The sequence below is a fragment of the Pseudophryne corroboree genome, chromosome 4, assembly GCF_028390025.1.
Source record: "Pseudophryne corroboree isolate aPseCor3 chromosome 4, aPseCor3.hap2, whole genome shotgun sequence".
In the NCBI taxonomy this organism is placed as follows: Eukaryota; Metazoa; Chordata; class Amphibia; order Anura; family Myobatrachidae; genus Pseudophryne; species Pseudophryne corroboree.
The window spans coordinates 92,328,189-93,481,621 of record NC_086447.1 but is presented as its reverse complement, the minus strand read 5'-3'; the positions used below and the strand labels follow the sequence as shown (position 1 = coordinate 93,481,621).

The following is a 1,153,433-nucleotide window of genomic DNA, read 5'->3' as shown; positions in this document are numbered from 1 at the left end:
ATTGTCGACCTAGACACTGGCGATCTTCAGACCGGATCCCGTTGCCACGAACATTGGTTGAGCTCACAATATGGCTTCCTCTGCTGAGTGTAGCCAATAAGGGCACTAATCGCACAAAACAACGATTCACACTATATATTTAGTAACTGGTAATGACTGTCCTGTTTCCATCATGCCCAGTGGGAGCCAGCAGCTGCAATTGACAAACTGGGACACGCTCCCTAGAACAAGAGGCAGGTAGGGTTAAGAATCCTACTCCTTGCTACAGCAAAGGTAATACAGACAGCTGCACAACGTGGCTGTGACTAATTAGTTGTGGGCAGGGCTTTTAACGCCAGATAGTGGCCAAATGACATAGAAGACCAGTTTGGGTCAGGGAAGCCATGTTTGCTGAACAAATGTGATGTGACTAATTAGTTATGAGACAGTAGAAAGGTTTGTGGAAACCAGTAGGCAGGGCTTGCGATGCCAGTTAGTGGCCGGATGACAGGGAGGGCTGGTTTGGGCTTAGCTAGTGGTCAAGGAGTCTGTGATTGCTGCACAAATATGATGTGACAACATTTGTGAGGAATAAATACCACCTGAAAGAGCAACCAGAGTGAAGAGTTGTTCTTTGTGAGTCAAACCGTTTACAAATTATATATATATATATATATATATATATATATATATATATATATATATATATATATATATATATATCTCCAGACAATGTAGGGTGGCACTCACAGGTCTTGCAGTACATGAATAAAAGACTATCTGAGTCTGTTCAGTTCAACGTTTCGGTTTATCACCTTTTTCAAGAACTCCATACATACCAAAGGACCAACATGTCTTTTATGCATGCCTGAGCCCACCGCTCTCCCGCGTGCGCCAGCCCACCGGTGCGCCCCTCCCTGATGCTGACATCTGCCTGCATCCGTTGCTATAGCAACCTCACAGAGCTGGCGTCCCCGCGCTGTTCAGCGCCTGACACGTCCGGCTACGTCATTAATCAGGCGGGCAATATCCCGGGGGCGGCTCTACGCGTCTCACGGGGTTGCTAGGCAAATGTATAACAAGTTGACGAAACCACTATACAATGTTAATATCTCTTATCTTATAGTGCTCCTACCACCACCATCACCTATAAAAGAAACCAAATGTGAAAGACAAAACATCCAAAATGTAAGTTCTAAAAAATATACCGCTGCATAATGTTGCAGATATACAGAAGTCAACTAGACACCCTATTAGAAGGACTTGTAACCTCACCAGATCTGAATCTGTCCGAATTACCCTGTACATCAATAAGCTATACAGGTTGAGTATCCCATATCCAAATATTCCGAAATACGGAATATTCCGAAATACGGACTTTTCTGAGTGAGATATTGAAACCTTTGTTTTCTGATGGCTCAATGTACACAAACTTTGTTTAATACACAAAGGGGTCGATTCTATTCGGCAACTAATGAATAGCGCCGGGAATTAGCTCCCGACGCTATTCAATTCAGCAACTAGTTACGTCGGCGATGGCCCGTTCTCGCCGACAAAACAGGTTTAATTGTCGGGAGAACAGGCATTCTCCGACTTAACTCCCCGGCGCGAGGCTGATTCCCGACAGAATCAGCCTCGCGCCGGCCGCGAGGCAGCACTTTTGTCGGGTTTCTCTTCTCATCCCCCGGCGATGAGAGAAGAATTCCCGACAATTGCAGGTAATTAGTTGCTGAATTGAATAGCGTCGGGAGCTAATTCCCGGCGCTATTCATTAGTTGCCGAATAGAATCGACCCCAGTTATTAAAAATATTGTATTAAATGACCTTCAGGCAGTGTGTATAAGGTGTATATGAAACATAAATGAATTGTGTGAATGTACACACACTTTGTTTAATGCACAAAGTTATAAAAAATATTGGCTAAAATGACCTTCAGGCTGTGTGTGTAAGGTGTATATGTAACATAAATGCATTCTGAGCTTAGATTTAGTTCCCATCACCATGATATCTCATTATGGTATGCAATTATTCCAAAATACGGAAAAATCCCATATCCAAAATACCTCTGGTCCCAAGCATTTTGGATAAGGGAGACTCAACCTGTATTAAGAAATCTTAAGAAGCTATATTACATAGATGAAATATAGAAAGAAATGGGAGCGCTGAATGAGTCTAAAGAATGAATGCGTTTATTACTAAAAATAGTAAAAGCAGTGTTACATTAAACACATGAATTATAGTAAAAATACGAATGTACATACATATGATGACCCATTAATAAATGGATAAAAAATAATAATAAAAGATCGCATACATATAGTTAAATATGACTGCAATAAACCACCTGAAGAAGCATGAGATGAGTCTTAATAAACTTTGTTGAAAACAATGATGTTTGGTAGTTTTTCACCCGTGCGTCCACGGAAGAACAGGTAATAGACGAGGGAGACTTATAAGAGGTACCTCTGGTGTGTCACTGTTACAAATGTAGTCTCACCTCTCTTGATTCGTGCAAGCGGCATGAAATGTTAGAAGCGGCTTTGTCAAGCCGGATAAACGGTGTCCCAAAGGTGAAATAGCGGACACCGGCGCTGCGCTGCTGCCTTACTTTTGAATGAAAACGGTATGTAGAACCAGTTCCTACTATGTGTGTTATCCGATGGCACAGAACTTGTTCGTTCTGAACGCTGTACTGAGCCGGGTGTGCGGCGGCTCGATGCAACCAAAGTACAGGGTGTCACGCCGCTGGAGAAATGTCCGTATATTGCGGCTGAGCTCTCATCGGTCCACAAGGCTGGAGGCTGTCAGGGGATTATCGCAGTCAGACTGGATCCTTCACTGGGGTGCCTTCTTTCTATATTTATTGTTGGGGTTGCCCGCCTACAACCGGTGAGCAGCCGTCTGAGTCTATCAAGTGTATGTGTATTTTGGAGCGCCATTTTTGTGTATATATTACATAGATCCCTTACCCTGATCCCGCTGCCTATGTTAAAGCACCATCGGCAACAGCCAGTGCCCACCAGCATATGTCTGAAAAATATTTACTGCTGCATATATACCATATGTATTACTTACAACCGACCCTAGTCATGCACATGTGGCGCCGGCTAACAAAAGATGAACTCTAAATCCTTTCTATAGCCTATTGGACTTTGACCACCACCAAAGGTGTACACCACAACCACCACCAAGTATGCAATCACCAGTGTGACTTTTCCTTCTACTCTGTGAATAACCCATTGGCCCATCCATTGTGTCTGGTGACAGCTACAGGTCAGTGGCTAACCCCAGCAAGCAACACTGTAAACTTATTCCAGAAAGCACGATAAAGAGATCGTTTCGTTGAGACCTAACGGCCTTAGGGTGTTCAACGTGTGAATCCAATATGATTCCACTTGAAGTAATCTTCTTTCTCGGTCGCCTCCCCGCTTCAAGATGGGTACATGATCGATTATTTTGTACGGTAATGTTGCCAACGAGTGTCTCTTCTCTCTAAAGTGGCGAGCCACCGGCTGATCTATATCTTGTCCTGCTAAAGATTTTCTGATGGCAGACCGGTGCTGGGTCATTCGTTCTCTAAAAGTACACACTGTCTTGCCGACATAGAGAAGGCTGCACGGGCATTTAATATAATAAACGACATATTTACTCATGCAGGATAAAATGTGTCGTATAGGCATTTTTTTGCCAGACCATGGGTGCACGATCACATTCCCCACTTCTAGATAACTGCATGTGGTGCATCCTATACAGCGATAACACCCCGGCTTTCTTCTCAAGAAGTATTGGCCATCGCTTCTGTCAGTTCTCTCACTGATGTCATTATGGACAAGCCAGTCCTTTAAATTCTTCCCTCTTTTGTGGCACATCATGGTTTTTGATCCCAATAATGCTGGAATTTGATGGTCTGTGTTCACTAAAGGCCATAGCCTTTTAGTCGTGGTGTTAACAAAGTTGCTGGCAGTGTTGAACTTTGTAACAAACGGCATTACTTTCCCCTTTGTCTTCCTGTTTGTGGCCGTCAACTCTGTGCGAGATAGCTTCATCACTTTGTTTCTCGCCATTTCGAGGTCCTTCAACGAATATCCTCTTTGTAACAATTTGTTACTCATTTGCTCTATTTCTGCAAGAGCAATTTGATCATCAACTGTAATTCTCCGTATCCGCAGAAACTGTGAGTATGGAAGGCCTTTCTTTAGGGAAACTGGATGATGACTTTGTGCATGCAGGATGGTATTAGCATCGGTGGGTTTGTTATATACTTGGGTAGAGAACTTGCTCCCATCCCACTTCACCACTATATCCAAAAAGTTGATAGCCGACGTGTCATGATTATATGTAAACTTTATGGATGGATGTACCAGATTAATTGCCTCCATTCCCACAACAAATTGTGCAGACGATCCTGTCCATACCATAAATATGTTGTCTATATAACGACAGAACAGGGCCACATGTGGCCAAAAGTCCAGATTGTCGTAAAAGACGTCCTTTTCCACCTGGAACATAAATATATTAGCAAAGGACGGGGCCACATGTGACCCCATCGCACAGCCTCTTCTCTGAACATAAAACTGATTATCAAAGAGGAAATAATTGTCCACCAACGTTCTTTCTAACAAATCAATGAACAGGGTCGTATTCGGTCCTCTGTAGTCAGGTGATCCCTCGATAAACCTCTTCACGCACTCAAGTCCTTCCCCTTAGGGTATACTCGTATATAACGAGACTACATCCACGGTGCATAACAATATGTCACCCGGTAATGTGGTCAGGCCATATATTTTCCTCAAGAACATGTTGGTATCTTGCAGGAATGAAGGTTCTTTAGCAATCAGCGGCTGTAAGAAGAAGTCTAAGTACTTGGAGATCAGACTGTAAAGTGAGGATCTGGCCGAGATGATTGGGCGACCCGGAGGCATTGTTGGAGATTTGTGTAGTTTAGGCAAGGTGTACAACACAGGTACAACTGGTTTATCTATCTGTAACCCCAATTTGGTTTTGGAGGTTATCCAGGTATTATTCACCGCTTGTTCCAGTATTGTATCCAGCTTTCGTTTGAACTCTGCTGTTGGATCATGGTTCAATTGAACATACACCTCGCCGTCACTGAGCTGCCGGTATATCTCCTCTTTGTACTTGGTTAGAACGGTGGGCTCAGGCGTGCATAAAAGACATGTTGATCCTTTGGTATGTATGGAGTTCTTGAAAAAGGTGATAAACCGAAACGTTGAACTGAACAGACTCAGATAGTCTTTTATTTATGTACTGCAAGTCCTGTGAGTGCCACCCTACATTGTCTGGATAGATTTGGGTACAGCAAACCCGGGAGGGCACCAAGGCAAGTAATGGTTTTTGCAATGGAGTGCCGGCACTTGTGAAAAATGTGTATAATATATATATATATTATATATATATATATATATATATATATATATATATATATATATATATATATATATATATATATATATATATATATATATATATATATATATATATATATATATATAAAAACAGTTGTGACCGGCACTCCTACAGCATGAACTAAATACCTGGGTGCCTTCCCGTGGCACTGCAAGGCCCAGCAGACAAGATAATGTAATGGGCGGCACTCCAAAGGATTTTCAATAAATGCAACAGCTCACCAGGCCGATTAACGTTTCAACGTTTCAGGTGTCTTTATTCACACCTTTCGTCAGGATACAAAATATATAAAACAGACATACCTTTTATAACACCAGACAAGTGAGACCAGCCTCGTGCCCTCCGCTTCCGGCCCCCGGCGCTGACGTCATCGACGTCATCCCCTACTGCTACGTAGAGGGTAAATTGAATGGTTGTCATACCAACAGTGAATAACGGAGCCGAGGATGCGCTGCGTCCAGCTCCTGTGTGCCGCTCTAACCCCGCCCACGAGGCGGGGTTAGAGCGGCACACAGGAGCTGGACGCAGCGCATCCTCGGCTCCGTTATTCACTGTTGGTATGACAACCATTCAATTTACCCTCTACGTAGCAGTAGGGGATGACGTCGATGACGTCAGCGCCGGGGGCCGGAAGCGGAGGGCACGAGGCTGGTCTCACTTGTCTGGTGTTATAAAAGGTATGTCTGTTTTATATATTTTGTATCCTGACGAAAGGTGTGAATAAAGACACCTGAAACGTTGAAACGCTAATCGGCCTGGTGAGCTGTTGCATTTATTGAAAATCCTTTGGAGTGCCGCCCATTACATTATCTTATATATATATATATATATATATATATATATATATATATATATATATATATATATATATATATATAATGTCGAAAATAAGGAGAGCGCACCAATATATAATAATAAAAAGTAAAAATTTACTCATGTATTTACTCATGTAAATATCCACGTACATGTAAGTTAGGGTTAATACACAGCTCCTGACGAAGTCCCCAAGTGACGAAACGCGTTGGGCGTGGCTTACATTTGCAGACAAGGTTTGTCTTCCGCCTGATACAGAGCAGACGGTATCTCCGTGAAAAATACCCCGCTGACCGAAGGATTATTCCGTGGCGGCAGTTATCGGAGAGAGTGGCTAAGGGCATTAACCCTAACTTACATGTACGTGGATATTTACATGAGTAAATTTTTACTTTTTATTATTATTCATTGGTGCGCTCTCCTTATTTTTTACATTATCTAGAAACTTGTGGCTCCTGGCAGGAGTGGATGAGCAGGCACTACATGTGTTAACCAAATAAACTCCGGACATATCACAGTGTGCGCGGATTAGAATATATATATATATATATATATATATATATATATATATATATATATATATATATATATATATATATATATATATATATATATATATATATATATATATATATATATATACACACACACAATTAATCTTTCTAACCCATGCATATTTAATAAGGATACATTAACTTGCATTAGCCAAGTCTTTATCTAGTTCACCATTTCACCTCAATAAAAGGATAACTGATCATGGTAAATGAGTCATTTTGCAGGAAAAGGTTTGATTCTAATCTGAAACAAGAATGTTCTGGTCACCAGAGAAGTGTGTCACAGTGCAACAGGGACAAATAGCAAAAAAGCTACAGCCGGAGGTCTGACAGAGCCCCAAGACAGACCGGCTCGCACACATTACCGAAACACTAGTACACATTTATCGGAATAAAAGCCACAATCAATGTCTTATCTCCGCCTCAGGAGACAATCAGACAAAACACAAAACCCACTGATTGCTTCGGAATTTCCATCTGAAAGTAAGATACTTTGCGTATGGAGATTATTTCACACAGGCTTCAATATTTATCAGGGTCCTGGATCAGAAATATATTTTTGTGCAAAAAGAAAAAAAAAACATCCAAAATTATTATTCCTATTTGTTAGCGGAGGCAGAGGAGGTCTTTATTCATAGAAGTGATATATATTCCCATTTGCTTAATTAATAACATGGCACAATGGGGCAGATGTACTAAGCCTGGAGAAGGGATAAAGAAATGGTAGCTGCAAGGTGATATCATAACAGCCAATCAGCTGCTGTCATTTTTCAAATCCGTAATGATTGGCTGGTGCGTTATCACCTTATGCTTATCACTTCTTTATCCCTTCTCCAGGCTTAATCCATCTGCCCCAATGTGTACAATGTAAGCCACAGCAACCAAAACTATCGTACTATACACGCCACTCCTCAGGAAGATGATCCAGAGTCTAACTATTGTTAGCACTGTGTATTGCAATTTAACTGTATATTTCACCCAATTGTATCCCACATAATATAGACACGGACGATTTTTGTAACTAATTGGTCCCCCCACAGCCACAAAAAAATAAGAATTTACTCACCGGTAATTCTATTTCTCGTAGTCCGTAGTGGATGCTGGGTACTCCGTAAGGACCATGGGGTATAGACGGGCTCCGCAGGAGACTGGGCACTCTTAAAAGAAAGATTAGGTACTATATCTGGTGTGCACTGGCTCCTCCCTCTATGCCCCTCCTCCAGACTTCAGTTAGGGAAACTGTGCCCGGAAGAGCTGACATTACTAGAAAGGATTGGAATCCAGGGTAAGACTCATGGGTCTGGGACTGAGGGTCGACAGCACAAAGGTCGACACACCTTAGGTCGACGCCAATTGGTCGACACACCTTAGGTCGACATGGACAAAAGGTCGACATTGACAAAAGGTCGACAGGAACAAGGTCGACATGGAAAAAGGTCGACATGGAAAAAGGTCGACATGAGTTTTTTATGTTTTTTTGGTGTTTTCTTCGTAGAGTGACCGGGAACCCCAATTAGTGCACCGCTTCGCTCGCCATGCTTCAGGCATGGTGCCTTCGCTCCGCTACCGCTTCGCTCGGCACACTTTACCGTTCCAATCGTAGTCCACGTGGATCGTTAAGTATGAAAAGGTTCAAAAAAAAAAGGAAAAAAATTGTGAAAAACTCATGTCGACCTTGTTCCTGTCGACCTTTTGTCCATGTCGACCTTTTGTCCATGTCGACTTAAGGTGTGTCGACCAATTGGCGTCGACCTAAGGTGTGTCGACCTTTGTGCTGTCACGCTGGAGTCCGGATACCAGACTCATACCAGCCACACCAATCACACCGTACAACTCGTGATAACTATACCCAGTTAACAATATGAACAATAACTGAGCCTCTCTCAACAGATTGCTCATACAATAACCTTTTAGTTAAGCAATAACTATATACATGTATTGCAGAGAGTCCGCACTTGGGACGGGCTCCCAGCATCCACTACGGACTACGAGAAATAGAATTACCGGTGAGTAAATTCTTATTTTCTCTGACGTCCTAGTGGATGCTGGGTACTCCGTAAGGACCATGGGGATTATACCAAAGCTCCCAAACGGGCGGGAGAGTGCGGATGACTCTGCAGCACCGAATGAGCAAACTCAAGGTCCTCCTCAGCCAGGGTATCAAACTTGTAGAATTTTGCAAACGTGTTTGAACCCGACCAAGTAGCAGCTCGGCAAAGTTGTAAAGCCGAGACCCCTCGGGCAGCCGCCCAAGAAGAGCCCACCTTCCTCGTGGAATGGGCTTTTACCGATTTAGGATGCGGCAGTCCAGCCGCAGAATGTGCAAGCTGAATCGTGCTACAGATCCAGCGAGCAATAGTCTGCTTTGAAGCAGGAGCACCCAGCTTGTTGGGTGCATGCAGGATAAATAGCGAGTCAGTTTTTCTGACTCTAGCCGTCTTGGAAACAAAGTTTCAGGGCCCGGACTACGGCCAGCAACTTGGAATCCTCCAAGTCCCTAGTAGCTGCAGGCACCACAATAGGTTGGTTCAAATGAAACGATGATACCACCTTAGGGAGAAATTGGGGACGAGTCCTCCATTCTGCCCTTTCCATATGGAAGATCAGATATGGGCTTTTACATGACAAAGCCGCCAATTCTGACACACGCCTAGTCCAAGCTAAGGCCAAAAGCATGACCACTTTCTACGTGAGATATTTTAGCTCCACGGTCTTAAGTGGCTCAAACCAGTGGGAATTTAGGAATCCAACACACGTTAAGATCCCAAGGTGCCACTGGAGGCACAAAAGGGGCTGAACATGCAGCACCCCTGTAACAACGTCCGAACTTCAGGCAGTGAAGCCAGTTCTTTTTGAGAGAAAAAGGGATAGGGCCGAAATCTTGGCCTTTATGGATCCTAATTTTAGGCCCATAGTCACTCCTGACTGTAGGAAGTGCAGGAATCGACCCCCCTGGAATTCCTCTGTAGGGCCTTCCCGGCCACACACCAAGCAACCTATTTTCGCCATATACAGTGAAAAAGTCTTGCTATCACGTCTTTCCTAGCCTTTATCAGCGTAGGAATTACTGCATCCGGAATGCCCTTTTCCGCTAGGATCCGGCGTTCAACCGCCATGCCGTCCAACGCAGCCACGGTAAGTCTTGGATCAGACAGGGTCCCTGTTGCAACATGTCCTGACTGAGAGGCAGAGGCCATGGGTCCTCCGAGAGCATTTCTTGCAGTTCCGGGTACCGAGTCCTTCTTGGCCAATCCGGAGCAAAGAATATTGTTCACACTCCTCCGTTTATTACAATTCTCAGCCCTTGGGTCTGAGCGGAAGAGGAGGGAATATATAGACCAACTGGAACACCCACGGTGTTACTAGTGCGACCACAGCTATCGCCTGAGAGTCCCTTGACCCAGCGTAAAACCTTTTTTATCTTTTTATTGAGGTGGGACGCCATGTAGTCCACCTGAGGCAGTTTCCATCAATCAATTTGCAAAACTGCGTGAAGACTTCCTGATGAAGTCACCACTTTCCCAGGTGGAGGTCGTGTCCACTCCCGGAATGAACACTGCTGACAGTGCGCTTACTTGATTCTCCGCCCAGCGAAGAATTCTGGTGGCTTCTACCCTCGCCACCCTGCTCCTTGTGCCGCCCTGGCGGTTTACATGAGCCCCTGCGGTCTGACTGGATCAGAACCGGTTGGTCGCGAAGCTGGAACTCCGCTTGACTTAGGGCGTTGTATATGGCCCTTAGTTCCAGGATATTGATGTGAAGGCAAGTCTGTTGGCTTGACCACAAACCTTGGAATTTTCTTCCCTGTGTAACTGCCCCCCACCCTCGGAGGCTTGCATCCGTGGTCACCAGGACCCAGTCCTGAATGCCGAATCTGCGGCCCTCGAGAAGGTGAGCACTCCGCAGCCACCACAGGAGAGACACCCTGGCCCTGGGGGATAGGGTGATTAACCGATGCATCTGAAGATGTGATCCGGACCACTTGTCCAGTAAGTTCCATTGTCCTTGCATGGAACCAGCCGAAGGGGATGGCCTCGTATGATGCCATCATCCTTCCCAGGACTCGAGTGCAGTGATGCACTGACACCTGTTTTGGTTTTCAATAGATTCCTGACCAGTGTCATGAGCTCCTGAGCTCTCTCTATCGGGAGATAAACCCTCTTCTGGTCTGTGTCTAGGATCATGCCTAGGCGAGGCAGATGAGCTGTAGGAACCAACTGCGACTTCGGAATATATAGAATCCAGTCGTGTTGCCATTTCACTTCCAGAGAAGGTGATACGCTGTCCAGCAACTGCTCTCTTGATCTCGCTTTTATGAGGAGATCATCCAAGTATGTGATAATAGTGACACCTTGCTTCCTCAGGAGCACCATCATATCCGCCATTACCTTGGTGAAATTGGTAATGACAATCCCGTACCGCAATTCTGAGGTACGCCTGATGAGGTGGATAAATGGGGACACGAAGGTATGCATCCCTTATGTCCCGATTTATTTCAGGCTTGCAATGACCGCTCTTAGCGATTCCATCTTGAACCTGAACCTTTTCAGGTATATGTTCAGGGATTTTAATTCAATATGGGTCTAACCGAACCGTCTGGTTTCGGGATTATAACATGGTCGAATAATAACACCCTCTTGTTTAAAGGAGGGGACCCTTGACCACCACCTGTTGAAGATACAATTTACGAATTGCAGTTACCACTGGCTCCCTCTCTTGGGGGGAAGCCCGCCGGGTCCTCGGTGAGGGGGCATCTTCTCACAGTCCAGCCTGTATCCCTGCGATACAATTTCTATTGCCCAGGGATCTAACAGGGAGTGAACCCACTTGTGGCTGAACTTACAAAGGCGTGTCCCCACCGGGCCTAGCTCCGCCTATGGAGCCCCAGCGACATGCGGTGGATTTTTGTAGAGGCCGGGGAGGACTTCTGTTCCTGGGGACTAGCTGTGTTGTACAGCTTCTTTCCTGTGCCCCCGGCTCTGACAAGAAAGGACGCACCTCAGACTTTCTTGTTTCTTTATTCGAAAAGCTGCATTTAATAATGTCGTGCTTTCCTAGGCTGTGCAGGAATATAAGGCAAAATATCAGAATTACCAGCTATAGCTGTGGAGACCAGGCCCGAGAACCTTTCTCCACACAATCCTCAGCCTTCCATATGCCTCTTAAGTCGGCATCATCTGTCCAATGTATATTCTACAGGACACGTCGAGCAGAAATCGACATAGCTTTTGTCTCTAGGACCCAGTATACTCATGTCCCTTTGGGCATGCTTTATAATTATATATCTATCACTTAAGACAGCATATTAAAATATTTATATGCATACTAGGGTCTCAATCTCTGCTGATAAGGTACCTGTCCACGCTGCCACAGCGCTATAAACCCATGCCGACACAATCGCCGGTCTGGGTAGTATACTAGAATGTGCACACTATCTGCAGGATCCCTGAGAATAGCTAGTGCAAAGAGGACACCCAAGGGGAAGATTCTCAACACATCCTGGCCCTAGTGGGGAAAGGATACAGCCTGAGAATTCTCTTGTGGGAAGCTGTCGTCTCTTGTCTGGAGATTCCCGCTCTTTTTCCTCATGAGAGGAGGGAAATTTACCTCAGCATTCTTCCCCTTAACATGTGTACTCTCGTGTCAGGGACAGATGAGTCATCAGTGATATGCAAATTATCTTTTATTCCAATAATCATATATTGAATATCTTTTAGCCCTCTTGGCTGTAACTTTGCATTATCGTAGTCGACAGTGGAGTTAAACTCCGTGTCGATACTTTGTTATTTTGGATAGTGAGCATAGAGAGACTCTGAAGGACTCTGTGACATAGGGACAGACCAGGGTAGATTTCCTTTCTGTTCCCTAACCTTTTGTGCAATAATTTTACCTCAGCACTTACACATATCCAAACAGGTGTCGGCGTTGTTGACGGAGACACCCTCCCACACACTTATCCGCTCTATCACCTCCTTAGAGGAGCCTTTTACCTCAGACATGTCGACACACGCGTACCGACACATCACACACACACAGGGGATGCTCTATTTGAAGACAGTTCCCCCACCAGGCCCTTTGGAGAGACAGAGAGAGAGTATGCCAGCACACACCACAGCGCTATATAATACCGGGATGTACACTATACTGAGTGATTTTTCCCCTATAGCAGCTTATATACACAGTTTTGCGCCTAAATTTATGTGCCCCCCCTCTCTTTTTTTACCCTTTGTGTACCAGGATACTGCAGGGGAGAGCCTGGGGAGCTTCCTTCCAGCTGAGCTGTGAAGAGAAAATGGCACCGGTGTGCTGAGGAAGAAGGCCCGGCCCCCTCAGCAGCGGGCTTCTGTCCTTTTATGTACTTTAATGGCGGGGGTTAATGCACATATACAGTTTATCAGACTGTATTATGTGCTTTTCGCCAAGTAAGGTAATCTAATTGCTGCCCAGGGCGCCGCCCCCCCCCCCCCCCCCCCCAGCGCCCTGCACCCTGCACCCATCAGTGACTGGAGTGTGTGGTGTGCTAAGGGAGCAATGGCGCACAGCTGCAGTGCTGTGCGCTACCTTAATGAAGACCGGAGTCTTCAGCCGCCGATTTTCAACTTCTCTTTGTTCTTCTGGCTCTGCAAGGGGGACGGCGGCGTGGCTCCGGGACCGGACGATCGAGGACTGGGCCTGTGTTCGATCCCTCTGGAGCTAATGGTGTCCAGTAGCCTTAGAAGCCCAAGCTAGCTGCAAGCAGGTAGGTTCGCTTCTCTCCCCTCAGTCCCACGTAGCAGTGAGTCTGTTGCCAGCAGATCTCACTGAAAATAAAAAACCTAACAAATACTTTCTTTTCTAGGAAGCTCAGGAGAGCCCCTAGGGTGCATCCAGCTCTGGCCGGGCACAGATACTAACTGAGGTCTGGAGGAGGGGCATAGAGGGAGGAGCCAGTGCACACCAGATATAGTACCTAATCTTTCTTTTAAGAGTGCCCAGTCTCCTGCGGAGCCCGTCTATACCCCATGGTCCTTACGGAGTACCCAGCATCCACTAGGACGTCAGAGAAATAACATTTGCAACTGCCACAAATTTATGACTTATTTTCAATAACTACAAATAACGCCCCTTCTCTGGCATCTAAGAACAGTCACAATGATTCATGCGTGTCCTAATTACCACATGGCTTTGTTCATTCTTGTTACAACCTGCATAATGGATAAAACAGATTCAGAACAATGCGGCGCTGTCCACGTCTCCACAGCAAGAGTCCTGGGACAGTATTTCAGGCATAGGCAAAATACTGCCACTAATGTTACCTTATGTGACTGACTGTGGCGGGGTCCATAATGGGCAGGCCTGGTCAAAGCTGCAACCGAAACTCCAACTACGTTCCAATATTACTTTGTTGCAAAATGAATAGGGAGAATGATAAATAAGGTGCAAAGCAATAAAGTTGGGTCTACCCGACTTACACACGGCTCTCACCTCTGCCGGTGGTCTACTTGTGTGTAATACATTATACTCTCTCTATCCTCCGCTATGGGGCTGCAGAAGGATCTGATGTTTTAAAAATCAATAGTAGTTATTGTTTAACCTCAGCAGTGCCCGGCGCCCAACATACTATCTCCGAGCTAGCCATATAGAAGAAAATACATTACAGTGACCAGGACGGCTTATGGCCACACCACCATTATACTGTGCCAGTGGTCTTCCCTTACTTTGCATCACCACAGATAACAAGTGCATAGCTAGAGACTCTGTTCGCGGCAACCTTCTTACACCTTGCATGCCAATTTAATTGGCCTATATTTCAATTCTCAGTTACGCCCACCCTCCCAACTCCCAGTCCACGCAGCATCCATACAGAACACATCTCTGGTTATTGCATTTGGTTAGTAAACACGGTGGTTCCTTGTACATTATGTAGGTGTGGGCAATATATTATTTGTCATATCTACTTATTCTTTAAAACATGCATGACTGGTATGGTGTCTGGGAGCCTCTATTTATGTCACAGACACGCCTGCTCTGCAACATACCAAGGCAGTCACACACCTGCTAATCCGGGACAGGAGCAGAGCTGGGAACATCAGTGCACTCAGCAAAGCCTTGTTTACCTACCTCCAATACATGTACTACTAACGTTTCATGCGTACGCTCAGCCCTAACGTCCCATGCGTACCGCTCAGCCCTAACGTTCCATGCGTACCGCTCAGCCCTAACGTTCCATGCGTACCGCTCAGCTCTAACGTTCCATGCGTACCGCTCAGCTCTAACGTTCCATGCGTACCGCTCAGCTCTAACGTCTCATGCGTATCGCTCAGCCCTAACGTTCCATGCGTACCGCTCAGCCCTAACGTCTCATGCGTACCACTCAGCTCTAACGTCTCATGCGTATCGCTCAGCCCTAACGTTCCATGCGTATCGCTCAGCCCTAACGTTCCATGTGTACCGCTCAGCCCTAACGTTCCATGTGTACCGCTCAGCCCTAACGTTCCATGTGTACCGCTCAGCCCTAACGTTCCATGCGTACCGCTCAGCCCTAACGTTCCATGCGTACCGCTCAGCTCTAACGTCCCATGCGTACCGCTCAGCCCTAACGTTCCATGCGTATCGCTCAGCCCTAACATTCCATGCGTATCGCTCAGCCCTAACGTTCCACGCGTATCGCTCAGCTCTAACGTCCCACGCGTACCGCTCGGCCCTAACGTCTCATGCGTACCGCTCAGCTCTAACGTTCCATGCATACCGCTCAGCCCTAACGTTCCATGCGTATCGCTCAGCCCTAACATTCCATGCGTATCGCTCAGCCCTAACGTTCCATGCGTACCGCTCAGCCCTAACGTCTCATGCGTATCGCTCAGCCCTAACGTCTCATGCGTATCGCTCAGCCCTAACGTCTCATGCGTATCGCTCAGCCCTAACGTCTCATGCGTATCGCTCAGCCTTAACGTCTCATGCGTATCGCTCAGCCCTAACGTCTCATGCGTATCGCTCAGCCCTAACGTCTCATGCGTACCGCTCAGCTGTAACGTCTCATGCGTATCGCTCAGCCCAAACGTCCCACACGTATCGCTCGGCCCGAACGTCCCACGCGGATCGCTCAGCCCGAACGTGTCATGCATATCGCTCAGCCCTAACGTTCCATGCGTACCGCTCAGCCCTAACGTTCCATGCGTACCGCTCAGCTCTAACGTCTCATGCGTACCGCTCAGCTCTAACGTTCCATGCGTACCGCTCAGCTCTAACGTCTCATGCATATCGCTCAGCCCTAACGTTCCATGCGTACCGCTCAGCCCTAACGTTCCATGCGTACCGCTCAGCTCTAACGTCTCATGCGTACCGCTCAGCTCTAACGTTCCATGCGTACCGCTCAGCTCTAACGTCTCATGCGTATCGCTCAGCCCTAACGTCTCATGCGTATCGCTTAGCCCTAACGTCTCATGCGTATCGCTCAGCCCGAACGTCCCACACGTATCGCTCAGCCCTAACGTCTCATGCGTATCGCTCAGCCCTAACGTTCCACAAGTATTGCTCACCCCTAAAAGTGGACAAGTTGCCCCTAGCTTCTAGCTATCATTTATCAAGCACATTCTATAACAGTGGTAGGCAAACTGTGGCATTCCAGCTGATATGGAACTATATATCCAAGCATGCCCTGCTATAGTTGCGCTGTTAGGGCATGCTAAAACTGTGGCAAAGCATGCTGGGATGTGTAGTTCAACAGGAGCTGGAGTGTTACAGGTTTCCTAACCTGGCACTAAAAAATTATAGATAGATAGATAGATAGATAGATAGATAGATAGATAGATAGATAGATAGATAGATAGAAGCAGACTACGGGCAACTACTCAGCTCTATAAGGCTGAACACACCTCTCCCAGGGTTTCATATTTTTTAGAAAATTGAACATTTGAAACCAAGAGAATATTATCATTTATGTTCTATAGATCCAGAATACATTGTAGAGCTATACAATTGGTAATGAGCACGGGAATAAGGCGAGACTGGGCATTAACAGCATTGATAAGTGGGCTCGGGTCACAAGCTGACACTCTATAGGGAAATGCACAATCACAGACATGTAGAATAATTAAGAATAAAGTTATCTGCCAGAAGTATATTGTTAGGCACCTTACTACTCCTAGAGGATGAATAGACATAATGCAATTCCTCGTTGTGTTCCACATACAGCAGGCATGTCCAAACTGCGGCCCTCCAGCTGTTGAGAAACTACACATCCCAGCATACCCTGACACAGCTTTAGCATTCTCTGACAGCAAAACTGTGTCAGGGAATGCTGGGATATGTAGTTTCACAACACCTGGAGGGCCACAGTTTGGACATGCCTGCCATACAGTATAGCGCTTTACACAGCACCATAATACAACAATACCTTCCATTACATATCATAACCCAGCACAGACTGCAGTGTTTGCTTATGAAGGTGTGACAACTCTAATCTCTGGGGAATACGGCTATGTTCTCCTGGGACAGGGCTTTCCGAATTCATCACAAGATCCTGCCAGAGACAGCCGGCACAGGAGCAGGGCGTTTGTCCACCCTGGTCTAGAACCTTCAGCGCACGAGAAATCATGAAGTTACACAGCAAGCGCAGAGGGAGGTGCACACGAGCAGGAAAGTGGCTGCCGGGTGTGTCCTAAGGATGTACACTGCGACTTTCCATGCAGCGGTGTTTTTCTCCAGGAACCGGAGGCCACGAGCCAATGAACTACTGCCACGGAAGATTTTCTATCGCCACATTCAGCAACTAGAGAAAGTGTTTTCTGTCTCCACAGAATGATAAATAGATCCCTGATGTCTGGGTTTGGTTCTATTTGCCGGTGGCCGGGATGCCAGAGGTCAGAATACCGGCATCCCGATGGTTGTAATCCTGACAGGGAAAGGTAAGTATATTTACCTTCCCCCCCTGGCCCCCTAAACTTAATCCACCCTACCCAAAAGCCTACACCTAAGCCTTCCGCCCCCCCCCCCCCCCCCCCGTCTCCCCGTCCCGTCAGCCTAACCCTCGGCGGAGGTGCCTACCCCTAACCTCTCCTCCCCACAGCCTAAATCTAACCCACTTCCACCTCCCTGCCCGCAGCCTGAAACTAACCCCCACCACCACCACCTAACCCCTCAGCCTAAACCTAACCCCCCCCCCACAGCTTACCTCTTCTGCGGGCCAGTGTCCTCTCGTTCGGCATCACGGCCGTCTGCATTCCAGAGCCGGGATGGTGAACCTATTCGGGATGCCGGTGTCGGCATTCGGACTGCCGGGATCCTGATCGGATCTCCCTGTATTTCTATAAGACAGCCTGTGTAATATTAATATGTCAGGCTGACACCCTATAGGGAGGGGTATATTGCTGCAATTGTTACACATTGTAATAGACACAGAACAATTTGCTATAGGACGGTTCTATAAGTGTCCCCTAGCCTGATCACCTGATATAGAGGTGGGCGCTAAGCAGTAGCAGCTACTGAGAAATGCTGGTAATGCAGTCTATTGAGACACCCACCAGCTGCTTCTCTAATGCACTATGGTGAGCACAAAGGGGCACCCTCGCACCAGAATCCCGCCACTGGTGAGAAGACCGGCGTCGGAATATAGACACGGTACGGAATCCCGACTGTAGTCATCACGAACGTAAATAGGGGGTTAGGTTTAGTCACTAGGGGGTGGGTTAGGCTACTGGGGGGAGTTAGGGTTAGGCTGCAGGTAGGGAAGCAGGGGTGAGGGTTAGTATACAAACTCACCCACCGGGTATCGGGATACTGACCATCAGCATGCCACGGTCGCTCTTCAGATCATTGGCATGGCAAGCACCAGGATCCCATACCCAACCCCCTATGGTTGCTCAGAACAGGGAATTCTGTTGTTTTGTGGGCATCCCAACGTAATGGAGCAATTCAATTGTGTCGTCGTCTTCGTCCACCTTTGGGTGCGCATGCCACGTGTGTACACCCATTAGTACCAGGTTTAGCCACACAAAGCGTCTACCCAACTGCTTAGGATGCCCAAATTCCTGATTTATCACCCATTTCAGCTTGCACCTCAGGAGGCTGCAAGATTAAATGTGTCCCCCCAACGCCCGCATGGAGCAACAATTGAATTGCGCCATCTAGTGGCAGTTGGGGGGAGGGGACATTTGAATCGACCTCAGAATGTCTAATGGTATTTGGCTGCTGGTGTCAGAGGTACTGAGTATTCCAGTGCAGTCCTTGACACCGGCATACCCACCTACATGCCCGTCAAGGCGCCAACTCATGCCAACCCGATCACAGCCCAGAACTGCATGGATCTGCATCTGCCAGCACGGACCATCGGTACACATGAGGAGTTTCAGACGCATGCGCATAAGTGAACACCAGGTGCTTGGGCCCTGTCTGAGGCTGCAGTGATACATGTATAAAAGACAGGTGAACGGCTGCTGTGATTACATACATAGGAGGAGGGCACTGCACACATACATGTAAATAATAAAGGATAACATACATGTCACATACACAATAGAGGAAAGTAATATATACAGGTATGCACATATCATACATGTCACATACTATAAACGACAATTACATATACATACATGTCACATACATACACTATAAACGATAATAATATCATATACATGTTAGATACATATACAGGTATGAAAATAACACATACATGTCACATACACACAATAAAAGATAATAAAACATATACATACATATACAGAGAGACACATATACACACACACGTCACGTACCTAATAAATGACAATAACACACACACATACATGTCACCCCCCACCACCTCACCTCCTGGGCACCTTTGGTCTCTCTCCTCCGTCTTCCTGCAGCTGCCAGGCTGAGGATCTCCGTGCACCCAGTCTGCCTGCTGCTGCTACAGCAAGCCCCACAGGACAAACCAGCTCCCAGCGCGCAGCCGCCCGTCGCTGGCGTCACCAGCCCAGGCCCAATGACAAGGTGCGGGCGTTGCGTGGTGAGAGCGAGCGGGCGGGCGCAAACAGGTGCGACGGCGTAGATCTGCAGGTTCAAAGATCAGCGAGCGAGGTGGTTCTGCTCGGCCGGTAGAATGGGAAAATGGCTATGGAGCACAGGTGGCTGGCAGGGAGGTGCAGGGGGTAGGATGAGGCACAGGTGGCTGGCAGGGAATAGGCATACCTCCCAACATGACCCTCTCCAGAAGGGACACAATGCTCTGCTCCTGGACTTCCCTTTTAATTTATGATTGCCCTCTCCTGTGGTGAAACACCTTTCTTATTTACTAACCTGTTCAACACAGGTGATGGCTATCTTAAATTAAGAGGGAAGTCCAGAAGCAGAGCATTGTGTCCCTCCTGGAGAGGGTCATGTTGGGAGGTATGGAATAGGATAAGATCAGGCACAGGTGGCTGGCAGGGGATAAGATAGGATGCGGCACAGGTGGCTGGCAGCAGGGGATAGGATGAGGCACAGGTGGCTGGCAGGGAGGTGCAGGGGATAGGGTGAGGCACGGGTGGCTGGCAGGGAGGTGCAGGGGATAGGATGAGGCACAGGTGGCTGGCAGAGGATAGGATGAGGCACAGGTGGCTGGCAGGGATAGGATGAGACACAGGTGGCTGGCAGAGATGTGAAGGGAATAGGATAGGATGCAGCACAGGTGTCTGGCAGGTGATAGGATGAGGCACAGGTGGTTGGCAGGGGATAGGATGAGGCACAGTTGGCTGGCAGGGAGGTGTAGGGGATAGGGTGAGGCACAGATGGCTGGCAGAGACGTGCAGGTAATAAGATAGGATGCAGCACAGGCGGCTGGCAGGTGATAGAATGAGGCACAGGTGGCTGGCAGGGAATAGGATGGGGCACAGATGGCTGGCAGAGACGTGCAGGTAATAAGATAGGATGCAGCACAGGCGGCTGGCAGGTGATAGAATGAGGCACAGGTGGCTGGCAGGGAATATGATGGGGCACAGGTGGCTGGCAAGAAGGTACAGGGGATAGGATGCGGCACAGGTGGCTGGCAGGAGATAGAATGAGGCACAGATGGCTGGCAGGGAGGTGCAGAGGATAGGAAGAGTTACAAGTGGCTGGCAGGGAGGTTCAGGGGATAGGATGCTTCACAGGTGGCTGGCAGGGAGGTGCAGGGGATAGGATGCTTCACAGGTGGCTGGCAGGGAGATGCAGGGGATAGGATGAGGTACAGGTGGCTGACAGGGAGGTGCAGGGGATAGGGTGAGGCACAGGTGGCTGAAAGGGGATAGGGTAAGGCACCGGGTGGTGCAGGGGATAGGATGAGGCACAGGTGGCTGGCAGGGAATAGGATGAGGCACAGGTGGCTGGCAGGGGATAGGATGAGGCACAGGTGGCTGGCAGGGAGGTGCAGGGGATAGGATGAGGCACAGGTGGCTGGCAGGGAGGTGCAGGGGATAGGGGGAGGCACAGATGGCTGGCAGGGAGGTGCAGGGGATGGGTTGCAGCACATGTGGCTGGCAGGGACGTGTGTGGGATAGAATGAGGCACAGGTGGCTAGCAGAGAGATGCAGGGGATAGGAAGAGGTGGCTGGCAGGGAGGTGCAGGGGATAGGATGCAGCACAGGTGGGTACAGGGGATAGAATAAGGCACAGGTAATGACTACACCTGTGTTCTAGCGTGCAGCACATCAGATGGGACGATACAATGAACAACGCTCCAGAAATACATGCCCCCTCCCCTGCTAAATGATTACTTCCTCTCATTCCTGCCTCCAAGATTTTAGCTTTTGTGCTCCCTACATATGGAATTCACTACCTTTCCCTATCAGACTCTCCACTTCCCTACAAAACTTTAAATGTGCTCTCAGGACCCACTTCTTCATCAAACCCAGCCTTCTCTCATCCTAACCCTCTGATACATGCTCACTGTCTACACCATCTGTGTCACACCTGTCTGTCTGCCCCTCCCCTTCAGAATGTAAGCTCTCACGAGCAGGTCCCTCTCCTCTCATGTGCTTTTCCTTCTCTACTCCACCCTGATGCCTGTTCCTTGATGCAACATTGTTTATATACCTTGTACTTATCCTACATTGTTTTTGTACTGTAAGTTGTTGTTTTCTTGTTCTGCTCATGTGTTTATGTTCTCTGTTAGGCGCTGTGGAACCCTTGTGGCACCATAGAAATAAACTATAATAATAGTTTCAATGTACAATGGTCATGCAGATTGGTGGAAAGTACCAAGATTGCTTAATATATCGACTTTACTGTCCACCGTTTTGTACCTATGGACTGTCTGCCTAGACTTCGTAGAACTATTATACCTTGCCCATTCCAACGGGCCTTCTTACCCGAAGCATTGGAAGCAAGGCGAGTCCGCTAGGGTACACATTTGGACTAATGGTGGTCACATAACATGGAATATACATGATGTGGCCTAAAAAACTCCACCACTGTTGACATTTTGTACCTGTCAACTATATGTTGTTGACCTATTGACTGTCTACTGTTCCTAGTCATTGTAGATCTATTATATTACACCCATTCCAACGTGGCACATCACCCCTAATTGGATGAAACCCTTAAACAGTGTTTTGTGTAGTCTTTTGTAATGTAAGTTTCATGATAGTCATTAAGTTAACCCTAGATGTTGTTTAGTACTTGTTGGGCCAAGGTGAAAATGGAGCACACATTTTCTTGGAGATTGGCTTATGTGCAGTAGTCTCTGGCACAGAGTTTACTGAGGAGGGATCCGGTCTCTAGGTCGACAGTAACTAGGTTGACCACTATTGGTCGACATGTTCTAGGTCGACAGGTCAAAAGGTCGACATGAGTTTTTCACCATTTTTTTCTCTTTTTGAACCTTTTCATACTTTACGATCCGCGTGGACTATGATTGGAACGGTAATCTGTGTCGAGCGAAGCGAGGCACCTTGCCCTCGCTCGCCATGCGAGGGGACACGGTGCACTAATTAGGGTTCCCGGTCAATCTACAAAGAAAACGACACCCAAAAAAATAAAAAACTCATGTCGACCTTTTGACCTGTCTACCTAAAGACCCTGTCGACCTAGTTACTGTCGACCAATAGTGGTCGACCTAAACACTGTCAACCTACTGTAGTTACTATCTACCTTCCATACCACACCCACTGAGGACATGTTCCAGCAAGAGATGGGGGCTCGCACAGAGCTGCAACCCCCACTCTCTTGAACTTACCCTGCCCAGGTTACAGTGTGCAAGAAAAATAAATGTCCCTTCAGATTCCTGGCTATTATCCCTCTGTGATCCCCAATTAATTCATTTTTAGTATTTCCTTTTTTTCTCCTTAAAAAAAAAAAAAAAAGCTTTGACATCATTCATTAAATATTTAAATGTGTCACATCTGCAGTCCTAATATTTTTAATACATTGAAAGAATTGTCCTTGTAAGGGGTCAATCCAGTTACCCACGAGTACATCGCAGGTGTGAGTCAGTGTGACAACAGTTGCACTTTATGGCAGTCTTAACTCGCACACAACTGCAAAATTGTGCACATTTTGGCTCAGAGCGGGATGCGGTTCCGTTGCCGACATTTTAATGCTGCTGCAATGGCAACTCACACCCTTCGCAGTTAATTGGAATGACCCCTAAATGTGCTTTCTTGCATTAACCACTTAACTGATGATTTATTTCCCCACAAAGCCGCCCAGTATTTTTTTTAAATTACTTATTAAAGTTTAAAAAGTGTATTTAATATATTCAAATATTTTAATGAAAAAGAAATATTTCTAGGGGATTTTTTTTCATCCCTCCCCCCATGTCCATAGGCCCCTATTATAAAATAATACCCCCCCCCCCCTCCCTCCCATTGCAATAGACAATTGCAATTTTAATTTATATTCCCCTACTTGTGATTGATCCCTCTGGGTGTCCCCCACCCACCCCCATAGGCATACATGCCCCACACACACACACACACACCAGAGCTTGCGCTCCAGAATGCCGACCGCATGGTTTTCTGGGTAACGATTCTGCAAGTGATGCCGGATTACTGCGGGGAGTCAGAGAAGAGGAGAGTGCAGAACAGATCTCCTCACCCACACAACGGAGGGCACTGCAGGCAGCATGTCGCATGTGATGCGACCTGGCCAGTACACATCACATCACATGTGACACCTTAATAGTGTAAAAGCCGTAGAGAATGTATTACAAAGCAGGTAGATGCTAAATCCAAGCCTCGGGAGCTGATTTAATTATATCATCCTGCATCTCAAAATTGTTTTCTTATCGCATTCTAGTTGAGTTCCTGATATGCCCAGTGACTCCCGTTAGAAGGATCATACTTTGTCATCCCCTGATGCATTCATTCATGTACTTCCTGCATAACCAGGAGCTACTGATCAAAGATCGGAACATGTTGCCACAGAATGACAACTGATCAGCTGATCTGCATTTTCTCTTACGTCCTAGAGGGTGCTGGGGACTCCGTAAGGACCATGGGGGGTATAGACGGGCTCCACAGGAGATATATAAAAAGGTTATACTGGTGCCGGCTGTTGGTCAAATAATAAAATAACAATGTATAAAATGTGACACTTAATTTATTTGAACATTCATAAAAGAAAGTAAAATACTCCCATTCCTCAAAGGAAAATGGTATAAATATAGCAACTGCTAAAAATCATATATCTGAAAATGCAGGGTAACACTATTTTTTTGTTTGTTAAATATAGGGGTATATGCAATTGCGGTCGAATTCCAGAAAAAGTCGAATTCCGGAACTTTTTCGCCTCAAAAAAACAATTCGCCTATGCAGTCCAGTACTTTATCGCAAAAAAAACGGACATTCAAAATTCGACTTTTGGCAATTCGACTTTTTTCGCATTCGACTTTTCTGCAATGGTACAGATGCTGCAATTCGCCCAAAGCATATTCAATTCAAGTTTGGAAATTCGCCTGCAGTGCTTTTCGACCGCAAATTCGCCTATTTCAGTCCGCCTCAGTTGACTGGCGAGATCTAAAAAAAAATTTTTAGTACATGTTTTTTTTGGATATTTGAGGATTGCTAGTAGCATATCTATTTATATTTGAAAGGATTATCTGCTTGGTTTGTCTTTTTTTGCTTCACAAGTATTATTTAATTGATTTTTTAAAGGAATATTTTTTTCTTCAATCTCCTGAGGGAAATTTACCCATGATTCCACAGTTTTTCCCAGGATACACTTCTGCAAAGCCCCTCCTATCTCCTCACTCCCAGGTTTGAGACTACAGGGAGAAGGAGCCATTTTACAGTCAGCTCTGTGGAATCGTTTTTTTAGGAAAATTCCTGCGTTTTAAAACACATTCCTATTTTTGTACTGACTACAATAATGGAGCCTTTTTCTGACCAGATTGTGATGTTCATGCTGGCTGCAAGCATGATGGCGGAAGAAAGTGCTGATGAACATCAGGATCCAGGTCAGCAAATGTCTGCATTGGGTGAGCCAGTATTGCGGGTTTCATTTCCACGTCCACGCCAGTATCGCACTAGGCGTGAACTGGAGGATCTCAGCGAGTTCGAGGTGATACAAAATTATCGCTTATCGACTCGCGACATATATTCGCTGTACGCTCTGTTGGAGGCCGACTTGGAACCTCGGGCACGGACAAATCGTGCAATCAGCGGTTTTCAGAAACTGCTGGGGACGTTACATTTTTTGGCGTCAGGCACATTCCAGCCTACACTGTCTCAAACATGCGGTTTTTCACAGTCGACACTGTCGCGCTGTATAACCCAGGTCATTAGGGCTTTCCGCAAATTGACGATCCAGTACATCACATTTCCAGAGACGGACAGCGAATGTCGTGAGATCAAATTAGGCTTTTTCAAAAAATACAAATTTCCCAATGTGCTGGGCGCGATTGACTGTACCCACGTGCAGATCAGACCGCCACGGAATTCAGAGGAATGTTTTCGGAACCGAAAACAGTTCCATTCCCTGAACGTTCAGGCGGTCTGTGATGTAAACATGAGATTTTTGAACATTTTTGTGGGATTTCCTGGATCATCTCACGACTCCTTCATCCTAAGCCAGTCATCGCTGTTTGACAAGTTCGAAACAGGAAACATGCCTGGTGGCTGGCTGTTAGGTATGTATTTTCATTTTTTTATTTTATTATTATTATTATTTTTTATTATTTTTTACAAGTACCTAACATTTTTTTTATATTTTCTATAGGCGATGCGGGTTATCCAAACAAACCGTGGCTGTTGACCCCATTGTCTAATCCTGTTGGTAGAGCAGAAAAACGTTACCAAGAGACACACATTGCATCGAGGCAAATAATTGAACGTGCCTTCGGTGTACTTAAAAGCCGGTTTCGATGTTTAGACACTTCCGGCGGTGCTCTTTTGTACTCACCGTCGAAGGTTTGCGGCATGGTAAATGCATGTTGTATTTTACACAACATATGTGTCGCAAACCGTTTGCCGGTGACTCTTCGTCGCAGTGCTTTCCGACGCGGGAACCGGTCTTCTGCTCTACCGGTGGGTATGGACGAAGGAGAGGATTCCCGGCGGACATTGATCCAAAATTATTTTGCAGTTGCCTGTGAGTATACTGACAACATTTGTATTATCGTGTAAACTGACATTGGAATATTTTTAAAAGAACCTCTTCATTTATGTATTTCAGAGTTTTACATCCTGTTGATGTATATCCCCAGGCCATGTTTGTACAGTTCGTTACCCCGTTTTATCCTGTTGTTGGGTTACCGCAAATATTTGATCCTTTTATCCAACTCTACCATGGGTGACCCTACTGGTGATGTGGACCTGACCCTCCGCCATGTAGCAGACAACCCCCCCTCAGGTGAGATGTATTGCCCAAAACTCCCTTGTCCAAAATCACCCCGACATGTCCAAAGTGCAGCCCTCCGGCATTTGCAAGACTGCACATCCAAACATTCCCTGAAACAGCAATGCTAGGGAATGTTTGGATGTGTAGTGATGCAAGTGCAGGAGGGTTGCATTTGGGCCGCTGCAACCCGCTTGTGTTGTGTGGACTGTTGTATGTACCTCTTTTTCCAGTCCCAGGGTGACACTATCACCCATATCTGGAAGCTCAAACTGTTCTCTTCCACAGGTCCTGCGATGTATCTTCCCAAGTGGCGTGGATGTGAGGAGACACGACATTTCACCTGATGTTCCATGGGTGACCCTACTGGTGATGTGGACCTGACCCTCCGCCATGTAGCAGACAACCCCCCTCAGGTGAGATGTATTGCCCAAGACTCCCTTGTCCAAAATCACCCCGGCATGTCCAAAGTGCAGCCCTCCAGCATTTGCAAGACTGCACATCCAAGCATTCCCTGAAACAGCAATGCTAGGGAATGTTTGGATGTGTAGTGATGCAAGTGCAGGAGGGTTGCATTTGAGCCGCTGCAAACCGCTTGTGTTGTGTGGACTGTTGTATGTACCTCTTTTTCCAGTCCCAGGGTGACACTATCACCCATATCTGGAAGCTCAAACTGTTCTCTTCCACAGGTCCTGCGATGCATCTTCCCAAGTGGCGTGGATGTGAGGAGACACGACATTTCACCTGATGTTCCATGGGTGACCCTACTGGTGATGTGGACCTGACCCTCCGCCATGTAGCAGACAACCCCCCTCAGGTGAGATGTATTGCCCAAGACTCCCTTGTCCAAAATCACCCCGGCATGTCCAAAGTGCAGCCCTCCAGCATTTGCAAGACTGCACATCCAAACATTCCCTGAAACAGCAATGCTAGGGAATGTTTGGATGTGTAGTGATGCAAGTGCAGGAGGGTTGCATTTGGGCCGCTGCAACCCGCTTGTGTTGTGTGGACTGTTGTATGTACCTCTTTTTCCAGTCCCAGGGTGACACTATCGCCCATATCTGGAAGCTCAAACTGTTCTCTTCCACAGGTCCTGCGATGTATCTTCCCAAGTGGCGTGGATGTGAGGAGACACGACATTTCACCTGATGTTCCATGGGTGACCCTACTGGTGATGTGGACCTGACCCTCCGCCATGTAGCAGACAACCCCCCTCAGGTGAGATGTATTGCCCAAGACTCCCTTGTCCAAAATCACCCCGGCATGTCCAAAGTGCAGCCCTCCAGCATTTGCAAGACTGCACATCCAAACATTCCCTGAAACAGCAATGCTAGGGAATGTTTGGATGTGTAGTGATGCAAGTGCAGGAGGGTTGCATTTGGGCCGCTGCAACCCGCTTGTGTTGTGTGGACTGTTGTATGTACCTCTTTTTCCAGTCCCAGGGTGACACTATCACCCATATCTGGAAGCTCAAACTGTTCTCTTCCACAGGTCCTGCGATGTATCTTCCCAAGTGGCGTGGATGTGAGGAGACACGACATTTCACCTGATGTTCCATGGGTGACCCTACTGGTGATGTGGACCTGACCCTCCGCCATGTAGCAGACAACCCCCCTCAGGTGAGATGTATTGCCCAAGACTCCCTTGTCCAAAATCACCCCGGCATGTCCAAAGTGCAGCCCTCCGGCATTTGCAAGATTGCACTTCCAAACATTCCCTCCTGATACACCTAATGCTTGTCAGGGAATGTTTGGATGTGTAGTGACGCGAGTGGCGGAGGTTTGCATTTGGACCCACTGTTCCCCGCTTGTGTTGTGTGGACTGTATGTACCTCTTCTTTCCAGTCCCAGGGTGACACTATTACCCATATCTGGAAGCTCATACTGTTCTCTTCCACAGGTCTTCCGGTGTATCCTTCCTAAGTGGTGTGGATGTGAAGAGACAGTTCCCTTGATGTTCCCTGGGCAATCTACTTACGTACAATTCAAATGCATTACAAATTTTAATAAAAACCACAGGAAACTTCTATTTTTAAAAGTTTATTGAAGAAAAATATTTTTTAATAAAGTTTGAAAGTTAATTAAAACAAAAAAGTAGTTTGTTCTTCTTTACATTCTTTTCTTGTGTATATAGATATCTGTGGGGAAAAGAAAAAAAAGTATATTAAAGTAAAGACACACTAAATTCATGTTCATTTATTTTCAATAAAAATTTGTGGAACAACACAGCCCAGCATGACCCATTGCTGGACTGTGTGGTTCTACAAAGGCATGCGGTTCAAAGTGAAAGAGTGGCGTCAGTGGTCAGCACTTTGACACGCTAACATTTGTGGAACAACACAGCCCAGCATGACCCATTGCTGGACTGTGTGGTTCTACAAAGGCATGCGGTTCAAAGTGAAAGAGTGGCGTCAGTGGTCAGCACTTTGACACGCTAACATTTGTGGAACAACACAGCCCAGCATGACCCATTGCTGGACTGTGTGGTTCTACAAAGGCATGCGGTTCAAAGTGAAAGAGTGGCGTCAGTGGTCAGCACTTTGACACGCTAACATTTGTGGAACAACACAGCCCAGCATGACCCATTGCTGGACTGTGTGGTTCTACAAAGGCATGCGGTTGAAAGTGAAAGAGTGGCGTCAGTGATCAGCACTTTGACACGCTCACATTTGTGGAACAACACAGCCCAGCATGAACCATTGCTGGACTGTGTGGTTCTACAAAGGCATGCGGTTCAAAGTGAAAGAGTGGCGTCAGTGGTCAGCACTTTGACACGCTAACATTTGTGGAACAACACAGCCCAGCATGACCCATTGCTGGACTGTGTGGTTCTACAAAGGCATGCGGTTCAAAGTGAAAGAGTGGCGTCAGTGGTCAGCACTTTGACACGCTAACATTTGTGGAACAACACAGCCCAGCATGACCCATTGCTGGACTGTGTGGTTCTACAAAGGCATGCGGTTCAAAGTGAAAGAGTGGCGTCAGTGATCAGCACTTTGACACGCTCACATTTGTGGAACAACACAGCCCAGCATGAACCATTGCTGGACTGTGTGGTTCTACAAAGGCATGCGGTTCAAAGTGAAAGAGTGGCGTCAGTGGTCAGCACTTTGACACGCTCACATTTGTGGAACAACACAGCCCAGCATGACCCATTACTGGACTGTGTGGTTCTACAAAGGCATGCGGTTCAAAGTTTCTTGAATGAAACATGGTTCTACTCACCTTGGTACGCACAACACGAACTTATGCCGTCCACTTCATTTTTCCCCACCAATCCTATGAATAAGACAAAAACACAGACTAGTGAATAGTAAATTCACACAATTAAAGCCTACTGTACACCATTACAAAAAGGATTTTTGGAAGAAAAAAGTGGTATCAGAATAGCTCTTTGGCCCATCATACATGTAGCCACAAGGAGCTTTCATCCGTTACCACACGCGCCCGCATACATGCCCGCGCATGTATGCCTACACAAAGCTCCTTGGTAGTACCCGGTCACGGGTGGGGAAGCCCAACACAGAAAACAATAGTAAGAAAAAAAACAAACTAATGGGAGGGGAAGAAAGGGGTACATGAAAAACATTTAAAAGTAAATAAAACAATACGACCGGGTTTATGGTGGAAGTCTGTCCGGATCCTCTTCTTCCCCCTGATAGGGCGTCGATGTCCTGGAAGGCTGGGTAGTATGTTGTCTGGGCCTCTGTGCCCATGCGGCTGAAGATTGTGTGGCCGGTGGTGGAGGCATCTGGGGGGTGGGGTACATCCCTGTATATCCCTGGTACATCTGTGACTGTCTGTACTGGGATGGGACTTGAGGAAGGGTACGAGGCGTCCTTGTGGCTTGCGACGGCGGATATGGTGGATCACCAGCGTATTGGTGAGCTGATCCTGGGAGCTTATCATGGATCATCTGCAGTGTGGTTGCGATGACCTGTTGGCTGGATGAGGAGTGTCGATGACTCTCCGACATGTTTTTATTGCTTTCTGCCAGACATGAAGTGTTGTCCACGAGCCGGGTCATGGATTCGGCCAGAATGTTAAGTACGTCCATATTCTCCCTATGATCTTGCATTCTGACCTGTAGTATTGTGGCCGTGCTGTCGGAAAGAGTCTTTTGCAGTTCAAGCAGACTGTTTGCCATTTTCTCCATTGTCCTCTCAATGTTGTCCAGTCTGCTTCCCACGACATTTGTGTATGTATCCTGGCGTGTCCCAATCTCTGATGCCAGGGTGAGAACCCTCTGAACAGTTGAGGGATTCTGCCCTTCCTGGATGTCTGCCACCACTTGGATTTGGGCAGCTGAAAAGAAAATTAGACAATATTATACACATTCATCATACATTTTTTAAAAGGCTCACAATTCAAATTACTCACACAGGGATGTAGCAACTGGAGCCTCCTGCACTTCCACCTCGTCATCCTCTGACGACTCCTGTAGGAGGAGATCCGGCCTGAAGTAGAAACCAATCCCCGAAGCTAGTCCGCTGCTGGTTCGTGGCACCACTGTTTGCAAAATAATTTTTTGGGGAAAGTTAATAAACTTTACACAACTGCTGACCCCCCCCCCCCCCCCTCCACCCTCCCACACAAAATAAATACAAACCTTCTCCATCCTGTGATGCCGCTGCTCCAGGAGCTCCACTTGTCCTCGTTTCGGAAGACTTTTCAAGGGTCTGGCTGGATACGTCTGCACGGCTGTCCTCAAACCCAAGAAAAGTTTTGTCTGTTAACCCTGTAGACTCAAACAGATCGGGTGATGGGTCCACAAGGGTTGTGTCTTGAGGCTCTTCAGTCACAGTCCCAGAGCTCCTGGAGAGACGACGATCTGGTGATGGCCTGCGCGCAGGAGCTGTAGTTTGGCGCCCATCTTGTGGTGTGGTCGCCGACGGTGTCTGGCGCACAGGTGATAGTCTGTGCGCTGACGTCGTCTGGTGCACAGGTGACAAACTGCGCGATGACGAACTGTGGCGCACAGGTGACGATCTGTGTGCTCGCGATGCTTGCGGCGCAGTTGATGGTCCGCGCGCTGCTGCCGATGCCTGCTGCACAGGTGACGGTCCGTGCGCTGGCGATGTCCTGTGCGCAGGTGATGTCCTCTGGGCAGGCCTGTCTGGAAAAAAAAAAAAAAAAAATCACATTAGCACATACAAAAATTTTAAAGGGAAGTACAGTTCATGTGAATGTATTCTTACCATCAGACCTCCTTTTGGACGGCTTATCTCCCGCCTTCTTCCGTCTTCTGGGCGGTTCTTCCTCCTCGGGAAAGCCAGCAGGACGGCTAGAGTCCACACCTCCGCGAACTCCTTCGACCATGGCAGGGTTCATGCGCCTTCTAATAACATCCTCCCAGGGTAGCCACTTCAGGTTGAGAGCCGGGCCACCTCCCGTAGCTGTCTCATGTCGGCGCTGAATCCCCATCTTCTTCTTGGTCTGTCTACGGCAATCACTGTACCGCTTCAAGCAATTTCTGGTGCTCCGGCGGTTTCCAGATATTGCAGTGACTTGACTCGCAATGGATTCCCAGATGCTTCGCTTTGTCCTAGCTGCTGTTGTCTGTGCCCTTAGTCCATACAAAACGTCGTAGGACCTGTCGACGCAATCCACTAGGGTACAGTTTTCCGCCTCAGTGTATCTGGGTCCACGCGACTTTTTCGGTCCTGCATCTTCACCAGAGGCTTCCTCCTCCGACTGCTCCTCTGGCTGGCTTCTTGCCTTTAGGGATTAAAAAAAATAAATAATAATAATAAGATCGGTATGTACCTGTGAGTGTCAGTATCCCTGGCATTGCGCACATATTCCAGTAGGTGTGCATGGCATTGCGCAAACTACAGTAAAGAAAGTTTGATGCTATTTGTGTCTGCAGGTGTGGTTAGTACCTTTCTACTAGGCTTTTTCTTGGACTTCTCATGGGCCCTTGACGACCGCGGCTGGTCACTACATGCCTGGTCGGTCGTATCCGCCTCCTGGGTTGGCTCCCACTCCTCGTTGCTATGCAGGGATAGATCTGAGGGGGTGGGGGAAGGGGCGGATCGGGTCTGCTTGTCCTTTGACATCTCTGTTCTAAAATAAAAATAAACATACATACATACATACATACATGTATAAATGGCTGACCCACACAAAATGGCTGACCCACACAAAATGGCGACCAGACCGTCGACAAAACTTGCTCCAAATTACCCCAAAATGGCCAGAAAGCATCCCAGCACACTCAGGAGGTACACCACAGCAAAATTAGGATGGAAAACACATGTTTGCCAAACAGTCTACAGCACATGTCGACCAGGCTGTCGACCAAACTTGCTCCAAATCACCCCAAAATGGCCAGAAAGCATCCCAGCACACTCAGGAGGTACACCACAGCAAAATTAGGATGGAAAACACATGTTTGCCAAACAGTCTACAGCACATGTCGACCAGGCTGTCGACCAAACTTGCTCCAAATCACCCCAAAATGGCCAGAAAGCATCCCAGCACACTCAGGAGGTACACCACAGCAAAATTAGGATGGAAAACACATGTTTGCCAAACAGTCTACAGCACATGTCGACCAGGCTGTCGACCAAACTTGCTCCAAATCACCCCAAAATGGCCAGAAAGCATCCCAGCACACTCAGGAGGTACACCACAGCAAAATTAGGCGGGAAAACACATGTTTGCCAAACAGTCTACAGCACATGTCGACCAGGCTGTCGACCAAACTTGCTCCAAATCACCCCAAAATGACCAGAAAGCATCCCAGCACACTCAGGAGGTACACCACAGCAAAATTAGGATGGAAAACACATGTTTGCCAAACAGTCTACAGCACATGTCGACCAGGCTGTCGACCAAACTTGCTCCAAATCACCCCAAAATGACCAGAAAGCATCCCAGCACACTCAGGAGGTACACCACAGCAAAATTAGGCGGGAAAACACATGTTTGCCAAACAGTCTACAGCACATGTCGACCAGGCTGTCGACCAAACTTGCTCCAAATCACCCCAAAATGACCAGAAAGCATCCCAGCACACTCAGGAGGTACACCACAGCAAAATTAGGATGGAAAACACATGTTTGCCAAACAGTCTACAGCACATGTCGACCAGGCTGTCGACCAAACTTGCTCCAAATCACCCCAAAATGACCAGAAAGCATCCCAGCACACTCAGGAGGTACACCACAGCAAAATTAGGAGGGAAAACACATGTTTGCCAAACAGTCTACAGCACATGTCGACCAGGCTGTCGACCAAACTTGCTCCAAATCACCCCAAAATGGCCAGAAAGCATCCCAGCACACTCAGGAGGTACACCACAGCAAAATTAGGATGGAAAACACATGTTTGCCAAACAGTCTACAGCACATGTCGACCAGGCTGTCGACCAAACTTGCTCCAAATCACCCCAAAATGACCAGAAAGCATCCCAGCACACTCAGGAGGTACACCACAGCAAAATTAGGATGGAAAACACATGTTTGCCAAACAGTCTACAGCACATGTCGACCAGGCTGTCGACCAAACTTGCTCCAAATCACCCCAAAATGACCAGAAAGCATCCCAGCACACTCAGGAGGTACACCACAGCAAAATTAGGAGGGAAAACACATGTTTGCCAAACAGTCTACAGCACATGTCGACCAGGCTGTCGACCAAACTTGCTCCAAATCACCCCAAAATGGCCAGAAAGCATCCCAGCACACTCAGGAGGTACACCACAGCAAAATTAGGCGGGAAAACACATGTTTGCCAAACAGTCTACAGCACATGTCGACCAGGCTGTCGACAAAACTTGCTCCAAATCACCCCAAAATGGCCAGAAAGCATCCCAGCACACTCAGGAGGTACACCACAGCAAAATTAGGCGGGAAAACACATGTTTGCCAAACAGTCTACAGCACATGTCGACCAGGATGTCGACCAAACTTGCTCCAAATCACCCCAAAATGGCCAGAAAGCATCCCAGCACACTCAGGAGGTACACCACAGCAAAATTAGGCGGGAAAACACATGTTTGCCAAACAGTCTACAGCACATGTCGACCAGGCTGTCGACCAAACTTGCTCCAAATCACCCCAAAATGACCAGAAAGCATCCCAGCACACTCAGGAGGTACACCACAGCAAAATTAGGATGGAAAACACATGTTTGCCAAACAGTCTACAGCACATGTCGACCAGGCTGTCGACCAAACTTGCTCCAAATCACCCCAAAATGACCAGAAAGCATCCCAGCACACTCAGGAGGTACACCACAGCAAAATTAGGCGGGAAAACACATGTTTGCCAAACAGTCTACAGCACATGTCGACCAGGCTGTCGACCAAACTTGCTCCAAATCACCCCAAAATGGCCAGAAAGCATCCCAGCACACTCAGGAGGTACACCACAGCAAAATTAGGCGGGAAAACACATGTTTGCCAAACAGTCTACAGCACATGTCGACCAGGCTGTCGACCAAACTTGCTCCAAATCACCCCAAAATGACCAGAAAGCATCCCAGCACACTCAGGAGGTACACCACAGCAAAATTAGGCGGGAAAACACATGTTTGCCAAACAGTCTACAGCACATGTCGACCAGGCTGTCGACCAAACTTGCTCCAAATCACCCCAAAATGGCCAGAAAGCATCCCAGCACACTCAGGAGGTACACCACAGCAAAATTAGGCGGGAAAACAGTCTACAGCACATGTCGACCAGGCTGTCGACCAAACTTGCTCCAAATCACCCCAAAATGACCAGAAAGCATCCCAGCACACTCAGGAGGTACACCAATGCTAATAGAAGACCCAAAAAAGTCAATTAAAGAATAAAAAAAAAACGTGAAAAACTACCCCAAAACACAAGTCTCCCCCAAAAAATGCAGCAACACAAGCAAGGGGCTATACACATACCTGCACACATACCCAAACACCCCATGTACACCTCATGGCAACCCCCACTACACAAACACATACATGCAACACCAGACACACATGTGGTACTTACCTACAAATGTAGTAAAAGCTCCTAAAATGACTCTCCTCCGGGTAACAGGAATCCTCCTGACTGTCCTGGAATAAAGCCTGCTGGGGTGTCCAAACGATATCCACAGCAAACAACCAAATTGCTAGCTCTGCACCTCCTCACACCTCTCTGCAGGTTCACAAAATGGCTGCAGAGCACGCAGCAAACAAGCCCTAATAAAGGGCTGCTTTCGGCGGGAAGGCGAATTCAGTACTCCCACTACTCGCCGATTGGCCGTAATCCGCCTGGGGGTGGGTCGAATCAGTTATACATTGAATATGGTGAATTCAGGGTCCCGGCGACAGGGCTGCGGCTGGCGATAGCGGGCGAATTATACAGGGGCGGATTAAATGACGCGATTCGCCCGCTATTGCATATACCCCATAGGGGTATATGCAATTGTGGTCGAATTCACGAAATTGTCGAATTTCGGGTCATTTTCGACCCAAAAAAAAAAATCGCCTATGCAATTCAGTGCTTTCCGACCAAAAAACGGACTTTCAAAATTCGACTTTTTGAAATTCGAATTTTTGCAAATTCGACTTTTCTGCAATGATATAAGTGCTGCAATTCGACCAAAGCATATTCAATTCAAGTTTGGAAATTCGACAGCAGTGCTTTTAGACAGCAAATTCGTCATTTTCAATCCGCCACACTTTGGAGGGTGAAAACAAATAAAAAAAATTTAAACATGTTTTTTTTTGTGTTTTTTTTGGGGGGAATAGCAGATCTATTTATATTAGAAGGGATTAGGTACTTTTTTTTTTTTTTTTTGGAGGCACAAATATTATTTATATATTTTTTAAAATATTATTTTTTTTTTATTTTTTTTTTATGCTGGAACGGTGAAATCATAAAAAAAAATGGCGTGGGGTCCCCCCTCCAAAGCATAACCAGCCTCGGGCTCTTCGAGCTGGTCCTGGTTCTAAAAATGCGGGGAAAAAATTGACAGGGGTTCCCCCGTATTTTTAAAACCAGCACCGGACTCTGCGCCTGGTGCTGGTGCCAAAAATACGGGGGACAAAAAGAGTAGGGGTCCCCCGTATTTTTAACACCAGCATCGGGCTCCACTAGCTGGACAGATAATGCCACAGCCGGGGGTCACTTTTATGCCGTGCCCTGCGGCCGTGGCATCAAATATCCAACTAGTCACCCCTGGCCGGGGTACCCTGGGGGAGTGGGGACCCCTTCAATCAAGGGGTCCCCCCCCCCAGCCACCCAAGGGCCAGGGGTGAAGCCCGAGGCTGCCCCCCCCCCATCCAATGGGCTGCGGATGGGGGGGCTGATAGCCTTTTATGATAATAAAAATATATTGTTTTTTCCAGTAGTACTACAAGTCCCAGCAAGCCTCCCCCGCAAGCTGGTACTTGGAGAACCACAAGTACCAGCATGCGGGAGAAAAACGGGCCCGCTGGTACCTGTAGTACTACTGGGAAAAAAATACCCAAATAAAAACAGGACACACACACCGTCGACAGTAAAATTTTATTACACACTACCGACACACACATACTTACCTATGTTCACACGCCGACATCGGTCCTCTTCTCCATGTAGAATCCACGGATACCTGAAAAAAAAGATCAATATACTCACCTCAGCCATGGTCCAGAGATAAATCCACGTACTTGTTAAAAATAAAAAAACGCAAATACCCGCTCCATAACGGACTGAAAGGGGTCCCATGCTGACACATGGGACAACTTTCCACGAATGAGACCTGTCAGTGACAGCTGTCACAGAAAGGTCTCTAAGCCAATCAGGAAGCGCAACTTCGTTGCGCTCACCTGATTGGCTGAGCGCTGTCTGTACTGTGACAGCGCATCGCACAGCTCCCTCCATTATATTCAATGGTGGGAACTTAGCGGCTAGCGGTGAGGTCACCCGCCGGTCAGCGGCTGACCGGCGGGTGACCCCACCGCTACCCGCAAAGTTCCCACCATTGAAAGTAATGGAGCGGCTTTGCGATGCGCTGTCACAGTACAGACAGCGCACAGCCAATCAGGTGAGCGCCACGGAAGTAGCGCTTCCTGATTGGCTGAAGGGACGTCAGTGACAGGAGTCACGTGATGTCCCGGCATTCGGGAGAAAGGGGTCTGATGTGAAAGCATTGGACCCCTTTCTAGTCCGGTATGGAGCGGGTTTTTGCGTTTTTTTTTTTTTAAACAAGTACGTGGATTTTACTCTCTGGACGTGGATTTATCTCTGGACGCTGGAAGGTGAGTATAATTTTTTCACAGGTACCCTCGGATCGTCGGAGACCGTGGCAGTCGGCGTGTCAACATAGGTAAGTATGTGTGTGTCGGTAGTGTGTAATAAAGTTTTACTATCAAGGTGTGTGTGTCCTGTTTTTATTTGGGTATTTTTTTCCCAGTAGTACTACAGGTACCAGCGGACCCGTTTTTCTCCCGCATGCTGGTACTTGTGGTTCTCCAAGTACCAGCTTGCGGGGGAGGCTTGCTGGGACTTGTAGTGCTGCTGGAAAAAACAATATATTTTTATTATCACAAAAGGCTATCAGCCCCCCCATCCGCAGCCCATTGGATGGGGGGGGACAGCCTCGGGCTTCACCCCTGGCCCTTGGGTGGCTGGGGGGGGGGGACCCCTTGATTGAAGGGGTCCCCACTCCCCCAGGGTACCCCGGCCAGGGGTGACTAGTTGGATATTTAATGCCACGGCCGCAGGGCACGGCATAAAAGTGACCCCCGGCTGTGGCATTATCTGTCCAGCTAGTGGAGCCCGATGCTGGTGTTAAAAATACGGGGGACCCCTACTCTTTTTGTCCCCCGTATTTTTGGCACCAGCACCAGGCGCAGAGCCCGGTGCTGGTTTTAAAAATACGGGGGATCCCTGGCCAATTTTTCCCCTGCATTTTTAGAACCAGGACCAGCTCGATGAGCCCGAGGCTGGTTATGCTTTGGAGGGGGGACACCACGCCATTTTTTTTCGGGTTTTTCACGTTTTTTTACCGTTTTTTAAAATCGCAGCAAAATCCGCCAAATCGGCCGATTTTCGCCCGCGACTCTGGCGAATCCGTTTTTCATTGAATATGGTGAATTCCGGAAGCCACCTTCCGGGATTCACCTGTCGAATTGAGTCGAATTAAAAAACGGCGAAAATTGCCGCGAATTCGACCGCAATTGCATATACCCCATAGTGTCCACGGCTTCTGGCTACATTGCTCACAAGTCATTAGATGACACAATTAGTTACCAGACTTGCTTCCGGATGAAAAGTCCCCCTAGGTATCTTGTACAAATAAGATCCAGATGGCAGCAGGGAAAAATCCGGGTCTGTGATGAACTTGTGTTGGAATTTTTTGTCCAGTGGATGCAAAGAGTCCATAAATTACCAGGGAATCTGTTGAAATATATCCAATGCCAGTGGTCCTGCAAGGTGTGGCTCAACGCGTTTCGCTGGTCTGATCACTACCAGCTTCCTCAGGAGCATATACCCAGTCTATGGCTGGCACATTATATATACTCTAACAATTAGGGAGCAGTTGGAAACAGCTGTTGTGTCAATAAATCTAACATAACCAAAATCAGAATTCAGTAACAACAGAAGACAGTCCTTTATACAACAATACTCATTTCTATCTTTATTATTAAAAACGAGAAGCAGGAATATATAAAAAATAGAAAAATATAATCTAAAAATCTATATCACGTGATCATCTCCGGTCACGTGTCAATTTACAGCCAATGAACACAGAATATAGGTTTGTTTGTATATTCCCGCCCGGGATCACGTGACCGTCCCCGATCACGTGATCCCCGGACAGCTGGTCTCCTCCCCCGTGTGTTCCACAGAAAGAGGAAGTCAATACGCGCTCCGTGGAGCGCATCGTCCTAAATCGGAGGCAGGCGCTGCGTTCCAGTAGCTGTGGAATGCAGCGTTGTAAACATAATACAATGAACTTTAAATAATCTCTTTGTATACGAGTAGGGAAAAGCGTGAGAATATATAGAATCAATAACTAGATCTCAGAAGGATATCAGAAGGATTGAGGTGACAGGAGATAATAATAATGACAATAACAGTTCATTCTAATAAGACCCCTATCGGCCCTCAGGGGAATAGAAATTAGAACACACAGATGGAATAAATTAGTGCTGCTATTAATATCCAGCAGCCCATTGCTAAACTCTTACCAAACCCAGAGGACTGTACAAAGGGGGGAGAGGGGAGGGGGGGGAAGAGGGGGAGAGAACGGGACCGGGAGGGAGGAGGAAATAGGCATGAGTGGTCCTTATGTTCTTATAAATCAGGGGTGGGGAACCTCCGGCCCGCGGACCGTATAAGGCCCGCGAAGCCGTTTGGTCCGGCCCACCAGCTTGTGTCATTGAGACACGCTGCCGCTCAGTCCGGCGGCAGCGTGTCTCAGCTTTCAGAACAGGGAGGAGTGCGCGGCTGTCGGGTGGGAGCGGCGGCGTATATGACTTGAAACCAGCTGCCGGTCCGCGAGCTCTGATTGGCTCTCGAACCGGCGGCTGGTTTCAAGTCCTACATGCCGCCGCCGCCCAACATAGCCGCGCTCTCCTCCGTGTCCCGCCGAAAGCAGCACGGAGGGGAGTGGGGGGGGGGCAGGGCAGGGCATCTGTATACCTGGCACTGTGGGGGGCATCTGTATACCTGGCACTGTGTGGGGCATCTGTATACCTGGCACTGTGGGGGGCATCTGTATACATGGCACTGTTGGGGGCATCTGTATACCTGTTATGCACACCAGTGCCTGCAGGAATGTACTGGTGTCAGAACTGTTAGGTATGCAAAACAAATGAACTCACAGACAGACTGGGGAATATGACATTACGTACACAGAAGGTGATAGGATAACAAAATACACACAAAGTGAACAGAGAAGCCCAGAGGCTAAGGAACTGGGTGTCTCCCTAGTATTAGTAATGCTCAGATGGGAAAAGCAAGATGTTGTGTTTTAATACGTAGAGAACCCGAAATGCTGTTGCTAAGGGCAACAGCAAAACCCTAAAGGGTTACCAACGGGTGTGGCAGTAAACTCCTTGGTCAGAGATGGAATGATAGACACAAGGAAAGTCTCCACAATCCTAATTCTCACTTGCAGTGCACAGGTTCAGCTTACTGCCACTAAGCTGACACCTGAACACCTTGCACAGTGAGACAGGATTTAGGCAGGCAAGTCTTAGAATACAGCCGCAAACTTGCTAAGTTCACAGAGTAGTAAAAGAACCCCAGCAAGCTAAACGACTGACTCCAGTCTTACTGCTAGGTCTGGATTGGCAGAGTGTAGTACCAAATCCCCAGGCCTATTTGCAGTAAGCAACAACAAATACAAAGCTACACAGTACTGGCTAACTTTCAGGAACTGACTAACCAACAAAGATTCAGCAGCATCTGCTTAACCTGAGAAGAGGCCTTATAAAGCAGGTGCTGTCCACGCCCCACTCAGACCTCACAGACTGTGAGCACAAAAACCAGCACCGGATCCCCTGCCGTGCACAGAGCCTGTAACCACTGCACAGCAAAAGACCCGAACCGGAGTATCAGCTGCGCTCAGGTTACTCCACTAGCACTTGTCTCCAGGTTGCCATGACGACGTGGCAGCACAGGGCAGGAGACCCTAACAATACCTGGCACTGTGGGGACATCTGTCTACCTGGCACTATGAGGGGCATCTGTATACCTGGCACTGTGGGGGCATCTGTATACCTGGCACTGTGAGGGGCATTTGTATACCTGGCACTGTGGGGGCATCTGTATACCTGGCACTGTGGGGACATCTGTATACCTGGCACTGTGGGGGCATCTGTATACCTGGCACTGTGGGGACATCTGTATACCTGGCACTGTGAGGGGCATTTGTATACCTGGCACTGTGGGGGCATCTGTATACCTGGCACTGTGGGGGCATCTGTATACCTGGCACTGTGAGGGGCATTTGTATACCTGGCACTGTGGGGGGCATCTGTATACATGGCACTGTTGGGGGCATCTGTATACCTGGCACTGTGGGGGCATCTGTATACCTGGCACTGTGGGGGCATCTGTATACCTGGCACTGTGAGGGCATTTGTATACCTGGCACTGTGGGGACATCTGTATACCTGGCACTGTGAGGGGCATTTGTATACCTGGCACTGTGAGGGGCATTTGTATACCTGGCACTGTGGGGGCATCTGTATACCTGGCACTGTGGGGGCATCTGTATACCTGGCACTGTGAGGGGCATTTGTATACCTGGCACTGTGGGGACATCTGTATACCTGGCACTATGGGGACATCTGTATACCTGGCACTATGAGGGGCATTTGTATACCTGGCACTGTGGGGGCATCTGTATACCTGGCACTGTGGGGGCAATTGTGGATCTGGCACCGCACTATTGGGGGCATATGTGTATCACGTCCCATTTTAACTGGCCACACCCATTTTTTGGCGCGCACACAGTACCTCTAAGGGGCAGACCTACTGGGGGGCAGGGTAATTTTTTAATTGAGAATTTTTGTATGGCCCCCGAAGGATTTTATAAATATCCAAATGGCCCTCGGTAGAAAAAAGGTTCCCCACCCCTGTTATAAATGAACCGAAGTCCATTACGAGTCTAGACAATCTCAGAATGCAAGAGGGGTCCACACTAATGTATAACATCTTAAGTGGGATAAAAAAACTCTACTGTATCGTATTTAGCTCTATACTTTCATTTAGTCCATCTGGATATAAGGAACCAAATTTCAATATCCAATAAACTTCCCTAGAACAAAGCCTATTGAACCTATCGCCCCCTCTGGGTGTGGGGGCAATATGCTCAACACTGACTAAAGATAAACTACTTGGGTCTCCAGAATTAATTTGTGTAAAATGTCTTGATACACTGTGTTTGTCAAAAAATTTTAAGATATTTATACGGTGCTCCATAAACCTAACATGTAGTGGTCTTGTGGTCCTTCCCACATAATGTAGGCCGCAACCACAGGTTAATAAATAAATGACAAAGTCCGTGTCACAATTCATAAATGACTTCAACTTATATTGTTCGTCATTACCAGGTAGGGTGAGGGAACATGTTTTTTTAGGCATATATGTGCAGGTAGTGCAACGGGTTTTCCCACATCTAAAACACCCAGTAGGTTTGGTGGATAACCACTCGCACCCTGCAGGTGTCTCCTTTTTCTTTATATTATGATCCAAAAATGTGGGGGCTAATATGGTCTTGAGAGATTTATTTCTCCTAAAGACCACCATAGGTTTAGAAGGTAACACTTGATTAAGAGTTCTATCCTGTTTCAGAATTCTATAATTTTTGGAGATAATAGATTTTATTTTATGAGATGAGCTATTGTATTTACATACAAATGCTAACTGTCTTTCACTATTAGTATTAGTTTTATTATATTTGTTCTGAGTCTTAGGCATGAGAAGTCCGATCCTGTCCATATGATATACATCATGATAAGCTTGCTTCAATAGATTCTCTGGATATTTTCTACACCTCAGAGAATCCATAAGCTCAGATGCCTGAGTTGAAAATGTATCAAGATTCGAACAAATTCGTCTGAGTCGCATCATTTGCCTCTTAGGAATATTATATTTCCATTGGGCATAATGGGCGCTCTCAAAATGTAAATAGGAATGCGTGCTTACAGCTTTAATATAATTAGATGTGACAATTTGACGATCAATAATCTCAAGGGTCACATCCAGGAAGTCTATACGTTTACTGCTAGATGTGGATGTGAAAAATAAATTATACGCGTTGTCATTCAAATGTGATACGAAAGAAGAAATGCTTGAAGAATCCCCATCCCAAATGATAAAAAGGTCATCGATGTAACGCCATAGAAGACCAGGTTCCCCTCCCAGCTGCTTCCCCACACTAGGGAGTCCTCAAGGTCTCCCATGTATAGGTTGGCATAACTGGGGGCGAACCTGGTCCCCATGGCCGTCCCCATGATTTGTAAATAATATGTGGAGAGAAACAAAAAATAATTATGTGATAAAATAAACGAAATAGATTGAAGTATAAATGCCTGGTGTTCTGTGCTGAGGTCTCCATCAGAGGCCAGCTTCCTTGAGATCACATCAATCCCCACGGAGTGTGGAATATGCGTGTATAACGCTTGTACATCCAACGTTAAAAATTGATAAGTATCTTTCCACTGTATATTATTCATTTTATTGAGAAAATCAGTTGTGTCCCTAAGATGAGACCTCAGCACAGAAACACGTGATTGAAGAAATGAGTCAACATAATATGAAAGATTCTACGTAATAGAACCAATACCAGAAATAATAGGTCTCCCAGGCGGTGCAGTGAGGGACTTGTGAATCTTGGGGAGAAAGTAAAAGGTGGGAGAAGTAGGAAAATTAGGTAGCAGAAAACCATACTCTTCCCTGGATATGACCCCAGTGGACAATGCTGTATTTAACATGACTTTGATCTCTTTAAGGAATGTTTCAGTAGGGTTTTTATCCAATTTTCGATAGAATTTCAGATCGCCAAGTTGTCGGTTGGCTTCCTTAATATAATCTGTTTTGTTCATAATCACAAGGCCCCCACCCTTATCTGCCTCTTTAATAACTAAAGTGTTGTCCTTTGTTAAGTTTGAGAGTGCTCTCTTTTCCTCTCTGGACAGATTGGATGGAGATCTGTGATTGATCTGTTGTTGTCCTACCAGCTCCTTAAAGTCCTCTAATGTGATCTTATAAAAAGAATCTATGCAACTGCTCTTTGTATGTATAGGAAAAAATTCTGATTTCTTTTTAAAGCTCATTAGTTCCTTATCCTGATCATAGATTTTTTTGTATCGCATCTTCCTCTATATGATTCTGTTCCCATAATTCTTCTAATGATGCCAATAAGACATCGTCATTACTGTCCAACACTATAGGGATGGATTGATCCTCATTTCTACACAGTTTTTTATTTGCAAAAGATTTTTTCCTGCACATGGTGCGGACATATCGGTTTAACTCAACAAAAAGGTCAAATATATTAGGCCCACTAGTGGGGGCGAACTTGAGGCCTTTTTCTAATAAAGATATTTCTGAACTACTAAGGTCTCTAGAGGAGAGATTAAACACATTCTGTTTTCTCATTTGAAGCCCCAGTTGACAGTTTACATTCTTCTTGGATTTTTCCTTTCCTTGCCTGAATCTGCCTGATCTTCTTCCTCTTGGTTTGAACCTCTTCTCCTTTTTGGAGTACCCCATGTCCTGTTTTGTTGTGTATTCCAAAATTTGGTTTTCTGGCGTGCCCCCAAAAAATGTTCTCTGGATTCGTTCATTTCTCTATTTCTAGGACTATCCCTATGGTTGGCCCTCTGAGAATATTGTCTCTTATTCTGATATTCAGCCTTCCTTGCTCCGCAGGAGACATGGGCACTTTAAGACCTTTAATGGGCGTGAACTGGCTCCTCCCTCTATGCCCCTCCTCCAGACTCCAGTTAGATCCTGTGCCCAGAGGAGACTGGTCACACACTAGGGGAGCTCTACAGAGTTTCTCTAGAAAATAGACTTTTTTATGTTCAGGGAGACCTGCTGGCAACAGACTCCCTGCTTCGTGGGACTGAGGAGAGAGAAGCAGACCCACTTTCCTGGACTGATGGGCTCTGCTTCTTAGGCTACTGGACACCATTAGCTCCAGAGGGTCTGAACACTGGTGTCGTCTAGCTGTTCGTTCCCGGAACTGCGCCGCCGTCCTCCTCACAGAGCCGGAAGATAGAAGCCGGGTGAGTATAGGAAGAAAGAAGACTTCACAGGCGGCAGAAGACATCAGAGCTTCGGAGGGTACCGTGCAGCGGTCGCGCTGCGTGCCTACGCTCCCGCACACACACTAGGCACTGCAAGGGTGCAGGGCACAGGGGGGGCGCCCTGGGCAGCAAGGAGTACCTCATAAAAACGACTGGCAAGCTATATACACTGCATTACAGGGTATTTAAAACCCCCGCCAGTATAAATATTAGCGGGACTTAAGCCCGCCGTCGAGGGGGCGGGGCTTCGACCCTCAGCTCTAACCAGCGCCATTTTCTCCACAGCTTGGCTGCAGAGGCGCTGCTCCCGGACCCTGCCCTAATATCTGCAAGTAACAGGGTACAAAACGAGGGGGGGGGCACAATATTTGGTGCTGATTTGATATATATATTATATATAAAACGCACTATACAGGTCTGGGGTATTGTTATATTTCAGACTGTGGCGGCGATGGATGTGAGCTGGCAAACTTCCTCTCTGTCTCTCCAAAGGACCTCCTTGTGGGTCTGTCCCCTATAATTCAGTGTGTGTGGGGGTGTCAGTACTTGTGTGTCGTCATGTCTGAGGCGGAAGGCTATTCGAGGGAGGAAGAGGAGCAAAATGTGATAGTGACTGCGTCGGCACCGCCGACTGCTGATTGGGTAGACATGTGGAATGTTTGAATGCAAGTGTGGCTTTATTGCATAAAAGATTAGACAAAGCTGAGTCTCAGAACCAAGCATGGAGTCAATCAATGGATATTGCTGTGTCTCAGAACCCGTCAGGGTCCCAGAAACGTCCCTTTACCCAGATAGCAGACACTGATACCGACACGGATTCCGACTCCAGTGTCGACTATGATGAGGCGATGTTACACCCACGGGTGGCCAAGAGTATTCAGTACATGATTGTAGCAATAAGGGTAATTATCACAGAGGACCCTTCTGTCCCGGACACAAGGGTCTGTATGTTTAAAGAGAAGAAATGTGAGGTTCGTTTCCCCCATCTCATGAACTGAACGCGCTATTTGAAAAGGCTTGGGAAATTCTAGACAAGAGGCTGCAGGTTCCCAAGAGAATTATTATGGCGTATCCTTTCCCCTCACAGGACAGGTTACGGTGGAAATCCTCTCCCTCGGTGGATAAAGCCTTGACGCGGTTATCCAAAAAAGTGGCCCTACCGTCCCCGGACACACTAAAGGATCCTGCGGACCGCAAGCAGGAAACCACTTTAAAATCAATTTATGCGACTACGGGAGCCCTCCTCAGACCGGCAGTTGCGTCGGCATGGGTGAGTAGCGCGATTGCAGCTTGGGCAGATAACTTGTCATCTGACATGGACACCCTCGACAGGGATACTGTTCTGTTAACTTTGGGTCACATCAAAGACGCAGCGTTATACCTAAGGGAGGCTGCGAGGGATATTGGCCTCTTGGGATCAAGGGCCAATGCCATGGCAATTTCAGCTAGGAGGTCGCTGTGGACCCTGTGATGCTGACTCCAAGAAACTTATGGAGGCTCTGCCTTACAAGGGTGAAGTTTTGTTTGGGGATGGCCTCGCGGACCTGGTTTCCACAGCTACCGCGGCTAAGTCTTCTTTTTTGCCTTTTGTTCCCCCACAGCAAAAGAAAACGCCTCAGTACCAGATGCAGTCCTTTTGGTCTCATAAATTCAGAAAGGGGCGTGGATCGTCTTTCCTCGCCAGAGGTAGAGGAAGAGGGAAAAGAACACCAGCTACGGCTAGTTCCCAGGAGCAAAAGTCCTCTCCGGCTTCTGCCAAATCCACCGCATGACGCTGGGGCTCCCCTGCGGGAGTCCACACCGGTGGGGGCGCGTCTTTGGCTCTTCAGCCAGGTCTGGGTTCAGTCGGACCTGGATCCTTGGGTGCTAGGAATTGTGACCCAAGGGTACAAACTGGAGTTCGAAGACGTGCCTCCACACCGATTTTTCAAATCAGCCTTACCAGCTTCTCTCCCAGAGAGAACAATTGTTTCAGCGGCAATACAAAAGCTGTGTCAACAGCAAGTGATTATCATGGTTCCCCGGTTACAACAGGGGAAGGGGTTTTACTCAACTCTATTCGTGGTCCCGAAGCCGGGCGGCTCGGTCAGACCGATTCTAAACCTAAAATCCCTAAACCTGTATTTGAGAAGATTCAAATTCAAGATGGAATCTCTCCGAGCGGTGATCTCCAGTCTGGACGGGGGGGGGGGAGTTTATGGTCTCACTGGACATAAGGATGCATACCTTCATGTCCCCATATACCCTCCACATCAGGCGTTCCTGAGATTCGCTGTGCAGGATTGTCATTACCAATTTCAGACGTTGCCGTTTGGGCTTTCCACGGCCCCGAGGAATTTCACCAAGGTAATGGCAGAAATGATGGTGCTCCTGCGCAAGCAGGGGGTCACAATTATCCTGTACTTGGACGATCTCCTGATAACAGCGAGATCAAGAGAACAATTACTGAAAAATGTGGAGCTCTCTCTGAGGGTGCTACAACAACACGGCTGGCTTCTAAATTTGCAGATGTCGCAGTTGGTTCCGACAACTCGGCTGTCGTTCTTAGGCATGATTCTGGATACGGAAAGACAGAGGGTTTTTCTTCCAGTGGAAAAAGCTCAGGAAATCCAGACCATGGTCAAGGATCTGCTAAAACCAAAACGAGTATCGATTCATCAATGCGCTCGAGTGTTGGGAAAGATGGTGGCGGCCTACGAGGCCATTCCGTTTGGCAGTTTTCATGCAAGAGCTTTTCAGTGGGACCTACTGAACAAGTGGTCAGGGTCCCATCTCCAAATGCATCTGTTGATATGCCTGTCCCCCAGGGCCAGGATCTCTCTCCTGTGGTGGCTCCAGGGGGCTCACCTTCTAGAGGGTCGCAGGTTCAGAATTCAGGATTGGGTTCTCGTGACCACGGACGCGGATGGGGAGCGGTCACACAGGGAATAAACTTTCAGGGAATATGGTCAAGCCAGGAGGCTTGTCTGCACATACATGTGCTGGAATTAAGAGCCATATACAACGGCCTGAGACAGGCGGAGCACCTTCTTCGCAACCTACCGGTTCTGATCCAGTCAAACAACGTCACAGCCGTGGCGCATGTAAACCGACAAGGCGGAACAAGGAGCAGAGCAGCAATGGCAGAGGCCACCAGGATTCTTCGCTGGGCGGAAAATCACGTGAGCGCTCTGTCAGCAGTATTCATTCCAGGAGTGGACAACTGGGAAGCAGACTTCCTCAGCAGACACGATCTCCATCCAGGAGAGTGGGGACTTCATCAGGAGGTCTTTGCAGAAGTGACAAGTTGCTGGGGACTACCTCAAATAGACATGATGGCATCACGCCTCAACAAGACGCTTCGGACGTATTGTTCAAGGTCAAGGGACCCTCAAGCGATAGCGGTGGAAGCGCTGGTAACGCCATGGATGTATCAGGCGGTCTATGTGTTCCCTCCACTTCCACTCATCTCGAAAATATTGAGAATAATAAGAAGAACAAAGGTTCAGACGATACTCATTGTTCCAGATTGACCTCGAAGGGCCTGGTATCCAGATCTTCAGGAAATGCTCACGGAAGATCCTTGGCCTCTTCCTCTCAGAGAGGACCTGTTACAACAGGGGCCATGTGTTTTCCAGGACTTACCGCGATTACGTTTGATGGCATGGCGGTTGAACGCCAGATCCTAGCTAGGAAAGGTATTCCAGGGGAAGTCATCCCTACTCTACTTCAAGCTAGAAAGGAGGTAACGGCGAAGCACTATCACCGTATCTGGAGGAAGTATGTGTCTTGGTGTGAATCCAAGAATGCTCCTACGGAGGATTTCCAGCTGGGTCGTTTTCTCCATTTTCTACAGACAGGAGTGGATATGGGCCTGAAGTTAGGCTCCATAAAGGTGCAGATTTCGGCATTATCAATATTCTTTCAGAAGGAATTGGCTTCTCTTCCAGAAGTGCAGACTTTTGTGAAGAGAGTGCTGCACATCCAACCTCCTTTTGTGCCCCCAGTGGCACCGTGGGACCTTAACGTGGTGTTACAGTTCCTTAGATCACATTGGTTTGAACCTCTTCAAACTGTTGACTTGAAATTTCTCACTTGGAAAGTGGTCATGTTATTGGCCTTGGCTTCGGCAAGGCGAGTATCAGAATTGGCGGCCTTGTCTCACAAGAGCCCCTATCTGATTTTCCATGTAGATAGAGCGGAATTGAGAACTCGTCCTCAATTTCTACCCAAGGTGGTTTCGTCGTTTCACATGAACCAACCTATTGTGGTGCCGGTGGCTACGGATGTCTTGGAGGATTCCAATTCCCTTGATGTGGTCAGGGCTTTAAAAATCTATGTAGCCAGAACGGCTCGTATTAGGAAAACAGAGGCACTGTTTGTCCTGTATGCGACCAACAAGACTGGCGCGCCTGCTTCCAAGCAGACTATTGCACGCTGGATCTGTAACCCGATTCAGCAGGCTCATTCTACGGCTGGATTGCCGTTACCAAAATCGGTTAAGGCCCATTCCACCAGGAAGGTGGGCTCATCTTGGGCGGCTTCCCGAGGCGTCTTGGCATTACAGCTTTGCCGAGCAGCTACTTGGTCGGGGTCAAACAATTTTGCAAAATTCTACAAGTTTGATACCCTGGCTGATGAGGACCTCATGTTTGCTCAATCGGTGCTGCAGAGTCATCCGCACTCTCCCACCCGGTCTGGAGCTTTGGTATAAACCCCATGGTCCTTACGGAGTCCCCAGCATCCTCTAGGACGTAAGAGAAAATAAGATTTTAAACCTACCGGTAAATCTTTTTCTCCTAGTCCGTAGAGGATGCTGGGCACCCGTCCCAGTGCGGACTGAAATCTGCAATAAGTGTACATAGTTATTGATAAGGTACACACAGGTTGTGTTGCTCTTGAAATCAGGTTGTTGCTGTTTTCTGTTGTTGTTCATACTGTTAACTGGTTTACTTATATACCATGTTGTACGGTGTGTTTGTGGTGTGAGCTGGTATGCGTCCCACCCTTGATTAACAAAATCCTTTTCCTCGAAATGTCCGTCTTCTCTGGGCACAGTTCCTATAACTGGAGTCTGGAGGAGGGGCATAGAGGGAGGAGCCAGTTTACGCCCATTAAAGGTCTTAAAGTGCCCATGTCTCCTGCGGAGCCCGTCTATACCCCCCCATGGTCCTTACGGAGTCCCCAGCATCCTCTACGGACTAGGAGAAAAAGATTTACCGGTAGGTTTAAAATCTTATTTTTTTGCAGCCTCACAATCAGCCATATTTTTTTTTCTTGCGCATAATTTTACATCTATTGAAAAACCCATGAAAGCACGGTAGTGATAGGTTCTCTTTTGGCAATTACAAGATATTCAAACCTGACTGTCAAAACATAAACTGCACCAATCTCATGATCAACACAAGAGTGGCCATGTGACTTGGGCCCTTAGTATGCAAATTATCCCAAATAGCATACTAAACAGCGCGGACAATATGCTAATCACATGGGGCCTACGCTCCATGCCACCACTTTATACAAGTGACAATTGCTGGTGTGGAGTAGAGGGGTGGCAGGATAAGGACAGGGGGCCTGATTCAGAGATGGAGACAATGGGTTTGGGATAATTAATATATAAACATTAATGTGTTGCCTCCGCTATTGTATCTGTTTCAGGGATCCACGTAAGAGGTACCGACTCCTTACTTGTGTTCTATTCAATCACTATGCGGCATGTTTATTTGGTATGGTATAAAACCTAGAAACAATGGAACCCGTCTAGCCACATCTATTCACTATTGTGGTCTTGGCTTCCAATATTTGAAGGTTACTATTACGCTACTCATCCCGTATTCTTTCATGGGGGTATATTTACTAAGGTCCCGATTTTGACCGAGATGGTGTTTTTTCTTCAAAGTGTCATCTCGGTAATTTACTCTACTAAAATCACGGCAGTGATGAGGGCATTCGTATTTTTATTACGGCTGTGTAGTAAAAATACGAATTAATACACCATCGGTCAAACGCGGCTGTTTAGGTATTGAACACGGTCATTTACTAACCATTCGTATTTGAAATCTCTTGCGTGAAAATGCATGTGCGGCCGTGTAAAAATACTAATCGTACAAAAAGCCTAAAAAAAAGTAGACCTGCTTTTGAGAAGCGTGTTTACATGTGTTGCCAATTCTACATTAGTCACACCTGACTTTTTGGACCTTTAAAAGGGGCCCCAACACATTTTTCACCACTCTCAATCTGAAATGGCTGCTACTGTGTGTAGTACTGCTGTCTTGTTTGCTGGGGGATACCTGACACTGCTCCATGAGGCTACAATAAACCCAGGCCAGGAAAATCAAGATGGTCAGCAGGTTGTACATGTTCCGCGTAGGCTGGCCATGGCTTGTTTTTGTAGTTGGCGTTTAAACGATAACAAATTTGCTGATGACCATGTTATACAGATGCTCCGACTAAATGTAAATAACATTTTCCCTCTGTATGACCTTGTCAAACTGAACCTAGACCCTGAGACAGCACGCTCTCGCTCTGTCTCAGGCCTGCACAAACTCCTGCCTGTGTTGCACTTTATGGCTACTGGCAGCTTCCAGCCTGTGACTAGCGATGTCATTAGTATCTCACCTTTTAGAAATATGTAATTCAGGTGAGTTAAAACATACATACACGTCTATGTCTACGTGGTGCTTCTGTAATGTAATAGAACACAGTATTGTATTGATTACAGGTCATGACACTCACCTTTAATTTTGGAATGTCCACTCAGGTTTTGGATGTCTTGGATGGCCACATAGATGCCTCTCTCTGCTTCCCTACCCTGGAGTCGCAGTGGCATGCAGTCAGGGTAGCTTTATGTGATCTTGCTGCCATGGCCAATGTGCTGGTTGCCATAGATTAGACACACGTTGAGCTGAGGACACCTAGGGGCAGGCAATATATTTCTACCAATACACATCTGGCCCAAGACACTAATGTGCATGTGGTTTGTGGAGCTAATTAAACAATACACATATTCCGTGTTAACAATTTATTCATTTTAACACACAAATTTTTGTGAAAAACAAAACAAAACACATTTTAATGGTCAACATATTATGAGCACGCATTATTATTTGTGGTTTTTTTGTGTGCTGGGTGCCGAGGATTGTGCTGGCTCGTTGGTGCGGGTTCGACTTGAGCGTCGAACTGGGATGTGGCTTGGTGTAGTTGTCCCCGAGCTAGATGTGACTTGGTGTGATGCCAACACACTAAGGCTTTGACTCAGATTGTTCAAGCTTGCTGTGAGCTGCGTATTAGCGGCAGTGTTGGTTGCTATTATTCGTGATAGGTTGTCGTTGATCATTTGGTTGTGTTGTATGATCTGGATTAGTGATTGTTGCTGCCGCTGCTGTTCATCCAAGATGCGTTGGAGGTTTGATTGCATTTGGCTGTTGTCTGCCCTCATCTGCTCCATGGAGTTTGCTATTTTGCCCACCTGCACTATAAGTCTGCCTGAGTTGCGACTCAGTCTAGGCAGATGATGGGGCAGACTTGACAGGTATTGGCTGTGTGTGTTGAGGCTTGCGCAGTATTGCGCCTGTTGTGTCGACCAACGGCTCCAAAACTCAGGGCCCATTTGTGTGTCGACTAGTGTTGTGCTCAATTGGGGGCTGTGGGATGTTTGGGGTGGTTGGGGTATGTCCTGCGGTGTGGTTGGCTGGGTAGGATCGATGGCCTGCAGGTGGAGTGTGAAGGTCTCCTGGTCACGTTCCTGCTGGGCATCCTCGGTGATGATGGCTGGGTCTGTATGGGGTTGAAGACAGCCACTATTTAGTAAATATGTAGCATTGGTCTTACTATAGCTTTACGTCAACATGCATTACTTCTTAATATTAATGTTGTAATTGCTAAATAGATTGTGGCCTAAACTTAACTATGTTGTTCACCTTTTTAAAAAAATATGTGGCTACTAACGTTCACTACTCAGTTGTTAAAAGTTTGTGGGAATAGTTGGATTCAGAGCCATAATTACTGTTTAAACACGAAGAACTCTAACAAATACAAAGTACTACATTTACATATTGGGTACGAAGCTTCCTTTGGAACAACACACACAATACAATAAATGTGTTGACCAATACACTCATACATTGTTCAAGGCAGTCAGTGGTCTGCCCAAAACGTTAACAAATATAGTGGTCTAAAATGTACACATTAACAATGGGTGAAAAAGTATTAAGGTGCCCTATGTTTAGAACTGGTGTTGTTGGCCATGCAAAACAATTGGATGAGACTGAACATTTATGTTGGTTTTTTTTTCGCAAAAATGTATGTTACAAAAATGTGTTGATATGGCCAACATCACATCTGACAATTAACCATCTAAAAATACCTTAACACCATCTGCTTGTTGTTGTTGATTATTGCAAGGATGACTGGTCATTTGTGTCATTTTTTTTTCTCTGTACTAACAGTGGTGCAGATGTATAAACTAGAGATGAGCGCCGGAAATTTTTCAGGTTTTGTGTTTTGGTTTTGGGTTCGGTTCCGCGGCCGTGTTTTGGGTTCGACCGCGTTTTGGCAAAACCTCACCGAATTTTTTTTGTCGGATTCGGGTGTGTTTTGGATTCGGGTGTTTTTTTCAAAAAACCCTAAAAAACAGCTTAAATCATAGAATTTGGGGGTCATTTTGATCCCAAGGTATTATTAACCTCAAAAACCATAATTTCCACTCATTTTCAGTCTATTCTGAATACCTCACACCTCACAATATTATTTTTAGTCCTAAAATTTGCACCGAGGTCGCTGTGTGAGTAAGATAAGCGACCCTAGTGGCCGACACAAACACCGGGCCCATCTAGGAGTGGCACTGCAGTGTCACGCAGGATGTCCCTTCCAAAAAACCCTCCCCAAACAGCACATGACGCAAAGAAAAAAAGAGGCGCAATGAGGTAGCTGACTGTGTGAGCAAGATAAGCGACCCTAGTGGCCGACACAAACACCGGGCCCATCTAGGAGTGGCACTGCAGTGTCACGCAGGATGGCCCTTCCAAAAAACCCTCCCCAAACAGCACATGACGCAAAGAAAAATAAAAGAAAAAAGAGGTGCAAGATGGAATTGTCCTTGGGCCCTCCCACCCACCCTTATGTTGTATAAACAGGACATGCACACTTTAACCAACCCATCATTTCAGTGACAGGGTCTGCCACACGACTGTGACTGATATGACGGGTTGGTTTGGACCCCCCCCCCAAAAAAGAAGCAATTAATCTCTCCTTGCACAAACTGGCTCTACAGAGGCAAGATGTCCACCTCATCATCATCCTCCGATATATCACCGTGTACATCCCCCTCCTCACAGATTATCAATTCGTCCCCACTGGAATCCACCATCTCAGCTCCCTGTGTACTTTGTGGAGGCAATTGCTGCTGGTCAATGTCTCCGCGGAGGAATTGATTATAATTCATTTTAATGAACATCATCTTCTCCACATTTTCTGGATGTAACCTCGTACGCCGATTGCTGACAAGGTGAGCGGCGGCACTAAACACTCTTTCGGAGTACACACTTGTGGGAGGGCAACTTAGGTAGAATAAAGCCAGTTTGTGCAAGGGCCTCCAAATTGCCTCTTTTTCCTGCCAGTATAAGTACGGACTGTGTGACGTGCCTACTTGGATGCGGTCACTCATATAATCCTCCACCATTCTTTCAATGTTGAGAGAATCATATGCAGTGACAGTAGACGACATGTCCGTAATCGTTGTCAGGTCCTTCAGTCCGGACCAGATGTCAGCATCAGCAGTCGCTCCAGACTGCCCTGCATCACCGCCAGCGGGTGGGCTCGGAATTCTGAGCCTTTTCCTCGCACCCCCAGTTGCGGGAGAATGTGAAGGAGGAGATGTTGACAGGTCGCGTTCCGCTTGACTTGACAATTTTCTCACCAGCAGGTCTTTCAACCCCAGCAGACTTGTGTCTGCCGGAAAGAGAGATCCAAGGTAGGCTTTAAATCTAGGATCGAGCACGGTGGCCAAAATGTAGTGCTCTGATTTCAACAGATTGACCACCCGTGAATCCTTGTTAAGCGAATTAAGGGCTCCATCCACAAGTCCCACATGCCTAGCAGAATCGCTCCGTGTTAGCTCCTCCTTCAATGTCTCCAGCTTCTTCTGCAAAAGCCTGATGAGGGGAATGACCTGACTCAGGCTGGCAGTGTCTGAACTGACTTCACGTGTGGCAAGTTCAAAGGGCATCAGAACCTTGCACAACGTTGAAATCATTCTCCACTGCACTTGAGACAGGTGCATTCCACCTCCTATATCGTGCTCAATTGTATAGGCTTGAATGGCCTTTTGCTGCTGCTCCAACCTCTGAAGCATATAGAGGGTTGAATTCCACCTCGTTACCACTTCTTGCTTCAGATGATGGCAGGGCAGGTTCAGTAGTTTTTGGTGGTGCTCCAGCCTTCTGTACGTGGTGCCTGTACGCCGAAAGTGTCCCGCAATTCTTCTGGCCACCGACAGCATCTCTTGCACGCCCCTGTCGTTTTTTAAAAAATTCTGCACCACCAAATTCAAGGTATGTGCAAAACATGGGACGTGCTGGAATTTGCACATATTTAATGCACACACAATATTGCTGGCGTTGTCCGATGCCACAAATCCACAGGAGAGTCCAATTGGGGTAAGCCATTCTGCGATGATCTTCCTCAGTTGCCGTAAGAGGTTTTTAGCTGTGTGCGTATTCTGGAAAGCGGTGATACAAAGCGTAGCCTGCCTAGGAAAGAGTTGGCGTTTGCGAGATGCTGCTACTGGTGCCGCCGCTGCTGTTCTTGCGGCGGGAGTCCATACATCTACCCAGTGGGCTGTCACAGTCATATAGTCCTGACCCTGCCCTGCTCCACTTGTCCACATGTCCGTGGTTAAGTGGACATTGGGTACAACTGCATTTTTTAGGACACTGGTGAGTCTTTTTCTGACGTCCGTGTACATTCTCGGTATCGCCTGCCTACAGAAGTGGAACCTAGATGGTATTTGGTAACGGGGGCACACTGCCTCAATAAATTGTCTAGTTCCCTGTGAACTAACGGCGGATACCGGACGCACGTCTAACACCAACATAGTTGTCAAGGCCTCAGTTATCCGCTTTGCAGCAGGATGACTGCTGTGATATTTCATCTTCCTCGCAAAGGACTGTTGGACAGTCAATTGCTTACTGGAAGTAGTACAAGTGGGCTTACGACTTCCCCTCTGGGATGACCATCGACTCCCAGCAGCAACAACAGCAGCGCCAGCAGCAGTAGGCGTTACACGCAAGGATGCATCGGAGGAATCCCAGGCAGGAGAGGACTCGTCAGAATTGCCAGTGACATGGCCTGCAGGACTATTGGCATTCCTGGGGAAGGAGGAAATTGACACTGAGGGAGTTGGTGGTGTGGTTTGCGTGAGCTTGGTTACAAGAGGAAGGGATTTACTGGTCAGTGGACTGCTTCCGCTGTCGCCCAAAGTTTTTGAACTTGTCACTGACTTATTATGAATGCGCTGCAGGTGACGTATAAGGGAGGATGTTCCGAGGTGGTTAACGTCCTTACCCCTACTTATTACAGCTTGACAAAGGGAACACACGGCTTGACAAATGTTGTCCGCATTTCTGGTGAAATACCTCCACACCGAAGAGCTGATTTTTTTGGTATTTTCACCAGGCATGTCAACGGCCATATTCCTCCCACGGACAACAGGTGTCTCCCCGGGTGCCTGACTTAAACAAACCACCTCACCATCAGAATCCTCCTGGTCAATTTCCTCCCCAGCGCCAGCAACACCCATATCCTCCTCATCCTGGTGTACTTCAACACTGACATCTTCAATCTGACTATCAGGAACTGGACTGCGGGTGCTCCTTCCAGCACTTGCAGGGGGCGTGCAAATGGTGGAAGGCGCATGCTCTTCACGTCCAGTGTTGGGAAGGTCAGGCATCGCAACCGACACAATTGGACTCTCCTTGTGGATTTGGGATTTCGAAGAACGCACAGTTCTTTGCGGTGCTTTTGCCAGCTTGAGTCTTTTCAGTTTTCTAGCGAGAGGCTGAGTGCTTCCATCCTCATGTGAAGCTGAACCACTAGCCATGAACATAGGCCAGGGCCTCAGCCGTTCCTTGCCACTCCGTGTGGTAAATGGCATATTGGCAAGTTTACGCTTCTCCTCCGACAATTTTATTTTAGGTTTTGGAGTCCTTTTTTTACTGATATTTGGTGTTTTGGATTTGACATGCTCTGTACTATGACATTGGGCATCGGCCTTGGCAGACGACGTTGCTGGCATTTCATCGTCTCGGCAATGACTAGTGGCAGCAGCTTCAGCACGAGGTGGAAGTGGATCTTGATCTTTCCCTAATTTTGGAACCTCAACATTTTTGTTCTCCATATTTTAATAGGCACAACTAAAAGGCACCTCAGGTAAACAATGGAGATGGATGGATACTAGTATACAATTATGGATGGACTGCCGAGTGCCGACACAGAGGTAGCTACAGCCGTGGACTACCGTACTGTACTGTGTCTGCTGCTAATATAGACTGGATGATAATGAGATGTAGTATGTATAAAGAAGAAAGAAAAAAAAACCACGGTAGGTGGTATACAATTATGGATGGACTGCCGAGTGCCGACACAGAGGTAGCTACAGCCGTGGACTACCGTACTGTACTGTGTCTGCTGCTAATATAGACTGGATGATAATGAGATGTAGTATGTATAAAGAAGAAAGAAAAAAAAACCACGGGTAGGTGGTATACAATTATGGATGGACTGCCGAGTGCCGACACAGAGGTAGCTACAGCCGTGGACTACCGTACTGTACTGTGTCTGCTGCTAATATAGACTGGATGATAATGAGATGTAGTATGTATAAAGAAGAAAGAAAAAAAACCACGGTTAGGTGGTATACAATTATGGATGGACTGCCGAGTGCCGACACAGAGGTAGCTACAGCCGTGGACTACCGTACTGTACTGTGTCTGCTGCTAATATAGACTGGATGATAATGAGATGTAGTATGTATAAAGAAGAAAGAAAAAAAAACCACGGGTAGGTGGTATACAATTATGGATGGACTGCCGAGTGCCGACACAGAGGTAGCTACAGCCGTGGACTACCGTACTGTACTGTGTCTGCTGCTAATATAGACTGGATGATAATGAGATGTAGTATGTATAAAGAAGAAAGAAAAAAAAAACACGGGTAGGTGGTATACAATTATGGATGGACTGCCGAGTGCCGACACAGAGGTAGCTACAGCCGTGGACTACCGTACTGTACTGTGTCTGCTGCTAATATAGACTGGATGATAATGAGATGTAGTATGTATAAAGAAGAAAGAAAAAAAAAACCACGGGTAGGTGGTATACAATTATGGATGGACTGCCGAGTGCCGACACAGAGGTAGCTACAGCCGTGGACTACCGTACTGTACTGTGTCTGCTGCTAATATAGACTGGATGATAATGAGATGTAGTATGTATAAAGAAGAAAGAAAAAAAAACCACGGGTAGGTGGTATACAATTATGGACGGACTGCCGAGTGCCGACACAGAGGTAGCTACAGCCGTGAACTACCGTACTGTACTGTGTCTGCTGCTAATATAGACTGGTTGATAAAGAGATGTAGTAGTATGTATGTATAAAGAAGAAAGAAAAAAAAACCACGGGTAGGTGGTATACAATTATGGACGGACTGCCGAGTGCCGACACAGAGGTAGCTACAGCCGTGAACTACCGTACTGTGTCTGCTGCTAATATAGACTGGTTGATAAAGAGATGTAGTAGTATGTATGTATAAAGAAGAAAGAAAAAAAAACCTCGGGTAGGTGGTATACAATTATGGACGGACTGCCGAGTGCCGACACAGAGGTAGCTACAGCCGTGAACTACCGTACTGTGTCTGCTGCGACTGGATGATAAATAATGATATAAAAAATATATATATATCACTACTGCAGCCGGACAGGTATATATATTATATAATGACGGACCTGCTGGACACTGTCTGTCAGCAGAATGAGTTTTTTATAGAATTTTAAAAAAAACACCACACAAGTGAAGTCACACGACGAGTGTTTAACTTTTTCAGGCAATCACACAATATAGTATACTACTAACTATACTGGTGGTCAGTGTGGTCAGGTCACTGGTCAGTCACACTGGCAGTGGCACTCCTGCAGCAAAAGTGTGCACTGTTTAATTTTAATATAATATGTACTCCTGGCTCCTGCTATAACCTATAACTGGCACTGCAGTGCTCCCCAGTCTCCCCCACAATTATAAGCTGTGTGAGCTGAGCACAGTCAGATATATATACATAGATGATGCAGCACACTGGGCTGAGCAGTGCACACAGATATGGTATGTGACTGAGTCACTGTGTGTATCGTTTTTTTCAGGCAGAGAACGGATATATTAAATAAAACTGCACTGTCTGGTGGTCACTGTGGTCAGTCACTAGTAAACTCTGCACTCTCTACACTTCTACAGTACTCCTAAGCTCCAGTAAATCAGGTCAATCTCTCTCTCTCTCTCTCTTCTAATCTAAATGGAGAGGACGCCAGCCACGTCCTCTCCCTATCAATCTCAATGCACGTGTGAAAATGGCGGCGACGCGCGGCTCCTTATATAGAATCCGAGTCTCGCGAGAATCCGACAGCGTCATGATGACGTTCGGGCGCGCTCGGGTTAACCGAGCAAGGCGGGAAGATCTGAGTCGCTCGGACCCGTGAAAAAAAACATGAAGTTCGTGCGGGTTCGGATTCAGAGAAACCGAACCCGCTCATCTCTAGTATAAACCTGGAGAAGGCATAAGGAAGTGAAAAACCAGTGATATGTGCAAGGTGATAAAGGCACAAGGCAAACAGCTCCAATATGTACATTAACAGTTGTGTTTATTTTGTACTGCTGCCTTTATCACCTTGCACATATCAGTGTTTTTTCACTTCCTTATGCCTTCTCCAGGTTAATAAATCTACACCACTGTTTTTTTTACTTATTTACACGTAATTGTTAGGTTTACTCACCAGACAACTGAGGGGATTGTGGATCCTCACTTTGTGGGCTGGCCAAAAGAGCTAGTGGTGGCAGGGCCGACACTGCGAAGATGCGCCGTTGGGGTGGTGATGCTGGTGCTGGAGCTTCAGCCTCAAGACGGCGTCTCTTGAGTGGCCTCGTAGCCACAGTAACCGAGCCCTGTGATGGGCGCCTTAGTGGAGGGGGATTTGCCGAAGAAGAACCTATGTGATAAGATAATCATTAACATTTTGTGTTTCTATGTTTTTGGAGAATTTGTGTTTACAGTTAAATCTCACCTGCATTCGCACCATCTGCATCTCTTGGCAGTGTTGGATGTGGCCTGGCTGTGCTGCTTCTCTTGCGTACTGTAGAAATATGAAGAATGTCCTTATGAACATACTATTTTGTTGATATGTTTATGCAAATTCCTTATTGTGATGTAAACATATGTGGTACCTGATGAGAAGTAAGCTAAACGATGCTTAGGCTTTTCTGCCTGACTTCATTGGGTGTGTATACTTTAAATTAGAAAAAAAATCGCAAAATAATCCATACACAAAGGCGCATAATGCAAACAATTATACTACTTAAAACCAAAACGTTGTAGCTTGACACAACCACAATATTGCACGTTAAGGTCCCAATTTTTGATGCTAAGAATAAAACACTAGCCACAAATATCTGCTAAAACTTGGAAACATCACAACCAAATATGCATGAAAAAAACACATCAAGCACACAAAGGACAACCCAGAACAACACACAATAAACATAAATGCTATGAAATGTATAAAAAAAAAACCTTTGAAAAAAACATATTCATCACACTTCTTTAAAATACACCTACAAACATTTACTTTTGACATAAAACACCAGAAAAAGGCCAAGGCAACCAGAAAAAGAAAACTATACAAAGGATAAAAATATACATAATTGAGAATAACACTACATCAGGCCTGGCCTACCTGTGGCTCTCCAGATGTAGTGAAACTACACATCCCAGCATGCCCTGCCACAGTTTTAGCATTCCCTAATAGCAAAACTGTGGCAAGGCATGATGGGACTTGAAGTTTTACAACAGCTGGAGAGCCACAGGTTGGCCAGGCCTGCTCTACATCACCAACACATTAGAAGAATGAACAAACTGACAACCACAATTAGCTAGAAGACATTTCAGACAACTAAGGACAAAGCACAGATGTTTAAATTAAAAAAAAAAAAAAAAAACAACTCACCATCCTGCCTTGGCCGATCCGAATCCCAGACATGAGTGGCACCAACCACTTCTGGCGGAATGAGTGCACGCACAGGCTCCTCCCAATCACGGTAAGATGCACGGAAGGTGGCGGGCTGATTTAGCCTCCTTGGCCATCTTCGCCTTGACACGGCGCTTTATGTCGTAGAAACGCTTACGACACGTGTCCTCGATCCGCCTCACCACACCCTCACTATTAACAGCCGCAACGACCTTCCCCCACAGAACACTCTTCCTGCGTGACGACACCTTTGCAGCATCATGGCCAAACAACTGCCGATGATTCCTCATCAGCTCCCGCACCAAAGCCATATTTTCAGCGTAGCTGAATTTTACATTGCGGCCAGTCTTTGTAGTGGTGCTTGGCTGCGGAGCCACAACACCATCACTATCACTGGAGGCCGCAGCAGCAACCTCCCCCTCCTCCTCACTAACCTCCTCCACCTAACTAACCTCCTCCACCTCACTCACCTCCTCCCTCTCACTCACCTCCTCCACCTCACACCTCCTCCCTCTCACTCACCTCCTCCACCCCACTCACCTCTGACTGGGACATAATCAGGACAAACAACAAATAACACTGAGAAAAAAAAAACAGTAAACACACTCCTCCACTACCACTACACACCACACACCAAACACACACTCACTCACAAACAATGACAATAGACGTGAAATAAAAAACAATGACAAAAAACTAGATAGACTTTTAAATAACTACACAACAAGTATGACAAGACTACTTACACACACAGTACAGCACTCAACAATCACAAAGAACCTCCTCAAAACCGCCAAAAACTCCAAACAACTCACCAACTCCTAACACACCTTCCTCTCACCTCTCAACTAGCTAAACCCACGAGGTTCGGACGGTTTGGGGCGTTTTTATAGTAATGTGCAGACACTCCTCCATCACGAATCAAACCAATCACGGACGAGTGACAAAAACAAAACTTAGGAAAAAAACGCGTCCGTGAACGGACAAACACTGCCGTAACCAAAATGTGACGCAGTCGTAAAAAAACCTCATAACACGGCCGCAAAACCACTAAATCGGCCGCATTCTACCTTACAAAACCACGAATGACATTGACATCGGAAAACACGAAAAATACACATACGACAGCTTAGTAAATGAGGCGGAAAATTTTCAAAAAGTTGCAAATACACACATTCGATGTCATTCGTGATGAATCTCCCTCCAAATCGGTACTAATACGAATTTTAGTACATATACCCCAAGGTATGCTGGCCAGGGTACCAAACAAAGAATCTGGTAATAGAGGATGTTGGAAAATGGAAGTCAGTTCTTCCTATGACTCCCCAGCAGTCCTCAGCTGATTCCTCACCTACCATCCACTTTACTTTAGACGTACGGTATAAACTGAACAAAATAATTCAGTTGGTGCCGTACCCTTCCCTGCTCACACCAGTCTTTTCCTTGAGTAGTGTGTCCCAATATGCACAACCCTGGAAAAGAAAGGGTTAGACAGATTCTGGCGTTTTATGGGGAAATCTGCAGAAAAATATGTTGCAGATATGTGGGACAGATACATCCTCTCTTTTAATGCGATAAATTATGGCAATTAGATAAACGCTGCGATCCGACAGAGCGATTATCAGAACTGTGCATCCGGTACACAATGAGTCATTTCTAGCTCAGTGTGTACTTCTCTTAGATCTCTTGGACGGGATCAGGAGGTCAGGAACAAAATAACCCATGTAGCACACAAGGTCCTGGCCTCCCGATCTGACCGTTGTAGGAGCGATTGATGTCGCTCATCGGCTAACGCTCCCACATAGACACTATACAGTTATCTGGCCGCTCAGACAATTATCTGGGTAACAGATTTATTGAAAACTTTCATGCAAGTATAAATGTACTCCTCTATCCCATTTGAAGGTAAATGCATACAGTATGAAACCCTGGCGGTTGTGGTGCTACAGTATATCTTTATTGTATGGTACCATCATCTCCCCTCCCTCCCCGAAATCAGAATAAAACAGGACCTGGTGATCTCCCTGGATGTGGAAGAATGATCATTGGGGATCACGTCAATATTAGATTGTCATAGGTGAGCTAAATTAGGTCAGTGGTACAGGGATGGTAGCGGCTGCTGATCTTTATTCTGGATGTACCATTAGAAACATTGATAAAAGTTGGCGGCATGGAGTTCTGTTCCTTATGTTGATCACACATGATGATCTGGTTGTCTGATCAAGTTGCTAGGTTAACAGATCTGTGCCAGATATTAGGCCACCCATAGGACACAGCTCTTGATGAACTGAGTCAATGACCAGAACACTAGGAACACTTGTGACCATGGGGGTCATTCTGACCCGTTTGCTCGCTGCTGTTTTTCACAGCCGAGCGAACGGGTCTCTACTGCGCCAGCGCCGTAGTGCGCCTGCACATGCCAGACGGCCGAAGGCCGTAGCAGGACAGCGATCGCCTCTGCCTGATTGACAGGCAGAGGCGGTTGCTGGGCGGGAGGGGGCGAAACGGCGGCATTTGGCCGCCGTTTCGTAGGCGCGGTCCGGCCAACGCAGGCGTGGCCGGACCGAACAGGGGGCGGGCCGCAGTGGCTGCGTGACGTCATACGCAGCCGCTGTGGGCCGGGAGCGAGGAGTAGCTCCCGGCCAGCACGCTAAAGCTGCGCTGGTCGGAAGCTACTCCTGAAGTGCAAAGGCATCGCCGCTGTGCGATGCCTTTGCACTTCTGCGTGTGTGGGGGGGGGGGCGGCACTGACATGCGGGGCAGACTAGCCCTGTGCTGGGTGTCCCCCCACATGTCAGGGAAAATGATCGTAGCTGTGCTAAATTTAGCACAGCTACGATCAACTCGGAATGACCCCCCATATACCTTATATTTGGTTCTGGCTTTTGGTTTCACAGGATTTCCCCAAATGGGAATCTACTGTTTAAGCCTTACATATGAAACTTCAGCTACAGGTTGCTTAGTAAGGGGATATGCCTCTTTCATTATCTGTGACATCACAGAAGTGATGATGTCATAAAGGTGTTGGCATCATATAATGATTGGTATAACTATAGTTCCGTACAGAAGCCTTTGATGCTGCAGGAAAGAGACTGTTTTCATTAAGTAGCAGACTCAAACACGGGAGAAATGAGGGATAAGAAAAAGGTAATATCACTTCTTATTTACTAACAACAATACATTATACCGACTGTCACATTACAATACTAAATGTAAATATTTAAGAGGAAGAGCACAACCATCTGGCCGTCTCATGAAGTACAGTCAGGATAATCACTCATACAGTAGTAACACATAGAATCCCAGCTACTTCATGTATGTTATAGAACTGCTTATGTAATATATAATATGTAATAAACTGCTTATGTAATATGTATATAATATGCTTATATAAGAACAGCTTGTGATCTACACATTTTACATATTTAAATTACTATTTATTTTCCATACGTCCTAGAGGATGCTGGGGACAACGTAAGGACCATGGGGTATAGACAGGATCCGCAGGAGACATGGGCACACTATTAGACTTTTAATGGGTGTGATCTGGCTCCTCCCTCTATGCCCCTCCTCCAGACCTCAGTTAGATTCTGTGCCCAGGAGTGACTGGACACACACTAGGGGAGCTCTACTGAGTTTCTCTAAAAGACTTTATTGTTAGGTTTTTTATTTTCAGAGAGACCTGCTGGCTACAGGCTCCTTGCATCGTGGGACTGAGGAGAGAGAAGTCAGACCTACTTCTGTGAGTTAAAGGCTCTGCTTCTTAGGCTACTGGACACCATTTGCTCCAGAGGGTTCGATCACTTGGTGCGCCTAGCTGCTTGTTCTCGGAGCCGCGCCGTCACCCCCCTCACAGAAGCCAGAAGAAAGAAGCCGGGTGAGTATATAGAAGAACAGAAGACTTCAGTGACGGCAGAAGACTTCAGTAACGGAGGTACAGTGCAGCGGTCGCGCTGCGCTCCATGCTCCCACACACCAACGGCACTCACAGGGTGCAGGGCACTGGGGGGGAGCGCCCTGGTCCAGGGGCGGATCCAGAAGAAAATGATAGGGGGGGCACCATGGAAGGGGCAAGTACATTTGCATGCGGCTTCGGTGCATGTGAGGTGGCGCTTCTTATACAATGCCCACAGTTGTAGCGCTCATTATGCAATGTCCACTGTACTGGTAGTGCCCCTTATATAGACCCCCAAGTAGTGGTGCCCCTTTTGCAATGCCCGTATTGCCCCCAGTAGTAATGTTGCCTGTAGTAATGCCCCCAGTCATTATGCCCCCAGTGGTAATTCCCCTGCAGTCATGACCCCAGTGGTTTACCCCTGCCCCCTTTAGTTTAGCCTCCCAGTGGTAATGCCCCCAGTAGTTTAGCCACCAGTAGTAATGCCCCCTGTAGTTTGCCCCATTGTAGTTTAGTCCCTGTAGTTATGCCCCCTTGTAGCTTAGCCTTCAGTAGTAATGCCCCCAGTAGTTTGGCCCCTGTAGTTATCCCCCAGTAGTTTGGCCCCTGTAGTTAAGCCCCCAGTAGTTTGGCCCCCCTGTAGTTTAGCCCCCAAGTAGTAATGCCCCTGTAGTTAAGCCGCCAGTAGTAATGCCCCTGTAGTTACGCCGCCAGTAGTTGGTACCTTTGTAGTTGGCCCCCAGTAATAGTCCCCCAGTAGTTTGCCCCCAGTAGATGCCACCCAGTAATAATGTCCCCCAGCAGTTTGCCCCCAGTAGATACCCCCCAGTAATAATGTCCTCCAGTAGTTTGCCCCTTATAAGTTTGCCCCCAATAGATGACCTCCCAGTAGTAATGCCCCCAGTAGATGCCCCCCAGTAATAATGCCCCTGTTAGGGTCTCCTGCCCTGTGCTGCCACGTCGTCATGGCAACCGGGAGACAAGTGCTAGCGGAGTAACCTGAGCGCAGCTGATACTCCGGTTCGGGTCTTTTGCTGTGCAGTGGTTACAGGCAGGGGATCCGGTGCTGGTTTTTGTGCTCACAGTCTGTGAGGTCTGAGGGGGGCGTGGACAGCACCTGCTTTATAAGGCCTCTTCTCAGGTTAAGCAGATGCTGCTGAATCTTTGTTGGTTAGTCAGTTCCTGAAAGTTAGCCAGTACTGTGTAGCTTTGTATTTGTTGTTGCTTACTGCAAATAGGCCTGGGGATTTGGTACTACACTCTGCCAATCCAGACCTAGCAGTAAGACTGGAGTCAGTCGTTTAGCCTGCTGAGGTTCTTTTGATATTCTGTGAACCCAGCAGGTTTGTGGCTGTACTTTCAGACCTGCCTGCTTAATCCTCTCTCACTGTGTGTCAGGAATCGACTTACCGCTGTTATGTCTGTCCGCCGGAGCGGACTCCGTCCGGGGTCACTGCATGTTGCTGTCACCTGTCACCCTGCTCGTGGATACCATCTCAGGCCTGGGAGCGCCCCTGGAGTCAACGGGCGTGTGGGCGCGCTGCGTCCCAGCCGGGCCGCGTCATGGGCGCCGCCATGACAGTTTTCCCCAGTGTAAGTGCGGCAGCCAATCCGGAGCTTGGCCGCACCTCCTCGTCTCACTCCAGCCAATACCTGCCGGTCAGGGGGTATATCAGGAGCTGCAGGGTGAGTCAGAGGTTGTCCTGAACTTTGTGTCACTCCTGCGACCCGTGTGTCTGGACCTGTTCTCCTGTTCCTCCGTGTTCCTGGATATTCTCCTGATCCTCCGTGTTCCTGGATATTCTTCTGTACCTGTTACTTCCGTGGAACTACAAGAACCAGCACCAGCAATACCTTCCTGGCTTCACACCTTCTACACCTGCAGTGTGCTCCAGCCTACAGCAGTAGAGACTCCCTCTCCAGGTGCATTCCGTCATCTCACCTGTGATTCAGCCTGTATGCTGATTGTGCACTTCCAACAGCACAGTGAACATTACCATCTAGTCTCCTGCATTGCTACCAGGTTTGCTACCATTATTCCACCTCTGCTGGCTCCACGTTTTAATTACTCTGGTTCCATTTCTGCATTACAAACTCTGCCATAGACTTTCAGTTTCAAACCATATTATATCATTGCCATTACCATTGCCGTTACCATTGTCATTTCCATTGCATTCGTTTGTTTTACTTTCTGCTGCATTATTATCTGGACTTTCTGTTATTAATAAATCTACAATGTGCACATGCGCAGAAACCCAATACTGCCTCCTCACTTCATTCCACCTACCTCCACTGACCCACTAGCGCCCCCTCCGGGGACACAAACTAAACCGACTCTGACACTGTGCAGGGTGTCCATGTGTCAGTTTAGTGGCAGTAAGCTGTACCTGGGCCCTGCAAGTGAGAATTAGGATTGTGGAGACTCTCCTTGTGTCTATTATTCCATCTCTGACCAAGGAGTTTACTGCCACACCCGTTGGTAACCCTTTAGGGTTTTGCTGTTGCCCTTAGCAACAGCATTTCGGGTTCTCTACGTATTAAAACACAACATCTTGCTTTTTCCATCTGAGCATTTCTAATACTAGGGAGTTTCTTAGCCTCTGGGCTTCTCTGTTCACTCTGTGTTGGTTTTGTTACCCTATCACCTTCTGTGTACGTTATGTCATATTTCCCAGTCTGTCTGTGAGTTCATTTGTTTTGCATCCCTCTCTGTTCAGACACCAGTACATTCCTGCAGGCACTGGTGTGCATAACAGTTCAAACACCAGTACATTCCTGCAGGCACTGGTGTGCATAACATATTCAGCAGCCCAATACTCCTGTTGAAATTTTGTGGGAATATGGAGCATACCCCTCAAAATACGTTGCAACAGGTGGTCGATCAGGTGCAGGTCCTGACTCGTCAATTTAATGATTTGTCCATTAAAATGCACACCTCTTAGGCCGCTGGCGGAGCTCCCGCAGCAGCAGCACCTTCAGGGGTTAAGGAGCCGAAAGTAAATCTTCCGGATCGTTTTTCTGGAGATCGCTCGCAGTTCTTTTGTTTCAAGGAGAGCTGCAAGTTATATTTCCAGCTTAGGCCTCAGTCTTCTGGGTCAGAGATTCAGCGGGTGGGCATAGTGATTTCCTTGCTACAAGGAGACCCACAGGTCTGGGCATATGGGTTGCAGCCTGACTGTCCGCTTAAAAGTGTTGATGCTTTTTTTACGGCACTGGGCATGTTGTATGATGACCCTGACAAGACGGCCTCAGCCGAGGCTCGGATTTCGATCCTTAAGCAAGGGCGAAGGCCAGTTGAGGTTTACTGTACGGAGTTTCGGAGGTTGGCCCATGATACCCAGTGGAATGACCCAGCCCTGAGACACCAGTACCGAAGAGGTCTTTCTAACCAGATAAAAGACCAACTGGTACAATATCCCTTGCCTGATAGCTTGGATCAGCTCATGCAGTTATCCATCCGGGTGGATAGACGGCTGAGAGAGCGTAGGCTTGAAAGGGAGATCGAGGTTTCCTTCTTTCCCAAGGGAACCTCAGATTCTGAGGAATTTTCCGAGGAGCCTATGCAGATTGGGGCTACCCGCCTCTCCTCGCGTGAGAAGACGCGGAGGAGACAGCAGGGGTTGTGTTTGTACTGTGGGAATAAGGGTCATGTGGTAGTATCATGCCCAGAAAAGCTGGGAAACTTCAGGGCCTGAGGGTGATGGGAAATATCCTGTCAGGCCAGAAGTCAGAATTTCCCAAGAAGACTTTTATCATTCCGGTGACCTTGAAGATCCTCGGTCAAACTGTCAAGACTGGGGCCTTTGTGGACAGTGGGGCCGACGGGGTTTTTATGGACCGCCAATTCGCCCTGAAACACTCTGTTTCCTTAGTACCCTTGGCGTCGGAAAATAAGATTTTACTTACCGATAAATCTATTTCTCGTAGTCCGTAGTGGATGCTGGGACTCCGTCAGGACCATGGGGAATAGCGGCTCCGCAGGAGACAGGGCACAAAATTTAAAAGTTTGACCACTAGGTGGTGTGTACTGGCTCCTCCCCCTATGACCCTCCTCCAAGCCTCAGTTAGGATACTGTGCCCGGACGAGCGTACACAATAAGGAAGGATTTTGAATCCCGGGTAAGACTCATACCAGCCACACCAATCACACCGTACAACTTGTGATCTGAACCCAGTTAACAGTATGACAAACGTAGGAGCCTCTGAACAGACGGCTCACAACAATAACAACCCGATTTTTTTGTAACAATAACTATGTACAAGTATTGCAGAAAATCCGCACTTGGGATGGGCGCCCAGCATCCACTACGGACTACGAGAAATAGATTTATCGGTAAGTAAAATCTTATTTTCACTGACGTCCTAGTGGATGCTGGGACTCCGTCAGGACCATGGGGATTATACCAAAGCTCCCAAACGGGCGGGAGAGTGCGGATGACTCTGCAGCACCGAATGAGAGAACTCCAGGTCCTCCTTAGCCAGGGTATCAAATTTGTAGAATTTTACAAACGTGTTCTCCCCTGACCATGTAGCTGCTCGGCAGAGTTGTAATGCCGAGACCCCTCGGGTAGCCGTCCAAGATGAGCCCACCTTCCTTGTGGAATGGGCCTTGACAGATTTAGGCTGTGGCAGGCCTGCCACAGAATGTGCAAGTTGAATTGTGCTACAAATCCAACGAGCAATCGTCTGCTTAGAAGCAGGAGCACCCAGCTTGTTGGGTGCATACAGTATAAACAGCGAGTCAGATTTTCTGACTCCAGCCGTCCTTGAAATATATATTTTCAATGCTCTGACAACGTCCAGCAACTTGGAATCCTCCAAATCGCTTGTAGCCGCAGGCACCACAATAGGCTGGTTCAGGTGAAACGCTGAAACCACCTTAGGCAGAAAGTGAGGACGCGTCCGCAGTTCTGCCCTGTCCGCATGGTTACTTTCCATGTAAGATATTTCAAATCCACCGATTTGAGTGGCTCAAACCAATGGGATTTGAGAAAATCCAAAACTACATTAAGATCCCACGGTGCCACTGGGGGCACAACCGGGGGCTGTATATGTAGTACTCCTTTTACAAAAGTCTGGACTTCAGGAACTGAAGCCAATTCTTTCTGGAAGAAAATCGACAGGGCCGAAATTTGAACCTTAATGGACCCTAATTTGAGGCCCATAGACAATCCTGTTTGCAGGAAATGTAGGAATCGACCCAGTTGAAATTCCTCCGTCGGGGCCTTCCTGGCCTCACACCACGCAACATATTTTCTCCAAATGCGGTGATAATGTTGTGCAGTCACCTCCTTCCTGGCTTTTACCAGGGTAGGGATGACCTCTTCCGGAATGCCTTTTTCCCTTAGGATTCGGCGTTCAACCGCCATGCCGTCAAACGCAGCCGCGGTAAGTCTTGGAATAGACACGGTCCCTGCTGAAGCAGGTCCCGTCTTAGAGGTAGAGGCCACGGATCTTCCGTGAGCATCTCCTGAAGTTCCGGGTACCAAGTTCTTCTTGGCCAATCCGGAGCCACGAGTATCGTTCTTACTCCCCTTTGCCGTATAATTCTCAGTACTTTTGGTATGAGAGGCAGAGGAGGAAACACATACACTGACTGGTACACCCATGGTGTTACCAGAGCGTCTTCTTGTGCCGCCCTGTCTGTTTACGTGGGCGACTGCCGTGATGTTGTCCGACTGAATCAACACCGGCTGACCCTGAAGCAGAGGTTTTGCCAGGCTTAGAGCATTGTAGATTGCTCTTAGCTCCAGTATATTTATGTGAAGAGACGTCTCCAGGCTTGACCACACGCCCTGGAAGTTTCTTCCCTGTGTGACCGCTCCCCAGCCTCTCAGGCTGGCATCCGTGGTCACTAGGACCCAGTTCTGTATGCCGAATCTGCGGCCCTCTAACAGATGAGCACTCTGCAACCACCATAGCAGAGACACTCTTGTCCTTGTGGACAATTTTATCCGCTGATGCATCTGCAGATGCGATCCGGACCATTTGTCCAGCAGATCCCACTGAAAAGTTCGTGCATGGAATCTGCCGAATGGAATCGCTTCGTAAGAAGCTACCATTTTTCCCAGGACTCTTGTGCATTGATGCACAGATACTTTTCCTGGTTTTAGGAGGTTCCTGACTAGATCGGATAACTCCCTGGCTTTCTCCTCCGGAAGAAATACCTTTTTCTGAACAGTGTCCAGAATCATTCCTAGGAACAACAGACGTGTCGTCGGGATCAGTTGGGATTTTGGAAAATTCAGAATCCACCCGTGTTGTTGGAGCACTACTTGGGTTAGTGCTACTCCGACCTCCAGCTGTTCTCTGGATCTTGCCCTTATCAGGAGATCGTCCAAGTAAGGGATAATTAAGACGCCTTCTCTTCGAAGAAGGATCATCATTTCGGCCATTACCTTGGTAAAGACCCGGGGTGCCGTGGACAATCCAAACGGCAGCGTCTGAAACTGATAATGACAGTTTTGGACCACGAACCTGAGGTACCCTTGGTGTGAAGGACAAATTGGAACATGAAGGTAAGCATCCTTGATGTCCAAGGACACCATAAAATCCCCTTCTTCCAGATTCGCTATCACTGCTCTGAGTGACTCCATCTTGAACTTGAATTTTTGTATGTACAGGTTCAGAGATTTTAGATTTAGAATCGGTCTTACCGAGCCGTCCGGCTTCGGTACCACAAATAGCGTGGAGTAATACCCCTGTCCCTGTTGTAGGAGGGGTACCTTGACTATCACCTGCTGAGAATACAGCTTGTGAATGGCCTCCAATACCGTCGCCCTGTCGGAGGGAGACGTTGGCAAAGCAGACTTTAGGAAACGGCGAGGAGGGGACTTCTCGAATTCCAACCTGTAACCCTGAGATACTACCTGCAGGATCCAGGGGTCCACCTGCGAGTGAGCCCACTGTGCGCTGAAATGTTTGAGGCGACCCCCCACCGCCCCTGAGTCTGCTTGTAAGGTCCCAGCGTCATGCTGACGCCTTTGTAGAAGCCGGGGAGGGCTTCTGCTCCTGGGAAGGAGCTGCTTGTTGCAGTCTCTTACCCTTTCCTTTGCCTCGGGGCAAATAGGAATGTCCTTTTGCTCGTTTGTTCTTATAGGAACGAAAGGACTGCGGCTGAAAAGCCTGCGGCTTTTTCTGCTGGGAGGTGACCTGGGGTAAAAAGGTGGATTTTCCGGCCGTTGCCGTGGCCACCAGATCCGATAGACCGACCCCAAATAATTCCTCCCCCTTATACGGCAATACTTCCATATGTCGTTTGGAATCCGCATCACCTGACCACTGGCGCGTCCATAAACTTCTTCTGGCAGATATGGACATCGCACTTACTCTTGATGCCAGAGTGCAAATATCTCTCTGTGCATCTCGCATATAAAGAAATGCATCCTTTAACTGCTCTATAGTCAGTAAAATACTGTCCCTATCCAGGGTATCAATATTTTCAGACAGTGACTCCGACCAAGCCACGCCAGCACTGCACATCCAGGCTGAGGCGATTGCTGGTCTCAGTATAACACCCGTATGTGTGTATATACTTTTTAATGTATTCTCCAGCCTCCTATCAGCTGGATCCTTGAGGGCGGCCGTATCAGGAGACGGTAACGCCACTTGCTTTGATAAGCGTGTGAGCGCCTTATCCACCCTAGGAGGTGTTTCCCAGCGCGCCCTAACCTCTGGCGGGAAAGGGTATAATGCCAATAACTTCTTTGAAATTAGCAGTTTTCTATCTGGGGTAACCCACGCTTCATCACACACTTCATTCAGTTCCTCTGATTCAGGAAAAACTATCGGTAGTTTTTTCACACCCCACATAATACCCCTTTTTGTGGTACTTGCAGTATCAGAGATATGCAAAGCCTCCTTCATTGCCGTGATCATATAACGTGTGGCCCTACTGGAAAATACGTTTGTTTCTTCACCGTCGACACTGGATTCAGTGTCAGTGTCTGGGTCTGTGTCGACCGACTGAGGTAAAGGGCGTTTTACAGCCCCTGACGGTGTCTGAGACGCCTGGACAGGTACTAACTGGTTTGCCGGCTGTCTCATGTCGTCAACCGACTTTTGTAGCGTGCTGACACTATCCCGTAATTCCATAAACAAAGCCATCCATTCTGGTGTCGACTCCCTAGGGGGTGACATCACCATTACAGGCAATTGCTCCGCCTCCACGCCAACATCGTCCTCATACATGTCGACACACACGTACCGACACACAGCAGACACACAGGGAATGCTCTGATAGAAGACCGGACCCCACTAGCCCTTTGGGGAGACAGAGGGAGAGTTTGCCAGCACACACCCAAGCGCTATAAATATATATAGGGACAACCTTAATAAGTGTGTTCCCTTTATAGCAGCTCAAATATTATAAATATCGCCAATAAGTGCCCCCCCTCTCTGTTTTTACCCTGTTTCTGTAGTGCAGTGCAGGGGAGAGTCCTGGGAGCCTTCCTCGCAGCGGAGCTGGGCAGGAAAATGGCGCTGTGTGCTGAGGAGAATAGGCCCCGCCCCCTTTTCGGTGGGCTTCTTCTCCCGTTTTTTTTGGAACCTGGCAGGGGTTAAATACATCCATATAGCCCCAGGGGCTATATGTGATATATTTTAGCCAGAATAGGTATATTACATTGCTGCCCAGGGCGCCCCCCCCAGCGCCCTGCACCCTCAGTGACCGCTGGTGTGAAGTGTGCGGAGAGCAATGGCGCACAGCTGCAGTGCTGTGCGCTACTTCATGAAGACTGAGACGTCTTCTGCCGCCGGTTTCTGGACCTCTTCTCTATTCGGCATCTGCAAGGTGGTCGGCGGCTCCGGTGACCCATCCAGGCTGTACCTGTGATCGTCCCTCTGGAGCTAGTGTCCAGTAGCCTAAGAAGCAAATCCATCCTGCACGCAGGTGAGTTCACTTCTTCTCCCCTAAGTCCCTCGTTGCAGTGAGCCTGTTGCCAGCAGGACTCACTGAAAATAAAAAACCTAACAAACTTTTTCTAAGCAGCTCTTTAGGAGAGCCACCTAGATTGCACCCTGCTCGGACGGGCACAAAAACCTAACTGAGGCTTGGAGGAGGGTCATAGGGGGAGGAGCCAGTACACACCACCTAGTGGTCAAACTTTTAAATTTTGTGCCCTGTCTCCTGCGGAGCCGCTATTCCCCATGGTCCTGACGGAGTCCCAGCATCCACTAGGACGTCAGAGAAATTGAGATTTGTGGGTTAAACGGGGAACCATTATCCCAGGGTAAAATTACCTCTTGCACTAGCCAGATTTCTTTGTTTATTGGAGCCACACACTCTGAAAAATTGTCCTTTTATGTGACTGTCTGTACTTTTGCCCCATTGGTGTTGGGGTTACCCTGGTTAAGGGCCCACAATCCTCAATTTGACTGAGTCTCTGGGGAGATTCTTAGTTGGGGTACTGATTGTTTCAGGAGTTGCTTGAGCCTTCCAGTCAGGCTCTCGCAGCTAAGTTTGCCAGGATTGCCAGGGTGTTATGCAGATTTTGCGGACGTGTTCTCCAAAAAAGTTGCAGAGGTACTACCTCCCCATCGCCCCTATGACTGTGCCATTGATTTGTTGCCGAATGCTAAGCTTCCCAAGAGCAGGTTGTACTCCCTGTCACGTCCTGAGACTCAGGCTATGGCAGAGTACATTCAGGAGAACTTGGCTAAAGGATTTATCAGACCTTCACAGTCTCCAGTTGGGTCGGGGTTCTTCTTCGTGGGTAAAAAGGACGGTTCATTGCGACCCTGCATCGACTTCAGGGAATTGAACCGTATCACGATTAAAAACTCATACCCACTGCCTCTCATTTCGGTCTTGTTTGACCAGCTTCGTACTGCCACCATTTTTTCTAAGATTGACCTACGCGGTGCGTACAATCTAATCCGAATAAGAGAGGGGGATGAATGGAAGACTGCCTTTAATACCCACTCAGGGCATTATGAATATTTGGTGATGCCTTTTGGGCTCTGTAATGCCCCGGCAGTCTTCCAGGATTTCATGAACGATGTGCTCAGGGAATATTTGGATAGATTCTTAGTTGTATACTTAGATGACATCCTAAAATTCTCCCATTCCCTGGAGGAACATCGGAAGCATGTACGCTTAGTCCTCCAGAAACTCAGAGACCACCGGCTTGGGGCGAAGCTGGAGAAGTGCGAATTTGAAGTTCAGCAAATCGCATTTCTAGGATATATTATCTCCCCAGAAGGTTTCCAAATGGAGGGTTCCAAGGTACAGGCAGTCCTGGATTGGGTGCAGCCCACTAGTTTGAAGGCGCTTCAGCGTTTCCTGGGCTTTGCAAATTTTTATAGACGATTTATCGCTGGATTTTCGTCTATAGTGGCGCCCTTGGTGGCACTCACTAAGAAAGGGGCGGATGTTGCTCACTGGTCTCGTGAGGCCAAAGCGGCTTTTGCCCGTCTCAAAAGGGCATTTGTCTCGGCCAAGGTGCTGCGACACCCAGATCCAGAGCGTCCTTTTGTGGTGGAGGTGGATGCCTCTGAGATGGGTATTGGGGCAGTGCTCTCTCAGATGGGAGTGTCTGATAATCGCCTTCATCCCTGTGCTTACTTTTCCCGTAAATTTTCGCCTGCCGAGATGAATTATGACGTGGGTAACCGGGAATTGTTGGCTATTAAGGATGCACTCGAGGAGTGGAGACACTGGCTTGAGGGGGCTAAGTTTGTGGTCTCAATTCTCACCGACCATAAGAATCTGGCATATTTAGAGTCAGCGAAGCGTCTCAATGCCAGGCAGGCACGATGGGCTTTGTTTTTTGCTCGCTTTAATTTTTTGATAACATATCGCCCTGGGTCAAAAAACATCAAGGCTGATGCGCTCTCGCGGAGTTTTGCTTCAATCCAGGAGACCACCGAGGAGCCGTTGCCCATTGTGTCCCCATCATGTATTAAAGTGGGCATTACCCAGGACCTCTTGTCATTAGTCCTTAGAGCACAGGAGCAGGCTCCTCCAGACCTTCCGGTAGGTCTTTTGTTTGTGCCTCCTAGGTTAAGACAGCGAGTGTTCCTGGAATTCCATGCCAAGAAGTCGGCAGGTCACCCGGGTATTGCCAGAACTCGGGAGTTGCTATCTAGGGCGGTGTGGTGACCCTCGGTGGCTAAGGATGTGGATCAGTGGGTTCGGGCATGTGACATCTGTGCCCGAAATAAGACTCCTAGAGGGGTTCGTGTTGGCCCATTACATCCACTCTCTATTCCATCTAAGCCATGGACCCACATTTCAATGGATTTTGTTGTGGACTTGCCCAAATCCTCGGGGATGACAGCCATCTGGGTTGTCGTTGACAGGTTTTTCGAAGATGGCGCACTTCGTTCCACTGGTTGGGCTGCCATCGGCCAGACGCCTGTCTGAATTATTTATGCTGCATGTTGTGCGTCTCTACGGGTTGCCACTTGATGTGGTCTCTGACCGCGGATCCCAGTTTATGGCCAAATTCTGGAGGGCATTTTGTTCCGATCTCCAGATTTCTGTCAGCTTGTCGTCAGGCTACCATCCGCAGTCTAATGGGCAGACTGAAAGGGTGAACCAGTCCTTGGAGCAGTTCCTCAGGTGTTATGTCTCCAAGTGTCAGACTGACTGGGTTGCTCATCTGTCAATGGCGGAGTTTGCCTATAACAACGCGGCTCACTCTGCTACAGGGATCTCTCCCTTCCTTTGTGTGTATGGGCATCATCCTAAGGCCAATTCTTTTGACCCCCTGGACTCCACGCCTGGTGGTTCCTCTGTCGTTTCGGTCCTTAGAGGTATTTGGAGGAAAGTGAAGAAAGCCCTTGTGTCTGTGTCATTAGTGACCAAAAGGGTTTTTGATAAGCGGAAAAGACCCTGCAGCTTCAAATTAGGAGACTTCGTCTGGTTGTCTACCAAGAATTTGAAGTTGAGACAGCCATCTCATAAGTTAGGCCCCCGGTTCATCGGCCCTTATAAGATCACCAGGGTTATCAATCCGGTGGCATTTCAGTTAGATCTGCCCCGTTCTTTGGGTATCAATAAAACATTTCATTGTTCCCTTTTAAAACGGGCGATTAGTAATCCTTCTTCCAGAGGAAGACCTTCCCCTCTTCTGATACGTGGCCAGAGGGAGTTTGTTGTTGAAAGGATTCTTGACTCCAAGATGGTTCGGGGTCGGCTGTCATTTTTGGTGCACTGGAAGGGGTATGGCCCGGAGGAGCGGTCGTGGGTGCGCAGTTGTGATCTTCATGCCCCCAGACTGATACGCTCTTTCTTCTCGCAGTTCCCCGATAAACCCGGTGGTAGGGGTTCTTTGACCCCTCGTCAGAGGGGGGGTACTGTTAGGGTCTCCTGCCCTGTGCTGCCACGTCGTCATGGCAACCGGGAGACAAGTGCTAGCGGAGTAACCTGAGCGCAGCTGATACTCCGGTTCGGGTCTTTTGCTGTGCAGTGGTTACAGGCAGGGGATCCGGTGCTGGTTTTTGTGCTCACAGTCTGTGAGGTCTGAGGGGGGCGTGGACAGCACCTGCTTTATAAGGCCTCTTCTCAGGTTAAGCAGATGCTGCTGAATCTTTGTTGGTTAGTCAGTTCCTGAAAGTTAGCCAGTACTGTGTAGCTTTGTATTTGTTGTTGCTTACTGCAAATAGGCCTGGGGATTTGGTACTACACTCTGCCAATCCAGACCTAGCAGTAAGACTGGAGTCAGTCGTTTAGCCTGCTGAGGTTCTTTTGATATTCTGTGAACCCAGCAGGTTTGTGGCTGTACTTTCAGACCTGCCTGCTTAATCCTCTCTCACTGTGCAGGGTGTCCATGTGTCAGTTTAGTGGCAGTAAGCTGCACCTGGGCCCTGCAAGTGAGAATTAGGATTGTGGAGACTCTCCTTGTGTCTATTATTCCATCTCTGACCAAGGAGTTTACTGCCACACCCGTTGGTAACCCTTTAGGGTTTTGCTGTTGCCCTTAGCAACAGCATTTCGGGTTCTCTACGTATTAAAACACAACATCTTGCTTTTTCCATCTGAGCATTTCTAATACTAGGGAGACACCCAGTTTCTTAGCCTCTGGGCTTCTCTGTTCACTCTGTGTTGGTTTTGTTACCCTATCACCTTCTGTGTACGTTATGTCATATTTCCCAGTCTGTCTGTGAGTTCATTTGTTTTGCATCCCTCTCTGTTCAGACACCAGTACATTCCTGCAGGCACTGGTGTGCATAACAGTTCAAACACCAGTACATTCCTGCAGGCACTGGTGTGCATAACAGCCCCCAGTAGATGCCCCCCCAGTAAAAATGTCCCCCAGTAGCTGCCCCCAATAGATGACCCCCCAGTAGTAATGCCCCCAGTAGATGCCCCCCAGTAATAATGCCCCAGTAGCTGCCCCCAATAGATGACCCCCCAGTAATAATGCCCCCTACGAGTTTGCCCCAATAGATGACCCCCCTGTAGTAATGCCCCCAGTAGATGGCCCCCAGTAAAAATGTCCCCCAGTAGCTGCCCCCAATAGATGACCCCTCAGTAGTGATGCCCCCAGTAGATGCCCCCCAGTTATAATGCCCCCAGTAGTTTGCCCCCCCAGTAGTAATGCCTCAGTAGTGATGCTTGTTGATGCCCCCCAGTAGTAATGTCCCCCGTAGTTTGCCCCCGCTGCATTAAGGAAGAAAAAAACATACTTACCGAGCCCCGTTCCCGCGCCGCTGCAGTCCTCCTCCTCCCTGGGCCTCCGCTCCTCAGCACTATGAGAGAGACGTCATGACTGACGTCTCTCCCATAGCGCACGGCGCACAGTGACAGCGCCGGAAGCCGGAGCTCAGTACTGAGCTCCTGCCTCCGGCTACCGCTGTGCAGGGAGACAGGTGCCCGCTGGTAACACAATCTCAGTGGGCGCCCGTCATCTCCCTGTGCGGCGCCAGGGGAGCGCAGGGGGAAAACGGGGGACGGAGGCCAGAAATGACAGGGGGGGCACGGGCCCGAGTGCCCCCCCCCCCTGGATCCGCCACTGCCCTGGTCAGCAAGTTACTGAGGGTCTAGAACAGGGGTGTCAAACTCAAATTCATCGGGGGCCGCATCAGCAGTTTGGTCCCCATCAAAGGGCCGGTTGTATCTGTAGGTCTATGTGTCCACTCTTTATTATCATAAATTAATGTCACTGCATTCAATTATTACTGTTTTTTGTAATAATGTAAGTAATAACTAGCTCTGAAAGCAGAAACATAGTCAGAATAATGACAAGTAGATATTCAAATGTACAATTATTGTACAATGTATTGAAAAATGTTTTTTGGTAACAAACATTAATTTTTTTTTAAACATACAAATATTTACCGCTCCACCTGCCTTATATGTGCCCAGCCATGTGCCCCCTTTTAAAGTGCCCAGCCATGTGCCCCCTTTTATAGTGCCCAGCCATCTGCCCCCTTTTATAGTGCCCAGCCATCTGCCCCCTTTTATAGTGCCCCCTCCATTTACTTTACTTACCTTTTACTTCTTTCTTTCTTTTACTTCTTTCTTCTTGCTCCTCTCCGCGGCGTCCGCGCGCTCCTCTGATCCCTGGAGATGTCGGGCGGACGTCACGTGATGACGTCACGTCCGACACCCAGGGAGCAGTGCGGGGCAGGAAGAAGTCGGGCCAGGTCCCGGAAGGTAAGTAATTTTTTTTTTTTTTTAACTTGAGCAGGCACGGAGTAAATTCATTGAAAAAAAAAAAGGGGAGGCTGCAAGGCTGGCGGCGGCACCGCGGGCCATCAGACGAGGTCTGGCGGGCCGGATTTGGCCCGCGGGCCTTGTGTTTGACACCCCTGGTCTAGAAGATACCGCTGGCATGAGAGGCATATTCGGTGCCCGGGCACCGTATACGATACCCCCGCCAGTGTAAAGCAGTGGTCACGCTGCGCGCCATTGCTCCCCACACCAACGGCTTTACAAGGGTACAGGGCGCGGGGGGGGGGGCGCCCTGGGCAGCAATATATACCTCATTGAGTGTGATAACACAGGTATACGGTGTAGACATTGTATACGGACCCCCGCCAACATTATATGCTATATTAATAGCGGGTTTGAAGTGCGCCAAGAAGGGTCGGGGCTTAGCCCTCACAACAGGATTCAGCGCCATTTTCTCCATGTCCTCGCCAAAAGCAATGTACAGTGCAAACGAGGGGGGCCACAGTCTTTTAATGCTATATAGAGAAAGATATAGCACTATTTTTAGATAATGGGCATGTAATCATTGTTGTGCATATATCTCTGTGTGTGCCCTGTCAGATATACCCACTATAGCTTTTTGAATCCACATATGTCGACATGCATGAGTGCTCTGTCACAAACACCTGTGGGGTTCACTGTCGGCATCGCCGACGCCTGTTGGTACTTCATTCAGTAGATGCAGTGTCGGCAGGTCGGTAGTAGTATACTTGTAAAAAGTAAACACTGTATGGGAGACAGTCGTGTGTGGGTGGTCCTGTCGGCACCAACTGTTATTACTGGGTGTAAATTAACATGCTGTAACTACCTTATACCTGTATATATATTTATGTGTATATGTATGGTACGGTTCCATGGGCCTGTAGCTCGAACACAGACATGGTAGTATATGTGGGGGAGTGTTATTAAAATTATATATGTATACTTCCCGTGTACCCCTCGGGGTTGCTAGAATGTTATTTTGCCTAGTTATTAATCCCTGCTGTCGACGAATACTGGATTTTCTGTCGACCAAAACGTTTCCTGGTAGATCCACAACTGGGGCATTCAGTACATGGTCATACACATTCAAAACACATTATTGTCACTAGGGACCCGACGGTTCCGGACAATCCGCTTATATGTATGTAATGTATGTATATATATATATATATATATATATATATATATATATATTTATATTTAGGATCTGTGTGTAATTGTGTATTACATTATGTATAGTCATATTATGATTTATAATGAATGCTGAAGTAAAAGTATTCCTTCTCATGTGCTGGTCGCTGTTGATAAAGCTCTAGGTCGGCCATGTCGAGTTGGTCTCAGATCCTCTCAAGGAGTCCGAATGTTTATTCTTTTCCCGCCGCGGATAGAATACTGTGAAAGTCAACTCCTGGTCGACGAGGAGCCTGGTCACAATGGATCGTACACAGGAAGCTAAGTGATATTTTATTTCTATGCTTTGGAGTTATTTGCATTACATGCACATGGGGAAGTGGTTATATTCTGAAAGGCATCCGATAGAATTACCCTAAAGAGAGAGAATGGGCCCTCACCGATTTCGGTAACGGCAATCCAGCCGTGGAATGAGCATGCTGAATCGTACCACAGATCCAGCGTGCAATAGTCTGCTTGGAAACAGGGCACCCAATCTTGTTGGGAGCAAACCGGACAAACAGAGCCTCTGTTTTCCTAATCTGAGTCGGTCTGGTGACATAAATTTTCAAAGCTCTAATCATCCAGAAACTTTGACTCAACGAAGGCTTCAGTGGCCACAGCACCGCAATAGGTTGGTCCATGTGGAAAGATGAAATCACCTTCGGCAGAAACGGATGATGTGTCCTCAAATCTGCTCCATCTTCATGGAAGATCAAATAAGGCTCTTGTGAGACAAGGCCGCCAACCCAGACACCCGCCTAGCGGTATGCCAAGGCCAACAGAATGACCACTTTCCAAGTGATGAATTTCAACTCCACCTTCTGTAAAGGTTTAAACCAATGTGATTGAAGGAACTGCAACACCACGTTAAGATCCCATGGTGCCACTGGGGCACAAATGGAGGTTGGATGTGCAGCACCCCTTTCACGAACTTCTGAACTTCTGGGAGGGAGGCCAATTGTTTTTGAAAGAAAACCGATAAGGCTGAAATCTGTACCTTAATTGAGCCCAACTTTAGGCCCGCATCCACACCTGCTTGTAGAAAATTGAGAAAACGTCCTAGCTGAAATTCTTCCGTAGGAGCCTTCTTGGAGTCACACCAAGAAACATATTTTCTCCAAATACGGTGTTTAGACGTTACTCCTTTTCTCGCCTGAAGAAGTGTGGGAATGACTGCACTGGGAATACCCTTTCGGGCTAGGATCTGGCGTTCAACCGCCATGCCGTCAAACGTAGTCGCGGTAAGTCTTGATACACGCACGGCCCCTGCTGTAACAGGTCCTCGCGTAGAGGAAGAGACCAGGGATCTCCTATGAGTAATTCCTGAAGATCTGGATACCAAGCCCTCCTTGGCCAGTCTGGGACAATGAGGATCGCTGGAACCCTTGTTCGTCTTATGATCTTTAGAACCTTTGGAATGAGAGGAAGTGGAGGGAATACATACACCGACTGACACACCCATGGTGTCACCAGTGCATCTACTGCTATTGCATGAGGGTCCCACAACCTGGAACAATATCTCTGAAGCTTCTTGTTGAGACGAGATGTCATCATGTCTATTTGAGGAATTCCCCAATGACTTGTCACTTCTGTGAAGACCTCTTGATGGAGGCCCCACTCTCCTGAATGGAGATCGTGTCTGCTGAGGAAGTCTGCTTCCCAGTTGTCCACACCTGGAATGAAGATCACTGACAGAGCGCCTGTATGCTTTTCCACTCAGCGGAAAACCTTTGTGGCTTCTGCAATTGCCGCTCTGCTTTTTGTTCCGCCCTGGCGGTTTATGTACGCTACTGCTGTTACATTGTCCGACTGGATCAGTACGGGCAGATTGCGAAGAAGATGTTCCGCTTGTAGAAGGCCATTGTAAATGGCCCTTAACTCCAGAACGTTTATGTGGAGACAAGTTTCCTGGCTTGACCATCTTCCTTGCAAGTTTCCCCCCCCCGTGTGACCGCTCCCCAGCCTCGGAGACTTGCATCCGTGGTTAGTAGGATCCAGTCCTGGATCCCGAACCTTGGCCCTTCTAGGAGGTGAGAGCTGTGCAGCCACCACAGGAGTGAGATTCTGGTCTAGGAAAAGAGGATTAACCTTCGGTGCATGTGCAGGTGGGATCCGGACCCCTTGTCCAACTGGTCCCACTGAAACACTCTGGCATGGAATCTGCTAAACTGAATGGCCTCATAGGCCGCAACCATCTTCCCCAGCAACCGAGTGCATTGATGGATTGACACTTTTGCTGGTTTCAGAATCTGTTTGCCCAGACTCTGAAGTTCCAGAGCCTTTTCCACTGGAAGAAAAACTCTCTGTAGTTCTGTGTCCTGTATCAATCCCAAAATCGGCAACCGCATCGTCGGAATCAACTGTGATTTTGGCAAGTTTAGGAGCCAACCATGTTGTTGAAGAACTGTCAGGAAGAGTGCAATGTTTTGCACCAACTGGTCCCTGGATCTCGCCTTTATCAGGAGATCGTCCAAGTACGGGATAATCGTGACCCCTTGCTTGCGAAGGAGAACCATCATTTCCACCATCACTTTGGTCGGTCTACGGCTCCGAGGATTTTCACCAAACGGCAACGTTGAATTTGGATTTTTTTATTTTTTTATTTTTTAGGTAGAAATTGAGGGATTTCAGGTTTAGGATTGGTCCGACCGAGCCGCCCGGCTTCGGGACCACAAACAGGTTTGAATAAAAGCCTTCTCCCTGTTGTGACGGGGGAACCATGACAATGACCTGATTTTGACACTACTTTTGTATTGCGTCGCATACTACCTCCCTGTCCGGAAGAGAAGCTGGTAAGGCCGATTTGAAAAATTGGCGAGGGGAAACGTCTTGAAACTCCAGGTTGTACCCTTGGGATACTATTTGTAAAACCCATGGGTCCAGATCCGAACGAAACCAGAACTGACTGAAGAGTTTGAGACGTGCCCCCCACCCGCAGAGGAGTCCCAGCGTCATGCAGTGGATTAGGCAGAAGCCGGGGAGGACTTTTGCTCCTGGGGACCCGACAAGGCTGGTGATATTTTACCTTTTCCCCCTCCTCTAGTAGCAAGGAAGGAAGAACCTCGCCCTTTTCTGTATTTATTGGGCCGAAAGGACTGCATTTAATAGTGTGTTTTCTTTTGTTGTGGTGAATCCACAATGCTCGTCCAGCTGAGATTGCCATGGCATTGGCCTTTGATCCCAAAAGGCCAATATCTCTCGCAGGTCCCTTTAGGTAAGCTGCAGCGTCCTTGATATAACCCAGCGTCAAGAGGATGCTATCCCTATCAAGGGTATCTATATCAGATGACAAGTTATCTGCCCACTTTTTGATAGCACTACTCACCCACGCAGAGGGTCTGAATAGCGTACCTGTGGTCGCATAAATGGATTTTAACATATTTTCTTGCTTACGATCCGCAGGGTCCTTAAGGGCTGCTGTGAAAGGTGACGGGAGAGCCACCTTTTTTGACAAACGTGATAGGGCCTTGTCTACAATGGGGGGTGACTCCCACTCTTCCCTATCCTCAGAGGGAAAAGGATAACCCACCAAAATCCTTTTGGGAATCTGAACTTTCTGTCAGGGCTTTCCCAGACTTTCTCAAATAATAAGAATTTACTCACCGGTAATTCTATTTCTCGTAGTCCGTAGTGGATGCTGGGAACTCCGTAAGGACCACGGGGGGATAGCGGGCTACCTGGTGTGCACTGGCTCCTCCCTCTATGCCCCTCCTCCAGACCTCAGTTAGGGAAACTGTGCCCGGAAGAGCTGACACAATAAGGAAGGGATTTGGAATCCCGGGTAAGACTCAGCCACACCAATCACACCGTACAACTCGTGATACTATATCCAGTTAACAGTATGAACAACAACTGAGCCTCACGAACAGATGGCTCATAACAATAACTATATACAAGTATTGCAGACAATCCGCACTTGGGATGGGCGCCCAGCATCCACTACGGACTACGAGAAATAGAATTACCGGTGAGTAAATTCTTATTTTCTCTGACGTCCTAGTGGATGCTGGGAACTCCGTAAGGACCATGGGGATTATACCAAAGCTCCCAAACGGGCGGGAGAGTGCGGATGACTCTGCAGCACCGAATGAGCAAACTCAAGGTCCTCCTCAGCCAGGGTATCAAACTTGTAGAATTTTGCAAATGTGTTTGAACCCGACCAAGTAGCAGCTCGGCAAAGTTGTAAAGCCGAGACCCCTCGGGCAGCCGCCCAAGAAGAGCCCACTTTCCTCGTGGAATGGGCCTTTACAGATTTAGGATGCGGCAGTCCAGCCGCTGAATGTGCAAGTTGAATCGTGCTACAGATCCAGCGAGCAATAGACTGCTTTGAAGCAGGAGCACCCAGCTTGTTGGGCGCATACAGGATAAATAGCGAGTCAGTTTTCCTGACTCCAGCCGTCCTGGAAACATAGATTTTCAGGGCCCTGACTACGTCCAGTAACTTGGAATCCTCCAAGTCCTTAGTAGCCGCAGGCACCACAATAGGTTGGTTCAAATGAAAAGCTGAAACCACCTTAGGAAGAAATTGGGGACGAGTCCTCAATTCCGCCCTATCCATATGGAAAATCAGATAAGGGCTTTTACATGACAAAGCCGCCAATTCTGACACACGCCTGGCCGAAGCCAAGGCCAACAGCATGACCACTTTCCACGTGAGATATTTTAGTTCCACGGTTTTAAGTGGCTCAAACCAATGTGACTTAAGGAAATTCAACACCACGTTGAGATCCCAAGGTGCCACTGGAGGCACAAAAGGGGGCTGAATATGCAGCACTCCTTTAACAAACGTCTGAACTTCAGGCAGTAAAGCCAGTTCTTTTTGGAAGAAAATCGACAGAGCCGAAATCTGGACCTTAATGGAACCCAATTGTAGGCCCATAGACACCCCTGAAGTGCAGAAATCGACCCAGCTGAAATTCCTCCGTTGGGGCCCTTCTGGCCTCACACCACGCAACATATTTTCGCCATATGCGGTGATAATGGTTTGCGGTCACCTCCTTCCTAGCTTTAATCAGCGTAGGGATGACTTCCTCCGGAATGCCCTTTTCCTTCAGGATCCGGCGTTCAACCGCCATGCCGTCAAACGCAGCAGCGGTAAGTCTTGGAATAGACAGGGTCCCTGCAGCAGCAGGTCCTGTCTGAGCGGCAGAGGCCATGGGTCCTCTGAGATCATTTCTTGAAGTTCTGGGTACCAGGCTCTTCTTGGCCAATCCGGAACCACAAGTATAGTTCTTACTCCTCTCCTTCTTATTATTCTCAGTACCTTGGGTATGAGAGGCAGAGGAGGGAACACATAAACCGACTGGTACACCCACGGTATCACTAGAGCGTCCACAGCTATCGCCTGAGGGTCCCTTTACCTGGCGCAATATCTTTTTAGCTTTTTGTTGAGGCGGGACGCCATCATGTCCACCTGTGGCCTTTCCCAACGGTGTACAATCATTTGGAAGACTTCTGGATGAAGTCCCCACTCTCCCGGGTGGAGGTCGTGCCTGCTGAGGAATCTGCTTCCCAGTTGTCCACTCCCGGAATGAACACTGCTGACAGTGCTACCACATGATTTTCCGCCCATCGGAGAATCCTTGTGGCTTCTGCCATCGCCATCCTGCTTCTTGTGCCGCCCTGACGGTTTACATGGGCGACCGCCGTGATGTTGTCTGACTGGATCAGCACTGGCTGGTGTTGAAGCAGGGGTCTTGCCTGACTTAGGGCATTGTAAATGGCCCTTAGTTCCAGAATATTTATGTGTAGGGAAGTCTCCTGACTTGTCCATAGTCCTTGGAAGTTTCTTCCCTGTGTGATTGCCCCCCAACCTCGAAGGCTGGCATCCGTGGTCACCAGGATCCAGTCCTATATGCCGAATCTGCGGCCCTCTAGAGGATGAGCACTCTGCAGCCACCACAGCAGCGACACCCTGGCCCTTGGAGACAGGGTTATCAGCCGATGCATCTGAAGATGCGACCCGGATCACTTGTCCAACAGATCCCACTGAAAGATCCTTGCATGGAACCTTCCGAATGGAATTGCTTCGTAAGAAGCCACCATCTTTCCCAGGACTCGCGTGCAGTGGTGCACAGACACCTGTTTTGGTTTTAGGAGGTCTCTGACTAGAGACGACAACTCCTTGGCCTTCTCCTCCGGGAGAAACACTTTTTTCTGTTCTGTGTCCAGAACCATCCCCAGGAACAGTAGACGCGTTGTAGGAACCAGCTGCGACTTTGGAATATTCAGGATCCAGCCGTGCTGTTGTAGCACTTCCCGAGCTAGTGCTACTCCGATCAACAACTGTTCCCTGGACCTCGCCTTTATAAGGAGATCGTCCAAGTACGGGATAATTAAAACTCCCTTTTTCCGAAGGAGTATCATCATTTCGGCCATTACCTTGGTAAATACCCTCGGTGCCGTGGACATACCAAACGGCAACGTCTGGAATTGGTAATGACAGTCCTGTACCACAAATCTGAGGTACTCCTGGTGAGGAGGGTAAATGGGGACATGCAGGTAAGCATCCTTGATGTCCAGTGATACCATGTAATCCCCCTCGTCCAGGCTTGCAATCACCGCTCTGAGCGATTCCATCTTGAACTTGAACCTTCTTATATAAGTGTTCAAAGATTTTAAATTTAAAATGGGTCTCACCGAACCGTCCGGTTTCGGTACCACAAACATTGTGGAATAGTAACCCCGTCCTTGTTGAAGGAGGGGTACCTTGATTATCACCTGCTGAGAATACAGCTTGTGAATCGCCTCCAGCACTGCCTCCCTGTCCGGGGGAGCTGTCGGCAAGGCAGAATTGAGGAAACGGCGAGGGGGAGACGTCTCGAATTCCAGCTTGTACCCCTGAGATACTACCTGTAGAATCCAGGGATCCACCCGTGAACGAGCCCACTGGTTGCTGAAGTTCTTGAGACGGGCCCCCACCGTACCTGGCTCCGCCTGTGGAGCCCCAGCGTCATGCGGTGGACTTAGAGGAAGCGGGGGAGGACTTTTGTTCCTGGGAACTGGCTGTATGTTGCAGCTTTTTCCCTCTACCTCTGCCTCTGGGCAGAAAGGACGCGCCTCTAACCCGCTTGCCTTTCTGGGGCCGAAAGGACTGTACCTGATAATACGGTGCTTTCTTTGGCTGTGAGGGAACATGGGGTAAAAATGCTGACTTCCCTAGCTGTCGCTGTGGAAACGAGGTCCGAGAGACCATCCCCAAACAACTCCTCACCCTTGTAAGGCAAAACTTCCATGTGCCTTTTAGAATCTGCATCTCCTGTCCACTGCCGAGTCCACAATCCTTTCCTGGCAGAAATGGACATTGCGTTTATTTTAGATGCCAGCCGGCAAATATCCCTCTGTGCATCTCTCATGTATAAGACTGCGTCTTTAATATGCTCTACGGTTAGCAATATAGTGTCCCTGTCTAAGGTATCAATATTTTCTGACAGGGAATCTGACCACGCAGCTGCAGCACTGCACATCCATGCTGAAGCAATAGCTGGTCTCAGTATAATACCTGAGTGTGTATAAACAGACTTCAGGATAGCCTCCTGCTTCCTATCAGCAGGTTCCTTTAGGGCGGCCGTATCCGGAGACGGTAGTGCCACCTTCTTTGACAGGCGTGTGAGCGCTTTATCCACCCTAGGGGATGTCTCCCAACGTGACCTATCCTCTGGCGGGAAAGGGTACGCCATTAGTAACTTTTTAGAAATTACCAGTTTCTTATCGGGGGAAGCCCACGCTTCTTCACACACTTCATTTAATTCATCAGAAGGGGGAAAAACCACTGGTAGTTTTTTCTCCCCAAACATAATACCCTTTTTTGTGGTACCTGGGGAAATATCAGAAATGTGCAACACATTTTTCATTGCCGTAATCATGTAACGGGTGGCTCTATTGGAATGTACACTAGTCTCATCATCGTCGACACTGGAGTCAGTATCCGTGTCGACATCTGTGTCTGCCATCTGAGGTAGCGGGCGTTTTAGAGCCCCTGATGGTTTTTGAGACGCCTGGGCAGGCACGAGCTGAGAAGCCGGCTGTCCCACATCTGCTATGTCGTCAAACCTTTTATGTAAGGAGTTGACACTGTAACGTAATTCCTTCCACATGTCCATCCATTCAGGTGTCGACCCCGCAGGGGGTGACATCACATTTATCGGCCCTTGCTCCGCCTCCACATAAGCCTCCTCATCAAACATGTCGACACAGCCGTACCGACACACCGCACACACACAGGGAATGCTCTGACTGAGGACAGGACCCCACAAAGTCCTTTGGGGAGACAGAGAGAGAGTATGCCAGCACACACCAGAGCGCTATATAATGCAGGGATTCACACTACACACAGTGATTTTTCCCCTATAGCTGCTAATATTACACAGATTGCGCCTAAATTTAGTGCCCCCCCTCTCTTTTTTACCCTATGGAGTCTGGAAACTGCAGGGGAGAGCCTGGGGAGCGTCCTTCCAGCGGAGCTGTGAGGGAAAATGGCGCCAGTGTGCTGAGGAAGATAGCTCCGCCCCTTTTTTGGCTGACTTCTCCCGCTTTTTTTATGGAAAGTTATGGCAGGGGATTTTACACATATATAGTCTTAATGACTATATTATGTGGTAATTTGCCAAGTAAGGTACTCTTATTGCAGCCCAGGGCACCCCCTTCCCCCCAGCGCCCTGCACCCATCAGTGACCGGAGTGTGTGGTGTGCATGGGGAGCAATGGCGCACAGCTGCAGTGCTGTGCGCTACCTTAATGAAGACCGAAGTCTTCTGCCGCCGATTTCCAGGAACGTCTTCTTGCTTCTGGCTCTGCAAGGGGGACGGCGGCGCGGCTCCGGGACCGGACGACCGAGGCTGGGCCTGTGTTCGATCCCTCTGGAGCTAATGGTGTCCAGTAGCCTAGAAGCCCAAGCTAGCTGCAAGCAGGTAGGTTCGCTTCTCTCCTCTCGGTCCCTCGTAACAGTGAGTCTGTTGCCAGCAGATCTCACTGAAAATAAAAAACCTAATTTATACTTTCTTTTCTAGAAGCTCAGGAGAGCCCCTAGTGTGCATCCAGCTCGGCCGGGCACAAAATTCTAACTGAGGTCTGGAGGAGGGGCATAGAGGGAGGAGCCAGTGCACACCAGGTAGTCCTAAATCTTTCTTAGTTGTGCCCAGTCTCCTGCGGAGCCGCTATTCCCCATGGTCCTTACGGAGTTCCCAGCATCCACTAGGACGTCAGAGAAATGAGTGACAAGAAAAAGGTAATATCACTTCTTATTTACTAACAACCATACATTATACCGACTTCACATTACAATACTAAATGTAAATATTTAAGAGTAAGCGCACCACCATCTGGCTGTCTCATGAAGAACAGTCAGGATAATCACTCATACAGTAGTAGCACATAGAATCCCAACTAGTATGTTATAGAACTTCTTATGTAATATATAATATGTAATAAACTGCTTATGTAATATGTATCTAATATGCTTATATAAGAGCAGCTTGTGATCTGCACATTTTACAGATTTAAATTACTATTTGTTTTAATTGTTTACAAAATTCAATTGAATTTACCCCTTTATCTATCTTCAGGACCCCTTTACCCCTTTATCTGGTTCCAGATCTTGAGCAATTCTTAAATTCATGCTTAGTATACACTAAGTATCATAGAGCGTTATTAGACGGGCAGGGCACCTGGATTTCCCACTCATTATTTCATGGGGATCATGTCTTTCGACCTTTGCTCTAAACCACAATCAGGAAAGCCCTAACTTTACACCCCACTCTACTTCCGCTCCTACCACATCACATTTGTACAAAATAAATAAATTATATAAATCAACCCAAACTTAGATCTTGGTTACATGTTTCAATCAGTGACGGTTGCAGAGGTGAGGCTGCATCGTAGTCCGAAGAACAAATAGGGGAGCCACACCTACAGCCAGTGAGTCCCGTCAGCAATGTTTGGGGGGGGGGGGGGGGGGGGGCAGTTGTTGTGTCTCCCCTATTTGAATTTTGGACTGTGTTGCAGCCCCACCCCTGAAGCCACCGCTGGTATAATAGTTAATTAATAAACAATATTCAAAACAATGAAACAAACAGTAATGATGTACAAACTCAGCGGAGGCCCTCAGGTAGAACCCACGAATCCCTGCTTCACAACAGCTTCAGCACAGGTTGTCTTTATGACATCACAGAACTCTAATTCCATTGCCATGGAATCAGTTTGCTGCACCAACTCTTGTCACATGATCTTCCTTATTGTAGATGCAAATTTCATCCATTTTAAATACTCCACTTAGTGAACTATATGACAGCCTGCTAGAACTTTGCTTATTCGCACAGCCTTCCTATTTATTACTTCCTATTTCCCTGTTGGCCGGTTTATGGCTGGACTCACCCCTGTCGCATACTACAGGAGCCGGCCCAATTTCAGAGGGAACTATATTTTCAGAAAGTGACTAATTCCTATTTCAACAATGGCAATACTGTGACCAGAAGCACCTTGCTGCCTTCGCCAAGTGATCACAGACTTGTTTGTGTCTCTTGGGACCTGGGCCAATAGGGGTAGCCTTCTTACCAATAGTAAACACATATTACTGACTCCATCCACTGCACAGTGGGCGGCTATTTTGCTGCCACCACCAGGTCCTACCAGCGGCACTTCGCTGCTGTGTATCTATAGACACGCTGCTGACACACCTCCTAACTGGCGTCGGCTGATTCTGACTGATCTATCACCAAAGACCAGGCCCGCCACAGTAGTTGGCAGAGGGAGGAGCTTGGAGACGCTGGACTCAACCCAGAACAGCCGGAGATGGAATTGTGGTTATCGCACTCCTGTTGATTGCAAGATAAAGGCAGTTGCCTTGAAGGCAAGATGTTTATTCTCAATTAGTCTTAAAATAAGAATTTACTCACCGGTAATTCTATTTCTCGTAGTCCGTAGTGGATGCTGGGAACTCCGTAAGGACCATGGGGAATAGCGGGCTCCAAAGGAGACTGGGCACTCTAAGAAAGAATTAGGACTACCTGGTGTGCACTGGCCCCTCCCTCTATGCCCCTCCTCCAGACCTCAGTTAGGGAAACTGTGCCCGGAAGAGCTGACACAATAAGGAAAGGATTTGGAATCCCGGGTAAGACTCATACCAGCCACACCAATCACACCGTACAACTCGTGATACTATACCCAGTTAACAGTATGAACAACAACTGAGCCTCTCGAATAGATGGCTCCAAACAATAACCCTTTAGTTAGGCAATAACTATATACAAGTATTGCAGACAATCCGCACTTGGGATGGGCGCCCAGCATCCACTACGGACTACGAGAAATAGAATTACCGGTGAGTAAATTCTTATTTCTCTGACGTCCTAGTGGATGCTGGGGACTCCGAAAGGACCATGGGGAATAGCGGCTCCGCAGGAGACTGGGCACAAAAGTAAAAGCTTTAAGACTACCTGGTGTGCACTGGCTCCTCCCCCTATGACCCTCCTCCAAGCCTCAGTTAGATTTTTGTGCCCGAACGAGAAGGGTGCAGTCTAGGTGGCTCTCCTGAGCTGCTTGGAAAAAAGTTTAGTTTTAGGTTTTTTATTTTCAGTGAGACCTGCTGGCAACAGGCTCACTGCATCGAGGGACTAAGGGGAGAAGAAGCGAACTCACCTGCGTGCAGAGTGGATTGGGCTTCTTAGGCTACTGGACATTAGCTCCAGAGGGACGATCACAGGCCCAGCCATGGATGGGTCCCAGAGCCGCGCCGCCGTCCCCCTTACAGAGCCAGAAGAGCAGAAGAGGTCCGGAAAAATCGGCGGCAGAAGACGTCCTGTCTTCAATAAGGTAGCGCACAGCACCGCAGCTGTGCGCCATTGCTCTCAGCACACTTCACACTCCGGTCACTGAGGGTGCAGGGCGCTGGGTGGGGGCGCCCTGAGACGCAATGTAAACACCTTAGGGGGCAAAAAATGCATTACATATAGCTCCTGGGCTATATGGATGCATTTAACTCATGCCTGTTTTTCCATAAAAAAGCGGGAGAACGGCCGCCGAGAAGGGGGCGGAGCCTATCTCCTCAGCACACTGGCGCCATTTTTCCTCACAGCTCCGTTGGAGGGAAGCTCCCTGACTCTCCCCTGCAGTCCTGCACTACAGAAACAGGGTAAAACAAGAGAGGGGGGGCACTAAATTGGCAGATAAATCTATACAGCAGCTATATAAGGGAAAAACACTTATATAAGGTTATCCCTGTATATATATAGCGCTCTGGTGTGTGCTGGCAAACTCTCCCTCTGTCTCCCCAAAGGGCTAGTGGGGTCCTGTCCTCTATCAGAGCATTCCCTGTGTGTGTGCTGTGTGTCGGTACGTTGTGTCGACATGTATGAGGAGGAAAATGGTATGGAGGCGGAGCAATTGCCTGTATTAGTGATGTCACCCCCTAGGGAGTCGACACCTGACTGGATGGTCTTATGGAAGGAATTACGTGATAGTGTCAGCACTTTACAAAAGACTGTTGACGACATGAGACAGCCGGCAAATCAGTTAATACCTGTACAGGCGTCTCAAACACCGTCAGGGGCTCTAAAGCGCCCGTTACCTCAGGTGGTCGACACAGACCCAGACACGGACACTGACTCCAGTGTCGACGGTGAGGAAACAAACGTATTTTCCAGTAGGGCCACACGTTACATGATCACGGCAATGAAGGAGGTTTTGAACATTTCTGATACTACAAGTACCACAAAAAAGGGTATTATGTGGGGTGTGAAAAAACTACCCGTAGTTTTTCCTGAATCAGATGAATTAAATGAGGTGTGTGATGAAGCGTGGGTTTCCCCCGATAAAAAACTGCTAATTTCTAAAAAATTATTGGCATTATACCCTTTCCCGCCAGAGGTTAGGGCGCGTTGGGAAACACCCCCTAGGGTGGATAAGGCGCTCACACGCTTATCTAAACAAGTGGCGTTACCGTCTCCTGATACGGCCGCCCTCAAGGAACCAGCTGATAGGAAGCTGGAAAATATCCTAAAAAGTATATACACACATACTGGTATTATACTGCGACCAGCAATCGCCTCAGCCTGGATGTGCAGTGCTGGGGTGGCTTGGTCGGATTCCCTGACTGAAAATATTGATACCCTGGACAGGGACAATATATTATTGACTATAGAGCATTTAAAGGATGCATTTCTATATATGAGAGATGCACAGAGGGATATTTGCACTCTGGCATCAAGAGTAAGTGCGCTGTCCATTTCTGCCAGAAGAGGGTTATGGACGCGACAGTGGTCAGGTGATGCGGATTCCAAACGGCATATGGAAGTATTGCCGTATAAAGGGGAGGAGTTATTTGGGGTCGGTCTATCGGACCTGGTGGCCACGGCAACGGCTGGGAAATCCACCTTTTTACCCCAGGTCACCTCTCAGCAGAAAAAGACACCGTCTTTTCAGGCTCAGTCCTTTCGTCCCCATAAGGGCAAGCGGGCAAAAGGCCACTCGTATCTGCCCCGGGGCAGAGGAAGGGGAAAAAGACTGCAGCAGACAGCCTCTTCCCAGGAACAGAAGCCCTCCCCCGCTTCTGCCAAGTCCTCAGCATGACGCTGGGGCCTTACAAGCGGACTCAGGCACGGTGGGGGCCCGTCTCAAGAATTTCAGCGCGCAGTGGGCTCACTCGCAAGTAGACCCCTGGATCCTGCAGGTAGTATCTCAGGGGTACAAATTGGAATTCGAGACGTCTCCCCCTCGCCGGTTCCTGAAGTCTGCTTTACCAACGTCTCCCCCTGACAGGGAGGCGGTATTGGAAGCCATTCACAAGCTGTATTCCCAGCAGGTGATAATCAAGGTACCCCTCCTACAACAGGGAAAGGGGTATTATTCCACGCTGTTTGTGGTACCGAAGCCGGACGGCTCGGTGAGACCTATTTTAAATCTGAAATCCTTGAACACTTACATACAAAGGTTCAAATTCAAGATGGAATCACTCAGAGCAGTGATAGCGAACCTGGAAGAAGGGGACTATATGGTGTCTCTGGACATCAAGGATGCTTACCTCCATGTCCCAATTTGCCCTTCTCACCAAGGGTACCTCAGGTTTGTGGTACAGAACTGTCACTATCAGTTTCAGACGCTGCCGTTTGGATTGTCCACGGCACCCCGGGTCTTTACCAAGGTAATGGCCGAAGTGATGATTCTTCTTCGAAGAAAAGGCGTCTTAATTATCCCTTACTTGGACGATCTCCTGATAAGGGCAAGGTCCAGAGAACAGTTAGAGGTCGGAGTAGCACTATCTCAAGTAGTACTACGACAGCACGGATGGATTCTAAATATTCCAAAATCGCAGCTGATTCCGACGACACGTCTGCTGTTCCTAGGGATGATTCTGGACACAGTACAGAAAAAGGTGTTTCTCCCGGAGGAGAAAGCCAGGGAGTTATCCAACCTAGTCAGGAACCTCCTAAAACCAGGCCAAGTGTCAGTGCATCAATGCACAAGGGTCCTGGGAAAAATGGTGGCTTCTTACGAAGCGATTCCATTCGGCAGATTCCACGCAAGAACTTTTCAGTGGGATCTGCTGGACAAATGGTCCGGATCGCATCTTCAAATGCATCAGCGGATAACCCTGTCTCCAAGGACAAGGGTGTCTCTCCTGTGATGGTTGCAGAGTGCTCATCTTCTAGAGGGCCGCAGATTCGGCATTCAGGACTGGGTCCTGGTGACTACGGATGCCAGCCTGAGAGGCTGGGGAGCAGTCACACAGGGAAAAAATTTCCAGGGCTTGTGGTCAAGCATGGAAACGTCACTTCACATAAATATCCTGGAACTAAGGGCCATTTACAATGCCCTAAGTCAGGCAAGGCCTCTGCTTCAGGGTCAGCCGGTGCTGATCCAGTCGGACAACATCACGGCAGTCGCCCACGTAAACAGACAGGGTGGCACAAGAAGCAGGAGGGCAATGACGGAAGTTGCAAGGATTCTTCGCTGGGCGGAAAATCATGTGATAGCACTGTCAGCAGTGTTCATTCCGGGAGTGGACAACTGGGAAGCAGACTTCCTCAGCAGACACGATCTCCACCCGGGGGAGTGGGGACTTCACCCAGAAGTCTTCCACATGACTGTGAACCGTTGGGAAAAACCAAAGGTGGACATGATGGCGTCCCGCCTCAACAAAAAACTGGACAGATATTGCGCCAGGTCAAGGGACCCTCAGGCAATAGCTGTGGACGCTCTGGTGACACCGTGGGTGTACCAGTCAGTGTATGTGTTCCCTCCTCTGTCTCTCATACCCAAGGTACTGAGAATCATAAGAAGGAGAGGAGTAAGGACTATACTCGTGGCTCCGGATTGGCCAAGAAGGACTTGGTACCCGGAACTTCAAGAGATGCTCACGGAAGACCCGTGGCCTCTACCTCTAAGAAAGGACCTGCTCCAGCAGGGACCATGTCTGTTCCAAGACTTACAGCGGCTGCGTTTGACGGCATGGCGGTTGAACGCCGGATCCTGAAGGAAAAAGGCATTCCGGATGAAGTCATCCCTACCCTGATCAAAGCCAGGAAGGATGTAACTGTGCAACATTATCACCGTATTTGGCGTAAATATGTTGCGTGGTGTGAGGCCAGGAAGGCCCCTACAGAGGAATTTCAACTGGGTCGTTTCCTGCATTTCCTGCAAACAGGACTGTCTATGGGCCTAAAATTGGGGTCCATTAAGGTTCAAATTTCGGCCCTGTCAATATTCTTCCAAAAAGAACTAGCTTCAGTTCCTGAAGTCCAGACGTTTGTCAAGGGGGTACTGCATATACAGCCTCCTTTTGTGCCTCCAGTGGCACCTTGGGATCTCAATGTAGTTTTGGGGTTCCTAAAATCACATTGGTTTGAACCACTCACCACTGTGGACTTAAAATATCTCACATGGAAAGTGGTAACGCTGTTAGCCCTGGCCTCAGCCAGGCGTGTCTCAGAATTGGCGGCTTTATCCTATAAAAGCCCTTACCTAATTTTTCATACGGACAGGGCAGAATTGAGGACTCGTCCTCAATTTCTCCCTAAGGTGGTTTCAGCTTTTCACTTAAACCAGCCTATTGTGGTGCCTGCGGCTACTAGGGACTTGGAGGATTCCAAGTTGCTGGACGTAGTCAGGGCCCTGAAAATATATGTTTCCAGGACAGCTGGAGTCAGAAAATCTGACTCGCTGTTTATCCTGTATGCACCCAACAAGCTGGGTGCTCCTGCTTCTAAGCAGACTATTGCTCGTTGGATTTGTAGTACAATTCAGCTTGCACATTCTGTGGCAGGCCTGCCACAGCCAAAATCTGTAAAAGCCCATTCCACACGGAAAGTGGGCTCATCTTGGGCGGCTGCCCGAGGGGTCTCGGCTTTACAACTTTGCCGAGCAGCTACTTGGTCAGGGGCAAACACGTTTGCTAAATTCTACAAATTTGATACCCTGGCTGAGGAGGACCTGGAGTTCTCTCATTCGGTGCTGCAGAGTCATCCGCACTCTCCCGCCCGTTTGGGAGCTTTGGTATAATCCCCATGGTCCTTTCGGAGTCCCCAGCATCCACTAGGACGTCAGAGAAAATAAGAATTTACTTACCGATAATTCTATTTCTCATAGTCCGTAGTGGATGCTGGGCGCCCATCCCAAGTGCGGATTGTCTGCAATACTTGTACATAGTTATTGTTACAAAAAATCGGGTTATTATTGTTGTGAGCCATCTTTTCAGAGGCTCCTCTGTTATCATGCTGTTAACTGGGTTCAGATCACAAGTTGTACGGTGTGATTGGTGTGGCTGGTATGAGTCTTACCCGGGATTCAAAATCCTTCCTTATTGTGTACGCTCGTCCGGGCACAGTATCCTAACTGAGGCTTGGAGGAGGGTCATAGGGGGAGGAGCCAGTGCACACCAGGTAGTCCTAAAGCTTTTACTTTTGTGCCCAGTCTCCTGTGGAGCCGCTATTCCCCATGGTTCTTTCGGAGTCCCCAGCATCCACTACGGACTATGAGAAATAGAATTATCGGTAAGTAAATTCTTATTTTTCTCTGACGTCCTAGTGGATGCTGGGAACTCCGTAAGGACCATGGGGATTATACCAAAGCTCCCAAACGGGCGGGAGAGTGCGGATGACTCTGCAGCACCGAATGAGCAAACTCAAGGTCCTCCTCAGCCAGGGTATCAAACTTGTAGAATTTTGCAAACGTGTTTGAACCCCACCAAGTAGCAGCTCGGCAAAGTTGTAAAGCCGAGACCCCTCGGGCAGCCGCCCAAGAAGAGCCCACCTTCCTCGTGGAATGGGCTTTTACAGATTTAGGATGCGGCAGTCCAGCCGCCGAATGTGCAAGTTGAATCGTGCTACAGATCCAGCGAGCAATAGTCTGCTTTGAAGCATGAGCACCCAGCTTGTTGGGTGCATACAGGATAAATAGCGAGTCAGTTTTTCTAACTCTAGCCGTCCTGGAAACATATATTTTCAGGGCCCTGACTACGTCCAGCAACTTGGAATCCTCCAAGTCCCGAGTAGCCGCAGGCACCACAATAGGTTGGTTCACATGAAAAGCTGATACCACCTTCGGAAGGAATTGGGAGCGAGTCCTCAATTCCGCCCTATCCATATGAAAAATCAGCTAAGGGCTTTTACATGACAAAGCCGCCAATTCTGATACACGCCTGGCCGACGCCAAGGCCAACAGCATGACCACCTTCCACGTGAGGTACTTTATCTCCACGGTTTTAAGTGGCTCAAACCAATGCGACTTTAGGAAATCCAACACCATGTTGAGATCCCAAGGTGCCACTGGGGGCACAAAAGGGGGCTGAATATGCAGCACTCCCTTTACAAAAGTCTGAACTTCAGGCAGTGAAGCCAGTTCTTTTTGGAAGAAAATCGACAGAGCCGAAATCTGGACCTTAATGGAACCCAATTTTAGGCCCATAGTCACCCCTGACTGTAGGAAGTGCAGAAATCGACCTAGCTGAAATTCCTCCGTTGGGGCCTTCCTGGCCTCACACCAAGCAACATATTTCCGCCATATGCGGTGATAATGTTTTGCGGTCACATCTTTCCTAGCTTTAATCAGTGTAGGAATGACTTCCTCCGGAATGCCCTTTTCTTTTAGGATCCGGTGTTCAACCGCCATGCCGTCAAACGCAGCCGCGGTAAGTCTTGGAACAGACAGGGCCCCTGCTGCAGCAGGTCCTGTCTGAGCGGCAGAGGCCATGGGTCCTCTGAGATAATTTCTTGAAGTTCTGGGTACTAAGCTCTTCTTGACCAATCCGGAATCACGAGTATAGTTCTTACTCCTCTCCTTCTTATTATTCTCAGTACCTTGGGTATGAGAGGCAGAGGAGGGAACACATAAACTGACTGGTACACCCACGGTGTCACTAGAGCGTCCACAGCTATCGCCTGAGGGTCCCTTGACCTGGCGCAATATCTTTTTAGTTTTTTGTTGAGGCGGGACGCCATCATGTCCACCTGTGGCCTTTCCCAACGGTTTACAATCAATTTTGAAGACTTCTGGATGAAGTCCCCACTCTCCCGGGTGGAGGTCGTGTCTGCTGAGGAAGTCTGCTTCCCAGTTGTCCACTCCCGGAATGAACACTGCTGACAGTGCTATCACGTGATTTTCCGCCCATCGGAGAATCCTTGTGGCTTCTGCTATCGCCAACCTGCTTCTTGTGCCGCCCTGTCGGTTTACATGGGCTACCGCCGTGATGTTGTCTGACTGGATCAGCACCGGCTGGTGTTGAAGCAGGGGTCTTGCCTGACTTAGGGCATTGTAAATGGCCCTTAGTTCCAGAATATTTATGTGTAGGGAAGTCTCCTGGCTTGACCATAGTCCTTGGAAGTTTCTTCCCTGTGTGACTGCCCCCCAGCCTCGAAGGCTGGCATCCGTGGTCACCAGGACCCAGTCCTGTATGCCAAATCTGCGGCCCTCTAGAAGATGAGCACTCTGCAGCCACCACAGCAGAGACACCCTGGTCCTTGGAGACAGGGTTATCAGCCGATGCATCTGAAGATGTGATCCGGACCACTTGTCCAACAGATCCCATTGAAAGATCCTTGCATGGAACCTGCCAAATGGAATTGCTTCGTAGGAAGCTACCATCTTTCCCAGGACTCGCGTGCAGTGATGCACAGACACCTGTTTTGGTTTCAGGAGGTCTCTGACTAGAGATGACAACTCCTTGGCTTTCTCCTCCAGGATAAACACTTTTTTCTGGTCTGTGTCCAGAACCATCTCCAGGAACAGTAGACGCGTTGTGGGAACCAGCTGTGACTTTGGAATGTTCAGAATCCAGCCGTGCTGTTGTAGCACTTCCCGAGATAGTGCTACGCCGACCAACAACTGCTCCCTGGACCTCGCCTTTATAAGGAGATCGTCCAAGTACGGGATAATTAAAACTCCCTTTTTCCGAAGGAGTATCATCATTTGGGCCATTACCTTGGTAAATACCCTCGGTGCCGTGGACAGTCCAAACGGCAACGTCTGGAATTGGTAATGCCAGTCCTGTACCACAAATCTGAGGTACTCCTGGTGAGGAGGGTAAATGGGGACATGCAGGTAAGCATCCTTGATGTCCAGTGATACCATGTAATCCCCTTCGTCCAGGCTTGCAATAACCGCCCTGAGCGATTCCATTTTGAACTTGAACCTTCTTATATAAGTGTTCAAGGATTTCAAATTTAAAATGGGTCTCACCGAACCGTCCGGTTTCGGTACCACAAACATTGTGGAATAGTAACCCCGCCTGTGGAGCCCCAGCGTCATGCGGTGGACTTAGAGGAAGCGGGAGAGGACTCTTGTTCTTGGGAAGTGGCTGTATGGTGCAGCTTTTTCCCTCTACCTCTGCCTCTGGGCAGAAAGGACGCGCCTTTAACCCGCTTGCCTTTCTGGGGCCGAAAGGACTGTACCTGATAATACGGTGCTTTCTTTGGCTGTGAGGGAACATGGGGTAAAAATGTCGACTTCCCAGCTGTTGCTGTGGAAACGAGGTCCGAGAGACCGTCCCCAAACAATTCCTCACCTTTTGTAAGGCAAAACCTCCATGTGCCTTTTAGGATCTGCATCACCTGTCCACTGCCGAGTCCACAATCCTCTCCTGGCAGAAATGGACATTGCATTAATTCTAGATGCCAGCCGGCAAATATCCCTCTGTGCATCTCTCATGTATAAGACTGCGTCTTTGATATGCTCTATGGTTAGCAATATAGTGTCCCTGTCGAGGGTATCAATGTTATCAGACAGGGAATCTGACCACGCAGCAGCAGCACTGCACATCCATGCTGAAGCAATAGCCGGTCTCAGTACAATACCTGAGTGTGTATATACAGACTTCAGGATAGCCTCCTGCTTTCTATCCGCAGGCTCCTTTAAGGCGGCCGTATCCTGAGACGGTAGTGCCACCTTCTTTGACAAGCGTGTGAGCGCTTTATCCACCCTAGGGGATGTCTCCCAACGTATCCTGTCCTCTGGCGGGAAAGGGTACGCCATTAGCAACTTTTTAGAAATCACTAATTTCTTATCGGGGGAAGCCCACGCTTCTTCACACACTTCATTCAACTCATCAGATGGGGGAAAAACCATTGGTTGCTTTTTCTCCCCAAACATAATACCCTTTTCTCTGACGTCCTAGTGGATGCTGGGGACTCCGTAAGGACCATGGGGAATAGCGGCTCCGCAGGAGACTGGGCACAGCTAAGAAAGATTTAGGACTACCTGGTGTGCACTGGCTCCTCCCACTATGACCCTCCTCCAGACTTCAGTTAGAATCCTGTGCCCGGCTGAGCTGGAAGCACACTAGGGGCTCTCCTGAGCTCCTAGAGAGAAAGTATATTTTAGGTTTTTTATTTTACAGTGAGATCTGCTGGCAACAGACTCACTGCAGCGAGGGACTAAGGGGAGAAGAAGCGAACCTACCTAACTGGTGGTAGCTTGGGCTTCTTAGGCTACTGGACACCATTAGCTCCAGAGGGATCGACCGCATGGAACCGGCCATTGGTGTTCGGTCCCGGAGCCGCGCCGCCGGCCCCCTTACAGAGCCAGAAGCAAGAAGAATCCGGAAAATCGGCGGCAGAAGACATCAGTCTTCACCAAGGTAGCGCACAGCACTGCAGCTGTGCGCCATTGCTCCTCATACACACTTCACACTCCGGTCACTGAGGGTGCAGGGCGCTGGGGGGGGGCGCCCTGAGAAGCAATAAATACACCGTGGCTGGCAAATATATCACAATATATAGCCCCAGAGGCTATATATGTGATAAATACCCCTGCCAGAATCCATAAAAAAGCGGGAGAAAAGTCAGCCGAAAAAGGGGCGGAGCTATCTCCCTCAGCACACTGGCGCCATTTCTCCCTCACAGCTCCGCTGGAAGGAAGCTCCCTGGCTCTCCCCTGCAGTCTACACTACAGAAAAGGGTAAAAAAGAGAGGGGGGGGGGGCACTAAATTTAGGCGCAATATACATATAGCAGCTATAAGGGGATATAATTTAGATAATCCCTGATTTATATAGCGCTCTGGTGTGTGCTGGCATACTCTCTCTCTCTGTCTCCCCAAAGGGCTTTGTGGGGTCCTGTCTTCTGTCAGAGCATTCCCTGTGTGTGTGCGGTGTGTCGGTACGGCTGTGTCGACATGTTTGATGAGGAGACTTATGTGGAGGAGGAGCAGGTGCCTATAAATGGGTTGTCACCCCCTGCGGGGCAGACACCGGAGTGGATGGACTTGTGGAAGGAATTACGCGAAAGTGTCGACTCCTTACATAAAAAATTTGACGACATGCCAAATGCGGGGCAGCCGGCTTCTCAGCCCGTGCCTGCCCAGACGTCTCAAAAGTCATCAGGGGCTCTAAAACGCCCGCTACCTCAGATGGCAGACACAGATGTCGACACGGATACTGATACCAGTGTCGACTATGAAGAGACTAATGTAATGTCCAATAGGGCCACTCGTTATATGATTGAGGCAATGAAAAATGTTTTACACATTTCTGAGGTGACCCCAGGTACCACAAAAAAGGGTATTATGTTTGGGGAGAAAAAACTACCAGTAGTTTTTCCCCCTTCTGAAGAATTGAATGAAGTGTGTGAACTAGCGTGGGCTTCCCCCGATAAAAAATTGGTAATTTCAAAAAAATTACTAATGGCGTACCCTTTCCCGCCAGAGGATAGGTCACGTTGGGAAACACCCCCTAGGGTGGATAAAGCACTTACGCGCTTATAAAAAAAGGTGGCACTGCCGTCCCAGGATACGGCCGCGCTAAAGGAACCTGCTGACAGAAAGCAGGAGGCTCTCCAGAAAGCTATATATACACACACTGGTATTATACTGAGACCAGCTATTGCCTCAGCATGGATGTGCAGTGCTGCAGCTGCATGGTCAGACTCCCTGTCAGAAAACATTGACACCCTAGACAGGGACACTATATAGCTAAACGTAGAGCATATTAAAGACGCTGTCTTTTACAATAGAGATGCACAGAGGGATATTTGCCGGCTGGCATCAAAAATAAGTGCACTGTCCATTTGTGCCAGGAGAGGGTTATGGACCCGGCAGTGGACAGGTGATGCAGATTCTAAAAGGCACATGGAAGTTTTGCCTTATAAGGGTGAGGAGTTGTTCGGGGATGGTCTTTCAGACTTAGTGTCCACAGCAACAGCTGGGAAGTCAGCATTTTTGCCACATGTCCCCTCACAACCAAAGAGAGCACCGTATTATCAGGTGCAGTCCTTTCGCCCCCAAAAGAGCAGACGGGGTAGAGGCGCGTCCTTTCTGCCCAGAGGCAGAGGTAGGGGAAAAAAGCTGCAGCATACAGCCACTTCCCAGGAACAAAAGTCCTCCCCCGCTTCTTCTGCTAAGTCCGCCGCATGACGCTGGGGCTCAGCAGGCGGAGCCAGGTACGGTGGGGGGCCGTCTCAAAAACTTCAGCAATCAGTGGGCTCGCTCACAGGTAGATCCCTGGATCCTTCAACTGGTATCTCAGGGGTACAGGCTGGAATTCGAGACATCCCCCCCCCCCCCCCGCCGTTTCCTCAAATCTGCCTTACCAACGACTCCTTCAGAAAGGGAGGCTGTGTTAGAGGCAATTCACAAGCTGTATTCCCAGCAGGTGATAGTCAAGGTGCCCCTACTTCAACAAGGACGGGGTTACTATTCCACAATGTTTGTGGTCCCGAAACCGGACGGTTCGGTGAGACCCATTTTAAATTTGAAATACTTGAACACATATTTAAGAAAATTCAAGTTCAAGATGGAATCGCTCAGGGCGGTTATTGCAAGCCTGGAAGAGGGAGATTACATGGTATCTCTGGACATCAAGGATGCTTACCTGCATGTCCCCATTTACCATCCTCACCAGGAGTACCTCAGATTTGTGGTACAGGATTGTCATTACCAATTCCAGACGTTGCCATTCGGCCTGTCCACGGCACCGAGGGTATTTACCAAGGTAATGGCCGAAATGATGATACTCCTTCGGAAAAAGGGAGTTTTAATTATCCCATACTTGGACGATCTCCTGATAAGGGCGAGGTCCAGAGAGCAGTTGTTGGTCGGCGTAGCATTATCTCAGGAGGTGCTACACCAGCACGGTTGGATTCTGAATATTCCAAAGTCTCAGCTGGTTCCGGCGACACGTCTACTGTTCCTGGGGATGATTCTGGACACAGTCCAGAAAAAAGTGTTTCTCCCAGAGGAGAAAGCCAAGGAGCTGTCATCTCTAGTGAGAGGCCTCCTGAAACCAAAACAGGTGTCGGTGCATCATTGCACGCGAGTCCTGGGAAAGATGGTAGCTTCCTACGAAGCGATTCCATTCGGCAGGTTCCATGCCAGAACCTTTCAGTGGGACCTGTTGGACCAATGGTCCGGATCGCATCTTCAAATGCATCGGTTGATAACCCTGTCTCCAAGGACCAGGGTGTCTCTGCTGTGGTGGCTGCAGAGTGCTCATCTCAGAGAGGGCCGCAGATTCGGCATACAGGACTGGGTCCTGGTGACCACGGATGCCAGCCTTCGGGGCTGGGGTGCAGTCACACGGGGAAGAAACTTCCAAGGACTTTGGTCAAGTCAGGAGACTTCCCTACACATAAATGTTCTGGAACTGAGGGCCATTTACAATGCCCTAAGTCAAGCAAAGCCCCTGCTTCAAAACCAGCCGGTTCTGATCCAGTCAGACAACATCACGGCAGTCGCCCATGTAAATCGACAGGGCGGCACAAGAAGCAGGACGGCGATGGCAGAAGCCACAAGGATTCTCCGATGGGCGGAAAATCACGTGTTAGCACTGTCAGCAGTGTTCATTCCGGGAGTGGACAACTGGGAAGCAGACTTCCTCAGCAGGCACGACCTCCACCCGGGAGAGTGGGGACTTCATCCAGAAGTCTTCCAACTGATTGTAAACCGTTGGGAAAAGCCACAGATGGACATGGTGGCGTCCCCCTTAAACAAAAAGCTAGAAAAATATTGCGCCAGGTCAAGAGACCCTCAGGCGATAGCTGTGGACGCTCTAGTGACACCGTGGGTGTACCGGTCGGTTTATGTGTTCCCTCCTCTTCCTCTCATACCCAAGGTACTGAGGATAATAAAGAAAAGAGGAGTAAGAACTATTCTCATTGTTCCAGATTGGCCAAGTAGGTCTTGGTACCCGGAACTTCAAGAATTAATCTCAGAGGACCCATGGCCTCTGCCGCTCAGACAGGACCTGCTGCTGCAGGCGGTTGAACACCGGATCCTAAAAGAAAAGGGCATTCCGGAGGAAGTCATTCCTACACTGATTAAAGCTAGGAAAGATGTGACCGCAAAACATTATCACCGCATATGGCGGAAATATGTTGCTTGGTGTGAGGCCAGGAAGGCCCCAACGGAGGAATTTCAGCTAGGTCGATTTCTGCACTTCCTACAGTCAGGGGTGACTATGGGCCTAAAACTGGGATCCATTAAGGTCCAGATTTCGGCTCTGTCGATTTTCTTCCAAAAAGAACTGGCTTCACTGCCTGAAGTTCAGACATTTGTCAAGGGAGTGCTGCATATTCAGCCTCCTTTTGTGCCTCCAGTGGCACCGTGGGACCTCAACGTGGTGTTGGGTTTCCTAAAGTCACATTGGTTTGAGCCACTCAAAACCGTGGATTTAAAATATCTCACGTGGAAAGTGGTCATGCTTTTGGCCTTGGCTTCGGCAAGGCGTGTGTCAGAATTTGGCGGCTTTGTCATGTAAAAGCCCCTATTTGATTTTCCATATGGATAGGGCAGAATTGAGGACTCGTCCCCAGTTTCTTCCTAAGGTGGTATCAGCTTTTCACTTGAACCAACCTATCGTGGTGCCTGCGGCTACTAGGGACTTGGAGGACTCCAAGTTACTGGACGTAGTCAGGGCCTTGAAAATTTATGTTTCCAGGACGGCTGGAGTCATGAAGACTGACTCGCTATTTATCCTGTATGCACCAAACAAGATGGGTGCTCCTGCTTCAAAGCAGACTATTGCTCGTTGGATTTGTAGCACAATTCAGCTTGCGCATTCGGTGGCTGGCCTGCCGCAGCCTAAATCTGTAAAAGCCCATTCCACGAGGAAAGTGGGCTCTTCTTAGGCGGCTGCCCGAGGGGTCTCGGCTTTACAACTTTGCCGAGCTGCTACTTGGTCAGGGGCAAACACGTTTGCAAAGTTCTACAAATTTGATACCCTGGCTGAGGAGGACCTTGAGTTCTCTCATTCGGTGCTGCAGAGTCATCCGCACTCTCCCGCCTGTTTGGGAGCTTTGGTATAATCCCCATGGTCCTTACGGAGTCCCCAGCATCCACTAGGACGTCAGAGAAAATAAGATTTTACTCACCGGTAAATCTATTTCTCGTAGTCCGTAGTGGATGCTGGGCGCCCGTCCCAAGTGCGGACTGTCTGCAATACTTGTATATAGTTATTGTTAACTACAAGGGTTATTGTTGAGCCATCCTTTGAGAGGCTCTGTTGTGTTCATACTGTTAACTGGGTATATTATCACGAGTTATACGGTGTGATTGGTGTGGCTGGTATGAGTCTTACCCGGGATTAAAAATCCTTCCTTATTGTGTCAGCTCTTCCGGGCACAGTATCCTTACTGAAGTCTGGAGGAGGGTCATAGTGGGAGGAGCCAGTGCACCAGGTAGTCCTAAATCTTTCTTAGCTGTGCCCAGTCTCCTGCGGAGCCGCTATTCCCCATGGTCCTTACGGAGTCCCCAGCATCCACTACGGACTACGAGAAATAGATTTACCGGTGAGTAAAATCTTATTTTTTGTGGTACCTGGGTTAATGTCAGAAATGTGCAACACATTTTTCATTGCCGTAATAATGTAACGGGTGGCTCTGTTGGAATGTACACTAGTCTCATCGTCGTCGACACTGGAGTCAGTATCCGTGTCGACATCTGTGTCAGCCATCTGAGGTAGCGGGCGTTTTTTGAGCCCCTGATGGCTTTTGAGACGCCTGGGCAGGCACGGGCTGAGAAGCCGGCTGTCCCACATCTGCTATGTCGTCAAACCTTTTATGTAAGGAGTTGACACTGTCGTGTAATTCCTTCCACATATCCATCCACTCAGGTGTCGGCCCCGCAGGGGGTGACATCACATTTATCGGCACCTACTCAACCTCCACATAAGCCTCCTCATCAAACATGTCGACACAGCCGTACCGACACACCGCACACACACAGGGAATGCTCTGACTGAGGACAGGACCCCACAAAGTCCTTTGGGGAGACAGAGAGAGAGTATGCCAGCACACACCACAGCGCTATATAATGCAGGGAGTTACACTACACAAGTGATTTACCCTATAGCCGCTATATATATAGTATTTGCGCCTAAATTTAGTGCCCCCCCTCTCTTTTTTACCCTATTGAGCCTGGAAACTGCAGGGGAGAGCCTGGGGAGCGTCCTTCCAGCGGAGCTGTGAGAGGAAATGGCGCCAGTGTGCTGAGGGAGATAGCCCCGCCCCTTTTTCGGCGGACTTCTCCCGCTTTTATAATAATAATGTGGCTGGGGTATTTTACACATATATAGCTTCTTAGGCTATATTATGTGTGATTAGCCACTGTAAGGTACTCTAATTGCTGCCCAGGCCCCCCCCCCCAGCGCCCTGCACCCATCAGTGACCGGAGTATGTGGTGTGCACAGGGAGCAATGGCGCACAGGTGCAGTGCTGTGCGCTACCTTAATGAAGACCGGAGTCTTCAGCCGCCGATTTCCGTGAAGATCTTCATGCTTCTGGCTCTGCAAGGGGGACGGCGGCGCGGCTCCGGGACCGGACGACCGAGGCTGGGCCTGTGTTCGATCCCTCTGGTGCTAATGATGTCCAGTAGCCTAGAAGCCCAAGCTAGCTGCAAGCAGGTAGGTTCGCTTCTCTCCCCTAAGTCCCTCGTTGCAGTGAGTCTGTTGCCAGCAGATCTCACTGAAAATAAAAAACCTAATAAATACTTTCTTTACTAGAAGCTCAGGAGAGCCTCTAGTGTGCAACCAGCTCGAGCCGGGCACAGATTCTAACTGAGGTCTGGAGGAGGGGCATAGAGGGAGGAGCCAGTGCACACCAGGTAGTCCTAATTCTTTCTTAGAGTGCCCAGTCTCCTTCGGAGCCCGCTATTCCCCATGGTCCTTAAGGAGTTCCCAGCATCCACTAGGACGTCAGAGAAAAATGACTTCCCCTTTGCAAATATTGACTACAACATATAGATATTTACAAGAAGTATACTCCTTGAAGTCACAGAAGGTATACATATGAAAACAGCACGCTGACTTCTTTTATCCTAATCCAAAACACAATACGACTGGGAGTGGTTCCACCCTGTGGATCTTAGCCAATCATCTAAAGTGCATGTGCACATTTAACCTATGGACAGTGGAGAGTGTTCAATCCTCTAAGCCCAGTGTTAGTAACTGCCCAGGTGCCGGTATATCTGGAGTGGCGGTTGGGGGAGTTCCCTCCAAAGCTCACTTCCAGGAATCCATCTAAGGGACCCCGCTCACCATCTCTAGCCTGAACATGAGCTCCAAGATAGGCAGACCAAGGTCCCCAGGCAGAGTCTCCTGGCCACTGTGTGGAAGCTCTTTGGAGCTCCCTGAAACCATGTAGCTGGCTATTTTTTTTCTTTCCCTCTTCCGTCCCATGCCACTTTCATGTATGAGGCTATAGGACAAGTTGCTCCGGTCCCCTGGCAGGGGCAGAGGAAACTAGCAGCCGAGAGAGGGCTTCAGATTCCCTCTAGACCACCAGGGAAAGGGTAAGTGCAGTTTCTCTTTAAAATAAGATTTTACTTACCGATAAATCTATTTCTCGGAGTCCGTAGTGGATGCTGGGGTTCCTGAAAGGACCATGGGGGATAGCGGCTCCGCAGGAGACAGGGCACAAAAAGTAAAGCTTTTCCAGATCAGGTGGTGTGCACTGGCTCCTCCCCCTATGACCCTCCTCCAGACTCCAGTTAGGTACTGTGCCCGGACGAGCGTACACAATAAGGGAGGATTTTGAATCCCGGGTAAGACTCATACCAGCCACACCAATCACACCGTACAACTTGTGATCTAAACCCAGTTAACAGTATGATAACAGCGGAGCCTCTGAAAGATGGCTTCCTTCAACAATAACCCGAATTAGTTAACAATAACTATGTACAATTATTGCAGATAATCCGCACTTGGGATGGGCGCCCAGCATCCACTACGGACTCCGAGAAATAGATTTATCGGTAAGTAAAATCTTATTTTCTCTATCGTCCTAGTGGATGCTGGGGTTCCTGAAAGGACCATGGGGATTATACCAAAGCTCCCAAACGGGCGGGAGAGTGCGGATGACTCTGCAGCACCGAATGAGAGAACTCCAGGTCCTCCTTAGCCAGAGTATCAAATTTGTAAAATTTTACAAACGTGTTCTCCCCTGACCACGTAGCTGCTCGGCAAAGTTGTAATGCCGAGACCCCTCGGGCAGCCGCCCAAGATGAGCCCACCTTCCTTGTGGAGTGGGCCTTTACAGATTTAGGCTGTGGCAGGCCTGCCACAGAATGTGCAAGTTGGATTGTGCTACAGATCCAACGAGCAATCGTCTGCTTAGACGCAGGAGCACCCATCTTGTTGGGTGCATACAATATAAACAACGAGTCAGATTTTCTGACTCCAGCTGCCCTTGCAATATATATTTTTAATGCTCTGACAACGTCCAGTAACTTGGAGTCCTCCAAGTCACTTGTAGCCGCAGGCACTACAATAGGCTGGTTCAGATGAAATGCTGACACCACCTTAGGGAGAAAATGCGGACGAGTCCGCAGTTCTGCCCTGTCCGAATGGAAAATCAGATATGGGCTTTTGTAAGATAAAGCTGCCAGTTCTGACACTCTCCTGGCCGAAGCCAGGGCTAGAAGCATGGTCACTTTCCATGTGAGATATTTCAAATCCACCTTCTTTAGTGGTTCAAACCAATGAGATTTTAGAAAGTCCAAAACCACATTGAGATCCCACGGTGCCACTGGAGGCACCACAGGAGGCTGTATATGTAGCACTCCCTTAACAAAGGTCTGGACTTCAGGGACTGAAGCCAATTCTTTTTGAAAGAAAATCGACAGGGCCGAAATTTGAACCTTAATAGATCCCAATTTGAGACCCATAGACAATCCTGATTGCAGGAAATGTAGGAATCGACCCAGTTGAAATTCCTCCGTCGGAGCACTCCGATCTTCGCACCACGCAACATATTTTCGCCAAATTCGGTGATAATGTTGCACGGTTACTTCCTTCCTTGCTTTAATCAAAGTAGGAATGACTTCTTCCGGCATGCCTTTTTCCTTTAGGATCCGGCGTTCAACCGCCATGCCGTCAAACGCAGCCGCGGTAAGTCTTGAAACAGACAGGGACCCTGCTGAAGCAAGTCCCTCCTTAGAGGTAGAGGCCACGGATCTTCCGTGATCATCTCTTGAAGTTCCGGGTACCAAGTCCTTCTTGGCCAATCCGGAACCACTAGTATCGTCCTTACGCCTCTTTGCCGTATAATTCTCAATACTTTTGGTATGAGAGGCAGAGGAGGAAACACATACACCGACTGGTACACCCAAGGCGTTACCAGCGCGTCCACAGCTATTGCCTGCGGATCTCTTGACCTGGCGCAATACCTGTCCAGTTTTTTGTTGAGGCGAGACGCCATCATGTCCACCATTGGTCTTTCCCAACGGGTTACCAGCAAGTGGAAGACTTCTGGATGAAGTCCCCACTCTCCCGGGTGAAAATCGTGTCTGCTGAGGAAGTCTGCTTCCCAGTTGTCCACTCCCGGGATGAACACTGCTGACAGTGCTATCACATGATACTCTGCCCAGCGAAGAATCCTTGCAGCTTCTGCCATTGCACTCCTGCTTCTTGTGCCGCCCTGTCTGTTCACATGGGCGACTGCCGTGATGTTGTCCGACTGGATCAACACCGGTTTTCCCTGAAGCAGAGGTTCTGCCTGGCTTAGAGCATTGTATATTGCTCTTAGTTCCAGAATGTTTATGTGAAGAGACGTTTCCAGGCTCGTCCATACTCCCTGGAAGTTTCTTCCTTGTGTGACTGCTCCCCAGCCTCTCAGGCTGGCGTCCGTGGTCACCAGGATCCAATCCTGTATGCCGAATCTGCGGCCCTCCAATAGATGAGCACTCTGCAACCACCACAGAAGAGACACCCTTGTCCTTGGAGACAGGGTTATCCGCAGGTGCATCTGAAGATGCGACCCTGACCATTTGTCCAACAGATCCCTTTGGAAAATTCTTGCGTGGAATCTGCCGAATGGAATTGCTTCGTAAGAAGCCACCATTTTTCCCAGGACTCTTGTGCATTGATGTACAGACACCTTTCCTGGTTTTAGGAGGTTCCTGACAAGCTCGGATAACTCCTTGGCTTTTTCCTCCGGGAGAAAAACCTTTTTCTGAACCGTGTCCAGAATCATCCCTAGGAACAGCAGACGAGTTGTCGGCATTAACTGGGATTTTGGAATATTCAGAATCCACCCGTGCTGTTTTAGCACTTCTTGCGACAGTGCTAATCCCATCTCTAGCTGTTCTCTGGACCTTGCCCTTATTAGGAGATCGTCCAAGTATGGGATAATTAATATGCCTTTTCTTCGAAGAAGAATCATCATCTCGGCCATTACCTTTGTAAAGACCCGAGGTGCCGTGGACAATCCGAACGGCAGCGTCTGAAACTGATAGTGACAGTTTTGTACAACGAACCTGAGGTACCCCTGGTGTGAGGGGTAAATTGGAACGTGGAGATACGCATCCTTGATGTCCAAGGATACCATAAAGTCCCCCTCTTCCAGGTTCGCTATCACTGCTCTGAGTGACTCCATCTTGAACTTGAACTTCTTTATGTACAGGTTCAAGGACTTCAGATTTAGAATAGGCCTTACCGAGCCATCCGGCTTCGGTACCACAAAAAGAGTGGAATAATACCCCTTCCCTTGTTGTAGAAGAGGTACCTTGACTATCACCTGCTGAGAGTACAGCTTGTGAATGGCTTCCAAAACCGTCTCCCTTTCGGAGGGGGACGTTGGTAAAGCAGACTTCAGGAAACGGCGAGGTGGATCTGTCTCTAATTCCAACCTGTACCCCTGAGATATTATCTGCAGGATCCAGGGATCTACCTGCGAGTGAGCCCACTGCGCGCTGTAATTTTTGAGACGACCACCCACCGTCCCCGAGTCCGCTTGAGAAGCCCCAGCGTCATGCTGAGGCTTTTGTAGAGGCCGGGGAAGGCTTCTGTTCCTGGGAAGGAGCTGCCTGTTGCTGTCTCTTCCCTCGACCTCTGCCTCGTGGCAGATATGAATAGCCCTTTGCTCTCTTATTTTTAAAGGAACGAAAGGGCTGCGGTTGAAAAGTCGGTGCCTTTTTCTGTTGGGGAGTGACTTGAGGTAGAAAGGTGGATTTCCCGGCTGTAGCCGTGGCCACCAAATCTGATAGACCGACTCCAAATAACTCCTCCCCTTTATACGGCAAAACTTCCATATGTCGTTTTGAATCCGCATCGCCTGTCCACTGTCGCGTCCATAAAGCTCTTCTGGCCGAAATGGACATAGCACTTACCCGTGATGCCAGTGTGCAGATATCCCTCTGTGCATCACGCATATAAAGAAATGCATCCTTTATTTGTTCTAACGACAGTAAAATATTGTCCCTGTCCAGGGTATCAATATTTTCAATCAGGGACTCTGACCAAACTACCCCAGCACTGCACATCCAGGCAGTCGCTATAGCTGGTCGTAGTATAACACCTGCATGTGTGTATATACTTTTTTGGATATTTTCCATCCTCCTATCTGATGGATCTTTAAGTGCGGCCGTCTCAGGAGAGGGTAACGCCACTTGTTTAGATAAGCGTGTTAGCGCCTTGTCCACCCTAGGAGGTGTTTCCCAGCGCTCCCTAACCTCTGGCGGGAAAGGGTATAATGCCAATAATTTCTTTGAAATTATCAGCTTTTTATCAGGGGCAACCCACGCTTCATTACACACGTCATTTAATTCTTCTGATTCAGGAAAAACTATAGGTAGTTTTTTCACACCCCACATAATACCCTGTTTAGTGGTACCTGTAGTATCAGCTAAATGTAACGCCTCCTTCATTGCCAAAATCATATAACGTGTGGCCCTACTGGAAAATACGGTTGATTCGTCACCGTCACCACTGGAGTCAGTGCCTGTGTCTGGGTCTGTGTCGTCCGACTGAGGCAAAGGGCGTTTCACAGCCCCTGACGGTGTTTGAGTCGCCTGGACAGGCACTAATTGATTGTCCGGCCGTCTCATGTCGTCAAACGACTGCTTTAGCGTGTTGACACTATCCCGTAGTTCCATAAATAAAGGCATCCATTCTGGTGTCGACTCCCTAGGGGGTGACATCCTCATATTTGGCAATTGCTCCGCCTCCACACCAATATCGTCCTCATACATGTCGACACACACGTACCGACACACAGCAGACACACAGGGAATGCTCCTAACGAAAACAGGACCCACTAGCCCTTTGGGGAGACAGAGGGAGAGTTTGCCAGCACACACCAAAAGCGCTATATATAACAGGGATAGCCTTATAATAAGTGCTCCCTTATAGCTGCTTTATATATATCAAAATATCGCCATAAATTTGCCCCCCCTCTCTGTTTTACCCTGTTTCTGTAGTGCAGTGCAGGGGAGAGACCTGGGAGCCGTCCTGACCAGCGGAGCTGTGAGAGGAAATGGCGCCGTGTGCTGAGGAGATAGGCCCCGCCCCTTTTCCGGCGGGCTCGTCTCCCGCTATTTAGTGAATCCAGGCAGGGGTTAAATATCTCCATATAGCCTCTGGGGGCTATATGTGAGGTATTTTTAGCCTTTATATAGGTTACATTTGCCTCCCAGGGCGCCCCCCCCCAGCGCCCTGCACCCTCAGTGACTGCGTGTGAAGTGTGCTGAGAGGAAAATGGCGCACAGCTGCAGTGCTGTGCGCTACCTTTAGAAGACTGCAGGAGTCTTCAGCCGCCGATTCTGGACCTCTTCTGACTTCAGCATCTGCAAGGGGGCCGGCGGCGCGGCTCCGGTGACCATCCAGGCTGTACCTGTGATCGTCCCTCTGGAGCTGATGTCCAGTAGCCAAGAAGCCAATCCATCCTGCACGCAGGTGAGTTCACTTCTTCTCCCCTCAGTCCCTCGTTGCAGTGATCCTGTTGCCAGCAGGACTCACTGTAAAATAAAAAACCTAAGCTAAACTTTTTCTAAGCAGCTCTTTAGGAGAGCCACCTAGATTGCACCCTTCTCGGCCGGGCACAAAAATCTAACTGGAGTCTGGAGGAGGGTCATAGGGGGAGGAGCCAGTGCACACCACCTGATCTGGAAAAGCTTTACTTTTTGTGCCCTGTCTCCTGCGGAGCCGCTATCCCCCATGGTCCTTTCAGGAACCCCAGCATCCACTAGGACGATAGAGAAATACATTTAAAACCACATTTCACATATTTTGTGGCACCAGGCTACATAAAGTATACCCAGACCCTGCGGTCCCAGCTCAGTACTGCCCAAACATTTAAAACACATTTTTACGCTTTATTTTTAACATTTATACATTTGTATTTTACACACTGTCTCCAGTGCTCAGAGCTGGGCTTCACTAGTCCTGCAGTCTGGAACTTCTGGGACTTTCCCTTAGTGCAGCATGGCGCACCAGGTGTTAGCTAACTGCATTGCTAAAGCCACCAGAGGTGACCCTAACAAACCGTAAAATTACGTGTATTCCCCTCATGTCGCATTTAAAATTAGCACCACTGCACTAGTGAGCTGAGGTGGTGGAAGCCCAGCAGCTCTTTATACACAGTTAGGGGTTACATCCTGCGCCGGCCTCCCCAGTCCCAGTAGCGGGCACCAGAGGTTAACTTTCACCATAGCCGCAGCCTCCGCTAGGGGAATTGGGAACTGGATTTCCCAGTTCCTCAGCATGCAGAACACACAGCCCTGCAGCCAGGGCAAAAGTTGGTTCTGGAGAGGTGGTGGAACTCATTTCCACCACTACCGACTGACCCTCCCATTAAGCAGAGCCAGGGGCAATGGTAGGGTGTTAGGCAACCCTTGTAAACTACAAATTTGTGCCCTAACCTGCATACCGAATAAAGGAACAGTGGATGCCCATTCAGATGAGATTCTGGACCCCACTCCTGCATAGTGGTTACAATTGTCTTTGTCCCAAGGTATCGGGCCCACTCTCACTGCTGGGTGGAAAACACTGTTTGGAATACCTTTTTTAAACCTTCTCCTCTGTACCCATGCAGGTTTACCTTGGATGCAGATCCTGGCCCCTGTACATAGACCACTTGCCAAAACCCCCTCACTCCTGGAAGGCCTACTTGTGATGTGGAATCACCCTGTGTTGTGACCTGGATGCCTATTCAGGTGAGTAGCTGTACCCCACTCCTACATGGTGGTGACACTTATCATTGCCCCAAGGTATCGGGCCCACTCTCACTGCTGGGTGGTTAACACTGTTTAGAATACCTTTTTTTAAACCTTGTCCTCTGTACCCATGCAGGTTTACCTTGGATGCAGATCCTGGCCTTTAACCCTGTATGTAGACCACTTGCCAAACCGCCCCTCACTCCTGGAAGGCCTACTTGTGATGTGGAATCACCCTGTGTTGTGACCTGGATGTCTATTCAGGTGAGATGCTGGACCACACTCCTACATGGTGGGTCATTTTTTTTTTTTTATTGCATACCGCGAGTATGGGAAGCGTGAATAGCTGCTATAATCCGTAATTGGGCGCCATAATTTTTGCTGCTAAAATTGCACCCAACTGAATATACCGTTCTGTGTCACATGACAAAAGATTTATCAAATTGTAGGACTTGGCCAGGACAAGATGATTGTTCATCATCTCTTGATAGTTAAAAATATATATGAAAGAGGATGTACGTAGTGTGAGTAAAATCATTTAAGGATATTAGACTGCTTATTAATCATTTTTAAGGTTGATTACTTTAATTTCCATAAAAATAGACATTTATAGACATAAACCGTGAAAAAAATGAGATTTATGGTAAGAACTTACTGTTGTTAAATCTCTTTCTGCAAGGTACACAGTTCCACAGGTAATAACATTGGGGTCTAGAGTAGGATCTTGAGCTGAGGCACCAACAGGCTAAAAGCTTTGACTGTTCTCAGGATGCATAGCGCCGCCTCCTCTATAACCCCACCTCCGTGCACAGATCAGTTTTGTTAACCAGTCCAATGCAGTAGCACAGAGGTTCCCAAACTGTGTGCCGTGGCTCCCTGGGGTGCCTCGGGACACTTGCAGGGGTGCCTTGGGTTGGTGGTCCAGGACCAATTCAAATTATTCATGGTCAATATAATAGGCAGAACCAGTGCTGGTGGCTGCCAGTCATAAAATATGTGGCCAAACAGAAGCAAATCCTGTCCCTCACCACACAACTGACCCTATGGATGACATATAAACGCAATCTACTTATTGAGAAATTTAGAAAGAAATATTATATTAAGAAATGTTTGGCCTAGAGGTGCCGTGAAAAAAATTCTGATATTCTAGGGTGCCTTGATTCAAAAGTTTGGAAACCACTGCAGTAGCAGGTAAAAGACGACAACTGTTAGTAGCCACGTATACGACATTCTCAAGACAGGCGACAGTATCAGTGGCTAATGCCATCCAAAGACGCTAAGTGCGTCAGGGTCGGCGCCCTGTGGAACCCAGTGTACCTCGCAGAAAGAGATTTAACAACGGTAAGTTCTTACCATAAATTTCGTTTTCTGCAGCAGGGTACAATGGGTTCTACAGGGAATAACATTGGGGAAGTCTTAAAGCAGTTCCTCAAGGGAGGGGACACACTGTAGCGAGCACAAGAACCCGGCATCCAAAGGAAGCATCCTGGGAGGCGGATGTATCAAAGGCATAGAATCTTATGAACGTGTTCACTGAGGACCACGTAGCCGCCTTGCACAATTGTTCAAGGGTCACACCAAGGCGGGCCACCCACGAAGGTCCAACCGACCGAGTAGAATGGGCCGTGATAGTAGCAGGAACTGGACGACCAGCCTGTACATAAGCAATCACCATTCTAATCCATCTGGCCAGGGTCTGCTTGTGAAAACCAAACAGTACAAAGAGAAAATCAGACTTCCTAATGGGAGCTGTCCTCTTTACATAGATACGGAGAGCCCGTACCACATCCAAAGACTGCTCTCTGGAAGACAATTCAGGAGAGCCAGAGGCCGGAACCACAATCTCCTGAGTAAAGTGGAGAGAAGACACCACCTTAGCTAGGTACCCGGGACGTGTCCTAAGAACCGCCCGGTCACAGTGAAAAATCAGGTAGGGGGACCTACAAGACAAAGCACCCAAATCAGACACCCGTCTAGCAGAGGCAATAGCCAGTAGAAACAATACCTTAAGAGAAAGTCACTTAAGGTCTGCTGATTCAAGAGGCTCAAACAGAGACCCTTGTAATGCCTCCAGAACCACCGACAAATCCCAAGGAGCCACGGGAGAGACGTAAGGAGGTTGAATCCATAACACACCCTGAGTGAATGTATGAACATCAGGTAGAGTCGCAATTTTTCTCTGAAACCAAACCGACAAGGCAGAAATTTGAACCTTAATGGAGGCCAGACGAAGGCTCAAGTCCAGGCCCTGTTGCAGAAAGGCCAAAAGATTGGCCGTACTAAACTTGTAAGCGTCATGATTGTTAGATGCGCACCAAGCAAACTAAGAATTCCAGACCCTATGATAAATCCGGGCAGAAGCCGGTTTGAATGACAGCCTCAGAAAAACCTTTGGCCATCAGGACCGAAGCTTCAAGAGCCACGCCGTCAAAGCCTACCGGTCCAAATCCTGATATAAACAAGGGCCCTGAACGAGGAGATCTGGGTGCTGCGGAAGTAGAAAGGGACGCTCTATTGAGAGATCCTGAAGGTCTGAGGACCAATGCTGTCTGGGCCACACTGGGGCAATCAGAAGCACGAGTCGTCCTTCTTGCTTGAACTTCCTTATTACCCTGGGCAGAAGTGACACCGGAGGGAACACATATGGCAGCCTAAAGTTCCATGGAATTGCCAGTGTGTCCACGAACGCTGCTTGAAGATCCCTTGTCCTTGCTCCGAAGACCGGAACCTTGTGATTGTGTCGAGAAGCCTTCAGGTCCACATCTGGGAGGCCCCACTTGTCCACTAGGAGTTGAAATACTTGTGGATGGAGGCTCCACTCTCCGGCGTGTACGTCCTGACGACTGAGTAAGTCCATTTCCCAGGTTAGGACCCCCGGAATAAACACTGCCGATATGGCCGGTAGATGGCGTTCTGCCCACTGAAGAATCCTTGATACTTCCCTCAATGCCATAAGGTTTTGAGTGCCATCTTGGTGATTTATGTACGACACTGTGGTGGCGTTGTCCGACTGTAGTTGAACAGGTCTGTTCTGTACTAAATGTTCCAGAATGATTATAGGGATGAGAGACTGCTCCCTGGTCCACCGACCCTGAAGGGAGTGTTGTTTCAACACCGCGCCCCAAGCTCTCAGACTGGCATCCGTCGTCAGAAGGACCTAGTTGGAGATCCAGAAGGGAAAACCTCTGCTCAAACGTTGGTCCTGCAGCCACCAACTCAGTGACAGACGGAACTCCAGAGATTAGGAAATCATGTGAGACCTGATCCGATGAGGCAGGCAGAACCACTTGGCAAGAATCAGTTTCTGCAGAGGGCGGGAATGGAATTGAGCGTACTCCACCACGTCGAAAGCAGACACAATGAGACCTAGCACTTGCATTGCCGAGTGTATCGACACTTGCGGACGAGACTACCCCAGGTGCACCATGCTCTGAGCAGGGACCAGGGAAGATTTCTTCCAGTTGATGAGCCACCCAAGGGCTAGTAGAAACTGGAGCATCAGATCCGGATGACGTAGGAGAATTTCTGGGGAATTTGCCAGGATCAACAAGTCGTCCAGATACAGGAGGATCCTGACCCCTCGACGGCGGAGTACAGCAGTCATTACCGCCATGACCTTCGTGAAGTCTCGAGGAGCCGTGTTCAAACCAAAAGGTACAGCCCGAAATTGATGATGGAGGTTGCCCACAGCAAACCTCAGGTGCTGCTGATGTGACATTGCAATAGAAATATGCAGATAAGCATCCTGTATGTCCAGGGAGACCATATAGTGCCTGGGCTCCAAGGCCAGAACAATAGAGCGAAGAGTTTTCATACGAAACTTGGAGACTCTCACAGATTTTTTCAAGGACTTGAGGTTGAGAATGGGCTGAAAGGACTCATTCGGTTTTGGGACTAGGAACAGTGGTGAATAGTACCCCTTGCCTCTCTGAGCCAAAGGCACCTGTACTACCACTCCTGTGTCCAGGAGGGACTGTACCACCGAATGAAGAGTTTTTGCCTTCACCTGAACCGAAGGAACGTCTGTCAGGCAAAATCGATGAGGGGGACGATTCTTGAAGGACATGGCATAACCTCGAGTGACGACTTCCCGTACCCAGGTGTTGGAAGTGGTCTTCAACCATTCCTGGGTAAACCCTAGAAGTCAGCCTCCCACCCTGGGATTCCCCAGAGGGAGGCCTGCCACGTCATGCAGCAGGCTTGTCAGTTTTGGAAGCTGGCTGACGGGCAGCCCAGGCACGTTTAGGTTTGGGCTTAGTGATTTTGGAAGTGCGAGCCTGTTTCGGGTACGGTTGGCCTTTTGCTTTACCTGAAGGACGAAAGGAAGTACTCTTAACCTTCGGCACCAAAGGAGCAGTACTAGGTAGACACGCTGTTTTAGCAGAAGCTAAGTTAACCACAATTTTGTTGAGGTCCTCTCCTAAAAGAATGTCTCCCCTGAAAGGGAGCAACTCCAGGGTTTTCTTAGAATCCAGATCCACAGACGAGGACCAAAAAAATAGAATTGGCGAGCCAAAATGGACGTAGTAGAAGCCTTGGCCGCCAGAATACAGGCGTCAGAAGCCGCCTCCTTAATGTAATGAGAGGCTTTAACAATATACGAGACATTGTCTAGCATTATCAGAAAAGTTGGAAGGCAGCTCTACTTCCACCTCCTGAGCCCACGCTTCAATAGCTTCTGCAGCCCAAGTAGCTGCAATAGTGGGCCGATGCACAGCTCCTGCTAGGGTGTAAATCGCCTTTAAGCAACCCTCCTTATCCGTCGGTTCTCTCAGAGAAGTGATGGTAGTTACAGGTAGAGCTGAGGAAACCACCAGCCGCACCACTTGCGAACCCACAGGCGGGGGTGTTTCCCAATGTTTACTTAGCTCTGCAGCGAGGGGATAGTGAGACAGCATTTTCTTGTGAGGTGTGAATTTCTTTCCCGGATTTTCCCAGGATTCCTGACGTACCTCAACTAAATGGTCAGAGCGAGGTAAAACTTGTTTAACCACTTAACTGGCATGGTCAGATCTCATGCGACTGCGCCGTCCCACCTTGTCCCCCCGTGTTTGATGAGGAGATCCATTCTGCAGATATGCATAATATAATGTTTAAATATTTAGAAAAAATAGGATTTTAATACCTACCGGTAAATCCTTTTCTCTTAGTCCGTAGAGGATGCTGGGGTCACTTCCAAGAACCATGGGGGTATAGACGGGATACGCGGGAGACATGGGCACTTTAAGACTTTCAAAGGGATGTGAACAGGCTCCTCCCTCTATGCCCCTCCTCCAGACTCCAGTTATAGGAACTGTGCCCAGGGAGACGGACATTTCGAGGAAAAGGATTTATTGTTAAACTAAGGTGAGATACATACCAGCTCACACCTCAAGCACGCCGTACAACATGGCATTCAACACAATGCAAGTCAACGGCATGAACATCATCAGCAACAGGCTGACTATAAACGTAACACAACATGTGTGTAACCACAACTAATAACTGCAGATACAGTACGCACTGGGATGGGTGCCCAGCATCCTCTACGGACTAAGAGAAAAGGATTTACCGTATTTTCTCATACGTCCTAGAGGATGCTGGGGTCACTTCAAGAACCATGGGGTTTATACCAAAGCTCTAGAACGGGTGGGAGAGTGCGGATGACTCTGCAGCACCGATTGACCAAACATGAGGTCCTCATCAGCCAGGGTATCAAACTTGTAGAACTTCGCAAAGGTGTTTGAACCCGACCAAGTAGCCGCTCGGCAAAGTTGTAATGCCGAGACCCCCCGGGCAGCTGCCCAGGACGAGCCCTCCTTTCAGGTAGAATGGGCCTTCACCGATTTCGGCAACGGCAATCCAGCCGTAGAATGAGCCTGCTGAATCGTATGACAGATCCAGCGCGCAATAGTCTGCTTGGAAGCAGGAGCCCCAATTTTGTTGTGAGCATACAGGACAAACAGAGCCTCTGTTTTCCTAAACCGAGCCGTTCTGGCCACATAAATTTTCAAAGCTCTGACAACGTCGAGAAACTTTGATTCCAGCAAGGCGTCAGTAGCCACTGGTACCACAATAGGTTGATTCAAGTGGAACGACGAAACCACTTTCGGCAGAAACTGCTGACGAGTCCTCAACTCTGCCCTATCTTCATGGAAGATCAAATAAGGGCTCTTGTGAGACAAGGCCGCTAATTCAGACACCCGTCTTGCGGATGCCAATGCCAACAGCATGACCACTTTCCAAGTGAGGAATTTCAACTCTACCTTCTGTAAAGGTTCAAACCAATGAGATTGAAGGAATTGCAACACCACGTTAAGATCCCACCGTGCCACTAGGGTCACAAAGGGAGGTTGGATGTGCAACACGCCTTTCACAAAAGTCTGAACTTATGGAAGGGAGGCCAATTGTTTTTGGAAGAAAACTGATAAGGCTGAAATTTGTACTTTAATTGAGCCCAACTTTAGGCCCGCATCCACACCAGCTTGTAGAAAATGGAGAAAACGTCCTAACTAAAATTCTTCCGTAGGCGCCTTCTTGGATTCACACCAAGACACAAATTTTCTCCAAATACGGTGGTAATGTTTAGACGTTACTCCTTTCCTAGCCTGAATAAGAGTGGGGATGACTTCCTTGGGAATACCCTTTCGGGCTAGGATCCGGCGTTCAACCTCCAAGCCGTCAAACGAAGTCGCGGTAAGTCTTGGAACACGCACGGCCCCTGCTGTAACAGATCCTCCCTCAGAGGAAGAGGCCAGGGATCTCCTATGAGTAATTCCTGAATATCTGGATACCAAGCCCTCCTTGGCCAGTCTGGAACAATAAGGATTGCTTGAACCTTTGTTCTTCTTATGATCTTTATCACTTTTGGAATGAGTGAAAGCGGAGGAAAGATGTACACCGACTGAAACACCCACGGTGTCGCTAGGGCGTCCACTGCTATTGCTTGAGGGTCTCTCGCCCTGGAACAATATCTCTGAAGTTTCTTGTTGAGGTGAGACGCCATTATGTCTATTTGAGGAATTCCCCAAAGACTTGTGTCACTTCTGCAAAGACCTCTTGATGAAGACCCCACTAACCTGGATGGAGATCGTGTCTGCTGAGGAAGTCTGCTTCCCAGTTGTCCACTCCTGGAATGAAGATCGCTGACAGAGCGCTTGTATGCCTTTCCGCCCAACGGAGAACCTTTGTGGCCTCTGCCATAGCCGCTCTACTCTTTGTTCCGCCCTGGCGGTTTAAGTACGCTACTGCTGTTATGTAGTCCGACTGAATCAAGACAGACTGATTGCGAAGATGTTCCGCTTGCAGAAGGCCATTGTGAATGGCCCTTAACTCCAGAACGTTTATGTGTAGACACATTTCCTGGCTTGACCATCTTCCCTGGACGTTTTCCCCCTGTGTGACTGCTACCCAGCCTCGGAGACTCGCATCCATGGTCACTACAATCCAGTCCTGGATCCTGAGTCCCTCTAGGAGGTGAGAGCTGTGCAGCCACCACAGGAGTGAGATTCTGGTATTGGAAGACAGGGTTATTCTTTGGTGCATGTGCAGATAGGACCCGTACCACTTGTCCAACAGGTCCCACTGAAACACTCTGGCATGGAATCTGCCAAACTGAATGGCCTCATAGGCCGCCATCCATCATCCTCAGCAACCGAGTGCATTGATGGATCGATACTCTTGGTGGTTTCAGAATTTGTTTGACCAGGCTCTGAATTACCAGAGCATTTCCACTGGAAGAAAAACTGTCTGTAGTTCTGTGTCCAGAATCATTCCCAAAAACGACAGCCGTTTCGTCGGAACCAACTGTGATTTTGGCAAGTTTAGGAGCCAACCATGTTGCTGCAGAATTGTTAGGGATAGCGTAACGTTCTGCAGTAATTGTTCCCTGGATCTCACCTTTATCAGGAGATTGTCCAAGTACGGGATAATTGTGACTCCTTGCTTGCGCAGGAGAACCATCATTTCGGCCATTACCTTGGTGAAAACCCTCGGAGCCGTGGACAGACCAAACGGCAACGTCTGAAATTGTTAATGACAATCCTGAACTGCAAACCTCAGGTAAGCCTGATGCGGAGGATAAATGGGAACATGTAAGTAGGCATCCTTTATGTCCACTGACACGATAAAATCCCCCTCCTCCAGACTGGAGATCACTGCCCGGAGAGATTCCATCTTGAATTTGAATCTTTTTAGGTAGAAATTGAGGGATTTGAAGTTCAGGATTGGTTTGACTGAGCTGTCTGGCTTCGGGACAACAAACAGGCTCGAATAAAAGCCTTCTCCCTGTTGCGACAGGGGAACCCTGACAATGACTTGATTTAGACACAATTTTTGTATTGCGGCACATACGACCTCCCTGTCCGGAAGAGAAGCTGGTAAGGCCGATTTGAAAAATCGGCGAGGGGGAACGTCTTGAAACTACAGTTTGTACCCCTGGGACACTATTTCTAAAACCCATGGGTCCAGGGCCGAATGAGCCCAGAACTGACTGAAAAACCTGAGACGTGCACCCACCGGTGCGAACTCCCGCAGAGGAGCCCCAGCGTCATGCGGTGGATTTGGCAGAAGCCGGGGAGGACTTCTGCTCCTGGGAACCGGCCACAGCCGGTGATCGTTTACCTTTTCCCTTTCCTCTAGTAGCAAGGAAGGAAGACCCTCGGCCCTTTCTGTATTTATTGGGCCGAAAGGACTGCATCTGATAGTGGTGTGCTTTCTTTTGTGGTGCAGGCACATAAGGTAAAAATTATGACTTACCCGCGGTAGCCGTAGATACCAACTCAGCGAGGCCGTCACCAAACAATACACCACCTTTATACGGTAGAGACTCCATAGCTTTCTTAGAGTCAGCATCAGCATTCCATTGATGAATCCACAATGCTCTCCTAGCTGAGACTGCCATGGCATTGGCCCTTGATCCCAAGAGGCCAATATCCCTCGCAGCTTCCTTTAGGTAGACTGCAGCGTCCCTGATATAACCTAGTGTCAAAAGAATGCTATCCCTCTCCAGGGTATCTATTTCAGATGACAAGTTATCTGCCCATCTTTCGACAGCACTACTCACCCACGCAGATGCAATGGCTGGTCTGAGTAGCGTACCCGTGGTGACATAAATGGATTTCAATGTATTTTCCTGCCTACGATCCGCAGGATCCTTTAGGGCTGCCGTGTCAGGAGACGGAAGAGCCACCTTTTTGGATAGCCGTTATAGAGCTTTGTCCACAATGGTGAGTGACTCCCATTTTTCCCTATCCCCAGAGGGAAACGGATACGCCACTGGAATCCTTTTGGGAATCTGAAACTTTGTCAGGGCTTTCCTAAACCTTTTCACAAAGCGTGTTCAGTTCATGAGAGGGAGGAAACGTTACCCCAGGTTTCTTTCCTTTATACATACAGACCCTAGTATCAGGAACAGTAGGGTCCTCCGTGATATGTAATACGTCTTTTATAGCCACAATCATGTACTGAATGCTCTTTGCCAATTTTGGATCTAATCTGGCATCACTATAGTCGACACTGGAGTCAGTGTCTGTATCCGTGTCTGCCAGCTGGGTAAATGAACGTTTTTGTGACCCCGAGGGGGTCTGGACTTGTAACAACACATCCTCTATGGATTTCTTCCAAGCCTGGTTCCGAGATTCAGATTTATCCAATCTCTTATTTATCAGAGCCACATTAGCATTCAGAGCACTCAAAACATTCACCCAATCAGGTGTCGGTGGTGCCGACAGGGTCACTCCCACAGCCGTTTGTGTCCCTAACATAGTCTCCCCCTGGGAAGAGCCTTCGGCCTCAGACATGCCTACACACGTGTATTCACCACTCAATCACTGTGCCCCCCCCCCCCCTTCCCTCCCCCGTTTTACACCCTGTTACTTGTACAGCAGTGTGAGGAAGGACCAGCGTCTCTGCAGCTTCTGTGAAGAGAAAATGGCGCTGATGTGAGCTGTGAGGACTAAGCCCCGCCCCCATAATGGCGCGCTTCAGCCCCGCTATTTTTCTAACATCTTTATACTGGCGGGGGTTTGGACAGAGGTTTGGCACCTTGCCCCCTTTTGCCAGTCACTTGTTTAGAGGATAATATGCTGCCCAGGCCGCCCCCCCTGCACCCTGTAGTGCCGCTGAGTGTGGGAGCATGGAGCGCAGCGCGTCCGCTGTGCAGTACCTCTGAAGCCGTCACTGAAGTCTTCTGTCTTCTTCTACTCACCTGTCTTCGGACTCTGCAAGGGGGGTGACGGCGGGCTCTGGGAACGAGCATCTAGGCGTACCCAGCGATCAGACCCTCAGGAGCTAATGGTGTCCTGTAGCCAAAGAAGCAGAGCCTTTAAACTCACAGACGTAGGTCTGACTTCTCTCATAAAGTCTTTTCAGAGAAACTCAGTAGAGCTCCTCAGAGTGCATCCAGTCTCACTGGGCACAGATTCTAAACTGGAGTCTGGAAGAGGGGCATAGTGGGAGGAGCCAGTTCACACCCCTTTGAAAGTCTTAAAGTGTCCATGTCTCCTGCGGATCCCGTCTATACCCCCATGGTTCTTGAAGTGACCCCAGCATCCTCTAAGACGTATGAGAAATACTTTTTAAACTTTATTAAATAAAATAAATTTGAAAAAACAATGTTATTAACAGTTTTGAAGGGAAAAAATAAGAATTTACTTACCGATAATTCTATTTCTCGTAGTCCGTAGTGGATGCTGGGGACTCCGTCAGGACCATGGGGAATAGCGGCTCCGCAGGAGACAGGGCACAAAAGCAAGCTTTTTAGGATCACATGGTGTGTACTGGCTCCTCCCCCTATGACCCTCCTCCAAGCCTTAGTTAGGTACTGTGCCCGGACGAGCGTACACAATAAGGAAGGATCTTGAATCCCGGGTAAGACTCATACCAGCCACACCAATCACACCGTACAACTTGTGATCTGAACCCAGTTAACAGTATGATAACAAAGAAGTAGCCTCTTAAAAAAGATGGCTCACAACAATAATAACCCGATTTTTGTAACAATAACTATGTACAAGTAATGCAGACAATCCGCACTTGGGATGGGCGCCCAGCATCCACTACGGACTACGAGAAATAGAATTATCGGTAAGTAAATTCTTATTTTCTCTAACGTCCTAGTGGATGCTGGGGACTCCGTCAGGACCATGGGGATTATACCAAAGCTCCCAAACGGGCGGGAGAGTGCGGATGACTCTGCAGCACCGAATGAGAGAACTCCAAGTCCTCTTTAGCCAGAGTATCAAATTTGTAAAATTTTACAAACGTGTTCTCCCCTGACCACGTAGCTGCTCGGCAAAGTTGTAATGCCGAGACCCCTCGGGCAGCCGCCCAAGATGAGCCCACCTTCCTTGTGGAGTGGGCTTTTACAGTTTTAGGCTGTGGCAGGCCTGCCACAGAATGTGCAAGTTGAATTGTGCTACAGATCCAACGAGCAATCGTCTGCTTAGACGCAGGAGCACCCATCTTGTTGGGTGCATACAAGATAAACGAGTCAGATTTTCTGACTCCAGCTGTCCTTGAAATATATATTTTCAATGCTCTGACAACGTCCAGTAACTTGGAGTCCTCCAAGTCGCTAGTAGCCGCAGGCACCACAATAGGCTGGTTCAAGTGAAAAGCCGAAACCACCTTAGGGAGAAAATGAGGACGTGTCCGCAGTTCTGCCCTGTCCGAATGGAAAATCAGATATGGGCTTTTGTACGATAAAGCCGCCAACTCTGAAACTCTCCTGGCTGAAGCCAGGGCCAATAGCATGGTTACTTTCCATGTAAGATACTTCAAATCTACCGATTTGAGAGGCTCAAACCAATGAGATTTGAGAAATTCCAAAACTACGTTTAGATCCCACGGTGCCACTGGAGGCACAATTGGGGGTTGTATATGTAGTACACCCTTGACAAAAGTTTGTACTTCAGGCACTGAAGCCAATTCTTTCTGGAAGAAGATTGATAAGGCCGAAATTTGAACTTTAATAGACCCCAATTTGAGGCCCATAGACAATCCTGCCTGCAGGAAATGTAGGAATCGACCCAATTGAAATTCTTCCGTTGGGGCCTTCTTGGCCTCACACCACGCAACATATTTTCTCCAAATGCGGTGATAATGTTGTGCGGTCACTTCCTTCCTAGCTTTAATCAAGGTAGGAATAACTTCCTCTGGAATGCCCTTTTCTTTTAGAATCCGGCGTTCAACCGCCATGCCGTCAAACGCAGTCGCGGTAAGTCTTGGAACATACAAGGTCCCTGCTGAAGCAGATCCCTTCTTAGAGGTAGAGGCCACGGATCTTCCGTGAGCATCTCTTGAAGTTCCGGATACCAAGTTCTTCTTGGCCAATCCGGAGCCACTAGTATTGTTCTTACTCCCCTTTTCCGTATAATTCTCAGTACCTTTGGTATGAGAGGCAGAGGAGGAAACACATACACTGACTGGTACACCCACGGTGTTACCAGAGCGTCCACAGCTATTGCCTGAGGGTCTCTTGACCTGGCGCAATATCTGTCCAGTTTTTTGTTGAGGCGAGACGCCATCATGTCCACCTTTGGTTTTTCCCAATGGTTCACAATCATGTGGAAAACTTCCGGATGAAGTCCCCACTCTCCCGGGTGAAGGTCGTGTCTGCTGAGGAAGTCTGCTTCCCAGTTGTCCACTCCCGGGATGAACACTGCTGACAGTGCTATGACATGATTTTCCGCCCAGCGAAGAATCCTTGCAGCTTCTGTCATTGCTCTTCTGCTTCTCGTGCCGCCTTGTCTGTTTACGTGGGCGACTGCCGTGATGTTGTCCGACTGGATCAACACCGGCTGACCCTGAAGCAGCGGTTTCGCCAAGCTTAGAGCATTGTAGATCGCTCTTAGCTCTAGTATATTTATGTGAAGAGACGTCTCCAGGTTTGACCATACACCCTGGAAGTTTCTTCCCTGTGTGACTGCTCCCCAGCCCCGTAGGCTGGCATCCGTAGTCACCAGGACCCAGTCCTGTATGCCGAACCTGCGGCCCTCTAACAGATGGGCACTCTGCAACCACCACAGGAGAGACAACCTTGTCCTTGGTGACAGTGTTATCCGCTGATGCATGTGCAGATGCGATCCGGACCATTTGTCCAGCAGATCCCACTGAAATATTCGTGCATGGAATCTGCCGAATGGAATTGCTTCGTAAGAAGCCACCATCTTTCCCAGGACTCTTGTGCATTGATGTACTGACACATTTCCTGGTTTTAGGAGGTTCCTGACAAGTTCGGATAACTCCCTTGCTTTCTCCTCCGGGAGAAACACCTTTTTCTGAACCGTGTCCAGAATCATTCCCAGGAACAGCAGACGTGTTGTCGGGGACAATTGAGATTTTGGAAGATTCAGAATCCACCCGTGTTGTTGAAGCACTACTTGGGTTAGTGCTACACCGACTTCCAGCTGTTCTCTGGACTTTGCCCTTATCAGGAGATCGTCCAAGTAAGGGATAATTAATACGCCTTTTCTTCGTAGAAGAACCATCATTTCGGTCATTACCTTGGTAAAGACCCGAGGTGCCGTGGACAAACCAAACGGCAGCGTTTGAAACTGATAATGACAGTCTTGTATCACGAACCTGAGATACCCTTGGTGTGAGGGGTAAATTGGGACATGCAGATAAGCATCTTTTATGTCCAGGGACACCATGAAGTCCCCTTCTTCCAGATTCGCTATCACTGCTCTTAGTGACTCCATCTTGAACTTGAATTTCTGTATGTACAGGTTCAAGGATTTCAGATTTAGAATAGGTCTTACCGAACCGTCCGGCTTCGGTACCACAAATAGTGTGGAATAATACCCCTTTCCCTGTTGTAGGAGGGGTACCTTGACTATCACCTGCTGAGAATACAGCTTGTGAATGGCTTCCAATACCGTCGCCCTTTCTGAGGGAGACGTTGGTAAAGCAGACTTTAGGAAACGGCGAGGGGGAGATCTTTCGAATTCCAACATGTAACCCTGAGATACTATCTGCAGGATCCACGGGTCCACCTGTGAGCGAGCCCACTGATTGCTGAAAATCTTTAGTCGACCCCCCACCGCTCCTGAGTCCGCTTGTAAAGCCCCAGCGTCATGCTGATGGCTTTGTAGAACCCGGGGCGGGCTTCTGGTCCTGGGCAGGGGCTGCTTGCTGCCCTCTCTTACCCTTTCCTCTGCCTCGTGGCAGATAAGACTGTCCTTTTGCCCGCTTGTTTTTATAGGAGCGAAAGGACTGCGGCTGAAAAGACGGTGTCTTTTTCTGTTGGGAGGGGGTCTGAGGTAAAAAAGTGGATTTGCCGGCAGTTGCCGTGGCCACCAGATCCGATAGACCAACCCCAAATAATTCCTCTCCTTTATATGGCAATACTTCCATATGCCTTTTGGAATCCGCATCACCTGACCACTGTCGCGTCCATAAACTTCTTCTGGCAGATATGGACATCGCACTTACTCTCGATGCCAGAGTGCAAACATCCCTCTGAGCATCTCGCATATAAAGAAACGCATCCTTTAATTGCTCTAGAGTCAATAAAATACTGTCCCTATCCAGGGTATCAATATTTTCAGTCAGGGAATCCAACCACACTACCCCAGCACTGCACATCCAGGCTGTATAACACCAGTATGTGTGTATATACTCTTCAGGGTAGTTTCCAGCCTCCTATCTGCTGGATCCTTGAGGGCGGCCGCATCTGGAGACGGCAACGCCACTTGTTTTGATAAACGTGTGAGCGCTTTATCCACCCTAGGGGGTGTTTCCCAGCGCGCCCTAACCTCTGGTGGGAAAGGGTATAATGCCAATAACTTCTTAGAAATTAGCAGTTTTCTATCTGGGTTAACCCACGCTTCATCACACACGTCATTCAATTCCTCTGATTCTGGAAAAGCTACAGGTAGTTTTTTTACCCCCCCACATAATACCCCTTTTTGAGGTACCTGCAGTATCAGAGATCTGCAAAGCCTCCTTCATTGCCGTGATCATATAACGTGTGGCCCTATTGGAAAATACGTTTGTTTCTTCACCGTCGACACTAGATTCATCTGTGTCGGTACCTGTGTCGACTGACTGAGGTAAGGGACGTTTTACAGCCCCTGACGGTGTCTGAGACGCCTGAGCAGGTACTAACTGGTTTTCCGGCCGTCTCATTTCGTCAACTGACTTTTGTAATGTACTAACATTATCACGTAATTCCATAATTAAAGCCATCCATTCCGGTGTCGACTCCCTAGGGGGTGACATCACCATTACCGGCAATTGCTCCGCCTCCACACCAACATCGTCCTCATACATGTCGACACACACGTACCGACACACAGCAGACACACAGGGAATGCTCTTATCGAAGACAGGACCCCACTAGCCCTTTGGGGAGACAGAGGGAGAGTTTGCCAGCACACACCAAAAGCGCTATAAAATGTATATAAACAACCCTAAAAGGTGTTGTTTTTGTTATATGCGCTTTAAATATATAAATATCGCCAAAATATGCCCCCCTTCTCTTTGTTACCCTGTTTCTGTAGTGCAGTGCAGGGGAGAGTCCTGGGAGCCTTCCTCACAGCGGAGCTGAGCAGGAAAATGGCGCTGTGTGCTGAGGAGAATAAGCCCCGCCCCCTATCCGGCGGGCTTTTCTCCCGGGTTTTGAGATATCTGGCCTGGGTTAAATACATACATATAGCCTCAATGGCTATATGTGATGTATTCTTTGCCATCAAAGGTATTAAATATTGCTGCCCAGGGCGCCCCCAGCAGCGCCCTGCACCCTCCGTGACCGTTCAGTGTGAAGTGTGTAGCAACAATGGCGCACAGCTGCAGTGCTGTGCGCTACCTTCATGAAGGCTGAAGAGCCTTCTGCCGCCTGTTTCCGGACCCTCGATCTTCAGCATCTGTAAGGGGGATCGGCGACGCGGCTCCGGGACGAACCCCAGGGTGACCTGTGTTCCGACTCCCTCTGAAGCTATGTCCAGTAGCCTAAGACTCCAATCCATCCTGCACGCAGGTGAGTTGAAAATCTCTCCCCTAAGTCCCTCGATGCAGTGAGCCTGTTGCCAGCAGGACTCACTGAAAATAATAAACCTAAAAACTTTTTCTAAGCAGCTCTTTAGGAGAGCCACCTAGATTGCACCCTGCTCGGACTGGCACAAAAACCTAACTGAGGCTTGGAGGAGGGTCATAGGGGGAGGAGCCAGTACACACCATGTGATCCTAAAAAGCTTGCTTTTGTGCCCTGTCTCCTGCGGAGCCGCTATTCCCCATGGTCCTGACGGAGTCCCCAGCATCCACTAGGACGTTAGAGAAATCGTCAGTTAAGTGGTTAACAACCTTCTGACGTTTAAATCTGTCCGGTTTGTTAGAGGTAGCTTCAGGCTCTGGGTCATCAGTAATTTGAAGAATCAGCTTGATAGCCTCCAATAAGTCAGGAACATGCCCCAATTAGACAGATTCCCCATCAGAAGTATCTGGATCAGTATCTGTGGGATCAGTATACACGCCATCCTCATCAGACGAGGTGTCTGGGACGCGGGTGGATTGTGAGGAAGTAATGGCCCGCTTAGAGGACCCCTTGGTCTTAGGTGGGCGAGAGTAAGATTTCTGTTTAGTCAGTGAGTGGTTCAATTGCTGTAGCTGAGTGGACAGGTGATCTGCCCATGATAGATTAACCACCGGGATAATATGCGGTTGTACCGGCACGTGAGGTCCCATAGGGGACATAAGTCTAGTTACCAGCGTACTTAAGAACGTGAAGAAAGTAGCCCAAGGTGGGTCATTATGAACCCCCATTGCTACGGTCCCACTGTGGGGTGGGGAACACCCAGAACCTGAACCCACTGCTGCTATGTTTTCCTCTAACGTGTCCGCAGCATCACCACCACACAATGTGGGATCAGCCACAACGCCGTCGCCCCTTGTAGCTGACATACCTGTAAGCTCAAATCACAGGCAACTCAGTACATATCAGCAGTCTAATACCTTGTGAAGAACCCCCTGTCCAGTGTATCAGCACAAACAGAGAATTCAAGAGGTATATGGTGACTGAAAATCACAGAGAAAAATACTCAACAAGTATATCCTGTGAAACACCTATATTAAATAATAGCCCTGACGCACTTAGCCCCCTCAGGGTACAGAATATAGGGATAACAATCTGAGTGAGATACATAAAATGGAGGTCACACAGCAGCTACTGTATGTGCACACACACACACACACAGTCACATGTACAATGCAGAAATTATGACATGCAATAAAACTGCACTGGACTAGCAATACAAAGTAATACTAAGTACAGCTATACAATCAATAGATATACATCCAGTATTTACTGTGCATTGCTATATCACAGGGTACCTGTACTACATAACCCTGACTAAGTGCACTGTTTCTTAAGTATTCTACATGTCTGTTGACAGTGTTAGTTAAGTGTCAAGTAAAATGCACAGCGCTGACATGCAGGCGGCTTTACAGAGGAGGATTTGCCCAAACAGTCCCAGGATTAACTCAGCATGTGAAAATGGCGCCCAAACGCTGACAGGAAGTGAGGGAGAGAGAGATGCAGCTCCAGGGTGGGAACATTTACTGTAAATGGCGCCCAGGGGCTGGAGGAGGGGCTACAGGTCAGAGCCTTATCCCCTTGCTGGACTTCAGCACCGGGTACTGTGGGCCATATAAAAACGTTTAGTAAAACAGACCTGTGCCCCTGGTGGTCAAGTGGGGTCCCTATACGGCCAGTATCCACACCAGCGCGCGCAGCCCACCTCCCACCGGCCGCGCCGGATCGCGGTTTCCAGCGGGTCCCGCCTGGGGGACCCTCTTACCTCCTCCCTAAGTGCAGCCACGCAATCCAGGAGAGCTAGGGTGGTGTGTGTACCTGACTGAAGAAAACCGGAGCCTCCGCTGCAAGTACCCGGCAACTAGGACACGGGAGTATACAGCGCTGCTGGGGGAGGTGATGGAGCTGCAGCAGGAGATGTCTGACTGACATCTGACACTCACAGTGTCTCTGCTTCAGCCCTTGAAGTCTTCAAAATTCACTTATAAAAGCTCTTCTGAGGGCTGCTGGAGCAGCCCTGCCTGTTGTATGCCTGCACTGCATGGCACCAACTACAAAAGCGAGTTCCTGTGCAGAGGCGGGGTTATAGAGGAGGCGGCGCTATGCATCCTGGGAACAGTCAAAGCTTTTAGCCTGTTGGTGCCTCGGATCAAGATCCTACTCTACACCCCGATGTTATTCCCTGTGGAACCCAGTGTACCCCGCTGTAGAAACAAGCCTACTCCAATGTAACTCCATGCAAAAGCATAAAATGTTTTTGTTTTGTTTTTTATTAGTTACAAAGTGGAGAGTAAAAATGTCAAGTGCACCAAAATACTTTGTAGGTCCAGTTTGTTGCAAAAGCTCTTTTTATAGTTTTGCCCAAAGTATTAGTGACTCAATAGAAAAGGTCACAGCTCGCAGGATGGGGAGGAAATGCGCCTTTGTGACTAAGCCAGGAAGGAAACGTCTTGTAAACAACACATTAAGGAGTCTCTGGGAGCAGACATTAAAAACAGTTCATATGACCCAGTGCGTCTGCTCTGTCTGACACATGAGGGATTGTCTGCTGGAAGAAGAGTATAGATACTGCTGGTTCTGAACAGCGGAGAATCGTTCTGGTCATTCGGCTGCTCTTTGTCCTTCCATATTGTATTGAGCGATAACTTCCTCTGCGTAGTTCTGAGCTTTGATCTTCATAAGCAGTGACGCAAGAACCTCCATGTTGTTCCTGCATGTCCAAAGCACAGTGTGAGAACCAGGTAAACCCTTGCAAGCAATACACAATATTTTTTGCCACCCAGAAAATATCACCCAACAGTAATCATCAAAATGGACTACAAGAGTATTTTACTTACTCAAATGCTATGATTAGCTGGGTTAGTCCATCTCTACCATGACCCCCCCCACCCCCCAAATAAAATAAAAACCTGAACAATTTGTGCTCTCTCACCTGTCATCCAGTTTGTGCAGTGCATGGATGGACTGTACCAAGTGTTTGCTGAAATTTGCGATCCGTGCAAGAGATGACCCATTGCCAAGGCCCTTGAACCAGCTCTGGGGCAAACACTCTATTATCTGCAGAGATAAAACAAAACTTGTACAGTGAATACGACTTTAGAAATCTGGGCAGAACAGATGGTGTAATGGTTACTGCCTTACAGCACTGAGGTCTTGGGTTCAATTCCCACCTCAGCCCTAACTGTGTGGAATTTGCATATCTCCCCATGCTGGCGTGGGTTTCCTCCAGGTACACTGGTTTACTCCCACACTCCAAAAATATATACCGATAAGTTAATTGGCTCCGAACAAAAATTTACCCTGGTGTGTATGTACATGTGGTAGGGAATATACTGTAGACCAGGCATTCCCAACCACGGTCCTCAAGGCACACCAACAGTGCAGGTTTTAGTGATATCCAGGCTGTAGCACAGATGGTTAAATCAAAATAGCTAAGCTACTAATTATGTTACCTGTGCTGCAGCCTGGATATCACTAAAACATGCACTGTTGGTGTGCCTTGAGGACCGTGGTTGGGAATGCTTGCTGTAGACTAAGATCCACTGGGGCCGGGAGTAATGTGAATGGCATAATACTTTCTGCAAAGCGCTGCGGAATATGTGTCCGCTATATAAATAACTGGTAATAAGTAAATAAAATTACTATCACACTGTGTATCACACACATAAAGCCAATAGCTTCTATAAAACTAGATACACTCTGACTACACACATACTCCGGAACCTGTAACTGTTGATCAGTGTTGAACCCCAGCACGTAACACCCCCACAGTGCTACCTTGTAGCATTTCTCCACCATCCTAGAGTCTGGCTCTGCATTGAGAAGTATCAGCAGAAGGTAACGGTTCAGCAGTTTGTCCAGGCCTAGCTCTTGTAACGTTTCTTCCTCCAGAAACCCGTCCCAACACAGGACATTGCGCAACAACTGGGAAAACAGACAGAAGCATTTATCACCAAGAAACACAATTATCACCAAGCAGCGCAATTCCAAATGAGTAGTTGAAATAAAGTCGGAGATTGACTGTAAAAATAATAATCCTTGAGCGGTTGGATTAAAGTCGCCCTCTTGCTCCATTCTGGGTGTCAAGAAGTAAAAATGTAATAGGATCCAATTACTACAGAATGGTTAATTCAGGAATCTTATGTATAGGAGTTCTAGGGAAATTAGCATTCCAAAATCAGCAAATCCCGGGACTTTTCCATGACAGACGCAACACAACAGGAGCCATATTGTGCCGTGGAGTAGAGGTGCCGCACTGGGATACAATAATACTGTGTCACTGTCTTAGTGCAGGGTTCAGTATGAATGACTGCTGGACAGGATGCCGGCGGTCACAACACCGACACCAGCATCCTGATCTGCGAAATCCAGACAAGGGCGAGGTATGTCCCACCCGTGGTGCCTACACCTAACCACCCCTTCCCCACAGCATAGCCCTCCCCCTTAGTGCTTAAACCTAACCTAACCCGCCGGCTATACTTACAGTTAGGACTCTGGCAGTCAGGATTCCGATGTCGGTTTCCTGACCCTGTCAGGATTCCGACAGCCGGCATCTTGACCGCATCCCTTAGTACACAACACTATGGTTTAATAGTCTGTGAAATATTGTCAGATGTGTTCTCCTTTCTATACTGTACTTACCTTTACAGCCGACCAAAACCGTCTGTCCTGGAACTGACACTGGGGAGAAGCTCTGTCTTCTAATAATCTGTAAAAAGAACATGAGGAAATGTGCCTCAGCCCCTTATGGTCACTGCTCTGCCACCAGCTCCCTGAGCCTGTACACAACCAACACCACAGACATGACCCTTCCCATAAAGACGTACTCACTGTCCAACCCAGATGTCAGTCACCCATAGTCTTCCAAATCACACCTGAGAAAAAGGTCTCTTTCACTCACACTGCTCACACATAGAACTAACCGGACGTACCTTTTGGGGTAGATAGGGATATATACATCATCTTCTATAGCTTTCTTTAACCTTGAAACCAGACAGCTGACAAGACCCTTATACCCCCCCCCCCAAAAAAAAAGAAAGAAAAGAAAATACAATTACAAAATGCAAAATAACATAAGAAAAAATAGGATTTTACTTACCGGTAAATCTATTTCTCGTAGTCCGTAGTGGATGCTGGGGACTCCGTAAGGACCATAGGGAATAGACGGGCTCCGCAGGAGACAGGGCACTTTAAGAAAGAATTTGGATACTGGTGTGCTCTGGCTCCTCCCTCTATGTCCCTCCTCCAGACCTCAGTTAAAGAAACTGTGCCCGGAAGAGCTGACAGTACAAGGAAAGGATTTTGGAATCCAGGGCAAGACTCATACCAGCCACACCAATCACACCGTATAACTTGTGATAAACTTACCCAGTTAACAGTATGAAAAACAATAGAGCATCAGATCAACCCTGATGCAACTATAAATAACCCTTATGTAAGCAATAACTATATACAAGCATTGCAGAAAAAGTCCGCACTTGGGACGGGCGCCCAGCATCCACTACGGACTACGAGAAATAGATTTACCGGTAAGTAAAATCCTATTTTCTCTATCGTCCTAGTGGATGCTGGGGACTCCGTAAGGACCATGGGGATTATACCAAAGCTCCCAAACGGGCAGGAGAGTGCGGATGACTCTGCAGCACCAAATGAGCAAACACAAGGTCCTCCTCAGCCAGGGTGTCAAACTTGTAGAACTTTGCAAACGTGTTTGAACCCGACCAAGTAGCTGCTCGGCAAAGCTGTAATGCCGAGACCCCCCGGGCAGCCGCCCAAGAAGAGCCCACCTTCCTTGTGGAATGGGCTTTTACTGATTTTGGCAGCGGCAATCTAGCTGCAGAATGAGCCTGCTGAATCGTGTTACAGATCCAGCGAGCAATAGTTTGCTTTGAAGCAGGAGCACCCAGCTTGTTGGGTGCATACAGGATAAACAGTGACTCAGTTTTCCTGACTCTAGCCGTCGTTCTGGCTACATAAACCTTCAAAGCCCTGACCACATCTGGTAACTCGGAATCCTCCAAGTCACGAGTAGCCACAGGCACCACAATAGGTTGGTTCATATGAAAAGATGACACCACTTTTGGCAGAAATTGCGGACGGGTCCGCAATTCCGCCCTGTCCATATGAAAAACCAGATAAGGGCTTTTATGTGACAAAGCCGCTAATTCTGACACACGCCTGGCTGAAGCCAAGGCTAATAACATGACCACCTTCCACGTGAAAAATTTTAACTCCACGGTTTTAAGTGGCTCAAACCAGTGCGACTTCAGGAAACTCAACACCACGTTAAGATCCCAAGGTGCCACTGGAGGCACAAAAGGGGGCTGAATATGCAGCACTCCCTTTACAAACGTCTGAACTTCAGGAAGAGAAGCCAGTTCTTTTTGAAAGAAAATGGATAGGGCCGAAATCTGGACCTTAATGGAACCCAATTTTAGGCCCAAAGTCCCTCCCGACTGTAGGAAGTGAAGGAAACGGCCCAGCTGGAATTCCTCCGTAGGGGCATTCCTGGCCTCACACCAAGCAACATATTTTCGCCATATACGGTGGTAATGTTTAGCCGTCACTTCCTTCCTAGCCTTTATCAGCGTAGGAATAACCTCATCCGGAATGCCTTTTTCTGCTAGGATCCGGCGTTCAACCGCCATGCCGTCAAACGCAGCCGCAGTAAGTCTTGGAACAGACAGGGCTCTTGTTGCACCAAGTCCTGTCTTAGAGGCAGAGGCCATGGGTCCTCTGTGATCATTTCTTGCAGCTCTGGATACCAAGTCCTTCTTGGCCAATCCGGAACAATGAGTATTGTTCTCACTCCTCTTCTTATGATTCTCAGCACCTTGGGTATGAGAGGAAGAGGAGGAAATACATAGACCGACTGGAACACCCATGGTGTCACTAGTGCGTCTACAGCTATCGCCTGAGGGTCTCTTGACCTGGCGCAATACCTCTGTAGCTTTTTGTTGAGGCGGGATGCCATCATGTCTACTTGTGGCAGTTCTCACCGACTTGCAGTCTGCGTGAAGACTTCTTGATGAAGTCCCCACTCTCCCGGGTGGAGGTCGTGCCTGCTGAGGAAGTCTGCTTCCCAGTTGTCCACCCCCAGAATGAACACTGCTGACAGTGCGCTTACGTGTTTCTCCGCCCAGCGAAGAAATCTGGTGGCTTCCGTCATCGCCACCCTGCTCCTTGTGCCGCCTTGGCGGTTTACATGAGCCACTGCGGTGATGTTGTCTGACTGAATCAGCACCGGTCAATCGCGAAGCAGGGTCTCCGCTTGACGTAGGGCGTTGTATATTGCCCTTAGTTCCAGGATGTTGATGTGAAGGCAAGTCTCCTGACTTGACCACAGACCTTGGAAATTTCTTCCCTGTGTGACTGTTCCCCACCCTCGGAGGCTTGCGTCCGTGGTCACCAGGACCCAGTCCTGAATGCCGAATCTGCGGCCCTCGAGAAGGTGAGCACTCTGCAACCACCACAGGAGAGACACCCTGGCCCTGGGGGATAGGGTGATCAGCCGATGCATTTGTAGATGTGACCCGGACCACTTGTCCAACAGATCCCATTGAAAAGTCCTCGCATGGAACCTTCCGAAGGGAATGACCTCGTATGATGGCACCATCTTTCCCAGGACTCGAGTGCAGTGATGCACCGACACCTGTTTTGGTTTTAATACGTCGCTGACCAGTGTCATGAGCTCCTGAGCCTTCTCCATCGGGAGATAAACCCTCTTCTGGCCTGTGTCCAGAATCATGCCCAGGAAGGGCAGATGAGTCGTAGGAATGAACTGCGACTTTGGAATATTCAGAATCGAGCCGTGCTGTTGTAACACTTCCCGAGAGCGTGCCACGCTGATCAGCAACTGCTCTCTGGACCTCGCCTTTATGAGGAGATCGTCCAAGTATGGGATAATTGTGACTCCTTGCCGTCGCAGGAGCACCATCATTTCCGCCATTACCTTGGTAAATATTCTCGGTGCCGTGGAGAGACCAAACGGCAACGTCTGGAATTGGTAATGACAATCCTGTACCACAAATCTGAGGTACTCCTGATGAGGTGGATAAATGGGGACATGAAGGTAAGCATCCTTTATGTCCAGAGACACCATAAAATCCCCCTCCTCCAGGCTTGCGATGACCGCTCTGAGCGATTCCATCTTGAACTTGAACCTTTTCAGGTATATGTTCAGGGATTTTAAATTCAATATGGGTCTGACCGAACCGTCCGATTTCGGTACCACAAACATGGTCGAATAGTAACCCCTTCCCTGTTGAAGGAGGGGAACCTTTACCACCACCTGCTGAAGATACAATTTGTGAATTGCAGCTAACACTATCTCCCTCTCTAAGGGGAAAGCTGGCAGGGCCGATTTGAGGTAACGGTGAGGGGGCATCTCTTCGAATTCCAGCTTGTATCCCTGAGACACAATCTCTATAGCCCAGGGATCCACCTGGGAGTGAACCCACTTGTGGCTGAAATTTCGGAGACGCGCCCCCACCGGGCCTAGCTCCGCCTGTGGAGCCCCAGCGTCATGCGGTGGATTTAGTGGAAGCCGGGGAGGACTTCTGTTCCTGGGAACTAGCTGTATTGTGCAGCTTCTTTCCTCTACCCCTGCCTCTGGCAAGAAAGGACGCACCTCGGACTTTCTTGCCTTTTTGTGATCTAAAGGACTGCATTTGGTAATACGGTGCTTTCTTAGGTTGTGAGGGAACATATGGCAAAAAATTTGACTTTCCAGCCGTAGCCGTGGAGACCAGGTCCAAGAGACCGTCCCCAAACAATTCCTCACCCTTGTAAGGTAAAACCTCCATGTGCCTTTTTAAGTCGGCATCACCTGTCCATTGCCGAGTCCACAGGACCCTTCTGGCAGAAATCGACATTGCATTTATTCTAGAGCCCAGTAGGCTAATATCTATTTGAGCATCTTTCATATATAGGACAGCGTCTTTTATATGCCCCAGGGTTAGTAATATAGTATCCTTGTCCAAGGTATCAAGTTCCTCAGATAAGGTATCTGTCCATGCTGCTACAGCACTACACACCCAGGCCGACGCAATCGCCGGCCTTAGTAAGGTACCTGAATGTGTATAAATGGACTTCAGGATACCCTCCTGCTTTCTATCCGCAGCATCTTTTAGGGTGGCCGTATCCTGTGACGGCAGGGCTACCCTCTTGGATAAGCGTGTGAGAGCTTTGTCCACCCTAGGGGAGGATTCCCAGCGTAACCTGTCCGTTGGCGGGAAAGGATACGCCATAAGCATCCGTTTGGAAATCTGCAGTTTTCTATCTGGAGATTCCCAAGCCTTTTCACATAACTCATTTAGCTCATGTGAAGGGGGAAAGGTCACCTCCTGCCTCTTTTCCCCATACATATAAACCCTCTTGTCAGGGACTGGGTTTTACTCTGTGATGTGCAACACATCCTTCATTGCTATAATCATGTAACGGATGGCTTTAACCATTTTAAGCTGTAACTTTGCATCATCGCCATCGACACTGGAGTCAGAATCCGTGTCGATATCTGTGTCAACAATTTGGGATAGTGGGCGCTTCTGAGACCCCGACGGCCTCTGCGACATAGGATCAGGCACGGGCTGAGACCCTGGCTGTCCCAAGGCTTCTGCTTTATCCAACCTTTTATGCAAGGAAGTAACATTATCATTTAAAACCTTCCACATATCCATCCAATCGGGTGTCGGCGGCGACCCCACATTCATTTGTCCCCGCTCTGTTTCCACATAGCCTTCCTCGTCAAACATGCCGACACAAACGTACCGACACACCACACACACAGGGGATGCTCTATTTGAAGACAGTCCCCCCACAAGGCCTTTTGGAGAGACAGAGAGAGAGTATGCCAGCACACACCCCAGCGCTATATGTCCCAGGAATCACACAGTAACTTAGTGTTAACCCAGTAGCTGCTGTATATACTGTTTTTGCACCAAATTTATGTGCCCCCCCCCCCTCTCTTTTTACCCTCTTCTACCGTGATTCTGCAGGGGAGAGCCTGGGGAGCTTCCTCTCAGCGGAGCTGTGGAGAGAAAATGGCGCTGGTGAGTGCTGAGGAAGAAGCCCCGCCCCCTCAGCGGCGGGCTTCTGTCCCGCGTTTGTGTAAAAATATGGCGGGGGCCCATGCATATATACAGTGCCCAACTGTATATATGCCCCTTTTGCCAAGAGGTCTCTAATTGCTGCCCAGGGCACCCCCCCCCCTCCCTGCACCCTACAGTGACCGGAGTATGTGGGTTTAGTGTGGGAGCAATGGCGCACAGCTGCAGTGCTGTGCGCTACCTCATATGAAGACTGGAGTCTTCTGCCGCCGATTTCGAAGTCTTCTTGCTTCTGTCACCGGCTTCTGTCATCCGGCTCTGCGAGGGGGACGGCGGCGCGGCTCCGGGATCGGACGACCAAGGGTGCGATCCTGTGTACGATCCCTCTGGAGCTAATGGTGTCCAGTAGCCTAAGAAGCAGGACCTATCTTCAGTGAGTAGGGCTGCTTCTCTCCCCTCAGTCCCACGTAGCAGAGAGTCTGTTGCCAGCAGATCTCTCTGAAAATAAAAAATCCTAACAAAATACTTTCTTTTTAGCAAGCTCAGGAGAGCTCACTAAGTAGCACCCAGCTCGTCCGGGCACAGATTCAAACTGAGGTCTGGAGGAGTGACAGAGGGAGGAGCCAGAGCACACCAGTATCCAAATTCTTTCTTAAAGTGCCCTGGCTCCTGCGGATCAAGTCTATTCCCCCATGGTCCTTACGGAGTCCCCAGCATCCACTAGGACGATAGAGAAACAAAGTAGTCACAAAAGCTGACTAACAGTATTAAATAAAAGTTTGGTCACATTTTACAAAGGGATTGGGGAGCAGTTTCATGGTGTTTCTAAGCTTGTTCCTTCTCTGTGGGGGTGATGATGGTGGCTCACAGGGAGCTGGCACTTTAAATAATCCAAGAAGTGAAAAAGGCTCCTCCCCCTCTATCCCCCATCATCCCTCAGTTTTGAATTTGTACCGAGGGAGTCTGTCACTGCTGACTGAGCTCCAGCTCAGTCTATATTTATGTTCATTTATTTAATTTATTTTGCTTTCTTTTCATGGGAGTTCGTTCCCTCAGCCTCGGGAACCCTTCACCACTTATATGAAAGAAGTGGCGTCCGGATTACACTAGCATTAAGCTGCACAAGGAGAACAGCGCTCAACTTGAGAAGCACTGTTCCTCACGAGCCACACCCTGGGGCTCCAGTTGGGTGACTGAGCCTCCTTGTGTGAGGCACTGCGCGGGGCCCGCGTCCAGCGCAGCGGTGTCCCCCACATTCCCTCCCCTCCTCTCCCCGCTGGCTATGACTGGCCGCGGCATGGTCTCCACTACACTGCCATGCTGACAGTACACAGCGCAGCAGTGTGGGTGAGTCAGCCTCCTTGTGTGGGGCACTGTGCGTGAGTGGCCGCGGCGTGGTCTCCACTGCACTGCCGCGCAGACAGTACACAGAGCGACATCATAGCTCACTCGGGTAGATTTATTAAAATGCAGTTTTCGTTCCTTATCTGCAGGGACCCACTTCATCGCATTATCGTGGTGAAGCGGGTCCTCTTTTCCGGTGTATTTACTGAGCCTGCTGTCTTCGTTATGGGAGTGCGTTATCTCACCCTTCTGGTGATACGCGTCCTCCCATAATGTCCGTCTCCCTCGGCCGCAGTTGTCCGTTTCTGCGCCTGCGCCGTACATTCACTCCCAGCTTACCTTGTGGGAGTAATGCTGGAGCATGCACAGTTTGTTTTGTCGGACTTAGCCCACTTAGCCCACTGTAGGCAGACAATAAAGTTTATTGAACGAACACACACACAAAAAAAAAAAAGGAGGAACTGCTTGGAGACTGACAGCGCCAGATCTGGGAGGCGAAGAGGGAGAAGGTAGGAGTGATTAACGTTTGGCCACACCGAACGTTCATAAGTTAGGAAGCTGATCGGTGCTCTAGCTAACAGATAGAGGTGCCGAAAAGGCAGCGGCTGCATACCGCCCCAGCCTTCAATAGGTCATCGCCAGGTTCATACATCAGGGGATGCGCTGTCTGCAGCACATAACGTGTGCAGATAACACATTAGCCCATAAAGAAAGATCATAAATCTACCCCTCAGTGCAGGACAGAGGGAGTTTACAGCGGAGGTTAGTGGAGCGGATCTGCGGTAAGCAGTGGATCTGGGGGCTAACGCGCAGGGCATTCAACTAAAAAGCAGACAGCATGTGGAGCACCTTGTGAGTTCGGTGCAGCCAAAGGCTGATTTTAATTGTGTAAGGCACCCACACAAAATGGCACTTAGGGACCTGGTTGAGATGGGTGCCTGTGCATAGGGGACGGAGTTGGCAGGTTTCAAACTGTCAATCACAGAAAAAGGCGCCTTCCTCAGCTAGGCAGCTCATGAATAGCAACAATGTTTCTTCTCTCCTCAGGAATCAGCACTGTTAGCAGAGACAGGCGCACATTGCTACAGACTGCCAGAAACCTGAAAGCCTGCACATAAAATACAGGCTGGTGGCAGAGGGAGGTAGAATAGGGGAGTAGTACAAATATTATACCGCCCTCTATCCATCTGATGTTTCTCTCTCTCTCTCTGTATTATTGAGAGTGCTGGTGTGAATTATATGCGTCTCCACTTCGTCCGTCGCAATGGCAGGCAAGGGACCAGCTAATAAGGAATCACAAAAACTATTTATCTGTGCTAAGTGTAGGAAAAAAAAAAAAAAAATAGCTCACACAGATGATTCCTCCTAGGGTGAAACGTGCTTCAGAGGTTACGTTAGTTAATCAGTCCCAAGACGCTAATTCCCCCACCCCGGGCAGTAGCGCGCACAGGAACCATCTCACAATTACATAATGAGGAGTATGCTTTACGAAAGACGGTTAAGGAGATTCCTCAAAATGATGTACTTTCTATTGCTACAGAACCACCCTGGGTGGCAAGTCTTCTCTCTCAGAACGAAGCTGAGGAGGACGATCGTGAGTTGGGCAAAATTACTGACCCAGACGAAGAAGTTCCACAGGAACCTTCTCAGGAGGTTGAACCTCTTATTTTAGCTATAAGATAAGTTTTGAACACTTCAGAGACTACGACACCGGATTCACCATATACTGCTTTATTTGGTAGAAAGCAGCATTCGTTGGTCACTTGTCCTTTTTCCATGAAACTGGATGATTAGCTGACGGAGGCTTGGAAACATCCGGACAAACGGGTTCAGATGCCTAAACGTTTTCAAAGTATTTATCCATTTCCATCAGCTATGATGGATAAATGGGAGAGGTTACCTCCACAGGACTCCTCTCTATCCAGTTTGTCCAAAAAGACTGCATTACCTGTTCTGGGAGCAACTTCGTTGAAAGACCTGTCTGACCGGAAGCTGGACACCATGTTGAAGTCCATCTATTCGGCCACAGGTGTCTCACTTAGACCAACCTTGGCGAGTTCCTGGGTGAACAAGGCAGTGGAGCATTGGGCCACTAAAATTGATAAAAGGACTTACAAGAGGGAGTTCCGTTAGCAGAAGTATTGATCTTAGCGGAACATAGTAAGGATTCAGCTATATACCTAGGAGAAGCGGCTAGAGATATCAGACAAGTTAACTCGAGAATCTCAGCAGCAACTATTGCAGCCAGAAGAGTTCTTTGGCTTCGGTCATGGCAAGTTGACGCTGAGTCAAAAAGAGCGTCGGAAGCACTTCCATTTACTGGTGACATTCTTTTTGGAAAAGAACTAGACTTGTTAATTTTTCAGGCTACGGGTGGTAAATCTACCTTTTTACGAACCCTTCCGCCACCACCTAAGCATCCTTATACTGGAATTTCCTTTGGGTCCTTTCGTTCCACTCAGCCTTTTAGAGGACGCGGAAGAGCTACACCCTTGCGAAGTAGAGGTCACGGCAAGCAACCAGTCACTGCTCGTCGTCAAGACCAATAGCCTGCAGAAAAGACCATGGGCATGGCGGTCTCCCCTCCCACCGGGGCCCAAGTACGGTGGGAGTACAGCTTCGAAACATTCAAGATGCCTGGTTCAAGATATCAGACAATGCGTGGATTCGCAATATCATCTCCCAAGGGTACAAGTTAGATTTAAAATTTTGCCGCCAAAGAAATATTTTACGACAAGTCTTCCACTTCTTCTAGACAAACGTTTGGCCCTTCAAGGTGCAATACAGTCCTTGGTAGAATCGGCTGTGTTAATGCTGGTACCACTGCTTTAACGAAAGAAGGGTTACTATTCCAATCTTTTCGTAGTATCAAAACCAGACGATACTGTACGACCAATTCTGAATCAGAAAGCGTTAAATCAGTTTCTGTCTTATTTCCGGTTCAAGATGGAGTCTCTCAACTCAGTGATCTCGAGCCTGGAACCCAAGGAATTTGATATCTCTGGACATTAAGGATGCATATCTCCACATTCCGATATGGGAACCACACCAAGCGTTTTCTCAGGTTCGCGATTCAACAGCATCATTTTCAGCTCAGAGCCTTACCATTCGGTCCGTCCACAGCCCCCTTTTTCGGAAGCCATAGGGGATACTGGCCACCCGCCCGTCGCTGTTCTCTTGCCTCCATTGTTGTTCTGTTTGATTGTTATGTGCTCTCTTCCCTCGTATAGTTCTGTTCTTTTGTTCCAGTCTCCTCTCGGCTAATTCGTATCTGAGGGATGATGGGGGATAGAGAGGGAGGAGCCTGTTTCGCTTCTTGGATTATTTAAAGTGCCAGCTCCCTGTAAGCCACAATCATCACCCCCACAGTCTTGAAGTTATGCCAGTGTCCCCTATGGCTTCCGAAATAGGGATTTATCGGTAAGTACCAAAATCCTCCTTTTGTGCCATAACAGGGGGCGCTATGGACCTCACTGGTGTCTTGCTAGCAGACAGTTACAGATTAAATTAGGAGTGCCTGAGCAGTAGACTATAATGCCTGCTTTCATCCTAGGTTACTGGGCATCCGGGATAGAAAATAACAGATTTATATATCAAAAGAAAAGATCTACGTCTCTCATCCACACTCATTATTTGCTCCCATGCACATGTTTACCAAGGTCAAGTCGGTGATGATTGCTCACCTTCGATCATTGGGAGTCACAATAATACCATACCTAGATGACCTCCTCATCAAAGCTCCATCAGATCTCATTCTCCAGGAGCATGCTCCACTAACATACAATGTGTTTGTGGAACACCAATGGATAATCAATTTTCGGACATCCACCAACCTTCAGCCGTCACAGCGTATCCAGTTTCTCAGTGTGATCCTGGACACCAACATCCAGAAAGTCTTTCTGCCTTAAGATAAAACTCTGGGTATACAGAAACTGGTCCAAGCTGTCCTCAAGCCAAGGCTGGTATCAGTCCATTTATGCATTTGTTTGCTTGAGGACATGGTAGCAGCTTTCGAAACTCTGGAGCTCAGCCGTTTTCATTCACATTCTTTCCAGCTGGATCTGTTACATCAATGGTCGGGGTCGCATCTACACCTTCAACAGTTAGTTCGACTGACTCCAGAAACGCGATTTTCGCTTCTTTGGTGGCTTCAACTGCACAATCTCACTGCGGGCAGGTGGTTCAGTGTATGGGACTGAACGCTCCTAACGACAGATGCCAGCCCCAGGGGATGGGGCGCGGTTGTGCTGGACTTCCATCTTCAGGGCCACTGGTCTCCACAGGAATCACTGTTGCCAATAAATGTGTTGGAACTGAGAGCAATCTACAGTGCGCTGGTAAAAGCTGCCCAATTTCTTCGATCCAAGGCGGTAAAGGTTCAATCGGACAACGCGACTGCTGCAGCGTATGTAAACAAGCAGGGAGGAACTCGCAGTCGCCAAGCGATGCGTGTGGTGACACGCATTCTCCAGTGGGCCGAACGCAACGCTGTAGTCCTCTCAGCAGTATTCATTCCAGGAGTAGACAATTGGGAAGCAGACTACCTCAGCCGTCAGGATCTACATCCTGGAGAATGGGCACTTCACCCAGAGGTGTTCGACGCTCTGACACAGCGCTGGGGGGTGTCCGGAGATGGATCTCATGGCGTCCTGTCTCAATCATCAGCTTCCTCGATACATCTCCAGATCCTCAGGTGGAGGCTGTAGACGCTCTGGCTGTGACTTGGCCATACAACCTAGTATACTTGTTTCCTCCGTTTCCTCTATTGCCTCAAATTCTCAAGAGAATCAAGCGGGAGTCAATCACGGTGATCTTGGTAGCACCAGATTTGCCTCGGAGAGCTTGGTTTTCAGACCTGCACCTTCTGCTAGCGGACGATCCTTGAACTCTACCTCTGCGAACAAGGGCCCTTCGTGTAGCCAGATTTACCACGACTACGTTTAACGGGATGGCTCTTGAGGCAGACATCCTAAAACGCAAAGGGATTCCGGAATGTGTGATTCCCACGATGCTGAGTGCACAAAAACCTGTTAAGGCAGCCCATTACCATTGCATCTGGCGTTCTTGTATCTCTTGGTGTGACGGAAAAGGGCTTCAATCAGATTATTTTCGTCTCTCACGGTTCTTGCTCTTTCTTCAGGCAGGTTTAGATTCCGGACTTCGTCTAGGATCCCTGAAAGTTCAGGTATCTGCCTTATCGATTTTCTTTCATCCTACCAGATGTGCAAACTTTCCTACAGAAGGTCCTTCGGTACAACTCTCGTTTGTTGCCCCTACAGCTCCTTGGGACTTGAATCTGGTGCTGGATTATCTGCAATCACCCTGTTTTGAACCCTTGGAAGACGCAGATATTAACTATCTTAATTGGAAGACTGATTTTCAATTAGCCATAGCTTCAGCCCGTAGGGTATCTGAATTAAGTGCCTTGTCTTGTATGCCTTCATACTTGATTTTTCATCCTGATAGGGCTGAGTTGAGAACAAATGCTTCATTTCTTCCCAAGGTCGTGTCGGCTTTTCATATCAATCAGCCGATTGTGGTACCGTCCTTACAGGAGGACTCTGGGACGACATCTCTGGATGCAGTGAGAACATTGAAGATCTACGTGGAACGGACAGCACCGTTACAAAAGGCCGATTCTTTATTTGTGCTTTATGATCTTCCGCGGCGAGGGTGGCCTGCTACTAAGCAGACCTTGGCCCGCTGGATTCGCATGACCATTCGTCAAGCCTATCTAGGCGACCTCCATTATCCATTGCGGCCCACTCTACACGCTCAGTTGGGTCTTCCTGGGCCGCTAGTAGGGGGGGCTACCACATCAACTCTGTAGAGCAGTCACTTGGTCCAGTATTCATACATTTGCCAAGTTCTACAAGTTTGATACTTTTGCATGGTTTGGCCGTCTTGTTTTGCAAGTTCCTCAGTGATCTCCCGCCCATGGGGGAAACTTTGGGACGTCCCCACGGTCTTGAAGTTGTGCCAGTGTCCCCTAGTGGCTGATAGAAAATGGAGAATTTTGGTACTTACCGATAAATCCCTTTTTCTGAAGCCATAGGGGACACTGGCCACCCGCTCGTCGCTGTTCTCTTGCCTCCATTGTTGTTCTGTTTGATTGTTATGTGCTCTCTTCCCTCGTATAGTTCTGTTCTTTTGTTCCAGTCTCCTCTCGGCTAATTCGTATCTGAGGGATGATGGGGAATAGAGAGGGAGGAGCCTGTTTCACTTCTTAGATTATTTAAAGTGCCAGCTCCCTTTAAGCCACAATCATCACCCCCACAGTCTTGAAGTTATGCCAGTGTCCCCTATGGCTTACAAAAAAGGGATTTATCGGTAAGTACCAAAATCCTCCTTTTGTGCCATAACAGGGGGCGCTATGGACCTCGCTGGTGTCTTGCTAGCAGACAGTTACAGATTAAATTAGGAGTGCCTGAGCAGTAGACTATAATGCCTGCTTTCATCCTAGGTTACTGGGCATCCAGGATAGAAAATAACAGATTTATATATCAAAAGAACAAAATCTACGTCTCTCATCCACACTCATTGCTTGCTCCCATGCAGGACTTTCTTCTGGCTTCACCCACTCTGTGGAATAACCTGCCACGTACATTAAGAATCTCCTCTAGTCTTCAAACGTTCCCTGAAAACTCACCTATTCAGACAAGCCTATCAAATTCCACAACTGCTCACATTACCTTCATAGCTTTCCTATCCAATTAGATCACCTTTGTACAGTCCACACATATCCTCCCACATATTTCCTATCTTCACTTTCCCTTCCTCCTGACCCCGGTTCATCACTGCTGTGATGGGATATCATGCAGCCCACCAAGAACCTTTGCAATCTGGTGGACAACTATGCAATAGATAGCACCTATCCTTGTGTATCAATGTTTATTTCCCCATAGAGTGTAAGCTTGCGAGCAGGGCCCTCCTACCTCTATGACTGTTTGCTATTACCCAGTTTTGTCTTCTCATTGTGTCCAGTTGTAAAGTGCAACAGAATTTGCTGCGCTATATAAGAAACTGTTAATAAATAAAATAGTTCCAAATAAAAACAAACCAAAAAAATGATCATGAACCCCAGGTCATACAAAGTTTAACCTTTCTACATCAGAAAGAGGGGTTATCATCAGAGTGGCGAGATACTTATCGGTCCAGTATTTCAAAGTCTCCATTGGGAAAGAGACAGAGGGAATAAAAAGGCTATGTGGCCCGAAACCGCTTGTGTGGGTGGGTTCAGTATGATTGACCGTCAGACGGAATGCCGTCGGTCGCAATACCGATGTCGGCATCCCAATGTTTAAAATACCACAGGGGCGTGGCAAGAATGTTCCTCCCTCTCCCCTAATGCCTAACCCTAACCCTCCCTTCCAGCAGCCTTACCTCCCACTTAGTGCCCGACCCGAACCTTCCCCCACCCCACCCCTCAGCATAACCTTATCCCTACTCCCTTTGTGCCTAAACCTATCCTCCCCCCAGTGGTGTCTTACTCCCCCTTCTCGCAGCCTAACCCTAACCTCCCTTCTCCCCCTTCAGCCTAACCCCTGGGTGGCACCTATACCTAACCTCCCCACTATACTTACAGTTGGGATGCTGGCTGTTGGGATTCCGAATATCAGGTTCCCGACAGCCGTCATCTTAACCGTATCACATGTGGGTTTGTCGATTCTTCCAACCACAGACAACTGGAGGGGTTGTGTATAACCGTAACGTAGTCAAAATTTAGACAGTCACAGCACAGACACCATAATGCAGACAGGGACATAATTTAAACATTCAATATACAGACAGTTTGAAATGTCTCACTGTGTAAATGAGCTACGCCCAAACCATGGGAACAATCCCACCCAAGGAGCAGCTGAAGCAGAGGCCTACACTATACTGCCGCATTGTCCTTACTCCTATCAATGACCAGAGTGCCGAGAGCAGCTCCTATCAGTGAGGATGTCAGACATGTGCAGTCACACATCTGACTATTGAATCGCACCACGGCATACAAGAGAAGTGTCAGCTTTGCTGCCTGTTTCCCTATTAAACATCATGTTTGCAGCTGCTGAGACTTTGTTGTTCGCCACATCACGGGAAGTTGTTCCTGGGCTTCTCTGGGATTATATAAGAGTGATGCAGTCACACGGCATTCTCTCACCTGCACCGCCTTGCTGGAGTCATTCTCCAGTACATGAGTCTTGCAGAATTGCACCAGTCCGTCGGTTTGACCAGAGGACATTGGATCCCACACGTGCTCCACATAGCCTGCAATAATGATGGGCTGAAGATTCATTGTATTCAGAAGAGCTTCTTACACACAGACACAAATCAGTAACAGCTACAGCCTTAGAACACATGACCCCCCTCCCACCACCTAGAGAGCAGCGCGACTATTACACGCCTACATAAATACATGTAAACTCTATAAGGAGACCCTAAACTGTACAAAACATATTGATGTACCCCTTTACAATGTAAAATATTAGGGTCTAGTATGAAATACCTACAATCAAAATCCGTAAGGTCAAAATACCAACAACAATTGACAGACGGTCAAAATCCTGACAAGGTCAATATACCGACATTTAAAGTACCAACAAGGTCAAAACACAGACATTAAAATGTCGACAGGTCAAAAAGTCGACACAAAATGTTCAACTTTTTTTGTGTGTGTGTTGGTCGACATAAGACGACATGGACAACGTATAAGTGTACCGCATCCGCTCGCAACAATGCTTCGGGCACGATTATATTCCGGTTGTCCGTATTTTGACAGTCGGGATTTTAATTGCAGGTAAATTGACCGCATCCCAAATATTACTGTAAGTCAGCTGGGAAAATCAGACTTCATGTTTTACAGATAAGCCGGTTTCCCTTTAGTACATACTGCATGCTCACATTAATATCCCCTGACCACGTATTGTCTCACCTGAAACTAAAGGGATTACAGTCTTCTCAATGACAGCTGCCAGCACTTTATGATCAGGATTGGCCTCTGCGCTGTCCTCATGCACATCCCTGGGGAAGCAGAACTCTTCCAGGTGACAGTACCATGGCATCTGGTCTAGCTCAATGTTGTCCTAGATGGAGAAGGACAGTATTCATACAGTGCAGTCATTGTACGGGCCAGACTTACCAGCATGTTTACTGTCCCACATGAGACTAGTAAATTCTGGTCCTCATCAAGAAGCAGATACAGTGATATTATGTTCAATAGGTAACGCTACCTCCAGGGGGTTCCAGCCTATCAGCTGCATCTGGACCAGCGGGCTGAGCAGCTTGTGGAGACATAAGTTGATATACGCGTCATAATAAGACTCGGGGTACTGTTTCCTCCACGCATGGAACTTGGACAGAATGTTTTTCAGCTGAAAGAAGTCTTCATGCACGTCTTCAAAGATGGCTTTACATTGGTGCAGGATGTCTTCTGGAATGGTAGGGGGTAAATATATCCACATTGTAATATATAAGAGGCACCACTAGCTTCCCTGCTATGTAACCCACCCCTTCTGCCAGAGGCAGCAATTCTATGGGTGGTATTCAATTGTTTCCGCCCCCTTCCACACCCGTTCTGTTTCTGCTGACAGGCGAGGTATAATCATTTCAGCTCGCTACAGCGATGTAGCGAGGTGCCCTAACCCTTTACGCAGCTAAACCGGATTACTATGGGCGTGATATGCGGGATAACGGGGATCACTTTAGAAAGGAGATTGGACGTGATATATCAATGGAATACCACCCTATGTATCCCATGTCACACCAAGACCAGCCGGCACACATCCACCTATTAAGCAAAGTAAAGTATCACTCTGTGGTTATTTATTCAACACGTGTATCGGATGGGTGTGGTTCAATAGATCTGCAGTAAGAAGACAGACAGTCAATCGGTCATCCCCAAATAGTCGACAGGGTCAAAAGGAAGACATGGAATAGACAGTAGAAAAGGTCGACATGAAAATGGTTGATGTAAGTTTTGGGTGGGTTTTGGTTTTATTTTGGATGTTTCACCGTATTGGAACCAAATTAGTGGAAACGTGTACCCTTGTGGGCTCACTACACTTCGGGCAAGGTTACTATCCCAATCCATGTGGATGATAATTTTTTTTTTTTTATTAAATGTAAAAAAAGAAAAAAACTATTGTTATGTCGACCTAAAGCACTGTCCACCTTCTGCATGTCGACCTATTGACTGCCTTTCTTTTTACTGTAGATCTATTAACCAGATACCTTATTGAACATCACGGTCATAGCTAATGAATCTTCCAGGCATCCGGTTTCTAAAATACAGATTATTGCTCCATGTTCTATTATTAATTGCAGCTGGTGTTTCACATTGTACTCTTGGACCATTGCTAGAATGTAAGAAACGATGAGAACGGCCATGCATTAAAGGCCGTGGGGACAGAGGATTCAACTGAACTTGTAGATGAGACACCAGTAATTGGTGTCCAGGTATTATACACTTCTACGTTCTAGATCCCCACTGGCCAGTGGGAAGCTGCAGTCACAGTTTTATACAGATGTTACCACTGACATACACGGACAATAAATGCAGGGTACACAGAGCCCATCAGTAACATCTATTTTCCTAATTCAGGTTACAATTTTAATTAGCCCAATTAGAAAAATACCCCCTGTGTCTGATGCACATAACTGACCGAATTAAACAAGCATCTTCCACCTTTCCCACTGCCTGATACCTCGGCTTATCCGGAAATCAGTCTGTTGGTCGTCGGCCTGCTCATCATCACTAGACATTCCTTCATGGTGGTCTTTCTGGCCAGAATCCTCCCGTTCCTGTCTCCTTCTCCTCCTGCACAGAGATGTTCGAGGTAAATGCCATTACAGCTGCAGTAGATTATCCACATAATGACAGAAGAAGAAGATAGTCCGGTACTGAATCCGGACCCCTTCTGCATAGACTTCTAAATGTTCATGGTCTTAAGGTCATTTCAAAGCAGAAGAGCCAGGTGAGAACATGAAGGCAAAAGCGACCCACATTATACAGAGTAAGAAAGAAAACGTGCCCCTTCCAGTTTTACAACCTTAGTACAATTGCCCTCATTCAGAGTTGATCGCTCGCTAGCTGCTTTTAGCAGCATTGCAAACGCTAAGCCGCCGCCCTCTGGGAGTGTATCTTAGCTTAGCAGAAGTGCGAACAAAAGGATCGCAGAACAGCTCCAAAATATTTTCATGCAGTTTCAGAGTAGCTGCAGACCTACTCCTACCTTGCGATCACTTCAGTCTATTCAGTTCCTGTTTTGACATCACAAACACGCCCTGCGTTCGGCCAGCCACTCCCCCGTTTCCCCAGGCACACCTGCGTTTTTTAGCACACTCCCAGAAAACAGTCAGTTACCTCCCCGAAATGCCTCTTTCCTGTCAATCACTCAGCGATCAGCAGTGCGACTGAAAAGCGCCGCTAGACCTTGTGTGAAACTGCATAGTTTTTTGTGAAAGTACTTCGCGCGTGCGCACTGCGGACCATACGCATGTGCAGAAATGCCGCTTTTTAGCCTAATCGCTACGCTGCGAACAACGGCAGCTAGCGATCAACTCGGAATGACCATCAATGTGTCTGTGGTGTCTTTTTCAGGTATACAAAGCTGTCTGATATGTGAAATCTGACATCACCATCAGTATCTATAATAAATATACTGATAATTTCAGCAAAGCATTAATTACCTCCGTAGTTCAATATCCTGCAGTTGCCGCTGTGCGACCTCATCTGCTGTCTCTGTGTCACTCACTGTTATACTTCCTGGCCGTAAAAGGGACAAACAATACAAAGTTTTATGACCTAGAGGAGGAGGAGATCCTATACAGCAGACACAGACTGTTCAGGTCCTCACCAGAAAGCTTCTGAATTGCAGCAGACTCTACCCGGAGGTCGTCCTGCCTGCGCTGTACCAGAGTTCTTGTGCGATCCACCAAGATCTGGAACATTTCCGACTCCAGTTCTTTAATTTGTACTATCTAGAAAGAGTAAAAAGGTGTAAGGGTTCATCGGTCAATATATCGTCAATGCACGGACTTTGGCCAAGGTTTGCATTGCCCTTACTTGGATGGCGTCTACCTTTGCTGAATGGTGGGAACTGATGAAGTGGTGGAACATGGACTATTTTTATATACTAAATATAACTGTACACTTAAATATGATCGTATAAGATGCCCACAAACGGCTTCTTTCTGTTATGTTGCTGGGAGGGGCGAGACTTCAGATGCTGATGAGGTTGCACCGAGCAGGGACGACACAGTAATGTTATAACCTTCTGATACGTGTTATAGTTCTGTATCTATGATACTGTTTATTTGTGTTTTTCTATGGCATTGGCTGTACACTGCATTTGTATACGATGTGTTTTCTATTCCTCAGTGTAAACTTGGGATACAGAATGTAGGGGCAGATGTATTAACCTGGAGAAGAGATAAAGAAGTGATGAAGCAGTGATAAGTGCAAAGTGATAACGCACCAGCCAATCATTGTGGATTTGAAAACTGACAGTTAGGAGCTGATTGGCTGGTGCGTTATACCCTTCCACTTATCACTGCTTTATCCCTTCTCCCGGCTTAATACATCTGCACAATTGTTTTATTTGGTCTCAAAAGAAAACATAGTAACCAAACAATAAAAAACTGCAAAAATCCTGTTGGGTTTTTTTTGTTTTTTTTTTACTTGCTCTATAAATGAAAGGCTGATTATGTACTACAAGTCATTACTATGAGTTAGTCTTGCAGGGCACAGCACATAACTACACAGACTTGTCGAGTCACCACAAGCACAGGTAGCTGGGCCTGTGGGACCCTCAGCGTGCTCAATCTGCGCAATTTTGTAGTTTGTAGGCAAGAATCAAAATCACATTACCTTCTCATTGAGGCAATCGACAAAGTTTTCCACGTATATTTTCATCTCCTTCAAAAATTTGTAGCACTGATCACTAGATGACTTCTCCAGCATCTGAAGGGAATTCTTCGAATCCTCAAGGTCACGACTGTATTTTTCACTTTCTGCCACGTGCGATCGATGGACCTCCTGAATGGAGGCAATTCTGATGAGGAAGAGGAAGGAATGAACATTTACTATACAGAGGAAAGAAAAGGTTTTCTAAATAACAAAATAGATTTCCATGAATCCCTTTAACGAAACAGTATTTCAATTGTATAAAAAAAAAAAACCACTGAAACGTATAGGAGTTTCAGGAGCTAGTCAGCACTAAAGATAATGGAGGTAAAAGTGTGACTTGATGTTTTAGTCCAACTAGATGAGTTTAGTCAGTCTCTTTGCCTTTAGTGGCAGTATAATAAAACAGATAATAAAACACAGCATGAATTCTGCTCTCATCTACTTCACATACTACATCTCCAACCTCTCCTCCGTCTACACCCATCTGTACCACTCCACCACTTCCGCTTCACACCAATGTCTCTCAATGCTTTATCCTTTGACCCCTAACCTTCTCCCCCCTACACTTCCTCTCTCTGAACTCGCCAGCGCCTTTGGTCTTCGCTACCACCTCTAAGCTGGGGATACCTATATTTACCTTTCTGCCCCTGATCTCTGCCCTCAAGTCATCTCTCCCATGTCACCTACTGCCCGTTTCCTCCTCGATGTCACAACGATTTCTGAAACTCATCTCCAAAACTAAAGTCACTGTCTATCCCCAGCCAATGTCACCCCCCTCTTCCTTTCTACTATCTCCTGTTCCTCTGCTAACCAAGTTCTATGTCTGGGTGTGATCCTAGACTCTGCGCTTCCCACCTCCTCCCAATGCCAGTCCCTCAACCAATCCTGCCTTTTCCACCACTGTAATATTTCAAAGATCCGTCCCTTTCTCACCCTAGAAGCTACTAAATATTTTATCCAAGACCTCTTCATCTAGTTCCTTGACTGTATTCTATTTTTCTCTGCCCATTCCATCTTCCACCTTGCCCCCACATCAAAACCCATATCTTCACAAAGTCTTCCATCCCTCCTCCTAATCTCCAGCCTCTGCACCCCTTTGGATCCACTCATCACCCCCTTCCTAGATTGTAAGGTCTCACAAGTAGGCCCCCCTGTATTCTCCATGTAATTATGTAATCTGGGTGCTATAATTATGTAAAGTTATGTTATTGTCTGTACTTTAGCTCTGTGTTGTCTGTTTTACCTCTATGTATGGTGCTATGGTACCTGTGTGGTGCCATTGAATATAATAAAAGGCTAACACTGCTCCTCAACTCTATGGGGGGAGTTCAAGTGTTGTGCGCGCTGGCTCCTGACCCACTAGATGGCTCCTGATGGAGCAATTCAAGTGTTGCTCCGTTCAGCCGCTCACAGCGGCCGGCTCTGACGTTACGGTTACGTTGTTCTGTCATTATGATGGGCTCTAACTAGTATAAAATATAGTTCTAAGTCCACTGCACATCAACTACAGATGCCATGTCAATTATCCGAAGCTTTGCTAATAATAGGGAGCTTTATGATGGGAGAATGTTAGTAGTAGCTATTTCCTAAAATATGATTAAGGTTCAGAAAGATCTTAAGACTCATAAGTCCTCTAGAGATATTACTCCAATGTAACATTCACTATGGTTCAAAAAGGTGAAATAGGGGTAAGTATCCCACGGAGAGGTTTGAAAACGTGAAACTTTAGGAATAAATAATTACCTTGTGTTCAGTTTCTGTTTGATATCTTCAACAGTCACTAGTAGCACAGAAAACTGTGGCTGGACATGCTTCTTCACACTTGGCGGACTCTGGCCGTGTAAGAGAGCCTCATTCATAGTCTAGAAGAACAAGTAACAACGTACTGAAGTGTGTAAGCCTAGAATATGGGGTTATTCACAGTGTTTTCTTGTGCCCAGGTCACATAATATACAGAGAAGTCAACCAATAAGACCCTATAAGATAATATAGCGCAAGGACAATACAATAAATATATACTTGTGAGACACAAACTGTTGTAATGTCAAGATAGTAAGCTGGAAACAAACAGTATGTTTCCTATGAAATCAATATAACAGGTCCTTACTATAAACGAATAGGTTACGAACAGGGTTTTGTAGTTACCAGAAAAATCAATTTATCTGATTCTATGCGGACACTGGAGAACACTGGGGTATAGATGGTGGTGTGTGGAGTCTGGCACTTTAATCTTAGTTGATTTGAACATGGCTCCTCCCCTTTTACACCCCACCTGACCTCAGTTCAGTTTAACCAAGAAAGCTAAGCGACAACCTGCATTAGAACAATAAAATGGCAAACAACCAAAACAGAATGCAACCATACACAGCAAGCACATGGAGGGCGTCCAGAAACCCTGAAGGATTTGAAGAATTGGGTTTTACTGGTAAAAAGAGGTTTACGCAGAGATGCAATAAGATCGATGTCCAGCAGCTCCCATCGTGCCACCAGATCCTGGAAAACATCTGGATGAAGGGACCCACTCCCTGTGGTGAGGATCCTGAAAGGTGCCGTAATCCGCATCCCAATTTGCCAACCCGAGGAATGAACATGGCCGATATAGCCGGAATGTGACTTTCTGCCCACCTGGGATTACGTGCTGTTCCCACAAGGAAAAGGGGTCTTTGTGCCCCCTTGTTGGTTGATGCACCCTACTGTCGTGGCGTTGTCCAATTGGACCACCATCGTATGTTACTGCAAATGCTGTTGAGCTGCCAACAAAGCATTGAAGATTGCCGAGTTCAAAGACATTGATGGGCAGCAATGTTTCCTGCCTTGATATGGGATCTCCTACAAGAGGCAGAAAGAGCTCCAACGGGTATGTAAACTAAATTGAGGTCAGCTGGGGTGTAGCTGGGGAGGAGCCATGCTCAAATCATCTAAGACTGAAGTGCCAGTCTGCACACACCGTCGTCTTTAGCTCAGCGTTCTCCAGTATCCCAAAAGGTTGCAGGAGAAATAGTACATTATGCAAACAGTGCATGCAATAAATAATAGACACACCTGTGGGCGTTTGACTCCTTTCCTTATTTGCTGCTCCTCCCACCTGTCCTGCAAGTCATCACCTTCCCGGCCCTCGCTGTCAGAGTCTCTGGAAGGCGCTATAAAAGGTGAAAAAGCAGCACAGTTATTCCACATAGACAAAAAGTGTCAGGGGAGTAATAAGAATGAGTAACACAAACCATGCAGATTACTGTACAACAGGTAGTACAGGCACATACATAGTGGGACTCATCAACATGCCCTTGTGTCCTGGATTCTGTAGATTACTCTGGTTCCTCATGCAGCTGTGCTAACAGACAGCAGAAAAGCAAATAACCATGCTTTGTAAGTCCATCTCCGAACCCTACAAAGGGCTTATGTCCCCCAAATCCATCATGCCCGCTACAACCCTCTGATTTCGGGGGAATGCCCTGAATGTGGTTACCACTCAGCAACTTTCTCACCCATTGGGTCTCCAGATCTAAGCCTTCATTATCGGAAGTACACAGAAAAATGTTACAAATACTATATTTTGATCGTAGATCTGCATTGGTACATATAGAAACAGATGTTGTTAAATTCTATGCTAGATGGGAAACATATATTGACTCACTCCCTCGTTCCACGCAAGCCCACATATCCACGGTCTTTGAATCGACTGAATGGTGCCTGCTCCGACAGCTCTCATCACAGTCTCCACCGTCATAGCTGACCATCTGACCTTGTACTACCCCTACCCCCCCCCTTTTTTCCTTACCCTATATGTGTGACCCCCCCCCAGGATTCATTTAGTTGTTTGACCGATATATCAGGTTTATTATTAATCGGAATTGCACTGTCAGATTTGCCCAAGGCAATCATGGAGGACCTCACCCTCGGAGTCTTAAAATATGATCGGTCACTTGCCTCTGTTTTTTCCTAGACCAGGAACCTGCTTTAATCGCCTCCACACTGTATGCAATCTTTTTGCTTGTTATTCCTGTTCCTGCTACTCCTTTAGATTGCATGTCACCTGCCTTTCATGCCTGATATACCTTTTACACCTGATGTCTTATTATTTTGTTGTATTGTAAAACCTCAATAAAACAGATTTATTATAAAAAAAAAAAAAAAAAAACACACAACCATGCTTTGTAGCCTGCAAGGATGTTTACACCTGGATGAACTTACACATCTCCTCAGTCATCCGCTCTTTAAGGGTTTTCATCCCTGGGGCAAATCTGATTCTTCTCTCGTGATCGTCCAGCTCATCATCACTTTCTGACTGAGAAGAATCTGATCCCTCGTGAGCTGTATTGATTGATATGTAATTTCCTTGGGCTCGGGCCAGTTTCCGTTGCTTGCGAGCTGCTCGGATCTGCTTGGAATCTGGGATTTCATCTGCGCTAAACAATGGAAAGCGCATTAAAAATAAATAAAATATTCAACTCGTAGTCAGAAATATATATTTATTAACCATAGATTAAACTAGAACACAACGATAAAGAACCATTCATTTTACCGGTTTATATGCTTATGACTGAACCTTGGCCAAAAGCTGGAGATGGTAAAATGCTGAAGACATCAGAGTTTATGTACTAAACCGTGGTTTCCCAAACAGCTGACCAATTGCTTTCTGTGCAGGATTTAAAGCAGGGATTTATTTATTTTTACTAAAAAGGTAATATACGCCGTGTATTGCCTTTAAAAAACACCCACTTTAGATCCAGCGGAAACACTGACAAAATAATAAGATTTTACTTACCGGTAAATCTATTTCTCGTAGTCCGTAGTGGATGCTGGGGACTCCGTAAGGACCATGGGGAATAGACGGGCTCCGCAGGAGACATGGGCACTTTAAGAATTTAGATTCTGGTGTGCACTGGCTCCTCCCTCTATGTCCCTCCTCCAGTCCTCAGTTAGAGAAACTGTGCCCGGAAGAGCTGACAGTACAAGGAAAGGATTTTGGCAATCCAGGGAAAGATACATACCAGCCACACCAATCACACCGTATAACTTATGATAAACTTACCCAGTCAACAGTATGAACAACAACAGAGCATCAGTTCAACCCTGATGCAACTATAACATAACCCTTATTGCAGCAATAACTATATACAAGTATTGTAGAAGAAGTCCGCACTTGGGACGGGCGCCCAGCATCCACTACGGACTAAGCGAAAATAAGAATTTACTCACCGGTAATTCTATTTCTCGTAGTCCGTAGTGGATGCTGGGAACTCCGTAAGGACCATGGGGAATAGCGGGCTCCGAAGGAGGCTGGGCACTCTAGAAAGATCTTAGACTACCTGGTGTGCACTGGCTCCTCCCACTATGACCCTCCTCCAAGCCTCAGTTAGGACACCGTGCCCGGACGAGCGTACACAATAAGGAAGGATTTTGAATCCCGGGTAAGACTCATACCAGCCACACCAATCACACCGTATAACTCGTGATATGAAACCCAGTTAACAGTATGAAACAACCGAGCCTCTCAACAGATGGCTCAACAATAACCCGATTTAGTTAACAATAACTACGTACAAGTATTGCAGATACACCGCACTTGGGACGGGCGCCCAGCATCCACTACGGACTACGAGAAATAGAATTACCGGTGAGTAAATTCTTATTTTCTCCAACGTCCTAGTGGATGCTGGGGACTCCGTAAGGACCATGGGGATTATACTAAAGCTCCCAAAACGGGCGGGAGAGTGCGGATGACTCTGCAGCACTGATTGAGCAAACACACGGTCCTCCTCAGCCAGGGTATCAAACTTATAGAACTTTGCAAAAGTGTTTGAACCTGACCAAGTAGCCGCTCGGCACAGCTGTAATGCCGAGACCCCTCGGGCAGCCGCCCAAGAAGAGCCCACCTTCCTAGTGGAATGGGCCTTAACTGATTTTGGCAGCGACAATCCAGCCGCAGAATGAGCCTGCTGAATCGTGTTACAGATCCAGCGGGCAATAGTTTGCTTTGAAGCAGGAGCACCAAGCTTGTTGGAAGCATACAGGATAACAAAGACTCTGTTTTCCTGACCCTAGCCGTTCTGGCTACATAAACCTTCAAAGCCCTGACCACATCAAGCAACTCGGAATCCTCCAAGTCAGTAGTAGCCACAGGCACCACAATAGGTTGGTTTATATGAAAAGACAAAACCACTTTCGGCAGGAATTGTGGACGGGTCCTCAATTCTGCTCTATCCGCATGGAAAACCAGATAGGGGCTTTTATGTGACAAAGCCGCCAATTCTGACACACGCCTAGCCGAAGCCAAGGCTAGTAGCATGACCACCTTCCACGTGAGATATTTCAATTCCACCGTTTTGAGTGGTTCAAACCAGTGTGATTTCAGGAAACTCAACACCACGTTAAGATCCCAAGGTGCCACTGGAGGCACAAAAAGGGGCTGAATATGCAGCACTCCCTTTACAAACGTCTGAACTTCAGGTAGAGAAAATGAAAGAAAATGGATAGGGCCGAAATTTGGGCCTTAATGGAACCCAATTTTAGGCCCAAAGTCACTCCTGACTGTAGGAAGTGAAGGAATCAGCCCAGCTGGAATTCCTCCGTAGGGGCATTCCTAGCCTCACACCAAGCAACATATTTTCGCCATATACGGTGATAATTTTGAGCTGTCACATCCTTCCGAGCCATTATCAGCGTAGGAATAACCTCATCCGGAATGCCTTTCTCTGCTAGGATCCGGCGTTCAACCGCCATGCCGTCAAACGCAGCCGCGGTAAGTCTTGGAACAGACAGGGCCCCTGTTGCAACAAGTCCTGTCTTAGAGGAAGAGGCCACGGGTCCTCTGTGAGCATATCTTGCAGATCTGGATACCAAGTCCTTCTTGGCCAATCCGGAAAAATTAGTATTGTTCTCACTCCTCTTTTTCTTATGGGTACGAGAGGAAGAGGAGGAAAATAGGATTTTGGTACTTACCAGGTAAATCCTTTTCTTTGAATCCATAGGGGGCACTGGAGTACTCTTGGGATATGGACGGTTTCCGTAGGAACAAGGCACTGAATATTAAAATTTAGAACTCTCCTCCCCTCCATATCCCAGAGTACCTCAGTGTTTTTTACTGAGCCGAACAGGAGCGATAGAGAGGTTGACAATGGAGAATTACATATAACAGAACGGACAACAATAAAGTTGACACATAACGTGACTGACAACTAAACAGTTGGCACAATAACCGATAGAACTTGAAACTTGAACAAGTCGTGAGAATGTGTTACCATACGATTCCCTGAACTTACCGCAAACTAGGTAAAACTGCTCTGGGTGGGAGTCCAGTGCCCCCTATGGATTCAAAGAAAAGGATTTACCTGGTAAGTACCAAAATCCTATTTTCTTTTTCATCCACTAGGGGTCACTGGAGTACTCTTGGGACGTGCCAAAGCTTCCCCCGTGGGCGGGAGAGCAGTTTGGCACCTGCCAAAGCTAGATGCTGATGCCGCAAACGTATCAAACTTGTAAAAGCGCACAAACGTGTGCACTGATGACCAGGTAGTCGCACGGCAAAGCTGCGTCGTAGAAGCCCCACGACGAGCTGCCCACGAAGATCCCACAGAACGTGTGGAATGAGCTGTTACTGATGTAGGGGGCTGTAACCTAGCATGAAGGTAAGCCTGACGTATGGTCAGTTTAATCCATCTGGATAAGGTCTGCTTAGAAGCTGGCCAACCCATCTTGGCAGCATCATACAGAACAAACAACGTATCCGTCTTACGAACTGTAGACGTTCGGGACACAAACGCGTAATGCGCGTACCACATCCAAGGTTCCAGAATTTCCTGTCAACACAGGAACTACTATTGGTTGATTGATGTGAAAGGATGACACTACCTTTGGTAGGAAAGCGGGATTCGTCCGAAGTTCCGCTCTGTCATCATGAAACACCAAATACGGTGGCTTGCATGACAAGGCACCCAAATCGGAAACATGCCTTGCCGAAGCCAAGGCTAGTAGGAAAATTGTTTTCCAAGTGAGAAACTTAATATCCACTTGGTGTAAGGGTTCAAAATATGAAGACTGTAAGAAATCTAAAACCAGATTCAAGTCCCATGACGCTGTAGGTGGAATGAATGGAGGCTGTACTCTGAGGACACCTTGCAGAAAAGTGTGTACAGACGGCAATAGAGCAAATCGTCTTTGAAAGTAAATTGACAAAGCAGATACCTGCACCTTTAGTGTAGATAAACGCAGTCCTCCATCTAACCCCGTCTGTAGAAATAACAAAAGACGGGATAACTTGAAAGATGATGTCGGAAACTTCCGATCCTCACACCAACCTATATAGGCACGCCAAATTCTGTAATAATGAGCTGCCGTAACTGGCTTCCTAGCACGTAACATGGTTGGCATAACCGATTCTGGAATGCCCTCTCCCCTTAAGAGGGCGGTCTCAACAGCCACCCCGTCAAACTCAGCCGCGCTAAATCGGGGTAAAGGAACGGACCCTGTTGTAACAGGTCCGGACGAAGTGGGAGCGGCCAAGGCTCGTCTGCGAGTAGTCCTCGGAGATCCGAGAACCAAGCTCTCAGAGGCCAATGAGGCGCCACTAGTATGACTGTGACGGACTCTCTTTTGATCCGTTTTAGCAACAGAGGAAGCAGCGGAAACGGTGGAAACAGGTACACGAGGCTGTACGGCCACGCGACAGTGAGAGCATCCACCGCCACTGCCTTTGGATCTCGCGTTCTGGACACATACTGTGGCGTTTGGTGATTGTGGCGAGATGCCATCAGGTCCACTTGAGGGTAACCCCTACCTCTGGGCCAACATGTGAAAACACTTCTGGATGTAATGCCCATTCTCCTGGATGAAAATCCCGACGGCTGAAATAATCCGCCTCCCAGTTGTCCACTCCCGGAATGAACACTGCCGACCACATCACTTGGCGACGCTCGGCCCAATTGAGGATTCGAGCTACTTCTCGCATTGCCATGCGGCTTCTCGTTCCTCCTTGTTTGTTGATGTATGCGACCGCCGTCGCATTGTCCGACTGCACCTGGACAGGCTGAGACCGAAGAATGTGCACTGCTTGTCGTAGCGCATTGTAAATTGCCCGGAGTTCCAGGACATTTATAGACAGCAATCTTTCGTGAGCCGCCCAGAGACCCTGGAGCTGACAATTTTGAACTACAGCTCCCCAACCTCTGAGACTCACGTCCGTCGTTAGAATTATCCAATTCCAGGCGCCGAACCGTTTCCCTGCGGTTAGATTGTGTACATTGAGCCACCAGAGTAGAGATACCCTGGCCCGTGGCGACAACCTCACTCTGTGGTGAATCTGCAGATGCGAGCCCGACCACTGTGCGAGCACATCCAGTTGAAAAGGACGTGAGTGAAGTCTCCCGAACTGAAGCGCTTCGAAAGCCGCCACCATTGTGCCTAAGAGGCGAATGCACAAATGTACCGAGACTGTGCGTGGCTTGAGCACCAATCGAACCAGATGACGAATGATCTGTACTTTCTGTTCTGGTAGGTAAATTCTTTGATTTACCGTATCGAGAATCATACCTAGGAATTGCAGTCGTTGAGACGGAATCAGATGTGATTTCTTGAAGTTGACAATCCAACCATGCTGAACTAGGACATCGTACGTTAGCAACGCATGTTGGAGGAGCATCTGTTGAGACGGAGCTTTGATGAGCAGATCGTCCAAGTACGGAACTATTATCACTCCCAGGGATCTGAGATGAGCTATCATCACAGACATCACTTTGGTGAATACCCGAGGCGCTGACGAGAGGCCAAACGGTAGAGCCTGAAACTGGTAATGGTTCTGCCGGATTGCAAACCGCAAGAACCTCTGATGAGGTGGCCAAATCGGAATGTGTAAATACGCATCTTTGAGATCCAGCGCAATCATGAATTCCTGTGGCTCTAAACCTGCAATTACCGACCGCAGAGATTCCATCTTGAATCTGTAGTAAGTGACGTACTGATTGAGGCCCTTTAAGTTCAATATTGGCCTGACCGAGCCATCCGGCTTTGGTACCACAAACAGACTGGAATAATACCCCTGCCCCTGTTGGTGTACAGGGACCGGAATCAAAACTGCTGACTCCAGCAGAGACTGAATGGCAAGTTGCAGAACCGCCCGTTTGTCGTCCGACACAGGCAGTCCTGTCTTGAAAAACCGCAGTGGCGGGAGACAGTCGAACTCTATTTTGTAACCTTTGAGCACTAAATTGCGGATCCACCCATCTGTGGACGTCTGGAACCACGCCAAATGGAACGTCTGAAGGCGTGCTCCCACAACTGGAGATCCAAGATGGGCTGGGAGTCCGTCATGCCACTGGCTTGTCGGTGACCTTAGCGTCTTGACAACTGGAGTTGTTTTGTTGGAAACCACGCCCTCGACCTCGTCTACCGGCCGTGGCTGGTCCCCTACCACGGCCTCGAAAGGGCTGAGGCCGAAAGGATTTGAACGCCAGGCCCGAGTATTTCCGCCTAGGCGCCGTTGGAGGCAATGGTAAGAAAACAGACTTACCACCCGTGGCCTCAGCAATCCATTTGTCCAATTCAGGACCAAACAAAATCGAAGAATGAGACAGCGCTATTCACTTTGTATAAAATCCTTTTAGTTTACTTTTTTATATATAAAAATTTTTTTACAACATACAAATATACAGTACAGATATTATACTATGATACCGGCCGGTATTAATATTAATCTATTAAGAATTATTTAAAAGATATGCCATATCAAGGCTAAATATTTCCACAATAAATCAACTTTTCTAACCACCTGTGTTATCGGACTCTTTGTCCCTTTAATGGGAGTTCTTATTCCTAGAATCACTATAACACAGTGGTCAAGCAAGCTAATCTGTTTGGACACTATCAACACGATCTTAACCAAATACAATATATATTATAATTTATAGGTAGTGTCCATTCATTGTAGCAAATTGGTTTATTAAAACACTGAACATGTAGTGCACGATGCAGATGATACTTTGTAGTCAGCTGTTTTGCTATCAATCAAGCAAGGTGTATATCAATTGAGTCTCCTCTTTTATAATGAACAAAGTCCATACATTCCAATCCAATCACTTGTTATGGGTTAGTATAATTAATATCACAGATGTATCTCCTTTATATCAATTATCGTCCATATATATCAATCAATAGATTTGTTGGTATCTGAAAAGTGGTTAGTAATTCAGTTGTTAATATGGATTAAACCACAAGGCAGTTAATTGATGAAAGATTGCAGATTGATTGATTTTTGATTAATAGTTCAGCTGTTAATGTGGATAGAACCACAAAATAACTGTTTATACTCAGAGAGTCCCAGATTCCACCCAGAGTACCGTGCACTATGTACTTAATATACCTCTCCTCAGATTGTTGTAGGCATGGCAGCCGCTCCAACAAGGAATGCTGGTGTTAAGAATCCGTGCAACGCTCTCCAATATGTGGATCTCCCTCCTTAGTACAGCTTCGGTTAATAAGGCGCTTCAATCAGCCACAGTAGCCGCTGTATAATGTGGTAGTTATCCCGGCAAAAACCTCTACTCTCCGCTCTTCCTTTGCACAGCGTGCGCTTGTGAGAGTGCTTCAGCAAGCCACAATGACAGTGGCGCAATGAGGTACAGAGTATCCGCAGTGATCTCCCGAGTCTCCAGGACCAAACAACTTCTCGCCACCGTAAGGTAACGCCTCTATACCTCTTTTGACCTCCGCCTCCGCTTGCCAAGAGCGCAGCCAGAGTGCTCGTCGTGCTGCAACTAGCGACGATGAAAGGCGAGAAGTGAGCTGACAGACGTCAGTAGAAGCTGTACATAGATAATCAGCAGCTTCCCAGATTTGATCAGCGAGAAGTATAAGGTGATCGTCATGTAGGGCAGACTTGAGTTCTGTTATCCATACCATGAGCGCCTTAGTTACCCAAATGCCAACCAACCCAGGTCTAAGCAACACTCCTGCTGCTATATACATGGATTTTAGCATAGCTTCAATTTTACGGTCTGAAGGGTCTTTAAGCGTAGTAGCCGTTGGTACTGGTATGGTTAATTTCTTTGTAAGTTTAGACACAGACGAATCCACCAATGGCGGATTCTTTTAGCAAAGACGACTTCATCATTTGTCAGAGGCTCCTCAGATTCTGTAAACCTCTGAGACTGACGCACCGCTCTGATGAGATTATCAATGCCTGGGCTGTCAAAATCTTCACTATCGGACTGCTGGTCTACTTCGCCCTCCTCACCGTCATCTTGCGCAGTGAGGTCTGGCATAGAATCATCAGACTGTAACATAGCAGAAACTGGTAAATCATAAGACAAAGTAAATTTATCCCTACTACCCAAAATGGACTTAGACTGTTGGCAAGGCTGAGACCCCTCCGGTAGTCCTAGTGGTCTCACCCTAGACTCAGATCTTGCCGCTTCCCGCTCCTGTCGAGCGGCGGCCAATTCTGATTGCAATCCAGCCATGACATCTGCTAGCATAGCCCATGGAGGGTCCGGGGATGAAACCGGCTTAGACAGCTGAGCAGAGATTGTATTCGTAGCTGAATCCACAAAACATACTGCGCATGTGGTAGAACTATCCGGTAACACACTGTCACAGACATGGCAGTGCTTTTTTGGTTTTGCCGGTGCCTTACTCATTATGCAGACAGACAATACAACATACAAAGTCAGACAACCTGCATGACTCAGTAAATAGTACTAAGGTGTCTTTATATATATATATATATATATATATATATATATATATATATATATATATATATTATATATATATATATATATATATATATATATATATATATATATATATAGATATATATAGATATATATATATATATATATATATATATATATATAGATATAGATATAGATATATATATATATATATATATCTCTATCTATCTGGCAAAGTGTAGTGCACGTGGCCAGTACTATATGAAACTGATCCCAAATTCCCACCTACACCCCTGCGCCTCCGGTGGAGTAGAGATGTAGTGCAGGAACGTTCTGGAATCACAAACTGGAAGACAGGAAGCAAGATTAAAATGGCCACCATGCCTCACAGTGCAGGGTATATGTAACAAGTGCAGCCAACCCTGTAATATAGGCTTAACAGCCTATTTCATCAATGTCACCACCCTTATGCAGCCCTCCGCTAATGTCATCCCCCCCCCCCTTCTGCTCCCTCCCCCGTGGCCCGTGTACCGCTGTCTGAGCGGGAATTACCGGGGCGCGGGTATCTCACTCCCAGCGCAATCAGGGTGCAGCGAGCCAGGGAGCGCTGTAATGGAGCGCGGTCCTACAGCGGCGGCCGGCGGGTGTGAGCGGCAGCCGGCGGGTGCGAGCGGCGGGTGAGCGCGGCGGCCAGCAGGTGTGAGCGGCGGCAGGCGGGTCTCAGCGGTGGAGGCGGCGCTGCTCGGAGCGGTTGCCGGGGCGGCCTGTCAGGAGAGGCGGGCGCGGGCGCAGTGAGAGCGGCGTCAGTGACCAGTTTCCCCCACAGCGGGGCGGCAGCGTGCGCTGACCGCCCCGTACCCCAAGCATACCTGACTCCAGAGGCGAAGGCTGTGACGGGGCTTCTATCTGTAAGCTCCGTCCAGCTGTAGCAGCAGTCAGGGAATGAGCTGCGTGTGGCTGTGAGGGTGCTCTTTGTGAGGACCGACACGCCATGCGCTGCTCCGTGCAGCGGCACTATCCCGGACCCAAGTTTTTACAGAAACTGGGAAGGGATGTGCTGTGAGCAAAAAATGTAAAATTAAAAATAAAAATATTCAAAGTAGTGTGGTTAAGCTCCACACAAGCCCTGTTGCTACGAGAAGCACAGAAAAAACACTGAGGTACTCTGGGATATGGAGGGGAGGAGAGTTCTACATTTTAATATTCAGTGCCTTGTTCCTACGGAAACCGTCCATATCCCAAGAGTACTCCAGTGACCCCTAGTGGATGAAAAAGAAATACATAGACCGACTGGAACACCCACGGTGTCACCAGTGCGTCCACAGCTATCGCCTGAGGGTCTCTTGACCTGGCGCAATACCTCTGTAGCTTTTCGTTGAGGCGGGATGCCATCATGTCCACCTGTGGCAGTTCCCACCGACTTGCAATCTGCGTGAAGACTTCTTGATGAAGTCCCCACTCTCCCGGGTGGAGGTCGTGCCTGCGGAGGAAGTCTGCTTCCCAGTTGTCCACTCCCGGGATGAACACTGCTGACAGTGCGCTTACGTGATTCTCCGCCCAGCGAAGAATTCTGGTGGCTTCTGACTGAATCAGAACCGGTTGGTTGCGAAGCAGGGTCTCCGCTTGACGTAGGGCGTTGTATACGGCCCTTAGTTCCAGGATGTTGATGTGAAGGCAAGTCTCCTGACTTGACCACAGACCTTGGAAATTTCTTCCCTGTGTGACTGCTCCCCACCCTCGGAGGCTTGCATCCGTGGTCACCAGGACCCAGTCCTGAATGCCGAATCTGCGGCCCTCGAGAAGGTTAGCACTCTGCAGCCACCACAGGAGAGACACCCTGGCCCTGGGGGATAGGGTGATTAACCGATGCATCTGAAGATGTAATCCGGACCACTTGTCCAGTAAGTCCCATTGAAAGGTCCTCGCATGGAACCTGCCGAAGGGAATGGCCTCGTATGATGTCACCATCCTTCCCAGGACTCGAGTGCAGTGATGCACTGACACCTGTTTTGGTTTTAATAGGTTCCTGACCAGTGTCATGAGCTCCTGAGCTCTCTATCGGGAGATAAACCCTTTTCTGGTCTGTGTCTAGAATCATGCCTAGGAAAGGCAGACGAGCCGTAGGAACCAACTGCGACTTTGGAATATTTAGAATCCAGCCGTGTTGCCGTTACACTTCCAGAGAAAGTGCTACACTGATCAGCAACTGCTCTCTTGATCCCGCTTTTATGAGGAGATCGTCCAAGTATGGGATAATTGCGACCCCTTGCTTCCGCAGGAGTACCATCATTTCCGCCATTACCTTGGTAAATATTCTCGGTGCCGTGGAGAGACCAAACGGCAACGTCTGAAATTGGTAATGACAATCCTGTACCACAAATCTGAGGTACGCCTAATGAGGTGGATAAATGGGGACATGAAGGTATGCCTCCTTTATGTCCAGAGACACCATAAAATCCCCCCCTTCCAGGCTTGCGACGACCGCTCTCAGCGATTCCATCTTGAACTTGAACCTTTTCAGGTATATGTGCAGGGATTTTAAATTCAATATGGGTCTGACTGAACCGTCCGGTTTCGGGACTACAACATGGTCGAATAATAACCCCCTCCTTGTCGAAGGAGGGGAACCTTGACCACCACCTGTTGAAGATACAATTTGTGAATTGCAGTTAACACTATTTCCCTCTCGTGGGGGGAAGCCGGCAGGGCCGTCGGTGAGGGGGCATCTCCTCGAAGTCCAGCTTGTATCCCTGAGACACAATATCTATTGCCCAGGGATCCAACAGGGAGTGAACCCACTTGTGGCTGAAATTTCGAAGACGTGCCCCCACCGGGCCTAGCTCCGCCTGTGGAACTCCAGCGACATGCGGTGGATTTTGTAGAGGCCGGGGAGGACTTCTGTTCCTGGGAACTAGTTGTGTTGTGCAGCTTCTTTCCTCTGCCAAGAAAGGACGCACCTCGGACTTTGTTTCTTTGTGATCGAAAGGCTGCATTTGATAATGTCGTGCTTTCCTAGGCTGTGCAGGAATATAAGGCAAAAGATCAGAATTACCAGCTATAGCTGTGGAGACCAGGTCCGAGATCCCTTCTCCACACAATCCTCAGCCTTTCATATGCCTCTTAAGTCGGCATCACCTGTCCATTGCATATTCTACAGGACACGTCAAGCAGAAATCGACATAGCGTTGACTCTAGAACCCAGTAGACTAATGTCTCTGTCAAAGTCGGAAAAATATCATGCTACACGTTGCCATATATTCACCCCATGCGCTTGCCCGCTGCACGTACACATTCTCTCCCGTGCGTGCGCATATTCGCAGTTGCGTGACGGCGCCTCCACGGCCATGCGCTCGGGAGCGTGGTATGTGCATTTACGGTAGAGTTTGTGTGCGTCTAGCGGGCGACTCAATCGTTACATAGTAAATCCAAATAGTATGTTTTATAAGTAATGTTCCCCTTAATAATAACTGTAAGTCTGTTTAATGTAACTGGTCGCTGGACAGGGGAATTCCTCTTTGCATGATACGAAGGGTCAGACAGGGTTTGAGCAGTGGTGTTTGGTACCTAACTAAAGAACATTTTATTAGAAACAATCCGGTGCTGGTTAGGTAAAGATTAATCGCTCCTGCGTATAGTTATGTCTATTAGTAGTTTCTGGACATTTACTGTATTTGCGGTTCATTGTCCATGCGGCGGGAATCCGGAGATTCCCTCCCACCTGAGCAGTTCGATATAGTCACAGCCCACCTGTTCAAACTAAGCTATGACCTTTTGTTATAGTGCGAGGAGACATTCCTGTGTCCAATGAACAATGAGATTATAGGTCCCTTTGTAGTGTACTGTACGCAGTGTGTAAAAGAACAGCCAGCCTAGCCAGCTCAGTCTTCTCTACACAACGGTTTTCATCATTGACTAACCAGGAGCTGGTAACCAGGGCTGCGCAGCGAATCATTCCCCAGTGTGTAAGTACTCTCTGTGACCAACCTTATTTCTCTGACTGTATTCTGCCACGTTCTCTCTCTCTCTGTTAGTGTTAGGATTGTGAAGCTATTGTATATTTATGTGTAGTTATTCTGCTTAGATATTGATGTTAGTCTGTAGTGTATGAACTGTTAATTGTTTTCCCCTTTTTACATAGCTAGATATTGTTAGTAAAGGTGTTGGAACCTCAGCAGTGTGTCTGTGTTTCTCTAGCTAGTACAAAGGGTTTCCGAGTATCTCAATTGCTCAAACAGCTTGCATACTCACAAAGGTTCAGTGTTACACCATTATAGGACCACGGTATTAAGGTTTACAGTGTAAGCATATTCTGTGTTTAAAGTTTATAAAGGTTATTATCTGTGTGTACGCTCGCTGTGTGTATTCCGTACACCCAGCACAGCGTGTGTACTTAATTTGCGTACCACGTGCGAGGTCTTCATACGCAAATAGCGTACGGAGTGCGTATCACGTGCACGTGGTTTAGCGGCCATTAAGGCTACACGGTATTAGTATATAGCTAATGTATATATATATATATATATATATATATATATATATATATATATCTATATCTATCTCCATCCAAGACAGCATCTTTAATATATCTATCTATATATCTCTATATCTATCTATCTATCTATCTATCTATATATATATATATATATATATATATACACACACACACACACATACTAGGGTCTCAATCTCTGCTGATAAGGTACATGTCCACGCTGCTACAGCGCTATAAACCCATGCTGACACAATCGCCAGTCTGAGTAGTGTACCAGAATGTGCACACTATCTGCAGGATCCCTGAGGATAGCTGTTAAGTCAGCGCTACCTTTTGGGCAAACGTGACACCCTAGGGGAAGATTCCCATGGTATCCTGGCCCTAGTAGGGAAAGGATACTCCCTGAGAATTCTTTGTGGGAAACTGCAGTCTCTTGTCTGGAGATTCCCGCTCTTTTTCATCATGAGAGGAGGGAAATTTACCTCAGCTTTCTTCCCCTTAAACATGTGTACCCTTGTGTTAGGGACAGATGAGTCATCAGTGATATGCAAAACATTTTTTATTACAATAATCATATATTGAATACTTTCCTGCCATTTTGGCTGTAACTTTGCATTATCGTAGTCGACACTGGAGTCAGACTCCGTGTCGATATCAGTGTCTATTATTTTGGATAGTGGGCATTGAGAGACTCTGAAGGTCTCTGCGACATAGGGACAGACATGGGTAGATTCCCTGTCTGTTCTCTAATCTTTTGTGCAATAAATTCACCTTAGCACTTGATTACACATATCCAAACAGGTGTCGGCGTTGTCGACGGAGACACCCCTCACACACACATTTGCTCCATCTCCTCCTTAGGGGAGCCTTTTACCTCAGACATGTCGACACACACGTACCGACACCACACACTCAGGGAAAGCTCATCTGAAGACAATTCCCCCACAAGGCCCTTTGGAGAGACAGAGAGAGAGTATGCCAGCACACACCCCAGCGCTTTTAACCCAGGAATAACACAGTAACTTAATGTTAACCCAGTAGCTGCTGTTTATATTGATTTTAGCGCCTAATTATGTGCCCCCCCTCTCTTTTTACCCTCTTCTACCGTGTATCTGCAGGGGAGAGGCTGGGGAGCTTCCTCTCAGCGGTGCTGTGGAGAAAAAACATGGCGCTGGTGAGTGCTGAGGAAGAAGCCCCACCCCCTCGACGGCAGGCTTCTGTCCCGCTTAAATATACATTTTCTTGGCGGGGGCTCATACATATATACAGTGCCAAAGTGTGTGTGTGTATGTGTGTGTGTGTGTGTGTGTGTGTGTGTGTGTGTGTGTGTGTATATATATATATTTATTATATATATATATATATATATATATATATATATATATATATATATATATATATATATATATGTGCACTTTTGCCAAAAGAGGTCCATATGCTGCCCAGGGCGCCCCCCCCCTGCACCCTTACAGTGACCGGAGTATGTGAGGTGTGTGGGAGCAATGGCGCACAGCTGCAGTGCTGTGCGTTACCTCAGTGAAGACCGGAGTCTTCTGCCGCCGATTTCGAAGTCTTCTTGTTTCTCATACTCACCCGGCTTCTGTCTTCCGGCTCTGCGAGGGGGACGGCGGCGCGGCTCTGGGATCGGACGACGAGGGTGAGATCCTGTGTACGATCCCTCTGGAGCTAATGGTGTCCAGTAGCCTAAGAAGCAGGATCTAGCTTCAGAGAGTAGGGCTGCGTCTCTCCCCTCTGTCCCACGATGCAGGGAGTCTGTTGCCAGCAGAGCTCCCTGAAAATAAAAAACCTAGCAAAATACTTTCTCACAGCAAGCTCAGGAGAGCTCACTGAAAAGCACCCAGCTCGTCCGGGCACAGATTCAAACTGAGGTCTGGAGGAGGGACATAGAGGGAGGAGCCAGAGCACACCAGAATCTAAATTCTTTCTTAAAGTGCCTATGTCTCCTGCGGAGCCCGTCTATTCCCCTTGGTCCTTACGGAGTCCCCAGCATCCACTAGGACGTTAGAGAAATAGGGATTTTTGTTTACTTACCATAAAATCTCTTTCTCTGATTCCATCTGGGGGACGCTGCGATCCCTCCAGTATTTTTGTCTGGTTTATTGGTTATGTTCTGTTCTATCACCTGCAGCTTTGCTAAACATTAACTGAGATGATTCTTGAACAGGATGTAGATAGGAGGGGTTAGAGGGGGGGAGGAGTTAGTTTTCTACAGGTTCTGTGCCAAATTCCCTTCCCACACACTCTAACCCATCAGTAAGTGCGCAGCGTCCCCCACATGGAATCAGAGAAAGATTTAGCAAAGCTGAAGGAGATAGAACAGAACATAACCAATAAACCAGACAAAAATACGTGAGGGATCGCAGCATCCCCCAGATGTAATCAGAGAAAGAGATTTTACGGTAAGTAAAGAAAAATCCCCATTTCTCTTTCATCCATCTGGGGGACGCTGCGCACTTACGGATGGGATTTCCCAAAGCAAGCTAATTAGAGGAGGGAGAACCAGACGGCACAGCTGTTTGTAACGGTAGAACTTTGTGAAAGTATGCACGGATGACCAGGTCACCGCTCTACACAGCGGCTCGACAGATGCACCTCCACAAACAGCCCAAGAGGCTCCAACCGTCCTAGTCGAATGAGCCCTCAGGGGGTCAGGAACGGGAACAGCAGAGGATACATAGGCCTGTCAAACAGCAGTGGTCACCCAACGAGCCACCGTGTTCTTAGAGGCCGGCCAGGCACGCTTGGGTGTGTCAATCAAAATCAACAAGGTACCTGTACGGCGATTAGACTATCCGGAAGAATTCGGAACAAACGCCGGAAGTACAATGTCCTGATGCAGGTTGACAACAGTCAACCTTTGGCAAGAAGGAAGGCTTCGTACACAAGACCACTCGATCATCATGAAAAACCAACAAAGACGACTTGCAAGAAAGCGCTACTAACGCTGAAACATGTCTGGCTGAAGCAAAGGCCAAAAGAAAAACCACCTTAAGAGTAAGTAACCGCAATTCTACAGATTCCAGTGGTTCAAACGAAGCCTCCTGAAGAGCCTTAAGAACTAAATTGAAATCCTAAGGGAGACCGGAGGAACAAACGGAGGTTGAATCCTAAGCAACCCATGAAGGAACATCTGGACCTCCAGAATGGGAGCCAATCTTTTTTTTTTTTTTCTTAAAAAGCATTGACCAGGCCGAAACTTGCCCGTTAAGGGAAGAAAGACGAAGTCCTTTACTCAGACCATCCTGCAGGAAAGACATGGTAAGCGAAAGAGGTTCAGCGACAACCCACGTTTCTCACACCAAGCAATGTAGATACACCACACTCGGTGATAAATTCGAGAGGTGACAGGAGGAGGTGACAGGAGAAGGAGGAGGAAACGGAGGAGGAGGAGGTGGTGACAGGTGGTGGTGACAGGAGGAGGAGGAGGAGGAGGTGGTGACAGGAGGAGGAGGAGGAGGTGGTGACAGGAGGAGGAGGAGGAGGAGGAGGAGGAGGAGGAGGAGGAGGAGGAGGAGGAGGTGACAGGAGGAGGAGGAGGAGGAGGAGGAGGAGGTGACAGGAGGAGGAGGAGGTGACAGGAGGAGGAGGAGGAGGTGACAGGAGGAGGAGTGTACCACTGGTGACGAGGCCAGTTCAGAGTTACGAGAATGACCGGCAGACCTTCTCCCCGGATGCGCTGAAGTAGGCGTGGGATTAGAGGAATTGGCGCGAACACATATCTCAGTTGAAACTGCCATGGTCAAGGTACTGATCAACGCTGTCTGAGGATCCCGAGTTTGTGATCCGTACCAAGGGAGTTTTCTGTTGAGACAAGACGCCATGAGGTCGACGTCGGGAGTACCCCACAGAGACACTCCTCCTCTTTATGAAGTTCCCATTCCCCAGGATGAACCATGTGATGGTTTAAGAAATCTGCTTCCCAGTCTTCCACTCCTGGAATGTGAACTGCGGAGATAGTTGGAACCCAATGTTCCGCCCACTGGAGAATATGGGAGACTTCCTTCATGGCTTTCCAGCTTCGAGGCCCGTCTTGTCTGTTTATGTAAGCCACCGCCGTGGCGTTGTCTGATTGAATGCGTACCGTATCATCCCGGACGCTGGATTATACCTGAAGTAGAGCATACCGGATTGTTCTCAATTCCAAGATGTTGATTGGCAACGTCGATTCCTGGCTGTTTCACAGGCCCTGGAAGTGCTCAAATTAAAATACCACCCCCCAAGCCGTGAGGCTTGCATCTGTGGTGACTGTCATCCAAGACCAAATAGTGAACGGCGCCCCCTTGGTCAGATCGGGACTGTGAAGCCTCCAATGGAGAGACTGACGAGTATGAACCGACAAACGGAAGAATTGCAAGCCCAGATGTGGTCCCGTTCAAATCCAACAGCTGAGAATCTGAGCTTGAAGGAGTCGAGCATGGAATCTGGCATATGGCACTGCCGCAAAGGTTGCCACCATCTTGCCCAACACTTGCATACATCTTAGAACTGAGACCATCGGATTCTAGATTGTAGATCTTGAACTTTGTCCTAAGGCAGATAAACTTTCTGGCTCCTGGTGTCGAACAAGACACTTAGAAACACTATCTCCTGAGAGGGAAGCAGCGAAGATTTTGGGATACTCACTTATCCACTCAAATTACTGTAGGGTGTCTGTCGTGAGCTGCAATTGTTGGTGAAGAAGTGTCTGTGATGGAACCTTCAGCAACAGGTTGTCCAAGTAAGGAGTAATGCCGACTGCCTGACACCTCAGTACCGCAACTATGTGGACCATGATTTTCGTAAACACCCGAGGGGCTGAGGATAGGCCGAACGGGAGAGCTTGAAATTGAAACTGCCAAGGGCCGATTGCAAATCTCAGAAGATGCTGGCGACTTGTCCAAATGGGAACATGTAGGTGGTATGCGTCCTTTATGTCTATGGAAGCCACATATTCCTCCGGTTCCATGGAGGCAATGATTGAACGAATGGATTCCATTTTTAATTTCTGTAGAGAGAGAGATATGGATTTAGACATTTCAGATTAAATGGGCCGAAACGAACCGTCCGGTTTGTTTACGAGAAAAAGACTAGAGTAAAAGTCCTGACCCAGTTGTTGTTTGGGAACCGGAAGAGTTACTCAGTTATGTAAAAGCGCGGAAGTTGCTTGAATCAGTGCTTGTCGTTTGGAGGGATCGCATGGGAGAGGAGTGACGAAAAAGCAGCGTGGGACTGGTTCCTCGAGGTCCAAAACATATCCTCGGACACGACCCCTGTAACCCACCGATCTGGTTTCGACAGGAGCCACACTTCCTTGCACTGTAGTAACCGAACCCGAACCACCAAGGATCCCTCCGGAGACCTCAAAGCGCCATGTGATAGGCTTGGCGGTAGACTAGACGGCTGGCCGAAGAGTTGCCTGGGTTCCCCTACCTCGAAACGCCCCACTATGTGGAAATCTTGAAAAAGGCTTGAAAGGACTGGAAACCTCCCCTGCCTTGCGTACGAAAGAACCAAACTTTGCTGGTTTCGGCTTTGAGGAGTAACTGGAAGAAACGGGCTCTTGCCCCCAGTGGTATTGGAGATCATTTTTTGTAAGTTCCGAGAAAAAGAGAAATTCCCCTTCAAAGGGAACGGCTGTTAAAGTCTGTTTGGAATCGGAGTCAGCGTTCCAAAGCCAGAGTGAATGCATTGCCATTACTGCTACAGCAGATACATATGATTGGAGTGAGGCAGAGTCCAACAAGGCTTTACCTACATACAGTGAGTGAGTTATCAAAAATTTGTTCCACTACTTGAATAGCCTCTGATGGATCGTCAGATTGCATTCCAGATGCAACCCTTGCTAGCCAGTCATCCACGGCCTTAAGGACCCAAGCGCCGGCTGGGATTGGACGTAGAGAAATACCGGATAAGGTGAACATGGATTTAAGAATCGCCTCTATCTTCCTATCCGTGGGATCCTTCAATGTCACCGATTGTACCAAAGGGATAACCGTAGCCTTTGCCAGATGTGTAATAGGAGCATCCACCTTCAGGGCTGATTCCCAGAATCTTGTGACTTCCTCCGCAAATGGGTACAGAAATCTCAATTTCTAAGGAGCTTGAAACCACGAATCCGGCTTAAGCCAAGGCTTTTTTTTGTTAAATATCCGCAAAATACACCTATGAAGGGAAGCCACTTGTCTTTTGAAGATTAAGGGGGATATCCAATTAGCCCCAGTAATTTCCCGGAGCTAAATGTCCCACCGGGGGCTATCCTATTACTCCCGATAAGCCAGCTCCCGATGCAGCGTTGCTCCTCCTGCTCCCCCGGTCACATGGCCGCTCCCACGTCATGTGACCGCTGCTGGGGGGATGCGGTCACGGCACTGCCCCGGCTTCTCTGCCAGGGGTCAACGCGCCGAGGACAGCTTCCGGATGCCTGCAGTCCCATCCTGCTGCTGCTGTAGTGGGCATGGAATGCTGCAGGTTGTCCCGCTCATCAGAGATTTTGTTTCGCCTGCCTCAGGCAGGCGAAACCAAATCCCCAGAAACAGACCCATTTCCGTGCGAAAAAACAGGGCTGTTTCTACCGAAAACACACAGGTTTTACTGAACCTGTGTGTTTTCGGGAGAAAGGGCATTTTTTTTTTTTTTTTTTTTTTTTACAGGCGATGAATCTGGATAGCCTGTACAAAAATATTGGTGAAACATCGGGAAAAATCGCAAAAAACATACGTTTTTCGCACCCGATGTTTTACCGGGCCAAATAGGATATCCCCGTTAAGGTCTGACGTATGGCTTCTATCAATAATCTGACACCTGAGCTTGAAGGCAACTCCTCCTCTTCCAAAGTGGAGGTATCATCCCACTCAGGATCTACTTCACCTTCCTCCAGAGGGGGGGGAACTACGGAATTTAACTACCTCTCCTGGGAAAGTGATAGCGGGCAGTGGTTGGTGCCGCTTAGTAATAGTGGAACCCAAAGCAGTCACTATCTTGTTCAAAGACTGTGCTAAGTCAGAAAGACATTTGCCCATATTTCTTGCCCACAGTGGCTCCTCAGCAGACTGTCCTGAATCAGTACCCGACTGGGACTGACGCAAATCAGCAATAGCATCGGCCATGTTCCTGGCCCACTGAGGAATTGTGCTACCCTTTGAAAGTTTGGAGCCGCACTGTGAATAGGCAAAATAAACAACTGAGACTGTACCCTTAATAGACACGTCCGGTTTACTGGTCTTAGTGGGGACATGTACTAAGCTGTGATAAAAGTTGAGAAGTGAGCCAGTGGAGAAGTTGCCCATGGCAACCAATCAGCTGCTCTGTATACATTTCTAGTATGCAAATTCTAAATGTTACGTCAGTGCCGATTTGTTGCAGTGGGCACTTCTCAACTGGCTCACTTCTCCACTTTTATCACTGCTTAGTACATGTCCCCCATAGTCTGTATAAATCCTACCAGTGGCCTATTAAGTAAACAAGAAGTAAACAATAAGAAAAGAATTTAGCACTAGAGAGAGTTAAGTCTAAATAGAATTACCCTCTAACAAGTGTCCGGTAAAGTGATGCACCCCGCCTGTACGAATCACAGAGCAACAGAATAACAGTGAGTCCAGATGAAATAAGTCCATCACTGCATCACAGTTAAAGAAAACAGTAAAAATAAATGCACAATAACACAGGGCTACTGTTAGCTGATCCCCGCCTGTACTGAGCAGGGTGAGAAGCTGAACTCCCTGTATTTCAGGCTAACCCCACTCCTACCGTATTTGTCTCCTGTACACAGGGACTAAATACGTAACAAAGCTGAAATCAAAACAAAAGAAACCTAGCTAAAAGCTATAGGCAATAAAAACCTGTGCCTGTACTCCTCAGGCACAAAACTAAAACTGAGGTGATTCTTGAACAGGATGTAGATGGGAGGGGTTAGAGGGGGAGGAGTTAGTTTTTTTATAGGGTCTGTGCCAAACTCCCTTCCCACACACTCTAACCCATCAGTAAGTGCGTAGCGTCCCCCAGATGGATGAAAGAGAAAAAATAAGAATTTACTTACCGATAATTCTATTTCTCGGAGTCCGTAGTGGATGCTGGGGTTCCTGAAAGGACCATGGGGGATAGCGGCTCCGCAGGAGACAGGGCACAAAAAGTAAAGCTTTTCCAGATCAGGTGGTGTGCACTGGCTCCTCCCCCTATGACCCTCCTCCAGACTCCAGTTAGGTACTGTGCCCGGACGAGCGTACACAATAAGGGAGGATTTTGAATCCCGGGTAAGACTCATACCAGCCACACCAATCACACCGTACAACTTGTGATCTAAACCCAGTTAACAGTATGATAACAAAAGGAGCCTCTGAAAGACGGCTTCCTACAACAATAACCCGATTTTTGTAACAATAACTATGTACAAGTATTGCAGAATAATCCGCACTTGGGATGGGCGCCCAGCATCCACTACGGACTCCGAGAAATAGAATTATCGGTAAGTAAATTCTTATTTTCTCTATCGTCCTAGTGGATGCTGGGGTTCCTGAAAGGACCATGGGGATTATACCAAAGCTCCCAAACGGGCGGGAGAGTGCGGATGACTCTGCAGCACCGAATGAGAGAACTCCAGGTCCTCTTTTGCCAGGGTATCAAATTTGTAAAATTTTACAAACGTGTTCTCCCCCGACCACGTAGCTGCTCGGCAGAGTTGTAATGCCGAGACCCCTCGGGCAGCCGCCCAAGATGAGCCCACCTTCCTTATGGAATGGGCATTTACATATTTTTTGCTGTGGCAAGCCTGCCACAGAATGTGCAAGCTGAATTGTACTACAAATCCAACGAGCAATAGTCTGCTTAGAAGCAGGAGCACCCAGCTTGTTGGGTGCATACAGGATAAACAGCAAGTCAGATTTCCTGACTCCAGCCGACCTGGAAACTATATTTTCAGGGCCCTGACAACATCCAGCAACTTGGAGTCCTCCAAGTCCCTAGTAGCCGCAGGCACCACAATAAGCTGGTTCAGGTGAAACGCTGACACCACCTTAGGGAGAAACTGGGGACGAGTCCACAGCTTTGCTCTGTCCGAATGGACAATCAGATATGGCTTTGTGAGATAAAGCCGCCAATTCTGACACTCGCCTGGCCGAGGCCAGGACCAACAGCATGGTCACTTTCCATGTGAGATATATCAAATCCACAGATTTGAGTTGTTTAAAACAATGTGATTTTAGGAATCCCAAACTACGTTGAGATCGCCCAGTGCCACTGGAGACATCAAAAAGGGGTTGTATATGCAGTACTCCCTTAACAACTTCTGGACTTCAGGAACTGAAGCCAATTTCTTTCTGGAAGAAAATCGACCGGTCGAAATTTGAACCTTAATGGACCCCAATTTGAGACCCATATACACTCCTGCTTGCAGGAAATGTAGGAATTAACCTAGTTGAAATTCTTCCGTGGAGCCTTCCAGGCCTCACACCATGGAACATATTTTCACCTAAGCGGTGATAATGTTGTGCGGTCACCTCCTTCCTGGCTCTGACCAGGGTAGGGATGACCTCTTCCGGAATGCCTTTTTCCCTTAGGATCCGGCGTTCACCCGCCCTGGCGTCAACGCAGCTGCGGTAAGTCATGGAACAGACATGATTCTTGCTGAATCAAGATCCTTTCTAGTATCTCTTGAAGTTCCGGGTACCAAGTTCTTCTTGGCCCAAACCGGAACCACGAGTATAGTTCTTACTCCTCTCCTTCCTATCATTCTCCATACACTGGGTATGAAAGGCAGAGGAGGGAACACATACACCGACTGGTACACCCACGGTGTTACCAGAGCGTCCCAGCTATTGCCTGAGGGTCTCTAGACCTGGCGCTTCATGTGGGACGCCATCATAACCACCTTTGGTCTTTCCCAACGGTTTACAAACATGTGGAAACTTCCAGATGAAGTTCCCACTTTTCCGGGTGGAATTCATTTATGCTGAGGAAATCTTCCTAGTTGTCCACTCCCGGAATGAACACTGCTGACAGTGTTATCACATGATCTTTCGCCCAGCGAAGAATCCTTGCTGTCATTGCCCTCCTGCTTCTTGTGCCGCCCCGTCTGTTTACGTGGGCGACTGCCATGATGATGTCCTACTGGATCAGCACCGGTTGACTTTGAAGCAGAGGTCTTCCTAGGCTCAGAGCATCGTAAATTGCCCTTAGCTCCAGTATATTCATGTGGAGAGAAATCTCCAGACTTGACCACACTTCCTTGGAAATTTCTTCCTTGTGTGACTGTTCCCCAGCCTCTCAGGCTGGCATCCGTGGTCACCAGAACACAGTCCTGAATGCTGAATGTGCTGCCCTCTAGAAGATGAGCACTCTGCAGCCCCCACAGAAGAGACACCCTTGTCCTTGGAGACAGGGTTATCCGCTGATGCATCTGAAGATGCGATCCGGACCATTCGTCCAGCAAATCCCCCTGAAAAGTTTTTGCGTGAGATCTGCCGAATGGAATCGCTTCGTAAGAAGCCACCATTTTTCCCAGGACTCCTGTGCATTGATGCACTGATACTTGGCCTGGATTTAGGAGGTTTCTGACTAGGTCGGATAACTCCCTGGCTTTCCCCTCCAGGAGAAATACCTCTTTCTGGACTATGCCCAGAATCATTCCTAGGAACAGCAGACGTATCATCGGAAAACAGCTGCGATTTTTGGAATATTTAGAATCCACTCGTGCTGTCGTAGAACTACTTTAGATAGTTCTTTTCCGACCTCCAACTGTTCTCTGGAAACTTGCCCCTTTCAGGATATCGTCCAAGTAAGGGATAATTTAGATGCCTTTCTTCTTTTAAGAATCATCTTTTCGGCCATTACCTTGGTAAAGGCCCGGGGTGCCGTGGATAATTCAACGGCAGCGTCTGAAACTGATATTGACAGTTCTGTATCACGAACCAGAGGTACCCTTGTTGAGAAGGGCAAATTTGGACATGGAGGTAATCCTTGATGTCCAGGGACACCATATAGTCCCCTTTTTTCCGGTTCTCCATCACTGCTCTGAGTGACTCCATCTTGATTTGAACCTTTTTATGTAAGTGTTCAAAGATTTCAGATTTAGACTATGTCTCACCAAGCCGTCTGGCTTCAGTACCACAATATAGTGTGGAGGACTAATACCCTTTTCCTTGTTGTAGGAGGGGTACTTTGATTATCACCTGCTGGAAATACAGCTTGTGAATTTTTTCCCAATACTGCCTCCTTGTCGGAGGGAGCCGTTGGTAAAGCAGGCTTCAGGAACCTGCGAGGAAAAAATGTCTCGACTCTCCAATCTGTACCCCTGGGATAATACTTGTATGATCTAGGGGTCAACTTGCGAGTGATCCCACTGCGCGCTGAGACTCTTGAGACTACCCCCCCACTGGTGGAGGGCTTCTTTTCCTGGGAAGGGGCTGCCTGCTGCAGTCTACTTCCCTTTCCTCTATGTCTGGGCAGATATGACTGGCCTTTTGCCCGCTTGCCCACATGGGAACGGAAGGATTGAGGCTGAAAAGACAGTGTCTTTTTCTGCTGAGATGTAACTTGGGGTAAAAAGGTTGGATTTCCCAGCTGTGGCCGTGGCCCCCAGGTCCGACGGACCGACCCCAAATAACTCCTTCCCTTTATACGGCAATACTTCCATGTGCCGTATGGGATCTGTATCACCTGACCACTGTCGTGTCCATGACATCTTCTGGGAGATATGGACAACGCACTTATCTTGATGCCAGAGTGCAAATATCCCTCTGTGCATCTCGCATACATATATATAGAATGCATCCTATTAAATGCTCTATATCAATAAAATATTTTTAGTCAGGGAATTCGACCAAGCCAACCCAGCACTGCATCTCCAGGCTGATGGCGATCGCTGGTCGCAGTATAACCACCGTCTGTGTGTATATACTTTTTAGGATATTTTTCCAGCTGCCTATCAGCTGGCTCCTTGAGGGCGGCCGTATTTGGAGACGGTAACGCCACTTGATAAGCGTGTGAGCGCCTTATCCACCCTAATGGGTGTTTCCCAACGCGCCCTAACTTCTGGCGGGAAAAGGTATAACGCCAATATTTGCTATCGGGGTAAACCCACGCATCATCACACACTTCATTTTATTTTATCTGATTCAGGAAAAACTACAGGTAGTTTTTTCACTTCCACATAATACCCTTTTTTGTGGTACTTGTAGTATCAGAAATATGTAACAGCTCCTTCATTGCCCTTAACGTGTGGCCCTAATGAGGAATACGTTTGTTTATTCACCGTCGACACTGGATTCAGTGTCCGTGTCTGTGTCGACCGACTGAGGTAAATGGGCGTTTTTTATAAAAAAACCCTGACGGTGTTTCTGAGACGCCTGGACCGTTACTAATTGTTTGTCGGCCGTCTCATGTCGTCAACCGACCTTGCAGCGTGTTGACATTCTCACGTAATTCCCTAAATAAGCCATCCATTCCGGTGTCGACTCCCTAGAGAGTGACATCACCATTACAGGCAATTTCTCCGCCTCCTCCAGCATCGTCCTCATACATGTCGACACACACGTACCGACACACAGCACACACACCTGGAATGCTCTGACAGAGGACAGGACCCCACTAGCCCTTTGGAGAGACAGAGGGAGAGTTTGCCAGCACACACCAAAAAACGCTATAATTACATAGGGACAACCTTATATAAGTGTTTCTCCCTAATAGCATCTTTATATATATATTTATATCGCCAATTTGTGCCCCCCCTCTCTGTTTAAACCCTGTTTCTGTAGTGCAGTGCAGGGGAGAGCCTGGGAGCCTTCTCTCCAGCCTTTCTGTGAGAGAAAAAATGGCGCTGTGTGCTGAGGAGATAGGCCCCGCCCCTTTTTCGGCGGGCTCGTCTCCCGCTCTTTAGTGAAGTTTGGCAGGGGTTAAATATCTCCATATAGCCTCTGGGGGCTATATGTGAGGTATTTTTAGCCAGTATATAGGTTTACATTTGCCTCCCAGGGCGCCCCCCCCCAGCGCCCTGCACCCTCAGTGACAGCGTGTGAAGTGTGCTGAGAGGAAAATGGCGCACAGCTGCAGTGCTGTGCGCTACCTTTAGAAGACTGTCAGAGTCTTCAGCCGCCGATTCTGGACCTCTTCTAACTTCAGCATCTGCAAGGGGGCCGGCGGCGCGGCTCCGGTGACCATCCAGGCTGTACCTGTGATCGTCCCTCTGGAGCTAATGTCCAGTAGCCAAGAAGCCAATCCATCCTGCACGCAGGTGAGTTCACTTCTTCTCCCCTCAGTCCCTCGTTGCAGTGATCCTGTTGCCAGCAGGACTCACTGTAAAATAAAAAACCTAAGCTAAACTTTCTCTAAGCAGCTCTTTAGGAGAGCCACCTAGATTGCACCCTTCTCGGCCGGGCACAAAAATCTAACTGGAGTCTGGAGGAGGGTCATAGGGGGAGGAGCCAGTGCACACCACCTGATCTGGAAAAGCTTTACTTTTTGTGCCCTGTCTCCTGCGGAGCCGCTATCCCCCATGGTCCTTTCAGGAACCCCAGCATCCACTAGGACGATAGAGAAACACCATTTTGTAAATAAACCCCATACACTATCATAATGTTACACTCTAGGACAGGGGTGGCCAGACTTTTGGAGTCGGCGATCTACTTTGAAAGCTAAAAAGCATTTGTGATCTACCTAGGAGGAATAATAGCGCGTGCGCAAAAAAAGGGGCATGGCATAACAAAAAGTGGGCGTGGTATAACAAAAAGTGGGCGTGGTATAACAAAAAAAGGGACGTAGCCTTGCTGCATTGAGTGTAATGACTGCCACACACAAAACAACACATTGGCCCCCACAGGTAAAAACCTCAAACACATATGCTTCCACAGTGCCAGATACACACATGCCCCCACAGTGCCATGTGCCCACAGTGCCAGATATGCCCCCACAGTGCCAGATACAGATATGCCCCCACAGTGCCATGTGCCCACAGTGCTAGATATGCCCCCACAGTGCCAGATTATAGATATGCCCCCACAGTGCCATGTGCCCACAGTGCCAGATATGCCCCCACAATGCCAGATATGACCCCACAGTGCCAGATACAGATATGCCCCCACAGTGCCATGTGCCCAGTGCTAGATATGCTCCCACAGTGCCAGATTACAGATATGCCCCCACAGTGCCATGTGCCCACAGTGCCAGATACAGATATGCCCCCACAGTGCCAGATACAGATATGCCCCCACAGTGCTAGATATGCCCCCACAGTGCCAGATTATAGATATGCCCCCACAGTGCCAGATATGCCCCCACAGTGCCAGATATGACCCCACAGTGCCAGATTATAGATATGCCCCCACAGTGCCATGTGCCCACAGTGCCAGATATGCCCCCACAGTGCCATGTGCCCGCAGAGCCAGATATGCCCCCACAGTGCCACATATGACCCACATTGCCAGATATGCCTCCACTGAGCCATGTGCCCACAATGCCAGATATGCCCCCATAGTAGAGCTCACCGTTACTGTGTGGTGAGCGCAGCGCGCACTTCTCCTGCCTGCCGCCCTGCTTTTCAGTCTGATCTCCGGCGGTGACGGCAGCCAGCGTGTATGTCTCAAATCAGGCGCCGGTCCGCGAGCTCTCATTGGCTAACGAACCGGCACCTGATTTGAGCCATACACTCCACTGTCACTGCCGGAGACCAGACAGAGGGGCAGGGCGGCAGGCAGAAGAGGCGCGGCTTCAGGTGGCTGGGCGGAGGATCGCGATCGACTGGTCGCATGTCCGCGATCGACCAGTCGATCGCGATCGACTGTTTGGCCACCCCTGCTCTAGGATATACAATGTTTGCAGTTCTGCCAATTTTGGGTTCACCGAGCAACGTCTGGGCAGTATTGTTCAAAGCCGCTAAAATGGTCATCTTAACTGCTCTGGGCCATATAGACGGAAGCTTCCGACAGATTTCTGTCGGAAGGGGTTACGACCTATTCAATGTGGCCACTTTTTTTCCAACAAGTCATGAATTCCCGACTTGTCGGAAAACATATGGATCGGCGGAAAAGGCGCCAATCGCGTGCTTCTGCCGGAAACGGGGCCCCCTTTCCGACAGTCTCAATCCGACTTTAAAAAACATTGGAATTGAGCAGGGAGTCTCCCCGGCCAGGCTCCTCACTCCCGGCACTGCCTCACCCCCAGCTCCCCGCTGCCGCCGCTGTGAGCTCACCTAGCAGTCGCTGTCAGCAGCAGCAGGACAGGACACCGGGAACGGCCAAACCAGACAGTCGGATTTGGCCGTTCATTGAATAGACCTTGGATCAGACACTTGTTGGCCAGCTTTAGCCATAAATGTAAGTATTACCATGTATACTATACGCTTCTGTTTTGTCCCTGCACAGACACTTTACAGATTATGGAGTCTATTTCCGAAGCAGTGGAGACCGTGGAGAAGTGAGCTTGTGAAGAAGTTGCCCATGGCAACCAATCAGGTGCTTCGTACAATTGTATAGTATGCAAATGATAAATGTTACTTCAATGCTGGTTGGTTGCCATGGACAACTTCTGTACTGGCTGACTTCTCCACACTTTTCACTGCTTCATGAATAGACCCCCTAGATTTATTCATTAACAGTCGCTAATGTAGTAAACTCTCTTTTTTATCTATACAATGTATACAGATTACTCAGCATTTCCTAGAGAACATTTTAGTAACTGACACCAGTATCTGCCCCCGTGGAGCTTACTAAACTACTCTTTATATAAATTGTATCAAGTCAGATAAGTAGAACATGTCAGGAACAGGAAATAAATACCATGGTTCTTGTTCCAACTGAGCTGCCAACAACATCTGGGGAGAAGTAGGTGGACTGCTGCCCTCAGTGAAGGGAGAATCGTCATTCTTTAACCGATCAATGTCTTCATTCTCACTGTGCTCCGACGCTGAACCGCTGTCATCTCCCAAACCTTAAAGTTAAATTGTCATTCTATCAGTTACTAATCATCTTCTTTGCCATACCAGGAAAATAAAACCACATTTCACACAATTTCAAATATCTGTTATATTCAATGGGATCCGGTCAAAATACTGATGCCGGAATTCAGACACTGCGCGGAATGGCGACGCCGGCAGCCCGTCTAGGATCACAATCCCGACTGCCATTATCCCGAACAAGCGTTTTCTGGAACGCCAGAGAGGTAAGCCCCACGGGGGCGGGGGTGTTGCGGGGCCTCAAGTTTAGGCTGCGGGGGAAGGTTTAGGAACGCCATGGGGAGGGATAGGGATAGGCTGCGGGAAAGGAGAGTTAGGGGGGCATGGGGGGAAAAGTTAAGTACACTTCCATTCCCTTGCCTGTATTCTTACCTTCAGGATGCTGCGGTCAGTGTTCTGATCAATCCCATATCCTTTTACATAAGTAGTTGCACATATAGATGCTATAAACGTGACGTTTTATTCTTGAAAACACCAGTCATCACGATTTTGTTTCTTTAAATTGCCAATAATCATATTTTGTATAACTTTGCTCACCTACATTCCCATTTACATTACCAGAAAACAATGAAATTTATTAGGCATTACTACACGAAGCAGCCTTGCAGCCTCCTATGTAACAAGTGATCTGTACAAACATGTACACATTTTGGGGAACAGCCAGTGAGAACATTAAAAAAAAAAAAAAAAAAAAAAAAAAAGGAGTAAATTAAAATATCCGACATCATTTAAAAAGAAAACTCCATATCTGCGCCATTTTTACTACTAAGTGCGATGGAGGATTTAAACACAGAGTTAACTTATTAGCAGAGCTGCAGTCTGCAGCGAATGTTTGCCCGTATTACTCATATACAGATGGAGCCATGATCATCTTGACTTCTATGCTGTGTCTAGTCGCACCATGGTTTATTAGCATAAGCCTTTCATCTATTGTTCTCAGATGCGATGCAATACAATACAGAGAGAACAATACAGCAGGGGATTAAGTCCGACTGCCCTGGCACAATTAATCCTATTAAAGGCCAAGATAAAGATGGCTCCATCTGTAGATGTGAATTTACAGTACATTCTGGGGTTATTTTTACCATTTAGCACGTAATACTTTATAAATCACATTCCACGCAGATTACTTGGACCCCTGGTAAAAAAAGAAAGTGTTCCATGTAATTACATTTTAACAAACTGTAAAATGATTAGGATCATTCAGAATAAATGTGATCAGGCCTAGCTGAGAAACCAATCAAATCAATAATGTTGTTCTTTTATTTTTAAATGCAATTAATCTGATTGCGTCACTAGTTGCAAATCCTTACCGATGTCCCGTGGCTTGCTTGCATGGTCAATATCTTCTGCCTTCCTCTGCACTTTAAATACCACAGCATTTACAGCTGGCTTCCTGATCTTAAAGGACACCTCTTCACCTAAAGTGATTCATAAGTGAAGAGTACCAAGTCATTAACACATTTATTTAATCAGAAGTACTGTCTATATATAATATTTCACTGTAAAAGGAGCCTATTTATTGACATTAGTCTGTTTTCAGAAGACTCCAGCTAAAATGAAGCATTCCCAAAACAGGAACGATACATGCTGTGGTGTCTCAGAGAGAATTCCATCTTTAGGTGGCATTAGCCATTTAGCCAATGGGCTACATTTCCCAAACGTTATCATGAGAGGGTTGCATGTGCAGTAAGAATGCCATATCCTAGTGCTGTGTTCTAGGTCACATAGGTAGTCACACAGAGGACAGGTATGCAGACATTCCAAGACAGGTAGTCACAGAGCGGCCACGTATGTTTTGTAGGTACAGGTCAAACTGAGGACAGGTATGTAGATATGCCAAGACAGAGAATGACAGAGGACAGGTAGGCAGTAATGCCAAAGCATATAGTGAGGTACAGTGGACATATAGGTAGTCACACCAGGCCATATAGTTAGGCACAGAGGACAGGATAGTATATATGCCAGGGCATATAGGCCCTCATTCAGAGTTGTTCGCTCGCTAGCTGCTTTTAGCAGCCGTGCAAACGCTAAGCCGCCGCCCTCTGGGAGTGTATCTTAGCATAGCAGAAGTGCGAACGAAAGAATCGCAGCACTGCTACAAAAAAAAAAAAAAAAAAAAAAGGATTGTGCAGTTTCTGAGCAGCTCCAGACTTATTCCTAGCTTGCGATCACTGCAGACTGTTTAGTTCCTGTTTTGACGTGACGTACACGCCCTGCGTTCGGCCAGCCACGCCTGCGTTTCCCCAGGCACGCGCCCGCGTTTGTATCGGACACGCCTGCATTTTTACACACACTCCCTGAAAACGGTCAGTTACCACCCAGAAACACCCACTTCCTGTCAATCACTCTGCGGCCAGCAGTGCGATTGAAAAGCGTCGCTAGATCTTGTGTGAAACTACATCGGCTGTTGTGAAAGTACTGCGCCGCATGCGCAGAAGTGCCGCTTTTTTACCTAATCGTTGCGACCGAAAACAGCTAGCGATCAACTCGGAATGACCCCCATAGTTGGGTACAGAGTACAGGAAAGTATATATGCCAGGGAATATAGTTGGGTACAGAGGACAGGTAGACAGCCATGCCAGGACATACAGTGCACTCTGAAAGTATTCACAGCGCTTCACTTTTTCCACATTTTGTTATGTTACAGCCTTTTTCCAAAATGGAATAAACTGATTTTTGTCCTCAAAATTCTACACACAATACCCCATAATGACAACGTGAAAAAAAGTTTTTTTTAGATTTTTGCAAATTTATTAAAAATAAAAAATAAGAAATCACATGTACATAAGTATTCACAGCCTTTGCTCAATACTTTGTTGATGTACTTTTGGCAGCAATTACAGCCTCAAGTCTTTTTGAATATGATGCCACAAGCATGGCACACCTATCTTTGGGCAGTTTCGCCCATTCCTCTTTGCAGCACCTCTCAAGCTCCATCATGTTGGATGGGAAGCGTCGGTGCACAGCCATTTTCAGATCTCTCCAGGGAGATGTTCAATCGGATTGAAGTCGGGGCTCTGGCTGGGCCACTCAAGGACTTCACAGAGTTGTCCTGAAGCCACTCCTTTGATATCTTGGCTGTGTGCTTAGGGTCGTTGTCCAGCTGAAAGATGTACAGTCGCTCCAGTCTGAGGTCAAGAGCGCTCTGGAGCAGGTTTTCATCCAGGATGTCTCTGTACATTGCTACATTCATCTTTCACTCTATCCTGACTAGTCTCCCAGTTCCTGCCGCTGAAAAACATCCCTACAGCATGATGCTGCCACCACCATGCTTCACTGTAGAGATGGTATTGGCCTGGTGATGAGCGGTGCCTGGTTTCCTCCAAACATGATGCCTGGCATTCACCTCAAAGAGTTCAATCTTTGTCTCATCAGACCAGAGAATTTTGTTTCTCATGGTCAGAGTCCTTCAGGTGCATTTTGGTGAACTCCAGGCGGGCTGCCATGTGCTTTTTACTAAGGAGTGGCTTCCGTCTGGCCACTCTACCATACAGGCATGATTGGTGGATTGCTGCAGAGATGGTTGTCCTTCTGGAAGGTTCCCCTCTCTCCACAGAGGAATGCTGTAGCTCTGACAGAGTGACCATCGGGTTCTTGGTTACCTCCATGACTAGGGCCCTTCTCCCCCGATTGCTCAGTTTAGACGGCCGGCCAACTCTAGGAAGAGTCCTGGTGGTTCCGATCTTCTTCCATTTATGGATGATGGAGGCCACTGTGCTCATTGGAACCTTCAAAGCAGCAGATGTTTTTCTGTTCACTACCCCATATTTGTGCCTCAAGACAATCCTGTCTCAGAGGTCTACAGACAATTCCTTTGACTTCATGATTGGTTTGTGCTCAGACATGCACTGTCAAGTGTGGGACCTTATACAGACAGGTGTGTGCCTTTCCATATGTCCAGTCAACTGAATTTACCACAGGTGGACTCCAATTAAGCTGTAGGAACATCTCAAGGATGATCAGTGGTAAAGGATGCACCTGAGCTTAATTTTGAACTTCATGGCAAAGGCTGTGAATATGGGTGGGTACATGCAACAGGTAGGTGGGTACAAGCAACAGGTAGATGGGTACGGGTGGGTAGATAGATAGGTACAGAGGACAAATGGGTACGTAGGCCAAGTAGGTAGCTACAGTGGACAGGTAGATAGCTACAGGTAGATACAGTGGACAGGTAGGTAGCTACAGGTAAATACAGTGGACAGGAAGGTAGATACAGTGGACAGGAAGGTAGATACAGTGGACAGGAAGGTAGATACAGTGGACAGGAAGGTAGATACAGTGGACAGGAAGGTAGCTAATTGGGTACTGGGCAGACCGTTCTCACCTTCCCTCTCCACGGTGAAGCTGAGCTTGTTGGCTGGGGCTACAGCCAGGTATAGCCGGTCGGGCTCCGCAGTAATGCCGTCATCCGAAGCATTATCCTCCGGCTGCTCCCCCTCACTGGACGAGGTCTCTGCCGCTTCCTTCCACCTCTTACTCCCGCAGGTCAGACCGCGTCCTACGGCCCTCCGTGAGACCTTTGCCAGGTTGTGCACCTCCTCCTCTTCCTCCTCTCCCGCTTCCTCATCGCTGGCCGCTGCTGCTCTTCGCACACGCAGATTGCGGTTCGGTTTCCTAAACATCCTCCAGGAACAGTAGCGCTGACAGGCGCTTCTTCGTACGTCACACTAACGCGACACCGTGCGTTCCAGCAACAGCCAATCAGCGCTCAGTCTTTTTTTTTATTTTTTTAAACCTTATAACTTTATTTAAGTGTGGGCGGTGTGACACTGTCAGAATCAGACTCCAGACTAAGTACAGCATCTTTGGGCAGCAGCATATGGTCTTTCTCCGTTTCATTCCCGGTCTTTCTCACCCCCCAAGTGTCTCCAACCCTTGAAAATATATATATATATTTTTTTTATTGATACATTTTAGGCCAAATTAAAATCTGTCCAGGACAGATAGAAGCAATGTCTACAGCTGATGGGCATTGCAGCCACAGACAGGATCAATGAAAGGACATTTATGTTATGTGTGTATATTACTGCACTGTCGGGTGGCCTTTCATATTCCCTGTACTACCAAGGTCAGAATGATTAACAATGGGGCAGATGGAACTACAGTTCCAGGCCTCCACATAAAAATAGGCCCATCATCATGACATGTCGGCCATGAAGCATAAGAATTAAAATTGTATCTCTATTTTCCCTCACAAAAATAATACAATTTTGCCCTTTTCCTTTGTATTTAGTGAGATATTGGGGCTGATAGTGTAGAGCAGCCATGCCATGAGTTTGACATGCTTGGTGTAGAGGGTATACATGCCTGCACATCACACGCGCTGCTCCCACATAGCTCTACCGCCCCCGCTTCTCACAGGGCCGGGCCCCTGATCCTCTTCTGCTAGTACAGGCCCATGTGGCCCTCAGTTTGGCACCGTTTGATGGCATCTAGGCTTTCATTACTGGTGGATGGAAGTGTAACTTACTGTCTCACTGGCTGCCAACCGTTATTATTTTTAGAGGCCTATTCATAATGCTTATTATCGGGCTGGGCGGCTCCTCATAATTAAAATTTTAATTCACAACAGATTTATCATTGCTCCGGCGCAGAAACAGCTGATCTGAAAATCTGCTGTCCCAGCGGCTCAGCAGTGCTACTGCACATGAATGAACTTGGGTTCATGCATGCACGATCTAAGGAGCCAAGCAGTTCGGATCCCTCTTTGCAATTGGGACTACGTCCAATAAGTAAGCAGCATGAGTGCGGGAACAAACGCCATCTGAAGATAGTGAATGTTCTGGGCAGTACGGATGTGTAATGGTTAGCATTACTGCTTCGCAGCACTGAGGTCATGTGTTCGATTCTCACCATGGGCTTAATTCAGACCTGAATGCTAGACTGCGTTTTCGTACAGCCTGCAATCAGGTCTGAACTGCACATGCATATGCACCGCAAAGCACAGGCACGTCGGTCCGCAGCAACGGGGATCGGCGGGATATGCAAGAAAATCGATCGCACGGGCGATCGCGAGGTGACTGACTGGAAGAGGCCGTCTGTGGGTGGCAACTGACCGTTTTTAAGGAGTGTCCAGAGAAATGCAGGAGGGACCAGGCGTTTAAAGGGAGGGTTTCTGACGTCAGCTCCGGCCCCGATCATCGCACTGGAAGAGTAAGTCCTGGGCTGTGCAGAGATCGCACCCCTGCACAGCGATTTCCCCCTCTCCTGTAGGCGGCGACTACCTGATCGCAGGGATGTAAAAAACGCACCCTAGCGATCAGGTCTGAATTAGGCCCCATGACCCCAAGTATGTGGAGTTTGTATATGCTCCCTGTACTTGTGTGGGTTTCCTCCGGGTACTCTGGTTTCCTCCCACAATCCTAAATTAAACTGGTAGGTTAATTGGATCCCAACAAAATTAACCCAAGTGTGAATGTGTGTACATGTGGTAGGGAATATAGATTGTAAGCTCCACTGGGGCAGGGACTGATGTGAATGAGCAAATATTCTCTGTAAAGTGCTGCACTATGGCCCTCATTCCAAGTTGTTCGCTCGCAAGCTGCTTTTAGCAGCTTTACACACGCTAAGCCGCCGCCTACTGGGAGTGAATCTTAACTTCTTAAAATTGCGAACGAAAGATTCTCAAAATTGCGACCACACACCTCTTAGCAGTTTCTGAGTAGCTCCAGACTTACTCGGCATCTGCGATCAGTTCAGTGCTTGTCGTTCCTGGTTTGACGTCACAAACACACCCAGCATTCGCCCAGACACTCCTCCGTTTCTTCAGCCACTCCCGCGTTTTTCCCAGAAACTGTAGCGTTTTTTCGCACACACCCATAAAACGGCCAGTTTCCGCCCAGAAACACCCACTTCCTGTCAATCACATTACGATCACCAGAACGAAGAAAAAACCGTGAGTAAAATTCCTAACTGCATAGCAAATTTACTTGGCGCAGTCGCACTGCGGACATTGCGCATGCGCATTCGCGACTAATCGCTCCGTTGCGATAAAAAAATAACGAGCGAACAACTCGGAATGACCCCCTATATAAATAACTGGTAATAAATGTTCCCGCAGTCAAGCTTCAAAAATGTAGTAAATGGGGACAGTGGCCCAGGTCAGGAGTCAATTGGGAAGTGTATTTTTTTATTTTCTAATTCTTGGATCTGTGGTTGGGTTGCCTTCACCTCTCTGTCAAGGAAGAAAGAGGAAGCACCCCTGTTGTGATTGATCGAACCTACCCAAACCATGAGATACCAAAGTGGTTGTAACTAGTATTCTAGGTTTAGTGACTTAAAAACTTTTGTGCCTCAAGTCCCTCATCCGGAATGTAAATGTTGCATATTTGTTTATTTCTGTGGGGCAAAAATGTAATACAGGTTGAGTATCCCATATCCAAATATTCCGAAATACGGAATATTCCAAAATACAGACTTTTTTGAGTGAGAGTGAGATAGTGAAACCTTTGTTTTTTGATGGCTCAATGTACACAAACTTTGTTTAATACACAAAGTTATTAAAAATATTGTATTAAATGACCTTCAGGCTGTGTGTATAAGGTGTATATGAAATATAAATGAATTGTGTGAATGTAGACACACTTTGTTTAATGCACAAAGTTATAAAAAATATTGGCTATAATGACCTGCAGGCTGTGTGTATAAGGTGTATATGAAACATAAATGCATTATGTGCTTAGATTTAGGTCCCATCACCATGATATCTCATTATGGTATGTAATTATTCCAAAATACAGAAAAATCCCATATCCAAAATACCTCTGGTCCCAATCATTTTGGATAAGGGAGACTCAACCTGTATATGAAACTTGGCCTCAGCCGTTACCTTTTGCTCCAGGTCTACATCAGTATCTTTAGAATGAAACTGAATTCTTTCAGACGATTTTTAACCACCAAAAAGTTTATTTCATAAAAGCATTCTCTGAACACAGATTGCCTGAAATTTATAACACTACATAATAAAACCAGTGCAAGACGATCATACATAAAGATGAGGGTGACGATTAAAATGTTGTTCTCATGGGGCGCATTTGTATCACTGCCTATGGGCTGGCATTTTGTTTGGTCAACTATTTTATAGTGACTGCGGTATGGGCCATTTTTGCCATTTTACCACAGGGTACCAGGGCCTCTGTGGGAGGTTGTAAATTACCCCTGGTGGTTTCTGCAGCTACCAGGGAGACTATCCTCCAGTTGTAGATTCAACCAACACCACTACCCATGACACTTTTTTGGATAAACTACAGTATATTACAGTTTGCGTATGGATTGGGTGGAGACTTCCCTTCAGAAGGAAAGCCATACTAAACAACTTTGAGACATGGGAAAGTTATATGACCACCTTCTCAGAACCACGCCAGCTATTAGAGATTTTTTTGCCAGTATATGATACGAGATTCGTCTATATGCAGATGATACCCCCATACTACTAACGTCTTAATCATATACATAATAGATTCTTGTATATTTTGACCACGCTATGCCTTGACTAAACATTAAACGCCTCACTTAAATATAAAATATATGGTGTAAATTTTATCACTTATATTTTTTAATAATTCTATAGTTATATAATCTATATCCCATGGCTGACATCCTTATTTTGGTACTGTGTTAGTAGCAGCTGCGGCTGCTGGCAGTTTTGGGTTACGGGGCTGCCACTACCCATGTCTGGAGAAGAGGCGAGGAGACAGCCGAGTCCCAGCACCTAAGTAATGGGACTGCCCTGTAGTGTAAGTGACTGACAGGTAGGACTTCCAATAGGAAGTCACTGCCAGTCACAATGTAGCCTGTGCAGTCACAGACTGCAATTAGCTCACATGAGCTCACTGAGGTGGTGGATTTTACTGGGTAGATGCTAGATCCAAGTGACCTAAAGGACCTATGACATCAGGGGGAGGAGCCATGTCATCAGGGGGAGGAGCTAGGCCAGCGGGATAGTTCTTCTACTATCCACGCCACCAACTACTACCTTTAGTAACCCGATGGCGAGCGAAGCCCACGAGGGTACGTTTCGGGCACCCTGTTCGGCCGTGATTCCTCCCCTTGGTGATGTGGCTCCACCCCCTGGTGACATCAAAGGTCCATTACCCCACTCGGATTTAGAACCAACCGATTTTACTGGGGGGGTTGCAGTCCTGCAGCCCATAGGTAAAATCCACCACTGGTTCGTATTATGCAAATATAAGTTGAATTTTTGTTATATTTTTCTTATGGACATGCAGCAATAAAATAAAAAGGAGATGATGGTGTAGATTCCTGTTTAGAGCTGATCAGATGATGATTGGACAACTTCTGACTCCATTCCTCATGTCAGTTCCCAGACACTGCAAGGGAAGATGGGAAATTAAATGGACATGACTTAGGGACATAGTAATATTGGGGTCTATTTACTAAGCCTTGGATGGCGGTAAAGTGGACGGCGATAAAGTACCAGCCAACCAGCTCCTAACTGCCATTTTTCAGACACAGACTGTGATGTGGCGGTTAGGAGCTGATTGGCTGGTACTTTATCTCCGTCCACTTCATACCTCCCAACCTGACCCTCTCCAGGAGGGACAGAATGCTCTACTCCTGGATTTTTTCTCTTAATTTCTCTTACGTCCTAGAGGATGCTGGGGACTCCGTAAGGACCATGGGGATAGACGGGCTCCGCAGGAGACTTGGGCACTTTAAGAAAGACTTTAGGTCTGGGTGTGCACTGGCTCCTTCCTCTATGCCCCTCATCCAGACCTCAGTTTAACACTGTGCCCAGAGGAGACTAGGTGCATTTCAGGGAGCTCTCCTGAGTTTCCTGACAGAAAGTATATTTGTTAGGTTTTTTTTATTTTCAGGGAGCCTGCTGGCAACAGACTCCCTGCATTGAGGGACTGAGGGGAGAGAAGCAGACCTACTTCTGTGAGTTGAAAGGCTCTGCTTCTTAGGCTACTGGACACCATTAGCTCCAGAGGGATCGGTACGCAGGTCTCACCCTCGCCGTCCGTCCCAGAGCCGCGCCGCCGTCCTCCTCGCAGAGCCGGAAGATAGAAGCCGGGTGAGTATGAGAAGAAAAGAAGACTTCAGAGGTGGCAGAAGACTTCATGATCTTCACTGAGGTAACGCACAGCAGTAACGCTGTGCGCCATTGCTCCCATACACCTCACACACGGCAGTCACTGGTGCAGGGCGCAGCGCCCTGGGCAGCATATGAACCTCTCTTTGGCAAAAATATATATGTATACAGCTGGCCACTGTATATATATAAGAGCCAGCGCCAATTTTTAGTGTATTTGAGCGGGACAGAAGCCCGCCGCTGAGGGGGCGGGGCTTCTCCCTCAGCAGTCACCAGCGCCATTTTCTCCACAGCACAGCTGAGAGGAAGCTCCCCGGACTCTCCCCTGCTTATACCACAGTGAAAGAGGGTTTTAAAGAAGAGAGGGGGCATATAATTAGGCGCATATATACATATATACACAGCGCTACTGGGTTAACATATATTTATTGTGTTTTTTTCCTGGGTCATATAGCGCTGGGGTGTGTGCTGGCATACTCTCTCTCTGTCTCTCCAAAGGGCCTTGTGGGGGAACTGTCTTCAGATAAGAGGATTCCCTGAGTGTGTGGTGTGTCAGTACGCGTGTGTCGACATGTCTGAGGTAGAAGGCTCTCCTAGAGAGGACGGGAAGCAAATGAATGTGGTGTCTCCGTCGACAACGCCGACACCTGACTGGATGGATATGTGGAATGTTTTAAGTGCTAATGTAAATTTCTCTATCGTCCCAGTGGATGCTGGGGTTCCTGAAAGGACCATGGGGAATAGCGGCTCCGCAGGAGACAGGGCACAAAAAGTAAAGCTTTTCCAGATCAGGTGGTGTGCACTGGCTCCTCCCCCTATGACCCTCCTCCAGACTCCAGTTAGATTTTTGTGCCCGGCCGAGAAGGGTGCAATCTAGGTGGCTCTCCTAAAGAGCTGCTTAGAAAAAGTTTAGCTAGGTTTTTTATTTTACAGTGATTCCTGCTGGCAACAGGATCACTGCAGCGAGGGACTGAGGGGAGAAGGAGTCAACTCACCTGCGTGCAGGATGGATTGGCTTCTTGGCTACTGGACATCAAGCTCCAGAGGGACGATCACAGGTACAGCCTGGATGGTCACCGGAGCCGCGCCGCCGGCCCCCTTGCAGATGCTGACGTCAGAAGAGGTCCAGAATCGGCGGCTGAAGACTTCTGCAGTCTTCTAAAGGTAGCGCACAGCACTGCAGCTGTGCGCCATTTTCCTCTCAGCACACTTCACACGCGGTCACTGAGGGTGCAGGGTGCTGGGGGGGGGGGCCCTGGGAGGCAAATGTAACCTATATAAAGGCTAAAAATACCTCACATATAGCCCCTAGAGGCTATATGGAGATATTTAACCCCTGCCTGATTTCTCTAAATAGCGGGAGACGAGCCCGCCAGAAAAGGGGCGGGGCCTATCTCCTCAGCACACGGCGCCATTTCCTCTCACAGCTCCGCTGGTCAGGACGGCTCCCAAGTCTCTCCCCTGCACTGCACTACAGAAACAGGGTAAAACAGAGAGGGGGGGGCAAATTTATGGCGATATTTTGATATAACAAAGCAGCTATAAGGGAGCACTTATTATAAGGCTATCCCTGATATATATATAGCGCTTTTGGTGTGTGCTGGCAAACTCTCCCTCTGTCTCCCCAAAGGGCTAGTGGGTCCTGTCTTCGTTAGGAGCATTCCCTGTGTGTCTGCTGTGTGTCGGTACGTGTGTGTCGACATGTATGAGGACGATATTGGTGTGGAGGCGGAGCAATTGCCAAATATGAGGATGTCACCCCCTAGGGAGTCGACACCAGAATGGATGCCTTTATTTATGGAACTACGGGATAGTGTCAACACGCTAAAGCAGTCGTTTGACGACATGAGGCGGCCGGACAATCAATTAGTGCCTGTCCAGGCGACTCAAACACCGTCAGGGGCTGTGAAACGCCCTTTGCCTCAGTCGGTCGACACAGATCCAGACGCAGGCACTGACTCCAGTGGTGACGGTGACGAATCAACCGTATTTTCCAGTAGGGCCACACGTTATATGATTTTGGCAATGAAGGAGGCGTTACATTTAGCTGACACTACAGGTACCACTAAACAGGGTATTATGTGGGGTGTGAAAAAACTACCTATAGTTTTTCCTGAATCAGAAGAATTAAATGACGTGTGTAATGAAGCGTGGGTTGCCCCTGATAAAAAGCTGATAATTTCAAAGAAATTATTGGCATTATACCCTTTCCCGCCAGAGGTTAGGGAGCGCTGGGAAACACCTCCTAGGGTGGACAAGGCGCTAACACGCTTATCTAAACAAGTGGCGTTACCCTCTCCTGAGACGGCCGCACTTAAAGATCCATCAGATAGGAGGATGGAAAATATCCAAAAAAGTATATACACACATGCAGGTGTTATACTACGACCAGCTGTAGCGACTGCCTGGATGGGCAGTGCTGGGGTAGTTTGGTCAGAGTCCCTGATTTAAAATATTGATACCCTGGACAGGGACAATATTTTACTGTCGTTAGAACAAATAAAGGATGCATTTCTTTATATGCGTGATGCACAGAGGGATATCTGCACACTGGCATCACGGGTAAGTGCTATGTCCATTTCGGCCAGAAGAGCTTTATGGACGCGACAGTGGACAGGCGATGCGGATTCAAAACGGCATATGGAAGTTTTGCCGTATAAAGGGGAGGAGTTATTTGGAGTCGGTCTATCAGATTTGGTGGCCACGGCTACAGCCGGGAAATCCACCTTTCTACCTCAAGTCACTCCCCAACAGAAAAAGGCACCGACTTTTCAACCGCAGCCCTTTCGTTCCTTTAAAAATAAGAGAGCAAAGGGCTATTCATATCTGCCACGAGGCAGAGGTCGAGGGAAGAGACAGCAACACGCAGCTCCTTCCCAGGAACAGAAGCCCTCCCCGGCTTCTACAAAAACCTCAGCATGACGCTGGGGCTTCTCAAGCGGACTCGGGGACGGTGGGCGGTCGTCCCAAATAATAGACACAGATACCGACACGGATTCTGACTCCAGTGTCGACTACGATGATGCAAAATTACAGCCAAAATTGGCTAAATGTATTCGATATATGATTATTGCAATAAAAGATGTTTTGCATATCACAGAGGAACCCCCTGTCCCTGACACGAGGGTACACATGTATAAGGGAAAGAAACCTGAGGTAACCTTTCCCCCTCACATGAGTTGAAAGAATTATGTGAAGAAGCTTGGGAATCTCCAGACAAAAAAACTGCAGATTCCCAAAAGGATTCTTATGGCGTATCCTTTCCCGCCAACGGACAGTATACGGTGGGAATCCTCCCCTAGGGTGGACAAAGCATTGACACGCTTATCCAAAAAGGTAGCGCTGCCATCCCAAGATATGGCTACCCTCAGGGATCCTGCTGACCGCAAGCAGGAGGTTACCTTGAAGTCCATTTGCACACGTTCTGGTACCTTACTCAGACTGGCAATTGCGTCGGCCTGGGTTTGTAGCGCTGTAGCAGCATGGACAGATACCTTATCAGCGGAAATTGAGACCCTAGATAAGAATACCATTTTATTGACCCTAGGGCATATAAAAGATGCTGTCTTATATATGAGAGATGCTCAAAGACGCTATGTCGATTTCTGTTAGACGAGTCCTATGGACCCGGCAATGGACAGGTGATGCCGACTCAAAGAGGCATATGGAGGTTTTACCTTACAGGGGTGAGGAATTGTTTGGGGAAGGTCTCTCGGACTTGGTCTCCACAGCTACAGCTAGTAAATCTAATTTTTTGCCTTATATTCCCTCACAGCCTAAGAAAGCACCACATTACCAAATGCAGTCCTTTCGATCACAAAGAAACAAGAAAGTACGAGGTGCGTCCTTTCTTGCCAGAGGTAAGGGCAGAGGGAAAAAGCTGCACAACACAGCTAGTTCCCAGGAACAGAAGTCCTCCCCGACCTCTGCAAAATCCACTGCATGACGCTGGGGCTCCGTTAAAGGAGTCCGCCCCAGTGGGGACACGTCTTCGAATTTTCAGCCACATCTGGGTTCACTCGCAGGTGGATCCCTGGGCAATAAAAATTGTTTCTCAGGGTTACAAGCTGGAATTCGAAGAGGTGCCTCCTCACCGGTTTTTCAAATCGGCCCTGCCAGCTTCTCCCCAGGAAGGGGAGATAGTGTTAAATGCAATTCACAAATTGTATCTTCAACAGGTGGTGGTCAAGGTTCCCCTGCTTTAACAAGGAAGGGGATATTACTCAACCCTGTTTGTAGTCCCGAAACCGGACGGTTCGGTCAGACCCATATTAAATTTAAAATCCCTGAACCTATAATTGAAAAGGTTCAAGTTCAAGATGGAATCACTAAGAGCGGTCATCGCCAGCCTGGAAGGGGGGGACTTTATGGTATCTCTGGACATAAAGGATGCATACCTTCATGTTCCCATTTATCCACCTCATCAGGCGTACCTGAGATTTGCAGTACAGGATTGTCATTACCAATTTCAGACGTTGCCGTTTGGTCTCTCCACGGCCCCGAGGATTTTCACCAAGGTAATGGCGGAAATGATGGTGCTCCTGCGCAAGCAAGGTGTCACAATTATCCCGTACTTGGACGATCTCCTCATAAAAGCGAGGTCAAGAGAGCAGTTACTAAACAGCGTATCACTTTCACTGAAGGTGTTATAGCAACATGGCTGGATTCTCAATATCCCGAAGTCGCAGTTGGTTCCTACGACTCGTCTGACTTTCTTGGGCATGATTCTGGATACAGACCAGAAAAGGGTTTATCTTCCGATAGAAAAAGCTCAGGAACTCATGACTCTAGTCAGGAACCTATTGAAACCAAAACAGGTGTCAGTGCATCACTGCACTTGAGTCCTGGAAAAGATGGTGGCATCATACAAGGCCATTCCCTTCGGCAGACTCCATGCGAGGACTTTCCAGTGGGACCTACTGGACAAGTGGTCCGGGTCACATCTACAGATTCATCAGTTGATCTCCCTGTACCCCAGGGCCAGGGTATCTCTCCTGTGGTGGTTGCAGAGTGATCACCTTCTAGAAGGCCGCAGGTTCGGCATTCAGGACTGGATCCTGGTGACCACGGACGCGAGCCTCCGAGGTTGGGGAGCAGTCACACAGGGAAGAAACTTCCAAGGTCTTGGGTCAAGTCAAGAAACTTGTCTTCATATCAACGTCCTGGAACTGAGGGCCATATACAATGCCCTACGTCAAGCGGAGACCTTACTGCGTGACCAACCAGTTCTGATCCAGTCAGACAACATCACCGCAGTGGCTCATGTAAACCGCCAAGGCGGCAAAAGGAGCAGAGTGGCAATGGCGGAAGCCACCAGAATTCTTCGCTGGGCGGAAATTCATGTAAGCGCACTGGCAGCAGTGTTCATTCTGGGAGTGGACAACTGGGAAGCAGACTTCCTCAGCAGACACGACCTGCATCCAGGAGAGTGGGGACTTTATCCGGAAGTCTTCGCACAGATTGCAAATCAGTGGGGACTACCCCAGATAGACATGATGGCGTCCCGCCTCAACAAAAAGCTACAGAGGTATTGCGCCAGATCAAAAGATCCTCAGGCGATAGCTGTAGACGCCCTAGTGACACCGTGGGTGTTCCAGTCGGTCTATGTATTTCCTCCTCTTCCTCTAATACCCAAGGTGTTGAAAATAAGATTTTACTCACCGGTAAATCTATTTCTCGTAGTCCGTAGTGGATGTTGGGACTCCGTAAGGACCATGGGGAATAGCGGCTCCGCAGGAGACTGGGCACAACTAAAGAAAGCTTTAGGACTACCTGGTGTGCACTGGCTCCTCCCTCTATGACCCTCCTCCAGACCTCAGTTAGGATACTGTGCCCGGAAGAGCTGACACAATAAGGAAGGATTTTGAATCCCGGGTAAGACTCATACCAGCCACACCAATCACACCGTATAACTCGTGATACTATACCTAGTTAACAGTATGAACAATAACTGAGCCTCTCAACAGATGGCTCAACAATAACCCTTTAGTTAAACAATAACTATATACAAGTATTGCAGACAATCCGCACTTGGGATGGGCGCCCAGCATCCAGTACGGACTACGAGAAATAGATGTACCTGTGAGTAAAATCTTATTTTCTCTGACGTCCTAAGTGGATGCTGGGACTCCGTAAGGACCATGGGGATTATACCAAAGTCCTCAATTCTGCCCTATCCATATGGAAAATCAGATAAGGGCTTTTACATGACAAAGCCGCCAATTCTGACACACGCCTGGCCGAAGCCAAGGCCAACAGCATGACCACTTTCCACGTGAGATATTTTAATTCCACGGTTTTAAGTGGCTCAAACCAATGTGACTTTAGGAAATGCAACACCACGTTGTGATCCCAAGGTGCCACTGGAGGCACAAAAGGGGGCTGAATATGCAGCACTCCCTTAACAAAAGTCTGAACTTCAGGTAGTGAAGCCAGTTCTCTCTGGAAGAAAATCGATAGAGCCGAAATCTGGACCTTAATGGAACCCAATTTTAGGCCCATAGTCACCCCTGACTGTAGGAAGTGCAGAAAACGGCCCAGCTGAAATTCCTCCGTTGGGGCCTTCCTGTCCTCACACCACGCAACATATTTTCGCCAAATGCGGTGATAATGGTTTGCGGTCACTACTTTCCTAGCTTTAATCAGCGTAGGAATGACTTCCTCCGGAATGTGTTCAACCGCCATGCCGTCAAACGCAGCCGCGGTAAGTCTTGGAACAGACAGGGCCCCTGCTGCAGCAGGTCCTGTCTGCGCGGCAGAGGCCATGGGTCCTCTGAGATCATTTCTTGAAGTTCCGGGTACCAAGCTCTTCTTGGCCAATCCGGAACAATGAGTATAGTTCTTACTCCTCTTCTCCTTATTATTCTCAGTACCTTGGGTATGAGAGGAAGAGGAGGGAACACATAAACCGACCGGTACACCCACGGTGTCACTAGAGCATCCACAGCTATCGCCTGAGGGTCTCTTGACCTGGCGCAATATCTTTCTAGCTTTTTGTTTAGGCGGGACGCCATCATGTCCACCTGTGGTCTTTCCCAACGGTTTACAATCAGTTGGAAGACATCTGGATGAAGTCCCCACTCTCCCGGGTGGAGGTCGTGCCTGTTGAGGAAGTCTGCTTCCCAGTTGTCCACTCCCGGAATGAACACTGCTGACAGTGCTAACACGTGATTTTCCGCCCATCGGAGAATCCTTGTGGCTTCTGCCATCGCCGTCCTGCTTCTTGTGCCGCCCTGTCGGTTTACATGGGCGACTGCCGTGATGTTGTCTGACTGGATCAGTACCGGCTGGTTTTGAAGCAGGGGTTTTGCCTGACTTAGGGCATTGTAAATGGCCCTCAGTTCCAGAATATTTATGTGTAGGGAAGTTTCCTGACTTGACCATAGTCCTTGGAAGTTTCTTCCCTGTGTGACTGCCCCCCAGCCTCGAAGGCTGGCATCCGTGGTCACCAGGACCCAGTCCTGTATGCCGAATCTGCGGCCCTCTTGAAGATGAGCACTTTGCAGCCACCACAGCAGAGACACCCTGGTCCTTGGAGACAGGGTTATCAGCCGATGCATCTGAAGATGCGATCCGGACCACTTGTCCAACAGGTCCCACTGAAAAGTCCTTGCATGGAACCTGCCAAATGGAATTGCTTCGTAGGAAGCTACCATTTTTCCCAGGACTCGCGTGCAGTGATGCACCGACACCTGTTTTGGTTTCAGAAGGCCTCTGACTAGAGATGACAGCTCCTTGGCTTTCTCCTCCGGGAGAAACACTTTTTTCTGTTCTGTGTCCAGAACCATCCCCAGGAACAGTAGACGTGTCGTAGGGACCAGCTGTGACTTTGGAATATTTAGAATCCAACCGTGCTGTTGTAGCACCTCCCGAGATAGTGCTACCCCGACCAACAACTGCTCCCTGGACCTCGCCTTTATCAGGAGATCGTCCAAGTACGGGATAATTAAAACTCCCTTTTTTCGAAGGAGTATCATCATTTCGGCCATTACCTTGGTAAAGACCCTCGGTGCCGTGGACAGACCAAACGGCAACGTCTGGAATTGGTAATGACAATCCTGTACCACAAATCTGAGGTACTCCTGGTGATGATGGTAAATGGGGACATGCAGGTAAGCATCCTTGATGTCCAGTGATACCATGTAATCCCCCTCGTCCAGGCTTGAAATAACCGCCCTGAGCGATTCCATCTTGAACTTGAATTTTTTTTATATATGTGTTCAAGGATTTCAAATTTAAAATGGGTCTCACCGAACCGTCCGGTTTCGGTACCACAAACATTGTGGAATAGTAACCCCGTCCTTGTTGAAGGAGGGGCACCTTGACTATCACCTGCTGGGAATACAGCTTGTGAATTGCCTCTAGCACTGCCTCCCTGCCTGAGGGAGTTGTTGGCAAGGCAGATTTGAGGAAACGGCGGGGGGAGACGTCTCGAATTCCAGCTTGTACCCCTGAGATACTACTTGAAGGATCCAGGGATCCACCCGTGAGCGAGCCCACTGATTGCTGAAGTTTTTGAGACGGGCCCCCACCGTACCTGGATCCGCCTGTGGAGCCCCAGCGTCATGCGGTGGACTTGGAGGAAGCGAGGGAGGACTTTTGCTCCTGGGAACTGGCTGTATGCTGCAGCTTTTTCCCTCTACCTCTGCCTCTGGGCAGAAAGGACGCGCCTTTAACCCGCTTGCCTTTATGGGGCCGAAAGGACTGTACCTGATAATACGGTGCTTTCTTTGGCTGTGAGGGAACATGGGGTAAAAATGCTGACTTCCCAGCTGTTGCTGTGGAAACGAGGTCCGAGAGACCATCCCCGAACAACTCCTCACCCTTATAAGGCAAAACTTCCATGTGCCTTTTAGAATCTGCATCACCCGTCCACTGCCGAGTCCATAATCCTCTCCTGGCAGAAATGGACATTGCACTTATTTTAGATGCCAGCCGGCAAATATCCCTCTGTGCATCTCTCATGTATAAGACTGCGTCTTTTATATGCTCTATGGATAGCAATATAGTGTCCCTGTCTAGGGTATCAATATTTTCCGACAGGGAATCTGACCACGCAGCTGCAGCACTGCACATCCATGCTGAAGCAATAGCTGGTCTCAGTATAATACCTGAGTGTGTATATACAGACTTCAGGATAGCCTCCTGCTTCCTATCAGCAGGCTCCTTTAGGGCGGCCGTGTCCGGAGACGGTAGTGCCACCTTTTTTGACAGACGTGTGAGCGCTTTATCCACCCTAGGGGATGTTTCCCAACGTGACCTATCCTCTGGCGGGAAAGGGTACGCCATTAGTAACCTTTTAGAAATTACCAGTTTCTTATCGGGGGAAGCCCACGCTTCTTCACACACCTCATTTAATTCCTCAGATGGGGGAAAAACCACTGGTAGTTTTTTCTCCCCAAACATAATACCCTTTTTTGTGGTTCCTGGGGTAATATCAGAAATGTGCAACACATTTTTCATTGCCTCAATCATGTAACGTGTGGCCCTATTGGAATGTACATTTGTCTCATCGTCGTCGACACTGGATTCAGTATCCGTGTCGACATCTGTGTCTGCCATTTGAGGTAGCGGGCGTTTTAGAGCCCCTGATGGCTTTTGAGACAGCTGGGCAGGCACAAGCTGAGAAGCCGGCTGTCCCACATCTGATATGTCGTCAAACCTTTTATGTAAGGAGTTGACACTTTCACGTAATTCCTTCCACAAGTCCATCCACTCAGGTGTCGGCCCCGCAGGGGGTGACATCACATTTATCGGCACTTGCTCCGCCTCCACATAAGCCTCCTCATCAAACATGTCGACACAGCCGTACCGACACACCGCACACACAGGGAATGCTCTGACTGAGGACAGGACCCCACAAAGCCCTTTGGGGAGACAGAGAGAGAGAGTATGCCAGCACACACCAACAGCGCTATATAACACAGGGATTAACACTATAACTGAGTGATTTTTCCCAATAGCTGCTTGTATACACAATATTGCGCCTAAATTTAGTGCCCCCCCCCCCCCCCCTCTCTTTTTTACCCTATGTAGTCTGGAAACTGCAGGGGAGAGCCTGGGAGCGAACCTTCCAGCGGAGCTGTGAGGGAAAATGGCGCCAGTGTGCTGAGGGAGATAGCCCCGCCCCTTTTTTGGCAGACTTCTCCCGCTTTTTTCTATGTATATCTGGCAGGGGTATTTTACAAATATATAGTCTCTATGACTATATTATGTGTTTTTTTGCCAGCCAAGGTACTTAATATTGCAGCCCAGGGCGCCCCCCCCCAGCGCCCTGCACCCATCAGTGACCGGAGTGTGAGGTGTGCATGGGAAGCAATGGCGCACAGCTGCAGTGCTGTGCGCTACCTTGTTTGAAGACCAAAGTCTTCTGCCGCCGATTTCCAGGACTCTTCTTGCTTCTGGCTCTGTAAGGGGGACGGCGGCGCGGCTCCGGGAACGGACGATCGAGGTCGGGCCCTGTGTTCGATCCCTCTGGAGCTAATGGTGTCCAGTAGCCTTAGAAGTCCAAGCTAGCTGCAAGCAGGTAGGTTCGCTTCTCTCCCCTTAGTCCCTCGTAGCAGTGAGTCTGTTGCCAGCAGATCTCACTGAAAATAAAAAACCTAAAATAAACTTTCTTTTTCTAGGAGCTCAGGAGAGCCCCTAGTGTGCATCCAGCTCAGCCGGGCACAAAATTCTAACTGAGGTCTGGAGGAGGGTCATAGAGGGAGGAGCCAGTGCACACCAAGTAGTCCTAAAGCTTTCTTTAGTTGTGCCCAGTCTCCTGCGGAGCCGCTATTCCCCATGGTCCTTACGGAGTCCCAGCATCCACTTAGGACGTCAGAGAAAATAATAAGAAAGAGAGGAGTGAGAACAATTCTCATTGTTCCAGATTGGCCACGAAGGACCTGGTATCCAGATCTGCAGGAAATGCTCACAGAAGATCCGTGGCCTATTCCTCTAAGACAGGACCTGTTGCAACAGGGGCCCTGTCGGTACCAAGACTTACCGCGGCTGCGTTTGACGGCATGGCGGTTGAACGCCGGATCCTAGCGGAAAAAGGCATTCAGGATGAGGTCATTCCTACGCTGATAAAGGCTAGGAAGGACGTGACTTCTAAACATTATCACCGTATATGGCGAAAATATGTTTTCTTGGTGTGAGGCCAGGAATGCTCCTACGGAAGAATTCCATCTGGACCGTTTCCTTCACTTCCTACAAACTGGAGTGAATTTGGGCCTAAAATTAGGCTCCATTAAGGTTCAGATTTCGGCCTTATCCATTTTCTTTCAAAAAGAATTGGCTTCTCTCCCAGAATTACAGACTTTTGTGAAGGGAGTGCTGCATATTCAGCCTCCTTTTGTACCTCCGGTGGCGCCTTGGGACCTTAACGTGGTGTTGAGTTTCCTTAAGTCGCATTGGTTTGAACCACTTAAAACGGTGGAGTTAAAATATCTCACTTGGAATGTGGTCATGTTATTAGCCTTGGCTTCGGCTAGGCGAGTGTCGGAATTGGCGGCTTTGTCTCATAATAGCCCCTATCTGGTTTTCCATATGGATAGAGCGGAATTGCGGACTCGTCCTCAATTCTTGCCTAAGGTGGTGTCATCTTTTCATATGAACCAACCTATTGTGGTGCCTGTGGCTACACGTGACTTGGAGGATTCCGAGTCCCTTGATGTGGTCAGGGCTTTGAAAATTTACGTGGCCAGAACGGCTAGAGTCAGACAAACAGAAGCACTGTTTGTCCTGTATGCAGCCAACAAGGTTGGTGCCCTGCTTCAAAGCAGACTATTGCTCGCTGGATCTGTAACACGATTCAGCAGGCACATTCTACGGCAGGATTGCCGTTACCAAAATCAGTCAAGGCCCATTCCACTAGGAAGGGGGGCTCATCTTGGGCGGCTGCCCGAGGGGTCTCGACACTACAGCTGTGACGAGCTGCTACTTGGTCGGGTTCAAACACCTTTGCAAAGTTCTATAAGTTTGAGACCCTGGCTGAGGAGGACCTCATGTTTGCTCAATCGGTGCTGCAGAGTCATCCGCACTCTCCCGCCCGTTTGGGAGCTTTGGTATAATCCCCATGGTCCTTACGGAGTCCCCAGCATCCTCTAGGACAGAGGTTCTCAAACTCAGTCCTCGGGGGCACACACAGTGCATGTTTTGCAGGTCTCCTCACAGAATCGCAAGTGAAATAATTAGCTCCACCTGTGGACCTTTTAAAATGTGTCAGTAAGTAATTAATACACCTGTGCACCTGCTGGGTTACCTGCAAAACATGCACTGTGTGTGCCCCCGAGGACCGAGTTTGAGAACCTCTGCTCTAGGACGTAAGAGAAAATAAGATTTTAAACCTACCGGTAAATCTTTTTTTCGTAGTCCGTAGAGGATGCTGGGCGCCCGTCCCAAGTGCGGACTATTTCTTGTATATAAGACTTGTATATAGTTTTGCTTACATAAGGGTTATGTTCTAGTATTCATCGGTCTTGGCCTGATGCTATGTTGTTTTCATACTGTTAACTGGTTAGTATATCACAGGTTATACGGTGTGATTTGTGTGGCTGGTACGAATCTTGCCCTTGGATTAACAAAAATCTTTTCCTCGTACTGTCCGTCTCCTCTGGGCACAGTTTCTCTAACTGAGGTCTGGAGGAGGGGCATAGAGGGAGGAGCCACTGCACACCCAGACCTAAAGTCTTTCTTAAAGTGCCCATGTCTCCTGCGGAGCCCGTCTATCCCCATGGTCCTTACGGAGTCCCCAGCATCCTCTACGGACTACGAGAAAAAGATTAACCGGTAGGTTTAAAATCTTATTTTATGATTGGCATCACCTGTGCTGAAACACCTTTCTTATCCATTAACTAGTTCAGCACAGGTGACGGAAATCTTAAATTAAGAGAAAAGTCCAGAAGCAGAGCATTGTGTCCCCCCTGGAGAGGGTCATGTTGGGAGGTATGCACTTTATCACCATCCAAGGCTTAGTAAATATACCCCATTGTCTCTATCTGCATATAGCACATAGAAAGTGACTGCATGCAACACTTATTGGCCCTCATTCCGAGTTGTTCGCTCGTTAGCTGCTTTTAGCAGCATTGCACACGCTAGGCCGCCGCCCTCTGGGAGTGTATCTTAGCTTAGCAGAATAGCGAACGAAAGAGTAGCAGAACTGCTACTAAATATTTGCTTGCAGTTTCTGAGTAGCTCCAGACCTACTCCTAGATTGTGATCAGCTCAGTCCGTTTAGTTCCTGGTTTGACGTCACAAACACGCCTTGCGTTCGGCCAGCCACTCACCCGTTTCTCCAGACACTCCCGCGTTTTTCCCTGACATGCCTGCGTTTTTTAGCACACTCCCAGAAAATGCTCAGTTACCACCCAGAAACGCCCCTTTCCTGTCAATCATTCACCGATCAGCAGTGCGACTGAAAAGCGCCGCACGAACACCAGCAAATCTACTAAGTTTTGTGTAAAAATAAGATTTTACTCACCGGTAAATCTATTTCTCGTAGTCCGTAGTGGATGCTGGGACTCCGTAAGGACCATGGGGATTAGCGGCTCCGCAGGAGACTGGGCACAACTAAAGAAAGCTTTAGGACTACCTGGTGTGCACTGGCTCCTCCCACTAAGACCCTCCTCCAGACCTCAGTTAGGATACTGTGCCCGGAAGAGCTGACACAATAAGGAAGGATTTTGAATCCCGGGTAAGACTCATACCAGCCACACCAATCACACCGTATAACTCGTGATACTATACCCAGTTAACAGTATGAAATATAACTGAGCCTCTCAACAGATGGCTCAACAATAACCCTTTAGTTAGGCAATAACTATAAACAAGTATTGCAGACAATCCGCACTTGGGATGGGCGCCCAGCATCCACTACGGACTACGAGAAATAGATTTACCGGTGAGTAAAATCTTATTTTCTCTGACGTCCTAAGTGGATGCTGGGACTCCGTAAGGACCATGGGGATTATACCAAAGCTCCCAAACGGGCGGGAGAGTGCAGATGACTCTGCAGCACCGAATGAGCAAACTCTAGGTCCTCCTCAGCCAGGGTATCAAACTTGTAGACTCTTACAAAAATGTTTTAACCCGACCAAGTAACAGCTCGGCAAATTTGTAAAGCCGAGACCCCTCGGGCAGCCGCCCAAGAAGAGCCCACTTTCCTCGTGGAATGGGCTTTTACAGATTTAGGGTGCGGCAGTCCAGCCGCAGAATGTGCAAGTTGAATCGTGCTACAGATCCAGCGAGCAATCGTCTGCTTAGAAGCAGGAGCACCCAGCTTGTTGGGTGCATACAGGAGAAATAGCGAGTCAGTTTTCCTGACTCCAGCTGTCCTGGAAACATATACTTTTCAGGGCCCTGACTACGTCCAGTAACTTGGAATCCTCCAAGTCCCAAGTAGCCGCAGGCACCACAATAGGTTGGTTCACATGAAAAACTGATACCACCTTAGGAAGGAATTGGGAACGAGTCCTCAATTCCGCCTTATCCATATAAAATACAGATAAGGGCTTTTGTATGACAAAGCCGCCAATTCTGATACACGCCTGGCCGACACCAAGGCCCACAGAATGACCACTTTCCACGTGAGGTATTATAGCTCCTCGGATTTAAGTGGCTCAACCCAATGCGACTTCAGGAAATCCAACACCACGTTGAGATCCCACGGTGCCACTTGAGGCACAAACGGGGGCTGACTATGCAGCACTCCCTTAACAAAAGTCTGAACTTCAGGCAGTGAAGCCAGTTCAATTTTGGAGGAAAATCGATAGAGCCGAAATCTGGACCTTAATGGAACCCAATTTTAGGCCCATAGTCACCTCTGACTGTAGGAAGTGCAGAAATCGACCTAGCTGAAATTTCTCCTTTGGGGCCTTCCTGGCCTCACAGTACGCAACATATTTCCGCCATATGCGGTGATAATGGTTTGCGTTCACTTCTTTCCTAGCTGTAAATAGCGTAGGGATAACTTCCTCCGGAATTCCCTTTTCCTTCAGGATCCGGCGTTCAACCGCCATGCCGTCAAACGCAGCCGCGGTACGTCTTGGAACAGACAGGCCCCCTGCTGCAGCAGGTCCTGTCTGAGCGGCAGAGGCCATGGGTCCTCTGAGATCATTTCTTGGAGTTCTGGTTACCAAGCTCTTCTTGGGCAACCCGGAACAATGAGTATAGCTCTTACTCCTCTCCTTCTTATTATTCTCATTACCCTGGGTAAAAGAGGCAGAGAAGGGAACACATACACCGACTGGTACACCCACGGTGTTACCAGAGCGTCCCCAGCTATCGCCTGAGGGTCCTTGACCTGGCGCAATATCTTTGTAACTTTTAGTTGAGGCGGGACACCATCATGTCCACCTGTGGCCTTTCCCAACGGTGTACAATCATTTGGAAGACTTCTGGATGAAGTCCCCACTCTCCCGGGTGGAGGTCGTGTCTTCTGAGAAAGTCTGCTTCTCAGTTGTCCACTCCGGGAATGAACACTGCTGACAGTGCTAACACATGATTTTCCGCCCATCGGAGAATCCTTGTGGCTTCTGCCATCGCCATCCTGCTTCTTGTGCCGCCCTGTCGGTTTACATGAGCGACCGCCGTGATGTTGTCTGACTGGATCAGCACCGGCCGGTGTTGAAGCAGGGGTCTAGCCTGACTTAGGGCATTGTAAATGGCCCTTAGTTCCAGAATATTTATGTGTAGGGAAGTCTCCTGACTTTTCCATAGCCTTGGAAGTTTCTTCCCTGTGTGACTGCCCCCCAGCCTCGAAGGCTGGCATCCGTGGTCACCAGGACCCAGTCCTGTATGCCGAATCTGCGGCCCCCTAGAAGATGAGCACTCTGCAGCCACCACAACAGCGACACCCTGGCCCTTGGAGACAGGGTTATCCGCTGATGCATCTGAAGATGCGACCCGGACCACTTGTCCAACAGATCCCACTGGAAAATCCTTGCATGGGACCTGGCGAATGGAATTTCTTCGTAAGAAGCTACCATCTTTCCCAGGGCTCGCGTGCATTGATGCACCGACACCTGTATACGTATTAGGTGGTCTCTGTCTAGAGACGACAACTCCTTGGACTTCTCCTCCGGGAGAAACCCTTTTTATCCTGTTCTGTGTCCAGAACCATACCCAGGAACAGTAGACGCGTCGTAGGAACCAGCTGCTACTGTGGAATATTCAGAATCCAGCCATGCTGTTGTAGCACTTCCCGAGATAGTGCTACTCCGACGAACAACTGCTCCCTGGACCTCGCCTTTATAAGGAGATCGTCCAAGTACGGGATAATTATTTCGGCCATTACCTTGGTAAATACCTCGGTGCTGGGGACAGACCAACGGCAACGTCTGGAATTAGTATTGACAATCCTGTACCACAATTTTGAGGTACTCCTGGTGAAGAGGGTAAATAGGGACATGCAGGTAAGCATCCTTGATGTCCAGTGATACCATGAAATTCTCCAGGCTTGCAATAATCGCCCTGAGCGATTCCATTTTGAACTTGAACCTTCGTATATAAGTGTTTAAGGCTTTCAATTTTAGAATGGGTCTCACCGAACCGTCTGGTTTCGGTACCACAACATTTTGGAATAGTAACCCCAGCCTTGTTGAAGGAGGGGTACCTTGATTTCACCTGCTGGAAGTACAGCTTGTGAATTGCCGCCAGTACTACCTTTCTCCGAGGGCAGCAGGCAAGGCTGATGTGAGGTAACGGCGAGGGGGAGTCGCCTCGAACTCCAGCCTGTATCCCTGTGATACTATTTGCAGAACCTAGGAATCCACCTGTGGGCAAGCCCACTGGTCCCTGAAGTTCCCGAGACGCGTCCCTACCGCACCTGTCTCCACCTGTGGAGCCCCAGCGTCATGCGGTGGACTCAGAGGAAGCGGGGGAAGATTTTTGATCCTGGGAACTGGCTGCTGGTGCAGATTTTTCCTTCTTCCCTTGTCTCTGTGCAGAAAGGAAGCGCCTGTGACCCGCTTGCTTTTCTGAAGCCGAAAGGACTGTACCTGAAAATACGGTGCTTTCTTAGGCTGTGAGGAAACCTGAGGTAAAAAAAATTTCTTCCCAGCTGTTGCTGTGGATACGAGGTCCCAGAGACCATCCCCAAACAATTCCTCACCCTTATAAGGCAGAATCTCCATGTGCCTTTTACAGGCAGCATCACCTGTCCACTGCCGGGTTTCTAATACCCTCCTGGCAGAATGGACATTGCATTCATTCTGGATGCCAGCCGGTAAATATCCCTCTGTGCATCCTTTATATATAAGACGACGTCTTTAATATGCTCTATGTTAGCAAAATATTATCCCTGTCTTAGAGTATTAATATTATCTGACAGGATATCAGACCACGCTGCAGCAGCACTATTTATGCTGAGGCAATTGCAGGTCTCAGTATATAACCTGAGTGTGTATATACAGACTTCAGGATAGCCTCCTGCTTTTTATCAGCAGGCTCCTTCAAGGTGGCCGTATCCTAAGACGGCAGTGCCACCTTTTTAAACAAACGTGTGAGCGCCTTATCCACCCTAAGGGATATCTCCCAACGTGACCTATCCTCTGGCGGGAAAGGGTACGCCATCAGTAACTTTTTAGAAATTACCAGTTTCTTATCGGGGGAACCCACGCTTCTTTACACACTTCATTCATTCATCTGATCGGGGAACAAAACACTGGCTGCTTTTTCTCCCCAAAAATAAAACCCCTTTTATGTGGTACTTGGGTTCATGTCAGAAATGCGTAACACATTTTTCATTGCCGAGATCATGTAACGGATGTTCCTAGTGGATTGTGTATATGTCTCAACCTCGTCGACACTGGAGTCAGACTCCGTGTCGACATCTGTGTCTGCCATCTGAGGTAACGGGCGTTTTTTGAGCCCCTGATGGCCTTTGAGACGCCTGGGCAGGCGCGGGCTGAGAAGCCGGCTGTCCCACAGCTGTTACGTCATCCAGCCTTTTATGTAAGGAGTTGACATTGTCGGTTAATACCTTCCACCTATCCATCCACTCTGGTGTCGGCCCCACAGGGGGCGACATCCCATTTATCGGCCTCTGCTCCGCCTCCACGTAACCTTCCTCATCCAACATGTCGACACAGCCGTACCGACACACCACACACACACAGGGAGTGCTCTGACTGAGGACAGGACCCCACAAAGTCCTTTGGGGAGACAGAGAGAGAGTATGCCAGCACACACCAGAGCGCTATATAATGCAGGGATTAACACTATAACTGAGTGATTTTTCCCCCAATAGCTGCTTGTATACATATATTGCGCCTAAATTTAGTGCCCCCCTCTCTTTTTAACCCTTTGAGCCTGAAAACTACAGGGGAGAGCCTGGGGAGCTGTCTTCCAGCTGCACTGTGAAGAGAAAATGGCGCCAGTGTGCTGAGGGAGAAGCCCCGCCCCTTTTTCGGCGGACTTTTCTCCCGCTTTTTTATGGATTCTGGCAGGGGTAATTTATCACATATATAGCCCTGGGACTATATATTGTGATGATTTGCCAGCCAAGGTGTCTTATATTGCCCTCAGGGCGCCCCCCCCCCCCCCAGCGCCCTGCACCCATCAGTGACCGGAGTGTGAGGTGTACATGAGGAGCAATGGCGCACAGCTGCAGTGCTGTGCGCTACCTTGGTGAAGACCGAAGTCTTCTGCCGCCGATTTTCCGGACTCTTCATGCTTCTGGCTCTGTAAGGGGGGCGGCGGCGCGGCTCCGGGAACGAACACCAAGGTTGGGTCCTGCGGTCGATCCCTCTGGAGCTAATGGTGTCCAGTAGCCTAAGAAGCCCAAACTACCACCTGTTAGGTAAGTTCGCTTCTTCTCCCCTTAGTCCCTCGCTGCAGTGAGTCTGTTGCCAGCAGATCTCACTGTAAAATAAAAAACCTAAATATACTTTATTTCTAGGAGTTCAGGAGAGCCCCTAGTGTGCATCCAGCTCAGCCGGGCACAAGAATCTAACTGAGGTCTGGAGGAGGGTCTTAGTGGGAGGAGCCAGTGCACACCAGGTAGTCCTAAAGCTTTCTTTAGTTGTGCCCAGTCTCCTGCGGAGCCGCTAATCCCCATGGTCCTTACGGAGTCCCAGCATCCACTTAGGACGTCAGAGAAATAACTTAGCGCATGCACTCTGCGTACCATGCGCATTTAGCAACAAATCGCAGCATAGCGAAAATCGGCAACGAGCGAACAACTCGGAATGACCACCCTTGTTCATTCATTTTTATAGCACCGCTGCTTGTGCTGCACAATAGTGCTACATACCTCCCAACATGACCCTCTCCAGGAGGAACACAATGCTCTGCTTCTGGACTTTTCTCTTAATTTATAATTGCCGGCATCTGTGTTGAACAGGTTAATGGATAAGAAAGGCGTTTCAGCACAGGTGATATCAATCATAAATTAGGAGGGAAGTCCAGGAGCAGAGCATTGTGTTCCTACTAGAGAGGGTCATGTTGGGAGGTATGGTGCTAGGTAAACTGACAATTAATCTGACTCCAAGGAGAGAGATAGAGGGGCAGATTTATTAAGCCTGGTGAAGTGATAAAGTGAAAGGTAATAAAGTCCCAGCCAATCAGATCGCATGTAACAGGCTGGGTTTGAAAAATGACAGGAACTGACTTGCTGGAACTTTATCTCCGTCCACTTTATAACTTCACCAGTCTTAATAAATGTGCTCCAGAGTACCAACCAATCAGCTCCTAACTTCCATACTATAAGCTGTGTTTAAAAAAGAAAGTTGCTGATTGGTTGGTACTTTATCATTGTCCACTATCTCTCTCCAAGGGCGGAATGTACTAATGTACATCGCTGCCCAGCGCCCCGATGCTGATCGCATATGTACTTACATATGTGATCAGCATTGCGGAGGACAGCTCTTCCGATATGAGCTGTCCTCCGCAATGCGCTGCGGCAGCCCGACTTCCGGGACTCAGCCCCGGGATTCAGTATGCGTATGCGCAGGGTGACGGGGCCGGCCACGGGGCATGCTGGGTGGGATTCGATCGGATCCCTCACACAGCGCTGCAGAGAGAAGCCCATAGCCTTCTTTGGGGCATCACCAGCAAAAGCTGGCGAACCCTGCCGCGGCGCTGACCTGCCGGCCGGGGGATAGTACATCAGGAAAATGCGGTAAACAGGGGGTTTACCGCATTTTCCGCTTAGTACATCCCGTTCCAAGGGTTAGTACAGCAACCCCTTTGTCTCATTTTGCTTATTAAGACCAAACTGGTTTAAACTATGGTATCAACCGGTGAACTAGAAAAGCAGAGAATCATTAACATACAATTAGATTATAATAACTCCTGGAACATCCTCCAACCATTGTCATTATTTGTGTGTGCCCCACAGCTGTCAGTATGTATTCCTTTAGGAACCCTCCTGCGTTAATGGTCAGTACGTACACAAAGCCATTGTTATATAAGGCCAAATAGCTGGATTTTGGCTAGTGTTAAGGATGTACAGAAGATATTTCAGTCACAATGGTCTTAAAATATCACGTTTGTCTTCCCCAGCTGACACTGAAAGTGTTATGGGGACTGTGGTCTGTGATACGAGACAGACATGTTCCCTAGGTGAGTCACTGATGTTAGCAGTAGTATGACAAGACATTTATCTGCATCATATGAAGCATTAAAGCTCTTCCAAGATGCTGTCTGATTGTTCATCAACTCAACCAGCATGTTGTATCCGGATGAAGCCAGAGAGGGGACTGGACCCGCAGGTCTTCTCCAGTAGGACATGTGATGATTGACTTGCGCCATCATAGACTTTAATATACCAGTCATTATAGTTGGGAGATGGTGGGATATTGATGTTACGGAGTTGCAGGAGAACCTGGGTGTGGAAGACAAATGGGTCAGGTGTAAAACATCCTTCTAGAACATGACAATTCTGTAACTAGGGTTTTACAGTTAGAACAGGCCTCCCCGCAACGCTTTAGAGTTTCTGTATACAGTACGTTTCATTTTCTTAAGACCTGGGATTGTTAGGTTCATACATGGCATCTATGTAATATTTACCTTGGAGACAATTTGGATGAGCCAGAGGCAGCTGCCAGCCCCCTTGTGCTGAAGTGGTGGAGTCATAGGAAAAAGACCCCGATGTATTCACGAGCTTTGTTCTACATAGATCTGAAGAATCAGAAATAAAGGGGTTTATTTCATACAGAAGAGTTATGACTTGTGTTGTATATTGTTTTATTATGACAGACGTCGTGTATGATCCAAGTGTGAAGGAGTCAGAAGAACACATGAATAGTATTATATATATATATATGGCCTCACATTACATCCCAGAGATCAGAACCTGCAGCCACGATATTCCATGGCAACTATATGGAATTTACTATTCTCCTATTTATACACAGGTGTATACCAGTGATGGCAAATACCCCTTACTGCAATTATAGAGTTGGTTAATCTTCATCACATCCATGTTATTCATTCCTATCCGCTATCCGAAAGACACCATGGGGTCAGGTTTTGGGACGATGGATGGCCAGACACATTACTGAACGTATTCCTGCGGGGACATACAGCATTACTGATATAAAGTGTAATAGGCCCTACACACATGCCGATATCACTGCACGATATAAACGATCTCGTTCATTAATGAACGAGATAACGTTCATATCGTGCAGTGTAAAGTCACCAGCGATGAACGATGCACGGCCCCGCGCTCGTTCATCGCTGGTGACATGTCGGCTGTGCATGCAGGCCATTATGGACGAGATCGTCCATATTTGCCTGCACGTCTATGGAGCCGTGTGACGGCGGACTCCCCCCGTTACTGCCCCCCCGCCGCCGGGTCGCCCGTCGGCCGTATCGGCCGTCAGGCATCTCGGCGGCACATCGCCTAATGTGTAGGGCCCATAACTGTCCAACTTCAACCCAATGCTATGGGGCTTCCAAGATGCATCTGAAGATTTAATTTACACAATCTTCATATATGTACTTTTAACATCTCCTATAGCAAAAATGAAAGTTTGTATATAGCATGAAAGTTCATTAAAAATATGAGTTAACAGACCATATAACATGATGGTGAGTGACCTATATTTATGTATATAGACATCCATCAATCACCTGTCTAATCTAATTAGCTTCATTGTTTCATGTTTGACTATTATGGGTATAATTGCAGAATTGCAAGCTTCCACAGTCCTCCAGCTTTGTTGGACAAGAAAAAATTAGGATATAGAGACAGGAATACAGAGGAAAGAGTGTGAGTGTGTGTGTGTGTGTGTGTGTGTGTGTGTGTGTGTGTGTGTGTGTGTGTGTAATTCTGATGAGATAATTAGCATATTGAGCAGAAGAGGGCACTGCTGAAACCCCAATAGTGAATGTAGCTTAGAGTGATAAATGGGGTATTTTAAGGGTGTATTAGTTTGTGTAATATGGTTAGAAGTAGGGTAGAGCATTAGTAGTAGAGTAGAGCATTAGTGTGAGTAGTATAGGTGGGAGTAGGGTAGAGGTGAGGCACTATTAGTGTGAGTAGTATAGGTGCGAGTAGGTTAGTGGTGAGGGAGCATTAGTGTGAGTAGTATAGGTTGGAGTAGGTTAGAGGTGAGGGAGCTTTAGTGTGAGTAGTATAGGTGGGAGTAGGGTAGAGGTGGGGGAGCATTAGTGTGAGTAGTATAGGTGAGAGTCTGTTAGAGGTGAGGGAGCATTAGTGTGTGTAGTATAGGTGAGAGTAGGTTAGTGGTTAGGGAGTATTAGTGTGAGTAGTATAGGTGGGAGTAGGTTAGTGGTGAGGGAGCATTAGTATGAGTAGTATAGGTGGGAGTAGGGTAGAGGTGAGGGAGCATTAGTGTGAGTAGTATAGGTGGGAGTAGGGTAGAGGTGGGGGAGCATTAGTGTGAGTAGTATAGGTGGGAGTAGGGTAGAGGTGAGGGAGCATTAGTGTGAGTAGTATAGGTGGGAGTAGGGTAGAGGTGGGGGAGCATTAGTGTGAGTAGTATAGGTAGGAGTAGGGTAGAGGTGAGGGAGCATTAGTGTGAGTAGTATAGGTGGGAGTAGGGTAGAGGTGAGAGAGCATTAGTGTGAGTAGTATAGGTGAGAGTAGGTTAGTGGTGAGGGAGCATTAGTGTGAGTAGTATAGGTGGGAGTAGGGTAGAGGTGAGGGAGCATTAGTGTGAGTAGTAAAGGTGGGAGTAGGGTAGAGGTGAGGGAGAATTAGTGTGAGTAGTATAGGTGGAAGTAGGGTAGAGGTGAGGGAGCATTAGTGTGAGTAGTATAGGTAGGAGTAGGGTAGAGGTGAGAGAGTATTAATGTGAGTAGTATAGGTTGGAGTAGGTTAGAGGTGAGGGAGCATTAGTGTGAGTAGTATAGGTGGGAGTAGGGTAGAGGTGAGGGAGTATTAGTGTGAGTAGTATAGATGAGAGAAGGTTAGTGGTGAGGGAGCATTAGTGTGAGTAGTATAGGTGGGAGTAGGTTAGAGGTGAGGGAGCATTAGTGTGAGTAGTATAGGTGGGAGTAGGGTAGAGGTGAGGGAGCATTAGTGTGAGTAGTATAGGTGGGAGTAGGGTAGAGGTGAGGGAGCATTAGTGTGAGTAGTATAGGTAGGAGTAGGGTAGAGGTGAGAGAGCATTAGTGTGAGTAGTATAGGTTGGAGTAGGTTAGAGGTGAGGGAGCATTAGTGTGAGTAGTATAGGTGGGAGTAGGGTAGAGGTGAGGGAGCATTAGTGTGTGTAGTATAGGTGAGAGTAGGTTAGAGGCTAGGGAGCATTAGTGTGAGTAGTATAGGTGGGAGTAGGTTAGTGGTGAGGGAGCATTAGTGTGAGTAGTATAGGTTGGAGTAGGTTAGAGGTGAGGGAGCATTAGTGTGAGTAGTATAGGTGGGAGTAGGGTAGAGGTGAGGGAGCATTAGTGTGAGTAGTATAGGTGGGAGTAGGGTAGAGGTGAGGGAGCATTAGTGTGAGTAGTATAGGTAAGAGTAGGGTAGAGGTGAGAGAGCATTAGTGTGAGTAGTATAGGTTGGAGTAGGTTAGAGGTGAGGGAGCATTAGTGTGAGTAGTATAGGTGGGAGTAGGGTAGAGGTGAGGGAGCATTAGTGTGTGTAGTATAGGTGAGAGTAGGGTAGAGGTGAGGGAGCATTAGTGTGAGTAGTATAGGTGGGAGTAGGGTAGAGGTGAGGGAGCATTAGTGTGAGTAGTATAGGTAAGAGTAGGTTAGTGGTGAGGGAGCATTAGTGTGAGTAGTATAGGTGGGAGTAGGGTAGAGGTGAGGGAGCATTAGTGTGAGTAGTATAGGTGGGAGTAGGGTAGAGGTGGGGGAGCATTAGTGTGAGTAGTATAGGTGGGAGTAGGGTAGAGGTGAGGGAGCATTAGTGTGAGTAGTATAGGTGGGAGTAGGGTAGAGGTGGGGGAGCATTAGTGTGAGTAGTATAGGTAGGAGTAGGGTAGAGGTGAGGGAGCATTAGTGTGAGTAGTATAGGTGGGAGTAGGGTAGAGGTGAGAGAGCATTAGTGTGAGTAGTATAGGTGAGAGAAGGTTAGTGGTGAGGGAGCATTAGTGTGAGTAGTATAGGTGGGAGTAGGGTAGAGGTGAGGGAGCATTAGTGTGAGTAGTATAGGTGGGAGTAGGGTAGAGGTGAGGGAGAATTAGTGTGAGTAGTATAGGTGGAAGTAGGGTAGAGGTGAGGGAGCATTAGTGTGAGTAGTATAGGTAGGAGTAGGGTAGAGGTGAGAGAGTATTAGTGTGAGTAGTATAGGTTGGAGTAGGTTAGAGGTGAGGGAGCATTAGTGTGAGTAGTATAGGTGGGAGTAGGGTAGAGGTGAGGGAGTATTAGTGTGAGTAGTATAGATGAGAGAAGGTTAGTGGTGAGGGAGCATTAGTGTGAGTAGTATAGGTGGGAGTAGGTTAGAGGTGAGGGAGCATTAGTGTGAGTAGTATAGGTGGGAGTAGGGTAGAGGTGAGGGAGCATTAGTGTGAGTAGTATAGGTGGGAGTAGGGTAGAGGTGAGGGAGCATTAGTGTGAGTAGTATAGGTAGGAGTAGGGTAGAGGTGAGAGAGCATTAGTGTGAGTAGTATAGGTTGGAGTAGGTTAGAGGTGAGGGAGAATTAGTGTGAGTAGAATAGGTGGGAGTAGGGTAGAGGTGAGGGAGCATTAGTGTGTGTAGTATAGGTGAGAGTAGGTTAGAGGTTAGGGAGCATTAGTGTGAGTAGTATAGGTGGGAGTAGTTTAGTGGTGAGGGAGCATTAGTGTGAGTAGTATAGGTTGGAGTAGGTTAGAGGTGAGGGAGCATTAGTGTGAGTAGTATAGGTGGGAGTAGGGTAGAGGTGAGGGAGCATTAGTGTGAGTAGTATAGGTGGGAGTAGGGTAGAGGTGAGGGAGCATTAGTGTGAGTAGTATAGGTAAGAGTAGGGTAGAGGTGAGAGAGCATTAGTGTGAGTAGTATAGGTTGGAGTAGGTTAGAGGTGAGGGAGCATTAGTGTGAGTAGTATAGGTGGGAGTAGGGTAGAGGTGAGGGAGCATTAGTGTGTGTAGTATAGGTGAGAGTAGGTTAGAGGTAAGGGAGTATTAGTGTGAGTAGTATAGGTGGGAGTAGGTTAGTGGTGAGGGAGCATTAGTATGAGTAGTATAGGTGGGAGTAGGGTAGAGGTGAGGGAGCATTAGTGTGAGTAGTATAGGTGGGAGTAGGGTAGAGGTGGGGGAGCATTAGTGTGAGTAGTATAGGTGGGAGTAGGGTAGAGGTGGGGGAGCATTAGTGTGAGTAGTATAGGTAGGAGTAGGGTAGAGGTGAGGGAGCATTAGTGTGAGTAGTATAGGTGGGAGTAGGTTAGTGGTGAGGGAGCATTAGTGTGTGTAGTATAGGTGGGAGTAGGGTAGAGGTGAGAGAGTATTAGTGTGAGTAGTATAGGTTGGAGTAGGTTAGAGGTGAGGGAGCATTAGTGTGAGGAGTATAGGTGGGAGTAGGGTAAAGGTGAGGGAGCATTAGTGTGTGTAGTATAGGTGAGAGTAGGTTAGAGGTGAGGGAGTATTAGTGTGAGTAGTATAGGTGGGAGTAGGTTAGTGGTGAGGGAGCATTAGTGTGAGTAGTATAGGTGGGAGTAGGGTAGAGGTGAGGGAGCATTAGTGTGAGTAGTATAGGTTGGAGTAGGGTAGAGGTGGGGGAGCATTAGTGTGAGTAGTATAGGTGGGAGTAGGGTAGAGGTGAGGGAGCATTAGTGTGAGTAGTATAGGTGGGAGTAGGGTAGAGGTGAGGGAGCATTAGTGTGGGTAGTATAGGTGGGAGTAGGGTAGAGGTGAGGGAGTATTAGTGTGAGTAGTATAGATGAGAGTAGGTTAGAGGTTAGGGAGTATTAGTGTGAGTAGTATAGGTGGGAGTAGGTTAGTGGTGAGGGAGCATTAGTATGAGTAGTATAGGTGGGAGTAGGGTAGAGGTGAGGGAGCATTAGTGTGAGTAGTATAGGTGGGAGTAGGGTAGAGGTGGGGGAGCATTAGTGTGAGTAGTATAGGTGGGAGTAGGGTAGAGGTGGGGGAGCATTAGTGTGAGTAGTATAGGTAGGAGTAGGGTAGAGGTGAGGGAGCATTAGTGTGAGTAGTATAGGTGGGAGTAGGTTAGTGGTGAGGGAGCATTAGTGTGTGTAGTATGGTGGGAGTAGGGTAGAGGTGAGAGAGTATTAGTGTGAGTAGTATAGGTTGGAGTAGGTTAGAGGTGAGGGAGCATTAGTGTGAGTAGTATAGGTGGGAGTAGGGTAGAGGTGAGGGAGCAGTAGTGTGTGTAGTATAGGTGAGAGTAGGTTAGAGGTGAGGGAGTATTAGTGTGAGTAGTATCGGTGGGAGTAGGTTAGTGGTGAGGGAGCATTAGTGTGAGTAGTATAGGTGGGAGTAGCGTAGAGGTGAGGGAGCATTAGTGTGAGTAGTATAGGTGGGAGTAGGGTAGAGGTGGGGGAGCATTAGTGTGAGTAGTATAGGTGGGAGTAGGGTAGAGGTGAGGGAGCATTAGTGGGAGTAGTATAGGTGGGAGTAGGGTAGAGGTGAGGGAGCATTAGTGTGGGTAGTATAGGTGGGAGTAGGGTAGAGGTGAGGGAGTATTAGTGTGAGTAGTATAGATGAGAGTAGGTTAGTGGTGAGGGAGCATTAGTGTGAGTAGTATAGGTGGGAGTAGGTTAGAGGTGAGGGAGCATTAGTGTGAGTAGTATAGGTGGGAGTAGGATAGAGGTGAGGGAGCATTAGTGTGAGTAGTATAGGTGAGAGTAGGTTAGTGGTGAGGGAGCATTAGTGTGAGTAGTATAGGTGGGAGTAGGGTAGAGGTGAGGGAGCATTAGTGTGAGTAGTATAGGTGAGAGTAGGTTAGTGGTGAGGGAGCATTAGTGTGAGTAGTATAGGTGGGAGTAGGTTAGAGGTGAGGGAGCATTAGTGTGAGTAGTATAGGTGGGAGTAGGGTAGAGGTGAGGGAGCATTAGTGTGAGTAGTATAGGTGGGAGTAGGGTAGAGGTGAGGGAGCATTAGTGTGAGTAGTATAGGTGGGAGTAGGGTAGAGGTGAGGGAGCATAAGTGTGAATAGTATAGGTGGGAGTAGGTTAGAGGTGAGGGAGCATTAGTGTGAGTAGTATAGGTGGGAGTAGGGTAGAGGTGAGGGAGCATTAGTGTGGGTAGTATAGGTGGGAGGAGGGTAGAGGTGAGGGAGCATTAGTGTGAGTAGTATAGGTGGGAGTAGGGTAGAGGTGAGGGAGCATTAGTGTGAGTAGTATAGGTTGGAGTAAGTTAGAGGTGAGGGAGCATTAGTGTAAGTAGTATAGGTTGGAGTAGGTTAGAGGTGAGGGAGCATTAGTGTGAGTAGTATAGGTGGGAGTAGGGTAGAGGTGAGGGAGCATTAGTGTGAGTAGTATAGGTGGGAGTAGGGTAGAGGTGAGGGAGCATTAGTGTGAGTAGTATAGGTGGGAGTAGGGTAGAGGTGAGGGAGCATTAGTGTGAGTAGTATAGGTGGGAGTAGGGTACAGGTGAGGGAGTATTAGTGTGAGTAGTATAGGTGAGAGTAGGTTAGTGGTGAGGGAGCATTAGTGTGAGTAGTATAGGTGGGAGTAGGGTAGAGGTGAGGGAGCATTAGTGTAAGTAGTATAGGTGGGAGTAGGGTAGAGGTGAGGGAGTATTAGTGTGAGTAGTATAGGTGGGAGTAGGGTAGAGGTGAGAGAGTATTAGTGTGAGTAGTATAGGTGGGAGTAGGGTAGAGGTGAGGGAGCATTAGTGTGAGTAGTATAGGTGGGAGTAGGGTAGAGAAGATGGAGCAATAATGTGAGTAGTATAGGTGGGAGTAGGGTAGAGGTGGGGAAGCATTAGTGTGAGTAGTATAGGTAGGAGTAGGGTAGAGGTGAAGGAGCATTAGTGTGAGTAGTATAAGTGGGAGTAGGATAGAGGTAAGGGAGCATTAGTGTGAATAATATACGTGGGAGTAGGGTAGAGGTGAGGGAGCATTAGTGCGAATAGCATAGGTGAGAGTAGGTTAGAGTTGAGGGAGCATTAGTGCGAGTAGTATAGGTGAGAGTCTGTTAGAGGTGAGGGAGCATTAGTGCGTGTAGTATAGGTGAGAGTATGTTAGAGGTGAGGGAGCATTAGTGCGAGTAGTATAGGTGAGAGTAGGTTATAGGTGAGGGAGCATTAGTGTGAGTAGTATAGGTGGGAGTAGGATAGAGGTGAGGGAGCATTAGTACGAGTAGTACGGGTGGGAGTAGGGTAGAGGTAAGCGAGCATTAGTGTGAGTAGTAGAGGTGGGAGTAGGGTAGAGGTAAGGGAGCATTAGTGTGAGTAGTATAGGTGGGAGTAGGGTAGAGGTGAGGGAGCATTAGTGTGAATAGTATAGGTGGGAGTAGGGTAGAGGTGAGGGAGCATTAGTGTGAGTAGTATAGGTTGGAGTAGGTTAGATGTGAGGGAGCATTAGTGTAAGTAGTATAGGTTGGAGTAGGTTAGAGGTGAGGGAGCATTAGTGTGAGTAGTATAGGTGGGAGTAGGGTAGTGGTGAGGGAGCATTAGTGTGAGTAGTATAGGTGGGAGTAGGTTAGAGGTGAGGGGGCATCAGTGTGAGTAGTATAGGTTGGAGTAGGTTAGAGGTGAGGGAGCATTAGTGTGAGTAGTATAGGTTGGAGTAGGTTAGAGGTGAGGGAGCATAAGCGTGAGTAGTATAGGTTGGAGTAGGTTAGAGGTGAGGGAGCATTAGTGTGAGTAGTATGGGTGGGAGTAGGGTAGAGGTGAGGGAGCATTAGTGTGAGTAGGGTGAGAGTAGGGTAGAGGTGAGGGAGCATTAGTGTGAGTAGTATAGGTGAGAGAAGGGTAGAGGTGAGGGAGCATTAGTGTGTGTAGTATAGGTGAGAGTAGGTTAGAGGTAAGGGAGCATTAGTGTGAGTAGTATAGGTGGGAGTAGGGTAGAGGTGATGGAGCATTAGTGTGAGTAGTATAGGTGGGAGTAGGGTAGAGGGGAGGGAGCATCAGTGTGAGTAGTATAGGTGAGTGAAGGGTAGAGGTGAGGGAGCATTAGTGTGTGTAGTATAGGTGAGAGTAGGTTAGAGGTGAGGGAGCATTAGTGTGAGTAGTATAGGTGAGAGTAGGTTAGAGGTGAGGGAGCATTAGTGTGAGTAGTATAGGTGGGAGTAGGGTAGAGGTGAGGGAGCATTAGTGTGAGTAGTATAGGTGGGAGTAGGGTAGAGGTGAGGGAGCATTAGTGTGAGTAGTATAGGTGGGAGTAGGGTAGAGGTGAGGGAGCATTAGTGTGAGTAGTATAGGTGGGAGTAGGGTAGAGGTGAGGGAGCATTAGTGTGAGTAGTATAGGTTGGAGTAGGCTAGAGGTGAGGGAGCATTAGTGTGAGTAGTATAGGTGGGAGTAGGGAAGTTGTGAGGGAGCATTAGTGTGAGTAGTAGAGGTGAGTGAAGGGTAGAGGTGAGGGAGCATTAGTGTGTGTAGTATAGGTGAGAGTAGGTTAGAGGTGAGGGAGCATTAGTGTGAGTAGTATAGGTGAGAGTAGGTTAGAGGTGAGGGAGCATTAGTGTGTGTAGTATAGGTGAGAGTAGGTTAGAGGTAAGGGAGCATTAGTGTGAGTAGTATAGGTGGGAGTAGGGTAGAGGTGATGGAGCATTAGTGTGAGTAGTATAGGTGGGAGTAGGGTAGAGGGGAGGGAGCATCAGTGTGAGTAGTATAGGTGAGTGAAGGGTAGAGGTGAGGGAGCATTAGTGTGTGTAGTATAGGTGAGAGTAGGTTAGAGGTGAGGGAGCATTAGTGTGAGTAGTATAGGTGAGAGTAGGTTAGAGGTGAGGGAGCATTAGTGTGAGTAGTATAGGTGGGAGTAGGGTAGAGGTGAGGGAGCATTAGTGTGAGTAGTATAGGTGGGAGTAGGGTAGAGGTGAGGGAGCATTAGTGTGAGTAGTATAGGTGAGAGAAGGGTAGAGGTGAGGGAGCATTAGTGTGAGTAGTATAGGTGAGAGTAGGTTAGAGGTAAGGGAGCATTAGTGTGAGTAGTATAGGTGGGAGTAGGGTAGAGGTGATGGAGCATTAGTGTGAGTAGTATAGGTGGGAGTAGGGTAGAGGGGAGGGAGCATCAGTGTGAGTAGTATAGGTGAGTGAAGGGTAGAGGTGAGGGAGCATTAGTGTGTGTAGTATAGGTGAGAGTAGGTTAGAGGTGAGGGAGCATTAGTGTGAGTAGTATAGGTGAGAGTAGGTTAGAGGTGAGGGAGCATTAGTGTGTGTAGTATAGGTGAGAGTAGGTTAGAGGTAAGGGAGCATTAGTGTGAGTAGTATAGGTGGGAGTAGGGTAGAGGTGATGGAGCATTAGTGTGAGTAGTATAGGTGGGAGTAGGGTAGAGGGGAGGGAGCATCAGTGTGAGTAGTATAGGTGAGAGAAGGGTAGAGGTGAGGGAGCATTAGTGTGTGTAGTATATGTGAGAGTAGGGTAGAGGTGAGGTAGCATTAGTGTGAGTAGTATAGGTGAGAGTAGGTTAGAGGTGAGAGAGTATTAGTGTGAGCAGTATAGGTTGGAGTATGTTAGAGTTGAGGGAGCATTAGTGTGAGTAGTATAGGCTGGAGTATGTTAGAGGTGAGGGAGCATTAGTGTAAGTAGTATAGGTGGGAGTAGGGTAGAGGTGAGGGAGCATTAGTGTGAGTAGTATAGGTGGGAGTAGGGTAGAGGTGAGGGAGCATTAGTGTGAGTAGTATAGGTGGGAGTAGGGTAGAGGTGAGAGAGTATTAGTGTGAGCAGTATAGGTGGGAGTAGGGTAGAGGTGGGAGAGCATAAGTGTGAGTAGTATAGGTGGGAGTAGGATAGAGGTGAGGGAGCATTAGTGTGAATAATATAGGTGGGAGTAGGATAGAGGTGGGGGAGCATTAGTGTGAGTAGTATAGGTGGGAGTAGGGTAGAGGTGAGGGAGCATTAGTGTGAATAATATAGGTGGGAGTAGGATAGAGGTGAGGGAGCATTAGTGTGAGTAGTGTAGGTGGGAGTAGGGTAGAGGTGAGGGAGCACTAGTGTGGGTAGTATAGGTGGGAGTAGGGTAGAGGTGAGGGAGCATTAGTGTGAGTAGTATAGGTGGGAGTAGGGTAGAGGTGAGGGAGCATTAGTGTGAGTAGTATAGGTGGGAGTAGGGTAGAGGTGAGGGAGCATTAGTGTGAGCAGTATAGGTGGGAGTAGGGTAGAGGTGAGGGAGCATTAGTGTGAGTAGTATAGGTGGGAGTAGGGTAGAGGTGAGGGAGCATTAGTGTGAGTAGTATAGGTGGGAGTAGGGTAGAGGTGAGGGAGCATTAGTGTGAGCAGTATAGGTGGGAGTAGGGTAGAGGTGGGAGAGCATAAGTGTGAGTAGTATAGGTGGGAGTAGGATAGAGGTGAGGGAGCATTAGTGTGAATAATATAGGTGGGAGTAGGATAGAGGTGGGGGAGCATTAGTGTGAGTAGTATAGGTGGGAGTAGGGTAGAGGTGAGGGAGCATTAGTGTGAGTAGTATAGGTGGGAGTAGGGTAGAGGTGAGGGAGCATTAGTGTGGGTAGTATAGGTGGGAGTAGGGTAGAGGTGAGGGAGCATTAGTGTGAGTAGTATAGGTGGGAGTAGGTTAGAGGTGAGGGGGCATTAGTGTGAGTAGTATAGGTTGGAGTAGGTTAGAGGTGAGGGAGCATTAGTGTGAGTAGTATAGGTTGGAGTAGGTTAGAGGTGAGGGAGCATAAGTGTGAGTAGTATAGGTTGGAGTAGGTTAGAGGTGAGGGAGCATTAGTGTGAGTAGTATGGGTGGGAGTAGGGTAGAGGTGAGGGAGCATTAGTGTGAGTAGTATAGGTGAGAGTAGGGTAGAGGTGAGGGAGCATTAGTGTGAGTAGTATAGGTGAGAGAAAGGTAGAGGTGAGGGAGCATTAGTGTGTGTAGTATAGGTGAGAGTAGGTTAGAGGTAAGGGAGCATTAGTGTAAGTAGTATAGGTGGGAGTAGGGTAGAGGTGATGGAGCATTAGTGTGAGTAGTATAGGTGGGAGTAGGGTAGAGGGGAGGGAGCATCAGTGTGAGTAGTATAGGTGAGTGAAGGGTAGAGGTGAGGGAGCATTAGTGTGAGTAGTATAGGTAGGAGTAGGGTAGAGGTGAGGGAGCATTAGTGTGAGTAGTATAGGTGGGAGTAGGGTAGAGGTGAGGGAGCATTAGTGTGAGCAGTATAGGTGGGAGTAGGGTAGAGGTGAGGGAGCATTAGTGTGAGTAGTATAGGTGGGAGTAGGGTAGAGGTGAGGGAGCATTAGTGTGAGTAGTATAGGTGGGAGTAGGGTAGAGGTGAGGGAGCATTAGTGTGAGCAGTATAGGTGGGAGTAGGGTAGAGGTGGGAGAGCATAAGTGTGAGTAGTATAGGTGGGAGTAGGATAGAGGTGAGGGAGCATTAGTGTGAATAATATAGGTGGGAGTAGGATAGAGGTGGGGGAGCATTAGTGTGAGTAGTATAGGTGGGAGTAGGGTAGAGGTGAGGGAGCATTAGTGTGAGTAGTATAGGTGGGAGTAGGGTAGAGGTGAGGGAGCATTAGTGTGGGTAGTATAGGTGGGAGTAGGGTAGAGGTGAGGGAGCATTAGTGTGAGTAGTATAGGTGGGAGTAGGTTAGAGGTGAGGGGGCATTAGTGTGAGTAGTATAGGTTGGAGTAGGTTAGAGGTGAGGGAGCATTAGTGTGAGTAGTATAGGTTGGAGTAGGTTAGAGGTGAGGGAGCATAAGTGTGAGTAGTATAGGTTGGAGTAGGTTAGAGGTGAGGGAGCATTAGTGTGAGTAGTATGGGTGGGAGTAGGGTAGAGGTGAGGGAGCATTAGTGTGAGTAGTATAGGTGAGAGTAGGGTAGAGGTGAGGGAGCATTAGTGTGAGTAGTATAGGTGAGAGAAAGGTAGAGGTGAGGGAGCATTAGTGTGTGTAGTATAGGTGAGAGTAGGTTAGAGGTAAGGGAGCATTAGTGTAAGTAGTATAGGTGGGAGTAGGGTAGAGGTGATGGAGCATTAGTGTGAGTAGTATAGGTGGGAGTAGGGTAGAGGGGAGGGAGCATCAGTGTGAGTAGTATAGGTGAGTGAAGGGTAGAGGTGAGGGAGCATTAGTGTGTGTAGTATAGGTGAGAGTAGTTTAGAGGTGAGGGAGCATTAGTGTGAGTAGTATAGGTGAGAGTAGGTTAGAGGTGAGGGAGCATTAGTGTGAGTAGTATAGGTGGGAGTAGGGTAGAGGTGAGGGAGCATTGGGAGCGTTAGTGTGAGTAGTATAGGTGGGAGTAGGGTAGAGGTGAGGGAGCATTAGTGTGAGTAGTATAGGTGGGAGTAGGGTAGAGGTGAGGGAGCATTAGTGTGAGTAGTATAGGTGGGAGTAGGGTAGAGGTGAGGGAGCATTAGTGTGAGTAGTATAGGTGGGAGTAGGTTAGAGGTGAGGGAGCATTAGTGTGAGTAGTATAGGTGGGAGTAGGGTAGTGGTGAGGGAGCATTAGTGTGAGTAGTATAGGTGGGAGTAGGTTAGAGGTGAGGGGGCATTAGTGTAAGTAGTATAGGTTGGAGTAGGTTAAAGGTGAGGGAGCATTAGTGTGAGTAGTAAAGGTTGGAGTAGGTTAGACGTGAGGGAGCATAAGTGTGAGTAATATAGGTTGGAGTAGGTTAGAGGTGAGGGAGCATTAGTGTGAGTAGTATAAGTGGGAGTAGGGTAGAGGTGAGGAAGTATTAGTGTGAGTAGTATAGGTGATAGTAGAGTAGAGGTGAGGGAGCATTAGTGTGAGTAGTATAGGTGAGAGAAGGGTAGAGGTGAGGGAGCATTAGTGTGTGTAGTATAGGTGAGAGTAGGTTAGAGGTAAGGGAGCATTAGTGTGAGTAGTATAGGTGGGAGTAGGGTAGAGGTGATGGAGCATTAGTGTGAGTAGTATAGGTGGGAGTAGGGTAGAGGGGAGGGAGCATCAGTGTGAGTAGTATAGGTGAGAGGAGGGTAGAGGTGAGGGAGCATTAGTGTGTGTAGTATAGGTAAGAGTAGGTTAGAGGTGAGGGAGCATTAGTGTGAGTAGTATAGGTGAGAGTAGGTTAGAGGTGAGGGAGCATTAGTGTGAGTAGTATAGGTGGGAGTAGGGTAGAGGTGAGGGAGCATTAGTGTGAGTAGTATAGGTGGGAGTAGGGTAGAGGTGAGGGAGCATTAGTGTAAGTAGTATAGGTGGGAGTAGGGTAGAGGTGAGGGAGCATTAGTGTGAGTAGTATAGGTGGGAGTAGGGTAGAGGTGATGGAGCATTAGTGTGAGTAGTATAGGTGGGAGTAGGGTAGAGGGGAGGGAGCATCAGTGTGAGTAGTATAGGTGAGTGAAGGGTAGAGGTGAGGGAGCATTAGTGTGAGTAGTATAGGTGGGAGTAGGGTAGAGGTGAGGGAGCATTAGTGTGAGTAGTATAGGTGGGAGTAGGGTAGAGGTGAGGGAGCATTAGTGTGAGCAGTATAGGTGGGAGTAGGGTAGAGGTGAGGGAGCATTAGTGTGAGTAGTATAGGTGGGAGTAGGGTAGAGGTGAGGGAGCATTAGTGTGAGTAGTATAGGTGGGAGTAGGGTAGAGGTGAGGGAGCATTAGTGTGAGCAGTATAGGTGGGAGTAGGGTAGAGGTGGGAGAGCATAAGTGTGAGTAGTATAGGTGGGAGTAGGATAGAGGTGAGGGAGCATTAGTGTGAATAATATAGGTGGGAGTAGGATAGAGGTGGGGGAGCATTAGTGTGAGTAGTATAGGTGGGAGTAGGGTAGAGGTGAGGGAGCATTAGTGTGAGTAGTATAGGTGGGAGTAGGGTAGAGGTGAGGGAGCATTAGTGTGGGTAGTATAGGTGGGAGTAGGGTAGAGGTGAGGGAGCATTAGTGTGAGTAGTATAGGTGGGAGTAGGTTAGAGGTGAGGGGGCATTAGTGTGAGTAGTATAGGTTGGAGTAGGTTAGAGGTGAGGGAGCATTAGTGTGAGTAGTATAGGTTGGAGTAGGTTAGAGGTGAGGGAGCATAAGTGTGAGTAGTATAGGTTGGAGTAGGTTAGAGGTGAGGGAGCATTAGTGTGAGTAGTATGGGTGGGAGTAGGGTAGAGGTGAGGGAGCATTAGTGTGAGTAGTATAGGTGAGAGTAGGGTAGAGGTGAGGGAGCATTAGTGTGAGTAGTATAGGTGAGAGAAAGGTAGAGGTGAGGGAGCATTAGTGTGTGTAGTATAGGTGAGAGTAGGTTAGAGGTAAGGGAGCATTAGTGTAAGTAGTATAGGTGGGAGTAGGGTAGAGGTGATGGAGCATTAGTGTGAGTAGTATAGGTGGGAGTAGGGTAGAGGGGAGGGAGCATCAGTGTGAGTAGTATAGGTGAGTGAAGGGTAGAGGTGAGGGAGCATTAGTGTGTGTAGTATAGGTGAGAGTAGTTTAGAGGTGAGGGAGCATTAGTGTGAGTAGTATAGGTGAGAGTAGGTTAGAGGTGAGGGAGCATTAGTGTGAGTAGTATAGGTGGGAGTAGGGTAGAGGTGAGGGAGCATTGGGAGCGTTAGTGTGAGTAGTATAGGTGGGAGTAGGGTAGAGGTGAGGGAGCATTAGTGTGAGTAGTATAGGTGGGAGTAGGGTAGAGGTGAGGGAGCATTAGTGTGAGTAGTATAGGTGGGAGTAGGGTAGAGGTGAGGGAGCATTAGTGTGAGTAGTATAGGTGGGAGTAGGTTAGAGGTGAGGGAGCATTAGTGTGAGTAGTATAGGTGGGAGTAGGGTAGTGGTGAGGGAGCATTAGTGTGAGTAGTATAGGTGGGAGTAGGTTAGAGGTGAGGGGGCATTAGTGTAAGTAGTATAGGTTGGAGTAGGTTAAAGGTGAGGGAGCATTAGTGTGAGTAGTAAAGGTTGGAGTAGGTTAGACGTGAGGGAGCATAAGTGTGAGTAATATAGGTTGGAGTAGGTTAGAGGTGAGGGAGCATTAGTGTGAGTAGTATAAGTGGGAGTAGGGTAGAGGTGAGGAAGTATTAGTGTGAGTAGTATAGGTGATAGTAGAGTAGAGGTGAGGGAGCATTAGTGTGAGTAGTATAGGTGAGAGAAGGGTAGAGGTGAGGGAGCATTAGTGTGTGTAGTATAGGTGAGAGTAGGTTAGAGGTAAGGGAGCATTAGTGTGAGTAGTATAGGTGGGAGTAGGGTAGAGGTGATGGAGCATTAGTGTGAGTAGTATAGGTGGGAGTAGGGTAGAGGGGAGGGAGCATCAGTGTGAGTAGTATAGGTGAGAGGAGGGTAGAGGTGAGGGAGCATTAGTGTGTGTAGTATAGGTAAGAGTAGGTTAGAGGTGAGGGAGCATTAGTGTGAGTAGTATAGGTGAGAGTAGGTTAGAGGTGAGGGAGCATTAGTGTGAGTAGTATAGGTGGGAGTAGGGTAGAGGTGAGGGAGCATTAGTGTGAGTAGTATAGGTGGGAGTAGGGTAGAGGTGAGGGAGCATTAGTGTAAGTAGTATAGGTGGGAGTAGGGTAGAGGTGAGGGAGCATTAGTGTGAGTAGTATAGGTGGGAGTAGGGTAGAGGTGAGGGAGCATTAGTGTGAGTACTATAGATTGGAGTAGGTTAGAGGTGAGGGAGCATTAGTGTAAGTAGTATAGGTTGGAGTAGGTTAGAGGTGAGGGAGCATTAGTGTGAGAAGTATAGGTGGGAGTAGGGTAGTGGTGAGGGAGCATTAGTGTGAGTAGTATAGGTGGGAGTAGGTTAGAGGTGAGGGGGCATTAGTGTGAGTAGTATAGGTTGGAGTAGGTTAGAGGTGAGGGAGCATTAGTGTGAGTAGTATAGGTTGGAGTAGGTTAGAGGTGAGGGAGCATTAGTGTGAGTAGTATGGGTGGGAGTAGGGTAGAGGTGAGGGAGTATTAGTGTGAGTAGTATAGGTGAGAGAAGGGTAGAGGTGAGGGAGCATTAGTGTGTGTAGTATAGGTGAGAGTAGGTTAGAGGTAAGGGAGCATTAGTGTGAGTAGTATAGGTGGGAGTAGGGTAGAGGTGATGGAGCATTAGTGTGAGTAGTATAGGTGGGAGTAGGGTAGAGGGGAGGGAGCATCAGTGTGAGTAGTATAGGTGAGAGAAGGGTAGAGGTGAGGGAGCATTAGTGTGTGTAGTATAGGTGAGAGTAGGTTAGAGGTGAGGGAGCATTAGTGTGAGTAGTATAGGTGAGAGTAGGTTAGAGGTGAGGGAGCATTAGTGTGAGTAGTATAGGTGGGAGTAGGGTAGAGGTGAGGGAGCATTAGTGTGAGTAGTATAGGTGGGAGTAGGGTAGAGGTGAGGGAGCATTAGTGTAAGTAGTACAGGTGGGAGTAGGGTAGAGAAGATGGAGCATTAGTGTGTGTAGTATAGGTGAGAGTAGGGTAGAGGTGAGGGAGCATTAGTGTGTGTAGTATAGGTGAGAGTAGGTTAGAGGTAAGGGAGCATTAGTGTGAGTAGTATAGGTGGGAGTAGGGTAGAGGGGAGGGAGCATCAGTGTGAGTAGTATAGGTGAGAGAAAGGTAGAGGTGAGGGAGCATTAATGTGTGTAGTATAGGTGAGAGTAGGGTAGAGGTGAGGGAGCATTAGTGTGAGTAGTATAGGTGAGAGTAGGGTAGAGGTGAGGGAGCATTAGTGTGAGTAGTATAGGTGAGAGTAGGTTAGAGGTGAGAGAGTATTAGTGTGAGCAGTATAGGTTGGAGTATGTTAGAGGTGAGGGAGCATTAGTGTGAGTAGTATAGGCTGGAGTAGGTTAGAGGTGAGGGAGCATTAGTGTAAGTAGTATAGGTGGGAGTAGGGTAGAGGTGAGGGAGCATTACTGTGAGTAGTATAGATGGGAGTAGGGTAGAGGTGAGGGAGCATTAGTGTGAGTAGTATAGGTGGGAGTAGGGTAGAGGTGAGAGAGTATTAGTGTGAGCAGTATAGGTGGGAGTAGGGTAGAGGTGGGAGAGCATAAGTGTGAGTAGTATAGGTGGGAGAAGGATAGAGGTGAGGGAGCATTAGTGTGAATAATATAGGTGGGAGTAGGATAGAGGTGGGGGAGCATTAGTGTGAGTAGTATAGGTGGGAGTAGGGTAGAGGTGAGGGAGCATTAGTGTGAGTAGTATAGGTGGGAGTAGGGTAGAGGTGAGGGTGCATTAGTGTGGGTAGTATAGGTGGGAGTAGGGTAGAGGTGAGGGAGCATTAGTGTGAGTAGTATAGGTGGGAGTAGGGTAGAGGTGAGGGAGCATTAGTGTGAGTAGTATAGGTGGGAGTAGGGTAGAGGTGAGGGAGCATTAGTGTGAGTAGTATGGGTGGGAGTAGGGTAGAGGTGAGGGAGCATTAGTGTGAGTAGTATAGGTGAGAGTAGGGTAGAGGTGAGGGAGCATTAGTGTGAGTAGTATAGGTGAGAGAAAGGTAGAGGTGAGGGAGCATTAGTGTGAGTAGTATAGGTGGGAGTAGGGTAGAGGTGAGGGAGCATTAGTGTGAGCAGTATAGGTGGGAGTAGGGTAGAGGTGGGAGAGCATAAGTGTGAGTAGTATAGGTGGGAGTAGGATAGAGGTGAGGGAGCATTAGTGTGCATAATATAGGTGGGAGTAGGATAGAGGTGGGGGAGCATTAGTGTGAGTAGTATAGGTGGGAGTAGGGTAGAGGTGAGGGAGCATTAGTGTGGGTAGTATAGGTGGGAGTAGGGTAGAGGTGAGGGAGCATTAGTGTGAGTAGTATAGGTGGGAGTAGGGTAGAGGTGAGGGAGCATTAGTGTGGGTAGTATAGGTGGGAGTAGAGTAGAGGTGAGGGAGCATTAGTGTGAGTAGTATAGAAGGGAGTAGGGTAGAGATGAGGGAGCATTAGTGTGAGTAGTATAGATGGGAGTAGGGTAGAGGTGAGGGAGCATTAGTGTGAGTAGTATAGGTGGGAGTAGGGTAGAGGTGAGGGAGCATTGGTGTGAGTAGTATAGGTGGGAGTAGGGTAGAGGTGAGGGAGCATTAGTGTGAGTAGTATAGGTGGGAGTAGGGTACAGGTGAGGGAGTATTAGTGTGAGTAGTATAGGTGGGAGTAGGGTACAGTATTAGTGTGAGTAGTATAGGTGGGAGTAGGGTAGAGAAGATGGAGCATTAGCGTGAATAGTATAGGTGGGAGTAGGGTAGAGTGTAGGGAGTATTAGTGTGAATAGTATAGGTGGGAGTAGGGTACAGGTGAGGGAGTATTAATGTGAGTAGTATAGGTGGGAGTAGGGTAGAGGTGAGGGAGCATTAGTGCGAGTAGCATAGGTAAGAGTAGGTTAGAGTTGAGGGAGCATTAGTGCGAGTAGCATAGGTGGGAGTAGGTTAGAGGTGAGGGAGCATTAGTGCGAGTAGTATAGGTGAGAGTATGTTAGAGGTGAGGGAGCATTAGTGCGAGTAGTATAGGTGAGAGTAGGTTAGAGGTGAGGGAGCATTAGTGTGAGTAGTATAGGTGGGAGTAGGATAGAGGTGAGGGAGCATTAGTACGAGTAGTATAGGTGGGAGTAGGGTAGAGGTAAGGGAGCATTAGTGTGAGTAGTATAGGTGGGAGTAGGGTAGAGGTAAGGGTGCATTAGTGTGAGTAGTATAGGTGGGAGTAGGGTAGAGGTGAGGGAGCATTAGTGTGAGTAGTATAGGTGGGAGTAGGGTAGAGGTGAGGAAGCATTAGTGCGAGTAGTATAGGTTGGAGTATGTTAGAGGTGAGGGAGCATTAGTGTGAGTAGTATAGGCTGGAGTAGGTTAGAGGTGAGGGAGCATTAGTGTAAGTAGTATAGGTGGGAGTAGGGTAGTGGTGAGGGAGCATTAGTGTGAGTAGTATAGGTGGGAGTAGGTTAGAGGTGAGGGGGCATTAGAGTGAGTAGTATAGGTTGGAGTAGGTTAGAGGTGAGGGAGCATTAGTGTGAGTAGTATAGGTTGGAGTAGGTTAGAGGTGAGGGAGAATAAGTGTGAGTAGTATAGGTGGGAGTAGGGTAGAGGTGAGGGAGCATTAGTGTGAGTAGTATAGGTGAGAGTAGGGTAGAGGTGAGGGAGCATTAGTGTGAGTAGTATAGGTGGGAGTAGGGTAGAGGTGAGGGAGCATTAGTGTGAGTAGTATAGGTGAGAGTAGGGTAGAGGTGAGGGAGCATTAGTGTGAGTAGTATAGGTTTGAGAAGGGTTGAGGTGAGGGAGCATTAGTGTGTGTAGTATAGCTGAGAGTAGGTTAGAGGTGAGGGAGCATTAGTGTGAGTAGTATAGGTGAGAGTAGGTTAGAGGTGAGGGAGCATTAGTGTGAGTAGTATAGGTGAGAGTAGGTTAGAAATGAGGGAGCATTAGTGCGAGTAGTATAGGTGGGAGTAGGGTCGAGGTGGGGGAGCATTAGTGTGAGTAGTATAGGTGGGAGTAGGGTAGAGGTGATGGAGCATTAGTGTAAGTAGTATAGGTGGGAGTAGGGTAGAGGGGAGGGAGCATCAGTGTGAGTAGTATAGGTGAGAGAAGGGTAGAGGTGAGGGAGCATTAGTGTGTGTAGTATAGGTGAGAGTAGGTTAGAGGTGAGGGAGCATTAGTGTGAGTAGTATAGGTGAGAGTAGGTTAGAGGTGAGGGAGCATTAGTGTGAGTAGTATAGGTGGGAGTAGGGTAGAGGTGAGGGAGCATTAGTGTGAGTAGTATAGGTGGGAGTAGGGTAGAGGTGAGGGAGCATTAGTGTGAGTAGTATAGGTGGGAGTAGGGTACAGGTGAGGGAGTATTAGTGTGAGTAGTATAGGTGGGAGTAGGGTACAGTATTAGTGTGAGTAGTATAGGTGGGAGTAGGGTAGAGAAGATGGAGCATTAGCGTGAATAGTATAGGTGGGAGTAGGGTAGAGTGTAGGGAGTATTAGTGTGAATAGTATAGGTGGGAGTAGGGTACAGGTGAGGGAGTATTAATGTGAGTAGTATAGGTGGGAGTAGGGTAGAGGTGAGGGAGCATTAGTGCGAGTAGCATAGGTAAGAGTAGGTTAGAGTTGAGGGAGCATTAGTGCGAGTAGCATAGGTGGGAGTAGGTTAGAGGTGAGGGAGCATTAGTGCGAGTAGTATAGGTGAGAGTATGTTAGAGGTGAGGGAGCATTAGTGCGAGTAGTATAGGTGAGAGTAGGTTAGAGGTGAGGGAGCATTAGTGTGAGTAGTATAGGTGGGAGTAGGATAGAGGTGAGGGAGCATTAGTACGAGTAGTATAGGTGGGAGTAGGGTAGAGGTAAGGGAGCATTAGTGTGAGTAGTATAGGTGGGAGTAGGGTAGAGGTAAGGGTGCATTAGTGTGAGTAGTATAGGTGGGAGTAGGGTAGAGGTGAGGGAGCATTAGTGTGAGTAGTAAAGGTGGGAGTAGGGTAGAGGTGAGGAAGCATTAGTGCGAGTAGTATAGGTTGGAGTATGTTAGAGGTGAGGGAGCATTAGTGTGAGTAGTATAGGCTGGAGTAGGTTAGAGGTGAGGGAGCATTAGTGTAAGTAGTATAGGTGGGAGTAGGGTAGTGGTGAGGGAGCATTAGTGTGAGTAGTATAGGTTGGAGTAGGTTAGAGGTGAGGGAGCATTAGTGTGAGTAGTATGGGTGGGAGTAGGGTAGAGGTGAGGGAGTATTAGTGTGAGTAGTATAGGTGAGAGAAGGGTAGAGGTGAGGGAGCATTAGTGTGTGTAGTATAGGTGAGAGTAGGTTAGAGGTAAGGGAGCATTAGTGTGAGTAGTATAGGTGGGAGTAGGGTAGAGGTGATGGAGCATTAGTGTGAGTAGTATAGGTGGGAGTAGGGTAGAGGGGAGGGAGCATCAGTGTGAGTAGTATAGGTGAGAGAAGGGTAGAGGTGAGGGAGCATTAGTGTGTGTAGTATAGGTGAGAGTAGGTTAGAGGTGAGGGAGCATTAGTGTGAGTAGTATAGGTGAGAGTAGGTTAGAGGTGAGGGAGCATTAGTGTGAGTAGTATAGGTGGGAGTAGGGTAGAGGTGAGGGAGCATTAGTGTGAGTAGTATAGGTGGGAGTAGGGTAGAGGTGAGGGAGCATTAGTGTAAGTAGTACAGGTGGGAGTAGGGTAGAGAAGATGGAGCATTAGTGTGTGTAGTATAGGTGAGAGTAGGGTAGAGGTGAGGGAGCATTAGTGTGTGTAGTATAGGTGAGAGTAGGTTAGAGGTAAGGGAGCATTAGTGTGAGTAGTATAGGTGGGAGTAGGGTAGAGGGGAGGGAGCATCAGTGTGAGTAGTATAGGTGAGAGAAAGGTAGAGGTGAGGGAGCATTAATGTGTGTAGTATAGGTGAGAGTAGGGTAGAGGTGAGGGAGCATTAGTGTGAGTAGTATAGGTGAGAGTAGGGTAGAGGTGAGGGAGCATTAGTGTGAGTAGTATAGGTGAGAGTAGGTTAGAGGTGAGAGAGTATTAGTGTGAGCAGTATAGGTTGGAGTATGTTAGAGGTGAGGGAGCATTAGTGTGAGTAGTATAGGCTGGAGTAGGTTAGAGGTGAGGGAGCATTAGTGTAAGTAGTATAGGTGGGAGTAGGGTAGAGGTGAGGGAGCATTACTGTGAGTAGTATAGATGGGAGTAGGGTAGAGGTGAGGGAGCATTAGTGTGAGTAGTATAGGTGGGAGTAGGGTAGAGGTGAGAGAGTATTAGTGTGAGCAGTATAGGTGGGAGTAGGGTAGAGGTGGGAGAGCATAAGTGTGAGTAGTATAGGTGGGAGAAGGATAGAGGTGAGGGAGCATTAGTGTGAATAATATAGGTGGGAGTAGGATAGAGGTGGGGGAGCATTAGTGTGAGTAGTATAGGTGGGAGTAGGGTAGAGGTGAGGGAGCATTAGTGTGAGTAGTATAGGTGGGAGTAGGGTAGAGGTGAGGGTGCATTAGTGTGGGTAGTATAGGTGGGAGTAGGGTAGAGGTGAGGGAGCATTAGTGTGAGTAGTATAGGTGGGAGTAGGGTAGAGGTGAGGGAGCATTAGTGTGAGTAGTATAGGTGGGAGTAGGGTAGAGGTGAGGGAGCATTAGTGTGAGTAGTATGGGTGGGAGTAGGGTAGAGGTGAGGGAGCATTAGTGTGAGTAGTATAGGTGAGAGTAGGGTAGAGGTGAGGGAGCATTAGTGTGAGTAGTATAGGTGAGAGAAAGGTAGAGGTGAGGGAGCATTAGTGTGAGTAGTATAGGTGGGAGTAGGGTAGAGGTGAGGGAGCATTAGTGTGAGCAGTATAGGTGGGAGTAGGGTAGAGGTGGGAGAGCATAAGTGTGAGTAGTATAGGTGGGAGTAGGATAGAGGTGAGGGAGCATTAGTGTGCATAATATAGGTGGGAGTAGGATAGAGGTGGGGGAGCATTAGTGTGAGTAGTATAGGTGGGAGTAGGGTAGAGGTGAGGGAGCATTAGTGTGGGTAGTATAGGTGGGAGTAGGGTAGAGGTGAGGGAGCATTAGTGTGAGTAGTATAGGTGGGAGTAGGGTAGAGGTGAGGGAGCATTAGTGTGGGTAGTATAGGTGGGAGTAGAGTAGAGGTGAGGGAGCATTAGTGTGAGTAGTATAGAAGGGAGTAGGGTAGAGATGAGGGAGCATTAGTGTGAGTAGTATAGATGGGAGTAGGGTAGAGGTGAGGGAGCATTAGTGTGAGTAGTATAGGTGGGAGTAGGGTAGAGGTGAGGGAGCATTGGTGTGAGTAGTATAGGTGGGAGTAGGGTAGAGGTGAGGGAGCATTAGTGTGAGTAGTATAGGTGGGAGTAGGGTACAGGTGAGGGAGTATTAGTGTGAGTAGTATAGGTGGGAGTAGGGTACAGTATTAGTGTGAGTAGTATAGGTGGGAGTAGGGTAGAGAAGATGGAGCATTAGCGTGAATAGTATAGGTGGGAGTAGGGTAGAGTGTAGGGAGTATTAGTGTGAATAGTATAGGTGGGAGTAGGGTACAGGTGAGGGAGTATTAATGTGAGTAGTATAGGTGGGAGTAGGGTAGAGGTGAGGGAGCATTAGTGCGAGTAGCATAGGTAAGAGTAGGTTAGAGTTGAGGGAGCATTAGTGCGAGTAGCATAGGTGGGAGTAGGTTAGAGGTGAGGGAGCATTAGTGCGAGTAGTATAGGTGAGAGTATGTTAGAGGTGAGGGAGCATTAGTGCGAGTAGTATAGGTGAGAGTAGGTTAGAGGTGAGGGAGCATTAGTGTGAGTAGTATAGGTGGGAGTAGGATAGAGGTGAGGGAGCATTAGTACGAGTAGTATAGGTGGGAGTAGGGTAGAGGTAAGGGAGCATTAGTGTGAGTAGTATAGGTGGGAGTAGGGTAGAGGTAAGGGTGCATTAGTGTGAGTAGTATAGGTGGGAGTAGGGTAGAGGTGAGGGAGCATTAGTGTGAGTAGTATAGGTGGGAGTAGGGTAGAGGTGAGGAAGCATTAGTGCGAGTAGTATAGGTTGGAGTATGTTAGAGGTGAGGGAGCATTAGTGTGAGTAGTATAGGCTGGAGTAGGTTAGAGGTGAGGGAGCATTAGTGTAAGTAGTATAGGTGGGAGTAGGGTAGTGGTGAGGGAGCATTAGTGTGAGTAGTATAGGTGGGAGTAGGTTAGAGGTGAGGGGGCATTAGAGTGAGTAGTATAGGTTGGAGTAGGTTAGAGGTGAGGGAGCATTAGTGTGAGTAGTATAGGTTGGAGTAGGTTAGAGGTGAGGGAGAATAAGTGTGAGTAGTATAGGTGGGAGTAGGGTAGAGGTGAGGGAGCATTAGTGTGAGTAGTATAGGTGAGAGTAGGGTAGAGGTGAGGGAGCATTAGTGTGAGTAGTATAGGTGGGAGTAGGGTAGAGGTGAGGGAGCATTAGTGTGAGTAGTATAGGTGAGAGTAGGGTAGAGGTGAGGGAGCATTAGTGTGAGTAGTATAGGTTTGAGAAGGGTTGAGGTGAGGGAGCATTAGTGTGTGTAGTATAGCTGAGAGTAGGTTAGAGGTGAGGGAGCATTAGTGTGAGTAGTATAGGTGAGAGTAGGTTAGAGGTGAGGGAGCATTAGTGTGAGTAGTATAGGTGAGAGTAGGTTAGAAATGAGGGAGCATTAGTGCGAGTAGTATAGGTGGGAGTAGGGTCGAGGTGGGGGAGCATTAGTGTGAGTAGTATAGGTGGGAGTAGGGTAGAGGTGATGGAGCATTAGTGTAAGTAGTATAGGTGGGAGTAGGGTAGAGGGGAGGGAGCATCAGTGTGAGTAGTATAGGTGAGAGAAGGGTAGAGGTGAGGGAGCATTAGTGTGTGTAGTATAGGTGAGAGTAGGTTAGAGGTGAGGGAGCATTAGTGTGAGTAGTATAGGTGAGAGTAGGTTAGAGGTGAGGGAGCATTAGTGTGAGTAGTATAGGTGGGAGTAGGGTAGAGGTGAGGGAGCATTAGTGTGAGTAGTATAGGTGGGAGTAGGGTAGAGGTGAGGGAGCATTAGTGTGAGTAGTATAGGTGGGAGTAGGGTACAGGTGAGGGAGTATTAGTGTGAGTAGTATAGGTGGGAGTAGGGTACAGTATTAGTGTGAGTAGTATAGGTGGGAGTAGGGTAGAGAAGATGGAGCATTAGCGTGAATAGTATAGGTGGGAGTAGGGTAGAGTGTAGGGAGTATTAGTGTGAATAGTATAGGTGGGAGTAGGGTACAGGTGAGGGAGTATTAATGTGAGTAGTATAGGTGGGAGTAGGGTAGAGGTGAGGGAGCATTAGTGCGAGTAGCATAGGTAAGAGTAGGTTAGAGTTGAGGGAGCATTAGTGCGAGTAGCATAGGTGGGAGTAGGTTAGAGGTGAGGGAGCATTAGTGCGAGTAGTATAGGTGAGAGTATGTTAGAGGTGAGGGAGCATTAGTGCGAGTAGTATAGGTGAGAGTAGGTTAGAGGTGAGGGAGCATTAGTGTGAGTAGTATAGGTGGGAGTAGGATAGAGGTGAGGGAGCATTAGTACGAGTAGTATAGGTGGGAGTAGGGTAGAGGTAAGGGAGCATTAGTGTGAGTAGTATAGGTGGGAGTAGGGTAGAGGTAAGGGTGCATTAGTGTGAGTAGTATAGGTGGGAGTAGGGTAGAGGTGAGGGAGCATTAGTGTGAGTAGTATAGGTGGGAGTAGGGTAGAGGTGAGGAAGCATTAGTGCGAGTAGTATAGGTTGGAGTATGTTAGAGGTGAGGGAGCATTAGTGTGAGTAGTATAGGCTGGAGTAGGTTAGAGGTGAGGGAGCATTAGTGTAAGTAGTATAGGTGGGAGTAGGGTAGTGGTGAGGGAGCATTAGTGTGAGTAGTATAGGTGGGAGTAGGTTAGAGGTGAGGGGGCATTAGAGTGAGTAGTATAGGTTGGAGTAGGTTAGAGGTGAGGGAGCATTAGTGTGAGTAGTATAGGTTGGAGTAGGTTAGAGGTGAGGGAGAATAAGTGTGAGTAGTATAGGTGGGAGTAGGGTAGAGGTGAGGGAGCATTAGTGTGAGTAGTATAGGTGAGAGTAGGGTAGAGGTGAGGGAGCATTAGTGTGAGTAGTATAGGTGGGAGTAGGGTAGAGGTGAGGGAGCATTAGTGTGAGTAGTATCGGTGAGAGTAGGGTAGAGGTGAGGGAGCATTAGTGTGAGTAGTATAGGTTTGAGAAGGGTTGAGGTGAGGGAGCATTAGTGTGTGTAGTATAGCTGAGAGTAGGTTAGAGGTGAGGGAGCATTAGTGTGAGTAGTATAGGTGAGAGTAGGTTAGAGGTGAGGGAGCATTAGTGTGAGTAGTATAGGTGAGAGTAGGTTAGAAATGAGGGAGCATTAGTGCGAGTAGTATAGGTGGGAGTAGGGTCGAGGTGGGGGAGCATTAGTGTGAGTAGTATAGGTGGGAGTAGGGTAGAGGTGATGGAGCATTAGTGTAAGTAGTATAGGTGGGAGTAGGGTAGAGGGGAGGGAGCATCAGTGTGAGTAGTATAGGTGAGAGAAGGGTAGAGGTGAGGGAGCATTAGTGTGTGTAGTATAGGTGAGAGTAGGTTAGAGGTGAGGGAGCATTAGTGTGAGTAGTATAGGTGAGAGTAGGTTAGAGGTGAGGGAGCATTAGTGTGAGTAGTATAGGTGGGAGTAGGGTAGAGGTGAGGGAGCATTAGTGTGAGTAGTATAGGTGGGAGTAGGGTAGAGGTGAGGGAGCATTAGTGTAAGTAGTACAGGTGGGAGTAGGGTAGAGAAGATGGAGCATTAGTGTGTGTAGTATAGGTGAGAGTAGGGTAGAGGTGAGGGAGCATTAGTGTGTGTAGTATAGGTGAGAGTAGGTTAGAGGTAAGGGAGCATTAGTGTGAGTAGTATAGGTGGGAGTAGGGTAGAGGGGAGGGAGCATCAGTGTGAGTAGTATAGGTGAGAGAAAGGTAGAGGTGAGGGAGCATTAATGTGTGTAGTATAGGTGAGAGTAGGGTAGAGGTGAGGGAGCATTAGTGTGAGTAGTATAGGTGAGAGTAGGGTAGAGGTGAGGGAGCATTAGTGTGAGTAGTATAGGTGAGAGTAGGTTAGAGGTGAGAGAGTATTAGTGTGAGCAGTATAGGTTGGAGTATGTTAGAGGTGAGGGAGCATTAGTGTGAGTAGTATAGGCTGGAGTAGGTTAGAGGTGAGGGAGCATTAGTGTAAGTAGTATAGGTGGGAGTAGGGTAGAGGTGAGGGAGCATTAGTGTGAGTAGTATAGATGGGAGTAGGGTAGAGGTGAGGGAGCAATAGTGTGAGTAGTATAGGTGGGAGTAGGGTAGAGGTGAGAGAGTATTACTGTGAGCAGTATAGGTGGGAGTAGGGTAGAGGTGGGAGAGCATAAGTGTGAGTAGTATAGGTGGGAGAAGGATAGAGGTGAGGGAGCATTAGTGTGAATAATATAGGTGGGAGTAGGATAGAGGTGGGGGAGCATTAGTGTGAGTAGTATAGGTGGCAGTAGGGTAGAGGTGAGGGAGCATTAGTGTGAGTAGTATAGGTGGGAGTAGGGTAGAGGTGAGGGAGCATTAGTGTGGGTAGTATAGGTGGGAGTAGGGTAGAGGTGAGGGAGCATTAGTGTGAGTAGTATAGGTGGGAGTAGGGTAGAGGTGAGGGAGCATTAGTGTGAGTAGTATAGGTGGGAGTAGGGTAGAGGTGAGGGAGCATTAGTGTGAGTAGTATGGGTGGGAGTAGGGTAGAGGTGAGGGAGCATTAGTGTGAGTAGTATAGGTGAGAGTAGGGTAGAGGTGAGGGAGCATTAGTGTGAGTAGTATAGGTGAGAGAAAGGTAGAGGTGAGGGAGCATTAGTGTGAGTAGTATAGGTGGGAGTAGGGTAGAGGTGAGGGAGCATTAGTGTGAGTAGTATAGGTGGGAGTAGGGTAGAGGTGAGGGAGCATTAGTGTGAGTAGTATAGGTGGGAGTAGGGTAGAGGTGAGGGAGCATTAGTGTGAGTAGTATGGGTGGGAGTAGGGTAGAGGTGAGGGAGCATTAGTGTGAGTAGTATAGGTGAGAGTAGGGTAGAGGTGAGGGAGCATTAGTGTGAGTAGTATAGGTGAGAGAAAGGTAGAGGTGAGGGAGCATTAGTGTGAGTAGTATAGGTGGGAGTAGGGTAGAGGTGAGGGAGCATTAGTGTGAGCAGTATAGGTGGGAATAGGGTAGAGGTGGGAGAGCATAAGTGTGAGTAGTATAGGTGGGAGTAGGATAGAGGTGAGGGAGCATTAGTGTGAATAATATAGGTGGGAGTAGGATAGAGGTGGGGGAGCATTAGTGTGAGTAGTATAGGTGGGAGTAGGGTAGAGGTGAGGGAGCATTAGTGTGGGTAGTATAGGTGGGAGTAGGGTAGAGGTGAGGGAGCATTAGTTTGAGTAGTATAGGTGGGAGTAGGGTAGAGGTGAGGGAGCATTAGTGTGGGTAGTATAGGTGGGAGTAGGGTAGAGGTGAGGGAGCATTAGTGTGAGTAGTATAGAAGGGAGTAGGGTAGAGATGAGGGAGCATTAGTGTGAGTAGTATAGATGGGAGTAGGGTAGAGGTGAGGGAGCATTAGTGTGAGTAGTATAGGTGGGAGTAGGGTAGAGGTGAGGGAGCATTGGTGTGAGTAGTATAGGTGGGAGTAGGGTAGAGGTGAGGGAGCATTAGTGTGAGTAGTATAGGTGGGAGTAGGGTACAGGTGAGGGAGTATTAGTGTGAGTAGTATAGGTGGGAGTAGGGTACAGTATTAGTGTGAGTAGTATAGGTGGGAGTAGGGTAGAGAAGATGGAGCATTAGCGTGAATAGTATAGGTGGGAGTAGGGTAGAGTGTAGGGAGTATTAGTGTGAATAGTATAGGTGGGAGTAGGGTACAGGTGAGGGAGTATTAGTGTGAGTAGTATAGGTGGGAGTAGGGTAGAGGTGAGGGAGCATTAGTGCGAGTAGCATAGGTAAGAGTAGGTTAGAGTTGAGGGAGCATTAGTGCGAGTAGCATAGGTGGGAGTAGGTTAGAGGTGAGGGAGCATTAGTGCGAGTAGTATAGGTGAGAGTATGTTAGAGGTGAGGGAGCATTAGTGCGAATAGTATAGGTGAGAGTAGGTTAGAGGTGAGGGAGCATTAGTGTGAGTAGTATAGGTGGGAGTAGGATAGAGGTGAGGGAGCATTAGTACGAGTAGTATAGGTGGGAGTAGGGTAGAGGTAAGGGAGCATTAGTGTGAGTAGTATAGGTGGGAGTAGGGTAGAGGTAAGGGTGCATTAGTGTGAGTAGTATAGGTGGGAGTAGGGTAGAGGTGAGGGAGCATTAGTGTGAGTAGTATAGGTGGGAGTAGGGTAGAGGTGAGGGAGCATTAGTGCGAGTAGTATAGGTTGGAGTATGTTAGAGGTGAGGGAGCATTTGTGTGAGTAGTTTAGGCTGGAGTAGGTTAGAGGTGAGGGAGCATTAGTGTAAGTAGTATAGGTGGGAGTAGGGTAGTGGTGAGGGAGCATTAGTGTGAGTAGTATAGGTGGGAGTAGCTTAGAGGTGAGGGGGCATTAGTGTGAGTAGTATAGGTTGGAGTAGGTTAGAGGTGAGGGAGCATTAGTGTGAGTAGTATAGGTTGGAGTAGGTTAGAGGTGAGGGAGAATAAGTGTGAGTAGTATAGGTGGGAGTAGGGTAGAGGTGAGGGAGCATTAGTGTGAGTAGTATAGGTGAGAGTAGGGAAGAGGTGAGGGAGCATTAGTGTGAGTAGTATAGGTGGGAGTAGGGTAGAGGTGAGGGAGCATTAGTGTGAGTAGTATAGGTGAGAGTAGGGTAGAGGTGAGGGAGCATTAGTTTGAGTAGTATAGGTTTGAGAAGGGTTGAGGTGAGGGAGCATTAGTGTGTGTAGTATAGCTGAGAGTAGGTTAGAGGTGAGGGAGCATTAGTGTGAGTAGTATAGGTGAGAGTAGGTTAGAGGTGAGGGAGCATTAGTGCGAGTAGTATAGGTGAGAGTAGGTTAGAAATGAGGGAGCATTAGTGCGAGTAGTATAGGTGGGAGTAGGGTCGAGGTGGGGGAGCATTAGTGTGAGTAGTATAGGTGGGAGTAGGGTAGAGGTGATGGAGCATTAGTGTGAGTAGTATAGGTGGGAGTAGGGTAGAGGGGAGGGAGCATCAGTGTGAGTAGTATAGGTGAGAGAAGGGTAGAGGTGAGGGAGCATTAGTGTGTGTAGTATAGGTGAGAGTAGGTTAGAGGTGAGGGAGCATTAGTGTGAGTAGTATAGGTGAGAGTAGGTTAGAGGTGAGGGAGCATTAGTGTGAGTAGTATAGGTGGGAGTAGGGTAGAGGTGAGGGAGCATTAGTGTGAGTAGTATAGGTGGGAGTAGGGTAGAGGTGAGGGAGCATTAGTGTAAGTAGTACAGGTGGGAGTAGGGTAGAGAAGATGGAGCATTAGTGTGTGTAGTATAGGTGAGAGTAGGGTAGAGGTGAGGGAGCATTAGTGTGTGTAGTATAGGTGAGAGTAGGTTAGAGGTAAGGGAGCATTAGTGTGAGTAGTATAGGTGGGAGTAGGGTAGAGGGGAGGGAGCATCAGTGTGAGTAGTATAGGTGAGAGAAAGGTAGAGGTGAGGGAGCATTAATGTGTGTAGTATAGGTGAGAGTAGGGTAGAGGTGAGGGAGCATTAGTGTGAGTAGTATAGGTGAGAGTAGGGTAGAGGTGAGGGAGCATTAGTGTGAGTAGTATAGGTGAGAGTAGGTTAGAGGTGAGAGAGTATTAGTGTGAGCAGTATAGGTTGGAGTATGTTAGAGGTGAGGGAGCATTAGTGTGAGTAGTATAGGCTGGAGTAGGTTAGAGGTGAGGGAGCATTAGTGTAAGTAGTATAGGTGGGAGTAGGGTAGAGGTGAGGGAGCATTAGTGTGAGTAGTAAAGATGGGAGTAGGGTAGAGGTGAGGGAGCATTAGTGTGAGTAGTATAGGTGAGAGAAAGGTAGAGGTGAGGGAGCATTAGTGTGAGTAGTATAAGGTGGGAGTAGGGTAGAGGTGAGGGAGCATTAGTGTGAGCAGTATAGGTGGGAGTAGGGTAGAGGTGGGAGAGCATAAGTGTGAGTAGTATAGGTGGGAGTAGGATAGAGGTGAGGGAGCATTAGTGTGAATAATATAGGTGGGAGTAGGATAGAGGTGGGGGAGCATTAGTGTGAGTAGTATAGGTGGGAGTAGGGTAGAGGTGAGGGAGCATTAGTGTGGGTAGTATAGGTGGGAGTAGGGTAGAGGTGAGGGAGCATTAGTGTGAGTAGTATAGGTGGGAGTAGGGTAGAGGTGAGGGAGCATTAGTGTGGGTAGTATAGGTGGGAGTAGGGTAGAGGTGAGGGAGCATTAGTGTGAGTAGTATAGGTGGGAGTAGGGTAGAGATGAGGGAGCATTAGTGTGAGTAGTATAGATGGGAGTAGGGTAGAGGTGAGGGAGCATTAGTGTGAGTAGTATAGGTGGGAGTAGGGTAGAGGTGAGGGAGCATTGGTGTGAGTAGTATAGGTGGGAGTAGGGTAGAGGTGAGGGAGCATTAGTGTGAGTAGTATAGGTGGGAGTAGGGTACAGGTGAGGGAGTATTAGTGTGAGTAGTATAGGTGGGAGTAGGGTACAGTATTAGTGTGAGTAGTATAGGTGGGAGTAGGGTAGAGAAGATGGAGCATTAGCGTGAATAGTATAGGTGGGAGTAGGGTAGAGTGTAGGGAGTATTAGTGTGAATAGTATAGGTGGGAGTAGGGTACAGGTGAGGGAGTATTAGTGTGAGTAGTATAGGTGGGAGTAGGGTAGAGGTGAGGGAGCATTAGTGCGAGTAGCATAGGTAAGAGTAGGTTAGAGTTGAGGGAGCATTAGTGCGAGTAGCATAGGTGATAGTAGGTTAGAGGTGAGGGAGCATTAGTGCGAGTAGTATAGGTGAGAGTATGTTAGAGGTGAGGGAGCATTAGTGCGAGTAGTATAGGTGAGAGTAGGTTAGAGGTGAGGGAGCATTAGTGTGAGTAGTATAGGTGGGAGTAGGATAGAGGTGAGGGAGCATTAGTACGAGTAGTATAGGTGGGAGTAGGGTAGAGGTAAGGGAGCATTAGTGTGAGTAGTATAGGTGGGAGTAGGGTAGAGGTAAGGGTGCATTAGTGTGAGTAGTATAGGTGGGAGTAGGGTAGAGGTGAGGGAGCATTAGTGTGAGTAGTATAGGTGGGAGTAGGGTAGAGGTGAGGGAGCATTAGTGCGAGTAGTATAGGTTGGAGTATGTTAGAGGTGAGGGAGCATTAGTGTGAGTAGTATAGGCTGGAGTAGGTTAGAGGTGAGGGAGCATTAGTGTAAGTAGTATAGGTGGGAGTAGGGTAGTGGTGAGGGAGCATTAGTGTGAGTAGTATAGGTGGGAGTAGGTTAGAGGTGAGGGGGCATTAGTGTGAGTAGTATAGGTTGGAGTAGGTTAGAGGTGAGGGAGCATTAGTGTGAGTAGTATAGGTTGGAGTAGGTTAGAGGTGAGGGAGAATAAGTGTGAGTAGTATAGGTGGGAGTAGGGTAGAGGTGAGGGAGCATTAGTGTGAGTAGTATAGGTGAGAGTAGGGTAGAGGTGAGGGAGCATTAGTGTGAGTAGTATAGGTGGGAGTAGGGTAGAGGTGAGGGAGCATTAGTGTGAGTAGTATAGGTGAGAGTAGGGTAGAGGTGAGGGAGCATTAGTGTGAGTAGTATAGGTTTGAGAAGGGTTGAGGTGAGGGAGCATTAGTGCGAGTAGTATAGGTGAGAGTAGGTTATAAATGAGGGAGCATTAGTGCGAGTAGTATAGGTGGGAGTAGGGTCGAGGTGGGGGAGCATTAGTGTGAGTAGTATAGGTGGGAGTAGGGTAGAGGTGAGTTAGCATTAGTGTGAGTAGTACAGGTGGGAGTAGGGTAGAGGTGATGGAGCATTAGTGTGAGTAGTATAGGTGGGAGTAGGGTAGAGGTGAGGGAGCATTAGTGTGAGTAGTATAGGTGGGAGTAGGGTAGAGGTGAGGGAGCATGAGTGTGAGTAGTATAGGTGGGAGTAGGGTAGAGGTGGGGGAGCATTAGTGTGAGTAGTATAGGTAGGAGTAGGGTAGAGGTGAGGGAGAATTAGTGTGGGTAGTATAGGTGGGAGTAGGTAAGAGGTGAGGGAGCATTAGTGTGGGTAGTATAGGTTGGAGTCGGTTAGAGGTGAGGGAGCATTTGTGTGAGTAGTATAGGTGGGAGTAGGGTAGTGGTGAGGGAGCATTAGTGTAAGTAGTATAGGTGGGAGTAGGATAAAGGTGAGGGAGCATTAGTGTGAGTAGTATAGGTGGGAGTAGGTTAGAGGTGAGGGAGCATTAGTGTGAGCAGTTGACAATGTCTATTCTATACCTTGTATAAAACACTCTAAAAGGTTAAAGAACACAGTACGCAATTGGCGTATGGAAATACCGTAAGAGTACGCACGTAGCGTAACGAACGCTTAGCCGTGGACGAGACGCACGAGCGGCACGTTCGCTCACGGCTTAGAGCGTAAAGGCAAGCACGCTATAGGCTGCCGACTAACGTAATGATACGCTATCAGCGTAGCGGACGCTCGAGACCACGAGGAGATCACAAGCGGCGCTGACGCTCACAGAGTTAAACCTTTATAACTATACCATATACAATGTACTTATACGGTAAACCCTTTTGCAGTGATAAGGTGTAAATGCAACACAGTGTAACCTTGGTAGTTTAAAAGCTGTATGAGCGTATGTGACGCTCTGAGAACCCCTTAGCAATATAATAAACACTCAAATACCGGTCTAAGGGTCTAACGCCTTTTAAGGAAATGAATGAACGTTCAATTGCAAAAGTATAATACAATACAAGTTATACACTACCAAGATAACATAAAATACCCAACCGAATCACTACACATAAAATACAATAAAGATACAATTACATTTAAGGGGGAAGGAGAGAGAGAATAGCTTATAACATTAAAATAAGAGACAATATGGTTGCAGAGAACTTACGCACCAGGGGAAACAATCGCAAGCGCCTTTTCTGGATATCCAGCTCCCGATTATCAGCAATGAGAACCGTTGAAGAGAGTAGAGAGCTGGCCCAGATCGGCTTGTCCTTTTATACACTACACACAATACAGTACAATGGTCCCTACATTCTTATTGTTCATTGGACACAGGAATTCGTCTTCGCATTATAACAAAAGGTCATAGGTTGGTTCATACAGGTGGGCTGTGACTATTCCTAACTGCTCAGGTGGGTGGGAAACTGGGTTTCCCGCCGCATGGGTAATAAAGTGCAAATATAGTAAATGTCCATAAACTTCTTATGTCCATAACTATACGCACGAGCGATTAATCCGCTTCAAACCAACACCGGAATATTGCTAATTATATTCTCTTCCGATGGATACTAAACACCACTGTGTAACCCCTGTCTGACCCTTCGTATCATACAAAGAGGGATCTCTTTGTCTCTGAACATACTACATTAACTAAACTTTCAGATTCTATCAAAGGGACCATAATCTACAAAATACATTATATGACTAAAATATGTTACGATTGAGTCGCCCGCTAGACGCACACAAACTCTACCGTAAATGCGCATACCGTGCGCCTGCGGGTGCACGCAACTGAGAGTATGCGCACGCACGGGAGGGCTCATGCACACGCAGCAGGCACTCGCATGAGGTGCATATATGGCAGTGTGTAGCGTGATATTTTTCTGACTTTGACAGTCCACCCTTTGGCAGTCACCAATAACTGCCACTTCCTAAAACAGTTCAAAAAGAGAAAAATATATCATGTATAATACATTTCTATGATTGGGTAGGGGAGGAGAGGAGCAGGTAGGAAAAGGGTATGACCTAGTGAGATAGCAGAAGCATGTGTGTATGAATCCATGTTTGGGGGGTCATGTATCATCGTGCCATACGTGTTTTAAATCAAGCTTCGAGGTATTGCGAAGTATACATTTGAATTCCTTCTTATCCCGTGGTACGGGTCTGTGGATGGGCTGTCAAACTTTACCGAGCTCTCTTCGGCTTTTGGTTGCAACAAAATGGGGGAGCACATTTTAGTTGATGATACATGAATGGGGGAATATGTGAGTGCTGATATCTGTGCCTATATTCCCTATCGACTATGTGTGTTATTACCTGAAGGTTGTAGAGATGAAGATAAAGAACGATTATGGTAAATGCAGTGATAAACTATGTGAGTTTAATATACATTTGCCGATTGAGGTCTTGTCTTGTGTCTTGTCTTGTCTTGTCTCGATGTACATGTTGACTGTAGTCTCCCGATGCTTTTGCTATAGACGGTGTGCAAAAAGCTTTTTCAATGTCCATAGACTTATAAAAAGTGTTGGGCTAGCGTAAATTAAAGGTACTAGGGATATGGGGGGTCTATGGCATAGTCCATCAGTTGTCTGTGTAAAAGGTTGTCAAATTCTTCTTCCAAGCGGATGTCTTTGTACCTTGGAGGAAAACAAAGGAGAAACGGGTGAAAGAAACGGACCGTGGAATCACATTTTCATCACAACATTGTCTCTATCGTTGGGTCATAAACCAAATCAGTCGTTGTTATTACAGTATCTTCACTTCTTAAACTCATCACTCGGGCGCTACGTTTACACTTTGTTAAAACCCGAACGCATCTAAATATCAGACCGACCAATATGATGACACCCAGAACACACAAAAGAAATTTCCCTACATCCATGATAATACCTTGGGTCCATTCTCCTAAACCAGAGAACCAATTTCGTGGGTTCAACCATGACACCCAACTGGTCAGCTCATTACCCACAGCGGCAAGGGTGAGATTGTGTTTCCTTCGGAACTCCCATTTTAATTGCAAAATGTCATCCATCCTTTTGTCTATGACCTCGACCGGGTCCTCGGTGCTGTTTGTAATATATGTGCAGCACTTTATTCCATACTGAGTCGCTAGGGTAACACAATACCCGCCTGTCACAGCTGTGAGATAATTGAGAATCATCCTATGCTGAACCAGTTCTGTTTTATAAGCTTGGAGCTCCCTTCCAGTATACCTAAAAGTGTCGTCATACATTTCAGTGATATTGTCTAATAAATTTGCAAGCGCAGATATATATTTATAATTTATCACTCCTCTGGCGGTACGAGTGATATCTAACGCGATTAGGAATTGAATCCCGGTGGATTCATTGATCAGGTCAGAGGCCGGATGCTCTGTTCTTTCTATTAGGTGCCGTTTAACGATGTGTTCGTAATGAGTGTGAGTATAAGGAGCTTGGGCACTGCGGTGAATATCCTTCATTTTAGTGTGGGATACGGTCATTACCTCAGGCAGTACTTTTCCAATATAACATAATCCTTCTGAATTTGGGGCAAGCCACTTATACGCCTTCCTCCCGCATATGAAATATGCATCATCGGGGAGAACATATGGGACGGAGTAGGACATTACCATATTACACATTTTCCATATGAAATCTCCTAACCCTAATTCTCCCATCTGTTTAGTACACGTATCAGTTTGTACGATATGTGCACAGTATCCTGGTGATACCTCTCCAACTCTCATGGTCCTACTTCCTAGGGTATACCTATATCGGAAATATTTTCCACTACCGGCTATGTGGCGTATAAGTTCTGTATCTGTAGGCATTCTATCGGCTCTGTATGAAAAGGTCATGGTTTGGTTATTCCATGACACTTCCCAATTTCCCGGCTTTCGGGAATTGGAAATGTTAAAACATACTAGGGATCTATCCACATGATATTGGTGGAGCTTCAAACTAGGAGGACTGGAGATATTAAACCTACTGTCCAACGGCCTCCCACCACTTAGCTCAAGTACCTCCCCTATAGTTAAGGGGAATGGTACTAATCCTGATTTGCTATGGCCTTGAGGTACTTGAGAGCATACCCAACAATCTGTCTGATTTAACACTTTACCCACTAAGGAATGATAGTCACTCAATGGATGTCGGTCCATGTGGATATTAAAACTGGACTGACATTTCTTGATACACCCATCCTCAACTACACTGTCACAGAGTCTACAGATACAGTTCTCTTCAGCTAACAATCCTTCACAATTTCTTCTATTGTCAATGCTACCAGATCGTTTTCTGATACTCGCCTTTACTCGGTGATTATGTTGTTCTTGGAAATCTACGCCTCCATCTCTGTCATCAGAACCCATTCCAGAACCTCTCTCGACCTCCATGGTACTCTCGCCGGAACAGACTGCTCTGGTCAACATCATGGTCAACAGGAAAATCCGGATCACAGTCTCTTGGGGCAAGTCCATCTTATAGGAGGAAATGGAGAAGAATGAGAAGGGGGAAAGAAACAATTGAGGGAGATGGGATGGGAAGTGGAGAAAAACAATAAAAGGGAACAGGGAATCGACAACTGCCTCCGATCTTATTATTCTCAATGCTCAGGTGCCGTCTCAGTCCTCCTGAAACAGACACTCCAGTGATACAAATTCCTCTACCGTCTGTTCTTTATCACGGGACCTCTCTGGATCAGCAACCTTCTTACAATGGGACGAATGAACCCAAGTCTCTCTCTCGGCAACCTTCAATGCTGTCGTGCTAATCAATAAGACTTGGTATGGTCCTTCCCATCTGTCAATAAGGCAACCTGAGCGTAGAAAATTCCGTATCATTACATAATCCCCAGGTTCAATGTCATGACAATTACTATCTGGCAGATCAGGAATCATTAACTTCAAATTATCATTCTGATTCTTTAGCTGTTTACTCATCTTAACCAAATACTTTACAGTCACTTCATTGTTACACTTCAAATCATCCTGAGGGTTAATTATGACATGCGGTTGTCGACCAAACAGAATTTCAAAAGGGGACAGATTAAGAGGGGACCTGGGAGTGGTTCTGATGCTGTATAATACAAGGGGCAAAGCTTCTGGCCATGTCAATCCTGTTTCCGCCATAACTTTGCTCAATTTATTTTTAATAGTGCTGTTCACTCTTTCCACCTTCGCACTCGCCTGGGGGCGGTACGGAGTGTGCAGCTTACTATCAATTCCCATCAACTTACACATTCCTTGAAAGACATCACCTGTAAAATGGGTACCCCTATCACTTTCAATTATTCTAGGGATACCGTATCTACACACAAATTCCTGTACAATTTTCTTAGCAGTAAACATTGCGGTATTTGTGGCCGCAGGAAATGCTTAGACCCAATTTGAAAACACATCTATACAAACTAGTACATACTTCAAATTTCGACAAGGGGGTAATTGTATGAAATCAATCTGTATTACCTGAAAAGGACCGCCTGTAGGTGGGATATGAGATGGTTCTGTTGGTATTGCCTTTCCGATATTCTTCCTCAAGCAGGTGAGGCATGACATTGCTCTCTTTCCCGCATGGGAAGAAAATCCTGGGGCGCACCAATATGCTCTTACCAACTTGCACATCCCTTCCTTGCCTAGATGAGTCAACCCATGTGCTGCTTCAGCCAAACTTGGAAGGTATGCTCTGGGTGCCACTGGTTTACCCTGTCCATCTGTCAAGAGTCCTGAGGACTCCTGGCCATATCCCTTTGCCCTCCAAACTGCCTTTTCCTGTGTGGAACACAAATTTTGCATTTCACACAATTTCTGTGTGTTGACGGTATTAAATACCATCAGTTGTGTGGTGTCTGTCTGTCTGGGGGTACCTGCTGCTAATTTAGCAGCTTCGTCTGCTCGGCTGTTACCAAGTGATACTGGGTCTTGACTATATGTATGTGCTTTACACTTGATAACAGCCACTCTGTCGGGTTCCTGTATCGCTGTTAGAAGCCTTTTGATGTGAGCTGCATGCGCTACCGGTGTACCAGCTGCCGTCATGAAATTTCTGAGGCGCCATAGGGCTCTGAAATCATGGACTACCCCGAAGGCGTATCTAGAATCGGTGTAGATATTGGCTGACTTGCCCTTAGCCAATTCACATGCTCTGGTTAGGGCAACCAGTTCAGCAACCTGGGCTGAGTGAGGTGGGCCTAGCGGTTCTGCTTCTATGGTGCCTTGGTCATCTACGACTGCGTATCCAGTACACAAGTCTCCCGAGTCCGTCTGTCTGTGACAACTACCGTCAGTGTAGAAAGTAAGATCTACATCTTCCAGTGGGTTGTCACTGATGTCAGGCCTTGCTGTGAAATTTTGGGTCAAATACTCCATAGAATCATGCATGTCATTTCCTGTATTAAATCCTCCTTCCCCATCACTCTCATCCTCCACCCTTTGTGCCTGTCCAGGCACACCTGGGAGATACGTTGCAGGATTTAATGCACTGCATCTCTTTATGGTGATGTTTACGGGGGCCATTAATGCCAATTCCCATCTTGTAAACCGCGCTGATGAGACGTGCCTGGTTTGGGCAGAATTCAGCAAGGCTGACACTGCATGCGGTGTATGGATTGTGAGGTTGTGTCCTAGCACTACATCTTCACTTTTTGTAACTAGCAATGCTATCGCTGCAACACTTTGCAAGCATGTGGGGAGGGATCGCGCTACCGTATCTAGCTGAGCGCTGTAGTATGCTACCGGCCTGCTGGCATCACCGTGCTTTTGGGTTAGGACGCCTGCCGCGCAACCAGCACTTTCTGTTCCGTACAGCTCAAAGTGTTTCCCATAGTCTGGCATACCTAATGCTGGTGCCTGCGTTAGGCACTGTTTAAGTCTCTCAAATGCCATCTCGGATTCGTCTGTATGCGAAATCCGATCAGGTTTGTTTGATGAGACCATCTCCTGCAAAGGTAATGCCAGAATGGAAAAACCTGGGATCCAGTTACGGCAATACCCACATATTCCTAGAAACGTTCTGATCTGTTGCTGGGTTTGTGGCAGAGTCATGTCTCGAATTGCTTGAATTCTATCAGCGGTCAGGTGTCTCAGTCCTTGTGTCAGACAGTGTCCCAGATATTTTACTTTAGTCTGGCATAATTGCAACTTGTCTTTGGAAACCTTGTGTCCTGTGTCTGAAAGATGAAACAGGAGCTGTTTCGTATCTTTCAGGGACGCTTCCAGTGAATCTGAACATAGTAGTAAATCATCCACATATTGGATCAATACTGATCCACTCTCTGGTTGGAAAGACTGTAAACAATCATGCAAAGCCTGTGAAAATATACTTGGGCTGTCTATGAAACCTTGTGGTAATCGAGTCCATGTGTATTGGACTCCTCTGTATGTGAATGCAAACAAATATTGGCTGTCAGGGTGCAGAGGTACCGAGAAGAAGGCGGAGCAGAGGTCAATAACAGTGAAAAATTTCGCAGTGGGAGGGATTTGCATTAGGATGACAGCTGGATTTGGCACTACGGGGAACTGACTCTCAACTATTTTATTAATCCCCCTTAGATCCTGCACTAGCCTGTAACCCCTCCCCCCACTCTTTTTAACAGGGAAGATGGGACTATTGGCAGTGCTGGATGTTCTTACCAGAATGCCCTGTTGTAGCAAGCGCTCTATTACGGGGTATACTCCTAACTCCACCTCTGGCTTCAGAGGGTATTGTGGGATTTTTGGAGCTATCCTACCATCTTTTACTTGCACAACTACTGGAGCTACGTTTGCCATTAATCCAGTGTCTTGTCCATCTTTAGTCCAAAGTGACTCTGGTATTTGGGATGTCATTTCTTCTACCTGGGATGAACTCCTATTTATCATAACGGTCTGTGACATTAATTTTGATGGGGAGTCTAGCATGTCTCGTACTTCCTGAGCGTGATTCTCAGGTATGTCTAAGAATACACCTTCAGGAGTACAATAAATGACGCTCCCCATTTTACACAATAAATCTCTTCCCAGAAGATTAGTCGGTGCCGATGCAGCCAGCAAAAAGGAATGCTTGGTATGCAAGGGCCCTATTGTAATCTCTGCTGGTTTGCTAACAGGGTAGTGCTGTACTACTCCCGTTACTCCCATGGCTGGAATTGTTTTACCAGTGGTTCTCATGCCCACTGTCGAATTTATCACTGATTTGGCCGCCCCCGTATCTACAAGGAAATTTAATGATTTACCAGCTACATCAATTGTGATCTCGGGTTCACTTCCAAGACTTGCAATCAATTTCACTGGCTGCAGATTACAGGTGTGGCCACACCCCTATTGGGTATGGTGACCTCCCTGAATCGCGCTGGCAGCAATTACTTGTGGTGGGGGTAGATGGGAACTATCAGAGATTTGCCAGTCTCTTCTTGGGGGATACCTTTTTGTTTCCCCTGCATGTGGCTCATAACTCCGCCCTTTCGGTCCTTGATCCCAGTGTCTCGTATCAGGTCGTTGTCTATAGGGTTGATATGAATTTTGTATTGGTCTTACTTTACAATCACGTGACATGTGTCCCTCTCTGTGGCAACTATAACATTTTATACCTCTTGACTTACCCACAGGGGTCACAGTTCTGGGCTGAGGTGGCCGGGTAGTGAGGGCCTGTATGCTCACAGCCATTAACTTATCACTCTGTGACTCCCTGTGTGTGATGATATTCCGATCATGCCCAGCAGCAGCCTCTCCCAATGCATCCACCGACATACCTCTCCAATCAGGCCTAGTGGTTTGTATTCTATTCCTTAAAACCTCTTTTAGACCGTCCATTAATACTGAAACAGCTACTTCCCTGTGGTGTACATTTGTTTTAATGTCATCTATACCAGTGTACCTAGCCATATCCTGCAGAGCCCGGTGAAAATACTCTGGTGTGGATTCACCTTCTTTTTGTTTTATTGTAAAGATTTTATTCCACTTTACTACTGCAGGAAAATATACCCCTAACTGTAAGTTGATTCTCTTTACATTATCCTGATTATACTCGTCTGTTAGTGGTACTTCCTCATCTAACTTGCAATCAGCGATAAATTTTAATGGATCAACGCTGGGGGGTAAACATGCCCTCAAAACTGTCCTCCAATCTTTGTTATTTGGCTCTGCAGAATTTCCTAGCTCTCTAATATACTTTTGACATGCAGCTAAGTCTTTTCTAGGATCAGGGAATTCAGACATCATTGACCTCAATTCCGTTCGGGAAAAGGGACAGTGCATGGCGATGTTTCTGATAGGGGTTGCCCCTGAAGTATCAGTCTTCCCATTTGGCACTGCTATTACCCTAACGGGATTGAGTCTAATGACATCTGTCTGTGTAGATTCTACAATACTTGGTGAAATGGTTTCAGCGTAGTGCATGGTGCCGTACTTACCAGTCGATACGACCTCACCTGTCCCTCCGCTAGGGGCCTTTGATGCTAATCTTACGGGTTGAGTCGTGCCTACTGCTGTTTCTGATATGGTGGCTGCTAGGGAGAGTGCTGATATTGTTGTGGGCTCATCCTCTTGGTCACAATCCTGGGGAAAGTTCAAAACAGGGTACAACTTGCACGGATTAGTGTTAGCATTAATTACTTTGGTTTCATTATCCTTAACTTCTACACATTTAACATGACCCTGAGTGCCATTCTCTGCAACCAATTTCTCTCCAGGTATGTATGGTGGTGGGGGAGCAGTGGCTATCAGTTTCCTGATAGGGTTAGATCCAGTGGCTTGCGCCAACCCCCTTTGTATTTCACCTTCCTGTTGCCACAATGTTAAATAATCATAATGTTTAATACGCCTTTTTGAAGATTTAATCAGGCACACTCTTCTCCTTAAATTCTGTAACACTTCTGGGTTAAAACTACCTACCCGGGGAAACTTTTCCCCGTCATGCACAGTCATCCTTTCCCATTCATTGCACAACATTTCTGTGTGATGACCATATTTCTCACACATGATATACCTTGCCGACCCGATTGGTCGGTTTACCAAATCAACCTGAACCTGGGTTGATCGCCCCTTACCTGAACAACTGGCCCCCATCTCTGCAGGTGCTGCTTTCACTACCTCTGACTTCAAATCAGGGTCTCCGGCAACCCTTACAAAAACCAAGATGCTCGGGGTAAGGCTGCGGTGGGGGCTTTGCTCCGAAGTCCGCCCACTTAACTCCCGTCCACGCTGGCCAATACGGCGACCAAAGTTCCCAGAGGTTCCGTACCCAGCCTAGGGCACCTAAGTACGTCTACTTGCTCGGGCGTGTGGGAGTGTCTTACCCTCCCCAGCAAGTGTCAGTCGCTGGAATGTCCCTGAGTGATCAGGCTACTTCCCTTAAAATAAAAAAAATTACACAAATCACGTTAACAATGTGCAAGTAGCGTTCTTCTGAATTCAAGACACGCTAATGCACACAATCACATGCGGTACAATCGTATCTGCACACAAGCAACTAATCTTATGTGCGGAACGATCAGTGGAATCGAAAATTTCTGCTGCAAATTCCTTCAGCCCTGAGCTTTGTTGGCCTATCTGGGTCTCGCACCAACCCTCTTCGGTTGTGCTTCTCTACTTCTAGTCTGCTGTACCTGCTGTGACCTCCTGGTCTGTGACCTCCTGGTCTGTGACCTCCTGGTCTGTTATGTACAGCAGACTCTACTGCTCATTAATGTGTCGAGTCTAACAAGGGACGCCTCCCAAGCCACCCCACGATATCACTCGCTGGTGTATCTCTTTCTACTGGCCTATGGTTCCCACTTCCGTAATAAAAGAGAAATCTTATATATACACACACTCTTACCACATGTACACTTTAATTTTTATTTCTGCGCAGAAATCCTTTCATTCGGTATTAGCTTAACCCAGAAGAATTGCAACAGAGAAAGTCTTTTCCTTTTAACTTTTAAACTTTTGGATTTGAGATAGATTTGTGTTATTTTCGCGTTACTTTCTTATCGCTTACTAAACAATACTATCGTGCGGTTTGTATCATGTGGGCGTATCCGTACGCTCCGTTGCGTAATACACGCTCCGTGCGTCGACCCTTGCTGCGTATGCCCTGCCCTTGTAAGGACACGTGTACACAGACCAAGTACGTCCACAGTTACACACTACACGTTTATCAATGTGAATGATCTTTAACAGTAATCCTTCACTGACCACCACTCAAATCTCCCTTGTATTCTAGGCGAGATTGTGTACGTGCCTTTTACAATTATTCCCTTAAATATTACTTTTAACTATTAATAACAACAAATGTCTCAACACGTTTATCACTAGTATGTGGCAATCAGGAGAATGAGGCACGAAAACAATACTAAACAAGAAATACAGATGTGTATGCTTATTGCTTACGTTCGCAAAACAGAAACTAAACAGGTTTTAAAAGACAATAACGTACTGTTCCTACCTTCCGGTTCTGGATTCCTTCAGCACTCCTTACTAAGCGAAGCAGACGCTTATCTGGTCAGCACTACGAGGAATATTACCTCCCGCCTTTTGCTGACCGATAATGTCTGCTGGAATTACCTAGTGCAGATATGAGAAGAGCGGGCGAGTCCCCAATTGACAATGCCTATTCTATACCTTGTATAAAACACTCTAAAAGGTTAAAGAACACAGTACGCAATTGGCGTATGGAAATACCGTAAGAGTACGCACGTAGCGTAACGAACGCTTAGCCGTGGACGAGACGCACGAGCGGCACTTTCGCTCACGGCTTAGAGCGTAAAGGCAAGCACGCTATAGGCTGCCGACTAACGTAATGATACGCTATCAGCGTAGCGGACGCTCGAGACCACGAGGAGATCACAAGCGGCGCTGACGCTCACAGAGTTAAACCTTTATAACTATACCATATACAATGTACTTATACTGTAAACCCTTGTGCAGTGATAAGGTGTAAATGCAACACAGTGTAACCTTGTTAGTTTAAAAGCTGTATGAGCGTATGTGACGCTCTTGAGAACCCCTTAGCAATATAATAAACACTCAAATACCGGTCTAAGGGTCTAACGCCTTTTAAGGAAATGAATGAACGTTCAATTGCAAAAGTATAATACAATACAAGTTATACACTACTAAGATAACATAAAATACCCAACCGAATCACTACACATAAAATACAATAAAGATACAATTACATTTAAGGGGGAAGGAGAGAGAGAATAGCTTATAACATTAAAATAAGAGACAATATGGTTGCAGAGAACTTACGCACCAGGGGAAACAATCGCAAGCGCCTTTTCTGGATATCCAGCTCCCGATTATCAGCAATGAGAACCGTTGAAGAGAGTAGAGAGCTGGCCCAGATCGGCTTGTCCTTTTATACACTACACACAATACAGTACAATGGTCCCTACATTCTTATTGTTCATTGGACACAGGAATTCGTCTTCGCATTATAACAAAAGGTCATAGGTTGGTTCATACAGGTGGGCTGTGATTATTCCTAACTGCTCAGGTGGGTGGGAAACTGGGTTTCCCGCTGCATGGGTAATAAAGTGCAAATATAGTAAATGTCCATAAACTTCTTATGTCCATAACTATACGCACGAGCGATTAATCCGCTTCAAACCAACACCGGAATATTGCTAATTATATTCTCTTCCGATGGATACTAAACACCACTGTGTAACCCCTGTCTGACCCTTCGTATCATACAAAGAGGGATCTCTTTGTCTCTGAACATACTACATTAACTAAACTTTCAGATTCTATCAAAGGGACCATAATCTACAAAATACATTATATGACTAAAATATGTTACGATTGAGTCGCCCGCTAGACGCACACAAACTCTACCGTAAATGCGCATACCGTGCGCCTGCGGGTGCACGCAACTGAGAGTATGCGCACGCACAGGAGGGCTCATGCACACGCAGCAGGCACTCGCATGAGGTGCATATATGGCAGTGTGTAGCGTGATATTTTTCTGACTTTGACACAGTATAGGTTGGAGAAGGTTAGAGGTGAGGGAACATTAGTGTGAGTAGTATAGGTGGCAGTAGGGTAGAGGTGAGGGAGTATTAGTGTGAGTAGTATAGGTGGGAGTAGGGTAGAGAAGATGGAGCATTAGTGTGAGTAGTATAGGTGGGAGTAGGTTAGAGGTGAGGGAGCATTAGTGTGAGTAGTATAGGTGGGAGTATGGTAGAGGTGAGGGAGTATTAGTGTGAGTAGTATAGGTGGGAGAAGGGTAGAGAAGATGGAGGATTAGTGTGAGTAGTATAGGTGGGAGTAGGGTAGAGAAGATGGAGCATTAGTGTGAGTAGTATAGGTGGGAGTAGGGTAGAGGTGAGGGAACATTAGTGTGAGTAGTATAGGTGGGAGTAGGGTATAGGTGAGGGAGCATTTGTGTGAGTAGTATAGGTGGGAGTAGGGTAGAGGTGAGGGAGCATTAGTGTGAGTAGTATAGGTAGGAGTAGGGTAGAGGTGGGGGAGCATTAGTGTGAGTAGTATAGGTAGGAGTAGGGTAGAGGTGAGGGAGCATTAGTGTAGGTAGTATAGGTGGGAGTAGGGTACAGGTGAGGGAGCATTAGTGTGGGTAGTATAGGTGGGAGTAGGGTAGAGGTGAGGGAGCATTAATGTGAGTAGTATAGGTGGGAGTAGGGTACAGGTGAGGGAGTATTAGTGTGAGTAGTATAGGTGGGAGTAGGGTAGAGAAGATGGAGCATTAGTGTGAGTAGTATAGGTGGGAGTAGGGTAGAGTGTAGGGAGTATTAGTGTGAGTAGTATAGGTGGGAGTAGGGTACAGGTGAGGGAGTATTAGTGTGAGTAGTATAGGTGGGAGTAGGGTAGAGGTGAGGGAGCATTAGTGCGAGTAGCATAGGTGGGAGTAGGGTAGAGGTGAGGGAGCATTAGTGCGAGTAGCATAGGTGAGAGTAGGTTAGAGTTGAGGGAGCATTAGTGTGAGTAGCATAGGTGGGAGTAGGTTAGAGGTGAAGGAGCATTAGTGCGAGTAGTACAGGTGAGAGTATGTTAGAGGTGAGGGAGCATTAGTGCGAGTAGTATAGGTGAGAGTAGGTTAGAGGTGAGGGAGCATTAGTGTGAGTAGTATAGGTGGGAGTAGGGTAGAGGTGGGGGAGAAATAGTGTGAGTAGTATAGGTAGGAGTAGGGTAGAGGTGAGGGAGCATTAGTGTGGGTAGTATAGGTGGGAGTAGGGTAGACGTGAGGGAGCATCAGTGTGGGTAGTATAGGTGGGAGTAGGGTCGAGGTGAGGGAGCATTAGTGCGAGTAGTATAGGTGGGAGTAGCGTAGAGGTGAGGGAGCATTAGTGTGAATAGTATAGGTGGGAGTAGGGTAGAGGTGAGGGAGCATTAGTGTGGGTAGTATAGGTGGGAGAAGGGTAGAGGTGAGGGAGCATTAGTGTGAGTAGTATAGGTGGGAGTAGGTTAGAGGTGAGGGAGCATTAGTGCGAGTAGTATAGGTGAGAGTAGGTTAGAGGTGAGGGAGCATTAGTGCGAGTAGTATAGGTGAGAGTAGGTTAGAGGTGAGGGAGCATTAGTGTGAGTAGTATAGGTGGGAGTAGGATAGAGGTGAGGGAGCATTAGTGTGAGTAGTATAGGTGGGAGTAGGGTAGAGGTGGGGGAGCATTAGTGTGAGTAGTATAGGTAGGAGTAGGGTAGAGGTGAGGGAGCACTAGTGTGGGTAGTAAAGGTGGGAGTAGGGTAGAGGTGAGGGAGCTTTAGTGTGGGTAGTATAGGTGGGAGTAGGGTAGAGGTGAGGGAGCATTAGTGTGAGTAGTATAGGTGAGAGTAGGGTAGAGGTGAGGGAGCATTAGTGTGAGTAGTATAGGTGGGAGTAGGGTAGGGGTGGGGGAGCATTAGTGTGAATAGTATAGGTGGGAGTAGGGTAGAGGTGAGGGAGCATTAGTGTGAGTAGTATAGGTGGGAGTAGGGTAGAGGTGAGGGAGCATTAGTGTGAGTAGTATAGGTGGGAGTAGGGTACAGGTGAGGGAGCATTAGTGTGAGTAGTATAGGTGGGAGTAGGTTACAGGTGAGGGAGTATTAGTGTGAGTAGTATAGGTGGGAGTAGGGTAGAGAAGATGGAGCATTAGTGTGAGTAGTATAGGTGGGAGTAGGGTAAAGTGTAGGGAGTATTAGTGTGAGTAGTATAGGTGGGAGTAGGGTACAGGTGAGGGAGTATTAATGTGAGTAGTATAGGTGGGAGTAGGGTAGAGGTGAGGGAGCATTAGTGCGAGTAGCATAGGTGAGAGTAGGTTAGAGTTGAGGGAACATTAGCGCGAGTAGTATAGGTGGGAGTAGGTTAGAGGTGAGGCAGCATTAGTGCGAGTAGTATAGGTGAGAGTATGTTAGAGGTGAGGGAGCATTAGTGCGAGTAGTATAGGTGAGAGTAGGTTAGAGGTGAGGGAGCATTAGTGTGAGTAGTATAGGTGGGAGAAGGGTAGAGAAGATGGAGGATTAGTGTGAGTAGTATAGGTGGGAGTAGGGTAGAGAAGATGGATCATTAGTGTGAGTAGTATAGGTGGGAGTAGGGTAGAGGTGAGGGAACATTAGTGTGAGTAGTATAGGTGGGAGTAGGGTATAGGTGAGGGAGCATTTGTGTGAGTAGTATAGGTGGGAGTAGGGTAGAGGTGAGGGAGCATTAGTGTGAGTAGTATAGGTAGGAGTAGGGTAGAGGTGGGGGAGCATTAGTGTGAGTAGTATAGGTAGGAGAAGGGTAGAGGTGAGGGAGCATTAGTGTAGGTAGTATAGGTGGGAGTAGGGTACAGGTGAGGGAGCATTAGTGTGGGTAGTATAGGTGGGAGTAGGGTAGAGGTGAGGGAGCATTAATGTGAGTAGTATAGGTGGGAGTAGGGTACAGGTGAGGGAGTATTAGTGTGAGTAGTATAGGTGGGAGTAGGGTAGAGAAGATGGAGCATTAGTGTGAGTAGTATAGGTGGGAGTAGGGTAGAGTGTAGGGAGTATTAGTGTGAGTAGTATAGGTGGGAGTAGGGTACAGGTGAGGGAGTATTAGTGTGAGTAGTATAGGTGGGAGTAGGGTAGAGGTGAGGGAGCATTAGTGCGAGTAGCATAGGTGGGAGTAGGGTAGAGGTGAGGGAGCATTAGTGCGAGTAGCATAGGTGAGAGTAGGTTAGAGTTGAGGGAGCATTAGTGTGAGTAGCATAGGTGGGAGTAGGTTAGAGGTGAAGGAGCATTAGTGCGAGTAGTACAGGTGAGAGTATGTTAGAGGTGAGGGAGCATTAGTGCGAGTAGTATAGGTGAGAGTAGGTTAGAGGTGAGGGAGCATTAGTGTGAGTAGTATAGGTGGGAGTAGGGTAGAGGTGGGGGAGAAATAGTGTGAGTAGTATAGGTAGGAGTAGGGTAGAGGTGAGGGAGCATTAGTGTGGGTAGTATAGGTGGGAGTAGGGTAGACGTGAGGGAGCATCAGTGTGGGTAGTATAGGTGGGAGTAGGGTCGAGGTGAGGGAGCATTAGTGCGAGTAGTATAGGTGGGAGTAGCGTAGAGGTGAGGGAGCATTAGTGTGAATAGTATAGGTGGGAGTAGGGTAGAGGTGAGGGAGCATTAGTGTGGGTAGTATAGGTGGGAGAAGGGTAGAGGTGAGGGAGCATTAGTGTGAGTAGTATAGGTGGGAGTAGGTTAGAGGTGAGGGAGCATTAGTGCGAGTAGTATAGGTGAGAGTAGGTTAGAGGTGAGGGAGCATTAGTGCGAGTAGTATAGGTGAGAGTAGGTTAGAGGTGAGGGAGCATTAGTGTGAGTAGTATAGGTGGGAGTAGGATAGAGGTGAGGGAGCATTAGTGTGAGTAGTATAGGTGGGAGTAGGGTAGAGGTGGGGGAGCATTAGTGTGAGTAGTATAGGTAGGAGTAGGGTAGAGGTGAGGGAGCACTAGTGTGGGTAGTAAAGGTGGGAGTAGGGTAGAGGTGAGGGAGCTTTAGTGTGGGTAGTATAGGTGGGAGTAGGGTAGAGGTGAGGGAGCATTAGTGTGAGTAGTATAGGTGAGAGTAGGGTAGAGGTGAGGGAGCATTAGTGTGAGTAGTATAGGTGGGAGTAGGGTAGGGGTGGGGGAGCATTAGTGTGAATAGTATAGGTGGGAGTAGGGTAGAGGTGAGGGAGCATTAGTGTGAGTAGTATAGGTGGGAGTAGGGTAGAGGTGAGGGAGCATTAGTGTGAGTAGTATAGGTGGGAGTAGGGTACAGGTGAGGAAGCATTAGTGTGAGTAGTATAGGTGGGAGTAGGTTACAGGTGAGGGAGTATTAGTGTGAGTAGTATAGGTGGGAGTAGGGTAGAGAAGATGGAGCATTAGTGTGAGTAGTATAGGTGGGAGTAGGGTAAAGTGTAGGGAGTATTAGTGTGAGTAGTATAGGTGGGAGTAGGGTACAGGTGAGGGAGTATTAATGTGAGTAGTATAGGTGGGAGTAGGGTAGAGGTGAGGGAGCATTAGTGCGAGTAGCATAGGTGAGAGTAGGTTAGAGTTGAGGGAACATTAGCGCGAGTAGTATAGGTGGGAGTAGGTTAGAGGTGAGGCAGCATTAGTGCGAGTAGTATAGGTGAGAGTATGTTAGAGGTGAGGGAGCATTAGTGCGAGTAGTATAGGTGAGAGTAGGTTAGAGGTGAGGGAGCATTAGTGTGAGTAGTATAGGTGGGAGTAGGATAGAGGTGAGGGAGCATTAGTACGAGCAGTACAGGTGGGAGTAGGGTAGAGGTAAGGGAGCATTGGTGTGAGTAGTATAGGTGGGAGTAGGGTAGAGGTAAGGGAGCATTAGTGTGAGTAGTATAGGTGGGAGTAGGGTAGAGGTGAGGGAGCATTAGTGTGAGTAGTATAGGAGGGAGTAGGGTAGAGGTGAGGGAGCATTAGTGTGAATAGTATAGGCTGTAGTAGGTCAGAGGTGAGGGAGCATTAGTGTGAGTAGTATAGGTGGGAGTAGGGTAGAGGTGAGGGAGCATTAGTGTGAGTAGTATAGGTGGGAGTAGGGTAGAGGTGAGGGAGTATTAGTGTGAGTAGTATAGGTGGGAGTAGGGTAGAGGTGAGGGAGCATTAGTGTGAGTAGTATAGGTGGGAGTAGGGTGGAGGTGAGGGAGCATTAGTGTGAGTAGTATAGGTAGGAGTAGGGTAGACGTGAGGGAGCATTAGTGTGAGTAGTATAGGTGGGAGTAGCGTAGAGGTGAGGGAGCATTAGTGTGAGTAGTATAGGTGGGTGTAGGGTAGAGGTGGGGGAGCATTAGTGTGAGTAGTATAGGTGGGAGTAGGGTAGAGGTGGGGGAGCATTAGTGTGAGTAGTATAGGTAGGAGTAGGGAGAGGTGAGGGAGCATTAGTGTGGGTAGTTTAGGTGGGAGTAGGGTAGATGTGAGGGAGCATTAGTGTGGGTAGTATAGGTGGGAGTAGGGTCGAGGTGAGGGAGCATTAGTGTGAGTAGTATAGGTGGGAGTAGGGTAGAGGTGAGGGAGCATTAGTGTGAATAGTATAGGTGGGAGTAGGGTCGAGGTGAGGGAGCATTAGTGTGAGTAGTATAGGTGGGAGTAGGGTAGAGGTGAGGGAGCATTAGTGTGAGTAGTACAGGTGGGAGTAGGGTAGAGGTGAGGGAGCATTAGTGTGGGTAGTATAGGTGGGAGTAGGGTCGAGGTGAGGGAGCATTAGTGTGAGTAGTATAGGTGGGAGTAGGGTAGAGGTGAGGGAGCATTAGTGTGAGTAGTATAGGAGGGAGTAGGGTAGAGGTGAGGGAGCATTAGTGTGAATAGTATAGGTGGGAGTAGGGTCGAGGTGAGGGAGCATTAGTGTGAGTAGTATAGGTGGGAGTAGGGTAGAGGTGAGGGAGCATTAGTGTGAGTAGTACAGGTGGGAGTAGGTTAGAGGTAAGGTAGCATCAGTGCGAGTAGTATAGGTGGGAGTAGGGTAGAGAAGATGGAGCATTAGTGTGAGTAGTATATGTGGGAGTAGGGTAGTGGTGAGGGAGCATTAGTGTGAGTAGTATAGGTGGTAGTAGGGTAGAGGTGGGGGAGCATTAGTGTGAGTAGTATAGGTAGGAGTAGGGTAGAGGTGAGGGAGCATTAGTGTGGGTAGTATAGGTGGGAGTAGGGTAGAGGTGAGGGAGCATTAGTGTGGGTAGTATAGGTGGGAGTAGGGTCGAGGTGAGGGAGCATTAGTGTGAGTAGTATAGGTGGGAGTAGGGTAGAGGTGAGGGAGCATTAGTGTGAATAGTATAGGTGGGAGTAGGGTAGAGGTGAGGGAGCATTAGTGTGAGTAGTATAGGTGGTAGTAGGGTAGAGGTGAGGGAGCATTAGTGTGAGTAGTATAGGTGAGAGTAGGGTAGAGGTGAGGGAGAATCAGTGTGAGTAGTATAGGTGGGAGTAGGGTAGAGGTGAGGGAGCATTAGTGTAAATAGTATAGGTGGGAGTAGGGTAGAGGTGAGGGAGCATTAGTGTGAGTAGTATAGGTGGGAGTAGGGTTCAGGTGAGGGAGTATTAGTGTGAGTAGTATAGGTGGGAGTAGGGTAGAGAAGATGGAGCATTAGTGTGAGTAGTATAGGTGGGAGTAGGGTAGAGTGTAGGGCGTATTTGTGTGAGTAGTATAGGTGGGAGTAGGGTAGAGGTGAGGGAGCATTAGTGTGAGTAGTATAGGTGGGAGTAGGGTAGAGGTGAGGGAATATTAGTGTGAGTAGTATAGGTGGGAGTAGGGTAGAGAAGATGGAGCATTAGTGTGAGTAGTATAGGTGGGAGTAGGGTAGAGGCGAGGGAGCATTAGTGTGAGTAGTATAGGTGGGAGTAGGGTAGAGAAGATGGAGCATTAGTGTGAGTAGTATAGGTGGGAGTAGGGTAGAGGCGAGGGAGCATTAGTGTGAGTAGTATAGGTGGGAGTAGGGTAGAGGTGAATGAGCATTAGTGTGAGTAGTATAGGTGGGAGTAGGGTAGAGGTGGGGGAGCATTAGTGTGAGTAGTATAGGTGGGAGTCGGGTAGAGGTGAGGGATCATTAGTGTGAGTAGTATGGGTGAGAGTAGGGTAGAGGTAAGGGAGCATTAGTGTGGGTAGTATAGGTGGGAGTAGGGCAGAGGTGAGGGAGCATTAGTGTGAGTAGTATAGGTGGGAGTAGGATAGAGGTGAGGGAGCATTAGTGTGAGTAGTATAGGTGGGAGTAGGGTAGAGGTGAGGGAGCATTAGTGTGAGTAGTATAGGTGGGAGTAGGGTAGAGGTGAGGGAGCATTAGTGTGAGTAGTATAGGTGGGAGTAGGGTAGAGGTGAGGGAGCATTAGTGTGAGTAGTATAGGTGGGAGTAGGGTAGAGAAGATGGAGCATTAGTGTGAGTAGTATAGGTGGGAGTAGGGTAGAGTGTAGGGAGTATTAGTGTGAGTAGTATAGGTGGGAGTAGGATAGAGGTGAGGGAGCATTAGTGTGAGTAGTATAGGTGGGAGTAGGGTAGAGGTGAGGGAGCATTAGTGAGTATAGGTGGGAGTAGGGTAGAGGGGAGGGAGCATTAGTGTGAGTAGTATAGGTGGGAGTAGGGTACAGGTGAGGGAGCATTAGTGAGTAGTGAGGTAGCATTAGTGTGAGTAGTATAGGTTGGAGTAGGTTAGAGGTGAGGGAGCATTAGTGTGAGTAGTATAGGTGGGAGTAGGGTCGAGGTGAGGGTGCATTAGTGTGAGTAGTATAGGTGGGAGTAGGGTAGAGGTGAGGGAGCATTAGTGTGAGTAGTATAGGTGGGAGTCGGGAAGCGTTGAGGGAGCATTAGTGTGAGTAGTATAGGTGGGAGTAGGGTAGAGGTGAGGGAGCATTAGTGAGAGTAGTATATGTGGGAGTAGGGTAGAGGTGAGGGAGTATTAGTGTGAGTAGTATAGGTGGGAGTAGGGTAGAGAAGATGGAGCATTAGTTATGAGTAGTATAGTTGGGAGTAGGATAGAGGTGAGGGAGCATTAGTGTGAGTAGTATAGGTGGGAGTAGGGTAGAGGTGAGGGAGCATTAGTGTGAGTAGTATTGGTTTCTATAGAGCAGGGGTGGGGAACCTTTTTTCTACCAAGGGCCATTTGGATATTTATAAAATCCTTTGGGGGCCATACAAAAATTATCAACTTAAAAATGAGCCTGCCCCCAGTAGATATGCCCCCAGTCAGTTGTTATGATCCCAGTCAGTAGTTATGACCCCAGTAGATATTCCCCCAATCAGTTGTTATGCCCAAGTAGATATGCTCCCAGTAAGTATGCCCTAGTCACTTGTTATGCCCCATTAGATATACCGCATCACTTGTTATGCCCCATTAGACATGCCACCAGTCAGTTGTTATGCCCCACAGAGGCGGAACTACCGGCAGTGCAAGCAGTGCGTTGCACTGGGGCCCGCCACTGTCCAGGGGCCCAAGCATGTAATGAGTCAAACTGACTCATTACATGCCGCTGTGTGCTGCAGGCAACCGCTGCCCGCAGCGCACAGCCGCCCGGAGAGGAGAGGAGCAGCGGCACGGACGGGGGAAGGAGGAGGAGGGAGGTGAAGGAGGGAGCCGCAGCAGCGCTTTGTTACTGGTGGAGGCGCTGCTGCTGCTGCCCCTCTGCTTCACTATAGGCTGTCTTCCGAGAACAGCCTATAGGGAAGCAGAGGGGCAGCAGCAGCAGCGCCTCCACCAGTAACAAAGCGCTGCTGCGGCTCCCTTCTTCACCTCCGTCCTCCACCTCCTCTACTGCCCGGGAATCGTCTGACGCGGCTGCACCGAGAAGCCTGAGCCGGCGGAGAGGGTAAGTATAATTCTTCTTTCTTTCTTTTTCTCTTTTTCTTTCTTTCTTTCTCTTTCTTTTTTCTTGGGCCTGCCTGCCGCTATGTGTAAAAATGGGGGACTGCCTGCCGCTATGTGTAAAAAGGGGAATCAGCCTGCCGCAATGTGTAAAAAGGGGGGACTGCCTGACGTAATGTGTAAAAAGGGGGAATCAGCCTGCCGCAATGTATAAAAAGGGGGGACTGCCTGACGTAATGTGTAAAAAGGGGGAATCAGCCTGCCGCAATGTGTAAAAATGGGGGACTGCCTGCCGCTATGTGTAAAAAGGGGTAATCTGCCTGCCGCTATGTGTAAAAAGGGGTAATCTGCCTGCCGCAATGTGTAAAAATGGGGAATCTGCCTGCCGTAATGTGTAAAAATGGGGACGCTGTCTGCCGTAATGTGTAACAAGGGCACCCTGTCTGCCGTAATGTGTAAAAAGGGGACGCTGTCTGCCATTATGTGTAAAAAGGGGATGCTGTCTGCCGTAATGTGTAACAAGGGCACGCTGTCTGCCGTTATGTGTAAAAAGTGTACGCTGTCTGCCGCTATGTGTAACAAGGGCACGCGGTCTGCCGTTATGTGTAAAAAGGGCACGCTGTCTGCCGTTATGTGTAAAAAGGGCACGCTGTCTGCCGTTATGTGTAAAAAGGGCACGCTGTCTGCCGTTATGTGTAAAAAGGGCACGCTGTCTGCCGTTATGTGTAAAAAGGGCACGCTGTCTGCTGTAATGTGTAAAAAGAGGAATCTGTCCGCTGTAAGGTGTAAAAGGGTCTCTACCTGGTGTAGTGGTGCTACTGTGCGGCGTAATTTGAATAATGGAGACTACTGTGCACCGTTTTATGAATTGGTATTATTTTGTGGCCACACCCCTTCCCCACAAAGCCACGCCACTATGTATTTGTGCGCGCGCCTACGGCGCGCACTGCCCCTGTGTTGCATGCAGGGGTGGGGCTCCGATGCCGTTTCTTGCACACAGTGCTAAAATGTCTAGTTACGGCACTGTTGCTAGGTATCTATTTCTCTGGCCCTGAGCAGGTCCCCCTCACCAGATCCTCTCCAGGGGTGAGGGGGTGGACTTGGATGGGATGTGTGTGTGGGGGGGGGGGATGTGGGGGGGGGGGGGCCAAAGCATTTTGTCGCACCTGGGCCCACCGCTCGCTAGTTCCGCCACTGATGCCCCATTAGATATGCCCCCTAGTAGCGACGCTTACACACACACATTAAAAGGAAAAAAAACACAATACTCACCAGCCCCGCTCCTGTTTCTAGACCGTTGCCCTCCGCCTGGCCGCTCGCTCCTCAGAACTATGGGATTGAAGTCATGACATCTCTCCCATAACACCGCACAGCAGCACACGCACACTGCCAGAGCCGGAAGCCGGAGCTCAGGAGTGATCTCCTGCCTCCGGCTGCTACTGAGGGTAAGAAGCCAGGCACCCACTAGTACAAAATCTCAGCGGGCGCCCGGCTAGGTGAGCCTGGCCGGGCCGGATCAAGTGGCTCTGCGGGCCTTATACGGCCCTCGGGCCTGAGGTTCCCCACCCCTGGTATAGAGTGTGTATAGATTTGAAGGTTTCAGTAGAGTCTGGTCATGTTTAATAGCGAATTCCATAAACATATAGCGGCATGGGAGTAACCTTTTATTGTATATCTAACTAAAATTCTTGTGGGGAAATGTAATAGAGTTTGAGTTAGCGGACATCCGGGATTTCTGCCGAGATTGCCCATTTTATTAAAGCTGCAATTATTTACAAGGCAAAGCCAACTCGCTTTAAAAATACAGGTATTCTTGCCTAAAATCCTGCACCTCCACAAACGGATTTCCATTAGTGTCTATTTCACATAGAATTCAGTCAATATATCTATATTACACTTTATTATATTATAACATTATAAGAAGAGAGTATTGACTGCATAGGAGAGAAAAGAGTTAAACATCTGGGGAGGGGTGGACCTAGCTGTTAGGAAAGTACAGCCTTTAAGGGGAGGGCTTGATATATATAGGGAAGGCGAGGCCATTTTAAGTCTCTTGGTGATTTGGTTTCCCTCCCTCCCGCCCTGGTAGTTGGAAATTGTGGCACGTGGTGCTTTGGCTCTAAGTTGTTGGCTGTTTTCGTTGGCTATTTATTGGCGGAAAAGAACGGCAGTTTCGTATGGTAGAGAAAACTGTAGTGTTTTACAGTTTGTTGTGGTTTAGGTGCACTCACCTCCATCGACTTATGGCCGCTTGACCACCCATCCGGGAAGGCAGCGGCAGGGCACCCAGGAGCGGTGGGTAGTCACTGTGGGGGTTGAGTTGTCACCTATTACCGGTTTATGGTAAGCTTTTAGTAAATTTATAGGATTGAGTTATTTAAGTTAATTTAGATTAAGGAGCCGTTCTTTTGGGCCGCCACCATATGCCAGATGGAGCGGCATATTAAATTAATCTCTTTTTATTACAGGTTTCCTAATGGTTAGGGACAAATAAATAGCTAGCAATTTTCTGCCAAATTCAAGTCTCAGTGTCGTTATTTCTGGTTATGATTATGAATGATTTACTTTCAAAGAAAGGGGTCCACCAAATATCACTAAGATGTTTATTGAGAGTCGGCCTTTCTACAGGAATAATCTCATTACCTTGGCTGTGTGTGTAGTTTGGGTGTTTAAATGTGGATTAGTGCGTTTACTTATCCCCAGCATACAGTAAAGACACACAGTCATTCATTGGTAACCTCTCTCTATTCATGGCTGTGTTTATCCATTTCTCATATTGCCACATATTGTTTGTAGATGATTAGGTGTTAGCTCATTAATATGCGCAGCTTTAATTACAGGAGACGCCACTTCTGCCTTGTACACAAACGTTTGCTATTAACTCGTTTGTATCAATGACCCTTGTGCAGTGTCTACAAAATCTGTGGCATTCTGGGGTCATCTGGATATCAGGTAGAGCAAATCCTAGGATAAATAACAAGCAGGAACTAAATCATTGTATTTTTGTTCTACTTTTTCTTTTAAACTTTAGAATTAAAGTTTATTTTATCACCTATACAAAATTCCAAAATATAACTGGTAAAATACTTCATACATCTATACAAAATACTTCATACATCTATACAAAATACTTCATACATGTATTGTATACAACATAGGCCCTCATTCCGAGTTGTTCGCTCGCAAGCGGATTTTAGCAGATTTGCTCATGCTAAGCCACCGCCTACTGGGAGTGAATCTTAGCATCTTAAAATTGCGAACGATGTATTCGCAATATTGCGATTACACACCTCGTAGCAGTTTCTGAGTAGCTCCAGACTTACTCGGCTTCTGCGATCAGTTCAGTGCTTGTCATTCCTGGTTTGACGTCACAAACACACCCAGCGTTCGCCCAGACACTCCTCCGTTTCTCCAGCCACTCCTGCGTTTTTTCCAGAAACTGTAGCGTTTTTTCCCACACGCCCATAAAACGGCCTGTTTCCGCCCAGTAAAACCCATTTCCTGTCAATCACATTACGATCGCCAGAACGATGAAAAAGCCGTGAGTAAAATTCCTAACTACATAGCAAATTTACTTGGCGCAGTCGCAGTGCGGACATTGCGCATGCGCATTAAGCGGAAAATCGCTGCGATGCGAAGATTTTTACCGAGCGAACAACTCGGAATGACCCCCATACTTCATACAGCTATACAAAATACTTCATACATCTATACAAAATACTTCATACATGTATCCAAATCCCACCAACTGCCACTCAAATCTCTGCTTGCCTTAAAAATTTACCCCACTTGCCACTGATCTCTCCGTACATGCCTCCCACATGCCATGGCACTCAGACATCCAGCCATGCTTCACACATGCAACACAGACCTCAGACTGCAGCACATTTCCACACATGCAAATCAGACCATGCACAGGCCATTCAGACTTACGACCATGCTCACAGAGGACTCATTATGGGATCCTGACGGTCGGGAGACCAACGCCGGACTCCCGACAGTTCGAATTCCGTCAGCAAGCTCAGCAACTCCCCTCACAGATTCGGTCCCAGTGGGGATTTCGGCCGTCGGCATTTACATGCCTGTTGGGATTCCGATGTCGGAACCCTGAACGCCGGGATCCTGATAGGTGGTATATTGACTGCATCCCCTCCCTATATGTCGTTCAGACTGCCGCACATGCCCGTAACATGCAAATTAGACCCTGCACATGCATGGGTGCACACAGGGTGGGGGAGGGTTTAGGGAGGTACTAATTTACCAGTTCTTGGATTGACGGAGGGGGCCACTCAGCGTGACGGCGGGTCCACCCATATATATACCCAGCCTTAAGTCACACCCCCTCTACAGTTCCCGGGCCCTGTGCACACATGCCACACAGACCTTCCCACAAATGTCCGCACACGTCCCCACTCACAGGCTGATGTAGAAGCTTTTGTTCTGTATAAATTGGAAAAGGAGATAAATATATTTTAAAGCATAAGAATACTACGATGAAATTATTTAATTTATAAAAATAGTAAAAAATATAGACAAAAACTTAAGACATCAAAAGCAAAAATTTGATGAAGACTCCACCCAAAGCAAAATTATGGGTGGAATGTATTGAGGGCCTTATTCAACACTGATCTCATACGTGATATGATCGCATTGTGCCGTTTTTAGGCCCAGTTCGCAAACGCAGGTTCCGATCTGCACATGCACAAGCCGTGCAATGCGATCGCATCGCATTTATGAGAACGCCGCAGGGCGTTCGCGCGGCAGTTGGGGACGCAGCATTGCAGCAAAAATGGGGGCGGGGCGGGCCATTTGCGGGGCAGCCGCATGACGTCAGACATGGCCGCTGCAACAGGGAAAATGGCGACAGGCATCCCTTATACAGTGATAAAATATATGTTTAGGCATTAAACATTCCACATCTTGATACTCTTATCATTGAATATTCCAAAGCATATATTTTAGACAGAGCAACCAATCGGATTCTAGCTATTATATTTAGAAGGTGCTAGATAACAGATAAGTAGAATCTGATTGGCTGCTATGGGCAACATCTTCAATACCAAAAACCTGCACTTTAGTAAATATACCCCTTCATCTCATCTGGCTCATGATTTACAGTACGGCTCATATAAATGTATCGTTACCATTGACTTCTGTCAGGAATGTGTCAATTCAGACAAAGCGCACATCTGAACAAGGGGTATATGCCAAAGTCCTATATCTAAGCAGCATTTATAGTAAGTGATATATACAGAGGGTAACAGAGTTGCAGCATCATACAGACTATGGGGGTCATTCCGAGTTGATCGCTAGCTGAAAATGTTCGCTGCGCAGCAATGAAGAAAAAAAAGGCACTTCTGCGCATGCATATGCGGCGCAATGCGCACGCACGACGTACTTTCACAACGTCCGAAGAATTTTTTACACAAGGTGTAGCGAAGCTTTTCAGTCGCACTGCTGGCCGCAGAGTGATTGACAGGAAGAGGCCATTTCTGGGTGTCAACTGACCGTTTTCAGGGAGTGTTCGAAAAAACGCAGGCGTGCCAGGAAAAACGTGGGCATGGCTGGGAGAACGCAGGGGGTGTTTGTGACATCAAATCCGGAACTAAACAGTCTGAAGTGATCGCAAGCGCTGAGTAGGTCTGGAGGTACTCTAAACCTGCTCAATTTTTTTTAGTAGCCGCTCTGCGATCCTTTCGTTCGCACTTCTGCTAAGCTAAAATACACTCCCAGAGCGTGGCGGCTTAGCGTTTGCACGGCTGCTAAAAACAGCTAGCAAGCGATCAACTCGGAATGACCCCCTACATCGATTGTAAGCTGGTGAGCTGGGCCCTCTTACCTATTTATCTGCCTGTAATATCCAGCCTTGTTTTATATCTGTAATTGTTCCCAACTGTAAATTGCTTCGGCGTATGCTGGCGCTATATAGATAAATACATCATGAACTTCTAGATCAGGCTTTCTCAAACTCGGTCCTCAAGGAACAGTAACAGTCCAGGTTTCAACAATATTGATGCTTGTGCGCAGATGGTATAATTAAACTTGCTGAGGTACTAATTAAGTCACCTGTGCATAAGCATGAATATAATTAAAACCTGGACTGTTAGGGTTCCTTGAGGGGCGAGTTTGTGAACCACTGCACTAGATAAATCATAGCTAGATAGGTTGCTATTTATTTATTTATTAGCAGTTTCTTATATAGCGCAGAATATTCCGTTGCGCTTTACAATTAGAACAACAGTAATAGAACAAAACTGGGTAAAAACAGACAGACATAGAGGTAGGAAGGCCCTGCTCGCAAGCTTACAATCGATAGGGAATGGGCAACACCTCCACTTTTGCCTGGAGTTAAATTATAGGAGGTATCCTATTAGCCGCGGTAAATTACCACGATCAAAGGTCTCGCCTAGGGCATTCCTATTAGCCCCAAAAGCATAGGTGTGCGCAGGGGGGGTGCCTGGTGCGCACAGGCACCCCCTAATTTCTGGCACCCTGATCTCACATGCCTGATGCAGTGATCGCCAAGCAGGCTGATTACTGTCCCCTCTGCGTTGCACCCTGTCAGGACTGCATTACTGACCGGACGCCTGGGTTAATCAAGGGTGCCACTGACACCGGCTTTCAAACTCCCGGCTCCACCTCCATGTACAAAAACAGCGTGATGTGACGTGAATATGTCATGCTGCTCGCATGCCCACCCGCCACATACACAGTTCTCTCCTTCTATGCTATGCCAACGCCAGCCACTGATGAGGATCAGCATGCAGCCAGCGTTCCTCTTAGGAAGACAAATTCAATACTGGCAGACGGCCGGCAGCAGCATTGACACGTCACTCATTTTTCCAGCAGCAGCAGTACTAGTCTGCGACTGTCAGTGTCAGTGAGTGACTGACTTGTAAGTAAGCTGCTGCAGCTTGCAGGGGAAAGAGAGGGGGAGCCAGACAAGGCTGAAGAGGAGCAGTGTAATTGCAGTGAGTGCCATCAGGGGTGTTTGTTTGGTGCACACTACAACATCTGACAATGTATCTGCTTTATTAGAATTGGTACAAAGGTGGATATTTTATATGCGTTGACCATCAGTAGATGGTGCTAGACACGCCCAAAAGGCGGTGCTAGACACACCCCTCCGACGGTGCACCCCCTAATAAAATGTGCTGCGCACGCCAGTGCCCAAAAGGCTGTTCGAGACACGGGCAGGAGAAACCACATCCCCAATTGCCCCATTTTCAAGCGAAAACGGGGCTGTTTCTCACAATAACACAGAGGTTTCACTGAACCTGTGTGTTTTCGGGAGAAATGGCGTTTTTTTACAGGCGATCTAATAGGATAGCCTGTAAATAAAAATCGGTGAAACATTGGTAAAAATCAAGAAAGATTGACGTTTTCACACCAATGTTTTACTGCAGCTAATAAGATACCGCCCTTTGTTGCAAAAGGATGTGTAAGAAAATCACATGAACATTATGCAACTTGTTCTAATACAAATTTATACCTTTAAACTTTAGAAGGTATCATTGCAGGACCTGCATGGCTGTGCCTGAAAAGGGGGTGGGGTTTCACTCTACGGCTCCTGTTTTCGGCATTTTGGTGGCGTGCCAGCGCTCCCTGAGCCCCCGGCTCACCTCCCCGCACTGTTAGATGCCGTGCATAGCCTCACAGCATTTATTCAGTGATCACCAGCTGCTTTGCAGAGCAGAGGTGATCACAGGCTCTCCCAACCTGCCCCTTAACCCCCGGCCCGCAGGTGGGACAGCGGGAGAGTGTCTGAATAGACTGACTCGCTGGAATCAGGACAGATGGGAGGTATGCAACTTTATGTTTCTTTTTTATTGATTCAGCGGTGGACGCAGTGCTGATGTTTCTTGTAATGCACGTGTCACAGTCTCACTGCGCACTTGCAGCAATTGATTAGTGATGGAGGATGCAGTGAGGGTTTAGTCACAAAGTGAGAGACATGTAGCATACCTCCCAACTTTGATGTGGACCAGGGAGGTACATTATCGTGCACCGAAGACACGCGCCCGAAATTAAGGAGTGTGACCTATCAGAAAGGGGCGTGGTCTCATGGCAAGTGCCGCTGCCTCAAGCCACGCCCCCATTTTCATCATTATGGGAGCATGAACAGCGCTCAGAGAGCTGCTGGTCATGCCCCCTGCCCCTCTGTGCCGTGAATAGGCGATGTGTGCATGGCATCTATTCACCGCTGCTCTGCTCGGAGCAGCGAGTGACAGGGGAAATCTCCCAACTGCCCACCCCCCACCGCGGGACACTGCAACCCGCAGGTGGGACAGCGGGACAGACCGTAAAAAACGGGACTGTCCCGCCAAAATCGGGACAGTTGGGAGGTATGATGTAGTGACCGTCTGTGAGAGGTAACGGGGCGGTGGCTAAAAAAACACAGGCGTGTCACACCTGTTTTCTGGACCGGTGCAGGACGGTAGAGAGCTGTGCTGGGCCCCAGTACTGGCATGGGAGTGTGGCCTTAAGGGGCGTGTCCACGATTAATTGAACTAAATAACATTACAAAACATTAATTTGGCTGTGTGCTTTACAGGGGGTGCCATTAAAATCCAGGGTGGAAAAGAGGGAACGCAGGGGAGGGCAACCACTTTCTACCTTGCTTGCGCCAGGAAGTGGTTCCCCCTCCCCAGCCGATGCCATCTGGAAAGATGGCGCATGTGCACTAGAGAGCAAAGATTCTCGAAAGTCTTTGCTCTCAATGTGCGATGCCATCTTCCTGAAGATGTCACTGGGAAGATGGTGGCGGTGGAGGGGGATGAAGGGGCGGCAGCGGCCCCCAGGCCCCTCCAGCAAGCCCGGACCCGGGTGATTAGTACCCCCACCACCCACCCCTCTCGGGGGTTCACTATGGTATGCCGGCGGTCGGGCTCCCGGCGACCAGCATACCGGCGCCGGGAGCCCAACCGCCGGCTTACCGACAGTGTGGCGAGTGCAAATGAGCCCCTTGCGGGCTCGCTGCACTCGCCACGCTACGGGCTCGGTGGCGCGCTATGCGCGCCACACTATTTTATTCTCCCTCTAGGGGGGTCGTGGACCCCCACGAGGGAGAATAAGTGTCGGTATGCCGGCTGTCGGGATCCCGGCGCCGGTATACTGTGCGCCGGGATCCCGTCAGTCGGCATGCTGAAGACCACCCCCTCTCGGTGCCAGTGGGCAAGTATCAGCCAGTGGCTGTGAATTAGTTCACAGTTGTCTCTGTTGAGATAATCAATATTCCCAAACTTACATTTTCTTATACATAGGTGGTGTATCTGAGACGCCAGCAGTGGGAGTCTCTGTGGACAACACAGCAGTTGTGGCATTACAATATAGTCGCACATCTACTGAATGAGGCCCATTTTAATACTGTAAGGCTGATATGCGCTTAGATTTCATGATGTACTCTCGTTACACCAGTGTCCTGCAAACCTGGAATACATTAGAACTAAAGGACCACTCACTCCAAATCAGGCACTGATAATATGCAAAACCATGTAAGTAAATGTTGCCTGAGCTTGTCAGTGCTGAGGATAATTGGCCCCATGGGGGAGACATGTCTGTTCACGTCACCAGATGTGCTGCTATTACTCCTGCTCAAAGACACCCAGGCCAGAAACGTTTTGTGTATTTTTATGCTATCGTTTTCAAAAAAACCTACAACATGAAGCTTCTTAATTAGCTGCTAATCTAGTCTAAGAAGAACACCAAGTCAGACACTTAAGGCTGATTCCAGGGAACAATAGCTGGTAGTAACTGTACAACAATTGCAAATAGATAACTAACTGGTCTATGTACTGGTCTTTCTCTTAGGAGAGAGATAAAGTGGACGGAGGTCAAGTACCAGCCAATGAGGGGATACATACGATATCCCACATCATTACACCCCTTTCCCATCAGTACAGCACCCAGCATACATGTACCACATCATTACACCCCTTTCCCATCAGTACAGCACCTGACATACATGTCCCACATCATTATACCCCTTTCCCATTAGTACAACACCCAACATACACATCCCACATCATTACACCCCTTTCCCATCAGTACAACACCCAACATACACATCCCACATCATTACACCCTTTCCCATCAGTACAACACCCAACATACACATCCCACATCTTTACACCCCTTTCCCATCAGTACAGCACCCAACATACATGTCACACATCATTACACCCCTTTCCCATTAGTACAACCCCCAACATACATGTCCCACATCTTTACACCCCTTTCCCATCAGTACAGCACCCAACATACATGTCACACATCATTACACCCCTTTCCCATCAGTACAGCCCCCGACATACATGTCCCACATCATTACACCCCTTTCCCATCAGTACAGCACCCGACATACATGTCCCACATCATTACACCCCTTTCCCATCAGTACAGCCCCCAACATACATGTCCCACATCTTTACACCCCTTTGCCATCAGTACAGCCCCCAACATACATGTCCCACATTATTACACCCCTTTCGCATCAATACAGCCCCCAAGATACATGTCCCACATCATTACACCCCTTTCCCATCAGTACAACCCCCAACATACATGTCCCACATCATTACACCCCTTTCCCATCAGTACAGCACCCGACATACATGTCCCACATCTTTACACCCCTTTCCCATCAGTACAGCACCCGACATACATGTCCCACATCATTACACCCCTTTCCCATCAGTACAACCCCCACCATACATGTCCCACATCATTACACCCCTTTCCCATAAGTACACCCCAACATACATGTCCCACATCATTACACCCTTTTCCCATCAGTACAGCACCCGACATACATGTCCCACATCATTACACCCGACATACATGTCCCACATCATTACACCCTTTTCCCATCAGTTCCAGCACCCGACATACATGTCCCACATCATTACACCCTTTCCCATCAGTACAGCACCCAACATACATGTCCCACATCATTACACCCCTTTCCCATCAGCACGGCACCTAACATACATGTCCCACATCATTACACCCCTTTCCCATCAGTACAGCACCCAACATACATGTCCCACATCATTGTACCCCTTCCCATCAGTACAGCACCCAACATACATGTTACACATCATTACACCCCTTTCCCATCAGTACAGCCCCCAACATACATGTCCCACATCATTACACCCCTTTCCCATCAGTACAGCACCCAACATACATGTCCCACATCATTACACCCCTTTCCCATCAGTACAGCACCCAACATACATGTCCCACATCATTACACCCCTTTCCCATCAGTACAGTCCCCAACATACATGTCCCACATTATTACACCCCTTTCCCATCAGTACAGCACCCAATATACACGTCCCACATTATACATCCCTTTCCCATCAATACAACACCCAACATACATGTCCCACATCATTACACCCCTTCCCCATCAGTACAGCACCCAACATACATGTCCCACATCTTTACACCCCTTTCCCATCAGTACAGCACCCAACATACACATCCCACATAATTACACCCCTTTCCCATTAGTACAGCACCCGACATACATGTCCCACATCTTTACACCCCTTTCCCATCAGTACAGCACCCAACATACACGTCCCACATCATTACACCCCTGTCCCATCAGTATAGCACCTAACATACATGTCCCACATCATTACACCGCTTTCCCATCAGTACAGCACCCAACATACATGTTCCACATCATTGCACCCCTTTCCCATCAGTACAGCACCCAACATACATGTTACACATCATTACACCCCTTTCCCATCAGTACAGCACCCAACATACATGTTACACATCATTACACCCCTTTCCCATCACTACAGCACCCAACATACATGTCCCACATCATTACACCCCTTTCCCATCAGTACAGCACCCAACATACATGTCCCACATCATTACACCTCTTTCCCATCAGTACAGCACCCACATACAGTACATGTCCCACATCATTACACCCCTTTCCTATCAGTACAGCAGCCAGCATTCATGTACTGATGGGAAAGGGGTGTAATGATGTGGGACGTGTATGTTGGGTGCTGTACTGATGGGAAAGGGGTGTAATGATGTAGGACATGTATGCTGAGTGCTGTACTGATGGGAAAGGGGTGTAATGATGTGGGACGTGTATGTTGGGTTCTGTACTGATGGGAAAGGGGTGTAATGATGTGGGACGTGTATGCTGGGTGCTGTACTGAAGGGAAAGGGGTGTAATGATGTAGGACGTGTATGCTGGGTGCTGTGCTGATGGGAAAGGGGTGTAATGATGTGGCACATGTATGTTGGGTGTTGTACTGATGGGAAAGGGGTGTAATGATGTGGGACATGTATTTTGGGTGTTATACTGATGGGAAAGGGGTGTAATGATGTGGGACATGTATGTCGGGTACTGTACTGATGGGAAAGGGGTGTAATGATGTGGGACATGTATGTTAGGTGCTGTACTGATGGGAAATGGGTGTAATGATGTGGGACATGTATGTTGGGTGCTGTACTGATGGGAAAGGGGTATAATGATTTGGGACATGTATGTTGGGTGTTGTAGAGATAGGAAAGAGGTGTAATGATGTGGGCCATGTATGCTGGGTGCTGTACTGATAGGAAAGGGGTGTAATGATGTGGGACATGTATGTTGTTTACTGTACTGATGGGAAAGGGGTGTAATGATGTGGGACATGTATGTTAGGTGCTGTACTGATGGGAAAGGGGTGTAATGATGTGGGACATGTATGTTGGGTGCTGTACTGATGGGAAAGGGGTATAATGATTTGGGACATGTATGTTGGGTGTTGTAGAGATAGGAAAAAGGTGTAAAGGCCAGTACTCACTGGCCGATGGCAGAGAGATGTGTGCTGAGCGAACCGCTCAGCACACATCTCTCCCGGCGCTCAGCACAGCGCGATCTGTGCTGAGCGTGCGGGGGGAGACGGGGGGGCCGCTCACTTCACCCAGCGGGTGAAGTGAGCGACCCGCTAGATTGGCCTGCATGCAGGCCAATCTAGCAGCAGCGATAGCGATGTGCGGGGCTGCACATCGCTATCGCTAAGGGGGCTACACACGGAGCGATCGTGCTTAAAATCTAAGCAATCTAGTCAGATTGCTTAGATTTTAAGCAGCGATCGCTCCGTGAGTACCCCCCTTAATGATGTGGGACAAGTATGCTGGGTGCTGTACTGATAGGAAAGGGGTGTAATGATGTGGGACATGTATGTTGTTTACTGTACTGATGGGAAAGGGGTGTAATGATGTGGGACATGTATGTTAGGAGCTGTACTGATGGGAAAGGGGTGTAATGATGTGGGACATGTATGTTAGGTGCTGTACTGATGGGAAAGGGGTGTAATGATGTGGGACAAGTATGTGGGTGCTGTACTGATGGGAAAGGGGTGTAATGATGTGGGACATGTATGTTAGGTGCTGTACTGATGGGAAAGGGGTGTAATGATGTGGGATATGTATGCTGGGTGCTGTACTGATGGGAAAGGGGTATAATGATTTGGGACATGTATGTTGGGTGTTGTAGAGATAGGAAAGAGGTGTAATGATGTGGGCCATGTATGCTGGGTGCTGTACTGATAGGAAAGGGGTGTAATGATGTGGGACATGTATGTTGTTTACTGTACTGATGGGAAAGGGGTGTAATGATGTGGGACATGTATGTTAGGTGCTGTACTGATGGGAAAGGGGTGTAATGATGTGGGACATGTATGTTGGGTGCTGTACTGATGGGAAAGGGGTATAATGATTTGGGACATGTATGTTGGGTGTTGTAGAGATAGGAAAGAGGTGTAATGATGTGGGCCATGTATGCTGGGTGCTGTACTGATAGGAAAGGGGTGTAATGATGTGGGACATGTATGTTGTTTACTGTACTGATGGGAAAGGGGTGTAATGATGTGGGACATGTATGTTAGGAGCTGTACTGATGGGAAAGGGGTGTAATGATGCTGGACATGTATGTTAGGTGCTGTACTGATGGGAAAGGGGTGTAATGATGTGGGACATGTATGTTAGGTGCTGTACTGATGGGAAAGGGGTGTAATGATGTGGGACATGTATGTTGGGTGCTGTACTGATGGGAAAGGGGTATAATGATTTGGGACATGTATGTTGGGTGTTGTAGAGATAGGAAAGAGGTGTAATGATGTGGGCCATGTATGCTGGGTGCTGTACTGATAGGAAAGGGGTGTAATGATGTGGGACATGTATGTTGTTTACTGTACTGATGGGAAAGGGGTGTAATGATGTGGGACATGTATGTTAGGAGCTGTACTGATGGGAAAGGGGTGTAATGATGTGGGACATGTATGTTAGGTGCTGTACTGATGGGAAAGGGGTGTAATGATGTGGGACAAGTATGTGGGTGCTGTACTGATGGGAAAGGGGTGTAATGATGTGGGACATGTATGTTAGGTGCTGTACTGATGGGAAAGGGGTGTAATGATGTGGGACATGTATGTTAGGTGCTGTACTGATGGGAAAGGGGTTTAATGATATGGGACATGTATGTTAGGAGCTGTACTGATGGGAAAGGGGTGTAATGATGTGGGACATGTATGTTAGGTGCTGTACTGATGGGAAAGGGGTGTAATGATGTGGGACAAGTATGTGGGTGCTGTACTGATGGGAAAGGGGTGTAATGATGTGGGACATGTATGTTAGGTGCTGTACTGATGGGAAAGGGGTGTAATGATGTGGGACATGTATGTTGGGTGCTGTATTGATGGGAAAGGGGTGTAATGATGTGGGACATGTATGTTAGGTGCTGTACTGATGGGAAAGGGGTGTAATGATGTGGGACATGTATGTTAGGTGCTGTACTGATGGGAAAGGGGTGTAATGATGTGGGACAAGTATGTGGGTGCTGTACTGATGGGAAAGGGGTGTAATGATGTGGGACAAGTATGTTAGGTGCTGTACTGATGGGAAAGGGGTGTAATCATGTGGGACATGTATGTTGGGTGCTGTAACGATGGGAAAGGGGTTTTTAAACTTGTTGATCAGAGTTGCAAGTGTTTTTTTCCCCAAAACATCCAAACTTGTATATACTGTACACACATAAACATTACTGAAGCAACACTTTAATATACTATAAAATTATATATATGCCTATATTTGCAGAAATATAATTTTTCCGTAATCTGCAAAAATTAAAATTAATTGTGGTAAACTTTATGTCCCCATTTAGCTGCCTCCAATTCTTTGCTTCTAGTCGCTATTAAATTTGTACTTTGTCCTGCTATCCTTTTTGCCACTTATCTTGGGATCAGGATGATTTCCATGCACTGTGCATGCATCACACACCGCATTGTTGACGCGTGACATCGCCGCAATGCCCGCAACTTTCCATCTACAGTTGAACTGCGTGTGGTATTGGACGTGCCTTTTGTTAAAATGGGGTATATTCATGAAGCAGTTCAAAGAGTGGAGAAGTCAGCCAGTGCGGAACTTGTCCATGGCAACCAATCAGCTTTAAAGTAACATTTATCAAGTGCATTCTATAAAATTATACAGAGCAGCTGATTGGTTGCCATGGGCAACTTCTCCGCTTGGTCACTTCTCCTCGCTTTTTACTGCTTCATGAATAGACCCCAATATCCAGTAAAGTGCACATAGTGTAACAGAGAACTACACAGTGCGGAAACCTGTGGTGGATTAAATCTCAGTAAAATACTCTGTAAAAATCTCGGTAAAATCTCTGACTAGAACCTAAATTCACACCCAGTTATAACTTATTTATCTATTCTACCTGTCTCACTGGGAATACTATGCAGAATAATATACGGATCGGAATTGGAATGCCGGCGGTCGTGATCCCTGAGGTCAGAATACCCCGGGATACCGGTCGCTGGAATGCTGGCAGCGGGGCAAGCGCTAGAAAGCCCCCTGCGGGTGTGCTGTGCTTGACATGCTGCACTCACCTTGCTGCGGGCACATTCTATTCCCCCTCTGTGGGTGTTGTGGACACCCACAAGTGGGAATAGCCTTGGCGCAGCTGTCGGCATTCTTGGTGGTCAGGATCCCCGTGACGGTATTCCGACCACCAGGATATTAACTACATCCCTAATGTACAATAATACAACATGGGGTGTGGATTCTATTTTTTGCCGTCACAACGTCTATACTATGTATACCATCTGTATATAAATGACTAGAGATACTTATGATCCACTGACTGTAATGTAATATCCATACAGGAGAAATGTATATTACAACATAAAAATAAGGCTGCTCAGGTGAGGTGATAGTGTAAGAGGTTTCTGTGTGGGGCAGAACAGAGACATGTGGGTAAGTCGTCTCGTCCCTTGTCTACATTTACTGTAAGAGTGACTGTTTTACATGAAGAGCTTACAATCTATAGTAACAATACAGGCTTGGTCCCCTCCCTGTCACACACACTGGGGCATGCCAGGCTCCACAGTCTATTCACACTATGTGTGATCACAATAGAGTCTTCACACATCAATTTGCATTGTAATAGAGGTCTCTACAGATTTCCATGATACCTGGACTGGGAGTTACCTTCACCTCAGGCTGAGCTCCTCCATAAAAAATAGGTGCAGCTCATTCCTGTCACACACTACTTCTATACTGAACTGACCACTGTCCTCCAGACCTGTTGCTGTAGAGATCGGACCCTCTAGGAGCTGATTTCTCCTTGCTGTATTGGACTACAGCTGTTCTGTGACCCACAGGAGTAGCTTCTTACCTGGAAACGTAATGTCCAGCTAACTCCTTCTACCCAGGTGAGTCCTCTGCCCATGGTTAATCCTACTGGTTGGCTCTGTTCAGTTGCTGCTATTCCCTATGAGCTTGCTAGTGGAAATCACATGACTGCCCCCACTTGTGATTAAATGCAAATATGCAGATCATTTCCACGTAGTTGGATCATTTGTGCTGTCGTTGGAGTGAGTAAATTAAATAAATGACATGAATGAAATTGCACAGTCTTTTGTTTAACTAACATCTGAATTTATAAATCTCCAGGGAGAGGACAACCATCACCCGTGTCCACAATGCAGGTGATTCATGCTATGAAAACAGAAGAGGTTTCTGATATCTACCAGGTCATCAAGCGCCTGGGTCAAGGGAGCTTTGGTAGGGTCTTGCTTGCCCAAGACAAGAAAACAGGTATGTAAGCAATGACTATAGAGTGAAGGTCGTAGACTACAGACTATTAGTCCATAATGTTTCTTGAAGGCCTGACTAGGAGGTTAATATACATTTTATTTTCCCTTGTGCTTAGGGGAACCTGTGGCCATCAAGCTGGTGAGGAAGGACAGAATCACGCTGAAAGATTTTGTCAAAGAGCTTTCCATATCAATTTCTCTCTCCGGCTACCATGGGATCATAGCCACCTACCCAATGTTCTATAACACTATGGACTACTACATCATGACCCAGGAGCTGGCGACTGCAGGGACCCTCCATCACCTTATCAAAACCAAGGTAAGAGGGACTGTGTAATAATCAGAGCAAATTTGTGCCAAAGTCTACGTAAAACTATCATAATTTAATTTTATTCATAATGGGCTTAATCAAAATAAATGCAGATGTATAAAATAGAGGGCATGGATGGACGGACAAGGTCATTGATGTTGGAGATGAGTAGAAATTAAGTGAAATTATGCAGAAATGAAGTATGCAGCAGAACAGTCCATATCGCAGGTGTGCTAAGTCTCAGTGATACAATCTGAGTACAGCCCATCCTCCATATATCGAATTCCATTCTGCATGGTATCTAGCAATTCTAACTTTACCAGAATCTATTGTCTGATGTTACTGTCACATCTTCATGGCAATAAAATCTCAAATATTTGTAGAAAATAACTACATTTTATATTTTTAATTTGAAAAGTAAAAAAATTCTCAATTAAGTTTTTGTGTGTGACAGAGGGGGAGATGTATCAAACCTTGGAGAGCGATAAAGGGTCTGTCATTTTACAAGCTATGTTTGAAAAATGACATTTTGAAGCTGATTGGTTGGTACTTTATCTCTCGCCATTTCATTTCTCTCCAAGGTTTGATACATCTCCCCCTATGATAGTTTTTCTTTTTACAGCACTTCTGTGAACTGTGCCCCATGTCTTTAATAATTGAACATCACAGTTTATTTTATTTAAGGAACATGCTCAATTTTTATTATAGTTGATTATATTTATGATGTTTTGTGTTGTGATGCTTCTATTCTTTAATACGGTCTGTGGGCGGGGTGTAATGAAGTCTGAGTTCAGCAGCCATGCGGAATGCCGGCAGAACTTGGGCAATCATCTAAACCATGTCTTGTACATGTTTGCCCCTTTAAAAAAAGTCAGAGTTCTGCCAGCATCCCGCATGGCCGTTGAAGTCGGACTTTGGGGGTAATTCAGACCTGATCGCTCACTAGCGTTTTTTGCAGCGCTGCGATCAGCTCAGAACTGCGCATCCACTGCAATGCGCAGGTGCGTTGCACAGCTACAAGGCTGATCGCCGCTCAGCGATGGGTGTGTGCGAAGAATCCATTTGCACGGCATTCGCAAGGAGATTAACAGGAAGAGGGCGTTTGTGGGTGTCAACTGACCGTTTTCAGGGAGTGTTTGGAAAAACGCAGGCGTGTCCAAGCGTTTGCAGGGAGGGTTCCTGATGTCAATTCCAGTCCTGGACAGGCTGATGTGATCGCAGCGGCTGAGTAAGTCCTGGTCTGTGCAGAGACTGCACAAGATCTGTTCGTACAGCTCTGCTACACATGCGATCGCACACTTGCAAAGTGAAAATACACTCCCCTATGGGCGGTGACTATCTGTTCGCAACAGTGCAAACAACCCCTAGCAAGTGATCAGGTCTGAAATAATCCCTTCATTACATCCCGGCCTATGTGTGCACAGTATCTATTGTCTGTTTCCTGGTGTATGTATGTGGGTATACTTGTATGTATGTATGTATGTGGGTCTGTCTGTCTGTGGGTCTGTCTGTTTGTCTGTCTGTCTGTATGTGGGTATGACTGTCTGTATGTGGGTATGTATGTCTGTGGGTCACTTTGTCTGTCTGTGGGTCTGTCTGTCTCTATCTCCATCCATCTCTATATTTGTTTTGTTGGGATTCCCCCCCCCCCCTTGTTGTCCCTTCATATCTACTTCATGTTTTGTGCTACACTATGGGGTACATTTACTAAAGCTTTTAAAACAGAGAATTAGTGATGTTGCCCATAGCAACCAATCAGATTCTGTCTTATCATTTCTCTATTGCCTTTTAGAACATGATAGACAGCTTCTGATTGGTTGCTATGGGCAACATCACCAATTCTCTGTTTTAGAAGCTTAAGTAAATTTACCCCTATCAGTTTATTGAATTTAAACAGTACTCAAAATGATATTAGAAAGGATAATAACACGATAATACAATAATACATATATTAAGAACTATATAATTTGTATACATAATACAGGTTGAGTATCCCTTATACAAAATGCTTGGGACCAGAGGTATTTTGGATATGGGATTTTTCCGTATTTTGGAATAATTGCATACCATAATGAGATATCATGGCGATGGGACACAAGTCTAAGCACAGAATGCATTTATGTTTCATATACACCTTATACACACAGCCTGAAGGTAATTTAATACAATATTTTTAATAACTTAGTGTATTAAACAAAGTTTGTGTACATTGAGCCATCAGAAAACAAAGGTTTCACTATCTCACTCTCACTCAAAAAAGTCTGTATTTCGGAATATTTGGATATGGGATACTCAACCTGTACTACATTATATATATATATATATATATATATATATATATATATATATATTATGATGTCTAATAATACTAAAAATAAATCATTTTAGTTACATAGCGCTCTTTCGCCAATAGGACTCTTTTGCACGATTCAAAAAATAAATCTTGCTACAGTTCACCTTTAATTGTATAGTATATACCTATAGTATAGTATTTACCTATAGTATATACCTACAGTAAACCTAATTGTTTGTTCTTTGCTTTGTATGCGGGATGGTAAATGTATTACTGTCTCCTTTTATGTTTTATCTTTGGATAAAGACAGTTTTGTAGAATGAGTATGTTTACTTACACACAGCCGGGTGCCCTGACTTGTCCTCTGTGGTCCTGGCTACTCCCTCTGCTCCAACTTCTGTCCTTATCACCTATTAACAAATGTCTGTTAAAAGTAATTACTTGAAAGCATAGTAAGGAAGGGGAGTGATGCAGGTGGAAAGCCTGGAGGGAGGGGGATTTTTCTGCTCAAGAACAATGGTGGTCTTTAAAATGGGCTATTTAATTACTGTCTGTAGTCAGCACTGCCACGGGAGTATACAAAAGATTGTCATGTAAAATATTTCTTTACCGCTAGATAAATCATATGGCAAAGCTATAACAGTTGGGTTAGTGTGCCTTTATCATTTATTCATTGACAAACAGGTACCACATAGTACCATGTACCACATAGCACCACCACAAATGAAAATTACAATGTACCTGGTGCTGATATAGGGGTATATTCAATTGAAATCGAAAGCTGACGTCTGTCGAAAAGACGTCAGTTTTCGACTTTTTTAGGTCGGAAGGGGTTCCAACCTATTCAATATAACCTCAAATTATTCGACAAGTCGAGGAATTCGACTCGTCGAAAAGCACGTGGATCGGCGGAATAGCTGCCGATCCGTGTGCTTCTGTCGAAAACCTGTCGGTTTTGGCCCCCTTTTCGACCATCTCAATCCGACTGTAAAAAACAGTCGGACTGAGATGAGGGAGCAGAGAGGAGAAGAGGGGGGAGAGCCGCGGGCAGACGGGGGAGAACAGCGCTACAGCAGCGGCCATAGCAGCATAGCCGGAGGATGTGTCACAGCCACCGCTCACAGCAGCGTCCACCCGGCTCCAGCAAGCGAGACCTGCTGGAGCCGGGTGGACGCTGCCGTGAGCGGCGGCTGTGACACACCCTCCGGCTACGCTGCTATATCCGCTGCTGTAGCGCGGCTCTCCCACGACTCAGCTCCCGCATCTCAATTCGACTTTCTTTTAAAGTCGAATTGAGATGGCATTGAATAACCCTTGTCAGATCCATTCCGACAAATGAATGTCGGAATGGATCCGACTTCAATTGAATATACCCCAAATGCTGTATTTCAGATTTGCAGGTAGTTTCACAGATTACCTTTCAAATAATAATTAATGACACACTTAAATATACTGAATGCTGTATGAGTATGTCTCATAGTATTCTCCTTTCTCCCTTTGCAGGTCGGCATTCCAGAGGACGCAGTAAAGCGTTGTGCAGCACAGCTGTCCAGAGCTCTGGATTACGTGCATGGTAGAGGATTGGTACACATGGACCTGAAGCCTGACAACGTGTTCCTCATGGACAGAGACTGCTATAACGTCAAACTGGGCGACTTCGGCTTAACTCAGAAAGTGGGCAAACTTGTGTCATTGCAGTCGCACATTATCCCCTATATGTCCCCGGAGATGTGCGACTTGAAGCCTGATCAGTACTTGATACTTTCTCCCAGTGTTGATACCTGGGCACTTGGCATTCTCCTGTACAATGCATTAACAGGATACAGCCCCTGGAAGGAAGCTGTGGAAGGAGACACAAGGTTCCATGCCTATGTCTACTGGCAGGAGCACATAGACCAAGTTCCTCCACCAGTGTCCTGGCAGAAATTTACAAGAGAAGCCTTAGACATGTTTAACAAACTCCTGTCATGTGAATATTCTGCCCGGCCGTCCATTCTTTGTGTGCTGAACTATCTCCGTTGTCCATGGACAGTTCAATACCTTTCCTGAGAAGAGGCTGAGGTTGCAGGAGAGGAAGTGGGTGGGAGGACTACTAGCAGTAGGAGTGTATTCATACAGGACCTGGAGACCAATACAGCAAATCATGGAATGGACCCTTTTTCCTAGTATACACGACCCTGACTCGTGCGTCCAATGCACACCACATAACATGGACCAGTCCGGAAGCATCTTACGGCCATGTGCTCAAACCCTGGTGCAAAATACGCAACTGTAGGTGGTCACTTTGGATTGGCTGAAAGTGCCTTGATCCCTCCCACTAATACTGTTACTGATAAGTGCAGCTACTGTGGTCTTCTTCAGTGGTTCCCAAACATGGCCTTCAAGGCATCCCTACAGCCCAGGTTTTAAGGATATCCATGCTTTGTCACAGGTGACGTAACTTAGTACCTGTCAGTTTGATTATTCATCTGTGTACAAGCAGATATATTCCTAAAACCTGGACTATTGGGGTGCATTGAGGACCGTGTTTGGGAACCATTGGTCTATTTGCATTACTTACATGCTATTTACAACCTATCCATGGCACTAAAAAAAGATTCCCAGTTGATCAATTGAGTCTTTCTGGAGAAACACGTTATGTGGAAGACAGTGGGTGTTTGTATTTCAGTGAATGCCCTTAGTAGTTTTATTTTGTATTTGTGCCTATATTTAATTGTATTTTACATGGTAAATGCTTCATTATTATTTATTAATAACATTGTCCTGGCATAGATACAGTCTTATGTATATTATACTTCATTAAAGTTCTATATAATGTACAAATGGTGTACTTAGTGTTTACTACTAACAGTGTGAAATCACATTTCCAGGGCAAAATTAGATTCATATATTACTGCACTCTCCTAGTGTATATACTACTGTTCTCTCCTGGAGTAACCCTGGTGTATATACTACTGTTCTCTCCTGGGGTAACCCTGGTGCATATACTACTGTTCTCTCCTGGTATAACCCTGGTGCATATACTACTGTTCTCTCCTGGTATAACCCTGGTGTATATACTACTGTTCTCTCCTGGAGTAACCCAGGCGCATATACTACTGTTCTCTCCTGGAGTAACCCTGGTGCATATACTACTGTTCTCTCCTGGAGTAACCCTGGTGTATATACTACTGTTCTCTCCTGGTATAACCCTGGTGTATATACTACTGTTCTCTCCTGGAGTAACCCAGGCGCATATACTACTGTTCTCTCCTGGAGTAACCCTGGTGCATATACTACTGTTCTCTCCTGGAGTAACCCTGGTGCATATACTACTGTTCTCTCCTGGAGTAACCCTGGTGTATATATACTACTGTTCTCTCCTGGAGTAACCCTGGTGCATATACTACTGTTCTCTCCTGGCGTAACCCTGGTGCATATACTACTGTTCTCTCCTGGTGTAACCCAGGTGATATACTAGTTATTTCCTGGGGTAACCCTAATGTGTATACTACGGTTCTCTCTTGGCGTAACCCTGATTTGTATACTATGGTTCTCTCCTGGAGTAACCCTGGTGCATATACTACTGTTCTCTCCTGGAGTAACCCTGGTGTATATACTACTGTTCTCTCCTGGTGTATATACTACTGTTCTCTCCTGGAGTAACCCAGGCGCATATACTACTGTTCTCTCCTGGAGTAACCCTGGTGCATATACTACTGTTCTCTCCTGGAGTAATCCTGGTGTATATACTACTGTTCTCTCCTGGAGTAACCCAGGCGCATATACTACTGTTCTCTCCTGGAGTAACCCTGGTGCATATACTACTGTTCTCTCCTGGAGTAACCCTGGTGCATATACTACTGTTCTCTCCTGGAGTAACCCTGGTGTATATATACTACTGTTCTCTCCTGGAGTAACCCTGGTGCATATACTACTGTTCTCTCCTGGCGTAACCCTGGTGCATATACTACTGTTCTCTCCTGGCGTAACCCTGGTGCATATACTACTGTTCTCTCCTGGCGTAACCCTGGTGATATACTAGTTATTTCCTGGGGTAACCCTAATGTGTATACTACGGTTCTCTCTTGGCGTAACCCTGATTTGTATACTATGGTTCTCTCCTGGCGTAAGCCTGTTGTATATACTACCGGTTTCTCCTGATGTTATCATGGTGCATATACTACTATACTCTCCTGGTGCATATACTACTGTTGTCTCCTGGAGGTAAATTTACTAAGATGGGAGTTCTATTTAAGATGGGATGTTGCCCATAGCAACCAATCAGATTCTACTTCTCATTTATCTAGCACCTTCTAGAAGATAATACCTGGAATCTGATTGATTGGTTGCTATGGGCAACATCCCATCTTAAATAGAACTCCCATCTTAGTAAATTTACCCCCTGGTGTTATCCTGGCGCATATACTACTGTTGTCTCCTGGCGCATAGACTACTGTTGTCTCCTGGCGCATAGACTACTGTTGTCTCCTGGCGCATAGACTACTGTTGTCTCCTGGCGCATAGACTACTGTTGTCTCCTGATGAAATCCTGTTGCATATACTACTGTTCTCTGCTGGTGTAACCCTGGTGTATATCTGGCACATAAACCACTGTTCCCTCTTGACATATGTCTGACTCTGCATATTGTGTTAGAAAAAAATAAGAATTTACTTACCGATAATTCTATTTCTCGTAGTCCGTAGTGGATGCTGGGGACTCCGTCAGGACCATGGGGAATAGCGGGCTCCGCAGGAGACAGGGCACATCTAAAAAAGCTTTTAGGTCACATGGTGTGTACTGGCTCCTCCCCCTATGACCCTCCTCCAAGCCTCAGTTAGGTACTGTGCCCGGACGAGCGTACACAATAAGGAAGGATCTTGAATCCCGGGTAAGACTCATACCAGCCACACCAATCACACCGTACCACTTGTGATCTGAACCCAGTTAACAGTATGATAACAAAACGAAGTAGCCTCTGAAAAGATGGCTCACAACAAGAATAACCCGATTTTTTTGTAACAATAACTATGTACAAGCATTGCAGACAATCCGCACTTGGGATGGGCGCCCAGCATCCACTACGGACTACGAGAAATAGAATTATCGGTAAGTAAATTCTTATTTTCTCTAACGTCCTAGTGGATGCTGGGGACTCCGTCAGGACCATGGGGATTATACCAAAGCTCCCAAACGGGCGGGAGAGTGCGGATGACTCTGCAGCACCGAATGAGAGAACTCCAGGTCCTCCTTAGCCAGAGTATCAAATTTGTAAAATTTTACAAACGTGTTCTCCCCTGACCACGTAGCTGCTCGGCAAAGTTGTAATGCCGAGACCCCTCGGGCAGCCGCCCAAGATGCGCCCACTTTCCTAGTGGAGTGGGCCTTTACAGATTTAGGCTGTGGCACGCCTGCCACAGAATGTGCAAGTTGGATTGTGCTACAGATCCAACGTGCAATCGTCTGTTTAGACGCAGGAGCACCCATCTTGTTGGGTGCATACAATATAAACAGCAAGTCAGACTTTCTGACTCCAGCCGTCCTAAACTATATATATATATATATATATATATTTTTAGGGTCCTGACAACGTCTAGTAACCTGGAGTCCTCCAAGTTCCTAGAAGCCGCAGGCACCATAATAGGTTGTTTCAGGTGAAAACCCTGACACCCCCTTAGGAAGAAAACTGGAGACGAGTCCCAGTTCTGCCCTGTCCGAATGGAAAATTAAATATGGGCTTTTGTAAGACAAAGCCGCCCATTCTGACAATCGCCTGGCCGAGGCCAGGACCAACAGCATGGTCACTGTCCATGTGAGATATTGGTCAACAGCATGTTCACTTTCCATGTGATATATTTCAAATGCACAGATTTGAGCGGTTCAAACCAATATGATTTTAAGGAATCCCAACACTATGTTGAGATCCCACGGTGCCACTAGAGGCACAAAAAGGGGTGTATATGCAATACTCCCTTGACAATCTGGACTTCAGGAACTGAAGTCAATTCTTTTCGGAAGAAATTCTACAGGGCCGAAACTTAAAACCTTAAAGAACCCCAATTTTAGGCTCAAAACACTCCTGTTTTCAGGAAGTGTAGAAATCGACCTAGTTGAATTTTCTTCGTGGGGCCTTCCTGGCCTCACCCACGCAACATATTTTCACCACATGTGGTGATGACGTTGTGCGGTCACCTCCTTCCTGGCTTTGACCAGGGTAGGTATGACCTCTTATGGAATGCCTTTTTCCTTCAGGATCCGGCATTCAACCGCCATGCCGGCAAACGCAGCCGCGGTAAGTCTTGGAATAGACATGGTACCTGCTGAAGCAAGTCCCTACTTAGCTCCCCAGGCCCTTAGTCCTCTGTGAGCATCTCTTGAAGTTCCGGGTACCAAGTCCCTCTTGGCCAATCCGGAGTCACGAGTATAGTTCATACTCCTCTATGTCTTATAATTCTCAATACCTTGGTTATGAGAAGCAGAGGAGGGAACACATACACCGACTGTTACACCCACGGTGTTACCAGGACATCCACAGCTATCGCCTGAAGGTCTCATGACCTGGCGCAATACCTGTCCCGTTTTTTGTTCGGGCGGGACGCCATCATTTCCACCTTTGGTCTTTGCCAATGGCTCACAATCATGCGGAAAAAACTTCCCTATGAAGTTCCCACTCTCCCAGGTGGAAGTCATGCCTGCTGAGGAAGTCTGCTTCCCAGTCGTCCACTCCCGGAGAGAACACTGCTGACAGTGCTATCACATGATTTTCCGCCTAGCGAAAAATCCTTGCAGTTTTTTCACTGCCCTCCAGCTTCTTGTGTCGCCCTTTCTGTTTACGTGGGCGACTGCCGTGATGTTATCCCACTGGATCAATACCGGCTGACCTTGAAGCAGAGGTCTTGCTAAGTTTAGAGCCTTATAATTTTGCTCTTAGCTCCATCTATGTGGAGAGAATTCTCCAGACTTGATCACACTTTCCTGGAAATTTTTTCCCTGTGTGACTGCTCCCCAGCCTCTCAGGCTGGCCTCCGTGGTCACCAGCATCCAATCCTGAATGCTGAATCTGTGGCCCTCTAGAAGATGAGCACTCTGTTAATCACCACAGGAGAGACACCCTTGTCCTTGGATATAGGGTTATCCGCTGATGCATCTGAAGATGCGATCCGGACCATTTGTCCAGCAGATCCCACTGAAGAGTTCTTGCGTGAAATCTGCCGAATGGAATTGCTTCGTAATAAGCCACCATTTTTACCAGGACTCTTGTGCAATGATGCACTGACACTTTTCCTGGTTTTAGGAGGATCCCGATTAGCTCGGATAACTCCCTGGCTTTCTCCTCTGGGAGAAACACCTTTTTCTGGACTGTGTCCAGAATCATCCCTAGGAACAGTAGACGTGTCCTCGGAAAAGCTACGATTTTGGAATATTTAGAATCCACTCGTGCTGTCGTAGAACTATTAAAGATAGTGCTACTCCGACCTCCAACTGTTCTCTGGACCTTGCCCTTATCAGGAAAGCGTCCAAGTTTCTTTTAAGAAGAATCATCATTTCGGCCATTACCTTGGTAAAGACCCGGGGCGCCGTGGACAATCCAAACGGCAGCGTCTGAACTGATAGTGACAGTTCTGTACCACGAACCTGAAGTACCCTTGGTGAGAAGGGCAAATTTGGACATGTAGGTAAATGTCCCTGATATCCAGTGACACCATCTCGTCCCCTTCTTCCTGGTTCGCTATCACTGCTCTGAGTGACTCCATCTTGATTTGAACGCTTGTATGTAAGTGTTCAAATATTTCAGATCTCACCGAGCCGTTTGGCTTCAGTACCACAATATAGTGTGGAATAATACCCCCTCCCTTGTTGTAGGAGGGGTACTTTGATTATCACCTGCTGGGAATACAGCATGTGAATTGTTTCCAATACTGCCTCCCTGTCGGAGGTAGACGTTGGTAGAACAGACTTCCGGAACTTGTGAGGAGGAGACGTCTCGAATTTTCAATGTACACCTGGGATACTACATGTAGGATCCAGGAGTCCCCTTGCGAGTGAGCCCACTGCGTGCTGAAACTCTTGAGATGACCCCCTACCGCACCTGAGTCCGCTTGTACTGCCCCAGCGTCATGCTGCGGACTTGGCAGAAGCTGTGAAGGGCTTCTGTTCCTGGGAATGGGCTGCTTGCTGCAGTCTTCTTCCCGTTCCTCTACCCCTGGGCAGATATGACTGGCCTTTGCCCGCCTGCCCGTATGGGGACGAAAGGACTGAGACTGAAAAGACTGTGTCCTTTTCTGCTGAGATGTGACTCGGGGAACAAAAGGTGGATTTTTCAGCTGTTGCCATGGCCACCAGGTCCGATGGACCGCCCCTTTATACGGCAATACTTCCATGTGCCGTCTGGAATCTGCCTCACCTGACCACTGTCGTGTCTTCGTCTGGCAGATATGGACATCACATTTACTCTTGATGCCAGAATGCAAATATCCCTCTGCGCATCACGCATATATAGAAATGCATCCTTAAAATGCTCTATAGACAATAAAATCTTGTCCCTGTCAAGGGTATCAAAATTTTCAGTCAGGAAATCCGACCAAGCCCCCTCAGCGCTGCACAGCCAGTCTGAGGCGATTGCTGGTCGTAGTATAACACCAGTATGTGTGTATATACTTCTTAGGCTATTTTTCAGCTTCCTATCAGCTGGCTCCTTGAGGGCGACCGTATCTGGAGACGGTAACGCCACTTGTTTTTATAAGCGTGTGAGCGCCTTATCCACCCTAAGGTGTGTTTCCCAACTCGCCCTTACTTCTGGCGGGAAAGGGTATACCGCCCATAACTTTCTATCGGAGGAACCCCACGTATCATCACACACTTCATTTAATTTATCTGATTCAGGCAAAACTACAAGTAGTTTATTCACACCCTACAAAATACCCTTATTTGTGGTACTTGTAGTATCAGAAATATGTAACACCTCCTTCATGCCCTTAACATGTAACGTGTGGCCCTAAAGGAAAATACGTTTGTTTCTTCACCGTCGACACTGGAGTCAGTGTCCGTGAGGTAAATGGGCGTTTTTACAAGCCCCTGACGGTGTCTGAGACGCCTGGACAGGTACTAATTTGTTTGCCGGTCGTCTCATGTCGTCAACCGGCTCGCAGCGTGTTGACATGATCACGTACTTCCACAAGTAAGCCATCCATTCCGGTGTCGACTCCCTAGAGAGTGACATCACCATTACAGGCAATTTGCTCCGCCTCCTCACCAACATTTTCCTCATACATGTCGACACACACGTACCGACATACAGCACACACACAGGGAATGCTCTGATAGAGGACAGGACCCACTAGCCCTTTGGGGAGACAGAGGGAGCGTTTGCCAGCACACACCAAAATGCTATAATTATACAGGGACAACCTTTATAAAAGTGTTCCTCCCTTATAGCATTTAATATATATTTATATCGCCAAATCAGTGCCCCCCCTCTCTGTTTTAACCCTGTTTCTGTAGTGCAGTGCAGGGGAGAGCATGGGAGCCTTCCCCTCAGCCTTTCTGTGAGGGAAAATGGCGCTGTGTGCTGAGGAGAATAAGCTCCGCCCCCTTTTCGGCGGGCTTTTTCTCCCGGTTTTTAAGAACTGGCCTGGGTTAAAATACATACATATAGCCTTAATGGCTATATGTGATGTATTTATTTTGCCAATAAGGTACTTATATTGCTGCCCAGGGCGCCCCCAGCAGCGCCCTGCACCCTCCGTGACTAGGTCAGTGAGCCGTGTGACAACAATGGCGCACAGCTGCAGTGCTGTGCGCTACCTTCATGAAGACTGTGAAGTCTTCTGCCGCCTGTTTCCGGACCTCCGTTCTGCCGTCTTCTTCAGCGTCTGTAAGGGGGATCGGCGGCGCGGCTCCGGGACGAACCCCAGGCTGACCTGTGTTCCGACTCCCTCTGGAGCTCAGTGTCCAGTAGCCTAAGATCCCAATCCATCCTGCACGCAGGTGAGTTGGAGATCTCTCCCCTAAGTCCCTCGTTGCAGTGATCCTGTTGCCAGCAGGAATCACTGAATGAAACCTAAAAAAAAACTTTTCTAAACAGCTCTTTAAGAGAGCCACCTAGATTGCACCCTTCTCGGACGGGCACAAAAACCTAACTGAGGCTTGGAGGAGGGTCATAGGGGGAGGAGCCAGTACACACCATGTGACCTAAAAGCTTTTTTAGATGTGCCCTGTCTCCTGCGGAGCCCGCTATTCCCCATGGTCCTGACGGAGTCCCCAGCATCCACTAGGACGTTAGAGAAATAAGAATTTACTTACCGATAATTCTATTTCTCGTAGTCCGTAGTGGATGCTGGGAACTCCGTAAGGACCATGGGGAACAGCGGCTCCGCAGGAGACTGGGCACATCTTAAGAAAGCTTTAGGACTATCTGGTGTGCACTGGCTCCTCCCCCTATGACCCTCCTCCAAGCCTCAGTTAGGATACTGTGCCCGGACGAGCGTACACAATAAGGAAGGATTTTGAATCCCGGGTAAGACTCATACCAGCCACACCAATCACACCGTATAACTTGTGATCTGAACCCAGTTAACAGTATGATAACAGATGAGCCTCTAGAAAAGATGGCTCACTACAACAATAACCCGATTTAGTTAATAATAACTATGTACAAGTATTGCAGACAATCCGCACTTAGGATGGGCGCCCAGCATCCACTACGGACTACGAGAAATAGAATTATCGGTAAGTAAATTCTTATTTTCTCTGACGTCCTAGTGGATGCTGGGAACTCCGTAAGGACCATGGGGATTATACCAAAGCTCCCAAACGGGCGGGAGAGTGCGGATGACTCTGCAGCACCGAATGAGAGAACTCCTGGTCATCCTCAGCCAGGGTATTAAATTTGTAGAAATTAGCAAACGTGTTTGCCCCTGACCAAGCAGCTGCTCGGCAAAGTTGTAAAGCTGAGACCCCCTCGGGCAGCCGCCCAAGATGAGCCCCCCTTCCTTGTGGAATGGGCTTTTACAGATTTTGGTTGTGGCAGGCCTGCCACAGAATGTGCAAGCTGAATTGTACTACAAATCCAACGAGCAATAGTCTGCCTAAAAGCAGGAGCACCCAGCTTGTTTGGTGCATACAGGATAAACAGCGAGTCAGATTTTCTGACTCCAGCCGTCCTGGAAACATATTTTCAGGGCCCTGACTACGTCCAGCAACTTGGAGTCCTCCAAGTCCCTAGTAGCCGCAGGTACCACAATAGGTTGGTTCACATGAAAAACTGCTACCACCTTAGGAAGGAATTGGGAACGAGCCCTCAATTCCGCCTTATCCATATAAAATACAGATAAGAGCTTTTGACAAAGCCTCCAATTCTGATACACGCCTGGCCGACGCCAAGGCCCACAGCATGAACACTTTCCACGTGAGGTATTATAGCTCCACGGATTTAAGTGGCTCAACTCAATGCGACTTCAGGAAATCCAACACTACGTTGAGATCCCACGGTGCCACTGGAGGCACAAACGGGGCTGACTATGCAGCACTCCCTTAACAAAAATCTGAACTTCAGGCAGTGAAGCCAGTTCTATTTTTGGAAGAAAATCAATAGAGCCGAAATCAGGACCCTAATGGAACCCAATTTTAGGCCCATAGTCACCTCTGACTTGTAGGAAGTGCAGAAATTGACCTAGCTGAAATTCCTCCTTTGGGGCCGTACTGGCCTCACAGCACGCAACATATTTTCGCCATATGCGGTGATAATGGTTTGCGTTCACTTCTTTCCCAGCTTTAAATAGCGTAGGGTTAACTTCCTCCGGAATGCCTTTTTCCTTCAGGATCCGGCGTTCCAACCGCCATGCCGTCAAATGCAGCCGCGGTAAGTCTTGGAACAGACAGGACCCCTGCTTCAGCAGGTCCTGTCTGAGCTGCAGAGGCCATGGGTCCTCTGAGATCATTTCTTGGAGTTCTGGGTACCAAGCTCTTCTTGGCCCCCCGGAACAATGAGTATAGTTCTTATTCCTCTCCTTCTTATTATTCTCATTACCCTGGGTATGAGAGGCAGAGAAGGGAACACATACACCGACTGGTACACCCACGGTGTTACCAGAGCGTCCACAGCTATCGCCTGAGGGTCCCCCTTGACCTGGCGCAATATCTTTGTAGCTTTTTGTTGAGGCGGGACGCCCTCCTGTCCACCTGTGGCCTTTCCCCACGGTGTACAATCATTTGGAAAACTTCTGGATGAAGTCCCCACTCTCCCGGGTGGAGGTTATATCTGCTGAGAAAGTCTGCTTCTCAGTTGTCCACTCCAGGAATGAACACTGCTGACAGTGCTAACACATGATTTTCCGCCCATCGGCGAATCCTTGTGGCTTCTGTCATCGCCATCCTGCTTCTTGTGCCGCCCTGTCGGTTTACATGAGCGACCGCCGTCATGTTGTCTGACTGGATCAGCACCGGCCGGTGTTGAAGCAGGGGTCTAGCCTGACTTAGGGCATTGTAAATGGCCCATAGTTCCAGAACATTTATGTGTAGGGAAGTCTCCTGACTTTTCCATAGGCCTTGGAAGTTTCTTCCCTGTGTGACTGCCCCCCAGCCTATGAGCACTCTGCAGTCACCACCACAGCGACACCCTGGCCCTTGGAGACAGGATTATCCGCCGATGCATCTGAGGATGCGACCCGGACCACTTGTCCAACAGATCCCTTGCATGGGAATTGACGAATGGAAATTCTTCGTAAGAAGCTACCATCTTTTCCAAGGCTCGCGTGCATTGATGCACCGATACCTGTATTTGTATTAGGAGGTCTCCGTCTAGAGACGCCAACTCCTTGGACTTCTCCTCCGGGAGAAACCCATTTTAACCTGTTCTGTGTCCAGAACCATATCCAGGAACAGTAGACGCGTCGTAGGAACCAGCTGCGACTTTGGAATATTCAGAATCCAGCCGTGCTGTTGTAGCACTTCCCGAGATAGTGCTACTCCGACGAACAACTGCTCCCTGGACCTCGCCTTTATAAGGAGATCGTCCAAGTACGGGATAAGTACTTCGGCCATTACCTTGGTAAATACCCTCCGTGCCGGGGACAGACCAACGGCAACGTCTGGAATTGGTAATGACAATCCTGTACCACAATTTTGAGGTACACCTGGTGAAGAGGGTAAATAGGGACATGCAGGTAAGTATCCTTGATGTCCAGTGATACCCTGAAATTTTCCAGGCTTGCAATAATCGCCCTGAGCGATTCCATTTTGAACTTGAACCTTCGTATATAAGTGTTCAAGGATTTCAATTTTAGAATGGGTCTCACCGAACCGTCTGGTTTCGGTACCACAACATTTTGGAATAGTAACCCCGGCCTTGTTTAAGGAGGGGTACCTTGATTTCACCTGCTGGAAGTACAGCTTGTGAATTTCCGCCAGTACTACCTTTCCGAGGGCAGCAGGCAAGGCTGATGTGAAGGCAACGGCGAGGGGGAGTCGTCTCGAACTCCAGCCTGTATCCCTGTGATACTACTTGCAGAACCTAGGGATCCACTTGTGGGCAAGCCCACTGGTCCCTGCAGTTCCCGAGACGCGCCCCCACCGCACCTGTCTCCACCTGTGGAGCCCCAGCGTCATGCGGTGGACTCAGAGGAAGCGAGGGAAGAGATTTGATCCTGGGAACTGGCTGACTGGTGCAGCTTTTTCCTTCTTCCCTTGTCTCTGTGTAGAAAGGAAGCGCCTTTGACCCGCTTGCTTTTCTGAAGCCGAAAGGACTGTACCTGAAAATACGGTGCTTTCTTAGGCTTTTGTGAGGAAACCTGGAGGTAAAAAATTTTCTTCCCAGCTGTTGCTGTGGATACGAGGTCCCAGAGACCATCCCCAAACAATTCCTCACCCTTATAAGGCAGAATCTCCATGTGCCTTTTAAATGCAGCATCACCTGTCCACTGCCAGGTTTCTAATACCCTCCTGGCAGAATGGACATTGCATTAATTCTGGATGCCAGCCGGCAAATATCCCTCTGTGCATCCTTTATATATATGACAACGTCTTAAATATGCTCAATGTTAGCAAAACATTATCCCTGTCTTAGCTATTATCTGACAGGGTATCAGACCACGCTGCAGCAGCACTATTTATGCTGAGGTAATAGCAGGCTTCAGTGTATAACCTGAGTGTGTAATTACAGACTTCAGGATCGCCTCCTGCTTTTTATCAGCAGGTTCCTTCAAGGTGACCGTATCCTAAGACGGCAGTGCCACCTTTTGACAAACGTGTGAGCGCCTTATCCACCCCAAGGGATATCTCCCAACGTGACCTATCCTCTGGCGGGAAAGGGTACGCCATCAGTAACTTTTTAGATTCTTGCTTCTGGCTCTGTAAGGGGGCCGGCGGCGCGGCTCTGGGACCGAGCTCCAAGGCTGGGGCTGTGAGCGGTCCCTCTGGAGCTAATGGTGTCCAGTAGCCAAGAAGCCCAATCCACTCTGCACGCAGGTGAGTTCGCTTCTTCTCCCCTTAGTCCCTCGATGCAGTGAGCCTGTTGCCAGCAGGTCTCACTGAAAATAAAAAACCTAAACTAAAACTTTCACTAAGAAGCTCAGGAGAGCCCCTAGTGTGCACCCTTCTCGTTCGGGTACAAAAATCTAACTGAGGCTTGGAGGAGGGTCATAGGGGGAGGAGCCAGTGCACACCAGATAGTCCTAAAGCTTTCTTTAGATGTGCCCAGTCTCCTGCGGAGCCGCTGTTCCCCATGGTCCTTACGGAGTTCCCAGCATCCACTAGGACGTCAGAGAAAGGTGGATGCTTTGTATTGCCAGTGTGTGCCTGACATAAGCGTAAGACTAGCAGGAGGATAGCGCGACACAGAAGGGAAATTACATCCCATTGGTAATGTAGCATTTGTAGCGTGTGGTATGTGTGCATTAATGGCTGTTCACAAAGAATGCTATAGTAATGTTTAAGAACAGCATCTGCTTCTTCCTCAGCCATTTAATGTTATATCATTTCCTACATGAACCTGATGCTGCTCATCTGGGGCATGCTGCACAGAGGAATGCCAGCAAGACAGCTCAGCAGACTAATCTTCTAATCTCACACTGAGCCTGCTACGTGGACAAGCGCATGCTTCTGCAGGTGATGCACACATAGGTGGTCATTACGAGTTGTTCGCTCGCTAGCTAGCTACTTTTAGCAGCAATGCAAACGCAAAGCCACCGCCCTCTGGGAGTGTATCTTAGCATAGCAGAATTGCTAACGAAAGATTAGCAATTCTGCTATTAAATATTTCCTTGCAGTTTCTGAGTAGCTCCAGACCTACTCCTAGATTGCGATCACCTCAGTCCGTTTAGTTCCTGGTTTGACGCCACAAACACGCCCTGCGTTCGGCCAGCCACTCCCCCGTTTCTCCAGCCACTCCCCCGTTTTTACCTGGCACGCCTGCGTTTTTTTTTAGCACACTCCTGGAAAACGCTCAGTTACCACCCAGAAATACCCACTTCCTGTCAATCATTCTCCGATCAACAGAGCGACTGAAAAGCTTTGTTCGCCCGTGAGTAAAATAGCATAGTTTTGTGTAAAATTGCTTAGCGCATGCGCAGAACTGCCGGATTTTAGCCTATTAGCAATTCTGCTAAAAATAGCAGCGAGCGAACAACTCGGAATGACCACCATAGAACAGCACGGTGGTGCAATGGATAGTTATGCTGCAGCACAATTCTGGAGTCATAGGTTCATACAACCAGGGCAATATCGGACGATTACATTTGGACTACAGCAGGAGAAAGAACAGCTGTAAAAGGTGTAACCAGTTTTGAAGAACGAGGACAATAGGTGATCTGACTCTTGAGAAACTTCGAAAAAATAAGAATCTTACTGTTTTTACTCATTTATTCAAATAAGTGCAATACAAATAATTACAAATATACACTTTTATTATACGGTTGCATATAAATTCTAGCACGGGTTCTCAAGCAGTGGTCTGGTTAGTTGTAGCCTGTGCTAGTTTCTCTGTGACCTCTGCCAGTATTTTCTTCTCAATTGCGGTGGTATCGTATTCCCTCAGCATGTCAAACTCCAGCCAGGGCTTAGCGGACTTCTCCGCTCTCTTGATGTGCTTCTCCAGAAGATAATACTCAAACGCGATCCCTTTGATGTGGTGTTTGTCTTGTTCCCAACGTTTGGACCAAGGCCGCGGCTTCATCTTGACTTGCATCTTACAGGGGAAAACAAGTGGGAACAAAAACACCATCATTACAAAGTTATTATAAAAATCAGAAAACACGCTCCAGTGCCATGACGCAATTCACATACGGACGGCAAAGACAAATAACAAGACAAAAGTATTCAGTGCGCCCACTTACCACAACAAATACATTTATTTTATGGACTAATTAGTAAGTATCTTTGTAAAAAGTAACAAAAATAGATTAAGAAATATTTCATGTACCAATAACAAACATAAAAACATCAAATAACGGGGGCGTGGCCTGGGCGGGCATGGAGTAGCACTTGCACGGTGCAGCTCTCCAGCCACTTCATCCTGAATATATATCCTGTACTCCACCCCTGGGTCTAATACTGGGGCCATCGGTGTGTGATTATCTCCTTCCCCCCCTGGAACGGGTTTGAGCCTGCTACCGCTGTCTACGGAGGTTCTGGAGCCTTGTGTGCCTGTGGGCCCTGATCTATGCTGGGCCGGCGTGTGGGACTGCTGCCTCGTGTTCTAACCGGAAGTCCGGCTTCTGTTCCCCGCCGCCGCCCGCTGCGGCCAGCCAAGTACCTGGACGACGGGAGCGCCGGGCTCTCCTCTGCCGCCCGGTCAGCCTCCTGCAGTATCCAGGGGGAGTCCTGTGTGGGGCTCCCTGCATCGCTCTCTCGCCGCGGACTCGCGCTGTCCAGGAAACCGGGAGTGCGGCTCCCGCTGTCCGCCCGCTACAGCCAGCCGGGGGCACCCATACACGGACCGTGGGACTGCACTGCCTGACCCTTCTAGTCGTGGGTGAAGTCTGGAGGGGAGCGTGGCCACCCTGCATACTGCTGGCTGCCTGCCCTAGAGGCCATTCTCTGGACCCCCTGCTGCTGTGTGTGTCCCCATCCACACTGGGACCCAGGTACACAGGGTGCACACTCATTACTGTGGGGAAGGTTAACACTTGGAGCCTCAACTGTGCTGGCTGGGTGGTCATTGGGCTGCATACACCCTTTCCTCCCTCCTCCTGTTTCCCTCCTCTGGCCCGCTGACCCTGCCCTCATCATCTGTGGCGCGAGCTTCCCTGTTGTGTCTGGAGGTTGGTGCCGGGGGACTGATCCTCTACGTCCCACGGCGTTGTTTGGGGGTGACAGTCCCTGCATCCCTGCTACATTAGGCGGACACTTAGCATTATAACTGGAGACTTTGGCCCTGTTGTCTATCTATACATATCTATATACTCTCTCGCACCCACTGGCCGGTGTGTAGGGTGGTGGTGTGGGCGCCCCTCTTTGCTTCACTGTTGAACGGGCCCATAGAGTTCCGATGCGCCCGCTGCCTCCAGGGGCTCCACCCCGCACCTTTATTGCTAAGTTCCTCCACTTCCGTGACCGGGACACAGTTTTGAAGCTGGCTCGCACCAAAGGCCCTTTAAAATGGAATGGGTCGCCTATATCGGTATTCCCGGATTTTGCGGTGGATGTACAAAAGGATAGGGCTCAGTTCCTGCCTGTTAAGAGGAGGCTCCGTGAACTTGACCTGCCATATGCCATGCTCTTCCCATCCAGGATGCGGGTGGTGGCTGATGGGGAAACAAAGTTTTTCACAACTCCTCGTGAGGCCATGGTGTGGCTGGACAGACGATTCCCGGCGAGGCGTGCCCTTGCAAATCAGTGAATCTCCGGCCTAGCCCTGAAGCTGACTTTCTCCTGTTTTTGATTTTCTTGTTTCTTATTATGCTTGCTTTGCTTATGTGAGCTATTTACTGTGAGACGATAGGATGCGGGGGCGTTTGATTGTTGTCGATGTCCACTTTATCCCCCGCTATTCTGCTCCCACGGTTTAGACAGGGTATATGATTACTCGCTTGCCTACTCTGATCTCTGGTATGCTTTTGAATTTTTCTTTTCTCCAGTCTGTGTACGTTTCATTTTGGGTATGAATAGACCTAGGGGGCGGACCTCTAGGGTTTCCCCTCCATTTTTTGGAGGGGGGGGGGGGGGCGCGGTTGGTGGCTGGAGGCTACCTCTTTTTCTCCCGAGAGTCATTATATTCTTGGCCCCGATTAAGGTGTGTTTGCACTAATTAATGGTGCTACGAAGTTTTGTTTCCTTGTATTTTTAGGTATTTGCACTTAGTTTTGGGATCCAAGTATGCTGCATGTTGGGGGTGGTATACAGGGAGGGAGGTGGGGGAAGGTTTTGGGTTGTACTTACCTTTTGTGTGGAAGTGTATGTTGTGAATGTACATGGTTTGCTGCTGTACTATTTAAGCAATGGTGTCTGGTCACTGAATTTATGCATGGCGGAATTGGCTGGCTGCGGGGTGTTGCATTTATTATACTTTTGATGCACTATGGCTGGGCTTAAAGTGTTATCGTGGAATGTGAGAGGGCTCAATGATAAAGTTAAGAGGTCCCTGGTACTCCGACAGATTAAACATTATGCCGCTGATATTGTCTGCCTTATGGAAACACACTTGGTGGGGAGTAAGATTCTTTCATTGAAAAGGCCCTGGGTGGGATGGGCGTACCACTCCATGCATACTTCTGCCTCTCATGGAGTTTCAGTCCTTATTAGGCGGACCGTCCCCTTCGTGCTGGAGTCTATACAAACGGATCCATGGGGGAGATATGTGTTTTTGAAATGTAGACTATTTTATGTCCCTGTCCTCCTTCTAGCTGTTTATGTGCCCCCTCCCTACTCTCCTGATGTTCTTAAGAAGGCTGCTGGGTTTATGGCCTCATCCCCCTGGATATCTGTTATTTGCCTAGGGGACTTCAATAATGTGCTAGATGCGGCGATGGACAGGCTCTCTATATCTCCATCTGCTGCGTGTCCTGGGAGATCCACTTTTGCAAATGTGGTGTCGGGGTTGGGCCTGGTCGATCCTTGGAGATTGAGACACCCGTCTCTTAAACAATACTTCTGTTTCTCTCACTCTCATTCTTCATTCTCCAGGATCGACCTGGCCCTCCTCTCGAGCGACATGGTTCCCCGGGTTGGTAGTATTAGATATGAGACTAGGGGTATATCAGATCACTCCCCTTTGACCTTTACTTTAGACTTTAACTGCTCTAGGGGCCAAGCTGTATGGAAATTTAATCCATTTTGGCTCGTTCACATGGGGGACGGCTCTGACCTGGTGGCCGCATGACGGGAATTCTTTGTATTGAACAGTGCCGAAAAAGCTCTCTCTAATTTATGGGACACGTTTAAGGCCTTTCTGAGGGGGAGTTTGATTAAACGGGTGTCTAGTTTGAAGTCCTTCTATAGGTGACGGGAGGCTGAGCTGGAGGCTCAGAGTGTCGTTGCAGAATTACAATACTTGCAAGATTTTTTCAACAGTTCTAAGGTAGCCTGGTTATCGGCTCAGAGAGAATGGAAGGATTACCTAATGGAGAAGACTCAGCATAGACTCCTTTTCTCATCCCATACCTTTTACGCTACTGGTGATAGGCCGGGGACATACCTGGCCTCTTTGGCCCGGGGTGATAGACCTACTAGTGTTGTGGTTGAGATTGTGAACTCTGATGGTGTTTCCCTGACTCAGACTCCACAAATGGCGGCTGAATTTGTATCCTATTATAGCCGCTTGTATGAATCTAAACTGGATTGTACTCCATCGCAACTGAACGATTATTTAGACACTGTTTGTTTCCCCACCTTATCCAGTGAGGCTTGTGACCTTTTGGAGGCACCTATCTCATCCGATGAAATTATGGCCGCTATTAGGGCCTCCCCTAGTGGTAAAGCCTCGGGCTTTGATGGCATACCTTCTGAGGTCTATACGCACCACCTGGATTTCTTTGTCCCTCGTCTACTTGAGTTGTATGGCCAAATCTTTGCACAGGAGTCTCTCCCCCCCGTCTATGGCGGAGGCAGTGATTGTGGTTCTCCCTAAACCTGACAAGGATCTTAGGAAAGTTGAGTCCTATATCGCTCTTACCCACTGATATTAAAATTTTGGTTAAGGTGCTGGCTGGCAGATTAAATACAGTTATTTCTCACATTATACACCCGGATCAGACGGGATTTATGCCCAATAAATCGACCTACATTAACCTTAGACGTCTGTTTACTCATCTACAAATCCCCCGCAAGGACCCCTCCTCCTCCATAGTCGTTTCGTTGGATGCCGCTAAAGCTTTTGATTCTGTGGAGTGGGCTTATTTGTGGGAAGTTATGCGTAGATTTGGTATAGGCCCAAACTTCATTAAATATGTTCGATTGATGTATTCCTCTCCTTCGGCGAGGGTGGCGGTTAATGGTTTCGTATCTCATTCTTTTCCCCTATCTAGAGGTACACGACAGGGTTGCCCACTGTCCCCTACTCTGTTTGCTATGGCCACTGAACCCCTTGCGTGCCTCCTGAGGGCGGACGTGGGGATCTCTGGTTTTAAGGTGGGTGCCCGTGAGGACAGGGTGGCCTTATATGCCGATGACGTTTTGCTGTTTGTGGATCGCTATGCTGAGTCTATGCCTAGGATTTTGGAAATTATTATTGGGTTCGGGCGATACTCTGGGCTCCTGCTTAATTGGGAGAAATCCTTTATTATCCCACTTCGGGGCGAAGTTTCTGCCTCCCCGTTGGTAGCTCTCCCGCTGCGGTGGGTGGACTCCTTCAAATATCTGGGCATTTGGGTGTCTAATGATCCTCAAAAATTTTCCTACCTAAATATTACTCCACAAATAACTTATCTCCGTAGCCGGGTGAAGGCATGGGGAAAGCTACCTTTAACGGTCACGGGGAGGGTTAATATGGTAAAAATGGTCTTCCAGCCCAAACTTCTATATGTTTTGCAGCACTTTCCCGTTTATATTCCGCAGAAGATTTTTAAACAAATAAATGGGTTGCTTTCCTCCCTGGTGTGGGCTAGTAAGCGGGCACGTTTGAGATTGGATACCCTGACCAGGTCACGGGAAATGGGGGGTTTGGCTCTCCCCAACTTCCGGTTTTATTATTATGCGGCGCAACTGACGCATGTCTGGGAGTGGGTTAACGACCTCGATGCCCTGGCTTTGCACTCGCTGATGATGCACCATGATTACCCTGGTGGCTCCCCACTACAGCTATTCCTTTGTGGTAGCGTCAAAATGTCCACATTGCCACTGATTAAACAATCCATCCTAATATGGAAATCGGTGCACTCTGTGATGCGTGGTCACGGTGTTGATCCCGATACCCCACTGGATAATGCTTACGGGTTGCCGGAACTGTGTCAACTTCAGATCCGGGAGGTTTGGGGTAACTGGGGAGTGTACTCTTTAGGACATTTATATAGTGATGGGACCCTTAACTAATTTCAACAACTTCAACGGGCGCATAATGTCCCCTCGGGGTTCTTCTTTCGATTCCTTCAGCTGAGACACGCTTTGGCTGCCCAGTTTCCGTATGGCCCTCCGGTCCTCGTTGATTCCCCGGTCAAATTAATGTTGCAGACGCTGGACTCGGGACACCTAGTTTCTAGGATATATGGTCGTATTCTTCAGATGCATCATACTGACCCTCTAACTGCTCTTCGGGGTAGGTGGGAGTCAGATGTGGGTATGTTATCAGATGATGCATGGAATACTGCTATGGGAGCCCATCGGATCTCCACTTCCTCTGTTGGATACCAGCAAATACAATTATTTATTCTGCATAGAGTGTATATGACCCCGGTGAGGTTAGCACATATTGGGGGGTCTCATAGCTCACGGTGCCCTAAGTGTGGAGCCACAGGTGCCGACTTCTGGCATCTACTTTGGTTGTGCCCTAGCATGTCTCAGTTCTGGACGGCTGTTATATGTACCATAAGTGATACAGGTATTCCCTCTTCCATATGTACGCCTGCGCTGTGTACACTGCTGATTGTGTAAGAGGAGGCTTTAGACCCGCCTGGCAGGCGATATGTCATCAATTTATGTGCCTTAGCTAGGGTCTGTATAGCCCGGCTGTGGCTGGCGGGTGAGGCCCCGGCACCTAAGGCTTGTATATCCATGGTCAACGAAATTGTTGCACACGAAAAATTTGTGTTCCTGGCTAGGAAGGTGGAGAGGAAATTGTTTATAATATGGGGCAGGTGGATGGATTCTAAATATTTCAAGGATAAATAAAGTCTAGATTTGTATTTCTCTCCTTATTTTATTCTGGGATGTTTTGGGGGTGGATACCCTCGCGGCCGGCCTTGCTCTGCTGTGTTGTATTTCGATATACTGTGCTTATTCTGCTATGCTTATATTGGAAGTGATACGTTTGGGTTGTGTTACTCCCAGACGCCGACACTTTGCGACTGTGTGATTTATGAGACATTATATCCGCTTGATGTACCATGTGCCTTAGATATGTACAGCTGTTTATGTGCATATTGTGTATGTGTGTAGTTTTAAGTTTGTTTTTTGTGTGAATTGTTGATGCAAAATCAAAAACTCAAATAAAAACTATTGAAATTTAAAAAAAAAAACATCAAATAACCACCGCTAAATTAACTCTTAATAAAGGGCAATCAAAATATCCGAACGAATCCCTCTCCTAGATATAATTATTTGTGAATAGTTGGGGATATTCTGATTGTGGAAACAGTGATCATATCTTATGCACCACTTAAATTTCACTCTAAGAATCACTGGGGGGGATTTAATTGAGAGCGGGAAATCCTAAAAACCCGCAGCCGTGGGGTTTTGCTATTCAATTAGTGGACTGGAAAAGAGACGCAGTGATTTCTATAGTTTTTTTTTCACGCTGCTCCAGAGCAAGTCTGATTTTTCCTAAAATCATTATTTTTTAGTAAAAATCAGTGTGACTTGGTCTGGCACCCCGGGGGCGATGTCTTCTCCTCCAGCGTTGTGTGTCCGTCAGTCCGTGTCCGGATGCAGCAGTTGGGAGAAATACATCTGCCACCCGTCCCTTCCCCAGTGTTAAGATGTATGGGAGACCACTGGACAGGCAAATATACTTTTTATTTTTTTTTACTCACGGTGCAGGGCTTTTAGAGCTGAAAACCCACAACCATTTTTTCTAATTTGGATACTGCGGGTATCGGCAGCGTGCATACCTGTGGTAAACCAAAATTGGGTGCAAGTGAAATAAGCAGCTCCACCTGTGGATCTTTTAAAATGTGTCAGCCACAGACTAGATGGGCCAAGTGGTTCTTATCTGCCGTCAGATTCTATGTATAATAATGAATACACCTGTGCACCAACTGGGAGGGGTGTAGTACGGCTGACCGGCGGTCTCCTGACCGCCGGTCAGCTTACAGACGCCAGGATCCCGGCAGCATACCGACGCCGGGATCCCGGCGGGGAGGGGCGAGTGCAGCAAGCCCCTTGCGGGCTCGCTGCAACGCTGCGGGCTCGGTGTCGACCTGCGGTCGCCATGGGTTCTATTCCCACTCTATAGGTGTCGTGGACACCCACGAGTGGAAATAGTCCCTGTTGGTCGGCATGCCGACCATCGGGACAGTGACCCGTCGGGCTGGTGGAGGAGGTTATGTGACAGTCGGTCAGCTGACCGGCGGTCACATGAATACCACCCACTGGGAGACCTGTAAAATATGTTAGGGGTCCCTGAGGACTGAGTTTGGGAAACACTGCTATAGATTCATACCCGAGCCCTAGATGTGTCCATTGGATGCCACTCGGCTACCCTGCTGATGATAGCTGCTTGATTGGTCAACTGGATAATTGGACGAAGAGCTTTACTTAGTGATCACTGTTTTGGTCAACTCAGGAGTCCAGTGCACAGCATTCACACTACAAGTGTGCGGCATCTCCCCCGACCCCTCCCCCCAATACGTAAACATGTTTACGCTCGGCTATTGCCTTGGAGAGTTGTATTATACAAAGTCATTATTCCATCGGATTATTGACAGATCATTATTCTTACCTTGGGAAGCGATATGGTCATTCGTGTGCATAAGTACCAACATGCAGAACATTTACAGAAAAGTAACCACTCATCAATAGGGAGTATTATCCTCACTGCGACAAAACATCAGAGATGGGGAGAACCTATGGCTCTCAAGGGTTGATGCGTCAAGAGTGGAGAAGTGGACCAATGGAGAAATAGCCGTAACAGCCAATCAGCATCTAACTATCATTTTATAAAGTCTACTTGATAAATGGTTTCTCAAAGCTAATTGGTTGCCATAGGCAACTTCTCCACTGGTCCACTTCTCCATTCTTTTCACTGCTCAATGCATCAACTCCCAGCATGCCGTGCTCTCCAGGTGATACGGCACTACTGGTCGCCTGGCTAAGCATGCTATTTATTTACCCGGGTGGGCATGCTGGGATTTATGGTTCCACAGAATATGGAGAACCGTAGTTTGGCTGCCATTACAATTTCTAGAGCATCTCTGTACTTCACACTAGCTGGCTGCTCACCGTATTGACTGGGACTTCTGATTCCCGGAAGACGATTGGTTTCATGTTGACATCAACGGTGCTGTATTCGGGAAGCGCATCGCGCAGGTACAGCAAGTTGTTGTCCTGTCTCTTTTCCAGCTTCAGCACTTCTATTTCCTGAATTCGGGGACTGTAAAGGTCGTATTTCATCTCCACACCTGCAGGTGAGGACACATCTGAGTCACAACATCCATTTACAACATACTGACCAGCTGTACCGTTTGTTAAACACACTGAGGTAGCAATGCTAACCACAGTGCCACTGTGTGGTCCGTGTCCCATTAGTTGCAAAACACACTGACATGAGGACCACAGGCAACCGCACTTTAATTTTCCTGTACTAGAGATTGTGCATGGACGTTTGGTGTGGAGGGAAACGATATGGAGGATCAAATGCTAAGGTCTAAGTGGTTCTAGGCATGGGCATGGTGGTCACGAAATAATGAAGAACCCCTGAAAGATGAGAACTATAGGCCCGATTCAGATGTGGCTGGAGGTACTATCGCTGCAGCTTACATAGAAGTAGCAGCAATAGCTCTAATATGATAATGCAGCGCCTCCTGATGCATTACTGATCCCAACTGTGTCCTAAGACCAGCACTAGTCGGGTCCAGTGATGCAGGACAATACTCCATCCACAGCTGAATCAGGCCATGTTAGCTTTGAAAGTGGAGATCCTGGCCTTGTCCCTCCCTTGCAATGGCAGCGACACACCTCCATATTGAGAAACACAGGCTGTCGCCACCCCTTCCCCGCCCTCTAAACGGCAGCAGACTGCCAATCACTGGCAATCTGACGCATTCCTGCGTCGCAGGACACATTCGCGAACCTGCACATGTGCACAGTACCGTTATGTGTACTTTGTGGTGCAGGGCGGAACTCCGTCCACATCTGAATTAGGCCCTATTAGCTTTGAAAGTTCCATCTGCAATAGGCTCACTATAAAACATATTATAAAATAGCTCATTTTTTATTTTCTTTAATAAATGTTTGCATTATACACACTAGAGACATTGTCTGATCTGAATTTGAACTTTCATGACTGCTCTCCTGTAAACGTGTTAAAGAAAATAATGAATACACATAAAAATGCTGTACTCCAACTTACCTTGTCCGTCAATAATATTTCGGAGCAAAAATGTGGCCCCCAGGCCTTTCCCCGATCTCTGTATGCAAAGTCCTACGAATCGGTTGGGTTTCCCACTGGCATGAGGATCAGACATGGTCACAGCGAGAATACTGCCTGGTGAGCGGAAGGGACAGAGCAAACACAGCGTCTTACTGATCACCACATGATAAACCATCTGCTTTTCAGTGCACAGATGCACACGTCTCATGCCTTGTAGGTGAACGTTTTACTGATCAGAATTACACATAATAATAAAAATTATTTATAAAGGTCAATAGTAAGTAATATAGTAAGAAATGTAACAGGTTTTATCAAATATGTCAGTTGTAACACGAGACTTTAGTGAGTTACGGGGTGCTATTGGCTGAATGCACTGAAAGAATAAGTAGTACCGCTTTTAGACCTAGTATCGCGTGTCGCAGCCGGGAGCCTGACACGGGTGCTATCCAGCTGTGACCTGCGTCAGCCCCCTTTCAGACCGGAGTCACCAGCCCGGTTGGTGACGTTGCCGGTGACGCGACGGGGGCGGCACTTGGAGATCATATGATCTCCAAGCGCCACCCGCACATAGAGTGTAAACGGGAAGCCGGGTTGAGTGTAAACAGTTTGCCGGGTTGAACACGTGTTCAACCCCGAAAACTTTCTGAGTTGGAATACCGGGCACTCAACCCGGACTATTCCAACTCGACCCTTTTACACCAGTCAGCCACACGGGTTATGCACGTTCATGTGCAATAATAACCCGTGTTATATGCTGGCGGTGTAAATGGGGTATAGATGAGAAGATGGGACTATTGTGCTTCCCTATCAGATTAAGAGACACATGCCCTGTGAAAACAAATCACAAAGTTATCTATAGAAATAATACTTATTCAATGTATACACTGAATTGTATTAACCCTTTTTGGCCCATGTGGATAGGTTTCTACCCAGGACTTCAATATATTTTCATAAGATCAAAAAAAAAAAAAAAATTCCACCAGATTTTTCTTTTTTCTTCTTCTTTTTTTTAAGATTTCTCAAGTGACGGCTAATTTTATCCCAATTAAGAAAAATCTAGTGGAAATGTATTTTTTTATATAAAAATGAAAAAATATTGAAGTCCTGGGTAGAAAACTACCCACCCAGCCCAAAGCGGGTATGTGCACGGTATGTTACACCCTTAAGCATGCATTGTGGCTTGCCACCATCAGGCTCAAAATAAATCGCCTGTAAAAAGTGATCACGTGGGTTGTCCTACCACTACATTTAAAGTAATATTTGAGGTGGAGCGACGGTAACAGTAACAGGCAGAATTCTGCAAATTTTCAGACCTAGTACAGCCCAGCTTTCTATGTACACCGAGGGCCAGCCCACAGTATGGACAGTGTAAAGTGTAGTCTAGGGCCACAGCAAGCCTCTGGTTACAGGATATCTTACTGACGGCAGCCAATGTCTGGACTGAACGAACAGTGTTTAAATTCCCTTGGAACGAGTGGGAGTGCAAAGTGCCCAGTCAGTAATGAAACTGTATACATTAAAATAAGAATTTACTTACCGATAATTCTATTTCTCGTAGTCCGTAGTGGATGCTGGGGACTCCGTCAGGACCATGGGGAATAGCGGCTCCGCAGGAGACAGGGCACAAAAGTAAAAGCTTTAGAATCAGGTGGTGTGCACTGGCTCCTCCCCCTATGACCCTCCTCCAAGCCTCAGTTAGGATACTGTGCCCGGACGAGCGTACACAATAAGGAAGGATCTTGAATCCCGGGTAAGACTCATACCAGCCACACCAATCACACCGTACAACCTGTGATCTGAACCCAGTTAACAGCATGATAACAGCGGAGCCTCTGAAAAGATGGCTCACAACAATTATAACCCGATTTTTGTAACAATAACTATGTACAAGTATTGCAGACAATCCGCACTTGGGATGGGCGCCCAGCATCCACTACGGACTACGAGAAATAGAATTATCGGTAAGTAAAGTCTTATTTTCTCTGACGTCCTAAGTGGATGCTGGGGACTCCGTCAGGACCATGGGGATTATACCAAAGCTCCCAAACGGGCGGGAGAGTGCGGATGACTCTGCAGCACCGAGTGAGAGAACTCCAGGTCCTCCTCAGCCAGGGTGTGCCCCTGACCAAGTAGCAGCTCGGCAAAGTTGTAAAGCCGAGACCCCTCGGGCAGCCGCCCAAGATGAGCCCCCTTCCTTGTGGAATGGGCATTTACATATTTTGGCTGTGGCAGGCCTGCCACAGAATGTGCAAGCTGAATTGTACTACACATCCAACTAGCAATCATCTGCTTAGAAGCAAGAGCACCCAGTTTGTTGGGTGCATACAGGATAACAGCAAGTCAGTTTTCCTGACTCCCGCCGTCCTGGAAACCAATATTTTCAGGGCCCTGACAACATCTAGCAACTTGGAGTCCTCCAAGTCCCTAGTAGCCGCAGGTACCACAATAAGCTGGTTCAGGTGAAACGCTGACACCACCTTAGGGAGAAACTGGGGACGAGTCCGCAGCTCTGCCCTGTCCGAATGGACAATCAGATATGGGCTTTTGTGAGACAAAGCCGCCAATTCTGACACTCGCCTGGCCGAGGCCAGGGCCAACATCAAGGTCACTTTCCATGTGAGATATTTCAAATCCACAGATTTGAGCGGTTTAAACCAATGTGATTTGAGGAATCCCAGAACTACGTTGAGATCCCACAGTGCCACTGGAGGCACAAAAGGGGGTTGTATATGCAGTACTCCCTTGACAAACTTCTGGACTTCAGGAACTGAAGCCAATTCTTTCTGGAAGAAAATCGACAGGGCCGAAATTTGAACCTTAATGGACCCCAATTTGAGGCCCATAGACACTCCTGTTTGCAGGAAATGCAGGAATCGACCGAGTTGAAATTTCTTTGTGGGGCCTTCCTGGCCTCACAGCACGCAACATATTTTCGCCACATGTGGTGATAATGTTGTGCGGTCACCTCCTTCCTGGCTTTGACCAGGGTAGGAATGACCTCTTCCGGAATGCCTTTTTCCCTTAGGATCCGGCGTTCAACCGCCATGCCGTCAAACGCAGCCGCGGTAAGTCTTGGAACAGACATGGTACTTGCTGAAGCAAGTCCCTTCTTAGCGGCAGAGGCCATGAGTCCTCTGTGAGCATCTCTTGAAGTTCCGGGTACCAAGTCCTTCTTGGCCAATCCGGAGCCACGAGTATAGTTCTTACTCCTCTACGTCTTATAATTCTCAGTACCTTAGGTATGAGAAGCAGAGGAGGGAACACATACACCGACTGGTACACCCACGGTGTTACCAGAACGTCCACAGCTATTGCCTGAGGGTCTCTTGACCTGGCGCAATACCTGTCCAGTTTTTTGTTCAGGCGGGACGCCATCATGTCCACCTTTGGTCTTTCCCAACGGTTCACAATCATGTGGAAGACTTCCCGATGAAGTCCCCACTCTCCCGGGTGGAGGTCGTGCTGAGGAAGTCTGCTTCCCAGTTGTCCACTCCCGGAATGAACACTGCTGACAGTGCTATCACATGATTTTCCGCCCAGCGAAGAATCCTTGCAGTTTCTGCCATTGCCCTCCTGCTTCTTGTGCCGCCCTGTCTGTTTACGTGGGCGACTGCCGTGATGTTGTCCCACTAGATCAGGCATTCCCAACCACGGTCCTCAAGGCACACCAACAGTGCAGGTTTTAGTGATATCCAGGCTGCAGCACAGGTGGGTAAATCAAAATAACTGAGCTACTAATTAAGTCACCTGTGCTGAAGCCTGGATATCACAAAAACCTGCACTGTTGGTGTGCCTTGAGGACCGTGGTTGGGAATGCCTGCACTAGATCAATACCGGCTGACCTTGAAGCAGAGGTCTTGCTAAGCTTAGAGCATTGTAAATTGCTCTTAGCTCCAGTATATTTATGTGGAGAGAAGTCTCCAGACTTGATCACACTCACTGGAAATTTTTTCCTTGTGTGACTGCTCCCCAGCCTTTCAGGCTGGCATCCGTGGTCACCAGGACCCAGTCCTGAATGCCGAATCTGTGGCCCTTTAGTAGATGAGCACTCTGCAGCCACCACAGAAGAGACACCCTTGTCCTTGGAGACAGGGTTATCCGCTGATGCATCTGAAGATGCGATCCGGACCATTTTTCCAGCAGATCCCACTGAAAAGTTCTTGCGTGAAATCTGCCGAATGGAATCGCTTCGTAAGAAGCCACCATTTTTCCCAGGACCCTTGTGCAATGATGCACTGACACTTTTCCTGGTTTTAGGAGGTTCCTGACTAGCTCGGATAACTCCCTGGCTTTCTCCTCCGGGAGAAACACCTTTTTCTGGACTGTGTCCAGAATCATCCCTAGGAACAGCAGACGTATCGTCGGAGACAGCTGCGATTTTGGAATATTTAGAATCCACCCGTGCTGTCGTAGAACTACTTGAGATAGTGCTACTCCGACCTCCAACTGTTCTCTGGACCTTGCCCTTATCAGGAGATCGTCCAAGTAAGGGATAATTAAGACGCCTTTTCTTTGAAGAAGAATCATCATTTCGGCCATTACCTTGGTAAAGACCCGGGGTGCCGTGGACAATCCAAACGGCAGCGTCTGAAACTGATAGTGACAGTTTTGTACCACGAACCTGAGGTACCCTTGGTGAGAAGGGCAAATTGGGACATGGAGGTAAGCATCCTTGATGTCCAGGGACACCATATAGTCCCCTTCTTCCTGGTTCGCTATCACTGCTCTGAGTGACTCCATCTTGATTTGAACCTTTGTATGTAAGTGTTCAAATATTTCAGATTTAGAATAGGTCTCACCGAGCCGTCTGGCTTCAGTACCACAATATAGTGTGGAATAATACCCCTTTCCTTGTTGTAGGAGGGGTACTTTGATTATCACCTGCTGGGAATACAGCTTGTGAATTGTTTCCAATACTGCCTCCCTGTCGGAGGGAGACGTTGGTAAAGCAGACTTCAGGAACCTGCGAGGGGGAGACGTCTCGAATTTCCAATCTGTACCCCTGGGATACTACTTGTAGGATCCAGGGGTCCACTTGCGAGTGAGCCCACTGCGCGCTGAAACTCTTGAGACGACCCCCCACCGCACCTGAGTCCGCTTGTACGGCCCCAGCGTCATGCTGAGGACTTGGCAAAAGCGGTGGAGGGCTTCTGTTCCTGGGAATGGGCTGCCTGCTGCAGTCTTCTTCCCTTTCCTCTATCCCTGGGCAGATATGACTGGCCTTTTGCCTTGTGACTTGGGGTAAAAAAAGTGGATTTTCCAGCTGTTGCCGTGGCCACCAGGTCCGATGGACCGACCCCAAATAACTCCTCCCCTTTATACGGCAATACTTCCATGTGCCGTTTGGAATCTGCATCACCTGACCACTGTCGTGTCCATAAACATCTTCTGGCAGATATGGACATCGCACTTACTCTTGATGCCAGAGTGCAAATATCCCTCTGTGCATCTCGCATATTATAGAAATGCATCCTTTAAATGCTCTATAGTCAATAAAATACTGTCCCTGTCAAGGGTATCAATATTTTCAGTCAGGGAATCCGACCAAGCCACCCCAGCGCTGCACATCCAGGCTGAGGCGATCGCTGGTCGCAGTATAACACCAGTATGTGTGTATATACTTTTTAGGATATTTTCCAGCCTCCTATCAGCTGGCTCCTTGAGGGCGGCCGTATCTGGAGACGGTAACGCCACTTGTTTTGATAAGCGTGTGAGCGCCTTATCCACCCTAAGGGGTGTTTCCCAACGCGCCCTAACTTCTGGCGGGAAAGGGTATAACGCCAATAATTTTCTATCGGGGGAAACCCACGCATCATCACACACTTCATTTAATTTATCTGATTCAGGAAAAACTACAGGTAGTTTTTTCACACCCCACATAATACCCTCTTTTGTGGTACTTGTAGTATCAGAAATATGTAACACCTCCTTCATTGCCCTTAACATGTAACGTGTGGCCCAAATGGAAAATACGTTTGTTTCTTCACCGTCGACACTGGAGTCAGTGTCCGTGTCTGTGTCGACCGACTGAGGTAAATGGGCGTTTTAAAGCCCCTGACGGTGTTTGAGACGCCTGGACAGGTACTAATTGGTTTGCCGGCCGTCTCATGTCGTCAACCGACCTTGCAGCGTGTTGACATTATCACGTAATTCCCTAAATAAGCCATCCATTCCGGTGTCGACTCCCTAGAGAGTGACATCACCATTACAGGCAATTGCTCCGCCTCCTCACCAACATCGTCCTCATACATGTCGACACACACGTACCGACACACAGCACACACACAGGGAATGCTCTGATAGAGGACAGGACCCCACTAGCCCTTTGGGGAGACAGAGGGAGAGTTTGCCAGCACACACCAAAACGCTATATTATACAGGGACAACCTTATATAAGTGTTTTCCCTTATAGCATCTTAATATATAATAATATCGCCAAATAAGTGCCCCCCCTCTCTGTTTTAACCCTGTTTCTGTAGTGCAGTGCAGGGGAGAGCCTGGGAGCCTTCCTAGCAGCGGAGCTGTGTAGGAAAATGGCGCTGTGTGCTGAGGAGAATAGGCCCCGCCCCCTTTTCGGCGGGCTTCTTCTCCCGTTTTTCTGACAACCTGGAAGGGGTTAAATACATCCATATAGCCCCAGGGGCTATATGTGATGTATTTTTAGCCAGCATAGGTACTTTCATTGCTGCCCAGGGCGCCCCCCCAAGCGCCCTGCACCCTCAGTGACCGTTGGTGTGAAGTGTGCTGAGAGCAATGGCGCACAGCTGCAGTGCTGTGCGCTACCTCATGAAGACTGAGAAGTCTTCAGCCGCCGATTTCTGGACCTCTTCTCTCTTCAGCATCTGCAAGGGGTCGGCGGCGCGGCTCCGGTGACCCATCCAGGCTGTACCTGTGATCGTCCCTCTGGAGCTAGTGTCCAGTAGCCTAAGAAGCCAATCCATCCTGCACGCAGGTGAGTTCACTTCTTCTCCCCTAAGTCCCTCGTTGCAGTGAGCCTGTTGCCAGCAGGACTCACTGAAAATAAAAAACCTAACAAAACTTTTACTCTAAGCAGCTCTTTAGGAGAGCCACCTAGATTGCACCCTTCTCGGCCGGGCACAAAAACCTAACTGAGGCTTGGAGGAGGGTCATAGGGGGAGGAGCCAGTGCACACCAGCTGATCCTAAAGCTTTTACTTTTGTGCCCTGTCTCCTGCGGAGCCGCTATTCCCCATGGTCCTGACGGAGTCCCCAGCATCCACTTAGGACGTCAGAGAAATTGTGTTTTTCCAGCTTTAAAATAATTACAAATATTTGAACAGAAAATAAAAGATCCATAAAAGGAACTGGCTGCACATGGAGAAGAGCATAGGTTCTTACCGAATGCCCATTACAGCGTGGTAAGACATGAGGGAAGAGGGACACTGGCACCGGGAGTTTATGATTCATCGCTTGCACAGTGTACATGAGAGATAATATTCCAATGAGATCTAATTGTCTGGTATTACAGATTCACTTTGGTATAAGCCATTATCCACTACACTTTACAAATCTAACCATGCTGCTTTTACTCTCTATGGGGGGGGGGGGGGGGGAGCAGGCGATAAACAATTAAGAATCTTTCTCAACCTTACAAGGCAGAAATCATATACTATCCGTATAGTCGGCTTCATAAAGTATACAAATTTAAAAGCAATACATAATATATAGACACAAACTATTAAAATGTAGCAATTTACAGGAAGACAAAAGTGTATTTAAAACCCTGCGCCATATTTCCATATTATATTTGTACAGAGGTGGTTTTCCCACTAACAACAGAAGAGTCGAGCAGATACCGCACCTACGTAGAACTCGGGAATGGTTATCACCTTCCGTCTTTCAATCATATCTTGCCTTTCAACGTAAAACACCAATGGGTCTTTCCTGCATCGCGGGGGGATGAACTCCGGGCTCAGGAACCTGTTTTGGGGGAAAAAAAACCGAATTTAAACTGTAAATAAAATAAATAAGTTATGGATTTAACACGCTTGACCTCATGCAAGGGGTCACTGGGCCTCCTAGTAGATTAATGACAGTACAGAGGGCGTCTCGCCCCTCTGGCACAGGTTATTACCACTCCTCGTACTGTACTAACATTGGCTTCACTGAGCACATCTGGCATAACAAGACCAGTCTACTCAGCTAAGCTTAAATAAACCATAGTCAGAAATCATCTTACTCTTAATTGTATCTAGCATGGGAGGACAGGCTTAGTGTAATAGACTGTTTTATGTACAAGCAAAGACCAAACGGAGGAGGTTATATCTGTCTCCTCTCTGCCTAGTTTACCAGACCTAGTCGCAAACCCAATTGTGTCACGTATATTCCACTACATCAGGCCTTCTAGGGAAAAGGGGGGGGGTGGATTATTAGATCTACAATAAAAAGGGCTACAGTCAATAGGTCTACCACTAATGGTAGACAGGATCGATAAGGTCAACATGGAAATGGTCAACACACAAAAGGTAGACTTTTTTTGTGTGGTTGTTGCCGTTTTGACACTTTTCTGCCACAAACAAACCCCATTACTGTACCACTTCGCTCGCCATGCCTCATGCAAGGTTACTATTCCCAATCGTAGTCCATGTGGATGGTAAAGTATACAAAGAAAAACTTTCAAAAATTGCAAAAAACTTAAAAAAAAACTTGTCCACCCTGTGTGTGTTGACCATTGTCATGTCGACCATGTCGACCTAATGCATGTCTACCATTAGTGGTAGACCTATTGACTGTAGACCTTTTTAGTGGAGATCTATAGAGCCTAATTCAGACCCGATCGCTGCAATGGCAGTGATCGCCGTCTGAAGCCCTTTGGGGAGTGCGCACGGGAGGGGACGTGCCAACGGCGTTAGAACTCTGTTGGTGGGGCGCGGTCCGGACAACGCAGGCGTGTCCGGACCGATGTGGGGGCTGGCTGTGGCGGCTGCGTGACATCACACTCAGCCCCTACGTCCCGAAACGCGGTGGGTAGCTGCCTGTCAGCGCAGCTAGGATGCGCAGATAGGGAGCTACTTGGCGGGTGCGAAAACTAACTAGAACCAACTAAAACTATATAAAGTCCTAAAACAAGAAGTGGAGGTTATTCAGAGTTGTTAGCAAAACAAAAAAAAAAGTTAGCAATTGGGCAAAACCATGTTGTACTGCAGGGGGGCAGATGTAACATGTGCAGAGAGTTAGATTTGGGTGGGTTATATTGTTTCTGTGCAGGGTAAATACTGGCTGCTTTATTTTTACACTGCAATTGAGATTTCAGTTTAAACACACCCTACCCAAATCTAACCCTCTCTGCACATGTTACCGCCGCCCCACCTGCAGTGCAGCATGGTTTTTCCCATTACTGTGCTTTTTTGGTTTGCTAACAACTCTGAATAACCCCCCAGTGTTCACTCTAGGTGCAGGCTGCGGATCAGTGAGGAGGGAATATTCACATTTTAGAGGACAACATTTTTAGATGTGATGTATCATTACCGCTACTGTTGTGATACATCGCGTCTTCAATACATTTGCCCTTCAAAATGTAAATATGACCCACCTCACTGATCAACACTAACAATATACTTTTATACTTCATCAGCAGACAAATGAAAAGGGTAATAATATGATGTTAAAGTCTAATATCTACCAGTAATATTGGTTCTGACGTCTCCGATTAGACCCCAATGCAGCCGTCACAGATTACACTGTAATAATGACTCCCTCCTGCGGTCACACAACAGTCCATCTCAAGACCTGCACTAATGCTTCTCAAACTCGGCCCTCAAGACATAACAAACAGTCCAGGTTTTAAAAACATCCATGCTTGAGCACAGGTGATTTAATTAGTTCCAGTGATTTTGATTTATCCATCTGTGCTCAAACATGGATATCCTTAAAGCCTAGACTGTTAGTGTATCTTTAGGGCTGAGTTTGAGAAGCAATGGCCTACACTACACTCAGGACCTTAGTGAAGCCATGTACTGCACACATTTACTGACCCTACGGTCATACAGTCTATAGTAACTAATACTGCACTCAGCTATTCATAGCTCTCCTCTGTCATTAAATTATCAGTATCCCATCAGCGGAGGTGATCCTGAGATAGACTCAGTGAAGTAGCGAAATTATACAAATGCAGCTGGAGGCGTCGTGTTAGTAGAGGTCTCCCGATACGTCCAAGGATGCAGCATCGGGCCACCTGCATGAATATCGGCCATCTGAGTTAAGCTGGATACACACTTACATAATCTTCTGCCCGATCACCCAATATTGGGTGAACGGGCCGGTGACTGTATAGGTGTGTATGTAGGACTGTTAGCTGATAAACGGCTTAAACGTTCCTGCAATGGTTGGGATCGGATTCAGGAGGTCGCATCTTATGTTCAATTCAATATTTATCTGCCTGCGAGGACGCAGGACCCGTTCTGCACATGCACACAACGGGTCCCACACGTGCGCATGTGTCTCACCGATGTACATGTGAGTAAACCACCAGGCAAAGTCACAGCTAACACTTTCTGCCTCCGCCTGGCAGCATGACAACGCAACATGTGGCTACACACATGGCAGTCATGTGACCAGTACGTCAGCTGACCAACTCCTTTACCATAACCTGCCATTATCTTGTCTTGATAGTTTTCAACAAAACTTTATTGCTCTCCGGACAGATCCCCCTGCTGTTTATCATTATGGATGCATGAAACTGCTATGCAGGAGTGCCATGTGTTGCACAGGCATTATAGACCCCTGTACATGCCTTAATGTGGTCTCTGACTACAGCTGCCTTCACTGCAAATCAATCTTTCAGTACCCGTGCTGGCAACTAAGGAAAATAAGAATTTACTTACCGATAATTCTATTTCTCATAGTCCGTAGTGGATGCTGGGGACTCCATAAGGACCATGGGGAATAGCGGCTCCGCAGGAGACTGGGCACAAAAGTAAAAGCTTTAGGACTACCTGGTGTGCACTGGCTCCTCCCCCTATGACCCTCCTCCAAGCCTCAGTTAGGATACTGTGCCCGGACGAGCGTACACAATAAGGAAGGATATTGAATCCCGGGTAAGACTCATACCAGCCACACCAATCACACCGTACAACCTGTGATCTGAACCCAGTTAACAGCATGATAACAGAGGAGCCTCTGAAAAGATGGCTCACAACAATAATAACCCGATTTTTGTAACAATAACTATGTACAAGTATTGCAGACAATACGCACTTGGGATGGGCGCCCAGCATCCACTGCGGACTATGAGAAATAGAATTATCGGTAAGTAAATTCTTATTTTCTCTAACGTCCTAAGTGGATGCTGGGGACTCCGTAAGGACCATGGGGATTATACCAAAGCTCCCAAACGGGCGGGAGAGTGCGGATGACTCTGCAGCACCGAATGAGAGAACTCCAGGTCCTCCTCAGCCAGGGTATCAAATTTGTAGAATTTAGCAAACGTGTTTGCCCCAGACCAAGTAGCTGCTCGGCAAAGTTGTAAAGCCGAGACCCCTCGGGCAGCCGCCCAAGATGAGCCCACCTTCCTTGTGGAATGGGCATTTACAGATTTTGGCTGTGGCAGGCCTGCCACAGAATGTGCAAGCTGAATTGTACTACAAATCCAACGAGCAATAGTCTGCTTAGAAGCAGGAGCACCCAGCTTGTAGGGTGCATACAGGATAAATAGCGAGTCAGATTTTCTGACTCCAGCCGTCCTGGAAACATATATTTTCAGGGCCCTGACTACGTCCAGCAACTTGGAGTCCTCCAAGTCCCTAGTAGCCGCAGGCACCACAATAGGCTGGTTCAAGTGAAATGCTGAAACCACCTTAGGGAGAAATTGAGGACGAGTCCTCAATTCTGCCTTGTCCGTATGAAAAATTAGGTAAGGGCTTTTATAGGATAAAGCCGCCAATTCTGAGACACGCCTGGCTGAAGCCAGGGCTAACAGCATTACCACCTTCCATGTGAGATATTTTAAGTCCACAGTGGAAAGTGGTTCAAACCAATGTGATTTTAGGAATCCCAAAACTACATTGAGATCCCAAGGTGCCACTGGAGGCACAAAAGGAGGTTGTATATGCAGTACCCCCTTGACAAACGTCTGTACTTCAGTTCTTTTTGGAAGAAAATCGACAGGGCCGAAATCTGAACCTTAATGGACCCTAATTTTAGGCCCATAGACAGTCCTGTTTGTAGGAAATGCAGGAAACGACCCAGTTGAAATTCCTCTGTAGGGGCCTTCCTGGCCTCGCACCACGCAACATATTTACGCCAAATACGGTGATAATGTTGTACGGTTACATCCTTCCTGGCTTTGATCAGGGTAGGGATGACTTCATCCGGAATGCCTTTTTCCTTCAGGATCCGGCGTTCAACCGCCATGCCGTCAAACGCAGCCGCGGTAAGTCTTGGAAGAGACAGGGTCCCTGCTGGAGCAGGTCCTTTCTTAGAGGTAGAGGCCACGGGTCCTCTGTGAGCATCTCTTGAAGTTCCGGGTACCAAGTCCTTCTTGGCCAATCCGGAGCCACGAGTATAGTCCTTACTCCTCTCCTTCTTATGATCCTCAGTACCTTGGGTATGAGAGGCAGAGGAGGGAACACATACACTGACTGGTACACCCATGGTGTTACCAGAGCATCCACAGCTATTGCCTGAGGGTCCCTTGACCTGGCGCAATATCTGTCTAGTTTTTTGTTGAGGCGGGACGCCATCATGTCCACCTTTGGTTTTTCCCAACGGTTCACAATCATGTGGAAGACTTCTGGATGAAGTCCCCACTCCCCCGGGTGGAGGTCGTGTCTGCTGAGGAAGTCTGCCTCCCAGTTGTCCACACCCGGAATGAACACTGCTGACAGTGCTATCACATGATTTTCTGCCCAGCGAAGAATCCTTGCAACTTCTGTCATTGCCCTCCTGCTTCTTGTGCCGCCCTGTCTGTTTACGTGGGCGACTGCCGTGATGTTGTCCGACTGGATCAGCACCGGCTGACCTTGAAGCAGAGGTCTTGCTAGGCTCAGAGCATTGTAGATGGCTCTTAGCTCCAGGATATTTATGTGAAGTGATGTCTCCAGGCTTGACCACAAGCCCTGGAAATTTCTTCCCTGTGTGACTGCTCCCCAGCCTCTCAGGCTGGCATCCGTGGTCACCAGGACCCAGTCCTTAATGCCGAATCTGCGGCCCTCTAGAAGATGAGCACTCTGCAACCACCACAGGAGAGACACCCTTGTCCTTGGAGACAGGGTTATCCGCTGATGCATCTGAAGATGCGATCCGGACCATTTGTCCAGCAGATCCCACTGAAAAGTTCTTGCGTGGAATCTGCCGAATGGAATCGCTTCGTAAGAAGCCACCATTTTTCCCAGGACCCTTGTGCATTGATGCACTGACACTTGGCCTGGTTTTAGGAGGTTCCTGACTAGCTCGGATAACTCCCTGGCTTTCTCCTCCGGGAGAAACACCTTTTTCTGGACTGTGTCCAGAATCATCCCTAGGAACAGCAGACGCTAGGGGGTGTTTCCCAACGCGCCCTAACCTCTGGTGGGAAAGGGTATAATGCCAATAATTTTTTAGAAATTAGCAGTTTTTTATCGGGGGAAACCCACGCTTCATCACACACCTCATTTAATTCATCTGATTCAGGAAAAAATAAGATTTTACTTACCGATAAATCTATTTCTCGTAGTCCGTAGTGGATGCTGGGGACTCCGTCAGGACCATGGGGAATAGCGGCTCCGCAGGAGACAGGGCACAAAAGCAAGCTTTTAGGATCACATGGTGTGTACTGGCTCCTCCCCCTATGACCCTGCTCCAAGCCTCAGTTAGGTACTGTGCCCGGACGAGCGTACACAATAAGGAAGGATCTTGAATCCCGGGTAAGACCCAAACCAGCCACACCAATCACACCGTACAACTTGTGATCTGAACCCAGTTAACAGTATGATAACAATGAAGTAGCCTCTAAAAAAGATGGCTCACAACAATAATAACCCGATTTTTGTAACAATAACTATGTACAAGTAATGCAGACAATCCGCACTTGGGATGGGCGCCCAGCATCCACTACGGACTACGAGAAATAGATTTATCGGTAAGTAAAATCTTATTTTCTCTAACGTCCTAGTGGATGCTGGGGACTCCGTCAGGACCATGGGGATTATACCAAAGCTCCCAAACGGGCGGGAGAGTGCGGGTGACTCTGCAGCACCGAATGAGAGAACTCCAGGTCCTCCTCAGCCAGGGTATCAAATTTGTAGAATTTTACAAACGTGTTCCCCCCTGACCACGTAGCTGCTCGGCAAAATTTTAAAGCCGAGACCCCCTCGGGCATCCGCCCAAGATGAGCCCACCTTCCTTGTGGAATGGGCATTGACAGATTTTGGCTGTGGCAGGCCTGCCACAGACTGTGCAAGCTGAATTGTACTACAAATCCAACGAGCAATAGTCTGCTTAGAAGCAGGAGCACCCATCTTTTGGGGTGCATACAATATAAACAGCAAGTCAGACTTTCTGACTCCAGCCGTCCTGGAAATATATATATATATATATATATATATATATATATATATATATATATATATATATATATATATATATATATATATATATATATATATATTTTTAGGGCCCCGACAACGTCTAGCAACTTGGAGTCCTCCAAGTCCCTGGTAGCCGCAGGCACCACAATATGTTGTTTCAGGCGAAACGCTGACACCACCTTAGGAAGAAACTGGGGACGAGTCCGCAGTTCTGCCCTGTCCGAATGGAAAAACAAATGAGAGCTTTTTTTAAGACAAAGCCCCCAATTCTGACAATCGCCTGGCCGAGGCCAGGGCCACAACATGGTCCCTTTCCATGTGAGATATTTCAAATCCACAGATTTGATCGGTTCAAACCAATATGATTTGAGGAATCCCAACACTACGTTGAGATCCCACGGTGCCACTGGAGGCACACAAGGGGCTGTATATGCAATACTCCCTTGACAAACGTCTGGACTTCAGGAATTGAAGCCAATTTTTTCTGGAAGAAAATCTACAGGGCCGAAACTTGAACCTTAATGGACCCCAATTTGAGGCTCATAGACACTCCTGTTTTCAGGAAGTGCAGAAATCGACCTAGTTGAAATTTTTTCGTGGGGCCTTCCTGGCCTCACCCACGCAACATATTTTCACCACATGTGGTGATAACGTTGTGCGGTCACCTCCTTCCTGGCTTTGACCAGGGTAGGTATGACCTCTTCCGGAATGCCTTTTCCCTTAGGATCCGGCGTTCAACCGCCATGCCGTCAAACGCAGTCGCGGTAAGTCTTGGAACAGACAAGGTCCCTGCTGGAGCAGGTCCTTTCTTAGAGGCAGATGCCACGGTTCCTCTTGGAACAGACATGGTTCTTGCTGAAAGCAAATCCCATCTTAGCTCCCGAGGCCATTAGTCCTCTGTGAGCATCTCTTGAAGTTCGGGTACCAAGTCCCTCTTGGCCAATCCGGAGCCACGAGTATAGTTCTTACTCCTCTACGTCTTATAATTCTCAATACCTTGGTTATGAGAAGCAGAAGAGGGAACACATACACCGACTGTTACACCCACGGTGTTACCAGGACGTCCACAGCTATCGCCTGAAGGTCTCGTGACCTGGCGCAATACCTGTCCCGTTTTTTGTTCGGGCGGGACGCCATCATTTCCACCTTTGGTCTTTCCCAACGGTTCACAATCATGCGGAAAACTTCCCGATGAAGTTCCCACTCTCCCGGGTGGAGGTCGTGCCTGCTGAGGAAGTCTGCTTCCCAGTCGTCCACTCCCGGAATGAACACTGCTGACAGTGCTATCACATGATTTTCCGTCTAGCGAAAAATCCTTGCAGTTTTGACCACTGCCCTCCTGCTTCTTGTGCCGCCCTATCTGTTTACGTGGGCGACTGCCGTGATGTTATCCCACTGGATCAATACCGGCTGACCTTGAAGCAGAGGCCTTGCTAAGCTTATAGCATTACAAATTTGCTCTTAGCTCCAGTATATTTATGTGGAGAGAATTCTCCAGACTTGATCACACTCCCTGGAAATTTTTTCCCTGTGTGACTGCTCCCCAGCCTCTCAGGCTGGCCTCCGTGGTTACCAGCATCCAATCCTGAATGCCGAATCTGCGGCCCTCTAGAAGATGAGCACTCTGTAATCACCACAGGAGAGACACCCTTGTCCTTGGATATAGGGTTATCCGCTGATGCATCTGAAGATGCGATCCGGACCATTTGTCCAGCAGATCCCACTGAAGAGTTCTTGCGTGAAATCTGCCGAATGGAAGCGCTTCGTAATAAGCCACCATTTTTTTTTTACCAGGACTCTTGTGCAATGATGCACTGACACTTTTCCTGGTTTTAGGAGAATCCCGATTAGCTCGGATAACTCCCTGGCTTTCTCCTCTGGGAGAAACACCCTTTTCCTGGACTGTGTCCAGAATCATCCCTAGGACCAGCAGACGTGTCGTCGGAACAACTGCGGTTTTGGAATATTTAGAATCCACCCGTGCTGTCGTAGAACTACTTGAGATAGTGCTACTCCGACCTCCAACTGTTCTCTGGACCTTGTTCTTATCAGGAGGTCGTCCATTTTCTTTGAAGACGAATCCTCATTTCGGTCATTACCTTGGTAAAGACCCGGGGTGCCTTGGACACTCCAACGGCATCGTCTGAAACTGATAGTGACAGTTCTGTACCACGAACCTGAGGTACCCTTGGTGAGAAAAGCAAATTTTGGGACATGGAGGTAAGCATCCCTGATGTCCCGGGACACCATATAGTCCCCTTGTTCCCAGTTCGCTATCACTGCTCTGAGTGACTCCATCTGGATTTGAACCCTTGTAAGTGTTCAAATTTTTCAGATTTAGAATCGGTCTCACCTAGCCTTCTGGCTTCAGTACCACCCTATAGTGTGGAACAATACCCCTTTCCTTGTTGTAGGAGGGGTAATTTTATTATCACCTGCTGGGAATACAGCTTGTGAATTGTTTTCAATACTGCCTCCCTGTCGGAGGGGGACATTGGTACAGCAGACTACAGGAACCTGCGAGGGGGGAAACGCCTCGACATTCCAATCTGTGCCCCTTTGATACTACTTGTAGGATCCAGGGGTCCTGTACGGTCCCAGCGTCATGCTGAGAACTTAGTAGAAGCGGTGGAGGGCTTCTGTTACTGGGAATGGGCTGCCTGCTGCAGTCTTCTTCCCTTTCCTCTATCCCTGGGCAGATATCTTATAGGGACGAAAAGACTGAGGCTGAAAAGACGGTGTCTTTTTCTGCAGAGATGTGACTTAGGGTAAAACACGGTGGATCTTCCAGCAGTTGCCGTGGCCACCAGGTCCCATGGACCGACCCCAAATAACTCCTCCCCTTTTATACGGCAATACATCTTTGTGCCGTTTGGAATCTGCATCCCCTGACCACTGTCGTGTCCATAAACATCTTCTTGCAGATATGGACATCGCATTTACTCTTGATGCCAGAGTGCAAATATCCCTCTGCGCATCTCGTATATATAGAAATGCATCCTTTAAATGCTCTATAGTCAATAAAATACTGTCCCTGTCAAGGGTATCAATATTTTTAGTCAGGGAATCCGACCAAGCCACCTCAGCTCTGCACATCCAGGCTGAGGCGATCGCTGGTCACAGTATAACACCAGCATGTGTGTGTATACTTTTTAGGATATTTTTCTGATAAGCATGTGAGCGCCTTATCCACCCTGAGGGGTGTTTCCCAATGCGCCTTAACTTCTGGCGGGAAAGGGTATACCGCCAATAATTTTCTATCGGGGGAAACCCACGCATCATCACACACTTCATTTAATTTATCTGATTCAGGAAAAACTACAGGTAGTTTTTTCACCTCACACATAATACCCTTCTTTGTGGTACTTGGAGTATCAGAAATATGTAACACCTCCTTCATTGCCCTTAACGTGTGGCCCTAAAGGAAAATACGTTTGTTTCTTCACCGTCGACACTGAAATCAGTGTCCGTGTCTGGGTCTATGTCGACCGACTGAGGTAAATGGGCGTTTTTACAAGCCCCTGACGGTGTCTGAGACGCCTGGACCGGTACTAATTTGTTCGCCGGCCGTCTCATGTCGTCAACCCACTTGCAGCGTGTTGACATTATCACGTAATTCCATAAGTAAGCCATCCATTCCGGTGTCGACTCCCTAGAGAGTGACATCACCATTACAGGCAATTTGCTCCGCCTCCTCACCAACATTTTCCTCATACATGTCGACACACACGTACCGACATACAGCACACACATAGGGAATGCTCTGATAGAGGACAGGACCCACTAGCCCTTTGGGGAGACAGAGGGAGAGTTTGCCAGCACACACCAAAATGCTATAATTATACAGGGACAACCCTTATATAAGTGTTCCTCCCATATAGCATTTAATATATATGTATATCGCCAAATCAGTGCCCCCCCTCTCTGTTTTAACCCTGTTTCTGTAGTGCAGTGCAGGGGAGAGCCTGGGAGCCTTCCCCTCAGCCTTTCTGTGAGGGAAAATGGCGCTGTGTGCTGAGGAGAATAGGCCCCGCCCCCTTTTCGGCGGGCTTCTTCTCCGGAGATTGTGAAGTCTGGCAGGGGTTAAATACATCCATATAGCCTCAAGGGCTATATGTGATGTATTTTTCGCCATACAGGTATTCTACATTGCTGCCAGGGCGCCCCCCCCCGCGCCCTGCACCTTCCGTGATCGCTGTGGGAAGTGTGCTGACAGACAATGGCGCACAGCTGCAGTGCTGTGCGCTACCTGAGGAAGACTGAAAAGTCTTCTGCCGCCTGGTTCCGGACCTCTTCAATCTTCAGCATCTGCAAGGGGGTCGGCGGCGCGGCTCCGGGACGAACCCCAGGGCGAGACCTGTGTTCCGACTCCCTCTGAAGCTAATGGTGTCCAGTAGCCTAAGAATCCAATCCATCCTGCACGCAGGTGAGTTGAAATTCTCTCCCCTAAGTCCCTCGATGCAGTGAGCCTGTTGCCAGCAGGACTCACTGAAAATAAAGAACCTAAAAACTTTTTCTAAGCAACTCTTTAAGAGAGCCACCTAGATTGCACCCTTCTCGGACGGGCACAAAAACCTAACTGAGGCTTGGAGGAGGGTCATAGGGGGAGGAGCCAGTACACACCATGTGATCCTAAAAGCTTGCTTTTGTGCCCTGTCTCCTGCGGAGCCGCTATTCCCCATGGTCCTGACGGAGTCCCCAGCATCCACTAGGACGTTAGAGAAACTACGGGTAGTTTTTTCACACCCCACATAATACCCTTTTTTGTGTACTTGTAGTATCAGAAATGTTCAAAACCTCCTTCATTGCCGTGATCATGTAACGTGTGGCCCTACTGGAAAATACGTTTGTTTCCTCACCGTCGACACTGGAGTCAGTGTCCGTGTCTGGGTCTGTGTCGACCATCTGAGGTAACGGGCGCTTTAGAGCCCCTGACGGTGTTTGAGACGCCTGGACAGGTATTAACTGTTTTTCCGGCTGTCTCATGTCGTCAACAGTCTTTTGTAAAGTGCTGACACTATCACGTAATTCCTTCCATACGACCATCCAGTCAGGTGTCGACTCCCTAGGGGGTGACATCACTATTACCGGCAATTGCTCCGCCTCCATACCATTTTCCTCCTCATACATGTCGACACAACGTACTGACACACAGCACACACACAGGGAATGCTCTGATAGAGGACAGGACCCCACTAGCCCTTTGGGGAGACAGAGGGAGAGTTTGCCAGCACACACCAGAGCGCTATATATATATATATATATACAGGGATAACCTTATATAAGTGTTTTTCCCTTATATAGCTGCTGTATTATTAATCTGCCAAATTTAGTGCCCCCCCTCTCTTGTTTTACCCTGTTTCTGTAGTGCAGGACTGCAGGGGAGAGTCAGGGAGCTTCCCTCCAACGGAGCTGTGAGGGAAAATGGCGCTTGTGTGCTGAGGAGATAGGCCGCCGAGAAGGGGGCGGAGCCTTTCTCCCGCTTTTTTACGGAAAAACTGGCAGGGGTTAAATGCATCCATATAGCCCAGGAGCTATATGTGATGTATTTTTAGCCATCTAAGGTGTTTTTATTGCGTCTCAGGGCGCCCCCCCCCCCAGCGCCCTGCACCCTCAGTGACCGGAGTGTGAAGTGTGCTGAGAGCAATGGCGCACAGCTGCGGTGCTGTGCGCTACCTTATTGAAGACAGGACGTCTTCTGCCGCCGATTTCCCGGACCTCTTCAGTCTTCTGGCTCTGTAAGGGGGCCGGCGGCGCGGCTCTGGGACCCATCCATGGCTGGGCCTGTAATAGTCCCTCTGGAGCTAATGTCCAGTAGCCTAAGAAGCCCAATCCACTCTGCACGCAGGTGAGTTCGCTTCTTCTCCCCTTAGTCCCTCGGTGCAGTGAGCCTGTTGCCAGCAGGTCTCACTGAAAAAAAAAAAACCTATACTTAAACTTTTTCACTAAGCAGCTCAGGAGAGCCACCTAGTGTGCACCCTTCTCGTTCGGGCACAAAAATCTAACTGAGGCTTGGAGGAGGGTCATAGGGGGAGGAGCCAGTGCACACCAGGTAGTCCTAAAGCTTTTACTTTTGTGCCCAGTCTCCTGCGGAGCCGCTATTCCCCATGGTCCTTACGGAATCCCCAGCATCCACTTAGGACGTTAGAGAAACATATATGAGACTATGATGGGTTTCATTAACACTACAGAGAAAGCAGAGTCACCTTTTCTGAGATTCCTGTGAGCCGGTCTTTGGTGCAATAATTGGCTTGACGGGTGGTGTGAACTTTGTGGGCTCGCCATCAGTAAGGAGTCTGGCAGGGGTCACAAATCCTTTGATTAAAGAGAGTAAAATTGATTATTTACACATAAACAGTTAATCTATTAATGAGTCCTGGTCGTGAGAGATACATTGGTCTGGTTCCGGCCTGTGTAAAGGCCAGTACTTACCGGCAGATGTGGGGAGAGATGTGTGCTGAGCGACCTGGGGGGGGGGGGGCGCCCAGCGGGTGAAGTGAGCAACCTGCTAGATCTAGCACCAGCGATAGCGATACGCGAGGCTGCGCATCGCTATGAGGGGTACACACAGAGTGATCGCTGCTTAAAATCTAAGCAATCTAGTCAGATTGCTTATATTTTACGCAGCGATCGCTCCGTGAGTACCCCCCTTTAGATAGGAAGCTTGGATTCAGTTATTGCATCAGCCTCACTATAAACAATTGGTAATATGTAATGTAATGAGTATCATACAGACTGGGGGTAATAACATTTTTGATTAGAAGTAAAATGACAGAAGAATTATTGGAAAAAAGAAAACAGGAAAATTAGTAGCGGTCAGCCTTGGAGAGCCACATGACCACAGAGTAGAGGGAGCATGGTGCCCTCCATCTGTTGTGGAACTATAGTTTCCAGAATGCCCTGCCACAGTTTTAGCTTTCCCTAATATCAAAACGGTGGCATGGCATGCTGGGATGAGTATTTGCACAACAGCTGGAGGGAAAGACGTTGAGTAGCCCCACCGCCTTAGCTCAGCATCTGAGGGTTGTTACCAGAAACTCTGCGCCGCGCTGCATGTGACATTGGGAAGGGGGGTATGGATGCAGATGGGAGAGAGAGGCCAGTGGGAAGAAGAATCCCAAAAAGTGAAGAAAAAACAATGTAAGAATATTTATTTAATCTTTTTTAAAGACCTGTAGTAGATAAACAGAAGAGGGGGGGTTATAATCTTACAGTGGGTTACTAATATATATTCAGGGTCACTGGGGGTGGGGGGGAGGCACCACAGGTGTGGTGGTGTGAGGCACAAGCCATTCCTCATACAGGTACGTAAGAATAATAATAATTTTATTTATATAGCGCTCTTTCTCCAACAGGACTCAAGGCACTTTGCAGATATCAAAAACAATGAACATAATACAGAGGATTTGAGTAATATAGCAATAGATCAGCAACACAGACATAAAAGAAAACCTTAAACACACAGGGGCAGATGTATTAACCTGGAGAAGGCATAAGGAAGTGATAAACCAGTGATATATGCAAGGTGATAAAGGCACCAGCCAATCAGCTCCAATATGTAAATTAACAGTTAGGATCTGATTGGCTGGTGCCTTTATCACCTTGCACATATCACTGGTTTATCACTTCCTTATGCCTTCTCCAGGTTAATACATCTGCCACACAGAAGCATAATCCATGATTACTGTAGGCATTTTGGGTACTAACTTCCAAGGGTTGTGTATTCCACCCTCACAAGGTACCAGGTGCGGCAGCCATCTTGGGCGCACAGCGTAGGATTACCCAGGGTGGAATAGTCTACCCCTAGAAGAGATGACACAAAATGGGGGTGATTTCAGAGTCCTAAAGTTCAGAGTAGGGTTCCAACAAAACCACCAGGTCCATGTATTTTTCATATCATTTTCCCATCCACAAGTGTACCAGATGGGGCAGCCATGTTGGGCGCACTTCGAAGGTTACACTGTGGGAGGTGAGCCATACAAGGGCCCAGTGCATATGTGGGAAAACTGACACTTGTGTAGTGGTATGATGTACCCTGTATGTAGGGCAGGGTGTGCAATCAGTGGAGGTAAACATTACAGGAAAAGCACACAGTGGGGTGGAAGAGAGGGGGATAAAAAAAAACAAAGGGGGTAAAAATTACGTCATGTCATCAGGCTCGGACTGACCCACAGGGGTACAGGGAAAACCACCGGTAGGCCCCACTGCCTGGGGGCCCCTCCTCCTCTAGGGATCAGGTTCTGGTCTGTGCACTTGAATTATATATTACACGTATGTTACCTTATACTGCACAGGACTATGATGTATTCTCTACAGTACATTGCTGTCATTAATCTGGCACATTATCATGCATGCACTAGCATTAATTACTTTATAAATTATCAAGGAGTCCAGACCAGGTACTCTATAATTGTTAGTCAAACCCCTTTGGAGGCTGTCCACACCTCTAATCATGGGCCCCTACCACTGCATACCCCCGGTGGGCCCTTCATGCTCCAGTCCGACACTGCATGTCATTTACAAGTTATTACACTGAAAAGATTTTTTTTTGTAATTGTCTTATAAATTATCATTTGCTTAATGGATGGTACTGACCCAATGGTGTGCATGGATTATACTTCAGCTGAGGAAGAGAAGGAGACAACAACTAGGAAAAGGGGGACAATGAATGGTGGCAGCCAGTGTAGGGGCTGTGAAAGAATGAGTTCAAATAACAATAAAAGAATGTGACAGTATAGTGGTGCAATAAATAAGGGAGTCAGAGTAGGGACGGTATCCGGACTCCAGGTCGACAGCACAAAGGTCGACACACCTTAGGTCGACTCACCTTAGGTCGACATGGACAAAAGGTCGACAGGAAAAAGGTCAACATGACTTTTTCACGATTTTTTTCTTTTTTTGAACCTTTTCATACTAAACGATCCACGTGGACTACGATTGGAACGGTAAAGTGTGCCGAGCGAAGCGGTAGCGGAGCGAAGGCACCATGCCCGAAGCATGGCGAGCCATGCGAGGGGACGCGGTGCACTAATTGGGGTTCCTGGTCACTCTACGAAGAAAACGACACCAAAAAAACATAAAAAACTCATGTCGACCTTGTTCCTGTCGACCTTTTGTCCATGTCGACCTAAGGTGTGTCGACCAATCGGCGTCGACCTAAGGTGTGTCGACCTTTGTGCTGTCGACCCTGAGTCCCAGACCCAGTAGGGACAATGAATGAAGGAGTCAGCATAGGGACCAGTTTATAGTGTGGAAGGGGGTGTTTAGCTATAGATATATGATATATACTCTCCCTGCTACCACGCACTATATACCCGGCAGGTTACACTGCAGCATGACACCTTACACCGCCCACCTCCTCCTATATATCCCCTCCTCTGTGTCCTCACCTGTCCGGTACCGGGCTAGGAGCAGTGACCTCCCGCCGGCCGCCGCCATGTCTGCTCCGGGCACGATGTAGTAGTGTACTGTACTACGCAGCGAACAGACATGCGCAATACTCGTGTCTGCTGATGCTACGCGAAGCCGCTGCGGACAGGAGAGTGACAGACGCGAAGCTGTGGTATTAGTGAGTACAGTGTGCGACGCGCGAGAGTTCCCTGTGGCAATGTCCCACTCCCTGTATAACGTGCACTGGTCCTAATTGTCACCTGCCGACTCCAGATTTCAATGGTTTACACATAGGAAATGTCCCGATTTTATTTTTTTAATTTTTTTGAATTGACCATTTTAATTATTGTATAAAATCCCCCCCATTGCTGCATATTATAGGCAGCTGCTGGTAAGTCAGTAAAGGACACTGGTGGTTTATATGTATATTAGTGTGTATAATGCACTAGGGCAGCATTATGTGACGTGTTACATGCAGGGGGGAGATGTACTAAGCCTTGAAAAGAGATAAAGTAACAGCCAATCAGCTCCTAACTGCCATGTAATGCTGGGCATACACGCTGCCATTATCTGGCCTATTTGCCCGATATCAGCGGATCCGCCACATAATTGCAGTGTGTATGCGGGCAACCGATCCAAAAATATCGATTGACCGGTAATGCTGGATTGTCTAGCATGTCCCTCCGAATTGATATTTGAAATTGTATGGTCGGCTGCAGTTGACAGTGTATACCCTACCGCGGCGGACATTCCTCTGTCCCGCCACACCGGAAGGAACGGGGAATTGTCTCCTCCCGACCGAGGGCGGAGCGCCGATATCACGTGTGATAGGGATAGCCATTGGTGGGTTATCCATCGATGGTACCATTGATGGATAGCCTTGATGGTGGGAAACCATCTGTAAGGGAACCATCAATGGTTTCTCCCATCGATGGTCACCCCCTACTTTAGTATTGAGCGGGCCCAGGAGCATGATTTTTCGGGTGTCGGGCATGTAGTTAAAAAATAGAAAAAAATTTGGTTATGTCATGCCATCAATGGAGGGAAACCATCTGGTTCTCCCCCATCGATGGCAAAAGTATTCTACATCGACTAAAAACCATTGATGATTAAGAATCATCGATGGTCAATGTGTGAAATCTCAGTGTATGTCCCAGATATCGGCAGGGTCAGATGAAAGGGCCTATCGTTCTGACAGGCATTTTATCTGACTGCATATGCCCGGCATTACACGCTGTGTTTGGAAAATGTTAGCAGGTGATTGGTACCTTAACTCTTTCCACTGTATCTCTCTCCAGGGCTTAGTACTTCTTCCCCAGGGTCCACAGGGGGCAGGAAGCTGTTCTAAGGTGTTGGTTATGGAGCCCTGTCCAGGATGACCTGGCTGTATGGTCTCCAGCCTTGTAGCTCCGCAGTTGGATAAGATCTTTCGCTGGCTCCCAATTTTATTTTTTGGCTCCAATATTTACTATACCACTCATTCTGTGTAAGTGCTAGTACCGACTCGGTGCTGTAGCTCTATATGTGTATATTGTATGTAACGACTGTCCCCTGTCTAGCACAAAACCTCTTTCTCCATCTTTTCTAAAACGTGATTTTCATTTTTGAAATGCCTAATTCTCAATGATATAAAAGCAGCCATTTTGTATATTGTTATGCATTGCTTACTGGTCTGCGGCATTGGTAGTACTGTCCTTCATTGTATCTAATAATGTAAAAAACTTGTAGACCGAATGCATATGGACCACATGGTGGTGTTGACGTATTGACTGTCTACCTACATACTGTAGATCTTCTCTACCACAGCCGAGGTCTAGTTGGAAGCATGGCAAGAGGTGGTGGAATGGTAAGCCTGAATGCCTTTTCAAGGTTCAGAGTTATCCCTGGTGCCATTACTAATGCATACCTCCCAACTGTTCCGATTCCAGTGGGACAGTCCCGCTATTCAGACACTGTCCTGCTGTCCCACCCGTGCGTCGCAGTGTACTGGGGAGGGGGGCAGTTGGGGAAGGCTTTGATCGCCTGTTGCTCTGCAAAGCAGCGAGTGATATCTGAATAGATGCTGTGGGCATGTGCATGGCATCTATTCAGTGCTGGGCGGGGGAAACAAGGAGCTGCCTAGAAAATGGGTCTGATTGATAAGGCCACACCCATCAGATCTGGTGCATGCCCCTTTAATGCCATCAGACCCACCTTATGCCCCTTTTATGCCATCAGACTCCTCTACATGCCCCTTATATGCAACTTGTGTCCTGTATAATGGGGGTCATTCCAAGTTGTTCACTCGTTATTTTTTTTCTCGCAACGGAGCGATTAGTCGCGCATGCGCAATGTCCGCAGTGCGACTGCGCCAAGTAAATTTGCTATGCAGTTAGGTATTTTACTCACGGCATTACGAGGTTTTTTCATCGTTCTGGTGATCGTAGTGTGATTGACAGGAAGTGGGTGTTTCTGGGCGGAAACTGGCCGTTTTATGGGTGTGTGCGAAAAAACGCTACCGTTTCTGGGAAAAACGCGGGAGTGGCTGGAGGAACGGAGGAGTGTCTGGGCGAACGCTGGGTGTGTTTGTGACGTCAAACCAGGAACGACAAGCACTGAACTGATCGCACTGGCAGAGTAAGTCTCGAGCTACTCAGAAACTGCACAGAGAAGTCTTTTCGCAATATTGCGAATCTTTCGTTCGCAATTTTGATAAGCTAAGATTCACTCCCAGTAGGCGGCGGCTTAACGTGTGCAAAGCTGCTAAAAGCAGCTTGCGAGCGAACAACTCGGAATGACCACCAATGTGCCTGATTGGGCTGTGCTGTATAATGGCACAGAGCTGTATTGTATACTAGGTATGATTGGGCTATGTTGTATACTGGCATCGAGCTGTACAGTATACTGGGCATATTATATGGCTATTCTGTATACTGGCACATAGCTGGACTGTATACCTGACATTATAGCACTGTGCTGTGTATACTGACACAGAGCTGTATTGTATACCTGGCAATATAGGTCTATTTGCTGTATCTGGCACGGAGCTGTGTACTGGGGAAATTGGGGGTATGTTGTATTCTGGCACAGAGCTGTACAGGGCATGATGGAGCTATGTTATATAATGGGCAAAATTAAAGTAATATACTTTGTTTGTTATCCCACCTGACTGTTTTATTAGATATACTGTAGTGTGCATTGCATTGTCAAATGATGCGTTTTGTTCTTTGGGTTTTTTTTTGTTTTTATCTACCTTGCCTGATGCAGTATACCCAATTACCACAATAGAAACATTTAAAATCTGTCCTAAATATCAATTAATAAGTAGGTCTACATATATGGTAATGAATGTTGTGTGAAAACAGAAGCTTGCAAAAGAAGATCTCACAGTTACCGTTCTATAAACCACAATGAAAGATCATACAGTACGTGGCAGGTGTCTGGGAGTTGGTGTTAGGTATGTTATGGACCCATCTGAGGTCACCATGACATTGTAGGTGGCCATGCATTTTGGCCAAACGTGATAATTTTTATAGAGTTAATCATAATTGTTTTTATTGTCAGTGCTTACAGTGTGCACCTGCATTTTCTTTTTCTGCATGTCACTTCTAGCTCACACAGCTAGGCAATTAATATTACAGCATTTCCTAACAATACTGATAATTAGTGGATTATTATAAGGTATTGCACTTTCTTAGGGGGCCTCATTTCCAGTGCTAATATTGCATCAATTTAAGACTTCATTTTACAGCATGCTTTCACCATCAGAGGGCACTGTTGCCCTTTAAATCTTGACTGACTTTTACGTCTAAACGAAAGGCTGGAGTGACTAAGGGGCCCATTTATCATGGATCACATATTGAATGCGATCTGGGCGGCAATCCTATCACTAGAGTGTATGATGCGGCACAGGCAGGGACAGAGGATCTGAAAGGAGCCCGTCCCTGCGATGTGCTGAGACGGCTGCCGAGGGGTCTGCACATGCACGGTCAGCTAAGGCCGCACAGCAAAGAGGCCACTTCTGGGGAGGGTTCTGGGGGAACCCTCTGCTGGCTACAAGTGCGGTGAGTGGCCCATAGACCAATATCGGGAATGTATTGCATTCCGGATATTGGTAAATCAGGCAGCATTGCTTCCTCCATCGAAACCTATGGGGGTGCGGCTAGTGGTGGCAATGATGGGATCGCAGCAGATATTTTTTTCCGGCTAACTGCAAATACAGATGGTGCCGCTCTTATCTACAGCGGCTCCATCGCAAACGTTCACTCCTGGCGTGACTAGGCGATCCGTCCGCCTAGTCACCTCGGGAGTGCGCAGAGACTCTTCCCATTCTGAGCGTCTCTGTCTGGGCGTGCCCGCCTGGACGGTGACGCTCTCCATTCAAGTGAACGGGCCCGACCAGACGGAGACGCTCACAGTATCCAGGCGTGGCTCCAACTGTAGCCGCAAATATACTATAATAAAAGGGCCCCTTAGCTCAGTAGTAGATGCTCGGTTTTCTGATATATTTTATTTATTAACATTTCTAAACGGTTATTTCTATAACTCCTGCATAATCCTTAATGCTTTACAATTTACAGACACTTGTTCATAAAACATTACGGCCGCTGTATACTGCGATAGTATGTGTGAGTGTTAGCACTCGTGCCTCCTGAAGTATAGCAATAAGGGGGAAGGAGACACCCACCTACCTATACTAGTGTCAGTGCTTTCTCGTGCAGTAATGATGATACCATAGTTGGCATTGCTGCGTCATAGAACTGAAGTCAAGGGTTTCATCTGTGTGGAGTTTGTATGTTCTCCTGTATCACTGTAGTAGATTTCTATTGAAGTGTTGTAGATGGACTGAGTTTCTGAGGTCTCGGGACAGGTCCTTGCTGGTTTTTTGGTCAGGATTTATTAAGAGGTGGTAGGGCTGTCCAAAGCAGAAAACCCCTTTAGGCATATCTCCCCAATTTTGTCAGGACAGTACCATTTTTTGGGACTGTCCCGCCCCCTGGCTGCTGTGTCCTGTGGAAAGGGGAGGTTGGGGTGGGCACTCTTAAACTCGCTGCTCTGTTTATGGGAGAGAGGGACTGGCGGCATGTCCAGCAGCTGCCAGAACTCTGGGTATACCCCCAACGTGACAAAAACAGGGGTATTATTCTTGGGCACGGAATTTCTTATGAGTCCACATCCCCTAATTTCAGGCGCGTGTTTGCAGCGTGCGCACTTGTCCCGCAATCCCCCATTGGGAGGTGTGTTTTAGGGACTGCTGAACAGGCATTTTAATAACTTTTTCTTCCAGCTTGGGTTTTAGGTTTGTGTTTATTGCAAGTTGAATTTCATGATCCATAACTTGATCCTTGCTTTTGAGGCATGCTGGCAGTTGTTGTTCCACCATAGCTGGCTGCCACAGGTGGTGCTTTTCTTTTTTTGTAGTGATTAAGGTATTAGGGCAGTGGCAGAGCCAGTGGGGTCACAGAAGGATCGACCTGTTCCCCAGCTGAAACGTGGCGCCTATGCCGGTCCAAGTGTCGCGGGAGTACTCACTACACAAAGAGCCTAATTCAGCAGGAGTTGTAGTTGTGCGACTATTAGCACAACTACAGCTCATTACACTAACATGCGGGGGGCCGCCCCGCACGCCAGGTCCTCCCCCATGCTAACATGTGAAGGCCAGGTCCTCCCCCTGCTGTGTGACATCATGCAGCCACTGCGGCCCACCCCACAAACGGTCCGGACACCCCTCTGTTGTCTGCGCCGTGCCCCTGAATGGTGCGTTGACGCCTACAAAACACTGCACCGATGCCATGTGTCCCCCCCCCTGTATGGACTTGGACTGTGATGGCAGTTTAAGTCCTCGTGCGTGCGCACAAGAGGCTGTGAGAAGAAATGTCATCCCTGCAGCTCCCAAACAATTGAATTGCACATTTTTGCAACCCCTAATGGTAGCTGCGAAAAAAAAAAATTTCATTTACCCCATTAAGTACTGTAAATGATGTCCCACAACGGTCGGGGTCCTTCAAGACAATGACTTTAATAATTTTACAGGAGGGATGATTGTTAGGGCGCGTTTGGCAGCGATATCAGCCTAACTTGTTAATGCATCTAAGGTGATGGCAGCATGGAGCTCACAGGAAAAATCACTGGCAAATACTCCCAAGGTTATTATATCTGTTCACTAATTCCAAATGCAGGATTATACAGGTGAGCAACTGCACATTTCTCCCTCCGGTGCGAGCAGCCAGTTCCATCGATAGACTCTAAAGTTCATTCATGGTGTATAGTAGCTTCCGCACTCTGGATAAGTGTTCCAGCGCTTCTTTATTACTGAGATGAATTGCTGATACCCTGCAATCACTTTACATTTTCTCCGGTACAGCTGCGGATGCTGAAGGAACGGGAGCCGCTGCTGTCTGTAATGATAATGTCGATATTATCTTATACCATAAAGCTATACCTTTAAACACACTCTTACCATGGAGCCGCTACGGCTGCTATACTTAATATACACTCTACGCACTTTGTACGCTATTTGCGTACAGAGTACCGTAGGTTGTGCGGACTTAGCGTACACACGTCGCGCTGGGTGTACAAAGTACGCACAGCGCACGCACACACTTTATAAACTTTAAACCTTGTTAGTAATGCAATGCAATGATGTTAACCTTAAACCTTATGCAGCGCTGATGGTATAAAGTACCCGCAGTGCGTACACACCTTATCAATACACTCTTAAACCTTATACAGTTAAATACACTTTAAACCTTAGCAGGGAAATGAGGACACAACACCGATATGTAGTTAACCGCTGGGTTCTAACGCCACAGTGGATTATTTGAAAGGGGATAACAATACAAATGATACACTACAAGGCTAACAAGATAAATCTACAACAGAATAATGGCTACAGTCAATGTACATATGTGAGAATATTCGCTTGCGCAACCTGGACCAGTCCTCCGCTCATCAGGTAGATAGCGTTCAGAGTCTTCTGACCAGCTAGGCAGCAATGGGCTTTTTATACACAACTTCCATAAACAATACAATGGTTACAGTAATCCCTTTGTTCATTGGACACAGAGATGCATCTTTACATTATAGGAGAGGTCATAGGTTGCTTTGAAAAGGTGGGCGATATCTTTCCCAACTGCTCTTGTCGGTGGTCTCCTCTGGATTCCCGCCGCATACATAATATACAGTAAATACAGTTTATATCTATATTCGACTTCTGCACATAACTATACGCAGGAACATGCGATCTTCCTCTAACCAACACCGGAATGTTACCCTTAAAATACCCTACAGCTGGATACTAGACATCGCCTTATAACCTTAGTCTGTCCCTTCCTATCATGCAAAGGCGAATTCCTTAGCCCTGGAATCATTTAAACTGTTGATACTTGCTGATGTGGTGCAGGGGGGCTATGTGTACAATGTGCACTATTTGGGTTAAATATGTAATGTTCTGATAACCTTCTATGCGCTCACAAACTCCGCCGTAAATACCCATACCACGCGCAGGATCGTGGGAGCGATCATACGCAAATTGCGGATATGTGCACGCACGCCGGAACAAGTGCACGCGCAGCGGGCGTGTGTGTGTGTGGTTAGTACATGATGTATGCATTACAATATTTTTCGACTTTGACAGTAATTATGTACCCCAGGATCCTCTGGGGCAGCACAGAAAGGCGGGCACATGGGCGTTGTACACAAAGAGACCGGAGAAAGCCTGCTATAGGAAGAGCGGAGGAGTGAGCCATGTAGCGCTGAACCAGCCGCGGCCACATGTCCTGGAAGTTTCTGGTACCGGCAGCGTCTGCCTGAGGTGTGACAGAGAGTCTGAAGTAATTCTCTAGAGATCAAGCTGCAAGTAAGAGAGTCTGGAACTTGTAGTGCCACAGCATGTTGCATTGCCCAGTTTATGCAGTTCCTGCCTTCCCGGGGATAAGCTATGTCCTTCTCCAGATCTTGAATTTGGTGAGCGAAACTCCTTTATTATAACTACTTGGTGTGATAAACAGTGCTACTATTAATCTATATAGCAGTGCTGCAACATACAGTTATACTGCAGGGGCCCATTGTGGGGAGGTACAGAATGCTGAAGAAAGGTACGACATACTACATCCTTACATAATCATCAGAACCATCCTGTCTAGAAAACTACCAGACGGGCAGCCATCTTGATTATTGGGGGTCATTCCGACCCGTTTTGCTGCGGTGCGAACGGGTCGGAACTGTGCACGCACGTCGTTGCCCAACGACAGCCGTCGCCGGACAACGACCAGAAGAGAGAAGAAAGTGATCGCTAGCGCGATCGCAAGAAGATTGACAGCAGGGAGGCGTTCCGGGGTGGATACTCACCGTTTTCCGGGCGTGGAGATCCGAACGCAGGCGTGTCCAAGCGTTTGGAGGGCGGATGTCTGACGTCAATCCCGGGACCTTCGTCGCTGGATCCGTCGCACAGGGTAAGTAAGTCTGACCCTGGTCTTGTTTTACAGGAAACTTTTTTAGCATAGCAGGGCTGCACAAGTGATCGCAGCCCTGCTATGCAGAAATGCACTCCCCCATAGGCGGCGTCTAGTTGATCACACGAGCAGCAAAAAGTTGCTACGTGCGATCAACTCGGAATGAGGGCCTTTGTTGGTATAAAAATGTATCATGCTAAAATAAAACAAAACAAACCGTCCTCTAGTGGATAAGAGGTGACTGATCATAGTGGGGTCATACCCCGGTCTTGCCCATTACTGTTGGCCTGATGGGGAAAGACGTTAGTGATCATTTACTGGTTGTGCAGAATGAAATTACGTAACAGCAATACGGTTCTCGCTATGCAATGGTCACAGCTTCCTGGAAAGATAGCATTTCAGTCTATTCTATATGAATATAATGGCCTAGTATTACCTGTTACTATTTGATGTGCTTGTGTTTATCACCTGCTGTCTCCTCATGTCCTAGAGGAAGAATACACATAATGACGCCGTGCTGCTGAAATCACCGCTCTGGATATTTCAGAACCGTTTTCCAGGACACGGATAAAGAGACATGAATTGTAATGAGTGTAAATGTTATCGCCTGCTCTTTGTCAAATGCTCATGCAAGATGCTTGTACTGGGCAGCGTTCCTGCAGCAAGCAGTGCATGTGTGTTTCCAGAATGAATGGAGTCATGACAATGGTCATACAAGCGTGTGACAGAGCTGGGCATATATGGCCTGATTGTGAGTCACACGTAATGCGAATGCAATACCAAACGCCCGCTGCGAAGGGAACGCTAATACGGCTATATGCCCGTATTCTGATTCCCATGCAAGCGCCACTCTCTTCCATTCGCAAATGTAGCCCTCGTCATTTTAATTTGTCCGATACACCTACCCCATGCTGGGTGCCGGAGACCCGACTTGGCTTTCCCTTTGCATATACAGGAAACAGTATACTGTGCACTTATTTTAGAGCAAAGCATGGTCTGGCCAGGAGGGGTGGCAGGGTATAGGCAGGGTATTCCCCAGTGGGCCCTCTGCCGGAGGGCTCCGCCCCCTAACCTATGTGGGCAGGGACCAGCCTGCGGAGCTGGAGAGGAGGAGGGTGGTAAGAGATCCAGTAGGGAGCGGGGCTACATGACTCAATCCTCTTACAGAGTGTGGTCAGGAAGGGGAGGAGCTAATGCAGTGCAACCTCCAGGCTTCCAGAGCATGACCGCCAGTGAGGAGAACTACCAGTCTGTATAAGGCATGAGGGAGATGGAACACTATTGTGTGGACAGGGCCGGTTCTAGCCCTTTTTGCGCCCCGGACGGGAAATAGGGGCGTGGTTCATACAGGGGGCGTGGTCAGTCACGCCCCCTGTACAGTAGAGTAGTTCCGCTAAAAGAGAATAAAAAAAATTAAAAAATGAATACTTCCTATCCCCGCTCCTGATTCCTGACCGCTGCAGACCTCCGCCGGCGCCGCTCCTCTCCTCGGATCTGGCATAGACAGACACTAGAGGTCAATTATGACCCCTAGTGTCTGTGTCAGTCTCACAATGCTGTGCGGTGTTCGATGACGTCATCGCGCACCGCACAGCAAAGGTCCTCTCCACGAAGGGAAACTAGATGCGTAGTGTCTAGTTCCCTTCACAGCGGGGGACACAGCGGGCAGCGGGGGGCACAGCAGTGGCGAATCTTGCCATGGTGCGGTGCCCTCCGGAAGGCGGCTCCCCGGGCAAAAGTCCTGCTTGCCCGTGGCAAGATCCGCTACTGTACAGTGTGGTGTCAGATGCCCTGTGTGTTTATGAGACACTGGGGTAGATTTACTAAAACTACTAAAACTGACAAATGGTGGTGTAGTCCATAGCAACCAATCAGGTTCTAACTGTAATTTCTCTGAAAATGATAGACACAATCTGATTGGATGCTGTGGGCAACACCACCACGTGTTAGAAACTTTAGTACATCTACCCCATTGTCTCAGTGAGTGTGTCTGTCTATACGTGTCTATCGGTCACACCCTGTGTGTATGTGATACACTGTTTCTCTGTGTCAGACCCTCTATGTATGTACTGTATATTTGTGTGTGCTAGATGTAAGGCCGTAAGGGCAAGGGTCACACTGTCCCAACGGGTAACTGGGCAGATCCCGATGGGCAGGGGTGTCTTAGGAGAGGAGGAATGTCTAGGCTAGAGATGAGCGCCGGAAATTTTTCGGGTTTTGTGTTTTGGTTTTGGGTTCGGTTCCGCGGCCGTGTTTTGGGTTCGACCGCGTTTTGGCAAAACCTAACCGAATTTTTTTTGTCGGATTCGGGTGTGTTTTGGATTCGGGTGTTTTTTTCCAAAAAACCTAAAAAACAGCTTAAATCATAGAATTTGGGGGTCATTTTGATCCCAAAGTATTATTAACCTCAAAAAACATCATTTCCACTCATTTTCAGTCTATTCTGAATACCTCACACCTCACAATATTATTTTTAGTCCTAAAATTTGCACCGAGGTCGCTGGATGACTAAGCTAAGCGACCCTAGTGGCCGACACAAACACCTGGCCCATCTAGGAGTGGCACTGCAGTGTCACGCAGGATGTCCCTTCCAAAAACCCCCCCCCCAAACAGCACATGACGCAAAGAAAAAGAGGCGCAATGAGGTAGCTGTGTGAGTAAGATAAGCGACCCTAGTGGCCGACACAAACACCGGGCCCATCTAGGAGTGTCACTGCAGTGTCACGCAGGATGTCCCTTCCAAAAAACCCTCCCCAAACAGCACATGACGCAAAGAAAAAAAGAGGCGCAATGAGGTAGCTGTGTGAGTAAGATAAGCGACCCTAGTGGCCGACACAAACACCGGGCCCATCTAGGAGTGTCACTGCAGTGTCACGCAGGATGTCCCTTCCAAAAAACCCTCCCCAAACAGCACATGACGCAAAGAAAAAAAGAGGCGCAATGAGGTAGCTGTGTGAGTAAGATAAGCGACCCTAGTGGCCGACACAAACACCGGGCCCATCTAGGAGTGGCACTGCAGTGTCACGCAGGATGTCCTTCCAAAAAACCCTCCCCAAACAGCACATGACGCAAAGAAAAAAAGAGGCGCAATGAGGTAGCTGTGTGAGTAAGATAAGCGACCCTAGTGGCCGACACAAACACCGGGCCCATCTAGGAGTGTCACTGCAGTGTCACGCAGGATGTCCCTTCCAAAAAACCCTCCCCAAACAGCACATGACGCAAAGAAAAATTAAAGAAAAAAGAGGTGCAAGATGGAATTGTCCTTGGGCCCCCCCACCCTTATGTTGTATAAACAGGACATGCACACTTTAACCAACCCATCATTTCAGTGACAGGGTCTGCCACACGACTGTGACTGATATGACGGGTTGGTTTGGACCCCCACCAAAAAAGAAGCAATTAATCTCTCCTTGCACAAACTGGCTCTACAGAGGCAAGATGTCCACCTCATCATCATCCTCCGATATATCACCGTGTACATCCCCCTCCTCACAGATTATCAATTCGTCCCCACTGGAATCCACCATCTCAGCTCCCTGTGTACTTTGTGGAGGCAATTGCTGCTGGTCAATGTCTCCGCGGAGGAATTGATTATAATTCATTTTAATGAACATCATCTTCTCCACATTTTCTGGATGTAACCTCGTACGCCGATTGCTGACAAGGTGAGCGGCGGCACTAAACACTCTTTCGGAGTACACACTTGTGGGAGGGCAACTTAGGTAGAATAAAGCCAGTTTGTGCAAGGGCCTCCAAATTGCCTCTTTTTCCTGCCAGTATAAGTACGGACTGTGTGACGTGCCTACTTGGATGCGGTCACTCATATAATCCTCCACCATTCTTTCAATGTTGAGAGAATCATATGCAGTGACAGTAGACGACATGTCCGTAATCGTTGTCAGGTCCTTCAGTCCGGACCAGATGTCAGCATCAGCAGTCGCTCCAGACTGCCCTGCTTCACCGCCAGCGGGTGGGCTCGGAATTCTGAGCCTTTTCCTCGCACCCCCAGTTGCGGGAGAATGTGAAGGAGGAGATGTTGACAGGTCGCGTTCCGCTTGACTTGACAATTTTCTCACCAGCAGGTCTTTCAACCCCAGCAGACTTGTGTCTGCCGGAAAGAGAGATCCAAGGTAGGTTTTAAATCTAGGATCGAGCACGGTGGCCAAAATGTAGTGCTCTGATTTCAACAGATTGACCACCCGTGAATCCTTGTTAAGCGAATTAAGGGCTCCATCCACAAGTCCCACATGCCTAGCGGAATCGCTCCGTGTTAGCTCCTCCTTCAATGTCTCCAGCTTCTTCTGCAAAAGCCTGATGAGGGGAATGACCTGACTCAGGCTGGCAGTGTCTGAACTGACTTCACGTGTGGCAAGTTCAAAGGGCATCAGAACCTTGCACAACGTTGAAATCATTCTCCACTGCGCTTGAGACAGGTGCATTCCACCTCCTATATCGTGCTCAATTGTATAGGCTTGAATGGCCTTTTGCTGCTCCTCCAACCTCTGAAGCATATAGAGGGTTGAATTCCACCTCGTTACCACTTCTTGCTTCAGATGATGGCAGGGCAGGTTCAGTAGTTTTTGGTGGTGCTCCAGTCTTCTGTACGTGGTGCCTGTACGCCGAAAGTGTCCCGCAATTCTTCTGGCCACCGACAGCATCTCTTGCACGCCCCTGTCGTTTTTTAAATAATTCTGCACCACCAAATTCAAGGTATGTGCAAAACATGGGACGTGCTGGAATTTGCCCATATTTAATGCACACACAATATTGCTGGCGTTGTCCGATGCCACAAATCCACAGGAGAGTCCAATTGGGGTAAGCCATTCCGCGATGATCTTCCTCAGTTGCCGTAAGAGGTTTTCAGCTGTGTGCGTATTCTGGAAAGCGGTGATACAAAGCGTAGCCTGCCTAGGAAAGAGTTGGCGTTTGCGAGATGCTGCTACTGGTGCCGCCGCTGCTGTTCTTGCGGCGGGAGTCCATACATCTACCCAGTGGGCTGTCACAGTCATATAGTCCTGACCCTGCCCTGCTCCACTTGTCCACATGTCCGTGGTTAAGTGGACATTGGGTACAACTGCATTTTTTAGGACACTGGTGAGTCTTTTTCTGACGTCCGTGTACATTCTCGGTATCGCCTGCCTAGAGAAGTGGAACCTAGATGGTATTTGGTAACGGGGGCACACTGCCTCAATAAATTGTCTAGTTCCCTGTGAACTAACGGCGGATACCGGACGCACGTCTAACACCAACATAGTTGTCAAGGCCTCAGTTATCCGCTTTGCAGCAGGATGACTGCTGTGATATTTCATCTTCCTCGCAAAGGACTGTTGAACAGTCAATTGCTTACTGGAAGTAGTACAAGTGGGCTTACGACTTCCCCTCTGGGATGACCATCGACTCCCAGCAGCAACAACAGCAGCGCCAGCAGCAGTAGGCGTTACACGCAAGGATGCATCGGAGGAATCCCAGGCAGGAGAGGACTCGTCAGAATTGCCAGTGACATGGCCTGCAGGACTATTGGCATTCCTGGGGAAGGAGGAAATTGACACTGAGGGAGTTGGTGGGGTGGTTTGCGTGAGCTTGGTTACAAGAGGAAGGGATTTACTGGTCAGTGGACTGCTTCCGCTGTCGCCCAAAGTTTTTGAACTTGTCACTGACTTATTATGAATGCGCTGCAGGTGACGTATAAGGGAGGATGTTCCGAGGTGGTTAACGTCCTTACCCCTACTTATTACAGCTTGACAAAGGCAACACACGGCTTGACACCTGTTGTCCGCTTTTCTGTTGAAATACCTCCACACTGAAGAGCTGATTTTTTTGGTATTTTCACCAGGCATGTCAACGGCCATATTCCTCCCACGGACAACAGGTGTCTCCCCGGGTGCCTGACTTAAACAAACCACCTCACCATCAGAATCCTCCTGGTCAATTTCCTCCCCAGCGCCAGCAACACCCATATCCTCCTCATCCTGGTGTACTTCAACACTGACATCTTCAATCTGACTATCAGGAACTGGACTGCGGGTGCTCCTTCCAGCACTTGCAGGGGGCGTGCAAATGGTGGAAGGCGCATGCTCTTCACGTCCAGTGTTGGGAAGGTCAGGCATCGCAACCGACACAATTGGACTCTCCTTGTGGATTTGGGATTTCGAAGAACGCACAGTTCTTTGCGGTGCTTTTGCCAGCTTGAGTCTTTTCAGTTTTCTAGCGAGAGGCTGAGTGCTTCCATCCTCATGTGAAGCTGAACCACTAGCCATGAACATAGGCCAGGGCCTCAGCCGTTCCTTGCCACTCCGTGTGGTAAATGGCATATTGGCAAGTTTACGCTTCTCCTCCGACAATTTTATTTTAGGTTTTGGAGTCCTTTTTTTACTGATATTTGGTGTTTTGGATTTGACATGCTCTGTACTATGACATTGGGCATCGGCCTTGGCAGACGACGTTGCTGGCATTTCATCGTCTCGGCCATGACTAGTGGCAGCAGCTTCAGCACGAGGTGGAAGTGGATCTTGATCTTTCCCTAATTTTGGAACCTCAACATTTTTGTTCTCCATATTTTAATAGGCACAACTAAAAGGCACCTCAGGTAAACAATAGAGATGGATGGATACTAGTATACAATTATGGATGGACTGCCGAGTGCCGACACAGAGGTAGCTACAGCCGTGGACTACCGTACTGTACTGTGTCTGCTGCTAATATAGACTGGTTGATAATGAGATGTAGTATGTATAAAGAAGAAAGAAAAAAAAAAAACCACGGGTAGGTGGTATACAATTATGGATGGACTGCCGAGTGCCGACACAGAGATAGCTACAGCCGTGGACTACCGTACTGTACTGTGTCTGCTGCTAATATAGACTGGATGATAATGAGATGTAGTATGTATAAAGAAGAAAGAAAAAAAAAACCACGGGTAGGTGGTATACAATTATGGATGGACTGCCGAGTGCCGACACAGAGGTAGCTACAGCCGTGGACTACCGTACTGTACTGTGTCTGCTGCTAATATAGACTGGATGATAATGAGATGTAGTATGTATAAAGAAGAAAGAAAAAAAAACCCACGGGTAGGTGGTATACAATTATGGATGGACTGCCGAGTGCCGACACAGAGGTAGCTAGAGCCGTGAACTACCGTACTGTGTCTGCTGCTAGTATAGACTGGATGATAAATAATGATATAAAAAATATATATATATCACTACTGCAGCCGGACAGGTATATATTATATAATGACGGACCTGCTGGACACTGTCTGTCAGCAGAATGAGTTTTTTAATTTTTATAGAATAAAAAAACACCACACAAGTCACACGACGAGTGTACTTTTTCAGGCAGACATTCAATCACAATATACTATACTGGTGGTCAGTGTGGTCAGGTCACTGGTCACAGTGGTCAGTGGTCAGTCACACTGGCAGTGGCACTCTGGCAGCAAAAGTGTGCACTGTTTAATATGTACTCCTGGCTCCTGCTATAACCTATAACTGCTCCCCAGTCTCCCCCACAATTAAGCTGTGTGAGCACAGTCAGATATTATACATAGATGATGCAGCACACTGGGCTGAGCACAGATATGGTATGTGAGTGTGACTGAGTCACTGTGTATCGTTTTTTTCAGGCAGAGAACAAGAACAGAACGGATTATTAAATAATAATAAATTATAAAACTGCACTGGTGGTCAGGTCACTGGTCATCAGTCACTAGTATAACTCCTCCTAAGCTCCAGTAAGTAAATGAAGTGTCTCACTCTCACTCTCCTATCTATTTTAATTTCTAAACGGAGAGGACGCCAGCCACGTCCTCTCCCTATCAATCTCAATGCACGTGTGAAAATGGCCGCGACGCGCGGCTCCTTATATAGAATCCGAGTCTCGCGATAGAATCCGAGCCTCGCGAGAATCCGACAGCGTGATGATGACGTTCGGGCGCGCTCGGGTTAACCGAGCAAGGCGGGAAGATCCGAGTCGCTCGGACCCGTGTAAAAAAACATGAAGTTCGGGCGGGTTCGGATTCAGAGAAACCGAACCCGCTCATCTCTAGTCTAGGCCCCTTCCTCTTTCGCCAGCAGCACAGTGGGAAGGTCTCCTAGTGACCCTAGTATTCAGATCCAGTGCACATGCGCAGGTCTCCGGGAAAATGGCTGCCGCACCATATTCACGGTGATTTGTGCAGCGATGCTGCTGACATTGGACTCCGGAGGGGTAAGTATTAAATAAATGGGTGCAGGGTGTGTGGTGTGGGCCGTCCTGGTCCCAGGGGCCTCTGCGCACGCACACCTTGCACCTATTATAGAGATGCCACTGCCCGCTGCCCACAAATTTTGGGGTGGGCTAATATAGTGAAGCATCATCAGCTACTATGGGCAGGTGCCCAACGCATACGCGAGGTACGCGGCTACGTAGAGCGCCATATTGATGGTTGCTGCGTCTGTGTGGCGGGACTCGCAGCTGCTGGACAGGGAGAGACTAACTCGGAGCGGACAGAGACGGGGAGGAGGAAGGGGAAGAACATAAGAGCTCCGCTGGGCACTGCTTCTGCTGCCTGCTCCCGGTCTGAGGTGAGTGCACGCTGCCTGCTGTGTACTTTCTGTGTCATGTGTGTATGTGCAGCCACACTGAGAAGCACAGAGCATGGGTACTGCACCTCACAGAGGGAAACAGGCCATATCTATCTTCAACAAGGGACTGGTGTTCATTGTCACCCCTGCCTCAGTCACCCACTATATCTCTCTGTCACCCCTGCCTCCCCAGTCCCCACTATTTAACTGCCACCCCTGTCTCCCCACTCACTATCTGTCATCCCTCCCTAGTTACCTACTATCTACCTGTACCCTTGGGAGGTACAATTATGTGGCCATGCGCCTTTATTGTGAGACGACACCCCTTTTTGCAGTGCGCGTCTTTGGAGCGCGCTGTCCCTTTAAGAAGTTTATTCCATGAAGGGGTGCCAAAATTTAGATTTGCTTACAAAAAATTATTTAGATCGGCCTGGCCCTTCACCCAGGCCACCACTGCTACACAAGCAGCGGAGCACTGCCACATCTAGGCAGTGGCTAGATCCTGTCCTGACATCATGTGTGGGCGCCATGGGTTGGGCTCTTACTAGTCAGCATGAGACTCTGAGTGAGACAGGAGAGAGGCATGACAGGGCAGCACCTGCCGGGAGAAGGGGAAAGCTGTGAGCAGGAGGTCCCCAGCAAGAAAAGACCTGTCACGTAAGGAAGAATAGTGTAGAGGCTCAAGAGAACGAGGGCAGGGGGGTTGGGATCACTACACTACAGAAATATGGAGGAATATTTTCTCTAGCATCCATAAGGGATATTGGGGGAATCTAGTACAAAGGAGCTGGTGCACTTTAAATTTCTTCACTGGGTGTGCTGGCTCCTCCCCTCTATGCCCCCTCCCACAGGCAGTTTAGAAAAAAGTGAAGACATTTAAAGTGTACCGTCTCCTTTGGACCCGTCTGTACTCCATCGTACTAGATACCCCCAATATCCCTTATGGACTACGAGGAAAGGATTTAATGGTAGGTAATTAAAATCCTATTGTTTTAATAAAGGTGGAAATAGTGCTGTACTAGTGCTGCTGTTGGTGCACTGCAAGGGCCAGTGAGCCACGTATGGTTTGTTTGATGACCCCCCAACCTCTGTTCTTCTGTCCATGTCAAAAGGGCTACAGTGTTACTGTATAATGCCCAAGTACATCCAATATGCTTGCAGGATGTGAAGAGAAGGGCATAGGGGGTGACTGAGAGATGGACGCAGTACCATGCAAAAATATGCTAATGTTGCAGAGCATCTTGTGTAATTATCCGCCACCTGCCGGCTTCTGTGATCCGCTGCTGACACAGCCATCAGATAACTTGCATGTACATCGACCATCTGCATAAGCATATTACGCAGGGTGGCCATGTCTTCCAGGCTTGCTGGGCCAGGAAATCTGTGTCAGAAGACATGGACCCTGGACTCAGCCCGCCTACAAAATAGGGCCGACACTCCCCCATTTTGTAAAATGGTCCAGACTGCCACCGCCCCACAGCATGTCAGTCATGATGCGGCTTTGGGGCTTTGCGAGCAAGATCGCAGACAGTGATCAGCACTTGCGCAGGACCTATCCTGTACATTCACCGAACGGTAAACATTGGAGTTGCCCACAAAGCATCAGGTTTATGTACAACTCTGAATCATAGTCACGGGAGGCAATCAGAAGATCACCTGTCGGGATCCTGGCAGTCACAATGCCAGTGCCAGAATCCCGACAGATGGTGATATGCTGCCACCGAAATACCGGCGCCACAGACTTTTCTCTCTCTGTGGGTGTCCACGGCACCCATAGAGGGAGAATAAAACCTGTGGCGAGCGCAGCGAGCCCGCAAGCGGCTTTCTAGTACTCGCCCCGCTGAAGGCATACTGGCGGCCGGGATGCCGCTGCCGGTATCTTGACAGCCGGTATCCCGTCTGCCGGTAAATAGTCACTTGTGTCTGATTTTTATATTGGGTTCATTTCAAAAACTTTGTTCTTATTTTATTTTATTTTTTTCAGATTAATTTTCCTTTTGTACCTTGCAGTCTGTCCATCGAATGAATGCTTCTAATGGCTGCCCTCTTCCTGTCTGCTCCAAATGGTCCTGGCATTGGGCAGTAGGTGCTTCTACTGCTTTTGTATGATCCCTGGGGCTGATTCAGTTGTGGTTGGAGGCGCTATCACTGCTACTTTCATAGAAGCAATAGCTCTAATATGGTAATGCAGCAGGGGGCGTCACACCTCCTGCATGCACTAGTGATCCGAGCTGCGTCATAGGAGTATTCCTTCTCCTCTCTCTTGCTCTTCTCTGTCATGTTGCTTCCCACTGTCACTCTCTTGTCTTTCTGTATCCTGCCTGCACCTCAGTCTTCTTCCCATTATGTGTATTATTTTTACTCTCTGTCAGTCTACGTTCCTTCTCCACGGGCCTGACTTAATTACTTGGTGTGTTGGCTGGGGTATGTTGGCACCCGCCGATCTGGTAACCAGTTCCTGTGTAGATTTGATTTGTCTTTCTTAGTATGTGCTGCTGGGGACGATACATGTGTAGTGAAGGGGGATGAGTCTATCTTGGACCAAGAGGTGTATAGGGGGGACATAGGGGCTTGGCAGAGTGAGGTATTTTTGATTGTGGGCTACGTCGTGATTACTTATTTTTTAGTACCACTTAGCTCTATGTAGATAGAGAGAGACTATAGGGGACATTGTGGATATTTGGAAATAAATGAGAGCGCAATTGCAATTAAAAATATAGTAAATACTTTAATACATGCACAACATATATTAGACAAAAATTTGGGGCGAACCTAGTGCTCTACGGGCGGTACATAGATGATTTATTTTTTATTTGGGATGGGGATCACTTCTCAGCTTCACAGTTCGTCACTTATCTTAATCATAACACTTTTGGGTTAAAATTTACTAGCACTATTAACGATAGTCACATCACCTTCCTGGATATTGCCCTAGAAGTAGATAAAGATAGAATTGTCACCTCCACATATAAGAAAGAAGTGGACTCTAATAAATATTTGAATTATTCTAGTTGTCACTATAGGCCATGGTTGGATAACATACCAAAAAGTCAATACTTTAGACTAAGGAGAAACTGTTCAGAATATGAGAAATTCGAATCACAAGCTAAAGATCTTACTAATGCTCTATTAGAACAAGGATATCCTGTAAATCTACTTAGCTCTGCACTCGAAGAAGCCAGCTCTAAAGAGAGAGAAACATTGTTACTGGGAAAAACAAGTATAGATACACAAGAATCTATGATGGAAGGACTTGATCATGAATTGATCTTTGTGTCCAAGTATAATTCTTGTTCGAAAGATATTAAGAGAATTATTAAGAAGAACTATGGACTCTTAAAAACAGATAGAGTCCTATCCACATGCTTGAAGGAAGAACCTAGAATAGTCTATAGAAAAAATCGAAGTCTGCAGAGTCTCTTAGCCCCTAGTCATTTTAAAATTGAGAAGAAATTGGATAATACTGCTATAACTTGGTTAGGCAAGATATCAAATATTAAGGGATGTTATAAATGTGGCAGGATAGGTTGCATTACCTGTAATTTTATAATTAATAAAAGTACCACATTTAATTCTACTGCACTAGGAACCATCTTTAATATTAATCATCACATTAATTGTAACTCCACATATGTTGTATATCTGATAACATGCCAATGTGGAGCACAATATGTAGGAAGAACAACTCGTTCCTTAAATACAAGATTCCTGGAACATAGGCGGAATGTCCTGAAAGGGCTATGTATACATAGCCTATCCCGCCATGTACAGACTAAACATAAGGGGAATATTAATGTATTACAGGTACAAGGAATCGAACATATTGGGAACACAACCAGAGGTGGAGATCGCTTTAACCTCCTATGTAAAAGAGAGGCTTATTGGATCTTCTCTCTAGGGTCTTTGTTCCCCGCAGGATTAAATGAGTCAGTTGAACTAAATAATCTTTAATGTCCTCTTAGCATAAGATAATCTACTGGAGAACGTGATTTATGGTTTGTCTGCCTATCTCTTAGTGTGCTTATAACTACCCTAGGGAGTTATATTAGTTACACTGACTTCAGAAAAATACTTGCTCTCTCTCTCTATATATATATATATATATATATATATATATATATATATATATATATATATATAATTTCTCATATTTTGTTATTTGGATTTATCTATAGCTACAAATCGATTACTAGTATATGTGTATATAGGTACTTGTGAAGAAAACAGAACTATAATTATTGGTGAAATATATATAAAAAATTGGTAAATCGGAGGGCTGGTTCTAAAAAGCATGATCAAATCAGCTTGAAGATATTAATAAGTTAAGCTTTGATAAATGGAACTTCCCTTTCCCCCTCCCCTCTTCCAATTCCCTTCCCCATTCTTATGACTATATGTACCCTTTTGTGATGATTGAAATTTTGCTTTTGTTTTTGTTTTTCTCCTCTCTCCTTCTCATCTATGAGTTTATATGATTACGCTCTTTAGAGAAATATGATTAGAGACAACTGATCTGATTATATATTAACAATGCATAGGTATTTTTGAAAATAATATATAAGATCGCTAGAGAGAGAATATATAATTTGATTAATAAAAAGCCGAATAAAGAAGGAGATAGAGGAGAGGAGAGAAAAACAAATAACAATAATAATACTAATAATAAATAAATAATAATAAAAAATATAGATTGGTGATACGATTTGGGTTTGGATGGGAATCGAACACAGGTCTAGTGGCATACGTGACTCCTGCATTAGTCTGCTGTGCCACTGACCTTTTTGGTATTTATATTGGTTGTTTTCTATTAGTTGAAATCTATTCCTTGGAACATGAATTGCGGTGATGCCTTCTTATAACAAACAAAACATCAATTGTTTTTGTAAAAAAACGTTTTATATATATAAAAATATTGAAAGCCTGTGTATATATTAATAAATATTGTTGATGTTTTATGATATTATTTTTAAAAAGTGGAGTTAGAGATTAACTCTACTAATATTGAACACTTGTTTTAGACTATTAAGTACACCTGTTTGTTGTTAAATGGCCTCTGTGGATTGGCCAACTGCACAATAAATATCGGATCAGCTTGACACCTAATTATACCTTCTGAGGAAACCGCTATACGTTGACAGCGGAGAAACGCGTAAAGGCTACCCCCGTGAGGACCACAACACTGCCGGGCTCTGTCTCCACTGTTCCACTGCCAGTCTACAGCCGCGCTCCTTTCCACGTGTACCCTGAGAAACATCTCATCAAGCTCGCCCCTAATTGTGGAGTACGGAGCACGGGCTGACAGGGACACTGTGAGCGGCGCTGCTGACAGCCACTCCTTCCTCTCTTCATACGGCATTTGGATCCAGAGAGGTGTATGCTCCTTCTCCCTCCGCTGCATCAGATAATGGGAAGTTTATTGCTATTGAACTCCAGCAGCGGTGAGCATCAGATTTACTTCTAAAAAACCATCATTCAGTGGAACTTTATTCAAACATAGTAGAAAAAGCTACCAACATTTGAGACAGTGATTGATTTACAGACAATTACCGGATCAGTTACAGGTTGTGGAACCCTCTGGGGGTGTGTCAAGCACCAATAATTTATTTGACTTTTTAGAATAACCTTTTAGAATAACTTTGTTTTTAATTTTGTCTAATATATGTTGTGCATGTATTAAAGTATTTACTATATTTTTAATTGCAATTGCGCTCTCATTTATTTCCAAATATTGTCTTTAATTAGGTGATAATCCAAATCACCTGTTGGGAGCAGCAACTACAATTATTTATTTACAAGTGTTCAATTAGACTTAAGGGAAACTTGCGCCTGATAAACAAGTGTTATTGTTTGACATTGTGGATAATTCAGATCTAATCGCTGGGCTGCATTTTTTTATGCCCTGCGATCAGATAGTCGCCTAATAAAGGGGGCCCATGATTACTATTCTAATAAAGGGGGCCCATTTTTACTGTTCTAATAAAGGGGGCCCATGATTGCTGTTCTAATAAAGGGAGGCCCATGATTGCTGTTCTAATAAAGGGAGGCCCATGATTACTGTTCTAATAAAGGGAGGCACATGATTACTGTTCTAAGAAAGGGAACCTATGATTACTGTTCTATTAAAGGGAGGCCCATGAGTACTGTTCTAATAAAGGGAACCTATGATTACTGTTCTAATAAAGGGGGCCCATGATTACTGTTCTAAGAAAGGTAGGCCCATGATTGCTGTTCTAAAAAAGGGAGGCCCATGAATACTGTTCTAAGAAAGGGGGGCCCATGATTACTGTTCTAAGAAAGGGAACCTATGATTACTGTTCTAAGAAAGGGAGGCCATTGATTACTGTTCTAAGAAAGGGAGGCCCATGATTACTGTTCTAAGAAAGGGAGGCCCATGATTACTGTTCTAAGAAAGGGAGGCCCATGATTACTGTTCTAAGAAAGGGAGGCCCATGATTACTGTTCTAAGAAAGGGAGGCCCACGATTACTGTTCTAAGAAAGGGAGGCCCATGATTACTGTTCTAATAAAGGGAGGCCCATGATTACTGTTCTAATAAAGGGAGGCCCATGATTACTGTTCTAATAAAGGGAGGCCCATGATTACTGTTCTAATAAAGGGAGGCCCATGATTACTGTTCTAATAAAGGGGGCCCATGATTGCTGTTCTAATAAAGGGAGGCCCATGATTACTGTTCTAATAAAGGGAGGCCCATGATTACTGTTCTAAGAAAGGGAACCTATGATTACTGTTCTATTAAAGGGAGGCCCATGAGTACTGTTCTAATAAAGGGAACCTATGATTACTGTTCTAATAAAGGGGGCCCATGATTACTGTTCTAAGAAAGGTAGGCCCATGATTGCTGTTCTAAAAAAGGGAGGCCCATGATTGCTGTTCTAAGAAAGGGGGGCCCATGAATACTGTTCTAAGAAAGGGGGGCCATGATTACTGTTCTAAGAAAGGGAACCTATGATTACTGTTCTAAGAAAGGGAGGCCATTGATTACTGTTCTAAGAAAGGGAGGCCCATGATTACTGTTCTAATAAAGGGAGGCCCATGATTACTGTTCTAATAAAGGGAGGCCCATGATTACTGTTCTAATAAAGGGAGGCCCATGATTACTGTTCTAATAAAGGGAGGCCCATGATTACTGTTCTAATAAAGGGAGGCCCATGATTACTGTTCTAATAAAGGGAGGCCCACGATTACTCTTCTAATAAAGGGAGGCCCATGATTACTGTTCTAATAAGGGGGTCCAATATTATTTCCCTATTTTCTCTAACGTCATAGAGGATGCTGGGACTCCGTAAGGACCATGGGGAATAGACGGGCTCCGCAGGAGGCATGGGCACTTTAAGAAAGACTTTGGACTCTGGGTGTGCACTGGCTCCTCCCTCTATGCCCCTCCTCCAGACCCCAGTTTTAGACTGTGCCCAGAGGAGAATGGGTGCACTGCAGGGAGCTCTCCTGAGTTTCCTGCTTAGAAAGCATTTTTGTTAGGATTTTTTCTCTTTTTCAGGGACCACTGCTGGCAACAGGCTCCCTGCATCGAGGGACTGAGGAGAGAGGAGCAGACCTACTTAAATGATAGGCTCTGCTTCCTCGGCTACTGGACACCATTAGCTCCAGAGGGAGTGAACACAGGTTCGTCCTGGGCGTTCACCCCAGAGCCGCGCCGCCGTTCTCCTCACAGAGCCAGAAGAAACGAAGACAGAAGACGTCTCAGGCGGCAGAAGCCTTCGGTGCTTCACTGAGGTAACGCACAGCACTGCAGCTGTGCGTCATTGCTCCCATACACCTCACACACTCCGGTCACTGTAAGGGTGCAGGGCGCAGAGCGGGCGCCCTGGGCAGCAATAAAACACCTCTCCTATGGCAAAAGTCTTTATACATGTACAGGTGGGCACTGTACATGTATATAAAAGAGCCCCCGCCATTTTTTTAGTAAGTTTGAGCGGGACAGAAGCCCGCCGCCGAGGGGGCGGGGCTTCTCCCTCAGCACTCACCAGCGCCATTTTTGTCTCCACAGCACCGCTGAGAGGAAGCTCCCCGGACTCTCCCCTGCTTGACATACGGTGAAAGGGGGTTTTAAAGTAGAGGGCAGGCACATTATTGGCGTTTATACATTAAGCAGCGCTACTGGGTAAACAATCTGTGTTTTTCTCCAGGGTTATATAGCGCTGGGGTGTGTGCTGGCATACTCTCTCTCTGTCTCTCCAAGGGGCCTCAGGGGGAACCTGTCATCAGAAAAGAGATTCCCTGTGTGTGTGAAGTGTGTCGGTACGTGTGTGTCGACATGTTTGCTGAGGAAGGCTCACCTGAGGAGGATGGGGAGGGCATGATGGTCAGGTCGCCGTCGGCAACGCCGACACCGGACTGGGTGGATATGTGGAATGTCTTGAATGCAAATGTAAATTTACTTCATAAACGATTAGACAAGGCTGAAGCTAGGGATCAGTCAGGTAGTCAGACCATGCCTGTCCCTGTGGCACCAGGACCTTCGGCGTCTCAAAAACGCACCATATCCCAGATCACTGACACAGATACCGACACAGATACTAACTCTAGTGTCGACTATGAGGATGCAAAATTACAGCCAAAGGTGGCGAAAGGTATTCGTTACATGATTATTGCCATTAAAGAGGTTTTGCATATCACTGAGGAACCCCCTGTCCCTGACACGAGGGTACACATGTATAAAGGGAAAAAGCCTGAGGTCACTTTTCCGTCCTCATTTGAACTAAGCGACTTGTGCGAAAAGGCTTGAGAATCTCCAGATAGGAGACTACAAGTTCCCAAAAGGATTCTTATGGCGTATCCCTTTCCACAAAAGGACAGGATACGATGGGAATCTTCGCCGAAGGTAGACAAGGCGCTGACACGCTTATCCAAGAAGGTGGCACTGCCTTCTCTGGATACAGCTTCCTTCAAGGATCCTGCTGATCGTAAGCAGGAGGTTACCATGAAGCACATTTACACACATTCCGGTACTATCGTTAGACCGGCTATGGCATCGGCCTGGGTGTGTAGTGCTGTCGCAGCATGGACAGATTCCTTATCTATGGAACTTGACACCCTAGATAAGGATACCATTCTAATGACCCTAGAGCATATCAAAGATGCTGCTTTATATATGAGGGATGCTCAAAGAGACATTTGTTTACTAAGCTCCAGAATAAATGTTATGTCTATTTCTGCTAGGCGACTCCTGTGGACCCGACAGTGGACGGGGGATGCCGACTCAAAGCGGCATATGGAGTCGTTGCCTTACAAGGGGGAGGAGTTGTTTGGAGAAGGCCTCTCGGACCTTGTCTCTACTGCTACGGCCGGTAAATCGAATTTCTTACCTTATGTCCCCCCGCAGCATACTAAAAAGGCACCTAATTATCAAATGCAGTCCTTTCGTTCCAATAAAAGCAAAAAGGTACGGGGATCGTTCTTCCTTGCCAGAGGAAAAGGCAAGGGAAAAAAGCTGCATGCAGCTAGTTCCCAGTAGCAGAAGTCCTCCCCTACATCTGCAAAGTCCACCGCATGACGCTGGGGCTTCCAGGGGGGAGTCAGCTCAAGTGGGGGCACGTCTTCGATTTTTCAGCCGGTCTGGGTTCACTCACAGGTGGATCCCTGGGCTATAGAGATTGTTTCTCAGGGATACAGGCTGGAATTCGAAGACGTGCCTCCTCGCCGGTTTTTCAAATCGGCTCTGCCAGCTTCCCCGTCAGAGAGGGAGTTAGTGTTGACTGCAATTCAAAAATTGTATCTTCAACGGGTGATAGTCAAAGTTCCTCTTCTCCAGCAAGGAAAGGGGTATTACTCAACTCTGTTTGTGGTCCCGAAACCGGACGGTTCGGTCAGGCCCATTTTGAATCTAAAATCCCTGAACTTGTACTTGAAAAAGTTCAAGTTCAAGATGGAATCGCTCAGAGCGGTCATCGCCAGCCTGGAGGAGGGGGGGGGGGGGGGGGGGATTGGATGGTGTCCCTGGACATAAAGGATGCATACCTTCATGTTCCGATTTTCCCTCCTCACCAGGCGTTCCTGAGATTTGCAGTACAGGACTGTCATTACCAATTTCAGACGTTGCCGTTTGGGCTTTCCACAGCCCCGAGAATTTTCACCAAGGTAATGGCGGAAATGATGGTGCTCCTGCGCAAGCAGGGTGTCACAATTATCCCATACTTGGACGATCTCCTCATAAAGGCGAGATCTCGGGAGAAATTGCTGGACAGCGTGTCGCTGTCGGTGAGGATGTTGCAGGGGCACGGCTGGATTCTCAATATACCGAAGTCCCAGCTGGTCCCTACAACGCGCCTGACCTTTCTGGGTCTGATTCTAGACACAAACCAGAAAAAGGTTTTTCTTCCGATGGAAAAGGCTCAGGAGCTCATAGCCCTGGTCAGGAACCTATTAAAGCTAAAAAAGGTTTCAGTGCATCACTGCACACGTGTCCTGGGGAAGATGGTGGCGTCGTACGAGGCCAGCCCCTTCGGAAGTTTCCATGCGAGGGCCTTTCAATGGGATCTACTGGACAAATGGTCCGGGTCCCATTTACAAATGCATCAGAGGATCACCCTGTCTCCCAGAGCCAGGGTATCTCTCCTGTGGTGGCTGCACAGTGCTCACCTCCTAGAAGGCCGCAGGTTCGGAATTCAGGACTGGATCCTGGTGACCACGGACGCAAGCCTCCGAGGTTGGGGAGCAGTCACACTGGGAAGACATTTCCAAGGTCTCTGGTCGAATCTAGAGACTTGTCTCCACATCAACGTCCTGGAGTTGAGGGCCATATACAACGCCCTACGCCAGGTGGAGGCATTGCTTCGGGACAAACCGGTTCTGATTCAGTCAGACAATGTCACAGCAGTGGCTCATGTAAACCGCCAAGGCGGCACAAGGAGCAGATCGGCCATGGCAGAAGCGACCAGGATTCTTCGCTGGGCGGAAGGCCATGTAAGCGCCCTTTCAGCTGTATTCATCCCGGGGGTGGACAACTGGGAAGCGGACTTCCTCAGCAGGCCCGACCTGCATCCGGGAGAGTGGGGACTTCATCAAGAAGTCTTCGCACAGATCGTGGGTCGGTGGGGACTGCCTCAGATAGACATGATGGCGTCCCGTCTCAACAAAAAGCTAAAGCGGTATTGCGCCAGGTCAAGGGACCCTCAGGCGGTAGCGGTGGACGCTCTAGTGACACCTTGGGTGTTCAGATCGGTCTATATGTTCCCTCCTCTACCTCTCATACCCAAGGTGTTGAAAATAATAAGACTAAGAAGAGTAAGAACAATCCTCCTTGTTCCAGATTGGCCACGAAGGACTTGGTATCCGGATCTGCAAGAGTTGCTCACAGAAGATCCGTGACCTCTTCCTCTAAGACAGGACCTGCTTCAGCAGGGGCCCTGTCTGTTCCAAGACTTACCGCAGCTGCATTTGACGGCATGGCGGTTGAACGTCAGATCCTAGCGAAAAAGGCATTCCGGAGGAGGTCATTCCTACCCTGATCAAGGCTAGGAAGGACGTGACATTGAAACATTATCACCGTATATGGCGAAAATATGTTTCTTGGTGTGAGGCCAGGACTGCTACTACGGAGGAGTTCCATTTGGGTCGTCTGCTTCACTTCCTGCAAACAGGAGTGACTTTGGGCCTAAAATTAGGGTCCATGAAGGTCCAAATTTCGGCCTTATCCATTTTCTTTCAAAAGGAATTGGCTTCTCTTCCTGTAGTACAGACATTCGTGAAGGGGGTGCTGCATATTCAGCCTCCTTTTGTACCTCCGGTGGCGCCGTGGGATATTAATGTGGTATTAAGTTTCCTCAAGTCACCTTGGTTTGGACCACTCACAACAGTGGAGTTGAAATATCTCACTTGGAAAGTGGTCATGTTGTTGGCCTTGGCTTCTGCGAGGCGTGTTTCGGAATTAGCGGCTTTGTCACATAAAAACCCCTATCTGGTTTTCCACGTGGATAGGGCAGAATTGAGGACTCGTCCTCAATTTCTGCCTAAAGTGGTCTCTTCTTTTCATATGAATCAACCTATTGTCGTGGGTGGCTTCACGGGACTTGGAGGATTCCGAGTCCCTTGATGTGGTCAGGGCTTTGAATATTTATGTGGCCAGAACAGCGAGGGTTAGGAAAACTGAAGCGCTGTTTGTTCTATATGCAGCCAACAAAGTTGGCGTGCCTGCTTCAAAGCAGACTATTGCTCGCTGGATCTGTAACACGATTCAGCAGGCGCATTCTACGGCAGGATTGCCATTGCCTAAATCGGTTAAGGCCCATTCCACTAGGAATGTGGGCTCGTCTTGGGCGGCTGCCTGAGGGGTCTCGGCATTACAGTTGTACCGAGCAGCTACTTGGTCGGGGTCAAACACCTTTGCAAAGTTCTATAAATTTGATACCCTAGCTGAGGAGGACCTCCTGTTTGCTCAATCGGTGCTGCAGAGTCATCCGCACTCTCCCGCCCGTTTGGGAGCTTTGGTATAATCCCCATGTTCCTTACGGAGTCCCAGCATCCTCTAGGACGTTAGAGAAAATAAGATTTTACACTTACCGGTAAAGCTATTTCTCGTAGTCCGTAGAGGATGCTGGGCGCCCGTCCAAGTGCGGACTTCTTCTGCAAGACTTGTATATAGTTTTTGCTTACATAAGGGTTATGTTATAGTTTCATCGGTTTAGACCGAGACTATGTTGTTTGTTCATACTATTAACTGGGTAGTTATCACAAGTTATACGGTGTGATTGGTGTGGCTGGTATGAATCTTGCCCTGGGATTCCCAAAAATCCTTTCCTCGTACTGTCCATCTCCTCTGGGCACAGTTTCTCTAACTGGGGTCTGGAGGAGGGGCATAGAGGGAGGAGCCAGTGCACACCCAGAGTCCAAAGTCTTTCTTAAAGTGCCCATGCCTCCTGCGGAGCCCGTCTATTCCCCATGGTCCTTACGGAGTCCCAGCATCCTCTACGGACTGCGAGAAATAGATTTACCGGTAAGTGTAAAATCTTATTATTACTAAATTATATTGTGTCCTTATGGGATGGCCACACACATCTAGATGATACCACATCTACCTAGTGGCTGGTCACACCCCTGCAGGCACCTGCCATTCCATTTCCCTGGTGGGCCCTTCATGCCCCAGTCTGACACTAGAGCAAAGTACAAACAATAGAACTAAACGCACCTCTTCACATGCATATAAAGATGCTTATAACCTACCCTGTGAGACTGACTCTCCTGGCTTCAGGTGACAGATAACAGATTTATCTGGTATGTGTTTCCAAACATTTCTTGACAGTGTTCCCCATGGGGGATGAAACATTAATGGTTGTTACTGTCAACTGCTTGCTTCAATAAATGATCCTTTTATTTTGTTACCAGATAGCCCTGATAAAGATCCCCCTGAGGACGGAAACAGTGGGATTCTGACATGACAACTGGTATGTTTTAAATAAGTACAAAGGTCATTTTATTTTCAGCCCTTATTCCACGTTTAAGTACAAGTACTATGTATTGCTAGAGGCTGGTTTAAAACTCAAAAATGCAATCTAAAAAGATTATAAAAAGTTGTTTGTAATACAAACATTTACCGAAGCACTGACCTCTGACCTGGAAGTGTACCACAAGCCCAGGGCCGGTGATAGGGCGTACGGCGCCCCCCTGCAAACCATAAATTTGCGCCTTATCACAGGGGGAGGGGGCAGGTGACACATTAGCTGGGACAGAACACAGAGGGGTGGGGTGTGCAAACAGTGACAGGGCACGGGGGGGGGGGGGGGGTGAAACAGTGACAGAACACGGGGGGGGGGGGGGGGGGGAACAGTAAAAGAGCAAGGGGCGGGGGGTTGTTTGACCCAGTGACAGAACACGGGGGGGGGGGGGGGGGTAAAATGGTGACAGAAAATGTGAGTGGGTGAAATAGTGACAGAACACAGAGGGGGAGGGTTCTGTGAGAAAATGGCTGGGACAGAACATGGGGTGGGGGTTTGAAAGTGACAGAACAATGAGAACACAGAGGGCGAACACTGTGCGTCCCCCATACCCTCCCCCAGTCCAGTGACCTGAAATGCTGTAGAGCTGAAAGCTGCGTCCCCCCACTCAGGATGCTGAGTTTCTGGCTATGTGGCTGCCTTGTATAACCGGTTCACTTGACAGGAGAGCGCGCTTCCTGTACAGAGTGACGAGCTGTGACGAGGCTTTATTGCTGCTGCGGAGGGGCAAGTCGTGGCGTCTCAGATCTGCAGCAGGAATATGAGGCGCTGCGATGACGTAAGGGGGCGGAACTTACCACACTCTCCATGTGCGGTCTCCACTGAAGTGCCGGAGAGGAGCCCAATAAAATGAAGCCGCAGTTTTTAACAGAGCTGCCAATGCCGCTCTGTGCACAGCGGCAGCCAGCAGCAAGTCAGGTACAGGGGGGGGGATGCAGAGCAGGTAGAGCGCCTCTCCATCCTGGTGCCTACCTGCACCGCATTCCTCTGCTGAGCAGGTTGCGCCGGGCCTGCACAAGCCGTTCTGCAAACCTCCGTGATGGGCTGGACAAATGGGGATTTTTACTTTTTTACCAGAATACCAGCTTTTCTGTGCTTCATTGTTTCTGTACTATATTCTGTTCATTCGATCTGTTAAGCGCCTTGAGTACTATTGGAGAAAGAGCACTATATAAATAAAATTATTATTATTATTATTATTATTATTATTATTTGTCAGACAAAATAATTAGGAAAAAGTTTGTGTAGTTTGCCAGCATGTTATTGTTTAGTGTCTGGGCACAAACTAGTATGACTTTAAGAAAGTTTGGGGCCGGCTTTGTAGTGTGTAATAAAATCTGTCTCCTCCAGTAAAGATTATCCAGAGACAGTAGATAGGAATATCTTTGCGTGAATAATCCAAAAATAGGCCCCAACCCGCAAAATGGTGAAAAGTATTATCATATGAAAATTCAGGGGTGCTCCAAATTGTCTTGTTGTAGTTTAATAAAACAGAGGGTAAACTGTCCCAGTGTCTGACTTGTATGTACTGTCTGTCATCGTTTTGACAGTAATAGGCCGTAGAAACATTTATCTCCTTATTCAGAACTCAGCAGAGAGCCCTCAAACAATGTTGATAAACAGTGCATCCGGAAAGTATTCACAGTGCTTCACTTTTTCCACATTTTATTATGTTACAGCCTTATTCTAAAATGGAATAAATTCATTTTTCCCTCAAAATTCTACACACAATACCCCATAATGACAACGTAAAAAAAGTTTTTTTGAGATTTTTGCAAATTTATTAAAAATAAAAAACTAAGAAATCACATGTACCCAGAGCCGGCCCTTAGCAATATGATGCCCTAGGCAAGATTTTGGCTGGTGCCCCCTAGTGCCACCGCTAGTTCCGCCACTGACCCTGCACCCCTTTCCCATTACCATCACCCCCACCCATAGCAGTCATTTTTTTTGTTTTCCTACCCCCTGTAATTAAAATAAGAACATTGTGCACATTCGGTGCACAGCCCAAAAAGGTATGTGTTTTTGCTGGCAAGGGGCATGGCCACACACTAGTACCCCAAATTTAAATTATGCCTCACAGTAGTGCAACTTTATTCACAATTTATCATGCAATAGTGTCCCTTATTCACATTACATCACACAGTAGTACCACTTTACCTTATATATGTTACTCCTCACAGTAGTGCCCCTCATTCACATAACGTCATACTGAATTTTCCTTATTCTCATTACACCACACCATATTGCTCCTTATTTACATTACACTACACCATATTGCTCTTTATTCACATTAGACCACACAGTAGTGCCCTTTCTATACGTTACGCCACACAGCTTATACGCACCTTATACACATAATGCCACACTTAGTAATGCATTTATACACATAATACCACACAGTAATGCCCTTTACACATATGACACACATTATTAATGTCCTTATAAACATAATGCACCTTACATATTATGTCAACCCTTATTAATTCCCTTATACACATAATTTCCCTTACACATATGCTGCACATTGTTAATGCCCTTTGATAAAGCTAAATATTTATCGTATATAAAACACTTTAAGAGGTCTAAGAACACTGTACGCTATCTACGTAAGAAGTACCGTAAGGGTACGCAAGTTGCGTAACGATCGCTCAACCGTAGTCGAGACGCTCAAGCGTCATGTTCGCTTACGGCCCAGAGATCACAGGCAGGCACGCTATTGGCTGCCGACTAACGTAATGATTCGCTATAGCGTAGCGGACGCTCGGGACCACGAGGAGATCACCAGCGGTGCAGACGCTTATAACGTTAAACCTTTATATCTATACCTTTAACAACGAAATATACAGTAAACCTTAGTGTGGTGACAGAGTGTAAGTGCAACCTGGTGTAACCTGATTAACTACAAAGCTGCTTGAGCGTCACCGACGCTCAGGGAATACTTAACACTATAAGAAATACACAGATACCTGGGCTTAGGGTCCAAAACCTATTATATGTATTATGACTATTATACTGGCAAAAGAATCACAGTACAAAGCATACACTACAATATAACATAGACTAACTAACCAGATAACTACACAGGAAATACAATACAATACAATTAAGGGAAAAATACGGGAGAAATAGAAGAGAGAGAGAGAGAGAGAGAGAGAGAGAAATGGCTCACAATAACATCAAGACAATATGATTGCGGAGAAACACTTACGCACAAGGGGAAACGATCGCATGCGCCTCGATATCCAGCTCCCGATAATCAGCAATGAGAACCGTTGAAGAGAGAGAGCTGGATACGGTCGGCCTGCCTATTTATGCCCCACACACAATACAATTCAATGGTCCCTACAATCTCATTGTTCATTGGACACAGGAATTTGGCTTCGCATTATAACAAAAGGTCATAGGTTGATTCATACAGGTGGGCTGTGACTGTTTCCAACTGTCCAGGTGGGTGGGATACTGGGTTTCCCGCCGCATGTCTAAGTAAGAACAAATAATAGTAAATGGACATAAACTTCTTATGTCCATAACTATTCGCACGAGCGATTAATCCGCTCCAAACCAACACCGGAATATTGCTATTTAAATACTCTTCCGATGGGTACCAAACACTACTGTATGACCCCTGTTAGACCCTTCGTACAATACAAAGAGGGATCTCTCTGTTCAGGAACATGCTATGTTAACTAAACTTTTCAGTATCTATCAAAGGGACCATGATCTACAAAATACATTATATAGTGAAAATATGTAATGATTGAGTCGCACGCTACGATCGCATAAACTCTACCGTAAATACGCATACCATGCGCCTGCGGGTGCCCGCGACTGTGAGTATGCGCACGTACGGGAGAGCGTACGCATGCGCAGCACGGACCAGTATGAGGTGCAAATATGGCAGTGTGTGTAGAGATATTTTTCTGACTTTGACAGTCCACCCTTTGGCAGTCAATAATAACTGCCACCTTCTAAAACATTTCAAAAGGAGAAAAATATATGTCAGGGGTTAATTCATTTCCATGGTTGGGTAAGGGAGGAGAGAGGAGTAGGTGGGAAGAGGGTATGACCTAGTGAGATAGCAGAAGCATGTGTGTATGAGTCCATGTTTGGGGGGTCATGTATCATCGTGCCGTACGTGTTGTAAATCAAGCTTCGAGGTATTGCGAAGTATACATGTGAATTCCTTCTTATCCCGTGGTACGGGTCTGTGGATGGGCTGTCAAACTTTACCGAGCTCTTTTCGGCTTTGGTTGTAACAAAATGGGGGAGCACATTTTAGTTGATGATACATGAATAGGGGAGGTATGTGGTTGCTGATATCTGTGCCTGTATTCCCTATCGACTATGTGTGTTATTACCTGAGGGTTGTAGAGATGAAGATAAAGAACACTTATGGAAAATGCAGTGGTATTCTATGTCAGGTTAATGTACATCTGTCGGTTGAAGTTTTGTTCGGTATCAGTTGAAAGTCGTCTTCTTTGCGCTGTTTTGCCCATTAGGTGCGAGCAAAAAGCTTTGTCAATGCCATTAGATTTACAAAAAAAATGTTGGGCTAGCGTAAGTTTAAGAATTCTAGGGAAACTGGGGATCCATGGCAAAGTTCATCAAATGTCCGTATCTACAGTGGTCAAAACTTCTTCTTTGGTCAATCCGTTGTCTGTATAGCGTCTCGTCAACTTCCTTGTCCAAGTGGGTCTTGTTACCTTGGAGAAAACGGAAAAACAGGTGAAAGAAACGGACCGTAGAAATCGCATTTTCATCACATCATTGTTTCTACATTTGGGTCATAAATCAAGTCCAGGTTAATTACAGTTTCCTCACTCCTTAAACTCATTACCCTAGTACGATGATTGCACTTCATTAAAGCCTGACCGCATCTAAATATCAATCCAATCGATATGACAACACCTAAGATACATAGGAGAAACTTCCCAACATCCATTATGACTCCTTGAGCCCAGTCTCCTAAACCAGAAAACCAATTTCGCGGGTTCAACCATGACACCCAACCAGTCAGCTCATTACCTACAGCAGCAAGAGTGAGATTGTGTCTCCTGCGAAATTCCCACTTCAATTGGAGAATATCGTCCATCTTTTGGTCTATGACCTCGACCGGGTCCTCGGTGCTATTCGTGATATACGTGCAACATTTCACGCCGTATTGTGTTGCCAGTGTGACACAATATCCGCCTGTCACTGCTGTGAGGTAATTGAGAACCATTCTATGCTGTACCAGTTCTGTTTTGTAAGCCTGAAGTTCTCTTCCAGTATACCTAAACGTGTCATCATACATTTCAGTGATATTATCTAACAAATTGTCGAGCGCAGAAATGTATTTATAATTCAGCACTCCTCTAGCGGTGCGGGTGAAATCTAACGCGATTAAGAATTGAATCCCGGTGGATTCACTTATCAGATCAGAGGCCGGATGCTCTGTCTTCTCTATCAGGTGCCTTTTAACAACGTGCTCGTAATGGGTGTGAGTATAAGGAGCTTGGGCACCACGGTGTATGTCTTTCATTTTGTCATGTGATACAGTCATTACTTCAGGCAGTACTTTTCCAATATAACACAATCCTTCAGAGTTTGGGGCAAGCCACTTGTACGCCTTTCTCCCGCATATGAAATATGCATCATCGGGGAGAACATATGGGACGGAGTAGGACATAACCATATTACACACCTTCCATGTGAAATCTCCTGACCCTAATTCTTCCATCTGTTTAGTACACGTATCAGGTTGTACGATATGTGCACAGTATCCTGGTGATACTTCTCCAACTTTAGTAATCCTATTTCCTAAGGTATACCTATACCGGAAAGATTTTCCTCTACTGGCTATGTGGCGTACAAGCTCTGTATCTGTAGGCATTCTATCTGCTCTATGCGAAAAGGTCATGGTGTGGTTACTCCATGACACTTCCCAATTTCCCGGCTTTCGGGGATTGGAGATGTTGAAACATAATAGGGACCTATCCACATGGTATTGGTGGAGCTTCAAACTAGGAGGGCTGGAGATATTAAACCTCCGGTCCACCGGTCTCCCACCATTTAACTCAAGTACCTCCTCTATCGTTAAAGGAAATGGTACTAGCCCTGATTTGCTATGACCCTGAGGTACTTGAGAGCATACCCAACAATCTGTTTTGTTTAACACATTACCCACTAAGGAGTGATAGTCACTCAATGGATGCCGGTCCATATGGATATTAAAACTGGATTGGCATTTCTTAATGCACCCATCCTCAATGACATTGTTACAGAGCCTACAGATACAGTTTTCTTCAGCTAACAATCCTTCACAATTCCTTCTATGGTCAATGCTATCGGATCGTTTTCTGATACTCGCCTTTGCTTGTTGATTATGTTGTTCTCGGAAAACTACGCCTCCATCTTTATCATCAGAACCCATTCCAGAACCTCTCTCGACCTCCATGGTACTCTCGCCGGAACAGACTGCTCTGGTCAACATCATGGTTAACAGGAAAATCCGGATCACAGTCTCTTGGGGCAAGTCCATCTTATAGGAGGAAACGGAGAAGAATGAGAAGGGGGAAAAAGAAATTTTAGGGAGAGGGGATGGGAAGTGGAGAAAAACAATAAAAGGGAGTGGGGAGTCGACAACAGCTCTTGGTCTTGAGATTTTCACGGCTCAGGTGCCGCCTCAGTCCTCCTGGAACAGACACTCCAGTGATACAACCTCTACCGTCTGTTCCTTATCACGGGACTTCTCTGGATCAGCAACCTTCTTGCAGTGGGATGAATGAACCCAAGTCTCTCTCTCAGCAACCTTCAATACTGTAGTGCTAGTCAATAAGACCTGGTATGGTCCTTCCCATCTGTCAATAAGGCAACCTGAGCGTAGAAAATTCCGTATCCTCACATAATCCCCAGGTTCAATGTCATGACAATTACTATCTGGTAAATCAGGAATCACCAACTTCAGATTATCATTTTGATTCCTTAACTGTTTACTCATGTTAATCAAGTACCTTACAGTCACTTCATTGTTACATTTCAAATCATCCTGAGGGTTAATCATGACATGCGGTTGTCGACCAAACAAGATTTCAAAGGGAGACAGATTAAGAGGGGACCTGGGAGTGGTTCTGATGCTGTACAGTACAATGGGTAAAGCTTCTGGCCATGTCAATCCTGTCTCTGCCATCACTTTACTCAGTTTATTTTTAATAGTGCTGTTCACTCTTTCGACCTTCGCACTCGCCTGTGGACGGTACGGAGTGTGCAGCTTGCTATCAATTCCCATCAACTTACACATTCCTTGAAAGACATCACCTGTAAAATGGGTACCCCTATCACTTTCGATTATTCTAGGGATACCATATCTACATACAAATTCCTGCACAATTTTCTTAGCAGTAAACATAGCGGTATTTGTAGCCGCAGGAAATGCTTCGACCCAATTTGAGAAAACATCTATACAGACAAGTACATATTTCAAATTCCGACAAGGGGGTAATTGTATAAAGTCAATTTGTATTACCTGGAAAGGGCCGCCTGCAGGTGGGATATGGGATGGTTCTGTAGGTATTGCCTTTCCAATATTCTTTCTCAAACAGGTAAGGCATGACATTGCTCTTTTACTCGCATGAGAGGAGAATCCTGGGGCGCACCAATATGCTCTTACCAATTTGCACATCCCTTCCTTGCCTAGATGAGTCAGCCCGTGAGCTGCTTCAGCCAGACATGGAAGATATGCTCTGGGGGCCACTGGTTTACCATGTCCATCCGTCCAGAGTCCTGAGGACTCCTGGCCATATCCCTTTGCCTTCCAGACTGCCTTTTCCTGTGTGGAACACAAATTCTGCATTTCACACAACTTTTGTGTGTTGATGGTATTAAATACCATCAGTTGTGTTGTGTCTGTCTGTCTGGGGGTAGCAGCTGCTAACTTAGCAGCTTCGTCTGCTCGGCTGTTACCAAGTGATACTGGGTCCTGGCTATATGTATGTGCTTTACATTTGATAACAGCCACTCTGTCGGGTTCCTGTATCGCTGTTAGAAGCCTTTTTATGTGAGCTGCATGTGCTACCGGTGTACCAGCTGCCGTCATGAAATTTCTGAGGCGCCATAGGGCTCCGAAATCATGAACTACCCCGAAGGCGTATCTAGAATCGGTGTAGATATTGGCTGACTTACCCTTAGCCAATTCACATGCTCTGGTTAGGGCGACCAGTTCAGCAACCTGGGCTGAGTGAGGTGGGCCTAGCGGTTCCGCTTCTATGGTGTCTTGGTCATCTACGACTGCGTATCCAGTACACAAGTCTCCCGAGTCTGACTGTCTATGACAACTACCGTCCGTGTAGAACGTGAGTTCTGCATCTTCCAGTGGGTTGTCACTGATGTCAGGCCTTGCGGTAAAATTTTGGGTCAAATATTCCATACAATCATGTGTATCTTCCTTTGTATTAAATCCTCCTTCCCCATCACTCTCACCTTCCACCCTTTGTGCCTGACCAGGCACACCTGGGAGATATGTTGCAGGATTTAATGCACTGCATCTCCTTATGGTGATGTTTACGGGGGCCATTAGGGCCAATTCCCATCTTGTAAACCTCGCTGATGATACGTGTCTGGTTTGGGCAGAATTCAATAAGGCTGACACTGCATGTGGCGTATGGATTGTGAGGTTGTGGCCTAGCACGACATCTTCGCTTTTTGTCACTAGCAATGCTATCGCAGCAACGCTTCGCAAGCATGTGGGGAGGGATCGCGCTACCGTGTCTAGCTGAGCGCTGTAGTATGCAACTGGCCTGCTGGCATCACCGTGCTTTTGGGTTAGTACGCCTGCCGCGCAACCAGCACTTTCTGTTCCGTATAGTTCAAAGGGTTTCCCATAGTCTGGCATACCTAGTGCTGGTGCCTGCGTTAGGCACTGTTTAAGTCTCTCAAATGCTGTTTCGGACTCGTCTGTATGCGAAATCCTATCAGGTTTGTTTGAGGAGACCATTTCCTGCAAAGGTAACGCTAAAATGGAAAACCCTGGGATCCAATTACGGCAATACCCACACATTCCTAAAAACGTTCTGATCTGTTGCTGGGTTTGTGGCAGAGTCATGTCTCTAATTGCTTGGATTCTATCAGCGGTCAGGTGTCTCAGTCCTTGTGTTAAACAGTGTCCCAAATATTTTACCTTAGTTTGGCATAATTGCAACTTGTCTTTGGAAACCTTGTGTCCTGTGTCTGAAAGATGAAACAGGAGCTGTTTCGTATCCTTCAGGGATGCTTCCAATGAATCAGAACACAGTAGTAGATCGTCCACGTACTGTATTAATACTGATCCACTCATTGGTTGGAAAGACTGTAAACAATCATGCAAAGCCTGAGAAAATATACTTGGGCTGTCTATGAATCCTTGTGGTAATCGAGTCCATGTGTATTGGACTCCTCTGTATGTGAATGCGAATAAATATTGGCTGTCAGGGTGCAGAGGTACCGAAAAGAAAGCGGAGCAGAGGTCAATGACAGTGAAAAATTTGGCAATGGGAGGGATTTGCATTAGGATGACAGCTGGATTTGGCACTATGGGGAACTGACTCTCAACTATTTTGTTAATCCCCCTTAGATCCTGCACTAGTCTGTAACCCCTCCCCCCACTCTTTTTAACAGGGAAGATGGGACTATTGGCAGTGCTGGACGTTCTTACCAGAATGCCCTGTTGTAGCAAGCGCTCTATTACTGGGTAAACTCCTAACTCCACCTCTGGCTTCAGAGGGTACTGTGGGATTTTTGGAGCTATCCTACCATCTTTTACTTGTACAACTACTAGAGCTACGTTTGCCATTAATCCAGTGTCCTGTCCGTCTTTTGTCCAAAGTGACTCTGGTATCTGAGATGTCATCTCTTCTACTTGGGATGGATTCCTATTTGTCATAATGGTATGCGACATTAATTTTGATGGGGAGTCTAACATGTCTCGCACTTCCTGAGCGTGATTCTCAGGTATGTCTAAGAATACACCTTCAGGAGTACAATAAATGACGCACCCCATTTTACACAGTAAGTCTCTTCCCAGGAGATTAGTTGGTGCCGATGCAGCCAGCAAAAAGGAATGCTTGGTATGCAAAGGCCCTATTGTAATCTCGGCTGGTTTGCTAACAGGGTAGTGCTGGACTACTCCTGTTACTCCCATGGCTGGAATTGTCCTACCAGTGGTTCTCATGCCCACTGTCGAATTTATCACTGACTTGGCCGCCCCTGTGTCTACAAGAAAGTTTAATGATTTACCAGCTACATTAATTGCAATTTCGGGTTCACTTCCAAGGCTTGCAATCAATTTTACTGGCTGCAGATTACAGGTATGGCCACACCCCTATTGGGTATGGTGACCTCCCTGAATCCCGCTGGCAGCAACTACTTGTGAGGGAGATAGCTGGGAACTACCAGAGGCATGCCAGTCTCTGTTCGGGGGATATCTTTTTGTTTCCCCTGTATGTGGCTCATAACTCCGTCTCTGTGGACCCTGATCCCAATGTCGTGTGTCGTGTCGTTGTCTAGGGGGTTGGTAAGACTTTTGTCGATTTCTTGATCTACAGTCTCGTGCAAAGTGTCCCTGTTTGTGACAAAAATAACATGTTACCACAGTTGACTAACCCACAGGGTTTGGTGATATTACCACAGGCTGCTTTGTGGTCAGGGCCTGTATACTTACTGACATTAACTTATCACCTTGTGACTCCCTGTGTCTGGTGATGTTCCGGTCGTGATCAATAGCAGCCTCTCTCAAAGTGGCCACTGACAGACCTCGCCAACATGGTTGCGTGGTCTGTACCCTTGCCTTTAATGCTTCCTTTAAACCATCCATTAGTACAGATACTGCTACTTCTTGATGGTTTGCATTGGTCTTAATGTCCTCTATACCAGTGTACTTTGCCATTTCTAATAGTGCCCGGTGAAAATATTCTGCTGCCGTTTCTGACTCCTTTTGTTTAATGGAGAATATTTTGTTCCATTTAACAACGGCTGGGAAATACTCCTTTAACTGTAAATTTATCCTTTTTACGTTATCTTTGTTGTACACATCTGTAAGAGGTACATCCTGATCTAATCCACAGTCAACTAAGAATTGAGCTGCGTCGACATTGGAGGGTAAACAAGCTCTTAGCAATATCTGCCAATCTTTATTATTGGGCTCTAAAGTGTTTCCTAGGTCCCTGATGTATTTTTGGCTAGCAACTAAATCTTTTCTAGGGTCAGGGAATTCAGACACTATGGTCCTCAATTCCATTCGGGTAAACGGGCAATACATGGCAATGTTCCTAACGGGTGTGGCTCCTGACGTGTCTGTTTTCCCATTGGGAACTACTATTACCTTAACAGGATTTACTCTAACAACCTCATTCTGTGTAGATTCTACAGCCTGTGGTGAAATTGTTTCAGCATAATGTATGGTGCCGTACTTACCCGTTGACACGACCTCACCTATCCCTCCGCTAGGGGCCTTTGTTACTAATCTCGGGGGTGGAGCAGTTCCTACTGTGGTTTCCGATATGGTGGCCGCTAGAGAGAGCGCTGAAATTGTTGCCGAATCGTCTTCTTGATCACACTCCTGAGGAAAGTTCAAAACAGGGTACAACTTGCACGGGTTAATACTTGCATGGGTTAATGGTTCAACATTATCTTTAACATTTACATGGTTACTAAGTGATTGTGTGTTACACCTTAGTGCGTCTTTCTCCGCAATCAACTTCTCTCCCGCTATATATGGTGGCGGTGGGGCCGTGGCTATCAGTTTCCTGACCGACCCAGATCCCGCCGCCTGAGCCAAACCTCTCTGTATCTCACCTTCCTGTTGCCACAACTGCAAATAATCATAATGCTTGATTCGTCTCTTTGCTGATTTTATGAGACATATCCTCCTCCTTAAATTTTGTAACACTTCTGGGCTGAAGCTACCTATTCTTGGGAATTTCTCCCCGTCATGTACCGTCATTCTCTCCCATTCATCACATAAAACCTCTGTGTGACTTCCATATTTCTCACACATTACGTATCTGGCCGATCCTACTGGTCGGTTTACAGAGTCAACCCGAACCGAGGTTGATCGCCCCCTTCCTGAACAACTGGCCCCCATAATCTGCAGGTGTTGCTTGCTCTACCTCTGATCTCTATATCAGGGTCTTCAGCGAACCCTTACAGAAAACCAAAATATTCACGATAGGCAGACGGTGAAGTTTACCGAGCACCCCACTCGCTCGCCCACGCCGACCAATGCGACCTGATCACACCGATATGGTGCTGGCGCACTCGACCCAGGGCACCTATTAACCTTTGTTTACTTGAAAAATGCGAGTGTGATCCGAAGAGCACTACCCTTTCCAGTAAAGGTGGGGTTGTCAGATAGTTCCTGAGTGACCAGCGAACTTCCCTTTTTGAAAAAATAAAAAATTACACAAATCACGTTAGAATGTACAAATAGCGTTTGTGACCCCTTTACTCTAATGGTACTAGGTCAGATTACTAACTACTGTACACAATTACGTGCGGTCCAATCGTTCAGCACACAAGCAACTAAGCTTATGTACGGAAAGACCAATGGAATCGAAAATTGCGGCTGCGAATTCCTTCAGCGAGAGCTTGTATGGCCTATATGGGTGTTGCACCAACCCTTTTCGGTGTTGTGCCTGTGGACTGTATAGCGGACTTCCTTGTTTACTGTACCTGGACCTGCTGGTCTACTATGACCTCCTGGTCTTGTTCTATACGACCTCCTGGTCTGACCTCCTGGTCTTGTTTTATACGACCTCCTGGTCCGCTATACTCTAATGCTCAAATTGTATGTTTAACTAAGGATGCCTCCCTAGCCACCGTGCATGTCACTTACACGTATGTTCCTCACGAGTACTCGGTGATTTCTTTTGGTTCAACCTCCAAGTTATATAAACTTATGTAATACAAAAACACTCACTCATCACATGTACACTTTTGTTTCTATTTCTGCGCAGAAATTTTTCTTTAGACCAGATGTGTTACCAATTAGGAGCAGGATCTGTTAATTTAAATTTCGGACACCCAAAAATAGACTTGCGTTATTTCTCGCCTCGCGTTATTTACCGCTTTGCGTTATTTATCGCTTTGCGTTATTTATCGCTTTGCGTTAAAAATCAACTTATTGTGACTTGAGCTACGTGGGCGTAACCGGACGCTCCGTTGCGTAATATACGCTGCGTGCATCGGCCTTTGGATTGCGTACGCAAGTCTTTGTTAGGGACACGTGCACGCAAAGCAAAGATCCACCGTAACACAATTTATACTTTTATCAATGTAGATGATCCTTGATCATCTACCACACACCACACTGACTTCGCCTTATCTCCCAGGCAAAACTGTGTGTTGTCTATATTTTAACTTTATTACCTCTATTCTTAAATTATGAAATAACAGCAAATCTCTTTTAGCACTTTTATCAACTATAAAACTGGCAGACAGGAGAGTGATATACGAAAATACACAAATGAAAAAGGAATGCAGATATATATGTGTGCGTGTGTACGCAAGATAGAAAAATAAACAGTTTTAAAAGACACTAGCGTTTTGCTCTTACCTCCGGTTCCCGGATTCCTTCAGCACCCTTTACCTAAGCGAAGCAGACGCTTATCCCGTCAGCACTACGAGGGATACAACCTCCCGCCCTTTGCTGAGGGATAATGTCTGCTGATCTACCTAGTGCAGATATGTGAAGGACTGGACGAGCCCCCAATTGATAAAGCTAAATATTTATCGTATATAAAACACTTTAAGAGGTCTAAGAACACTGTACGCTATCTACGTAAGAAGTACCGTAAGGGTACGCAAGTTGCGTAACGATCGCTCAACCGTAGTCGAGACGCTCAAGCGTCACGTTCGCTTACGGCCCAGAGATCACAGGCAGGCACGCTATTGGCTGCCGACTAACGTAATGATTCGCTATAGCGTAGCGGACGCTCGGGACCACGAGGAGATCACCAGCGGTGCAGACGCTTATAACGTTAAACCTTTATATCTATACCTTTAACAACGAAATATACAGTAAACCTTAGTGTGGTGACAGAGTGTAAGTGCAACCTGGTGTAACCTGATTAACTACAAAGCTGCTTGAGCGTCACCGACGCTCAGGGAATACTTAACACTATAAGAAATACACAGATACCTGGGCTTAGGGTCCAAAACCTATTATATGTATTATGACTATTATACTGGCAAAAGAATCACAGTACAAAGCATACACTACAATATAACATAGACTAACTAACCAGATAACTACACAGGAAATACAATACAATACAATTAAGGGAAAAATACTGGAGAAATAGAAGAGAGAGAGAGAGAGAGAGAGAGAGAATGGCTCACAATAACATCAAGACAATATGATTGCGGAGAAACACTTACGCACAAGGGGAAACGATCGCATGCGCCTCGATATCCAGCTCCCGATTATCAGCAATGAGAACCGTTGAAGAGAGAGAGCTGGATACGGTCGGCCTGCCTATTTATGCCCCACACACAATACAATTCAATGGTCCCTACAATCTCATTGTTCATTGGACACAGGAATTCGGCTTCGCATTATAACAAAAGGTCATAGGTTGATTCATACAGGTGGGCTGTGACTGTTTCCAACTGTCCAGGTGGGTGGGATACTGGGTTTCCCGCCGCATGTCTAAGTAAGAACAAATAATAGTAAATGGACATAAACTTCTTATGTCCATAACTATTCGCACGAGCGATTAATCCGCTCCAAACCAACACCGGAATATTGGCCCTCATTCCGAGTTGATCGGTCGCAAGGCGAATTTAGCAGAGTTACACACGCTAAGCCGCCGCCTACTGGGAGTGAATCTTAGCTTCTTAAAATTGCGACCGATGTATTTGCAATATTGCGATTACTAACTACTTAGCAGTTTCAGAGTAGCTCCAGACTTACTCTGCCTGTGCGATCATTTCAGTGCTTGTCGTTCCTGGTTGACGTCACAAACACACCCAGCGTTCGCCCAGGCACTCCCACCGTTTCCCCGGCCACTCCTGCGTTTTTTCCGGAAACGGTAGCGTTTTCAGCCACACGCCCCTGAAACGCCGTGTTTCCGCCCAGTAACACCCATTTCCTGTCAATCACATTACGATCGCCGGAGCGAAGAAAAAGCCGTGAGTAAAAATACTTTCTTCATAGTAAAGTTACTTGGCGCAGTCGCAGTGCGAACATTGCGCATGCGTACTAAGCGGATTTTCACTGCGATGCGATGAAAAATACCGAACGAACAACTCGGAATGAGGGCCATTGCTATTTAAATACTCTTCCGATGGGTACCAAACACTACTGTATGACCCCTGTTAGACCCTTCGTACAATACAAAGAGGGATCTCTCTGTTCAGGAACATGCTATGTTAACTAAACTTTTCAGTATCTATCAAAGGGACCATGATCTACAAAATACATTATATAGTGAAAATATGTAATGATTGAGTCGCACGCTACGATCGCATAAACTCTACCGTAAATACGCATACCATGCGCCTGCGGGTGCCCGCGACTGTGAGTATGCGCACGTACGGGAGAGCGTACGCATGCGCAGCACGGACCAGTATGAGGTGCAAATATGGCAGTGTGTGTAGAGATATTTTTCTGACTGACACCTTATACACATAATGACACACATAATGTCCCTTACACATATGCCACACATTATTAGTGCCCTTATACACATAATGACGTACATAATGTCCCTTACACATATGCCACACATTATTAGTGCCCTTATACACATAATGACACACATAGTGCCCCTTACACATATGTTACACATTATTAATGCCCTTATACACATAATGACACATAGTGCCTGGCGTGAGTCAACTCTGCTAACGTCGGGTGCCTATTTTTTATGAAAATGCATCTTATTTGCATTGCCTGGTGGCTAGGATGCACAAGCAGCTTCTGTTGATAAAAATTATATGCGGCATGCCTTTATACTGTGTGCGACTGTGGCTGTATCTGCATACGAAATGCTACACACAGAATATAGGCATGCCGCATATCATTTTAATCAGCAGAAGCTGCTTGAGCCTTTAGGCATACCAGATGCCCTAGGCAATTGCCTAGTTTGCCTGTGCCTAGGGCCGGCTCTGCATGTACATAAGTATTCACAGCCAAAATTGAACTGAGGTGCATCCTGTTTCCACTGATCATCCTTGAGATGTTCCTACAGCTTAATTGGAGTCCACCAGTGGTAAATTCAGTTGATTAGACATGATTTGCAAAGGCACACACCTGTCTATATAAGGTCCCACACTTGACAGTGCATGTCTGAGCACAAACCAATCATGAAGTCAAAGGAATTGTCTGTAGACCGCCGAGAAAGGATTGTCTCGAGGCACTAATCTTGGGAAGGGTACAGAAAAATATCTGCTGCTTTGAATGTCCCAATAAGCACAGTGGCCTCCATCATCCGTAAATGGAAGAAGTTCAATACCACCAAGACTCTTTCTAGAGCTGACCGTCTGTCTAAACTGAGCGATCGAGGAAGAAGGGCCTTAGTCAGGGAGGTGACCAAGAACCCGATGGTCACTCTGTCAGAGCTACAGCATTCCTCTGTGGAGAGAGGAGAACCTTCCAGAAGGACAGCAATCCACCAATCAGGCCTGTATGGTAGAGTGGCCAGACGGAAACCACTCCTTAGTAAAAAGCACATGGCAGCCCGCCTGGAGTTGGCCAAAATGAACCTGGAGGACTCTCAGACCATGAGAAACAAAAAATTCTCTGGTCCGATGAGACAAAGATTGAACTCTTTGGTGTGAATGCCAGGTGTCATGTTTGGAGGAAACCAGGCAACGCTCATCACCAGGCCAATACCATCCCTACAGTGAAGCATGGTGGTGGTAGCATCATGCTGTGGGGATGTTTTTTAGCGGCAGGACCTGGGAGACTAGTCAGGATAGAGGGAAAGATTAATGCAGCAATGCACAGAGACATCCTGGATGAAAATCTGCTCCAGAGCACTCTTGACCTCATACTGGAGCGACGGTACATCTTTCAGCAGGACAACGTCCCTAAGCACACAGCCAAGTGATCGAAGGAGTGGCTTTAAGACAACTTTGTGAATGTCCTTGAGTGGCCCAGCCAGAGCCCAGACTTGAATTCGATTGAACTTCTCTGAAGAGATCTGAAAATGTCTGTGCTGCAAAGAGGAATGGGTGAAACTGGCCAAAGATAGGTGTGCCAAGCTGCTGGCATCATATTCAAAAAGACTTGAGGCTGTAATTGCTGCCAAAGGTGCATCAACAAAGTATTGAGCAAAGGCTATGAATACTTACTGTATGTGCATGTGATTTCTTAGTTTTTTATTTTGAATAAATTTGCAAAAATCTCAAAAAAAAACTTTTTCACGTTGTCATTATGGGGTATTGTGTGTAGAATTTTGAGGGGAAAAATTAATTTATTCCATTTTGGAACAAGGCTGTAACATAACAAAATGTGGAAAAAGTGAAGCGCTGTGAATACTTTCCGGATGCACTGTAAACTCCACTCCTCTGTCAGAGACCATCCCCTTTTTGCTTCTATGTAGACACAAATGTCTCCCAGGAAGACTCTAGTCCAGAGGTTCTCAAACGCGGTCCTCGAAGCACCCAAACGGTCTAGGTTTTAACGTAATTCCATGCTTGGCCACAGGTGTCTTAATTAGCACCTCAGTCAAGATGATTTAACCATCGGTGTTGAGCCATGGATATACCTAAACCCTGGACCATTGGGGTGCCTTGAGGACTGCGTTTGAGAACCTCTGCTCTACTCAGTAGTAGACCTGTGGGCATCTGTTACAAGGGTACAAGTAGGCCATTTCTCTGAACCAGTCCACTACCACAAATGTATAGTGTTCTGACCAGATGATTTGGGTAGTTTGATAATCTAGCCCACAGATATGCATCTCCATGGACCAAGAGGAATCGTAAGAGGTTGCAGATGGGTTCTTGGCTGGACTCTACTTTATCTTTGGCCACCATTAGGCTTCAACTGGAAGGTCATTTGGATGCCTGGATTTCAGGTCATCTTGTCATTCTAACAGCAAAAATAAAAAGACTTCCTTCTAGAGCGATTCCCCAGCAGAAGAGGTCGAATACTGAATACAGTATATAGGATTTTTCCAGGTTTTTCTGGTTTTTGCAATTCAGTTTCTGACAATCTCTGGCGAAGACCTGATCCTGCTGAAAGGGATCTGTGCTCTAGGAGGGTGATCAATTGGACAGTTGTAGAGTGTGAGGAGACAAATGATCCATTTTCTTTTTATTGAAGTAAGTGCATTGTGAGAAGGCCTTTAGACTTCTAGGAAGGGATGATTCCTGCACAGCAGTACTTACATGGAGATTCTGCGGTCAGGCTGAGTTCTCTCATAGACAGTGCTGTAAACGGAATGATGTTTGGAATGAGATGATCCTGGTAACTACATCCATATCAGGGTTATGGCAGAAAAGCCGTCGTATCCCAAACCTCAACATGGTACAGTAAATGGCACTTACTCCCTACGCTCAGACTTTATCGCAACCTGAGGCCAAATATTCTCCTTTGTTAATGGGAAAGACATGCTAGGAGACCCATCAATTCATTCTAGGCTCAAGCTTCTTTGTGCTGGTGGCTCACGAAACAGAAGCACTTGGCTGAGCGCTCACCAGAGACACATTAGCTTAGTCCTGAGTGGATGTTTGTTGAGAGACAAAGACAATGCTGATGAGCTGGGAAAACTAAGAATCCTGGGGAACAAAGGCAAAGTGGATTGGTTGGAGCAGGTAGTGAGGGACAAAGCTAAAGTCTGTGAACAAGCAAATAAAGTAAGATTCTTTGAAGCACCAAAGAAATACAAACTTTGCTCATGCATAGCTTTGTAGGGCCTTGTAAAGGCAGCAAACAGATGAGGTCTCTTAGTGGTAATATACTTGATCTTTAACAGAAGTGTTGATTGCAGTAAGCAGTAGAGTGTGTAGTTGTCAGTGATTATGGAGCACTGCCATCTACTGCCTGTAGTTGGTATTGCGGCGGATCATCAAAGAACCATAGAAATATTGGAAACAAATTAACCTTGTTAAAAAAAAAATTGACTATTAAACCGGAATCTTCGAGAGCTACTGTAGTCAGTTTTCTTAAAGTGAAGCTGTAAGTTCAAGGAGACACGAATTTATGGGATTGCTAGTGTTAAAGTGAGAAAATATCAACAACAGATTCAGTTGATAGTAGATCCCTTTGAAATTACATCTTAACTATGTGATGTATGTTTCCTATTTTATTGTTCATAACTGTTCTAACTTCATCTTTAATAAATATGCAAAGCTAATCTGATAGCAATATCGGGGGTGATTCCGAGTTGTTCGCTCGTTGCCGATTTTCGCTATACTGCGATTATCCGCTAACTGCGCATGCGCAATGTTCGCAGAGCGCATGCGCTTAGTTATTTTACACAAAAGTTAGGTATTTTACTCACGGCATTACAAAGTTTTTTCATCGCTCTGCTGATCGTAGTGTGATTGACAGGAAGTGGGTGTTGTGATTGACAGGAAGTGGGTGTTTCTGGGCGGAAACTGGCCGTTTTCTGGGAGTGTGCGAAAAAACGCAGGCGTTCGAGTTGCAAAACGCAGTAGTGGCTGGAGAAACGGGGGAGTGGTTGGGCAAACGCTGGGTGTGTTTGACGTCAAACCAGGAACGAAAAGGACTGAGCTGGTCGCAATAGCTGAGTAAGTCTGGAGCTACTCAGAAACTGATAAGAAATTTCTATTCGCTATTCTGCTAATCTTTCGTTCGCAATTCTGCTAAGCTAAGATACACTCCCAGAGGGCGGCGGCTTAGCGTGTGCAATGCTGCTAAAATCAGCTAGCGAGCGAACAACTCGGAATCGCCCCCATCATTCAGTAATCAAAGGTCACATCATTCTTGTTGCTTGTGGTGAGTGAGTGAGCTGAACCAATGCAGTAAATTCAGACACAATAGAGATATACGGAGGGTGGGAAAGTGAACCAGATCAGAGAGGTTCTCAATCTGCCAATGCCTAGCGTCAGCTAACAGGCTTACACACCGGCCGATGTGTGTGGCCGATATGAACAATCTCGTTCAGTAATCAACGAGATATTGTTCATGTCTTTCAGTGTGTAGGCGCCAATGATGAACGATGCGCGGCCCCGCTCTCGTTCATCGTTGGTGACAACTCGTTTATACCTATAAGCCAATATGGACATTATCGGCCATATTAGCATGCAGGGCTGTGGGTCCGGGTGACGTCAGGGAGCGAAGAAACTTCACTACCCCGTCACCCCCCCCCTGCCACCGCTGTGCGATGCTTTTGTACTTGTGCGGGGAGGGGGGGTGGCGGACGACAGACATGCGGGGTGGACTAGCCCTGAGCTGGGCTTCCCCCCGCATGTCTGGGAACATGATCGTAGCTGTGCTAAATTTAGCACAGCTACGATCAACTTGGAATGAACCCCATTGCACAAAGGGGGTAATTCTGAGTTGATCGCAGCAGGAATTTTGTTAGCAGTTGGGCAAAACCATGTCCACTGCAGGGGAGGCAGATATAACATGTGCAGACGGAGTTAGATTTGGGTGGGGTGTGTTCAATCTGCAATCTAAATTGCAGTGTAAAGATAAAGCAGCCAGTATTTACCCTGCACAGAAACAATATAACCCACCCAAATCTAACTCTCTCTGCACATGTTACATCTGCCTCCCTTGCAGTGCACATGGTTTTGCCCAACTGCTAACAAAATTCCTGCTGCGATCAACTCAGATTTACCCCCAAAGGGCATTCAGGGCTATAGTTAATGCTGATATTAGTTGTGTTGTATTCCCAGTTGGCATATACTAAATTCTTTATTAAACTAAATTTTTCCGATGACGGCAACTGGATCAGGCAATCGGTTCTATACTATTTACCTTTTAATACTAAGATGTCCTCAAATTATTTATTGTGATTGTTTTAAACTCTATAGAACCAAAGTATCACTCATGTTTAGGGATTCCTACGTTAGAAGTGTTTTTGATCTTGTCCAGTAATCTATTGGGTTGCTACCTGACTGGCTGACAGTGCTTTACATTGTGTCTTAAGCCCAGTACCCATGGGCCGATGCATAAGAGATGTGTGCTGAGCGAACCGCTCAGCACACATCTCTCCCGCCACTCAGCACAGCGCGATCTGTGCTGAGCGTGCGGGGGGAGACGGGGGGCTGCTCACTTCACCCAGCGGGTGAAGTGAGCGACCCGCTAGATTGGCCTGCATGCAGGCCAATCTAGCAGCAGCGATAGCGATGCTCGGGGCTGCACATCGCTATCGCTGTAAGGGCTACTCACGGAGCGATCAGGCTGATATTCTAAGCAATCTAGTCAGATTGCTTAGAATATCGCTCTGTGAGTACCTCCCTTAACTAATGCTTATCTACTAATGTACTCGCTAAAATAGCAAAAAAACATATTCGGGGAGTCAAAAAATGTAACAAAACACTATGGGGGTCATTCAGACCTGATCGCACGTTAGGTTTTTTCGCTGCGCTGCGATCAGGTCAGAACTGCGCATACATATGCACCACAATGCGCAGGCGCGTCGCACGGCTACAAAGCAGATCGTTGCTGTTCGATGGGTTTAACGAAGAATCCATTTACACAGCCGATCACAAGGAGATTGACAGGGAGAAGGCGTTTATGGGTGTCAACTGACCGTTTTCTGGGAGTGTTTGGAAAAACGCAGGCGTGTCCAAGCGTTTGCAGGGCGGGTATCTTACGTCAAGTCCCGGACCGCACAGGCTGAAGTGATCGCAGCGGCTGAGTAAGTTCTGGGCAACTCAGAAACTGCACAAATATTTTCTCTAACGTCCCAGTGGATGCTGGGGACTCCGTCAGGACCATGGGGAATAGCGGCTCCACAGGAGACAGGGCACAAAAAGTAAGCTTTTAGGATCACATGGTGTGTACTGGCTCCTCCCCCTATGACCCTCCTCCAAGCCTCAGTTAGGTTTTTGTGCCCGTCCGAGCAGGGTGCAATCTAGGTGGCTCTCATAAAGAGCTGCTTAGAAAAAGTTTTTTAGGTTTCTTATTTTCAGTGAGTCCTGCTGGCAACAGGCTTACTGCTACGAGGGACTTAGGGGAGAGAAGTGAACTCACCTGCGTGCAGGATGGATTTGCTTCTTAGGCTACTGGACACCATTAGCTCCAGAGGGATCGAACACAGGCCCAGCCATGGAGTCCGGTCCCGGAGCCGTGCCGCCGACCCCCCTTGCAGATGCCGAAGTTGAAGAGGTCCAGAGGTCCGGAAACAGGCGGCAGAAGACTTTCAGTCTTCATAAGGTAGCGCACAGCACTGCAGCTGTGCGCCATTGTTGTCGGCACACTTCACACCAGCGGTCACTGAGGGTGCAGGGCGCTGGGGGGGGCGCCCTGGGCAGCAATGTATAATACCTTTTTCTATGGCTAAAATACATCACATATAGCCCTTGAGGCTATATGGATGTATTTAACCCCTGCCATATATCGCAAACTCCGGGAGAAGAGCCCGCCGTTTTAGGGGGCAGGGCCTATTCTCCTCAGCACACAGCGCCATTTTCCTGCTCAGCTCCGCTGTGAGGAAGGCTCCCAGGACTCTCCCCTGCACTGCACTACAGAAACAGGGTAAAACAGAGAAGGGGGGCATATTTTGGCGATATTTTTATATATTAAGCGCATATAACAGAAACAACACCTTTTAGGGTTGTTTATATACATTTTTATAGCGCTTTGGTGTGTGCTGGCAAACTCTCCCTCTGTCTCCCCAAAGGGCTAGTGGGGTCCTGTCTTCGATAAGAGCATTCCCTGTGTGTCTGCTGTGTGTCGGTACGTGTGTGTCGACATGTATGAGGACGATGTTGGTGTGGAGGCGGAGCAATTGCCGGTAATGGTGATGTCACCCCCTAGGGAGTCGACACCGGAATGGATGGCTTTAATTATGGAATTACGTGATAATGTTAGCACGCTGCAAAAGTCAGTTGACGACATGAGACGGCCGGAAAACCAGTTAGTACCTGTCCAGGCGTCTCAGGCACCGTCAGGGGCTGTAAAACGTCCCTTACCTCAGTCAGTCGACACAGGTACCGACACAGATGAATCTAGTGTCGACGGTGAAGAAAGAAACGTATTTTCCAATAGGGCCACACGTTATATGATCACGGCAATGAAGGAGGCTTTGCTACAGGTAGTGGGGTGTGAAAAAACTACCTGTAGCTTTTCCAGAATCAGAGGAATTGAATGACGTGTGTGATGAAGCGTGGGTTAACCCCGATAGAAAACTGCTAATTTCAAAGAAGTTATTGGCATTATACCCTTTCCCACCAGAGGTTAGGGCGCGCTGGGAAACACCCCCTAGGGTGGATAAGGCGCTCACACGCTTATCAAAACAAGTGGCGTTACCGTCTCCTGATACGGCCGCCCTCAAGGATCCAGCTGATAGGAGGCTGGAAACTACCCTGAAGAGTATATACACACATACTGGTGTTATACTGCGACCAGCAATAGCCTCAGCCTGGATGTGCAGTGCTGGGGTGGTGTGGTCGGATTCCCTGACTGAAAATATTGATACCCTGGATAGGGACAGTATTTTATTGACTATAGAGCAATTAAAGGATGCTTTTCTTTATATGCGAGATGCTCAGAGGGATATTTGCACTCTGGCATCGAGAGTAAGTGCGATGTCCATATCTGCCAGAAGAAGTTTATGGACGCGACAGTGGTCAGGTGATGCGGATTCCAAACGGCATATGGAAGTATTGCCGTATAAAGGAGAGGAATTATTTGGGGTCGGTCTATCGGATCTGGTGGCCACGGCAACAGCCGGAAAATCCACTTTTTTACCTCAGGTCACCTCTCAACAGAAAAAGACACCGTCTTTTCAGCCGCAGTCCTTTCGTTCCTATAAGAACAAGCGGGCAAAAGGACAGTCATATTTGCCCAGAGGCAAAGGAAGGGGTAAGAGGGTGCAGCAAGCAACTACTTCCCACGAACAGAAGCCCTTCCCGGCTTCTACAAAGCCCTCAGCATGACGCTGGGGCTGTACAAGCGGACTCAGGGGCGGTGGGGGGTCGACTAAAGATTTTCAGCACACAGTGGGCGCGCTCACAGGTGGACCCTTGGATCCTGCAGGTAGTATCTCAGGGTTACAAGTTGGAATTCGAAAAGTCTCCCCCTCGCCGGTGCCTAAAGTCTGCTTTACCAACGTCTCCCTCAGAAAGGGCGACGGTATTGGAAGCCATTCACAAGCTGTATTCTCAGCAGGTGATAGTCAAGGTACCCCTCCTACAACAGGGAAAGGGGTATTATTCCACACTATTTGTGGTACCGAAGCCGGACGGTTCGGTAAGACCTATTCTAAATCTGAAATCCTTGAACCTGTACATACAGAAATTCAAGTTCAAGATGGAGTCACTCAGAGCAGTGATAGCGAATCTGGAAGAAGGGGACTTCATGGTGTCCCTGGACATAAAAGATGCTTATCTGCATGTCCCAATTTACCCTTCACACCAAGGGTATCTCAGGTTCGTGATACAAAACTGTCATTATCAGTTTCAAACGCTGCCGTTTGGTTTGTCCACGGCACCTCAGGTCTTTACCAAGGTAATGGCCGAAATGATGGTTCTTCTACGAAGAAAAGGCGTATTAATTATCCCTTACTTGGACGATCTCCTGATAAGGGCAAGGTCCAGAGAACAGCTGGAAGTCGGAGTAGCACTAACCCAAGTAGTGCTTCAACAACACGGGTGGATTCTGAATCTTCCAAAATCTCAATTGACCCCGACGACACGTCTGCTGTTCCTGGGAATGATTCTGGACACTGTTCAGAAAAAGGTGTTTCTCCCGGAGGAGAAAGCAAGGGAGTTATCCGAACTTGTCAGGAACCTCCTAAAACCAGGAAATGTGTCAGTACATCAATGCACAAGAGTCCTGGGAAAGATGGTGGCTTCTTACGAAGCAATTCCATTCGGCAGATTCCACGCACGAATATTTCAGTGGGATCTGCTGGATAAATGGTCCGGATCGCATCTGCACATGCATCAGCGGATAACACTGTCACCAAGAACAAGGGTGTCTCTTCTGTGGTGGTTGCAGAGTGCCCATCTGTTAGAGGGCCGCAGATTCGGCATACAGGACTGGGTCCTGGTGACTACGGATGCCAGCCTACGAGGCTGGGGAGCAGTCACACAGGGAAGAAACTTCCAGGGCGTGTGGTCAAACCTGGAGACGTCTCTTCACATAAATATACTGGAGCTAAGAGCGATTTACAATGCTCTAAGCCTGGCAAAACCGCTGCTTCAGGGTCAGCCGGTGTTGATCCAGCCGGACAACATCACGGCAGTCGCCCACGTAAACAGACAGGGCGGCACGAGAAGCAGAAGAGCAATGACAGAAGCTGCAAGGATTCTTCGCTGGGCGGAAAATCATGTCATAGCACTGTCAGCAGTGTTCATTCCGGGAGTGGACAACTGGGAAGCAGACTTCCTCAGCAGACACGACCTCCACCCGGGAGAGTGGGGACTTCATCCAGAAGTCTTCCACATGATTGTGAACCGTTGGGAAAAACCAAAGGTGGACATGATGGCGTCCCGCCTCAACAAGAAACTGGACAGATATTGCGCCAGGTCAAGAGACCCTCAGGCAATAGCTGTGGACGCTCTGGTAACACCGTGGGTGTACCAGTCCGTGTATGTGTTTCCTCCTCTGCCTCTCATACCAAAGGTACTGAGAATTATACGGCTACGGGGAGTAAGAACAATACTCGTGGCTCCGGATTGGCCGAGAAGGACTTGGTACCCGGAACTTCAAGAGATGCTCACGGAAGAGCCGTGGCCTCTACCGTTAAGAAGGGATCTGCTTCAGCAGGGACCTTGTATGTTCCAAGACTTACCGCGACTGCGTTTGACGGCATGGCGGTTGAACGCCGGATTCTAAAAGAAAAGGGCATTCCAGAGGAAGTTATTCCTACCTTGATTAAAGCCAGGAAGGAAGTGACCGCACAACATTATCACCGCATTTGGAGAAAATATGTTGCGTGGTGTGAGGCCAAGAAGGCCCCAACGGAGGAATTTCAATTGGGTCGATTCCTACATTTCCTGCAGGCAGGATTGTCTATGGGCCTCAAATTGGGGTCTATTAAGGTTCAAATTTCGGCCTTATCGATTTTCTTCCAGAAAGAATTGGCTTCAGTGCCTGAAGTACAAACCTTTGTCAAAGGTGTACTACATATACAGCCCCCGATTGTGCCTCCAGTGGCACCGTGGGATCTCAACGTAGTTTTGGATTTTCTCAAATCCCATTGGTTTGAGCCGCTCAAATAGGTAGATTTGAAGTATCTTACATGGAAAGTAACCATGCTACTGGCCCTGGCTTCAGCCAGGAGAGTATCAGAGTTGGCGGCTTTATCGTACAAAAGCCCATATCTGATTTTCCATTCGGACAGGGCAGAACTGCGGACGCGTCCTCAGTTTCTGCCTAAGGTGGTTTCGGCTTTTCACTTGAACCAGCTTATTGTGGTGCCTGCGGCTACTAGCGACTTGGAGGACTCCAAGTTGCTGGACGTTGTCAGAGCATTGAAAATATATATTTCAAGGACGGCTGGAGTCAGAAAATCTGACTCGCTGTTTATCCTGTATGCACCCAACAAGATGGGTGCTCCTGCGTCTAAGCAGACGATTGCTCGTTGGATCTGTAGCACAATCCAACTTGCACATTCTGTGGCAGGCCTGCCACAGCCTAAATCTGTAAATGCCCACTCCACAAGGAAGGTGGGCTCATCTTGGGCGGCTGCCCGAGGGGTCTCGGCATTACAACTTTGCCGAGCAGCTACGTGGTCAGGGGAGAACACGTTTGTAAAATTTTACAAATTTGATACTCTGGCTAAGGAGGACCTGGAGTTCTCTCATTCGGTGCTGCAGAGTCATCCGCACTCTCCCGCCCGTTTGGGAGCTTTGGTATAATCCCCATGGTCCTGACGGAGTCCCCAGCATCCACTGGGACGTTAGAGAAAATAAGAATTTACTTACCGATAATTCTATTTCTCATAGTCCGTAGTGGATGCTGGGCGCCCATCCCAAGTGCGGATTGTCTGCAATACTTGTATATAGTTATTGTTACAAAAATCGGGTTATTATTGTTGTGAGCCATCTTTTCAGAGGCTTCTTCGTTGTTATCATACTGTTAACTGGGTTCAAATCACAAGTTGTACGGTGTGATTGGTGTGGCTGGTATGAGTCTTACCCGGGATTCAAGATCCTTCCTTATTGTGTACGCTCGTCCGGGCACAGTACCTAACTGAGGCTTGGAGGAGGGTCATAGGGGGAGGAGCCAGTACACACCATGTGATCCTAAAAGCTTACTTTTTGTGCCCTGTCTCCTGCGGAGCCGCTATTCCCCATGGTCCTGACGGAGTCTCCAGCATCCACTACGGACTATGAGAAATAGAATTATCGGTAAGTAAATTCTTATTTTTTGCATCGCCCGGTTGCATATGCGATCACACACTTGCAAAGCAAAAACCCACTCCCCTATGGGCGGCGACTATCTGCTCGCAGCAGTGCAAAATACCCCTAGCGAGCGATCAGGTCTGAATTAGGTCCTATGTGCGCTCTCAGCTTGGAGGCAGCTCTGCAATGTCTGGTACACACCAATCATTCATGGTTACACCGCGCTGCCACTCACTGCTTTCACGGCCATGCCGTTACTATTCTCGCTGTTGAATTCTGCTCTTTGGGACCCAGCAGCCACCATGGTCCTGCTGCCACAGTCTCCCTTCACCTCTGAACCTGGCCAGTATGCTCCCGCTGCAGTTTATGCCTTGCTTCCTGTGCAGGATGTTGGCTAAGGGACTGATCCATTTGCTGCGGGCCTGCGGCTTCATGGTGCTACACTCACGCATTGCTTCGGAGGGGTCAGGGAGGCAGCTGCCGCCGCTGCCGTCAGTAGCTGGCCTAGGCCACCCGCCGGGACCCTCCAACCAGTTAGTAGTACCTGCTTTTCCCCCAACTTCTGGAATTCTGTGGCCTGACAACTGACTGCAACAGAGGCATTGAGAGCTGAACGGGACCCAGGTACTGGGGAATCCGGGAGTCATGCCTACACCCCGTTAAAAAAAATCCTGAAAAATACTATGTGCTCGGCTGCTCGCGTCTCTGTGCACTGCATAGGGAAACCTTTATCCTCCTCAGCAGCTGGCACAGGTTCTTCCAACGGGACCAGATATTCAGTAATTGAGTTTAAGAAGTGAGCTTATATCATGCAGTAAACTCTGTCCTCAAGGCACCCTAACAGTCCAGGTTTTAAGGCTGTCCATGCTTTAGCACAGATGGTAAAATCAAAGTGACTGAGGTACTAATTAATCCATCTGTGCTCAAGCTTGGAAATCCCTAAAACCTGGACTGTTAGGGTGACTTGAGGACTAAATTTGGAAACCACTGCTCTATACGGTTTATATATGAACCTCCTTCCATTGTTTCACGAGGAAACGGTTAAATGTTCCAGGTACTTTATCTAAGATCACTTGCTCTGGTCTCCTCTTCCCTGTAGGAAGTTCTCCAGCGAGTACAGACAGGCAATTTGGCAGCGTAGACCTCACTCTGTATACATACATACATACATACTGGGATGTATCAGTAATTGTGATTAATTAGCTGCTGGAAGTGTAAAATATTTGATGAAACACATTGGCTTGCTGGACTCTGCTATATGCTGTCACCTGATTTCCCTTTTCCCTGAGGGCGAATACATTCCATGCGACCAGTCTTACCCAATACCACATATAGCCCGAACAATGATGTATACACATCCACACGTTTGAGTGTCTCATTTGGTGGGTCTTGTCCTGAGTGACTTATCATGTTAGGAATTTACTTGTTGAAATCACAGGAAACAGGCAGCGAAGGTCCCTGAAGCGGCATTACACGTATACAGTACCTTATAAGCACAGGGATAGAGGAACAGCTCTTCTTAGTGGTGCAAGTACTAAAAAATTCTTAGTGGTACTGTTTGCACGCCAAAAAATGGATGTGGCCACATGCCACATGGGCCAATGAAAATGGGGGCGTGATACACATAGTTGGGGCCAGATACACATATGACCCCAATAGTGCCAGATACACATATGCCCCCACAGTGCTACATATGCTCCCACAGTGCCAGATACACATGTGCCCCGACAGTGCCAGATACACAATGCCCCCACCATGCCAGATACACCTATGCCCCCAGCAGTGCCAGATATGCCCCCACAGTGCCAGATATGCTCCCACAGTGCCAGATACAAATATGCCCCCACAGTGCCAGGTACACACATGCCCCACAGTGCCAGATACACAAATACCCCCGCAGTGCCAGAAACACATATGCCCCCACAGTGCCAGAAACACATATGCCCCCACAGTGCCATATTCCCCACAGTGCCAGATACACAAATGCCCCCACAGTGCCAGATATACAAATGCCCCCACAGTGCCAGAAACCCATATGCCCCACAGTGCCAGATGCACAATGCCCCCACCATGCCAGATACACATATGCCCCCAGCAGTGCCTGATATGCCCTCACAGTGCCTGATATGCCCCCACAGTGCCAGATACAAATATGCCCCCACAGTGCCAGATACACAAATGCCCCCACAGTGCCAGATACACAAATGCCCCCACAGTGCCAGATACACAAATGCCCCCACAGTGCCAGATACACAAATGCCCCCACAGTGCCAGAAATACATATGCCCCCACACTGCCAGAAATACATATGCCCCCACAGTGCCAGAAACACATATGCCCCACAGCGCTAGATACACATATGCCCCACAGTGCCAGATACGCAAATTCCCCACGGTGCCAGATACACAAATTCCCCGCAAGTGCATATCCCCCCCCCCCACCCCCACCGTGCTGCTCACCGCTGCTGTTGTTGCTTCTGCTGCTGTGTGAGGGGAGGAGAATGCAGCGCGTGCCTCTCCTGCCCCTTAGTGCTCAGTGAAGTCCGGTCTCCAGAGTGTATCTCAAATGAGGCGCCGGTTCGTTAGCCAATCAGAGCCGCGGCTGTCGGACCGCGAGTTCTGATTGGCTAACGAACTGGGGCATCATTTGAGAATGCCGCCGGAGACCGGACTTCAGTGAGCACTGAGGGGCAGGGGAGGCGCGCGCTGCGCTCTCTTCCCCTGCACACAGCAGAGGCTGCAAGCATGGTGGTCTGGCCGGCGGTACTGCGTACTGGCTGGCAATTTCTTACCGGTATGCAGTACTGCCCCATACCACCATACTTGCGCCATTCTTCCACCTAATATTCTCTGTCCTATATTAGTGATGCCATAGTACTATTACCTACCTAGGCCAAACCAGTGTTTTAACAGAATGCAGAGCATTCATTTACTTCTGAGATCACAGAGGGAAATGTACTAAGCCTTAGAGAGTGATAAAGTGAAGAGAGATAAAGTACCAGCCAATCAGCTCATAACTGCCATGCTACAGCCTGACAATTTGGAGCTGATTGATTGGTAGTTTGTCTCTCACTACTTTATCTTTCTCCAAGGTTTAGTATATGTGCCCCACATGTTCAAAGAGACACTTACTATTATCCTTTATTTACATGGCGTCACAGGGGATCCACAGCGCCTTACAAAGTACATAACCGAAAACAAAAAAATGTGACTAAGGCTGGGTACACATTAGAAAAACCTATCTGCCGACCCGCCGTTGTGCCGACAAAGCAGCCAATTGGATAAGCTATACACACTTACCAACTGGCCACTCGATATGTCGGGCCAGATGTCACAAATGGGCAGGCATTTAAATTTGCTCACCCAGCTGTGACGTCAATGTCAGCGGTCCCTGCAGCCTGTGTATGAGTGGTCGGTGGGTCGCCCATACTCACATCCAGACATGCTGATATATCATTCATAGACATATCGGGTGTACACATCCACCAATCCGTTTGCGGTATATTGTTCGTCGATATGATGAATGATATATCAACCAGTCTGTACCTAGTATTACAGTGCAGAAGACTGCAGGACATTGGCGTGGTTTATAAACATTGCTGTTGCTGCAGTCCGAATAGTCAAAAAAGCAGCCGGGTAACAAATTCCAAGGCTTAGGTGCTGTTGTAGGAAGCTTGAAGTAGATGACAGTATAAGTAAGTGAAAGAAAAGCACATGAGAGAAGAGGGCCCTGCTCTTGAGAGCTTACATTCAGAAGGGGAGGAGCAGATAGACAGGGGTGAGACTATGAGCAAGGAGCATGGAGTTAGGATGGCTTTGACTATGAAATGGGTCTTGAGAGCCCATTTGAAGTTTTGTAGGGAGGTGGAGAGTGATAAAGAGAGAGAGTTCCAGAGGTAAGGAGTAGCACGGGCAAACTCTTGCATTTGTGGAACAAAGAGGGTGGACACAATGCCCGACTGGGTCATGAAAGGCCCACTGGGGGAATGCAGTGGTAGGGTTCCATGATTAAGTGTTGTGGCCAGTTACCATGAGTTGAGGCCAGCCCCAATAGAGGCTTGGACAGCCACTATAGACCTTTTAACTGACCTTCTAATAGAGTAACAATGTATAATTTGAGTGAATTGTTTGGAGCCTGACATTATAGGAAGAGGTGGGCTCATCAGGTTATGTGGCCCACAAGAGATATCCCCTGTGGACCAGTCTGAGCCTGTGTGGGCATGAATATGAAGGGAGATAAGGTCAGAGATGAGAGCAATGGGTGAGGGCTTTGTAAATAAGTGTGAGAGATTTGAATTGGGTTATGAAAGGGAAAGGGGAGCAAGTGAAGGGATTGGAGGAAAGGGGAGGCAGATGTAGTATATTTGGAAAGGAAGACTGATTTTTAGGGGATAATTGAATTAGCAGTGGTAATTTACCAGTGGCTAATTAAAGCAGCGAGGCTATTCAATTATCCCCGAAGGCAGCCTGTATGTGTTAATGCCTGTTAACAATTCATTTACCGGGCAAGAAAAAGGGTCTCTAATTGAATAGCCCCAGGTATTAAAGGCTGAGGCTACCACCCTTTTTCACTCCGGGTAAATCATCAGTGCTAATTGAATTCAAACCCCCCTCCCCCTCTCTCCCTTACTGTGTATCTGGAAAACCTAGTGTATGTAGAAGAAAAAGAAGGTTCTTTTTGCTGGGGCACTCTTAGAATTCAAAGTGCCCCAGCAAAAAGAGTATTTTTCTTGTCTTTTTTCTTCTATGACATGCGCTATATTGTATGACTCTTATGATGTGTACACACGGTGAGATTTTTTCTTTCGATTTTGACTATATAGTCAAAATCGCAAGAAAAGTTAGTGCAAATCGCAAGGTGTTATGCCACTTGCGATCCCGATTCGATCCCGATGCGCGGTCCCGCCAGGTTGGTATCACAAGAAAAGATAGACTGTGTAGGCAAATCAATCCTTGCTAGATCAGTGTACTATCTAGTTCATCTCACATGTCAATTATATCTCACATAAGCCAAAATCGTAAGCACACATAGTCCATATCTCAAGAAAAGTTAGTCAAAATCGGTGGTGCTGGGCTCCGGGGAGTTCAAGGGAAATCGCAAGTGAAAATCGGGCATAGCAAGGATCTCACCGTGTGTACACACCATTAGGAGTACCACCAACAATATAATGTCACTGAATTTACTCACACAAACTCTGTTGTAAATGTTGATCTGATACACTATAATACATGGATCCTTAGGGATGCATTCTGGGGGTTATTCAGACCTGGACTCAGACGCGCGTTCGCACGCAGCGGCCGCATCCAGGGGGTCTGCGCTCTGGCCGTAGTGCAAGTGTGCAACCCTACACCTTGCGGCCTACACCTTGGGGCCGGGGTCAACCACAAATCAGTGTAATTGCGGACGCATGGCGAGGCGGCACAACACAGGCTGGGCGGACTTGCCCTGTGCTGGGCGGCCCCCAGCATGTGAGGAGATGGACGCAGATCTTGTTGTGGATGCAACGATCTGCATTCCTCTCTGAATAAGCCCCCGTGCAGAATCTCACCTTCCCTTGCTAGGTATACTTGTAAGGATAGAACATTAATGGAAAATATTCCGGGTGGATTATTATCATACAGTCCTGCAGAGTACAAGATACTTGTTGTATGATGTATGTTTATGTGGGTGTTGTTTACCATTATTAGGTTCTATTAAGAGATTAGAGAGTAATGATTCAAACATTCCTGTATGTATAAAGAAACAGGTTTATTATTGCAGATAATTGTGTATATTGTATTTTATGTAATTTATTTGTGCTAGGAACTCCATTTATATCCTTACTCATATTTCAGGGATGGGATTATCCCTGCATTCCATACCAGCATCCAGTGTATATACCGCAGCCATTACTACCCAGGAACAGCCCACTTTTATTATGTTTCCATAGCTAGAGAGCGGCTGTATTTTATATTGTTGGACATAGTTATTTAAATGATAATAGGAAGCGGAGAGTATGTACAGCCTTTTTCTCCTTGCACATCCTGAGGGGAAGTAGTTACAATCCCGGCGGTTGGGATCCCAGCGGTCAGAATACTGAAACCAGGATCCCGAGCGCCGAGAATGCCACAGCTGCGCCAAAGCTATTCCCACTCATGGGTGTCCAGTGTTGTGACCGCATCAAGCCCGCAAGGATCTTTCTAGCGCTCACCCCGCTACCGGCATTCTGGCGGCCGGGAACCCTGGGAACCCGGGGTCAGTATTCTTACCTCCAGGATCCCAACCATCCGAATTCCATTCCGAACCCATCCTGAGATCCCGGAGATCAGGTTATGTCCCTATACTTCCAATGGGATGTATTTTGCACTACAAAGCTAGGTGCGGTTAGACCAGTGATGGCTAACCTTGACACTCCAGCTGTTGTTGAACTACACATCCCAGCATGCCCTGCAACAGTTTTGCTATTTGGCCTTGCTAAAACTGATGCAGGGCATGCTGGGATGTGTAGTTCAACAACTGCTGGAGTGTCAAGGTTAGCCATCACTGGGTTAGACCATAGGTCTGCAAACTCGGTCCTCATTACCCCACACGGTGCATGTTTTGCAGGTCTCCTCACAGAATCACAAGTGAAATAATTAGCTCCACCTGTGGATCTTTTAAAATGTGTCAGTGAGTAATTAATACACCTGTGCACCTGCTGGGTTACCTGCACAACATGCACTGTGTGGGGTCCTGAGGACCGAGTTTGAGAACCACTGGTCTAAACCATAGGTCTGCAAACTCGGTCCTCAGGACCCCACACAGTGCATGTTTTACAGGTAACCCAGCAGGTGCACAGGTGTATTAATTACTCAGTCACATTTTAAAAGGTTCGAAGGTGGAGTTCATTATTTCACTTGTGATTCTGTGGGGAGATTTGCAAAACATGCACCTTGTGGGGTAATGAGGACCGAGTTTGAGAACCTGTGGTTTAGACAGAAAAGGGCAGCGTGCTCCTTGTCATGCCATTAGCAGCCAAATATGTGCAATTGCACAGCTAGGGTCCGACTGACTTGTAAATGTCTATTAATATGTTTAGATGTTTGATTCATTATGATCAATGATCTTATATTTTTTATTTTTGTTACCGTCACATGGTTAACACTGATTACTTATGAGGGTGTTCTATGTCGTAGCTGTAGGATACACAAAATAAAATATGCTAATAAGTTATGGGGAAAATGTTCATCGATATTTTTTTGCATCTGTAGGGTGCCACAAAGCTCTGCAGCGTCAGACAGTCGTAACAAATCATAAAAAAAGAGAGAAAACCCTACAGAACAAGTACATATGATGGAGAAGGATCCGATGTGAGACAGAAGGTAATGACAGCTTTACAGTTTTCGGATAGCCATACTTAAGTACAGGGGACTTAGGACCTAATTCAGCATGGGTCGCTAGTCAGAGAAAGTGCGTTGTCTGCGAGTAGAAAGGCGCCGCCCCGACAGGAAGAAAAAACGCCCCGTGCAAAATTGCGAATCTTTCCCATCTGAGCAAATGTGATTAGGTCTGAAGCTGCCAGTGATCTGCGACTGAGACGGCCTGGTAGTGTTCTGCGCTGAAGTCAGAGACCCTCCCCAAAAACACCTTTGCACGCCTGCGTTTTTTCTTACACACCCAGAAAACGGCAGGCTTCCACCCAGAAACGCTGCCTCCCTCTCAGTCAAAGAGTGGCTACATTGTGAATACGACCGGTACGCATTTTCTGCCGCTATTACCCCTCGCACATGCGCAATGCGAACGCTACGCATGCGCAGTCGCTCAAGAATTGCTCCATTTGTGATTTCTCTGAATAGCGACGCATGCTGAATTAAGCCCTTAATTAGTATCTCAGTCATTTTGAATGAAACATCTGTGCCCCAGCAAGGATCGCCTTAAAACCTGGACTGTTTAGGTGGGTACACACTTGGCGATACAGTGAACTATAGCGCTCATTTTCTTCCTCCTGACTAGCGATATCACACAGTGACGTCATGTTGCGGCCGGCCGGAGCATGCTTGGACGATGAGTCCAAATTGAGCTGCGTGCACGGCCGAGACCCGTACATGCAGCTCAGTTTGGACTCATCGTCCAAGCATGCTCCGGCCGGCCGCAACATGACGTTACTGTGTGATATCGCTAGTAATATTGCACAGTGTGCATGCCCGACCTGGCAAGATTTTGCCCGTGCTGCACCCCTTCAGTGGAATGCGCTCCCCCGCTCCATTAGACTCTCCCCGACCTTGCAAAGCTTCAAACGGGCATTGAAAACCCACCTATTTATCAAAGCGTACCCCTCCAATGCATAACCTAGTCCTTAGGCTGCTCCTCCATCCCCCTGACCCATGCCTTGGACATCTCTGCTTTGCTCGCATACCACCATCAGGCTTCTACCTGCTTGCTTGCACCTCATGTCATCTGTCTGTTGCCCCTCCCCACTAGATTGTTAGCTCTTCAGAGCAGGGCCCTCTTTCGTCTTGTCTAAGCCCTCTTCTTGACACATTTCACTCAGCGACCATCTTTACCTGCTTTTTCTCCTGCTGGTAAATGGCCCCTCTCTATCTATGGCTGCCAGCCCCAAGTAGTACAATGATTACTTCTTCGCTACTTACATCTAAGCTGTATTATGTTTTGAGAATTGTGTTGCTCTTTGTTACCTGCACTCCATTTTTGTTATTTATTTACGGTTATGCTAAGTTTTGTCTCCCTGTACTGTCCTTTGTACGGCGCTGCGAAACACTTGTGGCGCCCTATAAATAAAATGTAATAATAATAAAAAAAACACACTAGGCCATGTGGCTCACCTTTAGTGTGTCTTTCGGACTGAGGTTGGGAAGCTTCTCTAGAGGGTCATACAAAGTGTCCTACAGAAAATGACACACAACCTGCACTCTTAAAAATAACTTTTGATCGTTTTTAGGGCCTAATTAAGATCTGCTCGCTAGCTATTTTTTTGCAGCGCTGCGAACAGATAGACGCCACCTATAGGGGAGTGTATTTTAGCTTTGCAAGTGTGTGGACGCTTGTGCAGCCGCCCTGTACTAAAACAGCTTGTGCAGTTTTTGAGTAGCTCTGACCTTACTCAGCCGCTGGGATCACTTCAGCCTATTCGAGCCCGGAATTGACGTCAGACACCCGCCCTGCAAACGCCTCGACACGCCTGCGTTTTTCCAGACACTCCCAGAAAACGGTCAGTTGCCACCCACAAACGCTCTCTTTCTGTCAATCACCTTGCGTTCGGCTGTGCGAATGGATTCTTCGCTAGAACCAGTTCACAGCAACGACCCGCTTTGTACAAGTACGACGCCCCTGTGCCTTGCGGTGCATACGCATGCGCAGTAGTGACCTGATCGCTGCGCAGCGAAAAACGCTAGCGAGCGAACAGATCTGAATTAGGCCCTCAGCCTTCCCAGGTGTATTTGCGGTATAATTGTTGCCGGGCATTCTACTTTGATGTACATTTTGATTTTGTTGATTCTGCTGTTGGGTAATTTGTGCTTAATGCCTGTGCGTCGGCTGTCACACCGTAACACGGAGTAGTTAGCTGACGCACACATAATAATGTGATTTTCAGTCATATGTTCACTTTAGATCATTTGAGCTGGTAATAAGACCCACCTGTACCTTTATACTTTGTTTCAATTCACTCATCAAAGGAAGATTTATACATTATTATACATGAGTAATTTGAATGTATTTCACACATCTAAAGAAAGGTGTTTTCTGTGTAGTAAATGGGCAAATGCAAAGTGCAGGAATTTCTGTAGGTGCCACAAAGCTTTTCTCCCCACAACGAGGTAATGCTAAAGACCCCCGTACATCACAAATAAAACAACGGATTCTGAGATTTTTCCCCCGAGATTTAAAGATTCCCCAATCCACCAATCTGCGCCCATACATTACAGTTTTATTTCAGTGATTTGCAGATCATATTTAGCAAATACAGATCTGCCAATCTTGAAAGACTCATCAGTTTATTAGAAACGTTCTTTAGAATGTAAGCTGTCACGAGCGGGGCCCTCAACCCTCATGTGCTTATCCTTCTCTTGCTTAAACCATCCTTGACGGCACCTAATCCCCCGGTTTACTGCCACCCTGATACTTATGTCAGTGTTATTTACCCTGTTCTTGTCATATATTGTCTTCCAACTGTAATAGGCCCTACACACTCGTCGATCTGACTGCACGATATGAACGATCTCGTTCATTAATGAACGAGATACCGTTCATATCTTTCAGTGTGGAGGCTCAAGCGATGAACGATGTGCGGCCCCGCGCTCGTTCATCGCTGGTGCCCCGTAGGCTGTGCATGCAGGCCAATATGGACGATCTCGTCCATATTTGCCTGCATTTCTATGGAGCCGGGTGACGGGAGGAGTGAAGGAACTTCACTGCCCGTCGGCCGAATTCGGCGTCGGGCAGCTCGGCGGCCGATCGTTAAATGTGTAGGGCCTTTAAATCACTATTGTCCTGTTTTGATTTTTAATTTATGTACTCTGTAATTGGGCGCTGCGGATCCCTTATGGCGCCATACTGTATAAATAAAGGTGGATGATAATAATAATACTAATCTGCTGATTGTTACCATACACTAGCAATCTACAGCCCCAATTGATCTGTGAAATCCAACATGTTGGACAAACTGATTTACCAATCCCAATCACTCAGCTGCGCAAACATCAGCACTGTGTCTTCGGCCCATTGTGAGTCAGAAATTGCTTCTATTGTTCACTCTCTGATATTGGGATTACGTTTAAATGATCTGTGTGGACACAAGATACTGTATATACCTTTTTTAACATTTGCTGACAGTAGATCTCTTTTGTCCTAAATTACCATCACTTGATTTTGTACGTGAAATCATTTTTTGCTAGGATTTGGGGCTGATTCTGAGGTCACTTAGTGTGTGCATAATCCGCTGCTTCCTGACTCCTGGTTCTTCGCTATCTGCCTGGTTACTGACTACTGCCCGCCTGCATATTCTGCAGCCACGCTGTGGCATCCCGACTTCTAAGCTCATGCCAGCTTGTCTATTGGGAACCTAGACTGAGAACCGTGACCTGCATGCTGAAAACCGCCAGCGTGTTAGACTGAGCTTCCCTGACTGTCTGAACGTGGAAGCCTGTCCCGCCCACTGGGTTTCTGTCGGCAGATGCAACTGTCATCATTAGTATCTGGAATCGAACCAGCCCTATGCTAGGTGTAAAAGATCCCCCCAGAAACAGACGCCCTATCTCCGTCTGACCTCAGCGATGGATGATTTGACCTACTGTAATTATAGTGATATTTCCAGAATAACATATATCTCCTTACATGTCCAGTTGGGATGCATTTAGCATCTATGCTGTCGGGATGCCTGTGGTCATGTGACCAACGCCGGAATCCCGACACCACTCAGGAAACTGGCGCCGGATCACAGACAGCCGACATTCCGAATGTAAGTATCTGGGTACTGGTTAGGGCCCGGGGTGGAGGTGGGGGGATTTAGGGTTAGGCGCTAGAGGGGATTAGGGTTTGGCACCGGGGGGGGGTTTAGGTTTAGGTTATCCCCAGCTGCCTTCCCCGATCGTTAGCTGTAGCCAACAACCCCGGGGAGTTAGCTCTAGCCGCCACACCTTGAAGGTTAGGGTAGGGGACGGGGTAAAAAGACATACCCCGTCTGCTGTCGGGATCTTCAGGGTCAGGATGCAGCGGTCGGTAATGTGACTGCCAGCATCCTGACAGTGCACAACAGAAAACTGCACTGTGGTGGAGGTCCTGTCTTGGGCGAAACGTTTCCCTGTTACAGTATGTCATACTGATGTTATTATTTTGCCCATTTGTCTTGGTAATCTATGACCCCTGTGACCTGAGGCTATTGATGACGGAGAGGACAAAAATTTAATTTGATATGCCTATATAAACCCAATATCTGGTACGCAGATTACCTCTCTCTACTGTGCAAATAGGAACTACTACACTACCAGGGCGCTTGGTTCATCTCTATTATTTATAATTTTATATAGATATAGATATATATATATATATATATATAGATATATATATATATATATATATATATATGAGAGAGAGAGAGAGAGAGAGAGAATGTATTGAATAAGTAATACAATGACACAAATAATACTATGTCCAGACTTCCACATTCTTCATCTGTAACAAGTCACAACCTGTTATCCCTCATGATCTAAACCCTTCACGCTTTAGTGTGTACGCCCGCTGCAGTTGTTCAGTCCTGCGGAAGGAACATGCTGGTGTTTAATGTATAAATAATAATGTTATACGGTATGGCTGGAATGAGCAAATGCAAAGCTTTACTAGTGCTTATGAGAGTGGCACAGAGTGAGCAGGTGCTCGGCAACTGTAATATATTTATATAAGCGCGTCTCTATCAGGGTCACTTTGTGCACAGTAGGAAGTGAAATGCTTTGCAGAAGCAGAGATTCTATACACTCACGGGCCAGTACAGTTTGCTAAGCACCAGAGAGTTTTTCAGATTTAGGAATTGGAGGCTCAGTTATTGTAATACATGTTTATACATATTTTACCCATAGCAATTGAACACATTCAGTCAGGGCTGTTGAGAGTTGGGACAGACCAAAACCTGGAATGGAGAAGTTGATCAGTGGCAGATGAAGGGGAAGGGGGGGGAGGGGGGCGCTGTGTTTAGCTAACTTCTAGCTAACATTTATTAGAATGTACTTACATTTTACCTTGAATCTGATTGGTTGCTATCAGCAACTACACTGGGTGCGGCTCATACAAAATGGTGGTGATATGGCTTGACCTGGGTCTTGGGGAGGTGGCAATCATTTGGGCAATTTGAGCAGTTGTTTGTTTGTATGGGAAAGGTCGTTTTGTTATTGGAAGTGGGGGGGTATGTAGTGCAGACATACATACCAGGGGCTTGAGGAGGGGGCCCGCTGGGCCCTTCCTCTTTAGCCATGAGCTGGGCAGGCCATTAGTCAGTAGACTGGCACTGTGCCAAAGTTTACTGTGCATTCACGGGTCTCCGGGAAAATGGCAGCCGCACCATATTTCCAGTGATTTGTGCAGTGCTGCTGGGCCTCTGGAAAGGTGAGTATTGCATGGTGTGCGGTATTGCACACGTATGCACCACACTTCTGCACCCATTATAGATACACCACTGATACATACATAACATTATATTTAAACATTTTCATAACCCTGTTATAGCTTGTAAAAGTAAGACTCATTATACTTATGGCTTTTAATTTGGCTGTATGAAATTTGTTGGCTGCAATCTTATTTGTTGTACCAGTACTGGGCCCTACACACTGGCAGATAACACTGGACGATACGAACGTACTCGTTTATTAATGAACGAGAACTCGTTCATATCGTTCAGTGTGTAGGCACCAACGATGAACGATGCGCGGCCCCGCGCTCGTTGATCGTTGGTGCCCCGTCGCTTATGCATGCAGGCCAATATGGACAATCTCGTCCATATTAGCATGCAGTGCTATGGAGCCGGGTGATGGGGGAGTGAAGAAACTTCACTCCCCCGTCACCTCCCCTCCGGCCGCCGGGTCGCCCACCGACCGCATCGGCCGTCTGGCAGCTCGGCGGCGGGTCGACAAGTGTGTAGGGCCCATAAGACTCTGATCAATGATTCATAAAGGCATAGAGAGGTATAGAGCATTACTTCACAATCATCCGTTTAATGGGAATTGCAACATAGCAAACAGTTCAGTAGAGTGTTTTAATGAATCTAAGGTCAGGTCTAAGCAGTGCTTCAGGTATATTAATAGCAAATAGATTATATAGAAGATCATAGGTGGTGAAATGCTGCCGCCGGAATACCGGCGAGGCAGGCTATTCTCCCTCTGTGGGTGTCTGCTAGCGCTCGCCCCGCTGCAGGCATTCTGGTGGACGGGATCCTGATGTCTGGAACATGACAGCCAGGATCCCGTCTGTCTGTAAATAGTACGTATCCCTCCTACATGCCTTGATAGATCTGAACCAAAATTGGTACACATACCCTTCACTAGCTAACAATACTGGCAGGGTTCTAAGTGAAAAAACCCACCCCTTGCACACACACATATATGATCAACACAAGTTTTGGGGGATTTTTCATACTTTACCATCCACGTGAACTATGATTGGGAATAATAACCTGTGCCGATCGCAGTGGTAGTGGAGCCCGAAAGATGGCGAGCAAAACGGTACGCTATTTGGGGTTTCATGTCCTTTAACAGAGAAAATGGCACCAACAGATATGTTGTGTCAACCTTTGACCAGTTAAAATAATCCGCATTCAACTCTGCTCGTGTTGTGGTGTGAAGGGGAAAGTCGATGCAACCCGGGACCCGTTCACACAATAGGAAGAGGCGGCATTAGAAGATTATTTCATCTCCAAGCGCCGCCTTCTCACGCGTCACCAGTGAAGTCACCAACCTGGTATATTGCCAGGTCGGACCTCCTGTCTGAAAGGGGTCGCACCCAGAAGGACCCGTGCACAAATCCCGGGTGCAACTCGGCCTAAGCCGACTGAAAGGGGTATAACTTGAAAATTAAACCCTGGCAATGCCGGGTACTTCAGCTAGTACAATGTAAAGATTGGATTATTTTGTTCACTTGTTTGATGAGGCTTTATATCTGGTCCATAAATTCTGTCTTATGTATTATTATTATTATTATTATTACAGTTATTGCAGAAAACATTTTTATTTATTTACTGCTAAGGAATTAGGTACTTAAGCTAAACCATATTAAGGGGGATATGTATCAAACCTTAGAGATCATGTGATCTCCAAGCTTCGTCACTGCTGACATCACCAACCCTGCAATGTGCGAAGGGCCTGAGGCGGGTCGCATGCTGGAAGCACTCGTGTCAGACTCCCGGGTGCGACCCGCCTCAGGCGGTCTGAAAGGGGTATAAGGCACTACTATGATTCAGAAAATGAACTAGGAAACTACTATGGGGTATAAAATGAACAACTGCTTCAGGGAGGTATATCTCTAGAAGCATTGGGACAGGGGCCCATTCAAAATGTTGCTATGGGGCCCACAACGTTCAGGCTACGCCCCTGTGTATAGAGCACCAACCAGTGCCAGCGTGGATGTGCTCTTGAGGAGAGAGGGGGAGAGCTGCTGCATCCCCGGAGGTCAGAGGAAGGGTAAATAGCCCCTGAGGAGTGCCCCAAACTACAGCAAGGGGATAACAGCCCCTTTCAAGAGGGGAGAGAGTCCCGAAACTGAAGAGCCTCTTTGTTATAATATAGAGGTAAGAGTTTCTCTGCTAAAGTGCCTCAGTGTGATATGTGAGGGGAGAGTCCCTATAACAGAAGCCCCCAACACTGGGAGTATTTTCCTCGGCACTGCTTGGCTATTTGTAGTGCAGCAGAGACAAAGGGCCTAATTCAGACCTGATCGCTAGCAGGCGATTTTGGCACTGCTCCGATAAGATAGTCGCCGCCTACAGGGGGAGTGTGTTTTACCTGTGCAAGTGTGCGAACGCATGTGTAGCAGAGTTGAGGAGAACAAGGCACAAGCTGAGGAGAACATGGCCCAGTCAGTGGGTAAAGGAGGCAAAACTTTTTTTAGGTATATAAACGAAAGGAGAAAAACAAAAGGCGGAATAATAAAACTAAAGACAGACACTGGGAGTCTTGTTGAGGGAGACAATTTAATAGCAGATCATCTTAATAATTATTTTTGCTCAGTAATTACTACTGAAAGAGAGAGGAAGGGGCCACAGTTAAGTTGCAGGGATATTCAGGAAAATGACACAAGTACATTTACAGAGGAGAAAGTCCTTACAGAACTTTCAAAGCTGAAAGTGGACAAATCTATGGGGCCAGATGGGATACATCCAAGGATACTAAAATAACTTAAAGAGGTGCTGGTAGCACCATTGACAGAATTATTCAACCAGTCATTAGCTACAGGAGTAATTCCAGAGGACTGGAAAAGAGCAAACGTAGTCCCACTGCACAAAAGTGGAAGCAAGGAAGAGGCAAACATCTACAGACCAGTGAGTCTTACATCAGTAGTAGGGAAATTGATGGAAACACTCTTAAAAGAAAGAGTTGTAGATTATCTCAAATCCGGCAATTTACAGGATCCCAAACATGGATTCACTGGGGGGAGATCATGTCAAACAAATCTTATTGACTTTTTTGACTGTGTGACTAAAGAGATGGATAAAGGTGGAGCCATGGATATAGCTTATCTAGACTTTAGTAAGGCTTTTGACACTGTTCCACATCGCAGACTGCTAAATAAACTTGAAAGTTTGGGATTGGATATTAGGATTATTGAATGGATAAGATCTTGGTTGAAGGATAGAAAACAGAGAGTTGTGGTAAATGGAGTGCATTCACAGGAAGGAAATGTTACCAGTGGAGTACCCCAGGGATCTATACTTGGACCAGTGCTTTTTAATATCTTTATTGGTGACATTGCAAGTGGCATTAAAGGGAAAGTATGCCTTTTTGCAGATGACACAAAGGTATGCAACAGGGTAGACACACCAGGTGGGGTAAAACAAATGATTGAGGATCTAGGTAGACTAGAGGAATGGTCAAGAGTCTGGCAATTACAGTTTAATGCCAAAAAATGCAAAATCATGCACTTGGGTCTCAAAAATCCAAAGGCTAAATATAGTATTAATGGCACTATACTGGAAACTACTGAGGAGGAAAGGGATCTAGCAGTCACTATTTCAGGTGACTTAAAGGCAGGTAAGCAATGTAACAAAGCAATGAGAAAGGCTAGTCAGATGCTTGGCTGCATTGGGAGAGGAATCAGCAGCAGAAAGAAAGAAGTAATAATGCCACTGTATAGGTCATTGGTACGGCCTCATCTAGAATACTGTCTTCAATTCTGGAGGCCATATCTTCAAAAGGAAATTAATACATTAGAGACTGTACAAAGAAGGGCAACTAAAATGGTGCATGGCCTGCATCACAAAACATACCCAGAAAGACTAAGAAATCTCAATATGTATAGTTTGGAGCAGAGAAGGGAAAGGGGGGACATGATAGAAACTTTCAAATATATCAAGGGTTTTAACAAAGTCCAGGAGGTAAACATTCTCCAATTGAAGAGAAGCAATAGGACACGAGGACATGCACTGAGACTGGAGGGGGGGGGGGGGGGTTCAGGGGAAATTTGCGGAAAAACTACTTCACAGAAAGGGTAGTGGACAAGTGGAATAGCCTCCCATCAGAGGTGGTAGAGGCTAAGACAGTAGAGCAATTTAAACATGCATGGAATAGACATAAAGATATCCTTACAAAGAAATAAGGATAGAACTAGAGCGAGAAAAGAAGACTATTTTGGGGGCACTCTTCAAAACTCTCTCTAGTTCTATTTGATTTTTCTGACTCTGGGAAGCAACACCAACCCTATATCTATGGTGAATCTACCACAGTAATTATAGGCATTTGGTTTTTACTGTATAATTACCCCTTGTATTTCTATACTGTTTCGAATTTCGTTTCCCATTTTTGAACAAGGGGGTATCTTGTTGCGGATCGTCACAAATGGCTCTTTTTAAAGAAATAAGGATCAAATAAGGTTAGAGATAAAAAATAATGTAAAAAAAAAAAAAGGCGCAGACTAGATGGGCCAAGTGGTTCTTATCTGCCGACAAATTCTATGTTTCTATGTTTCTATGTACAAACAGATCTTGTGCAGTCTCTGCACAGCTCAGGACTTACTCAGCCGCTGCGATCACATCAGCCTGTCCGGGACCGGAATTGACGTCAAGAACACTCCCTGCTAACACTTGGACACGCCTGCATTTTTCCAGACACTCCCTGAAAACGGTCAGTTACCACCCACAAACGCCCTCTTCCTGTCGATCTCCTTTCGATCGCCCGTGCAAACAGATCCGTCGCACAAACCCTTTGCTGAGCGGCGATCCGCTTTGTACCCGTGCGACGCGCCTGCGCATTGCAGTGCATACACATGCGCAGTTTGTGCCTGATCGCCCGCTGTGCGAAAACGCCCTGAGACCTGAAGAAGACATGCACCTTATAGTGTAGTATATACAGTAAAATATGGAATCAAGATGACAAAATATAGTTAGTTAACGTACCAAATATATATTAACTAGCTACCAGCCCGTCAAAATGACGAAACAACATAACAGCAATATCACCGCTGGCGACTGTGCACACCCGAACGGAGCAGCACTTGAATAAATCTGTCGGGCGCCATCTAGAGGCCAGTAGTGCGCAAAACACTTGATGGGAAGCTTATTTGTTAGGATAGTTCAAGTTCCCTTTGTTAGTTCTGCAGTCGTTTTGGTGGTATCACCAAGTGAGAACGTGGCTGTAGTACTGCTATAGTGAATAAAAGGGGGAAAAAAACTATCTGATGGGATAAGGGGTAAATGAGGGTGAAACCTGTGTCCGTATTGCCAAGTGCTCCATGCTCAGGAAATCTGCTGACCAGAAGAAAATCTTTATATCTTATCTGTCCGAATGGCACCAGTGGCGGTGATTCAGGTCAGGTCACAATGTGAAATAGAATGCAATTTACCAATGTTCTGTGTACTGTGCTCACTCCGGACCTGTATGGTGCATGTGCAGTACGGGTCCTGTGACGTCAGTTGTCGACGTCAGCTGAGTGATAGTCTGCAGCTGTATGGGGGCGGCAATGGCCTCTGTTTCACAAAACGGAGGTGGGTCGCCTCCATTTTGTGGGAGTTCTAAGGCTAGGGTCTCTATCTTCCAATGGAGATTTCCTGGCCTCAGCGACGGAGCCCACGGGTTACTCAGCAGGCCAATGGTGTCGCAGGTGATCCGATGTTCCGTCCTCAGACGCATCAGAGTATCACACACGTATGCAGGAGGCATCTACTTATACCGGGCGCTTCCTGCTGCATGACCATATGCTTCCGTCCACATGTGAATCACCCCCCCCCCCGCCCCCAATTTACAATGCAATCATCCCGCTAGTGCCTCGCCTCCAAACAGCCGCATACGCATTTTCCTAAGGTTAGCGTGAGGTGCATTTGCATGAACGTGCCCGTGCTGTACTCACATGCCCAAAATGCTTCTCAGCCGTTATGTCACTGGACGTGAGAATTGTGTTTTGTGCGTTTGCGCAGTTGAGAATAATGAAATAAAAAGGCACAAATTGCATTAACACCGATGGGGTGTATTCAATTGTAGTCGGAAACTGCGTCTTGTCAAAAAGACGTCAGTTTTCGACTTATTTTGGGTCGGCTTTTTTCCGACAAGTCGACAATTCCGACTTGTCGGAAAACTCGTGGATCGGCGGAATAGCCGCGGATCCACGTGTTTTGTCAGATTCCACGGGCAAATCCGACAGGTTTTAGTCCCATTTCCGACAGTGTCAATCCAATTAAAAAAAAAATTGGATTGGTATTGTTGGGATCGCCCATATCCTGACGGATTTGGCCGCTCATTGAATACTGAGATGTCTGATTCTTACCGGCGGAAAGGATCCAACATCAATTGAATATACCCCTATGTGTATTATTGGGATGGTATCATCCAAAAGGCCACTTTGTTTTCATCTCTTTCACCTACGTTGGAGAACATTTAAAAAATGTCTATTTTGGCTGTCAGGCATGGAAAGTGTTAAAAGCATTTGCTAACATTCCGATAAAATGTTTTGGCATCAAATATGTCACAGATGACTCTAGGGTTAATATAGTAATTATTATTTGCTATGTAACCTTTGTAGACGTGGCGGTTCTCCATAAATTCTGTGCTAAGCTCACTTTCTGCATTCAAATAAACTAACCTATAATTACTCTGTTGGGGAATTAATATCAAAGCACAGTTAAATCGGCAGTGAGTAACGTAATGTCCCTGTATCAGTTATAGCTGCCTGCTTGGCAAGGCATGGTGTTTTGTCTACTTACTGCATATTATTACTGCTCTCTGTATCCAGTCAGGAGCTGCATTGTATTGCCACCAGATATTTTGGGGGGAAGGGAGTGTGCATAGACCCTAGAGATTTAGGGATCGTTATACATCCAGATAATAAGGGCTTGACACACTCCCCAAAGGTATGAGGGTATTCATTCCTGAACAAAATAAATTGGGGGTTCTGTATAGCCACCGCAGGTTTTACAGATACTTGGCCTATCTAATGTATACTACAAATGGCCATCGGTACTAGTCACCATCGATGTTGACATAAGTGGTTAACTTTGATGCCATCAAACTATCAACATCGATGGATGCTCCTGCTGTGGGGAGTGTCAGACAGCAGGCCAATCAAGGAAGGAGGTGGGGGTTAGCTAGGATAAAAGAAAAATAGAGAAGAAAACTAGCCATTGATGGCTGAGAACCATTTGATCTCCATAATCCCCTGTCTGTCTACCCCTCCCCTTTAGAATGCAAGCTCTCACGAGCAGGGCCCTCTTCCCTCATGTGCTGTCTGTCTACCCTCCCCTTTAAAATGTAAGCTCTCACGAGCAGGGCCCTCTTCCCTCATGTGCTTACCCTTTTCTTACTTTAATAATCTTCAACTGCACCAACTCCAGCAGTCTTCTGCCACCTGATACTTATTCCAGTGTCATCTGCTGATGTAACTATGTTTATTCACCCTGTACTTGTCCTATATTGTCTTCAACTGTAAGTTGCTGTTGTCCTGTTTGATTATTTATGTACTCTGTAATCGGGCGCTTCGGAACCCTTGTGGCACCATATAAATAAAGGATAATAATAATAATAATAATCGATGGCAAATGAATCATCAATCAGTGGGAAACATCGGTGGCTGTTAACAATCGATGGTAGATGGCCATCCCTAATTTATAGCAATCTTTAAGATTTTCAGTATTTTACACCGTAGATCTGTCACTGTAATGCTGTCTGTATTGTATCATTGTTACTAGAGTGCTCTCTGCATTACATATGTGTTGGATTTTATATCTTTGAAATATACAGATTTTCATTAATTTTCCATGAGGAAAGCCATGACCAAAATGTGTTGGACCCAACCCTTGGTGAAATTAATCTTCTTTATTGGAGGCTAATATATATACAGGTTGAGTATCCCATATCCAAATATTCCGAAATACGGAATATTCCGAAATACGGACTTTTTTGAGTGAGAGTGAGATAGTGAAACCTTTGTTTTTTGATGGCTCAATGTTCACAAACTTTGTTTAATACACAAAGTTATTAAAAATATTGTATTAAATGACCTTCAGGCTGTGTATATAAGGTGTATATGGAACATAAATGAATTGTGTGGATGTAGACACACTTTTTTTAATGCACAAAGTTATAAAAAATATTGGCGAAAATGACCTTCAGGCTGTGTGTATAAGGTTTATATGAAACATAAATGCATTCTGTGCTTAGATTTAGGTCCCATAAACATGATATCTCATTATAGTATGCAATTATTCCAAAATACGGAAAAATCCGATATCCAAAATACCTCTGGTCCCAAGCATTTTGGATAAGGGATACTTAACCTGTATTAATATATATACCGGTATATATATATATATTTATTTATTTTACAAATCCACAGTTTACAAGCGAAGATCGTGAAATTTTACATGCAAGTGTATTAAAACACGGCGGAGGCAACTAAAACAATTTGAAATCCCTAGCACCCCTAGGGGGCCAGACAGCAGCACAGAGTATATCAGGAGACAGCATAACTCCGGAATTGCTGGAGCAATGTACTCAAAAATTGGTACACATATGCCTTACAAGCTGGCAACAAACACTGTGGGGGTTAGACACCCCTAGCACCCCTAGGGGTGAGGCAGCAGCACTGAGTATATCAGCATACAGCATAACTCTGAAATCCCTGCAGCAATTTACACCAAACTTGGTACATATATTACTTACACTCTGCAAACAAACACTGTGGGGATCAGACACCCGTAGCACCCCTAGGGGTGAGGCAGCAGCACAGAGTTTTTCAGCAGACAGCATAACTCTGGATTGCCTGAAGCAATTAACACCAAACTTGCTACACATACTATGACTTACACTCTGGGAACAAACACTGTGTGGGTAACACACCACTAGCACCCCTAGGGGTGGGACAGCAGCACAGACTATGGGGGTCATTCCGAGTTGATCGCACGCTAGCTGTTTTTAGCAGCCGTGAAAACGCATAGTTGTAGCCCACGGGGGAGTACATTTTCGCATTGCAAGTGTGCGAACGCCTGTGCAGCCGAGCTCTGCAAAAACATTTTGAGCAGTTTCTGAGTAGCTCTGAACTTACTCAGCCCTTGCGATCACTTCAGTCTTTTTGGTGCCGGAATTGACGTCACACACCCACCCTCCAAACACCCGGACACGCCTGCGTTTTCCCTACCACTCCCAGAAAATGGTCAGTTGCCACCCATATCTGCGATCGGCTGTGTGTATGGATTCTTCGTTAAATCCATAGCTCGGCAACGATCCGCATTGTACCCGTACGACGCGCGTGTGCATTGTGGTGCATGCGCAGTAGTGACATGATCCCAGCGCAGCGAAAATCGGCAACGTGCGATCAACTCGGAATGACCCCCAATATCAGGACATGCATGATATGTCAGTGATGACACGGTTGCATGTGACAGGGGCAGTGACATGATGTGAGGAGGGGAATGCAGGTAGCACAAACCCACACACAGAGTTATATAGTGGAAGTAGCACGGTCCCCCAGCAGCACAGAGTATATCAGGAGATACATAATGTGCTGCGCTATATAATAAACTGTAAATAAATCGATAATCTCACAGGGGCAGTGACATAATGTGAGGAGGGAAATGGAGGCAGCAGGAAGCCACAGACTGACAGTTGTATAGTGGGAAGAGAAGGATCCCTCGGGGGACCGAAAAGTGGGAAGAGCAGGATCCCCTGGGGGACCAAAAAGGGGTCCGGCCACTACATAAAGTGCGTCAGGGAAGCAAGATATGCCTATATATTAGATCTCCAACCAACGTAAATTAACTAACAACTATCATTCTAATTTACCATCCTCATCCCCTAGCGAAGCACAGGTATTCAGCTATCTACAATGTTATTTTTACTGTGTATTTAATATTTACATTTATTTTTGGAAACAGACATTCTTAAAATCCCGGGCAACGCCGGGTACTACAGCTAGTGTATGTATGTGTGTGTGTGTGTATATATATATATATATATATATATATATATATATCAATGGTTTTATAATGGCACTCACTGTCAAATGGCATCTACCGGGGTGCCTTCCTCCACTGCTAATATACCAAAGACGGCTCTCTGGGGGAAATTGCAACTCCTCAACCCTCAACTTTAAGAACCAGGCGGCACTCCTCGGATTTGTTCAGCCATTTAATACACGCCTTCCATGGCTGAACAAATCCGAGGAGTGCCGCCTGGTTCTTAAAGTTGAGGGGAGGGGAGTTGCAATCCCCCCCAGAGAGCAGTCTTTGATATATATATATATCTCCAAAACTTTCCAGCCAGGGTGTAGACAGAACCAGCACACTGCTAAATATTCAATCAACTTTTACTTCATGTAGCAGACATGTTATTCAACCAGCTATTCACTTCATATAGCAGTAAAGCACAAATATCTGGATTCAGCAAATACTCATCGTATGCAAGGCAAATGCAGACTGGCAAAGTCCCAAACAGCCGTTTTCGGTGCTCCTTCCTCAGGGGAATACCAGTTAAGGTGCCATAGTGCCTGTTGCTAAAGTATCAAAGTGCTGTGCAAAATGCTGCCTCATAGGAGAGCATTATTTATGCTCCCCTAATCAAGCTCATCGTTGGCACCTGTAGTCACGTGCAGCCCCGGGGCCGGCCACACCACGCTCCCCCTTCCTGGAGACATCCGTCGTTGGAATGCACGCCGCGCACCACGTGACCGGAAGTTCCGGCCCGTGGAACGCAAACAGCGCGTCACCTGGGCGGAAGTCAAGGTCCGGGAGGTGCGGCCAGCGACAGCGTCCCCGGCAACAGTGCCTGCGGTTCCAGGTCACCAGGAAATGATGCTATACACAGTAAAGAAATGAAAAACAACACAACAATAATACAAATGAATCTAGGGATATATTGACACTGCAGAGTATTGTTTACAAGTCAATTTTGGACTGTTATATATATATTTCAATTAGCATCATATTATAAATACCAAAACTATGCAGTAACAAATTGATCCCACAAGACACAATAAACAAAAATGTATAAGCAAAAATAAGAGATAACTATACCATCAATAACCAAAAGCAAAAACAGGGCATACTCTATATATCCTATACGGGGCCTATCAGAACCTGCTTAGAGGAAAGGACTGAAGGAAAATTCCTCATTTAAACCATGGGGTACCATAGCATCCATACGATATATCCATCGACACTCTTGCTGTAACAGTAATTTATGTCTGTCACCTCCCCTTCGCAAGGGTGGAACATGGTCGATCGGCATGTACGCAAAATCACTCAGTTTGTGTCCATGTGCAACATAGTGCCTTGCAACAGGTGGCGTATTCCCATCCACTTTCTGGTAGGCCTTTTTAATCGATGATCTATGCATTCCAATTCTCTCTTTTAGCATACGTATGGTTTTCCCTATGTAAACCTTCTTGCAAGGACAGGTTATCATATAGGTCACAAATTTAGTTTTGCATGTCATCCGGTAACGCAAAGATCCCCTCATGGGATGACAACAGCTTTTACCAGTCAGCATGTAGTTACAATTGACACAGCCAGGACATTTATAGGCACCCGTTTGGAGTTGTAGCCAGTTTGTTCCCCTACTCACACGTGGGCTAATGTCAGAGAAGGTCACTTTTTCTTTCAGGTTACGGCTCCGCTTATAGCAGAATAATGGTGGCTTGTTGCAGTAATTCTGCATCACAGGATCTGATTGCAATATATGCCAATGCTTGAACCAGAGCGTATGGTTTTTGCCAGCACGTATTCCATCTCCTCTGGCAATGCTCTTCAGTCAATTCGCAAACATTGGCATATATTGCAATCAGATCCTGTGATGCAGAATTACTGCAACAAGCCACCATTATTCTACACAAGGCGTAGAGTGATGACGTCAGTCCACAGTGACGTGGTGCATCCCCTTGCCATTGGTTGCCTGCATTGCCCTGGCAACCTGGCCGTGGTCGCGCTGAGCTCTTCCGGCGTCCTCGTCTCCTAGGCTACCCAGTCCGTGCAGGCACCCGGCATCGGAGTCTCCACTTGATCACTGTGGTACTGCAACAAACATCCAGTGCATGAAGTGAAAACTAAATACATGATTGGCAGTGAACATGATAATACTGAAATCTAGAAAACATTCAATAAATCACACGTATAAACAACTATATAGCAGCAAGACTGTACTGAGCAGCAATAGATACAACCACAAACTTCTTGTCCATCACTAGATAAGAAATAGCAGCCAGTATTTACCCTGTACAGAAACAAAATAACCCACCCAAATCTAACTCTCTCTGCACATGTTACATCTGTCTCACCTGCAGTGCACATGTTACATCTGTCTCACCTGCAGTGCACATGGTTTTGCCCAATTGCTAACTTTGTTTGGTTTGCTTACAACTCTGAATAACCCCCACTGAGTGATGTTGTCCAATCTGGTGGATCGGACCGACATATTGCTCAGAGCGGTGCATATTGGGCATAAGCCTGGTATGTGGGTGCCCGTGTCGCTAGGGACATCTTCAGGTTTGATGTGCTGACAATATGGCTAGCGTTCTGTAGTATGCTAATGAAGGAAAGGAGATGATCGTTCCGTCGTTCATCAACATGGCTCAGTGTGTACCCAGGTCCTGATAAGTCGGTCCGTCGGCAGGGTGCACATTGCTGCATTGTGTACCCAGCTGTCTCATGGACAGTTATGAGAAATTTGGAAGGTGCAGCTGTCACAGGTGCAGAATGTGAAGATTTACAATATTTCTACAAAATTGCAGTGTTAGGGCCCTATACACTACAGTGACATGTCTGAGGCTGAAGTCGGAGGCAATTTCCCTTGAACTGCCTGGCAGCTTCCCGGGCGGCAGGATCGCATACGATACACATTATGCGGTCCTTTTGCATACGATGTATCGTATGCGATCCCAGCCATGCCTGCGCAGTCGGACATGATTGTTAGTGCAGCACATTCAATCTAGGGGATCCGATCCGATGCTCACGGGAACGCGCATCGGATCGGATCGGAAACACCTCCAAAATGCCCGATTTCACCCGAAATATTGTCCCGAATGCCCGAAATCTGATAAAATATGCCATTATTGTTCTAGTGTATGGGGCCCTTAACTATGAACCTGGGGCCTGATTCCAATTTCTACGCAAACCCGATGGTGTGCGCACAGATCTGATGATGATGGGGAGGACTGTGTATGTACAGGACAGGTCCTGCGTGATCACTCACAGTCCCCACTTAGCGCTGCGGAGCCGAAGCAGCGACTGACGTTCTACAAAACCCAGCAGAGGGGTTCCAACCACCAGTCTGAGTAAGCTCTGGTTTATGCAGACTGGCCGAGGGTTGCGTCCATCTTGACCGGTGGTCACTATGGTGATCGGATGCTACGTCTTCGAGTGTAGCACTCAGATGCATGCAGGAGGTATCTATTTCCTACAGACGCCTCCTGCAGCATTAGAGTATTTGTTGTATGGTATCGCACAGCTGCTTCCCTGCGGCCTCGCTATACCATCATCATCATCATCATTATCTTGAGTAGACCCCAGCGATTATCCTGATGACTCTGGGGACTCTGGACACTTTTTCTGCGCCTCAGCCAATCCTGCACAACCTGCTCTGTGCCCTTTATTAGATTGCATCGCGGCTACGCAAGGAGCAAATGCTGTCTCTCTTTATTTAAAAGTTTTCGGACTACTTCAGGAACCGTGCCGGGAGAGCTTGTGCCGTTAATAAATGTTTCCATTTTTATTATTGGGAAATTGAGCAAATCGGATATTTCACACACGTGTGCACAGAGTTAAAAGAAAAACCTCTTCCTTTGTGCTTAATTAACTCCCTCCACTCCGGTTGGACCCCCCTGTAGAGTAAGAATTTGTAGAAGTATAATGGGGGAAGGGATGTAGCTCAGCCGTTCATGTCCAAATGTACCATGCAAGCCTATAGACCTGACCAAAGAGTGGGACCAGCCTAGTCCTGTGCACACATACACAGCAGGCAGGGAGGTCCAGTAACGCTTACACTTCCCAACTCCCACTGCGCGGGCCGTGCACGATAAGTGTGATGTGTACGCGCCGTGGTTAGGTCATTGCGCAGGCATGCGCCATAACATACTTTATATCAGGTTCCAATTTTATAATCCTAGATTTCCCATTTTCTGCACTCGGCTGTAGAATGCTGGCTGCACTGTGTGGACATCCCCACCACTCCTTTCATCACTGCTGGCCATACACTAGGTCCATATCGTGTACGAATACACAATTTTGATGCCTCATATGCTGCATCGTGTGCACATCTTGCACGTTTTGGGTACAATGACGATGTGTTGCGCGGTCCCGCAGGTAGAACGTCGCATCCTCAGATCGTACGTGTAGCCTATATTATCCGTCGTAATCGTATGCACATCGCATCATGTTTTATGCACATACACCATCCGTGGGCAGCACGGACGGTGTAATGGTTAGCATTACTGCCTCACAGCACTGAGGTCATGGGTTCGATTCCCACCATGGCTCTAACTGTGTGGAGTTTGTATATTCTCCCCGTACTTGCGTGGGTATCCTCCGGGTACTCCGATTTCCTCACACAATCCAAAAATATACTGGTAGGTTAATTGGATTCCAACAAAATTATCCCTAGCATGAATGTGTGTGTACATGTGGTAGGGAATATAGATTGTAAAGGTGGGTACACACTAGCCGATGTTTAAATGCCGGCGGTGAACAACTATACCATTGAACGATATAGCGGTCAACAATATAGTGCGTACACACTGAACGTTATCATTCAACAATAACGTTCAGTGACGTCACCGCCGACATTCCCGGTGCAGCTCAGCCAAACACTGAGGGGTTGAGCTGCATGTCAGCTCAATATTGGTGGGAATGCGCACAGCATTTATCGGTCCTCAATATTGCCCACATACACACTGGATGATTTCAGCCTAACAATAAACAATAACGACATTTTATGTCATTATAACGACATTCATGTCATTATCGTTTATTTTTAAGGCCTAGTGTGTACCCCCATTAAGTTCCACTGGGGCCGGGACTGATGTGAATGGCCAAATATTCTCTGTAAAGCGCTGCGGAATATGTGTGCGCTATATAAATAACTGGTAATAAATAAATAATAAATACAATGCATCGCTCAATCAGCGTCATTTGAGTATATGCTTTTTGTGATGCACACGTTGGATTGTGAGACAATTCATCATATAGAGGCGCACGATGGGTCGTAAGACTGTATGCTCATCGTGTGTCCAAGAGCTCTCGGGAAGTTCAAGGGAAATCGTGAGACGACTCGCATCAGATGCTGCTCGTCCTAACGTATGGCCAGCATAAGTCAGATGCCTTGAAACCCTCTGGTTGCGTCCTCATTGACACATTTTAGGTATGAAGACGCGCATGAGGCAGTGGGACAATGCGGTGTGAGTACCATCTTCTGTGGTCCTGTCTGCTTCAGGTCATTCCTGGTTACCTGGAAAAAAAATGTCAATAGTGCAGGGCCCACTTTCTGTAATTAATGTAACACTTATTATTCCCAAATATACAGGATCGTGGGGGAGATTTTTCAAAGCTTGGAGAGTAATAACATGGAGGGAGAGAAAGTACCGACAAATCAGCTCCTAAGTGTCATTAAGGTGTAAAAAGATTGACTGCTACTTTATCTCTCTACACTTTGGGGAAGATGTACTAAGCAGTGATAAAAGTGGAGAAGTTGCCCATGGCAACCAATCAGCATTGACGTAACATTTATCATTTGCATACTATAAACGTAACCAGAGCAGCTGATTGGTTGCCATGGGCAACTTCTCCACTGGCTCACTTCTCCACTTTTATCACTGCTTAGTACATGTCCCCCTTTATCTCTATCCAAGCTTTGATAAATCTCCCCGTGTAGCACTGGACACTTTAAAATAATAATAATGTCAACCAACACATTGACATTCCCACAACGCATTCCTCTCAACAGTTATGATTATTAATAACATTAATCGCATGTATTTATATAGCGCCAGCATACGCCGTAGCGCGTTACCATAGTGTGACATTTATGTTAAAGTTTTGACTGCTACAATTAGCGCTGTGCTTTTCTTGTGACACTTTTAGCTAATATAGAACACATCATTATTCTTTTTTAATAATGTGAACCACAAAGCACAGCATGCTGGCTGCATAAGCTTGCACAGGCGCTGTGAGAGTTTCTCACACTCCATTCATGAGTTTGGCTGGAATGAGGAGGGGGCTAGGACCCAGCTGGGCGTCTGCAGCTACAGGTAGATGTGTGCCTGCTACAGTTTCAGCAGTCTCTTGTCTCTGATCCATTCATTGCCTCCTAAGGAAGGGAATTGAATGTTCCTCTGCCCTGAGCAATGGGACTAGCAGAGTGTGTGAGCAGGCACCGTCTAACCAGGAGGAAAAGAGTGCTGTGAGGAAGTAGTGTACAAGCCTGATGCGTGGATAGCTGAAGGATGGGATTCCATGGCAAGGCTCACATTTCCTATGGTGCATTCGGGATATTTTACATTGCAGTACTAGGCAGCCTGGCGGCGACTTCATCTGAGTTTTCAGGTAGGAGAACACATGGGAACATGCATTGCTGCAGCCAGGGATTCCCCCCCAGCACATTGCCCAGTGGCTGTTACTGTATGTGATGGATTGAGACCTGTTTTATTTCTCCTAGTGGTTTCTGCGCCATTTACTTTGATTTGGCTTTATAATGAGATGTCTGTATGGGAAGCAGAAGGGTATTTAAGCACATGGCGGAGTATTTATAACAAGCTTTTTTAGTATATGTATGCTTTCACTATGTTGGCCAGTACGGATGGTGTTATGGTTAGCATTATTACCTCACAGCACTGAGGTCATGGGTTTGATTTCCACCGTGGCCCTAACTGTGTGGAGTTTGTATATTCTCCCCGTACTTGCGTGGGTTTCCTCCGGGTGCTCCGGTTTCCTCTCACAATCCAAAAATATACTGGTAGGTTAGTTGGCTCCCAGCAAAATTAATTCGAGCATGACTGTGTGTACATGAGATAGGGAATATAGATTGTAAGCTCCACTGGGGCAGAGACTGATGTGAATGGACAAATATTCTCTGGAAAGCGCTGCGGAATACGTGTACGCTATATACATAACTGGTAATAATAATAATAATAATATTTTCCCAAATGCTTGCAGCGCAGTTACTTAGTGGCGCTGAAAGTGGCCATGGATATATAAGCACTGTCTGTTCTTAAAGTATACAGGAAAACCTGCGTCAGACAATTGGGGTCTATTTACTAAGCCTTGGATGGAGAGAAAGTGGACGGAGATAAAGTACCAGCCAATCAGTGTCTAACTGCCATGTCACAGGCTAGGCTTGAAAAATGACAGCTGGAGCTGATTGGCTGGTACTTTATCTCCATCTGCTTTATCTCCATCCAGGACTTAGTAAATAGAACCCAAAATGCCATATATGGCTAATTGCAGAAATTGTTATAAATGTGATGATTTGTTGATTTGTCCCATGTCTGCATAATGTGTGTGTGTGTGTGTGTGTGTGTGTGTATATATATATATATATATATATATATATATATATATATATATATATATATATCACAACACACAGCTCTTAAAATGTTTATTGAGTTTTTTGTCACACAACTGTGTGGCATTTGCTGATGCTCAGTTGTCAGAGCTTCAGGCTCTAATGTACAAGTAGTGGTGTTGCCCATAGCATCCAATCAGATTCTAGCTTTCATGTATCTAGTACATTCTATAAACAAATAGATAGAAATATTTATAGTATACCCAATGTATAAGGGGGGCTTGGATTTGTCAGTTTTTATGGATGAGTTTGGGTAGCGGGGCCCCCTGGGTTGGTGTGGCATCATATTGTAACACTTTATCTAGCAAGTTTCTAGCACCTAAATAGTTTTTTTTTTTTTTACCAATGTAACACTTTTTAACACTCAAAATTATTATGCCTTTCCTATGTAACACTTTAACACTTAAACCTCTCATTAATGTGTGATGCCTTGGGCGGTTGGCGTGTGCTGCTTTGAGGGGGTCCCATGCCCTGGTCTTGAACCGTAGTGTGAGGGACCCACCAGATGAGGTCACCTGGTCATGGTTGGTGGGCCCATATTTTTGGCCAAAATTATGCTAAGCACCTCAGTTTTACTGTGTTATATTGCAAAGTTTATTATAATTATCCTAATTAGCAGTGCTTCGTATTTAGAGTGTGCACCTGCATTTTCTCTTTTTTACTGTGTGGTATAACTAATGTATAGCTGATGTAGACTGGGACATGTCTAAGAAAATGCTTCACATTATGTAACTTTTCTAGATCTACCATAATATTTTGTTTGGCGTGGTACCATCTGCCATATAGAAGCCTGGATGCTTCATGGTCCGCATTAAAGTCTAATCTAGTTCAGTGGTGGTTCTGGGCAGCAGTGTGTACGGGTAATATCCCTTACACGCTATATTACTGGACTTACCACATGAATGGTGCGTGTAGAACAGCTGCGTGTTTTAGTAATTACCGGGCTTATTCTCTCTCGCATTACAGATGATGGGATAATCATCCACAGATGTTTGAAAAGTAAATAATGCAATCAAAGGTGTATTGTTAAGATTGCTGTAGAAGACTGTAACAATGACAGCGCACAGCTACTCCGTGTTACTGACTACTCATTGACTCGTGCATGGCTAAACCCCATCATTTTCCATAGTTTGTTTCTGTCTGAGTTGGAAGTTTCTAAATGGTAATCTTTCATATTATGGTGTAATGCTAATTGGGGCCAGACAAATCCCCGGAGACAGGGATCTTAAAATCGTACTGGAGGAATCTTAGGGCTCAGACTTATAGACGTTGGGAAATGATGCGTGTTTGTTGTACTCTGTGTTGAGTTTGTATGTTCTGTAGTGTTATTTGCTTTTTCTTTTCTTTTCTCTTTTTTTTTTGGGGGGGGGGGGGGGAGGGGGGTGTCCAATTTGCTCCCAGAGGCCAAAGACCTTAATTGGCTACTCATTGAAACTGGACTTGTGTGATGGGAAAATTAGATTGTAAGCTCCATTGGAAGAACTGATATGGGTCTGGATAGTGTAGGGTACACACTAAACGATGCGTGTACCCAGCGACGGTACAACACATTGCATATACACTCCACAATGCCGTTGACGACAGTGCCATGTATCGTTGCCTGCTACATTTAAAATGCATGCCGTCATTCCCTGGGTCATCTCATTGGGAATACAGCACGCCCGACAGGACAACCCAGGGAACAACCCTCAGAAGCGTGTGATTGCAGGTACACAGTGAGCAATGTAGCCTATATATCATCCCAATCCGCGTCAGAACAACATATCGTCCGATTAATCGCCTAGTTTGTGCCCGGCTTAAAACTCCTTGGTTGATATTAAGTTCAGATTCATAGCTTTGGTATAGAGAATGACTATCACACAGTAAGAGATGTATTAGGCCTTCTAAAGATAGAAACCAATCAGCTTCTAGCTATCATTTTATATAACATACATACTTGATAAATGCTACCTCAAAGCTGATTGGTTACTATGGACAACTTCTCCACTCTTCAGAAGGCTTGATTTCCCCATCGTCTGTTATGGCATAAGTCTATGGCCCTCATTCCGAGTTGTTCGCTCGGTATTTTTCATCGCATCGCAATGAAAATCCGCTTAGTACGCATGCGCAATGTTCGCACTGCGACTGCGCCAAGTAATTTTACAATGGAGATAGTATTTTTACTCACGGCTTTTTCATCGCTCCGGCGATCGTAATGTGATTGACAGGAAATGGGTGTTACTGGGCGGAAACAGGCCGTTTTATGGGCGTGCGGGAAAAAACGCTACCGTTTCCGGAAAAAACTTAGGAGTTGCCGGGGAAACGGGGGAGTGTCTGGGCGAACGCTGGGTGTGTTTGTGACGTCAAAACAGGAACGACAAGCACTGAACTGATCGCACAGGCAGAGTAAGTCTGAAGCTACTCTGAAACTGCTAAGTAGTTAGTAATCGCAATATTGCGAATACATCGGTCGCAATTTTAAGAAGCTAAGATACACTCCCAGTAGGTGGCGGCTTAGCGTGTGTAACTCTGCTAAAATCGCCTTGCGAGCGATCAACTCGGAATGAGGGCCTATATAAGCAGATAAAGATCTCAATCCTTAGCGGTGGGACCCTCATAGGAGATTGTGCAATGAGACCAACAAAGCCTATTATCCTCTCCGCAGGAATGTTATTTGTAAGTGAATTAGCAGTTCCCAAGCATCACAACAACCTGCACTGAGCAGTGACCTCGCTCACTGAGCCTGTAGTGGAAGATGGAGCATTTGCATTTATCTGGGAGAAGTGTTCTAAGCATAAGGTATTTTGAAAGGGACCAGAGTTTAGGATCCGGGATTTGTAAAGGATTGGATTGTGCAGGCCAGCGGTGAGGAGAGTGCCCCTGCCTGAGACTCAGGCTCTTTGGAAGGAGCATCCATTCACCGCTGCTGTATGAAAGGAAATTGTCCTTGGGTGCACGGCAACACAGACCGCTATAAACTGCAAAGTCCTGCCAGGCCCCATGCCCGACTCACTGACACTCTGACCTGCACGTCATGCTGCAGAAAGATCCCTCTGGAAGTAGCGCTCCGTTACTGGACTCTATCCCATATATAGTCATCCTCAGACGGGGGTCCCAATGGAAATAACCACTGTTATGGTCATAGAGTAACTCCTATCTGTAGTAAAGAGTGGCATTACCATTAGCATATCTATAATGGGTGCAGTATGCGGTGCACACAGGTCCCTGGGTCCAGGGGGGGCCCACACCGCACACACTGCACCCATATCCTCTGTACTTACCTTTCGGGTGTCCATCGGTGTCCGTATATGTGGGTCCCCTCCACTCCCGTATCTGGCAGCGCAGTGCCAGAATCTACAGCGCATGCGCAGGTCTCCAAAAATATGGCCGCAGCGCCAGAGTCTCTAGTGCTCAGAGCGGTAACAGCTGCGCTGTCGGCTACGGGAGAGGAGGGGGCCCACACACGGAGACTGCACACGGGTCCCGTCCTCTCTAGATACGCCGCTGGGCATTACGCTGTGTGGGCATGGCCATGATAAGACAAATTGAGTTCTTATGCGCTGCACTTGTCCCAAGCACTGCTCCCCAAGGATCTCCCAGAAGGGAGGAATAGAATTAGGCAAGTATGGATAGCATTAACTCACCATCATTTTGGGGAGTCCCCACAAACTCCTGGAGGAGTGGCTCATCCCCCTGCATTCCACCAGCAGGGCTAGCTTACCTCTTAGGGGTGAGATGTATTAATGATCGCATTTATAATGATTATTATTATCCTTTATATGTATGCCAGGACACTCATGAATTACACAGGTTCTGTGGCTGGCTGACTTCAAGCCTGCATTTTCCTTGGAGCCTGTGTAATTCATTAATGTCCCAGTTTAAAGGGATCGTATGGTGAGCAAATTTAAATGGCGCCACAAGGGGTCCACAGCGCATACAAAGTACATAAACAGCAACAGTATGAACTTGCTGTACATGGTTTATAAATATTGCTGCATCTGCAGTCATAATACCCAGATAAGCCGCAGGGTGTCCGGACCCAAAGGTTAGGGGCCATTATAGGCAGTGGGGAGGAGATGATGGTATAAGTGAGTGAAGGAAAAGCACGGAATGCAATCATTATTGAATATTATTCCGATATAGAGCTATCCTGGTGATGCATTGACTTCCCAAGGGTTGAAAGGGGATGCAGTTATGATCCCATACTGATGGCGGCATCCTGCACGCCAGAATGCCGACATGGGGCCCAGGACTATTCCCACTCGTGGGTGTCCATGACACCCATAGAGTGGGAATAGAACCTGTGGCGTGAGCAGCAAGCCACCGAACCCGCAGCGTGGCGAGTGCAGCAAACCCGCAATGGCCTTCGTTGCGCCCGCTTCCCTGTCGGCATTCTGATGGCCCGGATCCCAGCGTCAGTATGTTGACCACCGGGATCCCGTCTGCCGGTCACCCGTTCCCAACCCGTTGAAAGGGTCTGCTATAGACAACGGCATCTATTAATGGTAAAGGACACAAGTTCTGGGACGTTATACTGTGTCACATGACCGCAGCAGGTATTTACATGGACCCTTTTATTACGTATGAAGATGTATATACAGTAAAACCACCAAAAACTGACATTTTACTGCAAAAACGTTTGCTGCATCCCGCCCTATCTGTTTGTTAGCACTCCGTCTTCATTACTACCCAAGTGTAAAGCACTGCAGAGTAGCGGAAGCTATATAAATAATGAGTCATAATAGGAGCCAATCAGAGGTTTGGTCTTATTCTCTGTATTTTTCTCTAATGACAGATGTCCCGATTCACAGGTGGACAGTTGTGATTCTTTCGCAACTGGCCGACGTTTGTCTACTGCGTCTGGTCTGATCTGTGCTGCGCATGTGTTGCGATGGTCTTGTGAAGCAGTGTGGATTTAGTTGCAGTATGATTGTCAGCCAGTTTGGACAACATAAAAAAACAAACAAACATGTAAAAATACAAAACAGACGTTATTAATGACAATTTGTTCCTTTTTGACCCCACATTTAATCCGTGTGTAATTCCCTCTGTTAGAGACAGACAAAGGGGGGTATTCAATTAGTGACGTTTTTTTCAAAAACTGCACTTTTTGCCTAGTCGAAAAATCCACATGGGCGAAAACCACGTGGAACCACGCGTTTTATAGAATTTGCGGGCGTTTTTGACAGTTTTTGGGTCCATTTTTGCCCATGTCGATTCGACAAAAGATAAAATAAAAAGGCATGGGCGAAAATGGATTAAAAAAAAAGGACGAAAACCCGCTATTGAATACACAGAAGTCAAATTAGTGCAGATTTTCAGACTGTCGGAAAATTCGGCACTGATTGAATATACCCCATAGTGGTTCAAAAATGAAAATGATTTGAAAGCAGCATCAATTTAAAACTGGTTGCGTATGATAAATGGTGCTCCAGCCAATCCGCGCCTAGCTGTCATTTTTAAAACACATGACAGGAGCTGATTGGCTGGAGCACCATTTATTATACAATAAATCAGCCCCTAGATATTATACATATGTGATAAAACTATACAAATGCCCTTGTCTTTCCAAGAAACAATGCAGCATTTGATAGGACCACCACTATAATTAGGCTTACCATGCTATCCATTTAACCCAGGACATTCATGAATTGTACAGGTTCTGTGGCTGTCTGACTTCAAGACTACTTATCACTTGGTTTTAATCAGCGACAGAACCTGTGTAATTCATAAGTGTCCAGTTTAACCCTTTAAGTGGTGGGTTTTACATTTAAAAACACACCCTGGGGGGGGGGTTAAATTGTCGTGGGAGCAGCTGCAGGGGGGGGGGGGGGCGCGAGTGTCAGGGCAGGGTGAGGTTATCGCTTGGCGATCGCCCGCGGGGATCGCCAGCCCCAGCACTGATTCCCAGCTGCCTTGCGGTGCCCGGGATCAGCATAAGCCATTTTACAGCTAAGCCCGCCCCCCGGCCAATAGGAGTCCGGGGGGCGGGCTAAACTCCATAATGGAGTATGCGGATACCCGGGCGCCATGCACGCTGCACGGCTGTCCCCAAGGAGTCAGGAGGTAGTATGCACGGAAATCTTCCGAGCTAGCCAGAGCTGTCAGCTTACCTATAATGCAAGTTGGCTTACGTGAAAGACCCACTATTATCAAAACCATGTTAAAGTTCAATATCGGAATGGAATGTTCGGATAGTCCTGGTCATGAGAGACACACATAGACTTGCTATCAGTAATATGATTGGCAGACACGGCTATCAGCCTCTCCTCTGCCTGAAACGGCTGATAAGATAAACAATAGCTGGCACTCAGCTGCATAGCAAATGTCATTTTAAGTATCGTTACACAAAATGCTCCTCTAATGGGTTATCCTGTGCGCAGACTTGTATCTGAGTACAACTGGGTCATTTCATTATTGCATTCCATGCCTCAAATGCTTATTAAAGCAAAATTTGCTGACTTAAATTAATTCCTGTCCTGGGGATTCTATAGGGGAGGTGTAGTTTGCCATTGCTGAGTGGTGGGCTGATGCAGGCCGCAGGCATCATAGATTGGGTCTTCCCTACGCTGCACAATGCGGCAATTCACTATGGCGCTCAGAGGGAGCCCGGCCGCAATGATGCCATTCACTAAAATTGTAAGTAGAGTGAACAGAAGGCAATACCCTAGAAAAGGGATCTTCCAAATTTTGTTTTGCAATGAAGAGTGGGCGAATTATAATAGCCACCGATTTGCCCATTTTTCCCCTGCCATTTTAGCACAGGATTATGGTGTGTAGATAGATAGATGGATGGATATCTCTATCTAAGAATATTGTATTCTTGCGCTTGTGTTTTCTCATGACCCTTACTATGATGCTGTACGTCCATTTTATGACTTCCCTTTATCTCTGCTATAGCGTATCACAAGACTAGATGACCCGCATTGTTCTGGATGTCATGCAGATGACCATTGAGCTGTGGGTTGTGCTGTCAGGAGCTGCCTTTGATCTCTCAGGAACAGGAGAGCATCTCCTCGTAGTGATCAGGCTGATGAAAGACATTAGGGAATGTGCTCTTGCCAAGTCGTCTGTAAACAAAATGTTGCGTCCCTGGAATGGAAACCTGTCTTTTCTGCAGATGATTTGCTAAGTCCAAATGATGGCCCTCATTCCGAGTTGTTCGCTCGCTAGCTGCTTTTAGCAGCATTGCACACGCTAGGCCGCCGCCCTCTGGGAGAGTATCTTAGTTTAGCAGAATAGCGAACGAAAGATTAGCAGAATTGCTACTAAATAATTCCCTGCAGTTTCTGAGTAACTCCAGACCTACTCCTAGACTGCGATCACCTCAGTCCGTTTAGTTCCTGGTTTGACGTCACAAACACGCCCTGCGTTCGGCCAGCCACTCCCCCGTTTCTCCAGCCACTCCTGCGTTTTTACCTGGCACGCCTGCGTTTTTTAGCACACTCCCTGAAAACGGGCAGTTTCCGCCCAGAAACGCCCCTTTCCTGTCAATCACACTACGATCACTCGAGCGATGAAAAAACGTCGCTCGAGCTTGTGTAAATCTACAAAGTTTTGTGTTAAATTACTTAGCGCATGCGCGCTGCGTACCATGCGCATGCACATTTCCCACCTAATCGCTGCGTTGCGAAAAACGAACAACTCTGAATGACCACCGATAAAAAATCACCTCAGTAATCACCATGTTGCCTCTTTCTGGTTTGGAGTTGATAGAGAAGGCGATACCATATGAGCCACAACCTAGATGAGGGAGTAAATGCAAATGATAAAAATATATATATTTTTGTTCACGGCTTTCAAGACTCTAAGGCCTGTCTGGTGAAGGTACCTTAGAGCAATGGGCCCAAGTGTTCGGTAGAGCGATGGTAACCGGTATAGACTGCGACCACAGGACCACCACTGTGATGCCAGATACCCCATATCCCAATGAGTGTGTGGCCTGGTGATGTCACTCTGTCCTCCCATGTTGGTCCATAGCAGTATCAGCATAATTGTTTATTTGCAAGACGCTTACAGGAAAAATCAGCGCAGGAATGGAAATGTTTGTCTGATAATTAACATATAACTTGTACTGTAAGTCACTGTTCTTGTTTTGCTCATTTGTTTATGAACTTTGGGGGTCATTCCGACCTGATCGCATGCTGCAGTTTTTCACAGTGCAGCGATGAGGTCACTACTGCGCATGCGTATGCACCGCAATGCACAGGCGCGTCGTACGGGTACAAAGCGGATCGTTCCTGAATGATGGATTTAATGAAGAATCCATTCGCACAGCCGATCGTAAGGAGATTGACAGGAAGAAGGCGTTTATGGGTGTCAACTGACCGTTTTCTGGGAGTGGTAGGGAAAACGCAGGCGTGTACAAGCGTTTGCAGGGCGGGTGTCTGACGTCAATTCCGGAACCGGAGAGACTGAAGTGATCCCAGCGGCTGAGTAAACTATTTTTGTACCGCTCGGCTGCACATGCGGTCGCACAGCAAATATACAATCCCAAGTGGGCGGCGACTATGCGTTCGCACGGCTGCAAAAAGTAGCTAGCGAGCGATCAACTCGGAATGACCCCCTTTGTTAGGCGCTGTGGAACCCTTTGTGGCACCATATAAAGAAATACTAATAATATTGGGGATACGGTCATTAGGTCGACCACTATTGGTCAACAGTCATTAGGTCGACATGGTCACTAGGTTGACATGTACTAGGTCGACATGGAAAAAGGTTGACATGCGTTTTCCACATTTTTTCTTCTTCATTTTTTGAACTTTTTCATTCGATCCACATGGACTACGATTGGGAATAGTAACCTGTGCCGAGTGCAGCGGAGCAGAGCGAGGCACCTTGCCCAAAGCATGGCGAGCGGAACGAGCAATGCGAGGGGACACGGTGCACTAATTGGGTTTCCCTGTCACTTTATGGAGAAAACAACACCCCCCCCCCCAAAAAAAAATACATCATGTCGACCTTTTCCCATGTCGACATGCATTAGGTCGACAGAATGACCATGTCGACCTAATGCATGTCGACCAATTGTGGTCGACTTAATGTCCCATAACCTAATATTGTGTTTGATTCCTGCCAAGGCCCTGTCGGTGTGGAGTTTAGGTGTTCTCCCCAGTTTTGTGTGAAATTCCTTTTAGTTGTCTCCCACAATCCAAAAACATTCCAGTAGGTTATTTGGCTTTAAACAAAAATGAACCTTAGTGTTTGTGTGTCCATGTGGTGGGGAACTCAATTTAGCAGGGACAGATGTGAAGGACTAAATATTCTCTGTAATATTTATCTATTTAATATGTAACTGTTGATGAATAAATAAGGGTACTAGTAGGTAAACAGCCTAAAGGAGGGGTGGGTAAAGGGAATATGGGTTTTCGAAATGAGATTCCTAAGCTACATGTAGCCAGGGACTGATGTTTCATTATCTTATTGTACAGCGCCGCAAAATACATTTGTGCTATATAACTGTTAGTAATAAAAATGTTACATAAATCGCTTGAATTTTTTTTTCTTTGTTTTACAAATCTGATCATAAAAAGGATCTTACAACTGGCATTTAAAGGCACATAAATCCCCCCAAATTTATTTGATTTAATGGCGCTTAGCTAGGGCAATATTCTGTGTATGCAAGACAGATTTACGCCCAGGGGCGGATTTAGGGGTAAGTGCGCCCTTAGGCAAAACAGTACCAACCGTCCCCAGCCGGCCAAATTTTATTATTTTTATTGATTGGTTACAAGCCCTTACTTGATGATTGCCCACCTGTCATTGGACCCTTTCCACTAGCTTCCCGATCCGGCAATATGCCAGGTCGGGTTGCCATCGAAGGCGTGGGCCGCGGTGGCATCAGGGCCGGGTGCGGAGGCGGCACTGGGAGAGGAGATCATCTCTGCACCGCTTCTCCCTATGATGTGAATGGGTCCCTGGTCGCATCGACTCGGGTAACCCGTTCAAACTGCACCTGACTCAGGAATAACCCATCTTTATTCCCGGGTTGAATTACCGGGTCAGGCGACCCGGGATTTCTGGAGTGACCCTTTCACACCGCGCAGCGACCTGTGTCAACCTGGTATTATACCGGGTCCATACTGGGTTATTTGTGCAGTGTGAAAGGTGAATTACAGGGACAGTATGAGCATGTCCTACCCGTTTACACTGCATTCAAGATGGCATATACAGTAATACAGTACAGTGGATAGAATTTGCAGTTACTGGTACTTTTTGGGCCGACAGTACCAACACAAGCATCCAAGTGCCGCCCCCAAACAAGTGCAGCCCCTAGGCATGTGCCTCACGTGCCTAATGGTAAATTTGCCACTGTTTACGGCCTCACTTCATAGACTTCATAGGGTATCCGGTCTCTAGGTCGACCACACTTAGGTCGACACTGTCTAGGTCGACCACTATTGGTTGACAGTAAGTAGGTCGACATGGTTTCTAGGTCGACAGGGACTCTAGTTCGACATGTTCTAGGTCAACATGACAAAAGGTCGACATGAGTTTTTTCTAAATTTCTTCATTTTTTGGACTTTTTCATACTTTACAATCCACGTGGACTACAATTGGGAACGGTAACCTGTGCCGAGCGCAGCGGTAGTGGGGCAAGGCACCTTGCTCGAAGCTCACTCGCCATGCGAGGGGACACGGTGCACTAATTGGGGACTCTAAGTCGATATGTACTAGGTCATGTTGATCTAGTACATATCGACCCAGAGTCCCCTGTCGACCTAGAAACCATGTCGACCTACTTACAGTCGACCAATAGTGGTCGACCTAGACACTGTCAACCTAAGTGTGGTCGACCTTGCATACCACACCCCTTCATAGATGTCACAACATGCAACCAATAAATTTGCCCCTATCCCTCTGGCCGTGCCCTCAGGCTTTTGGGGGTTATTCCGAGTTGTTCGCTCACTAGCAGTTTTTAGGAGCCGTGCAAACGTTATGCCGCCGCCCACTGGGAGTGTAGTTTAGCTTAGCAGAAGTGCGAACGAAAGGATCGCAGAGCGGCAGCATACATATTTTGTGCAGTTTTAGAGTAGCTCCAGACCTACTCTGCGCTTGCGATCACTTCAGACCATTCAGTTCCGGATTTGACGTCACAAACACGCCCTGCGTTCGCCCAGCCACGCCTGCGTTTTTCCTGGCACGCCTGCATTTTTCCGAACACTCCCTGAAAATGGTCAGTTGACACCCAGAAACGCCCCTTTCCTGTCAATCACTCTGCGGCCAGCAGTGCGACTGAAATGCTTCGCTAGACCTTGTGTGAAACTACATCGGCCGTTGTGAAAGTACGTCGCTTGTGCGCATTGCGCCACATGCGCAGGAGTGCCGTTTTTTTTTGCATCATCGCTGCGCAGCGAACATTTTCAGCTAGCGATCAACTCGGAATGACCCGCTTTATACTGTGTGGGATTATCACACCTCAGGGTGACCTCACTAGTCTGGGTGGAGATAAGATTGGATGAATATAGAACGGGGTACTCTGTATTAAACAGATTTACTGTAACCTTCATAGAAACGAGATGAAGTCTTACATGAAGAATATTTTATATATTCAGAAATTCCAGGTAAATTGAGTATTGAGTCCCTTTTAAAGAATGCATTGAGTTGTCATGTGGTTTTTTGCTGGTCTTTAGAACTGACAGTTTGAAGTGGAGATACATTACCGCGTGCTTGCCAGTGTAGCGGCACAGCTATTTTAGAAGAGGATGGGGTCACTGATGTGAGAAGAGATTCATATTGGGTATCCTTTTGACTTGACTTCATTCTTGGGAATTGTAGCAAGACTCCCAGACACTCGACACCAACTGGTTCCAAACCAATGATTGTAAGTTCCCATTATTTATGATTTGTGGGGCAAAAGTTGAAGGCGACTGTGCGAGAGTAAGGAAACCGTGAAGCGAGTTGCTAGATGAGCCTTATTAACATGAAGTTACATCCTATAATGGGAACATCCTTACAGTAGCATGCATTGTTGCTGTATATGATAACCCTACTCCTAAATTTCCATTCATGTCAGCTCAGATTGGCTTTATGACCATTTGTAAACTTTAGTCATTATTTTGCTCCCTTATTGTTGCAAATGTAAAAAGATTAGTTTCTTTGAAGCACTAAGGGGTGTGTTCAATTATTGTCGGAAGCTGCCGTCTTGTCGGAAAGACGGCACCTTCCGACAGGTTTTAGGTCAGAAGGCGTTCCCGACCTATGTCGGAAACCGTGGATTTTCTGGAAATCGGATTGGACATTGTCGGAAGCACGGCTAAAACCGGTTTTAGCCCAGTTTCCGACAATGTCAATCCGACTTTAAAGAAAATCGGATTGCCATTGTCGGGAACGACAGGTTTGGCCCGGCATTGAACACTGACCTGTCGGATCCTTTTGAATACACCCCTAAGAGTATATTTATTATAGCATTGCAGTAATTAGCATTGCGTTTCACCACTTATTGCTGTTGTACCTTTGTCATGGATAATTCCTCCCTCTCCCACAATAATAATAGTCTATTTACCAAAAGTGAGGTGCGCCTTCTCAGCTAAGGTATGAATGGCCATCGATGTTCACAATCAATGGTACCATTGGTGGTTAACCTCGATGATCTGAAACCATTGACTGGGAACCACTGTTGGTTTTGTCCACTGATGGTTATCCTAGCTCTGTTACTCATCGTGCAGTGGACCAATCACAGTTGGGGACAGGGATATGCAGGTTGTGTCAGGGGGCGGAGCTAGGCTTGTGTACCAGCAACAAGAAAAAAAGAAAAACCATTGCTATGGTCTGTGCATTGATAGAACAATTGGATCTCCGCAGTCAAGTGCAAAACCATCAACTGTTAGCCATCGATGGTTGGTAACTAATGGTGGCTGGTGGCGACAGTGGTCCCCATTGCGTGTAATATGAATGCCATCCTGAGATGATTTATCTCTGCTTCTTAAATAGAGCTGTAAGGGTTTATTAAGAGTTTATTATTTTGAGGAGAGGTAGAACATTGTTGCACAAAGTAAAAACTGACAGTAGTCCTGGCTGCCGGCAAAGTTATAGGGAGTAGGGGTCAACCTTATTTCCGATGCGTCCGCATCAGGAGTTCAAATAGATATTCATTTGTGATATAACATCCCACCTTCCCTTTCTATTCCCTACAAATGGCGTCCGACTGCCTGACAGCGCAGCCAGGGGTCAACCTTATTTCCAATGCAACCGCAATCTAATTGCGGACGCATTGGGGGGCGGCCTTACCCTGTGCTGTGCGGCCCCCAGCATGTGAGGAGATGACGCAGATTTGGGTGTGTATGCAGTGATCTGTGTCCCTCTCCTTAGCTTCCTCAGTATATAATTGATATGTTATGTTTAGGTCATTCAGAGAGGGCAAGTTGCTTTCGCTGTCCTGCTGAACCTTACTGTATATTGAAAATATATACAAGTGCTGCGCTTGAAGTGAGCTTGGTTAATTGCTACTTGGTGAAAATATAAATATAAAGGTGTCTGCTCCAATCAATCAACAGCTCACACGGAACTTGCTAATAAACAAATTTAATAATACACATAAAAATAAAATAAAATGAAATAAAATAAAAGACAATTATAAAAACAAATGTTTAAAACTAGCTCAAGCACACTGATACATTTGCTGTATGGATCACTGAAATGAAAGTTTGTAAATAGTGTCACTTTAATGTTGCCACAAAGGACCTAATTGTGGTCTCTTTGTATCAATAGGGACTGGTAAGTAGCAGTTCGTACAGCCTATTGGAGAATAAATGAAACAAACTCTTGTGCCTCTAGGCTACTGGCGTCCCAGTGCAGAGGAGAAGCCGCTGATTATAATTACCCGTCCTGCGGGAAATGTAGTGATGCGGCACAAGAGGTACCGGAGCAGCTGCCGTGCGTCTGCCGTTGGCACTAGCAAAGTGCAGATGGTAAGATCTAGGCAAGCCGGTCGTAATGCTGCAGTAATACGCTGGGCTGGCGTTCCGGTTGGAAATTCTCCACGGCTGATCGAGCAGATTCAAGGAGCACCACTGCGGGTGAGAATGACTGGCAACACTCAGTGCGTCCGTGAGCAATGTGAAGGAGTGACGTCAACGCGTTTCGTCCCGTATCCCGGGACTTCCTCAAGACGATTCACTTTCTATTTTTTCATTATTATATATTATATGTATATATATATATATATATATATACTATATGGTATATTGTATTGTGTTATATAATATATATTGTGTTGTGTAATTTAGTATAATATATTATATATTTTTTTCATTTATTTATTTATTTTATTTTTTTCATTTTTTTTCATTTATTTACTCTTTTTCATTTTTCATTTTTCATTTTTCATTTACTACATTCATTTCTTACACATTTTTTTCATTTTTTCATTTTTTATTTCCGTATTTACATACTACATATGTATATATATATTTATATATACATCTATACACATTTTACACATTTTATTTATTTTTGATTATTATTATTATTATCAATATTATGAGTTATTTCTGCATTACTCTATCTGCTTCAAACCATTAATCAATACGAACAAGAAACACCATAATTATGTATTTTTATTTTTATTTGCATTTCCATTTTTATATTCACATTTATTTTTATTTTTATTTCTATTCATACTCATATGTCTACTAGTATTTTCACATTTAGTATCTATTCAAATACTTATAAATTAATGATAATTTGCTGCTTCCCACTATGTTCTCTATCAATTGGAAAGAAAATTATTACAATCCTGTTTCTTGGATAAACAAATTTACTTTGGGTCATTGCTAATTTTATGCACCTGTTGACCAGTGTGGAGTTCATCATTATGTTAGCCTTCTAGTATGTAACTGACCATTATTATTATGCCTAGAAGTGAATATCATTCTGGTTAATTTGTTAATTTATTAATCATTTCACCATCTCTGTATTTACCTCATTTTGGTAACCTCATAGTATTATGATTGTTAATTTATATCAAGTTAACAGATTTTATCATTATAATCAGGCGGAACTTGCATGTCCTTTTTTGTTTTCACACACAGTGTTTTCATTTTTTACCTTATTAATCAATTAAGTATGCACACCTGGACCCCTAATGAATTTAGAGGTGGGTCCTCTTGAGGAGTTAAATACGGGCCTCCATAGTGTGAGCCCCATCGTCTTGAGGAAGTCCCGGGATACGGGACGAAACGCGTTGACGTCACTCCTTCACATTGCTCACGGACGCACTGAGTGTTGCCAGTCATTCTCACCCGCAGTGGTGCTCCTTGAATCTGCTCGATCAGCCGTGGAGAATTTCCAACCGGAACGCCAGCCCAGCGTATTACTGCAGCATTACGACCGGCTTGCCTAGATCTTACCATCTGCACTTTGCTAGTGCCAACGGCAGACGCACGGCAGCTGCTCCGGTACCTCTTGTGCCGCATCACTACATTTCCCGCAGGACGGGTAATTATAATCAGCGGCTTCTCCTCTGCACTGGGACGCCAGTAGCCTAGAGGCACAAGAGTTTGTTTCATTTATTCTCCAATAGGCTGTACGAACTGCTACTTACCAGTCCCTATTGATACAAAGAGACCACAATTAGGTCCTTTGTGGCAACATTAAAGTGACACTATTTACAAACTTTCATTTCAGTGATCCATACAGCAAATGTATCAGTGTGCTTGAGCTAGTTTTAAACATTTGTTTTTATAATTGTCTTTTATTTTATTTCATTTTATTTTATTTTTATGTGTATTATTAAATTTGTTTATTAGCAAGTTCCGTGTGAGCTGTTGATTGATTGGAGCAGACACCTTTATATTTATATTTTCACCAAGTAGCAATTAACCAAGCTCACTTCAAGCGCAGCACTTGTATATATTTTCTATCTCTGCCTTTGGGGGAACTAGCAGTCCCCTAGTGCTTGCAGCTGTTGTTCAGCTTTTTTTATTATTCATTTAATTAAGGTGCGCCAGGAGTGGGAGTGTTCACACACTCCCTATTAAATTCTTACTGTATATTGCACTAATATACAAGGGTGGTCCATAAGTGTGGAAACACCTTTATAACAAGGAAATGAGTAAGGAAATATTAATCCAGTGTCTACACATATGATATGGGAGTGGAGGAAAACCGTTTAGGGTCATTTTTCTCCAACTTCAATATATATATGTAGACACTGGATAAATATTTCCTTTCTCATTACCTTTTTATAAGGGTGTTTCCACACTTATGGACCACCCTGTAGCATACTTTCCAACTTAATGGTTGCTTCCCATGGGAGAGAGCAGACAAGGCGGCTCAACAGGGGGCGTGCCTCCAGAAAAAAGGGTTGTCTGGGGCCATGGGGACGCAATTGTGTCACTGCAGCTCTGACCCTCCCCCCTCCCCGCTTTATAATGCCCACATTTCTGGCACTGCAAAATTGGGGGTGCAGGGCTATGACAACGCCATTCGGTGGGAATGCAGGAGACTTGCCCATTCTTCTGGGTGCCTCCCAGACGTTTCGGGAGAGTAGGTAAGTATGGCCTATAGATTCTAGAGGCCTACTAGGGTATCCAATTAAAGGTGAAACAACATCAGACGTTTTTCACACTTTTTTCCGATGTTTCACCAATATTTTTTTACAGACTGTCCTATTAGATCGCCTGTAAAAAAATACATTATCTCCCGAAAACACCCAGGTTCAGTGAAACCTGTGTGTTTTTGATAGAAACAGCCCCTTTTTATGCTGTTTCCGGGGATTTGCTTTCGCCTGCAAAATCCTTGATAACCGCGGTAACCTGCAGTGTCCCTTGGCTGCCGCAGCAGCAGCTGGCTGGGACTGCAGGGAGGTCTCCGCGGGCTGGGAGCCGGCAATCGGCGTAGGGAAGCCAGGGCAGCGCCGTGACCCGCATCCCCCATCTTCCAACTCCCCCGGTAGCGGTCACATGATGGGGGAGAGGTCATGTGACCGTGTGAAGCCAGAGATGCAGCGCTGCACCAGGAGCTGTCAGGAGCCGGCACCCGGTGCAGCAACAGGTAGCCCCCAATATGCCACCGCTTGTGCCGGCTTATTGGGGCTAATAGGATATCCCCCCTAGTCTGTTGTATTATGGGTTAAATCCAGGAAAGAATAAAATGACACATAAGTGCACTAAAATGTCAAGAGCCAGTTTAACTAGGTATCCGGACTCTAGGTTGACACCAATTGGTCGACACACTTTAGGTCGACACCTGAAATAGGTTGACATAACAATGTCGACATGCAAAAAAAAGGGTCGCCGTGAGTTTTTTTTTCTTCATTTTTTTTTTTACTTTTTCATACTTTACGATCCACGTGGACTACAGTTGGGAACGGTAACCTCTGCCGAGCGCAGCACTGTTTGCTCGCCATGCAGGGGATATGGTGCACTAATTGGGGTTCACGGTCACATTGCGGAGAAAACTACACCAAAAAACCCCCATAAAAAACTAATGTTGACCTGTGTCCATGTCGACCTTTTGTCCATGTTGACCTATTTCAGGTGTCAAGCTAAGGTGTGTCGACCTTATTGGTGTCGAGATTGAGTCCCAGACCCGTTTAACTAGTGGGTGGTTTATCTGTCTGCTGCTGTAGAAGGTTAGAAGATGAGCTGGACCCTGACTGTGCGTCTGAGTGACTAGGTAAGTGGGGATGGTGTGCTGCAGGCTGTAGAAGGCTAGAAGATGAGCTGGACCCTGACTGTGCGTCTGAGTGACTAGGTAAGTGGGGATGGTGTGCCACAGAGCTGCAGGCTGTAGAAGGCTAGAAGATGAGCTGGACCCTGACTGTGCGTCTGAGTGACTAGGTAAGTGGGGATGGTGTGCCACAGAGCTGCAGGCTGTAGGAAGTTATTTCCTAGTTTCATGCCGTGTGAACATTTTATGTGTCCTAATAGGTGCCTTTCATTGTCCCCCCTCGGGTGCTAATTGGTTTTCTCTGTTTATCTGAGCTGATACGGGCTAGTTTGGGAATGGGAATCTTTCCCTTGTAGGTAAACTCTTTTCAGACAGTTATAATGGCAATTAGCTTGACAAGTCCATTCACAGACTTATCAAGGACATCTATATGCTAACACATAGTGAATGATGTTTAAATAGACTTTAAGGTGGAGGTGGGACATGGTAATGGGCTTGGTAATGAGAAAGGAGGTCTATTGTAGCAGAGTTCAGGGCACAGAGAAAGGAGGATTAGCATTGGAGAAGTTCAGCAGCTGAGATGCAATGAATACAAGGAGCCTGTGCATAATCCCCGGAAGCCGGGGGAGGGACGCGGGCTGGATTTTAGGATATCAAAGACAATTCATTTGCAATTGTTAAAATATCAAACACAAACTTATTGTGTATAATAAAATGATTAGAATGTGACAAGACTATTGTATATAAGCATTTTCTGCGACCCCAGCAGAAAGTGCGGGCGCTTGCGCAGGACAGACACTGCGCATGTGCTCTGGGACGATCCTAAAAATTCCAGTTGGAACGCGAATTTGCGATCAAACCTGTATTAGCCCCCTAATGCAGTATACGTGCATGTGTTTACTTTATTGGTGCCCTGGATCCTAACGGAAAGGTCCCTGTTATATCCCTGTGATATGTATGATCCATATTATTTCTAGGTTATTATATTTCTCTGACGTCCTAGTGGATGCTGGGAACTCCGTAAGGACCATGGGGAATAGCGGCTCCGCAGGAGACTGGGCACAAAAGTAAAGCTTTAGGACTACCTGGTGTGCACTGGCTCCTCCCCCTATGACCCTCCTCCAAGCCTCAGTTAGATTTTTGTGCCCGGCCGAGAAGGGTGCACACTAGGGGCTCTCCTGAGCTTCTTAGAAAAAGTTAGTTTTAGGTTTTTTATTTTCAGTGAGACCTGCTGGCAACAGGCTCACTGCATCGAGGGACTAAGGGGAGAAAAAGCGAACTCACCTGCGTGCAGAGTGGATTGGGCTTCTTAGGCTACTGGACACCATTAGCTCCAGAGGGACCGAACACAGGCCCAGCCTCGGAGCTCGGTCCCAGAGCCGCGCCGCCGGCCCCCTTACAGAGCCAGAAGCAAGAAGAGGTCCGGAAAAATCGGCGGCAGAAGACATCAGTCTTCAACAAGGTAGCGCACAGTACTGCAGCTGTGCGCCATTGTTACTCAGGCACACTTCACACTTCGGTCACTGAGGGTGCAGGGCGCTAGGGGGGGGCGCCCTGAGCAGCAATGTAAACACCTTGGCTGGCATAAATACACCACATATAACCCCCAGGGCTATATGGATGTATTTTAACCCCTGCCAGAACTCACCAAAAAGCGGGAGAAAAGGCCGCCGAGAAGGGGGGCGGAGCCTATCTCCTCAGCACACGGGCGCCATTTTCCATCACAGCTCCGCTGGAAGGACGTCTCCCTGACTCTCCCCTGCAGTTCTGCACTACAGAAAAGGGTAAAAAATAGAGGGGGGCACTAAATTGGCGCAGTTTTGATACTAACAGCAGCTATAAAGGGAAAAGCACATTTTATAGTGGTATTCCTGTCTATATATAGCGCTCTGGTGTGTGCTGGCATACTCTCCCTCTGTCTCCCCAAAGGGCTAGTGGGGTCCTGTCCTCTATCAGAGCATTCCCTGTGTGTGCGCGGTGTGTTGGTACGATTGTGTCGACATGTTTGAGGAGGAAAATGAGATGGAGGCGGAGCAATTGCCTATTATAGAGTTGTCACCCCCTAGGGAGTCGACTCCTGAGTGGATGAGCTTATGGAAGGAATTGCGTGACAGTGTCAGCTCTTTACGACAGACAGTTGACGACATGAGACAGCCGGCTACTCAGCTTGTGCCTGTCCAGGGGTCTCAAACGCCATCAGGGGCTTTAAAACGCCCGTTACCTCAAATGGCAGACACAGACACGGATACTGACTCCAGTGTCGATGATGAGGAGACAAACGTGACTTCCACTAGGGCCACACGTTACATGATTGAAGCAATGAAAAATGTATTGCATATCTCTGATAATACAAGTACCACTAAAAAGGGTATTATGTTTGGTGAGAAAAAACTGCCTGTAGTTTTTCCTGTATCCGAGGAATTAAATGAAGTGTGTGATGAGGCGTGGGTTTCCCCCGATAAAAAACTGATAATTCCTAAAAGGTTATTGGCATCGTACCCTTTCCCGCCAGAGGATAGGGCACGTTGGGAAACACCCCCTAGGGTGTCTAAACAGGTAGCACTACCCTCTCCTGATACGGCCGCCCTAAAGGAACCTGCCGATAGAAAGCTGGAGAATATCCTAAAATGTATATACACTCACACGGGTGTTATACTGCGACCAGCAATCGCCTCAGCCTGGATGTGCAGTGCGGGCCTGGCGTGGTCGGATTCCCTGACTGAAAATATTGATACCCTAGATAGGGACAGTATATTACTGACTATAGAGCATTTGAAGGATGCATTTCTATATATGCGTGATGCACAGAGGGATATTTGCAGACTGGCATCAAGAGTTAGCGCGCTGTCCATTTCTGCAAGAAGAGGTTTATGGACGCGGCAGTGGTCAGGTGATGCGGATTCTAAAAGGCACATGGAAGTATTGCCTTATAAGGGGGAGGAGTTATTTGGGGTAGGTCTATCAGACCTGGTAGCCACGGCAACTGCTGGAAAATCCACATTTTTACCCCAGGTAGCTTCTCAACCTAAGAAGACGCCGTATTATCAGGCGCAGTCCTTTCGGCCCCATAAGGGCAAGCGGGCAAAAGGCGCCTCATTTCTGCCCCATGGCAGAGGGAGAGGAAAAAGGCTGCAACAAACAGCCAGTTCCCAGGAACAAAAGCCCTCTCCCGCCTCCGCAAAGTCCTCAGCATGACGCTGGGGCTTTACAAGCGGACTCAGGCACGGTGGGGGCCCGTCTCAAGAAGTTCAGTGCACAGTGGGCCCACTCGCAAGTGGACCCCTGGATCCTTCAGGTGGTATCTCAGGGGTACAAATTGTAATTCGAGACGTCTCCCCCTCGCCGTTTTCTAAAGTCTGCTTTACCGACGTCTCCCTCAGACAGGGAGGCAGTATTGGAAGCCATTCACAAGCTATATTCCCAGCAGGTGATAATCAAGGTACCCCTCCTACAACAGGGAAAGGGGTACTATTCCACACTGTTTGTGGTACCGAAGCCGGACGGCTCGGTGAGACCAATTTTAAACCTAAAATCCTTGAACACTTACATACAAAGGTTCAAATTCAAGATGGAGTCACTCAGAGCAGTGATTGCAAACCTGGAAGAAGGGGACTATATGGTGTCTCTGGACATCAAAGATGCTTACCTACATGTCCCAATTTACCCTTCTCACCAAGGGTACCTCAGGTTTGTGGTACAGAACTGTCACTATCAGTTTCAGACGCTGCCGTTTGGATTGTCCACGGCACCCCGGGTCTTTACCAAGGTAATGGCCGAAATGATGATACTCCATCGAAGGAAGGGAGTTTTAGTTATCCCTTACTTGGACGATCTCCTGATAAGGGCAAGATCCAGGGAACAGTTGGAAGTCGGAGTAGCACTATCTCAGATAGTGCTGCGCCAGCACGGTTGGATTCTCAATATTCCAAAATCGCAGCTGATCCCGACGACACGACTTCTATTCCTAGGGATGATCCTGGACACAGTCCAGAAAAAGGTGTTTCTCCCAGAGGAGAAAGCCAGGGAGTTATCCGAACTAGTCAGAAATCTCCTAAAACCAGGCCAAGTCTCAGTGCATCAATGCACAAGGGTCCTGGGAAAGATGGTGGCTTCTTACGAAGCAATCCCATTCGGCAGATTCCACGCAAGAACCTTCCAGTGGGATCTGCTAGACAAATGGTCCGGGTCGCATCTTCAGATGCATCAGCGGATAATCTTGTCACCAAGGACAAGGGTGTCTCTCCTGTGGTGGTTGCAGAGTGCTCATCTTCTAGAGGGCCGCAGATTCGGCATTCAGGACTGGGTCCTGGTGACCACGGATGCCAGCCTGAGAGGCTGGGGAGCAGTCACACAGGGAAGAAATTTCCAGGGCTTGTGGTCAAGCCTGGAGACATCACTTCACATAAATATCCTGGAGCTAAGGGCCATCTACAATGCTCTAAGCCTAGCAAGACCTCTGCTTCAAGGTCAGCCGGTGCTGATCCAGTCAGACAACATCACGGCAGTCGCCCACGTAAACAGACAGGGCGGCACAAGAAGCAGGAGGGCAATGGCAGAAGTTGCAAGGATTCTTCGCTGGGCGGAAAATCATGTGATAGCACTGTCAGCAGTGTTCATTCCGGGAGTGGACAACTGGGAAGCAGACTTCCTCAGCAGACACGACCTCCACCCGGGAGAGTGGGGACTTCACCCAGAAGTCTTCCACATGATTGTGAACCGTTGGGAAAAACCAAAGGTGGACATGATGGCGTCCCGCCTCAACAAAAAACTAGACAGGTATTGCGCCAGGTCAAGGGACCCTCAGGCAATAGCTGTGGACGCTCTGGTAACACCGTGGGTGTACCAGTCAGTGTATGTGTTCCCTCCTCTGCCTCTCATACCCAAGGTACTGAGAATCATAAGAAGGAGAGGAGTAAGGACTATGCTCGTGGCTCCGGATTGGCCAAGAAGGACTTGGTACCCGGAACTTCAAGAGATGCTCACAGAGGACCCGTGGCCTCTACCTCTAAGACAGGACCTGCTCCAGCAGGGACCCTGTCTGTTCCAAGACTTACCGCGGCTGCGTTTGACGGCATGGCGGTTGAACGCCGGATCCTGAAGGAAAAAGGCATTCCGGATGAAGTCATCCCTACCCTGATCAAAGCCAGGAAGGATGTAACCGTACAGCATTATCACCGTATTTGGCGTAAATATGTTGCGTGGTGCGAGGCCAGGAAGGCCCCTACAGAGGAATTTCAACTGGGTCGTTTCCTGCAAACAGGACTGTCTATGGGCCTAAAATTAGGGTCCATTAAGGTTCAAATTTCGGCCCTGTCGATTTTCTTCCAGAAAGAACTGGCTTCAGTTCCTGAAGTTCAGACGTTTGTCAAGGGGGTACTGCATATACAGCCTCCTTTTGTGCCTCCAGTGGCACCTTGGGATCTCAATGTAGTTTTGGGGTTCCTAAAATCACATTGGTTTGAACCACTCACCACTGTGGACTTAAAATATCTCACATGGAAAGTGGTAATGCTGTTGGCCCTGGCTTCAGCCAGGCGTGTCTCAGAATTGGCGGCTTTATCCTATAAAAGCCCTTACCTAATTTTTCATACGGACAGGGCAGAATTGAGGACTCGTCCTCAATTTCTCCCTAAGGTGGTTTCAGCGTTTCACTTGAACCAGCCTATTGTGGTACCTGCGGCTACTAGGGACTTGGAGGACTCCAAGTTGCTGGACGTAGTCAGGACCCTGAAAATATATGTTTCCAGGACGGCTGGAGTCAGAAAATCTGACTCGCTGTTTATCCTGTATGCACCCAACAAGCTGGGTGCTCCTGCTTCTAAGCAGACTATTGCTCGTTGGATTTGTAGTACAATTCAGCTTGCACATTCTGTGGCAGGCCTGCCACAGCCAAAATCTGTAAAAGCCCATTCCACAAGGAAGGTGGGCTCATCTTGGGCGGCTGCCCGAAGGGTCTCGGCTTTACAACTTTGCCGAGCAGCTACTTGGTCAGGGGCAAACACGTTTGCTAAATTCTACAAATTTGATACCCTGGCTGAGGAGGACCTGGAGTTCTCTCATTCGGTGCTGCAGAGTCATCCGCACTCTCCCGCCCGTTTGGGATCTTTGGTATAATCCCCATGGTCCTTACGGAGTTCCCAGCATCCACTAGGACGTCAGAGAAAATAAGAATTTACTTACCGATAATTCTATTTCTCGTAGTCCGTAGTGGATGCTGGGCGCCCATCCCAAGTGCGGATTGTCTGCAATACTTGTACATAGTTATTGTTACAAAAATCGGGTTATTATTGTTGTGAGCCATCTTTTCAGAGGCTACTCTGTTATCATGCTGTTAACTGGGTTCAGATCACAGGTTGTACGGTGTAATTGGTGTGGCTGGTATGAGTCTTACCCGGGATTCAAAATCCTTCCTTATTGTGTACGCTCGTCCGGGCACAGTATCCTAACTGAGGCTTGGAGGAGGGTCATAGGGGGAGGAGCCAGTGCACACCAGGTAGTCCTAAAGCTTTACTTTTGTGCCCAGTCTCCTGCGGAGCCGCTATTCCCCATGGTCCTTACGGAGTTCCCAGCATCCACTACGGACTACGAGAAATAGAATTATCGGTAAGTAAATTCTTATTTTCTGATGGATCCATACCATATAAATCATACTGACAGGACTGGGGCACTGCCACTCTGCTGCCGCTGCTGCACTACATTCACATCAGTCTTATTGCATATCACCCTACTGAAACACTCCATTTCCACCAAACTAATGTTACTTTGTCGATGGAAACATATAGGGCCATGGGGGTAATTCGAAGTTGATCACAGCAGGATTTTTGATAGCAATTGGGCAAAACCATGTGCACTGCAGGTGGGGCAGATATAACATGTGCAGAGAGAGTAAGATTTGGGTGGGTTATATTGTTTCTGTGCAGGGTAAATACTGGCTGCTTTATTTTTACACTGCAAATTAGATTGCAGATTGAACACACCCCACCCAAATCTTGGAATTACCCCCCATATGCAGTTGCGGTCGAATTGCCGCAAATGTCGAAAAACGGGGCATTTTCGACACACAAAAATTTTTTGACAATGCAATACAGTACTTATCGACAAAAAAACGTCCGTTTCAGATTCGACTTTTTGCCATTCGACAGTTGTCAAATTCGACATGTCTGCAATGGTAAAAATGCGGCTTTTCGACAAAAGTATATTCAATTGAAGAATGTCGATTCGACAACAGTGCTTTTCGACAGTCATTTCGTCAATTTCAGTCCGCCTCATTTTGCTGGTGGGATCTAATAAAAAAATGTAAAAACATGTTTTTTTTTTGTGTTTTTTTATTGCTAATAGCATATCTATTTATATTAGAAGGGATTATCTACTTGGGTTTGTCTATTAGGAGCCACAAGTATTATTTAATATATTTTTTTAAAGAATATATATATTTTTTTTACTGATTAAAATAATATGGAGAGATCAGAGCATGTTTTTCAGTGGGAAGGGGTGGGAATGGGTTAAAAATCAAGAAAAAAATTTTGTGGGGTCCCCCCTCCTAAGCATAACCAGCCTCTGGCTCTTTGAGCCGGTCCTGGTTGTAAACATACGGGAAAAAAATTGACAGGAGATCCCCCTTATTTTAACAACCAGCACCGGGCTCTGCGTCCGGTCCTGGTGCAAAAAATACGGGGGACAAAAGACGTAGGGGTCCCCCGTATTTTTCACACCAGCACCGGGCTCCACTAGCTAGAGAGATAATGCCACAGCCAGGGGACACTTTTATACCGGTCCCTGCGGCCGTGGCATTAAATCCCCAACTAGTCACCCCTGGCCGGGGTACCCTGGAGGAGTGGGGACCCGTTAAATCTAGGGGTCCCCCCCCTCCAGCCACCCAAGGGCCAGGGGTGAAGCCCGAGGCTGTCCCCCCCCATCCAAGGGTGGCGGATGGGAGGCTGATAGCCAAGTGACAAAATAAAGAATATTTTTATTTTTTTGTAGCAGAACTACAAGTACCAGCATGCAAGGGAAAAACAGGCCCGCTGGTACCTGTAGTTCTACTGCAAAAAAATACCCAAATAAAAGCAGTACACACACACACACCGTGAAAGTAAAACTTTATTACATACATGCACACCGACACACACATGCTTACCTATGTTGACACGAAGTGTCGGTACTCTTCACCAGTAGAATCCATGGGTTACCTGTAAATAAAATTATACTCACAAAAATCCTGTGTAGATCTGTCCTCTTCTTGTTTGTAATCCACGTACTTGGCAAAATAATAAAACGCAAAACCCGATCCACGCACTGAAACGGGACCATAGAGGGTCCATTCAGCCAATCAGGGAGCGCCACGTCGTGGCACTCTCCTGATTGGCTGTGCGCGTCTGAGCTGTCAGGCGGCGCACTCGAGATACAATGTAGCACATAGGCGCTCCATTGTATCCAATGGTGGGAACTTTGCGTCAGCGGTTGAGGTTACTCGCTGTCAACCGCTAACCGCAAAGTTCCCACCATTGAATATAATGGAGCGCCTATGTGCTATGCGCCGCCTGACAGCTCAGACGCGCACAGCCAATCAGGAGAGTGCCACGACGTGGCGCTCCCTGATTGGCTAAAGGGACCCTCTTTGACAGGAGTCACGGGGGGTCCCGGTATTCGGGGAAAGGGGTCCCATGTGTAAACATGGGACCCCTTTCAGTGCGTGGATCGGGTTTTGCGTTTTATTATTTTGCCAAGTACGTGGATTACAAACAAGAAGAGGACCGATCTACACAGGATTTTTGTGAGTATAATTTTATTTACAGGTAACCCGTGGATTCTACTGGTGAAGAGGACCGACTCTTCGTGTCAACATAGGTAAGTATGTGTGTCGGCGTGCATGTATGTAATAAAGTTTTACTTTCACGGTGTGTGTGTACTGCTTTTATTTGGGTATTTTTTTAGCAGTAGAACTACAGGTACCAGTGTGCCCCCCCCGCATGCTGGTACTTGTGGTTCTCGAAGTACCAGCTTGCGGGGGAGGCTTGCTGGGACTTGTAGTTCTGCTACAAAAAAAATATTCTTTATTTTGTCACTTGGCTATCAGCCTCCCATCCGTCGCCCTTGGATGGGGGGGACAGCCTCGGGCTTCACCCCTGGCCCTTGGGTGGCTGGAGGGGGGGGACCCCTTGATTTAACGGGTCCCCACTCCTCCAGGGTACCCCGGCCAGGGGTGACTAGTTGGGGATTTAATGCCACGGCCGCAGGGACCGGTATAAAAGTGTCCCCCGGCTGTGGCATTATCTCTCCAGCTAGTGGAGCCCGGTGCTGGTGTGAAAAATACGGGGGACCCCTACGTCTTTTGTCCCCCATATTTTTTGCACCAGGACCAGACGCAGAGCCCGGTGCTGGTTGTTAAAATAAGGGGGATCCCCTGTCAATTTTCCCCCCATATTTTTATAACCAGGACCGTCTCAAAGAGCCCGAGGCTGGTTATGCTTAGGAGGGGGGACCCCACGCATTTTTTTTCAGGATTTTTAAAACACTTTTGTGCCGTCCATGAAGTCGAATCCAGGAAGCACACTATCGTCAATTGGTCCGTTTTTCGACAGCGGGACTGTCAAATCCGTTTTTTATTGAATATGTTGAATTCGGGTCTTGGCGGGAGGGTGTCTTAACTGTCGAATTGTGTTGAATTTAAAAATGGTCGAATTCCAGCCGGAATTCGACCGCAATTGCATATACCCCATAGCATGAAACTGATCGTACCAGGGGGGTAATTCAAAGTTGATTGTAGATCTACGATCAGTTACTCTGACATGCGGGGGGACGCCCAGCACAGAGCTAGTCCGCCCCCGCATGTCAGGCCCTACCTTTCCCGCACAGGTACAAAAGCATCGCACAGCGGCGATGCTTTTGTACCTGGTGAGTAGCTCCCTGCCAGCGCAGGTCCTGCACAACTGGCTGCTTCCTGGGTTGCAGAGGCTGTGTGTGACGTCACGCAGCTGCCACGGCCTGCCCACCCAGCGGTCCGGACACGCCTCCGTTGTCCGGACCGTGCCCCGCCAATGGCGTTCTAATGCCGTTGGCACGCCCCCTCCCGCCCCGCAAACCGCCTTTGCCTGTCAATCAGGCAGAGGTGATCGCAGCCCAGAGATGCTCATAGCTTCTTGCTGGACTCCCGGGGTGCGTGTGTGCACTCCACAAAAAGATTCAGACTGCGATTCCTGCCGTTGCAGCGATCCAGTCTGAATTAGCCCCTTGATTGCTAAGCCTCATGCTATGAGTGAATTCAGGCTGTGCCCTGTGTTGCTGTCTCTGTAAGCATAGTGGCGTGGGTGCTGGGCAGATCCTCACCTGCCTGTCACCAGTGATTGAGTGGGGATGTTGGCTTATTAGCTACCTGCCTGCAACCCTCCGAACATGTTTGCTCATGTCACGCATTAATCTTGTGCAAGCTCTGCATGTGTAAATATTTCACTAATCTGGCTCAGTATGCCATCACTTGCTGGACGTGTTGGTGACGTGTCACGTGCCTATGACATTCCTCTCTGTTTCTGGATTCTCTCTGATTTGCAATATATTTTTTTCCCTTAAATCTTTAACTTTGGGGAGTGGGGGCTATGTAGCGCTAAGGTATTAGCCTGCACCTTTTATGGCCGTAAAAAGCAACTTTCTTTCCAAAGCGCAATAGCATCCGAGCAACTGGGCAGCTGGCTCAGTATCCTTACACGTGGCCCCAAATGCGCCCAGTGCCAACTAATGATGCAATTATCCCATCAGCTTCTCCACTGTAGCCATTAAACATAGAAACATAGAATTTGACGGCAGATAAGAACCACTTGGCCCATCTAGTCTGCCCCTTTTTTTTTATCCTTTAGGTAATCTCAACCTTTTTTGAACCTAAATTCTTTGTAAGGATATTCATATGCCTATCCCAAACATGTTTATCCCAAGCTGCTATCGTGCATGCTCCTAAATGCGGTTGGCAGAGGACTTCTACATGGAATGGGTGTGGGTTGCTAAGTCGACATGGTTCAACATGTTGACATACAGCATGTGTCGGCATTCATCATGTGGACACTGTTGACATTGCATCATGTCAACATATCAACAAACAGTCCCTAGTAGTGTGTCGGTAACCTATCTGGTCCTGATGGCTGCGGCATCTTCATCAGTCGCTTCCAGGTCCTGACGGTCACGTGAGGAGCAGTTCCGGCAGAAACAGTGTTCCGGTGAGTTTTCTCTCCCTAACCCCTACCCGTATCAGTGCTCCTGATGCCTAACCTTAATTTTCCCATCCAACAGCCTAACCCTAATCCCTACCCTTAGCAGTGCTCCCATCGCTTAACCTTAACCCTCCCGTCCCACAGCCTTACCCTAATCTCTACCCCTAACAGTGCATCTAGGGGGTCATTCCGAGTTGATCGCTAGCTGCCGTTGTTCGCAGCGCAGCAATCAGGCTAAAAATCAGCACTTCTGCGCATGCGTATGATACGCAATGCGCACGCGTGGCGTACTTTCACAACAAACGATGCAGTTTCACACAAGGTCTAGCGACGCTTTTCAGTCGCACTGCTGGCTGCAGAGTGATTGACAGGAAGTGGGTGTTTCTGGGTGGCAACTGACCGTTTTTTTTTGGGGGGGGTGTAAAAACGCAGGAGTGGCTGGGAAAACGCAGGCGTGGCTGGCCGAACGCTGGGCGGGTTCGTGACGTCAAAACAGGAACTAAACAGTCTGAAGTGATCGCAAGGTAGGAGTAGGTCTGGAGCTACTCAGAAACTGCTTGAAAATATTTGACAGCAAAACTGCTAACCTTTCGTTCGCTATTCTGCTAAACTAAGATACACTCCCAGAGGACGGCGGCCTAGCGTGTGCACTGCTGCTAAAAGCAGCTAGCGAGCGATCAACTCGGAATGAGGGCCATAGTGCCTAACCTTAACCCTCCCGTCCCACAGTCTTACCCTAATGTTGACTTTCTGAGAATGTCGGGATTTTACATGTCACCAGTGGGAACATGTTGACATTTCATCAAAGCTGACATCATAACTGCCAATATGTGTGGTGTCGAAATTATGCTTATCGACATTCTGGGGGGGAAGAGGGGGGATTAAAATCTTATCGCACCCCCGATCTTCCATCTAATGTGACGGGAGTTTGAGGGGCGATATTCAAACCCCCCTCCCCCCCCGTCCCCGTTATCATGCTGATTGCGCCCATTACCCTCGGGTTTAGGCGCGCACAGCACCTGAACTCGACTAAAGTAATGGGCCCAAACGGGTCTCTACACGCATTTCAGCTCGCTTCTCTCGTGGGTAGCGAGCTGAAATGAACTTGCCGGGCCCGTTGGCAGCAACTTTAGAATACTGCCGGCAGGCACGATAGCGGGTGGGAGGTGGGGGGAGACATTTGAATCCGGCCAAAATGTCAAACTTATGACTGCGTCTCCACTGGACTCGGGTGGCACAAATGCCGAGCTGTCAGATCTCATCCTTCTTATGACTGAAAGAAATGTTGACATTTTATAATTGATGGATTTTTTTATTTTTTTTTTGTAAGAAACAAAAAAACTCAAAGAACTGTATATTTTTACTTGTTAATTACCTGAATATTGCACCACTGGTGGGTGGGCCTAACCTATTATATAGTTCATCCAGGCACAGCGCTGCACGGCGCAGGGCAAATTGTTTTGGGAATTGTCACCAACTGCAGCTTCTCTCTCGTACTGAACAACTTGTAATCAGAATCAGCTTTATTGGCCAGGTATACTTACGTATACTAGGAATTTGTCTTCGGTTTGCTATACAACAGCCAAGTAGGTAACAGGTAAGCAGCTGTGTGTGTGGGGGCAAGTAAAGTCAGACAGATAGGTATACCGTAGGGACACAAGTTAGTTACATGTACGTCTAGTCAGTCAATGTTCAGGAGTTCAGCAGGCGGACAGCTTGGGGAAAGAAACTTTTGAGGCTTCTGGTGGATCTGGCGGGGACAGCCCTGTAACGCCTGCCTGAAGGAAGCAAGTTAAACATGCTGTGGCTGGGGTGTAGCTGGTCTTTTACTATCTTCATTGCCCGCTTTTTAGCTCTGGACAAGTACAGGTCCTGGACTGAGGGAAGGTCGGCCCCGATGATCTTCTCTGCGGTTCTGACCCCCTTTTGGAGCCTGCGTCTGTCCCTCGCGCTGGCGGAGCTGTACCATACGAGTATCGAGGAGCACAGTACCGACTCCACAATCGCGGAGTAGAATAGGAGCAGGAGTTTCTGTGGGATGTTGAACTTCCTTAGTTGCCTGAGGAAGAACAACCTCTGCTGCACTTTCCCAACAGTGGCGTCAGCGTTGGACCCCCATTTAAGGTCCCTGGAGATTGTGGTCCCTAGAAACTTGAAGGAGTCCACTAGTGATACCACACTGTCAGCAATCGTTACCGGAGGTGCACTAGATGACTTCTTCCTGAAGTCCACTATCATCTCGACAGTTTTGAGGGGGTTGAGGTCAAGGTTGTTGTGGATGCACCACTGGGCCAGCCGGTCTACTTCCCGTCTATAGGCCGATTCGTCCCCATCCTTGATGAGGCCGATGACGGTGATGTCATCGGCGAATTTGATGATCCTTACTGATAGCGCCTCTGAGGTACAGTCATTTGTGTACAGGGAGAAGAGCAGGGGTGAGAGGACACAGCCCTGAGGGGCCCCTGTACTAATGGACCGCGCTTGAGAGGTGAATTCCCCCGCTTTCACCACCTGTGTCCTATCTGTCAGGAAGTCTATTATCCAGGAACAGGTAGCTTCTGGGACCCCTAGGCGAAGTAATTTGGGGTGGAGGATGCTGGGGACGATTGTATTGAAGGCCGAGCTGAAATCGACAAACAGGACCCTCGCGTAGGTACCGGGAATCTCTCCGCATTACGCTACAGGACTGAGGGGCAGCTGGAGGAGGGATAAAGCAGTGATAAGTGGAAGGTGATAACGCACCAGCCAGTCAGCTCCTAACTGTCATTTTCTCTGACGTCCTAGTGGATGCTGGGGACTCCGTAAGGACCATGGGGAATAGCGGCTCCGCAGGAGACTGGGCACAAAAGTAAAGCTTTAGAACTACCTGGTGTGCACTGGCTCCTCCCCCTATGACCCTCCTCCAAGCCTCAGTTAGAGTTAGATTTTTGTGCCCGAACGAGAAGGGTGCACACTAGGTGGCTCTCCTGAGCTGCTTAGTGAAAAGTTTAGTTTTAGGTTTTTTATGTTCAGTGAGACCTGCTGGCAACAGGCTCACTGCATCGAGGGACTAAGGGGAGAAGAAGCGAACTCACCTGCGTGCAGAGTGGATTGGGCTTCTTAGGCTACTGGACATTAGCTCCAGAGGGACCGATCACAGGCCCAGCCATGGATAGGTCCAAGAGCCGCGCCGCCGGCCCCCTTACAGAGCCAGAAGACAGAAGAGGTCCGGAAAATCGGCGGCAGAAGACGTCCTGTCTTCAACAAGGTAGCGCACAGCACTGCAGCTGTGCGCCATTGCTCTCAGCACACTTCACACTCCGGTCACTGAGGGTGCAGGGCGCTGGGGGGGGGGCGCCCTGAGACGCAATAAAAACACCTTGGATGGCAAAAAATGCATCACATATAGCTCCTGGGCTATATGGATGAATTTAACCCCTGCCAGAATACACAGAAAAACGGGAGATAAGGCCGCCGAGAAGGGGGCGGAGCCTATCTCCTCAGCACACTGGCGCTATTTTCCCTCACAGCTCCGTTGGAGGGAAGCTCCCTGGCTCTCCCCTGCAGTCACTACACTACAGAAAGGGTTAAAAAAGAGAGGGGGGCACTAATTACGCGCAGTATTGAAAATACAGCAGCTATAAGGGGAAAAACACTTATATAAGGTTATCCCTGTATGTATATATATAGCGCTCTGGTGTGTGCTGGCAAACTCTCCCTCTGTCTCCCCAAAGGGCTAGTGGGGTCCTGTCCTCTATCAGAGCATTCCCTGTGTGTGTGCTGTGTGTCGGTACGTTTGTGTCGACATGTATGAGGAGAAAAATGATGTGGAGACGGAGCAGATTGCCTGTAATAGTGATGTCACCCCCTAGGGGGTCGACACCTGAGTGGATGAACTGTTGGAAGGAATTACGTGACAGTGTCAGCTCTGTACAAAAGACAGTGGTTGACATGAGACAGCCGGCTACTCAGCTTGTGCCTGTCCAGACGTCTCATAGGCCGTCAGGGGCTCTAAAGCGCCCGTTACCTCAGATGGCAGATATAGACGCCGACACGGATACTGACTCCAGTGTCGACGGTGAAGAGACGAATGTGACTTCCAGTAGGGCCACACGTTACATGATTGAGGCAATGAAAAATGTTTTACACATTTCTGATAATACGAGTACCACCAAAAAGGGGTATTATGTTCGGTGAGGAAAAACTACCTGTAGTTTTCCTGAATCTGAGAAATTAAATGAGGTGTGTGATGATGCGTGGGTTTCCCCCGATAACAACTGATAATTTCTAAAATGTTATTGGCATTATATCCTTTCCCGCCAGAGGTTAGGGTGCGTTGGGAAACACCCCTAGGGTGGATAAAGCGCTCACACGCTTGTAAGAACAAGGGCTCTACCCTCTCCTGAGATGGCCGCCCTTAAGGATCCTGCTGATAGAAAGCAGGAGGGTATCCTAAAATGTATTTACACACATACTGGTGTTATACTGCGACCAGCAATCGCCTCAGCCTGGATGTGCAGTGCTGGGTTGGCGTGGTCGGATTCCCTGACTGAAAATATTGATACCCTAGATAGGGACAGTATATTATTGCCTATAGAGCATTTAAAAGATGCATTTCTATATATGCGTGATGCACAGCGGAATATTTGCCGACTGGCATCAAGTCTAAGTGCGTTGTCCATTTCTGCCAGTAGAGGGTTATGGACACGACAGTGGTCAGGTGATGCGGATTCCAAACGGCATTTGGAAGTATTGCCTTATTAAGGGGAGGAGTTATTTGGGGTCGGTCTTTCAGACCTGGTGGCCACGGCAACAGCTGGGAAATCCACGTTTGTACCCCAGGTCGCCTCTCAACATAAGAAGACGCCGTATTATCAGGCGCAGTCTTTTCGTGGGCAAGCGGGCAAAAGGTTCCTCATTTCTGCCCCGTGACAGAGGGAGAGAAAAAAGGCTGCAGAAATCAGCCAGTTCCCAGGAACAGAAGCCCTCTCCCGCCTCTGCCAAGCCCTCAGTATGACGCTGGGGCTTTACAAGCAGAACCAGGCACGGTGGGGGCCCGTCTCAATGAATTTCAGCGCGCAGTGGGCTCACTCGCAAGTAGACCCCTGGATCATTCAGGTGATATCTCAGGGGTACAAATTGGAATTCGAGACGTCTCCCCCTCGCCGTTTCCTAAAGTCGGCTTTACCGATGTCTCCTTCTGACAGGGAGGCAGTTTTGGAAGCCATTCACAAGCTGTATTCCCAGCAGGTGATAATCAAGGCACCCCTCCTGCAACAGGGAACGGGGTATTATTCCACACTGTTGTGGTACCGAAGCCGGACGGCTCGGTGAGACCGATTCTAAATCTAAAATCTTGAACACTTACATACGGAGGTTCAAATTCAAGATTGAGTCACTCAGAGCAGTGATTGCGAACCTGGAAGAAGGGGACTACATGATGTCTCGGGACATCAAGGATGCTTACCTTCATGTCCCAATTTACCCTTCTCACCAAGGGTACCTCAGGTTTATGGTACAGAACTGTCACTATCAGTTTCAGACGCTGCCGTATGGATGGTCCACGGCACCCTGGGTCTTTACCAAGGTAATGGCCGAAATGATGATACTCCTTCGAAGGAAGGGAATTTTAGTTATCCCTTACTTGGACGATTCCCTGATAAGGGTAAGATCCAGGGAACAGTTGGAGGTAGTGTTGCGGCAGCACGATTGGATTCTCAATATTCCAAAATCGCAGCTGATTCCGACGACTCGTCTTCTGTTCCTAGGGATGATCCTGGACACAGTCCAGAAAAAGGTGTTTCTCCCGGAGGAGAAAGTCAGGGAGTTATCCGAGCTAGTCGGGAACCTCCTATAACCGAGCCAAGTCTCAGTACATCAATGAAATGGTTCTGGGAAAAATGGTGGCTTCCTATGAAGCAATCCCATTCGGCAGATTCCACGCAAGAACTTTCCAGTGGGACCTGCTGGACAAATGGTCCGGGTCGCATCTTCAGATGCATCAGCGGATAACCCTGTCACCAAGCACAAGGGTGTCTCTCCTGTGGTGGTTGCAGAGTGCTCATCTTCTAGAGGGCCGCACATTCAGGACTGGGTCCTGGTGACCACAGATGCCAGCCTGCGAGGCTGGGGAGCAGTCACACAGGGAAGGAATTTCCAGAGCTTATGGTCAAGCCTGGAGACATCACTTCACATAAATATCCTGAAGCTAAGGGCCATTTACAATGCTCTAAGCTCAGCAAGACCTCTGCTTCAAGGTCACCCGGAGTTGATCCATTCGGACAACATCACGGCAGTCACCCACGTAAACAGACAGGGTGACACAAGAAGCAGGAGGGCAATGGCAGAAGCTGCAAGGATTCTTCGCTGGGCGGAAAATCATGTGATAGCACTGTCAGCATTATTCATTCCGGGAGTGGACAACTGGGAAGCAGACTTCCTCAGCAGACACGACCTCCACCCGGGAGAGTGGGGACTTCACCCAGAAGTCTTCCACATGTTTATAAAACTCGACAAGTATTGCGCCAGGTCAAGGGACCCTCAGGCAATAGCTGTAGACGCTCTGGTAACACAGTGGGTGTACCAGTCAGTGTATGTGTTCCCTCCTCTGCCTCTCATACCCAAGGTACTGAGAATTATAAGATGGAGAGGAGTAAGCACTATATTCGTGGCTCCGGATTGGCCAAGAAGGACTTGGTAACCGGAACTTCAAGAGATGCTCACGGAGGATCCGTGGCCTCTACCTCTAAGAAGGGACCTGCTCCAGCAAGGACCCTGTCTGTTCCAAGACTTACCGCGGCTGCGTTTGACGGCATGGCGGTTGAACGCCGGATCCTGAAGGAGAAAGGCATTCCGGATGAAGTCATTCCTATCCTGATCAAAGCCAGGAAAGATATAACCGCAAAACATTATCACCGCATTTGGCGAAAATATGTTGCGTGGTGCGAGGCCAGTAAGGCCCCGACGGAGGAATTTTCAACTAGGTCGATTCCTACATTTCCTGCAAACAGGAGTGTCTATGGGCCTGAAATGGGGGTCCATTAAGGTTCAAATTTCGGCCCTGTCAATTTTCTTCCAAAAAGAACTAGCTTCAGTCCCTGAAGTTCAGACGTTTGTGAAAGGGGTACTGTATATACAGCCTCCTTTTGTGCCTCCAGTGGCACCTTGGGATCTAAATGTAGTTTTTGGGTTCCAAAAGTCACATTGGTTTGAACCACTTAAATATGTGGAGTTAAAATATCTCACATGGAAAGTGGTCATGCTGTTGGCCCTGGCCTGGGCCAGGTGCGTGTCAGAATTGGCGGCTTTATCCTGTAAAAGCCCTCATCTGATTTTCCATTCGGACAGGGCGGAATTGAGGACTTGTCCTCAGTGTCTCCCTAAGGTGGTTTTCAGCGTTCACCTGAATCAACCTATTGTGGTGCCTGCGGCTATTAGGGACTTGGAGGACTCCAAGTTGCTAGACGTTGTCAGAGCCCTGGAAATATAGGTTTCCAGGACGGCTGGAGTCAGAAAATCTGACTCGTTGTTTATTCTGTATGCACCCAACAAGCTGGGTGCTCCTGCTTCTAAGCAGACTATTGCTCGTTGGATTTGTAGTACAATTCAGCTTGCACATTCCGTGGCAGACCTGCCACAGCCAAAATCTGTAAAAGCCCATTCCACAAGGAAGGTGGGCTCATCTTGGGCGGCTGCCCGAGGGGTCTCGGCTTTACAACTTTGCCGAGCAGCTACTTGGTCAGGAGCAAATACGTTTGTAAAATTCTACAAATTTGATACCCTGGCTGAGGAGGACCTGGAGTTCTCTCATTTGGTGCTGCAGAGTCATCCGCACTCTCCCGCCCGTTTGGGAGCTTTGGTATAATCCCCATGGTCCTTACGGAGTCCCCAGCATCCACTAGGACGTCAGAGAAAATAAGAATTTACTTACCGATAATTCTATTTCTCATAGTCCGTAGTGGATGCTGGGCGCCCATCCCAAGTGCGGATTGTCTGCAATACTGGTACATAGTTATTGTTACCAAAAAAAAAAATCGGGTTATTGCTGTAGTGAGCCATCTTTTCTAGAGGCTCCTCTGTTATCATGCTGTTAACTGGGTTTAGATCACAAGTTATATGGTGTGATTGGTGTGGCTGGTATGAGTCTTACCCGGGATTCAAAAATCCTTCCTTATTGTGTACGCTCGTCCGGGCACAGTATCCTAACTGAGGCTTGGAGGAGGGTCATAGGGGGAGGAGCCAGTGCACACCAGGTAGTTCTAAAGCTTTACTTTTGTGCCCAGTCTCCTGCGGAGCCGCTATTCCCCATGGTCCTTACGGAGTCCCCAGCATCCACTACGGACTATGAGAAATAGAATTATCGGTAAGTAAATTCTTATTTTTCAACCCTGTAATGATTGGCTGGTGCGTTATCTCCTTCCACTTATCACTGCTTATTGCTGCATCTCTTGTAGTATCTTTTGCTGTAGTAATGCTAGTGTCAGCCCTTCCCTGGTGTACATCCGTGTGCCTGACTGTACAAGTACTAATGCGCCCACTTGTGCATCTTTAAATGCAACAGTGTCGATTTTTGCGCAAGTGGTTGATGTTTCTCAGCTGCTTATGCATCTAAGTAGCAAAAAAGTTGCACAGCACATGCGTCCCGCAGTGTACGCACAGGGTGGCAGTACCGATTGAGACTCATGGTCCGAGAAATGTATTGGTTGTTCCTGGGCGGTGAGTGAGAGGTGGCTATTCAGACGTTTGGAGATATGCGTATTATGTGAGTATTGTATTGTTGTTCGCTAGCAGATTTCGGTCGCAGCGCAGCAATCAGGCAAAAAAAAAACCTGCACTTCTGCGCATGCATGTGTGGCGCAATGTGCACGCGCGTCATACTATTACAATGAACGATGTAGTTTCACACAAGGTCTACCAAAGCTTTTCAGTCGCACTGCTGGCCGCAGAGTGATTGACAGGAAGTGGGCGTTTCTGGGTGTCAACTGACCGTTTTCAGGGAGTGAGCGGAAAAACGCAGGCGTGCCAGATAACGCTGGTGTGGCTGGGGAAACGTAGGCGTGGCTGGCCAGACGCAGGGCGTGTTCGTGACGTCAAAACAGAAACTGAACAGTCTGAAGTGATCGCAAGCGCTGAGTAGGTCTGAATCTACTCTGAAACTGCACAAAAATTATTTTGTAGCACTTCTGCTAAGCTAAAATACAGTTCCCTTGGGAGGCGGCATAGCATTTGCACTGCTGCTAAAAGCAGCTGGCGAGCGAACAACTTGGAATGACCACCAAAGTGCGTTTCCCAGTCCTTACACACTCAGATGCACACTTGTACACCAGGAAAGAGCTTTTAGCATAAAGTCACCGTTGCAACTGCGCCAAAAGATGCTGTAGGAGGCGCAGCAGCATGACTGACACAGCACCACAAACTGTAACAGCACAATCCATCTATTCACAAACATATGTTCACATGAACATTCAGCAAATATGCCAGATATCTACAGGATGATTGTCATACGTTAGCTGGAGTCGTTATTAATGAGCTGACATCAGTCACGGAGCATCAGATTCCGCCCTGTGGCTGAGCTGACACTGACGGACTGACACATGATTGGCATGCGATGTAGGCCAGAAGGCTGTGGGAAAGATGTTCCTGTGTCAGCGTAACAATTGCTCTGCAGTCAGTCTCCGCTTCATGTAGCACCGTTTATTTTCCTGTTTACAGTCTCCATGGCAACCTTCATATACCGACCGCTATAGATGTCTCCTTATTTCCACGGAATGCTGCTAAATCTCTGCATGGGTCAGTAATAGTGTGGATAGGCTGATCGTCTTACAGTGTTTCAGCCTTTACACTTTTGTGCATCCTGTATTGTGTGGTGTACTTATATTACTGTCCATTGCTTTACAGGGATCATTAGAAGTGTTCAACTCGGTTAGATATTGATATATTATGCTTTAGTCTTATGTTTACACCCTTAAGATAACTACATAATTAGGTTATACTTATTACTGTGCATATTTTATAAACCACAACAGAAAATTGCAGGTCACGGCTGCTCCCGTATATGCATAAGTGCACCTATGTGTATGCCAAGCACATGTTAATGTTTACACGTGGCCCTTGCATGACCAGCTGACTGTCACCTTAGTGCCACTAACTTAGACCCACCCCCAATACGCCTCTAGGCCCTGCCCACTCACCTGATTGGGACGCTGCCTGGCTTGTTACAGAGTAGAAATGTCCATTGATGGGTGAAAAACATTGATGGCTTCCCATCGATAGTTTTATGACATCAAGCACTGATGGCACCATCGATTTTTCCTTTTGGCACTATCCTGGTATTGCCTTGTAAATTGCTTTGGAATATGAGCAGATTGGCTGGAATTGCACCTGAGCCTGCATCTGGTGGGATATAATATAAGGCCCATGGGGGCAGATGTATTAAGCCTGGAGAAGTGATAAAGCAGTGATAAGTGCAAGGTGATAATGCACCAGCCAATCAGATCCAATATGTAAATTGACAGTTAGGAGCTGATTGGCTGGTGCATTATCACCTTCCACTTATCACTGCTTTATTACTTCTCCAGGCTTAATACATCTGCCCCATGGTGTCCTATTTCAGTCCACCCGACCACTATACAGTGATACATTGTATGTGGGTGAATACTTGGGTAGCATCAATTTGCATTATGTAAGAATAAGAAGCCTTCTCTGTGCCCCTCTCATGACCTGAGTCCTCACACACAGTGCCCTCTAAGCCCTAGCCTGATTGACAGGCTGAGGGCATTTGGGGGCAGGGAAGGGGCAGCGACCGGGTCCGTTCCTCAAAACAGAGGCGTGTCACCTCCATTTTGTGGGAGTGCTGAAGTCAGTGTCTGTATCTGGCGTGGACCTGAGATGGAAATCTGAGTAACCTGAAAGATACTCAGGTGACCGACGGTCCTGCAGAGTGATCTGATGGTGCGCCTTCAGACGCAACAGAGGATCACGGAAGCAGGCAGGAGGCGTCTATTTACACCAGACGCCTCATGCAGCATTAGCATATTAGTTGTAGGGTATTGCACAGACACTTCTTTGCAGCGGTGCAATATCGTGCAAGGCTGAATGGCAACTTCGCAGAGCTGTTTAAGTTAGGGATTAATAGCCATGTGTATGAGGCTGCTTCTATTGGATGTCTCTATTTAAATAACAATCCAGAATCCTTACAGCTGATGCTGGGGGTGGGGTAGTATCATCTTCTTGTAGCTATTTACAATTAACACTTGCCCATTCACAATAATTTGAGGACACTGCTCTGCACTTATCCCTTATCCAGCCACTTGGCTTCTCATTAGGCTGGGCACCTGTAAAGTTGTGTCTTTACCCTGTGCTGGCATATAGTCCCCCATTGCTTATCCCTGATCATCTCTCCTCATTAAGGTCTAACTGGGAGTCAGATTTGTAACAGGCTTCTGATGAGGAATGCATAGTACAGTCGGGTGTGGCTCATTAGATCGACAGTGTCTAGGTCGACAATGTTTAGGTCGACAGTCACTAGGTTGACAGGGTTGGAAGGTCAACAGGGTTTCTAGGTCGACATGTGCTATGTCGACAGGTCAAAAGGTCGACATGAGGCTTTTTTTTGGGGGTGTTGTTTTCTTCGTAGAGTGACCGGGAACCCCAATTAGTGCACCGTGTCCCCTCGCATGGCGAGCGAACGGGCAAGGTGCCTCGCTCCGCTACCGCTTCGCTCAGCACAGGTTACCGTTCCAGTCGTAGTCCACGTGGATCATAAAGTATGAAAAAGTTCAAAAAAATTTTTTTTTTGTGTGAAAAACTCATGTCGAACTTTTGACCTGGCGACCTAGCACATGTCGACCTAGAAACCCTGTCTACCTTCAAACCCTGTCGACCTAGTGACTGTCGGCCTATAGTGGTCGACCCAAATATTGTCGATCTAGACAGTGTCGATCTTCAGGCCGTATCCCAGTACAGTCAGAGATGCCGCATTATGGGGGTTATTCAGGTTGCACCGCTCAGCGATGCTGCAGCAATAACCCAATCCTCTGTGGCTGTGCCCACGCGCAGGTACCAACCTGTGCATGTGCGGCCGCCAAATGGGGTTTACAGCGGGTGCGAAAGCCTCTGTCTTATTGACTGGCAGAGGTGTTCGCAGGCGGGTGGGGGGACGGCAACGGAGCATTGCGAGGGCGGCACGGGGAAAAGGGGGCGGGTTGGTGGTGTTTTTTTCACGCAGCCGCTCTGATGGGTATAATGGTGGCTGACCGCCTGCATGCGCAGCCTAGCTGCGGCTGCAGGGAGCCGTCCACAATTGCTGCGACCACAATGTAAATTGTAGCCGCCATTTAGCGTAGTAGGCGACCTTGCCCTGCGATGGACGGCCACAGCATGCGAAAGAACGGATTGCAAATTCTGCTAGAATTTGCAATCCGTACTCAATAACCCCCCTCTGTACTACATACTGACAGATACAACTGTATATTTTGCATAGGGTCTATTATACTCCCCTTTGCTTGCTCTTCATCGGTAGGGTGCAGGATTGTGGATACCCAAAATGTATGGATTCAGGGTTTTTTGGCACCTCCTACATGACCATCCAGGGTTCAGGTAATTTGGTCGGCAGTGGTAGAGGGAATCTATCATACTGTCTGTTTTCACAATATGAATTTCATTTATTAGCTTTGTCCAAGGTGATAATAGCCAGAACCCAGGACGTACCCTGTTTTTATAAATGGTATCATTGGCGTTTGGTCATGGACGATTCACCTACGTGAGTAGAATCTCTATGACCAAATACTGTACCATGAAATATGGTCCCGTTGGACAACGTCAATCTATGCACTGATGTACCAGATTCAGTATGATTTACCGGCGGGTGGGATGTCGGCCGTCCATATCCCCTTGCGGGCTTGCTGCATTTGCCATGTTGCTGGCACGATGGCTCTCTGCTCTCGCCACAGGATCTAATACCACTCTATGGGTATCGTGGATACCCACGAGTGGGAATAGTTTTGCCGGGATTCCAGCTGGCGACAGTGTCTGCTGTTGGGATTCCGGCATCGGTATCCTGTCCACCGGGATCCCGACAGCTGGCAAATTGCACCTATCTGAGGATGCTTAGCCGCTCCTCCTCAGATGTTCTCAGTCTCGTGAGATATGGCCCACCTTCCCCTCTCCCCAACATGACTCAGATTGTCACAGGTAGTACTCGTCGGGTCTACTACGTTATCCCGGCGCTTGGGATCCCGGCGCCCAGCATACCGGTGCCGGAATCCCACCGCCGGCATGCAGGCAGCAGGGTGAGCGCAAAAGAGCCCCTTGCGGGCTCGCTGCACTCGCAAGGCTGCGGGCACGGTGGCGCGCTATGCATGCCATGCTATCCAAGAGGTGTCATGAACCCCCAAGAGGGAGAATAGTTGTCGGTATGCCGGCTGTCAGGATTCCGACAGCCGGCATATCAAATGCCTCCCGTACTCGTATACTATTGTGATGTATCCATCTTTTTTTTACATACTTGTGTATTTGCCGTGTCTCCTTAAGATGTAGCCTATTTGGATCTGTTACACTGAGGCATTTATCTTTTAGGGCCGTAGTTATCACTTAACAGGTTTTCTTGCTTTGTGGAAAGATGCAAATGTCTCTTCATTCTGTAAATCACTTGGGGGTAAGATTTATCTAGACCTGAATTGGGTCACACAACTTTCTAAAGCAGGTAAAAGTCATGGGCGCGAGTCCCGACTTTGTGTTATTCAATTGGAATACTGGTGGTCATTCCGCGTTGATCACTAGCTGCATTCGTTCGCTGTGCAGCGATGAGGCAAAAAAAGGCACTTCTGCGCATGCGGCGCAATGCGCACGCGCGACGTACTAACTATTACAACAAACAATGTAGTTTTACACAAGGTCTAGCGAAGCTTTTCAGTCGCACTGCTGGCCGCAAAGTGATTGACATGAAGTGGGCGTTTCTGGGTGTCAACTGACCGTTTTCAGGGAGTGTTTGAAAAAAACGCAGGCGTGCCAGGAAAAACGCAGGCGTGGCTGGGCGAACGCAGGGCGTGTTTGTGACGTCAAATCAGGAACTGAACAGTCTGAAGTGATCGCAAGCGCTGAGTACAAGCGCTGAGTCTAAAACTGCTCAAAAAAACGTGGCCGCCGCTCTGCGATCCTTTCGTTCGCACTTCTGCTAAGCTAAAATACACTCCCCAGTGGGCGGCGGCTTAGCGTTTGCACGGCTGCTAAAAACTGCTAGCGAGCGACCAACTTAGAATGACCACCACAAATTCCTGCGAGCAAGTGATCGACATTATCTGCTCCATGTGCAAGTTCCAGCCAACTTAGAGTATATAGCGGTAACTTGTATCCCTGTATCAGGCCATAATGATGGGAATCAGAGGATAATCTATCTCCTCCATGCGCTGATAACGATTTGCAGTCCTGGTTATCTTTCTCCTAGATGAAAGAATAATGGGAACATGGTGCATTATACACTAATAGCCAGTAATTGTATCAGACTTACCTCGCCCTCATCCTATACTGATCCTGGTATCAGGGCAATCGCTGAAGGTAAACAAGGACTCTCAGGTTTATTTATTACCCTTTATTGCTTTCCTAGTTGTTTTTGTTACCCTGCCTTTGATGGGCCATCTATATGTGCTATAAATCAGGTTTGTCATCCCTAATGAGGCTTTTAGGGTTCCCTCCTGCATTCCTCAGACCTCCCAGTGATTGGGACACAGCTGTAGGAAGAATCCATTCCAAGGCTCTTTCAACAAAGCCAAAGCCTGGTGTCCATGTAATTTATGGGAGCGTGACACTTGTTCCTGCCCTGAGGTATCCCTGCTTTCATACTGACGCTTATGTATATTTAGGCTTAAGGGACCAGTATAGTCGTGGTGAAATAAAAGTAAAGTGCTTCGTAAAATTACATGTAAGTGGACTTTATATATCATGTAATGGAATAACTTTTACTACATACTGTATGCAGTATTATTATTATTGGTTATATATTATCTGAGTTAGGGCTCATTTTCCCCTGATTTCCATCCATTAACGGACTGTTACCTTTTGGAAATCAGACCATGGTGAATGGGGGGGAAAGGGGAGGAAATCAGTAAGCCGCTATAACCCGCTTTTGCGCAAAAATGGGTTTTTAGCGTGATTCGCGAAAACAGACCTATCCAATTCGGAAAATTTACTCACAATAATGCTCCATAGGTTGACCGGGGATTTCTTGTCACTACCTCCTGAGCAGGTGAAAAGTTGGGGAAAATCCCTATTTTAAGGTAAAAATATTGGGACTTGGGGCCCGATTCAGGCCTGATCGTTGCTGTGCGTTTTTGCACAGCGGGCAATTATCGGACTACTGCGCATACGTATGCACCGCAATCACCAAACAGCGACAGGATGGAGCGAAAATTTCGATCGCACAGGCGTTGGCAAGGTGATTGACAGGAAGCGCTGAAGCGGACATTTGTGGGTGGTAACTGGCAGCTTTCTGGGAGTGTCAGGAAAAACGCAGTCATTTCGCAAGCGGTTTCAGGGCGGGTGTGTGACGTCAGCTCCGGCCCCGATCAGCCTGATTCCTTCGCACTGGAGGAGTAAGTATTGGGCTACACACAGACTGCACAGAATGGGAAAAACATTTGATGGTGAGTGTGATGCGAACGGTTTTGCAGCTGTCCGCTGACTGAGGGGAATTTTCTAACAGCGTACACATGCAATCACACACTTACATTTTCTTTTTTTTTTTATATAATCCGTTTTTATTAGGATTTTCAAATTTGAACACAGAAAAATACAAGTACAATTTGCACAGAGAAAACAAATAGACGAGGTAGGATGACATATGACCACAAATCACATAGTACAAATGACTATAGAAATAATAACAAGTTCAGTAATACAAGGTGAGATATCCAATTTCAAAATCAACCATATGGATGAATAGAATGTTATCAACAACAAAAAAAACAAAACAGGAAACAACCCAATTGAGTGTTGCCGAATGACCCCACCTGGTCTGCGAATAAACTGCACTGTACAACAACAATAACGGTGTCTAAAAAAATTAAGAGAATCAAACAAAAAATAAAACAGAAGAGCCAATATGTATCAAGGAAAGAAGTGAGAAGAAGGAAGAAATAGAGAATGGGGGGAAGAGCGTAGGGTGGGACCACTTATTATAAGACAGTAACAAAGAGAGGAAGGGTAATTAACTACCATCCAAGGGAGTAGCTAAGTAAGCTGGAAAGGATTTGTATTCCAGCCACGGGGACCAGGTAGAGTCAACTTCACAAGACTTTCCTATCGATGAGAGAAACAGGTCTTCCATTCGCATAAAGTAGTCTAGTTTTGTAAACCAGGCGCGACGTGTAGGAGGGAGGTGGGATCTCCATAAGGCCGGGATTACAGCTCGGGCTGCATTACCTAAGTGTCGCAGTAAGGAGTGTTTGTGTTGGGACACTGGTATAGTGGTTTGGTTTATAAGCCAGAAGGCAGGGTCAGTTGGGATTTGGGTTTTAAGGATGTCCTGTGAGATGTGTATAACATCTTGCCAAAAAGGTTGGAGGAGAGGGCATGTCCACCAAATATGTAGAAGTGAACCAGTCGATAAGGAGCAACGCCAGCAGTGAGCTGACATAGTGGGAAACATAGCATGGAGGAGAGAGGGATGTCTATACCATCTTGTAACAATTTTGTATTGAGTTTCCCTGATCTGGACACAGACAGAGCTCGTATGAGTTTTAAAAAAAAATATTTTTCAGTCCCTAGGTGATAAGGAAATACCCAAATCTCTCTCCCATGCTAAAGCAAAAGATGGGGTGTCTGTGGGTTGGGAGTGTGAACAATTTTGTATAGAGTGGAAATAGTATGATCGGATCAAGGGTGGCGACGCAAAGCCTCTCAAATAAGGTCAGCTCTCTGGCGGCACCGTGAAGTCTAGAGCCTGTTACCAAGAAGTGTCTAATTTGTAGGAACTTCCAAAAATCTTGTTGAGGGATATTCCACTTCACCTGTAAATCCGAGAATTGTCTAACCCCAATAGGTGATACCATTTGACCAACCCTGAACAGTCCCGTTACAGCCCATTGCGAGAAATGAGTAAGGTTTACACCTGGTATAAAGTCTGGGTTAGCCAAAAAGGATGTCAAAGGGCTAAGTGTAGAAGAGATGTAGGGAAGTCTCCATAGCGTTTTTCAGGAAGTAAGTGTGGGAGTTATAGTGGGGTGAGGAAGGGTTAACCGAGGCAAGGTGGGAAGCCATGGAAATATCTCCGGGAATTGCTGTACATACAGGCCCTCTAGTTCCACCCATTGTTTAAGTTCGCGGCTCCTCGTCCAGTCTACAATTCTGGTTAGGAGGATGGCATAATAGTAGTGCTTTATATCAGGAAGTTGGAGGCCGCCATTCTCAATTGATTTTTGTCAAGTGGGAGCGTTTAGTTCTAGGCCTCCTCCATTGCCAAATAAATTGCTGGATCAATAGTGAGAGAGAGCGGAACCAGAATTCTGGGATGTGAATCGGGAGGGTCTGCATTACATATAATAATTTAGGAAGGGTATTCATCTTCACTATATTTATTCTCCCAAACCAGGATAAATATATCAAATTCCATCTGGAGTAGTCATTTCGTATCACTCGCAAAAGGGGCAAATAATTCAATAGGAACAACTTGGACCCATCAGTGGGTAGTTGAATACCTAGGTATGTTATGTGGGAAGATTGCCATGAAAAGGGATAAAGATCGTTTAAGGTCCGCTATGGAATCTGCAGGGGTAGAAATATTAAGAGTGCAGGATTTAGAATAATTAATTTTGAAATTGGAATGTTTTCCAAAAAGGTCAAGTTCTCTCGTTAGATGCGGCAAGGAATCGGTAGGATGGGAGACTATGGCCAAAAGGTCATCGACAAATAGGGATAATTTGTATTCCTTGTCACCCACAGTAAAACCCCCAATATCATGGTTAGCCCGGATGGCTCTAGCCAGTGCTTCTATACATAACACAAAAATTAACTGAGATAATGGGCAACCCTGTCTAGTGCCGTTGCTTATAGGGAATGGGTCAGATAAAGTGCCATTTACACGAACTCTAGCTGTCGGGGAATCGTAGAGGGCTAGTATCCAATTAAGAGCGCAGGGGCCTAGACGTATATGTTCCAAGACTGATTTAATAAATTTCCAACTGACCCTATCAAATGCCTTTTCGGCGTCCGTAGAGAGTAAAATAGTAGGGATCGAGCTATGGGACGCTAGATGGATAAGATTGATAATTTTGGTCGTGTTGTCTTTGGCCTCCCGGTCCAAGACAAATCCAACCTGATTACTGTGAACCAAGAGGGGGAGCAGTGTATTCAATCTATTCGCCAAGATTTTCGCGTATAGTTTGAGATCCACATTCAGGAGGGAAATGGGTCTGTAGCTGGAGCAGACTGACGGGTCTTTGCCCTGTTTCGGTATCACCGAAACATGGGCCTCCAGAGAATCTCGTGAGAAATGAGAGCCAGACGCAATCGAGTTAAACGCTTGGAGGAGTAGGAGAATCAGTTTATCTTTAAACACCTTGTAGTACGCAATGGTGAAGCCATCAGGTCCCGGGCTTTTCCCAGATGGCATAGAGGAGATGGCTCGGTCTATTTCTTGAGAAGTGAAGGGGGCTTCTAGTGAAGTGAGTTTCGAGGGTGGAAGGGCGGGATAATCTATGGATTTCAGATAGTCCTTAATTATTTGGAGTAAAAGTTGAGGATCTGCAGGGGTCTTTCTCTAGGTTGTATAGTAAGGTGTAACACACTTACATTTTCACTTCCCCTGGGCGGCGACTATCTGATCGCAGGACAGTGTAATTTGCAGCACAGCAATCAGGTCTGAATTAGGCCCATGGTTCAGAACCATTGGGACACCCCCCTTAATGACTAATTAGTTTATTATTATTATTTTATTTGGCCACATGTAATTTTTAGGGGTGAAAAATGCAAAATGCTGGAAATTGGGGTACATGGTATGGGACAGGTATATGGAGGTACTTTATGACTGTTTTTAGGCTTGCAGGTGGGAGTTGTTGAGGGGGGGTTCAATTGCTTTTTAAAGTGGCATAAAATGACCCAAATATATACTATTACCCATTTTTAGATACCCCTAATTTAAGTAGAGCATTTATTTTGCAGAAAAACACTTATGGGCCCTGCACACTTACAGATCTTACTGAACGATATGAACATTCTCGTTCATTAATGATCATATCGTACAGTGTGTATGCACCAACGATGAACGATGCGCGGCCCCGCGCTCGTTCATCGTTGGTGCTGGGTCGCTTATACATGCAGGCCAATATGCACAATTTCATCCATATTAGCATGCGGGGCTATGGAGCCGGGTGACGGGGGAGTGAAAAACTTCACTCCCCCCATCACACACCATCACAACTCCCCCCTCCCCCCTGCCACAGTCTGGCACCTCGGCGGCACATCACGGTGTGTGTAGGGTCCATTACTTTATATAATTTTTTCATTGTTGTAGAACCATTTATATAAGTTATTTGACACATTTTAAGAACCTCAACGACTTCTATACTGTTATCCTATATTAGTTTTTTGTTGTTGTTGGGGGGGTTTACAGGCAGATTTCCCCATTATCATCTACACTTAATGCCAGTACTAATTATTGCATGAATGCCGTGTTTGTTTTTCTCATTGGATTATGTGATAAATGAGATCACGCATACTGGCGAAAAGCAGCATTTTTGCGCAATAACCCATGTTAATTTACCGCGGCTAATTGAATTCTCCCCCATAGCTGTAATCTCATCCAACCATAAAAAATTACGTTAACTAATTACATTTAATATTTAATTAGAAATGATTGTGGCTCTTAGCATCAACTTTTATTGCTTAGAGGGGCTATCTTTGTCTGCAAGTAATTTGTCCCTGGAAACATCTGCTGGAGTGTCTGGGATTGCAGCTGCAGATCCTCAGCGTAGATCTGGTGCACTCACTGGGATTACTGCTGAGTCCTGACTGGACGAATGTCACAGCCATCCAGTTCAGACTAGGCCATCATTCAAGTAAGGGTTAAACATGACTGTAGACCAAATATGCAGCAAAATACATGCTGATGATATGATCAGAAGAGCTGACAATCTAATGCTCTCTCAATAGTATGTGTGTATGTATGTGTATGTATGTGTGTGTATATATCTATATATATATATATATATATATGTGTGTGTGTGTGTGTGTGTGTGTGTGTGTGTGTGTTCTGCCCCTCTCCAGTCTGAGCTACTGTATGTTTAGCCACTTTGTGAATGTCACATCAGAATTATTTGAAATAGGAAAAAAATGATAGTAAAAACTGAAGGGTCTATAGCTATTTAATGTACAGTGGGGTTTGAAAGTTTGGGCACCCCAGGCAAAAATTCATTTTAATGTGCAAAAAGAAGCCAAGGAAAGATGGAAAAATCTCCAAAAGGCATCAAATTACAGATTAGACATTCTTATAACATGTCAAAAAAAGTTTGATTTTATTTCCATCATTTACACTTTCAAAAGAACAGAAAACAAAAAATGGCGTCTGCAAAAGTTTGGGCACCCTGCAGAGTTAATACCTTGTACTGCCCCCTTTGGCAAGTATCACAGCTTGTAAACGCTTTTTGTAGCCAGCCAAGAGTCTTTCAATTCTTGTTTGAGGTTTCTTCGCCCATTCTTCTTTACAAAAGTCTTCTAGTTCTTTGAGATTCATGGGCTGTCTGTGACGCACTGCTCTTTTAAGGTCTATCCATAGATTTTCAATTATGTTGAGGTAAGGAGATTGTGAAGGCCATGGCAAAACCTTCAGTTTACGCCTCTTGATGTAATCCACCATGGATTTTGAGGTGTGTTTAGGATCATTATCCATTTGTAGAAGCCAGCCTCTCTTTAACTTCAGCTTTTTCACAGATGGCATCAAGTTAGCGTCCAAAATTTGCTGGAATCTTATTGAATCCATTTTTCCTTCTACTCGTGAAATGTTCCCTGTGCCACTGGCTGCAATACAACCCAAAAGCATGATTGATCCACCCCCATGCTTAACAGTTGGACAGAGGTTAATTTCCTTAAATTCTGTGCCCTTCCTTCTCCAAACGTACCTTTGCTCATTCCGGCCAAAAAGTTATATTTTAACCTCATCGGTCCACAGAACTTTATTCCAAAATGCATCAGGCTTGTCTATATGTTCATTTGCAAACTTCAAACGCTGATTTTTGTGGTGAGGACGTAGAAGAGGTTTTCTTCTGATGACTCTTCCATGAAGACCATATTTGTACAAGTATCTCTTTATAGTGGAATAGTGTACCACAACTCCAGTGTCTGCCAGATCTTCCTGGAGGGATCGTGCAGTCAAACGTGGATTTTGACTCGCTTTTCCCACAATCCTGCGAGCTGTTCTGTCTGATATATTTCTTGGTCTTCCAGATCTTGCTTTAACTTCCACTGTTCCTGATTGCCATTTCTTAATTACATTCCGAACAGAGGATATGGGCATCTGATAACGCTTTGCTATCTTCTTGTAGCCTTCTCCTGCTTTGTGAGAGTCAACTATTCTTAGTTTCAGTGTTCTACACAACTGCTTAGAGGAACCCATGGTGCTGATTGTTGGAGCAAGGTCAGATGAGTCTGGGCTTTTAAAACCTTTGAGATTGACATCACCTGGTCTTTCCAGACGATGATTGAGAACAATCCATGACACTGCCAGGTCTCAGCTGTCCAAAGGGGGCAGTACAAGGTATTAACTCTGCAGGGTGCCCAAACTTTTGCAGACACCATTTTTTGTTTTCTGTTCTTTTGAAAGTGTAAATGATGGAAATAAAATCAAACTTTTTTGACATGTTAAAAGAATGTCTAATCTGTAATTTGATGCCTTTTGGAGATTTTTCCATCTTTCCTTGGCTTCTTTTTGCACATTAAAATGAATTTTTGCCTGGGGTGCCCAAACTTTCAAACCCCACTGTACAATTCATTCCAGTGTTCACTGTGAATGTCATTTTTACTTCTTCAAAGACATCAGTGGTCCCTATTCTTTATGCTGTTGTTGGTGCATTCATCAGGCCAGACAGACGAGGCATAGATAACGCTCAATATTACTGTTATATGACTTGAGACGTGTGGGGGGATTCATAGGTAGACGCAGTAGCAACTTTTGTCGCAGCCGCTACTGCGCCTATAGGCTAATGCCGCGGCAGCTGGGCATCCTATTGAGACGCCACACACACACACACACACACACACACACACACACACACACACACACACACACACATTAACCAGAAGCTGATATTGAAATTGCATGGATCTCCATGTTATTTGGATCTGCTTCTCCCGAGGTCAGACGTTGGGAGCTTGCCTCCGATGCTTTACCTCTGAAACCATAAGGGGTTAGGACGGCGTGCCTCAGTAATTGGGACATGATTACATGACAGCGGGTGTGGCCACGTCCTCACACGGGTGCCTGTCTCTCGATTGTAAAAGCAAACTTGCAGCACGCACTGGAGACTGCTATGTGCTGGGGGTGGCCATCAACCATCAATGGTTTACCACTAACAGTCAATAGTTTTGATAGATGATGGAGAACTGATGGTTATTTGCAATCAATGGCTGAGAGGCAGCAATGGGTTTTTTTTCCCCAGGGCAGACGGCACGGAGCTTAGCCCCACCTCTGGTGTACCGCTAAGTCCTGTCCACTTCACTGATTGGCCCCCGCCTGCAGATCCCCAAAGCAGGGGTGTCCATCAGTGGTTGCAAACCATCAGGGATGTCCATCAGTGGGTGCAAACTGATGTTTTCATGCTCAGAGCTATAACAAGCAGCACATAAAATGAATGCAAGCCCATGTTGCCAGTCGGAATAATCTGGGGCTGTGCCCCGCTCTGCTTCTGTGCCAGGCATACGTACAGCCATATTCATATATTGTGCCTGATTCATGTTTGTAAGTAAGACAAAAAAAGCAAGCAATTGGGCAAAACCATGTTGCACTGCAGGTGGGGCAGATGTAACTGGTGCAGAGAGAGGGCCTAATTTCAGACCTGATCGCTCGCTAGGGTTTTTTTGCACTGCTGCAAACAGATAGTTGCTGCCCATAGGGGAGTGTATTTTCACTTTGCAAGTGTGCGAACGCTTGTGTAGCAGAGCTGTATAAACAGATCTTGTGCAGTCTCTGAGTAGCCCAGGGCTTACTCATCCGCTGCGATCACGGCAGCCTGTCAGGGACCGGAATTGACGTCAGGAACCCTCCAGCAAACGCTTGGATACGCCTGCGTTTTTCCAAGCACTCCCAGAAAATGGTCAGTTGCCACCCACAAACGGCTTCTTCCTGTCAATCTCATTGCGATTGTCCGTGCAAGTGGATTCTTTGCACAAACCCATCGCTGAGCGGAGATCTGCTTTGCACCTATGCGACGCGCCTGTGCATTGCGGTGCATACGCATGCGCAGTTCTGACCTAATCGCAGCGCTGCAAAAAACACTAGCGAGCAATCAGGTCTGAATTACCCCCAGAGTTAGAACATTTGTGGGCTTGATGCTAAAGCAGCCAGTATTTACCCTGCACAGAAATAAATATAACCCACACAGATCTAAATCTCTCTGCACATGTTACATCTGCCACACCTGCAGTGTAGCATGGTTTTGCCCAGTTGCTTGCTTTTTTGCTTTACTTACTAGGATGAATCAGGCCCACAGTCTGGAGATCTTAGAGTGGGCATGAGAAAGAAGCCGAAATATAGACAGCCAGCAGTACATGTTTCAGTCTCATCCACACTGTCTGAAAAGTGCTCACACCTTGGGAGTTATGGACATAACTGGTACTTTAGTGATCCAATGACCCTCTGAGGAATTTTCAGAGAGTTCACTGAGCGCTGGACAGACCGTGAAGCAGGACAAGGACTATTCATGAAGCAGTGAAAAGTGTGGAGACGTGAGCCTGTGGAGAAGTTGCCCATGGCAACCAATCAGCTGCTCCGTACAATTGTATAGTATGCAAATTATAAATGTTACTTCAATGCTGATTGGTTGCCATGGGCAACTTCTCCACTGGCTCACTTCCCCATACTTTTCACTGCTTCATGAATAGACCCCATTGTGTTGTCTTCTGTCCAATGCCTGCACAGCTCTCATTCCAAGCTCACACCCTCAGCGCCATTTCCTCACAAGTCATTCCTGTCTGACAGTCCAGATAGGCTGTGTTCATGTAGCGACTACAGCGCAGACAGAATGTATCATCAGCACAGGAACAGTCCCCGTGTTTATAAACCCTGGTGGCATTGAAACCTGTGCTAATTGCAAGGAGAAAGTAACAGAACTGTGGATCAGCCATACATGTCGGAGCAGTGATTGATGACTTGGCATGGTGGGGCAAAGGGCCGGCAGAGTTCAAGAGAAGGTACTAAGCATGGAGGAAACAAAACACCTTCCACAGCTGACTTAAAACCTGCTGTTCAGCCAGAGAGGAAAGGTCAGGACCTGGGCTCAATAGGGCCTGAAAACAATGTGAAGTGATACATTAACCCATTGCAGTCAGCGTGCAATGTGTGTGACCTGCTCCTATCTATTGTTGCGTTTGAATGGGTAGGTTGCCACACAATAGTCTTTATAAACTATGTTAGTGCACCAAAGGAATTTGCTTCACCTCCTGCCTAGTCTGAACATTGAATATATTTCCAGAAGTGCAAACGGTGTACCTCCGTCAGGCCGTACGTATCAAACTCTCTACAAATGCGCTTGTTTGTATGGGAGAGCGCACGGATCTGTGGGCCAAGGTGGAGATGTCTGTGAGCTCCCCTTGTGGGGTTCAGTGTTTTGCATCTTCTCATGGGAGGAGCTGTACAGATCCATCATGGCCCTGCCTAACACTACATGCTGAGTGTCCGGCAGGGCCATGAATAGGGCGTGAGTGGTAGGGATGCTTATCACTGAACTGCCTATTGGTGGTGCCATCGGTGATACCCATCAATGGCACTTAAACCATCTATGGTGAAGCATCAATGGTTTGCACCACTCAAGGGCCACCGTTGGCAGGGCCAATAAAAAAATGGGGGCTGGGTTTAGCTGGTAGCTGGGGGAACGGCTAAGCTCCATGCGGGTAAAAAAAAAAAAATGGTTCTAATGAGCCGTCAATGGCAGAGAACCATTGGCTCTCTGTCATTGATGGCAAAGCCATTGGTAGTTATCCATTGATGTTTGCCAACTATCAGTTGCTGATGGCCATCCCTAGTGAGTGGTGCTACTGCCAGGGCACAAGGCTGAGGGGCTGCACAATCACTTCCCTGGTGGCACCTGTATTTGGCTGTCAGGGTTTTGGGAATGGCAGCCTGGAGAGCTGCTTCAGAGCAGGACATGCTCAGCTTTCTCGTCCTGGCCTCATCTCTGTGATGTCGTGTTGTTGGAGGAGCAGGGGATGGGGGGTAGCGGAGTCGCTCAGGGCATATTAATGCCTTGGTAGCGCACTGGTGTGGGGAAACGACATGACTGGAGCTAATATTGTGCTCACATACAGAAACGAGGCGTCACTTTGCAGGGCGGGGTTACTTAACTGTCATTGAAGGTGGTTAAATGAGCAGTAAGTTATAATTCATATATGCACACATTATACTCTTGTGAATTATAACTTCTAATGCAAAATAATTTATTGGATGGGTCCAAAAGCTACCATAAGAAAGATAGTAAGTCTTCTGCTCTGTCTTCATAGAGTGTTTATATTTTTCTAAGTAGTTTCACTCATAACGTAGTTTATGTGAAGATGTGTGATGCTTAGGGAAGTAGTATTTCACAAAATGCCGGTTACTATTGTAATAGCAGCTTTTCCACACCTATAGTAATGGGCAGTGATTGCATTATTAAGACTGAGTCAGATATAGGGTGCAATTTACTTTATATAGGGTTTTTTATAGGACTTGGTGGATGTGAGATGATTTTTGGTATTAGGTGAGAGGTTTCTCTGATCTCCGCTAGTAAATGCCCTATAAATGCTGGAACATTGAAGTTTATGAATCATACCTATGAAAAATGTGGTCATTACAATCTTAGTTGTAAGATAGTAAGTTTTAGGATTTATGGTATGGTTTCTTATTGGCGTAAATAACAGCAATAGGAAATTATAACTATTGGGTCTCAGACCTGATAATCAATACGGCCCTTTGTAACAGAATGAAATGTCCTGATTTTCTTCCATTGAAAGTATAGCTTTACTAGGCCAACAAAGATGCTCCTCAAAAACATCAATCCCGTGGATCAATGCAGTGCTTAAACCCTGCTGGATTTGCACCTTTTTGCCTGCGGAATTGCAGCGGGTTTGCGTCAGGATCGGGGTTTAGGATCTGATAGACGCTGATGGCAGTTACCATAACCGGATCAAATCTGATGCTTAGTACAGCCTGTATTTCTCTAACGTCCTAGTGGATGCTGGGGACTCCGTCAGGACCATGGGGAATAGCGGCTCCGCAGGAGACAGGGCACAAAAGCAAGCTTTTAGGATCACATGGTGTGTACTGGCTCCTCCCCCCATGACCCTCCTCCAAGCCTCAGTTAGGTTTTTGTGCCCGTCCGAGCAGGGTGCAATCTAGGTGGCTCTCCTAAAGAGCTGCTTAGAAAAAGTTTTTAGGTTTATTATTTTCAGTGAGTCCTGCTGGCAACAGGCTCACTGCATCGAGGGACTTAGGGGAGAGATTTTCAACTCACCTGCGTGCAGGATGGATTGGAGTCTTAGGCTACTGGACATAGCTTCAGAGGGAGTCGGAACACAGGTCACCCTGGGGTTCGTCCCGGAGCCGCGCCGCCGATCCCCCTTACAGATGCTGAAGATCGAGGGTCCGGAAACAGGCGGCAGAAGGCTCTTCAGCCTTCATGAAGGTAGCGCACAGCACTGCAGCTGTGCGCCATTGTTGCTACACACTTCACACTGAACGGTCACGGAGGGTGCAGGGCGCTGCTGGGGGCGCCCTGGGCAGCAATATTTAATACCTTTGATGGCAAAGAATACATCACATATAGCCATTGAGGCTATATGTATGTATTTAACCCAGGCCAGATATCTCAAAACCCGGGAGAAAAGCCCGCCGAAAAGGGGGCGGGGCTTATTCTCCTCAGCACACAGCGCCATTTTCCTGCTCAGCTCCGCTGTGAGGAAGGCTGCCAGGACTCTCCCCTGCACTGCACTACAGAAACAGGGTAACAAAGAGAAGGGGGGCATATTTTGGCGATATTTATATATTTAAAGCGCATATAACAAAAACAACACCTTTTAGGGTTGTTTATATACATTTTATAGCGCTTTTGGTGTGTGCTGGCAAACTCTCCCTCTGTCTCCCCAAAGGGCTAGTGGGGTCCTGTCTTCGATAAGAGCATTCCCTGTGTGTCTGCTGTGTGTCGGTACGTGTGTGTCGACATGTATGAGGACGATGTTGGTGTGGAGGCGGAGCAATTGCCGGTAATGGTGATGTCACCCCCTAGGGAGTCGACACCGGAATGGATGGCTTTAATTATGGAATTACGTGATAATGTTAGTACATTACAAAAGTCAGTTGACGAAATGAGACGGCCGGAAAACCAGTTAGTACCTGCTCAGGCGTCTCAGACACCGTCAGGGGCTGTAAAACGTCCCTTACCTCAGTCAGTCGACACAGGTACCGACACAGATGAATCTAGTGTCGACGGTGAAGAAACAAACGTATTTTCCAATAGGGCCACACGTTATATGATCACGGCAATGAAGGAGGCTTTGCAGATCTCTGATACTGCAGGTACCTCAAAAAGGGGTATTATGTGGGGGGTGAAAAAACTACCTGTAGCTTTTCCAGAATCAGAGGAATTGAATGACGTGTGTGATGAAGCGTGGGTTAACCCCGATAAGAAACTGCTAATTTCTAAGAGGTTAGGGCGCGCTGGGAAACACCCCCTAGGGTGGATAAAGCGCTCACACGTTTATCAAAACAAGTGGCGTTGCCGTCTCCAGATACGGCCGCCCTCAAGGATCCAGCAGATAGGAAGCTGGAAACTACCCTGAAGAGTATATACACGCATACTGGTGTTATACTCCGACCTGCAATAGCCTCAGCCTGGATGTGCAGTGCTGGGGTAGTGTGGTTGGATTCCCTGACTGAAAATATTGATACCCTGGATAGGGACAGTATTTTATTGACTCTAGAGCAATTAAAGGATGCGTTTCTTTATATGCGAGATGCTCAGAGGGATGTTTGCACTCTGGCATCGAGAGTAAGTGCGATGTCCATATCTGCCAGAAGAAGTTTATGGACGCGACAGTGGTCAGGTGATGCGGATTCCAAAAGGCATATGGAAGTATTGCCATATAAAGGAGAGGAATTATTTGGGGTTGGTCTATCGGATCTGGTGGCCACGGCAACTGCCGGCAAATCCACTTTTTTACCTCAGACCCCCTCCCAACAGAAAAAGACACCGTCTTTTCAGCCGCAGTCCTTTCGCTCCTATAAAAACAAGCGGGCAAAAGGACAGTCTTATCTGCCACGAGGCAGAGGAAAGGGTAAGAGAGGGCAGCAAGCAGCCCCTGCCCAGGACCAGAAGCCCGCCCCGGGTTCTACAAAGCCATCAGCATGACGCTGGGGCTTTACAAGCGGACTCAGGAGCGGTGGGGGGTCGACTAAAGATTTTCAGCAATCAGTGGGCTCGCTCACAGGTGGACCCGTGGATCCTGCAGATAGTATCTCAGGGTTACATGTTGGAATTCGAAAGATCTCCCCCTCGCCGTTTCCTAAAGTCTGCTTTACCAACGTCTCCCTCAGAAAGGGCGACGGTATTGGAAGCCATTCACAAGCTGTATTCTCAGCAGGTGATAGTCAAGGTACCCCTCCTACAACAGGGAAAGGGGTATTATTCCACACTATTTGTGGTACCGAAGCCGGACGGTTCGGTAAGACCTATTCTAAATCTGAAATCCTTGAACCTGTACATACAGAAATTCAAGTTCAAGATGGAGTCACTAAGAGCAGTGATAGCGAATCTGGAAGAAGGGGACTTCATGGTGTCCCTGGACATAAAAGATGATTATCTGCATGTCCCAATTTACCCCTCACACCAAGGGTATCTCAGGTTCGTGATACAAGACTGTCATTATCAGTTTCAAACGCTGCCGTTTGGTTTGTCCACGGCACCTCGGGTCTTTACCAAGGTAATGACCGAAATGATGGTTCTTCTACGAAGAAAAGGCGTATTAATTATCCCTTACTTGGACGATCTCCTGATAAGGGCAAAGTCCAGAGAACAGCTGGAAGTCGGTGTAGCACTAACCCAAGTAGTGCTTCAACAACACGGGTGGATTCTGAATCTTCCAAAATCTCAATTGTCCCCGACAACACGTCTGCTGTTCCTGGGAATGATTCTGGACACGGTTCAGAAAAAGGTGTTTCTCCCGGAGGAGAAAGCAAGGGAGTTATCCGAACTTGTCAGGAACCTCCTAAAACCAGGAAATGTGTCAGTACATCAATGCACAAGAGTCCTGGGAAAGATGGTGGCTTCTTACGAAGCAATTCCATTCGGCAGATTCCATGCACGAATATTTCAGTGGGATCTGCTGGACAAATGGTCCGGATCGCATCTGCACATGCATCAGCGGATAACACTGTCACCAAGGACAAGGTTGTCTCTCCTGTGGTGGTTGCAGAGTGCCCATCTGTTAGAGGGCCGCAGGTTCGGCATACAGGACTGGGTCCTGGTGACTACGGATGCCAGCCTACGGGGCTGGGGAGCAGTCACACAGGGAAGAAACTTCCAGGGTGTATGGTCAAACCTGGAGACGTCTCTTCACATAAATATACTGGAGCTAAGAGCGATCTACAATGCTCTAAGCTTGGCGAAACCGCTGCTTCAGGGTCAGCCGGTGTTGATCCAGTCGGACAACATCACGGCAGTCGCCCACGTAAACAGACAAGGCGGCACGAGAAGCAGAAGAGCAATGACAGAAGCTGCAAGGATTCTTCGCTGGGCGGAAAATCATGTCATAGCACTGTCAGCAGTGTTCATCCCGGGAGTGGACAACTGGGAAGCAGACTTCCTCAGCAGACACGACCTTCACCCGGGAGAGTGGGGACTTCATCCGGAAGTTTTCCACATGATTGTGAACCATTGGGAAAAACCAAAGGTGGACATGATGGCGTCTCGCCTCAACAAAAAACTGGACAGATATTGCGCCAGGTCAAGAGACCCTCAGGCAATAGCTGTGGACGCTCTGGTAACACCGTGGGTGTACCAGTCAGTGTATGTGTTTCCTCCTCTGCCTCTCATACCAAAGGTACTGAGAATTATACGGAAAAGGGGAGTAAGAACAATACTAGTGGCTCCGGATTGGCCAAGAAGAACTTGGTATCCGGAACTTCAAGAGATGCTCACGGAAGATCCGTGGCCTCTACCTCTAAGAAGGGATCTGCTTCAGCAGGGACCTTGTATGTTCCAAGACTTACCGCGACTGCGTTTGACGGCATGGCGGTTGAACGCCGGATTCTAAAAGAAAAGGGCATTCCAGAGGAAGTTATTCCTACCTTGATTAAAGCTAGGAAGGAAGTGACCGCACAACATTATCACCGCATTTGGAGAAAATATGTTGCGTGGTGTGAGGCCAAGAAGGCCCCAACGGAAGAATTTCAATTGGGTCGATTCCTACATTTCCTGCAGGCAGGATTGTCTATGGGCCTCAAATTGGGGTCTATTAAAGTTCAAATTTCGGCCTTATCAATCTTCCTCCAGAAAGAATTGGCTTCAGTGCCTGAAGTACAAACTTTTGTCAAGGGTGTACTACATATACAACCCCCAATTGTGCCTCCAGTGGCACCGTGGGATCTAAACGTAGTTTTGGAATTTCTCAAATCTCATTGGTTTGAGCCTCTAAAATCGGTAGATTTGAAGTATCTTACATGGAAAGTAACCATGCTATTGGCCCTGGCTTCAGCCAGGAGAGTTTCAGAGTTGGCGGCTTTATCGTACAAAAGCCCATATCTGATTTTCCATTCGGACAGGGCAGAACTGCGGACACGTCCTCATTTTCTCCCTAAGGTGGTTTCGGCTTTTCACTTGAACCAGCCTATTGTGGTGCCTGCGGCTACTAGCGACTTGGAGGACTCCAAGTTACTGGACGTTGTCAGAGCATTGAAAATATATATTTCAAGGACAGCTGGAGTCAGAAAATCTGACTCGTTGTTTATCTTGTATGCACCCAACAAGATGGGTGCTCCTGCGTCTAAGCAGACGATTGCTCGTTGGATCTGTAGCACAATTCAACTTGCACATTCTGTGGCAGGCCTGCCACAGCCTAAAACTGTAAAAGCCCACTCCACAAGGAAGGTGGGCTCATCTTGGGCGGCTGCCCGAGGGGTCTCGGCATTACAACTTTGCCGAGCAGCTACGTGGTCAGGGGAGAACACGTTTGTAAAATTTTACAAATTTGATACTCTGGCTAAGGAGGACCTGGAGTTCTCTCATTCGGTGCTGCAGAGTCATCCGCACTCTCCCGCCCGTTTGGGAGCTTTGGTATAATCCCCATGGTCCTGACGGAGTCCCCAGCATCCACTAGGACGTTAGAGAAAATAAGAATTTACTTACCGATAATTCTATTTCTCGTAGTCCGTAGTGGATGCTGGGCACCCATCCCAAGTGCGGATTGTCTGCATTACTTGTACATAGTTATTGTTACAAAAATCGGGTTATTATTGTTGTGAGCCATCTTTTTTAAGAGGCTACTTCTTTGTTATCATACTGTTAACTGGGTTCAGATCACAAGTTGTACGGTGTGATTGGTGTGGCTGGTATGAGTCTTACCCGGGATTCAAGATCCTTCCTTATTGTGTACGCTCGTCCGGGCACAGTACCTAACTGAGGCTTGGAGGAGGGTCATGGGGGGAGGAGCCAGTACACACCATGTGATCCTAAAAGCTTGCTTTTGTGCCCTGTCTCCTGCGGAGCCGCTATTCCCCATGGTCCTGACGGAGTCCCCAGCATCCACTACGGACTACGAGAAATAGAATTATCGGTAAGTAAATTCTTATTTTTTAACCACACATCCGCCCAGTCCGCAGCTTTGTACACTAGAACGATAATGCCCGATTTAATCTAATTTAGGGCATTCGGGCCGATATATCGGGTGAAATCGGGCATTTTGGAGGTGTTTGCGATCTGATCCGATGCGCGTTCCCGCGAGGGTCGACCCTAGATCGTTAGTGCTGCACTCGTGATATGTCTGTTCCCGCAGGCATGGCTGGGATTGCATAAGATATATCGCATGCAAAATGTACCAAATCGTATGGAACCACTCCCGGGAGATTTCAAGGGAAATCGCCTCCGACTTCAGCCTCATGCTGCTTTCACATCGCAAAACCTGCTTTTGAAACGGTTCTTTAAACGGTTCTTAAAACGGGTCTGAGCAGTTAAACCCCCTTCACATCGCATGTTGTAACCAGTATATTACCATTTCATTACCGTTTTGATACCTTTCACACTGAACCCGTTTCACCCATACAAAACAGTGGTTGTCATTTTAAATGTTTATTTCCTGCTTCTGCCTGGTGAGATCACACATGGAGACAGCCTATCACCTTCTGGAGCTTGCAAATACCGTTTCAGACCCTTTCACATTGCACAATTAAACGGGTCTGAAACGGGTAGGACCCTGCTTTTTTACCGTTTCAAAATACCGGTATTTTGTAAACGGTAAATTGAAGGTGACCCTTTCACATCGCAGCTCGAACCGTTTAAAAAGCCAGTAAAAACGGCAAATTACCGGGTACAAGCTGCGGTGTGAAAGGGGTATCAGACATATCGATGTAGTGTAATGGGTCCCTTTAGAATTCAGTCTCCAGGATTGGTTTGATCTGTGGAACTGATTTCTTTAACAATATTTTAGTATATTGCAATCTAAAAAGTGAAGGTGTGTGTGTGTGCGTGTGTGTGTGTGTGTGTGTGTGTGTGTGTGTGTGTGTGTGTGTGTGTGTGTGTGTGTGTGTGTGTGTGTGTGTGTGTGTGTGTGTGTGGCTTTTTCATGGACTGAACAGACACTGCATCACAATACTTTCCTACTTTTTGTCCCACCATGATGTGACCCCTAATTCCAGAGACTTTGAAGTGTAAGTATTGAACAGATACAGAGCATTGTGTGTAGAGCAGAACTGAGAAGCTCTGTCTCCTCTCATCATCTACTAATAACTCGCTGGCTTCAGGATCTGACCTCCAAGAGAATAAACATAAGGATTATCTACTAAGGAAGTCATTATCCACTCTGTATAATTAATATCTCCCCTTTCAACTCCCTGTTGTTACATGACCTGGAACCAGATGTATTCACTTTGCAAGTTCTACATAATTATCGGCAGGTTAGTTTGGGAAACGGACTATGGACTTGGAAAAGGCAGAATGTGTCTATAATGAGACAGGTGTAATTGTAATTGTTCTGTATTCATAGCACAAAGTTATGAAGTAGGAAATAAACTGACCATGCAACCATAACAGTAAAGAAACATACAGTGGCTGATTGTATCACCAACAGGCAAGAGAACAGAAGAGCTCTAAAATCACATGGTCCCAGATGGGCACAGAGCCTCATTAGGAGTCTATTAATCAAAGGAAGAAGATACCTAAATTAAGGATCCATTAAAAAAAACTGCAGTTTTTGCTGGATTTGGGGATTTTCTCTATTTACCCACAACCGGTGGAAGTTGTTGCCGGTGATGGCCAATCCAGGGGCTTGTTACTGCATATTTAGGAAAGAAAGCAGCAGTATCTGCACCGCCGGCTGTCATTCTGCGCTATAGTAGGTGTAAATGCAGCACCAAGAAGAAATACTGTATGAAAATGCTTTATTATTTTCTATATTTTTTAACTTTTTTTTATATTTCTGTTTTTATTGACTCTGCACATGTAGACCGGACTTCCATGCCATACAGGGCTGTCTTTTCGTATGGGCTCAATGAGCAGTTGCCCAAGGGCCCCAGGAGTATAAGGGCCTTGGGCTCATAGCTGAGGGTCCCCTTATTCCAGGGGTACCAGATTTTTGAAAATCGGCCGTGGGAAACCGGAGATATCTGACTTCAAAGCAGTAGTTCCCATCCAAGCCTATTAATTGCTCTTTCCAGCAAGATATCTCGGGTTCTCTCTGACTTAGCGTTTCTCTGAGGGTATACTCCAAAAGCTGGGACTCTCCCCTTTCAGTGGACACTGGCAGCTTGTCTCTACTATTATTATTATTATCATCCTTTATTTATATGGCGCCACAAGGGTTCCGCAGCACCCAATTACAGAGTACATAAACAAATAATCAAACCGGAAAACAGCAACTTACAGTTGCCGACAATATAGGACAAGTACAGGGTAAATAAACATAGCTACACCAGCAGATGACACTGGAATAAGTATCAGGTGGCAGAAGACTACTGGATTTGGTGCAGTTGAAGATTAAAGTAAGAAAAGGATAAGCACCTGAGGGAAGAGGGCCCTGCTCGTGAGAGCTTACATTCTAAAGGGGAGGGGTAGACAGACAGGGGTGACACAGATGGGGTACATAGAGAGCGTGGAACAGAGGGTTAGGATGAGATTTGGCTGGGTTTGGTGAAGAAGTGGGTCTTGAGAGCCTGTTTGAAGTTTTGTAGAGAGGTGGAGAGTCTGAGGGGGAGAGGTAGGGAATTCCAGAGAATTGGTGCAGCACGTGAGAAATCTTGGAGGTAGTAGTGGGAGGAAGTAATCAGTAGGCAGGAGAGTCGGCGTGCATTAGCAGAGCGAAGAGGACGGGTGGGAGTGTAAAGGGATATAAGGTCAGAGATGTAGATGGGAGAGGAGTGGGTGATGCCCAGAACCAGAGATAGCAGCCTTCCAGCAGCTGGTCCATGCTCCAGCTACACTCGCCTGGTATACAGTTTTATATTTTCATCGGTGGATTGCCTTGGCTCCTGAACTCTGATCCCCAAGTCCCCAGTACCTCCTGAAAGGTGAGACAGTCTAGTTTTTTTTTTTTTTTATCTCATTAAAAGCTAAGAAATCTATTTCCATAAACTGGAGATAACTGCAGTCAAGCAAGCTGCCCACCCACCGGAAAATTATTAATATTAAGCCCACTCCAATTGTCCACTCCTCCCCTGCGTATTAAACACCCCTACCATCCTGGAAGTCATGTACCAGGGCCCCTTCTACAGTTTAGTGTTCTGATCCCGGTGCTGAGTGGAAGATCGAACACCCCCTACCGCCCGTGGAACATTAAAGCTGCCACTGGTAGTACCCCCACCCCTACCGGTGGAGGATGGGTAGGGGCCCCAGTGCATTGCTTTGCCCAGGAGCCAACACTGCTGTTAAGACTGCCTTGATACCAGGTCATGTCTGGGCAGAAGGGACCCGACCCCGCCTGTGATAGCTGCTGCTGGCCACTATTGCCTGGGTGCTGGGCACTAATCAACTGTGCTTCAGATTTGATTTTTTTTTCTCTATCGTCCTAAGTGGATGCTGGGGTTCCTGAAAGGACCATGGGGAATAGCGGCTCCGCAGGAGACAGGGCACAAAAGTAAAGCTTTTACAGGTCAGGTGGTGTGTACTGGCTCCTCCCCCTATGACCCTCCTCCAGACTCCAGTTAGATTTTTGTGCCCGGCCGAGAAGGGTGCAATTCTAGGTGGCTCTCATAAAGAGCTGCTTAGAGAGTTTAGCTTAGGTTTTTTTATTTTACAGTGATTCCTGCTGGCAACAGGATCACTGCAACGAGGGACAGAGGGGAGAAGAAGTGAACTCACCTGCGTGCAGGATGGATTGGCTTCTTGGCTACTGGACATGAAGCTCCAGAGGGACGATCACAGGTACAGCCTGGATGGTCACCGGAGCCACGCCGCCGGCCCCCTCACAGATGCTGAAGCAAGAAGAGGTCCAGAATCGGCGGCTGAAGACTCCTGCAGTCTTCTTAAGGTAGCGCACAGCACTGCAGCTGTGCGCCATTTTCCTCTCAGCACACTTCACACGGCAGTCACTGAGGGTGCAGGGCGCTGGGAGGGGGGCGCCCTGGGAGGCAAATGAAAACCTTTAAAAAGGCTAAAAATACCTCACATATAGCCCCAGAGGCTATATGGAGATATTTACCCCTGCCTAAATGTACTAAATAGCGGGAGACGAGCCCGCCGGAAAAGGGGCGGGGCCTATCTCCTCAGCACACGGCGCCATTTTCTGTCACAGCTCCGCTGGTCAGGAAGGCTCCCAGGTCTCTCCCCTGCACTGCACTACAGAAACAGGGTATAACAGAGAGGGGGGGCAAAATAAATGGCAATATATCAATATAAAAGCAGCTATAAGGGAGCACTTAATCATAAGGCTATCCCTGTCATATATAGCGCTTTTTGGTGTGTGCTGGCAGACTCTCCCTCTGTCTCCCCAAAGGGCTAGTGGGTCCTGTCTTCGTATAGAGCATTCCCTGTGTGTCTGCTGTGTGTCGGTACGTGTGTGTCGACATGTATGAGGACGTTATTGGTGTGGAGGCGGAGCAATTGCCAAATATGAGGATGTCACCTCCTAGGGGGTCGACACCAGAATGGATGCCTTTATTTGTGGAATTACGGGATAGCGTCAACTCGCTTAAGCAGTCGTTTGCCGACATGAGGCGGCCGGACACTCAATTAGTGCCTGTCCAGGCGCCTCAAACACCGTCAGGGGCTGTAAAACGCCCCTTGCCTCAGTCGGTCGACCCAGACACAGGCACTGATTCCGGTGGTGAAGGTGACGAATCAACCGTATTTTCCAGTAGGGCCACACGTTATATGATTTTGGCAATAAAGGAGATGTTACATTTAGCTGATACTACAGGTACCACTAAACAGGGTATTATGTGGGGTGTGAAAAAACTACCAGTAGTTTTTACCGAATCAGAAGAATTAAATGACGTGTGTGATGAAGCGTGGGGTGCCCCGATAAAAAACTGCTAATTTCAAAGAAGTTATTGGCTTTATACCCTTTCCCGCCAGAGGTTAGGGAGCGCTGGGAAACACCTCCTAGGGTGGACAAAGCGCTAACACGCTTATCAAAACAAGTGGCGTTACCCTCTCCTGAGACGGCCGCACTTAAAGATCCATCAGATAGGAGGATGGAAAATATCCAAAAAGGTATATACACACATGCAGGTGTTATACTACGACCAGCTATTGCGACTGCCTGGATGTGCAGTGCTGGGGTAGTTTGGTCAGAGTCCCTGATCGAAAATATTGATACCCTGGATGGGGACAATATTTTACTGTCGTTAGAACAAATAAAGGATGCATTTCTTTATATGCGTGATGCACAGAGAGATATCTGCACACTGGCATCACGGGTAAGTGCTATGTCCATTTCGGCCAGAAGAGCTTTATGGACACGACAGTGGACAGGCGATGCGTAGAGGAGTTATTTGGGGTCGGTCTATCGGATTTGGTGGCCACGGCTACGGCCGGGAAATCCACCTTTCTACCTCAAGTCACTCCCCAACAGAAAAAGGCACCGACTTTTCAACCGCAGCCTTTTCGTTCCTTTAAAAATAAGAGAGCAAAGGGCTATTCATATCTGCCACGAGGCAGAGGACGAGGGAAGAGACAGCAACAGGCAGCTCCTTCCCAGGAACAGAAGCCCTCCCCGGCTTCTACAAAAGCCTCAGCATGACGCTGGGGCTTCGCAAGCGGACTTGGGGGCGGTAGGCGGTCGTCTCAAAAATTACAGCGCGCAGTGGGCTCACTCGCAGGTAAATCCCTGGATCCTGCAGATAATATCTCAGGGGTACAGGTTGAAATTAGAGACAGAGCCACCTCGCCGTTTCCTGAAGTCGGCTTTACCAACGTCCCCCTCAGAAAGGGAGACGGTTTTGGAAGCCATTCACAAGCTGTATTCTCAGCAGGTGATAGTCAAGGTACCTCTTCTACAACAAGGGAAGGGGTATTATTCCACTCTTTTTGTGGTACCGAAGCCGGATGGCTCGGTAAGGCCTATTCTAAATCTGAAGTCCTTGAACCTGTACATAAAGAAGTTCAAGTTCAAGATGGAGTCACTCAGAGCAGTGATAGCGAACCTGGAAGAAGGGGACTTTATGGTATCCTTGGACATCAAGGATGCGTATCTCCACGTTCCAATTACCCCTCACACCAGGGGTACCTCAGGTTCGTTGTACAAAACTGTCACTATCAGTTTCAGACGCTGCCGTTTGGTTTGTCCACGGCACCTCGGGTCTTTACAAAGGTAATGGCCGAGATAATATTTCTTCTTCGAAGAAAAGGCGTATTAATTATCCCATACTTGGACGATCTCCTAATAAGGACAAGGTCCAGAGAACAGCTAGAGATGGGTTTAGCACTATCTCAAGAGGTGCTAAAGCAGCACGGATGGATTCTGAATATTCCAAAATCCCAATTAATGCCGACAACTCGTCTGCTGTTCCTGGGGATGATTCTGGACACAGTTCAGAAAAAGGTTTTTCTTCCCGAGGAAAAAGCCAAGGAGTTATCTGACCTGGTCAGGAACCTCCTAAAACCAGGAAAGGTGTCTGTACATCAATGCACAAGAGTCCTGGGAAAAAATGGTAGCTTCTTACGAAGCAATCCCTTTCGGCAGATTCCATGCAAAGGGATCTGTTGGACAAATGGTCAGGGTCGCATCTTCAGATGCACCTGCGGATAACCCTGTCGCCGAGGACAAGGGTATCCCTTCTGTGGTGGTTGCAGGAGGCTCATCTATTGGAGGGCCGCAGATTCGGCATGCAGGATTGGATCCTGGTGACCACGGATGCCAGCCTGAGAGGCTGGGGAGCAGTCACACAGGGAAGAAATTTCCAGGGAGTGTGGTCGAGCCTGAAAAAGTCTCTTCACATAAGCATTCTGGAACTAAGAGCAATCTACAATGCTCTAAGCCAGGCGGAACCTCTGCTTCAAGGAAGACCGGTGTTGATCCAGTCGGACAACATCACGGCAGTCGCCCATGTAAACAGACAGGGCGGCACAAGAAACAGAATGGCAGAAGCTGCCAGGATCCTTCGCTGGGCGGAGAATCACGTGATAGCACTGTCAGCAGTATTCATCCCGGGCGTGGACAACTGGGAAGCAGACTTCCTCAGCAGACACGACCTTCACCCGGGAGAGTGGGTACTTCATCCAGAAGTTTTCCACATGCTATTAAACCGTTGGGTAAAACCAATGGTGGACATGATGGCGTCTCGCCTCAACAAGACACTGGACAGTTATTGCGCCAGGTCAAGAGATCCGCAGGCAATAGCTGTGGACGCGTTGGTAACACCTTGGGTGTACCAGTCCGTATATGTGTTTCCTCCTCTGCCTCTCATACCAAAGGTATTGAGGATTATACGGCAAAGAGGAGTAAGACTAGTGGCTCCGGATTGGCCAAGAAGGACTTGGTACCCGGAACTTCAAGAGATGGTCACGGACGATCCGTGGCCTCTACTTCTGAGAAGGGACCTGCTTCAGCAGGGTCCTTGTCTTTTTCAAGACTTACCGCGGCTGCGTTTGACGGCATGGCGTTTGAATGCCAGATCCTAAAAGGAAAAGGCATTCCAGAAGAAGTCATTCCTACCTTGATAAAGGCAAGGAAGGAAGTCACCGCGAAGCATTATCGCCGTATTTGGCGAAAATATGTTGCGTGGTGCGAGCAGCGGAGTGCTCCGATGGAGGAATTTCAACTGGGTCGTTTTCCTACATTTCCTGCAATCAGGATTGTCTATGGGTCTCAAATTGGGATCTATTAAGGTTCAAATTTCGGCCCTATCAATATTCTTCCAAAAAGAATTGGCCTCAGTCCCTGAGGTCCAGATTTTTATCAAAGGAGTACTGCATATACAGCCTCCTGTGGTGCCTAAGGTGGCACCGTGGGATCTAAATGTAGTTTTAGATTTCCTCAAATCCAATTGGTTTGAACCACTAAAGAATGTGGATTTGAAATATCTCACATGGAAAGTGACTATGTTACTGGCCCTGGCTTCGGCCGGGAGAGTATCTGAACTGGCGGCTTTGTTTTATAAAAGCCCTTATTTAATTTTCCATTCGACATAGGGCAGAGCTGCGGACGCGTCCGCATTTTCTCCCTAAGGTGGTATCAGCCTTTCACCTGAACCAGCCTATTGTAGTGCCTGCGGCTACAGACGACTTGAAGGACTCCAAGTTGTTGGACGTTGTCAGAGCCTTAAAAATATACATTTAAAGGACGGCTGGAGTCAGAAAATCTGACTCGCTGTTTATACTGTATGCACCCAACAAGTTGGGTGCACCTGCTTCTAAGCAGTCGATTGCTCGTTGGATTTGTAACAAGATTCAACTTGTACATTCTGTGGCAGGCCTGCCACAGCCTAAATCTGTTAAGGCCCATTCCGCAAGGAAGGTGGGCTCATCTTGGGCGGCTGCCCGAGGGGTCTCGGCATTACAACTCTGCCGAGCAGCTACGTGGTCAGGGGAGAACACGTTTGTAAATTTTTACAAATTTGATACCCTGGCAAAGGAGGACCTGGAGTTCTCTCATTCGGTGCTGCAGAGTCATCCGCACTCTCCCGCCCGTTTGGGAGCTTTGGTATAATCCCCATGGTCCTTTCAGGAACCCCAGCATCCACTTAGGACGATAGAGAAAATAAGAATTTACTTACCGATAATTCTATTTCTCGGAGTCCGTAGTGGATGCTGGGCGCCCATCCCAAGTGCGGATTATCTGCAATACTTGTACATAGTTATTGTTAACTAATTCGGGTTATTGTTTAGGAAGCCATCTTTCAGAGGCTCCTCTGTTATCATACTGTTAACTGGGTTTAGATCACAAGTTGTACGGTGTGATTGGTGTGGCTGGTATGAGTCTTACCCGGGATTCAAAATCCTCCCTTATTGTGTACGCTCGTCCGGGCACAGTACCTAACTGGAGTCTGGAGGAGGGTCATAGGGGGAGGAGCCAGTACACACCACCTGACCTGTAAAAGCTTTACTTTTGTGCCCTGTCTCCTGCGGAGCCGCTATTCCCCATGGTCCTTTCAGGAACCCCAGCATCCACTACGGACTCCGAGAAATAGAATTATCGGTAAGTAAATTCTTATTTTCTTTATTAAAACAAAAAAGAGCGACAATATAAAATCTGTCTTTTTAAAGCTATTTGATAAATAGGACCCTGTAAGCTCATGGCTCCTTAAGCAAGTTACTGATTTGTCTTCCCTGTGTATGTAAAAGAAAAAAAAAACATAAAATCAGGTTGGTGTAATCCGGAGCCCTCCATTTGCAGTGGCCCTAGGCGGAAGTATAGGTTGCCGAATGGTTCATCTGGCTCGGTGAGTTTGCTCTGTGTGTTCTGTTATGCTTGTGTGTCAGGAACATAGCAGTTGTGCCACCTGCCATTAGCGGGAACATACAGCATAAAAAGTCAGGGTTACCGCTGACCGCAGAAGATACATCAGGGGTAGGCAGCCGGCGTCACTCCAGCTGCTGTACAACTACACATCCCAGCATACCCTTCTACAGTTCTGCTGTTAGGACATGCTAAAATGATGTCAGGGCTGTGCTGGGAGCTGCAATGTTTTTCCCATACAATTAGCCGCAAGGAGCTTAGCTGTGGTAATTCCAATAGGATTTGCCGCTGCTTTTCTGCTTGCAGCTTCAAATCAGGTGCAAAGTCAGGTGAAATTGTTGAGACCCAAATTGGGCGCAATAGCTGCCTTTATTTTTGCAAAAAAAATCTTGCGCCCAATGGAATGGGCTCCATAGACTCCAATAATATTCTTCAATCCTTTCTGCAAAACATCTTCCGGATAAAGAAACAAAATGATGTTGCCATATGCTGCAGGGCTGAATCTGTCATTGTGTATTATGTTATGCAACAGAAGTACTATAGAAATATAGACCGGTCCCCAAAAATGCTGCATTAATCACCTCTCAGAAATCTACCTCTAGTTTCGTACTTCGGCAAATACGCCCGTTGCCGGAGGTATTGCATTAAATCACTAATCCCTGTTGATTGAGTTTCTTATCGCATACAAATTGAAAATCCAAAAACTGTTTGTTGTAGATCGACTTTATAGGGGAATAAAGGTGAATTATCAAACTGTCAACATCCCTTTTGTAGCGCAGAGGTGTCAATCACTTACATCCAACCTATTAGCTGTATCACTGTCGGGAGATGAATTTGGTGCTGAGAACATTTCCCTTGTAGAAGCAGGCGGAGAGCTCTCCAGGAGACCACCTGCTGATAGATGTAATCTCATTTAAAGCCTCATGAATAGTCACATCTGCTGGGAGCCCAGAGCTGACTAAATGCTTACAGTAACTTCAAAGAATTAGAAACCAACTCCTCTAAGACCCTGCAGTAATCCATTTGACTTCTCCAGAAAGAACTTCTGATGAAATTCAGGGTCAGCATTAAAACAGCTTTGCATGTAGGCTTGTTTACATAGGGTGCTAAGCCGCCCGGGCCACATTCTAAGGATGCTTATTAGGGCTTTACCAGAAAGGGTGGTCGGTCACCATCTACGAGAAGAGGGTATATCTCTAGACTCTGTAACAAGGGGATTTAAAGGATGCAGACTCTTGTATTTGAAGACCGGCCTTGCCGAGAACACATTAGCTCCTGATGCATACTGTCAGTACAAATGTATCATTACGAGTATGTTCCATTTATTGCCTAGGGCTCGTGTTCATTACATACATGATTTTTTGGCCCTGACTTTTCCAGTGAGCCGAAAGAAGACCAGTATAGCGACTGTGGTCCACAGTTCTACTCCACTCTTGATGCTGAAATATTAATCCACATAAACATGTTCCAAGGCCACAGTTGTACACAGCTCACACTAGGTAGGAAGCTGATTGGTTGCTATAGGCAACTACTCCACGGGACCACTTGTTCAGTCTTTACACGGTTTGATACAGATCATCCACTATCTGAAAGTATTCAAATTAACCTAGCCTGGAGTTTGCAAGCTACAAGGACTATCTTGTTGTCCTACACTATTCTAGTTAATGATCATATTACTCTGACTATACAGCCAGAACTGAAATGCCAAGATGATCATTACACCGTATAAATTGGGAAGATCCCCATTTGGCGTGAAACACCAATAAACGAGAGCAATGCAGACAAGGCCATTATTGTAGGACCCTGTGTGATCCCATAGGGCGGGAATGGTATAAAAGTCTATATCCAGAATGTTGACCCCAGAAAGTTGACAGGTGTGAATATTGACATTTACCATGGACGGCATGTCGACATAAACAATGATAGAATGTTGACATTGCGAATGTCAGCAATACGTTTTTCCATTGATTTGTCCACTAACCCTTACGTTAACTGCAGCCTAACCCTAAAATTGTCTGTTGATGTGATATTGTGAATGTTGATGTTCTGAATGCCGACATTCGGACCGCATCAACTTTCTGAATATAAACAGGTTGAGCGAATACCCGTAAGATGGCAGCCCATCACCACACAACCCAGAAAGGGAACAGGAGTTTTACACTCAAAAAAGTCAGAGTGAAGTCGGGAAAATAGGAAATTCCTGAAGATACACCTCATTCCATACCACATGGTATAGCCGGCGGTATCATGGGATCATTGGATCTGAAAGCAAGTCATACTCCATCTATCCCAGATCTCTTTAGCAGTAAACGTTTTATTTTTAAATAGTTAGAAAGGGGGCGGGGACTGACCGGGAAACCAAGACAGCCAATAGTAGTTTATTACAGCCCCTTGACATAGAGGTGGCAGATAGTGAGACACCAAGCATTGCCCTTTCAGGAACAGAGGAAGAAATCCATCTGATGAGTAAAGGTGGGTACACAGTAGGTGATGTGCTCCGGGCAGCCCGACGGCGGGCATACACACTGTGCGATATCGCTCAGTGATGTCATGCCATGGATGGGGATCAGTACGAAATCCCGCCGGATGGGATCCCGGCGGCCGGAATACCGACACCGGGATCCCGAATGACACAATCCCGACAGTGGGGCGAGCGCAACGCAGCCCCTTGCGGGCTCGCTGTGCTCGTCACGGTGCCTCGCTACGCTCTGCACACTAATTTATTCTCCCTCTATGGGTGTCGTGGACACCCACAGAGGGAGAAAATGTCGGGATTGTGCCGGTCGGGGTCCCTATGTCGGTATTTTCGACCGCCGGGATTCCATCCGGCGGGATCTTGACCGCATCTCCATGGATGGTCGGGCTGTACATGCAGCTTTTGACGATGAGTCCAAATTGAGCTGCATGTACGGCCAGCACTGAGGGTCATTAACAACCCGCGGGGCCGCGCATCGGCCGTCATCAGCTACATACACACTGGGCGATAAAGTAAACTATATTGCTCAGGAGGGGGGAAATGAGCTATATAGTTTACTATATCGCTAAGTGTGTATGCACCTTAATAATGACTTTCTATATCTGAACCCAGGACCATGTTATAAGAGGACAAGCCCACAAGCAGTTTTCCAGGTCAGCCGTGGCGCACGTAGGGCAGGTGTGGTCACCAGTCATGTAGAAGCGGTAGTGACCGTACAGAGATAATTACGCTCTATCGGCATACGTAAAATTGCCAATAGGCTGAAATCAGATGCCATGTTTGATAAACACCAGAAACAATACCTTGGCATTATTCCACCTACTCAAAATCGCAAACAACTAGATTCTACACATAGATTGTAATAACAAAATCTGTACTTGAAAATGATAATGCATTTTTTTATGCATTAAAGGAAGAGCAGGGATAAAGCAGGTGAGATAACGAGAACAGTCTTACATGAGTACTGACCCTATAACTGGAGGAGAGGAATACATATTATTATTATTATTATTATTATTACCCTTTATTTATATGGTGCCACAAGGGTTCCACAGCGTCCAATTACAGAGTACATAAACAAATAATCAAAACAGGAAAACAGCAACTTACAGTTGATGACAATATAGGACAAGTACAGGGTAAATAAACATAGCTACATCAGCAGATGACACTGGAATAAGTATCAGGTGGCAGAAGACTGCTGGTGTTGATGCAGTTGAAGATTATTAAAGTAAGAGAAAGGATAAGCACATGAGAGAAGAGGGCCCTAATCGTGAGAGCTTACATTCTAAAGGGGAGGGGTAGACAGACAGGGATGACATAGATGGGGTACATAGAGAGCGTGGAACAGATGGTTAATATGAGATTTGGCTGGGTTTGGTGAAGAAGTGGGTCTTGAGAGCCCGTTTGAAGTTTTGTGGAGAGGTGGAGACTCTGAGGGGGAGAGGTAGGGAATTCCAGAGAATTGGAGCAGCACGTGAAAAATCTTGGAGGTAGTAGTGGGAGGAAGTAATCAGTAGGCAGGAGAGTCGGCGTGCATTAGCAGAGCGAAGAGGACGGGTGGGAGTGTAAGGGGAGATAAGGTCAGAGATGTAAATGGGAGAGGAGTGGGTTAGGGCTTTGTAAGCGAGTGTGAGAAGATTGAAATGGATTCTGAAAGGAAAGCGGAGCCAGTGAAGGTCTTGTAGGAGAGGATAGGAGGACTTAGTGCGTTTGGTGAGGAAAATGAGCCGGGCAGAAGCATTGAGGATAGATTGGAGTGGAGAGAGGTAATTGTCAGGGAGGCCAGTCAGGAGGAGATTGCAGTAGTCCAGTCTGGAGATGACCAATGAGTAGATAAGAGTCTTAGTAGCATCCTGGGTGAGAGAGGGTCTGATCCTGGAAATATTTTTTAGATGAAAACGGCAGGTTTGTGAGAGGTGCTGAATGTGTGGTTTGAAGGAGAAGGAGGAGTCAAGGATTACTCCAAGACCGCGCACTTGGGAGCAAGAGGAGATAGTAGTGCCATCAATAGATAATGAGATTGTGAGAGGTATGTGCCTGCCGCTCCATTCCCAACACAAGGATGTATACTACTGTCTAGATCAGGGGTGGGGAACCTGCGGCCCTCCAGCTGTTTTTGGACTACACACACCAGCATGCCTTGCAACAGTTTTAGCGTGGCAAAATAGGAAAACTGTAGCAGGGCTTGCTGGTATGTGTAGTTCAACAGCTGGAGGGCCAAAGGTTCCCCATCCCTGGTCTAGATGAAAAGCAGAGGACAATCATGTTTCCACCTGAGGAAGGAATGAGTGGAAACCATATGTTCCCGACTCATCAAACATGTTACATTGAAGCACCATTATTTAGCCTCAATCTCTGCAACTTTCTTCTCCAGACATTTTTTTCATTCCTAAAGAAGCTCCCATGTGTCATCTCTGCTAGGTCTTGCAGATTTCAAAATGACATACAGTAGTCAACAGCCAGAGCTAATACTATCCAGAGTCATAGGGACTTCTTGTCGCCATGGAGTTGTTATTCTGTGCCACTCAGAACGTGCAGGGGCCTGCCACGAATGTGGTAATGAAAATTCAGTTTTAGCTGGTAGCACAAGATAAAAAAAGTGTTTTTTTTTTATAAGCTTTATATTAAATATATATATATATATATATATATATATATTTATATATGTATTCATATTTAAATGAAAATTCAATGGCCCGCTGTAATTTTTCAGGCAATCCAATTGGAGTCGTTTTTACCGTCTGCAAAAATTACCTGCTTTTGAGAGAAAACACATAGGATCCGTGATAAGTTTATGGACCTATGCGTTCTCGCGGGTGTGATTGCGAAAACAGGGCACTTATCAAGGATTCTTTTTCTGGGACCTCCGCAGGTCCCGTAAAAAAATCCCAGATAAGTGCCGGCATCTGGCTGCCTTCGGGCCTAATTGGATAGCTCTGGGGGATCAATTAGCCCGTGATAAATTAGCGCAGACAATTGAATTCCCCCATTAGTGCATACATAATATATGATATATAAATCTTTGTGTCCTGGGTGAGGCAATAACCCCATTCATGTTAACTGCGTTGTTTTATCAATCATTTTATTTTACCTTGTCCTCTTTCTATTAACTACTTGGTATTAAGAAGATGGCATTAACAGAAAAAGCTTTGCCGCTACCATACCTGATAAGTAGGCACAGCACTGTAACAGGGTTCAAATGCCCCATGTTTCGCCCACCCCCTAAGCACCCAATGTCATGACAGTGCACGCATGATGTCATTATGTCACGCAGAACTGGTATGTGCAGTGTACTCTGGAGCATCTAAAGGAAGCTCCGGCAGCAGCAATCTTGGCTGCAGGGTGGTTTGTCAGGGCATCCTTCTAGCCAGAAACAAGGGCCGTGTGGGGCGGTGATGGTGCCATCCACAGAGCCCTCCGCATCGGTCGCACACCCCTAGTTACAGGCCTGGCTCTTAGCTGTACAAAGGGAACCAGACAGATTAATTCTGAAATAAATTTGCATCAAAGTAAAACCTTGAAGGGTAGAGACCCGGTAGAGTGTTCTATCAGAATGGAGGTTCCCTGTCTGTAACATGGAAAACGATGGATCAATCACATTTAGCAGAAAAAGGCGCACACATGAACAAATCGCATTTCCGAGCACGTGTTCAGTCGGCCATATTGTACGCTGCGTCCAGTTCTACGCAATAGTATATGCTCCATGTTTACGTCACAGAAGACTAGATATGAGTCTTGACAGTGATGCCTGAAACTTGCATTTACCATGTAAAATATAATGCCAAATTCAAAATATTTCTAGTGAAAGTGAATTGAGGCTACAACCGCACATATTTTTCTTTAAATAGTGATGTATTTATTCATTAATTTACATTGATTAGCATCTTTCAATGCCGCAAACACCATTCACATCAATGAATTAATGGAGCCCACGTAACTGCACTTTGTGGCGGGTGGAATAGTTCTGCTGTAATCCAACCATTCTACCATTTATGAACTGTTTTCATGGGTGTGGAGTCTCAAATTGCTTTAGTGTAATACTCAAAAGAGATTATTAAAGGAGTTATACTAAGGCAGCTGACATGATGATCTAGGGAACTTTTAAAGTCGTTTCAAAAACAGGTTACAGGTGTTAATCATAGTCTATAAAGAGCAGTCTGCAAGGCTGCACCTGCGCAAGATGACATATTGTTTTTCCTGATTCATAGAGAAATATCTATTTGGTGAAAATACACAGACATGACCTTCTGTTTTCTAAGCTAAACACACAACTTTATGAGATCTTAAACTCCTGGCCTATGCGACGCCATATAACACAAGAGCACTAAGACGCAACTAAAACTTAAAATGTGATACTAATAGTAGGAGTGGATTAAACGGGATGTAGTAGGCATCCCAACAGTCTTTATGCCAGCCATAGACAGATTAAAGTGGAGGTGCTAGGCATACTATACCCCGGGCCACCCTCTGTCAGAGGGCCCCCCCAGCTGGAGCACACTGACATCACTAGCTCTCACCCTTGTGCAGCAGCAGCAGAACCATGCATCCAGAATGTGAGCAGGGCAGTATGCAGTGCAGTCATAGAGACATATCAGATTTCTACCAATGGAGCTTCCCGACCAGAGGAGAGAGAGGAGTGGGGATAGAGCTGCAAGTGAGCTACGGTTCGCAGCTTCTCCTCCTCCCCGCCTGGGTGTCTGGGTCCTGTGTATCCTGTTATCTAATGAGAGCATTCAGGTCTAGAGAGAGAGACATACGCAGAGAGTCCTCCTGAGTCCTGTCCCAGTGTGTAAGTAGTACAGAGGCTGCTGCTAATGCATTTTGTAATATAAATTATAGATTATATTTTTCTACGTGTATTTTAAGGTTGTTTAAGTTGTATTTGTCCACTACAAGAAAACTTCATAAATTAGTTGTCTCTCAATTAGATGGCACTATAAACATTAAACAGGCATTATTAAACTATTAGTTTAAATCCAATATACACCATTGGTTTCAATTTAATATACACATACCTCCAAACATGACCCATTCCAGGAGGGACAAAATGATCTCTACCTTGACTTCCCTCCGCCAGGCCCTCCCAAGGCTTAATCTGGCCCTGATGCTGGCGCTCAGAAAACCCGCATCAGGATCCTGACGGCGCTCACAATGCCACCTCCGGAATCCTGACAGTCACAGTCCCAAAGATAAGTATTAGGATCAGGGTTAGACAATAGGGGGAAGATTAGGTTGTGGGAGGAGTGGGTTAGGCTGTGCGGGGGGGGGGGGGGGGGTGTTTAGGGTTAGGCTGCCGAAGGAGAGGGTTAGGGTTAGATTGTGGAGGGGCTGTGGGAGGGGAGGTGGGGTTTAGGCCAAGGGATTTGCGGGTTAGGCTAAGGGAGGGCTGGGTTGACAGTACTGACCAGAAAGTGTAAGTAGGCCCACCATCAATCAGCTGGTAGAGGGGCTTTTGATAAATCTGTTTCCTATTCCAGTAGCCAGCGCTGTAACATGGCTCAAATGCTCCCTGTGTCGCCTGATGACCGCCAGGAAGCCGCTGTCAGTATTCTGACCGCTGGAATCCTGACAGTTGGATCCCGTACCCACCCTGATTAAACTGCTTTCTTCATTGGCAACTATTATATACAAGAAATGTTTAATAGTCGCTCAGTAGTTGTTGCAGTTTCAAAATAAGTCTGTCATTTAATGTTTGGTCGTTGTCCTCTTAAAGACCAATGTCCTGTTTCAAAGATTTACACCAGTGCTGTTGCAGCTGTGAATGTGTACACAGACAGTGGCAGCACCGGGGTCAGTGACACCAGACGTGGACAATTGTAACCCCGCTGTGTACGGGATTGCAGATGCAGGCTGAGACAGGCCCTAAACACGGGCCAGGCCCAGTACTTACCCCAAATGGTCCCTGGCTGTCATTCACTTTGCAAATAAATCCTTTCTGCGCCTGCCATAGAAAGACCATTGCGGAACACGTGCAGTGACTTAGACACATGTGCAGTTGGCCAGCAATCGCTCAACTGCGAAAACATCAGTTTAAAGGGCCCCATACACTAGAGCGATTATGCCCGATTTTAGCCCAATTCGGGCCTATATATTGGGTGAAATATAACACATGCAAAATGTACCAAATCGTATGGAATGATATGGAACCACTCCCGGGAAGCTCCTCGGAGAGTTCAAGGGAAATCGCCTCCGACTTCAGCCTCAGACATATCGTTCTAGTGTATGGGCCCTTTAGACCTATCTCCGAATCATGCTCAATATTCTCAAAAGCAGGGAAAATGTTATTTGTTCATTATATTTACCCAAACATGAATCAATCTATTATTTAGAGACATACCTAATGTGCATGTACAGCCATCAGGGAAGCATCAGTGGGGGCTCGTGGGGTGGGATTCTGGGGATCCCTCTCTATTAAAGTTTGCGATGGAGTAGCCAGTAGGCTATTATGGGCTAGCACCACCTTCACAAAACTATGCCGCCTGCTTTTGCTGTCAGAAACTGAGAAAACGCAGCAGATCCCCTCAGCCAGGGTGAGGATTCATCTACCGGCTGCACTGACAGGCCCTGGTGTCATCTGGTCACTCGGCCCAAATGCTGAATGAACAGGTCTGTCCAATTTGTTCACGGACATGTGGTCAAATTGAACGCTGATCCTTTTTGAGTGACACAATTGATTAGTGAGCAATATTATGCTTCTTATCATTAACAAATAAAAATGGTACTAAACCCCAGAGTCCCTCAAACTATATGTGTGACCTTATAATGACCACCAGTAATAGATTTGCCTGGTCAAAATGGGACTGGAACGTGATCTGGCACCGGCGTAATCAAAACCTAGACACAGGTTCCAGAACTGACTCTGCAGGATCTACTCGGCAAGTTGCTGCCCCATGATCTGCTCCTTTCATGGTTGAAACAACTTCATATATGTGTGTGTGTGTTCAGTCTGGCTTCCATTTAGATTTGTTGTTTTTGTATTCAGAATGTTTAGTCACGTAAAAGAGAAACTGCAGAAAATGTATAAACCTGAAGAATCTGCAAATATCAATGTGTAGATGAGAGAATTTATCAAAGTTGTAAATTTTTCGATGCCTGCCTCACTTGGCTGGCAGGATTTGGGGGGTCATTCCGACCCGTTCGCACGCAGCGGTTTGTCGCTGCGGTGCGAACGGGGGCCGGAATGCGCATGCGCAATGTTGCCCGGCGACAGGGATCGCCGGGTTACGTTGCGGACAACGAAGAAAGCGGTCGCAGAGCCGACCGCAAGAAGATTGACAGAAAGAAGGCGTTCCTGGGCGTCACCGGACCGTTGCCAGCCGTTTTCGGGGAGTGGAGAAGAAAACGCAAGCGTATCCAGGAGAACGGAGGGTGGATGTCTGACGTCAAAGCCGGCTCCAGTATCGCTGAGATCGTCGCACAGGGTAAGTATGTCCAGGGCTAGTCTTATTTTCCCTGAAATTTTTTTTAGCTTAGCAGGGCTGCACAAGCGATCGCAGCCCTGCTAAGCTAAAATACACTCCCCCATAGGTGTGGATTAGTTGATCGCAGCAGCAGCAAAAAGTTGCTGGCTGCGATCAACTCGGAATGACCACCTTGGCCTTAAGTGTTGTCAGTCCTGCCCCAGCCATACCAACAGCCAGGGCCGGTTCTTGGCCCTTTTGGCGCCCCGGACGGGAAATAGGGGCGTGGCTTCATACAGGGGGCGTGGTCAGTTAAGCCCCCTGTACAGTAGAGTAGCTAAAAAGAAAAAAATTAATACTTACTATCCCCGCTCCCGACCGCTGCAGACCTCCACCGGCGCCGCTCCTCTCCTCGGATCTGGCATAGACAGACACTAGAGGTCAATTATGACCCCTAGCATCTGTGTCAGTCCCACAATGCTGTGCGGTGCGCGATGACGTCATCGCGCACCGCACAGCAAAGGTCCTCTCCACGAAGGGAAACTAGACGCGTAGCGTCTAATTCCCTTCACAGCGGGGAACCAGCGGGGTACACAGCGTACAGCGGGGGGCACAGCAGTAGCGGATCTTGCCATGGTGCGGCGCCATCCGGAAGGCGGTGCCCCGGGCAAAAGTCCTGCTTGCCCGTGGCAAGATCCGCTACTGCCAACAGCAGACTGAACTGACAAGCGATGTCTGTACATACAGGGCTTGATTCAGAGACGGACACAAACCCAACGTTTTAACAGGTGAGCGATTATCCGTGGTCTGAATCAGACCCATACCTCCCAACTGTCCCGATCTTCGCTATACAGTCCCGTTTCTTGGGATTGTCCTACCCGTGGGCCGCACTGTCCCGTGGTGGGAGGAGGGCAGTTGGGAGACCCCTGTCACTTGCTGCTTTGCTTAGAGTAGCGGTGAATAGACGCTGTGTGCATGCGCACAGCGTCTCTTCACAGAGACAAGAGGGACTGGGGGCATGCCAGCAGATCACAGAGCACTGGGCATGCCGCCATAGTGACGGGGCGTGGCTCGTGATCACGGCAGTGACACTTAGCCACGCCTCCTTTAGCTGCGGCCACGCCCCATTTTTGTACAAGCACGGCTGTGCCACACAGCTGGAGTCCTGCATCCTACTTGTTCAGAGTTGGAAGATATGCAGACCCATAATGCAGAATGACTTATCGCAGAGTTAGGAATGTGTGTAACAGATACATGTACGCCAAAATATAACGCATCTTAAAGAGCAGTTTCTGGATGATAGGTCAACAGTTTCTAGGTCAACAGGCAATAGGTTGACATGATATGGTCGACATGCATTAGATTGACCGGTACAAAAGGTCATAAGGTCATAAGTGTTTTCCCAATTTTTGCATGATGTACTATCCACATGCACTACGATTGGTAATATTAACCTGTGGAGAGTGCAACGAGCCACCTTGCCCGAAGCATGGCGAGGGTACACGTACCCACTGATTGTGGTCACATATGATTAAACATACAAAATGACACCCCAAAAAAAACAACTTGTCAACCATTTGTGTGTCGTCTACTGTAATGTCGACCTTTTGACCCTAACCCTTGTACCTGTTGACCTTACCCACTGTCTATGTTTAACGTCCATGTTGACCTTTGACCCTGTCGACCTAATGCATGTCGACCATATGGGGTCGACCTAATAAATGTCTATCTAGACACTGTAGGTCTTCTATACCACACCCTTAAAGGGCCATGCTCAACTTCCATCCGCACGCCATTACTGTGCTGCACTTACCACGAATGCCCATGATATGAAAGATCAAGGGGCAATACATACTCCGAGTTGCTGGTCATGTGACTGATTTTACATAAGGCACAAACTTACTGTGCCCAAATCACTTGCATTCAAATTAGAACAAGCGCCACGTTGATATTTGATGAGCCCCATGCACCAAGCTGGTGGATAATTGGCGCCATACAAACAAGTAAGTTCTCCTTAGCTGGAGCTTGCAATCTAGTATTTATTTTCATGTGATTTCCTTTTTCCTAGAGATTCCAGGACAGTAGTGTCTCTTGTGCCAGTAGCATCGCTGAAGGTGCAACGGTTTTGTGTTTCTCCTGGTGAATCCACAGGAGGCGGCTCTGATACAATAAAACCCATTCACAAGGGGAGAGTGACAGGTGTTGGAAAGACGATCGGACCTAATCATACATTTTTGTACATGCAGATGCTGATGGCTGGGAGTCTGTGTCTGGGGCCCATTCATAGCTCTTTGTGCTGCGAACAATAGGATTTAAATCTTTCTACATCGGCTGAAAACTTTTGAACAAATTGCACTTACAAAAGACCAGACATTTTATCTCTCAACAGATTGAAATGATAATCTGCCACATTCATTAACGCTATTTATCTAGCGCGTGATGACATCGAGAATAAGTAGAAGAATATACAAATGATACACAACATTCTCTTCTTCCTTGTATTTAGCGGTGTACAATCTCGTCTGCCATCTAGGTGTACAAGGTGGTTTACATTAGGCATTGGGCCATGATCTTAATCTGCCCAATTAGGTCACTAGCATGCTCTCTGTGTATACACAATGTATACTGATCATTAGAATGCTCTCTATATTGTATAGAGAAGTCACTAAAATGTTTACCAGTCACTAGAATAACCTCTGTATTTTATAGAGGTCACTATTATTCACTATTATTACGGCAGACACTAAAATGCTCTCTGTTTTGCATAGTTGCTTACCCTCCCGCATTCTGCAGGAGGCTCCCTGAAATAGTAGCACTCACTCACTCCCTGTATAGTCCATCAGTCTCCCCTAATGCACCTTATCCCTATTATGTAGCTGTTACATTCTTGGGGATAAAAAAATAAATCAGAGATATATACATTCAAATTGGATCATCAGCGCCATTTCCCTGCATTGTTTGTTTGTAAGGCACAATGATCCCTATAGCTCAGGGGTGGGCAACATGCGGCCCGCGAACTGATCCTGCCTGGCCCGCTGTCCCCCACCAGTGCCCAATGACAAGCGGCCCGACTGGCTGAGCCGCTTGTCATTGCACTACAGCAGCTCCAGGAAGGAGGAAGCAGACCTTGGCCTCCCGGTCACCGTTCTGGCCTCACAACTGAAATGACTGGCGGCGCTGCTCCATGGGCTGCAGAACACTTGTTGAGTGACCAGCCTGGATCCCCCTGGCCTGTATCTGGGTCCCGCATATCACACCCTGCATCTCAGTGGATTGGTGCAGAGGGAGGTGAGCACCCTGGGAGCCCTGTACCCACCTACCCCCCCCCCCCAATGTGAATCCCTGTACCTCATACCTCTGTGTGCGACCCCCACTACCCCCCTCACCCCTGGTGTGTGTCCCAGGACCCTGTACTCCCCCTCGCCCCCCCCCCCCCCACGTGTTTGATACCCAGAACCCCCTACCTCTGTGTATATGGCACCCTGTACCCCTACCTCTGTGTATATGGCACCCTGTACCCCTACCTCTGTGTATATGGCACCCTGTACCCCTACCTTCCTGACGTTTTTGACAGTGTACACCCCCTGACGCTTTGTGTGACACCCTGTACCTACCTACACCTGTGTGTGTGTGTGTGTGTGTGTGTGTGTGTGTGTGTGTGTGTGTGTGTGTGTGTTTGTGATGCCTTGTACCTGTGTGTGCTCAAGGAGAGAGGGGAGCTGGCAACTGTACCCACGGAGGGATGGGATATTTTGTGTGCGACCCTCGAATATTTGCTGGAATGTGTTATGTGGCCCCCCAGCTGAAATAATTGCCCACCCCTGCTATAGCTACATGCATTTTAAATAAGGTTTCTTGTGGCCACTTACAGTATTTGGAACCTCTTGTAAAACACAATACACGTCATGTTTATGACACGCCTCTCAGATGTCTCAGTACACGTCCGCTCTGATAGGTGTCACTTTCTCTCCATGGAATGCTTTTTCAAAAGTAGGCAAGTGTGCTGTATTATATAGAGGTCACTGGACATCAGCAGTGGCGTAACTACTGCCCCCGCAGTCCCCACGGTGGCTTGGAGGGGCAAGGCTGCGGGGGGCGCCGCCACTGATTTAGCGCAGATTGATATGCGGACGAGCCGTCCGCATGTCAATCTGCTGTCTCCCTCCTTCCCTCCGCTGATGATGCTGCTGTTGCTGCTTCTTGAGGGGAGGAGAGTGCGCAGCGTGCGCCTCTCCTGCCCCTCTGTGTCTACTTTCAATTTGGCTCACGGGCCGGCGCCTATCAGAGCTCACGGTCCGGCAGCCAAGGCTCCTGATTGGCTGCCGGACTGCGAGCTTTGATTGGCTCACGGATCGGCGCCTAATTGAAAATAGACACCCGACCCGCACCGCCGGAGATTGAGCTGAGGGGCAGGAGAGGCGCACACTGCGCTCTCCTCCCCTAACACTAAAACACAGGGCAGCAGCAGCAGCGCGGTAATAAGGGGGGACACAGGACATATGTAACTGGCACTGGGTGCATATCTGAATCTGGCACTGGGGGTATATCTGGCATTGGGGGGCATTTCTGTATCTGGCATTGGGGGCATATCTAGCACTGGGGGCATCTCTGTATCTGGCATTGGGGGGCATTTATGTATCTGGCACTGGGGGCATATCTGTATCTGGCATTGGGGGGCATTTCTGTATCTGGCACTGGGGGCATATCTGGCACTGGAGGCATATCTGGTACTTTGGGGGCATTTCTGTATCTGGCACTGGGATCATCTCTAAATCTGGCACTGGGGGCATATCTGGTACTGTGGGGGCATTTCTGTATCTGGCACTGGGGGCATATCTGGCACTGGGGGGACAGGTGTATCTAGCACTGGGGGCATCTTTGTATCTGGCACTGTGGGGCAATGTGTACCTGGCACTGTGGAGGAATATCTGGCACTGGGGGCATATGTGGCACTGGGAGCACAGCCCTAGCAACAAGCATTACCCCCTGGTTACAAGCACAACACCCAACTCATGAAACCACTGGCAACGCGTATGACACCCTGAGCATGACAACCCCTGGCACTGTGCATGGAACCAAGAGCTTGAAATCACTGGCAACGAGCAGGTAATTTAAAAGTAATTAGAAGCCTTACTGTAGGTCTTAATGTGTAATGGGCATTGCGGTGTGTGGCATAGTGTATCACGGACATTGCGGTGTGTGGAATAATGTGTCACGGGCATTACGGTGTGTGGTATACTATATCATGGACATTATGGTATGTGGTATAATGTCTCGGGCATTGCAGTGTGTGGCATAATTTATAATGGGCATTGCGGTGTGTGGCATAATATGTCACAGGCATTATGGTGTGTGGTATAATGTGTCAGGGGCATTACGGTGTGTGGCATATTGTGTAATGGGCATTATGGTGTGTGGCATTACGTCTTAAGGGCCATTGCAGTGTGTGGCATAATGTGTAAGGGGCATTACTATAAGGAGGAAAAATGACAAATAATGTAAGGGACATGAATCAGGATAATTTTTTTTACCCCTGTCGTGACCAATGTCTCGGCGTGCAGGTTGCAAAACTGGGGTATAAGGAAGACTTTGCCTGCATTGTCACGCCCCTTTCAGTGAAGCCACACCCATTTTAGTGAAGCCACGCCCCCTTTTCGGAGCATCTTCACTTTTATAGTGCCGTTTATGGGAGTTGGGGGGGGGGGGGGGCAGAGAATTCTTTGGCTTGGGGGAGATTCCTAGTTACGCCACTGGACATCAGTAATAAATAGTGGCAACTATTTATGTTCACGCCTAACTATTATTGTGATATAATACTCACATTAGATTATGACAGCACTATTGCATCATGGTAGGTCATGTTTTCCAGTTTCTGCATAGGTTATTTAGATTTTTAACACTTTATTTTAATATAAAGATCATTTTCTATTATAAAATAAACATATTTTTTAATTCATATTTACAGTGTATTCTTCTGCACATATTAATATAAAGATTTTATAGATAGCTTATTCTTCAAATACCCATACTAATTAATTACGAGCTTGTGATATTTATTTCTCAAAGACAAGAAAAAGAAGAAAACCAGCGCCGTTGTTTATCCTATATCCTCAATTTAAATCAAAAATTTAAAAATATAAATTAAGATTAAAAATTAATAGTTATAAACAGACAGGTTAAAAATGACCAAAATGTATTATGATGTAAAATACATGGTAAAGTGCTCCAATAACACTGTCTCACTATTTGTGTCACCACTAATGGTAATAAAGCATTGAGATGGGACTATCGTATTTTCACAGTAAACGCTCAATCAGTTAGTTCAAGTAGGATATTGGTGGTCATTCCGAGTTGATCGCTAGCTGCATTCGTTCGCTGTGCAGCGATGAGGCAAAAAAAGGGCACTTCTGCGCATGCGGCGCAATGCGCACGCGCGACGTACTATTACAATGAACGATGTCGTTTCACACATGGTCTAGCGAAGCATTTCAGCCGCACTGCTGGCTGCATAGTGATTGACAGGAAGTGGGCGTTTCTGGGTGTCAACTGACCGTTTTCAGGGAGTGTTCGAAAAAACGCAGGCGTGCCAGGAAAAACGCAAGCGTGTCTGCATGAACGCAGGGCATGTTTGTGACGTCAAAACAGGAACTGAATAGTCTGAAGTGATCGCAAGCGCTGAGTAGGTTTTGAGCTACTCTAAAACTGCACAAAAAAACTTTGCCGCCGCTCTGCGATCCTTTCGTTCGCACTTCTGCTAAGCTAAAATACACTCCCAGTGGGCGGCGGCATAGCGTTTGCACGGCTGCTAGTGAGCGAACAACTCGGAATGACCCCCATTACCCGATCAGGATATTTTTTGAGCAGTCCGTTGGCGACTGGAGACTGTCTCCAGTCGCCCAAATTTGGACCTATATGAACATATCGTTTATTTGGGACTGATTCATCATACTCCACTTCAGTTTATGGATACCCACTGGCTTTAGATGTGGAAACCCTGTTGCACGGCAATACAGCACATCTGCCAAGGGACTGCACAAAAATTATCCTGACATCACACAGCCGCCGCGGCCCACCCCCGCATGGTCCGGGCACGCCTGCATTGCCCGGACTGCGCCCCTAAAATGGTAGCCAAACACCGCTGGCCCGCCCCCTTCTGCCCAGCGAATGCCTCTGCCTGTCAATCAGGCACAGGCGATCGCAGGGCTGAGACGGCCGTCGGCTCTCTGCCATGCTGCGAAAACGCACAGCACCGATCAGGTCTGAATTAGGCTCATTGTCGCCAGCCCATGAAGGATGCATAATTAGCATATAACAAGCTATATGGCGGGATGTAATGGCATCAGAGATAGTTTTTGTAAAGGGGCAATCACTTACAAGGCAAAACTATGCCTTGTAAGTGATTGCTCCTTTAAAAAACTGTCCGAGATTGGTCGGCATATCGCACATCCAACGATCTCGGACGCCATTACATCCTGCCCATAGTCTGCCCCAACAATGGGGGTCATTCCGACCTGATCGCACGCTGCCGTTTTTCGCAGCGCGGCGATCAAGTCACTACTGTGCATGCACCGCAATGCGCAGGCGCGACGTACGGCTACAAAGCGGATCGTTGCTGGGCGATGGATTTAACGTAGAATCCATTCGCACAGCCGATCGCAAAAAGATTGACAGGAAGAGGGCGTTTATGGGTGTCAACTGACCGTTTTCAGGGAGTGGTTGGAAAAACGCAGGCATGTCCAAGCGTTTGCAGGGCGGGTGTCTGACGTCAATTCCAGGACCGGACAGGCTGAAGTGATCGCAAGGGCTGAGTAAGTTCAGACCTACTAAAAAACTGCACAAATGAAATACAGTATGTCAGACATATGCAAGCACAATAATCACGGTAATACACTTACCAGATTCTCTCTCTGGTGTGATGATTGAGCACTCAGATCCACAGACACACACAGCAGACTTTGTATGAAAATCTGCCACCATTGGGCGTGTGCAGCAGCACCATTCCACCATTTATACTGCATGTAGTAGTGACTGGCCAGACTATGGGGAAGGGGAGTTTCCGGGCAACTGGAAACCCCCTCACTCCAGCAACTTAATAATAAAAATTTATTTTTTATTGCCAGTAATGTGCCACAGCACCAAATTAACTCAGGAGGTGGGATTATGAAAGTTAACTCCCCAATGTGCCACACCAGGGCAGTGGAAATCCAAAGACACTATGCGGTGTGGAAGAACACGAGGGACTGCCAGACCAAGCTCCTGGTACCACCATCGCTGAATGGGTTAAGTTCTGGTGCTAGACACCGTGACTAGTATACTTAACTGTTGAATTGAGGGTGGGGGGGGGGGGGGGGGTAAAACGAGATTTATGGTAAGAACTTACCGTTGTTAAATCTCTTTCTGTGAGGTACACTGGTCTCCACAGGGATTGACATTGGGGTGTAGAGTAGGATCTTGATCCGAGGCACCAACAGGCTCAAAGTTTTGACCTTCTTCCCAAGATGCATAGCGCCGCCTCCTCTATAACCCCGCCTCCGTGCACAGGAGCTCAGTTTTTGATAACCAGTCCAATGCAGTAGCAGGTAAAAGAGACGACAATCGTTAGTAGCCACATACACCACACACTCACGACAGGAGAGGGTGTCAGCTGCTAATGCCATACCAACCCAAAGAAGCTAAGTGCGTCAGGTTGGAGCCCAGTGTACCTCGCAGAAAGAGATTTAACAACGGTAAGTTCTCACCATAAATCTAATTTCTCTATCGTCCTAGTGGATGCTGGGGTTCCTGAAAGGACCATGGGGAATAGCGGCTCCGCAGGAGACAGGGCACAAAAAGTAAAGCTTTTTCCGATCAGGTGGTGTGCACTGGCTCCTCCCCCTATGACCCTCCTCCAGACTCCAGTTAGATTTTTGTGCCCGGCCGAGAAGGGTGCAATCTAGGTGGCTCTCCTAAAGAGCTGCTTAGAAAAAGTTTAGCTAGGTTTTTTATTTTACAGTGATTCCTGCTGGCAACAGGATCACTGCAGCGAGGGACTGAGGGGAGAAGGAGTCAACTCACCTGCGTGCAGGATGGATTGGCTTCTTGGCTACTGGACATCAAGCTCCAGAGGGACGATCACGGGTACAGCCTGGATGGTCACCGGAGCCACGCCGCCGGCCCCCTTGCAGATGCTGAAGACAGAAGAGGTCCAGAATCGGCGGCTGAAGACTCCTGCAGTCTTCAAAAGGTAGCGCACAGCACTGCAGCTGTGCGCCATTTTCCTCTCAGCACACTTCACACGGCAGTCACTGAGGGTGCAGGGCGCTGGGAGGGGGGCGCCCTGGGAGGCAAAATGATTACCTATAAAGGCTAAAAATACCTCACATATAGCCCTAGAGGCTATATGGAGATATTTAACCCCTGCCTAATTTTTCTAAATAGCGGGAGACGAGCCCGCCAGAAAAGGGGCGGGGCCTATCTCCTCAGCACACGGCGCCATTTCCTCTCACAGCTCCGCTGGTCAGGACGGCTCCCAAGTCTCTCCCCTGCACTGCACTACAGAAACAGGGTAAAACAGAGAGGGGGGGGCACATTTATGGCGATAATTTGATATAACAAAGCAGCTATAAGGGAGCACTTATTATAAGGCTATCCCTGATATATATATAGCGCTTTTGGTGTGTGCTGGCAAACTCTCCCTCTGTCTCCCCAAAGGGCTAGTGGGTCCTGTCTTCGTTAGGAGCATTCCCTGTGTGTCTGCTGTGTGTCGGTACGTGTGTGTCGACATGTATGAGGACGATATTGGTGTGGAGGCGGAGCAATTGCCAAATATGAGGATGTCACCCCCTAGGGAGTCGACACCGGAATGGATGCCTTTATTTATGGAACTACGGGATAGTGTCAACACGCTAAAGCAGTCGTTTGACGACATGAGGCGGCCGGACAATCAATTAGTGCCTGTCCAGGCGACTCAAACACCGTCAGGGGCTGTGAAACGCCCTTTGCCTCAGTCGGTCGACACAGACCCAGACACAGGCGATGACTCCAGTGGTGACGGTGACGAATCAACCGTATTTTCCAGTAGGGCCACACGTTATATGATTTTGGCAATGAAGGAGGCGTTACATTTAGCTGATACTACAGGTACCACTAAACAGGGTATTATGTGGGGTATGAAAAAACTACCTATAGTTTTTCCTGAATCAGAAGAATTAAATGACGTGTGTAATGAAGCGTGGGTTGCCCCTGATAAAAAGCTGATAATTTCAAAGAAATTATTGGCATTATACCCTTTCCCGCCAGAGGTTAGGGAGCGCTGGGAAACACCTCCTAGGGTGGACAAGGCGCTAACACGCTTATCTAAACAAGTGGCGTTACCCTCTCCTGAGACGGCCGCACTTAAAGATCCATCAGATAGGAGGATGGAAAATATCCAAAAAAGTATATACACACATGCAGGTGTTATACTACGACCAGCTGTAGCGACTGCCTGGATGGGCAGTGCTGGGGTAGTTTGGTCAGAGTCCCTGATTGAAAATATTGATACCCTGGACAGGGACAATATTTTACTGTCGTTAGAACAAATAAAGGATGCATTTCTTTATATGCGTGATGCACAGAGGGATATCTGCACACTGGCATCACGGGTAAGTGCTATGTCCATTTCGGCCAGAAGAGCTTTATGGACGCGACAGTGGACAGGCGATGCGGATTCAAAACGGCATATGGAAGTTTTGCCGTATAAAGGGGAGGAGTTATTTGGAGTCGGTCTATCAGATTTGGTGGCCACGGCTACAGCCGGGAAATCCACCTTTCTACCTCAAGTCACTCCCCCACAGAAAAAGGCACCGACTTTTCAACCGCAGCCCTTTCGTTCCTTTAAAAATAAGAGAGCAAAGGGCTATTCATATCTGCCACGAGGCAAAGGTCGAGGGAAGAGACAGCAACACGCAGCTCCTTCCCAGGAACAGAAGCCCTCCCCGGCTTCTACAAAAGCCTCAGCATGACGCTGGGGCTCCTCAAGCGGACTCGGGGAAGGTGGGCGGTCGTCTCAAAAATTACAGCGCGCAGTGGGCTCACTCGCAGGTAGATCCCTGGATCCTGCAGATAATATCTCAAGGGTACAGGTTGGAATTAGAGACGGATCCACCTCGCCGTTTCCTGAAGTCTGCTTTACCAACGTCCCCCTCCGAAAGGGAGACGGTTTTGGAAGCCATTCACAAGCTGTACTCTCAGCAGGTGATAGTCAAGGTACCTCTTCTACAACAAGGGAAGGGGTATTATTCCACTCTTTTTGTGGTACCGAAGCCGGATGGCTCGGTAAGGCCTATTCTAAATCTGAAGTCCTTGAACCTGTACATAAAGAAGTTCAAGTTCAAAATGGAGTCACTCAGAGCAGTGATAGCGAACCTGGAAGAGGGGGACTTTATGGTATCCTTGGACATCAAGGATGCGTATCTCCACGTTCCAATTTACCCCTCACACCAGGGGTACCTCAGGTTCGTTGTACAAAACTGTCACTATCAGTTTCAGACGCTGCCGTTCGGATTGTCCACGGCACCTCGGATCTTTACAAAGGTAATGGCCGAGATGATGATTCTTCTTCGAAGAAAAGGCGTATTAATTATCCCATACTTGGACGATCTCCTAATAAGGGCGAGGTCCAGAGAACAGCTAGAGATGGGATTAGCACTGTCTCAAGAAGTGCTAAAACAGCACGGGTGGATTCTGAATATTCCAAAATCCCAGTTAATGCCGACAACTCGTCTGCTGTTCCTAGGGATGATTCTGGACACGGTTCAGAAAAAGGTTTTTCTCCCGGAGGAAAAAGCCAAGGAGTTATCCGAGCTTGTCAGGAACCTCCTAAAACCAGGAAAGGTGTCTGTACATCAATGCACAAGAGTCCTGGGAAAAATGGTGGCTTCTTACGAAGCAATTCCATTCGGCAGATTCCACGCAAGAATTTTCCAAAGGGATCTGTTGGACAAATGGTCAGGGTCGCATCTTCAGATGCACCTACGGATAACCCTGTCTCCAAGGACAAGGGTGTCTCTTCTGTGGTGGTTGCAGAGTCCTCATCTATTGGAGGGCCGCAGATTCGGCATACAGGATTGGATCCTGGTGACCACGGACGCCAGCCTGAGAGGCTGGGGAGCAGTCACACAAGGAAGAAACTTCCAGGGAGTATGGACGAGCCTGGAAACGTCTCTTCACATAAACATTCTGGAACTAAGAGCAATATACAATGCTCTAAGCCAGGCAGAACCTCTGCTTCAGGGAAAACCGGTGTTGATCCAGTCGGACAACATCACGGCAGTCGCCCATGTGAACAGACAGGGCGGCACAAGAAGCAGGAGTGCAATGGCAGAAGCTGCAAGGATTCTTCGCTGGGCAGAGAATCATGTGATAGCGCTGTCAGCAGTGTTCATCCCGGGAGTGGACAACTGGGAAGCAGACTTCCTCAGCAGACACGATCTTCACCCGGGAGAGTGGGGACTTCATCCAGAAGTCTTCCACATGCTGGTAACCCGTTGGGAAAGACCAATGGTGGACATGATGGCGTCTCGCCTCAACAAAAAACTGGACAGGTATTGCGCCAGGTCAAGAGATCCGCAGGCAATAGCTGTGGACGCGCTGGTAACGCCTTGGGTGTACCAGTCGGTGTATGTGTTTCCTCCTCTGCCTCTCATACCAAAAGTATTGAGAATTATACGGCAAAGAGGCGTAAGAACGATACTAGTGGTTCCGGATTGGCCAAGAAGGACTTGGTACCCGGAACTTCAAGAGATGATCACGGAAGATCCGTGGCCTCTACCTCTAAGGAGGGACTTGCTTCAGCAGGGTCCCTGTCTGTTTCAAGACTTACCGCGGCTGCGTTTGACGGCATGGCGGTTGAACGCCGGATCCTAATGGAAAAAGGCATGCCGGAAGAAGTCATTCCTACTTTGATTAAAGCAAGGAAAGAAGTAACCGTGCAACATTATCACCGAATTTGGCGAAAATATGTTGCGTGGTGCGAAGATCGGAGTGCTCCGACGGAGGAATTTCAACTGGGTCGATTCCTACATTTCCTGCAATCAGGATTGTCTATGGGTCTCAAATTGGGATCTATTAAGGTTCAAATTTCGGCCCTGTCGATTTTCTTTCAAAAAGAATTGGCTTCAGTCCCTGAAGTCCAGACCTTTGTTAAGGGAGTGCTGCATATACAGCCTCCTGTGGTGCCTCCAGTGGCACCGTGGGATCTCAATGTAGTTTTGGATTTTCTAAAATCTCATTGGTTTGAACCACTAAATAAGGTGGATTTGAAATATCTCACTTGGAAAGTGACCATGCTTCTAGCCCTGGCTTCTGCCAGGAGAGTGTCAGAATGGGCAGCTTTATCTTACAAAAGCCCATATCTGATTTTCCATTCGGACAGGGCAGAACTGCGGACTCGTCCGCATTTTCTCCCTAAGGTGGTGTCAGCATTTCATCTGAACCAGCCTATTGTAGTGCCTGCGGCTACAAGTGACTTGGAGGACTCCAAGTTACTGGACGTTGTCAGAGCATTAAAAATATATATTGCAAGAACAGCTGGAGTCAGAAAATCTGACTCGTTGTTTATATTGTATGCACCCAACAGGATGGGTGCTCCTGCGTCTAAGCAGACGATTGCTCGTTGGATCTGTAGCACAATCCAACTGGCACATTCTGTGGCAGGCCTGCCACAGCCTAAATCTGTAAAGGCCCACTCCACAAGGAAGGTGGGCTCATCTTGGGCGGCTGCCCGAGGGGTCTCGGCATTACAACTTTGCCGAGCAGCTACGTGGTCAGGGGAGAACACGTTTGTAAAATTTTACAAATTTGATACTCTGGCTAAGGAGGACCTGGAGTTCTCTCATTCGGTGCTGCAGAGTCATCCGCACTCTCCCACCCGTTTGGGAGCTTTGGTATAATCCCCATGGTCCTTTCAGGAACCCCAGCATCCACTAGGACGATAGAGAAAATAAGATTTTACTTACTGATAAATCTATTTCTCGGAGTCCGTAGTGGATGCTGGGCGCCCATCCCAAGTGCGGATTATCTGCATAAATTGTACATAGTTATTGTTAACTTATTCGGGTTATTGTTGTAGGAAGCCATCTTTCAGAGGCTCCGCTGTTATCATACTGTTAACTGGGTTTAGATCACAAGTTGTACGGTGTGATTGGTGTGGCTGGTATGAGTCTTACCCGGGATTCAAAATCCTCCCTTATTGTGTATGCTCGTCCGGGCACAGTACCTAACTGGAGTCTGGAGGAGGGTCATAGGGGGAGGAGCCAGTGCACACCACCTGATCGGAAAAAGCTTTACTTTTTGTGCCCTGTCTCCTGCGGAGCCGCTATTCCCCATGGTCCTTTCAGGAACCCCAGCATCCACTACGGACTCCGAGAAATAGATTTATCAGTAAGTAAAATCTTATTTTTCTGCTGCGGGGTACACTGGGCTCCACAGGGAATGACATTGGGGATGTCCTAAAGCAGTTCCTTATGGGAGGGGATGCACTGTAGCGGGCACAAGAACCCGGCGTCCAAAGGAAGCATCCTGGGAGGCGGAAGTATCAAAGCCATAAAACCTTATGAACGTGTTCACTGAGGACCACATAGCCGCTTTGCACAATTGTTTAAGAGTCGCATCACGGCGGGCCGCCCAAGAAGGTCCAACTGACCGAGTAGAATGGGCCTTTATGGTAGCAGGAGCTGGAATGCCAGCCTGTACATAAGCATGTGCAATTCTAATCCATCTGGCCATGGTCTGCTTGTGAGCAGGCCAGCCACGTTTGTGAAAACCAAACAGAACAAAGAGAGAATCCGACTTCCTGATGGAGGCAGTTCTCTTCACGTAGATACGGAGAGCCCGTACCACATCCAAAGACCGCTCTTTGGAAGACAATTCAGGAGAGGCAAAGGCCGGAACCACAATCTCCTGATTAAGGTGGAAAGAAGACACCACCTTAGGTAAATACACGGGACGAGTTCTAAGAACCGCCCGATCATGGTGAAAAATCAGATATGGTGACCTACAAGATAAGGCACCCAAATCCGACACCCGTCTAGCAGAGGCAATAGCCAGCAGAAACAACACTTTAAGAGAAAGCCACTTAAGGTCTGCAGATTCAAGAGGCTCAAACGGAGACCCTTGCAACGCCTCCAGAACCACCGACAAATCCCAAGGAGCCACAGGCAGGACGTAAGGAGGTTGAATCCGCACCCCCGGTTTGGTTTGGAGTACTCTTAGCCTTCGGCACCGAAGGAGCAGTACTAGGTAGCTAAGTCAGCCACTATCTTGTTGAGGTCTTCTCCGAAAAGTATGTCTCCCTTGAAAGGGAGTACCTCCAGGGTTTTCTTAGAGTCCAGATCCACAGACCAGGACCATAACCAGAGAATCCGGCGAGCCAAAAAGAACGTAGTAGAAGCCTTGGCCGCCAGAATACCGGCATCAGAAGCCACCTCTTTAATGTAATGAGAAGCTGTGACAATATAAGATAGACATTGTCTAGCATGATCAGAAGCGTTGGAAGGCAACTCCGCCTCCAGCTCCTGAGCCCACGTTTCAACTACCTCTGCAGCCCATGTCGCTGCAATGGTGGGCCTATGCGCAGCACCAGTTAGGGTGTAAATTGCCTTTAAACAACCCTCCACACGCTTATCCGTCGATTTTTTTCAGAGACGTGATGGTAGTTACCGGCAGAGCTGAGGATACCACCAGCCGTGCCAACTGCGAATCCACTGCCGTGTGGTGTTTCCCAATTTTTACTTAGCTCCGCTGCGAGGGGGTAGCGTGCCAGCATCTTCTTGTGAGGTGTGAATTTCTTTCCTGTATTTTCCCAGGACTCCTAACGTATGTCAACTAAATGGTCAGAATGAGGTAAAACTTGCCTAACCACTTTCTGATGTTTAAACCTGTCCGGTTTCTTAGGGGCAGCATCAGACTCCGGGTCATCAGTAATTTGAAGAATAGTTCTGATAGCCTCCAACAAGTCAGGAACATCCACCTGTGAAACAGATTCCCCATCAGAAGCGTCGGGATCAGAATCTGTGGGGTCAGTATAAACGCCATCCTCATCAGATGAGGAGTGTGGGACGTTGGTGGATTGTGAGGAAGTAATGGCCTGCTTAGAGGACCCCTTGGTCTTAGGCGTGCGAGGGTTATACTTCTGAGTAGTCAGTGATAGGTTCAATTGCTGTAACTGAGCGGACAGTTGATCTGCCCATGGCGGGTTAACCGCGGGGACCATAAGCGTTTGTACCGGCACAGGAGGTCCCATAGGGGGCGTTAGTCTAGTTACCAGCTTATTCAATAGCGTGGAGAAGGTAGCCCAAGGTGGGTCATTTTGAACCCCCGTTGCTACAGTCCCACTTGGGGGTAAGGATTCCCCAGAATCTGTACCCTCAGCTGCTATGTTTTCCTCAAATGTGTCTGCAGTGTCACCACCACGCAATGTGGGATCAGCCCCAGCACCATTGCCCTTTGTAGCTGACATATCCGAAAGCTAAATGCAAGGCAACACAGTACAATATCAGCAGCACAACACATGACAAGTACCCCCTGTGCAGTGTATCAGCACAAACAGGGAATTCAAGAGGTATATCGTGACTAAAAATCACGGAGAAAAATACACACTGAGTATATCCTGTGAACTACCTATATTAAATGATAAACCTGACGCACTTAGCGCCCTCGGGTTATAGAATATAGGGATAGCAATCTGAGTGAGAGACATGAAATGGAGGTCACACAGCAGCTACATGCACAGACACACATATTGGGGGTCATTCCGAGTTGATCGCTAGCTGCCGTTGTTCGCAGCGTAGCGATCTAGCTAGAAATCTGCATTTCTGCGCATGCGTACGGGCCGCAGTACGCACGCGCGAAGTACTTTCACAAAAAACTATGCAGTTTTACACAAGGTCGAGCGACACGTTTCAGTCGCTCTGCTGATCGGTGAGTGATTGACAGGAAGTGGGTGTTTCTGGGTGGTAACTGACCGTTTTCCGGGAGTGTGCTAAAAAATGCAGGCGTGCCTGGGAAAACGGGGGAGTGGCTGGCCGAACGCAGGGCGTGTTTGTGACGTCAAAGCAAACTGACTGAAGTGATCGCAAGGTAGGAGTAGGTTTGGAGCTGCTCAGAAACTGCCTGAAATTTTTTTCGAGCACTTCTGCTAAACTAAGATACACTCCCAGAGGGCGGCGGCCTAGCGTGTGCACTGCTGCTAAAAGCAGCTAGCGAGCGATCAACTCGGAATGAGGGCCATAGTCACAATGTACAATGCAGAAATTATGACATGCAATAAAACTGCACTGGACTAGCAATACAAAGTAATACTCAGTATAGCTATATAATTAGTAGATATATCAATGCACAGTAAAGACTGGATGTATATCACAGGGTACTTGTACTACATAACCCTGACCAAATGCACTGTTTCTTAACTAACATTGTCACTAGACATGTAGAATACTTAAGTGTCTTGTAAAATGCACAGCGCTGACATGCAGGCGGCTTTACAAAGGAGGATTTGCCCAAACAGTCCCAGGAACAGTGCTGCTCTGTGTAATAACGCCCAAACACTGACTGGGAGTGAGGGAGAGAGATATATGCAGCTCCAGGGCGGGAACATTACTGTAAATGGTGCCCTGGGGCTGGAGAAGGGGCTACAGGTCCCTGCTCGACCACAGTGTCCACGTCAGCGTGCGCTGGGCCCGCCTCCCACCGGCCGCGCCGGATCGCGATTTCAGCGGGACCCGCCTAGGGGACCCACTTACCTCCTCCCGGAGTGCAGCCACGCGATCCAGGAGAACTTCGGCCAGTGTGTGACTAACGGTGAGCAAAGCGGAGCCTCCGCTGTAAGTACCCGCCAACCAGGGCGCGGGAGTATACAGCGCCACTGGGGGAGGTGATGGAGCTGCAGCAGGAGATGTCAGACTGCCATCTATCGCTGCTGCAGCCCTTGAAGTCTTCTATCTTTGCTTAAGAAGCTCTTCTCAGGGCTGCTGGAGCAGCCCCCCTGTTGTATGCCTGCTTACTGCATGGCACCAACTACAAAACTGAGCTCCTGTGCACGGAGGCGGGGTTATAGAGGAGGCGACGTTATGCATCTTGGGAAGAAGGTCAAAGCTTTGAGCCTGTTGGTGTCTGGGATCAAGATCCTACTCTACACCCCAATGTCATTCCCTGTGGAGCCCAGTGTACCCTGCAGCAGAAATGGCATTTAAACCTGTGTATGTTTTTAATGTAAAAATGTTTCCGAGGTGGCATGGAGCCCTGCAGCCAGGAACAACAGCCCTGCAGCGCAGTGGGAGGAGTCAGTAATAGGCAGTTACCTATGGTGAGAGGGGGTACGGGAGGTAAGCCTACTCAGGGATGCACAAGGAGTACAGTGACCCTCCCTGCAATCTGTAGCGGCCAATGTAGTATTTTGTATTTCTCTGACGTCCTAGTGGATGCTGGGACTCCGTAAGGACCATGGGGAATAGCGGCTCCGCAGGAGACAGGGCACAAGAATAAAAGCTTTAGGATCAGGTGGTGTGCACTGGCTCCTCCCCCTATGACCCTCCTCCAAGCCTCAGTTAGATTTTTGTGCCCGAACGAGAAGGGTGCAGGCTAGGTGGCTCTCCTGAGCTGCTTAGAATAAAAGTTTATTTTAGGTTTTTTATTTTCAGTGAGTCCTGCTGGCAACAGGCTCACTGCATCGTGGGACTAAGGGGAGAAGAAACGGACTCACCTGCGTGCAGAGTGGATCGGGTTTCTTAGGCTACTGGACATTAGCTCCAGAGGGACGATCACAGGTTCAGCCTGGATGGGTCCCGGAGCCGTGCCGCCGGCCCCCTTACAGAGCCAGAAGAGCGAAGAGGTCCGGTGAAATCGGCGGCAGAAGACGATCCTGTCTTCAGACTAAGGTAGCGCACAGCACCGCAGCTGTGCGCAATTGCTCTCAGCAAACTTCACACTCCGGTCACTGAGGGTGCAGGGCGCTGGGGGGGAGCGCCCTGAGACGCAATATAACAGATGATACCTTAGGTTGGCAAAAGAATACATCACATATAGCTCTTGGGCTATATGGATGTATTTTAACCCCTGCCATTATTACAGAAAAGAGCGGGAGATAAGGACGTCGTGAAGGGGCGGAGCCTATCTCCTCAGCACACAAGCGCCATTTTCCCTCACAGCTCCGCTGGAAGGACGGCTCCCTGACTCTCCCCTGCAGACTTGCTACAGAATCAGGGTAAAAAAGAGAAGGGGGGGCACTATTGGCAGCTAAAAATTATATAAACAGCAGCTATAAGGGAATAACACTTATATAAGGTTATCCCTGTATATATATATATAGCGCTTGGTGTGTGCTGGCAGACTCTCCCTCTGTCTCTCCAAAGGGCTTGTGGGGTCCTGTCCTCTATCAGAGCATTCCCGGTGTGTGTGCTGTGTGTCGGTACGTGTGTGTCGACATGTATGAGGAGGAAAATGATGTGGAGGCGGAGCAATTGCCTGGGTTAGTGATGTCACCCCCTAGGGTGTCGACACCTGACTGGATGATCGTATTTAAAGAATTAAGTGATAATGTCAGCACTTTGCAAAAAACGGTTGATGACATGAGACAGCCGGCAAATCAATTAGTGCCTGTCCAGGCGTCTCAGACACCGTCAGGGGCCCTAAAACGCCCGTTACCTCAGTGGGTCGACACAGACCCAGACACAGATACTGAGTCTAGTGTCGACGGTGAGGAGACAAACGTAATGTCCAGTAGGGCCACACGTTACATGATCACGGCAATGAAGGAGGCATTGAACATTTCTGACACTACAAGTACCACAAAGAAGGGTATTATGTGGGGTGTGAAAAAACTACCAATAGTTTTCCCTGAGTCAGATGAGTTAAATGAGGTGTGTGATAAAGCGTGGGTTTCTCCCGACAAAAAACTGCTAATTTCTAAAAAATTATTGGCACTATATCCTTTCCCGTCAGAGGTTAGGACGCGTTGGGAAACACCCCCTAGGGTAGATAAGGCGCTCACACGTTTATCTAAACAAGTAGCGTTACCGTCTCCTGATACGGCCACCCTCAAGGAACCAGCAGATAGAAGGCTGGAAAATATTCTTAAAAGTATATACACACATACTGGTGTTATACTGCGACCAGCAATCGCTTCAGCCTGGATGTGCAGTGCTGGAGTCGCGTGGTCGGATTCCCTGACTGAAAATATTGATACCCTGGATAGGGACAATATACTGCTAACTATAGAGCATTTGAAGGATGCATTACTATATATGCGTGATGCACAGAGGGATATCTGCACCCTGGCATCAAGAGTAAGTGCTATGTCCATTTCTGCCAGAAGAGCGTTATGGACGCGACAGTGGTCAGGCGATGCGGATTCAAAACGACATATGGAAGTATTGCCGTATAAAGGGGAGGAGTTATTTGGGGCTGGTCTATCGGACCTGGTGGCCACGGCAACGGCTGGAAAATCCACCTTTTTACCCCAGGTCACTTCACATCAGCAGAAAAAGACACCGTCTTTTCAAACTCAGTCCTTTCGTTCCCATAAGTACAAGCGAGCTAAAGGCCATTCCTTCCTGCCCCGGGGCAGAGGAAGGAGAAAAAGACTGCACCATGCAGCCGCTTCCCAGGAGCAGAAGCCCTCCCCTGCTTCTGCCAAGTCTTCAGCATGACGCTGGGGCTTTACAAGCAGACTCAGACATGGCGGGGGCCCGTCTCAAGAATTTCAACGCGCAGTGGGCTCACTCGCAAGTGGACCCCTGGATTCTACAGGTAGTATCGCAGGGGTACAAACTGGAATTCGAGGCGTTTCCCCCTCGCCGGTTCCTGAAGTCTGCTCTACCAAAGTCTCCCTCCGACAGGGAGGCAGTTTTGGAAGCCATTCACAAGCTGTATGTCACGATCCGGGTATCTGGACGCCATTACTTACCCTTCAGATGCCTCCTAAGGCTGGCTCAGCGCTCCAGGACCGGATCCCATCTGTTATCCTGATGTTTACATTCCTGCATCCTCTCCTGTCTCTCTGAGACGCGGTCACAGTAAACGCCATATTACATCTGGCATGGCGTCTCCCGCGGCCTCCGCCGCCGTCCCTGAGTTTCTGCATGCAAAGTGTCAGAGTGGCGATTACGTCAGCCGCGGCCTCCGCTGTGCCCGCGTGGTTTGGATGTGCATTCATCAGTCTGGCGTCTCCTGTCTCCTGTGGCCGGCGCCGCCATTGCTGCTTCAATTCTCACATGGATTACAAACCAAACTTCCCTCCAAGTGTCTGCATGGGCGCAGCCATCTTGGATTTTGTCATCTGATCATTTCCACCAATCTGCTGTCTGTATTGTTGATTTGCATAATTGCCTAGCCAACCCCTTCCTTGCTGCAGGTATAAGTAAGCTGTGCCTGAGCAAGGAAGGCGTCAGTGCTTTGGTTGTCTAACCTAGTTCCAGTTTGTCTCTCTCCTGTGGTTGTCTTCCAGGTTCCAGCTCCTGTCTCCAGACTTCTGCTATAGAGACCCGCACCAGCATTCCACCTGCGGTGTAGCCTGACTCTCCGATCCATTCTGGACTCACCTGTTTCCAGCTACAACATTACCTGCTTCCAGCTCAGCTTCCAGCAGTGTACAGCTTCTCTTAAAGGGCCGGTGTCCTTTCTGCAGTTTACCACTCTCCACCGGTATTATTATTTCACCGCTCTCAAACAATCACCTGCTTCCAGCCCAGCTTCCAGCAGTGTATAGCTTCTCTTAAAGGGCCGGTGTCCTTTTCTGCAGTTTACCACTCTCCACCGGTATTATTATTTCACCGCTCTCAAACTCCAAACTTCATTATTATTTCATCGCTCTCAAGTTCGTTTATTATTTAACTGGTTCCAGCCAGTATCCACTCCGTACCAACAACAGTCTGGTTCCAGCCAGTATCCACAGCAGCCGTTTTACCTTCAGCAGCCCAGCCTTTCCTGGAACATCAGCTGGTACGATCCTGGGTTCTCTCCATTGCTACAGTCAGGCCTGGTAAGGACTTTCCAACTAGAAGATTATAAGAACTGTCTCACACTACCAGTGCCTGTGGCCCTTGCCACCCTGTAGTACCCAGGAATTGTATTTATCCTCTGTTGACTTTTATGTTTCCTTTACTGCTGCTGTGTTACGGAGTTTGTCATAATAAACATCATTGACTTTTATCCTGGTTGTCGTGGTCACGCCTTCGGGCAGTTATTCTACATGTTACTTACATGTCTAGGGGTCTGATACAACCTCCCGGGTTCCGTTACATCTCAGCCCCTACAACTGAGGCTGCCTCCCGTCAGCTCAGGCCCTCAGTTGTGACAGTAAGCACTGACCTAATGAATCCAGCCGGAGACCAGGATCAAGCGGCCAGGCCGATGCAAGAACTGGCAGCCCGACTTGAACATCAGGAGGCTGCACAGGGCCACATCATCCGCTGTCTCCAGGATCTCTCTACACGGCTGGATGGGATTCAAACGACCCTCCGTGGACCTGGCACGTCCGGTGCGTCCACTACAGTAACACCAGCTGTAACCCCACCCACCTTACCCATTTCCAGTCCACATCTTCATCTTCCAACGCCAGCAAAATATGATGGATCTCCAAGGTTCTGCAGGGGATTTCTCAATCAATGTGAAATCCACTTTGAGCTTCTACCTGGCAATTTCTTCAGTGACCGTACCAAAATTGCCTATATCATCTCCCTTCTCAGTGGCTCAGCCCTTGACTGGGCATCACCTTTATGGGAGAAGTCTGATCCCCTGCTATCCTCCTATACTGACTTTGTAGCTACATTCAGGCGCATCTTCGACGAGCCAGGCCGGATAACATCTGCTTCATCTGAGATTCTCAGTTTACGCCAGGGAACACGTACTGTGGGACAGTATCTTATACAGTTTAAAATCCTGGCATCCGAACTGGCATGGAACGACGAGGCCCTGTATGCTGCATTCTGGCATGGCTTATCAGAACGCATCAAGGATGAGTTAGCTACCAGAGACTTGCCCTCTAAGTTGGATGAGCTAATTTCTCTTTGCACGAAGGTTGATCTACGTTTCAGAGAGAGAGCAACCGAGCGAGGAAGATCATCTACTCCTAAATCTTCTGCTCCTCCTCCTCGTCAACCATCTCCATCCAAGGATGAGTCTATGCAAATTAGTCGTTCCCGTCTATCTCCCGCTGAGCGCCGAAGACGTCTCTCTGAGTCTCTCTGTCTCTACTGTGCAGCTCCGTCGCACACTATCAATGCCTGTCCCAAACATCCGGGAAACTCCAGATCCTAGCTCGCCAAGGAGAGGGCCGGCTAGGAGTAATGATCTCCTCTCCATCTCCTCATGACTGTAACCTCCCAGTGTCGCTCCAAATTGCTCAACGTTACAGGAACGTCATTGCCCTCCTTGATTCCGGAGCAGCTGGGAATTTCATAACCGAAGCTTATGTTAAACGGTGGTCCCTACCCACCGAGAGACTGTCCTCGTCCATCTCTTTGACTGCCATGGATGGCAGCAAGATTTTTGACGCAGTCATTTCCTTAAGGACTCTTCCAGTTCGTCTGAGAGTGGGAGTTCTTCATTCTGAGTATATTTCTTTTTTAGTGATTCCAAGAGCCACACATCCAGTGGTTTTAGGCCTTCCATGGCTCCGTCTCCACAACCCATCAATTGACTGGACGACTACGCAAATTCTGGCATGGGGTCCCTCCTGTGCTGAGACTTGTTTAGCCAAAGTTCTTCCTGTTTGTTCTTCCTTCCCCAGGTCATCTGATGTTCCGCCTCCTCCATATCAAGACTTCACGGACGTGTTCAGTAAAGCCTCTGCTGATATCCTTCCTCCTCATAGAGAATGGGACTGCCCAATCGACCTCATTCCAGGGAAGGTTCCACCGCGAGGCCGAACTTATCCGTTGTCTCTGCCTGAGGCACACTCCATGGAAGAGTACATCAAAGAGAACCTGGCGAAGGGTTTCATCCGACCATCTTCTTCTCCAGCCGGCGCAGGCTTCTTCTTCGTTAAGAAGAAAGACTGTGGTCTGCGTCCGTGCATCGACTACAGAGGTCTGAACGATATTACCGTCAAGAACCGATACCCTTTACCCCTGATTACCGAGCTCTTTGATAGAGTTAGTGGTGCAACTATTTTCACAAAGCTGGACTTGAGGGGTGCCTACAATCTCATCCGAATCCGTGAGGGTGACGAGTGGAAGACCGCCTTTAACACCCGTGACGGACATTATGAGTACCTCGTCATGCCCTTCGGATTGAGCAACGCTCCAGCAGTCTTCCAGCACTTCGTGAATGAGATTTTCAGGGACATCTTGTACCGCCATGTCGTGGTTTATCTAGACGACATCCTCATCTTTGCTAATAATCTCGAAGATCATCGTTTCTGGGTAAAAGAGGTTCTTTCCCGTCTCCGTGTCAATCACCTCTATTGTAAATTGGAGAAGTGTGTGTTTGAAGTTAAAACCATTCCGTTTCTAGGTTACATTGTGTCCGGTTCCGGACTAGAGATGGATCCTGAGAAACTCCAAGCAATTCAGAATTGGCCTACACCCTTAAGCCTCAAAGGGGTCCAGAGGTTCTTAGGGTTCGCCAATTATTATAGAAAATTTATACGAGACTTTTCCACCATTGTGGCGCCTATCACTGCATTAACCAAGAAAGGTGCTAATCCGTCCAAGTGGTCCGAGGAAGCTACACAGGCCTTTCACCTTCTGAAGCAACGGTTCATCTCTGCACCAGTTCTGAAACAGCCCGACACCGACTCTCCTTTTATCTTAGAGGTAGATGCCTCCTCCGTTGGAGTAGGAGCAGTGTTATCCCAGAGGGCCAAAGATGGACATCTACATCCTTGCAGTTTCTTCTCCCGGAAGTTCTCCCCAGCTGAGCGCAACTATGCCATTGGCGATCAGGAGTTGCTAGCCATCAAGCTCGCTCTGGAGGAGTGGAGATACCTGTTGGAGGGAGCTTCCCACTCAATCACCATACTTACCGACCACAAAAATCTTTTATATCTCAAAGGCGCACAATGTCTGAATCCTCGTCAGGCCAGATGGGCACTTTTCTTCTCTAGGTTTGACTTTAAACTCCAGTTCTGTCCGGGTTCTCAGAATCGTAAGGCCGATGCCCTTTCCCGCTCATGGGAGCAAGAAAATGAGTCCGAGTCTGCAGACAAGCATCCTATTATTAATCCGTTGGCATTCTCCACGGTAGGGATGGACTCTACGCCTCCACCAGGGAAAAGTTTTGTTAAGCCAGTTCTAAGGAAGAAGCTCATGCATTGGGCCCATGCTTCCCGTTTTGCTGGACATACAGGCATTCAGAAAACCCTTGAATTTATTTCTAGGTCCTACTGGTGGCCAACTCTGAAGAAGGACGTTATGGAATTTATTGCCTCCTGCCCAAAGTGTGCCCAACACAAAGTCTCCCGCCAGTCGCCTGCGGGGCAACTGGTTCCATTATCTGTTCCCCGTCGACCTTGGACCCATTTGTCGATGGACTTTGTTTCCGATCTACCTATCTGCAACAAGTTTAATACCATCTGGGTGGTAGTTGACCGGTTCACCAAGATGGCACATTTCATCCCTCTCACCGGTCTTCCGTCAGCTTCCAAGTTGGCTCAAGTGTTTATACAAGAGATCTTCCGACTTCACGGTCTTCCTGAAGAGATCATCTCAGATCGTGGAGTACAATTTGTAGCCAAATTTTGGCGAAGTTTGTGTCAAGCCCTCCAAGTCAAGTTAAAGTTTTCCACGGCTTACCATCCTCAGACCAATGGTCAAACCGAGAGGGTGAATCAGGACTTGGAGGCCTTCCTCCGTATATATGTGTCTTCCTCTCAAGATGACTGGGTTCAACTCCTTCCTTGGGCCGAGTTCAGCCACAACAATCAATACCATTCCTCATCTTCTTCTACACCATTCTTCATTAATTATGGATTCCACCCTAAAGTCCCAGAATTCCAACCGCTTCCCGCAACTTCTGTTCCAGCAGTGGATGTCACCTTGCGTCAGTTTTCAAATAACTGGAGGAACGTCCGCGCAGCCCTGCTTAAAGCCTCATTCAGGTATAAGAAGTTTGCCGATAGGAAGCGTAGAGCGGTTCCTGCTCTCAAGGTGGGTGATCGTGTGTGGCTGTCCACGAAGAATTTGAGGTTGAGAGTTCCCAGCATGAAATTTGCACCTCGCTACATCGGACCCTTCAAGATTGAACAAGTCATCAATCCTGTTGCCTACAGGTTACAGTTACCATCCTTCTTGAAAATACCCAGGACATTTCATGTTTCTTTGTTGAAACCGCTGATCCTGAATCGGTTTCATTCCGCACTTCCTCCAGCTCCCAAAGTTCAGACTCAACGGGGAGTCGAGTACGAGGTGGCCAAGATTTTGGACTCACGTTTCCGTTACGGTCAGTTACAATACCTCATTGACTGGAAGGGCTATGGTCCTGAAGAACGCTCTTGGACCAATGCCTCAGACGTCCATGCTCCTGCCTTGGTCCGAAATTTCCACGCAAAGTTTCCTTTAAAGCCTAAGAAGTGTCCTGGGGCCACTCCTAAAGGGGGGGGTGCTGTCACGATCCGGGTATCTGGACGCCATTACTTACCCTTCAGATGCCTCCTAAGGCTGGCTCAGCGCTCCAGGACCGGATCCCATCTGTTATCCTGATGTTTACATTCCTGCATCCTCTCCTGTCTCTCTGAGACGCGGTCACAGTAAACGCCATATTACATCTGGCATGGCGTCTCCCGCGGCCTCCGCCGCCGTCCCTGAGTTTCTGCATGCAAAGTGTCAGAGTGGCGATTACGTCAGCCGCGGCCTCCGCTGTGCCCGCGTGGTTTGGATGTGCATTCATCAGTCTGGCGTCTCCTGTCTCCTGTGGCCGGCGCCGCCATTGCTGCTTCAATTCTCACATGGATTACAAACCAAACTTCCCTCCAAGTGTCTGCATGGGCGCAGCCATCTTGGATTTTGTCATCTGATCATTTCCACCAATCTGCTGTCTGTATTGTTGATTTGCATAATTGCCTAGCCAACCCCTTCCTTGCTGCAGGTATAAGTAAGCTGTGCCTGAGCAAGGAAGGCGTCAGTGCTTTGGTTGTCTAACCTAGTTCCAGTTTGTCTCTCTCCTGTGGTTGTCTTCCAGGTTCCAGCTCCTGTCTCCAGACTTCTGCTATAGAGACCCGCACCAGCATTCCACCTGCGGTGTAGCCTGACTCTCCGATTCCATTCTGGACTCACCTGTTTCCAGCTACAACATTACCTGCTTCCAGCTCAGCTTCCAGCAGTGTACAGCTTCTCTTAAAGGGCCGGTGTCCTTTCTGCAGTTTACCACTCTCCACCGGTATTATTATTTCACCGCTCTCAAACAATCACCTGCTTCCAGCCCAGCTTCCAGCAGTGTATAGCTTCCCTTAAAGGGCCGGTGTCCTTTTCTGCAGTTTACCACTCTCCACCGGTATTATTATTTCACCGCTCTCAAACTCCAAACTTCATTATTATTTCATCGCTCTCAAGTTCGTTTATTATTTAACTGGTTCCAGCCAGTATCCACTCCGTACCAACAACAGTCTGGTTCCAGCCAGTATCCACAGCAGCCGTTTTACCTTCAGCAGCCCAGCCTTTCCTGGAACATCAGCTGGTACGATCCTGGGTTCTCTCCATTGCTACAGTCAGGCCTGGTAAGGACTTTCCAACTAGAAGATTATAAGAACTGTCTCACACTACCAGTGCCTGTGGCCCTTGCCACCCTGTAGTACCCAGGAATTGTATTTATCCTCTGTTGACTTTTATGTTTCCTTTACTGCTGCTGTGTTACGGAGTTTGTCATAATAAACATCATTGACTTTTATCCTGGTTGTCGTGGTCACGCCTTCGGGCAGTTATTCTACATGTTACTTACATGTCTAGGGGTCTGATACAACCTCCCGGATTCCGTTACATCTCAGCCCCTACAACTGAGGCTGCCTCCCGTCAGCTCAGGCCCTCAGTTGTGACACTGTATTCCCAGCAGGTGATAATCAAGGTACCCCTCCTACAACAGGGAAAGGGGTATTATTCCACGCTGTTTGTGGTACCGAAGCCGGACGGCTCGGTGAGACCAATTTTAAATCTGAAATCCTTGAACACTTACATAAAGAGGTTCAAATTCAAGATGGAATCACTCAGAGCGGTGATAGCAAACCTGGAAGAAGGGGACTATATGGTGTCTCTGGACATCAAGGATGCTTATCTCCACGTCCCAATCTACCCATCTCACCAAGGGTACCTCAGGTTTGTAGTACAAAACTGTCATTATCCGTTTCAGACGCTGCCGTTTGGGTTGTCCACGGCACCTCGGGTCTTTACCAAGGTAATGGCCGAAATGATGATTCTTCTTCGAAGAAAAGGCATCTTAATTATCCCTTACTTGGACGATCTCCTGATAAGGGCAAGGTCCAGGGAACAGTTAGAAGTCGGAGTAGCACTATCTCAGGTAGTGTTACGTCAGCACGGGTGGATCCTAAATATTCCAAAATCGCAGCTGATTCCTACGACACGTCTACTATTCCTAGGAATGATTCTGGACACAGTCCAGAAAAAGGTGTTTCTCCCGGAGGAGAAGGCCAGGGAGTTATCCGAGCTAGTCAGGAACCTCCTAAAACCAGGCCAGGTGTCAGTGCATCAGTGCACGAGGGTCCTGGGAAAAATGGTGGCTTCTTACGAAGCGATTCCATTCGGAAGATTCCATGCAAGAACTTTTCAGTGGGATCTGCTGGACAAATGGTCCGGATCGCATCTTCAGATGCATCAGCGGATAACCCTGTCGCCAAGGACAAGGGTGTCTCTTCTGTGGTGGCTGCAGAGTGCTCATCTACTAGAGGGCCGCAGATTTGGCATTCAGGATTGGATCCTGGTGACCACGGATGCAAGCCTGAGAGGCTGGGGAGCAGTCACACAGGGAAGAAATTTCCAGGGCTTGTGGTCAAGCATGGAAGCATCTCTTCATAAAAACATTCCGGAACTAAGGGCCATTTACAATGCCCTATGTCAAGCGAAACCCCTGCTTCAGGGTCAGGCGGTATTGATCCAATCGGACAACATCACGTCAGTCGCCCACGTAAACAGACAGGGCGGCACGAGAAGCAGGAGGGCAATGGCAGAAGCTGCAAGGATTCTTCGCTGGGCGGAAAATCATGTGATAGCACTGTCAGCAGTGTTCATTCCGGGAGTGGACAACTGGGAAGCAGACTTCCTCAGCAGACACGACCTCCACCCGGGAGAGTGGGGACTTCACCCAGAAGTCTTCCACCTGATAGTAAACCGTTGGGAAGAACCAAAGGTGGACATGATGGCGTCCCGTCTAAACAAAAAACTAGACAGATATTGCGCCAGGTCAAGGGACCCTCAGGCAATAGCGGTGGACGCCCTGGTAACGCCGTGGGTGTACCAGTCAGTGTATGTGTTCCCTCCTCTGCCTCTCATACCAAAGGTACTGAGAATCATAAGAAGGAGAGGAGTAAGAACTATACTCGTGGCTCCGGATTGGCCAAGAAGGACTTGGTACCCGGAACTTCAAGAGATGCTCACGGACGAACCGTGGCCTCTACCTCTGAGAAAGGACCTGCTCCAGCAGGGGCCTTGTCTGTTCCAAGACTTAACGCGGCTGCGTTTGACGGCATGGCGGTTGAACGCCGGATCCTGAGGGAAAAAGGCATTCCAGATGAAGTCATCCCTACCCTGGTCAAGGCCAGGAAGGACGTAACCGCAAAACATTATCACCGCATTTGGCGAAAATATGTTGCGTGGTGTGAGGCCAAGAAGGCCCCTACAGAGGAATTTCAACTGGGTCGTTTCCTCCATTTCCTGCAAACAGGACTATCTATGGGCCTAAAATTAGGGTCCATTAAGGTTCAAATTTCGGCCCTGTCGATTTTCTTCCAGAAAGAACTGGCTTCAATGCCTGAAGTTCAGACATTTGTAAAAGGGGTACTGCATATACAGCCTCCTTTTGTGCCTCCAGTGGCACCTTGGGATCTCAATGTTGTGTTGAGTTTTCTAAAGTCACATTGGTTTGAACCACTCACCACTGTGGACTTCAAATATCTCACATGGAAGGTGACGATGCTGTTAGCCCTGGCTTCAGCCAGGCGTGTGTCAGAATTGGCGGCTTTATCATATAAAAGTCCTTACTTAATTTTTCATTCTGACAGGGCAGAATTGAGGACTCGTCCTCAATTTCTACCTAAGGTGGTTTCTGCATTTCACATGAACCAACCTATTGTGGTACCTGCGGCTACTAGGGACTTGGAGGACTCCAAGTTGCTTGACGTTGTCAGGGCCCTGAAAATATATGTTTCCAGGACGGCTGGAGTCAGAAAATCTATCTCGCTGTTTATCCTGTATGCACCCAACAAGCTGGGTGCTCCTGCTTCTAAGCAGACGATTGCTCGTTTGATTTGTAGTACAATTCAGCTTGCACATTCTGTGGCGGGCCTGCCACAGCCAAAATCGGTAAAAGCCCATTCCACAAGGAAAGTGGGCTCATCTTGGGCGGCTGCCCGAGGGGTCTCGGCTTTACAACTTTGCCGAGCAGCTACTTGGTCAGGGGCAAACACGTTTGCAAAATTCTACAAATTTGATACCCTGGCTGAGGAGGACCTGGAGTTCTCTCATTCGGTGCTGCAGAGTCATCCGCACTCTCCCGCCCGTTTGGGAGCTTTGGTATAATCCCCATGGTCCTTACGGAGTCCCAGCATCCACTAGGACGTCAGAGAAAATAAGATTTTACTTACCGATAAATCTATTTCTCGTAGTCCGTAGTGGATGCTGGGCGCCCATCCCAAGTGCGGATTGTCTGCAATACTTGTATATAGTTATTGTTACAAAAATTCGGGTTATTATTGTTGTGAGCCATCTTTTCAGAGGCTGCTTTTCGTTTTATCATACTGTTAACCGGGTTCAGATCACAAGTTATACGGTGTGATTGGTGTGGCTGGTATGAGTCTTACCCGGGATTCAATATCCTTCCTTATTATGTACGCTCGTCCGGGCACAGTATCCTAACTGAGGCTTGGAGGAGGGTCATAGGGGGAGGAGCCAGTGCACACCACCTGATCCTAAAGCTTTTATTCTTGTGCCCTGTCTCCTGCGGAGCCGCTATTCCCCATGGTCCTTACGGAGTCCCAGCATCCACTACGGACTACGAGAAATAGATTTATCGGTAAATAAAATCTTATTTTTATTTTGTCTTTAGGGTTGGCGATGTGAATAATATATATAAGATGCTTTTTACACTTTTTCCGACTTTCAGTTTATGGAGACTCGTGCAGCTATTTAGGGCTATGTGCTTGTATTTGCATTCTTTACAAATAAGCTTCATCAGGTGCTCCTGTCAGGCTGCGGTTTTGCCTTTTGTCACCTATAGTGTCCGTGTATGTTTGCTTGGCTTGTAAAACGGATTCCTTTAGGTGTGGAGATACATGCTTTGTCCTCCCATGTATCACATCTAGACAATAGATCAAGTGATGTTGAAAAGAGATCTGATAATACGTCATCACCAGCTAGAAGATAACATTGTTCTGTTATTAAAGAGAATAGGTAGTCAGATGCCATTCATTATATTATGATATTCATTATTTTATCTACCCAAGAGTCATCTACCAGTCTCCAGACACCTCACCTTGGGAAGTCTCGCTGTGCTCACAAGACCCCACGTGTTTAGGAGAGAGGTCTTTACTACAATCTAATATCACGGGCTGCTTTAGTGCTCTTAGGCCCGGTACACACTAGAGGTATATGTACCCGGATGATATGATTGGCCGACAAATAATATCAATGGTACACATCAGAACGATGCATTAAAGGACAGAATGGTCCCTCGTTTTGTCCTTCATTACACTGTACAGCTCCACATGCGACATCGTCCGGTTGGCCATGCAGCATGGCCAACCGGAAAATATCAATATCTACTGCAGAAACGTGCAGATTGGCCGTACACACTGAACGATCGGGCCGATATGTTGTTCTGATTCATCCGGAAACTTTATATCTGGCCGATATCGCTCCAGTGTGCTTTAGTTTTGGTTGTATAATGTGGGACGACCTATTGTTGGGACACAACCCCAGAAGTTAGCGATCCCAATATGCTCAACCTAGTTCAGGGCTTTCAAGTCTTAAGGCGGGTACACACGGAGAGATCCGTGTTTAAAATCTAAGCAATCTGACTAGATTGCTTAGATTTTAAGCACGGACCTGCTGTGTGTATGCCCCCCTAGTGATAGCGATGCGCAGCCCCGCGCATCGCTATCGCCGGTGCTAGATTGAGCCTGCATGGCTCAATCTAGCGGGTCGCTCACTTCACCGTTGTGTGAAGTGTGCGCCCTCCCCTCGCTCAGCACATCGCGCTGTGCTGAGCAGGGGGAGAGATGTGTGCTGAGCGGTCTGTGTTAAGATCGGTCAGCACACATCTCTCCCGTCAGTACCCCCCTTTAAACACTTAAGGTCCTTCCAGATAGTAGCACGTCGAGGTTACTTCCTTAAAATCCCAACATCCCATTGGTGGGAAGTTCCAGGTAAATTGCACAGTGAAAGTCATTATCTCATCACAACTAGAGATGTGCTGCTGGCACTTTTCGTGTTTTGGTTTTGGTTCTAATTCCACTTTCGTGTTTTGGTTTTGGCTTGGTTTTGCCAAAACCACCCTTTCGTGTTTGGGTTTTGGATTTGGATGATTTTTTAAAAAGACATAAAAACTTCTAAAATCACAGAATTTGGGGGTAATTTTGATCCTGTGGTATTATTAACCTCAATAACATTCATTTCCACTCATTTCCAGTCTATTCTGAACACCTCACACCTCATAATATTGTTTTTAGGCCAAAAGGTTGCACCGAGGTGGCTATATGACTAAGCTAAGCGACACAAGTGGGCGGCACAAACACCTGGCCCATCTAGGAGTGGCACTGCAGTGTCAGACAGAATGGCAGATTTAAAAAATAGGCCCCAAACAGCACATGATGCAAAGAAGAAAAAGAGGCGCAATGAGGTAGCTGGATGACTAAGCTAAGCGACGCAAGTGTGCGGCACAGACACCTGGCCCATCTAGGAGTGGCACTGCAGTGTCAGACAGAATGGCAGATTTAAAAAATAGGCCCCAAACAGCACATGATGCAAAGAAGAAAAAGAGGCGCAATGAGGTAGCTGTATGACTAAGCTAAGCGACAAAATTGTGCGGCACAAACACCTGGCCCATCTAGGAGTGTCACTGCAGTGTCAGACAGGATGGCACTTAAAGAAACTAGTCCCCAAACAGCACATGATGCAAAGAAGAAAAAGAGGTGCAAGATGGAATTGTACTTGGGCCCTCCCACCCACCCTTATGTTGAATAAACAGGACATGCACACTTTAACAAACCCATAATTTCAGCGACAGGGTCTGCCACACGACTGTGGCTGAAATGACTGGTTTGTTTGGGCCCCCAACAAAAAAGAAGCAATCAATCTCTCTTTGCACAAACTGGCTCTACAGAGGCAAGATGTCGACCTCATCATCATCCTCCGATTCCTCACCCCTTTCTCTGTGTACATCCTCCTCACAGAGTATTAATTCGTCCCCACTGGAATCCACCATCACAGGTCCCTGTGTACTTTCTGGAGGCAAGGGGGGTAATTCCAAGTTGATCGCAGCAGGAAATTTTTTAGCAGTTGGGCAAAACCATGTGCACTGCAGGGGAGGCAGATTTAACATGTGCAGAGAGAGTTAGATTTGGGTGTGGTGTGTTCAATCTGCAATCTAATTTGCAGTGTAAAAATAAAGCAGCCAGTATTAACCCTGCACAGAAATAAAATAACCCACTCAAATCTAACTCTTTCTGCACATTATAGCTGCCTCCCCTGCAGTGCACATGGTTTTGCCCAACTGCTAACAAAATTCCTGCTGCAATCAACTTGGAATTACCCCCAATTGCTGGTAAAGGTCTTCCCGGAGGAATTTATAATTAATTTTGATGAATATCATCTTCTCCACATTTTGTGGAAGCAACTTCCTGCGCCGCTCGTTGACAAAGTTACCGGCTGCACTAAACATTCTTTCGGAGTACACACTGGAGGGCGGCCAACTTAGGTAAAATAAAGCAAGGGCATCCAAATTGCCTCTTTTTCCTGCCAACATACGTACGGACTGTCTGACATGCCTACTTGGATGCTGTCACTCATATAATCCTCCACCATTCTTTCAATGGTGACAGTAGACATGTCAGTAATCGTTGGCAGGTCCTTCAGTCCGGACCAGATGTCAGCTTTCGCTCCTGTCTGCCCTGCATCACCGCCAGCGGGAAGTCTAGGAAATCTTATCCTTTTCCTTGCAGCCCTAGTGGCGGGAGAAATTGAAGGACGAGCTGTTGACGGGTCACGTTCCGCTTGAGCTGACAATTTACTAACCAGAAGGTCTTTGCACCTCTGCACACTTGTGTCTGCTGGAAAGAGAGATACAAAGTAGGCTTTAAACCTAAGCTCGAGCACGGTGGCCAAAATATAGTGCTCTGATTTCAACAGATTGACCACCCTTGAATCCTGGCAAAGCGAATGAAGGGCTCCATCCACAAGTCCCACATACTTTGCGGAATCGCTCCGTCTTAGCTCCTCCTTCAATTTCTCTAGCTGCTTCTGCAAAAGCCTGATGAGGGGAATAACCTGGCTCAAGCTGGCAATGTCTGAACTAACTTCACGTGTGGCAGGTTCGAAGGGTTGGAGAACCTTGCACAAGACGGAAATCATTCTCCACTGCTCTAGAGTCCGGTGCATTACCCCTCCTTTGCCTATATCATAGGTGGATGTATAGGCTTGAATGGCCTTTTACTGCTCCTCCATCCTCTGAAGCATATCGAGTGTTGAATTCCACCTCGTTACCACCTCTTGCTTCAGTTGATGGCAGGGCAGGTTCAGGAGTGTTTGCTGGTGCTCCAGTCTTCGGCACGCAGTGGCAGAATGCCGAAAGTGGCCCGCAATTTTTCGGGCCACCGACAGCATCTCCTGCACGCCCCTGTCATTTTAAAAAAAATTCTGCACCACCAAATTAATTGTATGTGCAAAACATGGGGCATGCTGGAATTTGCCCAGATGTAATGCACGCACAATATTGGCGGCGTTGTCTGATATCACAAATCCCCAGGAGAGTCCAATTGGGGTAAGCCATTCTGCGATGATGTTCCTCAGTTTCCGTAAGAGGTTGTCAGCTGTGTGCCTCTTATGGAAAGCGGTGATACATAGCGTAGCCTGCCTAGGAACGAGTTGGCGTTTGCGAGATGCTGCTACTAGTGCCGCTGCTGTTGTTGCTGCGGGAGGCCATACATCTACCCAGTGGGCTGTTACAGTCATATAGGGGGTAATTCCAAGTTGATCGCAGCAGGAAATTTTTTAGCAGTTGGGCAAAACCATGTGCACTGCAGGGGAGGCAGATTTAACATGTGCAGAGAGAGTTAGATTTGGGTGGGGTGTGTTTAATCTGCAATCTAAATTGCAGTGTAAAAATAAAGCAGCCAGTATTTACCCTGCACAGAAACAATATAACCCACCCAAATCTAACTCTCTCTGCACATGTTACATCTGCCCCCCATGCAGTGCACATGGTTTTCCCCAACTGCTAAAAAATGTCCTGCTGCGATCAACTTGGAATTACCCCCATAGTCCTTAGTCTGCCCTGTTCCACTTGTCCACATGTCCATGGTTAAGTGGACACTGAATACAACCGCATTTTGTAGGACACTGGTGACTCTTTTTCTGAGGTCTGTGTACATTCTCGGTATAGCCTGCCTAGAGAAGTGGAACCTAGATGGGATTTGATACCGAGGACACAGGGCCTCAAACAATTCTCTAAGTCCCACTGAACTAATGGCGGATACCGGACGCACGTCTAACACCAACATAGCTGTCAAGGCCTGTTATCCGCTTTGCAAAAGGATGATTGCTGTCATATTTCATCTTCCTCACAAAGGACTGTTGGGCAGTCATTTGCTTACTAGAAGTAGTACAAGTGGTCTTCCGACTTCCCCTCTGGGATGACGATCGACTCCCAGCAGCAACAACAGCAGTGGCAGCAACAGCAGGCGTACCACTCAAGGATCCTACGGAGGAATCCCGGTTAGGAGAGGACTCCTCAGTCTTGACAGTGACATGGCCTGCAGTACTACTGACGTTCCTGACTGAGGAGGAAGTTGGCGTTGAGGGAGTTGGTCGCGTGGCTTGCAGGAGCTTGGGTACAGGAGGAAGAAGGGATTTAGGTGTCAGTGGACTGCTTACGCTCTTACCCAAAGTTTCACAATTTGACACGGACTTCTGATGAATGCGCAGCAGGTGACGTATAAGGGAGTATGTTCCTAGGTGGTTAACATCCTTACCTTTACTTATTACAGATTGACAGAGGCAATACACGGCTTGACACCTGTTATCCGGATTTGTGGAGAAATAATTCCACACCGAAGAGGTGGCTTTTTTGGTAGTTTGCCCAGGCATCACAATGGGCTTCTTCATCCCATGGACAACAGGTGTCTCCCCCGGTGCCTGACTTAAACAAACCACATCACCATCAGAATCCTCATCGTCAACTTCCTCCTCAGCGCCAGCAACACCCATATCCTCATCCTGGTGTACTTCAACAGTGACATCTTCAATTTCAATATAAGGAACTGGACTGTGGGTGCTCCTTCCAGCACTTGCAGGGGGCGTGCAAATGGTGGAAGGAGCCACCTCTTCCCGTCCAGTGTTGGGAAGGTCAGGCATCGCAACCGCTGACACACTTGGACTCTCCTTGGGGATTTGTGATACCATCTCAGAACGCACAGTTCTTTTCTGTGCTCTTTCCAGCTTAACTCTTTTAATTTTTCTAGCGGGAAGATGTGAATCTGAACCACTAGCCATGAACATAGGACAGGGCCTCAGCCATTCCTTGCCACTCCGTGTCGTAAATGGCATATTGGCAAGTTTACGTTTCTCCTCAGACCATTTAAATTTCTTTTTTTGGGTCTTTTTACTGAACTTTGGCTTTTTGGATTTTACATGCCCTCTACTATCACATTGGGCATCGGCCTTGGCAGACAACGTTGATGGCATTTCATCGTCTATGTCATGGCTAGTGGCAGCAGCTTCAGCACTAGGAGGAAGTGGTTCTTGATCTTTCCCTATTTTATCCTCCAAATTTTTGTTCTCCATTATTTTTTGGGAGTTATATAAGACAATATGCGGTGCAGGAATGACTGATGTCAGGACACTACCACTGGTCTGATGCAGCACAACACAACAACAATGTAAGAGACTTGTGGTTGTTATAATTATTATAATACTGTAGCAGTGGACATATAGCAGCAGCGTATACCACTGTGACTGCCTCATCACTGGAATGACTGATGGACAGGACACTACCATTGGTCTGATGCAGCACAACACAACAACACTGTAAGGGACTTGTGGTTATGGCAGCAGAGGACACCAACACTGTGACTGGCTGGACTGATGCAGCACAATACACTGACTACACTGGACAGCACAACACAGTACAAGACTCGCCACCCCACTTTCCCGCCCCCACACAGACACTGGAGGACGGAGACACGTCCTCTCAATACACTCTCCGAGACTGGAGTGAAAATGGCCGTGACGCGCGGCTCCTTATATGGAATCCAAATCCCGCGAGAATCCGACAGCGGGATGATGACGTTTTGCCGCATTCGAGTTTCCGAGTCAGGCGGGAAAACTCAAGCCAGGCTCGGAACCGAACTCGGAAGGCAAAGTCCGGTAGGGTCCGGTTCTCTGAGAACCGAACCCGCTCATCTCTAATCACAACCATCACCATCCAAAGTAATTTTCCAAATAACTCCCAACATCTCTTTTTTATTTTCATTTTTTCTGTGTTAATATAAAAGTACTTTTTTTCAGTATTTTTTTGTGTATCCGATTGCTAGAGTATCCGAAATTACTTAATCCAAAATGAAACAAGTACATTCGTACCATTGTACTGTTCTATTGACTTTGGCCCTCATTCCGAGTTGTTCGCTCGCTAGCTACTTTTTGCAGCCATGCAAACGCATAGTCACCGCCCACGGGGGAGTGTATTTTCACTTTGCAAGAGTGCGAACGCCTGTGCAGCCGAGCGATAGAAAAACATTTTGTGCAAAACAAGACCAGCCCTGTAGTTACTTATTCTGTGCGATGTTTGCTGCGACGAAGGTCCCGGAATTGACGTCAGACACCCGCCCTGCAAACGCCTGGACACGCCTGCGTTTTTCCAAACACTCCCAGAAAACGGTTAGTTGACACCCATAGACGCACTCGTCCAGTCAATCTCCTTGCGTTCGACTGTGCGAATGGAATTGTCGCTAGAAGCAGTGCAAAACAACGATGCTCTTTGTATCCGTACGCCGGCCGTGCGCATTGCGGCTCATATGCATGCGTAGTTTTGCAGTTTTTTTTAAATGATCGCTACACAGCGAACAACGGCAGCTAGCGATCAACTCAGAATGAGGGCCTTAATCCCCATGCCGATTGAAGACAGATAGAACCCCTAATCCCCCCCCCCCCCCTCTATGCTATATTAATAAGAATGTGATGTTTTATTGTTTCCCTGTATACGTCACATACTGTGGCAGACACTTTTGGATTTGAACCAGTGTTCATCTGAATCCACCAAATACTGACATCACTATGGGGTCTGTTTACTAAACCTTGGAGAGAGATAAAATGTACGGAGATAAAGTGCCAACCAATCAGTATGTCATGGAAGGGCTGTATTTGTACCCAAATACCTACCTGTGAAAACATCTTGCTGCAATTGGATTAAGTATAATGTAATGTAATAACAGTCTGCAAAAAGATTTACCTTTAGAAAAAAAAAATCAATTAGCCGCTGCGCATTACAGTTGGCTAATTGAATATCCCCCTATATATGCAATATGAACTTCCTGCCATCATATCAAAAACACAAACATTTTAAAAGCGTAATTTCTGTGGGTGGGATTTACTAAAGGGAAAATGCATTAAAACCCCTGTTTTACCACATTTTCATATGTACTAACCCCCGACTGCCGCGTTTTCGCCCCATAGGGTATCGCCATCTTTTTATGGCGATACCCTATAGAAGCCTATGGGATTCTTACCGCCGCATCCCGCCGCCGCCACGCGCCGCTCACGACGACCCCCCGCATACCTGTGTGCTGGTGCGCCCCCCCTCCTTCTCCCCCACAGCACAGCTTTGTCTCCTTCCGGCTGCAGGGGGGAGGAGGAGGAGCACGGGGGCTCCCTGCACATGTCACCTCCCGGGTCTGGGAGGTGACGGAGACCCCCGCTGACCCCTGAAGACATCATCGCGGGGGCCTCCTATACCGCATTGCGATACTAATCGCAAATGTTAGTACATATGCGATTAGTATCGCTGCGGTAGTCGGCAATTACATATAGTACATCCCGCCCTGTATATGGAGGAAGATTCGGACTTTTCACTATTCTTTTAATATTCCATAAAACATATGACGTAATTATGGGGCTCAGTGGAAGAGGCCCCTTTTCAATAAGATATGTTTTGAAATATTATTACCTGTTATTTATACAGCACTTTAAAGAGAATATTTGGCCACTCACATCAGTCCCTGCCCCAGCTGAGCTTACAATCTATATCCCCTGTCACATGTACACACACATTCACACACGCTAGAGATAATTTTGTTGGGAGCCAATTAACCTACCAGTATATTTTTGGATTGTGGGAGGAAACCAGAGTACCCGGAGGAAACCCACGCAAGTACGGGGAGACTATACAAACTCCACACAGTTGGGCCCATGGTGGGAATCAAACCCATGACCTCAGTGCTGTGAGGCAGTAATGCTAACCATTACACCATCTGTACTGCCCTAAAACGTAAAGCCAGGGATTTGTATATTGCTGCTGGTGAGAAATAGGTGCATGTCACTATGTTAGAGGTTAGTGGAGTAGACGCTAGATGACCGAAGCTACATGATGGCAGTAAAAATCCATATAGATGTGGCATGTGCTTCTTTTCCACTGAGCCCCTCAATTGTTAACATTTTAACAATGATTTTAGTAGACACTGACAATGCAACATAAGGCAGACTAGGTTTAATTGCTGTACAGTGTCCACCAGGCTAAGATGATGACAAGACGAAGGACAGTTTGCAAGTATAAACCTTGTTGCATTATCACCTTCAAAAATCTGGGACAAAAAGCTGAAATAGCAAAGCAGAGCATGTATGCTTGCTCAGAGAACTGCTTTGCCACACGAGTGAGGGGATGTAATGGAGAAGATTGAGTACCGTACTTATCTTGTGAATGCTCAGATTGGTTATAGCACTTACACATGTACTTTCTCAGAAGGCAATGAATACAATAGGCACTTTCATCCAGTGAAGTTTACCTAAAAGTCCTCACTTTATGGCTTTGGGAACAATGGGGGTCATTCTGAGTTGATCGCTCGCTAGCAGTTTTTAGCAGCCGTGCAAACGCTAAGCCGCTGCCCTCTGGGAGTGTATCTTAGCTTAGCAGAAGTACGAACGAATGCATCGCAGAACGGCTACAAAAAAATATTGTGCAGTTTCTGAGTAGCTTCAGACCTACTCAGTGCTTGTGATCACTTCAGACCATTCAGTTCCGGATTTGACGTCACAAACACGCCATGCGTTTGCCCAGCCACGCCTGTGTTTTTCCTGGCACGCCTGCGATTTTTCAAGCACTCCCTGAAAACGGTCAGTTGACACCCAGAAATGCCCACTACATGTCAAGCACTCTGCAGCGGCCATTGCGACTGAAAAGCTTTGCTAGATCTTGTGTATACATCGTCCGTTGTGAAAGTACGCGGTGCCTGCGCATTGCGCCGCATGCGCAGAAGTGCCGGTTTTTTACTTAATCGCAGCGAACATTTTCAGCTAGCGATAAACTCGGAATGACCCCCAATAACCGTATGGTTAATTTAAGTGAAAGCTTTTACACAAACGTCAAATCTTAAACTTGCATTCGTTTAAAGCTACAACAGTTGGATAAATCATTACAAAAATAAATATGACTTTCAGCCGCTTTTGTGATGAAAACATTCAAATATAATTTGTATTCTTTTTTTTGGGGCAGGTTACATTTCTAAAATGCTGAGGAATTACACGTTGCGAGCCTGTGATGGAGAATACGTTTCACTCCGGTGTCCCCACAGAACCACCATCAGTATCCAGTCTTCTTTCTATGGAAGGAACATGCCCAGCCACCAAATCTGCCCATCGCGTTACAGCCAGTCATTCGCTACATTTGTAAAGGAGGATGTATCCTGTACCGCCGACACGTCTCTCCAGGTACACACGGACACTCTCCGTCATGTCTGTCATGTCACGTATACATGTAGGGGACAGCCATTTTGTTAGATGAGCCAAGTGCCTCTGGGATGTTGCTGGTTCCTAGTGGAATATTATCTTGAGTTTGAATGTTGGTTCAGCCCACAAAATGGCTGCTGCTACTGTGTGTAGGCAATAAGTTCTCTTCAGCTGCAGCAATAATAAATATTTGACAGACCCATGTTACAAATCTCTTGCTGCAAAATATCTGAGGCACATATTAGTGCCATTTGCCTATTTATAAGTACTGGAAGTTTATTTTTCTAAAACATGCATTGCAAGAATTACGTGAACCCAAACATAACACCCTAGTATAGGGAATTCTTTGATATAGATGAACTTTGGTCTTTAGGGCAGCTTCTTCCACCCTAGACCCCAAAAAGTCAGACCTTGTGGGTGTGTCTGCAGGATGCTATTGGTCCACACAGTCACCTGACCCAATTTCCCCGGTTTGTATTGTTATTCAGATGGGGTCATGAGTGGATGGATATTACCTATGTCATCTCAAGGTGGAATGTTTTTATAATGTACCCAATAGAGTATTTGTTTTTAGGTTTTTATATTTGTTTTTATTGTGTGTTATCACACACACACACACACACACACACATAGATATAGATATAGTGGGTGTGAGCGCCTGGTGGGAGAGAGTCCTGTGCTCCGTACCCCGGGATGTGCACAAATCACTGTGCTTGCAGCTCCCGCTCTGTTCCCGGTGTCAGCTGGGGAACGTCCCCGGTCCCTGTGCTCTGCGCGACCAACGATCAATAGGAGGAGCGGCTTAAGAAAGGGGCTGGGGATACATGGTGGGCGGGGCAATTAGTCCAACCTTCCTTCTTCTCTACGTTTTAGAAAAAAATAAAGGGGCAGATGTATTAACCTGGAGAAGGCATAAGGAAGTGATAAACCAATGATGAGTGCAAGGTGATAAACGCACCAGCCAATAAGCTCCAATATGTAAATGAACAGTTAGGAGCTGATTGGCTGGTGCATTTATCACTGGTTTATCACTTCCTTATGCCTTCTCCAGGTTAATACATCTTCCCCATAGTCCCCGTTTGTTTGGGCTAATCTGGAGAACCACTGGATGGATTTTATTGTTTAATTCACCTAAACCTTCCTCGACAAATACTCTCTCTAGAATTGTGAAAACCGCATCCAAATCTGTCCAGTGGTTCTCGAGTTTCGACACCTGCCGGGAACTTCATTTTCTACTTATATTTATTTATTAACAGTTTCTTATATAGTGCAGCAAATTCCATTTTGCTTTACAATTGGAAACAGTGATAACATGAAACAAAACAATGGGAAACAACAGTGAAAAAAACAAGGCTGGGTAATAACAAACAGTCATGGAGTTAGGAAGGCCCTGCTCGCAAGCTTACACATCTAAGGGGATAATATGTAGAGATTATGCTGAGACCAAGGCATTTCTAGTGGCCTGTTAATCAAATCATATTTGTAGTATGTTCCCCAAAAACACAGTTTCGGGGGATTTCTGCAAATTTTTAGTATGCCCAGAATGTACCTTGGAGGGAGTGCAGTGTATCTGCTGCGGTCCTTCTATTTCCATCAGCAGCCACAGCTCCCACAGGTTTCCCATCAGATTTACCTTGCTTTCCAGAGATTGTCCCCAATAGGTAATGATATCTCCAGATGGCGTTCTCCTAAAGTAGCCTATGGGCTACATTCGGCAAAACGTACTGGCAGAGGGTTCCCCTGGCAATGGGAGCTGCACAAGCGTGGTCAGTAGGCTCCTCATGTGCAGTAACACTTGGAGATCCCAATAGAGGAGTGACGTGGCCTCTGATGTGGGTGGTCTTCAGTATGCCGACTGTCGGGATCCCGGCGCACAGTATACCGGTGCCGGAATCCCGACAGCCGGCATACCGACACTTTTTCTCCCTCGTGGGGGTCCACGACCCCCCTGAATGGAGAATAAAATAGCCCACTGTGCCCTCAACGTGGTGAGCGCAGCGAGCCCACAAGGGGCTCATTTGCGCTCGCCACGCTGTCTGTATGCCGGCGGTCGGCCTCCCGGCGCCAGTATGCTGGTCGCCAGGAGCCCGGCCTTAGGCATACCATACTACACCCTCTGATGTGGCCACTTCACTCTGAACACATCACAGGGACGTACTCCTTTCGGAACCCCAATCTCTGATTGCGATCTTGAATACATGCGGGAGTAATATATTTTCTAATTGCCACGAGTAGCGGCGATAAGAAGTGACAATATCGGGACTAAAACCCCAACACTGATAAATATGCCCCCCGGTATGTTGATATAAGATGTTTACGGTAGATTGGAGTAAATTGCCTGTGTAGTAGTGTAGCCTTGGGCTGTGTATATACAGTGTTTGGCCTTACCTTACTTTCAGCGGTGTTATTGTGCGCTTTGTATGCCAATTGCAGTCTAAACAGCAGCTAAAACTGCAGTGTTGACAGTGCGCAAACAAAGGGGCTGGTAGGCAGGTAACAATGGTGTCCTGAGAAGGCAGACTTGAAAGTTGTTTGTTTTTTCATGAATACCTTCCCTGGAATACTGACTTCACGCTCTCAGCAGATAATTGCGCCTTGATGAGTTACATGCCCCTCTTGGGCTAAACACACACAAATGTTTAGACCTCAGCTAATATTTATTTTGTCATGATCGCTGTAATGCAAGACTACCTCAGGAATCTGATCACTCCGCAGTGTATTAACGCTGTGATTACATTTTGTCTTGTCCAGTTATCACCTAGGAGACTCTATGCTAGTTATACTATATTGAGAGATACAGGGCCTGAATCAGAGGTGGAAGCAGACGCTGCTGTGCCTGCGTCATTTGGTGGCCGCCCGTCTGTGACTTTATGCAAATGGCACTAGTGATACCTTCCATGGTGCGTATGAATGTGCAAAGACTGAGGCATCTGCTTTCAGGGTCTGTAGATATGGCAGGTGCATATTTTCTGTCTGAGTATGGCCTCCAATGTAAACGATGATGAATCTGATTTTTGTGCACATGCAGTAGCAAGAAAAATCTCTCAGCTCTATGAACATCAGCATGTGAGCGGCTCTTGGTTCAGCTGATCTTAAGTGGCTTTCCCTTAAGGTGGTGTTCTTGCTGGCTATTGCGTCTGCTAGAAGAGTGTCAGATTTGGGTGCCTTGTCCTGTAGTTCCCCATATCTGATATTTCACCGTGACCGGGCGGTTCTTAGGACTCGTCCCGGCTATCTACCTAAGGTGGTTTCTTCGTTCCACCTTAATCAGGAGATTGTGGTTCCGGCACTTGTTTCTCCTGATCTGTCTCCCAAAGCGCGGTCTTTGGATGTGGTACGGGCTCTCCGTATCTATGTGAAGAGAACTGCTTCTATTAGGAAATCTGATTCTCTCTTTGTGCTGTTTGGATTTCACAAATGGGGCTGGCCTGCTCACAAGCAAACTCTGGCCAGATGGATTAGAATGGTGATTGCACATGCTTATGTGAAGGCTGGTCTCTCTGCTCCTGATCACATTAAGGCCCATTCTACTCGGTCTGTTGGACCTTCTTGGGCGGCCCAACGTGGTGCGACCCTTGAACAATTGTGCAAGGCGGCTACGTGGTCCTCAGTGAACACGTTCATAATGTTCTATGCCTTCGATACTGCCGCTTCCCAGGATGCTTCCTTTGGACGCAGGGTTCTTGTGCCCGCTACAGTGCGTCCCCTCCCATAAGGAACTGCTTTAGGACATCTTCTATGTCTATCCTTGTGGAGCCCAGTGTACCCCGCAGCAGAAAACGAGTTTTATGGTAAGAATTTACCTTTGTTAAAACTCTTTCTGCGAGGTACACTGGGCTCCACAAGGTGCCCACCCTGACGCACTTAGCTTCTTTGGGTTTGTATGGCATTAGCCGCTGACACTTCTCCTGTCGGGAGAGTGTGGTGTTTGTGGCAACTGGCAGTTGTCGTCTCTTTTACTTGCTACTGCATTGGGCTGGTTAACAAAACTGATCTCCTGTGCACGGAGGCGGGGTGATATAGGAGGCGGCGCTATGCATCTTGGGAAGAAGGTCAAAGCTTTTGAGCCTGTTGGTGCTTCGGATCAAGATCCTACTCTACATCCCTATGTCTATCCTTGTGGAGCCCAGTGTACCTCGCAGAAAGAGTTTTAACAAAGGTAATTTCTTACCATAAAACTCGTTTTCTCCTACATACTTGAAATGTATTTGTAGTTGATGTGCTCATATTGCTTATTATACTAATGTATAACCTGTGACTGATTGCTAGTGTAATTGCTGACTTTACTATAATTCTTTCAGTTTTTCTGTGCATTCTGATCCTCAATGCTGGTACAAAGCAGGGTAGGGTCGGATTGTGTGTCACTTTAACAAATTTTAATGTGATTACAGTAAAAAATTCTGTAGTAACACTGTACAGGTGTGTGATTTATTTATCATGTCTAAGAGCGGCAAGGGTGAGGAAAATACACCTTCCACAGCAGCACCAACACCCATTTCATGTCGGTCTTGCGAAGCTGGGTTAACCTATCAGGATCTGGTTCAAAAGGGATTATGTGCAAAATGTTTTAGCTGTCACCGAAGCCTCTTAAATAATTGAGGCAAGCATAGGTGCTAGTTGAATCCTCATCGGCTACTTTGCACAGAAATTATCCAATATAGCTGAGCAAATAGGTTACCCTAGTAACACTTACATGCAACATTCATTCTGAGGTTTTTCATATCCACCTCTGGAATTGGCAGCCTCTCAACAAAAGCAGGCTGAAAGGCCGGTGGTAAGTAAATCACATAGACATGATACAACATCTTCAAAGTCTACACATGTTTCAGATGAGGACTAGTCGGAGGATGAGGACTCATTACACTTCGGAGGAAAGTCTCAGCTCAGTGGACATACCTGAGCTAATTAGTGCTATGTAAGCCATTCTATCCTTAGAAGAGGCAGCAGAGCCTTGGTTAAAAAGTAAGGCACCCGTGTTTAAACGTCCCAAAACAGCTGATGGAAATTATGCAAGAGGTTTGGGTTACGCCCAGTAAGAAGTTAGAATTCCAAGAAATGGCATTCCAGTTATCCTCTTCCAGCTTGGGACTGTTTAAAAAAAGGGAAGTGGCTCCCAAAGTATATTCGCATGTCATTAGATTGGTGTGAAAATCTACATTACTTCTGCTTTCAACATAAATACATGATGTCACGGATAGGAGAGTCGATGGTTTTCTAAAAAAAAACATTTTTTTCCTTGTCTTGGGCAATCATTAGACCAGCCATGGCTACAGCCTGGATGGCGTAAGCAGTGGCAGCCTGTGCTGATGCATTGAAGGAGGATCTTTCAATGGCATCTAGAGAGCAAAAATCCCATATTGCACATATCAAACAGACAGCGATAAGCGACCCTGGATATGGGTAAAATTGCCTCTCAGGCATCAGCTTCAGCAGTAGCAGCTTGCAGAGGAGGTTGGCTATGTACATGGAAAGCTGACTCAGAATCCAGGAAGGTTCTGGAGTCTTAACCTTGTTTACTGGAGAGATTCTTCTTGGTAAAGAATTAAACAGTATTTTGGAGTCAGAAGCAGACTCTAAGGGGTAAATTTACTAAGATTCGTGTTTTCCCGTTTCAGGTCAAAGTTCAATCACGAATGACATCGAAAGTGTAAAACTGCAACTTTTTGAATTTGTTACGATGGATTTACTAAGCTGTCGTATTCGGGTTTTTCTTTTCTTCCGATGTCATTCGTGTTTTTTTTGTGTTTTTTACGGCAGTGATTAGCAAAACACTGCCGACTTTTTTACAATTAATCTCGGCCGGATCTGTGTGATCCGTGCTGGGGTTCTATTTTTTTTTTTTTTTTTAATTAAACACTGTAAAATTTAAAAAAAAAATTGCGTGGGGTCCCCCCTCCTAAGCATAACCAGCCTCGGGCTCTTTGAGCCGATCCTGGTTGCCGAAATATGGGGAAAAAAATGACAGGGGTTCCCCCATATTTAAGCAACCAGCATCGGGCTCTGCGCCTGGTCCTGGTCCCAAAAATACGGGGGACAAAAAGAGTAGGGGTCCCCCGTATTTTTAAAACCAGCACCGGGCTCCACTAGCTGGACAGATAATGCCACAGCCGGGGGTCACTTTTATATAGTGCCCTGCGGCCGTGGCATCAAAAATCCAACTAGTCACTCCTGGCCGGGGTACCCTGGGGGAGTGGGGACCCCTTCAATCAAGGGGTCCCCCCCCCCCAGCCACCCAAGGGCCAGGGGTGAAGCCCGAGGCTGTCCCCCCCCATCCAATGGGCTGCGGATGGGGAGGCTGATAGCCTTTGTTGTAAAAGAAAAGATATTGTTTTTAGTAGCAGTACTACAAGGCCCAGCAAGCCTCCCCCGCATGCTGGTACTTGGAGAACCACAAGTACCAGAATGCGACGGAAAAACGGGCCCGCTGGTACCTGTAGTACTACTACTAAAAAAATACCCAAAAAAAGACAAGACACACACACCGTGAAAGTATAATTTTATTACATACATACTGTAACACTGTAGGGGTGCAAGGTGCCTTTTCCTGGGGAATATGGCCGCACGCAGCAGCTGAGGAACAACACAAGTCCAGTTTCTGGTACAACTGACCCCGGCCAGTTTTATTGAAACAGAAAATAAAACAAACCCCAAAATAAAAATACCTTGCCTGTCCGGCACTAACTAAACATAAGATGTTCCTAACTGTCACTAAACAAAACACAGAGTTCTTCAGTACATACTGTATAGCCACAGGCGTGCGCAGAGACTGACTGGAGGGTGCCGCTCCGGACTCCCCCCCCCCCCTTCACGGCATTATAGTGATCTCTCACCTCCCCTGTCCTGGATATAGACTGCTCACCTGGTCCGCTCACCTGGGCCGCCCAGGTGAGCAGTTTATATCCAGGACAGGGGAGGTGAGAGAACACTATAATGCCGTGGAGGGGGGGAAGTCCGGAGCGGCACCCGCCAGTCAGTCTCTGCGCACGCCTGTGTGTATAGCTTACTTGCATCAGAAAGCGTGTCTCTCACACACAGATCCTGCAGCCTTCCCAGGCAGTCTGCCCATACTAATCAGGTTAGAAGCACTATATCACTCTTACACAGCTGAAACCCTGATTAGCCCTCTGTGAGGCCAAAGACCCGAACTGGGCCCAATGTCTAGAACTCGCCTTATCTCTCTCTCAGAGCCTTTACCCAGCTTTTACAGCAAACTGAAAAGGTTCAGACAAAACAAAAAGCATTTTTCCTAGAAGTTAACATTTTCTAAAACATGTAAGACAAGAACCTGGGACAAATATACCTGCCCTCAAACACTATCCCAGTGTTCTTGTCACATATCCCCCTCCCCTGTTTCGACCTAGGGGCCGGAACACTTGTAGCCCCCAAACAGAAGATGCGAGACAATGCATCTGTGTTGGCCAATTGTGTTCCCGGTCTATGTTCGACAGTAAACTTAAAGTCCTGCAACGCTAGAAACCATCTAGTTACACGAGCATTCTTGCCTCTATTTACATACATCCATTTTAAAGGGGCATGGTCTGTCACTAGTCTGAATTGTCTACCCAAGAGGTAATATCTCAAGGTATCTAGTGCCCACTTAATGGCCAAAGCCTCCTTTTCCACAATGGCATACCTTTTTTCATGCTCATTGAGTTTCCTACTCAAATAAATGATAGGGTGTTCGTCCCCATCTCTGGTTTGGGACAGCACAGCACCTATCCCTACCTCTGAGGCATCTGTCTGTACCACAAATTCTTTTGAAAAATCTGGTGTTATCAACACCGGTTGTGAACACAAAGCCACTTTTAACGCTTGGAACGCCTTTTCTGCATCAGGGTTCCATTTCACCACATTTGACTGCTTCCCTTTGGTAAGGTCTGACAACGGCACCGCTGTGGTCGCAAAATTAGGAATAAACCGTCTATAGTACCCAGTAATTCCCAAAAAAGCCCTTACCTGTTTTTTATTCACTGGACGAGGCCAGTTTTGAATAGCATCAACTTTATTCAATTGGGGCCTAATCAGACCTCTGCCTATGGTGAAGCCCAAGTATTTGACCTCCTCTATTGCGAGGCAGCACTTCTTTGGGTTAGCAGTTAACCCTGCCTCTCTGATTGAGTCCAGTACTGCTTGTACTTTAACCAAATGTGACCCCCAGTCTGTACTGTGAATTACCACATCATCCAAATAGGCAGCTGCATATTTTCTATGGGGCCTCAAAATTTTACCCATCGCCCGTTGAAAGGTTGCTGGAGCCCCATGCAACCCAAAGGGTAACATCTTATACTGGTACAGCCCCTCCGGAACCGAAAAGGCTGTTTTTTCTTTGGCGCTATCAGATAAAGGTATTTGCCAGTAACCTTTGGTCAGGTCCAATGTGGTGAGAAACCTGGCTGTTCCCAGCCTTTCTACAAGCTCATCCACACGGGGCATGGGGTATGCGTCAAACTTGGACACCTCATTTAACTTACGAAAGTCATTACAGAAGCGTATGCTACCGTCGGGCTTCGGGATGAGCACTATGGGACTGGACCACTCACTGTTAGACTCCTCTATGACTCCAAGTTCTAACATGGTTTTAACTTCCTTAGAAATAGCTTCTCGCTGAGCTTCAGGAATCCTATATGGCTTTAAATGAACCCTGACCCCTGGTTCTGTGACAATGTCATGTTTTATTATGGTCGTTCGGCCAGGCAGCTCTGAAAATACCTCCCTATTTTGGATGAGAAATTCTTTAACCTGATTGTTCTGATCAGCTGATAATGTCTCTGACACCTTCACTGCGGGAAGCAACCGGGGTGAAGACACCGAAGGGCAAGGCTCCGCTGACAGAGACAACCTATCTTTCCAGGGTTTGATTAAGTTAACATGGTAGATCTGTTCGGGTTTTCTCTTTCCCGGTTGGTATACTTTGTAATTAACCTCATTCACTTTTTCCCTAATCTCAAATGGACCCTGCCATTTAGCTAGGAATTTGCTTTCCACAGTGGGTACCAAAACAAGAACTCTATCTCCAGGAGCAAATTCCCGTATCTTGGCACTCCGGTTATAGACCCTCTGTTGAGCACTTTGGGCCTGTTCCATGTGCTCTCTGACAACAGGTACCACGGCTGCAATCCTATCCTGCATTTGTGTTACATGCTCAATAACGCTTCTATAAGGAGTGGGCTGTCCTTCCCACGTCTCTTTGGCAACATCCAACAGCCCTCTGGGGTGTCTACCATACAACAAATCAAATGGAGAAAACCCCGTAGAGGACTGAGGAACTTCTCTGATGGCCATTAACAAGTAGGGCAACAAACAATCCCAGTTTTTCCCATCTCTCTCAACAACCTTTTTTAACATACTTTTTAATGTTTTATTAAACCTTTCCACCAACCCGTCAGTTTGGGGATTGTAGATGGACGTCCTGAGGTGAGTGACCTTAAATAACTTGCACAATTCTTTCATGATCCTTGACATAAATGGAGTACCTTGGTCAGTCAAAATTTCTTTTGGTATTCCCACTCTACTAAATACCTGCACCAGCTCCCTAGCTATCGCCTTGGTTGTGATAGTGCGTAAAGGGACAGCCTCAGGATATCGAGTGGCATAGTCCATAATTACCAGGATATACTGATGGCCCCGAGCAGACTTTAACAAGGGCCCCACGAGATCCATGGCTATTCTGTCAAACGGGACCTCTATAATAGGCATGGGAACTAGTGGGCTCCTGAAATGGGGTCTAGGGGCATGATACTGGCATTCAGGACAGGAAGAACAATATTCAGACACTTCTTTATAAACCCCTGGCCAAAAGAACCTTTGTAAAACTCTTTCAGTGGTTTTTTCTGCCCCTAAATGTCCTGCGGTAACGTGACTATGAGCTAAATCTAGTACCGTTCTCCGATAAGGCTGGGGAACTACCAGCTGTTCCACCACATCCTCACCCCTTTTGACAATGTGGTACAAGAGCTCATTACAGATGGCCATGTGGGGATACGTAACCCTGTCACCTGGTACCACAGGTTCCCCATTAACAATCTTAACATTCTCTCTAGCCTTTATTAAGGTAGGATCCTTTAACTGTTCAGACGCAAACAGATCCTTCTTTACCTCCAGGTCAGGCACGCTTTCAGTTCTAACTACTATGTCTCTGTTCCCGGCAAGAGGGTCCTCACTGGACTCCCCATCTGTCACTTCCCCAGCCAAACTAGCAAAAGGCAAAGGGCAAGAAAGTTCCGAAGACCCACGTACATCCATAAAATCACCGGTATTATCAACTGGCTTTTTACTTCTCACATCTGTTGATAACCGTGATTCCCACAGTTTCCAAAAATGAGGAAAATCCCTCCCTATTATGGCCTCATGCACCAAGGTAGGGACCAGTCCCACTTTAACCATTGCTGACCCACAACAAGTTTCTATATTCACCTCAGCAGTGGCATAATGTTGGGTATCCCCATGTATGCAAGTTACCCCAATAGGTATTTGCTGGACCTTTAAGGGGTTCACTAACCCAGCTTTCACGAGGGTAACTAAACTTCCTGAATCTAGCAAGGCCTCTACCCGGTTACCTTCTAAGAACACATCACACATTTGTTTTTCCAGCTCAGGTGAAGGTACCACAGTACAGGCTAACCTAGCAAAGAAAGACATTCTGCGACATTCAAAGGCAGCATCACATTGCATGGGTTCTTGCGTGACTGGGCAATTGGCAATAACATGACCTGGCATACCACACCTAAAACATTTAACCACACGATTATCAACCCATTTGGGCAGCATAGACCGTTCTAGCCCCATTGGCCTGTTTCCAGGGCCAGTGTTTACAGTCTCTCCAGCCTTGCGTTCTCTTAACCGCCCAGCAACGTTTTCCCACGGAACAGTCTTACCAGTCTTTACTGAAGGGCGCTGTCGAGGATCTATGGGTTGCTGGGTGGTCATCAGTAGTTCCTCTGCTGCCAAATACCTCTCTACCATGTCCACTAATTGGTCAGCAGTACCCGGGTTTCCATGGCTCACCCACTTGCGCAGGACCATGGGCAAAGATCTCAAGTAGCGGTCCATGACGACTCTTTCCACCATCTGGGGACCAGTTAATGTCTCTGGCTGTAGCCATTTTTTTGTTAGCTGAATAAGGTCGTGCATCTGGGAGCGCGGAGGCTTCTCCATGGCGTACAGCCAACGGTGCACCCGTTGTGCTCGTACTGACAGCGTGACTCCCAGGCGGGTCAGGATCTCAGTCTTTAGTTTATCATAGTCCCGAGCCTCAGCAGGGCTTAAATCAAAGTAAGCTTTTTGGGGCTCACCTGACAGGAAAGGTGCCAGCAGACTGGCCCACTGTGCTTTCGGCCAGTTCTCACGCTCGGCAGTCCTTTCAAACGTGGTCAGATAGGCCTCCACATCATCAGCCTCTGTCATTTTCTGCAGGAAGTGACTGGCTCGTATAGAACTAGAGCTGGTTGGAGCACTGACGGCCACATCTCCAACCCGAGCTGCAAGTCTCTGCACCACTTCTGCTAAGGCCTCTCTATCCTGACGCTGTTGCCTGTAAAGTTCATCAACAACTGCCTGCTGTTGTCTCTTATTTTCCTCCATTGCCACCTGCTGTAGTCTCCAATTTTCCTCCATTGCCACCTGCTGCTGTCGGTTGGCCTCCTGCTGAGCCGCTGTAGCTTGCAGCAAGGCTTTAAGCAGATCCTCCATGTCAACAGATTTTTCAGGCGGCTTTGCAGCTGCTTTCACCCAGGACATATATCAAACCCTCAGGGGTGAGTCTCAGTAACTTCACACTGGGCTGTATCTGCATAAACCACCGTTTTCTGCAGGCCTCACAAAGCTGCTGCTTTCACTTATGCGCAGAACGGTGTGCTCGCATTCTCCACCAAGTTGTAACACTGTAGGGGTGCAAGGTGCCTTTTCCTGGGGAATATGGCCGCACGCAGCAGCTGAGGAACAACACAAGTCCAGTTTCTGGTACAACTGACCCCGGCCAGTTTTATTGAAACAGAAAATAAAACAAACCCCAAAATAAAAATACCTTGCCTGTCCGGCACTAACTAAACATAAGATGTTCCTAACTGTCACTAAACAAAACACAGAGTTCTTCAGTACATACTGTATAGCTTACTTGCATCAGAAAGCGTGTCTCTCACACACAGATCCTGCAGCCTTCCCAGGCAGTCTGCCCATACTAATCAGGTTAGAAGCACTATATCACTCTTACACAGCTGAAACCCTGATTAGCCCTCTGTGAGGCCAAAGACCCGAACTGGGCCCAATGTCTAGAACTCGCCTTATCTCTCTCTCAGAGCCTTTACCCAGCTTTTACAGCAAACTGAAAAGGTTCAGACAAAACAAAAAGCATTTTTCCTAGAAGTTAACATTTTCTAAAACATGTAAGACAAGAACCTGGGACAAATATACCTGCCCTCAAACACTATCCCAGTGTTCTTGTCACAATACATACACACATACATACATACTTACCTTAAGTTCCCACGCAGGTCGGTCCTCTTCTCCAGTAGAATCCAAGGGGTACCTGTTGAAGAAATTATACTCACGAGATCCAGGGGTCCAGGCTCCTCGGGAAATCCAGGGGTAATCCACGTACTTGAAAAAAATAACAAAACGGTGTCCCAACCACGAACTGAAAGGGGACCCATGTTTGCACATGGGTCACCTTTCCACGAATGCCAGAAACCCACTTTGACTTCTGTCTAAGTGGGTTTCTTCAGCCAATCAGGGAGCGCCACTTTGTAGCACTCTCCTGATCAGCTGTGTGCTCCTGTCCTCACTTTCTGCTCAGCGGTGACGTCACTTTAGGTCAACCGCAGGGCAGAAAGTTCCCATCATTGGTTACAATGTAGCGCATAGGCGCTACATTGTAACACTGCCGTGTGCTGCCTGTCAGTGAGGACAGGAGCACACAGCTGACCAGGAGAGTGCTACAACGTGGCGCTCCCTGATTGGCTGAAGAAACCCACTTAGACAGAAGTCAAAGTGGGTTTCTGGCATTCGTGGAAAGGTGACCCATGTGCAAACATGGGTCCCCTTTCAGTTCGTGGTCGGGACACCGTTTTGTTAATTTTTTCAAGTACGTGGATTACCCCTGGATTTCCCGAGGAGCCTGGACCCCTGGATCTCGTGAGTATAATTTCTTCAACAGGTACCCCTTGGATTCTACTGGAGAAGAGGACCGACCTGCGTGGGAACTTAAGGTAAGTATGTATGTATGTGTGTATGTATGTATGTATGTAATAAAATTATACTTTCACGGTGTGTGTGTCTTGTCTTTTTTGGGGTATTTTTTTAGTAGTAGTACTACAGGTACCAGCGGGCCCGTTTTTCCGTCGCATGCTGGTACTTGTGGTTCTCCAAGTACCAGCATGCGGGGGAGGCTTGCTGGGCCTTGTAGTACTGCTACTAAAAACATATCTTTTCTTTTACAACAAAGGCTATCAGCCTCCCCATCCGCAGCCCATTGGATGGGGGGGGACAGCCTCGGGCTTCACCCCTGGCCCTTGGGTGGCTGGGGGGGGGGACCCCTTGATTGAAGGGGTCCCCACTCCCCCAGGGTACCCCGGCCAGGAGTGACTAGTTGGATTTTTGATGCCACGGCCGCAGGGCACTATATAAAAGTGACCCCCGGCTGTGGCATTATCTGTCCAGCTAGTGGAGCCCGGTGCTGGTTTTAAAAATACGGGGGACCCCTACTCTTTTTGTCCCCCGTATTTTTGGGACCAGGACCAGGCGCAGAGCCCGATGCTGGTTGCTTAAATATGGGGGAACCCCTGTCATTTTTTTTCCCATATTTCGGCAACCAGGATCGGCTCAAAGAGCCCGAGGCTGGTTATGCTTAGGAGGGGGGACCCCACGCAATTTTTTTTGAAAAAATAAGCACTTTCCCACCCCTTCCCACTGATATACATGCACGGATCTCATGGATCCGTGCATGCCTATCCAATCACGAATAAAAAAAAAAGGTCTGGTTTTTTTTAGCACTTTTTTACGAGTTGTAATTTTTCACGGCAGTGTTTGTTTGTTTTTTGCTTTGCACTTCTTAGTAAATGACCGAGATTCATACTTAAACAGCCGCGTTTTGACCGATGGTGTATTCATTCGTAATTTTTTACTTGGACTTGCAAAAAATTACGAATGCCCTCATCTCTGCCGTGATTAGTGTTTAGTAAATTACCGAGATGACACTTTGATGAAAAAACGGCATCTCGGTCAAAATCGGGAGCTTAGTAAATTTCCCCCTAAGAAAGTGAAGTTTTCCTTTCACACATAAATTCAAGCCTAGTTTCCAGATTTTTGGTCCTTTCGGAATCAAGGAAAAGCAAAAGTAAAGGGTAATGGCAAACAGTCCCAATCCAACAAGTCTGGTAAGACTAAAAGATATTGGGCTACCAGAGGACCGGTTTCCAAATCAGAACATAAGCCATCAACCTGATGGTGCGGGTCTCCACCTGGGGGAAACCAGGGTGGGAGGCTGACTTCTTCAGTTTGCACAGATCTGGCAGCAGTCTACTACAGATGCCTGGGTGCAAGAAGAGGTATCTCACGGTTATGATCTACAGCCACACCACACTGGACATGCCCAATCTTGTCTGGTCTTGGAAGCTAAGCAGTGTTGGTCCGGGTTACTACTTGGATGGTAAACCATCTGGGAATACCAGGTGCAGTAGGTGTTTTCAAGAAACACCTTCATCAGAGGTTTTGTACCAGCCCGTCTTCAGTGGAAATGAAGACCAGGGCTTTGCAAGAGGCAGTTCAGGAGTTGCTTCAGTCAGGAGTGATAATTCCAGTTCCTCCTTCACAACGAGGACAGGGTTTTTATTCCAACCTGCTTTTAGTCCAGAAGCCAAATGGGTCGTTCCGGCCCATACTCAATATCAAGTACATTTGGGTGCCTCATGTTTCATATGGAGACTTTACGTTCCATTATTTTGGCCATGGAGCAGGAGGATTTTATGGTATCCCTGGATATCCAGGATGCTTATCTACATACAAACAAAAATGAGACAGCGCTACCAACCTTGGTTTTGAGATTTAGGTTTATCTTTTTATAGTATACATGCACAAAGATGACAAAAAATATATAAAATATAAACAAAAAGATACCGGCCAGTATCACACTAATATGATTAATATAATTAAAATTTAATCATAAAATACAATTCTTAATTAATTGCAACTCTATTTGAAAAAAAATCTTTTTATAGTATTAGCCTATCATTCAATAATAGTGCCAATAATAATTCATACATAAAATTGCCCTAGCGAATTAATGACAAGAATATATAACTCTGGACTTTATAATGAAGAGTGCTGTACTAACAGTCACGGTAATTAGCACAATGAATTAATATGCCCCAATGAGCAAGCATATATTCCCTTATCCAGGCAGCCTTTCAATCATCCATATATGGCAAGGTTAGTATTGTTATGTAGCCACACAAGATTCTCTCAACCCAAATAGAAGAAGCAGAATTTCATGAATAATGTCCTGTGAGACTTGCAAGGATTAACAGCCAATTGCCAGGAATAGAAGCAGAGTTAGTAGATTAGGTTAGCCCCTGTTTTGCATTGATCCAGGATTAGAGCACATTTTGCCAAAGCACTCAACATAGATATTATCCTTTCTGGCTGCACAAGCTAGCAGCATATGATTCACGGGGTCACCAAAGCTTCACAGCACTCATAACCCTGTGCACTAGGGTATGAGTAATAACAGTTCACCGGCCGGTAAATTAAAGTTGTGAGCCACACACCCGATAATGCAGGGGGTGAGAGACTGTCTCTTAACTCACAGTACTTGTCTTTATCCCTCTCAAATGCGTTTCTCCGCCTCAGGGTCCGTTTTCAGCGGCTTCATCAGTGTCCGAACACTGATGAAGCCGCTGAAAACGGACCCTGAGGCGGAGAAACGCGTTTGAGAGGGATAAAGACAAGTACTGTGAGTTAAGAGACAGTCTCTCACCCCCTGCATTATCGGGTGTGTGGCTCACAACTTTCATTTACCGGCCGGTGAACTGTTATTACTCATACCCTAGTGCACAGGGTTATGAGTGCTGTGAAGCTTTGGTGACCCCGTGAATCATATGCTGCTAGCTTGTGCAGCCAGAAAGGATAATATCTATGTTGAGTGCTTTGGCAAAATGTGCTCTAATCCTGGATCAATGCAAAACAGGGGCTAACCTAATCTACTAACTCTGCTTCTATTCCTGGCGATTGGCTGTTAATCCTTGCAAGTCTCACAGGACATTATTCATGAAATTCTGCTTCTTCTATTTGGGTTGAGAGAATCTTGTGTGGCTACATAACAATACTAACCTTGCCATATATGGATGATTGAAAGGCTGCCTGGATAAGGGAATATATGCTTGCTCATTGGGGCATATTAATTCATTGTGCTAATTACCGGGACTGTTAGTACAGCACTCTTCATTATAAAGTCCAGAGTTATATATTCTTGTCATTAATTCGCTAGGGCAATTTTATGTATGAATTATTATTGGCACTATTATTGAATGATAGGCTAATACTATAAAAATATTTTTTTCAAATAGAGTTGCAATTAATTAAGAATTGTATTTTATGATTAAATTTTAATTATATTAATCATATTAGTGTGATACTGGCCGGTATCTTTTTGTTTATATTTTATATATTTTTTGTCATCTTTGTGCATGTATACTATAAAAAGATAAACCTAAATCTCAAAACCAAGGTTGGTAGCGCTGTCTCATTTTTGTTTGTATATTCTTCTTTGGAGGGTTTTTGGATCATCCCTCAGAGTTCAGCTGCTCTCACTCTGGTTAGTGATTAGCGCCAGGTGCATATCCATTTCCTTGCTTATCTACATGTTCTTATAGCACTGTCCCATCAGGCTATCTCGGGTTTGCTATCCTCCAGCATCATTTTCAGTTTCAGGCCCTACCATTTGGACTGACCACAGCTGCCAGAGTAATCACCAAAATTATGGTGGTGATTGCATGTTATCTCCGTTAGCAGGGGATAAGGATTTTTCCATACCTTGACGACTTATTAATCCTGGCACAGTCTCAGGAATTGTTCAGTGTCATCTGCCACAGACAACAGCTTGTTACAGAGATACGGTTGGCTCATAAATTGGGCAAAGTCGTCTCTAGTTCCGTCACAACGGATGACTCACTTGGGGGCTGTTTTGGAATTGGGTATTCAGAGAGTAATTTTACCTCTGAACAAAATATCCAAAATTCATTTAAGGGTTCAGGTGTTGCTACACAGGCAAACAGTATCTATTTATGCGGTAATGCGTGTGATGGGTTTGATGGTGTAGACATTCGACATGATGGAGTATACTCAGTTCCACTCGATACAACTGCAACGTCTGATCCTTTCCAAGTGGAATGGTTTTCATCATACAAAAATAAAGCGCAGATTATGGTCTTCCTCTGGAAGTTAGGTGGTCAATAGCTTGGTGGTTACAGACATCCTATCTGGACAAAGGTAGACTCTATTGGATATCAATTTGGGAAACTGACAGTGGATGCCAGCCTGCAGGGCTGGGGAGCAGTGTCAGGAAGGAGTTGTTTCGAGGGGCAGTGGACCAAGGAAGAAAGTTGCCTGCCAATAATTATATTGGAACTTAGGGCCATATATATGGCATTTATTCAGGCAAAGAATATCCTTCTGATGAAATCAATTCGAATCCGCTCGGACATTGCAATGGCAGTAGCATACCTCAACCATCAGGGAGGAACTCACAGCCAAAACACAATGAAGAAGGTAAGTCACACGTTAAGGTGGGCAGACCTTCATTATCCAGCTTTGTCCACAGTATTCATTCCGGGAGTCCTAAACTAGGAAGCGGATTTTCTCAGTCGACACGCCATTCATGCAAACGAATGGGCTTTATACTCCAAGGTCTTACAAACTCTGGTAGACAATGGGGGTTACCGGAGATAGATCTCATGGCGTCCCGTCAGAACAACAAAGTTTCCGCATATGGGTCAAGAACAAAGGATCCGAGAGCGACCTTTGTGGATGACTTGTCAACTTTCGGCTCGCTCATGTGTTTACACCAATCGCCCTTGAACCATGTTGATGCGAAAGGTAAGACAAGGGTGCCATGATACTAATAGCTCAAGCTTGGTCCAGAAGACATTGGTGCACAGATCTGCAGAGGATGTCGATGGATACTCCATTTTTACTCCCTCAACGTCCAGATCTACGGTCTCGGAATCCTTGCTATCACAAGCACCTGGATCAACTGTCTTTGACGGCGTGGCTCTTGAGACTTCCATCCTGAAGGCATGAGGATTCTCACAACAGGTAATTCAAACTATGCTCAGAGCAAGGAAACCTTCCTCAGCTTGCATTTATCACCAAATATGGCAAGCCTATATTCAATGGTGCAGTGATCAAAAATTTGACCCATGTTTTTTTTGCGTTTCCAGAGTCTTAGCATTCCTTCAAGCAGGAATGCATAAAGGTTTACGGGTGGCTTCCTTGAGAGTACAAGTGTCAGCATTGACTGTATGGATGCAAAAGAAAATTGCTAATTTGCAGGATGTGCGCACTTTTTTCCAGGGAATGTTGCACATTCAGCCTCCTTTTGTTCCTCCTACAAGGCCTTGGGACTTAAGCTTAGTCCTAAAGGACCTTCAAGTTGCTCCATTTGAACCACTAAAAAGAGTGGATCTTAAATGGTTGACAGCTTAAGTTCTCTTACTACTGGCTATTGCTTCAGTTAGAAGAGTTTCAGATTTAGGGGCATTGTTATGTCGCCCTCCATTTCTGATTTTTTATCCAGATAGAGCAGTTCCTAGAACCAAATCTGGGTATCTTCCTAAAGTGGTGTGTAAATTCCACCTTAACGAAGAAATTGTAGTCTCGGCCTTCCAGGGGCCGGACCTTTCTACTGGAGATGCATCGTTGGACGTAGTCCGTGCTTTAAGGATCTACGTGGATCGTAGCAGTGCCATCAGAAAGACAGACACTCTCTTCGTTCTCTACGGATTTCACAAGAGAGGATGGCCTGCTGATAAGCAGGCACTGGCAAAGTGGCTTTGGATGAAAATTTCAGAAGCATACTCTCAAGCTGATCTCCCTGTTTTGGCTAATGTCTCTGCTCATTCTACTCGTAAGGTAGGTCCATTATGGGCAGCACAACTTGGTGCTTCAGGAGAATAGATATGTTAGGTAGCCACATGGTCTCCATTAACACATTCATTAGACATTATGCCTTTGATACCTTTGCCTCTCAGGACGCTGAATTCGGGCGAAGGATTCTCCTGTCCAATCAGGAGCTTCCCCATTGCTTTGGGACATCCCAGTGTTATCCTGTGGATAACCTGTGGACCCTGCCGGAGAAATTTTAGGTATGGTAAAACTTACCGTTAATAACGTTATTTCTCCTAAGTCCACAGGGATCCCACCCTGACGCACCTGATTTGAGGATCCTTTTACTCACTAACCTCTTCCTTCTTGTACGGAAGGGTGTGCATGTGTGTTCTTCTTGCCTGATTAGGGCTCTCTATGATGCTCCTGCCTTGAGCTTTGGAAAATCAACTGATTTGCCTGAGCCAGAGGCGGGATATATGGACGGGTCCGTTGCATGCTGGGAGGCCGAAAGCTTTGACCGATTGGTGCAAATCCGCCGTCGCGTCATCCTATCCCAATGTTATCCTGTGGATCCTGTGAACTTAGGAGAAATAACGTTATCAACGGTAAGTTTTGCCATAACGAATATTTTCACGCACCTAAAATCAAGGTTTCAGGTGCGTAAACTGCAAAATCATTGCAAAATCATTGGGATTTTCCCACACATGAACCCCCGATTTTGCCATTTTCTTGCAGACTTTATCTTGCAGCTCATGGAGCTGTGAGGTTCAGTCCACTCTCAGGCATTCACATTCGGGGTAATCCCACTAACTAATATCTCCCTTAGCCTGTATACTGTATAGGACAACTAGGCAGTTGCATAGGACTGCAGTGTTCAGGAGGTACCAAGGTGTTGTATGCAAATTTTATTTACTTTACATTGGGAGTTTTGTTTAGAATGTCTGAGGGGTTTTAGTTAGAGGGATATGGACATATAGGAAGGAATATTCCAGATGGAAGGGAAGGGGTTGTGGTTCTGTGAGTCACGGGGCAACCCCTGTACAGGGGTGCTGAGAGAGGGCAGATAAAGGGGTGCAGATTAGGCTCTCCCACTGATGTCACAACCACACCCACCGCGGCGTGTGCCACTACTTACCAACTGCGTGCAGCATAGGAACATAAACCACAAGCGGATGTACCTGCGCCTCGACCGGTGGCTGCACCCTCCCCCAATACCTATGTCCACCTAATGTGTTGCCGATCATGACCCTGTGATGTAATGCTGCAATTCGCTGTATTACATTGTTGGAGTCCGGCCCATGATGACGCGATTCACTGGAGAAGTGGGCAGGATGCGATAGCTTGGTCTGCTCTCCTGGGAGCCGGGAGAACTACCCCAAATTTGGGCATCTCCTGGAAATTCCAGTGGAGCATGCAGTTATCGGGAGGACATACAAACTCCATGCAAGCCTGCTGACATTATTAAGGCTGGCCTCACGCAGTGACACAGTTTGATCTGCCACTTGGCATGAGTGGGTGGCCATATTGCACCACACGCACAGGCTGACAGTGCTGACCTTTGGCCAGATAATGCCAATGTAACCTCCCTGGCTCCCCTGCTTGGTACTGAAAAGATCAGAGAGGGGGCCCCTTCTGAGCATGTGCAGTCCAACACATGGGGGATGCAGAGAAGAGACCTCCACTATGTTTTTTAAAGAGAAGTGCCCAGTTCCCCTCACCTCCAGCGCCGCGCCACCTGTGCCCACAACAGTTCCCCAACTGACGATAATTCCCAGACAGTTATAATTGGATTGTTATTGGGCACTTTAAGTCACACAGACTGCCATATTGAATACAGATGCCAGATATCGCTGCGTTACCACCGTAATGCATTGTCAGCGTCACAGGTGCATCAGTGATTTCCTCATCCACCACCATATAGCTCATAACATATAAGTATATACTATTAAGCTGCTTTCACATCGCAAACCCTGCTTTTAAAACGTTTCTTAAAACGGGTCTGAGCAGTTAAACCCCCTTCACATCGCATGTTGTAACCAGTATATTACCATTTCATTACCGTTTTGATACCTTTCACACTGAACCCGTTTCACCCATAGAAAACAGTGGTTGTCATTGTAAATGGACTTTTCTGGCCCACACATTATTATTAATTATTAATAATTTGGCTTGTCGTACGATGGAACCCAGCAGCTTCAAGCATCTTTACCATGTTTTTGTAGATTACTGCATCCTTCACTGTCCCAGTGATTTGTCTACATATTTCTTCATCCCCTCTGATCCTAAGCAGCTCCCTAACCTCCTCATCACTCCAATTTGCCATTTTAAACTGTATTCTGTATAATAAAACGCTCCCTTCACTCTCATGTGTTTCCTCCAGTTTATTTCCTGCTTCTGCCTGGTGACATCACGCATGGAGACAGCCAATCACCTTCTGTGGTTTGGAAATACCGTTTCTGAGCCTTTCACGCTGCACAATGAAACGGGTCTGAACCGTGTAGGACCCTGCTTTTTAACCGTTTCAAAATACCAGTATTTTGAAAACGGTAAATTCAAGGTGGCCCTTTCACACCGCAGCTAGAACCGTTTTGGAAGGCTTAATAATCGGCAATTTACCGGGTTAAAGCTGCGGTGTGAAAGGGGTTTTAGTAACATGAAACTATGCAGTTATTGACCTGGCACTGGTTTAAGACATTACAAGTTAATTCATAAAAACATTTCGGATTAAGTTGATTTAATGGGGCAGATTGCTGTTTTGGGATCTTTTAATGCTGCTGTATATTTTGTTGACTGCTGTTGTCAGTGTTCTTATTGAGGTCATATTGTAAAAGGATAGCACCATCTAGAGGCTGTGAGGAGGTAATGCAATGAAATTTAGTACTTTACCTGGAAAATGTATTTTTAGAAAGGCAAATAAATAATATTACAAAGGAGCATATTTATTATGAAATATTCTTGGGATACCCCCGAAAACACCTGCTTTCTGGTGGTGCTTGCATGAAGCCCTGGATGTATGCATAGGGGACGCAGCAGAAATTGGAGATTTGGAAAATTACTGAAACCATGGCTTCAACCTGTGTTCTGTGTCCATATCTGTATGTAGGGTGACCATATTATCTCTTTTACCTGGGACGCTTAAACCAGGACTGTTAGTGTGCCTTGAGGACCGAGGTTGGGAATGCCTGACTTACCACAATAAAAAAAACATACAGAAGACAATGAAGCAAATATTTGGTTTAAGGCGGTGCTTCCCAAACACTGGGGCAGATGTATTAATCCTGGAGAAGTAATAAACCAGCGATAAGTGCCAGGTGATAAAGCACCAGCCAATCAGCTCCAATATGTAAATTTACAGTTAGGAGCTGATTGGCTGGTGTGTTATCACCTTGCACTTATCACTGCTTTATTACTTCTCCAGGCTTAATACATCTGCCCCACCAGCGGTGCAAGTATGCGGGTACGCTCGGGTACGGAGTACACTTAAGAATTTGGCAGCGGGTACTCAATACCACCTGCCACACACTTTGCCATTATTACAATTATAATGTGCCACAAAGCAACAAGACCATGGTGCTTGGCAGCATGACGGCTCCTCCCAGTTTGTCAGAGTTACTGGGAGTGCGACAGCCGTTGTATTTTCCTGTTATAATGGAGGCATTACTATATGTTGTTATTAAATTGGGGGCATTACTATATATTTCTATTATACTGGAGGTATCACTATATATTTCTATTATACTGGAGGTATCACTATATATTTCTATTATACTGGAGGTATCACTATATATTTCTATTATACTGGATGCATTACTATATATTTGTAGCCTTGCCTCCAGTTAAAAAAAAAAAGGGGGGGTGGGCTGTCGTGTGGCCACGCCGCTAGTGTCATGTAGCCACTCCCACTAGCAGCATGTGGCCATGCCCCTCACAACACATGACCACGCCCATTTTTCGTCACTCAGTACCACTAAGAAAATATTTCTACTTGCACCACTGTGCCCCACTGTCCTTAAGGATCCCTAAAGATGGCCACACAAGATGATCTGAACAACTAACCAACCACTGGCATCACTAGGATTGGTGTAACCTAGTGCAGTAACTCACGGTGTCACCCCCCCCCCCCCCCCCCATGTACCTCCTGCCATGCCAGACCATACAGAATCCTTAGTAATACTTTTTGCACTGATGTTAATAATCCGAATTTCCGTATATCGCTGAATGTAATGGCAAGAGCAGTAACATACACAACTAGTAAATTGAAAATTATACCAGTATATTACAATATCATATGCGCAGCCTAAATGTATTTACTCCTACTTCACCTCCTCTCCTATAACTCACAGTAAGATCATATTATGCAATATGCATCAAAATGTATGATTACATGTAAACCAATATGTCTATTATGAAGTGATTATAGAGAATGTCCTGCAGCAGGGGAGAGGGAAATCCTTCTTACTGCAGGGCCAACTCCTCCTCAGTAACCAGGAGCCGGCCGCTGCATTGTGATGTTATCGTGCAGCTCCCAATCCCGGCTTCCATCCTTTTTAGTGTCAACCCCTCTAATGGCGTCACCCGCGGCTGTCTGCACCCACTAGTGATGCCGCTTCATCCGACTAGTTGGCTGGTTGGGACCAAAATCTAGTAGGTATCCGTACTCCAGGTCGACAGCACAAAGGTCGACATGGACAAAAGGTCGACATGGACAAAAGGTCGACAGGAACAAGGTCGACATGGAAAAAGGTCGACATGAGTTTTTCACGATTTTTTTCTTTTTTTGAACCTTTTCATACTTAACGATCCACGTGGACTATGATTGGAACGGTAAAGTGTGCCGAGTGAAGCGGTAGCGGAGCGAAGGCACCATGCCCGAAGCATGGCGAGCGAACGCGGTGCACTAATTGGGGTTCCCGGTCACTCTACGAAGAAAATGACACCAAAAAAACATAAACTCATGTCGACCTTTTTCCATGTCGACCTTGTTCCTGTCGACCTTTTGCCCATGTCGACCTTTTGTCCACGTCGACCTAAGGTGTGTCGACCAATTGGCGTCGACCTAAGGTGTGTCGACCTTTGTGCTGTCGACCCTCAGTCCCTGACCCAATCTAGTAATGTATGGCAACAAATGACAATTGGATGGATTTAATTTAACCAACTTGTCTGAAGGACCTGATTTGTCTGTTTTCAGTGTTTGGGAACAAATGGGTGAATGTCATTACCAGATTTGTGTCCCAACCAATCAACTAGTCGAGTGGTTGGACAGATGATCTTTAGATGTGTGGCCAGATTAACAGCCCAGATTTAATAGGTATCTATGCATGAGCACAGATGTTCACAGCAACATGATAGAGGCACAATATAAGCTACCTGTTCCCAAGCATGGCTTTTCTTAAGACCTGGACTATTAGAGTGTCTTACGGATTGAGCTAGGAAACACTGTTTTTGTGAAATCAGGTTCCAACAAATCCTACTGTATATATTCTATCAATGTGAATGTAGATCAGTCTCTTTTTTAGCTTCCTGGAAAACCAGTACATTTATTTTTTAATCAGAATAAAAAAAGCATTAAATAATTACCCTGTGGCTACCTCCTGCTATACATTTTGGACCTGAGTCAGAGGTGGATGTAGTGGCGACGTCAGACGCAAGGAGCCCGTATTTTAAGTCGGTGGATGTGTCTGAGTCGCACTTAGATGTCATATAGGTAGATACAAGGTAGATATGAGATAGATATTAGGTAATTAGCAAGATATTAGCTATTTGATAGATAGATAGATAGATAGATAGATAGATAGATAGATAGATAGATAGATAGATAGATAGATAGATGGATCAAATGACATCTGGCCTGCAAGACTGGACAACAGGAATGTTTCTATATTATTTACGTATTGACGACCACTTAGAGTGGCCCAATCAATAACCCTTGACACTGTGAGGTTGATGTACCAAGCAGTGAAAAAATTGGAGATGTGGACCAGTGGAGCAGTTACCCATAGTAACCGATCAGCTTTGAAGTTGCATTCTTTTTCTTGCAAGTACATTCTATAAAATGATAGGTAGCAGCTGAATGGTTGCTATGGGCAACTTCTCAACTGTTTTAACTGCTTGATAGATTAACCCCTGTATGTCTTAAGCACAAGTTACAATATCATTATAAATGTTGTTTCTTAAGAGCAGTTATTTTATATACACCTAAAATATCGTTTCAGTTATTGGTAGAATATATACATTACTGGTGTGCTAAGTTCATTAGCGTTATAACTTAAAGCAAAGGGGAAGCGACAGAATAATAACTATAGTTTGTGTTTATATTACCATAAGAGACAAGGCCCAGCTGGTTGTTGGTGTAAGAAATGGAGAACCAGAAACTAAAGGGCCCTACACACTTGCCGATGTGTGTGGGCGATATGAACGATCTCGTTCAGTAATGAACGATAAATCATTCATATCGCTCAGTACGTGTGCACCAACAATGAATCATGCGCGTCCCCACGGTCGTTCAACGTTGGTTTTGCCTCGCTCGGCATAGCAAGCCAGTTTGGACGATAATTGACGTTAATCGTTGAATTGGAAACATCGGCAAGTGTGTAGGGCCTATTAGAAATTAGCAACATTATATAAATCTCTAAACATATCTCAGTAGGTATTATATACAGCCATGTCTGCGGGGAGGGTAAGATGGATGGCTTGCCCAGCTGCAGAGTACCCGGAGATTACTGTAAAGTATGAGCTGCAATGTAAGAATCTTCCAGTGTAATGGGAAACAATGAAATTCTGACCAATGGTCAGGATAGCAGAAATAGAAGCTCAAGTTGGCTTAACCTTGCATTGTCAACTCTGGGAATCTGGACACCAAGATCTCTTTTATTATCTGTCTAGAGCAGGCATGTCAAACCCATGTCATCCAGCTGTTGTGAAACTACAAGTCCCAGCATGCTTTACCAGCTGAACAGTGGAAGGTATGCTGGCAAAGCATGCTTGGTCTTGTAGTTTCACAATAGTTGTTGGGCCACGAGTTTGACATGCCTGGTCTAGAGGTTGTTTCATAGGGTCTTCAGAGTCTGTGTACAACTTTCTTCCAGGTCCACCAGGACAGAAGGGTTCCATTCCATGATTTGCTGTATTGGTCTCCAGGTCCCATATGATTACAAACTCCTAGTGCTAGTAGTCCTTCCATTCACCTCCTCTCCTACAGCCTCAGCCTCATCTCAGTAATGGTGTTGAATCTTCCAAGGATAATGAAGATAGTTCAGCACACAAAGAACGGATGGCCGGGCAGAACAATTCCGTGAAAGGAGATTATTAAACATGTCTAAGGCTTCTCTTGTAAACTTCTGCCAGAACACTGGTGGAGGAATGAGGCCTACATGCTTCTGCCAGTGCATATAGACCTGGTACCTCGTGTCCATCTCTACAGCTTTCTTCCAGGGCATGTATCCTGTTAATGCAATGTACAGGAGAACGCCAAGGGCCCAGGTATCTACACTGGGAGAAAGTATTAGGAACTCGTTCTGCTTCACGTCGCACATCTCTGGGGACATATAGGGGATAATGTTCGACTTCGATGATACAAAACTGCCCGCTTTCCTAGTTAAGCCAAAGTCGCCCAGTTTGATGTTATAGCAGTCTCTGTCCATAAGAAACACGTTGTCAGGCTTCAGGTCCATGTGCACCAATCCTCTACCATGCACGTAATCCAGAGCTGTGGAGAGCTGTGCCGCGCAGCGCTTTACTGCGTCCTCGGGAATGCCGACCTGCAAAGGGAGAAAATAAGATTTTACTTACCGATAAATCTATTTCTCGTAGTCCGTAGTGGATGCTGGGGACTCCGTCAGGACCATGGGGAATAGCGGCTCCGCAGGAGACAGGGCACAAAAGCAAGCTTTTAGGATCACATGGTGTGTACTGGCTCCTCCCCCTATGACCCTCCTCCAAGCCTCAGTTAGGTACTGTGCCCGGACGAGCGTACACAATAAGGAAGGATCTTGAATCCCGGGTAAGACCCAAACCAGCCACACCAATCACACCGTACAACTTGTGATCTGAACCCAGTTAACAGTATGATAACAATGAAGTAGCCTCTAAAAAAGATGGCTCACAACAATAATAACCCGATTTTTGTAACAATAACTATGTACAAGTAATGCAGACAATCCGCACTTGGGATGGGCGCCCAGCATCCACTACGGACTACGAGAAATAGATTTATCGGTAAGTAAAATCTTATTTTCTCTAACGTCCTAGTGGATGCTGGGGACTCCGTCAGGACCATGGGGATTATACCAAAGCTCCCAAACGGGCGGGAGAGTGCGGGTGACTCTGCAGCACCGAATGAGAGAACTCCAGGTCCTCCTCAGCCAGGGTATCAAATTTGTAGAATTTTACAAACGTGTTCCCCCCTGACCACGTAGCTGCTCGGCAAAATTTTAAAGCCGAGACCCCCTCGGGCATCCGCCCAAGATGAGCCCACCTTCCTTGTGGAATGGGCATTGACAGATTTTGGCTGTGGCAGGCCTGCCACAGACTGTGCAAGCTGAATTGTACTACAAATCCAACGAGCAATAGTCTGCTTAGAAGCAGGAGCACCCATCTTTTGGGGTGCATACAATATAAACAGCAAGTCAGACTTTCTGACTCCAGCCGTCCTGGAAATATATATATATATATATATATATATATCTATTTTTAGGGCCCCGACAACGTCTAGCAACTTGGAGTCCTCCAAGTCCCTAGTAGCCGCAGGCACCACAATATGTTGTTTCAGGCGAAACGCTGACACCACCTTAGGAAGAAACTGGGGACGAGTCCGCAGTTCTGCCCTGTCCGAATGGAAAAACAAATATGAGCTTTTTTTTTTTTTTTTAAAGACAAAGCCCCCAATTCTGACAATCGCCTGGCCGAGGCCAGGGCCACAACATGGTCCCTTTCCATGTGAGATATTTCAAATCCACAGATTTGATCGGTTCAAACCAATATGATTTGAGGAATCCCAACACTACGTTGAGATCCCACGGTGCCACTGGAGGCACACAAGGGGCTGTATATGCAATACTCCCTTGACAAACGTCTGGACTTCAGGAATTGAAGCCAATTTTTTCTGGAAGAAAATCTACAGGGCCGAAACTTGAACCTTAATGGACCCCAATTTGAGGCTCATAGACACTCCTGTTTTCAGGAAGTGCAGAAATCGACCTAGTTGAAATTTTTTCGTGGGGCCTTCCTGGCCTCACCCACGCAACATATTTTCACCACATGTGGTGATAACGTTGTGCGGTCACCTCCTTCCTGGCTTTGACCAGGGTAGGTATGACCTCTTCCGGAATGCCTTTTCCCTTAGGATCCGGCGTTCAACCGCCATGCCGTCAAACGCAGTCGCGGTAAGTCTTGGAACAGACAAGGTCCCTGCTGGAGCAGGTCCTTTCTTAGAGGCAGATGCCACGGTTCCTCTTGGAACAGACATGGTTCTTGCTGAAAGCAAATCCCATCTTAGCTCCCGAGGCCATTAGTCCTCTGTGAGCATCTCTTGAAGTTCCGGGTACCAAGTCCCTCTTGGCCAATCCGGAGCCACGAGTATAGTTCTTACTCCTCTACGTCTTATAATTCTCAATACCTTGGTTATGAGAAGCAGAAGAGGGAACACATACACCGACTGTTACACCCACGGTGTTACCAGGACGTCCACAGCTATCGCCTGAAGGTCTCGTGACCTGGCGCAATACCTGTCCCGTTTTTTGTTCGGGCGGGACGCCATCATTTCCACCTTTGGTCTTTCCCAACGGTTCACAATCATGCGGAAAACTTCCCGATGAAGTTCCCACTCTTCCGGGTGGAGGTCGTGCCTGCTGAGGAAGTCTGCTTCCCAGTCGTCCACTCCCGGAATGAACACTGCTGACAGTGCTATCACATGATTTTCCGTCTAGCGAAAAATCCTTGCAGTTTTGACCACTGCCCTCCTGCTTCTTGTGCCGCCCTATCTGTTTACGTGGGCGACTGCCGTGATGTTATCCCACTGGATCAATACCGGCTGACCTTGAAGCAGAGGCCTTGCTAAGCTTATAGCATTACAAATTTGCTCTTAGCTCCAGTATATTTATGTGGAGAGAATTCTCCAGACTTGATCACACTCCCTGGAAATTTTTTCCCTGTGTGACTGCTCCCCAGCCTCTCAGGCTGGCCTCCGTGGATACCAGCATCCAATCCTGAATGCCGAATCTGCGGCCCTCTAGAAGATGAGCACTCTGTAATCACCACAAGAGAGACACCCTTGTCCTTGGATATAGGGTTATCCGCTGATGCATCTGAAGATGCGATCCGGACCATTTGTCCAGCAGATCCCACTGAAGAGTTCTTGCGTGAAATCTGCCGAATGTAAGCGCTTCTTAATAAGCCACCATTTTTTACCAGGACTCTTGTGCAATGATGCACTGACACTTTTCCTGGTTTTAGGAGGATCCCGATTAGCTCGGATAACTCCCTGGCTTTCTCCTCTGGGAGAAACACCCTTTTCCTGGACTGTGTCCAGAATCATCCCTAGGACCAGCAGACGTGTCGTCGGAACAACTGCGGTTTTGGAATATTTAGAATCCACCCGTGCTGTCGTAGAACTACTTGAGATAGTGCTACTCCGACCTCCAACTGTTCTCTGGACCTTGTTCTTGTCAGGAGGTCGTCCATTTTCTTTGAAGACGAATCCTCATTTCGGTCATTACCTTGGTAAAGACCCGGGGTGCCTTGGACACTCCAACGGCATCGTCTGAAACTGATAGTGACAGTTCTGTACCACGAACCTGAGGTACCCTTGGTGAGAAAAACAAATTTTGGGACATGGAGGTAAGCATCCCTGATGTCCCGGGACACCATATAGTCCCCTTGTTCCCAGTTCGCTATCACTGCTCTGAGTGACTCCATCTGGATTTGAACCCTTGTAAGTGTTCAAATTTTTCAGATTTAGAATCGGTCTCACCTAGCCTTCTGGCTTCAGTACCACCCTATAGTGTGGAACAATACCCCTTTCCTTGTTGTAGGAGGGGTAATTTTATTATCACCTGCTGGGAATACAGCTTGTGAATTGTTTTCAATACTGCCTCCCTGTCGGAGGGGGACATTGGTACAGCAGACTACAGGAACCTGCGAGGGGGGAAACGCCTCGACATTCCAATCTGTGCCCCTTTGATACTACTTGTAGGATCCAGGGGTCCTGTACGGTCCCAGCGTCATGCTGAGAACTTAGTAGAAGCGGTGGAGGGCTTCTGTTACTGGGAATGGGCTGCCTGCTGCAGTCTTCTTCCCTTTCCTCTATCCCTGGGCAGATATCTTATAGGGACGAAAAGACTGAGGCTGAAAAGACGGTGTCTTTTTCTGCAGAGATGTGACTTAGGGTAAAAAACGGTGGATCTTCCAGCAGTTGCCGTGGCCACCAGGTCCCATGGACCGACCCCAAATAACTCCTCCCCTTTTATACGGCAATACATCTTTGTGCCGTTTGGAATCTGCATCCCCTGACCACTGTCGTGTCCATAAACATCTTCTTGCAGATATGGACATCGCATTTACTCTTGATGCCAGAGTGCAAATATCCCTCTGCGCATCTCGTATATATAGAAATGCATCCTTTAAATGCTCTATAGTCAATAAAATACTGTCCCTGTCAAGGGTATCAATATTTTTAGTCAGGGAATCCGACCAAGCCACCTCAGCTCTGCACATCCAGGCTGAGGCGATCGCTGGTCACAGTATAACACCAGCATGTGTGTGTATACTTTTTAGGATATTTTTCTGATAAGCATGTGAGCGCCTTATCCACCCTGAGGGGTGTTTCCCAATGCGCCTTAACTTCTGGCGGGAAAGGGTATACCGCCAATAATTTTCTATCGGGGGAAACCCACGCATCATCACACACTTCATTTCATTTATCTGATTCAGGAAAAACTACAGGTAGTTTTTTCACCTCACACATAATACCCTTCTTTGTGGTACTTGGAGTATCAGAAATATGTAACACCTCCTTCATTGCCCTTAACGTGTGGCCCTAAAGGAAAATACGTTTGTTTCTTCACCGTCGACACTGAAATCAGTGTCCGTGTCTGGGTCTATGTCGACCGACTGAGGTAAATGGGCGTTTTTACAAGCCCCTGACGGTGTCTGAGACGCCTGGACCGGTACTAATTTGTTCGCCGGCCGTCTCATGTCGTCAACCCACTTGCAGCGTGTTGACATTATCACGTAATTCCATAAGTAAGCCATCCATTCCGGTGTTGACTCCCTAGAGAGTGACATCACCATTACAGGCAATTTGCTCCGCCTCCTCACCAACATTTTCCTCATACATGTCGACACACACGTACCGACATACAGCACACACATAGGGAATGCTCTGATAGAGGACAGGACCCACTAGCCCTTTGGGGAGACAGAGGGAGAGTTTGCCAGCACACACCAAAATGCTATAATTATACAGGGACAACCCTTATATAAGTGTTCCTCCCATATAGCATTTAATATATATGTATATCGCCAAATCAGTGCCCCCCCTCTCTGTTTTAACCCTGTTTCTGTAGTGCAGTGCATGGGAGAGCCTGGGAGCCTTCCCCTCAGCCTTTCTGTGAGGGAAAATGGCGCTGTGTGCTGAGGAGAATAGGCCCCGCCCCCTTTTCGGCGGGCTTCTTCTCCGGAGATTGTGAAGTCTGGCAGGGGTTAAATACATCCATATAGCCTCAAGGGCTATATGTGATGTATTTTTCGCCATACAGGTATTCTACATTGCTGCCAGGGCGCCCCCCCCCGCGCCCTGCACCCTCCGTGATCGCTGTGGGAAGTGTGCTGACAGACAATGGCGCACAGCTGCAGTGCTGTGCGCTACCTGAGGAAGACTGAAAAGTCTTCTGCCGCCTGGTTCCGGACCTCTTCAATCTTCAGCATCTGCAAGGGGGTCGGCGGCGCGGCTCCGGGACGAACCCCAGGGCGAGACCTGTGTTCCGACTCCCTCTGAAGCTAATGGTGTCCAGTAGCCTAAGAATCCAATCCATCCTGCACGCAGGTGAGTTGAAATTCTCTCCCCTAAGTCCCTCGATGCAGTGAGCCTGTTGCCAGCAGGACTCACTGAAAATAAAGAACCTAAAAACTTTTTCTAAGCAACTCTTTAAGAGAGCCACCTAGATTGCACCCTTCTCGGACGGGCACAAAAACCTAACTGAGGCTTGGAGGAGGGTCATAGGGGGAGGAGCCAGTACACACCATGTGATCCTAAAAGCTTGCTTTTGTGCCCTGTCTCCTGCGGAGCCGCTATTCCCCATGGTCCTGACGGAGTCCCCAGCATCCACTAGGACGTTAGAGAAAGGAGAATACTATGAGACAAACTCAGGTGCACAGGTCTTTACCAGGTGCGACAAGGCAAGACACCTTTCAGACAAGACGGACCGATCCAGTAATATGCCAGGTTGGTGACGTTACCGCCGATACGTGCAGAGGTGACTCTTGGAGATGAAATGATCTCCAAGTGCCGCCTCTTCCTATGTTGTGAACGGGTGCCATCTTGAATTGACCCGGCTCACCCGTTCATACCACACCGTGAGCCAGGTTGAACACGTGGTTAACCCTGTTCGCCACCTGAGTTGAAATACTGGGTCACTCGACCAGGATTATTTCAACTGGCCCCTTTCAGACTATGCCGCAACCCAAGGTTGCTGTGCGCTCATGTGCAATAACCCGGGTTATTGCTTGCGGCCAAAAAGGGGTATAACAGTTCTCTGTTAAAAAAAAAAAAATAAACTTCCCAAAAGATTTATCTAGCTGTGAATACTTTTTATTTAGCTAACAAGTGTATATGAAGGCTAGCTATACATTCTGTTGCAGTGCCGACTCTCCATTTGAAACACCATCTTTATTCTTTTTGTATTTCCATGAAAAAAAAACCTATTTTTTTTCGTTTGTAAGAAAAATCACCACTCACTTTCATACTGGGGAGTATACTGGACCACTGAGAATGGGTCTACTACGGGATGCCGGCAGCCGGGCTAGCGCAAAAGAGCCCCTTGTGACAACAATATTTATTCCCCCTCCAGGGGCGTCGTGGACCCCCCAAGAGGGAGAATAGTTGTCGGTATGCCGGCTGTCAGGATTTCTGTGCCAGTATGCTGAGGGCCGGGATCCCGACAGCCGGCATATCAAATACCACCCCTGAGAATAAGGCAGGGCACCCAGCTATGTGTAAACAGACTAAGAGGTCTATTCATGAAGCTGTGAAAAAAGTGGAGAAGTGAACCAGTGGAGAAGTTGCCTATGGCAACCAGTCAGCGTTGAAGTAACATCTATAATTTGCTTACTATAAAATTATACAGAGCAGCTGATTGGTTGCCATGGGCAACTCCTCCACTGTCTCACTTCTCCACTTTTCACTGCTTCATGAATAGACCCTTCAATGGGGTCTTCTGGTACACTGGTCCCTCTTACCTTGGCTTTGATAAGGTGATGGAGGGTCCCTGCAGTCGCCAGCTCCTGGGTCATGATGTAGTAGTCCATAGTGTTATAGAACATCGGGTAGGTGGCTATGATCCCATGGTAGCCGGAGAGAGAAATTGATATGGAAAGCTCTTTGACAAAATCTTTCAGCGCGATTCTGTCTTTCCTCACCAGCTTGATGGCCACAGGTTCTCCTAAACATAAGGGTTAAGAAAATGGTATGGTATGGTATGTTACCATGGTATGGTATAATAGTCTGTAGTCTACGACCTCCAGTCTATAGTCATTGCTTGCATACCTGTTTTCTTGTCTTGCGCAAGCAGAACCTTCCCAAAGGTCCCCTGACCCAGCCGCTTGATGATGTTGTAGTGGTCAGAAACCTCCTGTGTTACCTGAGCATGAATTATTAGCATTTTGGAAACGGGTGGCATCTGTCCTCTCCTGAAGAGCCAAGATTTATATATTCAGAGGTCAGTTAAATGGAAAACTCATTTCTAAAGATGATATATTATATATGCACATACGTGGACACACATTTATTTATCCTGTGTGTATCTATCTATCTATCTATCTATCTATCTATCTATCTATATATATATATATATATATATATATATATATATATATATATATATATGAATGGTGTGGTACACTGATGGTGTGTACACACGGTGAGATATTTTCCCACGATTTTGATTTTATAGTCAAAATCGTAAGAAAAGTTAGTGCAGATTGCAAGTGGAAAGTCACCTTGCGATCCCGATTCGATGCTGATGCGCGGTCCTGCGCGGTCGGCATTGCAAGCCTAGATAGACTGTGCAGGCAAGTCAATTTTGACAATCTAGTATAAAAGATAGTCGACTGCACACCTCAGGTCTGATCTACTTCCAACGGTAATTTGAACCTAATCACAGAGCCACACCTGTATCACTCCACATGTGTAAATAGTATCAGCTCTCGCACAGACACTACTCACAGGGGAACAGCACATCACTGCCTCACTATTGCCCTTATTTATCAATGAGTGATACATTTCACTGTGAGTGATAAATTGCACCAGCCAATCAGCTCCTAACTGTCATTTTTCAAACACAGCCTGTGACATGGAAGTTAGGAGCTGATTGGCTGGTGCAAGTTATCACTTACAGTAAAATTGATCACTCATTGATAAATGAGCCCATACTGTATGACTGATATTTCTGACAGAAAACTTTCCCAAAATGTCAAAATCACCACCACATTTACCACCTCATCACACATGACTGGTACAATGATGATCTAGTCAAAACTTTTGAACCACATACATATATACATGTGGGCATTACACACAGGTGTGGCGGTATATACATGTGGGCATTACACACAGGTGCAGCAGTATATACATGTGGGCATTATACACAGGTGCATCAGTATATACATGTGGGCATTACACACAGGTGCAGCAGTATATACATGTGGGCATTATACACAGGTACAGCAGTATATACATGTGGGCATTACACACAGGTGCAGCAGTATATACATGTGGGCATTACTCACAGGTGCAGCAGTATATACATGTGGGCATTATACACAGGTGCAGCAGTATATACATGTGGGCATTATACACAATTGCAGCAGTATATACATGTGGGCATTATACACAGGTGCAGCAGTATATACATGTGGGCATTACACACCGGTGCAGCGGTATATACATGTGGGCATTACACACAGGTGTAGCGGTATATACATGTGGGCATTACACACAGGTGCAGCAGTAAATACATGTGGGCATTATACACAGGTGCAGCAGTATATACATGTGGGCATTACACACAGGGGCAGCAGTATATACATGTGGGCATTACACACAGGTGCAGCAGTATATACATGTGGGCATTACACACAGGTGCAGCAGTATATACATGTGGGCATTACACACAGGTGCAGCAGTATATACATGTGGGCATTATACACAGGTGCAGCAGTATATACATGTGGGCATTACACACAGGTGCAGCAGTATATACATGTGGGCATTACACACAGGTGCAGCAGTATATACATGTGGGCATTATACACAGGTGCAGCAGTATATACATGTGGGCATTACACACAGGTGCAGCAGTATATACTTGTGGGCATTACACACAGGTGCAGCAGTATATACATGTGGGCATTATACACAGGTGCAGCAGTATATACATGTGGGCATTATACACAATTGCAGCAGTAGATACATGTGGGCATTATACACAGGTGCAGCAGTATATACATGTGGGCATTCCACACAGGTGCAGCAGTATATACATGTGGGCATTACACACAGGTGCAGCGGTATATACATGTGGGCATTACACACAGGTGTAGCGGTATATACATGTGGGCATTACACACAGGTGCAGCAGTAAATACATGTGGGCATTATACACAGGTGCAGCAGTATATACATATGGGCATTACACACAGGTGCAGCAGTATGTACATGTGGGGATTATACACAGGTGCAGCAGTATATACATGTGGGCATTACACACAGGTGCAGCAGTATATACATGTGGGCATTATACACAGGTGCATCAGTATATACATGTGGGCATTACACACAGGTGCAGCAGTATATACATGTGGGTATTATACACAGGTGCAGCAGTATATACATGTGGGCATTATACACAGGTGCAGCAGTATATACATGTGGGCATTATACACAATTGCAGCAGTATATACATGTGGGCATTATACACAGGTGCAGCAGTATATACATGTGGGCATTACACACAGGTGCAGCAGTATATACATGTGGGCATTATACACAGGTGCAGCAGTATATACATGTGGGCATTACACACAGGTGCAGCAGTATATACATGTGGGCATTACACACAGGTGCAGCAGTATATACATGTGGGCATTATACACAGGTGCAGCAGTATATACATGTGGGCATTACACACAGGTGCAGCAGTATATACTTGTGGGCATTACACACAGGTGCAGCAGTATATACATGTGGGCATTATACACAGGTGCAGCAGTATATACATGTGGGCATTATACACAATTGCAGCAGTATATACATGTGGGCATTATACACAGGTGCAGCAGTATATACATGTGGGCATTACACACAGGTGCAGCAGTATATACATGTGGGCATTACACACAGGTGTAGCAGTATATACATGTGGGCATTACACACAGGTGTAGCGGTATATCCATGTGGGCATTACACACGGGTGCAGCAGTAAATACATGTGGGCATTATACACAGGTGCAGCAGTATATACATGAGGGCATTATACACAGGTGCAGCAGTATATACATGTGGGCATTACACACAGGTGCAGCAGTATATACATGTGGGCATTATACACAGGTGCATCAGTATATACATGTGGGCATTACACACAGGTGCAGCAGTATATACATGTGGGTATTATACACAGGTGCAGCAGTATATACTGCTGGAAATTTGGTGACTTTTGATCAGAGATGTGTGGAAAAGACAGGCACCTGTCATAGACATTAACTCCAGAGTATTGACTATAAAAATAATTAGGATAATACAAAGAAGATATTTGTCCTTCTGTCTGTATTTCTATACAAATCCACAGTTTACAAGCAAAGATCGTGAAATCTGACATACAAGCGTATTAAAACACGGCGGAGGCAACTAAAACAATTAGGAATCCCTAGCACCCCTAGGGGTGAGAGACAGCAGCACAGAGTATTATTGGAGACAGCATAACTACTGAATGCCTGGACCAATTTACAACAAGCTTGGTACACATATGCCTTACAATCTGGGAACAAACACTGTGGGGGGTAGACACCCCTAGCACCCCTAGGGGTGAGGCAGCAGCACTGAGTATTTCAGGAGACCGCATAACTTTGGAATGCCTGCAGCAATTTACAACAAACTTGGTACACATATGACTTACACTCTGGGAACAAACACTGTGGGGGTAACACCACTAGCACCCCTAGGGGTGAGGCAGCAGCACAGACTATATCAGGACATGCATGTTATGTCAGTGATGACAGGGCTGTATTTGACAGGGCCAGTGACATGATGTGAGGAAAGGAATGCAGGTAGCACAAACCCACACACAGAGTTATATAGTGGAAGTAGCACGGTCCCCCAGCAGCACAGAGTATATCAGGAGATACATAATGTGCTGTGCTATATAATAAACTGTGAATAAGTCGATAATTTCACAGGGGCACTGACATGATGTGAGGAGGGGAATGGAGGCAACAGGAAGCCACAGACTGAGAGTTGTATAGTGGGAAGAGCAGGGTCCCTTGAGGGACCAAAAAGGGGCCCGACCACTACACAAAGTGCGTCAGGGAAGCAAGATATGCCTATATACTAGATCTCCAACCAACGTAAATTAATGAACAACTATCATTCTAATTTACCATCCTCATCCCGTAGCGAAGCACTGGTATTCAGCTATCTACAATGTTATTTATACTGTGTGTTTAATATTTACATTTATTTTTGTAAAAAGACATTCTTAAAATCACGGGCATCGCCGGGTACTACAGCTAGTACTTTATATAGGCAAAACTCCGGCTTATATGTTAGTATGACAAGAAAGGCTTTGCCCCACCTTACCGCATGTCACTGATTTTTTATATATATATATATATATATATATATATATATAATAGCATCAGTATGAAAAACAGGCAGCTGGGATCCCGGAAGCTGGCAACGGGGATAGCGCTAAAATGCCCCTTACCGGTTCGCTGCACTCGCCACAGGTTATATTCTCCCTCTATGGGTATTGTGGACACCCATAGAGGAAGAAAAGCCTGCGGTGCCGGGATTCCACCGTCAGGCGGGATTCCATCGTCAGCATGGTGACGTCCGGGACCCCGACTGCCGGTACTGTAGCCGCATCTCATATATATATATATATATATATATATATATATATATATATAAAATACTTAGGGCCTAATTCAGAGTTGATCACAGCAGCAAATTTGTTAGCAGTTGGGCAAAACCATGTGCACTGCAGGGGGGGGCAGATATAACATTTGCAGAGAGAGTTAGATTTGGGTGGGTTATTTTGTTTCTGTGCAGGGTACATACTGGCTGCTTTATTTTTACACTGCAATTTAGATTGCAGATTGAACACACCACACCCAAATCTATCTCTCTCTGCACATGTTATAGCTGTTCCCCCTGCAGTGCACATGGTTTTGCCCAACTGCTAAAAAATTTCCTGCTGCGATCAACTTGGAATTACCCCCCATGTGCACTGCAGGGGGGCAGATATAACATGTGGAGAGAGAGTTAGATTTGGGTGGGGTGTGTTCAAACTGAAATCTAAATTGCAGTGTAAAAATAAAGCAGCCAGTATTTACCCTGCACAGAAACAATATGACATACCCAAATCTAACTCTCTCTGCACATGTTATATCTGCCCCCCCCCCCCCCCCCCCCCTGCAGTGCACATGGGTGGTCATTCCGAGTTGATCACATGTAGCAACTTTTTGCTGCTCGTGCGATCAACCCGACGCCGCCTATGGGGGAGTGTATTTTAGCATAGCAGGGCTGCGATTGCTTGTGCAGCCCTGCTATGCTAAACAAGTTTCATGGAAAACAAGACCAGCCCTACGCCTACTTTCCCAGTGCGACGGATCCAGCGATGAAGGTCCTGGCTGTGACGTCAGACATCCGCCCTCCAAGCGCCTGGAAATGCCTGCATTCGCCTTACCACGCCCGGGAAACGGTGAGTAGACTCCCCAATCCTCCTTCCCGCTGTCAATCTTCTTGATAATCGGGCCTGCAATCGATTTCTTCTGTCCTGGCGTCGTTGCCCGGCGACTGCCGTTGATGGGTAACGACGCTCGTGCGCAATGCGGGTGCCGCGCAGCCGCAGTGCTGACCTGTTTGCACTGCAGCGAAGAACCGCTGCGTGCGAATGGGTCGGAATGACCCTCATGGTTTTGCCCATCTGCTAACAAATTTGCTGCTGCGATCAACTCTGAATTACCCCAGTAGATAATTTGTACAAAATTACACATACAGTACCTTCAGTATCCACAAAAATGTGCTCCGTCACAGTGCTGAAATATGTATAGCTTTCTCGGCTCCACCAAGGGGGGTGTAGTATTTTATGCCGGCGGCCGAGCTCCCGGCAACCAGCATACCAGCGCCAGAATCCTGACCGCCGGCATACCGACAGTGTGGCGAGCGCAAATGAGCCCCTTGCGGACTCGCTGCACTCGCCACGCTATTTATTCTCTCTGCAGGGGGGTCGTGGACCCCCAAGAGGGAGATAAAGTGTCGGTATGCCGGCTGTTGGGATTCCGGCACCGGTATACTGTGCGCCGGGATCCCGACAGCCGGCAAACTGAACCCACCAAGGGCACATGAAAAAGAGAACCAGCATTCCAGCAGTTAGGGGAAAAAATGCAATGCACGTATTTAATAGAAAAAGCCATCCTGTTACAGTATACAGGTACAATACTTAGAATATATATAATAATATATATATCTCACATAGAGAAATCAGCATGCCACAATTTGCAGAATTGGTGTCCTCCTAGGTCATGCAGAGTCCAAATATATGAAGAAAACAGGCAGCGCTTATGGATCGTTTACAGAACAATTCACAACACAGACCTTATAGTCAGTTCAACGTTTTAGTCTATCTACAAGAACATGCACAAACAAATACAACATGCCTTAAATAATATAAAATGCCTTCTATTAGTACAGAGAACACACACTATATAGGGCTTATTCAAATGTTTTAGTTTAGGTTCTTAATGATGCACTGAAAAATCAAATAAATACCATGCAGACCGAACAACAAAACACTAGTGGAACCAATTATTTTCGTATGTATAAAAAGTTTGATTAATTACAGTACTAATTATATAGCAGCAACCTCTGAAGGCACTGCACCCAACAAACATACCCCCAGTAGGATAAACCATGGGCTGAGGACTCACCTGGGCAGAAGGAGTGAGCTGGACATTAAGTTATCCCTGAGGGTCACAGAATAGCTGTAGTCCAATACAGTGAGGGGAAGCCAGCACCTAGAGGGTCGGATCTCCACACACTTTGTGGTGGAATTAGGGGCACCTCTTGAGGACAGTGTTCAATCAGAATACAAGGAGAGTGAGTGTGTGAGGAATGAGCCACATCTATCTTTTATGGAGGAGCTCAGCCTGGGGTGAAGGTGACTCCCTGTCCAGGTACAGTACCATGGAATCCCATGAAAACTCTATTACATTGCAAATGAAGGGTTCAACTGGAAGTCACCGGTGTGTGAAGAATCTATTGTGATGGGACAAGGTGTGAATGGACTGTGTGGAGCCTGGCAGGTCCCAGTGGGTGACAGGGAGGGGACCAAGCCTGTATTGTTACTATAGATTGTAAGCTCTTCATGTAAATCAGTCACTAGTACAGTGACTATAGACCAGGTCTGTCTTCCCCGCCTGGCACTGTTCTGCCCCACACAGAAACCTCTCAGACTAACATCTCACCTGAGTAGTAGCATTATTATGTTGGAATATACATTTCTGCTGTAAGGTAAGATGGCTGACTTGCACCTGTCTTCGCAGCCAGGCTGCTATCACATCACTGGCGGCCAATTGCATGCTGGGCAGCCCCCAGCATGCGATCGCAAGCAGTTTTGCTAATTTAGCAAAACAGCAACTGATGCTGAATAGGGTATAATGTACATACAGTATTTCCATAACTTGTTTGGTATGGTGTTTGCATTACTTGACCTATTGACTGCCAGCTATTGTTCTCTGGTATCAGCCCTTTTGGGCAAACTTTTGATACTTGTTTAATTTTGTATCTTCCAATTCCATTAACCTTATCGGGGGTAATTCAGAGTTGATCGCAGCAGCAAATTTGTTAGCAGTTGGACAAAATCTGGGCCCTCATTCCGAGTTGATCGTTCGCTGCCGTTTTTCGCAGCATAGCGATCAGGCTAAAAACCGTCTGTTCTGCGCATGCGTATGGGCCGCAGGGCGCACGCGCCAAGTACTTTCACACAAAACTAAGCAATTTTACACAGGGGCGAGCGACGCTTTTCAGTCGCTCTGCTGATCGTAGTGTGATTGACAGGAAGTGGGTGTATCTGGGCGGAAACAGACCGTTTTCCGGGAGTGTGCTAAAAAACGCAGGCGTGTCAGGCTAAAATGCAGGAGTGGCTGGAGAAACAGGGGAGTGGCTGGCTGAATGCAGGGCGTGTTTGTGACGTCAAATCAGGAACCAAACAGTCTGCAGTGATCGCAATCTAGGAGTAGGTCTGGAGCTACTCAGAAACTGCAGGAAAAGATTTTCGAGCAATTCTGCTAATCTTTCGTTCGCACTTCTGCTAAGCTAAGATACACTCCCAGAGGGCGGTGGCCTAGCGTGTGCAATGCTGCTAAAAGCAGCTAGCGAGTGAACAACTCGGAATGAGGGCCATAGTGCACTGCAGGGGGGGTAGATGTAATATTTGCAGAGAGAGTTAGATTTGGGTGGGTTATTTTGTTTCTGTGCAGGGTAAATACTGGCTGCTTTATTTTTACACTGCAATTTAGATTTCAGATTGAACACACCCCACCCATATCTAACGGTTTCTGCACATGTTATATCTGCCCCCCTGCAGTGCACATGGGGGGTAATTCAGACCTGATCGCTGGGCAGCGATTTTAGCAGCCCTGCGATCGGATAGTCACCGCCCACTGGGGGAGTGTATTGTAGCTGTGCAAGTGTGCGATCACATGTGTAGCAGAGCTGCACAAACTGATTTTGTGCAATTTCTGTGCAACCCAGAACTTACTCAGCCGCTGCGATCACTTCAGCCTGTCTGGGACCGGAATTGACGTCAAACACCCGCCCTGCAAACGCTTGGACACGCCTGCGTTTTTCCAGACACTCCCTGAAAACTGTCAGTTGCCACCCACAAATGCCCTCTTCATTTCAGTCGCCTTGCGATCACCTGTGCGATTGCTTTTTTCGCACCATCCCATCGCTATGCATCAATCCCCGTAGCTGCGGTATGTTGCGCCTGCGCATTGCGGTGAATACGCATGCGCAGTTCGGACCTGATTGCAGGCTGTGTGAAAACGCAGCCTAGCGATCAGGTCTGAATTACCCTCATGGTTTTGCCAAACTGCTAACAAATTTGCTGCTGCGATCAGATCTGAATTACCCCTTTTACACTGCAGCAGTTTACTATTAAAAATAAACACAATAATAAAACAGACTCAAGTATTAATAGACACATAAATAAGCAATAGGACTTTAAACAGGTCCCTCCGTCAGAGTATGTAGGCGATTAAGCGTCTGTGGGCCCAATTCAGAAATGCACGTAAACCCGATGGTTTACCAAGAAATCCGATGGTTGTAGGTCTGCACATGTTCACAAGGGTTTTGGGATATCGCTTGCGGCCCCCTGTCAGCATGTTGCGGCGTTTGGGGGGAGGCTGACATGGGGGCGTGCCACCCTTGTTTTGTAGGCGTGACGGTTCCAGGGTCTGTGTCGTCAGACGCAGATTTACTGGACCGAGATGTCCGGATCTGAGCTTAAGCTTACTGGTGCCTAAAAACATGGCCGCGATTGTTATCCGAGGCTGCGTCCTGAGATTCCAGTCGTGGTATTAATTGTGAGATTGAAACTTCAAGATATTTTTTTCTCTTTAGTTCTGGTGATACAAAAGTTACAAACAAATATACTATTTGTCAGTGTTCCATTGCATTTAATCTTAGTATATTTAGCGGGGTGGAGTCCAAAATTGCCAGAGGTGCGGGATGCCGGCCAATCCCTGACGTTTTTTTAAATGGGCAAACACTTACAAGGCAAAACCATGCCTACTAAGTGACTGCCACTTTCCAAATCGTCCGAAATCGGCCGGCATCCCCCATCTCCAATGATCTTGGACTCCATTACATTCCACCGATTATCTTTTATGTGAACACCACAATATTTGAAGCATGACGCGTCCGTCATAAGCACAATTTCACTTTTATGTGGTCATCGAACTCTTTCCAAAACTATTTCTATTTTTATATAGTTTTTTTTTTGTTTCCTATTTCTATTTTTATATAATAGTTTCCAAAACTATATATATATTTCTCTTATGTCCTAGAGGATGCTGGGGACTCCGTAAGGACCATGGGGTATAGACGGGCTCCGCAGGAGACATGGGCACTCTAAAGACTTTAGAATGGGTGTGCACTGGCTCCTCCCTCTATGCCCCTCCTCCAGACCTCCGTTAGATCCTGTGCCCAGAGGAGACTGGGTGCACTGCAGGGGAGCTCTACTGAGTTTCTCTGAAAAATACTTTTTGTTAGGTTTTTTATTTTCAGGGAGCACTGCTGGCAACAGGCTCCCTGCATCGTAGGACTGAGGGGAGAGAAGCAGACCTACTTAAATGATAGGCTCTGCTTCTTAGGCTACTGGACATCATTTGCTCCAGAGGGTCGGAACGCAGGTCTCACCCTCGCCGTTTGTCCCGTAGCCGCGCCGCCGTCCTCCTCACAGAGCCGGAAGATAGAAGCCGGGTGAGTATAAGAAGAAAAGAAGACTTTAAGGCAGCAGAAGACTTCAGATCTTCACTGAGGTAACGCGCAGCGGTAACGCTGCGCGTCTTTGCTCCCACACATACACAGTGGGCACTGTAAGGGTGCAGGGCGCAGGGGGGGCGCCCTGGGCAGCAATATTAACCTCAAGGGACACTGGCATATAGATTGGATACTGCGGAGGCGGTATATTAAAAAAAAAACCCGCCAGTATAAATAATTTGAGCGGGACCGAAGCCCGCCTCGGAGGGGGCGGAGCTTGGTCCTCCAGCACTAATTAGCGCCATTTTCTCCACAGCACACTGCAGAGAAGCTGGCTCCCCGGACTCTCCCCTGCTGAACACGGTTACAGAGGGCAAAAAAGAGGGGGGGGGGGCACATTTAATTGGCGCAGTGAGTGTAATTATATATATAAAAGCGCTGTACTAACTGGGATTTTATTCCAGTGTCCGGTGGTGCTGGGTGTGTGCTGGCATACTCTCTCTCTGTCTCTCCAAAGGGCCTTATTGGGGGACTGTCTCCATATAGATATATCCCTGAGTGTGTGTGGGTACGTGTGTGTCGGCATGTCTGAAGCTGTAGGCTCATCTAAGGAGGAGGTGGAGCAGATGATTGTGGTGTCTCCGTCGGCAACGCCGACATCTGATTGGTTGGATATGTGGAATGTTTTAAATGCAAATGTGTCTTTATTACATAAGAGATTGGACAAAGCAGAGTCCAGGGATAAAACAGGGAGTCAATCCATGGCTTTGACTGTGTCACAGGGCCCTTCTGGGTCTCAGAAACGTCCACTGTCCCAAGTAGCAGACTCTGATACCGACACGGATTCTGACTCCAGTGTCGACTATGATGATGCGAGGTTACACCCAAGGGTGGCCAAAAGTATTCATTATATGATTATTGCAATAAAAGATGTTTTGCATATCACAGATGACCCCTCTGTCCCTGACACGAGGGTATGCATGTTTAAGGAAAAGAAACCTGAGGTAACCTTTCCCCCATCTCGTGAGCTGAATGAGTTATTTGAAAAAGCTTGGGAAACTCCAGACAAGAAACTGCAGATTCCCAAGAGAATTCTTATGGCGTATACTTTCCCGGCACAGGACAGGTTACGGTGGGAATCCTCGCCCAAGGTGGACAAGGCTTTAACGCGCTTGTCCAAAAAGGTGGCGCTACCATCCCCAGACACGGCAGCCCTCAAGGATCCTGCTGATCGCAGACAGGAGACTACCTTAAAATCAATTTATACACATACGGGTGCCTTGCTCAGACCGGCAATAGCGTCGGCTTGGGTTTGTAGCGCTGTAGCAGCTTGGGCAGATACCTTGTCAGCTGACATTAATACCCTAGATAGGGATACCATTTTATTGACCTTAGGTCACATTAAAGACGCAGTCTTATATATGAGAGACGCTCAGAGAGACGTTGGGCTGCTAGGTTCGAGAGCCATCGCCATGGCGATTTCTGCTAGGCGAGCCCTGTGGACGCGCCAATGGATGGGTGATGCCGACTCAAAGAGGCATATGGAAGTTTTGCCTTACAAGGGTGAGGTTTTATTTGGGGAAGGTCTCGCGGACCTGGTTTCCACAGCTACCACGGGTAAATCTACCCTTTTACCTTATGTTCCCCCACAGCAAAAGAAAACACCACAATATCAGATGCAGTCCTTTCGGTCGCATAAGTCTAGAAGAGGTCGGGGCTCTTCCTTCCTCGCCAGAGGTAAAGGTAGAGGGAAAAGAATGCCTGCTATGGCTAGTTCCCAGGAGCAGAAGTCCTCCCCGGCTTGACGCTGGGGCTCCACTGAGGGAGTCCGCGCCGGTGGGGGCACGTGTTCGACTCTTCAGCCACGTCTGGGATCAGACGTGGATCCTTGGGCAATGGAAATTGTATCCCAAGGCTACAAGCCGGAATTCGAAGACGTGCCTCCTCGCCGGTTTTTCAAATCGGCTTTACCAGCTTCTTCCCCAGAAAGGGAGATAGTTTTAGCTGCAATCCAAAAACTGTGTCAACAACAAGTGGTTGTCGAGGTTACCCTAGTTCAACAGGGGAAGGGGTACTATTCAACCCTATTTGTGGTCCCGAAACCAGATGGCTCGGTCAGACCCATTCTAAATTTAAAATCTCTAAACCTGTACTTGAAAAAGTTCAAATTCAAGATGGAATCGCGCCGGGCAGTTATCTCCAGCCTGGAAGGGGGGGATTTTATGGTGTCACCCTCATCAGACGTACCTGAGATTCGCTGTACAGGACTGTCATTACCAGTTTCTGACGTTGCCGTTTGGGCTTTCCACGGGCCGAGGATTTTTACCAAGGTAATGGCGGAAATGATGGTGCTCCTGCGCAGACAGAGAGTCACAATTATCCCCTACTTGGACGATCTCCTGATAAAAGCGAGATCGAGAGATCAGTTGCTGAAAAGCGTGTCGCTCTCCCTGAGAGTGCTGCAGCAACATGGCTGGATTCTAAATCTACCAAAGTCACAGTTGGTTCCAACGACTCGGCTATCTTTCTTAGGCATGATTCTGGACACGGAACAAAAGAGGGTTTTTCTCCCGATGGAAAAAGCCCAGGAACTCCAGAACATAGTCAGAGGCCTGTTAAAACCGAAAAGAGTGTCAGTCCATCAATGCACTCGAGTACTGGGAAAAATGGTGGCAACCTACAAGGCCATTCCCTTCGGCAGGTTTCATGCGAGGACATTTCAGTGGGACCTTCTGGACAAGTGGTCCGGGTCCCATCTTCAAATTCATCAGAAAATAAGCCTGTCCCCCAGGGTGTCTCTTCTGTTGTGGCTGCAGAGTGCTGGAGGGTCGCAGGTTCGGCATTCAAGACTGGGTTCTGGTGACCACGGACGCGAGCCTCCGAGGATGGGGAGCAGTCACACAAGGAAAAAAATTTCAGGGAACATGGTCAAGCCAGGAGGCTTATCTACACATCAACATACTGGAATTAAGGGCCATATACAACGGCCTACGACAAGCGGAGAATCTTCTTCGCAACCTACCGGTTCTGATTCAATCAGACAACGTCACAGCCGTGGCTCATGTAAACCGCCAAGGCGGGACAAAGAGCAGAGTGGCAATGGCGGAAGCCACATGAATTCTGCACTGGGCGGAAAATCACGTAAGCGCTCTGTCAGCAGTCTTCATTCCGGGAGTGGACAACTGGGAAGCAGACTTCCTCAGCAGACACGATCTCCATCCAGGAGAGTGGGGACTTCATCGAGAAGTTTTTGTAGAGATAACAAGTCTTTGGGGACTTCCTCAAATAGACATGATGGCATCACGCCTCAACAAGAAGCTTCGGAGGTATTGTGCCAGGTCAAGGGACCCTCAGGCAGTAGCGGTAGACGCCCTGGTGACACCATGGGTGTTTCAGTCGGTCTATGTATTCCCTTCTCTTCCTCTCATCTCCAAAATATTGAGAATCATAAGAAGAAAAAGAGTGCAGACAATACTCATTGTTCCAGATTGGCCTCGAAGGGCCTGGTATTCAGATCTTTAGGAGATGCTCACAGAAGATCCATGGCCTCTTCCTCTCAGGGAGGACCTGTTGCAGCAGGGACCCTGCGTATTCCAAGACTTGCCGCGGTTACGTTTGACGGCATGGCGGTTGAACACCGAATCCTAGCTGGGAAAGGTATTCCGGAGGAAGTCATCCCTACTCTGATAAAGGCTAGGAAGGAGGTGGCGGCGAAACATTATCACCGTATCTGGAGGAAGTATGTATCTTGGTGTGAAGCCAAAAATGCTCCTACGGAAGATTTCCACTTGGGCCGTTTTCTCCACTTTCTACAGACAGGAGTGGATATGGGCCTGAAGTTAGGTTCCATTAAGGTACAGATTTCGGCCCTATCTATATTCTTTCAGAAGGAATTGGCTTCTCTCCCAGAAGTCCAGACTTTTGTAAAGGGAGTGCTGCACATCCAGCCTCCTTTTGTGCCCCCAGTGGCACCTTGGGACCTTAACGTGGTGTTACAGTTCCTAAAATCTCACTGGTTTGAGCCTCTTCAAACAGTTGAATTAAAATTTCTCACTTGGAAGGTGGTCATGTTGTTGGCCTTGGCATCTGCAAGGCGGGTGTCCGAATTGGCGGCTTTGTCTCACAAAAGCCCCTATCTGATTTTCCATGTGAATAGAGCAGAGTTGAGGACGCGTCCTCAATTTTTGCCTAAGGTGGTTTCATCGTTTCATATGAACCAACCTATTGTGGTGCCGGTGGCTACGGGAGACTTGGAGGATTCCAAGTCCCTGGATGTAGTCAGGGCCTTAAAAATTTACGTAGCCAGGATGGCTCGGATTAGGAAAACAGAGGCAGTGTTTGTCCTGTATGCGGCCAACAAGGTTGGCGCTCCTGCTTCTAAGCAGACTATTGCTCGCTGGATCTGTAACACGATTCAGCAGGCTCATTCTACGGCTGGATTGCTGGTACCATATTCGGTAAAGGCCCATTCCACTAGGAAGGTGGGCTCTTCTTGGCGGCTGCCCGAGGTGTCTCGGCATTACAACTTTGCCGAGCAGCTACTTGGTTGGGTTCAAACACTTTTGCTAAATTCTACAAGTTTGATACCTTGGCTGAGGAGGACCTCATGTTTGCTCAATCGGTACTGCAGAGCCATGCGCACTCTCCCGCCCGGTCTGGAGCTTTGGTATAATCCTCATGGTCCTTATGGAGTCCCCAGCATACTCTAGGACGTAAGAGAAAATAAGATTTTAAACCTACCGGTAAAACTTTTTCTCCGAGTCCGTAGAGGATGCTGGGCGCCCATCCCAGTGCGGACTAAATTCTGCAAGACTTGTATATAGTTTTTGCTTACATAAGGGTTATGTTACAGTTGTGATCAGTCTCGGGCTGATGCTGTTTTGTTTCATACTTTTAACTGGTTCGTATATTCCATGTTATACGGTGTGGATGGTGTGGGCTGGTATGAATCTTGCCCTTAGATTAACAAAAATCCTTTCCTCGTACTGTCCGTCTCCTCTGGGCACAGTTTCTCTAACTGAGGTCTGGAGGAGGGGCATAGAGGGAGGAGCCAGCGCACACCCATTCTAAAGTCTTTAGAGTGCACATGTCTCCTGCGGAGCCCGTCTATACCCCATGGTCCTTACGGAGTCCCCAGCATCCTCTACGGACTAGAAAAAGATTTACCGGTAGGTTTAAAATCTTATTTTTTGTGGATATTTTTTCTTCTCTAAAATGTAGATTTCTCCTCAGCAGCGGACGTTGAGGACAATACATTTTAGTTGCCTGTTGTAGCTAAAATAATGTTACATTCCTGTATTTGTCATATTGATTAACTCAGTGAGACACAGGAATTCCAGACAGATGTATTTTCTTCTATAGTTTACTTTTCTTTTGTAATGATTAGATGTTTTCAACACCTGTCTGGTGACAATGGATAGGCATCCTGAGGGGGATTTTGGAGTATGATTATTCTTTACATAAACTCCCAGAACTCGTGTATTCATTTATTCAATCATTTATAAAGTACTTGGGGCCTAATTCAGAGTTGATCGCAGCAGCAAATTTGTTAGCAGTTGGGCAAAACCATGGTGGTCATTCCAAGTTGATTGCACGTAGCAACTTTTTGCCGCTTGTGCGATCAACCTGACGCCGCCTATAGGGGAGTGTATTTTAGCATAGCAGGGCTGCGATCGCTTGTGCAGCCCTGCTATACTAAAAAAGTTTCACGTAAAACAAGACCAGCCCTCGACCTACTTACCATTTGCGACGGATCCAGCGATGCAGGTCCCGGATTTGACGTTAGACATCCGCCCTCAAAACGCCTGGACACGCCTGAATTCGCTGGACCACTCCCGGAAAACGGTCAGTTGACGCCCCGACACGCCTTCCTCCTGTCAATCTTCTCGAGGTCGCCTCTGCGGCCGCTTTCCTTGTTCCCAGCGTCTTTGCCCGGTGGTTCCGACCCGATCGCACCATAGCGAAGAAGTGCAGAGTGCGATCGGGTCGGAATGCCCCCCCCCCATGTGCACTGCAAGGGGATGGGGGGGGGGGGGGGCAGATGTAACATGTGCAGAGAGAGTTAGATTTGGGAGGGGTGTGTTCAAACTGAAATCTAAATTGCAGTGTAAAAATAAAGCAGGCAGTATTTACCCTGCACAGAAACACTATAACTCACCCACATCTAATGGTGCCCATACACTTGTGAGATTGGGTGTAGTACGGTATGCGTGGTGAGCGCAATGCAGCCCCTTGCGGGCGCGGTGGCGCGCTGTGCGCGCAACACTATTTTATTCTCCCTCTAGGGGGGTCCTGGACAGCACGAGGGAGAATAGTTGTCGGTATGCCGGGTGTCGGGATTCCGGCGCCGGTATACTGTGCGCCGGGATACCGACATTCGCCATACAGAAGACCACCCGTGAGATTATCGGTACTAGCCTTCGATTTTGACTGGATCTGTGAGAGAAATCGGGGGATTGTATGCACATTTTAGGTACCTTTCGACGCGATGCCGGTCGAATCTCGCGTCTCAAGATATTATGTGCTGCACTTAATATTTATCGAATCGCAGTGCGATCGCATGTGTTTGTAAAAACACATGCTATATATCGCACTGTGATGTGCGATGGGCACCCGCCAGGAGCGGCCAGAGGCCACTCCCACTCGGCGGTGACGTGCCCATCACGTGATTACCATGCGATCTATCGCATGATCGCATGGTAATCACTTTGGCAGTTCAGGTGCGATAAACTGCCTGTGTGATGTGGGGCATCGCACAAGTGCATGGGCACCATAACTCTCTCTGCACATGTTATATCTGCACCCCCTGCAGTGCACATGGGCCCTCATTCCGAGTTGATCGGTCGCAAGGCGAATTTAGCAGAGTTACACACGCTAAGCCGCCGCCTACTGGGAGTGAATCTTAGCTTCTTAAAATTGCGACCGATGTCTTCGCAATATTGCGATTACTAACTACTTAGCAGTTTCAGAGTAGCTCCAGACTTACTCTGCCTGTGCGATCATTTCAGTGCTTGTCGTTCCTGGCTGACGTCACAAACACACCCAGCGTTCGCCCAGGCACTCCCACCGTTTCTCCGGCCACTCCTGCGTTTTTTCCGGAAACGGTAGCGTTTTCAGCCACACGCCCCTGAAACGCTGTGTTTCCGCCCAGTAACACCCATTTCCTGTCAATCACATTACGATCGCCGGAGCGAAGAAAAAGCCGTGAGTAAAAATACTATCTTCATAGTAAAGTTACTTGGCGCAGTCGCAGTGCGAACATTGCGCATGCGTACTAAGCGGATTTTCACTGCGATGCGATGAAAAATACCGAGCGAACAACTCGGAATGAGGGCCATGGTTTTGCACAACGGCTAACAAATTTGCTGCTGCGATCAACTCTGAATTACCCCCTTTATTGGGTAGTAATGCTTTGAGATTGAAAATTCTCTTACTTTTAATATATAATTAATATATGGGTAGATGAAGCCTAAATATGTTTTTGTAAGTAAAGAAACACAAATAAAATAATGTGGGACCTTCTTTAGCATTGTGCGCATCCGCGATGCGATCGCATTATGCCGTTCTAATGCCGAGTGCGCACGCACAGGGCCCGTTCTGGGTGCACGTGGGCCGGTCAATTCGATTGCATCGCCATTGATGTGAATGCCGTTGCCTGATTGATAGGCAGAGTCATTCGCAGGACGTCCGGAGGAGGCGAAGCGACGTTACGGGGGCGATGTGGCAAAAAAGCGGGGGCAGGTACGGGCGGCCACTGTGACGAAAAACATGGCTGACCTGCACCTGCCTTTGCTGCAGGCTGCTCAGGCATGGGGGCTTCCCTTATTTATTGATGTGATCGCAATTTAATTGCTGTGCTGGACAGCCCCTAGCATGTGATGGCAAGTATTTGCAGTTGTGCTAATTAAGCAAAACTGCAACTGATACTGAATAAGTCCTTGGTTTCTCCTTTGTTAGTCTGGGATCTTCTTCACCTGCTCTTCACATGTGCAGAAGAGGTTTCGACCCAAACAAGTAGCAGATTTTGTAAACACTGAATAAGGGTCTTTCATACAAGAGTTTAAAGCAGTTTCATGGACTATCTTGTAATTAAAGCTGCGCATATTAATGAAGCTAACGTCTAATCATCTATAAACAAAATATGACAATACATGAAACGGATAGACACAGCCATGAATAGAGGTAGGCTACTCGTGAATGACAGTACGTCTTTACCGTACGCTGGGTGTACACAAACACATTCATTGTATCCTTAGTTAAACACCCAAAGTATACACACAACATTGTCAGAGAATGGCTGGTTCACAATTATGTTATAATAATGTCATCTAATATAATGTCATGTAATTATGTTACCTATGAATTCCAGGTTAATTATTTCAGTTTGGTGTATCTGGAATGATTTGGCTTCAAATTTGGGTTTAAATGCCTTAAAAAAAACAAAAAACGGTGTACAATATTTTAATGTCACAAAGTGATAATGTTTCTATAAACAGATATTTCAGCGAGCTGGTAAATTCTAGGGCAGATATAAATGCTGGGGTGTGCACGGTGGCTGGGAGACGTTTTCCTACATCTATTTCGCTATTGGATGAATTGATGTCTAGATATATATATGTGTACCATGGATGTTTGGCCCATCCAAGTTACTGACGGTGAAATACAACCATGTTCTAAATAAAAGATGGGGCGGGATGTAAAGAAGTCCAAGTTCGGTGGCCGTGTGGGTTTAGCCATGGTTCAGGATGGATCGGAAAAAGATCACAAACAACAAACACACACTATGAGGATGCTTGCATAGGGAAGCCTTCACCGGTGAAAGAACACCATACTTATACCTGTATAGAGGCAAAGCGGTAAAAAAAAGTTCACCGGCAAAAATCCAATTGACAGTAGGGATCGTTTCCCTGTGATATATCTGCCTCTAAGAATGGAAATTACAGTGTTCAATTACATTAATCTAGAACAGAGATTTCTCTAACGTCCTAAGTGGATGCTGGGGACTCCGTCAGGACCATGGGGTTTAGCGGCTCCGCAGGAGACAGGGCACAATAATAAAAGCTTTAGGATCAGGTGGTGTGCACTGGCTCCTCCCCCTATGACCCTCCTCCAAGCCTTAGTTAGATCTTTGTGCCCGGCCGAGAAGGGTGCAATCTAGGTGGCTCTCCTGAGCTGCTTAGAATAAAAGTTTAAGTTAGGTTTTTTATTTTCAGTGAGTCCTGCTGGCAACAGGCTCACTGCTACGAGGGACTTAGGGGAGAGAAGTAAACTCACCTGCGTGCAGGATGGATTTGCTTCTTAGGCTACTGGACACCATTAGCTCCAGAGGGAGTCAAAACACAGGTCTCACCCTGGGGTTCGTCCCGGAGCCGTGCCGCCGACCCCCCTTGCAGATGCCGAAGTTGAAGAGGTCCAGAGGTCCAGAAACAGGCGGCAGAAGACTTTCAGTCTTCATAAGGTAGCGGACAGCACTGCAGCTGTGCGCCATTGTTGTCAGCACACTTCATACCAGCGGTCACTGAGGGTGCAGGGCGCTGGGGGGGGGCGCCCTGGGCAGCAATGTATTATACCTTTTTTATGGCTAAAATACATCACATATAGCCCTTGAGGCTATATGGATGTATTTAACCCCTGCCAGATCTCACAAACTCCGGGAGAAGAGCCCGCCGTTTTAGGGGGCGGGGCCTATTCTCCTCAGCACACAGCGCCATTTTCCTGCTCAGCTCTGCTGTGAGGAAGGCTCCCAGGCTCTCCCCTGCACTGCACTACAGAAACAGGGTTAAAACAGAGAGGGGGGGCACTTATTTGGCGATATGATTACATATGTGAGAATGCTATAAGGGAAAACACTTGTATAAGGGGTTGTCCCTGTATAATTATAGCGTTTTTGGTGTGTGCTGGCAAACTCTCCCTCTGTCTCCCCAAAGGGCTAGTGGGGTCCTGTCCTCTATCAGAGCATTCCCTGTGTGTGTGCTGTGTGTCGGTACGTGTGTGTCGACATGTAGGAGGACGATGTTGGTGAGGAGGCGGAGCAAATTGCCTGTATTGGTGATGTCACTCTCTAGGGAGTCGACACCGGAATGGATGGCTTATTTAGGAATTACGTGATAATGTCAACACGATGCAAGGTCGGTTGACGACATGAGACGGCCGGCAAACAAATTAGTACCTGTCCAGGCGTCTCAGACACCGTCAGGAGCTTGTAAAAACGCCCATTTACCTCAGTTGGTCGACACAGACACGGACACTGACTTCAGTGTCGACGGTGAAGAAACAAACGTATTTTCCTTTAGGGCCACACGTTACATGTTAAGGGCAATGAAGGAGGTGTTACATATTTCTGATACTACAAGTACCACAAATAAGGGTATTATGTAGGGTGGGAATAATCTACTTGTAGTTTTTCCTGAATCAGATAAATTAAAGTGTGTGATGATACGTGGGTTTCCTCCGATAGAAAATTATTGGAGGTATACCCTTTCCCGCCAGAAGTGAGGGCGAGTTGGGAAACACACCTTAGGGTGGATAAGGCGCTCACACGCTTATAAAAACAAGTGGCGTTACCGTCTCCAGATACGGCCGCCCTCAAAGAGCCAGCTGATAGGAAGCTGAAAAATATCCTAAAAAGTATATACACACATACTGGTGTTATACTACGACCAGCAATCGCCTCAGCCTGGATGTGCAGCGCTGGGGGGGCTTGGTCGGATTTCCTGACTGAAAATATTGATACCCTTGACAGGAACAATATTTTATTGACTATAGAGGAGTTTAAGGATGCATTTCTATATATGCGAGATGCGCAGAGGGATATTTGCATTCTGGCATCAAGAGTAGATGTGATGTCCATATCTGCCAGACGATGTTTATAGACACGACAGTGGTCAGGTGATGCAGATTCCAGACGGCACATGGAAGTATTGCCGTATAAAGGGGCGGTCCATCGGACCTGGTGGCCATGGCAACAGCTGGAAAATCCACTTTTGTTACCCCAAGTCACATCTCAGCAGAAAAGGACACAGTCTTTTCAGTCTCAGTCCTTTCGTACCCATAAAGGCAGGAGGGCAAAAGGCCAGTCATATCTGCCCAGGGTTAGAGGAAAGGGAAGAAGACTGCAGCAGGCAGCCCATTCCCAGGAACAGAAGTCCTCCACAGCTTCTGCCAAGTCCGCAGCATGACGCTGGGGCCATACAAGCGGACTCAGGTGCGGTGGGGGGTCATCTCAAGAGTTTCAGCACGCAGTGGGCTCACTCGCAAGTGGACTCCTGGATCCTACACGTAGTATCCCAGGTGTACATTGGAAATTCGAGACGTCTTCCCCTCACAAGTTCCTGAAGTCTGCTTTACCAACGTCTCCCTCCGACAGGGAGGCAGTATTGGAAAAAAATTCACAGGCTGTATTCCCAGCAGGTGATAATCAAAGTACCCCTCCTACAACAAGGGAAGGGGTATTATTCCACACTATATTGTGGTACTGAAGCCAAACGGCTCGGTGAGATCTAAAAGATTTGAACAATTACATACAAGGGTTCAAATCAAGATGGAGTCACTCAGAGCAGTGATAGCGAACCAGGACGATATGGTGTCACTGGATATCAGGGACGCTTACCTACATGTCAAAATTTTGCCCTTCTCACCAAGGGTATCTCAGGTTCGTGGTACAGAACTGTCACTATCAGTTCAGACGCTGCCGTTTGGATTGTCCACGGCACCCCGGGTCTTTACCATGGTAATGGCCGAAATGATGATTCTTCCTAAAAGAAATATGGACGCTTTCCTGATAAGGGCAAGGTCCAGAGAACAGTTGGCGGTCGGAGTAGCACTATCTCAAGTAGTTCTACGACAGCACGAGTGGATTCTAAATATTCCAAAATCGCAGCTTTTTCCGACGACACGTCTAATGTTCCTAGGAATGATTCTGGACACAGTCCAGAAAAGGATGTTTTCTCCCGGAGAAGAAGACCAGGGAGTTATCCGAGCTAGTCAGGAACCTCCTAAAACCAGGAAAAGTATCAGTGCATCATTGCACAAGGGTCCTGTGAAAAATGGTGGTTTCTTACAAAGCGATCCCATTCGGTAGATTTCACGCAAGAACCTTTCAGTGGAATCTGCTGGGAAAATGGTCCGGATCGCATCTTCAGATGCATCAGCGGATAACCCTGTCTCCAAGTACAAGGGTGTTTTCTTCTGCGGTGGCTGCAGAGTGCTCATCTATGAAAGGGCCGCAGATTCGACATTCAGGACTGGGTCCTGGTGACCACGGATGCCAGCCTGAGTGGCTGGGGAGCAGTCACACAAGGAAAAAATTTCCAGGGAGTGTGATCAAGTCTGGAGACTTCTCTCCACATAAATATACTGGAGCTAAGGGCAATTTACAAGGCTCTAAGCTTAGCAAGACCTCTGCTTCAAGGTCAGCCGGTATTGATCCAGTGGGACAACATCACGGCAGTCGCCCACGTAAACAGACAGGGCGGCACATGAAGCAGGAGGTAAATGGCAGAAACTGCAAGGATTCTTCGCTGGGCGAAAAATCATGTGATAACACTCTCAGCAGTGTTAATTCCGGGAGTGGAAAACTGGGAAGCAAACTTCCTCAGCAGGCATAACCTCCACCCGGGAGAGTGGGGACTTCAGCGGGAAGTCTTCCACATGATTGTAAACCGTTGGGAAAAACCAAAGGTGGACATGATGGCGTCCTGCCTGAACAAAAAACTAGACAAATATTGCGCCAGGTCAAGGGACCCTCAGGCAATAGCGGTGGACGCTCTGGTAACACTGTGGGTGTACCAGTCAGGGTATGTGTTCCCTCCTATGCATCTCATACCAAAAGTACTGAGAATCATAAGAAGGAGATGAGTAAGAACGATACTCGTGGTTCCGGATGGGTCAAGAAGGACTTGGTACCCGGAACTTCAAGAGATGCTCACGGAAGAACCGTGGCCTCTACCTTTAAGAAAGGACCTGCTCCAGCAGGGGCCTTGTCTGTTCCAAGACTTACCGCGGCTGCGTTTGACGGCATGGCAGTTGAACGCCGGATCCTGAAAGGGCATTCCAGATGAAGTCATCCCTACCCTGGTCGAAGCCAGAAAGGATGTAACCGCAAAACATTTTCACCGCATTTGGCGAAAATATGTTGCGTGGTGTGAGGCCAAGAAGGTCCCTACAGAGGAATTCCAACTGGGTCGTTTCCTACATTTCCTGAAAACAGGACTGTCTATGGGCCTAAAATTAGGGTCCATTAAGGTTCAAATTTCGACCCTGTCAAATTTCTACCAAAAAGAACTGGCTTCAGTGCCTGAAGTTCAGACGTTTGTAAAAGGGGTACTGCTTATACAGCCTCCTTTTGTGCCCCCAGTGGCACCTTGGGATCTCAATGTTGTTTTGAGTTTCCTAAAGTCACATTGGTTTGATCCACTCACCACTGTGGAATTAAAATATTTCACATGGAAGGTGAAGATTCTATTAGCCCTGGCTTCAGCCAGGCGTGTGTCAGAATGGGCGGCTTTATCATATAAAAGCCCTTACTTAATTTTTCATTCTGACAGGGCAGAATTGAGGACTCGTCCTCAATTTCTCCTTAAGGTGTTTTCTGTTTTTCACATGAACCAACCTATTGTGGTACCTGCGGCTACTAGGGACTTGGAGGACTCCAAGTTACTTGACGTTGTCAGGGCCCTGAAAATATATGTTTCCAGGACGACTGGAGTCAGAAAATCTGACTCGCTGTTTATCCTGTATGCACCCAACAAGATGGGTGTTCCTGCTTCTAAGCAGACGATTGCTCGCTGGATTTGTAGTACAATTCAGCTTGCACATTCTGTGGCAGGCTTGCCACAGCCAAAATCAGTAAAAGCCCCTTTCCACAAGGAAGTGGGCTCATCTTGGGCGGCTGCCCGAGGGGTCTCGGCTTTACAACTTTGCCGAGCTGCTATTTGGTCAGGGGCACACCCTGACTGAGGAGGACCTGGAGTTCTCTCATTCGGTGCTGCAGAGTCATCCGCACTCTCCCGCCCGTTTGGGAGCTTTGGTATAATCCCCATGGTCCTGACGGAGTCCCCAGCATCCACTTAGGACGTTAGAGAAAATAAGAATTTACTTACCGATAATTCTATTTCTCGTAGTCCGTAGTGGATGCTGGGCGCCCATCCCAAGTGCGGATTGTCTGCAATACTTGTACATAGTTATTGTTACAAAAATCGGGTTATTCTTGTTGTGAGCCATCTTTTCAGAGGCTCCTTCGTTGTTATCATACTGTTAACTGGGTTCAGATCACAGGTTGTACGGTGTGATTGGTGTGGCTGGTATGAGTCTTACCCGGGATTCAATATCCTTCCTTATTATGCACGCTCGTCCGGGCACAGTATCCTAACTGAGGCTTGGAGGAGGGTCATAGGGGGAGGAGCCAGTGCACACCACCTGATCCTAAAGCTTTTATTATTGTGCCCTGTCTCCTGCGGAGCCGCTAAACCCCATGGTCCTGACGGAGTCCCCAGCATCCACTACGGACTACGAGAAATAGAATTATCGGTAAGTAAATTCTTATTTTTCAGCCTTTTACAACTCGCGGCACACTGAACAACATTTAAATATTGCCAAGGCACATTCAAATATAATGGTGATGCATGGTGCAGTTGCATGTCCTAGGATGTCATGTCGCAGCTTCTCCATAGGTAACGCCTGAGCTACATCTGAGAAAGCCAGAAGAGCCCAACACTGCCCGGGCCAAAAAATTAGAACTGGCTCTGCAACCACTAAACCCACCAGTATTGATCGTTCCAGGGCCTCAGTTGCGGCAAAACACTGACGGGCCTGGCTGTGCTTCTATGGCGGCACACCTGGAGACTACTCAGGGCACACTAGTGTGCCACGGCACAGTGGTTGAAAAACGCTGATCTAGAACAACATTGTCATTCTTTAAGGGGGTCATTCCGAGTAGTTCGCTCGTTGCTGTTTTTAGCAGAATTGCGATCAGGCTAAAAACCGCCAGTTCTGCGCATGCGTATGGGCCGCAGGGTGCACGCGCTAAGTACTTTCACACAAAACTATGCAATTTTACACAGGGCTGAGCGATGCATTTCAGTCGTTCTGCTGATCGGTGAGTGATTGACAGGAAGTGGGTGTTTCTGGGCAGAAACGGAGCGTTTTCCGGGAGTGTGCTAAAAAAATGCAGGCGTGTCAGGTAAAAACGCAGGCGTGCCTGGGGAAACGGGGGAGTGGCTGGCCGAACACAGGGTGTGTATGTGACGTCAAACCAGGAACCAAACAGTCTGCAGTGATCGCAATCTAGGAGTAGGTCTGGAGCTACTCAGAAACTGCAGGGAAATATTTAATAGCAGAATTGCTAATCTTTCGTTCGCATTTCTGCTAAGCTAAGATACACTCCCAGAGGGCGGCGGCTTAGCGTGTGCAATGCTGCTAAAATCTGCTAGCGAGCGAACAACTCTGAATGAGGGCCGAAGAGCGTTATCTGACATCTAACCATCACATAGCGCTAGACTATTGCCCGGTTGTTGTTGTTTTGTTTTGTTTTTTTAAATCTCTTATAAAAGAGATCAATTACAAACACTCAGTCACTTTAGGTAACCAGGGGATATCCCACACTGAATTATGGGGGTGATTCCGAGTTGTTCGCTCGCTAGCTGCTTTTAGCAGCATTGCACACACTAAGCCGCCGCCCTCTGGGAGTGTATCTTAGCAGAAGTGCGAACGAAAGATTAGCAGAATTGCGAAAATAAATTTCTTAGCAGTTTCTGAGTAGCTCGAGACTTACTCACAAATAGCCATCAGTTCAGTTTCGTTCCTGGTTTGACGTCACAAACTCGCTCAGCGTTCGCCCAGCCACTCCCCCGTTTCTCCAGACACTCCCGCGTTTTTCCCTGGCACGCCTGCGTTTTTCCGCACACTCCTAGAAAACGGCCAGTTTCCGCCCAGAAACACCAACTTCCTGTCAATCACACTACGATCACTTCAACGATGAAATATCTTTGTTCGGGCGTGAGTAAATCTACTAAGTTTTGTGTTAAAATACTAACCGCATGCGCACTGCGAACCATGCGCATGCGCATTTTTGCCTTAATCGCTCCGTTGCGAAAATCGTCAACGAGCGAACAACTCGGAGTGACCCCCTATATAAGGTTGTCCTGTACATAATGATGATGTGTTTCACAATCTCACTGGATCCGTATTATGGAATATGCTGGTGCCATTGTAATAACTGGGGGTCATTCCGAGTTGTTCGCTCGGTAAATTTCATCGCATCGCAGCGATTTTCCGCTTAGTGCGCATGCGCAATGTTCGCACTGCGACTGCGCCAAGTAAATTTGCTATGAAGTTAGGTATTTTACTCACGGCTTTTTCTTCGTTCAGGCGATCGTAATGTGATTGACAGGAAGTGGGTGTTTCTGGGCGGAAACAAGCCGTTTTATGGGCGTGTGGGAAAAAACGCTACCGTTTCTGGGAAAAACGCGGGAGTGGCTGGAGAAACGGAGGAGTGGCTGGGCGAACGCTGGGTGTGTTTGTGACGTCAAACCAGGAACGACAAGCTCTGAACTGATCGCAGATACCGAGTAAGTCTGGAGCTACTCAGAAACTGCACAGAGATGTCTTTTTGCAATATTGCGAATCTTTCGTTCGCAATTTTACTATGCTAAGATTCACTCCCAGTAGGCGTAGGCTTAGCGTGTGCAAAGCTGCTAAAAACGACTTGCGAGCGAACAACTCTGAATGACCCCCACTGTTCATAAATAAATAATCTGGGCGTATTATTCTTCAGCAATCTCCAAACTAGTGGGGTGCAATCTCCAAACGCATCAGTGTAACAAAAACAGGAGAGAAAGGGGCGAGAGTACCTAGCGGCGTCCCTGAGACCAGAATTTGTGTTGTGGCTACTTCAGCCTCTTGTTGGCTGCGGTATAATATAATACCCTCTTATTTAATGCTTACATTTTATTAGTATTTCTTTACAAAGGTGTAAAGGAATTCCCCAAGTAATTAAGGAAGTATTCTATGTGAAGAAAATCTAAATCGTGATTAGAAATAAAACACCGTACACCTATAGGTATCAATATTCCGTATAGTATCATCTGTGCATACAGTAATTGTTATTGGTCTGTGTTGAAGGGTATGGGACTCAGGGTCGACAGTGTCTAGGTCGACACCCATTAGGTTGACACCTATTGGTCGACAGTGGCTAGTTCGACACTTGAAATAGGTCGACATGAACAAGGTTTTTCATGTTTTTTTGGTGTCGTTTTCTTTGTAAAGTGACTGGGAACCCCAGTTAGTGCACCGTGTCCCCTCGCATATCTCGCTTCGCTCTCCGTGCTTCGGGCAAGGTGACCGTTCCCAATCGTAGTCCACGTGGATCGTAAAGTATGAAAAAGTTAAAAAAATTAAAAAAATGTGAAATACAACCTTTTTGCATGTCGACCTAATGGTCGTGTCGACCTGTTTCCAGTGTCGAAATAGTCACTGTCGACCAATGGGTGTCGATCTAAGTGGTGTCGACCCAGAGTCCGGATACTGTGTTGAATCATCCCCCAATATCATGACCTTTCATAGGAGCAATAGGCTAGCTGGTGTGTTAGCTGTATCCCTGTTACTAGGGATACGGCATATGTCCAGCTTATATATCATACATATCACCAATAACTTAGTTCTAGACCTTAATCGTCAATGAATATTGTATTATACTATCTACTATCACTTATCTCCCCAAATGGTGTTTCACTAGTGTTCTCGCTGTCTGCCAAGTATCACCCTTCAATGATGAATGAATGTGCCATATTCTATATAGAGAACACAGGTTTGGATTATGGGGTGGACCTGCGAGGTTAGAACAGGCTGTAGATTATGAAATGTATGTTAGATCATAGTCAATACAAGAGCCACGCATATCATAGAAACATAGAATGTGATAGCAGATGACAACCGCTTGGCCCATCTAGTCTGCCCATGTACACGCACACACTACGGTTACATTTTTTGGGGGAGCCAATGAACCTACCAGTGTGTAACCTACCTTAGTAAGTTGAGTGCTGGGCTCTTGGTGTACTATTATATATGTGGTTTATTTTTTAATGAACCTTTTCTGTGATCATATCTTTTTCATGCGCCCTTCTAAGCTCATTTACTCTAAACCTGTGTCAGCTGCTTCCCTGGTGGTAATTTGTAAGATGTGTAGGTGACTGACTCACCTTTAAAAGCCATAAGTTGGATGGCAGGTGAGCTTTAAACCTTGAAGCACAATTTTAATTTGTCTATGATGTGATAGCAATGGACAGGTTTTAAAAGTCAAGGCAATAGAGTAGGATTTGCAGTGAGATGGGGTCCCGTGAAGTTGGGCTGCAAGCTTAAATGCATTGTACAATCCATTAACTAAAACCCCATCATTTATGTTCTGATGTATAGAGGTGAATGAATGTAGTAAGTTGAGTGCTGGGCCCTCGGTGTAATATTATTTAAGCAATGTGATCGCAGGCCTGGGGGTGGTGAGTGCAGATGTGCACCCCATTTCTAGGTATGGTGAGTGCGGTAGTTCCCTGTGTATGTACACAGTATATATATATATATATATATATATATATATATATATATATATTCCAAACAGTGGAGGCACTTAGATATAAATAATGGACAACACCTTCGCCGTTACAGCCAACGTTTCAGGGATCTCTCCCCTTTATCAAGACACAACCAGCCATTGCAAACATTACAATATATATACATGAACATAGTCTTACCTAACACCAATCAAAACGAAGGACCCGCTCTCCCGCCGCCGATGCATGACCTAACAGGTGCGACACCCATCTTCATGGTCAGCGCCAGGAGGGGGCGCGGCTCACTCCTACTGAGCTCCGATCACCTAGCAACCTCCAACACTACGTGTTCCGGCCAATCACCGCTTCCTCCCGCCGCTGACGTCGCGTGTGAGTCACCAACCACATGAGCGCGGTCCGGAGGAGCAGCATCTGACAGGTCACTCGCAGTGTGGGGTTGCCTAGCAAAAAAATATAAATACACACCAAAGTGCATACAAAACTGTGCAAAACACCCCTTAAAACCAATAATACATTAACATAGGATTCTATATCTGATCGGAAAAATCGTTCTGCACCCCTGTAATCATTACAAAGCGGGCTGCAAGCAATCTGATATGCATTAAGACAAGCTGAAAGGGGAGATCCCTGAAACAGGGGTGTATCTAGAGGTCCGAGCGCCCCTGGCAAAGTAAGGGACTGGCGCCCCCCCTTACACACATTTGGAATAAGGTGTGAGTATTGGAAATGGGGCATGGTCTTGTGGGGGAAGGGCGTGGACACAATTGTACTTCCAATTCAAATTATGCCACACAGTAGTGTCCCTCATTCACATTACACCGCACAGTAGTCTCGTATTCACGTTACACCATCCCTCCCCCCTAACCCACCTTTCCCACAGCCTGACCTTAACCCGCTCCCCCCCCCCCCCCCCCCCACAAAAGCCTCTTCAGTGGTGCCTAACCCTAACCCGCCTTCCTAATCTCCCTCCCTGCAGCCTAACCCCAACTCTCCTGCCCTCGCAGCCTAACCCTAACCCTCCCACGTGGCTTGCCAGTGGAGACTTTGGCACCAACTCTATCCGGATTGTGGCATTCTGCATCTCTATCTATGTTGGGATGCCAGCATCAGCATTCCGAGCAGTTTCGGGATGCTGGCATCAGCTTTCCGACCGCCGGGATGCCAAACACCGGCATCTTGACTGCATCCTGAATGAAATGCTAATGAGCTGCAGTTAGATGGGCCTCAAATGGACCCAGCCATTAACCAAACACCATTATTTGGATGGTAGAAGTGCTTCCTGTTAGAAAAAAACATCAGGGTGCTATCACTTCCAAGATAAAATGATCAATTATACAATTTACTGATATACATTTCCTTGAACCTGGCCTTGAAATAGGTAAGATATGTATTTTCTTTATTACACTCAACAAGTTAAAGTTTTCGCTTACTTACTACTTACTTACATCTAAATTGCATGAAAATCGTGTAGTTTTCCAGGTACCACAGTCCCTTCTCCCAAACACTGACACTTTTTTATTATCTTCAACAACAAATAGGTCTAAAGCAATGTGCTATATAACAATTGTTGTGTACCTGGTGAGAGTCTGTTACTGCCGGCGCGGCGCCTGTGTCCGCCAGCACCGCACTGCAGTAGAGATCAGAGTAGTGTCCGGCAGCACCGCACTTGTAATCAGACTCACAATAAACTACAGTTCCCAGCAGCCCTTGCTGCCGGGAGCTCCCAGCAACAAAGGCTGCCGGGAGCCGTAGTTTATTTTAAGTCTGATTACAAGTGCGGTACTGCCGGACACCAGCGCCGCTCCAGCAGTAACAGACTCACCAGGTACAGTCTGACAGTACTGATTTTCTACCCTTTGGCCGCGGGTGGCACAGCCAGGCGGCGCCCCCTCCTTGCCTGGCGCCCCTGGCGAGTGCCATCCTGGCCAATAGGTAGATACACCCCTGCCCTGAAACATTGGCTGTACCGGCGAAGGTGTTGTCCATTATTTATATCTGAGTGCCTCCACTGTTTGGAATCCATATACTCGTATGAGAGGTTGTGCACCGGACCTGTTGTTTGCTGAAAAGTGTGAGTGCCAGGCATACCCTGCCTAGATAGATAGATAGATATATATAGATAGTACTAGGAGAGAAGAACAAGCGCCTTATGGTGCAGTAATTTTGTTAATAGTGTATTGCAAATACAACAATTGAAAAGGTCCGTACCAGATAATAACTTGTGTTAGGGCCTTTCGATACCTTATCCAGTAGGTATTCTCCACCAGATAACACTTATGTTAGGATCTATCGATTCCTTATCCCGTAGGTGCTCACCATCATCTTAAAAATTGGACAAGCTGACCTCAGTTGTAGACATATATATATATATATAGATATACAGGGACAGGCTGGGGACTCCATTCGGCCCTGGCATACGTGCGCGTGCGTGCGCCTAAGGAGAAAGGGGGCGCACGCACCATGTAAAGGTCGCGCGGACACTGCAAATGGGGGCATGTTGCGAGTCGGGGTGTGGACTCGAGGCACGCACCCATATTGCTTAGCACCGGGGCACGTCCGGCAGCGGAAGCCGGGGACAAACCAGAGAGCCGGGAGCTGCGCTGAGCGCAGCCTTCCCAGCTCTCTGTGGACCAGACCGGCCCACCAGCCCATCTGCCCTTTGCCAGAAGTTCCAGATGGCCAGTCCGGCCCTGTATATATGTACATACAGTGTCGGACTGGGGCATGAAGGGCCCACTGGGGGGAATACAGTTATAGGGGCCCATACTTAGGGGTGTGGCCAGCATACAAAGGGGGTGTGGCCAGCCTCCACAGAGGCTTGAAATACACAATAGTTTAGTACAGTGTAATGCAACATATCTACCATGTATAATACAAGTGCACAGTCTGGAACCTGATCCCAAGAGGAAGGAGTGGGCCCTCAGGCAGTGGGGCCTACCGGTGGTTTCCCTGGTACCTCTGTGGGCCAGTCCGGCCCTGTGTATGTACATACATACTTGTATCATATGTATAGTATTGAATAGTTTTATGTGAGAATGTTAGGACATGCTGAGATATATCACCCATATGTGTGTATACACCAATTAATGGTGTGCACAAATAAAAAATACAAATTACACAATTATTAGAAATCTGATAAATATATTTATTAGGAATAAAACTCTTTTTATATTTATTAACGTATATGAAGTAATGGTTCTCCTCCACAACCCCAGCCTGGATACCTTGGACTGCACTCTCTGCTGATGCCGGCCACGGGATCTACAGGGAGGAAGAGACAGTCTTGAGCTAGGAGTTGCAGACAGGGAGAGATGGACTAGAGGAGAGAGATGTTATACAGAGATGGAAACAGATGTCACAGAGAGTCAGATATCATTGAGACACGGTTTATAAGTCACAGAGATATAGTATATGGAAAGCCAATCCTGAATCAGATTTCACTCATAAAGAGAGAGATACAGAGTTAGATATTACTTGTAGATAGAGAAAGGGCTTTCAAAGGGAGATGTCAAGGGGAAGTTCTGTAGTCAGATGTCATGCAGAGATGGAGAAATATGGCCTGGAGTGAAATCAGAGAGAGTCAGAAAAAGTCTCTGAAATTTAATGGTGGAGGACTTATAATTAAAGAGAATATAATGTTAGGATCATAAACCAAGCTGCGTGATATTCATGTATCATATATCTCAGCCACAATGGTATAATCATCTCCCACCTACCAATGACTATAGAATTAAAATAAACAGAACAGAATGGAAAAACCTCACCCCTTCTGGTTGTTCTGTTCCAACCTCGCCATCACTCTGGTGTCCTTTGGCAGAAGAATTCTCTTCCTGCTCTCTTCAACCGCTTGGGTTCTGGCTCTTGTCTAGGTTTTCATCAATGGTCTTCAGCCATCCCAAGTGTTCCGTTGGTCCTAACTGCTGGTGACCTTGTAGTTTGATTTGGTGACTGTGAAACCTTCGCCAACATCATTGGGCTGGCTAATTCTAGGGTACATAGTCACGTTGACACTTCCAGTTGACGATAGGCTTACACTGGTAATAGCGTGCATTGGCTTCTACGTTGTATTTTCCCTGGTAGAATTTCATCTACCACCATCTCTTAAATTGTTGAGGTCAAACAATCTGTACCTCAGAGCCCAGGTCAAGGCTGCTGTTGTCTGTCCAGAGCATAAATGTTGAGGTGCTGGAATTAGAAAGCGAGTCTTCTGAGGTATAGTTCACAATAATATAGTCCACCTCACTGAGGTTTTCCACAATAATATACTCATCTGGTGCCTCTATTACAATTATGTGGCCCTCATATTCTATAATTTCAATATTTCCTTCTTCAACAACAACCTCTCTGGTTTCCTGTGGAATTTCCTCGACTGCCCATTGAAAGTGGAATTGATTCAGGATGATACCAACTAGGTTCCTGTTGGTAATATCTTTGGAGAGCAAGACATGGAACAAGTCCTGAGCCTTCCTACTGAATTTCTGCCAGCATGTTGGAGGTGGAATGTGCTGTACAGCGCTTTGCCAGGAGATGAACTCCTGGAATAGTGGATCTTCAGCCACAGCCCTTTTCCATGGATAGTTTCCAGTGAATGCGACGAAGAGCAGCACACCAAAGGCCCAGATATCAACACTAGCATCCAAGAGTAGGAATTCTCCTTGTTTCAAGTCACAGAGTTCTGGTGACATGTAGGGTATGATGGGCGACATGAATGGAACAAGGGTACCTGCAAGTTGAGTTAATCCAAAGTCACTCAGCTTAATGTGGTGGCATTCTTTGTCCATTAGTAACACATTATCCGGTTTCAGGTCCCTGTGCACCAGTGCTTTACTGTGCATGTATTCCAGAGCCCTGGTCAGCTGCACTGCACAACGTTTCACCATTGTTTCTGGAATTCCAACCTGAAAATTTAGTAAACACCATTTTAGTGGTATATATGGCAAATTGTGTGGACTTCTTAAACAATTAGCTGGTAAATATTATAAATTGATACTATGGTCTGAAATAGCTACTGTTTTGTGCGGTGTGGGCTTGCAGATTGCTGTGCCACCTGAAGGTCACTAGATGTCTGGGATAGTCAGCCATACAATCTAAATCATCATAGGCTCTAACTTGGGCTTGCAGCAGAAAGATAGTAAGATATATTAAAAGGAAAACTTTTGGAAAAAGATAAGGACATTGAATTTAACCTTCATCCTCATAGTATAACTGCAATTTATACCATGTATGATCATATTACTTTATTTTTTATAATTTGCAAAATGATATGTCCTCCTGAACATTCCTTGGCTCATATTATGACCTGGATGAGTTACCTCAATATAAGTTTTATAGGGCTGAATGTTACAATACAGTGGATGCAATTTATCGTGCAAGAATTTTCACATTAAAATATCCAGGGTTTTTGCTTCTTACTTACACCACGCTTGATGAGGGAATGGAGGGAACCGGCAGGCGCCAGCTCCTGGATCAAAACGTAGTGGTCTGCAGAATTAAAGAAGATGGGATGAGTAGAGATGATGCCTTCGAAGCTGGAGAGGTAGATGGAAACGCAGAGCTCATGGAAGAAAGCCGTCTGTGTGGATCGGTTCTTCCTGACTAGCTTTAGGGCAACAGTTTTACCTAATTAGGGGGAAACAATTATGCACAATAATCAATGCAAAGTACACCAAACTCCCATAAAATGACTTAACCAGCCTATAACTTTTTCATTAACCCCCCCATCCCCCCACCCCCAACACACAAACATTCACTTTACTTTTCAAACATTACTAGCGGTAGTTTCTGTAAGACACATTTATCATCTTATATACTATGCAATCCAAAAAAGTCACATTTGTTCTAACACTTGGAATAGAAATCTGATTACACTTTATCTGTGTTCATCAATGAAACCTTTCTAGAACCACCAATGTAGGACTGTTGGCTTTTACCTGTTCCTCTCTCACGAGCCATCACAACTTCACCATAAGTTCCTTGGCCCAGATGCTTCAAAACTTGAAAGTCATCTTCCAGGGCACTCTGGATCTGATAATCCTGAGTGGCTTCCATCTTCATCTAGAAGATTAGACTGGATCTGTAGATACAAGAAAAATTATTGGTTTTGACCAAATACGTGAAAGGGTTGTAACTCCTAATCAGTGGCGGCACCTACCTAATTGTAATAGGGGGGCTGCCGCTACCCTCATGCCCAGAGAGGAGACAGCCAGTCTGGGGTCTCGGCACCTGCGCAATGGATCTGGCAGGTGCGGGGAACGGTGCAGACGCAGCGGTGCGACTGCGCATGCGCAAACCCCTGGCTTCTATGGACTGCATTGTCTGTAGCCCATAGAAGCTGGATTGGGCTGCACCAAAGGCAGGGAGTGGCTTCCTACAGGGAGCCAGCTCTCTACTTATCGCTGCCTGGTCTGGCAGTCCTAGAGGGACTGCCTTGTGTGTCTGTGACTGACAGATAGGAAATTTGATAGGAAGTCACTGTCACTGAGCACCCGGACAGATTTTCCATGGGTAGTCATAATAAAAAAATGACCAAATCATAGCACAGCAGTGCATCATGAATGGTCAAGAGAGTATGCATGAGGACTTTTTTTTTATTTTTTTAATTGAATGATAAACAAGAATGCCAAACTGCAGGTTCTAAAAAGTGTTGAGTGTAATATTCACAACCTCCAAATTCTAAGGTTTAAAGTAGATATTTATCAAAGATTCAAGAGAGATAAAGGGGGTCATTCCGAGTTGTTTGCTCGCTAGTTACTTTTTGCAGCCTTGCGAACGCATAGTCACTGCCCATTGGGGAGTGTATATTTGCTGTGCAAGGGTGCAATCGCTTTTGCAGCCGAGAGATGCAAACACAATTTGTGCAGTTTCTGAGTAGCTCTGAACTTACTCAGCTCTTGCGATCACTTCAGCCTGTCCGGTCCCGGAATTGACGTCAGACACCCGCCCTGCAAACATTTGGACACGCCTGCGTTTTTCCAAACACTCCCAGAAAACAGTCAGTTGACACCCACAAACGCCCTCTTCCTGTCCAGCTCCTTGCATCGCTGTGCAACGACCCACTTTGCACTTGTACGACACGCCTGCGCGTTGCATACGCATGTGCAGTTCTGTCCTGATCGATGCGCTGTGAAAAACGGCAGCGTGCAATCAGGTCGGAATGACCCCCAAAGTACCAACCAACTGGCTTCTGTCATTTTTCGAACACAGCCTGTAAAACAACTGGTAAGAGCTGGTTGGTTGGTACTTTATCTTTCTCCACTTAATCTCTCTCCAAGCTTTTTTTTATATCTCCCCTTAAAATCCTCATTGTTGACAAGTGGTATGCTAAGGTTTTTCACCATCTGGCTACATCCACCAACCAGCAACATAATACCAGATTATACCACACAGCGTAAATAAATGGACATTTTTCAAAAAGTATAACCAACAATATGATGGAGCTGAAACATTAGAACATGAAATATGGACTTACCCAAGCAGTGGAGCATCAGACGAAGAGGAGTTTTCAGGGGAGCTGCTCCTAGGAGTTGTGGGGCAGGCTTAGTCCAACAAGTTGGGTGGAATCTGCTGAGATGTCCAATCTGTACAGTTTACTGTGGATAGTCCTTAGCATTCAGTTCCTCAGAAATGAATGTCTGAAGAGCATCAACTACTCTGTCTTATATGGGGAGTCCAGCCTGGGGGATGAGGTGTCTCCCCTCCCAGAATTAACTGGAAGACCATGAACCTCTATGTAAATGCAAATCATTGTATCACCTAGAACATGTCCATTCATGAAGACTATTATGATTGCAGGAGATGTGAATAGATCCAGATCACAATGGATGGCAGGGAGGGGCCTATGTATTATCATCATCAGTTCTTTGGAATTGTTAATGTAAATTATACACAAGTTTTGAGAACTTTGTAGATGATCCAATCTTTCCATCATTATGCCCAAAACAGACGGTACTTGTACGTAGAATTAGGTCACCTTATGGTTATAAAGATAAATGTACATCCCACCAACAAGTAGTTTATTTCAATGTGTACATACTTGCTAATTACAATAACTAAATGTTATATCTTTATTGAAACTACTGTATCCTGTTGTGACAGTTGTGTTATTTATGCTGAGAATAAATATTTTAGAATATATGTATAATATACACAGCCATTGCATCCTCCTCCTCATCCTCCCCCCTCTCTCTCTCTCCCCCCAAGGTGTATGCAGCGCTGTACAAAAAGTATACATAAGACAAAATGCACAGCAATGAGTACAAAGCATATACAGGTTGAGTATCCCATATCCAAATATTCCGAAATACGGAATATTCCGAAATACGGACTTTTTTGACTGAGAGTGAGAGAGTGGATCCTTTGTTTTTTGATGGCCCAATGTACACAAACTTTGTTTAATACACAAAGTTATTAAAAATATTGTATTAAATGTCCTTCAGGCTGTGTGAATAAGGTGTATATGAAACATAAATGAATTGTGTGAATGTAGACACACTTTGTTTAATGCACAAAGATATAAAAAATATAGGCTAAAATTACCTTCAGGCTGTGTGTATAAGGTGTATATGAAACATAAATGCATTCTGTGCTTATATTTAGGTCCCATCACCATGATATCCCATTATGTTATGCAATTATTCCAAAATACGGAAAAATCCCATATCCAAAATACCTCTGGTCCCAAGCATTTTGGATAAGGGATACTCAACCTGTACATAAACTTTGCAATAGATCTATATATCTTCCATATATAATATATAATCGGGATGTAGTCAGGTGACCGGCGGTCGGGATCCCGGCGGGCATCATAAAGACGCCAGGATCCCGGCCGCCAGGATGCCGGAAAGGGGGCCCTGGGCTATTCCCATTCGTGGGTGTCCACAACACCCATAGAGTGGTAATAGAACCTGTGACGAGTGCAGCGGGCCACCAAGCCCGCAGCGTGCTGAGCCCGCAAGGGGCTTCATTGCGTTCACCCACTGCCGGCATACTGGCGGCTGGGATCCCGGCGACGGTATGGTCACCGCCGGGATCCCGACCGCCGGTCACCCGACCCCAACCCATATAGTCTATGTAGATTTTAAGCTTGTACACATAACTCAGGATTTGCCCATTTAACAAAAGTGCTAATAAGGCGGCTCATTCTGATTAAATCACAAGGGAAATGAACTGTATGCCCCCGGAGACATCTCTGTAGGAATATTTTGACTGATATCACGGAATGTTTGTTCTCAAAAGAGATATTGCTTCATCCATCTGTACAGAAAGTGACATCACACAGATGCAGGAATAGCAGAATCAGCAGCTGTACTGATGAATAAGCCCCTTACCCGCTGTCAGGGCCTAACTATGGGTGTGCGAGTGGTGCCATAGCTGAGGGCGCAAGTCCAAGGGGCAGCCCCTGTTGCTGGGGTGGTATTTAGGTTGCCGGCTGTTGGGATACCGGCGCACAGTATACCGGCGCCAGAATCCCGACACCCGGCATACCAACATCTTTTCTCCCTCTTGGGGGTCCACGACCCCCCTGGAGGGAGAATAGATAGCGTGGAACACGTAGCGCGCCACCGTGCCAGCAGCATGGCGAGCGCAGCGAGCCCGCAAGGGGCTCATTTGCGCTTGCCCAGCTGTCGGTATGCCAGCGGTCGGGATTCCGGCGCCGGTATGCTGGCCGCCCGGAGCCCGGCCGCCGGCATACCATACTACACCCCTGTTGCTGACCCATGGCATCTGTATTTGGCTGGCAGGATGCCTAGGACGGCACCTTGCAGATCTGGCAGAGATGTTCAAACGTCCTTAGGATGTGTCGGGAGCTTCCTGGTCCCTGCGGCGGCCCCCTATTCATTACTTCATGGCATCAAGTTTAGGGGGCGGGGCTGACTCATGCCAGAGTGGGAACAGAACCTGTGGTGAGCGCAGTGAGCCCACAAGGGACTACATTGCGCTTGTTCCCTCTGATAAAAACGCAAAACTGTAACTGCTATCACTGACATGCTGGGGGACGCTCAGCACAGGGCAAGGCTGTCCAGCATGTGAAGGGCTGTTCCACATTTATAACACAGGCATCGGGAAGTACCTGTAGCCCCTGCATATTCAGCCAGACTGCATATGCAGGCGCACCACCGACGTCTTTCCCGTTACAGTGGCTGTGTGTGATGTCACACACGGCCGCTCCAGCAACGGCCCGGACCTGCCCGCATTTTCATCACCATGGCCCCGCAATGCCGCGTCACCACTCCCGACTGCCTCGCGAACGCCTCTGCCTGTCAATTAGGCAGAGGCGTTCACATCACTACAATGCGATCACATCTCCTGGGCCGCGGCCACACAGAACGGGCCCTGCGTGTGCGCACTGGCTCGATAGATGGGAAAATGTGATTGCGACACGTACTGAATAAGGCCCAAAGCAGTAGGTTACATACTGAACTGACTGACCGTTCTCCTTTGTCAAGATTGGCGTCTCTGAAACGCATTAATCACCCCCGTACCTCCAGCGACGGCAGACAGTGGAGAGGAGAAGCCGAATTCATAGTTCCATCAGCTGCGTGCACCCGCTGACTGCAGAGGCGGACGCCAAGTCGGTGATTCTTCTTTCTCCTGCTTCAAGAAGTCTAGTCCGAGTCTGGTTTTTTTAAACATTGTTTTATACATTTTTATGGACTTTTAAAAAGTGCTACATGTTCATTTGTGAGAATATTAAAGGAATCTGTTAACGGATTTTTGGAAGTGGAAAGATACTTTTATATGCATGCGGGAAAGAATCAGAATGTAAGTTATTTTTCCTTGAAGGGGATTGAAGTAATTGGTGTGGTGCAGCATATATAAAGATACCTTTCAGTGCATGCGAGAGTGAAACAATATGTAAGAAGAGTTTTCACTCAAACATCCCTTGAAAAGTGCATATATTAAGAAACCATTCCATGAGGGTCATTGATTGACAAGGTGAACAGGACGTTTACCGGATTATAGACAGCTGTGGATATTTTGCAGTTTTCTATCGATAAAGACATTCAGTCTGTTTTACCTCTTAGCGCAGGTGGTCTATACCCCCTTTTGTTTGTGTATTGTATCAGGAACAGGTGTTGGTTCCTATATAGATAACCATTAGCTCTAGAGTTTTGGAAGTGGCTGCATGATCGAAACCAATTAACCGTTTGTTCATTGTAGTCCACGTGGATCGTAAAGTATGAACAAATAAAAAAAAAAATGAAAAACTCATGTCGACCTTTTTCCATGTCCAACTTGTTTATGTCAACCTAGTGGTCGTGTCGACCTATTTCAGGTGTCGACTTAGTCACTGTCGACCAATAGGCGTCGACATAAGTGCTGTCGGCCCAGAGTCTGGATACCTTTAAAAAAACTTACGAGTTCAGCCGGAGTCTTGAAGCTCCAGGCGTCTCGCAAGCCATTACATATGGCCCAAGGTTTCAGATCTACTGCAGTACACAAAGTTCTGCTCCTGTTCTTCCCTCTTATTTCTACCAGTACATAATATCCTCCTCTAGCCTTCCTTCCTACACTCTTCCAATCTAAGTAAACTGTGCTGAATTAATGAACTGATGTCGCAAAACAAAGTACTTTTAAAATTATTTTTTTTTTTTAAATTCAGTGCAGTTTACAGTGAATGGAATACTGCCAGGATGAACAGGAGCTGATAAAACGGGTGTGGATCATAGGGTCGACAGTAACTAGATCGACAGTCATTAGGTCGACCACTATTGGTCGACAGTGACTAGGTAGACATCTGAAATAGGTCGACACAGTCATTTGGTCGACATGGAAAAGGTCGATATGGAGAAAGGCCGACATGAGTTTTTTAATTTATTTATTTTTGTGTTGTTTTCTTCGTAAAGTGACCGGAAACCCCAATTGGTGCACCGTGTCCACTCGCATAGTTTGCGGCAAGGTGCCTTGCTCTGCTACCACTGCACTTGGCACAAGTTACTGTTTCTAATCGTAGTCCACGTGGATCTTAAAGTATAAAAAAGTTAAAAAACAATTTTTTTTATTTTTTTTTTTAAAGTAAAAACCTCATGTTGATGTTTTTCATATGTCAACATTTGGTGTGTCGACCTAGTGACCATGTCGACCAAATTACCATGTCGACCTAATGCATGTCGACCAATAGTGGGCGACCTGATGAATGTCGACCTAAAGACCGGATACGGATAAAACATACTGGGTGACCTGGATCATGAGTACAAGATATGTGTGATCTGTGTTCCTGAGAACACTACAGCAGTTATTATTAAATCAGTAGTAGTCATTTTTGGGAGCTGAAATAAACTGGAGCCCACAACTTCAATAGCTCAGAATGAGATCATTCTAATCACATGACACTTTTACAGCATATTACAGTGTATCCGTCTTTCACCACACAGTATTTGCATAAATGCTTTTTGTCTTTGCAGATGTTCATGAAAATAACTAAAACACGACTCTGGTGGGACTCGAACCCACAACCTTTGAATGTCTACATTACACTAGAAGTCCAATGCGCTATCCATTGCGCCACAGAGCCAACTGTTGCATGCCTCTGGCAGTCTCTGTATAGTGTTGTACACGGAGTCCTGTGTCAGCTAGACAGCAGGAGGTGAAACTGAAACTTCTGCTGGGCACATCTCCCGGCTCAGCTGCTTTAACCCCTGCAGACTGTGCAGCTCCATAAAAAAAATTGGTTGTATATTATTATTATTATTATTATCCTTTATTTATATGGTGCCACAAGGGTTCCGCAGCGCCCAATTACAGAGTACATAAATAATCAAACAGGAAAACAGCAACTTACAGTTGAAGACAATATAGGACAATACAGGGTAAATAAACATAGCTACACCAGCAGATGACACTGGATTAAGTATCAGGTGGCAGAAGTATATGAACAATATAGTAAAAATGTATAGTAAGGCATCAGGGAGGGCGATTCAGGACCCGTAATCCGAAGTTATACGCAATCTTCCGATGCTGGGGACATTGCGCATGTGTCGGACCCATTGCGCATGTGCAGTACTTCCGCCTGTGTTGTTGGACGTAGTATGGCTGCAGACCTCAGCTGAGTGATAGTCTGCAGCCGTTTGAGTTTTGGAGGGGGGCGCAGATGGTCTCCGTTTCACAAAAGTCATGTCGCCTTTGCTGAGGCCAGGGTCTCCGTGTTCTGATGGAGATTTCCTGGCCTCAGTGATGAAGCTGCAGCAGCAGGTCTGCGTAACCTCATTGCATACCTCCCAACTTTCATTGTTAGAGCTCCAGGACTCTTCTGTGTGGTGAAGCTGCGCGTGCCCGAAAAGGGGGCGTGGCTTAGCAGGAATGCTGCGACCGCCTGTCACACCTCCCATTTTCGTCATTATACCCCCAGCGTCCTCTGTCTCCTGTGAATAGACGCTGTGCGCTTGCAGCAAGTGACTGGGGTGGTCTCCCAAATTATATATTACAGCTTTACACTATGGATGTCTGTCTATGATTGATCCAAACTAGGGTATTCAATTATCCGCAAATTCGCAGCAATTTTTCGCGCTCCCGTTTTTCGACCTATTTAATTCCAAACGGGTTTCATGTGAAAATTGTTGCAGTGAAAATGGGGAAATCAGCCTGTACCCCAAAAAATGCTAAACTAACATAGGAAAACAGAAGAGAAGTGTATTAGAGATCACGTTAGAGAGTTTTTGGGGACTTAAATTGTGTGAAATGGCTGTTATATGCATTTTTTAAAAAAATGCAAAAAAATGATAGCAAGTTTTTTTGTGCAAAATAACTGCTCTCATTAAATTTGGGGTACATGAAAATGGGTATAAGTATATATTTGGGTCATTTTAGGGTAGTTAAAAAAAAAGTGGAAACAGACCGATTACTCCCACCTGCAAGCCTAAAAACACCTGTCCTACTCATAAAGCACCCCAATATACCTGTCCCATACCTTGAACTCCAATTTCCATCACTTTTGTACTTTTTCACCCCAAAAATGACATGTCATTATTGGCCAATTAAAAAGAATTAAAAACTTCAACATGCCTAATTAGTCATTAAGGGGGGTGTCCCAGGAGTTCTGTACCATATCCAAACATATTTACCTTAAAATAGTGACTTTTCCCAACTTTTCACCTGCTCAGAGTAGGTGAAGTGAGATTTGTGAAAAAATTATCACCGATAAATGTTCCCCGAAAATTGAATAGGCTGTGCGTTTCGTGGGTTCATTTGGCCTATTTTAATCTCACACAGTAAGTTTTGTTTTGCAATAGCACGCTATAGGTCCTCCCTTGTGTGCGACTCTCTTTATTTATTTATTTATTTATTTATGTATTTATTAACAGTTTCTTACATAGTGCAGCAAATTCCGTTGCGTTTTACAACTGGGCACAATTAGAAGACAAATCTGGGTAAAAACAAACAGTCATAGAGGTAGGAGGGCCCTGCTCACTAGCTTACACTCTATGCTGTACAATCTGGGATTTAGAAGTCTACTCAATGCGCCATCCATTACACTGCATAACTAAGTAATTAGAGGACTGTGGTTTTATTTAACACTGCATAGAAGGTATCATGCAAAGTTATATTACAGTTGTCGACGTGGGTCACTTACAGTAAGGTGCAATTGTCTAGGCTTGCATGAAGTACTATGCTGGGTACGCACTGATAGATATATTTGCAGATCAATTGATCTGCAGATATATCTATAGACGGACCGGGCAGTGTGTTGTGCATACACACCGCCCGATCCGTCGGGACTGACGTCACAAAGTGGGCGTGCATTTACATGCCCCCGCCCACTTATGCTGTCAATCAGCGCCATCTCTTGCAGGGAGTGTACGGGCGGTTGGTTGGCCGCCTGTACACACACGACGATGCACCATTATATCTGTAGATATATTGCTCATCGTGTGTGCTGCCGGGCTGACGCGATATGTTTGTGAACGACGGTATTCACAGACATATCATTGGTACACACTGGCCGACGATATATCGGCCAGTGTGCACTCAGCATTAGGAATGCTGCTGCATGAGAGTCTGGTCAATTTCTGCTCAAACAACAGGATGTAAAAGAAACAACAACAAACAAGCTATAACAATAAAAAACAGAGGTCCAGAGTGGTATAAAGTAAAACAATAACATAAAAAGGTCTGTTCCCTGTTCTTATGGTCAGTACGCTGTAAAATAATTAAGAAAAAATGGTCAGCCCTTTTCATCCCATATCCTCAATTAGCCCCAGTCCTCTGTAACAGGAGAATAATGAAGGTACTGTAGGGTTCCCTGGCTTTATGGACAATTGTCCACAGGACAGCCAGTGGGGTGTATTAGGTAACGCTATGGGTGGTACAAGAAAACATCATGCTATGAGCGTTGCACTGAAAACAAGTACCCTTGTCCTGTGCCGACAAATCTCCTCATGTAAGCCCTGTACATAAATGCATCTACAATCCAATCAGTATTTCAATGCTGCCTATCAGGTAATTACACCAGAAAATGTAGGAAATGGGTGGAATAGAATCTTCCAAACCTCGAATTAGTAGCGGGATATGGTCATTAGGTCGACCACACTTCACACATTAGCTTGACTCATAGTGACCATGTCGACCTAATGCATGTCAACCCATATTCTTAGTAGCGTTTAGTCCTTCCACCTCTGAGGTGTACTATTTCCTGTAACAAGGTGCATTCTGATAGGCGGAGTCCCTACAAGGAATAAGATGTACAAATTCTGGCGCTTCTCCCAATTTAAACGATGGAAATAACATTTCCTATTTATAAGATAACAGTGTAATGTTACTTATGTCATTATCATATTGTAGGTTAGGATTTGATTTATTAAAGCCCTTTTCAGACAGAAAAGCTGAAATTCCTATTTTTTTCCCGCCATTTCAGTGTCGCTTAGCTTGACAACCCCCCCCCAAGCAAATTACCAGGTGAAGCAGTTCTACCCGGTAATTTGTGGATAACACGGGTATTTTGTCTGTGTGAAAGGGTCAACCCGGGTCGATTCCTGGGTCAAAGTTCTGAAAATTTTCTGGTATATTCCTGGGTCAAAGTTCTGAAAATTTTAACCCGGGTTGACCCTATCACACAGAAAAAGGACCCGTGTTTATCGGCAAATTACCGGGTAAGACTTCTTAACCCGATAATTTGATTTTCTGTGTGAAAGGGATATAATTGTATTTTCAATTTAGCCAGTAGTGTCTTTACACCAGCGACTATTGAAGTTAACAACATATTGATTAATGAAAACACTGTTGTTTTTTTATTATCACTATATAATTCAGGGGTGGCCAACCAGTCAGTGGCATAGAGCCAGAAAAGATCTATAGTCAAGGGTAAGAGCCATATCATGCGCAAAGCAAAAATGGGGGCGTGGCATAGTTGTCACAAAAAACCACACCCCATTTTTATTCACGCACCTTTCGGTATGACGTTTGTAGGAGTATGACCTTGTGTCATAACCCCATTTTTAGTCATGTTGTACAGTGCCACATACATATAATGCCCCAGTACAGTGCCACATACATATAAAAACACCAAAAAATGGGTGCCTCCACAGTGCCAAATACATATATGCCCCCACAGTGCCAGATACATATATTCCTCCACAGTGCCAGATACATATGTCTCCACAGTGCCAGCTACATATATTCCTCTACAGTGCCAGATACATATATTCCTCCACAGTGCCAGATACATATATTCCTCCACAGTGCCAGATACATATATGCCTCCACAGTGCCAAATACATATATGCCCCCACAGTGCCAGATACATATATGTCTCCACAGTGCCAGCTACATATATTCCTCCACAGTGCCAAATACATATATGCCCCCACAGTGCCAGATACATATATGTCTCCACAGTGCCAGCTACATATATTCCTCCACAGTGCCAGATACATATGTCTCCACAGTGCCAGCTACCTATATTCCTCCACAGTGCCAGATACATATATGTCTCCACAGTGCCAGATATGCCCCCACTGCCAGACACACATCTCCCCAGTGTCAGATATGCCCAGTGCCCCCAGTGTCAGATACACATGTCCCCCCAGTGCCAGATATGCCCCTAGTGCCAGATATGCCCCCAGTGCCAGATACACATGTCTCCCCAGTGTAGATATGCCCCTAGTGCCAGATATGCCCCCAGTGCCAGATACACATGTCTCCCCAGTGCCAGACATGACCCTAGTGCCAGATATGCCCCCAGTGCCAGATACACATGTCTCCCCAGTGCCAGATATGCCCCTAGTGCCAGATATGCCCCCAGTGCCAGATATGCCCCCAGTGCCAGATACACATGTCTCCCCAGTGCCAGACATGACCCTAGTGCCAGATATGCCCACAGGGCCAGATACACATTTCCCCCCAGTGCCAGATATGCCCCCAGTGCCAGATATGCCCACAGGGCCAGCTACACATGTCCCCCCAGTTCCAGATATGCCCCCAGTGCCAAATATGCCCCCACTGCCAGATACACATCCCCCCAGTGCCAGATACACATGTCCTCCCAGTGCCAGATAAGCCCCCAGTGCCAAATATGCCCCCACTGCCAGCTACACATCTCTCCAGTGGCAGATATGCTTCCAGTGCCAGATATGCTCCCAGTGCCAGATACACGTCCCCCCCCCAGTGCCAGATATGCCCCCAGTGCCAGTTACATGTCCCCCCCAGTGCCAGATATGCCCCCAGTGCCAGTTACATGTCCCCCCCCCCCCAGTGCCAGATATGCTCCCAGTGCCAGATACATGTCCCCCCCCAGTGCCAGATATGCTCCCAGTGCCAGAAACACGTACCCCCCAGTGCCAGATATGCTCCCAGTGCCAGATACACGTCCCCCCCCAGTGCCAGATATGCTCCCAGTGCCAGATACATGTCCCCCCCCAGTGCCAGATATGCTCCCAGTGCCAGAAACACGTCCCCCCCAGTGCCAGATATGCCCCCAGTGCCAGATACACGTCCCCCCCAGTGCCAGATATGCCCCCAGTGCCAGATATGCTCCCAGTGCCAGAAACACGTCCCCCCCAGTGCCAGATATGCCCCCAGTGCCAGATACACGTCCCCCCCAGTGCCAGATATGCTCCCAGTGCCAGATACACGTCCCCCCCCAGTGCCAGATATGCTCCCAGTGCCAGATACATGTCCCCCCCCAGTGCCAGATATGCTCCCAGTGCCAGAAACACATCCCCCCCAGTGCCAGATATGCCCCCAGTGCCAGATACACGTCCCTCCCAGTGCCAGATATGCCCCCAGTGCCAGTTACATGTCCCCCCCCCCAGTGCCAGATATGCTCCCAGTGCCAGAAACACGTCCCTCCCCAGTGCCAGATATGCCCCCAGTGCCAGATACACGTCCCCCCCAGTGCCAGATATGCCCCCAGTGCCAGTTACATGCCCCCCCCCCCCCCAGTGCCAGATATGCTCCCAGTGCCAGATACACGTCCCTCCCAGTGCCAGATATGCCCCCAGTGCCAGTTACATGTCCCCCCCAGTGCCAGATATGCTCCCAGTGCCAGAAACACGTCCCCCCCCAGTGCCAGATATGCCCCCAGTGCCAGATACACGTCCCCCCCAGTGCCAGATATGCCCCCAGTGCCAGATACACGTCCCCCCCAGTGCCAGATATGCTCCCAGTGCCAGATACACGTCCCCCCCAGTGCCAGATATGCTCCCAGTGCCAGATACACGTCCCCCCCCAGTGCCAGATATGCCCCCAGTGCCAGATACACGTCCCCCCCCAGTGCCAGATATGCTCCCAGTGCCAGAAACACGTCCCCCCCCAGTGCCAGATATGCTCCCAGTGCCAGATACATGTCCCCCCCAGTGCCAGATATGCTCCCAGTGCCAGAAACACGTCCCCCAGTGCCAGATATGCCCCCAGTGCCAGATACACGTCCCCCCCAGTGCCAGATATGCCCCCAGTGACAGAAATACATGTCCCCCCAGTGCCAGATACACGTCCCCCCCAGTGCCAGATATGCCCCCAGTGCCAGAAATACATGTCCCCCCAGTGCCAGATATGCCCCCAGTGCCAGATACACGTCCCCCCAGTGCCAGATATGCCCCCAGGGTAAGATACACATGTCCCCACACTGCACCCCCCCAAGTGCTGCTCACCGCCGCAATGCTGCTCTGCTCAGTCTGCTGCTTGTGAGGGGAGGAGAGTCTTCACTCTCTGGCGGTGTTGATTCTCTTTAATTAGGCGCCGGTCCATGAGCCAATCAGAGTTCGCGGACCGGCAGCTAAGACTCCTGATTGGCGTCGGGAACTGCAAACTAGGGCAGCGGGAGGTGCCGTGCGAGCTTACGAACCGCATGTGGAGATAGAAAGGGCCGCATGTGGCTCGAGAGCCACGGGTTGGCCACCGCTGATATAATTCATATATTGAGATTGAGGATAAAGTATACTGTTTGTTTAGGATGTATCCTCCATTTATTTATGCTACACAAGATTGTGCATTATAAATGCTTATGTTTTGTAGATTAAAAGATTACTCAAATTCATTTTAAATTTATATATGTCTTGTGGTATTTGTGTTTCTACTATGCAATATTGGCTCAGAATGTTAAATCTTTGTACTGTTTACTATGATAACATGGGTCTATTCACGAAGCAGCGAAAAGAGTGGAGAAGTGAGCCAGTAGAAAAGTTGCCCATGGCAACCAATCAGCTACTACGTATAATTTTATAGAATGCACTTGACAAATGTTACTTAAAAGCTGATTGGTTGCCATGGGCAACTTCTCCACTGGCTCACTTCTCCACCTTTTTCGCTGCTTCACGAATAGACCCCCAAATGTGTATATATTATTTCCAGCTGCAATGCTAGTGATAGACTATGTATTAAAAATTGCGGAAGTGGCTGAATTTTTTTAGTGTAGTGTATCGCAGCGGGGATGATCATTTTTTACATGACAATCCCGCTATGTACTAAATTTAAATCGCAGGGATAGCTGTACTGAAATGTACTTGTTCCACGCCAGGTCTGATCTAGGACAGGACAAGTACCGCCTAGGGAGGCCAATCCCGGGCCGTTTTTTCAATCCCGGGATTCGGGATTGAAAAACGGTCAATCCCGGGATTGCAGTAGGGATTAGAGAAAATTGTAGGGAGCAGCGCTGGAGGGAGGGTGTAGGTAGTGGTGCGGGAGGTAGGGAGGGTGTAGGTAGCGGTGCGGGAGGTAGGGAGGGTGTAGGTAGTGGTGCGGGAGGTAGGGAGGGTGTAGGTAGCGGTGCGGGAGGTAGGGAGTGTGTAGGTAGTGGTGCGGGAGGTAGGGACGGTGTAGGTAGCGGTGCGGGAGGTAGGGAGGGTGTAGGTAGCGGTGCGGGACTCAGGACAGAGGGTGTAGGTCGCGGCAGGGAGGGAGGAAGGCTGCACGGAGGGAGAGAGGATCATGTGTGTAAGTAATAGTACTTACTATTAGACGGGCGGCAACCATTAACACACTGAACACGGCGGCATTTCAAATGAAGCGCCGGCCGCCAGCCAACCAGAGCTGGCGGACCGGCAGCCAATCAGGGAAGCGGCCGCAGCAGTCGCTCCTGATTGGCTGCCGCTTCCCTGATTGGCTGCCGGTCCGCCAGCTCTGATTGGCTGGCGGCCGGCGCTACATTTGAAGTGCCGCGCGCGTTCAACTTGTTCATGGCTGCTGCCCGCCTAAATGAGTAAGTACTATTACTTACACACCCACCCTCCCGCCGCCGCGCATGCGCAGTATAATCCCGTGAATCCCGGGATTGGATGCTCCAATCTCGGGGTTCAAATCCCGGCATTTTTGGGCCCAAATCCCGGGATCCCGCCGATCCCCATCCCGGGATTGGCCTCCCTAGTACCGCCACTACCATTAGGCACATGTCACTTGTTAGAGGAGTGGGGTCGCTGCCTGGGACATCAGCAGAGCACCCTTCTAGGTCTGATGTGACTCAGGGGCAGATGTATTAAGCCAGGAGAAGTGATAAAGCAGTGATAGGTGCATGGTGATAACGCACCAGCCAATCAGTTCCAATATGTAAATCGACAGTTAGGAAATGATTGGCTGGTGAGTTATCACCTTGCACTTATCACTTCTTCATTCTTAATACATCTGCCCCTCAGTGTGGAAGAGCCCCTTCGCCCTGTTGCTGCTTGCCTTTAGGGGGTCATTCCGAGTTGATCGCTCGCTAGCAGTTTTTAGCAGCCGTGCAAACGCTATGCCGCCGCCCACTGGGAGTGTATTTTAGCTTCGCAGAAGTGCGAACGGTTGTATCACAGAGCGGCTACAATTTTTTTTTGTGTAGTTTCAGAGTAGCTCAAAACCTACTCAGCGCTTGCAATCACTTCAGACTATTCAGTTCCGGATTTGACGTCACAAACCCGCCCAGCGTTTGCCCAGCCACGCCTGCGTTTTTCCTGACACACCTGCGTTTTTCCGCATACTCCCTGAAAACGGTCAGTTGCCACCCAGAAACGCCCACTTCATGTCAATCACTCTGCGGCCAGCAGTGCGACTGAAATGCAATGCGCTGCATACGCATGCGCAGAACTGCCGTTTTTTAGCCTGATTGCTGCGCTGCGAACAAATGCAGCTATCGATCAACTCGGAATGACCCCCTTAGTGCGGACCAATCAAATCTGATGCATCTCATCAAGCTCTTTACTGATCGTTATAACTGCACATTAGTCTATTTGTAGCATTATTTTATAGATTCCCGTCCGCTTGTTCTACTACAGCAGTGAATCGTTCATGTCTGACTTTGTTACAACTACTAAAGTGCTGTGTTTTGTGCACCTGTGTAGAAAGTGCTGGACGAGTGCCAGGACCGGAGGAACTGCCAGCTCCTCGTCAATAGCCGTTTGTTTGGGTCGGATCCGTGTCCGGGGACCAGCAAGTATTTGGTTGTGTGGTACAAATGCAGGCCAAGTAAGTACATGAACCCAGAGTCTCACAGTGTTTTTTCCCTGCATTGTCCTCAGATCATTGTATGACCCCTGTGTCATTAATAACATTCTGAGCATGGGAGTCGGGGTATGGAGGTCACACTCTACTGGAGAACTGTCACCGGCCAGTGCCCAGCACCTAGCACCAGGAGAGTCAAGATCTAGATTGTAGATGTTGCCTTCGTCCTACTAAAACTAAACAAATGGTGTTAGAACTGCAACTTTCTATTTCTCATACAGTAGATGTCCCTCAGTCCTGGCGATTATACAATTGTGAGCAAACGTGCCATGCTCCCAAACTTCCCATTATAATGTCATTCCTTTCCATTCCCTCCCTTCCTCCCTCCCTCCATCACTTCCCTCCGTCCCTCCTTCTCTCTCTCTTTTCCTCCTTCAGTCCCTCCTTCCGTCAATCCTTCTCTTATTCCTCACTTCCCTTTTTCACTCACTCACTCCTTTCCTCCTTCACTCACTCACTCACTCCTTTCCACTTTCCCTTCCTCACTCAGTTCTTCACTCCTTCCCTCAGTCCCTCTTTCGTCCTATCCCTTTCTCCTTCCATTACTTTTTCCCTCCTTTAGTCACTCCTTCCCACCTTCCGTTAATCTTTGTCTTCTTCCACCCTTCTTCGCTCACTCATCCACTTCTTCACTCACTGACTCCTTCCCTGCTTCACAAACTTACTCCTTTCAACTTTCCCATCTTCACTCACTCACTCACTCACTCACTCACTCACTCACTCCTTTCAACTTTCCCATACTCACTCACTCACTCACTCACTCACTCACTCACTCACTCACTCACTCACTCACTCACTCCTTTCAACTTTCTCATCACTCACTCACTCACTCACTCACTCACTCACTCACTCGGGATTTGAAGGTAAAACACTGCATCAGGTGGAAGGCGGCATGTTGGGAGGGTCTGCGTATTTGAGAGTACTTACGGTCTAAATTTATAAAGCCCTGTTATAGTATTGGCTTATTAAGTGACTGTTGGCATTGTGATGGTATTGTGCATTAGTAGTTTGTATAGCACTGCAACATCTTCAGGCTTACGATGGAAACGCTCTCCCTGCTCACTGTGGTTACAGCAATGTCCCCGTGTCCAGTGTGACTGGCTGCAATATATATGGTTTGTGCTTGCAGATGAGTACAAGAGCAAGGTGGCCTGTGAAGACGACCGCTTGCGGCTGACCTGTAAGAGGAACACCGTCATTGCTATCTACTCAGCTACATTTGGACGACTCCAGGGTGGCAACCTGGAGTGTCCATTTCAGAATCTGGGCATGCCTTCAGTCGGTGAGTACGCAGCAGACAGCTGGATCTTCTGGGTCCTGAAAAGAAGACTGGCCACAATTACCCCATTATAGGTACTGGCTTGGCAAAACTGATGTCGTTACATGCATGGCCCTAAATAGATTGCGATGTCCAAGATGCATGTGATAAAAGACAATTGGATCATTTGCAGGCATGTGCAGAAATCTGGTTGGGAAATTTCTTTGGTCCGTCTGATTGTGCGGTTATTTGCAGATTGCACTAACGGTCACCAATATCTGGATTTTCTGTCTATGCAGAACTTTAAAGTCCAATCTTTAAGGTCAGCTAATCTTTTCCTGGCCAAATATATCCCCGTCCTTTCCCTGCCTGCGTGCGCAACATAGGAGGTTGTATGCTCACAGTCTTTGCTATGATTCCTAGGAACAGGTTTTGTTCTTTTGCTGTGTATGGAATGCAGAGCTTACTCTGTTATACTACTATATAAGTGACATAGAGATGTCTATGGCAGGGTTGCTCAGTGGTAAGCACATAATCAGCTTAATGCGCACAGTAACTGACCTAGGACAGATTCAGTCACTGTGTGTGTTTTGGATCATGAGAGGAGCGACTAAAGGAAACCCATGCAAACTGGGGAGAACACACAAAAGCCACACAGATAGGCCATGACTGGGAGTTGAGCTAAGTGCTGTGAACCATCAGTGCTTACCACTATGACACCGTGCTGCCCCCATTTTTTTCATTAAATCTGTCCATGTAAGCGCAAAGTATGTGGCCAGTTGGTTTGCTTAAGTCCAATTTAAGTCCAATTTGGCTCAAATAAATCCATTGGCTAAACGTATTAGCTTCCATATAATATCTTCTGATGACAGCGTCTGGCTCTCCACCTTTCCCCAAGTTAAGTACCTAGGTGTCACCTGTGACTCTGCCCATTCCTTCTCTCCACCTTACAGTTCTTCTTCACAATAACGTTATTTCAAACTCTGCAACATTTCCAGAATCAGACCAGTCCTTTCATTGGAAGCTGCTAAAATGCTGATTCATGTCCTTATCATTTCCCACCTAGATTCCTGTAATCTACTCCTATGTGGCCTTCCTCAGGGCCCCATCCACTAGTGCGATATTGCCTGTTTTCATACAATTGAGACGAATTGCTGAGACGGATTTCATGAAAAGTGTCACATTGCATGTCCTTTTCCTGCGATTGCGATGCAATGCGCGTTCCCGTGTGTCTCCCATCGCAATCGCAGATCACACGTGCTGCACTTTAGATTTATCTCATTTGCATGGAAATAGGTTGAATAACATTAGATTGCATGAGATAAATCACATGTAAAAATACACTCAAGTATTATTATTATTATTATTATTATTATTATTATCCTTTATTTATATGGCGCCAAAGGGTTCCGCAGCGCCCTATTACAGAATACATAAACAAATAATCAAATAGGAAAACAGTAACTTACAGTTGACGACAATATAGGACAAGTACAGGGTAAATACACATAGTTACATCAGCAGATGACACTGGAATAAGTATCAGGTGGCAGAAGACTGCTGGATGTGGTGCAGTTGAAGATTATTAAAGTAAGAAAGGATAAGCACATGAGGGAAGAGGGCCCTGCTCGTGAGAGCTTACATTCTAAAGGGGAGGGGTAGACAGACAGTGGTGAGACAGATGGGGTACATAGAGAGCGTGGAACAGAGGGTTAGGAAGTATGAAATCGCAATCACAGGCCTCCCGGTAGGCTCCCGGCCAGATTGCAGGAAAATTGGATGCAACTTATTGCTGAGATACATCTCCCTAGTGTATGGGGCCCTTTCCCACCTCGATCCTCTGCAGTCTATCCTCAACTCTGCCGCCTCATTTTCTTGAGTGCTCTACCTCTGCCAGTCACTGCACTGCATCACAATCACATTCAAACGTTCAACCTCACCGCTCCTCCTGAAATCCCCAACCTCTTCTCCTCACATACTCCTGCCCTCACGCTACGCTCTAAGGATCGCCACCTCACCTCTTCCCTGGTCACCACTTCCCACGCTCATTCAGTATTTATCCCGGCCACTCCTAACCTCTGGAATGACCTCTCCCGCTCCATTAGACTTTCACAGTACAAAATAGGAAAACTGTTCTCTGTTGACAAGTTCCACCGTTGAGATAAGAATGTCTCCTTCTGCTCAGTAAGACTAGGCAATATTTAATGGCAGAGTGCTGTTGTATAGAACAATGGGGCAGATGTATTAACCGGGTGGTCTTCAGTATGCCGGCGGTCGGGCTCCCGGCGACCAGCATACCGGCTTCGGGAGCCCGACAGCCGGCATACCGACACTTATTCTCCCTCGTGGGGGTCCACGACCCCCGTGGAGGGAGAATAAAATAGTGTGGCGCGCGTAGGGGCTCATTTGCGCTTGCCACACTGTCGGTAAGCCAGCGGCCGGCCTCCCGACGCCGGTATGCTGGTCGCCGGGAGGCCGCCTGCCGGGAGATCGGAGTGAACCCGTATTAACCTGTAGAAGGCATAAGGAAGTGATAAACCAGTGATATGTGCAAGGTGATAAAGGCACCAGCAAATCAGATCCTAACTGTTAATTTACATATCAGAGCTTATTGGCTGGTGCCTTTATCACCTTGCACTTATCACTGGTTTATCACTTCCTTATGCCTTCTCCAGGTTAATACATCTTCCCCAATGATTGGTGTCTACTGATATTTGTAGCACTCTTTGCACAGTACATTACACATACCTGCCTACTCTCTGGGGAATGTCCGGAAGGCTTCCACCAGACGCCCACTTGCCGAGTGTATTGTTTGTAGGGGCTGGGTATGATATGCCAGCTGCTGGGATCCCGGTGGTCAGTATACTGACACTGGGATCCCAGCAGCAGAATGCCGGCAGGATGGGGGAGTGAGCGCAACAAAGCCCCTTACTGGCTAGCTGCACTCGACGCAGGTTCTATTCCCACTCTATGAATGTCGTGGACACCCACGGGTGGGCATAGACCCTGTGGGTCGGCATTCTGAATGCCGTAATTTTTAGCTTTCGGAATCCCGGCGTTGGCATGCTGACCGCCAGGGATCCTGAGCGCTGGTAACATAACCGCGTCCCGTCTGTAGTCGCAGCACTGTATAGAATGTTGACAAGTAGCCATTAGAATACCTCTTTAGTTATGTTAGTAAATATAGATTTTGCCTACTGATACATTGTAACAGGGTGTATATCTATTACTGCCATCAGAATGCCAGTCTTCATCCCTTCCACTCATGACCAAGCGCTGCCAAGGCAGGAGGAGCTGCAATGTCTATGCCAGCACTTATGAGTTCGGAGACCCTTGTTACCCGGGAGTCCGCAAGCACCTTAATGTCATCTACGCCTGTGGTGAGTCCCTGTTTCTTTCTATCTCTGCAGTGCTGTGCAGTCACCTGCTCCCTGCAGTCTCTTATTTCCTATCATAACGTTATACAAATGACTGTTGCGGCTTTTTCTGAAAGCATGAATCAAAAGCCCCTATCAATAACATTTATACATATATGTAAAACTGCCCATCCAGCATCACATGTCATATTTAGGGCCATTCGGGGTGTAGCGGGAGAGATGACAGGCAGCGTCCCAGAAAATGAGGGCCAGTCAGCCCCGTTTTCTAAGCACGCTAAAGCCAGTGGCTGCGCCCTTGGACTCAGCTTCACTGGCTTCAGCAGCGTGAATTCCCCTGGTCATCCTGAGGAACCTCAGGATTACTCACATGACTGATGTTCACGCAGCGGATCAGAGAAGCTGACAGGAGGCGTGTGTTTACACAAGGCCCCACCTCCGCATTAGCATAATATCATACAGGCGCTGTGTACAAAGACGCAGTGGCTGTGTGATTTGCGTCCATCTCTGAATGTGGTGAATGTGCACCCTAGCCTCAGCGGTTATGTTACCTGCTTCTACTGAGCTATTGGTTTACTGTGACAAATTGATCATCTCTTAGTGGTAAGGAGATCACGTGCAGCTGTCAGAGTATCATGTTAACAACATACTTACACCCTTTCTAGCCACACTTGGCGTGTTGTGAGTTGGAGCTGTACAGGTATTGGATTCAGCAAGAGGTTCCTGCACATTCTCCTTACAAAGAAAACATGTCTGTGCTGCCATCATGTAACATAACACAGAGGGAATCCTGCCGCGTTCTATAGGACACAGACATGTATGATCTCTGCTAGAACCCTCATAACCCTTTTGTGACTGGAGGATGTTTTATAACTTCGTGACCTGACACCCAAAAATATGTTATTTAATATATATATATATATTATATTCCTACCTCTATGTCTGTCTGTTTTTACCCGGTGTTGTTTTATTACTGTCGTTCTAATTGTAAAGCACAATGGAATATGCTGCGCTATATAAGAAACTGATAATAATAAATAAAAATAAAATGATATATATATTTATGTATATAGGGCAGCACAGACGGCGTAATGTTTAGCATTACTGCCTCACAGCACTGAGGTCATGGGTTTCATTCCCACCATGGCCCTAACTGTGTGGAGTTTGTATATTCTCCCTGTACTTGCGTGGGTTTCCTCCGGGTACTCCGGTTTCCTCCCACAATCCAAAAATATACTAGTAGGTTAATTGGCTCCCTACAAATTAACCTTAGCGTGTATGTGTGTGTACGTGTTGTAGGGAATATAGAGTGTAAGCTCCACGGGGGCAGGGACTGATGTGCATGGCCAAATACTCTCTGTAAAGCGCTGAGGAATATGTGTGCACTATATAAATAACTGGTAATAAATATATATATATATTCATTTTATACTGTGACTGGGAGGGTACAGATCTAGTAGTGGCTCAGTAAAACTTATGACCGTCATTGACGGACAACACTGCGTGGATTATGTATTGTGTCTATGCTTCTACAGCCCAAATGGTGCCTGCTTCTAGTCTACATGGGATTACATACGTATTACCGGCGGATGGGTTGCTGGCTGTCTATATCCCAACAGCGGCAATCTGCCTGCCAGAATGCCCGCAGGGGGTTCGCTGCACTCGCCACGCTGCAGGCTCGGTGGCTTGCTGTATTTGCCGCATGATCTATTCCTACTCTATGGGTGTCGTGGACACCCAGGAGTGGGAAGAGCTCTGGTGCGCCGGAATCCCGACAGCCAGCATTTTAACTGCAACCCCCTACATGCATGGGATGGGACTGGGAGGAGGTTAAAGGAAAACTTCAACCTGTCCATAATTATGGCCGAAAGATTCATTAGGACACTTAGGGCGGCTCATGGCTGATGCCCAGTGCACATTGAGGGTCTCAGATCATCTTACCCTGTTTTATGATCTTTTTTGACATACATGGGAGTAAATGTATTAGATTGCAGGAGGCATGGATCAGTGAGTTTTTGACAAGACATTTCAAAAGCTAAACCAACCTGGTTTTACATTTTAAATGATTGCCCCTTTAACACACCAGGCAATGGCTGCATCATGGAGCCTGTTTTTCTTACCCCATGGAGTTAGTTCTTAGGCTATCCATGCTTGAGCATAGGTGGCTTAGTGGGACATGGGAGAAATTTCCCATGGCAACCAATCAGCTGCTCCGTACAATTGTATAGTATGCAAATTACAAATGTTACATCAATGCTGATTGGTTACCATGGGCAACTTCTCCACTGGCCTTAGGGGGTCTATGTACTAAGACTTGGAGAGGAAAAATGGAAGGAGATAAACCAACCAGCTCCTGTCATTTTGCAAACACAACCTGTAACATGGCAATTAGGAGCTGATTGGCTGGTACTATATCTCTCTCCACTTTATCTCTCCCCAAGGCTTAGTACATAGGTTCCATCTGCGCTCAAGCATGGCAATCCTTGAAACCTGGACTGTCAGGGGCGTGAGGGGCGAGTTTGGGAAACACTGGTGTAACTGTCACATCTAAAGATCAACTCCTGCAGTTGTATTTTTCCCCTCTAAAATACATCTTGGATTGGCGTGACTAATGGGAGGACATCGTTTCTGTTACACTTTTGTATGTTTAAAGTTTTGTTTTATATTGGCCAAAGCAGGGCCGAAACTAGGCTTTTTGTCACCCGGGGCAAGGCAGTAATTTGGCGCCACCCCACGTTTCTCTCTTTTTTTTTTTTACCTGTATATAATGATCCCATAACCTGTATGTTAGAGGGTACCAGCTACCTCTATTATATCAGCAATAGTCCCAACCTACATAATATACGGACACACCGTCATATAATACACAGCGACTCCATCCCTATAATGTACAAATACACCCACCATAAAATATATTGTACAGTGACACCACCTATAATGGCCAGAGACATCCACCATATAATACACAGAGACACCCCCATATAGTATACAGACACCCCCTTATTATACTATATATGGGGGGTAATTCCGAGTTGATCGCAGCATCAAATTTGTTAGCAGTTGGGCAAAACCATGTGCACTGCAGGGGGGGCAGATATAACATGTGCAGAGAGAGTTAGATTTGGGTGGGGTGTGTTCAAACTGAAATCTAAATTGCAGTGTAAAAATAAAGCAGCCAGTATTTACCCTGCACAGAAACAATATAACCCACCCAAACCTAACTCTCTCTGCGCATGTTATATCTGCCACCCCTGCAGTGCACATGGGTTTACCCAACTGCTAACAAATTTGATGCTGCGATCAACTCGGAATTACCCCCATAGAGACAACCTACGAGTCCATATAATATACAGACAAATCACCCTTATAATGTAGAGACACCCACTGTATAATATATTACAACTTCCATATAATATACATACACACCACCCCTATAATGTACAGAGATACCCACCATATAATATAAAGAGACCCCCCATATAATATATAGACATACCACCTATATAATGTACAGACACCCACCATGTAATATACTGTACAGAAACACCCTTATATAATATACACCACCATAATGTAGAATAGATTCAGCACTAGACCATCTATTCCATAAAGCACAATACATAGGGCTATGTATAGGCACTACCCCTTCCCCAAATTATCACATCTAAAACCTCCCTCCGTCAGTGCACTCCTCACGTCGAAAAATCATATCTCACAGCACTGTCCCGCACATTGCAAAATTCATCATCCGCCACCCCTCCCCAGGCAGCAAATGTACCTTCTTTATTCCAGCTGTCTGAACTGCAGCGGCGCCGCCGTGCAGCATCATGTCCTGACGGGTATGCAGGCTCAAGGGGGCGGAACTAGCCGGCTGCTTCCTCCGAGTGACAGCATGGATCGGGCAGTGAGAATCCTTCCTGTTGCCTGCCTGTCTACCTCCCGCAGCCAGCCAGCCATATACATGCGGCTGTGGGGGGCGGCCCTGGAGCACCGTAATTGTACCGGCCCGGGAGCACTTTTCAGTCATAGTGCGGTGGCGTGCAGCTGCAGCGGGGGATGTGGATACAGCCTGCATCAGGGGCCAATTCAGCGCCCATCAAATCCGGCGCCCAGAGCACATGCCCCCCTAGCGCCCCCCCCCTAGTTACGGCCATGGCCAAAGTATTTATAGAAATGAGCTTCTCCGCCGAAGTGCAACATAGCGGAACAAAACAGGTTCATTTTCATGGTAATTGGGGGTAATTCAGAGTTGATCGCAGCAGCAAATTTGTTAGCAGTTGGGCAAAACCATGGGGGTAATTCTGAGTTGATCACAGCAGGAATTTTGTTAGCAGTTGGGCAAAACCATGTGCACTGCAGGGGAGGCAGATATAACATGTGCAGAGAGAGTTAGATTTGCGTGTGGTGTGTTCAATCTGCAATCTAAATTGCAGTGTAAAAATAAAGCAGCCAGTATTTACCCTGCACAGAAACAAAATAACCCACCCAAATCTAACTCTCTCTGCACATGTTATATCTGCCTCCCCTGCAGTGCACATGGTTTTGCCCAACTGCTAACAAAAATCCTGCTGCGATCAACACAGAATTACCCCCCATGTGCACTGCAGGTGGGGCAGATATAACGTGCAGAGAGAGTTCGATTTGGGTGTGGTGTGTTCAAACTGAAATCTAAATTGCAGTGTAAAAATAAAGCAGCCAGTATTTACCCTGCACAGAAACAATATAACCCACCCAAATCTAACTCTCTCTGCACATGTTATATCTGCCCCACCTGCAGTGCACATGGTTTTGCTCCTGAATAGGAAGCATGAGAATTTTAACTTTATGAAGTTACGTGTAATTGTCAGAGAAGTAACTTCATATAGTTAGAATTCTCATATTTCCTATACAGGAGCAAACAGCGTCATCAGTAAGGTTTCTGCTTCCAGTGTACTAGGTTGTGGGTTCTAATCCTGGGTATGACACTTGTAAAATGTGTATCTATAATAGAGAGGGTGTGACTTGTAACGTGCAGGGACCAGTGAGGATGTCGGCCACTGAAGAGATAGCGGCAGCTATTAATTAACTTAATTAAATGGTGTCACGGAATCGGAGGAGAGGTGACCTCCTTCAGAGAGGAGCCCGGCGGCAGATGCCTCCGTTGCCTCCCAGAGTTACGCCTCTGCTGGTCACACCTCTGAGGAATCTCACATTAGATTAGGCCCTTGATCGTTTCCAGCCCTAGGTCCATGTGGCCCTTAATCTGGTCCTGTCTCTAATATCTTTCTGCACTCACGCACGGATGGAAGCAGTGACCCTTCCGCTCTGCAACTGAAGCTTCATCCTGAAGGACTACACGTTACTTATCTAAAAAGATGTTGGCAGACTCTAAACTGTGGCAAGCTGTTGATTATTTTTTCATCCTTGCACCAGATCATTGGTCTATTTAAATGGGTTCGTAACACTGAACCTCAATGTTTGTATCCTGACGTTCATAAACCCCCATCCCCTTTATGTTGGCCCCGGAGAATCTCCGTCAGCCATAAAATAAGCGATAGAGAGTGTTATTGGCAACAAGAGTAAAACAACACACAATGATGCACCTTATTTTGGAATTAGCAACGTACTGTACCAAATCCTTTTACAATAGATTCTGCAGAGCAATGGACAGCTGGATCTAGATTTTGCATAATAACATTATACAGGGGCTTAGTGATAAGTTGTATTCTTATTCTGTCTCCTGGTAGTGACCCATTTCAGTCCCATGCACTAAACCCCTGAGAAATCACTTGGATGCATTCTGCCAAGCCCAAGTCTTGTTTAATAGTCTGCATTTCATCTGGAGTTAGCATGCACATACTATTGAGCCAGGAAATGTTAATTTATCGTGACACAGTCAGTTGTATATTTACAGCCAGCATTGACCAAAACACCCCAAGGACCCATAAACACTGCTCTTTGGAATGTTTTAGAGTCCTCTAGGAGATTAGTAAACACTAATTATATCCTGGCTAGACCATTGCATGGCTCTCCTCTGTGGCTTACCACAGGGCCGGCTGGCTGAGCTCCAGTCTGTTATCAGTTCTACTTCAATTACACTGGGGGAGATGTATTACAGCTTGGGGAGAGATATAGTGGAGAGAGAGATAAAGTACCAATCAATCAACGTCTGTAATTTTTTAAACATGGGGGTGGATGTATCAAGCAGAGAAAAGAGTGCAGTGGACCAGTGGAGAAGTTACCCATATAGAATCTCTCTCCAAGTTTGATAACTCTCCCCCACTGTTCCTTCATCCTTCCAAGTTCTATTCCTCTGTGCAGGTCTTTACACTGGCATCTACAGGTAATTCCCCAAAGGGAACGTCTGCTCTACCCTTCTTTTCTCGCTGATGCTTCAAGGGCTTATTTTGTGGTGCCACCAGACACCAGACATCCACAGAGTCTCCAAACGTATTATTATGACTCCACTGTAACTCACTCCACTCACTGTATCTTTCTGTCCTTCACAATTGGGTTTACCATACACAGTCTGACAAATGACACGTTCTGTCACCCCTTGCTTCTACTTATTTTCCTTTAGAGTGTAAACTCTTTGGGCTGGTGGTGGAACTTCTATGACAGAGCCAGGAGGTAAGATCTCCAATGACATCTCCCTTCCAGTCCCCTCACCAACATTATTTTTAACCTATCCTGAAGCTAATCAGGATTTGAGGTGCGGCTGTGGTAGGGGTCTGTGCAGCACGTGTAAATGGCTGCGTGCTGCTTCTAACTCTATAGGCAAGGCCGGACTGGCCCAGAGGGGGGGGGGGGGGGGTGTTAAAATCCCCATTGGCCCGCACTGCCTGATTGGCCCCACACCCTCCTCTAGGGGTGAAGCAGGATCATGGATTAACTTGGATTCTTGGTTTGTTTCTATGAAAACTACACCAAGATTAGCCCTCTTGCCTGACACCCCCCTGTCCCCTCATTTATAACGGGGACCTGTTCTTTGCATGTCCTCTCTAGTAGTTGTCCAAGTCCCTCTGTGTTGGCTGGCCACACCCACTCTAGTGGCTGACCACACCCCTTAAACTTGGGCCCCTACAATTGCATTCGCCGGTGGGCCCTCAAGTCCCAGTCTGACAGTGGCTACTGGACTACAAAACCAGGTGCCTTATGCTACGGACCCCGAGGTTTTTTAGGTGTCCTCACCTGCTGGCTCTCCCCAGACACCTGGGCAGAGTTCTCATTTCTGTTGTCTCTTGTTTGTATACATCTTAAATAATGTTATTGTTGTAATGTCCTACATGTTATACTTACTTAGTACAGCACTGCAGGATGTGTTGGTTGTTTTGCTAAATATTTAGCTTGGTATGTAATTAGGCTGCAGAATGTTGCCTCAAATGATTCAATAACCCGAACACACTACACAATAAAATAGCCCAAACACACCACACAACACAATAGCCCAAACACACCACACAACACAATAGCCCAAACACACTACACAACACAATAGCCCAAACACACTACACAACACAATAGCCCAAACACACTACACAACACAATAGCCCAAACACACTACACAACACAATAGCCCAAACACACTACACAACACAATAGCCCAAACACACTACACAATACAATAGCCCGAACAGACCATATAATACAATAGCCCAAACAGACCACATAATACAATAGCCCGAACACACTACACAACACAATAGCCCGAACACACTACACAATACAATAGCCCGAACACACTACACAACACAATAGCCCGAACACACTACACAACACAATAGCCCGAACACACTACACAACACAATAGCCCGAACACACTACACAACACAATAGCCCAAACAGACCACATAATACAATAGCCCGAACACACTACACAATACAATAGCCGAAACACACTACACAATACAATAGCCCGAACACACTACACAATACAATAGCCCAAACACACTACACAGTACAATTGCCCCGAACACACTATACAGTACAATAGCCCAAACACACTACACAATGCAATAGCCCCGAACATACTACACAATACAATAGCCGAAACACACCACACAGCACAATAGCCCCAAAATACCACACAATACAATAGCCTGAACACACTACACAATACAATAGCCCAGAGGTTCTCAAACGCGGTCTTCAAGGCACCCCAACGGTCCAGGTTTTAGGTATATCCATGGTTCAGCACAGATGGTTACATCAAATTGAATGATTTGCTAATTAAGTCACCTGTGGCCAAGCATGGATATACTTAGAACCTGGACCGTTTGGGTGCCTCGAGGACCGTGTGTGAGAACCTCTGCAATAGCAGAAACACACCACACAATACAATGAAGTCACAATTGGGGCACACAACACCTAAGACAGAAGAATGCTGACACTGAAAAATGGATTATACCGTATTATATGGCAGTATCTCAGAAACAAATATATATATATATATATATATATACATACATTCATTATTATTATTATTATTTTTTCCCACTACAATTTAGATTTCAGTTTGAACACACCCCACCCAAATGTAACTCTCTCTGCACATGTTACATCTGCCCCACCTGCAGTGCTCATGGTTTTGCCCACTAGTGTGCTTTTTTGGTTTGCTAACAATCCTGAATAAGGCCCATAATTCAATACAGGTTGAGTATCCCTTATCCAAAATGCTTGGGACCAGAAGTATTTTGGATATTGGATTTTTCCGTATTTTGAAATAATTGTATGCATAATGAGATATCATGGCGATAGGACCCAAGTCTAAGCACAGAATGCATTTATGTTACATATACACCTTATACACACAGCCTGAAGGACAATATTTTTAATAACTTTGTGTGTTAAACAAAGTTTGTGTACATTGGGCCATCAGAAAACAAAGGTTTCACTATCTCACTCTCACTCAAAAAATTCCATATTTCGGAATATTCCTTATTTCGGAATATTTGCATATGGAATACTCAACCTGTATTTACTTTATTCTTCTCTAGAAAATAAATGTTGCTGGGCTACATAGAATTATAAATAACTGAATAACTGAAATTCTAAAGATGGATAAAATGCAGATAAAATGCAGATAAAATGCAGAGCTGCGTAATGGCGTTTCTCTCAATGCTGACTGAAGTGTGTAACTAGCGCAAAATGTGCAGTTACGCTACAACCCCCTCCCCCGCAACTTCACTCATCTCTACAACAGATCCGACAATGACAATGGTGGTCATTCGGAGTTGGTCGCTCGCTAGCTGTTTTAAGCAGCCGTGCATACGCTATGCCGCCGCCCACTGGGAGTGTATTTTAGCTAAGCAGAAGTGCGAACGAAAGGATCGCAGAGCGGCTACAAAGTTTTTTTGTGTAGTTTTAGAGTAGCTCAAAACCTACTCAGTGCTTGCGATCACTACAGACTGTTCAGTTCCTGGTTTGACGTCACGAATACACCCTGCGTTTGCCCAGCCACGCCTGCGTTTTTCCGAACACTCCCTGAAAACGGTCAGTTGACACCCAGAAACGCCCTCTTCCTGTCAATCACTCTGCGGCCAGCAGTGTGACTGAAAAGCTTTGCTAGACCCTACATCGTTCGTTGTAACAGTATGTTGCGCGTGCGCATTGCGCCGCATACGCATGCGCAGAAGTGCCAATTTTTTTGCCTCATCGCTGCACAGCGAACGAATGCAGCTAGCGAACAACTCGGAACGACCCCCCATGTCATTCAGAAATATATATTCCCTGTGTAGTAGCTGTGTGTGCTCTGTAGGGATATATTTATATTTGCAGCCTTAATGTACAACTAGAGTCTCTGTGTGACACTGAGCAGCTGCTCACTTATTAGCGTTCATGCTGAGAGAAGCCAGTCTCTGCTCTCCACTTTCCCAGCATGAAAGGGAACCACTTGGAGCTGCTTGTAGAGCTGACAGATAATTCGCCACTGAATGAATAGTCTACACAGTCAATTATCTGAGGGCTGTTTAGGTAATTGGATCATGTTCATATAAACACACATTTGTCTGACTCATGTGGGTGCTGCGTATAGCGAGCTAGAACTTGAGATGGAGCATGCACATTAGCTAGAAGCTGTCTGCTATAACGTAGTGTTCCCGAGTTTGTGTTATAAACCCATTTGCCTGATCTTCTTGTTTAAAGGTTTCGATGAGCATGTAAGCATTGCAGCGTTAGCTGTGCAAACAGACGGGGGTGCCGGGTACTCAGCGCAGGCCGTGTCTAACCTGTGTTGTTATAACTGAAAACAAACACAACTGAAGAGACTGCATTAGGTACTTTTAGTTTTAAGTGTGGTTCTGATGGACGTGACCCCACGCATTTCCCCGAACTGTCAATCTCAGCAGCCACTCTGTGTATATGCAGCTCCCACCGTGGGTGGCATACAGCAGGGATTGGTCACACAGTGCTTCTTTGTTTGTGTGTCGTAAACTAAACCTTTATGTATTAGAATATTGCAGTCACGGTTTTCAGGCCAGCGGTTTCAAATTGATGGCACATGAATTCCACACGATGTGTGGCAACCTTAGCTAGTCCTGGGGCTCATATCGATAAAGGGGCAAATGTATGAAGTGGTGGTAACTACGGCTTTCTGTGATTTCACGGAGTAAAAGGGTTTTGTTGCTGCTTCTCCAAAATGTATTAAAAGGAGGTCTGTGGGGGTTTCTGCAGTAGAGGGTTTAATAATGATGCGTCTCTATGGTAACAAAGTGCGCTGACCACTTACTAAGCGACTCTCGCTGCGGTCTCCTGTTTTTGACCCTGAAAGCAGGTGCAGTAGTTCCTGCCATCTAAAAATGGCGTTAGTCATTGAAGGCTATGGACTACAATCCACCGCATTTACCAGGAGGCAATGGCCTGTCGCACATGTGTAATCTGATGACCGCAGATGCACAGTAGCTTGGTCGGACTTCGACCTAGGGATGGTCAACGGTGGGTTATCCATCGATGGTACCATTGATGGATAACCTCGATGGTTTAAAACCATCTGTCAGGGAACCATCAATGGTTTGACCCATCGATGATCGCCCCTGCATTACTGTAAAATTAACTGCGGGCCAATCGGAGCCCAGGGGCGTGGCTTCACCGTTATCAGGGGTGGGCACTGGCGTTTCTATAATGGGTGCAGTGTGTGCGGTGCACACGGGCCCCTGAGTCCAGAGGGGGCCCCCACCGCACACGCTGCACCCATTTTGTGAATACTCACCCCTCCGGAGTCCTGCGGCGATGTCCACGGCTGTGTTAAAACTCAGTGAAAATGGCCCAGCGGCCATTTTCACGGAGTTCTGCGCATGCGCAGTAGAGAAATCTCAGGGAAAATGGCCGCTGCGCCATTTTCCCGGGGATCTGCGCATGCGCAGTAGAGTCTGAGCGCTCTAGTGCTCAGACTCTCCACGCTGCCGGCAGAGAGGAGGGGGCCCGAACGGAGGAGGCTGCACCCGGGCCTCCTCCTCTCTTAAAACGCCGCTGGGGGTGGGGCTAACACTTTGAGGGGAAAAATAAAAAATAAATCGGTAGCATTGAATCTTCGATGGTGGGAAACCATTTGGCTCTCCCCATCGATGGTGAAAGTATTCAGCATCGGACATAGACCATCAATAATTTCAAAACATCAATGGTTGATGGCCATGCCTACCCTGAACCAGGAAGTATAGTGATCCCAATAACTTTACACATCGCAGGGGGTGGGCTCCTGACAGAGCCCTTATCCTTGGATGAGCTTTTCCATGGTTTTGAGCAATACCTAATGTCATTTATCATTGCATGATAAGTGGCAATAAAAAATAATTATGGGGACCAAACCCTGTTAATTTATAAATATGCACCCAAACCTCGCACAGAACCCTGTCCTAGCAGATCACTATTCCCAGAATGCTCACCCAGTTTATGGATACTGATCACTTGTCTGCCAGCAAGGCAGGGGCGAGTACTGTATCACCTTGCTTGTGTTGGGTATACAGAGTCCAGAGAGTGTTGTGTTCTCTCTGGAGTGGGACCTGCTCAGTAAAGGGGCTGTCACCGGTTCCCCTCATCCCTCACATGATGGTCAGAAGGTCTCCTGCATTGCTGGACTCTCGGAAGTCATCTGGACTGAGAAGCTAAATAACAGGGTCTGTATCTGAGCATCTGAAGCCGCCTTCTGAATTATCCCTTTACCACTATTTTTGGCTGAGATGTCCTCAGTTGACCTGTGAAATATCCCTGTGACTAATGCCATTGGCTTGAGGACCTTACTGTGTCCAAGTGACAACGTACCAGTGAGAGGGATGCCAAGCCGGCTTAACATTTACTTACAGTTATCCCGGCACCTTGCCCTCATCGCTCCGGGTACATTCCATTAGTAATCTAAGTTTCCTGATAATTAGTTGGCTAGGCAGCAAATGTGTTTTATTTTTGTTTTTTTACTATATATTTTGGGTAACAGGAAAGGTGCTGTGACCCGCAGACAAGTGCTTTCATGTGTTTTTAAACTGAACTTGAAAGATTATTATTAGTTCTGCATTATAATATCCTATATATCTCCTTCCATGTTTTACTGTCTTTTAATATGGCCCTCACCTTCTGGATAGCGCTGGACAATTGAGATCCATATTCTACATATATGCTGGATCAGCAGCCACTCTTTGAGGAGAACCAATTATTGTGTGAAAGGCATCGATATTTTGAACATCGATATCTCGCAAGAGTGTTGCAGAGTGCACTCATTCCTATTTATTCTGTATAGTAATCTCTGGGACTGGCTTCTTGGTGTCTTCTAATGGAAGATCTCAACTTGCTAGAACCCCCTTCCAGTGAGTGCAGAGCTGGCAAATAACGAAGTACGTAGCTACAGTAGCTCGAGTCTTCGCCAGTACATGGATTTCCATATTGCACCCAATGCATAATTCTGCCATTGATGCGGAAACCACCATATATCAGGCCATGGACATCTATTGGGTAAATTTACTAAGATGGGAGTTCTATTTAAGATGGGATGTTGCCCATAGCAACCAATCAAATTCCATGTATTATCTTCTAGGAGGTGCTAGATAAATAAGAAGTAGAATCTGATTGGTTGCTATGGGCAACATCCCATCTTAAATAGACCTCCCATCTTATACCCCTTTTCCACCTGTGTACCGGGTCCGATCCAGGATATTTAACCCGGCTACAACCCGCGTCGGCCCCGCCGTTTCCACTGCACTTCAACGCGGGTTATTCCCGAGTCGGATCTGTTTCCATTTAACCCGGGTAAGCTCTGAGAGTGTGGATCTTGCGTTATACCATTTAGGTTTGAACTGGAACTGTTTTTAGAAAAAGAGATTTCCTTGCTTCATGTTTAGGACTTTGTATTTTTTTTATTTGTTTGTTTTCGGGTGCATAAGTCATGCTGCTATAACATCTGATGGACTCTGCACACCTCTTTTATTGATCTTGTGTTACACCCCGAATGTATGGGGCGTTTTTTTAATAAATGACTTTTTATGGATTGATCGTGATTCATATTTTTGTTTGACGCCCATGTTGGTACATCCATATATGGAAAAATCGATGTAAATGATCATCACGGTTGTCCATCGAAAGAAACCCAGATGCGTTTGAATATAATCTTTATTGCCGTGAGTAGGGTACGCCTTACATTCACCCTATAAAGTGTAAAATACACCTTTATGTGCTTCAATTACACCTCTCTTGTGTGAGTGAGGTACGTCTATTTCCTTGGTAAAGGGGGTCTTTATTCAAATCAATGTTTTCTGGCACAGAGGTGGATAAAAGATACCTTTATAGGCTTTTTCCTTTCGTTTGGAAAGTGAGTTTGGGTACGCCCCTTCAGTGGATGTGCATTGTCCTTGCTTGTCTGTAGCATTGAAAGAGACCTTGTTTTTTGAAACATTGCTACACATATATATACTATTTTCTTTTCATGCTAACATCAACCTGAGGGGTAGAGAAACCCTCCAGAAAAAGGAAGAAGGTCATCTACGTTGCAGTTTGGAATTCCACCACCCCCGTATAGCCCAGGGACGTTTTTGCTGAGTATATTTACATATATATTGTTTTAAAATATTGAAAGCGCCTGCCATTTTGGGTCCCACAAATGTGTATTGAAGATCTGTAAAAGCTATTGATGTCACTCGTTACTCGGGTCTGAAAACACGGGAATGACCGTTTCCACTGCACAATTACCCTGGTCATTACCGTGTTCAACCCAGGTAGCTACCCGGGTAGGATTCCAGGGTCACTCAACCCGTGTTGAGCCGTTTCCACTTACTAAAAACTCGTGTTGATGCGCAAACACATGGGTAAATTTATCTAGTGGAAAAGGGGTGTTAGTAAATTTAACCCTATGACTCCATGCTGAAGTTCCATGTCCAACCCTACTTCAGTAATACACACCTCATGTAGCCTATACAACTACACTTGTGTCATGTGAGGTTTATGTACTGTTATAAGGTTCCACATTTTACAAGCTGCAACTTTTATTCTGGTATAATTGGTGCATTTATAACCCATGTTTCGGCTGCCGCACTCTTCCTCCGGCCCTTTTGCTGTGATCTCCTCTGAGTCACACAAGCGTTTGTTTACATTGCTTAGTCTGTCTAGTACAGATCAAAGGCACCTGCGTCCTCCCCATGAAAAGCCGCGCTCATTTCCCATAAACTAACAAGCCGATACTCTATTGTGTAACGTATTATTATTGGAAGCATGTGGGCTGGGGGTATGGGGGCGAGCCTTTTCTGATCTCCCCAGATTACCCAAATTCATATAGTATTGCTGGAAATAATCAGAGAATTTCACATGTATGACACATCTTTCCAGCGTGCATTGCATTACCTCACTGCCGGCTGTTGTGTAATAAGCGAGTCGCAGCTTTAGAGTAAATCTGTTTATTTATTTGTTCGAATTTACCTTGAGGTTTTTTTTTTTGTTTCACTTCATTTGTTAGTATGAGCCTAGGTCCATAGGTCCATATGTATTAATAAATTATTATTAACATTTTATGTTACGCCAACATATTACACAGGTGAAGATGTATCAAACCTCGGAGGGAGATAAAGTGGCAAGAGATAAAGTACTGACCAATCAGCTCCTAACCGTCATGTTGCATGCTGTGCTTGTAATATTACATTTAGGAGACGATTAGTTGGTACTTTATCTCTCTCTCTCTCCATGGCTTGATACATCTCAAGGGCTGTAAGGAGGGCGCACAGGGTGGGATGCCCTGGGGACATAACCAGTGTTACCCGCTACTGCCGCGCGCACCCTGCTGCGCCTCACGCACCCGCACTGTCTGCTTCTACAGTGCCGTGTGTTCTGTTCTGCCAATTGGAGCCTCTCTAGTATGCTCCAAGCAGGAAGCTAATGGACCGTAAAAGGTGCACCCACCAGTTATGACAACTTAAGTGCCACTCAGGAGGTGTGTGCAGCACTGGGCATAGTGGTGTCCTGTTATAGGGCTGCATCTCACCCCACAGCATTCTACAGAGAATGTTAATCATTTGCATCCGTCTCTAACACACAAACACATTAACTGGAATCTACCAGCATGGCACCTGGAGGAAATCCACTTCAACATGAGGAGAACATCCAAACTCCACACAGACCGTCCCTTGTTAGATTAGAATCATGGCCCCAGCATGAGGCAACAATGCTACTAAACTAGATCCTATTTATCCCCTCTCCCTCAACATTTCCTGGATACTCCGGGATTTGGGGGAATTCTCCTGACTCCTGGGATAGCAACTCTCTGGCATGCTGCCCACTTCTCCCAAAAAGTGGGCGAGGCAAGGGGGTGTGATGACTGACGAGACATAATGCTGTTATTTGCAGAAAACCATCTCCCGGAGACCTCCCAGCAACGCTCTGCAAGTATGAACTAGACACAGAGAGGGCTGACTTTGCACCTGGCCAACCATGTTGGACTACAGGTGGGGCAGATGTAAATTGTGCAGGGAGATTTAGATTTAAGAGTGGCGTGTGCAAGCTGAAACCTAAATTGCAATGTAAAAGTAATGATGCTGTCCAGTATTTGTGGGCTGCATGCAAAATCATCCATTATGTACCCTGCATGCCAAACTAATAAATGTATGCACGTCTTGCAGTGCAACATGACTTGTTCCAGGTGCAAAGTTACTTGCTTCCCCCCCCCCCCCCGTTTTGCTCCCAACTCAGCCCCAGGACGTCTCACAAACAGAATTACACTCTGGGGCCCTTTGCAGCTTTGTATATGACCATCAGTGCCACTCTGTAATGTCCCATGTGAGGTCCATTCAAAGACCCTGGATAAGTATATTATATCACATTCACAAGACATACTTGACCCTTAATGTTCAGGAGACACAAATGGAATGCCTTGCGCAACAGATGGGCGGTGCCATGGGGAAGCAAATTGTGTCACTACATCTCCTGGTACTGAAACACATCTGTATATATAATTGACTAACGCTGCTCCTCACCTCTACGGGGGAAATCCAAGTGATTTGTGCACCTGCGGCCACTAGATGACACCAGACTGAGCAATTCAATTGTTGCTCTGTACGGGTGTGCGCAGCTGCCAGCGCTGACATCTCTGCTCACAGCCCCCAAGCTGGCGAGCGGAAATGAGCAAAAAGTGACTTGTTTCAACACTCAATTTTGTGTCGCGCCCATATCCATGCAGCGAAACCCGACTTCTCTGGGTGTGACAAGCGTCCAACATGATCTTACTGTTATTTTGTTCCATCATTTTGACTGGCTGGTAATGTGTAAGAAACAGATAATACAGAGGTCTTGGGCCGGGATGTAGTTGATATGCCGGCGCTCGGGATCCAGGCGGTCAGCATTCCGACGCTGGAATCCTGAACTCTAACAATGCTGCCAGACGGAGTGCTGACGCACAGGGTCAGTTCCTACTCGTGGGTGTTCATGACACCCATAGAGTGGGAATAGAACCTGTGACAAGCGCAGTGATCGTGCAAGGGGCTTTGTTGAGCTTGACCCCCCCCCCCCCCTACCCCGCCGGCATTCTGCTGCTGGGATCCCGGTGTCGGTATGCTGATCGACGGATCCCGGCAGCTGGCATTCTAAACCCGACGCCTTGGTCCTATCAACTGAAATAAAATGTTTGCCATTTTTATTGTACAACTCCTTTGATAGTCACACTCCACTACCCCCAGCAGTTCTGTACTTAGCCAGATCTCGTATATTAATTAAACCCCAAAATAGACATTTTCAGTTTGAATTACGAAGAGAAAATACATTATCCAGTACGAGCAGGGCCCTCTTCCCTCATGTGCGTATCCTTCTTTTACTTAAACCATTTTCAACGGCATCAAATCACTTGGTGCTCTGCCAGCCTGATACTCCTGTCAGTGTCATCTGCTGCTGCAGATATGTTTATGTACCCTGTACTTGTCCTATATTCTCTTCAACACTAAGTACTGTTTTCTTGTTTTGCTTATTTGTTTATGTACTCTGTAATTGGGCGCTGCGGAACCCTTGTGGCGCCATATAAATAAAGGATGATAATAATAATACTAATCTGGTATTCCACTGGTTGGGGAATTGGCTGCTGACTGAAAATTGGTATCCGTTTGGATGGTCGACAATGTTAAGGTCAACAGTCATTAGGTTGACCAGTATTGGTTGACATTGACTTGGTCGACATGGACATGGTCGACACATGAAAATGGTTGACACATGACAGGTTGACACATGAAAAAGTCGACATGGCTTCTTTTTTTTTAAATAGATTTTTTTATTTTTCATACTGTACCATCCACGCGGACTACGATTGGGAACGGTAACCTGTGCCGAGCGCAGCGGTAAAGGAGCGAGGCACCTTGCCCGCAGCATGGCGAACTAAGCGAGCCATGCAAGGGGATGCGGTGCACTAACTGGGGTTCCTGCTCATGTTACGGAGAAAATGACACCAAAAACTGTTCAACTATCCACGTCAACCTTTTCATGTGTCGACCTTTTAATGTGTCGACCAATAGTGGTCGACCTAATGACTGTCAACCTTAACATTGTTGACCATTCATACCGAAACCCTGAAAATGCACCCTATGTGTGTTTGTGTGGTAGGGAGTTTAGACTGTAAGCCCCAGTGGGTGATGGACTGATGACAATGACATATATTCTCCATACAGCCTGTGTAACTAGCGGTGCTATATAAAGATATGAATACAATAACATTCAACTGCAGCACTGTGAAAGTATTACCTCCCTAGTCAATTAAAGATTGCTAAAGCCACTACAACATCTGGGTCTACTACGTTATGCCGGCGCTTGGGATCCCGGCGCCTAGAATACCGACACCTGGATCCCAACTGCCGGCATGCAGGCAGCGAGGTGAGTGCAAAAGGGCGTCTTGCGGGCTCGCAGCGCTCACCACGCTGCAGGCACGGCACGCTAGTTAGTCTCCCTCCAGGAGTGTCGTGGACACCCCAAGAGGGAGAATAGTTGTCGGTATGCCGGCTCTCGGGATTCCAGCAGCCGGCATATCAAATGCCTCCCCCACATCCATGGGACAATGTCATAATGGGTCTTATGCAGGTCCGTAAGCTGGGACTGCAGGCATTTGAGCTGCTGTGACATCGTTGACCAAACTCTAAAGGCCCCCATCCACTAGCGAGCTTTATCTTAGCAATGAGTTGGATCCTTTTTTCCTGCAATCTGGCCGGCAGCTTCCCGGGAGCCCTGCGATTGCGATTTGCATTTTGAGTGTATTTTTTACATGTGATTTATCTCATGCGACCTAACGTTATTAAACCTATTCCTGTGCAATTGAGATAAATATAATCGTCAGCCCATGTGATCTGCGATTGTGATGGGAGACACACGGGAACGCGCCTCACATCGCAATCGCAAGAAAAGGACATGCGACGGGACACTTTTCATGCAATCCGTCTCAGTCGCATAAAAACAGCCCATATCGCACTAGTGGATGGGGCCCTTTAGCCAAATCCCATAGTGCATTGCTAAAGAACAAGTCTGACACGCTGGTCGTCATTCTGATTGCTGTGTTAGAGAAACACTTCCCTCCTGACAGGACATTGAGGGAAAATGTTGGAATTATTTTACTTATAAACACTCCAGTTATTTCATATAATACTTAGCTCAGAAGTAATAATAATAATAAAAATAATAATAATAATAATAATATCAATAGTAATAATTGTTATTATTTTATTTATATATCACTTTTCTCCAGCAGCACTTAGTGATACAGCAAGTCGAAAACCACACTGAGAAAAAAAACCCTAAAGAGACTGTAACCATAGTGCAGTGGGGATCTGTTCAATTTGTCGGCGGTCAGGATGTCAACGCCGGAATCCCACCAGCCGGCAATACCTCCAGCCGGAATACCGGCGCACATGGGTTATTTCCACTCGTGGGTGTCCACGACGCCCATAGAGTGTGAATAGAACCTGTGGTGAGCGCAGAAAGCCACCAAGCCCGCAAGGCTGGCGTATGTAATCCATGCAGGGTTGGTACGGTCATTTTGGGTAATACATTCCATGGGTTTATATTGCAGCCACGAAAGTGCCAGGCAAGGCAGCCATCTTGGGTGCACTATGTAGGATTACCCTGTAACACAGCCTTTCATGTACATTATTACGATTACTTTTCTTTCTCATTAAACACATAAACCTCACCACATAGGGTTCCCCTCTACTGGTTTTACATGTACACTTCCCCACCCCCTCAAGAGAAGACTTACAAATTGTTTATCCACTCTGCACAGCCAGGTATTGGATTACAGTATAAGACCATCTCTAGTAAAGGTCACAGGATAATGAGTGCAGGTTGGATTTTGCTGTGACAGATGTGCAGATTGAAGGCAGAAGGACTGAGGCTGCGTTTTCTAACAAGCCGGGTCTGTATTCAGCTAGGAATATGACTAGTGAGAAGTCCCAGAATGGGCTGCTACGTGTAATACATGTCCCGGAATGACAGAATAATTAGATATAGAGAGTGGGGGCAACATGGCTGGGGGATTTTAAGGCTCTGTAACATCCTTGCCAATGTTCCCTGCCTCTCAGATTAGCAATTTGGGGATTCAACAATTTGTATTATTAGTTAATGAGTTTCCCACTTAGATGTGCTGCTGTGTGCATTGCAACGTCAGGTAACGCAATAAGATCCAGATACGTATTGTAGAAGAACCATACTTGCTACTTTTGAAAAAGCATTTCAGGGAGGGTGTGAACGTAACACCTATCAGTGCGAACGTGTACGACTACATCAGAGAGGCATGTCATGAAAATGACTGACATCCAAATGTAAATGAGCCCCAAAGTTACTAAGATCTACTTGTTGAAGAAAAGACACTGATATTTAGCAGGATTTGTTTGTGTATTGTGTTTTACAAGAGGTTCCATATACTGTAAGTGTTCTGGAGAAACCTTATTTACAATGCTAGTAGCCATAGGGATCATTATGCCTTATAACCGATGCAGGGAAATGGCACTGATGATCCCATTTGGATGTATGTATCTCTGATTTCTTCCCTCCCCCCCAAGAATGTAACAGCTGCATAATGGGGATAAGGTGCAATCAGGGAGATTTCTGGTCTATTCAGGGAGTGAGGGAGATTGCTGCTATTTCAGGGAGTCTCCTGCAGAATGAGGGAGGGTAGGCAACTATGGGAAGAACTGATGACCCCAGACCTTTGTTCATCAGTGATCTCACTAGTACCTAGTTAATTATTCCTCCAATAATAAGTATCAGAGGCATAACTACAATTTTAGGGGCCCAGTAGCCAAATCATACCTCCCAACTGTCCCACTATTCGGAACCTGTCCCACCCGCGGCCAGCAGTGTCCCGCGGGCATGGAGGGGGGCAGTTGGGGGAGCCTTTGATCACCCTCTGCTCTGCAAAGCAGCCGGTGATCACTGAATACATATTGTGCGCATGCGCACGGGATGTATTCAATGCTAGGAGGAGAGCGGGGGCTTCTTGAGGAGTGCTGGGCACGCCCCCAAAAGGAAGGAAAATGGTCCAATTGGTGAGGCCTCGCCCACTCGAGCGAGGGCACAACCATCGCAAGTGAGGCCACACCCCATTTTTGTGGCACGCACGGCTTAGCCGCGCAATAGTCTCTATTTCAACATTGCATAAGTTGGAAGGTATGGCTAAATTATGAGGGGGGACCCTGTGGTTTCTAGGAACCCCTGCCACTTACCCCTGTCCTTCACTTCCTTCTAAGGGGACTCTGGAACACCACAGTTTACTATTCCTCTGAGCAGAATTGAATGTTTCAGCCCCAGAATGCTGGATTGCATGCACATGTGTTGCAGGCGATCACTCCACAGAGAGGAAGCACTCCACAGAAGGGATGGGGGCCTGGGTCAGTAGCTGCTACACCACTAGTTGCACGGTAGATGCTAGATTCAAGTGGCCTAAGGGACCTTTTACGCCAGGGGGAGGAGGCACGACACAAGGGGCAGGAGCTAGGCCAGCGGGATAGTTCCTCTACTATCCACGCCACCAACTATTCTCGAGCCACCGAGCCCGGAGCGTGGTGAGCGAAGCGAGCCCGCGAGGGTACTTTTCGGGTACCCTGTTCGGCCGTAGCTCCTCCCCCTGGTGACGTCTCTCCTCCCCTAGTGACGTCAGAACGTCCCTTCTCCCACTCTGATTTAGAACCAACCCTAGTTGCACCCTTAGGGACATGTTCATCACTAACCTACAATGTAGTGTGGTTATTATAATTGTGCCTTAGCTTGCTATCTAGTAATTAAAAGTCCTGCCTGCATTTGCAAGCTAATCTGGCCATTTAGCAGACCCCATAGAAATCTACGGGGTCTGCTGTTACAGTCAAAAAATGGAGGTATCAGCACAGATATCTGCTGCTGGCCTATCCCTCCTTGTTAAATCCTGGGAATGCTTATACAGGTTGAGTATCCCTTATCCAAAATGCTTGGGACCAGAGGTATTTTGGATATGGGATTTTTCCGTATTTTGGAATAATTGCATATCACAATGAGATATCATGGCAATGGGACCTAAATCTAAGCACAGAATGCATTTATGTTTCATATACACCTTATACACACAGCCTGAAGGTATTTTTAGACAATATTTTTTATAACTTTGTGCATTAAACAAATTGTGTCTACATTCACACAATTCATTTATGTTTCATATACACCTTATATACACAGTCTGAAGGTCATTTAATACAATATTTTTAATAACTGTGTGTATTAAACAAAGTTTGAGTACATTGAGCCATCAAAAAACAAAAGTTTCACTATCTCACTCTCGCTCAAAAAAGTCCGTATTTCGGAATATTCCGTATTTCGGATATTTGGATATGGGATACTCAACCTGTATTTTGTTTGAATCCCCTGAAAATGGTAAATTGGGGGGAAATGTAATAAGTATGGGGGTAATTCCAAGTTGATCGCAGCAGGATTTTTGATAGCAATTGGGCAAAACCATGTGCACTGCAGGGGAGGCAGATATAACATGCGCAGAGAGAGTTAGATTTGGGTGGGTTATTTTATTTCTGTGCAGGGTAAATACTGGCTGCTTTATATTTACACTGCAATTTAGATTGCAGATTGAACACACCCCACCCAAATCTAAAGGGCCCTACACACTGGCCGACATCACTGCACGATATGAACGATCTCGTTCATTAATGAACGAGATAACGTTCATATCGTGCAGTGTGGAGGTACCAGCGATTAACGATGCGCGGCCCCGCGCTCGTTCATCGCTGGTGCCATGTCGGCTGTGCATGCTGGCCAATATGGACGAGATCGTCCATATTTGCCAGCACGTCTACGGAGCCGGGTGATGGGGGAGTGAAGAAACTTCACTCCCCCCGTCACTGCCCCCCCGCCGCCGGGTCGCCCGTCGGCCGTATCGGCCGTCGGGCACCTCGGCGGCACATCGCGTAATGTGTAGGGCCTATAACTCTCTCTGCACATGTTATATCTGCCTCCCCTGCAGTGCACATGGTTTTACCCAATTGCTAACAAAAATCCTGCTGCGATCAACTTGGAATTACTCCCTATGTCCCTTAAATTATGAGTATTTGTAACTGATCATTGAATAAAAAATCATTTGCATTACACATGTGTGTCCAGTAGATGGTGCCGTGGAGCAAAAGACAATCTTTTCTTCCTGCTTTTGATAACAAGGCAGAGAGGCATTGGAGTCATAATACCTGGAGGGACAGATACTCCCTTTCTAGTGTTTTTCCCCCAGCTAGGACACATGTGGGTTTCATGAATGAGAAAGGATTAAACAGTTCCTGAAAAGTATGTCTGTTTGTGGCCCCCGGGCTTGACACTGTTTGTACATGTCCGGGTCAATGGAGTCTTCTGTAATATCTAAATGTACAAGAACACATACTGTATATAGGAGTAATACTTTACTGTTTTATCAGCAATATGTTATGGAATTAAAAGGGGTTTTCCAACTTATGGGGTAATTCAGACCTGTTCGCTCGCTAGTTGTTTTTTGCAGTCCTGCGTTCGCATAGTCGCCACCCATAGGGGAGTGTATTTTAGCTGTGCAAGTGTGCAATCGCATGTGCAGCCGAGCGGTACAAAAAGATCTTGTGCAGTTTTTGAGTAGCCCAGGACTTACTCAGCCGATGCGATCACTTCAGCCTGCAAACGCTTGGACACGCCTGCGTTTTTCCAAACACTCCCTGAAAGCGGTCAGTTGCCACCCACACAAACGCCTTCTTCCTGTCAATCACCTTGCGATCGCCCGTGCGAATGGATTCTTCGCACAAACCCATCACAGAGCAACAAACTGCTTTGTACCCGCACGACACGGCTGCGCATTGTGGTGCATACGCATGCGCAGTTCTGACCTGATCGCAGCGGTGCAAAAAATGCTAGCGAGCAATTAGGTCTGAATTAGGCCCTTAATGTCTCCTATGTCTTAACAAGCAGCAATACCACATAGTTTTTTTAATTTATTTTATTATTTATGTATGTGTCAAATGATCATTTTTCTTCTTAGCTGTCCTGTACAAATCATCTCCTTTATAAAATCTCTCTGGAGGGCAGACAAGTATGTTTGACAGACACACAGACATACACACTTTCAGCATGTCATGTGATAGCAGAGGGGTGAGAAATGGGGAATGATCTTACATTCACAGAACTCAGAAAGACATGCGAAAACCTCTCCTATATTGTTGCATGTGACTATGGAACTGAACTATAAGTCATTAATAGCAGCCTGCAGAAACTAACCAAGGGAATGGTGGGTATTGAACTCATGACCTCAGTGCTGTGTGATGCAGTAATGCTAACCATTACACCATCTGTACTTTAATTATTGCAGTCCAAAACCTGAAATTCAAATTTAAAATCCAAAGAGCCGGGTCTCTGTTCGGATCGGATCTCAGGAGATCCGGACTGGGTTTTGGGTCGGTTCGGATCCACAAAATTAATGTGGATACGGATTTCTGGAGAACCGCACCGTACATCTCTAGTTGAAGCACCCTCTGCATCACCTGATATGAGATGTATCTGTCACAGGTGCTCGACCCCTGTGGTGCAATGGATTAAATGGATCCTTTATTAGGACTTTTCTTGAGAAAAGTCCTGATAAAGGACTGAAATGTTGAACTAGACACAGCATGTTTTAGTGATTCATGGCTTCAACCTAGGTATGTATTGATGTCACCACGCCTAGGAGGGCATCACAGCACTGAGGTCATGAGTTTATTCCCAAAAGGGCCTTAACTGTGTGGAGTTTGTATGTTCTCCCTGTGCTTGCGTGGATTTCCTCCGGGTGCTTCGGTTTCCTCCCACACTAAAAATATACTGGTCGGTTTCAATAAAGAATTAACCCTAGCATGCATGTGTGTCCATGTAGCCGGGAATATAGATTGTAAGTTCCACTGGGGCAGGGACTGACGTGAATGGCCAAATATTCCCTGTAAAGCGCTGCGGAATATGTGTGTGCTATATAAACAACTAATACTGCATACATACATGTAAGATATTACAGCATAATAACATTTATTGTTATAACATTATCAGTTCTTAGGTTTTGCTAGAAATATTATTCTGTGTGACTTACATTTATAGAGCAGTGATGTGAATTGTTTTGCATTTGCTTCCAGATGAGCTATGGTGCCATTTAGCTCTTCCCTAAGGCAGATAAGATAACAGTAATGGAATCTGAGTCCGCAGCTCATTGCTGGATTTAGTTTTGTGCTTTTTTACACTCATTCTTCCCTCCCTTGTCTATTTTGCTGGTTCCCGTAGAAATAGTGCGCGGAGAAAGTAGGCCATCCACTGTAAGAGGTAAAGTGGGGCACGGGAGTGGAGGCGATGTCTGTTCCACTCACATGTCTCTTACATGCCTGAGCAGTCAGCACACTTCCCGACCTCGGCAAATCTATTCTGCTTTTCCTCATACTTTGGTGACTGCTGTCAGCGCTGGAGTAATAGACAGATATGCCTTCTGTGTACTGCTCAGTACATTTTTATACAGTATCCTCTGGTGTCCATTTGAGGCGGCCATGTTGTTGGAGCCCCTCCTGTGAACTTTCCTGTCATGGAGATATCCTGAAAAAAAAAAAAAATTTAAATCTTGGATTAACCAACATTATCACAATGGAAGAAATAAAACAACCCTGGGCATGAAGGGTTCGTGTTTTTTAAGTATATAAATCTGATGGGAAGGTAATGAGATTTGTTACCCATTATTGAAGGTCCATGACAGGGACATGGTCTGACAGCTTTTAGGGAGGGGAAATAGGGTCTGAGGTTGTAAAAGTGGCAATTGATTTATTTATTTTTGCCGAGGGATTTATAGCGCCAATTTTTTCATAGGCAATCCATAAAAATTGTCACTTTTGCAGACCTGGATCCTATTATGTTACCCAGCCCCCCCCCCCCCCCCTCCCCATATCAGTGTTATTTCCGCTCCAGTGTAAATAAATGAAGCAGAGAGCACGGGACACACGGCTAGTGACTCGGAATCAGCAGCAGCCAGACACAGGCCCTAAAGAGCTATAAGCGCTGTGTTTTTCCTGCGCGGCGCACAGCATGGCTTCCTGCCGTATCACTAAGACGTGTGACTGCCTGGGAGTGACACTTGTGTTTCAGCATTGTCTGCTTTCATCCTGTCTGCGGTCTCCTGCTTGTCGGCTAATATTAAAATATTCACAGTACTGAAAGCTCAGATCAAATCATTACACTTCTGCCCTGAAAGGCTTCGAGAATTTAATGTCTGTTGATTGCTACTTCAACGTACCTTATACCTTGGTGGGCTATAATTACTATTATTATTTCTACCTTGCTCCAGGAACTGTACAATGAGGGCAGACCTCAGTTTCTGGTGTCAGGACAAGATTGTCTGCCGCTGTGCTATGGTAACAACAATATGAAAGCACATTATCACATAATACATAGATAATATCCATGGGTGGTATCAGTCTCTAGTACACATGCTTATTTTATGCAGTTATTACCCTTTATGTCTATTCTCCAGATCGGGATGTAGTTATGTGACCAGCGTCAGGAGATCGCCGGTCACAAAACATCCCGCCCCCGTTCCCTCACAATTCTGACAGTCGGCATGACGACTAACAGGGACTACCCATAGAGTGTGAATAGAACCCGTGGCGATCGTAGCTCGCCACCGAAGCCCACAGCGTGGCAAGTGCAGCGAGCCTGCAAGGGGCTTCTTTACTCTCGACCGCCACCCCACCCCCATGCAGGCTATTTCAATGACGAGATCCCGGCGTCGGTATAGTGAAACCGCCGGTCTCGTGATACCAACCCTCCAGGCCTTATACATTAATAATTCTTGAAATGTATTCTAGGAATTCAGTCATAAGCTAATTTATTATACATGGCATGGCGGGGATTGTAGTGCACCAACACCAATGTCCTACATGACCTGCTGGGGATTGTAGTGCACCAACACCAATGTCCTACATGACATGCTGGGGATTGTGGTGTTTCATGGTCCGCCAAGACTGATTCCATATATGGAATGATGCATACTTACCTACTCTCCTGGATCATCTGGGATACTACAGAATTTTTGGGTAGTCATACAGACTCCGGGAAGAGTATATGGCCCTTCCACATGCTAGCCACTTCCTACTGAAATAGGCGGGACGAGGAGCATATTGCTGTGAATCTCAGATCCATAAAGAGGGGACGGGGGTCTATGTGATGTAATTCTACCAGCATTGCATCATTTTGGAGGGTCCTAATGTCAAGCAGCGCAAGTATGGAAAGATGGGAATTGTAGTGCACCTAGGTCCTCCTAGACGGACATTGTATATGGGGTGTGTAGTGTTTCAAGGCTCCATCCTGACCAGTCTCATAAAATGATTGGTACTGTTGTTCTCTGAGACCAATATCATGACAAAATGGGGACTGATATCATACATGTAGTCCACTGAGACTGGTATTACATGTGACACAATGGAGACTGCTCCTAGACTGCTATCATGAATTACATGATGAGGACTGTAGTCCTCTGAGACTGGTATTACGTGTGACATGATGGGGACTGCTCCTAGACTGCTATCATGAATTACATGATGAGGTCTGTAGTCCTCTGAGACTGGTATTACGTGTGACATGATGGGGACTGCTCCTAGTCTGATATAATTCATTACATGATGAGGACTGTAGTCCTCTGAGACTGGTATTACATGTGACACAATGGGGACTGCTCCTAGACTGCTATCATGAATTACATGATGAGGACTGTAGTCCTCTGAGTCTGGTATTACATGTGACACGATGGTGACTGCTCCCAGACTGATATAATTCATTACATGATGAGGACTATAGTCCTCTGAGACTGGTATTACATGTGACACGATGGGGACTGTTCCTAGTCTGATATAATTCATTACATGATGAGGACTGTAGTCCTCTGAGACTGGTATTACATGTGACACGATGGTGACTGCTCCCAGACTGATATCATGGATTACATGATAAGGACTGTAGTCCTCTGAGACTGGTATTACATGTGACACGATGGGGACTGCTCCTAGTCTGTTATAATTCATTACCTGATGAGGACCGTAGTCCTCTGAGACTGGTATTACATGAGCCCTAATTGTATTTACAAAAGCAGATCTATGCTGCTGTAATACACTTGTATTTTGTTTATTCTCCACATTTTCTGTATGCAAGATGTTTTGTTACGTTATATAATTACATGATATAAGCTAACCTAGGCTTGTTTGTCTACACAAGGGTCCTTGGCTTTTTTCAGTCTTAGAAACTAAAGTGCAGGCATTACTGTAAATAAGCTGCAGTCTTCTGAATGTAGGATTAGACCAAAATATGACTTCCTCCGCTGTAGGCTTGAGTCAGATGTGGCTGGTGTTTTCATCATCACAAAGAAGCGGCTGCGCAACACTGTACTACAAATATTCTAATGCTGCAGGAGACATCTGTAGTAAATACTTGCCTCCTGTCAGAATCTGCGATCCCACTGCTGCGTCAGAAGACACGGCATCAGATCACTATCGACCATCGTTCGCAATGGTCACAGCCCTTGGCCAGTCTGCGTAAGCAATCGGAACCCCTTTGCTGGGCCCAAGACGATGCAGACTCTGGGCTTGGGACGCTTACAAAACAGGGATAACAGGACCCCGTTTTGTAGAACGGTCCCTGTCGTTGCCCCTCAAAATGCCGCAGCTGGGCAGTCATGCTGCGACTAAGGGACTAAGGGGGACTGAGAGCGATCACTGCATGCACAGTTCCCCAAACACCGGATTTCAGCGTGATCCATTGGATTTGCATTTTAATCGGAATCAGGCCTTGTGTTCTTGTCGTCAGAATGCAAGGCTTAGGCTGTGTACACACTAGTAAGATGTGCGCCCCATGCGATATCGAATATGATTTCCATACATACAATGGGGGTCATTCCGAGTTGATCGCTCGCTGGCAGTTTTTAGCAGCCGTAAAAACGCATTGTCGCCGCCCACCGGGGAGTGTATTTTCGCTTTGCAGAAGTGCAAACGCCTGTGCAGCAGAGCGCCTACAAAAACATTTTGTGCCAAACAAGACCAGCCCTGGACTTACTCTTCGTGTGCGTTGATTCTAATGTTGGAGGGACGGCTTTTGACGTCACACACCCGCCCAGCGTTCACCCAGCCACGCCTGCGTTTTCCCTGGCACGCCTGCGTTTTTCCAAACACTCCCAGAAAATGGTCAGTTGACACCCAGAAACGCCCCCTTCCTGTCAATCTTCTTGCAGCCACCAGTGCGAATGAAATCGTCGCTAGAACCTGTGCAAAACCACAATTCTCTTTGTACCCGTACGACGCGCGTGTGCATTGCGGTGCATACGCAGATTAGCCGTTTTTTACACTGATCGCTACGCAGCGAACAGCGGCAGCGAGCGATCAACTCAGAATAACCCCCGATATCGGGCATACACACCATACGATAAAACAACAATATGAAATGAAATCTTATGGGGCTGGAGATATTTTTAAGGGAGCACAAGAAGCAGGAGGAGGGTCCAGGCAGACATCAATGTCCTAAAATCGTATGGTTGTATGTACACACTACAAAAAAAGGACACGATATTGCACCATCAAGACTGCATGCAGGTCAGAAATTGGATGTCAAATGCCTCCCACGGGGCCGCGCATCACATGATGAATTATAATAATGCACAGCCATTTTGGAAAGCACCCATTCTACTTTTTGCGGTGTGTAATTACTAGGGTCACAGAGTCAATTTGTTCTCACTTCGGGGTCTATTTACTAAGCCTTGGATGGAGATAAAGTGGACGGAGATAAAGTACCAGCCAATCAGCTCCCTTATCTCCATTCACTTTATCTCCATTCATGGCTTTAGTAAATAGACCCCTTAATCTCCTCATGTCCGTCTGTCCCCAGTTTACAAGTAGGCGGGAATAAAACAACCAGTAGCCAGTCAGATTATGGAGTGTTCAGCTCAGGAACTAAGTGGGTTGATCTATGGTGGGTCAGTGACTCCTCCAATCCTGTCACTGACTAAAGGTTTCTCTTATGGTATTGCTGCCCAGTTATGTTATTTGGAACCTAAAATTGGTCAGAAATCACAGCATGTATTGGGTCAAGCTCACGTGTTGTTTGTGTAGGACGGTCTTTTACAGGCCTGCATGTCACTGATAATGTCATAAGGGGAGATAAAATGTTGTCCAAAGCAATGAATCAAAGACTGTGCTAGATACATGACAGTTGATTGATTGCTTTGGGTAACTTCTCCACATTATCTCCCTCCATGAGGTAAATTTACTAAGATGGGAGTTCTATTTAAGATGGGATGTTGCCCGTAGCAACCAATCAGATTCCAGGTATTATCTTTTAGAAGGTGCTAGATACATGAGAAGTAGAATCTGATTGGTTGCTATGGGCAACATCCCATCTTAAATAGAACTCCCATCTTAGTAAATTTAGCCCCAAGTCTTGATACGTCACCCCCCTATAATGTGAGACAGTAAAGGAGACAACCACTGGCTGACAGGTATATGGTGGAAGGAGTCCTTGGACGTAAGAGCAATGGTGAAGGCGCCTGTCATAAGATTGTGGTGTCCGTCTTACCTCTTATTCTATATTTTTTTTTTTAAGTAGACTAACGTAGCAATATGGTGCAAAGTCACCACACTAATCTTTGCCACATTGCTATAATTAATAATGCATCAGTACGTGGCTAAGTTAATGCATCTGCGCTGTCGATTTTGCAAGGTAATCCGTGACCACATCTGGAGAGGACAAACAGGCTTTGTTGGAACAATATAAAAAGTTTTTTTGTTTTTTTAAAGACAGTGAATAAAGTTCCACAACACTCACCAATTCATCGCTAGGGAACAGATGTGCGCGGTATAAATAGCTTGCACATCACATTTGCCCCGAAACCTTCATGTCAATCCAATAAAATAGATCAGATCATGCAGAGAAGCGATTTTTATTCATGAGAATCCCATTATCGTGTGTTTGCCTTGTCGTTGGTCCATCTGGCCTGAAAATCCTCTCTGTAAGCACCGAGCTGGCAGGCTGGGGTGCGGGACGCCGACCTCCAGCTAATCCCAGGCCTGTAAGGGGACACCAAGGGAAGACTTTCACATCAGCCTGATGTGCATAAAGTTTCTGTGCAATTTAACGTTGTCAAGACGTTCTGCTCTGGCCTGTAAGCGCTGACTTTCACTCACTTGTCCCGTGTCCAATATCCTGTGGGTTTTAGGAACGCGGTCTGCCTTTATCAGCGTAAAGAAGCGTACTATGGGGCTAATTCAGTAAGGATAGCAAATTCTGGTAATCAGCAGAATTTGCTATCCTATGGATCACATACTGGGGGCTGCCCATCGCTGGGCAAGGCCGCCCAGCATACTGACCGGCGCCTCCCCCCCTTGATGAAGCAGAAATTGCGAGTGCCTCGCAATTTCTGCTTCATCGTAAAAATTCTTGATGCCTCCTGCCGCAGGAGACCCGGCGCCATCTTACCCATCACGGTGGCTGCATGTTATGTCACGCAGCCGCCGCAGTCACACCCACGACATGCCCCCATTCGCACCGCACTGCCCACCGTTCGCGCCGCACCGCCCCCGCAACACTCTGTCTCCTCCCTGGAAACGGAGCGTTGCTGCTCCCCCCCCCACCCCGCGACCGCCTGATTTACAGGCAGAGGCGATTGCTTTTTCTGCGCTCCCCCGCCCCCCCCCACAGAAAGTGCGGGCGCATGCTCAGGACGGGCGCCCGTGGGGCCATCGTAAAAATTCCGGTTGGATCGTAATTTGCGATCCAACCTGAATTAGCCCCTAAGGACACTCATTCAGCAAGGATTGCAATTTTTGCTAAAAAGCATTTACTGCGATCAAATAGTTGCAACCCAGAAATTGAGAAAAAACGCCCATTGCAGCAATTGAGAATGCATCGCAATATGCGGGCTGATCGCAGAACTATACGTCAAAGATTTTTCCTATCTGCGCCAGGCAAGGTCGTCCACAATTCTTGTGTCACGAGAGGCTGGAAGTGGTCATCTCTGACGCCAGAGACCCCTCCTTAAAAACAATGGTGCAAAAAAAATGGTGTTACTGTAACAAATACAAACGACGGCGCAAGGGAAATGCTGCCTATGGAAAACACTGACTCAATACTGGATTTCACCTATTATCCAACAACATGTACAAGAAAAGAGGGGCGAGTCAGTTAAATCCTTTGGCGCATAGGAAAAGGGAACAAGGGAGACCTATGGAAACGATACAGATTGCTTCCCTAGGTGTATTTCAAATAAGCTAGAAGGGAATGTTCTGCGTACCCCCACTCACACTGTACGGGGGTGAGATGTATCCATAAAGGTATCTTTTTCAATCGTAAACCGATGTTTACAAATGTCCAGGCTTTATATCAAGCAGGCAATCAGAAATGTTGAAATAAAGAGACAGAGAGTCGTACCCCAACTCACATGAGAAGAAACTCGATGACTCCTATCAAGGTATCTTTAAGTGTTCAATGCAGGTCTTAATGTGACTTCTCAGCAAAAGACGGTCTCATAGGATTTGTAAAGATAAAACAAACAAACAATGTGTAGTATTTCAAATGACCCCACTTTTGTGTGCAATAACATAGAATGTGGGTAACCTACACCGTGATCATGTACCGGAAAGGTTTAAACCATCATGTCTTGATAAAGGTCCCAGGACCGAAACATTCCCTTCTAGCTTAGTTGAAATACACCTAGGGAAGCAATCTGTATCGTTTCCATAGGTCTCCCTTGTTCCCTCCTTAAAAACGCCTGGGCACGCCTGAGTTTTTTCAGATACACCCAGAAAACGGCAGGTTCCCGCCCAGAAACGCTGCCTTCTGTCAGTCAAACAGTGTCTGCATTGCGCTCACATTTTCTGTTGCTATTATTACTTGCGCTTGCGCAATGCGAACGCTGAGTATGCGCAGTCGTTCGATAATTGGCCAGATTACGATTTGCAAATTTTGCAATCCTTACTGAATAAGGTCCAAACCGCGGAATAGAGCATGTCCTATGCACTAACATTTTATTATTTAAAAAGAACAAAGTACAGCTTAAATGAATTTAAGCAAATGTAATACAGGTTGAGTATCCCTTATCCAAAATGCTTGGGACCAGAGGTATTTTGGTTATCGGATTTTTCCGTATTTTGGAATAATTGCATACCATAATGAGATATCATGGTGATGGGACCTAAATCTAAGCACAGAATGCATCTATGTTTCATATACACCTTATACACACAGCCTGAATGTCATTTTAGCCAATATTTTTTGTAACTTTGTGCATTAAACAAAGTGTGTGTACACTCACACAATTCATTTAGGTTTCATATACACCTTATACCCACAGCTTGAAGGTCATTTAATACAATATTTGTAATAACTTTGTGTATTAAACAAAGTTTGTGTACATTGAGCCATCAAAAAACAAAGTTTTCACTACCTCAATCTCAGTCAAAAAAGTCTGTATTTCGGAATATTCCGTATTTCGGAATATTTGGATATGGGATACTCAACCTGTATGTAAATTATGTATGTAACAAATGTCATAAAAAAAATAAACCTAGTTTGTTTTTTAAATGCAGCAAATAAGATGTTAGCATGCATAAAACGGGGTATAGAGACAAGGGATGAGAGAGTAATCCTGTCACTGTATAAATCATTGGTGCGGTAACTCCTGGAATATTGTGTACAGTTCTGGGCACCTCACTATTAAAAAGATATCTTGGAACTCGAAAGGGTTCAGAGGCGAGCCACAAAATTGATTAAGGGGTTAGAGGCACTGAATTATGAGGAAAGGTTTACTAGGTTAGACACTAGAAAAGAGGCTTCTAAGAGGGGATATGATTAATATTTATAAATACGTAAAGGGACAATACAAGGATTTATCAGACAATCTGTTTATCAAAAAAACCCTACACAGAAGACGTGGATACCCCCTGAGGTTAGAAGAGAAAAAATCTCATACACAACGGAGGAAAGGGTTCTTCACAGTAAGAGCAGTAAGTATTTGGAATTCTCTGCCAGAGAAGGTAGTAATGGTAGACTCAAGTTTAAAAATGGACTAGATAAACTAAATATCCAGGGATGCAGCATTTAAATGAAATTACATTTTATAATACAGGTTGAACTCTATGGACTTTTTGTCATTTTTCAACCTCATCAACTATGTTACTATGTAATTTTATCTTACCTATTATAAAAATATGTATATGGTTTATTTGGATATTGGAGTTGAAAGCTGAAATGTGGGCTTACTGTCACACTGGCACAAACTGTGAAACAAGTGCTTATAATAACAGGTTGGGCCAGCGATGTGCTAAATCTGTCCTAATTCTCTGTACCATGATTAACAGAGGAATATTACACAGCTACTTGGGTGATATTCATGGACATATGGGCAATAGGTATATATAGAGTATATAACAGCACGACCTGGTAGTCTGGTGTTTTTGCTGGTGCCATGGGTACTGTCTGTGCAGTAGACAGAATCCACGGTGAGGGTTTCCTCCGGAAGCTCCAATCACATTGACTGATGTGAATGATTAAACATTCTCTGTATAATGCTGTGTAATATGCTAGCACTGCACAAAATAATAATAAAAAGTAATCACTTAAAAAAGATGATATGTCGTACACATGGGCCCCTGGGTCTAGTGCCATATACACGGTCGAGTCCCATTATTATGAGCACCAGCTAATAGCCGGAGTAACCGCCGTGTGCAGCGTGGACAGCAGCTAGATGGGCGGAACTGTCGTTTTAGACACATGTCTGGTAGCCCCCAGGTTCATTGACTGTGAGCTACTCCACTGTAGTGTGTCAGTCGGACCTCATGCACCTATGTAGCCGACGTTCACCTCTCACATCAATAGCACATGGTGCTCCGCAGTTTCCACGTCAGTTATTCGCAATGGGGGCATTTGTCCAGTCACGATACACCGTCACCACAGCAGCACGTGGACAGGTCACACACTGCGCTGTGTCAGAAATACTGCCACTCTTGTCCCAAAAGCCGATAATCATCTCTTTTTGCAACTTGGATAAATCGCCCCTTTTACCCATGACAGCAGCGAGTGATATGTGTGCAGACGGCCTATCCCACACCTTATATACCCACCAAGCCAGCGCATGACGTACTTCCTGGGCTATGTGCTGCCAATGTCAAATGTCGAAGGTGGTTATCAGGGCCGTATTAAGGCTGGTGGGGGCCCCGGTCAACAGACGTGTGGGGGCCCTGACCACTAAAAATTGCGGCCAAAGAACCCCCCCTCCCCCTGTGTGCGGGCTGGTTGGCGGGCACTCGCACAGTCACACTCGCATACTTACACACTCACTCACACACACACACACAATGACTCACACACACATACTCACCCACATACGGAGCAGCAGCTTTACAGCAGCGCACGCCGGCGGCTCAGTCAGTGTCTTGCGGGGTAGTGAAATTAAATCCCGCAACACACTGACTGAGCGGCTGGCGTGCGTTACTGAGTCACACGTTAGGGACCCTTACAGACTGCATTTTAAATCGGAGCAGTCTCTGTCAGCAGCCACCGAGGAGCTCCGTATACACTCTGTACACGGAGCTCCTCGGCAGCTGCTGAACGAGATTGCTCCAATTTATAAAGCAGACTGTGGGGGCCCCTAAAGTGTGGGGGCCCGGGACGGCCGCCCTTGTCGCCCCTAGGATAATCCGGCTCTGGTGGTTTATAATAATGTGACTTGACCATATATCTCTCTAGTGCCGTACAGCTGGTCCCCTCCCCTACGTAATGTATTATCTTTCAGGTGATAACTTCGTAAAAATGGCGCTGTGTGGTGAAAGCGAAGGCTCTTTTGCCTTCTTCTGCCATCTTTACAACCATTACCGGAAAGTTGGCGCAGAACGTAGTGGGGAGTGTGAATTTCCATTATTTTATATAACCATTTAAATATCAGCGTTTATGTATACTGCGGATGCAAGGTGCATCTTATCACCATATACGATAATAGTGCGCTGAACGTCACAGCACTATGTCCCTTAAGAGAAAGCAAGTACTCACACACATGGTATACTGAGGTCCAACGCTCAGATATATATATATATATATATATATGTGTATTTGATATTAAAAGTTATGCATACAAAATAACATATGTGCAGTATATCATTCAGTATAACATATATAAATATAAGATAGGGTTACAGAGTTACAGTTACATAAGAAACAGTTGCAGCCAGTATACATCACTCCATCCCACAGGACAGTCCTTTCTAGATAGACTCCACATCTCTTCCCCTCAGCAACTAACTATGCCTTAGAAAACTGCATATATCAAACAGTGGGAGTTAACAGGTTGTTGGTTTCGGTCTCCTTCCATTGGCCTAGGAGAGGGAGGTTTCTCATTCCTTGTGTGTTATTAGTCAGTTCATATGTAAGCAATGTGCAGTTTGAAGATGCAGGTACAGGGATTAACCACTGGGATTCTGCCCATATGTTTTCTCAGGAAGTCCTTTGTTCTCATAAGAATGACTTTATATTTCATACCTTTGTTCATAACTAATCGTTTACTCATAGCTATCAAATTAATCCACACATTCTCCTGACCATTTTGACACTAAGCATGATATACTTAACTTGTTCCGTCCCAATAATACATATATATCTGGTTTTACACTCTATTATATAAATACAATATAATACTGGACATGTTTTGTCTATGTGTAATTTATGTGTTGTATGAATATGTGTCTGTGTGCGTCATTATGGCATTTCTCAGTGATTGCGCCTTGTACCGTATATACACCCACCACGCCGCAACACGCGTGCTCTGTGACTCTATGCATGATGTACGGTAAAGAAGCATGGTGCATCCATATACGTCAATTGCGTCCTTACTCCACCACGAGAAGCGCCACTCTGTGTGTAGTTTGTATTGTCTTCTTTTTCCGACTTCGACAGGAGGGTGCTGCACGTGGACTGCCAGGCGTTAACAGGCCTCTGATACCCCATATGTACGATGGGGGTAATTCAGACCTGATCGCCGCCGTGTGCGTTTTCGCACAGCGGGCGATCAGATCCAAACTGCGCATGCGTATGCACTACAATGCACAGGCGTGTCGCACGGGTTCAAAGCGGATCGCCGCTCAGCGATGGGTTTGTGGGACGGATCTGTTTAACACGGGCAATCGCAAGGAGATTGACAGGAAGAAGGCGTTTGTGGGTGTCAACTGTCCGTTTTCAGGGAGTGTCTGGAAAAACGCAGGCGTGTCCATGCGTTTGCAGGGAGGGTTCCTGACGTCAATTCCGGTCCAGGACAGGCTGATGTGATCGCAGCGGCCGAGTAAGTCCTGGGCTGCGCAAAGACTGCATAAAATCAGTGTTTGCAGCTCTGATATGCATGTGTTCGCACACTTGCACAGCTAAAATACACTCCCCCCGTAGGCGGCGACTATCTGATCCCAGCAGTGCAAAATCGCCTGCTAGCGATCAGGTCTGCATTAGGCCCTATGTACTTTACACACAGCCACAAGTCATGTTGGTATTTTCTGATAATGAATACAGAAACGTTGCTTACACGTTTTTGCAGTAACTTTTACTTAATATGCTGGGGATTTTTAAATCTTTTTATATGATTACTGTAATAACTCTTTTTTATTTAGTTTGTTGCTTAAAAACATATTAACAAGATTTTTTTTTTCATTTTATATATTATTTTGTCAGAAATTCAATTCTTTATTTCAGGATCGACCAAAATCCAGTATCTGTGTGTGAACTGTTTCAGTCCATAACATGTGATTCCATTTATAAGTAAAGTGTGAGTGTTCCGCGCTGTATCACCTCTTGCGACAGGCAGCGATTCTCCTTCAGGCCCAGAGGACGCTGTGCATTATCCGTCACTTCTGCTTGTCTGGGGGAAATCAATGTGATTTACAGGTTTTTCAAAGCTCATTATCCACTTTACAGCAGTGACTCAGTGTGGTTGTGGAAACCACAGCTATTAAGTCTCTGTATCAAATTGTAACCCCTCACCTCTGCTGACCACTATACGTGGGATCACTCAGTGAGGTCTCATGGCCTGATAGGTTTCTACGGTGTCTTTGTGTTTTCCCGTTTACAGAGTAATATATGGCACTGCCAGCTAGTTATAAGGTTGTATAGGGGAGAATACAAGTGCTCTAGGGAAGCTGTAAGTTAAGGAATACCCTACACAAAGGCTGTATCACCATTAGGACAAGGTGATGAAGTTAACGCCAAATAGGCTTATTTATTACCAGTTATTAATATAGCGCACACATAATCTGCAGCGTTTTACAGAGAATATTTGGCCATTCATATCAGTCCCTTGCCCAGTGGAGCTTACAATCTATATTCCCTACCACATGGACACTCACACGTTCACGCTAGGGTTAATTTTGTTGAAATCCAGTTAACCTACCAGTATATTTTTGGATTGTGGGAGGGAACTGGAGTACCCAGAGGAAACCCACACAAGAACGGGAGAATATACAAACTCCACACAGTGTGAATCAAACCCAGGCCCTAGGGTTTGGCACTTGGGTTAGGGTTTGGTACTTGGGGGAGGGTTAGGGTTTGGCACTTGAGGGAGGGTTAGGGTTAGGCTACCGGAGGGGAGGGTTAGGCACTAGAAGGAGGGTTAGGTTTTGGCACTTAGGAGAGCGTTAGGCTGCCGGAGGGGAGAGTTAGGCACTGGGGGCAGGGTTAGGCTAAAATAACAAAAAAACATCTGTATACCTTTAACCCTGACTACCTAATTACCCTTCGACCTTTACCTCTGTCAGCCTATTGCCTGTCGACCACCTGGTTTCGCCCAATTGACTGGCTACCATTCTACTGTCTATCGATCCGCACCACTTTTCACCATTTCATATCAGCTTATATTATGTTTCTCTTACGTCCTAGAGGATGCTGGGGACTCCATAAGGACCATGGGGTATAGATGGGCTCCACAGGAGACATGGGCACTCTAAAGACTTTAGAATGGGTGTGCACTGGCTCCACCCTCTATGCCCCTCCTCCAGAACTCAGTTAGATCCTGTGCCCAGAGGAGACTGGGTGCACTGCAGGGGAGCTCTCCTGAGTTTCTCTGAAAAATACTTTTTGTTAGGTTTTTTATTTTCAGGGAGCACTGCTGGCAACAGGCTCCCTTCATCGTGGGACTGACGGGAGAGAAGCAGACCTACTTGAATGATAGGCTCTGCTTCTGAGGCTACTGGACACCATTAGCTCCAGAGGGTCGGAACGCAGGTCTCACCCTCGCCGTACGTCCCGGAGCCGCGCCGCCGTCCTCCTCACAGAGCCGGAAGATAGAAGCCGGGTGAGTATTAAGAAGAAAATTCACATACGGGTGCTTTGCTCAGACCGGCAATAGCATCGGCTTGGGTTTGTAGTGCGGTAGCAGCTTGGACAGATACCTTGTCAGCTGACATTGATACCCCAGATAGGGATACCATTTTATTGACCTTAGGTCACATTAAAGACGCAGTCTTATATATGAGAGACACTCAGAGAGATGTTGGGCTACTAGGTGCAAGAGCCAACGCCATGGCGATTTCGGCTAGGCGAGCCCTGTGGACCCGCCAATGGACGGGTGATGCCGACTCAAAGAGGCATATGAAAGTTTTGCCTTACAAGGGTGAGGTGATATTTGGGGAAGGTCTCGCGGACCTGGTTTCCACAGCTACAGCGGGTAAATCTACTTTTTTGTCTTATGTTCCCCCACAGCAAAAGAAAACACCACAATATCAGATGCAGTCCTTTCGTTCGCATAAATCCAGAAGAGGTCGGGGCTCTTCCTTCCTCGCCAGAGGTAAGGGTGAAGGGAAAACAATGCCTGCCACGGCTAGTTCCCAGGAGCAGAAGTCCTCCCCAGCTTCTACTAAATCCACCGCATGACGCTGGGGCTCCACTGAGGGAGTCCGCGCCAGTGGGGGCACGTCTTCGACTCTTCAGCCACGTCTGGGTTCAGTCAGACGTGGATGCTTGGGCGATGGAAATTGTATCCCAGGGCTACAAGCTGGAATTCGAAGAGGTGCCTCCGCGCCGATTTTTCAAATCGGCTTTACCAGCTTCTCCCCCAGAAAGGGAGATAGTTTGAGCTGCAATTCAAAAGCTGTGTCAACAGCAAATGATTGTCAAGGTTCCACTAGTTCAACAGGGGAAGGGGTACTATTCAACTCTGTTTGTGGTTCTGAAACCGGATGGCTCGGTGAGACCCATTCTAAATCTAAAATTCCTAAACCTGTACTTGCAAAAGTTCAAATTCAAGATGGAATCGCTCTGGGCAGTTATCTCCAGCCTGGAAGGGGGGGATTTTATGGTGTCACTGGACATAAAGGATGCATACCTTCATGTCCCCATATATCCCCCTCATCAGGCGTACCTGAGATTCGCGGTACAGGGCTTTCATTACCAGTTTCAGACGTTGCCGTTTGGGCTTTCCACGGCCCCGAGGATTTTCACCAAGGTTATGGTGGAAATGATGGTGCTCCTGCGCAGGCAGGGAGTCACAATTATCCCGTACTTGGACGATCTCCTGATAAAAGCGAAATCGAGAGATCAGTTGCTGAAAAGCGTGTCGCTCTCCCTGAGAGTGCTCTAGCAGCATGGCTGGATTCTAAATCTACCAAAGTCACAGTTGGTTCCAACGACTCGGCTATTGTTCTTAGGCATGATTCTGGACACGGAACAAAAGAGGGTTTTTCTCCCGATGGAAAAAGCCCAGGAACTCCAGAACATGGTCAGAGACCTGTTAAAACCGAACAGAGTGTCAGTTCATCAATGCACTCGAGTAATGGGAAAAATGGTGGCGACCTACGAGGCGATCCCCTTCGGCAGATTTCATGCGAGGACGTTTCAGTGGGACCTTCTGGACAAGTGGTCCGGGGCCCATCTTCAAATTCATCAGAAAATAAGCATGTCCCCCAGGGCCAGGGTTTCTCTCCTGTGGTGGCTGCAGAGTGCTCACCTTCTAGAGGGTCGCAGGTTCGGCATTCAGGACTGGGTTCTGGTGACCAAGGACGCGAGCCTCCGAGGTTGGGGAGCAGCCACACAAGGAAGACATTTTCAGGGACTATGGTCGAGCCAGGAGGCTTGTCTACACATCAACATTCTAGAATTAAGGGCCATATACAACGGCCTACGACAAGCGGAGAATCTTCTTTGCGACCTACCGGTTCTGATTCAATCAGACAACGTCACAGCCGTGGCTCATGTAAACCGCCAAGGCGGGACAAGGAGCAGAGTGGCAATGGAGGAAGCCACCAGGATTCTTCGCTGAGCAGAATATCACGTAAGCGCTCTGTCAGCAGTCTTCATTCCGGGAGTGAAAAACAGTAAAGCTGGCGCTAGGTGTTTCTCCAATAATAAATAATTGAATAACTGTGGATGAATGTAAAATCACAATTTAGTTTATTAACTAAACATCACGTACTAAAACCATGAATAAAAATTCACATATACACATAAAATTTAGGGCATAAATAGAGCTATGAATAAATTGAGAATGGCTGCTAATGAGTGTACACAGAGGATCCCGGACTATAACAATGGGCAAAGTTCCCTGGGGAAAGAAAATGAGTACAGCTGGTGTTACCCGTGACGACGGAGACTTCCAGAGGCTTGAAGATTAACAGCAAGCAAGCTGTGCCATTTGTGTAGAAACTGGGTCTCTCCAATCGGTGCTGTAAAATCAAAGTCCCACAGAGAAAGTTCCAAGGCAGGTTTTTATAAGTCCATATCTGGATCCTTTAGAACGTGAAACACTTGTAGTAGTAGTAGCAGCAGCTTTTACACTTAACGCGTTTCCCTAGGCTCGGTCACCTAGCTTCATCAGGGAGTGGACAACTGGGACAACTGGGAAGCAGATTTCCTCAGCAGACACGATCTCCATCCAGGAGAGTGGGGACTTCATCAAGAAGTTTTTGCAGACATAACAAGTCTTTGGGGACTTCCTTAAATAGACATGATGGCGTCACGCCTCAACAAGAAGATTCGGAGGTATTGTGCCAGGTCAAGGGACCCTCAGGCAGTAGCGGTAGACGCCCTGGTGACACTGTGGGAGTTTCAGTCTGTCTATTTGTTCCCTCCTCTTCCTCTCATCTCAAAAATATTGAGAATCATAAGACGAAAAAGAGTGCAGACAATACTCATTGTTCCAGATTGGCCTCGAAGGGCCTGGTATTCAGATCTTCAGGAGATGCTCACAGAAGATCCATGGCCTCTTCCCCTCAGGGAGGACCTGTTGCAGCAGGGGCCCTGCGTATTCCAAGACTTGCCGCGGTTACGTTTGACGGCATGGCGGTTGAACACCGAATCCTAGCTGGGAAAGGTATTTCGGAGGAAGTCATCCCTACTCTGATAAAGGCTAGGAAGGAGGTGGCGGCGAAACATTATCACCGTATCTGGAGGAAGTATGTATCTTGGTGTGAAGCCAAGAATGCTCTTACGGAAGATTTCCACTTGGGCCGTTTTCTCCACTTCTACAGACAGGAGTGGATATGGGCCTGAAGTTAGGCTCCATTAAGGTACAGATTTCGGCCCTATCTATATTCTTTCAGAAGGAATTGGCTTCTCTCCCAGAAGTCCAGACTTTTGTGAAGGGAGTGCTGCACATCCAGCCTCCTTTTGTGCCCCCAGTGGCACCTTGGGACCTTAACGTGGTGTTACAGTTCCTAAAATCTCACTGGTTTGAGCCTTCAAACAGTTGAATTAAAATTTCTCACATGGAAGGTGGTCATATTGTTGGCCTTGGCATCTGCAAGGCGGGTATCCGAATTAGCGGCTTTGTCTCACAAAAGCCCCTATCTGATTTTCCATGTGGATCAGGCAGAGTTGAGGACGCGTCCTCAATTTTTGCCTAAGGTGGTTTCATCGTTTCATATGAACCAACCTATTGTGGTGCCGGTGGCTACGGGAGACTTGGAGGATTCCAAGTCCCTGGATGTAGTCAGGGCCTTAAAAATTTACGTAGCCAGGACGGCTCGGATTAGGAAAACAGAGGCAGTGTTTGTCCTGTATACGGCCAACAAGGTTGGCGCTCCTGCTTCTAAGCAGACTATTGCTCGCTGGATCTGTAACACGATTCAGCAGGCTCATTCTACGGCTGGATTGCCGTTACCAAATTTGGTAAAAGCCCATTCCACTAGGAAGGTGGGCTCTTCTTGGGCGGCTGCCCGAGGCGTCTCGGCTTTACAGCTTTGCAGAGCAGCTACTTGGTCGGGTTCAAACACCTTTGCAAAATTCTACAAGTTTGATACCCTGGCTGATGAGGACCTCATGTTTGTTCAATCGTGCTGCAGAGTCATCCGCATTCTCCCGCCCGGTTTGGAGCTTTGGTATAATCCCCATGGTCCTTACGGAGTCCCCAGCATCCTCTAGGACGTAAGAGAAAATAAGATTTTATACCTACCCGTAAATCTTTTTCTCCTAGTCCGTAGAGGATGCTGGGCGTCCGTCCCAGTGCGGACATATTTCTGCAAGGCTTGTATATAGTTGTTGCTTACATAAGGGTTATGTTACAGTTAAGATCAGTCTTTGGCTGATGCTGTTTTGTTCATATTGTTAACTGGTTGCGTATATTCCAGGTTATACGGTGTGGATGGTGTGGGCTGGTATGAATCTTGCCCTTAGATTAACAAAAATCCTTTCCTCGTACTGTCTGTCTCCTCTGGGCACAGTTTCTCTAACTGAGGTCTGGAGGAGGGGCATAGAGGGAGGAGCCAGTGCACACCCATTCTAAAGTCTTTAGATTGCCCATGTCTCCTGCGGAGCCCGTCAATACCCCATGGTCCTTACGGAGTCCCCAGCATCCTCTACGGACTAGGAGAAAAAGATTTACCGGTAGGTTTAAAATCTTATTTTGTGATGCATGTACAAGTCACTCTTACCTTCTCCGTATTCCCGGGAACTCTCTGATTTGAGGCGTTGGCCCTTCTCTCGGATCCCGTACCCTTTCGGAAATGGGCGGGGTCTTTATGTCGTGATTGGCTGCGATTTGCATCATTATAGCCCAGTGCCTGCTGCATGCTTATCGCAGCAGTGTGCAGCAGGGTATCCGGTCTTTAGGTCGACAACACTTAGGTCGACAACTATTGGTTGACATGCATTAGGTCAACATGGGCATTATGTTGACATGGTCACTAGGTTGGCATGGCAGAGGTCGACACATGAAAAGGTCGACATTAGTTTTCTACATTTTTTTAACTTTTTTATACTTTACGATCCTTGTGGACTACGATTGGGAATAGTGACCTGCCCAAAGCATGGCAAGTGAAGTGAGCCATGCGAGGGGACACGGCACACTAATTGGGGTTCCCGGACACTTTCCGAAGAAAACTATACAATAAAAAAGAATAACTCATGTCAACCTTATCCATGTCAACCTAATGACCGCGTTGACCTATTTTATGTGTCGACATAGTCACTGTCGACCAATAGTGGTCAACCTAATGACTGTCGACCTAGTTACTGTTGATATACAAATTTTTGGAGAGGAAGAAAGACTCTTTTGTGGGTGCACTCTTATTAAATATTGGTAAAGTTTAAAAACATATCTCTATTATAGAAGATATTATAAAGATATGTTTTTAAACTTTACCAATATTTAATAAGAGTGCACCCACAAAAGAGTCTTTCTTCCTCTCCAAAAATTTGTATAGCAACTGTACTGTTTGACTTTGGGTGCACCACCAGAACACGGGGAATTATGAGTTATCTTCATTGATTTGATATTTCTGGTTTCTGTTATCTTTCTTTACTCTTTGGTGGTGCGGAATCATCCCCTTGGTGTTCTAGTTACTGTTGACCCAACGATTCACACCCGTGCAGCAGAGGTGTGAGGCTGCGTGGATGCAGTTCACATGATGATGCCCCATACACTTAACCCTTGGACCTCACCTTTTGGGTTCCCTGGAGGAGGGGTCCGTAAAATATGCATGGTGTAACTGCTGAGTGAATTGTTAGTGTTAAACAATGACTAATGATAAAATATGGGATACGACACCTTGTACTTGACTTCTGGGATACTCCTAACATGTAGGTAGTTCTTCCAGACTCCTGTAAGAACAGTGTATCCTCTTGGACCCCGCTCACTTTCCGATGGAAGTGGGCGGGGCATGGGCTTTGTTCACAGTGAAATGCATCATTATATTCCTCCCCTACGGAATGTTGCAGTAGAGGAGGAGCCATGAAGATGGAACACGCGTCACCACGGCCCCTGCACTTGAACCTTGGAATTCCAGTTGGGATCTCCTTGATGGGAGGGTCTCAAAAGTAGTCAAGTATGTCCTCTACTGCAATTGTAGAGAGATTAGAAATCCCCAGGCATTCTGTAGCTCTATTTTATAAAGGTCATTTAAATCCGAGATGCCTTCTGATATTCATAGTAATCTACAATTGGTTGTGTCCTGACCGGATATGCCACCAACACCATCCTGGATACATATTCTTGAGTTGGAGTATGGATAGTGCTGGGGTTTACTAAACTGGGCTCCTGTTTAATTCTCTCAGGCGATAAAAAGGCACAGTAGTTAGCATTGTCACATCACTGCCATAGGTTCTTTTCTGGTTGTGGCAGGGGAATCAGTCATATACACACATTATAGCAGCATCACTTGTGTAAAATAATAAGAATAATTATATTAATAAATAATGATAAAAATGGAATTCTGGTGGCCAGGCTTGCCTATGGTGAATGGATATTTCAAAACAAATTAGGATAATAAAATACAGCACTAGCAGATCAAACACTCTAATTCTGTTCCCCTATATACTTTTGGGGTTGTGTTTAGTAGGGCTAAAAGTAATGAATGGAAGCAGGAATATGATACACCAGGAAATTGGGAATGAACTAGACAGAATAGTAATAAAGCAATTACACCATATGATTCTATTTCCCTGCGTCTTTCAACCATAACCATATATAATTCCGTCAATTAATCCTGCAAAACCTTCCCATGTATCATGATGTTAGGGCTGCCAGGCTCTTCAGTAAGTTATAAGCTTTGTCCTTATAAATATTAATTTGTAATGTAATACAATTTTACTGTCTGCTACAGTAAATACAATAACTGCTTTGTGGAGAGCACACTTCCTGAATAATCTCTAATAAGTCCCCCCATGTATACTTTCATGCCCCATAATGTTAAGATTATTTTTTTAAATGTAATTACCTACATACGGTATTCAAGGGTAATGGAGATTAGTACACACTTTGCACATCAATCACTGCGTTTCCATGCAGGTACCCCGTTACTGTAACGGCATGCAACTCGGAATAAGACGTGGCGAGCAGGACATGCTGAGATGTTTGGTTTCAAAAAGGCTGCAGACCACCATGTTGCTTATTCCTTCTAGCCTGGCTGGCATTGCATGCTGGGACTTGTATATTAGCTGTAGGCGTGCAAGCAGTGCCGTAACTAGGCATTTTAGCGCTCTGTGCAAGAAACTGCATTTACACGTAACGACAGCCAGTCCCCCTTTTTACACATTGCGGCAGACAGCTTCCCCCTTTTTACACATTTCGGCAGGCACAGTCCCCCTTTTTACACATAACGGCAGCCAGTCCCTCTTTTTACACATTGCGGCAGGCACAGTCCCCCTTTTTACACATTGCGGCAGACAGCGTCCCCCTTTTTACACATAACGGCAACCAGTCCCCCTTTTTACACATTGCGGCAGGCACAGTCCCCCTTTTTACACATAACAGCAGCCAGTCCCCCTTTTTACACATTGCGGCAGGCACAGTCCCCCTTTTTACACATTGCAGCAGCCAGTCCCCCTTTTTACACATTGCGGCAGGCACAGTTCCCTTTTTTACACATAAAGGCAGACAAGAGAGAGACAGAGAGAGTGAGAGAGAGACAGAGAGAGAGAGAGATACTTACCATCTCTCCCGCTGGCAGTCAGGCTCCTCGTGCAGCTTCGGAGGCAGTGGAGAAAGAAGAGGAGGGAGGGGGACTGGAGCCGCAGCAGCGCTATTTCATTGGTAGTAAGCGCCACTGCAGCTGTCCCCTCTCCTTCCGTATTGACTGGCCGGCGCTGCTGTGGATGCTGGGATGAAGGAACCGCATCCCAGCATCCACAGCAGCGCCGGGCAGCCAATAGGGAAGGAGAGGGGACTGCTGCAGCGGCGTTTACTACCAATTACATTGTGCTGCTGCGGCTCCATTCCCCCTCCCTCCTCCTCCTTCTCCGCTGCCCGGCGCTGCTCTCTCCACAGCGCGGCGGCGGCGCACACAGCAGAGGCGGCATGTAATGAGTCAATTTGACTCATTACATGCCGCTGGCCGTTGCGCCCTCAGGGCAACTGCGCTGTGTGCCAGGCACACCTGGCACACAGGTAGTTACGGCCCTGCGTGCAAGTATCAAATGTACCATTAGCTATAGTTTCCCTCATCTTTGTCAAATTGTGCAGGAGACGATTTGGGCTCTATTGCTAATGCGCAGAACCTGAGGGTCTCCTGATTGTCATCACTAGGCAGTTGCCTAGGACACCAATCGTTAGGGGGCACCTAAAATACCGGACTGAGCACTGACCATTGATCTAGAGAACAAGCAGCCGGCAGCTTCTTACCTATGAAGCAGCCAGCTGCTGTCCCCCCATGTCTAGAATGTCACTGCCAAGTTCCACACTCCCATCTGTAGAAGATGCTTTCCCCACCTCCCACCTGTACAAGTAACAAGCGGAGAGTGTGGGGTGTACTGCCTGAATGGACCACCTTCTGTGAAGGGTGCTGCCAGGTTGGTTTTGCCTAATGATTGCAGCTTTAAAAATACAGCCATTCTCGGACAAAATCCCGGACCTCCAGGACTCTGACCTTATTACCCCCTGGAGTGTACTAGAGATTATTTGATATTATCCTAATATTGATGTATTCTTTCTATATTTGTACACATCTTATTATGTATGAGTACTGCACATGTATGGGATGCGAGCGGAGTACCATCCATTCATTGTTGCTACCAACCATAGTGTATCTATCACTAGAATTTAATGTCCGTAGCAATGTCTTTGAAAAAAAGTGTAGAAATAATTAAATGAGCATGGTATGCTAATTATATATTAATTTAAACTATTTAACTTTTTTTTTTTTATGGTGTTATTTTGTATTGTATTGTATAAGGCATGCCATTAACAGCCGTGCATTCGCTGACTGCCACAGTGTTTTGACACTGGAAACAATTTGAATCGCCTGAGTCTGTGTCCCCTATATAACTTTTATGATTGTGTAACAAGCCCTAGACCCCTTATGTACTGGTACTGTATATAAAATTATGTTTTTAGTTTATTAGCATTTTTTAACACAAGTAAAAAATGGTTCCAATTACTCCATATCCATTTGCCTCTCCCCATCACCCTCTTCCTGTCACCGTCTGCCTCCCCCTGTTACCGTCTGCTTCTCCCTGTCACCCTCTGCCTTCACCGTTTCCCTGACATCCTCTCCCTGACACCCTCTGCCTGTCATCTTGTGCCTCTGCCATCACCCTCTGCTCATCACCCTCTGCCCATCACACTGTGCCTCTGCCCTCCCTCCCTGTCACCCTTGGCGTCTGCCCATCACCCTCTCCCTCTGCCCGTCACCCTCTGCTTCACTCTCTGTTTCTTCCCATCTCTCTCTGCCAGTGCCATAACTAGACATTTTAGCGCTGTGTGCAAGTCCCCCCCTATTTAAAATAGGGCCAGTGTGCGCCAAACATTAAGGGGCGTGACTTCGTGGCCACAAAATAATACCAATTCATATTACGCTCTACAGTAGCCTTCATTATTCAAATTACTCTTCACAGTAGCGCCACTTACACACATTACACCAGTTAAAGCCCCTTTTACACATTACACCAGGTAGAGCCCCTGTCACACATTTTACCAGGTTGATCCCCTGTCACACATTATGCAGGTAGAGCCCCTTTTACACATTACAGCAGGTAGAGTCCCCTTTTACATATTACGGCAGGTAGAGCTCCCTTTGACAAATTACGGCAGGTAGAGCCCCTGTCGAACATGATGCCAGGTTGAGCCCCTGTCACACATTATCCCAGGTAGAGCACTTTTACACATTACGGCAGGTAGATTCCCCTTTTACACATTACTGCAGGTAGAGCTCCCTTTTACACATTACGGCAGGTAGAGTCCCCTTTTATACATTATGGCAGGTACAGTCTCCTTTTACACATTACGGCAGGTAGAGCTCCCTTTTTACACATTACGGCAGCAGAGTCCCCCTTTTTACACATTAGGCAGGCAGAGTCCCCTTTTTACACATTAGGCAGACAGAGATCCCTTTTTACACATTAGGAAGGCAGAGACCCTTTTTTACACATTACGGCAGCAGAGTCCCCCTTATTACACATTAGTCAGGCAGAGTCCCCTCTTGAAACATTACGGCAGCAGAGTCCCCCTTTTATAAAGTGAGAGAGAGTGTGTGAGTGAATGTATGTGAAAGTGTTTGTTGTACTTACGTTTGACCAGCCGGCGGTCTTCTGTCTTCCTTCCCGCCCTGACACTGTGGCTCTTCGCAGCACAGGGCACTGTGGGTGGGCTGAGAGAGATGTCATCTCTACCAGAAAACATGGGGGAAGGGGGAGACTGAAGGGGCGAGGAGGGGGAGCTGCAGCGCTGCCCTGCTACCTATGTGAGAAAAGGTAGCCGGACAATGCACTGCGGCTGAGCCAGGTATCACTGGCACACCGCTAGTTACGGCCATGCTCTCTGCCAGGATCACCCATTTGTGGAGCCTCTAAGCAGCGCTGCCAACATCAGACACTGGCGAACTTAAAGGGGGCACAAATTGTTATTTGATTAAAACAGGCACAGATTCTGTCTGTGTCGTTTGGCACACTACTGTCATGTGGAACACTACCATGTGCTATATTATGAACTCCGCGGCGTGGGGCCTAGAAGTGAGGGTGTCCAAAGCATATTGTTGCACCTGGGCCCACCACACGCACGTTCCGCCACTGAATGAAAGCTGTGTTGCCAATTACTAAACTGTTTGATGTTAAAGTGGTGTGTTATCCAACCAGAATATAAAACCTATAAATAATCCCATTACTGGGAGAATATTGCTTTAAACCTTAATCTGCTTATTGTGTGATGTGAAAATGCCTGTAATGAGCATTTCTAAAAAAAATAAATGTTTGCTGTCTTTGTAACAAAGAGCAGTTTAAGTGTTTATTAAAAATGTATAGTTTTCTGTGGAGCGTGTGAATGAAGCATTAGGCGCTGCTGAAAAGGGTGATGAGGATTGTGTCTGCACTTAGAATTACCCCAGGGACCACTGGTTTACTTAGGAGCAGGACAGTCTTTGTGTAACCTGAATTACAGTATACGGACAAAGCAATACAATCATTATAACCAGGACCAAATGCAAATGACAAGAACTGTAAGCACTTAGGGGTTCCTTTGCAACTGGAGGAGGAAGTTTAGCACTGGACAAACCGTGCTGCGATGCAAGGGGTGAAATACAGGTGCTCATTATTATTATTATTATTATTATTATTATTATTATCCTTTATGCTACAAGAGTATGCAGTGCCTTACACGGTACATTTACAGATACAGTACAGAAATATCAAAATATTAAGATGCAAAAGACTTACACTTCTAAACAATGCAGAGCATAGCTGGATTCAGGCTATATAAGAATTGCTACTGTACATAAACAGTCATCATAGCCACAATGGCAGTGCCAGGAGAGCCAGAAGGACCAGTGTTGCAGATTGGAAGGAGCAGGAGAAGATTGGGGAAAGGGAGTGCATATGAGGGAAGTAGGCCCTGCCCGCATGAGCTTACAATCTGCCCGAACTCTCCGCTCTGCACAAGACATACTTGCCTACCCTCCCGGAATGGCCGGGAGGCTCCCGAAAAACGGGTGACCCTCCCGGCCCCCCGGAAGAGCAGGCAAGTCTCCCGATATCCGCGGGTCACCCCCTGCCCGCCGCCCACTTAACGAGTAAAGTGGGCGGTCCGGGCAGGCAATTACGCGATTCTTGTTGAATCGCGCCATCGTAACCGGTAATCGCGGCATTACACAGCGGGAGGCGTAGCTTAAATGGTGCGGTCCTGAAGCCACGCCCCATTCCGACTCTGTCCCGCCTCCGTTCCACCTCTGGCCCGCCCCCCTGTCACGTCACCTCACTGCCCGCCCCCCCTGCTGAGCCGACGGGCTGCTCTCTCCCGGAGAGAGCAGCCCAGAAGTCGGCAACTATGGCACAAGATCTACGTCTCTCATCCACACGCATTACTTGTTCCCACTCAAAATTACAGGACTTTATCCGAGCTTCACCCACTCTGTGGAATGCCCCCCCCCCGCGCACAATAAGACTCACCTCTAGTCTCCAAACCTTTAAACGTTCCCTGAAAACTCACCTCTTCAGACAAGCCTATCGAATTCCAGACCCACCCACATAACCCTCAGTGCTTCCCTATCTAATTACATCCTCTCTGTACAGTACACATAACATCACATATATTGTCTTTCTTTACTCTCACACCCTCCTGACACTTGGCCAACATTGCTGGGTGATCATATCGTACAACCCATTAAGAACCTAGCAATCTGGTGGCCATTATGCAATAGATAGTATCAATCCTGGTGTATCAGTGCCTATTTCCCTATAGATTGTAAGCTTGCAAGCAGGGCCTTCCTACCTCTATGTCTGTCTGTTTTTACCCAGTTTTGTTCTATTACTGTTGTTCTCATTGTAAAGCGCAACGGAATATGCTGCGCTGTATAAGAAACTGTTAATAAATAAATAAATATAGGGAAGTAGAAGACATATTCGATTGACCCGTGGAATTTCTAAAACAAGGTTTTACTTTGGGGAATGTGTCACGCCTGGCCGGTCGATTCTTCAGATACGTCAGTCTGAAAATCGCTGCCAGTGACTTATGGCTAATTCAGACATGTGCGGCTAATAAAATGCGGTCCTGCCACCAGCAAAGAGAAAGATTCATTTATATGACACTAGGTAGCTCTTTGCTTCTACCTACATACACAGTTATTAGTATTTCATGAAACAGGTAACATGAGCAACACATCCGTAGGTCTAAGGGGGTCATTCAGACCTGATCGCTGCTGTGTGTTTTTGCACAGCGGGCAATCAGGTACTAACTGCACATGCACCGCAATGCGCACGTGCGTCGGTCATCAACAACGGGCATCACTGGTCAGCGATGGGATGGTGCGAAAAATCCGCTTGCACGGGTGTTCGCAAGGTGATTGACAGGAAGAGGCCATTTGTGGGTGGCAACTGACCGTTTACTGGGAGTGTCCGGAAAAAAGACAGGCGTGTCCAAGTGTATGTCTGACGTCCGCTCCGGCCCCGATCAGCCTGATGTGATTGCACTGTAGGAGTAAGTCCTGGGCTGGGCAGAGACTGCACACAGTGGATTTTAGCAGCTCAGCGTACACATAGGATCGCACACTTGCACGGTGAATTTACACGCCTCCCGGAGGAGGCGATTATCTGATCGCAGGACAGCAAAATTAGCGGCCCAGCGATCAGGTCTGAATCACCCCCTAAGAATACAGAATATCAGAACTAGAAATTAGGTTTTAATTTCAAGAATAATTTAGAGCTTACTGTTACAAAAAAAATTACAAAGAGTATATGATTATTTAAAAATAGACACTGATTATAGATAATTTCAGAGAAAATAAAAGAAAACAAAATGTCCCTGTTAGTCTAATGGTGGCTTACCTGCTCCAGCGGCTCCAGCTGTGTCTTCCATGTCCTTCAGTGATGTCTGAATGACTTCCGGCAGATCCTGCATTACTTCTGGCTGTATTACTAGTCCTCCCTTAACCCTCCCCCTAGTGCTTAGCCCTAACATCCCCTCCCGTAGCCTAACCCTCCCCTTACTGTCTAACTCTTACCTCCCCTCCCATAGCCTAACCCTCCCCTTACTGTCTAACTCTTACCTCCCCTCCCATAGCCTAACCCTCCCCTTACTGTCTAACTCTTACCTCCCCTGCCATAGCCTAACCCTCCCCTTACTGTCTGACCCTAGCCTCCCCTCCCACAGCCTAACCCTCCCCTTACTGTCTAACTCTTACCTCCCCTCCCATAGCCTAACCCTCCCCTTACTGTCTAACTCTTATCTCTCCTCCAATAGCCTAACCCTCCCCTTACTGTCTAACTCTTACCTCCCCTGCCATAGCCTAACCCTCCCCTCACTGTCTGACCTTAGCCTCCCCTCCCACAGCCTAACCCTCCCCTTACTGTCTAACTCTTACATCCCCTCGCCTAACCCTCCCCTTACTGTCTAACTCTTATCTCTCCTCCAATAGCCTAACCCTCCCCTTATTGTCTAACCCTAACCTCCCCTCTGTAGCCTAACCCTCCCCTTACTGTCTAACTCATCTCCCCTCCCATAGCCTAACCCTCCCCTTACTGTCTAATTCTTATCTCCCTTCCGATAGCATAACCATCCCCTCCTCTCCCCTCTGTAGTCTAACCCTCCCCTTACTGTCTAACCCTAACCCCCCCCCCCCCTGTAGTCTAACCCTCCCCTTACTGTCTAACCCTAACCTCCCCCTCTGTAGCCTAACCCTCCCCTTACTGTCTAACCCTAACCTGCCTTCCCATAGCCTTGATAAATTGGCCCCATTAACAGGCCATCTTTCCAGGTACTGTATTTGCTCTACTCTGGTTATTTATTTATGTATTTCAAATATAACAGTGGCACTAACCCACATAGATTTCCAAGTAGGGGAGGTTGGCACCAAGCGTGTGGGCTGTGATCCTATCCATGAGACACCAGCATAGCGCTGTCTTAGAAGGATTCGTGCACAAAATTATTTTTTCCCCCCTTCTTTCATTACGCTTGACCCTCAAGAACCTCTCACTATCAGTGCCCATATTTTATCAATGAAATATCCATCCGTGTTTCTCCGAGGAAGTTTTGGCACCAGTTATACTAAGCCAGATATTTGTATTTCCATCTGCTGAGATTTCTGCCACATTTCTCCATTGATTGGACCTAACATGGGTCCTGACTTACTGTATGTAATAAAATAGATGCGGATCTGAAAGCCTACTGGGAAGGGGTCCAAGACTTTCAGAAAGGGTTTAGTTGTGGTAAAAATAGCTCCACGTATTGACATGAGTAATAAATTACTTGCAAAGGAGAATGTGGTCTGTTTATATGGATGAATATTTGTAGCTTTAACAAACCGTTTCACATTGTGTATGTCAGCACTGTTATATATAATTACAGTGTGTGTGTGTGTGTGTGTGTGTGTTTATATATAATATACACAGTATATATACACAGCTCTGATAACGTCAGGATAGACGTTCAAGATGAGCAGCGATCTGGACGGCCAAGCACGTCCACCACAGGCAGTGCGTCAAACCTGTTTCCGTGACATGATGCTATCACTGTACACCTTGATAAGCTGGCTATGAGTATCAGCTGCTGATCCGCTCTGTCAGTCCCTCCATTGGTTACCTGTATGCTACCGTATTCAATATAAAATAGTTTTACTCACACATAAGGCCATTAACCATACTGCACCAACATACATCTCTTATCTCAAAATATCTCCCAACCCGACCCCTCCGCCCTACACAAGATCTAATAGGTCCTACACACTGGCCGATATTCCTCAAAGATATGAACAATCTCGTTCATTATTGAACGAGATAACGTTCATATCTTTGAGTGTGGAGGCTCCAGCGATGAACGATGCGCGGACCCACGTTCATTCATCGCTGGTTCCCCGTCGGCTGTGCATGCAGGCCAATATGGACGATCTCGTCCATATTTGCCTGCACTTCAATGGAGCCGGGTGATGGGGGGAGTGAAGAAACTTCACTCCCCCTGTCACTGCCACCCCGCCGCCGGGTCGCCCGTCGGCCGTATCCGCCGTCGGGCAGCTCAGCGGTGGATCTTGAAATGTGTAGGGCCCTTACGTCTCTCATCCACACTCATTACGTGCTCCCATTCATGGTGACAGGACTTTTTCCGGGCCACAACCATTGAGTGGGATGCTTTTGCATGTAGGCCACAAATGTTTGACAGCTTTATTTTTACACTGCGATTTATATTCAGTTTGGACACGCCCCACCGAAATCTAACTCTCTCTGCACATGTTACATCTGCCCCCCATGCAGTGCACATGGGGGGTCATTCCGAGTTGATTGTAGCTGTGCTAAATTTAGCTGACATGCGGGGGGACGCTCAGCATAGGGCTAGTCTGCCCCGCATATCAGTGCCGCCCCCCCCCCCGCACAAATACAAAAGCATCGCACAGCGGCGATGCTTTTGTATTTCAGGTGTAACTCCCGGCCAGCGCAGCTCCTGTGGCTGGCTGGGAGTTGTTTGTCGCTGCCGCTGGCCGCAGCGGCTGCGTGAGTCGTCAACGGTCCGGCCACGCCTCTGTCTCAGAGGAGATCACTAGGCAGCGACGACTACCATGCGCCGGTTCATGCGCAGTTCTGACCCGATCGCTGCACTGCGACTAACTGCAGCGAGCGATCGGTCGGAATGACCCCATGGTTTTGCCCAGTTGCTTGCTTTTTTGGTTTGCTAACACATTTGAATAATCCCCAGTAAGACATTCCTCTAGTCTCCAAACCTTCAAGCATTCCCTGAAAACTCACCAACTGCGTACTCATACGCAGCACCAACGCAATAACGAGGAACATCGACTGTATGGGTTGATCTATGACTACGCAGGCTGCGGCAGTAGCGGTGGTGGCACCATGATTGCAGCTGAAGGCAGATACACTGCAATGACACATCTGCGTTTTTGCTGTCACTCCCATGTTAACTCCCCCAAACCAGTCCCTTCCTGTCAATCACTCTGCGTATAGAATGTCAGTGCAAATGTGATCGCAGAGGTATCTTGGCACATGTGCAGTGCGATGGCGGCACACGCGCAGTCTGCGAAAACATTGGTATTGCGTACAAACGCAGAAACCTTCTCCACCAGGGGTTCTGAACTCCAGTCCTCAAGTGCCACCAACAGGTCTTGTTTTCTGGATTTCTTTAATCAGGCACAGGTGAGTTTTTCTATTTTGCTGGGTCAGCAATCATCCCTCCTGCATCCACAGAAATCCCAAACTGTGACCTGGCGGGAGTCCCTGAGGGTTAAGACACTGCAAAAACAGGACAATTTAGTCCAGTCCCCTGATTCACCCGAACCGCAACCCTATTGTTAAAAACATGCTCAATTCAGGCGAGGCCCCGTGCCTTCTCGCCAGTGCAATTCACTATTTTATCATTCACATCAGGACTGTCTCTCTGACATCAGGACTGTTGGCAGGCATTTATTCCTAATACCGCTTTCAGATCACTAATGCCGGGTTGCACCCGGGAATTGGAAACGGGTCCTTCCCGGGTGCGAGCCGGCATTGGACCCTGAGAACTGGCTTCCCGACCCGGCATACTGCAGGGTCGGGTTGCCATCGGGGGCGGGGACAGCGGCAACATCGGGGGTGAGGACCGTAGCGTCATCAGGAGCGGGTGCGGAGGCGGTGCTAGGAGATCATCTCTGCGCCGCCTCTCCCTATGCAGTGAACAGGTACCGGGTGACATCGACCCAGGAAACCCGTTCACACTGCACCTGACCCGGTAATAGCCCGGGAATAAACCCTCTTTATTCCTGGGTTGTTTTACTGGGTCAGGTGACCTTGAAATTCGGGACTGACCCTTTCACACTGCACAGCGACCCCTGTTGACCCGGCAATATACCGGGTAGATACCGGGTTATTTGTGCGGTGTGAAAGGGGTATAAGTATTCTGAAACGGGTGAGCTATAAGTAAATGATTTATTGAGTGTCACTGTGTCCAGGGCAGCAGGAATATCTAATTGGGTTGTATATTTTATAATTCATACATTTCTCCACTTACATCTGAAGATTTCATCTCTTTTATTATATACGCTGCTTTGGCAGATGACTTTCTCCTCCCATGTATTGGGTTTTGTTGTTTCGTCTATACATAAAATTGGATACTTTTAATTATTTCGTGTCCACAGAGTTTCGATGTAGATAGGCTGTAAGTGAATCATAGATTTATACGATATGGCTGACAAAAATAACAGACTCCTATTAAATTACAAATATTTAATAATATATGAATAATCACAAATCATAAAACAAGACCGGTCTTAGTAATTTAAACATCTAAGATGACAAGTATATATATCAAAGAGGGATGATAATGACTATAAAGATGGTCAGGTTAGGACCTATCGGAAGCTTCCCCCACGGAATCAACAAAGGAATGGAGGTTATAGACCCCATGATACACCTCAGAACGACAGGGATCAGTATGAAAATAGGAGGTCCACTTATGGAAACTATCAATCTCGTAGATCCCCGGTGAAAGAATGGGGCAAACAGTCTAGGAATGAAACTAAGAAATATAGTTTTGATTATACTCCCATGTACCATCAGAATAAATCAAGGAAGAGAAGTTTAGATCAATCTGATACACCTACGAATGATTTTTTAGAGGTGAACTCCAAAGTAGGAAGATTCACCACACAAAACCGATTTGCCCCACTAGCCAAAGATTTAACAAAAAGACCCAGGGAACAAGAGGAAGAAGAGGAGGGAGGAAATTACGTAAGAAAGACTCGTTACCGTTAGATCAGAAGGGTATATTTAACCTAACGGATAGATCACTCAGTAACGAACAAATTACACTCCTGAAGAAAGGACTTAATTTTTCTCCATCCCAAGGTCCTAATTTGTTTGACCTTTTTGTAGAATTGAATTATTTCACACGTGACTTATGTCGCAAGAGATATTTTGCATCTAAAAAACTTAAAAACGATGAGATAAGCCCAATTGTTTTAGATAGGAGGGATATGGGATCACTTTTGGAGCTAGATACCCTATGGGAGGAAAATCATGTGGAGACCCCTAATCAAGATTCAGTAAAGCTATTTGATATTAATAACACAATAAGTGAAGGAGGAGCAGTCTGTCAGTTTAAAAGAAAGTCTCAATTTAATCCAGTCTTTCATAAATCTAATACTATTGCATATTTCTATAAGAAAACTTTGGATGATTTTCAGAAGGTGTGCGACAAAAAGTCTAGTTGGTCCAATCTCAATATTAGGGAACTTAGAGCATTGAAAGAGTTAGAGAAAGATCACTCTATAGTTATTAGATGTGCTGATAAGGGGGGAGGAGTTGTTCTACTTACTAGAGAGTATTATTTGAAGGAGGCATACCAGCAACTCCATGATAGTACCTTTTATAGAAAAATGGACAAAGATCCCACACTGTCATTTCAGAAACTATTTCGAGATTTTTTGGAGGAAGCTCTTCTAGGAGAGGTCATTTCCAAAGATGAATTTTATTTTTTATTTATAGATTATCCCATCACACCTATTTTTTATCACATCCCTAAAATACACAAGTCCCTCACCTCACCCCCTGGTCGTCCCATAATTTCAGGTATAGGGTCCCTCACTTCTAATTTGTCACAGTTTATTGATTATTATTTACAAGGATCGGTAACCTCTCTGAGATCTTATATTAGGGATACCACTAGTTTGATAAATTCTTTAAAAGATATTAAATGGAAATCTAATTATGCATTCCTTTCTTTGGATGTTCAAGCTTTATATACTCATATTCCCCATGGAAAAGGGGTAGAGTCTACCAGTGGTTATCTAAGGAATAATCCTGATATCTCGGAGGGATTGGGGTCCTTTTTACTTTTGGCTATTAAATTTATTTTGGAACACAATTATTTTATTTTTGAGGGTGAATTCTTTTTACAGGTGTTGGGAACGGCCATGGGTACCAGGTTCGCACCGAGTTTTGCCAATTTGTATATGGGCACATTTGAAGAACAATTTATTTGGAATGGTCCTTTCGGTGCGAACCTGGTATTCTATGGCCGTTATATAGATGATTTATTTTTCATTTGGGATGGGGATTTGGATTCTGCACACAAGTTTGTCACTTTTTTGAACAGTAATGATTATAATTTAAAGTTCACCCACACTTTCAGTAGAACCACTATTAACTATTTGGATTTGGCCATCTCCGCGAATAAAGAGGACATTATTACAAAGAACTACAAAAAAGAGGTCGACACCAATAATTTCCTTCATTTTTCAAGTAACCATTATAAACCTTGGTTACGTAATGTACCATACAGTCAATTTGGGAGGTTACGTAGGAATTGTTCTATTATAGATGATTTTAAAGAACAAGCTTATGGAATGACAGAAGATTTCATAAACAGGGGGTATCCTAAAGGTCTAGTAACAGCAGCCTGTGATAAAGTAGCTAAAAAGGATAGAAATCAATTTTTAACTATCTCTAAAAATAATAAAAAAGGTAAATTGGGTGGACCCGTTAATTTAGGGACCCCAGTTCGGATGCGATTTGTAACCAAGTACAACACTCAGTCTTCAAAAATTAAAAGAATAGTGAAAGATAATTTTAAGATCTTACAGCAGGATAGCATATTACAATCAGTGATAACATCAGACCCCCGGGTCATTTTTAAGAAAAACTACAATCTCAAAAACTTATTAGCACCTAGTATGTTGAAGAAACCCCCTAGGGTGAATAATCCATCCACTGTGATGGGTTGGTTGGGGCAACCGGTGACAGGTTGTTTCAAATGTGGAAAAAGCAGGTGCCTTACATGTGGATATATGATGAAATCTAGTGAAATAGAATCCTACACTACGAAAGAAAAATTTAGGATAAGAGAATTTATAAATTGTGATACCACGTATTGCATCTACGTGCTGCAATGCCCTTGTGGTTTGCAGTACGTAGGGAGAACTACCCGTAGTCTAAAAACCAGGTTTAGGGAGCACAGGCTGAATATTCTCAAGGGATATGTTAAACACAGTGTTTCGCATCATTTCTACAAAGAACATCAATGCAATCCTCTGGGTCTTAAAGTTGTGGGGGTCCATCAGGTTAAGAGGACCGATAGAGGGGGGGATCGATTCAGAAATCTATGCAAAAAAGAAGCTCTGTGGATTTTTCGGCTGAATACGTTGTCACCTCAGGGATTGAATGAGAGTTTGGAATTCGAGTCCTTTGCTTAGTAGGTTCCCTAGGAGCTAGGAACCTTAGTAATCATTGAGACAAGTCACTTATAGGTGTAAATGTTGGAGAGCTTGATTGGGGAGTGGGGGGAGGGGGCCGGGGGTGTTTAGTTATTAGAGGCATTTTACGTTCTCATTATAGCTATTATTACATTGTATATAGTGTTAAATTTAGAGGGTTGTGCACCCCATATTTTTTATTATTATTATTATTATTATTATTATTATGTATAAAGTATAGAGGGATGGAGGGGGGTTCACTAATTAGAAAAATGGATATTAGTCCACAATAAATGGGTTAGAATGGTTGTTAGAACGCCTAATAGTATGTGGATAGGTTGCAAAATCATATCATTCCTGACGTTGACATCATATTTAGTGAATCGACCAGAGTTCAGTGCTATTGCGAAGATGTATTAGAAATGTTAGTAGAGGTTGTGAGTTTAATTGGAGAATGACCGTTTAGCATGTAAATTGGGGATTCCTGGGTTGGATAGATTATCAATGGCTATTAAAGTTGGATGGTGGCAGATCGGTAGAAAATCAGACTATGAATCGTGGGGTCGGGGGTTCTATCCATAAGTGGGAAGTTTAATTCGGTTTGTATGGGTATTAGTGATGTAGATTTCATATAACATTTTTTACATCTATTGCTTTATTTGAGACGAACATTGATATCTAACAATTTGATATTTCTATGTACAAAAAACAATTGGTGTAGAGATTCTCTTATATTTATCAATGTACGTAGTAGGGGTTTTTACCACCGATGAGGGATTATATTCATATAGTCTAAATTACAGCTTAATTAGAATGAAGGGAGGCGATAGAGTAGTGGTAACGCAACGGTATATGAAGGAGGAGGTTGCTGGTTCGATTCACCATGTAGATTTAATGGTTATATATTTATTATTTTTGAATAGTGGATGGATTAAGTGTAATTGAATTTGTACTTTTGAACTATTATGTAAAATTTCTTAGTTTGTATAAAGCGGGCTTTGAGACTTGTATGTTTACGAGTATATGAGTGTATCTATTATGTACATTGGATTGCACTTACTAGTTTAAATGATTCCCTGTGTAAGGTATATACCCATTATACATTGAGTTAATAGGATTCTTAGCAGTCTCAATTAAGGAGGTTGGACTAGGAGGTGGCTGAGCAGGTGTGATAACAGGTGTTGCAAATCCATTACCCAATTTACCAATGGTATTTGACATCATCCTTATAAAAAGGGTCCTTGGACTACATGTATTCATTCTTTGAGGAAGCCCCTGTGGGAGGAGCGAAACGCGTCAGAAGCTGAACTGTTGGACCCCAGCTGGAGTTAGACCCGTAGTACATACCGGCCGCAGCATTCATCTGCTGGTTGTATTTTTTGAGTGGAGAGGAGCCGCTCACCGGTGCCCGCAAACGGCACGTAGAGGTGGAGACCTGTGGAGCATTCAGACCGAGCAGGACAGGTTGTAGCAGGCGCCAGTGCAGGTGCCGTTTTCCCCGCAGCTAGAAGCCAGTGTGGTGGATGTCGGGATGTACTCCTGCTGATACTACCTGCTCACACCTCACGTAAGATTCCGGTTGAAAACGGCTCTCATTTAATTTTATTGACCTATGTTGGATTATTACATTCAAAGGATCTTTGATACAAAGTGACTGTTTATTGGAAACATCTATTATACGGGTTCTACCAGCAGCTACACTTGATCTATATTTTTTTTACTTTGTATATCAAGTAATTTAGCTATAAAGCTAGTTTTTACACCTCTGTGCACAGAATATGCTTAAGTCCACCTCCTTTTATTGGAAAGTATATATACTTGTCATCTTAGATGTTTAAATTACTAAGACCGGTCTTGTTTTATGATTTGTGATTATTCATATATTATTAAATATTTTTAATTTAATAGGAGTCTGTTATTTTTGTCAGCCATATCATATAAATTTATAATATAGCGCAAAAGTTTCTAACAATTGGAGTTTTGTGGTTAATTGCACTTGGGTGGCCCAGTGCAATTTGATTGACCTGCTAACCCCAGGTCATTAACTTTTTGCAGCTGATTGTTATTTTATCCAAAAGGGTTTTTTATAGCATTTGATATTAGCGCCTGATAAAAAAGGTCTTTTAAGTGAATCATAGATTGGCTAGTAGGCGCCAGTCCCTTTTAAAGAGGCTTGAACGCATTACTTGCCCACCAGTTGATCAGAAAAATGTCATCTTAGTCGCTGGTATTTGGGAACAGCACGTACATCGAGGGGCCAGAAGCAGACAGACAATAGGTCAGTTTATCTAATGAGCGCAATGTTTATCTGGATGAATCAGTGCTGATTATTGTCATCCATGGCCTGGCTGCACATTCAGTTTAACAAAGCGTTAGCTTCTGGGCCGAGCTCCTGAATGCTTCATTATCCGGAGCTTGGTAAATGTGGCCGTTTGGCAGCCCAACAGAAAAAGAAAAAAAAAGGTATTCCCCCAGCACACTAACTAATACCTGTAATAATACCTGAGCCTATCTGGTAATAGAATTTCAGAGATATTTGTTACATGAATTTGCAAATACATGGGAAGCTGCAGAGCCACGTCACGTCTCTGATAGCAGCAGTCCTAACACTACATAATTGCAGTGCCCACATAGGGCCATGTGATTTGTCTACAGTAAGTCCTCACGATGAAGGCTCATACAAAAATACATCCAGATTGAGGGCTAGTTTACCTGAGAGCCACCCCTAAGATCTCCCATTAGCACTACAAGGACCAGCATGCCTTCCAAATGCTGCTCCCATTCAATGTCTTCCCTGTCCCCCTTACATATTCAGATAAGGTGTCCCTTTTACTGATATCCCTTTTGTGGACAGTGCCAGGCCCTAAGGAGTTAATGAGAGGTCATGGCATCATTCCTTTCACAAGCCACAAGACCTATTTTTGCCCAAGGCCTCAAAGGGATTCCCATCATATGAACCTGTTTGTGCAGCAACACATTAGGGACAAGAGCCGGGCCTATATTTAGTTTATTGGAACCTCCAGATGGACAATGCTTGTATGTCACTAGCTAATTGGAAGTAGCTTCTTGTTCAGTAGATGACAGACGATACGTTCCAGGCTATAGGGCCTACAACAAAAAGTGCTTTCAGGGTTACAGGGGTCAGGGCATCACACGACATGAAAGACAGAAGAAGACAGGGTGCAAATACGGGTGTTTGTACCGTTCTCCTTTCTGTCGGAGTTTGTACAAATCAATGGGATGTTTGCAAATTGTGGTCTATTGCACTCAGTCCAGGTCAGCTGTGTCACTTGAGAGAGAATGGTGGGTGGGTATCTTGTATGTACAACATATTCATCAAACAATATTTGTGCAATATCACCTGAAAATACCCGTCCTGGTGGAACCCTCAGATATTAATGATCTTTTGGATCTATGGGGGTAATTCAGACCTGATCGCTCGCTAGCATTTTTTGCAGCGCTGCGACCAGGTCAGAACTGCGCATGCGTATGCACCACAATGCGAAGGCGCGTCGCACAGGTAGAAAGCGGATCGCCGCTCAGCGATGGGTTTGTGCGAAGAATCCATTCGCACAGGCGATCGCAAGGAGATTGACAGGAAGAAGCCGTTTGTGGGTGGCAATTGACCGTTTTCTGGGAGTGGTTGGAAAACGCAGTCGTGTCCAAGCGTTTGCAGGGAGGTTTCCTGATGTCAATTCCGGCCCCGGACAGGCTGATGTGATCGCAGCGGCTGAGTAAGTCCTGAGCTGCGCAGAGACTGCAAAAGATCTGTTCGTACAGCTCTGCAACACATGCGATCACACACTTGCAAAGCAAAAATACCCTCCCCTATGGGCGGAGACTATCTGTACGCAGCAGTGTGAAAAAAACCCTAGCGAGCGATCAGGTCTGAATTAGGCCCTCTGTACACGGGACTGCATAAACCTGACCCGGCACTCCAATGAAAAAAATAACTGAGCCAAGTAGCCTTAGTGGAAGATAAGAACAAGCAGCAGACCTGGCACTCAAGGAACAAGGGCAGATGTTTTTTTTTAAATAAACCAAAATGTTGGAAACTTGTAAAAGTTATTTTTACTGCTGCTATAGAACTACACATCCCAGCATGTCCTGCCACAGTTTTAGCATGCCCTTATAGCAAAACAGTAACAGGGCATGCTGGGGTGTGTCATTCCGCAGCAGCAGGAGGGCCATGTGTTGAATACCACTGTCATACACCGTGTGACAGCAGCCACCCTATAAGCCTACGGTTATTGGTTTCTTACCACTGTTCCTGCTGATAATATATTTAAGTGGTTTCCCAGCATTGAAAGTCTTAATATATACTCCAGAAATCTGTGAAGACCGTTATATACACATACTGTAGACGTGATTAGCAGAAATCTTTCCCTGCAGTCACTTTGAGGAGCACTGCTAAATCATTTACTAAGTGGGGAAATGTCAGGGGAGGATAGGGGTCATATTTAAATGTTATTAAGGCATAATGCTTCATAGCACCTCTTAGCTGCCAAGCCAAAAGCATTACACATAATTAGAGATGTGTGGGTTCGGATTTACTCAGTTCTTTTAATGCAAGTTTGGATTTTTCTTATTGGCTAACCAAGAGAGCCAATAAGACATCCGAGAGCCAATAAGATGCCGTTTTGAGATCTGGGCAAATCCGGGTAAATCCGAACCCGCACATCTCTACATATAATAGACCCCAAAACTTGTAGTAAGTGCGATATGTCCTGAACAATTCATAATAATTAGATGCACAGATTTCTGATTGACTTTTTCTCTGCATATTGGTGGGGAATTGGTTATAGGAGATTCCAGGGTCGGACTGCCCATCTGGCACTTCTGGCAAATGCCAGAAGGACCGATGGGCCTGTCCTGTCACACAGAGAGCCGGCAAGGCCGCGCGCAGCACAGCCTCTGGCTCTCTGGTCTGGCCGCTCCCCTCTCCAGAGAAATGGAGGCGTGCCGCGAGTCCACACCCCCTGACTCGCGGAACGCCACCGTGTGCCCCCGTTCACAGCAGGCACCCACGCGCCAGGGACGATTTCAGCCTCCAGTCCGTCCCTGGGAGATGTTATAATTCTGACGTCTCACAGGGTTCTTGTGCAGTGCTGTAAAGCACAACCAGAGCTGCAGGTTGACAGATAGAAACCGCTCTGCAGCATTGTGCTGCAGTTCCAGAAACCTCACTTTCAATAAGAGCTGGCACTGGTGCCCTGTCTAGCACAGGCCAAAAAGCATATTTATGACAATTCGCATCTCAGAAATGGATGGGATGGGATAAATCTGGTGTTTTTTTACTACTGAATTTTAGTAAATTTGGGCAGATCGGATTTCCCATTACAAGTATGGGAAATGCAATTTGCTCACTAAACAAATGCAAATTTAAGGGCTTGCCGTTTGGTGAATCCTCCAGTTGCACTTTCATACATTCATGTGATACTAAAATAATGTGAAAAGGGTGTGAAAATAATATTGATAAATATGCCCCTAAATAACGACACATTTTTGGGGAACACAACACAAGAGAACGCAGCGTATATATATTAATGACAATAAGTATAAAGTTACGGCAGCCGATACATAACCTCTGTAGTCCTAAAGTCATCTGAATGGAGGGAAATGAGAACACGTTATATACAGTAGCCATGTTAATAAGAAAGACATCATCTCTGCGCAAATAAAATCAGCATGGAGTATGACACTTGCTAATTAGTCAGAGGGTCTGGGTCAGAGGTGGACGCAATGCTGACATTTGCTGTGTGATTTGTTTTTATACTGCGCATTTGTCTGAGGCGCACTGCGCCATATTTGATTAATGATGGCGGTCACAGTGAGAATTTGGATGCAGTGATTTACTCCCAAATATCTTTCTTCTTCTTAAACGTTTTCCAGCTACTTGCAGCGTTGTGGAAATGCTCCAGGGACTGGATTTTCTATACGTTTTTCCCATCACTGAATATTTCTGGTAAAAGGAGGAGTATAATGGGATTCTGCAAGGCCTGGAAAACCCATCTGCTCCACGTGCCAGCTTTCCCTTACAGACAAGAAGCACTATATAAATTATATCATCCAGCAGAGACATAATGGATGTCATATAGGGGGTTATGTCAGGGGTTCCCAAACGCAGTCCTTAAGCCACCCCAACATTCCAGGTTTTAAGGATATCCATGCTTAGGGACTAGTGACTTATTTAGTGCTTCAGTTTTATTATGCCATCTGTGCACAAGCAGGGATATCCCTAAAACCTGGACCGCGTTTGGGAAACACTGGGTTATGTAATAGGTTGAGCTGAGCGCTACATTTAAAGTGTCAATCAGTTATAAGGCTAACTGATTGGCGCTTTAAATTTAGCGGCAAACATGCCTGTTCCGTCATCTCGGAAACCTATTACATATTCCCCATATGGGGTGTATTCAATTGATGTCTGACGGAAAGTATCCGACATCAGAGTATTCAATTCTCGGCTGGCCGTTCTCCACAATGCCAATCCGACTTTTTTAAAGTTGGATTGACATTGTCGGAAACGGGGATAAAACCTGTCGGATTTGGACGCATTTCCGACAAAACACGTGGATCCGCGGCTATTCCGCCGATCCACGTGTTTTCCATCAAGTCGGAATTGGCGACTTGTCGGAAAGGATTGAATAGGTCGGAACAGTTTCCGACCTAAACAAGTCATAAACTGCTGTCTTTCAGACAAGACGGCAGGTTCCAACTACAAGTGAATACACCCCATAGTCACTGATATATCTGCATAAGATACACAGGGTTGGGGCTGCGTTAGCAGCGGCCGGGATCCCATCGGCCAGCATCCCGACGCCGGGATACCGGCCACAGAATGCCGGGAGAGGGGAGGGGGGTTGCACAACGAAGCCCCTTGCGGGCTCGGTGGCTCTATGGGTGTCGTAGACTCCCACTCTATGGGAATAGTCCATTCTAGTCTGCATGCCGACTGTCTGTTTTGTGAGGGTTCGGGATGCAGGGGGAGTTATTGTGACCCTCGGTCTCCTGGCGGTCGGTCACATAACTACATCCTGATACACATTATCATACTGCGCTGACATATAACACCTTACGCCCGCAGAACTGATACGGGCGTACGGGCAGGAAAGTGTGAGGGCGTGCTCATGTAATTGTGACTCTATTAGACGTGGACACAGATACCTGTCTGCTGATTCACCCCCAGCTTATAATACTTCATTCATTAGCACTGCAACTATATTAGAACAATTAATTGTATTCATTTAATTAAAGCCATCTATTTCCATTACTTAATTGCCACTTCCACACATAGTGCTGCAGAAAAGACTGATTTCCGTTACATAGGGGGAGATGTATCAAGCCTTGGAGAGAGATAAAGTGGAGTAGTTGTCCACAGCAACTAATCTGCTTTTAGCCATCATTTCAAAGACTGTACTAGATAAATGCCAGAAGCTCATTGGTTGCTTTGCACAACTTCTTCACTTTTTCTGTCTCCAAAGCTTGAAACATCTCCCCCCTGCAAGAGATAAACGCATGTTGAATCGTATTTAGAATTGTATACAGTAATACGGCTTTCTGTTTCAGGGGTAGGCAACCTGTGGCGCTCCAGCTGCTGTGGAACTACACATCCCAGCATGCCCTGCAACAGTTACTGTAATACAATAAGCGTCTGATTCTACATACAGACACAGGTATTCCTTTGGATTCAGTATGAAATCCTGATGGACGGGATGCAGGCGGTCAGAATACTGACAGTGACAGCCTGACCATCAGAATCTTGACAGCCCCCCAAGATAGTACCCTAATCCTCCCATGCCCCCTACCCTAACCCTCCCTTGTGGGTGCCTAACCCTCCCTTCCCCACTGCCTAACCCTAACCCTCCCTTCCCCACTGCCAAACCCTAACCCTCCCTTCCCCACTGCCTAACCCTAACCCTCCCTTCCCCACTGCCTAACTCTCCCTTCCCCACTGCCTAACCCTAACCCTCCCTTCCCCACTGCCTAACCCTCCCTTCCCCACTGCCTAACCCTAACCCTCCCTTCCCCACTGCCTAACCCTCCCCGCTTGGTGCCTAACCCTCCCCCACTGCCTAACCCTCCCTGGTGGAGCCTAACCCTAACCCTCCTTTTCCCGCTACATAACCCTACCCCCTTGGTGCCTATCCCTAACCTCCTCTTAAAAATGCCTAACCCTATTTCCCCCTCCCCGGTACCTAACCATCCCCTTCCCGTCCCTTCACCCTTACCCTAACGGTTGTGTCTATGTTGCCTTCGTGCTAAGGACCTGGACGTGACCAAACGAGAGGGCAGGAGAGAACTTCCGCCCTTACAGCACCTAAATGTCTTCTTCGTTCTCCATTCGTTTGGGGGAATTTATTTTCTATGCAGCAATGGACCCTCGCGGGCTCGCCACGCTTCGGGCTCGGTGTCTCGCTCCGCTCCGCTCGCCACACTTTACTATTCCAAATAGATTGTGACATGGACCCAGGGGGTTATGGGAAAGGTCCTCTCCACGAAGGTAAACTAGACGCTACCTTACCCAAACCCCCCTTCTAATGCCTAAACCTAACCTGCCACCCCCCGCGGCAGGACGCGAGCGCATCCCGCTGAAAGAACGATCTTGATTCTGGGCGTCAGTATTTTGACGCCGGGATCCCACAACCTCCGTTGTGACTTTGTCGGCGGTCTTATGCCGCCGTTCGGTATTCCGGCGTCTGTATTTCTACCCCCGGGATCCCGCACAGCGGCATTTTAACCAGATCCCATTCCTGTGTGTATCTTTATCTCAGTGCAAGTCACGTGTGTGTGTCTGCCTCTAATGCTTTTAAACTTGCTCTGTAGTCCGAAGTCATCGTGAAAAGCGGGTTCACTATGGTATGCCGGCGGTCGGACTCCCGGCGACCAGCATACCGGCGCCGGGAGCCCTTCCGCCGGCTTACCGACAGGGTGACGAGCGCAAATGAGCCCCTTGCGGGCACGGTGGCGCGCTACACGCTATTTTATTCTCCCTCCAGGGGGGTCGTGGACCCCCACGAGGGAGAATAAGTGTCGGTATGCCGGCATACTGCCCGTGGTTTACTTAGATATATTATATAATGACAATAGTATATACACCATATTCAGTCTTAAAAGTACATTTTTATTATTGCCATTTCCTACAGTTCTGCTTCGGAAGACAACTAATAGACCATTCAGATGTATCTTTAACTAAAATCTGGAGAGCACACTATGGTTAGACTGGAGGAATTATTAATGTCCAGGTATATTAAAATACTAATGAATAATATATATTAATATTAATATATATTAATCCTAGAGCTAGAAAAAATCCCTGACTTGAGTAATAACTTTGCTGTAATGATGCATTAGTAGATTTGCTTTCACTTTTGCATTCTGGAATGATCCCACTTGGACATGAAACAGAAAGAGATGAGATGTCAGCACAACTTCCTCAGGACATGACCTGTTATGTAATAAGACAGCTGTCTGCAGAAGCTGGTTTGACTTGGACGGCTCAGCTATTGCCTCCTAGGGACAGCTTCCTGATTTACCCCCAGTGAGCGGAGTAACCGCCGTGTCAGCAGATCCACAAGGCTGATGCTTGACGACTGACACTCCCTGTTTATAGTTTAAATAAACAATGTAGTTAAAATAAAGTATCTCTTCAAAATATGTTGAGCTCAAAGTGGACGTTATGCCAAAGCATGCTCAGTTTGAAGCCTGGTTACTTGTCCCCATGTTGGAGATACGCTTGGAATATTGAAGCATGGTGATTCCCTGATTAGCACAACCGGAGTGCAGCGAAGTTGTTGTCTGTTTTATGGCTTTACTCACTCATTCTCTAGCATGCGTCTTAGTAAAATCAAGCGCAACGGCATGACTGGTGCTCCTCTCTGCAGACTTATACCGGACTTACACCTCACTTTTCAAAGGTTGTTGGATGATTTGGTCACCCCAAAGTCTTAAAATGAATGGTCCAATCTGCTCTAAGGCTTATTTCTCTTACCTAAAAATGCCTGTTGGCATGTTACTACAGATTGCTGTCTCATTCTTTGGTCATGTTACTTGTGTGAACTTCTTACTTAGGTTATACGACTACTTAGAGGGTATCACTTTGCTTATCATTGGTTTAGACCTCGTTGTGCTACCATATGTGCCATTCCCATCCCTTACACAAGCCATTTCTAAACAATTAGGGCCTGATTTAGTCTACTCCGCCACATTCCGTGCTAGTAAAACAAATACGGATCTCCAGCTGTGTTCTACACAGCCACCCCTCCCTATGGATCCACTTATGAAAAGAGCCATCACCACTATCCCTGCGGACTTGCAGCAGCCCCACCCTGGCTGCAAGACATCTGTCTGAAATCGGATAGAGCTCTGGACACCTTTGTATAACTTGTAGTTGTTTAGTTGCCAAGGATATTTGAATGAATTTAGGGTATTTTGGGGTTGCTGAATTTAAAAATAAGTCTTTTTTTTTTCTAATTGGTTCTGTCTCTCGAGATATTGGCTATATCCTGGAAGGTGAGACACCTGAATATACTAGGTCAGTTGTTCCCAAACTCAGTCCTCAAGGATCACTTAACAGTTCAGGTTTTCCAGGTCACCTGTGGATTTTTAAAATGTGACAGTTTGTCATACACAGTGCACTTGCCGGGTGATCTGGAAAACCTGTTAGTGCTTCTTCAGGACCAGGTTGCGAACCACTGCTCAAGGTGTTCACTAAGTGATTATTCTAGAGTATTCCTCTCCATATATAAGTGATCAGCCACTGTCAGGTGACAGTTGAGTGGTTTGCGTTGTCTATTGTCTCGTCCGTGTATCTTAAAAATGGGTCTACTACGATAGACCAGCGCTCAGGATCCCGACGCCCATCATACCGGCGCCGGAATCCTGATTGGCAATGTCGGCAGCGGGGCGAGCGCGAAAGAGCCCCTTGCGGGCTTGCTGCGCTCGCCACGCTGCTTTTTCTCCCTCCAAAGGTGTCGTGGACACCCCAAGAGGGAGAATAGTTGTCGGTATACCGGCGGTCAGAATTCCGGTGCCGGTTTGCAGAGCGCCGGAATCCCGACAGCCGGTTTTTCGAGCGCCTCCCTGTAAAAATTAACGCCAATCTAGAAAAACTGATGTCATCATTAGAATCAGCACCACAAAGTTGCCCCAAACTGAATCTTAATATGATTGCCAATAAAACAGGTTGTTCAGTGGGGATGTAGTCAGGATCCTGGCTGTCGGGATCCTGGCGGTCAGAATACCGATGCCAGGATCCCGACCGCCAGAATGCCGGCAGAGCCACCACAGCTATTCCCACTCCTGGGTGTCCACGACACCCATGGAGTGGGAATAGAACTTGTGTCGAGCACAGCGTGGCGAGCGCAGTAAACCCACAAGCGGTTTTACTGCACTTGCCCCTCTACCGGCATTCTGGCGGTCAGGATCCTGTACCCAACCCGTTAGATGGCACCAATGTGCACTGTTGAAGCAAGATAATTAGCAGGGTACTGTTACTCCCTACATTGGGATTTCACCCTGGAACCAGCTGTCTGAGTGAGACCTTTGCCCTGGTTTGCTACTCTAGAGACACAGGTCAACCGGACTGGTGACAACTCCAGAAGCCATGGATGCCGACTGTCTGGTTGGCAAGGTGGGGGGTGGGGGGCATGGATTAGCAGAAGTACAAGGTGATGTACATATGAGACTAGTGAGATCTCTGTACATAGACATTTTATTGCAAACTGGGAAAAATATATGTTCTGTAACTTCCCTAAATAGGGGCGGCTGGTGAAACAGTGAGAGGAATAGTAAATATGGGAGCTGACCTTTGCTAAAGCCATTGTTTTGTACGACATAACATTTTGCACAACACAGGGCTGAGTGGTGTTTGTATTTATTCTGCAGTGCTGTGTGAAGTGTTACTGTACACACCGCGGAGACCTCATTGTCAGACAGCTGTGTGACGTACCTGTGGCTGTCTAGGAGACGGATGCTGCCTCCGGTCATTACAGATAATCCATAATGGAACTCTCGCTGGCTCTCTCCCCCTCTGTCTCAGCTTGGCAGGAGTCATAAAGTATTTTAATAGCTGTTAAATTTTTAAAAGATGCGGTTGCTGGTTTAAAGCGACTCAGGCTACGGGGACTCCATAGATCATAAAATATGTTTCAATTTTAATGAGAACATTTGAATAGAGGAACAAATAAAGTGGGTTTAGCATCAATAAATGAATGGCCTACTTATAATCAAAAATGTGTATGATTTGTAGCATTACTGATTTCTAGAACTGGACTGCCCTTTTTTATTTATTTCTTTTGTTTTCTTTCAGTCATTCAAAAATGTTCTATAGAGAGCTGAAAACCGTTATATATTTGGCACAAAATAATTTTTTTTTTAATTATTCACAATAGTGACTTGGGGTATATGTACAATAGTGAGTTACTTGGGTTACACGTACAATAGTGACTTGGGGTACACGTACAATAGTGAGTTACTTGGGTTACACGTACAATAGTGACTTGGGGTACATGTACAATAGTGACTTGGTTTACACGTACAATAGTGAGTTACTTGGGTTACATGTACAATAGTAAGTTACTTGGGGTACAAGTTTGGACCCCTTGTGCCTGTAAATGGTTACTACGGACACCGTTATGTTGGTAAATGATGATCTAAGAGACCCGTTATGTTAGTAAAATGTTACCAAACACCTTATGTCAGTAAATATTTTACTGCTCCCAAATGTCTATATTATAAATACTGTAACAGTGCCAGAACAATGCTTTTGTGCCAGTCAGTATATACCAAGCTTTCGTTAGAGGTACATTTTACCAAGTACTCCAGACATAATACCAGCAGTACTAGTTTATCAAATACCTGCTGTTTATTTGTAAATATTTTATTCTTTGCTTATACTGGGTACACACCTGACCGATATGTCTGTGGACCCGCCGTCGCGTCAACCGAGCGGCCGATCAAGGTAAGTGTACACACTTACCGTTCGGCCTGCTTGATATGTTGGTCCCTGTCATGCAGCGCCCAGCTGTAACGTTGGCCCCCACAGCAACACCATCAGCACATGTGCACATATCTACAGATATATCGGCCATTGGCTGTGTTGCAGGGCCAATGCAATGTGAGTTTTTATCGCTACGGGATGCACAAAGTACCTATTATCATGCGTGTGCCAACAGGTCCTGCGATATAGCACACAGCCCGGTATCAGTGATTGGAGGGGGCAGCGTCAGCTTCTGTTTCTCCAGACTGCAGCATGTCGACGCCGTTGCAGGGGAGGGAAGAGGCCAGGATCTCCGTCAGAGGACAGAGGTTTTATGGCCTATGTGTAGGACTTGCGTCGGCTGGCTTGTGCGACCCTATGGGTTGAAAAATACTATGTGTGGCACCGTGCAGCTGCGCTGTGTGCTGCAAAGGGGCACAATGGTCCCCCTCAGCAGCTGACCTGTGCTATGCCAAAAGGCCTGGGCCCAGGTAATTAGTTCCTGTTCCTCCCCCGCTCTCGGTGCCCTTGAGTTATAGCCCATAATTGCTCTGTGCACCATGTTATTTTTTTTTACACTGTGTATATTTGCAGCATTTGTGTTTGTGTTTATTAACATATTTCTTATTTGCTGTATACTGTTTTCGTATAATTTTCAGTCAACAACAGGGCAGTGCTACCCGGTGGGTAGAGTATTCTAAAAATGATGAAACCATATTTCACTATGAACAAACAATAGCTTATAAACAGGTTATTCAATGATCACTAAACTCAAGTTTGTATATGAACCCTTAAGGTAAAATACATTGCTTAGTGTTAACCTGATATGTCGGGTAAGAAGTAAACTTTAGCATTGCACTCAGATACAGACTGCTGTGGGGTAAGTTTATCCCACTAACCGCAAATTTGTGCATTGCTACATTGCAACCAATCATAAATTTGCTTTCATAATTTTCTGCTCAAAGAACCGTTCTGAGACTGCAGACATTTGAGCTACGGATATATCTTGGTACTGCCCCTTAATCCACAAATCCACACATCCACACAGTGCATTTCTGCAGAGCAAGACTGCAAAGCTGTCAGCTATTCTCTCTCGGTAGATGATAGAATCAAGTGGGCTAAAGGACCTCTGACGTGAGGGGGTGGAGCCATGATACGAGGCGGAGGAGCTAGGCCAGTGGGATAGTTCTTCTACTATCCACGCCACCAGCTACTCCCTTAAGTAACCTGCCGTGTCCAAAGTGTGGCAAGCGTACATTTCAGGTAACCTGTTCGCCCATGGATCCTTCCCCTGGTGACACGGCTCCTCCCTTGGTGACGTCAGAGGTCCCTTCAACTTGGTTTTAGACCTAACCATTCTCTCTCTGCTCTGTACAGGTAGAACCTCCCTCGTGACATGACAACATCCTGCAGAGAAGTGAGAACAGGAGTATGGTGGATGCATTTAGACATTACTTTAGCTATATTAGTCAATACAGTAATCCACAGCCCGTAATATATACTATTACTACTACTAATAATAATAATAATAATTACTGCTAATAATAATTATTATTATTACTGATATGAATTATTACAATATTTTTCATTTTCAGTCAGGGCATTACATTTTAAACACAACTGAATCATGACATCATATTTTACTCACAATGCCTTTCTTAAGTCTGGTTTAAAAAATGCCATGTACTTGTTTTAAGGGGGGCAGTTGTGTGAGGATGTGGTTAAGTTGCACACAATCTTTGAACCCTTATGGGTTCAAGACAGTCCCAGGTAGTTTGGGCCCCTTTCTAGGACTGGAACCTTATGCTTCAGAATACCACCTTGTATTTGCACATTATATAGAATAAGTATAGCCAAGCTACAGTACAGTACTGCTCGCCCTGTCAGCCTGTCATATCCTCTAGTTATAAGTGTGTTTCCTGAAACCTTCCAGCCCGTGCAGAGATGTGATAACACAGCACTTACTGTGAGAGCATCCCAACATTGCATGATTAATCGTCAACCCGGGGAATAATACACTATTGCCTGCCGCATACCATGATACTGTCACCACAGGCAAAATAAATTCCGTCTGGGAAAATTGCCGCTAATGGGAATGGCCTGGCTGTGCTACACACGTCGTAAATCTAGCAGTGCAAGTGCTAAATAGAAAAAGCCGTATAAAAGGGACAAGAGCTGAAGTGCGAGTCCTTTCTGACATGTCTGTGCGGAGGATTGTAAATAAAACTGCAATTCTTACCAGACGCGCTATGGAAATAATATGGGGCCTATTCATCAAAGCGAATGGGTCCGTTAAATATGCAGAAATAGTTTCAGCATGTTTTTCACATATTTAAATTACGGACCCATCCATTAAAGTTGCAACGCATGAGGTATCACGGATACCTCAGGTATGACCTGAAGTGTCACGCCTCCCCATACACTAATATGGGGGGACGGCTGTTTAATAAGCTCCGAAAACGGAAAGTTTTTATACTGTAGCTCGACTGGCAGCTCCTATCTGCAGGACGGGATGTAGTTGGAATCCAGGCAGTCGGTCAAAATACTGACGTCGGAATCCCCACCGCCAGAATACCGTCAGCGCCTCCACAGCTATTCCCACCCCTGGGTGTCTAGGACACGTGGAGTGGGAATAGAACATGTGGCGGGCGAAGATTCGTTCCGCTCGCGCCCCCCCCCCCCCCCCTGCCAGCATTCTGACGGTTGGGATTCCGGCATCTGTATTTTTGGATGTCCGGATTCCGACCGTTGGGATCCCGTATCCTACCCCTTTCAGACTGCTCTACTCCTTCCTATAGGAAGGATATACAGATTGCAAAGATTGATCACCCTGATCCATCCGCCCCCTCTTGTCCTCGCAGTGCGCTGTAACAAGAGATTGGCTTAGCCCCGGTACTAGAGGGAGCGTGGCTAAGCTTGTGCACTTGCAGGAGTGTGTGTGTGTGTGTGTGTGTGTGTGTGTGTGTGTGTGTGTGTGTGTGTGTGTGTGGCTATACTGTACCTCAATGGCATGTCTGAGGCCCTAGAGAGGCCGCGTGTACTTTGTATTTGCCTCACCCCTCTCTGCGCTGCTGTCGAGTCTTAAAAGATTGACACTGATTAAACTTTCAACAAATCACAGAAGTTGCTGAAAAAATAAATGGCCACTATTACACTACGAGACCCCCCCCCCCTCCTCCCCCACGCATTTTCCATAAGTCTTGAGATCTGCAAAAGCGTAGTCCAGTGTTGAGCCCAACAGACAAATCATCCATAGAAACGTTTACTGTATGAAAATGTTGCTCTCTTTTAACTATCTTATATTGCATTTGCTACTAGACACAGTATCACCTTACTGATCGAGGATAAAACTTGCAGGAAATACTTATATGGTGAGACACCAACATCCAGCAAGTTAATCTTCAACACAGACGCATTAAAGCATTCTTTGTGCTTAATCGTTCCAATGTGACAATGAATAACATATTCAACTAAACATGTTTTAGAGTTTCAATATTGACATAGTTTTGCCTTCCATTCATAAAGCACCTGACAGGCCTGTTTCGCCTCGGCTTTCCCTTTTTGCAGTTTCCGCAGTTGTTTTGATCTATTTTATCTCTCTTTGTGTAAACATTAGACACAGCGTCACACCCATTTCCATATACAGTGCCAGCAAATCCCCACATCCCGACCATTCATAGAGGCTCTTGTATTTCTCAGACCTAATTATCGCATGGCATCATCTCTGCTGTATTCCCCAACAGGATCAGAGGATTGTAAGGTATACACCACAGAATGGGACATTAAACATGGGTTGGGTTTGAAATGCAGTCGGTCGGGATGTTGGCGATCACATGACCTGAAGCAGCAATCCGATAGTGAGAATCCCGACGCTGGATAGAGGTAAGTATTTTACCCCTCACCCCCACCCTAACCCTCCGGGGGTGTCGGTTAGGGCTAACCCTCCGGGGGTGTCGGTTAGGGCTAACCCTCCGGGGGTGTTGGCTACTGCTATCCCTCTGGGGGTCTCGGCTATAGCTACCCCCCCCCCCCCCCCCCCGTCCCCACCCCAGTGCCTAACCCTACCCCCACAGTTCCTAAACCTAACCCTCCTCCCAGGCCCTTATCCTAACCCCCACCCCGATATCTTCGGGATGTCGGCTGTCTATGAGCCGGCAGCAGTCTTCTGAGGGGTGTCGGTATTCTGGTGTTGGTCACATGACCACCGGCACCCTGGCCCCAGGGATACCAAACGCATCCCATTAAATATTACAGTCTACCTTCCATGTTTTAGTCAGGGGAAAAGATATAATTTTGCTAACTGGAAGTTATTAAAAGTTGGTATGCATTTGAAGTATACGCTTTTATTTTAATGTATTAATTGCATTTCCGCTTCCTACTGTGATTGTACATTTCTATGCCACCAGGCTGACATTGGCAGTGCCAGAGGTAATTTGGCTGGTTAAGTTCCCAAATGTTAGTGCCGCTGAACTCTGAAATACAGATTTTGGGGGACATGTGTATGATAAAGGAATACTTTATTCTCCGTCAACTCCACCCACATCTAACTATATAGATGTGGGTGGAGTAATCCTTTATTACTGCTCTTGGCCTGAGTTGATGATGATATATATTACAGTTTTGTTGTCTTTGGATAAATACAACTAAAATTTATGCAAAGCCTGAATGCTATCCAGATGTGGCCTCATACACTATTGTCGCAGTCGCGTCAAACAACCCTTGTCAGCGCGCTAGTTCCCGTGCATCTTGGCTTGCGTAGAACATCTTTTTCTCTGACGTCCTAGTGGATGCTGGGGACTCCGTCAGGACCATGGGGATTAGCGGCTCCGCAGGAGACAGGGCACAAAAATAAAGCTTTAGGATCAGGTGGTGTGCACTGGCTCCTCCCCCTATGACCCTCCTCCAAGCCTCAGTTAGGTTTTTGTGCCCGTCCGAGCAGGGTGCAATCTAGGTGGCTCTCCTAAAGAGCTGCTTAGAAAAAGTTTTTAGGTTTTTTATTTTACAGTGAGTCCTGCTGGCAACAGGCTCACTGCAACGAGGGACTTAGGGGAGAAGAAGTGAACTCACCTGCGTGCAGGATGGATTGGCTTCTTAGGCTACTGGACACCATTAGCTCCAGAGGGATCGAACACAGGCCCAGCCATGGAGTCCGGTCCCGGAGCCGCGCCGCCGACCCCCTTGCAGATGCCGAAAAGTGAAGAGGTCCAGAAACCGGCGGCAGAAGACTTTTCAGTCTTCATGAGGTAGCGCACAGCACTGCAGCTGTGCGCCATTGTTGTCACACACTTCACACCAGCGGTCACGGAGGGTGCAGGGCGCTGCGGGGGGCGCCCTGGGCAGCAATGAGAATACCTTGTTCTGGCTAAAAAAAATACATCACATATAGCCCCTGGGGCTATATGGATGTATTTCACCCCTGCCAGGTCTCACAAACACCGGAGAAGAGCCCGCCGAAATAGGGGGCGGGGCCTATCTCCTCAGCACACAGCGCCATTTTCCTGCTCAGCTCCGCTGCGAGGAAGGCTCACAGGACTCTCCCCTGCACTGCACTACAGAAACAGGGTAAAACAGAGAGGGGGGGGCACTTTTTTGGCGTTTTTTGATATATTAAGCTGCTATAAGGGAGACAACACTTCTATAGGGTTGTTCCTATATATTTATAGCGCTTGGGTGTGTGCTGGCAAACTCTCCCTCTGTCTCCCCAAAGGGCTAGTGGGGTCCTGTCTTCGATAAGAGCATTCCCTGTGTGTCTGCTGTGTGTCGGTACGTGTGTGTCGACATGTATGAGGACGATGTTGGTGTGGAGGCGGAGCAATTGCCGGTAATGGTGATGTCACCCCCTAGGGAGTCGACACCGGAATGGATGGCTTTGTTTATGGAATTACGTGATAATGTCAGCACATTACAAAAATCAGTTGACGACATGAGACGGCCGGCAAACCAGTTAGTACCTGTACAGGCGTCTCAGACACCGTCAGGGGCTGTAAAACGCCCTTTACCTCAGTCGGTCGACACAGACCCAGACACGGACACCGAATCTAGTGTCGACGGTGAAGAAACAAACGTATTTTCCAGTAGGGCCACACGTTATATGATCACGGCAATGAAGGAGGCTTTGCATATCTCTGATACTGCATGTACCACAAAAAGGGGTATTATGTGGGGTCTGAAAAAACTACCTGTAGTTTTTCCTGAATCAGACGAATTGAATGAAGTGTGTGATGAAGCGTGGGTTAACCCCGATAGAAAACTGCTAATTTCAAAGAAGTTATTGGCATTATATCCTTTCCCGCCAGAGGTTAGGGCGCGCTGGGAAACACCCCCTAGGGTGGATAAGGCGCTCACACGCTTATCAAAACAAGTGGCGTTACCGTCTCCTGAAACGGCCGCCCTCAAGGATCCAGCGGATAGGAGGCTGGAAACTACCCTGAAAAGTATATACACTCATACTGGTGTTATACTGCGACCAGCCATCGCCTCTGCATGGATGTGCAGTGCTGGGGTGGTTTGGTCGGATTCCCTGACTGAAAATATTGATACCCTAGATAGGGACAGTATTTTATTGACTTTAGAGCAATTAAAGGATGCTTTTCTTTATATGCGAGATGCTCAGAGGGATATTTGCACTCTGGCATCGAGAGTAAGTGCGATGTCCATATCTGCCAGAAGAAGTTTATGGACGCGACAATGGTCAGGTGATGCGGATTCCAAACGGCATATGGAAGTATTGCCGTATAAGGGGGAGGAATTATTTGGGGTCGGTCTATCGGATTTGGTGGACACGGCAACAGCCGGGAAATCCACCTTTTTACCTCAGGTCCCCTCCCAACAGAAAAAGACACCGTCTTTTCAGCCGCAGTCCTTTCGTTCCTATAGGAACAAGCGGGCGAAAGGACAGTCATATTTGCCCCGAGGCAAAGGAAAGGGTAAGAGAGTGCACCAAGCAGCTTCTTCCCAGGACCAGAAGCCCTCCCCGGCTTCTGCAAAGCCCTCAGCATGACGTTGGGGCTTTACAAGCGGACTCAGGGGCGGTGGGGGGTCGACTCAAGAGTTTCAGCGCACAGTGGGCTCACTCACAGGTGGACCCCTGGATCCTGCAGATAGTATCTCAGGGTTACAGGTTGGAATTCGAGAAGTCTCCCCCTCGCCGGTTCCTAAAGTCTGCTCTGCCAACGTCTCCCTCAGACAGGGCGACGGTATTGGAAGCCATTCACAAGCTGTATTCTCAGCAGGTGATAGTCAAGGTACCCCTCCTACAACAGGGAAAGGGGTATTATTCCACACTATTTGTGGTACCGAAGCCGGACGGCTCGGTAAGACCTATTCTAAATCTGAAATCTTTGAACCTGTACATACAAAAATTCAAGTTCAAGATGGAGTCACTCAGAGCAGTGATAGCGAATCTGGAAGAAGGGGACTTTATGGTGTCCCTGGACATCAAGGATGCTTACCTGCATGTCCCAATTTGCCCTTCACATCAAGGGTACCTCAGGTTCGTGGTGCAAAACTGTCATTATCAGTTTCAGACGCTGCCGTTTGGATTGTCCACGGCACCTCGGGTCTTTACCAAGGTAATGGCCGAAATGATGTTTCTTCTGCGAAGAAAAGGCGTATTAATTATCCCTTACTTGGACGATCTCCTGATAAGGGCAAGGTCCAGGGAACAGCTGGGGGACGTAGTAGCGCTAACCCAAGTAGTGCTGCAACAGCACGGGTGGATTCTGAATTTTCCAAAATCTCAATTGACCCCGACGACACGTCTGCTGTTCCTGGGAATGATTCTGGACACGGTTCAGAAAAAGGTGTTTCTTCCGGAGGAGAAAGCCAGGGAGTTATCCGAACTTGTCAGGAACCTCCTAAAACCAGGGAAAGTGTCTGTGCATCAATGCACAAGAGTCCTGGGAAAGATGGTGGCTTCTTACGAAGCGACTCCATTCGGCAGATTCCACGCACGAACTTTTCAGTGGGATCTGCTGGACAAATGGTCCGGATCGCATCTGCAGATGCATCAGCGGATAACCTTATCGCCACGGACAAGGGTGTCTCTTCTGTGGTGGTTGCAGAGTGCTCATCTGTTAGATTCGGCATACAGGACTGGGTCCTGGTGACCACGGATGCCAGTCTGAGAGGCTGGGGAGCGGTCACACAGGGAAGAAACTTCCAGGGAGTATGGTCAAGCCTGGAGATGTCTCTTCACATAAATATACTGGAGCTAAGAGCGATTTACAATGCTCTAAGCCTGGCAAAACCCCTGCTTCAGGGTCAGCCGGTGTTGATCCAGTCGGACAACATCACGGCAGTCGCCCACGTAAACAGACAGGGCGGCACAAGAAGCAGGAGAGCAATGGCAGAAGCTGCAAGGATTCTTCGCTGGGCGGAAGATCATGTGATAGCACTGTCAGCAGTGTTCATTCCGGGAGTGGACAACTGGGAAGCAGACTTCCTCAGCAGACACGATCTACACCCGGGAGAGTGGGGACTTCATCCAGAAGTCTTCCACATGATTGTGAACCGTTGGGAAAAACCAAAGGTGGATATGATGGCGTCTCGCCTCAACAAAAAACTGGACAGGTATTGCGCCAGGTCAAGAGACCCTCAGGCAATAGCTGTGGACGCTCTGGTAACACCGTGGGTGTTCCAGTCAGTGTATGTGTTTCCTCCTCTGCCTCTCATACCAAAAGTACTGAGAATTATACGGCAAAGGGGAGTAAGAACGATACTCGTGGCTCCAGATTGGCCAAGAAGAACTTGGTACCCGGAACTTCAGGAGATGCTCACGGAAGATCCGTGGCCTCTACCTCTAAGACGGGACCTGCTTCAGCAGGGACCGTGTCTATTCCAAGACTTACCGTGGCTGCGTTTGACGGCATGGCGGTTGAACGCCGAATTCTAAGGGAAAAAGGCATTCCGGAAGAGGTCATTCCTACACTGGTAAAAGCCAGGAAGGAGGTGACTGCACAACATTATCACCGCATTTGGAGAAAATATGTTGCGTGGTGTGAGGCCAGGAAGGCCCCCACGGAGGAATTTCAATTGGGTCGATTCCTACATTTCCTGCAAACAGGATTGTCTATGGGCCTCAAATTGGGGTCCATTAAGGTTCAAATTTTGGCCCTGTCGATTTTCTTCCAGAAAGAATTGGCTTCAGTTCCTGAAGTCCAGACTTTTGTAAAAGGAGTACTACATATACAGCCCCCGGTTGTGCCCCCAGTGGCTCCGTGGGACCTTAATGTAGTTTTGGATTTTCTCAAATCCCATTGGTTTGAGCCACTCAAATCGGTGGATTTGAAATATCTTACATGGAAAGTAACCATGCTACTGGCCCTGGCTTCAGCCAGGAGAGTGTCAGAATTGGCGGCTTTATCGTATAAAAGCCCATATCTGATTTTCCATTCGGACAGGGCAGAACTGCGGACGCGTCCTCAGTTTCTGCCTAAGGTGGTGTCAGCGTTTCACCTGAACCAGCCTATTGTGGTGCCTGCGGCTACTAGCGATTTGGAGGATTCCAAGTTGCTGGACGTTGTCAGGGCATTGAAAATATATATTTCAAGGACGGCTGGAGTCAGAAAATCTGACTCGCTGTTTATACTGTATGCACCCAACAAGCTGGGTGCTCCTGCTTCTAAGCAGACGATTGCTCGTTGGATTTGTAGCACAATTCAACTTGCACATTCTGTGGCAGGCCTGCCACAGCCTAAATCTGTCAAGGCCCATTCCACAAGGAAGGTGGGCTCATCCTGGGCGGCTGCCCGAGGGGTCTCGGCGTTACAACTCTGTCGAGCAGCTACGTGGTCGGGGGAGAACACGTTTGTAAAATTCTACAAATTTGATACCCTGGCTAAAGAGGACCTGGAGTTCTCTCATTCGGTGCTGCAGAGTCATCCGCACTCTCCCGCCCGTTTGGGAGCTTTGGTATAATCCCCATGGTCCTGACGGAGTCCCCAGCATCCACTAGGACGTCAGAGAAAATAAGATTTTACTTACCGATAAATCTATTTCTCGTAGTCCGTAGTGGATGCTGGGCGCCCATCCCAAGTGCGGATTGTCTGCAATACTTGTACATAGTTATTGTTACAAAAAAATCGGGTTGTTATTGTTGTGAGCCGTCTGTTCAGAGGCTCCTACGTTTGTCATACTGTTAACTGGGTTCAGATCACAAGTTGTACGGTGTGATTGGTGTGGCTGGTATGAGTCTTACCCGGGATTCAAAATCCTTCCTTATTGTGTACGCTCGTCCGGGCACAGTATCCTAACTGAGGCTTGGAGGAGGGTCATAGGGGGAGGAGCCAGTGCACACCACCTGATCCTAAAGCTTTATTTTTGTGCCCTGTCTCCTGCGGAGCCGCTAATCCCCATGGTCCTGACGGAGTCCCCAGCATCCACTACGGACTACGAGAAATAGATTTATCGGTAAGTAAAATCTTATTATAACTCATGACGGTCATCTGGCACCATATGACGTATTGCGGCTTGGTATTATGAGGACACATCTGTAGACTGTTACCATTAACATCATTAACTTTGTAACTATCATAGTTCCTTCTTAACAAATCACTTGGTTGTACTTCATGACCTGTCTTTTCAGTAATTGGACGGGGATAAATGACTAGAGTTTGTGGTCAATACACCTGACCATAGCAAGAGTTTGAGAGTCGGCTGCAGAGTCTGGAGACTTCCCGGCAGTTAGGAGGCCCCAATGAGTATGTTATAACAACTCTGTATAGACGGAAGAGGACTGTTGTACCTTATTTACATTTTCTCTGACGTCCTAGTGGATGCTGGGTACTCCGTAAGGACCATGGGGAATAGACGGGCTCCGCAGGAGACTGGGCATTCTTTGAAGAAAGATTAGGTACTACATCTGGTGTGCATTGGCTCCTCCCTCTATACCCCTCCTCCAGACCTCAGTTAGAATCTGTGCCCGGCCAGAGCTGGATGCACTTAGTGGGCTCTCCTGAGTTCACTAAAAAGAAAGTATTTGTTAGGTTTTTTATTTTCAGTGAGATCTGCTGGCAACAGACTCACTGCTACGTGGGACTTAGGGGAGAGAAGCAAACCTACCTGCTTGCAGCTAGCTTGTGCTTCTAAGGCTACTGGACACCATTAGCTCCAGAGGGATCGAACACAGGGCCCGACCTCGATCGTCCGCTCCCGGAGCCGCGCCGCCGTCCCCCTTGCAGAGCCAGAAGACGGAAGATTCCGGAGAAAATCGGCGGCTGAAGACTCCGGTCTTCAATAAGGTAGCGCACAGCACTGCAGCTGTGCGCCATTGCTCCCACAGCACACCACACGCTCCGGTCACTGGTGGGTGCAGGGCGCTGGGGGGGGCGCCCTAGGCTGCAATTAGTATACCTTAAGTGGCAAAATGCACATAATACAGTTCTAAACTGTATATGTGCCTAATCCCCCGCCATAATTATTATTAAAAAAGCGGGAGAAGCCCGCCGCTGAAGGGGCGGGGCTATCTTCCTCAGCACAGCCAGCGCCATTTTCTCTTCACAGCTCCGCTGGAAGGACGCTCCCCAGGCTCTCCCCTGCAGTATACACTTTGGAAAGGGTAAAAAAGAGAGGGGGGGCACATAAATTTAGGCGCAAAATTGTGATATAAGCAGCTATTGGGGGAAAATTCACTTTGTGTATAGTGTAAATCCCTCTGTTATATAGCGCTCTGGTGTGTGCTGGCATACTCTCTCTCTCTGTCTCCCCAAAGGACTTTGTGGGGTCCTGTCCTCAGTCAGAGCATTCCCTGTGTGTGTGTGCGGTGTGTCGGTACGGCTGTGTCGACATGTTTGATGAGGACGCTTACGTGGAGGCGGAGCAGGTGCCGATAAGTGTGATGTCACCCCCTGCGGGGCCGACACCAGAGTGGATGGATATGTGGAAGGTATTAACCGACAGTGTCAACTCCTTGCATAAAAGGTTCGATGACGCAGCTTTGGGACAGCCGGCATCTCAGCCCGCGCCTGCCCAGGCATCTCAGAGGCCATCAGGGGCTCAAAAACGCCCGCTACCTCAGATGGCAGACACAGATGTCGACACGGAGTCTGACTCCAGTGTCGACGAGGATGAGACAAATGTACAATCCACAAGGGCCATCCGATGCATGATTACGGCAATGAAAAATGTGTTGCACATTTCTGACATTAACCCGGTTACCACAAAAAAGGGTATTATGTTTGGGAAGAAAAAGCAGCCAGTGACTTTTCCCCCATCTGATGAGTTAAATGAATTGTGTGAAGAAGCGTGGGGTTCCCCAGATAAGAAACTAGTGATTTCTAAGCGGTTACTAATGGCGTACCCTTTCCCGCCAACGGATAGGTTACGCTGGGAGACATCCCCTAGGGTGGACAAGGCGCTCACACGCTTATCAAAAAAGGTGGCACTGCCGTCTCAGGATACGGCCGCCTTAAAGGAGCCTGCAGATAGAAAACAGGAGGCTATCCTGAAGTCTGTGTATACACACTCAGGTACTATACTGAGACCTGCTATTGCTTCAACATGGATGTGTAGTGCTGCAGCAGCATGGTCTGATTCCCTGTCTGATAACATTGATTCCCTTGACAGGGACACTATTTTGCTAACCATAGAGCATATTAAAGACGTAGTCTTATATATGAGGGATGCACAGAGGGACATTTGCCGGCTGGCATCTAGAATTAATGCAATGTCCATTCTGCCAGGAGGGTATTAGAGACCCGGCAGTGGACAGGTGATGCTGACTTTAAAAGGCACATGGAGGTTTTGCCTTATAAGGGTGAGGAATTGTTTGGGGACGGTCTCTCGGACCTCGTATCCACAGCAACAGCTGGGAAGTCGACTTTTTTACCTCAGGTTCCCTCACAGCCTAAGAAAGCACCGTATTATCAAGTACAGTCCTTTCGGCCTCAGAAAGGCAAGCGGGTGCGAGACGCGTCCTTTCTGCCCAGAGGCAGGGGTAGAGGGAAAAAGCTGCACCAGACAGCCAGTTCCCAGGAACAAAAATCCTCCCCTGCTTCCACTAAGTCCACCGCATGACGCTGGGGCTCCACAGGTGGAGCCAGGTGCGGTGGGGGCCCGTCTCCGGAACTTCAGCGACCAGTGGGTTCGCTCACAGGTGGATCTCTGGGTTCTACAAGTGGTATCTCAGGGATACAAGCTGGAGTTCGAGCCGTCTCCCCCTCGCCGTTACCTCAAATCAGCCTTGCCAGCTACTCCCAAGGACAGGGAGGTAGTACTGGCGGCAATTCACAAGCTGTACCTCCAGCAGGTGATAATCAAAGTTCCCCTCCTTCAACAGGGACGGGGTTACTATTCCACAATGTTTGTGGTACCGAAACCAGACGGTTCGGTGAGACCCATTCTAAATTTGAAATCCTTGAACACTTATATAAGGAAGTTCAAGTTCAAAATGGAATTCGCTCAGGGCGGTTATTGCAAGCCTGGAAGAGGGGGATTATATGGTATCACTGGACATCAAGGATGCTTACCTACATGTCCCCATTTACCCACCTCACCAGGAGTACCTCCGATTTGTGGTACAGGACTGCCATTACCAATTCCAGATGTTGCCGTTTGGTCTGTCCACGGCACCGAGGGTATTTACCAAGGTAATGGCCGAAATGATGATACTCCTTCGAAAGAAGGGAGTTATAATTATCCCGTACTTGGATGATCTCCTTATAAAGGCGAGGTCCATGGAGCAGTTGTTGGTCGGAGTAGCACTATCTCAGGAAGTGCTACAACAGCACGGCTGGATTCGGAATATCCCAAAGTCGCAGCTACGACACGTCTGCTGTTCTTGGGTATGATTCTGGACACAGAAAAGAAGAAGGTGTTTCTCCCGGTGGAGAAGGCCAACGAGTTGTCATCTCTGGTCAGAGACCTCCTAAAACCAAAACAGGTGTCTGTGCATCACTGCACGCGAGTCCTGGGAAAAGATGGTAGCTTCTTACGAAGCAATTCCCTTCGGCAGGTTCCATGCAAGGATCTTTCAGTGGGATCTGTTAGACAAGTGGTCCGGATCGCATCTTCAGATGCATCGGCTGATCACCCTGTCCCCGAGGGCCAGGGTGTCTCTGCTGTGGTGGCTGCAGAGTGCTCATCTTCTCAAGGGCCGCAGATTTGGCATACAGGACTGGGTCCTGGTGACCACGGATGCAAGCCTCCGAGGTTGGGGGGCAGTCACTCAGGGAAGAAACTTCCAAGGACAATGGTCGAGTCAGGAGACTTCCCTACACATAAATATTCTGGAACTAAGGGCCATTTACAATGCCCTAAGTCAAGCAAAACCCCTGCTTCAAAACCAGCCGGTGCTGATTCAGTCAGACAACATCACGGCGGTCGCCCATGTAAACCGACAGGGCGGCACAAGAAGCAGGATGGCAATGGCAGAAGCCACAAGGATTCTCCGATGGGCGGAGAATCACGTGATAGCACTGTCAGCAGTGTTCATTCCGGGAGTGGACAACTGGGAAGCAGACTTCTTCAGCAGGCACGACCTCCACCCGGGAGAGTGGGGACTTCATCCAGAAGTCTTCCAGCTGATTGTAAATCGTTGGGAAAGGCCACAGGTGGACATGATGGCGTCCCGCCTCAACAAAAGCTAAAAAGATATTGCGCCAGGTCAAGGGACCCTCAGGCGATAGCTGTGGACGCTCTAGTGACACCATGGGTGTACCAATCGGTTTATGTGTTCCCTCCTCTTCCTCTCATACCAAAGGTACTGAGGATAATAAGAAAGAGAGGAGTAAGAACTATACTCATCGTTCCGGATTGGCCAAGAAGAACTTGGTACCCGGAACTACAAGAAATGATCTCAGAGGACCCTTGGCCTCTGCCGCTCCGACAGGACCTGCTGCAGCAGGGGCCCTGTCTGTTCCAAGACTTACCGCGGCTGCGTTTGACGGCATGGCGGTTGAACGCTGGATCCTGATGGAAAAGGGCATTCCGGTTGAAGTCATTCCTACGCTGATAAAAGCTAGGAAGGATGTGACAGCAAAACATCACCGCATATGGCGAAAATATGTTGCTTGGTGTGAGGCTATGAAGGCCCCAACAGAGGAATTTCAGCTGGGTCGATTTCTGCACTTCCTACAGTCAGGAGTGACTATGGGCCTAAAATTGGGATCCATAAAAGTCCAGATTTCGGCCCTGTCTATTTTCTTTCAAAAAGAACTGGCTTCACTGCCTGAAGTTCAGACGTTTGTCAAGGGAGTGCTGCATATTCAGCCCCCTTTTGTGCCTCCAGTGGCACCTTGGGATCTCAACGTTGTGTTGGATTTCCTAAAATCACATTGGTTTGAGCCACTTCAGACCGTGGAGCTAAAATATCTCACGTGGAATGTGGTCATGCTATTGGCCTTAGCTTCGGCTAGGCGTGTGTCAGAATTGGCGGCTTTGTCATGTAAAAGCCCCTATCTGATCTTCCATATGGACAGGGCAGAATTGAGGACTCGTCCCCAATTTCTCCCTAAGGTGGTATCAGCGTTTCATTTGAACCAACCTATTGTGGTGCCTGCGGCTATTCGGGACTTGGAGGATTCCAAGTTGCTGGACGTAGTCCGGGCCCTGAAAATCTATGTTTCCAGGATGGCTAGAGTCAGAAAAACTGACTCGCTGTTTATCCTGCATGCACCCAACAAGCTGGGTGCTCCTGCTTCAAAGCAGACTATTGCTCGCTGGATCTGTAGCACGATTCAGCAGGCTCATTCTGCGGCTGGACTGCCGCATCCTAAATCAGTAAAAGCCCATTCCAAGAGGAAGGTGGGCTCTTCTTGGGCGGCTGCCCGAGGGGTCTCGGCTTTACAACTTTGCCGAGCTGCTACCTGGTCGGGATCAAACACGTTTGCAAAATTCTACAAGTTTGATACCCTGGCTGAGGAGGACCTTGAGTTTGCTCATTCGGTGCTGCAGAGTCATCCGCACTCTCCCGCCCGTTTGGGAGCTTTGGTATAATCCCCATGGTCCTTACGGAGTACCCAGCATCCACTAGGACGTCAGAGATAATAAGAATTTACTCACCGGTAATTTTATTTCTCGTAGTCCGTAGTGGATGCTGGGAGCCCGTCCCAAGTGCGGACTTCTGCAATACTTGTATATAGTTATTGCTTAACTATAGGGTTATTGTTCTGAGCCATCTGTTGAATGAGGCTCAGCTGTTATTCATACTGTTAACTGGGTATAGTTATCACAAGTTGTACGGTGTGATTGGTGTGGCTGGTATGAGTCTTACCCTGGATTCCAAATCCTTTCCTAGTAATGTCAGCTCTCTCGGGCACAGTTTCCCTAACTGAGGTCTGGAGGAGGGGCATAGAGGGAGGAGCCAATGCACACCAGATGTAGTACCTAATCTTTCTTTAAAGAGTGCCCAGTCTCCTGCGGAGCCCGTCTATTCCCCATGGTCCTTACGGAGTACCCAGCATCCACTACGGACTACGAGAAATAGAATTACCGGTGAGTACATTCTTATTTTCTGATGTCTACTTCCCACTACACTGGAAATGGCTTTCATCCTTCCCACCAGCCGCTTCCCTATGTGAGCGAACACTAATTCTTTCAGCAGAATACATGTCTGTGTGTGTGACCTGCAGCACAGTATGTAAGGTTATAGTGTATGGATGGAAAGTGGAAAATTCCACGGGCATCGCAAAATTATCTTCTTTACTTCCTAGCTGCTGACGTGGTTTACTGTTTATCTTCATACACGTGGTATAGAATATCCTATTCCTTCCTTCGCTGTATTTTTAGCTGAGATTAAACCATTTCCCTCAATCATAAACACAAAATGGGCTTTATTTACAAAGTGTGGCGCAAAATCTTTGGTGGTGTTGGGGTGCTGCGATTTGAGACAATTATTCTCAATTCCCAACAATGCAAGTTTCTGGAGCAAAATGGCGGCGTTTACGGAGGTTGGGCAGAGTGTGGGCATACCTTATACAGCGCTGTTGCAACTAGCTTTGCAGAGCAATGCGGAAACCAGTTTGTATTTTGTGGTGTGAGAGTGATTAAATGATATTAGGGTGTGCAGTGGGTGCATTTTTGTTTGAGTAACGTGTTGTGTGTAGGACAAGGGAAGCCAACCCTAGTCCTCCAGAGCTACCAACAGTGCACGTTTTCCAGGTCTCCTCACAGAATGACAAGTTAAGTATTAAAATCTGACAGTGAGTAATGACTGCACATGTGCACCTGCCAGGTGAGCTGGAAAACGTGAACTGGTGGTAGCTCTCGAGGACCAGGGTTGGCTACCACTGGCCATTGTCCTTCCACAAACAGAGTTTTGCAGGAGCTCAAAGCTGGCGGAGAGCATGTCTTCCCCTATACTTAAATTTAAGCCACAAATAAGACTTAGGGGCAGATGCTTTAAGCCTTGGAGAGTGATAAACGAGGGAGAGTACCAGCCAATCAGCCCTTACCTGTCATTTTTCAAAAACAGCCTGTAACATGGCAGCTAGGAGCTGATTGGCTGGTACTTTATCTCTCTTCACGACTTACATATGCACCAACCGATGAATGAGTGATGCCCTGGATCCTAATATTTGGATAGGCTGCCTTTCCATGTCTTATTGCCTAGTCTACGGTATCATTGCCTCTGCATGTGTGATAGACCAACACACCTTTATAAATTACTATTAATATTTATTCGCTTGTGACTAATGATCTTTGTTGGGAAACAGAACGGACCTGTACTAGATACGTGATACCCACTGTTTCCTCTCACGGGACCTCTGCCTGCAGTATTCAATAGCTGTATCCGTGTGATTATTTTACATCTGTCTTGGGAAAAGTACATAAGTGCTATTGAAAGTTGTGTGTAAAGAATCCAGTTCACAACTTCATACAGTTTACAACGTGCGCTGCCTTTGTACGACATGAAAACCTGCGGGAGAGATTATCAAATTACACTGCAAAGTCCAGGTGGAACAAAGGCTGCCGCGGCAATGACTCACGTACTCTCCACTAGTCATTAGTGGCTCATTTCTGCTCATAGTAATAGCTGAGCTGCGGGTATACAAGGTCAGGCCGCTATTGTGTGGCTACAAGTACACCTTGCATGCTGCTTATCAGTCTGCTATCTCTACAAGTAATTACAGGTGACAATCATTGCGTTTCTTCTAAGTGATTGTCCCAGTGACATTGTGTAAGGGGGGTACTCACGGAGCGATATTCTAAGCAATCTGACTAGATTGCTTAGAATTTGAGCATTATCGCTCCATGTGTACCCCCTACAGCGATAGCGATGCGCAGCCCCGCGCATCGCTGGTGCTAGATTGGTCTGCATGCAGGCCAATCTAGCGGGACGCTCACTTCATCCGCTGGGTGAAATGAGCGGTCTCCCCCCGCATGCTCAGCACACATGTCTCCCATATCGGCCCGTCTATAACTGAGTTGGTCAGATGTGGCACACTGCAGGTGATCACCGTTCACTGCAAACATTAAATATTAATGGTGCTACTAGCAAGCACTTTTGCAGATGCCAGCGGTGACATTTGGGGACACTCCTTGAAGCACACTCAGAGTTCTGTCCCACTACGCCCCCGCTCTGCGGCTTTGCCTCGTCCCACCCCATCCCGAGCCCCCAGTGTCCAGTAGATTCTCCTCCTCTTCTAGGTCTGTCTCATCTACCTAGCAGTGTGAGCTGTAGGATCAGCAGCACCCACCTCACTGCACATGCATGTGGGAGACTGAGTAACCCTTATAGAATTACTATATAGATTGTAAACAAATAAATGGAGAATTTTTATTACGTTAGGTAGTTTTATGCAAGCTGTAGGACCGGCCTTACCAGAGGGTGAGCTAATGCTTAGAGGGTGCCTAAAATATGGCATGGGTGAAAGAATGTCACTCATATAGTGTTCTTTTCCCCGGGATCGGGATCCCGGCTGTTTAAATGCTGATGCCGGAATCCCTACACAGCTCGGAATGCTTGCACCAGTATCCCAACTAGGATCCTGGCACCAGAATCCCAACTGCTGGAATCCCGAATGAGTGTTTGCTAGGCCGCCAGAGAGGTAAGTCACGGGAGGGGGGTAGGTTAGGTTTAGGCTGCAAGGGTATGGTTATGAGGGGGGGGGGGGTTAGGTTTAAGCTGCGGGAAGGGGGGAGGGGCAACCTGGGGAGGGTTAGGGTTAGGCTGGGGGGAGTGGGGGGGGGGGTCAGGTTATGGCTGCAGTAAGTGGGGTTAGCTTTAGGCACCACCAGGGAGGGTTAGGCTGCTGGGGGGGCGTGGTTAGACTTAGGCTGCGGGAAGGGATTATCACCATCAGGATGCCGCGGTCAGTATTTGACCACCAGCATCCCGACCACCAGCATATCTTACCCGTCCCCTTTAAACCCACAACGTCCCTGCAGTGATCTCTTGCTGCCTATTAAACACGCAGCTCGCTCTTCCTTATTGGCTGGCAATGGGGGAGGGAGGGAGTGTGCTTACTTGCATCAGAGGTTCTTGTCCAACCCTCCTCTCCTCCCCCATGCCTTCTCATGTGTTTCAGAGCATGCAGGAAGAGGTGGCGATGTCATGCTCTGTGGTGACATCACACTACTGTCCTTCTATGTCACTGGGGTGGGCAGAATTTCTGGGTTTAATAGATAGTCTGGGAGATGGACGGTGGGGCACCATTCCATGTCATGGCTATGTCACCTCCAGCTGTATGGGGAGGTGGTGAAAAACATGGTAGAGATGGAATCCCATGCCAGAAAAGACTGGGGGCCTGATTCAGAGGTGGAATAAAGCCAGAATGTACCACGCTGTAGAGGAACCAATCACAGAGGCTCTGCACTCACTATAGGAACTCCCCATAATAAATAATGGGGTTTAGTTCATATATTGATCAAGACATTTAAATTTCTAGCCCCTTTTATATATTACCAAGCACTTGGAAGCAACCTTGGTCAGTGATAATTAATTCTCCATTGGCCCTACAGGTGACGTGTCTTCCAGGACTCAAATCATAGTTATGTGCAGAATGGCTGCATCGCTATATGTATGGCTGAACAAAAAGTATGTATTATATAAAATATACAATTTCTACTAAATCATTATTTTGCCAATATGACAAAATTTCCATGTCCACGAAAGAAAAAGTCCTATTCTCTTCTTTGTGATAGCATTAGCAAGGTTGCCAAGACAACAGCCAGGCCCAGGTAGTAGAGGAGGCGTGGCCAAGGGTGTGACCACTCCTCTTTATGACTAAAGATTCTGCATGACCAAGCGGGTGTAGCCATACCTTCTAAGGGGTGTGGCCACACCTCCCTGTCAGGCCCAGGCCCCTTGACTGTGCCCTTGGACAATATTGCCAAGTGAAACTTATGTATGCTACTGAATACATTAAATGTATACTCTAATATGTAAACCTATGGGGTTTGGCACTGGTGAAATTAGAGGTGTGCAGCCTAATTGGGACCCCAGTTTTCACCAGGGACCCATTCAAGGGAGTGATGGATTATGACGCAGTGGTGCTACAGGTCGCAGTCCGCAGAAGTAGCTTCCGTGGGCAGCAGCTAACTATGTAGGGGAAGCAAGACCGAAGTCATGGTCAATATGCAGTACTGTCTAAGGTCAGGTCAGGCGGGTCAGATTCAGAAACGTTTAATAAGCCAGGGTCAAGGTAACAAGCAAACAACTGGATCACAAACAAGCCAAACCAGTATCAGAAGGACCAGCAGAATAATGCTTAGAGACCAGGAATGTAGACCCAACCTGTTTCTCCAGCAAACAGAGACTAGTCTGAATGGTTTATACAGAGTCTGGCGTCCTGGTTATTATGTGCCCGAACGCGCCAGTTTCTGTACTGTATATAATTGCGCAAATTTGGTTGCTGTTATGTAAAATGTGCCCATTCAAGAGCGATTGTGGGGCTCATGCAGAGCTGGGAGTCCATGCATTTTTCACATCTAATTCCGGCAAATGCATATTTTACTGCACACGTAGCAGATAGCTGCCTGCATGCCGACCGATTCCCACTTACCCCTCACAGCTGCGACAGGGGGCAGAGTCAGTCAGAATACAATAAAGGGCATGTTCACTCACGCTCATGCACCCGCTTGGCCTTCCCAAATAGCAATCTCATTTCAAGATGGGATACGGTCGTGATCCCGGCAGTCAAAATACCGACGGCAGAATCCTGACACTACTCTAAATGCCGACACTGGCATCCCGAATAGGCTGTCAAGCCAGAGCGTCTGCTGGCCAGTCTCACAGGAAAGCCGCGGTGGGGAGTTAGGGTAAGTAAGCGGAGCAGAAGGGGGGTGGGGGGGGGGGGGGGGGGTAGGGGTTAGGTTTAGGCACCACTGGGGAGGTTTGTAGGTTTAGGCTGCTGGAAGTGAGGGTTACGGTTAGTTTACTTACCTTCCCCTGTCTGGATTCTAAACATCAGGATGCCGCGGTCGGTATTCTGACCGCTGGTAACCCGAAAGCCTGCATTTTAATCCAATCTCGTTTTCTTTGAGATGAAAACACTGACATTCCCATTGCCTGCCAATGTCCTACCTGTAAGATATAAGGTTGTACCCACTTCTGACAAATAATGAATTCATCATTAAATTATCGATATTTTTTTTTAACGGTAACCGTTATTCGTTTCACAGAAGCATGTTCTTGAACCAGCCACACTGAACAGGTGTCCTCTTGTTAACTAGTTTGGTCATGCATGCTTATACTCCAGATTCTATAAAACAAATAAACCAAAAAAATAGAAAACCCCCCCACAATAAAGTGCAAGCAAAGGTGCACGGGAACATGTATCTGTACAGGCACACAGGAGCGGGCACAGCCATGTATAGAGACAGGAACAGACAGGGCCATCTTACCATATGAGTGCCCTGGGCAATTCTAGAGGCCTTCAAGCAGGGGCAAGCTGTGGTGGGGGAGGGGGGGTGGCATCTGCCCCCTTCCTGGGGTTGTGCCTCCGGAGCTACTTGAGAGCTACATAGAGAATGCTTCCCTGCTGCTCTGATTGTGAATGACACACAATCAGAGCAGCCAGGCAGCATTTTCTTTTTGCCTCTCGACCTACAGCCAGACAGAGAACGGCTGTCAGCATGCTGATTGGTGGACAGCCATTCACTGTATGGAAGATGGCGCTGGAAAGCAGGCGGGGTAAGATGCATTTTCTCTTACGTCCTAGAGGATGCTGGGGACTCCGTAAGGACCATGGGGTATAGACGGGCTCCGCAGGAGATAGGGCACCTAAAAAGAACTTTGACTATGGGTGTGCACTGGCTCCTCCCTCTATGCCCCTACTCCAGACCTCATTTAGATCTTGTGCCCAGAGGAGAATGGGTGCACTGCAGAGAGCTCTCCAGAGTTTTCTGTGGAAAAATAATTTTGTTAGGTTTTTTATTTTCAGGGAGTCCTGTTGGCAACAGGCTTCCTGCATCGTGGGACTGAGGAGAGAGAAACAGAGCTGGCTTGTCAAGTTGGGCTCTGTTTCTAAGGCTACTGGACACCATTAGCTCCAGAGGGAGTCGGAACACAGGTCTCACCTGGGGTTCGTCCCGGAGCCGCGCCGCCGTCCTCCTCACAGATGCCGAAGATAGAAGCCGGGTGAGTATGAGAAGGCAAAGAAGACATCAGGCGGCAGAAGACATAAGATCTTCATGAGGTAAGCACGCAGCGGTAAGCTGCGCGCCATTGCTCCCAGTCACACACACACAAGCAGGCACTGAAGGGTGCAGGGCGCAGGGGGGGGGCGCCCTGGGCAGCAATATTCCTCATATTTGGCATTGATAAGTATGGATTAGGCTCTGGCACAGTAAATCCGGTAACCCCCGCCATTTTTTTATAGAAAGTTGATGGGACCGAAGCCCGCCGTCGGGTGGGCGGGGCTTGATCCTCAGCACTAACCAGCGTCATTTTCTCCACAGAGACTGCATGAGAAAACGCTGGCTCCCTGTTCTCTCCCCTGCTGAGCTTCACAGGCTGGAAAAAAGAGGAGGGGGGCACTTTGGCGACGCAGTGAGTGGAGATTATAATTATATACATATAACAGCGCTATCTGGTCATATATTCTAGTGTTTTTAAGCGCTGGGTGTGTGCTGGCATATCTCTGTCTCTCCTAAGGGCCTGGTTGGGGTTTTGTCCCCTTATAGGTAACTCCCTGTGTGTGTGGGGTGTCGGTACGTGTGTGTCGACATGTCTGAGGCGGAAGGCTTCTCCAAGGAGGAGGTGGAGCAAATGAGTGGTGTGTCCCCGTCGGTTGTGCCGACTCCAGATTGGATGGATATGTGGCATACGTTGCATGCAAGTGTGGCATCTTTACATAAAAGGCTGGTTTAGGGGGGACATCAGGGGGTCAATCCTCAGATTGGACCGACTCACAGCGCCCGTCGGGGTCTCAAAAGCGTCCCTTAACACAAGACACTACTACCGACACGGATTCTGATTCCAGTGTCGACTATGACGAAGTAAAATTGCACCCTAGGGTGACTAAAACCATTCAGTGTATGATTGTGGCAATAAGGGATGTGTTGCATATTGTGGATGAACCCTCGGTCCCCGACACAAGGGTACACATGTTTAAGGAAAAGAAACAGATTATTAATTTTCCCACATCTCATGAATTAAATGAGTTCTTTGAAAAAGCTTGGGAGACTCCGGATAAGAGACCGCAGATCCCCAAAATAATTTTTATGGCATACCCTTTCCCTAAGCAGGACAGGGAGATTTGGGAATCACCCCCCACTGTGGACAAGGCCCTGACGCACTTGTCCAAGAAAGTGGCGCTACCGTCTCCTGACACAGCGGCCCTTAAGGACCCTGCAGATCGCAGGCAAGAAACTACCTTAAAGGGTATTTATTCTCATACGGGTGCTGTGTTAAGACCGACGATTGCGTCGGCATGGGTGTGTAGCGCAATTGCAGCTTGGACAGAGGAGCTGACAGATCAATTTGATACCATGGATAAGGATACTATATTTCTAACTCTAGCCCATATAAAAGACGCAATCTTATTTAAGAGGGATGCTCAAAGGGACATTGGATTGCTAGCGTCTAGGGCCAATGCCATGTCTATCTCAGCGAGAAGATCCTTATGGACTCGCCAATGGACGGGTGATGCGGATTCCAAAAAACATATGGAAGTACTACCCTATAAGGGTGATGTATTGTTTGGGGATGGGCTGACGGACCTGGTTTCCACAGCTACAGCAGGTAAATCAAATTTTTTACCATATATTCCCCAACAGCAAAAGAAAGCAACACCCTATCAGATGCAGTCCTTTCGGTCGCACAAGTCCAAAAGAGGTCGGGGATCCTCTTTCCTCGCCAGAGGTAAGGGCAGAGGCAAGAGAGCACCTGCTTCGTCAGGTGTCCAGGAACAAAAGTCCTCCCCGGCTGCTCCAAAACCCACAGCATGATGCTGGGACTCCCATGAGGGAGTCCGCACCGGTGGGGGCACGTCTTCGACTTTTCAGTCAGGCCTGGGTCAGTTCGGACCTGAATCCCTGGGTGTTGGAAATAGTTTCCCAGGGTTACATATTGGAATTCGAGGAGGTGCCCCCGCGCCGATTTTTCAAATCGGCCTTACCAGCTTCCACATCGGAAAGGGATGTAGTGTTAGCTGCAATTCAAACGCTGTGTATACAGCAAATGATCATCAAGGTTCCCCTGCACCAGCAGGGAAGAGGTTACTATTCAACCCTATTTGTGGTCCCGAAACCGGACGGTACGGTCAAAACGATTTTGAATCTGAAATCCCTAAACCTGTACATAAAAAGATTCAAATTCAAAATGGAATCGCTCAGAGCAATAATAGCCAACATGGAGGAGGGGGAGTTTATGGTGTCTCTGGACATAAAGGATGCGTACCTTCATGTCCCCATATATGCCCCCCATCAGGAATACCTGAGATTCGCTGTACAGGATTGTCATTACCAATTTCAGACGTTGCCGTTTGGACTTTCCACGGCCCCGAGGATTTTCACCAAGATAATGGCGGAAATGATGGTGGTCCTGCGCAAGCATGGAGTCACAATTATCCCATACTTGGACGATCTCCTGATAAAAGCGAGATCAAGGGAGAAATTGCTGAGCAGTGTGGCGCTCTCTCTGAGAGTGCTTCCAGCAACACGGTTGGATTCTAAATCTACCGAAGTCACAGTTGATTCCGACAACTCGACTACCGTTCCTAGGTATGATACTGGATACGGAACAAATGAAGGTCTTCCTCCCAATAGAGAAAGCCCAAGACATCCAGAACATGGTCAGAGACCTGCTAAAACCGAAAAGGGTGTCAGTTCACCAATGCACTCGAGTTCTGGGGGAAATGGTGGCGGCCTACGAGGCCATTCCCTTCGGAAGGTTCCATGCAAGGACTTTTCAATGGGACCTTCTGGACAAGTGGTCCGGGTCCCATCTGCATTTACATCGGAAAATATCTCTGTCCCCAGGAACCAGAGTGTCCCTCCTGTGGTGGTTGCAAAGTGCTCACCTGCTGGAGGTTCGCCGGTTCAGGATTCAGGACTGGATCCTGGTTACCACGGACGCGAGCCTCCGAGGATGGGGGCGGTCACACAGGGAAAGACTTTTCAGGGTCTTTGGTCAGACCAGGAGTCCTGTCTACACATCAATGTGTTGGAACTCAGGGCCATTTACAACGGCCTTCGACAAGCGGAGAGTTTTCTTCGGAACCTTCCGGTTCTGATTCAATCAGACAATGTCACAGCAGTGGCTCATGTGAACCGCCAAGGCGGGACAAGAAGCAGAGTCGCGATGGCGGAAGCCATAAGGATCCTTCGCTGGGCGGAAAATCATGTAAGCGCTCTGTCGGCTGTCTTCATTCCGGGAGTGGACAACTGGGAAGCAGACTTCCTCAGCAGACACGATCTCCATCCAGGAGAGTGGGGACTTCATCAAGAAGTCTTTGCAGACGTAACACGTCTTTGGGGAACTCCTCAAATAGACATGATGGCGTCACGCCTCAACAAAAAACTTCGGAGGTATTGCGCCAGGTCTCGGGACCCTCAGGCAGTAGCAGTAGACGCACTGGTAACACCGTGGGTGTTCGAATCGGTCTACGTGTTCCCTCCTCTTCCTCTCATCACGAAAGTGTTGAGGATCATAAGACGAAGAAGGGTACAGACGATACTCGTTGTCCCAGACTGGCCTCGAAGGGCTTGGTACTCGGAACTACAAGAGATGCTCACAGGAGACCCCTGGCCTCTTCCTCTGAGGGAAGACCTGTTGCAGCAGGGGCCCTGTGTATTTCAAGACTTACCGCGGTTACGTTTGACGGCATGGTGGTTGAACGCCGAATCCTAGCAAAAAAGGGGATACCGGAAGAGGTCATCCCTACTTTAATAAAGGCTAGGAAGGAGGTGATGATAAAACATTATCACCGTATCTGGCGAAAGTATGTGTCTTGGTGTGAGACCAAGAATGCACCTACGGAAGATTTTCATTTGGGTCGTCTTCTCCACTTCCTACAGACGGGAGTGGATATGGGCCTGAAATTAGGCTCGGTTAAGGTACAGATTTCGGCCCTCTCGATTTTCTTTCAGAAGGAATTGGCTTCTCTTCCAGAAGTCCAGACGTATGTAAAGGTAGTGCTGCACATCCAGCCCCCTTTTGTGCCTCCAGTGGCACCATGGGACCTGAACGTGGTGTTGCAGTTCCTAAAATCACACTGGTTTGAACCGCTTACCAAGGTTGAGTTGAAATTTCTTACCTGGAAGGTGGTAATGTTGTTGGCCTTAGCATCAGCAAGGCGAGTGTCAGAATTGGCGGCTCTATCACACAAGAGCCCCTACTTGATTTTTCATGTGGATCAAGCTGAATTGAGGACACGTCCGCAATTTTTGCCTAAAGTGGTTTCGTCGTTCCATATGAATCAACCTATAGTGGTGCCTGTGGCTACCGGTGACCTGGAGGATTCCAGATCCCTGGACGTAGTCAGGGCCTTAAAAATTTATGTAGCCAGGACGGCTAGAATTAGGAAAACAGAGGCTCTGTTTGTCCTGTATGCAGCCAATAAGATTGGAGTTCCTGCTTCAAAGCAGACTATTGCTCGCTGGATCTGTAATACGATTCAGCAGGCTCACTCTACGGCTGGATTGCCGGTACCAAATTCGGTTAAGGCCCATTCCACTAGGAAGGTGGGCTCTTCTTGGGCGGCTGCCCGAGGCGTCTCGGCTTTATAACTTTGCCGAGCGGCGACGTGGTCGGGGTCAAACACTTTTGCTAAATTCTACAAGTTTGATATCCTGGCTGATGAGGACCTAGCGTTTGCTCAGTCGGTGCTGCAGAGTCGTCCGCACTCTCCCGCCCGATTGGATGCTTTGATATAAACCCCATGGTCCTTACGGAGTCCCCAGCATCCTCTAGGAGGTAAGAGAAAATAAGATTTTAAACCTACCGGTAAATCTATTTCTCCTAGTCCGTAGAGGATGCTGGGCGCCCGTCCCAGTGCGGAAACTCTGCAAGACTTGTATATAGTTGTTGCTTACATAAGGGTTATGTTACAGTTGACATCGGTCTTGGACCGTTACTGTTGTGTTTGTTCATACTGTTAACTGGTAATGTATGTTCCAGGTTACATGGTATGATTGGTGTGGGCTGGTATGAATCTTGCCCTTGGATTGCTAAATCCTGCCTTGTATTGTCCATCTCCTCTGGGCACAGTTCTCTAACTGAGGTCTGGAGGAGGGGCATAGAGGGAGGAGCCAGTGCAAACCCATAGTCAAAGTTCTTTTTAGGTGCCCTATCTCCTGCGGAGCCCGTCTATACCCCATGGTCCTTACGGAGTCCCCAGCATCCTCTACGGACTAGGAAAAATAGATTTACCGGTAGGTTTAAAATCTTATTTTTTTCCATCTATTCCTGTGAATGAGTGGGTAGGGGCCTCAGTGCATTGCTTTGCCCAGATCTATAATGCTTTTAAGATGGCCCTGGGAACAGGCACACAGGCACAGCGTGACATGTACAGGCACCTACTGTAGGTACCGTCACAGAGTGACATACACAGGCACACAGGCAGGGGCGTAGCCAGAACTTTGCGGGCCCCATAGCAACATTTGAAAGGGCCCCTGTCCCAGTGCTTCTAGAGACACCTCGTCACATCAATTGTAATTTTATGCCCCATAATAGTGCCCTAGTTCACGTTATATCACATTGTGTCATAAATGACACAAAATGTTATACGCACAGGCTGTAGGATTCACAAAAGAAATAACTGTATAATAACTTACAGCTGTGTTTGAAATACATATAAATTATACAGTGTATATGTCTTTCATTTAAAATAATTTTGAAGGCAAAACACAAGAAGACCATATCAGTCCCAGGATTTAGGGGGTCATTCCCACCCGATCGCTCGCTGCAGTTTATCGCAGTGCAGCGGTCAGGTCGGAACTGCGCCGGCGCATTCCCGACGGCCCAAGGCCGTCATTTCCTAGCGATCGACAGGCAGAGGCGGTCGCTGGGCGAGAGGGGGCCGCCGTATGAGGTTGCGGTCCGGCCAAAGCAGGCGTGGCCGGACTGCGTGGGGGGCGGACCGCAGCGGCTGCCTGACATCACACGCTGAGGCTGTGACCAGGGGCAGCGACGATCAACTCCTGGCCAACCGCAGGAGCTGCGCTAGCCGTGAGTTACTCCACAAGTACAAAAGCATCGCACTTGTGCGGAGGCGGGGGGGGGGGGGGGGCGTGGACAGACATGTGGGGTGGACTAGCCCTGTGCTGGGCATCTCCCTGCATGTCTGGGAACATGATCGTAGCTGTGCTAAATTTAGCACAGCTACGATCAACTCGGAATGACCCCCTTAATGTGATGGCTTCTATACTGGGCTGGACTGGGAAATCAGGCTACTTTCTGCACCCAGGGTGAAATAAAAATCTCAGGTCTGCCCAGTGATGCCAGAGGTCACTATTTCAGCCTCAGTAGGGCTAGAGTGAGGGCATAATGGTATCACTGGAGCCATCATGGACCCACCCGCTCGCCGCTGCACTGTGAATCGCAAGGATTGCATCATCAAAGCCCCACTCGCTTCACTAGAGAATTTGACAAGATCCATTATTAATCTGGGACTTGTCATTCAGGGGATATCGGTCAGCACCACTACATACTCAGTGGCAGTGATCCATTAATATTTTATTAACGGCAGGTAGTTATAACAATATTTTCTCAGACCCCAGTGAAGCCACTTCTTGGGACTTGTCCCAGGCTGTGTGTTCGCAACTATGACAACTCCCCTCCCCCCTCCCCCAAAAAACAACAAGGTTTTCCTGTAATACGAACACACCCAAACTTAGGGGTTTCAAGTCAAATCGAGTCCCAGTTTGGAATCACTTTGGGGTTCTGAGTGGAACTGAGTTTTGGCTCCGGTCTGTTGTCAGTTTGGAACTCGGATTTAAAAACAGAACTCTGGTTCTGGATTGCGTGAAAGCAGGTCCAAATGACACATACTTGCCTACCCTCCCGGAATGGCCAGCAGGCTTCCGCAAATTGGATGACCCTCCTGGCCGCACGGAAGGGTGGGCAAATCTCTCGCTTTGCCTGGCGCCCCCCACCCCCGTAGCTCCCATCAGCCGCCCAAACCAAAAAACAGGTAAGTGGTCCGAAGGGGATACAATGACGCGATTCGTGCTGAATCGTGTCATCGTAGCTCGGTCCCCCGCTATTCAGTGCCTGTTTTCTCTGCGCTGTCTAGCGGGGGGTGGGGCCACAATGTGGCGAAGGCGATACCACGCCCCGGACTGTCCACTTTCCCTGCCGGCCACGTCCCCAGACAGCCCACATTGCTGGTGCAGCAGGGTAGGCACCTATGAAATGACATTATTTAAGCTGTTTTTATCTTCTTTTTTCTTTAATCAATGTTTATCGATTTTAAAGGAAGCCAGGACCGAAACAAAAGACAAATACAAAACCAGAACACTTGAGAGTGGTTGTGATAAAACCAAAACACAATGATGAACTAAAACCAAATTTCGGGGGGGTCCACATACATCTCTACTACTGTACATGCGCAGCGTCTACACTTGCCTGTTCTCCAGGAACATCCAAGACACTTCTAGAAGTGTAGGTCATCTCCTGCATTCTGCAAACTTCCTAGCGGAATGGGAGGGACAGGCATGCAATTATACGATTCTCTTAATAGATTGACGATTTGTGTCATTATGACGTGGGAAGGCGAGCTAATGACGCGTAGCGCCTGGCTCCGCCCCCACAGTGATCAGATGCATCTCACCTCAGCGGACTCTCCCTTCAGGGAAAATGCAAAAGTTGACAAAGAAGATCCATCCATCCATGGTGCTTTAGTCTACAGCCCCGTGTCCCCTACCTGGGTACGCTGGCCATTCCAGATCAGCCAACTTTTGGCGTGTACTTACTGTACAAATGCTGTGAAATATTATTTAAGATTTAAAGTTGAATAAATAGCCAATAAAGTTCACATAGTGCAACGAGAACACACAAGGAAGACCTATTTGTTGAAAGAACGGAATAATAGTTATATGCTGTTTTCATGTTACCATGGCAGACACATAGCTTGAATGTCAATGTGTGTCACGGGGGTCAGACACATCTTTCAGTCCTGCACATACCCGATGCAACACGAGTAGGGAGCAGCCAGGATAGGTATGCGAGCACAGATAAAGGGAGCTGTGTTTGTCTTGGCCTGTGCTGGCATGGACGGCGAGGGGCTCTTAGCCGTGTTCACTGCGAGTTTCGTCACTAATAACAAACATGGCATTAAGACCTTTTTTCTGTTTGTCTTCCTTGTTGATCTTCAGGGCTGACATCATACAAGTAACGTGCCGCTATTCTTTCTGTCATGTTTTTGTTATTGGGTAAATATATGAGTTTCAGCAGATATAGTTTAAAAAAATATTTTCCCCTGTATATATTGCCCTTGATGTAGTGATCGGCCCAGAGCTATAGGAGTCACAGGCTGTGGTTCTCATAGATAACATAACATTTCTCTCCGCTAATAAAGGATTGGCCTGTAGTAAGACTCGGACACATTCCTCAGGCAGCTTTTTTACTGTTACAACAAAATATTGGTGACAAATAAGCAAAATTAGTGGTTGTGATAGAGACGTTATTTAACTTTTATAATGTATTACGTTGATATCAGTGGCGCATGCGGGAGGGGTTTCTGAGTATCCAGAAACCCCCCTGGCCATAATGCTGTGATTTGCTGGTGTCTTTTTGGCACCGCCCTATCCAATACACTTGCTATTCGCGGCATTGCGTATGTTGTGAAGGGGCAGAGCCAACTCTTGCGATTTTCCTAGCTTCATCCCCAGCAAAAGCTGCTGCGTCATTGTATCTTTCCTCCAAAGATAAGTGTGTGAGATATATATAAAATATTACAGCCGCTGCTTGTAATTCCTGCTACTTTGTGCAATTCTTATATCTGTCACTCCAAGTGCTAATTATGAGTGTCTAACATCAGTCCTGACGTGAATCATGGTAATCAGAGTTCATTTGAGTTCTCCTTTGTTTCATGTCTGTCTCTAACTTTGTAATATATTATAAGCCAACTGTTAGTAATCACATGTATAGTGTGCACGGGTTCATTAGGATTAATAGAGTTGAATATCAACAGAGGCCACTTAAAAGTAACGTAACCGTATATATGACCACATATACAGAGTAACATCGGCTCTATACAGTCACGTGCCTGCAGGTAGCATTCACCACTGAGCTCACTCATTGGAGACAGCCCATCGATGGAACCATTGATGAGCAACATCGATGGTGTGAAACCATCCGCAAGGCAACCATCGATGGTTTCACCCACCAATGGTCACCCATGCTTTACTATTCAATATACCGCGGGCCAATGAGAATACGCGGGCGGAGCTTTTCTGCAGGGTCGGAGGGCGGAACTAAGCTCCATGTTCCGGCACTTTGGGGGAAAAAATAATTCTGTGGCTGTGTATCATCGATGGCGGGGAACCATCTGGTCCTCCCCCATTGATGGAAAAAAAGATTCTACATCGGCCATATACCATCCCTAATTAATGTGGTCTTGTACAACTCTCTGGAAAGGCCTAGGGAAGGGGTGCCCTGGCAACATTAGGTCTGGGGTGATAGTGAGTCACCCTTTCTGCATCAACCTGTACATCCTCTATTATTTAGGCAGGGTCATTTGTAAAACACCAAGAGCTTAAGGTATACAGAGGCACAATAAATCACTCAGTGCAGCACAAGCCACCTAGTCAGCTACGAAGTCCATTATTCAAACAGAAAGTTGCTTGTAGAAAGTTTATTGCAAACACTACAAATATTTACTGTGTCAGGCTCATAATACATTGTAAGAAAAAGTGGGGGTGATTTCTCCTATTGACACTGGTCCTGAACCTGTGACCCCACCTCTTTTATTCTGGGGGCGAGTGTGGCAATAAATGATATGAGTATCTGAATAGATGGGTGGTCAACGTAATTTTTTTTTTACAGATTTATTGCACAATACTGACACAGACTTACACATTTAAAACCACATAAAATCAACACAGTTGGTATGGGCCAGATGGAAAGCCAAAAAATGTAATTAGTCCTACCGATGTTAGAATCGGAGCCGCAGGTGTAATTGGTGCAAGGTACTCTCGGGAAATACCCTGCATCTGGCTCCGAGAGGCTTTTTCCCAAAAGTAGAGCTCCCAACAGGTCCAAGCGTCCTCAACTGGTCCACTGCACTGGATGACTCTCCGACGCGTTTCGGGACACTTCAGGTCCCATTTTCAAGGCTTGATAAAGGGACCTGAAGTGTCCCGAAACGCGTCGGTGAGTCATCCAGTGCTGTGGCTCCGATTCTAACATCGGTAGTACTAATTCCATTTCTCTAACGTCCTAGTGGATGCTGGGAACTCCGTAAGGACCATGGGGAATAGCGGGCTCCGAAGGAGGCTGGGCACTCTAGAAAGATCTTAGACTACCTGGTGTGCACTGGCTCCTCCCACTATGACCCTCCTCCAAGCCTCAGTTAGATTTCGTGCCCGGCCGAGGTTGGATGCACACTAGGGGCTCTCCTGAGCTCTTAGAAAGTTATAGTCTTAGAATTTGTTTTTTTCAGTGAGACCTGCTGGCAACAGGCTCACTGCAGCGAGGGACTAAGGGGAGAAGAAGCGAACTCGCCTGCTTGCAGCCGGATTGGGCTTCTTAGGCTACTGGACACCATTAGCTCCAGAGGGATCGACCGCAGGCCCAGCCTTGATGTTCGGTCCCGGAGCCGCGCCGCCGTCCCCCTTACAGAGCCAGAAGCAGGAAGATGGTCCGGAAAATCGGCGGCATGAAGACATCCTGTCTTCACCAAGGTAGCGCACAGCACTGCAGCTGTGCGCCATTGCTCCTCATACACACTTCACACTCCGGTCACTGAGGGTGCAGGGCGCTGGGGGGGGCGCCCTGAGGCAGCAATAAAAACACCTTGGCTGGCTAAAATACCTCAATATATAGCCCCTGGGGCTATATATGAGGTAAATACCCCTGCCAGAACTCCCAAAAAACCGGGAGAATAGGCCGCGAAAAAGGGGCGGAGCCTATCTCCTCAGCACACTGGCGCCATTTTTCCCTCACAGCTCGGCTGGAAGGAAGCTCCCTGGCTCTTCCCTGCATTTCTACAGTACAGTAAGAGGGAAAAGAGAGGGGGGGCACTAAATTGGCACTGTATACAGTATAAGCAGCTATTAGGGACATAACTCAGTTAGTCCCTGTATATATATAGCGCTCTGGTGTGTGCTGGCATACTCTTACTCTGTCCCCCCAAAGGGCTTTTGTGGGTCCTGTCCTCTATTTGAGCATTCCCTGTGTGTGTGGAGTGTGTCGGTACGGCTGTGTCGACATGTTTGAGGAGGATAATGATGTGGAGGGGGAGCAGATGCCTTTAGCAGAGATGTCACCCCCTGCGGGGCAGACACCTGAGTGGATGGTATTATGGCAAGAAATGAGTGCACGTATAGACTCCTTACATAAAAAATTTGACGACATGCCGACTGTGGGACAGCCGAGTCTTCAGCTCGTGCCTGTCCAAGGGTCTCAAAAGTCATCAGGGGCTCTAAAACGCCCGTTATCTCAGGTGGCACAAGTAGATGTCGACACGGATACTGACGCCAGTGTCGATGACGATGAGTCAAATTTAATGCCCGTTAAGGCCATTCGCTGCATGATTGAGGCAATGAAAGAGGTGTTAAATATTTCTGATTTACATCCAGGTACCACAAAAAAGGGTATTATGTTTGGGGAGAAAAAACTACCTGTAGTTTTCCCCCCGTCAGATGAATTAAATGAAGTGTGTGAAGAAGCGTGGGCTTCCCCTGATAAGAAATTGGTGATTCCTAAGAAATTACTAATGGCGTTCCCTTTCCCGCCAGAGGATAGGTTACGTTGGGAAACACCCCCGTGGGTGGATAAAGCGCTCACACGTTTGTCAAAAAAGGTGGCACTACCGTCCCAGGATACGGCCGCCCTTAAGGAACCTGCTGATAGAAGGCAGGAGGCGATCCTGAAGTCTGTATATACACACTCAGGCATTATACTCAGACCAGCAATTGCGTCAGCTTGGATGTGCAGTGCTGCCGCTGCATGGTCAGATAACCTGTCAGAAAATATTGACACACTAGACAGAGACATGATCCTGTTAACAATTGACCATATAAAAGACTCAGTCTTATACATGAGAGATGCACAGAGGGAAATCTGCCGGCTGGCATCTAAAGTAAGTGCACTATCTATCTCTGCTAGGAGATGCTTATGGACTCGCCAGTGGACTGGAGATGCAGATTCCAAAAGGCACATGGAAGTTTTGCCTTATAAAGGGGAGGAATTATTTGGGGATGGTCTCTCCGACCTAGTTTCCACAGCAACGTCTGGGAAGTCAGCATTTTTACCCCATGTCCCCTCACAGCCTAAGAAGGCGCCATTTTATCAGGTTCAGTCCTTTCGATCCCAGAAAAATAAGCGGGGAAAAGGAGGGTCTTTTCTGTCAAGAGGCAGAGGCAGGGGAAAAAGGCTGCAGCAAACAGCAGGTTCCCAGGAACAAAAGTCCTCCCCCGCTTCCTCTTCCAAGTCCGCCGCATGACGGTGGGGCTTCACAAGCGGAGCCAGGTACGGTGGGGGCCCGCCTCAGGAATTTCAGCGATCAGTGGGTTCGCTCACAGGTGGATCCCTGGATCCTTCAAATAGTATCTCAGGGATACAGGCTGGAATTCGAGGCGATTCCACCCCGCCGTTTCCTAAAATCCGCCTTGCCGATTGCTCCCTCAGACAGGGAGGCAGTGCTAGCGGCAATTCACAAGCTGTATTCCCAGCAGGTGATAATCAAGGTACCCCTACTTCAACAAGGCCGGGGTTACTATTCCACACTATTTGTGGTACCGAAACCGGACGGTTCGGTGAGACCCATTCTAAATTTGAAGTCCTTGAACACATACATAAAAAAATTCAAGTTCAAGATGGAATCGCTAAGGGCGGTTATTGCAAGCCTGGACGAGGGGGATTACATGGTATCCCTGGACATCAAGGATGCTTACCTGCATGTCCCCATTTACAATTCTCACCAGGAGTACCTCAGATTTGTGGTACAGGATTGCCATTACCAATTCCAGACGCTGCCGTTTGGACTCTCCACGGCACCGAGGGTATTTACCAAGGTTATGGCGGAAATGATGATACTCCTTCGAAAAAAGGGAGTTTTAATTATCCCATACTTGGACGATCTCCTAATAAAGGCACGATCCAAGGAACAGTTGTTAGTGGGAGTAGCACTATCTCAGGAAGTGTTGAGCCAGCACGGTTGGATTCTGAATATCCCAAAGTCACAGCTGGTCCCCACGACACGTCTAATGTTCCTGGGAATGATTCTGGACACGGCCCAGAAAAAAGTGTTTCTCCCGGAGGAGAAAGCCAGGGAGTTGTCTTCTCTAGTCAGAGACCTCCTAAAACCAAAACAGGTATCGGTGCATCACTGCACGCGGGTCCTGGGAAAGATGGTAGCTTCTTACGAAGCAATTCCATTCGGCAGGTTCCATGCCAGAATCTTTCAGTGGAACCTGTTGGACAAGTGGTCCGGATCGCATCTTCAGATGCATCGTTTAATAACCCTGTCTCCACGAACCAAGGTGTCTCTTCTGTGGTGGCTGAACAGTGCTCATCTTCTGGAGGGCCGCAGATTCGGCATACAGGACTGGGTCCTGGTGACCACGGATGCCAGCCTACGAGGCTGGGGGGCAGTCACAAAGGGAAGAAATTTCCAGGGACTATGGTCAAGTCAGGAGACTGCCCTTCACATAAATATTCTGGAACTAAGGGCCATTTACAATACCCTAAGTCAAGCAAAATCCCTGCTCCTACACCAGCCGGTGCTGATCCAGTCAGACAACATCACGGCAGTCGCCCATGTGAATCGACAGGGCGGCACAAGAAGCAGGACGGCGATGGCAGAAGCCACAAAAATTCTCCGATGGGCGGAGAATCATGTACTAGCACTGTCAGCAGTGTTCATCCCGGGAGTGGACAACTGGGAAGCAGACTTTCTCAGCAGGCACGACCTCCACCCGGGAGAGTGGGGACTTCATCCAGAAGTCTTCCAAATGATTGTAAATCAATGGGGTCGTCCACAGGTGGACATGATGGCGTCCCGCATAAACAAAAAACTAGAGAAGTATTGCGCCAGGTCAAGAGACCCTCAGGCGATAGCGGTGGACGCCCTAGTGACACCGTGGGTGTACCGGTCAGTGTATGTGTTCCCTCCTCTACCTCTCATACCAAAGGTACTGAGAATAATAAGAAAGCGAGGAGTAAACACAATTCTCGTGGTTCCGGATTGGCCAAGAAGAGCGTGGTACCCGGAACTTCAAGAGATGATCTCAGAGGACCCTTGGTCCCTGCCGCTCAGACAGGACCTGCTACAGCAGGGCCCCTGTCTGTTCCAAGACTTACCGCGGCTGCGTTTGACGGCATGGCGGTTGAACGCCGGATCCTGAAGGAAAAGGGCATTCCGGAGGAAGTCATTCCTACGCTTATTAAAGCCAGGAAAGATGTTACGGCAAAACATTATCACCGCATATGGCGGAAATATGTTGCATGGTGCGAGGCCAAAAAGGCCCCAACAGAGGAATTTCAACTGGGTCGATTTCTGCATTTCCTGCAAGCAGGAGTGAATATGGGCCTAAAACTAGGCTCCATTAAAGTACAGATCTCGGCTCTGTCGATTTTCTTTCAAAAGGAACTAGCTTCAGTACCTGAAGTTCAGACATTTGTGAAAGGAGTGCTGCATATTCAGCCCCCATTTGTGCCTCCTGTGGCACCGTGGGATCTCAACGTGATGTTGAATTTCTTGAAATCACATTGGTTTGAGCCACTAAAAACCGTGGATCTGAAATATCTCACGTGGAAAGTGGTCATGTTATTGGCCCTGGCATCAGCCAGGCGAGTGTCAGAATTGGCGGCTTTATCATGTAAAAGCCCTTATCTGATTTTTCATATGGATAGGGCAGAATTGAGGACTCGTCCCCAGTTGTCAGCGTTTCACCTGAACCAGCCTATTGTGGTCCCTGCGGCTACTAAGGATTTGGAGGACTCCAAGTTGCTAGACGTTGTCAGGGCCCTAAAAATATATGTTTCCAGGACGGCTGGAGTCAGAAAATCTGACTCGCTGTTTATCCTATATGCACCCAACAAGCTGGGTGCTCCTGCTTCTAAGCAGACTATTGCTCGTTGGATTTGTAGTACAATTCAGCTTGCACATACTGTGGCAGGCCTGCCACAGCCTAAATCTGTCAATGCCCATTCCACAAGGAAGGTGGGCTCATCTTGGGCGGCTGCCCGAGGGGTCTCGGCTTTACAACTTTGCCGAGCAGCTACTTGGTCAGGGGCAAACACGTTTGCAAAATTCTATAAATTTGATACCCTGGCTGAGGAGGACCTGGAGTTCTCTCATTCGGTGCTGCAGAGTCATCCGCACTCTCCCGCCCGTTTGGGAGCTTTGGTATAATCCCCATGGTCCTTACGGAGTTCCCAGCATCCACTAGGACGTTAGAGAAAATAAGAATTTACTCACCGGTAATTCTGTTTCTCGGAGTCCGTAGTGGATGCTGGGCGCCCATCCCAAGTGCGGTCTATCTGCAATACTTGTACATAGTTATTGTTAACTAAATCGGGTTATTGTTGAGCCATCTGTTGAGAGGCTCTATCGTTTCATACTGTTAACTGTGTTTCATATCACGAGTTGTTCGGTGTGATTGGTGTGGCTGGTATGAGTCTTACCCGGGATTCAAAATCCTTCCTTATTGTGTACGCTCGTCCGGGCACAGTACCTAACTGAGGCTTGGAGGAGGGTCATAGTGGGAGGAGCCAGTGCACACCAGGTAGTCTAAGATCTTTCTAGAGTGCCCAGCCTCCTTCGGAGCCCGCTATTCCCCATGGTCCTTACGGAGTTCCCAGCATCCACTACGGACTACGAGAAACAGAATTACCGGTGAGTAAATTCTTATTTTTTAATTCCATTCAGTATTGTGCAATAAATCTGTACATTTTTTTTACGTTGACCACCCGTCTATTCAGACACTCACATCATTTATTGCCACACTCACCCCCAGAATAAAAGGGGTGGGGTCACGGATTCAGGACCAGCGCCAATAGGAGAAATCACTCCCACTTTTTCTTGCTTTGCATTAGAGAGCTCTATAGGGGAGCTCCAGATTTTCTCCTGGGCCAGCTTTCTTTGCGCAGCTATTTAATCTCACCTTCTACACAAGTAATGTTCATAATACATTGTAATTAGGGTGGCCAATCCCGGGATCGGGATCAGCAGGATCCCGGGATTTAGGCCAAAAATAGTCCGGGATTCAATCCCGGGATTAGAAGCTCCAATCCCGGGATCAGGCATCCCTTTTTTTTTTTTTAATGCCGGGCATTGTTGAGCGTCCTCAGGAGGCTCAGACGGTGCCTGGCTCCCGGCTCCCCCTGAGCATCGTGACGTGAAGTCAGAGGTCACGCTGTGCAGCCAGCCGTCCGCCATCCGCCGCACAGACCTCACTGTCACGGAGGAAGTCACTTGCCCTCCCAGGTACAGCGGTGGTGGGTTATGTGTGCGAGGGGGCTGTGCGGGGGGGGGGGGGGGGGGGGGGGGGGGGGAAGAGCCTTGACAGAGAAAATAAACCAATCCCGGGTATCCTGAGATTGACCATCTTCAATCCCGATGCCTGGGATTGAAAAAGTGGTCCGGGATTGGCCACCCTAATTGTGGTGTAGCTGAAAAATTCGCCGCTGACAGTTCATTTATTAACAGCTATTTATATAGCACCTGTATATTCCACAGCGCTTTACTGAGAGTATACGGTCATTCACATGAATCTCTGCCCCAGTGGAGCTTGCAATCGATATTCTCTATCACATGTACACACACACACACACTACACACACACACACTAGGGTTAATTTGTCAAAATCTAATTACCCTTCCAGTATGTTCTTGGATTGTGGGAAGAAACAAGATTACCTGGGGGAAGCCCATACAAGCCTGGGGAAATCATACAGAATCCACATGGTTGGGACTAACCCTATAACGGCAGTGTTATGAGGCATTAATACTGTTGGGTTTGATTTGCCGGCGGTTGGGATGTTGGCGGTCAGAATACCGACCGCGGCATCCCGTAGATCGCAATCCCGACAGGGGTAGGTAAGTATATTTAGCCCCCTTCCTGGCCCCCTAACCCTCCCTTCCCACAGCCTAAACCTTGCTTTCCCCCCGCAGCCTAACCCTAACTCTCGGCGGTGGTGCTGAAACCTAATGCTGCTCGTCATAGCAAGCATATAGAGCATGTGTGTCAGTGGAAGCGCACGCTATAAATGGGTAGCATGAAAAGACCTGCATGTACAATTGTAAGATATAATATGCACAACAAGATAAAACACAGTACAAAGTAATATTCCCAGCTAAAATGTAGGGGTCATCCAATTAGGAGTGAGTTTGCGAAAAAAAACTAAATTGCATCATAAAACTTGAATATATTGTGGCAATGCGCGCACCCGTGAATTAGGAGAGTCAATTAGAGGTTGTGCGGCCTTTGTATAAGACGTGTGATAGTGGGGCATTAGAAGGCTGTTAGTGGCGTTAGGGAAAGTGCTGGAGTTTCTTAATAGTTGTCAGATGACTGTTTAAAAAAAAATGTAATCAAAGATAAAAAAAATTATAGCAAGTGTTTTTCAGCAAATTTAAGTCTTTACAGTATTTTGTGGTACAGAAAAAATGTCTGTAAAGTGATTTTCCAGTGTTCTTTCAAAGTTGGAAAAAAACCTGTATTTCTCCCATCTACAAGTTCAAACACCCTCCCATCAATACAACTCCTCTTTATACCTTCACCACATAATTAAACCCATTGAGTTGTTTAGAGAATTCACCTGATATATAACTGACATGGCTTTATTGGCCAAATTATACTATATAAACCCCTCCCAGTGCGGGATTATTGATTGGGATGGGTGTACTAGTGTCTGCAGTGTCATGCCATTTGTACCTCAAAAAAAAAACAGATTTTTCCTACCTTATCACCTGCTCAGGGGGTGCACACAAAAAAACTGCCAAGTTCCTTGTAAAATGCAAGTTTGGAATTGAATTACAAATGCAATTCACTCTGCGAATTGGGAGAACAGCTCGCAGGACCCAACTTGCTTCCAATTCAATCGAACCCCAACTATGCCAAGCAAAATGCATAAGGTGCAATACAGTAAGGATGCCACACAGATGTGCCCACATTCATGTGACAGCCTGTTCCTCTGGGATGAGGCATAGGTGGAGAATAGCTCTGTCTGCAGTGCCGTCACTCACTCATATCATATAAAGTCATGCAAGAAGGACAGTAATAGATTTTGACGCCCACCATTGCCCTCCCTTGACTAATAACAACCACCCTAAATGCCTATTATATAATGTGGCCACTGTATATCTGCTATAGAACCCCTCCCCTTTGCTTTGTCGTCTTTCTCTGTCCCTGTATCCTCACGTCTGTCCTCTCCTGTCCCAGTGTCTCACATTATCTGCACTTCCACCTCTCTGTCCGTCTTTACTCATATCTGTTCTTCCCTTTCTCTTGCAGCAAGGCTGGTGGGACACTGGACCAAAGGATTTCAGGTTGGGACTGGAGCTGGCACTTAATTTATACTGTAGCTTTAAAAGTAAGCTCCTCCCCCCTGCAAACCCACAATTCCAGTCTTCTTTAGGTGCCTATGGAATAGGGCACGTTTGCATCCCTTGTTAGAGATTAGTTTCTGTCCGCATGTTTGCTTGTTTTTAACTATTTTCAGGGGGTTTTGCCTCCAGCGACAACCACTTTGGGCGTATAGTTCTCCATGTGGGTGGCTATTGAACATTCCGCCATCGAATCTTGCAATGCGATGGTAAGTAACCATTGCATCCAACTAATTTGATGGTTGAACCACTTCATAATTCGAGTACGCGCAAAAAAAAAGTGTTTTTCGTATACGCAATAGAGACATGCAGCTAAGCTGGAGGATAAACAGTGGAACTCAGCTTAAATTTAAAATCAAATGGCCATCGCTTCCACATAAGATATTTTCTGCAGTCTCCCCGTGGGATATCCCGGGGATCCATAGCATTTGAGCCCCCCCCCCCCAATATATTGCGCAATAAAACTGTTTTCATCATGATGCAGTGGAAGGCGGGGTCAGGAAGCCGTTACCAGCCCAGCGTCACATCGCAGTGAAGCCTATTCTCCCAGGAGTACTTGTGGGAGTCTCATGGAAGTCATTGGGGAGTTGCCAAGTATATCAGCACACTCACCTGTTGCAATACAGCTATGAACATCCTTATAATCCCATGTGACCAGGTTGCTCCCTTCCAATCCAAAAAAAGCAGGGTACAGATAGACTAACAGAAGCTGATGAGAAGGTCAGATAGGTTCTCTGGCCCTAACAAGTGTACATGAAAAAAACAAAACAGACTTCTGGGTGGAAATTGCATAAACGGGCTCCAGCTAGACAGAAACATGTCTGCCTGGTTGTTATGGGATACAGCACAATGATTCTGTTTGCACCCTGGTAATGAATGTGTTTCTCAGACCACAGCACCATAGCTGAAGATGTTACCATGGTAGATAATGGGCATGGTTTAAACTAGTTTATCTGCCGTCTTCTCTGTCTGCATTTGTGCTTCCAGACGTTCTGAGAGGGAGAACATCATTAGAGGATATATATCAAATTATAGTGCGTAAATCTCCCGAATCGCTGTCAGTGTTTCCAACACGCTCTCTAAAATAATCCCACAAGTCATCAGAATCCTTGGAAATTAGCCGATTTATCCAAGAGACAGTTGATCCCTGCAAAGAAAAATTCTACCCAAAATAGAATGTATGGGTGGCTTTGGATGGAGTACAGAGGGTTAAAATAAAAGCAGATTTAATTATTTTTAATGTGAGTTTGTACTTTCCATGTTGTCCCTGTCTAAAGGCTATAAGTACCCTCAGTAAATGTGGCATCTGTACTGGGGCCCATAGGGTTAGTGACACTACAATTCCTGCAGGTCTACACAATCAGTTTCACAGCATGGGCAAGTTCTTGCCATATGTTTGTCTGCGGTAGCCCCAGATGCCCCTGTGGTGTTTATTGGGGGGGTATCAGTATCATCTTAATGCATGCAAATAACACAGCAAACATTCCCGCACATACAATGATGCCGTTTTATTTAGTCACCGCTGTAACTCCACAATATATGCCGCTACTTTACTAGAATGGTATGGGTATCCAGATGATAGGTCGACAGTCAGTAGGTCAACCCCCATATTTTCAACATGCATTAGGCCGACAAGTACAAAAGGACAACAGGTTCAGAACGTCGACATGATCAGTCAACACACACATGGTCGACACAAGCATTTTTTTCTTTTCTTTTTTTCATCCTTTACAAAAAACATTGTGTCGACCTTTTCAATGTCGCCCTACTGACTGTAGACCCTTTCAAGTATCTATATTCTAAATGTCGACCTATTGACCCTGCTGACCTTTTGACCCTGCCGACCTATTGACTGTTGACCCAATACTGGTTGACCCAGTGATCCACACCCAGTGGCATGTCGGTCTAAAGGAGAATGGGCACTCAATATTCCCCAGGACTAGCAACAGTGTCAACTTTAAATGTGATCTGTGCAACATCGGCTCATTGATAAAGCTGATTGGCCAGTAAATAGCCCAGTGAGCCACATTGACACCTTGAGCAATATGTAATACCTGCCTTTTACATGTCGACCTTTTGACCCTATCGAACCTAATGCATGTCTACCATTAGTGGTTGACCTATTGACTGTAGTCATTTTTTAGTGTAGATCTATAGTTCGGATACTCAGTTCAACAGGTTGACAGGGTCAAAAGGTCGACATGGCAATGGGCAACACACATTTGGTAGACACAAGTTTTGTTTTGCTTTTTTCACTTTTTTTCAACTTTTTCATACTTTACCATCTAAGTAGACTACGACTGGAAAAAGTAACCTGTGCCGAGGTAGTGGAGCGAGGCACCTTGACCGAAGCTGTGAGGGGGCGCAGTACACTAATGGGGTTTCTTTGTGGAAGAAAAGTGAAAAAACACCCCTAAAAAATGGTATCTACCTTTTTTTTGTCGACCATTTCCATGTCGACCTTTCCTACTGTCTACCTGTTCTATGTTGACCTTCTGACTATGTCGACCTAATGCATGTCTACCATTAGTGGTCGACCTATTGACTGTAGACATTTTTAGCGTAGCTCTAATAATCCACACCCGATGTAACATGTGCAGAGAGCGTTAGATTTGGGTGGGTTATTTTTGTTTCTGTGCAGGGTAAATACTGGCTGCTATATTTTTACACTGCAATTCAGATTTCTGTTAGAACACCGCCTACCCTGCCACCACCATTTGCCACCAGCCAGAAGAATAGTACGTTTAAAGAGATGAAAGTTAAGTATCCATACGGCTCTGCCCCCCCAACTCCTGCGCTATATCGGTCTTGTCCTGGTCGGCGCGGCACCTGATGATCTGAATGATTTATACACATGCACAGTTGGAACAAGTGCCACTCAAAGCAGGACTGCACTCCGCTCTTTTCACTGCTGGGCTCTACTCACCTCTGTGCTATTTATCCGCCAAACCTGTTGGGCACGCCATAGTTCCCTACTCAACAGAAACAATTTAATTCACTGAGGATGTTGAAACATTAGCAATCAGAGCTGACCTGAAATATCCTTATTTGGGTTTGGGGGTGTTTGTGGATCTGGTTGGTGTTCGGGTGGGAAAGGGAGTAATCTCTCCCCTTCCCTCATAAATATGGAGGAAGGTCCTTATTGCAGCACAGTCCCCTCAAATCAGAACTCTCCGCAGAAAATGGAGACTGTTGGGAGCTATGGGGCAGATGTATGAACTGGTTTACTGGGTAAAAACGGTAACTGGACACACTATAATTGCTGAAGTTACCACACCTCCTAATGTATGATTGTGAATTGTGGTATTTTTTTCGTGCTGCACTATGGGTCCCTCACCTTTTCGCCGTCTCCACCCTCTTGCCGGCAGCTGCGGGACTTACCTAATGTATGAACAGCTTTTCCGGATCTCCGCTTTGTCGCCTGCAGTCTTCGACTTCGCCGTTTGTTTGCATGCGGTGCGGCTCCCTAATCTCGTTTTTTCGTCCGGCGGCCATGTTTGTTTGTAATCTTTTTAATAAAGTTATTTGTATCATGTGACCGCTGTGGGAAATATAATATGTAGATGGCGTCCCTGCACTCAATACGCATGCGCTGGGACAGAGATGCGGGGAGAGCTGGGATTCCCAGCCGGCGCATGCGCCGGAACAGAGACGTGGGGAGACTTGGGACTCCCAGCCGGCGCATGCGCCAGAACAGAGACGCGAGGAGAGCTGGGACACACCGCCGACGCATGCGCATGAGATCTGTGGGGTGGAGAAAAAACGGAGCTCCTATATCACCAGAGGGCTGCAATATCGAATTCCGTTAACGGCTCAAGGTAGCATAATACATTTAGGCGATACTGGTGCCTGGTTCACTGCGATAATGCGGTGAAGCGGGACCCGGTATTTAACGATCGAAAAGGGAACTTTAATACATCTACCCCTGTATACAGTATATTTAGGGGACCCAAACTGTTATATCACCTAGGGTCCCATGAGGGGGATGTAGTCAGGACCCCGGTGGTCAGAATAACGATGCCGGGGTCCCGACCGCCAGAATGCCTGCAGCGCCGCCACAGCTATTGCCACTCCTGGGTGTCCACGACACAATGGGCTTCATTGCACTCGCCCCCCTACTGGCATTGTGGAGGTCTGGATCCCGGTATTCTGACCTCCAGGATCCCGACCGCCGGGATCCCATACCCAACCCCCATGAGGACCCATGAGGGGTCCTGGCCCCTAAGATATTGAACAGCGTTGGTTTATTGAATCATAACCATTGACTTTAACCTAGTACAGATCTTCCAGTACAGTCTAATGCAAAGCTTTTCAACCTTTTACAACTCGCGGCACACTGAATAGGATTAAAATATTGCCAAGGCACACTCAAATACAATGGTGATGCATGGTGCAGTTGTGTGTCCTAGGATGTCATGTCACAGCTTCTCCATAGGTAACTCCTGAACCACATTTGAGAAAGCCAGAAGAGCCCAACACTGCTCGGGCCCAAAATTAGAACTGGCTCAGCAACCACTAAACCCGCCGGTACTGATCGTTCCAGGGCCTCAGTAGCGGCAAAACACTGACGGGCCTGGATGTGCTTCTATGGCGGCACACCTGGAGACTGCGCAGAGCACACTAGTGTGCCACGGCACAATGGTTGAAAAACACTGGTCTAATGGATTATGTCTAGATCAGAAGTTTTCATCTGTCTCTCATTTTGTGCCATAAAGAGTAAAATAGACTAAGGGGTATATTCAATTAGGGTCGGATCCATTCCGACATGCATTTGTCGGAATGGATCCGACAACCCCTATTCAATCTCATCTCAATTCGACTTTTAAAAAGTCGAATTGAGATGTGGGACCCAGAGGAGGAGAGGGGGGTGGGGGGGGAGACCGCGGGCAGATAGAGGAGATCAGCGCTACAGTAGCGCTGTAGGAGGATGTCTCACAGCCGCCCGACCTCACGGCAGTGTCCACCCAGCTCCAGCAAGCGTGACCTCACTTGCTGGAGCCGGGTGGACGCTGCAGTGAGTGGCGCGGCTGTGAGACATCCTGCTGCAGCTCTGTGCTGTAGCGCTGCCCTCCCCTGTATGCCCTGCGGCTGTCTCCCGTGTCCCTGCGGCTCCCCCCCCCCCCCCCTCCTCCTCCTCTGGGTCCCACATCTCAGTCTGACATTTTTTTATGTCGGACTGAGATGGTCGGAAACGGGGCCAAATCCTGTCGAATTTGACCGCCGATTCACGTACTATTCGACAAGTCGAATTCCACGAATTGTCGAATAAAAACTGATGGGACTGAATAGGTCGAATCACGATTCGACCTTAAAAAGTCTAAAACTGCCGTCTTTTCGACAGACGGCAGTTTTCGACCCTGATTGAATATACCCCTAAATGTGCCTATTTTTAGAATATAACCTTCATGTTATGTACAGATGTTTGCAGTATAACTGTGCACATCTAGATCTTAACTTTACTAAAGCAGTACGGATGGTGTAATGGTTAGCATTACTGCCTCACAGCAATGGTTGGATTCCCACCATGGCCCTAACTGTGTGGAGTTTGCATGTTCTCCCCACGCTTGCGTGGGTTTCCTCTGGGTACTCCAGTTTCCTCCCACAATCCAAACATATAATGGTAGGTTAATTGTCTCCTGATATAAAATTAACCCTAATGTGTAAGAGTGTGCATGTACATGTGTTTAGGGCAGACTAGATGCGCCAAGTGGTTCTTATCTGCCATCAAAATTCTAAGTTTCTGTGCCTCCCATCTTCAGGGTGCTGGTCGTATACATTATTTTATATATGGCTTTGCCCGTTCTGCTATGTCATCTGGCCAACATCACAGTGCTATGAGCCCTATTCAATGTAAACTGACTACGTTGGGCTTGAAATCCCTAAAAAGCCCTAAATTGTCCATCAAAGTTGCCTTACTCCAGGCTTTTTTAACCAGTGTGCCGCGACCAGTTGCAAGGTGTGCCGCGGAGCCAGAGCAGCTTCCTGCACCTTCAGAGTAAACTGTTGTCCCTGGCTCTTCTTAGAGGATCAGTCGTGCTCTGGCCATGGCCTATTCCTTGAAAACGATGTGATATCATAGGTCACGGCCGCCGCGTCTCACCACCCAGCCAGCCCACCCGCCTGCATACACATCTTCCAGTTCCCGCCTGCATCCACAGCTTTCCTTGCCCACCCACATCCACACCTGCCCGACCGCCCGCTGCTCAGTATTTGCAGCACTCCACTATGAACAACCCCCGCCACTGAGGGACAGGGAGGAGGACAGCTGATAATAATATTTGTTATTTTATTTCTCCTGTGGGGAACAATAGGATTTCAATAGAATTCATGTGGGTAGAATAAGGATTTATGGGGAGAACAATGTGAATAATTCATGTGGGGAGCAATATGATTTATGTGGGGAGCAACATGATTTATGTAGGGAGTAATGTGATTGTTTTTTCTGTGTAGGCCAATGTATGTGGATTTTTATTTTTTTTACTGTGAGGGCCAATGTGTGTGTTTTTGTTTTTTTCTGTGAGGAACTGATGTTTTTAAAATATTGTTCGGTGTGCCGCGAGTAAAAAAAGGTTGAAAATCACTGCCTTACTCTGTAAGCTATGCTCAGTTGTGAAGACTTGCTCCTGGCAGCATTCGCTGACACCCCTGCTGCTTCAGGTGCTTTCCTGGCTATTAATATGATGTGTCTGTCAGTCTGGAATGCTGACATTTGACAGTTTCATTGTCTGTGTATCTCGCTGTGTTCCAGCTTCACCTGCAGACAGAGTAACAGGACAAGCCTGTAACAAGGTTACATCCTAGCCTGGCGTAAAGGGGGTAATTCCGATCTGATCGCAGCAGCAAATTTGTTAGCTAATGGGCAATACCATGTGCACTGCAGGGGGAAGGGGCAGATATAACGTGCAGAGAGAGTTAGATTTGGGTGGGTTATTTTGTTTCTGTGCAGGGTAAATACTGGCTGATTTAGTTGTACACAGCAATTTAGATTTCAGTTTGAACACACCACACCCAAATCTAACTCTCTCTTCCCCATGTTATATCTGCCTTCCCCCCCCCCTGCAGTGCACATGGTTTTGCCCATTAGCTAACAAATTTGCTGCTGCAATCAGATCTGAATTAGACCCAAAGTCTTACATTTTCATATGATTATCAGCACCGCATGCCAGGGACGTGCAGGCAGGGGAGGCAATGCCTCCCCTGTCATTAATTATTAAAATAATATAAAGAAGATAGTATCTGCTTTATATTAATCTAATCATTATCCCTGTCTAAATGTGTTTGGGAGGCACCGATCGTGGTGCCTCCCGTTGTGAATGGGGAAAGGTGTGGGAGCAGGGGGCGAGCGCAGGCGGGACCTAGCAATGGGCATTAAAAGCCCATTGAAAATACATGGGAAAGCTGCACCATTAAAGGTGCCGCTTTCATACAGGGATGTGCTTTCAACCCATGAAAGCACGCCCCTGTCAGTGAGGTCACAGTGATTGGCTAGCGGATCCGTCACTGGATCCGCTGTCAATTACTGTGTGGGCGCGGCGGAGGTGCGGGCGGCGGTGGTGGCGAGGTGCGGGCGGCGGAGGTGCAGACGGCAGGATGTGGCAGAGGTGCGAGCGGCGGTGAGAGTATTAGCGGCAGGCTATTCTGCAGAGTTTGGCAGCGGAGCGGTACCAATTTAAAAAATGTCACCTCAGCGGCATTTTTTAAATTCAAGATGGCCACCGCGAGCCAATCACGGCTCGCTGCATCATCGCCTCACCCCCTCCGGCTGACTTATATAAGTCAGCGCGAGGCAGCGGCACGTCAGCCCGACAGCGGAGGAGGAGCAGAGAAAAGCTCCTGAAGACAGAAGATGCTGGAAGTCCTGGAACGGCGGCTATGCAAAAGAGCTTAAAGGCCGCCGCCCCCCCCCCCCCCCCCCCCAGGTGAAGACGCAGAAGCCCTGGGAATGCGGCGGCCATGCAAAAGAGCTTAAAGGCTGCCGCCCCCAGGTGAAGACCCTGACTAATAAACTTTTTTTTTAAAGATAGTGCAGTGTTTTTTTTTTTATATTTTCTTTAAAGGTGCCAGCAGGCCCTTTATGTCCGGGCATGCTGGCACTTGTGGTTCTCCAAATGCCAGCATGCTGGGACAGGCATGCTGGGACCTGTAGGCCACCTGTAAAGAACAATATTAACAATGAACCCCGCACCCACCGCCACCAAGGGTGCGGGGCATAGCACTGGGCTATCAGTTTTTGGGGTCCCCACTTCCGAGGAATTCCAGCCCTGGGCTGACTAGCTTGGGGGGGGGGGGGCAGATTAATGTTGTGGCAGGGGGACCCCATACCGAGTGTCTCCCCTGCTATGGCATTATCCCCCCTGGCTGGTTCTGCCTGATGCTGCTTTTAGCAATGTATGGGGGACTACACTTTTTTTTTTTCACTCTCTATGAGGGGGGGGGGGGGGGAGGGGGATGGTTAGCTGCCAGTGCCTCCCCAGCCACTGACCTCACCGCACGCCACTGCCGCATGCCTCAGTTACATAGTATGACGGTGATCTATGTAGCACGGTGTAGTATACACTATTTCTAAAATGTTTTTTAAATACAAAATTGTCTAAATAACTACTAAACAAATTCCGTTCATAAACCATAAATGGGGATCCTTACCGATAACGCCCCAATACATAGGAAGCCAAGTGTAGTGATTGTGCTTAGTGATCATTAAGCCAGAAAAACAAGTTTTGTTTGTGTGTAGAACAACGTATGATGAATACACTGATAATGTGACTTCATGATTACCAATTTACGCTCTTTCACTTTTCTGTTGTGTTCTGATATAAGACAATCCTGTTTATGTTGTGTCTAAAGGTGTGTACACATGGTGAAATAAATCTGTAAGATTTTGACTATATAGTCAAAATCTTATAAAAAGTTAGTGCATATCTCATGGTGTTATGGCCAATACACACGGTGAGATTCGGGCTATGCCCGATTCTCACTATGCGACAGGGGCTAGGTCGGCACATAGTCAGTATCGCAAGCATACTCATTATGTGCTTGCGATACTGACTGTGCGATTTTGGCTAAGTGTCAATTTTAACTATATCTTCTATAGAGGATTTGCCTGCACAGTCTATCTATTCTTGCGATGCCGTCCGCACGGGACCGAGCATCGGCATCGAATCGGGATCGCAAGGTGACTTTCACCTTGCGATCTGCACTAACTTTTCTTATGATTTTGACTATATAGTCAAAATTGTAAGAAAATATCTCACCGTGTGTACACACCATAAGGCAGCTTGCGATACAGATTCGATCCTGATGCGCACTCCTGTGGGGTAGGTATCGTAAGGCTAGACTGACTGTGCAGGCAAGTGATTCTTGACTATCTAGTGTACTATCTAGTATAAACTATAGTCAAAATTTGCACTTAGAGCCTAATTCAGAGTTGATCGTAGCAGCAAATTTGTTAGCTAATGGGCAAAACCATGTGCACTGTAGGGGGGACAGATATAACATGTGCAGAGAGAGTTAGATTTGGGTGGGGTGTGTTCAAACTGAAATCTAAATTGCAGTGTAAAAATAAAGCAGCCAGTATTTACCCTGCACAGAAACAATATAACCTACCCAAATCTAACTCTCTCTGCACATGTTATATCTGCTTCCCCTGCAGTGCACAAGGGGGGTAATTCCAAGTTGATCGCAGCAGGAAATTTTTTAGCAATTGGGCAAAACCATGTGCAGTGCAGGGGGGGCAGATATAACATGTGCAGAGAGAGTTAGATTTGGGTGTGGTGTTCAATCTGCAATCTAAATTGCAGTGTAAAAATAAAGCAGCCAGTATTTACCCTGCACAGAAACAGAATAACCCACCCAAATCTAACTCTCTCTGCAAATGTTATATCTGCCCCCCCCCCTGCAGTGCACATGGCTTTGGCCAACTGCTAAAAAATTTCCTGCTGCGTCAACTTGGAATTACCCCCATGGTTTTACCCAACTGCTAACAAATTTGATGCTGCGATCAAATCTGAATTACCCCCATAGTCAAAATTGTACATAGGGGGTAATTCAGACCTGATCGCAGCAGCAAATTTGTGTGCAGAGAGAGTTAGATTTGGGTGGGGTTATTGGTGGTCATTCCGAGTTGTTCGCTCGTTATTTTTTTTTTCGCAACGGAGCGTTTAGTCGCTAATGCGCATGCGCAATGTCCGCAGTGCGACTGCGCCAAATAAATTTGCTATGCAGTTAGGTATTTTACTCACGGCATTACGAGGTTTTTTCTTCGTTCTGGTGATCGTAATGTGATTGACAGGAAGTGGGTGTTTCTGGGCGGAAACTGGCCGTTTTATGGGAGTGTGTGAAAAAACGCTACCGTTTCTGGGAAAAACGCGGGAGTGTCTGAAGAAACGGGGGAGTGTCTGGGCGAATGCTGGGTGTGTTTGTGACGTCAAACTAGGAACGAAACTGACTGAACTGATCGCAGATGCCGAGTAAGTCTGGAGCTACTCAGAAACTGCTAAGAAGTGTCTATTCGCAATTCTGCTAATCTTTCGTTCGCAATTTTGATAAGCTAAGATTCACTCCCAGTAGGCGGCGGCTTAGCGTGTGCAAAGCTGCTAAAAGCAGCTTGCGAGCGAACAACTCGGAATGAGGGCCATTGTGTTTCTGTGCAGGGTAAATACTGGCTGCTTTATTTTTACAGTGCAATTTAGATTTCAATTTGAACACACCCCACCCTGCAGTGCACATGGTTTTGCCCAACTGCTAACAAATTTGCTGCTGCGATCAACTCATACTTGCCTACCTGACCCTCTCCATGAGGGAGAAAATGCTCTGTTCCTGGACTTTCCTGGTAATGTATGATTGGTGGTGAAACGTCTTTCTTATCAATTAACTAGCTCACCACAGGTGATGGCAATCATACATTACCAGGAAAGTCCAGGAACAGAGCATTTTCTCCTTCATGGAGAGGGTCAGGTAGGCAAGTATGAATCAACTCTGAATTTGGCCCATAGACAAAATCTCAAGCACAGATAGTCAAAATCTGTACTATCTGTGCTATCTGGGCAGGGGTGTATCTAGGGGTTTGGGCGCCCCTGGCAAAGTAAGGGACTGGCGCCCCCCATATGCAAAAAAGGGACATGATTTTGGAGGAAAGAGGCATGATGACCATATAATAGTTACCCCAATTCAAATTACGGTACACAGTAGTAACCTTTATACACATCATGCCCACAAAGTAGCAGTTCCCTTTACACATTATGCCCACACAGTAATTCTTATAACACTGAGGAGACATCTGCAGTGCCTGGCCTGGCTGAGGAGGCAATGCCACCCAAGGGCAGGTAGTAAAATCAAATAGTAGTGCAAATAAGTGCAGTGCAGCGCACTACTCAGTGGTGCAAGTAGAAATAAATCCTTAGTGGTACTGTGTGCATGTGCCGAATGTGCGCACACACGCTGAAAAATCAGTGTGGCCACATGCCACATGGGGCGTGGCCAATAAAAATGGGGGCGTAATACACATATGACCCCAATAGTGCAGTGCCAGATAAACATATGCCCCTAATAGTGCCAGATACACATATGCCCCCACAGTGCCAGATACATACATGCCCCCACAGTGCCAGATACACATATGCCACATATACACATATGCCCCCACAGTGCCAGATATGTCCCCACGTTGCCAGATATGCACCCACATTGCCAGATACACATGTCCCCACAGTGCTAGATATGCCCTCATAGTGCCAGATATTCCCCCACGGTGCTAGATATGCCCCACCATCCTCCATCCCAGGCAATGCACAGGCAGCTCGGCACAGCAGGTTTCGCCAGACACTACAGCTTAAGGGATTCCACCCATTGGCTGAGGGTGGCACCATCTGGCGGCACCCCCTGCTCGGCTGGCGCCCCTGGCGAGTGCCATCCTGGCCAGTGGGTAGATACACCCCTGTATCTGGGCTCTGGGGGAGTTCAAGGGAAATCGCATAGCATACCTCCCAACATGACCCTCTCCAGGGGGACAGAATGCTCTGCTTCTGGACTTTTCTCTTAATTTATGATTGCCAGCACCTGTGTTGGACAGGTTTATGGATAAGAAAAGTGTTTCAGCACAGGTGTTGGCAATGTTAAATAATAGAAAAGTCTAGAAGCAGAGCATTCTGTCCCTCCAGGAGTGGGTCATGTTGGGAGGTATGGCATGGTCAAAATCGGACATAGCAAGGATCTCACCGTGTACACACCTTTACTCAGTGGTTGCCAAACTTTTTTGAATCATGATGCCCTACAGTATCAGAATCAAGGGCGTAGCTACCATAGGAGCAGGCAGTGCAGCTGCTATGGGGCCCAGAGCTGAGAGGGGCCCACCTTCCCTGTCAAAGTTAAATGTGTTATATACATTTTTTGCTATTAGGTGGTACATAGGGGTCCTTTCAGACCTTTTCCTTGGGGCCTTCAATGTATCTAGGTATACCCCTGGACTTGCTCATTGTATTATGGTATAAAATTAACTGGAGGGCATTTTAAATTTATATAATATGAACCTACACTGTAATGAGGCACAATATGAATGGAGATCACTATATATCATAATGTGAATTGGGGGTACTGTGTGGCATAATGTGTACTGGCAGCTCTGAAAAGTGACATAGGGTGAACTTAAGCACTACTACGATTCATAAAAAAAATCAGGGCACTACTATGGGGCATAACATTAAATAAGGCTCTACTATGGTACAGATAATGAACTAGGGCACTATTATAGGACATACAATTATCAACTGCTGCAGAGAATTGGGACGGGGGCCCCATCAAAATGTTGCTATGGAGCCCACAAAGTTCTGTCTACGCCCCTGATCAGAATTTTTTTCACAGCACCCCTAGGCCAAAAGTTTCTTATTGAGAAATTTAGAAAAGAATATTAAATTAAGTAAATTGTGTTTATATGTCATCCTTGAGTTCAATTATGTGGTGAGGGACAAGATTTGCTTCTGTTTGTTCACATAGTAACATAGTAACATAGTAACATAGTATCTGAGGTTGAAAAAAGACAATTGTCCATCGAGTTCAACCTATTTGTGGTGTCCTATGCATGATGATTTGACTAAAATTTCTGACTGATGCTGCTGTCAGCCATTGCATTTTATCCCTATTTATAGTAACTATAATGCATGACTATGCACCATACCCCTGGATATCCTTATCCAATAGGAATTTATCTAACCCATTCTTAAAGGTGTTGACAGATTCCGCCATTACAACTCCCTCGGGCAGGGAATTCCAAACACGTATTGTCCTTACCGTGAAAAAGCCTTTACGCCGTATTGTGCGGAATCTCCTTTCCTCTAACCTGAGCGAGTGTCCACGAGTCCTCTGTGTTGATCTAACCAAAAACAGGTCCCGCGCAAGCTCTGTGTATTGTCCCCTTATATCTTTGTAGATGTTGATCATATCCCCTCTTAGTCTCCGCTTTTCCAATGTAAACATGCCTAGTCTTTCAAGCCTTTCCTTGTATTCCATCGTCTCCATGCCCTTAATTAGTTTGGTCGCCCTCCTCTGTACCTTTTCAAGCTCCAGGATATCCTTTTTGTAGTACGGTGCCCAGAACTGTACACAGTATTCAAGGTGTGGCCTCACTAGTGATTTATATAACGGGAGTATAATACTCTCGTCCCTAGCATCAATACCCCGTTTTATGCATGCTAATATCTTATTAGCCTTCTTTGCTGCAGTCCTACTTTGGGTACTACTGCTTAGCTTGCTATCTATGAGGACACCTAAGTCCTTTTCCAGTACAGAATCCCCTAATTTTACCCCATTTAGTAGGTAGGTGTAATTTCCGTTCTTGTTACCACAGTGCATTACCTTACACTTGTCTGTGTTGAAGCGCATTCTCCATTTGGCTGCCCATACTTCTAATTTAACCAAGTCGTTCTGAAGAGACTCGGCATCCTCCTCTGTATTTATAGCCTTACACAATTTGGTATCATCTGCAAAAATTGACACCATGCTCTCTAGACCTTCTGTTAGGTCGTTAATGAAAATATTGAACAATAGCGGTCCTAATACTGAGCCTTGCGGCACACCACTTAGCACTTCAGTCCAAGTTGAAAAAGATCCATTAACCACAACGCGCTGCTTCCTATTATCTAACCAGTTTTTGACCCAAGTGCATATTGTGCTTCCTAGCCCTGATTCTTGTAGCTTGTATATAAGTCTCATGTGTGGTACAGTATCGAACGCTTTGGCAAAGTCTAAAAAGATTACATCCACGTCTTTACCCTGATCTAGGTTTGCGCTTACTGTTTCATAAAAGCCAAGTAAGTTGGTTTGACAGGATCTGTCCTTCATAAACCCATGTTGATTCCTTTTAATGACCTTATTGGTTTCAAGGAACTTCTGAATACTATCTCTTAGAATACCTTCCAATACTTTCCCCACTATAGATGTAAGACTAACTGGTCTATAATTACCTGGTTCAGCTTTACTTCCCTTTTTGAATATAGGCACTACTTCCGCTATACGCCAGTCTTTGGGAACCATACCTGATATAACTGAATCCTCAAAGATCAAAGATAGCGGTTTTGCCAGTTCAGAGTGAAGCTCCATTAGAACCCTTGTATGAATACCATCGGGCCCTGGTGATTTATTAATCTTTAAATGTTTTAATCGGTCACAGACTACTTCCTCGCTTAAATAAGTACCTATCAGTGTGATATTGTCATTATTGAGATTGTGTGTCAGTCCCTGAATTGGGTCCTCTCTAGTGAATACTGTTGAAAAAAACTCTTTTAGTGTGTCCGCTATGTCATTATCATTTTTGCTTAAGACTCCCAACTTGTCTTTCAAAGGGCCTATACTCTCCTTTTTTAATCTCTTGCTATTAATGTATTTAAAGAATTTTTTGGGATTCGCTTTGCTTTCCTTTGCTACTAGTTTTTCAGTTTCTAATTTAGCCGCTCTTATTTCCTTTTTGCAATTTTTGTTACATTCCTTATAGTGCTGAAATGACTCTGCTTCCCCGTCAGATTTGTATTTTTTAAATGCTCGCCTTTTCTTGCCCATAAGTTCCTTAATCTTTTTGTTAAGCCACATCGGTTTATGATTTTTATTCCCTTTTTTGCTACTCATAGGAATATATTTGAGTGTATTTTTAGCTAGCAGGAATTTTAGTACCTCCCATTTCTCCGTAGTATTTTTTCCTAAAAACAAACCTTCCCATTCAATATCCCTGAAAAATACCCTCATCTTTTCAAAATTTGCTTTGCTAAAGTTTAAAGTCCTAGTTGAGCCAGTATAGGGCTGTTTGTAGAAACTGATATTGAATGTGACCATATTGTGGTCGCTGTTTCCTATGGGTTCCCCTACTATAATACCCGATACCAAATCCTGATTGTTTGTTAATACCAGGTCTAAGATTGCATTGTACCTAGTTGGTTCCTCAATTAGTTGGACTAGGTAGTTATCATTTAGTGTGTATAAAAACATACTGCCCCTAGCAGTATCACATGAATCGTTTTTCCAGTTTATCTCTGGATAGTTAAAATCTCCCATCACTACTATGTCTCCTACTCCTGCTGCTTTTTCAATTTGCTTTAGTAACAATTCATCATCAGATGCGTTGATACCAGGCGGCCTATAGCATACACCCAATACTAACTTTTTTGTTCCTTTTTCCCCGCATGCAATTTCTACCCATAATGTCTCAACAGTGTCTACAGTCCCCTCCTGAATATCTTCCCATATATTAGGTTTTAAAAACGGCTTTACGTACAGACACACCCCTCCACCCTTTTTATTTAGTCTGTCTCTCCTAAACAGTGTATAGCCCTCTAGATTGACTGTCCAATCATGAGATTCATCCCACCAAGTTTCAGTAATGCCTATAATATCATACTGTTTGCTTGCTGCAAGTATTTCTAGTTCACCCTTTTTACCAGTAATGCTTCTGGCGTTTACATACATACAACTAAGATAAGTATTTTCCCTTGCGTTAGGGACATCTTTCACCTTATGTGGCAAGGATGACCTGTAATCGTCATTGGTTAGTGCTTTGGTAAAATCCCTTTTAGTACCCATGTTAGTAACCTTACTGCCTGCTCTTACCCTCCCCGCAACTTCTCCCCCATTTCGTTTACTACCGCCATCCCCACTATTCTCACTGCATGACCCGTAGTTTCTAGCTAAACCCTCCCCCCAGGCTCCTAGTTTAAAATCTCCTCCAACCTTCTAACCATCCTTCCCCCCAGCACCGCTGCCCCCTCCTCAGTCAGGTGCAATCCGTCACGACAAAAGAGATGGCGCCTGACTGAGAAGTCCGCCCAGCGTTCCAGGAACACAAACCCCTCTTTCCTGCACCAATCCCTAAGCCACACATTTACCTCCCTAATCTCCCTCTGCCTCCCTGGACTAGCGCGTGGCACGGGTAATAATTCCGAGAATATTACCTTAGATGTCCTTGCCTTCAGTTTCTTTCCTAAGTCCCTATAGTCTTTCTTAAGGACGTCCCACCTTCCGCTAACTTTGTCATTGGTGCCAACGTGCACCAAGACCGCCGGGTCTTTGCCAGCCCCTCCCAACAATCTATCTACCCGGTCCGCGATGTGCCGTACCCGAGCACCCGGGAGACAACAGACTGTACGGCGATCACGGTCCCGGTAGCAGATTGCCCTATCTGCCTTCCTGATGATAGAATCCCCTACCACCACCATTTGACTAGGTACCTCTCTATCTTTTATCCCAACCGCGCCAGAGGGACCGCACCTCTGGATGCTAGAGGGAGCAGTCTCCTCCGGCACCGTCATTTCTTCACTATCATCCTCCGATTCCTCGTCCAATCGGGCAAATTTGTTCGGGTTTGATAGTTCGGAGATGTCGTGCCTCCCCCTCTTTTTCTTCCTTCTAACTGTGACCCAACTGGCTACCTGATCATCATCCTCTTCTACCAGTGACCCCTCCCGCAACTCCTCCACCGTTCTGTCTAAACTACGCTCGAGATTGTGAATCTCCCTCAGTCGCGTAACGGTTTGCTCTAGATCAGTTACCTGGGCTTCCAGGGCAACCGTTCGCACACACCTCGTGCAGATGTATTCACACTGGGCCGGTAGCTCCAGGTGTGCATACATCTTGCAGGGCTTGCACTGAGTGAGGTCCTCAATCACAGCCCCTCCCATATTGTTTGCAAGGTCTAACTCCCTGTTACACTCAAAGAAAAAGCAGCAAAAATAAAAAATAGAAGACCAGCAATATCACTTATACAATAATTAAGCTGGCTTATACTTATCTATCTTTGTGCGGTTCTTGGTCCTTCACTTTTATGCAGCCGTAGTACTCTCTCCTGCGGCACCTATACTCCACTTAGCAGTTGCAGTTGTTCCAGCTCACTGCTCCTCCTTTTCACTCGGCTTCCAGCTCCTGCTAAGAAGAAAAAAAAAGAAAAAAAAAAAAAGCCCCTCACACCCGCACAATCACAGCCCCTCTGCTACTCCAGGTAAGAGACCCTCTCACTCACTCACAAGGTCAGCCCCTTGCAGCCTCACCAGAAGTTTAATGGTACTGTAAATGTGTGTTCCTGATTGTGTATTATAAAACTCACCTTTTTCTGTATTCTAACTCACCTTTTTACTGTTTCCAACTCACACTTAGAAATCCCAGCAGCACTTGGAAGAGACCAGCCCCACAGAGCAGGCTCCAAGAGTCTAGTCACTGCTTATATAGCCTCACCCAGCTGCTTCAATCAGCCCCTCTCCCTCCTGATTACTCCTGATTACTCACACCTGAGTTAACCCCTCTGGCTATCACCTCACACTTTATTTGTTTTTTTTTGTTTTCCCTCCAAAAGAAAAAAAAAACCCAGTACAGATATAATAAAACAAAAAGAAACAGTATAGATACAAACAATCAATCAGAATCAGATTACTTTCTCACAAAATTACTATCCCTATATGGATAGACAGAGATTAATCAGAGTTCACCTTTTTACTGTTTCCAACTCACACTTAGAAATCCCAGAAGCACTTGGAAGAGACCAGCCCCACAGAGCAGGCTCCAAGAGTCTAGTCACTGCTTATATAGCCTCACCCAGCTGCTTCAATCAGCCCCTCTCCCTCCTGATTACTCCTGATTACTCACACCTGAGTTAACCCCTCTGGCTATCACCTCACACTTTATTTGTTTTTTTTGTTTTCCCTCCAAAAGAAAAAAAAAACCCAGTACAGATATAATAAAACAAAAAGAAACAGTATAGATACAAACAATCAATCAATCAATCAGAATCAGATTACTTTCTCACAAAATTACTATCCCTATATGGATAGACAGAGATTAATCAGAGTTCACCTTTTTACTGTTTCCAACTCACACTTAGAAATCCCAGCAGCACTTGGAAGAGACCAGCCCCACAGAGCAGGCTCCAAGAGTCTAGTCACTGCTTATATAGCCTCACCCAGCTGCTTCAATCAGCCCCTCTCCCTCCTGATTACTCACACCTGAGTTAACCCCTCTGGCTATCACCTCACACTTTATTTGTTTTTGTTTTTTTTCCCTCCAAAAGAAAAAAAAACCCAGTACAGATATAATAAAACAAAAAGAAACAGTATAGATACAAACAATCAATCAGAATCTGATTACTTTCTCACAAAATTACTATCCCTATATGGATAGACAGAGATTAATCAGAGTTCACCTTTTTACTGTTTCCAACTCACACTTAGAAATCCCAGCAGTACTTGGAAGAGACCAGCCCCACAGAGCAGGCTCCAAGAGTCTAGTCACTGCTTATATAGCCTCACCCAGCTGCTTCAATCAGCCCCTCTCCCTCCTGATTACTCACACCTGAGTTAACCCCTCTGGCTATCACCTCACACTTTATTTTTTATTTTTTTTCCCTCCAAAAAAAAAAAAAACCAGTACAGATATAATAAAACAAAAAGAAACAGTATAGATACAAACAATCAATCAGAATCAAATTATGTTCTCACAAAATTACTATCCCTATATGGATAGACAGAGATTAATCAGAGTTCACCTTTTTACTGTTTCCAACTCACACTTAGAAATCCCAGCAGCACTTGGAAGAGACCAGCCCCACAGAGCAGGCTCCAAGAGTCTAGTCACTGCTTATATAGCCTCACCCAGCTGCTTCAATCAGCCCCTCTCCCTCCTGATTACTCCTGATTACTCACACCTGAGTTAACCCCTCTGGCTATCACCTCACACTTTATTTGTTTTTTTTGTTTTCCCTCCAAAAGAAAAAAAAAACCCAGTACAGATATAATAAAACAAAAAGAAACAGTATAGATACAATCAATCAATCAATCAGAATCAGATTACTTTCTCACAAAATTACTATCCCTGTATGGATAGACAGAGATTAATCAGAGTTCACCTTTTTACTGTTTCCAACTCACACTTAGAAAATCCCAGCAGTACTTGGAAGAGACCAGCCCCACAGAGCAGGCTCCAAGAGTCTAGTCACTGCTTATATAGCCTCACCCAGCTGCTTCAATCAGCCCCTCTCCCTCCTGATTACTCACACCTGAGTTAACCCCTCTGGCTATCACCTCACACTTTATTTGTTTTTGTTTTTTTTCCTCCAAAAGAAAAAAAACAAAAAAACCCAGTACAGATATAATAAAACAAAAAGAAACAGTATAGATACAAACAATCAATCAGAATCAGATTACTTTCTCACAAAATTACTATCCCTATATGGATAGACAGAGATTAATCAGAGTTCACCTTTTTACTGTTTCCAACTCACACTTAGAAATCCCAGCAGCACTTGGAAGAGACCAGCCCCACAGAGCAGGCTCCAAGAGTCTAGTCACTGCTTATATAGCCTCACCCAGCTGCTTCAATCAGCCCCTCTCCCTCCTGATTACTCCTGATTACTCACACCTGAGTTAACCCCTCTGGCTATCACCTCACACTTTATTTTTTTTTGTTTTTTTTCCCTCCAAAAGAAAAAAAAAAACCCAGTACAGATATAATAAAACAAAAAGAAACAGTATAGATACAAACAATCAATCAGAATCAGATTACTTTCTCACAAAATTACTATCCCTATATGGATAGACAGAGATTAATCGGAGTTCACCTTTTTACTGTTTCCAACTCACACTTAGAAATCCCAGCAGCACTTGGAAGAGACCAGCCCCACAGAGCAGGCTCCAAGAGTCTAGTCACTGCTTATATAGCCTCACCCAGCTGCTTCAATCAGCCCCTCTCCCTCCTGATTACTCCTGATTACTCTCACACCTGAGTTAACCCCTCTGGCTATCACCTCACACTTTATTTGTTTTTGGTTTTTTTCCCTCCAAAAGAAAAAAAACCCAGTACAGATATAATAAAACAAAAAGAAACAGTATAGATACAAACAATCAATCAGAATCAGATTACTTTCTCACAAAATTACTATCCCTATATGGATAGACAGAGATTAATCAGAGTTCACCTTTTTACTGTTTCCAACTCACACTTAGAAATCCCAGCAGCACTTGGAAGAGACCAGCCCCACAGAGCAGGCTCCAAGAGTCTAGTCACTGCTTATATAGCCTCACCCAGCTGCTTCAATCAGCCCCTCTCCCTCCTGATTACTCCTGATTACTCACACCTGAGTTAACCCCTCTGGCTATCACCTCACACTTTATTTGTTTTTGTTTTGTTTTTCCTCCAAAAGAAAAACAAAAAAAACCCAGTACAGATATAATAAAACAAAAAGAAACAGTATAGATACAAACAATCAATCAATCAATCAATCAGAATCAGATTACTTTCTCACAAAATTACTATCCCTATATGGATAGACAGAGATTAATCAGAGTTCACCTTTTTACTGTTTCCAACTCACACTTAGAAATCCCAGCAGCACTTGGAAGAGACCAGCCCCACAGAGCAGGCTCCAAGAGTCTAGTCACTGCTTATATAGCCTCACCCAGCTGCTTCAATCAGCCCCTCTCCCTCCTGATTACTCCTAAATTACTCACACCTGAGTTAACCCCTCTGGCTATCACCTCACACTTTATTTGTTTTTGTTTTTCTCCTCCAAAAGAAAAAAAAAAAAAAAACCCCAGTACAGATATAATAAAACAAAAAGAAACAGTATAGATACAAACAATCAATCAGAATCAGATTACTTTCTCACAAAATTACTATCCCTATATGGATAGACAGAGATTAATCAGAGTTCACCTTTTTACTGTTTCCAACTCACACTTAGAAATCCCAGCAGCACTTGGAAGAGACCAGCCCCACAGAGCAGGCTCCAAGAGTCTAGTCACTGCTTACATAGCCTCACCCAGCTGCTTCAATCAGCCCCTCTCCCTCCTGATTACTCCTGATTACTCACACCTGAGTTAACCCCTCTGGCTATCACCTCACACTTTATTTTTATTTTTTTGTTTTTTTCCTCCAAAAGAAAAAAAAACAAAAACCCCAGTACAGATATAATAAAACAAAAAGAAACAGTATAGATACAAACAATCAATCAGAATCAGATTACTTTCTCACAAAATTACTATCCCTATATGGATAGACCGAGATTAATCAGAGTTCACCTTTTTACTGTTTCCAACTCACACTTAGAAATCCCAGCAGCACTTGGAAGAGACCAGCCCCACAGAGCAGGCTCCAAGAGTCTAGTCACTGCTTATATAGCCTCACCCAGCTGCTTCAATCAGCCCCTCTCCCTCCTGATTACTCCTGATTACTCACACCTGAGTTAACCCCTCTGGCTATCACCTCACACTTTATTTGTTTTTGTTTTTTTTCCCTCCAAAAGAAAAACAAAAAAACCCAGTACAGATATAATAAAACAAAAAGAAACAGTATAGATACAAACAATCAATCAGAATCAGATTACTTTCTCACAAAATTACTATCCCTATATGGATAGACAGAGATTAATCAGAGTTCACCTTTTTACTGTTTCCAACTCACACTTAGAAATCCCAGCAGCACTTGGAAGAGACCAGCCCCACAGAGCAGGCTCCAAGAGTCTAGTCACTGCTTATATAGCCTCACCCAGCTGCTTCAATCAGCCCCTCTCCCTCCTGATTACTCACACCTGAGTTAACCCCTCTGGCTATCACCTCACACTTTATTTGTTTTTTGTTTTTTTCCTCCAAAAGAAAAAGAAAAAAACCCAGTAGATATAATAAAACAAAAAGAAACAGTATAGATACAAACAATCAATCAGAATCAGATTACTTTCTCACACAATTACTATCCCTATATGGATAGACAGAGATTAATCAGAGTTCACCTTTTTACTGTTTCCAACTCACACTTAGAAATCCCAGCAGCACTTGGAAGAGACCAGCCCCACAGAGCAGGCTCCAAGAGTCTAGTCACTGCTTATATAGCCTCACCCAGCTGCTTCAATCAGCCCCTCTCCCTCCTGATTACTCCTGATTACTCACACCTGAGTTAACCCCTCTGGCTATCACCTCACACTTTATTTGTTTTTGGTTTTTTTTCCTCCAAAAGAAAAACAAAAAAAAAAACCCAGTACAGATATAATAAAACAAAAAGAAACAGTATAGATACAAACAATCAATCAGAATCAGATTACTTTCTCACAAAATTACTATCCCTATATGGATAGACAGAGATTAATCAGAGTTCACCTTTTTACTGTTTCCAACTCACACTTAGAAATCCTAGCAGCACTTGGAAGAGACCAGCCCCACAGAGCCTAAATGTTTAATGATTGTCAGCCATAAGCACTGGTTTTGTCTATTATATTGATTAGAAATAGTTTCAATTGGTCCTGGACCACCAACCTGAGGCACCCCTGCAAGTGTCCTGAGGCACCCCTGCAAGTATCCTGAGGCACCCCAGGATGCCACGGCACGCAGTTTGAGAACCACTGGTCTAACCTGTCTTCTTATAAACCAGAGATTTCAGCTGACATTTCTTAATTCAGTTTGAAAAGATGATTGTCTGAGCGCTCACCCCTCCCCTAATCACTACTACAGAACATCAGCTTCTTACATTGTTGCAGCTGGGAATGGGTGTGGATCATAGGGTCGAAAGTAACTAGGTCAACAGTCCTTAGGTCGACCACTATTGGTCGACAGTGACTAGGTAGACACCCAAAATAGCACAATTTGGCATTTGATAAAAAAAACAGTATCTTGGTATTTAATAAGAATAAATGAAATAAATGAATGACAATAACCACATGATAAAAATATCACACTAAAACAGAGCCTTAAAAGCCAATCTCTAGACCACAATTAGTCTCTCTTAGGGCAATCTATTTGCAAGTGCCGGCATAAGCAATATGTGCTGATGAATATATAAACCAATCCTGCAGGATAATGGGTTTGTAGCATCCAGTCTGCAGATCGATAGTTACCAAATCCCGTGTGGTATTTCAGCCGGGTATTCCCTTTGATAAAGCTGCCAAGTGACAGCAAAACGCGTTAGAGAGTCCAATCTCTGACCAGGGCATTGCTGAAAACTACACAGGATTTTGTACGAGTCATCTGCACTTTGGGAGATTCCAGTCCCCTCATTGTGGACATTGCGCTGGATAAAGGGGACACTCTGGACCCTCGCTAGGTGGAATACCCGGCTGAAATATAACGATAGTGTGTATAATGCTTCATTAAAACAAAGACCCATAACCAAGTTTGGGCTATGCTTTTAGCGTGTGTCAATTTATTTCAACACTCATGTTCATGAGCCCTAAAGGAGCGTTAAAATGAATAACAATGTGTGGAGACTCCTCTTAAAGTTACATTACCAATTACAGCTGTAGATTGGCTGCAGAACGAGGGTGAGAGCCGAAGGACCAATCAGAGGCAACCATGTCTGTAATTGTGGCTTCTCATTCGTCCCTACGGTCACACCCCAGTTTTCTGCCTGGGCTGTAAGCCTAACGCGGGCTATACATATACATAGAATCGTCAAGTCAGGGAAATCCACCATACTGGATTTCTCTAATCCACCAAGCCAGCCATCGGCAGAACGGGTAATTACAGCACTCAGTCGCAGATTTTATTGGCCCCATAACCATAATGCTGTAGGCAGTGGCTCCCAGAGGGGGGGGGGGGGTAGTTACTAATTACCTGGGTCCGGGCTTGATGAAGGGGCAATGCCCCCCAGGGCGGCCAACAGCAACCTCTGTACAGTTCCGGAAAGGCTCTCCCCATAGGTGCCGGCTGCTATGGGCGGGGCTATGTGCTCTGCAGGAGGTGCTCTGCCACATAGCCACACCCACAGCAGCTGGGAGAGACTTCCTGGAGAGTACACACTCTCACCGCCTTCACGTCCCCTTTCCCCGCCGTACTGTTTAGGTGCACTGCAGCAGCTACTAAGGGGTACAAATATAACCGTGTGGCCACTGGTGCCCCAACTACAGCGTATTTACTGATTTTCCTGAAGAGGGCCTGTGGCAACACCTCCTCATATTGCCCCCCCCCCCATTAGTACCAGGGACACTGTCTACAGCCCTGGCTTTAGGAAGTATGGAGCATCCTACCATGCTGCGGGGAGAAGACAGAACTATAACTTTAATGCTTTCATATTTTGGAAAATATAATGGTAAGAACTGTGTATCTGATTACTGTTTCATGAGAACCATATTTGACGTTTGTAGCTTGGTAGATCAGATATATCCTAGTTAAGTCATTCATCCAATTGGCTTTGAAGATCTTTATTCTCCAGGTCGAAAGTCTTTGTTTCCATGCCAGACAGCAGATGCAACCAAGCAGTCTGCATCGCCAGCCATCCACCATCTCCACTTGGATGTCTCTAACCACTATATTCAGAAGTTCACGTGCATTTATTGAAAACATGCTGCCGGCTAGTTAATATAATGTTGATGTTTTTTTTTTTTTTTACTATCCTGTAACATCATCAGGGGGCTTTACAAGCTTTGCTGAGAGAGTTTCTATTTTTAGTCTGCATGGTCCTATAATACTTCGTTACTTACTATTCCGCATCTGGCACTTCATTCTCAGAGCGAAATATCTGTTCTTGGCGTAAGACGCTGAACAACAAAGCTGGATAAATACATACAGATGGATATCTATGGGATTTCTGATTTGGAAACACATTTTACAAAGAGTTCCAAAACCCACAAAAGGGTCAAATTATAGCTGTTGTCCGATGATTTATGACACACACTTTGGGGGATATTCAATTACCCGGACTTGGTGTCGGGTGTAATGTATCGCCGGGGGGTGCTATCCAATTAGCCCCGATAAGCCGGCGCGTGCCGCGGCTTATCAGGGATTTTGTTTCACCTGCCTCCGTCAGGCGAAGCAAAATCCCAGATAACAGCCCCGTTTTCATCCGAAAACGGGGCTATTTCCGCCGTAAACACACAGGTTTCACTGAACCTGTGTGTTTTCGGGTGAAAATGCACTTTTTACCGGCCGATTACATCAAATAGGCCGAATGCAAAACCCAAAGAAACATCTGGGTTTTTTTCTCCCGATGTCTCATCGGGGGTAATTTAATATCCATCTTTAACTGTAAAAGTCACTATGAGGAGCTCTGCTAAGCAACTGAGGGGCCTATTTATCATCATCCGCATTCTTGGATGCGGATGTCGTGATAAAATCAGCCAAACTCGCACTGCGATAATTGATTACATCACAGGCATGCAGGGACATACGAACTGCTCCAAATGCCCTTTAATACATTGGACTGATACTAAAATAATGTGAATAGGGTGTGAAAACACCCTTTTTCACATTATTTTAGTAAAAATTATATTAAGAAATGGGCCTCTTAATGAGAAACGGAATGCCTACATCAGGGTGCATAAGGGCTGGTGGTGTTTTTAAATGTGTTTTAGTAAATTTTAGAACGGATGCTCCAAATTATGGGAATCCTTGTATTCCAAGCATTCCAGATATTGGGCCTAATTCAGACCTGATTGTAGCAGCAACTTTGTTAGCAGTTGGGCAAAACCATGGGGTCATTCCGAGTTGATCGCACATAGCAACTTTTTGCTGCCCGTGCGATCAACTAGACGCTGCCTATGGGGGAGTGTATATCTGCATAGCAGGGCTGCGATCGCTTGTGCAGCCCTGCTATGCTAAAAAAAAGTTTCCTGTAAAAGAAGACCAGGGTAAGAGCTACTTACCCTGTGCGATCGGTCCAGTGATGCAGGTCCCGGATTTGACGTCAGACATCCGCCCTCCAAACGCCTGGGCACGCCTGCGTTCGCCGAACCACTCCCGAAAAACGGTCAGTTGACGCCCCGGAACGCCTTCCTCCTGTAAATCTTCTTGCGGTCGCCGCTGCGACCACTTTTGTCGTTAGCGGCGTAGCTGCCGTCGCCGGGCAACGACGCGCCTGTGCAATGTGGCCGCCGCGCATGGGCAGAACTGACCCGTTCGCACCGCTGTGAAAATCAGCAGCGTGCGAACGGGTCAGAATTACCCCCCTGTGTGCACTGCAGGTGTGGCAGATGTAACATGTGCAGAGAGAGTTAGATTTGGGTGCCCTTTTTCAAATAGATATGTCTCGAAATATAATACCAGGGATTTGTATATTGCTGCTGGTGAAAAAAGAGGCACATGTCACTAAGACAGAGGTTAGTGGAGTAGACACTAGATGGCAGAAGCTACTTAATGGCAGCAAAAACTCTAAATTGCATCATCGGACCTCCCAGGACCACCCACTTTTGGACAACTGCGGGGGGAGGGGGTTTCTGGTATTCGGGAAGTCTTTCCCACTCTTCCGGAAGGCAGGGAGTGCCACACGATGTTCGGGAGCTTCCCGGCCCTTCTGGGAGAGTAGGCTGATGTACTTTCCCATGCTTCTACACGGGTTGGGGTCGGGTGACCGGCGGTCGTGGACACCCACGAGTGGGAATAGCTCTGGGCTCCCTGCCAGCATACTGGGGGCCGGGATCCTGATCACTGGTCACCTGACTACATCACCTGACTACATCTATTGCCATGGACAGAAAGAGAGTCATTGGTTTTTACATAGCTGTGATATTCGGTCAGGGTATACAGAGGTGGTGAAGCCTCACCTGTCATAGACCAGTATACTCCAGCGTTTTGATTATAAAAATAATTAGAATAATATAAAAAAGATATTTAGAACTTCTGTACTGCTGCGCCTTTGTATAATGCCCACGTGAACCATATATCTGTATGTAAATCTGGCTCTGATACTAGCCATTGACCTCACTGCACGTCACTGTTACATAGGAGAGAACCTCATCAATATATCTCTTCATTGTGTAAGTGAATTTACTAAGCTGCTGGGATGGTCTGTGTTGCAGTGAATACAGACATTGGAAAGATTTCCTTTAAATGTTGTGCAGAAGTGCATGAATGTTTTATATTATTTCTGTAGCCTTTAAGTATAAAATGGGATTTAGTAACATCCTGGAGATCCCCAGACTGCATGACAAAACCCAGGAGTGACTCCGCTGCAATGTTTACCTTCAGCTAAGTTGCTAAGTGTACTGGAGATCCCTAATTTATTGCATGCGATTTAATACAAATATATCACTGGATTTCGGGACAAGAGGTTATATTTACAAAGCGGCGGGTTTGACCTCAAAGATTAAAGTGACACAAATATTAAGTATAAAGCCCGGCATGTTTTGCTCTTAATATTAAAGCCGCTTTAAATTCTGAGCACAGCCCAGTTGGGAAGCACTGGCTTTTGTTCAGTAAATATACCCCAAATGTGATTTCGGCTGTGAAATGACAGGGTGTACAAACTGCACAGTTATACTATTTTATTGGGCAGTACGGATGGTGTAATGGTTAGCATTACTGTCTCACAGCACTGAGGTCATGGGTTCAATTCCTACCATGGCCCTAACTGTGTGGAGTTTGTATATTCTCCCCGTACTTGCGTGGGTTTCCTCCAGGTACTCCGGTTTCCTCCCACAATCCAAAAATATACTGGTAGGTTAATTGGCTCCCAACAAAATTACCCCTAATGTGAATGTTTCTGTGTGTATAGAAAATATAGATTGTAAGCTCCACTGGGGCAGGGACTGATGTGAATGGACAAATATTCTCTGTAAAGCGCTGCGGAATATGTGTGCGCTATATAAATAACTGGTAATAATGATGATGATAATAATAATAATAATAATTTCTCTAACGTCCTAGTGGATGCTGGGGACTCCGTCAGGACCATGGGGAAAAGCGGCTCCGCAGGAGACAGGGCACAAAAGCAAGCTTTTAGGATCACATGGTGTGTACTGGCTCCTCCCCCTATGACCCTCCTCCAAGCCTCAGTTAGGTTTTTGTGCCCGTCCGAGCAGGGTGCAATCTAGGTGGCTCTCCTAAAGAGCTGCTTAGAAAAAGTTTTTAGGTTTATTATTTTCAGTGAGTCCTGCTGGCAACAGGCTCACTGCATCGAGGGACTTAGGGGAGAGATTTTCAACTCACCTGCGTGCAGGATGGATTGGAGTCTTAGGCTACTGGACATAGCTTCAGAGGGAGTCGGAACACAGGTCACCCTGGGGTTCGTCCCGGAGCCGCGCCGCCGATCCACCTTACAGATGCTGAAGATCGAGGGTCCGGAAACAGGCGGCAGAAGGCTCTTCAGCCTTCATGAAGGTAGCGCACAGCACTGCAGCTGTGCGCCATTGTTGCTACACACTTCACACTGAACGGTCACGGAGGGTGCAGGGCGCTGCTGGGGGCGCCCTGGGCAGCAATATTTAATACCTTTGATGGCAAAGAATACATCACATATAGCCATTGAGGCTATATGTATGTATTTAACCCAGGCCAGATATCTCAAAACCCGGGAGAAAAGCCCGCCGGATAGGGGGCGGGGCTTATTCTCCTCAGCACACAGCGCCATTTTCCTGCTCAGCTCCGCTGTGAGGAAGGCTCCCAGGACTCTCCCCTGCACTGCACTACAGAAACAGGGTAACAAAGAGAAGGGGGGCATATTTTGGCGATATTTATATATTTAAAGCGCATATAACAAAAACAACACCTTTTAGGGTTGTTTATATACATTTTATAGCGCTTTTGGTGTGTGCTGGCAAACTCTCCCTCTGTCTCCCCAAAGGGCTAGTGGGGTCCTGTCTTCGATAAGAGCATTCCCTGTGTGTCTGCTGTGTGTCGGTACGTGTGTGTCGACATGTATGAGGACGATGTTGGTGTGGAGGCGGAGCAATTGCCGGTAATGGTGATGTCACCCCCTAGGGAGTCGACACCGGAATGGATGGCTTTAATTATGGAATTACGTGATAATGTTAGTACATTACAAAAGTCAGTTGACGAAATGAGACGGCCGGAAAACCAGTTAGTACCTGCTCAGGCGTCTCAGACACCGTCAGGGGCTGTAAAACGTCCCTTACCTCAGTCAGTCGACACAGGTACCGACACAGATGAATCTAGTGTCGACGGTGAAGAAACAAACGTATTTTCCAATAGGGCCACACGTTATATGATCACGGCAATGAAGGAGGCTTTGCAGATCTCTGATACTGCAGGTACCTCAAAAAGGGGTATTATGTGGGGGGTGAAAAAACTACCTGTAGCTTTTCCAGAATCAGAGGAATTGAATGACGTGTGTGATGAAGCGTGGGTTAACCCAGATAGAAAACTGCTAATTTCTAAGAAGTTATTGGCATTATACCCTTTCCCACCAGAGGTTAGGGCGCGCTGGGAAACACCCCCTAGGGTGGATAAAGCGCTCACACGTTTATCAAAACAAGTGGCGTTGCCGTCTCCAGATACGGCCGCCCTCAAGGATCCAGCAGATAGGAGGCTGGAAACTACCCTGAAGAGTATATACACGCATACTGGTGTTATACTCCGACCAGCAATAGCCTCAGCCTGGATGTGCAGTGCTGGGGTAGTGTGGTTGGATTCCCTGACTGAAAATATTGATACCCTGGATAGGGACAGTATTTTATTGACTCTAGAGCAATTAAAGGATGCGTTTCTTTATATGCGAGATGCTCAGAGGGATGTTTGCACTCTGGCATCGAGAGTAAGTGCGATGTCCATATCTGCCAGAAGAAGTTTATGGACGCGACAGTGGTCAGGTGATGCGGATTCCAAAAGGCATATGGAAGTATTGCCATATAAAGGAGAGGAATTATTTGGGGTTGGTCTATCGGATCTGGTGGCCACGGCAACTGCCGGCAAATCCACTTTTTTACCTCAGACCCCCTCCCAACAGAAAAAGACACCGTCTTTTCAGCCGCAGTCCTTTCGCTCCTATAAAAACAAGCGGGCAAAAGGACAGTCTTATCTGCCACGAGGCAGAGGAAAGGGTAAGAGAGGGCAGCAAGCAGCCCCTGCCCAGGACCAGAAGCCCGCCCCGGGTTCTACAAAGCCATCAGCATGACGCTGGGGCTTTACAAGCGGACTCAGGAGCGGTGGGGGGTCGACTAAAGATTTTCAGCAATCAGTGGGCTCGCTCACAGGTGGACCCGTGGATCCTGCAGATAGTATCTCAGGGTTACATGTTGGAATTCGAAAGATCTCCCCCTCGCCGTTTCCTAAAGTCTGCTTTACCAACGTCTCCCTCAGAAAGGGCGACGGTATTGGAAGCCATTCACAAGCTGTATTCTCAGCAGGTGATAGTCAAGGTACCCCTCCTACAACAGGGAAAGGGGTATTATTCCACACTATTTGTGGTACCGAAGCCGGACGGTTCGGTAAGACCTATTCTAAATCTGAAATCCTTGAACCTGTACATACAGAAATTCAAGTTCAAGATGGAGTCACTAAGAGCAGTGATAGCGAATCTGGAAAAAGGGGACTTCATGGTGTCCCTGGACATAAAAGATGCTTATCTGCATGTCCCAATTTACCCCTCACACCAAGGGTATCTCAGGTTCGTGATACAAGACTGTCATTATCAGTTTCAAACGCTGCCGTTTGGTTTGTCCACGGCACCTCAGGTCTTTACCAAGGTAATGACCGAAATGATGGTTCTTCTACGAAGAAAAGGCGTATTAATTATCCCTTACTTGGACGATCTCCTGATAAGGGCAAAGTCCAGAGAACAGCTGGAAGTCGGTGTAGCACTAACTCAAGTAGTGCTTCAACAACACGGGTGGATTCTGAATCTTCCAAAATCTCAATTGTCCCCGACAACACGTCTGCTGTTCCTGGGAATGATTCTGGACACGGTTCAGAAAAAGGTGTTTCTCCCGGAGGAGAAAGCAAGGGAGTTATCCGAACTTGTCAGGAACCTCCTAAAACCAGGAAATGTGTCAGTACATCAATGCACAAGAGTCCTGGGAAAGATGGTGGCTTCTTACGAAGCAATTCCATTCGGCAGATTCCATGCACGAATATTTCTGTGGGATCTGCTGGACAAATGGTCCGGATCGCATCTGCACATGCATCAGCGGATAACACTGTCACCAAGGACAAGGTTATCTCTCCTGTGGTGGTTGCAGAGTGCCCATCTGTTAGAGGGCCGCAGGTTCGGCATACAGGACTGGGTCCTGGTGACTACGGATGCCAGCTTACGACGGGGCTGGGGAGCAGTCACACAGGGAAGAAACTTCCAGGGTGTATGGTCAAACCTGGAGACGTCTCTTCACATAAATATACTAGAGCTAAGAGCGATCTACAATGCTCTAAGCTTGGCGAAACCGCTGCTTCAGGGTCAGCCGGTGTTGATCCAGTCGGACAACATCACGGCAGTCGCCCACGTAAACAGACAAGGCGGCACGAGAAGCAGAAGAGCAATGACAGAAGCTGCAAGGATTCTTCGCTGGGCGGAAAATCATGTCATAGCACTGTCAGCAGTGTTCATCCCGGGAGTGGACAACTGGGAAGCAGACTTCCTCAGCAGACACGACCTTCACCCGGGAGAGTGGGGACTTCATCCGGAAGTTTTCCACATGATTGTGAACCATTGGGAAAAACCAAAGGTGGACATGATGGCGTCTCGCCTCAACAAAAAACTGGACAGATATTGCGCCAGGTCAAGAGACCCTCAGGCAATAGCTGTGGACGCTCTGGTAACACCGTGGGTGTACCAGTCAGTGTATGTGTTTCCTCCTCTGCCTCTCATACCAAAGGTACTGAGAATTATACGGAAAAGGGGAGTAAGAACAATACTAGTGGCTCCGGATTGGCCAAGAAGAACTTGGTATCCGGAACTTCAAGAGATGCTCACGGAAGATCCGTGGCCTCTACCTCTAAGAAGGGATCTGCTTCAGCAGGGACCTTGTATGTTCCAAGACTTACCGCGACTGCGTTTGACGGCATGGCGGTTGAACGCCGGATTCTAAAAGAAAAGGGCATTCCAGAGGAAGTTATTCCTACCTTGATAAAAGCTAGGAAGGAAGTGACCGCACAACATTATCACCGCATTTGGAGAAAATATGTTGCGTGGTGTGAGGCCTAGAAGGCCCCAACGGAAGAATTTCAATTGGGTCGATTCCTACATTTCCTGCAGGCAGGATTGTCTATGGGCCTCAAATTGGGGTCTATTAAAGTTCAAATTTCGGCCTTATCAATCTTCTTCCAGAAAGAATTGGCTTCAGTGCCTGAAGTACAAACTTTTGTCAAGGGTGTACTACATATACAACCCCCAATTGTGCCTCCAGTGGCACCGTGGGATCTAAACGTAGTTTTGGAATTTCTCAAATCTCATTGGTTTGAGCCTCTCAAATCGGTAGATTTGAAGTATCTTCCATGGAAAGTAACCATGCTATTGGCCCTGGCTTCAGCCAGGAGAGTTTCAGAGTTGGCGGCTTTATCGTACAAAAGCCCATATCTGATTTTCCATTCGGACAGGGCAGAACTGCGGACACGTCCTCATTTTCTCCCTAAGGTGGTTTCGGCTTTTCACTTGAACCAGCCTATTGTGGTGCCTGCAGCTACTAGCGACTTGGAGGACTCCAAGTTACTGGACGTTGTCAGAGCATTGAAAATATATATTTCAAGGACAGCTGGAGTCAGAAAATCTGACTCGTTGTTTATCTTGTATGCACCCAACAAGATGGGTGCTCCTGCGTCTAAGCAGACGATTGCTCGTTGGATCTGTAGCACAATTCAACTTGCACATTCTGTGGCAGGCCTGCCACAGCCTAAAACTGTAAAAGCCCACTCCACAAGGAAGGTGGGCTCATCTTGGGCGGCTGCCCGAGGGGTCTCGGCATTACAACTTTGCCGAGCAGCTACGTGGTCAGGGGAGAACACGTTTGTAAAATTTTACAAATTTGATACTCTGGCTAAAGAGGACTTGGAGTTCTCTCATTCGGTGCTGCAGAGTCATCCGCACTCTCCCGCCCGTTTGGGAGCTTTGGTATAATCCCCATGGTCCTGACGGAGTCCCCAGCATCCACTAGGACGTTAGAGAAAATAAGAATTTACTTACCGATAATTCTATTTCTCGTAGTCCGTAGTGGATGCTGGGCGCCCATCCCAAGTGCGGATTGTCTGCATTACTTGTACATAGTTATTGTTACAAAAATCGGGTTATTATTGTTGTGAGCCATCTTTTTTAAGAGGCTACTTCTTTGTTATCATACTGTTAACTGGGTTCAGATCACAAGTTGTACGGTGTGATTGGTGTGGCTGGTATGAGTCTTACCCGGGATTCAAGATCCTTCCTTATTGTGTACGCTCGTCCGGGCACAGTACCTAACTGAGGCTTGGAGGAGGGTCATAGGGGGAGGAGCCAGTACACACCATGTGATCCTAAAAGCTTGCTTTTGTGCCCTGTCTCCTGCGGAGCCGCTTTTCCCCATGGTCCTGACGGAGTCCCCAGCATCCACTACGGACTACGAGAAATAGAATTATCGGTAAGTAAATTCTTATTTTTAGAAATCAGGCATGCCAAGAGAGAAGGGTAGGAACAGAGAGAATCAGGAATCGGGCCTGTGAAAGATGCACAGCCACGCCCCAACCTCATGCAGCCACACCCCCTTCCATATCACTCCACACATTTACTCATAGGGCCTGTGATTTACAACATTTATGTGCACACCCGTCACGGCTGTGCCCACCATATTAGCAGGGCCCGCACTTCTCATGACATGCCAGCCTTCAAGCATTTTATGGTAAATAATAATAAATCTGCCTTGCAAACTTTACCATGGGCCTAATTCAGACCTGATCGTACCTCTGTGAATTTGCAGAGGTTTGCGAGGGTGTGGTTCATCAAATCGACAGTATCTAAGTTGACAATGTTTAGGTCGACCACTATAGGTCGACAGTCACTAGGTCGACATGGATGGAAGGTCGACAGGGTTTCTAGGTCGACATGTGCTAGGTCGACAGGTCTAAAGGTCGGCATGAGATTTTTTTTTTTTTTTGGTGTTGTTTTACTTCGTAGAGTGACCGGGATCCCAAATTAGTGCACCGCGTCCCCTCGCATGGCTCGCTTCGCTCGCCATGCTTCGGGCATGGTGCCTTCGCTCCGCTCGGCACAGATTACCGTTCCAATCGTAGTCCACGTGGATCGTTAAGTATGAAAAAATTTAAAAAAAGAAAAAAATGTGAAAAACTCATGTCGACCTTTAGACCTGTCGACCTAGCACATGTCGACCTAGAAACCCTGTCGACCTTCCATCCATGTCGACCTAGTGACTGTCGACCTATAGTGGTCGACCTAAACATTGTCGACCTAGATACTGTCGATCTTCAGACCGGATCCCGTCTGCGATTGGATAGTCGCCGCCCAGCCAGAGTAAAAATCCGCCCCGTGCAAGTGTGTGTATGCAGTACGAAAAGCTCTGCAAACGCCGGTCAGCTGCAAATCCCCTCGCAACTCACTCACCATCAACTGATTTTTCCAGTCTGTGCGCAGCCCAGGAGCTGACGTCACACACCCTCCCTGAAAACGCTTGGGAATGGCTGCGTTTTTCCTGACACTCCTAGAAAACGGGCAGTTACCACCCCCAAGCACCAGCTTCCTGACAATCAATCTGCGTACGCCTAGCGATAAAAAAAGATGCAGGATTTTTTTGCAGTTTGGCCTCGCGCCTGAGCATTACAATCCATATATACGCGCAGTCGTTCGATAATCGGACGTTTTGCGAATTTCGCACAACAGCGATCAGGTCTGAATTAGGTCCCATGCCTCCTACCATTGCAAGAGCAAAAGAAGTCGGATAAAGGAGGCCACGTCCTCAGTCTGTCCAGCCAGGTCCACAATCTGCCTCGTCTCTGCATCCATTTCCCAGAGATCAGTTCCACAAACTGATAGTACATGCCCTATCTGACCAGAGGAAGTAGAGACTGTTGGGACATATGTTCTCAGTTAGATTAACTACTGAGGAATACTGATTAGAAGCTTCCTCTCTCCATTGTATCTCATTTCCAGTCCAAATACCTATCTCGCTCTTTCCACGACCCCTTTGTCAGACTGGATGCTCGGAATATTGTGATCTAGGTGACAGAACCTGTCTGGACAGTTTTAGATTCTATACAAATATTTCACACGTCTGCCGAGTCCTGCAAAGTGGAAAGCTGTAGTGTTCACTTTGTGCAGCATGAATGGATTGGGAAGCCGGAAGGTCACATGGTCAGCTTGTGTGATGTGGGTCAGGAAATAACCAGGAAATGATCTATGCAAATCAGGACGTCCTACGTGAAACTATCACAATATGCCATAGAATAAAATAAAACCAGACGTTCTTAGTGTAAAAATACTCCTTGTACAGTATAAGAAGTACATAGAGGTACTACTTATACAGAGGAAGAGATGCATGAAAGCTCTCCTTTTTCCAGGTACTGCGACGCTCCATATGGTGCTGCAAAGCTTCATTGTCTAGTGGAGGCGGAGTTTATTCCCTGCATGACTGAGTGGGAAGGAAGAGGAGGAGTGAAAAGTGCGCGGAGGCTGCTGCCTGCACCTACCAATAAAAGAGGTTATGTCCAGACCACTGAAGGGGAAATAGTACAATGCGGGGGTAGGGACAATCACTGATAAGATTTGCGGCTATGGCAGCACTGAGTAGTATTAGCATGTCTTTCAGGGACATCCTTCATTTTTGTGCGGCGGGTCCTCCGCACAGCCCCCAAGGCACCGTCGCCCTAGGCAGCTGCCTAAAGCTGGTACTGAATAAAGACTCTGGCGCTGGACTGGTATGGGAATGTCTGCTGTACTTGAGCTCCATAGTCCTTAAAAAGCTCTGAGTCCTGGCACCATGGGGCATAAAGCACCATCACTACCGGACTCGGCCCGTGTAAGATAAAAGTTTGGCAAATAACTTTTAAAAGCACACTAAACTCTGCACTGGGGCACAGCCCTATCCTGGTTCTCATCCTACCTGTCTAATCGCACTTTCAGTGTTCATTCACTGAATCCACCTCCTTTTTGCTAGTGTACCACCTAATTCAGACCTGATCGCTGGGCAGTGATTTTTGCACTGCTGCGATCGGATAGACGCCGCCTACAGGGGGGAGCGTGTTTTCACTGTGCAAGTGTGCGATCCCATGTGTAGCAGAGCTGTACAAACAGATTGTGTGCAGTCTCTACACAGCCCAGGACTTACTCAGCCGCTGCGATCACATCAGCCTGGCCGGGACCGGAATTGCCGTCAGGAACCCTCCCTGCAAACGCTTGGACAAGCCTGCATTTTTCCAGACACTCCTTGAAAATGGTCAGATGCCACCCACAAACGCCCTCTTTCTGTCAATCTCCTTGCGAACGCCCGTGCGAATAGATCCTTCTAGCAAACCCATCGCTGAGCGGCGATCCGCTTTGTACCCGTGCAACGTGCCTGCACATTGCGGTGCATACGCAATACGGTGCATGCGCAGTTTAGACCTGATCGCCCACTGTGCGAAAACGCAGCCTAGCGATCAGGTCTGAATTAGGCCCTTAGTCCAATGTCCTTTGCTTTTCTCAGTCTTTACCACACCCTTTGGCAAATTTATAAACTCTTTCGTATTTCAGTATCATCTGTATGTGGATGTCACTCAAATCTACCTATCCTCCCCAGATTTGTCACCATCTGTGTTGGTCTTTCTGCCGTTTCATCTTGGATGTCATCTCGCCACCTCAAACTTAATATTTCCAAAACAGAATTAATTCTATTTTGACTGGCTAATAGTAGTTACCAACCTGATATCTCTATAACTCAACAATAAAACCTACCCCACAAGCTCGCTGCCTAGATGTCATCCTTCACTCTGAACTGTCCTTTGTCCCACACATTCAGTCTGTTTCCAAATCCTGTTGCATACTGTGGGGTATATGCAATTGCGGTCGAATTCCGGCTGGAATTTAACCGTTTTTGGATTCGACACAATTCGACAGTCGAATCCCGGCCGCCGGGACCCGAATTCGACATATTCAATAAAAAACGGATTCGACAGTCCCGCTGTCGAAAAACTGACCAATTGACGATAGTGTGCGTCCTGGATTCGACTTCATGGACGGCACAAAAGTGTTAAAAAAAACCTGAAAAAAATTGCGTGGGGTCCCCCCTCCTAAGCATAACCAGCCTTGGGCTCTTTGAGCCAGTCCTGGTTGTAAAAATTGGGGAAAAAAATTACATGGGATCCCCCGTATTTTAACAACCAGCACTGGGCTCTGCGTCCGGTCCTGGTGCCAAAAATACGGAGGACAAAAGACGTAGGGGTCCCCCCGTATTTTTCACACCAGCATCGGGCTCCACTAGTCAGAGAGATAATGCCACAACCAGGGGACACTTTTATATCGGTCCCTGCGGCCCTGGCATTAAATCACTAACTAGTCACCCCTGGCCGGGGTACCCTGGATTAGTGGGGATCCCTTAAATCAAGGGGTCCCCCCCTCCGGCCACCCAAGGGTCAGGGGTGAAGCCTGAGGCTGCCCCCCCCCCCATCCAAGGGCGGCGGATGGGAGGCTGATAGCCTTGTGTCAGAAAAAAGAATATTGTTTTTTGTAGCAGAACTACAAGTCCCAGCAAGCCTCTCCCGCAAGCGGGAACTTGGAGAACCACAGGTACCAGCATGCGGGGTAAAAACGGGCCCGCTGGTACCTGTAGTTCTACTACAAAAAAAACCCAAATAAAAACAGTACGCACACACCATGACAGTATAACTTTATTACATACATGCACACCGACATACACACATACTTACCTATGTTGACACGAAGTGTCGGTCCCCTTGTCCATGTAGAATCCACGGGGTACTTGTAAATAAAATTATACTCACACAATCCAGTGTAGATCGGTCCTCTTCTTAGTTTGTAATCCACGTACTTGGCAAAATAAAATAACGGAAACCACGGACCACGCACTGAAAGGGGTCCCATGTTTACACATGGGACCCCTTTCCCCGACTGCCGGGACCTCCCCGTGACTGCTGTCAAAGAGGGTCCCTTCAGCCAATCAGGAAGCGCCACGTCGTGGCACTCTCCTGATTGGCTGTGCGCGTCTGAGCTGTCAGGCGGCGCACTCGAGATACACTGTAGCGCATAGGCGCTCCATTGTATCCAATGGTGGGAACTTTGTGGTCAGCGGTTGACTAAGAAGAGGACTGATCTACCCCGGATTGTTGTGAGTATAATTTTATTTACAGGTACCCCGTGGATTCTACGTGGACATGGGGACCGACACTTCGTGTCAACATAGGTAAGTATGTGTGTATGTCGGTGTGCATGTATGTAATAAAGTTATACTGTCACGGTGTGTGTGTACTGTTTTTATTTGGGTATTTTTTTGTAGCAGAACTACAGGTACCAGCGGGCCCGTCCCCCCCCGCCTGCTGGTACTTGTGGTTCTCCAAGTACCAGCTTGCGGGGGGAGGCTTGCTGGAACTTGTAGTTCTGCTACAAAAAACAATATTCTTTTTTCTGACACAAGGCTATCAGCCTCCCATCCGCCGCCCTTGGATGGGGGGGACAGCTTCGGGCTTCACCCCTGGCCCTTGGGTGGCTGGAGGGGGGACCCCTTGATTTAAGGGGTCCCCACTCCTCCAGGGTACCCCGGCCAGTGGTGACTAGTTAGTGATTCAATGCCAGGGCCGCAGGGACCGGTATAAAAGTGTCCCCCGGCTGTGGCATTATCTCTCTGACTAGTGGAACCCGGTGCAGGTGTTAAAAATACGGGGGAGCCCTATGTCTTTTGTCCCCCGTATTTTTGGCACCAGGACCGGACGCAGAGCCCGGTGCTGGTTGTTAAAATACGGGGGATCCCATGTCATTTTCCCCCCCGTATTTTTACAAGCAGGACCGGCTCAAAGAGCCCGAGGCTGGTTATGCTTAGGAGGGGGGACCCACACATTTTTTTTCCTGAAATTTTAACCCATTCCCACCCCTTCCCACTGAAAAACATGCTCTGATCGCTCCATATTATTTTAGTCAGTAAAATAAAAATATTCTTTTAAAAAATATATTAAATAATACTTGTGGCTCCTAAATAGACAAACCAAGTAGATAATCCCTTCTAATATAAATAGATATGCTATTAGCAATCAAAAAAACACCAAAAAAACATGTTTTAATTTTTTTTTATCACAACAGCAAAATGAGGCGGAATGAAATTGACGAAATGACTGTCGAAAAGCACTTTTGTCGAATCGACATTCTTCAATTGAATATACTTTTGTCGAAAAGCCGCATTTTTACCATTGCAGACATGTCGAATTTGAGTAAATGTCGAATTGCAAAATGTCGAATCTGAAACGGCAGGTATTTTGTCGAAAAGTACTGTATTGCATTGTCGAATCCAATTCAACAGTTTTTTTTGTCGAAAATGCCCCGTTTTTCGACATTTGCGGCAATTCGACTGCAATTGCATATACCCCATAACATCTAAAAGACATATCCAGATTCGCCCATATCTTACACCAGACACTGCAAACAACTAATTCGGACACTAATTATTTCCCACATAGATTATTGCAACAGTCTTATCTTCCCTAGTACAACCTTTCACCACTACAATCCATTCTGAATGCAGCTGTGAGGCTGATTTTCCTCGCTAAACATTCGTCTGCTGCTCCGCTCTATCCGTCAATCCATGGGATACCTGTATTATATAAAGTACTCTTAATTACACATAAGGCTTATAACTAAACTATCCAAACATGCATCTCTTTACTTATCTCAAAATATCTCCCAACCCGACCTACCTGCTTTGCACAATACCTGTGCCTCTCATCCACACTCATTACTCGCTCCCATTCACGGGTAGAGGACTTTTTTCGGGCTGTACCCACTATGTGGAATGCCCTCCCACGCTCAATAAGACTTTCCCCTTGTCTCCAAACCTTCAAGTGTTCCCTGAAAATTCTCCTACTAAGGAAGCGTCTGAAATTCCAGAACCACCCACATAACCTTCACGAGCTATCTTACCTTATTACATCACCTCTAAAAAATCCACACATTACTTTTCTGTGTGACTAGATCACACCATACTTGCCTACCCTCCCGGAAGCTGTGGGAGGCTCCTGATATTTGGAGGAGTCCCCCGCATCCCCAGAAGGGGAAGGCGACTCTCCCGCATCCTGTCCACTCCCCAGTGAAACAAGCAGGATGGTGTAAAAATCACCGGCAATCACGGGGCCGCATGAAGGGGGCGGGGCTAAATGGCTGAAAAGCACAAAGAGCCATTTAGCCCCGCCCCTCACTGTGGACCCGCGAATCGCGGGTGTTTTCTGGAGTTGGGGGGCGGGCCTCAAGCTCCGCCCCTCGCTTTAGACCCGCAAATTGTGGGTGTTTCCTAGTGCTGGGGACCTAATGACAAGTCAGTTAGGCCCCGCCCCCCGAAATTATATGTTGCGTCTCTTCTCCAGGCTTCTCCCGGAGAGGAGAATAAAAAAACCTGTAAGTGTGGATCACAGTTCAAACAAGAAAAAATTACTGTATTGCGCTATATTACTCCAAGGTGCATATATGAATGAAATCACTCATTAGTATAATAATTATCCAGTATTTATTTCAACAATATCTGCATATAAAATTCATTAAGAACCTACATTCAACTTTCGAGTGAGCTCACTTAATTCTTTAACTATAAATTATATACACTTTGTGCACATAAATATTTCCTGAAAAAACCACTTTGTTCAGGCCTCATACATTCTTCTCTTATGCTAAATGTATACCATCAGCATGGATAGATGAAATGGAACGATATTGATGGTACATGCTTAATATGAAGAATCCCAAAGGTGATTAGCTAGTAGGTTAGGGGTAAGATCGCTGGTTTAGTATTAGTAAAGTCCGGGGTTCGAGCCCTGGTAAGTAAGATATGCATCGGATTATGAATTTATTTTACTGAAATTATTTTGATTATTATTTTTCATTTATATTTTACATATATATTTTTTATATTTTTTTATTATGTGCTTTTGATGCTATATAGCACTATATAATGAGATTTTCAATCGATTTCCATTTTAATTTTATTTATTTATTTTTTATTATTTATTTATTATTTTGTATTTTTGTTAAGTCTAGAGGCAATTAATTTAATTATTTAACTGAGTGTATGTGTTTATAGAAATTAATTATAATGATAATCTGGTACTGTATAGTACTAGTGGACCATCTGAGTATTGATTAGAAGGACTAAGTAGGCTAAAGACTGTAATAAAAACAAAAAATCCATGCACAGCCATTAGGCAAGGGGTTAAGACTTTGGTTTAGAAGAGACAGAGTCCAGAGTTCGAATCACCTTTTGTCAATTATAAACATTTTGTGTGGACAAATGTAAAAGATATGTAGAAATCTCTCCTTGACAGAAAGTAACATTTTAGTCATTTCAAGTTAAAAATGTGTATATTTTATTATTATTTTTTTTAAATGTTTTTGTATATATATATAAATATATATAGAACTAATTGTGCAAGTAAGGGAAAAACCTGAGAGATATACAACATGCAGTGCTATGTATTGGATATGCAATTGGAATGATTTAGTACACCTGTGATAAATCCTATGGACGAATAGGAGAGAAAGGGTAATTAGGATGATCAGAGATATAAGGCGATTCAGATACAAGGTACATTACTCTCTGAGGAAGCACCCAGGTGCGAAACGCGTTAGAGGTAATCTGCTGATCATTCTACAAGTGACTATTCCACACCGGGTACCGCTGCTAAAGCTGGGAGCTAAGGACGGCTGACGCGATTACACTTCCGACCGCCGGCTGGGATTCCCTTCATCAAGGACGTGGCCAGCCAGGCGTCCGCAGGGCCGTTTCTTGGGGCCTGCGAGCAGTGCAACCGCACTGGGCGCCCGCCATGGCACTAACTGTGGCTCCCTACTTCCCCCTCCTATTTCTCCCCGAGTAACCCGCTCGGGGGGCGGAGTTTCACGGAATGACACGGTTGCGTCGTTACGTCACGACGCAACCCCGTCACTCCGCGAAACTCACCCATCCCCCGAGCGGAGTACAGAGGGGGATCCAAGTTAGGAAGAGGGAAAGGCCGGCGCGAGGAGCGACTGGTGAGGCGGGCCGAAGAGCGGTAATCGCCTCTATAAGTATTCTCTCTCTCTCTCTCTCTCTCTCAATGTGTAAAATGGGGACACCTGCCGTAATGTGTGAAATGGGGACTCTTGCCTGCCGTAGTGTGGGAATTTAATGTATCAAGGGCATTGCGGTGTGTGGCATAATATGGTGCAGGGGACATTACTGTGTGGGGCTTAATATGGTAGAATTTCTTTTTCCTGTGGTGGTCGTGATCTGTTGGAGCAGGGTCAAAAACTGGATTGTGAGGTAGTCTTTTCAGACGAGGCCATGCCCATTTAAATGAAGCCACACCCATTTAGATGAGGCCACGCCCCGTGCACAAGTTTTTTTTTATTTCTAGGTGTGTGTGTGGGGGGACGACATTTTTTTATGTCATGGGGGGCGCATTTTTAAATCTCGCACTGGGAGCCAAATTGGCTAGAAACAGCCCTGGGTGTCCGTATACAAGCGGCTCCAGCGTAGCTTGGTATCATCAGGCGTAGCAGACAAGCACAGGTGAACTGGGAGCTAAGGACAACAGGCGGGACCTTACACAATTGAACCGCCGGCGGGTCTCCTTCAGTGGAGATGCGGGCAGCCAGCTGACGGCAGGAATCCCATGTGCATATGTCCATATACAAGCGGCTCCAGTTCACTGCACCCTGGGACATTCAGACATAGGTGAGAGGAATTTTCAATCACTACTGTGCTTAGTGGAAAGATACAATATTATTGTCCGGATAAATCAAGCTGGGACAGCAACCTACTTATATATGCTAATCAAGTTATTATTAAAATCACGAGACATTGGTTCTGAATATCTATATGTGGTTTCATATAAGAGACTGTGTTGCAACTAATAGAACAGCAATATAGAGTTGATTGATTTTATTGAGTCTAAATCTTGCACTGCATGTTGATATATGAGATTTTTCAATACAGCATTGAGATATATTTTAACAAAGTGGTTTTTCAGGAAATATTTATGTGCACAAAGTGTATATAATTTATATAATTTATAGTTAAAGAATTAAGTGAGCTCACTCGAAATTTGAATGTAGGTTCTTAATGAATTTTATATGCAGATATTGTTGAAATAAATACTGGATAATTATTATACTAATGAGTGATTTCATTGATATATGCACCTTGGAGTAATATAGCGCAATACAGTCATTTTTTCTTGTTTGAACTGTGATCCACACTTACAGGTTTTTTTATTCTCCTCTCCGGGAGAAGCCTGGAGAAGAGACGCAACATATAATTTCGGGGGGGGGGGGGGGGGGCTAACTGACTTGTCATTAGGTCCCCAGCACTAGGAAACACCCACAATTTGCGGGTCTAAAGCGAGGGGCGGAGCTTGAGGCCCGCCCCCCAACTCCGGAAAACACCCGCGATTCGCGGGTCCACAGTGAGGGGCGGGGCTAAATGGCTCTTTGTGCTTTTCAGCCATTTAGCCCCGCCCCCTTCATGCGGCCCCGTGATTGCCGGTGATTTTTACACCATCCTGCTTGTTTCACTGGGGAGTGGACAGTATGCGGGAGAGTCGCCTTCCCCTTCTGGGGATGCGGGGGACTCCTCCAAATATCAGGAGCCTCCCACAGCTTCCGGGAGGGTAGGCAAGTATGGTGTGATCTAGTCACACAGAAAAGTAATGTGTGGATTTTATAGAGGTGATGTAATAAGGTAAGATAGCTCGTGAAGGTTATGGGGTATATGCAATTGCGGTCGAATTCCCGAAATTGTCGAATTTCGGGTCATTTTCGACCAAAAAAAAAATTTGCCTATGCAATTCAGTGCTTTCCGACCAAAAAACAGACTTTCAAAATTCGACTTTTTGAAATTCGAATTTTTGCAAATTCGACTTTTCTGCAATGATATAAGTGCTGCAATTCGACCAAAGCATATTCAATTCAAGTTTGGAAATTCGACAGCAGTGCTTTTAGACAGCAAATTCGTCATTTTCAATCCGCCACACTTTGGAGGGTGAAAACAAATAAAAAAATTTTAAACATGGTTTTTTTTGTGTGTTTTTTTTGGGAATAGCAGATCTATTTATATTAGAAGGGATTAGGTACTTTTTTTTTTTTTTTTTTTGGAGGCACAAATATTATTTATAATTTTTTTAAAATATTATTTTTATTTTTTTATTTTTTATTGCTGGAACAGTACAATCCGAAAAAATTGCGTGGGGTCCCCCCTCCAAAGCATAACCAGCCTCGGGCTCTTTGAGCTGGTCCTGGTTCTAAAAATGCGGGGGAAAAATTGACAGGGGATCCCCCGTATTTTTAAAACCAGCACCGGGCTCTGCGCCTGGTGCTGGTGCCAAAAATACGGGGGACAAAAAGAGTAGGGGTCCCCCGTATTTTTAACACCAGCATCGGGCTCCACTAGCTGGACAGATAATGCCACAGCCGGGGGTCACTTTTATGCCGTGCCCTGCGGCCGTGGCATTAAATATCCAACTAGTCACCCCTGGCCGGGGTACCCTGGGGGAGTGGGGACCCCTTCAATCAAGGGGTTCCCCCCCCCCCAGCCACCCAAGGGCCAGGGGTGAAGCCCGAGGCTGTCCCCCCCCCATCCAATGGGCTGCGGATGGGAGGGCTGATAGCCTTTTGTGATAACTAAAAGATATTGTTTTTTTCCAGTAGTACTACAAGTCCCAGCAAGCCTCCCCCCGCAAGCTGGTACTTGGAGAACCACAAGTACCAGCATGCGGGAGAAAAACGGGCCCGCTGGTACCTGTAGTACTACTGGAAGAAAAATACCCAAATAAAAACAGGACACACACCGTGAAAGTAAAACTTTATTTCTTACGTCGACACACACATACTTACCTATGTTCACACGCCGACATCGGTCCTCTTCTCCATGTAGAATCCAGGGGTACCTGAAAAAAAAGATCAATATACTCACCTCAGCCATGGTCCAGAGATACATCCACGTACTTGTAGAAAATAACAAACCGCAAATACCCGACCAAACGGACTGAAAGGGGTCCCATGCTGACACATGGGACCCCTATCCCCGAATGCAGAGAGACCTGTCAGTGACAGCTGTCACAGAAAGGTCTCTATAGCCAATCAGGAAGCGCAACTTCGTTGCGCTCATCTGATTGGCTCTGTGCGTCTGAGCAGACAGCGCATCGCACAGCCCAGTCCATTATATTCAATGGTGGGAACTTAGCGGCTAGCGGTGAGGTCACCCGCCGGTCAGCGGCTGACCGGCGGGTGACCCCCCCGCTAGCCGCTAAGTTCCCACCATTGAAAGTAATGGAGCGGCTTTGCGATGCGCTGTCACATCACAGACAGCGCACAGCCAATCAGATGAGCGCCACGGAAGTAGCGCTTCCTGATTGGCTGAAGGGACTTCAGTGACAGGAGTCACGTGATGTCCCGGCATTCGGGAGAAAGGGGTCTGATGTGAAAGCATTGGACCCCTTTCTAGTCCGGTATGGATCGGTGTTCGTTTTTTTGTTTTGCCAAGTACGTGGATTATCTCTGGACCTGGATGTACCTCTGGACGCTGGAAGGTGAGTATAATTTTTTCACAGGTACCTCGGATCGTCGGAGACCGTGGCAGTCGGCGTGTCAACATAGGTAAGTATGTGTGTGTCGGCGTATGAAATAAAGTTTTACTTTCACGGTGTGTGTGTCCTGTTTTTATTTGGGTATTTTTTTCCCAGTAGTACTACAGGTACCAGCGGGCCCGTTTTTCTCTCGCATGCTGGTACTTGTGGTTCTCCAAGTACCAGCTTGCGGGGGAGGCTTGCTGGGACTTGTAGTACTAATGGAAAAAACAATATCTTTTTATTATCACAAAAGGCTATCAGCCCCCCCATCCGCAGCCCATTGGATGGGGGGGGACAGCCTCGGGCTTCACCCCTGGCCCTTGGGTGGCTGGGGGGGGGACCCCTTGATTGTAGGGGTCCCCACTCCCCCAGGGTACCCCGGCCAGGGGTGACTAGTTGGGTAGTTAATGCCACGGCCGCAGGGCACGGCATAAAAGTGACCCCCGGCTGTGGCATTATCTGTCCAGCTAGTGGAGCCCGATGCTGGTGTTAAAAATACGGGGGACCCCTACTCTTTTTGTCCCCCGTATTTTTGGCACCAGCACCAGGCGCAGAGCCCGGTGCTGGTTTTAAAAATACGGGGGATCCCTGCCCAATTTTTCCCCTGCATTTTTAGAACCAGGACCAGCTCGAAGAGCCCGAGGCTGGTTATGCTTTGGAGGGGGGACGCCACGCCATTTTTTTTTCCGGGTTTTTCCCGTTTTTTCCCGTTTTTTTAAATCGCGGCAAAATCCGCCAAATCGGCCGATTTTCGCCCGCGATTCTGGCGAATCCGTTTTTCATTTAATATGGTGAATTCCGGAAGCCACCTTCCGGAATTCACCTGGCAAATTTAGTCGAATTAAAAAACGGCGAAAAATTGCCGCGATTCGCCGTGAATTGCATATACCTATATGTGGGTGGTTCTGGAATTTCAGACGCTTCCTTAGTAGGAGAATTTTCAGGGAACACTTGAAGGTTTGGAGACAAGGGGAAAGTCTTATTGAGCGTGGGAGGGCATTCCACATAGTGGGTACAGCCCGAAAAAAGTCCTCTACCCGTGAATGGGAGCGAGTAATGAGTGTGGATGAGAGGCACAGGTATTGTGCAAAGCAGGTAGGTCGGGTTGGGAGATATTTTGAGATAAGTAAAGAGATGCATGTTTGGATAGTTTAGTTATAAGCCTTATGTGTAATTAAGAGTACTTTATATTGCTCTTGGTACAATACAGGTATCCCATGGATTGACGGATAGAGCGGAGCAGCAGACGAATGTTTAGCGAGGAAAATCAGCCTCACAGCTGCATTCAGAATGGATTGTAGTGGTGAAAGGTTGTACTAGGGAAGATAAGACTGTTGCAATAATCTATGTGGGAAATAATTAGTGTCCGAATTAGTTGTTTGCAGTGTCTGGTGTAAGATATGGGCGAATCTGGATATGTCTTTTAGATGTTATGGGGTATATGCAATTGCGGTCGAATTGCCGCAAATGTCGAAAAACGGGGCATTTTCGACAAAAAAAACTGTTGAATTGGATTCGACAATGCAATACAGTACTTTTCGACAAAATACCTGCCGTTTCAGATTCGACATTTTGCAATTCGACATTTACTCAAATTCGACATGTCTGCAATGGTAAAAATGCGGCTTTTCGACAAAAGTATATTCAATTGAAGAAGAATGTCTGCAGTCTGGCCGTACCAATATACAATGTGCAGCACATGCCTATTCAGGGGCGGATCCAGAAGAAAATGAAAGGGGGAGGGGGGGCACCATGATAGGGTAACGGTAATAGTTATACCTACATGCACCTAAGGCACGTGTGCTCCCAGATAATGGGTGTGGTATCACAGGTGGTGGTGGTGGGGGGGGGGGGGGGGGGGGCCTCACAGAATACGCCATCAGGTAATGATTGGTTGTAGGAGTGCATCCTGGTTTATTGCCAATGTTTCACCCTGATGAAAAGGGCCTTGAAATGTTGGTCACCTGTTCCATTAGGTATGGGAGCACAATATAATTGTTAAAGTTGGTGGTGGCAGGTGCAGCATACCTTGTTTTGGGCACTGCACTGAGACTCAGAATGCAGGACAGGAACTGCCCATCTTTGATTAGCAGAAGCAGCCAGCTGGATCTCCAACAAGCAGCATAAGACATCTGCAGGACAGCCCTGTCACAATCACACGGGCCGCCTTCTCAAAGCTGAGGCTGAGTGTGACTGCACCTAGCATGGTGGTAAAGGAAGTGGAGGAGGAAGCGCTGGGAAACTGTGCGGTGCAGTGAGGGCTAATGAAGCCTTCTGCGCCGTCATACGTAACAGTCTTACTTGATGCTGGCATTTGAACCCCGCGCCTGGGCTCTCTGTCAGTTATTACCAAGACATGTTTTATTTACTGTTTTGTTCCCAATTGTCAAGTGCAACGTAATATGCTGGCACTATATAAGTAACCTTTGGTGGCTGCCGGGAAGGGGGGGGGGGAGTTGAAACATATAAACATACCTTTAATATTACATGTAATATTTATGATGGCTGCCTGACCCCTGGGATCAGCAGCGCAGTGTTTCACAGTCACTACTGAACTCGGGTGGTACAGCACTCAGCTTCAATTCTCTTTCCTGTTAAGCCCGCCCCCAGGCTCTCATTGGCTACTTACTATACACATTAGTGCTGACAATTCTTATTGCAGCATAGAGGGTTAAGAGGTAAATGTACAAAGCAGTGAAAGCAGTGGAGAAGTGTGACAGTGGAGAAGTTTCCCATGGCAACCAAACAGCATTAAAGTAACATTTATACTTTGCATACTGTCAAATTATACAGAGCAGCTGATTGGTTGCCATGGGCAACTTCTCCACTGGCTCACTTCTCCACTCTTTTTACTGCTTAGTACATCTCCCCTCTCAGTGTCGCGGTGGGCATCTTGGACTCATGAAGCCAGTCTCTGGCCACAAGGCCTGAATATGATTAAAAGGGAGATCTCCGCTCCCCTTGGCAGCAGGGCCACTGAAGTACCTGTAACTCTCTCATCCATTCATGTAATGGAAACAAGTTATTATTCATCAGTCATCACCCTCACAATGCATTGCGGGACCTGAGTTTTTAGCTTTCAGTCTATGGCAGACATCCCTGAGAACGTCCATTTCCTGTTATGAAATATTTTACACTCGCTTTTCCTTATAAAACCTCGGCTGGCTGACATAGCTTTGGTGCAACTTCCCTCTTACACACAGTGAATTTATCTGGACACAAATCATTCATAACCGCCAAGTCTAACCTTAAAGAAACAAATGACTTCATATAACTCGCCAAACCTGGACCGAAAACTACAGCTAGTAATATGTAATATGTGGAGAGAGTAGCTGGACGTATAAATCATTCTCTGGCATTCCCAGAAAACTCAATTGGGAAAACTACAGTACAAAATATGTATATTCTTTTTCATACATATCTATCTATCTATCTATCTGTCTGTCTGTCTGTCTGTCTGTCTGTCTGTCTGTGTCTATCTATCTATCTATCTATTGTATTTTGTGAACAAAATATTCTGCAATGCAAGGGGAACAAATACATGTATATTTTTTTCTGTGCAGGATAAATACTGGCTGCTTTTGCATGCAGCCCACAAATTTTAGACAGCTTTATTTTTACAGAAGTTTGGGTGGGCTCGGTACTCCGAGTACCAAGCCTGCTCATCTCTACTAACAATGGTAACAAAGATTCCTTACACCTTATTTTGATGAACCCTGCTTAGCCTGTGGCAGTCATTTCATGGGATTTTTCTATTTTCAGAGTCAATTGAGTCAGTTACAGAAAGCTGCCGGAATAATGCAGCTCTGTAGCCTATAAAATCGCAATCGCATGTGGTACAAACATGAATTAGGCCCTTTGTGTTGCATACCACCAAATTGTCTGGACAGCAACGTTTTTCGGGCACTGTCCCACCATCCCACCCACGGGCCGCAGTGTCCCACGGTGGTGGTGGTGGGCCGTAAGTGGGAGGTCCCCTCTCACTCGCTGCCCTGCTTAGCAAAGCAGACCATGAATAGATGCTGTGCGCAGGTGTGCTGTATCTCTTTAGTTAAGTGAGGGGCTCAGAGCAGCCGAGGAGCTCCTGGAGCGCTGGTCATGCCACATGTGTGATAAAAACGGAGAGACGTAACTCCCAGATCCAGCATTTCCTATGAGGCCACCCCTTGTAGGGAGCGACCCTGTTGAGTTGACCAGTCTCTCATCAGAGGGTGTTGGGAGATATATGGTAATGCAGTAGCGGATCTTGCTACGGGCACACAGGATTTTTGCCCGGGGCGCCGCCTTTTGGAGGGCGCCGACGCCGTAGCAAGATCCGCTACTGTTGGTGCACCCCGGTGCTGTGCTGTCACAGCTGTGCAGGGCACGATGCACCGCACGGCATTGTGGGAGCGGCACATAGACACTAGGGGTCATAATTGACCTCTAATGTCTATGCGGTGCTATGGGAGAGACGTCATGATGTCTTTCCCATAGATCAGAGGAGCGGCGCCGGCGGCTGGAGATGGAGATGTAGGTAAGCAGCGGTCGGGAATCAGGAGCGGGGATGGTGAGTATTAATTAATTTTTTGTTTGTTTGTTTGTAAGCGGCACAAAAGGGGGCACAACTCTACAGGGGGCACAAGTATATAGGGGGCACAACTCTACAGGGGTCACAAGTATATAGGGGCACAACTCTACAGGGGGCATAAGTATATAGGGGGCACAAACGGGGGCACAACTCTACAGGGGGCATATCTGGCCACGCCCCTTTATGAAACCACGCCCCTATTTTTGCCCGGGGCACCTCAAGGGCTAGAACCAGCCCTGATGATTATCAACAAAACATACTGACACCTTCTCAGGAGCACAGAAAAAATAAGCAAGTAACTTTGCATCTGGAACAAGTCATGTTGCAATACAAAGGGTGAAAATCAATTTATTGGTTTTGCATGCAGGGTAAATACTGGCGGCTTTTGCATGAAGCCCGCACATGCTGGGCAGCTTTAATTTTATATTACGATATGGATTTTAGTCTGGACACGTTGCTCTCAAATTTAAATCTCTCTGTACATTATAAATATCCCCCACTTGCAGTGCATATTGGGGGTAATTCCAAGTTGATCGCAGCAGGATTTTTGTTAGCAGTTGGGCAAAACCATGTGCACTGCAGGGGGGGCAGATATAACATGTGCAGAGAGAGATAGATTTGGGTGTGGTGAGTTCAATCTGCAATCTAAATTGCAGTGTAAAAATAAAGCAGCCAGTATTTACCCTGCACAGAAACAAAATAACCCACCCAAATCTAACTCTCTCTGCAAATGTTATATCTGCCTCCCCTGCAGTGCACATGGTTTTGCCCAACTGCTAAAAAATTTCCTGCTGCGATCAACTTGGAATTACCCCCATTGCACATTAACGGCCATTGGCCGCAGGGCCGTCCCGTCTGATGTTCTGCAAGTCAGATGGGCCGACCCAGCAGACAGCGGCATGCTGCTTAATGCGGGATGTACCGATGTATTGTTCCTTTATTGTGCAGTGTGTACAATGGCGCGATATATCGGTACATTGCGTCTGACCGTCGCTGGAGCACACCATTGCGCAGTGTGTACCCAGCTTTACTTGCTCTTTTTTGCTTTGCTCCCAGCTCACAACTAGCCTGTGAGTGTTCTCCTGGCCAGCAGTAGTCTCGGGAGCTCGTACGAGGAATGTTTACACTCTCATTAATGCTCATGAATATTTATACGTGCTTAGAAGATCGCTAAATGAATGCTGCACTCCTGCCAACAGTCTGGAATCTGGAGAGAATATGCTGTGCGCTAGATTTGTAATTTCAAACTCCCTTGATTGGGAGCAGTAATGATGAGCAGCAATGACTCATTCACACGTGTGTGCTGGGAAAATGGTGAATGAAAACACCTGTGCGTTAGACTATTTAGTGACGCACTTCTAGGGGTTGATTCTGTGTCTAGTTGTGTGTAACCGTGGAAGCCTGGTTTGCTACCTTGTGCTAATACTAGAATTCATAAGGCTAAAGTGGGGGTTTGTGCATCTGCAAACGAAAAGCTGTGCCACCCATTTTACGCCAGCTGGAGCAACCATCATTAGCATCTGCAATGCACCAACTCCATAAGAGGTTCATCGGAAACAGTCTTCTCTCCCTTGTATACATGAATCAGAATTATGCGGTTATGTACATAGGTGCCTCTGACGCTTCCTGAGTCTTGATACTCCTCACCCAAAAACGCCTACTTCAGGTTTGTCTCTATGTCCACTTAGAATCAAGCTCTATGGGGTCTATGTACCAAGCCTTGGAGAGAGATAAAGTGAATGGAGATAAAGTACCAGCCAATCATCTCCTAACTGCCACGTTACAGGCTGTATTTAAAAAAAATAACAGGAGCTAGTTGGGTGATACTTTATCTTCATCCACTTTATCTCTCTTCAAGGCTTAGTACAAAGACCCCTTTATCTCTCTCCAAGGCTTAGTACATAGACCCCTTTAGCTCTCTTCAAGGCTTAGTACATAGACCCCTCTATCACGGAGATTATTAAACACTCCCATGATGCTCCTAGAAGGCAGGCTGGTTCTGTGCGCTTACACTGCCACCGTCACCGCAAAACTCCTTATTTCACGGAAAGACAGATCCGGCCAAGTTGCATCGGACACAGAATAGTCTGGAGATACGCAAAATCATCTAAACTTGTACCTGCTCGTGCACTGTATGCAAACACTCGCCATTTGCTATCGGGAACAGGGATCCGTGCAACCCAGAATCAAGCCTGTAATCTGCTTTTCACGTTTCGTGCTTTTACCGATACAATCCATTGTACTGATAGTACGAGCTAACACAAAACAAATAGATCGTATCGCATTGTAAAATGTAAAACCTAAAAAAAGAAGAGGAAGAAGAGGCACATTTGTAAAGAAAGATGAAAGAAACCATTCTTCCTATTTTGGGTGCGCTGTTCAGGATGAGGAGCGCAGTAACAGTGGGAGCTGCTACGGAACGCTGGTATATCTATGTGATTATATAGCGCGCTTCTAGCGTTCAGCAAAAGGCAAAAAAAAAAAGATTGAATTTCCCACTGTGCATAGTATTATTTATTGTATTATATTGGTGGTGGGGGGGGGAAAGCGGGGCTTTAGTTCCAACTTGCCGTGATGTCACATGGAAAGATATATTGTTCCCCTCTCTACCAGGCGGTCACTTGAGCATGATCCAATTTCCATGTTCTTCCGCTCACTGGTTTTCAGTCGGTTCTCCGGCTTCCTCCAGGACAATTTACTGCTTCTGCATTTAAAACATGTTAACGCTTGAGAACTCTGCGCAATAGTAAGGGAAGATGACAAGTCACATTGTAACTATTCTCTGAGCAAAGAACACTCTGTGAATTACCTAGGCTAAGAGAGAGCGCGGTGTAACAGAAGCCGTCTGAATCTGTTCTCACATCATTCTCTTTGGTGGGTTGAGCAATGCACCTCATTTTTTTTTTTGCCTTAAAGTTCTTTGCTACCAAATTAATTGGGTGTGAAATTAGCCTTAAAGTTCTTTGCTACCAAATTAATTTGGTGTGAAATTAATTGTGTTACCCCAGTTTGTAACGAATTGTTTTTAAAGCAGTTTTTGGAATTACTGCCTGAAAAGGGTGATTTGCTCTTACACCTTTCACAAGAAAATTCCCAGTCCAAGCTGGTACAATGAATACAGTTTCATCCCATATTGATACCCTCTCACACCGAGGCAAGGACCCGGAAAAAAACCCAGGTTGTGTGTCAGTGTGATTTGGACATAAGTTATGTAGGGGTGTGGTTATGTGACTATACCGACGCCGGGATCCCGGCCGATTCACAGCCCGACAGTCGTCATGCCAACTAACAGGGACTATTCCCACTCGTAGGTGTCCACTACACCCATAGAGTGGGAATAGAACCTGTGGCGAGCGCACGCCCCCACACCGGCAATCTTAAGTTCGGGATCCCAGCGTCGGTATGATGACCTGAACCGAACCCGGTTATGTAACCCTGGTCTGCAACCCTGGTCATGACCAGGGTTTTCCCCAGGTCCATGCTTTGGTATGAAAGGGGTATTAAAAGAAGCTCATTCAACTCCTTTTAACATAACTCGGGTAGAGTAACCTGGGAACGCCCTTTCAGTCCGCAACGTATCCGTCTCAGGTGCGGGAAAAACTCAGGTCAAACCCAAGGCCGCGGAGACGGGGCACAACACCCAGGTAGACCCAGTCATATCGACAAACGACCTGGGCTTTTCCTGGGTCCACGCTCTATGTGAAAGGGATATATGAGACATACAGTAGCAGAAACTGGACCTCCAGGTCCGTACAGAATGGCGCAAGTTTGGAAGTGAGGGTCGCAGGAGCACATTGTGTGTTCCAATGATATATGTACTGCATTCTAGCTTATTATGCACATTTAGTTGCATGAAATAGTATCAAATGCAAAAAGCCCTAAATCCTATTAAATTATACAGGACTTAGGGGTCTATTTACTAAGCCTTGGATGGAGATACAGTCGCTGGAAATAAAGTACCAGCCAATCAGCTCCTAACTGTCATTTTTCAAACCCAGCCTGTAACATGGCAGTTAGGAGCCGATTGGGTGGTGTTTTATCTCCAGCGACTTTGGGGGCCATTCCGACCCGTTCGCACGCAGCGGTTCTTTCCTGCGGTGCGAACAGGTCGGAACTGCGCATGTGCGGCGCCCACAATGCGCATTCACGTTGTTGCCCAGCGACAGCCGTCGCCGGGCAACGACCAGAAGAGAGAAGAAAGTGATCCCTAGCACGATCGCAAGAAGATTGACAGCGGGAAGGCGTTCCGGGGCGGAAACTCACCGTTTTCCGGGCGTGGAGATACGAACGCAGGCGTGTCCAGGCATTTGGAGAGCAGATGTCTGAAGTCAATTCCGGGACCTTCGACGCTGGATCCGTTGCACAGGGTAAGTAAGTCTGACCCTGGTCTTGTTTTGCAGGAAACTTTTTTAGCATAGCAGGGCTGCACAAGTGAGCGCAGCCCTGCTATGCAGAAATACACTCCCCCATAGGCGGCGTCTAGTTGATCGCACGAGCAGCAAAAAGTTGCTACGTGCGATCAACTCGGAATGAGGGCCTTTATCTCCATCCAAGGCTTAGTAAATAGACCCCTTAGAGCTTTTGCCTATTTATGAAGGCCCCCGTTCCGGTGCCTTCACCGGCGCTGTTCTCTGACAGCTAATGACCACAAGTAAATACGCTCTACAGGAAAGCTTTTTCTCAGTTTTCTTTTTATATAATTACATTTTTTCCCCCATTTTATTTAACTTTTTCTTTGTATTGTTTATTAACAAACATCATTTAATTTTTTTTCTTATCAATCTTCAATTGTAAGCCCCAGTGGTCAAGTGTCAGTCGGCTCATCCATGCGCTTCATAATCCCTAACCATCCCGGCAAGAGGTTCTACTACACTTACCACTGCTGGCCAGTGTTGCCGGGGAGACGAGCATCGCTCGGCTGTCACGGTGACTTATCTGTGATACATTGCTGGAAAGAAGGTTTCCTATTGCTGTCAGACCCCTAAGTCCCATAGAAATACATAATAAACACAGGAAAATGCCAAAACGTGACAAAAGCAAACATACAAGATTATTCCTATGTTTGCTATCTCGCGGCTGTATCATGTTATGCATGTAGCTGAAAAGGAAAAGCAGTAAGCTCACAGGTACAGAACAAGTGCTGGTTTCTTTGCATGCTTGACTGAGGAATGGAGTAAAACCAGTCACAGTCGTTAATGAGGAGGACTAGTTTCACTGTAAAAGACACATAAGGGCAATGTAATAGCCTGCGAGATGGAGGTATGATTCTGGCTAGTCTACCCATATTTTTAAAGCAGCAATAATTTAAAAGGCAAAAGAAAACTGGGTATGTACAAAAGGACGGCTTTGTGGCAGGTGGCAGTGCGCACCATAGGACTGTTCAACAGGAGAGGAAGTAGCCTTGCCCCTCTATTAGCCATGCCTCCCCAGCTTCCGGGCCCGGCTGATGCCTCCATGGGCCTACCTGGCTTATTACAACGGTATGTACCAATGGCGGATTTTACATAGGGGCTGCAGCTCACCCAATAAAATACGCCACCCCAATGACTTCCCATTGGCTTACTTGCTAATCACATGCTGGACAGGCAGATCCCGGACATGCCCACGTTTGCAGATCCCCCAACCACACAAGTTAGGACCTACCACTAGTACGTACTTACACTTGACTTATACTAGATGCAAGCATGCAGCATGTTGATCTGTATGGGCCATAGCTGCACTTACATGACTTTCTTTAGGTGAAAGCACTTGCATATGAGTGCGGGTCTGCACGGCTGCATATAAGTGTGATCACTTTTTGGGTTTGGGTTACAGTAATCAATACATACGGGATGCAGTGAGGTTCCTTCATGTCGGGATCCTGGCAGTCAGATTATCGACGCTGGAATCCAGACACTATTTGGAATGCCGGCATCCCGAATAGGTAGACATCCTGGCATCGGAATCCCGACAGCTGGGATGCCGAACGTCCTGACACCGCACCGCTGAAGAGGAAAGCCATGGGGAAGGGAGTTAGGTTTAGGCTGTCGGGGAAGGGTTAGGGTTACGCTGTGCCCCGGGAGGGTTAGGGTGCGGGGTCAAGGTTAGGCTGCGACCCAAGGTTTCCGGTATGAATGGTCGACAGTCATTAGGTCGACCACTATTGGTCGACATGGACAAATGGTCGACATATGAAAATGGTCGACACATGAAAAGTCGATGCATGAAAAGGTCGACGTGAGGTTTTTTTTTACTTTTTTGGGTGTCGCTTTCTGCCTAATGTGACGGGGATCCCCAATTAGTGCACCGCGTCCCCTCGCATGGCTCGCTTCGCTCGCCATTCTTCGGGCAAGGTGCCTCGCTCAGCTACAACTGCGCTCGGCACAGATTAACGTTCACAATCGTAGTCCACATGGGTCGTAAAGTATGGAAAAGTTCCCCAAAAGAAAAAAATGTGAAAAACTCATGTCGACCTTTTTTTCATGTGTCGACCATGTGTTCATGTCGACCATGTCAATGTCGACCAATAGTGATCGACCATCCAAACGAACACCGGCCCAAGAGGGTTAGGTTTAGGGAGCGAGGACGGGAGGTTAGGTTTATGCATTTACGGGGGGAAGGCTAACGTTAGGCATTAAGGGGGAGGTTAGGCAGCGGGTAGGGAGGGTTGGGGGTAGGGGAGAGGATATAGCACTCCTTACCCACCCCTGTCGGCTTCTCCATAATCAGGAATCCCACCCGCCGGCTTTCCATACTGATCCCATACATACAGTAATAAAAATAACATATATAATTCCTTTACATTTTATTTTCATTTTTTTTACTTTAAATAAATAATTCTAAACAAAAGTCCTTGTATAATTTCCAACTGTCCCAATATAAATGATCAGTTTCACTGTCCCAAATATAAAGCCTTTTATCCCGACTGCCGATGGGGTGTCCTGCTGCCACATGCACCAGTTATAGGGGAGAGAGATTAATGCTTAATAATTGATACACTTACCCCACTGGACATCACCTACCTTAGTGTGATGTGTACATGCACCCAGTGCTACATAACTATGGGGGTCATTCAGATCTGATCACTGCTATGCATTTTTGCACAGCGGGTGATCAGAACCGAACTGCGAATGCGTATGCACCGCAATGCGCAGGCTCACCGGTCATCGATGGGTTTGTGCGAAGGATCCATTCACACGGGCGTTCGCAAGGAGATTGACAGGAAGAGGGTGTTTGTGGGTGTCAACTGTCCATTTTCTGGGAGTGTCTGGAAAAACGCAGGCGTGTCCAAGCATTTGAAGGGAGGGTGTGTGACATCAATTCCGGTCCTGAACAGGCTGATGTGATCGCAGCGGCTGAGTAAGTCCTGGGCTGCGCAGAGACTGCACAAAATCAGTTTGTACAGCTCTGCTACACATGTGATCACACACTTGCACAGCTACAATACACTCCCCCCAGTGGGCAGAGACTATCTGATCGCAGGGCTGCAAAAATTGCTGTCCAGCGATCAGATCTGAATTACCCCCAATGCATACTTACCTACTCTCCCGGAAGCTGCGGGAGGCTCACATTTTTTGGGGTAGCCCCCCGCACCCCCGGAAGAGTGGGCAGGTCTCCCGCATCCTGCTCGCACCCTAGTGATGCGAGCAGGATGGAGAGATAACCTCCCGCATTCGCGGGTCCGTCGGGTGGAGAAGGGGTTAAAATGACGCAAATCGTGTAATTTTCTCTGACGTCCTAAGTGGATGCTGGGGACTCCGTCAGGACCATGGGGAATAGCGGCTCCGCAGGAGACAGGGCACAAAAGTAAAAGCTTTAGGATCAGGTGGTGTGCACTGGCTCCTACCCCTATGACCCTCCTCCAAGCCTCAGTTAGATTTTTGTGCCCGGCCGAGAAGGGTGCAATCTAGGTGGCTCTCCTAAAGAGCTGCTTAGAGTAAAAGTTTGTTAGGTTTTTTATTTTCAGTGAGTCCTGCTGGCAACAGGCTCACTGCTACGAGGGACTTAGGGGAGAGAAGTGAACTCACCTGCGTGCAGGATGGATTGGCTTCTTAGGCTACTGGACACCATTAGCTCCAGAGGGAGTCGGAACACAGGTCTCACCCTGGGGTTCGTCCCGGAGCCGCGCCGCCGACCCCCTTGCAGATGCCGAAAAGTGAAGAGGTCCAGAAACGGCGGCAGAAGACTCTTCAGTCTTCATAAGGTAGCGCACAGCACTGCAGCTGTGCGCCATTGTTGTCAGCACACTTCATAGCAGCGGTCACTGAGGGTGCAGGGCGCTAGGGGGGGCGCCCTGGGCAGCAATGATAGTACCTTATTCTGGCTAAAAATACATCACATATAGCCCCTGGGGGCTATATGGATGTATTTAACCCCTGCCAGGTCTCAGAAAAACGGGAGAAGAAGCCCGCCGAAAAGGGGGCGGGGCCTATTCTCCTCAGCACACAGCGCCATTTTCCCTCACAGAAATGCTGGTGGGAAGGCTCCCAGGCTCTCCCCTGCACTGCACTACAGAAACAGGGTTAAAACAGAGAGGGGGGGCACTTATTTGGCGATATGTATATATATATATAAAAATGCTATAAGGGAAAAACACTTATATAAAGGTTGTCCCTGTATAATTATAGCGTTTTTGGTGTGTGCTGGCAAACTCTCCCTCTGTCTCCCCAAAGGGCTAGTGGGGTCCTGTCCTCTATCAGAGCATTCCCCGTGTGTGTGCTGGGTGTCGGTACGTGTGTGTCGACATGTATGAGGACGATGTTGGTGAGGAGGCGGAGCAATTGCCTGAAATGGTGATGTCACTCTCTAGGGAGTCGACACCGGAATGGATGGCTTATTTAAGGAATTACGTGATAATGTCAACACGCTGCAAGGTCGGTTGACGACATGAGACGGCCGGCAAACAAATTAGTACCTGTCCAGGCATCTCAAACACCGTCAGGGGCTGTAAAACGCTCATTTACCTCAGTCGGTCGACACAGACACAGACACGGACACTGACTCCAGTGTCGACGGTGAAGAAACAAACGTATTTTCCTTTAGGGCCACATGTTACATGTTAAGGGCAATGAAGGAGGTGTTACATATTTCTGATACTACAAGTACCACAAGAAGGGTATTATGTGGGGTGTGAAAAAACTACCTGTAGTTTTTCCTGAATCAGATAAATTAAATGAAGTGTGTGATGATGCGTGGGTTTCCCCCGATAGAAAATTATTGGCGGTATACCCTTTCCCGCCAGAAGTTAGGGCGCGTTGGGAAACACCCTTTAGGGTGGATAAGGCGCTCACACGCTTATCAAAACAAGTGGCGGTACCGTCTCCAGATAGGGCCGCCCTCAAGGAGCCAGCTGAGAGGCTGGAAAATATCCTAAAAAGGTATATACACACATACTGGTGTTATACTGCGACCAGCGATCGCCTCAGCCTGGATGTGCAGCGCTGGGGTGGCTTGGTCGGATTCCCTGACTGAAAATATTGATACCCTTGACAGGGACAGTATTTTATTGACTATAGAGCATTTAAAGGATGCATTTCTATATATGCGAGATGCACAGAGGGATATTTGCACTCTGGCATCAAGAGTAAGTGCGATGTCCATATCTGCCAGAAGATGTTTATGGACACGACAGTGGTCAGGTGATGCAGATTCCAAACGGCACATGGAAGTATTGCCGTATAAAGGGGAGGAGTTATTTGGGGTCGGTCCATCGGACCTGGTGGCCTCGGCAACAGCTGGAAAATCCACCTTTTTTACCCCAAGTCACATCTCAGCAGAAAAAGACACCGTCTTTTCAGCCTCAGTCCTTTCGTCCCCATAAGGGCAAGCGGGCAAAAGGCCAGTCATATCTGCCCAGGGATAGAGGAAAGGGAAGAAGACTGCAGCAGGCAGCCCATTCCCAGGAACAGAAGCCCTCCACCGCTTCTGCCAAGTCCTCAGCATGACGCTGGGGCCGTACAAGCGGACTCAAGTGCGGTGGGGGGTCGTCTCAAGAGTTCAGCGCGTAGTGGGCTCACTCGCAAGTGGACCCCTGGATCATACAAGTAGTATCCCAGGGGTACAGACTGGAAATTCGAGACGTCTCCCCCTCGCAGGCTCCTGATGTCTGCTTTACCAACGTCTTCCTCCGACAGGGAGGCAGTATTGGAAACAATTCACAAGCTGTATTCCCAGCAGGTGATAATCAAAGTACCCCTCCTACAACAAGGAAAGGGGTATTATTCCACACTATATTGTGGTACTGAAGCCAGACGGCTCGGTGAGACCTATTCTAAATGGGAAATCTTTGAACATTTACATACAAAGGTTCAAATCAAGATGGAGTCACTCAGAGCAGTGATAGCGAACCAGGAAGAAGGGGACTATATGGTGTCCCTGGACATCAAGGATGCTTACCTCCATGTCCCAAATTGCCCTTCTCACCAAGGGTACCTCAGGTTCGTGGTACGGAACTGTCACTATCAGTTTCAGACGCTGCCGTTTGGATTGTCCACGGCACCCCGGGTCTTTACCAAAGTAATGGCCGAAATGATGATTCTTCTTCAAAGAAAAGGCGTCTTAATTATCCCTTACTTGGACGATCTCCTGATAAGGGCAAGGTCCAGAGAACAGTTGGAAGTCGGAGTAGCACTATCTCAAGTAGTTCTACGACAGCACGGGTGGATTCTAAATATCCAAAATCGCAGCCGTTTCCGACGACACGTCTGCTGTTCCTAGGGATGGTTCTGGACACAGTCCAGAAAAAGGTGTTTCTCCCGGAGGAGAAAGCCAGGGAGTTATCCGAGCTAGTCAGGAACCTCCTAAAACCAGGAAAAGTGTCAGTGCATCATTGCACAAGAGTCCTGGGAAAAATGGTGGCTTATTACGAAGCGATTCCATTCGGCAGATTCCACGCAAGAACTTTTCAGTGGGATCTGCTGGACAAATGGTCCGGATCGCATTTTCAGATGCATCAGCGGATAACCCTATCTCCAAGGACAAGGGTGTCTCTCCTGTGGTGGTTACAGAGTGCTCATCTTCTAGAGGGCCGCAGATTCGGCATTCAGGATTGGATGCTGGTGACCACGGAGGCCAGCCTGAGAGGCTGGGGAGCAGTCACACAGGGAAAAAATTTCCAGGGAGTGTGATCAAGTCTGGAGATTTTTCTCCACATAAATATACTGGAGCTAAGGGCAATTTACAATGCTCTAAGCTTAGCAAGACCTCTGCTTCAAGGTCAGCCGGTATTGATCCAGTGGGACAACATCACGGCAGTCGCCCACGTAAACAGACAGGGCGGCACAAGAAGCAGGAGGGCAATGGCAGAAACTGCAAGGATTTTTCGCTGGGCGGAAAATCATGTGATAGCACTGTCAGCAGTGTTCATTCCGGGAGTGGACAACTGGGAAGCAGACTTCCTCAGCAGGCACAACCTCCACCCGGGAGAGTGGGGACTTCATCGGGAAGTCTTCCACATGATTGTGAACCGTTGGAAAAGACCAAAGGTGGACATGATGGCGTCCCGCCTGAACAAAAAACTGGACAAGTATTGCGCCAGGTCAAAAGACCCTCAGGCAATAGCTGTGGACGTTCTGGTAACACCGTGGGTGTACCAGTCGGTGTATGTCTTCCCTCCTCTGCTTCTCATACCCAAGGTATTGAGAATTATAAGACGTAGAGGAGTAAGAACTATACTCGTAGCTCCGGATTGGCCAAGAAGGACTTGGTACCCGGAACTTCAAGAGATGCTCACAGAGGACTCATGGCCTCTGCCGCTAAGAAGGGACTTGCTTCAGCAAGTACCATGTCTGTTCCAAGACTTACCGCGGCTGCGTTTGACGGCATGGCGGTTGAACGCCGGATCCTAAGGGAAAAAGGCATTCCGGAAGAGGTCATTCCTACCCTGGTCAAAGCCAGGAAGGAGGTGACCGCACAACATTATCACCACATGTGGCGAAAATATGTTACGTGGTGTGAGGCCAGGAAGGCCCCATGAAGAAATTTCAACTCGGTCGTTTCCTGCATTTCCTGCAAACAGGAGTGTCTATGGGCCTCAAATTGGGGTCCATTAAGGTTCAAATTTCGGCCCTGTCGATTTTCTTCCAGAAAGAATTGGCTTCAGTTCCTGAAGTCCAGAAGTTTGTCAAGGGAGTACTGCATATACAACCCCCTTTTTGTGCCTCCAGTGGCACTGTGGGATCTCAACGTAGTTCTGGGATTCCTAAAATCACATTGGTTTAAACCGCTCAAATCTGTGGATTTGAAATATCTCACAGGGAAAGTGACCATGCTGTTGGCCCTGGCCTCGGCCAGGCGAGTGTCAGAATTGGCGGCGTTTGTCTCAAAAAAGCCCATATCTGATTGTCCATTCGGACAGGGCAGAGCTGCGGACTCATCCCCAGTTTCTCCCTAAGGTGGTGTCAGTGTTTCACCTGAACCAGCTTATTGTGGTACCTGCGGCTACTAGGGACTTGGAGGACTCCAAGTTGCTAGATGTTGTCAGGGCCCTGAAAATATAGTTTCCAGGATGGCTGGAGTCAGGAAAACTGACTTGCTGTTATCCTGTATGCACCCAACAAACTGGGTGCTCTTGCTTCTAAGCAGACGATTGCTAGTTGGATGTGTAGTACAATTCAGCTTGCACATTCTGTGGCAGGCCTGCCACAGCCAAAATATGTAAATGCCCATTCCACAAGGAAGGTGGGCTCATCTTGGGCGGCTGCCCGAGGGGTCTCGGCTTTACAACTTTGCCGAGCTGATACTTGGTCAGGGGCACACCCTGACTGAGGAGGACCTGGAGTTCTCTCATTCGGTGCTGCAGAGTCATCCGCACTCTCCCGCCCGTTTGGGAGCTTTGGTATAATCCCCATGGTCCTGACGGAGTCCCCAGCATCCACTTAGGACGTCAGAGAAAATAAGAATTTACTTACCGATAATTCTATTTCTCGTAGTCCGTAGTGGATGCTGGGCGCCCATCCCAAGTGCGGATTGTCTGCAATACTTGTACATAGTTATTGTTACAAAAATCGGGTTATTATTGTTGTGAGCCATCTTTTCAGAGGCTCCGCTGTTATCATGCTGTTAACTGGGTTCAGATCACAGGTTGTACAGTGTGATTGGTGTGGCTGGTATGAGTCTTACCCGGGATTCAAAATCCTTCCTTATTGTGTACGCTCGTCCGGGCACAGTATCCTAACTGAGGCTTGGAGGAGGGTCATAGGGGGAGGAGCCAGTGCACACCACCTGATCCTAAAGCTTTTACTTTTGTGCCCTGTCTCCTGCGGAGCCGCTATTCCCCATGGTCCTGACGGAGTCCCCAGCATCCACTACGGACTACGAGAAATAGAATTATCGGTAAGTAAATTCTTATTTTAGCCCCGCCCCCTTCCCGCGGACCCGCGAATCGCTGCATTTCCCGATGCGGGGGGCGGGGCTTAGTGATGGCACAGTCCGGCCCCTGCCCCCCGAAGACACTGCAGCGTCTTCTCTCCGGGCTTCTCCCGGAGAGGAGAAATAAAATGTAGGTAAGTATGCCCCAATGTACTCTTTTGAAAGGTGAGCCCTCAGTGTCTTGATTCCCAAACTTCCACATGTTGCGCATGCGGCGATGTCGGACGTAGTGAAATTATGTTTCATCTGTGTGTGCGTCTGAGTTTCACTGTACAGGCGTCCCGAGAGTCGCAGCACAAACTTATGCGCACAATAGCAGAAATGTGAGGGGCATTCGCAGACGGTGACTGAGAGATAGCATGGGTTGGCTAAAAAGATGCAAGGTGATGTTGCAGGTATGTTGCTGAAAGTGGTTCCGTACAAAGACGCTCAGTTGCCCACATAGGAGGCCACACTCAGAGAAACTGCATCTACCACAGAACTGGTACAAGTTCCGATGGTGCAGTGTTACACGGTAATGTAACATCTATAGACGCTGTAAGTCGGCGTCTCTGTCCTTGCACAGTTGTACACTAGGGAAGGGCTTTGCAGTGACAAAAAATGCAAGGACGGACAAGACTATGTCTGACTTAGATCAGGCCCAAAGACTGGATGTTACTACAGCTAGCTGGGCAGCTACCGCACGTGTATAAGACCTTATGCCCAATGGAGTTTGACTTGTATTTCAGAATATAGTGAAATTGTCAAGTGAGTTTAACGCGTGAACTTCCTCATTAATTGTGCTGAATGCCGCAGGAAGGGTGGATAAATAAGCAACATAGCATATTATGTGAGAGATATATATACTTATTCACGTGTTTGTACACTTATAGTGTATCAGGTGTTTTTTTTTTTTGGTGTTTTTTTGCTTGTTTTTCTCTCTTTTTCTTCTTTCTCCTCTCTTTTTCCTTTCTTTCCCCCCTTTTCTTTGTCTCTCTCTCTCTCTCTCTCTCTACTTTGTTGACCTTCTTACTTTACGCATTGATATGTACACTGTATATATTTCAGTTTCCTCAACTGAGCCAGGTGATTTTATTTTCATTTTAGTTTTTCTACTGCTCCTGCACTACTTCATTTTTGTGTGTGTTACCAACTACAGGAACAGACTGTACCCAAATTGATCTTGATGCAAATTTCCTTAAAACAGTTGTTTAATCGCAGGGCCCCATACACTAGGACGATTTTACACGATTTCATACAATTCCGATATATCTGTCTGATATATTGTATGAAATTGTGTACAATCGTATGTGTTTTAGATCGTATCCAATCGGATGCGCGTCCCCGTGGCTGTCGGACAGGATCCCCTAGGTCGTTGGTGCTGCACTAATAATATATCGGATTTGGATGGAATCGGATGAAAAAAGTGTGTTTTTTGTGCATGTGATATATTGCATGCGATGTATCACAGGGAAGTGTGACTGGCATTCTCAGGACACTCCCAGCCCCCATAGCCCTCTATCCAGCCCATCAGATATATCTTATGGTACAACTGTATGCCGTACGATATATTGCAAGCGATGTATAGCGGCTTCATCAATCGCATGCGATATATCTTATGCAAAAATAGCACAAAAGTATCAAATCGTATGGAATCACTCCCGGGAAGGTCCCAGGGGAGTTCAAGGGAAATCACATCCGACTTCAGCCTCAGACATATCGTTGTAGTGTATGGGGCCCTTTATTACTGTTTCATTGTGCCTTTTTGCACATGTCCACTCTGTAACTGATTAATGTTTTAATAAACATATTATGCACTAAATAAGCAACATAGCACAGATGCAAGTAATACCGCCAGTAGGTTTTCTGATATTTGCGCCAATGAGTTCCATTGTCAGAACTGTATACATGTGTTGCACTAGCAGTAATAAGACCATAAAATACAGTATGTGCATTTATGAACATTTATGTAGTTAGAGCCAGCATATTCTGTTGCACTTTAAAAAAGTGCAATAAAACAAGACTGGGTAATAACAGGCCAACAGAGAGGTAAGAGGGCCCTGCTCACACATACCTCCTAACGTTTGATGAGTGCGATTCGGACCCACTCACATGTCGAAAATGGGGCGTGACTTTGGGCGAATGGGGGTGTGGCCTCACAGAACAGCCGCCATTTTCCTCATTTTGGGGACATGCCCATTGCTCTCTGCTTACCTCCTGCACTGTTTAAATCTATTCAGGGATCACCCGCTGCTTTGCTGTGCAGAGCGGCGGTAATCAAAGGCTCCTCCTCCACCTGTCAGACACCGTGGCCAAATAGCGGGACTGTCCTGCTGAAATAGGGACAGTTGGGAGGTAGCTGAAACTTTTGGAGAAAAAGGGATTTGATACATGAGAATTAGGGGTATATTCAATTAAAGTCGAAAGCTGCCGTCTGTCGAAAAGACGGCAGTTTTTGACTTTAAGGTCGGAAGGGGTTCCGTCCTATTCAATCTAACCCCAAATTATTCGACAAGTCGAGGAATTCAACTTGTCGAAAAGCACGTGGATCGGCGAAATAGCTGCCGATCCGCGTACTTGTGTTGAAAACGAATTGTTGGTTTTGGCCACTTTTCAACCATCTCAATTCGACTTCAAATAAAGTCTTAGTGAGATGTGGGAGCAGAGACGGGGAGAGCCGCGGGCAGACGGGGAGAGCAGCGCAGGAGGATGTATCACAGCCGCCGCTCACAGCAGCGTCCACCCAGCTCCAGCAAGCGAGACCTCGCTTGCTGGAGCCGGGTGGATGCTGCTGTGAGCTGTGGCTGTGATGCAGGGACGGGGAGATACAGAGATGGGAGGGAGGGAGACGGGGGAGAGCAGCGCTACAGCAGCGGCTATATAGCCGCGGCTGTAGCGCTACTCTCCCTCGTCTGCCCGTGGCTCTCCCCCCTCTCAGCTCCCGCATCTCAATTCAACTCGAATTGAGAATGCTTGAATAGCCCAGGTTGGATCCATTCCGACAAATGAATGTCGGAATGGATCCGACTTCAATTGAATATACCCCTCTATGTTGTAAATTGGTGCAGCCAGATTTTAGAGGTTCTTGGTGGGCCGTATGATCCAGTTACACAGTAGTGTTGGTCAGGGGACAGCAGGATGTGTGCGTAAAGAACATATGTAAAGTTATGTGTGGGTTGTGTATTTCAATGCTCACCTGTTGTAATACAAAAACACCACTGGGCAACAACATTACACTGGAATTCTATACTAAATCAAAGAGCATTGACACAGTACATACACAATACAATAAAATGCATGCTTTATCTGTTCACCAAGAATCCGTAGCTGAATAAAACAAAGGATCCTGGAAATAATATTTCCCCTCTGGATACAGCATTATAGCGGTGTTATTGTAGCACTGCATTGAGTAGTAATCTCACAGCTCTGGCTGTTCTGTCTCAACAGAACTGGGCACGTAGGAATTTAAAAGGCTGTGGAGGGAAAAAGAGGGAGAGAGAGAGAGAGAAGGGTGTGTTCTGTATCTGTAAAAATCTCTCTGCCAATGAGTGATAACAGACAGTCCTGCGCTGGTCCCTTTTCCCTGGGTCTAGTCTGCACCCTCTCAAGTCAGGCGAAGGGGAGGAGGAGGTAGGGCTGGGAAGGGAGGAGAGAGAAGCAAAGTATTGTGAAGAGGTTGGAGGAAATGAGACAACCTCTTTCTTTTTTTTTAAGTGTATCAGACTCCAGGCTTTCTAGCAAATGTTTCTGGTTATACTTGTAGCTGAACTGTGTGTGTGTCTGGGAACACTCAGTTCATTAGTGCAGTGTGCCCGGAGTGTATGCATTGGCTGCTGCCCCTGCATTAGGCTGTTTTAATTCAAGTTGCTACACTAGCTCTTCATTCATTGAGAGAAAACTTGGATAAGTCTTAAATGCTCCAGGAATTTATCAAGCAGGGAACCCCGCATTGCTTTCATTTTTTTTTTACCAGCGGAACCCAGGCTGTGGATAAGCCTTGTACCTATTGTTGCAGGAGATTTGGGGTGTTACTACTTTAACCCCCAACTTTGCAGAGTTTGGAGAAAGGAGGCTCTCACTGCTGCTGTGGGAAAGGTAGGAGACCCAGTGCTGGTATTCTAAAAGGCGGGTTTGCTGCTGCCAGGTTTCCACTGTATTTGCAGATTATAAGTGTGCATGAAAAAAGCTGTTAAAGACTCCTGAACTTCTGTGATTGCAGATAATATCTGGCAGGCACTGATTTCAACCTCTTGACCCCCCTACTTCTCTCTTTAAATACCTGGATTTCCAATGGCATAATAAAATTATATATATATATATATATATATATATATATATGTATATATATATATATATATATATATATATATATACTGTATATGTATGTGTGTGTGTGTACTTTTTATGAAATATTTCCCCTTTTAGTTAACCAGTTGTGTTCCAGGTAAAGGCTGCACTAAACCCACCACCACAGTCTGGCATTGATTATCCTGCAGCATATTTAAACAAATAAAAAGATATTCTCAGTATAACTGATGCAAGGTGAAGATGGGGGTTGTTTCATTTCATGAAAGAGTTAAGAGAAAACTATTAATATTCAATGTTAGTCCATGTTGATGATATTGTCCACGTGAAAGGACGGTGTTTTCAGGATGCAGAGCCATAACTAGACTTTTTGGTGCCCTGTGCCAGAGAGAGAATTTGTGACACCCCCCCCCCCCCCACCCCCCCCCATTTATAGACCACTGCAAGAAAATGGATTTGGACACAAATGCTCATTATACCACATTCATGCACTTAACTTTAGAGCTTGTTGTTATTCAGTTACAATACCCTTTATTAAATGACACATTTCAATATACATACCCAGGATTCAAACATATAACCTGTTGAATTCTTATCAAACACCCTACTCATAGAGCTATTTGATTCTGCATAAAAACTATGAGAACTATATGAAGCTACTGGTACGTTGTAAATAACTAATCAGCACTGCAATTGAGCAGATCTATGTAGTGTGCAGCCACACATACAATCTCTTGCAGAGACACACTACATAGACCAGCTTAGCCGCAATGCTGATAATTTTTTCGCAAAGTACAAAGGGGGTCATTCCGAGTTGTTCGCTCGCAAGCTGCTTTTAGCAGCTTTGCACACGCTAAGCCGCCGCCTACTGGGAGTGAATCTTAGCTTATCAAAATTGCGAACGAAAGATTAGCAGAATTGCGAATAGACACTTCTTAGCAGTTTCTGAGTAGCTCCACACTTACTCGGCATCTGCGATCAGTTCAGTGCTTGTCGTTCCTGGTTTGACGTCACAAACACACCCAGCGTTCGCCCAGACACTCCTCCGTTTCTCCAGCCACTCTCGCGTTTTTCCCAGAAACGGTAGCGTTTTTTCACACACTCCCATAAAACGGCCAGTTTCTGCCCAGAAACACCCACTTCCTGTCAATCACATTCCGATCACCAGAACGAAGAAAAAACCTCGTAATGCCGTGAGTAAAATTCCTAACTGCATAGCAAATTTACTTGGCGCAGTCGCACTGCGGACATTGCGCATGCGCATTAGCGACTATTCGCTCCGTTGCGAGAAAAAAATAATGAGCGAACAACTCAGAATGACCCCCAAGCTAAGCTTCAAATAGTTTGAATTATATAGCTTAGAATTATCTACCTTTCTATGCAAAGACAGATAGCTCAAAGAATAAATTGGCTGCAATGCCACAGGTAATGGGTTTGAATCCCGGGTATGTCAGCATCTTGAAATGTAATAAAGGACAGTGTGACTGAATAACAAAGAAATCTCAAGTTAAGTTCATTAATGTCATATAGGTATTAGCGACAGAAGGGGTCAGGTTAGGAGACAGGGACGGTCAGGAGATGCTGGTCTTCAAAAAGGGGGGAAGCTGCAAGTGAAAGTAATTAAAATGGATAACTGACAAGTGCCGCCAACAGTGCCCCCTACCTTGCAGCACTATGTGCAGTGCCCCCTCCGCACACACACCTAGTTACGGCCCTGTCAAGATGCCTCCTCCGCTCACTCCTTGCCCTGTCTGTTATTGAGAGACCCGAGGTATGCATTGTGTTACAGCGAATCCCCCTGACATGTACTTTACCCTGTAATCCCACTGAGGATGTTCAGGCATTTCTGAGAGCGGCTGCTTCTTGTTAGGTTAATGCAAACTGACTGCCAAAGTCACATATATGAGCTCTGTGTACAAAAATATACAAAGCAAAAACAAAAGGGAGGGTTCGGACTACTAACATTCCGCGTAGGCAACAACTTCAGTTTTGTATGGTTTACATCTTTGCATTTATGTTTATTCTGGCTTTATAGCGCGAAGAGCTTTTTCCTTTACATGTAGCAAAAGTATATACAGGTTGAGTCTCCTGTATCCGAAATCCAAATTTTTGGGAGCACGACTGAGATAGTGACACCTCTGCTTTCTGATGGTTCAGTGTACACAAACTTTGTTTCATGCATTAATTATTACAAATATTGTATAAAATGACCTTCAGGCTACGTGTAGAAAGTGTATATGAAACATAAATAAATTTCTTGTTTAGACGTACCAAGATTTCTCATTATGGTATGCAAATATTCCAAAATAATTGCATACCAAAATCCAAAATACTTGAGACTCAAACTGTAGTTCTTATTGGGAAAAATGTACCATGCTACAAAACTGTGCATCCTCCCACAGGCGAGTGACAAAAGATTGCACATTTTAAGGTTTATCCATCACCATCTCAGGAAGCCATTTTGTAAGCTGAACCAATGTGTAATGTAACAGGTTAAGTGACATCATGACTAAAGTCATCAATGTTGCTAGTTATTAGGTTTGCATTCTCCTAAATATTGGTTCAACCCACAAAATGGCTGCCTCCACTTTGAATAAATGATGGGTGCACTTTAGCTTGCCTTGGAGATCTATGTAGCTGGTGGCCTCCTATATTGATCGTGTTTAAGACATATATTTCACTCTGTTATTTAATAAACATTTTCTGCTTTAAATTCTGAGGTAAAATCTCCAAAAAAATCTATTACTTTTGCTTCAGGTAAGAAGCTGGATGTGAGCCCTTGTGGATATAGGGATATTGGCAGTACGGATGGTGTACTGACTCACAGTACTGAGGTTATGGGTTCGATTCCCACCATGTCCCTAACTGTGTGGAGTTTGTATATTCTCCCCGTTGTATGTACTCCTCTGGGTACTCTGGTTTCGGATGGTGTACTGACTCACAGTACTGAGGTTATGGGTTCGATTCCCACCATGTCCCTAACTGTGTGGAGTTTGTATATTCTCCCCGTTGTATGTACTCCTCTGGGTACTCTGGTTTCCTCCCACAATCCAAAAATATACTGGTAGGTTAATTGGATCCCAACAAAATTAACCCTAGCGTGTATGTGTGTGCGTGTACATGTGTGCGTGTACATGTGGTAGCGAAAAATATATTGTAAGCTCCACTGGGGCAGGGACTGATGTGAATGGCCAAATATTGTCTGCAAAGCGCTGCGGAATATGTATGTGCTATATAAATAACTGGTAATAAATAAATATAGCTTGTTTTACATTACGTTGCCAGAAAAATCAGAACCGCTGGCTTATTGCTATATGCAATTTTGGTTGTTTTCCATGGTATGAGTTTTGTGGCTATTATTACATTACTGTATTCCTAGGCATTCAGTTTCCATATTCTCACAAGGCTGGTCTCAGCCATGAAGTCTCATGTCTTTGATTTGTTTGTGTAAATGGGCTGGCTTTCAGTGCACGAAGGAATATGAATTACTTTTTGTTCTTTACCACGTGTGCTGAGACTTAATAACCTTCAGGAGCTGTTAGGCAAGGAGCTGGAGTACTACAGGCGGCTCAGTGTGCCTACTCCTTCATTCCTTTGCATTCACACATACTGTACCTTTAGCAAGTGTTGTTTTTATGTTTTTTGTCTTTTTACATGCTCTATATGAGATGTTGTGTTGTTTATGCTATTTTTATGACCTTTGTATGAAATGTGTCTACCATTATTCTCTATGGCAGCAGTAAAATCTGGGTACTGTCTGCCTTGATGCGTTTTTGTTTTTTTTATGGTGCTGCGGAATAGTTTGAAACACAATGCGGCCCGGCTGTAAGTGGGCAGGGAGTGCTTATTGAAAACATGTGGACAGACGGACTGAGCAGGCGAGGGCTACCCCCTTTTTGAAAAAGCAATGCTTAAATACAAACAAATACTGGGTTGCCCCTTTATCTTCAGTGCTTAAAGCTGATTATACCGCTATCATAACCAAAGTATGATAAGTGATCCGTCTTCCTTTAACCATGAAGCTGCAATGAGCCAAAAATTAGTGGAATGGCTATCGCTGCACTTCATTTCATCCAAAGGGTTAACACTCTCTGGGGGAGATGTACTAAGCCTTAAAAACTGATAAAGTGGAGAGTAATAAAGTACCATAAAATCAGCTACTAACTACCATGTCACAGGCTGTGTTTGAAAAATGTCAGATAGGAGCTGATTGGCTGGTAGTTTATCACTCTCCAGTATATCTGTCCCTATGTCCCTAACCTATGTTATGCAGATTAATGCTGTCCTAATAGAAATCTACGCCTACTGTTATACATAGAGTCAAGCGCCATGTGCCAATGTTAGCCCAGATGAGCACTGGATACACAAGGAAGGAAATGATCACTTCCTCCTTTACGCCTCAACGTCAAGCTGCCTTTTATCTCTGGGGCTTGCCCAGCTGCCCCAGAGTGGTATTGGTGCCACAGCAGGGCACACAGAAGCCCTGTCCTGGCACCCACGCTACCTGCCCCAGCAAGGTAGAACAGGGCACTGACCATGCTGCCCCCTGCCATGCAGTTTCAATCAGTAATTTATTTATTTATTTTTGTCATTTTTAACTTTTATATTTTGGGTACATCACCCGAGGCATTTGGGGCGTTTGCCGCATATACAGATGAGAGAATCGGTCAGACGTAACGTTATGAACCCCTGGCACATGGTCCTGTAGCATTCTTACGTAATGCAGATCTGGGCTTGCGGGCTGCTTGGCTTTGGGACGTCTGTGGGATTTCTGCTGTAAATGAGGCTGCATTGCTGATTGCTGCAATCTGCGGCCGGCCTGCCGGTCAGGAGGCCCCACATGCTTCCTTCCTCCTGCCAGGCGCAGCAGCACACCTTTCCAGATCAGGTTACAGCTATGAATAGTTGGGATCTCCTGCTCTATTCATGGCCGCTCTCCTCTCCTGTGCAGACACATCTATAATAGGGCTCTTACACTATCTGCCACAGGCTCGGGGCTCTCAGTGCTGCACTTGTCACCTCATTCACAGATAGCAGAAATTTCCTCCTGTAGGATATGTGTCTCCTGTCTGCTTTCCTGTTTGCTACCAGTGGATGAGATATCCAGATACATGTGAATACAACAATTGTGCATATTGAACGTTTGGGGACTCCTTTACAGATGGACGCATCTGCGCTTTGAGCACAGGCATTAATATTGGTCCTCATTCCGAGTTGATCGCTCGCTAGCTGCTTTTAGCAGCAGTGCAAACGCTAAGCCGCTGCCCTCTGGGAGTGTATCTTAGTTTAGCAGAAGTGCGACCGAAAGGTTCGCAGCACTGCTACAAAAAAAGATTGTGCAGTTTCTGAGCAGCTCGAAACTTCCTCCTACCTTGCGATCACTGCAGACTGTTTAGTTCCTGGTTTGACGTCACAAACACGCCCTGCGTTCGGCCAGCCACTCCCCCGTTTCTTCAGCCACTCCTGCGTTTTTATCTGGCACGCCTGTGTTTTTCAGCACACTCCCTGAAAACGCTCAGTTTCCGCCCAGAAACACCCACTTCCTGTCAATCACACAAAGATCAGCACTGAAAAGCGTCAATAGACCTTGTGTGAAAGTTCGTCGGCTGTTGTGAAAGTACGACGCGCGTGCGCACTGCGTACCATGCGCATGCGCAGAAATGCCTATTTATAGCCTGATCGCTGCGCTGTGAACAACGGCAGCTAGCGATCAACTCGGAATGAGGGCCATTGTCTCAAATAAAACGTCTGTCATTGCTGTCGGGCACGTAAGGGTGTATCGTACCAGGGGCGGTTTAAGAGAGGAGGGTACAGTTTCCGAGAGGGAGACGGTGCAGATGTGCCAGAGTCTGCTGGGCATGTGCCATGTTCCCGGGGAGTTTTCTACTGTGCATGTGCAAAGCTCTGGTTAAATGCCCACTGCACCATTTTCCTGGGGATTTGTCCAGCGCAGACGCAGGAGTCCAGAGAGGTGAGTATAATGCATGGGTGCAGTATTATACTGCCGTTCCCAGAGGTTTTCCGCTATCCCCATATGTATCTGGAATATACACCTCGTAATCTCTGGTGACAATATAATACACACCTCCTAGTCTTCGGTGATAATGTAATACACACCTCGTAATCTCTGGTGACTGTATAATACACACCTCGTAATCTCTGGTGACAATATAATGCACACCGCCATAATCTCTGGCGACCGTATAATACACACCTCGTAATCTCTGGTGACAATATAATGCACACCGCCATAATCTCTGGTGACAGTATAATACACACCTCGTAATCTCTGGTGACAGTATAATACACACCTCGTAATCCCTGGTGACAATATAATGCACACCGCCATAATATCTGGTGACAGTATAATAACCACCTCGTAATCTCTGGTGACAATATAATGCACACCACCATAGGGGTATATGCAATTGCGGTCGAATTCCCGAAATTGTCGAAAAAATTGACTTTTTCGCCAAAAAATAAAATTCGACAATGCAATTCAGTACTTTCCGTCAAAAAAACTGACTTTCAAAATTCAACTTTTTGAAATTCGACATTTGTCAAATTCGACATTTCTGCACTGGTACAAATGCGGCAATTCGCCAAAAGTATATTCAATTGAAGTTTGGAAATTCGACAACAGTGCTTTTAGACACTTTGGTGGCGGAATCTAATAAAAACATTTTAAAACATTTTTTTTGGTGTTTTTTTTATTGGTAATAGCAAATCTATTTATATTAGAAGGGATTAGGTACTTGGTTTGTCTATTTTGGAGGCACAAGTATTATTTATATATTTTAAAAAATAATTATTTATTTATTTTTTATTTATTTTTTAAATGGAATGGTAAAAACCCGAAAAAAAATGGCGTGGGGTCCCCCCTCCTAAGCATAACCAGCCTCGGGCTCTTCGAGCCGGTCCTGGTTCTAAAAATCCGGGGGAAAAACTGACAGGGGATCCCCCGTATTTTTAAAACCAGCACCGGGCTCTGCGCCTGGTGCTGGTGCAAAAAATACGGGGGACAAAAAGAGTAGGGGTCCCCCGTATTTTTTACACCAGCATTGGGCTCCACTAGCTGGACAGATAATGCCACAGCCGGGGGGTCACTTTTATACAGCGCCCTGCGGCCGTGGCATTAAATATCCAACTAGTCACCCCTGGCCGGGATACCCTGGGGGAGTGGGGACCGCTGCAATCAAGGGGTCCCCCCCCCCCCAGCCACCCAAGGGCCAGGGGTGAAGCCCGAGGCTGTCCCTCCCATCCAAGGGCTGCGGATGGGGGGCTGATAGCCTTGAGAAAAGTGTAAGAATATTGTTTTTTCCAGTAGTACTACAAGTCCCAGCAAGCCTCCCCCGCAAGCTGGTACTTGGAGAACCACAAGTACCAGCATGCGGGAGAAAAACGGGCCCGCTGGTACCTGTAGTTCTACTGGAAAAAAAATACCCAAATAAAAACAGGACACGCACACCGTGATAGTAAAACTTTATTACACACATGTCGACACATACATACTTACCTATGTTCACACGCCGACCTCTGTCCACTTGTCCAAGTAGAATCCACGTGTACCTGTGAATAAAATTATACTCACCTGATCCAGTGTCCAGATTATAATCCACGTACTTTGCAAAAAAAAAAAACGAACACCCGAACCACACGGACTGAAAGGGGTCCCATGTTTACACATGGGACCCCTTTCCCCAAATGCAGAGACCCCCCCGTGACTGCTGTCACAGAAAGGTCTCTTCAGCCAATCAGCGAGCGCAACGTCCTGGCACTCTGCTGATTGGCTATGTGCGTCTGAGCTGTCAGACAGTGCATCGCAAAGCCTCTCCATTATATTCAATGGTGGGAACTTTGCGTCAGCGGTGAGGTCAGCGGCTGACCGCGGGTAACCCCACCGCTGACGGCAAAGTTCCCACCATTGAAACTAATGGAGGGAGCTGTGCGATGCGCTGTCTGACAGCAGACGCGCATACAGCCAATCAGGTGAGTGCCACGAAGTAGCGCTTCCTGATTGGCTGAAGGGACCTTCTGTGACAGCAGTCACGTGGGGTCCCGGCATTCGGGGAAAGGGGTCCCATGTGTAAACATGGGACCCCTTTTGGTCCGGGTGTTCGTTTTTGTTTTTTGCCAAGTACGTGGATTATAATCTGGACACTGGATTGAGGTGAGTATAATTTTATTCACAGGTACACGTGGATTCTACTTGGACAAGTGGACAGAGGTCGGCGTGTGAACATAGGTAAGTATGTGTGTGTCGGCAAGTGTGAAATAAAGTTTTACTATCACAGTGTGCGTGTCCTGTTTTTATTTGGGTATTTTTTTTCCAGTAGAACTACAGTTACCAGCGGGCCCGTTTTTCTCCCGCATGCTGGTAGTTGTGGTTCTCCAAGTACCAGCTTGCGGGGGAGGCTTGCTGGGACTTGTAGTACTACCGGAAAAAAAACAATATTCTTACACTTTTCTCAAGGCTATCAGCCCCCCATCCGCAGCCCTTGGATGGGGGGGGACAGCCTCGGGCTTCACCCCTGACCCTTGGGTGGCTTGGGGGGGGACCCCTTGATTGAAGGGGTCCCCACTCCCCCAGGGTACCCCGGCCAGGGGTGACTAGTTGGATATTTAATGCCACGGCCGCAGGGCGCTGTATAAAAGTGGCCCCCGGCTGTGGCATTATCTGTCCAGCTAGTGGAGCCCGATGCTGGTGTAAAAAATACGGGGGACCCCTACTCTTTTTGTCCCCCATATTTTTTGCACCAGCACCAGGCGCAGAGCCCGGTGCTGGTTTTAAAAATACGGGGGATCCCCTGTCAGTTTTTCCCCCGGATTTTTAGAACCAGGACCGGCTCGAAGAGCCCGAGGCTGGTTATGCTTTGGAGGGGGGACCCCACGCAATTTTTTTCGGGTTTTTTACCGTTTTTTCCCGTTTTCAAAAAATCGGATCAAAATCCGTCAAATCGGCCGTTTTTCGACAGCGGGACTGTCGAATCCGTTTTTTATTGAATATGTTGAATTTCGGCACCCACTTGCCGGAATTCGACGGTCGAATTGTATCGAATTAAAAAACGGCAGTAAAATTGCCGCGATTCGCCGCTAATTGCATATACCCCATAATCTCTGGTGACTGTATAATACACACCTCGTAATCTCTGGTGACAACATAATGCACACCGCCATAATCTCTGGTGACAGTATAATAACCACCTCGTAATCTCTGGTGACAATATAATGCACACCCCCAATCTCTGGTGACAGTGTAATACACACCTCGTAATTTCAGGTGACAGTATAATGCACGCCCCCTAATCTCTGGTGACAATATAATACACACCTCATAATCTCTGGTGACAGTATAATGCACACTGCCATAATCTCTGGTGACAATATAATACACACCTCATAATCTCTGGTGACAGTATAATGCACACTGCCATAATCTCTGGTGACAGTATAATGCACACCCCCTAATCTCTGGTTACAATATAAAATACACCTCGTAATCTCTGGCGACAGTATAATGCACACCCCCTAATCTCTGGTGGCAATATAATACACCCCCATCCCCATTTCTAGTGACAATATAATACCACCCCCTCCCCCATTTCTGGTGACAATATAATGCACACCATCAAATCTCTGGGGCAAATACATTGCTGACTCCTTCAACTCTCTGGTGGTGATGTCAGAATACTAGGCTCCACCTGGTGAGTATGACAACTTCCCATATAGCAGTATTGAGTAAGGGGATGAATATGACCCTGTCTCCAGGTCCCAAGAAATCCAGGAGATAATTTAAGAGATAAAAGTGTGAGGCCGAGAGACAGAGGGGTCTATTCATGAAGCAGTGAAAAGTGTGGAGAAGTGAGCCATTGGAGAAGTTGCCCATGGCAACCAATCAGCACTGAAGTAACATTTATAATTTGCATACTGTAAAATTATACAGAGCAGCTGATTGGTTGCAATGGGCAACTTCTCCACTGGCTCACTTCCCCGCTGTTTTCACTGCTTCATGAATAGAACCCTTAGTTCAGATTCCGGAGACTCATACAATTTGGGGGTCATCTGTGTAGTAAGGATAGAAACCAATGTCTCCTCTATACTGGCGGCCATTATCTGACATGTTACATTGCTCATCTGTGTTGTAGGCACTAACGGTGACACAAGGATGAGGTGCGCTGTATGGATGCTTATTAGCTGAGTGCGGGAACCAATATTCCTAATCTCTTCCCTACTTTTTGACCAATCTAGCATCCATTATATTTCCAGTCAGGGCCATACATCATCAGGACCCCTAATCCCACAGTTTTGCAGATACACTGTACAGATATAGATACAGACGTTCATCACTCCCTGCCATGTGGGAGCAGGAGTTTAAACTGAAGCTTCGGCGTAAGAACTTCCTTTCATTTACAGATCAGTCAGTGGCGCATGCCGCCACACGCAGAAGCAGGCCGTCTAATGGTTCTCACTCAGAACACATCTGACACATTGCAAGGCACTGGTGGAGCCTTTTACTTTTGCCTGTGTTCCTTCTCACATTGCCTGACTAGAAGAGAGCACCCTAAAGAGGCGGACAGGGCACGCTGGGACTTGTAGTTTCACCGCAGCTGGAGAGGCACAGGCCGACTAGCTCTATTTTAGATAAATTCAGGAAAGCAACTGATCATTCTCTTATTCTGTATGTGACATCAGTATGTACAGCATAATATGATTTTGCTTGAAAGTCTTATTTTATTAGTATAATTGGCCCGAATCAGGTGATCGCAATAGGCGATCCAACAGCAAAAATGACTAAAAGTAAGATGGCGCATGGCCTGTCCTGTGTATGCGCCCACATTTTCTGCGGGGTGTGTGCAGCAATTCTCTGTTTCATAAGTGGAGACAGAGCGCTGCGGAGGCGGGGAAATGGGGCTGGCGTCATCCAAACTGGCGGCATGGCGTGGGCGTGATTGCGTGACATCACACGCAGCCTCCGTGATCAGAAAGATGGCGGCTGGCCTCTTGCTTGGCTGCGCTGGCAGGAAGCAACCCTAATTTTTGCGATCAAGTAGAAATTGCGGTGCAATCGCAAATTATGCTTGATCAAGGTGGGGGATGGCGGTCAGTATGCTGGGTGGCCTTGCCCTGCGATGCGCGGCCCCCAGCATGCGATCACAAGGATTACAAATTTTGCTACTTCGCAGAATTTGCAATCCTTACTGAATTAGGCCCAATGTTGTAAAAGTGAGAGACGCTGATACCAAGGTGGTGATGGGGCTGAGGGTATTGGCTGCCCAGCCATCCCACATTAAGGCCCGTACATACTGGCCGATATATCGTCCATTCTCTTGAACGGCCGATATATCGCGGGTCCGTCGGTCAGTGTGTACGGCCGATACGTCTGTGAACTCCGTCTACCGATATATGGGCGCGCGAGACTCCGGAATGTTGGTGAGTCCTCCGTATCCCACACACTTCCCCAATGAAATGGTTGGGTGTCATTATAGCCCTATCCCCTACTTTATGCCAAGGATCAGCGCATTTTGCAGTGGTGATACAGGGCTACCATGATGTGATTCACATCTCCATTCCTTCTTGCATCTCCCGGAGGAAACTTGCAAAAGAGTTACGGGTGTGCTATATTTTTTTCTTGTACATTTTTGAATAACGTCAACATGGGAGTACTGTCGACATGCGGCATATCAAAATGCTTGTGCCTAACTCAAACACTCCCCTCCCGTAGTTTAACTCTAACTATCTACTTCTGGTCCGTGTAGAACAGCGGTGGCCAACCTGTGGCTCTTGAGCCACATGCGGCTCTTTCTTTCTTCAAATGTGGCTCCTAATACACAAAGTCACATGACCACAACAGATCCGGTAACCACTGCTCTCCAGAAAAACATGCAGCAGCACTACAGGGACTTAGAACTGAGGGAGCCAGATACTAGAGATGAGACACCCACCAGCAAACAGAGTACACATAAGGGGCTGCTGAAATGGCATGTTTTGGGGGAAGCTTAAGTGACACATGAGGGTGCTGGCTAGAGTGACAGGAGGGTGTTGGCTGTAGGGACAGGAGGGTGCTGTCTGAAGTGACAGGAGGGTGCTGTCTGAAGTGACAGGAGGGTGCTGGTTGGAGTGACAGGAGGGTGCTGGTTGGAGTGACAACAGGGTGCTGGTTGGAGTGACGTATGGTGGAGCTGAAGTGTATTATGTGAATCTGGATTTTTCAATATATTTTTTATGTGGATCTGGCTTTTACAATTATGTTATGTGGAAGTGGCTTTTTCAATGTATTTTATACCAGGGGCATGGCTTAGAAGGCACAAGGCCACACCCCATTTTTGCATGTGTGCCTTCGGCTCGATGTCGGCTCTTTGACGTACCTAACACATTTTTTTAGGCTCTTTGTCTCTGACTGGTTGGCCACCCCTGGTGTAGAATGTCAACATTTCTCATGTTAACATTGTGAACATGTCAACATTTGCACATCAACACCTGTCGACACGGTGATGTTGACATTACGACTACATCCCATTAGTTACACTCCACTCCACAAGATGACATAGTACACTGTATATAGTAGGTAAGTATGTAGTTTTCATTGCTGAATGGTACTATGAGCAGAACAAAATAGGCATGACTATGTGTCACGGGGGCATGGTCATGTGTCACGGGGGCATGGTCATGTGTCACGGGGGCATGGTCATGTGTCACGGGGGCATGGTCATGTGTCACGGGGGCATGGTCATGTGTCACGGGGGCATGGTCATGTGTCACGGAAGCATGGTCATGTGTCACGGGGGCATGGTCATGTGTCACGGGGGCATGGTCATATGTCATGGGGCCATGTCCGCATTACACGCCCCCATTTCTCGTCACTCTGGGGGTGTGCCCAGGGTTCTAGGAGCTGCTCCCAGTCCGTCACGCCACAGAGCGGTTTGACTTGCTTGGCAGTGCAGCTAATGGCGCCGGTCATTACGTACGGGGATACGGCATACCGGCTACTAATTTCTTAATGGTACGCCATGCCGGTCTGTGACACCTCATATTATACTGCTTTCAGATCGCTAATGCCAGGTGCACCCGGGAATTGGAAACGGTCCTTCCAGAGTACGACACGTCATTGGACCCTGAGAACTGTCTTCCGGGTCGGGTTGCCATCGGGGGCGGGGACCGCTGCGTCATCAGGGGCGGAGGCGGCGCTAGGAGATGGGATCATCTCTGCGCCGCCTCTCCCTATGCTGTCAACGGGTACTGGGTCGCATCGACCTAGGAAACCCATTCACACTACACCCGGGAATAACCCATCTTTATTCCAGGTGTTGAATTACCGGGTCCGACAACCTGGGAATTCGGGACTCACCCTTTCACACCGCACAGACCCGCGTCGACTCAGCAATATACAGGGTTATTTGTGCGGTGTGAAAGGGGTATGACTTGCACCACTTGTTGCCACACTCACAAGGTGACATGTTATACAGTATATAGTATGGAAGCACGTACTATTCATGTACAGTAATGTCAGTGTGATAGCTGGTTGCAGAGACGTGCTGGGGAACTTGGGCAGAGATGTCTGGGAATTGGGCTTGGGTGGACCCGATGCCTGATGATGAGCCTACGGCCTGCATGCTGCATAAATAGTGACCTCAGCATGTAACTGTGAATGTTTCATCCTGATTCACTACCATGGCCAGTATTATACCCCACAGTGAGCAGCTCGCTGGAGTCATTAGGACAACCGCAATTTACCATCTAAGAGTCTATAATTATTACCGTGGGTAAGATGTAATTATAAAAAGTCATGGCCTGTGAGTATTGCCTTTTCTGTTCTGCTTAAATGTGTTTCTCTTTGATCTTTTGAACAATGTCACCATGTACTGGTGGTCTCTGCAAAGTGAAGTGTAAAACAGGATTTTATTGTGCAACTATTTAAGTGGCTAAGAAACCCCAAAATTATTTTAAAAAGCCCCCAATAATACTGTACATGAAGCTTAAAAGTAAAATACATTTATACCGGTAGTGACACCCCGACACTCCACTGCTGCTCTGCTTACAATGTAAAGTTCCATAGAGAACTGCCTGTCTACAACGTTATGACTTCCTATAACTTTACAACAGTGTCCTAATGGATTCTGATACAGGTAGGTAAATAAATAAATAACTTTCTTATTGCAGTTAGTTGAGCTGCTGTGAGATCACTGACCTGGCCTAATGCGCATCCACAGATATACAATGTGCACTTATGTAGAGCACGTATGGGGGGGTCATTCCGAACCGTTTGCACGCTGCGGTTCATCGCTGCGGTGCGAAAGGGTCGGAAATGCGCATGCGCGGCGCACGCGCGTCGTTCCCGCAACGACCAGAAGAAAGTGATCGCTAGCGCGATCGCAAAAAGATTGACAGCGGGGAGGCGTTCCAGGGCGGATACTCACCGTTTTCCGGGTGTGGAGATCCGAACGGTGGAGATCCGAACGCAGGCGTGTCAAGGCGTTTGGAGGGCGGCTGTCTGACGTCAATTCCGGGACCTTCATCGCTGGATCCATTGCACGGGGTAAGTAGCTGCAGGGCTGGTCTTGTTCTGCACAAAACTTTTTTTAGCATAGCAGGGATGCACAAGCGATCGCAGCCCTGCTATGCTAAAATACACTCCCCCCATAGGCGGCGTCTAGTTGATCGCACGAGCAGCAAAAAGTTGCTACGTGCGATCAACTCGGAAGATACCATGGCCCGTTGTTCACACTCTGCTTACTTAGATATGTAAGCACCACTTTACTATAACAACTTGCTGTAAACAGCTAAGTTATATCATGTATGTATGTATATATAACAAGTGTTGGTTATTTGATGTGATACTGCTGTATATTTGTCCTGCGACGGGGACTTGATCCCCGAAACGTTGACTTCATGGAATATAACTTTCTTCATATGTGCTGTCTCTGAGTGCCGTTCATTGGTGGATGTTTATGGATGATTGGTCCTGGCACCTGAGCATCAGTGATTTCGTTGTTGGAGTGCCGGCTGCTGCTGGATGTGTATATATATATATATATATATATATATATATAATACTTTCTTTTTTTTCAACTGCAATATATTGTTGTTTTTTTCATTATCTTTTTTTATATTTATGTTATTATTTAGGTTGTACACATTGGTAAAATATAATTTTTTTCATTATCTTTTTTAATAGTTTTAATATTTGTTTTTTTGACAGTTTGTGTTGCAGACAATTGTAAACCACACATTTAAACATTATTTGTGCCCATCTTAATTGCCACGGCTGTGTATATAGAATGTGATTTTCTCTGCATGCGGCTGGCTAGCCTTGTGGTCATCTGATGCAAAGTACTGTAATCATTACTAATAAATAGGACATATCTCCCTTTTATTTTGCGTTTCCTATTCCTGTCCTGGCATCCACGGCCGCCTCGTGCTGATCTTCCAGCTGGTGGATAATAAGATAACTGGCGTATACCTGGAAGGGATCAAGCACTGAGATACTGGACTTACAAATAGGCTGCCTTTCATCTTGTGACCATATATTTACGTGTACCTGTTTCCTACACACAGCAGGGAGCCAGTAATCATGACAATGCAATGTATGGGGCTCATACGGGAGCTGGCCGCAAGTTTCCAAAACATAAGCTCTATAAAGCCATAGCTCCCAACTTTCAATGTGACAGTCCCGCTTTACTGGGAGAGCACTGTCTCACTGCTACTCTGCAGAGCAGCAGAACAGCGTTTGAATAGGTGCAGTGTACCTACGCACAACATCTGTTCACAGCGCAGGGAGAGCCTGTGGCCCACCCCCTTTCCGGCGCATGGTCCCGAATTTGATCCAGAGAATGTATGATGGAACCCTCCGGGAGACTCCTGAATTATCAGGGATTTCCCCATCTCCCGAAAGAGTAGGTGGTTCTCTCACATCCCGCCCACTCCCTAATAATGTGGGAAATAATGCAGAGAATTGAGCATTTGTGTATAGGGTGGCGGGGCCAATATGGACGGATTCTATGATAATTGCTCCATTTGACCCCACTAGATGGGGTCTAATTATGGAAATGTTCAGGCCCCGCCCCATCAGCTGCCACCTGCGTCTCCTCTCTCTGAAATTATAAAAGTCAGCTAGTATGCATATCAGATTCAGCCAATGAGAAGTGGCTGGATAGACAACCGCCGTCATCATTAGTGTGCCTCAATTAACAATTAGCCCTTACTGCATTGCACTACCCTTCCCTTCTCCATTCTGCTCCTCCAATCACAAGGAGGCACTAGAACCAAGTCTATATACGGGCGGAGGTATAGGCCTTCTTTTTGTGATTACGCACAATTTGCATATTTGATGACAAGCAAGCGGGCATTCGCCCAACTCTGTATTCACTTTGAACTAGCGACGCCATTGACATACAGTGTAGTATTCCTCAGTGACGAGTTGTTTAGTAGAATGATAGACGGCATTCTAGTGAACATCGGTCTACTTTAATTCCATTTCCGTACTTGTGTCTAGTTACTTCTGATCAGGGCTACTTCACATCAGCGCTAACCTACTTAGCATCTTACTAAAAATAAGCTGAGCGTAAAATAAGATAACTCTATTATGCATTTTCTTTTCTCCTGGATGGCTGGTCAGGATGGAGTCTGGCTGAGCAGCTGTCCCCTGGAGCAGAGACCAGGCTCGCTGCCATCCCCCTTTTCCTTCATTGGAAAAAGCGACCTGATTTAGGATTTTTTTCACCATTTTTTAGTTAAGGAAGTTTTTAGTTTTCCTTTGCTCTCTTCGTTTTCTTAGCTCGGTAAAATAAAGTTTAGGAGTTGTGGCATATTTAAATGTAGGATTATTATACTGCAGGCGCAGTTGCAGTGTTGGCTATCGTGTATCACCTTCAATGGACAGTACATTATGGAGACATTTACTAAGCAGTGATAAGAGCGGAGAAGTGTGCCAGTGGAGAAGTTGCCCCATGAACCAATCAGCAGCACTGTATAATTTTATAGTATGCAAATTATAGATGTTACTTCAGTGCTGATTGGTTGCCATGGGCAACTTCTCCACTGGCTCACTTCTCCGCTCTTATCACTGCTTAGTAAATGTCCCCCTATTACTCAGTATTGCTGGCAAAGGCCCTCAGTCCGAGTTGATCGCTCGCTAGCTACTTTTAGCAGCCGTGCAAATGCATAGTCAACGCCCACGGGGGAGTGTATTTTCACTTTGCAAGAGTGTGAACGCCTGTGCAGCCGAGCGCAGCAAAAACATTTTGTGCAAAACAAGACCAGCCCTGTAATTACTTATTCTGTATGATGATTGCTGCGATGAAGGTCCAGGAATTGATGTCAGATACCCGCCCAGCAAACGCCTGGACACGCCTGCATTTCCCCTACCACTCCCAGAAAACGGTCAGTTGACACCCATAAACGACCTCTTCCTGTCATTCTCCTTGTGATCGGCTGTGCGAATGGAATCGTCGCTAGAAGCAGTGCAAAACTACAATGCTCTTTGTACCCGTACGCCAGCCGTGCGCATTGCGGCCCATACGCATGCGTAGTTTTGCCATTTATTTAAGTGATCGCTACGCAGCGAACAACGGCAGCTAGCGATCAACTCGGAATGAGGGCCAAAGCCCCTAGTGTTCCATCTTAATACTTATCATTGAAATGCAATGTTAAGCTGTCCTTACACATTGCTATTACAATATCCAGTTAAATTGTTTCAGAATGTAATTGGTTCAAAATTCTCTTTGATGATATCTTCACCCAACCCCCCCCCCCAACCTAACGTTGAGTACAATGGATTTTTTAGCATAAATAAAACATTTCTAAATCAATATTACATACAATCTACCTATTATATATACTGTATTCCTTGCAAGCCAGATACTTGTCTGCACTGACCCAAATTATAAGTTGGGTTTAAGAAAATCACTTATTGACGCAGGTAACAAATATTGCCATGGCAACAGACTGATACTCAGCTGCCCTGGACATACTGAACTGACACAGGAAAGGTTAACTTACTGCTTTGCTGGGTCAGTGACTGAATGGGGAGAATTCAACAGTTTTGGGTGTGCCGATAATTAATGGGCGCCCAATGGAGCAATTCAATTAATTTGGGCTTCTATATTGTCATGTTTGTCGCGCCCCAAAAACACTGGGTTTATCCGCGTATATCGGCTTAACCTGTCTGATGTCCTGGACAGAGCGCCCGATCTGTAATTTAGGTACCAAGCCACAGAGTTTTCACACATTTCTGCTCTACACCGCAGGAGGCTGCGAGAAGAAACGTGGGCTCCCATGGCATTCATGCCTGAACAGGGTAAAAATGGACTTGCTCCATCGGGCGCCAGTTAATTAGCACAGTGGCCGAACAACTGAATCCCCCCCCCCCAATATGTACACGTGTGTGCGCTGTCTGGCGCTTGCTCAGCAGAACTGCAGGACCACATTTATACTTGGATAGTCAAAACAAATCTAAAAATAATAAAATGTAAAAGTGCACAAAACATTTTTAAAAAAGGAAAAAAAACGACAAATATTTACACATTTAAAACAAATGATAAGTGATTTTAATCAGTTGTCGCCAGGTGACGATAACATAATCAATGTTTTGGCGGTACAAATTTTTGTTAAACAGGTTCTGCGGGATACGGTCGTTAGGTCGACACAGCTTAGGTCGACAGTCATTAGGTCAACCACTGAAGGTCGACATGCATTAGGTCGACATGGTCAATAGGTCAACATGTACTAGGTCGACGGGTCAAAAGGTTGACATGAGTTTTTCACGTTTTTTTTTTTTTTTTCATTTTTGGGATTTTTTCATACTTAATGATCCACGTAGAATATGATTGGAGCGGTAACCTTGCCCGAAGCATGACGAGCGACGCGAGCCATGCGAGGGGACACAGTGCAGTAATTGGGGTTCCCCGTCACTTTACGAAGTAAACGACGTAAAAAACTCCATGTCAACCATTTGACCTGTAGACCTAGTACATGTCGACCTAATGACTATGTCGACCTATTGTCCCCGTCGACCTAATGCATGTCGACTTTCCATGGTCGACCTAATGACTGTCGACCTAAATTCTGTCTATCCAACGACCCATACCCTGTTCTGCCACACAAAACTCCCCATTGGCGCTATCTGATTAGGTAATGATATCTTGTGATGGCGTTACCCGGTCTATACCTGTCAATGAGTGACCTGCAAAGATAGGCAGGCTTCTTGAGATCCCAAAAGAGAAAATAAAGGCGCCTCTAAGAGCCTAGGCTGATATGCTGCTCGCTGCTCTCAAAAGTATAGGTATTAGCAAACCTACAAAGACAACAAAACAAAACAAGGGAGTAGAGAGCGCAAGCAGACTGAATTAGCAATATTTAATTAAAACTGCACAAGGAATACAATATATTATATATATATATGTATAATTGATAAAACATAAAATTATGAACAAATGGGATCCTCCAGCTTACAGTCCATTTAATGCAATAATGGATTCCAAATTAGACAGTCAAACGCTCCTTCTATTTAGAGCAATGAGTTCATCAATTTGTGTTTAAATAACTTTTTTTGCAAATTATTCACTTCTAAAAAGTTATTTAATCCGGAAAATCACTTATATTGGATTATCAGATAACAGATGTGCTGCTTGTTCCAGCACTTTATATTCCAAAAGGATAGCAGCTTTGTATATAGAAATCCGTCTTCCAGTGTGCTTTACAGCGGCTCCGTCTACCGCTCTCCCTAAAGCACACTTATGGAATCTTTCAATAAATAGCCGCTTACCGCATCCGGATGCGTTCAGCTTCACGGCACTGAAAATCACCATGCACCAGACGGCTGTACCGCAAACTCCCGAGTGGAATGGATGACGGCCACGGTCCCCGTTTAGCAAGGCGGACCACTGCAGGTGGCTATGGTGAAAGCGGATCCACTGGTGCGGTGCAGAAATTGTGATGAATATCCAAAGCACAAATGGAGAGTGCCGGGATCCCAAGTCCGAATAAACCCTGACGCGTTTCTCGACCTACGTACACTGGTCGTTTCCTCAGAGGGAGAAAGCATCCGGATGCGGTAAGCGGCTATTTATTGAAAAGATTCCATAAGTGTGCTTTAGGGAGAGCGGTAGACGGAGCCGCTGTAAAGCACACTGGAAGACGGATTTCTATATACAAAGCTGCTATCCTTTTGGAATATAAAGTGCTGGAACAAGCAGCACATCTGTTATCTGATAATCCAATATAAGTGATTTTCCGGATTAAATAACTTTTTAGAAGTGAATAATTTGCAAAAAAAGTTATTTAAACACAAATTGATGAACTAATTGCTCTAAATAGAAGGAGCGTTTGACTGTCTAATTTGGAATCCATTATTGCATTAAATGGACTGTAAGCTGGAGGATCCCATTTGTTCATAATTTTATGTTTTATCAATTACACATATATATATAATATATTGTATTCCTTGTGCAGTTTTAATTAAATATTGCTAATTCAGTCTGCTTGCGCTCTCTACTCCCTTGTTTTTTTTTTCTTGAGATCCCCTCCGGTTAAAATGAGAAAGTAGCATGCAGCCGTCATATTGCTGGTCCTTCCCTGACGGCAGCGTTATTCTGTCAATGAGGGAGAGAAAGCCGCCACATAGCAGTGGGGTTCTGCCGGGCCAGGATTAATACATTAATCTAAAATGCATTCCACATACAGAGGTAGCCTCATCTGTTGCTGCAATATACAGCGATGCGGAATGAAGCCACTACTCCACCAATGATAAACAGACCCCTAAGTGGCCTTGGTAAAATGTTTTGCGCACGGAAGCAGGTAGTGACATGGAGCCATGTTTGAGTGTAGGAATCGATGTGTTTAGAATGTTTAACTTCCACCTATACGTACCAGTCTAAGGGTGATGGACTAATCCTTGGAGAGTGATCAAGTGGACGGAGATAAAGTACCAGCCAATCAGCTCCTATCTGCCATGTTACATGCTGTATTTGGAAAATTTCAGTTAGAGCTGATTGGTTAATAGTTTCTCTCCACTTGATCACTCTCCAAGGTTAGTACATCTTCCCCTATGTCAGTTACCTGACTTAAGAGAAAAACCTAGCACTTCTGTTTGGTCAAGGACAGGGTTACAAATAGAAGAAAGCAGAGGTAAGAAAAATTGTTTTGGCCAAAATTCTGCCTTAATAATAGTAAAACCCTACTGATCTACACATCATAACCTATTGATTACTACAACAATAAGATATTGACATTGTTGCTGGCAAACATCCTGTATCTGGGTGAACCCTTACATGTTGGTGGCCTAAGGCAAGTGCCCTCTGTGAGTTGGAATTTGCCCTAACCTGGCCCTTCCTTTGGTGGTAAGAGGACATGTACAGAGCCTCTTTATATACCGCCAGGCTGGTGCTTAGTCAATCATTTGTGCTGCTCACTGAATGTGTTGACATAGAGCCATTTGTCCCACAGCCTGGGATCAGTCAGCTATTGGGAACTATGATAACAAAGCAGTTTCCAGTCTTGTGTAAGTTACAAAGTCACTGTAGTCACCAACAGAACCTGGCTTTGTGTATTGATTTACTGATTTCAGTTCTAAAGGTCTGTTTCATTTGACAGTCAGTGAAGCTGTAGATACTTAATGTAGTTTTTACTGGCACACAGAAGACAGGTCCTACCAGTTGCAAGAATAGGTTTCATTTACAGCTCACATGTACAGTGGACACTAAGAATTCACTATGAACTAGTCGCACCGTTGAGGTTGGTTCCTAGTGAATTTACATGCTGAATACTGGTACAGCTCACAAAATAACTGGTTCTATTCTATATACAGTAGTTGACTGGTATGCATCCTATCTTTCCCTTTATCTCACTCACCTCCCAACTGTCTTGATTTTGGTGGGACAGTCTAAATTTTATGGTTTTGTCCGGCTGTCATAGGAGTCGGGAAGTACATGGGTACAAGAGCGGTGGCACATCTCTAATGGGTGCAGTGTTAGGATGCAGTCATCATGTCAACAATTATGATGGTGATATTGTTGAAATGGTGGCGGATTAGACTATGGGACAGGAGGGCTAGGCACTAGGAGGAGGGTTAGGATTAGGCTATGGGATGGGAGGGTTAGGCTATGGGATGTGAGGGTTAGGTACTAGGGGGAGGGTTAGGCTATGAGATGGGAGGGTTAGGCATTATGGGTAGGGTTTGGATTAGGCGATGGGAGGGTTAGGCAGTAGGGGAAGGGTTAGGCGATGGGAGGGTTAGGGTTAGGCACTAGGAGGAGAGTTAAGGTTAGGCTATGGGATGGTAGGGTTAGGCACTAGGGGAAGGGTTAGGCTATGGGATGGGAGGGTTAGGCGATGGGATGGGAGGGTTAGGGTTAGGCGATGGGGTGGGAGGGTTAGGGCTAGGCACTAGGGGGAGGGTTAGGCTATGGGAGGGTTAGGGTTAGGCTATGAGATGGGAGGGTTAGGGTTAGGCACTAGGGGAAGGGTTAGGTTATGGGATGGGAGGGTTAGGGTTAGGCACTAGGGGGAGAGTTAAGGTTAGGCTATGGGATGGTAGGGTTAGGCACTATGGGAAGGGTTAGGCTATGGGATGGGAGGGTTAGGCGATGGGGTGGGAGGGTTAGGGCTAGGCACTAGGGGGAGGGTTAGGCTATGGGAGTGTTAGGGTTAGGCTATGAGATGGGAGGGTTAGGGTTAGGCACTAGGGGAAGGGTTAGGCTATGGGATGGGAGGGTTAGGTACTAGGGGGAGAGTTAAGGTTAGGCTATGGGATGGGAGGGTTAGGCACTAGGGGGAGGGCTAGGCGATGGGATGGGAGGGTAAGGGCTAGGCACTAGGGGGAGAGTTAAGGTTAGGCTATGGAATGGTAGGGCTAGGCACTAGGGGGAGGGTTAGCCTATGGGATGGTAGGGTTAGGCACTAGGGGAAGGGTTAGGGTTAGGCTATGGGATTGGAGGGTTAGGTGATGGGATGGGAGGGTTAGGGTTAGGCGATGGGGTGGGAGGGTAAGGGCTAGGCACTAGGGGGAGAGTTAAGGTTAGGCTTTGGGATGGGTTAGGGTTAGGCATTAGGGGTAGGGTTTGTATTAGGCACTAGAGGGAGGGTTAGGAATAGACTGCAGAAAGGCTAGGGTTAGGCACTAGCTGGAGGATTAGTGTTAGGGATGTTACTTTCTACTGGATATGGGAAATCATTGGCTGACCAGAAGACATTGCTGGAGCTGCCGCCCCTGACAAACAAGGTAAGTAACCGCTGGATCACTAGGAACATTTTGTCGACATAATGAATGTTGATGTGGTAAATGTCGACATGTCAATCATGTTGACATGTATGTTGGCATTCTCATATTGACAAAATATACCCAACCCACAGGGTCCCACACCGCGCACGCTGCACCCACTATAGTTACTTGCCCTCACCCGACGGTAAGTACAGGGGGTTAGGGTTAGGTTCTAGGGGGGAGGGTAAGGTATAGGCTGCGTGGTGGGGGAGATTAGGGTCAGGCTGTTTTTGGGGGGTGGGGGTAGCATGAGGCTGCAGGAAAGGACAGTCAGAGTTAGGTCGTGAGGGGGGGGTTAGGCTGCAGGAGGGGTGGGTTAGGAATAGGGGGTAGGGTAAAAATACTTATCGGGAACCATCGGGATTCTACCATGCGGTATGTTTGTCTTCTGTCTAACTTATCCTGACAGCCAGGATTTTGCACCCAAACCGCCGGATATATGGCAAATGCGCTGAAGAATATAAGAGTCTTTGCTTCTGTTCATGCGCAGGCGCTGTATTTCCAGTTGAAGGCTTGTCTTGATTTAGAAACATGCACTGTTAGGAGCTGTGCATTATGGGTGGCAAATGTATTTTTGTAAATCCTTTTAATCCAAATAACAGCACCACAGAAGAGTATTACAGAACTACAGCACTGACCAGCAAAGCTTGCACGCAGCAAAGCCAATTTTAGACATTTGCTGCAGGTCTTATAGCAAGTGCCCGCACGCCAGGCAGCTACAACAATAAACCATGGCGTTATTAAAGAGCTGGGATCAGCAGTTCAGGCCGTAGAGGAAGAGCCGTCATATCCTCCTGAGACAGGAACTCTTGCATGTGCTTATGCTCTGCTGAGAGTATTATTGTTCTACCTCAGGACGCTGGTTTTTGCCAATTTTGTGGATTCTGTTTATTTATCTGCTACTAAATCCCGGGTGGGCTCTCGATGTTGTTGTGTGAGTGCTCATTCTGGCCCACTTCGTGCACAAGGAGGTAACACGTATTGGGGGTAATACAGTTCCAGACTTAGAGTTCGATTCAGAGATGGTTCCATTATAACAGCAGGCAAACCATTGCTACCAATGAACCAAGTGCCTGACCAGAAGGTGCATCTCCCTGGCATTGTAGCCCAGCAGGAGCCATCCCACCAGGCAACCCGCTGCTAGTAATAATAATTACTTGGAGCAGGGACATTGGCTCTGGTGTCTCCTCAACACTGGACCTGAAATTAGGAAACCTTCCTGCTGGCCAAGTCCCACCAATTTCCACAAGATGTCCACAGCACTCTCTGTGAATTAGGGGACACGTTAGGCGCTAAGATGCACCAAAGTCTCCTTTTTGGAGCAGAGATAAGTAGCAGGTTTCTTGCACAAAGAAGTTTTAGTTTCTACAATGGGACTGGTAACCCTCATTGTCGTTTATTAGTTATCTCAGCCAATACTAGCCTAGCTTCCATGAGGAGTTCTCTGGTGTTGATAACAATAACTGGGCATTCACAGGGATACTGGTTGCAACCTCCAGCAGCTGCTTCCACATTGGTTAGACAACATGTCCGTATCAAGTCACATGAAAAACAAAAACTATTTACTTTCCATTAATAAGATGCTTATGAATGTGTATTTACTCTTGATTTTTTTTTTACTGGGATCTTTACCTATAATATTGTATTCTTTCTCTGAACAGGTTTTGTGCATCCCAACTGTTTCTTTAAGAGACTAGTCCCTAAGAAGTCCATTTATTTCCACTTGTCTAGTGCAATATTTACTTTGCCTAACCTAACATAATTGTGGGTTAACCCTTAAATGGCTGTCCCTATGCGGTCAGTAATCAGACACTTGAACTTTTGGTGCATTTAGAAATACTTCACGTTTTAAAGCAAGTGACTAATTTATGACGTGTAAAGTGTTATGCAATAATTAGAGTGGCCCTTTACAGGTGCCCTATGTAAAATCATCATTAGACATTAACATCCCAGTTACCCCAGTCTGTACACTGTGTGTTGGAGAATCCTCTTGTCAGGTAAATACTTCAAGGTTCTCTTATTTCCTCTGGTAATGTTCATTACAATTGTCCGTTGCATCCTCATTCTAGTCTACAGGTTGAGTATCCCATATCCAAATATTCCGAAATACAGAATTTTTTGAGTGAGAGTGAGATAGTGAAACCTTTGTTTTCTGATGGCTCAATGTACACAAACTTTGTTTAACACACAAAGTTATTAAAAATATTGTATTAAATGACCTTCAGGCTGTGTGTATAAGGTGTATATGACACACAAATGAATTGTGTGAATGTACACACACTTTGTTTAATGCAAAAAGTTATTAAAAATATTGGCTAAAATGACCTTCAGGCTGTGTGTATAAGGTGTATATGTAACATAAATACATTCTGTGCTTAGACTTAGGTCCCATCGCCATGATATCTCATTATGGTATGCGATTATTCCAAAATACGGAAAAATCCGATATCCAAAATACCTCTGGTCCCAAGCATTTTGGATAAGGGATACTCAACCTGTGTATGTATATGTATATATATATATATATATATATAAACGTCCAAGGAGGAGCGGCACTCAACGGGTCTTCTGTATGCATATAATAAATGACGGCGGAGTGACGCCTGGCAGAGGTTAACGTTTCAGTTTAATGAATAAACTTTCGTCAGAAAGTTTATTCATTAAACTGAAACGTTAACCTCTGCCAGGCGTCACTCCGCCGTCATTTATTATATGCATACAGAAGACCCGTTGAGTGCCGCTCCTCCTTGGACGTTTATATCATCTGCTGCAATACAGATAAGTGAAGGCACCAGGGCAAATACCTACTTTTATCCGGAGTGCCAGCTCCTCTCTCCTTATATATATATATATATATATATATATATAGTATATAATTTTTTTTTGCATTCCGGGAAAATTCTCTTTTGCATTTAGGAGATTTATTGATTGTGCAGCTTTATTTTTAGAGTTGAAGAAGAATGCGGATTATCCCCCCCTCCAATTTCTAAATCTGTCCACGCGTTTTACATAGTTTTTACTACGGTGTACGACTGAACTTCTAGCTGGACTTACCTCTATGGGGTTTATTGATTATAGTGAATGGGACTGTTAGACACTTCCCAACCACTCCGATTTCAGCAGGACAGTCCTGCTTTCCGGACACTGTCCCTCTGTCCCACCAGCAGGATGTAGTGTCCTGGTGGTGGTGTGGGGGGTAGAGAGCTTGGGGGGAACACTCAATCACCGGTGGTCTGAAACAGTGTGGTGAGTGATGCTGGGGGCTGGTCAGGGAGTGCTGGGCCTACCCATAGTGACATAATCATCCCTCCATTTCTGTCACTATGGGGGCATGCCCAGTGCTTCCCGAGTCATGCTCCTTTCCTATGAAGACCATGCCCCCTTTATGAGAAGACACACCCCCTTTACGGGCACCCACACCTTCAGCGCGCACCGCCCTGTGTTCCTGCATAGATTTGTTGGGAGGCGTGCCGTTATACATACAAAAATAGTAGCTTTCACAAGTTTTTAGTAATTATACCCATTTACCATTGCTGGGGACTTATGGGTCTATTTATGAAGCAGTAAAAAGAGTGGAGAAGTGAGCCTGTGGAGAAGTTGCCCATGGCAACCAATTAGCTGCATCGAACAATTGTTTAGTATTCAAATGATAAATATTACTTCAATGCTGATTGGTTGCCATGGGAAACTTCTCCACTGGCTCACTTCTCCACACTTTTCACTGCTTCACGAATAGACCCCTTACAATCATCAAACTCCAAAAACTGAGAGTTTTATTGCGGGATCTGCTGTCCCCGCACTGGAAAATTATTGAATTGCTCCATTTTTTGGGGGGTACCCGCCACTGCAACTCGCAGTGAGCTGGATATCACATTAACAGGAGCTGGTGAGGCACAATGAGGAATATGTCCCTAAATGAGGACCTTTAAATTTAGGATGTAGAGTAGGTTTGGACAAACTACAAGTCCCAACAGCTGGCAGAGCATTGCAGAATGATTTCCACAATACCTGGTGAGCCACGTACAGTTTTAGCCTGATAGGACACAAGTCTTTAATTGCGTACATTTAAGAATTCACGCACAGAGCGACCTCATGCAAGTTACGCCGCACAGCCTGGTGTAGAACTAACTGTAGTACTCACTGGGCATCAGCCCCGCAGCCGCTGTGTCAGGACAACATTCCTGAAGCTTTTGTTCCTCTGCGCATTTGTCCCCAGTGTGTTGTGTCAAATTACAGATTCCAGTCTGTCAGCCAGTCTTTTATGTATCTGCTCATTTCCTACTGAAGAAACTGTAATTATGATGTTTCCTAGAGAGTCTATAGTTCTGCTGTTTTTTCTAAAATGAGTATATATTTTTATGACCGCGCGGAGCAGTTTGTACATGCTCAGAGCAATCCAGGGCAAGATATGCATCGAACAAAACATGTAAATTATAGTAACTGGCCTACAACAGCATATAACATAAACTTCTACAGGGGTTACCCTGAAAGTGTAATATTTCTCTTGTCCCTGACTGTTTACTGTATGTCTCCACCCCTGGCTGATATAGAAAGAGCAGTACGCCAGTTTCCGTAGAGTATCTTGCATGTGATCCGTTTGCACATGCTCAGAAAATGGACGTACACATGTCAAGGCACTTATGTGATTCTAGCACCTATCCTTTCCTGCACCTGGAGAGGTGGGTCAAGGGTGGGAAGGGGCTTGCACCTGCCCGTCAGTAGCGGATGTTGCCACGGGCAAGCAGGACTTTGCCCGGGGCGCCGCCTTCCGGAGGGCGCCGGCTCCATCCGGAGGGCGCCACACCAGGGCAAGATCCGCTACTGCCCAGCTGCCCTCCGCTACTGCCCCCAGCTGCCCGCTGTGACCCGCTGCCCGCTCCGAAGGGAACTAGACGCGTAGCGTCTAGTTTCCCTTCATGGAGAGGACCTTTACTGTGCGGTGCGCGATAACATCATCGCGCACCGCCCAGCAAAGGTCCTCTCCACGAAGGGAACTAGACGCTACGCGTCTAGTTTCTCTTCGTGGAGAGGACCTTTGCTTTGCGGTGCGCGATGATGTCATCGCGCACCGCACAGCGTTTCAGCAGCGCTACTCTAAACAGGGGGCGTAACTGACCACGCCCCCTGCACAAAACCACGCCCCCTACTTCCCGCCCGGGGCGCAAACAGCGCAGGAACCGGCCCTGCTGCCCGTTGTGCACTTGCACCTGCCCTCGACCACCCTCAAATAATACAGATTTTAAAGCTTGTATTATGTGCGCGTCTGAGTCCCGGTCTACACCTGTTCATAAGAAGCCCGCATTTTACTTGTCCTACATTAGACTGCACCTCCGCTCAGATCTGAGCTGGCTTATATGCAAATTCTGTGTGAGATACCGTACGCAAACTGGCGTAGTTCTAATCTTCTTCAACATCTTACAATGCAGGTGCCCACTCTTAAGTGCTAAACACTGCTAATCAGAACAATTATAATAAACTCTGCAATTTAATATAGAGTAAAACTGAAGTGCTTTGCATAATTTTGGCCAAAAACATGTGCCCACCAGGTGACTTCTCACTAGTGTGATGCCTTGGGGTGGTTGGGTTGTGATGGCCTGGGGGAACCCGTGCTCTAGACTTGAACCTTAGGAATGTTAGGAACCCACCTGATAGGTCATCTTTGGCCAAAATGATGCTAAGCATCTCAATTTTACTCTATGTTAAATTGCAGTGTTTATTATAATTGTTCTGATTAGCAGTATTTAGTACTTTAGAGGGAGCACCTGCATTTTCTCTTTTTTTTTTTTTTTTGGTATGGCTCTACAGGTCTCAGCATGGTAGAACCTCTCATTATGTTTAGTTGGGGTGTGCAGTCCAGCCCCCCCATAAAGATGTACAGAGATGTTGCATCTAATGTGAGTGTTGCAGGCATATCGCGGGCATGTCACTAAAAGTGGTTCTGTACAGAGATGCTGAACTGTTCACATAGGGCGCCACACCATACCTCCCAACTTTTGTCCCTTTGGAAGAGGGACACGCTGCGCCAAAGGTGCGGGCGCAAGCAAATAGGGGGCGGAGCTTTGAGTAGAGGGGCAGGGCCTATTGCAGCAACCCTTGTTTTAGTCCTTTTGGGGGCGTATCCAGCTCTCCGTGAGCTGCTGGACAGCCCCCGGCTCTCATCCTTGTGCTGATAGATTCTGTGTGCATGCGCACGGCATCTATTCAGTGTTATCACCGGCTGCTTTGCAAAGCAGAGCAGCGGTGATCACTACCTCTCCCAACTGCCCCCCCAGGTGCAAGTATTGATGGTGCATCTAAAGATGTAGCAAGCAGTATTTCAGCATCTACAGTTGCTAACAGTGAGCGTTGCAAGTCCTTGCACATTCGGCAGCACGCCGATACACCAGGGCTTTGCAGCGGCATTTGCACAAGGACGCAGGCATGACTGCGGCAAAAGACGCAGGCCACACAAATCAATCCCAACATCTGGAACTTTCCTTTAAACGTTCTCCATGAATGTGTCAGTAACTTTCCTATAGTTGTATTTCTGCTTACACTACACACATTGCCAGTGAGCGACACAGCAGCCCACAAAGCAGCCGTCCGTGCTAATGCCTGTAAGTTCGGAAAGACATCATAGGGGTTTTCTGAACTTTCCTTTTTGTGCAAACTACCAAAAATTTGTCTCCAAAACATAATCCCCGCTCCCATCCCTCAAATCTCACCCCTGGCTTCTCAGCAATTCTTAATCGCATACAAAGCTGTAACTGTTTTCTTGTATACTCTGCTCTGTTATTTAGCTACCCAAGTAGACACTCCTGCAAGCCTGACACCTGGAGAATGTGTGGAAAATCCCTCTAACTGTTGCTCTGTGTCTGTCTAGGTGAGGAGGCACGTGTAGCCTTCTGCGTTCCAATCAGAATTACCACAGTCATTTCTGGATTGCCTGGACTTCAATGTTATTATTACCCCAACCCCGGGTTGTAGCAAGGGGTGTGCGAGTGGTGCCATCACCCAGGGGGATAGGTGCTTGGCTTGCAGGCTGCCTGGAACCACATCCTGATGTTTGTAGCGCTGCTGCAAAGCTGCCCGGGGTATGTGTCCTGCCACCTGTATGGGATCCGTTCAGGATACCAGTGTTCGTAATCCCGGCTGTCGGAATGCCGGTGCCCCGAACGACCTCTGATGACCTCTGCTGGGACGTCATATTGGTAAGCCGCGGGCGTGTGTGTGTTTGTTAGGTTTAGGCTGTGAGGAGGGTTAGCTATAGGCTGTGGGGAAGGAGGGTTAGGGTTAAGCTGCGTGGGAGGGAGGGTTAGGTTTACGCTGCGGGAAGGAGGGGTTAGGTTTAGGCACCACCGGGGAGGGTTAGGGTTAGGCTACGGAGTTAGGGATATCGTATATACCCCTCTGTACAGCTGCCTGAAGCATCCTAAGGACACTCCAGTCAGTGCTGTACTTCCTGGTGTCGGTGGTGTGAAATCATGACATCAGAAGTTCAGCGGGCAGGCCCAGTAAGGGTGCAAAATCGCCCCTGCTCTGGTACTGCCCCAACCACACCACAGGGCAGACAGAATTGATGTGATTCCAGCTCTATTTATAGTACTGGTGGCACAGTGGTTAGCATTATTGCCTCACAGCACTGAGATCATAAGTTCAATACAACGATGCCTCTCTATGTGTAGAGTTTGCATGTACTCATTGTATGTGCGTGAGTTTCTCATACTTGCCTAGTTTTGCATTCTCTGCTGGGCACTTGGCATTATCAGGCCCTGCTTCTTCACAATGTAGTGCCATGAATAATGGATCAATTGAGAGGGGATGGGGACAAAATTCCACGTTTCTCATAACAACACGTCATATTGACCCCGCCCCCTTTACACGAACCTGCGATGACCGCCATTGTCCTGCCCACTTCGCTAGCATTTTCTTTTCGTACAATGCCCACATCAGACCATACTTGCCTACCTGACCCTCTCCATGAGGGAGAAAATGCTCTGTTCCTGGACGTTCCTGGTAATGTATGATTGCCATCACCTGTGGTGAGCTAGGTAATTGATAAGAAAGGTGTTTCACCACAGGTGATGGCAATCATACATTACCAGGAAAGTCCAGGAACAGAGTATTTTCTCCCTCATGGAGAGGGTCAGGTAGGCAGGTATGGATCAGACTCTGATCATGGGCCCTCATTCCGAGTTGTTCGCTCGGTAATTTTCTTCGCATCGCAGCTATTTTCCGCTAATTGCGCATGCGCAATGTTCGCACTGCGACTGCGCCAAGTAAATTTGCTAAGAAGTTTGGTATTTTACTCACGGCATTACGAGGTTTTTTCTTCGTTCTGGAGATCGGAGTGTGATTGACAGGAAGTGGGTGTTTCTGGGCGGAAACTGGCCGTTTTATGGGAGTGTGTGAAAAAACGCTGCCGTTTCTGGGAGAAACGCGGGAGTGGCTGAAGAAACGGGGGAGTGTCTGGGCAAACGCTGGGTGTGTTTATGACGTCAAACCAGGAACGACAAGCACTGAACTGATCGCACTGGAAGAGTAAGTCTCGAGCTACTCAGAAACTGCACAGAAAAATCTTTTCGCAATATTGCGAATACTTCGTTCGCAATTCTGCTAAGCTAAGATTCACTCCCAGAGGGCGGCGGCTTAGCGTGTGCAATGCTGCGAAAAGCAGCTAGCGAGCAAACAACTCGGAATGAGGGCCATTGTTGGGAGGTATGACCAAGGCACATATACTTCTGCTGCTGACTGGGTCGTGTCTCCAGCTCCGTTTATGGGCAGTTGTCATTTTGCCATATTTAATATACTAATGACCAAAGCCCCTTGCCAACGATACTTCACTAATATTGACCTACACCGTTGTCCACGCCATAATGAACAGGTACGTATGCTTCTCATACATAATGGCAACCCCCAGTGAAACATGCATTTTAGACGCTGATGGTCTTGGTATGATAGTATTTACATTAAAAGAGAAAATGCAATAGAAGGAACACTACCTTTCCTGGACGGACACACGCACGCACGCACACACGCACAGAACAAATGCAGCTGTTGGAGTTACAGCACTGAGAGAAGCTGGAGGCTTGCTATCCTAAGTTCCCACCATGACTGGATGACAGTGGGTTCCAGTGATGTGGTTTAGGCTTAGTTCATGGTCCGGGAATCGGTTCACGCTGCCTGCAAACTTAACCACTGGTTACTGCTACATCTTAGAAATGAAAACTCATAAAACAACAGAAAAACATTTAAGCGCTACATTGTTTTATAGTTCAGCAATAAAATGTCTATAAACCGTATGGAAAAAAACAGAGGCCTGAGTCCCGCATAGTGTGATTTGTACTGAGACGGCCAAAGTCAGCTCCCTTCTCTTTCACATCTTAAATCCTTCGTACCAAGAAAGTTGAATAAAATGTCATCTGTTTCTCCCACCAGTCGCACACTCAGCAGGATTGCACGCTGCTCACGGCACGCTAAACGCGTTTCTCTATATTAGTGATAATCCCATCACGTGCCACACCTTTCTCATGTAGTTACCAGGAGTGCACCGTTCACAGGGCAAAGGTGGCGGTATTATATAACGTGCCGATTATCATCATCAACATATATCGGGCACCAGGGGTCGGGCATGCGTAAGAGCTATGCTTCCTAACAGATGTATGTGCGGGTGGTCCTGCTGTTAGGAGGAAATCCGATTAGCCCCAATGCCAGTACTTATGGGGTATTATGCTGAGGCACACAAAGCATAATCCCCAATAATTTATGGGTCCGGGAACTTAAAAATGGGCTTTAATAGGATAGCCTGATATTCACCATCGGGCTAAAAGCACAATTTCAGGCTTTTTATTCCAGCCGAAACATTTACGGGGCTTATAGGACACCCCCCCTTAGTGTACCACAGTTACGTTAATATGGTCATATGCCACCCTGAATAATATTATGTACTTATTCCAATTTGCGCTCTGCCTCTTTGAATTGTTCCTACACCTCAGCTGAGCAGGGCCCCCGTCAAACATTCCAGTATCTCTATAATATAATATAACATTTTCTTCAACCACAAAGTACTAAACTGTCCAAAATGTTACAGACACCTGTAATAAATACACATTTTTGCAGAATTCTGACAATAGTTCAGTTGCTGAAAACACACAGACATTACAGTTCATGTAACGGTTTGCTGTCCTGTGAAGAGAGGAGTTTCTGTAATAAATTGTCCAAGTCCTGTTAGTGATATAAGACATTCAAAACTGTCAACAAAAGCACTTTCTCTAAAGGGAAGTAGGTCGTGGGAGAAGAGCAGGGTTTTGCAAGTGCATCAGTTTGGACCAAGAACACTGACAGCGATATAGCTCTTCATCTGCATCCTGTACTTCTCCCACTGACACCGGGAAGATTATTCTATTACTAAACATCAATAAATGTTATTAACATTGACAAAGCAACCTATAATCACTTTTATATGCATGTGTCTCCTTGTGTTACTGTGAATTCAAAGTAAATACCCATTCCGCTGACTAAATCGCAGCCAGTCATTTATGCATGTCAGTATGCATGTATCCATTCACTTCCCAAACCTTTTACTTTTGCAAGTCTGCAGTGATGTATGTGTCTGAGTCCTTGCACCATAACTGCTAAATATTTACATATGTTTACTGTCTCTTTCAGTGGCAATAATATATTACCTTTGTGACTGACTGTCTGACTGACTGACTGACTGACTATCTATATATCTCTCTATCTCTCTATCTCTCTATCTCTCTATCTATCTATCTATCTATCTATCTATCTATCTATCTATCTATCCACAAACAGATACCTTTATCATGCCCTGTTGAGGTGAGCAGCACCTCACAGAGGAACCCTTTGCAGCCAGAGACCAGTGAAGTGCACTTGTTTTAGAGAGAGAAAAGGACTCAAGCCTCGAGTCTAGAGCAGCGATGGGGAATCTTGGCACTCCAGCTGTTTTTGAACTACACATCCCAGCATGCCCTGCTAAAGTTTTGCTATTTGGCCATAGTACAACTGTAGCAGGACATGCTGGGATGTGTAGTTCAACAACAGCTGGAGTGCCAAAAGTTCCCCATCACTGCCCTAGAGGGTTACAGAAACCTACCATGTGGAAAAGAGCTATATTTATGAGCCATTCATTCAGGTGTTTTGACCACACCTTTTTATGTTCCCTATTTGCCTTAAAAGAGTTGCAAAACCAAGGGCTTTGACAAAAGCTGGTTTTACTACCTTTTCACAATATATGTTTTTTTTTTTATATGGTATATATTTTCACCAAACATACATGCTATATTAGAATACTTTATTATTATTATTATTATTATTATTATCCTTTATTTATATGGCGCCACAAGGGTTCCGCAGCGCCCAATTACAGAGTACATAAACAAATAATCAAACGGGAAAACAGCAACTTACAGTTGACGACAATATAGGACAAGTACAGGGTAAATAAACATAGCTACATCAGCAGATGACACTGGAATAAGTATCAGGTGGCAGAAGACTGCTGAAGATTATTAAAGTAAGAAAAGGGTAAGCACATGATGGAAGAGGGCCCTGCTCGTGAGAGCTTACATTCTAAAGGGGAGGGGTAGACATACAGGGGTGAGACAGATGGGGTACATAGAGAGCGTGGAGCAGAGGTTTAGGATGAGATTTGGCTGGGTTTGGTGAAGAAGTGGGTCTTGAGAGCCTGTTTGAAGTTTTGTAGAGAGGTGGAGAGGTAGGGAATTCCAGAGAAGTGGTGCAGCATGTGAAAAATCTTGGAGGTAGGAGTGGGAGGAAGTAATCCGTAGGCAGGATAGTCGGCGAGCATTAGCAGAGCGAAGAGGACGGGTGGGAGTGTAAAGCGAGATAAGATCAGAGATGTAGATGGGAGAGGAGTGGGTGAGGGCTTTGTAAGCAAGTGTGAGAAGCTTGAAATGGATTCTGAAAGGGAAGGGGAGCCAGTGAAGGTCTAGTAAGAGAGGAGAGGTGGACATAGTGCGTTTGGTGAGGAAAATGAGCCGGGCAGCAGTATTGAGGATAGATTGGAGTGGAGAGAGGTATTTGTCAGGAATGCCAGTCAGAAGGAGATTACAGTAGTCCAGTCTGGAGATGACCAGTGAGTGGATTAGAGTCTTAGTAGCATCCTGGGTCAGAAAGGGTCTGATCCTGGAAATATATTTTAGATGAAAACGGCAGGTTTGTGAGAGGTGCTGAATGTGTGGTTTGAAGGAGAGGGAGAAGTCAAGGATTACTCCAAGACAGCGCACTTGGGGGGTAGAGGAGATAGTAGTGCCATCAATAGATAATGAGATTGTAGGAGGTGAGGTTATGCGGGAAGGAAGATGATCAGCTCGGTCTTAGACATGTTAAGTTTAAGAAAGCGCTGGGACATCCAGGAAGAGATAGCAGAGAGACAGTTGGAGATACGAGTGAGGAGAGCAGGGGAGAGGTCTGGAGAGGAAAGATAGATTTGAGTTTCATCAGCATAGAGATGATATTGGAAACCAAAAGAACTAATGAGCTTACCTAGTGAGGACGTATAGAGAGAGAAGAGAAGAGGACCAAGGACAGAACCTTGGGGTACCCCTACAGTTAGTGGAAGTGAGGGGGAGGTGGAGTCATGAGAGGAGACAGAGAATGAACGGTCAGAAAGGTAGGACGACAACCAAGAGAGGGCTGTGTCACGCAGACCAATGGAGTGAAGGATTTGCAGTAGGAGAGGATGGTCCACAGTGTCAAAAGCAGCAGAGAGATCAAGTAGAATAAGTAGAGAGTAGTGTCCCTTAGATTTAGCAGCATGGAGGTCATTGCATACTTTTGTAAGGGCAGTTTCAGTGGAGTGGAGAGGACGGAAGCCAGACTGGAATGGGTCAAGCAGTGAGTGTGAGGAAAGAAAGGAAGTAAGGCGGTTGTAGACAATACGCTCAAGGAGTTTGGAGGCAAAAGGGAGGAGAGAGATGGGTCGGTAGTTGGAGAGAGTGTTTGGATCAAGGGTAGGTTTTTTAAGAATAGGAGAGATGAGTGCGTGCTTGAAGGCAGAGGGGACAGTGCCTGATGAGAGGGAGAGATTGAGAAGGTGGGAAAGATGGGAACAAGCAGAAGAAGAGAGGTAGCAGAGGAAGCGGGAGGGGATAGGGTCAAGTGGGGAGGTGGTGAGGGGACAGGAACGAATGAGGGCCATGACTTCCTCTCCAGATGCATGGGAGAAAGATAGTAATACAACTCTCGTTCACCCATGTTTAAGATACAAACCTGAAGAAGTCCTTATCAGGACGAAACGCGTAGGGTTGTATCCATTCAATATCCAGCATTCAATCTGTGAGCATCTTACCTTTGAGCTCACACCTTGTTAAGGTGAGGGTGGGATTTATGTAATCTCTCCTGTATTGGTCGTGATTGATCTTATGTACAAACATCTTAATATTTTTTTTTGTTGTAATAAAAAAAAATATCTTCTACTTGACCATTGGCCTTTTTTGGGTGTTTGTTTTGGTGAGTGGGTATTTCTGCAGAACCTCTACACTCCAAACTTTGGAAATGACAACATTTTGGGAATCTACCGTCTACCATATGGAAAGATCTTCCATCTCAGCTATCTACAAGCAATACACTGCTCTCACTTATGGTTATACAGGTTGAGTATCCCTTATCCAAAATGCTTGGGACCAGAAGAATTTTGGATATCGGATTTTTCCGTATTTTGGAATAATTGCATACCATAATGAGATATTATGGTGGTGGGACCTAAATCTTAGCACAGAATGCATTTATGTTACATATATACCTTATACATACAGCTTGAAGGTAATTTTAGCCAATATTTTTTATAACTTTGTGCATTAAACAAACTGTGTCTACATTCACACAATTCATTTATGTTTCATATACACCTTATACACACAGCCTGAAGGTCATTTAATACAATATTTTTTATAACTTTGAGTACTAAACAAAGTTTGTGTACATTGAGCCATCAAAAAACAAAGGTTTCACTATCTCAGTCTCACTCAAAAAAGTCCGTATTTCGGAATATTCCGTATTTCGGAATATTTGGATATGGGATACTCAACCTGTACCTTTATGGAAAATTAAAAAATTGTACTTTAATTTCCACAAGGAGTAATAACATCTATTGAGAGTCCTCTGGAATATTTGTGGTGTATATATATATATCAGGGGCATTTTAAGAGAGGGCCATGTGCAGACTCCAGGTGGGCCCCCTCGTCTCCATGGCGCCGTAGGCTCTGGCATTGTGCCGGAGTCTACTGTGCATGCGCAGGTCTCTGGAAACATGGCACACGCCATGGTCCAGAGACAAATTTTGTACTGTGCTTGCGCAGCGGACATTTTAAGTGTGATTTTTGCCACGACTGCAGTGCTCATCATGGGACTCCGGAAAGGTAAGTATTACTACAACATATATATATTTCTGCTGCGGGGTACACTGGGCCACAAGGATTAACATCGGGGTGTAGAGTAGGATCTTGATCCGGGGCACCAACAGGCTCAAAGCTTTTGACTGTTCCCAAGATGCACAGCGCCGCCTCCTCTATAACCCCGCCTCCATGCACAGGAGCTCAGTTTGTAAATTGGTGCCATGCAGTAAGCAGGCACTTAACAGGGGGCTGCCTCAGGCAGCCTATTGAGTTTCAACTTCTGATGGACACGCGGGGTCTTCCAGATGTGGATCTGATGGCGTCTCGACACAATCACAAGGTTGCGGTCTTCGGAGCAAGGACAAGGGATCCTCAAGCTGCGTTCGTGGACGCTCTGGCAATTCCATGGAACTTTCAGCTACCGTATGTGTTCCCTCCGGTGTCACTCCTGCCCAGAGTAATACGGAAGTTCAAGCAAGAAGGAGGAAACCTGCTTCTGGTCGCTCCAGTGTGGCCCAGACGGCACTGGTTCTCCGATCTACTGGGTCTCTCGTGGGATCGTCCCCTTCTACTTCCACAATGACCAGACCTCCTCGTTCAGGGCCCTTGTGTTTACCAGGAATTGGCCCGTCTGGCTTTGACAGCGTGGCTCTTGAAGCTTTCTGAGGCGGTCGTTCAAACTATGTTGAAGGCCCGAAAGCCGGCTTCTGTTCGGATCTACCATAGGGTCTGGAATGCTTACTTTACTTGGTGTGCGTCTCACAATCATGACGTTTTCAGGTTTAGTACGGCCAAACTATTGGCCTTTCTACGACAGGGCCTGGACTTAGGCCTGCGTCTGGCCTCCCTCAGGGTTCACATCTCTGCCTTGTCGGTTTGGTTTCAGAGAAAAATTGCCACCCCACCTGATGTACATACATTCACTCAGGGTGTGTTGCGGATTCAGCCTCCTTATGTGCCCCCTTGGGACTTGTCGGTAGTTTTGGAGGCCTTGCAAGAGTCTCCGTTTGAGCCTCTTGCCTCTACTGACCTTAAGTGGCTTTCTCTTAAGGTCCTATTCTTGCTGGCGATTGCTTCAGCTAGAAGGGTCTCGAACTTGGGTGCCTTATCCTGTAAGTCTACCTATTTGATTTTTCACGTGACCGGGCGGTTCTTAGAACACGGCCAGGTTATTTACCTAAGGTGGTGTCTTCCTTCCACCTTAACCAGGAAATTGTGGTTCCGGCCTTTAATTCTCCTGAGTTGTCTACCAAAGAGCGGTCTTTAGATGTGGTATGGGCTCTCCGTATCTATGTGAAGAGAACTTCCTCCATTAGGAAATCTGATTCTCTTTTTGTATTGTTTGGTTTTCACAAACGTGGCTGGCCTGCTTCCAAGCAGACACTGGCCAGATGGATTAGAATGGTGATTGCACATGCTTATGTACAGGCTGGTCATCCGGTTCCTGTTACCATTAAAGCCCATTCTACTTGGTCGGTTGGACCTTCTTGGGCGGCCCACCGTAGTGCGACCCTTGAACTATTGTGCAAGGCGGCTCCGTGGTCCTCAGGGAACACGTTCATAAGGTTCTATGCCTTTCATACCGCCGCTTCCCAGGATACTTCCTTTGGATGCCGGGTTCTTGTGCCTGCTACAGTGCGTCCCCTGCCATAAGGAACTGCTTTAGGACATCCCCGATGTTAATCCTTGTGGAGCCCAGTGTACCCCGCAGCAAAAAAACAGATTAATGGTAAGAACTTACCATTGTCAAATCTCTTTCTGCGAGGCACACTGAGCTCTACAAGGCGCCCACCCTGACGCACTTAGCTTCTTTGGGTTGATATTGGCATAGCCGCTGACACCCTCTCCTGTGGTGAGAGTGTGGTGTAACTGGCTACAAGCAATTGTCGTCTCTTTTCCTGCTACTGCATTGGGCTGGTTAACGAATCTGAGCTCCAGTGCACGGAGGCGGGGTTATAGAGGAGGCGGCGCTATGCATCTTGGGAACAGTTAAAAGCTTTGAGCCTGTTGGTGCCTCGGATCAAGATCCTACTCTACACCCCGATGTTAATCCTTGTGGAGCCCAGTGTACCTCGCAGAAAGAGATTTAACAACGGTAAGTATAAATGTCGTTTTTATATATATATATATATATATATATATATATATATATATAGTGACAATATCAAGCCAGGTGGCAATAGTGTTTCAGTGTGGGGCTAGTGGGATCCACCTACACGGGTTGTAAAAAAACAACAACATTTCCATGATATATATAAACCTCTGGGGGTCCTTCCGAGTTGTTCGCTCGTTGCCGATTTTCGCTATGCTGTGATTTGTTGCTAATTGCGCATGTGCAAGGCACGCAGGGCGCATGCGCTTAGTTATTTAACTAAAAACTTAGCAGATTTGCTGTGGATTCTGCAGCGCTTTTCAGTCTCTCTGCTGATCGGTAAATGATTGACAGGAAAGGGGCGTTTCTGGGTGGTAACTGAGCGTTTTCTGGGAGTGTGCTAAAAAAACGCAGGCGTGTCAGGCAAAAACGTGGGAGTGGCTGGCCGAACGCAGGGTGTGTTTGTGACATCAAACCAGGAACTAAACGGACTGAGCTGATCGCAATCTGTGAGTAGGTCTGAAACTGCAAAGAATTATTTATTAGCAATTCTGCTAATCTTTCGTTCGCTATTCTGCTAAGCTAAGATACACTCCCAGAGGGCTGCGGCCTAGCGTGTGCAATGCTGCTAAAAGCAGCTAGCGAGCGAACAACTCGGAATGAGGGCCTCTGTCTCTAGCCATGTAAATAGGATGATATGCTCTGCATTCATAAAGGCAGTGACTGCAGATCATGTTGTATCTGACACAATGGGAGACTCGGAACTGTACAGTTTCCCTGTGAATTAGCGTTATCTAGATTCTCAGGACTCCTCAAGTACAGGAAGAGGAAGTCATCAAGTTTATGCCGCTACTCAGTTGATGGGCACAGCAAATGAGGCAGTATGGGGTTCTCCAAATATGTGGAACCGGTGCTTCTGTTGTGGGGGGTACTCAGGGGTACGCAGTATCGCCTCCTTTTTTTGGTCTAATTTGTAAGTCTTATAACTAGTTCCAGAAACAAGAAGACATCAGTGAAATCACTTCATAGATGAATAAAATAAACCTGGCATGAACTTAGAATGTTACGTGAGTGCCGGCGACTTTTACTCTGGGTACCACCACCCTTTTTAAATTAAAAAAGGCACTTTGTAGAACTATAGCACCCAGCATGCCCTGAGACTATAATAGCTACTGTTATTAGTTAGAGATTTGTCTATAGAAATATATGCAACAGATAAGTCTCCATGTTTAGTATTCACCAAACGGCTCATTTTATTATGTCAGTATTATTATAATATAATGGTATACTCTGTGCTAAGATCTATATTTGAGCAGGCCGTTACCAGAGGTAGAATCTGGCATGGTGCCTCTGTGCATAGGGAAGTGAAGCAATTAGGCCCTGGTGCCATTATATCCTGCCTCTGTTACAGGACCTAGGAAGCTACAGCAGCCTCTGTGTAAATGACTTGTGACAAGTGGACAATGGGAAGATTAGGGCACCAGGGACTGTTTATCTACAGGCTCCTATTATTTAAACCCGTCTTTGTGTATAATACATTGTAACCACGATTACTGAGCGTGTAAATATGGCTGTGCTGTCGCGCTGCCCAGCAGCAATTATATTAAATTGGAGGGAAAATATGGGCTTACTTCATAACTCCCAACGGCGGAAATTTAGGCCTGGCAGTCCTGATTTCTGGGCACTGTCCCTCCTTCTCGATTGGGCCTTAGGTTTGTTCAGAGAAGCACCATGGGGCAAGCAGCATTCAGTTGGTGCTTTTAGGGGCAGTGGGCAAGGGGTCTGATTCATATGGGGGCATGGAAGCTGCAGCAGTGCACTAGTATGGTAATACAGAAGGAGGCGCCTCATATAATAGATGCCTCCTGCTTGTATCAGGGATCCTTGCTGTGACCTAGAACGCAGCATCAGATCACCTGCCACACTGACCCCATGGGGACGCACAAGCCGGCCGCTGCAGATCCAACAAAGATGTCTGCTTGTCATTCACTTTGCACATAAATCCTCACTGCAACCGCTGTTGCAAGACCATCGCGGTACATGCACAGTACTATTTATGCGCAGTAGGAAGAAATCGCTCTCTGAATATGGCCCAATGTCAGCCCTACGCAAGTTAACAATTATTTATTTGAGGTTAAGGTGATCTTCTATATCTATCTTTTATTTCAGCCCAGGATATTTTACAGAAATCTTGGGTCGGACAGAGCAAAGTGCGAAGCTAGGGACCGTTTGTGCTTCACCCCGCACAAGACGAGGCTCTGGGGATGATGAGTAAAAACTTTTTTTCTCTGAATATTTATTTTTCTTTAATCCACTCTTGCTTTAAAATAAGTTTTATATTTTTAAAATGAATGTGCCTGATTAAGAGCTGCAACTGCGTCTTTATGCTAATCCAGATGGTCTTCCTACTGAGACGCTAACGGGCTGCAGTGCTAATCTGCTGCTGTGTGTATTAAGACATGCCATCGTTTGCACCATCAAATATTGCCACCGGTGGCAGTTGGAGATAAAGTACCAGCCAATCAGATCCTAACTGCCATGTTACAGGCTGTGTTTGAAAAATGACAGTTAGGAGATGATTGGTTGGTACCTTATCTCTCTCCACTCTATCACTCTCCAAGCGTTGATGCATATGCCCCTTTGTGCAGTAATTATCAGGACGCATGCAAGACTGAAAACATTGGGCCTAATTCAGTAAGGATTGCAAATTCTGTTAATCCTTTGGATTGCATGCTGGGTGCCGCCCATTGCTGTGCAAGTCCGCCCAGCATGCTGACCAGAGCCTCCCCCCGTTGAACAAGCAGAATTTGTGAACGCATTGCAGTTTGTGCTTGTTAGCAGAAACTAAGGAAGCCTCCTGCCGGCACGGCTTAGCTGCATCCGCAGGAGGCCTGCCGCAATCGGGAAGATGCGTGTGACGTCATACAGCCGCCGTGATTACGCCCCCGTTTGGCCGCCTTCGCCCCCGTTCGCGCCACACTGCCCCAGCAACGCTCCGTCTCCTCCCTGGAAACGGAGCGTTTCCCCCGCCCCGCCTCTGCCTGATTGACAAGCAGAGGCGATCGTATTTTCTGTGGACCCCCCGCAGAAAATGTCAGTGCATGCGCCGGATGGGCCCTGCACATGCGCCTGCATCTTTCTCAAAATTTACGCATTGGATCGCACACTGCGATCCAACCTGAATTAGGCCGCTTGCTTCCTACATTATCACTGCGTCCACCCGCTATTACATTTCACCCAGTGCTTTTTTTAGTAATGAGGTAGCAGTGATGACCCGTCTCTCCATAATCACTACGTCCTTCTATTCATCAACAGAGAAGCTTTGATTTCCCTTGTGATATATATACTTTTGCAGCTCCCTGTGTCCCCATAGTCTGGTAAATCCTGCGCTACAGATTTCCATTACATGAACTAGGACCCTAAATTTCATGTTAACTCTTACCGCTCCTGGTCAGTATCGCCTGAGCCGGTAATCTTTTTTATTAAATTACGTTGATAAAACGATTGTTTGTCACTGCATTAAGCATCATTAAAAAATACAACTTACTGTTGCATTGGATATTGAGAGATAAAAAGATCCCTTAGCCAAGCATCTCCTGGGAGATTGGATGATGGGGTGGGGCACAATTGCGTCATCATGGCCCTGCCCCTGGCTGTTCAAAGCCACACCCCTGGTCTGCCCACCTAAGCCGTGTCTCTATCAGGAGGCTGGGAGGGCACCTCTAAATTCAGGACTCTCCATACTTACCTACTTCCCGGGCGAGTCACAATTTGTCGGGAAGAGTAGGTAGCTCTCCTGTATCTTACCCACTTACTAGTGAAATGGGCGGGACAGTGAGTGTAACGACACAAATGACGCAACGCACCCAGCCTCACCCCCATCCGAAATAAAAAGCAAGTATGAGCATATCCTTGGGGTGTGGATCATTAGATCGACAGTGTCTAGGTCGACAATGTTTAGGTCGACCACTATATGTCGACAGTCACTAGGTTGACAGGGTTGGAAGGTCGACAAGGTTTCTAAATCGACAAGTCAAAAGGTCGACATGAGTTTTTTTTTTTGTGTCGTTTTCTTCGTAGAGTGACCGGGAACCCCAATTAGTGCACCGTGTCCCCTCGCATGGCTTCGCTCGGCACTGATTACCGTTCCAATCGTAGTCCACGTGGATCGTGAAGTATGAAAAAGAAAAAAAAAAGAAAAAAATTGTGAACTACTCATGTCGACCTTTTGAACTGTTGACCTAGCACATGTCGACCTAGAAACCCGTTCGACCATCCAACCCTGTCGACCTAGTGACTGTCGACCTAAACATTGCCGACCTAGACAGTGTCGGTCTTCAGACCGGATCCCTATCCTTGATAGAGGATACTTCACTTTGAAAAAAGTATTCTTTTCTATGTTTTGTTACCAAGGGGGTTAAAATATAAGCCTCTGAAATCTGAGGTCTTTAATTGGGATCCGGTGCTGGCAGTAGGAATCCTGATGCTGGAATCCCGACCTTGATCAAATGCCAGTGCCGGAATCCTGACTGCTGGCATCCCTAACGTAAGTATCCCAGGGCTCCTTAGGGTCAGGCCGTGGTGGGGAAGTCAGGTTTGTGGGGTGATAAGTTTGGGCTGTGGGAAGGTGTGGGGGGGGGGGAGTGGAGGGGGTAGTGCTTAGGTGTAGTCACCATCGGAGAGGGCTAGGGCTAGGCTGAAGGGGTGGGAGGGTTAGGTTTAGACTGCAGGGAGGGGGAGGCCACGCATCATTCATCGTTGGTGCCTACACACTGCACGATATGAACGAGTTCTCGTTCATTAATGAACGAGAACGTTCATATCGTGCAGTGTTATCTGCCAGTGTGTAGGGCCCTTTAGGTTTAGGCTGCGGGGGAGGGGGGACACAGGGTCAGGCTGCGGGAAGGGTGGGTTAGGGGGTAGAAGAGGAGAGTAAGCATACTTTCAGGTGTCAGGATGCCATCCCAAGCAAGCACTGGGATCCCGAGACCATCCCCTTTAATTAATAGGAAGCCTAATGGTGCTCCCGTTGCCCCTTTTCCCCTATTTTAAAACCAGCTATCGTAGACTTTAATGCCGAGCTACAGCCTGCCGTCATCACAGAGAAACGGGCACCCAGCGCCCCACCCAGATACCGATAATGATATATATAGCATTATGTCACCTATCTCTATTTATTCTTAAATAGGATTTACATAACTTGATTTCTGTGGGTATTTGCACTCAAAATAGTTTGACAGTTTTATTGTGATAATCCGTTTTATCCTCCTGTGCCCTGCAAAGCCTTCACAATAGCCGGAGCACTGCCAGCGCGATGTAGAAATCAGGCTGACAGTGGCAGTCGTCCAAAGCCGGCAGCTTGTGTTGGCTCTTTAATGCAAGCCGCTGAGTCAGCAGTAATGTGCTTTAACAAGCAGGCGGCAGGAAAATGTATCACAAGCTTCCACTCATGAGAACCAAACATGTTTAATGGGTCTTCCGCGAGCCCAGGTGTCTGTTTCCTTTGGAGCGCTCTCAGAAAGCAAGCAATATATTTATTCCATTCTGTTGGTTCTGGAGCTTCATGTTGCAGTGTGGATAGTAGGGTAAGGTAGTTGGCGGAGCTATGTACCGTGGAGGCTGCAGTTTTGTGGGCCGGACACAAATTCCGGTCTATGAATTCAAGAACTAGTGACATCACTGAGGTATGAGGCACAAAGTGCCTCGTGCATAGGCTTCTCCATGCAAAGGCATAGCAATGTGATCACTCTTTAATGTTTAAGGCAAAGCGAGAGAAAAAAGCCATAGCCGATGGAAAGTCATGTTTTTGCTGGCAAACGGATTTTCAAGATGGAAATAACAAATGATTGGAAAGATGCTTTATTATTTGAATACATTTTATAAAAATATTTTTTCAATATCGAAACTAAAAAGTCTTAGTCTAGGCTTTCAGTTCCACCCTGTATGCGCAAGCAGAAGTAATAATTGGCAGAGTAGTAAAGTAAGCCCTACCACGGCTCAGCCAACATTGTAATGGTAAATTGCAGCATTAACAGATTTTCTATTGCTGCAATAAGCGGACCCAGCGTTGTTACCATACTGGTAACTAGGCCGGAGTGCGAGTACAATGCATTCATCAGTCTGTGTTGCAGGTTAGTGTGTGATTGGTTGGTGATGTCATAGAGTGCACAGTACATTCATCAGTCTATGAAGCAGGTGAGTCTGTGATTGGATGGCGATGTCATAGAGTGCACAGTTCAGTCACACAATCTATGTAGCATGTTAGTCTGTGATTGGATGGTGATGTCATAGAGTGTAGCGTGCAGTAACACAGTCTATTACCCCTTTCACATCGCAAACATAATCCGGTATCGACCCGGCTTATTGCCAGGTCGACATGGGTCACTGTGCAATGTGAAAAGGCCCATGGAGAATTCCCGGGTCGCCTGACCAGGTAATTTAACCCTGGTAATAAGAAGGGTTATTCCCGGGTTGAATACCGGGTCAGGGCAGTGTGAACGGGTTCACGGGTCGATGCGACCCGGGACCCGTTCACTACATAGGGAGAGGTAGCGTGGAGATGAGCTCAACTCCCAGCACCGCCTTCGCCCCACCCCCCGTTGCAGGCTCCGTCCCCTGCCGCTATGGCAACCCGACCCGGCATATTGCCTGGTCAGAAAGCCTGCTGTTAGGGTCCAGTGCCGGATCCCACCCAGGAAGGACCCGTTTCCAGTTTGCGGGTGGGATTCGGCATTGGTGATGTGAAAAGGGTATATGTAGCAGGTTAGTCTGTCATTGGATGTTGATGTCATAGAGTGCACAGTGTAGTCACACAGTCTATGTAGCAGGTTAGTCTGTGATTGGATGGTGTTGTCATAGAGTGCACAGTGCAGTCACCCAGTCTATGGGGGGAATTCAATTAGCCTCATGCTTTTCCGCATTTTATAGCTATACAATTAAAGCACGTTTTTTGCGTCCATTACATTTTCTGTTTCCGGTGAAAACGCGTAGAATCCGTGATACGTTTACGGACTTGTGCGTTTTCACTGCCACGATCGCAAAATCGGGCTAATTATCTGGATTTTTTTGGGGGGAGCCTGCTGAGGTCCCAAAGAAAAAATTCCCTAATAAGACCAGCCGGTGGGCTGTATCCGGGGTCACTTAAATTACTGCGGCTAATTGAATCCCCCCATTTTTCAGGTTAGTGTGTGATTGGATGGTGATGTCACAGAGTGAGTACAGTGCTGTCACACAGTCTATGTAGCAGGTTAGTGTGTGATTGGATGGTGATGTCACAGAGTGAGCACAGTGCTGGCACACAGTCTATGTAGCAGGTTAGTGTGTGATTGGATGGTGATGTCACAGAGTGTGCAGTGATGTCGCACAGTCTTTGTAGCAGGGTAGTGTGTGATTGGATGGTGATGTCAAAGAGCAGAGGCGTATCTTTAATGTGCAGGGTGTACGGTGCATACAGGCATTCCTGCACCCATGTTTTCAATACCGCCACAACATTTTCTTGGTGATTTGCATATGTGCAGTTGAAAAGTCGATGGAAAAATGGCTGCCACATGCATAGTAGACTCTGGCAAAGCACAAGAGTCTGCTCCCTCCTCTCCTAATATGTTCCTGTCACAGAGTTGGGGGTAGCACATTCACATGCTGTATGTATCAGGGTAGTTCGCAGGTTCTCAAACTCGGTCCTCTGGACCCCACACGGTTCAGGTCACCTGTAGATTTTTAAAATGTGACAGTTGGTGATACACAGTGCACCTGCTGGGTGACATGGAAAACGTGAACCGTGTGGGGTCCTGAGGACCGAGTTTGAGAACCATTGGGTTAGTTTCTGATTGGATGGTGATGTCACAGAGTGAGTGCTGTACAGTTACACAGTCTCTGTAGCAGGTTATTGTGTGACTGGATGGCATACTTACCTACCTGTTATGTCTCCTTTCCGGGAGAATCCTGGAGAGGAGACGCAGCAGGATACTTTGGGTGGCGGGGGGGGGGGGGGGGGGACTGTGATGTCATTAGGCCCTGCCCCTAAAATGGGGAAATGCCAGTGATTCGTGGGTCCCCGGATAGGGGCAGGGCTAATTGGTGCAATTCGCGTCTTTAGCCCCTCCCACTTCACACAGCCACCAATATTTTCGGTATTTTATCTCCATCCTGTGCGCTTCAGCAGGAAGCGGATGGGTTGTGGGAGAGTCACCTACTTACGCTGCAGAGGACCACCCCAAAAATAGGGAGGCTCCCGCAGCTTCCAGGAGGGTAGGTAAGTATGCGAGATGGTTATGTCACAGAGGGAGTGCAGTGCAGTCACACAGTCTATGTAGTAGGTTAGTGTGTGATTGGATGGTGATGTCATAGAGTGAGTACAGTGTATGTAGCAGGTTAGTGTGTGATTGGATAGTGATGTCATAGAGTGAGCACAGTGTATGTAGTAAGTTAGTTTGGGAACACCAAAGTCCAAATGCCATACCTCCCAGCTTTTCTATTAATTCAGGACTTTAGCGCACACCAAAGGCACTCACCCGCCTCTCTACTGCTGCTTATACGCTGCTCTACTATACAGAGCAGTGGTGTGTACTGCCTAGAGATGAGCGCCTGAAATTTTTCGGGTTTTGTGTTTTGGTTTTGGGTTCGGTTCCGCGGCCGTGTTTTGGGTTCGAACGCGTTTTGGCAAAACCTCACCGAATTTTTTTTGTCGGATTCGGGTGTGTTTTGGATTCGGGTGTTTTTTTCCAAAAACACTAAAAAACAGCTTAAATCATAGAATTTGGGGGTCATTTTGATCCCAAAGTATTATTAACCTCAAAAACCATAATTTACACTCATTTTCAGTCTATTCTGAATACCTCACACCTCACAATATTATTTTTAGTCCTAAAATTTGCACCGAGGTCGCTGTGTGAGTAAGATAAGCGACCCTAGTGGCCGACACAAACACCGGGCCCATCTAGGAGTGGCACTGCAGTGTCACGCAGGATGTCCCTTCCAAAAAACCCTCCCCAAACAGCACATGACGCAAAGAAAAAAAGAGGCGCAATGAGGTAGCTGTGTGAGTAAGATTAGCGACCCTAGTGGCCGACACAAACACCGGGCCCATCTAGGAGTGGCACTGCAGTGTCACGCAGGATGGCCCTTCCAAAAAACCCTCCCCAAACAGCACATGACGCAAAGAAAAAAAGAGGCGCAATGAGGTAGCTGTGTGAGTAAGATTAGCGACCCTAGTGGCCGACACAAACACCGGGCCCATCTAGGAGTGGCACTGCAGTGTCACGCAGGATGGCCCTTCCAAAAAACCCTCCCCAAACAGCACATGACGCAAAGAAAAAAAGAGGCGCAATGAGGTAGCTGACTGTGTGAGTAAGATTAGCGACCCTAGTGGCCGACACAAACACCGGGCCCATCTAGGAGTGGCACTGCAGTGTCACGCAGGATGTCCCTTCCAAAAAACCCTCCCCAAACAGCACATGACGCAAAGAAAAAAAGAGGCGCAATGAGGTAGCTGTGTGAGTAAGATTAGCGACCCTAGTGGCCGACACAAACACCGGGCCCATCTAGGAGTGGCACTGCAGTGTCACGCAGGATGGCCCTTCCAAAAAACCCTCCCCAAACAGCACATGACGCAAAGAAAAAAAGAGGCGCAATGAGGTAGCTGTGTGAGTAAGATTAGCGACCCTAGTGGCCGACACAAACACCGGGCACATCTAGGAGTGGCACTGCAGTGTCACGCAGGATGTCCCTTCCAAAAAACCCTCCCCAAACAGCACATGACGCAAAGAAAAAAAGAGGCGCAATGAGGTAGCTGACTGTGTGAGTAAGATTAGCGACCCTAGTGGCCGACACAAACACCGGGCCCATCTAGGAGTGGCACTGCAGTGTCACGCAGGATGTCCCTTCCAAAAAACCCTCCCCAAACAGCACATGACGCAAAGAAAAAAAGAGGCGCAATGAGGTAGCTGACTGTGTGAGTAAGATTAGCGACCCTAGTGGCCGACACAAACACCGGGCCCATCTAGGAGTGGCACTGCAGTGTCACGCAGGATGTCCCTTCCAAAAAACCCTCCCCAAACAGCACATGACGCAAAGAAAAAAAGAGGCGCAATGAGGTAGCTGACTGTGTGAGTAAGATTAGCGACCCTAGTGGCCGACACAAACACCGGGCCCATCTAGGAGTGGCACTGCAGTGTCACGCAGGATGTCCCTTCCAAAAAACCCTCCCCAATCAGCACATGATGCAAAGAAAAAGAAAAGAAAAAAGAGGTGCAAGATGGAATTGTCCTTGGGCCCTCCCACCCACCCTTATGTTGTATAAACAAAACAGGACATGCACACTTTAACCAACCCATCATTTCAGTGACAGGGTCTGCCACACGACTGTGACTGATATGACGGGTTGGTTTGGACCCCCCCCAAAAAAGAAGCAATTAATCTCTCCTTGCACAAACTGGCTCTACAGAGGCAAGATGTCCACCTCATCTTCACCCTCCGATATATCACCGTGTACATCCCCCTCCTCACAGATTATCAATTCGTCCCCACTGGAATCCACCATCTCAGCTCCCTGTGTACTTTGTGGAGGCAATTGCTGCTGGTCAATGTCTCCGCGGAGGAATTGATTATAATTCATTTTAATGAACATCATCTTCTCCACATTTTCTGGATGTAACCTCGTACGCCGATTGCTGACAAGGTGAGCGGCGGCACTAAACACTCTTTCGGAGTACACACTTGTGGGAGGGCAACTTAGGTAGAATAAAGCCAGTTTGTGCAAGGGCCTCCAAATTGCCTCTTTTTCCTGCCAGTATAAGTACGGACTGTGTGACGTGCCTACTTGGATGCGGTCACTCATATAATCCTCCACCATTCTATCAATGTTGAGAGAATCATATGCAGTGACAGTAGACGACATGTCCGTAATCGTTGTCAGGTCCTTCAGTCCGGACCAGATGTCAGCATCAGCAGTCGCTCCAGACTGCCCTGCATCACCGCCAGCGGGTGGGCTCGGAATTCTGAGCCTTTTCCTCGCACCCCCAGTTGCGGGAGAATGTGAAGGAGGAGATGTTGACAGGTCGCGTTCCGCTTGACTTGACAATTTTGTCACCAGCAGGTCTTTCAACCCCAGCAGACCTGTGTCTGCCGGAAAGAGAGATCCAAGGTAGGCTTTAAATCTAGGATCGAGCACGGTAGCCAAAATGTAGTGCTCTGATTTCAACAGATTGACCACCCGTGAATCCTTGTTAAGCGAATTAAGGGCTGCATCCACAAGTCCCACATGCCTAGCGGAATCGCTCCCTTTTAGCTCCTTCTTCAATGCCTCCAGCTTCTTCTGCAAAAGCCTGATGAGGGGAATGACCTGACTCAGGCTGGCAGTGTCTGAACTGACTTCACGTGTGGCAAGTTCAAAGGGCATCAGAACCTTGCACAACGTTGAAATCATTCTCCACTGCACTTGAGACAGGTGCATTCCACCTCCTATATCGTGCTCAATTGTATAGGCTTGAATGGCCTTTTGCTGCTCCTCCAACCTCTGAAGCATATAGAGGGTTGAATTCCACCTCGTTACCACTTCTTGCTTCAGATGATGGCAGGGCAGGTTCAGTAGTTTTTGGTGGTGCTCCAGTCTTCTGTACGTGGTGCCTGTACGCCGAAAGTGTCCCGCAATTTTTCTGGCCACCGACAGCATCTCTTGCACGCCCCTGTCGTTTTTTAAAAAATTCTGCACCACCAAATTCAAGGTATGTGCAAAACATGGGACGTGCTGGAATTTGCCCATATTTAATGCACACACAATATTGCTGGCGTTGTCCGATGCCACAAATCCACAGGAGAGTCCAATTGGGGTAAGCCATTCCGCGATGATCTTCCTCAGTTGCCGTAAGAGGTTTTCAGCTGTGTGCGTATTCTGGAAAGCGGTGATACAAAGCGTAGCCTGCCTAGGAAAGAGTTGGCGTTTGCGAGATGCTGCTACTGGTGCCGCCGCTGCTGTTCTTGCGGCGGGAGTCCATACATCTACCCAGTGGGCTGTCACAGTCATATAGTCCTGACCCTGCCCTGCTCCACTTGTCCACATGTCCGTGGTTAAGTGGACATTGGGTACAACTGCATTTTTTAGGACACTGGTGAGTCTTTTTCTGACGTCCGTGTACATTCTCGGTATCGCCTGCCTAGAGAAGTGGAACCTAGATGGTATTTGGTAACGGGGGCACACTGCCTCAATAAATTGTCTAGTTCCCTGTGAACTAACGGCGGATACCGGACGCACGTCTAACACCAACATAGTTGTCAAGGACTCAGTTATCCGCTTTGCAGTAGGATGACTGCTGTGATATTTCATCTTCCTCGCAAAGGACTGTTGAACAGTCAATTGCTTACTGGAAGTAGTACAAGTGGGCTTACGACTTCCCCTCTGGGATGACCATCGACTCCCAGCGGCAACAACAGCAGCGCCAGCAGCAGTAGGCGTTACACGCAAGGATGCATCGGAGGAATCCCAGGCAGGAGAGGACTCGTCAGAATTGCCAGTGACATGGCCTGCAGGACTATTGGCATTCCTGGGGAAGGAGGAAATTGACACTGAGGGAGTTGGTGGGGTGGTTTGCGTGAGCTTGGTTACAAGAGGAAGGGATTTACTGGTCAGTGGACTGCTTCCGCTGTCACCCAAAGTTTTTGAACTTGTCACTGACTTATTATGAATGCGCTGCAGGTGACGTATAAGGGAGGATGTTCCGAGGTGGTTAACGTCCTTACCCCTACTTATTACAGCTTGACAAAGGGAACACACGGCTTGACACCTGTTGTCCGCATTTCTGGTGAAATACCTCCACACCGAAGAGCTGATTTTTTTGGTATTTTCACCTGGCATGTCAACGGCCATATTCCTCCCACGGACAACAGGTGTCTCCCCGGGTGCCTGACTTAAACAAACCACCTCACCATCAGAATCCTCCTGGTCAATTTCCTCCCCAGCGCCAGCAACACCCATATCCTCCTCATCCTGGTGTACTTCAACACTGACATCTTCAATCTGACTATCAGGAACTGGACTGCGGGTGCTCCTTCCAGCACTTGCAGGGGGCGTGCAAATGGTGGAAGGCGCATGCTTTTCACGTCCAGTGTTGGGAAGGTCAGGCATCGCAACCGACACAATTGGACTCTCCTTGTGGATTTGGGATTTCAAAGAACGCACAGTTCTTTGCGGTGCTTTTGCCAGCTTGAGTCTTTTCAGTTTTCTAGCGAGAGGCTGAGTGCTTCCATCCTCATGTGAAGCTGAACCACTAGCCATGAACATAGGCCAGGGCCTCAGCCGTTCCTTGCCACTCCGTGTGGTAAATGGCATATTGGCAAGTTTACGCTTCTCCTCCGACAATTTTATTTTAGGTTTTGGAGTCCTTTTTTTACTGATATTTGGTGTTTTGGTTTTGACATGCTCTGTACTATGCCATTGGGCATCGGCCTTGGCAGACGACGTTGCTGGCATTTCATCGTCTCGGCCATGACTAGTGGCAGCAGCTTCAGCACGAGGTGGAAGTGGATCTTGATCTTTCCCTAATTTTGGAACCTCAACATTTTTGTTCTCCATATTTTAATAGGCACAACTAAAAGGCACCTCAGGTAAACAATGGAGATGGATGGATTGGATACTAGTATACAATTATGGACGGGCTGCCGAGTGCCGACACAGAGGTAGCCACAGCCGTGAACTACCGCACTGTACTGTGTCTGCTGCTAATATATAGACTGGTTGATAAAGAGATAGTATACTCGTAACTAGTATGTATGTATAAAGAAAGAAAAAAAAACCACGGTTAGGTGGTATATACAATTATGGACGGGCTGCAGAGTGCCGACACAGAGGTAGCCACAGCCGTGAACTACCGCACTGTACTGTGTCTGCTGCTAATATATAGACTGGTTGATAAAGAGATAGTATACTCGTAACTAGTATGTATGTATAAAGAAAGAAAAAAAAACCACGGTTAGGTGGTATATACAATTATGGACGGGCTGCCGAGTGCCGACAGAGAGGTAGCCACAGCCGTGAACTACCGCACTGTACTGTGTCTGCTGCTAATATATAGACTGGTTGATAAAGAGATAGTATACTCGTAACTAGTATGTATGTATAAAGAAAGAAAAAAAAACCACGGTTAGGTGGTATATACAATTATGGACGGGCTGCCGAGTGCCGACACAGAGGTAGCCACAGCCGTGAACTACCGCACTGTACTGTGTCTGCTGCTAATATATAGACTGGTTGATAAAGAGATAGTATACTCGTAACTAGTATGTATGTATAAAGAAAGAAAAAAAAACCACGGTTAGGTGGTATATACAATTATGGACGGGCTGCCGAGTGCCGACACAGAGGTAGCCACAGCCGTGAACTACCGCACTGTACTGTGTCTGCTGCTAATATATAGACTGGTTGATAAAGAGATAGTATACTCGTAACTAGTATGTATGTATAAAGAAAGAAAAAAAAAACACGGTTAGGTGGTATATACAATTATGGACGGGCTGCCGAGTGCCGACACAGAGGTAGCCACAGCCGTGAACTACCGCACTGTACTGTGTCTGCTGCTAATATATAGACTGGTTGATAAAGAGATAGTATACTCGTAACTAGTATGTATGTATAAAGAAAGAAAAAAAAACCACGGTTAGGTGGTATATACAATTATGGACGGGCTGCCGAGTGCCGACACAGAGGTAGCCACAGCCGTGAACTACCGCACTGTACTGTGTCTGCTGCTAATATATAGACTGGTTGATAAAGAGATAGTATACTCGTAACTAGTATGTATGTATAAAGAAAGAAAAAAAAACCACGGTTAGGTGGTATATACAATTATGGACGGGCTGCCGAGTGCCGACACAGAGGTAGCCACAGCCGTGAACTACCGCACTGTACTGTGTCTGCTGCTAATATATAGACTGGTTGATAAAGAGATAGTATACTCGTAACTAGTATGTATGTATAAAGAAAGAAAAAAAAACCACGGTTAGGTCACTGGTATATACAATTATGGACGGGCTGCCGAGTGCCGACACAGAGGTAGCCACAGCCGTGAACTACCGCACTGTACTGTGTCTGCTGCTAATATAGACTGGTTGATAAAGAGATAGTATACTACTAATATTATATACTGGTGGTCAGGTCACTGGTCACTAGTCACACTGGCAGTGGCACTCCTGCAGCAAAAGTGTGCACTGTTTAATTTTAATATAATATTATGTACTCCTGGCTCCTGCTATAACCTATAACTGGCACTGCAGTAGTGCTCCCCAGTCTCCCCCACAATTATAAGCTGTGTGAGCTGAGCAGTCAGACAGATATATAATATATATAGATGATGCAGCACACTGGCCTGAGCCTGAGCAGTGCACACAGATATGGTATGTGACTGACTGAGTCACTGTGTGTATCGCTTTTTTCAGGCAGAGAACGGATATATTAAATAAACTGCACTGTGTGTCTGGTGGTCACTCACTATATAATATATTATGTACTCCTGGCTCCTGCTATAACCTATAACTGGCACTGCAGTAGTGCTCCCCAGTCTCCCCCACAATTATAAGCTGTGTGAGCTGAGCAGTCAGACAGATATATATAATATTATATATAGATAATAGATGATGCAGCACACTGGCCTGAGCCTGAGCAGTGCACACAGATATGGTATGTGACTGAGTCACTGTGTGCTGTGTATCGCTTTTTTCAGGCAGAGAACGGATTATATTATGTACTCCTGGCTCCTGCTATAACCTATAACTGGCACTGCAGTAGTGCTCCCCAGTCTCCCCCACAATTATAAGCTGTGTGAGCTGAGCAGTCAGACAGATATATATAATATTATATATAGATAATAGATGATGCAGCACACTGGCCTGAGCCTGAGCAGTGCACACAGATATGGTATGTGACTGAGTCACTGTGTGCTGTGTATCGCTTTTTTCAGGCAGAGAACGGATTATAAATAAAAGTGGTGGTCACTGGTCACTATCAGCAAAACTCTGCACTGTACACTACTGAGTACTCCTAATGCTCCCCAAAATTAGTAAATCAAGTGTCTCTCTAATCTATTCTAATTCTAAACGGAGAGGACGCCAGCCACGTCCTCTCCCTATCAATCTCAATGCACGTGTGAAAATGGCGGCGACGCGCGGCTCCTTATATAGAATCCGAGTCTCGCGATAGAATCCGAGCCTCGCGAGAATCCGACAGCGTCATGATGACGTTCGGGCGCGCTCGGGTTAACCGAGCAAGGCGGGAAGATCCGAGTCGCTCGGACCCGTGAAAAAAAACATGAAGTTCTGGCGGGTTCGGATTCAGAGAAACCGAACCCGCTCATCTCTAGTACTGCCCCCAACTCCCCTGCCCCCCACCACGGGACATTGCAGCCCCGGGTGAGACAGCGGGGAAAGTCCTAGAAAAAAGGGACAGTGGGACAGTTGGGAGGTATGAAATGCTGCTGGTGAAATGTACAAAATTTACAGCAAAACCCAGAATGAGGATAATATTATGTTGCCCATCACTGATATTGAGAGAGCTGCCATATGAATTTAGTGCATGTTTTGTTACTTTTTGTTCTATACTTATTCCTTACAAAAATATTGTGTGACTATCAAAAATACCTGCACTATGCATTCCAGGCGTTACGTATGTGCAGTGAGAACTTGGTGTGTAGAGTATAGCGTCTAATGTCTCACATTCCCACTTCTAATTACCTTCTGTAACCACAGTGGGAAAAAAAACATATCTTTCTGTCTGGAAATACTTGTCTTTTTATTACAGCCGTGGATCATAAAGCTGGTGAGGCGGAGAGGAAAAAAAATTCTAATAATAATCCCAGATATTGTAATGTGTTGAGAACACTGCAAAATACATTTGTTTTAACAAAAATGTACACGTGCAACTTTTATAGTGATACAGGTAAAACGTGCTATTTATTACCCTGAACACACTAATACCTGTGCCCCCGAGGATGATGTCCTGCTTCCTCTTGTGTGTTTCAGCCCTCTCCACTTCCCTTTCTGCTCTTAACTCCTTATCTCCCCTCATTATTTACCACTGCCGGACCCTGTGTTCCCTTCTTATCCCTCAGCTCCTGCTCTTCCCTTTACCATTGTCTTAAATCTGAGCAGTTTATTCCTTTTTTAGTTTTCTTGAATGCTTTACAAATGCTCCTCTGGCAGATGTTTTCCCTATTAACCACAGCTGTTGCCACTATTATTACTCTTGATACCCCCATTCTCTTATAACAGTGGTTTCCAAACTTATTTGAATCACGGCGCCCTAGAATATCAGAATTTTTTTCACGGCACCCCTAGGCCAAAAATTTCTTATTGAGAAATTTAGAAAGAAATATTACATTAAGTAGATCGCGTTTATATGTCATCCTTAGGGTCAGTTGTGTGGTGAGGGACAAGATTTGCTTCTGTTTGGCCACATATTTTATGACTGGCAGCCACCAGCACTGGTTTTGCCTATTATATTGACCATCAATAATTTGAATTGGTCCTGGACCACCAACCCAGGGCACCCCTGCAAGTGTCCCGAGGCACCCCAGGGAGCCACGGCACACAGTTTGGGAACCTCTGTCTTATAACCATCAAGCAGTTTGTAGACTTGGTGTATTGAGGCTACTTTGGCCCTGTTCAGTTCTTATGCTCTTTTTCCATGCCTTATACTCCACAGCCCAATTTGTACTCCCATACTGTTTACTATAAACATACCCTATTAACCACAGCTACTGCCACTATTATTACCCTTGATGCCCCCATACTCTTATAGCCATCAAGGAGTTTGTTGACTTAGCTGTGTATTTAGGCTACTTTGGCCCTGTCCAGTTTTTAAGCTCTTGCAACTACTCTTCTTCCATGCCCTATACTCTAATGCTCAATGTTCTCCCCTAATGTTTACTGGAAATGTTTCTCAGTGTACATTTTTAAGACCCTTCTACCAAGGCCATATTTAAGGGGTGATGTATCAAGCCTTGGAGACAGATAAAGGATAGTAACCAATCCTCTTCTGTCATTTTATAGGCTGTGCTAGAAAAAAATGTCAGTTAGACAGCTTCTCCACTTTATCTCTCTCTCCAAGGCTTGATACGTCTTCCCCTTAGAGTTGAAGGTGCTATCGTTCTTATGCTCTTGCAACTACTTTTTTTCCATGCCTTATACTCCACAGCCCAATTTGTACTCCCCTAATGTTTACTATAAATGACATATACAATGACATATACAATGACCTTGCCATTTACACATGCCCATGTATTAAAAAATCCTCCAAGGGCAGAGGCACAGTGCAAAGCACCTATTTGGTGACAACACATACAGTGCCTCGATTTGTGCTGGTATACCTAGTATTTCACCATGGCACATTGTTTGCTGACCAAGATGGGGGTTAGTGGAGTAGAAGATGCTTGCACCAAAGATGAGAAGAGTTGGGTGAAGTGAGCCGGTTGTAGCACAAAATGCTATAGGTATAGAGCCCACATACCCTCACTCCCAGAATTTATTTAGCCTATGAGGTATATTCAATTGAAGTCGAAACTGCCGTCTTGGCGGAAAGATGTCAGTTTTCGACTTTTTCAGGATGAAAGAGGTTCCAACCTATTCAATCCCTGGCTTTTTTATCCGACAAGTCGGGGGATTCGACTTGTCGGAAAGCACGTGGATCTGCGGAATAGCTGTCGATCCGTGTGCTTCTGTTGGAAACGGGGCCAAATCTGACAGGTTTTGGCCCTGTTTCCGACCATCTCAATCCTTCTTTAAAAAAAGTAGGATTGAGATGAGGGTGCTGAGAAGAGGAGAGGGGGGAGACCAGCGGGGAGAGCCGCGGGGAGACGGGGGACAGCAGCGCTACAGCACAGCATATGCAGGAGGCTGTGTCACAACCGCCACTCACGGCAGCGACCACCCAGCTCCAGCAAGCGAGGTCTCGCTTGCAGGAGCCGGGTGGACACTGCTGTGAGGTCTGGTGGTGGTGCCACATCCTCCTACAATGCTGCTGTAGCGCTGCTCTCCCCCGTCTCCCCGCGGCTCAGCAATAAACCGCTGCGTGCGAACGGGTCGGAATGACCCCCAAAGGCATTTGAATTGACTTGAACCAGTGGGAATGTTGTATGGAATTAAAAAATGTCTTCTGATTGGTTGCTATGATGTAATTGCATATTTGCATTTTAAGCAAATAAAGTATACAGCCCTCAAGGACTGATTCTAGGTATATATATATATATATATATATATATTCAGATATGGCCACGTCTTTTGCCACAGTCATGCCTGCGGCCTTGTGCTAATGCTGCTTCTAATTGTAAAGTTCTGAGATGCCCACTTGCAGAGTCCTAAGACCATGCATTTCCGTCATTGTGTGTCTTAAGCTGCACCATATGTTCCATCAGTTACACCATAGAATTCTGCACCACCAGTCTTCTGGCAGGTGCAGTATCTCTGGATGAGTTTGGCCTCCTAGGTGAGAAGCTGTGTAGTCTCTGGACACAGCTGCCTTAGTGACACCCCCACATTGACTTTGCTACCCCCTTGTTACCTCCCAGGACTGCCCACTAAGATTCACTGGTCCTGAGTCCGATTCTGTTCTGCATCTCTGAGTGCAGACAGTTGGGACTCATGTACAGACTTCTAACAACGGCCAAGGAGATCAGTATGAAATACCTACAATCACAATCCCGACGGTCAAAATCACGACAACAATTGACCGACCGTTAAAATCCTAACAAGGTCAACATACCGACATTTAAAATACCGACAAGGTCAAAATACCGACATTTAAAATGTCGACAGGTCAAAAAGTCGACAAGGGTTTATCATTGTTTTTTGGTGTGTATGTCGACACTGTATAAATGTACTGCGTCCCCTCGCATGGCTCGCTGCGCTCGGCACACTATTATATTCCCTTTCCACGTCCAATGGGATGGCAAAGTATGAAAAAGTCGGTTTCAACGAAAAACTCATGTCGACTTTTTAAATGTCGGTGTTATGACCTTTTCGGTATTTTAAATGTCGGTATTTTGACCATGTCGAGATTTTGATCTTGTCTGGATTTTGACCGTCAGTCAATGGTTGTCGGTATTTTGACCGTCTGGATTTTGATTGTAGGTAAATTGACAGCATCCCCGCCCGACTGCGTGCAGCATCGACACTGCATCCGACTCAGAATCAGGCCCTCAATATGTTCGGGACTGCGACTGTCTGTGACGGAATGGCATACCTCCCAACTGTCCCTCCCAAATGAGGCATACCTCCCAAATGAGGCATCTATACAGTGCAGAGAGGTGAGCCTTGGGGACAGCCTAGCGGCTTGGGGAGCGCTGGACATGCCAATAAAATGATGAGAACATGCCACACCCTCCCACCCGAGGTCACGCACCCATCTAGCCCAGGTTGAGGCCCCCATTTTTGGCAAAGCACAGCAATACAATACGGAGATCCCGGTGTGGAGTGCGCAAATGTTGGGTGGTATGGAATGGGGAGATTACGCTTTTTTTTTTTTTTTTTAGCAGCTGCAGGGGAATGTCAGGTAATGTGTTTTATCTTCTTGCCTCATATTGGAACAGTCCATTTTGGGGTTGACTGGTCTTTTATCCCGTTCACTGACCCTTATGGTGAGCTATAATTTCCATAGATGTTTGTTGAGCGTAGCTATTTGTTCTGTCCTCTCTCTCTCTCTCTCTCTCTCTCATCCTTTAATCTTTGACAACATTTTCTGTTTTGGGAACAGAATAGGAATACTGTCACACTCAGGACATACTATAGAAGGGACAGCATGACTGAGGATGTCTCACACTCAGGACATACTATAGAAGGGACAGCATGACTGAGGATGTCTCACACTCAGGACATACTATAGAAGGGACAGCATGACTGAGGATGTCTCACACTCAGGACATACTATAGAAGGGACAGCATGACTGAGGATGTCTCACACTCAGGACATACTATAGAAGGGACAGCATGACTGAGGATGTCTCACACTCAGGACATACTATAGAAGGGACAGCATGACTGAGGATGTCTCACACTCAGGACATACTATAGAAGGGGCAGCATGACTGAGGATGTCTCACACTCAGGACATACTATAGAAGGGACAGCATGACTGAGGATGTCTCACACTCAGGACATACTATAGAAGGGACAGCATGGCTGAGGATGTCTCACACTCAGGACATACTATAGAATGGACAGCATGACTGAGGATGTCTCACACTCAGGACATACTATAGAAGGGACAGCATGACTGGGATGTCTCACACTCAGGACATACTGTAGAAGGGACAGCATGACTGAGGATGTATCACACTCAGGACATACTGTAGAAGGGACAGCATGACTGAGGATGTCCAGTAAAGAGCCATCTGTCCCAGGGTTACCAGGCCACGGAAGGTCATTTTGAAAGGCGGTAACGGGAGGAAATTGTGGCAATCTTACAAGTTGGTCTTGAGGATAGTTTTGTTGCCAGAGGCCTAACGCAAATGTATCATTGTACCAAAGCAACACCGAACCTTATAATGAAATGAAGTAAGAAATAATCTCAACTTCTCCATCATTTTAGGACGTATAGTATTATTTATTTATTTACTAACAGTTTCTTTTATAGCGCAGCATATTCCGTTGCGCTTTACAATTAGAACAACAGTAATAGAAGAAAACTGGGTAAAAACAGACAGACATAGAGGTAGGAAGGCCCTGCTCGCAGTAGGTGAGTGCAAAACACTAAAGAGCAGATTTAATAAAATAGTCCAAGTTAACCGTACAACCAGGTGTTCTTCTTTATCTTTACAATCTGAATGCAAGATTGCTTATGCTGATATCTGATTGGTTGTCCTTCGTACCATGCTACTGAGTAATCACCTACAGTAAAGGTGCCCATAAACGGCACTATATTTTAAACAGTGTAGGAGTTTCCGACCGACCGGAACGGCACAACGTTTAAAAAGTGCTGTGTGTGCTGACAATAACAACGGCGATATGTACACCCGCAGGTGGATCGTCGCCTCCTCAGATCTCTTCAACATGCAGAAAGGTCGACTGCCGCCACTCGTCGGTGTGTGTGCACTTGCCGATGCCAATGTGGACACATCGCACCGTGTGTGGGCACTCTAAGCAGTTAATACATGAAAGTCCTGGAATTCTTGGTGCCATGCGCTGGCAAGTGAAGGGGTGGGCACAGAGGATATGCACAGGCCTCCTTCTATTTTAATCTGCTCCCATCCCACTACCAACCTACGGAACTGCATACAGGGCCTAATTCAGACCTGATTGTAGCAGCAAATTTGTTATGTGCACTGCAGGTGGGGCAAATGTAACGTGCAGAGAGAGTTAGATTTGGGAGGGGTGTGTTCAAACTCAAATCTAAATTGCAGTGTAAAAATAAAGCAGCCAGTATTTACCCTGCACAGAAACACTATAACCCACCCAAATCTAAACAGAGGGATGGAGGTAAGTGGACACTGCTCACAAGCGTGCACTCCTTAGATGTCCTTACAGACGTGTCCTCATACATCTACACACCAATACACCCCAATACACCACGCAGCGTGAGATACCTGACGCAAGTACTGCATTATTCTAATGCTATTGTATTTAAAGGGATAAAAGCTATTTTCATCTTTAGCAATGACCCTTTAAATTAACTGAAGTGAAAATCAGCAGGAACTGTAAGTTAGATTGTAAGAGTACTCATTAGTATGAAAATGAAAAGTATGGCCTTCCCTAAATATACGTTTCACACACTGCAATCATGGTAAATAGAACCTGCCCTCCCTGTCTGTGTAATGTGCACCGGATGGGGCATTGCTTCATTAAGTCTGAATCCAAAAAAACAAGTTTGAGGGGATATACTGGGTTTTGTAATGGGCAAGCCTAACCCCTCCACCCCCAGAAAGTACTCATTTACTGTCATCACTGGAAAAGATCATCGGGTTATGGTTACATAACGGCCGTCCTGTCTGTTCCCCTCTGCTGCCGCAGTTTAATGAGACTGCAGTTAGCTCTGTCTCAGCTAAACATTTGGGTGGTTTATACAGAATAACTTACGAGCTCAGCGCTGGTGGTCTGCGGTACAGGGCAGAGAGCTGTTGTAATCGTGCCGACATTGTTTTGTGACTTTACTGCACTCCATCTGTATTATATGTATTATATAGAGGCTGGTATGAAGTTGTTTTCTCTGGGGGGGGTTTATTACAGCTCTGAACTAATGCTGGCATCATCTACACTCTCATTTGTAATAGCAAGGTCTAGATGCTGATCCCCTGTATGGAAAGCCCTGTTCCGCCTGGCCAGACACAACCCCCAATCTTCAATCTTTCAAGGTTGGGTTCTCTCTCAAAAGCCACCTGTTCACTATCTATTCACTATAACCCATCCTTCCCTCACCTTATGTTACTCCCACTGCCTGGTCTACCAGCTGCAGTCACCAGGACCAAGAATAGGTGGGGACCGGGTGTATGACAGTGGTTCCAAAACGTTCTTGAATCACGGCACCCTAGAGTATCAGCATATTTTTCACGACACCCCAGGGATGAAAGTAAATGTATTTGGGAAATAATATTAAATGAAGTAAATTGTGCCTACCTGTCATCCTTAGGGAATACATATGATATCCCGGCAGACGGGATGCCGGCTGTCAGTATACCGACAGTGGCAACCTGTCTGCCGTAGTCATCCCGCTTCGATGGCATGGGTTGGTGGTGTGGACCCATCAACCAAGTAGGAATGCCAGGAGGTGGTTGGGATTCCGGCGTTGGCCTCTTGAATGGTGGGATCCCAACAGCCGGTATTTTAACTGCATCTCAGCCTTAGGGTCAGTTTTTCCTATTACTTTAAAGAAATAATTTTATTTGGTCCAGGAGGCACCCCTGCAAGAGCCTCACGGCTCCCCAGGGTGCCTAGGCACACACTTTAGGAACCACTAAATACATATTAAATGCATACATATTAAGGGGGCGTGGGCTACGATGTCAGCGAGCATATCCATTTCATTGGGGGGGGTGGGGGGTGCGTGCTGGGCTGTCCCTTCTCCCCCACCGCTACTGATGCTTTGGAATGAACTTTTCACTGCCACTTGTACCACACACAGGCCACCTATTCCATTGCTGCTGTATTATGCGGAGCAGCATGAATGGGTCATACCTTATAACTACTGGGCACTTCAGGACACTGCAGTCCCGATTGTGACAGTGGGACGGAACCCTCAGATAGGGACAGTTCGGAGGTATTGGATAATATTGTATTGCTGACGGGTTATTATCGGGAGTGGGGCTCAGCAGGGCATGATGGGGGACAGAGCTAAGCGACATGCTTTGCTTTGTCACCATGAGGCCGTTGCCATAGATGGTAGAGAAACATTACACAGTCTAATATACTGATATTGGGGATCATTCCGACCCGTTCGCACGCTGCTGTTCTTCGCTGCGGTGCAAACGGGTCGGTTCTGCACACGCACGACGAACGCAATGCGCAGGTGCTTCATTGCTCAGCGACGGTAGTCGCTGGGAGACGACGACGGGAACGAAGAAAGCGGTCGCAGCGCGGACCGCAAGAAGATTGACAGCCGGGAGGCGGATTGGGGCGTCTATTCACCGTTTTCCGGGTGTGGAAATCCGAACGCAGGCGTGTCGATGCGTTTGGAGGGCGGATGTCTGACGTCAGTTCCGGGACCTTCATCGCTGGATTCAACGCACAGGGTATGTAACTGCAAGGCTAGTCTTCTTTTACACAAAACTTTTTTAGCATAGCAGGGCTGCACAAGCGATCGCAGCCCTGCTATGCTAAAATACACTCCCCCCATAGGCAGCGTCTAGTTGATCGCACGAGCAGCAAAAAGTTGCTACGTGCGATCAACTCGGAATGAGCCCCATTATTCTGTATTACATAGCACTTTTCATTAAACCTATTGTCACACACTTAGCAGCAGCAGGTAAGTGAGCAAGCAGTGACATACAGGACAAGAGAGTGAAAGAGGGGCTGTAGGTTCCTAAGAACTGATCAGAGACACCTCAGTATACGAGTGCTCAGACAAATCACCATCTTAATGGGTACGAACACAACATTAACAATTAATGTAAATTAAGATATATATAATTTTTTTCCAGCCGTTTCGGTACCATAGTGGCCAAAAATATACTTTTATTAACACTGTTAATCAAATCATTTTGGGGGAGACTTATCAACGCTTGGAGAGAGATAAAGCGGAGAGAGATAAAGTACCAACCAACCAGCTCCTAATTGCCACGTTACAGGCTGTGTTTGAAAAATGACAGGTGCTGATTGGTTGGTACTTTATCTCTCTCCACTCTCTCTCTTTTGTCCAAAATTTGATAAATCTCCCCCAATGTGTCATAATAACCTGAGTGTTTCCAATAAACATCCTTGTGACTTGTCCGATGAGCCAGAGGCGCACTGCATTGTGGGAGGGATGGTATAATTACGCACCAAAAGGAAAGTTTATTTAAACTGCACACAAAGGGAAGATTGTTTGGCATCCCTATAAACTGCTGCGGCTGATGTTTCCACAGAAAAGGGCTCGGATTTCTCATATTGAATAAGCACATATTAGAATTTAATATGTGTTTTTTTTCTGTTTTTTTTTATTTAGACCCAACTGTATTGGACTCTTTTGATCATATTATTTAAATGGGCGACAAATGTTATATGATTGATTTCTTATATTGCTAATCCGTTGTAGGTGCTTTTACCAGGATTTTTTTACGTTTCCGAATAGTTTACATTTTATTTGGTAAGAGCTTTATTAAGGCCCTGTCATGGAGCCTCATTCCTCCTTCAATCTGACAGTATGGGGCTGATTCTGAGTCGCATGCAAAGTTGCCCGATTGCGAGTTTATGCAATGCTGCTACAAACTTATTTCCTTGTGTACATTCCTGTGGCCGTGCCAGGACTGAGACGCCCATTTATAGGGCTGTGCATACTGTAATACTAATTGGTGCATCGTTATACGCCACCATCGGTCGCACCATGGAAAAACTTGCAGAAGCCCTATGGCAGGTGCAGTGTCCCTGCCAGCTGCTGTGCCGCTTTCACTAACGTGCCAGAGACACTCCCAGGACACGCCCACTGGACGGGCCTCCACCAATCACTGCTCTGGAATGCCCACCACTTCCCCACAACATTTCTGTAACCATTTATGCACTACGGGCGATACATTTGATACGATGCGATGTGATACATTCCTTTGCTTGAACCCAGTGGGTAACGCCATCTTTAGATGCCGTAATGGGTTTCTTTTCGCAATGTCCCTGAGAGGGATCCAATTGGACTGTTCCCAGCATGCCCAGCAGCTCTTATTGGGAGAGCTATCCTTTGCGATTTTAGTCGCATTCCTAGGTATATACTGAAAGTTATTAACACCCTGATAAGTGGCGGGATGTATCGCATCGCGGATGCAATGCTTAATACATCCCTCCCTAACTCTGCAAGTAGGGACGTTTTAAGAGAGGAGGGGGCCCATGTGCAGCCTCCGTCGCGGGCCCCCTCCTCTCCGGCAGCAGTAGATGCCAGAGTCTACTGCGCATGCACAAGTCTCCGGGAACATGGTGCCTACGCCTTGTTCCCGAGGACACCTGCAGTGCGCATGCGCAAATCACTTGGAAATGGCCGCGGCAGCCTTTTTTCAGATTGTCTGTGCCCGCACAGCAGTGCCTCTGTCGTGGAACTCCGGAGGGGTAAGTAAATTCTATGGGTGCAGTGTGAGCCCCCCATGACTGATATACAGTGTCTGGTTGGCAGCTTTGAAACCTGCAAAATAATCAGTACTGTATGGTTAGTAACCAGTGAGGTCTTCAGTTCCCTAACCTATACCAGGCACAATATGCTTATGATCAGAGTATTTAGGCTTACACAAATGCGCCTCCCGGTTTCCAGAGGTATAGGGGCATGAACACATTTAGAAAGAGCTTTCAAACAAACTTTTTCAATATCATTTGCGCCATTGAGTTCCCATTTGGGGTTGTCCATGTCGGCATCGAAACCAACTTTGTAAAGTGCTTTTGAGTGCTCACATTAATTAAAACGTGACTCAAAAAAGGTTATGCACAGACTAGACTGCGAGCAGAACAAATATTGGGGGTGCTCGAGCACCCACAGAGCTGACTCCCATGCATGTCGGCAAAAGTAAAAAAAAATAAAAAACCCGCCACATACTTCAAAGTCCTGCCTACTGACACATGTTTACCCCCCTTCCCCCCCCCCCCCCTCTTAATTTATTTAATTTACATTTGTCTGCAAAAGTATTGCCAATCCAAGCTAGAGATGCGGGAATGGTTGTACATATGGTTGTGAGCTAGCTAGTTTGTCGGATCTATGAAAATGTTCGAAAACAAGAGGCAATTCTCAAACTGGTCAATTTCAAAACGTAGACTGCAGTTACAGCCTGTTCTGTGTTCGTTATGTTACCATTTTATTCTTTAATGCTGGGAGTTATGATTTCTGTACCTAGCCTTCATTTAGTATGGAATTCTGTGATCAACTTGGTTTTACAATCTCCGCCATCCTGGAATGATGGGCTGACCCGTACAGTAAGGCAGAATAAGCCACATAACAGCCATCCATCTACTCCCATAGGATCACCTCTTTCATTATTACAGGTTGAGTCTCCCTTATCCAAAATGCTTGGGACCAGAGGTACTTTGGATATGGGATTTTTCCGTATTTTGGACTAATTGCATACCATAGTGAGATATCATGGTGATGGGACCTAAATCTAAGCACAGAATGCATTTATGTTACATATACACATTATACACACAGCCTGAAGGTCATTTTAGCCAATATTTTTTATAACTTTGTGCATTAAACAAAGTGTGTCTACATTCACACAATTAATTTATGTTTCATATACACCTTATACACACAGCCTGAAGGTCATTTAATACAATATTTTTAATAACTTTGTGTATTAAACAAAGTTTGTGTACATTGAGACATCAAAAAACAAAGGTTTCACTATCTCACTCTCTCTCAAAAAAGTCTGTATTTCGGAATATTCCGTATTTCGGAATATATGGATATGGGATACTCAACCTGTATTTGTGTTTCTCCTAACCTACTGTAGTCCTTGCTTAAGCCAAATTAATGGCTTAATTTAGTCATGAGACTGAGGCGACTATGGGGTCTATTCAATTGAAGTCGGAATTGCCGTCAAGTCGGAAAATCAGCAGTTAACGACTTTTTTAGGTCGAATCAGGATTGCAAAGTCGGAAAACGTGGTTCGGCGGATTAGTCGCGAATCCACGTATTTTGTCGAATTTGCGGCCATTTCCGACAGGTTTTATGGCCCGTTTTCGACCATGCTGATCTGCAAATTGAATACTGAACAGTCGAAACCGATTCGACAGGCTTTGAATAGACCCCTATGACTGTATTATGTATGGCACTTGTGTATTGGGGCTTTAATATTACATTGGGCAATGTGCACCAAATTCAAGTATATTTGTGGAGTGAAAATGTTGTCACGTGCCTCCTCTAAACAAACACCCCTGAGCAGAGACGGCCTGAGGCTAAAAGCATTATTTCTGTGTGTACGGAAAGGCATGGACATATTAAAAGGGCGCGTCGAGACTCACGGAAGCGTTACTTCATGGCATGCCCCTACCTAAACATGCTGGCCGAGCAGAATAGAATGTGACAGCAGATAAGAACCACTTGGCCCATCTAGTCTGCCCCCTGCTTTAACCATATTATTACCTCAATCCTTTATTTGTAAGGATATCCTTATGTCTATCCCATGCATGTTTAAATTGCCCTATTGTCTTAGCCTCTACCACCTCTGATGGGAGGCTATTCCACTTGTCCACTACCCTTTCTGTAAAGTAATTTCTCTGACGTCCTAGTGGATGCTGGGAACTCCGTAAGGACCATGGGGAATAGACGGGCTCCGCAGGAGACTGGGCACTCTAAAAGAAAGATTAGGTACTATCTGGTGTGCACTGGCTCCTCCCTCCATGCCCCTCCTCCAGACCTCAGTTAGATTTCTGTGCCCGGCCGAGCTGGATGCACACTAGGGGCTCTCCTGAGCTCCTAGAAAGAAAGTATATGTTAGGTTTTTTATTTTACAGTGAGACCTGCTGGCAACAGGCTCACTGCAACGAGGGACTAAGGGGAGAAGAAGCGAACCTACCTGCTTGCAGCTAGCTTGGGCTTCTTAGGCTACTGGACACCATTAGCTCCAGAGGGATCGACCGCAGGACCCGTCCTTGGTGTTCGTTCCCGGAGCCGCGCCGCCGTCCCCCTTACAGAGCCAGAAGCATGAAGATGGTCCGGAAAATCGGCGGCAGAAGACTTCAGTCTTCACCAAGGTAGCGCACAGCACTGCAGCTGTGCGCCATTGCTCCTCATACACACTTCACACTCCGGTCACTGAGGGTGCAGGGCGCTGGGGGGGGGCGCCCTGAGCAGCAATAAAAACACCTTGGCTGGCAAAATAATCACAATATATAGCCCCAGAGGCTATATATGTGATAATTACCCCTGCCAGAATCCATAAAAAAGCGGGAGAAAAGTCAGCGAAAAAGGGGCGGAGCTATCTCCCTCGGCACACTGGCGCCATTTTCTCTTCACAGTGTAGCTGGAAGACAGCTCCCCAGGCTCTCCCCTGTAGTTTTCGGGCTCAAAGGGTTAAAAAGAGAGGGGGGGCACTAAATTTAGGCGCAATATTGTTTATACAAGCAGCTATTGGGGAAAATTCACTCAGTGATAGTGTTTATCCCTACATTATATAGCGCTCTAGTGTGTGCTGGCATACTCTCTCTCTGTCTCCCCAAAGGGCTGTGTGGGGTCCTGTCCTCAGTCAGAGCATTCCCTGTGTGTGTGCGGTGTGTCGGTACGGCTGTGTCGACATGTATGATGAGGAGGCTTATGTGGAGGCGGAGCAGATGCCGATAAGTGGGATGTCGCCCCCTGTGGGCCGACACCAGAGTGGATGGATAGGTGGAAGGTATTAACCGACAGTGTCAACTCCTTACATAAAAGGCTGGATGACGTAACAGCTATGGGACAGCCGGCTTCTCAGCCCGCGCCTGCCCAGGCGTCTCAAAGGCCATCAGGGGCTCAAAAACGCCCGCTCCCTCAGACGGCAGACACAGATGTCGACACGGAGTCTGACTCCAGTGTCGACGAGGTTGAGACATATACACAATACACTAGGAACATCCGTTACATGATCCCGGCAATAAAAAATGTGTTACACATTTCTGACATTAACCCAAGTACCACTAAAAAAGGGTTTTATGTTTGGGGAGAAAAAGCAGGCAGTGTTTTGTTCCCCCATCAAATGAGTGAATGAAGTGTGAAAAAGCGTGGGTTTCCCCGATAAGAAACTGGTAATTTCTAAAAAAGTTACTGATGGCGTACCTTTTCCCGCCAGAGGATAAGTTACGCTGGGAGATATCCCCTAGGGTGGATAAGGCGCTCACACGTTTGTCAAAAAAGGTGGCACTGCCGTCTTAGGATACGGCCACTTTGAAGGTACCTGCTGATAAAAAGCAGGAGGCTATCCTGAAGTCTGTATTTACACACTCAGGTACTAGACTGAGACCTGCAGATGCTGCAGCGTGGTCTGTAACCCTGTCAAACAGGGATACTATTTTGCGAACATAAGACGTCGTCTTATATATGAGGGATGCACAGAGGGATATTTTGCCGGCTGGCATCCAGAATTAATGCAATGTCCATTCTGTCAGGAGGGTATTAGAGACCCGACACTGGACAGGTGATGCTGACTTTAAAAGGCACATAGAGCCTTATAAGGGTGAGGAATTGTTTGGGGATGGTCTCTGGGACCTCGTATCCACAGCAACAGCTGGGAAGAAAATTTTTTACCTCAGGTTTCCTCACAGCCTAAGAAAGCACTGTATTATCAGGTACAGTCCTTTCGGCTTCAGAAAAGCAAGCGGGTCAAAGGCGCTTCCTTTCTGCACAGAGACGAGGGAAGAGGGAAAAAGCTGCGCCAGTCAGCCAGTTCCCAGAATCAAAATTCTTCCCTTGCTTCCTCTGAGTCCACCGCATGACGCGGGGACTCCACAGGCGTAGCCATGTACGGTGGGGGGCCGCCTCAAAAATTTCAGCGATCAGTGGGCTCGCTCACAGGTGGATCCCTGGATCTTTCAAGTAGTATCTCAGGGGTACAGGCTGGAATTCGAGGCGTCTCCCCCCCGCCGTTTCCTCAAATCTGCCTTGCCGACAACTCCCTCAGGCAGGGAGGCTGTGCTAGAGGCAATTCACAAGCTGTATTCCCAGCAGGTGATAGTCAAGGTGCCCTACTTCAACAAGGACGGGGTTACTATTCCACACTGTTTGTGGTACCGAAACCGGACGGTTCGGTGAGACCCATTTTAAATTTGAAGTCCTTGAACACATACATAAAAAAATTCAAGTTCAAGATGGAATCGCTCAGGGCGGTTATTGCAAGCCTGGAGGAGGGGGATTACATGGTATCCCTGGACATCAAGGATGCTTACCTACATGTCCCCATTTACCATCCTCACCAGGAGTACCTCAGATTTGTGGTACAGGATTGCCATTACCAATTCCAAACACTGCCGTTTGGACTGTCCACGGCACCGAGGGTCTTTACCAAGGTAATGGCAGAAATGATGATACTCCTTCGAAAAAAGGGAGTTTTTAATTATCCCGTACTTGGACGATCTCCTTATAAAGGCGAGGTCCATGGAGCAGTTGTTGGTCGGAGTAGCACTATCTCGGGAAATGCTACAACAGCACGGATGGATTCTATATATTCCAAAGTCACAGCTGGTTCCTACCACACGCCTGCTGTTCCTGGGGATGGTTCTGGACACAGAACAGAAAAAAGTGTTTCTCCCGCAGGAGAAAGCCAAGGAGCTGTCATCTCTAGTCAGAGACCTCCTGAAACCAAAACAGGTATCGGTGCATCACTGCACACGAGTCCTGGGAAAAATGGTAGCTTTTTACGAAGCAAAATTCCATTCGGCAGGTTCCATGCAAGAACCTTTCAGTGGGACCTCTTGGACAAGTGGTCGGAATCGCATCTTCAGATGCATCGGCTGATAACCCTGTCTCCAAGGACCAGGGTATCTCTTCTGTGGTGGCTGCAGAGTGCTCATCTTCAAGAGGGCCGCAGATTCGGCATACAGGACTGGGTCCTGGTAACCACGGATGCCAGCCTTCGAGGCTGGGGGGCAGTCACACAGGGAAGAAATTTCCAAGGACTTTGGTCAAGTCAGAAGTCGTCCCTACACATAAATATTCTGGAACTGAGGGCCATTTACAATTCCCTAAGTCTGGCAAGGCCTCTGCTTCAAAACCAGCCGGTACTGATCCAATCAGACAACATCACGGCAGTCGCCCATGTAAACCGACAGGGCGGCACAAGAAGCAGGATGGCGATGGCAGAAGCCACAAGGATTCTCCGATGGGCGGAAAATCACGTCTTAGCACTGTCAGCAGTGTTCATTCCGGGAGTGGACAACTGGGAAGCAGACTTCCTCAGCAGACACGACCGACACCCGGGAGAGTGGGGACTTCATCCAGAAGTCTTCCAACTGTTGGTAAACCGTTGGGAAAGGCCACAGGTGGACATGATGGCGTCCCGCCTAAACAAAAAACTAGATATTGCGCCAGGTCACGGGACCCTCAGGCAATAGCTGTGGACGCTCTAGTGACACCGTGGGTGTACCATTCGGTTTATGTATTCCCTCCTCTGCCTCTCATACCAAAGGTACTGAGAATAATAAGAAAACGAGGAGTAAGAACGATACTCGTGGTTCCGGATGGGCCAAGAAGAGCTTGGTACCCAGAACTTCAAGAAATAATATCAGAGGACCCATGGCCTCTACCGCTCAGACAGGATCTGCTACAGCAGGGGCCCTGTCTGTTCCAAGACTTACCGCGGCTGCGTTGAACGGCATGGCGGTTGAATTCCGGATCCTAAAGCAAAAGGGCATTCCGGAGGAAGTCATTCCTACGCTGATAAAAGCCAGGAAAGAAGTAACCGCAAACCATTATTACCGTATTTGGCGAAAATATGTTGCGTGGTGTGAGGCCAGGAAGGCCCCAACAGAGGAATTTCAGCTGGGTCGTTTTCTGCACTTCCTACAGTCAGGAGTGACTATGGGCCTAAATTTGGGTTCCATTAAGGTCCAGATTTCGGCTCTGTCGATTTTCTTACAGAAAGAACTGGCTTCACTGCCTGGAGTTCAGACATTTGTAAAGGGAGTGCTACATATTCAGCCCCTTTTTTGTGCCTTCTGTGGCACCTTGGGATCTCAACGTGGTGTTGAGTTTCTTAAAATCACATTGGTTTGAGCCACTTAAAACTGTGGATTTGAAATATCTCACGTGGAAAGTGGTCATGTTATTGGCCTTGGCTTCGGCCAGGCGTGTGTCAGAATTGGCGGCTTTGTCATGTAAAAGCCCTTATCTGATTTTCCATATGGATAGGGCAGAATTGAGGACTCGTCCCCAGTTTCTCCCTAAGGTGGTATCAGCTTTTCACTTGAACCAACCTATTGTAGTGCCTGCGGCTATTAGGGACTTGGAAGATTCCAAGTTACTGGACGTAGTCAGGGCCTTAAAAATTTATATTTCCAGGACGGCTGGAGTCAGGAAAACTGACTCGTTTTTTATCCTGTAGGCACCCAACAAAATAGGTGCTCCTGCTTCTAAGCAGACTATTGCTCGCTGAATTTGTAGCACAATTCAGCTGGAGCATTGCTGCGGCTGGATTGCCGCATCCTAAATCAGTAACAGCCCATTCCACGAGGAAAGTGGGCTCATCTTGGGCGGCTGCCCGAGGGGTCTCGGCTTTACAACTTTGCCGAGCTGCAACTTGGTCAGGGGCAAACACGTTTGCTAAATTCTACAAATTTGATACCCTGGCTGAGGAGGACCTTGAGTTCTCTCATTCGGTGCTGCAGAGTCATCCGCACTCTCCCGCCCGTTTGGGAGCTTTGGTATAATCCCCATGGTCCTAACGGAGTTCCCAGCATCCACTAGGACGTCAGAGAAAATAAGATTTTACTCACCGGTAAATCTGTTTCTCGTAGTCCGTAGTGGATGCTGGGCGCCCATCCCAAGTGCGGATTGTCTGCAATACTTGTATATAGTTATTGCCTAACGAAAGGGTTATTGTTGAGCCATCTGTTGAGAGGCTCAGTTATATTTCATGCTGTTAACTGGATATAGTATCACGAGTTATACGGTGTGATTGGTGTGGCTGGTATGAGTCTTACCCGGGATTCAAAATCCTTCCTTATTGTGTCAGCTCTTCCAGGCACAGTATCTTAACTGAGGTCTGGTGGAGGGGCATGGAGGGAGGAGCCAGTGCACACCAGATAGTACCTAATCTTTCTTTTAGAGTGCCCAGTCTCCTGCGGAGCCCGTCTATTCCCCATGGTCCTTACGGAGTTCCCAGCATCCACTACGGACTACGAGAAATAGATTTACCGGTGAGTAAAATCTTATTTTTTCCTAATATTTCCCCTGAACCTCCCTCCCTCCAGTCTCAGTGCATGTCCTCGTGTCTTATTGCTTCTCTTCATTTGAAGAATGTTTCCCTCCTGTACCTTGTTAAAACCCTTGATATATGTGAAAGTTACTATCATGTCCCCCCTTTCCCTTCTTTGCTCCAAACTATACATATTAAGATCTTTTAGTCTTTCCGGGTACGTTTTGTTATGTTGGCCATGCAGCATTTTAGTTGCCCTTCTTTGTACAGTCTCTAATGTATTTGTATCCTTCTGGAGATATGGCCTCCAGAATTGAACACAGTATTCTAGGTGAGGCCGTGCCAATGACCTATACAGTGGCATTATTACTTCTTTCTTTCTGCTGCCGATTGCTCTCCCTGTGCAACCAAGCCTTCCTCATTGCTTGTTACATTACATTGCTGGGAGGCGGCGCTCATAGGCCAGGCCTTGAGATGTCCGGATCATCAGGCCACCAGCACAGATGGTCTGCCTGGCCTTGACCCCTAGTACACTATCTTCACAAAACGCACTAGCACCACCTGATTCCTAGTTTTGGCTGGTCCAAACCTTGGATCCTCAAAAATAATCCCCATCATTTTGCTCTTCAAACCCATGCCCAGAATTGTATGTTGTGTGAATCCAAGACGCACATTAAAGAGGATGTTGGGCTATGCCATCGCCATTGTGAACTACACCAACGACTTCCGGTATATTTTGTATATATATATATATATATATATATAGAACTACAGATATCCCTGACTGTCTAACTGTGCCGCAAGTCACGTCATAGTCCTGTCTCAGCTTCTCCAGTGTGTGTGTGTAGTAAATGGAATTTAATCTTACGTAGCAAAAATAAACATAGCCTTAGATTAATGGCCCATAAGATTAATGTCTGGTGGAGTAACTTCTTTAACTGCTTTTAATGATTTGAAAATAAAAAAAGTCTAATGTCTCAATTTCGTTTTAGTGCCAAAGAAACTGCTGTATGAAACTCTGCCAAAATCAACAAATTTCCACGGAGTACGGCAAACACACTTCCCCCAGCCTCCAGGAACCGATGATCGCAATGTGATCCGAGATGGAGCTTTCTTCCCCGATCCTGCTTTCATAACTGAACACATTCTACCAGGTACTGTATGGCAGAGGAATGCGCCAGAGGGCCTCCAGGGCTAGCTGCTATAGAACGTTATATAGTTCATTTTCAGTGTTTAAGGTACTGTGCTCTGCGAGAAGCAGGCTGTTCTGGAATTTCTGAGAGTCTGCCCGTATTTTTAAATCGGCAATCATTTACAAAGCAAAACCAACCTGGTGTTGCCTTGCAAACGATTGCCGCTTTAAACATATGGGCAGACTCGCAGACATTCCCGAACAACCTGCTTCTCGCAGGCTATTACATATTGCCTGTTGGCCCTCTTTCCAAGTTGATCGCTCGCTAGCTGCTTTTAGCAGCATTGCACACGCTAGGCCGCCGCCCTCTGGGAGTGTATCTTAGCTTAGCAGAATAGCGAACGAAAGATTAGCAGAACTGCTACTAAATTTTTCCCTGCAGTTTCTGAGTAGCTCCAGACCTACTCCTAGATTGCGATCACCTCAATCCGTTTAGTTCCTGCTTTGACGTCACAAGCACGCCCTGCGTTCGACCAGCCACTCCCCCGTTTCTCCAGCCACACCTGCGTTTTTCCCTGGCACGCCTGCGTTTTTTAGCACACTCCCGGAAAACGCTCAGTTACCTCCCAGTAACGCCCCTTTCCTGTCAATCACTCACCGATCAGCAGTGCAACTGAAAAACGCCGCACGAACACCAGCAAATCTACTAAGTTTTGTGTTAAATAACGTAGCGCATGCACATTTTCCACCTAATCGCTGCGTTGCGAAAAAACGGCAACGAGCGAACAACTCGGAATGACCACCATTGTGTGATCTAACATTATACTTATGAGACTGCAGCCTAAGGGACGTCACTGGCCTCCAGTGAATTGACAGAGGCTGCCCAGTAATCACAGTTTTGGTGCAGCTGTCCAAATGATCATATCCAAAAAATGGGTACGGCTTATTGGGAAGTGGGTGCAGATCAATGAGAATGTGGGCATAGTCAGGGGATCTGGGTCTAGTTTGGACACGTTGGAGGCATGGTTACGGCATTGTAGCCTACTAACATCGAATGTCAGGGAGACTCTCGGATTTTACTGCTAGATTCTGGTCCTGCATTCCTGATGGGAGCTGCTGAGTGGGAGGGGATCTGCTGTGAATATGCAAATTATGTCATCTCATGAGTTTCCCTGTGTTCGATGATGCAATTTGTGCCATTAGGAGGTGTGGTTACACCATTCACCTCATCTTATATTATGTAGACATGCCCACCTCCTCTTTTTCTATAATAAATAGGCAGGTGAACGGTGGGGTCTATGGTGTTCCATTTTTGCTTTTTACAACGTTGAGAGGTATGTTGGCAAGCTTCTTGCCCATGATTATTGGTTCAGCCTCACAAATTGGCTACCTTCCCACATCCATTGTAATACTTTTGGATCATGTACTCCGTAGTGAGAACCAAAGCTACTAGTATTTGACATAGTGAAAGCAGGATAGTGAGTAGGCGATGCGGAAGAGGGCGTGGTCATGTCACTCTGGAGGCGTGTCATATCCGCTATCGGTGTGAGCCACACCAACTCTCCATGGTGGGTGTGGCACCTTGCATTGGTCCTAGCAGTCAGCAAGTTGTGAAGTATGGTAGCCAAACATGGAGATTTTTCAAACTTTCTAAAGAGTACAATTGGTTTCGTCACCCATAGCAACCAGGTTCTAGTTATTTTATAAAATGTACTAGGTCATCGGTTCCCAAACTCTGTCCTCATCAGCATTAGCGGTCCAAGAACCTAATTTAGACCTGATTGCTGTTGTGCGAATCGCACAGCGGCCGATTATCGATAGACTGTGCGTGCATCGTAGTGCGCACGCATGAGGCCAAACTGCAAAAGAATCCTGAGATTTTTATGATCGCTAGGCGAACGCAAGGTGATTGACAGGAAGCGGCCGTTTGGGGGTGGTAACTGGCCGTTTTCTGGGAGTGTCAGAAAAAACACAGGCGTTCCCAAGCGTTTTCAGGGAGGGTGTGTGACGTCAGCTCTGGACCAATCAGTCTGTTTGTATCGCACTGTAGGAGTAAGTCCTGGGCTATGCACAGACTGCACACATTGGAAAAATCATTAGATGGTGAGTGAGTTGCGAACGGATTTGCAGGTGTCCGCTGTCTGGTGAAGTTTTTGCCCAGCGTACGCATGCATTCGCACACTTGCACGAGGCGGGTTTTTACTCTCTATGGGCGGCGGCCATCTGATCGCAGCCCTCTGCAAAATCGCAGAGAAGCGATCAGGTCTGGATTAGGCCTCAAGTTTTAAGTATATCCATGCTTGGCTATGGGGACTTTATCAGTAACTCAGACAGTATGATTTCTCTTACGTCCTAGAGGATGCTGGGGACTCCGTACGGACCATGGGGTATAGACGGGCTCCACAGGAGACATGGGCACTCTAAAGACTTTAGATGGGTGTGCACTGGCTCCTCCCTCTATGCCCCTCCTCAAGACCTCAGTTAGATCCTGTGCCCAGAGGAGACTGGATGCACTGCAGGGGAGCTCTACTGAGTTTCTCTGAAAAACACTTTTGTTAGGTTTTTTATTTTCAGGGAGCACTGCTGGCAACAGGCTCCCTGCATCGTGGGACTGAGGGGAGAGAAGCAGACCTACTTAAATGATAGGCTCTGCTTCTTAGGCTACTGGACACCATTAGCTCCAAAGGGTCGGAACACAGGTCTCACCCTCGTTGTTCGTCCCGGAGCCGCGCCGCCGTCCTCCTCACAGAGCCGGAAGATAGAAGCCGGGTGAGTATAAGAAGAAAGAAGACTTCAAAGGCGGCAGAAGACTTCTGATCTTCAATGAGGTACCGCGCAGCGGTAACCCTGCGCGCCATTGCTCCCACACATTCACACACTGACGGCACTGTAAGGGTGCAGGGCGCAGTGGGGGAAGCCCTGGGCAGCAAAATTAACCTCTGGGGACACTGGCATAGATATATATACTGCGGAGGCAGTATATTACACGAATCCCCGCCAGTATAAAGATTTGAGCGGGACCGAAGCCTGCCGTTGAGGGGGCGGAGCTTGATCCTCCAGCACTAACCAGCGCCATTTTCTCCACAGCACGCTGCAGAGAAGCTGGCTCCCCGGACTCTCCCCTGCTGAACACAAGTACAGAGGGCACAAAGAGGGGGGGGGGCACATTTATTTGGCACAGTGAGTGTATTATATATATATATAGAAAAGCGCTGTACTGACTGGGTTTATATTCCAGTGTCCGGTGGCGCTGGGTGTGTGCTGGCATACTCTCTCTCTGTCTCTCCAAAGGGCCTTATTGGGGGACTGTCTCCATATAGATATATATCCCTAGGTGTGTGGGGGTGTCGGTACGTGTGTGTCGGCATGTCTGAAGCGGAAGGCTCATCTAAGGAGGAGGTAGAGCAGATGATTGTGGTGTCTCCGTCGGCGACGCCGACACCTGATTGGTTGGATATGTGGAATGTTTTAAATGCAAATGTGTCTTTATTACATAAGAGATTGGACAAAGCAGAGTCCAGGGAAGGAACCGGGAGTCAATCCATGGCTTTGGCTGTGTCACAGGGCCCTTCAGGGTCTCAGAAACGTCCACTGTCCCACGTAGCAGACACTGATACCGACACGGATTCTGACTCCAGTGTCGACTACGATGATGCGAGGTTACACCCTAGGGTGGCCAAAAGTATTCATTATATGATTATTGCTATAAAAGATGTTTTGCATATCACAGATGACCCCTCTGTCCCTGGCACGAGGGTATGCATGTTTAAGGAAAAGAAACCTGAGGTAACCTTTCCCCCGTCTCATGAGCTGAATGCTTTATTTGAAAAGGCTTGGGAGACTCTAGACAAGAAACTGCAGATTCCCAAGAGATTTCTTATGGCGTACCCTTTCCGCGCAGGACAGGGTACGGTGGGAATCCTCGCCCAGGGTGGACAAGGCTTTAACGCGCTTGTCCAAAAAGGTGGCGCAACCATCTCCAGACACGGCAGCCCTCAAGGATCCTGCTGATCGCAGACAGGAGGCTACCTTAAAATCAATTTATACACATACGGGTGCCTTGCTCAGACCGGCGGTAGCGTCGGCATGGGTATGTAGCGCAGTAGCAGCGTGGGCAGATATCTTGTCATCTGACATTGACACCCTAGATAGGGATACCATTTTATTGACCTTGGGTCACATTAAAGACGCAGCCTTATATATGAGAGACGCTGCGAGAGACGTTGGGCTGTTAGGTTCAAGAGCCAACGCCATGGCTGTTTCTGCTAGGCGAGCCCTGTGGACCCGCTAATGGACGGGGGATGCCGATTCAAAGAGACATATGGAAGTTTTACCTTACAAGGGTGAGGTCTTATTTGGGGAGGGTCTAGAGGACCTGGTTTCCACGGCTACCGCGGGTAAATCTTCTTTTTTGCCTTATGTTCCCCCACAGCAAAAGAAAACACCACAATATCAGATGCAGTCCTTTCAGTCGCATAAGTCCAGAAGACGTTGGGGCTCTTCCTTCCTCGCCAGAGGTAAGGGTAAAGGGAAAAGAATGCCTGCGACGGCTATTTCCCAAGAGCAGAAGTCCTCCTCGGCTTCTACTAAATCCACCGCATGACGCTGGGGCTCCGCTGAGGGAGTCCGCGCCAGTGGGGGCACATCTTCGACTCTTCAGCCAGGTCTGGGTTCTGTCAGACGTGGATCCTTGGGCGATGAAAATTATATCCCAAGGCTACAAACTGGAATTCGAAGAGGTGCCCCCTCGCCGATTTTTCAAGTCGGCTTTGCCAGCTTCTCCCCCAGAGAGGGAAATAGTTTTAGCTGCAAATCAAAAGCTGTACCAACAGCAAGTGATTATCAGGGTTCCCCTAGTCCAACAGGGAAAAGGGTACTATTCAACCCTGTTTGTGGTCCCGAAACCGGATGGCTCGGTCAGACCCATTCTGAATCTAAAATCCCTAAACCTGTACTTAAAAAAGTTCAAATTCAAGATGGAATCGCTCCGGGCAGTGATCTCCAGCCTGGAGGGGGGGATTTTATGGTGTCACTAGACATATAGGATGCATACCTTCATGTCCCCATATATCCTCCTCATCAGGCGTACCTGAGATTCACTGTACAGGACTGTCATTACCAGTTTCAGACGTTGCCGTTTGGGCTTTCCACGGCCCGAGGATTTTCACCAAGGTAATGGCGGAAATGATGGTGCTCCTGCGCAGGCAGGGGGTCACAATTATCCCGTACTTGGACGATCTCCTGATAAAAGCGAGATCGAGAGATCAATTGCTGGAAAGCGTGTCGCTCTCCTTGAGAGTGCTGCAGCAGCACGGCTGGATTCTAAATCTACCAAAGTCACAGTTGATTCCAACGACTCAGCTATCTTTCTTAGGCATGATTCTGGACACGGAACGGAAGAGGGTTTTTCTCCCAGTGGAAAAAGCCCAGGAACTCCAGAACATGGTCAGAGACCTGCTAAAACCAAATAGAGTGTCAGTCCATCACTGCACTCGAGTACTGGGAAAAATGGTGGCGGCCTACAAGGCCATCCCCTTCGGCAGGTTCATGCGAGGACATTTCAGTGGGACCTTCTGGACAAGTGGTCGGGGTCCCATCTACAAATGCATCAGAAAATAAGCCTGTCCCCCAGGGCCAGGGTGTCTCTCCTGTGGTGGCTGCAGAGTGCTCACCTTTTTGAGGGTCGCAGGTTCGGTATTCAAGACTAGGTTCTGGTGACCATGGATACGAGCCTGCGAGGATGGGGAGCAGTCACACAAGGAAGAAATTTTCAGGGACTATAGTCAAGCCAGGAGGCTTTTCTACACATCAACGTACTGGAATTGAGGGCCATATACAACGGCCTACGACAAGCGGAGAATCTCCTTCGCGACCTACCGGTTCTGATTCAATCAGACAACGTCACAGCCGTGGCTCATGTAAACCGCCAAGGCGGAACACGGAGCAGAGTGGCAATGGCGGAAGCCACCAGGATTTTTTGCTGGGCGGAAAATCACGTAAGCGCTCTGTCAGCTGTCTTCATTCTGGGAGTGGACAACTGGGGAGCAGACTTCCTCAGCAGACACGATCTCCATCCAGGAGAGTGGGGACTTCATCAAGAAGTTTTTGCAGAGATAACAAGTCTTTGGGGACTTCATCAAATAGACATGATGGCGTCACGCCTCAATAAGAAGCTTCGGAGGTATTGTGCCAGGTCAAGGGACCCTCAGGCAGTAGCGGTGGACGCCCTGGTGACACCATGGGTGTTTCAGTCGGTCTATGTGTTCCCTCCTCTTCCGCTCATCTCAAAAATATTGAGAATCATAAGACGAAAAAGAGTGCAGACAATACCCATTGTTCCAGATTGGCCTCGAAGGACCTGGTATTCAGATCTTCAGGAAATGCTCACAGAAGATCCGTGGCCTCTTCCTCTCAGGGAGGACCTGTTGCAGCAGGGGCCCTGCGTATTCCAAGACTTACCGCGGTTACGTCTGACGGCATGGCGGTTGAACACCAAATCCTAGCTGGGAAAGCTATTCCGGAGGAAGTCATCCCTACTCTGATAAAGGCTAGGAAGGAGGTGACGGCGAAACATTATCACCGTATCTGAAAGAAGTATGTATCTTGGTGTGAAGCCAAGAATGCTCCTACGGAAGATTTCCATCTGGGCCTTTTTCTCCACTTTCTACAGACAGGAGTGGATATGGGCCTAAAGTTAGGCTCCATTAAGGTACAGATTTCGGCCCTATCAATTTTCTTTCAGAAGGAATTGGCTTCTCTCCCAGAAGTCCAGACTTTTGTAAAGGGATTGCTGCACATCCAGCCTCCTTTTGTGCCCCCAGTGGCACCATGGGACCTTAACGTGGTGTTACAGTTGCTAAAATCTCACTGGTTTTGAACCTCTTCAAACGGTTGAATTAAAATTTCTCACTTGGAAGGTGGTCATGTTGTTGGCCTTGGCATCTGCAAGGCGGGTGTCCGAATTGGCGGCTTTATCTCACAAAAGCCCCTATCTGATTTTCCATGTGGATAGAGCAGAGTTGAGGACTCGTCCTCAATTTTTGCCTAAGGTGGTTTCATCGTTTCATATGAACCAACCTATTGTGGTACCTGTGGCTACGGGTGACTTGGAGGATTCCAAGTCCCTTGATGTAGTCAGGGCCTTAAAAATTTATGTAGCCAGGACGGCTCGGGTTAGGAAAACAGAGGCACTGTTTGTCTTGTATGCTGCCAACAAGGTTGGCGCTCCTGCTTCTAAGCAGACTATTGCTTGCTGAATCTGTAACACGATTCAGCAGGCTCATTATACGGCTGGATTGCCGTTACCAAATTCGATAAAGGCCCATTCCACTAGGAAGGTGGGCTCTTCTTGGGCGGCTGCCCGAGGCGTCTCGGCATTACAGCTTTGCCGAGCTGCGACTTGGTCGGGTTCAAACACTTTTGTAAAATTCTGCAAGTTTGATACCCTGGCTGATGAGGACCTCGTGTTTGCTCAATCGGTGCTGCAGAGTCATCCGCACTCTCCCGCCCGGTCTGGAGCTTTGGTATAATTCCCATGGTCCTTACGGAGTCCCCAGCATCCTCTAGGACGTAAGAGAAAATAAGATTTTAAACCTACTGGTAAATCTTTTTCTCCTAGTCCGTAGAGGATGCTGGGCGCCCGTCCCAGTGCGGACTTATTTCTGCAAGGCTTGTATGTAGTTATTGCTTACATAAGGGTTATGTTACAGTTAAGATCAGTCTTTGGCTGATGCTGTTTTGTTCATGCTGTTAACTGGTTGCGTATATTCCATGTTATACGGTGTGGATGGTGTGGGCTGGTATGAATCTTGCCCTTAGATTAACAAAAATCCTTTCCTCGTACTGTCCATCTCCTCTGGGCACAGTTCATTAACTGAGGTCTGGGGGAGGGGCATAGAGGGAGGAGCCAGTGCACACCCATCTAAAGTCTTTAGAGTGCCCATGTCTCCTGCGGAGCCCGTCTATACCCCATGGTCCTTACGGAATCCCCAGCATCCTCTACGGACTAGGAGAAAAAGATTTACCGGTAGGTTTAAAATCTTATTTTAACCATCTGTACTGAACCATGGATATACCTAAAACCTGGACCGTTGGTGCTCCTTGCGGAATGATTTTTATAACTAGAATCTGGCTGCTATGGGCAACTGCAACACTTGTCCCCTAGTAGGCTTGCAAAATTCCTTCTGAATAAGGCATTAGTCCTTGAGACATGGGCAGAGATCCAGCATGTATCATACAGCTATGTGCTCACATTCTTTCCTACTCCCATACAGGGCCGGCTCCAGGCCTACTAGTACCCTGAGCGAGAACATGTCAAAGCGCCCCCCCCCCCCCCACACACACACACACACACACACCCACCCCCATGTGCGCGCTCCAGGAAAAGTGGGCGTGGCCTCTGGAAAAGTGGGCGTGGCCTCATAACTTTATATTATTAGACTATAAATACATATATTTTCACACCCCCTCTGCGCACACAATTAGCAGCCTTACACATAACAGCCACAGTAGGGTTCCTTACACACAATGTCTCCAGTATAGTGTCAGATACACATAATGTGCAGTGCCAGGTAGACATGACATGCCCCCCAGCAGTGCCAGCTACACACAATATACCCCCCAGCAGTGCCAGATAGACATGACATGCCCCCCAGCAGTGCCAGCTACACACAATATACCCCCCAGCAGTGCCAGCTACACATGATAGTGTTCACTTTTTAGGGCAGGGTGCTGATCACAGGGAGGGCACATTTTTAAGTTAGGAGGGCAAAATGATGTACATACTGTAATGCTTGGTGCTCATCTACCTACATGGTAAAGCATGGACAGTGCGCGCCGAAGGCGCGCTGCAAAAATTTAGGGGCGTTGCTTCGTGGGAAAGGTACGTGGCCACATAAAAATGGCAATTCGCATTACACCACACAGTAGTGCAGTTAATACACACTGCACCAGGTAGAACCTCCTAGACACTTTGCGCCAGGCAGAGCACGTTAGACACTTTGCGCCAGGCAGAGCACGTTAGACACTTTGCGCCAGGCAGAGCACTGAGACTCGTTGCCTAGCCACAGACGCCTAGCGGGAACACTACATGATATGCTCCCCAGCCGTGCCAGCTACACATGACATGCCCCCAGCAGTGCCAGATACATAAATGCCCCCACAGTGCCAGATACATAAATGCCCCCACAGTGCCAGATATGTCCCCACAGTTCCAGATACATAAATGCCCCTACAGTGCCAGATATGCCCCCACAGTGCAGATATGCCCCCACAGTGCCAGATAAATGCCCCCACAGTGCCAGATATGCCCACACAGTGCCAGATATGCCCCCACAGTGCCAGATACCGAAATGCCCCCACAGTGCCAGATATGCCCCTACAGTGCCAGATATGCCCCTACAGTGCCAGATATGCCCCTACAGTGCCAGATATGCCCCCACAGTGCCAGATACATAAATGCCCCCACAGTGCCAGATACATAAATGCCCCCACAGTGACATAAATGCCCCTACAGTGCCAGATACAGAAATGCCCCCACAGTGCCAGATACAGAAATGCCCCCATAGTGCCAGATACAGAAATGCCCCCACAGTGCCGGATTCAGAAATGCCCCCACAGTGCCAGATATGCCCCCACAGTGCAGATATGCCCCCACAGTGCCAGATAAATGCCCCCACAGTGCCAGATAAATGCCCCCACAGTGCAGATATGCCCCCACAGTGCCAGATATGCCCACACAGTGCCAGATATGCCCCCACAGTGCCAGATACATAAATGCCCCCACAGTGCCAGATATGCCCCTACAGTGCCAGATATGCCCCCACAGTGCCAGATACATAAATGCCCCCACAGTGCCAGATACATAAATGCCCCCACAGTGCCAGAAATGCCCCCACAGTGCCAGATACATAAAAGGCCCCTACAGTGCCAGATACAGAAATGCCCCCACAGTGCCAGATACAAAAATGCCCCCACAATGCCAGATTCAGAAATGCCCCCACAGTGCCAGATAAATGCCCCCACAGTGCCAGATAAATGCCCCCACAGTGCCAGATAAATGCCCCCACAGTGCAGATATGCCCCCACAGTGCCAGATAAATGCCCCCACAGTGCAGATATGCCCCCACAGTGCCAGATACATAAATGCCCCCACAGTGCCAGATATATAAATGCCCCCACAGTGCCAGATATGTCCCCACAGTTCCAGATACATAAATGCCCCTACAGTGCCAGATACAGAAATGCCCCCACAGTGCCAGATATGCCCCCACAGTGCCAGATATGCCCCCACAGTGCCAGATAAATGCCCCCACAGTGCCAGATAAATGCCCCCACAGTGCCAGATATGCCCCCACAGTGCCAGATATGCCCCCACAGTGCCAGATATGCCCCCACAGTGCCAGATACATAAATGCCCCCACAGTGCCAGATATGCCCCTACAGTGCCAGATATGCCCCTACAGTGCCAGATATGCCCCTACAGTGCCAGATACAGAAATGCCCCCACAGTGCCAGATATGCCCCCACAGTGCCAGATAAATGCCCCCACAGTGCAGATATGCACCCCCACAGTGCCAGATAAATGCCCCCACAGTGCCAGATAAATGCCCCCACAGTGCCAGATAAATGCCCCCACAGTCCCATCCATAAATGTGCCTCCCCCTCAAATACCTGCGGCGCTGAGAGGGGGAGGAGTACTGCTGTCCGATGGCGGGCGGGCGAGTGCGGCTCCGGGTCCAGGTGAGGGCGGACGGCCTCCAAGGCGCATGTGTGCGCTATGCGCGCTGCGTGGCGCCGGCGTCTGACGTTAGACACCGGCGCCGTGCAGCGCGCATAGCGCACACAAGAGGTCACAGCCGGGCTGGGCCAACGCTGCACAGGGCCGGCTCCAGCTTCGAATATGGCGGCGCCAGCGCGCGGCGCCCATTAAGGGTGGCGCCCTGCACGGCCGCTCTATTCGAACATGCCTAGACCCGGCCCTGCCCATAGATATCCTTTTACTCACTTGTGACTTTTATTTGGCAACTGAATAATGTAGAATTCAATCAAGACCAACTAGAGTATAATCAACATCTTAATTGCTTCATACAATGCCTAATTTCAGTCCCAATAGTCTGCAGGTTGGCGTGCTGGGCCAGAAGCGGAAATGGTGCTTTGCCTTTATTTAATAAGTGTGTTCAAGCGGAGGTGATTAATATGTCTGTCTTCTGCCTAACTGGCCGCTGACATAAAGCAGAGCTTACTGTGTGTAATCATAACAACTGCAATGTGTGCAGACCTTGTACACAGCACTCACATTTTATGTCAGGCCTGCTGCTTTGTTTAGCTGATCAAGTTAGGAGATTGTGTAGGACCAGGATGTAGGTATGATGTATGGAATTTAGCAAGGCTGACGATGCATTGTCAACAGTATCCACCAGATTTGGGGTTGGGTAAGGGAGACAGAGACTGGCAGTCAGGATGCCAGCGGTCAGAATACAGACACCGGCCTTCCCGGGAATACTTACATTCAGGATTCTGGACAGGTGTCGTGATTCCGGCGGCGGGCTCCTGACCACCACGGCATCCGTACTTCGGGATGCCAACTACATCCCCACCTGGGGGCTGAGCATTTTAGACAAACTAATAAAGATGGTTTTGAAAAGTAAAAAAAAAAAAGTCTCTCAGATTCTATTCCTCCTCATGGTGAATTATTTCATTGTAAAACTCTCTAAAGGCCCGTACACACTGGCCGATATATCGGCCGTTCTCTTGAACAGCTGATATATCGCGGGTTCGTCGGCCAGTGTGTAAGGCCGATACGTCTGTGAACTTCGTCGTTCACAGACGTATCGCGTCGGCCCCGCAGCACAGCCGACGGCCAATATATCTACCGATATATTGGCACGTCGCTGTGTGTGTGCCCGCCCGTACACATGCTGCGGAGGCCGGCGGTGATTGACAGCTGAACTGGGCGGGCGTGTGTACATGCCCGCCCAGTTCATGACGTCAGTCCCCGATGGATCAGCCAGTGTGTATGCTCAACACACTGCCCGATCCGTCCATAGATATATCTGTTTAACTGGCGCCTGTCTCTGTGTGTTACGGCAGATATATTCCAGTGTGTACCCATCTTAAGATGTTGGGCCTGTATAAATCAAGTGGGGCTTTACAATATCAAGTACAAAATCCAGTTTTTCCTTAGTTTAAACATGAGAATCATACTGTTTGCTCAGAGAAAAGAAGCTGCTCCCTGAAATCCATATTTCTGTGTAAGTTCGTCACTGACTTGGATCAATAACCAGCCTGTGCTGTTAGTTACAGGATATTGCAGCAGGCTTCCTTATTTAATGACATAGGCCCCCATTTATCAAGCCTTGGAGGGTGATAAATAGCACGGTGATAAAGTACCAACCAATCAGCTCCTAACTTCCATGTCACAGGCTGTGTTCGAAAGATTACAGCTAGGAGCTGATTGGTTGGTACTTTATCACCGTGATATTTACCACTCTCCAAGACTTGATAAATCTGGGCCTTTATCTGCTTACATGCAAAAAACCCAAAACACAGCATCTCCAGAAGAGTGGGCACTACTCCTGCATCCTGCCCACTTCCTAGTGAGGTGGTCAGAATGGGGAGAATAATATTAAGGGAGGGGTTAATTTAAATAAGAACCAACAAAACAAATCCCCTCAGCACACTGCATTGGTCCAGCAAAATAGACTTGCATCCTACATGATAATAGAATGCAGAGGACTCCATTACATACATTTGCAATCATACAGTATAGTAAGCCACCCTCTGAGTCAAGGCATCCCTGCTCTGGTATTCCTGCAGTACATAATAATAGCCCCACTCTAAGTCATATATTGATGTGTTTCTATATTGAATCAACTCACCTGGATGGCATCCCTAGATCCTCCAATATGGCACAGTAAGGATCAGCATACCCCCAAGCTACTGATCGCGCTTGCTGACCTTTTTAAGCACCCTGTGTCATTGGGCCTTCAGTCCCCCTGATCAAAGTCGTGTTATCCCCAGGCACCATACGGGAGATTGACCCATTCTTTCAGAAGTCCGTGAGAAACACCCCCCCCCCCCCCAAATTTGTGAAACTAGGCAAGAATGCATAGCACTGGCTTTGGGATTGGGGCATTATACTGAGGGGCACGCATTTTGGCCCCCCTCAGTATCTCATCAACCCTAAGCACAGTACCATCCAACGTTACACAGGTCATCATGGCAGTTTCCTGTCAGTAGCTGTAAAGTAAGTCTGTATTGCTTTCATACAGACGCCTCATTCATACACTTTGAATGTAATCATTTTAATTTAGGTTGTGTACAGATAGATATAGACCCCTTCCCTCCCCTCAGGATCTTTGAAATTAGTGACATGTAAGAATAAAATGACACGCAGTTTATTGTAAGGTTATCAACCTATAGCATCAGATAGAAAGTTCCCTGCTGTGAGGATAAATCTGGTCTGTATTACCCTTGGATCTGTATGTTGACGGTTGCATTGTCTTGTCACCTTGTGTATCACACAGACAAGAAGAAAGGACAGGCAGCGGCCTTCTACCCAGTGGATGATAACCTCTCTATGGGCGAGATAGAACATCCTATCTCTAACCGAACCATGGCACCCGTGGGGCAGGGCAGCACAGAGATGGCACTGATCAGCAATGTCTTGGCGGCATACTCCTTTATCACAGGTATGTAACACACAGAGACAGGCGCCAGTTAAACAGAGACAGGATGACCTGCACGGATTTGGTCAGCTAGTTAGTCATTGAGGTTAGCCGGTGACCCTTTCAACGCCACTCCTTGCCTTAGTGATATCACTGGTTCCTAGTGACTTTATAGGCTGCCTCTACGCAAATACTAGTTCATCTCACAAAATGGCCGTCACCACAGTGTGTAGGATTCTTCAGGCTAATGTCTTAGGATGGTTTAATTAAAGGACTGTGCCATTGTTGGCATTTAAGTCCCGGGGGTGGTTTTGCAGTCTCTGTGTGGGCCCCTTCCTTTCTAGCAGTGCAGTAGTGGCTTTGTGCCAGAGTCTACTGCACAGGTCTCCGGAAACATGGCACCCGCGCTATGTTCCTGGAGACTTCTCTACTGTGCATATACAAATCTCCGGGAAAATGGCCATCAAACCATTTTCACGGTGATTCCTGTCTGCAGCTCCAGCGCCGACGTGGGACTCCGGAGAGGTAAGTGGAATTTTATGGACACAGGGGGCCGTGTGCACTGCATACCCCACACCCATTATAGATACCCCAATGTTAAGTCTGCAATTCATGCTGACTGATATTGTATCCTGTACCCTTTTTCGCACACAGGGAAATTCTGGCTATTATGTGGTTATTACACTATTTTCTGTCTCTCACTGAGCCCTGGAGACTTGATTTCCTCTCACTGACTATCCCTCCATACACAAAGCAGAATCCAGAACAGCAGCTAATGCGCTTTGCCCCATTTGTAACGGTGTGATTACGCGCTGTAATCTCGCATGTGTTGTTATAAGAATCCTCATCTTTTTTCATAGATGAAAGGGCTGCTTTTCTCACTCGGATGTATGTAATAACTTGGTTTGCCGATGAATAATGTCTTCTGGCTGCAGCTCGCTTCCAAAGACTTTTTCTTTCCTCCAAAATATAACTGCAAGTAAAACAAACATCCTTTTACATATTTGAAAATATCTAGCCCTGCAGACTGCGGTTCCGTAGATAGGGTATTATTCACAACAGAAACGGAGTATTCGCTGTCAGGTGGCGGGGACATTCTTAGTGCATTTCAATGCAAGGATTTGTAAATAAAAGATAAAAACACAGGAAATTGTATTATGGCGGATAGCATTCATTTTTCTTATCAGTATGGTTTCATTTACTAAAGAGCCTGGGTTTAATTGCTTGCAGACTTGCACATTATTCATATAGATTATGCTTTTCTTCCAATACTTTTAAGATGACATTTTATTATTATTATAAATAAAAAAAAATGGATTTTATATGGTTCTGGAACTCCCCAGCAAATTCTTCGGATATACACGGTCAAGTCACAATATTATGACCCATACTTGCCTACCCTCCCGGAACAGACGGGAGGTTCCCGAAATTCGGGTGGCGCTCCTGGTCCCCCAGAAAGGTGGGCAAGTGTCCCGCATCTGCCACCAGCCCCGGCATCCCCCTCGGCTGCCCACAATGGAGCACAAGCGGGTGGTCTGAGGGGAACCCGATGATGCAATTCGCGCTGAATCGCGCCATTGTAGCTCCACCCTCACTACCCAGCACCTGTTTACTCGGCACTGTATAGGGGAGGCGGAGCCACGATTATGTATTCGTGCCTCCATGCCCGTTGGACACCCTCCCTTACCGACAGACACGCCTCCATACCGCCGACCAGGCTGCCCCCTCCTGGAGGAGGGGCAGCAATGTCGGCAAATATGTTATGACCACCTCCTACATTTGGCGTCGGCAGCGTGTAGCCCATGAAGTATGTCAGGTGTCGTGTGCTGTCATGGTGGGTATACAAGGTGTGCGATAGGCCGTCTACACACATATCACTCGTTACTGTCGTGGGTAAAAGGGGCGCTTTATCACAGTTTCAAAAAGAATGATTATCGGCTTTCGGGCCAAGGGCGACGGTATTTGTGAAACAGCGCAGTTTGTGACCTGTCCGCTTGCTGCTGCGGTGAAGGTATATCGTGACTGGACAAATGACACCACTGCGAATAATCGGCGTGGAAACTGCAGAGCACCACGTGCCATTGACGTGAAAGGGGAAAATCGGCTACGAAGGTGCGTCAGGTACGACCGACACGCTACAGTGGAGCAGCTCACCATCAATATGTACCTGTGGGCTACCAGACGTGTGTCTAATATGTCAGTTCAGCGAACCCTGCTGCGTATAGGGCTGCGAAGCGTTACTCTGGCTATTAGCTGGTGGTCATAATTATTATTATTATTATTATTACATTTTATTTATAAGGCGCCACATGTGTTTCGCAGCGCCGTACAAAGGACAGTACAGGGGACAAAACATTTCATTACAGTAAATAAATAACAGAAATAGAGTACAGATAACAGAGCACCACACGTTCTCAAGACATAGTACAGCTAAGATGTAAGTATTGAGGTAGTGATCATCGTACTACTAGAAGCTGGTGGTCATAGATGGAGATGAGCCTTTACTAGCAGGATAAAAATGGTCGTTGAGTGGGGGAGAGCTGTGAGTGAAATGTGTTGAGACGAGGGCTTAGATAACAAGAGGAAAGAGGGCCCTGCTCTGAAGAGCTAACAATCTATTGGGGAGGGGCGACAGACAGATGACAAGAGGTGCAGGCAAGCGGGAGGTAGCCTGATGGCAGTATGCAAGCAAAGCTGAGATGTTCACGGCATGAGGCAGGGGGTGGTGTAATAATGTGCCTTGACCGTGTAATTTACAGCGGGAGATATGTACAGATGCACGTATCTTAAAATATAGGTTAAAAAAGTGACCAAACTGATGTATCACACATAAATGGGCCATCGGAACGGTCAAACGTATATTGGGACCAGAGCGTTACGATGTCAATGATAGGTCAGAAATAGCAATTCTGCACATAGAACTGTGCCCATACCGTCATTACCACAGTGACTCTGAAAATAAATAGCAATAATACAATAATTGCTGCCGGTCCTTTTGGCACGGCTGACGGAAGCGCCCGCACCTGCTGCTCTGTTACTGCTGGCCATTAGGAGGCCTGCACAGCTGTCCTCCTCCTATAAATACTGGAGCATTCCTGCACCAGCGGCCAGTCCCCCGGTTACTAGCCGGAGATGGTGAATGGATTTATTTATATGTCTCAGCATTACAAGTTACAAGCAGACGTCAACATGGTCAGACACCAGCAGCTGTTGTGTAGGAGTCTGGACATGAGAACAGATATCTGAGTAACCCGTGTTGTAACTAATATCACCTGAGGATCTCAATAGGCTCGTCTGTCACATATGGGACTTCTGTCTTAGCTATGCTTGCCTGCAATTCAGTACATTTCATCTATAACATTAGAGCAACTACATCTTTCTAGCTAATTCTACACCATCTAGAGTCACATTATTATGACCATCTGCTACCAGGGGCGCCGACAGCCTCGCCGGGCCCCAATAATGGGGGTGGAGGGGGTGAGCCTGCGGCCGCACATGCTGCACCAGGGGGCGCTATGCAGCGAATGTCGGCCCGGTATCAGCTGCAGTGGCGGAGGAGGAGGAAGTGGCAGCAGGATGGGTGTGATCAGGACGTGATCCCTCCCCCCGCACATAACACAAGGGGAGAGAGGACTGACTGACTTCCGCCTCTCTTCCCAGCACAGCATACAGCAGTGTGGGCCGTGTGCTGTGCTGGGGAGAGAGGCTACTGCTGCAGCCAGTCCTCTCTCTCCCTTGGGGGGGTGAGGGAGGGGGGGTTAGAGGGACCTGGGCCCTCGTCAGGCCCCACCTGTGGTGCAAGTAGAAAAAATGTCTTACGGGTACTGTGTGTGCAAAAAAATGGGTGTGGCCAAATGTCACATGGGGCGTGGTCAATGAAATTGTGGGCATGATACACATATGGGGGGAGGGGCAGATACACGTATGACCCCAATAGTGCCAGATACACGTATGACCCCAATAGTGCCAGATACACGTTGCCCCACAGTGCCAGATATCTGTGGGGGCAATGTATATCTGGCACTGTGGGGGCAATGTATATCTGGCACTGTGGGGGCATTGTATATCTAGCACTGTGGGGTCCCAGCCAGCCCCACTCTGCGCCCACTGCCGCGGGAGCGTGATGACATCACAATCACGCTCCCTGCACACTGGGAAGGGGAGGAGCAGCAGCGGCAGTAGCAGTACCCAGCCGGCCACAGCAACTGGTGAGCGCTGCGCACATCAACGCTGTGAGCGGCGGCCCGGCGTAGTGGGTACGGCGTACCCGCGGCTAAACTCTTAAGGGTACGCCGTACCCGCCCACTTGCAGCACTGGGCCCCAATGACTCCTACGTGTGACGTCATCTCATGCTGTACGTCACGTGTCGTTGGTGGGTATATAAGGTGTGCGATAGGCTGTCCGCACACATATCACTTGTTGCTGTCATGGGTAAAAGGGGCAATTTATCAGAGTTGCAAAAAGGGAGGATTATCTGCTGTCGGGCCAAGGGTGGCAGTATTTTTGAAACAGCGCAGTTTGTGACCTGTCCGCGTGTTGCTGCGGTGAAGGTGTATCGTGACTGGACAAATGGCACCACTGCGAATAACCGACGTGGAAACTGCGAAGCACCGTGGTGGTCATTCCGTGTTGATTGCTCGCTAGCAGTTTTTAGCAGCCGTGCAAACGCTATGCCGCCGCCCGCTGGGAGTGTGTTTTAACTTAGCAGAATTGCGAACAGTTGCATCGCAGAGCGGCTACAAAAAATGTTTGTGTCGTTTCAGAGTACCTCAAAATCTACTCAGCGCTTGCGATCACTTCAGACTATTCAGTTCCGGATTTGACATCACAAATCCGCCCGGTGTTCGGCTAGCCACGCCTGCGTTTTTCCACACACTCCCTGAAAACGGTCAGTTGCCACCCAGAAACGCCCACTTCATGTCAATCACTCTGCGGCCACCAGTGCGACTGAAATGCATCGCTAGACCCTGTGCAAAACGACATCATTCGTTGTGCCCGTACGTCGTGCGTGCGTATTGCGCCACATATGCATGCGCAGAACTGACGATTTTTAGCCTGATCGCTGCGCTGTGAACAAATTCAGCTAGTGATCAACTCGGAATGACCCCCGTGTGCGATTAATGTGAGAGGTGAACGTCGGCTATGAAGGTGTGCGAGGGCCGACCGACACACTACAGTGGAGCAGCTTAAAATGCACCTTTGGTCTACTAGACGTGTCTAAAATGACAGCTCAGCCCGTCTAGCCGCTGTCCACGCTGCACACGGCAGTTACTCTGGCTAATAGCTGGTGGTCATAATAATGGGACTCGCCTGTGTATCCTTATGAGATGAAAAGGCTTACCCTAGGGGATACATTTACTAAACAGCAGCTTGCAAAAGTCAGTACTCGGCGTGTTCAACCGGAATATATAAATCAGCAATACCATTTACTACTTTTGCTGTGAAAATACAGCAGAATGGCGGTTTGGCGGTTTATTTGTAAATTTGCATACTGTATAATGCAGTTGAGGATAGGCTGGAAAGTGATTGCATCCTGCTCTGTGGTGTGTGCGGGATAGGACTTGTTGTGGGGTGGGGTTATCCAAGTAATCCCAAAACTATTTTTCTCTGACGTCCTAGTGGATGCTGGGACTTCCGTAAGGACCATGGGGAATAGCGGCTCCGCAGGAGACTGGGCACAAAAAGTAAAAGCTTTAGACTAGCTGGTGTGCACTGGCTCCTCCCCCTATGACCCTCCTCCAAGCCTCAGTTAGATTTTTGTGCCCGAACGAGAAGGGTGCATGCTAGGTGGCTCTCCTGAGCTGCTTAGAAGTAAAAGTTTAAATAGGTTTTTTATTTTCAGTGAGTCCTGCTGGCAACAGGCTCACTGCATCGTGGGACTAAGGGGAGAAGAAGCGAACTCACCTGCGTGCAGAGTGGATTGGGCTTCTTGGCTACTGGACATTAGCTCCAGAGGGACGATCACAGGTTCAGCCTGGATGGGTCCCGGAGCCGCGCCGCCGGCCCCCTTACAGAGCCAGAAGAGCGAAGAGGTCCGGAGAAATCGGCGGCAGAAGACGTTCCTGTCTTCAGATAAGGTAGCGCACAGCACTGCAGCTGTGCGCCATTGCTCTCAGCACACTTCACACTCCGGTCACTGAGGGTGCAGGGCGCTGGGGGGGAGCGCCCTGAGACGCAATAAAACATGTTTAAACCTTATATGGCTTAAGAAATACATCACATATAGCTCCTGGGCTATATGGATGCATTTCACCCCTGCCAGTTTTCCTAAAAAAAAAAAAGCGGGAGAAAAGGCCGCCGTGAAGGGGGCGGAGCCTATCTCCTCAGCACACAAGCGCCATTTTCCCTCACAGTTCCGCTGGAAGGAAGGCTCCCAGACTCTCCCCTGCAGTCCTGCTACAGAATCAGGGTAAAACAAGAGAGGGGGGGCACTATTGGCAGCTAATATAAAACAGCAGCTATAAAGGGAGTAACACTTACATAAGGTTATCCCTGTATATATATAGCGCTCTGGTGTGTGCTGGCAAACTCTCCCTCTGTCTCCCCAAAGGGCTCGTGGGGTCCTGTCCTCTTTCAGAGCATTCCCTGTGGAATTACGTGACAGTGTCAGCACTTTGCAAAAAACTGTTGACGACATGAGACAGCCGGCAAATCAATTAGTGCCTGTTCAGGCGTCTCAGACACCGTCGGGGGCGCTAAAACGCCCGTTACCTCAGATGGTCGACACAGACCCAGACACGGATACTGAATCCAGTGTCGACGGTGAGGAGACAAACGTAATGTCCAGTAGGGCCACACGTTACATGATCACGGCAATGAAGGAGGCATTGAATATTTCTGACACTACAAGTACCACAAAAAAGGGTATTATGTGGGGTGTGAAAAAACTACCAGTAGTTTTTCCTGAATCAGATGAATTAAATGAGGTGTGTGATAAAGCGTGGTTTTCCCCCGATAAAAAACTGCTGATTTCTAATAAATTATTGGCACTATACCCTTTCCCGCCAGAGGTTAGGGCGCGTTGGGAAACACCCCCTAGGGTAGATAAGGCGCTCACACGCTTATCAAAACAAGTGGCGTTACCGTCTCCCGATACGGCCGCCCTTAAGGATCCAGCTGATAGAAGGCTGGAAAATATCCTAAAAGGTATATACACACATACTGGTGTTATACTGCGACCAGCAATCGCATCAGCCTGGATGGGCAGTGCTGGAGTGGCTTGGTCGGATTCCCTGACTGAAAATATTGATACCCTGGATAGGGACAGTATATTATTAACTATAGAGCATTTAAAGGATGCATTACTATATATGCGAGATGCACAGAGGGATATTTGCACCCTGGCATCTAGAGTGAGTGCGATGTCCATTTCTGCCAGAAGAGCGTTATGGACGCGACAGTGGTCAGGTGATGCGGATTCCAAACGACATATGGAAGTATTGCCGTATAAAGGGGAGGAGTTATTTGGGGTCGGTCTATCGGACCTGGTGGCCACAGCAACGGCTGGAAAATCCACCTTTTTACCCCAGGTCACCTCTCAGCAGAAAAAGACACCGTCTTTTCAAACTCAGTCCTTTCGTTCCCATAAGGGCAAGCGGGCAAAAGGCCACTCATTTCTGCCCCAGGGCAGAGGAAGGGGAAAAAGACTGCACCAGGCAGCCTCTTCCCAGGAGCAGAAGCCCTCCCCCGCTTCTGCCAAGTCTTCAGCATGACGCTGGGGCCTTACAAGCGGACTCAGGCACGGTGGGGGGCCGTCTCAAGAATTTCAGCGCGCAGTGGGCTCACTCGCAAGTGGACCCCTGGATCCTGCAGGTAGTATCACAGGGGTACAAATTGGAATTCGAGACGTCTCCCCCTCGCCGGTTCCTGAAGTCTGCTCTACCAACGTCTCCCTCCGACAGGGAGGCGGTAGTGGAAGCTATTCACAAGCTGTATTCCCAGCAGGTGATAATCAAGGTACCCCTCCTACAACAGGGAAAGGGGTATTATTCCACGCTGTTTGTGGTACCGAAGCCGGACGGCTCGGTGAGACCAATTTTAAATCTAAAATCCTTGAACACTTACATAAAAAGGTTCAAATTCAAGATGGAGTCACTCAGAGCAGTGATAGCGAACCTGGAAGAAGGGGACTATATGGTGTCTCTGGACATCAAAGATGCTTATCTCCATGTCCCAATCTACCCTTCTCACCAAGGGTACCTCAGGTTTGTGGTACAAAACTGTCATTATCAGTTTCAGACGCTGCCGTTTGGATTGTCCACGGCACCACGGGTCTTTACCAAGTAATGGCCGAAATGATGATTCTTCTTCGAAGAAAAGGCGTCTTAATTATCCCTTACTTGGACGATCTCCTGATAAGGGCAAGGTCCAGGGAACAGTTAGAGGTCGGAGTAGTACTATCTCAGGTAGTGCTACGTCAGCACGGGTGGATCCTAAATATCCCAAAATCACAGCTGATTCCAACAACACGTCTACTGTTCCTGGGGATGATTCTGGACACAGTCCAGAAAAAGGTGTTTCTCCCGGAGGAGAAGGCCAGGGAGTTATCCGAGCTAGTCAGGAAACTCCTAAAACCAGGCCAAGTGTCAGTGCATCAATGCACGAGAGTCCTGGGAAAAATGGTGGCTTCTTACGAAGCGATTCCATTCGGAAGATTCCATGCAAGAACTTTTCAGTGGGATCTGCTGGACAAATGGTCCGGATCGCATCTTCAGATGCATCAGCGGATAACCCTATCTCCAAGGACAAGGGTGTCTCTCCTGTGGTGGTTACAGAGTGCTCATCTTCTAGAGGGCCGCAGATTCGGCATTCAGGATTGGATGCTGGTGACCACCGATGCCAGCCTGAGAGGCTGGGGAGCAGTCACACAGGGAAGAAATTTCCAGGGCTTGTGGTCAAGCATGGAAACGTCTCTTCACATAAATATCCTGGAACTAAGGGCCATTTACAATGCCCTAAGTCAAGCAAGGCCTCTGCTTCAGGGTCAGTCGGTATTGATCCAATCGGACAACATCACGGCAGTCGCCCACGTCAACAGACAGGGCGGCACAAGAAGCAGGAGGGCAATGGCAGAAGCTGCAAGGATTCTTCGCTGGGCGGAAAATCATGTGGTGGCACTGTCAGCAGTGTTCATTCCGGATATTGCGCCAGGTCAAGGGACCCTCAGGCAATAGCGGTGGACGCTCTGGTAACACCGTGGGTGTACCAGTCGGTGTATGTGTTCCCTCCTCTGCCTCTCATTCCAAAAGTACTGAGAATCATAAGAAGGAGAGGAGTGAAGACTATACTCGTGGCTCCGGATTGGCCAAGAAGAACTTGGTACCCGGAACTGCAAGAGATGCTCACGGAGGACCCGTGGCCTCTACCTCTAAGAAAGGACCTGCTCCAGCAGGGACCTTGTCTGTTCCAAGACTTACCGCGGCTGCGTTTGACGGCATGGCGGTTGAACGCCGGATCCTGATGGAAAAAGGCATTCCAGATGAAGTCATCCCTACCCTGATCAAAGCCAGGAAGGATGTAACTGCGAAACATTATCACCGCATTTGGCGAAAATATGTTTCCTGGTGTGAGGCTAAGAAGGCCCCCACAGAGGAATTTCAACTGGGTCGTTTCCTGCATTTCCTGCAAGCAGGACTGTCTATGGGCCTAAAATTAGGATCCATTAAGGTTCAAATTTCGGCCCTGTCGATCTTCTTCCAGAAAGAACTGGCTTCATTGCCTGAAGTTCAGACGTTTGTCAAGGGGGTACTGCATATACAACCTCCTTTTGTGCCACCAGTGGCACCTTGGGATCTCAATGTAGTTTTAGGGTTCCTAAAATCACATTGGTTTGAACCACTCACCACTGTGGAATTAAAATATCTCACATGGAAGGTGGTCATGCTGTTAGCTCTGGCGTCAGCCAGGCGTGTCTCAGAAATGGCGGCTTTGTCATATAAAAGCCCTTACCTAATTTTTCATTCAGACAGGGCAGAATTGAGGACTCGTCCTCAATTTCTCCCTAAGGTGGTTTCAGCGTTTCACATGAACCAACCTATTGTGGTGCCTGCGGCTACTAGGGACTTGGAGGACTCCAAGTTGTTGGACGTAGTCAGGGCCCTGAAAATATATGTTTCCAGGACGGCTGGAGTCAGAAAATCTGACTCGCTGTTTATCCTGTATGCACCCAACAAGCTGGGTGCTCCTGCTTCTAAGCAGACGATTGCTCGTTGGATTTGTAGTACAATTCAGCTTGCACATTCTGTGGCAGGACTGCCACAGCCAAAATCTGTTAAAGCCCATTCCACAAGAAAAGTGGGCTCATCTTGGGCGGCTGCCCGAGGGGTCTCGGCTTTACAACTTTGCCGAGCAGCTACTTGGTCAGGGGCAAACACGTTTGCAAAATTTTACAAATTCGATACCCTGGCTGAGGAGGACCTGGAGTTCTCTCATTCGGTGCTGCAGAGTCATCCGCACTCTCCCGCCCGTTTGGGAGCTTTGGTATAATCCCCATGGTCCTTACGGAAGTCCCAGCATCCACTAGGACGTCAGAGAAAATAAGAATTTACTTACCGATAATTCTATTTCTCATAGTCCGTAGTGGATGCTGGGCGCCCATCCCAAGTGCGGATTGTCTGCAATACTTGTATATAGTTATTGTTACAAAAAAATCGGGTTGTTTATTGTTGTGAGCCATCTTTTCAGAGGCTCCTACGTTTATCATACTGTTAACTGGGTTCAGATCACAGGTTGTACAGTGTGATTGGTGTGGCTGGTATGAGTCTTACCCGGGATTCAAAATCCTTCCTTATTATGTACGCTCGTCCGGGCACAGTATCCTAACTGAGGCTTGGAGGAGGGTCATAGGGGGAGGAGCCAGTGCACACCAGCTAGTCTAAAGCTTTTACTTTTTGTGCCCAGTCTCCTGCGGAGCCGCTATTCCCCATGGTCCTTACGGAAGTCCCAGCATCCACTACGGACTATGAGAAATAGAATTATCGGTAAGTAAATTCTTATTTTTTGTTTGTTTATTTTTTGGCAAGTTTTTTTTCAGGCTATCTAATTAGCCTCTGTGTTCATGGGAAAATTAATTATATCCGTGAAAAATAACGGACCTACGTATTTTTACAGCTGTGAAAAAAAGGCAACTTGGTGGGCAAAACAAAATCTCTAAGAAGCTCATTGGTGGCGGTAATTTACCGCAGCCAGTAGGATACATGCCTTAGGGGGATATTCAATTAGACCAGAAAAACATAAAATATTTGGTGGTTTGCGTTTTTTTTTGTTTTTTTAGCAATGATTTTTTAGGGCTATTCAATTAGTTGCACCTATTTGTGCACAGAAAATAACTGCATGGTTATCGAAGATTTGGTTTCACTAGCCTCAATCTCTAATCAGGTGCCTGCCATCGTAGCCAAGGCTACCATAGATGGCAGGCAACTATTTGAATGGCTGCCATCAATGGCAAAACTATTCAAACATTGGTGGAAGACCATTGACGGTTTCAGATCATCGATGGTCGATGGCCATCACTACTACATACCTCTTATCCTTCTGGAACTGATGAGGCTGTGTTCTCTTGAATAGTACAGTCCAGAATAGGCCTGACTGCACTGTGTGCATGCATGCGTGGGTACTGTGCACTTTAGCCATGTTTCAGAATAATCTGTGCACAGCGGTGTTGGAGATAAAATACCTCTCAGCAATCCCTTATAGGGCAGTAATGTACACCGAGTTAGCATTGTGCTTCTAACATGATGCTGTGTATTCCCTGGAAGGATAATGAAATTGACACACTCTTTATATTTTGCCCTCCAGGATATCTTTGCAGCTGACTTTAACACTACATAAAAACACATGTGTTTACTTACATGGCTTTCTAAATCTTTGATCACGTTTCCCTATACTGCAGACTGCTTGCTTCTTCTTACAGAGAACAAAGCCTGAGATCACTGCGTTACAGCCTTGCACCACAATGTGTTTAGGCAATAAGTATTGTTTTCTGTCTCATTGTATCTCTCCGCTTACCCTCTTTATGTGTTGCCTCTATTTGTTCTGGTGTGGGTAAGCCGCTCCTAACAGTTTCACATAGTGCTGGGTGTATCAGCACCAGCGCCCTCCAATACTTTTACAGAAGACACAGGGTTGTACATGTAATAACCTGTTAGTTTTAGCCAGGAGATGTCAGAGGTTTCGCCACTAGACTTAAAAGAGGAATTGTAAAAAAAAAATTGCAGAACTGGGTTGCTTTAGCCTTTTGAAAAATTGCTGCTTTAATCCTCAGTCAGGCGCAGCTGGTCTGACAGGCGCCGCAAAGCTGTTCTCGCTCCCCTCTCCGCTCCAAGGGGGCCTTCCTATCTCTAGGTGCTGTTCGAAACCCCCCTAGTTTCCCGCCGCCTGCGTGGAGTGCAGTAGTGACCCTCCTGGCCTCTCAGGCACACTGCGCCCAAACTCCTCCCACTTTTGAAGGTTGTTTTTCCTTTTATTTTCATCTATTATTTTTTTTAGTTTGCTCATTTTATGAATGAAAATTACTAAGGTTGTGGATATTTTGTGGAAATATATGGGCTTGTCCAGGGTGGCCTCTCAGGGGGATGCGGTCAAGATCCTACCGGACGGGATCCCGGCAGTCGGAATACCGACACCAGGATCCCGACCGGCACAATCCCGACATATTCTCCCTCTGTGGGTGTCCAAGACACCCATAGAGGGAGAATAAATTAGTGTGCCGAGTGTAGCGAGGCGCGAGCCCGCAAGGAGCTGCGTTGCGCTCGCCGCCCCTGTCGGGATTGTGCCAGTTGGGATTCCGGTGTCGGTATTCCGACCGCCGAGATCCCGTCCGGCGGGATCTCGTACTGATCCCCTCTCAGGCACACTGCGCCTAAACTAATACTCATGTTTGTATTTTCCCTTTTTTGCTTCAGATTTTCTGCTGAACTGGCCCGTAAAACCTTTGATTTCTCTCTTTGTACTCCTAATAAAGGTCACTGATCACTTTAGGAGCGGTAGAATTGAGTTTATTAGGTGCTAATGACGATTTTCTAACAGGTGCCTGTCAGGCGCACTGCGCCTGAACCCAGGAGACCCAGAGGTACGCTTGACGGAGGGTTAGCACCTAAACCACCGACATCATGCAACTGGCAATTACGTAGACCCCTGAGAGCTTTATTAGGCGTATAGACAAAGTAATGCCTTATTTATTGATAAGCAAGGTAATAAGGATTGTCTGTCACTGCCAATTAGTAATAAATTGTCCCCATGGCAGTTGAGCAATACCCCTAAAATTATAATAATATAAATCATTTTAAAATAGACCCTGGCAGATCAATCTCCCTAAATACCAGATCTAATGACACCACAGATTGCGTTATTTCTGGCCCAGTGTCCTCGGTCTACCTCTCATTGTTCTGATTCCTACGGGCCACAGAAATGTTCTTGTTATGTGTCCTGCTGCTCTAAGGACCTGCTTTAGAGGTGGATACAAATGCCACTGCAGCCTCGTCTTTGTACGCGCCGTCTGTGCGAAAATATGCAAATGCCACAGGAGGGATCTTCTGTAAAAAGAAGCCAACTGACCACTTCTCTGATCTGCTGCTTGTGTCCAAAAACGCAGCATCGGATCAACATTGGGATCATCAGTTGCAGCATCAGACAATTAGGCAGCGGTGAACAAGGTGCTAGAACCAGAGCCTCAGCACCATCACAACACAGGCACACCGCAGCTCCGGCGCATGTTCAGTCCCATAAACATTGGTCAATAGCGACCGAATAAGGACTGTGGGCCTAATTCAGGCCTAATCGCAGCAGCAAAATTATTCTCTAATGGGCAAAACCATGTGCACTGCAGGGGGGGGGGGTAGATATAACATGTGCAGAGAGAGTTAGATTTGGGTGGGGTGTGTTTAAACTGAAATCTAAATTACAGTGTAAAAATAAAGCAGCCAGTATTTACCTTCAACGGAAACAATATAACCCACCCAAATCTAACGCTCTCTGCACGTTACAGTATGTCTGCCACACCTGCACTGCACATAGGCCCTCATTCCGAGTTGTTCGCTCGCTAGCCGCTTTTCGCAGCAGTGCACACGCTAAGCCGCCGCCCTCTGGGAGTAAATCTTAGCTTAGCAGAATTGCGAACGAAAGATTCGCAAAATTGCGAATAGACATTTCTTAGCAGTTTCTGAGTAGCTCGAGACTTACTCTGCCATTGCGATCAGTTCAGTCAGTTTCGTTCCTGGTTTGACGTCACAAACACACCCAGCGTTCGGCCAGACACTCCCCCGTTTCTCCAGCCACTCCTGCGTTTTTTCCAGAAACGGCAGCGTTTTTTCACACACACCCATAAAACGACCAGTTTCCGCCCAGAAACACCCACTTCCTGTCAATCACACTCCGATCACCAGAACGAAGAAAAATCCTCGTAATGCCGTGAGTAAAATACCAAACTTCTTAGCAAATTTACTTGACGCAGCCGTGGTGCGAACATTGCGCATGCGCAGTTAGCGGAAAATCGCACCGATGCGAAGGAAAATAACGAGCGAACAACTCGGAATGAAGGCCATGGTTTTTCCCATTAGAGAACAGTTTTTCCGCTGCGATCAGGTCTGAATCAGGTCCTGTATCCAGGACTGAATCAGGCCCCAAGTGTTGTAGCTTCATACCGTTCAAAGTAGGTTAAGGACGAAACTGGCCAAGAAGACTCTGTGTGTGTGTGTGTGTGTGTGTGTGTGTGTGTGTGTGTGTGTGTGTGTGTGTGTGTGTGTGTTTATATATATATATATATATATATATATATAATATATTTATATATATAAAATATATATATAATATTATTGCTAGAAAATTTTGATTGCTAGCTCCACGGGTCAGGGAATTATTTATTACAACTCAATGCTGGGGAATACGTTGACACCATAAATAAATATTATAGTAGAAAATGCAGTGGTTACTTAGACCGCATTTGCAACTACGGTGCGGCATGTCCTGAGTTTACCGTTACTGCTATTTAAACGTTGTACAGGTAAGTACGGTTTCACAGAGTAAAATTTCCCAGCTCTCTATTATCTTCCTACTACCTTATTATTATATTACCCAGCATCCCGTCGCTATGCACCGATTCCCGATGGTGCGGAAAAATCGGTCGCACTGGTGATCGCAAGGAGATTGACAGGAAGAGGGAGTTTGTGGGTGGCAACTGACCATTTTCTGGGAGTGTCTGGAAGAAACGCAGGCGTGTCCATGCGTTTGCAGGGAGGTTTCCTGACGTAAATTCCGCTCCCGGACAGGCTGATGGGATCGCAGCGGCTGAGTAAGTTCTGGGCTGCACAGAGACTGCACAAAATCAGTTTGTACAGCTCTGCTACACATGCGATCGCACACTTGCACAGCTCAAATACCCTCCCCCTGTAGGCGCCAACTATCTGATCGCAGGACAGCAAAAATCGCCTGCTAGCGATGAGGTCTGAATTAGGCCCTACGTTCCCACTTGCAGTCAGCGTTCAGGCCGGTTCCCAGGCTGCTGCAGTGCAGCACAGGGCGGAGAGAGAGTTGGGAGCAGCGTAACATATAAATGATAAATCAAACCTCAGTCACGCTGGAATTTGTTATTGGTGGTCTGGGCAAAGGGCCACATTATACAGTATACGCTGTTAGGAGATTAGGTTTCATTCTTTGGAATTGAGAGAATACAAGTGACACAATCAGATCTGTCATATAACAAGGCCAGACTAGTTGCTTTTGTATTTTTGTAGGGCTTGGAGGAGATTATTCATTTCCCAATGATCCATTGCAAATGTTCTAGGTATTAAGTAACACATTATTGTCTTTCCCGGCGGCGATGGACAGGAAATCATTTTGCAGAGTCCAAGGTGCAGAGTAAAATTGGATTGGGTGACATAAATCATCGAAAAATGGTCTAATGGGTTTTGGTGGATTTTGATGAATAAATCCATGGGCCAGGGCATTGGGGAAAGGGGGACGTGGGGATGTGTTGCAGTAGTGAAATCTTTTTAAATACCCCTGTTGCCTTTAACAGCGCAGTGATCCAGTTTGTATACTGAGACATTTGTGAGCATGAAGGTAGAAACGATCAGTGGGGGTCATTCCGAGTTGTTAGCTCGTTGCCGATTTTCGTTATACTGCAATTAGTCGCTTACTGCGCATGCGCATGGTACGCAGAGCGCATGCGCTTAGTTATTTTACTATAAACTTAGCTGTTTTGCTGTAGCGTCTGCAGCGCTTTTCAGTCGCACTGGTGTTCGGTAAATGATTGACGGGAAAGGGGCGTTTCTGGGCGGCAACTTAGCGTTTTCCCGGGGTTGGCTAAAAAACGCAGGCGTGTCAGGGAAAAACGCGGGAGTGTCTGGAGAAACGGGGGAGTGGCTGGCCGAACGTAGGGCGTGTTTGTGACGTCAAACCAGGAACGAAATGGGCTGAGCTGATCGCAGTGTAGGAGTAAGTCTGGAGCTACTCAGAAACTGCTAAGAATTTTCTATTCGCAATTCTGCTAATCTTTCGTTCGCAATTCTGCTATGCTAAGATACACTCCCAGAGGGCGGCGGTTTAGCGTGTGCAATGCTGCTAAAATCAGCTAGCGAGCGAACAACTTGGAATGACCCCCAGTATTACTGAGCCACAATAACAGCACATAAAACACTGCAGGCAGCCGTCTTGTGGGCTGAGGCTGTATTTGAGTGCTATCTATAGGGTACATTCCATTAGCCTCTGAGCTTACCATGTGATTGCAGCTCTGCCAGCAGCGATTCACTTGCTGCCACTCAGCTGCGAGGTATGTGCAGAAGAGGGTGTACTTGATGCAGATTGTTCATCGTAGCCTCATGAGCTGCAAGGAAAATCCACACTAAGGGGGTCATTCCGAGTTGTTCGCTCGCTAGCTGCTTTTAGCAGCATTGCACACGCTAGGCCGCTGCCTTCTGGGAGTGTATCTTAGCTTAGCAGAATTGCGAACGAAAGATTAGCAGAATTGCGAATAAATAATTCTTAGCAGTGTCTGAGTAGCTCGAGACTTACTCCTACACTGCGATCAGCTCAGCCCGTTTCGTTCCTGGTTTGACGTCACAAACGCCCTGCGTTCAGCCAGCCACTCCCCCGTTTCTCCAGACACTCCCGCGTTTTATCCTGGCACTCCTGCGTTTTTCCGCACACTCCCAGAAAACGGTCAGTTTCCGCCCAGAAACACCCACTTCCTGTCAATCACACTCCGATCACTTCAACAATGAAAATTATTCGTTCGGACGTGAGTAAATCTACTAAGTTTTGATCTAAAATACTTAGTGCACTGCGTACCATGCGCATGCGCATTTTCGCCTTAATCGCTCCGTGCGAAAATCGTCAACGAGCGAATAACTCGGGATGACCCCCTAAGTACCACCCTCTGGAGCTTACTGCCTGGTCTAACCCATAGACTTTGGGTACTTTACCTGGAATCTATGGGTTAATGTACATTAGTCAAGGGGGGATTTGGCTAATAATTGAAAAGCGCTGGGCTTTAAACCTGGAGCAACAGCCCCGTGGCTAATTAAACCTGCCCGTATAAATGAATAATAACACACTGGAGCAATTACTCAGATGCTGATCAGAGATTCCTAATTGCCCAGTAGGAGAAAATAAGAGGAAACAAATGATTGACATAAGAAAACAGGGGTGTTGATCACTAGTTGACTCTGATCTGTCCTTTGTTCCCCACATTCAATCTGTCTCAAAATCGTGTTACATGCATCTAAAAAAACATATCCAAAATATGACCATACCTTACACAAGACACTGCAAAAACTCTAATCCACGCTCTCATTATCTCCCGCATTGATTATTGCAATAGTCTCCTCACTGGTCTTACCAAGAAGAGACTCTCACCACTACAATCCATTCTAAATGCAGCTGCGTGGCTAATCTTCCTTGCTAGACGTTCACCGTCTGCAGATCCGCTCTGTCAGTCCCTCCATTGGTTACCTGTATTCTACCGTACTCAATATAAAGTACTTTTACTCACACACAAGGTAATTAACCAAACTACACCAACGTACATCACTTCTCTCATCTCAAAATATCTCCCAACCCGACCCCTTTGCTCTTCACAAGATCTACGTCTCTCATCCACACTCTTTTCTTGCTCCCATGCACGATTACAGGACTTTCTTTGGGCTGTACCCACTCTGTGGAATGCCCTACCACGTACAAAAAGACTCTCCCCTAGTCTCCAAACCTTCAAGCGTTCCCTGAAAACTCACCTATTCAGACAAGCCAATCAAATTCCAGAACCGCTCACTTTACCTTCATAAGCTTTCCTATCCAATTATATCCCCACCAGAGCCGGCCCTAGGCATAGGAAAAATAGGCAAATGCCTAGGGCATTTGGCATGCCTAGGGGCACAAACAGCTACTGATTAAAATTATATGCGGCATGCCTATATTCTGTGTGTGACTGTGCCTGTATCTGCATACAAAATGTTACGTTACAGTTTATTCCTGGAAATCACTGTAACATAGCATTTCGTATGCAGATACAGCCACAGTGTATGTTTATAAGGACATTAATAATGTGTGTCATATGTGTAAGGAGCATTACTGTGTGGGATTATGTGTATAAATGCATTTTCTGCTGCGGGGTACACTGGGCTCCACAAGGATAGACATAGGGGTGTAGAGTAGGATCTTGATCCGAGGCACCAACAGGCTGAAAAGCTTTGACTGTTCCCAGAATGCAAAGCGCCGCCTCCTCTATAACCCCGCCTCCCTGCACAAGAGCTCAGTTTTGTAGTTGGTGCCGCAGATAGCAGGCACATAACAGAGGGGCTGCTCCAGGCAGCCCTATGAAGAGCTTTTTTGAAGAAAAAGTGAAGACTACAAGGGCAGCAGCGGTGTGTAAATGTCAGAGACATTCACTGCTGCAGCTCCAGCTGTCCCCAGCGGCGCTGTACACTCCCGAGCCCTGGTTGCCGGGTAACTACAGCAGGAGGCTCCGGTTTTCTTCATGGTCAAGCACACACGACGAGGGCTCTCCGGGATCGCGTGGCCGAGCTTCGGGAGGTGGTGAGTGGGTCCCGCTTGCGGGACCCGTACTTTTTTGCGATCCGGCGCGGTCAGTGAGAGGCGGGCCGCGCGCGCTGGCGGTGGACACTGTGGCAGTACAGGCGATCCCACTAGATCACCAGGGCATGGGCGCAGGTCAGGTTTTCTCTCTAAACCATTTTAATAGTAGCCCACAGTACCCGGTGGTTTTGCCAGCAGGGGGATAAGGCTTAGACCTGAAGCCCTTCCCCCAGCCCCAGGGCGCCATTTCCCGCAAATGTTCCCGCCCTGGAGCTGCATATCTGTCTCTCCCTCACTCCCTGTCAGTGTCTGGGCGCCATTTCTCTCAACTTCACTGTTCCTGGGACTGCTTGGGCAAATCCTCCTGTGTAAAGCCGCCTGGTTGTCAGTGCTGTGACTTTACATGACACTTAAGTATTCTACCTGCCTTTTAGACAGTTAAGAAAGAGTGCATTTAGTCAGGGTTTTCTAGTACAATTACCCTGTGATATACATCCAGTTCTTACTGTGCAGTGTTATATCTATTGACTACATAGCTATATATAAGCTAGTCCAGTGCAGTATTATTATTAGTAATAACATCTGCATTGTACAAACTGTAACTATCTGTGTGTGCATTAGCTCGCTGAGTGGTGTCCATTATGTGTCTCTCACTCAACTTGCTATCCCTATATTCTATAACCTGGTGCATCAGGTTTTATATTTATATAGGATTTCCACAAATATATACTTTAATACGTATTTTTCTCTGTAATTTTAGTCACCATATCTCTCCTTTATCTCTGCTAGTGCTGACTACACTGCACAGGGGTTTGGGTACGAGGTATTGTGCTGCTGCCAATTTGTACTGTGTTACCTGATACTGCAAGTTACATCATGTCTGCTTCTGAGGGTAACGGTTCTGGGGCTGAACACACTGCTGGTGTTGCTGAAGCCACGGATCCCTATGAGGAGAATATAGCAGCTGTGGGCTCTGGTTCTGGGGGCTCCTTGCCCCTCAGTGGGACTGTGGCAACGGAGGTACATAATGTCCCCAGCCCCCCTGGGGATCCCAGGGTGGGGGGCCGGCTTCTAGGGTATACCCAGGAATGGTTGAGGACCACTTCAGATGCCTGGGTACGGGAAGTCGTCACTCGAGGTTACGCCATAGCCTTTAAAAACCGACCCCCTCATCGATTTTGCCGGACAGACGTCCCGTTGGACCAGACAAAGGCAAACACTCTACATTCGGGGGTACAGACCCTCCTGGATACAGGAGTCGTAGTACAGGTGCCTCTTGCGCAGAGGGGCCGGGGGTACTATTCTCCGCTGTTTCTAGTCCCGAAACCGAATGGGTCCTCCCGGCCCATTCTCAACCTCAAGGCATTGAACAGGTTTGTGAAGGTTTCCAAGTTCCGTATGGAAACCCTTCGCTCTATAGTTCTGGCCTTGGAACCTGGGGACTACATGGTCTCCCTGGAAATACAGGATGCTTACCTGCATATTCCTATAGCAGTGTCACATCAGCAATACCTGAGGTTTGCGATTGGCAACCTACATTACCAGTTTCGGGCGTTACTTTTTGGTTTAACTACGGCTCCGCGGGTCTTCACCAAGGTCATGGCGGTGATGACGGTGGTACTCCGCCATCAAGTTGTCAGGATACTGCCGTATCTGGATTACTTGTTAATCCTGGCAAATTCCCCAGATCTTCTCCTACGTCATCTGGATATGACGGTTCGGTTTCTACAAGCCCACGGGTGGCTCATCAACTGGAAGAAATCCTCTCTGGTCCTTGCTCAGAGCATGGTGCACCTGGGAGCGATATTGGACACTCACAACCAGAGGTTGTTCTTGTCTCAGGAGAAAGTCCTGAAGCTTCAGGACAGGATTCGTTGCTTCCTTTCTTGTCCGCAAGTGTCGATACATTCGGCGATGCAGGTGCTGGGCCTCATGGTCTCAGCATTCGACATGGTGGAGCATGCGGGCGGTCTTCAATGCATTGAACCTGGCCCAGCGTTTTATTCAGAACCGTCCTGTTCAAGTACAGTCGGACAACGCCACCACAGTAGCTTACATAAATTATGAAGGCGGCACTCGAAGCCGTTTGGCAATGAAGGAAGTCTTACGGATTCTACATTGGGCGGAACGCCATCTACCGGCCATATTGGCAATATTCATTCCGGGAGTCCTGAATTGGGAAGCGGACTTTCTCCATCCAGAAGTGTTTCAACTCCTAGTGGAAAAGTGGGGCCTTCCAGACGTAGATCTGATGGCGTCTCGACACAATCACAAGGTTCCAGTCTTCGTAACAAGGACAAGGAATACTCAAGCAGCATTCGTGGATGCGCTGGCGGTGCCGTGGAGGTTTCGGCTACCGTACGTGTTCCCTCCGGTGTCACTCCTGTCCAGGGTAATTCGGAAGTTCAAGCAAGAAAAAGGAATTCTGCTTCTCATAGCTCCGACGTGGCCCAGATGGCACTGGTTCTCAGACCTGCAAGGCCTATCGTCAGAGGGTCCAATTCTACTTCCACAACGCCCAGAACTCCTCGTTCAGGGCCCCTGTGTCTACCAAGACCTAGCCCGGCTGTCTTTGACGGCGTGACTCTTGAAGCTTCCGTCTTAAGGGCTAAAGGGTTTTCTGAGGCGGTCATTCAAACTATGTTGCGGGCCCGGAAACCGACTTCGGCTCGGATTTACTATATGGTCTGGCATTCTTATTTTGTTTTGTGCGCATCTAACGATTATGACGCTTCCAAGTTTAGTATAGCCAAGTTGTTGGCTTTTCTTCAGCAGGGCCTGGACTTAGGCCTGCGTCTGGCCTCCCTCAAGGTTCAAATATCTGCCTTGTCGGTGTGGTTTTAGAGAAAAATTGCGACCTTACCTGATGTGCATACCTTTACTCAGGTGTGTTGCGTATCCAACCTCCTTATGTCCCGCCTGTGGCTCCTTGGGACTTGTCGTGGTTTTGGAGGCGTTACAAGAGTCTCCGTTTGAACCTCTTGATTCAGCTGATCTTAAGTGGCTTTCCCTTAAGGTGGTGTTTCTGCTGGCTATTGCCTCAGCTAGAAGAGTGTCGGATTTGGGTGCCTTGTCCTGTAGTTCCCCATATCTGATATTTCACAGTGACAGGGCGGTTCTTAGGACTCGTCCCGATACTTACCTAAGGTGGTTTCTTCGTTCCACCTTAACCAGGCGATTGTGGTTTCGGCACTTGTTTCTCCTGATCTGTCTTCCAAAGAGAGGTCTTTGGATGTGGTACGGGCTCTCCGTATCTATGTGAAGAGAACTGCTTCTATTAGGAAATCTGATTCTCTCTTTGTGCTTTTTGGATTTCACAAACGGGGCTGGCCTGCTCACAAGCAAACTTTGGCCAGATGGATTAGAATGGTGATTGCACATGCTTATGTGGGGCTGGCCTCTCGGCTCCTGCTCACATTACGGCCCATTCTACTTGGTCTGTGGGACCTTCTTGGGCGATCCGCCGTGGTGCGACCCTTAAACAATTGTGCAAGCCGGCTACGTGGTCATCTGGGAACACGTTCATAAGGTTCTATGCCTTCGATACTGCCGCTTCCCAGGATGCTTCCTTTGGACGCAGGGTTCTTGTGCCCGCTACAGTGCGTCCCCTCCCATAAGGAACTGCTTTAGGACATCCCCTATGTCTATCCTTGTGGAGCCCAGTGTACCCCGCAGCAGAAAATGAGTTTTTTATGGTAAGAACTTACCTTTGTTAAAACTCTTTCTGCGAGGTACACTGGACTCCACAAGGCGCCCACCCTGACGCACTTAGCTTCTTTGGGTTGGTATGGCATTAGCCACTGATACTTCTCTTGTCGTGAGAGTGTGGTGTATGTGGCTACTAACTGTTGTCGTCTCTTTTCCTGCTACTGCATTTGGGCTGGTTAACTAAAAACTGAGCTCCTGTGCAGGGAGGTGGGGTTATAGAGGAGTCGGCGCTGTGCATTCTGGGAACAGTCAAAGCTTTTCAGCCTGTTGGTGCCTCGGATCAAGATCCTACTCTACACCCCTATGTCTATCCTTGTGGAGCCCAGTGTACCTCGCAGAAAGAGTTTTAACAAAGGTAAGTTCTTACCATAAAACTCGTTATTAATGTGTGGCATTATGTGTTTAAGGTTTGTGGTTTAACGTATTGAAAGGGCAGTACTGTGTGGTCTAATGTGAATAAAGAGCAAATAAAGTGCGCCGAATGTGTGCACTTTTCCTATTTAAATTATAGGGGGTAGGAGCACAAAAAATTAGGACTGCTATGGGTGAGGGATGATGGTGCTGGGAAATGGTGCAGGGTCAGAGGCGGAACTAGCGCCCGTGCTAGGGGGCACCAGCCAAAATCTTGCCTAGGGCATCATATTGGTTAGGGCCGGCTCTGATCCCCACTGTACAGTCCACACATATCCTCACTTTCCCTTCCTCCTGACCCTGGTTCATCATTGCTGTCATGTGATATTACACAACCCACCAAGAACCTTTGCAATCTGGTGGACAACTATGCGATAGATAGCACCTATCCTTGTGTATCAATGCCTATTTCCGCATATTATTATTATTATTATTAGCAGTTTCTTATATAGCGCAGGATATTCCGTTGCGCTTTACAATTAGAACAACAGTTATAGAACAAAACAGGGCAAAGACAGACAGCGGTAGGAAGGCCCTGCTCGCAAGCTTACAATCTATAGGGAAATAGGTATTGATACACAAGGATAGATGCAACCTGTTACATAATGTTTCCCCAGATTGCTAGGTTCTTAGTGGGTTGTATGATATGATCACCCAGCAATGTTGGAAGACAAAATGTGAGGTTATGGGGACTGTGCAGAGGGAATGTAACTGGATAGGGAAGCATTGAAGGTTATGTGTGTGGGTCAGGAATTTGGTAGGCTTGTCTGAAGAGATGAGTTTTCAGGGAACGTTTAAAGGTTTGGAGACTAGTGGAGAGTCTTATTGTGCGTGGGAGGGCATTCCACAGAGTGGGTGAAGCCCGGGTAAAGTCCTGTAATTTTGAGTGGGAACAGGTAATACATCTGGATGAGAGACGCAGATCTTGTGCAGAGCGGAGGGGTCTGGTAGGGAGATATTTTGAGATGAGTGAGGAGATGTATGATGGTGCAGTTTGGGTAATAGCCTTGTATGTAAGTAAAAGTATTTTATATTTGACACGGTAGAATACCGGTAACCAATGGAGGGACTGACAGAGCGGATCAGCAGACGAAGAACGTCTGGCGAGGAAGATTAGCCTCGCAGCTGCATTTAAAATGGATTGAAGTGGTGAGAGCCTATGTTTGGGAAGACCAGTAAGGAGACTATTACAATAATCAATGCGGGAGATGATGAGTGCATGGATCAGAGTTTTTGTAGTGTCTTGTGTAAGATAATGGCGTATTTTGGATATGTTTTTAAGGTGCATGTAACATGATTTAGAGACAGATTGAATGTGTGGAACAAACGACAGTTCAGAGTCAAGGATGACACCTAGGCAGCGAGCTTGTGGGGTAGGGTGGATAGTTGCATTGTCAACAGTTATGGCAATATCAGGTTGGTAACTACCCTTAGCTGGTGGGAAAATAATTAATTCTGCTTTGGAAATGTTGAGTTTGAGATGGCGAGATGACATCCAAGATGAAATGGCAGACAGGCATCCAGTGACACGAGCCAATACAGATGGTGATAAATCTGGGGAGGATAGGTAGATTTGAGTATCATCAGCATACAAATGATACTGAAATCCGAAGGAGCTGATTAGTTTACCAAGAGAGGAGGTATAGATTGAGAAAAGCAGAGGACCTAAGACTGAGCCTTGCGGTACTCCAACTGATAGAGGTAGAGAAGAAGAGGTAGAATCAGAGAAGTGAACACTGAAAGATCGATTAGATAGGTAGGATGAAAACCAAGTAAGGGCTGTGTCCTGAAGACCTAGGGATTGTAGTGTCTGTATGAGAAGAGAGTGGTCAACAGTGTCAAAAGCAGCAGAGAGATCTAGAAGAATAAGTAGTGTGTAAAGGCCTTTTGATCTAGCAGTGACCAGATCATTCACTACTTTATTCAGTGCCGTCTCAGTGGAGTGTTGGGCACAAAAGCCTGACTGAAGTGGGTCCAGTAAGTTGTGGGAGTTAAGAAAGTGTGTAAGGCGAGTGTAGGCAAGTCTCTCAAGTAGCTTGGAGGGACTGGGTAGCTGAGAAATGGGACGGTAGTTAGAGAGTGCGCATAGATTGTAAGCTAGCGAGCAGGACCCTCCTACCTCTATGACTGTTTGTTATTACCTAGTTTTGTCTTATCATTGTGGGCCTAATTCAGACCTGATTGCTCACTAGCTGTTTTTTGCAGTCCAGCGTTCGCATAGTCGCCGTCCACCGCGGAGTGTATTTTAGCTGTGCAAGTGTGCCATCGCATGTGCAGCTGAGCGGTACAAAAAAACTTTGTGCAGTTTCTGAGTTGCCCAGAACTTACTCAGCCACTGCGATCACTTCAGCCTGTCCGGGGCCAGAATTGACGTCAGGAACCCTCCCTGCAAACGCTTGGACACGCCTGCGTTTTACCAACCACTCCCAGAAAACGGTCAGTTGCCACCCACAAACGCCTTCTTCCTGGCAATCACTTTGCGATCTGATGTGCGAATGGATTCTTCGTAAAACCCATCGCACAGCAACAATCCGCTTTGTAACCGTGCAACGTGCCTGCGCATTGCGGTGCATACGCACGCGCAGTTCTGACCTGATCACAGCGCAGCAAAAAACGCAAGCGAGCGATCAGGTCTGAATTACCCCATGTGTCCGGTTGTAAAGCGCAACGGTATTTGCTGCGCTCAATAAGAAACTGTTAATAAGTAAATAAATAATAAATAATTGGCCTACGGCAGCCCAGAGATGTGTCTCTATTTTAGTTTATTTAAAGCCTTGGGCTGTGACCCAAATCCTCGTCGTTCCAGTCTTCCCACTCTCCCTCCGCGTTTGGTTGTTTATCGTTGGCTTTTTTTGAGGCAGGAAAGTAAGGCAGGTCACCAGTCCCGGTGCAATTATTTAAAAAAAAAAATAGTTTACTGTAACACCCTAACGGGGGCAGCGTCATCACCCAAAAGGGTGGGTAGTCATGTCAGAAGGTCGGCGGGATATATAATTGTGTTAGATTTATGCTTGTGCACTTTGGGCGGTATCCCCATGCAATGTACAGTATATAGGGGGTAATTCTGAGTTGATCGCAGCAGGAACTTTGTTGGCAGTTGGGCAAAACCATGAGCAGTGCAGGCGGGGCAGATATAACATGTGCAGAGAGAGTTAGATTTGGGTGGGTTATTTTGTTTCTGTGCAGGGTAAATACTGGCTGCTTTATTTTTACACTGCAAATTAGATTTTAGTTTGAACACACTCCACCCAAATCTAACTCTCTCTGCACATGTTATATCTGCCTCTCCTGCAGTGCACATGGTTTTGCCCAACTGCTTACAAAGTTCCTGCTGTGATCAACTCAGAATTACCCCCATAGTTTGTTGTATTTGTGCATTGTATATTGGCCTGATTTTGCCCGTCCTTTCTTTATGTCTCAGTGTATTTATTATTATATTATAGTTGTGCAGTGATTTGCACACATGACACAGTTCTCCCAATAGAAGGTTTATTATTGCTAAAGCTCATTGCACTAAACTACAAATCCACACGCCCTTTCCTCCCCCTATGGAGCACAACCGTATGCCCCATATATGGAGGTGATTTGCTTTGTCTAGTTCAGATTCCATTTAATATAGAATGTACTAGATAAATTGTAAGTTGCTATGGGTAACACTGCTGTCCTCTTTTGAAGGTTTGATAAATACCGACCCCCCAATTTTACTGAACACCAGCAACTATTCTCTTACAGTACTTTTTATAAAAATCTTCATTTGTGGAAAGGCTGAAAGGGACCTATTTATCAATGAATATATGTGGGATATGCCCCACAGCACCCTTTTTCAGTGGGTATCCACAAGTGTTCCCTGAGAATCTTACGGCTGTCAGTAGGTGTGCGCCACAGGGCTGTTCTCAGACAAAAACATTGCGCTGTGTGCATATAACACATTTCACAAGCAGGAGCATCGTTAAGGAACATAGTTATTTGGCGCCATTTTCCTTTAACTTACAGCTAATCCGCTTTACAACATGATGAAAGTAAAGTTCGCCCGAAGACTACGGAGCCCATTTATCAAGGATCACATATTGAATGCGATCTGCGCAAGATCTTACCACCCCTTCAGGTGGATGTATCACCCAGCACCCACAGGGACAGGGGCTCTGAAAGGATCCCGTCCCTGCGATGTGCGGTCACATGTGACCGTGGTGCATTGAGACCATTTCCGACAGAGGGTTTAGAGAAACCCTGCCGGTCCCTCTTTCTACGCTCCGTAGCCCATAGGCTACAATGGGCTTCAGCAATCAGAAGATTAGCTGCAGGGAACAATACTGGGAATGTGAAGCCTTCCCGATGTTGATGTATTGGGCAGCATCTCATCCACCATAGAAACCTAAGGAGGATGCAGCTGCCGGCGGAAATGGAGAGATCCCTCCTTTATACATTCAGGAGATCCATAACATTTGCGGCTAACCCCTGTTTTCGGGGACATAGCCACAAATATTATTTGATAAATGGACCTCTTAACCTTTCTCTCTGCCTAAGAGACGGCTAGTTTCCAGTTTACCCACAGATCATCAAAGGGACGGGACCTTAGACTTCTGACTTGCTGGAGGACCTGACTAATAGCGGCCATCTTCCTGCACATTTCATTACTTGCCTGATAATGATCCATGCAGTTTCGATCAAATATTTTACTATTACTACTTATGCTTAGAACATCTCTCTCTGCTACTTCTCCGCTCTCGTTAACCGTGATAATTGCTGACCGGAGTTATTGTCATTGCTATGTCTTCTCTAATATATTTTTGTTATTATTTTTTTTGCAGAAAATCCGGAGAGAGCGGCCTTGTACTTTGTATCAGGGGTATGCATTGGCCTCATTCTGACACTGGTGGCACTGGTAACGAGGATATCCTGTCGGACGGACTGTAAGAGGTCCACTGTGAAGAAGACCCCCAGGAAACAGGAGAGTGACAGCGACAGCAGCGACAGTGATGACTCCGACACCACCTCAGACCTGTCTGCCAGGAGGCACCGGCGCTTCGAGAGGACTTTAAACATGAACGTTTTTACGTCGGCCGAGGAACTGGAGAGGGCGCAGAGGCTGGAAGAGAGGGAGCGCATCATTCGGGAAATCTGGATGAACGGGCAGCCGGACATCCCAGGAACAAGGAGCCTCAACCGTTATTATTAGGACTGCTTTTGTGCTCGGTACCTACTGGCATCAACAATGAGAACTTGTATTCATGAGAGACTTGGACGGGAAGTGCACAGGAACTAGTTATTTATGAGTGCATCTCTGGCAATCCTTCAGGTCCTCAGCATAACAGAGAGATGGAAATGCCTCCACTTTCTGTTATTCCTACAACCCCACGGGGGACAACCCGCAGAGGAACATGATCTGTGTGCCTGTCTTCATTGAGACGCTAATGATGATGTTTGAGGCTGGTCCTTGATGACTCTTTGTGGTTTGAGACCATACAGGACACGTGGGATTATGTTACCAGCACGGACAGCGAAACAATGAAATGCTGGAGAACTCTACCATAATTTGGGCATTTTTTTTTTTGTTTCTTTCAGACCTAAAATCATCATGGTGATTAAACAGTCTGTAATATTTAATAGGCGTTTGAAATCTTCCTTTGTTTGGCAGCATGTAGTACTGACACCTCAGGGATGATATCTTATTGTACTTCCATGTTTTTTCATGGTTAATGTATGGCATTAGGAGCAGAAGTGGATTTACACTGTAGGCAGAGGCCAAGCAATAGAACTAGTGGATATAGTAAAAAGGATATGGTTGGGGACCCGGGACTCTGGGAGCCCCTGAAACCCCAATATGGGTACTTCTTTCACTTTTTGAGAAATCACAAGCACCATGACTGCTTAGCAGACAGAGAAAGAAGACTTTATAAGTCAGGAATACTGTCTGACGACACCAATGCACAGCAGCCCCGTGAGTATTCCAAGACGGAACGTCTCCAGTATCTATTAAAGTTTCCCTATATCTTGGCCCAGGAGCAATTTAGCTAGAACACTGTCCACAGAGGTTCCTGGCCGTGGTTCTGTAGGAACGCCCAACCATCTCCTTGATGTCTGTGATAATGCACTGCCATGTGTAGAGGGTATACGGTTGCCCCTCATACTAAGGTATATTGATAAATCTCCCCTCTATTCAAAACATATATTTATTGTTCAATGTAGTTTGTAGACTATTCTAGATGAAGATTCATATAAAGCAAACTTGTTTGTATATTGTGTTATGTTATGTATGCTATGCAAATCTTTAGGAGAGACGCCAATGAAGTTTTTGTGTGTTCCTCACTGATTGTTCCTCATTCCTTTTACACTTGGGATCTCACCTTCCAGAATCCTGCCCTGGCTCATGTCTCAGAACCTGTAGTTATAAAACAGGTGTATCTATAGGAACCAGTCATGACGTGGATGTGACTACGGAGGCTGACCATTTCCTGTCCTTTAACTCCCTATAGGCAAGTGCCTTACGTTCCTAATTATTCATCCGATTCTGCTTGTGGGCTGAATTCATGCCACTGATATCTCCCTTTGGCTAGTAATGTGCGGTGACCGTGACCTGTGAGTGATGTGTCAGATTATAACAACCTCAGAGAGGTGGACATTTGTTTAATATATATATAAATATATACCTAGGTATTTTTGGAAATGCTGCACGAGGATGTGCCTTACTGAGTATCTGTTTAACCAGCAATGTTCCCTATGGATTGCAATGAACAATATTTTTTATACATTTTATTGAAGGAAAACAAAACATATCTGTAAGAGAGGCCGCATGTGGCGGACGGAGAGAAGAACAAATAAACCGTTTTGTTGCTCATTTTCACAAAATGATGATTCGTCAGTGCTTGCTGTGTGTAAGGGATAAAGTACTGTGTTTATAGGGAACTGACTCCACCTGGTCCGGGATACATTTTAAGGGGTGTCCGGATGATAGCTTGACATAGACAGTCAATAGTTAGACATCATATGGTCGACGTGGTCGAAAGCTCAACACTTAAATTATAGACAGTGCTAAGGTCGACAGTGCTAAAGGTCGATTAGGAATAGTAACCTTGTCTGAGGCGCCTTGGCCAAAGCATGGTGTGTGAGGCGCAAGGCAAGCCCGCGAGGGTATATGTTTGCATTAATTGTGGTCACATATGATGAAACATGACACCCAAAAAACTTTAAAAACTTGTGTCGCCCTTTTTGTGTCAACATTTTCATGTTGTCCTTTTAACTCTGTCATCCTTTGCTGCTGTCTACCTTTTCCATGTCAACCTTTTGACCCCGACGATCTAATGCACGTTGACCATGTGTGGTCGACTAATTCACTAATTACTGTATGTCCTCTATAACACACGCATTTAGGGATATTAAAAGTCATGGTGTGTGGTGACTTCTACAAGTAGGAATAAGCAAACATATATATTCATATTATATATTGTATTCTGTATGTGCATAGTTAGGCTTACCGTACTATACCTTTAAACCATGACGTTTATGGATTACACAAGTTCTGTGGCTGATTAAAACCAGTGGAAACGCAGACTTGAAGTCAGCCAGCCCCAGAACCTGTGTAATTCATTTGTGTGCTGGTCTATAGGGATAATATGGTAAGCCTATGTATAGTAGTATTGAGAAATGGGCTGCACGCTGCATGAAGTGATACTTGCTGCATCTGCACAGATCTCTCAAAAGTGTGTGTGTGTGTGGGGAGAGGGGGAGGGGGGGGGGGTTGGCAGGAAGGGGCTTGTGGGGGATAAGGTGCACTCGCACAAATACATTCACAGCTGCTAATTTGTGCACCATTCCCCTGTCACCGCCCCCCAACAGATCTTGACTGTCACTCACTTTGCAAATAAATCCTCTCTGCGACCGCCACTGCATGACCATCGCGGAATACCTGCAGTGTGACTTAGGTATGATAATGAGGATTTTCTATTATTTTGTAAAACTTGGGTATGTTCCTCTAGTTTTTGGACTTTATATGTGTATTTGGGTATAAAGCAAAAAGTTACTTCATAACTTGCAATTGTTTTGGTGATTTTGCTGCAGAAATATTTGTCCAAAATAGCTGATATCCCAAAACACAGAATACCAACGGTAAGAATACCAATAACGGCATCCCGGCATTTAAAATCCAGACGGATTATGGTAAATGTTTTAACCCCAACCCTAACACATCCCTTCCACAGCCTAACCCTAACCCATCCCTTCCACAGCCTAACCCTAACCCACCCCTTCCGCAGCCTAACCCTAACCCACCCCTTCCGCAGCCTAACCCTAACCCACCCCTTCCACAGCCAAACCCTAACCCACCCCTTCCACAGCCTAACCCTAACCCGCCCCTTCCACAGCCTAACCCTAACCCAGCCCTTCAACAGCCAAACCCTAACCCAACCCTTCCACAGCCTAACCCACCTCTTCCGCAGCCAAACCCTAACCCACCCCTTCCGCAGCCAAACCCTAACCCACCCACTTCCACAGCCTAACCCACCCCTTCTACAGCCAACCCCTAACCCACCCCTACCACAGCCAAACCCTAACCCACCCCTTCTACAGCCAAACCCTAACCCACCCCTTTCACAGCCTAACCCACCCCTTCTACAGCCAAACACTAACCCACCCCTTCCACAGCCTAACCCACCCCTTCTACAGCCAAACCCTAACCCACCCCTTCCACAGCCTAACCCTAACCCACCCCTTCCACAGCCAAACCCTAACCCACCCCTTCTACAGCCAAACCCTAACCCACCCCTTCCACAGCCAAACCCACCCCTCCACAGCCTAACCCTAACCCACTCCTTCCACAGCCTAACCCTAACCCACCCCTTCCGCAGCCTAACCCTAACCCACCCCTTCCGCAGCCAAACCCTAACCCACCCCTTCCACAGCCAAACCCTAACCCACCCCTTCCACAGCCAAACCCTAACCCACCCCTTCCACAGCCAAACCCTAACCCGCCCCTTCCACAGCCTAACCCAGCCCTTCCACAGCCTATCCCTAACCCACCTCTTCCGCAGCCAAACCCTAACCCACCCCTTCCGCAGCCAAACCCTAACCCACCCCTTCTACAGCCAACCCCTAACCCACCCCTACCACAGCCAAACCCTAACCCACCCCTTCTACAGCCAAACCCTAACCCACCCCTTCCACAGCCTAACCCACCCCTTCTACAGCCAAACACTAACCCACCCCTTCTACAGCCAAACCCTAACCCACCCCTTCCACAGCCTAACCCTAACCCACCCCTTCCACAGCCTAACCCTAACCCACCCCTTCTACAGTCAAACCCTAACCCACCCCTTCTGCACTACCATAGTTAAAAAAACGAAATATTAAAAGACAAAAGATGCCCAGAAAATTGACCCAACATCGACAGCTCACGGGAAAGAGGGCCTGGGAAGAGCCACAGTGCATAGCGTGGGCCGGTTATCACTATGGCAGTGGAGCCACAACCTCCTGGTCTCCCTGATAGGGTGGAATTCAGCCAAGACTCTCTAGCATGACATAATCTCCAGTCGCCAGCTGTTCCATTGCTGTGAACAGGTCCTGGGTCGTATCGACCCGGCTTATCCATTCACACTGCTGCAACCCTGGTTGATACCTGTGTTGAAATGCCCGGTCACTAGACTTGGGTTATTTCAACTGGGTGCTTCCACACTGCACAATATCCCTGGGTTGCTGCGCGTTCACATGAAATATCCTGGGATATTGCTGGCAGTGTGAACAGGGTATAAGCTTAACAAGGGGCATTAGTGAAATGCGTGAGTAACAGATGAGTTTTGAGTTTATTTCTGAACGATTCTAGAGTGGAGGCTTCTTGAGCTGTGTGGGGCAGCGAGTTCCATAGAATCGTATCAGAGCTAAAAGCTCGACCCCCAGATGGCTTCAGGGAGGTCCTAGGTGCTACTATAGTCCTTCATCTACAGATCACAGTTAGCGAGTGGGACAGTAAGGAATTAGAAGCTGCTTCAGGTACCTTGGTCCCAGGTCATGTAGAGCTTTAACAGTCAGTAAGCCAATCATGAAATAAATTCACCATCTTACAGGCAGGCAAGGAAGGGAAGGTTTAATACAGATATACTGTGCAGTTATCTATACACTCATCAGATGGATGACACAAGGCACTCAAAATTGTACTTGTGCTGCATACAGAAAACACCAAATCATGATCATTACACAGAGCATTTAGATGACATACTGTAATCATGTCCTTGGAATTGCATTCAGTATACAGAGTAAGAGAGGTTGCACTGTGTTATTCAATAATACAGAAACATGCATCCTGGTACTTAAACTCAATATACAGATAAAAAATATATTTATGTCTTGGGAATTGATTCGAGTATACGGAACAAGAGGAATGGTACTGTGCTGTTTAGTAAAGAGTTAGAAGCTCTATCTGCATCACAATTGGAAGGGGGACTGGGCACCAGAGGATGCCTAACCTAAGAGAGGCTTTCCAGGGTATATATGAGCCAATCAGGTGACATTCGCATCCAACCCTCCTTTGGCTCCCCTGCTCCATGTTGGTGCTTTGGCCAATCCTGAGACATATTGCAATGCATCCTGGGTTGCCATCCCCTACAGCCCAGATATAACACACCCTAATTATTATACTTGGCTAACTGATGAAGATTATAATGAGGTTTAGGAAATTACACCCAGAGAACCTGCAAAGTAGTACTGAGTTATTATCCATTAGTACAGAAAAACACATCCGGATAATTACACCCGCAACACAGATGAAGATAAATGAAGCTACAATGTTATGACATAAGGCGATGATTGCAACAAATGAAGACGTCTGCGGGAACCGTCGTTAGCACCTGGAGCTCCTCTATGACCTGTGAGGGATTCCACGAGTGGCAACGGACTTAGACAGCAGGACTGCAGCAGCGTTTAGGTAACCGACGGATGAGATCAACCAGGACCAGGGAACCAGAAGTAACCTGGGAGCACAGAGCTGGAGAACCTTTCACAAAGAGGTAACTTGAAGCACTGGCACTCTCCCTCTGAGCCAGCCCCCTTTTGTAAGGGGAGAACACGCAGGATTGGCTGGACTCAGATTGGGACCTTCATTGGTAATACTCTGGTCTCCAACATGGCTGCCCCCAGCACAGGAGACATACTTAGCTGTTAGGACACAGCTTTAGCCAGCGTCTGTCTCTGACACACTATACTGTGTCACCACTAGAGGACCTTACCGCAGCGATCCCTGCCGCAGCGCCCGGATCTCCATACCCTCGGCCCTTGGCAGCCGCACATACGTCCAGGAGGACCTGACGCTGCAGCCACGCCAGCCAGTGGGACGGTAACCCGCGGGAGCACCCACCGGAGGTAAGGCTCCGGAGCCTGACAGTACCCCCCCTTTTTAGGGTGGGCTCTGAACACCCTTGTGCTTTCATCGGATTCTTGGTATGAAAGTTCCGGACTAATCTTGGAGTATGGACGTCCTCTTCAGAAACCCAGGACCTTTCCTCCGGTCCATATTCCTTCCAATCAGTAAGATATTGGAGACGACCATATCTTTTACGACGGTCAAATTCTTCTCCTTGAGCAGCTTGCACCTTGGGAGGTCTAGGGAGTGCAGCCCGAAAACGGTTAAGTATGAAAAGCTTAAATAAGGAGATGTGAAATGCATTTGGGATTTTCAAGTACGGAGGCAACGTCACTTTGTATGCTACTGGATTCAATACTTTTTCAATAGGATATGGTCCAATGAATCTGGGGGAAAATTTCTTGGAAGGGACCTTGAGTCTTAAGTTTCGAGTAGAAATCCAGACTTGATCACCCACTTTGAGACTAGGGACAGCCTTCCGTTTCCGATCTGCAAAAAATTTGTATTTATTGGATGTTTTAAGCAGAGCCTCATGAACTTGTTTCCACATCTTAGTGAATTTCTGAAGGGCTAACTCTGCGTCAGGTACTTCGAGAGCTGGAAGAGATTGGAAAGCAGGAACACGTGGATGAAGTCCATAATTCACATAAAAGTGTGTGTAATGGGTAGCGGAATGGTAGAGAGTATTATGAGCAAATTCAGCAAATGGAAGATAGTCCAACCAATCGTCCTGAGAAGAAGACATGAAGAGTCGTAGGAAAGTCTCTAAGTCTTGGTTCACTCTCTCAGTCTGGCCATCCGTGTGGAGATGGTATGCAGAGGAGAAACTTAATTCCATTCCAAGAGCTGAACTCCATGCTCTCCAGAATTTAGCCACAAATTGAGGCCCTCGATCAGAAACTATCTCTTGTGGAAGTCCATGTAACCAGAAGATTTCTGATATGAACAATTTTGATAGTTTGGAGCGGTTGGAAGACCTGTGAGTGGGACAAAGTGCGCCATTTTGGAAAATTGGTCCACAATGACCCAAATGGTGTTTCGTCCTCTGGAGACAGGTAGGTCAGTTATAAAATCCATGGAGATGTGTGTCCAGGGTTTTTGTGGAACCGATAGCGGATGAAGAAGACCCGATGGTGATCCTCTTGGACTTTTATGTTGGGCGAACTTTGGGCAGGCAGCTATGAATTCCAAAACATCAGTCTTCAGATGAGGCCACCAATAGGAGCGTTGGATGAACTTAAGAGTCTTGAGGCTACCTGCGTGTCCCATACACGGTGAGGTTGAGCCCACGTGAGCAGTCTTTTTCGGAGTTCTGGTGCAACAAAGGTTTTTCCTGGTGGAGGAAGCAAAGTAGTACGAGTTGCAGCAAAGGAGGCAGGATCTAGGATAAATTGTCTCTTCGGAAGATCTGTGGACTCATCTGAACTCAATGAACGAGAGAGCGCATCTGCTTTCCGATTAAGAGACCCTGGACGATAACTGAGCTTGAAAGAAAAACGGGAGAAGAACAGTGCCCACCTGGCTTGCCGTGGGTTTAAACATCGGGCGGTTTGAAGATATAAAAGATTTTGTGATCCGTGGTTACTGAGATTGAGTGCTGAGCTCCTTCCAGCAAGTACCTCCACTCTTCAAAAGTAAGTTTTATGGCAAGCAATTCTTGTTCTCCAATGGCGTAGTTTTCTTCTGCCGGAAAGAATCTTCGGGAAAAATAAGCACAAGGATGAGCTTTCTGATCCTCGAAGTACTGGGATAAGACGGCCCCCACTCCTACTGAAGAAACATCCACCTCCACCTGAAAAGGACGACTGAGATCAGGTTGCTGAAGGATAGGAGCAGACATGAAGGCCTCTTTTAGAAACGAAAAGGCTTTTAGTGCCTCAGGTGGCCAAGCTGCAGAATTAGACTCTTTTCTTGTTAGTGCTGTAATCGGGGCAATGATGGAGGAAAAATCTTTAATAAACTTCCTATAGAAATTGGTGAAGCCTAAAAACCGCTGGATTCCCTTCAGAGTGGTAGGAAGGGTCCAATCTCTGATTGCTTGGACTTTGGCAAGATCCATCTGTAATTCCCTCCCGGAAATGATGTAACCTAAGAAAGGGATGGAGGGTACCTCAAACGTGCACTACTCCAGTTTACAAAAGAGTAGATTTTCCCTTAGACATCTCAAGACTTCTCTGACCTGTTCCCAATGGACTTTCAGATCTTTGGAAAATATTAGAATATCGTCCAGATACACAACCAGGCACTTATAGAGGAGATCTCGGAATAATTTGTTGACATAATTCTAGAAGACTGCTGGAGCATTGCATAAGCCAAAGGGCATCACCAGATATTGGTAATGCCTGTCGCGAGTATTGAACACAGTCTTCCACTCGTCTCCTGTGCGAATGCGTATAAGGTTATAAGCTCCATGCAGGTCCAATTTAGTGAAAATGGTAGCCCCCTTTACTCGGTCAAATAGTTCGGGAATCAAGGGCAAGGGGTATCTGTTCTTAACTGTAACTTCATTGAGGCCCCGGTAGTCGATGCAAGGCCATAGGCCCCCGTCCTTCTTCTTATAAAAAAAAAAAACCCTGCCCCGGCTGGAGAAGAGGAAGGGCGAAGAAACCCTTTGGCCAAATTCTCCTGTATATACTCAGACATCGGTTTCTGGAAGAGATAAAGGGTACGTTCGGCCTCTGGGAGGTGTTTTACCAGGCAGTAAATCAATAGGGCAGTCCCAACTTTGGTGGGGAGGCAAGGTATCCGCCCCTTGCTTACTGAACACGTCCAGAAAGGGCTGATAGGCCGAGGCTGAAGAACTTGGACTTTGAAGAAATGAAGACTGTGGTTTGTGATTGAAAGACGAGGCTGAAGAACTTGGACTTTGAAGAAATGAAGACGTCTGCGGGAACCGCCGTTAGCACCTGGAGCTCCTCTACGACCTGGGACCCCGTGAGCACTTCCACGAGTGGCAACGGACTTAGACAGCAGGACTGCAGCAGCGTTTAGGTAACCGACGGATGAGGGCAACCAGGACCAGGGAACCAGAAGTAACCTGGGAGCACAGAGCTCTGGAAAACCTTTCACAAGGAGGTAACTTGAAGCACTGGCACTCTCCCTATGAGCCAGCCCCCTTTTGTAAGGGGAGAACACGCAGGATTGTCTGGACACAGATTGGGAACTTCATTGTAATACTTTGGTCTCCAACATGGCTGCCCCCATCACATGAGACATACTTAGCTGTTAGCACACAGCTTTAGCCAGCTTCTGTCTCTGACACACTATACTGTGTCACCACTAGAGGACCTTACCGCAGCGATCCCCGCCGCAGCACCCGGCTCTCCAGACCCTCTGCCCCCGCAGCTTCACATCCGTCCAAGAGGACCCGCCGCCAGCAGCTCCTCGCCACGACCGCCAACCAACGGGACGGTAACCCGCGGGAGCACCCGCCGGAGGGAAGGCTTTCGGAGCCTGACACTGCGGTCTGAATAACAGTGGGCGGGCCGGCCATCTGCGTGAAGACAGGTGGGAATTTGGCATAAACGGTGGATGATCACAAAGCATAAACAGGCTGCCATGGCTGCAGATGGAACAGCGACCCTAGATGCTTCAGACTCATGCGTCAGACCCAAATGGAGGCTTTGCTGAGCACTCATCGGAACCCGGGGGTTCCAGTCAGGATGACAACTTTCATTATGTTGGCACCATAATGTCGACATGTTCTGAATGCTGACAGGTAACATGTCAGCATCCACAATGTCGACACCTTCAAGATGTTTACATTGTGATTGTCAACAGCCACAATGTCAACACATGCAACTAGGGTTAGGCTGTTTATTAGGGTAGTAAGCGGGTTCCCTCCCCCACGTCCCCCTCCGTCCCCCTGGATTAGAATGACGCCTCCAGTGGAATTCGCCCGTATTTATTTATTTTTTTTACATATTATTTTTAGGGGCGTGGGCATGCCCCCTTTTTAGGCCACACTCGACCTTGCATGGCTTTCCACGCCCCTATGTACAAATGATGTGTCCCTTAAGCACATTTCCTTGTGCATTGTCTGGATTCCACGTAAAGGAATGAATTGCAGGTGGAATGACAGGACGTGCAGTATTCATGCTTGCCCGCAGTCCTCAGTTTTGGACCACAGCTGGGAAAACAGTGGGTTAGGTTGCAATAGGTTGGCAGTATTATGAGTTCCACCTAGGAATGGTGACCGTCATGCTGTATTGTTACATTCCATAGTACAGTAAGCTCCCCAACCTGTCCATGGCCGCGTGTGCTAATCTACATTTTTGTAATTTAGCAGTCTTCTGTTATAAGGGCATGGGACGCTAAAGATAACATCCAAGTTGTGAAGAAACACTAATTGTCTTGCTACATAAACCAGTCCCTACACATATCCACTGCAATTTATTATCACTGCGATTTGTTATCACTTCGTATCCAGAATTTCCAGTATCCGTCATCATCAACTGGCTGTCACTTGTGCACAGCTGGAGTCCTATTAGGTCTAAGTGACTTAACCACAATGCACCTGTGATAACATCCTGTACCATTTACTCCTATTCCCCCACCCCCCCTTCCTTGGCTGTGGATGCTAACGACTGTGGCCCTCTTCATCTGCCTACAGTGTGTATTCCCTGGCTATAGTGTACCATCCCTGGCTATTTTCATCTCACAGGTATTTGAATTCTCATTGATGATCCCTGTATCTCTGTGCTTTCAGCCACACACACCCTCAGCTGTGTATTCAATGTATGTGATTTCTCATTGGCATCCTACAAACTACAACTCCCAATCTGAATTCACACACTAATGTATAATTTAGCAGTGTATGTAAATGTATATAATATTAGTACTTGCTTGTAGCTGATATTAGCTCTTCTGAAGCCGTTCATGGGAGTGTAGTTTATTAGAAACATGGGGGCAGATGTATTAACCTGGAGAAGGCATAAGGAACTGATAAACCAGTGATAAGTGCAAGTGTGATAGGTGGCTAAGCGTACCTGCAGTCTCACGCCTGTCCAGTTGCGGCCTCTCTGGTCGTTCGGTTCTTGCTTGTCGCGACGTCGGGCGGAATCTGCATGGGAAGGCTGCGTAGGACCTGGGCAGAAGGGACGGGGATACCCCAGTATAGTCAACGCCCCCCTTTTAAAGGTGAAAGGACCACTACGGTGGGATACAGTAACAAAGATTTATTATAGACAGGGTTAGTCACTGGTCCATGTGACTAAATTCACCTCTTAGTAAAGTTCAGTGCAATTCAATAAACCACGATACTTTTAGTCACATACTAAAAATATAACATAACATTAACACAAGAGCATTTCTGAATTTCAACACTCAGACGTCTTATACAGCTGTTTCATGAGTATGCATGCGTTATACTGACGGGTCACTAGATGGCGCTAGATTGGACATGTACAGTTTATGCTGCTGACAAAATGTTCCAGCTATATCACTGTCCTACAGGGGGTGCTGTAGAATGAGTTTGCACTGTGCACAGTATTTGTAATCCAACGGGTGGTGCCGTGGAGCAGCTACTTGCCATGTATAGCACCAGTTTCCAATAGAGGGCGCTGTGGAGTAAGTCATATCCCAGTATAGCAATGCTTCAAATAGAGGGCGCTGTGGAGTAAGTCATTTCACAGTCTAGCAATGCTTCAAATAGAGGGCGCTGTGGAGTAAGTCATTTCACAGTCTAGCAATGCTTAAAATAGAGGGCGCTGTGGAGTAAGTCATTTCACATACAGTGGGTCACAGAGCAAATGACCCAATTCTGGCACACACATTGTGCTGCAGCTCAAACAGTCTAGGGATAAGTGTCACTTCGTGTTTTCCTTGCAATTGCAGTGGTAAGGGGAAGCAGAGGGTCTCACACAACCCTATCCCTTAAGGCTCTCTCTGGTACAATGGCAGGCAGCTCCAAATAAATCCCACATGTCCCTCTCTTTGTACATAGAGTCCTGCTGTGATCTGTCCCAAGGGGCTGTGATGTTGCAAGCTGTCAGGGTGATCACTGTTGGTCTGGGTGCCTATATGTGGGGGCTGTCTGGGGTGAAGTAGAGTACCTGCATTATCTGCTGCTGTTGCCAGCTCCTGCCGGTCACTTCTCACTGCTGCTTTTCAGGATGACAGCCGTCTCTCGATGCCCAGACTCTCCCAGCGCAGCGCGCCTCCAGACCTCCGCGTACAGCTCTTCACACCCACACATGACACACTGCCTCCTGTTCCACTGCCATGCTGCTCTCTCTCTCTGCTCACTGCAGTTCTCCTTCCTGCTTCTCTCCCCACACAACACGGCCAATCAGAGCGCTCCCAGCTTCCCGCTCTGCAGGGATCCTGATGGAAAGCCCAGGGTCCTAGTGCTATACATATTCCTCTCCTGGTTGCCATAGTTCCTTAGCAACCAGTGTAAAAAGGATTTTAATCCTCACAGTGCATCTGCAACTGGTTTAACTAGCAGAAGGGATACCCCAAACGCGGGTATCACACAAGGTGATAAACACACCAGCCAATCAGCTCCAATATGTAAATTAACAGTTAGGAGCTGATTGGATGGTGCATTATCACCTTGCACTTATCACTGGTTTATCACTTCCTTATGTCGTCTCCTTGGCTTAATACATCTGCCCCATGGAGTGGTGTTTACTTAACACATGGTATTATAAGTCCTTTGATTAGCTGTCCAATTGGCTTTAGCTGTAGCCTTTGTTAATTAGACCTAGTATATGTTAGCATTCAGTTATGGGGCAGTTGTCTGAGTTTGGAAATATACAAAGTTTGGAAATTACAAAGTTAGGAAATTTTTAAAAGAACAGTTAAACCAACAGTTGAACAAACATTGGAAAACATTGGAATCCAGGTAATGTCACCATTTAACTTACATTTTCCTTGTGCACTTACCTATCTATACTTTTATTTAAAAAGCACCATGTTCCACAAACTGTTTTTCCTAATAGCACTTCATGGTATTCTCTATAAAATGGCAACATCCTTCACAATTCCTGTTATTCATCGCTCTGTACACATTGCAGCCTCATTAATCCACTCCCCTCTTATTAACACTCATGAGCATTTAACCTATCTATGTACACTAACTATAACACCCTCAACCTGTCACCATAAGAAACTATCACCTCCCACGACTATACCTATCTCCAGTGGCGTCACAAGGTAGGTGCGGCAGCCGAGGGGTGACACCAAAGTGCCGGCTCCTGCTCAGTGACAGGAGCCGGGTGCTGCACTGTAACATTACGTGCAGAAAGCCGGCTCCTGTCACCATGTAGGAGCTGGCACGGCAGACATGTCAGTCTCCGGGGGCAGGCCCCAACTCCCGGGACCCCTGGAGTGACAAAAATGCGTGTCATGGTGCTTAGCCACGCCCCCTCCCATGAAGCTACACCCCTCCCACAGGTTGCCCCGTGAAGCCACCCCCCTCCCATGAAGCCATGCCCCCTGCTGCACCGAGTACATAAGAGGTGAGTGACGCCTCTGCCTATCTCTCTCTTCTTCTGCTTCTACTAGCTGGTGACATATCCCCAAATCCAGGTCCCATCCACATACCACGCTCGCATTCAGCTGATTCACAGTGAAATATAAATCAAACAAACCATCTCCCTCCAAATCACTAAAATGTGCTTTATGGAATGCACGCTATGTTTGCAGCAAATTAACATCTATTCATGACCTTTTCTTAGCAAAAAAACCTCAATATGCTAGCTATCAGGGCCGTAACTACCTGTGTGCCAAGCACACAGCGCAGTCGCCCTGAGGGCACAACTGGCAGCATCAAACTGACTAATTACAACCCGCCTTTGTGTACGCGGAGAGGAGCAGCAGCTCCAGGAGTAGGGGAGAAGGAGGAGGAGGGAGTGGGACTCAGGAGCCGCAGCAGCGCACTGTAATTGGTGGTGGCACTGCTGCAGCTGTCCCTCTCCTTCCACACAGGCTGGCCGCCGCTGCTGTGAATGCGCTTCCCTCATCCCAGCATTCATAGCGGCGGCGGCGGCAAGCCAATGTGGAAGGAGAGGGACAGCTGCAGCAGCGCCGCCACCAATTACAGTGCGATCCCGAGTCCCCCTCCCTCCTCCTCCTCCCCTGCCCGGGATCTGCCACCAGCTGAGCAGCTGCTCTGAAGAGCCTGAGCCAGCGGGGAGAGAGTAAGTATCATCTATTCTTTCTATCTGTCTGTCTATCTATCTGTCTATCTATTCTATCTATCTGTCGTAATGTGTAAAAAGGGGACTCTGTCTGACGCAATGTGTAAAAAGGGAACGCTGTCTGCCGTAATGTGTAAAAAGGGGACTTTGTCTGCCACAATGTGTAAAAAAGGTGGACGCTGTCTGCCGTAATGTGTAAAAAAGGGGACTCTGCTGCCGTAATGTATAAAAAGAGGACGCTGTCTGCTGTAATGTGTAAATAAAGGGGACTTTGCTGCCGTAATGTGTAAAAAGGGGAATCTGTCCGCCATTATGTATAAAAAGGTGGAATCTGTCTGCCGTAATGTGTAATAAGGGAGCTCTATCTGGTGTAGTGGCGCTACTGTGCGGCGTAATTTGAACAATGGAGATTACTGTGCACCGCTATATTTTTGGCACGCACAGTAGGCGCGCACTGCCCCTATTTTACATAAGGGTGGGGGCACCGATGCCATTTCTTGCACACAGCGCTAAAATATCTAGTTACGGCACTGCTCGCTATAACAGAAACATGTCTCACACAATCAGACACTGCCTCCCCTGCAACACTGTCACATGGTGGCTCCACTTCACACATACCCCCAGGCCTGGTAACAGTAAAGGAGGTGGGGTTGGAATATTACTGTCCAAATCTTGCACACACATTGTTTTACCACCTGTTCACTCACTCGCATTTACATAATTTGAAGTACACTCTATTAGGATTTTCACCCCTTTCTCTCTGTGTGTTGCAGCTATCTATCGCCTATCTGGGCAACCAAAAAAGTTTCTGGAAGATTTTTTCTGCTTGGCTCCCTCATTTTTTATCCTCTGACATCTCCACCATCATTATGGGTGATTTCAATATCTCTATTGACAGTCCACAATCTCCCCATGCCTCTACACTATTCTCTCTAACCTCCTCTCTTGGCATCTCCCAATGGACTGACTCCCCTACACATCAGGAGGACCACTGCCTTGATCTTGTATTCCCCAGACTATGCTCTGTTTCTGGACTCACTAACACTCCTTTCCCTCTCTCAGATCACAACCTTATCACCTGCATGCTCTCCTCCATTACTTCAAACTCAATGTCCCTGAAGTCTACCAAGCCACCTCTAACCCGCAGAAATATTAACACTATTAATTTTCAGCAACTATCTACCTCACTGCAACCACTGCTCTCACCAGTTTCTACATTCCCCTCTCCTGAGACTGCTGTATCACACCTTAACCAAAAGCTAGAAACAGCACTTGATGAAGTGGTTCCGGCTACCCATCACACTCCACATAGCCTTAGATGTCAACCGTGGCACTCTAAATACACTAGACGCCTACAAAAACTCTCACGTAAAGTAGAACACCAGTGGCATAAATCTCGTAGTTCAAGTGACTTTTTCACATATAAGACTGTGTACCACTCTTATCGTAATGCTCTGGACACTGCCAAACAAACATATTTCCAATCTATCATCTCTGTTCAAGCCTCTAACCCCAAGCAACTTTTTAATTCATTTAAATCACTTCTTGTCCCTCCCTCACCCAACCCACCAGCCACTGTCAGTGCGCAAGATCTTGCTTCCTATTTCAAAGACAAGATTTATAAGATCTGAAATGAAATGCTATGCTCTTCCACAGCCATTGATCTGATCAATTCCCTCCCTGAACCTTCTAACACCTACTCTTCATTTGATCCTACAAATGAAGATGAAGTATCTGCACTCTTTTCATCTACCTACTCTACTACCTCTCCCCTTGACTCTATACCCTCACAAATTGGTAAAGCTCTGTCTGCTGTGCTCATACCAACCTTAACTAAAATCTGTAATCTCTCTCTGTCTACTGGTATCTTTCCTTCTCTGTACAAGCATGCAATGATTACTCCCATACTGAAAAAAACAAAACTCTGACCCTAACTCTCTCTCAAGCTACCATCCCATCTCTCAGCTCCCATGCCCCTTCAAGCTACTTGAGACACTTGCCTCACACACGTTCTTTACTCACACAGCCTACTGGACCCACTTCAGTCAGGATTTCATGCCCAACACTCCACAGAGACAGCACTGACTAAGGTAGTGAATGATTTGGTCACTGCTAAATCTAAAGCCCATTACTCACTACTTATTCTTCTAGATCTCTCTGCTGCTTTTGGCACTGTTGGCCATTCTCTTCTCATACAAACACTACAATCCCTAGGTATTCAGGACACAGCCCTTTCTTGGTTCTCATCCTGCCTATCTAATTGCTCTTTCAGTGTTCGTTTCTCTGATTCTATCTCCTCTTTGCTACCTCTCTCAGTTGGAGTTCTGCAAGGCTCAGTCTTAGGTCTACTGCTTTTCTCTATCTATACCACATCTCTTGGTAAACTAATCAACTCTTTCGGATTTCAGTACCATCTGTATGCGGAAGTTACTCAAATCTACCTATCCTCTTCAGATTTGTCACCATCTGTATTGGGCCGTGTCACTGAATGCCTTTCTGCCATTTCATCATGGATGACATCTCGCCACCTCAAACTTAATATTTCCAAAACAGAATTCATTATATTTTCACCGGCCAGTAGTAGTTACCAACCTGATATCTTTATCACTGTTAATAACTCAGCAATCATCCCTACTCCACAAGCTCGCTGCCTAGGTGTCATTCTTGACTCTGAACTGTCCTTTGTTCCCCACATTCAATCTGTCTCAAGATCATGTTACATTCATCTAAGAAACATATCCAAAATACAACCATACCTTACACAAGTGGCAGCAAAAACTCTAATCCATGCTCTCATTATCTCCCGCATTGATTATTGTAATAGTCTCCTGACCGGTCTTCCCAAACGTAGGCTCTCACCACTACAATCCATTTTGAATGCAGGTGCGAGGCTAATCTTCCTCGCTAGACGTTCATCGTCAGCATATCCGCTCTGTCAGTCCCTCCATTGGTTACCGGTATTCTACCACATTAAATATAAAATACTTTTACTTACATACAAGGCCATTAACCAAACTGCACCAACATACATCTCTTCACTTATCTCAAACTATCTCCCTACCCGATATCTCCGCTCTGCACAAGATCTGCATCTCTCATCCACACGCATTACTTGTTCACACTCAAAATTACAGTACTTTATCCGGGCTTCACCCACTCTGTGGAATGCCCTCCCACACACAATAAGACTCACCTCTAGTCTCCAAACCGTTAAACGTTCCCTGAAAACTCACCTCTTCAGACAAGCCTATCGAATTCCAGACCCACACACATAACCTTCAGTGCTTCCCTATCTAATTACATCCTCTCTGTACAGTACACATAACATCACATATCTTGAATTTCTTTACTCTCACACCCTCCTGACACTTGGCCAACATTGCTGGGTGATCATATCATACAACCCATTAAGAACCTAGCAATCTGGTGGACCATTATGCAATAGGTGGCATCTATCCTTGTGTATCAATGCCTATTTCCCTATAGATTGTAAGCTTGCAAGCAGGGCCTTCCTACCTCTATGTCTGTCTGTTGTTCCCCAGTTTTGTTCTATTACTGTTCCCCAGTTTTGTTCTATTGCTGTTGTTCTAATTGTAAAGCGCAATGGAATATCCATATTACATATTTATTAATATTACCAGTTATTTATATAGCGCACACATGTTCTGCAGCGCTTTACAGAGAATATTCACATTGGTCCCTGCCCCAGTGGAGCTTACAATCTATATTGCCTAACACATGTACACACGCACACATTCATACTAGGGTTAATTTTTGTTGTTGTTGGGAGCCAATTAACCTACCAGTATATTTTTGGATTGTGGGAGGAAACCGGAGTACCCGGAGGAAACCCACGCATGCATAGGGAGAATATACAAACTCCACACAGTTAGGGCCATGGTAGGAATTGAACCCATGACCTCAGTGCTGTGAGGCAGTAATGCTAACCATTACACCATCCGTACTGCTATAGTGTATCCTCTCTTGCAACAGTGGTTCATGCCTGGTTGCAGTGTATCATCTCTGTCCAGGGCCATAACTAGGTGTGTACAGGGTAGGGGGCGCTGTTGGCAGCACTTGTCAGTTATCTGTTTTAATTACTTTCACTTGCAGCTTCCCCCTCTTTTTTGAAGCCCAGCATCTCCTGACCATCCCTGTCTCCTAACCTGACCCCTTCTGTCGCTAATACCTATACAACATTCATGAACTCAACGTGAGATTTCTTTGTTATTCAGTCACACTGTCCTTTATTACATTTCAAGATGCTGAAATACCCTGGATTCGAACCCATTGTCTGTGGCATTGCAGTCAGACAATCTACTCATTGAGCTATCTGCTCTTGCATAGAAAGGTAGATAATTCTAAGCTAGATAATTCTAACTATTTGAAGCTTACCTTGTACTGATCAGCATTGCGGCTGAGCGGATCTATGTAGTGTGTGGCTGCAAGAGATTGCACACTACATACAGTAGTTCTGCTCAGCCGCCATGGTGATTATTTTTTTTTACAAAGTACCAGTAGCTTTATATAGTTTTTATACAAGATCAAACAGCTCAATGAGTAGGGTGTTTGATTAGAATTCAACAGGTTATAGGTTTGAATCCTGGGTATGGCAGTGTAGTGAAATGTGTTATTTAATAAAGGTTATAGTAACTGAATAACAACGAGATCTCAAGTTAGGTGCATGAATGTGGTGTAAAGAGGATTTGTGACCAAATCCATTTTCTTGTAGCGGTAAATGTGTGTGTCTTATATATATATATATATATATATATGTGTATATTTATTGTGGGAAGGGGCATACTAGCATGGGCTTTCTCTGGGATGAATCTTGTCATATCCCTTCCCCATGAGGCATGCGCCTTATGGGGCTAATTCAGGTTGGATCGCAAATCAGAAATTTTCACGATAGCCCCACGGGCGCATGCACCCATTCTGCACATGTGCCCGCACTTTGGGGGGGGACAACGACGCATAAAAAGCGATTACCGCTGCCTGTCATTCAGGCAGAGGCGGTTGCAGGGTGTGGAGGGGGGGGGGGCATGCTCCATTTCCAGTGAGGAGACGGAGCATTGTGGGGGCGACATGAACGGTGGGCGGGGCGGTGCGGATGGTGGCGTTTCATTGGCATGATCGTGGTGGCTGTATGATGTCACATGCAGCCGCCGCGATGGGTAAGATGGCACCGGGTCTCCTGCGGGCGGCAGGAGGCATCAAGATTTTTTATGATGAAGCAGAAATTGCGAGGCGATCTCAATTTCTGCTTCATCAAGGGGGGGGAGGCGCCGGTCAGTATGCTGGGCAGCCTTGTCCAACGATGAGCGGCCCCCAGCATGCCATCCAAAGGATTGCAAATTCTGCTGATTAAATATGTAGATCTTTGATAGACTAAAAACAAAGATAAGGAGTGCTGATTTGCAATAACAATTAATTCATTTAATATCAATTTAAAAACACATATACATGTAACAGAATCGCAAATGGATATCTAAAAAAGCTGATACTTCAAAAGGCTCATAGTTGTGCACATGACTCTAATTAAAAACTCAAAACCGATGTGTCCATTTAATTAGAGTCATGTGCACAACTATGAGCCTTTTGAAGTATCAGCTTTTTTAGATATCCATTTGAGATTCTGTTACATGTATATGTGTTTTTAAATTGATATTAAATTAATTAATTGTTATTGCAAATCAGCGCTCCTTATCTTTGTTTTTAGTCTATCAAAGATCTACATATTTACTCTAATTGACATCCAGAATGTCTTATAGGAGCTGCTATGTAGCTTAAAGCTACACAATATATTCTATAGAATAATCTTTGTTCATACAGGTAGTTTTATTGATTCTTTCTGTGCGCCTGATTAATTATTCATATGCGCTCAAGTAACATCGAGCGCATCTGAAAATTATTATCAAATTCTGCTGATTACCAGAATTTGCTATCCTTATTGAATTAGCCCCTATGTCCCTATTGAAAAAAATGGGGAGGGGGGGGGGGGGGGGGGGGCTGGGGAGGTGCCAATTCTCTCTCTGGCACAGGGCACCAAATAGTATACTTACTGCTCTGTCTCTAGCTGCAGTGCATCATCCCTGGCTACAGTGTGATATTACTGGCTACAGTTTAATATCTCTGACTACAATGCATCATTCTTGCTTACAGTGCAATAGCCCAGGCTGCAGTGTATCATCGATGGCTACAGTGTATTATCCCTGGCTACAGTGTATTATCTCTGGTTACAGTGTATCATCCCTAGTTACAGTGTATCATCCGTAGCTACAGTGCATAATCCCTGGCTACAGTGTATCATCTATGGCTTCAGTGTTTCATTTTCATTCCTATTTTTTATTTCTATTGCTGTGTTCACATTTTTCTCTTTGGAGTTGGATGTGATAGACCCAGAAGGTATTTTTTCCTAATCTAAGTCCTTAACTAATTTTCGCTTACGTCCTAGAGGATGCTTGGGTCCACATTAGTACCATGGGGTATAGATGGGTCCACTAGGAGCCACTGGCACTTTAAGAGTGTGGGCTGGCTCCTCCCTCTATGCCCCTCCTACCAGACTCAGTTTAGAAAATGTGCCCAGAGGAGCCGGTCACAGCAAGGGGAACTCCATAGGAGTTCTTTTAGGTTTTTTTTTATTTATTTAGAGTTTAGGCACAGGGAGGCTGCTGGTAACAGCCTCCCTGCTTCGAGGGACTAAGGAAGGGAGCAGTGTCTGCCCTGAGGGGTCTGAGCCACTATCTCTGCTGACAGGACACTGAGCTCCTCAGGGGATTGAACGTTCGCCGCCACAGGTGATCGCTCACCCCAGCAGCATGCCGCCACCCCCTTACACAGCCAGAAGACTTCAGTGGCGAGTTAGTCACCGGCCCCCCTGGCAAGCAGGGAGCCGGTGTGAAGATGGCGGCAACAGGGTAGGGAGCACAGTACTAACTGCGCTCCTGGGCTCAGCGGTACATAGTGCGGCACTGTGAGGGGTGCCCTGAGCCAGCACCTACACCCTACACTGCCAGCAAGCCTGTCAGGGTCCCAGGATCGCTGCCAGCACAATTCCTCAGGCCAGTATAAACTCCAGGAGAGCGGGAAGCAGCGCTATGAAAGGGGGCGGAGCTTCTCCTCAGAGTGGACCCAGCAGCGTTCAGGGCCATTTTCCTGCCTGCAGAAGCGATGACAGGGAGAGCTGTCCCTCCAAGTCAACTCCAGCTATCTTGTACCGTACCAGGGGGTTGTAGAAGCGGGGGGGGGGGGGGGGGGGGCTATATATGTGTATTGTGTAACCTATTAAGGTGCACAGTAAGCACTGGGTAGGGGCTTCCTTATATCTTAAAGCGCTGTGTGTGGGTTGGCTCCAATCTCTGTGGCTCTCTTAGCATTCTTGGGAGGGAAACTGTCTGCCCTTCCCTGTGTGTGTGTGTGTGTGTGTGTGTGTGTGTGTGTGTGTGTGTGTGTGTGTGTGTGTGTGGAGTGTTTGTTGTCTCCAAAAAGCCATGTCTAGGGAGTCTGTGTCATATGCTGCAGAGGATAATTCCTCTCAGGATGATCCCATTCCATGTAATCAGGATTGCACTGTTTTAGCGCAGATCCCTGCAAGAGAGCCTGACTGGTTAGCCTCTCTTAAAGGTATGATCTCTCAGATTTCTACTATGGTTGCACAAAAAGAGTCTGCAACTCAGGTTTTACAGATCTTTATGGAAGTTTTGGTCGTGCTCTTGCCCAGATTATGCAAAATGACAAGGATACCAATTTTGACATGGCAGACGGTGATGGGGATGTGCTGCGGGGGGTGGCATCTCTTGCAAAAGGGGTGCAGTTGATGATTGAGGCCATTAGAGATGTGTTGCATATTGCTGACACAACACCTGAGCAGGTTGAGGAGGCTTACTTCATTGACAATAAGAAAGCCTCACTAACCTTCCCTGCGTCTAAAGAATTAAACGCTATATTTGAAATTCTTTGGATGAGCTAGTAGAGCAACATTGTAATATACTTATTAAACACTCTGGGAGATCCAAAGAGTAACATTTGAGTTATACTTATTAACACATAGGAAAACCCAGAGAATAACATTTGTATCATATTCAAGATACAACTGTAATACTGTCAGAATAGAAGATATTATAAATCAGTCATTTACATAAGACAGTATACATACGCAATAGACACAATAAAAGACGCCCAGCTGTGTTTTTTTAACAATTTATTAAAATTTTCTTTACTTTCCCTTTTCTATTACACATAGCCTTGTCAATTCTTACACCACTTTATATTTGTTTTTTAATATTTCGCATCAGTTCATCCGAGAAATCTCAGATGAAATAGTAGACACTACCTAATTATTTTAAGTATACAATAAAAGTTATTTTTTAACCTTTGTGCACCAGAAACAGATCCTTCCTTCTCTTCTATCTCCTTTTTTCCTAACAATTACATAATCTGTGGTAGCACCCCCTGCCTGTATATTTATATGATATGAATAACTGTTATTAGGGGTTTCTGATACTTGGAACATTTGAAAAAAGTTGAAAAAGTAGAATTAATTAAAACTTGGTTTCCTGTGCAACAATACCCTTTTTCCCCTTTCCCTTGAATGCAACAATCTAACTCTCTCTGCACATGTTATATCTGCCTCCCCTGCAGTGCACATGGTTTTGCCCAACTGCTAACAAATTTGCTGCTGCGATCAACTCAGAATTAGTCCCAGTGCTTACCTAAGGTGAAGCTTTTGCTTCATTGGTTAGGGTTCTGATTGTTCAGCATGAGTCTTCAGGCACACAAGTGCTAATTTGGGCACTGATCGTGGACACTTGACAGTCAGACCCTTATACAGATTCAGGACCCCTACATGTCCCAGATCACAAGCTGACACAACACCACCACTCTCCCTGGCTTGTGACAAGCTGTGGGTAGCCTGCATCCACTCAGCATGCTGCTGCCAGTAAGACTCAGTCATCAAGGCAACATCATGGAATTCCCAGAAGTAAATGAGGCATGACCTTACTTCCTGAGATCCTGGTGGCCATCCAAGAGCCAGGTCTCTCAGTGTGTACAGAACACATCTGGCCTGTCTAGGAGTCCAGGATTAACATCCCTCAGGCAACCGGCCTCTTACATCTTTTTGTTTTCTACGTGGAAATAAAATGACAATAATTAAATCACTTTGTATCCAGCAATTTTTAACGTATTTCAAGAGTGAGGGTTATGTTTACCACGTGGGTCTAGGATATCACCATTCAAGGGATAACAGACCGTTGGTGTGTATAATATAACATTACCCTGTGTATCCATAATCACTGACTGGGGGCTCATTCACAAAAGCTACTTGTGGGAATTTTCTCATGTCATTTTCCATACAGAATGAGACTTGGGAAAAGCAATCAATGCCAGAGAATTGGTGACCGTTCATCCTGGTGCTTCTGTGCATCGTCTGTTCACATAGAGAACAATATTAAAGGCAGGACAGACTTAGGAGGGTATTTATCAATGCTTGGAGAGAGATAAAGTACCAACTAAACAGCTTCTGTCTTTTATCAAACGGGTTGCGGTCGTTAGGACGACACAACTTAGGTCGACACTCATTAGGTCGACCACTGAAGGATGACAATGCCATTAGGTCGACGTATCTGTTAAGTCGACATGTACTAGGTCGACAGGTCAAAAGGTCGACATGAATTTCCCCCCCCCCCCCCATTTTTTGGATTTTTTCATACTTAACGATCCACGCGGACTATGACTGTAATGGTAATCTGTGCCTAGCGCAGCGAGGCACCTTGCCCAAAGCATAGCGAGCCATGCGAGGGGACACGGTGCACTAATTTGGGTTCCCTGTCACTTTATGGAGAAAAGGACACCAAAAACAGTCAAAAACATCACGTTGACCTTTTGACCTGTCGACCTAGTACATGTCGACCTAACACCCATGTCGACCTAATGCATGTCAACCTAATGGCAATGTCAACCTTCAGTGGTCGACCTAATGAGTGTTGGCACGACCCAACGACCCATTCCCTTTCAAACATAGCCAGTAACGTGACGGGAGGTGATTGGTTAGTACTTTGGGCCTAATTCAGACCTGCACATTTGTTAGCTCATGGGCAAAACCATGGTGGTCATTCCGAGTTGTTCACTCACTAGCAGGTTTAGCAGTCGTGCAAACGCTATGCCACCGCCCACTGGGAGTGTATTTTAGCTTAGCAGAAGTGCGAACGAAAGGATCGCAGAGCGGCTACAAAATATTTTTGTGTAGTTTCAGAGTAGCTTTAGACCTACTCAGCACTTGCGATCACTTCAGACCATTCAGTTCCTGATTTGACATCACAAACACGCCCTGCGTTCTCCCAGCCACGCCTGCATTTTTCCTGGCACGGCTGCGTTTTACCGAACACTCCCTGAAAACGGTCAGTTGAAACCCAGAAATGCCCTCTTCCTGTCAATCACTCTGCGGCTGCCTGTGCGACTGAAAAGCATCGCTAGACCCTTTGTAAAACGACTGTTCATTGTAATAGTACGACACGCGTGCGCATTCGCCGTATACGCATGCGCAGAAGTGCAGTTTTTTTGCCTCATCACTGCACAGCAAACAAATGCAACTAGCGATCAACTCGGAATGGCCACCCATGTGCACTACAGGGGGGCAGATATAACATGTGCAGAGGGAGTTAGATTTGGGTGGGGTGTGTTCAAACTGAAATCTAAATTGCAGTGTAAAAATAAAAAATAAAGCAGCCCGTATTTACCCTGCACAGAAACAAAATAACCTACACAAATCTAACTCTCTCTGCACATGTTATATCTGCCCCCCTGCAGTGCACATGGTTTTGCCCATTAGAGAACAAATTTGCTGCTGCGATCAGGTCTGAATTAACTATAGGCTGGAGCTGCTAATCCCATCTTCATATGTGACTGTGTGTCTCTGCTTGCATCTAAATAGAAAAAGTCCCGCCCATCCAGGAAGTGTGGCCAAAAGATAGTGGGAGGAGGCGGAGCCACAAAGCCAAGTAGATGCATAGTGACTGTATGGACTAGTTTTCTATAGTTGTGCCATTGCAACTTTACTCTGCTGTATCACATATATTTCTCATACGTCCTAGAGGATGCTGGGGACACTTCAAGAACCATGGGGTATAGACGGGATCCACAGGAGACATGGGTACTTTAAAACTTTCAAAGGGGTGTGAACTGGCTCCTCCCTCTATGCCCCTCCTCCAGACTCCAGTTTAGAATCTATGCCCAGACAGACTGGATGCACACTGAGGAGCTCTACTGAGTTTCTCTGAAAATACTTTGTTAGGTTTTTTATTTTCAGGGAGCACTGCTGGCAACAGTCTCCCTGCTTCGTGGGACTTAGGGGAGAGAAGTCAGACCTACTTCTGTGAGTTTAAAGGCTCTGCTTCTTTAGCTACAGGACACCATTAGCTCCTGAGGGTTTGGGACACTAGGTACGCCTAGGGGTTCATTCCCAGAGCCCGTCATCACCCCCCTTGCAGAGCCAGAAGTCAGAAGACAGGTGAGTAGAAGAATATCAGAAGACTTCAGTAACGGCTTTGAGGGACTGCACAGCGGCCGCGCTGCGCGCCATGCTCCCACACACAACAGCACTACAGGGTGCAGGGCGCGGGGTGGGGGCGCCCTGGGCAGCATATAAACCTCATAAATCTATCTGGCAACAGCGGACTAAGTGCCTGGGCACTGTCCAGACCCCCGCCAGTGTAAAAAAGTTTAAAAATGAGCGGGTCTGAAGCGCGCCAGTATGGGGGCGGGGCTTAGCTCTCACAGCACACAGTCCGGTGCCATTTTCTCTTCACAAGGCTGCAGAGATGCTGGTCCTTCCTCACACTGCTGTACAAGTAACAGGGTGGAAAATGGGGGGGGGGGAGGGGGGGCACAGCGATATTGGTGCATTATAATAGTTTATAAACTGGGACAAGTCTGGGACATTGTCTATAGTGTTCAGACCAGGTTTAGGCGCTGGGGTGTGAGCTGGCTATATCTCCCTCTGTCTCTCTCTGACAGGCTTTATTGTAGGTCTGTCCCCTGTAGGCCCAGTGTATCTACGTGTGGTGTGTGCACGTGTGTCGGCATGTCTGAGGCGGAGTGCTCTTCCCAGGAGGAGACTGTGTTAGGGACACAAAAGGCTGTGGGAGTGACCCTGTCGGCACTGCCGACACCGGATTGGGTGAATGTTTTGAGTGCTTTGAATGCAAATGTGGCTCTGATTAATAAAAGATTGGATAAATCTGAGTCTCAGAACCAGGCTTGGAAGAAATCCGTAGAGCAGGGCTGGCCAAACCGGTCCTCGAGATCTACCAACAGTTCATGTTTTCCAGTCCTCCTGGAGATCTGTAGAATTGTCAGTTAGGAATGAATGCAGCACATCTTAATTAGTAATGACTACACCTGAGCACCAGCTAGGTGTTCTGGAAAATGTGATCTGTTGGTAGATCTTGAGGACTGGTTTGGCCAACTCTGCCATAGAGGATGTGTTGTTTCAAGTCCAGACCCCTTCGGGGTCACAAAAACGGGTCATTTGCCTAGCTGGCAGACACGGATACCGACACGGACACTGACTCAAGTGTCGACTATAGTGATGCCAGATTAGATCCAAAACTGGCAAAGAGCATTCAGTACATGATTGTGGCTATAAAAAATGTATTAGATATCACTGAGGACCCTACTGTTCCTGATACTAGGGTCTGTATGTATAAAGGGAAGAAACCTGAGGTAACATTTCCTCTCTCTCATGAACTGAACACGCTTTGTGAAAAGGTTTGGGAAAATCCTGACAAAAAGTTTCAGATTCCCAAAAAGATTGTAGTGGCGTACCCGTTTCCCTATAGGGAAAAATGGGAGTCACCCTCCCCCATTGTGGACAAAGCTTTATCACGGCTGTCCAAAAAGGTGGCTCTTCCATCCCCTGACACGGCAGCCCTAAAGGATCCTGCAAATCGTAGGCAGGAAAATACATTGAAATCCATTTATATCTCCACGGGTACGCTACTCAGACCAGCCATTGCATCTGCGTGGGTGAGTAGTGCTATCGAAAAATGGGCAGATAACCTATCATCTGAATTGGATACCCTGGATAGGGATAGCATTCTTCTGACACTAGATCATATCAGGTACGCTGCAGTCTACCTAAAGGAAGCTGCAAGAGATATTGGCCTCTTGGGTTCACGGGCCAATGCCATGGCGGTCTCAGCTAGGAGAGCATTGTGGATTCATCAATGGAATGCTGATGCTGACTCCAAGAAAGCTATGGAGTCTCTACCGTATAAAGGTGGTGTATTGTTTGGTGACGGCCTCGCTGAGTTGGTATGTACGGCTACCGCGGGTAAGTCATCATTATTAGCTTATGTGCCTGCACCACAAAAGAAAGCACACCAATATCAGATGCAGTCCTTTCGGCCCTATAAATACAGAAAGGGCCGGGGGTCTTCTTTCCTTGCTACTAGAGGAAAGGGAAAGGGTAAGCGATCACCGGCCGTGGCCGGTTCCCAAGAGCAGAAGTCCTCCCCGGCTTCTGTCAAGTCCACCGCATGACGCTGGGGCTCCTCTGCGGGAGTCCGCACCGGTGGGGGCACGTCTCGGGCTCTTCAGTCAGTTCTGGGCTCGTTCGGGCCTGGACCCATGGGTTTTAGAAATATTGTCCCAAGGGTACAAACTGGAGTTTCAAGACGCCACCCCTCACCGATTTTTCAAATCAGCCTTACCAGCTTCTCCTCCAGACAGGGAAGTGGTATGCGCCGCAATACAAAAATTGTGTCAAAATCACGTCATTGTCAGGGTTCCCCCGTCGCAACAGGGAGAAGGCTTTTAGTCGAGCCTGTTCGTGGTCCCGAAGCCAGATGGCTCAGTCAGACCAATCCTGAACCTCAAATCCCTCAATTTCTACCTGAGAAAATTCAAATTCAAGATGGAATCTCTCCGGGCTGTGATCTCCAGTCTGGAGGAGGGGGATTTTATGGTGTCGGTAGACATAAAGGATGCCTACTTACATGTTCCCATTTATCCTCCACATCAGGCTTACCTGAGGTTTGCAGTTCAGGATTGTCATTACCAATTTCAGACGTTGCCGTTTGGTCTGTCCACGGCTCCGAGGGTTTTCACCAAAGTAATGGCCGAAATGATGGCTCTCCTGCGCAAACAAGGAGTCACAATTATCCCGTACTTGGACGATCTCCTGATAAAGGCGAGATCCAGGGACCAATTACTGCAGAACATTACGCTCTCCCTGACAATTCTGCAGCAACATGGTTGGCTTCTAAACTTGCCAAAATCGCAGTTGGTTCCGACGACATGGCTGTCATTTTTGGGAATGATTCTGGACACAGAATTACAGAGAGTTTTTCTTCCAGTGAAAAAGGCTCTGGAAAATCAGAATCTGGTCAAACAAATTCTGAAACCAGCAAGAGTATCGATCCATCAATGCACTCGGTTGCTGGGGAAGATGGTGGCGGCCTACGAAGCCATTCAGTTTGGCAGATTCCATGCCTGAGTGTTTCAGTAAGACCTATTGGACAAGTGGTCCGGGTCCCATCTCCACATGCACCGAAGGATAACCCTGTCCTCCAAGACCAGAATCTCACTCCTGTGGTGGCTGCACAGCTCTCACCTCCTAGAGGGACGCAGGTTCGGGGTCCAGGACTGGATCGTAGTGACCACGGATGCGAGTCTCCAAGGCTGGGGAGCAGTCACGCAGGGGGAAAGCTTCCAGGGAAAATGGTCAAGCAAGGAAATGTGTCTACACATAAATGTTCTGGAGTTAAGGGCCATTCACAACGGCCTTCTGCAAGCGGAACATCTTCACAATCGGCCTGTCTTGATTTAGTCGGACAACATAAAAGCAGTAGCATACATAAACCGCCAGGGCAGAACAAAGAGCAGAGTGGCAATGGCAGAGGCCACAAAGGTTCTCCGTTGGGCGGAAAGGCATGCAAGCGCTCTATCAGCGATCTTCATTCCAGCAGTAGACAACTGGGAAGCAGACTTCCTCAGCAGACACGATCTCCATCTAGGAGAGTGGGGTCTTCATCAAGAGGTCTTTGCAGAAGTGACAAGTCTTTGGGGAATTCCTCAAATAGACATGATGGCGTCTCACCTCAACAAGAAACTTCAGAGATATTGTTCCAGGTCGAGAGACCCTCAAGCAATAGCAGTGGACGCCCTAGTGACACCGTGGGTGTTTCGGTCAGTGTACGTGTTTCCTCAGCTTCCACTCATTCCGAAAGTGATAAAGATCATAAGAAGAACAATGGTTCAAGCGATCCTCATTGTTCCAGATTGGCCAAGGAGGGCTTGGTATCCAGATCTTCAGGAATTACTCATAGGAGATCCCTGGCCTCTTCCTCTGAGGGAGGATCTATTACGGCAGGGGCCGTGCGTGCTCCAAGACTTACCGCGACTTCGTTTGATGGCTCGGAGGTTGAACTCCGGATCCTAGCCCGAAAGGGTATTCCATAGGAAGTCATCCCCACTCTTATTCAGGCCAGAAAAGGAGTAACGTCTAAATATTACCACCGTATTTGGAGAAAATACGTGTCTTGGTGTGAATCCCAGAAAGCTCCTACGGAAGAATTTCAGTTAGGATGTTTTCTCCATTTTCTACAAGCGGTCTGGATGCGGGCCTAAAGTTGGGCTCAATTAAAGTTCAAATTTCGGCTTTATCGGTTTTCTTCCAAAAACAATTGGCCTCCTTTCCAGAAGTTCAGACCTTCGTGAAAGGCATATTGCACATCCAACCTCCCTTTGTGCCCCCTGTGGCACCATGGGATCTTAACGTGGTGTTGCAGTTCCTTCAATATCATTGGTTTGAGCCCTTACAGGAGGTAGAGTTGCAATTCCTTACTTGGAAAATGGTCATGCTGTTGGCCTTGGCATCCGCAAGGCGGGTGTCTGAATTGGCGGCCTTGTCTCACAAGAGCCCTTATTTGATCTTCCATGAAGATAGAGCAGAATTGAGGACTCGTCAGCAGTTTCTGCCGAAAGTGGTTTTCTCGTTCTACTTGAACCAGCCTATTGTGGTGCCAGTGGCTACTGATGCCTTGCTGGAATCGAAGCTTCTCAATGTAGTAAGAACTTTGAAAATGTATGTCGCCAGAACGGCTCAGTTTAGGAAAACAGAGGCTCTGTTTGTCCTGTATGCTCACAATAAAATTGGGGCTCCTGCTTTAAAGCAGACTATTGCGCGCTGGATCTGTCATACGATTCAGCAGGCTCATTCTACGGCTGGATTGCCGTTACCGAAATCGGTGAAGGCCCATTCTACCAGAAAGGTGGGCTCATCCTGGGCGGCTGCCCGAGGGGTCTCGGCATTACACCTTTACAGAGCGGCTACTTGGTCGGGTTCAAACACCTTTGCGAAGTTCTACAAGTTTGATACCCTGGCTGATGAGGACCTCATGTTTGGTCAATCGGTGCTGCAGAGTCATCTGCACTCTCCCGCCCGTTCTAGAGCTTTGGTATAAACCCCATGGTTCTTGAAGTGTCCCCAGCATCCTCTAGGACGTATGAGAAAATAGGATTTTAAACCTACCGGTAAATCCTTTTCTCTTAGTCCGTAGAGGATGCTGGGTGCTCGTCCAAGTGCGTACTGTATCTGCAGTTATTAGTTATGGTTACACACATGTTCTGTTACGTTTATGGTCAGCCTGTTGCTGATTTTGTTCATGCCGTTGACTTGTGTTGTTGGATGCCATGTTGTACGGCATGCTTGAGGTGTGAGCTGGTATGTATCTCACCTTAGTTTAACAATAAATCCTTTTCCTCGAAATGTCCGTCTCGCTGGGCACAGTTCCTATAACTGGAGTCTGGAGGAGGGGCATAGAGGGAGGAGCCAGTTCACACCCCTTTGAAAGTGCCCATGTCTCCTGTGGATCCCATCTATACCCCATGGTTCTTGAAGTGTCCCCAGCATCCTCTACGGACTAAGAGAAAAGGATTTACCGGTAGGTATTAAAATCCTATTTTCTCCAGGCCGGCGGCAGCAGTGGAAAATGGGTGATGCAGGGGGGTAGCATGGGGCCCTCATGGGTCAAGGGCCCATGGGCACTGCACACACTGCATCAATTGTTAATAAATGCAGGTAATCATGAAAACATACAATAGCTTTTTACTTGCAGTCCTGTCAGCTTCCTTGACCAAATGGTGGAAAGAGTTAGAAGTTGTGTCTCTATGGTAACTATATCTTGCTGCATGCTAACTGCATGTCAGACATCACCGCATACATTTTAAAGATACTATTAATCTCACCAGTGAATAAATAACACTTTGGGACTTATACATAACTGCTATCTATGTATAGTAATTTAACTGCCTCTGGGTTAGGCTTATTGCCCAATGCTTCTTTACCTTGCTCCTAAATACAGCTTTCAGTCTCCCCCTTCCCCTTTTACAAATCTTTCTTTTGCCCGGGTGAATTTCCTCCGTCTCCTCTACTGACTTATTACCACACGTGGGGCATGTACCACCTGACACGTGTTCTGTCCCATGTCACAAGCTATAGATTTATGCACTTTTAGTTATGTAATCTGTCCTAATGGAGAAAGGTATCTGGATGATAGATCTGCGATGTCTAGGTAGACAGTCAATAGGCCAACGCCATATGATCGACATGCATTCGGTTGACAGGAACAAAAGGTCGATTGTGCTTAAGGTGAACAGCTTCAAAAGATCGACACATCACATTTTTTTATCTTTTTCATGTTTTCCCTTGCCCTATGCGTGGTGAGCAAGCCATGGCGAGCGAAGCAAGGGTCTATGTTTGTACTGATGGTGGTAACAGAGCATGAAATATACAATGCCAGTGGTCATGTGACCGACACCGGAATCCCGACATCACTCTAATCAATGATGGGAACTTTGCGGTCTGCGGTAGACCACAAGGTTAATTGGCGTCGCTCTTGTGGGTGACCCCAATTAACCTTGCGGTCTACCGCAGACCGCAAAGTTCCCATCATTGACTAGAATGGAGGAGCGCTCTCCTCCATTCTAAGCAGTGCGCTCGTCCTGATTGACAGGGCAGGAGTGCGCAGCCAATCGGGAGAGCGCCATGACGTGGCGCTCCCTGATTGGCTACAGGGACCTTCAGTGACAGAAGTCACAGGGGGTCCCGACATTCGGGGAAAGGGTTTCCATGTGTAAACATGGTACCCCTTTAGTCGCGTGGATCGGGTTTCCGTGTTTTTATTTTAATCAAGTTTGTGGATTACATCGGAAAAGAAGAGGACTGATCTACACAGGATTGTTTGTGAGTATAAGTTTTTTTTCAGGTACCCCGTGGATTCTACTGGAGAAGAGGACCGAGGGGCTTCATGTCAACATAGGTAAGTATGTGTGTATGTAGGTGTGCATGTATGTAATAAAGTTGTACTTTCACGGTGTGTGCGTTGTGTTTTTTTGGGTATTTTTTTTGTAGTAGAACTACAGGTACCAGCGGGCCCGTTATTTCCCCGCATGCTGGTACTTGTGGTTCTCCAAGTATCAGCTTGCAGGGGAGGCTTGCTGGGACTTGTAGTTCTACCACAAAAAACAATATTCTATTTTTTACACAAAGGCTATCAGCCTCCCATCCACCACCCACGGATGGGGGGGGGGGGGGGGCAGCCTCGAGCTTCACCCCTGGCCCTTGGGTCGCTGGAGGGGGGGACCCCTTGATTGAAGAGGTTCCCACTCCTCCAGGGAACCCTGGCCAGGGGTGACTAGTTGGAGGGGTAATGCCATGGCCGCAGGGACCTATATAAAAGTGTCCCCCGGCTGTGGCATTATCTCCCTGGCTAGTGGAGCCCAGTGCTGGTTTTAAAAACGCAGGACCCTACATCTTTTGTCCCCCGTATTTTTGGAACCAGGACCAGGCACAGAGCCCGGTGCTGGTTGTTTAAATATGGGGGAACCGTACGCAATTTTGCCCCTGTATTTTTACAACCAGGACCGGCTCAAAGCGCCCGAGGCTGGTTATGCTTAGGAGGGGGGACCCCACGCAATTTTTTTTTAAATTTAACTATGTGTGTTGTGGACAAGCTTACCGGAGTCTCAGTCTCAAGAGGTTTTGGCGGCTGCCTGCTTCCTCTTCTCCAGCGGCATCCAGCGGCTTCTCCATCCAGGGGGTCAGATGAATTACTGCTTCCGGCGCAGCAGCGTTAACTCCATTAAAAATATTAATTGCCGTTATTGTCTTATGGAGTTAACGCGTTAATAACGCTTTAACTTGCCCAGCACTAATATATATATATATATATATACATATATATATATATATATTACACAAAATATGCAAAAACACACCCACAGAATAGAAGTTGTATTTACAAAATAAACCCACATGATTAATATAACCGTAATTTAATGATGGAGCTGTTTTAGGAGGTGGGGGAATACTGCAGCTTAATTTAATAAATGTGAATTCAATTAGATCAAAGTTTTGGCAGGCTGGGGGAAAATAAGTCTATTTATTAAATGTAAATACTATTACATTAATATTTGGGCAGTTTGGTTGGGAAATATGTCTCATTAATTATGAATGCTATTTAATGTAGTGTTTGCAGTGTTTGCTGGGGGAAATATTTATTTATTTATTTATAAAATGCAAATACTACTACGCTATTGTTGTGGATGTTTGGTTGGGTTGGAGAATAGTGGTCTTTCATATTAATGTGAATGCTATTCATGTAATGTTGGGTTAGTTTGGGTAATAGGTTTACTAATTTAATTTGAATTATATTAATATCGGGTATTTATCAATTTTGAATGCTACTAAATTAATCTTGGGTTTGGTTTCAGGAAAATAGATATATTTATAAAATCTAAATAATATTTCTTTAATGTTGGGGTTGTTTGGTGGGGTAATGGTATATTTATTAAATGTTAATGATATTAAATGTTGGGTGGTTTGGGGTAATTTGTCTATTAATTTATTGTAAATTATATTATAATAATGCTGGATTTGGCTGTGGAGAAGGGTTTATTTATTAAGTGTGAATGCTATTTAACGTTGTGGCTGACTTGAGGGATATAATGTAGATCTATTTATTAACTGTGATTGATATTCATTTTTTTGGGACTGGTTGTATTGAAGGAGGGCTAATTATTTACCTACTATTGTCCATTTATTTTGTTTTTTACTTATTTTTTGCTTCCAAATGACTTGTGCCAATGTGCCACCAATTATAACTAAATTCAGTTTTTAAGTTTTTCAGGTTAAATGGTCACCTTATTTTTTCATAGTTAGATTAGTCTTTCTTTATCATGTCACATTTTACTTTTATAATATAGATGCCAACATTTAAATACAGGCAGGTACTTATCCATCATACTATACCATCATTGAGGTGTCTGATTGGCTCCAAATTTATTCTGTAGCAAGACAACTACCCTAAAGATACAGCCAATGTCATTAAGAACTATCTTCAGTGTAAAGAAGAACAAGGAGTCATGGAAGTGATGATATGGCCACCACAGAGACAGAAGGATTTGAGCAAGCCTACATCCACAGAAGATCTGTGGTTAGTTCTCCAAGATGTTTGGAACAACCTCCCTGCCGAGTTCCTTCAAAAACTGTGCAAGTGTACAGAGGAACTTTGAGGAAAATTATTTCACAGAAAGGGTAGTGGATAAGTGGAATAGCTTTCTGTCAGAGGTGGTAGTGGTTAATACAGTAGAGCAAGTTTAACACACTTGGGATAGACATAAGAAAATCCATATAAAGACCAAAGGTTGTTACAAATAGGGTTGAAGTTGCCAAATGGATAAATGAACTAGACTAGATGAGCCAAGAATATATATCTTATCTGTCTATCTATCTATCTATCTATCTATCTATCTATCTATCTATCTATCTACCTATGTATCTATCTATCCATCCACACACACACACACACATACATATTTATGGTTAAAACAGCCTTAAGGACACTATAGGAAATACAGATAATAATGTATTAGACCACAATAAGGGGTTCATTTATTATTTATTGAGTTTTAAATAATTTCTTGTTGTCACTATTTGGGGGTTGCTGCAAGGAAGGGGGTCAGGAAAGGACAAAGGGGGAGCTGAGGAGGAAGAGGGGAGGAGCATTTGAAGTGGGAGGTGAGAAAGGTGCAGGGCTGGTCCCACAGTAACTAGTCACACACTGTAGGGGTTGGAGCTGGGTGCACAGGGTGAGGTGAATGGCCCTGGAGGCGGGTGGAGAAGGGATGTGGGGAGGGAGGAGGTGTTGATTAGCTTGAAAAGGCATTATCTCCTTCTTGAGCTGACCCAATACGTTGGCGCCTCTCAAATATTTTTTTTTGGGGGGAAGCAAGCTGCTCCCTTGCTCCCCCTGTTCCAACACCTATGATTGTACCTCCAAATAAATTTCCAATGAGAGATTGTGGCCCAGCTTTATCAAGCCTTAAATTGCACAATGATAAAGTACCAACCAACTAGCTCCTAGCTGCCATGGTACAGGCTGTGTTTGAAAAATGACATGAGCTGATTGGTTGTTACTTTATCACCATGCAATTTTTCACTCTCTAAAGCTTGATAAATCTGGGCCTGTGTCTTTGAAGTGAGTACGGTTCAGCATTTGGCCATGAATAGCTAGTGGCAGTAGGAACTTTCTCTTTCCTTTACATTACACTCTGTATTCAGAGCTTGTGGTGGAATCAAGTAGGTTTAGAAAACAGAAAAACAACAAAACAATGGAGTACCCAACATTCAAATGATTTTAGATGCAAGCAAAAGTTTATGCTTCACCTACAATATGCTTGCCGACTTCCCCTAAAAATCAGGAAGACTCCCTGAAATGCTGGTGATCTCCCTGACTCCCTGAAGAGTCTTAAAATCTCCCTTAGTTTGGGCCAGTAGGGTGCAACACTGTGATGACGTCATCACTTTCCAAATAACCATAAAGGAATTGCTAGGGAAAAGAATAAGAAAGATGTGTGCTACAAGAAAATATTTGACTCTCTGCTGCACGCTGATCAGATCTGTCTATATGTAGACTGTCAAAGTCAGAAAAATATCACTATGCACACTGCCATATTTGCACCTCATGCGAGCTCCCGCTGCGCGTGCAAGAGCTCTCCCGTGCGTGCGCATACTCGCCTTCGCGGGCACCCGCAGGCGCACGATATGCGGATGTACGGTAGAGTTTGTATGCGTCTAGCGGGCGACTCAATCGATATATATTTTAACCATATAATGTATTTTGTAGATTATGGTCCCTTTGATAGATTCTGAAAGTTTAGTTAATGTAGTATGTTCATGGACAGAGAGATCCCTCTTTTTCTGATACAAGGGGTCAGACAAGTATTATACAGTGGTGTTTAGTATCCATCGGAAGAGTATTTAATTAGCAATATTCCGGTGTTGGTTTGGAGCAGATTAATCGCTCGTGCGAATAGTTATGGACATAAGAAGTTTATGTCCATTTACTATTATTTGCACTTACTTATCCATGCGGCGGGAAACCTAGTTTCCCACCCACCTGAGCAGTTGGAAGTAGTCACAGCCCACCTGTATGAACCAACCTATGACCTTTTGTTTTAGTGCGAAGACGAATTCCTGTGTCCAATGAACAATGAGATTGTAAGGACCATTGAATTGTATTGTGTGTGGGGCATAAATAGACAAGCCGATCACATCCAGCTCACTCTTCAACGGTTCTCATTGCTGATAATCGGGAGCTGGATGTCCAGAGGCGCATGCGATCGTTCCCCTTTGTGCGTAAGTTTTTCTCCGCAATCATATTGTCTTTCTTGTTATTCTGAGCCATATCTCTCTCTCTCTCTCTCTCTTCTCTTTCTCTCGTTTCTCTTATATAGTTATTGTACTGATATTGTATTTCATGTGTAGTTATCTGGTTAGGTAATCTATGTTATATTGGTAGTGTATGGCTTGTATTGTATTATTCTTTTTAACGTTCATTCATTTCCTTAAAAGGCGTTAGACCCTTAGACCGGTATTGTGTGTTCATTATATTGCAGTGGGTAATAGGAGCGGCTCTATCGCTCAAATAGCTGTAGCATAAACCCGCTTACTAAGTGTTGCATTCTCATCTTATCACTACACCAAGGGTTACTGCATAATACACTGTTTTATGGTATAGTTATAAAGGTTTAACATTGTTAGCGTCTGCGCCGCTGGTGATCTCCTCGTGGTCCCGAGCGTCCGCTACGCTATAGCGAATCATTACGTTAGTCGGCAGCCAATAGCGTGCCTGCCTGTGCTCCCTTGGCCGTGAGCGAACGTGGCGCTTGAGCGTCTTGACTACGGCTAAGCGATTGTTACGCAACGTGCGTACCCTTACGGTATTCCATACGTTAATAGCGTACAGTGTTCTTAGACCTCTTAAAGGGTTTTAAGTAAGATAAATATTTAGCTTTATCAATTGGCGGCTCGTCCGTCCTTCACATATCTCTGCTAGGTAATTTCAGCAGACATTATCCATCAGCAAAGGGCGGGAGATCATATTCCTCGCAGTGCTGTCTGGATAAGCGTCTGCTTCGCTTAGTAAAGGGTGCTGAGGGAATCCGGAACCGGAGGTAAGAACAACACACTAGTGTCTTTTAAAACTGTTATTTCTGTCTTGCGTACGCACGCACGCATATATCTGCATTTCTTTTCACTTGTGTATTTTCATATATCACTCTCCTGTTTGCCATTTTATAATTGATAAACGTGCTAAGAGAGATTTGTCGCTATTTCATAGTTAAAGTATAAAAGTAATACATTAAGAGATAAATTGCAAAGCACACACGCAGCTCTGCCTAAGATACAAGGAGAGATTGGTGTGGTGTTCGGTAGATGATCGAGGATCATCTACATTGATAAACGTGTACATTGTGTTACGGTGGATATTTGCTTTGTGTACACGCGTCTCTAACAAAGGGTGAGACTCGCGTACGCAACTCAAAGGCCGACGCACGCAGCGTATATTACGCAACGGAGCGTCCGGGTACGCCCAACGTAACTCAAATCACACGCTAGTGTTATTGTAACAGGCGAAAAGGTGGCAACGCGATAAATAGCGCAAATCTATTTTAGTGTCCGAAATTTAGACTAACAGATCCTTCTCGAAATTTACAACACATCTGGTCTAAAGAAAAGAAAATTTCTGCGCAGAAATAGAAATAGAAACAAAAGTGTACATGTGGTGAGTGAGTGTTTGCATATATAAGTTTATACAATTTTTGAGGTTTGAACCACAGGAAGTCGAGTTCTCGCAGGGTACATACATGTAAGTGACGTGCATGGTGGCAAGGGAGACATCCTTTGTTAAACATAAAATCTGAGCATTAGAGTACAGCAGACCAGGAGGTCTATTGTAGCACAGACCAGGAGGTCCGGAATTGACCAGGAGGTCCAAGTACAGCAGACTAGGAAGTCCGCTATAAATAGAGAAAAGAGCACAACCCAGGGGGTTGGTGCAGAACCCATATAGGCCAATAAAGCTCATGCTGAAGGAATTCGCAGCCGCAATTTTCGATTCCACTGGTCGCTCCGCACATAAGATTAGTTGCTTATGTGCTGAACGATTGTACCGCACGTAATTGTGTGCATTAGTTAATCTGACCAGTACCATTTGTGTACGAAACGGGTCACAAACACTATTTGTACATTCTGACGTGATTTGTGTAATTTTTTATTTTCTAAAGGGAAGTTCGCTGGTCACTCAGGAATTATCCAACAGCCAACAGTTACTGGAAAGGGTCAATGCTCTGCGGAACACACTCACATGTTCCAGTAAACGAAGGTTCATAGGGGCCCTGGGTCGAGTACGCCAGCACTAGGGCAGTGTGTAGGTCGTATTGGTCGGCGTGGGCGAGTGAGTGGGGTACTCGGTAAACCGCCACCGTCAGCCTATCGTGAATGTTTTGGTTTTTGTAAGGGTTCGCTGAAGACCCTGATTGAAGGTCAGAGGTGGTGAAAGCAATACCTGCAAGTTATGGGGGCCAATTGTTCAGGTAGGGGGCGATCAACCTCGGTTCGGGTTGATTCAGTAAACCGACCAATCGGGTCGGCAAGGTACGTAATGTGTGAAAAATACGGTTCACACACAGAGGTTTTATGTGATGAATGGGAGAGAATGACTGTGCATGACGGGGAGAAGTTCCCAAGAGTAGGCAGCTTTAGCCCAGAAGTGTTACAAAATCTAAGGAGGAGGATATGTCTCATTAAATCAACAAAGAGACGAATCAAACATTATGATTATTTGCAGTTATGGCAACAGGAGGGTGAAATACAGAGAGGATTGGCTCAGGCGGCGGGATCTAATCCTATCAAGAAACTGATAGCCACGGCCCCGCCGCCACCATACATATCAGGAGAGAAATTGGTTGCGGAGAATGACGCATTAGGGTGTAACAAACAAACACTTAGCAACTGTGTAAATGTTAATAAGTTAACCAATGCAAGTATTAACCCGTGCAAGTTGTACCCTGTTTTGAACTTTCCCCAGGAGTGTGATCAAGAGGACGAATCGGCAACAATATCGGCGCTCTCTCTAGCAGCCACCATATCAGAAACAACAGTAGGCACGGCCCAACCCTTAAGATTAGTAACAAAGGCCCCTAGCGGAGGGACAGGTGAGGTCGTATCAACGGGTAAGTACGGCACCATACACTATGCTGAAACCATTTCACCACAGGCTGTAGAATCTACACAGAATGATGTTATTAAACTTGCTCCCGTGAGGGTAATAGCAGTTCCAAATGGGAAAACGGACACCACAGGAGTCACTCCTATCAGGAACATTGCCATGTACAGCCCGTTTTCCCGAATGGAATTAAGAACCATAGTGTCTGAATTCCCTGACCCTAGGAAAGACTTAGTTGCTAGCCAGAAATACATCAGAGACCTAAGGAACACTTTAGAGCCCAATAACAAAGACTTGCAGGTATTGCTGAGGGCTTGTTTACCCTCCAATGTCGACTCGGCTCAATTTTTAGCTGACTGTGGATTGGATCAGGATGTACCTCTTACAGATGTGTACAACAAAGACAATGTAAAAAGGATAAGTTTACAGTTAAAGGAGTATTTTCCAGCTGTGGTTAAATGGAACAAGATTTTCTCCATTAAACAAAAAGAGTCAGAAACAGCTGCAGAGTATTTTCACAGGGCATTACTAGATATGGCAAAATACACAGGCATAGAGGACATTAAAACAAACATAAACCATCGAGAAGTAGCAGTATCTGTACTAATGGATGGTTTAAAAGAGGCATTAAAGACAAGGGTACAGACCACGCAACCATGTTGGCGAGGTCTGTCGGTGGCTACTTTGAGAGAGGCAGCTGTGGATCACGATCGGAATATCACTAGACATAGGGAGTCACAAAGTGATAAGTTAATGGCCGTAAGTATACAGGCCCTGACCACGAGGCAGCCTTTGTATAGATCACCAAACCCTGTGGGTAAGTCAAATGTGGTAACCTGTTATTTCTGTCTTAGAGAGGGACACTTTGCACGAGACTGTAAATCGAGAAACATACAAAAGCCTTATCAACCCCCTAGACAACGACACGACACACGACATTGGGAGCAGGGTCCGCAGAAACGGAGTTATGAGCCACATGCAGGGGAATCAAAAAGATACCCCCCGAACAGAGACTGGCAAGCCTCTGGTAGTTCCCATTTAACCCCTTCACAAGTAGTTGCTGCCAGCGGGATTCAGGGAGGTCACCATACCCAATAGGGGTGTGGCCATACCTGTAATCTGCAGCCAGTAAAATTGATTGCAAATCTTGGAAGTGAACCCGATATTGCAATAAATGTAGCTGGTAAATCATTAAACTTTCTTGTAGATACGGGGGCGGCCAAATCAGTGATAAATTCGACAGTGGGCATGAGAACCACTGGTAAGACAGTTCCAGCCATAGGGGTAACGGGAGTAGTCCAGCATTACCCTGTTAGCAAACCAGCCGAGATTACAGTAGGGCCTTTACATACCAAGCATTCCTTTTTGCTGGCTGCATCGGCACCGACTAATCTCCTGGGAAGAGACTTATTGTGTAAAATGGGGTGCGTCATTTATTGTACTCCTGAAGGTGTATTCTTGGACATACCTGAGAATCACGCTCAGGAAGTGCGAGACATGTTAGACTCCCCATCAAAATTAATGTCACATACCATTATGACAAATAGGACTCCATCCCAAGTAGAAGAAATGACATCCCAGATACCAGAGTCACTGTGGACTAAAGATGGACAAGACACTGGATTGATGGCAAACGTAGCTCCAGTAGTTGTGCAAGTAAAAGATGGTAGGATAGCTCCAAAAATCCCACAGTACCCTCTGAAGCCAGAGGTGGAGTTAGGAGTGTATCCCGTAATAGAGCGCTTGCTACAACAGGGCATTCTGGTAAGAACGTCCAGCACTGCCAATAGTCCCATCTTCCCTGTGAAAAAGAGTGGGGGGAGGGGTTACCGGCTAGTGCAGGATCTAAGGGGGATTAACAAAATAGTTGAGAGTCAGTTCCCCGTAGTGCCAAATCCAGCTGTCATCCTTATGCAAATCCCTCCCACTGCGAAATTTTTCACTGTTATTGACCTCTGCTCCACTTTCTTTTCGGTACCTCTGCACCCTGACAGCCAATATTTGTTTGCATTCACATACAGAGGAGTCCAATACACATGGACTCGATTACCACAAGGTTTCATAGACAGTCCAAGTATATTTTCTCAGGCTTTGCATGATTGTTTACAGTCTTTCCAACCAGAGAGTGGATCAGTATTGATACAGTACGTGGATGATCTACTACTGTGTTCTGATTCAGTGGAAGCATCCCTGAAAGATACGAAACAGCTCCTGTTTCATCTTTCAGACACAGGACACAAGGTTTCCAAAGACAAGTTACAATTATGCCAAACTAAAGTAAAATATTTGGGACACTGTCTAACACAAGGACTGAGACACCTGACCGCTGATAGAATTCAAGCAATTAGAGACATGACTCTGCCACAAACCCAGCAACAGATCAGAACATTTTTAGGAATGTGTGGGTATTGCCGTAACTGGATCCCAGGATTTTCCATTCTAGCATTACCTTTGCAGGAGATGGTTTCCTCAAACAAGCCTGATCGGATTTCGCATACAGACGAGTCCGAGATGGCATTTGAGAGACTTAAACAGTGCCTAACGCAGGCACCAGCATTAGGTATGCCAGACTATGGGAAACCCTTTGAGCTGTACGGAACAGAAAGTGCTGGTTCCGCGGCAGGCGTCCTAACCCAAAAGCACGGTGATGCCAGCAGGCCAGTAGCATACTACAGCGCTCAGCTAGACACGGTAGCGCGATCCCTCCCCACATGCTTGCGAAGCGTTGCTGCGATAGCATTGCTAGTAACGAAAAGCGAAGATGTAGTGCTAGGTCACAACCTCACAATTCATACACCACATGCAGTGTCAGCCTTGCTAAATTCTGCCCAAACCAGGCACGTCTCATCAGCGCGGTTTACAAGATGGGAATTGGCACTAATGGCCCCCGTAAACATCACCATAAGGAGATGCAGTGCATTAAATCCTGCAACATATCTCCCAGGTGTGCCTGGACAGGCACAAAGGGTGGAGGATGAGAGTGGTGGGGAAGGAGGATTTAATACAAAGGATGACACACATGATTGTATGGAATATTTGACCCAAAATTTCACCGCAAGGCCTGACATCAGTGACAACCCACTGGAAGATGTAGATCTGACCTTCTACACGGATGGTAGTTGTCACAGACAGTCGGACTCGGGAGACTTGTGTACTGGATACGCAGTCGTAGATGACCAAGGCACCATAGAAGCAGAACCGCTAGGCCCACCTCACTCAGCCCAGGTTGCTGAACTGGTCGCCCTGACCAGAGCATGTGAATTGGCTAAGGGCAAATCAGCCAATATCTACACCGACTCTAGATACGCATTCGGGGTAGTCCATGATTTCGGAGCACTATGGCGCCTCAGAAATTTCATGACGGCAGCTGGTACACCGGTAGCGCATGCAGCTCACATAAAAAGGCTTCTAACAGCGATACAGGAACCCGACAGAGTGGCTGTTATCAAGTGTAAAGCACACACATATAGCCAAGACCCAGTATCACTTGGTAACAGCCGAGCAGATGAAGCTGCTAAGTTAGCAGCTGGTACCCCCAGACAGACAGACACCACACAATTGATGGTATTTAATACCATCAACACACAGAAGCTGTGTGAAATGCAAAATTTGTGTTCCACACAGGAAAAGGCAGTCTGGAAGGCAAAGGGATATGGCCAGGAGTCCTCAGGACTCTGGACGGATGGACAAGGTAAACCAGTGGCCCCCAGAGCATATCTTCCATGTTTAGCTGAGGCAGCACACGGGCTGACTCATCTGGGCAAGGAGGGAATGTGTAAGTTGGTAAGAGCATATTGGTGCGCCCCAGGATTTTCATCCCATGCAGGTAAAAGAGCAATGTCATGCCTTACCTGTTTGAGAAAGAATATCGGAAAGGCAATACCAACAGAACCATCTCATATCCCACCTACAGGCGGACCTTTTCAGGTAATACAGATTGACTTTATTCAATTACCCCCTTGTCGAAATTTGAAATATGTACTTGTTTGTATAGATGTGTTCTCAAATTGGGTCGAAGCATTTCCGGCGGCCACAAATACCGCTATGTTTACTGCTAAGAAAATTGTGCAGGAATTTGTATGTAGATATGGTATCCCTAGAATAATTGAAAGTGATAGGGGTACCCATTTTACAGGTGATGTCTTTCAAGGAATGTGTAAGTTGATGGGAATTGATAGCAAGCTGCACACTCCATACCGTCCACAGGCGAGTGCGAAGGTGGAAAGAGTGAACAGCACTATTAAAAATAAACTGAGCAAAGTTATGGCAGAAACAGGATTGACATGGCCAGAAGCTTTACCCATTGTACTATACAGCATCAGAACCACTCCCAGGTCCCCTCTTAATCTGTCTCCCTTTGAAATCTTGTTTGGTCGACAACCGCATGTTATGGTTAACCCTCAGGATGATTTGAAGTGTAACAATGAAGTGACTGTAAAATACTTGATTAACATGAGTAAACAGCTAAGGAATCAAAATGATAATTTGAAGTTGGTGATTCCTGATTTGCCAGATAGTAATTGTCATGACATTGAACCTGGGGATTATGTAATGATACGGAATTTTCTACGCTCTGGTTGCCTTATTGACAGATGGGATGGACCATACCAAGTCTTATTGACTAGCACTACAGCATTGGAGGTTGCCGAGAGAGAGACTTGGGTTCATTCGTCCCATTGTAAGAAGGTTGCTGATCCAGAGAGGTCCCGTGATAAGGAACAGACGGTAGAGGAAGTTGTATCACTGGAGTGTCTGTTCCAGGAGGACTGAGGCGGCACCTGAGCATTGAAAATCACAAGATCAAAAGCAGTTGTCGATTCCCTGTTCCCTTTTATTGTTTTTCTCCACTTCCCATCCCCTCTCCCTCAACTACTTTTTTCCCCCTTCTCATTCTTCTTCGTCTCCTCCTAAGATGGACTTGCCTCAAGAGACTGTGATACGGATTTTCCTGTTGACCATGATGTTGACCAGAGCAGTCTGTTCCGGCGAGAGTACCATGGAGGTCGAGAAAGGTTCTGGAATGGGTTCTGATGACAGAGATGGAGGCGTAGTTTTCCAAGAACAACATAATCAACAAGCAAAGGCGAGTATCAGAAAACGATCCGATAACCTAGACCATAGAAGGAATTGTGAAGGATTGTTAGCTGAAGAAAACTGTATCTGTAGGCTCTGTGACAATGTAGTTGAGGATGGGTGCATCAAGAAATGCCAATCCAGTTTTAATATCCACATGGACCGGCATCCCTTGAGTGACTATCACTCCTTAGTGGGTAGTGTGTTAAATCAAACAGATTGTTGGGTATGCTCTCAAGTACCTCAAGGCCATAGTAAATCAGGCTTAGTACCATTTCCTTTAACAATAGGGGAGGTACTTGAGCTAAGTGGTGGGAGGCCGGTGGACAGGAGGTTTAATATCTCCAGTCCTCCTAGTTTGAAGCTCCACCAATATCATGTGGATAGATCCCTAATATGTTGTAACATTTCCAATTCCCGAAAGCCGGGAAATTGGGAAGTGTCATGGAGTAACCAAACCATGGCCTTTTCATATAGAGCAGATAGAGTGCCGACAGATACAGAGCTTATACGCCACATAGCCAGTAGAGGAAAATCTTTCCGATATAGGTATACCCTAGGAAGTAGGATTACGAGAGTGGGAGAGGTATCACCTGGATACTGTGCACATATCGTACAAGCTGATACATGTACTAGACAGATGGGAGAATTAGGGTTAGGAGATTTCACATGGAAGATGTGTAATATGGTTATGTCCTACTCCGTCCCATATGTTCTCCCCGATGATGCATATTTCATATGCGGGAGGAAGGCGTATAAGTGGCTTGCCCCAAACTCTGAAGGATTGTGTTATATTGGAAAAGTACTGCCTGAAGTAATGACTGTATCACATGCCAAAATGAAAGATATACACCGTGTTGCCCAAGCTCCTTATACTCACACTCATTACGAGCACGTAGTTAAACGGCACCTGATAGAAAGAACAGAGCATCCGGCCTCTGACATGATCCATGAATCCACCGGGATTCAGTTTCTACTTGCGTTAGACATCACTCGCACCGCCAGAGGAGTGTTGAATTATAAATACATATCTGCGCTCGCAAATTTGTTAGACAATATCACAGAAATGTATGATGACACTTTTAGGTATACTGGAAGAGAGCTTCAAGCTTATAAAACAGAACTGGTTCAGCATAGAATGGTTCTCAATTATCTCACGGCAGTGACAGGTGGATATTGTGTCACACTGGCAACGCAGTACGGCGTGAAATGCTGCACATATATAACGAATAGTACCGAGGACCCGGTCGAGGTCATAGACAAAAAGATGGACGACATTCTCCAATTAAAGTGGGAATTTCGCAGGAGACACAATCTCACCCTTGCTGCTGTGGGTAATGAGCTGACTGGTTGGGTGTCATGGTTGAACCCGCGAAATTGGTTCTCTGGTTTAGGAGAATGGGCTCAAGGAGTCATAATGGATGTAGGGAAGTTTCTCCTATGTATCTTAGGTGTTGTCATAGCGATTGGCTTGGTATTTAGATGCGGTCAGGCTTTAATGAAGTGCAAACGTAGTACCAGGGTAATGAGTCTAAGGAGTGAGGAAATTGTAATTCCAATGGATTTGATTTATGACCCAACGGTAGAAACAATGATGTGATGAAAATGCGATTATACGGTCCGTTTCTTTCACCTGTTTTTCCGTTTTCCCCAAGGTAAAAAGACCCACTTGGACGAGGAATTTGACGAGCCTGTATACAGACAACTGATGGATTAAAGAAGAAGTTTTGACAACCTTATACACAGATATTTGATGAACTATGCCATAGACCCCCAGTTTCCCTAGAAATTTAAAATTACGCTAGCCCAACACTTTTGTAAGTCTATGGACATTGACAAAGCTTTTGCTCACACCTATTGGCAAAAGCCCAAAGAAGACTGCATTCAACAGACACCGAACAAGACTTCAACCGACAAATGTTCATTAACCTGACATAGAATACCACTGCATTTACCATTGACAATGCTAAATTCCTTTGTCGTATAAACAACCCTTTATGAAGCTAAGAACACTGTACGCTGTTTACTGAAGAAGTACCGTAATGGTACGCTAGTTGCGTAACGATCGCTCAGCCGTAGGCGAGACGCTCAAGCGTCACGTTCGCTCACGGCCCAGGGATCACAGGACACGTTATTGGTTATGTCTAGGGTAATGATTCGCTATGGCGTAGCTTACGCTCGAGACCACGAGGAGGTCACCAGCGATGCAGACGCTCACAACTCTATACCTTTATGATAAAACCTTATACCAATGAAATACACTGAATACCTTAATGTGAGTACAGGGTGTAAGTGCAACCTTGTGTAACCTGACTACCTACAAAGCTGCTTGAGCGTCACCGACGCTCAAGTGAACACTTAACACTATAGAAAATACACAGATACTGGTTTAGGTTCCAAGGCCTATTAACTGTATTATATCTAATATACTTGTAAAAGGGGATGACAGTACAAATGATACACTACAATATAACAGAGACTTCCTAACCACAGAACTAAACAATAAATACAAAAAGACAATACTACACTGACCTAAATGCAATACAATACAATACTATCTAATACAATACAATACTAGCCTAGTCTAGGGGAGATATGAGAGAACAGAACAGAGAGAGAGAGAGAGAGAGAGAGAGAGATGAGAGAAATTGGCTCACAGAAAGACAATGATTACGGAGAGAAACTTACGCACAAAGGGTATGATCGCCTGCGCCTCGATATCCAGCTCCCGGCTATCAGCAGATAACCGTTGATGAGAGAGTGAGAGCTGGATGTGGTCGGCCTGCCTATTTATGCCCCACACACAATGCAATCTCCTGGTCCTACAATCCCATTGTCCATTGGCCGAAGGAATTCGGCCCTGCATCATAACAAAAGGTCATAGGGTGATTCATACAGGTGGGCTGTGACGATTTCCAACAGCTCAGGTGGGTGGGAAACTGGGTTTCCCGCCGCATACCTGAGTATGTGTAAATAATAGAAATGGACATAAACTTCTTATGTCCATAACTATTCGCACGAGCGATTAATACGCTCCAAACCAACACCGGAATATTGCTAATTAAATACTCTTCCGATGGGTACCAAACACTGCTGTATGATTCCTGTTAGACCCTTTGTACGATATAAAGAGGGATTCCTCAGCTCTGGGACATTGTATTTTAACCAAACTTTCAGAATCCATCGAAGGGACCATGATCTATAAACTACATTAATTGTGAACATTTGTAACGAATGAGTCGCACGCTACGACTACATAAACTCTACCGTAAATACGCATACCGCGCCTGCGAGTGCACGTTATTGCGGGTATGCGCATCCACGGGAGAGCGCACGCACGCGCAGCGCGGACCAGTGTGCGGTGCAAATATGGCAACGTGCATTGAGACATTTTTCTGACTTTGACAGTCCACCCTTTGGCAGTCAATAATAACTGCCACAAAACATTTAAGGAGAAAAATGTAAGTCAGGGGTTAATTGATTTCCATGGTTGGGTAGGGGAGGAGAGAGGAGAAGGTGTGAAGAGGGTATGACCTAGTGAGATAGCAGAAGCATGTGTGTATGAATCCATGTTTGAGGGGTCATGTATCATCGTGCCGTACGTGTTGTAAATCAAGCTTCGAGGTATTGCGAAGTATACATTTGAATTCCTTCTTATCCTGTGGTACAGGTCTGTGGATGGGCTGTCAAACTTTACCGAGCTCATTTCGGCTGTGGTTGTAACAAAATGGGGATGCACATTTTAGTTGATGATACATGAATGGGGGAGGTATGTGGTTGCTGATATCTGTGCCTGTATTCCCTATCGTCTATGTGTGTCGTTACCTGAGGGTTGTAGAGATGAAGATAAAGAACACTTACGAAAAATGCAATGATATTCTATGTCAGGGAAATGTACATCTGTTGTTGAAGTTGTGTTCGGTATCTGTTGAGAGTCGTCTTCTTTGCGCTGTTTTGCTCCTTAGGCATGAGCAACAAGCTTTGTCAGTGCCATCAGATTTACAAAAATGGTGGGCTAGCGTGAGTTTAAAAATACTAGGGAAACTGGGGATCCATGGCAAAGTTCATCAAGTGTCCATATTTAAAGTTGTCAAATCTTCTTCTTTGGTCAATCCGTTGTCTGTATACATCTCGTCTCGTCAGCTTCCTTGTCCAAGGGGGTCTTTGTATCTTGGAGAAAAGCAGAAAAACAGGTGAAAGAAACGGACCGTATAATCGCATTTTCATCACATTCTGGTTTCTATCATTGGGTCATAAATCAAATCCAGGTTAATTACAGTTTCCTCACTCCTCAAGCTCATCACTTTTGTACTTTGTTTGCACCTCATTAAAGCCTGCCCGCATCTAAATATCAATTCAATCGATATAACGACACCCAAGATACATAGTAGAAACTTTCCAACATCCATTATGACTCCTTGAGCCCAATCTCCTAAACCGGAGAACCAATTTCGCGGGTTCAACCATGACACCCAACCAGTCAGCTCATTACCTACAGCAGCAAGGGTGAGATTGTGTTTTCGACGAAATTCCCACTTCAATTGGAGAATATCGTCCATCTTTTGGTCTATGACCTCTACCGGATCCTCGGTGCTATTTGTGATATACGTGCAACACTTTATGCCGTACTGTGTTGCCAATGTAACACAATATCCGCCTGTTACTGCTGTAAGATAATTAAGAACCATCCTATGCTGAACTAGTTCTGTTTTATAAGCTTGAAGTTCTCTTCCAGTGTATCTAAACGTGTCATCATACATTTCAGTGATATTATCTAACAAATTGGCGAGTGCGGAAATGTATCTATAATTCATCACTCCTCGAGCGGTGCGAGTGAAATCTAACGCTATCAGAACCTGAATCCCGGTGGATTCATGGATAAGATCGGAGGCCGGATGCTCTAACCTTTCTGACAGTTGTCTTTTAACTCGGTGCTCGTAATGAGTGTGAGTATAAGGAGCTTGGGCACCACGGTGTATGTCCTTCATTTTGTCATGTGTAACAGTCATCACTTCAGGCAATACTTTTCCAATATAACACAATCCTTCAGAGTTTGGGGCAAGCCACTTGTACGCCTTTCTCCCGCATATGAAATATGCATCATCGGGGAGAACATATGGGACGGAGAAGGACATGACCATGTTACAAACCTTCCAGGTGAAATCTCCTGACCCTAATTCTTCCATCTGCCTAATGCACGTATCAGTTTGTACGATATGTGCACAGTATCCTGGTGATACCTCTCCAACTCTAGTAATCCTATTTCCTAAGGTATATCGATACCGAAAAGATTTTCCTCTACTGGCTATGTGGCGTACCAGCTCTGTATCTGTAGGCATTCTATCTGCTCTGTGTGAAAAGGTCATGGTAAGGTTGCTCCATGACACTTCCCAATTTCCCGGTTTTCTGGGATTGGAGATGTTAAAACATAAGAGGGACCTATCCACATGGTATTGGTGGAGCTTCAAACTAGGAGGGCTGGAGATATTAAACCTCCGGTCCACCGGTCTCCCACCACTTAGCTCAAGTACCTCCCCTAACGTTAAAGGAAATGGTACTAGCCCTGATTTGCTGTGACCCTGAGGTACTTGAGAGCATACCCAACAATCTGTTTGGTTTAACACGTTACCCACTAAGGAGTGATAGTCACTCAATGGATGCCGGTCTATATGGATATTAAAACTAGATTGGCATTTCTTTATGCATCCATCTTCAACCAGATTATCACAGAGCCTACAGATACAATTTTCTTCAGCTAACAATCCATCACAATTTCTTCTATCGGATTGTTTTCTGATACTCGCCTTTGCTTGTTGGTTTGGTTGATCTTGGAAAACTACGCCTCCATCATCATAATCGGAACCCATTCCAGAACCTCTCTCGACCTCTATGGTACTCTCGCCGGAACAGACTGCTCTGGTCAACATCATGGTTAACATCAAAATCCGGATCACAGTCTCTTGGGGCAAGTCCATCTTTGAGGAGGAAATAGAGAAGAATGAGGAGGGGGAAAAAGAAATTTTAAGGGAGAGGGGCTGGGAAGTGGAGAAAAACAATAAAGGGAGAAGGGAGTCGACAACTGCTTTTGGTCTTCAAGGCTCAGGTGCCGCCTCAATCCTCCTGGAACAGACACTCCAGTGATACAACCTCTACCGTCTGTTCCTTATCGCGGGACTTCTCTGGATCAGCAACCTTTTTGCAGTGGGATGAATGGACCCAAGTCTCTCTCTCAGCAACCTTCAATGCTGTGGTGCTAGTCAATAAGACCTGGTATGGTCCTTCCCATCTATCAATAAGACAACCTGAGCGTAGAAAATTTCGTATCATTACATAATCCCCAGGTTCAATGTCATGACAATTACTATCTGGTAAATCAGGAATCACCAACTTCAGATTATCATTTTGATTCCTCAACTGTTTACTCATGTTAATCAAGTACTTTACAGTTACTTCATTGTTACATTTCAAATCATCCTGAGGGTTAATCATGACATGCGGTTGTCGACCAAACAAGATTTCAAAAGGGGACAGATTAAGAGGGGACCTGGGAGTGGTTCTGATGCTATACAAAACAATGGGTAAAGCTTCTGGCCACGTCAATCCTGTCTCTGCCATTACTTTACTCAATTTATTTTTAATAGTGCTGTTCACTCTTTCGACCTTCGCACTCGCCTGTGGACGGTACGGAGTGTGCAGCTTGCTATCAATACCCATCAACTTACACATTCCTTGAAAGACATCACCTGTAAAATGGGTACCCCTATCACTTTCAATGATTCTAGGGATACCATATCTACATACAAATTCCTGCACAATTTTCTTAGCTGTAAACATAGCGGTATTTGTAGCTGCTGGGAAAGCTTCGACCCAATTCGAGAAAACATCTATACAGACAAGTACATATTTCAAATTTCGACATGGGGGTAATTGAATGAAGTCAATTTGTATTACCTGGAAAGGGCCGCCGGCAGGTGGGATATGGGATGGTTCTGTAGGTATTGCTTTTCCAATATTCTTTCTCAGACAGGTAAGGCATGACATTGCTCTTTTACCCGCATGAGAGGAGAATCCTGGGGCGCACCAGTATGCTCTTACCAATTTGCACATCCCCTCCTTGCCTAGATGAGTCAGCCCGTGAGCTGCTTCAGCCAGACATGGAAGGTATGCCCTGGGGGCCACTGGTTTACCATGTCCATCCGTCCAGAGCCCTGAGGACTCCTGGCCATATCCCTTTGCCTTCCAGACTGCTCTTTCCTGTGTGGAACACAAATTCTGCATCTCACACAACTTCTGTGTGTTGATGGTATTAAATACCATCAACTGTGTGGTGTTTGTCCGTGTGGGGGTAGCAGCTGCAAGCTTTGCGGCTTCGTCTGCTCGGCTGTTACCAAGGGATACTGGGTCTTGGCTATATGTATGTGCTTTACATTTGATAACAGCCACTCTGTCGGGTTCCTGTATCGCTGTTAGAAGCCTTTTTATGTGAGCTGCATGCGCTATCGGTGTACCAGCTGCCGTCATGAAATTTCTGAGCCGCCATAGGGCTCCGAAATCATGGACTACCCCGAACGCGTATCTGGAATCGGTGTAGATATTGGCTGACTTACCCTTAGCCAATTCACATGCTCTGGTTAGGGCGACCAGTTCAGCAACCTGGGCTGAGTGAGGTGGGCCTAGCGGTTCCGCTTCTATGGTGTCTTGGTCATCTACGACTGCGTATCCAGTACACAAGTCTCCCGAGTCTGACTGTCTGTGACAACTACCGTCCGTGTAGAACGTGAGTTCTGCATCTTTCAGTGGATTGTCACTGATGTCAGGCCTTGCGGTAAAATTTTGGGTCAAATATTCCATACAATCATGTGTATCTTCCTTTGCATTAAATCCTCCTTCCCCATCACTCTCACCTCCCACCCTTTGTGCCTGACCAGGCACACCTGGGAGGAATGTTGCAGGGTTTAATGCGCTGCATCTCCTTATGGTGATGTTTACGGGGGCCATTAATGCCAATTCCCATCCTGTAAACCTTGCAGATGAGACGTGTCTGGTTTGGGCAGAATTCAATAAGGCAGATACCGCATGCGGTGTATGGATTGTGAGGTTGTGGCCTAGCACGACATCTTCGCTTTTTGTCACTAGCAATGCTATCGCCGCAACGCTACGCAAGCATGTGGGGAGGGATCGCGCTACCGTATCTAGCTGGGCGCTGTAGTATGCAATTGGCCTGCTGGCATCACCGTGTTTTTGTGTTAGTACACCTGCTGCGCACCCAGCACTTTCTGTTCCGTATAGTTCAAAGGGTTTCCCATAGTCTGGCATACCTAGTGCTGGTGCCTGCGTTAGGCACTGTTTGAGTCTCTCAAATGCTGTTTCAGATTCGTCTGTATGCGAAATCCGATCAGGTTTGTTTGAAGAGACCATTTCCTGCAAAGGTAGCGCCAATATGGAAAACCCTGGGATCCAATTACGGCAATACCCACACATTCCTAAAAACGTCCTGATCTGTTGCTGGGTTTGTGGCAGTGTCATGTCTCTAATGGCTTGGATTCTATCAGCGGTCAGGTGTCTCAGTCCTTGTGTTAGACAGTGTCCCAAATATTTTACCTTAGTTTGGCATAATTGTAACTTGTCTTTGGAAACCTTGTGACCTGTGTCTGAAAGATGAAACAGGAGCTGTTTCGTATCCTTCAGAGATGCTTCCAGTGAATCTGAACACAGTAATAAATCGTCCACATACTGTATCAATACTGATCCACTGTCTGGTTGGAAAGACTGTAAACAATCATGCAAAGCCTGAGAAAATATACTTGGACTATCTATGAAACCTTGGGGTAACCGAGTCCACGTGTATTGGACTCCTCTGTATGTGAATGCAAACAAATATTGGCTGTCAGGGTGCAGAGGTACCGAAAAGAAAGCGGAGCAGAGGTCAATAACAGTGAAAAATTTGGCAGTGGGAGGAATTTGCATTAGGATGACAGCTGGATTAGGCACTACGGGGAACTGACTCTCAACTATTTTGTTAATCCCCCTTAGATCCTGCACTAGCCTGTAACCCCTCCCCCCACTCTTTTTAACAGGGAAGATGGGACTATTTGCGGTGCTGGACGTTCTTACTAGAATGCCCTGTTGTAGCAAGCGCTCTATTACGGGAAAAACTCCTAGCTCCACCTCTGGCTTCAGAGGATACTGTGGGATTTTTGGAGCTATCCTACCATCTTTTACTTGCACAACTACTGGAGCTACGTTTGCCATTAATCCAGTGTCCTGTCCATCTTTTGTCCAAAGTGACTCTGGTATCTGAGATATCATCTCTTCTACTTGGGATGGATTCCTATTTGTCATAATGGAATGTGACATTAATTTTGAAGGGGAGTCTAGCATGTCTCGTACTTCCTGAGCGTGATTCTCAGGAATGTCCAAGAATACACCTTCAGGAGTACAATAAATGACGCAACCCATTTTACATAGTAAGTCTCTTCCCAGGAGATTGGTTGGTGCCGATGCAGCCAGCAAAAAGGAATGCTTGGTATGCAAAGGCCCTATTGTAATCTCGGCTGGTTTGCTAACAGGGTAGTGCTGGACTACTCCTGTTACTCCCATGGCTGGAATTGTCCTACCAGTGGTTCTCATGCCCACTGTCGAATTTATCACTGACTTGGCCGCCCCTGTGTCTACAAGAAAGTTTAAAGTTTTACCAGCTACATTGATTGCAATTTCTGGTTCGCTTCCAAGACTGGCAATCAACTTAACTGGGTGCAGATTACAGGTATGGCCACACCCCTATTGGGTATGCTGACCTCCCTGAATCCCGCTGGCAGCAACTACTTGTGAGGGAGTTAGCTGGGAACTACCAGAGGCATGCCAATCTCTGTTCGGGGGATATCTTTTTGTTTCCCCTGTATGTGGCTCAAAACTCCGCCTCTGTGGACCCTGCTCCCAATGTCGTGTGTTGTGTTGTTGTCTAGGGGGTTGAAAAGATCTTTGTACATTCTTTGTTCTACATTCTCGTGCAAAGTGTCCCGGTCTGTTACAAGAAAAACATGTTATTACACTTGCCTTACCCACAGGATTCGGTGGTACATACGCAGGCTGCCTTGTGGTCAGCGCCTGTATACTTACGGACATCAACTTATCACTTTGCGATTCCCTGTGCCTAGTGATGTTTCTGTCGTGATCAATAGCAGCCTCTCTCAAGCCGGACACTGACAGACCTCGCCAGCATGGTTGCGTGGTCTGAACCCTAGTCTTTAATGTTTCCTTTAAACCATCCATCAGTACAGATACTGCTACTTCTCGATGGTTTGGGTTGGTCTTAATGTCTTCTATACCAGTGTACTTTGCCATTTCTAATAGTGCCCGGTGAAAATATTCTGTTGCCGTTTCGGACTCCTTTTGCTTAATGGAAAATATTTTATTCCATTTAACAACGGCTGGGAAATACTCCTTTAGCTGTAAATTTATCCTTTTTACATTATCCTTGTTGTACACGTCTGTAAGCGGTACGTCTTTATCCAATGCACAGTCAGCTAAAAATTGAGTTGCGTCAACATTGGAAGGTAAACAAGCTCTTAGCAGTATCTGCCAATCCTTGTTGTTGGGTTCTACAGTGTTACCTAGATCCCTGATGTATTTTTGGCTAGCAACTAAATCCTTCCTGGGGTCAGGAAATTCGGACACTATTGTTCTTAATTCCATTCTGGAAAATGGAGTGTACATGGCAATGTTCCTTATGGGAGTGGCTCCAGACACATCTGTTTTTCCATTGGGAACTGCTATTACCCTTACAGGAGCAATTCTAACAGCCTCTTCCTGTGTAGATTCTACAGCTTGTTGTGGTACAATTGTTTCAGTGTAGTGCATGGTGCCGTACTTACCCGTTGACACGACCTCACCTATCCCTCCGCTAGGGGCTTTCACTAATCTCGTGGGTGTCGCTGTGCCTACTGTGGTCTCTGCTATGGTGGCTGCAAGAGAGAGAGCTGAAATTGTTGCTGAATCGTCTTCTTGATCACACTCCTGAGGAAGGTTCAAAACAGGGTACATCTTGCACGGGTTAATACTTGCATGAGTTATTTGGTTAACATCATTAACATTTACAGGGTTACTAAGAGTTTGTGTTTTACAACCCAGTGCGTTTCTCTCCGCAATCAACCTCTCTCCTGCAATGTATGGTGGAGGAGGAGCTGTGGCAATCAACTTCCTGACTGCCCCAGATCCTGCCGCCAGAGCCAAACCTCTCTGTATCTCACCTTCTTGGTGCCATAACTGTAAACAATCATGATGTTGAATTCGTCTCTTTGTTGATTTTACGAGACATATCCTCCTCCTTAAATTTTGTAACACTTCTGGACTAAAGCTACCTATTCTTGGGAATTTGTCCCTGTCTTGTACAGTCATTCTCTCCCATTCATCACATAAAGATTCGGTGTGAATTCCATATTTTTCACACATTACATATCGTGCCGACCCAACTGGTCGGTTCACAGAATCAACCTGAACCAGGGTTGATCGCCCCCTACCTGAACAAATGGCCCCCATAATCTGCAGGCGTTGCTTATTCCTCCTTGAATATCAAGGCTTTCAGCGAACCCTTACAAACAAACCAAGATGTCCTTGGGCAGGCCGGCGGTGGTGGTTTATCAAGTACCCCACTTACTTCTCGCCCACGTTGGCCTGTGCTGCAATCACTGTAGCCAGAGCTGCTGTACCCAACCTAGGGCCCCTGTGAACCTTTATTTACTGGAACATATGAGGGTTACCCGCAGGACACTTACTCTTTCCAGTAAAGTTGGGGTTGTTAGATAGTTCCTGAGTGACCAGCGAACTTCCCTTCCAAAAATAAAAAATTACACAAATCACGTCAGAATGTACAGATAGCGTTTGTGACCACTTTACTCTAATGGTATTAGGTCAGATTACTAACTACTGCACACAATAACGTGCGGTCCAATCGTTCAGTATACGAGCACTACTTGTCATGTACTGAAAGATCAATGGAATCTATGTTTCCGGCTGCGATTCCTTCAGCCAGAGCTTGTATGGCCTATATGGGTTCTGCACCAACACCCCAGGCGTTGTGCCACTGGACTTTTATAGCGGACCTTTTACCTTACGACCTCCTGGTCTTGTTACCTTATGACCTCCTGGTCTTGTTACCTTATGGTCCGCTATACTCTAATGCTCAAATATTATTTAACCAGGGATGCCTCCCTGGCCACCGTATATGTCACTTACACGTATGTCCCTTGACGAGTACCCGGCTTTCCTTTTGGTTCCACCTTAAAGTTATATAAACTTTTGTATACAAAACACACTCACTCAACACAAGCACACTTTTGTTTCTATATCTATTTCTGCGCAGAAATTGTCTTTAGGCCAAAAGTGTTACCAATTAGGAGCAGGATCTGTTAAACTAAATTTCAGATTTTCCAAAAATAGATTTGCGTTATTTACCGCTTCGCGTTATCTACCGCTGTGCGTTAATTATCGCCTTTGCGTTACTTCACTTTATCACAACTTGAGCTACGTGGGCGTAACCGGACGCTACGTTGCGTAATGAACGCTGCGTGCGTCTGCCTTTTGGATTGCGTACGCTAGTCTTTGTTAGCGACACGTGTATGCAATGCAAAGGATCCACCGTAACACAATATATTTTTATCAATGTAAATGATCCCTGATCATCTACCGCAATCCACACTGACTGCCTTGTATCTCAGACAAACCGTGTGTTTGTTCTATACTTTAACTATCACCTCTACTATTAAATAACAGCAAATCTCTTTTTAGCACTTTCTATCAACTATAAAATTGGCAAACAGGAATAGTGATATACGAAAAATGAAACAGAAATGCAGATATATGTATGCGTGCTTGTATACGCAAGACAGAAGAGAAATAAAAGTTTTAAAAGACACAAGCGTTTTGTTCTTACTTCCGGTTCCCGGATTCCTTCAGCACTCTTTATCTAAGCGAAGCAGACGCTTATCCCGTCAGCACTGTGAGACAACCTCCCACCCTTTGCTGGAGGGATAATGTCTGCTGATCTACCTAGTGCAGATATGAGAAGGATAGGACGAGTCCCCAATTGACAATGCTAAATTCCTTTGTCGTATAAACAACCCTTTATGAAGCTAAGAACACTGTACGCTGTTTACTGAAGAAGTACCGTAATGGTACGCTAGTTGCGTAACGATCGCTCAGCCGTAGGCGAGACGCTCAAGCGTCACGTTCGCTCACGGCCCAGGGATCACAGGACACGTTATTGGTTATGTCTAGGGTAATGATTCGCTATGGCGTAGCTTACGCTCGAGACCACGAGGAGGTCACCAGCGATGCAGACGCTCACAACTCTATACCTTTATGATAAAACCTTATACCAATGAAATACACTGAATACCTTAATGTGAGTACAGGGTGTAAGTGCAACCTTGTGTAACCTGACTACCTACAAAGCTGCTTGAGCGTCACCGACGCTCAAGTGAACACTTAACACTATAGAAAATACACAGATACTGGTTTAGGTTCCAAGGCCTATTAACTGTATTATATCTAATATACTTGTAAAAGGGGATGACAGTACAAATGATACACTACAATATAACAGAGACTTCCTAACCACAGAACTAAACAATAAATACAAAAAGACAATACTACACTGACCTAAATGCAATACAATACAATACTATCTAATACAATACAATACTAGCCTAGTCTAGGGGAGATATGAGAGAACAGAACAGAGAGAGAGAGAGAGAGAGAGAGAGAGAGAGAGAGAGAGAGAGAGAGAGATGAGAGAAATTGGCTCACAGAAAGACAATGATTACGGAGAGAAACTTACGCACAAAGGGTATGATCGCCTGCGCCTCGATATCCAGCTCCCGGCTATCAGCAGATAACCGTTGATGAGAGAGTGAGAGCTGGATGTGGTCGGCCTGCCTATTTATGCCCCACACACAATGCAATCTCCTGGTCCTACAATCCCATTGTCCATTGGCCGAAGGAATTCGGCCCTGCATCATAACAAAAGGTCATAGGGTGATTCATACAGGTGGGCTGTGACGATTTCCAACAGCTCAGGTGGGTGGGAAACTGGGTTTCCCGCCGCATACCTGAGTATGTGTAAATAATAGAAATGGACATAAACTTCTTATGTCCATAACTATTCGCACGAGCGATTAATACGCTCCAAACCAACACCGGAATATTGCTAATTAAATACTCTTCCGATGGGTACCAAACACTGCTGTATGATTCCTGTTAGACCCTTTGTACGATATAAAGAGGGATTCCTCAGCTCTGGGACATTGTATTTTAACCAAACTTTCAGAATCCATCGAAGGGACCATGATCTATAAACTACATTAATTGTGAACATTTGTAACGAATGAGTCGCACGCTACGACTACATAAACTCTACCGTAAATACGCATACCGCGCCTGCGAGTGCACGTTATTGCGGGTATGCGCATCCACGGGAGAGCGCACGCACGCGCAGCGCGGACCAGTGTGCGGTGCAAATATGGCAACGTGCATTGAGACATTTTTCTGACTTTGACACCATAATTGTGTCTTATCTTCATCTCTACAACCTTCAGGTAATGACACACATAGTCGATAGGGAATACAGGCACAGATATCAGCATTCACATATTCCCCCATTCATGTATCATCAACTAAATTGTGCTCCCCCATTTTGTTGCAACCAAAAGCCGAAGAGAGCTCGGTAAAGTTTGACAGCCCATCCACAGACCCGTACCACGGGATAAGAAGGAATTCGAATGTATACTTCGCAATACCTCGAAGCTTGATTTAAAACACGTACGGCACGATGATACATGACCCCCCAAACATGGATTCATACACACATGCTTCTGCTATCTCACTGGGTCATACCCCTTTCCTACCTTCTCCTCTCCTCCCCTACCCAATCATGGAAATGTATTTACACTTGACATATATTTTTCTCGTTTTGAAATGTTTTAGGAAGTGGCAGTTATTGTTGACTGCCAAAGGGTGGACTGTCAAAGTCAGAAAAATATCACTATGCACACTGCCATATTTGCACCTCATGCGAGCTCCCGCTGCGCGTGCAAGAGCTCTCCCGTGCGTGCGCATACTCGCCTTCGCGGGTACCCGCAGGCGCACGATATGCGGATGTACGGTAGAGTTTGTATGCGTCTAGCGGGCGACTCAATCGATATATATTTTAACCATATAATGTATTTTGTAGATTATGGTCCCTTTGATAGATTCTGAAAGTTTAGTTAATGTAGTATGTTCATGGACAGAGAGATCCCTCTTTTTCTGATACAAGGGGTCAGACAAGGATTATACAGTGGTGTTTAGTATCCATCGGAAGAGTATTTAATTAGCAATATTCCGGTGTTGGTTTGGAGCAGATTAATCGCTCGTGCGAATAGTTATGGACATAAGAAGTTTATGTCCATTTACTATTATTTGCACTTACTTATCCATGCGGCGGGAAACCTAGTTTCCCACCCACCTGAGCAGTTGGAAGTAGTCACAGCCCACCTGTATGAACCAACCTATGACCTTTTGTTTTAGTGCGAAGACGAATTCCTGTGTCCAATGAACAATGAGATTGTAGGGACCATTGAATTGTATTGTGTGTGGGGCATAAATAGACAAGCCGATCACATCCAGCTCACTCTTCAACGGTTCTCATTGCTGATAATCGGGAGCTGGATGTCCAGAGGCGCATGCGATCGTTCCCCTTTGTGCGTAAGTTTTTCTCCGCAATCATATTGTCTTTCTTGTTATTCTGAGCCATATATCTCTCTCTCTCTCTCTTCTCTTTCTCTCGTTTCTCTTATATAGTTATTGTACTGATATTGTATTTCATGTGTAGTTATCTGGTTAGGTAATCTATGTTATATTGGTAGTGTATGGCTTATATTGTATTATTCTTTTTAACGTTCATTCATTTCCTTAAAAGGCGTTAGACCCTTAGACCGGTATTGTGTGTTCATTATATTGCAGTGGGTAATAGGAGCGGCTCTATCGCTCAAATAGCTTTAGCATAAACCCGCTTACTAAGTGTTGCATTCTCATCTTATCACTACACCAAGGGTTACTGCATAATACACTGTTTTATGGTATAGTTATAAAGGTTTAACATTGTTAGCGTCTGCGCCGCTGGTGATCTCCTCGTGGTCCCGAGCGTCCGCTACGCTACAGCGAATCATTACGTTAGTCGGCAGCCAATAGCGTGCCTGCCTGTGCTCCCTTGGCCGTGAGCGAACGTGGCGCTTGAGCGTCTCGACTACGGCTAAGCGATTGTTACGCAACGTGCGTACCCTTACGGTATTCCATACGTTAATAGCGTACAGTGTTCTTAGACCTCTTAAAGGGTTTTAAGTAAGATAAATATTTAGCTTTATCAAGACACTATGTGCTGAATTATGTAATTGCTTTGGGGCTCATTTACAATTGGATGTAAGTGAATTTTTATGTCATGCTTCTCATACAGAGCAGTACACACCCTCTTCCATACTGCAAATATTGACAGATGAGGCATTTATAATTTTCTAAAATGCTTTTCCAAAAGTCGGAAAATACGACCTACAAGAGAGCAGCCATTTTGTCAGTCCATCAATTTACTATATGGTGCTATTGGTGCTTAGCATCAATGGCAAACCTTTGATGGTCACCCCTGCTTATGCGCACATGTTCAGCAGGCCAATCAGAGAAGGGGTGGCTTTAAGCTAAATGCCTCCTGTGCCATCGATGGTAGAAATAATCAAATCTCCACAATCGATGGCAAAACGTTGGCCATCGTGATAGTCTCTGTTCTGAGACATGAGGTACTAATTGGTATAAGTTAAAAAAATCCCAGGCTCCGGTTAAAAGCAAATGGACTTACAGTTGAAATCTCTGCCCTATCTTAAACCAAGCCCTGATCTGGGCAGCACTGCAGTCTACGAAGTTCCCAATACACAACCATTCTTTATGTTTTGTTTTAATTTTTTATTGTTTTCGACAATGTCTGTTGCTAGTTGATCTAATAGTAAAAATTGCCGTCCAAGTTCTTGTGAAACATCTCTTGTAAAATACCAGAAGCCACTGAAGTGTGAATCAACATTTGAAGAAAGAAAATGCAGTACGTGTCCAAGAGCGATTCTCCGGGCTCTGCTTGCCGTCTGCGGAATATAAACACGTTAACACTCCAGTCAGACCCCAGGAATGCTGTGTACTTGGCATGGTGAAGAAATGCACACAGATTATTAATTAGAACGAAAACACAAAGCCTCAAACTACAAAGTTTCCTTAAACGGTAACACCAATTAAATATTCTAAATGTTTTTGTTGTGTGTTTTTTTTTGTTTTGTTTTTTTGCATAATTACAATTATTTTGCTGTATTCCTGATTCTGGAAATAGGACTGCTGTAATGATTGACCTACTGAGTGCACTGTCCCACCTGGGACTTGCAGCCTGCAAAATGCTGATAGACTTTTGCTGCAGTGCACCCAAAAGTTTTATCACTTGGCCTAGTCTTACTTGGTAGCTGTTGACAAGCAGGAGGATGGTAGAAGCTGCAGGCCGTGGTTGCAGCTGGTGGCACAGAGGGTCATGGTCAGTTACAACAGCAAAAGATCAGGGGCAGACTGTGTGGGTTGGTGAACAGTAAGGAAATCCATAGACTTGAGGGGGTGATGTGTGGAACCTTCTAAAGAGGACAAATGGAGGGTTTACCCATAGCTGTCAAGCTATCATTATATAGGATGTACTAGATTAATGAAAGCTATAATCTGATTGGTTGCTACCAAACTTCTCTACTTGCCATCTTTAGACGGATTGATACATCTCCCCAATAGAATCAAACAGACGTAATGCAACAACACAGCCCAGGCACAGAACCTCTTGGGACTTGAGCACAAGAACAGCAGAATGATATAGTTAAAGAACAGATGGAAGTCCAAATAGCCAAGTGAAAGATGTGCATGCGATCCTGCACCCCCCATGTTATTGGGTGTAATGCTAGCCATACATCAGGACGATTTCTTTCCAACCAGCCAACTTTTTGGCTGGTTGGAAAGATAATCTGGCAGTGTGTGGGAGCAAACGATTATCAGCCGTTTGCTCCCACATGCTAAAAAACGGCCAGAAACGGTCTGTCCAACTAGTTGGGAAAATCAAGCCTGTTTGATTTTCCCAAATAATCATTCAGGTGTAGGGGGAACTTTCCCCCCAACTGAAAGATAAGTAGGCGGACACTGGCCAGCAGTGTCCGCCTACTTCTTCCCCATCACTGCCGGCTGGGCTGCTCTGTCAACTCATAATCCCCGGCAGCAGCGGCAGGAGCCGGGAGGAGGTTCAGGGGCAGCTGCAGCAGTCCATCACTGCTGCCGCGCTGCCCCCATATTGTAACCCCTGAAGCAGTGTCAACGGCTGGCGGAGAACCAGGGGCAGCGCCGGGAGTACTTCACTGTTGCCAGGCTGCCCCTGTCACACGGAGACCTCTGTCATCGGCCAGCGGAGCGGGAGGTGGGTGGAATTTCAGGGGCAGCGGCGGCTGGCGGAGAGCCATGGCCAGCGGGTGCAGGCTGCCCCTGTCACCCGGTAACGGAGCGGGAGGTGGGAGGATTATCAGGTGCAGCTGCGGTATCGGCGGCCGGAGGAGAACCAGGGCAGCGGTTCACTGCTCCATTTACAGTCAGTGTCGCGGGATAAAGAAGTAACAACCCGCGAGACACTGACACTGACCCTGAGCCGGCCGCATCTGCTGCAGCGCTCTGTCCCTGGCCATGGTGCAGTGCACAGCAGGTAGTGTACCTGCTGCGGGGGTGTGTGTCTGCTGCTGCAGGGTTGTGTGTGTTTGTGCTGCAGGTGTGTATTTGTGTGCTGCTGGGATGTGTGCATGCTGCAGGGGGGCTGTCTGAGATGCAGGTTGGGCTCGGGGGGTGGGGGGGCAAAGGTGGTGCTCAGGGTTTGCCAACATATTTACTGGTGGGGTCCCCCACAACTTCATTGCCCCTGGGACCCCACCAGCCTTAAGCCAGCCCTGTTTGTTGGATATGAACAGAGGAGGCTTTTTGACCACTGGAACAGGTCCACCTCACCGCCGCCAGCATCCTTCCCGCACTGGCCGCCAGCCTCTGTCCCGCGCCAGCCGCAGGTACTGTCCACTTCACCGCCACCAGCATCCTTCCCGCACCAACCACCAGCCTCTGTCCCACGCCAGCCGCAGGTACCGTCCACCTCACCGCCGCCAGCATCCTTCCCGCACCAGCCGCCAGCCTCTGTCCCGTGCCGGCTGCAGGTACCGTCCACCTCACCGCCGCCAGCATCCTTCCCGCACCAGCTGCCAACCTCTGTCCCGCGCCGGCCGCAGGTACCGTCCGCTTAACCGCCACCAGCATGCTTCCCGCACCAGCCGCCAGCCTCTGTCTCGCGCCGGCCGCAGGTACCATCCACCTCACCGCCGCCAGCATCTTCCTGCACCAGCTGCCAGCCTCTGTCCCGCGCCGGCCGCAGGTACTGTCCACTTAACTGCCACCAGCATCCTTCCCGCACCAGCCGCCAGCCTCTGTCCCGCGCCGGCCGCAGGTACCGTCCACCTCACCGCCGCCAGCATCCTTCCCGCACCAGCCGCCAGCCTCTGTCCCACGCCGGCCGCAGGTACCATCCACCTCACTGCCGCCAGCATCCTTCCCGCACTGGCCGCCATCCTCTGTCCCGCACCGGCGGCAGGGGCTAGCCATCTCATCGCCGTCAGGTTCCATCCCGCCGCTGCCTTCAACATCGCAGGGACCACCTCCAACTACAGGAGAGACCAGCCACTTCAGTGCCGCCAGGCTCCATCCCTCACAGGCTGCAAGGACCGCTGCCTTCAACGCCGCAGAGACCTGCCACTCACCGCCTCCTTCCCGCTCCAGCTACAGGAGCCAGGGACCACCTCACAACACTGCACGCTCCAGTCGCAGGGCACATATGGAGCTGTGCAGCACACACGCACCGCTCCAGTAACATAGTGGGCTCCAGCCTGTCGGACAATCCGCGGAGACCACTTAGGTGGTCAACTATTGTCCCTCATACACTTAAGATATGTGGGGGTGTGAGAGAGTGAGAGAGAACTGATGGAGAGCGAGATGTGAGGATGCGAGAGAGAAGTGATGGAGAGCGAGATGTGAGGATGCGAGAGAGAAGTGATAGAGAGCGAGATGTGAGGGTGCATGTTTTGAGTAAAAAAAAAAACTGAAGTACTGTAGGCAGGCACTGTCCGCCTACTTTGGTGACACCACAAGTTGGACAGAAGTTGACAGGTTGGTTGGTCTGATGACAAGTTGGTTAGATGTGTGGAGCACTGATAAAAAGTTGGTTAGATGTGTGGAGCACTGTTTTAGTTGGACAGACAAGTTGGATGGTTGGAAGTCTGGAGTGTTGGAGAAAAGTTGGTCTGATGTGTGGGTAGCATAACTAATGAGAAGCAAAGGAAGGTACCAGCTTGGTTTGCACTAGGGATGGACATTGGAAGCCCACCATCAAATGATGGCTAGACCCGCGTGGAACTACGCAGGTGCTGCGCTGGCAGGGAGCTACTCGTCAAGCGCAAAAGCATTGCTGCAGTGTGATGCTTTTGTACTTGTGCATGGAAGGGGGGGGGGGCGGGGTAGGGCCAGATATGCGGGGTGGACTAGCCCTGTGCTGGGCGTCCCCCCGCATTTCTGTGAAACTGATCGTAGATGTGCTACATTTAGCACATGTACGACCAAATCTGAATTAGGCCCGATGTCGGTGAAAAGTAGCCTTTTCCTGCAAGGCCACAACCATTGCAGCAAGGTCACGCCCCCTTTTGGGAGCACGCAAAAATGTTAATTGTTTTTATTTGTATATGAGGAAGCGGGCGCGCATTTATTTAGTGTTTGCACTGGGAGCCAAATTGTCTACAAACGGCCCTGCCAAATCCTATGAGTTTTATCGCAGATCTTTCCTCGTACCCTACGGAGTTGTGCAGGAAAACCTGCCATGTTGGGCTTCTGTATTTCTGCATTGCTCACAACTGGATTGTCCCTTGCAGTCCAACAGATGGTAAATTCATGTCCCAACACTAATATGTTTTCTGCTTTGTGGCTCTTTTGGAACGTCAGCTATCCCCCTGAAATCTACAGAAACACTTCTCTGTATTTATTGTTTCCTGAGTGCTGCATTAAAATACCGGACTATTATTTTAACTTAAAATAACGTGGTGGGAGCCTAAAATGTAGAGATGCTATCAGGACACGCCAACTTAGTAATTGGATTACAGCACAGAAAGGATAGAGTTAAGAGACAGAAAGCCAGGTTTTGGCAAACAAGGGGAGCCAGGGGTCATGTGACTGGTGCAACGGTTGTTCCCGGATGGCCTACTTATGACTCGGCAATTTCCCGGAACGTTCTAACACAATCTGCCCTGAAATACCATACAATTAATTTTAGATGCCTGATAAAAGACTACTACTGTATTGTGATTCCTAGGAAACTTGTGTGTGTGTTAAGTGACTATGGGATATATTCCAATCAGAACTCACTTATTCCACAGAAATGTCAGGAGTTCTATTTATCAAACTACAATCTGTCATTTATAATATATTAAGGGGGACATGTACTAAGCAGTGATAAAAGTGGAAAAGTGAGCCAGTGGAGAAGTTGCCTATGGCAACCAATCAGCATTGACGTAACATTTATGATTTGCACACTATAAACGTATACAGTGCAGCTGATTGGTTGCCATGGGCAACTTCTTCACTGGCTCACTTCTCCACTTTTATCACTACTTAGTACATGTCCCCCTAAGGCAGCAAAATGTCCGTAGTAGGGGACAATTAGGGTAGAGATATTAAGTATCCCCGGTATGTACCATGAAGGGACTGTAGCAGACCGTGGGGTATATTTACTAAAATTCGTAATTTACTGAATGAGGTTAAAGTTCAAACACGAATGACATCGAATGTGTGAAATTGCAACTTTTTGAATTTTTTACGACTCCTTTACTATGCTGTCGTATTCTGCATTATCGAGCTTTCCGATGTCGATGTCATTCGTATTTTCAGGCAGTGTTTTACGGGAGTGAATAGTAAAACACTGCCGACATTAACACAATGAATCTCGGCCGGATCTGTGAGATCCGTGCAGGGCTTCATTGTGCACCTTTAAAAAAAAATTAAAGTGTTAAAAATAAAAAATAAAAATGCGTGGGGTCCCCCCTCCTAAGCAAAACCAGCCTCGGGCTCTTTGAGCCGGTCCTGGTTGAAAAAATATGGGGAAAAAAATGACAGGGGTTCCCCCATATTTGATCAACCAGCACCAGGCTCTGCGCCTGGTCCTGGTGCAAAAAATACGGGGGACAAAAAGCGTAGGGGTCCCCCATATTTTTTGTGCCAGCACTGGGCTCCACTAGTCAGAGAGATAATGCCACAGCCGGGGGACACTTTTATCTTGGTCCCTGCGGCCCTGGCATTAAATCAATAACTAGTCACCTCTGGCCGGGGTACCCTGGAGGAGTGGGGACCCCTTAAATCAAGGGGTCCCCCCTCCAGCCACCCAAGGGCCAGGGGTGAAGCCCAAGGCTGTCCCCCCCCATCCAAGGGCGGCGGATGGGGGGGCTGATAGCCTTGTGAAAAAATAAGAATATTGTTTTTTGTAGCAGTACTAAAAGTCCCAGCAAACCTCCTGTTATGCACACCAGTGCCTGCAGGAATGTACTGGTGTCTGAACGGAGAGGGATGCAAAACAAATGAACTCACAGACAGACTGGGGAATATGACATTACGTACACAGAAGGTGATAGGGTAACAAAATAAACACAAAGTGAACAGAGAAGCCCAGAGGCTAAGAAACTGGGTGTCTCCCTAGTATTAGGAGTGCTCAGATGGAAAGAAGCAAGATGTTGTGTTTTAATACGTAGAGAACCCGAAATGCTGTTGCTAAGGGCAACAGCAAAACCCTAAAGGGTTACCAACGGGTGTGGCAGTAAACTCCTTGGTCAGAGATGGAATAATAGACACAAGGAGAGTCTCCACAATCCTAGTCCTCACTTGCAGTGCACTGGTTCAGCTTACTGCCACTAAACTGACACCAGAACACCTTGCACAGTGAGAGAGGATTTTGGCAGGCAAGTCTGAGAATACAGCCGCAAACTTGCTAAGTTCACAGAGTAGCAAAAGAACCCCGGCAAGTTAAACGACTGACTCCAGTCTTACTGCTAGGTCTGGATTGGCAGAGTGTAGTACCAAATCCCAAGGCTTATTTGCAGTAAGCAACAAATACAAAGCTACACAGTACTGGCTAACTTTCAGGAACTGACTAACCAACAAAGATTCAGCAGCATCTGCTTAACCTGAGAAGAGGCCTTATATAGCAGGTGCTGTCCACGCCCCACTCAGACCTCACAGACTGGGAGCACAAAAACCAGCACCGGATCCCCTGCCGTGCACAAAGCCTGTAACCACTGCACAGCAAAAGACCCGAACCGGAGTATCAGCTGCGCTCAGGCCACTCCGCTAGCACTTGTCTCCCGGTTGCCATGACGACGTGGCAGCACAGGGCAGGAGACCCTAACAGTACCCCCCCCCTCTGACGAGGGGTCAAAGAACCCCTACCACCGGGTTTATCGGGGAACTGCGAGAAGAAAGAGCGTATCAGTCTGGGGGCATGAAGATCACAACTGCGCACCCACGACCGCTCCTCCGGGCCATACCCCTTCCAGTGCACCAAAAATGACAGCCGACCCCGAACCATCTTGGAGTCAAGAATCCTTTCAACAACAAACTCCCTCTGGCCACGTATCAGAAGAGGAGAAGGTCTTCCACTGTTAGAAGGATTACTAATCGCCCATTTTAAAAGGGAACAATGAAATGTTTTATTGATACCCAAAGAACGGGGCAGATCTAACTGAAATGCCACCGGATTGATAACCCTAGTGATCTTATAAGGGCCGATGAACCGGGGGCCTAACTTATGAGATGGCTGTCTCAACTTCAAATTCTTGGTAGACAACCAGACGAAGTCTCCTAATTTGAAGCTGCAGGGTCTTTTCCGCTTATCAAAACCCTTTTGGTCACTAATGACACAGACACAAGGGCTTTCTTCACTTCCCTCCAAATACCCCTAAGGACCGAAACCACAGAGGAACCACCAGGCGTGGAGTCCAGGGGGTCAAAAGAATTGGCCTTAGGATGATGCCCATACACACAAAGGAAGGGAGAGATCCCTGTAGCAGAGTGAGCCGCGTTGTTATAGGCAAACTCCGCCATGGACAGATGAGCAACCCAGTCAGTCTGACACTTGGAGACATAACACCTGAGGAACTGCTCCAAGGACTGGTTCACCCTTTCAGTCTGCCCATTAGACTGCGGATGGTAGCCTGACGACAAGCTGACAGAAATCTGGAGATCGGAACAAAATGCCCTCCAGAATTTGGCCACAAACTGGGATCCGCGGTCAGAGACCACATCAAGTGGCAACCCGTGGAGGCGCACAACATGCAGCATAAATAATTCAGACAGGCGTCTGGCCGATGGCAGCCCAACCAGTGGAACGAAGTGCGCCATCTTCGAAAACCTGTCAACGACAACCCAGATGGCTGTCATCCCCGAGGATTTGGGCAAGTCCACCACAAAATCCATTGAAATGTAGGTCCATGGCTTAGATGTAATGGGCCAACAGGAACCCCTCTAGGAGTCTTATTTCGGGCACAGATGTCACATGCCCGAACCCACTGATCCACATCCTTAGCCACCGAGGGCCACCACACCGCCCTAGATAGCAACTCCCGAGTTCTGGCAATACCCGGGTGACCTGCCGACTTCTTGGCATGGAATTCCAGGAACACTCGCTGTCTTATCCTAGGAGGCACAAACAAAAGACCTACCGGAAGGTCTGGAGGTGCCTGCTCCTGTGCTCTAAGGACTAATGACAAGAGGTCCTGGGTAATGCCCACTTTAATACATGATGGGGACACAATGGGCAATGGCTCCTCGGTAGTCTCCTGGATTGTAGCAAAACTCTGCGAGAGCGCATCAGCCTTGATGTTTTTTGACCCAGGGCGATATGTTATCAAAAAATTAAAGCGAGCAAAAAACAAAGCCCATCGTGCCTGCCTGGCATTGAGACGCTTCGCTGACTCTAAATATGCCAAATTCTTATGGTCGGTGAGAATTGAGACCACAAACTTAGCCCCCTCAAGCCAGTGTCTCCACTCCTTGAGTGCATCCTTAATAGCCAACAATTCCCGGTTACCCACATCATAATTCATCTCGGCAGGCGAAAATTTACGGGAAAAGTAAGCACAGGGATGAAGGCGATTATCAGACACTCCCATCTGAGAGAGCACTGCCCCAATACCCATCTCAGAGGCATCCACCTCCACCACAAAAGGACGCTCTGGATCTGGGTGTCGCAGCACCTTGGCCGAGACAAATGCCCTTTTGAGACGGGCAAAAGCTGCTTTGGCCTCACAAGACCAGTGAGCAACATCCGCCCCTTTCTTAGTGAGTGCCACCAAGGGCGCCACTATAGACGAAAATCCAGCGATAAATCGTCTATAAAAATTTGCAAAGCCCAGGAAACGCTGAAGCGCCTTCAAACTAGTGGGCTGCACCCAATCCAGGACTGCCTGTACCTTGGAACCCTCCATTTGGAAACCTTCTGGGGAGATAATATATCCTAGAAATGCGATTTGCTGAACTTCAAATTCGCACTTCTCCAGCTTCGCCCCAAGCCGGTGGTCTCTGAGTTTCTGGAGGACTAAGCGTACATGCTTCCGATGTTCCTCCAGGGAATGGGAGAAGATTAGGATGTCATCTAAGTATACAACTAAGAATCTATCCAAATATTCCCTGAGCACATCGTTCATGAAATCCTGGAAGACTGCCGGGGCATTACAGAGCCCAAAAGGCATCACCAAATATTCATAATGCCCTGAGTGGGTATTAAAGGCAGTCTTCCATTCATCCCCCTCTCTTATTCGGATTAGATTGTACGCACCGCGTAGGTCAATCTTAGAAAAAATGGTGGCAGTACGAAGCTGGTCAAACAAGACCGAAATGAGAGGCAGTGGGTATGAGTTTTTAATCGTGATACGGTTCAATTCCCTGAAGTCGATGCAGGGTCGCAATGAACCGTCCTTTTTACCCACGAAGAAGAACCCCGACCCAACTGGAGACTGTGAAGGTCTGATAAATCCCTTAGCCAAGTTCTCCTGAATGTACTCTGCCATAGCCTGAGTCTCAGGACGTGACAGGGAGTACAATCTGCTCTTGGGAAGCTTAGCATTCGGCAACAAATCAATGGCACAGTCATAGGGGCGATGGGGAGGTAGTACCTCTGCAACTTTTTTGGAGAACACGTCCGCAAAATCTGCATAACATCCTGGCAATCCTGGCAAACTTAGCTGCGAAAGCCTGACTGGAAGGTTCAAGCAACTCCTGAAACAATCAGTACCCCAACTAAGAATCTCCTCAGAGACCCAGTCAAATTGAGGATTGTGGGCCCTTAACCAGGGTAACCCCATCACCAATGGGGCAAAAGTACAGACAGTCACATAAAAGGACAATTTTTCAGAGTGTGTGGCTCCAATAAACAAAGAAATCTGGCTAGTGCAAGAGGTAATTTTACCCTGGGATAATGGTTCCCCGTTTAACCCACAGATCTCAATTTCCGATGTCAAGGGTACTAAGGGAACAGAGTGTTTCAGGGCGAATTGGCGGTCCATAAAAACCCCGTCGGCCCCACTGTCCACAAAGGCCTCAGTCTTGACAGTTTGACCGAGGATCTTCAAGGTCACCGGAATGATAAAAGTCTTCTTGGGAAATTCTGACTTCTGGCCTGACAGGATATTTCCCATCACCCTCAGGCCCTGAAGTTTTCCAGCTTTTCTGGGCATGATACTACCACATGACCTTTATTCCCACAGTACAAACACAACCGCTGCTGTCTCCTCCGCGTCTTCTCACGCGAGGAGAGGCGGGTAGCCCCAATCTGCATAGGCTCCTCGGAAAATTCCTCAGAGTCTGAGGTTCCCTTGGGAAAGAAGGAAACCTCGGTCTCCCTTTCAAGCCCACGCTCTCTCAGCCGTCTATCCACCCGGATTGATAACTGCATGAGCTGATCCAAGCTATCAGGCAAGGGATATTGTACCAGTTGGTCTTTTATCTGGTTAGAAAGACCTCTTCGGTACTGGTGTCTCAGGGCTGGGTCATTCCACTGGGTATCATGGGCCAACCTCCGAAACTCCATACAGTAAACCTCAACTGGCCTTCGCCCTTGCTTAAGGATCGAAATCTGAGCCTTGGCTGAGGTCGTCTTGTCAGGGTCATCATACAACATGCCCAGTGCCGTAAAAAAAGCATCAACACTTTTAAGAGACGGACAGTCAGGCTGCAACCCATATGCCCAGACCTGTGGGTCTCCTTGTAGCAAGGAAATCACTATGCCCACCCGCTGAATCTCTGACCCAGAAGACTGAGGCCTAAGCTGGAAATATAGCTTGCAGCTCTCCTTGAAACAAAAGAACTGCGACCGATCTCCAGAAAAACGATCCGGGAGATTTACTTTCGGCTCCTTAACCCCTGAAGGTGCTGCTGCTGCGGGAGCTCCGCCAGCGGCCTGGGAGGTGTGCATTTTAATGGACAAATCATTAAATTGTCGAGTCAAGACCTGCACCTGATCGACCACCTGTTGCAAAGTATTTTGAGGGGTATGCTCCATATTCCCACAAAATTTCAACAGGAGTATTGGGCTGCTGAATATGTTATGCACACCAGTGCCTGCAGGAATGTACTGGTGTCTGAACGGAGAGGGATGCAAAACAAATGAACTCACAGACAGACTAGCAAAAGAACCCCGGCAAGTTAAACGACTGACTCCAGTCTTACTGCTAGGTCTGGATTGGCAGAGTGTAGTACCAAATCCCAAGGCTTATTTGCAGTAAGCAACAAATACAAAGCTACACAGTACTGGCTAACTTTCAGGAACTGACTAACCAACAAAGATTCAGCAGCATCTGCTTAACCTGAGAAGAGGCCTTATATAGCAGGTGCTGTCCACGCCCCACTCAGACCTCACAGACTGGGAGCACAAAAACCAGCACTGGATCCCCTGCCGTGCACAAAGCCTGTAACCACTGCACAGCAAAAGACCCGAACCGGAGTATCAGCTGCGCTCAGGCCACTCCGCTAGCACTTGTCTCCCGGTTGCCATGACGACGTGGCAGCACAGGGCAGGAGACCCTAACACCTCCCCCGCAAGCTGGTACTTGGAGAACCACAAGTACCAGCATGCGGTGAACAAACGGGCCCGCTGGTACCTGTAGTACTACTACAAAAAAATACCCCAAAAAAAACAGGACACACACACCGTGACAGTAAAACTTTATTACATACATGCACACCTACATACACACATACTTACCTATGTTCACACGAGGGTCGGTCCACTTCTCCATGTAGACTCCACGGGGTACCTGTGAAAAAAATTATACTCACATAATCCAGTGTAGCAAGTGTCCTCTTTATAATCCACGTACTTGGCAAAAAAACAAACTGGAAACCCGAACCACGCACTGAAAGGGGTCCCATGTTTACACATGGGACCCCTTTCCCCGACTGCCAGGACCCCCCCTGACTCCTGTCAAAAAGGGTCCCTTCTGCCAATCAGGGAGCGCCACGTCGTGGCACTCTCCTGATTGGCTCTGCGCTCCTGTACTGTCAGTGAGGCTGCGCACTGAAGATACAATGTAGCGCATAGGCGCTCCATTGTATCCAATGGTGGGAACTTTGCGGTCAGCGGTTGACCGCGAGTAACCTCAACCGCTGACCGCAAAGTAGTACCAGGGGTGACTAGTTAGTGATTTAATGCCAGGGCCGCAGGGACCAAGATAAAAGTGTCCCCCGGCTGTGGCATTATCTCTCTGACTAGTGGAGCCCGGTGCTGGTACAAAAAATACGGGGGGCCCTACGCTTTTTGTCCCCCGTATTTTTGGCACCAGGACCAGGCGCAGAGCCCGGTGCTGGTTGATCAAATATGGGGGAACCCCTGTCATTTCCCCCCCCATATTTTTTCAACCAGAAACGGCTCAAAGAGCCCGAGGCTGGTTATGCTTAGGAGGGGGGACCCCACGCAATTCCCCCCCCCAGTTTTTACAGTAAACAGACCCTTTCCCATAGATAACCATGCACAAATCTCACTGATCCGTGCATGGTTATCCAAACTCGACTGGAAAAAGCAGGTCTATTTTTTTGCTGCTTTTTTTAACGATTCGCAAAAAAATACACCCGCACTTGAGCACTCAGAGACTAACACCCAAATACGAATGAATAGTGAATACCCGTGTTGTATGAAATAACAGCCGCGTTTGACCGATGGTCTATTCATTCGTATTTCTGAACTTTTGCCAATCAACCCATTACGAATAGCCCAAACACTGGCGAGATTTGTGCTTAGTGAATTCCCGTATTGGCCCAGTCCTATGGGTTGCGGGTCGCACCAGCCTGTGTATGGCTGGCTTTAGATATAGATCATGGATAGAAGTCAGTTTTCTGCACAGTGAGGCTCATTCAGATGCTGTTGGATTAGCTGTCACTTTCTTGGCAGCAGGTGTGATAGCTTTGTATGTAAATGCAGCAGGAGGCGTCTATTACAAGCAGACACCTCCTGCTGCAGTAGTGACCTGACCTGCGTCCTATGGATCAGGCACCAACCATCGGGCGTCTTATGGCACATGTGGTGCCATGCAAGCCACCCGTTGCAGAGGCCAGGAATTCTCCATCCTATGACGGAGTTCCCTGGCCTCTTCCCACCCCCTAAACAGCGGTGACACACCTACATTTTCACAAACATAGGCTGCCGCCCCCAGATGGCAGCAAACTGTCAGTTAATTACAGTCTGCTGCTGTCCTGCTTCCGACATCGCAGGAATATTTGCGCACACACAGAGCATCGGTACTTTGCACATGCAATCACAATTATTACCACACCTGAGTGACCCCCACTAAGCAGAAGGCGTGTGTCTATATAGAGGCAGCTGTCTCAGGCAACAAGTTTTTGGACAGCGCAGTGAAGAGAATTCGCTTAGAAAATTGTTGAATTTTCTTGGTGGGAAGTCTAAATGATTGGAATTTACCTTGCTGGCAGATGTAATAAATCTATGCTGATGTTTATGGTCTTCTGCATAAAGGTTTGCAGAAGATGAGATCATACATACACTTCCATAGATAATAGGTTAAAGGGACAGTGAGGAGGTTGACGATGCGAATAAGGCCATTTAGATTAGGAGAATGAGGACGAGATAGTTCGCTGCAATGAATAGATTGCAATCTTGGAATGGGATGAGGATTAGGGTAAAGCAGGGGTGGCCAACCAGTCAGTGACAAAGAGCCAAAAAACCTTGTTAGGTACGTCAAAGAGCCGACATCGAGCTGATGGCGTGCATGCAAAAATGGAATGTGGCCTTGTGCCTGCTAGACCACGTCCCTGGTATAAAATACATTGAAAAAGCCAGGATGACATAAAATAAATTTTTTAAAGCCAAATCAATTGAAAAAGCCACTTTCACATAATAAACTTCAGCTCCCCCATGTGTCACTCCAGCCAGCTCCCCCATGTGTCACTCCAGCCAGCTCCCCCATGTGTCACTCCAGCCAGCTCCCCCATCTATCACTCCAGCCAACACCCTCCTGTCACTCCAGCCAGCTCTTCCATGTGTCACTTCTGCTACCACCCTCCTATGTCACTCCAGCCAGCTCTTCCATGTGTCACTTCTGCTACCACCCTCCTATGTCACTCCAGCCAGCTCTCCCATGTGTCACTCCTGCCAACACCCTCCTGTCACTCCAGCCAGCTCTTCCATGTGTCACTCCTGCTACCACCCTCCTATGTCACTCCAGCCAGCTCTCCCATGTGTCACTCCTGCCAACACCCTCCTGTCACTCCAGCCAGCTCTTCCATGTGTCACTCCTGCTACCACCCTCCTATGTCACTCCAGCCAGCTCTCCCATGTGTCACTCCTGCCAACACCCTCCTGTCACTCCAGCCAGCTCTTCCATGTGTCACACCTGCTACCACCCTCCTATGTCCCTCCAGCCAGCTCTCCCATGTGTCACTCCTGCTACCACCCTCCTATGCCACTCCAGCCAGCTCTCCCACGTGTCACTACTTCCAGCACCCTCCCGTGTCACTCCTGCCAGGACCCTCCTGTGTCTCTCCAGCCAGCTCTGTCATGTGTCACTCTAGCCCACCCTCATGTATCACTACAGCCCCCCCCCCCCCCCCCTATCAACTCATGCCATTGCAGCAGTTCCTAATGTGTCCTCTGTTTGCTTGTGGGTGTCTCACCTCTAGTATCCGACTTCTTCAGTTTTCAGTCCCTGTAGTGCTGCTGCATGTCTGGCTGGAGTGCAGCAGTTTCTGTATCTGTTGTGGTCACATGATTTAGAGTGTTGGGAGCCACATTTGAATAAAGAAAGAGCCACATGCAGCTCAAGAGCCACAGGTTGGCCACCGCTGGGGTAAAGCATGGACAAGAAGATGAGCGGTTAGGTTCTTCAGCAATCCGAATTTACCCGAATTTTGTGGATCTGAAAAACTTCTCAACTTTATCTCTCTCCAAGGCTTGAAACATCTCCACCTCAATGACGTCACTAGTGTCCTAATGAATTGATTGGCTGCATAGTCTCCCCCATGTGTAGATGACCGGTGCCCTTCAAATGACTCATTTTCACACTGATGCTTTAGCCAATTTGCATTATGAAGATGTTGTAAGCCAATATTTTTATTATTATCCCTACAGTATACATAACTCCATATACTTTAGCTCATTGTGGGGAAGATGTACCAAGCCTTGGAGAGAGATAATTTGGAGAAGTTACTTATAGGCTAGCAACCAATCGGTTTATTTCATTTATCTAGCTCAAGCTGTGAAATGACAGAAGCTTATTGGTTACTTTGGCCAACGTCCCAGTTTATCTCTCTCTAGAGGGAGATGTATCAAACCTTGGAGAATTATAAAGTGGAGTAGTTCCCACTGCAACCAACTAGCATCTAAGTGTTAAATTAAGGACTGTGCTAAATAAATGACCATTTGAAGCTGATATGGGTTGGTAGATTATCTCTCTCCACTTTTTCTCTCCCCAAGGCTTGATAACATCCCCTCCAAGGCTTGATACATATCCCCCTACATGTAATATGTAGCGAGGAATGAAGTAACATAAAAATAGCACTATATATAACAGGCAAAGAAAGACTGTAATGTATAGAAACAAACTAATACTGCTTTCAGATCGCAAATGCTGGATCCCACCCGGGAAGAGAAACGTGTCCTTACCGGGTGGGATCCGGCATTTGCTCTGCTTTGCTGGATTTCCGACCCGGCAATGTACCGGGTCGGTTGCCATAGCAGCGCGGGGGGGCAGCAGCAGCAGGGGCGGGGGTGGAGGCGGCGCTGGGAGATAAGCACATCTCCTGCGCCGCCTCTCCCTATGCTGTGAATGGGAGCCGTGTCGCTTCGACACTGACCCGTTTCGACATGGCATTATGCCGTGTCGATACCGGGTTATTTGTGTGATGTGAAAGGGGTATAAATAAAACAATATGGTTGGTTAAGAAACCTTTTCAAATACAAATATTTCCACAAGCTATGTCTAGTATTTGTATAAACGCTTGTAAATAATTCATGCCGTGTTCTGACGTTGGTCCTTATAACCGGTGAGTTGTAAAGTCGTCACTGTAGATGTATTCTGTATGTGGATGAAGGAAGTTGCAAAATTGCCATTTTTCTTGTTATACAGGAAGTGTTTTTTTTATACAGGAAGTGCCTCTGCAGCCATTTTATTGCTCAGCATGTTTGAGAACTTATATATTATAAAATATGACACACCTCCACCTATAAATTATTACGTACATTCCATGTCAACTGGGAATTTCATGTCTGTCAAAAGACGTTGGCCTGTGGCCTTATAATATATATGGCTGGGGATACAATATCCCATGTGTATTGTATAGCCTTTGCCTAGGCTATACATAGATAACCATGCAGATTCCTGGCACCCATGCCATAGAAATGAAAACCCATAAGAGGAATGCATGGAATGGGGACGCCCCTACAGCCATGTATAGCCTGCCCAAGATAACCTTTGACCTGAGCCCTGACAGATCCCCATGTTTACCAGGCCATAAATAACCTACAGAGTTTATGGGCTGTATTTGTTTTCACACACTTTTGTCATGCATAAAAGTCTCTGTGACCTTTCACACCACTAAGGATCCTAATGATCCCTTGGTTTATAGTTACCCTGTCGTATATCTGTCACAACTTAGCTTCAAATGTTCCAGCTGAGGTTCTCTGCTTTGTGGAGGAGAGTTCCTAATTTGGTGAAAAAAGCATCTTAAATTACATTTAAATGGGTGGTTGTTTAACTTTATAGGGAGTAGGTATTAGTAGTAATAGTATTGTTTCATAATAACCTGCTACAATTGCCAGCCTGGATAATAGACACCAGCTGATATAATAAACAGATGGATGACATAAGAATTATGGTCACTGTTTGTGCTCATAATTACTTCTTCAATGTAGTAACTGTGTACAGGATAACTTTTGTTGCATTGTCCAATGGTTCCTATTTCAATGGTAAACAATATTAGAGTAAAGAGATTCTGTTCACCCACTGAACAATGCTGCTATGTGACTCAAGAATGTGCATGCCTGGTAAACACAACCAAGTGGACATCTAGGTTGGTATATTACGCTATAGGCAAACTATAGACAGTGGAGGAAATCACACTCTAAGGCAGACTTCCTCCATTACAAATTTATCCTCTCATCCTATTGTGCTGCTCTTTTCCTCTCTAAGCAATCATACTTCAAGAACCTCATCTCCTCCCAGTCCTCAAACCACCTCCTCTTTGCCACTGTCAACTAGCTTCTCTGCCCACCCCAGCCTCAACTCTCCTCTTCACTCTCTGCTCTTGACACCTACTTCACATCCTAAATTGACTCCATAGGCCAGGACATCACATCCCACCAGACCCTGACTAACCCCCCTCCTCCATTCCTTAACCCCCCCTCTCCTTCCCTCCTACTGATGGTGACATCTTTCTTCCCTGTATCTGGTGAGGAAGTCATGGCTCTCATCCGTTTCTCACCCCCCTCCACCTCCCCACTTGACCCTATCCCCTCCCGCCACCTTCGCTACCTCTTTACTTCTGCATGTTCCCATTTTGCCGATCTCCTCAATCTCTCCTTCTCATTAGGCACTGTCCCCTCTGCCTTCAAGCATACTCTTGTCTCCACTATTCTTTAAAAACCTAACTTTGATCCAACCACTCTCTCCAACTACCGGCCCATCTCTCTCATCCTTTTTGCCTCCAAGCACCTTGAGCGTATAGTCTATTACCGCCTCACTATCTTTCTTTCCTCCAACTCACTGCTTGACCCATTCCAGTCTTATTTTGGTCCTCTCAACTCCACTGCAACTGTACTCATGAATGTCTGCAATGACCTCCTTGCTAAATCCTAGGGCCACAACTCTCTGCTTATTCTTCTTGACCTCTATGCCACATTTGACACAGTGGAACACCCCCTCCTCCTGCAAATCCTTTACTCCCTTTGGTCTACATTATACTGCCCTCTCCTGGCTGTCTTCCGACCTTTCTGACCATTCCTGCTCTGTCTTCTCTCATGACTCCACCTTCCCCCCACTTCCTTTACCAGTAGATGTACCCCAAGGTTCTGTTCTTGGGCCTCTAATTTTCTCTCTCTACACATCCTTTTTTGTTCAGCTCATTAGCTCTTTTGACTTACAATATCATCTCTACACTGATGATACTCAAATCTACCTTTCCTTCCCGTACCTCTCCCCCACTCTCCTCACTCGTATCTCCAGCTGTCTCTCTGCTATCTCTTCCTGGATGTCCCAGTGCTTTCTTAAACTTAACATGTCTAAAACTGAGCTGATCATCTTCCCTCCCTCCAGCATAACATCACCTCCCACAATTTAATTATCTATTGATGGCGCTACTATCTCCTCTAGCCCCCAAGTGCGCTGTCTAGGAGTATCCTTCAAACCACGCATTCAGTACCTATCACAAACCTGCCGTTTCCATCTCTAAACAGTTCCACTCATTGGTCATCTCCAAATTGGACTGTTGTAATCTCCTCCTTTCTGGCCTCCCTGATATATGCCTCTCTCCACTCCAATCTATCCTCAATGCTGCTGTCCATCTCTTACATGCCCTTCACTGGCTCCCCCTTCCCATTCAGAATCCAATTCAAGCTTCTCACACTCACCTTCAATTCTCTACCTTTCCCCATCCGACTCTCAATCTCTCTACAAACCTTCAAATGGGCTCTCAAGACATACTTCTTCACAAAACCCAGCCAACTGTCCTCCCTTTTGTCCACGCTAATGGTCTACCCCTTCTGTGTCACCCTGGTCTGTTAGCCCTTCACCTTCTAGATTGTAAGCTTGCAAGAGCAGGTTCTTCTTCCCTCATGCGCCTTTTCTTTCTCTTACTTACACTATCTTATACTCAATGCTCCCTTTGTACTTGTCCTTTGTTGTCTCAAACTGTAAGTGCTTTTTTTCTTCTTTTTCTGTTTTGCTTATTTGTTTATGTACTCTGTAAGAGCTGCTGCGGATCCCTTGTGGTGCCATATAAATAAAAGATAATAATAATAATAATAGTAATAATAGGCAAGATTTTACTTACCGTATATACTCGAGTATAAGCCGACTTTTTCAGCACTTTTTTTTGTGCTGAAAAAGCCACCTCGGCTTATACTCGAGTCAGCGTTAGGAGGGACACGGAGAGCACAGCGCGCGGCTCTCCTGTGTCCCTCCTGCATCGTGCACTTCCTTTAACACACACACGCCGCTGCCGCCGGAGACGCAGGAGGGACACAGGAGAGCCGCGCGCTGCGCTCACCGTGTCCCTCCTTCAGAAGACAGCGCGGGAGCGACGGAGGGTAAGTATCTAGCACTGTGGGCATATCTGGCACATCTGGCACTGGGGCATATCTGGCACACCTGGCACTGTGGGGCATATCTGGCACACCTGGCACTGTGGGGCATATCTGGCACACCTGGCACTGTGGGGCATATCTGGCAAACCTGGCACTGTGGGGCACACCTGGCACTGTGGGGCATATCTGGCACTGTGGGGCATATCTGGCACTGTGGGGCACATCTGGCACTGTGGGGCATATCTGGCACATCTGGCACTGTGGGGCATATCTGGCACTGTGGGGCATATCTGGCACATCTGGCACTGTGGGGCATATCTGGCACATCTGGCACTGTGGGGCATATCTGGCACATCTGGCACTGTGGGGCATATCTGGCACTGTGGGGCATATCTGGGACTATGAGGACTGTGTACGGGTAGAGCTGCATTTCCCACCCTAGGCTTATACTTGAGTCAATAAGTTTTCCCAGGTTTTTGTGGTAAAATTAGGTGCCTCGGCTTATATTCGGGTCAACTTATACTCGAGTATATACGGTATTTTAGGATATACCAAGCACAACTCAAAATCACCTATTGACCAGACTGGTAGCCTCTTTACCCAGTACTCACCAGCCCTGCGATGCTGGGTCCTGAGAGTGTACAGATTAGGCCAGTCCAACACTTGTACACAGAAAACTACAATATTTTACATGAGGAGTGGGTTTTAAATAAAGATATGCGGCGGGCACTTTTCGTGTTTTGTGTTTTGGTTTTGGTTCTAATTCCCCGCTCGTGTTTTGGATTGGTTTTGCCAAAACCACTCTTTCGTATTTTGGTTTTGGATCTGGATGATTTTTAAAAAAAACCATAAAAACGGCTAAAATCACAGAATTTGGGGGTAATTTTGATCCTATGGTATTATTAACCTCAATAACATTAATTTCCACTCATTTCCAGTCTATTCTGAACACCTCAAACCTCATAATATTGTTTTTAGGCCAAAAGGTTGCACTGAGGTGGCTGTATGACTAAGCTAAGCGACACAAACAATTGGCCCATCTAGGAGTGGCACTGCAGTGTCAGACTGGAGGGCAGATATAAAAAAAAAGGCCCCAAACAGCACATCATGCACAGATGTAAAAGAGGTGCAATGAGGTAGCTGTAAGACTAAAGGCCCCCATCCACTAGTCAGATTTAGGCAGTTTTCTTCAGATTTCGATGCATCTGACCGTCATATCTGAAGAAAAGTGTCACATTGGATGGCTCTTCAGATCCAATGCGCACTCCCGTGTCAGATATATCTGAACTACAGATCTCTGAGGCTGCCCCAACTATTTATCTGAATCTGAAGAAATCAGGTGCACATCGGATTGTTTTTTTTACTTCAGATGTATCTGATCAGATTCTTCTGAAGCGTCACTTGACTGGCATCTCCCTGACCACTCCCACCCACCAAGAGGAGGAACAGCGGCAGCAGCAGCATCAGATCAATCACATGTAGCATGTGTGCATCAGATATATCTGATGCGATCTGGCACATGATATATTGCATCAGATATATCTGAAGTGAATGTAATGAAAATTAAAGCCAGGGTCTGATCCAATTCCCGGGACGCTCCCGGGAGAGTTCAAGAGAAATCTGATGCTATCTGCAGTTCAGACAAGTCTGTGTAGTGGATGGCCACCTTAAGCTAAGCAACACAAAGAAATGGCCCATATAGGCATTGCATTGCAGTGTCAGACAGGATGGCACTTAAAAAAAGTAGTACCCAAACAGCACATCATGCCAAGAAGTAAAAGAGGGCAATGAGGTAGCTGTATGACTAAGCTAAGGAACACAAGATTGCGGCACAAACACCTGGCCCATCTTGGGTTGGCACTGCAGTCCCACTGCACTAATGGCGGATACCAGACGCATGTCTAACACCAGCATAGTTGTTATGGCCTCAGTAATCTGCTTTGCAACAGGGTATATATATATATATATATATACATATATATATACGGCAGTATCATTGGAATTATATGGCAGTACCACTGGACATATACGGCAGTATCATTGGAATTATACGGCAGTATGACTGGAATTATACGGCAGGATCACTGGAATTATACGGCAGTACCACTGGATTTATACGCCAGTACCACTCCACATATACGGCAGTATATCTGGACTGGACTTATACGCCAGGATCACTGGAATTATATGGCAGGATCACTGGAATTATATGGCAGTACTACTGGACTTATATGGCAGTACTAATGGACATATATGGCAGTATCACTGGACTGGATTTATACGCCAGTACCACTGGAATTATACGGCAGGATCACTGGAATTATACGGCGGGATCACTGGAATTATACGTCAAGATTACTGGATTTATACGGCATGATCACTGGATTTATTCACCAGTACCACTGGAATTATATGGCAGGATCACTGAAATTATACGGCAGTGCCACTGGACTTATACGGCAGTACCACTGGACATATATGGAAGTATTACTGCACTGGATTTATAGGCCAGTACCACTGGAATTATACGCCAGGATCACTGGAATTATATGGCAGGATCACTGGAATTATACTGCAGTACCACTGGATTTATATGGCAGTACCACTGGACATATACGGCAGTATCACTGGACTGACGTATACGCCAGTACCGCTGAAATTATACGGCAGGATCACTGGAATTATATGGCAGTACCACTGGACTTATATGGCAGTACTACTGGACATATACGGCAGTATCACTTGACTGGATTTATACGCCAGTACCACTGGAATTATACGGCAGTATCACTGGAATTATATGGCAGGATCACTGGAATTATATGTCAGGATCACTGGATTTATACGGCATGATCACTGGATTTATTCACCAGTACCACTGGAATTATATGGCAGGATCACTGGAATTATACGGCAGTGCCACTGGACTTATACAGCAGTACCACTGGACATATACGGAAGTATTACTGCACTGGATTTATACGCCAGTACCACTGGAATTATACGGCAGGATCACTGGAATTATACAGCAGTACCACTGGACATATACGGCAGTACCACTGGACATATACAGCAGTATCACTGGACTGGATTTATACGCCAGTACCACTGGAATTATACGGCAGGATCACTGGATTTATATGGCAGGATCACTGGATTTATACGGCAGGATCACTGCAATTATACGACAGGATCACTGCAATTATACGGCAGGATCACTGGATTTAAACACCAGTACCACTGGAATTATACTGCAGGATCACTGGATTTATACGCCAGTACAACTGGAATTATACGGCAGGTTCACTGGAATTATACGGCAGGATTACTGGAATTATATGGCAGTACAACTGGATTTATACGGCAGTACCACCGGACATATATGGCAGTATCACTGGACTGGAGTTATACGCCAGTACCACTGGAATTATACAGGAGGATCACTGGAATTATATGGCAGTACCACTGGATTTATAGGGCAGTACCACTGGACATATATGGCAGTATTACTGGACTGGATTTATATGCCAGTACCACTGTAATTATACGGCAGGATCACTGGAATTATACTGCAGTACCACTGGATTTATACAGCAGTACCACTGGACATACAGTATACGGCAGTATTACTGGACTGGACTTATACGTCAGTACCACTGGAATTATATGGCAGGATCACTGGAATTATACGGCAGTACCACTGGATTTATACGGCAGTACCACTGGACATATACAGCAGTATCACTGGACTGGATTTATACGCCAGTACCATTGGAATTATACGGCAGGATCACTGGATTTATATGGCAGGATCACTGGAATTATATGGCAGGATCATTGGAGTTATACGGCAGGATCACTGGATTTATATGTCAGGATCACTGGAATTATAATGCAGGATCACTGGATTTATACACCAGTACCACTGGAATTATAATGCAGGATCACTGGATTTATACGCCAGTACCACTGGAATTATACGGCAGGATCACTGGAATTATACGGCAGTACAACTGGATTTATACGGCAGTACCACCGTACATATACGGCAGTATCACTGGACTGGATTTATATGCCAGTACCACTGGAATTATACAGCAGGATCACTGGATTTATACGCTAGTACCACTGGAATTATACGGCAGGATCACTGGATTTATACGGCAGGATCACTGCAATTATACGGCAGGATCACTGGAATTATACGGCAGTGCCACTGGATTTATACAGCAGTACCACTGGACATATATGGAAGTATTACTGCACTGGATTTATACGCCAGTACCACTGGAATTATACGGCAGGATCACTAGAATTATACAGCAGTACCACTATACATATACGGCAGTACCACTGGACATATACAGCAGTATCACTGGACTGGATTTATACGCCAGTACCACTGGAATTATACGGCAGGATCACTGGATTTATATGGCAGGATCACTGGATTTATACGGCAGGATCACTGCAATTATACGACAGGATCACTGCAATTATACGGCAGGATCACTGGATTTAAACACCAGTACCACTGGAATTATACTGCAGGATCACTGGATTAATACGCCAGTACAACTGGAATTATACGGCAGGTTCACTGGAATTATACGGCAGGATTACTGGAATTATGGCAGTACAACTGGATTTATATGGCAGTACCACCGGACATATATGGCAGTATCACTGGACTGGAGTTATACGCCAGTACCACTGGAATTATACAGGAGGATCACTGGAATTATATGGCAGTACCACTGGATTTATAGGGCAGTACCACTGGACATATATGGCAGTATTACTGGACTGGATTTATACGCCAGTACCACTGTAATTATACGGCAGGATCACTGGAATTATACTGCAGTACCACTGGATTTATACAGCAGTACCACTGGACATATACGGCAGTATTACTGGACTGGATTTATACGTCAGTACCACTGGAATTATATGGCAGGATCACTGGAATTATACGGCAGTACCACTGGATTTATACGGCAGTACCACTGGACATATACAGCAGTATCACTGGACTGGATTTATACACCAGTACCATTGGAATTATACGGCAGGATCACTGGATTTATATGGCAGGATCACTGGATTTATATGGCAGGATCACTGGAATTATATGGCAGGATCATTGGAGTTATACGGCAGGATCACTGGATTTATATGTCAGGATCACTGGAATTATAATGCAGGATCACTGGATTTATACGCCAGTACCACTGGAATTATAATGCAGGATCACTGGATTTATACGCCAGTACCACTGGAATTATACGGCAGGACCACTGGAATTATACGGCAGTACAACTGGATTTATACGGCAGTACCACCGTACATATACGGCAGTATCACTGGACTGGATTTATATGCCAGTACCACTGGAATTATACAGCAGGATCACTGGATTTATACGCTAGTACCACTGGAATTATACGGCAGGATCACTGGACTTATACGGCAGGATCACTGCAATTATACGGCAGGATCACTGGATTTATACGCCAGTACCACTGGAATTATACTGCAGGATCACTGGATTTATACGCCAGTACCACTGGAATTATACGGCAGGATCACTGGAATTATACGGCAGGATCACTGGAATTATATGGCAGTACAACTGGACTTATACGGCAGTACCACCAGACATATGCGGCAGTATCACTGGACTTTATTTATATGCCAGTACCACTGGAATTATATGGCAGGATCACTGGAATTATACGGCAGTACCACTGGATTTATACGGCAGTACCACTGGACATATACGGAAGTATTACTGGACTGGATTTATACGCCAGTACCCCTGGAATTATATGGCAGGATCACTGGAATTATACGGCAGTACCACTGGATTTATACGGCAGTACCACTGGACATATACAGAAGTATCACTGGACTGGTCTTAAACGCCAGTACCACTGGAATTATACGGCAGGATCACTTGAATTATACTGCAGTACCACTGGACTTATACGGCAGTACCACTGGACATATACGGAAGTATTACTGGACTGGATTTATACGCCAGTACCACTGGAATTATATGGCAGGATCACTGGAATTATACGGCAGTACCACTGGATTTATACGGCAGTACCACTGGACATATACAGAAGTATCACTGGACTGGTCTTAAAAGCCAGTACCACTGGAATTATATGGCAGGATCACTGGATTTATATGGCATGATCACTGGAATTATACGGCAGGATCACTGGAATTATATGGCAGGTCACTGGATTTATACGCCAGTACCACTGGAATTATACTGCAGGATCACTGGATTTATACGCCAGTACCACCAGACATATACGGCAGTATCACTGGACTGGATTTATAAGCCAGTACCACTGGAATTATACGGCAGGATCACTGGACTTATACGGCAGGATCACTGGACTTATACGGCAGGATCACTGCAATTATACGTCAGGATCACTGTAATTATACGGCAGGATCACTGGATTTATACGCCAGTACCAGTGGAATTATACGGCAGGATCACTGGAATTATACGGCAGGATCATTGGATTTATATGACAGTACCGCTGTACATATACGGCAGTATCAATGGACATATACGGCAGTATCACTGGACATATATGGCAGTATCACTGGACTGGATTTATATGCCAGTACCACTGGAATTATACGGCAGGATCACTGGAATTATACGGCACTACCACTGGATTTATACAGCAGTACCACTGGACATATACAGAAGTATTACTGGACTGGATTTATACGCCAGTACCACTGGACTTATACGGCAGGATCACTGGATTTATATGGCAGGATCACTGGATTTATACGTCAGGATCACTGCAATTATATGTCAGGATCACTGGAATTATACGTCAGGATCACTGGATTTATACGCCAGTACCACTGGAATTATACTGCAGGATCACTGGATTTTCACGCCAGTACCAATGGAATTATACGGCAGGATCACTGGAATTATATGGCAGTACAACTGGACTTATACGGCAGTACCACCGGACATATACGACAGTATCACTGGACTGGATTTATAAGCCAGTACCACTGGAATTATACGGCAGGATCACTGGACTTATACGGCAGGATCACTGCAATTATACGGCAGGATCACTGTAATTATACGGCAGGATCACTGGACTTATACGCCAGTGCCAGTGGAATTATACGGCAGGATCACTGGAATTATACGGCAGAATCACTAGATTTATATGACAGTACCGCTGTACATATACGGCAGTATCACTGGACATATATGGCAGTATCACTGGACTGGATTTATATGCCAGTACCCCTGGAATTATGCGGCAGAATCACTGGAATTATACGGCAGTACCACTGGACTTATACGGCAGTACCACTGGACATATACAGAAGTATCACTGGACTGGTCTTAAACGCCAGTACCACTGGAATTATACGGCAGGATCACTAGATTTATATGGCAGGATCACTGGATTTATACGGCAGGATCACTGCAATTATACGTCAGGATCACTGGAATTATACGGCAGGATCACTGGAATTATATGGCAGGATCACTGAATTTATACACCAGTACCACTGGAATTATACTGCAGGATCACTGGATTTTCACGCCAGTACCACTGGAATTATACGGCAGGATCACTGGAATTATATGGCAGTACAACTGGATTTATACGGCAGTACCACCGGACATATACGGCAGTATCACTGGACTGGATTTATACGCCAGTACCACTGGAATTATACTGCAGGATCACTGGAATTATACGGCAGGTTCACTGGATTTATACGGCAGGATCACTGCAATTATACGGCAGGATCACTGGATTTATACGACAGTATAAGTGACATTATACGGCAGGATCACTGGAATTATACGGCAGGATCACTGGAATTATATGACAGTATCGCTGTACATATACGGCAGTATCAATGTAAATATACGGCAGTATCACTAGACATATATGGCAATACCACTGGACATATACGGCAGTATCACTGGACTGGATTTATATGACTGTACCACTGGAATTATACGGCAGGATCACTGCAATTATACGGCAGGACCGCTGGAATTATACGGCAGGATCACTGAATTTATACGTCAGTACCACTGGAATTATATGGCAGGATCACTGGATTTATACGCCAGTACCACTGGAATTATACGGCAGGATCAATGGATTTATACGGCAGTACCACTGGACATATACGACAGTATCACTGGACATATACGGCAGTACCACTGGACATATACAGCAGTATCACTGGACTGGATTTATACTCCAGTACCACTGGAATTATACGGCAGGGTCACTGGATTTATACGCCAGTACCACTGGAATTATATGACAGGATCACTGGAATTATACGGCAGTACCAATGGACTTATATGGCAGTACCACTGGACATATATGGCAGTATCACTGGACTGGATTTATACGCCAGTACCACTGGAATTATACGGCAGGATCACTGGATTTATACGCCAGTACCACTGGGATTATATGGCAGGATCACTGGAATTATACGGCAGGATCACTGAATTTATACGGAAGGATCACTGCAATTATACGGCAGGATCACTGGAATTAAACGGCAGGATCACTGGAATTATACTGCAGTATCACTGGACTTATACGCCAGTACCACTGGAATTATACGGCAGGATCACTGGACATATACGGCAGTATCACTGGACATATACGGCAGTAATAATGAACATATACGGCAGTATCACTGGACATATACGGCAGTACCACTGGACATATACAGCAGCACAGGGACACCACCACTGGACTGATGCAGCACAACACAGCACCACTGCAATGGACTGGATTTATACAGTAGCACTGGACATATGGCAGCAGAGGACACCACCACTGTGACTGGACTGATGCAGCACAAGACACCACCACTGTACTGATGCAGGACAACACAGCACCACTGGACTGGATTTATACAGCAGCACTGGACATATAGCAGCAGAGGACACAACCACTGTGACTGGACTGATGCAGCACAAGACACTAACACTGAACTGATGCAGGACACTGAGGACGGAGACATGTCCTCTCCCAACACTCTCCAATGCCAGAGTGAAAATGGCGGCGAAGCGCTGCGCCTTATATGGAATCCAAACCCTGCTAGAATCCGACAGCGGGATGATGACGTTTTGCCTCGGTCTGGTTTCTGAGTCAGGCGGGAAAATCTGAGCCTGACTCGGTTCCTGGCTCGGGTAGTGATGTCCGGTAGGGTTCGGTTCTCTGAGAACCGAACCCACCCATCTCTAGTTTTAAACCATAAGTAGAAAACCATCTATGGTTTAGCCATCAATGGCTGCATACACAGACCGCAGCCACTGGACCGGTGCTGCCGATGTTTTCTCATCATTAGGCACCCATCATCAATGGTGCACATTGGTGCCATACCATCGATGAAAAAAAAAAAAACTTGCCATAACCATTGCTGGCTACAAAACCATCGATGGTCATTCCTACCCACAGTTGTAGAGAGATTTGCTCCAGAGATGGAGAATTGTGGGAGTGCTGCCTCAGAGGAGGGAGGCTCAGGTATTGTCCAGACTGCAGCCTTACCAAGTGGAGCTGATGGAAGGAAAGTATCATTGCAACCAAACTCACTGAACCTACCAAGGAGCATAGGATATGCAGGGAGAGGAACTACTGTGGAGAAGAGCGCTGAGAAGCAAAGTCAGAGAGTTCAATGCAATTAGAGTAAGATTGAAGATGATGATGAGGGCTAGAACACTCTTACAAAATGGTATGTGGTCTATAGATCTACAGTGTCTAGGTAGACAGTCAATAGGTCGACACCAAATGTTAGACATGCATTAGGTTGACATGGTCTAAAACTCAACATGGTCATTAGGTCGACTTGTAAATGGTCAACTGTGCTTATGGTTGACAGGTACAAAAGGTCGGTATACCAATGGTTGACACAGCATATGATCAACATGATTTTTTAAAATATTTTTTCAACTTTTTCATACTTTACCATCCATGCAGTCTATTATTGGGAATAGTAACCTGCTTGAAGCATGGTGAGCACAGCAGAACACTAATTGGGGTTCCCTGTGCTGTTACTGTGAAAACAACACCCAAAAAATAAAAAAAGTGTCAACATTTTTCTGTGTCGCCAATTTTTCATGTCGACCTTTTTATATGTTGACCTTTTGAACCTGTTAACCTTTTACAATGTCATCCTTTTCCAGGTCGACCTAATGCCATGTCAACTTTTTGGTCCATGTCAACATTTTCACTCTAAATGATATTATCTGTATACAGCGCCAACCGTGAACAGCAGCTTTAGTAAACCAAAGGAGGACTCCTCACCAGTCCCCAAATAGTAGACAGAAAAAAATATATAGGAACACCAATGCGCTATTCACAAATGTTCATATGAGAGTCCAGATATCTTACATCAGAGATGTATCCAACAGACGTATTTATTCTCTGTTCCAAACTTCCTCCCAAAATACCAGGTGCACAGTGTGGAAAAAGAACCATAAGTGGGGATTTATCTTCTTGTTCTCATATATGTATCCTCACCCCAGGGATAGATGTCACCCTCCCAGATCTCAAATAGGATGATGCGGATCAGCGGTCCGGACACACTGAACCCCACTCTCAGGAAACTGTCACCGCCAGGGATTGTCCTCAGAACACCAGTCACCACGCCTGAAGCTTTTCGGACCTCAGTCCTTCATCAGAGGCATGGTGGCTGGCTAAATCATCCCTCCATTTTCACTGTCAACCATTTGGTATCCACCTATTGATTGTAGACCATGTTACTGTAGATCTATTGAACCGAAAACCTAAAAATTCCCACAAGCCTAATAGAGAAAGAAGAAAGAAAGAAAGAAAGAAAGAAAGAAAGAAAGAAAGAAAGAAAGAAAGAAAGCAGTCCTGTAGAGAAAGCTGTCAGTCTTGTTGACGGAAGAGCTGCCAGGTTTCTAGAGAGGGCTACCAATATCACAGAGAGAAGGGCCCAATGGTGAGTTTGCATTGGCACCGATTGAGCTGTCAGGTGGAGTGGAAGTTGCCAGAGGTTGCTATGGGCAACATCCCATCTTAAATAGAACTCCCATCTTAGTAAATTTACTCCCATGTCAGCTGTTTGCAGAGTGTGTACCCATCATTCCAGGTGTCTGTTTTTGCTACTACATCTAACCTTCTATCTATTTAGGAGAGTCACCAGGCCTTCAGTAGCAGAACAGGTTTTCAGGACTGCTTTGTGTCAATGACAAGAATGAGAAACCCTCACATAAGAGCCTTATCATCAGCATAGCAGTCCGTCATAAGACTGGACATAAGCTTATACTGTGTAGCACTGACAGGACTTCTCCCATGTTATCATCTTCTTCCAGCTAATAGTGAGCACTAGTGCTAGAATTACTACCCACATCATTGTCATCTTATTCATATTCATGTCAAGCCTCACCTCACTTGGATATATGTGGTATGTGGGTGTCACAGGGTTAATACAAACCCAATATCTGTTTAAACGTGATTAATCTCCCCTCCAAATTATATGTCACCCTCACTATTAACTACCCACTCTGCCACCACTAAGATTTAGGCCCTCATTCCGAGTTGTTCGCTCGCAAGCTGCTTTTAGCAGCATTGCACACGCTAAGCCGCCGCCTACTGGGAGTGAATCTTAGCTTAGCAAAATTGCGAACGAAAGATTCTCAAAATTTCTTTGCAGTTTCTGAGTAGCTCGAGACTTACTCTTCCAGTGCGATCAGTTCAGTGCTTGTCGTTCCTGGTTTGACGTCACAAACACACTCAGCGTTCGCCCAGACACTCCCCCGTTTCTTCAGCCACTCCCGCGTTTTTCCCAGAAACGGCAGCGTTTTTTCACACACTCCCATAAAACGGCCAGTTTCCGCCCAGAAACACCCACTTCCTGTCAATCACACTCCGATCACCAGAACGAAGAAAAAACCTCGTAATGCCGTGAGTAAAATACCAAACTTCTTAGCAAATTTACCTGGCGCAGTCGCAGTGCGAACATTGCGCATGCGCAATTAGCGGAAAATCGCTGCGATGCGAAGAAAATTACCGAGCGAACAACTCGGAATGAGGGCCTTAGTTTCAAAACTGACACTAAAGGGCAGATTCAATTAGGGGCAAGAAATTTTAAAAAAACCTAGTTGAGCAGGGTTTTGCTATTCAATTAGGGGTGTGAAAATGGAATGCAGTGATTTATATATATTTTGCACCTCCATAGCAAGTCTGAGTTTTCTTTAAATCTTTATTTTTAGGAAAAAATCAGCAGGTCTTGCTCTGGGAACCCAGCGGCAAAACGTCTGGGGACTGACTACACGATTATTATTATTACCAGTTTTCTCTAACGTCCTAGTGGATGCTGGGGACTCCGAAAGGACCTTGGGGAATAGCGGCTCCGCAGGAGACTGGGCACAAAAGTAAAAGCTTTAGGACTACCTGGTGTGCACTGGCTCCTCCCCCTATGACCCTCCTCCAAGCCTCAGTTAGATTTTTGTGCCCGAACGAGAAGGGTGCATACTAAGGGGCTCTCCTGAGCTGCTTAGAGTAAAAGTTTAAAGTAGGTTTTTTATTTTCAGTGAGACCTGCTGGCAACAGGCTCACTGCACCGAGGGACTAAGGGGAGAAGAAGCGAACTCACCTGCGTGCAGAGTGGATTGGGCTTCTTAGGCTACTGGACATTAGCTCCAGAGGGACGATCACAGGCCCAGCCATGGATGGGTCCCAGAGCCGCGCCGCCGACCCCCTTACAGAGCCAGAAGACTGAAGAGGTCCAGAAAATCGGCGGCAGAAGACGTCCTGTCTTCAATAAGGTAGCGCACAGCACCGCAGCTGTGCGCCATTGCTCTCAGCACACTTCACACTCCGGTCACTGAGGGTGCAGGGCGCTGGGGGGGGCGCCCTGAGACGCAATAAAAATACCTTTTTTGGCAAAAAATACATCACATATAGCTCCTGGGCTATATGGATGCATTTAACCCCTGCCAATTTTTCCATAAAAAAGCGGGAGAAAGGCCGCCGAGAAGGGGGCGGAGCCTATCTCCTCAGCACACTGGCGCCATTTTTTCCTCACAGCTCCGTTGGAGGAAGGCTCCCTGACTCTCCCCTGCAGTCCTGCACTACAGAAACAGGGTAAAACAAGAGAGGGGGGGCACTAATTTGGCAGATAAATATATACAGCAGCTATATCAGGGAAAAACACTTATATAAGGTTATCCCTATATATATATAGCGCTCTGGTGTGTGCTGGCAAACTCTCCCTCTGTCTCCCCAAAGGGCTAGTGGGGTCCTGTCCTCTATCAGAGCATTCCCTGTGTGTGTGCTGTGTGTCGGTACGTTGTGTCGACATGTATGAGGAGGAAAATGGTGTGGAGGCGGAGCAATTGCCTGTGTTAGTGATGTCACCCCCTAGGGAGTCGACACCTGACTGGATGGTCTTATGGAAAGAATTACGTGATAGTGTCAGCACTTTACAAAAGACTGTTGACGACATGAGACAGCCGGCAAATCAGTTAATACCTGTACAGGCGTCTGAAACACCGTCAGGGGCTATAAAACGCCCGTTACCTCAGGTCGATACAGACACTGACACGGACACTGACTCCAGTGTCGACGGTGAGGAAACAAACATATTTTCCAGTAGGGCCACACGTTACATGATCACGGCAATGAAGGAGGTTTTGAACATTTCTGATACTACAAGTACCACAAAAAAGGGTATTATGTGGGGTGTGAAAAAACTACCCGTAGTTTTTCCTGAATCAGATGAATTAAATGAGGTGTGTGATGAAGCGTGGGTTTCCCCCGATAAAAAACTGCTAATTTCTAAAAAATTATTGGCATTATACCCTTTCCCGCCAGAGGTTAGGGCACGTTGGGAAACACCCCCTAGGGTAGATAAGGCGCTCACACGCTTATCAAAACAAGTGGCGTTACCGTCTCCTGATACGGCCGCCCTCAAGGAACCAGCTGATAGGAAGCTGGAAAATATCCTAAAAAGTATATACACACATACTGGTATTATACTGCGACCAGCAATCGCCTCAGCCTGGATGTGCAGTGCTGGGGTGGCTTGGTCGGATTCCCTGACTGAAAATATTGATACCCTGGACAGGGACAATATATTATTGACTATAGAGCATTTAAAGGATGCATTTCTATATATGCGAGATGCACAGAGGGATATTTGCACTCTGGCATCAAGAGTAAGTGCGATGTCCATTTCTGCCAGAAGAGGGTTATGGACGCGACAGTGGTCAGGTGATGCGGATTCCAAACGGCATATGGAAGTATTGCCGTATAAAGGGGAGGAGTTATTTGGGGTCGGTCTATCGGACCTGGTGGCCACGGCAACGGCTGGGAAATCCACCTTTTTACCCCAGGTCACCTCTCAGCAGAAAAAGATACCGTCTTTTCAGGCTCAGTCCTTTCGTCCCCATAAGGGCAAGCGGGCAAAAGGCCACTCATATCTGCCCCGGGGCAGAGGAAGGGGAAAAAGACTGCAGCAGACAGCCTCTTCCCACAAACAGAAGCCCTCCCCCGCTTCTGCCAAGTCCTCAGCATGACGCTGGGGCCTTACAAGCGGACTCAGGCACGGTGGGGGCCCGTCTCAAGAATTTCAGCGCGCAGTGGGCTCACTCGCAAGTGGACCCCTGGATCCTGCAGGTAGTATCTCAGGGGTACAAATTGGAATTCGAGACGTCTCCCCCTCGCCGGTTCCTGAAGTCTGCTTTACCAACGTCTCCCCCCGACAGGGAGGCGGTATTGGAAGCCATTCACAAGCTGTATTCCCAGCAGGTGATAATCAAGGTACCCCTCCTACAACAGGGAAAGGGGTATTATTCCACGCTGTTTGTGGTACCGAAGCCGGACGGCTCGGTGAGACCCATTTTAAATCTGAAATCCTTGAACACTTACATAAAAAGGTTCAAGTTCAAGATGGAGTCACTCAGAGCAGTGATAGCGAACCTGGAAGAAGGGGACTATATGGTGTCTCTGGACATCAAGGATGCTTACCTCCATGTCCCAATTTGCCCTTCTCACCAAGGGTACCTCAGGTTTGTGGTACAGAACTGTCACTATCAGTTTCAGACGCTGCCGTTTGGATTGTCCACGGCACCCCGGGTCTTTACCAAGGTAATGGCCGAAATGATGATTCTTCTTCGAAGAAAAGGCGTCTTAATTATCCCTTACTTGGACGATCTCCTGATAAGGGCAAGGTCCAGAGAACAGTTAGAGGTCTGAGTAGCACTATCTCAAGTAGTACTACGACAGCACGGATGGATTCTAAATATTCCAAAATCGCAGCTGATTCCGACGACACGTCTGCTGTTCCTAGGGATGATTCTGGACACAGTACAGAAAAAGGTGTTTCTCCCGGAGGAGAAAGCCAGGGAGTTATCCGACCTAGTCAGGAACCTCCTAAGACCAGGCCAAGTGTCAGTGCATCAATGCACAAGGGTCCTGGGAAAGATGGTGGCTTCTTACGAAGCGATTCCATTCGGCAGATTCCACGCAAGAACTTTTCAGTGGGATCTGCTGGACAAATGGTCCGGATCGCATCTTCAAATGCATCAGCGGATAACCCTGTCTCCAAGGACAAGGGTGTCTCTCCTGTGGTGGTTACAGAGTGCTCATCTCCTAGAGGGCCGCAGATTCGGCATTCAGGATTGGGTCCTGGTGACCACGGATGCCAGCCTGAGAGGCTGGGGAGCAGTCACACAGGGAAAAAATTTCCAGGGCTTGTGGTCAAGCATGGAAACGTCACTTCACATAAATATCCTGGAACTAAGGGCCATTTACAATGCCCTAAGTCAGGCAAGGCCTCTGCTTCAGGGTCAGCCGGTGTTGATCCAGTCGGACAACATCACGGCAGTCGCCCACGTAAACAGACAGGGCGGCAAAAGAAGCAGGAGGGCAATGACGGAAGTTGCAAGGATTCTTCGCTGGGCGGAAAATCATGTGATAGCACTGTCAGCAGTGTTCATTCCGGGAGTGGACAACTGGGAAGCAGACTTCCTCAGCAGACACCATCTTCACCCGGGGGAGTGGGGACTTCACCCAGAAGTCTTCCACATGATTGTGAACCGTTGGGAAAAACCAAAGGTGGAAATGATGGCGTCCCGCCTCAACAAAAAACTGGACAGATATTGCGCCAGGTCAAGGGACCCTCAGGCAATAGCTGTGGACGCTCTGGTAACACCGTGGGTGTACCAGTCAGTATATGTGTTCCCTCCTCTGCCTCTCATACCCAAGGTACTGAGAATCATAAGAAGGAGAGGTGTAAAGACTATACTCGTGGCTCCGGATTGGCCAAGAAGGACTTGGTACCAGGAAATTCAAGAGATGCTCACGGAAGACCCGTGGCCTCTACCTCTAAGAAAGGACCTGCTCCAGCAGGGACCATGTCTGTTCCAAGACTTACCGCGGCTGCGTTTGACGGCATGGCGGTTGAACGCCGGATTCTGAAGGAAAAAGGCATTCCAGATGAAGTCATCCCTACCCTGATCAAAGCCAGGAAGGATGTAACTGTGCAACATTATCACCGTATTTGGCGTAAATATGTTGCGTGGTGTGAGGCCAGGAAGGCCCCTACAGAGGAATTTCAACTGGGTCGATTCCTGCATTTCCTGCAAACAGGACTGTCTATGGGCCTCAAATTAGGGTCCATTAAGGTTCAAATTTCGGCCCTGTCAATATTCTTCCAAAAAGAACTAGCTTCAGTTCCTGAAGTTCAGACGTTTGTCAAGGGGGTACTGCATATACAGCCTCCTTTTGTGCCTCCAGTGGCACCTTGGGATCTCAATGTAGTTTTGGGATTCCTAAAATCACATTGGTTTGAACCACTCACCACTGTGGACTTAAAATATCTCACATGGAAAGTGGTAATGCTGTTAGCCCTGGCTTCAGCCAGGCGTGTATCAGAATTGGCGGCTTTATCCTATAAAAGCCCTTACCTAATTTTTCATATGGACAGGGCAGAATTGAGGACTCGTCCTCAATTTCTCCCGAAGGTGGTTTCAGCATTTCACTTAAACCAGCCTATTGTGGTGCCTGCGGCTACTAGGGACTTGGAGGATTCCAAGTTGCTGGACGTAGTCAGGGCCCTGAAAATATATGTTTCCAGGACGGCTGGAGTCAGAAAATCTGACTCGCTGTTTATCCTGTATGCACCCAACAAGCTGGGTGCTCCTGCTTCTAAGCAGACGATTGCTCGTTGGATTTGTAGTACAATTCAGCTTGCACATTCTGTGGCAGGCCTGCCACAGCCAAAATCTGTAAAAGCCCATTCCACACGGAAAGTGGGCTCATCTTGGGCGGCTGCCCGAGGTGTCTCGGCTTTACAACTTTGCCGAGCAGCTACTTGGTCAGGGGCAAACACGTTTGCTAAATTCTACAAATTTGATACCCTGACTGAGGAGGACCTGGAGTTCTCTCATTCGGTGCTGCAGAGTCATCCGCACTCTCCCGCCCGTTTGGGAGCTTTGGTATAATCCCCATGGTCCTTTCGGAGTCCCCAGCATCCACTAGGACGTTAGAGAAAATAAGAATTTACTTACCGATAATTCTATTTCTCATAGTCCGTAGTGGATGCTGGGCGCCCATCCCAAGTGCGGATTGTCTGCAATACTTGTACATAGTTATTGTTACAAAAATCGGGTTATTATTGTTGTGAGCCATCTTTTCAGAGGCTCCTCTGTTATCATGCTGTTAACTGGGTTCAAATCACAAGTTGTACGGTGTGATTGGTGTGGCTGGTATGAGTCTTACCCGGGATTCAAAATCCTTCCTTATTGTGTACGCTCGTCCGGGCACAGTATCCTAACTGAGGCTTGGAGGAGGGTCATAGGGGGAGGAGCCAGTGCACACCAGGTAGTCCTAAAGCTTTTACTTTTGTGCCCATTTTCCTGCGGAGCCGCTATTCCCCATGGTCCTTTCGGAGTCCCCAGCATCCACTACGGACTATGAGAAATAGAATTATCGGTAAGTAAATTCTTATTATTTATATAGTGCACACATATTCCGCAGCGCTTTACAGAGAGAATATTTGGCCATTCACATCAGTCCCTGCCTCAATGGACCTTACAATCTATATTCCCTACCACATGTACTCACACAATAGGGTTACATTTTTTTAATGGGAACCAATTAACCTACTAGTACATTTTTTTTGGCTTGTGGGAGGAAACCCACTCAAGTACAGGGAGAATATACAAACTCCACACAGTTAGAGCTATGGTGGGAATCAAACCCATGATCTCAGTGCTGTGAGGCAGTAATGCTAACCATTACACCATCCGTACTCCCCCTAACCATCTGGAAATTTCCAATTAGCTTAATTACTCACCTTTCGAAACAGGGTCTTCTGCGTCCAATGGCCCTCATTCCGAGTTGATCGCTAGCTAGCTGCTTTTAGCAGCAGTGCAAACGCTAAGCCGCCGCCCTCTGGGAGTGTATCTTAGCTTAGCAGTAATGCAAACGAAAGGATCGCAGCGCTGCTACTAAAAAAATAAAATGGTGCAGTTTCAGAGTAGCTGCAGACCTACTCCTACCTTGCGATCACTTCAGACTATTTAGTTCCTGTTTTGACGTCACGAACACGCCCTGCGTTCGGCCAGCCACTCACCCGTTTCCCCAGCCACTCCTGCGTTTTCATCTGGCACGCCTGCGTTTTTTCACACACTCCCCGAAAACGGCCAGTTACCACCCAGAAACACCCACTTCCTGTCAATCACTCACCGTTCAGCAGTGCGACTGAAAAGCGTCGCTAGACCTTGTGTAAAACTACATCGGCTCTTGTGAAAGTACATCGTGCGTGCGCAGATTTTTAGCCTGATCGCTGCGCTGCGAACAACGGCAGCTAGCGATCAACTCGGAATGACCCCCAATGTCGGGAGCCGGGTCTTCTGTAGCAGCGGTGAGTATGTATTTTGTGTGTGTCTGAGTGTGAGTGTGCATGAGTGTCTGTGAACGTCTGTGTGTAGGCATATGACCCCCCAATGCGAGTGTATGTCCAGTGTCATCATCCCCAGAGCCGGTTGATGGGAGAACTACATCTCCCAGCAGCCCCCTCCCAATTTAACTCTCTAAACCTCGCTCCCAATTGAATTCCCCTATATGAAAAAGTTTCCAGCTACTTCTTGACTAATCTTAAAGTACATTCTTAAACCGTTTAATCAGAACTATTGTAACCCCCAAAATGATATACCTTAAATGAGCATTATGTTCAACTAATTCTTTATCAAATTGTTTAAATTGACGGAATAAAAGTGATAATGCTTATTCTAGAACAAAATGACATAGAGAATATAGAAACCATGGGGGTCATTCCGAGTTGTTCGCTCGCAAGCGGATTTTAGCAGATTTGCTCATGCTAAGCCGCCGCCTACTGGGAGTGAATCTTAGCATCTTAAAATTGCGAACGATGTATTCGCAATATTGCGATTACACACCTCGTAGCAGTTTCTGAGTAGCTTCAGACTTACTCGGCATCTGCGATCATTTCAGTGCTTGTCGTTCCTGGTTTGACGCCACAAACACACCCAGCGTTCGCCCAGACACTCCCCCGTTTCTCCGGCCACTCCTGCGTTTTTTCCGGAAACGGTAGCGTTTTTTCCCACACGCCCATAAAACGGCCTGTTTCCGCCCAGTAACACCCATTTCCTGTCAATCACATTACGATCACCAGAACGATGAAAAAGCCGTGAGTAAAAATCCTAACTGCATAGCAAATTTACTTGGCGCAGTCGCAGTGCGGACATTGCGCATGCGCATTAAGCGGAAAATCGCTGCGATGCGAAGATTTTTACCGAGCGAACAACTCGGAATGACCCCCTAGATGCAGAAACTCACATATGCATTGCACGGGTATGGTATGTTAGATAGACTAGACTTAGGTTGACAGTATCTAGGTCGACCACTATTGATCGACTGTAAGTAGGTCGACATGATTTCTAGGTCGACAGGACCTCTAGGTCGACATGAAAAAATGTCGACGTGGTTTAAAAAAAAAAAATTGGTGTAGTTTTCTTCGTAGAGTGACCGGGAACCCCAATTAGTGCACCGTGTCCCCTCGCATGGCTCGCTTCACTCGCCATGCTTTGGGCAAGGTGCCTCACTCCGCTACCTCTGCACTCGGCACAGGTTACCGTTCCCAATCGTAGTCCACGTGGATCGTAAAGTATGAAAAAGATCAAAAAATGAATTAAAAAAATGTGAAAAACTCATGTCGACCTTTTGTCATGTCGACCTAGTACCATGTCGACCTACTTACTGTCAACCAATAGTGGTCGACCTAGACATTGTCGACCTAAACACCGGAACCCGCATTGCACAGCCTCTCAGAGCCCGATTCAGCATGGCTTGTATATGTGAGAAAAATCGCACATCTACAATCCATTACTCTGACATGCGGGGGGATGCCAAGCACAGGGCAAGTCCGCCCCGCATGCCAGATCCAGCCCCCCTGCACACACCTGAAAGCATCGCACGGTGGCAATGTTTTCGCATGTTTACGGTAGTCCTCTGCCTACGCAGTCTAGCTGCGAAAGCAGATGGCTACCCGCCATGTTTCGGGACACGCCTGTGTTGTCTGGACCGCACCCTGAAAATGCCACCGCGGCACCCCTTCCCGCCCCACGAACCCATCTGCCTGTCAATCAGGCAGAGGCGTTTGCACAAGTGAGATGCCGTTGCATCTCGCTGTATGCGCATGCGCAGTGCGGCTTCTGCACGTATGGGCACGTCACAGGGCTTCATCAAGCAAACGCTGCCGCAGCAGTGTTCCATGCTGAATTAGGTCCTCAGTGTCAGACAGGGACGGATCTAGACTTTTCTTTAGGGGGGGCAGTTTACTGTTTAATCTTGACTCCTCCCTCTACAGTCCCAACTCCTCCCATCTGCAATCCTAACTCCTCCTCTCTCAATTCTGACTGAACTTTTTGAGTGAGACGGAGATAAGGCTTTGTGATTGTTCTATGTACATGTGACTGTGCTATGGGGTAATTGTATTTATTAGCCCTAGTACCCACACACCAGTAAGTGAGGGGCAAATGCTCTGTAGCCCTTGCTCTCCTGGCTCCTCTGTGCTGCTGTGGTATAAGCTGCAGCACATCGTTCTGCCTCAGGCTCTCCCCGTAGAGCTCTCTTCTGCTCAAAAGTGGGTGTGGCTATGACTGTGTTAGGGGGGCGGTCGCCCCCTTCGCCCCCCCCTAGATCCGGCCCTGGTGTCAGACTCCCCCCAGAATGATGCTGGCCTGCAGTGGAAAATTGTCTGCAAACAAATAGCTGGGCTTTTTTAAATAGGTTTTTGGGTGTTATTGTCAGAAAAATGACTACAAAAGTTCCATCACGTGACATTTTACCGCAAACTAAAGTGGTAGTTTTCAGTATTACTTTATTAAGCTTTAAAACAAAAATTTCATTATAGCTCTTTGGGAACAATTTTTTACTATAAATTAAATCAAGTTTTGAAGAAGGAGCATTTTAAGAACACAGGGCCTAATTCAGACCTGATCGTAGATGTGCTAAATTTAGCACATCTACTAATTAATCACTCAGACATGTGGGGGGACGCCCAGCACAGGGCTAGTCCGCTCCGCATGTCAGGCCCGACCTCCCCGGACAAGTACAAAAGCATCGGGCAGCCGCGATGCTTTTGTACTGGAAGAGTAGCTCCCTACCTGCGCAGCTCCTGCACACTGGCAGGGAGCTACTCGTCGCTATGAAGGTCGCAGCAGCTGCGTGTGACATCACGCAGTCACCGCGGCCCGCCCCCCCCCCCCACAGTCCAGACACACTTGCGTTGCTCTGACCACGCCCCTAAAATGGCAGCCAAACACTGCCGGACCGCCCCCTCCCACCAAGCGAACGCCTCTGCCTGTCAATCAAGTAGAGGCGATCGCAGGGCTGAGACGGCCGTCGGCTGTTCAGACCTGATCGGCTGCTATGCTGCCATGCGCCTTTTTTATTCACACTCTATGGGTGTCGAGGACACCCACGAGTGGGAATAGCCTTGGCGAGTGCTGTCGGCATTCCTGGCTGTCAACGCCGAGATCCCGACAGCCGGGATATTAACTAGATGAAGATGAAATACTTATTTTGATTGTAGTGAGGGAGGTAATGAGGGGGTTAATATATTAATTCAATTAATTGATTAGGGAGGGCTAATGGTTAACCCCCTCATTACCTCCCTCACTGCAATCAAAAAATAAGTATTTCATTTTCTTTAACTCCAATTAAAGCAACAGCTCTTGATCTTAACCCTTTCACCCCCCGTAATGACTACCCCCCATAATAATAATAATAATAATAATAATAATAACCCCCATATATTTATTAACCTTATATTTATTAATTTTTATTATAAGTCCTTTACACACCATTTCAACACACCTGTTAACTTGGGACAGAATGGGACAAAATATCTTCTTTCTGTGGTGCTCCTGCTGCATCCAGAGCACCGCGGGAAATCAATGCCACTGCCTGTGAGAAGTCCTCAGACCTGGGGGCGGAGCCACCGAGTAAGGGGAGGCGTAGAAGGATGCACTGTGAAAAGATTCCGGGACTTCCAGGGAAGGAGGAGCTGCTGTGGCCAGAGGAGGAGCTTGGGACCTGTCACGCTGGTTAGGCTGCCGCAGGCCGCCGGCCGGGACCACCATAGGCTAAGCTGACCAATGCATTATGGACTCCTACGGGCGGCTACATTGACTGCACGGAGCGGAGATGCGGTCTTTCTCCTTACCGCACATTGCTCCTCCGCTCCTCCTGTACATAATGTACAGGAGGAGGCACGGAGGAGCAATGTGCGGTCAGGTGAAAGACCGCACATTACATCCTTCGCTCCGTGCAGTGAATGTAGGCGCCTGCAGGAGCGTTGTTCACACCTGATCGGCGCCTCTCTATGTTTGGGGTGTTGGTGGGGGGTGGGGGGGGGGGTGTGTGCTGCCCCCTTGCCCCCCCAGTTCTGACGCCCCTGCAAACAAGATCATTCAATTATGATAACCGATCATTAAAATGATTTGTGGCACAACTTTAATAATTCATTCTATATGGTCCCAAATTTTAAGATAACTTCCCTTCAAAACGGAAGAAACCTACCAATTTGGGTGCACATTAAAGTGAATTTTGGAAGATTAAGATTCTCTCCTGTTCAGTAGTGTGTTCACCTCCTAAATTACAAGTGTATCCTGCTGTCGGTGTGCTGACCACCAGGATCCCCAGCAGCGGTAACGCGTACCCAACGCGTTGTTACAGGGTGTTGGCTAATTAGATGCAGGTGTAGCGCAGTATGGGAATTTTGCGGGCTTGTTGCTGGAAGTGGCATGGTACAGAGACGCTTATGCTGGGTACACACCTATAGATATATCTGCAGATATATCTATAGCCGGATCGGGCAGTGTTTTGTGTGTACACACTGCCCGATTAGTCGTTGTGCTGTCAGTCACTGCCGGCGGCTGCAGCATGTGTACATATCGGTCAGTATATACCCAGCATTACACATATATATTGTACCTGCTGTACAGCACAGCAGATGGCCAGTGTATCTGCAGATATATTGTGAATCTTTCTGTGTGTATGAACTAGAGATGTGCGGCTGGCACTTTTCGTGTTTTGTGTTTTGGTTCTAATTCCACTTTCGTGTTTTGGTTTTGGCTTGGTTTTGCCAAAACCACTCTTTTGTGTTTTTTTTTTTTTTTTGTAAAAAAACATAAAAACAGCTAAAATCACAGAATTTTCGGGTAATTTTGCTCCTACGGTATCATTAACCTCAATAACAATCATTTCCACTCATTTCCAGTCTATTCTGAACACTTCACACCTCACAATATTGTTTTTAGGGCAAAAGGTTGCACCGAGGTTGCTGTAGGCCTAAGCTAAGCGACACAACCACCTGGCCCATCTAGTATTGTCATGCAGTGGCTGAATGTCGAGAATGGGCCGCAATTGTTCGGTCCACTGACAGCATCTCCAGCACGCTCCAGTCACTTTAAAAAAAATATGCAATTGGTGGACTTATATGGCAGTACCCCAGGACTAATACAGCAGTACCCCTGGACTCATACGGCAGTGTCACACAGGATGGCACTTTTCAAAAACTAGGCCCCAAACAGCACCTCATGCAAAGATGTTGAAGAGGTGCAATGAGGTAGCTGTATGACTAAGCCAAGCGACACAAACTATTCCAACTGTAATTATACGTCCAAATTTACTGGAATTAATTGGCAAGATCACAATAATTAATAATTATAAATCACTGAAATTAATTGGCAAAATCACTGTAATTATACGTCCAAATCACTGGAATTAAATGGCAAAATCTCGCTATCGCCTGCCTAGTGAAGTGGAATCTAGATGGGATTTGTTATCGGGGACACATTACCTCCATCAATTGTCTAAATCCCACTGCACTAATGGCGGATACCGGACGCACGTCTAACACCAACATAAGTGTCAAGGACTCAGTTATGAGGGCTTCCATCGTCATGTGAAGCTGAACCACTAGTCACGAAAATAGGCAGGACCTCAGCCGTTCCTTGCCACTCCGTGTCGTAAATGGCATATTGGCAAGTTTACGTTTCTCCTCAGATGATTTAAATTTCTTTTTTTGGTTCTTTTTACTGATTTTTGGCTTTTTGGATTTTACATGCCCTCTACTATCACATTGGGCATCGGCCTTGGCAGACGATGTTGATGGCATTTCATCGTCTATGTCATGGCTAGTGGCAGCAGCTTCAGCACTAGGAGGAAGTGGTTCTTCTTGATCTTTCCCTATTTTATCCTCAAAATTTTTGTTCTTCATTTTTTTTTTTTTGCAGTTATATAAGACAATATGTGGCACAGGAATGACTGGAACGACTGATGGACAGGACAGTACCACTGGTCTGATGCAGCACAACACAACAATACTGTAAGAGACTTGTGGTTGTTGTTATTATTATTATACGGCAGCAGTGGACATATAGAAGCAGAGTATACCACTGTGACTGCCTGGTCACTGGAATGACTGATGGCCAGGACACTACCACTGGTCTGATGCAGCACAACACAGCAACACTGTAAGGGACTTGTTGTTGTTATTATTATTATATGGCAGCAGTGGACATATAGTAGCAGCGTATATCGTCACTGAAATTACTGATGAGACAGGACACTACCATTGGTCTGATGCAGCACAACACAACAACATACAGCTACACTGGACACTGGATATATGGCAGCAGAGAACACGAACACCGTGACTGGCTGGACTGATGCAGCACAATACACTGACTACACTGGATTGTACAGCACAACACAGCACCACTTTATACAGCTACACTGGCAGGAGAGGACACCAACACTGTGACTGGCTGGACTGATGCAGCACAATACACTGTGACTACAATGGACTGGACTGAGCAGCACAACACAGCACAAGACTAGCCACCCCACTTTCCCGCCCCCACACAGACACTGGAGGATGGAGACACGTCCTCTTACTGCACTCTCTGAGACTGGAGTGAAAATGGCTGCGACGCGTGGCTCCTTATATGGAATCCAAATCCCGCGAGAACCCAACAGCGTGATGATGACGTTTTGCCGCATTCGGGTTTCTGAGTCAGGCGGGAGATCCGAGCCTGACTCGGATCCGGGCTCGGAAGGCAAAGTCCGGTAGGGTTTGGTTCTCTGAGAACCGAACCCGCTCATCTCTAGTATGAACAACCACCATTGGCAGATATATCTACCAGTGTGTACCCAGTTTAAGAGAATAACCGAAGACATTTTCATAGCTACTCTGCCGTTGAAATACAGGTCTCTTACATGTTGGTACTTACCACCCACAGCAGTCCGTTTACTTGAGTTTAGTTAGTTGAAAATCAGTCACCCATTAATGCTGCAGTGAAGCAGATGTGTCTGAAATACAGCACTTATAACTGCTACTTCCGAAAAAAGAAGCAGAAAAATGTGTTATTCAACTTATTATCAAGAAGCATTTGATCATTTATCAATTAGAAAATGGATACTGGTAGCCTAATACCGTACCCAAAATAATATTCTCTGTAAAGCGCTGCGGAATACGGGTGTTTTCGCACAGCAGGTGATCAGATCCGAACTGCGCATGCGTATGCACTGCAATACGCCGGCATGTCGGACGTCTTCAACTGGGATCGCCAGTCAGCGACAGGATGGTGCAAAGGATCCATTCGCACGGGCGTTCACAAGGAGATTGGCAGGAAGAGGCCGTTTGTGGGTGGCAACTGACCGTTTTCAGGGAGTGTCCAGAAAAACGCAGGCGGGCTCAAGCATTTTCAGGGAGGGTGTCTGACGTCAGCTCCGGCCCCGATCAGCAGGATTCTATAGCACAGGATAAGTCCTGGGCTGCGCAAAGACAGCACCAACTGATTTTTTGTGCAGCTCTGCAACATATGCGATTGCACACTTGCACAGCGATTTAACCCTCTCCCTGTAGCAGACTTGCCTACTCTCCCGGAATGGCCGGGAGGCTCCCGAAAATCGGGTGACCCTCCCGGCCCCCCGGAAGAGCAGGCAAGTCTCCCGGTTACAGGGGTCCCCCCCTGCCCGGCCGCCCACTTAGCGAGTAAAGTGGGCGGTCCGGGCAGGCGATGACGCGATTCTTGTTGAATCGCGTCATCATAGCCATGCCCCCTGCTGTATAATGCCTGCAATAGCGCCATTACACAGCGGGGGGCGGGGCTTACACGGGACGATCCCATAGCCACGACCCCGGTCCGCCTCCGACACGCCCCCCCCCCGCCTCCGGCTCGCGCCCCCCTCTGCACTTACATCGCAGCCCGACCCCCTGCAGCACCGACCTGGCTGCTCTCCCGGAGAGAGCAGCCAAAAAGTCGGTAAGTATGCCCTGTAGGCGGCGACTATCTGATCGCAGGGCAGCAAAAAACGCAGCCCAGCGATCAGATCTGAATTACCCCCTATGTGTGCCTATATAAATAACTGGTAATAAATAAATACAGCAGCATTAATTCAGCCCGCAATTAAAAGATGGACTACAGCAGAGAATATCTGATTCTAGTCGTCATTCCTTTCTAAGTTGTCATCAGTACCAGTATCTATTGTGCAAAAGACTGAAGTGAAAACAACAAGGGGGTGACAATGCCAAATTCCCTTGTCGTATAAACAACCCTTTATGAAGCTAAGAACACTGTACGCTGTTTGCTTAAGAAATACCGTATGGGTACGCTATCTGCGTAACGATCGCTAAGCCGTAGGCGAGACGCTCAAGCGTCACGTTCGCTCACGGCCCAGTGATCACAGGACACGTTATTGGTTATGTCTAGGGGAATGATTCGCTGTAGCGTAGCCTACGCTCGAGACCACGAGGAGGTCACCAGCGATGCAGACGCTCACAACACTATACCTTTATGTTAAAACCTTATACCAATGAAATACACTGAATACCTTAATGTGAGTACAGGGTGTAAGTGCAACCTTGTGTAACCTGACTAACTACAAAGCTGCTTGAGCGTCACCGACGCTCAAGTGAACACTTAACACTATAGAAAATACACAGATACTGGTTTAGGTTCCAAAGCCTATTAACTATGTATTATAACTAATATACTTGCAAAAAGGAATCACAGTACAAATGATACACTACAGTATAACATAAACCACCTAACCAGATAACTATACAGGAAACACACTACAATACAATACAGTTAAGTTTAAGGAGAAATAAGAGAAGATGAGAAGACAAGAGAGAGAGAGAGATTTGAGAGAGATTGGCTCACAATAACATTAAAAGACAATATGGTTGCAGCGAAGCTTACACATGTGAGGAACAATCGCTGCGCAGTTAATCAATGCTGAGAATCTTTGTTTAGAAAGTACTTGAGCTTACCCATGCTGCCTGTCCCTATATACACAACACCCAGCTACACAATCGTCCCTACAATGCCGCATGGGGCAGAAGCTAGACTCCATTTTATTCCAAAATGTCCAAGCCTCAAAACAATGCATATGTTCTGATTTTACAATTCCAAACAATCTAAATCACCTTTCACAATTTCAAGCAAACACAGTATCTCTATAACCAGAGCATATGAGTTATCACAAGACCAGACCACCATGTACTCACAAGTATCAGCCTGCCATTGCTACCAGCACATATTCAAAAGTACTGCATGGTGGTATTTATGATTAACAAGATCCCAGCTACCATCACAGATTCCACAGGGCACCAACACTAACACCCAACAATCATCACAGCCAAGTTACAATATCCTATTTAAACCAGAAAGCAATATGTCTATATTTCCTTCTATAGCCATGTGATTCTATACTTAGCCTTTGGGAAGGAATTCTGTCCTGGGGATGTAGCCGCCATGCTGCTTGATGCTAGCTTAGTTCTGAGTGTCAGTCAGCCCTGTGATCTCCAGTGGGTATATCATACCTGCATTCCAGCTGTGGGGGTGTGTCAACCACAGGAAGTGTGTGTCCCTCCCAGCATGTGAGCCAGCTGCATCAGTGGCCTTGGTTATGTAACACAATGGGTGATGACCAACACATTCCTGTCTAGTGAGAAGCTATTGTTTGGCGAATACAAAACAGAATCCTGTCTGGGTTTTGTTCTATATTCATGATGTCCACTTTCAGTTGAGACAATGACATCTCAGCCCTCATTCTCCTGTATACAAATCCAGCCCCATTTGTAAACACAGGTGTTGGCCCTCCTTATTGAGTCTCAAAAGCTCAGTGTAATTAAAGGCTATTGTACTCCGTCTGCGGGAAAGATACTGATTTGGAGTACAATTGATCTTCAATTACTATTCCTGTGTTTACCTTATGCATGTGTAGATATGAGGCCCTCTTAACATGCAAACTATTGTTTGGGGGATCTCTGAGGTCAAAGAGACATTTGAGACCTACTGATGCCTGTCTCCAACTGTTCAGATGCATGACTAAGTAAGAACAAATAATAATAAATAAATGGACATAACTTCTTATGTCCATAACTATTCGCACGAGCAATTAATACGCTCCAAACCAACACCGGAATATTGCTAATTAAATACTCTTCCGATGGGTACCAAACACTGCTGTATGATTCCTGTTAGACCCTTCGTACGATGCAAAGAGGGACTCCTCAGCTCAGGGACATTCTATTTTAACCAAACTTTCAGAATCTATCAAAGGGACCATGATCTATAAACTACATTAATTGTGAACAGTTGTAACGAATGGGTCGCACGCTACGACTACGTAAACTCTACCGTAAATACGCATACCGCGCCTGCGAGTGCACGCTATTGCGGGTATGCGCCTCCACGGGAGAGCGCACGCATGCGCAGCACGGACCAGTGTGCGGTGCAAATATGGCAACGTGCATAGAGACATTTTTCTGACTTCGACAGTCCACCCTTTGGCAGTCAATAATAACTGCCACAAAACGTTTAAGGAGAAAAATGTAAGTCAGGGGTTAATTGATTTCCATGGTGGGGTAAGGAAGAAGAGAGGAGTAGGTGTGAAAAGGGTATGACCTAGTGAGAGAGTAGAAGCATGTGTGTATGAGTCCATGTTTGGAGGGTCATGTATCATCGTGCCGTACGTGTGGTAAATCAAGCTTCGAGGTATTGCGAAGTATACATTTGAATTCCTTCTTATCCCGTACTAAGGGTCTGTGGATGGGCTGTCAAACTCTACCGAGCTCATTTCGGCTATGGTTGTAACAAAATGGGGATGCACATTTTAGTTGATGATACATGAATGGGGGAGGTATGTGGTTGCTGATATCTGTGCCTGTATTCCCTGTCGACTATGTGTGTTATTACCTGAGGGTTGTAGAGATGAAGATAAAGAACACTTATGGAGAATGCAATGATATTCTATGTCAGGGAAATGTACATCTGTCGTTGAGGTTGTGTTCGGTATCTGTTGAGAGTCGTCTTCTTTGCGCTGTATTGCTCCTTAGGCATGAGCAAATAGCTTTGTCTGAGCCATCAGATTTACAAAAAATGTTGGGCTAGCGTGAGTTTAAAAGTACTAGGGAAACTGGGGATCCATGGCAAAGTTCATCAAGTGTCCATATCATAGGTTGTCAAAACTTCATCTTTGGTGCTTGTCTGTTGTCTGTATAGCGTCTCGTCAACTTCCACGTCCAAGGGGGTCTTTGCATCTTGGAGAAAAGCAGAAAAACAGGTGAAAGAAACGGACCGTATAATCGCATTTTTCATCACATTCTGGTTTCTATCATTGGGTCATAAATCAAATCCAGGTTAATTACAGTTTCCTCACTCCTCAAGCTCATCACTTTTGTACTTTGTTTGCACCTCATTAAAGCCTGCCCGCATCTAAATATCAATCCAATTGATATAACGACACCCAAGATACATAGTAGAAACTTTCCAACATCCTTTATGACTCCTTGAGCCCATTCTCCCAAACCGGAGAACCAATTTCGCGGGTTCAACCATGACACCCAACTAGTCAGCTCATTACCTACAGCAGCAAGGGTGAGATTGTGTTTTCGACGAAATTCCCACTTCAATTGGAGAATATCGTCCATCTTTTGGTCTATGACCTCTACCGGATCCTCGGTGCTATTTGTGATATACGTGCAACACTTTATGCCGTACTGTGTTGCCAATGTAACACAATATCCGCCTGTTACTGCTGTAAGATAATTAAGAACCATCCTATGCTGAACTAGTTCTGTTTTGTAAGCTTGAAGTTCTCTTCCAGTGTATCTAAACGTGTCATCATACATTTCAGTGATATTATCTAACAAATTGGCGAGTGCGGAAATGTATCTATAATTCATCACTCCTCGAGCGGTACGAGTGAAATCTAACGCTACCAGAACCTGAATCCCGGTGGATTCATGGATAAGATCGGAGGCCGGATGCTCTAACCTTTCTGACAGTTGTCTTTTAACTCGGTGCTCGTAATGAGTGTGAGTATAAGGAGCTTGGGCACCACGGTGTATGTCCTTCATTTTGTCATGTGTAACAGTCATCACTTCAGGCAATACTTTTCCAATATAACACAATCCTTCAGAGTTTGGGGCAAGCCACTTGTACGCCTTTCTCCCGCATATGAAATATGCATCATCGGGGAGAACATATGGGACGGAGAAGGACATGACCATGTTACAAACCTTCCAGGTGAAATCTCCTGACCCTAATTCTTCCATCTGCCTAATGCACATATCAGTTTGTATGATATGTGCACAGTATCCTGGTGATACCTCTCCAACTCTAGTAATCCTATTTCCTAAGGTATATCGATACCGGAAAGATTTTCCTCTACTGGCTATGTGGCGTACCAGCTCTGTATCTGTAGGCATTCTATCTGCTCTGTGTGAAAAGGTCATGGTAAGGTTGCTCCATGACACTTCCCAATTTCCCGGTTTTCTGGGATTGGAGATGTTAAAACATATGAGGGACCTATCCACATGGTATTGGTGGAGCTTCAAACTAGGAGGGCTGGAGATATTAAACCTCCGGTCCACCGGTCTCCCACCACTTAGCTCAAGTACCTCCCCTAACGTTAAAGGAAATGGTACTAGCCCTGATTTGCTGTGACCCTGAGGTACTTGAGAGCATACCCAACAATCTGTTTGGTTTAACACGTTACCCACTAGAGAGTGATAGTCACTCAATGGATGCCGGTCCATATGGATATTAAAACTGGATTGGCATTTCTTTGTTACAGAGCCTACAGATACAACTTTCTTTTTGAACTAACATTCCTTCACAGTTGTTTACAAATAACATGGTTGTTAGATCGTGCCCGGTACTCGCCTTTGCTTGGTGATTGGGTTGCTATTGGAAATTTACACCTCCGTCTCAGTCATCAGGACCTTTCTGGATCCTTTCTCGACCTCACTGGTACTCTCACCGAAACAGACTGCTCTGGTCAACATCATGGTTAACGGGAAAAATCCATATCACAGTCTCTTGGGGCAAGTCCATCTTACAGGAGGAGAAAAGAAGAAATTTGTAAATGGGGTATAAGAAAATCAGTTTGAGGGGGAGAGAACTCGTTACGATAATAAGTTCTCTCGTCTTGTTGTTCTTCTTGTTCTGCTGTCCTCTCAAAGGTGTTGTCTCTCAGTCTTCAAAAACGATCATTCTGGTGATGCAATATTCCTTCCTAACCGACGATCTTTCTGTAAGGGGCAAAAATCTGGCAGTACCATTGGTCCAACTGAGGGGTGACATAGCATCTTTAAACCATGGAAACATGAGTGAGAAGAGAGAGAAAATAAAAAAAAAAACAAAAGAGATAGAGAACAATTCATGTGCATATATACATTACATAACTCGACAATAACCATCAATAAGAAAAGAGAAACAAAGCATTTTTAAACATTGTAAGAAAACATTGTTAGCATTAGAAAAACATTGTCAGACTTATTAGGCTGTCATATCTATGTGTCTACTGGTCTCCTTGAGCAGTCCCTCCCCACCAGCACCTGCATTACTCCACTGTCTGTATCTGGCCAGAAATACATTGTGGCGGAGGTCATGCTGGGGTTTGGTAGACTTCTGCAAGGACCAAGTGGGTATGCAATGTGTGAATTCTTACCACTACTAGTCAGAGATGGGGATAGAGAGAGGGAGAGAAAAACATTTTTCACAAATACATTTACAACTTTTCACCTGGTCATTCCTGTGTCTTTAGTGAATGACCTCCCACTTCATTAACCGTTACTTCAGGCTTGCCTCCATTCCTAATAATCACCTTTCCTGCCTATGTGATCCTTGATTATAATGGTGTGTATTGTAATTTTGCTCATTTCTTGGTCTAGGGGGTCTAACTTTATGTGGGTTATTACAGTTGCTAGCACAATGCCCTTCTCTTTTGCACAGATCACAAATCCTTAAGTTCCTCCATGTGCCAATGGCCTGGGGTTTTGGTTGATTTGATGCCTCCTCAAACGCTTGGATGCTCATCACCATCAACCGCTTTCCCTGTACCTACCTGATTCCTTGGATACCATGATTATGTCGTTGTCTAGGGAGTTGATATACCTTCTGTGAATCTTTGATCATACAGTTAGATCTTTCCTAGGATCTGGGTAATCAGACATGATTGATCTCAATTCTGTCCGGGACCAGGGATGGCGCATTGCACTGTCCTTGACGGGAATGGTTCCCTGATCGTCAGTCTTCCCATTGGGGACTGTGATCACCCTGACAGGACTAAACTCAATTACATCACCTTGTTTTGGTCTTATAATATGGGGTACATTTGTTTGTGCGTGATATAAAACATTGTACGTACCTGTGGACACGACCTCACCTGACCCTCCGTTAGGGGGTTTGATTATTGCCTTTACCAATTTGGTCGTGTCCACCTGGATGTCTTGTAGGATGGCTTCTGGAAGAGGTGCCGACATCGTTCTGGGCTCACTTTCTTGTTTGTATTCCTGAGGGAGGTTTGACATGGGGTGCAGCTTGCACAGGTTAATAGTTGTACATTCAACAGTATTACAATAATCATTGTTACATTTATTACACTTATTCTTATAATCTATATTACAGTTGCTAAGAGCGTTTTTATTGTTCACCCTTGTGTCTTTCTCTCCGCAATCAACCCCTCTCCTGATGCCACTGTCTCTCCTCTCAAGATAAGAGTCAGAAAAGTCAATAGACTCTTTTTGTAATTCACTTTCCTGTTGCCATAACTGTAAATATTCATAATGTTTATTTTGTCTCTTCGTTGGTTCAATGAGACTTATCCTCCTCCTTAAATTTTGTAACACTACTGGACTGAAGCTACCTATTCTTGGGAATTTGTCCCTGTCTTGTACAGTCATTCTCTCCCATTCATCACATAAAACCTCTGTGTGACTACCGTATTTTTCACACATTACATATCGTGCCGACCCAACTGGTCGGTTCTCTGAATCAACCCGAACCGAGGTTGATCGCCCCCTACCTGAACAAATGGCCCCCATAATCTGCAGGCGTTGCTTATTCCTCCTTGGATCTTTATCTCAAGGTTTTCAGCGAACCCTTACAAACAAACCAAGATGTCCTTGGGCAGGCCGGCGGTGGTGGTTTATCAAGTACCCCACTTACTTCTCGCCCACGTTGGCCTGTGCTGCAATCACTGTAACCAGAGCTGCTGTACCCAACCCAGGGCCCCTGTGAACCTTTATTTACTGGGGCGCGTTCCCCAGCAAGTATCGGTTGTTGGATAGTTCCTGAGTGACCAGCGAACTTCCCTTCCAAAAATAAAAAATTACACAAATCACGTCAGAATGTACAAATAGCGTTTGTGACCACTTTACTCTAATGGTATTAGGTCAGATTACTAACTACTGCACACAATTACGTGCGGTCCAATCGTTCAGTACACGAGCACTACTTGTCATGTACTGAAAGATCAATGGAATCGATGTTTCCGGCCGCGATTCCTTCAGCAAGAGCTTGTATGGCCTATATGGGTTCTGCACCAACACCCCAGGCGTTGTGCCACTGGACTTTTATAGCGGACCTCTTTGTCTATTTTACCTGTTACCTTATGACCTCCTGGTCTGTTACCTTATGACCTCCTGGTCTGTTACCTTATGACCTCCTGGTCTGTTACCTTATGACCTCCTGGTCTTGTTACCTTATGGTCCGCTATACTCTAATGCTCAAATATTATTTAACCAGGGATGCCTCCCTAGCCACCGTATATGTCACTTACACGTATGTCCCTTGACGAGTACCCGGCTTTCCTTTTGGTTCCACCTTACAGTTATATAAACTTTTGTATACAAAACACACTCACTCAACACATGTACACTTTTGTTTCTATATCTATTTCTGCGCAGAAATTGTCTTTAGGCCAAAAGTGTTACCAATTAGGAGCAGGATCTGTTAAACTAAATTTCAGATTTTCCAAAAATAGATTTGCGTTATTTACCGCTTCGCGTTATCTACCGCTGTGCGTTAATTATCGCCTTTGCGTTACTTCACTTTATCACAACTTGAGCTACGTGGGCGTAACCGGACGCTACGTTGCGTAATGTACACTGCGTGCGTCTGCCTTTTGGATTGCGTACGCTAGTCTTTGTTAGCGACACGTGTACGCAATGCAAAGGATCCACCGTAACACAATATATTTTTATCAATGTAAATGATCCCTGATCATCTACCGCAATCCACACTGACTGCCTTGTATCTCAGACAAACCGTGTGTTGTTCTATACTTTAACTATTACCTCTACTATGAAATAACAGCAAATCTCTTTTTAGCACTTTCTATCAACTATAAAATTGGCAAACAGGAATAGTGATATACGAAAATGAAACAGAAATGCAGATATATGCGTGCGTACGCAAGACAAAAGAAAAATAAACAGTTTTAAAAGGACACAAGCGTTTTGTTCTTACTTCCGGTTACCGGGTTCCTTCAGCACTCTTTATCTAAGCGAAGCAGACGCTTATCCCGCCAGCACTATGAGACAATCTCCCACCCTTTGCTGGGGGATAATGTCTGCTGATCTACCTAGTGCAGATGTGAGAAGTATAGGACGAGCCCCCAATTGACAATGCCAAATTCCCTTGTCGTATAAACAACCCTTTATGAAGCTAAGAACACTGTACGCTGTTTGCTTAAGAAATACCGTATGGGTACGCTATCTGCGTAACGATCGCTAAGCCGTAGGCGAGACGCTCAAGCGTCACGTTCGCTCACGGCCCAGTGATCACAGGACACGTTATTGGTTATGTCTAGGGGAATGATTCGCTGTAGCGTAGCCTACGCTCGAGACCACGAGGAGGTCACCAGCGATGCAGACGCTCACAACACTATACCTTTATGTTAAAACCTTATACCAATGAAATACACTGAATACCTTAATGTGAGTACAGGGTGTAAGTGCAACCTTGTGTAACCTGACTAACTACAAAGCTGCTTGAGCATCACCGACGCTCAAGTGAACACTTAACACTATAGAAAATACACAGATACTGGTTTAGGTTCCAAAGCCTATTAACTATGTATTATAACTAATATACTTGCAAAAAGGAATCACAGTACAAATGATACACTACAGTATAACATAAACCACCTAACCAGATAACTATACAGGAAACACACTACAATACAATACAGTTAAGTTTAAGGAGAAATAAGAGAAGATGAGAAGACAAGAGAGAGAGAGAGATTTGAGAGAGATTGGCTCACAATAACATTAAAAGACAATATGGTTGCAGCGAAGCTTACACATGTGAGGAACAATCGCTGCGCAGTTAATCAATGCTGAGAATCTTTGTTTAGAAAGTACTTGAGCTTACCCATGCTGCCTGTCCCTATATACACAACACCCAGCTACACAATCGTCCCTACAATGCCGCATGGGGCAGAAGCTAGACTCCATTTTATTCCAAAATGTCCAAGCCTCAAAACAATGCATATGTTCTGATTTTACAATTCCAAACAATCTAAATCACCTTTCACAATTTCAAGCAAACACAGTATCTCTATAACCAGAGCATATGAGTTATCACAAGACCAGACCACCATGTACTCACAAGTATCAGCCTGCCATTGCTACCAGCACATATTCAAAAGTACTGCATGGTGGTATTTATGATTAACAAGATCCCAGCTACCATCACAGATTCCACAGGGCACCAACACTAACACCCAACAATCATCACAGCCAAGTTACAATATCCTATTTAAACCAGAAAGCAATATGTCTATATTTCCTTCTATAGCCATGTGATTCTATACTTAGCCTTTGGGAAGGAATTCTGTCCTGGGGATGTAGCCGCCATGCTGCTTGATGCTAGCTTAGTTCTGAGTGTCAGTCAGCCCTGTGATCTCCAGTGGGTATATCATACCTGCATTCCAGCTGTGGGGGTGTGTCAACCACAGGAAGTGTGTGTCCCTCCCAGCATGTGAGCCAGCTGCATCAGTGGCCTTGGTTATGTAACACAATGGGTGATGACCAACACATTCCTGTCTAGTGAGAAGCTATTGTTTGGCGAATACAAAACAGAATCCTGTCTGGGTTTTGTTCTATATTCATGATGTCCACTTTCAGTTGAGACAATGACATCTCAGCCCTCATTCTCCTGTATACAAATCCAGCCCCATTTGTAAACACAGGTGTTGGCCCTCCTTATTGAGTCTCAAAAGCTCAGTGTAATTAAAGGCTATTGTACTCCGTCTGCGGGAAAGATACTGATTTGGAGTACAATTGATCTTCAATTACTATTCCTGTGTTTACCTTATGCATGTGTAGATATGAGGCCCTCTTAACATGCAAACTATTGTTTGGGGGATCTCTGAGGTCAAAGAGACATTTGAGACCTACTGATGCCTGTCTCCAACTGTTCAGATGCATGACTAAGTAAGAACAAATAATAATAAATAAATGGACATAACTTCTTATGTCCATAACTATTCGCACGAGCAATTAATACGCTCCAAACCAACACCGGAATATTGCTAATTAAATACTCTTCCGATGGGTACCAAACACTGCTGTATGATTCCTGTTAGACCCTTCGTACGATGCAAAGAGGGACTCCTCAGCTCAGGGACATTCTATTTTAACCAAACTTTCAGAATCTATCAAAGGGACCATGATCTATAAACTACATTAATTGTGAACAGTTGTAACGAATGGGTCGCACGCTACGACTACGTAAACTCTACCGTAAATACGCATACCGCGCCTGCGAGTGCACGCTATTGCGGGTATGCGCCTCCACGGGAGAGCGCACGCATGCGCAGCACGGACCAGTGTGCGGTGCAAATATGGCAACGTGCATAGAGACATTTTTCTGACTTCGACAGTCCACCCTTTGGCAGTCAATAATAACTGCCACAAAACGTTTAAGGAGAAAAATGTAAGTCAGGGGTTAATTGATTTCCATGGTGGGGTAAGGAAGAAGAGAGGAGTAGGTGTGAAAAGGGTATGACCTAGTGAGAGAGTAGAAGCATGTGTGTATGAGTCCATGTTTGGAGGGTCATGTATCATCGTGCCGTACGTGTGGTAAATCAAGCTTCGAGGTATTGCGAAGTATACATTTGAATTCCTTCTTATCCCGTACTAAGGGTCTGTGGATGGGCTGTCAAACTCTACCGAGCTCATTTCGGCTATGGTTGTAACAAAATGGGGATGCACATTTTAGTTGATGATACATGAATGGGGGAGGTATGTGGTTGCTGATATCTGTGCCTGTATTCCCTGTCGACTATGTGTGTTATTACCTGAGGGTTGTAGAGATGAAGATAAAGAACACTTATGGAGAATGCAATGATATTCTATGTCAGGGAAATGTACATCTGTCGTTGAGGTTGTGTTCGGTATCTGTTGAGAGTCGTCTTCTTTGCGCTGTATTGCTCCTTAGGCATGAGCAAATAGCTTTGTCTGAGCCATCAGATTTACAAAAAATGTTGGGCTAGCGTGAGTTTAAAAGTACTAGGGAAACTGGGGATCCATGGCAAAGTTCATCAAGTGTCCATATCATAGGTTGTCAAAACTTCATCTTTGGTGCTTGTCTGTTGTCTGTATAGCGTCTCGTCAACTTCCACGTCCAAGGGGGTCTTTGCATCTTGGAGAAAAGCAGAAAAACAGGTGAAAGAAACGGACCGTATAATCGCATTTTTCATCACATTCTGGTTTCTATCATTGGGTCATAAATCAAATCCAGGTTAATTACAGTTTCCTCACTCCTCAAGCTCATCACTTTTGTACTTTGTTTGCACCTCATTAAAGCCTGCCCGCATCTAAATATCAATCCAATTGATATAACGACACCCAAGATACATAGTAGAAACTTTCCAACATCCTTTATGACTCCTTGAGCCCATTCTCCCAAACCGGAGAACCAATTTCGCGGGTTCAACCATGACACCCAACTAGTCAGCTCATTACCTACAGCAGCAAGGGTGAGATTGTGTTTTCGACGAAATTCCCACTTCAATTGGAGAATATCGTCCATCTTTTGGTCTATGACCTCTACCGGATCCTCGGTGCTATTTGTGATATACGTGCAACACTTTATGCCGTACTGTGTTGCCAATGTAACACAATATCCGCCTGTTACTGCTGTAAGATAATTAAGAACCATCCTATGCTGAACTAGTTCTGTTTTGTAAGCTTGAAGTTCTCTTCCAGTGTATCTAAACGTGTCATCATACATTTCAGTGATATTATCTAACAAATTGGCGAGTGCGGAAATGTATCTATAATTCATCACTCCTCGAGCGGTACGAGTGAAATCTAACGCTACCAGAACCTGAATCCCGGTGGATTCATGGATAAGATCGGAGGCCGGATGCTCTAACCTTTCTGACAGTTGTCTTTTAACTCGGTGCTCGTAATGAGTGTGAGTATAAGGAGCTTGGGCACCACGGTGTATGTCCTTCATTTTGTCATGTGTAACAGTCATCACTTCAGGCAATACTTTTCCAATATAACACAATCCTTCAGAGTTTGGGGCAAGCCACTTGTACGCCTTTCTCCCGCATATGAAATATGCATCATCGGGGAGAACATATGGGACGGAGAAGGACATGACCATGTTACAAACCTTCCAGGTGAAATCTCCTGACCCTAATTCTTCCATCTGCCTAATGCACATATCAGTTTGTATGATATGTGCACAGTATCCTGGTGATACCTCTCCAACTCTAGTAATCCTATTTCCTAAGGTATATCGATACCGGAAAGATTTTCCTCTACTGGCTATGTGGCGTACCAGCTCTGTATCTGTAGGCATTCTATCTGCTCTGTGTGAAAAGGTCATGGTAAGGTTGCTCCATGACACTTCCCAATTTCCCGGTTTTCTGGGATTGGAGATGTTAAAACATATGAGGGACCTATCCACATGGTATTGGTGGAGCTTCAAACTAGGAGGGCTGGAGATATTAAACCTCCGGTCCACCGGTCTCCCACCACTTAGCTCAAGTACCTCCCCTAACGTTAAAGGAAATGGTACTAGCCCTGATTTGCTGTGACCCTGAGGTACTTGAGAGCATACCCAACAATCTGTTTGGTTTAACACGTTACCCACTAGAGAGTGATAGTCACTCAATGGATGCCGGTCCATATGGATATTAAAACTGGATTGGCATTTCTTTGTTACAGAGCCTACAGATACAACTTTCTTTTTGAACTAACATTCCTTCACAGTTGTTTACAAATAACATGGTTGTTAGATCGTGCCCGGTACTCGCCTTTGCTTGGTGATTGGGTTGCTATTGGAAATTTACACCTCCGTCTCAGTCATCAGGACCTTTCTGGATCCTTTCTCGACCTCACTGGTACTCTCACCGAAACAGACTGCTCTGGTCAACATCATGGTTAACGGGAAAAATCCATATCACAGTCTCTTGGGGCAAGTCCATCTTACAGGAGGAGAAAAGAAGAAATTTGTAAATGGGGTATAAGAAAATCAGTTTGAGGGGGAGAGAACTCGTTACGATAATAAGTTCTCTCGTCTTGTTGTTCTTCTTGTTCTGCTGTCCTCTCAAAGGTGTTGTCTCTCAGTCTTCAAAAACGATCATTCTGGTGATGCAATATTCCTTCCTAACCGACGATCTTTCTGTAAGGGGCAAAAATCTGGCATTACCATTGGTCCAACTGAGGGGTGACATAGCATCTTTAAACCATGGAAACATGAGTGAGAAGAGAGAGAAAATAAAAAAAAAAACAAAAGAGATAGAGAACAATTCATGTGCATATATACATTACATAACTCGACAATAACCATCAATAAGAAAAGAGAAACAAAGCATTTTTAAACATTGTAAGAAAACATTGTTAGCATTAGAAAAACATTGTCAGACTTATTAGGCTGTCATATCTATGTGTCTACTGGTCTCCTTGAGCAGTCCCTCCCCACCAGCACCTGCATTACTCCACTGTCTGTATCTGGCCAGAAATACATTGTGGCGGAGGTCATGCTGGGGTTTGGTAGACTTCTGCAAGGACCAAGTGGGTATGCAATGTGTGAATTCTTACCACTACTAGTCAGAGATGGGGATAGAGAGAGGGAGAGAAAAACATTTTTCACAAATACATTTACAACTTTTCACCTGGTCATTCCTGTGTCTTTAGTGAATGACCTCCCACTTCATTAACCGTTACTTCAGGCTTGCCTCCATTCCTAATAATCACCTTTCCTGCCTATGTGATCCTTGATTATAATGGTGTGTATTGTAATTTTGCTCATTTCTTGGTCTAGGGGGTCTAACTTTATGTGGGTTATTACAGTTGCTAGCACAATGCCCTTCTCTTTTGCACAGATCACAAATCCTTAAGTTCCTCCATGTGCCAATGGCCTGGGGTTTTGGTTGATTTGATGCCTCCTCAAACGCTTGGATGCTCATCACCATCAACCGCTTTCCCTGTACCTACCTGATTCCTTGGATACCATGATTATGTCGTTGTCTAGGGAGTTGATATACCTTCTGTGAATCTTTGATCATACAGTTAGATCTTTCCTAGGATCTGGGTAATCAGACATGATTGATCTCAATTCTGTCCGGGACCAGGGATGGCGCATTGCACTGTCCTTGACGGGAATGGTTCCCTGATCGTCAGTCTTCCCATTGGGGACTGTGATCACCCTGACAGGACTAAACTCAATTACATCACCTTGTTTTGGTCTTATAATATGGGGTACATTTGTTTGTGCGTGATATAAAACATTGTACGTACCTGTGGACACGACCTCACCTGACCCTCCGTTAGGGGGTTTGATTATTGCCTTTACCAATTTGGTCGTGTCCACCTGGATGTCTTGTAGGATGGCTTCTGGAAGAGGTGCCGACATCGTTCTGGGCTCACTTTCTTGTTTGTATTCCTGAGGGAGGTTTGACATGGGGTGCAGCTTGCACAGGTTAATAGTTGTACATTCAACAGTATTACAATAATCATTGTTACATTTATTACACTTATTCTTATAATCTATATTACAGTTGCTAAGAGCGTTTTTATTGTTCACCCTTGTGTCTTTCTCTCCGCAATCAACCCCTCTCCTGATGCCACTGTCTCTCCTCTCAAGATAAGAGTCAGAAAAGTCAATAGACTCTTTTTGTAATTCACTTTCCTGTTGCCATAACTGTAAATATTCATAATGTTTATTTTGTCTCTTCGTTGGTTCAATGAGACTTATCCTCCTCCTTAAATTTTGTAACACTACTGGACTGAAGCTACCTATTCTTGGGAATTTGTCCCTGTCTTGTACAGTCATTCTCTCCCATTCATCACATAAAACCTCTGTGTGACTACCGTATTTTTCACACATTACATATCGTGCCGACCCAACTGGTCGGTTCTCTGAATCAACCCGAACCGAGGTTGATCGCCCCCTACCTGAACAAATGGCCCCCATAATCTGCAGGCGTTGCTTATTCCTCCTTGGATCTTTATCTCAAGGTTTTCAGCGAACCCTTACAAACAAACCAAGATGTCCTTGGGCAGGCCGGCGGTGGTGGTTTATCAAGTACCCCACTTACTTCTCGCCCACGTTGGCCTGTGCTGCAATCACTGTAACCAGAGCTGCTGTACCCAACCCAGGGCCCCTGTGAACCTTTATTTACTGGGGCGCGTTCCCCAGCAAGTATCGGTTGTTGGATAGTTCCTGAGTGACCAGCGAACTTCCCTTCCAAAAATAAAAAATTACACAAATCACGTCAGAATGTACAAATAGCGTTTGTGACCACTTTACTCTAATGGTATTAGGTCAGATTACTAACTACTGCACACAATTACGTGCGGTCCAATCGTTCAGTACACGAGCACTACTTGTCATGTACTGAAAGATCAATGGAATCGATGTTTCCGGCCGCGATTCCTTCAGCAAGAGCTTGTATGGCCTATATGGGTTCTGCACCAACACCCCAGGCGTTGTGCCACTGGACTTTTATAGCGGACCTCTTTGTCTATTTTACCTGTTACCTTATGACCTCCTGGTCTGTTACCTTATGACCTCCTGGTCTGTTACCTTATGACCTCCTGGTCTGTTACCTTATGACCTCCTGGTCTTGTTACCTTATGGTCCGCTATACTCTAATGCTCAAATATTATTTAACCAGGGATGCCTCCCTAGCCACCGTATATGTCACTTACACGTATGTCCCTTGACGAGTACCCGGCTTTCCTTTTGGTTCCACCTTACAGTTATATAAACTTTTGTATACAAAACACACTCACTCAACACATGTACACTTTTGTTTCTATATCTATTTCTGCGCAGAAATTGTCTTTAGGCCAAAAGTGTTACCAATTAGGAGCAGGATCTGTTAAACTAAATTTCAGATTTTCCAAAAATAGATTTGCGTTATTTACCGCTTCGCGTTATCTACCGCTGTGCGTTAATTATCGCCTTTGCGTTACTTCACTTTATCACAACTTGAGCTACGTGGGCGTAACCGGACGCTACGTTGCGTAATGTACACTGCGTGCGTCTGCCTTTTGGATTGCGTACGCTAGTCTTTGTTAGCGACACGTGTACGCAATGCAAAGGATCCACCGTAACACAATATATTTTTATCAATGTAAATGATCCCTGATCATCTACCGCAATCCACACTGACTGCCTTGTATCTCAGACAAACCGTGTGTTGTTCTATACTTTAACTATTACCTCTACTATGAAATAACAGCAAATCTCTTTTTAGCACTTTCTATCAACTATAAAATTGGCAAACAGGAATAGTGATATACGAAAATGAAACAGAAATGCAGATATATGCGTGCGTACGCAAGACAAAAGAAAAATAAACAGTTTTAAAAGGACACAAGCGTTTTGTTCTTACTTCCGGTTACCGGGTTCCTTCAGCACTCTTTATCTAAGCGAAGCAGACGCTTATCCCGCCAGCACTATGAGACAATCTCCCACCCTTTGCTGGGGGATAATGTCTGCTGATCTACCTAGTGCAGATGTGAGAAGTATAGGACGAGCCCCCAATTGACAATGCCAAATTCCCTTGTCGTATAAACAACCCTTTATGAAGCTAAGAACACTGTACGCTGTTTGCTTAAGAAATACCGTATGGGTACGCTATCTGCGTAACGATCGCTAAGCCGTAGGCGAGACGCTCAAGCGTCACGTTCGCTCACGGCCCAGTGATCACAGGACACGTTATTGGTTATGTCTAGGGGAATGATTCGCTGTAGCGTAGCCTACGCTCGAGACCACGAGGAGGTCACCAGCGATGCAGACGCTCACAACACTATACCTTTATGTTAAAACCTTATACCAATGAAATACACTGAATACCTTAATGTGAGTACAGGGTGTAAGTGCAACCTTGTGTAACCTGACTAACTACAAAGCTGCTTGAGCGTCACCGACGCTCAAGTGAACACTTAACACTATAGAAAATACACAGATACTGGTTTAGGTTCCAAAGCCTATTAACTATGTATTATAACTAATATACTTGCAAAAAGGAATCACAGTACAAATGATACACTACAGTATAACATAAACCACCTAACCAGATAACTATACAGGAAACACACTACAATACAATACAGTTAAGTTTAAGGAGAAATAAGAGAAGATGAGAAGACAAGAGAGAGAGAGAGATTTGAGAGAGATTGGCTCACAATAACATTAAAAGACAATATGGTTGCAGCGAAGCTTACACATGTGAGGAACAATCGCTGCGCAGTTAATCAATGCTGAGAATCTTTGTTTAGAAAGTACTTGAGCTTACCCATGCTGCCTGTCCCTATATACACAACACCCAGCTACACAATCGTCCCTACAATGCCGCATGGGGCAGAAGCTAGACTCCATTTTATTCCAAAATGTCCAAGCCTCAAAACAATGCATATGTTCTGATTTTACAATTCCAAACAATCTAAATCACCTTTCACAATTTCAAGCAAACACAGTATCTCTATAACCAGAGCATATGAGTTATCACAAGACCAGACCACCATGTACTCACAAGTATCAGCCTGCCATTGCTACCAGCACATATTCAAAAGTACTGCATGGTGGTATTTATGATTAACAAGATCCCAGCTACCATCACAGATTCCACAGGGCACCAACACTAACACCCAACAATCATCACAGCCAAGTTACAATATCCTATTTAAACCAGAAAGCAATATGTCTATATTTCCTTCTATAGCCATGTGATTCTATACTTAGCCTTTGGGAAGGAATTCTGTCCTGGGGATGTAGCCGCCATGCTGCTTGATGCTAGCTTAGTTCTGAGTGTCAGTCAGCCCTGTGATCTCCAGTGGGTATATCATACCTGCATTCCAGCTGTGGGGGTGTGTCAACCACAGGAAGTGTGTGTCCCTCCCAGCATGTGAGCCAGCTGCATCAGTGGCCTTGGTTATGTAACACAATGGGTGATGACCAACACATTCCTGTCTAGTGAGAAGCTATTGTTTGGCGAATACAAAACAGAATCCTGTCTGGGTTTTGTTCTATATTCATGATGTCCACTTTCAGTTGAGACAATGACATCTCAGCCCTCATTCTCCTGTATACAAATCCAGCCCCATTTGTAAACACAGGTGTTGGCCCTCCTTATTGAGTCTCAAAAGCTCAGTGTAATTAAAGGCTATTGTACTCCGTCTGCGGGAAAGATACTGATTTGGAGTACAATTGATCTTCAATTACTATTCCTGTGTTTACCTTATGCATGTGTAGATATGAGGCCCTCTTAACATGCAAACTATTGTTTGGGGGATCTCTGAGGTCAAAGAGACATTTGAGACCTACTGATGCCTGTCTCCAACTGTTCAGATGCATGACTAAGTAAGAACAAATAATAATAAATAAATGGACATAACTTCTTATGTCCATAACTATTCGCACGAGCAATTAATACGCTCCAAACCAACACCGGAATATTGCTAATTAAATACTCTTCCGATGGGTACCAAACACTGCTGTATGATTCCTGTTAGACCCTTCGTACGATGCAAAGAGGGACTCCTCAGCTCAGGGACATTCTATTTTAACCAAACTTTCAGAATCTATCAAAGGGACCATGATCTATAAACTACATTAATTGTGAACAGTTGTAACGAATGGGTCGCACGCTATGACTACGTAAACTCTACCGTAAATACGCATACCGCGCCTGCGAGTGCACGCTATTGCGGGTATGCGCCTCCACGGGAGAGCGCACGCATGCACAGCACGGACCAGTGTGCGGTGCAAATATGGCAACGTGCATAGAGACATTTTTCTGACTTCGACAGGGGGTTCCTGCAAGTTGGACATAAGTAATGGGATAGCAGTTAAGGATTTGTCAGAAGCCAGAGCTGAGGAAGCTCCTTATGTCTCTGTGCGGGTCAGTCACCATATGTCTCACTGCATGTATAAATCACACGCAGGTCTAATATCCTTCCAAGCAGTGTAGTGTTTCCTGCAGACTGCTGAGCGAGGTTAACCCTTTTCTACATGTATTCAAGTAGTACTGAGGGGCAGATTTATTAAGCTCGGTGAAGTGATAAAGTGGAAGGTGATAAAGGACCAGCCAATCAGATCCTAACTGTCATTTTTCAAACACAGCCTGTGACATGGAAGTTAAAATCTGATTGGCTGGTCCTTTATCACCTTCCACTTTATCATTTCACCGAGCTTAATAAATTTGCCCCTGAATGCTAAAATAGAAAGTAAACCGCTCACCACATTAACATGCTTCTATATAATATAAAGAGACCCATTTATCAACGGGGTCAAGCTGTTTAAAACTGGTTGTGTATGATAAACAGTGCTTCAACCAATCAGCTCCCAACTGTTATTCCTCAAACACATGACAGGAGCTGATTGGCTGCAGCACCATTTATCATACGTAACAAGTTTTAAATACCTAAAACTCGTTGATAAATGGGCCCCATAGCGTCTGTTGCCGACACTCCCGTAACACGCCTTTTATATGGACCATTTTTGTGTGCGTTACTAGCCATCTCCCAGTCACCACCCAGGAACACCCTGAGTTTATTTGCAACACATCTAATACCCTGCGAATCAATCAGATCTGCGCCTCTGTGCATACACGCCATGAGGCGATTGCGCTGTATGAGTTTTAGGCATATTCGTGAAGTTGCCCAAATCTGTGAACACTGCGTCCGCCTCTGAATACGGCCCAATGACATTAAAAGAGAGAAAGCAGAGAATAAAGAATTCACCCACAAATGATGTCAGCACTGTATTGGGAATTAATAATAAACAGCAGTAGCGGATCTTGCCACGGGCAAGCAGGACTTTTGCCCGGGGCGCCGCCTTCCGGAGGGCGCCGGCGCCATCCAGAGGGCGCCGCACCAGGGCAAGATCCGCTGCTGCTGTGTCCCCCGCTGCCCGCTGCGCCCCGCTGCCGCTGGCCGCTGTGAAGTGAAACTAGAGTTTCCCTTCGTGGAGAGGTCCTTTACTGTGCGGTGCGCGATGACGTCATCGCGCACCGCACATTAACGGACCTCTCTACGAAGGGCTTCACAGCGGCCAGCGGCAGCGGGGGGGCACATTTCAGAGCGCTACTGTAGTCTGTACAGGGGGCGTGAATGACCACGCCCCCTGTATGAAGCCACACCCCCATTGCCGCCCGGGGCGCGCAAAGCCCCAGAACCGGCCCTGATAAACAGGTGTGGTGTTTTATAAGAAGTAATGGCTATAGTAAGAGACAACACAGCTGTTATCTGATGTGTGCATGTGCTCATATTTCTATTTCAGTCCATTCAGGGACCAGTGGAGTTCCTACATTGCGCATAGCAACCAATCAGATGCTACCTATCATTTGTCAAGTACATTCTATAAAATGATAACTAGAAGCTGATTGGCTGCTCTGGACAACTTCCCTATACCCTCCTCTTTAGAAAGTTCAATACTAGGGATCAGGGGTTAAAGTGAGCCGGAATGGGGCGGAACTGCGTTCCGTCAGTTCCACTTGGAGACGGAACGAAGTTCCGCCTCCTCCGGCTCACCTAACCCGATGTGTGTCCGACGCTGCAGGGAGATGCCGGGCTCCCGCTGAGATTGTGTTACCAGCGGGAGCCCGGCTCCCTCTCCACAGCGGCAGCCGGAGGCAGGAGCTCATTACTGAGCTCTGGCTTCCAGCGCTGTCACTGTGCGCTATGGGAGAGACGTCATGACGCCTGTCTCATAGTGCTGAAGAGCGGACGCCCAGAGGACTGCAGCGGCCGGACACGGGAGCTGGGTTCGGCGAGTATGGTGTTTTTTTTTTCTTTCTGTAGCGGCGCATCTACTACTGAGGGGCATCTACTGGGGGCAAATTACTGGGGGGCATTTCTACTGAGGGGCATCTACTGGGGCAAACTACTGGGGGGCATTACTACTGAGGGGCATCTACTGGGGGGCATCTACTGGGGGCAAACTACTGGGGGACATTACTACTGGGGGGCATCTACTGGGGGCAAACTACTGGGGGGCATTATTACTGGGGGCAAACTACAAGGGGGCAAGCTACAGGAGGGCATAACTACAGGGGCATTACTACTGGGGACATTACTACTTGGGGCATTACTACTTTGGGGCTAAACTACTGGGGGCATAACTACAGGGGATAAACTACAAGGGGGCAAACTACAGGGGGGCATTACTACTGGGGGCATTACTACTGGTGGCTTAACTACAAGGGGCAAACTACTGGCCTAAAATACTGGGGGCATTACCACTGGGAGGCTAAACTATATGGGGCAAACTACATGGGGGCTAAACTACTGGGGGTATTACCACTGGGAGGCTAAACTACATGGGGCAAACTACATGGGGGCTAAACTACTGGGGGCATTACCACTGGGAGGCTAAACTAAAGGGGGGTAAACTACTGGGGTCATAACTGCAGGGGGATTACCACTGGGGGCATAACTACTGGGGCTAAACTACAGGGGGCTAAATGACTGGGGGCATTACTACAGGCAACATTACTACTGGGGGCAATACTACACAGGGGCATTACCATTAAGGGCCATACTACTGGGGGCACTAGTAATGAGGGCATTGTAAAGGGGGCACTTCATAAGGGGCATCACTCCTGGGGACATAAGTGGCACTACTATTGCGGGCATTGCATAAGGGGCACCATTACTATGGGCTCTATATAAGGGGCACTACCACTGTGGGCACTACCAGTACAGTGGACATTGCATAAGGAGCACTACTACTGTGGGCATTATATAAGGGGCGCTACTGCTGTGGGCATTATGTGTATTATGGGGTGCTACCACTGTGGGCATTATTACTATTGTGTGACCACGCCCCTTTATTTTTGAGACCACGCCCCTTTTTGCATCTCGCGCCTATGCGCGTGCAATATCTTTATTACATGGGCGCTGTGGGGAGGGGGGTGAGTTCCACCATCTCTCTAGGACCACTTTAAGCACTGCTAGGGATAGACAAAGGTGGACTAACAATTGATGGCATTAAACCATTGAGGGGAGGGGGGGGTTAGGTCAACACTAGAATTTTCATCACCCGGGGCAAGGCAGCAATTTACCACCCCCACATTACACTAAAATTATATTATCAAATATTTACAAGGAAGGGGATATTACAGAACAATATTGCCCCCCCCATGTGCATCTGTCACATGGACCCCTGAGCAGCATGTTCCCCATATGCCCCACTGTGTGTCCCCATACATTGCACTACCTCACCGTACTACATCACTACACTACATGCCCCTATACGCTGCACTACATCACTAAACAACATTATTATTATTATCCTTTATTTATATGGCGCCACAAGGGTTCCGCAGCGCCCAATTACAGAGTACATAAACTAATAAAACAGGACAACAGCAACTTACAGTTGATGACAGTATAGGACAAGTACAGGGTAAATAAACATAGTTACATCAGCAGATGACACTGGAATAAGTATCAGGTGGCAGAAGACTGCTGGAGTTGATGCAGTTGAAGATTATTAAAGTAAGAAAAAGGATACGCACATGAGGGAAGAGGGCCCTGCTCGTGAGAGCTTACATTCTAAAGGGGAGGGGTAGACAGACAGGGGTGAGACAGAGGGGGTACATAGAGAGCGTGGAACAGAGGGTTTGGATGAGATTTGGCTGGGTTTGGTGAAGAAGTGGGTCCGTTTCACTACATCACTACACTACATGGCCCTATATGCTATACTACATCACTAAACTACATCACTAAACTACATCCCCCTATACGCTGCGCTACCTTAGTACACTACATATCCCTATACGCTGTGCCACACCACTAAACTACATCCCCCTAAAAAGTAAAAACTGCACTACATCATTACACTACATCAGTGGAGGATTTACCTTAAGGCAACCAAAGCGGCTGCTTAGGGCCCTGTTGGTCGACAAGGCTGTATAAAGGGCATTTCCAGTGGACCACGAGCTTCACCAAAATTGTCTGGGAGCTGGGCTGGCTGGATACTGGGCAGGCTGTCAGTGAATAGGCAGCTGTTGGGTGCCAGCTCCAGCGCATGCCTCTGTCTGCAGCCCTGCAGTACTGTCATGACACACGTGTGTATGACGTCAGATGCTTAGAGAGAGGAGCCGGGCAGTGCACAGAAAAAACATGAGGTCTTGCAGTGTACTTTATTACAGTATTTTTTTATTTTATATAACATCCACCTACTTCAAATTAGAGATGAGCGGGTTCGGTTTCTCTGAATCCGAACCCGCCCGAACTTCATGTTTTTTTTCACGGGTCCGAGCGACTCGGATCTTCCCGCCTTGCTCGGTTAACCCGAGCGCGCCCGAACGTCATCATGACGCTGTCGGATTCTCGCGAGGCTCGGATTCTATCGCGAGACTCGGATTCTATATAAGGAGCCGCGCGTCGCCGCCATTTTCACACGTGCATTGAGATTGATAGGGAGAGGACGTGGCTGGCGTCCTCTCCATTTAGATTATAAGAGAGAGAGATTTACTGGAGCTTAGGACTAGGAGGAGTACTGTAGAAGTGTAGAGAGTGCAGAGAGTTTACTAGTGAGTGACCACCAGACAGTGCAGTTTATTTAATATATCCGTTCTCTGCCTGAAAAAAGCGATACACACAGTGACTCAGTCACATACCATATCTGTGTGCACTGCTCAGGCTCAGCCCAGTGTGCTGCATCATCTATATATATTACTGTATATATCAGTCTGACTGCTCAGCTCACACAGCTTATAATTGTGGGGGAGACTGGGGAGCACTGCAGTGCCAGTTATAGGTTATAGCAGGAGCCAGGAGTACATAATATTATATAGTGAGTGACCACCAGACAGTGCAGTTTATTTAATATATCCGTTCTCTGCCTGAAAAAAGCGATACACACAGTGACTCAGTCACATACCATATCTGTGTGCACTGCTCAGGCTCAGCCCAGTGTGCTGCATCATCTATATATATTATATATCTGTCTGACTGCTCAGCTCACACAGCTTATAATTGTGGGGGAGACTGGGGAGCACTGCAGTGCCAGTTATAGGTTATAGCAGGAGCCAGGAGTACATAATATTATATAGTGAGTGACCACCAGACAGTGCAGTTTATTTAATATATCCGTTCTCTGCCTGAAAAAAGCGATACACACAGTGACTCAGTCACATACCATATCTGTGTGCACTGCTCAGGCTCAGCCCAGTGTGCTGCATCATCTATATATATTATATATCTGTCTGACTGCTCAGCTCACACAGCTTATAATTGTGGGGGAGACTGGGGAGCACTGCAGTGCCAGTTATAGGTTATAGCAGGAGCCAGGAGTACATAATATTATATTAAAATTAAACAGTGCACACTTTTGCTGCAGGAGTGCCACTGCCAGTGTGACTGACCAGTGACCTGACCACACTGACCACCAGTATAGTTAGTAGTATACTTATATTGTGATTGCCTGAAAAAGTTAAACACTCGTCGTGTGACTTCACTTGTGTGTTGTTTTTTTTTTTATTCTATAAAAATAAAACTCATTCTGCTGACAGACAGTGTCCAGCAGGTCCGTCATTATATAATATATACCTGTCCGGATGCAGTAGTGATATATATATATTTTTTATATCATTTATCATCCAGTCGCAGCAGACACAGTACGGTAGTTCACGGCTGTGGCTACCTCTGTGTCTGCACTCGGCAGGCAGTCCGTCCATAATTGTATACCACCTAACCGTGGTTTTTTCTTCTTCTTTATACATACATACTACTACGACATCTCTTTATCAACCAGTCTATATTAGCAGCAGACACAGTACAGTACGGTAGTTCACGGCTGTGGCTACCTCTGTGTCTGCACTCGGCAGGCAGTCCGTCCATAATTGTATACCACCTAACCGTGGTTTTTTTTTCTTTCTTCTTTATACATACATAGTTACATAGACATCTCTTTATCAACCAGTCTATATTAGCAGCAGACACAGTACAGTACGGTAGTTCACGGCTGTGGCTACCTCTGTGTCTGCACTCGGCAGGCAGTCCGTCCATAATTGTATACCACCTAACCGTGGTTTTTTTTTCTTTCTTCTTTATACATACATAGGCCCTCATTCCGAGTTGTTCGCTCGGTATTTTTCATCGCATCGCAGTGAAAATCCGCTTAGTACGCATGCGCAATGTTCGCACTGCGACTGCGCCAAGTAACTTTACTATGAAGAAAGTAATTTTACTCACGGCTTTTTCTTCGCTCCGGCGATCGTAATGTGATTGACAGGAAATGGGTGTTACTGGGCGGAAACACGGCGTTTCAGGGGCGTGTGGCTGAAAACGCTACCGTTTCCGGAAAAAACGCAGGAGTGGCCGGGGAAACGGTGGGAGTGCCTGGGCGAACGCTGGGTGTGTTTGTGACGTCAACCAGGAACGATAAGCACTGAAATGATCGCACAGGCAGAGTAAGTCTGGAGCTACTCAGAAACTGCTAAGTAGTTAGTAATCGCAATATTGCGAATACATCGGTCGCAATTTTAAGAAGCTAAGATTCACTCCCAGTAGGCGGCGGCTTAGCGTGTGTAACTCTGCTAAATTCGCCTTGCGACCGATCAACTCGGAATGAGGGCCATAGTTACATAGACATCTCTTTATCAACCAGTCTATATTAGCAGCAGACACAGTACAGTACGGTAGTTCACGGCTGTGGCTACCTCTGTGTCTGCACTCGGCAGGCAGTCCGTCCATAATTGTATACCACCTAACCGTGGTTTTTTTTTCTTTCTTCTTTATACATACATAGTTACATAGACATCTCTTTATCAACCAGTCTATATTAGCAGCTGACACAGTACAGTACGGTAGTTCACGGCTGTGGCTACCTCTGTGTCTGCACTCGGCAGGCAGTCCGTCCATAATTGTATACCACCTAACCGTGGTTTTTTTTTCTTTCTTCTTTATACATACATAGTTACATAGACATCTCTTTATCAACCAGTCTATATTAGCAGCAGACACAGTACAGTACGGTAGTTCACGGCTGTGGCTACCTCTGTGTCTGCACTCGGCAGGCAGTCCGTCCATAATTGTATACCACCTAACCGTGGTTTTTTTTTCTTTCTTCTTTATACATACATACTACTACGACATCTCTTTATCAACCAGTCTATATTATTAGCAGCAGACACAGTACAGTACGGTAGTTCACGGCTGTGGCTACCTCTGTGTCTGCACTCGGCAGGCAGTCCGTCCATAATTGTATACCACCTAACCGTGGTTTTTTTTTCTTTCTTCTTTATACATACATAGTTACATAGACATCTCTTTATCAACCAGTCTATATTAGCAGCAGACACAGTACAGTACGGTAGTTCACGGCTGTGGCTACCTCTGTGTCTGCACTCGGCAGGCAGTCCATAATTGTATACTAGTATCCATCTCCATTGTTTACCTGAGGTGCCTTTTAGGTGTGCCTATTAAAATATGGAGAACAAAAATGTTGAGGTTCCAAAATTAGGGAAAGATCAAGATCCACTTCCACCTCGTGCTGAAGCTGCTGCCACTAGTCATGGCCGAGACGATGAAATGCCAGCAACGTCGTCTGCCAAGGCCGATGCCCAATGTCATAGTACAGAGCATGTCAAATCCAAAACACCAAATATCAGTAAAAAAAGGACTCCAAAACCTAAAATAAAATTGTCGGAGGAGAAGCGTAAACTTGCCAATATGCCATTTACCACACGGAGTGGCAAGGAACGGCTGAGGCCCTGGCCTATGTTCATGGCTAGTGGTTCAGCTTCACATGAGGATGGAAGCACTCAGCCTCTCGCTAGAAAACTGAAAAGACTCAAGCTGGCAAAAGCACCGCAAAGAACTGTGCGTTCTTCGAAATCCCAAATCCACAAGGAGAGTCCAATTGTGTCGGTTGCGATGCCTGACCTTCCCAACACTGGACGTGAAGAGCATGCGCCTTCCACCATTTGCACGCCCCCTGCAAGTGCTGGAAGGAGCACCCGCAGTCCAGTTCCTGATAGTCAGATTGAAGATGAAGATGTTGAAGTACACCAGGATGAGGAGGATATGGGTGTTGCTGGCGCTGGGGAGGAAATTGACCAGGAGGATTCTGATGGTGAGGTGGTTTGTTTAAGTCAGGCACCTGGGGAGACACCTGTTGTCCGTGGGAGGAATATGGCCGTTGACATGCCTGGTGAAAATACCAAAAAAATCAGCTCTTCAGTGTGGAGGTATTTCAACAGAAAAGCGGACAACAGGTGTCAAGCCGTGTGTTGCCTTTGTCAAGCTGTAATAAGTAGGGGTAAGGACGTTAACCACCTCGGAACATCCTCCCTTATACGTCACCTGCAGCGCATTCATAATAAGTCAGTGACAAGTTCAAAAACTTTGGGCGACAGCGGAAGCAGTCCACTGACCAGTAAATCCCTTCCTCTTGTAACCAAGCTCACGCAAACCACCCCACCAACTCCCTCAGTGTCAATTTCCTCCTTCCCCAGGAATGCCAATAGTCCTGCAGGCCATGTCACTGGCAATTCTGACGAGTCCTCTCCTGCCTGGGATTCCTCCAATGCATCCTTGCGTGTAACGCCTACTGCTGCTGGCGCTGCTGTTGTTGCTGCTGGGAGTCGATGGTCATCCCAGAGGGGAAGTCGTAAGCCCACTTGTACTACTTCCAGTAAGCAATTGACTGTCCAACAGTCCTTTGCGAGGAAGATGAAATATCACAGCAGTCATCCTGCTGCAAAGCGGATAACTGAGGCCTTGACAACTATGTTGGTGTTAGACGTGCGTCCGGTATCCGCCGTTAGTTCACAGGGAACTAGACAATTTATTGAGGCAGTGTGCCCCCGTTACCAAATACCATCTAGGTTCCACTTCTGTAGGCAGGCGATACCGAGAATGTACACGGACGTCAGAAAAAGACTCACCAGTGTCCTAAAAAATGCAGTTGTACCCAATGTCCACTTAACCACGGACATGTGGACAAGTGGAGCAGGGCAGGGTCAGGACTATATGACTGTGACAGCCCACTGGGTAGATGTATGGACTCCCGCCGCAAGAACAGCAGCGGCGGCACCAGTAGCAGCATCTCGCAAACGCCAACTCTTTCCTAGGCAGGCTACGCTTTGTATCACCGCTTTCCAGAATACGCACACAGCTGAAAACCTCTTACGGCAACTGAGGAAGATCATCGCGGAATGGCTTACCCCAATTGGACTCTCCTGTGGATTTGTGGCATCGGACAACGCCAGCAATATTGTGTGTGCATTAAATATGGGCAAATTCCAGCACGTCCCATGTTTTGCACATACCTTGAATTTGGTGGTGCAGAATTTTTTAAAAAACGACAGGGGCGTGCAAGAGATGCTGTCGGTGGCCAGAAGAATTGCGGGACACTTTCGGCGTACAGGCACCACGTACAGAAGACTGGAGCACCACCAAAAACTACTGAACCTGCCCTGCCATCATCTGAAGCAAGAAGTGGTAACGAGGTGGAATTCAACCCTCTATATGCTTCAGAGGTTGGAGGAGCAGCAAAAGGCCATTCAAGCCTATACAATTGAGCACGATATAGTAGGTGGAATGCACCTGTCTCAAGCGCAGTGGAGAATGATTTCAACGTTGTGCAAGGTTCTGATGCCCTTTGAACTTGCCACACGTGAAGTCAGTTCAGACACTGCCAGCCTGAGTCAGGTCATTCCCCTCATCAGGCTTTTGCAGAAGAAGCTGGAGACATTGAAGGAGGAGCTAACACGGAGCGATTCCGCTAGGCATGTGGGACTTGTGGATGGAGCCCTTAATTCGCTTAACAAGGATTCACGGGTGGTCAATCTGTTGAAATCAGAGCACTACATTTTGGCCACCGTGCTCGATCCTAGATTTAAAGCCTACCTTGGATCTCTCTTTCCGGCAGACACAAGTCTGCTGGGGTTGAAAGACCTGCTGGTGACAAAATTGTCAAGTCAAGCGGAACGCGACCTGTCAACATCTCCTCCTTCACATTCTCCCGCAACTGGGGGTGCGAGGAAAAGGCTCAGAATTCCGAGCCCACCCGCTGGCGGTGATGCAGGGCAGTCTGGAGCGACTGCTGATGCTGACATCTGGTCCGGACTGAAGGACCTGACAACGATTACGGACATGTCGTCTACTGTCACTGCATATGATTCTCTCAACATTGATAGAATGGTGGAGGATTATATGAGTGACCGCATCCAAGTAGGCACGTCACACAGTCCGTACTTGTACTGGCAGGAAAAAGAGGCAATTTGGAGGCCCTTGCACAAACTGGCTTTATTCTACCTAAGTTGCCCTCCCACAAGTGTGTACTCCGAAAGAGTGTTTAGTGCCGCCGCTCACCTTGTCAGCAATCGGCGTACGAGGTTACATCCAGAAAATGTGGAGAAGATGATGTTCATTAAAATGAATTATAATCAATTCCTCCGCGGAGACATTGACCAGCAGCAATTGCCTCCACAAAGTACACAGGGAGCTGAGATGGTGGATTCCAGTGGGGACGAATTGATAATCTGTGAGGAGGGGGATGTACACGGTGATATATCGGAGGGTGATGATGAGGTGGACATCTTGCCTCTGTAGAGCCAGTTTGTGCAAGGAGAGATTAATTGCTTCTTTTTTGGGGGGGTCCAAACCAACCCGTCATATCAGTCACAGTCGTGTGGCAGACCCTGTCACTGAAATGATGGGTTGGTTAAAGTGTGCATGTCCTGTTTTGTTTATACAACATAAGGGTGGGTGGGAGGGCCCAAGGACAATTCCATCTTGCACCTCTTTTTTCTTTTCTTTTTCTTTGCATCATGTGCTGATTGGGGAGGGTTTTTTGGAAGGGACATCCTGCGTGACACTGCAGTGCCACTCCTAAATGGGCCCGGTGTTTGTGTCGGCCACTAGGGTCGCTAATCTTACTCACACAGTCAGCTACCTCATTGCGCCTCTTTTTTTCTTTGCGTCATGTGCTGTTTGGGGAGGGTTTTTTGGAAGGGACATCCTGCGTGACACTGCAGTGCCACTCCTAGATGGGCCCGGTGTTTGTGTCGGCCACTAGGGTCGCTAATCTTACTCACACAGCTACCTCATTGCGCCTCTTTTTTTCTTTGCGTCATGTGCTGTTTGGGGAGGGTTTTTTGGAAGGGACATCCTGCGTGACACTGCAGTGCCACTCCTAGATGGGCCCGGTGTTTGTGTCGGCCACTAGGGTCGCTAATCTTACTCACACAGCTACCTCATTGCGCCTCTTTTTTTCTTTGCGTCATGTGCTGTTTGGGGAGGGTTTTTTGGAAGGGACATCCTGCGTGACACTGCAGTGCCACTCCTAGATGGGCCCGGTGTTTGTGTCGGCCACTAGGGTCGCTTATCTTACTCACACAGCGACCTCGGTGCAAATTTTAGGACTAAAAATAATATTGTGAGGTGTGAGGTATTCAGAATAGACTGAAAATGAGTGGAAATTATGGTTATTGAGGTTAATAATACTATGGGATCAAAATGACCCCCAAATTCTATGATTTAAGCTGTTTTTTAGGGTTTTTTGAAAAAAACACCCGAATCCAAAACACACCCGAATCCGACAAAAAAAATTCGGTGAGGTTTTGCCAAAACGCGTTCGAACCCAAAACACGGCCGCGGAACCGAACCCAAAACCAAAACACAAAACCCGAAAAATTTCAGGCGCTCATCTCTACTTCAAATTCCAATCAGGTGGGAGTGTGGGATGGGGGGTGCACAGTGTTATTTCAAGTACAGTTTCTAACACCCGCCTGCTACAATCATGGCTGAGGAGGAGGCACACACTGACTGGTGACATATCAATATGCAATAATAGTCTATATGAAGTACTACCATGTATAGAAGATGCCTGCTACGATCAGTGGGGCACTGATATGTAATCAATACAGTCACACTGACTGAGGGGTATAATAATGAGTATTATAAGGGATGCTACAATCAGTAAGGAGGGAGAGGCACTCATGTATAATGCAGTCAACACTAATGTTATTGGGTGTAATAATAAGTATTATAAGGTATGGGTGCCCGCACTCCCAGAAAACGGCCAGTTACCACCCCCAAACGCCGGATTCCTGTCAATCAGCTTGCGTATGCCTAGCGATCCAAAAAGTCGCTGGATTGCTTTGCAGTTTGGCGTCGCACGTACGCACTACAATCCGTACGCATGCACTGCCGATCGCTAATCGGCTGCCTTGCGAATTCGCACAACAGCAATCAGGTATTGAGCCCAGTGTCAGGTAGAGAAAGGGAGAGAGACAGTGTTAGGGAGAGAGAGAGTGTCAGGAAGAGAAGAGAGAGAGAGTGTCAGGGAGAGATAGAGGGAGACAGTGTCAGGGAGAGAGGGAGTGTGTCAGGAAGAGAGTGAGGGAGAGAGACAGTGTTGTCAGGGAGACCCCTTAGGGCTCTATTTACTAATCCTTGGGTGGAGATAAAGTGGACGGAGATAAAGTTAGGAGCCAACCTAACTGTCATTTTTCAAACACAGCCTGTGACATGGCAGTTAGGAGCTGATTGGCTGGTACTTTATCTCTGTCCACTTTATCTCATCAAAGGCTTAGTAAATAGACCCCTTAGGTCTCAGTATTTTAGGAATCTACAGTACTTATATTTTGCTACCCTCGGTTAGGGCGGGATGTATTAAAATACATTGCCGCCCTTCGCCGATCATAGGCCAGAATGGAGCTGCGCTAAGCTCCATTCTAGCCGCTGCGCTCCGACTGATTGACAGGCCAGGAGCGCACAGCCAATTAGGAGAGCGCCATGATGTGGCGCTCCCTGATTGGCTGGTGGGATCTCCAGTGACAGCAGTCATGGGGGGTCCCGGCATTCGGGGAAAGGGGATCCATGTGTAAACATGGATCCCCTTTAGTTGCGTGGTTCGGGATTTCGGTTTGTTTTTTTATTTAACCCCGTGGATGCTACATGGACAGAAGGGGACCGAACTTCACCGGATAATAGGTGAGTATTTTGGGCATTTTTTTAACAGGTTCCCCGTGGATTCTACGTTGACAAGGGGACCGAGGGGCTCCGTGGGACACTAGGTAAGTATGTGTGAGTGTGTAAGTGTGCATGTATGTTAATTAAAGTTATACTGTCACAGTGTGTGTGTATTGTTTTTATTTGGGTATTTCTTTTGTTGTAGAACTACAGGTACCAGCGGGCCCGTTCTTTCCCTGCATGCTGGTACTTGTGATTCTCCAAGTACCAACAAGCGGGGAGGCTTTCTGGGAGTTGTAGTTCTATAACAAAAGACAATATTCTTGTTTTACACAAACAATGGGTATCAGCCCCCCATCCACCGCCCAGGGATGGGCGGACAGCCTTGGGTTTCACCCCTGGTCCTTGGGTGCCTGGAGGGGGGGGACCCCTTGATTTAAGGGGTCCCCACTCCTCCAGGGAACCCCGGCCAGGGGTGACTAGTTAGGGGGTAATGCCACGGCCGCAGGGTCCAATATAAAAGTGTCCCCCGGCTGTGGCATTATCTCTCTGGCTAGTGGAGCCCGGTGCTGGTTTAAAAAATAAGGGGGACCCCTACGACTGTTGTCCCCAATATTTTTGGAACCAGGGCTGGCCCAAGAGCCCGGTGCTGGTTGTCTCAATACAGGGGTACCCCAGGCAATTTCCCCCCGGTATTTAAACAACCAGGGCCAGCTCAAAGAGCCCGAGGCTGGTTATGCTTAGGAGAGGGACCCCACGCATTTTTTGTTTTTACATTTTAACTGTTTAAATACTTCTCAGACTGTACACAATAAAGCCCTGCACAGATCTCACTGATCCGGCCGGACTTCATTGTGTTATGTCCGGCAGTGTTTTACTAATCACTCCCGTAAAACACTGCCCAACAATATGAATAACATCGACATCGAAAAACACTAAAAACTTAAACTCAGCAGCTTAGTAAATTACCGAAAATGATTTTAAAAAGTTGCAGAAAAATACGACCGATAAAATTCGAGTTAAAACTCCCACCAATTCGGCACAAACACGAATCTTAGTAAATAAACCCCCTTGTGTCTAAAAAGTCCATTTAGCAAATTTCAGACCATACTGCTCATTCTTCTTGGCACACAAGCCCTTCTGGCAAAGGCCACACATGCCAGTCAGCCAGCCTGGCCCTGAGTTAGGTTCCTGTAACTGTTTTACCTTTTCATGGGATCCAAAAGGAAGTTTAGGGTGGATTTTATGTGATGTGAAAACTCTCACGGGTCCCTTTTTATTCTGCAAAATGATAAACCCCTATCATTCACCCGGATTGTTATATTTAGACAGTGGTTAAACACAGTCTGATAGATAATAGCGTGCAGATATGTAATATAAAGCATAAAGGAACCCTCAAAGCGTTTCTATTCCATTCTTCCCTGAGATGTGTGATGTGGCTTTCCTCAATTCTTTATGATGAAAACTTTTTAAAACATTGGTGGTCATTCCGAGTTGATCGCAGCAGCAATTTTGTTAGCAGTTGGGCAAAACCATGTGCACTGCAGGGGAGGCAGATATAACATGGGCAGAGAGAGTTAGATTTGGGTGGGGTGTGTTCAAACTGGAATCTAGATTGCAGTGTAAGAATAAAGCAGCCAGTATTTACCCTGCACAGAAACAAAATAACCCACCCAAATCTAACTCTCTCTGCAAATGTTATATCTGCCCCCCCTGCAGTGCGCATGGTTTTGCCCAATTGCTAACAAACTTGCTGCTGCGATCAACTCAGAATTACCCCCATTGTAATTTATTAGTTTCCTATTTGCTATATGAGGGTGGCGCCCAGGCGAGAAATTCAATAAGGAAACCAATGAATAAAACGGGTGTTATTTTATCTAAAACTAGTCATCATCTCTAATGGGACAACCTTTAAATTTAATGAATACATACATATTATGACCTAATTAAACGTTTAACGTTATTCCACCTTTTAGGAGACTTTACTGCTGCTCTTAACCCTTCAGCCCCCACTCCCCACTGCACCATCAGACAGCAGGGTTCACTCCTTCCTTATATGTCATTTAGCTTACCCTAGAACATCATTTTCATAGCCCTAATAGGGAAACGGTCCTACAACCTGCAATACAACATGCTTTGAATCCAGACATAGGGCCTGATTCATTATGGATCGCTAAAGCAATCCTATGTGCAGTTTCCCGAGGGCGGGGAAACTGCACATGCGTGGGACCCAGTCTGCAGTTGCACATGTGCAGGATGGGTCCTGCGGTCGCAGCACACATATGTGAACGAATCAGGCAGAGACATTCGCAAGGAGGAACGAGTGGGGGCGGCCGATGATCCTGAAAATGGGGGCATGCCACCACCATTTTCTGGGATTTGCAATGCCAAGGACTTACTCAGCCTGCCGTTGCAGATGAACATCTGCAGAAACTAACATAAGCTTCTTAGAAATTGGGGTGAGCTGCTGGAGGGACACAGGATGGGTGAGCTGCCCGAGGGACACAGATGGGGTGAGCTGCCCGAGGGACACAGATGGGGTGAGCTGCCGGAGGGATACAGGAGGGGTGAGCTCCTTGAGGGACACAGGTGGGGTGAGCTGCCGGAGGGACACATGTGGGGTCAGCTGTTTTTGGGACACAGGTGGGCTGGCTGCTGGAGGTACTTAGGTGGGTGAGCTGCCAGAGGGACACAAGTAGGGTGAGCTGCTGAAGGGACAAAGGATGGGTGAGCTGCCGGATGGACACAGGTGGGGTGAGCTGCCGGAGGGACACTGGTGAGGTGAGCTGCTGGAGGGACAAAGGATGGATGAGCTGCTGGAGGGACACAGGTGGGGTGAGCTGCCGGAGGGACACATGTGGGGTCAGCTGTTTTTGGGACACAGGTGGGCTGAGCTGCTGGAGGTACTTAGGTGGGTGAGCTGCCAGAGGGACACAAGTAGGGTGAGCTGCCGGATGGACACAGGTGGGGTGAGCTGCCGGAGGGACACTGGTGAGGTGAGCTGCTGGAGGGACAAAGGATGGATGAGCTGCTGGAGGGACACAGGTGGGGTGAGCTGTTTTTGGGACACATGTGGGGTCAGCTGTTTTTGGGACACAGGTGGGGTAAGTTGCCGCAGGGACACAGGTGGGCTGAGCTGCTGGAGATACACAGGTGGGTGAGTTGCTGGAGGGACACAGGTGGGTTGAGCTGCTGGAGGGACACTGGTGGGTTGAGCTGCTGGAGGGACACAGGAGGGGTGAGTTGCTGGAGGGACACAGGTGGGGTGAGTTGCTGGAGGGACACAGGTGAGGTGAGCTGCTGTAGGGAAACAGGTGAGGTGAGCTGCTGTAGGGAAACAGGTGAGGTGAGCTGCTGGAGGAACACATGTGGGGTGAGTTGCTGGAGGGACAAAGGTGGGGTGAGCTGCCGGAGGAACAAAGGTGGGTGAGCTGCCAGAGGGACTCAGGATGTGTGAGCTGCTGGAGGGACATAGGTGAGGTGAGCTGCTGGAGGGACATAGGTGAGGTGAGCTGCTGGAGGGACATAGGTGAGGTGAGCTGCTGGAGGGACACAGGAGGGGTGAGCTGCCGGAGGGACACAGGTGGGGTGAGCTGCCGGAGGGACATAGGTGAGGTGAGCTGCTGGAGGGACATAGGTGAGGTGAGCTGCTGGAGGGACATAGGTGAGGTGAGCTGCTGGAGGGACACAGGAGGGGTGAGCTGCCGGAGGGACACAGGTGGGGTGAGCTGCTGGAGGGACACAGGAGGGGTGAGCTGCTGGAGGGACACAGGAGGGGTGAGCTGCTGGAGGGACACAGGTGAAGTGAGCTGCCAGAGGGACACAGGTGGGTGAGCTGCTGGAGGAACAGAGGTGGGGTGAACTGAAGAGTTTGCAGGCTGGCTCTTTTCCCTGCACAAGAGGGCATAGAACATCTGCACTGTGGTGTTTGCCAACAGTGGGTTGAGGTCACCTATCGATGTACAGTATACATACAAGCTGGTGCATTAGAACAAATTCATGTGAGCTGAACTTCCTCTATTTTTCCCCATTTGTTAATGACCCTTTTAGACAATATAAGACTCTCAGTTGAAGAAACTGAGTTTTGTTTTGCTCGTTGTTGATATATGTTTCTGGCTGAGCTTCCCAGGGTTTTCCTTTGAACTGTCAGCCCGTCACTGCTACCTAACACTGAAATGTTCACAAATCATTTTCCTTTGGGCTGAGGCACAAAGTTGCGGTTTGTTATGTCTGTGTGAGACATAGCTTAGAGGAGAACATAGGAGCTGTCTGACCATGAAAAAGCCACAGACAAATATCACATGTACAAGATTCTGCAACAGTGTGTGATTCCAAGTGTGCGAGATTCCTGCCCATCTGTTTCCTGTTGTAGTGTGATATATTATATCTTGTGTAACTTTTTATATGTTCACACTGATTTATAGCTACGGTATGCTTTATTATTTTTCATTCATTCATTCAATTTTGTAATGCAGATCAATTTTCCTTAATATTTCCTTGAATATAGTTTTGTACCTATGGCATATACACAAGTGCCTCTTATCCCAGTGATGTCACTAGTTGCCGGTAGTTCTAAAGTGCCCTACACACTGGCAGATAATACTGCACGGTATGAACGTGCAGTGTGTAGGCACCAACGATTAACGATGCGCGGCCCTGTGCTCGTTAATCGTTGGTGCCCCGTCACTTATGCATGCAGGCCAATATGGATGAGATTGTCCATATTAGCATGCAGTGCTGTGGAGCTGGGTGACGAGGGGAGTGAAGAAACTTCACTCCCCCCGCCACCTCCCCCCCGCCGCCGGGTCGCCTGTCGGCCGTATCCGCCGTCGGGCAGCTTGGCGGCGGATCTGCCAGTGTGTAGGACCCATAACTGATTGCTGGTTTCATTATGATACATATTGATTCACCTGTTCCTCCAAAGAGTCTAATTTTTGCGCTATCTCTGTGATAAAAGGAAGAAAGAAGAAGGACGAACAACGAAGGATCAAAGATACCTTTACATGCAAGACCGACCCTGACTTAACGTGAGTAAGGTACGCGTTAAATGAAAATCACCACCCATTCCGAGCACCTCCACTCCTACACCATTACCTGTAGAAAGGATGAAAATTCCGGATCACTAATCCCTAGAGCCACGTTGAATATACTCCATCACTTATTTTTATCCAGTGATCTCCTGCCTTCACGAACTTATTACACTATCAGTTGCTCCTCTGTCCCATTTTTTCCTTTCTCCAACCGCGAGGATAAGAACTTCCTACCTCGGAGAAGTGGGAGAAAAAAGAAAAAAGAACTAAGAAATCAAAGATACCTTTATACGAGGGACATACCACGACTCTATGTGAGTACGGTACGCATCGAGTCTTCTTGTACCTAGCACTTCCGTTTTGAAAAAGAACTGAAGCAGAGACCAGAACTTTGTCATAGACTGATTGATTGAGAACTTACAATACTTCATTACTGTTTATTGTTGTTGGATGAGCGCAGAAGGGATTCCTCATTTTCTTGTGCATTATTATGCCATGACTAACAGTTAGAGCTGCACACAGTGGTGCTGAGAGAGGGTGGGAGCGGGTACTAATTACTCGGGCCATGACTGCTGGAGGTGCCCGACAGGGGCCCAGTGGGGGCCCGGGTCCGCCTCCCCCCTTCCCCGAATATACTTACTCCTGCCGGTACTGGGCATCGCCATCTTCCCAGTGACAACTTTGGAAGATGGCCACGGCACCTTGAAAGCAAAGTGACAACTTTGGGAAGATGGCCACGGCACCTTGAAAGCAAAGACTCTGGCACTCAGAGTCTTTGCTCTCTAGTGCACATGCGGTCACTGGGAAGATGGCGCCGTCGGCCGAGGAGGAGGGACCTGCTTCCGATCAAGCAAGGCAGGAAGCGGGTGCCTTTGTGTGAGAGGTACTTAGACCAAAAAGACTATGCACAAGTATATATTGAAAAAAGTTTTTAATAGCAACCAACCGATATAGGGAAAAAAATATTTTTTTTCTCTTAGTATGAGAACTGGAATGAATAAGTCTGGTTGGAGGTGCGCCAGAAAGCAAATACAATATTCAGTTTCGGGAGTTCGGCAAGATCACTAGAGGATCTCGGCCAAGAAGGCTTCCTTGGTGGCGCACTCTTTTCTTAATGTATAGTGAGTTATAATTAAAATTAAGCTTTTATTATTATTTGTTAATAATGGACTCCACTGCGCTGGACCCCGGAAAGGTGAGTATTAGAATATGGGTGCAGGGTGTGCAGGGTGTGCACCGCACATATTGCACCTATTATAGAAACGCCTATGCTTCCGCATGTGTAGTACGTCCCACAGCATAAAGTGATCGCTGATGAGATCACTGTACTTTACACAAAGCAGGGACAGCATTCTGTCAGAGTTCCTGTCCCTGGATGTGATCCTGTCGGAGTCCCTGTCCCCGGATGTGATCATGTCACAGTCCCTGTCCCTGGATGTGATCCTGTCAGAGTCCCTGTCCCCGGATGTGATCATGTCACAGTCTCTGTCCCTGGATGTGATCATGTCGCAGTCTCTGTCCCCGGATGTGATCATGTCGCAGTCCCTGTTCCCGGATGTGATCATGTTGCAGTCCCTGTCCCTTGATATGATCCTGTCAGAGGCCCTGTCCATGGATGTGATCCTGTTGGAGTCCCTATCCCTGGATGTGATCCTGTTGGAGTCCCTGACTCTGGATGTGATCCTGTTGGAGTCCCTGTCCCTGGATGTGATCCTGTTGGAGTCCCTGTCCCTGGATGTGATCATGTTGGAGTCCCTGTCCCTGGATGTGATCCTGTTGCAGTCCCTGTCCCCGGATGTGATCCTGTTGCAGTCCCTGTCCCTGGATGTGATCCTGTCGGAGTCCCTGTCCCTGGATGTGATCATGTTGCAGTCCCTGTCCCTGGATGTGATCCTGTCGCAGTCTTTGTCCCCGGATGTGATCATGTCACAGTCCCTGTCTCTGGATGTGATCCTGTCAGGGTCCCTTTCCCTGGATGTGATCCTGTCGAAGTCCTTGTCCCTGGATGTGATCCTGACGGAGTCCCTGTCCCGGATGTGATCCTGACGCAGTTTTTATCCCCGGATGTGATCATGTCACAGTCCATGTACCCGGATGTGATCATGTCACAGTCCCTGTCCCCGGATGTGATCATGTCACAGTCTCTGTCCCCGGATGTGATCATGTCGCAGTCCCTGTCCCCGGATGTGATCATGTCACAGTCCCTGTCCCTGGATATGATCCTGTCAGAGGCCCTGTCCATGGATGTGATCCTGTTGGAGTCCCTATTCCTGGATGTGATCATGTTGCAGTCCCAGTCCCTGGATGTGATCCTGTTGCAGTCCCTGACTCTGGATGTGATCCTGTTGGAGTCCCTGTCCCTGGATGTGATCTTGTTGGAGTCTCTGTCCCTGGATGTGATCATGTTGGAGTCCCTGTCCCTGGATGTGATCATATTGTAGTCCCTGTCCCCGGATGTGATCCTGTTGCAGTCCCTGGATGTGATCATGTTGGAGTCCCTGTCCCCGGATGTGATCCTGTTGCAGTCCCAGTCCCTGGATGTGATCCTGTTGCAGTCCCTGACTCTGGATGTGATCCTGTTGGAGTCCCTGTCCCTGGATGTGATCCTGTTGGAGTCTCTGTCCCTGGATGTGATCCTGTTGCAGTCCCTGTCCCTGGATGTGATCATATTGCAGTCCCTGTCCCTGGATGTGATCATGTTGGAGTCCCTGTCCCCGGATGTGATCCTGTTGCAGTCCCTGTCCCTGGATGTGATCATGTTGCAGTCCCTGTCCCTGGATGTGATCCTGTCACAGTCCCTGTCCCTGGATGTGATCCTGTCACAGTCCCTGTCTCTGGATGTGATCCTGTCGAAGTCCTTGTCCCTCGATGTGATCCTGTCGGAATCCCTGTCTCGGATGTGATCCTGGCGCAGTTTTTGTCCCCGGATGTGATCATGTCATAGTCCCTGTCCCGGATGTGATCCTGTCGCAGTCTTTGTCCCTGGATGTGATCCTGTCGAAAGTCCTTGTCCCTGGATGTGATCCTGTAAGAGTCCCTTTCCCTGGATGTGATCCTGTCGAAAGTACTTGTCCCTGGATGTGATCCTGTCGGAGTCCTTGTCCCTGGAGGTGATCCTGTCGAAAGTCCTTGTCCCTGGATGTGATCCTGTCAGAGTCCCTTTACCTTGATGTGATCCTGTCGAAAGTCCTTGTCCCTGGATGTGATCATGTTGCAGTCCCTGTCCCTGGATGTGATCCTGTTGGAGTCCCTGTCCCTGGAGGTGATCCTGTCACAGTCCCTGTCCCTGGATGTGATCCTGTTGGAGTCCCTGTCCCTGGATGTGATCCTGTCACAGTCCCTGACCCTGGATGTAATCCTTTCACAGTCCCTGACCCTGGATGTGATGCTGTCTCAGTCCCTGTCCCCGGATGTGATCCTGTTGCAGTCCCAGTCCCTGGATGTGATCCTGTTGCAGTCCCTGACTCTGGATGTGATCTTGTTGGAGTCCCTGTCCCTGGATGTGATCCTGTTGGAGTCTCTGTCCCTGGATGTGATCCTGTTGCAGTCCCTGTCCCTGGATGTGATCATGTTGCAGTCACTGTCCCTGGATGTGATCATATTGCAGTCCCTGTCCCCGGATGTGATCCTGTTGCAGTCCCTGTCCCTGGATGTGATCCTGTCGGAGTCCCTGTCCCTGGATGTGATCATGTTGCAGTCCCTGTCCCTGGATGTGATCCTGTCACAGTCCCTGTCTCTGGATGTGATCCTGTCAGTGTCCCTTTCTCTAGATGTGATCCTGTCGAAGTCCTTGTCCCTCGATGTGATCCTGTCGGAATCCCTGTCTCGGATGTGATCCTGGCGCAGTTTTTGTCCCCGGATGTGATCATGTCATAGTCCCTGTCCCGGATGTGATCCTGTCGCAGTCTTTGTCCCTGGATGTGATCCTGTCGAAAGTCCTTGTCCCTGGATGTGATCCTGTCAGAGTCCCTTTCCCTGGATGTGATCCTGTCGAAAGTACTTGTCCCTGGATGTGATCCTGTCGGAGTCCTTGTCCCTGGAGGTGATCCTGTCGAAAGTCCTTGTCCCTGGATGTGATCCTGTCAGAGTCCCTTTCCCTGGATGTGATCCTGTCGAAAGTCCTTGTCCCTGGATGTGATCATGTTGCAGTCCCTGTCCCTGGATGTGATCCTGTTGGAGTCCCTGTCCCTGGAGGTGATCCTGTCACAGTCCCTGTCCCTGGATGTGATCCTGTTGGAGTCCCTGTCCCTGGATGTGATCCTGTCACAGTCCCTGACCCTGGATGTGATGCTGTCTCAGTCCCTGTCCCTGGATGTGATGGGCCTGATAATTAATAAATGGGCCTATGTGCCTAGCAGGCTTAATGCAGGCCCCTGCCTACTTCATGGTAAAAATAGAGATATGTACAGCGCTAATAACAAACTTCATGTCAGGATTCATCCCCTTCCCATTGGGCACTGGCCCAACCCACGTTTTACTATGTGTGGAGCAGGATGTTCTCTACTTCAGGTTATGGCACCAGGCATTGACACCATAGTCCAATACCGCACTCCCAGCCTATCACCAAGATGAAGGAGCAGTAAAAAGCTGCCAAATGCTACTCTTCCATGTCAGCTGCTGGTGTATAGTGCGACATGATATCACTGCACTTCTGGACAGAGCCGTAACTACGTGTGTGCCAGGTGTGCCTGGCATACAGCGCAGTCACCCTGAGGGCACAACTGCCCGCTTTCCCTAAAATCATCAGCGGCTTGTAATGAGTCAAACTGACTCATTACAAGCCGCCTGTGTGAGTGTGCTAATGCCGGAGAGGAGCAGCTTCCGGAGGCAGGGAAGAAGGAGAAGGAGGGAGCCGCAGCATCGCTATGTAATTGGTGGCAGCGCCGCTGCAGCTGTCCCTCTCATTCCAAATAGGCTAGCCACTGCAGTGAATGCTGGGATGCGCTTCCCTCATCCCAGCATTCACAGCGGCGACAGCCAGCCAATGTGGAAGGAGAGGGACAGCTGCATGCAGTGCGGCCATCAATTACATAGCCCTCCCTCCTCCTTCTCCCCTGCCTCCGGAGCTGCCAGCACCAAGGAGCCTGACTGCCTGAGCCAGCAGAGAGATGGTAAGTATCTTTCTATCTATTTATCTTGTCTACCTAATGTGTAAAACGGGGACTGGCTGCCGTAATGTGTAAAAAGGGGGATGCTGTCTGCCGTAATGTGTAATAAGGGGACGCTGTCTGCCGTAACATGTAATAAGGGGAACCCTGTCTGCCGTAACGATTAAAAAGGGGATGCTGTCTGCCGTAACGTGTAAAAAGGGGGATGCTGTCTGCCATAATGTGTAATAAGTTGACGCTGCCTGCCGTAACGTGTAAAAAGGGGGACGCTGTCTGCCGTAATGAGTAAAAAGGGGGATGCTGTCTGCTTTAATGTGTAATAAGGGGATGCTGTCTGCCGTAATAAGGGGGACTGTGTAATAAGGGGGACTAATGTGTAATATAGGGGACACTGTCTGCTGTAATGTGTAAAAAGGGGGGCGCTGTCTGCCGCAATGTGTAATAAGTGGACGCTGTCTGCCGTAATAAGGGGGACTGTGCAATAAGTGGGACTAATGTGTAATAAGGGGGACGCTGTCTGCCGAAATGTGTAAAAAGGGGGACACTGCCGTAATGAGTAAAAAGGGGGACGCTGTCTGGCGTAATGTGTAAAAAGGGTGACGCTGTCTGCCGTAATGTGTAATAAGGGGACGCTGTCTGCCGTAACGTGTAATAAGGGGGACGCTGTCTGCCGTAATGAGTAAAAAGGGGGACTGGTTGCTATAATGTGTAAAAGGGGCTCTACATGGTGTAGTGGCGCTTCTGTGCGGCGTAATTTGAATAATGGAGACTACTGTGCACCGTAATATGACCTGGTATTATTTTGTGGCCATACCCCTTCCCCATGAAGCTACGCCCCTATATATGTTTCTGCGCGTGCACTGACCTTGTATTACATAAGGGGGGTCCCAATGCCGTTTTTTGCACACATCACTAAAATGTCTAGTTACAGCACTGCTTCTGGACCACAACATCATAGAGTCTCCATAATGGTCACAGTTGTTTCGTCCGGGCTCTTGGTGGCTGAACAGCACAATACATTATACATGTCAGGTCTATTATCTACACTATTTGACACCAGGGTTTTCTGTGCTTTTCCACACCGGCCAATAACTGTGTGACACTGAGACCGATGCCGGAATCCCAGCACCACTTGGGAGACCGGTGGCGGAACACCGACAGCTAAGATCCCAATGGTATCGGGGTGTAGGTTAGCGTTAGGGCCTGGGGGGAGGGGGGGGGGGGGTGGCAGAGTAGGGTTAGGCATTAGGAAGGGTGGTTAGTCATAGCTGCCATCCCCCCAAGGGTTAGCCATAGCCGCCACCCCCGGAGGGTTAGCCATAGCCACCACCCCCGGAGGGTTAGCCATAGCCGCCACCCCTGGAGGGTTAGCCTTAGTCGCCATCCCCAGAGGGTTAGGGTAGGGGATGAGGGAGGGTAAAAATACTTACCATCTCCGATGTCGGGATCTTCACTATTGAGATACCATTTTCGGTCATGTGACCGCCGGCATCCCCGCTGGCACTATTACCCGAATAAATTACCAGTTTATGCTATGTTATTACAATGCACTCACAACTTTTGTAGCATGAACAGGAATGATAATTGTATGTGACGTGCCGCATATTGGTTATCATTTGTAACTAGCAAAATATAACAAAGCGTTTGGTCATACATTGTGATGTATTGGAGTTCGTGGTGAGCTGGATGCCAGTCACTTTCCGCATTAAAAGCTGATTATTATTGCTGTGTACCAATCGCTCATTTCACTGTAATCATGCAAATAGATCACAACACTATTTCAGAAATATTAGCATAAATGGGTGGAACTTACACTCATTGAGCCAATCAGCTATGGTTGCAGCTCCTCATCATCATTTTGTAACTTGCTCACCCACGATCGTTCCTCTTCCTAACACGTCTAATAGGTGGTCAGTATGGATCACAATTTTGTGATGAAAGTCTTTTTGTACTATTGCTAAATCTAAATCCCTCCTTCCTCCACCCCCATCACAGTCCCGACTCCCATTGCGCAAGGAGTCATAAGCACAAAATGTGATTGACTCAACGAGGGAAAGATGCTAACGCCTATTTGGTGCAAATAGGACAAAGGGGGTCATTCTGACCCGATCGAAGCGTGCTTTCGTTCGCACAGCTGCGACCGGGTCACTACTGTGCACGCGCTGGGGCCGTAATGCGCATGCGCGACATTGCCCATCGCCGGGCAATGACGCTGACTATGAAGAAAGCGGTCGCAGCGGCGACCGCAAGAAGATTGACTGCAGGAAGGCGTTCCGGGGTGGCAACTCACCGTTTGGAGCCGTTTTCGGGGAGTTGTAAGGAAAACGCAGGAGTGTCCAGGCGAACGGAAGGCGGATGTCCGACGTCAAAGCCGTGCCCATCATCGCTAGATCCATCGCACAGGGTGAGTATGTCCAGGGCTGGTCTTGTTTTCAGGAAACTTTTTTAGCATAGCAGGGCTGCACAAGCATTCGCAGCCATGCTATGCTAAAATACACTCCCCCCATAGGCGGAGATTAGTTGATCACACCAGCAGCAAAAAGTTACTTGGTGCGATCTACTCGGAATGAGGGTCAAAGTGCAAAAATAATAATAGTGCATATCAGCCCCTTTACTTTTATGCTGCTTTTTTCCCCAATGTTGATTTATTGGTCAGTTTCCAACAGTCTGTAAAACAGAAACAGATAATAGATTTAGAAAATGTTAGCAAGGAACTTACAGTATAGTATTTGAAACCAATATTCCACGCAGGTGTGAAAAAAGTAGAATATGAAAGTATTGAAGTGTTTTGTTGCCCTCTAGTGGAGAAATATAGAAAATGTAAACACTCTAGTACATGCTGTCAGGGGGCTTAATTCAAGTTTGCATGGAATTGCACAGCCGTGTAATTAAAATTCAGTTACAGCAGGAGATGTCTGCAGGATATAAACGCCTCCTGCGTGCATTTGTGAGATCCGAGTGCCGTATCTAAGGACGCAGCCTCGGATCACTATCACGACCATCAGTCACGTTTCGCAATCTTTTTAGGCCATCGGATCCAGACACCTAGGACAAGTAAGTCTGCGTCCGACAATGCAGACCCTGGATATCACACAACCTGTTCAGCACATGTACAGAACGTGTCTTGCATCTGTGCAGACCCCTCGCCATCGGATTTGTACGTCAACCATCGGGTTTACGTACAAATCTGAATTAGGCCCAGAGTGTGAAAATAAATATTTGAGTATTATCATAACCTTTATTATGTTACCTTCTGCTGAATATCAGAAATACTTAGTGGATGTGGGTGATAATTGACAATATGAAATGTTTATGAAAATCTGACTCAATAAAAAAAATTAAGAAGAGCAAACAGGTTTTACCATCGAACAAGAAATACTGGTAACCCCCAGCACACTGGCTGACATCAGCAACAGGATTTGATAACTACATGGTGGTAGAAATTTCAGAGATCTCAGTTGCATACATTTGCTAAGGTATGGGAATCCCCCAGGCCACTTCAAGGCGTCTCCGGGTACTGGGGGTACCTAACATTAAGTCTAAGTCTGGAGCGCAACACCCCACAAACCGGCAAGGGCCAGACACCCCAGCGCAGCACACCAGTGTGAGATTAAAGTGTAAGTGGATATTAGGAAGCATAGGCTATAGATAAAGAAGATACACACTTTTTTGTTGCAGGTAGCTGAAGATGGCTTTGACAAAAGAGAGAATTGAGGTCATTTTGATGTCTGGAGAATTAAGTTTCCGTGTCATACTGTAGCTGCAGATTTTAACAACCGGCACCCAGAAAGACCTCCAATTTCCCATAACAATATCAGGTGCCTAATTTCCAAATGCCGATAAACTGGGACTGTGGCTGACAAGTCACAGATTGGTCGTCCAAAAAGTGCTACTGACAAGACAACCTCAACAGTGGTTTTGGCATCCTTTGTGAAGAGCCCACAACGCAGCACATGACGTTTGACATCAAAATTACATCAATTCTCTCTTCAGTTATCTGCAACAAAAAGTGTTGTAACTTTTGAAACATAACTGCTATTTCAAATATGTTTGCAGCAATAAACTTTTCAGCAAATTCTGATGCTGTTTGACATGTTACATGACCCCCTTTTCATTTGAAAAAACTAACTTAAATTCAAGAAGGCCAATTTCAAGATGGTGCCAATGCTCGGTACATATCCCAAAAGATAGCCTACCTCACCCATACCTTACTGGAGTATTTAGTTTTCTTATTTCCTGCACAGTTTTTGAAACAAAAGGGTGTACTGCAACCTTTGAGTCACCCTGTATAAGGGGCACTTTTACTGTGTGTGGCCTAATGTGCAAGGGGTGCTCTTACTGTGTGTGGCCTAATGTATAAGGGGTGCTATTACTATGTGTGAGGGGCACTACTACTTAGTGTGGCCTAATGTATAAAGGGTGCTACGTGTGTGTGTGGTTTAATGTATAAGGGATGCTATTACGGTATGTGGCCTAACATATAAGGGGTGTGTACTGTACTGTGTGGGGCAAAATAAAGTATCTGGTGCATTACTGTGTATGCTTTATTATGGTGCAGGGGACATTGCTGTGTGGGGCATAATATGTGCAAGGAGCATTACTGTGTGGTGCATAATATGTTGCAAGGGGCATTACTGTGTGGTGCATTATATGGTGCAAGGGACATTACTGTGTGGTTCATAATATGGTGCAAGGGGCATTACTGTGTGGTGCATTATATGGTGCAAGGTGCATTATGGTGCGTGGCATATTATATAAGGGCTATTACGGTGTGGTGTATAATGTGTAAGGGGCATTATTTTAAGGAGGAAAAAGGACAATTCATGTAAGGGGCTTGAATAAAGATTTTTTTTCCTGTGGTGGCCATTGTCTGGGAGTGCAGGGTGCAAAACTGGAGTATAAGGTAGTCTTTTCCTGAAATACCACTCCCCTTACAACAAAGTCACACCTTTTTATATTTTTACATTTCATTATGTCCCTGCAGAATGAGCTCTGTTCTGTGTATTTTAATACAGAGAACAATGTACACTTGTATGTTCTAATATGAATTATATTTGCAAGAGCCTAGACTAAGTAATGGGAGGAGTCTATGCCAGCAGCCAGATGATGACGCAAGGTGGGCCCATGGGCTTTAAATGCCAGGGCCTATTTTTAGTCCCAGTCTGGCCCTGATTGCACCTGATAGATTGTAGGCTCATGGCCTTAGCAGCTGTCTGAGGTAGAAGATTTGGAGAGGCAAGCACGTATAGGTGGGAATTCAATTGAGTGCGGGACATTTTTTAAAAACAGCGGTGCAGGGTATAAAGTTCAGATTATTTTAAATAAACATTTCAATTGCCTATCTTGTAGCAAGAAGAGGGTTAACAAATCCTGGCGAAAAAAAAACACGTTATCATCTGTGTGTAATTTTTACATCAAGTTAAGTATTTATCTCACTATTTCTCTCTCTAGTCCCAATTGAAACACTATTTATAATTGACTATGGCTTGGGTTAATTAAATTCATTGGTAACTTTTAAATAGTGTTGGATTTGTACATATGTTTGTTTATTTGTGACAAAGGCTACAGATTGTTTAACAAACTGAAAGTCAACTGTTAGCTAGGTGGATAGAGAGTGACCTTACGTACCTAAAATGGCCACTGCTCCTCCCCCTTCCCAAGCCATGTGCATGGACAAAATGGTGATCACACCATGCGGCCAGAATACACAAACACTCTATCCTTTGTCACAGATAAATCACAAATTATACAAGCACCGGAAGGTTGTTACTTCAGGCCTGCGTTAGCAGTATGCGAATAGGCCTCAGCATGCTAACACAGCTATATCATACCTATGCACCAACTTTTAAATGCTCTTTAAATTTACTTAACAGATAAACAATCCAATCTGAATCAAACACAATATGACTTATTGAACCTCGTTTAGCAACAATAAAAATACGCTGTAGCATTTCTAATATTGTGCGTATTTGTCACACTCACACAACAAAGAAATATATTGTCCCTTGATTCATATCAGCGCCTTACTGATAACACAAAAAAAAACACTGCATGTGGTTCAGCAGCATCTAGATGCATCCATCCTTAGCTGGTAGACCACAACGTGTCTGTACTGCGCATCATTAAGTACGTGATATCGCAGCTGCGAGCCCCCAACTGTAAAGTTCAAATTATTTCTAATAAATATTTCAATGCCAGCGTTAATATATGCTGCGAACGCAAGGCGCATCTTATTACCATATACGATAAAAGTGCGCTGTACGTCGCAAACACTACATCCGTTAAGGAAAAGCAAGCAGTCGCACACATTGTAGGCTGAGGTCCAATGCTCAGAGATATATACATTTGATATTAGAAGGGTATGCATACAATATAACATATGTACAGTATACCGTTCAGTTATAATATGTATATATATGGTTACAGAGTTACAATTACACATGAAGCAGTTATAGTTACATAAGGATCATATGACAGCCAAATATACATACGCTTAGTTTCACTGGTCCCATGCAGCCAGTCATAAGGTAGGATACTTCTAATAATGGTGTGTGTGTGTGTGTGTGTGTGTGAGAGAGTGAGTGTGTGTGTGTGTGTGAGAATGTATCAGAGAGAGAGCTGCCTGGAATATCAGTCCCTTTATACAATAAAATAATGGGTGTATACAACAGTGGGTTTCACCTTCTTCCATTTGTACCAGGGGCCAGACCTCTCAAGAACACGACGGTTCATAGGTCAGTGTGAGGGCTTTTGTCCTATGATGCAAACACATGTGTCTGCCCCCAGGGTCATGCTGTGAGGCCAGGTTCAAGTCTCAGAAAGTCCTTTGTATTCATACATTTGGTCATAACTAATCGTTGCAATGTGCTACAACCTACCCATAGCTATCAAATTAACACACACATTCTCCTGATCATTTTGACCATAAGCATGATATGTTTAACTTGTTCCTTTCCAAAAATACATATATATCTGGTGTTACACTCTATTATATAAATACATTATAATGTCTAGTGCTTGACATGTTTTGTCTATGTGTAATTTATGTGTTGTATGAAATATGTGTTGAATATATATTTGTGGCTTGTCTGTGTGAATGCGCATACTACCATATATTGCTGTGCACACTGCATGTATGCGCACGCACAGAGACCCATATGTTTGGAGTTTGTATGTGGTGTGTATGTAATATTTTTGACTTCGACAAGGGTTTTTCCCACAGCCGCAGGGTTTTGTTATTATCGGGAGCGCGCATACCCGCGGTATTCTATAATTCGGTCCATGAGGTTTTTTGTGTGCTGAAAACCTAGCACTCAATTGAATTACACCCATAGGGCCTGATTCAGATCCACACACAATCTGCACGCAGTCCTGATGTTCATTGTAGTCGAGTGGTTTTTTGCAACTGTGTGTCCACAGAAATTATATAAGGACGCACCAGGTATTTACAGCGTGTACAGACGCTGACAGTGGTGTCTCAGTCCTAGCACATTCGGCCGCATGGATGTACACAAGGGGAGGAGTTTTTTGTGTCATTTGCATAAAGTCTCAGATGGCCGCCACCAATGGACGCTGCTGCATGTGACTCAGAAACAGGCCCATAGTGGTCTATGGGGGAAATTCAATTGTTTTGGGCATCTAATAATACTATCTAAATGGGAATGTTTAGATGTCCAAATGTCACAATTCAATTGTTGTTTAGGTGCACATGCATATCGCTCATGTCGCGCACAATTCGGCTATTTTGGGCAGCCAAACTCTCATTCAGAGGCCCAAAGTGCCAACTTTGCGCACATTTCTTCTCACACCTCAGGAGGCTGTCTAAATGGAGCAACAATTGATTGCTATGTTTTGTGCCCCCTACTGGTAGCCACGGTGTAAAACAATTGAATTCCCTTCCTATGTATTAAGCTGAGGGAAGCCCTTCCTTCGGTGTTTTCACTGTAGAAAGGGGTTTCTCAACTTTTCAATGTATCTGAAGGTTATCATCATATTTCTGCATTGCTCACCTATATAGCACAGCTTGCCCCTGTCCCCATAGATCTTTAGGAGGACAGAGGCCTTACACAATTCATCTAGCAACAAGAAGTAAAGCTTTATAGTTGTTGCTTGATGACTTGATTTGTGTAAATCCTTAGTCCTCATATAGATTTATGGGGACAGAGATCATCATGAGATAACAAAATATTGAGATGGCGCTACTTTATATCCGCCAGTGGGCACCTGGATAGCCAGATGGGCTTTGCCTAATACCCATCGGGTCAAAACACTTTTCCGCCACCCGGCTATATGGATTTCATTGTGAACCTTTAGTGATATTGCTAGGCGACTGGTGAAGGAGCGAAAACTTTGCAGAAATGTATGGGTTTCAGGAGTGGCCCCAAACGGAGCTCCGGATTGGTCAATTGTGGCTCAAATAAAATCTGTATTGCTTCGATAAGTGGCTTCCTGTCCACGTTGTTGCATGAAATAATAAAAGTGAAGCTCTTTTTGTGTTATAGAAAGGTCTTAACTCTTGATTTTGAGTAAAGGATGAAAATGGGCTAATCTCACTTACAACTTCACGCAGGAGAATGGCCAAAGCTGCCAGTCCTACTCCTGATGCACAAGGCAACCTGTACTTCCTGTATCAGAGTCAATAATTTAAACTTAACTTATTAAACATGTTAAATATATGAATTTAATTCACATACAGGTGCACCTGAAAGCAAACTCTTCTCAGCCATGGGTAAACTGGAACTTGTAGTTCTGCACGCTGTTTGCGGCTCGCTAGAACTATTAGCCCAACACCCAGTGCACACAGGCAGCAGAAGGAGTCCCAGTCAGGCCCTTTCAGAGGTTCATAGAGGCCCCCTACCCCATATTTCTTAAAAAAAAAAAACATCATAAAAATGAATTTCACTTGTATTTTTAATTAATTTGAATGCTTAACTTTATTAAAATTTACAAATTAAATACTGTATAAATATAGATTAGTGGAGATTTCAAATACGAAGTGCTTTCCTAGCTTAGGCGCTAGGTTTGAACTTTTTTCACTTGAAAATTGACAGAATAAGCAAATGGGTGTATCTAAAAAAAAAAAATAAAAAAAAAATGTTGGAACACAAAAACAAGAAGTCAGAAAATTTGGAGGTCCCCTGCCAGTCGGAGGCACAGGAAAATCTGCCCCCCACCTAGTCCCCTACCAGGTAGGGCCTGGTCCCTGTGCTTTCAGGCCAAGTCTGTTTTTGTTTTGGATGTGTACAATTTTTTTGCAGACCTGATTTCCAGTACAGGTGGAACCCTTGCTGCAGATTTCGTCTTTTATAGGGAAACGCCAGAGACAGTGGAGGCAGTCATCTTGGGTGCTAGCCCTGAAGAGAGCACTCTGACCATGGGGGTAATTCAGATCTGATCGCAGCAGCAAATTTGTTAGCTAATGGGCAAAACCATGTGCACTGCAGGTGGGGCAGATATAACATGTGCAGAGAGAGTTTGATTTGGGTGGGTTATATTTTTTCTGTACAGGGTAAATACTGGCTGCTTTATTTTTACACTGCAATTTACATTTCAGTTTGAACACGTCCCACCCAAATTTAACTCTCTCTGCACATGTTACATCTGCCCCCCTGCAGTGCACATGGTTTTGCCCATTAGCTAAGAAATTTGCTGCTGCGATCAGATCTGAATTAGGCCACATGTCTTCTGGTTCCGCTTTATGCGCTCCAAAGCAGGAGGAAGCAGGAAATAGAGATACACGGTCCTGCCTCTCCCAGGCTCCCTGTCCCCCTGGAGTCTGGACTCCGCTCAAGGACAAATCTGCAGCATGCAAGCTGCAACCCACTGCCTCTCTCACACACGCGGCAGTGGGACCGGCTTTCTATGTTGCTGCCATACTTGCCTTGTTTCCCAGATCATTCAGGAGGCTCCCAAAAATTGGGTGGCACTCCCGGACACGCAGAAGAGTGGCCAAGTCTCTCAGAGGCCACCTGCTGTCCATCACTGATGATGTGATTCTCACTGAATCTCGTCATTATTGCGCCACTCTTGCTTCAGGACAGTCAGGACTTGGCCTGCTTGCAATTGTGAAGAATGCATTTGTTAAGAATGTGATTTAAGAATGGAGTTAGAACCGGAACTGAAAACCATTTCTCCTCTCTTCACAGGTAAAACACCATCTTCATGCTTGTATATCTGAGTCTCTCATCTCTCTCTGGCTACACTTTTCACACCCCAAGGAAGTTTGTCTGCAAATGTCTGTGATCCTTCTTCAATGCAATCCTTCTTCAATGCAAAATAACCTCTGTTAATTAGCTGAACTTCTGATTGCATACCTCCCCCTTTGCCAGCTGATATAGTTGGAGCTTTTAAGAGCAATATTATCAAGGCCTGCAGTCAGGACTTGGCCTGCTTGCAATTGTGAAGAATGCATTTGTTAAGAATGTGATTTAAGAATGAAGTTAGAACCGGAGTTTGAACTGGATTTGGACTACGCTAAAATCTCGAATAAAACAATTTCCCCAAACACTGCAACTCAGGACCATCATGTGGCCTCTCCTCACCTCTGCCTTGAGAACACCAGGACCAATGCCTACTACTTCTCTGTCCAAGAACATCATGACTGCCCCCAAGACTACCCCTCAAGCTGAGCAGGGAACTGAGGGGCGTGCGCATCAGGACCAGATTTTGCTGGGTCAGTTCCATTGGACATTAGTGTGCACTCCACATTCTTACACCCACCCGCACTGCTCCCCACACTCTCACACCCACCCGCACTGCTCTCATGAGACCAGGACATTTATAATTTTCACAAATTAATGTTTTCCTGCAAATGTGTCTCTCTCTTCTTTCTTCTTACAGGGTACTTTCCCCCCACTGTGTGCTATTCCTGTAATGTGTACCTCCATTGGTTGCACACCCTGCCAGCAGTAACCTACACAGTGCGCCTCACATGGCTGCCTCGGATGGTTCCTCCATGGGCAGGGTGTGCTTCATTTGGATCTTTCCATGCAGGGTATAGCATACTCCTACACACGTGTCAGTTTTCCCGTGAATGCATTTGGCCCTTGTATGGCTCATCTCCCACTGTGTAACCTTCGTAGTACGCCCAACATGGCTGCCTTATCTGGTAAACTTGTGGATGGGATGAAAAATACATGGACCTGATGGTTTTATTGGAACCCTACTCTGAACCTAAGGACTCTGCAATCTCCCCGTTTTGTGTTCTCTTCTAGGGGTGGACTATTCCACCCTGGCTAATCCTACGCAGAGTGCCTAAGATGGCTGCCGCACCTGGTACCTTGTGAGGGTGGAATACACAACCCCTGGAGGTTATTAGCCAAAATGCTTACACCAACCCTGCATTATGCTTTCTGTCTTTATTGTCTGTGTGGTTTATCTTTTGATGTAATACTTAAATCTTCTGTATTATGTGCATTGTTTGAGTTCTAGTTAGCGCCGCGGATGGCTGCCTCGGTGCTGCTCTGCCAAGCAGCCTTTGTGTTTAGTCCTATGTGTATAATATGTCTAATATGTTGAGTCTATTGTACAGTTGCAATGTGCAGTATCAACTCATACGTGTAATGTGTATAATGTATGCTATGTTCTTCCCCCTTCATGTTGCTGCTTGGCGATGCATTGTACCAAAAAGAATTCCTAGTGTACGTGAGTACACCTGGCCAATAAAGCTGATTCTGATTCTGATTCACAATGCTGGTAATTATGGCATTGCATTGCAGGGGAATACGGTTATGAGAATGCAATCACATGGGACAGGCTCCTCACTGTGGCTGATTCCTCTTGGTTTGTCAGCACAATGGTTGCCTGGGGAAGCAGAAAATATTTACAATGAAAACCCAGATAAGAGAGGAGGGGGCCGTGTGCAGGCTCTGATCGGGTTCCCTGCAGTGCAGTAGACAAAAAACGGGTGTAGTATGGTATGCCGGCGGCCGGGATCCCGACCGCCAACATACCGGCAGCTGGGCGAGCACAAATGAGCTGCTTGCGGCCTCCTGTGCTTGCCACGCTACGGGCACGGTGGCACGCTATGCACGCCACGCTATTTATTCTCCCTCCAGAGGGGTCATGGACCCCCAAGAGGGAGAATAGTTGTCGGTATGCCAGGTGTCACGATTACGGTGCCAGAATACTGAGTGCCAGGATCCCAACAGCCGGCATACTGAATACCACCCAGAAAAAACGCACAGGAAACAATTTTTTTCCAGTTATTTTAGCATTTCTCTAGCCTACATCAGGCCAACAGAAAGGTAAGTATAATTAAATGGGTGCAGGGTGTGCATGTGCGGACCCTCCTGGACCCAGGGGTTTGTGTGCGCCGCACACCTTGCGCCCACTATAGATGTGCCAGTGGCCAGATCATCATCTTCAGCAACAGCTACAACAGTGTGTGTCTTTGTATGGCTGGATGCTGTGTTAGTAGTGAATACGAGGGGAGGGTATGTGTGTCTGGGAATTACTGGGACATTGGTAGTGAGTGAAAGTAGGGAAGTGTATGTCTGGTTGCTGCTGGAGTGTTGGTAGTGATTAGAGGAGGGGGGAGGTATCTGGTTGCTGCTGGAGTGTTGGTAGTGATTAGAGGAGGGGGGAGGTGTCTGGTTGCTGCTAGAGTGTTGGTAGTGATTAGAGAGGGGGTGTCTGGGTGCTGATGGAGTGTTGGTAGTGATTAGAGGAGGGGGGAGGTGTCTGGTTACTGCTAGAGTGTTGGTAGTGATTAGAGGGGGGGAGGTGTCTGGGTGCTGATGGAGTGTTGGTAGTGATTAGAGGAGGGGGGAGGTGTCTGGTTACTGCTGGAGTGTTGGTAGTGATTAGAGGGGGGGAGGTGTCTGGGTGCTGATGGAGTGTTGGTAGTGATTAGAGGAGGGGAGGTGTCTGGTTACTGCTAGAGTGTTGGTAGTGATTAGAGGAGGGGGGAGGTGTCTGGGTGCTGATGGAGTGTTGGTAGTGATTAGAGGGGGGGAGGTGTCTGGGTGCTGATGGAGTGTTGGTAGTGATTAGAGGAGGGAGCAGGGGGTGTCTGGTTGCTGCTAGAGTGTTGGTAGTGATTAGAGGAGGGGGGAGGTATCTGGTCACTGCTGGAGTGTTGGTAGTGATTAGAGGAGGGGGGAGGTGTCTGGTTGCTGCTAGAGTGTTGGTAGTGATTAGAGGAGGGGGGAGGTATCTGGTCACTGCTGGAGTGTTGGTAGTGATTAGAGGAGGGGGGAGGTGTCTGGGTGCTGCTGGAGTGTTGGTAGTGATTAGAGGAGGGGAGGTGTCTGGGTGCTGCTGGAGTGTTGGTAGTGATTAGAGGAGGGGGGAGGTATCTGGTCACTGCTGGAGTGTTGGTAGTGATTAGAGGGGGGGAGGTGTCTGGGTGCTGATGGAGTGTTGGTAGTGATTAGAGGAGGAGGGGAGGTGTCTGGGTGCTGCTGAAGTGTTGGTCGTGATTAAAGGAGGAGGGGAGGTGTCTGGGTGCTGATGGAGTGTTTGTACTGATTAGAGGAGGGGGGTGGAGTCGGTGCTGATGGAGTGTTGGTAGTGATTAGAGGAGGGGAGGTGTCTGGGTGCTGATGGAGTGTTGGTAGTGATTAGAGGAGGGGGGAGGTGTCTGGTTACTGCTGGAGTGTTGGTAGTGATTAGAGGAGGGGGGAGGTGTCTGGTTACTGCTGGAGTGTTGGTAGTGATTAGAGGGGGGGAGGTGTCTGGGTGCTGCTGAAGTGTTGGTCGTGATTAGAGGAGGGGGGTGGAGTCTGGGTGCTGCTGGAGTGTTGGTAGTGATTAGAGGAGGGGGGAGGTGTCTGGTTACTGCTGGAGTGTTGGTAGTGATTAGAGGGGGGGAGGTGTCTGGGTGCTGATGGAGTGTTGGTAGTGATTAGAGGGGGGGAGGTGTCTGGGTGCTGATGGAGTGTTGGTAGTGATTAGAGGAGGGGGGAGGTGTCTGGGTGCTGATGGAGTGTTGGTAGTGATTAGAGGAGGGGGGGAGGTGTCTGGTTACTGCTGGAGTGTTGGTAGTGATTAGAGGGGGGGAGGTGTCTGGGTGCTGATGGAGTGTTGGTAGTGATTAGAGGGGGGGAGGTGTCTGGGTGCTGATGGAGTGTTGGTAGTGATTAGAGGAGGGGGGTGGAGTCTGGGTGCTGCTGGAGTGTTGGTAGTGATTAGAGGAGGGAGCAGGGGGTGTCTGGGTGCTCCTGGAGTGTTGGTAGTGATTAGAGGAGGGGGGAGGTGTCTGGGTGCTGCTGGAGTGTTGGTAGTGATTAGAGGGGGGGAGGTGTCTGGGTGCTGCTGAAGTGTTGGTCGTGATTAGAGGAGGGGGAGGTGTCTGGTTACTGCTGGAGTGTTGGTAGTGATTAGAGGGGGGGAGGTGTCTGGGTGCTGCTGAAGTGTTGGTCGTGATTAGAGGAGGGGGGGAGGTGTCTGGGTGCTGATGGAGTGTTTGTACTGATTAGAGGAGGGGGGTGGAGTCTGGGTGCTGATGGAGTGTTGGTAGTGATTAGAGGGGGGGAGGTGTCTGGGTGCTGATGGAGTGTTTGTACTGATTAGAGGAGGGGGGTGGAGTCGGTGCTGATGGAGTGTTGGTAGTGATTAAAGGAGGGGGGGAGGTGTCTGGGTGCTGATGGAGTGTTGGTAGTGATTAGAGGAGGGGGGGGTGTCTGGTTACTGCTGGAGTGTTGGTAGTGATTCGAGGAGGGGGGAGGTGTCTGGGTGCTGATGGAGTGTTGGTAGTGATTAGAGGAGGGGGGAGGTGTCTGGTTACTGCTGGAGTGTTGGTAGTGATTAGAGGAGGGGGGGGTGTCTGGTTACTGCTGGAGTGTTGGTAGTGATTAGAGGGGGGGAGGTGTCTGGGTGCTGATGGAGTGTTTGTACTGATTAGAGGAGGGGGGTGGAGTCTGGGTGCTGATGGAGTGTTGGTAGTGATTAGAGGAGGGGGGGAGGTGTCTGGGTGCTGATGGAGTGTTTGTACTGATTAGAGGAGGGGGGGAGGTGTCTGGGTGCTGATGGAGTGTTGGTAGTGATTAGAGGAGGGGGGAGGTATCTGGTCACTGCTGGAGTGTTGGTAGTGATTAGAGGAGGGGGGGTGTCTGGGTGCTGATGGAGTGTTGGTAGTGATTAGAGGAGGGGGGGAGGTGTCTGGTTGCTGCTAGAGTGTTGGTAGTGATTAGAGGAGGGAGCAGGGGGTGTCTGGTTGCTGCTAGAGTGTTGGTAGTGATTAGAGGAGGGGGGAGGTATCTGGTCACTGCTGGAGTGTTGGTAGTGATTAGAGGAGGGGGGAGGTATCTGGTCACTGCTGGAGTGTTGGTAGTGATTAGAGGAGGGGAGGTGTCTGGGTGCTGCTGGAGTGTTGGTAGTGATTAGAGGAGGGGGGAGGTATCTGGTCACTGCTGGAGTGTTGGTAGTGATTAGAGGAGGGGGGAGGTGTCTGGTTACTGCTGGAGTGTTGGTAGTGATTCGAGGAGGGGAGGTGTCTGGGTGCTGCTGAAGTGTTGGTCGTGATTAAAGGAGGAGGGGAGGTGTCTGGGTGCTGATGGAGTGTTTGTACTGATTAGAGGAGGGGGGTGGAGTCGGTGCTGATGGAGTGTTGGTCGTGATTAAAGGAGGGGGGGAGGTGTCTGGGTGCTGATGGAGTGTTGGTAGTGATTAGAGGAGGGGGGGGTGTCTGGTTACTGCTGGAGTGTTGGTAGTGATTCGAGGAGGGGGGAGGTGTCTGGTTACTGCTGGAGTGTTGGTAGTGATTAGAGGGGGGGAGGTGTCTGGGTGCTGATGGAGTGTTGGTAGTGATTAAAGGAGGAGGGGAGGTGTCTGGGTGCTGATGGAGTGTTTGTACTGATTAGAGGAGGGGGGTGGAGTCTGGGTGCTGATGGAGTGTTGGTAGTGATTAGAGGAGGGGGGGTGTCTGGGTGCTGATGGAGTGTTGGTAGTAATTAGAGGAGGGGGGAGGTGTCTGGGTGCTGACGGAGTGTTGGTAGTGATTGGAGGAAAGAGGAGGTGTCTGGGTGCTGATGGAGTGTTGGTAGTGATTAGAGGAGGGGGGGGGGGGGTATCTGGGTGCTGCTGGAGTGTTGGTAGTGATTAGAGGAGGGAGCAGGGGGTGTCTGGGTGCTCCTGGAGTGTTGGTAGTGATTAGAGGAGGGGGGAGGTGTCTGGGTGCTGCTGGAGTGTTGGTAGTGATTAGAGGGGGGGAGGTGTCTGGGTGCTGCTGAAGTGTTGGTCGTGATTAGAGGAGGGGGGGAGGTGTCTGGGTGCTGATGGAGTGTTTGTACTGATTAGAGGAGGGGGTGGAGTCTGGGTGCTGATGGAGTGTTGGTAGTGATTAGAGGAGGGGGGGTATCTGGGTGCTGATGGAGTGTTGGTAGTGATTAGGGGGGGTGTCTGGGTGCTCCTGGAGTGTTGGTAGCGATTAGAGGAGGGGGTGGGGGTGTATGGGTGCTGCTGGAGTGTTGGTGGTGATTAGATGGGGTGTACATCTGGGTGCTGTTGGAGTGTTGGTAGTGATTGGGGGGGGTGTATATCTTGGTGCGGCAGGGGTTTGGTAGTGATTAAGGGGGTGTGATTTTGGGTGCTCCCGGAGTGTGGGTAGTGAATTAATGAGGAGGGGGTATCTGGGTGCTCATGGAGTGTTAGTAATAATTGGAGAATGTATGTATCTGGGTGCTGCTTGAGTGTTAGTAGTGATTAGGGTATCTCCTGGAGTGTTGGTAGTGACTAGACGGGGTGTGTGTCTGGGTGCTGCTGGAGTGTTGGTAGTTTTTATAGGGGGTGTGTGTCTGGGTGCTGCTTGAGTGTAGGTAGTGATGGGGGGGGGTCTGGGTGCTGCTGGAGTGTTGGTAGTGATTAGGGTGTGTGTTTCTGGGTGCTTAAAGGGGGGGGTGTCTGGGTATTACTGGAGTGTTGTTATTGATTATTTATTTATTACCAGTTATTTATATAGCGCACACATATTCCGCAGCGCTTTACAGAGAATTGGCCATTCACATCAGTCCCTGCCCCAGTGGAGCTTACAATCTATATTCCCTACCACATGTACACACAGACACATTCATGCTAGGGTTAATTTTGTTGGGAGCCAATTAACCTACCAGTATATTTTTGGATTGTGGGAGGAAACCGGAGCACCCGGAGGAAACCCACGCAAGTACGGGGAGAATATACAAACTCCACACAGTTAGGGCCATGGTGGGAATTGAACCCATGACCTCAGTGCTGTGAGGCAGTAATGCTAACCATTACACCATCCGTACTGCCCAGAGGGGGAGTGTGCCTGGGTGCTGCTGGAGTGTTTGTAGTGATTAGTGGATGTATGTGTCTGTGTGCTGCTGGAGTGTTGGTAGTGATTAGAGGGGGAGTGTATGTCTGGGTGCTTGTCGAAATGTTGGTAGTGATTAGAGGGGGGTTGTATCTGGGTGCTGCTAGTGATTGGTAGTGATTGGGAGGGGGGTGTGTCTGTGTGCTGCTGGGATGTTGGCAGTGATTAGAGGGGGTGTGTGCCTGCGTGCTCCTGGAGTGTTGGTAGTGATTAGAGAGGGTGTGTGTCTGGGTGTTCCTGGAGTGTTGGTAGTGATTAGAGAGGGTGTGTGTCTGGGTGTTCCTGGAGTGTTGGTAGTGATTAGAGAGGGTGTGTGTCTGGGTGTTCCTGGAGTGTTGGTAGTGATTAGAGGGTGTGTGTGTCTGCGTGCTCCTGGAGTGTTGGTAGTGATTAGAGAGGGTGTGTGTCTGGGTGTTCCTGGAGTGTTGGTAGTGATTAGAGGGTGTGTGTGTCTGGGTGTTCCTGGAGTGTTGGTAGTGATTAGAGAGGGTGTGTGTCTGGGTGTTCCTGGAGTGTTGGTAGTGATTAGAGGGTGTGTGTGTTTTGGTGCTGCTGGGGTGTTGATAGTGATTACAGAGTATGTATCTGGGTGCTGATGGAGTGTTGGTAGTGATTAGAGAGGTTGTGTGTCTTGGTGCTGCTGGAGTATTGATAGTAACGTAGTAACATAGTTAATGAGTTGAAAAAAGACAAATTATCCATTGAGTTCAACCTGTATTATATGTCTTACACTATTCTTTATGCAAATATAGTTGATAAAGATGGAATCCATATTTGTTCATAAGACTCCATTTGCAATTGACATCTGATAATCTGTTTCTAATTGTTTTAGCTTAGTGCTGATACAGGAAAAAGTACCAGACATTGTACTTTGTTTGAACCCATATTGTGAAGTTATGACCTTTAGCTAAGATATATTTTAAGGTAATTTCCTAGCAGAAATATAATGTCAGCAGCTAGACATTTAGGCTTCAAAGGGTATTTATCAGTTTGCGGTATAGCAGGTGTGAAAACATAACCAGACATATGTAGGTTACAATCTTAGCAAAACCCCCCAGTTATTCCACTTAAAAGCACATATAGAAATGTTGGGGGTCATTCCGAGTTGTTCGCTCGGTAAATTTCATCGCATCGCAGCGATTTTCCGCTTAGTGCGCATGCGCAATGTTCGCACTGCGACTGCGCCAAGTAAATTTGCTAAGAAGTTAGGTATTTTACTCACGGCTTTTTCTTCGTTCAGGCGATCGTAATGTGATTGACAGGAAGTGGGTGTTTCTGGGCGGAAACAGGCCGTTTTATGGGCGTGTGGGAAAAACGCTACCGTTTCTGTGAAAAACGCGGGAGTGGCTGGAGAAACGGAGGAGTGGCTGGGCGAACGCTGGGTGTGTTTGTGACGTCAAACCAGGAACGACAAGCTCTGAACTGATCGCAGATGCCGAGTAAGTCTGGAGCTACTCAGAAACTGCACAGAGATGTCTTTTCGCAATATTGCGAATCTTTCGTTCGCAATTTTAAGAAGCTAAGATTCACTCCCAGTAGGCGTAGGCTTAGCGTGTGCAAAGCTGCTAAAAACGGCTTGCGAGCGAACAACTCGGAATGACCCCCGTTAGACGTTACTAAAAATATTACGTATAAGATAGGAGTTTATTAACCAATAGGATTAGAAAGTACGTTAACCAATAGAATTAAAGAGGTCATTAACCAATAGGATTAAGCTTTGTGTAAAGAAATTACGACACTGTATGCAAATATGTATTCCTTTATAATATGCTGTTTCCAGGAAATAAAATCTGCTTCTGCTATTTCCTACTTCACTCTCTTTATTTAACTGGTAACTGCTGCAGCCATGAATTAACCTGATGCTGACCGATTGAGTGCGTGCTTGAACTTGGATCAGCGAGGGGTGCCCTGTCCTGGGGCTACATTTATCATAGTTTACTTTTAATGACCCAGGTGAAGTTATGTTTTTAGTCTAATTGACAACTATAATGCTTAATGTTACCAAAATACATTCATTTTAAATGCTATATTCTTGGATATCTTTTTCAGTAACAATTAATCTAATCTATTTTTAAACCTATTGACTGAGTCCGCCATTACTATCTTCTCTGGCAGAGAATTCCAAATCCTTACTGCCTTTACTGTGAAGAACCCCTTCCTTCGTTGGATGTGAAACAAAGGGTGTCCTGTGTAGAGATCTCTCAATAAACAAATCGCCTGATAGCTCCATGTATTGTCCCTTTATATATTTGTAAATATTAATGTCTCTTCTTAGACGCCTCTTTTCTAGTGTAAACATATCTAACCTAGTAAGCCTTTTCTCATAATCCAGTGCCTCTAACCCCTTTATAATTTTGGAGCTCGCCTCTGAACCCTTTAAAGTTCTAAGATATCTTTTTTATAGTGTGGTGCCCAGAATTGTACACAATATTTAAGATGTAGCCATACCAATGATTTATATAGTGGTAAGATTACACTCTCATCCCTTGTCTTAATTCCCCTTTTTATGCATGCTAACACCTTATTTGCCTTCGTTGCTGCACTTTGACATTGGGTACTGTTGCTAAGTCGATTATCAATGACACCCCTAAAATTATTTTCTATTACAGTTTCCCCTACATTTTCCCCATTTAATTTGTAGGCTGCATGTTTATTTTTTCCCCAAAAGTGCATAACTTTACATTTTTCTATATTACACCTCATTCTCCATTTAGCTGCCCAAACTTCCAGTTTAAATAAGTTATTCTGCAGAGACTCAACATCCAAGTCAGAATTAATTACCCTACACAGTTTAGTATCATCTGCAAATATTGACACTGTGCTTTCCAGGCCTATTCCTTGGTCATTAATAAATATGTTGAACAGTAGTGACCAGAATACGGACCTTTGCAGTATTCCCTGTTATCCAGCCAATTACTGTTAACTGTTCCCTCTTATTCAGCCAATAACTTACCCAAGTACAAATATGGGGGGTAATTCCAAGTTGATCGCAGCAGGATTTTTTTTTTTAGCAATTGGGCAAAACCATGTGCACTGCAGGGGAGGCAGATATAACATGTGCAGAGAGAGTTAGATTTGGGTGGGTTATTTTGTTTCTGTGCAGGGTAAATACTGGCTGCTTTATTTTTACACTGCAAATTAGATTGCAGATTGAACACACCACACCCAAATCTAACTCTCTCTGCACATGTTATATCTGCCTCCCCTGCAGTGCACATGGGGGGTCATTCCGAGTTGTTCGCTCGCAAGCTGCTTTTTGCAGATTTGCACACGCTAAGCCGCCGCCTACTGGGAGTGAATCTTAGCTTATCAAAATTGCGACCGAAAGATTCGCAATATTGCGAAAAGACTTCTCTGTGCAGTTTCTGAGTAGCTCGAGACTTACTCTGCCAGTGCGATCAGTTCAGTGCTTGTCTTTCCTGGTTTGACGTCACAAACACACCCAGCATTCGCCCAGACACTCCTCCGTTTCTCCAGCCACTCCCGCGTTTTTCCCAGAAACGGTAGCGTTTTTTCACACACTCCCATAAAACGGACAGTTTCCGCCCAGAAACACCCACTTCCTGTCAATCACATTACGATCACCAGAACGAAGAAAAAACCTCGTAATGCCGTGAGTAAAATTCCTAACTGCATAGCAAATTTACTTGGCGCAGTCGCACTGCGGACATTGCGTATGCGCATTAGCGACTAATCGCTCCGTTGCGACAAAAAAATAACGAGCGAACAACTCGGAATGACCCCCATGCTTTTGTCCAATTGCTAACAAAAATCTTGCTGCAATCAACTTGGAATTACCCCCAGTGTTTCTTAGACCAAGCTCACTTAATTTGAAAATCAGCCTCATGTGAGGCACTGTGTAGAAGGTTTTAGCAAAATCCAAATAGACCACATCCACTGTGTTTCCCTGGTCAAGATTATCGCCCACTTTCTCATAGAAGCTAATTAAGTTAGTTTGACATGACCTGTCCCTATTAATAAACTTGGAGGTCTCCAAGTACTCCTGTATACTATCCCTTACTATTCCTTCTAATATTTTCCCCACCATAGATGTCAAACTTAAGGTCTATAGTTACCAGTAGGGGTGTGCGCTGGGCCATTTTTTGGGTTTTGGTATTGGATGTGGATCTCCTTTGTGTTTTGGATCTGGATTGGATTTTTTTTTAAAAACATAAAAACAGCTAAAATTACAGAATTTGGGGGTGTTTTTGTTCCTACAGTATTATTAACCTCAATAACATTCATTTCCACTCATTTCCAGTCTATTTTGAACACCTTGCAGCTCACAATATTGTTTTAATCCAGTGTAACAGGAGTCTTGCTGGAATGCACTCTGCTACAAAAATTCCACCAGCGACCGACTCCAGGCTTGTGCAAAAACAACAAATACCTTTTATTCAGGTTGCTCAAATACAAAGATACACATAAAACAAAGATCACTGTCTCTAGTATAAACAACCAGGGAGGTTAGGCCCTGCCTCACTACCTTTTACTTAAAAAGGAACCCTTCAGGCCCTGGCATCCTGACACTAGTGCCCCAGTCTTCCGGATCCCACTGTCCCTAGCAGACCTATCACCTGGGCACTAACTGCCATCAGGAGCCCTGACTCATGGGAAAGACTCTGCTTTAAACCCAGCAGCCAGGTGCTAGCTGATGAAGCAGCTTCTTGGGCTAAGAAGCCTATAAGACCTGGTCTGGGCCCAATGGATGGGAACCCAGTCCATCCACACTTCCCATCTACCCCCAGGACCCTGTGTGTAGCTTCCACCAGCCACTCTATCAGTGGCCCAAGCCACTATTAATTCCCTATGGTTGTTTCCAGGTGGCAAAGTACCTCTCCTGCCACATATCCTTTCCCTCTGCTTTTCCTGGCTCAGAAAAGTGGCATGTGACATTGGCAAGGTTTCACATTTGCCAATTATTTTGGGCTGACAAATCTTTGGGACATAACCTGGGCCCATACACCTGGGTCCCAAGTTCCTCTCCCAAGTACATGCCTGAGGCCCTTTTAACTGGCCTTGGAATCTATTTCCATTAAAGGTTGGTGGCACCGACTCCACTGTGCCACCTTCCCTTTCCCTCCACTTTGGCATAGTGGCCGAAGTGGTTGCTTCTATGGACAACTTCCCGTTGCCCACTAAACTTCCCCTCCTCTTCACCTTTCCACCTTTATGGATGTTTCCCTTATTGGTCTCGGATTTACTGGCTACTGAGGAAGTCACTTCATTCTTGTCTGGGTGTTTGTGATACCTGACCTTAACCAACTCTGGACTGGGGAAGGTTTTTAAGTTCACTCTGGGCCTAGTAGTCACCCAGGCCCTCACTGGTCTTGGCCTATATGGACAATTCCACAGTTTATGGCCAAGCTCTTGGCACTGGTAACACCTAGTCTCTGCCCTGACTTTAATTGTTCTGAGGTCATGGTCCAACTTTTCCCACACCCTTTCCCTCAGAGTGAGGCATTGGTCCTGAGTCTCAGAAAGTCCTTTAATTTGTTGAACTTTTAGTGCTTCCTTCAGTCTTTCCAGCTTTGATAACATTTTCTTCATTAAAGCGACTGCTTCATCCTCCGATCTCCCATCTTTGACCCTAGTCACCGTCTCCTGCTGTACTATGACCGGCACATAATCCATTTTGATTCTCTTGTCCAAGTCTCTTATTTGACTCCGTAGTTTAGGAATCTCCTTCACTGTTTCTTTTAGCTGGCTATTACTTAGGGCCAGCTTTTGGAACTCTCTCCTTAAATTTTCCAGCTCTCGTGTCTCATATAGAGAACTCTCCCTGGGTAGAGAAACCTCAGAAATGGGACTCTGCACCAATTCCTCTGAGACAGGCTCTTGCTCCTTACTTAGTGTATCCTCTATGAACTGTCCCAGTTCAGCAATTGGATCTTGAGCCTCTCGTGGTGGATCATGCCGGGGTGCAACAACCTTAAGATCGAAATCTTGCACCTTATCCTACACATACATGAGTGGAACTCCTTCAGTAGCAGGTTCCCGGATGACTTTGGAATTAGACTTCTGTATTGCAACTAGCTTAGCCATGACTAGCTCACGTAGGTGAGACACCTCCAAAGGTATGGTCTTTGTCTGTTATTCATCAGAGAAAGTCTCACATGTGTACTGGATATCCAGAACTGGGGGCTTCTGAACCTGTGATGTCCCATCAGGGATTGACTTCTGAACGTACATCGCGTCAATAGGAGAAAGATTCTGGGTTTCCAAGATCTCAACAGAAGCAATCTCCGGCTCAGATAAGACTTCCAGTTCTACGATGGGCTCTTGCAGGTCCTCCATGCTCTGGAATGGAACAGGGAATCCAGTATAGCCGGGTTCCATTACAGTATGGTACCAATCTTCCGCAGCCTGCACCACCATTGGCGTCAATTCCCCCGAAGATGGCATCTCCATTTCGGCTGATAATGTCTCTGATCCAACATTTGGCATAACGTCTTCTGCAATTGGTGTAGCTACGCCAGTCTCTGAACTGAAACTAGGCATAGCCAATGGTTTTAGCTTAGAAACCTCCTCCTGAAGCTCTGCCAAGTCCTGCGACAGAGCCTTATTGGCCAGCACCAGACTTCCATATCATGTCTGGTCACAGGAGATTTTCTCTAATAGTCCTTGGCTATGTACTGATGTGACTGATGTGAATGGCCAAATATTCTCTGTAAAGCACTGCGGAATATGTGTGCGCTATATAAATAACTGGTAATAAATAATAAATAATAATAAATGTACTACAAAGTTTTCAGATCTGGTTTTAGCCTTTGCCAAGGTTTTCTGCAACTCTGACACCTGGCCTGAGAGCTTGGCAACCTCTTTTCTACTCCTTCCCAATTTGGTCAGAGAGTCAGACAAAAGAGATTCATTCTCCTCCAGCTTTTGCGTTAAGGTGTTCACCTGCTCTTGAAGAAAATCACATTTTTCTTCTAGCTCCTGGTCCTTTAATTGGACATTCTTTTCAAGGTCACTTATCATGTGACACCAAAAAGGTTCCATGCTAAAATCTTCCCCAAGATCTGGATTACTCCCCAATAAGCTCCCCACTTCACTCTCCAATTGTGGGGCTTGAATAGGGTCACATAAGTCCCTGACCTGAGGTATTCAAGCTGTCGCACCTTTTGTTTTTTTTAGCATGAATTCTCTTTTTGTTACCCATTTGAATAGACACTTCAGAATATGCTGTAAATCTGAAAATCTCTATTCACCCTGTTATTTTTGTAAACTCTAAATGGAAGGGAAAAGAAAAAAAACCCTATTCCCTTTTTTTTTTAACCACAGATTAAGTTTTTAGCAAAGCACTGAAATGTAACAAGTACATAGTGGGCACAAATAACCTTACACTGGTAGTGCAAAAACAACTTCTCCCTTCAGGCAGAGCCGGCCCTAGGCATAGGCAAACTAGGCAATTGCCTAGGGCATCTGGTATGCCTAGGGGCACAAGCAGCTTCTGCTGATTAAAATGATATGCGGCATGCCTATATTCTGTTTGTAGCATTTTGTATGCAGATACAGCCACAGTCGCACACAATATACTGTATAGGCATGCCACATATCATTTTAATCAGCAGAAGCTGTTTGTGCATCCTAGCCACATAGCAATGCAAATGTGATGCATTTTCATAAAAAATAGGCACCCGACGTTAGCAGAGCTGCCAATTGACTCACGCCAGGAACTATATGTGTCATTATGTGTATAAGGGCATTAATAATGTGTAACGTATATAAAAGGGGCACTATGTGTGTCATTATGTGTATAAGGGCACTAATAATGTGCGGCATATGTGTAAGGTGCACTATGTGTGTCATTATGTGTATAAGGGCATTAACAATGTGCGGCATATGTGTAAGGGAAATTATCTGTATAAGGGCATTAATAAGGGTTGGCATAATGTGTAAGGCGCATTATGTTTATAAGGACATTAATAATGTGTGTCATATGTTTAAGGGGCATTACTGTGTGGTATTATGTGTATAAATGCATTACCAATGTGTGGCATTATGTGTATAAGGTGCTCTACTGTGTGGTGTAATGTATAGAAAGGCCACTACTGTGTGGTCTTATGTGAATAAGGAGCAATATGGTGTGGTGTAATGTGAATAAGGAGCAATTCAGTATGATGTTATGTGAATGAGGGGCACTACTGTGAGGAGTAACATATATAAGGTAAAGTGGTACTACTGTGTGATGTAATGTGAAGAAGGGACACTCGCATTATAAATTGTGAATAAAGTTGCAGTACTGTGAGTCATAAGTTGAATTGTGGTTACTATTGTGTGGCCATGCCCCTTGCCAGCAAAAACACATACCTTTTTGGGCTGTGCGCCGAATGTGCACACTGTTCTTATTTAAATTACAGGGGGTAGGGAAAAAGGACTGCTATGGGTGGGGGGTGATGGTGCTGAGAAAGGGGCGCAGGGTCAGAGGCGGAACTAGCGGTGGTGCTAGGGGCACCAGCCAAATTCTTGCCTAGGGCTTCATATTGGTTAGGGCCGGCTCTGCCTTCAGGCTTTAAAAACCAGAACTCAGGGATTGCTGGGACACATAGTGCCACAAAGTTTCTCTATTTAAATAGATCCATCTTTATAAAAGGTTTCAGCTTTGCTTGATTGGTCTTAATGAGCTAATTAACAGGGACACCAGACTCCCTCTACTAGATTTTGCAGGCACAGGTAAAAATAAGCTTGGAAATGAAATTCAGTCATAAATTATCAGATGCTTGCAACCTCTTAGAGCAAGTCAACACAGCTACTTTCAATGAATGGTGCGAAGCAGTTAAGACAGAACAGTACATGCACCCTGTTTAACCCCTTTGCTGCCAATGCAAACCTTAATCACCATAATCAAACATATAATTTTGACCCACTACTTACAACACCCTTGGTCTGGTACTGATGCCCATGACTTGAGCTTGGTCGGGAGCTTGCTGGTACATGTGCCACTACCTTGCGGCTGTTGGGTCCTCTGTCACGGGTGACACAACTAGCAGAAGGGTCCCTGTTCGGGTGCCATGTGTAACAGGAGTCTTGCTAGAATGCACTCTGCTGCAAATATTCCACCAGCGACTGACTCCAGGCTTGTGCAAAAACAACAAATACCTTTTATTCAGGTTGCTGGCTGATGAAGCAGCTTCATGGGCTAAGAAGCATACCTGGTCTGGGCCCAATGGATGGGAACCCAGTCCATCCACACATCCCATCTACACCCAGGACCCTGTGTGTAGCTTCCACCAGCCACTCTATCAGTGGCCCAATCCACTATTAATTCCCTATGGTTGTTTTCAGGTGGCAAAGTACCTCTTCTGCCACACCAGTTTAGGCCAAAAGGTTGCACCAAGGTAGCTGGATCACTAAGCTTAGTGAGATAGGCGGCACAAACACGTGGCACATCTAGGAGTGGAATTGCAGTGGCTGAAAGGATATCAGTTTTATAAACTATGCCAAAGAGCACATAATGCAAAGAAAAGAGGTGCAAAATGGAATTGTCCTTGAGCCCTCCCACCCACCCTTATGTTGTATATTAAACATGACATGCAAAGCTTAGCAAACCAATCTTTTCAGTAACATTGACTTTCACTTGTTGCTGAAAAGATTGGTTTGGACCCCCCACAAAACAAGCTGGCAATGAGCAGTGCACAAACTGGCTTTAGTACTTTAAATATGCACAATGTTGTCATCAGCATCTGATTCCTCACACCCATCAGTGTGTACATCCTCTTCTTCACAGACTATTAATTATCCCTGCTGGAATCCACCATCAAAGGTCTCTCTTTACTTTTTGGAGGTAATTGCTGGTAAAGGTCTTCCTCATGGAATTTCTAATTCATTTTGATGAACATAATCTTTTCCACATTTTGAGTATGCCGATTGCTGACGAGGTTCCCGGCTGCACTAAAAACTCTTCCTGAGTACACACTGGAAGCTGGGCAACTTAAGTAAAACAAAGCCAGTTTGTGCAAGTGCCTCCAAATTGCCTCTTTCTCTGACGTCCTAGTGGATGCTGGGAACTCCGTAAGGACCATGGGGAATAGACGGGCTCCGCAGGAGACTGGGCACTCTAAAAGAAAGATTAGGTACTATCTGGTGTGCACTGGATCCTCCCTCTATGCCCCTCCTCCAGACCTCAGTTAGATTTCTGTGCCCGGCCGAGCTGGATGCACACTAGGGGCTCTCCTGAGCTCCTAGAAAGAAAGTTTATTTTAGGTTTTTTATTTTACAGTGAGACCTGCTGGCAACAGGCTCACTGCAACGAGGGACTAAGGGGAGAAGAAGCGAACCTACCTGCTTGCAGCTAGCTTGGGCTTCTTAGGCTACTGGACACCATTAGCTCCAGAGGGATCGACCGCAGGACCCGTCCTTGGTGTTCGTTCCCGGAGCCGCGCCGCCGTCCCCCTTACAGAGCCAGAAGCATGAAGATGGTCCGGAAAATCAGCGGCAGAAGACTTCAGTCTTCACCAAGGTAGCGCACAGCACTGCAGCTGTACGCCATTGCTCCTCATGTACACCTCACACTCCGGTCACTGATGGGTGCAGGGCGCTGGGGGGGGGCGCCCTGAGGGCAATATAAACACCTTGGCTGGCAAAATAATCACAATATATAGCCCCAGAGGCTATATATGTGATAAATACCCCTGCCAGAATCCATAAAAAAGCGGGAGAAAAGTCCGTGAAAAAGGGGCGGAGCTATCTCCCTCAGCACACTGGCGCCATTTTCTCTTCACAGTGCAGCTGGAAGACAGCTCCCCTGGCTCTCCCCTGTAGTTTTCAGGCTCAAAGGGTTAAAAAGAGAGGGGGGGGGGGCACTAAATTTAGGCGCAATATTGTATATACAAGCAGCTATTGGGGAAAATTCACTCAGTTATAGTGTTAATCCCCACATTATATAGCGCTCTGGTGTGTGCTGGCATACTCTCTCTCTGTCTCCCCAAAGGGCTTTGTGGGGTCCTGTCCTCAGTCAGAGCATTCCCTGTGTGTGTGCGGTGTGTCGGTACGGCTGTGTCGACATGTTTTGATGAGGAGGCTTATGTGGTGACGGAGCAGATGCCGATAAATGTGATGTCGCCCCCTGTGGGGCCGACACCAGAGTGGATGGATAGGTGGAAGGTATTAACCGACAGTGTCAACTCCTTACATAAAAGGCTGGATGACGTAACAGCTATGGGACAGCCGGCTTTTCAGCCCGCGCCTGCCCAGGCGTCTCAAAGGCCATCAGGGGCTCAAAAACGCCCGCTCCCTCAGATGGCAGACACAGATGTCGACACGGAGTCTGACTGCAGTGTCGACGAGGTTGAGACATATACACAATCCACTAGGAACATCCGTGACTTGATCCCGGCAATAAAAAATGTGTTACACATTTCTGACATTAACCCAAGTACCACTAAAAAAGGGGCAAAAAGAATTAAAAAATATACCAATAAATAGGTATATATTTAATTGACAGGCGCTTTAACAGAGCTGTGTTCCTAAAGCAGCTGTTAAATCAAGGTGATAGTCAGTCACAACATATAGAAACACAAAACAATATAATAACAGCGCTACCAGGTGCTGATTACCAAATCATTAAATAATGTTTAATAAAAATCACTTAATGTCATAAACACATATTAAAATCAAATATAATAAAACAAGCCTCATGTGCCAGTGATATGACCAAATGGAGAACTTTCCATGGACTCTTGTTAAGGCCAGATAGTAATGAGTATTCCACTGCGTTAGAATATCATATCCTGCATGGATAGCCGTGTAATAGTTACCAGATCCCAAGTGGAAAAAGGCAGGGAATCCCACCTAGCGCGGTGATGATAATTCTGTCCTGCGCAAATATGAATGGCGGTTCTCCCTTTTTATTGAATGTCCACAGGTATGGATCGGTCTCCGGATGGGTGAGCGTGAGATGGATCAAAGCTCTGTGGACCACTGCGGGTCGTCCCAAACGTCAAAATCCAACTTTAGAAGTAGCAATGGATGTTGGATTCCATAGACTCACTGGCCTTGGCGACGTCCTGGTCATGGACTGGCAACCTAACGCGTTTCACTGTCTATTTGGCAGCTTTATCAAAGGTAGTGTACTAGAGGCTCACTTCCCCTTATATAGGGGATTTAATGAAAAATAATCAGCACCTGAACCAACATTGGTTATATACATTTTTTAAAAAAACAATCTCAAATTATCTAGGAAGCAGCAGGAGACCAGACTTTATAATCTACATATCTTCTAATTAAAAAACGAAGTAAATAAACCACTTAAAAAGGACTTTTTTATACAGCATATTCAAAATAACGATCATGTGATCTTGATCACATGACCGCTTTGTCCCTTATTATAGGCTCTAATCCACCAACAGGGAACGTTACTATAGTAACCATATAAACACCATTCAGGCTCTCGGATGTCCATGCCCATATTTGGATTTTGGACGACGTCATACTTCCGGTCACGTGTTTACAGACACGTGATCGGACAGGTTGCTATAGTGACGGTGTAATCCTTATTCCCACTTCAATATAACTATACTCTTACTCGGATATCCAGTGACGTCATCCTTCCGGTCACGTGTTTTTAATCACGTGATCGGACTCTGCTACGTGACGTTGAAACCCTGATAGTGAAACCTTTTGTTTTTTGTTTTTACCCCGGAACTATGGATCATCAATATTATTATACCTCCGATCACATGGGTATAGTCACATGATCGGACGGGGACCCGTGACGTACATACAGTCACGTGATAGAGCAACAGCAAAAAACAGAGAGGGTGGCCCTTCTAACTCTTATAAGGCTTCACAAATTATAGATATGGTTGTATAAAAAACCAAAAGATAATCCAGACATGACGCCCCACATGATAAGTGTAAAACTTCTTTGTTCTTATACATTCTGAGATGAATATTAAATGAATAAATACGGTTACAGAATCCAACAAAACTATCTAAATAAGATTATATACACAGCATAAGTGTTATACACATATAAGTTGTATTTTCTAATCTGACAAACATGATCTAAATAAAATAAACTGAAAATAAAAATAAAAATGAATAAAAAAATAAAAGAAATAATAATTGATAAATCATAAATAAATAAATGAAAACAATAATAATAATAATAATAATAATAATAATAATAATAATTATATTAATAAATGAGAACACAAGGTCAAACTCCATCTTTTCTTGGAACAACCTCTATAATAGATTGTTTATTCCATTGAAATATGGAACTTATTTATATGTACCCCCATTCCAAGTAATATTTATAAAACCTGAGCATATTTGTAAGAAGAATTAACTTCTCAAAGATGATGATGCCCCTTGCTCTAAATATAAGGACCTACCTAAACAAACAACCCCATTAATCAAGATGACTGTACAAAAAAGGATGAATCATAGAACCGCATTCAGTTCCATTGCTTCATTGAGACCATGGGGATGTAGGGAATTAAGTTTAAATATCCAGTAAACCTCTTGTCTACAAAGGGTTTTGAACCTGTCACCTCCTCGTTTCGTTTTTATGATCTGTTCCAAACCAGTGACTTTTAATGAGCTGGGGTCCCCTTGATGACACTCAAAAAAGTGTCGAGATACACTGTGGTCTAATTTTTTATTTATGACATTACTGCGGTGTTCCATAAATCTAATTTTTAGGGGACGCGTAGTCCTACCAATATACCTCATATTGCAACCACAGTGTAACATATAGATCACCCAATCAGTGTCACAGTTAATGAAACTTTTTATACTGTATATATCTTTATCTGAATCTATAGTAATGATTTTTGTTCGATTCATAGTGTGGGTACAGGTAGTACACCTCGTTTTCCCACACTTAAAGAATCCCATAGTTCTGGTGGCCAACCATCCTCCTTCCCCAGATTTTCTACTCAAACCGGGATCATTTTTAAGCATACTCGGGGCCAGCATAGTTTTAAGCGATCTATTCTTTTTGAAAATAACTTTCGGAATACAAGGTAAGTCATCTTTTAAAAGAGGATCCTGCTTCAAGATATTATAATTTCGACCAAAACTTTGTTTAATTTCTCCAGATCTACTATTATATTTAGTGATGAAGGCTACATCCTTGTACTGAAAATCTGTCTTCTTCTTTTCCCCAAAAATGAGTGTCTCTCTGTCTAACTCCGAGACTTCCTCAAAAGCTTTTCTTACTAATTCCTTAGGGTAACCCCGACAATTAAAGGAATCAATCATTGGCACTGCTTGTTTTATTATATTTGATTTTAATATGTGTTTATGACATTAATTGATTTTTATTAAACATTATTTAATGATTTGGTAATCAGCACCTGGTAGCGCTGTTATTATATTGTTTTGTACCACTAAAAAAGGGTTTTATGTTTGGGAAGAAAAAGCAGGCAGTGTTTTGTTCCCCCATCAGATGAGTGAATGAAGTGTGTGAAAAAGCGTGGGTTCCCCCGATAAGAAACTGGTAATTTCTAAAACGTTACTGTTGGCGTACCCTTTCCCGCCAGAGGATAAGTTACGCTGGGAGATATCCCCTAGGGTGGATAAGGCGCTCACACGTTTGTCAAAAAAGGTGGCACTGCCGTCTTAGGATACGGCCACTTTGAAGGTACCTGTTGATAAAAAGCAGGAGGCTATCCTGAAGTCTGTATTTACACACTCAGGTACTAGACTGAGACCTGCAGATATTGCTGCTGCAGCGTGGTCTGTGACCCTGTCAAACAGGGATACTAGTTTGCTAACATAAGAGCATATTAAAGACGTCGTCTTATATATGAAGGATGCACAGAGGGATATTTTACCGGCTGGCATCCAGAATTAATGTAATGTCCATTCTGTCAGGAGGGTATTAGAGACCCGACACTGGACAGGTGATGCTGACTTTAAAAAGGCACATAGATCTGCCTTATAAGGGTGAGGAATTGTTTGGGGATGGTCTCTGGGACCTCGTATCCACAGCAACAGCTGGGAAGAATTTTTTTTACCTCAGGTTTCCTCACAGCCTAAGAAAGCACTGTATTATCAGGTACAGTCCTTTCGGCTTCAGAAAAGCAAGCGGGTCAAAGGCGCTTCCTTTCTGCACAGAGACAAGGGAAGAGGGAAAAAGCTGCTCCAGTCAGCCAGTTCCCAGAATCAAAATTCTTCCCCCGCTTCCTCTGAGCCCACCGCATGACACGGGGGCTCCTCAGGCGTAGCCAAGTACGGTGGGGGGCCGCCTCAAAAATGTCAGCGATCAGTGGGCTCACTCACAGGATCCCTGGATCCTTCAAGTAGTATCTCAGGGGTACAAGCTGGAATTCGAGATGTCTCCCCCCCACCGTTTTCCTCAAATCTGCCTTGCCGACAACTCCCTCGGGCAGGGAGGCTGTGCTAGAGGCAATTCACAAGCTGTATTCCCAGCAGGTGATAGTCAAGGTGCCCCTACTTCAACAAGGAGGGGGTTACTATTCCACACTGTTTGTGGTACCGAAACCGGACGGTTCGGTGAGACCCATTTTAAATTTGAAATCCTTGAACACATACATAAAAAAATTCAAGTTCAAGATGGAATCGCTCAGGGCGGTTATTGCAAGCCTGGACGAGGGGGATTACATGGTATCCCTGGACATCAAGGATGCTTACCTGCATGTCCCCATTTACCATCCTCACCAGGAGTACCTCAGATTTGTGGTACAGGATTGCCATTACCAATTCCAGACACTGCCGTTTGGACTGTCCACGGCAAAGAGGGTGTTTACCAAGGTAATGGCAGAAATGATGATACTCCTTCGAAAAAGGGAGTTTTAATTATCCCGTACTTGGACGTTCTCCTTATAAGGGCGAGGTCCAAGGAGCAGTTGTTGGTCGGAGTAGCACTATCTCGGGAAGTGCTACAACAGCACGGATGGATTCTAAACATTCCACAGCTGGTTCCTTCCACACGCCTACTGTTCCTGGGGATGGTTCTGGACACAGAACAGAAAAAAGTGTTTCTCCCGCAGGAGAAAGCCAAGGAGCTGTCATCTCTAGTCAGAGACCTCCTGAAACCAAAACAGGTATCGGTGCATCACTGCACACGAATCCTCAGAAAAATGGTAGCTTCATACGAAGCAATTCCATTTGGCAGGTTCCATGCAAGAACCTTTCAGTGGGACCTCTTGGACAAGTGGTCGGGATCGCATCTTCAGATGCATCGGCTGATAACCCTGTCTCCAAGGACCAGGGTGTCTCTGCTGTGGTGGCTGCAGAGTGCTCTTCTTCTAGAGGGCCGCAGATTCGGCATACAGGACTGGGTCCTGGTGACCAGGGATGCCAGCCTTCGAGGCTGGGGGGCAGTCACACAGGGAAGAAATTTCCAAGGACTTTGGTCAAGTCAGGAGTCGTCCCTACACATAAATATTCTGGAACTGAGGGCCATTTACAATGCCCTAAGTCAGGCAAGTCCCCTGCTTCAAAACCAGCCGGTACTGATCCAATCAGACAACATCACGGCAGTCGCCCATGTAAACCGACAGGGCGGCACAAGAAGCAGGATGGCGATGGCAGAAGCCACAAGGATTCTCCGATGGGTGGAAAATCACGTCTTAGCACTGTCAGCAGTGTTCATTCCGGGAGTGGACAACTGGGAAGCAGACTTCCTCAGCAGACGCGACCTACACCCGGGAGAGTGGGGACTTCATCCAGAAGTCTTCCAACTGTTGGTAAACCATTGGGAAAGGCCACAGGTGGACATGATGGCGTCCCGCCTCAACAAAAAGCTAAAGAGATATTGCGCCAGGTCAAGGGACCCTCAGGCGATAGCTGTGGACGCTCTAGTGACACCGTGGGTGTACCAGTCGGTGTATGTGTTCCCTCCTCTGCCTCTCATACCAAAGGTACTGAGAATAATAAGAAGGCGAGGAGTAAGAACGATACTCGTGGTTCCTGATTGGCCAAGAAGAGCTTGGTACCCAGAACTTCAAGAAATGATAGCAGAGGACCCATGGCCTCTACCGCTCAGACAGGATCTGCTACAGCAGGGGCCCTGTCTGTTCCAAGACTTACCGCGGCTGCATTTGACGGCATGGCGTTTGAATTCCGGATCCTAAAGGAAAAGGGCATTCCGGAGGAAGTCATTCCTACGCTGATAAAAGCTAGGAAAGAAGTAACCGCAAACCATTATCACCGTATTTGGCGAAAATATGTTGCGTGGTGTGAGGCCAGGAAGGCCCCTACTGAGGAATTTCAGCTGGGTCGTTTTCTGCACTTCCTACAGTTGGGAGTGATGGGCCTAAAATTGGGTTCCATTAAGGTCCAGATTTCGGCTCTGCCGATTTTCTTCCAGAAAGAACTGGCTTCACTGCCTGCAGTTCAGACATTTGTAAAGGGAGTGCTACATATTCAGCCCCCTTTTGTGCCTCCTGTGGCACCTTGGGATCTCAACGTGTTGTTGAGTTTCCTGAAATCACATTGGTTTGAGCCACTTAAAACTGTGGATCTGAAATATCTCACGTGGAAAGTGGTCATGTTATTGGCCTTGGCTTCGGCCAGGCGTGTGTCAGAATTGGCGGCTTTGTCATGTAAAAGCCCTTATCTGATTTTCCATATGGATAGGGCAGAATTGAGGACTCGTCCCCAGTTTCTCCCTAAGGTGGTATCAGCTTTTCACTTGAACCAACCTATTGTAGTGCCTGCGGCTACTAGGGACTTGGAAGATTCCAAGTTACTGGACGTAGTCAGGGCCTTGAAAATTTATGTTTCCAGGACGGCTGGAGTCAGGAAAACTGACTCGCTTTTTATCCTGTATGCACCCAACAAACTAGGTGCTCCTGCTTCTAAGCAGACTATTGCTCGCTGGATTTGTAGCACAATTCAGCTTGCGCATTCTGCGGCTGGATTGCCGCACCCTAAATCAGTAAAAGCCCATTCCACAAGGAAAGTGGGCTCATCTTGGGCGGCTGCCCGAGGGGTCTCGGCTTTACAACTTTGCCGAGCTGCAACTTGGTCAGGGGCAAACACGTTTGCTAAATTTTACAAATTTGATACCCTGGCTGAGGAGGACCTTGAGTTCTCTCATTCGGTGCTGCAGAGTCATCCGCACTCTCCCGCCCGTTTGGGAGCTTTGGTATAATCCCCATGGTCCTTACGGAGTTCCCAGCATCCACTAGGACGTCAAAGAAAATAAGATTTTACTCACCGGTAAATCTATTTCTCGTAGTCCGTAGTGGATGCTGGGCGCCCATCCCAAGTGCGGATTATCTGCAATACTTGTATATAGTTATTGCCTAACTAAAGGGTTATTGTTGAGCCATCTGTTGAGAGGCTCAGTTATATTTCATACTGTTAACTGGGTATAGTATCACGAGTTATACGGTGTGATTGGTGTGGCTGGTATGAGTCTTACCCGGGATTCAAAATCCTTCCTTATTGTGTCAGCTCTTCCGGGCACAGTGTCCTAACTGAGGTCTGGAGGAGGGGCATAGAGGGAGGAGCCAGTGCACACCAGATAGTACCTAATCTTTCTTTTAGAGTGCCCAGTCTCCTGCGGAGCCCGTCTATTCCCCATGGTCCTTACGGAGTTCCCAGCATCCACTACGGACTACGAGAAATAGATTTACCGGTGAGTAAAATCTTAATTTTTCCTGTCACTATTGAAATGCACTGTCTGACATGCCTATTTGGATGCTATCACTGAAATAATCATCATCAACCATTCTTTCAATGGTGAAAGCATCATATGCAGTGATAGTAGACATGTCAGTATTGTAGGTAGCTCCTTCAGTCCGGATCAGATATTAAAAATCTTTCTTGAGTGATGTTTATCATAGTCAGTGGGTCTTTTTGGAAATTGTTTTTTTTCCTCACAGCCGCAGTTGCCAGAGAAAATTAAAGAGGAGATGTTGCCGTGTCACGTGCTACTTGAGCTGACAATTTTCTCACCAACAGCTCTTTGTATCTCTGCAGACTTGTGCAAGTGGGAAAGAACGACACAATATATGACTTAAACCTAGGATCATGTACGGTCGCCAAAATATAGTGATCTGATTCAAGAGATTGATGACCCTTGAATCCTGGCAAAGCAAATTAAGGGCTTGATCTACAAATCCGACATACTTAGCGGAATCGCTCCATTTCAGCTCCTCCTTCACTTTCTCCAGCTGCTTTTGCTAAAGCCTGATGTTGGGAATGACCTGACTCAAGCTGGCAGTGTCTGAACTAACTTCACATGTGGCAACTTCGAAGGGTTTGAGAACCTTGTACAACACGTAAATTATTCTCCACTGTGCTTGACTCAGGTGCCGTCCCGCTCCTTTCACTATGTCATAGGTGGATGTGTAGGCTTGAATGGCCTTTTGCTGCTCCTCCATCCGCTGAAGCATATAAAGGGTAGAATTATAATAATAATAATAATAATAATAATAATAATAATAATAATTTTATTTATATAGTGTTCTTTCTCCAATAGGACTCAAGGCGCTTAACAGATACATAGCATGATATAGTACAGAAAATAATGAAGTACAGAACAGCTTTTCATAAAATACAGAAGGCATGGAGATACTAAAGGGACAATTATGGGAATGCTTCAGTAAAAAGGAAAGTCTTAAGTCTACTTTTGAACGATTCTATAGTTGGGGCCTCTCGCACTGTGCGGGGAAGTGAGTTCCATAGAGTCGGAGCCACATGACTAAAAGCTCGACCCCCATATGAATTACGGGAGATTCTAGGTTCATCTACAGATCGCAGTAATCGAGTGGGGCAGTACAGGGTCAGTAGCTGCTTCAGGTACCTTGGGCCCTGGTCATGTAGTGCTTTGAAATTCAGTAAGCCAATCTTGAAGATGATTCGCCATCTTACAGGCAGCTAGTGAAGGGAGTAGAGTATGGGTGTTATGTGGCTAGAACGCGGCTGGTCGGTTAACAGCCTAGCAGCTGTGTTTTGCACCAGCTGTAAGCGGTGCAATTCTTTTGCTGGGAGACCAAGGTAGAGGGCATTACAGTAGTCTAATCGAGATGATACAAATGCGTGGATGACTTTTGGCAGATCATCTGAGGGAATTAAGTGCTTGATTCTGGCTATGTTCCTCAGGTGAAAGAATGAGGATTTGATTGTGGCTGATATCTGATGTTTAAGTGTCAAGCCACCATCCAGGACAACGCCAAGATTCCGCACACGATCAGTGGTTTGTAATTCTGAATCCCCAAGGATAAGTCCAGTTGGTTGGCTATGCTGCAGTCTTGTCCTTTGATGTTGCGGTCCTATCATAAGGACCTCTATTTTATCTGGGTTCAGTCGCAGCCAAATAGCACTCATCCACTCCTGGAGTTCAGCTAGACAGCCATTTAGGGTTGCTATTGGGTTATCAGTGCAAAGGACAAGTACAGTTGTGTATCATCTGCATAGCAGTGGTAGACTAGCCCATGGCGCCTGGTTATTTCACCCAGCGGGAGCATGTATACTGCAAAAAGCATGGGGGATAGTAGAGAACCTTGTGGGACACCACATGGCAATGGCACTGGTGGTGATGAGTATAATCCAGATGATACTCTCTGTGACCTGCCTGTGAGAAATGATTTGAACCAGCTTAGGACTGTGCCATCCAGTCCACAAAAATGTATCAGTCACTCAATCAGAAGCCCATGGTCCACGGTATCAAATGCTGTAGAGAGATCCAGAAGGATTAATATTGAACAGTCACCTCTATCTCTTGCCGTCAGAAGATAATTTAACACACACACCAGGGCTATTTCAGTGCTATGTCTTCTCCTGAATCCTGATTGAATTCCACCTTTTTACTATCTCTTGCTTTAGGTGATGGCAGAGCAAATTCAAGAGTGTTTGCTGGTGCTCCAGTCTTTGACATGCAGTTGCTGAATTTCGAAAATGTCCCCAAATTTTTCTGGCCACCGACAGCATCTCCGGCACACAAATGTCCTTAATAAAAAAATTCTGCACCACCAAATTAATTAATTCGTTAGTTTGCTTATATGTAATGCTTTCACAATATTAGTGGCATTGTCAGATATCACAAATCCCGAGGAGAGTCCAAGTGGGGTATGCCATTGTACAATGATTTCCCTGAATTTTTCTAAGAGGTTCTCAGCATTGTGCCTCTTACTGAAACCGATGATACACAGCGTAGTTTGCCTCTGAATGAGTTGGCATTTGTGAGATGCTGCTGTTGGTGCTGTGGAAGGCAATACATCTACCCAGTGGGCTGTCACAGTCATGTAGTCTTTAGTTTGCCCTGTTATACTTGTCCACATATCCATGGTTAAGTGGACAGTGGGTACAACTGCATTTCTGAGAACACTAATAACACTTTTTTTAATGTCCTTGTACAGGCTGTGAATTGCTTGTCTAGTGAAGTGGACTCTAGACGGGATTTGGTACCAGGGACACAGTACGTCAAACAACTGTCTAAATCCCACTGCACTAATGGTGGATACTGGATGCACATCTAAAGCCAGCATAGTTGTTATGGCCTCAGTAATCCGCTTTCCAACTGGGTGACTGCTGTCATGCTTCATCTTCCTTGCAAATGATTGTTGAACAGTCAATTGTTTTGTTAAAGTACAAGTAGTCTTCCTGGTCCCCTTCTGGGATGAAGATCGAATCCCATCAGCAACAGCAGCAGCAGTAGGTGTAGCACATTAGGATCCTCCGGAGGAATCCTGGATAGGAGTCAGTTATGCCTATGAAATTGGATACAGGACTACTTCCGATCCTGATTGAGGAGGAAATTGACGATGAGGGTGTTGGTGGTGGGGATTGCAGGCGTTTGGATCCAACAGAGAAAAGAGAGCTAGGTATCACTGGACTGGTTATGTTCTTAGCCGAAGCCTCTGAATGTGTCATCTTGTGATGTATGTCCTGCAAGTGGCATAGCAGGGAGGAGGTTCCTTGGTGGTTAAGGTCCCTACCTCTACTTACAAATTCTTTACAAAGGCCACAGATGGCTAGACAGTTATTGTCTGGGTTTGTGAAAAAATAATTCCACACAGAATAGGTGGATGTTTTTGTCTTTTTTCCAGACATGATAATGGGCTTTTTCATACCATGGGCAAAAACTGTCTCCACTGGTGCCTTATATAAACAAACCACATCCCCATCATCAAAATCCTCATCGTCAACATTCTCATTAGCGCCAGCTACACCAATATCCTCCTCATCCTGGTGTACTTCTACAGTGACATCCTCAATCTCAATGTCAACACGTTGACTGGCGCTGCTCCTCCATACACTTGCAGAGGGCATGCAAATGGTGGAAAGAGCCTCCTCTACCTGTACAGTATTGGAAAGGTCAGGATTATACATCGCATCCACGAACACACTTGGACTCTCCTTGGGGATTGGTGATATTTCTGAATGCACAGTTGGTTCCTTGGCCAAGTTTAATTTTTTTAACTCTTCTACAGGGAGCAGAGCTTACATCATCATTATGAGACACAGAACCACCAGTCATAAACACAGGCCAAGGCCTTAACCTTTCCTTGTCACTTTATGTAGTGAATGACATATTGCCAATTTATCATTTCTCATCAGCTAACTTTACTTTTTTTATTTATCACCGTAAAATATTGCTTCTTTGATTTTACATGCCCTCTACACCATTGGGCATCGACTTTAGCGGATGATGTTGACGGACTTGCATTGTCATGACTAGTGGCAGCAGCTTCAGCACTAGTAGTAGTAAGTGGTTCCTGATCTTTCAATTGTTTGTCCTTCATTTCTATAAACATGAAGTTGGGTACAGTAACAGTGTCGCACAAATGAGTCAAAAATATATATTATTACGCACTGCGGTTTAGCTTCACCGACAGTGTTGTACAAATGAGTCAGAAATATATATTATTACACACTGCGGTTTAGCTTCACTGACAGTGTCACACAAATGAGTCAGAAATATGTATTATTATTTTTTTTATATCATACACCGGCGGTTACAGTGTCGCACAAATGAGTCAGAAATATATATTATAACACACTACGGTTTAGCTTCACCAACAGTGTTGCAAAAATGAGTTAGAAATATGTATTATTTTTTATATCACACACCTGCGGTTACAGTGTCGCATAAATGAGTCCAAAATATATAGTATTACACACTGCGGTTTAGCTTCACCAACAGTATCACAGAAATGAGTCAGAAATATGTATTATTATTTTTTATATCACACACTGCACCCCTGGAGGACATAGCCCTTGATTGACAGATAGAGCAGCCCCTTACAGTCAGATAGCCCCAGTTTATGGACAGAGCACCCCTGAAGCAGCCCCTTGTGGACAGCAGAGTACCACAGCAGCCCCTTCCTTAAATTCAGACAGCACCTTAAAGAATAGCACACAGCACAGCACTGACTGGCAGCACATGTACACTGTACAGCCCCAGTTTATGGACACCCAAAGCACCCATTTTATGGACAGAGCACCACTGCAGCAGCCCCTTGTGTACACCAGAGTACCACAGCAGCCCCTTCCTTATGTTCAGACAGCCCTTCTTAAAGAATAGCATACAGCAAAGCACAGACAGGCAGCACATGTACACTGTACAATCTCCAATGCCGGAATGTAGATGGCACCGATGCACGGGGACTTATATAGGATCCAAAACCTGCGAGAATCCGACAGTGAAATGATGACATTTTACCTTGCTTTTGGATCTGAGTCTAGTGGGAAAACCAGAGCTGGGCTCGGATCCCTGCTCAGATTTCAATGTTTGGGTGGGTTCGGTTCTTGGAGGATGAGTTTTAATTCCCTTTTTAAATATTGGCACTACCTCTGCTATATGCCAGTCCTTTGGTACCATGCCTGATGTAATTGAATCATAGAAAATCAAATATAATGGCCTTGCTAGTTCTAAGTTTAGCTCCATAAGAACCCTTGGGTGAAGTCCATCTGGACCAGGGGATTTAATAATCTTAATTTTGCTTAGTTGCTCACAGACTCAGGGCTGGTGATGGGGGGGTCAAAGGGGACACCTGTACCAGGCCCCAAGGATCAGAGGGGCCCCAAGTATATGTCACTTAGTGTCTGACAGGGATGTGAGCAGTCTTGTCCAAATAGGGCAGAGAACCACACAGTGACTGTGTGGCATGAGTGTGTGCCCGCTCTTCAGGGTCCAGCTCTGTTGAAGACAGTTACGGGACATGGCAGCAGCTCTGCTGGCCAGGATTCTCATGACCTGCGCTGGCATTTTCTGGTGGGTTTTGAGTGCCGCATGGTACCTGCTGTGTGGTGTTCGGATTTGGATATTGGGGAGTGCAGCACAGGTGAGTCTCATCCCAGAGTAAGAGTGAATTGGTGAAGGGATACAGGACTTTGGGATGGGGTGGGGGAGCTGGGAATCAGCATGGAGTTATTGGGGAGAGACAGACCGTGGAGTGTGAGGAAGGAAGGTGAGATTCACATATTTATATGTGTATACTGTAGATAAACATATTAATTTATATAATAACAGTTTATTGTATCACGCAGCAAATTCCTTTGCGCTATATGTATATATATATATATATATATATATATATATATCCACAGAATGTCCTGCACTCTCATCAATACATAAAAGTAAGTATGCGGGTGCTCCTAATGACCATATATGGCCACCAATATACCGCAACTACCACCGAAGTGGAAGGTGCACTCTCGCTGAAATCAGTCTACGAATCCAATGGTTGAATCAACCATTGGATTCGTAGACTGATTTCAGCGAGAGTGCACCTTCCACTTCGGTGGTAGTTGCGGTATTTATATATATATTCTGAGGGGGCCCCAGAGATATCACTGTACCTGGCCCAAAGATTTCTGTTGCCGGCCCTGCACAGACTACTTCCTCACTCAAACAAGTACTAAGCTGTGGGGCATTATCATTACTTTTGTTATGCACTACTCCCATAGTAACATAGTAACATAGTATCTGAGGTTGAAAAAAGACAATTGTCCATCGAGTTCAACCTATTTGTGGTCTCCTTTGCATGATGATTTGACTAAAATTTCTGACTGATGCTGCTGTCAGCCGTTGCATTTTATCCCTATTTATAGTAACTATAATGCATGACTATGCACCATACCCCTGGATATCCTTATCCATTAGGAATTTATCTAACCCATTCTTAAAAGTGTTGACAGATTCCGCCATTACAACTCCCTCGGGCAGGGAATTCCAAACACGTATTGTCCTTACCGTGAAAAAGCCTTTACGACGTATTGTGCGGAATCTCCTCTCCTCTAACCTGAGCGAGTGTCCATGAGTCCTCTGTGTTGATCTAACCAAAAACAGGTCCCGCGCAAGCTCTGTGTATTGTCCCCTTATATATTTGTAGATGTTGATCATATCCCCTCTTAGTCTCCGCTTTTCCAATGTAAACATGCCTAGTCTTTCAAGCCTTTCCTTGTATTCCATCGTCTCCATGCCCTTAATTAGTTTGGTCGCCCTCCTCTGTACCTTTTCTAGCTCCAGGATATCCTTTTTGTAGTACGGTGCCCAGAATTGTACACAGTACAAGGTGTGGCCTCACTAGTGATTTATATAACGGGAGTATAATACTCTCGTCCCTAGCATCAATACCCCGTTTTATGCATGCTAATATCTTATTAGCCTTCTTTGCTGCAGTCCTACTTTGGGTACTACTGCTTAGCTTGCTATCTATGAGGACACCTAAGTCCTTTTCCAGTACAGAATCCCCTAATTATACCCCATTTAGTAGGTAGGTGTAATTTTTGTTCTTGTTACCACAGTGCATTACCTTACACTTGTCTGTGTTGAAGCGCATTCTCCATTTGGCTGCCCATGCTTCTAATTTAACTAAGTCGTTCTGAAGAGACTCGGCATCCTCCTCTGTTTTAATAGCCTTACACAATTTGGTATCATCTGCAAAAATTGACACCATGCTCTCTAGACCTTCTGTTAGGTCATTAATGAAAATATTGAACAATAGCGGTCCTAATACTGAGCCTTGCGGCACACCACTTAGCACTTCAGTCCAAGTTGAAAAAGATCCATTAACCACAACGCGCTGCTCCCTATTATCTAACCAGTTTTTGACCCAAGTGCATATTGTGCTTCCTAGCCCTGATTCTTGTAGCTTGTAGATAAGTCTCATGTGTGGTACAGTATCGAACGCTTTGGCAAAGTCTAAAAAGATTACATCCACGTCATTACCCTGATCTAGGTTTGCGCTTACTGTTTAATAAAAGCCAAGTGAGTTGGTTTGACAGGATCTGTCCTTCATAAACCCATGTTGATTCCTTTTAATGACCTTATTGACTTCAAGGAACTTCTGAATACTATCTCTTAGAATACCTTCCAATACTTTCCCCACTATAGATGTAAGACTAACTGGTCTATAATTACCTGGTTCAGCTTTACTTCCCTTTTTGAATATAGGCACTACTTCCGCTATACGCCAGTCTTTGGGAACCATACCTGATATAACTGAATCCTTAAAGATCAAAGATAGCGGTTTTGCCAGTTCAGAGTGAAGCTCCATTAGAACCCTTGGGTGAATACCATCGGGCCCTGGTGATTTATTAATCTTTAAATGTTTTAATCGGTCACAGACTACTTCCTCGCTTAAATAAGTACCTATCAGTGGGATATTCTCATTATTGAGATTGTGTGTCAGTCCCTGAATTGGGTCCTCTCTAGTGAATACTGTTGAAAAAAACTCATTTAGTGTGTCCGCTATGTCATTATAATTTTTGCTCAAGACTCCCAACTTGTCTTTTAAAGGGCCTATAGTCTCCTTCTTTAATCTCTTGCTATTAATGTATTTAAAGAATTTTTTGGGATTCGCTTTGCTTTCCTTTGCTACTAGTTTTTCAGTTTCTATTTTAGCCGCTCTTATTTCCTTTTTGCAAATTTTGTTACATTCCTTATAGTGCTGAAATGACTCTGCTTCCCCGTCAGATTTGTATTTTTTAAATGCTCGCCTTTTCTTGCCCATAAATTCCTTAATCTTTTTGTTAAGCCACATTGGTTTATGATTTTTATTCCTTTTTTTGCTGCTCATAGGAATAAATTTGAGTGTATTTTTTAGCTAGCAGGAATTTTAGTACCTCCCATTTCTCCGTAGTATTTTTTCCTAAAAACAAACCTTCCCATTCAATATCCCTGAAAAATACCCTCATCTTTTCAAAAATTTGCTTTGCTAAAGTTTAGAGTCCTAGTTGAGCCAGTATAGGGCTGTTTATGGAAACGGATATTGAATGTGACCATATTGTGGTCGCTGTTTCCTATGGGTTCCCCTACTATAATACCTGATACCAAATCCCCATTGTTTGTTAATACCAGGTCTAAGATTGCATTGTACCTAGTTGGTTCCTCAATTAGTTGGACTAAGTAGTTATCATTAAGTGTGTTTAAAAACATATTGCCCCTAGCAGTATCACATGAATCGTTTTTCCAGTTTATCTCTGGATAGTTAAAATCTCCCATCACTACTATGTCTCCTACTCCTGCTGCTCTTTCAATTTGCTTTAGTAACAATTCCTCATCAGATGCATTGATACCAGGCAGCCTATAGCATACACCCAATACTAACTTTTTTATTCCTTTTTCCCTGCATGCAATTTCTACCCATAATGTCTCGACAGTGTCTACAGTCCCCTCCTGAATATCTTCCCGTATATCAGGTTTTAAAAACGGCTTTACGTAAAGACACACCCCTCCACCCTTTTTATTTAGTCTGTCTCTCCTAAACAGTGTATAGCCCTCTAAATTGACTGTCCAATCATGAGATTCATCCCACCAAGTTTCAGTAATGCCTATAATATCATACTGTTTGCTTGCTGCAAGTATTTCTAGTTCACCCTTTTTACTAGTAATGCTTCTGGCGTTTACATACATACAACTAAGATAAGTATTTTCCCTTGCGTTAGGGACATCTTTCACCTTATGTAGCAATGATGACCTGTAATTGTCATTGGTTAGTGCTTTGGTAAAATCTCTTTTAGTACCCATGTTAGTAACCTTACCGCCTGCTCTTACCCTCCCCCCAACTTCTCCCCCATTTCGTTTACTACCGCCATCCCCACTATTCTCACTGCATGACCCGTAGTTTCTAGCTAAACCCTCCCCCCAGGCTCCTAGTTTAAAATCTCCTCCAACCTTCTAACCATCCTTCCCCCCAGCACCGCTGCCCCCTCCTCAGTCAGGTGCAATCCGTCACGACAAAAGAGATGGCGCCTAACTGAGAAGTCCGCCCAGTGTTCCAGGAACACAAACCCCTCTTTCCTGCACCAATCCCTAAGCCACACATTTACCTCCCTAATCTCCCTCTGCCTCCCTGGACTAGCGCGTGGCACGGGTAATAATTCCGAGAATGTTACCTTAGATGTCCTTGCCTTCAGTTTCTTTCCTAAGTCCCTATAGTCTATCTTAAGGACATCCCACCTTCCGCTAACTTTGTCATTGGTGCCAACGTGCACCAAGATTGCCGGGTCTTTCCCAGCCCCTCCCAACAATCTATCTACCCGGTCCGCGATGTGCCGTACCCGAGCACCCGGGAGACAACAGACTGTACGGCGATCACGGTCCCGGTAGCAGATTGCCCTATCTGCCTTTCTGATGATAGAATCCCCTACCACCACCATCTGACTAGGTACCTCTCTTTCTTTTATCCCAACCGCGCCAGAGGGACCGCTCCTCTGGATGCTAGAGGGAGCAGTCTCCTCCGGCACCGTCATTTCTTCACTATCCTCCTCCGATTCCTCGTCCAATCGGGCAAATTTGTTCGGGTTTGATAGATCGGAGATGTCGAGCCTCCCCCTCTTTTTCTTCCTTCTAACTGTGACCCAACTGGCTACCTGATCATCATCCTCTTCTACCAGTGACCCCTCCCGCAACTCCTCCACCGTTCTGTCTAAACTACGCTCGAGATTGTGAATCTCCCTCAGTCGCGTAACGGTTTGCTCTAGATCAGTTACCTGGGCTTCCAGGACAACAGTTCGCACACACCTCGTGCAGATGTAATCACACTGGGCCGGTAGCTCCAGGTGTGCATACATCTTGCACGACATGCACTGAGTGAGGTCCCCAATCACAGCCCCTCCCATATTGTTTATAAGGTCTAACTCCCTGTTACTCTCAAAGAAAAAGCAGAAAAAATAAAAAGTAGAAGACAAGCAATCTCACTTATATAATAATTAAGCTGGCTTATACTTATCTTTGTGCGGTTCTTGGTTCTTCACTTTTATGCAGCCGTAGTACTCTCTCCTGCACCTATACTCCACTTAGCAGTTGCAGTTGTTCCAGCTCACTGCACCTCCTTTTCACTTGGCTTCCAGCTCCTGACTTAGAAATCCAAGCAGCACTTAAAAAAGACAAGCCTTTACACAGAGCACCATCATCTGGTCCTCTCTAATAAACACTTCTGAAAAAAAAATGTGTTCAATATTTCTGCTTTTTCTTTGTCATCATTAATCAAGACTCCCAACTCTCCTTTTAATGTTCCTATATATATATATATTTTTTTTTTGTTACTTTTTACCATTTATATAATTAAAAAACTTTTTAGGGTGTGTTTTACTCTCCTTAGCAATTTGTTTTTCATTTTCTATATTACTGTAACTGCTCTGATTTATTTTTTGCATTTTTTGTTACATTCCTTGTAATAGTGGAATGACCCCACCTTCCCATTGGCTTTAAATGCTTTCAAAGCATACCTTTTTATCCATTTCTTCCTTAACCTTCTTATTAACCACATCGGTTTGCATTTAAAACTCCTGTGTTCAGGGCTGGACTTGCTCACAGGGGTAAACCCCACTGCCCGAGGGCCCATCTCTTCCTTTAGGGATCATGTCCAGACTGTGCACTTGAATTATACATTATAAATATGTTACCTTATACTGCACAAGACTATAGTGTACATTATCATGCATGCACTGGCAGTATTTACTATATATATATTTATCAAGGGGCCCAGGTTATGCACTCTCTAATGGTCAGTCAAACATCTATGGCAGCTGCCCACAACCCCTCTGGAGATTGGCCACACCCCTAAACATGGGCCCCTACCAGTGCAAGTCCCTGGTGGGCCCTTTATGCCCCAGTCCAACACTGCCTGTGTTTAATGCCCATGGGAATTAACTTATGAGTATACTTAGCGAGCAACATTTTAAAAGAATCCAAAATTTCTTCAGTGTACACATCATGAAACAAAATGTCCTAATCAATGTCTTTTAGTGCGCATTTCAGCATGTTGAAATTTGCTTTTCTAAAGTTAAAAGTCTCAGTTGAACCCTTATAGTGATGCCTTTGAAAACTAATATCGAATGTGACCATATTATGATCGCTGTTTCCCAAGGTCTCCCCTACTTAAGTATTTGATATAATCTCCACATTATTAGTTAGTACTAGGTCCAGTATAGTCCTAATTCTAGTTGGTTCCTCGAATTACTTGAGACAAGTAGGGATCTTATAGCATATTTAAGAACCTGTTTTCCCTAGCAGCATCACATGATTCATTGTTCCAGTTTATGTCCAGATAATTAAAATCCCCAATGATTAGGACCTCCCCCAGTCCTGTAGCTTTTTCAATTTACTGCAAGAGTTGTAATTCCTCAGTCACACTAATGTCCGGTGGTTTGTAGCATGTCCCTATTAATAGCTTTTTTGTACTTTTACCACCACTTAAAATTTCAACCCATAGTGACTCCACGTTATCTGCAGACCCATGTAAATAACCTCCTTTAAATATGGTTTTAAGAATGGTTTAACATAAACACATACACCTTCTCCCCTTTTGTTAGCCCTGTCTCTTCTGAAAAAAATATATCCCTCCAAGTTTGCTGCCCAGTCATGAGAATCATCCCACCATGTCTCCGTAATACCTATAATATCATATTGATTATTTAATGCAATCATTTCTAATTCCCCTATTTTACCTGATCGGCTTCTTGCATTTGTAAGCATACACTTTAATTTGTCTTTATGTTTTTTTTGTTGATATTGTTTCCTTACTTTAATGGCTTTTCCTTTATTTTCCATTGCTAGCTTTCTCCCCCTTCCTCCACCCCAACATGCACCAAGACCACCAGGTCTTTCCCAGCCCCTCCCAACAATGTCTACCCAATCTGCATTGTGTTGTACCCGAGCACCAGGAAGACAACATACTATACGATTAGTGATTAGAGAGGGTGTGTGTCTGGGTGCAGCTGGAGTATTAGTAGTGATTAGAAGGAGAGTGTATCTGGGTGCTACTAGGGTTTGGTAGTGATTAAAAGGGATGTGTGTCTGGGTGCTCCTGGAGTGTTGGCAGTGATTAGAGGGTGTGTATCTGGGTGCTGCTAGAGTGTTAGTAGTGATTAAAGGGAGAATGTATATTTGGGTGCTCCTGCAGTGTTGGTAGTGATTACAGGAGGGGGGGGGAGGGGGTCTGGGTGTTGCAGGAGTGTTGCTAGTGATTAGAGGGAGAGTGTATGCTTGGTTGCTCCTGAAGTGTTGGTAGTGATTAGAGGAGGGAAGGGGAGCAGGGGAGGGGGTGTCTGGGTGCTGCTGAAGTGTTGCTAGTGATTAGAGGGGAGTGTATCTGGGTGCAGCTAGGGTTGATAGTGATTAGAGGGGAAATGTATGTCTGGTGCACCTGGAGTGTTGATAGTGATTAGAGAGAATGTGTATCTCGGTGCTACTGGAGTGTTGGTAGTGATTAGAGGGAGTGTATATCTTGGTGCTTCTGGAGTGTTGGTAGCAGGGCCTTAACTAGGTGTGTGCCAGTGGTGCCTGGCACACAGTGCAGATGCACTGTGGGTGCAAGACCACCGGCAACACCCACCTGACCGCACTGCCGCTGCACTGTGGGTTCAGCTGCAGTGCATTACTTGGCTACCTCAGTTCACACAGGTAGCCGGGCAGCATTGAAGCTCCCCTTCCTCGCCTCCTGGCTCCCCCCCTCCACCACCCCCATGTTCTTGGAGAGATGATGTCTCTTAGCCTGCCCCCAGCCCACCCACAGTGCAGTGCCCTGCGCTGTGGAGAGTGCAGTGTAGGGTGGGAAGGAAGACAGTAGAGGTCTGCCGGCTGGTCAAAGGTAAGCATAATGCTCTCTCTCATGAGTAAAATGTGGGACTTTGCTTTCCGTAATGTGTAAATAGGGGGAATCTGCTGCCTAATGTGTAAAAAGTGGGACTTTGCTTGCTGTAATGTGTAAAAAGGGGTACTTTGCTGCCTAATGTATAAAAAAGGGCACCCTACTGGCCTAATGTGTAAAAAGGGGTACTCTGCTGCCTAATGTGTAAAAAGGGGACTTTGCTGCAATGTGTAAAAAGGGGTACTGCTGCCTAATGTGTAAAAAGGGGTACTCCACTGCCATAATGGCTAAAAAGCGAACTCTGTTTGCCTAATGTGTAAAAAGGGTAACTCTGCTGCCATATTGTGTAAAAGGGGGTCTCTACCTTCTGTGATGTGTAAAAAGGGGTTTTTGCCTGCCTAATGTGTAAAAAGCAGGACTCTGCTGCCGTAATGTGTAAAAAGGGGACTCTGCCTACCTAATGTGTAAAAAGGGGAACTCTGCTGCCGTAATGTGAAAAAGAGGGACTCTGCTGCCGTAATGTGTAAAAAAGGGGACTCTGCCTTAGGGATGGACATCGGTGGTCGATGTGTGCCAACCATCAATGTCTTTCTTTCAATGTTAGTGGTTTTATCACGATGGTGGCATACTGATGTTTGTCACCATCGAATGGTAATGATTTGATGGTGTACCAATGGTTTACTGTTTCTTTAATTCCTGAGAGCTGCCCTGTCCCTGGCACCTTCCTGGCTGCTGTGGGTTGGCATCAGGGGCATCTTGGGCTCATTGGAGGTGGTCTCTTTAACTCTCTGTCTGCCCTAGACATGACTGCTCTGATCCCTCACCTCTCTAGGCTGCTGCTAGGTAACAGGTCTCAAAACTATCTCTGGCTATCCGAGGTAGTGAGAACCAATCAGAGTGCAGCCCTCACCCCAGCAGCAGCAGTAGCAGCAAGCTAACTTGATACACAGCTCATGAGGCTATCATTGTTGTAAACTGTTAACTGTTAACCAACTAGTAAGCACCCTGTCTTGGCAGTCGGGTTTGGCAGACAGTCCTCCTGACACCCATTTCTCCCAGCATGTCATACATGTGCGTGTGTGTGTTGTTGTGTTCCAGTCTGAATAGGCACACAATCGTGTGACATCCTGCAGCAAGCTGCTCCACCTCTGACTCCTCCCACTGATGACAGATGCTCTGTATATCTCCACCCTCTCCGGCCACACTGCAGGAGTACTGCGCATGCGTGATTTCATACAACAGTATCAGTTACTATTCCGGGCCCCGCCTCCTGCCAGCCTCGCTGAAGGGGTATTGTGCATGCACAAATGGGTTTTTGCACATGCGCATATCATATGAATATTTTTTTCCATCTAATTTTTTTGATGCGATGGTTAGTTACCATCACATTGAAAGTATCGATGGTGGAAGCCCTGACATCATTTGATGGTTGGCTTCCAATGTCCATCCCTACTCTGCCTGCCTAAAATGTAAAAAGGGGAGTCTGCTGCCATAATGTGTAAAAGGGGGACACTGCCTGCTGTAATGTGTAACAAGAGGTCTCTGCCTGCCTAATGTGTAAAAAGGGGACTCTGCCTAGCTAATGTGTAAAAAGAGGTCTCTGCCTGCCTAATGTGTAAAAAGGGACTATACCTGCCGCAATTTGTAAAAGGATGCTTTACCTGCTGTAATGTGTAAAAAGGAGCTCAACCTGCCATAATGTGTAAAGGGGACTCTACTTGGTGTAATGTGTGATAGGGGCTCTACCTGGTGTAATGTGTAAAATGGGGCTCTACCTGGCATAATGTGTGACAGGGGCTCTACCTGGCATAATGTGTAAAAGGGGCTCTAGTTGGTGTAATGTGTGTAAGTGGCAATATTGTGTGGCGTAATTTGAATAATGGAGACTACTGTACAGCGTAATATGAATTGGTATTATATTGTGGCCATGCCCCTATATTTTTATTTCGTATGGCGCGCACTGACCCTATTTTATATATGGTGGTGGTGGGGCACCGATGCTGTTTCTTGCACATAATGCTAAAATGTCCAGTTATTGCACTGGTTGGTAGTGATTAGAGGGGGTGTGTTTCCTCCTGATCAGGGTTTTGCAATTATTTAGCTAATATGTGATGCCTATTTAAGGATTATAGGTAGAAAAGTTTTAATGTTTTCTGAGTGTATATAACCTTTTAACAGGGTCAAAACTAGGATTTTTGGCACCTGCGGCAAGGCAGTAATTTGGCATCACCCAAAAAAACAACAAAAAAACTAACCTAAAATAAAATAATAAGAAAAATACAAATGAATGAAAAAAAAATATTTTTTAAAACTGTGCCACGCAGTAGTTCAAACGTATTCTAATTACACTGCACAGTAGTACTCATAACGCTGCCCCATGAGGGAGAGAGGGAGAGATAGAGAGAGAGAGAGAGAGAGAGATGGGAGAGAGAGATGGGAGAGAGGGGTAAGGGAAATAGAGTGATCACACACATAAGTACATACAGTGCCCCTTCCCTGAGTCACACTCACCATTTAGGTAGGCTGATGCTGAATAGTGAGGTCTCCACTATCCTTTCCTCCTCTCTCCCATGCTGGCTGGTCTGGCTAGCCTGGCACTGACAGTGCAGTGCCTTGTAGCCTTGTCCCCTTTATGGACTGCACTTCTGGCCACATTATGACTGGATGTGGCTGATGAAAGACTTGGGGGCTAATGTAACTAGTCCCCTGTGATCCCTCTTAATCTGACCTCCCCCTCTGCGGCTGCAAGGAGTTGGATGCATGGAACTGAATAAACTGAAAGTAAAATACAGCCATTGCAAGGGCAGCTAGAAACTATAGTTTACTATCAGTTATTCATTGCAGAGCCCACGGTTCCTTGCAACCGCATCCGCAGAGGGAGGAAGGGTATAAGGGAGGTTAAAGTGACTGTCCTGGTGCCCCCTCTGATCCAGCACCTAGGTCACATGCCCCCTAGTCACTGCCCCTAGTTAAGGTCTGAATACCTAAGTAGCAGGGGTGGTTTTCACATATGGCAGGTCAAATCTTCCACCTAGCTCAACAAAAGTGAAGCCAGAAGCAGTCTGTGAGATTTTGTATCAACAGTACGACTTCTAGAATACGCGCATGTTTTAAATGACACAATCTGTGATGAAACAAATCTCTATGTCTTACTGTTGTTTAAGTAGTCTGTAAACCGAGTATTGTAGAGTGAGAGTAACATTTTTTTATTGATTTCAGAAATAGCATCCTCATTGTGTGAGGTGCAAAAGAATGTGGGGACAATTGCACCATGGCCCTCATTCTGAGTTGTTCGCTCGCTAGCTGCTTTTAGCAGCAGTGCAGACGCTAAGCTGCCGTCCTCTGGGAGTGTATCTTAGCTTAGCAGAAGTGCGAATGAAAGGATCGCAGCATTGCTACAAAAAAATTTGTGCAGTTTCAGAGTAGCTGCAGACCTACTCCTATTTAGTTCCTGTCTTGACATCACAAACACGCCCTGCGTTCGGCCAGCCACTCCCCCGTTTCCCTAGCCACTCCTGTGTTTTTATCTGGCCCGCCTGCGTTTTTACACACACTCCCTGTAAACGGTCAGTTACCACCCAGAAACACCCACTTCCTGTCAATCACTCAACGATCAGCAGTGTGACTGAAAAGCGTCGCTAAAGCTTGTGTAAAACTACATTGGCTTTTGTGAAAGTACGACGCGCGTGCGCAGTGCACCCCATACGCATGCGCAGAATTGCCATTTTTTGACCTGATCGCTGCGAAAGAAAGCAGATAGCGATCAACTCAGAATGACCCCCCATGTGTGAAAGAGCAACTGTTTATTGCAATACAAACTAAAGACCAGGGGCGGAACTCCCGGAGGCAACGGAGTCCGTTGCCGCCGGGCTCCAGCCCTGAAGGGGGCACCTGGCTCCAACACTGTCCCCCTGCCATGCCATTCCGGCCATCGCTTCCACAAAAGAGCTACCCACCGAGCGGAGGTGGAGCGCCGATCAGCGCGGCGCTCCGCCTCTGTGACTGTCGGCTGTGCTGTGTGTGTGTGGTCACGGAGGACCGCGACCTGACAGCTGACTGAGCTTTGATTGAGGAGCCGGCCTGCCCTGCAGACTGAGGACGCACGCAAAGAGGAATCAAGAAGGGAGGCTTTATCATTAAGAATAATTTACATTGTAGCTCAGCAAGCCTGCCCGTCCGTCACATGGAGTCCCCAGCAGCCACAGGCAGATGGCTGGCCCGGCCGTAGACTGCGGATGCCTCCAGCAGCTTAATATACACTTGCAGGTGGTTGGCCACACCCCTGGGACCAGCAGCCGCCTCAGCTGTTCTAATCCCGGATGTCAGACAGAGGGTTCTGAGCTGCAGGTGCTGTGCATCACGTTACTGGAACCCCAGCATGGGACACAGGAGGCCGTGGGCAACGGGGCTGGCGCTGCTGCTTCTTCTGCTGCAGGTCAGTCACTGTATGCCTGCTTGCAGATCTGCAGGTTACAGCTCCAGCCTCATGTCCTGCGAAATGCTGCACCCCAGACCTCTCACCTGCTGTGCCTCCTGACTGCTCACTACACCCCATGACTGCTCCCTATGCCCCTTAACAGCTCCTTATTCCCCTGACTGCTCCCTATGCCCCATGATTGCTCCCTACGCCCCATGACTGCTCCCTATGCCCCCTGACTGCTCCCTATGCCCCCTGACTGCTCCCTATGCCCCCTGACTGCTCCGTATGCCCCCTGACTGCTCCCTACACTCCATGACTGCTCCCTGTGCCCCATGACTGCTCCCTACGCCCCCTGACTGCTCCGTGCGCCCCCTGACTGCTCCCTGACTGCTCCGTATGCCCCCTGACTGCTCCCTACGCCCCCTGACTGCTCCGTACGCCCCCTGACTGCTCCCTATGCCCTCTGACTGCTCCGTATGCCCCCTGACTGGTCCCTACGCCCCCTGACTGCTCCGTACGCCCCCTGACTGCTCCCTATGCCCTCTGACTGCTCCGTATGCCCCCTGACTGATCCCTACGCCCCCTGACTGCTCCGTACACCCCCTGACTGCTCCGTATGCCCCCTGACTGCTCCCTATGCCCCCTGACTGCTCCGTACGCCCCCCTGACTGCTCCGTATGCCCCCTGACTGCTCCCTATGCCCCCTGACTGCTCCGTACGCCCCCTGACAGCTCCTTATTCCCCTCACTGTTCTCTATGCCCCGTGACTGCTCCCTTTGCCCCATGACTGCTTTCTATGCCCTCGACTGGACATGACTCACATGGGGGAAAAGGGTGGACATTGCTAACACACACTGGGGAAAGGAGGATATCGCTCACACAGGGGAAGGGGGGAAATAGCTCGCAAAAGGTGTAAGGAGGACATGGCTCACACAGGAGAAGGGGCAGCATATCTCAGACATATGAAGGGGGATGTGGCTTACAAAAGAGGGAAGGGGTGATATCACTCACACAGGGCAAGAGGCGAACATGGCTCACACAAGGGGAAGGGGGACATGGCTCACACACAGACCAGGGGAAGGTGTTATATGGCTCTCACAGGGGGAAGGAATGGGACATGGCTCACACAGGGGCCAAGGGAGGGGGGACAACACAGGGGCCCCTAGTTATAATAAAAGGGAGAGACCCGCCAAGCAGTAATGTGAGGGACGCCACAGCCTCAGACATACAGTAATTGAGTTTGTATGTCTTCATTTTCCTATCAGTGCCGATGTGTGTGTTATTTTTCCTATCGGCGCCATTGTGTTGTTATTTTGTTATGTGAAGCCATTGTGTTTTATTATTTTTGCCGTAGTGGCCTATTTTTTTCCGTTATTTTCACTGTGGTGGTCTGTTTATTTTTGTTCACTCTGGTGGCCTATGTGCTGTATTATTTTCCTGAGGTGGCCTATGTGCTGTATTATTTTTCTATCAATGCCAATGTGTTTTATTATTTTCCTACAGGGGCTTATGTGCTTTTTGTGGTGGCCTATGTGCTTTATTTTATATCAGTGCCAATGTGTGTGTTTTTTTTCCTATCTGTGCCCATGTGTGTGTCTGTGTTTTTTAACTACAATGGGGTCAGTAATGTAGTGTAGGGTACAATGGGGTCAGTAATGTAGTGTACGGTACAATGGAGTCAGTAATGTAGTGTAGGGTACAATGGGGTCAGTAATGTAGTGTAGGGTACAATGGGGTCAGTAATGTAGTGTAGGGTACAATGGGGTCAGTAATGTAGTGTAGGGTACAATGGGGTCAGTAATGTAGTGTAGGGTACAATGGGGTCAGTAATGTAGTGTAGGGTACAATGGGGTCAGTAATGTAGTGTAGGGTACAATGGGGTCAGTAATGTAGTGTAGGGTACAATGGGGTTAGTAATGTAGTGTAGGGTACAATGGGGTCAGTAATGTAGTATAGGGTACAGAGGAGTCAATAATTTAGTGTAGGGTGTAAATGGATCAATAGTTTAGGGTATAGAGGTGTCAGTGATTTAATGTAAGGTATAGCGGGGTCGGTGATGTGGTGGTGGTTATAAACTAAAGGAGTCAGTTAAAATACTATTTTTTTGAGGGGGGGCACAGCATTTTATCTTGCCTCCGGGCAACTGGGATGAAGTTACGCCACTGCTAAAGACAGAAATATTTTCTAAAATGTATTTAATTTTTAGAGTGCTTAACAGTGTAGATATTCATCTTATTTCATACTATAATGATAATGTTGCTAACCTGTGTCAGATATTTCCAACATTCCTCTTGAATGCAACATCCTTGTCTGAGTTTTCCGGCTGCTGATTTCTAGTGCAAGTCCTACATATATCAGGTTTAAGCAATTATTTAGCTAATATGTGATAACCATGTAAGGATTACAGGTAAAAAGGATTTAATGTTTTTTGAGTGTAGATACCCTTCAAGGTCTGCATAGCTAGCTGAGCAGACTCAACATTGAATTTGGTTGCTGGTTAAATATAACAATAAGCATTTTTGATCAGCAGTTATATATTTCAAGTATCTAAAATTGATTTGTAATTGGTGATCTTACATTGAAAAGATTTTTATGTCACCGGCCTATCATTACTTTGTATATATATAGTAAATAAGTCTCCTATATACAATGTCTACGTTATGTATTATTGTAAGTAAAGTTTAAATGTTTGCATTACAACGTGTTGAATACTCTTATGTTTTAAATGACACAATCTGTGATGAAACTAATCTTTTTATTTTTCTATTTTTTAAGTAGGCTGTAAAGAGAGTATCGTAGAGTGAGCCAACTTTTTATAATAATTTCAGAAATAGCTCCCACTTTGTGTGAGGTGCAAATCAATATGGGGACAATTGCACCATGGCCTATATTTACTAATAATCTGAGTTTGACCGATTTGTGTTTTTTTTTTCTAAATCCCAACACGGGAATTCACTAAACTCAAATCTCGGCAGTGTTTGGGCTATCCGTAATGGTTTTCAAGGCTAAGTTCAGAAATACAAATGAATAGACCATCTGTCAAATGCGGCTGTTATTTCATACAACACGGGTATTCACTATTAATTCGTATTTGGGTGTTAATCTCTGAATGCTCAAGTGCGGGTGATTTTTTTTGCGATTCGTTAAAAAAAGTAGCAAAAAAATAGACCTGCTTTTTCCAGGCGAGTTTGGATAATCATGCACGTATCAGTGAGATCTGTGCATGGTTATCTATGGGAAAGGGTCGTTTAGTGTAAAAACATAAAAAAAAATTGCGTGGGGTCCCCCCTCCTAAGCACAATCAGCCTCGGGCTCTTTGAGCCGGTCCTTGTTGCAAAAATATGGGAAAAAAATTGACAGGGGTTCCCCCATATTTTAACAACCAGCACCGGGCTCTGCGCCTGGTCCTGGTGGCAAAAATATGGGGGACAAAAAGCGTAGGGGTCCCCTGTATTTTTAACACCAGCACCGGGCTCCACTAGTCAGAGAGATAATGCCACAGCCGGGGGACACTTTTATATAGGTCCCTGCGGCCCTGGCATTAAATCAGTAACTAGTCACCCCTGGCCGGGGTACCCTGGAGGAGTGGGGACCCCTTAAATCAAGGGGTCCCCCCCCTCCGGCCACCCAAGGGCCAGGGGTGAAGCCCGAGGCTGTCCCCCCATCCAAGGGCTGCGAATGGGGGTCTAATAGCCATGTGTAAAAATAAGAATATTGTTTTTTTGTAGCAGTACTACAAGTCCCAGCAAGCCTCCCCCACAAGCTGGTACTTGGAGAACCACAAGTACCAGCATGCAGTGGAAAAACAAGCCCGCTGGTACCTGTAGTAGTACTACTACAAAAAAATACCCAAATAAAAACAGAACTCCCACACTTTGAAAGTAAAACTTTATTACATACATGCACACTTACATTCACACATACTTACCTATGTTCACACGAGGGTCGGTCCACTTCTCCAAGTAGAATCCATGGGGTACCTGATGTCAAAGTCGAAAAATATTCCAGTACACACATCACGTACTAACCACACACACATGCCCGCTGCGCGTGCACTTGTTCCGCCGTGCGTGCACATATCCGCAATTTGCGTATGGTCGCTCCCGCGGTCCTGCGTATGGTATGGGTATTTACGGCGGAGTTTGTGAGCGCATGGAGGGTTATCAAAACATTACATATTTAATCCAAATAGTGCACATTGTACACATAGCCCCCCTGCACCACATCAGAAAGAAATAGCTGTTTAAAATGGTTACAGAACAAAGGGATTCACCTTTACAGGATAGGAGGGGACAGAACAAGGTTACAAGGTGGTGTTTGGTATCCAGCTGTAGGGTATTTTAAGGGAAACATTCTGGTGTTGGTTTGAGGAAGATCGCATGTTCCTGAGGATAGTTAGGTGCAGAAGCAGAATATAGATAAAAACTGTATTTACTGTATATTATGTATGCGGCGGGAATCCAGAGGAGACCACCCACAAGAGCAGTTAAGAAAGACATCACCCACCTATTCAAATCGACCTATGACCTCTCTTGTACTGTAAAAGTGCATTCCTGTGTCCAATGGACAAAGGGATTACAGTATCCATTGTATTGCTTTTGGAAGTAGTGTATAAAAAGCCTGTTGCTGCCTGGCCGGTCAGAAGACTCTTAACGCTATCTACCTGATTAGCGGAGGACTGGACCAGGTTGCGCAAGCGAATATTCTCACGTATGTACATTGACTGTAGCCATTTACTCTGTTGTATTGTAGTGTATAAATTGTATTGTTATCCCCTTCCAGATATATACGCTGAGGTGTCGGAGCCCACTGTTTTAACTACAAATCTGTGTTGTGTCTTCTTTTCCCTGCTAGGGTTTAAAGCGTATTACATTACCTAACTGTATAAGGTTTAAGAGTGTATTGATAAGTTGTGTATGCGCTGCGGGTACTTTGTACCGTCAGCGCTGCATAAGGTTTAAGGTGTAACATCATTGCAGTGCTTTGCTGCATAAGGTTTAGAGTGTAATAATATCATTGCATTGCATTACTAATAAGGTTTAAAGTATATCAAGAGTGTGTGCGCGCTGTGTGTACTTTGTACCCCCAGCGCGGCGTTTGTACGCTAAGTCCGTACAAGGTATCGGACTATGTACGCAAATAGCGTACAGAGTACGTAGCGTGTGTACTAAGTCTAGCGGCCGCAGCGGCTCCATGGTAAAAGTGTGTTTAAAGGTATAGCTTTATGGTTTAAGATAATATCGACATTATCACTGAAAATAACATTATACTCACAAAAATCCAGTGTAGATCGGTCCTCTTCTGAGCTTGTAATCCCTGTACTTGGCAAAAAAAACAAACCGAAAAACCCGAACCACGCACTAAAAGGGGCCCCATGTTTACACATGGGACCCCTTTTCCCGACTGCCATGACCCCCCGTGACTCCTGTCACAGAGGGTCCCTTCAGCCAATCAGGGAGCGCCACGTCGTGGCACTCTCCTGATTGGCTGGGCGCTCCTGAGCTGTCACTCAGGCTGCGCACGGCAGAGATACAATGTAGCGCATAGGCCCTACATTGTATCCAATGGTGGGAACTTTGCGGTCAGCGGTTGACCGCGAGTAACCTCACTGCTGACCGCAAAGTTCCCACTATTGGATACAATGTAGCACCTATGCACTACATTGTATCTCTGCCGTGCGCAGCCTGAGTGACAGCTCAGGAGTGCACAGCCAATCAGGAGAGTGCCACGACGTGGCGCTTCCTGATTGGCTGAAGGGACCCTCTGTGACAGGAGTAAAGGGGGGTCTCAGCAGTCGGGGAAAGGGGTCCCATGTGTAAACATGGGTCCCCTTTCAGTGCTTGGTTCGGGTTTTGCGTTTTTTTCCCCCCCCAAGTACGTGGATTACAAGCTCAGAAGAGGACCGATCTACACTGGATTTTTGTGAGTATAATTTTATTTTCAGGTACCCCATGGATTCTACTTGGAGAAGTGGACCGACCCTCGTGTGAACATAGGTAAGTATGTGTGAATGTAGGTTTGCATGTATGTAATAAAGTTTTACTTTCAAGGTGTGTGAGTTCTGTTTTTATTTGGGTATATTTTTTGTAGTAGTACTAAAGGTACCAGTGGACCCGTTTTTCCACCGCATGCTCGTACTTGTGGTTCTCCAAGTACCAGCTTGTGGGGGAGGCTTGCTGGGACTTGTAGTACTGCTACAAAAACCAATATTCTTATTTTTACACTATGGCTATCAGCCCCCCATCCGCAGCCCTTGGATGGGGGGGGGGGGACAGCCTCGGGCTTCACCCCTGGCCCTTGGGTGGCTGGAGGGGGGGACCCCTTGATTTAAGGGGTCCCCACTCCTCCAGGGTACCCCGGCCAGGGGTGACTAGTTAGTGATTTAATGCCAGGGCCACAGGGGCTGTGGCATTATCTCTCTGACTAGTGGAGCCCGGTGCTGGTTGTTAAAATATGGGGGAACCCCTGTCAATTTCCCCCCCATATTTTTGCAACCAGGACCGGCTCAAAGAGCCAAAGGTTGGTTGTGCTTAGGAGGGGGGGACCCCACGCAATTTTTTTCTTTATTTTTAACACTTTAATTTTTTTTAAAGGTGCACAATGAAGCCCTGCACGGATCTCACAGATCCGGCCGGGATTCCTTGTGTTTTGTCAGGCAGTGTTTTACTCATCACTCCCGTAAAACACTGCCTGACATTACGAATCACATCGACATCGGAAAAGATGAATGTTGCAAACTCAGCAGCTTAGTAAATGACCGTATCAGGATTGAAATAGTTGCAGTAAAATGACCCCGATACCATTCGAGTTCAAACAACCTTAAAAACGGCTAAAACACGAATATTAGTAAATATACCCCCATGTCTTATTGAGAGTTTGTTGCAAAGAAAAGGAAGACAAAAACATTTTGGTAACATTTGTATAGGTTTTGTATTTTTACCAGTATAGATATTTATATTCATTTATATTATAATAATTACATAGCTATCGAGAGTCAGATATTTATAACATTTTTCCCAAATGCAACAGCTATGTCTGAGTCGGGTGGTCTTCAGTATGTCGGCGGTCGGGCTCCCGGCGACCAGCATACCAGCGCCGGGAGCCCGAC

At 46.8% G+C, this 1,153,433-nt stretch overlaps 8 protein-coding genes, 1 long non-coding RNA gene, 1 other non-coding gene and 1 pseudogene across 23 annotated transcripts in view; 4 read left to right on the top strand and 7 right to left on the bottom strand.

Annotated features, from left to right (window-relative positions):
* ITSN2 (intersectin 2) overlaps nt 1-19,654 on the bottom strand; it is a 398,370-nt gene extending 378,716 nt beyond the window's left edge. For 5 of the 8 annotated variants that reach the window (XM_063915270.1, XM_063915272.1, XM_063915275.1 and 2 more), the window contains exon 1: nt 19,557-19,645. The gene's annotated coding sequence lies outside the window, so the exon portion shown is untranslated. Of the gene's footprint in view, nt 1-19,556 lie in introns of all 8 variants that reach the window. The other 3 variants (XM_063915271.1, XM_063915274.1, XM_063915273.1) reach the window with 3 other exon arrangements.
* Nucleotides 19,655-21,167: 1,513 nt separating this feature from the next.
* Nucleotides 21,168-28,552, top strand: LOC134908969 (putative nuclease HARBI1). 2 transcript variants are annotated; one of them, XM_063915268.1, is made up of 7 exons: nt 21,168-25,815; nt 25,905-26,276; nt 26,361-26,537; nt 26,811-26,938; nt 27,212-27,339; nt 27,613-28,141; nt 28,422-28,552. In XM_063915268.1, coding segments are annotated over exons 1-3 (1,134 nt in total). In that variant the 5' UTR covers nt 21,168-25,055; the 3' UTR covers nt 26,363-26,537; nt 26,811-26,938; nt 27,212-27,339; nt 27,613-28,141; nt 28,422-28,552. The 2 variants fall into 2 exon arrangements, with proteins under 2 accessions (XP_063771338.1, XP_063771337.1); XM_063915267.1 differs by having other exon boundaries at nt 27,613-28,552.
* Nucleotides 28,546-31,005, bottom strand: LOC134908970 (uncharacterized). Its single transcript, XR_010175822.1, has 3 exons — nt 30,902-31,005; nt 29,747-30,826; nt 28,546-28,659 (listed from the first exon to the last, which is right to left on the bottom strand). It is a non-coding gene; the product is annotated as an uncharacterized LOC134908970 (long non-coding RNA).
* Nucleotides 31,006-134,322: 103,317 nt separating this feature from the next.
* Nucleotides 134,323-194,142, bottom strand: GCFC2 (GC-rich sequence DNA-binding factor 2). Of its 2 annotated transcripts, XM_063915265.1 has the most exons (18): nt 193,774-194,142; nt 190,760-190,867; nt 189,271-189,421; nt 160,544-160,758; nt 159,395-159,492; nt 158,096-158,214; nt 156,314-156,497; nt 155,301-155,424; nt 155,134-155,209; nt 154,149-154,261; nt 152,676-152,875; nt 152,378-152,528; nt 151,607-151,713; nt 137,002-137,078; nt 136,712-136,778; nt 135,848-135,994; nt 135,003-135,127; nt 134,323-134,780 (listed from the first exon to the last, which is right to left on the bottom strand). In XM_063915265.1, the coding sequence occupies exons 1-18, from the start codon at nt 194,069-194,071 to the stop codon at nt 134,672-134,674; spliced, it is 2,469 nt and encodes an 822-aa protein (XP_063771335.1). In that variant the 5' UTR covers nt 194,072-194,142; the 3' UTR covers nt 134,323-134,671. The 2 variants fall into 2 exon arrangements, with proteins under 2 accessions (XP_063771335.1, XP_063771336.1); XM_063915266.1 differs by lacking the exon at nt 193,774-194,142 and having other exon boundaries at nt 160,544-160,753; nt 190,760-190,847.
* Nucleotides 194,143-291,571: 97,429 nt separating this feature from the next.
* On the top strand, nt 291,572-297,070 carry LOC134911130 (serine/threonine-protein kinase SBK1-like). The gene is made up of 3 exons (XM_063919492.1): nt 291,572-291,710; nt 291,826-292,028; nt 295,816-297,070. Exons 1-3 carry the CDS (start codon nt 291,596-291,598, stop codon nt 296,359-296,361), a joined length of 864 nt encoding a protein of 287 aa, XP_063775562.1. The 5' UTR covers nt 291,572-291,595; the 3' UTR covers nt 296,362-297,070.
* Nucleotides 297,071-310,129: 13,059 nt separating this feature from the next.
* On the bottom strand, nt 310,130-343,958 carry MRPL19 (mitochondrial ribosomal protein L19). The gene is made up of 6 exons (XM_063915264.1): nt 343,878-343,958; nt 340,695-340,803; nt 327,786-327,904; nt 319,944-320,078; nt 318,815-318,993; nt 310,130-310,472 (listed from the first exon to the last, which is right to left on the bottom strand). Exons 1-6 carry the CDS (start codon nt 343,924-343,926, stop codon nt 310,227-310,229), a joined length of 837 nt encoding a protein of 278 aa, XP_063771334.1. The 5' UTR covers nt 343,927-343,958; the 3' UTR covers nt 310,130-310,226.
* LOC134908966 (protein eva-1 homolog C-like) lies at nt 343,911-943,964 on the top strand. Of its 5 annotated transcripts, XM_063915259.1 has the most exons (10): nt 344,063-344,269; nt 374,233-374,291; nt 409,022-409,132; nt 553,510-553,724; nt 638,114-638,237; nt 639,403-639,555; nt 642,771-642,911; nt 900,166-900,327; nt 913,832-913,996; nt 941,927-943,964. In XM_063915259.1, the coding sequence occupies exons 4-10, from the start codon at nt 553,524-553,526 to the stop codon at nt 942,292-942,294; spliced, it is 1,314 nt and encodes a 437-aa protein (XP_063771329.1). In that variant the 5' UTR covers nt 344,063-344,269; nt 374,233-374,291; nt 409,022-409,132; nt 553,510-553,523; the 3' UTR covers nt 942,295-943,964. The 5 variants fall into 5 exon arrangements, with proteins under 5 accessions (XP_063771328.1, XP_063771329.1, XP_063771330.1 ...); XM_063915258.1 differs by lacking the exons at nt 344,063-344,269; nt 374,233-374,291 and adding an exon at nt 343,911-344,056; XM_063915260.1 differs by lacking the exon at nt 374,233-374,291.
* Nucleotides 568,299-568,417, top strand: LOC134912239 (5S ribosomal RNA; annotated as a pseudogene).
* LOC134909216 (serine/threonine-protein kinase SBK1-like) lies at nt 579,896-620,169 on the bottom strand. Its single transcript, XM_063915869.1, has 4 exons — nt 620,138-620,169; nt 587,596-587,738; nt 587,289-587,491; nt 579,896-580,594 (listed from the first exon to the last, which is right to left on the bottom strand). The coding sequence occupies exons 1-4, from the start codon at nt 620,167-620,169 to the stop codon at nt 580,049-580,051; spliced, it is 924 nt and encodes a 307-aa protein (XP_063771939.1). The 3' UTR covers nt 579,896-580,048.
* On the bottom strand, nt 620,489-622,427 carry LOC134909200 (serine/threonine-protein kinase SBK1-like). The gene is made up of 3 exons (XM_063915826.1): nt 622,304-622,427; nt 621,790-621,992; nt 620,489-621,271 (listed from the first exon to the last, which is right to left on the bottom strand). Exons 1-3 carry the CDS (start codon nt 622,425-622,427, stop codon nt 620,489-620,491), a joined length of 1,110 nt encoding a protein of 369 aa, XP_063771896.1.
* TRNAR-UCU (transfer RNA arginine (anticodon UCU)) lies at nt 628,802-628,887 on the bottom strand. Its single transcript is given in 2 exon segments — nt 628,802-628,837; nt 628,851-628,887. It is a non-coding gene; the product is annotated as a tRNA-Arg (tRNA).
* Nucleotides 943,965-1,153,433: the final 209,469 nt, after the last annotated feature.

What these genes read in the sequence shown, in the direction of transcription:
- LOC134908969 (XM_063915268.1), top strand. Translation starts at nt 25,056, where the DNA reads ATGGAGCCTTTTTCTGACCAGATTGTGATGTTCATGCTGGCTGCAAGC. An exon ending in GCCTGGTGGCTGGCTGTTAG is followed by an intron (nt 25,816 to 25,904) that starts GTATGTATTTTC and finishes TATTTTCTATAG; the next exon opens with GCGATGCGGGTTATCCAAAC.
- GCFC2 (XM_063915265.1), bottom strand. Translation starts at nt 194,071, where the DNA reads ATGTTTAGGAAACCGAACCGCAATCTGCGTGTGCGAAGAGCAGCAGCG. An exon ending in AAGCAAGCCACGGGACATCG is followed by an intron (nt 189,422 to 190,759) that starts GTAAGGATTTGC and finishes TTTAACTTTAAG; the next exon opens with GTTTGGGAGATGACAGCGGT. An exon ending in CAGGATATTGAACTACGGAG is followed by an intron (nt 154,262 to 155,133) that starts GTAATTAATGCT and finishes ATCTCTGTGCAG; the next exon opens with GAGGAGAAGGAGACAGGAAC.
- LOC134911130 (XM_063919492.1), top strand. Translation starts at nt 291,596, where the DNA reads ATGCAGGTGATTCATGCTATGAAAACAGAAGAGGTTTCTGATATCTAC. An exon ending in TGCCCAAGACAAGAAAACAG is followed by an intron (nt 291,711 to 291,825) that starts GTATGTAAGCAA and finishes CCTTGTGCTTAG; the next exon opens with GGGAACCTGTGGCCATCAAG. An exon ending in ATCACCTTATCAAAACCAAG is followed by an intron (nt 292,029 to 295,815) that starts GTAAGAGGGACT and finishes CTCCCTTTGCAG; the next exon opens with GTCGGCATTCCAGAGGACGC.
- MRPL19 (XM_063915264.1), bottom strand. Translation starts at nt 343,926, where the DNA reads ATGGCGGCGGCCGGCGGGAGGTCACTGCTCCTAGCCCGGTACCGGACA. An exon ending in TCACAGGAATCTCAGAAAAG is followed by an intron (nt 327,905 to 340,694) that starts GTGACTCTGCTT and finishes CCCCCAAAACAG; the next exon opens with GTTCCTGAGCCCGGAGTTCA. An exon ending in AAATATTATTGACGGACAAG is followed by an intron (nt 318,994 to 319,943) that starts GTAAGTTGGAGT and finishes CCTCACCTGCAG; the next exon opens with GTGTGGAGATGAAATACGAC.
- LOC134908966 (XM_063915258.1), top strand. Translation starts at nt 553,524, where the DNA reads ATGCTGAGGAATTACACGTTGCGAGCCTGTGATGGAGAATACGTTTCA. An exon ending in TCTGGGCATGCCTTCAGTCG is followed by an intron (nt 639,556 to 642,770) that starts GTGAGTACGCAG and finishes TACTGCCATCAG; the next exon opens with AATGCCAGTCTTCATCCCTT. An exon ending in GGCATACTCCTTTATCACAG is followed by an intron (nt 913,997 to 941,926) that starts GTATGTAACACA and finishes TTTTTTTTGCAG; the next exon opens with AAAATCCGGAGAGAGCGGCC.
- LOC134909216 (XM_063915869.1), bottom strand. Translation starts at nt 620,169, where the DNA reads ATGGCGAGGTTGGAACAGAACAACCAGAAGGG. An exon ending in GAACAGAACAACCAGAAGGG is followed by an intron (nt 587,739 to 620,137) that starts GTGAGGTTTTTC and finishes TTGGCTCTTCAG; the next exon opens with GAGAGGACAGATGCCACCCG. An exon ending in ATCACCTTATCAAAGCCAAG is followed by an intron (nt 580,595 to 587,288) that starts GTAAGAGGGACC and finishes CTCCCTTTGCAG; the next exon opens with GTCGGCATTCCCGAGGACGC.
- LOC134909200 (XM_063915826.1), bottom strand. Translation starts at nt 622,427, where the DNA reads ATGAAGATGGAAGCCACTCAGGATTATCAGATCCAGAGTGCCCTGGAA. An exon ending in GGCTCGTGAGAGAGGAACAG is followed by an intron (nt 621,993 to 622,303) that starts GTAAAAGCCAAC and finishes CCCCCTAATTAG; the next exon opens with GTAAAACTGTTGCCCTAAAG. An exon ending in ATTCCCTCATCAAGCGTGGT is followed by an intron (nt 621,272 to 621,789) that starts GTAAGTAAGAAG and finishes CTAAATTTTCAG; the next exon opens with GTTGGAATTCCAGAAACAAT.